At 39.7% G+C, this 975,175-nt stretch overlaps 5 protein-coding genes, 1 long non-coding RNA gene, 1 other non-coding gene and 1 pseudogene across 15 annotated transcripts; 6 read left to right on the forward strand and 2 right to left on the reverse strand.

Annotated features, from left to right (window-relative positions):
* Positions 1-19,480: 19,480 nt before the first annotated feature.
* Positions 19,481-20,860, forward strand: LOC119511244 (annotated as a pseudogene).
* A 20,356-nt stretch (positions 20,861-41,216) lies between these two features.
* On the forward strand, positions 41,217-47,407 carry LOC119523658 (cytochrome c oxidase assembly protein COX20, mitochondrial). The gene is made up of 4 exons (XM_037822459.1): positions 41,217-41,370; positions 45,925-46,039; positions 46,137-46,200; positions 47,004-47,407. The coding sequence occupies exons 1-4, from the start codon at positions 41,329-41,331 to the stop codon at positions 47,140-47,142; spliced, it is 360 nt and encodes a 119-aa protein (XP_037678387.1). The 5' UTR covers positions 41,217-41,328; the 3' UTR covers positions 47,143-47,407.
* Positions 44,828-66,285, reverse strand: HNRNPU (heterogeneous nuclear ribonucleoprotein U). Of its 2 annotated transcripts, XM_037822448.1 has the most exons (16): positions 65,359-66,285; positions 64,358-64,469; positions 64,196-64,269; positions 62,085-62,224; positions 61,431-61,530; positions 60,940-61,052; positions 60,274-60,537; positions 59,870-59,989; positions 59,362-59,490; positions 59,004-59,172; positions 58,479-58,733; positions 57,952-58,136; positions 57,413-57,484; positions 51,371-56,936; positions 49,190-49,293; positions 44,828-48,360 (listed from the first exon to the last, which is right to left on the reverse strand). In XM_037822448.1, exons 1-14 carry the CDS (start codon positions 66,047-66,049, stop codon positions 56,883-56,885), a joined length of 2,478 nt encoding a protein of 825 aa, XP_037678376.1. In that variant the 5' UTR covers positions 66,050-66,285; the 3' UTR covers positions 44,828-48,360; positions 49,190-49,293; positions 51,371-56,882. The 2 variants fall into 2 exon arrangements, with proteins under 2 accessions (XP_037678376.1, XP_037678381.1); XM_037822453.1 differs by lacking the exons at positions 44,828-48,360; positions 49,190-49,293 and having other exon boundaries at positions 52,794-56,936; positions 65,416-66,284.
* Positions 66,286-149,068: 82,783 nt separating this feature from the next.
* On the forward strand, positions 149,069-370,279 carry EFCAB2 (EF-hand calcium binding domain 2). 2 transcript variants are annotated; one of them, XM_037822489.1, is made up of 8 exons: positions 149,069-149,223; positions 149,723-149,853; positions 268,899-268,983; positions 349,375-349,447; positions 362,439-362,518; positions 363,114-363,156; positions 363,264-363,330; positions 369,789-370,271. In XM_037822489.1, the coding sequence occupies exons 2-8, from the start codon at positions 149,829-149,831 to the stop codon at positions 369,902-369,904; spliced, it is 489 nt and encodes a 162-aa protein (XP_037678417.1). In that variant the 5' UTR covers positions 149,069-149,223; positions 149,723-149,828; the 3' UTR covers positions 369,905-370,271. The 2 variants fall into 2 exon arrangements, with proteins under 2 accessions (XP_037678417.1, XP_037678422.1); XM_037822494.1 differs by lacking the exons at positions 149,069-149,223; positions 149,723-149,853 and adding an exon at positions 151,590-151,745 and having other exon boundaries at positions 268,899-268,978; positions 369,789-370,279.
* Positions 214,753-217,481, reverse strand: LOC119523665 (protein SSXT-like). 2 transcript variants are annotated; one of them, XM_037822483.1, is made up of 2 exons: positions 216,568-217,481; positions 214,753-216,474 (listed from the first exon to the last, which is right to left on the reverse strand). In XM_037822483.1, exons 1-2 carry the CDS (start codon positions 217,445-217,447, stop codon positions 216,191-216,193), a joined length of 1,164 nt encoding a protein of 387 aa, XP_037678411.1. In that variant the 5' UTR covers positions 217,448-217,481; the 3' UTR covers positions 214,753-216,190. The 2 variants fall into 2 exon arrangements, with proteins under 2 accessions (XP_037678411.1, XP_037678402.1); XM_037822474.1 differs by having other exon boundaries at positions 214,753-217,481.
* A 34,125-nt stretch (positions 370,280-404,404) lies between the features above and the next one.
* LOC119523689 lies at positions 404,405-415,495 on the forward strand. The gene is made up of 4 exons (XR_005214653.1): positions 404,405-404,519; positions 412,457-413,240; positions 414,614-414,681; positions 415,184-415,495. It is a non-coding gene; the product is annotated as an uncharacterized LOC119523689 (long non-coding RNA).
* Positions 415,496-440,637: 25,142 nt separating this feature from the next.
* On the forward strand, positions 440,638-974,696 carry KIF26B (kinesin family member 26B). 6 transcript variants are annotated; one of them, XM_037822508.1, is made up of 16 exons: positions 440,638-441,402; positions 442,274-442,675; positions 628,366-628,905; positions 680,159-680,325; positions 738,813-738,908; positions 824,759-824,942; positions 873,512-873,718; positions 878,244-878,337; positions 879,545-879,807; positions 882,677-882,860; positions 894,846-895,005; positions 932,693-932,855; positions 933,865-937,270; positions 946,627-946,829; positions 947,406-947,556; positions 967,619-974,696. In XM_037822508.1, the coding sequence occupies exons 1-16, from the start codon at positions 441,340-441,342 to the stop codon at positions 967,765-967,767; spliced, it is 6,432 nt and encodes a 2,143-aa protein (XP_037678436.1). In that variant the 5' UTR covers positions 440,638-441,339; the 3' UTR covers positions 967,768-974,696. The 6 variants fall into 6 exon arrangements, with proteins under 6 accessions (XP_037678436.1, XP_037678449.1, XP_037678444.1 ...); XM_037822521.1 differs by having other exon boundaries at positions 628,366-628,773; XM_037822524.1 differs by lacking the exon at positions 440,638-441,402 and adding an exon at positions 553,179-553,260 and having other exon boundaries at positions 442,637-442,675.
* On the forward strand, positions 831,711-831,772 carry LOC119528332. Its single transcript, XR_005215640.1, has one exon. It is a non-coding gene; the product is annotated as a U7 small nuclear RNA (small nuclear RNA).
* Positions 974,697-975,175: the final 479 nt, after the last annotated feature.

A 975,175-nucleotide genomic window follows, 5' to 3' on the forward strand; every position in this document is an offset into this window, starting at 1 on the left:
ACCCTCAATGGTATTCAGAGGGTCCAAGGCGGTTGGGCTGATTCAGAGGGTCCAAGGTGACGTCACTCACTTGGCTGGAAGGCTGGGCTTGGCTGAGAATGTTGACCAAAGAGCCCACAGGTGGCTTCTTCAGCCTGGTGACCTTAGAACAGTGAGACATCTTCTATGGTGGTCTGGGGCTCCCAGAGTGTTCCAAGAGACAGAAAGTGAAAGTTGCCAGTTTCTTAAGGCATAGTGTCACTTCTATCATGTTTTGTTGATCAGAGCAGTCACAGAGCCTGCCCAGATTCAAAGGGACGGGACAGAGACCTCCCCTGACAATGGCAGAAATGTCAAAGCATTTTAGTGAACATCTTTAATCTTACACAAATAAAAATAAATAAATCTAGTAATTAATTTTGAGTGAAAAAAATTAATACTGAAAGATTACCTATATACAATGCTCTTTTTATAAAAAAAATAAATAAAACCAAATAAAACCAAGAAGTATACTTTTTAGAAATATATGTAGATGTGATAAAACTACATAATAAGCAAAGGAACAGAATGATGGATGTAAGATTTAGGGCAGTAGTTTCCTAAGATGGTGGAAAGCAGGGGGAAGGGAGAGGCAAGGATGGGGAGAATTTCTAGGTAAGCAAATGTCAGTAACCTGAATTTTGTTTTGGGTGACATTTCATAATTTAAATCATAAATGAATTAATAAATGAATAAGAGCCTTGAATTGGTCAATCCTAGAATACATCATGAACACATTATGATTAAGCGAATTCTGAGCACTTGAAGTACTTTTTTTTTTAAGGGAGAAGGAAAAACAATAGCAGCGAAGACTCGGGGAAACTAAATGATGTACCTCTCACCATGCAACTAGTTGGAGGTAGAACTGAGACTAGAATCCAGGTTTCCTGTCTCTGACTGTCCAGTATTGTTTCTTTTGAGCCATATGAGGTAGCAGAGAATCTAGGTGAAAGCAGGATGATGCCAGGATAAAGGATTTTGTTTCCTGAAATTCTTTTTGCACTGTGCCCCATTCATAGAGTTGTTACTAGGGAAGGGCATTAGAATTTTGCCTCAGAGCTGAGAGGGCAAACATTTTAAATAATCATCTTAAAAGGTTGGACAAATTTAAAATATTCTCCCCACACAGCAAGAGCCTTCCCCCACCACTCAAGCCAATTTGGCCCTTGGCCTCTTGAGCCCAAGCCAGACAGCTATCAGGCAAGGATGAGCCCGACACTCAAGGTCAAGGGCAGAGGGTTGCCAGGCTGAGGCCTTTGGACTCTCGCCTTTCCTCTCCCCACTTCATTCTCCCTCCCAGGCTTGTAACCTTAACTGAGGAACAGGTTCTATGTTATATACACATACTTCACTAGGTGATAGAAAACCAACCAAAAGCACATGAGAAGATTTTCACTCCAAGTTATATCAAGAATGTTATTTATATTTGAAAGTGAATATTGAAATATCAATGCTGAATTAAAATGACATTCCTTACATATTACTAGTATTTTTATCCTAATAAGATAGCTGAGTAATTAAAGTAGGCTATTTGACCTTAAAAAGGTCAAGACTGAACCAAAGCCAATTAGCAGATTTGGGACAGATACTGAAACCAAAACCAACCTGAGTGAATCTCTAACCTTTTGACCTAGAAATTCCATTTCTAGGAGTCTTGCATAGCTGATGGATATATGTTGGATTTGTACCAGCATCCATTTCCTTTGGAGAACTTTCCCTTCTCCTTTTCAACCATATGGTTCTAGTGAAGGCTGCCAATTTTGGTGCCCAGACCCTGGACATGGTGATTGGTCCAAAATGAGTGTCAGCACACACACACACCAAGCCAGGGCAATCAGGGCACTTTCCAGGGACTTTTATATCCCTAATTGGAGAAAAAATCCTGTCTTCCCCCTGGGGATTATAATTTGGGGTAACATAAACCGGGAGCTGCCCCAAGGCATATTCTCTGCCTCATAAAGGAAGCTTATATACAGTAGGAAAACAAGAGGCCAATCCACGGAGAGATGGAGAGGAAAAAGAGAGGGCATTGTTTGAGCCCTTGGGACCAGTTATCCCTGAGGCAGTGCTTCTTCTATCCATCATGTGAGCAAACACATTCAATTTCTTTTTGCTCGAGCTAGTTTGAGTTGGGCTTCTATCACTTACAAATGAGAGATTCTTATTAATAGAGTAAGGAAATTATTAGAGATTCATACAGTGGTATATATAATAGCAAAAAATTTGGACAACCTGATTATCTGATAAAGCAAAGGTTTAAATAAATTATGGTTTATCCACTGGTAGAATATTATATAATCTTTAAAAATCATATTTTTGAGAAATATTTAATGACATGGAAATGCTTGTGATAGAATGTGAGATAAAAAACAAGGTACAAGAAAAGATTATGGAAAGACAGTGGAATAAGAAGCTGCAGGAATCAGTCCCTGCACCAAAACAACTAACTGTCTGAAACTGTGAAGTCTAATGGAACACTGTGCAGCACCCAGGGAAAAGAGGAGAAAGAGGCTGGTAAACTGTGGTAAATATTAGTGAATTTCACCATCCATGCAGCGGCTACCATCCCTCGTCCACCAACCACATGGCAGGTGCAGTGGTGTGCCAGTTTGAAACTGTTATGGACCCCAGAAGAGCCATGATCTTTCTTTTTTAATTCAGTTTTATTGAGATATATTAATGTGCCATACAATCATCCACAGTGTATAAACAACTGTTCACAGTACCATCATATAGTTATGCGTTCATCACCCCAATCTATTTTAGAACATTTTCATTACTCCAAAAAGAATGAAAAAAGAATGAAAAATAAAAGTAAAAAAGAACATCCAAATAATTCCATCCCCCCCTATTTTTCATTTAGTTTTTGTCCCCAGTTTTCTACCCATTCATCCATACCCTGGCTAAAGGGAGTGTGAGCCACAAGGTTTACACAACCACACCATCATACTATGTAAACTACATAGTTACACAATCATCTTCAAGAATCAAGAGCCATGATCTTGTAATCCAATCTTGTTGGGTGGAACCTTTTGATTGAATGTTTCCATGGAGATATGACTCACCCAACTGTGGGCAAGAACTTTGATTAAATTATTCCATGGAGATATGACCCTGCCTATTCTGAGTGGGTCTTAATTAGATCACTGGAGTCCTTTAAGAGAGCTTGTGGAGAGAGAAGCTGAGAGAGACATTTTGAAGAGAAGCTAAGAGCCTACACAGACCCAGATGCTTTGGAGACACTGGGAGATGCAGACAGAAGGATGTTTGGAGATGCTAAGCTAAGAGACGAAGCCCCATGTTTGACCTGGAGAAGCTAAGAGAGGACCCCCAGATGTTCAGAGAGAAATGCCACAGGAGAACCAAGCAGAGAGCTGAGAGAAGCTAAGAGAGACTGAAGACCAAAGACATTTTGGAAAAAAGGCATTTTGAAATGCAACCCAGGAGCAAAGGACCAGCAGATGCCAGCCACGTGCTTTCCCAGCTGACAGAGGTATTCCAGATGCCATTGAACTTTCTTCAGTGAAGGTATCCTCTTGTTGATGCCTTAGTTTGGACACTTTGATGGCTTTAGAACTATAAACTTGTAACCTAACAAATCCCCTTTATAAAAGCCAATCCATTTCTGGTATTTTGCATAACGGCAACTCTAGCAAACTGGAACAAGTGGTTACTATTCCCAGGCTCCTGAAGCATCTTGCTGGTGCCAGGGTGGACTATAAAGACCTAGTCCTCCAAAATCAGGTGTATGTGGGCTGATCACAGCTTTTCATCAGCTACCTCAGATCGCTGTGGGGGGGGCAGCTCTGAGTGTGGCAATTGTTCCAATCTCCCTCCCCCCCACCCTTTAGGCAAAAGCCACAGTGGAGCCTTGAAGGGACAGTACCTATTTTTTTTTTTTCTCTTTTCTCTTTCCATTCCCATCTGGGAGCAAAAGGAGCTTAGAAAAGTCAGAAATTGATGGCTCCAGTCCCAAATAACAACAACAACAACAACAACAACAAGAAAAAGCCTAGCAATCCCAGAGGAAAGGGAGAACTAGGTTTCCAGATTACAACAACATACTACTCAGAATGCCCAGTTCTCAACAAAAAAAATTACAAAGCATGCAAAGAAATGGGAAAGTACGGCCCATTCACAGGAAAAAAGAATTTGCCAAAAACCATTCCTGAAGAAGCTCATGCATTGGAACTATTAATCAAAAACTTTAAATCTTAAATATTTTCAATGTTATACAAAGAACTGAAGGAAATTAGGGCAATGTCTGAAAAAATAAATATAATTTAAAAAAAATATTTGGAGTTGCAAAGTGCAGTAACTGAAACGAAAATCTCACTAGATGTATTCAACAGCAGATTTTAACAGGCAAAGAAAGAATCAGCAAACTTGAAAATAAGACAATTGCAGTTATCCAGTACATGGAGCAGAAAGAAAAAATAATGAAGAAAAATGAACAGAGCCTGGGACCTGTGTGAGACCATCAAGCATGCCAACATAGGCATCATTGGAGTCCCAGAAGGACAAAAGAAGAGAAAGAAGTAGAAAAACTATTTGAAGTAATAGTGACCAGAAAATTCCCAAATCTGAAGAAAGACATGAATATACACATTCAGGAAGCTCAATGCACCCCAAGCAGGATAGACTCTAAGAGATCTACATCAAGACACATTTTAGTGAGATTGTCAAAATTTAAAGACAAAGAAAGGGTTTTGAAAGCAGCAAGAGAGAAACCACTTATCACATACAAGGGCTATCTGATAAGATTAACAGTGGATTTTTCATTAGAAACCATGAGAGTCCAAAGACAGTGGGATGGCATATTTAAAGTCCTTACAAAAAAATAAAACTGTCAACCAAGAATTCTATATCCAGAAAAATTATCCTTTAAAAATGGAGAAATTAAGACATTTACAGATAAACAAAAGCTGAAGGAGTTCATTACCAGAAGACTTGCCATACAAGAAATGCTAAAGGGAGTTCTTCAGGCTGAAGTAAAAGGACACAAGACAGTAACTTGAAGCCATAAGAAGAAATAAAGAACATCGGTAAAGGTAACGACATAGGTAAATATGTAATCCTGTTACTGCTCCCCACCACCACCATATGACTTAACAGGCAAATGTAAATGTATAAAGATGTAATCTAATGTACAAAGATGTAATCTGAGACAGTAACAGTATAAAGGGGGAGGGACAGAGATACAGAGTTTGAATACCACTAAAAACTACGTTGGAACTAGTTGAACTAGGTTGTTATTAGTTTAAAATGTTCATTGTAATTACAAAGGTAACCACTAAGAAAATAACTAAAAAATATAGAGAAAAGGAATAAAGGGAATCAAAATGAAACACTACAAAAAAACAACTAAATACACAAAAAAAGATAGCAATGGATTAATTGAGGAACAAAAACAAACAAAACATACAAAAAACAAATAGCTAAATGGCAGAGGTAAATTCTTCTTCTGAAGTGAAAAGACAACCTACAGAATGGGAGAAAATATTTGGAAACCATATATCCGATAAGGGTTATCCAGAATATATAAAGAACTCCTAAAACGCAACAACAATAAGACAAACAACACAATTAAAAATGGGCCAAGGATTTAAATAGACATTTCTCTAAAGAAGATGTTCAAGTGGCCAATAAGTATATGAAAAATACTCAACATCATTAGCCCTTAGAGAAATGCAAATTTTTTAAATTACAATGAAATACCATTTCATACCCACTACAACGGCTATTATTTTAAAAACTGAAAATAACAAGTGTTGGTGAGTATGTGGAGAAACAGAAACCCTTGTACATTGTTGGTTGGAATGTAAAATGGCACAGCCACTGTAGAAAACAATTTGGTGGTTTCTTAGAAAGTTAAACATGGAATTACCACATGACCTGGCAATTCCAATCTAGCCAAATGCCCAAAAGTATTGAAAATAGGGACTCACAGACATCTGTATAACAATGTTTGTTGTAACATTATTCACAATAGCCAAAAGTTGGAAGCAACTCAAATTTCCATCAACAGATGAATGGTTAAACAAAATTTGGTACATACATACAATGGAATATTATTCATTCATTAGAGGAGTGGAGTGCTGGTACATGCTACAACATGGATGAATCTTGAAGACATGTTGAATGAAATAAGCCAGACACAAAAAGACAAATGTTTTACCATTTGTCTTAAATGAAAGACTTAGAATAAGCAAATATTTAGAGACAGAAAGGAGAATAATGGTTGCTAGGGGTGAGAGGAGAAGGGAATAGGGAGTTATTACTAAATGAGTATGAGTTTTGGTTCAGAATGATGAAAACAGTCTGGAAATAGACAGCGGTGCAAGTTACACAGTACTGTCAATGTACTTAATGTTAAGGAATTGTCCACTTAAAATGATTTATGTTATGTATATTTTATTACAACTGAAAATAAATAAATTAAATAAATAAATAAAACCAGGTGAAAAAACTAAAACTATAAATACATTATGATTCTAACTTAAATGTATGGCTATATATGCACATAAACAGACATATGTGTGTATATCTATACGTAAGTGAAATATTTCTGGTGATTTTCATTTTTTCTTCATACTTTTCTGCTTTGTCCTAGTTTCAAACTGTTAGTATATGTCATCTTTAAAACAGATTAAAAAATAAAATTATTTTCAAAGTGCAATAAATGCTCAAGGTTCATCATCACATTCTTCAGAATGTACATTATCTTTGAACCCTAATAGTGGTATATGTGACTTCACACAATCTGAAACAACTCAGCAGAAACTGTGGCTACTTATAAGATTAGAATGACCTATAAGACATTATTGGCTGCGTTGCGGGTTCGGTGACCGTGACGCGTTTCTGTCTGCGGAGAAGGTTGCCTGCGCCATGGCTCTGAGTCGTGGAGTTGCCTGAGCTGTAGGCCATCGGGAGCGGTCGGGAAGGCCGGAGCCTTTTGGTGCTCTTTGCGGCGTTTTGGATAAGGGCTCGTTATGTTGCCGCTGTGCTGTTTCGTCTGTGAATTCCTTTGAACTGCGGTGGGAGCTCAGCCTCATCCAGTAGCCGGTAACAAAAAAGTACAGAAATAGTGGTTCATCTTCACTCAGCACCTCCCAACCAAGAACCTGGTCCATTCCAAAGAAGTAAGAATTCCTATATCAAACTCTCCTTCAAAGAACTTGGCCAGACTGAAATTTGTATTGAGCAGTGCCATACATGGAGTCTGTAATGTCAGAGGATAAGCCTCTACCATGGAGGACTCAAGGGCTTTGTAGGCTGATGTCTTCAGGTGGTGTTTGTCATTCTGCAGCTCCCCACTGGCCTGAAGATGTGTGGTGTATTTAATTCTCAGTGGACCCTGTCCCAGCCAGGGACTGAGGGTTTCAGAAACGAAGCTGAAGCTTTTTCTGTTTTTTCCCCCAAGGCCCTGGGTTCTGAATCCTCCCACCTTTCCTTAGAGAAGACAAGCCATTTAGGGAATTTTCTCCTACACTTGAGATTTTCCTTTGACTCACTGACCGTCTTGACTGCACCCCTGCCTCGGTCAGTGATGACAATTGAAAATGCCTGAGGCTTTGTCTGATGAGCCACTTAGAATGACAGAATAAAAAACAAAGCAAGAAGTCCCCTTTTCAGAGTCAGTCCCCAGCCCTCCAGTTCATCATACAAGGACCAGAGTTGATACGCATTTCTGTGTGCCCCTTTTCTTGGGACACAGACCTTTTCCAATATTCTGAGCTCAGCAGACTCCAAAAGTCTCTGATTTTATTTAATTTTTCCATCAGCCTTGCCTCCTCTCTGCCATGATAAACGTCTGGGTTCCTTTCCTGCTTGCTCCAGGTTTGTCTGTGCTCATAGCATGTATTCAGTAGTCCAGATTTCTTAATTAAAACCATGATTGGAACTACATTCTCTTAGTCCTGGCAGGGACTGCTTCTTTTTCCCACAGTGAAGTTTTGCAACTCAGCCTGCCATGCCCATGGGGAGAGGCACAAGCTCTGTAGTTTGGGGAGCTTTGCTTACAGTTCTACGCTGCAATCTCAGCCATTCAACCCATTCTTGACTCGTATACTATGTTGTCCAGTCACAGATGTTCCCCATCATTTGTTCCAGACTTCTCTAGATGTTCCTGGCTATTTGCTAGTTGCTGTAGGGGACTAAGTCCCACACCTAACTGTACTGCCATCTTGCCCTGCTTCCCCAAGGTCATACTCTATTTATACAGGTTTAATTATAAAATAGTTCATAAGATATTGGAATCAGGAGATGTGAGTTCTTTAACATTGTTCTTCTTAAGCAATTTGTGCATGTGTCTAGGAGTAAAAACAGTTTGTCAGCATCTACCAAATATCTTCCTGGGATTTTTATTGAGATTGCATTGAGTGTAGAGATCAAGTTTGGAACAGTTGAGATCTTAAAAATATGATGTCACTCCACCATGGAAAAAGGAATATTGCTCAGTTTATTTTGATTTTGTTTGGGTTGTCAAGGTTTTCATAGTTTGCAAGATTAAGATATTTACATATTTGTTTGTTGGCCCCTTTGGACTGTGATGCTGTGTCCATGTTGAAGACAAGATATTCCTCCCCTGGGAGTGACGTGGAGATGCCCCATAGAACTGGTGACCTGGAGATCCAATAGAACTCACTGCATGTGTTTACTATCCTAAATGCATTTGTTTTTTACTTAATTTTTCATTGCTGGGGAGGGGAAATCAATTGACTTTTCTATGTTGATTTAGCGCTTTGCATCTATCTCCATGGCATTCTTATCAAGGCTCTTGAAAGTACCATTTTCTCTAACTTCCAAATTTGTGGCACTTTTTCATATAAAAATGTAATTTCAGTGATTCAGGGAGGGGCATGTAGGCAGTTGGATTTCCACAGCTAAACCTTCAGCACCAAGCTTTCTGTGCTGCACCACTGGGTCAGGAGAGGATGACTGACCCACTTTCTTTATTTCCTTTGTTTTTTTTTTTAACACAATGACCCTCTATGTTGCAAAGCCCCCCTGTTGGGCCCTGTGGACTGTAATGCTTTGTCCACATTGAAGATGAGTTATTCTTCCCCCGGGAGTGACATGCAGATGCCCATGGCTCTGGGAGAATTTGGGCAGTGGGCACAGTGAGTAAGCATACTCGTACTGATCCCTGATGTTGAGCTGGGGATTTGCTGTACCCAAATTTGAACTGAAGTGATTTTTCTTAAACAGGTAGCACAGAACATTTCATTTTCACCCCTTGACCCATTTACTTTCTGTTTTAGTTTCTCATGGAATAATTTAGCAAGACTCAGGCAAATTGCCATTCATCGAGGGCTTTCATGGCTTGAAGTTTTGACGTGCTGCAACATGTTTTACTGATTCAGAATTGATCTGGTGAAATACTCTGAAAGATTCACATAGAGTGGGAAAATACATACAATTTTATTGCAAATTTGCAAAATGATGGGAGCATCCATTTGGGTCAGTTGACCCACATTGACCCAAAGAGAAAGGGAAAGTGTGTGCCCCTGTTTACATGCTTTTATTAGTTTTAATGGGCAGTTTTTCCTGCAACACGAAAGTAGTTGGAAATATTGAAAAATTGAGAACTAGGTGTAATTTAAAATAAAACATTTTAATTTTAAAACTTTAAAAAAAAAAGAAAGACATTATTGATTCAATAACAATTAATTCAAGTAGGAAAGACATAGCAAAACATTATACCATTTACCTACAGTATTTCAGCAGCAAGAATAGAACCTGAGGAAGCAGTTAGAAACTTAACTTCTTGTTTCTTGTGACTGTTCAGGTACAAAGTCAGAGCCATTAAGCATCTGACAGCTTTAGAGACAAACAGTGTGACAATCTTCAACTCTTCCGTCCAAGTTCTTCCCAACTTCAATCCACCCCCACCTCCATTACCCACAGGAATAAGCATGACAGGAAAGGGGGGCAGGTTGAGGACATGAGCCCTCTTCTGCAGTCAGCTTCCTCTCCTCTATCTGGCACACCCAGGTTTGCTAGCCTCTGGGTCTCCCTGCCTTCTAACCCCCTCCCCACTGAATGCCTCTTTTCCTCCTTTCCCACCCAGGTCCACTGCCCTCAGAGCGTTCCCTTCTTCCTAACCACACAGCTCCCTCCCATCTATGATGATGACTTCTTAGGGCCTACGGTGGACAGTGTGATGCCCCCACCACATCCTCCTACAAGGAGGGACTTACTGTCTGGGTTGCTCCTGGACTCCTGGACACTGCACAGAGAGCTCCTAGCCCAAGGGCATGCCCTTTTCTGAGATGGCCCACAGTAATGCTGATATAGATGGGGAAATAAAGGCCTCACCATCTTGGCTCAACTCACGACAACTATAGCTCCAGAGCTCCCCCAGGGTTGGCCAAGGCTGCTACTGAGCCAGTATCACAGCCAGTTCTCCCTCTGCCTGATCTTGCCTCTGTTCCCTGCTTTCCACAGGTGTTGATCCCAAGGGCACTAACTCCATCTCAGACTCTGCTTCCTGGGGGACCCAGCCTTAAAACAGAAACTTTATGATCTGAAAAGTTATTTTGGTTCTTGATCATAAACTGGTTCTTATATTTCATTTCAAAAGGGTATTTTTACCTCTATAGGTAGACGATAAGTGCCTTGAAAGTAGGAACTGTCTTATATTTATCTAATGTCCATACCACACTTTCCCCTAATCTCCATTTCAGGACTTTTTGTTTGCTCTGAATTAAACTCAAATGCTTAGTAATTCAAACTTAATTTTTAAAGAACCTTAATTAATTGTATATCTACATCATTTGAAAATCACAAAGGGGAAAATATTATGGAATTTGTTTCCCAAAAAGGATTTTTGCAAAAAAAGTCAAACATCTGCCTTACTGTTGTACATAAATTTGACTGCAAAGGAGGAAAATCCCCTTTTTCCCATGGTTCCTATTTCATTGGTCTTCTCAGACAATATCTCAATCTTCACTCTTTTAATCCTCATTATGCTTGATACACTTATTTGGAGTTAGCTGAAGAATTTAGTGATTTAGGGATTTACCAATGAAAGGAACGTGTAAGTATGCTATGGCGCCACCTGGTGGTAAGATATGCAATAACATTATGAACCTTCTGTAATGAAATAAAAGTAAATAATACGGAAATTTTAAGAAGCATTCCATAGATTTAGCAACAAGGAAAGAGTGTGCGTGTGAACATGGGTTTGTGTGTGCTTGTGTTTTGCCTTGCAAATTAAGGATAGAAATGATCCAAGACAAGGTCAGTGAAGATGAGGGCTTGGTCAACAATGTGTACTTTTATTCTGCCACCTATTGTCCTGACCTTGTACAGTTCACCATCTTGGGCCTCAGCTTTGTCATCTATAAAACAGGAAGATTTAATAATTCCTACTTGGTTCACTAAAGAGTATAAGTCAAAAGTGTTTTATGAATTTCTGAATATTATGCTATACAAATATTAGCTATTATTATAATGGAGATATCATTACAAAGTCAACTCTCAGCCATGTGTCACAAATTTTTCTTTCAAGGAATTTTCATATTGTTTAACTATGAAACAGCATTAGTCTAGACTTTGTACTTTAAAATAAGTTGCTTTTACTCAGTTAACTGCTTAAAATTATAATGTGCCTAATCCATGAGGGTCAAAACAGAAACCTCCAGGGCAATTGTTCTCAACCAAGGTCAATTCTGCCCCAGGGACATTTGGCGATGTCTGGAAACATTCATTTTTGGGTGTTTTGACCAGGAAGGGAGGGAGGGGGAAGCATGAGAAAGTCCTACTGGCATCCAGTGGGTAGAGGCCAGGGATTCTCCTAAACTTCCTACAATGAACAGGACATCCCCTAAAACAAAGAATTATCTGACCCAAAATGTCAATAGGCTGAGATTGAGATACTCAGATCTTGAGTAACAGAGGGAGAAAATCCAACCTTCTCTTTTCCTCCTACTGTCCTCCCTGCCACCATCAATAACAACCACAAAGATCAGATGGTTATAAATGAGGACTTCTCCAAAGCACACGTGCAATAGAGTACACTGAGTTGCAGGGTGAATTTTATTAAGTAAGCACTATGACACATTATCTACTAGCTATATACCATCTCAACATGGACACAGTTGATCATATTTTCCCTCCTCATTTTACAGGGAAAGGGAAACTGACATGAATAGAACTTCTAATGAAAAGACATTGAAATAAAGATTGGCAGTAACCATTAAATATATAATTACTTGTGGAATTAATACTAAATGGGGGTTAAAAGGAAAGAGTATATTTTGTACTGGCCATATGCTTCGACAACGTGATATAGCACATCAGTTTTTTAAAACGGGGGGATATCAGGGGTTGCATACAAAAAAACTGTGTCTTAAAATGGTTTTTAGGAATCTTATTGGTGGTAATAGTATTAACATTGTTACTCTGAGACTTTATCATATGATAAAGCAAAGGCGAAAGTATGGGATATTCTAATTCTATTATCCATTTATTTTTGAGATTCATATCCTCTATTTGGAAGAAAGAATATACAGGTGTAAGATAGAAGAGGTCAAGTAAAAGCCTCGTAGTCTTGGATTTGAATTTGAAGTATCAGTATGAACTCATGAGGTGTTTTATTATTATACTTATTATATTATATGCATATGTGCCTGTGTGTGTAGACAACAAGGTCCAGAAACAAAACAATGAGCAACACAGTAGCAATAAACAACCTTAATATCTATATTATTGTCTTGAAATGCCATTTCCCACTAAAAGAAACTAAAGTTTCTTGAAGAAATGGCTGATCCCTTGTTTGGGGCAGGATATGTACAAGTTGAGCCTTGTCATGTCATTTGGGTATGTTCTTATCAGATAGCAATGAAGCTATGGAAGACCAACAGGGTCATGTAAAAAGGACTTGGGAGCCAAACTGAAGGGGATAACAAAAGATGGGATCATTTATGCTTCAAAAATTCCAAGGGATCAAAATTGATCAAATACGTTTTAATCATAGGGTCATAATTACATTTTAAAAATCACATTTAGAAGACATTAGAGAACCAATTATTTATCCCGAAAAAAATGGTAAATAACAGGAAAGAATCAAGCATTTTCTCCTGCCAAATGTACCATTGGGTAATCAAATGGTAGATGAAGAGAAGCATCTCTTTATGAAAGTATTCCAACTAATGAATGAAAAAGAAATGATAGTATTAGAATATTAACATTTTGCAACTCCCAGTGAATTAAGGGATTTAGACATGAAGCACCAATGTCCATTAACATAACAAAAGAGAGTCAACCAGATGTTTTGTCCTCCTGATTCAAGATCACATCACCACTTATAGTCTTGCCAAAGGGTTTGAACCCGAGTCTGATCAAGCCTCCGGAACCAGCTGCCAAGTTGTAGGAAATTCAGAACAAGTTGAATTGTACCAAGAATATGTCATCAGCAACATCCAGACTGCAGTAACTTTCACAAGTCAAAGGACTCAGGATTTTCAACAGATGAACTGTAAGGAAGAGAAATGGATCAAACAAGAACTTTAAAGAGACTTAAAATCATATCAAATTGGAAAAACAGATGATTATCAAGTCCAGGGTAGGTCACTTGGGTGATAGAACTATAAAGATGCAAGTGATTATCATAGTGGTTTCCTGCAAGGAGGGGAGATGTGGTTAGCACAGGGAACATGGAGAGATTCTTGGTGGCTGGCAAAATTCAATTTCTTGACCTGGGTGGAAGTTATAAGGATGCTCATCTTACAATGATTCATTAAGCTATACAATTGATTTGTGTGATTTTCTGTATGTGTTTCATTTTCCTAAAAAAAGTTTAAAAATAATATAAAGAAAGTGGTGGTAGAATTTGTTGCATCTTTTCACAATAACGGAAATACACAGAGGATTTTTGTAAATTTTTCACTTAACCATTGAAGTTAATACTGAAAAGGGAATGACTTGGATTGGCCACTAGGGTGCGCAATTTGTTACCCACAGCTTCTATGTTTGCGCTGATAAAGAAGGATTTTAAATGTTTATGTAACATCACATGAATCTCAGGATAAAGCAGATCGTTATTCATTGTCCTTTAAACTTGATCTACTTAAGCAAGTACTAGTGATGGAGTGAACAACTCCAAATTTTATTTGGTAAATTAGGTCCAACATGTAAATGCAGTGCAGATACTGAAAATACTGTAACTTTCTCCTCCTTTTTAAAATAAGTTCAAGCCATAGTAACAAAAATACAGGGCCTTATGTGTTGGGAATGGAAGGTAGAGAGGTTTTGGAGTGGTCTCCTAAGAAGAAATGACAGCTCACTGGCGGAGGGGAAGAAATACTTGGGGGCCATTCAGAATGGCAGACAGACTTTGACTGCCAGTGGGGAGTGAGAGGAGCTATTTGAAGGGCCAAACCTTTGGAGCAACAGTGAGCCAAGAGGCAGAATTATGACTGCTAATCTAAGAACTGTCTTTACTTACGTGCAGTGTGGAAAGGGTGGAAGTAATAGAATTGTACTGATATGAGTTCAGGCAAAGATTGACAGGTCTGCATCTTAGGTGAGAGTCACTGTAACAGTTTCTTATCTTTTTTCAAAGGGCAAGAAGCAATATAGCCACTTTCTTTTAATAAATTATGGACTGCAACAGAAACAAAAAAAATGAAAAAAATGAAAAAAAAAGAATAAAAAAAAAAGAAAAAGAAAAAAACAAAACATAAATAAATAAATTATGGAACTCAGATGCTTTATATTGCCAAGAAAATTAAGATTATGAATTTTTCACAGGCTGAGAAAAGGGTACTTTGAGTTTTAGAATTTTTGAATAAGGTATTAATAGATAAAACAAGAGTAAGTCTTAATCTTTAACCCTAATCATTATTATTTCATTTTGCCATACCGCTCCAGCCTTCCCCAAAGTGTGATACAGTGTCCATGTGTATATGTGCATACATTTAAGTGGATTAGCATCCACGCATTTCAGTTATTTTCTGAGATCTCGGGTATTAGTTAGAGACATCCTGGGGTTACATAGCCTTCATGCTGTAAGTATGTTGGCAACGGAGAGGTGGAATGCTAATTGTGAAGAAAGGAAACAGAAGAGGAAGAACTGGCAGGACCATCTTCTGAGGGTCACAGCTAAAGAAGTGGGGACTTGGGTGGACACCAGTGCTTTTCCCTAAGCCCTAGTGCTCTTTAGGGACCCCACAGCTCATCCCCAGAGCCAAAATCCAGTCTCTCTCTTTCCAGTGACATTTGTGAGAGCCTCAGGAACCTATTTAGTTACAGACCTGCCCCTGGATTGTTGAGCACCCATGGTGAACACAACTTTGAGGCTTCTTCCTGCCCCTGTCAGCCTCACCCTCAGATGGCCCCCTCCTTCACCCAGTGTGCCTCTTCACCTCCTCCTCTTCCAATACACCATGAGGAGTTTAAGCAAATGGGCTCCAGCCTCACACAGAACTGAGTAGAATCTCAGTTGAGCCACTTTTCTGTAACCTCGGGCAAATGACTTAAACTCTCTAAGCCTCCCTTTCTTTTTCCATTAAATAAGAATAATTATATCGACCTATTAGATTGTTGTGAAAGTTAAATGAGGAAAGGTATATAAAGCTTAGTGTAGTTCCTGGACCATAAATGCTAAGTAAAATGTAGGTTTCACCTTAATCCAGACTTTAGTAATCCTATTCCTTTCCTTATTTCAAATTGCTTTGTGGGAGAGATTATTGTTTAGCTGTTAAGAAAGTCTTGGAGACATATTGGATTTTCAATAAATCCTGAGGAATGAATGAGAAAATGTGGTGATCACTTCTCAATGATGATGAAGGCAGCGCTTATGGTGATAGTTGATTTTAAACTCTTAGAAGATAGAGACCACATTTTTTTTTAAATCTTCATTTTATTGAGATATATTCACATACCACGCAGTCATACAAAACAAATCGTACATTCGATTGTTCACAGTGCCATTACATAGTTGTACATTCATCACCTAAATCAATCCCTGACACCTTCATTAGCACACACACAAAAATCAGAATAATAATTAAAGTGAAAAAGAGAAATTAAAGTGAAAAAGAACACTGGTTACCTTTGTCTGTTTGTTTGTTTGTTTGTTTCCTTCCCCTATTTTTCTACTCATCCATCCATAAACTAGACAAAGGGGAGTGTGGTCCTTATGGCTTTCCCAATCCTATTGTCACCCCTCATAAGCTACATTTTTATACAATTGTCTTCGAGATTCATGGATTCTGGGTTGTAGTTTGATAGTTTCAGGTATGTACCACCAGCTACCCCAATTCTTTAGAACCTAAAAAGGGTTGTCTAAATTGTGCATAAGAGTGTCCACCAGAGTGACCTCTCGGCTCCTTTTGGAATCTCTCTGCCACTGAAGCTTATTTCATTTCCTTTCACATCCCCCTTTTGGTCAAGAAGATGTTCTCCATCCCACGAGGCCGGGTCTACATTCCTCCCCAGGAGTCATATTCCACGTTGCCAGGGAGATTCACTCCCCTGGGTGAGAGACCACATTTTAATCCTTTTGGCAGAGCCCTCCACATCTGGATAGTTCTCTCAGATAGAGTACTCTAAACCAGTAATTAGCTAAACCAGTAATTAGCTAATTATTAATTAATTCATAATTCATATTAATTACCTAAAACTTTTTATAGAGAATTTAAGAGAGCTTTGACCTAAAAGAAAAAAAAAAACAACTAAAAAGATGACTGTTTTCATTTGCTAAAGCTGCCAGAATGCAATATACCAGAAATGGGTTGGCTTTTACAATGGGGATTTATTAACTTACAATTTACAGTTCTTAGGCCATGAAAATGTCCAACTCAAGGCATCAACAGGACAATATCTGGACTCTAAGGAAAGGCCGCCAGCATCTGGGACACGTCTGTCAGATAACAAGGCACATGGCCAGCATCTGCTGTTCCTTCTCTCCCAGCTCTCATTGCTTTCAGCTTCTGGTTCCAGTGGCCTCCTCTCTGAGCTTCTGTAGGTCCCCTCTTAGCTTCTCCATGAGCTTCTTGTAATTTTATCTCTTAGCTTCTGTATGTTTTATCCTCTTATAAAAGACTCCAGCAAGAAGATCAAGACCCACCCTAAACAAGGCAGGTCACATCTCAGTTGAAATACCTTAGCAGTAGTTAGGTCATTCTCATTCTGCCGCTGATGAGCTTTTGGGTGGTTTCCAATTTGGGGCTCTAACCAAGAGAGCTTCTAGGAACATTCAGATGCAGTCTTACGCAGTGAAAATAAGCATGATAAACCTCTCCTGAACCAGTGTGGAACAAAGTTCTAGACTTAAATATTATACATATTATAAAATTATTACTGACAGGTACATGAAAGAATAGAGAAGAATATAAGCTTTTAGACATACTTGTTATTGATTCTGGATTCTCCACTTATTAACAGTATGACTTGGGATATTACTTAACCCAGTAAGTAAGGGTTAAGTAATTTGCAGTTTCTTCATTTGCAAAATAGTAGTAAAAATATCTGCCCTGATAATAACATGCAACGGTGTTGAGGGTTGAATCACGTCCCCCACAGAAGGCATGTTCAGGTCCCAACCCCTGGTCCAGTGGATATGAACATTTGTAAACAGGACCTTTGAAGATGTTATTAGCTAAGGTGTGGTGAAACGAATGAGGGTGGGCCTGAATCCAGTTTGACTGAAGTCCTTATAAGCAAAGGAAATTGGACACAGATGTAGATGCCAGAGGAGATGGAAAGAGATGGGTGGCCGTGTGGCGGAGGACTGCCCAAAAGCCATCACCAGAATGCTATAGACTTTGGAGAAAGCACGGCCTTGCCAAAATCTTGATTTTAGATTTTTAAGCCCTAAACAAACAGTGAGACAATAAATTCCTGTGTTTAAGCTGACCCACTGTATGATATTTGTCATAACAGCCCTGGAAAACTAAGACAAGCAGTGTCTGCAAAAGCCTTGACACAGCACCTAGCACACAGCACAGGCTGAACTTTATATGCCCTGAAAGCACCTTGTGGACAGAGAGAGTACAGGTGCAAAAGGAGACCTTCCTTCTCCCTGGATACATTTACTCAATGTATTTATGTAAACATATCTCTCGGAAATACTTCTATTATACAATTAATAACAAAGGAGCAATGTAGTCACTTTAGGTTATTTGTTTTTCTTATTTCCTTGTTCAGTTATGGTTTGTTAATTTTCTTGGGGTATGGTAGGAACATGTTGGAAGCAATGTAGTTATTTTAGATTATTTGTTTTTCTTATTCCTTTGTTTTGGTTTTTTTGAAATGTTGCTTTTTATTGTTTGTTTTTTAATTTTTTGATAAATAAAGTTTAAAAACTCAAAAAAAATTAATAACAAAGGACAGAGAAATATTTTTAAATTTTAGACCAATTGAAACAAATGAATCAAACTATATATCAAGCTGGTGGCATATCCACAGAGAGAAAGACTAAAACACAGTATTGACTGCATACCCCTGTGGGATATACCCACAAAAAGTATGTATATACACAAACACACACACACACACGTATGTGTTAGGAAAAAGCAAATCATGATAATATCTTAGACACAAAGATTTCAGCATAAAAGAAAAGAGATAGAAGTATAAAATCCAAAATCATAAGTAAAAACCTTGTTACCTAGTAAACAGTAACTTTGTCTACTAAGAAGGCCATGGCACAGTGACACCTAATAACAATGAGCATTCCTAGTGCCCATATTGTAAATGTCCTAATCTTATTAGAAAACAAGATTTTCAGTATAAGAGAGAAGAACAAATATGAAGGGAGAAAGAAAACACCACACAGCTATTATGTTAAATTTGAATATCAGCATTAATTTATTTTTAAAATTTTTATTTTTACCTCTGCCCACTGAAAGAGCCTAGAAGCAATGGCAATCCAGTAACTTAGTGTCCAGTAACTGAGCTAACTTAGTGTCCAGGCCTTGGTTTCCAAATATTTTATCCAGTAAAACACTAACGCTCTTTGAAGAAATGGTTGATTCCAGGTCTGGGACTTAGTTTCCTGGCTGCTAAAACAAATACCATATAGTGGATTGGTTTATACAATGGGAATTTATTGGATCACCATTTTGAGGCTAAGAGAAGTCCAAAATCAAGGTGTTAGCAAGGCAATGCTTACTCCCAGAAGACTGGTGGTCTGGAGCTGGCTGCTGGTGATCCTTGGGCCCTTGGCTTTTCCATTATGTGGCAGTGCACATAGCGGTGTCTTTTCCTTTCTCTTCTGGGTTCTGTTGACTTCCAGCTCCTTCTCCTCCATGTGGCTTTGTCTTCACAAAGCTTCCAGTAATAGGATTAAGACTCAACCTCATTCAGATGGGCCACAACCTTAATGAAAAATCAGTTTTCAAAAGGTCTTATTTATAATGAGTTCACACCCTCAGGAATAGATTAAAATTAAGAATATGCCTTTTCCTGGGGTAAATAATTCAACCTATCACAGAGGCAGAAAATGTTCAAGATGTTCCAGAGACATCTTTTGTGCCAGAAAGTAAGAAAACTGCCAGAGATCTCTGGGATTTTATCAAAGATACAGAAGCCAACTTAATAAGGCTCTCAGTGGCCACGGATGAGGCAATTTGGAGCATCAAAAAGAATAATAATGGTTGTGCCAGTTTGAATGTACTACCTTTGATGCAATCTTGTGGGGCAGATGTTTTAGTGCTGATTAGATTGGAATCCTTTGAGTATTTCCATGAAGATGTGACCCACCCAACTGTAGGTGATAACTCTGATGAGATAATTTCCATGGAGGCATGGCCCTGCCCATTCAGCATGGGCCTTGATTATAGGAGCACTATATAAGCTCAGACAGAAGGAGCAAGCTTGCTACAGCCAAGAGGGAAACTTTGAAAAATGCACAGAAGCTAAGAGAGTAGCTGCGGATGAGAGACAATTTGAAGACGGACATTGAAAGCAGACTCTTGCTCTGGAGAAGCTAAGAGAGGACAAACACCCCAAGAGCAACTAAGAGTGCCATTTTTGAGGAACTGCAGCCTAGAGAGGAACATCCTGGGAGAAAGCCATTTTGAAACCAGAACTTTGGAGCAGATGCCGGCCATGTGCCTTCCCAGCTAACAGAGGTCTTCCAGATGCCATTGGCCATCCTCCAGTGAAGGTACCCAATTGCTGATGTGTTACCTTGGACACTTTATGGCCTTAAGACAGTAACTGTGTAACCAAATAAACCCCCTTTATAAAAGCCAATCCATTTCTTGTGTTTTTGCATTCCAGCAGCATTAGCAAACTAGAACAATGGTCTTTCAGCTCAGAGAAGGCCAGGATGCGACTTTCTTCAGTTGCCCTGCATCTGGGTTCATCCAACACCAGCCGCCTCCACCATGCCAACCAAGTTCACCCACAAGGATGTCAAAGTTGTATACCTGAGGTGATGCACTGTTGGGGAAGTTGATGCCACATCTGCTCTACCCGCCCAAGATCAGACCCCTTGGTCTATCTCCAAAAAAGGCTGGTGATGACATTGTCAAGGCAACTGGTGAGTGGAAGTGTCTAAGGATTATGGTAAAACTGATCATTCAGAACAGACAGGCCTAAATTGAGGTGGTGCCTTCTGCCTCTGCTCCGATCATCAAAGCCCTTAAGGGACCACCCAGAGATAGGAAGAAGCAGAAAAACTAAGCACAGTGGAAATACCACTTTTGATGAGATCATCAACACTGCCCAACAGATGCAGCACTGATCTTTAGTTACAGAACTCTCTGGAGTCATTAAAGAGATTCTAGGGACTATCCAGTCTGTGGGCTGCAATGTGGATGGCCACCACCCACATGGCATCACAGATGACATCGATAGTGGTGCAGAGGAATGCCCAGAGAGTTAAGAACTACAAAGAAAAATATTTCAATAAAGAGTCATTTGACAGCCAAAAAAAGAAGAAGGAGAAGAAGAAGAATAACTTCAGTGGATTGAAAAACCATGAAATTATAAAAATCCAAGAGTCCATAATGATATCAAATGAAAACGAAGACCTCTCAAATTGGTTACCTTTGGAGGCTGCTAGGGTATTATCACATTATTCTGAAAATTGGCAGATGAAGGGAAAAAATCAAGCATTTATCCTGTCTTCCTATATTGTCCGTATTTCAATGTAACTAAATAGTTAATGAAGGAAAGTTAAAATATCTGGAAGAAATAGTAGCTGCTAATAAAATAATGGATCTAAGCAACCATCATCAACAGCTAATAAAACCATTAGGCAAAAGGTTGATGAGGAATTTCATAATGAATTTTATAATGAATGGAACAAGCTGATATCACCTCAATCAACTGACCAATTTCTGAAAGTGAGAAATAGAAAGTATATGGCACCACTGTGAAGTCATGTCTTGTCCACAAAATTAAGCCTGAACCTAATCAAGCCTCTTGAGCTAAGTACCCATTTACCAGAAATAAGGAGGGTGGAAGAATAAGTTAAATGAATCAACTAAGAGTCAATAGGCCAGATCCAAGGTAGGGGAAATTCTATGAGCAAATGACCTGTTTTCCTCACAAACAAATGTCATGGGGAAAAAAATGGCAGGTGAGATGGGGGAAGGTGTGTGATTAAAACAGATTTAAAAGACATAACAACCAAAGGTAGTTTATGGACCTTGGGTCCCAATTTGAACAAGACAATTGTTTGTTAGCTTTTGAGACATTCAGGGAAATTTGAACATAGATTGGGTTCTAGTTGATATTATCGGTACTTGTATCATGTATGATAATATCATTGAAATTATATATATATATATACACACACACACACACACACACACATATGTATTTTAAAAGGTTCTTATTTCTCAGAGATAGGTACTGAAGTATTTATGGGTAAAATAATACAATGCCTGTGATTTTCTTTAAAACATTCTAGCAAGAAAAAGGGAGGGAGGCATGGTTAGATAAAATAGTATTGGCCAAATGTTGCTCATTGAAGCTAGATGAAGGACGCTTGAGAACACATTACGTTATTCCCTTTTAGGGGGGAATATATTTAAAATTTTCCAAAATTAAAAAGCAATTTTTATCTAGAATTTAAATTTATGCCACTGGTGTAAATTACAATGAAAACTCATTAATTTGGATTAATGGAAATGAAGGCTAGAATAAATCATTTTTAATTGCAATTCTAATTAAAGAATAATTATTTTTCATTTTAACAGACTGTATCTTTCCTGCTTATAAGTTCATGCAGTAACTTGGATTGGGAAATATTTTGCAGAATTTAGAAAGGAAATATCTATTATTGTATCCAGATCTTAAATATAACCCTTTTCATTGTTGGAGTTTTAGCAAGGACCCAAAAGGCCAAATATTAGACAACAAAAGCCAAGTCACTCCACTTTGTCAAGTGAAATAATAGACCATCTACACAGGACTTATAAAGGGAGGATCCCAGCCAGTTCCACCAATATTAGATGACCACCCTCCTCTTAACCTTATGAAGACATCGAGAGACTTTTCTTGGAGTTGTGCTGTGTCTTCTCTTCACTCCACCATAGGGGAAAGGATGAGGGTTCTGCCTCTTTACCCCAAACCACGTGAGGGGTTCCAGAAGGCCCTTGAGAGGACTTGACATATCCTTTAGAGTTGGGGGTACGTAAAGGTGGGCATCTAAAGGTGAGAGGCCATGGCAAAACCGCCCGTCTGTGGGCAGAGTGAAGACAAGTGAGGGAATGAGCTGTACCTCCACTGATGGCAGGGCAAAAGGTCACATTTCCTAGGGAACGATATGTGGACCCCATGATAGGTCATTGCCTGGAGCATCTTAAAAAAGGATTTCATCTAAGAGCACCACCTAGGGGCATAAAGGGACTAACCAAGGCTGAGGGGTTCAAAAGTGCCCGTGTGTGTCCACAGAATACTCGCGCCACATTACAACTATGCCAGTCTTGTAAAACTGTCTCTTCTACTCTCCCCTGGACCCAGCCCCAGAGAGGTCAGAAACAGCTGCTAGTTTCTGAGCCTGAAGTAAGCCCAAACCAGGTTTGGGGTGAAATTTATAATTTAAAGAAATTTGGAGTTTTAATATAACTTTTAAGGGAACTTTAAGGTTCTTGAAATGAGGCTACTCATGTGACAGATAGAAACCAAAAATGTTATGGGACATATCCATAATTTTATCCAGGAGAGAGGCAGAATAGGTCCATAGAGTCAGTTTCTTTTATACTTATACCTACCAAGTCTGGCTTTTTCAATAAACCACTTAAAATATTTCTAAAATCTTGGAAATAGTTTAGAAGGCTGGTGGCAAAGTAGCAGTGGGTGAGAATTAGGCGGGGCCAGGTGACGAGGGCATCTAGGGTCTTGTTAAAGATTTAGGGCTTTATTCTAAAAACAATGAAAAGCCACTGACAAGCTACATGAAGGATTTTAGACGTTCTGGCTACAGCAGGACAAATGGCTTAGGGTGGGATGGGGTGGGGTGGGACAGGGCTAGGGTAGAAACTACTGTTGTAATCCAGTTGAATGATACGGTAACTCTGATGGTGGTAGTGAAGAAGGAAAGAAGTGAGTGGATATAAGATTTATTTAGATGATAAAATCTATAGGGCTTGTTGATGATTAGCTCTGGACAATAGGGAATACAGATAATAGGGAGATAAGGGGAGAAAAGAGAGATGATTCCCAGGTTTGAGCATCTGAGAGGGTGTAATGCCTTTCAATAAGAGGGGGACCACAATAGAAGAGGTTTTGAGGGAAAGATGAGCTTGGTTTTTTTTTTTGGTTTGTTTGTTTTTTGTTTTGTTTTGTTTTGTTTATTTGAGCTCAGTTTTAAATACGTCAAGTGAGAGATCCAGGGAGAGATTCAGGTAGGGAATTGAATAGCTGAATATGGAATTTGCCAAAAACGACAGGACCACAACCTTACAACTGAAAGTGACTGATTCTAAATGACTGTGGGCAGTGATTTCAGTCTTGGGAATGGTGTTGAGCTAGGCAGTGTGTGAAATGAGATTAGGGCCTAGGGAAAACCCCTAAGGAAAATTTAGGGGCTAGAAGAAAAAAAGGAAATTTAAAAGTAGAGACTGGAAAACAACCAAGAATAGTAAGAAAGAATGATATCATCACATTTTAGCAAGGTGAATGTTTTAAGGAAGAAATAAAACACAATGTTGAATGCTGTTGAATGGTCAATCAAAATAAAGACTTGAAAAGGGTCTTTGATAGTACTTATAGTTTTGAAATATATACTGAAATATTTTAGATCATTGATATCTGGTATTTGCTTCAGAATAATTCTGGGATTAAGGTGAGAGTGACGGGTGGAGACACAGAAACCACACTGGGTATGAGGTGTTCCTTGTGGAAGCTGGATATTGAGGGCCTGGAGGGTCACTGCACAGTTCTTTCTACTTATGAAAAAACTGTATGCTTGAAATTTCCCACAGTAAAAGTTTTTAATTATCTTCCCATAATAAAAGTTAGCCTTTGGGTATTGTTATCACAGAGAAAATTGGTAACCTCTTTGTAAGTAGTTCTGCTGGACTGTGAAGGCAGAAGCCATTATGAGTAAAAATAAAGACATTGAGTATAGGCAACAGACAACTTATTCAAGAAATTTGTAGATATATAAGGATGTAGGGTTGAAAGAGGATTTTTTTCTCTTTAAGATTGAAGGCTGGAGCTTGGTTAAATACTGATTGGCCTGAGCCAGCAGACAAGGAAACGTTGTTGAATAAGAAAGGAACTGGAGAAGGTAGTAGAAATGGAATGAAGATTTGAGATGCAGGGACTGGCCTTACATAACAAGAGATAACATCTCTTCCTGTGGTGCAGAAGAAAAGAAGTGGGTGAGGGTGCAGGTGGCTACGGATGAGTGACAGGAGGCAGAGGACACTCCTGGCACACGGCTTCTATTTTCCCCTCTGAACTAGGCAGTGAGGACGTCTACTGAAAGTGGGAGTGGAGTTGTAAAGGGGTCTGAGACTTCAGAAGAGTGGAGACTGAAAATGAGAGAATTCACTTAGGAAAACATTGTAGGGCAGTGCTGACGGCCCAAATGACATTGGTGAAGATGAAAACTATCTGACCTATTTTGTGTTTGTTTTTCAGCAACACTCAGCAGCTTGGTTCCGAGCTCACAAAATAAGACTGTTCAGAATTGTCTAGTTGTTGTGGCTTTACTAAGGATGTGAACAGAATAATAAATTAACAAGAGAGTTTAGGACTGTAGTAGCTATCTATGGCTTATTACCCTAAAACTTAGCAGCTTAAAACAACAAATATTCTTTATTCACAGTTTCTGAGGGTCAGGAATCCAGGAGAAGCTAAACTGGAAGCCTCTGGTTCAAGATCTCCTGTGAGGCAATTGTTAAAAAAGCTGAAAAAGGAGGATCTAAGATGGCAGCATAGAGAGGAGTGGAAACTAAGTAGTTCCCCTGGAACAACTAAAAAAAATTCAGAAACAACTAGCAAATAATCCAGAATAACTGCAGGGGGACAAACATGACTGTCCACTCATCATATACCAACCTGAATTGAGAGGAATGCCTGAGATCACAGCATAAAATCAGTAAGTAAAAACTGAGGCTCCAACCCAGAGGACCCCTCCCCCCACAGCCCAAACTGCAAAGCCTCATGGTGCTAGAGATGATCTCTCTCAGCAAGTGAACATAGCTCAGCTGAGCTCCAAAAGGAGTTTTAATTAGTGAGTATGAACTGCTCACTACGAGGTACTAATCCCCAACAAGCAGACAGAGGCTTTGGGTGACAACTGACCTTAGAGAGCCAGGGGTCGCCTCAGACTAGCTCTGAAAGGGACTTTCTGTTCCTTTTTTGGCTCAGTGGAGAAAGCCACAGCCACTTTCAGTTCCCAGTGCTCTGACCCACACAAGGCAGAGAGAGACTATTAAAAGGCTAATGACCTCCCCCTAGGGGGTCTATCTTCTCTAAGAGGGGCTGAGCTCTACTACTCGCCTTCCATTCAGAACCAAACCCCAGAGCTTGGGGAAAAACAGCCACACCTCCTTACACCAGTCAAGAATTACAGGCTAACAGGTGCCACTTGCTGAGCAGAAAAGCACAGTGACCTGAGGCATCACAGGGTATATCAACTTTCTAAGACACACCCTCAGGGAAACTGGATACTGAATATTTCTTCCTTCTGGGACCTGAGCCCGATCTGGTCTGGGAAAACCTGTTTGGGGTAACCAAGGAATCCATGCCTAGACAACAGAAAACTACAACCCACACTAAGAAAAATGAAGTTATGGCCCAGTCAAAGGAACAAACTTACACTTCAACTGTGATACAGGAATTGAAACAACTAATAAGTCAATTCCAAAAGTTTAGGGAAGATATGGTGAAAGAGCTGAACCGTATAATGAAAACACAGGACATACATACGGTAGATACTGAAATTCAAAAAACCAACTGGCATAATCTATGGAAATGAAAGGCACAACACAACAGATGAAAGACACAATGGAAACATACAATAGCAGATCTCAAGAGGGAGAAGAAAACACTCAGGAACTGGAAAACAAGGCACCTGAAAGCCTACACGCAAAAGAACACAGAGAGAAAAGAATGGAAAAATATGAGCAACATCTCCGGGAACTTAAAGACAAAACGAAAAGCAAGAATTTACATGTCATAGGTGTCCCAAAAGGAGAAGAGATGGGAAAAGGGGCAGAAGCAATAATAGAGGAAATAATCAATGAAAATTTCCCATCTCTTATGAAAGACATAAAATTGCGGATCCAAGAAGTGCAGCGTACCCTAAACAGAATAGATCTGAATAGGCCTACACCAAGACACTTAATAATCAGATTATCAAACGTCAAAGATAAAGAGAGAATCCTGAAAGCAGCAAGAGAAAAGTGATCTATCACATGCAAAGGAAGCCTGATAAGACTATATGTGGATTTCTCAATAGAAACCACGGAGGCAAGAAGGAAGTGGGGTGATACATTTAAGATACTGAAAGAGAAAAGCCACCAACCAAGAATCCTATATCCGGTAAAACTACTCTTCAGATATGAGGGAGAGCTTAAAATACTCTCTGACAAACAGACAATGACAGAGTTTGTGAACAAGATACCGGCCCTATAGGAAACACTAAAGGAAGCACTGCAGACAGAAAGGAAAAGACAGGAGTGAGAGGTGTGGAAAACAATTTTGGGAGATAATAGCACAGCAATGTAAGTACACTGAACAAAGATGACTGTGAATATGGTTGAAAGAGGAAGGCTAGGGCCATGTGGGACACCAGAACAAAAGATGAACTGTGTAACTCAGGGAAACCTAGGGTGCTCAATGATTGTAATAAAAGGTACAAATATGCTTTTACATGAGGTAGAACAAATGAATGTCAACATTGCAAGAGGTTAAAAATAGGGTGGGATTGGGGGAAAATACAATCAATACAAACTAGAGGCTAGAATTAACAGAAACATTGTATTATGCTTCCTTTAATGTAACAAAAGCAATATACCAAAGCTAAATGCATATGGGGGGGTGGGGAATAGGGGAAGGGTATGCGACTCCTGGCATTGGTGATGTTGTCTGACTCTTTATTCTACTTTAGGTTAATGCTATCTTTCCTTTTGTCACTTTCTAGCTATCCAGTTTTGCATTTTGTTTGTTTGTTTGTTTTTCTCTCTCTTTTCTTTTTCTTTTGCCTCTCCACCTTCTTTGACTCTTCCTCTGTCTTTGTGGAAGGAATGGAGATGTTCTTATATAGAGAGTGGCAATCATGCTTAATACGTAAAACGTGACTATACGGGGAACCAACAGTTGTTTACTTAGGACAGAATGTATGGTGTGTGCACAAAACCATCTTAAAAGAAATGGGTTGATGAAGAAACCTTGAGGGCACTACATTGAGTGAAATGAGGCAGACACATAAAGGCAAATATTGCAGAGTCTCACTGATATGAACTAATTATAATATGCAAACTTATAGGCATGAAATATTTTACCAGGATATAGAAATGAGGCTAAAGAAGGGGGGGGGAGTGGTTGCTTATTATGAGCAGAATGTTCAACTAGGGTGAACTTAAATGTTTGGAAATGGACAGGGGTGATGGTAGCATGTTGTAAGAATAACTAACAGTGCTGAAAGGTGTGTGAAGGTGGTGGAAAGGGTAAGCTCAGAGACACACATGTCACCAGAAGGAAAGTTGGAGGTTGAAAGATGGGAATGTATAAAACAGTGAATCTTGTGGTGGACAATGTCCATAATTAACTATACAAATATTAGAAATCTCTCTCATGAACTAGAACAAATGCATGACACTCTAACTAGAAGTTAATAATAGAGTGGCACATAGGTAAAAAATATATACCTATTGCAAACTATAGACTACAGTTAGTAGTATTTTAACATTCTTTCATCAACAGTAACAAACGTACTATACCAAAACTATCAATCAATAATGGAGGGGGGCATGGTTAGGGGTATGGGAGGATCTGAGTTTCCTTCTTTTTGTCTTTATTTCTTTTCTGGAGTAATGAAAATGTTCTAAAAATTGAAAAAAAAAAAAGTAATTGTGTTGATGGATGCACAGCTATATGGTGGTGCTCTGGGCAATTGATTGTACACTTCGGATCTTTGGATAGTTGTATGTACGTGAACAATCTCAATAAAAAATAAATATTTAAAAAAAAAAGACAAAAGCAATTTTGTCTCCTAGGGGAAAAAACAAAACAAAAACAGTATTGCATTAGATGCACATTGAAGACAAAAGGCAAAGATATGGTTCCTGCCTTCAAGACAGTTTGGGAAATGGGAGTTGAAACAATCATTTATTGGGCATTTAACCTATTCTAGGCATTCTACTAAACACTTTATATCATTTGATCACAATAACTATTAAAAAGGGAAGTATTAGTATCTTCATTTTACAGAAGCATTGAGAGATTATAGAACCTGTTCAAAGTCAAAGATCTATGCTGTTAACTCATGGTTACCAGGATTTATCAGGCCTACCCTTGATCAGGAAGAGAAACGGTCAAGCTGAGGTGGTCTGGGAGACTTCATGGTGGATACATGATCAATCTTGCCCTTGAGAATGGGGTAGGTTTCAGATAGTCCAAAGGAGGTGGGGAACTGGGGGGAGATGATGACAGTGGGAGCATAAGGCTCTGACAGCATGGGGCCTCCAGAGGCAGGTCGAGTTCCTAGCAAAAATGAGCCCAGAACTCTGCATATACTCTTCCTTGTCCTCATTGTCAAATAGGTATTACAGTCTCAATGTTGCAAGTATGAAATGAAAGGCTAACCAAGATTTAGCTTTAACATGCATTGACGAAAGTAACAGCTTAAGGTGCAACACTTTAATTCTATAACCTGCAATATAAATAGAATTAACATGCATATACAAAGCATCAGGAACTATCCTGAATAAAATTGTATAAATACATTTTTATGCTTAAAAAGTTCATAGTAAGTGGCTTTAAGAAGCAATTTAATCCCCACTAAAAGGAACAAGAGTTCCTTGAAGAAATGCTTGATTACAGGTCTGGGGCAGGGAATGCAGAAGGTGCTCAGACTAATGGGGAAGAAGCTAGCTTGAAGGAACTCCCACTAGCTAATCTGGAGCAATTTTAGAATCAAAAAGAAGGACTGTAGCTGATTACAACATTAAATAAATAAAAACCCATGATGTATATATACCTGTCTGTCTGTCTGTCTACCTACCTACCTATCTTAGAAAAAGACAGAGGGAGAGAGAATGAAAGAAAGGAAGGAAAGAGAGGGGAGGCAGGAGTATAAAGAATGCCAGAATGCCAGCTAATAAATGCAGATGTATTGACAGATAAGAAAATCACCATTCAGCAACCCCCAAACTAATAATTGACTCAGGCAAAGATTAAAGAATGCTAAAATCATTATTAGGTGAATGAATTTGCGAAAAAGGACATTTGCATGGGTTTTTAATGGCAAACAGATACGTGTGTCTTTCCGATGGAGAGTTCTGGCAGTCTCTTCTTCAACAAGTGATCAAAGTTAGTATCACTAATAGTAGGACAATTTGATATGTGCCTCCTGATGTGATGCAGTTTGAAATACAAAACATCATCTAGGATTCTTGCCAAAAATGTTTAACCTGAATTTAATAATCTGCTGGATCAGAACATGTCAATAGAAATATAATGTGAGCCACATACATAATTTAAAATTTTCTGCTAGCCACATTAAAAAAATAAAAACAAAACAAAAATCCACAGGTGAAATTAATTTAATAATATACTTTTTTCAACTCACTATATCCAAAATGTTAGCATTTCAACATGTAATAAATATTAAAAATTTAATGAGAATTACATTGTTTTTTGTACTGAGTCCAAAATTCAGTGTGTATTTTTACACTTAAAGCATATTTCAATCGAGACCCTAAATTTTCTTCAGAAATAGTTCATCTACATTTAGATTTCATAAAATTTACAGTTGAAAAAGTAGATTCGCACACCCCAGTTGCTCCAAACCTACTTAAAATTTTCCCAATAACTGAAATGAGTATCAGTTTTCTGATTTAAATTAATTAAAATTAAATAAAATGAAAAATTCAGCTCCTCAGTTGCACTAGCCACATTTCAAGTGTTCAGTATCCACATGTGACTAGTGGCTACTTCATGGACAGTGAAGCCCTAGACCTAACTTCCAATTTACAGGAAATAAAGGGAATAGTAGATAAATAAGCAAGTTAGGTGACATCAAGAGAAATCCAGAATGTGGAACATTTTGAACAGACACTGCAAAACAACTTTCTTGGACTTTCCAAAAACTAAATATCAATCAAAGTTGATAGAAGAAAAAATATTTTTGGACATGCAAGAGCTCAAAATATGCAACTTTTTTCCAGAAAGTACTGGAGGATACCTTCCTTCAAAATCAGGGAGGAAATAAATCCAAAAGGAGGAAGATTTGGATGAGAAAGATGTGGATTGAGGAAGCACATGATCCAGCACAGGAATGAAGTTATGGGAATTCCCAGGACTATGGTTGCTTATCAATCTTAGAAAGCAAAAATTCTAGACTGGAGCAAGAGGAGAACAGCCCAGGAGAGATGTCTCCAACAAAATAGACTGACAGGCTGATTACATAATGAGTTTGAACCTCTGAAGGAGTGTTTTGAGAGAAGAATCAATGATAGATACATACCGTGGTATGTCGATAAACTACTCTCTGAAGAAAAAAAAAGACCTGATTTGTAGTATTTGTTGATTTCAGTGGCATAAATACTTCTACTATAGCTGATTCCAAGCTACCAACAAGGTCACTAAACAGAATTGGCAGGAGTTGTCCACAATCTGCCACAAGAGCCAGTAAGAGCTGGCTGGCTCCAACACATCACTGACATAGGAAATTAAGCGAATAAACAAATACAATAATTATTAACTCCAGGAAAAATTAAAAGTGATACATGTTTTTAAAAAGGAATCATAGTACTCACAGAGTCAGCTATGAGCAATATTTGTGTTGCATAAGAATGTACATACCGAATACTGGTTTAACTTTTAAAAATATGAGGTAACCATATTGAGAGGATGAGGGGAGAGGAAGGGAACAAAAAACAGAGTTAAATTTTCATCTACCATAATAAAAGATCAATAGATGATGCCTAAAATTGAAAAATCAATCAAGAAATAGTAGAATAAGCTATTCTACTCGAACTACGAAGGCAAACTGCAAGAAGAGTCTAAAGAGATAAAAGTGTTTGCCTCTGGGTTGCAAAACTCCAGGATAGAGAAGTGTGGCCTAAAACAGGTGGTTTTTTTAATAAGCCCTATAGTAGTAATAGACTTAAACACATACACGTAACTTACATGAAAAAGTAGATGGAACAAAGAGAAAGAAGAGAATGGAGAAAATCAAGACTTCTGGTTATAGAGGGCTAACTGAACACAATCTTTTATCACTCCTTCCTCCCAAAACCTATTCAAAAAATAAGAGAAATATAAAAATAAAAATAAATCGATAACTCTGCTGGAAAACCAGGAGGATGCAGCAGCATACCAGGACAGTTAGGACTTTATGTATAATGCAAAACAGTTGGGATCAGATTGATTTTTAAAACCAGTATACCTGGATTAAAAACATAACCCTACACGAGCCAAAGAAAGAACCTTACAAAGTGGGTTTTGCCAGTACAGTCCCATCAAACCCCTAACATGTTACCCTATTTCCCCTCCACTATCCCTGTCCACTTTAGCTCTATGAATGGATTTCTGTTACGGGACATTCTCTTCCCAGATCAGGGAATGGGAGCAGAGACTCCGGGCACTATGCAGGAAGGAATCCTTGCACCCACAAGCACTCCCTAAAGAAGAGTTTTCCTGGTCACACTTCACCCACTGTGTTGAACAACAACCTCATCCAGGGCTTCTGGACTCAACCCACATTCACTGCCAGACAAACAAGACAGCATACTAGAAAAACAAAGCACAGTGGTAGGAATAAGACTAAATAGATCACTTATCATGACTCCTTGTGGTCACTGTCATCCTGAAAAGCCACTCTTTTAATTCCTGCTCTCTAGATCCCCAGAACTGTCCTGGTTCCCGTCCTTTTCAAGACATGGTTCTGCAACTTTTTCTTCAATTCAGTGAATTTCTCCACATCTCCCCAATAAATTTCTTTCTTGCTTAAGCTACTTAGAGGCAGAGTCTGTTGCTTGCAATGAAAAATTCTTATAAAAGATTTTGAATGACACAATTAATAAGCTTAATTTACTGCTACTTATAAAAATTTGGGACCAATAGAGAACGGCACATTCTTTTCAAGCACCCATGAAACATTTACAAAAATTAACCCTCTTAAGCAATACACACCCATACCCACACACATAAAACCGATAAATTCCAAAGAGTATGAAGGTAAACTACAAGAAGAAAGAGCCAAAAGAGATGAAAATGCTTGCCTCTGGGTTGCAGAGGCCACAGCATAATATGAAACAAAACAAAAAACTAAAAATTTAGAAATTAAAGCATATCCAAACTTAACTACTTGGAAAGAAAAAAAATTATTCCAAAGAATTCCTGTGATAAAGAAGAAATAAAAGCTGAAATTACAGAAAATTTAGGAAAGAATGATAATAGGAGCAATACTTATTGTAACCAAGAAGTTAGGATTTGAGGACTGATAATGATTACTGAATCATTATATAGATATTCCTATTTACTTTCTGGTATATTAGAGTAGACAGAGGCAAATATCTGAAACCCAAGCGGTAATCCAGCTGCCTTGATCTCTGATAATGATTGTATAGACTTTTCTCTAATGCCTTGAAATTGTAAAAACCTTGTGACTAACCTTCACTTGTACCCATTTATTTGGTTTTTCAACTTTAAAGTCTTATGCTCACTAAAGACAGCCCCTAATGTTTATTAATGAAGACTCTTAAGTCAGCCCAGAACTCACCCATCCAAGTCCAAAGTTATCTTGATAACTGAAGCTGGATATAACCAAAATGGGCTGCCTGACATGCACAGTAGCTTAGACTTTAACCTACCATCACCTATACCTCATTATAATACTAAAAATCATACCATCATCATAGTAAGTCCACCAGGTTCTTATACATGTTCTGTGACTAAACACGTAATCAATCTGTGCATGGTCAATAATTCAATCACTTCTAATTACATCATCTGGGGCCATTGTCTCATTATCCTAAAACCTGCCCATCTTTTGATACTATAAAACTATAGAATTATTGCAGTTCAGGGAGACAGATTTTGGACCGATACGCCATCTGTTCTCCTGCTTCACACTTAGCAGTAAAATTTGCTCTCTTTGAAACCCTGGTGTCTCAGGAATTGTTCATTTGAGTGCATCAGGGAAAAGAATCCACCACCTTGGTCCAGTAACACTATCAAAATGTGTAAGACTAATATGATCCTCAGAGGAAATTTTACAACCTTAAATACATTTATTAGTAACCAAGAAAGATGGAGAATAAGTGAAATAAGTAGTCAATTCAAAAAGCTAGAAAAAAGACAATAAAATAGCTAGTCTTTTAAGAGGCAAAGTTTTTAACAAGAAAGGGAACATACAAAGACTATTTTCAAAATTATAAGACAGTATTTTTTATTATGGGGGTTAAGAAGGCTTTCGTAAACAAGCACAAGAACAAAACACTGACAGATTTGACTCAATTAAAAAAGAAAGTTAAAGTGTTTGAAAAATGAAAAACCCCATAAACAAAGTTAACAAGTGGTGAACTAGAAGAATATATATGGATAAATAGGAAAGAATAAAAAGAATAAAAGAGCTTCTATAAGCTAATAAAATCACATACACAATCAAATTTTAAAATGAGCAAAAGCTTTACAAAGTTAATTCTTAGGAAAAGAATGGCCAATAAAGAATCCTCAATCATACTCGTAAAGTTTAAAACAATATGACACCATTTTGCACTCTAGATCAGCCGAAATTTTAAAACATAATAATAGGCAGTGTTGAAAAGGTTGCTAGACTGTTGATGGGAACATAAAATGGTAGTATTTTTTGGAGAACAATGTGCATATCCCTTGAATCAGTTATTCCACTTCCAGAAATCAAACCTACAGAAATATTTGAACATGTTCACAGATATATGCACAAAGATGCTCACCGAAGCAATTTTTTTGGATTAGTGAAGAAACAGAAACTTTCTGTCAATCAGAATGAACATGGTTAAAGGATTAACCAGCAGCCATTAAAACAAATGAATAAATCTATAGGTACTTACATGAAAAAAATTTCCAAGATATAGTGCAAAATAGTAAAAAAGCAAATGATTCAATGCAAATTGCTTAGTGTAATGTCATTTGGACATGTGTATATCATGTATAGACATATATATACAAACACACATATATACAGGGGCAGGTGTGTTATAAAGACTTTTTTTACTCTATATATTCCAGTGTTTTAATGATTACTACAAGTAAGTATTCATGTGATAACTTTTAATTAAAGACAAAGAATAAGGAAAAAAACAATTTGGAAAGAGACACAAGAAATGATTGCATTTACCTTAGCAAAGAGAGAAAGTGATTTTTTACTTTTTACTCTACAAACTGTTAAAAAATTAAACCTCTTAGACATTTTTTGTGAAATTAAAATTTTAAAATGCAAAGAAATAATACTTTCAAAATCAAATGAACTGGACCCCAAACTAAGCCTATCTAGCAATTAATTACATTAAATGAGATGGCTTAATGATGCTCTACCTGATACTTATCCAGTCATCCCTCCTTTAAAACATAACTGGGGAATTACTTCAAAATAATTCTTCATAACTTTATTGACTATTACCATCTTAAATATTGCCTTACAGGTCAAGAGTTCAAAGGATAGTATATGTAAGAATTTCAGCTAAGAACCCAAAACAGACAGGATATCACCAGTGGGTTTTTGTTTTTTCCTTCTATTCTCTAATAAATATTAAAGCAGTATGTAATTGTCTATTAACTGTCCAATTTCCCAAAAAGATACTTAATTAAAAAAAAAACTGTCACTCGTAAATAAGTCATAAATTGTGTATTTTATTGAGACTGCAGAAAGGATTAAATGGGCATGAAAGTAAGGTGATTACAGGGAGCAAGAAAACAGTCAGTATTGGGCATGCACTGTGTGCTAGGCAGCAACATAACTAGAGGCATATGATTTTGCACAACACGTTCTACAATCTTAAAACATTTCCCCAGGACTACACTTTTAATGTATAAAGACCAAATGTGAAATACAAAGTACACAAGTAAAGGAGTTATAACGTAATGATAAGGTTGGATAGATAACATAAAATCCTGAAACAGGAATCGCATTGTCTTCATTGTGGCTGCTGGAAGATTGGCCAGACCTTATTTTACACCAGACCAGCTTGCACGCCTGATTGTACTAAAATTCAGTATTTATGCTTCACCTTATATTGCAGACGTGGTTAAACAGTACTTACTTTTTAGATAAAGACTATATAACGTGAATCACTACATAACACTAAAACTGCATGTTGCAGCCGTTTTTCTACTTAATTACCAAAGGCCTGGGGAGAAACCAAGATGGCGGCTAGGTGAGACAGGTCTAAGAACACCTCCACGGAAAACACTAGATAAGGACCAGAGAGTGACCCAGAATACCGGTTACAGCAATGTGCCAGCTGGATGAGATCTTCTAGTTCCCAGGGGCTGTATACTTGGTGAAACTGAGAGTCTGCATTCTGAAATGAGTGAGTAAGCTGGCTGGAAGCCCCTCGGCCGCACAGGGATCCGGGGAAGCCAGGGTTTGGTGTCTGGGAAAAAAAAAAAAAAAAGAAAGAAAAAAGGGGAAAACCCAGGAGTGGCTGCAGGTGCAATCGTGGGAAACACACAGTAAAACACAGCAAGAGGGGGCTGGGCCGGCCTCTCGGTGACTGGCCTGGAAGATAGCCCGCTGCAGATATCCCTGGGGCCGGGGGAACAGAGCGGAGAGCCAGAAGCCAAAAGAATCCCCGCGGCTAGCAGCTCGCTTCCGGGAGGGCTGGATAAACTCCTGCCCGGGCCGTGCCCACAGCCCAGAGCCCCGCCAGTTGTCCCGGAGCTGGGAAGGAGGAACTGTGTGAGGAGGAGGGTGTGGAAACGCCCCATTTGGCCATTTTTGCATAAGGCTGAAAGTGAGCCGGCTCGGCCCGGTGGCCTGGGGCTTCCCTTGAGGGATGGTGCGCGCTGATGATGTAGCGCGGCATTTTCTCAGCAGTGGTCCTGGAGGAGCGTGGCTGGGCAGGGGACCTGCTCGGAGATCCCAGAGACACTGCGCCAAGTCTGCTGGTTTGTGAGACATCAAGAGAGAGGGGCAGGGGCTGGGGCTGAAATGAAATGAAGGCTTGGTCTCTTGCGGCGGCCTTGAATCCCCGGGTACCGGGGGGGATTTGAATAGTGAAGCTGTCCTCCCTCCCTGACCACCCGTACAAGCGCCCCACATTCAGGGCGGACAGCTCCAGGAACACACCCAGGCTGAGTTCTCTGGCTGGACCCCACAAGAATCACTTCCCCACACATGGCAGGGACAAGTGGCGAACTGACTTGAGAGGTGTAGGTGACTCACAGACGCCATCTGCTGGTTAGTTAGAGAAAGTGTATGTCACCAAACTGTTTCTGAAAAATTATATAGGTTTTTTTTTGAAAAATTAAAAGAATTCTGTCGTGCAGAGCAAATGCCAAGAGGCCAAAAACAACAGAAAATCTCAATGCATATGATAAAACCAGATGATATGGAGAATCCAACTCCAAACACACAAATCAAGTTATCTGAAGAAACAAAGTTCCTCGCAGAATTAATTAAAGAAACACAATCAAGGAACGAAAGCATGGCAAAGGATTTAAAGGACATCAAGAAGACCATGGCCCAGGATATAAGCTACATAAAGAAGACCCTAGAAGAGCATAAAGAAGACATTGCAAGGCTAAATAAAAAAATAGAAGATCTTATGGAAATAAAAGAAACTGTTGGCCAAATTAAAAAGACTCTGGACAATCACAATACAAGACTAGAGGAAGCTGAACAACATCTCAGTGTCCTAGAAGTCCACAGAACAGAAAACGAAAGGACAAAAGAAAGAATGGAGAAAAAAATCAAAAAAATCGAAATGGATCTCAGGGAAACGACAGATAAAATAAAACGTCCAAACTTAAGACTCACTGGTGTCCCAGAAGGGGAACAGAAGGGTAAAAGTCTAGAAAGAGTATTCAAAGAAATTGTTGGGGAAAACTTCCCAAACCTTCTACACAATATAAATGCACAAAGCATAAATGCCCAGCGAACTCCAAATAGAATAAATCCAAATAAACCCACTCCAAGACATATTCTGATCAGACTCTCAAATACTGAAGAGAAGGAGCAAGTTCTGAAAGCAGCAAGAGACAAGCAATTCACCACATACAAAGGAAACAATGTAAGACTAACTTGTGACTACTCAGTGGCCACCATGGCGATGAGAAGGCAGTGGCATGACATATTTAAAATACTAAGAGAGAAAAATTTCCAACCAAGAATACTTTATCCAGCAAAACTCTCCTTCAAATTCGAGGGAGAGCTTAAATTTTTCACAGACAAACAAATCCTGAGAGACTTTGCCAATAAAAGACCTGCCCTACTTCAGATTCTAAAGGGAACCCTACCGACAGAGAAACAACAGAAAGAAGAAAGAGATATAGAGAATTTTAACAGAAATATATAATACCTTACATCCCAAAGCACCAGGATACTCATTTTTCTCTAGCTATCAAGGATCTTTCTCCAGAAGGGACCATAAGCTGGGACATAAAACAAGCCTCAAGAAATTAAAAAAAAAAAAAAAATTTGAATACACTCAGGGCACGTTCTCTGGCCACAGTGGAATACAAATAGAACTCAATACAGAGAACATCTTCTTCACCAAAAAGGGGATGTGAAAGGAAATGAAATAAGCTTCAGTGGCAGAGAGATTCCAAAAGGAGCCGAGAGATCACTCTGGTGGGCACTCTTACGCACACTTTAGACAACCTTTTTTAGGTTCTAAAGAATTGGGGTAGCTGGTGGTGGATACCTGAAACTATTAAACTACAACCCAGAACCCATGAATCTCCAAGACAGTTATATAAAAATGTAGCTTATGAGGGGTGACAATGGGATTGGGAATGCCATAAGGACCAAACTCCACTTTGTCTAGTTTATGGATGGATGTGTAGAAAAGTAGGGGAAGGAAACAAACAGACAAAGGTACCCAGTGTTCTTTTTTACTTCAATTGCTCTTTTTCACTCTAATTATTATTCTTGTTATTTTTGTGTGTGTGCTAATGAAGGTGTCAGGGATTGATTTAGGTGATGAATGTACAACTATGTAATGGTACTGTAAACAATCGAAAGTACAATTTGTTTTGTATGACTGCGTGGTATGTGAATATATCTCAATAAAATGATGATTAAAAAAAAAAAAAAAAAAGGAGCCGAGAGGTCACTCTGGTGGGCGCTGTTACGCACAATTTAGACAACTCTTTTTAGGTTCTAAAGAATTGGGGTAGCTGGTGGTGGATACCTGAAACTATCAAACTACAACCCAGAACCCATGAATCTCGAAGACAGTTGTATAAAAATGTAGCTTATGAGGGGTGACAATAGGATTGGGAAAGCCATAAGGACCACACTCCACTTTGTCTAGTTTATGGATGGATGAGTAGAAAAATAGGGGAAGGAAACAAACAACAAACAGACAAGGGTACCCAGTGTTCTTTTTTACTTCAATTGCTCTTTTTCACTTTAATTATTATTCTTGTTATTTTTGTGTGTGTGCTAATGAAGATGTCAGGGATTGATTTAGGTGATGAATGTACAACTATGTAATGGTGCTGTGAACAATCAAATGTACGATTTGTTTTGTATGACTGCGTGGTATGTGAATATATCTCAATAAAATGAAGATAAAAAAAATAGAAGTCAATAATTTTCGAACTGTAACTCCACTATTTACTTCCTACATGATATAAATTACACAAACTCTAGTGACAAATCAGTGGTTTTGAACTCGATGTAAAATATGTAATTTTAGACAACTATATAAAGGTAGGGGAATGGAGGATTACAGGAACACAGTTTATGTGTTGTATTGAAGTGGAGGTGGTATCAAAGAAAAACAAGATTGATACGGATTTAAGAGGTTAATTTTAACTCCCACAGCAAACACAAAGAAATTATCAGAGAATGTAACCACAGAGATGAATTGTAGAATTCGGGTTAAGAGAAATGGGGGAAGGAGCAATGGGGAGTTAAGAAATAAGGGTGGAGTTGCTGTCTGAGGTGAAGGGAAATTTCTAGTAATGAATGGTGGGAAAGAGCATTACAACATTCTAAAGGTGATTAATCCCACTAATGGAAGGCTAGGGAGGGGGTGGAATGGGAAGATTTAGGCTGTATATAGGTTCCCACAAAAAAAAAAAAGCCTAAATAGATGATTGAATGCCAAGGATGAACTTGGATGGAATTAGAGGATAGAGGACAGGTGGCTCCAAGGGACACAGTTGAGACATAAGGTAAAGGAAATATAGAATGTAAGCTTTGTATCATTGTTGAACCTGTTGTACTTCTCAGCTGCGCTTAATGGGATTGCATAAAAGAATGTTCTCGTTCATGGGAAGCGTATACGTGAATTATAGTGTATGTTCAAGGATGTGCGCAGCCAGCTCTCATATGTTCAGAAAACAGAGCAATAGATGATGGATGATAGGGAGGGAGGGAGGGAAAGAAATAGCGATGTGACAATATGTTAAGGTTGGTGGATTGAGCTATCAGGGGAGGAGGGTCAGGGTATGATGGAATTCTTTGTACGGGGTTAGTATTGTTTTTGCAACTGTTCCTATAATTGAATTTATTTCAAAATAAAATAAAATAAAATAATAATTAAAAAAAAAAACACCAAAGGCCTTCACTCCACCCCAGCCTCACTTTCCCACTCAGCCCCATCTATACTGGCAGACACAAGTGTCATGACGCATGTTCATTAACGAGTTGCTACCTCCATTTTGTCCCCAGTCTCCTCTAGCCAACTGAGCGGTGCTATTTTAGAGCCACTAAGTAATGACATTTAAAGAGGGAGGAAGTGGAGTGAGCATGGGAACACAATTTGCTGGAGGCAGGCACTTGGGAATAAATGGCTGCTACGGCTGGGTGAGGCTGCTGGTGGAACCAAGGGCTCGTCCTCAGGCCGGAAGGACAAAGGACACGTAGGGGACAAGGGGACTGAGCAAGGGGCGACTTCCGGCCCAACAGGCAGGGACTGGGGGGTGAGATGGGGCCCGGACGATCCTGGATGCGGGGCCCGCCCCATAGGACAAAGCACTGGCGGCGCCCCCTCGGCGCGCACCCGGCGCCCGTGCACGTGGGCACGAGCGCGCGCGGGCAACGGTTAAAAATGGCGGTTGGGGCGGAAGGAGTGGGCTGAAGCGAGTACTGGAGCAGTCTAGTTGTGCCAGGATCTGTTCCTCCCCCTTCGCAGTCCCCGTCCCCGCCATGAATTTAGACGGAGGGGCTGGTTAGTCTTCCTCCCAGGCTCTCGGTTGCAGAGATGGGAAGAGCCACGGATGTAGGAATTATGACCCATCCAATTGAACAAAGAAATAGCAGTCACAAAGTCAAGGAAACTGCCCAACCTTACTGCATTCACTGCGGAGAATTAGAAACATTCCCTAAAATGGCGGATAACGTGCGGAGGCAGGTCGGGAAGGCGGCGAGGCGAGCTCCGCCCCGGCGGGCTGTACCGGAAGCGCGCAGAGACCTGGGAGAACAGTGGCTTTAATGGGCTGGCGGGGCTTCCGCTTTGGGAGGCCCTCGAAGGTAGCAGGGAGGGGCCGGAGCCGCTGCTCATCCCTATGGCGGCCGAACCGGAGCCTGGCGAGCCCGGGAAAGGGAAGGTAACGCGGGTGGCAGGCGTCTGGGGGACGGCGGGGAGAAGCCCACGGTTCCACCACCTCTCCAGCCCTTCGCGAGCGGGCAGTTGGGAGGTGTAGAGCAGGGGAAAACAAGGGCGATTGGTAAGGAAAGAACTTTTCTTGAGCTAGGCGACCCTAGGCCAGAAGCATGTGCCGTTTCTTTCTCTGGTAGCATCCTTGGATTTGAAACTATTACACACACACTTGGATGTATTTAAATTGCCATGACAAAACTGACCAAAACTGGGGAGAAAAGGGACTAGTACTACGAAGGACCTACTGCAGGCCATCTTAAAACAGCTAACAATACCAAATCCTTTAGTATTTTGTTGAGAAGGGAATCGCACTGAAATTTCCTGGTAAAGGTTGAGTAAACGTAAAGGGAGTGATTGAAACGTCCCTTGAGGATAGGTGCCTTGTCTTTAATGTTGTGTTCTTCGCAACGCTTAACATAGAGGGATTCGGTAAATGCTGAGGAATGAAAACCTGGTTATATTTTGGTGGATTTCTATCCAGGGCAGGAGGATCAAAGGGGTAATTTTTTTTTCCCGTCAACTTTTTTCTCGATCCAGGAGAGGATGCAATATTGTATGTAACCAATAGCCTCCCTAACTAGTATTCCTGTCTTCGTGCTCTTCCCTCTTCAGTCTACTCTCCACAATTGTCAGCACGTTCTTACCTGTAAACTGGATTAATTTCTCCCCTCTACTTAAAATCTAGCAGTAGCCCATTGCTTTCAGGATAAAACCCAAATTCCTTGACCTGTTAGAGCGTTTCGTCTAGCTCCGTTTCAACTGTTCAGACTGTCTGGCTCTCTCCACATTGCTCTAAACCTAAACTGTGCCCCCTAGGAAACCTTCCCTGAGTCCCCAAGGCAGACTGAGGTACTTCTCTTCACCCCTGGCACCTTGTACATAGATATTACAGCATTTACCATACTGAAAAGTAATTTATATATTTTGTCTTCCTCTTCGCCCGGGCTCTTTGTGAGTAGGAAACCCTGTTTTCTCATCTTTTTATCCTCGGTGCAAAGTAAGTACAGTGCTCAGAAAGAAATGACCATAAAGGAAAAAACTTTTTTAAAAGTTAAGTATAGATATTAACATTGGACCAATCACGAGCAAACATTTGAGGACCCATGGTGTGCCACAGGGTATCTAATCTATAATTTCAGAATATACTGTTCAAAGTTCTTGCTTCTTTGGGGATGTTCTCAAGTAACCCGTTTTGTCTATATACTATATACTTATTTCTTTTTCCTGTTTTTTATGCCTCATACTATACTGACCATTTGGAATATATTAAGTATATAAAAAGGTATCCTTCAGATTTCCTTACTCAAGGGTGCACAGTAACTATAAACATTAAATTGTAGACTCAGCTTTGTGATGAATACTAGGATCTTAAATAGGGCTTTTATCCCTTGTGTATGTTTGCTCCTCTTGGATAGGAGATGCTGACTTTAAAGGTGGTGAAAGGTGGTTTAATTGGGAATCAATTAAGAAAAAGGTGTTTCAATGTTGACCTAACTGGTCCATCAGTAGGCAAAATAGTATATTGTGTTCAGTAAAATGAAGGATTGTACAACCCCTAAAATTGGGCACTGCCAGATTTGTGGGTAAGGTTAAGAGATGACTTGTAAATGAAGTCCGCACAATTTTTCAAAAAGATTTGCCAATCATCATTCCCATACTATCTAGGGACACGGATTGTTTCAGCAAACCTGAGATGAAAATGGGCAAGTCATCAAGCTAGCATACCTTGAAATAGTCTTCTAAAAATTCTTTCCTCTGCCCTCACTCTGGGCTCTTTAAGAAACTTTAAAGTATGAAATTTGGTAGTGCTGTAGGTCAATTCTGAGTTCTAGTGATTTAACTCAACCAAGACATAAATTTGATAAAGGGAGTTGAGAGGATTGTTTTTGCAAGTGTTTGCACACTGGAAACTATTTGAAGAGGGGGAAATTTTTCATGCACAAGCAATGTCCTAGAGTAGGTAAGTGCACAATTAGATTTGTTTCAGATAGGAGCAGGACTAGTTCATCCGTTTCAGTAATATGGGGCACTGATGCACTTAGATTTGGCAGTGGAAAAGGAGTTGGTGAATCAGCTTCCCTGAGAGCTAGTTCCATCAAGGTGAGCTAATGAAGCTGCTTTACTAAATCTAATGTTTAAAAAAAAACTGATCTACAAAAAAAGCTGATAGAACACTGTCCTTGGGTTTGCATTTAAGGGTTTAAATTTAACAGCAAAAATTAAATCTTGTATTTAAGTTTGCAGGCTATTAAAAGCTTAAATGCACGGTTATTACTAATAGAACCACTTGACTGGTGCGGCACCAGTGTGCTGTACCCTGGTTTATTAACAGTATTCCACACTTGCTTTAAGTTACCAGTAGTCTAAAATCCAGCTTAAATGTACCTGAATTCTGATACATTGTGGTCTTAAAACAGGATATCTGTCTTTAAAACAGGTTGGTTACCCCATTGTTGACTAGTTTACCTTTAAAATTCCTGCCTCTAATTAAAATTTTGCATTTTTCCAAATATTCTCTAAGCAGTGTTTCTCAAATCTGATAGATTTACCAGAATAAAACACTTGGGAAAGATTTCTAAATATTTCCCCTACGGCCAGATCAACTAAATCTGAATCTCAGGGTGAGGTGAGAGAACCTCTTCCTTAAAAAGCTCAAGATATCTACCTATCTTGCTGGTTTTTGGCACCCTTAGAGGATACTGACAGTAACGACCTTTAGGCAGTTAGTAAAGATCCTCAATCCTGGGGCCAATAGCATTTCCAGCATTTTGTACAACTTTTCCAAGAAATGTTTGCAGATTTTGGTGTTTCCTAGAGTTTCACTATGTCTCCATAATGGAAAGGAATCTGAATCCACATTAAAAAAACCAGAAGTCTCATATTTTGTAAAGGAACCTCGGTTATGTTGGATGGGGGGAGGGAATGAGTACAGTACTTGAAGTGCCTTGGCCAACCCGGTGGTTCCTCTCTGCTTAGGACCTCTTTGCTCAGCTGTGACAAGTCAAGAATTCTACCCTGTGGTAAGAGCTACAGGTCCACACTTGCTTCTATGACCCAATAAATTAAATACTACCATACACATTTTGCCCCAGCATCCACACTGCATGGAGAAATAAGACTGGTGTGGTAGAAGGACATGCTTGTGAACTGAGTGGAGAAATTCGGGATTCCTCACTGGCGTGTATTTTCCTGAACTATTGAGCTGACAGGGTGCAAGTCTTTGCTAAATGAAAAGCCTAGAGTAACAGAATTAAATCCCCAGTCTTGTTGTATGTGATTTTTACCAGTTATTTTAAAATCAAAGCCTGTGAGTTTAGTGAGCACCTTCTGTGTTCATGAAGTATTCCTATGTTAGGTGGTGGTAGGGTAAGCAAGGAGAAAGGGAAAAAATGGAATAGAAATGATCCAAGATAATAATTGCTTTATTAATGAACCAAGTCACATTTTTTCTTTTCCAGCAGAATCTTTAGCCAAAAAGCAAACAGAAGAAAATGAAATTGAGAGTATCTTCATGTTTCAACCTTTATTCTGACTTGCTTTTTATTCCCCTTTCCCCCATTTCTTTCCTTCTAGTATTGTATTATCTTCTGGGTGTCATTTCATTCTAACAGAATCCTTCTCCCTTAGAGTACTATCCTTCCCCACTATTTAAAAACAACTGTGAAACCTTTAAAATGAACAAGTGGCTTAATTTTAAATCCAATGTTACTGTTTTACTTATAGGAATGCTATAGTGAAATAAAAGTGAAATTCAAGGTACCGAGCCAGGTTGATATAAATGTCCCAATTAAATGTTAGGTTTAAGGTAGCAATATATATTTTTAAATCAGGGAAAGTAGGTCAATAAATCATTAAGACTATAGAAAAAGACTAAGAGGAAACAATCTGTTCACAAATATCAAGTCATTGTCAGTACTTAAAAATTTTTAATATAAACATCTAGCTCAAATAATCATCTAACTCTCCCCCCCTTCTCACTTTACAGATTGAGGCCAATAAAAATAAAAAATGACCTACAGGTTGCAAAAGTATTAGTGGCAGAGACAGGACAAAAATCCAGTTCTGTATTCCCAGTATTTTTCACCACATGTAGGTTGAGGTTACCAATCAAATACAATTAAGTGCATCCTCATCACAGGCAAGGAAACTGCATACAGCTATACTAGACTAAGATGGCTGAACACACTTGAATGTTGTAAACAAACTGGTTCATTATTTCAGTGTTCCCACTATTGAAAGCTTCCCCAATTATTGGAATGATTCCAAATCCATGATTAGCTAATTGTATAACAAGTATAAATCCTACCACACAGGGTTTTCAGGTCAAAATTCCAACTTAAAGGTTCACAGATTGTGTTACACTAAAACAGGATAACAGAATAAAATATAAACATTCACAGGTGTGAAACAAGGGAAACAGGGTAAGTGTTATAATCTTTGTCAAACTACCCCAGAATAAATTATTTTCTGGTTCAATCCAGGTTCTTTTATTTTATCCTAGCCCTTTAAACTTCTGGGGATTTTAGATGTCGAAAACATTCCCTGTGCACGGGATTCGATATTATATGGTTCATTAGGATCTGTTGTGGCTGGCCTTGGACATTTTTTGTTCACTAGTGAGTATTTTTTTTTAATATTTATGTGCAGTGAACAATTTTTATAGATGGAGTAATTATATATTATTTAATTATCATGCTTATACTTATTTAACAGGTAGAATTAGAAGATCCTGTGATGTTGGAATAGGAGGATTTATTTTGGTGACTTTAGGATGCTGGTATGTATACTAAGTGGTTTTATCTAATTCAAAAGCACCTGTTCTTTTCAAAGCAACCTTCCACTGGGAGATTGAGTGAATAATCTTGTAATCATTTTTTTAAAAAAGCCTTTCTAACAGTAATTGCTTTATAAAGCAATCTTGCGGGAATGCCTCTATCTTTTGTTATCTATAGCACTTAAAGCATTTGTTCAGTGCTTAAATAAATCAAGGCATGATTATTAGCCATTCAATTAATACCAAGTTATGTTTTCTACACTGTTCATTTGGGAAGGCTGTAACCTTACCTTATCCTAATGCTTATTTCATCTTTGTAATCTCATGCACATCTGAAAATGCTACTTTAAAAATGTGTTAAAAACTGATACAATATAGATGAATCTAAATTTTCTTGAGCAAAGTAAGCCCAGGAAGAGTACATTCTACCCAATTCCATTTAAATGAAGTTTTACAACAGGTAAAACCAAAATAACATAAAAGAAAATAGAATATAATGGAATGGAGGACACTGACTAAGGAGAGGATCAGAAGGTAATGTTCTGGAGTGAAATATTCCTTGTTGGTTCTGTAGGTGTACACTTAAAATTCTCACTTTATGTTAAAAAAAATAAAGAACACATAGTTATAGGTATTTTGACAAACCACTGAAGAATAGCACTTTAAATCAGAATGTTTATATTTCCAATCTCAGCAGTCATCTGTAAACCTTTTTTAAATCTGATTATAAAAAGCAGTAAATGAATTTTATAAGTTAATTTCTATAGGAATTTTCTATGAATAATTTATTCACTCTTTTCTTAAAGGTTCCATTGTAGGTATAATTATGCAAAGTTAAGAATCAAAGAAAGAATTGCCAGAGAAGGAATTAAAAATAAGATTTTATATGAAAGCACCCACCTTGATCCTGAAAGAAAACAAACTAACAGCAACAGCAGCACTTGAGCAGAAAAAAACAAAATACAATTTACTGAAATCAGTGTGAACAAAACTGACATCAACTACATAAAACATTTTATGTACAATAAGAAAGGTTTCAATCAAGTAAAGTATGTATAAGTTGTAGTCTCTTTTTACACTTGTATAAATACTTGCAAATGAACTCTGGCTCTGTATGTACTTCCAATCTAGCATTCTTAAAAGTGTTACTTACAGTGGAGTTTTCATACTATTGGCAATGTGATGAAGAATAAAATTGTAAAACCTAGAAGAGTCTCTGTAATAAGGAGCTGAGTTTTAATCTCTTGCAGTTGGATTTCTTAACTTGCCTTAAAAACAAAAATCATGATCCATGAGCAAATACTTCCTGGTTTATAAAAGCAATGCAATTTAGAAAGCTATAAAAATAACAGAATTTATCACTGGAAATCTCCCACTTCTCACATCATAAGGGCATGTTTTACTGCCCCACACATTTTTTTTTTTTTTTTTTTTTGAAAGCACACAAGGTTTTTAATAGTTTTTGTAATTTAAATCTATGCATAAAAAAAATATTTTTAGGACTTTTATTTGGTTGTCTGGCCCAAGAGAAGAACTGTATAATTATAAATGAAAAAGGTAACAGTGGACAGTATCATGGCCTTTATTATTTTAGTCCTACCTATTACTTTGATGTATCAGGATGAACCAAAAGTAGAGAATAGGGAAGAGATATCTTCAAGTAATTATTTTGTTCTGCATCCCTTTTCAAAGGAAAAGTGGGGCTTGCTACAGAATCCAGTACTTTTCCAACTCATGCCTACCCTCTTGTGGCTGTCATTTTGAGGATTAGGATGCACACAGGCTACATGATTTACCATAACTACTAGTTAGTGCCATAGCTACCAGTGAATGGCCTTTTCAAACATGTGTTCTAACAGAGTAAAGCCTACTCACTCATGTTTTAAGAGGCAGCACTGCATGGGAGGGGGGAAATTTTGATGAATGCTAACCAAGAAGCTGGTATTTAACAAGCTGTGTGGGCAGGCCACTTCCGTTTACCAACATATGTAAACATGTTAAATCAGGCAGTTGGATTATAACTTAAGTCCCTTCCAGCTATAATATACTATGATTATATCTTACCCCAGAATAAGAGAAATTTCTTAGCTGGTAAACTTTTGAAGGCCTTCACCAAAACAAGGTTAGTTCATTTTCCCAGCAGAAACTGCATACCGGAGACACCTGGTTAAAACCAAAGTTGTAATATACTTAAATAGCTTTTTTCTATTAGAAAAGTTGTGAGTTTACAGAATAATCATGCATAAAATATAGGATTCCCATATACCACCCCAGCACCACCTTGTACTGTTGTGGAACATTTGTTACAATTGATAGCATATTTTAACAGCTGTACTATTAAAGTTCACAGTTTACCATAGGATTGTACTGCTTTTGAAATGTCATTTCTTAAGATTACATTATCAATACTTTCTATTTTCAACTATTCAAATGTTACAAAATGTATTAACAAATTATTTATACTGTATAACATATAGACATTCCAGTACCTCATCACTTTGCTACTAGACACCTTGTTAAGGCCTCCAAATTGGTTTTGATGCTTCGACTGTATCTTTCACTTCCCAATCCAACATTTCCACTCTTACCAAACAAGTTCAAAATTGGTGAATTAATCTCTTTAAGTGTACCTCCAGCCACCATGACCATTAAACCTTAATCCATGCCCATGCTAGTTTTCTTTTCATCACTGCATGTGGAATGCCTTTCCTACCTTCTCTCTAGCTCCCCATTATCTTGTTCACAACTTCTGAGAATTATCACCCTCACATTTAGGTTCATAGTGCTTTGTGTTTTCCCTTATACTAGTTGGCACTTTTTTCTGTTTATTTACATGTCATACAAGTAGAAACATTCCCAACCATCTAGCGCAAAAATTTCAATAAATACTTGTTAAAATTAAATTACTGAACATTTGCTACACCAAGTAGCATCCAGGGTCACCTTGTATCCATTTATACATTCTCAAATTTTAGAATGAAGAGTAACCTACCTTCCATGCCCAGTCAGAGCCTCCAGCTGCACTGCTTTCCTCACTGTTCCATTAATTCCGAAATTTCACACTAGGTGATATAGCAGTAGGTACCAGCTAAATAGCTGATTAAAATAGAATTGCGGTCATTAGTAGTTTTAAGAACTCTTTGCGGCTTATCATACCTATTTTGTTAAATTCTAAAGCTTTATACAAATCTCCCCCCACCCACCCCTCCCTCTTTTTGTTTTTCTTGACTACTTTTAAATCTCATTAAAAGGACCTCAGGAAATTTAAAATTAGCTTTTCTCTGTACTTGTGATTTATATTGACTGAGTTTGGCAACAAACTGACTATCCCTAGCACCATTATTTGATTTGCAAGCATCTCTTCAGTCTACGTACCTCCACTCCATCGCTGGTTTCACTTTGCTTCGATTATATAATGCGAGGAGGTCTATATAATAATTTCAGGATTCCTGTTTATGCACTTTTCAGCAAAGAGCTAAGGATCAAATAGGATTTGAACCGTTCTATTCCTAGATAAAAATCTGTGAAGGGGGTTCAAAGCACCCCTTAAAAAGTCATGTTAAGATATACACTATTCTTTGGGTAAGCAGACCATAACAAGTAAAGTAAAATTAAAACGATCACTCTACTTTGATTTTTAGTTGTCCTCTGAAATAAAGAAACTGGGGAAAGCATCTTAAAATATAGTCCAGTGGTCATCAAATCAAGTTAGTATATATTCCAATATTCTTCTAACCAGACAAATAGTGTGGTTAGAAAATACAAAGGTTATTTTCCAAAGTATTACATTCTAAAGTTCATAATGCAAGCACTACAAGATAAATATTGCATCGCTGCAAGTATTTTTTAATGCTTTCCCACCACTGCCTTCTCCTTACTCTGCCATTTTCTGGAATAAGGATGACATTTTTTTCCAGGTATTTTTATCTTAAGACTACTATTACTTACATTAATAGACAAACACTATTAAAGAGACCTCTATTCTTTGTTTTAAACCTTTGGTCAACATAACTGGTGACATTTTCTAGTAATAAAGTGATTTCTCAAAGTCCTGTATGCTGTAAACCACTTCATATGCCCTGCCCTAAGGGTTCAAAATAGTGACTTCATATACTGGTTTCTTAAAAAAGAATGGATTTCAATAGAAGTAATTTTTCCTCTATAACATCTGAAGACGAGTCATGTGGAATACGCTAAGCTTTACTATCTAAATTTGGAGTTTATTTCTGAAAGAAATTCTTCGTTTTATAGTTTTTTCTCAATGAACAATGGTTAGAATTTACTGTGAAACCTCAAGTGTCTGCTATTCAGAATCCATTATACTTCTTATACTGTTTTATGTGACAAACTAGAGGCCGTATTTCATTGAGCAAACTCTGAGAATCAGTACAGCACCCAAAATATTTCACCAAAATAAAAATTTCTAGAGTCTATGTAGTAGAAAAATTTCTCCTAAAGTTGTATGACGTCTTTAAATAATTTCAAGGCAACAGGAAATTGTAAGCTCTGGATTGGCACAAAGCTCACATGCCTTCCCAATTCCCTCAGTCTGTTAAAATATTATAAACTGCTAGTAACCAATAGTTTCGCTTCTTGAAAGATCCCTTAGGCTTTGACTTCACTGAACACATTTTTAAAATTTTAAATTTACCTTGATATGAATTTATATCACTTTTGTATCCCAAGAACCTCAATTTTCCAAATTTTCATCAGCTAATAAAAAATGTGTATTTAGCATAGATGCCAAGATTTTGGGAAACCAAGGACAGAGAAAGGCATCCCAGACTCACTTTTTGCATGAGAACCTCGGTAAGGGTATCTTTACTTGAACTAGACGCAGGGATAGTGTTAAATGTCTAGCAATAAAATAAACAGAATTTGAACCATTAGAAAACTGATTTAACTTTGAAGGGATTGATGTCTATTTGCATATACTACCTTAAATCTAGATAAGACAACTGCCAATTGCTAACTGAACACCACATACTTCAACTTCATGTATGCCAAGGAAGAAATTAGGAATTTTATTCTTCCATTATAGACTTTGTTTCTCTGGTTACAAATTTTTCCATTTTTCCCATCTTTTTAAAATAAGGGGAGTTGTAATTAAGGTGATACTGGAAGCCTAACAAAACAACTGTTAAGTGTACAAGCAGCAATTAATTTAGAATACCTATTGGAATCACTGGAACAGATTTAGTTGGGCCCTTTTACTCTTCCACACAGCACATTCACATGGGCAGACTAAGGAAAAGGAGATGAAATTTAAATCAGCACATTTCTTGCTTTATTACATCTCAAAAAAAAAAAAAAAAGTACGTTGGAACCGTTCATTCCAGCACTTGACCATGACTTTCCCCACATCTTAACCTCAAACAACTGAGACATAAGGGTGCCTCTTTAATAGCTACCTAAAATAGGTATCCTGTAAGCTGCCATTCAAAATCTTCTGCAATATTAGTTTTATCTCATCTTCTGTATGTATGCTTTAATACTTCTGAAGCTTTGCACTTAAGATATTACATAAAGTTACGTTAGATTATCTATAGTAGACACATCACTGTTCTTGGTAGGGTTTGCTATGTTTAAAATTTTGGGCTCCTCGAAGTACTGAATATTTTATTGCACAAAATAACTTTTTAGTTCCTGGCAAAAGCAGGAAAGAACATCATAAACATAGTTCAATGTTTATCAATTACACACTAAATTAGCTCTGCAGCTGTAATTCCTTGAAACCCTTTAGTAGATACATGCTTACTGGTTTGGTACTGTAACTGCAACAGAACAATAAGCAACCAAACCTTTCTACAACATGTTTCTCTGCATGCCTAGTCTGTTATTACCTCATCACTTCAAGTACAGTATAATTTCTCATACCGACAAAGCCAACTTTGTTTAAAAACAAAACCCATGTCCCTTGTCAAGATACAGTATGGGCTAAATCCTGGCATGAAAAGGGAAAACAAGTTAAAATATCCTTAGGCAAAAAAAATTACATAACTACAAATTTCACACATGGTTAAGTTCCTTGTCCTAATAACTCACCCAACCGAGCAGTCACTACCAATGTCCTGGCCTATCAGTTATCTGCAGCATTTTTTACCCTATCTACACTGATAGGGAAGACCTGAAATTACTGTCTCCGTAATGTCAAAATATTACTATAGTGAAGTTTTCAGCTTTCCATATGAACAGCTCATTCCCACCCTAATTCCACAAAATATAACACTGAACCTTGTAGCCTAAAATAAATTTCCTGTGGCAACTAATGAAGCTTACTCAATCATTAATATTTTTAGTCAATTGACTAGGATGATCTCTCTACTTAACCCAAGTACAAAATCTTGGTTAACTATGGCTATATTCCACCTATCTTTCTGAGCTCCAGCTGTTCAGAATACTGAAGTCTACAGAAAAACATACATATTTAGCACAAACAGTAAAAATTTTGTTTCAACTGTTCAATTCACAAACATATGCAATTTAAGTTTTGAAATGCTACAGGTACTAAGGAATCCCTGGGTCCATTTTTTTCTAACCCTTCATTCACAAGATACAAAAACAGTATCAATCAGCACTATAACTCACTTCCAAAGTAATTCAAGGTAGTAAGTTTATTTTAAATAACATCAAGGTTGGTAATGAAGGCTAATGAGACAGAAGTTACTCCAATATGAATTAGCATTATCTTCAATGCTTTCCTTACAAGTATGTGCCTGCAGTACTAGCGCTGTATTAACACTGGGGCTGAGAAGAGTACCCTAAGTACTAAAAACTCGAGCATTAAAAATAAGACTATACATCTGTCATCCTGTTTTCATCTAGAGGTTGAGAAATAACAGCTATGGCAAAAAAATTCAAAGCTAAACATTATCCAAGGAAAAGGCACTCCACATCCTAATGTGGGGTAATACAGTTTAAGTATTTTAAATATATTTAGGTAATTAACAATTTGAAAATGACTTATGGTTTACATGAATAAGCCCTAGTAATACAATCATATTTCCTTGCTTTTATTAACTGTTACTAAAATGTTAAAACTTAAACCCTGCTCTTCATAAACTCCAAAACACCTCAATTTCAGGGCCACAGAAATCTAAACAGTTTAAACTCAACTGTTTACAAGCTAACTTTAAAAATGGGTTTATATAGAATATTGTGTTTGTCTTTTGATTGAAACATCTCAGTGATTATTTCGGGGCACTGGAGAGTCGATTATTCTCTGCTACAAGTTCAATATGCTTTCAGATGACATTTTGCAGTTATGTGTAGTTAAGGAATTATGGAAACTAATGTTCTTAAGATACGTGTATAGCCCAACGAAAACCAGAAACCAAGGGCTACAAGAGGAAAGAACAAGCTTATACCTTTTATTCTAAGTTCGGCTTAAAAAAAAATTGAATATATTTAGAGATCTATAATCAGGTACGTCTGTCTATACCATTGCCTGCAAAGGTACTAAAACATCATTTTCATTTGTATAATAGAACCCATTATAGCAATGGTCCTAGGATATAAAGCCAATTTATATTAACAAGCACAAACTTTTAGAAAACAAAACCTATTTAATTCCCAACAATTAAAGCAAATATTGAATACAGAACACAACTGCCCATGAATGTAGTAATATCCCCAGAGGGTAGAGAACACAATAAAAGTATTTCTAGTTGCCTTTCCTGGAATAATTTTCAGTACTTTTTCAAAGGAAATTGCTTTTAAGCTTTAATATCTTGTTAGTGTTTAAGAACATCTTTCAAGCCCCTTGTATTCAGATAGGTTCTTTCCTACGCAAATGATTTAGTATTACTTCATCGTGTCATTTCATCAATGTTGAATTGATTTGACGCATACTTATTTTAAGATTTTATCTTCCTGTCTGGTTATTACGGCCCCAAATCTGGTAAACTACCTTCTAGAACTCAGAGCCAGAGCGCTTCATCAATCTAAATTCTCCCTGACCTCAGCAAAGGCTGGATGTGAGGAACATTAGCCTGTCAGCAACAAAGAAAACTGAATACATGTTAGCTAACGTATTTATCATTTGTATCTTTCACCATTTTTAAGTTTTCTTTCTTGATTGACCTTTGCATGCTATTTTTATACTACTGCAGCTGACCATCAATTCAATTTCTGTTAGGAAACTCAGAAACTGAGTTAACTATCAGTTAACTATCTGCAAAAGTATCCCTAAAACCAACAGCAATATTAACATGAGATTTTTCAGGGTATATAGTCAGGACATTTGTTCAGAACTAAGTCTGGTGCTTTGTTTTTGCTTGCCACGGTGGGGGGGCGGGGCAGGCATGGAGATGGGTGAATAAACCAAGTTTCTTGTACACAGATCTTAATTCTGTCAGAACTTGGCATTTTTAAACTTAGCTATTCTTCATTTGGTGCATTCTTTTAATTTCCTAAATACTTCCTAAGATTATTTCTGTTCACACAACTATAGACAATATGATTCTAATGTTGAGACCATGTTTCAAACTGTTTTTCAAACATTTTTTCTGAACAGCATTTTGATCTCTCCTCCCAAAACTTACGGGGCTGCACACAGCATGGTAGGTCTACCTAAGTAAGTGTTATTTGGCCACTACTTCCTTGTTGCAATTAGAGTATGGTCCTTTATAAGCAACTAGAAAGTACACTGACAATTTTAAAAAGGTACCAATATAAATTTTAGGACATCTGTACATTAGCATCAGTGTACAGTTTGGATGTTATACTCTCTGGGTTAGGTCTATGCAATTCTAACAATAATGTAATCTGACAAAAGTAGCTCATGCCAGTGATTTGCTATCAATAAATAAACGTCTAAAAAGACAAAAACCTTTGAAACACTACCTCGTACTGTCTTTAAAGTTACATGATTAGCCTTTGTTACAGAAACTTTTCAACTAACCTACAACATCATCATATAAAACTTAATTCCAGCTTGTAGTAAGATTCCTAGGAGTATGAAAATTCAAGTTAAAAATCGGATTTAAAATGGCTAAAATAAAAATCTAAGTAACTAGAAACATAAGCAAACCTAAATTTACCAAAGCAACCTAAAAGTACCAACAAAAAACTAGAATGAAGTCAAATTTTAGTTCTACAGTTTGACTCCTGATTCCTCACTTCACATCCGTGAGGGTCCTTTAGAAGATTAAGTGTTCTGTGCAAACCCAATAAATTACAATTCGGGGATCTAATGTCATCACATAGCTAGAGTTAAGTTAGCAGTGTTGTGTAGTAGTGAAATCAATGACTGGCTTGCATGATGGCTTCTAAAAGCATCTGTTCCCAGAGTTTCATGTATTTTATATATTTATAAAATAATCAGTTGAGGACAGCCATTAGCATTTTGTAAAGATGATAAACTGAGTGTTAACTTCTCCCAACCAGTACCTTTTCCCCTCATAAAATACGATAAAAGTTGTCTGGGGAGGAAGGGGAAGGGAGGAATTCAACTTTACTTCATAATCAAAATCAGTTGTCAATATACATTTAAGTTCTTAAAACCTAAATGTTCCAAATACAGAGAATAATAAGCTGTCCAGAAAGCACACACTTACAATCTCCTCTTGGGAGTTTTATAGGGATTTTGAACCTTGATGGCGAGAATCCCAAAACAAGAGTAAAATGAATTCATTTTATTGCAAACAAACGTCTAAATTAATTTCTCCACCCACTTTCTTTAGAAAGAAAAAGAAATCAGCAGGCTAAGGAGATACCCATTCAAGAACTGACATGATTAAAAATTAAGATATAAATGGGTGACTCACAATTTCATTAGCTTACAAAGATGGTGGAGTTAACTACTACAAGCACACTAGTTATACAGTATTTTGTGGGAGAAGGGCATACAGACATAGCTAACTTCATATAGATCCCATTAGACAACTGGATTTACAACAAGTTTTTTTAATAAGAAATGGGCAAAGCCAGCTTTCTTTTCAGAATCAAAATGCAGAACAAATGGAAAAATTATGGTATTTAACCTTCACAAGTTTGAGCCTCCACAAATAATGCAACCATGTTTTACATTTTTAACAGCCCTTCTATATACACTCCATCTTCTCTATCTTGGATCCAAAGTTTTTCTTCATTCTCAATAAAGCCAATTCCATTGTTATTTAAAGACAAAAAACTTTCCCAGTTATTGTCAGAAACGACTATTTAGTTTACCCCCTCCCTCCACTACTCATCAATCTACAGAGAGGATGGAGTGTAATATGAGCAGTACAGAGTCTTATGCAATTCATGAGGACCACTTAGTCCTTACATGAATCTGGTTGCTAACATTTCTATTATATTGTGACAATGACTCCCGACTGTTATTCTCTGTGAGAAATGGGGGAGTAAATTCTTAATAAAAGACACCAGGTACAAAGCAACATTTTACTTTTGTTGTGATAAAAAAAAAAGTCACATTTTACAGATAAAATGTAGAACCCTGAAATACTGACACATTCTCTTATCGTGCACAATGCTGAGGTTCTCTTACGATTCACTTTAAAACTGCAATTAAAAATGTACAAAAAAGAAAAGAAAAAAAAAAATCAACCCACAAAGCTTCTAAAAAAGGAACCCGCAGGCACTTCCTCTTGTGGAATGTTTAAAAAGTTAGCCTACTAAAGAAAACAGTCGACTTCTTGTGAAGGTTTTGGAGAAATATGTATCAGTTCGTTTTATTTGGGTATTCAATAATATCCTTGGTGATAATGCTGACTCCATGGCTTCTGACCCCAGAATTGCTGTAAGAGAAAATTTTTTTTTTAAAGAAAAAACATCAATAAGCCACTCAAACTGCTTTTTAGGAAATGACAATGAATCTAATTCAGAGTAACTGCTGGAAACAAATTTATACCTGTCATACCTCTAATTTCTATCAAACCAAATTTAGTTAGTATTAATAGCCCAATATATCAGTAAGACATTACAAAAGGAAACATCATGACTTGGTTAGTTCATACAATTAAAGTTAACAGTAAAAAAAGAACCATATATATTAAATAACATTTTTATTTAAAAAAAAAAATTTAAGTTACAGAAAACTCCAACCTGTTTTGCCTTTAAAAGATAAGATTACAGCTACCACTGCAACACGATTCACACCTTGCCCTATTAATACTTATAAACACTTCAATCACTGGACAAAATCTTTTTCAAGACTGACTCTTATGAACTCAAAATACAATTAATGTATATAAGCACATAACAGATTACTTACACCCTGCTGCCACTGGTTGTAGCCCTGAGATTGATTTTTGTAGCCACGATTGTTGCCTCGTCCTCTGAAATTCTACAAAAAAGAAAAAGAATGCTGAGCTCGTCAGATCTGTACGTTTGGGATGGGGTGTAGAGAAATAGGCTGCTAGCAACTAATCGTAGAACACTGCAGAAAACTCTGCGGACCCTGTGATTTAACTTTTTAATCATTATGAGAAATCTATCAGACATACTTCTAGTTAGTATGCCTAAAAAGCAGAGTTTAAAAAGGACTCATTTACCATTACCAGCTTAATTTGTCTTAGCATTCACACCATGTTCCTATGCATTCTTACTTGGCTCTACAACTTGTCAGAATAATTATCAGTGCCTCCAAGGACCTTAAAACATTACCTGGTTAATGAAGGTGTCAGGGGTTGATTTTGGGGATAAATGCACAACTATGTAATGGTACTGTGAACAATCAAATGTACAATTTGTTTTGTATGACGGCATGCATACAACTATATCTCAATAAAGTGAATTAAAAAAAAAATTTACCTGGTTGTAGTTCCCTCTGTTGGGCATTCCACCTCTGTTGTAGTTCCCTCTATTTGAATAGCCACCTCGGCTGGGGAAAACAGGGCCACGAGGGTATGGATAGCCAATTCCACCACTTCCGCCACCGCCACCACCTCTCTGTGGCATATTGCCCCTCCTATTATATCCACCACGATTCCCAGGAGCTAAAAACAAGACATTTAGTTTAAGAGTGTTCTGTGCCTACTTACACAAAAGGTTTAGGATTCTTCTGGATCATTCCTTTATTTCAGAAAAAAAAACCAATGTTAAAAACAAAAATGTTAAATTTTGACCATTTTACATAACCTATGGTATAAACCAAGTAACTCAAGTGTTGTTCAGTATCAAATCACAAGATTGAAAGCAGTTATAATGGCAACATTGGCCCAATATCAGGATCAAACCTTCTATACTTAACTTAGCTTATCAACATATATATCCAAACCATAAAACAATCACTTGTTTCCATCTTGAATCAAGTAAGTAGAATAATAAATTTAACTTGCCTCCCCCTCTGAAATTTCCACCACGCATATTGAATCCTCCGCGTCCTCTATGGCCACCACCTCTGTTGAACTGGTTCTTGCCACTCTTATTCTTATTGCTCTTCTTTGAGCCAGTGTTCTGTTTCTTTTCTGGGGGAAGAGCCTTTTTGCTTTCTTCCTTATATTGCTCCAAAAGTTTCTGGGCCTCCTCCTTCTGCAGTTCAACATAGGTAATTTCATCAAAGCACTCAGCTACCTCTGGCAGCGTAAAGTTTCCTACAGGGAATAAAGTCAGATCATTTACTTAAAAACCCACCCACACATCTACAATCCCATAGCTACAATTCTTGAACGGCTTTAATTCTTTCAATACAGAAATCTTTTCCTTTAAAAAAAAAAAAAAGCCAAATGCACCCTCTTCATATATACTTAATGCAAGCGTTCCTGAAACAGTATTACTAGCAAGGAATGTTACATTTAAGTTCACAGTGCCAAGATATTAAATCATAGAAAGAGATATAACACAGTAACAATTAAATTCCATGCCTTTCATTTTGAGAACTGCATGTTCTGGAAGGTCTTTTCCCTCTACTTCTGCTTTCTTCTGTGTTCTCTGCTTATAGTCTTCATCTTTTGGGCAAACTACAACAGCCTTTCGCTGGAAGCCTGCAAACAGGCACATTTTTCTCCTCTGTGCAGCAGCAGACACATTTGTCTTAAAAAAAAAAAAAAAAAATTAAGTTTGCCTTAAAAAGTAAGTTTGCTACATTCAACTGCAGCCCAAGAAAAATGTGTTAAATCTCATTAATTTAAGTGCGTTATCATTTAGTTTATAATCTTGGCCATTAATTCAAAATATCACTCACAACTTACAAATTTATATACTTAAGAAGCTACAGCATACCTGATCCAAAATGAAATTTCGCTTCTTACGGGCAGCAATCTCAATGAACTTTCCAAGACACTGGGGAGCTCTCTGCAACAGCGTGTTCAGCTTTCCAGTATCTGCCATTTGCTTCTTAAATCCTGCCACCTATTTAAAGTTAAACATCTTTCAACTTGAGGTAGATGGGTTACAAAAAGCAAATGTTATCTTTAAGCTTTTAATTCCAGCTTACATCTGCATGGAAAGCAGAAAACATTTTAAAATTTCAATATTGCCTTATGCCCCATTAATTGCTGGAAAATACAACAACCTATGCTACTGTCAATTCTTTTTAACTGTTGGATAGAGTTCAAAAAATCTACAGAAAAGAGTAAGCCTGGCCATTAGAAGGCAGTTTACCTTAAAGATAAAAAGCCTACTACTTAAGTAGCCAATTTAAAACAGATATAAACAAGCAAAACAGTTACTCAGAATGTCTTCTGGTAAATTTAAAATATTGAGATTAGGCCCCAAACATTTTACTTACCATCATTTTATCCATAATGGTATTTGTGCCAAGAATGTTGTATTTACCAGGATTTTCTGCTGCATGTTTAGTAACCCAGGTGGTTTTTCCAGCTCCTGGCAAGCCAATCATCATTACAACCTACAATGGAGAGAAAGGTTATTTCACTGCCCAATCATTAAAGGTGACCTATTGCTTTTAAATGCAACAAGTCTCATGTAAATATCTAATTTTCATAGCCCATTCAAAAAGGAATATGTGTGTTAAGCTTAACACTCCACATAGAGGGAAAAGGTGATCTAGTGAGAGAAAAACCGCTGATTGAGAGCCAAAGGTATGGCAGTAACCTGTGGATCAAGTCTTCTACTTTGTCCTTTTTGCCAAGCAAAAGGTATCTTTAAATGCCATAATTAAAAAAAACTTACTTCACAATCTTTCTTTTCTTCAGGCCCCTTTGGTCCTCTGACTCGATCCTCTAAAGGGACATTCTGGATGAAAGTATAATCTTCAGGTATTGGGAAATATGGCTTTTCCTTCTGACCAAAATTAAATTCAACTGCACAGTTGTGACAAAGAACATGCGGGAAGAGTGGCCGTCCAGCAAGAACTTCCTTAGTGATTTTGAAGGCAATGCCAAGATCTTGTCCATTCTTAGCATAGGAGAGCTCTACTTCATCACTTTCAAAGTTCTGTTACACAGAAAAGATTTTAATAGTTTTGCTTTGTATAAGCTTTCTAAAAAAGTTCAAAATTTAAGAGCGAAGCTTATCCTGTGAAAAGTTGAAATGTTAAGAACTTCCTTTTTAGTTTTAAATAATGAAGCATATTACATATATCCTCTATTGCCTTAGAGGACAGACTAGATTTTTCAAATCACCTTCATGTTTGATAGTTTAAATAAGTTAATGATTTCTTCCTTAAATTTCCTATATTCTTAGTTCAACCGCTCTACCACTGCTTACTCTAACCCAGAGTTAGTGTATACAATCATATTGATCGTACGGAAGAATGACTTATCTAACTTTAAAAAACTCTTAGATCAAATAGCTAATAATCCACCATTAATACATAGAAACTTAGCCATGACTTACAGCAAAACATGTAATCACATCATTTTCATCAAACTTCTCTCCATAATCTTCAGTCTCACAGTTGCATGTTTTTATTCCTTTTAGAGAATACCCATAAGAAAATTCTTCTTCACCTAAAAAAATAATTCCCATAATTTTTATGAAGTCCAATTATATTTATTTTTATTAAAGACGTGGCGCACAAGAGAAATGACTGCATAACCTAATATTCTTTCTATGTCCTAAAACTAGAAATAGAATTGTTGAGATAGCTGAGTATATACATCCAGTTGACAATTTAAATTGCATGCCAACGGTTAAGATTTTATTTTAACCACTTAACACAAAACTATAATATTTAGCCTGTGCCTATTACATGCTATTATTATTCTCCAAAATATTAACAGGTAGGATGATAACAAGGTTATTTAGAATGTCTTCTAGCCTAATTAAAATATTGAGACCAGACCCTACACATTCACGAGCCCACAGTACTCAAATGGAAATCTTACCAAGCAACATTCCACTTGTAGTTAGGGACCAGCCAATCCGAACTTCATGTATGTCAATATCTTTTGTATACAAATGCCTTACTGGGATCTTCTCTGTAACCTAAAAGTCAAAGCATAAGTGATTAAACTGTAAACCAAAGAAGGCAAATCCTTGAATCCTGTATTTTATTTCATTTGGGCCATAGGCTTATACTGCTCTAGCTACTACTACACAAAGATACCCACTCTTCCTTGTTTAGAACTTTAGACTGAAGTCTTGTAAAACCTTATAAACTAGAAAATGAAAAGGTGAGCCAAATCACATTGTAAAGGACAGTTTTAAGGATGTTTAAAGACTAAATGTTTTCAATTTTCAACTTAAAGCCAATTCCAGTATACCTTTAACATGCTCCAACAAAATCATGAACTTATTCAAATTTTTATTTAACCCCTTAGTGGTCCATGCCAGTGCTTGAGAAAAATTTTTTAAATGGGTTGGCCCTATATGGCAATTTCTACTTAATTCCTAATATAACAAACTTGTTCAACTATTACAAAACAGACATTCCAAGCCCTCTCCCAATATATGAAAACTTTAAAACTTAATAAAGTTCTTTGACACTAAGAATATCAAGCAAATGAGGACTCAAACAAAATCCCAAAATTAGGATTTACCTTCATTTCAAAACAGACTTTGCCTTTGGAAACACCATAAGAGGCCCTTCCTCCAGCCCAAAGAAAAGCAAAACTCTCCATGGTTAGAGAAGAAGCACTGAGACGATCTCTCGATATTTTAAAATGTAGATCACAATTATCTGTAATTATATCAAATACTATTATTGTTTCCTTTTGACATCCCATGTTAATATATCTGCTACATAGACAAGAAAACTTGGTTATTAAATGCTTGCATTTCTTGATGCTGTATAAAATCTCCTTGTTTTTACATCATGCTGTTAAGCCCCACTCCCACCAAGCCACTCTTGCCAAAATTATGAACTAAATAAACTGCCTATATACTAAGAAATACCAAGGTTTAACATGTGTTTGTTAAGCACATAAAATAATCAAGACAATGTGACATTAAATACATACCTGCTCTGCTCTTTACCTTGATTTAGAGGCAAGCAGTAGAGGATAGCAGGAAATCAAAGTGAAGCATGCCAGAAACAGGTTGCATTTACCAGTGCCACAATAAACTGAAGGGAGGCCATGACCAAATATTTTAAAATAGAAGTATGAGCTGCTTATCTTGCCCTTGGTAACCTAACAACACCAGAGCTCTTAGGCCCTAAATTCTTTTCTAAAACAGGCAAAGACAGCCTCAATCTACCAAGTACAACCCTGGTATAAAGCTGTTCATATTGCATTTTAGGTCCCCTTTCTCTTGGCTTAGTCCTTAGTCCACAGTAATACAAGGGATTACCCACTACCTGGATTACCCAAATCCAAAACATCTTTAACCTATCTCTGGGGCAGTGGCTCATGAGCCTCTATCTAATCAGAATTCACGCTTGAGGAAAAACTAAAGTTAAATTAGAAAACCATTCTCTTTCAAAAGTTTTTATTAGGGAATTATTGGTAGTTTGGAATTTTCAAATCCATTACCTTTGCTATTAAAATTCCTGATTATCACTTACAGAATTCATATACAACCTGTGAGTCTGAATACAACACTGCAATTAACTGATATTCCTAGTTGACCAGCTGAAAGCCTGCCTACTTTATAATAGTGGAGTTACCTTCCTGTAACATTGCTTTAACATCTTGCCAATTTCTAGCAACTGTATTTAACGCTTTCAAAACTTTGGTCTGAAACTACCTGCCTATCAAATAACTACTTTTTCTCATAAAGATCCCACTATCTCAGCTTATAAACGGTATTCAATTAAAAACCAAGAGATTTTCACTTACAAATCTGAATAAAAACAATCTCTAATTCATGCAAATTTTGCTGCAGCTGCTTAAATCTACAGGGCAGGCTGATACCTTACCAACTTACTTGCAGTTCAATAATCTCTACCCTCTGTTCTACTTATCACACTGTGCACCCTGATGAAATACTAAACCAACATAATTTCTTTTAAATAAGAAAATTACAAATCTGACAGCCAAGGCTCATTTAAAGGTTTGCAATACTTCTTCATACTCAATTGCAACCCAACTGGGTAAAGTAGCAGAATTTACAGTGCTGCCATTGATACCATTCGCTGCTGAAGAAAGCTAGTGGCCCAGTGAAAGCCCACTGCTGCTGCCCCAGGTCTTTGGAAGAAATCAACTTATGTTAAAGCAGCAGCTACTGAACTGGAATTGAGAACAAAACAGCAGTTATTGAAATAGTAGTATTACAATCTTTCGTTAGAATAGGGAATAGTTGTGCGCTAATGGGAAAGGTCATTAGCAAATATTTAACTAGCCCAAAATAGCTCACTTAATTTCATTCTACTAAAAAGTGAAATTACTTTACTGTAGAAGCCATAAGCCAAGTTATCAATACTTTACATGTTTCCATTAGGTAATGAGTCCAAAACTGGCATTAATTTTACACTAAGTATGAAAACTTTCAAATCATATAAATTATAAAATCGCTACAGCATGTGAAATTACCAACACAACTGATGCTGTACTTAAATACTAAGCTTTCGAACTGAATATGGATCATAATTTCCTGCTTTTATCAAATTTTCTGCACTTATGTTGAATGTAGAGCATTATGCTCATAACTTTATGACATCAAACATCACCGCATGTGATAGCTGGGGAAGGGGAGAAACGGCTTCACTTACAAGTATCAAGACAAACCACTGTGTCATCGAAATGTTCATCTTCTTCTTCGACAGGTGGCTGAGGAGATTTGGCTCTGAAAGAAAGAATTGCCTCCTGATATAACTTTTCCCATCAACCAATAAAGAATTGGTAATAAGTAAAACTAGGTTACCATCGTCTACCTGCTATACTTGTTCTCTTCAATGTACTCAAAATATCCACGGCCATGATCTTCTCGAGGTCTTTTAACACCTCTCTTTTTGTCTCCGCCTTTCTGTTCTGTTTTGCCGTCTCCTATAATATACAACACCCTTGTAAGGGGCCAAACCACCCAACGGTAACAAAATATCCTTATCTGTTTCAAAGAGCAAAAGAGCTTGTCTTGATCCCTTTTATTTCTGAAAGATCTTTTAATCGACGAATCAAACGCGACACCAAAGTATGAACTCAACCAGTTAGTGACGCAGTCCAGAGACGTTACTAATTTTGCCCGTGTACTCGATGATTCGACAAAGCGAAAGAAAAATAGCACGGCACAAACCCTGGACCATGTGCATCCCAGAGTGTTCAGGAGAGGGGGGAGGGGCCGAGTCTCCGCTAGCGCGGCCCTCCCCTCCCCCACCCGGGCCCGCGCTCCCCACCGCCGCATTGTACTGATCTTCCGCCCCAGTCTCCCCGCCCGGCTCCTCACGCCGGAAGTGACGTCACGCCTAGACCCTGCGCTCCTTGCACAATACAGAGCCAAAGCGCGCCCGCCGCGGGACTTCGGGCCTCTCCCCTCCCCCCCCGCCCGGAGACATGTGCCCACACCGCGCGCACGCAGCGCGGCGGCGCCACCGCGGGCCGGTGGGGCTTCCTCCTGCCGCCCGCCCGTGGCTCCTCCCCTCCTAGCGGCAGCTGCAGCTCCCCCTGGCTCTTGAGCCACATAATGGAGGCGCCGCCGCCACCGTCACACACACACACACACAGCCTGAGGCCTCACGACTAATCCGGGATTCCCCGCAACGCCCCTCCCCCACCTGGCTAGCCACACGGAAAGAGCTCCGCACCCCCATCGCCCCGACTCCCCGCGGCGGCCCCAGCCCAGGGTTCCCTCCCCCTAGCGGGGCTCCGGCAGGCCTGGGGCACGGTCCCCACCCCGCGCGGGCCTCCCGCCGCGCGCAACGTACAACGCAGCACTCACCCGCCGCCGGAGCCCCGGGGCGACCGCCGCCTCCGCCGCCTTCCGCCTTCTTCTTACCTCCCGCCTGCTGCTGGCCCTGCCTGGCCCCGGGCGGCGCCACCGTCACCGCGAACAGCGAGGTGGGGCCGCTGCTTTTCCCCGCGGCCTCCTTGGCGGCCCCGCGCTGCTGTTGGGGCTGTTGCTGCGGCGTTGCCGGCGGTTGAGACTGCTGCTCCCCGTGCCCGTTCTCGTCTCCCGCTCCTTCCTCCTCGTCTCCGAGCTCATCTTCCCCTTCCTGGAAGCCCTGATCGTCGCCGTTCTCGTCTTCCGAAGCAGCCTCCTCCTCCTCCATCGGGCCCGAATCGGCCGCCCCCGCGGCCCCATTCTCCTCTCCTAGCTCCATCTGGTCGCCATCCAGGGCGGCGATCCCTTCCTCCTCCTCTTCCTCCTCCTCTTCCTCCTCATCGCCGGCGGTCGCGGCCTCCTGCTCGAGGCCTGCTCCCGAGCGCCCGGCGGAATCCCCGCCCATGTCTAGGCTGCCGTTCCCGGGCTCCATGGCGGGGCGGCCCCCGGCCTCCTCGTCGTCCAGCGCGGCCTGGAGTCGCTCCATGAGTTCGGCCTTGAGGCCCTTGTCAGAAAGGCGCCGCTTCTTGAGCTCCTCTTTCAGCTCCGACACCTTCAGCTTTTTTACATTAACAGGCGAGGAACTCATCGTGAGGGCCCCGATTCACCGCTAGGCGCTGGCTCAAACTCGGCTCCGCTCACACGGCCACTGATGGCGGCTGCTGCGGCTGCTCGTCGGCCCGGGCGGCGGCTGCGGCTGCGGCTGCGGCTGCGGCTGGAGGTGGGTTCGTGCTGCAGAGCGGACCCGCCTGGTGTCGAACGGCGCCAATTCCTTTCACCGAGTTCGCGAGGGAGACGCGAAGACTCGCCTGGCGCGAGCGAGCACGCAACGTCCTCTCGCAGGGGCGGCGCCGCGCACGTAATATAGCCGCCCCGCCCCCTCCGCCTTACGGTAGTGCAGCGCAGTTGGAAAGCAGAAGCGCGCCCGCGCTCTGCTAACTCTCATTACCGTACTTACTTCCCTGCCCCCATGCTGAATCCTAGCTCGAAAGAGCGGCGTAGGCTGCCCAGTTCGCTTCTTACTGGGACTGAGCAAATGGTGGAAAGAGAAGACGCCTCTCGGTTAAGCTGACCTACTGAAAGCCTGTTAGCCTTTGTAGTTCTTTAGTAATCCTTTTGCTCTTTTTGCTTATCCGACCTGGACGCTGCTTTTATCCAAATGCCTTTAATCTTGAATTTGGCATTTTCAACTCGAGTCCTCCCCCTTTCTTCCATCTTAGACTTGCCTTCTTAGAGATATATCCTCTATCAGTTTAAAACGCCTCAAAATCTTATTTCAATTTTGATTTGTATCACACAAATTAGCGTTGATTATATGCGTGGGGTCTTTCCGCGGATAATTTTTTGTTTAATTTTCTAAGTCCTGCCTTGTGAATTGGATTTTAAGTTCCGGAAGGGCGAGGGCAGAGCCCTTCTTTTGTCTGTTCCACAACCCCTGTTGCAGGGCTTGGGGGAGAGGCTTGCTTTAGAGGAGTGATTCTCTACGCCAGGCTTCAAAATATACTTTACAGGCCTTTTCATGGCAATAATTCTCATTGGTTTTATTAGCCAAATAAATAATTGCGTTTGTGAGTTTTCTCTACCACCCAAAAGATGGATCTCCTATAATATTTATTCTGTCAAATTTAGGACTGATCCAGTTATGCAGACCCAGCAGCTAACAATGAGGATGGGACCCATCATACACTTCGATTCTATTTCTACTCCTCTGAAAAGTATTTGTCATATCATGCTGAAACTATAAAAACTGATGAAAAATAAAGGGTTATGATTTTGTAAAAAGAAAAATTCTCATTCTAGAGAAGAGATCCATTATTTTTATTCTTATTTTAGATGTTTAATTTTTCTCTTTAATAAATAAAAAGGCTGGTATGTTCTTGGAATTTTGGGTAGGGGTTGCAAGCACATAGATTTGTGGTAGAGGTGAACAGCTGAAACCCCAGAGAGTCTACACAGTGACCAGCCACTGTTCCAGTATCTGACTAAGGAGATCGGTTTTACCCACTGGTAGGTGTTCTAATTGGTACAATAATGTTCCAATATTAATTTGAAATTTGGAAGTGTAGAAATGTGTGCTTAACTTTCTCCCATGAACTTGTCTGATTTAATTGATTAATAAATTTTATTTTTAAAGTTTCTTTTTGGTAGTTTTTAAAAAGCATGTACCTTACCATGCAGGCATGAGTTGAAATTAATGAACTATGTACAATACTGGGTAATTCCCGGATCAAGATGACTGAATTGGTACAGATAACACCCAAAACAGAAACTTCCAAACAGTACCAAAAACTGATTTTTGGTTATAATATCCTTGAAGCTTATAAACAAGTGACAAAACTGGAATTTGAAACTTTTTCTTTGTCCTTGATCAAAAATTGGAAGAGAGCTGCTGGAAACTTACACATTCACAAATTAGATAATTAGTCCCTTAGCGAATCAGAGTTGAATACAACTATTATGATAGTCTTTTAAGTGTATAACTGTCCTTAGATATTATTTACATTTTTAAATATTAGTGATATGAAAAACATTTCCATTTAGCTGGAAAAAAAACTAAGCCACAAAACTAAAGTTTATGTATCAAAATATAAGTTTATAGAAGTTGGTCTAGATACATTAAATCAGTTTTAATAATAAACACAAAATACACCTTCAGGTGCGCATTAGAAGGTTCCATCCATGGCTTTATTTCTAAGAGCTTTGTGACTTTTAGAGCCAGATAGGGTCTGGAGATAATTTTCAATCTGTTCATTTTACAGACAAGGAAGTCAAGGCTGTCACTCCTATGCCAATGCTCTTTCATTACATTGGGCTATCTTGGACAACATCTGAAAGAAAGTTTTTCTGAAAACTCAAAGAACCATTATCTTACTGATTCCTTTTAATAAAAGGGGGAAATCTACCAAAGGTATTTTGTTTTACCATGAAAAGAACAAGTTGTGACTTAATTTTAGTGTTCATTTTTGCTTCCTATACTTTTGATACCCTCATGACAGTCCTGTTCGACAAAGATGAGTAAAAATTGAGGTTACTTCCTTTATATTTCTGGGGGACCTATAAGGAACTTGAAATTCCCCCCTTTTTAAATCCTAGAGACTACCAAGAATAGAGTGGGAAAGGAGACAAATTAACTCTCAATGGCAAAAAGTGATTAGTGAATTACCATGGATAATAGATGAAGGAAAGGTAATTACAAAGTTAATGTACTCCGAATAGATAATTTACATTTTGAGGTTGAAGCAAAGGAACATACCTAATTCATGTCACCCAATTCACTCAGCAAATATTTTTTAATTCAATTTTATCGAAATGTATTCACATACCATACAATCATCCAAAGTGTTCTCTGAACTATCATATAGTTATACATTCATCACCCTTATCTATTTTGTGTGTGTGTGTGTGTTCTGTAAATAAAAGAAACACTCAGTGGGCCAGATTTAGCCCATGGGCCATGGCGTTGACCTTTAGTCTAGCCACAAGGCTGGCTTCTCAGTCTCTTACTTTTCCCAGTGTCCTTTTCAGGACCATTTTAGGGCCATACTTGTCACACTCTTCTGTCCGTAAAATTAAGCACCACAATAATGAAGTTTCAAGATCTCCTGACATCTGCTTCAAGTGTTTAGGGTTTGGGTTTCTCTTAGTCTTGGGGAGCATGTCCATCCCCAAACATCCCCTGAGCTAATGAGGTTTTTTTTGTTTGTTTGTTTGTTTTTAATTCAGTTTAATTGAGATATAGTCACGTATCATACAGTCATCCATGGTGTACAATCAGCTGTTCACAGTACCATCATATACTTGTGCATTCATCACCCCAACCTATTTTTGAACATTTTCCTTACACCAGAAAGTATCAGAATAGGAATAAAAAATAAAAAAGAACACCCAAATCATCCCCCCCCATCCCACCCTATTTTTCATTTAGTTTTTGTCCCCATTTTTCTACTCATCCATCCATACACTGGATAAAGGGAGTGTGATCCATAAGGCTTTCACAATCACACTGTTACCCCTTGTAATCTACATTGTTATACAATCATCTTCAAGAGTCAAGTTTACTGGGTTGGAGTTTGATAGTTTCAGGTATTTACTTCTAGCTATTCCAATACATTAAAACCTAAAAAGTGTTGTCTATATAGTGTGTAAGAATGTCCACCAGAGTGACCTGTCGACTCCTTTCGAAATCTCTCAGCCACTGAAGCTTTATTTCATTTCATTTTTTTATCATCATTTTATTGAGATATATTCACATACCACGCAGTCATACAAAACAAATTGTACTTTCGATTGTTTACAGTACCATTACATAGTTGTACATTCATCACCTAAATCAATCCCTGACACCTTCATTAGCACACACACAAAAATAACAAGAATAATAATTAGAGTGAAAAAGAGCAATTGAAGTGAAAAAGAACACTGGGTACCTTTGTTTGTTTCCTTCCCCTACTTTTCTACACATCCATCCATAAACTAGACAAAGTGGAGTTTGGTCCTTATGGCATTCCCAATCCCATTGTCATCCCTCATAAACTACATTTTTATACAACTGTCTTCGAGATTCATGGGTTCTGGGTTGTAGTTTAATAGTTTCAGGTATCCACCACCAGCTACCCCAATTCTTTAGAACCTAAAAAAGGTTGTCTAAAGTGTGCGTAAGAGTGCCCACCAGAGTGATCTCTCGGCTCGTTTTGGAATCTCTCTGCCACTGAAGCTTATTTCATTTCCTTTCACATCCCCCTTTTGGTCAAGAAGATGTTCTCAATCCCACCATGCTGGGTCCAGATTCGTCCCAGGGAGTCATTTCCTGCGTTGCCAGGGAGATTTACACCCCTGGGAGTCAGGTCCCACATAGGGGGGAGGGCAGACTCAGCAAATATTTTTGCACTAAGACAGGCACTAATCTACTAGGGATACAGCAGTGGACCATATAAATATGCCTTCACTTTCTTAGGGAAAATTAGTCAATAAATAAAATAGAGATGCCAACAGGTACTACAGGGAAAAAGCAAGCAGGAGAAGGGCAGGGCATGCTGAGATAGGGGTGAGTTTTTCATTTATAAGTGCAGTGACTAGGGAAACCTAACAAAGTAACCTTGCAGAAGCCTGAGGGGTATGAAAGGAAATGAGATCAGAAAGGAAAGACAGAAGAGAAGATTCAGATTGCCAGAAGCCTTCTAAATTGTTTTGTAAGGACTTTGGCTTTTGCCTCCAGTGAGAGGGAAGACATTGAACGATTGTAAGCAAAGGAGTGATACGAACTGACAGGAGTGCTCAATTAAATGGATTCGCATGGATTTTATTTATCATAACACTTCCATTTAACTCTATTTTTTGTATATTCCAATTTAAGTTAATGAAAGAAGCAAGAAATATGCTAAGATACATTTTTCAATGTATTTTACAAAAAATGTAAGAAGTTACAAGTATTTGTGGGTTATTATATATTAAATGTACAGTTTTTCAAATAGACCAACAAGAAAGCCCAGTTGGAAGAGGGGATGTACCAAGTAGCAGTTAAAAGTACAAGCTTTTAAAAAATCATACAGACCTGGTTTCCATCCCAGCTAAACCACTTAGTACCTATGTAGTCTTAAACAAGCTACTTTTCTCTCTATGCCTGAGTTTCCTCTCATATATACAATACCTGTAAAAAAAAAAATTTGTTGAGAAGATTCAATGATGTAGTAATGAATGTAAAACCCTGAGTACAGCGTTTGGCACATAGTAAGAGCTCAGTAAGTATTAGTCTTCGTTAGATATGCCTGGTGATTTAATACACTTAAGAAAATCCATGATTCAGTTGTTAAATATTATTTAGGAAATTATGACTCCACATATTTTGTAAGTTGTCAGTGACTTGTTTATGGTAATATTTCAATCTGGGAAAAAAGTGAAACAACGGAAGTTGCCTGAACGGGAGTGTGCAGACTTTACTTTTAGCCCGAGCACTGTCACTATAATCAGCAGTGTAATCTTTCTGGACACCAGTTTCCTCCTCTATAAACCAAGCAGAACAGACTAGAAGACTTATAGGTTTCCTCAGAGAAAAAACTTTCCATAAGTTTCCTTTTTGCTGACTCCAAGACTGTAAATGGGGGGAGGGGGGTTGCAGCATAGGGAGCATCATTAAAATAATTGTTATTGTTACTCAACTTTTATTTGTTAGGCTTAAATCTTTGCATTAGAGTCTCAAAGCACTTTACGGTTAATTTGTAGACACAAAATGTGAGCTAATGTAGTACAGGTTTTGAGTTTTAAATGGTACAATATACTATCATTTGGATAGTATATTGGATTTGGTTACCACAATAGGCTGAAAGTTTTAAAGTAAATCATATCAATTTGAAGTCACCTTGTCTTTGATGTAATGAATCTGTCTTCATATAAATTATGTAACTCCTATAGAAAAAGATATGCCAATTAGAAAAGTTGCAGGAAAACTAGAATTGTATGGTTAATAGTAAGATTTTAGGGCTTTTCTAATAACTAAAATATTTACCAGGTAAAGACTTAGCTTACACAAAGGAAATAACTGTCATATCCATGAAGCATCAAATTCACAGGAATCCAGTACAATCACCTTTATCCATACATACATGCAAACTGTTGATCTGTTTGTGGCAAATGCTTCTATGCCAGAACTATGTACTGTCTTCACACTTAGAGTGCTGTTTTTAAATTGTTTATTTATCTTTCTGTCTCCGCCATTAGATTATAAACTCCTTGAAGACAGGACCCGGCTTACTTTTCTCAGGCCCTCAGCCCATCACACATTACTGAGTTTGTGCTTCCTGACTTTGATCCTCCATAGCCCTCAACTCCAGTAGTGGCAAACTGGTTGTGATGCTTGCCCCAAAGTGAACAAGCAGAAAATTCTTTAAAGCACCCAGTGTTGGAGGAAAAAGTTCTGCCTATTCTTAAGAAGCTTAGGTTCAGAAATACTATGGGGAAGTATTTAAATTCCTGAATGAATCAGCCCCTTTGCAACTTGATAAGCTGAACCTCACTCAAGGAACATGTTTTAAAAGCACAAGAGAGTTTTTGCCTCAAAACAATTTTATTGTATTGAAAGCAGTGAATTTATCAATTATTAATCAGATTTTAAGAAGAAATCTCTGAGTAGAAATAGTAAGTTGAGTGGCAAGTTTATAAAGTCTACACCATCACACGTTATAATAGTGAGAAAGAAAGGAAAGATAGGAGAAGAAAATATTAGACCACTCTGAATTATCACAGGCCAGATTGATATAAAAGACTAACTGATTCTGACTTCATAGCTACCTGAGCATAATCATCTCTCCCAGAGCTAGTCTGAGTTCCGTGAGGGCAAGGACGAAGATGGTCCTGAATTTTTCATCATCGGCATTGTCTTCCATCAGCGTTCACGGAGAGCTCAGCACTGTGCTGGGAAACAGTGTGGATGCTCAGTAATGAAAAATATCCTCTAAAAACAACTCTAGCACTCACCAAATAATTCTTGATTTTGAGAGAGAGAGATCTCAAAATCAGATAGAGGCTGTGATAATAAATCTTATTCGCCAAAGCTTCTTGGCATAACCCCTACAAAAAAAATTAACCAGTAAATTATTTTGTGCAGCTCTGTTCTCCACATGACTTTCAATATTGCAGGCACTGTAGTAAACAATGTCAAGGTTTGTCAGTGGTCCTAAATGAAACTCTTAGAGCTGCTAGAGCTACTGAAGAAGTTTTCCATGTCCCATAGATTTAATTATATGTTTAGGTAGTTTTCCCCCTAAATCAAAGTATATTGTGCAATTGCTTCCATCTAGTGAAGCCCGATTGCATCAGAAACAGATTTCATACCCACATTTAGAGTAGCAAAGCCTAAGAACGTGTAGTCTATTTCTCTGTTTTAGTGTTTCATGTTTCCCAATCCATTTTCTCATTAGATGGTAGTAACACAAAGGTAGGGGCTTCATATTCTCCATAATTCCTAGCAATATTGCAAAGCAACCAGATGCTCAATAATTTTTGCTTTATTTGGAAGGTGGTATTAGATTATTTGTAAAGTCTTCCAACTCCAGAGATAAGCACCATCAATAAATGTCATCCAGGATCTATCAGATGACTGTGATCTGGAAAAGCACATAGAGATGACACACATAGATTATAGAGTCACACTGACCAATACAGTAGCCACTACCACATGTTGGTATTTAAATTCAAATTAATAAAAATAGAAATAAAATTAAATATTCAATTCCTTTGTCAATTCAGGTGCTCCATAGTCACATGTGGCTATTGGTTCCCACATGCGAACAATGCGGAATAGAACGTTTCAACCATCACAGAAAGTTCTTTGGGTCAGCACCGTTATTGACTATTTTGAAGGTACAATTACACAAAGGAAGAAACCTATGGCTGATTGAATTATATACCCCGGAAAAAGTATGTTCTTAATCATAACCCACATTCATATGGGTGTGTGAACTCATTGCTAATAGGATACATTGAAGATGTTGTTTTAGTCAAGGTGTTGCCAACTGAATCAAGAAGGGAGTTAATCCTAAAGCTGGAGGCCTTTTAAGGGGAAAGCCATGGGAGGAGCCAGAGGCCTGAATTCAGTTGGAACTTGGATGAGAAAGAAGAGGACATTACCATATAATGGCTCCAAGGAACTCCAAGGATTGCCAGCCCGCCAGAACACCACAGATCACAGGAGGAAACAAACCTTCAGCCTCCAAAACCTTGAAGCAATAAATTCCCACTGTTTAAGGCAACCCAATGTGTGGTATTTGTCATACCAGCTGGGAAACTAACACAAAATCCTAGTCTAGATGTGGCCCAACACCCATACTAAATGGAAAGCTGATCCCAGGACTGGAAGTAAAGTGTGTGTGTGTATATATATTTACATAATATATTTATAAACACATACACACATAGCCAACTCTAAATACATCCAACAAATATATACTGAACACCTACTATGTACCAAGTACTGTACCATGTGCAGAGAATACAGATAAAAATGACCCAGTACCTGGCCTCCAGGAGCTTAATGTTTGGAGAGAAAGGTCAACCTCTAACTGGTTGCAAAGGAAGTTATAACTTCCTTTGCAACACTAGGACAGGTACGTGGGGAGCCAGCTATCCTGACCAACTGCAGAGCCATTGTCTGTAGGATTCCCATAGTATAGGCTTCCACACATTGTTGCCCACATACAAACATCACACATGCAACCTCCCCCACCCCCACATACACATAAGAAGCCAGTTGCATGACATTTGCAAGGAAATAGTAACTAGTTAAGATTTTCTTATATCATATTCATTAGTCTATCATTGAGAGGCCTATCATTTGCAGACTTCTGCCAGCTAATAATTAAGCAAGTCCTTCATTAAAAGCTGTCAAGTATTTGGAAAAAAAAATCAAAATCAAACTAAAATGCCTCCTTTGCTGTCTTAATTGCCAAGGCACTTTTTATACTCTGTTTCTATATAACCTTTCCTTCTTTTTCCTGCTTTCACTTTGCTCCACCCAAGCACACTTTCTATGGGCTGCCTGTGAAGTCTGATGTGTTTTGTCCTGATTCATTTATTTGTGATATTAACTGCCAGTCACTGAGTACCTGCTGTGCACACAGGCACTGTGCTAGGCATTTTATATAAAATATCTCTGACTCTCATGTGTAAGAAAGGAATAAGTTTCGTTTTCACATAGAGACAGCATGGAATAAGGGAAATGGAGGCAAAACCAGTTTAAACAAGCCCCAGACAAAGAGAAGAGAGAATCTGCCTGATGTAAAGAGACATGAGGTAGTATCAGAGGCGGGAACTCACAGCAAAAAAAATAAAAATTTGGGGGGGGCATTGGCTAATCAGTTCAAAATCTCAATAATAAGCTAGTTGGCTCTCTGGGATTGGCTGTACAAATTAAAATCTCAAAAGATGAATTAGTTAGTGTTCTCGAATAGGCTGTAACCTCTGTAGTACCCAGTCAATGGGGAAACAGGGGAGGGACTTGCGAATTAGGAGTAGGGGATTTAAACATCGCCATTCTCTTCCTCTGGCGCGCCAGCCTCCCGCGTGTTTGGCTGAACGCCCCATCTTGCAAGATTGTAAATAAATTCTTTTCTCCTCCAGAACCGAGAGAGCGTTTATTCCCTTACAGGCACCGCTTTATTTCCGACAACTTGGGGGCTCGTCCGGGATCCAAAGCTTCGGAGGGGGACCCCCGAGGTGGACAAAGGGAAGGCGCGCCCCGCTGATTGAGCGGTCTCGGACTCCGCCATTGGGGGCCCATCTCCGACAGCTAAAGGGCCCGAGACCAGACGCTTGGATCTGCCGGTTGTGGATGAGAAAAGGGGGAAAGGGCTTGCCTCTGTTTGACCAGGCAACTCTGTGCACGGACCAAGGTAAGGAAAGTAATATATTGCCTTGGTGGTCGGGAATTCCTGATGAGTCTGGAGCTGCTTGTGTGTGACTGAGACGTGCGACATACTGCACGAAGCGAGTGCGGAGTCTCAATCTGCGGTTCCCTTCTCCCGCGAGGGAAAGGGCCAGAGACAGACGAAGCGAAAGGAACTGAGAGAAAGAAGCCCAGACAAGACTCAGGATGGGAAATAGAGGCAGTTGGCCGGCCGGGGAAGAAGAAAAGGGGGCACCTATAGAGTCCCTTGGGGACATCCCTCCAGATAGCCCACTAGGTAGGATGTTAAAATATTAGACCGATAGCGATCGGACCAAGGGAAAGGACAAAAAGAAAATGATTAAATACTGTTGTTACATTTGGACTGAAGAAAGCATTTCACCACCAGACGTATTCTGGCCAAAGTATGGGTCAGAGGAGGACTGGCTCTGTGCCAACCTTGTAATTTATGTTAATGAGAAGAAACCCTTTTCTAAGGAGGAGTCTGATTATGCCACGTGCTGGCTAAAGAACAAAAAAACTCCCCTTTACCTTGTGAAAGATAAAAACCCAAACTTGGAAGATGAGTTGGTAGAATCTAAACCCTGGGACCCCTTATTAAGCCTTCCTCCTCCCTACTATTCCCCTCCTCCCCCAGGGCAGAGATTGTTAGAGTCTGAGGACCTAATAAGGTCCGCACAGGTTCCAGGGGAATCAGGAGGCCCATCGGCGCCAACTGCCCCACCAGATATGACCCATCAATGGTTGAGGAAAGAATTAATACAGTGCAAAAAGGATGTACAGAATTTTCCATTTCCAAAAACTCTTGAAGGAAAGAGAGTAAGGGAACATCACCCCGTTAAATCCCTTTACCCCTTGAGGGAGGTGCCTATGGGGCCAAAGGAAGTCGAGTATGTAAATGCCCCATTAACGAGTGCAGAAGTAAGAAATTTTAAGAAGGAGATGAAATTGCTAATAGAGGACCCAATGGGGCTGGCTGAGCAAATAGATCAGTTCCTAGGCTCTAGCCTATACACGTGGTCTGAACTTATGTCCATATTAAACATCCTCTTTACAAAAGAGGAGAGAGGAATGATAAGAGGGGCTGCTATGAAAGAATGGGAAAGGCAACACCCGCCAGGGCAAGGGGTGATGGCAGCAGAGCAAAAATTTCCAAATACTGACCCTGATTGGGATAATAATGATAAAGAGGATAGAGCACAAATGAAGGATCTCAGAGACCTCATTGTAGAGGGAATAAAATTGGCGGTACCCAAATCTCAAAATTTGGATAAGGCCTTTGAGGTAAATCAAGAGAAAGATGAGTCTCCCTCTGCTTATCTACAAAGATTGAGAGAACAAGTAAGGAAATATTCAGGTATGAACCCTGATGACCCTGTAGCCCAGGGAATGTTAAAGGTCAGCTATGTGAAGGGATCTTGGCCTGATATTCGGAAAAAGATTCAGAAAATAGATGGATGGATGAATAAGCCATTGGAGGAGTTATTAAGGGAAGCACAGAAAGTATTTGTAAGAAGGAAGGACGAAAAACAAAAGCAGCAGGCTAAAGTCATGATAGCCACTGTTGACCACTTGGTCAAGAAAAGATTAGAAACAGGAAATGGGGGATGCAGACAGAGGTGAGATAGGGGAGGGGGCTGGACTGATTTAAAAAAAGGAGCAAGGAAAATGCAGAACTCTGCAGGGTGTTATCATTGTGAAAAGCCTGGCCATTTCAAAAGGGAGTGCCCAGACTTACAGAAGGAGGGTCGAGTTATACCGCTAATGAATTTTAAAGACTAGGAGAGTCAGAGGCTCCTCATCTCAGAAGCCCACCGGGAGCCTTTAGTAAATTTAAAGGTGGGCCCATATCAAGAGGAAATTACATTCTTGGTAGACACTGGAGCAGCTTGCTCCTCTGTAAATCATCTTCCAAAGGGGGCCAGACTCTCTGGCAGTTCCCTCACCGTCACAGGGGTAAAAGGGGAGGGATTTAAAGTTCCCATTCTTGAACCTACTAACATTTGTTGGGAAAATAATCAAATCATAGCTCCCTTGTTGCACATCCCAGAAGCTGGGAGTAATTTATTAGGAAGAGACCTAATAATACCTATGGGACTGGATTTAGAGGTAAGGAATGGACGGATTGAGGTTTTGGCCCTGCTCACTGAAGAAGATGAAAGAGACATTAAGGAGGAGGTATGGGTAAAAGAAGGAAACAGGGGAGGGTTGCAAATTCCCCCAATTAAAATCAAGTTAAAAAAGGAAGGGGAGGTCGTGTGCCAGAAACAATATCCTATTCCTCTTAAAGGAAGACAAGGACTCCAACCCATCATTGAGGGTCTCCTTCGGGATGGACTCTTGGAAACCTGTATGTCCTCTTTTAATACTCCCATTCTCCCCATTCAGAAACCAGATGGTAGCTGGAAAATGGTGCAGGATCTAAGGGCCATTAATAAAATTGTCCAGGTTCGACACCCTGTAGTTCCTAATCCTTACACTCTCCTGAGTAAAATTCCCTTCCATCATAAGTGGTTTAGTGTAGTAGATTTAAAGGATGCCTTCTGGGCCTGTCCCCTTGATCCAGAAAGTAGAGACCTGTTTGCCTTTGAGTGGGAAGATCCCTTCAATGGGCGAAAGCAGCAATACAGATGGACGGTCTTACCTCAGGGTTTCACGGAGTCCCCCAATCTCTTTGGGCAAGAGTTAGAGAGGGTACTGGAAAAATTTCCAGTCCCACCTGAAATCACCCTTCTGCAATATGTAGATGATCTATTAATATCAGGTAAAGAAAGGCAAGTGGTGGCTCAAGCTACGAAAAATCTACTGAACTTTTTAGGGAAACAAGGATTAAGGGTATCTAAAAGTAAACTGCAATTTGTAGCAAGGGAAGTTAAGTACCTAGGCCACCTCATAAGTGAAGGAAAAAGAAAAATCCATCCAGAAAGAATCCAGGCCATAGTAGAGTTGCCTCTTCCTCAAACAAAAAGAGAGCTAAGAAAATTCCTGGGATTGGTAGGGTACTGTAGATTGTGGATAGATTCTTTTGCATCTCGAACTAAAGAGCTATACCAAAAATTACTAGAGGAAGAGCCTGACAAGATAGAATGGGAGGAAGCGGAAATACAGGCTTTAAATGAGCTCAAGCAGGCACTGGTGCAAGCTCCTGTTCTAGCACTTCCTTCCCTCGAAAAACCCTTTCACCTGTTTGTTACAGTAGATAAGGGAACAGCTTTGGGGGTCCTAACCCAAATCTGGGGAGGCCAAAGAAGGCCGGTGGCTTTCCTTTCGAAGGTTTTAGATCCAGTCTCTAGGGGGTGGCCTGGGTGTGTTCAAGCCATTGCAGCAACTGCCCTTTTAGTAGAAGAAAGCAGAAAATTAACCTTTGCAGGGGCATTAGTAGTTAGTACTCCTCATCAAGTGAGAACTATTCTGTCTCAAAGGGCAGGGAAATGGTTAACTGATTCTCAAATCTTAAAATATGAAGCAATCCTAATGGAAAAAGATGATTTGGTCTTAACAACAAATCATAGCCTAAACCCGGCCTCCTTCCCCTGGAAGGGGCCTGAGCAAGTAGAGACCCCTGAGCATGACTGTTTAGACCTAATTGAATACCAAACTCGAGTCCGACCTGACCTAAGAGATCTTCCCCTGCACTCGGGGGAAAGACTGTTCATAGATGGATCCTCCAAAGTCCTAGAAGGAGAAAGGCACAATGGCTATGCAGTTGTGAATGGAATAACTTGTGAAGTAAAAGAAGCTAGCCGATTGCCCAATAAGTGGTCAGCTCAAACTTGTGAATTGTATGCACTAAATCAAGCCCTCAAATTATTAGAAGGAAAGGATGGTACAATATACACTGACTCTAAGTATGCCTTTGGGGTAGTCCACACCTTTGGAAAGATCTGGGAAGAAAGGGGATTAATCAATAGCAAAGGAAAAGAACTGGTTCATGGGGAATTGGTGAAACAAGTATTAACCAATCTACTCTTACCTAGAGAAATATCAGTGGTGCATATAAATGGACACCAGAAGGGACCTACTTTTGAGGCAAAAGGCAATAGGTTGGCTGATGAAAAGGCTAAGGAGGCCTCTCTCTACCCCCCTTTAAAAATAATGATCCTAATACCCTCTATCCCTAAGGAATTTGGAGTCCCTACATTCTCTGCCAAAGAAGTAAAAGAGTTGAAACAGTTAGGAGCAACCTTAAATGATCAGGAGAAATGGTTTCTCCCAGATGGCAGACAAATGTTAAATAAACAAATAATGAGGGAGATATTAGCAGTCCTACACCAGGGGAGTCATTGGGGGGTACAAGCCATGTGTGATGTAGTACTTAGACAATTTGGATGTGTAGGCCTTTATACAGTTGCTAAACAAATCTGTGAGCGGTGCATAATTTGTCAAAAAAAAATTAATAAAAAGGTTTTAAAAAAACAAGTACAAGGGGGAAGAGAGCCGGGCCTGAAACCATTCCAGAGCATTCAAGTTGATTATACTGAAATGCCACCAATCAGTCGTTTAAAATATATTTTAGTAATTGTCGACCACCTCACTGGATGGATGGAAACCTACCCTCTATCCTCAGCTACAGCATTGGGAACTTCTAAAGTTATCCTTGAACAAATCATTCCCCGTTATGGGTTAGTGAAAAATATAGACTCTGATAATGGCAGTCACTTTACCTCCTGTGTGTTGCAGAATGTCATGAGAAGCCTGAGTGTCACTTGGGACTTCCACACTCCCTGGCATCCACCATCCTCTGGGAGAGTGGAAAGAATGAATCAAACCATAAAGAAACATCTTTCTAAATTAGTTTTGGAAACAAAGTTACCTTGGATCAAGTGCTTACCTATAGCTCTACTAAAAATCAGGACTGCCCCTAGAAAAGAACTGGGAATTTCCCCTTATGAAATGCTTTTTGGTTTGCCTTTCCCCAGGTGGACTGGAGAGCTCCCCTCCCTAGACACAAAAGATCTTTTTCTTAAGAATTATATACTGGCCTTGTCTTCTACTTTATCATCTCTCAGGCACCGTGAACTGCTGGCTCAAACCCCGCCTCTTGAATTTGCTGCCCATCGACATCAGCCTGGCAGCTGGGTTCTGATCCGGTCGTGGAAAGAATCCAAACTTCAACCGATCTGGGAAGGACCCTATCAGGTCTTGCTGACAACTGAGACGGCAGTCCGAACGGCAGAAAGAGGCTGGACTCATTACACACGAGTAAAGGAACCGGTGCCTGAACCAGACGATAAGTATCCAGCAACTCAACCTGAATCCTGGAAAGTGACTCCTACCTCAGATCCCCTAAGGATCACTTTAAATAAGCAACAGTTGAAAGAACATACTAGGAGGAAGGAAGGGCTGAATTAAACCCTATGTTTGCATTGTGCTCTGTGTATAGCTTAATGATGAAATTGCTTATACTGATCATAATGTTCTATATTCAAGGAGTAACAGGTTCTGCTAAGCTGGTTATAAGTGTAGTCAAAGGCTTAAAGTCTCAAACTGTACAATTTAATGTTTGTCAAGTAATGAGCTGTAAAAATCTAAAACGTCAGCAACAACTGAGTAAGGAATATAAGCATTTATGTAAGCAGACTGTTCAAATAGAAAGCAAGATTGTTGGGGGGCGAACATTTAAGAGTATAACTTATGAAACACCTAACCCCTGTTATTCTTGGGACACTGCTTGGTGGACCACACAGTATGAGGGATGAGTCTTACCCAGGTTGGAGAAAAAACCATTAAGGGAAACTTGGCTGGAATTTAACTCTCCAGTTCAAATTGACCCCAAGGTCATTAGAACACTTAAAACCAAAGACTTAAAGCAAACCACAGAAATAGAGACAGGTTATGGAAATACAAATGCCTGGGTAGAATGGGGCAAACATACCATCCAGAGTCTAAACAGAAGTGACTGTTATGCTTGTACAACCAAACAACCCACTGTTCAGATTATGCCCTTCCCCTTGGGGATGAAAAAGCATGAAAGGGAGTTTAAATATATAACACTCCTCTTTCAAAATGCTACTCCTGGTGAAAGTTGTAGTACGTTGTCCTCCCTTTTCCCTCCAGTCCAGAAGGGAAGTGTCAAAGCCATACCAGCGTCTCACCTCGGTCCCGGAAACCACTCTGCCTGTCTCTCCAGATGGGAAGAAGGGCTCCAGAATCTTGGTACCATGGCTTTGTATACACAGGTGTGGAATGTAAGCAAGGATAGTACTGGCAACTTCTCCAGCCTAACTATACCCCGAGCAGACCTCTGGTGGTACTGTGGGAAGGGCATCCTCTGGCCAACACTACCTGAAAGGTGGGGAGGAACCTGTGCTCTGGTTCAATTGGCTATCTCATTTACCCTGGCATTTGAAAGTAATAAAAAAGTACCAACCCAAAGCAAAGGAAAAAAGAAAAATGTACAAAGTGTACCTAGTTCCTTCAATAAAAAAAATGTTTGTAGATAGTATAGGGGTTCCCCAGAAAGTTCCTAATGAGTTTAAAGCTAAAAATCAAGTAGCTGCAGAATTTAAATCGTCCTTATTCTGGTAGGTCACCATCAATAAAAATGTCAATCATCAGCTAAAATTTATCAACTATACCAGGGATGTCATTAAAGAAATAGCAGAACAGTTAGATGCCACTAGCCGAATGGCATGGGAAAACAAAATGGCCCTAGACATGATGCTAGCTGAAAAAGGAGGCGTCTGTGCTATAGTTGGGGGAAATTGTCGCACATTCATCCCCTATAATACAGCGCCTAATGGAACTATCACCAAAGCCCTACAAGGCTTAACAGCCTTATTTCAGAAACTAGAAAAGAATTCTAGCATTAACAACCCACTCATAGAATGGTTGAAAAATTGGTTCGAGAAATGGAAAGGAATTGCAACATCTATTTTAATTTCCTTATCATTCCAGCCAAAATGTTTATAACAGCTGGGTGCTACATAATCCTGTGTGCTCAAAGGCTAGTTCATAAACCCATCAAAACCACTAGAATCAAAAATAAAAAAAATCCGTATGATGAGGAATGTGAAAAAGCCCTTAGCAAATTTAAGAATCTAAAATGTGAAAACTAAAAGTGTTTAAAAAAGAAAGAGGAGGGAATCTGTAAGAAAGGAATAAGTTTCGTTTTCACATAGAGACAGCATGGAATAAGGGAAATGGAGGCAAAACCAGTTTAAACAAGCCCCAGACAAAGAGAAGAGAGAATCTGCCTGATGTAAAGAGACATGAGGTAGTATCAGAGGCGGGAACTCACAGCAAAAAAAATAAAAATTTGGGGGGGGCATTGGCTAATCAGTTCAAAATCTCAATAATAAGCTAGTTGGCTCTCTGGGATTGGCTGTACAAATTAAAATCTCAAAAGATGAATTAGTTAGTGTTCTCGAATAGGCTGTAACCTCTGTAGTACCCAGTCAATGGGGAAACAGGGGAGGGACTTGCGAATTAGGAGTAGGGGATTTAAACATCGCCATTCTCTTCCTCTGGCGCGCCAGCCTCCCGCGTGTTTGGCTGAACGCCCCATCTTGCAAGATTGTAAATAAATTCTTTTCTCCTCCAGAACCGAGAGAGCGTTTATTCCCTTACAGGCACCGCTTTATTTCCGACATCATGCAATCTCATAAGGTAGGAATTCTTAGTCTCAATTTATAAATATGTCCCCTGAGAATCAGAGGAGTTAACTCACTTGACCAAGTTTAATATGTGCTAAAGCCGATATACAGACTCAGGGCTGCCTATCTCCCATTCCAAGCTCTTTCTCCTGCATCATTAAGTTTGAGTCATTAGAGTTTCAAAGTCAAAAATGATGCACTCTATTCTGGAAAAAACTTTATAGGACATATATAGTAGATTGACTTATGCTTCCCAGAAAAAGCATATTCTTAATCCCATTCTGTGGATGTGAACCCATTTAAATAGGATCTTTGGAAACATTTTAGTTAAGGTGTGGCCAGCTGAATCAGAATGAGTATTAATCCTATTACTGGAGGACTTATAAGGAGAAAGCCACAGGGAGGAGCTGAAAGCTGGAAGTCAATGGAACCCAAAAGAGAAAGGAAAGGACATCACCATGTGATGGTAAAGCTAAAGAACTCAAGGATTGCCAGCCAGCCAGAATGTTTCAGACTCCGGAAAGGAGCAAGCCTTCTAGCCTCTGAAACCATGAGCCAATAAATCCCTGTAGTGTAAGCCAACCCAGTATGTGGTGTTTGACATAGTAGCCAAAAATTGACAGATACAGTACAGAAGAAAGAGGCAGACAAACCAACAGGAATATTATATGTGCTATACTAGAAGAATAATATGTGAGCTATGATAGAAGCATTCAGTATGGAAATGGAGCAAGGGGCTTCTTGGGGGAAAAAGCACTTAAGCTGAGTCTTCAAAGAGTGGGCAAGGCTGAGAGAGGGAGAAGGGCATTCCAGGAAGTGGGATGCACCTCTGCAAACGCAGAGGTAAGAACCACTGCTGTGGCTGGGATTCAGTATGGCTGGAGTGTAAGGTTGCGGGGGCAAGAAGAGGGGATGATAATAGCAGAAAACAGAGGCAGATTAGCTCCGGCCAAGTTGGAGCTTAATCTACTGATAAAGAGATATGTGAGTAGGGGCACTAAAGAATTTTAAGCTGAGAAGTAATATGACCAGATCTGTGTTTTAGAAGGATCAGGTAGGCATCAGAGTTTTGAAAACTCACATGCCTATAGGTTACAGGCCGGAAGCACAAATAAATGAGGGGGACCAAGTGTAAGAAAAACAACCACTCTGGAATGATGAAAAAGTTTTGGCTGTGGATGGTGGTGATGGTTGCATGACATCGTGAGTGTAATTTATGCCCCTGAACTGTACACTTAAAAATGGTTAAAAAGACAAGTTTTATGTTGTATATATGTTGCCACAACAAAATTTTAACAAGAAGAAAAGGAAAGCAACTACAGTTATGAGGATACACAGCAAGTGACACTCGGCCTCAGGTTAGGTAATGGAGATTTTGAAGAACTGGAGTGAGGGCCCTTATTTAAAGGGGGCAGCCACCTATATTTATGCGGGAAGGGGCCCGGGATTGTCAGGTTTTCCCATTTTTCATGGAAAAGGGAAATATTAATTTTATATGACATCTCCTGAATTTTAGAAGTAACCAACACTATCCAAAGCAAAAATGCCCATATCTTTGGCCCCATTTGTAGCCGTTGGAGTAGAAGGTCCTAAAGGGCCAGGGCGTTGTAGGGAGGTAGACTATGGGAGTAAAGCAGGTGAGACGTGATGAAAGCTACTCTGACCAAGGTCAAACAGGTCAGTTTAATCTTAGTAAGGATAAAGGGGCTGTGAAGAAAGATTATGTAAGATTTCTAGGGTTAATACCCAGTGATGTTTGCTCAGACTCTGACATGACCACCCAGTTCCAGATAATGTAACCATTGTGGTTAATTTTCTCAACAGTGCTGCCATTAGAATTGAGATATAATATTTTATGACAGTGGGCACATTCTTTCTAATAGGAAAAAAGTTGTGCCATGCCCTTCATACTATGATATATATTTATGAAGGCATTCAACCTTGAACCAGTTCCTTTTATCCCTCTCACCCCAAAAATGACCAAAGCAAACTTTAGCAATGTGTAGGCCTGGAATTTGTTCCCATTCCCCTGTACATTATTATCCTGTTGAAGCATGGTTAAACTGTACACCAAGAAGAGTTCTGAAATGGAAAGGAGTCACAAAAGGAAAAATCTGCCCAAGGGGGAGTGATGTGTGGAAAGAAGGCAGACTCTCCATAGGTGGATCCTCACTGTCAAGAGGTGGCTCCGGTTACAGGACCACATTAAGAGAGAGAATGTATATTTGAGAATATTTACAACATTTTTTTGTGTTTTTTAAGCAATAAATAATGATATTATATTTCTCTATTGGCTACTTCCTTGAATTACTACCCACCTGTTAATTACTTATCATATATTACATATATAAATATTTTCTCATTATCTCATCCTCACAACAATTCTGGTATTATATGAGTGCTAGGCCTTGCTTATCCTACTCTTTTTAAAGATTCAGCTTAGGTACCACTTCCTCTAGGAAGATCTTCCTCATTACCAGCTGTGCTACCCTCTTTCACCCACAACTAGGTTAGGTAAGGCATCCAGTGAGCTTCCAAAATCCCTGATGGTGTTCTTGCCCCATGGTTTTATAATTCTCTGTTTCTGTTTCTGTCTCTCCCACTGACTGATCTTCTCAAGGGGGTAACTGCTGTGTTTCTAATTCAGTTTGTATCCTTAGCCTAGCCTGGTATGATGGCTTGGAGCTGTGTACCCCAGGAAAAGATATTCTTAAACTTAATCCATTTGTGTGGATGTGAACTCCTGTAAATAGAAACTTTTGATGGGGTTACTTTGGTTAAGGTGTGGCCCAGCTAAATCAGGATGGGTCCTTGTTCTAGTTTGCTAAGGCTGCCAGAATGCAAAACACCAGAGACGGATTGGCTTTTATAGAAGGGGGTTTATTTGGTTACACAGTTACAGTCTTAAGTTCATAAAGTGTCCAAGGTAACACATCAGCAATCGGATACCTTCACTGGAGGATGGCCAATGGCATCCAGAAAAACTCTGTTAACTGGGAAGGCACATGGCTGGTGTCTGCGCCAAGTTCTGGTTTCAAAATAGCTTTCTCCCAGAACATTCCTCTCTAGGCTGCAGCTCCTCTTCAGAATGTCACTCTCGGTTGCTCTTGGGGCATTTGTCCTCTCTTAGCTTCTCTGGAGCAAGAGTCTGCTTTTGACAGCCATCTTCAAACTGTCTCTCATCTGTAGCTTCTGTGCATTCTTCAAAGTGTCCCTCTGGGGTGCAGCTCCTCTTCAAAACATCACTCACAGCTGACTGAGTTCCTTCTGTTATGTCAGCTCATTTACATGGCTCCACTGATCAACACAGACCCACCCCGAATGGGCAGGGCAACATCTCCATGGAAATTATCCAATCAGAGTCATTACCCACAGCTGGGTGGGGCACATTCCAAAGAAACACTCAAAGAATTACAATCTAATCAACACTGATAACGTCTGCCCACACAAGATTACATCAAAGATAATGGCATTTGGGGGACACAATATAGTTAAACTGGCACAGTCCTTATCCTGTTACTAGAAGCCTTAGAAAGCGAGTGTAAGCCAGAGAGACCAACCAGAAGCTGACTGACATTCAGAAGCTGAAGGTCAATGGAACCCTGAAGAGAAGGGAGAAGACAGGGAAGGCTATCAAGCGCATTGCCATGTGACAGAAAAGCCAAGGGCCAAGGATCTTCAGCCACCAACCCCAGAATGCCACAGTTTTCTGGAAGAAAGCATTGTCTTGATGAAGGCTTGATTTTGGACTTCTCCTAGCCTCAAAACCATGAGCCAATATATTCCCATTACTTAAGTGAACCCATTGCATGGTATTTGTTTTACCCGTCAAGAAACTAAAACACCTGGGAAGTAAACATTTAGAGCATGTATGTGGAATGATGAGCCTTTGTGGATATGACATAGCTCAGTAAATGTCTTTAACCCTTACTAGCCAGGTAACCTTAGGCAATGTCATTTCTCTCTCAGTCTCTTAATATGTGAAATGATGATAATTGCAATTGTCCTATCTACCCCTGAAGGGTAAATATGCTGAACTATAAAATACTATATAAATGGATGGTATTCGTATAATTACTCTTCACTTATCAAAAATAGATCCCAAAAGACCTACTCCAAGACACTTACTGATCAGAATTGTCCAATGTCAAGACAAAGAAAGAATTTTTTGAAAGCAGCAAGAGAAAAGCACTCCATCACATACAAGGGAAGACTATGTACAGATTTCTCCGCAGAAACCATGAGACAAGAAGACTGTGGTATGATGCATTTAAGATACTGAAATAGAAGAGCTGCCAACCAAGAATTCTATATCTGGCAAAACTGTCCTTCAAAAATGAGGAAGAGGTTAAAATATTTTCAGAAAACAGGCACTGAGAGAGTTTGTGAATAAGAGACCAGTGCTACAAGAAATACTAAAGGGAGTGCTACAGGCTGATAGGAAAAGACAGGAGAGAGAGGTTTGGAGATGAGTGTAGAAATAAAGATTATCAGGAAGGGTAAAAGGAGAGAGAGGAAAAAATAAGACATCACATATAAAATCCAAAAGACAAAATGGTAAAAGAAAGTACTGCCCTTACAGTAATAACAGTAAATGTTAATGGATTAAACTCTCCAATAAAAAGACACAGAATGGCAGAATGGATTAAAAAAACAGGACCCATCTATATGCTGTCTACAAGAAACTCACTTTAGACACAAAGAAACATAGGCTGAAAGTGAAAGGTTTGAAAAAGATAATTCATGCAAACAGCAACCAGAATAAACTGTAAGTAGCTATATTAATATTAGACAAGTTAGACTTCAAAAGTAAAACAATTAAAAGAGACAAAGAAGGACACTATATATTAATAAAAGGGTCAATTCATCAAGAAAACATAACAATCATAAATATTTCTGCACCAAGCCAGGGTGCCCCAAAATTCATGAAGCAAACACTGAGAACACTGAAAGGAGAAGTACATGCATCTACAGTAATAGCTGAAGACTTCAATACACCACTCTCATCAACGGATAGAACATCTAGACAGAGGATCAATAAGGAAACAAAGATGTTAGATTGTACGATAAATGAACTAGACTTGACAGACATTTATAGAACACTACACCCCACAATAGCAGGATACACATTTTTCTCAAGTGCCCATGGAACATTTTCTAAGATAGACCACATGCTGGGTCACAAAGCAAGTCTCAACAAGTTTGAAAATATTGACATTATAAAAAGCACTTTCTCAGATCATAATAGAATGAAGCTGGAAATAAATAACAGGCATAAGATTGTAAAATTCACAAGTATGTGGAGGCTAAACAACACACTCTTAGAAAACCAGTGAGTAAACGAAGAAATTACAAGAGAAATTAGTAAATACCTCAAAACAAATGACAATGAAAACACAACATATCAAAACTTATGGGATGCAGCAAAGGCAGTGCTGAGAAGGAAATTTATTGCCCTAAACACCTATATTAAAAGAGAAGAGAGAGCAAAAATTGAGGAATTAACTGTTCACCTGGAGGTACTAGAGAAAAAACAGCAAACTAATCCCAAAGCAAACAGAAGGAAAGAAATAACAAAGATTAGAGCACAAATAAATGAAATTGAGAAGAGAAAAACAATAGAGAGAATCAACAAAACCAGAAGTTGGTTCTTTGAGAAAATGAACAAAATTGATGGACCCCTAGGTAACAGAGAAAGAGAGAGAGAGAGAGAGAGAGAGAGAGAGAGAGAGAGAGAGAGAGAGAGAGATGATGCAAATAAATGCAATCAGAAATGGGAAAGGAGACATAACTACTGACCCTGCAGAAATAAAGGAGATAATGAGAAGATACTATACGCAACTACATGCTAATAAACTAGACAACTTAGATGAAATGGACAACTTTCTAGAAAAACATAAACAAACAACATTGACTCAAGAAGAAATAGATGACCTCAGCAAACCAATCACAAGTAAAGAGACTGAGTCAGTCATCAAAAAGTCCCCCAAAAGAAAAGCCCAGGACCACATGGCTTCACATCTGAATTCTACCAAGCATTCAAGAAAGAATTAGTATGACTCCTGCTCAAACTCTTCAAAAAAAATTGAAGAGGAGGGAAATCTACCTAAGTCATTCTATGAAGCCAGCATCATCCTGATACCAAATCAGACAAAGATACTACAAAAAAAGAAAATTATAGACCAATCTCTTTAATGAATATATGCAAAAATCCTCAACAAAATACTCACAAATCAAATCCAGCAGCACATTAAAAGAATTATACACCATGAACACAATGCACTCTACAATGCCAACATCACCCTAATACAAAAGCCAGAGAGATAGTATGAGAAAGAAAATTATAGACCAATCTTTTTAATGAATATAGGGAACTCAAAAAAAATACTCACAAATCTACTCTAGCAACACATTAAAAGAATTATACACCATGGCCAAGTGGGATTTATTCCAAGTATTGTAAGATTGGTTCAATACAAGAAAATCAATTAATGAATACACCACATCCATACGTCAAAGCAGAAGAACCACACGACCATCTCGATCGATGCAGAAAAGGCATTTGACAAAATTCAACATCCTTTCTTGATGAAAACACTTCAAAGGATAGAAATAGAAGGGAACTTTCTCAATATGATAAAGGCAATATATGAAAAACCCACAGCTAACATCATACTCAATGGGGAGAGACTGAAAGCTTTCACTCTAAGATCAGGAACAAGACAGGAATGCCCATTGTCACTGTGATATTCAATATTGTGCTGGAAGTTCTAGCTAAAGCAGTTAGGTAAGAAAAAGAAATAAAAAGCATCCAAATTGGAGAGGAAGAACTTTCACTCTTTGCAGATGATATGATTCTATAAGTAGAAAATCCAGAAAAATCTACAGCAAAGCTATTAGAACTAGTCAATGAATACAGCAAAGTGGCAGGCTACAAGATCAAGATGCAAAAATCTGTAGTGTTCCTATACAAAAGTATTGTGCAACAACAAGAAGAAATCAAGAAAAAATTCCATATACAATAGCAACCAAAAGAATCAAGTATTTGGGAATAAACTTAACGAAGGCCACAAAAGACCTATACAAAGAAAACTATAAGAAACTGCTAAAAGAAATTGAACAAGACCTAAAAAAAAAATGGAAGAACATACCGTGTTCATGGATTGGAAGACTAAATATAATTAAGATGTCAGTTCTACCTAAACTGGTTTATAGATTCAATGCAATACCAATTTAAATCCCACCAGCTTACTTTGCAAAAATAGAAAAACCAATAACCAAATTTATTTGGAAGGGCAAGGTGCCCTGAACAACCAAAAATATCTTGAAAAAGAGGAACAAAGTGGGAGGTCTCACACTACCTGACTATGAAGCATATTATAAAGCTACTGTGCTCAGAACAGCATGGTATTGGCATAAGGATAGATGTACCGACAAACGGAATCAAATTCAGTGTTCAGAAATAGACCCTTGCATCTACGGACAATTGACCTTTGATGAGGCAGTCAAGTCAAAGCAACTGGGACAGAACAGCCTCTTCAATAGACGGTGTTTGGAGAACTGGATATCCATTTCCAAAAGAAGGAAAGAGGACTCCTATCTCACACTTCATATAAAAATTAACTCAAAATAGATCAAAGACCTAAACATTAGCACTAAGACCACATGACTCCTAGAAGAAAATGTAAGGCAATATCTTAAAGATCTTGTGATAGGAGGTGGTTTCCTAGACCTTACACCCAAAGCGTGAGCAACCAAAGAACAAATAGACAAATGGGATCTCCTCAAAATTAAACACATTTGTACATCAAAGGACTTTGTCAGAAAAGTAAAAAGGTAGCCTATGCAATGGGAGACAATATTTGGAAACCACATATCAGAGAAGGGTTTACTATCCCAAATATATAAAGCAATCCTACAACTCAACAACAGAAAGACAAACAACCCAATTAAAAAAGGGGCAAAAGACATGGACAAACACTTTTCTGAAGAGGAAATACAAATGGCTCAAAAACATATGAAAAAATGCTCAACTTCACTGGCTATTAGGGAAATGCAAATCAAAAGTACAATAAGATATCATCTCACACCTAACAGAATGGTCTTTATCCAAAAAACAAATTACAAGTGCTGGAGAGGATGTGGAGAAAGAGGCACACTTATCCACTGTTGGTGGGAATGTAGAATGGTGCAACCACTCTGGAAGACAGTGTGACAGTTCCTCAGGAAGCTAAGTATAGATTTGCCATATGACCCAGCTATTCCAATACTAGGTATATACTCAGAGGAACTCAAAGTAAAGGCACGAATGGACATTTGTAAACCGATGTCTATCCCAGCATTATTTACAATAGCCAAGAGATGGAGACAGCGCAAATGTCCATCAACAGACAAGAGGATAAACAAACTGTGGTACATACACACAATGGAATATTATGCAGCTGTAAGACAGAACAAAGACACGGAACATATAATAACATGGATGAATCTTGAGGACATCAAAAGGCCAAATACTGTATGGTCTCACTAATATGAACTAATGTTAATGAGCAAATTTTGAGAGTTAAAAGCTGATAACACAGGCTATCAAGAGATAGAAAGAAGGTAGAGACCAGGCATTTGATGCTGAAGGACTACAGAATGTTCAGCAGGATTGACTGTATAGATCCAGAAATAGATAGCATAATACTATGTGATGGTAGCACCATATTGTAAGTGCTGAGTAAAGCTGAAAGAGGTGGGCTAGGGGCATGTATGACACCTGAGGTAAAGATGGAAGATAGAGACCAGGACTGTTTAACTTAGCAAAATCTGGAGTGGTCAATGATTGTGACTAAATGTACAAATATAAAAATGTTCTCATACGTGGGAGAACAACTGAATGTCAACCATGCAGAGTGTTGGAAAGGGGATGGTGTTGGAAAGGGAATGGTATTGGGGAAAAAATATAATCAAAGCAAATTGGAGTCTATGGTCAAAAGTAACATTGTAATATGCTTCTATTAAATGTAACAAAGACAATATACCAAAGCTAAATGTGTATGAGAGGGGGATATAAGGTAGGGATATGGAATTCTGGTAGTGGTGGTGTTGTCTGACACTACTATTATATTGTATTGTATTATATTTTATTTTTTTATTATGTTCTTTATTATTCATTTAAGAAAAGCTGTTTTTTTTCTACTAATCAATATGTTAAAGTGCTGATTGTGGTGATAAATGCACAATGATATGATGATACCATGAAAAAAAAAATAGACTTTGAGGAAAAGGGGAGGGGGAATATTTTTATCTACCTATCTCAGTCTGAAAGTGAGTGCTAACAGTGTTTTTGAAAGAATTTTCAATTTAGGTTTAATAGCTCCAGGTCTAAGACAGCATATGGGTTGGGTTAATAAGCTACATCTCTTTTGGTGGGTGAGTGAGACAATGCTCACTTCATCTCCTGGAGTATTTAAGTCATATCTAAACAAGTGGTCTTGAGAGGTTCTTGATTCATGGATGCTTATCTGTGCCCAGGGTTCCCAGCCACCATTCTTGCTAAACGAAAACAGTAGTTGGGTGCCTTACTCAATGCTTCTGCAGAAGCATGGAAAATGAAAAATTAAGGCTGATAAAGCACTAAAAAAGAGAGCAGTACTTTAAAATATGAAGATAAAGTCATTGACTTCCCATCAAGTGGGACAGATTTCTTTCCAGTAATTGTTATGGGTTTGTGCTATTATCCACTCTCACCTGGGATTGCTACATGGTTTGAATTTATGGCACTATTGGATGAAAGCAGCAGTCTAAGGCTGTCGAGTGGAGTTTTACTTTAGTGGTACTTACTGACCACGTGTCTTCCCCTCTAGAAACTGAACTTCCAAACTTGGCTTTTATCAGCACTCCTACAACAGATGAGTGTGGAGCAAATTTTCAAAGTATGATTGGTAATATTGCCTAGAGAAGCTGATTAAGTGCTTTGTAAACAAAATCTTAATTTACTTTCATCCAGAAGGAACTGAGGGAATTTACCTCTCTGCCCCCAGGGAAGACATGAATCAGCAAGTTGAGAGAAGGAAGCCAGTTATGCTTTAGGCTCATACTTGATATCTATCTGAGAGGTGATATGATTTCTTCCCAACATGGGAGAGGTTTAATTGCCTGCAAAATTGGACTGATTTCCAGTTTTTCCTTTGTTGAAACTTCAGAGTCAGATGATAACATTTATTTACAGAAATATGAATTCCTAGAATAGGAACTCCAAGCCATAAATAAACAAAGATTTTACAATGTAAATAGTAGTGAGTTTTCAATCATGGGTGGTTCGAAGTTGGCCATGCCAGAGTTCTTGCCATCGGCAGAATAATAAAGAGCAGGTAGAGAAATCAATCACTCATTAACAAGGCGCCAGAGTGATTTATCTTTACAAGGTTCTGCTGAAAGCTCTTCAGCAGCTTCCCACTGCCCAGAAGATGAAGCACTTGCTCCTCTCCATTGTTATCACAGACTCTTCTGTGCTTCATGGGCCTGGGGGGACCCATCTCTTTCCAGAGCTGGCTGGAGTGTTGTTCTCTATGCCTGAAATACTCTTGGCATGGCTAACCCCACTCATCCTTAAGGACTCAAAATAACCTTGTTCCTTAAAAAGACATTCCCTGACTGCTTTCACCAGGTTATGTCTTTCCGATTAAGTTTTATTCTCCCATAGCAACCTGCACTTCCCCTTTCCTAACACTTATCTAACTTCTAACTGTTCATAATATATACCTACCTCAAAGGACTGTTGTCAATGGAAAGTGCCTGCTACATGGCGAGCATTCAGCAAACATTAGCTCTTAACGTATTGTTATTGGGTCGTGTTTGTCTTCCTATCTAGACTTGTACCCTCGGTAGGGTAAAAAACATGTCTGTCTTTCTCATTCTGTATTCCAGACCTCCCACAACGAGGAGAGTTGGGCAGGGTCAAAGGTGCTATATAAATATTTGTTGAAAGAAGGAATACATAAAAATTTGTTGAATGAGTATATAAATATTTATTAGGTATCTTGAATCAGGTCCTATCCAAATCTAGTATTTCCGTGAAATAAATATTCAGAGTCCCTACTATGGGTGACACATAGGGGCACACCCTCAGACTTCATTAATAGTCTATAAAATACACTCAAAATTCAAACCCAATTACCCTTTGTATGTAAAAAATGTTTTAACTGGATAGACAGGTCTTATTTATCTTTATATGCCAAGCAGCTAGCTCTTTATGTGTGTTCAGTTAATGTCTGCTAAATTGGAAATAGGTTGCTGACAATAATACAGTGTTTGATTAGGGCTTTCCCCACTACAAAGTACTTCCACATACAGTATCTCCTGTTATCGCAGAGTCTCCTTTACTCCCAGGCTTTCTTCTCTTTTCCCTTTCCTTCACATTAATAGCCATCACTTCCCGAGTTTCTGTTGCCAGAATCAACACAACTTCCTCAATTTCTTTATCCTTGTCTCACTGTTTTCAACTGTTCATTTCTAGTTCTTCTTCACATGTGTCTAAGCAAAATTTGCTCTTTTATACCTTTCCATTTGACAAAGTCCAAGTCCCAGAAGACAGTCACATTTGACTCTGAGGTAGAAGTCACATTCCTGGGGATATGGCCAGTTAGCAGAAGATGAATTGGGTCACATGTCCAAGAACGCTGAGAATCCCCAACTGTAGCAAAGTCTTCTGGGCATCCTTGACAGCAAGTGTTAGACATCTTATTTTGAAAAGAATCACACATCATTTGTCCACTGCTTATAGTTTGAATGGTGGTCATGTTTTCCAGTTTCTTTTATTTTCTACTGAATAAATTTCAATAGAGAATAAAATATAGGCAGTATTATAAGTATTAAGTATGAAGTTAATCAGAGTAATAAAGAATATTCCCTATTTTTAGGTCTAATGTCAAACGGTGTTTCCACCAGGAGAAAAGTCTTCCATAAACCTTGGCTTTCAACTGTAGACAAAATGGAAAATAGTGAAGTGACAGTAGTTAGGTGGGAAGCTGAAGATCTCATTTGGCTTCTGTATGTCTGATGACTTTGACATCTGGGCACAGTTCTCATTCTAATGTTCTTAAGAGATGCCACATAGCACAGTGGTTAAGAGCACAGACTCTGGAACCAGGATGCTAGAGGCAGAATCCTTTTTCCTTTAATTCCTAGTTTTGTGACCTTAGGCAAGTTTCCTAACCTCTCTATACCTCAGTTTCCTCATCTGCAAAATACTCATAGAGTTTTTATGAGCATTAAATAAATTAATACTTGTGAAGAACTTAAGACAATGTCAGGCTCATATTAAGAATTGCATCAATGTGTGATAAACAAATAAAATTTTTAATATAGTTAATTCACATCTAAGTATCCCATACTTTACAAATCAACTTTCATGTACATAATTGCATTAAATTCTCACAACTCAAAGGTATTTATTAAGACCCCATTTTATGGATTAGGAAATGAAGTTTCCGAAGTGGTTTGGTAAGTTAATAGCTTTGGGACAAAGTTGATCAGATAGAAAGATAAGTATTTCGTTTTTCTTATCCTTTCTCCAAGGGAAGGGGTCAGGTCTTTTTGTTCCTATTTCTATAGGAAAGAGAATGGTGATTAACCATTTAATTGTTGTTTGAGTATTATAATAATGAGTAGATACCATCCATTGAAATAAAATATAGTTTGTACATGTGCATTTATGATATGTGGTTTATTGCATTCTCTCTTCTAGAATATTTACCTGTTGGTGTTTTATCTGGACTCCTTGGGTCAAGGTGTGGGGTAGGGTAGGGAATAGGAGTTTTACCTGACTATATGGAGAAGTGGAGGTGACAGGTGGGAAATCTCAAGACTTTAAACCATTCCCCTCTTTTCAGCCCCACACAGATGACCCTGGTCCCTCTCAATCCTGAACCTTTCCAGAGTTCTGCAGAGCATATCAGTATCCTCCTCTGGGGTTGCTTCCTCCATTCTGAGTGAATTACCAACCTTCATCTGATTTCCATATTCACAAAATGTGTTGATGCCTCTCACTCACTGTTATTGTCTGTTCTGCACTCTTTGACCCTATAGGTCTATGTCATTTTCATTTCTTTTCTGCCATGAAGAAGTGGAGATAAACACTTGCACTGACTCTGCCATATTTAATCAGCAATCTCCACACCTACTTTGTAAGATTATTGTCAGTAGCAAATAGGAAAATATATGCAAAAGAGCTTTGCAAACTCTATAATGTCATACAAATGTTATTTATTACCATCTGATGCCTAAGAAATCATGATAGATTTCTCTGTTGTGACTTTCCACTTGCTGTCTTAGACAAAATGATCAGTTTAGTGATGTCAGCCATCCACCTAGCGATAATCCTTAAAATCTTGATCAAGATAAAAACAAATAAAACGCTCCCAGTTGTAAGGGTTATACAAAACAAGTTGGAAATACTAATTGGTAACCTGAATAAAATGCATCACACTGGGAGTTATGGCAAATGTCTCTTAGACTCAACTCAGCATCGTCTTCCCCAGACCCACTCAGAGTCCTCAGGTGGGTGGGCTGCTTCCCCTGTGTGCCACAGACCCCTGTGCATAGATTTCTCACAGTGTTTCCCACTCTACTGAAACTGCTTGTTTCCTTGTTGTTTCACCCTCCAGAGTACAGACTGTGTCTTATCCATCTCTTTATCTCTAGCGCCTAGCACAGTGCCTGGCCTACAGTAGTTCCTAAATGTCTGATGAAGTGAGACACTACAGACAATGACATTCAAGTATTACTTAGTCTTTGGGGAAATATTTTGAAGGGGGTGACTGACTGGACATTCCAGTTTAAATAGTAAGAAAACAAAGATTGGAAATCCTTCCTCCCCTATGAAGACAAAGAGAAAATTGTGGGTCTGTTTGATAAATCGGTTCACCTTTTCATGCAATGGAAAAAGAAGGATAGAGAACTAAAACTGCAGCCCTGGCAGCACCAGACAGCCCAGACACAAGTGTTGAGCACCAACGGGGAGGCAGTGTGGATCCTGGCAGCTTCTGTGTTCCATGAAAAACACCTGCTCTGCTGGCAGCCGGGAAAGAAAGACCCAGAATAGCACAGGCGCACCCACTCACAAAAACACAGGAACTCCCCTGTACTGTAGGCAAGGGGGGAATATCAGGAGAGAGGCCTGGTGAAGCTTACTCAGAAAATTTACCCAACACAATGAAACGGGACTTGAAAATTCAACACCTCTCTCTTAGAGGCAGCTAGGCATGCTCAGGGCTCACAAGGTCGTTAGGGCAGGCTGGTGGGAAGCTTAGAGGCATGCAAGTTCCTCAGATAGGACCAGCCACAAGTAAAGCACACTACCAGGAGGCCCTTGAGGGAGGCTTACTTAGCCACTAGAGTGATGAAATTCCTGAGGAATGTGCCATAGCCTCTGTCGGGGATACCCCACCATAAGCACTGCACTGAGAGTTCCAGGAGAATGGGGTGAGGTTTGGAGATGATGGCATTGGAGCAGCAACCTAAGCCAGCAAGCAGAGGGGCCCACAAATAAGGAAGCAAAGAGCCAGGAAGATCATGTTATTAACTAACCTGAATGACAATCCTACATCTCATATTAGTGTTTCCAAAATAGTCCCTTGAGATGTTCCTTAAGAAAAGGATTCTGTGGTCACTGAAGTTTGGAATATGCTGCATAAGGTAAACTCCCTTAGGGATTCACAATGCACATTTGCATCTGGAAGGTCCTGAGGGGTTCTTCATGAAAGGAAAAACAAAAACACAAAAACGCAAAAACTGCTTTGCTTTAATGAGCCCAGAGTTTCCGAAAACTTTCCTGCAAGTAAGACCTATTAATATCTTGCAGAACTAGTGTTCCATGAATGACCAAATGGGGAATGCTAGGCTACCTAGGCCATGGTACTTGAATCTTGCCTTTGGTAATGACAGACACCTTTCAGAATATTATAGTGGAAGATAAGTTTAGTTATAAACATTATATGTAAATTTTAAAATCCCCCTTTCTCAAATACATATCAGAGTGGAAAATCCGCCCAGTTTCTTATAATTTTTTGTTGTTGTTCTTATATCTTGTGGTATTTCTGTGTAAAGACACTTGTTTTTAAAAGAAAAAAGGTGAGAAACAATACTCCTTCCACTGCTGGCAAATCATTGGCTCATTCTTTACCTTATAATAGGGTTTCTCAGTCGTGGCACTATTGACTTTTTGGACTGGATAATTCTTTGTAGGGGCTGTCCTGTGCATTGTAAGATGTTCAGCAGCATCCCTGTCCTCTCCCCACTAGATGCCAGTAGCATCCCCTTACCCAGTTAGGACAATCGAATATGTCTTCCAGACATTGCCAAGTATCCCCTGGGAAGCAAAATCTCACTCAGTTAAGAACCACTGGTCTGAAAGAGACACCCAACTTCTTTAGGACATTTCAAAAGTGTTTTTTAAATTTCATCATTTATCTCTGGTAAGCATTTGGTCACCCAAAAAGTTTGCTAAGGAGAATTGGTTAAAGCCCAAGGAGTTGCTACAGAAACGTGCAGCATGGCCAAGAACATGGGCTTTTCGTCTTGCCCAACAAAAACTGCGTCACCCTTTGGGTTGGACATTACATTAGTAAGGCAGATTATAAGGTCGAAACAAAAAGAAGTTGTTTTCTCAGTTAAAGCCTGAATCTTGGAACCCTTGTTTTTGGATTGTTCACATGTCTTCTCTGTATCTGAAAACAGTTTGGTTCAGTTCAAATGTTCTTTGAATGTTCAAAGAGGGGAAATTTTTTTCTCTTCAAGAATTAAAAGCTAATAATTGGCATTACCTTCTTTGACTATAAAATCAATCTAATAAAAGTGTTACTTAAAAAAATATCTATTAGAAACTTAAGAGTGAGATATCTCTGATCCAGTAAACTGTGGTCAAAAGGGTAGATACACATACTTAAAACTGGACAAACTTCCCAAACATACCTTGGGAAAGGAGGGGCTCTCACCATGCCACTCTTCAGGAAGACGACGATGACAACAACAACAACAACAACAATAACAAATTATCCCCTAACTCTTAGGATAAAGTCCAAAATCCTTAACCCTTCACCTGGCCTACAAGGCCCCATAAGATCTGATCCCTGCCCACCAAGACAGCCTGTTTTCAAACCACTCTCCCTGCCTTTCAATCAATTAGGACTTCGTGCCCCCGCAGGACCTTTGCATATGCCATTCCCACTACCCAGGACATGCTTTCCTCCTCTCATCGTTATCCCTTCCCTATTGCCTCGATAATCTCTACAGCTCCTTTAGGTCCCCATTTAAACAGAGGGAACAGCAAGTGCAGTGTTAGGAGGAGGAAAGGGGCTTGGTCTGTTGAGGAGAGGCAAGAAGGCCTGTGTGGCTGGAATTTGATATAGGAAACGAGGTTGCAGAGATGTGTGGTGGATAGCTAACATAAGGCTTTGTGGACCATGGTAAGAAGTTTGATGGACCATTGGAGGGTTTTACGTAAAGGAGTAAAGTGTAATCTTATTTAGGTATTCACAAGGTCACTCTTGCTGAGGGGGTTGTAGTGAATTGGAGAGGGACAAAAAAAGAAACCAAGGCCAGTTGGGAGGCTGTTGCTGTTGGGAAATGATAGTGGCTTGAAGATGAAGAGAAGTGTGTAGATTCTGGATGTATTTTACAGGTAGAGTCAACTGATGGATTGGAATAGGAGTTGAAGGAAGGAGAGGAATCAAGAATGACTCCTGTATTTTCAACTTGATCAAATTTTGTGGATGTGGAGTTATTTACTGATGTAGAGAAACCTAAAAAAAAACAGGCTTAATGATTAAAAAATTTTTCAAAATACAAATGGGGCATGTTAAGTTTGAGATAATTGTAAGACATATAAGTTAAATAAGTCTGTTCTCAGAGGGATGATCTGGGCTGGGGATGCACATTTGGAAGTCATCATCATATATGGTAAATAACAGCAATGGAATGGATGGGTTCATCCAGGGAAAGGTGAAGTTAAAGAAGAAAGGGGGGCCTGACGAATTCCAACATTAGAGGTTATGTAGAGGAGAGAAAGAAACTGCATATGCGTTTGAGAAGGAGTAGTCCCAGGAAAGTGCAGTTTTAGGAAAGCATAGAAAGGTGTGTTTCAGGAAAAGTGTGGCTTAGCCTGTGGTAAACTGTCAAGAGATCAAGTAAGGTGGAAACAGAAAAAAAATCTACTTACTAGGTTTGGCGGTATGGATATTATTGATAACCTTGGCAAGAGCAGTTTCAGTGTAGTAGGTTGAGGAGTCAATGGGAGGTTAAAAAAAGTAGAGTCATCTTTTGAGAAGTTTTGCTACAAAGAGAAGAGAAATGGACTGTAGCTGAGGAGATAGAGGACAATTCCTTTTTTTTTTTAACTTAGGAAATATTAGAACATATTTGTCTGCTGGTGAGTATGATTCAGTTGAAAGGGAAAAATAGATGATGCAGGAAAGAGAACATTATTGAAGAGGTGGGATGTAGAACACAAATGGAGAAACAAACCTTCTAGCCTCTGAGCCACTAAATCCCTGTAGTTAAGCTAACCCATTGTATGTATTTGTTTTAGCAACTGGGAAACACGAACACTATATAACCCAGCAATTGAACTCATGGAGAAATGAAAACTTACATTTGCACAAATATCTGTATATGAATGTTCATAGCAACTTTATTTATAATAGCCCCAAACTATAAATAACTCAAATGTCCTTCAATAGGTGAATAAACTGTGGTGTGCACATACTATGGAATATTACTCAGCCATAAAAGGAATGCTCTATGGACGTAGAAAACAACTTGGATGGATCTCAAGGGAATTATGCTGAGTGAAAAAAAGCCAATTCAGAAGGTTATATACTATATGATTCCATTTATGTAACATTCGGAAATGGTAAAATTATAAAGATGGAGAACAGATTGCCAGGGTTTAGAAGAGGAAGAGCCAGGGAGGTGGCTTTGGCTACGAAAAAGTAGCATAAGGGAGCTGTATAATGGAAATGTTCTGTGTTTTGACTGTGGTAGTGGCCACAGGATGCTACATGTGATAAAATTGCATAGAACTAAATACACACACACACACACACACACACACAAACAAACAAGTGCATGTAAAACAGGTGGGATCTGAAAAAAGGCTGGTGAGTTTTATCAAGGTCAGCATTCTGGTTGTGATTTACATAATAATTATACAAGTTGTCACCCTTGAGGGGAACTGGGTGAAGAGTATATGGAATCTCTCAGTATTATTTCTTACAAATGCATTAAGAATCAATAATTATTTCAAAATAGAAGTTTTTAAAAAGCAATCTAAAGAAAAAGCAATTTGAAATTGAGTAAGGCAAAGAAAACCAAAATTAACTGATTGAGAAATTTCCTAACATACATTTGAATACATAATTATTAGCTGTTTTTAAATTGTAAATTATCAGAGGGTGGGATTCCATGTCTTCTGTATATGTATCAACCACAGCACTATATGCATTGCGATTTCTCAGTAAAAGTTTGAAAATGCTGCTGCTGATACCAAACAATGTCTAGTTTGCTTATTAGTTTGGTTTTTCCTCCAAACTACTCTACATGAAACATTTTTATTTTCTTTCGCAACAGATACTCAGCTTGGTTTCTGTGTGGGTACAGATTTTGAATTAGTCCTTTTTTCTGCTGCTCTCTAGATTAGGAAGAACAACTTGTTTACATTAGCTTATATAATTTTTCAGAAAAGGAAGACTGCATTCATATGTAATGTGTAGAAAAGATGTTGGTTTTCCAGTTGACATTGTACTCACTTTTCAAAAGAACATTCAGAAGGAAGTTATTAAGAAGGATTACTGCCAGGATCTTCATTTTGCTTATAGAAGTTGAAAAGTTGTAATATTAGTTCCATTTGGAATTATTTCATGCTATTTTGAATTAAATGATCTTTTAGGCACTAAAAGGGAGGGATGAAGGTCACCTGTCAATCAGAAGCAGCACAAATCCAGAAGGACAAGAGCTTCATTATACAGCTGAGTTGAGAATGAGTGATCCAGGACAGCAATGCAAATGAAAGAAATAAGGAGTCAATCAAATACAAGAATTCATGGATTCACATACATTGATATTGATACTCCCTTGTACTGCCTTTTTCTTATTATGTTCAATGTTTCTAATATTACATTTTCCATCCTGGTCTCCTAACTGTCAGCCTCTTGGCAATCAGAAACCACTCCCCTTGGTGATCAACCCTCCGCTCAAATCAGGAGGAGCACAATGAATAATGAGGTTGTTTATTCATCTTGCTATCCATCCAATCATCCATGCAGGAAAATATTATTGAGCAACAACTACACATGAGGCACATAGTTTCATTCTAATAAATGGAAAAATTGTTAGGTTGATTGATAGGTTGAATAGTCACGGCAGCAGCATCTGTGTGGAAATTCAATAGCACGGCCAGGCAGAAAGACTTTAAAAAGCAACCATTTGAATGAGGTTGGAACAGAAGCCCTCACTCACTGTGAATTATTTCGAAAGATCATTCTCTAAGAGAGAAAAAGAAGGCTGACAAGCTTTTTATGTGTGTGTCAAACTCTTCTAATAATTGAAGAGTAATTTGAGGGAATTTGCATATTCCTGGGTGGGTGACCTCTGTCCCACATAATACATAGATATACTTTTCATAGTGAATAGGATCTTAATTTCCAATTATGGATTTTTAAAATGCAAAATTAGTACAATACTTTGGGTGAATAACAGGTCTGAAAAAACTAATACAATCTGCATTTTCCTGACTTAAATGTATGCTCTAGTTCTTATTAACTACTCCAGTTATAACCTGTTTTGATTTTGGTTGTTCTTATTAGTTTGTTTTGTGAGTGTGTAGTGTTTTGTTTGTTTGTTTTGTTTTACTATAAGCAAGTTGTTTTTATTTCTGTATTCTCTAATTTCTGCACCTGAAATATGGGAATGATAAATGCAAGTAATATGGTTGTTGAGATTATATGAGTTTATGCATGCAAAGTTTCTAGAAAGCATCTCCTGGTATACAAAGTGAGAACTTAAATGTTAGCTATCATTATTATTATTGTTATTAAAATAGATACAAGGTGACATTTAATTCAGACCTACCAAAAATATCAAGTGCTTTTAGCAGCACAATGTTATTTTAAAAACTGTGTGCCTAGCAATTCCACTGCTAGATGTATATCCCAAAGAATTGAAAACAGGGACTCAAATAGATACTTTGTGCACCAATGTTCATAGCAGCACTGTACACAATTGCCAAAAGGTGGAAACAACCAGTTGTCCATCAACAGATGAATGGATAAACAAAATAAGGCATATATGTACAATGGAATATTATTCAGCCATAAAAAAGAATGAAGTTCTGATACTTGCTACAACATGGATGAACCTCGAAAACATTATGTTGAGGGAAATAAGCCAGACACAAAAGGACAAATATTTTATGATTCCCCTTATATCAAATATCTAGAATAGGCAAATTCACAGATGCGTAAAGTAGTTTAGAGGCTACCAGGGCAAGAGGGAGAGGTAAATGGGGAGTTATTACTTTCTGTTTGTGGTCATGAAAAATTTTAGGAAATAGAGAGTGGTGATGGTTGTACAAACTGTGAATGTAATTAATGCCACTGAATTGTACATTTAAAAATAATTAAAATGGAAAATTTTGTTATATATATTTTACCACAATAAAATTTTTTAAAAAATTTCTTAATGAAGGAGAAAATGCCATTATGTGAAGATATATTATTTTTCTTAGTGACTACCAAATTCTTTGGAAGTGAAGAGAAATTTGGATACTTCAATGAGTTTGATTTTCATGGTCAAAACTGAAACAAATGAGAGGATTGAGGTGACTAAATACAGGTAAAGCACACAGAATCCCTGTGAGAATAGTTTGAATGGGAAAGCTGTATTTCACTCTAGATCAAGAAGAACATGAAAGACTAGGAAACAGTGGTGGATCTGCAGGGGACTATAAAAATAAGCCCCCTCCCAAAATAAATAAAGTTAAAAAAAAAAAAAAGAGCCATGTGGATACAACAACAACTGGGATCTATGTAACTCCTGTCAAGGAAATAGAGATGAGAGTCTGTGAATAATCCTAATAGATACTAGAAGTGATGTTTAGGTGGGGCTTTATTATTTCCATAGGAGTTTCAGGTACTGAATCAAAAGTTTGGTGAAATAAAAATTTAAAAATGAAGATAATGATGGGGGAAAAAAATCAACCATTGTTGGAAACAGCACAAGTCTTGTGGTGTTCACAGGAGAAGGATTCAGGTGAAAATGGCCTTTTAAAGGTTAGCCATTAAAGCCCCCTTGAGGGACTTGGGGAAAATGTAGAAATATTAAAATTTCCCACCTGATATCATCACAAGCCTTGGGGACTACCGATTAGAAGGCCAAGTCCATGATCTTGGGGCTTGCCCTTATAAAGCTAGTTACTGCAAAGGAGAGGCTAAGCCTACTCATAATCATGACTAAGAGTCTCCCCTAGAGAACGTCTTCGTTGCTCAGATGTGGCCCTCTCTCTCTCTAAGCCCACTTAGCAGGTGAACTCACTGCCCTCCCCACTATGTGGGACATGACTCCCAGGGGTATAAATTTCCTTGGCAACATGGGACACGACTCACTGGGATGAGCTTGGCTCTGGCATAATGGGATTGAGAAAGAGTTCTTAACTAAAAGGGGAAAGAGAAATGAAACAAAAATGAAGTTTCAGTGGCTGAGAGATCTCAAATGGAATCGAGAGGTCACTCTGGAGGGCATTCTTGTGTGCTATATAGATATCCCTGTTTAGTTTTTAGTGTATTTGAATAGCTAGAAAGAAATACCTGAAACTGTTGCAACCCAGTAGCCTTGATTCTTGAAGACAATTGTATAACTATATAGCTTATACAGGATGACAGTATTGCTTGTGAAAACCTTGTGGCCCAGAATCCTTTTGTCCAGTGTATGGACAGATAAGCAGAAAGGGAGGACAAAAAAGTAAATGAACAATAGGGAAGAATGGGGGGGGGATGTGGTGTTTTTGGTGTTCTTTTTTACTATAATTTTTGTTCTTATTCTTTTTTTGTGTATGGTAATGAAAATGTTCAAAAATTGATTGCAGTAATGAATGCACAACTAGTTAATGGTACTATGAACAACTGATTGTATACTGTGGATGATTGTATGGTTTGTGAACATACCTAAATAAAATCGAATTGAAAAACGAAGGTTAGACATTCTGTGCATCAGTTTCCCAACTACAAAATGAAAATGAAATGAGAACAATTTTACTCTACCTCATAAAGTTGGAAAGAAAAGGAGAAAGTATTAAAGTACCTGGAAACAGACATTTGCTAAATTTAACTACTGCATCTGGTTATTGCTATTTATTTATTCTTCCTAACTTTAAAATCACTTTACAAATTTCCTAATAAAAGTTCTTTTGAACTTTTAATTGAAAGGTATGAATTAATTTGGGGAGGATTGAGAGTGTTTTAAAAGTAAATCTTTCCTGCTGGGAACATGCTTCTCTACTTATTTAGGTCTTCTTTCGTGTGCTCCAAGAGAGATTTTTAGTTTTCTTCATATAGGTCCCTTACATTTTGTTTATACCCAGGCATTTTACATTGTTAGTTGCTATTTTAAACTGGACATTTTCCCATTATACTTTGTAACTAGTTTATAAGAAAGCTATTCTTTAATATTGATTTTATAACTAGCCACTTGACTGAATTCTCTTATCCTTTCCTACAGTGTTTCAGTTGATTCTCTTGGGATTTCTGTCTATACAGATATATCAACTGCAAAAAAGAAAAAAATGGATAATTTACTCTCTTCCTTTTCAATATTGAGATTATTTTTTCCTCATCTCTTCGTATTGGCTAAAACTATCAGAACAACAATTGAATAATAATGGTGATACAGTACACACTTTACACTTTTGTCTTGTTCCATATTTTAAAATGAATGTCTTACCATTATGTATGATGTTAGTTGTTTATTTCAGATAGAAAAATTATATCACATGAAAGAAGATTCCTTCTTTTTTTTACTTTGCTAATAGTTTTCCACTTTCTTACTTATTTGAGTTCCTTAATTCAAAGTAGTTTTCATAAGCCCCTACATATCTCATTTTGTTCAAAAGTCTGTACTCCCATTCCAGTTTAACATACATTATTGGATTGATTAGTATGGCCATAACTTGCATAATCACTAGGTCCTGAAAAATTGAAACCCCTCTTTAACTAATATAGTGAAAAACTTAATTGAAGAAATAAATATCATATATAAGTGCCATGTGTAAGGCATTTTATTAGATGCTTGAGAGCAGTGTACCACAATTCACTTGAAGTATTTGTAAGAAGTGCAGATCAGTGGGCTGTAACCCAGACCTACAGAAAGAGAATTTATGGGGATGGAGTCTGGGAACCTGCATTTTCAATGAGCTTCCCAATGAATTTACAGCTTGAAAATCCTGTCATGGGGGATAAAAGAACAAGCAAAACGTACAGAGCTTTAAAAAAAGAGAAGATGAGTATATTTGACCTAACCAACACAGAATGGCATAGATAAATTCATCATGCCATAATGATTAAACTAATTGTGAATATAATGAAACAGTTAGCTCAGCCAGGACTCATTCCAGTCATTTTTGCCTAGGCTTAGTTCTGACCATTTCTAGAAATTCCTTTAAATCACTGGTTTTTCCAACAGTGCCATAGAGGTCTCTAATGAAGAAAAGTAGGAGGTGCTGAGTTGCTGGGACTCTTTTTCAACTCCAGGCAGAGCAACTCCACTTTTATCTCTTACATGTTTTAGGTCTCCAAGAAATATTTTAAGAAAAAATGTTTGCAAATTATTGATTTACACCCTTTAGTTCCATCCTAATTTTATTATAGTTTGGTCTTCTTATGTTGGTATACATGATCAAAACTCAAAAGAGCTTGATTTGAGCAAGTTTGCAAAAATCCCTTTTATGTTTTTCTTACTGTATAGAGTTGTTTCTAAAAACACCATCTCTTCTATACCAGGGACCATGACTTTGCGTTAATATATAATCCTTCTAAGAATATGAGGGCATTCTGTATGTGTTTATTATTATTATCACTATTATTAACCAGAAACATTCTGAAACTTATATTTGAAACATTGTTGAGAGGAAGAAAAAATCCAAATGCGATTATTAAGGGAGGCATAATGAACTGGGTCCACGACTAGGAGAGTAGCTGGCGTTTGTTTGTTTTAGTGCATGTTCTCTCACCTTTCTGGATCTTATTCCTTCTTCTTCTATAAACTGAAGCATGTGATTTCCAAGATTCCTTCCAGCTCTAAAAGTTGATGACTTATTTGAATGTTAAAGAATTCAACATAAATCTGGATTAGTGTACAATGCTGTGCTTCAAGCTCTCTGTCACAACCAGGAAAAATTTCTGGTAAATTACCACACATAGAATAATGCCCTGTATTGGTATGCATTAAGGTTAATTTATTCTAAAATTAATTAATTCAACATAATAAGTACCTACTTACACGTAATTAAAGCAAATTATTTTAAGGGAACCTAAGGTAATAATTATGTTTTTTAAAACATAAGCACGATAAATTAACATATGTTCCGTTAAGATAACCAATTCATGGCAGACAATTTAAATCAGGTCCAGGATCTCATTTCCCGCTTTAGGTTGTAGTCCTTAATGTTTATTTTTCAAGACAAGTTTCCTTTTTCCAGGCCAGACTTTTCTTTCCTTCCACCCTCCCTGCAAAGCTAATTTAAAATGCCTTTCTTTTCTTACCACAATAAAAATTAAAAAAACAAAAAAAACCCCATAGAACTGTGTACCACAAAGAGTGGACCCTAATGTAAACTATGGACTTCAGTTAATGAGATAATTATAATAATATTGGCTCATCCGTTATAACAAATGAACCACATCAATGCAAAATGTTAGTAATAGGGAAAACCATGTATGTGTGTGGGGGGGAGGGTTACATGAGAACTCTGTACTTTCTGCATGATTTTTCTATAAACTTACAACTGCTCTTAAAAAAATGCTTTTATTTTGGTTATGTTCCATGATTTCTCACCAGTGCCCAACAGAAGTACTCTTTCATCTATTTAGCAAATGTCCTCTGTGCATATCCTGTAATCCTAGCAGTGTACTAGGACATTAGAAGCAAAAGAAGAAGGGGAGCAAGTGCCATGATCTTGAGAGGCTCACAGCCTTTCCTACTCATTGGGAAAAGAAATGAAACCACATCCAGCATATTAATTTCTTGATAAGGATGATCCTTAACTAACAGCATTTTTTTTTTTAATTTTTTAAACAAAAATTCCTTAGCAACAGTTACTTGTGAAATATAATTTGAAATTTTAGCAATTATGGTATCGAGCTGAAACAGAACACTAATAATATCTCTTTGTGGTTGTCAAAACAAATTCAAAAGCAAGATAATGAGTGGGTTGAAGTAATTAATAATATTTTGGTATAAGCCACACCAATAAAGCATGGGAATGACAACTACTATACATGAGAATCATACTTCCTCTTCAAAAAAATCCTATTATGTTGTCTTTTAAAACAGAGCTTCTGACTTAAGACGTCTTAGGGGGAGAAAAAGATATTCAGATACAACATACAAAAAGGAATTTTTTTCTTACCTTTCTTTCCATCCCAGAGTATTCTCTGCCTAGAGATTGTAGCATAGATGCTATTCCTAAGAGGTTGGATCCCACTGGGTTGGATATAATAACATAACTTTAAAAATTCTTCACATTTGGATGTTCCATGCTCTAGGTAAGTTCATACTTATTAAATATATAAAGTATAATATATATATATGATTCTCTTTGTTTTGCTGTTCTTTCCTTGTATTAAAGAGACCCTTGGAAGTGTTGTACACTTGCAATGTTTATGCCTCACCTCATAGTTCCCTCATTCTTGTGAATGAAAGTTAGACACTGCTGTGAGGTTCTCTGGCCCCTGTTTTGTTGGGAAAGCTTCAGTGGTGATATCTGTGATCACTGGTGTATTAAATGTCAGACCTTGAATAATTATTCTGCCCTGAGCTGATGGTAAACTAGGAGACTAATACTTTAACGTTTTTTATCCAGCATAATGAAACTTCCATTTGGTTTCAACACTAGTACAAGTCAAAAAAGTTCAGACTTAACTCCAATGTGTATACTACTCCACTCCAAGAAAAATAATCTAATTCACAGAACCTAAGCTAAATATTGCTATTAAGAGGAAATTACAGCCACCACATTTCCATGAGAATGGCAAAAAGAACCAAGATAAAAACCCAGATAAATCTGACATCTTTCCTTACTTATTTGTCAGTTCTGGCAGAACTTAAAATAACAGGAAAAGATGTGAATTCTATTCCTTGTGATCAGATAAGTATCATTTGGTTATTTCTTTAGTGTGTTTGAAAACTAAAGTAAATTAAAAAACATAGTGGACTTTGAACTCTTACTATCATGTTAAAAATTATTATAGTCTGCCTAAGGTAAGAATCTAGGAGTAACTTGTGTATCATAATTTAATTCCATGTAATTCATGTTCTTTTCATGTAATCTCTGAAATTTAAAAAAAAAATAAGTATCAGTGTAGTGTTCTTAAGTAGAAAATGTATTACTAAACAAATCCAATCAAATGTGCAATATGTTAGGCACTGCCAACCAGCTGGTAATCTTTGAGTTATGGTTTTCAAAATATGTGTAAGGTATTCGTCAAAATGATATCTGAGTCTTCATGCCCTCATTCAAACAACCCAGAACTCCTTCATGCCCTCATTCCAACAGTACAGAACTTGGTATCGGAGATTATGAGGAAGTCTCTGGTGCTTGGGTTTTCAGTGATAGAATTACAAATATGAACAGGCTTCAAGAAATAATGAGGTAAGCAACAGAGCAATGAGCCCTGCCCTCCCTGGTAACTGTACAGCAGGACCCAGAAGAGGTAGCGGGGTACAGGCAGAACCCACTGGACAACACTTTCCACAGAGACCCATCCTGCCGTTCCCTGGCACCCACACCCACACTGGCGTTACGTGTGTGTATGGGGGCTGCAGAGTTGGCCCCAATAATATCATCTTGTTGGTGACCCAGCTACATTTCTCCTCTCAAACTGAAAGGGATTTTTTTATGGATGGTTCTGTTGTCAGATGCCAGGTTGCCGATGTAACATCATTTTCTTGAACACAACAAGAATATATCCTAAAGCCATGTCATGTGTGAAAACAAGTTCCTCTTAAAGATTAGGACAAAATAAAAGAATCCCCATGCATACCCATGCCCTGAAATTTTCACTTGTCATATATAGAGCTATTCTAACATCAGGAATTTAATGGTTTCATAACTGTGGGTGCCTGCATTTGCTTACATACTAGAATTGTTTTATAGCACCCATTGTTAGGAGATATCTGGTTTCACATGTGCCTACTGAGTTTTCTTTGACTTCCATTTAGTATTTGCTCATTTTGGAAGAAAAAGTAAATATTAAAAACACAGACCACTTTGAAACTGGTAGTTACATATAGAGGATTGATCAGATTCAGATTTGTTTTTTTTGGCATGCTATACCATGTATACCTCCTACTGTGTCATACCAAGAAGCACATACTAGATATTGTAAATCTGATATATCCATTATAAAGTTCCCCATGAGCTTTTCATCTATACTGTTAGCAGGCATCCATAATCATTGCTTAGATCCATTATTTCATTAGGAATTACAAAAGTGGCAATCTTTTAATTTCATCATTCCTTCTTCATTTATGAGCTGAATCTCTTCTTGTCAATGGTTTAGTTACCCTTAGATACAGTTTGCACAGGGTAAATGCTTTGTTCTCTTTATTTACTCATTTTCAGAATAGAGAGTTGTTCTCTTAGCATCCTCCAAAAGTGACTAATGAAACTATTTTTGGAGCATTACTATGAAACCATGGATATTACCATATTTGATGTGTATCAATACATTGTAGGCTATTTACTTATTTATTTTCAGATAGTCAAATTATCTCACTTTCACCCAGTGCTCCCATGTCTTTCTGATGTGACCCCAGATGTCTTTGTTAGCTTCCTTTCTTTTAGTACAACAAGATGTTCCAGGGGTGAGAGAAATATAATAAATGACACCATAGGGGTGCAATCAACAGAATGTAGTATGTGAGAAACTTACAGAGCAAATTACTCCATTTCTATGGTGATAGATTGCAAGGAGTAAAAGGAGGGCAGAAAACCTATAGATTGTAAACTCAATGTCTAGATCTTGTTTGGATCCTGATTCAAACAAACCACTGTATTTCAACACTGGCTGGCTTTTTCATAACATTAAGGAATTATTGTAAAAAATTTTTGTGTGATAATATTATTATGATTATGATTCTAAAAGTCTCCATTTATTTTACAGATATTTACAGAAGTATTTATGGATGAAGTTATATATCTGAAATTTGTTTTAAAATAATCTATTTGGGGTGGGGTATGGTATAGGTGGCATAAGATTGGCCATGTGTTGATAGTTGCTGAAGCTGAGTGGTGGGTATATGGAGGTTTGCTATGTTAATCTCTCTTGTTTTATATATATTTGAAAATTCACATAATAAGTTTAAAATGTATTATAAATGTATTATCCTAAAGGAAGCTGAAGAGGGACTGACTGTGGCAAAACTATACCAAAGTCTATATAAATAAAGTGTTGCCTCTTTCAGAAATGTGCTTGCTACTTGCCAGCTGAGGACAGAGTATGAGGAAAGCTCTGGTGAATATACAAGGAGAATAATGCTATCTAGTGTTTATTGAGGTATGTTGCAGGCCCTGAGCTAGGCGCTTTGCATACACTTAACTCATTTAAATAACCCACAATATTCTGATTTAGATTGATTGATACTATTTTTATAATACCCATTTTTAAAATGGGAATACTGAGGTTCAGTGAGGTCACTCACTTGATAAGCAGCAGAATTAGGCTTTAAACCATTTGGTCTGACTCTGGAGCCTATATTATTAATAAAAGTAACTTGAATAGCTCTTAATAGATGCCAGTCGTGCTCCAAGTGCTTTACATTTATTAATTCATTTAATGTTCACAGTAATCCTATGTGGAAATTATTCTCGTTTAGACACATTTCACAAATGAGAAATTTGAGATATAGATCGGTTAAGCAACTGGGCAACGCCACACAGCTAGGAAGCGGCAGAGCCAGAAATCATGCTTGGAGGCTCTAGCTCTGCCCACCCTGCTGCCTGTCACACTTTTTGCTGCTCTGCTAATGCTGGGAGCTCTTTGTGCAGCTGTTTGAGCACATGCAAAGGGCAGTCTGTGCCAGAGGTTCTGGGATAAGGTGATGAATAAGGTACATATCTTGCCTTCCAGTAGCTTCTAGTCTACTAGTCCCTGAATATCCAGGAAGATGCAAACTGATCAAGTATATTAAGTAACCCAATGGGGTTACTTAATGGTTTTATTTTTTTCCTGGACACATCCCTACCGGAACCCTCCTCCTCCTACTCTAAACTGGACAGGTTGCTCTCTGAGCCCACTGCACAGCAGTGTCCTGGGGCTTCCCTTCACCACCTGGAAATTCTCTTGCCCTCTTTCATGTTGAATTTCCTGTTTCCTGGATCTCATGTCCTCATTTTTTTTTTTTTTTTTTTTTTTGGTTTACTCTTTTTGGCGGTTGTGCCAGTTTGAATGTATTGTGTCCCCCAAACGCCATTATCTTTGATGTAGTCTTGTGGGGCAGACGTTTTGGTGCTGATTAGATTTGCTTGGAATGTGCCCCACCCAGCTGTGGGTGATGACTCTGATGAGATATTCCCATGGAGGCATGGCCCCACCCATTCAGGGTGAGCCTTGATCAGTGGAGCCATATAAATGAGCTGACTCAAAGAGAAGGAACTCAGTGCAGCTGTGAGTGACATTTTGAAGAGGAGCAAGCTTGCTAGAGAGGAACATCTGGGGAGAAAGCCATTTTGAAACCAGAACTTTGGAGCAGATGCCAGCCACATGCCTTCCCAGCTAAAAGAGGTTTTCCGGACGCCATTGGCCATCCTCCAGTGAAGGTACCTGATTACTGATGTGTTACCCCAAGGTCCAACACTTTATGGCCTTAAGACTGTAACTGTGTAGCCAAATAAACCCCCTTTTTACAAAAGCCAATCTGTCTCTGGTGTTTTGCATTCTGCAGCATTAGCAAACTAGAACAGATTTTGGTACCAGAGAACTGGGGTGCTTTTGCTGTTGAGTTTGCAAATACCAAACATGTTGGAGCGGCTTTTTAAATGGATACGGGGAAGATTCTGGAAGAATTGTGAGGAGCTTGATAGAAAAGGCCTAAACTGCCTTGAAGAGACTGTTTGTGGAAATATGGACTCTAAAGATACTTCCGACACGGCCTTGAACAGAAATGATGAATGTGTTGTTGCGAACTGGAAGAAAGGCGATCCTTGTTTTTAAATGGCAGAGAATTTGGCAAAATTGAGTCCTGGTGTCAGATGGAAAGAAGAATTTGAAAGTGACAACCTGGAATACTTAGCTGAGGAGATCTCCAGACTACATGTGGAGGACGTATCCTGGCTTCTTCTTGCAGCTTATAGTAAAATGCAAGCAGAGAGAGATAAACTTAGAACTGAACTCTTGGGTTCAAAGAAACCAGAAGCTGATGGCTTGGAAAATCCCAGGCTTCCAGGGGGTGGATCCCCAGAAGCTACAGCCCAATGTGGGGATTTAACCAAACATGGAACCCAGCCGCCATTTCAGTACAAGCCAGGATTGGAGATGGAGTTATCCAGAAAGGATTTGTGGAAAGTCCTATTGTCTGAAGCATCTAACTTGTTCTAAGTCCACAGATCTAAAGCTAAAGGAGAATTATGCCTTAGGACCCACCACGCCTGTAATTGATTTTGATAGGGTCTTGTACTTAACTTTTGTTACTGAAATGATTTAAGTTTTTGTGATATTGTGATGGAATGAATGTATTTTGTGTTTGGAAAGATAATGTCATTTTGGGGTCCAGGGGGTGGAATGTGCCAGTTTGAATGTATTGTGTCCCCCAAACGCCATTATCTTTGATGTAGTCTTGTGGGGCAGACGTTTTGGTGCTGATTAGATTTGCTTGGAATGTGCCCCACCGAGCTGTGGGTGATGACTCTGATGAGATATTCCCATGGAGGCGTGGCCCCACCCATTCAGGGTGGGCCTTGATCAGTGGAGCCATATAAATGAACTGACCCAAAGAGAAGGAACTCAGTGCAGCTGTGAGTGACGTTTTGAAGAGGAGCAAGCTTGCTAGAGAGGAACGTCCTGGGAGAAAGCCATTTGGAAACCAGAACTTTGGAGCAGACACCACCCACATGCCTTCCCATCTAAAAGAGGTTTTCCAGACACCATTGGCCATCCTCCAGTGAAGGTACCTGATTACTGATGTGTTACCTTGGATACTTTATGGCCTTAAGACTGTAACTGTGTAGCCAAATAAACCCCCTTTTTATAAAATCCAATCCATCTCTGGTGTTTTGCATTCTGCAGCATTAGCAAACTAGAACAGTGGTGTACATTTTCCAATTCTTTTTGATTAAAAAGCAGAGAAGAAATAAAATTTTTTAAATCTTACAAGCAGATAATATTGCCTTTATTTTACTTTCTTCTACAGACTGGAGATGTAATTTTAATTTGAAAATCATGTTTCCTCTGAATTTTGACAGCATGTTTCCCTCCTTCCTGTTGAAAAAGCGAACGCTGGTTTTATGTTGTCTTAAGCAATAGGACATAGTTCTAAACTTCTTATCCTTTGTGTGTGATTTGTTTTATCTCTCTAGAAAATTTTAGAATCTTCTCTATAAAATGGGATAATATTAGTACTTACCTGACTGAATTAGTATCTTAATTGTGAGGATTTAATCAGTTAATATATTGAAATCCTCTTCCATAGTCCCTGACACGTAGTAAAGGTTTTTAGATGTCTGCTATTAATTTTACTCATTTTAGTAGGATTTTGGGAGAGATGGGATAAAGGCTTCATATTCAATAGTCATGTATAACTAGGATTGCAGAAGCTAATATTATGTAATTTTTCCTCATAGTATTTTTGTGGAGGTTTCTTCTTCCAAAACTGAAAAAACAACAAAATATGAAATGAGTTAATGAACCACCCCAAAGGGTCTTTGATTAGGACTATGCCCCAGCCAATTAAGTTGGTAAATAAGCCTGACTGGTGAGTGAGGAGACCATAGAATGAAGGAAGGATGTTGGCTGCTGAGGCTAAATGCAAATAGTATATCGTGTTCTACAAATATAGTAGATTCATTCCTGCCATATACTCATTCTTATTCATTTTTGTGTCCTCAGCACATAGATCACAGTTTGATCCCTGGTAGGCAATGGATATAAGGCCCTTGGCACTGTGCCTGGCACGAAGGAACTAATAGATACTAGTTTTGTATAGGTGTAGCACATGTATCTACTTTGAAACTTTGTTTTCATTCTAGCTTTGAGTGACTGGAAAGAATTTGCATGTAATTGTTAATATCTTCAATAATAGTAGCTAATATGTATTGAGTGCTTTACATGGATTATCTCATTTAATCCTGTCAACAATCCTGTGAAGTTATCCCCAATTTCTTTGAGAAAAAATGATAAAAGAATTTAGGTAACTTGCCCACAGCTGTTAAGCACTGCGTTCTGGCTTGAAAAAATCAGTCTAATTCTTTATGTATTTTGAGGATCAAAGGAAAGTAATGAATCACCCTACTGGTGATTAGACTAATCAGAAAACAGGAGTTATGAGACTTGTTTTGTTCACACAGTGTATGAGCGGCACATAGAGGCCTAAAGATTGCCACCATCTGATTCACAGTGCAACTGTCAGGAAAGAGTATGATTTATACTCTCATTCACTGCTGCATACCAGCACTTAAAATAGTATCCAGCAAATTATAGACACTCAATATATATAAGATGACTAAATTAATGTAAAACATAAAATTTTAGGCCTGGAAATGGTCTCAGAGATCATTTAGTTAAATGAACTGATTTTTCAAACATGGAAACTGAGGCTGGGGTATTTAAGTCAGACATTGCACACTGGTGGGCCATGGACATGTTTTGTGTTTGTTTCTATTTTATTTCTTTGTGTTTACACAATGCTTTTAAAAATATTGAAGTAGTTTGCCAAATTAGGTTTGGCCACATATGAACAGAAAACCCAGTAAGTGGCTTAAATAGGATAGAAGCTTTTTTGTCTCTCATGTAAAAGACAAACTAAAGGGAGACAACTCAAAGTGGTGGCTCCAGAGTTAGCAGGAGCCTAGGCACCTGTCTGTCTTAACACATGGCTTCTATCCTCAATATCGTATTATGGTGCAAAATAGTTGTAGGGGCTCTAGCCATTTGCATTCTGTCAGGAAGGAAGAAGATGAGGAGGACAAAAGGGGACGCTTCTCATCTGAGTGTAAGTAGATGAGATCATCTGGAAGTTCCCTACAACCTCCCTGTATATCTCATTATCCTCTCAACGTGCAAAGGAGGCTGGATAATGTATTCCTTTAGTGGGGAAGCTTGCTGCCCAGATTAAAAGCAGGATTCCGTTGTAAGAAAGAAGGGGGAGATGGATATTGGATAGGCAGTCTCTGTCATAGTTGTCAGCATTTTAAAGATCAGAAAATTTCATACTGGGAATTGGAATTTCTAACTTCTGTGGTAAAATCAGAAGATGGAGCTGAGGTTTTGGCCCAGGGAGAAGGGAAAATTCAGCAGAATGGGAAGGGAGAGCCAGATGAAACGGAGGAGGCCCATGAAGATGGGGTGAGGAAGGAGCGAGCAGTTGATGAACTAGAACGTGAGCGGTGATTTGGGGTTCTGCATTATGATCTGATGCAATTAATGTTTTAAGAGGATTAATCTAGTAATAATGTAGAGGATTAGCTGAACAGAAGGAAGAAAGAAAGTACGAGTAGGGAACTATTGCAGAGATCCAGGATGAACTGATGCGGGTCTAGATTAGCAATGTCAGTAGAAATATATTACAAGCCACACATGTAACGTAACAATGTTCAGTAGCCACATTTAAAAAAAGAAACAGATGTAATTAATTTTCATGACATATTTTATTTACCCACTGTGGTGGTCTGGAGCTATATGTAACCCAGAAAAACATGGTGTTAAACTTAATCCTTTTCTCTGGGTGTGAACCCTTTGTAAGGAGGATCTTTTGATGAAGTTCTTCAGTTAAGCTGTGGCCCAACCCAATGAGGATGGGTCTTAATCCTCTTACTGGAGTCTTTTATAAGAGAATGAAATTCAAACAGAGACAGAGAAAGCAACAGGGAACAAGAAGCTGAAACCAATGAAACCCAGAAGACCAGAGTTAACCACATATACACATTTACCTTGCCATGTGGCAGAGGGGCCAACGGTCGCGGCAGCCAGTCTTTGGGAAGAAAATATTGCCTTGATGATGCTTTGATGTGAATGTTTTCTCAGCCTCAAAACTGTGAGTGAATAAATTCCCTTTGTTTAACCTGATCCATTTCATGGTATTTGCGCTGAGTGGCCTAGGAAACCAATACACCCACTACATCTAAAACATTATTATTTCAACATATAATCAATTTTAAAAATTATCAATAAGATATTTTACATTCTTTGTTTATTTCTGTATTAAGTCCTTGAAATCCAGTGTGTATTTTATACTGACAGCTCATCTCAATTCAGATGCTAAATTTTCATCAGAAATAGTTTATATTTAGATTTTTAAAAATTTATAGTTGAAAAAGGAGATTCACATACCTAAGTTATTCCAAACATACAAAAATTTTTTCCAACAACTGAATAGAGTAGATTTTTTAGTTTCAGTTAGTTAAAATTAAGTGAAACTTAAATTTGAGTTCCTTGATTACACTTACCACATTTCAAGTGCTCAGTAGCCACTTGTAGCCAGTGGCTTCCACACAGGACAGCATATTCCAGATAGGAATGAAGAGAGAAAGAAAGGGCCCAGTTTGAGACACAAGGCTCATAAGAGATGCTTATCAGATGGGACACTTCTGACAAGACCCATATGTTCATTATCTTACAAAAGCACAGAATTTATCCCCATCTTGCACATTCCCTAGACTTGTCAGGTCCTTTCACCTGTCCTGTTCTTTGCCTGGAATGACTTTCCTTTTGTTTTTTTTCACCTTAGATAATGTCTACATATCTTTCAGGTCTCCATTCAGATGTCATCTCTGTGAAATCCACCACAGGTCCTTCAGGCCTGGTTCGTTGGCCCATCTCTTTGCTGTTATTTCATGCTTTCATAGGTCCATAATGTCTTTAAGGTAGAGGACCATCCCTTAATTATCTCTGTATACCTAGTTCATAGCACAGGGTCTTATGGATTCTCAGCAAAGGTTATCGAATGAAGAAGACCTTCACTTTAGCCTACATCTTGCTTCTCCATTGGCCTTTCAGTCTGCTGTATTTTAAAAGAATATACTCAGTCTTAACACAATTTTGTTTTGTCTATTTAAATATCATTTGACATGTCATTTCCAAATAACAGAGTTCAAGGTGGCTTCTAACTTTAAGCCTCTCTCTATAAAATCTGCCTGATGTAGGTTTGTCTAAAATTTTCATCTTCTTTAGGCATAACATCAGTGCATACTGCTGCACTAGTACATTTGAAATTAATTTGTTTGCCTTTTTGGCTGTTGCCTTTTGTGAAGACAGGCACTTGCATATAGCAGTTCTTGGATAACAACCTCAGGGGCGTCTCAAAATGTATGAGGCATTCATTCCAGTATAATTTACTTAAGCAAGGTTATATAACAGATCTGAATGACAGCATTACAAAGACACATCTCCGCTACCCAGGTGATGAAGACATTTCACTAGGTATTAACTTGGACACAATCAACTTCACAGTGATGGAATGCCTGACTTTCAGTGTAGCAAATCTATATTGGTTATGTGCTTTAGATGGCAAGAAACAGAGTGAAGCTTAGATTATTTTAAGTGGTAGGGAGGCAATATGGCAACATCTGTTAAAATTTTAAGTGCACATTCCCTTTGACTCTCCAAATTCTACTTTTAGGAATTTATTGTATACAAATATTTGCATAAATACATAAACGTATGTGGAAAAGGATGACCTTTGTATTGTTGGTTGTTTTTGTTGTTGTTGTTGTTAATTTTGAAATAGCCTCCACATCCATCAGTATCAGATTAATTATCTAAAAATGGTATATCCATACAATGGAATACTATGCAACCATTGCAAATTATAAGGCATATATATAGCTTTATCCTCATTATTCATGGATTCCACATTTGCAAATTTGCCTACTTGCTGAAATTTATTTGTAACTCTAAACTCAATACTCACGGTACTTTTGCAGTTATTCGCAGTTTTTATGCCACACAGCAAAAAATCTGAATTGCCTGATGCTCTGCCTTCTTATTTGCATTCTCATAGTGTAAACAAGTGCCCTGTCTGCAGTATATTTAGTGCTGTGTTTTTCACATTTTTATGCTTTTTGTGTTTCACCATTTAAAAGGGTTGTGAAGTGTAATATTGAGTACTGTCTACTGTTCCTAAGTGAAAGAAGGCCATGATGCACATTGCAAAGAAAATATGTGTATTAGTTAAGTTTCATTCATGCATGAGTTATAGTGCTGTTGACCATGAATTCAATGCTAATGAATCAATAATATATATTAAATAAGGTGTCTAAACAGAAACATACATAAAACAAGGTTATATATTGATCCGCAGATGAAAGGAGATTATCTGTGCGAATGCTCAGGAATGATTATGGTTTGTAAACTTTCTTGGATATAGTAGGATCATGTTGGAAGCAACAGAGTTATTTTAGGTTTTTTTTTTCTCTTATTCCTTTGTTTTCTTAGGGGTTGTTAATTTTCTTGTGGTATGGTAGGAACATGTTGGAAGCAATGTAGTTATTTTAGATTATTTGTTTTTCTTACTCCTCTGTTTGGACATGGTTTATTAATTTTTTTGGGGTCTGGTAGGAACATGTTGGAAGCAATGTAGTTATTTTAGATTATTTGTTTTTCCTTAATCCATTGCTTTGTTTGAAATGTTGTGGGGTTTTTTTGGTTGTTGTTTGCCTGTTTGTTTTTAATTTTTTGATAAAGTTAAAAAATTGAAAAAAATCAGTAGAAAAATGGGAGTAAAAACTAAATGACAAATAGGGTGGCATGGGGGGATGGTTTGGGTATTCTCTTTTCACTTTTATTTTTTATTCTTATTCTGATTCTTTCTGATGTAAGGAAAATGTTCAGAAATAGATTGTGGTGATGAACGCATAACTATATGATCATACTGTGAACAGTTGATTGTATACCATGGATGACTGTATGGTTTGTGAATACATTTCAATAAAACTGAATTAAAAAAAAAAAAAAGAAAGGAGATTATCTGGTAGTTCCATACAACCTCCCTGTATATCTCATTATCCTCTCAAGGTGCAAGCGAGACTGGATAATGTATTTCTTTAGTGGGGAACCTTGCTGCCCAGATTAAAAGCAGGATTCTGTTGTAAGAAAGAGAGGGGGAGATGGTTATTGGGTAGCATCTCTGTTATAGTTGTCAAGCATTTTAAAGACCAAAAATGTGACCCGGGAGGAGGGAAAATTCAGCAGGATGGGAAGGGAGAGCCAGATGAAACAGAGGAGGCCTGTGAAGATGGGGTGAGGAAGGAGTGAGCAGTTGATGAACTAGAACATGAGGGGTGATTTGGGGTTCTGCATTATGTTTCTGTAAACAGAGGCTTACAGAAACCTAACCTGGTATTCTGCCTGGAAGCAATGGCTCAATATTTGCTAATTCAGTGTTCATGGTGATTTTATAGAACATAACTACTGTGAATAATGCGAATCAACTGCATATATACGTTTTTACATGGAAAGGTACCCATTGCTGAATGAAGAAAGCAAGTCACAGAACATAGTATGTTAAAATAAATATCAGAGTATTGAAATGGGGAAAGGATGAGCTTTCATACCAGTATAAATTTCTTCATTGTTTGAGATTTGTTGAATGAATATATATTATATTAATAATTTTAAAAGGCATTAAAAATATATAGCAATACCAGGAAAGGAAGGAAATAAGAAACTGTCTCCGTAGCAGAAAATCCAGACTTCATAGAAAACAGTAATTCCTAGGAATGCCTTGTAGGAAACTAAAGAAGCTCTAATGATCTGGTAATCTTATTCATTTCTCTGAGCGGAAGCCTTTTGCATCCTGCTTTAGTGACAGAGCCATATGACTAACTCATTTTCTCAGATTCAGTTTCTAATGCCTTCTCTAGGCCTGGTTCCCATTAAAAAATCTCCAAGATAAAGGATCTGATTAGCTCAGTTAATCGCCGTTCAATCTGCATTACTCCTGTTAGGTAGAGTTCTTCTACCAGGCCACCTTGTGGTCCTTTATTTCCCCTTTATAGTTCTCTGGTTTGGGCTAGAACTGTTTCCTAGTGCAGTCAGTGGTGGCCAAGGTTACAGGGTTAATGATATATGCATAGAGAACGCCTACAGTCTCTTAGATTAGAAGGAGAATATGGGGAAGGCACATGCATAGCGTTTCATGAACGATCCTCTATACTGTCTCTTTATTTTAATGCAAACAAAGAGAGAGGGCAAATGGAATTAATATTTCTGACAGCTATACAGAAGTAATAATTCTAACAGTTATTGTTATTTCATTAAGAAAACTAGTCAAGAATCCCTTTGTAAAGATGTCCTTGTCAGTGTAAAGGTCTTTCTTCATATTTTCCAGTTGGGTCAGTATGTAGTTTCTCCAAACCTACAGTTTGCAAATGTTCATGCATGCTCTAGATCAACAGAGTAAATTCTAGAAGCAACCATTTTTCACTACTTGAAGTTTTCTTTTCATTTAAAGATTAAATTGATGAAAAGTAAGCAAAGAAAAAAAAAATCAATGCTATTGCTTTTGAAGTGATGACAAAAGTCACAGTATATATAGGGATAAAAGTGCAGCTAAAATTTTTATAGAATCTGGGATTCCTATGATGCTGTATTCCTGAAATATTTCAAAGCCCAGACAGGGCATCTATTTTTAAAGTTTAAAAGGCAGGTCATTCAAACCCTCCAGAATGAGGGAAAGAAAAGAAAAGGTGTCTCCAAAGTAGGGATGAACACTTCCTTCTTTATACTTTATTTCAAAGTAGGCATCTCTGGGCCACTAGGGATATTGTTAGTCTTCTCTTGCTGGTAAAAGGGCCACCTGACTTTGGAAACCTATACAAGATGTATATGTTTTTGCACCACTTCCAAGCAAGATAAAGTTCCTGTTTCCTGTGAAAAGTTGGGACCATAAAGAAGGCAGCCTATGACATCATTTCATTTTCAAAGCAGGAAGATTAATTTGCCAAGGCATATCTGGTCGGGCTGTTGGCCCTATAAAGATTTATTATTATGCAGAGTGTGTCACATATTTTTCATTCTCAGTTACCCTTCACAGTGTCTAATATGATACTCTGTAAAAGGATTTCAATTTATTTTAAGCAAACTGATACTGAACATCTATCTTGTACCAAGCAGTGTGAGGCGCTAGGATACCAAGTTACTCGTATCTAGTAAGGAAAAGAGCCTTGCATACAATCAACTATAATGCATATTACAGATTTTACAACCTGCCACCTGAGCTTAGTTAAGGGAAGCCTTATCCTCTGGCATTGATTCTAAGGCACACATTTTAACATCTTTGATATTGGGATGCATCTGACAATTTATGGTATCTCACAATTCCTATTGGCAGTTTTTTTTTTCCTTAATGACTTTACAATCAATGGTATCTTACTTCAGTGAAATACATGGGGTCTTGGGGTCACACAGAGATGAGGGGAGATCCATAGAGAAGGAGATTCCTGAGTTGGGTCTCTGAAGATTGAGTAGGATGATTGCTAGGTGGAAAAGATTGTGCGCACTACAAGCTTTGCAATCAGAAGACCTAAGTCCTAACCTCAGAGACTTTGGGCTTTTGCTTAACAGCAGGGGTGTTAAGAGGAAATAAATAACAACTAACACTCATCATGTATAGTGTGCCAGGTACTGTGTGTGCTCAAAGGATTTCACGAGTATTAACTCATTTAATACTCAAAACAACTCTGGAAGGTAAGATATTTCTTAGTATTCCCATTTTACAGACAAGGAACCCATAGAAGTTAAATAAATTGCCCATGGTTTCACAGCAAGTAAGTAAGTAGTGAACACTTTCTTCTTTATACTTTATTTCAAAGTAGGCATCTCTGGGCCACTAGGGATATTGTTAGTCTTTTCTTGTTGGTAAAAGGGCCACCTGACTTTGTAACAGACAGAAAACTGACAGAAACTGACAGAAAACTAACAGAAACTGACAGAAAACAGTGTAAGAAGGGTTTTCTGTCAAGGGCAACTAAAAAAATCCTAGCCGATGTAAGGATTTTTCTCTTCCCCATATGTCACTCCATGCAGACAGGCCTCTTAGCCTCTCACCTTCTGGTCTGGGGACACCGACGGGAGCCTCTCAAATGAGTGTTTATGAGAAAGTCTTTCTCTGTGAACTGCAGGGTGGCACAAATGTTAGTTATTATTAAAAGCAGAGAAGAGGGCTTCTCGGGTTAAGAGGACAGTGGGATCAAAAGCCACAAGATTTTAAAGCCTTTTGCCTAAAGTGTTCTAGAGGAAGAAAGGTTGAGGCAGCATAGGATGGGGGTGGAGTATGATTAGGTAAGAAGCTAAAGTTATATTGATATCAAATTATAAAATGCATTTATAGAGAATTTTGGATTTGGGACTTTATCTATAGGTTAGAGGAAACAGGTAAATATTTTTGAGTGGGGGAGTGACCCAATTATACCTGAGACAGGCAGCAGTGGCAAAGATGGATTCAAGTGGAACGAGATTGAGTGGGGATTGAATGCACTTAGGAAGCTCACAATAGAGGCCTGAATTGGGCTGCAGTAGAGGGGACGAAGTGTAGGGGGTCAGAGTTGCACTAGAGACATTTTAGATAGAGATCCAAGCCAACTCAAGTGAAGACAAGAGTACCTGACCTCAGACAGCTCAAAGGAGGGATGGAAGTGTCTCATCAGAGGGCTGGCCAACCAGCCAATAAAGGGCAGGGATGTGGCATCTAAGTACTGCTGGCTGACCCTGGCTTATTCACCATGACACCCCAGAGAGATTGTTTTTTTGATCAGATATGCAGAGCTGTGCTTTAATCATGACCATATGTTGCCTTATGTGTTTCAAAAGCTAGCTAGCACGGATGTGGTGATCTTGTAGCAATCTGAAGATTTGGATATTATGGAGTGGAGTGGACTAGGTTGGTGGCAAAGACCTCAATCTCCACAAGAGTCTAGTAAGAATAGGTTCCACTGATAGTCAATAGCACCTAAGGGTCCACTGTGCCCAGAGCATTAGGGAAGAGACTAAAGAAACCGAGGAAAAGAATAAGCTGCTCGGTCAGTTGGAGGGTCAGAGAGTGAACACCTGGGAAAGTATTTTGAATAGCATGTCAAACAATCACATGAAAAACGAACAGTGCAGTGCAGACGGAGAGTGAAAAGCAGCTGCCTCTTTGAGGAGCAGCCACTGTATGCTCTTTGGCTGGTTTAAGCTGGGTGGAAGCTGAATGGCCTTAGTGGAAGCCTTCAGATGACAGGGCTGTGTAGGCATGTTGCTGGCTGCAGTTAGGCAGGCGGGTTGCTGGGCAGGGCCAGGATGGGGGTGACCTGTCAACTCCCCAGGGGGTTGGGACGGGCACTTTCCCCTCCCCTACACCTCAATTTTCGGACAATTCTAGGGGCTAACAAAACTACCAGAGCAGAGGGGAGGGAGAGTGCAGAGTTTTCTGGGAAAATTGGTTGGCCTGGACCCACTCTGTCCAATAGAAATATATAATATACAATTATATATGTAATAGAGCAAATTTTAGTAGTCATAAAAAAGTTAAAAGAAATGTGAAAATAATATCATTTCAACATGTAATCAGTATAAAAAATTATTAATGAGGTATTTTATATGTTTCTTTTTTACTAGTCTTCAAAATCCAGTATCTCATATGTATAGCACATCTCAATTTGGAATAGCTACTTTTTAAAAAAAATTCAGTTTTATTGAATTATATTCACATACCATACAACCATCCATGGTGTACAAACAACTGTTCAGAGTACCATCATACAGTTGTGCCTTAATCACCCTAACCCATTTTTGAAAATTTTCTTTACACCAGAAAGAATAAAAATAAGAATAAAAAACAAAAGTAAAAAAAGAACACCCAAATCATCCCTCCCGATCCCTCCCCAATCTTCACGTAGACCCTGAGCCCATTTTTCTACTCATCTATCCATACACTGGATAAAGGGAGTGTGATCCACAAGGTTTTCACAATCACACTGTCAACCCTTGTAATCTACATTGTTACACAATCATCTTCAAGAGTCAAGGCTACTGGGTTGGATTTGATAGTTTCTGGTATTTACTTCTAGCTTGGAATAGCTTCTTTTTAAGTGTTCAATAACCACACAAAGACATTGGACAGCAGGGGCCTAGTTACATACACTTGGGCAAATTAAATGGAAGATTTTTTAATGATTTCCCAGGACAGAGGCTGGAATTTTCTCTTCCCCATACCTCACTCCATGCAGACAGGCCTCTTAGCCTCTCACCTTCTGTTCTGGGGACAGCACCTGCATCCCTCTCCTGTAATTCCTCTCCAATGATAATTACCAATTTTGAAAACTCTCTTAAAAGACTGAAAGGGAAAAAATGTTTATGTGTTTCCAGATTTCTGATATCAAGGGCCCTCTAATACAGGATTCAGGGCAGGTGCCCCTCTTACTACCATCTAAGGGTGGTATTGGAATTTGGTAACATTATTTTAACTACTGGATCAAGCCAAGTCAAAATCCAATTCTACATCTGGACATTTTACTTACATGTGTCCTCTTTCCTACTTAAGACAGTATAAGAAAGGTTTTCTGTCAAGGACACCTACAAAAATCCTAGCTGATGTAAGGGCCTATTATTTCACTTCAAGGTTCTGGGGCTGGACAAACACAAAGTGCCCCATCCCCAAAACCCCTCTGCTGTTGGTGCTATACAAACAAATTACTTTTTAATTGTCAAATATCCTGTGGATTTCTCTAATTGTAGTTGAATGGGGTTTTGCAAGTTTTTTTTTGGCCTTTTAGGCAAATGTATATGCTTACATTCTGATTTCCACAATTTTCTCCACTTATTCCAAATACATGTTAAACTTATATCAATTTCTTTGGAGCATCAGTAAGTGACAAAATCTTAGGAATATGAAAATTCCTGAACAGAAAGGGCGTATTCCTGTTTTTTGTTTTTTGTTTGTTTGTTTGTTTGTTTTAATGGGATGTAGTTAGCCTCTCTTTGCATTAAGACGTTCTTCCACGATGACATTACTTCATATTCAAGCACTGGAGAGGAGATATGCAAAAGTTAAGAGAATCATACAATGATTCCTTCTGTTCCTCATCACCCAGCGACCACAATCAGCAATTTATGGTCTTGATCAAAGATTATTTTAGGTAAAATCTGTTCAGAGTTTGGAAGATAGAATAATGTCTTTAGTATTGTGCCAGTTTGGATATATTCTGTTCTGCCCCCCACAAAAAGCTGTGATCTTTAATCCAATTTTGTGGGATATTGGGATTAGTTTGTTTCCATGGAGATGTGACTCATCCAACTTCAGATAAAGCTTTTGATTAGACTATTTCCATGGAGGCGTGGCCTTTCCATTCAGCGTGGGCCTTGATTAGTTTACTGGAGTCCTTTAAATATGCTGGCACAGACCCAGATGCTCGCTGTCTTAGTTCAGAGACGCTTGGAGTTGTGGACATTGGCTGCAGCTTAGAGAGACGTTTTGGAGACAGCCGTTGAAAGCAGACTTTTGCTGATGCTTTGGAGATACTAACCCAGAGTTTTTGCTGAGAAGGTAAGCCTAGAGACATTTTGGAGAATGTCATTTTGAAATGCAACCTGGGAACAAGCAGATGCCAGCCACGTGCCTTCCAAGCTAACAGAGGTTTTCCGGTCACCATTGGCCTTTCTCCAGTGAAGGTACACTCATGTTTATGCCTTGGTTTGGACACTTTTATGGCTGTAGAACTGTAAATTTGTAACCAGATAAACCCCCTTTATAAAAGCCAATCCATTTCTGGTATTTTGCACAATGCCTGCATTATCAAACCGGAACAATTATAATGTCTTTTTTTGTAGTCTAATCCCTTAAGTGACATCCCATTGTTTCTGTATTCTATTCATTAGAAGGGAGTTACCAGGTCCAGCTCTGAAGGGTTACACAAGGGTGTGAATGCCCAAGTGAGATCATCTGGGGCCTCCTAGAAGCCATCACACTATTGGACTGTTATTTTAAAGTAATAGCTCTTTAGCCCTTGTTTTTACCAGGTTCTTTACCATAGCTTTTATTAGGTACTTTAAACAACCATTTCATGAGATAATGTTCCTCTCATTTTATGGGTGAGGTGTATTATGTAATTTGTTCAGGGTCATAGAGCAATAGCTATAATTAGAACTCCTGGGTTTAAACTGTTAGATGTTCCATCCCACAGGGTATCTTTTTATTACTATTACATGTAAATCATCTTCTTACTTAATATTTATGGAAAACACAAAAGATGTGCTCCATAACACTATTTAAATAATGGATTTTGGAGAAATTGTTTTCTTTTTATATTGTTACCTATAAATGTACTCTTCTTCATATGTCGCAGTTGGTTTGTTGTACACATTACTTTGCTATATCTCAAGTTTCTTTTGGTCTATAGTGATCCCCTACCCTCCTTCCTACTCTTTAATTTATGCTATTGACTTATGGAAAATAGTTCAACTGCCCTATGGAATATCTCACATTCTGGATTTGCTTATTTGCTTCTTCCTGGTGACATTTAACTTGTTCCTCCACAGCCCTCCCCCTTTCCTATAAATGAAAGTTAGCTCTAGAGGCTTGATTAGATTTAAGTTCAACTTCTTTGGCAAGAATACTTCATCGGTGGGATGGCCATTGGTAATTTAATAGAACTTCCTGCAAAATTTGATTCTAAAAATAAAGTGGAAACATAAAATGCAACTGTTGTTGGATTATTCCAGGAAGCATCCAGGATCTCTCCCAAAGATTCAGTGTAGTAGGGAAGAAAAATAGCCCCAGAGTCCAGCCATTAGTGTCAATTTTTTTTTCTTTATTAGAGAAGTTGTGGGTTTACAGAACAATCATGCATAAACTCTCAATCTTTTTTTCCTGCTCCCTGCTAATGTGGGCCAGCACTGATTATCTATTTTTGTCCTTGTCTAAAGCAGAGACAATAAGCTGCTCACCTGGATGAATATGGAACATGCCCTAAGGAATTAGTAGATATGCATCTCTCTAGTTTGGTTGCAAGCAACAGAAATGGACTCTGTTTAACTTATTAAAAGAATGTAGGGTAGATTGTAGACTCTGGAGGTAGGCTGGAGAACTAGGCTCAGAGAAGGGACAGAAACTCCAGGAAGCTAGACAGTAGCACCCCACAGAAACCTACTGGATGGGAAACAGCTGCTCTGCTTCTACCACTAGCATGAGACACCCCTTGCTGCCTGCCACCCCCAGACCCTGCTCCATGAATGAATTCTGAATCCTCCTTTCATCTTTCTGTTACTTGCTCAAGATTCAGAGTTCAAGGCAGGAGTTACTAATTTGCCAGCCTGTGTCACATGTTCATTCCCCTATTTGTGGAGGGTTGGAAGAGGGAGTATCTGGAGCCCTTTGACTTCCACAGAGGGATACGTGATCTCACAAATGGGTGGATTAACCCAGTAGGAAGGGGGTTTGTATGTGTGCAGCCAAAAACCTGGACAAATATCCATTGCACAGGATGAATTCTATTATTATTGGACCTGTTCAAGGGATAGGTGAATAGGAATCTGTGAGAAGGTAGGTGTTCAAACACATACTTAACTGCAATCAAGATTCTAGGCTAAGCCCCTATATCTGACAATCTGTAAAGCTTCTCAAAGTTCAGCATGCGTCAGAATCACCTGGTGGACCCCACTGCCAGATTTTCTGATTCAATAGATCTGCTGTGGAGTTCCAGAATTTGCATTTCTAACTGCATTTCTAACTGCTGCCGGTATTGGGACCACACTCTGAGAACCACTAGTCTGAGTGCTAGACCAACAACCACTCAATGTCTTGGTCTTTTTGAGATACGTGTAAAACTTCTAGTGATTCAAGCAATGGAAGGACAGGTAAGTGAGATGACCACTGAGGATCCTTCAAACTCTATGGTCCAATAATATCCTATAAACATAATTTCTTTTCCATATACCTCTCAACTTCTTAAAGAGACATATCATGCAAATTACTTTTCTCTAGACCAAAATCCCTAATTCTATCAATTATTCAAAGATTTAATTCCATTTATTACACAAGTCACTTTCCTATGGGTTCTCTACAGATCGTTATTCCTCCTGTTAATATGTGTTTATTAGTTGGGGTTCTCCAGGGAAATATATTATTATTAGTATTAGTATTATTATTATAGGAATTGGCTCATGTGACAGTGAGGATGGGCAAGTCAGAATTCCGTAGGGGAGGCTGTGCCACTAGAAGCTGGGGACTCTGATGAAGGTTTTTGATGAATTCCCCAGTAGAAGCTGCTGGCTGAAATAGAGATGAAATTTCTTCCTTCAGACTGTTGAAATCATCAGTTCTCTTTTTAAGGCCTTCAACTGATTAGATAAGGCTTCTGTCATTGCTGGAGGCAATCTCTTTAGTAGGTTGTAGATATAATCAGCCATAGATACAATCAACTTACTGATGATTTAAATCCACAAAATATCCTCACAGAAACAATCAGTCCAGTGCTTGCTTGATCAAACAACTGGGCACCATAACCTAGTCAAGTTGACACATAAACTTAAATATCACAACGTGGGACCCAGAATTTGAAACATACTCCAATGCTATTATAGAGCCAATGCTATTATAGAGTATACCTTCCCTTATTTTTGTTCCCTGTCTATTAATGTCATTCAGTAGTAATGTCATTACTAACCTCGTTTTGAGATTCTTATCCACTAAAATCCAAAGTTTTCTTTCATTCATTCATTCTCTCTTTCTTTCACGCTTTAAGTCTAAAAGTTCATATCTTCTCATTGTACAAATGATTGTGGAAAACTACATTTAGGATTTAACATTTATCTGTGTTAAATTTCATTGTTTTAGGCTTGACCTATAATATTTGCCAATTTGTTATCTTATATAATTATTGTGACTTGAACTTTGTGACAGTTAAAGATATGATCAGTACAATACAAATATCCTTATTCATTAATTCATTTATTCAATAGTTTATTATAAGTTCTACTATATTACAGTCTCTGCTCTGGTCCAAAGCATTAATGAAACATTTATGAGAACAGGCCAAGGACATAGCCTCATTGCATCTACTCACAGGAATACATTGGCTGATAATCAACACTTTGGAGGATATGATTATTTTATCCATTATGAATTCACTTACATCTATTTTAACCTAGTTTTTTTTTACTCCATTTTATTTATGAATGTCTTCAAGATTTTGGCATCTGCCTTGATGAAATGAAATACACAGAATCAAGCATCCCAATCCTGTTTCTAGATTAGTAGATTCTGTGTTTCCAGCAACTTGTGGATCGTGACTTGGGTCATCTGAGTTAGGTGTGCAGCCTGGATTTGCACTCACTGCTGTGAACCTGTGGCAAGTCACTTCAATTCTCAGACCCTCAGTTTCCTCCTCATCAAAAGAAAGCAACAAACATGATATTGCAGGGTTATTGTGAGGATTAGACATAATATAGGTGGAAAGTACAGAGTTCCCTTATATGCATCCCCACCCCCAGTTTTCCCTATTAACACTTTGCATTAGTATGATATCAATTGATGAAACATTATTACTATAACTATACTAATAACTATAGTCCATAGTTTACTGTAGGGTTCACTCTTTGTATTATACAGTTCTATGGGTTTTTAACTAAGTTTTATTCTGGTAACATATATACAACCTAAAATTCCCCATTTCATCCACTTTCAGATATACAAATCAATGGTGCTAATTATGGTCACAATGTTGTGACACCATGACACCAAACCTTTTCTATCACCCCAAACAGAAACTCTGTACCAATTGAGCACTAACTCCCCATTCCCCACACTTAGCTGGCCCCTGTAACCTGTATTCCAATTTCTGACTCAATGAATTTTCATAGTCTAATTATTTCATGTAAGCAAGATCATTCAATATTTGTCCTTTTGTATTTGGCTTATTTTACTCAACCTGATGTCTTCAAGGTTCATGCATGTTGTAGCATACATCAGAATTCATTCCTTTTTACAGTTGAATAATATTTCATTACATACTACTTTTTGAACTTGGCATATGAAAAAAAAATTAGGAAGAGAAAGATTTCTAGTCAGGGGAAGTTATATTTCCTCAGAACCTACATAAATTCATGAAAAGCTTTGATCCAGGGATTTGCAAATCTGAGAATTAAACAGTATATACACAAAATGATTATCAAATAACTTAAAAATGGTATGATCTTTAACTTTAATGAAGGTAGTTTCTCAGTTAAAATAAACAATATGATCATTTTGGTTTTTCCTTTATAATCTATGGCAGACTTTGCCATCACTGTTGTGTTAATATATACTAGAAGACTTTCCCAAGGCTCAGAGAAAATAAGCAAATTTTATTTTCTCTGGGCTTCATATGTAACATATGGACTTTGTATAGGATTCCAGAAGGATTATATGCCATTTTTCTGATTATCCTAAAAGGAAGGTAACAAGACATTAATCAAAGAATTTAAATATTTGCATCTTTAATAAGTACAGAAACACAAAAGAACTGTTTGATTGTATCTATATTAGGTGGCTGGGGAACAGAGAAGGGAGGGAGGAAGACTGCCTTTTCACTATAAGCCTTTGTACCTTTTGAATTTTGTACCATGTGCATATATTACAGATTCAAAAAATAGCTAATCCATTTTTAAGTAGTAGAAAAGTAATTTTAAACAACACTATCCTTTTTACTGAGAGCTTCTTCTTATAAAATCTCTAAGAATTGAATCAAAGAAGTCAAAATAAATTCCCATTCAAGTCTGATATTATGTATGAGTTAAACCTGTTAAATGAATCACATTAAAATAGATTTACTGTATTACAACATCTAAACTCTACCTGCTAGGTATTCAAATGAAAACTAAATTGTTTCTACAAATGCACCCAATCTATTGCAAAAACTTTACTGAGAATACTGAATTTTTAAATGAGAGATGCTTTTAAAATAACAAGGAGTATGAAAGTAAGCTGGATTAAGATTTCAATATAAAAAACTATTTTTTCAAAACATTTTGGGCAACTTTTTTTGTGAGTAGGTATAAAAATAATAGGAACACACATTAAATGTGCAACTGCCTTATGCCTGACACTGTAGAATGCCTAATATGCTACATCTACTCATACAATCTTTCTTCCTAACAACCTTCAAGGAAGTATTATTATTCCCTTTTGTACAAATGAAAAAACTGAGACTCAGAGAGGTTAGGGAAGTTACCCAAGTTCATACAGCTAACAAGAGGCAAAGATAGAATTTGAACTCAGGATTGAGGAATAGAATTACAAATGTCCTTGATAAAGCAAAATATCTCTGCCAACACAGGAAATTTTTAAGGATTAAATGAGAAAACACATGAAAGCACACAGCCTGTTGCCTGACATACAGTAGGAATATTTTTTTAAATCATTATTTTATATCCTGGAAAATGTGCCTTGGAGTGGGACAGACAGTGGTTTTCTATAGTGTTTTAAATTGGTTCTAGAACAACTATTACATATTTTTAAATAGCAACATTCACATGGTTCCATAGGAAGTCATTTGGCCAAGTTAAAAATAGATTCTAAACATAGCAAGAGTAGAAATTCAATCTAAGCTACCAAGTCATGGAAAGCAGTAACCACAGTTGCAACAGAAAAAGAAGAGCATGCATAAACTGATCATGCATTCATTTAAAAATGATCCATGTTCATTTCTGTTTCCATCTATCCCTTCTCTATAGCAGAAAACATATATGCATACATATATGCAATACATACACAGAATTGCAGATAACGATGACATATTCCTATTTATCTGCAATAGAATTATCACGAACCTATTAATTTTGAGGCTCTGCTACTTACTAACACATGCCAGACACCTTACAACAATATGCATTTCTTTAAAATCTTTGGGTGGAAGAGAGAGGATAATGTTTCTAGGAGCTAGACTGGTGGATAACTAGAAAGGATGTGCGACAGAAGCTACATTCATAACTATTCCTTCTGTGCTCAGTAAATTTACAGTGGCAGACTAAGAATGTTGGGTTAACACTCTGTCATTCTGTCATTTGAAACCCTCAGAGCTGCCATGCTAGATAAAAACTTCAATCATTGTGCCAAGGACTCATTGCCCAGAACCACAAATGGCTCTCTGGGGAAAGGATGGATCTTCGGTTCTCCTAAAGTCTACTATTTTGAAATGTTGTGTGGAGCACAAAATTAGTTTTCTCTCAGTTGCTAGGGTGCACCAGTTGCGGGCGTGATTACTTAAGAAGGAAGCCATGAAGTGTGTATCCTTAAATCTCAAAATTTTATTACATGAACATCAAGAAAAGAACGACAGATGGGTGTGCATTGTAACTTTAGGTAATGGCAAATCACATCAAGGAAAACTTTCCATAAAAACACAAATGTACATATACATTTGAAGAATGATTTTTTTGGTACCATATAAAGGATAAAAAAAACACGACCTTACGAATGGACTCACCATAAAATTGATTTATAAACTTAGGAACAATAGCTTTTCTCCTTTAAAGAAAGTTTGAAAAGACTTATTTGGAAAACATGAAACAAAATCGGAGAATTAAGGACAAAATCATAGAAAAGTAGTTAAGTATGCAGGCTTTGGAGTCAGTCTGCCTGGGTTCTCATGCCAGTTCGGTTGATAAAAACTGTGGGTCCTTGGACAAGGGACATCACTTATTTGGGCCACGATTTCCTGAAACGTCAAGTGGGAATAATTATAGTATATATCTCAGAGGGTTCTTGTGAATGTTAAAGTCCTATATGCTAGCAATGGGTCTAGCACATAGGATTGTAAATATTAGTCGTGTCATTTTTTGAAAGTAACAGGCAATAGATATTACTAGGTACGTGAGGTAAGCTGATTATTCTAATCAAGGACTGATTTTTCCCAAGAGCTTAGACAAAAAAAAGATTTTGCTTTCTGACAAAAGAACAATAAACCCTCATCAATGAAGACAATTCAAATTCAAATAGGAGGTTATTAGATGAGACTTTGAATTCAGGGCATTTCATGAAATAGCAGGAATCTTCAATGGCAGTTTTACACACCACAACACTAATTGTTCAAATGCTTCCTCTGTCCACTATCTAAAAGAGCTCCAAAAGAATGCTATGTTGTAACACATGGTGGGGAGTTGAGATACATGCCCCAAATTCTTTGCCTTCTGATTCTCACTTAAATGGGTAGGACATAGAAAATCCAGAAACATTGATAGATGAAAAACTTTCAAATGGCTGATATCTCAAATGTATCTTTAGCAGAAGTGGATCATGGTGTATTCATGGTTTAAGTATTTAAATATTTTGATTCAACAAATATTTGTTTTAGGCATTGGGCAAAGGTGTATGGATTACAAAGATGAATAAGATCCATTACTCTTTTTGTTCTTACATGTCCCACATGTATGTGGATAAGAGCCATATGCTTTAGATACCAGAAGGATGGAAAGAAACTTGATGTGAAAATGAGAGTGAATTTCTACTTTCCTCCCAGATCGAAGACCGGTTTATGCTGGTGCTGTGGGGACCAGTATTGCCTACCAATAGTATCATGACAGCATTTTATTTAGGAAAGAGCTATGAACTAAATCAAATACTGGGATAAGTTTATTGTTAATATGTCAAATTACATGCCATATAATATGAGGAAATTGTTACAGCCTGAAAAATTCTAAGATGGGTTTAATCAGCCTGTGTCTTTATTCATGAACTGGCCCTACAGACTTTGTCTACTTTCCAGAAATGTTGACGGTATTTTGGAATCAGAATTGCCCTTGCTCTATGCTCCCTAACCTCTGGACATTTAACATGGTATTTTTCTTAAATCCCTTATCTTCTTCCTCTAAATTCGAAGGTACTTGTTCATTAGGCTCATTTGTTTATGAGCCAAGTTATTTAGAGTAAGGTTATAGATTAAAGAGAAGAGTTCTTGGACACAGCCTGTTTGACACTATTTCTTGGATGGATTAATACATTAATTAATCCAGTGTTTTCCAAACTTTAGTCAGTTACTCTTTACTTCCATTTTTTTGGTCATATTCATTTTACTTGTACTAATAGACTCAACATTTTCTTAAATTTGACATAACAGCTAATTTAAAAAAATTTAGTCTTACCTTAAGCAATATTTGTGAAATCATGGATTTGAGGTATTAGATTTTGAACACACATTAAAATAAAAACAGAACTGTTTAGATTAAAAAAAAAACAAAAACGTGTGACTCACCTAAAATAGTCTCCCACTCATTTCAGGAAACAAGGAATTAATTAATAACATTTTTGAACTGAAAAGGACTCTTAGATTTTCTGATGCAATGCAGAGTTCCACAGAGGGAAAGAGTCTCAGCCAAAGTCACTGATCAAGGGAAAAATTAGGAGTAGGAACTAAGTTTATACTTAGTTTTAGTGTTACAAGTTTAGTGTTTTCGTCATCATAGTTGGCTGCATATTGTGCCCCCAACTAGCTGAATAGCTATCTAAATATGTGAATTCCTACCAAATAAAATAATTTTTGTCTGGGTGTAAATAATGCCAAAGTACTTCTTCTGTCAGTAGCTAATGGGTCCAAATGCTTCTTAAAGTCACTAGAATACTTTTCTCATTTCCCAAAGCAACAACTGTCTCCAATGATTTAAATATTGTAGATTAAAAAGAATGGTATTGAGGCATAGTCCTGTTTAAAATTGAGCTTATATCTATCCAAGATCTTTCCCATCCATTTTATTTTACCAGAAATGTTTTGCCATGGACTGTTAAGAGGATTAAGAGCCAGGATAGTTTCAGGTTGGATATTTCAGCCTCTTATGGTTTGTGTAGAGACGAGTGTACAAAAGACTTGAATGGTAAATAGGTATATAGGTCCTGGTTTGGGAATGAAATTTGTCTTTAAATTGTCAAGATAGTGACCCTGTTTAACGTTTGATCTTTAAATAATATTAGTGTTGCTATCAGGTAAATGATACCTAATGGAAAAGACCACTATATAAAGCCAAAACTCGACACAATGATTATCATCCTAAGATTTCAGAGTACAAGTATTATCAAGTGTTAAAAAAAAAATGCCCCATTAAGGAAATGGAGGCACAGAGGACTCACATTACTAATGACACCAGAGCAAAAATAGAAATAAAATTCTGGGTTCTAACGCCTGGCTCTCCCATTATGCTGTACATTGTTATGGTGAATAGTCTTTTAAAAATAATTAATACAAAGAAAGCCATGGCCACAGTCTTTTGGGCATCCACATTTCAAAGAAAAAGGCATTAAAAAGAAGATAAATAAAAGCTTTATCTATGTATAGCATAGTTATTATGATCATTCAGGCAATGTTTTGTGTTTAAGCATTAATTTTCAAAGTATTTATTAAATTCTTAGTTGCTCCCTTTTTTTTCCATGCAAAACATTGTTGTATTATTAGCACAAATACATGGTCCTCTCCCCTGTGAGATAAACCATAACTAATACTAAATTTCTAGTTAAAGTTCTATTTAGTATGAATTGGAATAGTGAGCAGTAAATACCTGAAAGTATCAAACTACAACCCAGAACCTGTGAATCTTGAAGATGATTGTGTAACAATGTAGCTTATGAGAGGTGACAGTGTGATTGGGAAAGCCATGTGGATCACACTAGTGTCCCTTTATCCAGTGTATGGATGGATGAATAGAAAAAATGGGGCACAAAAAAAAAAAAAAAAAAAAAAACTAAAGGAAGAATGGAGGTGGGGATAATTTGGGTGTTCTGTTTTTGCTCTTGTTTTTTTTATTCCTGCTTTCACTTTTTCTGGTACAAGGAAAATTGATCAAGGTGATGAATGAACAGCTATATGATGGTAATGTGATCAATGGATTATACACTTTGGATGACTGTATGGTATGTGAATAAATCTTAATAAAAAAAAGTTCTATTTAGTTAAATGTCTATGAATTCAAAGGCCTTGAGGCCCACTCAAGGTATTGAAATAACACAACTTAGGAAACAGACTTAATCAAATTGCTTAAATTTGTAATTCCTTGCTCCTTTACAAATAGGTATAATCCACCACTTATCTCCTGGAGAAAGAGACCATTAGTCTAGTGATATTTTCCATGGTGGTCTGGTTTCTGGATTGCTCGTTGATAATTTTTACACATTGCAGATACAAATCTTTATTGGGTAAGCCTTGCCCATTGTAAGGGTATAGTATGCATTCTATACCTTTTGGAGAAGAAAGTAGCTTGGGTGGGTATTTCCATTTTGTAGATCACCAATTTAGTGAACTCTGGGACAAAAAGCAATGACAAACAAAACAAAACCCTGCTAGCTTAAAACTACCAGCTCGAAAAATATCTCAGCAAATCGCACCTATCATGTTTGTGTATTCCCTATTGTGCCTAACAGACTGTCCTGTACAGAGCAGGCACTTCATAAATATTTTTTGAATGCTGAGTGAATCTTCCTCCTCCAAGAATGGATAGGGAGTCTAAAATGAACAAGAGCTCCAGGACTTTGCAGCTGCCTTATTTTTATTACTTCATGAGGAAGGGTTGTGCGTGTGTAAGAAGAAATGAGAGGGGCTAGAGAATTACATAAACCTTTTACCATTTAACCAGTTTTCTCTTGGCTTGATTGCCCCACCAACCATGCCCCGTGTATAACTCTGAACTCTTCTCAACATCATTTCCCTTCCCATTCAAATCTTGCTAAAAATAACTTCCTTTTCTAATCTCTCTCCTGTCACCACTACACACTCACAATCTCACGCCTTCCCTTGCCTTCTTGAAAATATAGCTGACCTGAAAAAAAAAAAAGAGGAAAAATATAAAGAGAAACCCAGCAAAACCTGTGAAATTTTTTTTTTTTTAATCTTTGTATGTATTGTCTTTTCACATGGTTTGACTTAGTGATGTTCTCTGTTGAGGATGAGGTTGCAGAGACTTATTCTGGGGCAGTTAATAGGTAATGTGGAACTCTATTAAAAAGTTAGCTTCCAGTTTACAAGTGTGTTCAATCACAGCTGATTGTTATTCACAGTTATTTTATTAAGTGTTCATCAGGGTAAGTGACTACACTCATAGGCCAGACCTACACTGTCAGGTGAAGCACAGCATTGAGTCATTTTTTGCTCAGTTCTAAACATGCAAATGGTATAGTAATTGTCTGTAGTATACAATAAAAGTGTACTTTTATGTATCTATTATCTACAGTATTTAAAATATCCATATATCCATGTATCTTTATAACTATTTATCCCCCAGGCTATTTTTTTGTTATCCTGTAGGAGCCTCATGGACTACCCTTAATCTGTGTGAATTCTGGGGAAGGAAAATTAATTATAAAACAGGAAGAATTGGTAGGGTGATGGAAGAGTCACACGTATCAGGCATATACCCTCTTTTTTTTTTTTTTTTTTTTTTTTTTTTAATCATCATTTTATTGAGATATATTCACATACCACGCAGTCATACAAAACAAATTGTACTTTCGATTGTTTACAGTACCATTACATAGTTGTACATTCATCACCTAAATCAATCCCTGACACCTTCATTAGCACACACACAAAAATAACAAGAATAATAATTAGAGTGAAAAAGAGCAATTGAAGTAAAAAAGAACACTATGTACCTTTGTCTGTTTGTTTGCTTCCCCTACTTTTCTACACATCCATCCATAAACTAGACAAAGTGGAGTTTGGTCCTTATGGCATTCCCAATCCCACTGTCACCCCTCATAAGCTACATTTTTATACAACTGTCTTCGAGATTCATGGGTTCTGGGTTGTAGTTTGATAGTTTCAGGTATCCACCACCAGCTACCCCAATTCTTTAGAACCTAAAAAAGGTTGTCTAAAGTGTGCGTAAGAGTGCCCACCAGAGTGATCTCTCGGCTCGTTTTGGAATCTCTCTGCCACTGAAGCTTATTTCATTTCCTTTCCAATCCCCCTTTTGGTCAAGAAGATGTTCTCCATCCCACGATGCCGGGTCTACATTCCTCCCCGGGAGTCATATTCCACGTTGCCAGGGAGATTCACTTCCCTGGGTGTCTGATCCCACGTAGGGGGGAGGGCAGTGATTTCACCTTTCAAGTTGGCTTAGCCAGAGAGAGAGGGCCACTTCTGAGCAACAAAGAGGCATTCAGGAGGAGACTCTTAGGCACAAATACAGGGAGGCCTAGCCTCTCCTTTGCAGCAACCGTCTTCCCAAGGGTAAAACTTATGGTAGAGGGCTCAACCTATCAAACCACCAGTCCCCTATGTCTGTGGTCATGTTAGCAACCATGGAGGTGGGGTAGGCGAATACCCCTGCATTCTCCACAGGCTCCTCAAGGGGGCACTACATCTTTTTTTTTTTTTTTCCCTTGTTTGTCTTTTTTCTTTTTTTTTTTTTTTTTTTTTTTTAACTTTCCCTTCTTTTTTCAAATCACCTGTATGAAAAAAAAAGTTAAAAAGAAAACAAACATACAATAAAAGAACATTTCAAAGAGACCATAGCAAGGGAGTAAGAAAAAGACAACTAACCTAAGATAACTGCTTAACTTCCAGCATGTTCCTACTTTACCCCAAGAAAGTTACATAATATAGCAACATTTCAGTGAACTTGTTCCTACTACATCCATCAGAAATTAACAGACCATAGTCATTTCTGGGCATCCCCAGAACGTTAAATAGCTTATCTGTTCTTCTTGGATTATTGTTCCCCCTTCCTTAATTGCTCTCTACTGCTAGTTCCCCTACATTCTACATTATAAACCATTTGTTTTACATTTTTCAAAGTTCACATTAGTGGTAGCATATAATATTTCTCTTTTTGTGCCTGGCTTATTTCGCTCAGCATTATGTCTTCAAGGTTCATCCATGTTGTCATATGTTTCACCAGATCGTTCCTTCTTACTGCCGCGTAGTATTCCATCGTGTGTATATACCGCATTTTATTTATCCACTCATCTGTTGAAGGACATTTGGGTTGTTTCCATCTCTTGGCAATTGTGAATAATGCTGCTATGAACATTGGCGTGCAGTTATCTGTTCGTGTCACTGCTTTCCGATCTTCCGGGTATATACCGAGGAGTGCAATCGCTGGATCGAATGGTAGCTCTATATCTAGTTTTCTAAGGAACTGCCAGACTGACTTCCAGAGTGGCTGAACCATTATACAGTCCCACCAACAATGAATAAGAGTTCCAATTTCTCCACATCCCCTCCAGCATTTGTAGTTTCCTGTTTGTTTAATGGCAGCCATTCTAACCGGTGTTAGATGGTATCTCATTGTGGTCTTAATTTGCATCTCTCTAATAGCTAGTGAAGCTGAACATTTTTTCATGTGTTTCTTGGCCATTTGTATCTCCTCTTCAGAGAACTGTCTTTTCATATCTTTTGCCCATCTTATAATTGGGCTGAGGCATATACCCTCTTACCATCTCAGAGAGTCAAAAACTTTTACGACTCATGGGTCTGTAAAAATTTTGTAAGATCCCAGAATCTTTATAATATCTCCACTAGTTACTTTTAAAATGCATTTTTATTGTGAAATTTAACATATATACAGAAAGTGATAACTTTCAAAATACTATTTAACAAATAGTCAGCAAATTTCAAAGAATGTTATGGGTTACAGTTCCACAATTCCACTTATTTCCTTATTGCGATATATAACATATATACAGAAAGGTGATAACTGTCCAAGTTTGATTTAACAAATAGTTATATAGGTAATTTCAAAAAATGTTATGGGTTACAGCTCCACAGTTTCAATTATTTCCTTATTGTGAAATATAACATATATACTGAAAGATGATAACTTTCAAAGTACAATTTAATAAGTAGCTATAGAGTAAATTTCAAAGTATGTTAAGGATTACAGTTCCACCATTTCCATTATTTCCTTCTAGCTATTATAATACTCCAGCATCTAAAAAAATATATATATATATAAATGTATATTTATATAGAGATTCAGTATGCATAATCCTTTGTTAAATCTTATCTTGTCTGTTGCTACCCCTTCCTCTCATTTAATTACTTTCTCAATGTTCAGGGGTATCTAGGCAGTGACCACCCTAACTTGTTCATATTAAAAAGTGGTGTTGACATTATGGGGAAGGGGGCATCTGGTTGATGTTCTTAAAGAGGCTGTCGTCTCTGGGTATTAGGCCTTGTCTGGCATAGGAACACTCTGGAGGATTTTCAGTTTCTGAAAAATAAACTTACTGAGTGAAACTTTTATAGAGTCTTAAATAGGGACCTAGGTATTTCGGCACTACTGTTGGTTAGGGCTTGGCATACTGTGGCCATTTGGGATATCCAGCTGGAGCTTGCATAAGAGTAACCTCCGGGTCTCGACTCTATTTGAAATCTCTTAGCCACTGTAACCTTATTTTGTTACCTTTCTTTACCCCGTTTGGTCAAGAAGGCATTTTCAATCCCTTGATGCCAGAGCCAGGCTCATTCCTGGGAGTCATGTCCCACGTCACCAGGAAGATTCAATCCCCTGGGAGTCATATCCCACTTAGGGGAGAAGTTAATGAATTTATTTGTCAAGCTGTGTGTGCCAGTTTGAGTGTATTGTGTCCCCCAAATGCCATTATCTTTATAGTCTTGTGTGGGGCAGAAGTTTTGGTGTTGGTTAGATTTGCTTGGAGTGTGCCCCACCCAGCTGTGGGAGATAATTTTGATGAGATGTTCCCATGGAGGCGTGGCCCCGCCCATTCGGGGTGGGCCTTGATCAGTGGAGCTATATAAATGAGCTGACTTGGGGGGAAGAAAGAGAGTGCAGCTGGGAGTGATGTTTTGAAGAGGAGCAAGCTTGCTAGAGAGGAACGTTTTGGGAGAAAGCCGTTTTGAGGCCGGAGCTTTGGAGCAGATGCCAGCTGCCTTCCTAGCTAACAGAGGTTTTCCGGAGGCCATTGGCCATCCTCCGGTGAGGGTACCCGATTGCTGATGTGTTGCCTTGGACGCTTTGTGGCCTTAAGACTGTAACTGTGTAGCGAAATAAACCACCATGTTATAAAAGCCTATCCATCTCTGGTGTTTTGCATTCTGCAGCATTAGCAAACTAGGACACTGTGCTTAGAGAGAGAAAGGCCACATCTGAGCAACAGAAGAGGTTCTCTGGAGGTGCCTCTTAGGCATAATTACAGGAAGGCTTAGTCTCCCTTTTACAGCCATAAGTTTCACCAGAACAAGCCTCAAGATCGAGGGCCTGACTTATTAAGTAGGGGGTTCTTAATTTCACATAGCATACATTCTGTCTAAGGTAAATAATCAGCATCTCACATTATCTTCACTTAGTTGTACAATCATCATCACTCTAAATTTTAAACAATTATCATAATACACAACATCCTAAAGCTCTTATCAGCCCCTAATTATTCATCCCTAGTATTAGTATAGTCCTGGTAAGTTATTCCTATTAAATATAATCTATAATATGTAATGGGTAGTTTTTCAATAAACCACTCTGTTGTTAACTCTTTGTACCAGTGTTCCAACAGTTACTTTTATCTTATCTTTTTCCCCACAGACTAACAGTAAAACCCTTACAATTAAAAAAAAAAAAGAGAGAAAGAAAGAAAGAAAAAGATATATATGTGGTTTGCATTCAAAGGTAGCAAGGAAGGTAGAAGCTAGAGAGACTGGGATGCCCAGCTCCCTTCAGAGCCTCACTCCCTTTCTGCCCACTCACCCCAGTAGATGGACATTGAACAGGCTGAATCCCTGGGGCTTAAAACAGGGAGGAAAAGAAAACTCCAGAATGAGATTGTGAGGCAGGACTTCAGAAGAGGCCTTGGAGCTGAGCAGTGCTAAAGCCACTTTTCCTCTCAGAGAAGCTGTTTCAGAATCTTAACGTGGTTTCCTAATCTTTAAAATGGGAATCATATTAGTATCTTTCTTACAGGATTATTGTGATGATTAAATAATATACATTCCATGTTAAATGCTTGGCATATTTCCTGGAACATAGTAAATGCTCCAAATATTATCACTATAGGGGCTAGAATCATGAAAAGGTCACACAGACATAGTTCAAAAAAATTAAATCAGGCCAGAAGTCAAGGGAGAACCATAGGTTGCTTGCATGTGCAAACTGGTCATTATCGTTAGACACCTCTTGGCAAAATTCTCCTTATCTCCATTTTACAGATGGGGAAACTGTGGTTCCAGAGCAGTAACATGCCCAAAGTCGTATAACTAATGAGTAATTGACTGAGATTCAATACTGGTTCCATTTACCTCCTAAGATCATTTATATGTTCATCTCTACAGCAGTATCTTCTAATATAAATGTTAACACAATGATTAATATTAATTATGTTAACATTAACATAATTCCAAAGATGTATTTTTGGAGCTGGAGCCAAAAAATAATTCTACAGTCAATTAGCAACATAATTCTACACATTTCTCCTACTTTCACACCTGACTGGAGGAGGTTATATGAGCAATCATACACATTTATTTAATTTCTGGGTTAGCTACCACCCTTCAGCTTTAAGGGCTTTATCATCAATGAATAAAGAGCAGAGACTCACCAAAAGTTGTTTAGCAATGAGTGTCCCTGAAAAGTACAGCTTAGAACAGGAAATATTGAAGTAATGAATTAAACAGAGATTTACTTGTGTCAACATGTGTTTTTAAGAGAAACAGAAAGAAAAGTGTGTTTTTGAGAGAAACAAGGCCAGGGATGTGATTTTTCCAAATACTTTAAGAGTTGTGGTTACATGTAAGGTTTACTTCCAAGCAGCCCCAAGAGCTAGTCCTGGCTTTTGTTCTGGGTCTCCCTGAAAAGCCCAAAAGACCCCTGGCACTTAAGTGTTCTTGTCCAGGACCAAAAATTTCAGATAATTCTCCCTCATTACTGATAGGCCTGACACCTCAATCCTCGGGAAGGTGAGCAGGAAAGAGAAGTAAGGTGGACAGACCACTGGGTCATAGTAGAGGAGTGAGTTTTTCCTTCTTTTCTGCTATCCAAAAGCAGGCATCCAGCCAGGCCTTTAACTCTTTCTCGGTCCAGACAAGGACAAAGTACATGCCATTATTTGATTCTGTTTAAGTCTCTAAGAATCGCTGCCAATTGCTTTGGTTTATGTATTGAAGCAATTAAAAAAAAAAAAAAAAAAAAAAAAGGAGGGGGTTACAAACCAATTTTTGCCTTTTTCTTCTCTAAATATTTGGTTACTAATCTGGATATAATCTTATATTTATACAGAAGCCATATAGCACAGTGCCTCTGTAATTAAAACTATATTCCTACCCAGCCCTCTTACTAGCTGTGACCTTAAGCAAGCCAATTATGTGAAAATTTAGTTTTTTTCCTCTATAAAACAAGCATACTAGTATTAGCCTCATAGGGATTAAATTAGATAATATATATATAGAAAGTATTTAACTAATAGAGCTATTTATTTTTTTTATTATTATAACTCTGTAGTGAAAGCATACACTTATTCTGTATGTTCTGATAAGGTTTTTCCTTTGGAGATCACAGGTAAGACTGACTATGCATTTATGGCTAGGGGTGATGTCTTTCTGGAAAGGGTGGGCACTCTTGATATTAATCTCCAGGGAAGGGATATGCTCTCATTTAGAAAACTGGAATTTTAGATAGACCAGAGAAGGAACCTCTTCCCTCTCATTTTCCTGGGCCTAGAGCTCAAAAAATCTAGATATGCTTAAGGTCACTCCTGCTTGATAAGGTTTTAAAAAAGGCAAAGTGGAAACCGGGAAGGGGCTGTAAACTGAAGATGTGTACCCAATATCATGTAATTTAGATCACATCACCTAAGCAGCAGCAAATTTAATAGTTAAGGGTGTCAGGGGAGTGAATCTCCCTGGCAACGTGGAATATGACTCCTGGGGAGGAATGTAGACCCGGCATCGTGGGACGGAGAACATCTTCTTGACCAAAAGGGGGATTGGAAAGGAAATGAAATAAGCTTCAGTGGCAGAGAGATTCCAAAAGGAGCCGAGAGGTCACTCGGGTGGGCACTCTTACGCACACTTTAGACAACCCTTTTTAGGTTCCAAAGAATTGGGGTAGCTGGTGGTGGATACCTGAAACTATCAAACTAAAACCCAGAACCCATGAATCTCGAAGACAGTTGTATAAAAATGTAGCTTATGAGGGGTGACAATGGGATTGGGAAAGCCATAAGGACCACACTCCACTTTGTCTAGTTTATGGATGGATGAGTAGAAAAATAGGGGAAGGAAACAAACAGACAAAGGTACCCAGTGTTCTTTTTTACTTCAATTGTTCTTTTTCACTCTAATTATTATTCTTGTTATTTTTGTGTGTGTGCTAATGAAAGTGTCAGGGATTGATTTAGGTGATGAATGTACAACTATGTAATGGTACTGTAAATAATCAAAAGTACGATTTGTTTTGTATGACTGTGTGGTATGTGAATATATCTCAATAAAATGAAGATTTAAAAAAAAATCAGTGAAATATAATAAGAAATTTGGTTACTTTAAAAAGTTGGGTTATATGTAGTTTTTACTTTTTCTCATTGAAACTTTTATATGTTTTCCAAATTTTATTCAAGGAGCATATATTTGTGTTGTAAGCAGAAAATAAACAATAAACATTATTTTTACTGTTATCTCTAAAAAAAAAAAAATATTAGTATTGTTGATATTCTACCTTTGCATCATGCTCTTAAATGGCTTGGCATGGCACCATTACCAATGTTATCTGTATTTGAAATTTTGATATTTTGTTCACCATGGACTTTTTGCATTACTTTTGATTTTTTAAAACCTTGCATTCAAATACTATTTCCTGAGTTTTTTGGTGCCCCTTAAATTTGGGGCCCAAGGCAAATGCCTCACTATCCTTCCCTGCTTTAAAACCTGAAGCACACTTTTTCACTTTAATTATTATTCTGGTTATTTTTGTGTGTGTGGTAATGAGGGTGTTGGGGATTGATTTTGGTGATGAATGTACAACTATGTAACAGTACTGTGAACAATCGAATGCATGATTTGTTTTATATGACTGTGTGGTATGTGAATATATCTCAATAAAATGAATATAAAAAAAAAAAAATAGTTAAGGATGTAATCCCTGGAGTCAAACCACCTCCAGTTGCGTAGCTGAAGCACTGGAAAAACAAAGTTCTCTGAGGGGAAGTTCACTTTCAGAACAATGGTTGAGGTCTCCACTCAACTAGCCTGTCTGGAATAGACTGAATTCACCATAAATTCAAGAGTGCAAAAGGACATAACCTGTACATATCCACCTGGTCCCACAGATTAATCAAATAAGTGTCACTGTCTAAAACTATACCCTTTGAAGGCTGATCCATGAGTGGGATCAAATATATTTTTCTGATTCTTAAATTTCTGAAAATTAACATGAGATTCTTAAAGGAAAAAATGCTTTAGCAATATAGAGAATTGCAATTACTCAAGTTATAGTACAGAAACAAAAATCGTAAGAGACAAATTGTTGAAGTTCACCACTGTCTAAAGCAAGCTAATATTTTAAAAGGGTTAAAAGTGTAATATAGTGATGGGGTCAGGTTTCCACAACCAAAGAAAAGTGAAAAGTTGAGTCAAATATCAACATGATACAGATAATAACTCATTGGCATTGTAAGCCTTTGTTATTCCATTTTCACCTTGTAGACAGGTTTCCAGAGTAAAGATGCACTTTTATGTCTAATCAGCTAATCACAGTCAGTTGAAAAGTATTTATTAAGCAGCTAATAGGTACCCCAAATTAGGCTAGGTATATAAGACTAGGCTCTTGCCTTCAAATTTAGTAAGGGGAAGGAGGTAATTAACATATATTAAATATTTTTTTACTCTTCCAAACCAATAGAAATAGTATTCTCTTAAATGTGCTTTAGGAATTCAGAGAAGTAATTAATGTGGCTTAGAATAATGTAATTAATAAAAAGTTTTTCTAAAGAGTTAATTTAGTAAAAAATATAGAAGTATTAAGGAATCTGTTTAACTCTTAAAATAATTTAGTTTTTATTTATAAATGTTTATATATGAATTCCATTTTATTAGCATGTGCTGCTAATAAAATACGGATATAAAAATATATTGCAAAGGAAAATGTCTTACTTGCAATAAATCTGCTGAATCTGGGTCTTAAAAAACATCATTGAGAAGACTAACTCCATTCTTAATTTTTAAAAATAAATTATTTCAGACACAAAAATTGAAAAATCGTCTAGACATTCTATTAACATGAGTGCAGTACCCCCAGAGGAAGAGGTTAACAGGGAAAACTTCAAGGAGGTGACCTTCAAGGACAACCAGGAGGGGTCAAATGTGTGTCTGTGGAATGGAGAATGCTGGGGCAGGGAGAGAGGGAAGAAAGGCATTCCATAAATAGGAAACTGCAAACAGCATATAAAAAGGCATAGTGAGTGAGCTTAAGTGGGGTATAAGTCGCAGCAGGAGAGTTGGGGTTCCCTACATTCACTTCAAAGGCCTTCATTATCTATATGAAAAGAGGCTAAAGACAAGTAACTAGACCATAATGACTATGAAATGTAACATAAACGAATGCTAATAATTACTCTTCCGAATTCGGATGTTAGGAATTCACCATACAAAATTGTATTTATTTTATGTCAACAACTATCTTCTGCGAAGAAATGTTGTGATGACTGAATCGTCCAATTTCAAGTAGAATGCTGATCACAGAACCACACGAGTATCTTTTATGGTAAAAAACTTATTTTAGTGAAGCTTCTTTAGGCTTTTGTGAAAGATTACAGATAAAGAATAAAAGGAGCATAAAAATCTTTTGTTAAAACCATTAAATGCAAATATCTTGCATTTTCAAGGCCTCTTAGAACAGTTGTTTATAAATTGCTTCTACATACATCATCACGTCATTTAAATTAGTACAACAAATGCACTTAGGTATCATTTAATATTAGTTTTAAAATAAGCATTGAACCACATTATTAGGCATACTATTGAAAAAATTTTAAAAAGAAAATATTCTAGTAGCGTGAACTTGGTCTTAAAAATAAAACACTAAGAAGTTTAACACAGCTGCAAAATTTTAGAAAAGCAGGGTTTAACCCTTTTCTATAGCAACTTTTACTGGAGGTCATGTCAAATTTCACAACTAAGAACATTTTAACATATGTAATACTGAGCACAACATGGGCACATTTTTGTTGCTATGAGAACCTTCTGTTTTGTTTCAGATTTGCAGCCTTGACGACGCAATGTTTGCGCCTATTTTACAAATGTTTTTCTACTGCTATTCCTCTCCTCTAGTAATAACATTTTAATGGCGCTTGTTTCCTCCTGCACCTAGCCCGGTTTTCCGTCTTCGCTCCAGTTCTCATAGGCTGTGCGGTCGCCCTTTCTGGGAGAAGGCGGTGAGCCTTAAGGGAGAAAACGGGAAGGGCAAGGGTTGGGGCTGGCTCGGCCTTTTTGCAGCAGCCCAGGCCGCCTCTCAGCGTTTCTGGCTGTGAATGGGAAGGCAGAGGGGGCTGGATTGCTCGATAGTTTATCAACCCCTGGGGAGCCCACCGGCTGCGATTTTGAAATCTGCCCTAAAAAAAAAAATCGTGCAACGCCACATCCTATAAACAGGAGGGGAGGGGGGGAGCAGTGTTTTTGTGTGCTATCCCCAAATGGATCAGAAATAAGGGAGAGGTTCGAAAAGTTATTAAATAGTAACCCCAGGCCAGAAAAATCAGGGCTCAGGCCTCGCTCCTAGAGGGGAGAAGGCTGAAAGGCCGGTCTGCACAGCACTTAGATCACGGGCGGCAGGATGGGACTTATGCAAGAGCGGCTCATGGCGGGAAGGGGAGAGGGACGCGTGCTCGGTCTCCCCCACGCGACCCCGGGGTCTTTCGCCCTCGGGATTCGCAGAGTCTCGAACGCCTGGCCAGGCCGCTGCACGGGCTGGAAAAAGGAAAAGGACACCACGACCTAGGTTAACGACAGGCATCTCCCAGACGACAGGCTCCGCAACAAGATGGCGGAAGAGAGAGAACGCATAGGTAAGCGCCGCCAGGGGAGCAGCTGCCCTCGCAGCCCGCCGCGACCCCAGGGTGCACTGAGAAGCGGGAAGTGGGGGCTGTTCATCCTTCACCCTGCGTCCCCACCATAGGGAAAAAGTTGACTGAAGAGGTGGCCGGTCGGCTAGGGGTAGGTTTCCCTCGGCTGGCGTGTCGGCCCCGCCTCTCCCTTCTTCCCACTCCTCCTCCTTCCTTTTACCCGCCTCTCCCCGCCCCTTGTTTCCCCGCCCCTTGTTTCCCCGCCCCTTGTTTCCCCGCCCCTTGTTTCCCCGCCCCTTGTTTCCCCGCCCCTCCCCTCCCTGGGAGGACCCAGCCCCGGTTCCACAGCCTGGCTGCGGCTGAGGGGCGGACGGGGGAAGGTAATAATGGCGGCCTTGTTTACGATCTTGGGGATGTCGCCTCGCCCGGAGTTCTCGGTGCCCAGGCGCCACGCCGACAGCTGCTCAGGCTTCGGTAACCGTTGGGTGGCCTGGGTGAGGACAGGCTCCAGCTGCCAGATTCTGGCGGGGTCCCCATCTGTCGTACCGAAACCCCTCCCGGGCGCAGCCTGATAGCTTTTGCGGCCACCATTTTGCCTCCGTCGTAGGACGTGGGAGGAGGGCCTGGAGGTCACAACCACTTCCTTCCCGCCTCCCCAGCGGGTAAAATGCCTGCCCGTCGGCCAGCCCTGTGCCTCGGGTCCTGCGTCTTATCTTAAATAAAAATAAATCCAAATCCAACACTTTTAATAAGGACGAAATGACCAGATTGAGTGGGAAACGCGTACGAACCCCTGTCCGCTGGCCGGGAGTCTCCTGCGCTCCCCGCGGTGGGACCGGCGGGACCAGCGCGCTGTAGCCGCGGGCGGAGGTGGGACTGGACTGAGTGGCTTAAGGTCCGCCGGATCCTTAGGACAGATGTGTTCTATCTATGGAGAAAGGAAAAACTGGTTATCTATGTTTATATGCAAGACGTTTACACTGTTTTCATTCTGCGGTATGACTTAAAACTCGACACTTAGTTACCTGGGTTGCCTCTTAGTTTCGTACTAAAAATAATGTGCTTATATTTGGTAATTGGCAAAATCCCCGCAAGAACAAAATGTCATAAAGCAGTGGAGGTAACCATCTTAGAAAGAAAAATAATATTCCATCTTTGTTTCCTTTCTTGAGCGCTCAAGACATATCGACGTCCTCTTTTTCTCAGCATGGAACAAAGTAAGGTCAGGTTAGGTGAAGAAACTAGCCCCGAGATGCTTAGTCACTTGCCATGGTGATCAAATCAGCGGAGAAACAATTGAAACTGTGCCAAAGATCTACCTATTGATACTGTTTGATCTTTACATGGTATGGGTAATCTGAGAGTCCAGAATTATTTTATAGATCTCACCTTTCCTAAGATAATTATAATTTTATGGTCCTGTTTTAGAAGTATAAGATACTTTTTAGGAATTTGTTTTTTAGATAAATTTTAAACCTTCCCCCGAAAACATAATGATTTATTCTTATTTACTCTAAATTCCTATTTATAAAAAATGGAAAAAAATCATTGGAAAATAAACGTTCTAAGAATCATGGATTTGTTAAAAGATGATTAGGACAGCATGAGAAAAGCACTGGATTATGCTACAATTACAATGTTTACTTTTTTTTTTTTAAAATAGAGTGAGAGCTTTCCTGATTTTTCAATTTTCAAAAATATTTTCTATTTAGAATAAATTAATTTAGAGGAACAAACAATTCTGTACACAACCATAAAAGTAATAACTTAAAAGCTGGATGCCATTCATTCACTTGGCGTATATTTAATACCTATCATATGGAAGCCATTCTGCTTAGATTAGAACTTTGGAGGATATGAAGATGAACAAGATACGGTACCTGCTTCCAAGAAAGGTGAGTTTAGTGAGGGAGATGAGTAATATACAAATGGGAGGGAACAGGTAACTAGGCAGAGCAGCCTTTGTGCCAAACGCTGTGCCTGTTGTACCCTTGCTACTCAAAGCGTAGTCTGTAGGCAACAGTATGAGCATCAGTGGGACTTTGTCAGAAATGAAGACTCTCAAGCTCTGCCCCAGATTTGTGAATCAGAGTCTGCATTTTAACATATCTGCAGGTGACCCATATGCACATTAAAGTTTGAGAAGCACTTTTATTTAGTATATAATTTATTCTTAACAGTTTTATGAGTTAACTATAACTGCAGTTTGAAGGGCATGATGAAATAAACTTACGTTGTCTGAGGATAAACTAAACAGAGACTTGGTGATACTGATCTTTGTATGAAAATACTCCACTCCTATATTCGATACTCAGCTCTGATGTTTCAGAAATTACATCTAACTTGACTGATTAGAATTGATCAGGCTTTGGGATTCACTCAAGCCAATGAAACTCATGAAAGACTCATCTGCAAACCAGGATAATGATTTGTTAAGTTACATAAGGGTATTTTGATACAATTACCAGAAAGCTGATTCTTGCAGTGCAATACACTATTAATGGGTATTAAACTTTTGGGGAGATTGAATTTATATTTCAGAAGTTGCTTGATGAGCATGGAATCAAATGAAAGAAGATAGTTTTGAAGGATGTATCCAATACCCTATAAGCTTCAAGAGGTCAAGGACCATTTCTGATAGGTTATACCCAGTATCTAGCTGTCTAGCTTGTGGTAGGAATTAAATAAATGTTTTGAATTTAGCTCATTTGTAGTCATCAAAGATAGTTTATGTTTTAACTAAGGCATTACTAACTATTCAATATTCTGTATCTGAGAGTACATAAAACTAGTTTTATTTTTGTTGTTTTCCTTACAATTCTCTATATTTATATTTAATCTGGGTAACAAACTTTTTTATTTTCAGAGACCCGAGGTATTAACTAGTGTTCCTTAAAAATCTCTTTGTAGAAACATTTATATTTTTTAAATGATTCATCTTAATTTTGAGATATATTACTGTTACAAAGGAGAAATAAGTTTTTGGTAGCCAGCTCCTTTTCAACATTTAGAGATTAACCCTGATACAAGTATTAAGAATACGGATAGGAAAAATTAACTAAATCTACTACAGGGGTTATTGTACTCTATTTGTAAAACATTTCTATACTGTTACATATATTGAAGTTGTTATGCTGATTTGTAGCCTTTTTGTTTCTTAACATAGTATAATTTGTTATTTTCCTAGGTTAAACTAGTGTAATAGTTGTATTAGCTAAAAAAGAAAAGAATTTAAATTTTAGAATTAAGGTAATTAAAAAATTGATATAATTTTATTTGTTTTATCAAAAGGAGGATATTTTAAATATAATAGAAAAAAATATGTGAAGTTTTAGCATTTCCCTAAAGTTCCCTCAGCCAGAACATTTTTTTCCCCTTTCTTTTCCTTCTGTTTTGTTTTGTTTGTTTAAACAGAGAACTAATACAATTATTGATCCTTGGATCCTTAAATCTTATTTTATTGTTTGTCTCTTAGAGACTGTTATATAGGACTGGAAGGATAATTCTGTTTATAATTAGAATCATGCCTAGGAAACAATCTGCTTAGGAATAAAATTCTAACTTTTGGCTACCCAGTGAGCTTTGGAATATGTGTTCATTTTTTTAGTAAGCCTCTTTTTATACAGAAAATACTCACAGGTCACTCTAGGGTTTCCTATTTTTGTTTGTACTGAAATACTGTTAATTTGCATGCTTGATAGTATTGCTTATTAAAGTGTCTCCAATTCAATCATCACCTTCTAGAAGGAAGAGGTATTACAAGTTTTGCTTTTGTTTTTGTTTTGCTTTGCTTTGGTTTTGGTCCTTTGTGCCACTCCTCTGAAAACCCAACATTTGGAAATCTAAAGTAAAAAACAGAAATTACAGGTGAATATTACTTTATGAAAAATCTTCCCTTAAATAGTAACTGATGATAGTATGAAATATATAGAATAGTAGAGAGGGGGTGAGCTTTGGAGTAAGACCTGAATTTCAATTCCGGCTTCTCCAAGCTCTAACCATCTGATCACAGACAAGGTGCTAAACCTAAGGAACCTTAGGTTCCTCAAATGTAAAATGGTGGCAATTATACCTATTTTATAATGTTGTAATGGGGACAGGGTTTTCTTATTCATCTTTATATCCTAGCACACACCACAATACCTGGCTTTGAATGAATAGGAAGGAAAGAGCTTGGTACATTCTAGGGATCTAGTAGCTATTGTGACATGTTTGACATGGATTGTAGGGGTTAAGAAAAAGTTAAATCCAACTTTAAACAGTGGTTGATCATACATGATGCATTCATGCATATTTTTGGGGCCCTTTACCTTAGACCAGTATAAATACATCCAGGTAGAGACTAACTGAAGAAGAAAACTAATTTATTGAAACCCAATTTACATCTCCTAACTCAGAATTCATAAAATTCAGAATTCATAAAATTCAGAGAAAAACTGGACTGAATTATATTTCACAATAAGGAAATAAATGAAACCTTGGAACTGTAACCTATAATATTCTTTGAAATTTGTTCTCTAACTACTTATTAAATTTCACTTGGAAAGTTGTCACTTCTGTGTATATATGTTATATTCTACAATAAAAAATATAAAATTTGTCAAGAAAATCCATAATTTAGAAAAACAAATGGAAATTTTGAGTACATTAAAACGAAAGAAAAAATTTAGTACATTTCTTTTGGAAAGCAATTTGAAAATTTGTATTAAGAAAAAATGATGTTCATACGCTTTGATTCTTTAATATATTCCTGGGCATTTTTCCTGAAATAAATGTTCTGAAGAGGAAAAAAAAAAAAAAACACACACACACACACAAAAATGTGGACTGTAAACTTATTTATAAATTTGAAAATGTGGATATAATCTATTTGCCCAACAAATGGGAGATGCTAAGTAAATTGTACTGTATTGACTTGTTGGATTGCAGCCAATTAAAACAGTATATAAAAATTATATGTGTAAATGGGTAAGAACCACAAGGCCACACAGATGTTATCAGGGTAGTTAGATTTTCAGGGGCATTTTTTTTTTTTTGATTTTAGACTATAACATATTTACATAGATGTGATAACTTTCCAAGTGTAATTTAACAAGTAGTTAGCAAATTTCAGAGTGTTATGGGTTACAGTTCCACAGTTTCAGGTCTTTCCTTCTGGCTATTCTAATACCCTAGCAACTAAGAAAAAGAAAATTATATAGAGATTCAGTATTCATAATCCTTTGGTAGATTCTATCTTGTCTGTTGCTACTCCTTCCTCTCATTTAATCACTTTCCCAATCTTTAGGGATGTCTAGGCAGTGACCATCCTAACTTGTTTGTGTTGAAAAGGGGGCGTTGACATTATGGATAAAGGGGACGCAACTGGTTGATGTTCTTGTAGAGGCTGTTGTCTCTGGGTTTTGGGACTTACCCGGAATAGGAGCTCTCTGGAGGATTTAATTTTCTGAAGAATAAACTTGATGAGTGCAATTTTATAGAGTCTCAGATAGGGACCCGGGTAATCTTTAGGGTTTTCAGGACTACTGTTGACTTGGGCTTATACTGTGACCATTTGGGATATCCAGCTGGAGCTTGCATAGGAGTAACATCCAGGACATGTCTGAACTCTATTTGAAATCTTTTAGCCACTGAAACCTTATTTTGTTGCCTTTCTTTTCCCCCTTTTTGTCAAAAAGGCATTCTCAACCACTCGAAGCCAGGGTCAGGCTTGTTTCCAGAATCCGTTGCTAAGTCTCACATTGCTAAGGAGACTTAACTCACCTGGGGGATCCTGTCCCACATCGGGGGGAGGGTGATGAATTTATTTACAGGGTTAGGCTTAGAGAAAGTCCACATTTGAGCAACAAAAGAGGTTCTCTGAAGGTGACTTTTAGGCATAATTACAGGTGGGCTTAGCCTCCCCTTTACAACCATAAGTTTCACAAGAGCAAGCCTCAATATCGAGGGTTTGACTTGTAAAATAGGGGGTACCTAATTTCACATAGCATATGTTCAGTCCACAATAATCAGTCAGTATCTCACACTGTCATCACTTACAATCCTCATCACTTGCCATTTTAAACAATTCTCATGACCCAAACACCCCATATCTCTTTTTAGCCTGTAATTATTTGTCCCTAGTATTTGAGTGGTACTGGTAGGGTATTCCTATTAATTATAGTCCCTGGTATTCAATAGGTAGATTTTTCCCATATACCATTCTGTTGTCAACTCTTTGTACCAGTGTCATACTGTAGAAGGGTATTATACAAGCACCTATCTATATTTGTAGTGTTGGTTTGTGGGATACAGGGGCATTTATTTATTTTTTATGCGATTTTATTGAGATACATTCACAACCATAGAATCATCCGAAGTGTACAGTTAGTCACAGTATCATCATATAGTTGTGCATACATCACAATTTTTTGAACATTTTCATTACTCCAAGAAATAAAAATATAAATAATTAAAAAAAAAAAAGTAAAAAAGAACACCAAACTCTCTGAGTTTTAGGTGTCACACAGTTACCCAAAGTTCCAGGGACTGGCCAGGTTATATACAAATAGCTCATCATCTCAGAATTTAGAAATAACCATTACAACTCATGAATAGATGTGACTGCTGTAAGAGCTTACAATCGAGGAACCTTTACCATAAGCCTTCTCCTGATAACCTATGCTCTTGGATTCATTTCTCATAGTTTGCACAGTATAGTTAGTCCATATTAGTAAGCTATTATAATATTTGTCTGTTCGAGTCTGGCTTATTTCGCTCAAGATACTGTCCTCAAGGTCCATTCACCTAGTTGCATACCTGATAACTTCATTTCTTCTTGCTGTGGCTCAATATTCCATTGTATGTATATATCGTAATTCACCATTCCATTTATTGGTTGATGTACCCTTAGGTCACTTCCATCCATTGTGAATCATGAATACTGCCACCATAAACACTAGTGTCCAATGTCCATTCATGTCCCTGCTCTCAGTTCTTCCAAGTATATACCCCAGAACGGGGTTGTAGGACCATGTGATAACCCCATAGTTGGCTTCCTGTGGAACCACCATACTGCCCTCCAGATGAGCTGCCCCATTCTATTTCCCTACCAACAGTGAGTAGGTACATCCTTCTCTCCACATTTTCTCCAGCACTTGTATCCCTCTATTTATTTTTTAAAGTTTTCTTCACACACCATGCAATCCATTCTAAGTAAACAGTGATTCCAGGTATAATCACATAATTATGCATTTACCACCACAGTCTATATGAGGACATTTCCATTTCTTGCACAAAGGAAGAGGAAAAGGAGAAAAAAACCATGAAGAATAAAAATATAAAAGAGGAAAAATAAAAATAAAATACAATGAAAAGGTCAGACAACCACAATACCACAAAGAATCCCATATCACTCCCTGTATTCCTCTCTTATAGACATTTAGCTTTGTTATATTGCCTTTGTTACAATTAATGGAAGCATCTTACAATGTTACTGTTAACTATAGACTCAAGTTTGCATTGATTATATTTTTTCTCCTACACCATTCAATTTTCAAGACCTTGCAATGTTAACATTCATTTGTTCTCTGTCTTTTAAAAGCATTCTTATATTTGTACATTTAGTAACCATCATTGACCACTCTAGATTTCGCTAAGTTATACAATCCTGGTGTTCTGTCTTTCCTTCTGGTGTCATACATGCCCCCAGATGTCCACTTTCAACCATACTCACACTCATCTTTGTTCAGAGTACTTACAATATTGTGCTACCATCACACATTATTATGTTATCCATTTCTGGATCTATACAATCAGTCCTGTTGAACCTTATGTATTCCTTCAGCATCAAATGCTCATTTTCTAACTTCTTTCTATCCCCCGACAACCTGTGTTCTCAACTTTATCTCTCAAATTTCACTCATCAATGTTATTTTATATCAGTGATCACATAGATTATCCCTCCTTTTGTTTCTGGCTAATTTCACTCAACATAATGTCTACTGTCTACCATTTTTTCTATTGGATTTTATATGTCATATCTTTATTTTTGTTTGTTTCTTTCTTTTTACTCTTACTGATAGACTTCATTTCCACTCTCTTCTCCAAACCTCCCTCTCCTGTCTTGAAGGATATAAAGAAGATATTGGGCAAACATAAGGAAGAACTTAAAAGTTTGAAAAAAATTGGCAGAACTTGCTGGAATGACAGGCACAATGCAAAAGAAGAAACACACAATGGAGACACACAACAGCAGATTTGAAAAAGCAGAAGAAAAGATTCAGTGACTAGAGGACAGAACATCTGAAATCCTGTGCAAAAAAGAACAGTTAAGGAAAAGAATGGAAAAATAGGAACAGGGTCTCGGGGAATGGAATAACAACATGAAGCATATGAATGTACTTGTCTTGGGTGTCCCACAAGGAGAAAAGAAGGGAAAAGGGGCAGAAAGAATAATGGAGGAAATAATCACTGAAAATTTCCCATCTCTTATGAAGGACATAAAATTGCAGATCCAAGACGTGCTGTGACTCTAAACAGAATAGATCCAAATAGACCTACGCCAAGACACAAAATAATCAGATTATTAAATGACAAAGACAAAGAATTCTGAAAGCAGCAAGAGAAAAGCGATCCATTACATACAAAGGAAGCTCGATAAGACTATGTGAGGATTTTTCAGTGGAAACCATGAAGGTGAGAAGGCAGTGGCATGATATATTTAAGATACTGAAAGTGAAAAACTGCCAACCAAGAATTCTGTATCTGGCAAAACTGTCCTTCAAAAATGATGGAGAGTTTAAAATATTCTCAGAGAAACAGACACCTTAGAGAGTTTGTGAACAAGATATCTGCTCTACAGGAAATACTAAAGGGAGCACTACAGGCAGGTAGGAAGACAAAAGAGAGAGGTTTGGAGCACAATATTGGGTGATGGTAGCACAATATTGTAAGTACACTGAACAGATGAGTGTGAGTGAGTTTGAAAGAGGAAGGTTAAGGGAACGTAGGACACCAGAAGGAAAGATAGAAGATGAAAACTGGGACTGTATATCCTAGTGAAACCTACAGTGGTCAATGATTGTGATTAAAGGTACAAATATATGAATGTTTTTACATGAGGGAGAACAAATGAATGTCAACTTTGCAAGGTGTTAAAAATGGGGTGGTTTGGGGAAAAAATACAATCAATGCAAAGTAGAGTCTATAGTTAACAGTAACATTGTAAGATGCTTCCGTTAATTGTAACAAAGGCAATATACCAGAACTAAATGTCTATAAGAGGGGGACATGAGGGGTATGGAAATCTTGGCGTTCGTGGTTTTGTCTGACATTTTTATTGTATTTTATTGTATTTTATTATTATTTTTTAATCTTCATTTTATTGAGATATATTCACATACCACACAGTCATGCAAAACAAATCGTACATTCGATTGTTCACAGTACCATTACATAGTTGTACATTGATCACCTAAATCAATCTCTGACACCTTCGTTAGCACACACACAAATAACAAGAATAATAATTAAAGTGAAAAAGAGCAATTGAAGTAAAAAAGAACACTGGGTGCCTTTGTCTGTTTGTTTGTTTATTTCCTTCCCCGATTTTTGTACTCATCCATCCATAAACTAGACAAAGTGGAGTGTGGTCCTTATGGCTTTCCCAATCCCATTGTCACCCCTCATAAGCTACATTTTTATACAATTGTCTTCGAGATTCATGAGTTCTGGGTTGTAGTTTGATAGTTTCAGGTATCCACCACCAGCTACCCCAATTCTTTAGAACCTAAAAAGGATTGTCTAAATTGTGCATGAGAGTGCCCAACAGAGTGACCTCTTGGCTTCTTTTGGAATCTCTCTGCCACTGAAGCTTATTTCATTTCCTTTCACATCCCCCTTTTGGTCAAGAAGATGTTCTCCGTCCCACGATGCCAGGTCTATATTCCTCCCTGGGAGTCATATTCCACATTGCCAGGGAGATTCACTCCTCTGGGTGTCTGATCCCACATAGGGGGGAGGGCAGTGATTTCACCTTTCAAGTTGCCTTAGCTAGAGAGAGAGGGCCACATCTGAGCAACAAAGAGGCATTCGGGAGGAGGCTCTTAGGCACAATTATGGGGAGGCCTAGCCTCTCCTTTGCAGCAACCGTCTTCCCAAGGGTAAAACCTGTGGTAGAGGGCTCAACCCATCAAACCACCAGTCCCCTAGGTCTGTGGTTATGTTAGCAACCATGGAGGTGGGGTAGGCCAATACCCCTGCATTCTCCACAGGCTCCTCAAGGGGGCACTACATATTTTTTTCCTTGTTTTTTTTTTTTTAACTTTTTTTCTTTTTTAAATCAACTGTATGAAAAAAAAATTAAAAAAAACAAAACATACAATAAAAGAACATTTCAAAGAGACCATAACAAGGGAGTAAGAAAAAGACAACTAACCTAAGATAACTGCTTTATTTCCAACCTGTTCCTACTTTACCCCAAGAAAGTTACCTAATATAGCAACATTTCTGTGAACTTGTTCCTACTATATCCATCAGAAATTAACAGACCATAGTCATTCCTGGGCATCCCCAGAATGTTAAAAAGCTTATCTGTTCTTCTTGGATTATTGTTCCCCCTTCCTTAATTGCTCTCTATTGCTAGTTCCCCTACATTCTACATTATAAACCATTTGTTTTACATTTTTCAAAGTTCACATTAGTGGTAGCATATAATATTTCTCTTTTTGTGCCTGGCTTATTTTGCTCAGCATTATGTCTTCAAGGTTCATCCATGTTGTCATATGTTTCACGAGATCGTTCCTTTTTACTGCCGTGTAGTATTCCATCGTGTGTAGATACCACATTTTATTTATCCACTCATCTGTTGAAGGACATTTGGGTTGTTTCCATCTCTTGGCAATTGTGAATAATGCTGCTATGAACATTGGCGTGCAGATATCTGTTCGTGTCACTGCTTTCCGATCTTCTGGGTATATACCGAGAAGTGCAGTCACTGGATCGAATGGTAACTCTATATCTAGTTTTCTAAGGAACTGCCAGACTGACTTCCAGAGTGGCTGAACCATTATACAGTCCCACCAACAATGAATAAGAGTTCCAATTTCTCCACATCCCCTCCAGCATTTGTAGTTTCCTTTTTGTTTAATGGCAGCCACTCTAATCGGTGTTAGATGGTATCTCATTGTGGTCTTAATTTGCATCTCTCTAATAGCTGGTGAAGCTGAACATTTTTTCACTGTTTCTTGGCCATTTGTATTTCCTCTTCAGAGAACTGTCTTTTTATATCTTTTGCCCATTTTATAATTGGGCTGTCTGTACTATTGTCATTGAGTTGTAGGATTTCTTTATATATGCAAGATATCAGTCTTTTGTCAGATACATGGTTTCCAAAAATTTTTTCCCATTGAGTTGGCTGCCTCTTTACCTTTTTGAGAAATTCCTTTCAGGTGCAGAAACTTCTAAGATTGAGGAGTTCCCATTTATCTATTTTTTCTTTTGTTGCTTGTGCTGTGGGTGTAAAGTCTAGGAAGTGGCCGCCTAATACAAGGTCTTGAAGATGTTTTCCTACATTATCTTCTAGGAGTTTTATGGTACTTTCTTTTATATTGAGATCTTTCATCCATTTTGAGTTAATTTTTGTGTAGGGTGTGAGGTAGGGGTCCTCTTTCATTCTTTTGATTATGGATATCCAACACTCCCAGCCCCATTAGTTGAAAAGACCATTATGACTCAGTTCAGTGACTTTGGGGGCCTTATCAAAGATCAGTCGGCCATAGATCTGAGGGTCTATCTCTGAATTCTCAATTCGATTCCATTGATCTATATGTCTATCTTTGTGCCAGTACCATGCTGTTTTGGCAACTGTGGCTTTATAATAAGCTTCAAAGTCAGGGAGTGTAAGTCCTCCCACTTCGTTTTTCTTTTTTAGAGTGTCTTTAGCAATTCGAGGCATCTTCCCTTTCCAAATAAATTCGATAACTAGCTTTTCCAAGTCTGCAAAGTAGGTTGTTGGAATTTTGATTGGGATTGCATTGAATCTGTAGATGGGTTTGGGTAGAATTGACATCTTAATGACATTTAGCCTTCCTATCCATGACCATGGAATATTTTTCCATCTTTTAAGATCCCCTTCTATTTCTTTTAGTAGAGTTATGTAGTTTTCTTTGTATAGGTCTTTTACATCTTTGGTTAAGTTTATTCCTAGGTACTTGATTTTTTTAGTCGCTATTGAAAATGGTATCTTTTCCTTGAGTGTTTCTTCAGTTTGTTCATTTCTAGCATATAGAAACATTACTGACTTATGTGCATTAATCGTGTATCCCGCTACTTTGCTAAATTTGTTTATTAGCTCTAGTAGCTGTATCGTCGATTTCTCAGGGTTTTCCAGATACAAAATCATATCATCGGCAAACAATGACAGTTTTACTTCTTCTTTTCCAATTTGGATGCCTTTTATTTCTTTGTCTTGCCGGATTGCCCTGGCTAGCACTTCCAGCACAATGTTGAATAACAGTGGTGACAGCGGGCATCCTTGTCTTGTTCCTGATCTTAGAGGGAAGGCTTTCAGTCTCTCACCATTGAGTACTATGCTGGCTGTGGGTTTTTCATATATGCTCTTTATCATGTTGAGGAAGTTTCCTTCAATTCCTACCTTTTGAAGTGTTTTTATCAAAAATGGATGTTGGATTTTGTCAAATGCTTTTTCAGCATCTATGGAGATGATCATTTGATTTTTCCCTTTTGAATTTTTAATGTGTTGTAATACATCGATTGATTTTCTTATGTTGAACCATCCTTGCATCCCTGGAATGAACCCCACTTGGTCATGGTGTATGATTTTTTTAATGTGTCTTTGGATTCGATTTGCAAGTATTTTGTTGAGGATTTTTGCATCTATATTCATTACGGAGATTGGCCGGTAGTTTTCCTTTTTTGTAGCATCTTTGCCTGGTTTTGGTATTAGATTGATGTTAGCTTCATAAAATGAGTTAGGTAGTGTTCCATTTTCTTCAGTGTTTTGAAAGAGTTTGAGTAAGATTGGTGTCAGTTCTTTCTGGAAAGTTTGGTAGAATTCCCTTGTGAAGCCATCTGGCCCTGGGCATGTATATGTGGGAAAATTTTTGATGACTGATTGGATGTCTTTGCTTGTGATGGGTTGACTGAGGTCTTCTATTTCTTCTCTGGTCAGTCTAGGTTGTTCATATGTTTCCAGGAAATTGTCCATTTCCTCTACATTATCCAGTTTGTTGCCATACAGTTGTTCATAGTATCCTCTTGTAATTTTTTTAATTTCTTCAGGATTTGCAGTTATGTCACCTTTTTCATTCATTATTTTGTTTATATGGGTCTTCTCTCTTTTTGATTTTGTCAGTCTAGCTAGGGGCTTGTCAATCTTGTTGACCTCTCAAAGAACCAGATTTTGGTGATATTTATCCTCTCTATTCTTTTTTGTTCTCTATGTCATTTATTTCTGCTTTAATCCTTGTTATTTCTTTTCTTCCACTTGGTTTAGGATTGGTTTGCTGTTCATTTTCTAGCTTCTTCAGTTGATCCATTAGTTCTTTGATTTTGGCTCTTTCTTCCTTTTTAATATATGCGTTTAGTGTTATAAATTTCCCCCTCAGCACTGCTTTTGCTGCATCCCATAAGTTTTGGTATGTTGTGTTCTCATTTTCATTCGTCTCTATATATTTAGCAACTTCTCTTGCTATTTCTTCTTTAATCCACTGATTGTTTAGGAGTGTGTTGTTTAACCTCCAGGTATTTGTGAATATTCTGTCTCTGATGGTTATTGACTTCTAATTGTATTCCATTGTGGTCAGAGAATGTGCTTTGAATAATTTCAATCTTTTTAAATTTATTGAGGCTTGTTTTATGTCCCAGCATATGATCTATTCTGGAGAAAGTTCCGTGAGCACTAGAAAAGTATGTGTATCCTGGTGATTTGGGATGTAATGTTCTGTATATGTCTGTTAAATCTAATTCATTTATCAGATTGTTTAGGTTTTCAATTTCCTTATTGGTCTTCTGTCTGGTTGATCTATCTATAGGAGAGAGTGATGTGTTGAAGTCTCCGACAATTATTGTGGAAACATCAATTGCTTCCTTTAGTTTTGCCAGTGTTTCTCTCATGTATTTTGTGGCACCTTGATTGGGTGCATAGACATTTATGATTGTCATTTCTTCCTGTTGAATTGCCTCTTTTATTAGTATGTAGTGGCCTTCTTTGTCTCTCAAAACATCCGTGCATTTAAAGTCTATTTTATCTGAGATTAATATTGCTACACCTGCTTTCTTTTGGCTGTAGCTTGCATGAAATATTTTTTTCCATCCTTTCACTTTCAGTTTCTTTGTGTCCCTGTGTCTAAGATGAGTCTCTTGTATGCAACATATTGATGGTTTATTTTTTTTTATCCATTCTGCGAATCTATATCTTTTAATTGGGGAGTTTAATCCATTTACATTCAACATTATAACCTTGAAGGCATTGCTTGAATCAGCCGTCTTATCCTTTGGTTTATGTTTGTCATATATATTTATCCCCTCTGTCTATTAATATCCTTTATTGTACCCATACTGAATCTCTTTAGTACTGAACCTTTCTCCAAGTGTCTCTCTCCTTTCTTTGTTTCTCTCTCTGTAGGGCTCCCTTTAGTATCTCCAGTAGGGCAGGTCTCTTGTTAGGAAATTCTCTCAGCATTTGTTTGTCTGTGAAAAATTTAAGCTCTCCCTCAAATTTGAAGGAGAGCTTTACTGGATAAAGTATTCTTGGTTGGAAATTTTTCTCACTCAGAATTTTAAATATATCGTGCCACTGCCTTCTTGCCTCCATGGTGGCTGCTGAGTAGTCACTACTTAGTCTTATGCTGTTTCCTTTGTAGGTGGTGAATTGCTTTTCTCTTGCTGCTTTCAGAACTTGCTCCTTCTCTTGTGCGTTTGACAGTGTGATCAGAATATGTCTTGGGGTGGGTTTGTTTGGATTTATTCTATTTAGAGTTCGCTGAGCATTTATGATTTGTGTATTTATGTTGTTTAGAAGATTTGGGATGTTTTCCCCAACAATTTCTTTGAATACTCTTCCTAGACCTTTACCCTTTTCTTCCCGTTCTGGAACACCAATGAGTCTTATATTCGGATGTTTCATATTATCTATCATATCCCTGAGGTCCATTTTGATTTTTTCAATTTTTTCCCCATTCTTTCTTTTATGCTTTCGTTTTCCATTCTGTCATCTTCCAGGTCACTGATTCGTTGTTCAACTTCCTCTAGTCTTGTACTATGAGTGTCCAGAATCTTTTTAATTTGGTCAACACTTTCTTTAATTACCATAAGATCATCTATTTTTTTATTTAGTCTTGCAATGTCTTCTTTATGCTCTTCTAGGGTCTTCTTGATATCCTTTGTATCCCGTACTATGGTCTCATTGTTCATCTTTAGTTCTTTGAGTATCTGCTCTAGGTGCTGTGTCTCTTCTGATATTTTGATTTGGGTGCTTGGGCTTGGGTTATCCATATTGTCTGGTTTTTTCATATGCTTTATAATTTTGTTGTTTCTGTCCTCTTGGCATTTGCTGAACTTGATAGGGTTCTTTTAGGATTTGTAGACCAATTGAAGTCCTTATCTTTAATTTATCAGATCTACAGCTTCATGGAGTACACTTTCTCTAGCTAACCAGCAGGTGGCGTCCATGAGCCACCTGTTCTCCACAAGCCAGTTCTCCCCTTCTTTGCCTTTGTGGTGAGTGGGGGATTGAGTCTTGTGGGGTCCAGTTTGTGTACCAAGCTTGCATGTGTAGTTGGTGTTGCCCGCCCTGTATATGGGGCGTGTTTCTGGGCAGTCAGGGAGGGGGGGTGGCTCTAACAATCAAATCTCCCTGGTGATCCTGGAGTTTTAAAGCTGCTGTAATAGTCAAATCTTTCAGTTCAGTCCTGCCAGTTTGTCTCTGCCACTGACTCACAAGTCCTTGGTACTGGAGTATGGCTCCTGTGACTTGCTAGTGGGTTCCTCTTCCAGGCCATGCACGCCCTGGTCCTCTGTTGAGGGATGACTGTGCTATGTCACAAGTGAGTGCCGTCCCCCCAGGGCGGTTCTGGGCTGCTGGGCTGTGTAGGGAGGCTCCCAGTCTGCTGAAATGATGGCTGAATGGGGCTTTGTTAATTCCCACTGCTCCACCTTCCCAACTCTGGGACAATCAGCTGAGGTAGCAGGAAAGGCTAATGTCCATGCCCAGTTTTGTGGTGTGTGCCTGTTATTTGAAGCACTTCCGTCACACTGGGTTGTCTGGGGCAGCTCTGGAGTATGGGGCTGGCGATGGGCAGGAGTGTTTCCTGTCCACCAGGATGATGTCTGTGAGCAGACACCCCCCTTTTCTTGGGAAGTTGTGGTGTTTAGTGAATTTTCTCAGCCACTGGATTATTGCCTTTTGTCTCAGAGCTCTCTTAGTTCTGCTCTTGTCTTGACCTGCCCAAATTGCTAGTCCTTGAAGCTTTCTGTATTGGGCTTCTTAGAATAATTGTTTTAGAAAAAGAAAAAAGGATTAAAAAAAAAAAAAAAAGGGCCCTCCTCACAGATCTAATGGGTTATTGAAATGCTAAAAGACAAAGCAATTAGGGCCATTAAGGAAAGGTCCACAGGTCAGAGAGATCAGCTTTTCTTTGTTATTTGCATATGAGCCTCAGGGCCTGAGCTCTGCCCTTCCCCTTTCTATGTTCACCAGAACTCCAAAAATCCTCTGCTTTTATTTTGGAGTTTTTCGTGCTGTTTTTTTCTATGCCTGTCTGCTCTCTGCTGGGCTGGCTGCTCTCAGATTCTCTGGTGTCTGGTCTCAGTCTATCTGTGGTTGGAGTTTGGATCAGTAGAATGAGTTTCCGATAAGAGCTGCAACTGTAGTTCTCCCTTCTCCTTCCCGGAGCTGACAGCCTCTCCTCCCACGGGACTGAGCCTGGCAGGGAGGGGTGCGGGTCCCCTGGCCACAAAAACTTACAGATTTTGCTGATCTCAGCAGTTCCATGTGTTCATGAGTGTTGTATGAAGTATGCCCAAAGTCAGATTGCTCTGTGGTGTCCAGTCCACGCAGTTCCTGGCTTTCTACCTAGTTTCCTGGAGGAGTAACTAAAACATACAGCTCACCAGTCCGCCATCTTGCCCTGCCCTCTGTATTTTATTTTAAATTTATTTTTTCTTTTGTTACTTTTTAGTTGTCATTTTTTTTTTTTTTTCATTTTTCACCTCTTCTTTTTTCTTTGTGGAAGAAATGGAAATGTCCTTATACAGATAATGGTGGTGAATGCATAAGTGTGTGTTTATACAGGGAACCATTGATTTTTAGGAAGGAATGTATGGTGTGTGAATAAAACCATCTGAAAAATAAACAGAGGGATGCAAGTGCTGGAGAAAATGTGGAGAAAAGGATGTACCTAATCACCATTGGTGGGGAAGTAGAATGGTGCAGCCCATCTGGAGGTCAGTGTGGTGGTTCCACAGGAAGTCAAGCATGGGGTTCCCATGTGGTCCTGCAGCTTGGTTATTGGGTATCTACTTGGAAGAACTGAGAAGAGGGACACGAATGGACATTTGCACTTGTGGGGTTTATGGTGTCAGCATTCACGATTTGCAGTGGTTGAGGTGGCCTAAGGGTGTATCAACTGATGAACGGAATGGTGAACTGTGGTGTATACATACAGTGGAATATTGAGCTCTGCAAGAAGGAGTGAAGTTTTGAGGTGAATGGACCTTAAGGACAGTATGTTGAGTGAAATAAACCAGAAATTAAAAGAAAGACATTATAATGCCTCACTAATATGGACTAACTATAGTGGGCAAATTCTGAGAACTGAGTCTGAGAGCATAGGTTATTAGGGGAAGGCTTATTGTAAAGGTTCCTAGATGGTAAGCTCTTACAGCAGTTATATCTAGTCCTGAGTTGTAATGGCTGTTACTAAATTCTGAGATGCTGATCTCTTTGTGTATAACCCTAGAACTTTGGGTATCTATGTGACACCTGAGACTCAGAGCCAGAGTCTGGCACCTATGAATGTCAGCATTACCCCATACAGCAAATGTTAAAGAGTCTGAAAAAAAGAGATCAGTCTTCAATTAGAGATATGAATGAAATGGACTTGGTTAGGATTAAGGTATATCAGACTAAAGGGTAAAGGACAATATTGACGGTGTTTTTTAAACTTCAAGTTCTTTGTGAGACCCAAAGGAAGAGATGTTTATTAGGTGCAAAATCTATATTTTTTTGTAACACACTATATGATTTAACTTGTATGGTCAGTCTTTTCAAACAACATAATTACATGGAACATTGAATGGGGAGTGAAATCTGGTTGGTTTGTACAGGTTATTGTGAAGTCCCAGTACATCCTGGAGTAATTTGGGCAGTGAATAAAAATGTATTTGCAAAGCCCCCTTGAGGGACTGGGTGACAATGTGGAAATATTAAATTTCCCTACCTGGGGTATTAATGATATTCTCACAAGCATTAGGGGCTGCCCATTTGGAAGGCTGAGCCCTTGATCTTGGGGTTTGCCTTTATGAAGTTTGTTACTGCAAAGGAGAGGCTAAGCCTACTTAAAATTGTTCCTAAGAGTCACCCTCATAGAACTCTTTTGTTGCTCTGATGTGGCCTGTGTCTCTAAGCCAACTCTGTAGGTAAACTCACTGCCCTCCCCCCTACATGGGACATGACTCCCAGGGTTGTAAATCTCCCTGGCAATGTGGGACGTGACTCATTGGGTGAGCTTGGCCCTGGCATTGTGGGATTGAGAAAGCCTTCTTGGACCAAAAGTGGGAAGAGAAATGAAACAGTTTCAATGGCTGAGAGATCTGAAATAGAGTTGAGAGGTCATGCTGGAGGTTATTTTTATGCATTATATAGATACCCGTTTTTAGTTTTTAGTGTATTGGAATAGCTAGAATGAAATACCTGAAACTGTTGAAATGCAACCCAGTAGCCTTTATTCTTGAAGATGATTGTGTAACCATATAGCTTACACTGTGTGACTGTGTGATGGGGAAAACTTTGGGCTTCCACTCCCTTTATCCAGTTTATGGGCAGATGAATAGAAAAATGAGGATGAAAAGTAAATAAATAATAGGGAGGGATTGGGGAGTATGGGATGTTTTGGTTGTCTTTTTTACTTTGACTTTTATTCTTATTATTTTGTGTGTGTGTTAATGACAGTGTTCAAAAACTGTGTTGAATGCACATGTACTGTGAACAATTGATTGTACACCATTGATGATTGTATGATATGTGAGTATATCTCAGTAAAATTGAACTTTTTAAAAAGAGCGTAATAAAATAATTTATCTTTGAAAAGCATTAATAGATTTGGATTCTTTAGACCTGAGTGTAAATTCGTATCCCACTATTTTCAATTTTACTTGGGCATGTCCCTTAATTTCTCTTAACTTGTTTCTTCCTCTGTAAAATAGGGGTATTTTCCAGTTTGCTAGAGCTGCCATTATGCAAAATACCAGAAATGGATTGACTTTTTTTTCCATATTTTTAAAAATTGTTGAATATATCATATATACATAGAAGTGCTAACTTCCCAAGTGCAATTTAACAAGTAGTTAGCAAATTTCAAAGAATATTATAGGTCACAGTTCCACAGTTTCAGTCATTTCCTTATGAAATATAACATATATACAAAAAGGTAATATCTTTCAAAGTATGATTTAACAACTAGATAAATAGGAAATTTCCAAAGTTGTTATGAGTTATAGTACCATAGTTTTGGTTATTTCCTTATTGTTAAATATAACATATATACAAAAAGGTATAGCTTTCAAATTACAATTTAATAAGTAGCTGTAGAACAAATTTCAATGGATGCTATGCTGTTCCAACATTTCAGTTCTTTCCTTCTAGCTATTCTAATACCCTAGCAACTAAGAAAAAGAAAATTATGTAAAGATTCAGTATTCATAATCTTTTGTTAAATTCTATCTTGTCTGCTGCTACCCTTCCTCTAGTTTAGTCACTTTCCTGATCTTCAGGGGTGTCTAGGCAATGACCACCCTAACTTGGTCATGTTGAAAAGGGATGTCAGTATTATGGGAAAAGGGACACATCTTGCTGATGTTCTTGAAGAGGCTATTGCATCTGGATTTTGGGACTTTCCTGGCATAGGAGCACTCTGAAGGATTTACCTCTCTGATGAATAAACTTAGTGAGTGCAAGTTTTTTAGAGTCTTACATAGGGATACGGGTAGTCTTTAAGGTTTTTGGGACTACTCTTGACTTGTGCTTATCATATTGTGGTTATTTGGTGTATCTAGGTTAAGCTTGCATAGGAGTAGTAATCTCCAGGACAGCCTCTTGACTCTATTTGAATTATCTTTGCCACTAAAACTTTATTTTGTTGCCTTTTTTTAGCCCTTTTTGTCAAAATGGCATTCTCAATCCCTCGCTAGCATCAGGGCCTTTCCCAGAATCCATGTCCCATGTCACCAGGAAGGCTCATTCATCTTGGGTGTCCTGTCCCATGTTGGGGGGAGGGTGATGAATTTATTTGCAAAGTTAGGCTTAGGGAAAGAAAGTCCACATTTGAGCAACAAGAGAGATTCTCTGAGTTGACTCCTAGGCATAATTATAGGTGACTTAGCATCCCCTTTAGAACTGTAAGTTTCACCTGAGTGAGCCTCAATATCAAAGGCTTGACTTACAAAGTAGGGGATTCCTTAATTCACATAGTATATGTTATGTTGAAGATAATCCATCCATATCTCACATTATCATCACTTAGTTGTACAACCCTCATCACTCTCCATTGTAAACAGTTCTCATGACCCAAAACATCTCGTAGTTCCTGTCAGCCCTTAATTATTTGTCCCTAGTATTTGTGTAATACTACTATAGTATTCCTATTGATTAATGTTCCTAGCATGCAGTATGTTGATTTTTCCCATATACCCTTTTGTTGTCAACTTTCTGTGCTAGTGTCATACCTTTGAAGTATATCATGCAAGCACCTATCTATATTTGTGGTGCTGATCTGTGGGAAACATGCCTTTAAACAATGCCTTTCAATCCTATTCACCATCAGTACAGCTTTGATACTTATAATCCCATTAACAAACCCCTATCCATTACCATACCTTTGAATCCATCATCATTAACATATCTGAACATATTATTAGATTATCATTCCCCCTCGCTAGCTACTGTCTATCACCAGGTTCCCAATATTCTATATTATAAGACATTGATTTTACGTTGTTCAGATAGTTCATAGAAGTGATATCATACAATATCTATCCTTTTGTGTCTGACTTATTTCACTCAACATATGTCTTCAAGGTTCATCCATGTTGCCATGTATTTCAGGACCACATTTTGTTTATCCACTCATCTGTTGAAGGCCACTTGGATTGTTTCCATTTCTTGGCAGTTGTGAACAATGCTCCTATGAAGATCAGTGCACAAATGTCTGTTCCTGTCACTGCTTTCAAATCTTCCGGTGTATACCGAGAAATGGAATTGCCTGATCATAGGGTAATTCAATATCTAGATTTCTGAGAAACTGCAGAGTGGCTGTACCATTATACAGTCCCACCAGCAATGAACAAGAGTTCCAGTTTCTCCACATCCTCTCCAGCATTTGTAGTTTCCTGTTTGCTTGATGGCAGCCATTCTTATTGGTGTGAGATGAAATCTCATTGTGGTCTTGATTTGCATCTCTCTAATAGCTGGTGAAGATGAACATTTTTTTCCATGTGTTTTTAGCCATTTGTATTTCCTCTTCAGAGAAATGTCTTCATGTCTTTTGCCCATTTTATAATTGTGCTGTTTGTACTATTGTTGTTGAGTTGTAGGATTTCTTTGTATATGCAAGATATCAGTCTCTTATCAGATACAAGTTTTCCAAATATTTTCTCCCAGTGCATTGGCTGCTGCTTCACATTTTTTTACAAATTCCTTTGAGGTGCAGAAGCTTTTGATTTTGAGGAGTTCCCATTTATCTGTTTTTTCTTTTGTTGCTTGTACTTTGGATGTAGTCTAAGAAGCGACCTCCTAATACTAGATCTTGAAGATGTTTCCTACATTATCTTCTAGGAGTTTTATGGTATTGTCTCTTATGTTGAGGTCTTTGTTCCACTTTCAGTTAATTTTTGTATAGGGTGTGAGTTAGTGGTCGTCTTTCAGTCTTTTTGTTATGGCTGTCCAGTTCTCCCAGCCCCGTTTGTTGAAGAGACTGTTATGTCCTGGTTCAGTGGATTTGGGGGCCTTATCAAAAATTAGTTGGCTGTATATCTGGGGGTATATTTCCAAACTCTCAATTTGATTCCATTGATTAATATGTTTATCTTTATGCCAATACCATGCGGTTTTGACCATAGCTTAATAGTAGGCTTCAAAGTCTGAAGCGTAAGTCCTCCCACTTTGTTCTTTTCTAGGATATTTTTTGGCAATTCAAGGACCCTTTCCCTTTCAAATAAATTTTATAACTAGCTTTTCTAAGTCTGCAAAGTAGGTTGTTGGAATTTTGATTGGAATTGCGTTCAATCTGTAGATCAGTTTGGGTAGAATGTTTAATCTTCCTATCCACTAGCATGGAATATTTTCCCACCTATTTAGGTCCTTTCTTATTTCTTTCAGTAAAATTTTGTACTTTGCTATGTAGAGGTCTTTTACATTTTGGTTAATTTTATTCCTAGGTACTTGATTTTTTTGTTGCTATTGTGAATAGATTTTTTTTTTTTGATTGCCTCTTCAGTTAGGTCATTACTAGTGTATGGGAACATTACTGACTTACATGCATTGATGTTGTATCCCGCCACTCTGCTAAATTTGTTTATTAGCTCAAGTAGCTTTATGGTCCAATTCTCAGGATTTTTCAAATATCAGATCATATCACCTGCAAATAATGACAGTTTTACTTCTTCCCTCAATTTGGATACCTTTTATCTTTTTATCTTGGCAAATTGCTCTGGCTAGAACTTCTAGCACAATATTGAATAATAGAGGTAACAGTGGGCATCCTTGTGTCATTCCCAATCTTAGGGGGAAGGCTTTCAGCCTCTCACCGTTGAGTAGTATTCTGGCTGTGGGTTTTTCATTTATGCCCGTTATCATATTGAGGAAGTTTCCTTCAGTTCCTATCTTTTGTAGTGTTTTTGCCAAAGTTTGTCAGATGCTTTTTCAGCATCTATTGAGATGATCATTTGGTTTTTCCCTTTTGATTTGTTAATGTGGTGAGTTACATTAACTGATTTTCTTATGTTGAACCACCCTTGCATGCCAGGAATGAACTCTACTTGGTTGTGATATATAATTCTTTCAATGTGCCTTTAGATTTGCTTCGCAAATATTTTGTTCAGGATTTTTGCATCTATATTCATTAGGGAGATTGGCCCGTACTTTTCCTTTTCTGTAGTATCTTTATCTGGTTTTGATATCAGAGTGATACTAGCTTCATAAGATGAAGTAGGTAGTGTTCCTTTTTCTTCAATTTTTTGAAAGAGTTTGAGTAGAAATGGTGTCAATTCTTTTTTGAAAGTTTGGTAAAACTCCTCTGTGAAGCCATCTGGCCCTGGGCTTTTATTTGTTGGTAGATTTTTGATGACTGATTGTATCTCTTTGCTTGTGATTGGTTTGTTGAAGTCTTATATTTCTTCTCGGGTCAGTCTAGGTTGTTCACGTGTTTCCAGGAAATTGTCCCTTTCCTCTAAATTGCCTAGCTTGTTGGCATAGTATCCTCTTATAATTTTTTTTATTTCTTCAGGATCTGTAGTAATTATCCCCTTCTCATTTCTGATTTTGTTTATTTGGGTCTTCTGTCTTTCTGATTTTGTCAGTCTAACTAAGGGTCTGTCAATCTTATTGATCTTCTCAAAGCAAACTTTTAGTTTTATTTATTCTCTCTATTGTTTTTTTGTTCTCCAGATCATTTATTTCTACTTTAATCTTTGTTATTTCTTTTGTCTACTTGCTTTAGGGTTAGTTTGTTGATCATTCTCTAGCCTCTTCAGTTGTTCAGTTAGGTCTTTAGTTTTAGCTTTTTCTTGCCTTTTGGTATATGTATTTAGAGGTAGAAATTTCCCTCTCAGCACAGCCTTTGTTGCATCCCACAGGTTTTGATATGTTGTCTTCTCATTTTTATTTGTCTCTTGTTATTTGCCAATTTTTCTTGCAGTTTCTTCTTTGACCCACTGGTTGTTTAGGAATGTGTTGTTTAGCTTTCATATATTTGTGAAAAATCTGGTTCTTTGGTAGTTGCTGCTATCTAGTTGCATTCTATTTTGGCCAGAGAATATGCTTTGAATAATTTCAATCTTTTTATATTTATTAAGACTCGTTTTGTGCCCCAGCCTATGATCTATCCTGGAAAACATTCAGTGGTCACTAGAGAAGAATGTATATCCTGGTTCTTGTGATATAATGATCTATATATGTCTATCAAGTCTAATTCATTTATCATATAGTTTAGGTTCTCAGTTTCCTGGTCCTCTATCTAGTTCTATTTATAGAAGAGAGTAGTGTATTGTATTCTTCCACTGTTATTGTAGACGTGCCTATTGTTTCCTTTAATTTAGCCAATGTTTGTCTCATGTATTTTGGAGTTCCTTGATAGGGTACATAAACATTTATAATTGTTATTTCTTCTTGTTGAATTATCCCTTTCATTAATATGTATTGCCCTTCGTTGTCTCTTATGACGTCCTTTGCATTTAAAGTCTATTTTGTCCAATATTACTATAGCTACCCCAGCTTTCTTTTTTTTTTTAAATTCAAATATAAAATTTATTTCAACAGATAGAAAAAGTTATCAATTAAGCATTTATAAAATTAAACTAAAACAGCTTTTGAAATACAATCACTACACCTCAATGCTACCACTAGATGAAAATGTTATGCATTTCAAGTCATAAAACATACATCTTAAAATAACCTGGATGGGCAATATTTGCTCTTTTTGAAGGGACCATATTACCATAAAAATGGCTACTGAGGTGACTGGATAGTCTCACCAGATTCTCAGATGTTACCCTATGATATTCTTTGAACATACTATTTATGAATCTTGTATAGACTGCAGTCAGAGTACTTCATGAAAAGTTGTGGGTTCCCTAAATTTCCCAGAAATCTGATCTTCAAGTCCTAAACTTCTCTTGTCTACATAACCTTTAAAATGCGGCATTAACTGTGTGCTTTCAGTAGCAATACTTGAAGACATAACACTTGTACACAAAACTCCAGTCATAAAAGCTAAACTCTGAAGCTCAGTTTCAATGATTTGTGATCCAGTTATCACCAATTTTTGAATATATACTACATTATCTAAATAAAGGGAGGCTGTCTTCCATTTCTTCTCTTATTTTTCTCTTTCCCTTTTGGTTTTCCTTTTTGTGGCCTGAGGTCATAGTTCCTTGGGTACAGTCAAAACACTTTTACCATAATGGCACTGGTTTGGGTTGACTGGCCTACCTTGGTCATCTCTTAACCTACTGAAAACATTGTGATGATCACATGGTTTCTGTTTCATGATGTTGTTACTCTTGGGCTCACTCTTTCTCTAGGTTTTCCTTTTTTGCTTGCAAGTTATATACATCACCTTCTAGATTCAAAATTGCATTTAATTTGTGTTTATATCAAATTCTGAGCTGATACTTTATTTTTCTTTTGATATTACGGATGAATGACACTTTTAAGTCCATCAGCAAGTACCTGCTGAAGATGCTTTTGAAAGAATCAACAAGCATGCAGGCAATTTCATCTTCAGAAAAGGGAATATGCAGAGCTTTAGCACTCTGTTCATCACAGCTTCAGTTTCTATCTGTGTCATCAAAGTACCTATTTTTTATTTTCTGAGACTTCCCAGCCATGAAAGAGATTCAGAAGTGGATTCCAGTGCACTGGGCTGTACGTGGTAAGGGTGGTTATGAAATGATGTGTTCAAATGCAAGTTCTCCACGTAAACCAGAATCACTCTGATACATGTGACAAAGCTTGCCCGGCTCTGGATAGCAGCCTCCTACAGCTCCTAAGTCATGGTGGGAAAGAGATTCAAGGTCACAAGAATAACCTACAGAACCTTCAGTGAGAGGATGCAGTGGACCTCCCGGAGCAGCTGGCCCTAGAAAGGTGCTGCGGAGTCTGGCTCACGACTGTTGGGGTGCAACAGGCAGGTGCGCCTCCACAATCTGAAACCTAGAAGAGGCTGAGCACACAGGTGATGCTCCTCAGGCTGCCCGGGAGCTGCAGCTCATCTGGGAGCAGAGTAGACTGTAGAAGCAGCAGATAGACTTCCAGGTCTACACGGAGCCCTGCGGAGCTCTGCAGGATGGTGAGGCGCTTCAGTTCCTGCTGTGGCTTTGGCACGTGCAGGGCCTGCGGACTGCCAGCACCTGGGCTGATTATCCAGTTTTTGGCCCCACCTTGAAGGAATTCACAGATGGGACGAACGCCGCTCCAACAGGGGCCGCCGCTCCAACAGGTAATGCCCCCCTGAAAGGAACACCGCTCTGACAGGGACGCCGCACCAGGTAGTTCACAGAGAAGAATCTCAATGCAGGAGAACTAGCCCCAGCTTTTTTTTGATTGTAATTTGTGTAAAATATTTTTTTTCCATCCTTTCACTTTCAGTCTCTTTGTGTTGCAGGGTGTAAGATGAGTCTCTTGTAAACAGCATATCCATGGGTCATATTTTTTAATCCATTCTACCAGTCTATATCTTTTAATTGGAGAGTTTAATCCATTCACATTCAAAGTTATTACTGTGAAGGGAGTTCTTGAACCACCCATCTTATCCTTTGGTTTTTAGTTGTTAGACCATTTTTTTCTCCTCTTTTTTTTTTTCTTTAAGTTACCCTTACTAATAATGCTTCAATTTTGTACTCTTCTCCAGACCTCTCTCTCCTTTCTTTTTTTTTTCTCTGCTGGTAGAGCTCCCTTTAGTATTTCTTACAGGGCAGGTCTTTTGTTATCAAATTGTCTCAGGTTCATTTGTCTGTGAAAATTTTTAACTCTCCCTCAATTTTAAAGGAGAGCTTTGTTGAATAAAGAATGCTTGGCTGGCAGTTTTTCTTTTTCAGAATCTTAAATATGTTGTACCACTGTCTTCTTGCCTCCATGGTGCCCACTGAGTAGTCAGTACTTAGTCTTACTTGTTTCCCTTGTATGTGGTGAATTGCTTCTCTCTTGTTGCTTTCAGAAATTTCTCTTTCTCTTCAGCATTTGACAATCTAATCAGTATATGTCTTGGAGTAGGTTTATTTGGATTTACTTTATTTGGAGTACGTTGGGCATCTTTGATTCGCATATTTTTGCCATTTAGAAGGTTTGGGAAGTTTTCCTCAACTATGTCTTGAAAAACTCTTCCTAGCCCTTTATCCTTCTTTTTTCATTCTGGGATACCAATGATTACATTTGTTCGCTTCATGTTTCTAATTTCTCTGAGATCCATTTGAAATTTTTTGCTTTTTTTCCCCATTTGTTCTTTTGTGTGCTCATATTCAGCTACTCTATCCTCAAGTTCACGTATCCTTTCTTTTGCCTCTTCAAATCTGCTATTGTGTGTCTCTAGTATATTTTTAATTTGAGCCACAGTGTCTTTTATTTCCATAAGGTCTTGCTATTTATTTTCATTTACTCTTTCAAATTCTTCTTTATGTTCTTGTAGAGTCTTCTTGATTTCCTTTATGTCTTTAGCCATTTTGTTGAAGTTGTTTCGGAGATTTGTTTGCACTTCTTTAATTGCTCCAAATGTTATGTCTCTTGCAGCTTTTTAATTTTTTCGTTTGGCTTGCCCACGTCTTCTAGATCCTTCAAGTGCTTTGTTAAGTTTCTGTTAGGTTCAGTGCATTTGCTTTTCTTGATAGGGTTATTTTGGGAAGTGCAGAATTATTTGAGCATTTATATATAATTTCGTTTGCTGGAGTGTAGTTTCCCAATCTTACCATCAAGTGGCGCTCTTGAGGCACAGCTTACTGGAGTGCAGTTTCCCTAACCTACCAGCAGGTGGTGCTCTCAAGTAGGTCTTCCCTCAACAACTTCTGTGTGGTGGGTAGAGTCCAAACTGGGTGGGGAACCAGTCAGTGCAGCTGTTCTCCGTGTGCAGTGGGAATGCCTGTCCTGGGGCTGCAAGGCAGGCCCTGACCAGCTTGGAGGGTGACCAACCAAGGGCACCCCATAGATGGATCGTGGGCCCTGCCTGCTGGTTCTCTCCCTGCCTTGTGCCTGCGAGTCTCTGGGGTGTGGAAGGGGCTCCTGATCACCAGTATAGCTCCTCTCCCTTCCCCGCTTCTTGCGGATGCACACCCCTGGACTTCCATGGGGGGAGAGAGCAAACGCTGCCCGCCGATTCCCTCTCGGGAGCTCCCCACTGTCTGAATGTGGAGGATCATCCCCCAGCAAATTGTCAAGGTAGTATACAGGAGTGGAGAGCTGCTGCTTACTCCCTTGCTGGGTGGTGCTTTTGCTGCTGCCGTTACCGCATCCCTCCAGCTGCTGTCTCTCCTCCATTTTTGTTGGTATCCCCTCCACATACTGTGGGGGACTCTCTATGGCTGGTCACACCCCGAAACTGTGGTCCCTGTTTTCCTCCAGCCCCTTTCTAGTTATTTTCATGGAGGAGAGCCCATTCCATCTCACCTACTCCACCATCTTCCTGGAAGTCCCCTGGATTGGCTTTTATAAAGGGGATTTATTAGGTTACAAATTTACAGTTCCAAGGCCATAAAAGTGTCCAAACTAAGGCATCAACAAGAGGATACCTTCACTGACAAATGGCCAATGGCATCTGGAATACCTCTGTCAGTGAGAAGGCACATGGCTGGCATCTGCTGGGATTTGCTCCCAGGTTGTGTTTCAAAATGGCTTTCTCCAAAATGTCTCTGGGCTTGTCTTTCCTCCTCTGTCTCAGCTCCTGTGCATCCTTGCTTTCTCCCAGGGTGTTTCTCTCTAAGCATCTGGGGGCCTTCTCTTAGTTTCTCCAGGGCAAACTCTGGGCTTCATGTCTTAGCTTAGCATTTCCAAGTGTTCTTCTGTGTGCACCTCCAAGAGACTTCAAGTGTCAGCAAGCATCTGGGTCTCTGTTGGCTCCTGAACTCTCTTAAGTACTCCAGTGAACTAATCAAGACTAGACTCACCCTGAATGCGTAGGACCACACCTTCATGGAAATAATATCTAATCAAAAGTATTACCCATAGTTCAGTTAGTCAGTTCCACAGAAACACTCAATCAAAGGTTCCACCCTAATCAAAAGACTAATAAATCTGCCGCCACAAGATTGCATTAAAGAACATGGCTTTTCTGCAGGACATAATGTATCCAAACCAGCACAGTGTAATAATAATTGCCCCATTTGTTCCAGAATGTTATTACTATCAAATGCTATACAAATAGGTGAAATTTCTTTAAATAATATTTGTTCAAGTATAGTTCAGACAATAATCTTTTGAACTGAATTTTACCTGTATACTCAATTACTGTCCCTGAAGTGAAAAGCAAATGAGATTACAAAATGTATTTATGTATTCATTCAGCAAACACTTGCAAATACTGGGGTAAGGACATAAAAGACCCAGTATCCCTGCCCTGAGTTTCCAGTCTAGAGAAGACAGTCAGCTAAGGAGATAATGTTATAACAGTGTGATAGATGCTCTGACAATTGCATGTTTATAATGAGTGGGTACCCTGGGAGTGTGACTGGTCTTGGAAGAGAAGTCAGTTTCAATGTCACTTTCTCCAAGATTCCTTTCCTAACCCCTGTCCCCATCCTATTTAAATCATGACCCCCTTTTACTGTCTCTCATAGCTATCTGTTCTTTCTTTCATATTGTAATTTGTAATTACATATGTGTGTGTTGTGTAATGTCTGCTTCCCCTTCTAGACTCTTAAGTTCCAAGAGGACAGGGATCATGCCTTTTTTTCTGTTACACTCCTAGGGTCTACATCAGGGCTCGACACATGGTAGAAGCTCAGTAACTATTAGCTGAATGTTGACTAAAACTTGGATTTCTGAAGAAAGTGACTTAACTTCTCTTGAAGGATTAGTAGTTAACCAGGGGAACAAGTAGAGGAAAAATATTTCAGGAAGAGAAGAAATAACATGCTTGAAATGATGAAGGTGAATTCCAGTAATAGGAAAGAAGTTTAGAATGGCTGGAAGTCAGGATAGGTTAGGAGATAAAGTGAGATTTAAAAGTTTATTCTTAAAGCATTGGTGGGCCATTAAAAGATTTTTAGCAGGAGAGACAATCATATTTGTTATTTAGAAAAATCAGTTGAACAGTAGTGTGGTGAATGGATTAGAGTGAAGCAAAACTGAAAGCCCAATATAATAGTTCAGAAAGATAAGACTCCGAACTAAAATAATGAAAAAGAAGAAGGAGAAGAGAATAGAGAGGCAAGAGAGAAGTGATAGTCTTTGTAATAAATTGTAATAGAATGTTGAATCAGGTCAGAGACCCGAATGACCCTCAGGTTTCTTGAAAGAAATAAGGAATAGTAGAGTTTGCAAATGATGGTTCTAGATTTATACATGAATTTAGGTGCCTTTGGGACATCCAGGTTGAGATATAAAATAAGCAGCAGTATGTACTTGGTATCTAAATATCTGTTGAATGAATAAATGAGAAAGAAAGGTCTGTGCTGGATCATTTGTACGTATCCCTATATAGGTTGTTGAAGTCATGAGAGTGATTGAGCATGCCCAGGGAAAATGGATAGAATGAAAAGACTGTTGAGTAAAAAGAGAAGGAAGCTGGGATTGAAATTCTAGACAAAATCAGTAATTAGGAGCAGAGAAAAAGAGCCTGTGAATAAGATTGAGAGCACAATTACAAAATTATGAGAAAACTTTACGGTGTCACTGAAGTCAAGGATAGTGCAAAATTTCATGAAGTACTCAAAAATGTAAAAAAAAAAAAAAAAAAAGCAGCAAAAATTGATAGTTATGGCTGGTAAACTCACTGCTTCCTGCCCATGTGGGACATGACTCCCAGGGGTGTAAATCTCCCTGACAACGTGGGACATGACTCCTGGGGATGAGCCTGGACCATCGTGGAATTGAGAATGCCTTCTTTACCAAAAGGGGGAAGAGAAATGAAACAAAATAAGGTTTCAGTGGCTGAGAGACTTCAAATGGAGTTGAGAGGTCATTCTGGAGGTTATTCTTATGCATTGTATAGAAATCCCTTTTTAGTTTTTAGTGTGTTGGAATAGCTAGAAGGAAATACCTGAAACTGTTGAAGTGCAACCCAGTAGCCTTGATTGTTGAAGATGATTGTATAACTATATAGCTTACAAGGTGTGATTGTGAAAACCTTGTGGCTCCCACTCCATTTATCCAGTGTATAGACAGATGAGTAGAAAAATGGGTACAAAAAGTAAATGAATAATAAGGGGTGGGGAGTGGGAATGGGATGTTTTGGGTATTCTTTTTTACTTTTATTTTATTTTCTGAAGTAATGAAAATGTTCAAAAATTGATTGTGGTGATGAATGCACAACAATATGATGATACTGTGAACAACTGATTGTACACTTTAGATGATTGTATGGTATGTGAATATATCTCAATAAAACTGCCTTACAAACAAAACAAAACAAAAACCATTGCTCTAGATTCTATATTATTATTTACCATTTTAGTGAATTTGCTTCCAGGCTTTTTCTAGAGAGATTTGTATTTTGTTTTAGTTTAGACTTCATACATTGTTATTTATTGTTTTATAACCAGTTTTTCCCCCTTACTATTATAACATTTTTAATGTCACAATTATTTCTCAAAAACATGATTTACAATAGCTACATTCTTCTTATTTTATGGACTATAATTTATTTTAGCTTTCCCTGACTGTTGGATGTATAGATTGTTCCCTAATTTTCTATAAGTAATGCTGCCATGAATGTTCTTATACAAGGATCTTTTGATTCAGCTTTGAGCCCTTCCCTGACCCCCTTTGGAAAAAAAAAATTCACTTAATTTCATCTCTATTGGTTCTTACTAGTTACTCACAGAGGACAATCTAATTTCCAAATACTGTGTGTACCTTCTGATCTTCTTGTGGTAATTGTTTTAATTCTTTTTCAATTTTTTTATATCAAAGACACACATAATTGCCAATCAGAGCTTCTGATATATATTTTATATATATATATATTATATATATGTTTATTGTCTGTCTAATGTATTATAGTGGAAACTGCATGAAGTCAAAGTCTTTGTTCCATTTACTGCTAAATCCCTGGAACCCAGGATAATGTCTAGGATATTGTAGTCACTCTGTAAATAATTGTTGATTGAATGAATGAAACAGGAACAACACATTGAGTAAAGAAACTTAATGCCAGCCTGCATCATCTTATTATGGGTAAATGTATGTTTTCTGTTAATCTAAAAATGTTGCAAATGGCTCAGAGTTACCCCCTTTACATTTGCAGAGGAACTCAGATTGGAAATCACATTTTTAATCCAAATTAATCATTTAAAAAGCTACAGTGGCACTTCGACTTAAACATGGTGGATTGAATACCCGTGTTTATTTTTACCCTTTCTGAAATCCCACTAAAATGGCAGTAAAGGAGTAAAAAAGCCATAAGCCCACAAGGCCAAAGAGAATAGGAGAGGAGTTACTAGTGAGAGGTAAAAAGCCATTAGAAGAAGAGATGTTATTAAATAGATGGACAAGAAGCAACTAACCTGTAAGACCAAAGAAAATAAATACAAGCCTGTAAGGAGGGAGCTCCAAAGAAGCAAGTCAATTAGAGCTGTAAAACCTTGGAAAGACTTAGGATTGGAAGCAGCAGCCATTTCTGAAGGACATATGTGTGACATGAGGTTAAATAGAGGAGTTTTGGATGAAAGTCATAAGGCAAATGGTTAGATTGCTTATCCCCTGAAGTAACCAGAGGACCATTCCCCTTCCATTCATGCAAAGGATTGGAGGATTACTCTCTGAAGAGTTTAAATCAGAGAGGCTCAGGACTTAGGGATACCTGGCATAGCTAAAGGTGACGGTAGTGGGGTGATGTTTACCATCTATGCTGTAGTTGAAATCTTATTAAAGTTTGCATGAAATTCAGTATCATTACATAGATTAAATATTCTGAGTAGGACCCAAAATAACAAACCTGAAAATTGGTAATGTGTAAATAGGATATACTAAAGATGGGGATTTGGAATTCTCTTATTTGAATTCTTCATTAGGAATTAGGAAGAGAGGAGTTCTGTATCTCTTAAATTATAATATTAGTTGATTTGCATTGGTAACTAAATTATAAAATTGTATAAGCACTAAAAGCCTAAAAAGAAAAGTGAAAGGAATTAGAGATTGAAAAGCTTCAGGTTGAAATCAATAAATAAAATGAAATTTCATATGAAACAATGCAATATAATGAAATGAGAATAAAACTGTCCAAATGTAACCTCAATTACAATGACCTTTACTTCCATGCCAATTCAACCACCCACTTCCATGGCCAGACTGTGGATATTGCCATCTTCTAGAATTGTGCCACCTCTGAAATCTTAAATTCAGGTATTCCATTTTTGGACTATAACCTCATTCAACATTGATTATTTTTCCACTTTTTGTGAATTTCAAATTTACAGAAAAATTTCAAGAGTAATAAAGAGAACTCCCACATTCCCTTTATCCAAATGCACTACTTTCTGCATATTGTCACCTTTTTTTTTTATTCCCCCCACCCTCTATTTCTGTCTGAGAAAATCGTTTGTAATTTTCTGTCATTGAACTATTTGAGAGTATGTTATATAATACAGTCATGCTACTCTACCCTTTCATATTTTGATGTTTATTTCCTAAATACAAGGATAGTCTTTTTTTTTTCATTTTTATTGAGATTGTTCAGATACCATACAATTATCCAAGAATCCAAAGTGTACAATCACTTGCCCCTAGGTACCCTCATACAGCTGTACATCCATCACACTTAATTTTTGTTCAATTTTTAGAAACTTTTCATTACTCCAGACAAGAAATAAAGTGAAAGATGAAAAGAGAAAAAAAGAAAAGGAAACTCTAAACCTCCCCTATCCCTAACCAATCCCCCTCAATTGTTGACTCCTAGTATTGATATAGTACGTTTGTTACTGTTTATGAAAAAATGTTGAAATACTACTAACTGTAGTATATAGTTTGTAATAGGTATATAGTTCTTCCCTAAATGCCCCTCTATTATTAACTTCTAATTGTATTGTCATACATTTGTTTTGGTTCATGAAGTGATTTCTAGTATTTGTACAGTTGATCATGGACATTGCCCACCATAGGATTCAGTTTTATACATTCCCATCTTTTGACCTCCAGCTTTCCTTTTGGTGACATATATGACTCTGAGCTTCCCCTTTCCACCTCATTCACACACCATTCGGCACTGTTAGTTATTCTCACATCTTGCTACCAACACCCCTGTTCATTTCCAAACATTTAAGTTCATCCTAATTGAACATTCTGCCGATACTAAGCAAGAGCATCTACATTTCTTCCACAAGGCAGGAGGGAGAGTCATAGAAGGTAGAGAGGCAAAAGAAAGAGGAAACAAAAAAAATGACAGCTAGGAAGCAGCAAAAGGAAAAATAACCTTAAATCAAAGTAGAATAAAGAATCAGACAATACCACCAATGTCAAGTGTCTAACATGCCTCCCCATCCCCCCCTCTTATCTGCATTTACCTTGGTATATCACCTTTGTTACATTAAAGGAAGCATAATACAATGATTCTATTAGTTACAGTCTCTAGTTTATGCTGATTGCATCCCTCCCCCAATGCCTCCCCATTTTTAACACCTTGCAAGGTTGACATTTGCTTGCTCTCCCTCGTAAAACAACATATTTGTACATTTTATCACAATTGTTGAATAATCTAGATTTCACCAAGTTACATAGTCCCAGTCGTTATCTTTCCTCCTTTCTTGTGGTGTCTCACATGCTCCCCATCTTCCTCTCTCAACCGTATTCATAGTTACCTTTGTTCAGTGTACTTACATTGTTGTGCTACCATCTCCCAAAATTGTGTTCCAAACCACACACTCCTGTCTTCTATCACCCTGTAGTGCTCCCTTTAGTATTTCCTGTAGGGCAGGTGTCTTGTTCACAAAGTCTCTCATTGTCTGTTTGTCAGAAAATATTTTGAGCTCTCCGTCATATTTGAAGGACAGCTTTGCTGGATACAGGATTCTTGGTTGGTGGTTTTTCTCTTTCAGTATCTTAAATATATCACACCACTTCCTTCTTGCCTCCATGGTTTCTGCTGAGAGATCCGCACATAGTCTTATTAAGCTTCCTTTGTATGTAATGGATTGCTTTTCTCTTGCTGCTTTCAGGATTCTCTCTTTGTCTTTGATATTTGATAATCTGATTATTAAGTGTCTTGGCGTAGGCCAAACAGATCTCTTCTGTTTGGAGTACGCTGAGCTTCTTGGATCTGTAATTTTATGTCTTTCATAAGAGATGGGAAATTTTCATTAATTATTTCCTCTATTATTGCTTCTGCCCCCTTTCCCTTCTCTTCTCCTGGGACACCAATGATACGTACATTATTGTACTTTGTTTCATCCTTGAGTTCCCGGAGACGTTGCTCGTATTTTTTCATTCTTTTCTCCATCTGCTCCTTTGCGTGTAGGCTTTCAGGTGTTTTGTTCTCCAGTTCCTGGGTGTTTTCTTCTGCCTCTTGAGATCTGCTGTTGTATGTTTCCATTGTGTCTTTCATCTCTTGTGTTGTGCCTTTCATTTCCATAGATTCTACTAGTAGGTTTTTTGAACTTTTGATTTCTGCCGTATACATGTCCAGTGCTTCCTTTACAGCCTCTATCTCTTTTGCAATATCTTCTCTAAACTTTTTGAATTGATTTAGCATTAGTTGTTTAAATTCCTGTATCTCAGTTGAAGTGTACGTTTGTTCCTTTGACTGGGCCATCACTTTGTTTTTCTTAGTGTAGGTTGTAATTTTCTGTTGTCTAGGCATGGTTTCCTTGGTTATCCCAATCAGGTTTTCCCAGACCAGAACAGGCTCAGGTCCCAGAGGGAAGAAATATTCAGTATCTGGTTTCCCTGTGGGTGTGTCTTAGAAAATTGCTCCACCCTTTGATGCCTCGGGTCAGTGTGCTTTTCTGCCCAGCAGGTGACGCCTGTTAGCGTATAATTCTTGACTGGTGGAGGAGGTATGGCTGTGTTCCCCCAGGCTCTGGGGTCTGGTTCTGAATGGAAAGGGCCCCACCCCTTTCCTCCTAGAGAAGACAGACCCCTCAGGTGGAGGTCATTAGCATTTCAATGGTCTTGCTCTCTGCTTGTGGTGTCTCCACCCTTCCCAGAGTCACAGTCCTGGAAACTGAAAATGACTGGGGCTTTCTCCACTGAGCCAAAAAAGAAACAGAGAGTCCCCTTCAGACCCAGTCCAAGGCAACCCTCCGGCTCTCCCAGGTCAGTCGTCACCCAAAGCCTCTGTCTGTTTTTTTGGGGCTGCGTACCTGTAGTGAGCAGTTCACACTCGCTACTTAAAACCCCAGTTGGAGCTCAGCTGAACTGTATTCGCTTGCTGGGAGAGAGCTTCTCTGTGGCACCACGCGGCTCCGCAGCTCGGGCTATGGGGGAGGGGGTCTCCCAACCTGGTTCCGCAGGTTTTACTTACAGATTTTATGCTGTGTTCTCGGGCATTCCTCCCAATTCAGTGGTGTATGATGAATGGATGGTCTCGTTTTTCCCCCCGCAGTTATTCTGGATTATTTACTAGTTGTTTCTGGTTTTTTGTAGTTGTTCCAGGGGGACTACTTAGCTTCCACTCCTCTCTATGCCGCCATCTTGCCCGAGTCCCCTGGATAGTCTTTTATATATGACTTTAATATAGATACAATGCTTTTACCTAAGTCTGCTGTCCATATTCTGATTTTGTCAATTGTCCCAATTGTCAGTATGATGCCTTTTATAGCATTTCCCCCCTATAATACAGGTTTCAGTCCAGAATCACATATTGCATTTTGTTGTCATGTCTCTTTGGTCTCTTTTAATCTAGAACAGTATTTTTTCTTAGTCTCTCATGACATTGATCAACACTGATTGATTCAAAAAGGTTTGGATCACCTGCCCAAATTCATGATCTTTTCATACCTTTAATCCCATCAGTTCCATGTTCACTCTGCAAACTTCTTCACTACATATGTGGCAGAGAAAGTACACACCATAAAATAGAAACTCCCTCAATTTCCTGATACATGTATTTGTCTGTATTCACCTGGATTTTTGCAGAAGCCTCCTAATTGGTTTACTATTCATCTTCCATACTGAAAATATGGTTATTTGGTTATGAGTTCCATACCCAGAACCCTTTAATGTTTTCCCTTTGTCCATTCTTAGAGAGCCTAAACTCTCTAACAAAGCAGAAAATGTCTTATTTCTCCAGGATTTTTCCTGATCACATGTCTGGAACCACCCTCCATGCATTCTACACTTCACCACAAAAACAATTTGTTTGTTGTTCCCAGAGTGAAAATGCTAGGCCTGTGCACATACGGTTTTGTTCTCCAGGGTTTCATTTAATAAGTAGTATTACTTAGTGAGTAAGAACTTGAAACCGAGAATAAATCCTTATGGGTTCAGATTCCAGCTCTGTCACTTAAGAGGTGGGTAATTTTAGGCTAGATACTTAACTGTTTAATATCTTCACATGTCAAACAAGGAGTATGGTAGATCCTACCTTGTGGTTTAAAGTATGTAAAAGGGAGCTTCTCATGTAGACCTCTATAAATTTATTAATCATTTTATTTATTGTGTCAGGCAGTATGCTAGAAATTGGGGAATAAAACAGATTTTGGGTTCTCTGTATGAGGTTTGAATTAGTTTTGCATCTGTCCTATAAGTTTGAAATTATTTCAAAATTTTTAAAAAACATGACACATTTGGGTCTTGCCCTCTTGAGACTGCATTACTTAAGAGTGAGAACCATTAAAGAATAATTAACTACATTTTAGATAATTAGTTAAAAAAAGTTAAGAGTTCCAAAAGAGTTATAATAGTATACCTGATTTAATTTTTTCTTACTTCAGGGGCTTTGAATGTGGTGTTAGTTCCCTCTGCTGAAAATCTAGTTTTAGGCAGAGGGAACTGCAAATTCAAGAGCCAGGAGCAAGAAAGCAACATGGCTTATTAGACGAATTGAATGAGGCCTAGTGTGGCTGGAATGGAGAGGTAAGTGTGGGGAAGAGAGTACGAAAGAGGTTTGTAAAGTAGACTGAGGCTGGGCTCTTTTGAAAACTACCTCTGCTTGACTGCCCTGAGGAAGATTAGAGGAGGGCAAGGACATATAATGACGACAGTGTGATTAGATGATTAGTTTACGGTGGCAGCAGAGGAAATGACAGAGAAGGTTTTTGAATCTAGAGATTCTGAATGGCTTTGTGACTGGATGTGGGGATATGGAGGAGAGGGTTAAGGATGAATTAACATCTCTTCATTCCAACTTTGACTCTTGGTCTCTTCCCAAATCCCATTCTCAGGACTGAAGTTGATGCCCTTCATTTGTGTGCCTACATGCTTGGATGAGTTTTAGCACTTACTATTATAATTTATTGTTGCTTGTCTATTTTCTTTTTAAATTAGACTGTGTTTATAGTAGATGATCAATAAACATTTGATGAATTAAAGCACAAATGAACATAAAAGTAGACGATGACTGAATTTATTTTTTCACTTTTAAGCCAGGTGTTTTGGTGGTATATTGTATTTAGATCATATTGTTTCTAAAATAATAATTCATTGAACACCCCTCCGTTGCATGCTCCCAAGGATAAAAACAGACCAGAATTGTGTTCTTGATAGTTTTTTTTTAACAGGATATCTCTGAAATAAGTATTGGCACTACGTGGGTCAAACAGAACAATAACATTATTTGTACTTCCAGTTAATTAACCTTGAGGGCATTTCTTTATCTTCTTTGTTGTACTGCTTTAAACAGTTCTCATGGTAAATATTTCTCTTGAGGCTTATTATTTTATCTTAATTTCTTTAGGCAGGTTTTGAGCACCTGGTTAAATGTTCAAATATATATATAGTATATATAGACATTTTAGCTTTAGAAAAACTTAACTGTACTATTTTCATTTAAAAACCTCTCATATCTTTTGGTGATTCAATTTCATTTTGGTTATGACAGTTCCCTTTAATTTCTCTCAATTTCCTTTTTTTGAAATTAACATTTTTGTTTGCTTTTATTATTATGGTTTGATTTTAACATGTCAAAATAGATAGTTTTTTGCCTTCTTAGCATTTCCATTGCTGAAAGACAAATAAGATGTCAAAGTGTTGGCTTCGTTAGTGCCTAATGTGGAATTAAAGGGAAAATTGAGTTACTATGTAACTTGCCTTTAATTAGGATTTCCTCAATTAAAAGGTGTTTTAGATTTATTATATTGACTTTTATGTAAATCTAGTGACATTTATTTATTTATGTTTTCCTTATTAGAGAAGCTGTGGGTGCACAGAAAAATCATATATAAGATACAGGACTCTGATACACCACCCCACCACCAACACCTAGCATTGCTGTGGAATATCTGACACAATGATAGCACATTTTTATAATTGTACTGTTTTTTTACAGTCTATGGTTTACCTAGGGCTCACTGTGCAGTGCAGTTCCATGGATTTTTTTTTTAAATTTCATTCTGTTATCATATACACAATTCAACATTCCCTCTTTAATCACATTCAGATATGTATTTCAGTGCTATTAATTGTGTTAACAATGTTGTGCTACCATCATCACCATCCATTACCAAAACATTTCCATGATTCCAAATATAAACTTTGTACATTTTAAGCCTTAACTTCCCATTCCCTATCCCTACCCCATTTCCTGGTAACTCTAGCTTTTGGCCCTATGAGTTTCAAAACAGTAAGATCATGAAATATTTGTCCTTTTGTGTCTGGATTATTTCACTCATCATGATGTTTTCAATTTTCATCCACTTTGTCACGGCTTCATTCCTTCTTATGGTAGATTAATATTCCTTTGTATGTAGATATCTCATTTTATTTATCCATTCATTGATGGACACTTGGGTTGCTTCCATCTTTTGGCAATTGTGAATAATGTTGCTATGAACATCAGTGTGGAAATATCTGTTTGAGCCCCTACTTCTAATTCTTTTGGGTGTATATTGAGTAATGAGGTTGCTGGATCCTATGGTAGTTCTATACTTAGCTTTCTGAGGAACCGCCAAATTGTCTTCCATAGTGGCTGCAACATTTTACTTTGCTGCCTGCAATGAATGAATGTTTCTATTTCTACATAGCCTCTCCAAAACTTATTTGCCATTTTATTAATAGTACCTATTTTAATGGGTGTGAAATGGTATCCTATTTTGCTTTTGATTTGCATTTCCATGGTGGCTAATGATTTTGAGTATTTTTTCATGTGCTTTCTGGCCATTTGTATTTATTCTTTGGAGAGATGTCTATTCAAGTCTTTTCCTCATTTTAAAATTGGGTTCATTTTCTTTTTGTTGTTAAGTTGAAGAGTTTATTTATATCTAATGGATATATTAATCCTTTATCAGATGCGTGGTTTCCAAATATTTTCTCCCATTTTGTAGGTTATCTGTTTATTTTCAGGATAAAGTCCTTTGAGGAACAAAATTTTTGAATTTTGATGAGGTCCCATTTATCTATTTTTTTCTTTTATTGCTTCTGCTTTGGGTATAAAGTAAGAAACTATTGCCTAACACAAGGTCCTTATGATGCTTCCCTACATTTTCTTCTAGGAGTTTGATAGATCTAGCTCTTGTATTTCAGTCTTGGATCCATTTTTTTTTTTTTAAATCAGTTTAATTGAGATATATTCACATATCATACAATCATCCACAGTGTACAATCAGTTGTTCACAGTACCATCCTATAGTTATGCACTCATCACCACACACAAAAAAAGAACTCCTAAAACATCCCATCCCATACTCCCCCCCAATTTTTCATTTAATTTTTGTCTCCATTTTTCTACTCATCTGTCCATACACTGGATAAAGGGAGTTTGAGCCGCAAAGTTTTCACAATCACACAGTCACACCGTGTAATCTACATAGTTATGCAATTGCCTTCAAAAATCAAGGCTACTGGGTTGCAGTTTGAACAGTTTCAGGTATTTCCTTTTATCTATTCCAATACACTAAAAACTATAAAGGGATATCTAAATAGCACGTAAGAATGCCCTCCAGAATGACCTCTCAACTCCATTTGATATCTCTCAGCCACTGAAACTTTATTTTGTTTCATTTCACTTCCCCTTTTGGTCAAGAAGACTTTCTCAGTCCCACAATGCTGGGTCCTGGGAGGTTTACCCTCCTGGGAGTCATGTCCCATATAGTGGGGAGGGCAGTGGGTTTACCTGCCAAGTGGGTTTAGAGAGAGAGGTGACATTTGAACAACAAAAGAGGTACTTTGGGGGAGACTCTTAGGCACAATTATAAATAGGCTTAGCCTCTCCTTTGCAGTAGCAAGCTTCATAAGGGCAAGCCCCAAGATTGAGGGCTGAGCCTACTAAATTGGTGGTCCTCAATGCTTGTGAGAATATCAGTAATTCCCTAGGTGGGGAAGTTTAACATTTCCACATTTTCCCCACTTCCTCAGGGGGCCCTGCAAATATATATTTTTTAAAAATTCAGTTTTATTGAGATATATTCACATACCATACAGTCATCCATGGTGTACAATAAACTGTTTACAGTACCATCATATAATTGTGCATTCATCACCTCAGTCTATTTTTCAACATTTTCCTTACACCAGAAATAATCAGAATAAGAATAAAAAATAAGAGTAAAAAGAACATCCAAATCATACCCCCCATTCCACCCTATTTTTCATTTAGTTTTTGCCCCATTTTTCTACTCATCCATCCATACACTGGATAAAGGGAGTGTGATCCACAGGGTTTTCACAATCACACTTTCACCCCTTGTAATCTACATTGTTATACAGTCGTCTTCAAGAGTCAGGGCTACTGGATTGGAGTTTGGTAGTTTCAAGTATTTACTGCTAGCTATTCCAATACATTAAAACCTAAAAAGTGCTATCTATATAGTACGTAAGAATGTCCACCAGAGTGACCTCTCAACTCTATTTGAAATCTCTCAGCTTTATTTCGTTTCATTTTGCCTCCCCCTTTTGGTCAAGAAGATGTTCTTGATCCCACAATGCCGGGTCCAGATTCATCCCCAGGAGTCATATTCTGTGTTGCCAGGGAGATTTACACTCCTGGGAGTCAGGTACCACGTAGCGGGGAGGGCAGTGAGATCGCCTGCCAAGGCAGCTTAGTTAGAGTGATGGCCACATCTGAGCAAAAGAGGCTGTAACTCAAGGGGAGACTCTTAGGCACAATTATAAGCAGGTTTAGCCTCTCCTTCTTGCAAATACCTTTTTATTCTCTGCCCAAATTACTTTGGGATGTATTGGAATTTCACACTAACCTGTACAAACCTACCAGATCTCACTTCCTATTCAAAGTTCCATGTAATTATGTTGTTTGAATAAACTGACCATAGAAGTTAAATTATTTAGTGTGCTACAGAAAATATAGATCTGGCGCCAAATAAACATCTTTTCCCTTGGTCTCACCAGAAGTTGAAGTTTTAAAATAGAATTAATATCATCCTTTACCTTTTGGCTTGATTTGCCTGAATCCTAACCAGATCCACTTCATTCATATCTCTCATTGATGCCTGGGCTGTTTTTCAGCTTTTTTTATAAGGTAATACTGATATTCATAGCTGGTGAACTCTAGCTCTGAGTCTGAGGTGTCACATCGATACTTGAAGGTCCAGGAACTGACCAGGTTATACACAAAGATATCAGCATCTCATAATTTGAGATAACCATTACAACTTAAGAATAGCTGTGATTGCTGTAAAGAGCTTACAATCTAGGGACCTTTACACTGAGCATTCCCCTGATAACTTGTGCTCTAAGATTCAATTCTCAGTTTACACATTATAGTTAGTCCATATTAGTGAGGTGTTATAATGTTTGTCTTTTCATTTCTGGTGTATTTCAATCAAAATGTTGTCCTCAAGATCCATTCACCTAGTTGCATGTCTCATAACTTCATTCCTTCTTGCAGCTGCTCAATACTCTATTGTATGTATACACCACAGTTCACCATTCTTTTTATTTGTGATTGGTTTGTTGAGGTAGTCTATTTCTTCTCAAATCAATGTTGGTTGTTCATTCTTTTCCAGGAAATTTTCCATTTTGTCTAAGCTGTTTAGTTTATTAGCATATAGTTGCTCATAGTATCCTCTCATTATCTCCTTTATTTCATGGGGGCAGTAGTTATGTCCCCTTTCCCATTTCATATTCTATTTATTTGTCCTTTCTCTCTCCCCTGCCCCCTCTTTGTTAGCCTAGCTAAGGGTCCATCCATATTATTGATTTTCTCAAAACAAAACAAAACAAAACAAAAAACTCCTTTTGGTTTTGTTGATTGTCTCCATTGTTTTCATGTTCTCAATTTCATTTATTTCTGTTCTAATCTTTTACTTCTTTCTGTTTGTTTTGGGGGTTCATTTGCTGTTCTTTCTCTAGTTCCTCCAGGTGAAAAGTTAATTCCTCAATTTTTGCTCTTTCTTCTCTTTTAATGTAGGCATTTAGGGTAATAAATTTCCCCCTCAGCACCACCTTTGCTGCATCCTATAACGTTTGATATGTTGTGTTTTCATTTTCATTTTCCTCAAAAGATTTAGTAATTTATCTTGTAATTTCTTCCTTTACCCACTGGATGTTTAAGAGTGTGTTGTTTAGTTTCCATACATTTATGAATTTTTGAACCTTCTGCCTGTTGTTTATTTCCAACTTCATTTCATTATGATCCAAAAGAGTATTTTGTATAATATCAATATTTCAGTATTTTAAAATGTGTTGAGACTTGCACTGTGACATAGCTCTATGTCTTTTTATTGGGAAGTTGAATCCCTTAACATTTAGTGTTATTACTGTAATGCAGTACTTTCTTCTGCCATTTTGTCATTTAGATTTTCTATGTTATATCTTATTTTTTTCTCTGTCTCCTTTTACCCTTTCTGATAGTCTCCATTTCTATACTCTTCTCCAAACCTCTCTCTCCTGTCTTTTCCTATTAACCTGTAACAACCCCCTTAGTATTTCTTGTAGAACAGGTCTCTTATTCACAAACTCTTTCAGTGTCTGTTTGTCTGAAGATATTTTACTCTCTCCCTCATTTTTTAAAATTTTATTTTGAAATAAATTCAAAGTTATAGGAACAGTTGCAAAAACAATACAAACCCCATACACAGAACTCCAGCATACCCTGACCCCCCTCCCCTGATACCCTGATCCACCAACTTTAACATCCTGTCACACTGCCATTTCTCTTTCCCTGTCTCCCTCCCTCCCTCCCTATCTATCATCCATCATCTATTGCTCTGTCTTCTGAACATATGAGACCAAGCTGCAGACATCCTTGAACAAACACTATAATTCACTTATACAATTCCCATGAACAAGAACATTCTTTTATGAAATCCCATTAAGTGCAGCTAAGAAATTCAAGAAATTCAACATTGATACAAAGCTTACATTCTATATTTCCTTTTTTTTTTTTTAATGTCTCAACTGTGTCCCTTTGAGCCTCCTGTCCTCCATCCTCAGATCCCATCCAGGATCATCCATGGCATTCAGTTGTCATCTATTTAGATTGTCTTTCTTTTTTCAATTGTGGAAACATATATACAGCCTAAATCTTCCCATTCCACCCCCTCCCTAGCCTTCCATTAGTGGGATTAATCACATTTAGAATGTTGTAATGCTATCACCTTCCCACCATCCATTACTAGAAATTTCCCTTCACCTCAAACAGCAACCCTACACTCATTTCTTAACTCCCCATTGCCCCTTCCCCCACTTCTCATAACCCATACTCTACTTTTCATCTCTATGGTCATATTCTCTGATAATTTCTGTGTTTACTGTAGGGCTTAAAATTAACCTCTTAAATCCATAACAATCTTGTTTTTCTTTGATACCAACTTAACTTCAATAGGACATGTAAACTATGTTCCTGTACTCCTCCATCCCCCCAACTTTATATAGTTCTTGTCAAAAATTACATATTTTACATTGAGTCCAAAACCACTGATTTGTCATTAGAGTTTGTGTATTTTATATCATGTAGGAAGTAAATAGTGGAGTTACAAATCAAAAATTATTGACTTCTATTTGTATTCTATTGTCAGAGAATGTGCTTTGAATATATGGTTGTTGTTGTTGTTTTTTTTTTAATTTATTGAGGCTTGTTTTATGTCCCAGCATATGGTCTATTCTGGAGAAAGATCCGTGATCACTAGAGAAAAATGTGTGTCCTGGTGATTTGGGATGTAAAGTTCTATATATGTCTGTTAAAATTCTCTGTATCTCTCTCTCCTTTCTTTGTTTCTCTGTTGGTAGGGCTCCCTTTAGTATCTGAAGCAGGGCAGGTCTTTTATTGGCAAACTCTCTCAGCGTTTGTTTGTCTGTGAAAAGTTTAAGCTCTCCCTCAAATTTGAAGGAGAGTTTTGCTGGATCAAGTATTCTTGGTTGGAAATTTTTCTCTCTGAGAATTTTAAATATGTCATGCCACTGCCTTCTCACCTCCATGGTGGCCGCTGAGTAGTCACAACTTAGTCTTATGTTGTTTCCTTTGTATGTGGTGAATTGCTTTTCTCTTGCTGCTTTCAGAACTTGCTCCTTCTCTTCAGTGTTTGGGAGTCTGATCAGAATATGTCTTGGAGTGGGTTTATTTGGATTTATTCTATTTGGAGTTCTCTGGGCCTTTATGCTTTGTGTATTTATATTGTGTAGAAGGTTTGGGAAGTTTTCCCCAACAATTTCTTTGAATACTCTTTATAAACCTTTACCCTTCTCTTCCCCTTCTGGGACAGCAACGAGTCTTAAATTTGGACATTGTATTTTATCTATCATATCCCTGAGATCCATTTCAATTTTTTCGATTTTTTTCTCCATTCTTTCTTTTGTTCTTTCATTTTCTGTTCTGTGGTCCTCTAGGACACTGAGTCATTGTTCAACTTCCTCTAATCTTGTATTATGAGTATCTAGAGTTTTTTTAAGTTGGCCAACAGTTTCTTTTATTTCCATAAGATCTTCTATTTTTTTTATTTACTCTTGCTATTTCTTCTTTATGCTCTTCTAGGGTCTTCTTTATGTCCTTTATATCCTGTGCCATGTTCTTCTTCATGTCCTTTATATCCTGTTCCATGCTCTCATTCTTTGATTGTAGTCCTTTGATTAATTGCGCCAAGTACTGTGTCTCTTCTGATATTTTGATTTGGGTGTTCGGGATCGGGTTCTCCATATCGTCTGGTTTTATCATATGCTTTAAGATTTTCTGTTGTTTTTGGCCTCTTGACTTTTGCTTTGCTTGATAGAGTTCTTTCAAGTTGTAAAAATTACCAGTCTGATTTTTCAGATCTACAACCTGGTGGCATATGCTTTCTCTAACTAACCAGCAAATGGCGTCTGTGAGTCACCTACTCCCCTCAAGTCGGTTCTCCTCAACTTTGTCTTTGTGGTGTGTGGGGAAATGATTCTTGTGGAGTTCAATTGGTGGACTCAGTTTGGGTGTGTTGTTGGTGCTGTCTGCCCTGAATGTGAGGCATGTGTCTGGGTGGTTAGGGAAGCAGGGCAGCTTTAGTAATCAAACCTCCCAGGTGTTCCTGGAGATTCAAGACTGTTGCAAGAGTCTAAGCCTTCATTTCAGTTTTGCCCCAGATTTTCTCTGCCGCTGACCCACAAGTCCCTGGCGTTGACGTAGTGTCCCTGGGTTTTCCAAGCGGGACCCCCCTTCTCAGCTGTGATCTTCTAGGACCTCTGCTGAGGGAAGGCTGTGCTATGTCACAAGTGTGCGCCATCCCTCAAGGGAAGCCCCGGGCCACTGGGCTGTGCAGGGGTGCTCCCAGCCTGATGCAAAGATGGCTGAATGGGGCTTCTCAACCCTCCCCCCCTTTCCGCACAGCTCTGCCTTCCCAGCTCCGGGACAACTAGCTGTGTATGCACCCAAGACGACTGTCCATGGCCAATATTGTGGCATGTGTGCGGTGCCATGGGATACACTCCCTGTCACACTGGGTTTCCTGGTGCGGCTCTGGGCTGTGAGTATGGCCCCGGGCAGGAGTGTCTCCAGCCCACTGAGGAGCCAGCTGCAAGCGGCATGGTTTCTTTCTCCTTTTGGCTCTCCCCTCTGCCCCCCGGCCCTGAGGGAATCAGCAGCGGTCTATCCTCCATGCTAGACATCAAGAGGTTGGCACAGCCCGCTCCTGCCGTGCTTCACTGCGCGGTTCTCACTGTCGTAACTGCAGCCACTCCTGGGTTGTTTTTTTTTTTTTTTTAAAGAACTAGACCATCTCCAAATGCCAACCCCCAGTTTCCCCACACCACAGCTTGGCCGTGGGACTTTCAGCCAGCTTACTCACTCGTTTCAGAATGCAGACTCCCAGTTTCACCAAGTGCACAGTCCCTGTGGTTTTAGGAGACCTTGTCCAGCTGGTGCAGTGCTGAAACTGGTGTTCTTGGTCACTTTCTGGTTTTTACCTAGTATTTTTCATGGAGGTGTTTTTTTGCCCTGTCTCACCTAGCCGCCATCTTAGGTTCCCCTCCCTCATTTTTGAAGGACAGTTTGACGGATATAGAATTCTTGGTTGGCAGTTTTTTCTTTCATTGTCTTAAACATATCATACCACTACCTTCTCGCCTCCATGTTTCTGCAGAGAAATCCGTACATATTATTACTGAGCTTCCCTTGTATGTGATGGATTGCATTTCTCTTGCTGCTTTCTCTTTGTCTTTGACATTGGGCAATCTGATTAGTAAGTGTCTTGGAGTAGGTCTTTTTGGCTCTATTCTGTTTAGGACATGCTGTGCTTCTTGAATATGTAATTTTATGTCTTTCATAAGAGTTGGGAAGTTTTCAGTGATTGTTTCTTCTATTATTCTTTCTGTCCCTTTTCCCTTCTCTTCTTCTGGGACACCCATAACATGTATATTCATGCACTTCATATTATTATTCAGTTCCCTGAGACCCTGCTCATATTTTTCCATTTTTTTCACCATTTGTTGTTTTGTGTGTAGGATTTCAGATGTCCTGTCTTCTAGTTCACTGATCCTTTATTCTGCCTCTTCAAATCTACTTTTATATGTCTCCATTGTGTTTTTCATCTTTTCTATTGTGCCTTTCATTTCCATAAGTTCTACCATTTGTATTTTCCATCTTACAAATTCTTCTTATGGTCATCCATTGTCTTTTTAATATCCTACATCTCTTTTTCCACATTTTCTTTCAGCTCATTGATTTGGTTAGATTTGTTTGAACATCTGTAATTAGTTGTTTCAACTCCTGTATCTCAGGTGAAGTGTTAGTTTGTTCCTTTGGCTGGTCTATATTTTGTGTTTCCTAGTATGTCTCATCATTTTTAGCTGTCTGTGTATCTGATTTTCTTGATTAGTTTATTCTGGAGCTCTTTTTCATTCTTTTACCTAGAGTTTTCTTGTTGATTGGCTTTGTTCTCTGTTCTTTGACGTTCAGTTCATCTTATTTTAGACTTCTAACAAAGCTTCTGCTTAGTTGATTAGAATTTTTCTGTTCTTGTTTTCTGGTTCTTGCCCTGTGTCTATGTAACTTTTTTTGTGAGAGATTCTCCCCAGATATGATCAACCCCAATCAGGTTTTCTCAGTTTAGACAGGCCCTGGTCTCAGGAGGAGGGTGTAATCTGTATCAATTGTCCCTGAGAATGAGACCCCACAGGTTGGCAGAGCTTCCTGTGAAGCCTGTAGACTCTGCTTTTTGTATCCTGTCCAGCAGGTGGTGCTTGTCAGTCTGCAGCTCCCCATCAGTGTAAAGAGGTGCAGTGCCTTTAATTCTCAGCAGACCCTGTCCTTGCCAGAGGCATGGCTGATTCAAGCTATTTCTGTTATCCAGCCCCTGGGGTGAGTATGAGTTCTCTGAATAAGGGCCACCACTTGAGCTGGGCCCCGCCCCCCTTGTCTTGGGGAAGTTGTGCCCTTTAGGGAATTATTTCCCCCACTAGACTCATTGCTTTATCTCTCAGATTTATTTTAGCTTCACCTTTGCCTGGGCTCAGCTGTCAGTTGCAAATATCTGAGGCTTTCTGAAATGAGCGACTTAGAATAGTTTAAAAAAAAAAAAAAGAAAAAAGAAAAGAAAAAATACAATAAGGAAAAAAGGAAAAAAAGGAAGAAAGAAAAAAAGAAACCCTTTTTCAAAGTCTTTCTGCAGCTCCCAAGGTTTGTTAGTCCAAGTATAGGCTATTTAAAGATATGCACTTTAGGGAATTATCTCCTTCATCTGAGTAGTTACTCTCAGATGACTTTAATTCTGCCCTTGCCCAGGGCAGTGCTGTATCCTGAGAGTTCCCACAGCTCTAAAGGGCTATTGAAAAGTAAAATTTTAAAGAGTCGGAGAGAAAGAAAAGAAAAAAACTTTTTCAGAGCTGGACCCCATCTCTCTGAGTTTGCAAACAAAAGCTTGAGTTGGTACCTGTATCTATGTGCCCCTCTTTTTGGAGCCCAAAATCTCTCTCTCTCTCTCTCTTTTTTGTTGTTGTTCTTAGCTCTGCCTTTGCTCTGTGGAAACCTCCTGGTTCCTTTCATGCTTGCTCTTGATTTATCTGTGGAGATTTTATTCAGTAGTCCAATTTTGTTAATTCTGCAATTTGTGCCTTGTTGTGCCCCACTCCTTGCTGCCAGCACAGATTGTTTCTTTTTCCTTCAGGAAACTAGCTCCAAGACAGGCTACCATGCCTGTGAGGGGTGGGGCACCAGGTCCCTAGTCAGGGAAAATTACAGTTCTTTGCGATCTCAGCCATTCCACCCATTTCAGACTGGTGTATGATGTGTGTTCAGTCACAGAATCCCCTTAACAGTTGTTCCAAACAGTTTTTGACAGTTACCAGCGTTCCTAGAACAGTAACTAAATTACACACCTCTCCACTCCACTATCTTTCCCTTTTGAGTTTATTTTTGAATATGGTGTGAGGTATTTATTTTGAATATTTATTTTGAATATGGTGTGAGGTATTTATTTTGAATATGGTGTGAGGTATTTATTTTTGAATATGGTGTGAGGTATTTTTGAATATGGTGTGAGGTAGGGGTCTTCTTTTTTTTCCAAATTGGAGGTGTAGTTTTCCGAGAACTATTTGTTGATGAGACTGTTCTTTCCCAATTGAGTAGTCTTTGCCACCTCATCAATATGTCTATTCTCATGTTAGTAACATGATGTTTTGATTCCTGTGGCTTTGTAATAGTTTTAAGATCAGGAAGTTTGAGTCCTCCAACTTCATTCTTCTTTTTCAACATGGCTTTAGCCATTCAGGGCCCCTTAATCTTCCATGTAAATTTTTTTTTCATTATGCTGCCATTTTAATTTTAATAAAATAGACAATTTCATATTACATAGAGAAAAAATCTATCCACTCACCATTGATAAAATTTTAGAAATATTTCCTATTAAAAGTTTAGTATTTGATTGAAATGAATCCATTATGATATTGTTTCTAAAGGTACAGCTTTCCCATCCCTATCCCTATTATTATTGAGAAATTAAAAAAAAATACAGGAAAGTACAAAAAAAATAAGACAAGAATCCAGAATTAACCAGTATCTTGTATGTACTTGCAGTCTTTTAAAAAATAAGTGGTTATTTATATATAAAGCTGCAATCCCCTTTTTCCAATGCTCACCCCACCTCCCACATTCGTTCCCTTCCCCCCTACACTCTTCACAGGCAACCACTATCAAGAGTTTGGTCTGTATCCTTCCAAATCATTTCAGAAATATTTAAATACAATATGCTTCCATTACCAATATATACTACTGAATTTTATGAGGGAAGTCTTTATTCAAATTTACAAAAATTTCACTGTACTATTTGCATCATTGTGCAACTTGATTTTTCCTTCTCAACGTGATTTTTCAACATGACCTTTCTCTGTTAATGCATTTCTCCTATGTTATATAGTATTCCATCACAAGAATTTTCCATTTCATTCCTGATGGGTATTTATTTCCAATTTTTGGTTATTACAAATCATGCTACACTAAATATCTTCCTGGTACATATTTCCGAAGTATACATACTCAGAGAAGAATTGCTAGGTATTTTGGATTTGTTTGAAGTAATGCTCTCTTAATCTCAAGATTAAGTATATAGCTTTTTTGTATTCTTGTTTTTAACTCCTTTGCATTTTATTGTTATTTATGGTTTATCCCTTCCCTGGACAACAAATTACCTCCAAACTATTTTAAAAATAGTTCCATCACTTCATCATTTTCTGATGCCATTTATGTCATATTCCAAATTCTGTTAAGTGTGTGAGTCTGTTTCTGGGCTCACTTCTTTTCTGCCACAATGTCACAAGAGTTTTATATTGTTTGTAGATGATATCTAGTATTGTCTCTTGCTTTCCAACACTTAAAACTTTGTTTTATATATAACATTGGTTAGGATCTCCAGATCTACGCTGATAGAAATGATGATAGCAGGCATCTGTTTCTTCTTCCCCAATTTTAATGGAAATGTTTCTAGAGTTTCAGCATTACATTTGCTATGTGTTATAGGTTTTTTGTTGGTCTTAGGATGTTTATCTTATGAATGTCCTTCTTTTCAGTATGTAACTTCTGGTGTCCCTTAAGTTTTTCACTTTTGTTTTCCTCATTCATGGTGCTTTGCTTCAGAATGATTATTTCTGATGTGCTGTGAGATGTAAATTCACAATGAAAAATTTCACATCTTCAGGGTATTCTTAGGGTTTTTAATGTGTATGAATTTTCTGGTGTCTAATGTGGTGTGACTTCTGGCTGAAAGCTTTCTCACATTCTGTGTGTATTCTCGCATGTAGACCAAGGGTTGAAAACAGAGAAGGCTTTCCCACATTCATTACAACCATAGTGTTTCTCACCTATATGGCTTCTCACATGCACCATAAGGGATGAGCTTTGAGAGAAGGCTTTTCTACATACATTGTTTTCATAGGTTTATCACCTGAATGAATTCTTACATGTACAATAAGCAATGTTTGTAGAGAGAAGGCTTTTCCACATTCATTACATTGATAGGGTTTCTCTCCAGTGTGAATGTTTTTATGTTTTATGAGGTACTTCTTCTGGCCAAAAGCTGTGCCACATTCACTGAATTTAAAGGATTTCTTTCCAGTAAGAATTTTCTCATGCTTAGTAAGGTTTGATTGGCCACTGAAGGTTTTCCCACACTCCTTTAATACAAAGGGCTTCTCTCCCATGTGAGTTCTCTGGTGTCTGATGAGGTTTGACTTTTGGATGAAAGCTTTTCCACATTTCTTACACTCAAATGGTTTCTCACCAGTGTGAATCTTCTGATGGGTAAGGAGGTTTTCCTTCTAGCTGAAGGATTTCCCACATTCATTACATTCAAAAAGCTTCTCTCCTTTATGTGTGTTCTGATGTTTAATGACATACTGCTTTTGGCTGAAGGCTTTTCCACATTCATTACATTCAAAAGGTTTCTCTCTAGTATGAAAATGTTCATGCACAGTGAGGTTTGATTTATGGCTGAAGACCTTCCCACATACCTTACAGACAGTGGGGTTTTCCCCACTATAAATTCTCTGTTGACTGAGGTTTGATATCTGAATGGAAGCTTACCCCCATTCACAAGGTTTCTCTCCAGTGTGAATTTTTTGATGAATGAGGATTTACTTTTGGCTTAAGATTTTTCCACATTTCTTACATTTGTAAGATTTTTTACCCTGTACTACCTTTCAAATATAGATTAACAAATGAGATTCTAGAGAAAACTTTGTCATATTCAGTACACTCAAAGGTTTCTCTCCTGTATAAATTTTCTAATGCTCAATGAAGTTTTTTTATTATTATTATTCATTTTATTGAGATATATTCACATACCATGCAGTCATACAAAACAAATAGCATATTTGATTGTTAACAGTACCATTACGTAGTTGTACATTCATTACCAAAATCAATCCCCGACACCCTCATTACCACACACACAAAAATAACCAGAATAATAATTAAAGTGAAAAGGAGCAACTAAAGTAAAAAAGAACACTGGGTGCCCTTGTCTGTCTGTCTGTTTGTTTGTTTCCTTTCCCCACCTTTCCACTCATCCATCCACAAACTAGACAAATGGGAGTGTGATCCCTATGCCTCCCCCCCAATCCCACTGTCCCCCCTCATAAGCCACATTTTTATACAATTGTCTTCAAGATTCATGGGTTCTGGGTTGTAGTTTGATAGTTTCAGGTATCCACCACCAGCTACCCCAATTCATTAGAGCCTAAAAAGGGTTGTCCATATTGTGCATAAGAGTGCCCACCAGAGTGACCTCTTGGCTCCTTTTGGAATCTTTCTGCCACTGAAGCTTATTTTTTTTTTTTTTTAATCATCATTTTATTGAGATATATTCACATACCACGCAGTCATACAAAACAAATTGTACTTTCGATTGTTTACAGTACCATTACATAGTTGTACATTCATCACCTAAATCAATCCCTGACACCTTCATTAGCACACACACAAAAATAACAAGAATAATAATTAGAGTGAAAAAGAGCAATTGAAGTAAAAAAGAACACTAGGTACCTTTGTCTGTTTGTTTGCTTCCCCTACTTTTCTACACATCCATCCATAAACTAGACAAAGTGGAGTTTGGTCCTTATGGCATTCCCAATCCCACTGTCACCCCTCATAAGCTACATTTTTATACAACTGTCTTCGAGATTCATGGGTTCTGGGTTGTAGTTTAATAGTTTCAGGTATCCACCACCAGCTACCCCAATTCTTTAGAACCTAAAAAAGGTTGTCTAAAGTGTGCGTAAGAGTGCCCACCAGAGTGATCTCTCGGCTCGTTTTGGAATCTCTCTGCCACTGAAGCTTATTTCATTTCCTTTCACATCCCCCTTTTGGTCAAGAAGATGTTCTCCATCCCACGATGCCGGGTCTACATTCCTCCCTGGGAGTCATATTCCACGTTGCCAGGGAGATTCACTTCCCTGGGTGTCTGATCCCACGTAGGGGGGAGGGCAGTGATTTCACCTTTCAAGTTGGCTTAGCTAGAGAGAGAGGGCCACATCTGAGCAACAAAGAGGCATTTGGGAGGAGGCTCTTAGGCACAATTATAGGGAGGCCTAGCCTCTCCTTTGCAGCAACAGTCTTCCCAAGGGCAAATTCCATGGTAGAGGGCTCAATCCATCAAACCACCAATCCCCTATGTCTCTGGGCATGTTAGCAACCATCTAGGTAGGGCAGGCCAATACCCCTGCATTTTCCACCAGCTCCTCAAGGGGCTTTGCATATTTTTTTCCTTATTTTTTTTTTAAACTTTTTTTCCTAAATCAACTGTATGAAAAATAAAAAAATTAAAAATAATAATAATAAAAAAAAACATACAATAAAAGAACATTTCAAAGACACCATAACAAGGGAGTAAGAAAAAGACAACTAACCTAAGATAACTACTTTACTTCAATGAAGTTGTTTTACATCCACTGATTCCTCTCCAATGTGAATTTTCTTCTGCTCAATGAGATTTGTCATATAGCTAAAGGTGTTTCAATATTCCTTAGAAACACAAGGTTTCTCTCTGGATGACTTCTACATTTAATGAAGTATGACATGTGAATGAAAGTTTTCCCAAATTCAGTAAATTCATAGGGTTTCTCTCCAGTATGAATACTCTGTTATCAATGGGGTTCAATTTTTTTTTATCAGAGGGGATTTTCACAGATTTACACTTTATGGGGGGTTATTACCACAAGGGGTAATCAGTGGCAGCAGGACTTAACTAATTAAAATGATTCTTTCCCACACAACTTCCTTCATGATGAAATAAGTTTGAATTGCATTTCAAACTCTTACAAAGAGGGGTTGACTTAAAGAAAAATAGTTCTGAGGTCAGAGGAAGTATTTTCAAATTTTCTTATATTCATTACCTTTTTCCTTAGTCTGTTCTTTACTGGAGATGGATGCAACTTGCTTCCCAAATCTTGTTGCTTCTATATCTGCTCACTATCTTCTTTAGGCTTCTTCTGGACAGGCTTTATTTCCATTTCTTTCTCCACCATCCAGGCTCATCTTCTTGCTTCAATGGAGGATCACATAGAGTTTGGCTATTTATAACCCATTGGGTAATTCCATGTGTAGGAATCTACTTTAGAGATACTCTTGCATAACTGTGGATAAAGACCAACATGTGCACTTTGGTGCTGCACCTGTGCACTGCTTCCATATAAATTTGATGATAGGCTTTTCCATTTTTGCAAAGAAGTTGTTGGAATTTCGATTGAGATTGTATTGAATCTGTAAATTGCTTTGGATAGTATTGAGATCTTTTAGCCTTCCCATCCATGAACATGGAATATCCTTCCATTTATTTAGGTCTTCATTACTTTCTTTTAGCAATGTTTTGGAGTTTTCTATATACAAATACTTTACATCCTTTGTTAAATATATTCCTAGATTTGATTCTTCTATTTGCTGTTGTGAATGGAATTTTTTTCTTGATTTCTTCTTCTGCTTGTTCATTGCTTGTGTACAGAAACACTACTGATTTTGGGGTGTTGATCTTGTACCCTTCCACTTGGCTGAATTCATATCTTAGCTTTAGGAATACTGTTGTGGATTTTTCAGAATTTTCTGTGTATAGGATCATAGCATCTGCAAATAGGGAAAAATTTACTTCTTCCTATCCAATTTGGATGCCTTTTATTTTTCTTGCCTAATTGCTCTGGCAAGAACTTCCAGTACAATGTGGAATAACAGTAGTGGCTGGGCATCCTTGTCTTGTTCCATATCTTGGAAATAAAGCTTTCAGTCTTTCACCGTTAAGTAGGATGTTAGCTGTGAGTTTTCATATAAGCTGTTTATCATGGTTTCATGATAGTTCTTTCATGATAATTCATGATAAGGAAGTTTCATTCTATTACTGGTGTTCTAAGTGATTTTGACATGAAGTGGTACTGTATTTTGTCAAATGACTTTTCTGCATCGATTGAGATGATCATGTGGTTTTCCCCTTTATTCTTTTTATGTTGGTATATTAATTGATTTTCTTATGTTTAACCAAGCTGGCATACCTGAGATAAATCCCACATCATCAAGGTATATAATTCTTTTAATATGCTGTTGGATTCAGTTTGCTAGTATTTTGTAGAGGATTTTTGCATCTATATTCATAATAGATGTTGGTCTGTAGTTTTCTTTTCTTGTGGTATCTTTATCTGGATTTGGTATGAGGGTGATGTTGGCCTTGTAGAATGAGTTAGGTAGTGTCCCTCATCTTCAATTTTTTGGAAGAGTTTGAACAGAATTGGAGGTAAAACCTTGTTGGAATGATTCGTAGAATTCCCCTGTGAAGCCATCTGCTCCTGGGCTTTTCTTTCTTGGGCATTTTTTGATGACTGATTCAGTCTCTACTAGTAATTGGTTTGATGAGATCTCCCATTTCTTCTTGAGTCAATGTAGATAGTTTGTATGTTTCTAAAAATGTGCCCATTTCATGTCTAATTTATTGGCATACAGTTGTTCATATGATCCATTTATAGTCCTTTTTATTTCAGTGAGGTTGGTTGTAATGTTCCCCTTTTCCTTTTTGATTTTCATTGTTTGTATCCTCTTTGTTTTCTTTTTCAGTCTGGCCAAAGGTTTGTTGATTTTGTTGATCTTTTCAAAGAACCAACTTTTGTTTTGTTGACTCTGTTTTTTTGTTTTCTATTTCAGTTATCTCCACTCTAATCTTTTTTATTTCCTTCTGTTTGCTTTGGTTTAATTTACTTTTCTTTTTCTAGTTCTTGAGGCTAGGTCTCTGTTAAAAGTCTTTCTTCCTTTTTAGTGTAAGCATTTAGAGCTAAACCTTTCCCTCTCACCACTGCCTTTGCTGCTTCCCATAAGTTTTGGTATTTTGTATTTTCATCTTTATTTGCTTCAAGATATTTCCTAATTTTGCCTCCGATTTCTTCTTTAAGCCATGGTTGTAAATATGTTTTTGGGCTCTGCTTTAGGTGCATATATACTTATAATTTTTACATCTTCCTGTTGAATCATCCCCTTTATCAGTATGCAATGGCCATCTTTGTCCCTCATAACTGATTTTCACTTTAAGTCTATTTTATCTGATATTAGTATTGCCACCCCAGTTCTCTTTTCATTACTACTTGCATGTTATATATATTTTCCAATCCTTTCACCCTCAACTTTTTTGTATCTTTGACTTTAAATTGTGTCTCTTGCAGACAGGATATATTGGGTCATGCTTTTTTCTTAAATGCAATTTTATTAAGGTATATTCACTCACCAACAAAGCATCCAAAGTATATAATCTATGGCTCACAATATCATCACATAGTTATGCATACATTCTCACAATTTTAGAACATTTCATTACTCCAGAAAAAAAAATTAAAAAAACCCAAATATTCCCATACCCTCCCCCACATCAATGACCCCTAGCATTGGTGTGGTCATTTGTTACTGTTAATGAAAGAATATTAAGATATTAGTGTTAAGTATAGTCCATAGTTTGCAATAGGTACATTTTCCCCCATATATCACTGTATTATTAATTCCTTAACTGGTGTACATTTGTTCAAGTTCATGAGAGAACTTTTTTTTACATTTGTATAGTTAATCATAGTCATTGTCCACCACAATATTCACTGTGTTATACATTCCCATGTTGTCCCATGCTTCAGGACTTCATTCCTTCTTCCTACTGAATAATATTCAATTGTATGTGTATACCACATTCTGTTTACCCATTCATCTGATGATGGACACTTGGATTGCTTCTGTCTTTTGGCAATTGTGAATAATATTGTTGTGAACATCTGTGTGCAAATGTCTGTTTTGCATCCCTGCTTTCAGATCTGGGTATATTCTGAGTAGTGGGATTGCTGGATCATAAGGCAACTCTATACTTAGCTTCCTGAGGAACCACCAAACTGTCCTCCACAGTGGCTGTACCATTTTACATTCCCACAAGCAGTGAATAAATGTTCCTATTTCTCCCCATCTTCTCCACCACCTGTAGCATTTCTGTTTGTTTAATAGTGGCCATTTTAGTAGGTGTGAGATGATATCTCATTTGTGGTTTTGATTTGCATTTCCCTAATAGCTAGTGAAACTAAGCATATTTTCATGTGCTTTTTAGCCATCTGTATTTCCTGTTTGGAAAAATGTCTATTCATGTCTTTTGCCCATTTTAAATTGGGTTGTTTGCTTTTTATTGTTCAGTTGTAGGATTTCTTTATATATTCTGGATATCAAACCATTATCAGATATGTGGTTTCCAAATATTTTCTCCCATTGAGTTGGTTGCCTTTCACTCTTTTGACATAGTCCTTTGAAGCACTGAAGTATTCAATTCTGAGGAGTTCCCATTTATCTATTTTTTCTTTTGTTGCTTGTGCTTTGGATGTAATGTCTAAGAAATAAGCTTATCACTTACTTGAAGATGTCTACCTAGTTTTCTTCTAGGAGTTTTATAGTACTTATTCTTATATTTAAGTCTTTGATCCATTTTGAGTTAATTTTTGCATAGGCTGTGAGGTAGGAGTCCTCTTTTATTCTTTTGGATATGGATATCTAGTTCTCCCAACACAATTTATTGAAAAGACCATTCTATCCTAGTTGAGTGGATTTGTGAGCCTTGTCAAAAATCAGTTGACCTAGATCTGAGGGTCTGTTTCTGAACTCTTAATTCCATTGATTGATATGTCTGTGTTTATGCCAGTACCATGTTGTTTGGACCACTGTGGCTTTATAAGATGCTTTATAGTCAGGAAGCATGGACCTCCCACTTCATTCTTTTTTAAGATTTTTTTTTTTTTTTTTGCTATTCTAGGCCCCTTACCCTTCCAAATAAAATTGATAATAAGCTTTTCCATTTCTGCAAAGTAGGCTGTTGAAATTTTGATTGGTATTGCATTGAATTGTAGATCAATTTTGGTAGAATTGACAATTTAATAACATTTAGCCTTCCATTCCATGAACACAGAATGTCTTCAATTTATTTAGGCCTTCTTTGATTTCTTTTAGCAGTGTTTTGTAGTTTTCTATGTACAAGTCCTTTATATCCTTGGTTAAGTTTATTCCTAGATATTTGATTCTTTTAGTGCTATTGTAAACAGAATTTTTTTCTTGATTACTTGTTGGATAGCTCATTACTATGGTACAGAAACACCACTGATTTTTGCATGTTGATCTTGTGTTCTTCTACTTTGCTAAACTCATTTATTAACTCAAGTAGATTTCTTGTGTTTTTTTAAGGATTTTCCAATTATAGGATTATGTCATCTGCAAATAGTGAAAGTTTTACTTCTTCCTTTCCAATTTGGATGCCTTTTATTTCTTTTTCTTGCCTAACTTCTCTAGTTAGATCTTCTAGCACAATGTTGAATAATAGTGGTGACAGTGGACATCCTTGTCTTGTTCCCAATCTTAGAGAAAAAGCTTTCAGTCTTTTACTGTTGAGTGTGATGTTAGCTGTAGGTTTTTCATATATTCCCCTTATCATGTTTAGGAAGTTTATTTCAATCCCTACCTTTTGAAGTTTGTCTTTATCATGAAAGGATGCTGAATTTTGTCAAATGCCTTTTCTGCATAAGTTGAGATGATCATGTGGTTTTCCCTTTCAATTTGTTAATGGGGTGCATTACAGAAATTGATTTTCTTCTGTTGAACCATACCTGGAATAAAATCCACTTAGTTATGGTGTATTTTTCTTTTAATATTCTGTTGGATTCGACTTGCAAGTATTTTGCTGAGGATTTTTGCATCTATATTCATTAGAGAGATTAGTCTAAAGTTTTCTTTTTCCATAGTATATCAGGCTTTAGTATTAGGGTGATGTTGGCTTCATTGAATGAGTTTCCTCCTCTTCAGTTTTTTTTAGAAGAGTTTGAGCAGGAGTGGTATTAATTCTTGGAATGATTGGTAGAATTGCCCTGTGAAGCTAGCTAGTCCTGAGTTTTTCTTTATTGGTAGGTTTTTGATGACTGATTCAATCTCTTCACCTGTGACTGGTTTGTTGAGGTCTTCTATTTCTTCTTGAGTTAGTGTAGGTTGTTTGTATGTTTCTAGGAGGTTGTCCATTTCATCTATGTTGTATAGCTTATTGGCATACAATTATTCACTGTAACCTCTTATGATCCTTTTTATTTCTTTGAGGTCCATGGTAATGCCCCACCTCTCCTTTCTGATTTTGTCTTTGTGAGTCTAACAAAGGGTTTGTCAATTTTGTCTATCTTCTCTAAAAACCAACTTTTGGTTTTATTGATTCTATTGATTATTTTTAATGTCCATTTCATTAATTTCTGTTCTAATCTTCACTGTTCCTTTCCTTCTACTTGCTTTGGAATTAGTTTGCTTTTCTTTCTTCAGTTTGTCCAGTTCTTCAGTTAGGTTGTTGGTTTTAGCTCCTTCTTCCTTTTTAGTATAGGCATTTAGGGCTATAAATTTCTCTCTCAGCAGTGCCTTTGCTGGATCCCATATGTTTTGATATGTTGTGTTCTCATTTTCATTCATCTCAAGATATTTACTGATTTCTCTTGCAATTTCTTCTGAAACCCACTAATTGTTTAAGATCATGTTGTTTAATCTCAATATATTTGTGTATTTTCCAGTTCTCTGTTTGTTATTGATTTCCAGCTTCATTCCATTATGATCAGAGAAAGTGCTTTGTATAATTTCAGTCTTTAAAAATTTCTAAGACCTGTTTTTTGCCCTAGCATATGATCTATTCTGGAGTTTGTTCCATGAGCACTTGAGAAGAATGTATATCCTGCTCTTTTGGGGTGCAGTGTTCTACATATGTCTCAGGTCTAGTTGATTTATCATGTTATTTAGGTTCTCTGTTTCTTTATTGATACTTTGTTTAGATGGTCTATCTAATGAAGAGAGTAATGTGTTGAAGTCTCCCACTATTATTGTGGAGACATATATTACTCCCTTCACTTTTGTCATTTATTTTGGGGCACCTTTGTTATGTGCATAAATATTTATGATTATTTTTTCTTGGTGAATTGCCCCTCTTATAACTTTTTTACATTTAAAGCCTATTTTGTCCAATATTAGTATAGCTACACCAGGTCTGGTTACTCTTTGTACGGAACACCTTTTCCCAGCCTTTCACTTTCAACCTATTTGTGTCCTTATGCCTAAGGTGAGTCTCTTGTAGAAAGCATATAGTTGGATCATATATATATATATGTATATATATATATGCTGTCTACAAGATTCTGCTATTCTGTGTCTTTTGATTGGAGAATTTAATCCATTAACATTCAATGTTATTACTGTAAAGGCAGTATTTATTTCAACTATTTTATCCTTTGCTTTTATATGTCATATCTTATTTTTGTCTCTTTTTACCCCTTTAGTTACCCTTACTGATAATCTTCATTTTTACACTCTTCTCCAAGCCTTTTTCTCCTATCTTTTTTTTGCAGCCTGCAGAACGCTATTTAGTATTTCTTGTGGCAGTGTCTCTTTTTAAGACTCTCTCAGTTTTTGTTTATCTGTGAATATTTTAAACATTCCCTCATTTTTTAAGGTTGTTTTTTTTCTGAATAAAGAATTCTTGACCAGCAATTTTTCTCTTTCAGTGTCTAAAATATGTCATACCACTGTCTTCTAGCCTCCATAGTTTCTGATAAGATACAGAACGTAGTCTTATTGAACATCCCTTGTATGTGATGAATTGCTTTTATCTTGCTGGTTTCAGAATTCTCTCTTTATCCTTGGCATTGGACATTCTGATTATTGTGTCTTTGAGTAAGTCTATTCGGATACATTCTGTTTGGAGTACATTGTGCTTCTTGGACATGTATATTTATGTCTTTCATAAGAGTTGGGAAATTTTTGGCCTTTATTTCTTCAAATATTCTTTCTGCTCCCTTTCTGTTCTGGTCTCTTTTCCTTCTTGGGCACACATTGCGTGTGTTTGTGTGCTTCATGTTGTCATTCAATACCCTAAAACTGTGCTCTATTTTCTCTTTCTTTTTTTTTTTTCAAATCTTCATTTTATTGAGATATATTCACATACCACACAGTCTCACACAAAACAAATCGTACATTCGATTGTTCACAGTACCATTACATAGTTGTACATTCATCACCTAAATCAATCCCTGACACCTTCATTACCACACACACACAAATAACAAGAATAATAATTAAAGTGAAAAAGAGTAATTAAAGTAAAAAAGAACACTGGGTACCTTTGTCTGTTTGTTTGTTTGTTTCCTTCCCCTATTTTTCTACTCATCCATCCATAAACTAGACAAAGGGGAGTGTGGTCCTTATGGCTTTCCCAATCCCATTGTCACCCCTCATAAGCTACATTTTTATGCAATTGTCTTTGAGATTCATGGGTTCTGGGTTGTAGTTTGATAGTTTCAGGTATCCACCACCAGCTACCCCAATTCTTTAGAACCTAAAAAGGGTTGTCTAAATTGTGCGTAAGAGTGCCCACCAGAGTGACCTCTCAGCTCCTTTTGGAATCTCTCTGCCACTGAAGCTTATTTCATTTCATTTCACATCCCCTTTTTGGTCAAGAAGATGTTCTCCATCCCACGATGCCGGGTCTATATTCCTCCCCGGGAGTCATATTCCATGTTGCCAGGGAGATTCACTCCCTTAGGTGTCTGATCCGACATAGGGGGGAGGGCAGTGATTTCACCTTTCAAGTTGGCTTAGGTAGAGAGAGAGGGCCACATCTGAGCAACAAAGAGGCATTCGGGAGGAGGCTCTTAGGCACAATTATGGGGAGGCCTAGCCTCTCCTTTACAGCAACCGTCTTCCCAAGGGTAAATCCTGTGGTAGAGGGCTCAACCCATCAAACCACCAGTCCCCTATGTCTGTGGTCATGTTAGCAACCATCGAGGTAGGGTAGGCCAGTACCCCTGCATTCTCCACAGGCTCCTCAAGGGGGCTCTACATATTTTTTTCCTTGTTTTTTTTAAACTTTTTTTTTATATATCAACTGTATGACAAATAAAAAAATTAAGAAAATTAAAAAAATACAATAAAAGAACATTTCAAAGACACCATAACAAGGGAGTAAGAAAAAGACAACTAACCTAAGATAACTATTTTAATTCCAACATGTTCCTACTTTACCTCAAGAAAGTTACCTAAATAGCAACATTTCTGTAAACTTGTTCCTACTATACCCATCAGAAATTAACAGACCATAGTCATTCCTGGGCATTCCCAGAACATTAAATTTACCCATGATAGCTTATCTGTTCTTCTTGGATTATTGTTCCCCCTTCCTTAATTGCTCTCTATTGCTAGTTCCCCTACATTCTACATTATAAACCATTTGTTTTACATTTTTCAAAGTTCACATTAGTGGTAGCATATAATATTTCTCTTTTTGTGCCTGGCTTATTTCGCTCAGCATTATGTCTTCAAGGTTCATCCATGTTGTCATATGTTTCATGAGATCGTTCCTTCTTACTGCCATGTGGTATTCCATCGTGTGTATATACCACATTTTATTTATCCACTCATCTGTTGAAGGACATTTTGGGTTGTTTCCGTCTCTTGGCAATTGTGAATAATGCTGCTATGAACATTGGCATGCAGATATCCTTTCGTGTCACTGCTTTCTGATCTTCTGGGTATATACCGAGAAGTGCAATAGCTGGATCGAACGGTAACTCTATATCTAGTTTTCTAAGGAACTGCCAGACTGACTTCTAGAGTGGCTGAACCATTATACAGTCCCACCAACAATGAATAAGAGTTCCAATTTCTCCACATCCCCTCCAGCATTTGTAGTTTCCTGTTTGTTTAATGGCAGCCATTCTAATTGGTGTGAGATGGTATCTCATTGTGGTCTTAATTTGCATCTAATAGCTAGTGAAGCTGAACATTTTTTCATGTGTTTCTTGGCCATTTGTATTTCCTCTTCAGAGAACTGTCTTTTCATATCTTTTGCCCATTTTATAATTGGGCTGTCTGTACTATTGTCATTGAGTTGTAGGATTTCTTTGTATATGCAAGATATCAGTCTTTTGTCAGATACATGGTTTCCAAAAATTTTTTCCCATTGAGTTGGCTGCCTCTTTACCTTTTTGAGAAATTCCTTTGAGGTGCAGAAACTTCTAAGCTTGAGGAGTTCCCATTTATCTATTTTTTCTTTTGTTGCTTGTGCTTTGGGTGTAAAGTTGTCATTCAGTTCCCTAAAACTGTGCTCTATTTTTTCTGTTCTTTGTTTCTGTAAGATTTAATTTGTCCTCTCTTCTAACTCACTGATCTTTTCTTTTGCCTGTTCAAATCTGCTGTTGTATGCCTCAAGTATTGTTTAAATCTCATCTGTTATGCATTCCTTTCCCATAAAAGGTATTATTTTTCTTTGTGTGCTTTCAAACTCCTCTTTATGTTGCCAGTGTCTTCTTAATATCCTTTATCTTTTTCGCTGTATTTGCCTTCATCTGCTTGAATTGATTTGGAGATTCTTTTTTTTTTGAACATCCTTTAGTAGTTCCAAATTCTATGTCTCCTCTGACTTTTTTTTTTTTTTTTTTTTTTTTTTTTTTTTTACAATCACAAATAATTTATTTTTCTGTTAGAGTTGATACAGTTTTAAATAGCAACAAAGTACACAGTAGTGGAAAATTGGCACAGAACCTACAAGCATTTCAATCACAATAAGGCTCTCCATGCTCTATTTCTTCAAACCTTGATATCCATTTTCTACTGACCAACTTGTTAAAAAAACCTATTCTGACCTTAAAACACACACTCACTCTCTCTCTCTCACACACACACACTGAAAGTCCTCCTTTCAATTACAATATGCTGAGACAGTATATTTTGCTTATTTAAATTTATGGTACCCCTTCTGTTTCATTTCAGGTTAGAAGTGGGAAAAACATTTTAATTATAAAAAAATACATCTATTTCCTGGGCATAGGCAACTGTGATGAAAATAGTAACTTACCTTTGGACTAGATGTTTTCAGATAATGCCTAAATAATTCTGGTTAAAACTTGTCAAAGCATGCTTTCCTGGACCAATGCAGTATCCTTGAAGTTAGTTAAAATAATCAGGCACAGGACAGTCTCATATAATGGTTAAATATGCCATGATCCTAAACAAAGAAAGTTAGCATGCAACTTCCATGCTTTTACTAGAGATCAGAACAAAACCTCATCAATAAACATTTTCCTGAACATCTCTTTCTCTTATATTAACCAACATAAAAAAGGGAAAAACAAAAGTGTCCTTTTATAAATGGCAATATTTCCAGTTAAGAAAGTTGAAACAAAGATTTGTAATGTCTCCTGAACTATTTTATTATATAAAACAATTATCCTTCTAATGTCAAAAAATAAAACTACTGGATCAATGTTGACTCTTCTTTAATATCATCTATAAAATCCTCTGATATTACTTACTAAATTCCCTGATTACTCAAACAAGGTAAAATTAATACTTCCATTTTCAGTTATTGCTATTTTAGGAGAAGATTATGATTACCACCTCATTTACATGAAACTGTTACCAAAGATTCTTCAGATCAAACGTGAAGTAATTCTTATTGCCTCATATTTTAAAACTGTATTATAAATGATCATTATAAAAGGGTTTAATCCACAAAACTGGAAGGCATTTCAAAACAATGTCTTTTCTACTCAAAACTGTATCACAGTGCCCTTGATTATCTAATAGATAAAAGGGATTTGAATTTCCTCTATAAGAACAGTGGACATATGGTGTGCTTTGTCTTCTCCCTCATCTTTATCTTTATAGTGCACCATTTTGAGACCAACACAGTCAAGCATCTACCATACTCCAACCCAGTTAACAGTGATTTCTGATTCTGCCAAGCGCACAGTGTGCCGCCTTGCATACTCTTCACACGAAATAAGCATAATATACAAAATATTGCTGTTGTAAAAAGTGTACATTTCCCTCTTTCCCTTACAAAAGAATCTGTGGAAAAGTATTAAATTCCCTTAACCTTCATAAACATACAAAGCTGTTCACACCTTTCAGTCTGTAACAGTCCATTTGAAACACAGTTCTGAAATCATTACAAATTGGTTATGTCATTGCATTTTCTGTCCAATGTTGCCATCTAGAGTAGAAATGTGAAATCAAGAGTATTTTTGAATAACTAAAGCCTTTTACAACTAAGCCACAAAGGCTGCTTACTGATGAAACAGCCATTTATCCACAAGGGTTTTCCAAAACTACATGGAATGGAAGAATCTCTTCACAGAGAGGTGTCCACAGTGCTGAGGTGACATTATGGCTACTGAGATACTGGCTATTGGAATGCAAGTTCTTTTTCATTGCTGGTAATTTCCATACTGTCCCTGGTCGTATCCATAAGGCCTCTGCTGGGGTGGCTGTGGTGGTCCAGGCTGGGTTGGTCTATATCCCCCATACTGCTGGCCTTGTCCCTGGGGGTAGTTGGGATACTGAGGACCTGGACCACCCTGCGAAGGACCATAGCCCTGCTGCTGTCCTGGATAACCCTGCTGTCCTGGGTACTGCTGTTGCTGGGGTGGATATCCCTGCTGTGGCGGTGGTCCTTGGTAAGCATCTTGCTGTTGGCCATATTGTGAATTTCCTCCTTCGTAGTAATGTTGTGAGGAATCCTCATAAGGCCTATCGTAGCCTTGTTCAGGATACGACGGTTGCTGATAACCGTAATCATTATGACCATCAGGATAGTATTGCTGGTTCATGCCTTCTGGAGGACCTTGTCCACCATGACTGTATTGGTCCCCGTAATAGTCCTCCTGGCCTGAGTACTGCTGTGGTGGGCCCTGTTGAGGTGGCCTATAGGGAGGAATCTGTCTCTGACCCATCATATGATTGCCTTGGTTAACTTGACCCATCATTCCCATAGGTGGCTGCTGTCCTTGGTAATGTTGCCCACCTCCCTGTGGCATATTGTATTGTTGAGAAGGAGGCTGCTGATGCATCATTGGACCTTGGTTTGGCTGCATATTCATATTTGGTCTAGGGCCATAGTTTCCCATTGGTTGCCCTTGACTCATCGTCATCTGATTCTGTACAGGCATACTCTGTGATGATGGCACAGAATGGCTGTAGCCTCCCATGGATCCATGGCTACTTGAAGGCATGTTCATGGAACTGTTTGTCATATTGAGTTGACTGGGTCCAGGTCCCTGCATAGGCATATGATTAGGCCCAGGCATCTGGCCGTTCATCTGGTTCTGCATGTGTGGTGCAGGAGGACCCCCACCTACCATTCCATCTGAAGACATGTTGTGAGAGCGTGGAGGTGGGGGAGGGCCGCTCTGATTCATCCCTCCAGGACCCATAGGCATATTCTGCGTGGGTGGTGCTGGTAAAAGAGACTGCATATTTTGATTAGAATCTGCTATTGTAGCAAGGTAGACCAAGTTTGTATGCAACATCTGCTGATACTGAGAACACTCTGAAGTCTTTCCTTTATTCTGATAGTCCATTATACACTGAATAAGATGGTTATTTTCATCCAACATCTTCTGAATAGCAGCGGGTGTGATCTCTCCCTTGCCTCGCTGCCTCGGGGCTGCGAACGCCACAGACATGTTGCCGCCGTCCCCACTACCAGCAAGTCCCTAGCGCCACCTCCTCTGACTTTTTAATTTGTTCCTTTGACTGGTCCATATTTTCCTTTTTCTTAGTATGGCTTGCATTTTTTTGCTGATGTCTAGGCATCTGATTTTCTTGATGTGTCTACTTTGATGGTCAGTTTCTCTTTCTTGCCTAGGATTTTATTGTTGATTGGCTTTCTGTTAAGCTCTTCTTTGAAACTTGGCTCAGTTTATGCTAGATCTTTAGAATTTCCTGTGTTTAACTGATCAAAACTGGGCAAGGGACCCATGGATGCAATGTAGACCAGTTTTGGAGGGTCCTGGGGAGAGGCTCAGGAAAGAAGTGAAGTTTTTTTTTTTTTTTGTTTTTTTTGCCTCCCCTAAGCTTCACTTTCCTGGCCTGCCCAGCAGATGGCACTCTTTGGAAAACCTTTCCCCACTGCACTAAGGAGGGAGTATATTTTTTCAACCTCTATTAGGCGGTGTTGAAACCGGGCAGGCTAGAACCATGCTCAGAGTCAGAACCCAGCAGTCCAGACTTGCCAATCAGAAACCACACTCAGCACTTGACTGTATCCCCCCAACCCCCTATTCTGAGGGAAGAACTTCATACCCCTCTCTAGCTGCAGCAGCCAGCCACTGACCATATCTGAGGGAAGCCTCAAGGGTGGGTGATGGGTGCTGGCCACTGACGTGGGAGCAGTTCACTCATAATATTTCCTGTAGTTCTGTCTCCCTGTCTTGCTCTTCCCTGGATGCTATACAGTGCTTCCCTGGTCTCCAGAGTTTCTGCCTGTCCACTGTTTGTTTTTGTAGGAGGAGTGTGTCCTGGATCTCCCTACTCCACCGTCTTCCCTGGAAGCTCTCCCTGGAAGCCATTTCTTATTTTAACATCATTTGTCATGTGGAAAGACTGTGAATTTTCAAAACTAGAATTATTGACTCCTTTTTATTTAACAGTCCTCCCTTCAGTTTATTTTTCTGCTCTTATGTTTTATTACAACCAGCCCAAAGAAACCAGGGAGCAACTTCAATACTTTGCCTTGGAATCTCCTTAGTTAGATCACCCAATTCATTAAGCATATTTTCTACTTTCCATGTTTATACAGATGATGCTGTCACAGAATTTCTGCCATTACATAAAAATGATCCCCTTTTCTGTAGTTTCCAACATGATTCTCCTCACTTACTTTTTTTTTTATCTTCATTTTATTGAGATATATTCACATACCACGCAGTCATACAAAACAAATCGTACTTTCGATTGCTTACAGTACCATTACATAGTTGTACATTCATCACCTAAATCAATCCCTGACACCTTCATTAGCACACACACAAAAATAACAAGAATAATAATTAGAGTGAAAAAGAACAATTGAAGTAAAAAAGAACACTGGGTACCTTTGTCTGTTTGTTTCCTTCCCCTATTTTTCTACTCATCCATCCATAAACTAGACAAAGTGGAGTGTGGTCCTTATGGCTTTCCCAATCCCATTGTCACCCCTCATAAGCTACATTTTTATACAACTGTCTTCGAGATTCATGGGTTCTGGGTTGTTTTTTTTTTTTTTTTTTTTTTTTTTATCTTCATTTTATTGAGATATATTCACATACCACGCAGCCATACAAAACAAATCGTACTTTTGATTGTTTACAGTACCATTACATAGTTGTACATTCATCACCTAAATCAATCCCTGACACCTTCATTAGCACACACACAAAAGTAACAAGAATAATAATTAGTGTGAAAAAGAGCAATTGAAGTAAAAAAGAATACTGGGTACCTTTGTCTGTTTGTTTCCTTCCCCTATTTTTCTACTCATCCATCCATAAACTAGACAAAGTGGAGTGTGGTCCTTATGGCTTTCCCAATCCCATTGTCACCCGTCATAAGCTACATTTTTATACAACTGTCTTCGAGATTCATGGGTTCTGGGTTGTAGTTTGATAGTTTCAGGTATCCACCACCAGCTACCCCAATTCTTTAGAACCTAAAAAGGGTTGTCTAAAGTGTGCATAAGAGTGCCCACCAGAGTGACCTCTCGGCTCCTTTTGGAATCTCTCTGCCACTGAAGCTTATTTCATTTCCTTTCACATCCCCCTTTTGGTCAAGAAGATGTTCTCCGTCCCACGATGCCAGGTCTACATTCCTCCCCGGGAGTCATATTCCACGTTGCCAGGGAGATTCACTCCCCTGGGTGTCTGATCCGACGTAGGGGGGAGGGCAGTGATTTCACGTTTCAAGTTGGCTTAGCCAGAGAGAGAGGGCCACATCTCCTCACTTACTTTTAAGCTCTAACCTGCATCCTGCTCAAAGGCCAGTATGCTTGGTTCCAAAGCCTTTTCCACATTTTTAGCCATTTGTTATAGGAGCACTCTGATTCCAGCTACCAAAATCTGTATTAGTTATAAATTACTATTATTTATTAGTTATCTATTTTGGTGTAACAAATTATCCAAAAACTTCGTGGCCTGAAACAGCAAACATTTGTTCTGTTGCACAGTTTTGGGGTTCAGGAATGTGGGAGCCTCTTAGCTGGTTGGGTCTAGCATGGGGAAATCTCTCATGTGGCTGTAGTCAAGACACCAGCTGGGGCTCTAGTAGTTGGAAGGCTGGACTGGGCTAGTGGATCTGCTTCCAAGATCACTTACATGGCCTTTGGTAGGAGGCCTCAGTTTCTCCCTGACTACTGGCTGGAGTCCTCAGTTTCTCACTACAGGCAGCTCTCCGTAGGCTGTTTGAATGTCTGCACAACATGGTAGCTGTCTTCCCCCGAGTCAGTGATCTGAGATTTTGATTTGAAATAAAAATGCTTGTGATCTAAGAATAGGTGTTAAAGGATTAGAGAATATTGGCCAATCATAGAGAAATCTGTCAATAAAGTCTTAGTGGACTTGCCTGATTTACAACTGGTGGAATGAACAGATGGCCCACAGGCAATTATAATTCAAAGACCCTCTATCTGCAGATGGATGAAGGATCCAATGGAATATTAGTTTGGTATTGGATAGGTTGAGTTTGAGGAGGTAAGAAATATAGGACTGCAGTGGGGTGGGAAACAGCTTAAAGCTAAACAGATTTGGTAGTCAACAACATGAATTTAAATGTTAAGACTTGAGGATAAATAACTAGTATTTAGTTATAATGGGAGTGATAATGCATTAAATTCATAAAATGTTTTTGTAATAATTTATATATTTGTAGTTTTTATCTTGAAGATAAATTTCTTGCATCGAGGGAATGATAAGCATATCCTGGATGTTTACTTTATCATGACACATTAGAATTAAAAATTATAGAGTGGTTCAAGTTGACTTTTTGGTTGGAATTATGATCACATAAGAACTTCCCAATGGTTGCATTTTACCAGACTAAATAAATGCTTTCTCTGTTATAAAATTTTATGTATTACCCTATTTTAATATGTTTTCTTTTCAAGCTGTTATGCCCCTCATTTCATTTTTCTGTACATTCTATTTTTCTCTTTATTGCTTTATTCCCCTCTTAAGTTGTTCCTCTAGGCTGCCTCTATAAAGAATGAAAATCAATTAATTTTGTTTAAGATTTGTGGTCAGGTTTGTACTCTTAATTTTTGTTATTATTATGAAATGTTCCCTGAAAGTATATAAGCAGAAATATAATAAGTCTTTGCAAACTTTGATGCCTGGTTAGAACCGCTACTTTAGTATCATTGCAGTGCCTATAATTTTTAAGACCCTGTTAGGACATGCTAAAAATATGTTTAATTGGAGCAAGTAACTTCAGGGGGAAACAGAAAATTAGGTCCCCTGAGTTCCATTTCATTATGTGCTCTATATTTAATGTAATATTAGACAATTTGTGCCTTGTTTCTACAATTTTACAGAAGTATTATGAAACTCGTAAATATAAACATTTCAAAGACTCAGAACTTACTATGAAGAAATATATGTGTGTGTGTGTATATATATATCAGCCTTAAATGCTAACTCTATTATGTGGTATTGTTTATAATCTAAGAGGTTTTTAAAAAGCATTGAGAAGCAGCATAATGTGGTTAAAGGAATATAATCTTCGGAGCCATACAGACTTGAGCTTGAATCTTCAGTTTGCTGTTTACTAGTTATTTGTCCTCAAGTCTCTTGTTTAACTTTCTGAGCCTCAATAACCTCATCTGTTAGACAGGATATTAATGCCTAATCCAGAAGGATATTGTGAGAAATAATAAAAGCTGCTCACATGTAATGAGCACTCCTGTGTGCCAAGGGTCTCTACACATATTGTTCCCTTTAAACTTCACAGCAAATCTTTGAGAATTAAAAAAAATATATTATTACATTATATAATAATAATATTATTATTATTATCATTCCATTTTATAGATGAGGAAACAGAACCTTAGTGAGGTTTGGTAATTTCTTGAAGCTAATAAGTGTTTGGGGATTCAAAACAGTCTAGTCTAACTCCAGAACTATAGCTGTTAAATAAGATCATGTATGCTAAACACTTAACTCTGTGTCTGCCATATAGTACATGTATATTTGTTTGTTCAAACTTATTCCCTGTACCTATCCTGGAAATGAAGCTAATATGCCCATCTTTTACATTTTTGAATAGAAAGTAAAGTCAATCCTCAAGTTACAAATTCCCAATTTAGTGTAATAATAATAATAATAATAGCTTATATTTTTGAGTATTTATTATGCCCCAGGCACTTTATATATATTATTTAATGCCCACAATAACCCTATAGAATAGGTAACTATCATTAGTTCCATTTACAGCTGGAGTAGCAGAGTACAGAGGTTAAGTAACTTGCCTGAGATCATATACCACCTGGCAAAGTAGGTATCTGAACTCAGTGAGTCCAGAGCATATGTACTACGTTATTTATAAATATTTTGAAGCATACAGGGCTTGGCATATAGGGAGTGCTCCATAAATATTTGTTAAATGAGTAAATGAATGAACAAATGATTAGAACAAATATGCCTTCTCCTTACACTGATCACTTCAAGTTAACAACTTTTTATCCTGGTAAAATTATCTGAGTTACTGTTTCTTCCCCACCACCTTCATTATTCTTTCTACTCAAGAATTATGTAATTGCTTTGTTCTCATATGTGGCTAATGTGTCTGATGCTTGCTTGGGAGAATAAAGCTAGAAGCTTGTCTGAACTATAGTGTGCAATGTTTATTGGGTGTTTTGCATCCGTGGTTTATTCTAATCCATTTGTTCATTATTTTATCATTCATATAACTTATTTTTTAAGCACAAAGTACCCACCATATGTCTGGCTAATGTCTAAATGGGGGAGAGAGGCAAGCAATTACAATGTTTTGGGAACTTACTGGGTACAGTGGGAGATGTATTCATCATCTATGAATCACTGTAGCAATCTTCTGGTTTCTTTTCCTCCATCCTTGCTTTGCTCCAACAGATTTATCATCATAGCAGTAAGAAGGATCTTTCTCATAATGGATGATGGTAATGGTAGCACAACATTGTGAATGTAATTAACACTACTGAAGTATATATCTGAATGTGGTTAAAAGGGGAGGTTTTTTTTTTTTGTCATATAGTTGTGCATTTATTACCACAATCTTTGAACATTTTTGTTACTCCAAAAAAAATTAAAATTAAAATAAAAAAGAACATCCAAAACATCCCATTCCCCTCCTCCCCCCATTGTTCATTTACTTTTTTAAAATACAGTTTTATTGAGATATATTCACACACCCTACAGTCATCCACAGTGTACAGTTGTTCTCAGCACCATCATACAGTTGTGCGTTCATCACCAGAATCAATTTTTTAACCTTTTCTTTACTCGAAAATAATTACAAAAGCAAAAAATAACACACGAAAGTTTCTATCCCTTCCATCCCGCCCTATTCTTCATCTGATTTTTTTCCCCATTTTTTCACTCATCTGTCCATACAAAAGGGGAGGTTTTAGGATGTATATATATAAAACAAAAATTGAAAATAAGTGATTTTTCTTGATTATAAATCTATTCAGATACCTCCAAGTTTTTAATCTTCAGTTGCTATCTCTTGTCTTTAGAATAAAATCCAAACTCCTTTCAGGTGTCTTAGTAAAAAAGAACTTAATGATCTGGAACCTGTCTTGAACTTCTACTCTTTCTTCTAGCTAAATTTCAATATAAAAAAGGAGCAAAAGCTTGAATTTTAATCCATGCTTTTCAGTTTCTTTCTGAAACTGCATTCTATTACAATTTTGCTTTTTATTATTTTGAATTATTTTTTTAAAGAAGAGAAAAAAATTGACCATGTTGATATAAAGGATGTTATTTTTAAAAGCACACCTAAGACAGAACCTAAGATGGCGGCTAGGTGAGACAGGACAAAAAAAAATCTCCGTGAAAAATACTAGACAAAAACCAGAAGGTGACCCAGAGTACCAGTTTCAGCGATGCGCCAGTTGGATGAGGCCTCCTAGCACCACAGGGGCCGTATACTTAGTGTAACCAGGAGTCTGCGTTCCAAAACCAGTGAGTAAGCCTGCTGGAAGACCTGCAGCCATGCTGCGGTGTGGGGAAGCCGGGAGTTGGCGGCTGGAGACAGACTGGTTCTTTAAAAAAAAAAAAAAAAAAGGGAAAAACCCAGGAGTGGCCGCAGTTGCCGATGGTGGAAACCGCGCAGCGAAACACGACAGGAGCGAGCTGAGCCGGCCTCTCAGTGTCGGCTGTGGAGGATAGCTCGCAGCAGACACCCTTGGGACCAGGGGAGTGCAGGGGAGAGATGGAGGGAGGGAGAAGCTCCGCGGTTTGTAGCTGGATCCCTGGAGGGCTGGATAAACTCCTGCCCGGAGCCGTGCCCACAGCCCAGAACCCCGCCAATTGTCCTGGAGCTGGGAAGGAGGAACTGTGCAAAGAGAGGGGGGTGTGGAGACGCCCCATTCAACCATTTTTGCATCGGGCTGAGAGTACCCCAGCATGGCAGGGCGGCCTGGGGCTTCCCTTGAGGGATGGTGCACAGTTGTGACGTAGCACAGCCCTCCCTCAGCAGAGGTCCTGGAAGATCACAGCTGAGAAAGAGGGCCCGCTCAGAAAACCCAGGGATGCTGCGCCAAGTCCGGTGGTTTGTGGGTCAGTGAGAGAGAGGGTCTGGGATGGATCTGAAATGAAGGCTTAGACTTTTGTGATGGCCGTGGATCTCCAGGAACCCCTGGGGGGATTGAATATTAAAACTGCCCTGCCTCCCTGGCCACCCGGACACATGCCCCACATTCAGGGCAGATGGCTCTAGCAACACACCCAAACTGAGTTCTCCAACTGAACCCCCACAAGAATCATTTCCCCACACACCGCGGGGACAAGGTTGAGGACAGCTGACTTGAGGGGTATAGGTGACTCATAGACGCCACCTGCTGGTTAGCTAGAGAAAGTGTATGCCACCAACCTGTGTTTCTGAAAAATTAGATTGGCATTTTTTTTTTTAACAACTCGAAAGAACCCTATCAAGCAAAGCAAATGCCAAGAGGCCAAAAACAACAGAAAATCTCAATGCATATGATAAAACCAGACGATATGGAGAACCCAAGTCCAAACACCCATATCAAAATATCAGAAGACACCCAGTACTTGGCTCAGTTAATCAAAGAACTACAATCGAGGAATGAAAATGTGGCAAAGGATTTAAAGGACATCAAGAAGACCATGGCCCAGGATATAAGTGACATAAAGAAGACCCTAGAAGAGCATAAAGAAGACATTGCAAGAGTAAATAAAAAAATAGAAGATCTTATGGAAATAAAAGAAACTGTAGGCCAAATTAAAAAGATTCTGGATATTCACAATACAAGATTAGAGGAAGTTGAACAAAGACTCAAAGTCCTAGAAGTCCACAGAACAGAAAATGAAAAAACAAAAGAAAGAATGGAGAAAAAAATCGAAAAAATCGAAATGGATCTCAGGGATACAATAGATAAAATAAAACGTCCAAACTTAAGACTCATTGGTGTCCCAGAAGGAGAAGAGAAGGGGAAAGGTCTAGAAAGAGTATTCAAAGAAATTGTTGGGGAAAACTTCCCCAACATTCTACACAATATAAATACACAAAGCATAAATGCCCAGCGATCTCCAAATAGAATAAATCCAAATAAACCCACTCCGAGACATATTCTGATCAGACTTTCAAATACTGAAGAGAAGGAGCAAGTTCTGAAAGCAGCAAGAGAAAAGCAGTTCACCACATACAAAGGAAACAACATAAGACTAAGTTGTGACTACTCAGCGGCCACCATGGAGGTGAGAAGGCAGTGGTATGACATATTTAAAATCCTGAGAGAGAAAAATTTCCAACCAAGAATACTTTATCCAGCAAAACTCTCCTTCAAATTCAAGGGAGAGCTTAAATTTTTCACAGACAAACAAATGCTGAGCGATTTGCCAATAAAAGACCTGCCCTACTCCAGATACTAAAGAGAGCCCTACCGACGGAGAAACAAAGAAAGTAGAAAGCGATATAGAGAATTTTAACAGACATGTATAGAACCTTACATCCCAAATCACCAGGACACTCATTTTTCTCTAGGGATCACGGATCTTTCTCCAGAAGGGACCATAGGCTGGGACATAAAACAAGCCTCAATAAATTTAAGAAGAAAAAATAAAATTGAATGTATTCAAAGCACATACTCCAACCACAATGGAATACGAATAGAAGTCAATAATTTTTTGAATTGTAACTCCACTACTTACTTCCTACATGATATAAAATATGCAAACTCTAAGGACAAATCAGTGGTTTTGGACTCAATGTAAAATATGTAATTTTTGACAAGAACTATATAAAGGTGGGGGAATGGAGGAGTATAGGAACATAGTCTATGTGTCCTATAAAAGTTAAGCTGGTATCAGAGAGAAATGGGAGAAGGGGCAATGGGTAGTTAAGAAATGAGTGTAAGGTTGCTGTTTGAGGTGAAGGGAAATTTCTAGCAATGGAGAGTGGGAAGGTAATCCCACTAATGGAATGCTAGGGAGGGGGTGGAATGGGAAGATTTAGGCTGTATATATGTTTCCACAGTTGAGGAAAAAAAAAAACAGTCTAAATATACAACAATTTATGCCAAGGATGACCCTGGATAGGATCGGACGAAGGTGGACAGGAGGCTCAAAGGGACATAGTTGAGACATAAGGAAAAGGAAATATAGAATGTAAGCTTTGTATCATTGTTGAATCTCTTGTACTTCTTAGCTGCGCTTAATGGGATTGCATAAAAGAATGTTCTTGTTCATGGGAATTGTATAAGTGAATTATAGTGTTTGTTCAAGGATGTCTGCAGCTTGGTCTCATATGTTCAGAAGACAGCAATAGATGATGGATGATAGATAGCGAGAGAGGGAGGGAGGGAGGGAGGGAGGAAGGAAGGGAAAGAAATAGCAGCGGGACAACATGTTAGTTTGTGGATCAGGGGTTTTCGGGGGGTATCGGGGGGGTCAGGGAATGCTGGGGTTCTGTATATGGGGTTTGTATGGTTTTTGCAACTGTTTCTATAACTTTGAATTTATTCCAAAATAAAATGTAAAAAAAAAAAAAGCACACCTAAGAATAAATGTATAATAATCACCCATAAAAATGCATGGGGAATGGAGGTTACCCAATAATTGAAAAGGTTACTCTTTGTTAGTGATCTTAAAAAAATACTCTTAAGATTCTTATTTTATAAAAAATACCTAAATTTTCAGTCAGTATAAAATATATTTAAAAATATACAAGACAGTCTGAAATGAGGCATTTATTGCAGTGGTTCTGTTATAAAAATGTGCTTGCTCACCAGTATTTCTGCTACTGTTTCACCATCTGACCATCTTGTAAAAGTGTTTATTTCCAGATATGGTCATTCCATTTTTTGTTAAATGGGCATTGTATAAAAAGCATTTTGTAGAATACTTATTGATCATGCCATTTCTGAAAAATTAAAAATAAAATTGCTAATATTTTCCTCCAACTTCAGCAAAATTGTATATTCCATGCTGAAATCTTACCCACTAAATTTTAGCTTTATTTAATTTTTGAGATAACATTTCTGGTATTGAATTAGGTATAATTATGAATTAAATGGACAGAATGACTTGCATTATCAGCCAACTGTTTTCTCATATATGTTAAGATTATAGTTAAATCATGTTCTGTAGCAATTGATTATTTTCAGAGAAAATTTATGAATTATGACTTTATTTACATTTTTATTGATATGACTAATAAACAGTTAAATTTAAATGAGACTTCGTGCCTCATTAAATGTGGCATTGAATTTAAATTTGGACTGAATGTGCTATGTCTTTTGTTTGTAAAGACCTCTTTAGACACACTTTTCATTAGTGGTGGCCTTAATCAATACAATACTTATTAAACAAAACAAGTGATTAGTCTTTACAATAGAGAACGATAAACCAGACCATGAATCATAACCACCTAAGCATGTTTCAGAGGGGATTCTTCCTTTAGGTGAGAGGGCTAAATGACTTCTAAATTCTTTTTTCAACTGTAAGATTCTTGATCCTTAATTGACTTTTGCTTCTACTAACCTAAATGTGTCACCAGTCAAATACTTTATGGGAGTTCTCAGAATTCCCATAAAATCTTAATCTGTTTTGTGTTAATAACTAAATTATAATAATATTACATATACACAAATATACAAAGAAAAACACTTTGATCACCCAAGTATTTTTAAAAATTGATGATAACATATTTGATTACCTTTCATTTCATTCTAATAAACTTGTAGGTAAAAAATGTATTTCTTAAAGTATAATCATTTCCTTGAGTACTCAATTGTTATGTTCAATAATTCTCAAGATTTTTTTCCAGCTGAAAGTTATTTTTTCATTAAATATATGAAAATCAGAGCCATTATTTCAATTATTGTTTGAAAATGTTGATTTGAGTTGTATAAGTTTGCCAAATATTCATATTCATTATTGCAAAGACATCTATTTATATTTTCATTTAATTTGAATAATTTAAATATTTTTATGACAATAAAACTCATAAAAGTTATCATTAGTTTTTTCCATGAAAATGTTAATAGGTTAATGTAGCTTTCTGATGTATTACTATGGTACTTCAGCCAAATATGATGAAGCTAGGTCTTATATTTTGGCAAGAAACATATGCAGTCAATCTGGATTTTTAATTTTTAAGATGAAAAAGTTTGGAAAATAAAAGAAGCAAGGGACACTTAAAAAAAAAAAAAAAAGAAAGAAATCACCAGCCTGAAAAGAGCAAGAAGAGGAAAATGATGTTTTAGTTTGTTTTTGGCTCTGTTAGCTACCTGAAATCTTGGATAGTAAGTGTTCAGAAAAAGTATTGGAATTGTTAAGCTCATTTTCTTGTCTAACATATGTATGCCCTTTAATCTTATAATTCATAATATATTTGAATTAGGATGAAGTATATTTATTTATTGTGATGTCTCCTGTATTCAAGATCTATTCTTACTAGTTCTGAAATACTATAGGGCAGCTATCTGTGAGCACTATTTTCTCCTTAGGCTGTGGACTTACCCTTTCAGGTAGTGTTGTCAGATACCAATATAATTGTTGGAGTCTGTCAGAGCAACTGCATTAAAAAAATCCAACCTAGTTTTAATCTATTTAAATTATACACTAGATGAAAGTTTTAAATATAATGGAGTTTTCTTCTATAGTGATTCATTCATGGTCTAGGCTCATCAGTTTGAATAGCCTTGATTTTGTAACAGGATATCGTGAAACAGGACATCATTCAAGGCCAGATTCAGCATAATAATTAATAACTGATACATATATAGTCCTTATTGGGGACCAAGAACTACTCTGAATTCTTTATATGCTTTAACTAATTTAATCTTTAATCAAACGTATGAGGAAGATACTATTATTATTACTGTCTTGCAGATGAGGAAACTTGGGCACAGACAGGATAGTAACTGACTTGCCCAAGGTCTCACAGCTCGTACATGGAATAGGCAAGGTTTGAACCCAAGTGGTCTGACTCCAGGGTCAAGATTCTTAACCAGGATACTATACTTACTGCCTGTGTTGCATTAGTCTTATCAATAATGGAAGATTATGTTTTCCTAATTGAGGAAGATTGATTGACATTATTTGGGTATTTGAGAATTGGACTATATCAAACCAATATTTTTATTCTTAAGAATATTTCCTTTCTTGGGTTGATTTTTTAAATTTAAATGCAATTTTATTGCAATATATTTTCACAGCCTACAATCCATCCAAAGTATACAATCAATGGCTCACAGTATCATCACATAGTTGTGCATTCATCACCATGATCAATTTTAGAATATTATCATTACTCCAGAAAAGAAATAAAAATAAAAAAGAAAACCCAAATCTTCCCATTCCCTTATCCCCCTTATTATTGATCCCAAGTATTGGTGTGGTACCTTTATTACTGTTGATGAAATAATATTAAGATATTACTGTTAGTTATAGTTCATAGTTTGCAATAGGTACATTTTCCCCATATACCCCACTATAATTGACTCCTTGTAATAGTGTCATACATTTATTCTAGTTCATGAAAGAACTTTTTTATATTTGTTCAATTAATCATAGTCATCATCCACCACAAGATTCACTGTGTTATACCTTCTTGGGTTGATTGTTTACATGACTAAGTTGTTAAATTCTTGTCAGGTTGGAGTCATTCAGGAATCCACACAACGCAGTGAGTCATGGTTTAAGTAGAGAGTTTAAGGTTTATTAGAGGAAGAAAGCAGGTGGGAGCCAGCAGAAAGAAAGAAAGAAAGACAATGGCTCCAGCTCTCTATCTGAGAGCAGCATTTTTTAAAGGAAAAACCCACATTGGGATGGGAGGGTATTGGGGGGGGGAAGGGTGCCTGCTGAGTGTGTCTTGTGCCTTGATTGGGTGAGTGCCTATCAATTTCTGGGCTGATTGGTTACTAGGGTTCTGATGCCTTATTCTTCTTTGAAAGGTAGCTGTGTTATCTATCTAGGGAGAGCAGGCCTTTCTGGTTATTCATCTTATGGACATATCTGACCTTGCCTTACCCGCCTTTTGGGGGTTGAGGTGCCACTGTGGCTGAAACAACCTTGAACAGCCTTTATCCTTTAGTTTATGTAGCACCTGGTTTTTCTGAGATAAGCTGTGGGGTCCCTGGGTCAGAAACTCCTTCTGCATGTTAGATTCTTTTTCTGGGATCTAACATTCCTGCCTTTTGCTTTTTTTTTATTTATTTTTTTTATTTTTCTTTTTTTTTTTAATCATCATTTTATGAGATATATTCACATACCACGCAGTCATACAAAACAAATTGTACTTTCGATTGTTTACAGTACCATTACATAGTTGTACATTCATCACCTAAATCAATCCCTGACACCTTCATTAGCACACACACAAAAATAACAAGAATAATAATTAGAGTGAAAAAGAGCAATTGAAGTAAAAAAGAACACTGGGTACCTTTGTCTGTTTGTTTCCTTCCCCTATTTTTCTACACATCCATCCATAAACTAGACAAAGGGGAGTGTGGTCCTTATGGCTTTCCCAATCCCATTGTCACCCCTCATAAGCTACATTTTTATACAACTGTCTTCGAGATTCATGGGTTCTGGGTTGTAGTTTAATAGTTTCAGGTATCCACCACCAGCTACCCCAATTCTTTAGAACCTAAAAAAGGTTGTCTAAAGTGTGCGTAAGAGTGCCCACCAGAGTGATCTCTCGGCTCGTTTTGGAATCTCTCTGCCACTGAAGCTTATTTCATTTCCTTTCACATCCCCCTTTTGGTCAAGAAGATGTTCTCCATCCCACGATGCTGGGTCTACATTCCTCCCCGGGAGTCATATTCCACGTTGCCAGGGAGATTCACTTCCCTGGGTGTCTGATCCCACGTAGGGGGGAGGGCAGTGATTTCACCTTTCAAGTTGGCTTAGCCAGAGAGACAGGGCCACATCTGAGCAACAAAGATCCTGCCTTTTGCTTTTAATAAAAAAAATTGGTACAGGTTTGGGTTGAATTTTGGGTTAATGCTTTAACTTAGCTTGAAGCAACCTTTGTAGGGAATAGGGGTGTCGCACTCTTCTCTTAGCTACTTCTGGCTGAGTGTGGATGGAGTTGGGGAAGAGTTGCTTTGAACTAAGTTTTAGCATTATTAGATTGATGTTTGAATATCTTCTGCTGGAACCAGCTGATAGTGATGCTTTTGCTGCGGCAGGAGCAAATTCTCGAATTTTTGTTGCAACAGGAGTGTGTTTTCGGAATTTTCCTGGTGAGTCATGGCTGCTATTGACCTATTGATAAATTTAATTGGACATTGTAAGAGGCAAGGAGCAAAAAGGAAAATTAATATAAGGACAATTACTGGACCCATAAGGGGGAGTAGAATAGCTTGTAGAGGCATAGCAAAGAATGAAAGAAAATTTGAGAGAAAGTTTTATTGAATATTTTTTACTTACTCAGACTTACTCAGCAATTAAATTTCTCCTTTTTATGAGACATTTTCTTATTTTTAAGAGACGGTATTTTGTGAGCATCTCTCATGAAAGGGAAAGTGGGTGGAGGTTTTTTTTCTTGTAACTGCTTTTTGCTGAGCAAGGGTGAATAGGTTCTTATGTTAATTTGGAAGATGCTCTGGGGAGCTATTTTCTATTTCATAGTAAATTTATTGACCACTTAGAAAATGCATTTAGTATATTATAATTTTAACATTATTATTATCTTGCATATGATTTAATATTGAAGAGACATTGTTATATTTATTTGGTATATATGTGTAGCACTTAATGCTAATGAATGCTTAAGTTTTTCTTCCTGAGCTGCATTGGGTGTTAAGTTTACACTACCATACATGCTGTCCCCTCATAGGAGCAGGCCTTAGTGTTAATTATGTTTTTAGAATTTCAACCACATCACACTGGCAATTGCAGCCCCGGGAGGTATCTTCTTTGTACAGTTGTAGCGCAGCGTCGTTTGTCCTCTGGGAAACAGGACAGTGGGCTCCAGGGTTCCATTCGACTGTTTTACAGCACCCTCTGGCACTATGCAGCAGAGCCAGTCTGGAGGCAATGGTTATTGAAGAGCCAACGTGGCCGAGTTTTTTTTTTTTTTTTTTTTTTTTCGGTCTGGCAGGCAGAGATACAGGTGTCTGTAGTAAAAGGTGTTTTCAGTAACAGCATGTTTCCATTTACTTTTGGAGCATGTCTATGTGATGTGGTTGACACTTTTGTAGTTCTAGTGACTACAGAAATGGGTCTTACCAATAACTCTGATGGGGAGAGAGCATGCAGGCACAGTACTAGAAGCTTGGTTTACACATGCAAGCACTTCAATTAAAACAGAGGTTTAATTTTTGTTTACATTTTTACTAGAATTATATTAGATAATGAGTGGAACATAACTTATATACTTGCCTTGCTTCTTTTATTAAAAGCTTTTCTTTGTTGTTGAAGATGAAGCTTCAACAACTTCTAAAAGTGCTTGTAGCTAACTGCAAGCACTTTTAGAAAAGCATTAGAGTAAAACAACTTACAAGGAAATTTGGCTGTTTTTGTGAGATAATACTTTAAAATTATAACTAGCAGTAGTGTATTGTTTGATGTTATGCAAATCAGTAACTAAAAGAAGGTTAGAAGTTTTTAATTTTTGTAACATTGTTTAAACATTTTTCTGCAACTTATACCATATTACATGAATTTAATTATTTTTAGCACTTCATTTTTTCTTTCAAGGTGAATGAACAAATTTTCTGTAACTATTGGGAATAAAGAGATATTCTTTAGGGCTTGACCTTGAGAAAGCAAAATGTTAAAAGTTATCAAGTTTGAAAAAAAGAGTTAGCGCTTTTAAAAATGAGAAGACAATATTTTTAACCAATCAAGGACATAATAAAGTTAACATGAAGTGCGAGAAGTTATTTTGATAAAACAGACTTTTTGCTTCCTACACTGATTACTCAGAAAAACACTTCTACAACCTTTTATTAAGAAATAACACCTTAATAATTTAAGGAAACTTTTTTTAAAAAATAAAAACAGCAGGAGACAGTAATGTGAGGAGCTTGCAGTACGGTGAAGAATGTTTATATTTTGTGAATTATTAGGCACATACCCACAACATTGAATATTAGTTATTGCTTTGGGTGGTGGTTTAAATATTTAATGCTATTTTGTTTTATAAAACCACTTTTTTTCTTTAAGTTGTGAGGTTCTATTGTTAAGCACTGTTATTACTAGTTTCTGCCATTTTTTAACTTTGAACACAGAAATAATTGTTTTCACAAACTTTTTACAGCTTTCTGTATCTGTCTTTCAACCTTGACTACAGAAATAAATTTTCTACTTTACAAACCTTCTGCAACTTTCTATATCCATCTAGGCTTCATCCCACATTCCTAAATAATCAGTCATTTAGGACAAAGCCACTTTCCTTTTCCCTTTAATTAGAAAAACATTCTTTATACCTTCTATACAACATGCTATTACCACTAAAATCAAACTTGTTAGAATGATGCTAAATATTTGAAACATTTTAGTCAATGCATTTTTAAACAGTAATAAACAATCTTGACTTTTTTGAAAATATTTACAGCTTTTAACTGTTTAGCTTTTCTTGAAGTACAACTTTTAATATAGGACTTGGAGGATATGAATTATTTGTTCTAGTTATTATATTAAGACTTTTTACTTTTTATTATTTGGAAATTGTATTTTAGTGTTTTAGGGTGAAACTCTGTTAAATATACTTTTTTTTTTTTTTATCATCATTTTATTGAGATATATTCACATACCACGCAGTCATACAAAACAAATTGTACTTTCGATTGTTTACAGTACCATTACATAGTTGTACATTCATCACCTAAATCAATCCCTGACACCTTCATTAGCACACACACAAAAATAACAAGAATAATAATTAGAGTGAAAAAGAGCAATTGAAGTAAAAAAGAACACTGGGTACCTTTATCTGTTTGTTTGCTTCCCCTACTTTTCTACACATCCATCCATAAACTAGACAAAGTGGAGTTTGGTCCTTATGGCATTCCCAATCCCACTGTCACCCCTCATAAGCTACATTTTTATACAACTGTCTTCGAGATTCATGGGTTCTGGGTTGTAGTTTAATAGTTTCAGGTATCCACCACCAGCTACCCCAATTCTTTAGAACCTAAAAAGGGTTGTCTAAAGTGTGCGTAAGAGTGCCCACCAGAGTGATCTCTCGGCTCGTTTTGGAATCTCTCTGCCACTGAAGCTTATTTCATTTCCTTTCACATCCCCCTTTTTGGTCAAGAAGATGTTCTCCATCCCACGATGCCGGGTCTACATTCCTCCCCGGGAGTCATATTCCACGTTGCCAGGGAGATTCACTTCCCTGGGTGTCTGATCCCACGTAGGGGGGGAGGGCAGTGATTTCACCTTTCAAGTTGGCTTAGCCAGAGAGACAGGGCCACATCTGAGCAACAAAGAGGCATTCAGGAGGAGACTCTTAGGCACAAATACAGGGAGGCCTAGCCTCTCCTTTGCAGCAACCGTCTTCCCAAGGGTAAAACTTATGGTAGAGGGCTCAACCCATCAAACCACCAGTCCCCTATGTCTGTGGTCATGTTAGCAACCATGGAGGTGGGGTAGGCGAATACCCCTGCATTCTCCACAGGCTCCTCAAGGGGGCACTACATCTTTTTTTTTTTTCCTTGTTTGTCTTTTTTTTTTTTTTTTTTAACTTTCCCTTCTTTTTTAAATCAACTGTATGAAAAAAAAAGTTAAAAAGAAAACAAACATACAATAAAAGAACATTTCAAAGAGACCATAACAAGGGAGTAAGAAAAAGACAACTAACCTAAGATAACTGCTTAACTTCCAACATGTTCCTACTTTACCCCAAGAAAGTTACATAATATAGCAACATTTCAGTGAACTTGTTCCTACTACATCCATCAGAAATTAACAGACCATAGTCATTTCTGGGCATCCCCAGAACGTTAAATAGCTTATCTGTTCTTCTTGGATTATTGTTCCCCCTTCCTTAATTGCTCTCTACTGCTAGTTCCCCTACATTCTACATTATAAACCATTTGTTTTACATTTTTCAAAGTTCACATTAGTGGTAGCATATAATATTTCTCTTTTTGTGCCTGGCTTATTTCGCTCAGCATTATGTCTTCAAGGTTCATCCATGTTGTCATATGTTTCACGAGATCGTTCCTTCTTACTGCCGCGTAGTATTCCATCGTGTGTATATACCGCATTTTATTTATCCACTCATCTATTGAAGGACATTTCGGTTGTTTCCATCTCTTGGCAATTGTGAATAATGCTGCTATGAACATTGGCGTGCAGATATCTGTTCGTGTCACTGCTTTCCGATCTTCCGGGTATATACCGAGAAGTGCAATCGCTGGATCGAATGGTAGCTCTATATCTAGTTTTCTAAGGAACTGCCAGACTGACTTCCAGAGTGGCTGAACCATTATACAGTCCCACCAACAATGAATAAGAGTTCCAATTTCTCCACATCCCCTCCAGCATTTGTAGTTTCCTGTTTGTTTAATGGCAGCCATTCTAACCGGTGTTAGATGGTATCTCATTGTGGTCTTAATTTGCATCTCTCTAATAGCTAGTGAAGCTGAACATTTTTTCATGTGTTTCTTGGCCATTTGTATTTCCTCTTCAGAGAACTGTCTTTTCATATCTTTTGCCCATTTTATAATTGGGCTGTCTGTACTATTGTCATTGAGTTGTAGGATTTCTTTGTATATGCAAGATATCAGTCTTTTGTCAGATACATGGTTTCCAAAAATTTTTTCCCATTGAGTTGGCTGCCTCTTTACCTTTTGAGAAATTCCTTTGAGGTGCAGAAACTTCTAAGCTTGAGGAGTTCCCATTTATCTATTTTCTCTTTTGTTGCTTGTGCTTTGGGTGTAAAGTCTAGGAAGTGGCCTCCTAATACAAGGTCTTGAAGATGTTTTCCTACATTATCTTCTAGGAGTTTTATGGTACTTTCTTTTATATTGAGATCTTTGGTCCATTTTGAGTTAATTTTTGTGTAGGGGGTGAGGTAGGGGTCCTCTTTCATTCTTTTGGATATGGATATCCAACTCTCCCAGCCCCATTTGTTGAAAAGACCATTATGACTCAGTTCGGTGACTTTGGGGGCCTTATCAAAGATCAGTCGGCCATAGATCTGAGGGTCTATCTCTGAATTCTCAATTCGATTCCATTGATCTATATGTCTATCTTTGTGCCAGTACCATGCTGTTTTGGCAACTGTGGCTTTATAATAAGCTTCAAAGTCAGGGAGTGTAAGTCCTCCCACTTCGTTTTTCTTTTTTAGAGTGTCTTAAGCAATTCGAGGCATCTTCCCTTTCCAAATAAATTTGATAACTAGCTTTTCCAAGTCTGCAAAGTAGGTTGTTGGAATTTTGATTGGGATTGCATTGAATCTGTAGATGAGTTTGGGTAGAATTGACGTCTTAATGGCATTTAGCCTTCCTATCCATGAACATGGAATATTTTTCCATCTTTTAAGGTCCCCTTGTATTTCTTTTAGTAGAGTTATGTAGTTTTCTTTGTATAGGTCTTTTACATCTTTGGTTAAGTTTATTCCTAGGTACTTGATTTTTTTAGTTGCTATTGAAAATGGTATCTTTTTCTTGAGTGTCTCTTCAGTTTGTTCATTTCTAGCATATAGAAACATTACTGACTTATGTGCATTAATCTTGTATCCCGCTACTTTGCTAAATTTGTTTATTAGCTCTAGTAGCTGTATCGTTGATTTCTCAGGGTTTTCTAGATATAAGATCATATCATCTGCAAACAATGACAGTTTTACTTCTTCTTTTCCAATTTGGATGCCTTTTATTTCTTTGTCTTGCCGGATTGCCCTGGCTAGCACTTCCAGCACAATGTTGAATAACAGTGGTGACAGTGGGCATCCTTGTCTTGTTCCTGATCTTAGAGGGAAGGCTTTCAGTCTCTCACCATTGAGTACTATGCTGGCTGTGGGTTTTTCATATATGCTCTTTATCATGTTGAGGAAGTTTCCTTCAATTCCTACCTTTTGAAGTGTTTTTATCAAAAAGGGATGTTGGATTTTGTCAAATGCTTTTTCAGCATCTATTGAGATGATCAATTGATTTTTCCCTTTTGACTTGTTAATGTGTTGTAATACATTGATTGATTTCTTATGTTGAACCATCCTTGCATGCCTGGAATGAACCCCACTTGGTCATGGTGTATGATTTTTTTAATGTGTCTTTGGATTCGATTTGCAAGTATTTTGTTGAGGATTTTTGCATCTATATTCATTAGGGAGATTGGCCGGTAGTTTTCCTTTTTTGTAGCATCTTTGCCTGGTTTTGGTATTAGATTGATGTTAGCTTCATAAAATGAGTTAGGTAGTGTTCCATTTTCTTCAATGTTTTGAAAGAATTTGAGTAAGATTGGTGTCAGTTCTTTCTGGAAAGTTTGGTAGAATTCCCCTGTGAAGCCATCTGGCCCTGGGCATTTATTTGCGGGAAGATTTTTGATGACTGATTGGATCTCTTTGCTTGTGATGGGTTGGTTGAGGTCTTCTATTTCTTCTCTGGTCAGTCTAGGTTGTTCATATGTTTCCAGGAAATTGTCCATTTCCTCTACATTATCCAGTTTGTTGCCATACAGTTGTTCATAGTATCCTCTTATAATTTTTTTAATTTCTTCAGGATCTGCAGTTATGTCACCTTTTTCATTCATTATTTTGTTTATATGGGTCTTCTCTCTTTTTGATTTTGTCAGTCTAGCTAGGGGCTTGTCAATCTTGTTGATCTTCTCAAAGAACCAACTTTTGGTGATATTTATCCTCTCTATTGTTTTTTTGTTCTCTATGTCATTTATTTCTGCTTTAATCCTTGTTATTTCTTTTCTTCTACTTGGTTTAGGATTGGTTTGCTGTTCATTTTCTAGCTTCTTCAGTTGATCCATTAGTTCTTTGATTTTGGCTCTTTCTTCCTTTTTAATATATGCGTTTAGTGCTATAAATTTCCCCCTTAGCACTGCTTTTGCTGCATCCCATAGGTTTTGGTATGTTGTGTTCTCATTTTCGTTCGTCTCTATATATTTAGCAATTTCTCTTGCTATTTCTTCTTTAACCCACTGATTGTTAGGAGTGTGTTGTTTAACCTCCAGGTATTTGTGAATTTTCTAAGTCTCTGATGGTTATTGACTTCTAATTGTATTCCATTGTGGTCAGAGAATGTGCTTTGAATAATTTCAATCTTTTTAAATTTATTGAGGCTTGTTTTATGTCCCAGCATATGATCTATTCTGGAGAAAGTTCCATGAGCGCTAGAAAAGTATGTGTATCCTGGTGATTTGGGATGTAATGTCCTGTAGATGTCTGTTAAATCTAATTCATTTATCAGATTGTTTAGGTTTTCAGTTTCCTTATTGGTCTTCTGTCTGGTTGATCTATCTATAGGAGAGAGTGATGTGTTGAAGTCTCCCACAATTATTGTGGAAACATCAATTGCTTCCTTTAGTTTTGCCAGTGTTTCTCTCATGTATTTTGTGGCACCTTGATTGGGTGCATAGACATTTACGATTGTTATTTCTTCTTGCTGAATTGCCCCTTTTATTAGTATGTAGTGGCCTTCTTTGTCTCTCAAAACATCCCTGCATTTGAAGTCTATTTTATCTGAGATTAATATTGCTACACCTGCTTTCTTTTGGCTGTAGCTTGCATGAAATATTTTTTTCCATCCTTTCACTTTCAGTTTCTTTGTGTCCCTGTGTCTAAGATGAGTCTCTTGTATGCAACATATTGATGGTTCATTTTTTTTGATCCATTCTGCAAATCTATATCTTTTAATTGGGGAGTTTAATCCATTTACATTCAACGTTATAACCGTGAAGCCATTTCTTGAATCGGCCATCTTATCCCTTGGTTTATGTTTGTCATATTTTTCCCCTCTGTCTATTAATATCCTTTATTGTATCCATACCGAATCTCTTTAGTACTGAACCTTTCTCCAAGTCTCTCTGTCCTGTCTTTGTTTCTCTGTCTGTAGGGCTCCCTTTAGTATCTCCAGTAGGGCAGGTCTCTTGTTAGCAAATTCTCTCAGCATTTGTTTGTCTGTGAAAAATTTAAGCTCTCCCTCAAATTTGAAGGAGAGCTTTGCTGGATAAAGTATTCTTGGCTGGAAATTTTTCTCACTCAGAATTTTAAATATATCGTGCCACTGCCTTCTTGCCTCCATGGTGGCTGCTGAGTAGTCACTACTTAGTCTTATGCTGTTTCCTTTGTATGTGGTGAATTGCTTTTCTCTTGCTGCTTTCAGAACTTGCTCCTTCTCTTCTGTGTTTGACCGTGTGATCAGTATATGTCTCGGAGTGGGTTTTTTTGGATTTATTCTATTTGGGGTTCGCTGAGCATTTATGATTTGTGTATTTATGTTGTTTAGAAGATTTGGGAAGTTTTCCCCAACAATTTCTTTGAATACTCTTCCTAGACCTTTACCCTTTTCTTCCCCTTCTGGGACACCAATGAGTCTTATATTCGGACGTTTCATATTATCTATCATATCCCTGAGGTCCATTTCGATTATTTCAATTTTTTTCCCCATTCTTTCTTTTATGCTTTCATTTTCCATTCTGTCATCTTCGAGGTCACTGATTCGTTGTTCAACTTCCTCTAGTCTTGTACTATGAGTGTCCAGAATCTTTTTAATTTGGTCAACAGTTTCTTTAATTTCCATAAGATCATCCATTTTTTCATTTAGTCTTGCAATGTCTTCTTTATGCTCTTCTAGGGTCTTCTTGATTTCCTTTGTCTCCCGTACTATGGTCTCATTGTTCATCTTTAGTTCTTTGAGTAGCTGCTCTAGGTGCTGTGTCTCTTCTGGTCTTTTGATTTGGGTGCTTGGGCTTGGGTTATCCATATCGTCTGGTTTTTTCATATGCTTTGTAATTTTCTGTTGTTTTTGGCCTCGTGGCATTTGCTGAACTTGATAGGGTTCTTTTAGGATTTGTAGACCAATTGAAGTCCTTATTTCTAATTTATCAGATCTACAGCTTCGTGGAGTACACTTTCTCTAACTAACCAGCGGGTGGCGTCCACGAGCCACCTGTTCTCCACAAGCCAGTTCTCCGCTGCTTAGCCTTTTTGGTGAGTGGGGGAGTCTTGTGGGGTCCAATTGGTGTACCAAGCTTGCGTGTGTAGTTGGTGTTGCCTGCCCTGTATATGGGGCGTGTTTCTGGGCAGTCAGGGAGGGGGGGTTGGCTCTAACAATCAAATCTCCCTGGTGATCCTAGAGTTTTAAAGCTGCTGCAATAGTCTAATTCTTCAGTTCAGTCCTGCCACAGTTTGTCTCTGCCACTGACCCACAAGTCTTTGGTATTGGCGTATGGCTCCTGAGACTTGCAAGTGGGCCCCTCTTCCAGGCCGTGCACCCCGGGTCCTCTGTGGAGGGATGACTGTGCTATGTCACAGGTGAGTGCGTCCCCCCAGGGCAGTTCTGGGCTGCTGGGCTGTGTAGGGAGGCTCCCAGTCTGCTGAAATGATGGCTGAATGGGGCTTTGTTAATTCACACTGCTCTACCTTCCCAACTCTGGGACAATCAGCTGAGGTTGCAGGGAAGGCTAATGTCCATGCCCAGTTTTGTGGTGTGTGCCTGTTATTTGAAGCACTTCCGTCACACTGGGTTGTCTGGGGCAGTTCTGGGCTATGGGGCTGGCGATGGGCAGGAGTGTTTCCTGTCCACCAGGATGATGGCTGTGAGCGGACACCCCCCTTTTCTTGGGAAGTTGTGGTGTTTAGTGAATTTTCTCAGCCACTGGATTATTGCGTTTTGTCTCAGAGCTCTCCTAGTTCTGCTCTTGACTTGACCTGCCCAAATTGTAAGTCTTTGAAGTTTTCTGTATTGGGCTTCTTAGAGTAATTGTTTTAGAAAAAGAAAAAAGGATTTAAAAAAAAAAAAAAAAAGGGCCCTCCTCAGAGATCTAATGGGTTATTGAAATGCTAAGAGACAAAGCAACCCGGGCCATTCAGGAAAGGTCCACAGGGCAGAGAGATCAGCTTTTCTTCGGGATTTGCATATGCGCCTCAGGGCCTGAGCTCGGGCCTGAGCTCTGCCCTTCCCCTTTCTATGTTCACCAGAACTGCAAAAATCCTCCGGTTTTATTTTGGAGTTTTTCGTGTTGTTTTTTTTCTATGCCTGTCTCCTCTCTGCTGGGCTGGCTGCTCTCAGATTCTCTGGTGTCTGGTCTCCGTCTATCTATGGTTGGAGTTTGGATCAGCAGAATGAGTTTCCAATAAGGGCTGCCACTGCAGTTCTCCCTTCTCCTTCCTGGAGCTGACAGCACCTCCTCCCACGGGACTGAGCCTGGCAGGGAGGGGCGCGGGTCCCCTGGCCGCAAAAACTTACAGATTTCGCTGATCTCAGCAGTTCCACGTTTTCATGAGTGTTGTATGAAGTATGCCCAAAGTCAGATTGCTCTGTGGTGTCCAGTCTACGCAGTTCCTGGCTTTCTACCTACTTTCCTGGAGGAGTAACTAAAACATACAGCTCACCAGTCTGCCATCTTGCCCCGCCTCTCCTATCTCCCCTTCTAATTGTAGTTTATTGAGATTGTGGAGTAAACATCTGAGGGGGGTAGACTTAGGAGGAAATTCCGTTTTGGAGCCACTGAAAAGTGACTGTATATTACCCATGATTATTTAAGAAATTTGAGAGGCTTGTGGTTTGTTAGGGAACTTTGCTTGTCAGAGGCTTACAGAGATTGCTCGTGAGAGGCCCATGGTTCCCTGCTCCTTTAGAGGCTTACAGTCTCCCTGAATGAGGCTGACACGAATTGGGGCTATGCTTGTCAGAGGCTTACAGAGGTCGCCTGTGAGACCCCCACGGTGCCCCTGCTCCTTTAGAGGCTTACAGAGGCCACCCAAAATGTTGCTGAAGTGAGACTAATGGCCCAGATCCACATGACCCGTTGCAACAACAAAGCAGGCATCCCGGTTTGTCTTTGGGGGTCAGGAAATTGTGTGCAGTCTTTTGCCCAGGGTGTCCCCCAAGTTACTTTGACTGCTGCCACAGGGAAAGATGTTCCCAGAGCTTCGGAGAGTTTTGACTGAGTGCTCAGGTTTTCCTAGGCTTACGAAGCCGGGCGCCACATTAAAGTGGGCCGAGGCACCGCACTGGCGCGGGCCGGGGTATCCACGGGACACTGAACAAAAGTCTCGAGGGGAGGATCTGGGCAGAAAGACATCACTTACCTAGGGCCTAATTAGTTGTAGATATTTGAGAGCCATGAGGGTGAGCTGGCATCGTGTCAAGGTGGTCTGAGTTGATGGACTCAAGCCGCTGAATGCATGGAAACCTGAATGGCTGTAGTTCGGGGAACAGAGTTGACCGGAAGGCTGCCTCATTGCCCTGAGGGGCCGGGAAACTCAAACCTCAGTTGGTCCTCCGAACGGGATTAACCGAGAGGCTGTCCCATTGCCCCCTAAAGGGCCGGAGACTCAAGCCTCAGTCGAACCTCCGTCCTGGGTTTTCGGCACCAAATGTTAGGTTGGAGTTGTTCAGGAATCCACACAATGCAGTGAGTCATCGTTTAAGTAGAAAGTTTAAGGTTTATTAGAGGAAGAAAGCAGGTGGGAGCCAGCAGAGGAAAGAAAGAAAGACAATGGCTCCAGCTCTCTGAGAGCAGCATTTTTTAAAGGAAAAACCCACGTTGGTATGGGAAGGTGTTGTGGTGGGGGAGGGTGCCTGCTGAGTGTGTCCTGTGCCTCAATTGGGTGAGTGCCTATCAATTTCTGGGCTGATTGGTTACTAGGGTTCTGATGCCTTATCCTTATTTGAAATGTAGCTGTGTTATCTATCTAGGGAGAGCAGGCCTTTCTGGTTATTCATCTTATGGACATATCTGACCTTGCCTTACGCGCCTATTGGGGGATGAGGTGCCAATGTGGCTGAAACAGCCTTGAACAGCCTTTATCCTTTAGTTTATGTTGCACCTGGTTTTTCTGAGATAAGTTGTGGGGTTCCTGGGTCAGAAACTCCTTCTACATGTTAGATTCTTTTTCTGGGATCTAACAATTATTATTAAACCTTTTGTAAAACAGTCCTAGATAAGTATACAGGAAATATTTTAGCATTATTCTAGAAAACAAAAAGAACAAACAAGAAAGGACACTAACACAATGTTAGTGTCACCAACAAGAAGCCTAAATTAACATATTCTCCCTACAAAGTTAAGCAACATATTTAAAAGAGGATATTCTATACAATAGCTATCTGCATAGTATTCACCAAAGCTGCTTTTGTCGTCTCTGTAAAAACCATCTGATACTATAAACCTAGACCATAGTAGCCTTAGAAGCACTGTATAATCACTCTTAATTTCTCTCTTTAACTTGTGTTCTGGATTAACAAACACTATTTTCTTTCCAAAACATACTGATTCCATGGTATGCTGAATACCTGTGTATCTATCCTGCTGGCTTAATCATTTGCTTACAAGAGGTGGTTTTGTTTCAAACACTTATGAGTGTTGCACTTGTTATTATAATGGTATAATTTAATATTATATAAACTGATAAAATATGAGTGCAGAAAAAGGTTGTTGTGTCTATGAAAACTGAGTTGAATGCTTTGGAAAGACTCAAGAAAAGCAAGTCTCAAAAGCTTTCAATTTAAGTGTGACTTATTTATTTTTTTATGGTTGAGTTTTAAGGGTTCCTCATAAATACTGGATACTAGACTCTTTTCAGTTACATAATTTGCAATTATTTTCTCCCATTCTGTGGGTTGTGTTTTCACTTTCTTTATACCATCCTTAGAAGGACAAATGTTTTAATTTTTATGAAGTCCAACTTGGCTATTTTTACTTTGGTTGCTTGTGCTTTTGTCATTGTATCTCAGAAGCCATTGCCTAATCCAAGGTCACAAAGATTTACACTTAGGTTTTCTTTTAAGAGTTGTATAGTTTTAGCTCTTGCGTTTAGGTCTTTGGTCTATTTTGAGTTAATATTTGTATATGGTGTGAGGTAGGTGTCCAACTTATTCTTTTTTCATGTGTATATACAAAGACTATTTGTTGAAAAGTCTATTCTTTCCACTGAATTATTTTGGTACCCTTGTCAAATTCATCCCAGTTCTGTTCCATTGATCTATACATCTATCTTATGTCTGTACTCTACAGTTCTGATTATTGTAGCTGTGTAGTAAGTTTTGAAATCAAAAAGTATGAGTCTTCTAACTTTATTGTTTTTCAAGATTGTTTTAGCTATTCTAGGTCCCTTATATTTGCATCTGAGTTTTAGGATCAACTCACTGATTTCTGCAAAATAGGCAGCTGGATTTAAAAAAAAATATTATGGTAAAGTATATATAACATAAAAGTTGTCATTTTAACCATTGGTAGCTGGAATTTTCATAGGGATTGCATTGAATCTATAGATCAGTTTGGGAGTATTGCCATCTTAACAATATTAAGTCTTCTAATCCATAAACAGAGGATGTCTTTCCATTTATTAAGCCTTTTAAAATTTCTTTTGATAATGTTTTGTAGTTTTCAGTGTTCAAGTCTTAACATTTCATTATATTTATTCCTAAGTATTTTATTTTTTGATGCTACTGTAAATGAAATTGTTTTCTTATTTTCATTTAGGATTTGCATTGCTAGTGTATAGAACTACAACTGATTTTTGCATATTGATCTTGTATCCTACAAACTTGCTGAACTCTCTTATTAGCTCTAATAGTGTTTTAGTGGATTCCTTAGGCTTTTCTATGTATAAGATCATGTTATCTGCAGAAAGAGAGTTTTACTTCTTCCTTCCTAATCTAGGTATCTTTTCTTTCTTTTTCTTGCCTTATTTCCTTGTCCAGAACAATGTTGTATAAAAGTGGGGAGAATGGAACATCTTTGTCTTTTTCCTGATCTTATATGGAAAACCTTCAGTCTTTCACCATTGAGTATAAGGTTAGCTGTGGGTTTTTCATAGATACTGTTTATCAGGTTGAGGAAGTTTCCTCCTATTTCTAGTTTGTGGAATGTTTTTATCATGAAAGGGTTTTGGATTTTGTCAAAAGTTTTTTCTCTCTCTCTCTATATATTGAAATTATCATGTGGTTTTCCTTTATTCTATTAAAATGGTATGTTATATTGATTGATTTTCATACGTTGAACCAATCTTACATTCCTGGGGTAAAGCCCATTTGTTTGTGGTGTATATAACCTTTTTTACATGTTGCTGGGTTTGGTTTTTGTTGAGAATTTTTCCCTCTGTATACGTAAGGGATATTGGTCTGACGTTTTCTTTTTTCTTGATGTCGCTGTCTGGTTTTTGTTACAGGGAAATACTGGCCTCATAGAATGAGTTGGGATGTGTTTCCTTCTCTTAAGTTTTTTGGAAAAGTTTGTGACAGGTGGAAGTTAATTCTTCTTTAACTTATGCACTTTTGATGTGCACCATTTATATGTTTGCATTTTATACATATTATTTGGCACATATTGCACAAAAATATATTTTACTTGGTAAGTAGCACAATGGAGAAATGCTGTACAATATGGTATGTAGCTTTTCCCTTCAATATTAGAGGGTAAAATAGAATGTATGTAAAGAATTTTGATGAGACTGCCTCTCTCAATTTACTGATTAAAGCACAGGTAAAAGCCTCAAGTCTTTTTTAGTAATTTTACCCAGGTTAATACCCTTTGTCTGCAGGTATATTAACAAATGATGAAAGAGCACAAAATAATGGCAACATATTTATCATACAGTATTTTGAAAATGTTTATCCTTCCTATAGCAAAGCTTTTAAGAATATTTCTACCACTCAATTACTATAATTCAAACAGGTTTTTAAAGTAACCTGGTTTTGGAAAGATAAGATTGGGAAACGAAATTATCATAGACTTGAGGAACTTTTGGCTATTATTAATATTCAAAAAACATTATTTCACTGCAAAATCTAAAGCAATCATTTTCATGTCACAATTATGTATCAGGGAAATAAATGTCTGGAAACTTACCCTGGAGCTGTTAAGATGTTGTCAAATAAAATGCTTATTTTCCAGGGGTACATTTGATTTAATGCTTACCAGTATATATATTGCTGTAATAAAATGGATTGCCTTTACAAAAATGTTGCTGTATTATTGGAATTCTTCTGGAAGTAAATTTGCATTAAGCAATTAGCATTATTTTTATTTTTAATTTTTAGTAACTTTCTTTATTTGTATAAAACACACACTATTCCTTAGAATAAAAGAGATGTTTACTTATGAAATTATCTTCCTTGTGATTCTAAGAATTATAATATACCTTCCCCTCTTTCTAAAAAATTTTTTTAATCTATTTTCTCAAACTGTAGCAGTTAAAGGTGCTCTCATGTAAAAATGTACTGTTTCACATTACAGCATAGCAGTAGCATCCTTAAAATAAGTAAAATGGATAGGAATCATAATAGTTTTCCCATGAGGCATTGCTATCAGCATTAAAGGGAAAGAATGGTGTGGAGGGATCCCAGTAAGGAGGAGGGGCAGAGAAAGTATCCACCTCAGTTAAGTCTCTGCACGCAGCAGACAGTTCATCATTTTTTCACTAATAATAATAGTACATGGACTTAGTATAGACTATCAAAGATGTAGACTCCTGAGCTTATAAATCATTAAGATGCTAGTAATTTAGGTGGACTTCTGAGAATGTAGAGGAGTAAGTGAAGAAGAGAAGTTTCTGGCATAAATTTTCTTTAAAATACCCCCAGAAAACAGTTGAAATAGTCACTCTCATATATTGCTTTGAAGAGTATAAACTGTTATACCTTTGTGGAAAGCTTTTTGCAGTGAGTCAATAGCCATAAAAAAAGCTATGTATATGGACTCAATAGTTTCATTTCTAGGAATCCATCCAAAGAAATTATTGAAAAGTGGGAAAAAAAAACCTTTATGTATGAAGGTGTTAATAGAATATTTTATCCAGGTAATAAAATTGTTCATATGTTAATGTTAAGTGAAAAAAGTATAACAAAAATTTTATATGCAATGTTTCCTCAATTATATTGAGAAAGGAAGGAAATATAATGTTAAGAGTAGTTGTCTAAGGATTGTAATATTATGAGTTGCTTCTTTTTTCTTCCCTTTATTTCTCCTACAAAGAACGGTTCTTCCACAAAGAACATTTATTATTTTTATAATGAAAAAAATATATTTTCATGTCCATAAATCCACCCAAAAAAAATGTAGATTCTGGTAGAAATTAATATATTCCTCCTCACTTAAAACTGAGCTCAGTCTCTCACTATCACTTTACTGTTTCCCAAGGTTTTACTGACCATTCTAGTTATTGGCCAGTAAGGTATTTTGCAGTTAAAATGTTCTTAAAGGCGTTATTACCACCCTGTGTAGGGATGATTACTAATACTAATATGTATTATTCTGAATGTTTTACACTCATTAACATATTTAATCTTCACAATAACCTCTGAGGTGTGTTCTATTAATATTTACACTCCTCAGATGAGACTACTGAGGGACTTGAATTTAAGTAATTTTCTCAAGTTCACACATCTACAAAGTGGCAGTGTTGGTGCTTGAACACAAGCAATCTTAACTACTACATTTTACTGCCTCTTATTTTGTTATACAATCTTCATGGTTTCCTTGGTCAATGTCTTACCAAACAGATAATTTTTTTATGCAAATTGTTCTATAGCATAGAAAAAAATGAAATAACACCCAGTTTCATGATATGAAAGAAATCGTATGATAATATACCCAGCAAAACACCAAAAGGGGAAACTATGAATTAATCTGATATACAATTATTAACTATTGAGCATATATTTATTCATCTTGTAGTATGTTCCAGGCACTGTTCAAGTTATTCTGTGGATAATACCTTGGAAGGAGAGACAAATATATAAACTGCTAATTACAATACAGTTTGAGATAATATTATGATAGAGATGTCCATGGTTAATACCTGAGTATGTAGGCGGGTACCTAACTCAAAAGAGGATAATGGCAGCCTTTGCAAGGTAAATTGCCTTGAATGATGAATAGAAGTTGGCCAGGAAAGAAGAGAGGAATATTCCAGGAAGAAAGGGTATCAGTCACAAAGGTGTCTGAAAAAGCATAGTCATCGGAAAACTACAAATATTAACAAGGTGGAGGATCTGCATGGGGAAGTGATGATATTGAGATAGATAGGTTCCCTGTTCATAAATGGCTTTGTGTGCTTTATTAAGGAGTCTGAATTTTATCCTGAAAGACATGGGGAACCACTGAAGGACTTTAAGCTCAAGAGTCATATGATCAAATTTGCATTTTAAAAGGACCATCCTAGCGAAGTGTGGACTCTGGCTTATGGGGTGGAATGGTAAGGGAGGGAAAGGACACTAAAGGCAAAAAGACATGAGGTGACTACATTAATTTGGGGAAGAAGTGGTGATGGTCTAAATTAAAGCAGCTGTGGTAGAAATAGAAAGGACAGATTTCAGAGGTGTTTAATAAGCAGAATTGAAAAGTGTTGATAATCAAATAGAACTGTGGGGATGGATTGTTGGAAATTGAATTAGTTGGCATGATGAATTTGGAGGACAGTACTTAGGGAATCAATAGACTACAGCAAAGAGAAGGAATAATGCAATATGTGTCCTGATGGGATGAACCTGAATGGTAGAGTAGTTTTTTTTAAATTAAATTAATTTTTTTTATTGTGCAATATAATGTGTTTACATAGAAGTGATAACTTTCAAAGTGCAATTTAATAAGTAGTTAGAAAAACATTCAAAGAATGTTATGGGTTACAGTTCCACAGTTTTAATTATTTCCTTATTGTGAAATATAGTATGCAAATTAGTGATAACTTTCGAAGTACGATTTAACAGGTAGTTACATAGGAAATTTCCAAGAATGTTATGGGTTACAGTACCATAGTTTCAGGTATTTCCTTATTGTGAAATATAAGATATATACAAAAAGGTGATCACTTTTTGTGTATGTGTTATATTTCACAAAATATAGGCCATTTGGGATATCTGGCTGAACCTTGCATAGGAGTAGTATCCAGGACAGCCTCTAGACTCTGTTTGAAATCTCTTAGCCGCTGAAACCTTATTTTGTTGGCTTTCTTTCCTCTCTTTTGGTCAAAAAGGCATTATCAACCCCTCTATGCCAGGGTCAGTCTCATTTCTGGAATCTGTGTCCCACGTCACCAAGGAGACTCACTCACTTGGGGGGTCCTGTCCCACATCAGGGGATAGTAGTTTTTAATATGAGGCTGAAATAAGGAGGCTATTGGATGAAGCCAGAATATGGGACATTCTATAAGACATTACATAGTTTGATCTCTTCAACAAACTAATTTCACGGGGAGAAAAAAAGGATGGAGAACTCTTTTAGTTTAAAAGTGACAAAAGAAATACAACAACCAAATGCAGTGCAAAAACTTTGATTAGATTTTAGTTTGAAAAAATAAATTAGATTATGTGTTGAATAAAAGACATTTGGGAACAGTTAGGAAAATCTGAATATGAAGTTAATATTAGATGATCTTAGTGAATTTTTGTTAATTTTAAAAGACATTGGGGTTTGTAGGAGAACATCTTTATTTTTAAAAGATGCATGATGAAATATTTAGGAGTGAAGTATCATGATATCTGTAATTTACTTAGAGAGAAACGGAGGGAGGAATCAAAAATGGCAAAATTTTAATAATAATTCAATCTAGATAGTGGGTATACAGTTGTTTTTAATACTAAACTTTCAACTATTCTGTATGTTTGAAATTTCTCTTAATTAAAAACTTAGACAAATATGATGGTCTCAAAGTAAGGGGCTCTTTGTTTAAAGAACAATGGGGAGTAGAATATTTCCAACATTCCCTTAAATCCCTGAGATACATAAGCCATGGGAGAATAAGCAACTGTTTATCAAAAGGGCTTAAAGAGAGGTGATGACCTTAGGGCAGTGCTTGATAGCTTTTATCACTTCAAAACCTGAACACGGAAAATTATATTTATATGGCATACTGGGTAATAATGGAAGAATTTTGGGGCACCCATGCTTGCATCCTTGGGGGAAAAATTCATTACATTTTTTTAAACTTTATTTATTGAAAAATTAAAAAACAAACTGAAACATTTCAAACAAAGCAAAGCAAAGAATAAGAAAAACAAATAACCTAAAATAACTATATTTCTTTCAACATGTTCCTACCATACCCCAAGAAAATTAACAAACTATAATCAAAGGAATAAGCAAAACAGATGACCTAAAATAACTGCATTGCTTCCAACATGTTTCTACCATACCCAAGAAAATTTGCAAACCATAATCATTTCTGAGCATTCCCATAACATTGAGATTGCCCTCGATAGCTTATCTGTTTTTATTAGATTATCATTCCCCCTTTACTAGTTGCTGTCTATTTCTAGGTCCCCTACATTCTACAATATAAAACATTTATTTTACATTTTTCACAGAGTTCACATTAGTGGTAACATACAATATTTCTCTTTTTGTGTCAGCTCATTTCACTCAGCATTATGTCTTCAAGGTTCATCCATGTTGTCCTGTTTCATGACCTTGTTCCTTCTTACTGCCGCATAGTATTCCATCATGTGTATATACCACATTTTGTTTATCCACTCATCTGTTGAAGGACATTTGGATTGTTTCCATTTCTTGGCAATTGTGAATAATGCTGCTATGAACATCGGTGTGCTAATATCTGTTCGTGTCATGGTATATACTTCTCGTGTGGGTATATACTGAGAAGTGAAATTGCTGGATCAAAGGGTAACTCTATATCTAGTTTCTCAGGAACTGCCAGACAATCCTCCAGAGTGGCTGTACCATTATACAGTCCCACCAGCAATGAATAAGACTTCCAATTTCCCCACATCCTCTCCAGCATTTGTAGTTTCCTGTTTGTTTCATGGCAGCCAATCTAATTGGTGTGAGATGGTATCTCATTGTGGCCTTAATTTGCATCTCCCTAATAGCTAGTGAAGATGAACATTTTTTCATGTGTTCTTTAGCCATTTGTATTTCCTCTTCAGGGAAATGTCTTTTCATATGTTTTGCCCATTTTATAATTGGGCTGTTTGTACTACTGTTGCTGAGTTGTAGGATTTCTTTTTGTATGCAAGTTATCAGTCTTTTGTCAGATACATGGTTTCAAGATATTTTTTACCATTGAGTTGGGCTGCTTCTTCACCTTTTTGACATATTCCTTTGAGGTACAGAAGCTTTTAATTTTGAGGAGTTCCCATTTATCTATTTTTTCTTTTGTTGCTTGTGCTTTGGGTGTAAAGTCTAAGAAGCAACTGCCTAATACAAGGTCTTGAAGATGTTTTCCTACATTATCTTCTAGGAGTTTTATGGTACGTCTCTCATATTGAGATCTTTAATCTACTTTGAGTTAATTTTTGTGTAGGATGTGAGGTAGGGGTCCTCTTTCATTCTTTTGGATATGGATATCCAGCTCTCCCAGCACCATTTGTTGAAGAGACTGTTCTGTCCCAGTTCAGTGAGTTTTGGGGGCATCATCAAAAATAAATTGACCGTAGATCTGGGGGTCTGTCTCTGATTTCTCGATTTGATTTCATTGATCAATATGTCTATCTTTGTGCCAGTACCATGCTGTTTTGACTACTGTGTCTATATAGTCAGCTTCAAGGTCAGGGAGTGTAACTCCTCCCACTTTTTTTTTTTTTTTAGAATGTTTTTAGCAATTCAAGTCATCTTTCCCTTCAAAATAAATTTGATAACTAGCTTTTCCAAGTCTGCAAAGTAGGTTGTTGGAATTTTGATTGGAATTGCATTGAATCTGTAGATGAGTTTGGGTGGAATTGATATCATATGATATTTAGCCTTCCTATACATGAACAAGGAATATTTTTCCTTGTTTTTTAGGTCCCCTTCTATTTCTTTTAGTAAAGTTATGTAATTTTCTATGTATAGGTCTTTTGCATCCTTGGTTAAATTTATTCCTATGTACTTGATTTTTTTTAGTTGTTATTGAGAATGGAATCTTTTTCTTGAGTGTCTCTTCAGTTAGGTCATTTCTAGTGTATAGGAACATTACTGACTTATGTGCATTAATTTTGTATCCCACTATTTTGCTAAATTTGTTTATTTGCTCAGATAGCTGTGTTGTTGATTTCTCAGGGTTCTCCAAATATAAGATCATATCTTCTGCAAATAATGACAGTTTTACTTCTTCCTTTCCAATTTGGATGCCTTTTTTTTTTTTTTTTATCATCATTTTATTGAGATATATTCACATACCACGCAGTCATACAAAACAAATTGTACTTTCGATTGTTTACAGTACCATTACATAGTTGTACATTCATCACCTAAATCAATCCCTGACACCTTCATTAGCCCACAAACAAAAATAACAAGAATAATAATTAGAGTGAAAAAGAGCAATTGAAGTAAAAAAGAACACTGGGTACCTTTCTCTGTTTGTTTCCTTCCCCTACTTTTCTACACATCCATCCATAAACTAGACAAAGTGGAGTTTGGTCCTTATGGCATTCCCAATCCCATTGTCACCCCTCATAAGCTACATTTTTATGCAACTGTCTTCGAGATTCATGGGTTCTGGGTTGTAGTTTAATAGTTTCAGGTATCCACCACCAGCTACCCCAATTCTTTAGAACCTAAAAAGGGTTGTCTAAAGTGTGCGTAAGAGTGCCCACCAGAGTGATCTCTCGGCTCGTTTTGGAATCTCTCTGCCACTGAAGCTTATTTCATTTCCTTTCACATCCCCCTTTTGGTCAAGAAGATGTTCTCCATCCCACGATGCCGGGTCTACATTCCTCTCCGGGAGTCATATTCCACGTTGCCAGGGAGATTCACTCCCCTGGGTGTCTGGAATTTGGATGCCTTTTATTTCTTTGTTTTGCCGGATTGCTCTGGCTAGCACTTCTAGCACAATGTTGAATAACAGTGGTGACAACAGGCATCCTTGTCTCATTCCTGATTAGAGGGGAAGCTTTCAGTCTCTCACCATTGAGTACTATGCTGGCTGTGGGTTTTTCATATATGCCCTTTATCATATTGAGGAAGTTCCTTCAATTCCTACCTTTTGAAGCATTTTTATCAAAAAAGGATGCTGGATTTTGTCAAATGCTTTTTCAGTATCTATTGAGATGGTCATCTGATTTTTCCCTTTTGATTTATTAATGTGTTGTATTACATTGATTTTCTTGTGTTGAACCACCCTTGCTTGACTGGAATGAACCCCACTTGGTCATGGTGTATGATTTTTTTAATGTGTCTTTGGGTTCAATTTGAAAGTATTTTGTTGAGAATTTTTGCATCTATATTCATGAGGGAGATTGGCCTGTAGTTTTCCTTTCTTGTAGCATCTGGTTTTGGTATTAGAGTGATGTTAGCTTCATAAATGAGTTAGGTAGTATTCCATTTTCTTCAATATTTTGGAAAGGTTTAAGTAAGATTGGTGTCAGTTCTTTTTGGAAAGTTTGGTAGAATTCTCCTGTGAAGCTATCTGGTCCTGAGCATTTATTTGTGGAAAGCTTTTTGATGATTGATTGTATCTCTTTGCTTATGATTGGTTTGTTGAGGTCTTCTCTTCTCTGTACTGTTTAGGATGTTAATGTGTTTCCAGGAAATTGTCCATTTCCTCTACATTATGTTGTTTGTTGGCATACAGTTGTTAATAGTATCCTCGTACGATTTTTAAAATTTCTTCGGGATCTGAAGTAATGTCTTCTCTCTCATTTATTATTTTGTTTATTTGGGATGTCTTTCTTTTTGATTTTGTCAGGCTAGCTAGGGGCTTGTCCATCTTGTTGATTTTCTCAAAGAATCAGCTTTTGGTTTTATTTATTTTCTCTGTTGTTTTTTTCTCTATATAATTTATTTCTGCCTTCATCCTTGTTATTTCGTTTCTTCTACTTGGTTTAGGATTAGTTTGCTGTTCATTCTCTAGCTTCTTCAGTTGTTCCATTAGTTCTTTGGTTTTAGCTCTTTCTTCCTTTTTAATGTATGCATTTAGAGCTATGAATTTCCCCCTCAGTTCCACTTTCGCTGCATCCCATAAGTTTTGATATGTTGTGCTCTTGTTTTCATTCGTCTGTAGATATTTAGCAATTTCTCTTGCTATTTCTTCTTTAACCCACTGATTGTTTAGGAACGTGTTGTTTAACCTCCAGATATTTATGAATGTTCTAAATCTTTGATGGTTACTGACTTCTAGTTGTATTCCATTGTGATCAGAGAATGTGCTTTGAATAATTTCAATCTTTTAAAATTTACTGAGGCTTGTTTTATGTCCCAGCATATGATCTATTCTGAGAGAAAGTTCCGTGGGTACTAGAGAAGAAAGTGTATCCTGGTGATTTGGGATGTAATGCTCTATATATGTCTGTTAAGTCAAATTCATTTATCACAGTGTTTAGGTTTTCGGTTTCCTTATTGTTGCTCTGTCTGGTTGATTATCTATAGGAGAGAGTGATGTATTGAAGTCTCCCACAATTATTGTCGAAACGTCTATTGCTTCCTTCAGTTTTTTCAACGTTTGTCTCATGTACTTTGGGGCACCTTGATTAGGTGCATAGACATTTATGATTGTTATTTCTTCTTGTTGACTTGTCCCTTTTATTAATATACAGTGTCCTTCTTTGTCTCTTATGACATCCTTGCATTTAAAGTCTATTTTCTCTGAGATTAGTATTGCTACTTCTGCTTTCTTTTGGCTATAGCATGCATGGAATATTTTTTTTCCATCCTTTCACTTTCAATTTCTTTGTGTCTCTGGGTCTAAAATGAGTCTCTTATAAACAGCAACATATTGATTGTTCATATTTTTTAATCCATTCTGCCAATCTGTATCTTTTAATTGGGGGGTTTAATCCATTCACATTCAGTGTTATTACTGTGAAGGCAGTTCTTGAATCAGCCACCATAACCTTTGGTTTTTATATGTCAGATATTGTTCTAGTTTGCTAATGCTGCAGAATGCAAAACACCGGAGATGAACAGGCTTTTATAAAACGGGGGTATATTTCACTACACAGTTACAGTCTTAAGGCCACAAAGCATCTAAGGTAACACCTCAGCAATCGGGTACCTTCACCAGAGGACCGCCAGTGGTGTCCGGAAAACCTCTGTTAGCTAGGAAGGCAGCTGGCGTCTGCTCCAAAGCTCCGGCCTCAAAACGGCTTTCTCCCAGGACGTTCCTTTCTAGCAAGCTTGCTTCTCTTCAAAACATCACTCCCAGCTGCACTCTCTTTCCTCTTTGAGTCAGCTCATTTATATAGCTCCACCGATCAAGGCCAACTCCGAATGGGTGGGGCCACGCCTCCATGGGAACATCTCATCAAAATTATCTTCCACAGCTGGGTGGGGCACTCTCCAAGCAAATCTAACCAGCACCAAAACTTCTGCCCCACACAAGACCACAAAGATAATGGCATTTGGGGGACACAATACACTCAAACCGGCACAGATATATTTTTTTCCCTCTTTCTATTTCCTTTAAGTACCCTTACTAAAACTCTTTAGTTCTGTGCCCTTCTCCATACCTCTCTCTCCTTTCATTTTTTTCTCAGCTGGTAGGGCTCCCTTTAGTATTTTTTTGTAGGACAGGTCTCTTTTTAGCAAATTCTCTCAGCTTTTCTTTTTCTGAGAACATTTTAAGGTCTCCTTCAATTTGAAGGAGAGCTTTGCTGGATAAGGAATTCTTGGTTGGCAATTTTTCTCTTTCGTAATTTTTAAATATGTCATACCATTGCCTTCTCACCTCCATGGTGGCAGCTGAGTAGTCACTACTTAGTCTTATGTTGTTTCCCTTCGCTTCTTTCTTGCTGCTTTCAGAACTTTCTCCTTCTCTTCAGCATTAGAGAATCTGATCAGAATTTGTCTTGGAGTGGGATTATTTGGATTTATTCTGTTTGGAGTTCATTGGGCATCTATGATTTGCATATTTATGTCATTCAGAAGGGTTGGGAAGTTTCCCCAACAATGTCTTTGAACACTCTTCGTAGTTCTATACCCTTGTCTTCCCATTCTGGAACACCAGTGATTCTTATATTTGCGTGCTTCATGTTGTCCGTAATATCCCTGAGATCCATTTCAATTTTTTTAATTTCTTTCACCATTCGTTCTTTTGTGCTTTCACTTTCCAACATACTTTTTTCAAGTTCACTTATTTGTTCCTCTGCTTCTTGTAATCTGGTGCTGTGTGTTTGAAGAATCTCTTTAATTTGATCAACAGTTTCTTTTATTTCCATAAGATCCTCTAGTTTTTTTATTTACTCTTGCAGATTCATCTTTATGCTCTTCTAGGGTCTTCTTGATGTCCTTTATATCCTGAGCCATGGTAGTGGTATTTGTGATTACTTCTTTGATTAATTGCTCCAAGTTCTGTGTCTCCTCTTGTTTTTTAATTTGGTCACTTGGGTTATCCATATCTTCTGATTTCTTCATATGCTTTATAATTTTCTGTTGTTTTTGGCCTTTTGGCATTTGCTTATCTTGATAGGCTTCTTTTAGGATATGCAGGCTTATTTAAACAATTATCTATAATTTGACAGAGCCACAACTTGGTGCAGTGCATTTCCCTGACCAACCAGCAGATGATGCTCCCAAGCCACTTCTTGCCCTCAATCCAGTTCTCCCCAACTTCATTTACGCAGCAAGTGGGCATCCAAACCATCTGGATGTCCAATCAGTGCACTAATTTTTCATGTGCAGTGGGGACTGTCAGCCCTTTGGGTGGAGGGCATGCCCTGTTCAGTTTGGCAGGGAAGATGGCTTTAACACCCAGTACTCCTAGCCATTCCTGGGGCTGCAGCTGGAATACCCTGTGGCTGCAGCATGCGTCTAATCCTTCAGCTAAGATTCCCCACAGTCCCTCTCTGCCTTTGGCCTACAAGTCCCTGGACTTGATATAGGGCTCCTGGCACTTCCATCCCTGCCTCTAGGCTATGCACCCTTTGGGCTTCTGCGGAGGAGGAGTGTGTGCCGTCACAAGCCATCTGAATCCTGAATTCGCTTAAGGAAGCTCTCTGCCATGGTGCTATGAAGGCTTGTCTCCCAGCCTGCTACAAAGATGGTTGCACGGGGTGTGGAAACTACCTACTTCCACGATTGTCCTGCTGCAGCATCTCGTCCTTGGTTCGGGGGCTCTTAGCTGTGTGTGTGCAAAGTGCTATCACCCACACCAGATACTGAGGCGGGTGCCTGGGGCCTGGAAGGCACTCCCCACCACTCTCAACTGCGGCTTCCACTGCTGGCTCCCTGGCTGCTTTCCGGATCTTATTCTAACTCACCTCTGAACACAGTCTGTTGGTTTCTCCCCACCACAGAATGACTCCAGCTGCTGTTTCCCCATTGGCTCTAGGGATCAAACACTCACACGACTCTGAATGCAGTTTCTTGGTTTCTCCAAGTGCTCAATCACTATGAATGTAAAACTTCCTGCCCAGCTGTAGGAACCCTGGAACTGCTATTCTGGAGAACTTTCCGTCTTTTACCTAGTGTTTTTCACAGAGGAGAATTTTGCTCTGTCTCTCCTAATCCGCCATCTTGCATCCCCCTTAAAGTTTTGATGTGTTTCTCTGGGAAATAACTTGAATTATTTTTGATACCGAGCATTCAGATTCCCTCACTTGTCTCCAGTTCCAAGCCCGAGAAACAACAGGTGGTCGCGGGCAGCACTGCTAGGTTAGGGCTTGGCCTGGTGGCCACTCCCTTTGAGCCCCAGAAGCCTACCGAGGGGCTCATTACATTTTAAAAATAATTTTTATAAGAAAATAAAATGGTGTCCTAGGAAATTTTTAAATGGTGAATTTATGTAAAACTTTTGCATATATTAAAATTTTTTATTGAGGAACTTGAGCTTCCTTCCCAGAATATTACTTTTTTTGAAAAACAGTTTTATTCACACACCATACAGTCTAACCAAAGTGTACAGTTAGTGGCTCTTGGTATAATCACAGAATTGTGCATTCATTACCAAAATCAGTTTGAGAACATTTTCATTGCTCCAAAAAGAAAAATCTGATATCTCTAATACCCCCTGTTCTAGTTTGCTAATGCTGCTGGGATGGAAAACACCAGAAATGGATTGGCTTTTATATAGGGGGTTTATTTAGTTACACAGTTACAATCTTAAGGCCATAAATTGTCCAAGGTAATGCATCAATAAGCGGGTACTCTCACTGGAGGATGGCCAATGGCGTCTGGAAAACCTCTGTTAGCTGGGAAGGCATGTGGCTGGTGTCTGCTCCAAGTTCTGGTTTCAAAATGGCTTTCTCCCAGGACGTTCCTCTTTAGGCTGCAGTTCCTCAAAAATGTCACTCTTAGTTGCTCTTGGGGTGTTTGTCCTCTCTTAGCTTCTCCGGAGCAAAAGTCTGCTTTCAAAGGCCATCTCCAAAATGTCTCTGTAAGCTACAGCTTCTCTCTCAGCTCCTGTGCATTCTTCAAAGTGTCCCTCTTGGGTGTAGCAAGCTTACTCCTTCTGTCTGAGCTTATATAGTGCTCCAGTAAACTCATCAAGGTCCATGCTGAATGGGTGGGGCCACACCTCTATGGAAATTACCCAGAGTCATCACCCACAGTTGGATGGAGTGCAATTCCATGGAAATAATCTAATCCAAATGTTCCAACTTAATACCCACTAATATGTCTGCCCCCACAAGATTTCATCAAAGAACACGTCTTTTTCTGGGGGACATAATATATACAAACCATTAACCCTTCTCCCCCATTACTTAGCATTGGCATGGTACCTTTGTTATAACTGATGAAAGAGTATTACAATATTATTGTTAACTATAGTCCGTAGTTTGCAGTAGTTGTATTTTTTCCCATATACCACCCTATTATTAACATCTTGTAATAATGGTGTATATTTGTTCTAGTTCATGGAAGAAAATTCTTACATTTGTACTATTAACCACAGCATTATCAACAACAGGGTTCACTATGATATAAAGTGCCATGTTTTATCCTCTAGCATTCCTTTAAAAGTTTTACTGAGAATATTCACACACCATACAATCCATCTGTTTTAGTTTGCTAATGCTGCAGAATGCAAAACACGAGAGATGGATTGGCTTTTTTTTTTTTTTTTTTTAATCATCATTTTATTGAGATATATTCACATACCACGCAGTCATACAAAACAAATTGTACTTTCGATTGTTTACAGTACCATTACATAGTTGTACATTCATCACCTAAATCAATCCCTGACACCTTCATTAGCACACACACAAAAATAACAAGAATAATAATTAGAGTGAAAAAGAGCAATTGAAGTAAAAAAGAACACTAGGTACCTTTGTCTGTTTGTTTGCTTCCCCTACTTTTCTACACATCCATCCATAAACTAGACAAAGTGGAGTTTGGTCCTTATGGCATTCCCAATCCCACTGTCACCCCTCATAAGCTACATTTTTATACAACTGTCTTCGAGATTCATGGGTTCTGGGTTGTAGTTTAATAGTTTCAGGTATCCACCATCAGCTACCCCAATTCTTTAGAACCTAAAAAAGGTTGTCTAAAGTGTGCGTAAGAGTGCCCACCAGAGTGATCTCTCGGCTCGTTTTGGAATCTCTCTGCCACTGAAGCTTATTTCATTTCCTTTCACATCCCCCTTTTGGTCAAGAAGATGTTCTCCATCCCACGATGCCGGGTCTACATTCCTCCCCGGGAGTCATATTCCACGTTGCCAGGGAGATTCACTTCCCTGGGTGTCTGATCCCACGTAGGGGGGGAGGGCAGTGATTTCACCTTTCAAGTTGGCTTAGCCAGAGAGAGAGGGCCACATCTGAGCAACAAAGAGGCATTCAGGAGGAGACTCTTAGGCACAAATACAGGGAGGCCTAGCCTCTCCTTTGCAGCAACCGTCTTCCCAAGGGTAAAACTTATGGTAGAGGGCTCAACCCATCAAACCACCAGTCCCCTATGTCTGTGGTCATGTTAGCAACCATGGAGGTGGGGTAGGCGAATACCCCTGCATTCTCCACAGGCTCCTCAAGGGGGCACTACATCGTTTTTTTGTTTTGTTTTTTTTTTTTTTTTTTCCTTGTTTGTCTTTTTTCTTTTTTTTTTTTTTTTAACTTTCCCTTCTTTTTTCAAATCAACTGTATGAAAAAAAAAGTTAAAAAGAAAACAAACATACAATAAAAGAACATTTCAAAGAGACCATAGCAAGGGAGTAAGAAAAAGACAACTAACCTAAGATAACTGCTTAACTTCCAACATGTTCCTACTTTACCCCAAGAAAGTTACATACTATAGCAACATTTCAGTGAACTTGTTCCTACTACATCCATCAGAAATTAACAGACCATAGTCATTTCTGGGCATCCCCAGAACGTTAAATAGCTTATCTGTTCTTCTTGGATTATTGTTCCCCCTTCCTTAATTGCTCTCTACTGCTAGTTCCCCTACATTCTACACCATAAACCATTTGTTTTACATTTTTCAAAGTTCACATTAGTGGTAGCATATAATATTTCTCTTTCTGTGCCTGGCTTATTTCGCTCAGCATTATGTCTTCAAGGTTCATCCATGTTGTCATATGTTTCACCAGATCGTTCCTTCTTACTGCCGCGTAGTATTCCATCGTGTGTATATACCACATTTTATTTATCCACTCATCTGTTGATGGACATTTGGGTTGTTTCCATCTCTTGGCAATTGTGAATAATGCTGCTATGAACATTGGCGTGCAGATATCTGTTCGTGTCACTGCTTTCCGATCTTCCGGGTATATCCCGAGAAGTGCAATCGCTGGATCGAATGGTAGCTCTATCTCTAGTTTTCTAAGGAACTACCAGACTGACTTCCAGAGTGGCTGAACCATTATACAGTCCCACCAACAATGAATAAGAGTTCCAATTTCTCCACATCCCCTCCAGCATTTGTAGTTTCCTGTTTGTTTAATGGCAGCCATTCTAACCGGTGTTAGATGGTATCTCATTGTGGTCTTAATTTGCATCTCTCTAATAGCTAGTGAAGCTGAACATTTTTTCATGTGTTTCTTGGCCATTTGTATTTCCTCTTCAGAGAACTGTCTTTTCATATCTTTTGCCCATTTTATAATTGGGCTGTCTGTACTATTGTCATTGAGTTGTAGGATTTCTTTGTATATGCAAGATATCAGTCTTTTGTCAGATACATGGTTTCCAAAAATTTTTTCCCATTGAGTTGGCTGCCTCTTTACCTTTTTGAGAAATTCCTTTGAGGTGCAGAAACTTCTAAGCTTGAGGAGTTCCCATTTATCTATTTTCTCTTTTGTTGCTTGTGCTTTGGGTGTAAAGTCTAGGAAGTGGCCTCCTAATACAAGGTCTTGAAGATGTTTTCCTACATTATCTTCTAGGAGTTTAATGGTACTTTCTTTTATATTGAGATCTTTGGTCCATTTTGAGTTAATTTTTGTGTAGGGGGTGAGGTAGGGGTCCTCTTTCATTCTTTTGGATATGGATATCCAACTCTCCCAGCCCCATTTGTTGAAAAGACCATTATGGCTCAGTTCGGTGACTTTGGGGGGCCTTATCAAAGATCAGTCGGCCATAGATCTGAGGGTCTATCTCTGAATTCTCAATTCGATTCCATTGATCTATATGTCTATCTTTGTGCCAGTACCATGCTGTTTTGGCAACTGTGGCTTTATAATAAGCTTCAAAGTCAGGGAGTGTAAGTCCTCCCACTTCGTTTTTCTTTTTTAAAGTGTCTTTAGCAATTCGAGGCATCTTCCCTTTCCAAATAAATTTGATAACTAGCTTTTCCAAGTCTGCAAAGTAGGTTGTTGGAATTTTGATTGGGATTGCATTGAATCTGTAGATGAGTTTGGGTAGAATTGACATCTTAATGACATTTAGCCTTCCTATCCATGAACATGGAATATTTTTCCATCTTTTAAGGTCCCCTTCTATTTCTTTTAGTAGAGTTATGTAGTTTTCTTTGTATAGGTCTTTTACATCTTTGGTTAAGTTTATTCCTAGGTACTTGATTTTTTTAGTTGCTATTGAAAATGGTATCTTTAGATTGGCTTTTATAAAAAGGGGGTTTATTTGGCTGCACAGTTACAGTCTTCAGGCCATAAAGTGTCCAAGGTAACACATCAGTAATCAGGTGCCTTCACTGGAGGATGGCTAATGGCGTCCGGAAAACCTCTGTTAGCTGGGAAGGCACGTGGCTGGCATCTGCTCCAAAGTTCTGGTTTCAAAAATGGCTTTCTCCCAGGACGTTCCTCTCTAGCAAGCTTGCTTTTCTTCAAAACGTCACTCACAGCTGCACTCCGTTCAGTCTCTTTGAGTCAGCATGTTTTATATGGCTCCACTGATCAAGGCCCACCCCGAATGGGTGGGGCCACACCTCCATGGGAGTATCCCACCAGAGTCACCTCCCACAGCTGGGTGGGGCACATCTCCATGCAAACAACCTAATCCAAACATTCCACCTTAATCCCCACTATTCTGTCTGCCCCACAAGATTGCACCAAAGAATATGGCTTTTTCTGGGGGACATAATACATTCAAACCGGCACACCATCCAAAGTACACAATCAGTGGCTCACAGTATAATGAAATAATTGTGTATTCATTACCAGTCAATTTGAGAAATTCTTATTGTTCCAAGAAGAAAAATCCCATATCCATTTTACCCCCCTATTATTGACACAGCATTGGGATCGTACCTTCATTACAATTGATGAAAAAATATTATAATATTATATTATTGTTAACTATAGTCTATGGTTTGCATTAGTTGTAAGAATATTATTTTCTAATATTGGAATTTATGCTTGGAATGGCTTACTCAAATCTTGATAAAAATTTTAAATATGAGCTCTTCAACTTTTGATAGTTCATCACCAATGAGAAACTTTGTTCATGCAAAATGTAAAAGCATTTTTTTACAACCATTCAAAAATTTATAACAATTGAAATTATATCATCTAAAAACTTGTCCTTTAATTGACAAATATAACTTCAAAATTTTTGTGATGATGCAAATGACTTTTGAATTCAATTGAAGTTCTTCATGGCAATTATTTCAAAATAATGATGAAGATATAATTTACATAAAATGCATGTGTTAGAGCTGTGCTGAAAGCTTGGCTGCCATTGAAAGGGCACATCAGCTGCAGAGGGACAGAACTTGCTAATATATATGAAGATGAGGATTTGCACTGCTTTCTAGAGCCATGAGCTACCTTAACCTCTACTAGTTGCACTTTGAGTTGCAAACTATGCTCCTTGGGCACTTGGAACAGGAGCTTCTCCAGCAGGTCCACAAGTTCCTTATTCATGGTTGGCAGTGGTGCACTCTGTATCTGGCTTCTGAAATGGAGAGACAAGTGATAGATCATCTTCTTGGCAATGTGGAGCAGTGGGTGCCTGATGTCATTTGTTATACTCACCACCCACAGTGACCAACCGTCATGCCATAGGATCCTCTAGTGCTCAGAGCCTCTTACTGGAAAGTCCTGGAATGGACTGCTTTTAGGTGCTTGACCCCACCTGGGCACTTTGAGAAATGAGAGGATCAATATCTTTGGGGGCCCCTGTAATCCATTTGTATCACACCAATGTCCAAAGTATCAAGTAATAGATGGTAATTAGGAAAAAGGAGTTCCATGATGAATTAAATTTGGAAAATAGTGTCAAACAAAGTTAACAGGTTTCTTTACTACAGAATATCCCAAACGTTAAATACTAATATGCATTATAAATCTCCAAGAGGAGAATATAGCATTCCAGACATTTTCAATCATTGAAGCCTTTTACTGAGAAGCAACTTGAGGTACTATAGTTAAGTCAAACACATTTTAGAAAATGTATTGATGAGAGGTTATTAAAAGTTAGTCTGTCCTTAATATAAAAACTTAAACATAGGAATATGAATACCTATTTCAGACCAACAGCATTAAACTTATTGGTATACGACTAGTGTACTAGTCTATTAAATAATGATAATGTTTTCAAAAAACAAGGATTACCATTATCATTACTATGCCTTAATGTTGTTTTGATAATTCTGGCCATTGCCATAAGCCAGAAGGAACAAGTATAAATATCTGAAAAAAGAGACAACATGTATTATCAGAAAATACAAAATAACTGAAAAAGGATTGTAATTAATAAAAAGTTTCAGGAAGTAAATGGGTATAAGATCATTAGTACAAAAACCAACATTTACCTCAAATAGCAGTTTAAAAAAAGATACTCTCACAATATCTACAAAATCCATAAAATATCCAGACATAATCTTCCTGGAGAATTGTGTGTGACTTAATATTTTAATTTAGGGATATAAAAGGGGTTATATATCTAATATATATCTCTTAGATGTGAAAACTAAATATTTAAAAATGTTAATTCCTTATCAATGTTAATCCTTTCTTCTCTGCTTCATTGCAATGGCAATAGAAATCTCAAGGTAATTTATTTGGAACTTCTTGAGAAAGGATTTCTAAATTTCATTTGGAAGAATAAACTGGTGAGAATATTAATGAACATTATTAAAAAGAATAGTTAAGTGGCAATAAGTAAAATAGCATAGTATTGACACAAGACTAGAAATAGAAATGCAAATCAGAATAGAATCAATAGAATAAGAAATCAATAAAAGTATCAATCACTTAAAAGATTATAACACATTATAAAGTAAGAGGAAAGAAACTTAAGTGCTTAGTAAATTAGCAAAAGTCAATTTACCCTTTCAATCACATGCCGAAATAAATTTCAGATAGATTAAGGAACAAATATATTTTTTAGATTGTAGAAGAAGATAGAATTGAGTATTCACCAAATCTCTAGAAAAAGAATGATTTTCTCCTTCCCTCTTGTCCTTTCAGAGGTTAAGTTTCTAAACCTTTAAAGATGAAAAGAAATCTCAATAGATTTGACTACTTAAAAAATAAAAGATAAACTCTTAAATAATCTTAAATTTAAAAAGCAAACATCAACTTTGGGCAGTGGCAGTGTCCTCACCAATGAGATTTTTCTACTGTATTTATTTTGGCTAATAAAAACTTTCCCAATATCCCAAAGAAGTTCAACTTTATTAAGCTCATTGTATCTCAATGGGATAATAAGGTATATGCACAAAGATGAATTGGCCAATATTTTTCAGTTAAAAATTATAACAATGAAAAGTTTGCAACAACCTGAATGTCTACAATTAGAGGATTGGTTAAATATATTATGGTACAGTTTTACAATGGAACACCAACTAGTCACTGAAAACGCTAATGTAATAAATATTTTTTGAGAATGAAATATACTCACAATTTATGGTTGAGTGAAAAATAGATTAGGGAACATTAAGAGTAGTTAATTCTGGGTAGTAGGATTCAAAGTGACTTTTACTTAATTTGAACTCTTCCATATCCTCTCCTGCACCCCCAGTAATCATGTATGATTTTAATGATCAGAAAGGAAATAGAGCTGTTTTTATTTTAGAAAAACAGATGTAAACAACTGACCTGGGAAGTCATTTACAGTAATTTTGACATAGGGTTAAGCGTCTTTTTTATTTAAAGAACTCATACAAATTGGTAAGAAAACCTTGATGATCCCAGTAGGGATGAGCAGAGAATATAACTGGACAATTCATGTCATAGAAAATACAGATGATAAACAAACATATGGATCATTGTTTAGACTCACTTGTAATAAAAAGTAAATTTAAACAATGAGGTAATTAAAAATTTTTTTTGGCTTATGAATTAGCAGAAGCTATTTCCTGCTATGTTATGTATAATACAAACTTAATACCAGTAAATTATGGTACATTCATTTGCTACTGTTAAAATTGGAAGGTTAGGTAGGTTATGTTGCACCCAGGAAAAATTTGAACATTTGAGTAGAATAATTGGGAATTAAACAGTTTTTATACTATGAGTACTAATAGATGTAGAGGGAAGATAGACCTGGGTTCAATCTAGCTCTGCCACTTAAAAACTCGGTGATCTTGGGCAAGTTGCTTAACCTCGTTGAGCTTTGGTTTCTTTTTCTCTAAAAATGAGATTCTCACTTGTCTGATTGTAAATGGTTGTAAATGTATACAAATCCCCTGACACAGAACTTAGAACATAGTGTTTGTTCAATTAAGAATTTGTTGAATGGCTGGTGATTATTAAATATGACTGGTGAATATTAAGTACTGTATATGAAAGGATGTGTGTGAAAACAGATTGGAGGAGAATACACAAAATGATTAGTAGTTATGTTAGAGTAAAGGGAATGTAATTAAAACTTTTACTGTTTTCTACAATTTGGTAATTTATATATAATTAAAATATTATCTAAACTGTGCCCCACCCCAGTCAAGATGCTGGAATAAAATAGGGTTCCGTCTCCCCTTAAAAACTTTGAACCAGCAAGAACTGGCAGAATCATGTTTCCCCATGGTTCCAGAAACAGTTAAAGGACTGCAGCAACAGAGTTATTGCTGAATCAAGAAAAAGTGTTAGGATCCAACACCACCACAAAAAGCGAAGGATCTTGTGGTGCCCTGGTTGGCCCCTTCCTAACCCCTCACTGGCTCAGTGTGGAGTTGGCCTGTGTTCCCAGTGCAGATCCCTGATCCCAGTTCCAGAGAGTGCAGAGTGGCCCTTGTGTACATGATGGGAGCATGTATGCCTGGCCCAAGCTGTCTGGTGGTGGCCTGATGGACTCACCATCCTAGAACTTACCCTGTGTGTAGAAAGCAGCTCAGAGAACTCTCCTACAGAACGCTGTGGGTGAGCAGTCAAGTTGTGCTGCCTGGGGCAAGGGATTGCTGGCTATAGGACGTACAGTGCAGTGCCTGGGACTGTGAAGAAACTGTTTCCTAGGGAAGAGGTGGACATTTGTAACCGTATATATGGGGGAATTCCTAGGGCCACAGGCAGGTGTGCCAGAGAAGGCACTGTGTGGAAAGAATCAGGGAGGCCTCCCCACACTTTAGCCTAGAGCTGAGCTATTCTCATACAACCTAGTGTATGGAAAAGCCCTGAGGGAAAGCACTTGCACAGGTCAATCTGCAAAGACTGGAAAAGGTGCTTTCTTTTTTTTGCCTTTTCTTTTTGTTAGCTCCGGTGGTAACGCTACCTGGATACAAGCCAAAGGAACAGGCTCTGAAGAGTCTACATTCCAGTGACAACACATTAAAATATCAAAATGTCCAGGTTTCAACGAAAGGTTACAAAAGATATGGAGAAACAGGAAGTGATGGCCCAGGCACAGGAGAAAAGTGAATGTCAGACCATGCTACTTCGCTGCTTAGAACCCTCCATCCCCCAAGTGGTTTCATGTCTCTTTTAGAGTAAAAGTCAAAATCCTTAAAGTTGTTAAAGGGCCCTTATAGAATCCATTCCCACCCCACCCCCCACCATTCTTCTCCCCCCCAAACTCATACCTTTCTGACCTTATTTCTTACTATTCTGCGCTTGTTTTCCCTGTGTAAAATCTCTTCCTGCAGATATTCACAAGGCTGACTCTTGCCCCTCCTTCAAGTCTCTGCCCAAATGTCACCTTATAAGTGAGTCAGGCCTTTTCTAATCACCATACCACCCCACTCTACACTACCCACCCCCACTGGCACTCCCCGTGTCCCTTCCCAGCTTCGTTTTTTCCTTTATTATTTAGTACCACTTCAATACTGTATATTTTACTAAATATCTATAGGCTTATATATTTTCTCCAATGATAATAGCTCCACCAAGGCAGGGATTTTCATCTATTTTTTTCTTTGCCATATTGTTAGCACCTAGAATAGTGTCTAGCATATAGAGGGTACTCAAAAATTATTTATTAAATAAATGTCTTTAAGTTGTTTTGTATAAGTAAATCTTATTCCCCAAATTACTTTGAAAGCTCTTTGAGGGAATGTCCCATGTTGCTTTTGTATGCCTCTCATCTCCCAACTTCATGCCTCTTCAAACATAGAATAAATCAAGGCAGGCAGGAAACACTATTGATAATAATCAGTATCTGTTGTGTTGGATCCCCTCTGCCTCTCAGGCTAGAACTCTGCCCAAAGTGCTTGAAGTAGAAGACAGGCTGTTTTCTAGGCAAAATGAATTGATCACAGAGTCAAAACACTAATCTTTGGTGGTGAGGGGAGAGAGATAAACTGAATGGGCACAAGAGGATCCCTGTGAAGGGGTGCTGGAAATGTTACATATCTTGATCTGGGTGGTGGTTCCATGGGTAGATACACATATATTTCATTCACCTTTGTGCTTAAGAGTATACCATTGGTACTTTATTGTATATTTAGTATTCCTCAGAAAAAAGTTTGAAAAAAAAAAAAGATAGTCTGTTCTATTCTTTGAGATCTCCAGAGGAAGTTAAATATGTTAAATGGTATATTAAGAAAATCAGGAAAGAGTTTTTTATGTTCTTCTTTATTGAGAATTTCTAGTTTGGTTGTTGAAATGTTTGTTTTGAATTCAAAATTAAAGTAAAATAATTTTTATTTATTTTGTCTTTTACAGAGATAGCAGTAGCAGAATTTCACAAAAAAATCAGAGATGCTTTTGAGGTGTTTGACCATGAATCGAATAATACAGTGGATGTGAGGTTTGGAAATGTTTTCTTTGTTAGAATTCTAAATTAGTGATACAACTCCTTAAACTGGAGAGGGCTCTTTTCTCTTCTTTTTACATTATATACTTTTTACAAAAATACCTTGTATTTATTATGCTATTACAGTGTTTATTTTCCTCTACTTTGTAAAAGTTCTTTACTAACTATTGCTTCAGATAAATACTCCTTCTTATCCTTCATAGTCTGGTGGAAAGAATATACCATGATGCCCAACCTATAGACTGTAAACTCTGTGATGGAGATGAACTCCACTGTAGCGTTAGTGTTTGACACATGGTTGGCATGCTATAAATATTTGTTGAGTGAGTGAATAGAATTTGCTTTTAAAATATATAGATATGTGTTATCAAGATATGAGTGAGATATTACGAAGAAAGATTAATGATGCTTAAACGATGGTACCGTACACTCCCCAAGTAAAATAACAGAAGGAACCAAAATAAAAGAAGGGAAAGTGAGAGAAAAACAAGAACATTGGTAGATCTGAACAGAGGACTAGGAGACACATAATAGCTTGGGACTGAGACCAAAAAAAAAAAAAAAGAAAGGAAAAGAAGGCAAAAGGTAAAAAGAGAGAGTAGAAAGATGTGAGTTTAATAGAAATTATGGGATCCATGCCACAGACTTCAAAGAAAAGCAATAGGACCATTCTTCCAGGAGGCCAGGCTCAATAAGGGTTATTTGATGGGATCACAATTCTAAGACTCAGAATCTAGTATTGGAGTCCAGCAAAGCAGTGGGAAGTTATTTCTAAATGGTACTGGTAAGAACTATTTAATGTTTGTAAGCCAGTGCCCTCATTTCCAGTGCTGGTGCTTCACACTTCAAAGCTAAACTGAATGACTAATTTGAGACTTTATTTATGACAAATTGTAACCATATGTATTCCTTAGTTTCTCACACCTGAAGACACAAGGTGTGACTGCAGGTTGGGAGACTATAAGTGCATTTACTTTATAAGTCAGTGCATTTACTTTATAGTAGTACCTTATAAAATTTTGTTGTATACCTCAGTGATGGTTATGGGTTTTACATCAGCGGGTAAGGTAGAGAATGAAATTAAGTTTGTCTGTCTAGCACCTTGTATGTTACTGCTGGTTTTGTGTGAGCCTTGGCTCAACCATTGCCAAGGGAGAGTAAGGCAGTGTCTAGGGCTGCAGCATTCTTCAACTCCAAATGGCTCCATTCAGCTTGTATTTTGTGTGAACAACCCTCCTTGCCCTGTGCCTTGACTGTCAGCATCCTAGCAGGAAAGTGCATGCGTGGGATGGTGATAGCATTTGGGGAAGGGGTGGGTTGTGGTGGGGGAGGACATGTAGCTTTTGACTGCAATTTGAATGAATAAATATATGAATTGTCACATCTTGACCTGAGACCTCTCATTGAGGCTGAAGGGTTCTCCTCCTGGGGACAGGGGAGAGAAGTATTGTTAGAGAAGTGAGGGAAAGTGGAAGAAAGACCAGTCTAGCTTTATGAGAAAAAAGAGGAAGAGAGAAAAGAAACCAAGGTTTGCTATCTGACAAAGCCCTGTGTACATCACCTTATTTTAATGTTTTTGTTTGTGCAGTAAAAGTTGGCATCTCTGTTTTTGGAGAGAAGGAGAAGACAAATGGTTTGCTCAAGGTCATATCAGAGTTTTTCTAATTCCAAAGTGTTTGCTGTATCACATTGATCACATTGCCCCCATAGTCCTTCATAGCTTGTCTCTTCCCTTTGGGCTCCCTGGAAGTAGCAGTGAAAAGTAAATCTCTCCAATCCTTTAGAGCGGTGATGCTAAACTTTTTTTGTAGAAGAGCCAATTTAGGAACAGTAAACATGTTTATTGGCTGCATCTTTTTCCCATTCAAAATGAAAATAATTATACTGAGGCCCTGAGGGAAATGTATATTCCTACATCTTAAATTGTCTACTTTATTGAATAAAGAAGGTTGCTAAGAAAATTGGCGTTCTTCTAAGTGCTAAAATATTAACGTTAAACACATTTGAGGAGTAGCAATATGGATGAATGCAGCTTTCTAATCTTTATTCCTTATGTTAATTTGTGTAGTACCCTCAAGTTTAAGAGTGTTCTTATGCTGCTTGTAATTATTACCATCCACTCTTTATAAAACAGAAATTGAAGATAGAGAGGTAAAAGGACTTACCCTAGACCGCATGACGGGTTAGCAGCAGAATTGGAACTCAGATTAATTTCTTCTGTTCAGGGCAGCATTTTCCAAGTCTGTTGTGCACCAGCCCTGGGCTAGGCTCTGGAAATGCAATGATGAATAAGGTTTGGTTCTGCCTTTCCAAACCTCTGCTCTCTGTGCCTTTGTAAAAACAATCTGTCTAGAATTTACTTTGTTATGTGATTAAAAGTGACCTTTTTTTTTTTTTCAAATTTGTTTGCTTCTTGAATTGTTAGACACAATTTATAATCTACTTAATTTTGTGTAATTAGGTCTTATTTGGGCTATTTATTCTGATGTATTGCTTTACCTTTCAGTCTTGTATTAGTTCAACACTATATTGTTAGCAATTTATAATATGCTTTAATATTTGGTAGAACTGATCTCCCTTTATTATTATTCTTTTTAAACATTTTCATTAAGAGTTGAAGGGAGGATCCTGTGTGAAGACTGAGTAGTGTAATGGGGTGTCTTTAAATGGAGAATTCCAGAGACATATATACTGGCTTAGTTTGGGCAGGGAAGGGAGAGTGTGTGTGCGAGGCTAAAAGGCATTTGGCTGTTCCTGCTCTGATGTGCTTTATCCCAAGGTGGGAGGTGTGCTGCTATTTCCTTGGTGATGCAGACCCAGCCAGCTTTACAAGTGAGTTTTGAGGTAGCTAGTCTCCCTTATCCTTACCTCTGCTTTGTACTCATTGAAAGATTTAATTTTAAATTGTATCACATTAGATGGAGGTTAGGTCTGGTATTGTGATTACCAGGCAGCCTGTGGGTTGTGCATCACTATCTAAAACAGTATAAGATGGTCTTGCTGCTTCCCTCATGTCTCTGTAGGGCAACCCTGAGGTCTGGAATCAGACTTCCTGGGCTTTAAGGCTAGCTTTGTGACTGTGGGTAACTTATTTATTCTCTCTATGCCTCAGTTTTCTCATTTACTTCATAGGACTGGCATAAGTAAGTGGTTCTCCAAGTGTACTTTGGGTACTCCAGAATGTACCTAGGACCCTTTCAGGGGTCTGTGAAGTCAAAGCTATTTTCATAATAAATCTAAGACATTATATACTACTTTCATTCTCATTTTTTCACAAGTCTATATTGAAGTTTTCAAAGGCTGTATGATGTGGTATTGCAACAGATTGAGTGAAGAAGCAGATATAAGAATTCAGCTGTCTTCTATTAAGTCAGACATAAAAGAGATTTGCAAACATGTAAAATAATGCCATTTTGGTAATAAATTTATTTTTTTGTTTCAGAAAATAGTTATTGTTCATAAAATTATGTTATGTAAATAAATATTGGTTTTATTATTGTTTCTGAATTAATAAATATTTTTAAAAGTTCAGGTTTAATTTCTAAAATGGAAAATATAGGTAAATATCACCCATTTAAGAAAAGGTCTTTGAGGGTTTCAACGATTTTTAAGAGTGTAAAAGGGGTTCGAAGAAAAATGCTTGTGAACCATTGTTTGACTTTTTAAAATCTCTTAGAACAATATTAGCTTGGAATTTAAAGCTTAGAACAATATTAGTTATTATTTTTCCGCTTTTATATTTTTGAAATAAATAATTCAGACTGGTTTCTCTCCACATTAATTTGGATTAACAATGTTGTATTCTACATAACAAAATCTTTATAAGAATAACTCAGTTCTGTGCATTCTGTATTCATATTTAAGTTCTGATGCATTCATTTTCCTTTCTTGTTTTCCTTGTTAAATAGCTTTTGAAAGCTGGTAGCTTGAAATACACTGAGGCATGTTTTCAATATCATAAATTAGGGGCATTTTATTTTGCTTCATATAAAACATAGACCATAATACATCTTTATTTATATACATTTTCCTTTCTATGTTCAGAAACCAGTAAGAATGATTGAAAATTAAATTTCTAAATAGATAATAGATACATAGGAGATAAAATTCTGAAAGTACAAAGAATAATATAATGGTAAGTAAATCTTTTCATTTCTAACCCTTGGATGTCTACGTCCTCCTTCTAAAATCAAGGTTACAAGTTTCTCTAATTCTTCCAGAGATAGTCCATACAAATGTAAGTGTGTGTGTACGTATGTGTGTGTGTTTAATGTAAGTGGTAAGATACTATTTAAACCATTCTGCCCTTTGCTTTTTTCACTTATCAATATGCTTGGTGTTTATTCTTTATTAGTACATAAAGAGCTTCCTCATTTCATTGTATGGATGAACTGTCATATATTGAATCAGTCTCCATTAATGGACATTTAGGTGGCTTCCAGGCTTTTGCTATAGTAGTGCTGTGGAGAATATTTTACTATGCATGTCATTTTGCAAAGATCAGTATTTTTCTCTAGGATAAATTCTTGCAAATATGTAAAGGTGCATAGGTATTTTGGGTACATACTGTTATCTTGACAGTATATTCTCTCACCTCAGTATATGAGAGTACCTGTTTCTCCAGTCCCTCTAAAATAAAGTTTAATTGTCAAACTTTGGGGTTTTTGTCAATCTATGGAAACAGAAACTTAGTGTTGATTTTCATTTTCCTAATTAAGAGCATGTTTTTTATGTCTAAAAACTGTATTTCTTTCCTTTTTTAAAAAAAACATTCTATGTCATTTTGCTTGTTAATAATAACATGATAGAATCCAGTGCTCTTCTCCTACTTTTTAACTGTGAGACTTTAGAACTAAATTTGCTCTGACAAGTATATTTTCCAGTACTAATCAAGACCTGTGCTAGTGGTGGGCAGGCCACACTGTCAAGAATACTTACCTAAGAAGCTATACATTTCTAAGAGACCTGATAAAGCTGAGATATTTTCAGGTGGCTTCCTCGAGATCATTTAGACATTTTTTTCCTCACTTTTTAAAAAATGTTTGCCATTTTAATCATTTGTAAGTGTACAATTCAACTCCATTAATAACAATCATGATGATGTGCAACCAACACCACTATCCATTACCAAAACTTTTTCTTCACTCCAAACAGTGGCGATGACTCTCCATTTCTCCCTATTTCTAGCCCTTGGTATCCTCCAATATACCTTATGTCTCTATGAATTTGCCTATTCTAGGTATTTCATGTAAGTAAAATCATACAAAATTTGTCCTTTTATGTCTGGTGTATTTACTTAGCATAGTGTTTTCAAGGTTCATCTATGTTGTCACAGGTATCAGAACCTCATTTCTTTTCAAGGTTGAATAATATTCTGTTGCATTCCTCACATTTTGTTTATCCATTCATTTGCTGATGGACACTTGTGTTGCTTCCACCTTTTGGCTATTGTGGATAATGCTGCTATGAACATTGGTGTACAAGTATCTGTTTAAGTCTCTGCTTTCAGTTCTTTTGGGGATATACTTAGAAGTAGAATTGCCAGATCATATGGTAATTCTATGTTAACTTTTTGAGGAACTGCCAAACTGTTTTCTACAGTAGCTGCACCATTTTACATTTCCATCAGCAGTGTATGAAGGTTCCAACATTTGTTATCACCCCCTGCCTTTTTTGTATTATAGCAATTTTAGTGGGTGTGAAGTGGTTTTGATTTGCATTCCCCTAGTGACTAATGATGTTCAGCATATTTGCCATATGTATATCTTCTTTGGAGAAATGTCTATTCAGGTTCTTGGACCATTTTTAATTGAATGGTTTGTCATTTTGTTGTCGAGTTATAGGAGTTCTTTATATATTCTGGATATTAAACTCTTTTTAGATATATGGCTTTCAAATATTTTTTCCCATTCTGTGGGTTTGTCTTTTCACCTTCTTTGATAGTGTCCTTTGATACGTTTTTAATTTTGATGAAGTCCAATTTATTTTTTCTTTTGTTCCTTGTGCTTTGGGAATCACTACTTAGAAACCATTGCTTGATCTAGGGTCATGAAGATTTGCCCTTATGTTTTCTTTTAAGAATTTTACAGTTTTAGCTGTTAAATTTAGGTCTTTGATCCATTTTGAGTTAATTTCATACATAGTGTAAGGTAAGGGTCTAACTTCATTCTTTTGTATGTGGAAATCCAGTTGTTCCAGAATCAGTTGTTGAAGACACTGTTCTTTCCCCATTGAATGATCTTGACACCCTTGTTGAAAATCAGTTGACAATAGATGGGTGGGTTTATTTCTGGAATTTCAATTCTATTACATTGATCTATATGTCTATTCTTATGTCAGTATCACACTATTTTGATTACTGTAGCTTTGTAGTACAGGAATTGTGAGTTCTGCAACTTTGCTCTTCTTTTTCAAGATTGTTTTGGTTATTCTGCATTTCCTTTTTTTTGAACTTTTGTTCATGACCTTCCCCCATTTTCCCACTGAATTTATCATCTTTTTATATGTTAAATATCTTAGCCTTCATCTGTGTCTATGATGTGTATGACATCTATCTTTTGATACTGTTTTGACTTTTTGGCATTCAGAAAGTAAAAGAAAAAATTAGTCATGTTATACATATTTTGATTACGGATTTAATTTTTGGAAGCAAACAAAAGTCATTAAGGATAATTTTAATATAATAAATTTAGGTTACCCTGAATAAAGCTAGTTTGACAAAAAACAAAAAATATACCCTACAAGGAGTGCCTCTAAAACAGTTAATTATTCCACATAGTTGATAAATTTAATTTACAAGTTTTATAATATTATTCATAAACAGATCTAGTTTTTTGTAATCTTTGCTCTTTCATCTTTTAATCTAACAGAATAAAAATGTACTAGAAGTCGGTAGAGTCCTTTGCTGGGTCTATTATTAGTTCTCTATGTGCCAACCTCTTTTTATTTCATTTTCCCTATCAAAATAACTTAAATAATAATACCTGACCCATTTAATCTATGCATACAGAATATCAAGTTAAGAAAATATGAATGAATTTTGAAAAGTGTATAAGCGTACCCGCCAGTCCCTTTCCTATGCTTCAGTGCTTTTGCAAAATGGTCTTATTGTTAGTATCAAGACTATTTTGTGTTTACCTTATACCCGTACCATCTATAGGAGATTTTTCCAGGTATCTTATTTTCTTAGTCTTTAGGTAAACTTTTTGCAGTCCTGCAACCCTCAACTATCCTTTTGCTAATGCAGTGAGGTGTATTTTTTTTTTTCCAGTGCTTCTGTCTTCAACTGAACATGAATTTGAGGCCCATGACATCCAATATTCATCTATTTCATTGATTAGGAGACTTAAGTTTCTTTAGTAATTGGCAGGGACCTTGAATGTCGTAAGTCTTGTCTAGAATTCAGTAAAAAGTAGGTAAGAACCTTTCTGTAATGGATTAGAAGTAACTCTTTCTAAGAAGACTAGAGAAATGAGATGTCATAAATACTACTTCTATTTTTTCACATTTAATGCTATTTTTGAGAAGAATTAACACAATTAATTCATTTTTATCAGGTAGTGAAAAGTGTGAGCAATATGGAGAAACTGCATGGACAGAGAAAAGCTGTAGGAAAACTGTATAAGTAAATGGGTCTGCATTTGTGTAATGGAAAAATATAGTATAATTGAGTGGGGGATTTTTGGATCTGCAGTCCCCTCAATAGGGGAATGAGTTTTAAAAATTGCAGTTTATTCATGTAATGATATATCAATAGCAGGTAAAATTAATGAAATAAGTTGACATGTATAACTTGGATAAATTTCAAAAACAATGTTGAGTTAAAAAAATTACAAAAGGAAGCAAACATATGGTAAACCACATATATATAAATTTTAAATGTAAAAAACAATAGTGTATATTGTTTTTGAATACATAAATACACATAGTAAAAGTACAAAGACATACAATGGAAATGATAAACATTATCCTCAAGATAACGAAGGTAAAGAAAGGATGGAGAGTAGGACTTCAGCTCCTTCTGCAGTGTTTTATTGTTAGGAAAAAAATCTGAAACAAATGTGGCAAGATGTTAACATTTGTTAAATCTAGGTATTAGAAAAAATAGGTGTCATATTTTTTCCTTTACTTTTCTTTTGAAATGTTTATAATTAAACATAAAAATATATATTTCTCAAAAGAGTGGTTTATACCTTGTCTCTTCACCATCTCACTTACTTGTAAAAAATTGGTTTGCTTGTCAGCACTTTGATGATCTGGGATTCAAGAAAAGAGTTCTTAACTATTTTTGTAAAATAGTGCTTGTCTTTTGTAGATAATTTACATAATACTATAACAGAGACAGTTTTAAAAATTCATCCCAAATTCTACCTCCTGAAATAATAATCATTGACATGAATTGACCATCATTCTAGACATCTTTCTATCCACGTATCATTAGGGATAAATGGATGGAAAGGTAGGAAATTAATAAGGAAGGAAGGAGGAGGAAAGGGAAGGAAGGAAATAGAAAAAAAATCTAAAATATAATCTCCGTAAGGGCAGGGATTGCTGTCTGTTTTGTTTTACCACTGCTGTATTTTACCACCTAGAACTGTTCGGTGCACAGTAGGTGCCCATAAAGTATTTAATGAACTTCTATAAAAATAAGATCAGAATACTTCTGCTTTTTTTTTTTTAATAAAAAGCATTAATTTAATTTTTTATTTTTATTTTTATTTATTTATTTATTTATTTATTTATTTTGGCTTTTATAAAGGGGGTTTATTTGGTTGTGCAGTTACAGTCTTAAGGCCATAAAGTGTCCAAGGTAACACATCAGCAATTGGTACCTTCACTGGAGGATGGCCAGTGGTGTCTGGAAAATCTCTGTGAGGAAGGCACATGACTGGCATCTGCTCCAAAGTTATGGTTTCAAAATGGCTTTCTTCCAGGACATTCCTCTCTATGCTGCAGTTCCTCAAAAATGCCACTCTTAGTTGCACTTGGGGTATTTGTCCTCCCTTAGGTTCTCTGGAGCAAGAGTCTGCTTTCAATGGCCATCTTCAAACTGTCTCTCATCTGCAGCTCCAGTGCTTTCTTCAAAGTGTCCCTGTTGGCTGTAGCTCCTCTTCAAAATGTCACTCAGCTGCACTGAGTTCCCTCTGTCTGTCAGCTCATTTATATGGCTCCAGTAACTCAACTTAGACCCACCCTGAATGGGCAGAGCAAAACCTCCATGGAAATTATCCAGAGTCATCACCCACAGCTGGGTGAGGCACATTCCAAAGAAACACTCAAAGAATTACAATCTAATCAACACTGATAACATCTGCCCACATAACATTACATCAAAGATAATGGCATTTGGGGAACACAATATATTGAAACTGGCACATTCCAACCCCTGGACACCAAAATGACATTATCTTGCCATATACAAAATAGATTCTTCCCATGACAATATCACAGAAACTTAAATCATTTTAGTAACAATAGTTAAATACAAGATTCCATCAAAATCAATTATAGGCATGATCAGTCCTAAGGCATAATTTTCCTTCAGCTGTGGATCTGTGAACTTAGAACAAGTTATGTGCTTCCAATAGACAAAGGAGGGACATTCATAGGATAAACATTCCCATTGCCATAAGGAGAAACAGTAAGGAAAACAGGGTTGACAGGACCAAAACAGTTCCTAAAACCTGCAGGACAAACTCCATTAGATTTCAAAGTCCAAGAGTCATTAACAGAACGATGTTGCATCCTTGGGACTTGAGAGAGCGGGAGTCTAACCTTTCCTAAGGGCCTTTGTGGCAGCCCTTTCCTCTCCAAATGCTTGGGTGAGTGCTCCAACATATCCACACATTGAGGAGATGACCTTCTCAGCCACACCCTCCTCAAATATCGTGGCAGCTCCCGGATTCCCTTCCATCTCTGGGACACATTCTCAACCCCTTCAGAACAGTGGGGTGGCAGCCAGGCTCTCCCCAGTTCCCTGGGAATGTGATCTACCCTCTTTTGTGCTTGGAGTGGCAGGACATTTCCTGAATATCGAGGCAGAAGGCCCACCCTCAACCTCCAGAGCAAACTCACCCTTTCCATGCATATGGACTGCTCCACTCTCCTAGCTGAAGGCCTCTTGACTCCAGACCTCAACTTCCATGGCTCTGTCTTTGAAGAAATTTTACCTTTAATTTGTTCCTTGTCTGTCTCCTCCAGTCCAGACCAGCAATGGCTCTGTCTATAAAGATCTCACAAAAATTCTGTTGGCTTTGCATGAAGCACACAGTGGTCAAAGCCATCAGACAATAGAACTTTCCACAAATCCTTTCTGCTTAACTCCTTTTCCAATCTTGGCTTGTACTGAAATGGCAGCTGGGTTCCATGTTTGGTTACATCCTCATGTTGGGCTGTAGCTTCTGGGATTCCACCCCCTGGAAGCTCATAATTTTCTAAGCCATCAGCTTCTGTCTTTGAACCCAAGAATTCAGTTATAAGTTTATCTCTCTCCCCTCTCATTTTACTATAAGCTGCAAGGAAAAGCCAGAGTACATCCTCCCGTGTAGTCTGGAGATCTCTTCAGCTAAGTATTCCAGGCTGTTGCTTTCAAATTCTTCCTTCCATCCAACACCAGGACTCAATTTTGCCAAATTCTCTGCTACTTTAAAACAAGGATCGCCTTTCTTCCAGTTCACAACAACACATTCATCATTTCTGTTCAAGGCCTTGTCGCAAGTATCTTTAGAGTCCATATTTCCACAGTCTCTTCAAAGCAGTTTAGGCCTTTTCTATCAAGATCCTTACAATTCTTCCAGAATCTTCCCCTTATCCATTTAAAAAGCTGTTCCAACATGTTTGGTATTTGCAAATTCAGCAGCAAAAGCACCCCACTTCTGGTGCCAAAATCTGGTTCTAGTTTGCTAATGCTGCCGGAATGCAAAACACCAAAGTTGCATTGGCTTTTATAAAGGGGGTTTATTTGGTTGTGCAGTTACAGTCTTAAGGCCATAAAGTGTCCAAGGTAAACACATCAGCAATTGGTAACTTCACTGGAGGATGGCCAGTGGTGTCTGGAAAACCTCTATTAGCTGGGAAGACATGTGACTGGTGTCTGCTCCAAAGTTCTGGTTTCAAAATGGCTTTCTCCCAGGACATTCCTCTCTATGCTGCAGTTCCTCAAAAATGTCACTCTTAGTTGCTCTTGGGGTATTTGTCCTCCCTTAGCTTCTCCAGAGCAAGAGTCTGCTTTCAATGGCCATCTTCAAACTCTCATCTGCAGCTCCTGTGCTTTCTTCAAAGTGTCCCTGTTGGCTGTAGCTCCTCTTCAAAATGTCACTCAGCTGCACTGAGTTCCCTCTGTCTGTCAGCTCATTTATGTGGCTCCAGTCAATTTAATTTTATTTGAATATAATAAAAGAAAAAATTAATTTAAACTGAAGACATAGTGGAATCTCAAATATTTGCTGGCCACAAGAAACTTTATGTATTTTAAGTTCAGAAAATAAATTGAGAAAAACATTGAGAGGTTATATTCATTTTTTTTAAACTAACTTTTCTCAATTATAAAAAGTATTAGTTGATTCCCTGCTATGAAAGATGAGAACATAAGCAGCCATAAGATTCCTTCAACTTTTGCCCCCCAATCTCCCAATTTATCTTAGACATATTACTTTTTTTAAACTGACAATGTAGAGTATCCAAACTTTGTTTAGTGTCATGCAATTTTCTACTGTATATCTGTTTTATATTTGAAAGGATTTACTGCTAATCACCATTTTCCTCATATTTTTTTCCATTCTTGAATTTTTATTTTGATTTATTTCTGTTGTATGGATTTTTTCTATTTTTCCATTGTAAAGTAATTTTTTTTCCAGGTAGAGTTCATGGGTATTCCCTGAATTCTTTCATGTTTAAAATGTTTTCATTATACTTGAATATTTTTTACTTGAATGGCATCTTATAAACTTTCACCATTATTTTTAATGACTACAAGGTGGTCCAATTTGTGACTTTATCATAATTTTGGAAATCTGGGTTGTTTGTAATGTGATGGTACTATAATTGTGAGAGAGCTAAAATTATTAATGTGGGATTGTTCAAAGACCTTACTCCTTTCCCAGACTGCCAAAAAGTAAGTCCTGTAAACCAATTTCTTTTCTTCGAGAATGATGTCAAGCTCCATAATTAAGATCTGAGAATAGATAGTAGGGGGATAGATTATAAACACATTCTAACTGAGATAGGAAGAGGACTTTGTTAAAGATGCAGAAGGTAAAATTTGGAAGAGAGTAGTGGAGCTTAAGCAGTTACAGGGTATGAAGGTAGTAATCAGGAAAGGGGATTACAAAAAAACAAAAAACAAAAAACAAAAACCCCAGCACATTTTTGAATAGATAATATATTCACATGGTTAAAAATTCAAATAGAACAAAGTACAGAGAAAAGTCCCTCCAGCCCCTTTTCCTCTTTTCCTCCAGTCACCCAGTTTCCCTTCCTAGAGGCAATAAAAGTACTAGTTTCTAGGGATCACTCCAGAAGTATTTTATGCATATTCAAGGAAATGCATACGTTATTATCTTACACCTCCCCCTTTTTATTTAATTAAATAGTTGCATTCTTTGATGTTCCCATGGAGTGAGGTCAAACTTGTGGTGAAATTAATTTTATTTATTTATTTATTTATTTATTTATTTATTTATTTATTTATTTACATTAGAGAATTTGTGGGTTAACAGAGTAATCATGCATAAAATACAGGATTCTTATATACCATTGTTGCAGCCCAAGAGGGCCATGCCAGTCCAAAGGCCAAAGAAGACAACGAGCATTTTCGGATACATGAACTTTTATTCAGGGCTCACTTACACGGTGAGAAGTCATGGAGAGATCATGACGGCTCGCTCAGGCCAGGCAGCCATCGCATTCACAGGAAAGACAACCGAGCCATGCAAAACGGGCAGAGAGCCTTTTATAAGGGTTTAAGACAAAGGCCCTTCTAAGGGTGGGGGGAGCATAGATGCAGGAGCAGGTTACTTTGACCTGAGGGGTGGTGCAGGAAGGACTAGAATAGCATTTGAACAATTACATTTTGCTCTTTTTGTGAGACTAAGAGCCTCTCACTTCCTTCCTGCTTGTGTAAAGTTACATTTTAAGGTCAATTTACCCTTTTTCTCTTTACTGGCTTAGAAAGGCAATAGGTTAAACATTTAGCTGCTTAGGTCATGCAGACTGCTCTGCACCAAAGATCTGCAGGCCTAGTTTGCTCAGGCCATGGGTTGCCACAACCATCTTATCACCAACACCTTGCATTGATGTGGAACATTTGTTCCAATTGCTGATAGCACATTTTTATAATTGTACTATTAATTCAAGTCCATGAACTTAGGTTCATTGTTTGTGTAGTGTTGTTCCATGGTTTGTTTTTTTTCCCCATCCTTTCACCATCAACCTATTTGTATCTTTGACTTTAAGATGAGTCTCTTGCAGACAGGATATAGTTGGCTCATGCTTTTAATCCATTTGCAATTAAAGTCACTACTGATAATACAGGGCTTTCTTCTGCCATTTGCTATTTAGCCTTTGTAAGTCTTATACCTTTTTTTTTTGTCCCTTACTTCCATTAATGCCTACTTTGATGTTTATTTGCTTTTTTGTGTTGCACTATATCGAGTGCCTTCACACTTCTATCTGGATATATTTTTCATCTATTTTCTTTGTGTTTCCATGGGGTTAAAGTTTAATGTCCTAAATATGTAACAATCATTTTTGGTTTGATACCAACTAAACTTTGATATCATGCACATATACTTTTCCTTTACCCCTCTGTCTGCCCACCATTTTTTTATTTTTGTAGTTGTTAACCACCTATATCTTTGTACATGACTTGTTAAAAAAAACCTAGATTTATCATTATTTTTTATGCATTTGCATTTTAGCACCTGTAGGAAGTAAGAAGTGGAGTTACCTATCAAATAATACAGTACAATCATACTGGCATTTATAGTTATTTAAATGGTTACCTTTACCACATTCTTTATTTCTTCATGCTGCTTTGAATCACTGTCTAATGTCCTTTCCTTTGAGTCTGAAGAACTCCCTTTAGCCTTGCTTGTAGGCCAGTCTTTGGTGAAGCACTCCCTCAGCTTTTGCTTATATGAGAATATCTTAATCTCTCACTCATTTATGGAAGAACATCTCATCGGATGTAAAATTCTTGGCTGGCAGTTGTTTTTCTTCAGCACTTGAAGTATTTCAACCTACTGCCTTCTTGGTTCCATGGTTTCTGATGAGAAATTGGTACTCAGTCTAATTGGGACTCCCTTGTATGTAACACATTGCTTTTCTCTTGCAGCTTTCAGAACTCTCTCCTTGTCCTTTGTATTTGATAGTGTAATCAATATATTATAGGTATATTTTTCATCTTGTTTATCCTGTTTGGTATTCTCTGAATTTCTTGGATATGCATATTTATGTTTTTTGCTAATTTGGGGAAGATCTCTGTCATTATTTTGTTTCCTATTCCTTTTTTACCCCTTTCTTTATTCTTCTTCTGGGACTCCTGTAATGCATATATTGTTGCACTGGATGGTGTCTTGTAGCTGCATTAGGCTACTTGCACTTTTAATAATTCTTTTTTCCTTCTGCTCCTCAGCATAACTCATTTTAAGTGTCGTGTCTTCAAGTTCACTGATTCCTTCTTCTGCCGGTACCAGTCTGCCTCTGAAACCCTCCTGGGCAATTTTCATTTCAATTATTGTGGTCTTCAACCCCAGTAGTTCTGTTTGGTTGCTTTTTAAAATTTCTAAGTCTTTAATAAGATTCATCCTGTTCCTTCATTATTTTCCTGATATCCTTTAGTTCTTTCTCTGTAATTTTCTTCATTTCCTTGAGCAGTTTTAGGATCAAATTTTTAAAGGCTTTATTTTATATGTTCACATTTCATCTTCTTTGTTGGTGTTTTCTGTGTTTGTATCTTCTTCCATTGTCTTGTACTGTTTTATTGTACACTGTACATTTTATTTTATTTTTTTTTGAAATAGTATTTTTTTATTAAATTCAGTTTTATTGAAATACATTTACACACCATACAATCATCCATGATATACAATCCACTGTCCACAGTATAACATAGTTATGCGTTCATCACCACAATCTATCTCTGAACGTTTTCCTTACATCATAAAGAGCCAGAACAAGAATAAGAAATAAAAGTGAAAAAAGAACACCCAAATCATCCCCGCATCCCACCCCATTTGTCCTTTAGTTTTTATCCCCATTCCTCCACTCATCCATACACTAGATAAAGGGGGTGTGATCCACAAGGTCTTCACAATCACACTGTCACCCCTTGTAATCTACATTATTATATAATTGTCTTCAGGAGTCCAGACTGCTGGGTTGGAGTTTGGTAGTTTCAGGTATTTACTTCTAGCTATTCCAATACATTAAAGCCTAAGAGGTGTTATCTATATAGTGCATAAGAATGTCTACCAGAGTGACCTCTCGACTCCATTTGAAATCTCTCAGCCACTGAAACTATTTTGTCTCATTTTACATCCCCCTTTTGGTCAAGAAGATACTCTCAGTCCCACGATGCCGGGTCCACATTCATCCCCAGGAGTCATACTCTGCGTTGCCAGGGAGATTTACACCCCTGGGAGTCGGGTCCCATGTAGGTGGGAGGGCAGCGAGTTCACCTGTCGAGATGGCTCAGTTAGAGAGAGAGAGGGCCACATCTGAGCAACAAAGAGGTACTCAGGGGGAGACTCTTAGGCACCATTACATACAACAAAGTGCTAATTTTAATGCTTTATTGGAACCAGAAACAATGCAGGGCATCGCTGATGGCTTTAAAAAATTAAATCCTATAGTTTGGGTAAAATCCCTTGGTGGAGGATTCCTGGGTAGTATTCTCTTAGTGTTATTGATCATTTTTTGTCTTTGCTTAGTCCTCAGATGCACAAGAAAAACCCTCTCAGACCTAAAGCAGAAGGAAGGTGCTTGGTCCATCTTGTCAGCATTGAAGAAACAAAAAGGGGGACATGTGGGAAACTGAGTCTTCCATGTTTCTTAAACCATGTCTGGGGTGGTGGCTTGGAATGCTAAGCCACAAGCCTGCATGGAACACTGTGCAGGCACATCTCACAAAGATATGTGTCTTGGGGCATGACGACCCTGGTGTACTATTGTCCTGTACCTAGGTTGTTCTTTCTGATATGCGACAAGATGTAAACAGAGGCATCTGATGGAGTGAAGGTGTCACAAGACACGTACCATATGCTTTCCTGTATTATGAAACAAATAAATAGCTGGGTCATGGAGATACTGGTATCCACTTAGCATGAGTTGCTGTGGATCCCCCGCTCCCTTAAATCATAACTTTGTGTCTGTGTTTCGTTCCTGCATCACCCTGTCAGCAACACATGATGTCTTTTAAGACATAACTTATTTATATTTTTATTCTTAGTGCCTGAGAGGAAGAAGCAGCTCAAAAATTGCTTATTGAATGAAATCACCTGCAAATTTGCTTTTTACCACTGAGTTCCCACTTCCCAAATCAGACACATTATTTATTTAGATTTTAATAGCACATTGTCCTTATCTACTGCATTGTCCCTGATTTCTAATCTAGTATCTCCAAATTAAAAAAAAAGTGGCTTTTTTTTTCATGAACACCTGCTCGTTCCTGGAGAGCACAACTTCTGACCTAAAAGCTCACAAAGATTTGTTTGATAAATCTAGAATTGCTGTCAGATTAGTATATTCATGCATTTGCCACATTCCTTTTTGAAAATTATGTTAACATTTTCTTGCCTCAAAGATTTTGCTAGCAGTCCTGTTTGAAACAATTTTTTTTTATTAGAGTAGTTGTGGGTTTACAGAAAAATAATGCAGAAAGAGTTCCCATATTACTGCCCACCTCAACACAGTTTTCCCTATTAACATTTTGCATTAGTGTGGTACTTTTGTTAGTATTGATGAAACATTGCCATTATAATTATATTAATTATAGTCTGTAGTTTACATTAGGGTTCATACTTTGTGTTGTACAGTTCTGTTCTGGTAACATATGTACAACCTAAAATGAATCATTTTGACCACTTTAAAGTGTGCAATACAATGGTGTTAATTACATTCATAAAGTTGTGCTACCATTACCACCATCCATTACCAAAACTCTTCTGTCATCTCAAACAGAAACTCTGCATCAATTGGGCATTGAATCCTCATTCCCCCCATCTCTGGTAATGTATATTCTAATTTTTGACTTTATGAATTTGCATGTTCTAATTATTTCATGTGAGTGAGATCATACAATATTTGTCCTTTTGTGTCTGGCTTATTTCACTCAACATGATATCAAGGTCTATCAATGTTGTAGCATGTATCAGAATTTCATTCCTTTTTACAGAGGAATAATATTCCATTGTATGGATAAACCACATTTTGTTTCTTTCCTATTCCATTGTTTGAATATGGCTTGCTTCCACCTTTTGGCAATTGTGAATAATGCTGCACTGAACATCAGTGTGCAAATATCTGTTGAATCCCTGCTTTGATTTATTTTGGGTATTTACCTAAACATGGGATTGCCAGGTCATATGGTAATTCCCTACTTAACTTTCTGGGGAACCACCAACTGTTTTCCACAGAGGCTACACCAGTTTACATTCTCACCAACAATGTGCGAGGGTTCCTATTTCTCTGCATCCTCACCAACACTTGCTATTTTCTGTTTTTTTTTTTTTTTGAATCATATCCATTCTAGTACGTGTGAAATGATATCTCATTGTGGTTTGTGGGTTTGATTTGCATATCCCTAACAGCTTATTGTCCATTTTTATGTCTTCTTTGGAGAAATGTCTTTTCAAGTCCTTTGCTCATATTTAATTGGGTTGTTTGCCTTTTGGTTGGTGATTGGTAGGAATTTTTTTAAATATTCCAGATATTAAACCCTTATCAGATATATGGTGTCAAACTATCAAATTTTTTTGTGTGCTGCTTCAACGTCCATCTCACTTTGGCTAAGCCCTTGCTTCAACACTGACCTTTGACCTCGTTAATAAGCAGCTTCCCAGCTTTGGGGCATAAAATTCACCAGAGCCCAGACTTGCGTCTGTGTCCATAACTTACACCACCCACACACCTTACCTTAAGCCTTTGGTCTCAAATGATAACCTAACCACCTCCACTGCCTTCAGACCCCCAGTCCCTTCACCTTTTCATGTGCATTTGCTTTAAATTAACCACATCTTGACTGACAGGAGGTCTAGTAACCACCACCTGTGGACTGCAATAAAGGCACCAGCCAATGGGTCCCTCTTGCTCTGCTTGTGTGCTCACCACCTGCTGGCTGAGCCCCCTGAGCCAATCATGCTTTCAATCGACCCCTCGAAGTACCCCTCTTTCTCTGGGATCTGTGAGTAAACAACTATTTTTTTCTCATGCATTATGGCCTCAGTCTTCCATTTCTCTACTGATTTTTTTTCAATTTTTTAACTTTGTTTATCAAAAAATTAAAAACAAACAGGCAAACAACAACCAAAAAAACCCCACAACATTTCAAACAAAGCAATGGATTAAGGAAAACAAATAACCTAAAATAACTACTTTGCTTCCAATATGTTCCTACCATACCCCAAGAAAATTAATAAACCATGTCCAAACAGAGGAGTAAGAAAAACAAATAATCTGAGGCGGGGCAAGATGGCAGACTGGTGAGCTGTAAGTTTTAGTTACTCCTCCAGGAAAGTAGGTAAAAAGCCAGGAACTGCGTGGACTGGACACCACAGAGCAATCTGTCTTTGGGCATACTTCATACAACACTCATGAAAACGTGGAACTGCTGAGATCAGCGAAATCTGTAAGTTTTTGCAGCCAGGGGACCCGCGCCCCTCCCTGCCAGGCTCAGTCCCAGGGGAGGAGGGGCTGTCAGCTCCGGTAAGGAGAAGGGAGAACTGCAGTGGCTGCTCTTATCGGAAACTCATTCTACTGATTCAAACTCCAACCATAGATAGACTGAGACCAGACACCAGAGACTCTGAGAGCAGCCAGCCCAGCAGAGAGGAGACAGGCATAGAAAAAAAACAACACGAAAAACTCCAAAATAAAAGCAGAGGATTTTTGGAGTTCTGGTGAACACAGAAAGGGGAAGGGCGGAGCTCAGGCCTTGAGGCGCATATGCAAATCCTGAAGCAAAGCTGATCTCTCTGCCCTGTGGACCTTTCCTTAATGGCCCTGGTTGCTTTGTCTATTAGCATTTCAATAACCCATTAGATCTCTGAGGAGGGCCGTTTTTTTTTTTGTTTTTTTTGTTTTAAATCCTTTTTTCTTTTTCTAAAACAATTACTCTAAGAAGCCCAATACAGAAAGCTTCAAAGAATTGCAATTTCGGCACGTCAAGTCAAGAGCAGAACTAAGAGAGCTCTGAGACAAAAGGCAATAATCCAGTGGCTGAGAAAATTCACTAAACAACACAACTTCCCAAGAAAAGGGGGGTGTCCGCTCACAGCCACCATCCTGGTGGACAGGAAACACTCCTGCCCATCGCCAGCCCCATAGCCCAGAGCTGCCCCAGACAACCCAGTGTGACGGAAGTGCTTCAAATAACAGGCACACACCACAAAACTGGGCGTGGACATTAGCCTTCCCTGCAACCTCAGCTGAATGTCCCAGAGCTGGGAAGGGGGAGCAGTGTGAATTAACAAAGCCCCATTCAGCCATCATTTGAGCAGACTGGGAGCCTCCCTACACAGCCCAGCAGCCCAGAACTGCCCTGGGGGGACGGCACTCACCTGTGACATAGCACAGTCATCCCTCAACAGAGGACCCGGGGTGCACAGCCTGGAAGAGGGGCCCACTTGCAAGTCTCAGGAGCCATACGCCAATACCAAAGACTTGTGGGTCAGTGGCAGAGACAAACTGTGGCAGGACTGAACTGAAGGATTAGACTATTGCAGCAGCTTTAAAACTCTAGGATCATCAGGGAGATTTGATTGTTAGGGCCACCCCCCCTCCCCGACTGCCCAGAAACACGCCCCACATACAGGGCAGGCAACACCAACTACACACGCAAGCTTGGTACACCAATTGGGCCCCACAAGACTCACTCCCCCACTCACCAAAAAGGCTAAGCAGGGGAGAACTGGCTTGTGGAGAACAGGTGGCTCGTGGATGCCACCTGCTGGTTAGTTAGAGAAAGTGTACTCCACGAAGCTGTAGATCTGATAAATTAGAGATAAGGACTTCAATAGGTCTACAAACCCTAAAAGAACCCTATCAAGTTCAGCAAATGCCACGAGGCCAAAAACAACAGAAAATTATAAAGCATATGAAAAAACCAGACGATATGGATAACCCAAGCCCAAGCACCCAAATCAAAATCCAGAAGAGACACAGCACCTAGAGCAGCTACTCAAAGAACTAAAGATGAACAATGAGACCATACTACAGGATATGAAGGAAATCAAGAAGACCCTAGAAGAGCATAAAGAAGACATTGCAAGACTAAATGAAAAAATGGATGATCTTATGGAAATTAAAGAAACTGTTGACCAAATTAAAAAGATTCTGGACACTCATAGTACAAGACTAGAGGAAGTTGAACAACGAATCAGTGACCTGGAAGATGACAGAATGGAAAATGAAAGCATAAAAGAAAGAATGGGGAAAAAAATTGAAAAAGTCGAAATGGACCTCAGGGATATGATAGATAATATGAAACGTCCGAATATAAGACTCATTGGTGTCCCAGAAGGGGAAGAAAAGGGTAAAGGTCTAGGAAGAGTATTCAAAGAAATTGTTGGGGAAAACTTCCCAAATCTTCTAAACAACATAAATACACAAATCATAAATGCTCAGCGAACTCCAAATAGAATAAATCCAAAAAAACCCACTCCGAGACATATACTGATCACACTGTCAAACATAGAAGAGAAGGAGCAAGTTCTGAAAGCAGCAAGAGAAAAGCAATTCACCACATACAAAGGAAACAGCATAAGACTAAGTAGTGACTACTCAGCAGCCACCATGGAGGCAAGAAGGCAGTGGCACGATATATTTAAAATTCTAAGTGAGAGGAATTTCCAGCCAAGAATACTTTATCCAGCAAAGCTCTCCTTCAAATTTGAGGGAGAGCTTAAATTTTTCACAGACAAAGAAATGCTGAGAGAATTTGGTAACAAGAGACCTACCCTACTAGAGATACTAAAGGGAGCCCTACAGACAGAGAAACAAAGACAGGACAGAGAGACTTGGAGAAAGGTTCAGTACTAAAGAGATTCAGTATGGGTACAATAAAGGATATTAATAGAGAGAGGGGAAAAATATGGAAAACATAAACCAAAGGATAAGATGGCCGATTCAAGAAATGCCTTCACGGTTTTAACGTTGAATGTAAATGGATTAAACTCCCCAATTAAAAGATATAGATTCGCAGAATGGATCAAAAAAAATGAACCATCAATATGTTGCATACAAGAGACTCATCTTAGACACAGGGACACAAAGAAACTGAAAGTGAAAGGATGGAAAAAAATATTTCATGCAAGCTACAGCCAAAAGAAAGCAGGTGTAGCAATATTAATCTCAGATAAAATAGACTTCAAATGCAGGGATGTTTTGAGAGACAAAGAAGGCCACTACATACTAATAAAAGGGGCAATTCAGCAAGAAGAAATAACAATCGTAAATGTCTATGCACCCAATCAAGGTGCCACAAAATACATGAGAGAAACACTGGCAAAACTAAAGGAAGCAATTGATGTTTCCACAATAATTGTGGGAGACTTCAACACATCACTCTCTCCTATAGATAGATCAACCAGACAGAAGACCAATAAGGAAATTGAAAACCTAAACAATCTGATAAATGAATTAGATTTAACAGACATCTACAGGACATTACATCCCAAATCACCAGGATACACATACTTTTCTAGTGCTCACGGAACTTTCTCCAGAATAGATCATATGCTGGGACATAAAACAAGCCTCAATAAATTTAAAAAGATTGAAATTATTCAAAGCACATTCTCTGACCACAATGGAATACAATTAGAAGTCAATAACCATCAGAGACTTAGAAAATTCACAAATACCTGGAGGTTAAACAACACACTCCTAAACAATCAGTGGGTTAAAGAAGAAATAGCAAGAGAAATTGCTAAATATATAGAGACGAACGAAAATGAGAACACAACATACCAAAACCTATGGGATGCAGCAAAAGCAGTGCTAAGGGGGAAATTTATAGCACTAAACGCATATATTAAAAAGGAAGAAAGAGCCAAAATCAAAGAACTAATGGATCAACTGAAGAAGCTAGAAAATGAACAGCAAACCAATCCTAAACCAAGTAGAAGAAAAGAAATAACAAGGATTAAAGCAGAAATAAATGACATAGAGAACAAAAAAACAATAGAGAGGATAAATATCACCAAAAGTTGGTTCCTTGAGAAGATCAACAAGATTGACAAGCCCCTAGCTAGACTGACAAAATCAAAAAGAGAGAAGACCCATATAAACAAAATAATGAATGAAAAAGGTGACATAACTGCAGATCCTGAAGAAATTAAAAAAATTATAAGAGGATATTATGAACAACTGTATGGCAACAAACTGGATAATGTAGAAGAAATAGACAATTTCCTGGAAACATATGAACAACCTAGACTGACCAGAGAAGAAATAGAAGACCTCAACCAACCCATCACAAGCAAAGAGATCCAATCAGTCATCAAAAATCTTCCCACAAATAAATGCCCAGGGCCAGATGGCTTCACAGGGGAATTCTACCAAACTTTCCAGAAAGAACTGACACCAATCTTACTCAAACTCTTTCAAAACATAGAAAAAAATGGAACACTACCTAACTCATTTTATGAAGCTAACATCAATCTAATACCAAAACCAGGCAAAGATGCTACAAAAAAGGAAAACTACCGGCCAATCTCCCTAATGAATATAGATGCAAAAATCCTCAACAAAATACTTGCAAATCGAATCCAAAGACACATTAAAAAAATCATACACCATGACCAAGTGGGGTTTATTCCAGGCATGCAAGGATGGTTCAACATAAGAAAAACAATCAATGTATTACAACACATTAAAAACTTGAAAGGCAAAAATCAATTGATCATCTCAATAGATGCTGAAAAAGCATTTGAGAAAATCCAACATCCGTTTTTGATAAAAACACTTCAAAAGGTAGGAATTGAAGGAAACCTCCTCAACATGATAAAGAGCATATATGAAAAACCCACAGCCAGCATAGTACTCAATGGTGAGAGACTGAAAGCCTTCCCTCTAAGATCAGGAACAAGACAAGGATGCCCGCTGTCACCACTGTTATTCAACATTGTGCTGGAAGTGCTAGCCAGGGCAATCCAGCAAGACAAAGAAATAAAAGGCATCCAAATTGGAAAAGAAGAAGTAAAACTGTCATTGTTTGCAGATGATATGATCTTATATCTAGAAAACCCTGAGAAATCAACGATACAGCTACTAGAGCTAATAAACAAATTTAGCAAAGTAGCGGGATACAAGATTAATGCACATAAGTCAGTAATGTTTCTATATGCTAGAAATGAACAAACTGAAGAGACACTCAAGAAAAAGATACCATTTTCAATAGCAACTAAAAAAATCAAGTACCTAGGAATAAACTTAACCAAAGATGTAAAAGACCTATACAAAGAAAACTACATAACTCTACTAAAAGAAATACAAGGGGACCTTAAAAGATGGAAAAATATTCCATGTTCATGGATAGGAAGACTAAATGTCGTTAAGATGTCAATTCTACCCAAACTCATCTACAGATTCAATGCAATCCCAATCAAAATTCCAACAACCTACTTTGCAGACTTGGAAAAGCTAGTTATCAAATTTATTTGGAAAGGGAAGATGCCTCGAATTGCTAAAGACACTCTAAAAAAGAAAAACGAAGTGGGAGGACTTACACTCCCTGACTTTGAAGCTTATTATCAAGCCACAGTTGCCAAAACAGCATGGTACTGGCACAAAGATAGACATATAGATCAATGGAATCGAATTGAGAATTCAGAGATAGACCCTCAGATCTATGGCCGGCTGATCTTTGATAAGGCCCCCAAAGTCACCGAACTGAGCCATAATGGTCTTTTCAACAAATGGGGCTGGGAGAGTTGGATATCCATATCCAAAAGAATGAAAGAGGACCCCTACCTCACCCCCTAGACAAAAATTAACTCAAAATGGCCCAAATATCTCAATATAAAAGAAAGTACCATAAAACTCCTAGAAGATAATGTAGGAAAACATCTTCAAGACCTTGTATTAGGAGGCCACTTCCTAGACTTTACACCCAAAGCACAAGCAACAAAAGAGAAAATAGATAAATGGGAACTCCTCAAGCTTAGAAGTTTCTGCACCTCAAAGGAATTTCTCAAAAAGGTAAAGAGGCAGCCAACTCAATGGGAAAAAATTTTTGGAAACCATGTATCTGACAAAAGACTGATATCTTGCATATACAAAGAAATCCTACAACTCAATGACAATAGTACAGACAGCCCAATTATAAAATGGGCAAAAGATATGAAAAGACAGTTCTCTGAAGAGGAAATACAAATGGCCAAGAAACACATGAAAAAATGTTCAGCTTCACTAGCTATTAGAGAGATGCAAATTAAGACCACAATGAGATACCATCTAACACCGGTTAGAATGGCTGCCATTAAACAAACAGGAAACTACAAATGCTGGAGGGGATGTGGAGAAATTGGAACTCTTATTCATTGTTGGTGGGACTGTATAATGGTTCAGCCACTCTGGAAGTCAGTCTGGCAGTTCCTTAGATAACTAGATATAAAGCTACCATTCGATCCAGTGACTGCACTTCTCGGTATATACCCGGAAGATCGGAAAGCAGTGACACGAACAGATATCTGCACACCAATGTTCATAGCAGCATTATTCACAATTGCCAAGAGATGGAAACAACCCAAATGTCCTTCAACAGATGAGTGGATAAAGAAAATGCGGTATATACACACGATGGAATACTACGCGGCAGTAAGAAGGAACGATCTCGTGAAACATATGACAACATGGATGAACCTTGAAGACATAATACTGAGTGAAATAAGCCAGGCACAAAAAGAGAAATATTATATGCTACCACTAATGTGAACTTTGAAAAATGTAAAACAAATGGTTTATAATGTAGAATGTAGGGGAACTAGCAGTAGAGAGCAATTAAGGAAGGGGGAACAATAATCCAAGAAGAACAGATAAGCTATTTAACGTTCTGGGGATGCCCAGAAATGACTATGGTCTGTTAATTTCTGATGGATATAGTAGGAACAAGTTCACTGAAATGTTGCTATATTATATAACTTTCTTGGGGTAAAGTAGGAACATGTTGGAAGTTAAGCAGTTATCTTAGGTTAGTTGTCTTTTTCTTACTCCCTTGTTATGGTCTCTTTGAAATGTTCTTTTATTGTATGTTTGTTTTCTTTTTAACTTTTTTTTCATACAGTTGATTTAAAAAAGAAGGGAAAGTTAAAAAAAAAAAAAAAAAGAAAAAAGACAAAAAGGAAAAAAAAAAAAAAGATGTAGTGCCCCCTTGAGGAGCCTGTGGAGAATGCAGGGGTATTCGCCTACCCCACCTCCATGGTTGCTAACATGACCACAGACATAGGGGACTGGTGGTTTGATGGGTTGAGCCCTCTACCATAAGCTTTACCCTTGGTAAGACGGTTGCTGCAAAGGAGAGGCTAGGCCTCCCTGTATTTGTGCCTAAGAGTCTCCTCCTGAATGCCTCTTTGTTGCTCAGATGTGGCCCTCTCTCTCTGGCTAAGCCAACTTGAAAGGTGAAATCACTGCCCTCCCCCCTACGTGGGATCAGACACCCAGGGGAGTGAATCTCCCTGGCAACGTGGAATATGACTCCCAGGGAGGAATGTAGACCCGGCATCGTGGGATGGAGAACATCTTCTTGACCAAAAGGGGGATGTGAAAGGAAATGAAATAAGCTTCAGTGGCAGAGAGATTCCAAAACGAGCCGAGAGATCACTCTGGTGGGCACTCTTACGCACACTTTAGACAACCTTTTTTAGGTTCTAAAGAATTGGGGTAGCTGGTGGTGGATACCTGAAACTATTAAACTACAACCCAGAACCCATGAATCTCGAAGACAGTTGTATAAAAATGTAGCTTATGAGGGGTGACAATGGGATTGGGAAAGCCATAAGGACCACACTCCACTTTGTCTAGTTTATGGATGGATGTGTAGAAAAGTAGGGGAAGGAAACAAACAGACAAAGGTACCCAGTGTTCTTTTTTACTTCAATTGCTCTTTTTCACTCTAATTATTATTCTTGTTATTTTTGTGTGTGTGCTAATGAAGGTGTCAGGGATTGATTTAGGTGATGAATGTACAACTATGTAATGGTACTGTAAACAATCGAAAGTACAATTTGTTTTGTATGACTGCGTGGTATGTGAATATATCTCAATAAAATGATGATTAAAAACAAAAAACAAAAAACAAAAAAAAAAACAAATAATCTAAAATAACTACATTGCTTCCAACATGGTCCTACCATACCCCAAGAAAATTAACAACCCCTAAGAAAACAAAGGAATAAGAGAAAAAAAAAACCTAAAATAACTCTGTTGCTTCCAACATGATCTTACTATATCCAAGAAAGTTTACCATCCATAATCATTCCTGAGCATTCCCATAACATTGAGATTACCCTCCATAGTTTATCTGTTCTTATTAGATTATCATTCCCCCTCCACTAATTGGTATCTCTAGGTCCCCTACATTCTACAGTATAAAACATTGTACATTTTTCACAGAATTCACATTAGTGGTACCATACAATATCTCTCTTTTTGTGCCTGGCTTATTTTGCTCAGCATTATGTCTTTTTTTTTTTTTTTTTTAATCTTCATTTTATTGAGATATATTCATATACCACGCAGTCATACAAAACAAATCGTACTTTCGATTGTTCACAGTACCATTACATAGTTGTGCATTCATCACCCAAATCAATCCCTGACACCTTCATTAGCACACACACAAGAATAACAAGAATAATAATTAGAGTGAAAAAGAGCAATTGAAGTAAAAAAGAACACTGGGTACCTTTGTCTGTTTGTTTCCTTCCCCTATTTTTCTACTCATCCATCCATAAACTAGACAAAGTGGAGTGTGGTCCTTATGGCTTTCCCAATCCCATTGTCACCCCTCATAAGCTACATTTTTATACAACTGTCTTCGAGATTCATGGGTTCTGGGTTGTAGTTTGATAGTTTCAGGTATCCACCACCAGCTACCCCAATTCTTTAGAACCTAAAAAGGGTTGTCTAAAGTGTGCGTAAGAGTGCCCACCAGAGTGACCTCTCGGCTCGTTTTGGAATCTCTCTGCCACTGAAGCTTATTTCATTTCCTTTCACATCCCCCTTTTGGTCAAGAAGATGTTCTCCGTCCCACGATGCCAGGTCTACATTCCTCCCCGGGAGTCATATTCCACGTTGCCAGGGAGATTCACTCCCCTGGATGTCTGATCCCACGTAGGGGGGAGGGCAGTGATTTCACCTTTCAAATTGGCTTAGCTAGAGAGACAGGGCCACATCTGAGCAACAAAGAGGCGTTCGGGAGGAGGCTCTTAGGCAGAACCATAGGTAGGCCTAGCCTCTCCTTTGCAGCAACCATCTTCCCAAGGGTAAAACCTGTGGTAGAGGGCTCAACCCATCAAACCACCAGTCCCCTATGTCTGTGGTCATGTTAGCAACCATGGAGGTGGGGTAGGCGAATACCCCTGCATTCTCCACGGGCTCCTCAAGGGAGCACTGCATCTTTTCTTTTTTCCGTGTTTTTTTTTTTTTAACTTTCCCTTATTTTTTAAATCAACTGTATGAAAAAAAAGTTAAAAAGAAAACAAACATACAATAAAAGAACATTTTAAAGAGACCATAACAAGGGAGTAAGAAAAAGACAACTAACCTAAGATAACTGCTTAACTTCCAACATGTTCCTACTTTACCCCAAGAAAGTCAACTAATATAGCAACATTTCTGTGAACTTGCTCCTACTATATCCATCAGAAATTAACAGACCATAGTCATTTCTGGGCATCCCCAGAACATTAAATAGCTTATCTGTTCTTCTTGGATTATTGTTCCCCCTTCCTTAATTGCTCTCTACTGCTAGTTCCCCTACATTCTACATTATAAGCCATTTGTTTTACATTTTTCAAAGTTCACATTAGTGGTAGCATATAATATTTCTCTTTTTGTGCCTGGCTTATTTCGCTTAACATTATGTCTTCAAGGTTCATCCATGTTGTCATATGTTTCACGAGATCGTTCCTTCTTACTGCCGCGTAGTATTCCATCGTGTGTATATACCACATTTTATTTATCCACTCATCTGTTGAAGGACATTTGGGTTGTTTCCATTTCTTGGCAATTGTGAATAATGCTGCTATGAACATTGGCGTGCAGATATCTGTTCGTGTCACTGCTTTCCGATCTTCCGGGTATATACCGAGAAGTGCAATCGCTGGGTCAAATGGTAAATCTATATCTAGTTTTCTAAGGAACTGCCAGACTGACTTCCAGAGTCGCTGAACCTTTATACAGTCCCACCAACAGTGAATAAGAGTTCCAATTTCTCCACATCCCCTCCAGCATTTGTAGTTTCCTGTTTGTTTAATGGCAGCCATTCTAACCGGTGTTAGATGGTATCTCATTGTGGTCTTAATTTGCATCTCTCTAATAGCTAGTGAAGCTGAACATTTTTTCATGTGTTTCTTGGCCATTTGTATTTCCTCTTCAGAGAACTGTCTTTTCATATCTTTTGCCCATTTTATAATTGGGCCGACTGTACTATTGTCATTGAGTTGTAGGATTTCTTTATATATGCAAGATATCAGTCTTTTGTCAGATACATGGTTTCCAAAAATTTTTTCCCATTGAGTTGGCTGCCTCTTTACCTTTTTGAGAAATTCCTTTGAGGTGCAGAAACTTCTAAGCTTGAGGAGTTCCCATTTATCTATTTTCTCTTTTGTTGCTTGTGCTTTGGGTGTAAAGTCTAGGAAGCGGCCGCCTAATACAAGGTCTTGAAGATGTTTTCCTGCATTATCTTCTAGGAGTTTTATGGTACTTTCTTTTATATTGAGATATTTGGTCCATTTTGAGTTAATTTTTGTGTAGGGGTTGAGGTAGGGATCCTCTTTCATTCTTTTGGATATGGATATCCAACTCTCCCAGCCCCATTTGTTGAAAAGACCATTATGACTCAGTTAAGTGACTTTGGGGGCCTTATCAAAGATCAGTCGGCCATAGATCTGAGGGTCTATCTCCGAATTCTCGATTCGATTCCATTGATCTATATGTCTATATTTGTGCCAGTACCATGCTGTTTTGGCAACTGTGGCTTTATAATAAGCTTCAAAGTCAGGGAGTGTAAGTCCTCCCACTTCGTTTTTCTTTTTTAGAGTGTCTTTAGCAATTCAAGGCATCTTCCCTTTCCAAATAAATTTGATAACTAGCTTTTCCAAGTCTGCAAAGTAGGTTGTTGGAATTTTGATTGGGATTGCATTGAATCTGTAGATGAGTTTGGGTAGAATTGACATCTTAAGGACATTTAGTCTTCCTATCCATGAACATGGAATATTTTTCCATCTTTTAAGGTCCCCTTCTATTTCTTTTAGTAGAGTTATGTAGTTTTCTTTGTATAGGTCTTTTACATCTTTGGTTAAGTTTATTCCTAGGTACTTGATTTTTTTAGTTGCTATTGAAAATGGTATCTTTTTCTTGAGTGTCTCTTCAGTTTGTTCATTTCTAGCATATAGAAACATTACTGACTTATGTGCATTAACCTTGTATCCCACTACTTTACTAAATTTGTTTATTAGCTCTAGTAGCTGTATCGTCGATTTCTCAGGGTTTTCTAGATATAAGATCATATCATCTGCAAACAATGACAGTTTTACTTCTTCTTTTCCAATTTGGATGCCTTTTATTTCTTTGTCTTGCTGGATTGCCCTGGCTAGCACTTCCAGCACAATGTTGAATAACAGTGGTGATAGCGGGCATCCTTGTCTTGTTCCTGATCTTAGAGGGAAGGCTTTCAGTCTCTCTCCATTGAGTACTATGCTGGCTGTGGGTTTTTCATATATGCTCTTTATCATGTTGAGGAAATTTCCTTCAATTCCTACCTTTTGAAGTGTTTTTATCAAAAACGGATGTTGGATTTTGTCAAATGCTTTTTCAGCATCTATTGAGATGATCAATTGATTTTTCCCTTTTGACTTGTTAATGTGTTGTAATACATTGATTGATTTTCTTATGTTGAACCATCCTTGCATGCCTGGAATAAACCCCACTTGGTCATGGTGTATGATTTTTTTAATGTGTCTTTGGATTCGATTTGCAAGTATTTTGTTGAGGATTTTTGCATCTATATTCATTAGGGAGATTGGCCGGTAGTTTTCCTTTTTTGTAGCATCTTTGCCTGGTTTTGGTATTAGATTGATGTTAGCTTCATAAAATGAGTTAGGTAGAGTTCCATTTTCTTCAATGTTTTGAAAGAGTTTGAGTAAGATTGGTGTCAGTTCTTTCTGGAAAGTTTGGTAGAATTCCCCTGTGAAGCCATCTGGCCCTGGGCATTTGTTTGTGGGAAGATTTTTGATGACTAATTGGATCTCTTTGCTTGTGATGGGTTGGTTGAGGTCTTCTATTTCTTCTCTGGTCAGTCTAGGTTGTTCATATGTTTCCAGAAAATTGTCCGTTTCCTCTACATTATCCAGTTTGTTGCCATACAGTTGTTCATAGTATCCTCTTCTAATTTTTTTAATTTCTTCAGGATCTGCAGTTACGTCACCTTTTTCATTCATTATTTTGTTTATATGGGTCTTCTCTCTTTTTGATTTTGTCAGTCTAGCTAGGGGCTTGTCAATCTTGTTGATCTTCTCAAAGAACCAACTTTTAGTGATATTTATCCTCTCTATTGTTTTTTTGTTCTCTATGTCATTTATTTCTGCTTTAATCCTTGTTATTTCTTTTCTTGTACTTGGTTTAGGATTGGTTTGCTGTTCATTTTCTAGCTTCTTCAGTTGATCCATTAGTTCTTTGATTTTGGCTCTTTCTTCCTTTTTAATATATGCGTTTAGTGGTATAAATTTCCCCCTTAGCACTGCTTTTGCTGCGTCCCATAGGTTTTGGTATGTTGTGTTCTCATTTTCGTTCGTCTCTATATATTTAGTAATTTCTCTTGCTATTTCTTCTTTAACCCACTGATTGTTTAGGAGTGTGTTGTTTAACCTCCAGGTATTTGTGAATTTTCTAAGTCTCTGATGGTTATTGACTTCTAATTGTATTCCATTGTGGTCAGAGAATGTTCTTTGAATAATTTCAATCTTTTTAAATTTATTGAGGCTTGTTTTATGTCCCAGCATATGATCTGTTCTGGAGAAAGTTCCATGAGCACTAGAAAAGTATGTGTATCCTGGTGATTTGGGATGTAATGTCCTGTATATGTCTGTTAAATCTAATTCATTTATCAGATTGTTTAGGTTTTCAATTTCCTTATTGGTCTTCTGTCTGGTTGATCTATCTATAGGAGAGAGTGATGTGTTGAAGTCTCCCACAATTATTGTGGAAACATCAATTGCTTCCTTTAGTTTTGCCAGTGTTTCTCTCATGTATTTTGTGGCACCTTGATTGGGTGCATAGACACTTACGATTGTTATTTATTCTTGCTGAAATGCCCCTTTTATTAGTACGTAGTGGCCTTCTTTGTCTCTCAAAACATCCCTGCATTTGAAGTCTATTTTATCTGAGATTAATATTGCTACACCTGCTTTCTTTTGGCTGTAGCTTGCATGAAATATTTTTTTCCATCCTTTCACTTTCAGTTTCTTTGTGTCCCTGTGTCTAAGATGAGTCTCTTGTATGCAACATATTGATGGTTCATTTTTTTTGATCCATTCTGCAAATCTATATCTTTTAATTGGGGAGTTTAATCCATTTGCATTCAACGTTATAACCGTGAAGGCATTTCTTGAATCAGCCATCTTATCGTTTGGTTTATGTTTGTCATATTCTTCCCCTCTGTCTATTAATATCCTTTATTTTACCCATACTGAATCTCTTTAGTACTGAACCTTTCTCCAAGTCTCTCTGTCCTTTCTTTGTTTCTCTGTCTGTAGGGTCCCTTGAGTATCTGCAGTAGGGCAGGTCTCTTGTTAGCAAATTCTCTCAGCATTTGTTTGTCTGTGAAAAATTTAAGCTCTCCCTCAAATTTGAAGGAGAGCTTTGCTGGATAAAGTATTCTTGGCTGGAAATTTTTCTCACTCAGAATTTTAAATATATCGTGCCACTGCCTTCTTGCCTCCATGGTGGCTGCTGAGTAGTCACTACTTAGTCTTATGCTGTTTCCTTTGTATGTGGTGAATTGCTTTTCTCTTGCTGCTTTCAGAACTTGCTCCTTCTCTTCTGTGTTTGACAGTGTGATCAGTATATGTCTTGGAGTGGGTTTTTTTGGATTTATTCTATTTGGGGTTCGCTGAGCATTTATGATTTGTGTATTTATGTTGTTTAGAAGATTTGGGAAGTTTTCCCCAACAATTTCTTTGAATACTCTTCCTAGACCTTTACCCTTTTCTTCCCCTTCTGGGACACCAATGAGTCTTATATTTGGACGTTTCATATTATCTATCATATCCCTGAGGTCCATTTTGATTATTTCAATTTTTTTCCCCATTCTTTCTTTTATGCTTTCATTTTCCATTCTGTCATCTTCGAGGTCACTGATTCGTTGTTCAACTTCCTCTAGTCTTGTACTATGAGTGTCCAGAATCTTTTTAATTTGGTCAACAGTTTCTTTAATTTCCATAAGATCATCCATTTTTTCATTTAGTCTTGCAATGTCTTCTTTATGCTCTTCTAGGGTCTTCTTGATTTCCTTTGTCTCCCGTACTATGGTCTCATTGTTCATCTTTAGTTCTTTGAGTAGCTGCTCTAGGTGTTGTGTCTCTTCTAGTCTTTTGATTTGGGTGCTTGGGCTTGGGTTATCCATATCGTCTGGTTTTTTCATATGCTTTATAATTTTCTGTTGTTTTTGGCCTCATGGCATTTGCTGAACTTGATAGGGTTCTTTTAGGATTTGTAGACCAATTGAAGTCCTTATCTCTAATTTATCAGATCTACAGCTTCGTGGAGTACACTTTCTCTAACTAACCAGCAGGTGGCATCCACGAGCCACCTGTTCTCCACAAGCCAGTTCTCCCCTGCTTAGCCTTTTTGGTGAGTGGGGGAGTGAGTCTTGTGGGGTCCAATTGGTGTATCAAGCTTGCGTGTGTAGTTGGTGTTGCCTGCCCTGTATATGGGGCGTGTTTCTGGGCAGTCAGGAAGGGGGGGGTGGCTCTAACAATCAAATCTCCCTGGTGATCCTAGAGTTTTAAAGCTGCTGCAATAGTCTAATCCTTCAGTTCAGTCCTGCCACAGTTTGTCTCTGCCACTGACCCACAAGTCCTTGGTATTGGCGTATGGCTCCTGAGACTTGCAAGTCGGCCCCTCTTCCAGGCCGTGCACCTCGGGTCCTCTGTTGAGGGATGACTGTGCTATGTCACAGGTGATTGCCGTCCCCCCAGGGCGGTTCTGGGCTGCTGGGCTGTGTAAGGAGGCTCCCAGTCTGCTGAAATGATGGCTGAAAGGGGCTTTGTTAATTCACACTGCTCTACCTTCCCAACTCTGGGACAGTCAGCTGAGGTTGCAGGGAAGGCTAATGTCCACGCCCAGTTTTGTGGTGTTTGCCTGTTATTTGAAGCGCTTCCGTCACACTGGGTTGTCTGGGGCAGTTCTGGGCTATGGGGCTGGCGATGGGCAGGAGTGTTTCCTGTCCACCAGGATGATGGCTGTGAGCGGACACCCCCCTTTTCTTGGGAAGTTGTGGTGTTTAGTGAATTTTCTCAGCCACTGGATTATTGCCTTTTGTCTCAGAGCTCTCTTAGTTCTGCTCTTGTCTTGACCTGCCGAAATTGCAAGTCTTTGAAGCTTTCTTTATTGGGCTTCTTAGAGTAATTGTTTTAGAAAAAGAAAAAAGGATTAAAAAAAAAAAAACAAAACAAACAAACAAAAAAAACTGGCCCTCCTCAGAGATCTAATGGGTTATTGAAATGCTAAGAGACAAAGCAACCAGGGCCATTAAGGAAAGGTCCACAGGGCAGAGAGATCAGCTTTTCTTCGGGATTTGCATATGCGCCTCAGGGCCCTTCCCCTTTCTATGTTCACCAGAACTCCAAAAATCCTCCGCTTTTATTTTGGAGTTTTTCATGTTGTTTTTTTTTTCTATGCCTGTCTCCTCTCCTGGGCTGGCTGCTCTCAGATTCTCTGGTGTCTGGTCTCAGTCTATCTATGGTTGGAGTTTGAATCAGTAGAATGAGTTTCCGATAAGGGCTGCCACTGCAGTTCTCCCTTCTCCTTCCCGGAGCTGACAGCCCCTCCTCCCCCGGGACTGAGCCTGGCAGGGAGGGGCGCGGGTCCCCTGGCCGCAAAAACTTACAGATTTCGCTGATCTCAGCAGTTCCACGTTTTCATGAGTGTTGTATGAAGTATGCCCAAAGTCAGATTACTCTGTGGTGTCCAATCCACGCAGTTCCTGGCTTTCTACCTACTTTCCTGGAGGAGTAACTAAAACATACAGCTCACCAGTCTCTCAGTCTTCCATTGTGTTGCACTTGACCTCCACCTGTACCCAAATTTAAAATCCAACTTAATTAATTGAAAACAAGTGGCACCATGAGCAGGATGTGTTGGTCATGACCATGAGAAATGAGGCATTGTGCCTTTGGCTGCTCTTGGTTTCCTGACGGGCTCTTTCGGCTAGAATATTACATGACACTGTACATTTTAGTATCTTAAAATGTTAAGTCTGGGATTTACTACCTGGGATGACTGTTTTTTGATTTTGTAACCAGCTGGTTATATGGCAGAGATTTTCTTGAGCTTCAGCCCTTCTGTCAGGAAAGTCTGCCCAAGACAAAGCAGTACTCAGGGTTTTCCCTGTCTTTCTTGGCCTCTGTCTTATCCTGGGCTTTTGCTTGTTAGTTGTTCCCCTGTTTACAGGAGTTTGGTTTTCCCCTTTTTTTCCCAGGAGACAGACTTCCCTCTCCCGAGTACTTTATGCCGGGAGGCCTTTGTCCCAGACTGTCTGCCTCCATAGTGTTTTATACTCCTTTCATTGACTCTAGATGCTTTTGCCTGAGGAAAAATTCTGGGAGGAGGGTTGCTCCTGAGAGGACTTTCCTAAGTGAGTCTTTCCGAGCCCAAACAGGGCCCGGGACCAATGAAGGGGCACAGACCTAGCTCCAAAGTGCCCTGGGGAAAAGTTCAGGAAATGCACCAAAAGCTTCTCCCATGGCTTCCCAAACTGAACTTTCGTGGCCTGCCAAGCAAATACAGCCCTTCAACTAACTGTCCCCTCCAGCTCTGAGGAAGTGCTGTGTCTTTAAATCTCTACCATCTCTGTCTCTGTCCAGGGAAGCTTGAAACAATAGCTGCTACTGCCTTTGTCAGGATATGGTCCAAACAATGGCTGCCTTCTGGGGATGGTACCCAGTTATCTGAATTTGCTAATCAAATGCTGTGATCAGTGATCTGCTGTGCACGCTCCTGTTCTTAGGAAAGAGGATTTTTGTGTTCCTTTCTTTCCCCAGTAGCTAGCCAGTGATTGGATCTGGTGGCAGCCTGCTGCAAGAGTGGGAGTTGGGTACCAGTAACTGCTGCATGGAGAGAACAGTTTATAGTTCTTTACCGTGATTTACCACCCTCTTCCTTCTGCTCTTCCCTGGATGCTGTACAATGTTCTTCTGGCCTTTGGAGTTTCAAAATAGTTGTGTTAGACAGTTCCTGCCTGTTTAAATAGTTGTTTTGGTCAGAGGACTGACATCTTCCCTGGAAGTCTTGTGAAGTTCATTTTTATAAAAGGTGCTTACTAGCACTCAAAGGCCTGGGAGAGATGTAACTTTTCAGTGAAAGTTTAGGCCCAGGTGCATAAATGTCTCAACTTGTAGTGTAGGGCATCATGAAGGGTGTGTGGGGAACCTAGATATCCCAATGTACTTTATAAAGTTTGTTAACAAGATGGCATTGTGGCAGAAAAATAAGACTTGATTTCAGGCTACCCTGTCCAGGGAACTTTATTGGCTATTTTGATTAAAAAAAATAAAAAAGTCATTTCTGCATTCCATATTTTTGGAGGCCATCTTTGATTGAAACTGGATTATAGATATTAAGTCTGTTGTACTTATTGCATTGTCTAAATCAGGTGCAAATTTTTCTGTATGGCTACAAAAATTGAAAGCCAGAGGCTTTCAGAGAGTGTACTTCCTGGGGCCTCTGGGCATGTAATTCCTGTGGCCTCTGGGTATGTACCCTCTGTGGCTTCCAGGTTCATACTTCCTGCAGCCTCAAGCTATTCTCCTTAACATGTGAAATTAAATATCGGGATTCCCTTTAAAAGTGTTAGCTCTGTTAAATGTGGAAGACAATGCAAATAATTAACCATGAATAGTTCATGGTCATTTCTTCATTAGCTTTGAAAGATGAAAGGGACATCAACCAAAAAAGCATTACTGTATACTTAGATAGCCCCAAGGAAGTCTGGAAACCAGCTTCCTTTCATCATTGTGTTGTTCATGCTCTTTCATGTTGCATGGGACCAAAAAAATCTCTTTGTTTTCTCAGTTAATCACAGTTTATGTATGGATATGTAAGGATATATTAGGAAATAAGGAATAAGCGAAAAACTCTCCACAGTGCTATTCAAGCCTTTCAGTGACTCCAAATGCCATTTGTTGCCATTAAGGATACAGGGGTTGTATTTCAGTAGTATCTCTGGTTTGCTTCACATCAACTCTAGCAGTCTAATATGCTGTTAACTCTGCTTCTCTGCTTCTGTTCTCTCTCTCAGAATCTTCTCCCTACTTTGCTGTTGACTAATTTAACCTCTACTTTGTATTTCCTATCCCTTTGCTTCTACTTGGCTTCTAAGGCCTTATGATTCTGTTTATTGTCTTTTCTCTTTGTCATTTCCCTTTTCCTTCTCTTCCATATGTGTCTTATTGTATGTCTTGCTTTAAACCTCCCAAAGAAGAAAGAAGAAATAGTCTGCTTTGTTCATTTGCCAGTATTCAGTAGAGTGCCTCTGTTAAGCAGGGCTCTTTCAATAGACACTTTTATAGGTCTCTCTCTTGTAAGATTATAGGGGGATGTAATTTTTTGGTTAAGTGGCCATCTCTGGTTCAAGCAGCTATGCCCATGGAAGCAGACTACATGGTAACAAGCATAACAATCTATACATTAAGAAACTTTCGGAAGAGGCCTGTGAATTTGACAGGTAACTTACATGCTTGTCTGGTACAGTTACCCCCATATCCTGAGGAAGTTGTGTGAGCCCACTATCAGGCCATTCCAACTCATTTTCTAGGCCAGCAGTTAAAACTCTGTGGCAAACTCATTGGTTTCTTAATACTCTCCTCCCAAGTGGTGCTAATGATTCATGTTCTGGTGGTCAGCTGTGGTAGAGATTGGATAGGCTAATTCTATTTCCTCTTCTCCTGAGCACATAGCTAGACTGTAACTTCCAGCTATAATTTCCAGGGTGTAAATCTTCCTGGCAATGCAGGATATGACTCCCAGGGATGAATCTGGACCTGGCATCATGGGATTGAGAACATCTTCTTGACCAAAAGGGGGAAGCGGAATGAAACAAAATAAAGCTTCAGTGGCTGAGAGATTTCAAATGGAGTCGAGAGGTCACTCTGGTGGCCATTCTTATGTACCATATAGATATCCCTTTCTAGGTTTTAGTGAATTTGAATAGCTAGAAGTAAATACCTGAAACTATCAAACGCCAACCCAGTGGCCTTGATTCTTGAAGACAATTGTATAACTATGTAGATTACAAGGTGTGACCGTGTGTTGGTGAAAACCTTGTGGCTCACACTCCCTTTACCCAATGTATGGATGGATGAGTAGAAAAATGAGGACAGGGACTAAATGAAGAATGGGGTGGGGTGGGGAGATGATTAGGATGTTCTTTTTTACTTTTGTTTTTTATTCTTATTTTTATTCTTACTGGTGTAAAGAAGATGTTCAAATGGATTGGGGTGATGAAGGCACAATTATATGATGGTACTCTGAATAGCTGATTGTACACCATGGATGACTGTATGGTATGTGAATACATCTCAATAAAATTGAGTTAAAAAAAAAAACTAAAGTCAGGAAAAAAAAACACGGAGCAAGATTTTGTGTAAACGTACTTTTATTAAAGGATGAGTACAGTTTCTCAAGTTAAGAATAAATAATATTTTTCTTACTAAAAATAAAAAGAACTATCTTTTTGAGGCATGTGCTGAAATACTTCAGATGAAATGATGTGATATCTGTGATTTACTTCAAAGAATCCGGGTGGGAGTATAGATGAAGGAAGATTGGCCGTGAATTGATAATTGCTGAATCTGAGAGATGAGTCCATGGGGATTCATCACTGTTCGTTCTACTTTTGTATATGTTTAAAATTTTCCATAATAGAAGTTTTTTTTGAAAAAAAAAATCCCACTACACAAATACATTCCACATTAAAAAAAAAAAAAATAAACAACAAAAGAACAACAACAACAAAAAACCCTTTTACCCAATAAAATACCCTGGCTAAAGCCCTATCATTGTATTTCTCTTCATAGCTCAGAATCTCAAAAAGGAGTTTGCTTTTATATAACCTTTGCTTCTTCTGTTCCTTCTTCAACATGCAATTTATAACTTGACTGCTCTTTCCCCATTCCATTCCCATTCAGACTCTTTTTCCCAGGTCATTAGTTGTCTCTTCCATTGTTTTCCATGACATTACCTTTGGTTTTCATCCAACATCTTTGACTCTTCCTTCTCAGCCCTTTGGGGGCATTTATCTATCTCTCCTATCAATGTCCTCCAGAGTTCTAGCCCCACCCTTCTTTTCATAGGATATATATACTCCTTCCTGGGAAATTTCATCCATATCCAAATTTAAATTTGAAGCTGGAAAATTAAAAAAAGGAAATTCTATTAAATAAGCTACTCTTAGGTCAAAGGGGAAAGTTTAGGGCAATGCAATTGAAAACAATAATAATGGAAATGAGATACATCAGAATTGATGAGGTACAACCCAAATCAAGAATACTTGAGGAAATAATGGCCAAAAATTTCCAAACTCTTATGAAAGACATAGTACTCCAAAAGAATAAATCCGAACAGAGCTACACAAAGACTACATACTAATCAGAATGTCAAATGCCAAAGACAAAGAGAAATCTGAAAGCAGCAAGAGAAAAGTGATTCATCACATACAAGGGACACTCAATAAAACCATGTGTTGATATCTCATCAGAAATCATGGAGGCAAGTAGACAGTGGTATGATATATTTAAGATACTGAAAGAGAAAAAACGCCAGCCAAGAATTCTTTATGCAGCTTTACCAGTTTTGATATATTATGTCCCTCAGAAAAAGCCATGTTCTTTAATGCAATCTTGTGGGAGCAGATATATTTAGTCTTGATTAGCTTGGATTAGGTTGTTTCCATGACGATGTTACCCACCCAACTGTAAGTGATAACTCTGATTGAATTATTTCCATGGAGGTGTGCCCCATACCTTCAGTGTGGGTCTTAATTAAATCACTGGACCCCTTTAAGAGCTCAGACAGAAGGAGCTCAGTGCTGCAGCTGAGAGAGACATTTTGGAGATGGCCATTGAAAGACTTTTGCTGACACTGATGTTTCGAGATACCTGGAGATGCAGACAGAAGGACATGTATTTATAAGATGAAGCCCAGAGTTTGCCTTGGGATATGCTAAGACAGGACCCCCAGACACTTAGAGAGAAATGTCTTGGGAAAAAGAACCAAAAATGCACAGGAGCTGAGAGAGAAGCTGGAACACAACCCAGGATCAACGGAAGCCAGCCATGTGCCTTTTCAGTTAACAGAGGTTTTCTGGACGCCATTGGCCATCCTTCAGTGAAGGTATCATCTGTTGAGGCCTTAATTTGGACACCTTTATGTCCTTATGACTGTAAATTTGTAACCAAATAAACCACTTTATAAAAGCCAATCCATTTCTGGTATTTTGCATAATGGCAGCATTAGCAAATTGGAACACCAGCAAAACTGTCTTTCAAAAATGAAGGAGAGTTAAAAATACACACAGATAAACAGAGACCTGCCCTACAGAAATACTAAGGGGAGTTCTACAGACTGAAAGGAAAAGACAGGAAAGAGAGTATTTTAGTTTGCTAAAGCTGCTGGAATACAATATTCTAGAAATGGGTTGGCTTTTACAATGGACATTTATTAGCTTACAAATTACAGTTCTAAGGCCTTCAAAATGCCCCAATTAAGGCATCAACTGGACGATACTTTCTCTGAAGATGAGTTACTGATGAGCTTGGGCTCCTCTATCAGCAAGGCAAATGATGTTGTCTGCTAGTCCTCCTCTCCTGGGTTTCATTGCTTCCAGCTTCTGACTTAAGTGGCTCCCTCTCTCAGCTTCTCTGGTATTGCTTCTGTATGTGTTTTATACTCTTATAAAGGACTCCAATGAAGGGATTAAGACCTGCTTTGAATGGGATGGGTCACATCTCAATAGCAATAACCTAATCAGAATGTACCACTCACAATAGGTCTACACCCACAGGAATGGATTAAAAGAACATGGCCTTTATGGGGTACATAACAGCTTCAAACTACCATAGAGAGACTTAGAAGAGAGTGTAGAAATGAAGATTATCAGTAAGCATAACTAAAAGTATAAAAAAGAGATAAATATAAGATATGACATATGAAAGTCAAAGGATAAAATTGTTGAAGTAAGAATAATCTTTGCAGTAATAACATAGAGGGTTAATGGATTAAACTCCCCAATCAAAAAGCACAAATGGTAAATGGGTAAAAAAAATATATGATCCATTTATATGCTGTATACAAGAGACTCACCTTAGACCCAAGGGCACACTTAAATTGAAAGTGAAAAGTTGGAAAAAGATATTCCACACAAACAATAACCAGGAAAGAGCTGGGATAGTTATACTAATATTGGATAAAATAGACTTTAAATGCAAAACTGTTATAAGAGACAAAGAAGGACATTATGTGTCCCGGCCCGCGGGACGATCAATGGAAGCTCCAAGTCCTGTGAAGGAAGAATGGTATGGGACAAGAGACATGAAGAATGACAGCAAGACAGGTTTCTGATCAAGCTGCAAAATTTTATTGAGGAGGTTGAGCATATATACTCTAGGGAAGGATGGGGGTGGCTAGTAAGGACGGGTGGCGATCTAGGATTGGCTGCTGCTGTTGCTAGGGTGGAAGGCAGATGTAGGGAGATTGGCAGTTGCTGTTGCTGGGGTGGAAGGCAGATGTATGGTTAGTACTTTTGGCGCGAACTGCTTCCGTAAAGAAGATGGAGGGCAACCCAAGCTGTTGTTGCATCAGCCCTGGCGGCCATGTTTCCGGCATTGCTGAAAAGTGGACTTCATGCATGCTACCTTAATCGCCCACAACAATTATGTATTAATAAAAGGGATAATCTACCAAGAAGAAATAACAATTATAAATATTTATGCACCTGACTAGGGTGCCCCTAAGTACATGAGGTGGATACTGGCAAAACAGGAAGGAGAAATAGATGTCTGTACCATAATAGTTGGAGATTTCATTACACCATTCTAAGATCAGTAGATAGAACATCTATACAGAGGATCAGGAGGCAACAGAGAATTTGAATAAATGAATTAGACCTAACAGACATATGCAGAACAATGCACTCCCAAACAGCAGGATATACATTCTTCTCAAGTGCAAATGAGTAATTCTCCAGGATGCATCACAAGTTGGTCACCAAACAGGTCTTAATAGATTTAGTGTGATCAAAATTGTACAAAACACTTTCTCTGTTCATAATGGAAGGAAGCTGGAAGTAAAAATAGGTGGAGGACCAGAAAATGGACAGATTTACACTCTTAATCAATAAGGCAAAGGAGAAATTGCAAGAAAAATCAGTAAATATCTCAAGATGAATGAAATGAGAACACAGCATATCCAAATTTGTGGAATGCAGCAAAGGCAGTGTTGAGAGGGAAGTTTATAGCCCTAAATGCCTTCATTAGAAAGGAAGAAAGAACTAAAATCAAAGGCTTAACCACACACCTGGAGCAACTAGAAAAAGAACAGCAAACTAATTCCTAAAGCAAGCAGAAATAAATAAATAAGAGATTAGCGCAGAAATAAATGAAACTGAGAACAAAAAAAAATAGAGAAAATCAAAAAACCAAAAGCTGGTTCTTTGAGAAGATCAACAAAACTAGCAAGGCCTTGGCTGTACTGACAAAGACAAAAAGAAGATGCAAATAAATTCAATCAGATTTGAGAGGTGGGACATTACTACTGACCCCCCAGAAATAAAAAAGAGCATAAGAGGTTACTATGAAAAATTGTATGCCAACAAACTAGACAACATATTTATATGAAATGAAAATTTTTCTAGAAACACTTGAACAAGCCACACCGACTCCAGAAGAAATAGAAGGTCTCAAGAAGCCGATTACAAGTAAAGAGATTGAAACTGTCATCAAGAACTTCCTAACAAAGGAAAGCCCAGGACCCAATGGCTTCACAGGTGAATTCTACAAATCATTCCAAGAAGAAATAATACCAATACAACACAAACTCTTCCAGAAAATTGAAAAGGATGGAACACTACCTAACTTATTCTATGAAGCCAACATCATCCTAATACCGAATCCAGATAAAGAAACTACAAGAAAGGAAATTACAGATCAATCTCTCTAATGAATATAGATGCAAAACTCCTGAACAAAGTACTTGCAAATTGAATCCAGTGGCAAATTAAAAGAATTATACACCATGATCAACTGGGTTTTATTCCAGGTATGGAGAGGTGGTTCAACAGAATAAGATCAAGCAATGTAATACACCACATTAACATATCGAAGGGAAAAAAACACACACACACATGATCATCTCTATCAATGCAGAAAAGGCATTTGACAAAATCCAGTATCCTTTCCTGATAAAAACACTTCAAAAGATAGGAATATAAGGAAACTTTCTCAACATGATAAAAGGGTGATAAGAGAAACCACAGCTAATGTCTTACTCAGTGATGAAAGACTGAAAACTTTCCTGTTGAGATCAGGAACAATATAAGGATGCCCACTGTAATTATTGTTATTCAACATTGTACTAGAAGTTCTAGCTAGAGCAGTTAGACAAGAAAAAGAAAAAAAAGGCATCTGAAAAGGAAAGGAAGAAGTAAGACTTTCACTACTTGCTGACGACATGGTCCTGTATTTAGAAAGTCATGGAAAAAAACTACAACAAAACTAGTAGTCCTAATAACCAAGTTCAGCAAAGTGGCACAATGCCAGATCAACATGCAAAAATCAGTAGTGTTTCTATACACTAGTAATGAGCAATCTGAGGACAAAATTAGGGAATAAATTCCATTCACAATAGCAACTAAAGGAATCAAATACCTAGGAATAAAGTTAACCAAGATTGTAAATTACCTGGATTCAGAAAATTACAAACCATTGCTAAAAGAAATCAAAGAAGCCTAAATAAATGGAAGGACATTTTGTGTTCATGGATTGGAAGACTAAATATTGCTAAGATGTCAGTTCTACCCAGATTGACTTACAGATTTAATTCAATCCTAATCAAAATTCCAATAGCCTACTTTGCAGAATTGGAAAAGCCAATTACCAAATTTATTTGAAAGGGTAGGTGTCCCTGAATGGTGAAAAATGTCTCAAAAAAAGAAAAATGAAGTTTAAGGGCTCTCACTTCCTGACTTTAAAACATTAGAAAGCTACAGTTACAGAAACAGCATGGTATTGGTATAAAGATAGACATGTTGACCAATGGAATCGAATTGAGAATTCAGAAATAGACCCTCACATCTATGGTCAATTGATTTTTTTTCTTTTTTTTAAATGTAATTTTATTGAGATATATTCACACAGCGTACAAATCCATCCAAAGTATATAATCAGTGGCTCACAGTATCATCACATAATTGTGCATTCATCACCACAATCAATTTTAGAACATTTTCATTACTCCAGAAAAAGAAATAAAAAGGAAAAAGAATATCCAAAACATCCCATGCCCCTTATGCTTGCTATTATTGTCCCCTAGTAATCGTGTGGTACACTTGTTACTGTTGATGAAAGAATATTAAGATATTACTTTCTATTTAACGATAGTCTATAGCCTGCAATAGGTATACATTTCCCCCCATATAGTCCTCTATTATTAACTCCTTGTAATTGCATCATACATTTGTTCTAGTTCATGAAAGAACTTTTTAATGTTTGTACAGTTAATCACAGTCATCATCCACCACAAGATTTACAGTGTTATACGTTCCCATGTTTTAACCTCTAGCTTTCCTTTTGGTGACATACATAACTCTGAACTTCCCCTTTCCACCACATTCACCCACAATTCAATACTGTTAATTAAACTCACAATAACGTGCTACCATTACTTCTATCCATTTCCTAATATTTAAGTTTGACCTAGTTCAAAATTCTGTACATATTAAGCACCAGCTTCCCATTCTCCAGCCTCATTCTATATACTGGTAACCTATATTCTGAGTTCAGTTAGTGCGATCATACAATATGTGCCCTTTTGTGTCTGACTTTTTTCACTTAGCGTAATGTCCTCAGGGTTTATCCATGTTGTTGTGTGCTTCAGGACTTCATTCCTTCTTACTGCTGAATAATATTCCATCATATGTATATACCACATTTTGCTTATCCAGTCATCTGTTGATGGGCACTTGGGTTGTTTCTATCTTTTTGCAACTGTGAATAATGCCACTATGAACATCAGTGCACTACCATTGTATTCTTTTTTTTAAATTTAATTTCATTGAGATTGTTCACATACCATGCAGTCATCCAAAGATCCAAAGTGTATGATCAATTGCCCACAGTACTATCATACAGCTGTGCATCCAGCACCACAATTAATTTTTTTGTCAATTTTTAGGACATTTTCATTACTTCGGAAAAGAAATAAAGACCAGAAAAGAAAACTCAAATACCCCTATACCCCTAACCACCTCCCCTCCATTATTGACTCATAGTATTGGTATAGCACATTGGTTACTGTTGATGAAAGAATGTTAAAATACTACTAACTGTAGTACATAGTTTGCAATAGGTATATTTTCCCCTATACATCCCTCTATTATTAACTTCTAGTTATAGTGTCATGCATTTGTTCTAGTTCATGAAAGAGATTTCTAATATTTGTACAGTTAATCACAGACATTGTCCACCACAAGATTCGTTGTTTCATACATTTCCATATTTTAATCTCCAACTTTCCTTCTGGTGACATACATGACTCTAAGCTTCCCCTTTCCACCACATTCACACACCGTTCAGCACTGTTAGTTATTCTCACAATAATGTGCTATCATCACCTCTGTCCATTTCCAAACAATTAAGTTCAACCTAGTTAAACATTCTGCTTGTAATAAGCAACCGCTCCCCATTCTTAAGCCTCATTCTATATTCTGGTAACTTATATTTTATGTCTTTGAGTTTACATATTCTAATTAGATCATATCAGTGAGACCATACAGTATTTGTCCTTATCTGCCTGACATTTCACTCAATATGATGCCCTCAGGGTTTCTTCATCAACCCCCATTTTTAAAGATGGTTTTGTTCACACACCATACATTGTCCTAAGTAAACATTGATGGTTCTCTGTACAATCATGTGTTTATGCATTCACCACCATCACCACTATCTATAAAAGGACATCTCCATTTCTTCTACAAAGAAGTAGGAAGAGTCAAAGAAGGTAAAGAGACAAAGAAAAAGAAAAAGAAAGAAAAACAAATGGCAGCTAAAAGCATTTAGCTTTGCTATATTGCCTTTTTTACATTAAAGGAAGCATAATACAATGTTTCTGTTAACTATAGTCTCTAGTTTGTATTGATTATATTTTTTTCTGCAATACCACCCCATTTTTAACACCTTGCAAGGTTGACATTCATTTGTTCTCCCTCATGTAAAAACATATTTATACATTTTGCTACAATTGTTGAGTACTCTAGGTTTCACTGAGTTATACAGTCCCAGTTTTTATCTTTCCTCCTTTCTTCTGGTGTGCCACATGCTCCTAACCTTCCTCTTTCAACCATACTCACAGTCATCTTTGTTCAGTGTACTTACGTTGCTGTGCTACCATCACCCAAAATTATGTTCCAAACCTCTCACTCCTGACTTTTCCTATCTGTCTATAGTGCTACCTTTAGCATTTCCTGTAGAGCAGGTATTCTTGTTCACAAACTCTGTCATTATCTGTTTGTCAGAGAATATTTTAAACTCTCCCTCTTATTTGAAGGACAGTTTTGCCAGATATAGGATTCTTGGTTGGCGATTTTTCTCTTTCAGTATCTTAAATATATCACACCACTTCCTTCTTGTCTCCATGGTTTCTACTGAAAAATCTGCACAGTCTTATCAAGCTTCTTTTGTATGTGATGGATCACTTTTCTCTTGCTGCTTTCAGGATTCTCTCTTTGCCTTTAATGTTTGATAATCTGACTATTAAGTGTCTTGGTGTAGGCCTATTCAGATCTATTCTGTTTGGGGTACGCTGTGCTTCTTGGAGCTGTAATTTTATGTCTTTCATAAGAGATGGGAAATTTTCATTGATTATTTCCTCTATTATTGCTTCTGCCCCATTTCCCTTCTCTTCTCCTTCTGGGGCACCCATGACACATATACTCATGCGCTTCATGTGGTCATTCAATTCCCTGAGACGTTGCTCATGTTTTTCCATTCTTTTCCCTATCTGTTCTTTTGTGTGTAGGATTTCAGGTGTCTTGTTTTCCAGTTCCTGAGTCGTTTCTTCTGCCTCTTGAGATCTGCTGTTGTATGTCTCCATTGTGTTTTTCATCTCTTTTGCTGTGACTTTCATTTCCATAGATTCTGCCAGTTTTTTTTCCAAACTTTCTGTTTCTGCCTTATGTTCACCCAGTGTTTTCTTTATAGCTTTCATTTGCTATATCTTCCCTGAACTTGTTGATTTGGTTTTTGATTTGATTTGGCATATTTTTTTAAAACCTTTAATTAATTGTTTCATTAAAGTGAAACAAAATCTCAACTGTATCTTGATTGAGGTGTAAGTTTGTTCCTTTGACTGGGCCATATCTCCACCCTTCCCAATGTAGATTGTAGTCCTCTGTTGTCTAGGCATCTAGCTTCTCTGGTTCCTCCAATCAGATTTTCCCAGACCAGAACAGTTTCAGATCTCAGATTGGGTTTATATTCAATTTCAAGTCTCCCTGCAGGTGTGTCTTAGAGATTGACAGACTTTCCTATGAGCTCTCTAGCTGCAGCTTTTCCTAACCTGCCCAGAAGGTGGCACCTATCGGCCTGTCACTCCCGACTGTTGTAAGGAAGTGTGGCCCCTTTAATTTCTCTTCTGGCTGCTTTCCCCCAGGCTCTCGGGTCTGAGTTCTGAAGGAAAGGCAGCAGTAGAGCTGGGCCCCACCTGCTTCCTCTTAGGGAAGATACACCCCCAGGGAGTTATCTTCTGCATTTGAATTGTTCTTTGTCTCTCTGACTCTGTAATCTCCACCCCTGTCTGTGTCAGCGCTGCAAACTGAAATGGCTCCACTGAACCACTCAGGTTGAGAGAGAGAAAAAGGGAAAGAAAGCCCCCTTTCAGAGCCAGTCCACAGCCTCCCAGTTTCACCCGTCAGCCAGCGATGGTACTTGGTCTTCTGGGCTCCCTTTCCTGGGACACAGGAGTTTTCTGGCTCCTTAATGTCAGTCATCACTAAAAGCCTCTGTTTGCTTGTTAGGGGTTTGCCTATGTTTGTATCTTGTATTCAGCAGTCTGCATTTGTTAATTAAAACCCCAGTTGGAGCTGGGCTGAGCTATATTCGCTCACTCCAGGACTGCTGGTCTATCCCACAGTGAGTTTTTGCAGCTCAGTCTGCCACAGGGTAGGGGGCCCCTGGTATGTTTCCACAGTTTCTACTTACAGATTTTATGCTGCGATCTCAGCCACTCCACCCAATCCAGGCTGGTGCACAATATGTGGACAGTCATGGTTGTCCCCCAGCAGTTATTCCAGATCATTTATTAGTTGTTTCTGATTGTTTATTAGTTGCTCCAGGAGATTAACTAAACTCCACTCCTCTCTATGCTGCCATCTTGCCCCTGGTCAACTGATTTTTGACAAGGTTGCTAACATCTACCCAACTGGGGCAGAGCAGTCTCTTAAACAAATGGTACTGGGAAAACTTTATATCCATATCCAAAAGAATGAAAGAGGACCCCTGTCTTACATCTTATACAGAGATTAACTCAAAATGGATCAAAGACCTAAAGATAAAAGCCAGAACCATAAAACTCCTAGAAGAGAATATACGGAAGAATCTTCAGGATCTTGTGGTTGGAAGCAGTTTCTTAGTCCTTACATCCAAAGCACAAGCAACAAAATGAAAAATAGATAAATGGAACCTCTTCAAAACTGAATACTTTGGTGCTTTAAAGGACTTTGTCAAGAGGGTGAAAAGGCAGCCTACTCAATGGAAGAAAACATTTGGAAATTATATATCTGCTCAGGGTTTTAATATCCAGGATGTATAAAGAAATCTTCCAACTCAACAATAAAAAGACAACAAAATTTAAAAATGGACAAAAGAAAAGAATAGACATTTTTCCAAAGAGGATATAGAAAGAGCTAAAAACTACATGAAAAATTTTCAACATCAGTAGCTATTAGGGAAATGCAAATGAAAAGTACAATGAGAGATCACTTTATGCCTATTAGAATGGCCACTATTAAGAAAACAGAAAACTGCAAGAGTTAGAGGGGATGTGGACAAATGGGAACACATGTTCACTGCTGATGGGAATGTAGAATTGTGCAGCTGCTGTGGAAGACAGTTTGGTGGTTCCTCAAAAAGGTAGTATGGAATTGCCGTATGATCCAGCAATCTTGCTACTAGCTATATACTCAGAAGAACTGAAAGCAGTGATGCAAACAGACATTTGAACAACGATGTTCATAGCAGCATTATTTACAATTGTCAAAAGTTAGAAACAACACAGGTGTCCTTTAACAGATGAATGGATAAACAAAATGTGGTATATACATATAATGAAATATTATTCAGCTGTAAGAAGAAATGAAGTCATGACACATGTGACTACATGGATGAACCTTCAGAGCATTATAATGGGTGAGATAAGTCATACACAAAAGGACAAATATTGTATGACTTCACTAGTATGAACTAAATATAACTAGCAAACTCATGGTGTTAACATCCAAAACATAGGTCACCAGAAGATAGAATGAGGGCAGAGAATGGGGAGCTGATGCTTAATTTGTGCAGAATTTGTAATAAGGTCGATAAAAATGTTTGCAAATGGATGGAGATGATGGGAGCACGTTATAGTGAGTATAACTAACAGCAATGATATGTGGGTGTGATTGTGGTTAAAGGGAAAGATTAGGGTTGTGTATGTCACTAGAAGGAAAGCTGAAGGATGAAATGCAAGACTGTATAATATAGTGAACCCTTTTCAGGTAGAAAATGTTCTAGAATTGATTGTGGTGAAGTACACACAATTCTGTGAATATACTAGAAGACAATGATTGTCCACTTAGAAAAAAAGTTCCACTATATAAATAATTTTTTTAAGTGTGAAAAATAAAGTGAATGGACCAATTTACCCTCAAAAACAAACAAACAAACAAACAAACAAACCAAAACCAAAAACCAAACAAACCAGTATTGTTTCTGCACACTAGTAATAAGCAATCTGAGGAGGAAATAAAGAAAAATATTCCTTTTACAATAGCAACTAAAAGAATCAAATATCTAGGAATAAACTTAACCAAGGATGTGACGGACTTGTACACAGAAAATTACATGTTTTGTAGGTTGAATGTTGACTGAAATAACAGACATAAAAGGTGTGGTTCATGGAGTTAAAATCGAGTCTAGTTTACCAGGAGGTAGAATTAGGGTAGAGAATCGGGAGCTGATAATAATTTGTGCAGAATTTTTAATAAGGTTGATTGTAAATGTTTAGAAATGGTTAGAGGTGATGGTAGCACATTATAGTGAGTGTAATTAACAGCACTGTATTATGGGTGTAATTTTGGTTGAAAGGGGAAGTTTAGGGTTGTGTATATCACTAGAAGGAAAGGTAGAGGATAAAACATGGAACTGTATAACATAGTGAACCCTGTTGTGGATGATGACTGTGGTTAATAGTACAAATATAAGAATGTTTTTCCATGAACTAGAACAAATGTATGTCCCTTTTACAAGGTTTTAATAATAGGGTGATAAATGGGAAAATACAACTAATGCAAACTATGGACTATAGTTAACAGTAATATTGTTAATATTCTTTCATCAGTTGTAACAAAGGTACCATACCAATGCCAAGTGTCAATAATAGAGGGGTATAAGGAGTATGGGATTTTTCTTTTTGGAGCAACGAAAATGTTCTTAAATTGATTCTGGTGATGAAAGTGCAACTCCGAGATTAAACAAAGAGCCGTTGATTGTATACCTTGGATGGATTGTATGGTGTATAAATAAAACTTTAAAAAAAAACACATATTCCATATCATCTGTAAGTAAAAGTGTGGTACAATAGATCAATGAAATAGAGTTGAAAATTCAAAAATAATCCCAGTACATATGTAAAATTAATATATGATATAGGTGGCATCTCCAATAAGAGGGGAAAAGATCAATTTAACAACTGGATAGCCATTTGGAAAAACATAATATTGGTTCTGTACCTCATGCTGTATACCAAGATAAACTATATGCAACAAGTATCTAGGTATAAAACATAAAATCTTATAAAATTAAAAATGTATGTGTGAATTTCATATAAACCCAAACTTGGAGTAAGGAAAACTTTTCTAATTATGATTCAAAACAAACCCAGAAGTAAAAAGAAATGATTGACGCATTCAGTCATGTAAAAATTTACATGCCAAAAAAAAAAAAAAAATCAAGAGATAAAGGCGACCCCCATGAACAACTGATTGTACACTGTGGATAAATGTATGGCATGTGAATATAACTCTATAAAATTGTAGGAAAAAATATTTATAGGAGTAAAAGTGTTGGAGAAAACATGGTGAGAGGGATGTACTTATCTATTGTTGATAAGCAGGTAGAATGGTGTAGCCTTTCTGAAGGTCAATGTGGTGGTTCCACAAAAAGTTAAGTATGTGGGGACCATAAGGTCCTGCAACCTCATTATGGGGTATGTCATTTGAAGATCTGAGAGCAGAGACACGAATGGACATTTGCAAACTCTTGTTTATGGAGACAGTAATCGTGATTTGCGTGGGTGGAGGTGACCTAAGCGTACATAGACTGAGGAACAGAATGGTGAACTGTGGCGTATGAATACAATGGAATATTGAGCAACTACGAGAAGGAGTGAAGCTATGAGACACACAACGAGGTGAATGGATTTGAGTGAAGTGCACCAGAAATAAAGGCAGGTACTATAATGCCTCACCAATATGGACTAACTACAATGTGTAAACTCGAAATTGTATCTTAGAACATAGCCTAATGTGGACATGATTATTGTAATAGTTCCTAGATTGTAAGTTCTTACAGCAGTCAACTCTGTTCCTGAATTGTAATGCCTATCTCTAAATTTTGAGATGCTGATCCCTTAGTGTATAACCTGATTGGTCTCTGGAACAATGGGTATCTCTGAGATACCTGAAACTCAGAGCTAGAGCTTGGCAGATATGAATGTCAGTATTAGTGCATACAGCAACTGTTAAAAAAAAGCTGAAAAAGAGCCCAGACTTCAATTAGTGATATGAATGAAGCAGATCTGGTTAAGACTAGGGCAAACCGGGCCAAAGGGTAAAGGTTGAAACTGACTGTGTTTTAAAACTCCAATTTCCATGTGAGACCAAGGGAAGAAATGTCTATTTGGTGCAGGATCTATATTTTCTAAACAGTATAACTCTACAGTCGGTTGTTCAAACACCACAATTACATGGAACTGTTAATAGGAAGTGAGATACGGTAGGTTAGTATAGGTTAGAGTGAAATAGTGACACATCCCAAAATAATTTGGGCAGAGAATAAAAAATATATTTACAGCCCCCCACCCCCACCCCCACCCCGAGTTGCTGGGGGAAGGTGCAGAAGTGTTGGACTTCCTCACCTGGACTGGTGTTGATGTTGTTACAAACATTGGGACTGGTGGTTTGATGTGCCAAGCCCTCGGTCGTGGGACTTTCCCTTATGAAGCTCGTTACTGCAAAGGAGAGGCTAAACTTGCATATAATTGTGCCTGAGTCTCCCCCTGAGTACCTCTTTGTTGCTCAGATGTGGCCCTCTCTCACTCTAACTGAGCCACCTCAGCAGAGAACTCACTGCCCTCCCGCCTACATAGGATCTGACTCCCAGGGGTGTAAATCTCCCTGGCAACACAGGATATGACTCCCGGGGATGAATCTGGACCCAGCATCGTGGGATTGAGAATATCTTCTTGACCAAAAGGGGGATGCAAAATGAGATGAAATAGTTTCAGTGGCTGAGAGATTTCAGATGGAGTCGAGAGGTCACTCTGGTGGACATTCTTATGCGCTATATAGATAACACCTCTTAGGTTTTAATGTATTGGAATAGCTAGAAGTAAATACCTGAAACTACCAAACTCCAACCCAGTAGTCTGGACTTCTGAAGACGATTATATAATAATGTAGATTACAAGGGGTGACAGTGTGATTGTGAAAACCTTGTAGATCACACTCCCTTTATCTAGTGTATGGATGGATGAGTAGAAAAACCGGGATAAAAACTAAATGACAAATAGGGTGGGATGTGGGTGGTGGTTTGGTGTTCCTTTTTTACTTTTTTTTTTTTACTTTTATTCTGATTCTTTCTGATGTAAGGAAAATGTTCAGAAATAGATTGTGGTGATGAATGCAGAACTATATGATCGTACTCTGAACAGTTGATTGTATACCGTGGATGATTGTATGGTATGTGAATATATTTCAATAAAACTGAATTTAAAAAAAAAAAGAGAGAGAGAAAGGTGACTTATGTGACAACTTATGAAAAAACTTTGTATTGCAAATGGCTAATCTCCTTGGTAAATAAAAAGTGGTAATTCTTTAAAAAATTTAATTAACTGGAAATCTCCATTTCTTGACCATAGGGAGTTAGTATATTATTTCAAAATTTGATCGTTTTCAGCGTTTTTAACATTTTGTTTTAAAATAATTTTAGAATTACAGAAAAGTTGCAAAAACAGAGTTTCTATATATTCTTCCGCTTGCTTCCCCTAACATTAACATCTTTTACATAACTATAGTACATTGATCAAAACCAAGATTAACATTAACTAAACTCTTGATCTTATTGGAATTTCACCAGTGTATGCCCTTTCTGCTCCAGGATCCAATGCAGAATATCATGTTGCATTTGGTTGTTTTGTCTCTTTAAGTCCCCTCCAATCTGTCACAGTTCCTCAATCTTTGTCTTTCTTGACCTTGATACATTTGAAAAGTCCTTCTTAGTTATTTTGTGCAATGTCCCTCAGTTTGAGTTTGTCAGATGTTTTCTCATGATTAGGTTGAGGTTATACACTTTTGGTAAGCATACCAGAGACATGATTTTGTACCCTTTCTCAGAGCATTAGATCAGGGGTAGACATCATATTGATATTTCTTATTATTGATCATATTAACCTTGATCACTTGGTTAAGGTAGTGTATTAGTTAGGGTTCTCTAGGGAAACAGAATCAATGAGGATATCTATGAATATAAGATTTATAAAAGTGACTCACGCAGCTGTGGGTATGCACGAGTCCAAATTCCGTAGGGCAGTCAGCAAACTGGCAACTCCAATGAAGATGTTTGACGAACTCCTCAGGAAATTGACTGGGATCTTCAACGAATGTGTTCGACTAACTCCTCAGGAAACGAACTGGCAATTTCGACAAACTCCTCAGGAAACACTTCGCCGGTCAGCCAAAGAAGTGAGGTCCTCAGTCTGTCTCACTTAAAAGTCTTCAACTGATTGATTGGATTAAATCCAGCCAACTGCATTCTCTCATTGTGGAAGACACGCCCTTCACTGAGTCATCAGTCACAGCTGTAGCCAATTGACTGATGATTAACAAACCAACCTGTTGGCCCATCAACCAGTCACAAATGTCCTCGCAGCAATGGTTAAGTCAGTGCTTCCTTGACCAGACAGCTGGGTACCATCACTTGACCAAGTCGATACATGAACACAACCATTATAGGTAGTGTTTGCAAGGCTTCTCCACTGTAAAATATTGGGGAAATACTTTGAGACTATACAAATATCCTGTTTCTCCTTAAAATTTGCCCACTAATTTGAGCATCCGTCATGGATCTTGCCTGCAATTGTTGTTATTGCAGTGTTTGCCAAATGGTGTGTCAGTGTTATTTTTAAAAAAGAAACTCCTGCACAGTGGACTTTTTGTGTTTTGTTTTGGGGTGGACAACCATTTGACAATGTTTAGTTTGGGATTATTTAGACCTTTCAGTACATTAAAAATGTTTTACTTAATTAAGTCAGTAAATATTTATTAAACCCTTATTATGACAAAAATGTATGAGAATATACAAAAGGCATGGTAGTACTTGTCTGTATCTGAGGCTTTTTCTCTGCCAGTACTTTTTTTTTTACTTCAGTTTTATTGAGATATATTCACATATGATATAGCCATCCGCAGTGTACAATCAGTTGTTCACAGTACCATCATATATTTGCGCATTCATCACCACAATCAATTTCGTAGCATTTTCATTCTCCAAAAAAAGATTAAAATAAGAATAAAAACAAAAGTATAAAAGAACATCCAAACATTTCATCCCCCCATCCCACCCTATTTTTCATTTAATTTTTGTCCCCATTTTTCTACTCTTTTGTTCCATACATTGGATAAAGGAAGTGTGCGCCACAAGGTTTTCACAATCACAAAGTCACACTATGTAAGCTGTGTAGTTATACGTTCGTCTTCAAGAATCAAGGTTACTGGGTTTTAGTTTGACATTTTCTGGTATTTCCTTCTAGCTATTCCAATACACTAAAGACTAAAAAGGGATGACTATATAATGCATAAGAATACCCTCCAGAGTGACCTCTTGACTCCATTTGATGTCTCTCAGGCACTGAAACTTTATTTTGTTTCATTTTGCTTCCCCCTTTTTGGTCCAGAAGATTTTCTCAATCCCATGATGCCTGGTCCGGGTTCATCCCTGGGAGTCATGTCTCATGTTGCCAGGGAGATTTACACCCCTGGGAGATATGTCCCAGGTAGGGGGGAGGGCCGTGGGTTTACCTGCTGAGTGAGCTTAGAGAGAGAGGAAGACTGCCTGTACTTTTCACCTCAAATTATACTATCATGATTTGGTTTAAGATACTGCAAAAAGTGCTGAGAGGCAGAATTCCAGGAGTCAGAGGATGAGGACTAACTTCCAGTTTTGCTCCATACTAACTAGCTGGGTGAGTCAAAAAAGTCTCCAAATCCCAGTTTCCATATTTTTAAAAAAGGGATTATAATACAGATTGATGTAAGAATTAAATGAATCAATGCAAAAAAATATTTTTTAAATGAAAGGCATTTTCAAACTGTAAAGTGTTCTACAAATTCATTCAATATTCAACAAATATTTACTGAGTACCTGTTAACGTGTGAGGCTGCTTTCTATATGTTAGGGTATAGCTGTGAAAGAGAGTCAAGGCCTCTGCCCTCATGTTTTATATTTTAGAGGGAAAAGACGAACATATACAAGTGTACTGGTTTGTATATATTATGTCCCCCAGAAAAAGCCATGTTCTTTGATGCAATCTTGTGGCGGCAGACTTATTAGTGGGGATTAAATTGGAACGTTTGGATTAGTTTGTTTCTGTGGAAATGCGCCCCACCCAACTGTGGGTGATAACTCTGATCGGATAATTTCAATGGAGGTGTGGCCCTTCCCATTCAGCATGGGCCTTGATAAGTTTACTGGAGCACTACATAAGCTCAGACAGAAGGAGTGAGCTTGCTACAGCCAAGAGGGACACTGAAGAATGCGCAGGAGCTGAGAGAGGAACTGCAATTTACAGAGACATTTTGGAGATGGCCTTTGAAAGCAGACTTTTGCTCTGGAGAAGCTAAGAGAGGACAAATGCCCCAAGAGCAACTGAGAGTGACATTTTGGAGAGAAACTGAAGTCTAGAGAGGAACGTCCTGGGAGAAAGCCATTTTGAAACCAGAACTTGGAGCAGATGCCAGCCATGTGCCTTCGCAGCTAACAGAGGTTTTCCAGACACCATTGGCCATCCTTCAGTGAAGGTACCCCCTTACCTTGGACACTTTATGGCCATAAGACTGTAACTTTGTAATCAAATAAACCCCCTTTAAAAAAGCCAATCCATTTCTGGTGTTTTGCATTCCGGCAGCATTAGCAAACCAGAACAACAAGCAAACATGATAAATATAATTTCAGTAGTAAGTTCTGTAAAGCAAACAAAACAGGATGATGTAATAGAATATGTTACAAAGAAAATGAAATAGGATGGTATATTAGAGTATGAAGGAATGGTTTGGTGGGAGGGAATAATTTAGACATTTGATCAGGGAAGACTTCTTTGGAGCTAACTTTTGAGTTAAGATCTTTGAGAATAGAAGAAGTCATGTGAAAACTGGGGGAGATAGAATGTAAAGGTCCTATGAAGGGGGAAGTGTTTAGTGTGTTAGAGAAAAGCAACGAGTACATTATAATTTCAGTGTAGTTAGAGAGTGATATATGATGAAGTCAAAGACACTGTCAGGGATCAAATTATGTAGAACCTTAATAAACAGTGAAAAGCAGTTTAGATATTGTAAGTGCAATGGGAAGCTACTGCAGGGTTTTAAGCAGGGGAGTTACATGATATTATTTACAATTTAAAAAGATTGTTCTGGCTGCTATGAGGAGGAGAGTGAATTGAGGTAGTTGGTAAGAGAACCAGCAGCATGACAACATGACAGTTATTATAGTGGTAGAAGGCAAGAGAATGTTGGCTAAGCAAGCATGGTAGTAGCAGAGGTATAAGGTATTATTTTTGTTATGATGATGGTGGGGATTTCTTCACAGACATTATCCCTGCCTGAAATTAACTCAAATGCTAATTTGTTTATGTATATGCTTTTTGTCTTCTCCCAGAAGATTGTGAATTCCATGATTAGAGCAGAGACCTTGTCTATCTGGTTCACCACAGTAACTGCAGTGCTAGGGCAACGCCTGAGCTATAGCCGATGCAAAAATAAATGTCATTAAATTATTTATTGTATCACTCTATTTAATGTTCAGTATTTTATAGAGCTTTTTTTCCTAGCTCCTACAAGGAACCTCTAAGTTTTTCTTCTGAGGGTTGCAATCTCTAATACAAAGGTTATAATCAGAAATTATATTGCAACAGTTTCGAGCCAGAAGGTTTTCAGGAAATATGTTTTAGCAGTGGAAAAATGTTCCTTTCTTGATTAGAAGGACCTTTGAAAACAAATGATCTTTTTTTTTTGAACAGAGTCATTCTGATGAATACAGAGATTTAACTATTATTTGGCTTTATTTCATGCCTTTGACAAAATAAGGTTAAATATTTGTCAAATGAATAGAAAGCATTTTAAAATCCTGCTTTGTGCCTTCTTAGAAATTTTTGAATTGCTTTAAATTTTCTCTCATACTTAGCATAATATCAGCTATTTCATACAGGAGGTAAAATGTTTTGCCTGTTCTTTTCTCCCTTAGAATTTCAACAACTGTCCTGAATCAGGTGTTCACTTGGTGATGTTTAAGACCTTTACTGAGAGCCCTTAAACCAGACTCAAAACCTAACCTAGCTCAATAGCACTGGCTCCACCTTGTGTCAGGCACATGATACTACACTTACTGAATTTCTGCCTGCCAACAACCAGTGTTCATAGAGTCAAACATTTTAAGTGGTCCAAAAGCTATTTATAATTAAATGATGATGCCACTATTGAGCAATCTTTTTGTGACTCATTTGTCCTGAAATGATCTTACCCCCATGTCTACTACTCTTTATATGGTGCAGATACAAAAACAAATCCTTAGTACTTAACTGTGTAATGATAAAGACTTCTAGAGTTTGTTCTTTTTTATCGATATAAGACATCTACTCTGATAAAAGAAATAAAATGCCTCTGTATATTTTAAAGACTTTATATGAAATAGTTGATTTTCATTTAGTCTAAAAAACCTACGTAAATTGAGATGTTGGCAATAAAAGGAAGACAAAAATTTGCCAAAGGGAAAAAAATTTTTTTTTTCGACAGTTATATTTGCTTTCTGGCTTGGATACCTGGTAGAATCCTGAGTCAGTTGATATTTTTCTCTTTGGAAAAGACACAGCATGGGAAAGGACATTTTAACTGGGCCTGAATGAAGTGATTGTAACTGATACTATCAGTGGTGTGCTGGTGCCCAGTCGTGCTGACTTGCACCAGCTCACAGGAGCTGATTGTTAACTTTTCAGGAATTTTACAAGCCACTATATATAAAAAATAAAGTATATAAACTTACAATTAAATTATATTTAAAACAAAGCTGATGAATGCTCAAAACTTATCACTTCCAAATTATTACACTTTGCTCTTATTTTGAGATTGACTAGTGTATGTATGGTAGAAATAAGCATATATTTTTATGCTATTGTGCATCTCTTCCCAGTTCCACCATGAATGACTTCAAGTTGGTAGTTGGTAGCTTGAAATTGGCCGTGGTGGGAGTATTTATGCAATGGAAGCTGACAAAACTCTACACATCAGGGCTTTTTTCCCCCCTGAGAATCTGATAAAAAGACTAGAAGAAATCAGTAAATTAAAAAAATATTTTTTAATTTTACTGTACTACATTAGCTCCAGAATGTTTTTTAATAATAGATGTTTTAAAAGGTTTTAAAAGGTTACTTTGATCATTTTTAGTTACTTTAAAAATTTTAATAGTTTTACAAGTAATTTTTAAATAATTTTCAATTTGCTTGATTCAAAGTCTCATTTAGTAGAAGTAAGAATAGATTAATTAGTCTCAATATTATGCATAAGTCTATCAATTACTTTTTTATTTTATATTTTTGTTTCATTTATAGTTCTTATCTAATGTCTTGCTTTTTCTTTTTTTCTGAACATCTTTCTTTTATTTTCATCATTAAGGTATGAAACTTCTATTCCCTGTCTCCTGAAACTATATTTTCACCTCTTTTAATATTTTCTTACATTTTCCTTTTCAGTTCTCTCTCTTTCTGGACCTCTATCTCTTTCTCAAAATTAATGGCCTGATCTTTTTCTGTCCTCTATTCTGTCTTGCCATTCTCTTCTTTTCTTTTACGTCACCTATAGAAGATTTATTACTCCTGAGGCCTGACTATTAGAAATATGGTTTCCTCTAGAATGGCAAGGATCCCAACTCCATCCAGTTACCATCTGGAGTTTTTCAGGGCCCACCTGGCACTTTTTGCTGCTTTCCCATGTTCTTGGCACAAGAATTATAATGTAAGATTAGCTCATAGGATCATCTGGTTTTCTGTGCTTCTAGCCTTGTATTTCAGGACATGGGAGAACAAGAGAAGCTCTGAGTCATCTTTGCTTCTGGTATAATTTCCTTTTACTCTCATCTCAGGGACTGTATTTAGGACTTGGGAGGCCTCTTGAAATAAATTTATCTCATATTTGAGAAGGAGGGCATCTTAGTATTTAAGCATCACCTTCCCTTCCCCATCCCATTTGCCCTTGCATTTCTTCTTCTCAGTTCACACTCTACATAACCAACTACCTTTATGGGCAATGCATTCAACTGACTGCCACTGAATGGCACATGCATGGATGAGCTGTCTTTTGGGCCAGAGACCAATCTGACTATTCAGCTGGGAACTGTTGCTCATCTTTATAGAGCTAGCCATTACTACTTCTGATGACTTGAGCCTAGTACCCAAAAAGATTCTCTCATAAAAACTACCTGTTATCATCCTGTAGCAGCAGGATGCTCTCTGCTTCATTGTTTGGTAGATCGTCAAGGAATGGTAGACTGCTATCCAGCCTCATCTCTACTTTTGCTTCATGGAACTGGATATTTCAGTCTATCATCCGGTGTTGCCAAGTTTTCAATATTAAATTCTAAAGTACTAAGTGAAATTGTTGTAATATGTTTTAATACAAGACATCCTTGGTATTCAACTTTTCAAGTCAAAGTGGTAAGAAGTACATAACACAAAAGATCAATTTGTTTTATAAATAATCTGCCTATCCTAGGCAGGATTTCTGTTAATTACTTGTTATTACTTTCATTTTGATTGCTTAGAATGAAGAGTGCTTATTTTATTTTTTTGATAAAAATTTTTTACTTAAAAAATTTCAAACTTAAAGAAAAATTTTAAGAGTTGTACACTGAACACCTGCATGCTTTCACTTATTTTTACCAATTATTAACATTTTGACACATTTTCTTTTTCTTTTTCTTCCCCTTTCTTCACACACACACAAACACACACTCACAAATACATACACATACTTATGCACATTTTTTTTCCTGACCTACTTGAGTATAAGGTCTAGAAATCATGACCCTTTGCCCTGAAATATTCCAGTGTGTATCTTTGAAGAACAAGAACATTTTCTTAAGTAAATCAAAAGTTCTTTGTGTGTATGTGTTTAAAAAAAAATCTTAGAATCATAGCTCTTGTGGAAAACTTTTAAGAGGTCATTTGGGTCATTCCCCTGCTTCTTGCAGTAAATTCCTAAAACAGCACAAAATTGATATTTGCCAGGAATGGCAAAACATAGATTCCTACAGGGTCCAGGCTGGTAATATAAATGTGTGAATCAGAGTATAGGACAGTACCTGTGACACATGTGTATGCCCTACCTAAACAAATAAACTAACCCCATGCTAAACAAAACATTTTCGGAGCACCTAATTTGTTTTTGGGGTCATTAGTCTGTGACCTCTGGCTCCATCTTCAAAGCTCCTATGAGGTGGAATATCCACAGCTTTCTTTGGACGCACTATGTTATAATCAAGTAGTTCTCTTGTAAGTCTAACTGAATACTCAATATTGAGATTTATGAGAGGCAGCAGTGTGCAATGTTTGTTTTTTTTTTTATTTTGAAATAAATTCAAAGTTATAGAAACAGTTGCAAAAACAATACAAACCCCATACACAGAACTCCAGCACCCTGACCCCCTCCCCCAATACCCCGATCCACCACCTTTAACATCCTGTAACACCACCATTTCTTTCTTTCCCTCCCTCCCTCCCTATCATTCATCATCTATTGCTCTGTCTTCTGAACATATGAGAGCAAGCTGCACACATCCTTGAACGAACACTATAATTCACATATACAATTCCCATGAACAAGAACATTCTTTTATGCAATCTCATAAGTGCAGCTAAGAAGTTCAAGAAATTCAACATTGATACAAAGCTTACATTCTATATTTCCATTTTTTTTTCTTCTTATGTCTCAACTGTGTCCCTTTGAGCCTCCTGTCCTCCATCCTCAGATCCCATCCAGGATCATCCTTGGCATTCAATTGTCATCTATTTATACTTTTTTTTTTCAGTTGTGGAAACTTATCTATAGCCTAAATCTTCCCATTCCATCCCCTCCCTAGCATTCCATTAGTGGGATTAATCACATTTAGAATGTTGTAATGCTATCACCTTCCCACCATCCATTACTAGAAATTTCCCTTCACCTCAAACAGCAACCCTACACTCACTTCTTAACTCCCCATTGCCCCTTCCCCCACTTCTCATAACCCATACTGTACTTTTCATCTCTATGGTCATATTCTCTGATAATTTCTTTGTGTTTACTGTGGGGCTTAAATTTAACCTCTTAAATCCATAACAATCTTTTTTTTCTTTGATACCAACTTAACTTCAATAGGACACATAAACTATGTTCCTATACTCCTCCATTCCCCCACCTTTATATAGTTCTTGTCAAAAATTACATATTTTACATTGAGTCCAAAACCACTGATATATCATTAGAGTTTGTGTATTTTATATCCTGTAGGAAGTAAATAGTGGAGTTACAAATAAAAAATTATTGACTTCTATTTGTATTCCATTGTGGTCAGAGAATGTGCTTTGAATATATTCAATTGTTTTTTTGTTTTTATTTTTTATTTTTTTAATTTATTGAGGCTTGTTTTATGTACCAGCATATGGTCTATTCTGGAGAAAGATCCATTGATCACTAGAGAAAAATGTGTGTCCTGGTGATTTGGGATGTAAGGTTCTATATATGTCTGTTAAAATTCTCTATATCTCTCTCTCCTTTCTTTGTTTCTCTGTTGGTAGGGCTCCCTTTAGTATCTGAAGTAGGGCAGGTCTTTTATTGGCAATAAAAGCATTTGTTTGTGAAAAATTTAAGCTCTCCCTCAATTTTTTTTTTTAATCATCATTTTATTGAGATATATTCACATACCACGCAGTCATACAAAACAAATCGTACTTTCGATTGTTTACAGTACCATTACATAGTTGTACATTCATCACCTAAATCAATCCCTGACACCTTCATTAGCACACACACAAAAATAACAAGAATAATAATTAGAGTGAAAAAGAGCAATTGAAGTAAAAAAGAACACTAGGTACCTTTGTCTGTTTGTTTGCTTCCCCTACTTTTCTACACATCCATCCATAAACTAGACAAAGTGGAGTTTGGTCCTTATGGCATTCCCAATCCCACTATCACCCCTCATAAGCTACATTTTTATACAACTGTCTTCGAGATTCATGGGTTCTGGGTTGTAGTTTAATAGTTTCAGGTATCCACCACCAGCTACCCCAATTCTTTAGAACCTAAAAAAGGTTGTCTAAAGTGTGCGTAAGAGTGCCCACCAGAGTGATCTCTCGGCTCGTTTTGGAATCTCTCTGCCACTGAAGCTTATTTCATTTCCTTTCACATCCCCCTTTTGGTCAAGAAGATGTTCTCCATCCCACGATGCCGGGTCTACATTCCTCCCCGGGAGTCATATTCCACGTTGCCAGGGAGATTCACTTCCCTGGGTGTCTGATCCCACGTAGGGGGGAGGGCAGTGATTTCACCTTTCAAGTTGGCTTAGCCAGAGAGAGAGGGCCACATCTGAGCAACAAAGAGGCATTCAGGAGGAGACTCTTAGGCACAAATACAGGGAGGCCTAGCCTCTCCTTTGCAGCAACCGTCTTCCCAAGGGTAAAACTTATGGTAGAGGGCTCAACCCATCAAACCACCAGTCCCCTATGTCTGTGGTCATGTTAGCAACCATGGATGTGGGGTAGGCGAATACCCCTGCATTCTCCACAGGCTCCTCAAGGGGGCACTACATCTTTTTTTTTTTTTCCTTGTTTGTCTTTTTTCTTTTTTTTAACTTTCCCTTCTTTTTTCAAATCAATTGTATGAAAAAAAAAGTTAAAAAGAAAACAAACATACAATAAAAGAACATTTCAAAGAGACCATAGCAAGGGAGTAAGAAAAAGACAACTAACCTAAGATAACTGCTTAACTTCCAACATGTTCCTACTTTACCCCAAGAAAGTTACATAATATAGCAACATTTCAGTGAACTTGTTCCTACTACATCCATCAGAAATTAACAGACCATAGTCATTTCTGGGCATCCCCAGAACGTTAAATAGCTTATCTGTTCTTCTTGGATTATTGTTCCCCCTTCCTTAATTGCTCTCTACTGCTAGTTCCCCTACATTCTACATTATAAACCATTTGTTTTACATTTTTCAAAGTTCACATTAGTGGTAGCATATAATATTTCTCTTTTTGTGCCTGGCTTATTTCGCTCAGCATTATGTCTTCAAGGTTCATCCATGTTGTCATATGTTTCACCAGATCGTTCCTTCTTACTGCCGCGTAGTATTCCATCGTGTGTATATACCACATTTTATTTATCCACTCATCTGTTGAAGGACATTTGGGTTGTTTCCATCTCTTGGCAATTGTGAATAATGCTGCTATGAACATTGGCGTGCAGATATCTGTTCGTGTCACTGCTTTCCGATCTTCCGGGTATATACCGAGAAGTGCAATCGCTGGATCGAATGGTAGCTCTATATCTAGTTTTCTAAGGAACTGCCAGACTGACTTCCAGAGTGGCTGAACCATTATACAGTCCCACCAACAATGAATAAGAGTTCCAATTTCTCCACATCCCCTCCAGCATTTGTAGTTTCCTGTTTCTTTAATGGCAGCCATTCTAACCGGTGTTAGATGGTATCTCATTGTGGTCTTAATTTGCATCTCTCTAATAGCTAGTGAAGCTGAACATTTTTTCATGTGTTTCTTGGTCATTTGTATTTCCTCTTCAGAGAACTGTCTTTTCATATCTTTTGCCCATTTTATAATTGGGCTGTCTGTACTATTGTCATTGAGTTGTAGGATTTCTTTGTATATGCAAGATATCAGTCTTTTGTCAGATACATGGTTTCCAAAAATTTTTTCCCATTGAGTTGGCTGCCTCTTTACCTTTTTGAGAAATTCCTTTGAGGTGCAGAAACTTCTAAGCTTGAGGAGTTCCCATTTATCTATTTTCTCTTTTGTTGCTTGTGCTTTGGGTGTAAAGTCTAGGAAGTGGCCTCCTAATACAAGGTCTTGAAGATGTTTTCCTACATTATCTTCTAGGAGTTTTATGGTACTTTCTTTTATATTGAGATCTTTGGTCCATTTGAGTTAATTTTTGTGTAGGGGGTGAGGTAGGGGTCCTCTTTCATTCTTTTGGATATGGATATCCAACTCTCCCAGCCCCATTTGTTGAAAAGACCATTATGGCTCAGTTCGGTGACTTTGGGGGCCTTATCAAAGATCAGTCGGCCATAGATCTGAGGGTCTATCTCTGAATTCTCAATTCAATTCCATTGATCTATATGTCTATCTTTGTGCCAGTACCATGCTGTTTTGGCAACTGTGGCTTTATAATAAGCTTCAAAGTCAGGGAGTGTAAGTCCTCCCACTTCGTTTTTCTTTTTTAGAGTGACTTTAGCAATTCGAGGCATCTTCCCTTTCCAAATAAATTTGATAACTAGCTTTTCCAAGTCTGCAAAGTAGGTTGTTGGAATTTTGATTGGGATTGCATTGAACCTGTAGATGAGTTTGGGTAGAATTGACATCTTAATGACATTTAGCCTTCCTATCCATGAACAAGGAATATTTTTCCATCTTTTAAGGTCCCCTTCTATTTCTTTTAGTAGAGTTATGTAGTTTTCTTTGTATAGGTCTTTTACATCTTTGGTTAAGTTTATTCCTAGGTACTTGATTTTTTAGTTGCTATTGAAAATGGTATCTTTTTCTTGAGTGTCTCTTCAGTTTGTTCATTTCTAGCATATAGAAACATTACTGACTTATGTGCATTAATCTTGTATCCCGCTACTTTGCTAAATTTGTTTATTAGCTCTAGTAGGTGTATCGTTGATTTCTCAGGGTTTTCTAGATATAAGATCATATCATCTGCAAACAATGACAGTTTTACTTCTTCTTTTCCAATTTGGATGCCTTTTATTTCTTTGTCTTGCCGGATTGCCCTGGCTAGCACTTCCAGCACAATGTTGAATAACAGTGGTGACAGCGGGCATCCTTGTCTTGTTCCTGATCTTAGAGGGAAGGCTTTCAGTCTCTCACCATTGAGTACTATGCTGGCTGTGGGTTTTTCATATATGCTCTTTATCATGTTGAGGAAGTTTCCTTCAATTCCTACCTTTTGAAGTGTTTTTATCAAAAAGGGATGTTGGATTTTGTCAAATGCTTTTTCAGCATCTATTGAGATGATCAATTGATTTTTCCCTTTTGAGTTTTTAATGTGTTGTAATACATTGATTGTTTTTCTTATGTTGAACCATCCTTGCATGCCTGGAATGAACCCCACTTGGTCATGGTGTATGATTTTTTTAATGTGTCTTTGGATTCGATTTGCAAGTATTTTGTTGAGGATTTTTGCATCTATATTCATTAGGGAGATTGGCCGGTAGTTTTCCTTTTTTGTAGCATCTTTGCCTGGTTTTGGTATTAGATTGATGTTAGCTTCATAAAATGAGTTAGGTAGTGTTCCATTTTTTTCAATGTTTTGAAAGAGTTTGAGTAAGATTGGTGTCAGTTCTTTCTGGAAAGTTTGGTAGAATTCCCCTGTGAAGCCATCTGGCCCTGGGCATTTATTTGTGGGAAGATTTTTGATGACTGATTGGATCTCTTTGCTTGTGATGGGTTGGTTGAGGTCTTCTATTTCTTCTCTGGTCAGTCTAGGTTGTTCATATGTTTCCAGGAAATTGTCCATTTCTTCTACATTATCCAGTTTGTTGCCATACAGTTGTTCATAATATCCTCTTATAATTTTTTTAATTTCTTCAGGATCTGCAGTTATGTCACCTTTTTCATTCATTATTTTGTTTATATGGGTCTTCTCTCTTTTTGATTTTGTCAGTCTAGCTAGGGGCTTGTCAATCTTGTTGATCTTCTCAAAGAACCAACTTTTGGTGATATTTATCCTTTCTATTGTTTTTTTGTTCTCTATGTCATTTATTTCTGCTTTAATCCTTGTTATTTCTTTTCTTGTACTTGGTTTAGGATTGGTTTGCTGTTCATTTTCTAGCTTCTTCAGTTGATCCATTAGTTCTTTGATTTTGGCTCTTTCTTCCTTTTTAATATATGCGTTTAGTGCTATAAATTTCCCCCTTAGCACTGCTTTTGCTGCATCCCATAGGTTTTGGTATGTTGTGTTCTCATTTTCATTCGTCTCTATATATTTAGCAATTTCTCTTGCTATTTCTTCTTTAACCCACTGATTGTTTAGGAGTGTGTTGTTTAACCTCCAGGTATTTGTGAATTTTCTAAGTCTCTGATGGTTATTGACTTCTAATTGTATTCCATTGTGGTCAGAGAATGTGCTTTGAATAATTTCAATCTTTTTAAAATATTGAGGCTTGTTTTATGTCCCAGCATATGATCTATTCTGGAGAAAGTTCCGTGAGCACTAGAAAAGTATGTGTATCCTGGTGATTTGGGATGTAATGTCCTGTAGATGTCTGTTAAATCTAATTCATTTATCAGATTGTTTAGGTTTTCAATTTCCTTATTGGTCTTCTGTCTGGTTGATCTATCTATAGGAGAGAGTGATGTGTTGAAGTCTCCCACAATTATTGTGGAAACATCAATTGCTTCCTTTAGTTTTGCCAATGTTTCTCTCATGTATTTTGTGGCACCTTGATTGGGTGCATAGACATTTACGATTGTTATTTCTTCTTGCTGAATTGCCCCTTTTATTAGTATGTAGTGGCCTTCTTTGTCTCTCAAAACATCCCTGCATTTGAAGTCTATTTTATCTGAGATTAATATTGCTACACCTGCTTTCTTTTGGCTGTAGCTTGCATGAAATATTTTTTTCCATCCTTTCACTTTCAGTTTCTTTGTGTCCCTGTGTCTAAGATGAGTCTCTTGTATGCAACATATTGATGGTTCATTTTTTTTGATCCATTCTGCGAATCTATATCTTTTAATTGGGGAGTTTAATCCATTTACATTCAACGTTAAAACCGTGAAGGCATTTCTTGAATCGGCCATCTTATCCTTTGGATTATGTTTGCCATATTTTTCCCTCTCTCTATTAATATCCTTTATTGTACCCATACCGAATCTCTTTAGTACTGAACCTTTCTCCAAGTCTCTCTGTCCTGTCTTTGTTTCTCTGTCTGTAGGGCTCCCTTTAGTATCTCCAGTAGGGCAGGTCTCTTGTTAGCAAATTCTCTCAGCATTTCTTTGTCTGTGAAAAATTTAAGCTCTCCCTCAAATTTGAAGGAGAGCTTTGCTGGATAAAGTATTCTTGGCTGGAAATTCCTCTCACTCAGAATTTTAAATATATCGTGCCACTGCCTTCTCGCCTCCATGGTGGCTGCTGAGTAGTCACTACTTAGTCTTATGCTGTTTCCTTTGTATGTGGTGAATTGCTTTTCTCTTGCTGCTTTCAGAACTTGCTCCTTCTCTTCTATGTTTGACAGTGTGATCAGTATATGTCTCGGAGTGGGTTTTTTTGGATTTATTCTATTTGGAGTTCGCTGAGCATTTATGATTTGTGTATTTATGTTGTTTAGAAGATTTGGGAAGTTTTCCCCAACAATTTCTTTGAATACTCTTCCTAGACCTTTACCCTTTTCTTCCCCTTCTGGGACACCAATGAGTCTTATATTCGGACGTTTCATATTATCTATCATATCCCTGAGGTCCATTTCGAGTTTTTCAATTTTTTTCCCCATTCTTTCTTTTATGCTTTCATTTTCCATTCTGTCATCTTCCAGGTCACTGATTCGTTGTTCAACTTCCTCTAGTCTTGTACTATGAGTGTCCAGAATCTTTTTAATTTGGTCAACAGTTTCTTTAATTTCCATAAGATCATCCATTTTTTTATTTAGTCTTGCAATGTCTTCTTTATGCTCTTCTAGGGTCTTCTTGATTTCCTTCATATCCCGTACTATGGTCTCATTGTTCATCTTTAGTTCTTTGAGTAGCTGCTCTAGGTGTGTCTCTTCTGGTCTTTTGATTTGGGTGCTTGGGCTTGGGTTATCCATATCGTCTGGTTTTTTCATATGCTTTATAATTTTCTGTTGTTTTTGGCCTCGTGGCATTTGCTGAACTTGATAGGGTTCTTTTAGGGTTTGTAGACCAGTTGAAGTCCTTATCTCTAATTTATCAGATCTACAGCTTCGTGGAGTACACTTTCTCTAACTAACCAGCAGGTGGCGTCCACGAGCCACCTGTTCTCCACAAGCCAGATCTCCCCTGCTTAGCCTTTTTGGTGAGTGGGGGAGTGAGTCTTGTGGGGCCCAATTGGTGTACCAAGCTTGCGTGTGTAGTTGGTGTTGCCTGCCCTGTATGTGGGGCGTGTTTCTGGGCAGTCGGGGAGGGGGGGGTGGCCCTAACAATCAAATCTCCCTGATGATCCTAGAGTTTTAAAGCTACTGCAATAGTCTAATCCTTCAGTTCAGTCCTGCCACAGTTTGTCTCTGCCACTGACCCACAAGTCTTTGGTATTGGCGTATGGCTCCTGAGACTTGCAAGTGGGCCCCTCTTCCAGGCTGTGCACCCCGGGTCCTCTGTTGAGGGATGACTGTGCTATGTCACAGGTGAGTGCCGTCCCCCCAGGGCAGTTCTGGGCTGCTGGGCTGTGTTGGGAGGCTCCCAGTCTGCTCAAATGATGGCTGAATGGGGCTCTGTTAATTTACACTGCTCCCCCTTCCCAGCTCTGGGACATTCAGCTGAGGTTGCAGGGAAGGCTAATGTCCACGCCCAGTTTTGTGGTGTGTGCCTGTTATTTGAAGCACTTCCGTCACACTGGGTTGTCTGGGGCAGCTCTGGGCTATGGGGCTGGCGATGGGCAGGAGTGTTTCCTGTCCACCAGGATGGTGGCTGTGAGCGGACACCCCCCTTTTCTTGGGAAGTTGTGTTGTTTAGTGAATTTTCTCAGCCACTGGATTATTGCCTTTTGTCTCAGAGCTCTCTTAGTTCTGCTCTTGACTTGACGTGCCCAAATTGCAATTCTTTGAAGCTTTCTGTATTGAGCTTCTTAGAGTAATTGTTTTAGAAAAAGCAAAAAGGATTTAAAAAAAAAACAAAACAAAAAAAAACGGCCCTCCTCAGAGATCTAAATGGGTTATTGAAATGCTAATAGACAAAGCAACCAGGGCCATTAAGGAAAGGTCCAGAGGGCAGAGAGATCAGCCTTGCTTCGGGATTTGCATATGCGCCTCAAGGCCTGATCTCCGCCCTTCCCCTTTCTGTGTTCACCAGAACTCCAAAAATCCTCTGCTTTTATTTTGGAGTTTTTCGTGTTGTTTTTTTCTATGCCTGTCTCCTCTCTGCTGGGCTGGCTGCTCTCAGAGTCTCTGGTGTCTGGTCTCAGTCTATCTATGGTTGGAGTTTGAATCAGTAGAATGAGTTTCCGATAAGAGCAGCCACTGCAATTCTCCCTTCTCCTTCCTGGAGCTGACAGCCCCTCCTCCCCCGGGACTGAGCCTGGCAGGGAGGGGCGCGGGTCCCCTGGCCGCAAAAACTTACAGATTTCGCTGATCTCAGCAGTTCCACGTTTTCATGAGTGTTGTATGAAGTATGCCCAAAGTCAGATTGCTCTGTGGTGTCCAGTCCACGCAGTTCCTGGCTTTTTACCTACTTTCCTGGAGGAGTAACTAAAACATACAGCTCACCAGTCTGCCATCTTGCCCCGCCTCCCCCTCAATTTTGAAGGAGGGTTTTGCTGGATCAGGTATTCTTGTTTGGAAAATTTTCTCTCTCAGAATTTTAAATATGTCATGCCACTGCCTTTTCGCTTCCATGGCGGCCGCTGAGTAGTCACTACTTAGTCTTATGTTGTTTCCTTTGTATGTGGTGAATTGCTTTTCTCTTGCTGCTTTCAGAACTTGCTCCTTCTCTTCAGTGTTTGAGAGTCTGATCAGAATATGTCTTGGAGTGGGTTTATTTGGATTTATTCTATTTGGAGTTCTCTGGGCCTTTATGCTTTGTGTATTTATATTGTGTAGAAGGTTTGGGAAGTTTTCCCCAACAATTTCTTTGAATACTCTTTCTAGACCTTTACCCTTCTCTTCCCCTTCTGGAACACCAACGAGTCTTAAATTTGGACATTTTATTTTATGTATCGTGTCCCTCAGATCCATTTCAATTTTTTCATTTTTTTTCCCCATTCTTTCTTTTGTTCTTTCATTTTCTGTTCTGTGGTCCTCCAGGACACTGAGTCATTGTTCAACTTCCTCTAATCTTGTATTATGAGTATCCAGAGTCTTTTTAATTTGGCCAACAATTTCTTTTATTTCCATAAGATCTTCTATTTTTTTATTTACTTTTGCAATTTCTTCTTTATGCTCTTCTAGGGTCTTCTTTATGTCCTTTATATCCTGTTCTATGGTCTTCTTCATGTCCTTTATATCCTGTGCCATGCTCTCATTCTTTGATTGTAGTCCTTTGATTAATTGTGCCAAGTACTGTGTCTCTTCTGATGTTTTGATTTGAGTGTTTGGGATTAGGTTCTCCATATCATCTGATTTTATCATATGCTTTAAGATTTTCTGTTGTTTTCGGCCTCTTGGCATTTGCTTTGCTTGATAGGGTTCTTTCAAGTTGTAAAAAATACAACTTGTGGGGCATGTGTCTGGGTGGTTAGGGAGTCAGGGCAGTTTTAATAATCAAACCTCCCAGGTGTTCCCGGAGATTCAAGGCTGTTGCAAGAGTCTAAGCCTTCATTTCAGTTTTGCCCCAGATTTTTTCTGCTGCTGACCCACAAGACCCCGGCATTGACATAGCGTCCCTGGGTTTTCCAAGCAGGCCCCCCTTCTCAGCTGTGATCTTCCAGGACCTCTGCTGAAGGAAGGCAGTGCTACGTCACAAGTGCGCGCCATCCCTCAAGGGAAGCCCTGGGCTGCCGGGCCATGCATGGGCGCTCCCAGATGGCTGCAAATGCAAAGATGGCTGAATGGGGCATCTCAACCCCCGCCCCTTCGCACAGCTCCACCTTCCCAGCTCCAGGACAACTAGCTGTGCATGCACCCAAGGCCACTGTCCACGGCCGATATTGTGGCGTGTGCGCGGTGCCATGGGATACACTCACCATCACACTGGGTTTCCTGGCGCAGCTCTGGGCTATGGGTATGGCCCCGGGCAGGAGCCGGCTGCAAGCAGTGCAGTTTCTTTCTCCTTTTGGCTCTCCCCTGTGCCCCCCTGGCCTGAGGGAATCAGCGGCAGTCTATCCTCCATGCCAGACACTAAGAGGTTGGCACAGCCCGCTCCTGCTGTGCTTCACTGCGTGGTTCTCACCGTCGTAACTGCAGCTACTCCTGGGTTGTTTTCTTTTTTTTTTAAAAGAACTTGTCCATCTCCAAACACCAATCCCCGGTTTCCCCACACTGCAGCGCGGCCACGGGACTTTCAGCCGGCTTACTCATTTGTTTCAGAACACAGACTCCTGGTTTCACCAAGTGCACGGTCCCTGTGGTTTTAGCAGACCTTGTCCAGCTGGTGCATCACTGAAACTGGTGTTCTGGATCACTTTCTGGTTTTTATCTAGTATTTTTCACGGAGGTGTTTTTTTGCCCTGTTTCACCTAGCCGCCATCTTAGGTTCCAGTGTGCAATGTTTAATAGCATGGATTTTAGACTGTGTGTTTGAATCCCATTTCCACTATTTACATGTGGTGTTGTCATGGGAAAATTACTTAACCTTTCTATGGTTCAGTTTCCTCATCAATAAAATAATTGTATCTACTGCACAGAACTATTGTGAGAAAAAAGTGAAAATATTTATAATACTTTAAAACAGAGCCTGGTATACATAATAAACACTGAATGACTGTATTCTATTAATACCAACCTGACAGCCTGAAGATATATTTTTTTCTCACATCCTTACAGATCATGATGGTATGAGGGATATGAGGGAGATATGGGACTGTTCTTCCTAGAAGTCTTAGAGGAGGTGTCTGTCTGTTCCTAAGTTAGAAAGCTAAATTATCTACCTTTCTCACATTGTGAGAGATTGTTCCTATTCTCATTGCCATTTTCTATTTATCCCTCTTGTCAGACTTCTCCACAGCTGTTACTGAGATTTCCCTAGTCCTGAAGATACTGCTTTACGTGTCATGGGGGAAACTGTTTAACTTGTTTGGGCTTTAGTTTCCTTGATCTGTACAATGGAGATAATAATAGTACCTACTTCATAGGATTGTTGTGAGGATTAAATGATTTAATATATGTACTATGCTAGAACAGTGTCTGGAGAACAGAAAGTGCTGTATAACTGTTAGCTATTGTGTTATGATGTGTATTCTCTTTAATAGTCATATTCTTCAATTGTGTGTTCTATACTTGTGATCTAAAAAAAATTTTTTTTTACCATCAGAGCTCTTTTCCTTCCTTTCTTCTGTGCAAGTACTCTTATTAAGATCACCACTGATCATCTTTATGTCCAAATCCAAGTTAATGCTTTTTCTCATAGCTTTATATAATATTTTAAACAGCAGAAATCATGTATTGCAACCCAGGATAGGGGGCAGGAGCCAGTTAAGGGGGTTGAGGAGGGAAGAGAGAGTGATTGAGACAGGAAAGGAAGAAGGGAGAGCAACATGGATTGAGTGATCGATTTCAGTGGAGAGCTAGTGATGGCAGGATTTTGCAAAGGGGTTAATGGATGAGTGAAAAATGGAGCTAACAGTTACAAGATAAATAGTTTTAGAAGAAGTGTTGAGATGGCAAAAAGAAGCAGAGAAATAGAATGGTTGGGAGTGGTAAAGTACCTATCAAAATTTTTTCAAGATGAGGAAGGTATCTGAATATTTTAAGGCAAAAGAGGAAAGAATGAAGATGCTGAGAGGGAGAGGCAAGTGTTTTAGGAGACAACGCTGGAATTAAAAAAAAATTAAGAGAAGTTAGCTTTATTAAAAAAGAACACTTTTTATTTCCCCAAGACTGAAAGCATAAGAAAAGAAGCCTAGTATTATAAAGGCAGTGACTGTGAAGGTGGTGAGAGGGTAAGTGACAGTGCCCAGCCTAAGCAGTTTTCATCTGTTCCTTGAAGTAGGTAATAAGGTCTTCTGCTGAGATTAAGGAAGTGCATGCGTTGGAACTTGACGGTGAGCTGTCTGGGGGAGTTTGTCAGGGAATCAACAGGAGCTGAATATAATATAATTATATTATAATATATATTTAATATATATAATATTTAATTTTTAATTTAATTTAATTAATTTTATTTAATATTAATAAATAATTAATTAATAAATAATTATATTATTAATTATTATATAATTATTAATTATATCAATATAATATCATATATAAATATTAATTATATTAATATAATTATTAATAATTAATTAATTAATAATAAATTAATAATTAAATAATTAATAAATTAATATTAAAATTAATAAATTAATTTTAATTTAATTTAATTAAATTTAATATTTAATATATATATAATATAATTATAATATATTATAATATAAGCAGCATCAGGGAAACTTTTGATGTCGGATGGAATGAATTTATAGTGGACCGTATTTTTTTTGTTCCTTGTTTTCCTCCAGCAATGCCTTGTTGCAACAAGGGAAGGGAAATTAGAGATGCCTAGGGTTATGGATTAACAGAGCAGACATGATGGAAGGTTAAGGGATGTAGCATTCAGGATGGAGGTAATGGCAATTTTGAATGGCTAACTGTAGAATGTAGAGCAGCCATGTATAGATTAATTAACTGCTAAACACAGTGAGGGAGCCACCTAGCCAACCAACAGAATTGTGAATAATAAAAAATTCACTGTTGATTAAGCCACTAAATTTTGGGTTGCTTATTACACAGCTATAGAAAACCGCAAAGCTAGGCTGAGCATTGAACAAAAACTCAACAGGAAGCCTGAGGGCAAGGGAGCCTGATGCAATTCGTAGAGGTTAGTCACTTGTGGGGAACAGAGTGTGGTAGAGAACAATGGAGAGAGGATGTCAGAGGCAGGCACATAGAAAATATCAAGCACATCAGATTCAGTGCAGGTTTTAAAATGGGAGAGCAAGCCTAGGGCTTGCTGTTTTGAAATATGAGCACCCGGAGAGACATGCACAGCCTTATCATATTGCTGAGATTTGGTGAGTTTGGAATTATAATTGGACTATAGTGATGGAAATGTATACTTGATTGAAGAAATAGACTGTCCAGGAAGGCAAACAGGGAAGCCCTTGTATGTCAAGAAGATAAAAAGCTTTGTAGAAATTAACAAGCCTGAAGGAAACATTTGAGTGAAGATAAAGGGACAGAGGAATGAAAGTGACGTGTCATGGGAATATACGGCAGAACCTGAGGGCAGAGGGAGGAAATGGATGATTCATTCCCAAAGCAAGTCACACAAGTTGGACCAAAGGAAGATATAGTACTCTTAGGGATTTATTCTTCCAACACTTGTTGGTAATCTCATCTAACTAAAAGCAAAAGGTCTGAAAAATTCCTGCCTTGCTTTGGGGACACAACGGTCTTCCAAAAAGTATAGGAAATAATGAAAAATTAGTTGGTGAAGTGATGAGACTCTCGGGAGGAAGAACTGTGTTCATGTTAGAAAGAAACAGGCGGGGTAGCCAATGTGTGTCACACACAGATTAAAGGGAGGCAATTTTCAGAAAGATCAGAGAATAGGTAAGGGGATTCCATGTCTTGAAACTTGAGTAATGAAGTTCAAGAACATAGGAGACCATGAATCAAATTGCTAAGTCGAAGGTTAGGAATGTAGAAGATCAGAATCAGATTATCAGTCAAAGAAGTGAACATGGGAGAGGAGAGTCAGGAGCTACACCAAGTCCAGAAACACTTCTGATCAGAACAAGAAGAGAAAGATCATGTTCTGCCTCAAAGGCTAGGCTAGAATTGGGCCATAGAAGTAGAGAGCAACAGAGAAGTTGCCTATAGGCCTTAAAAACTTTATATGACCCCTACTGCAGGTTTCTGACAGAAGGGTTTGATTTTTAAAAATGTGATTGAATTGAAATACGATAATGTTTATATACTTTGGAAACTCATTATAGCAAATTCTTATGAATCCAAACATTTTGAGAGGGCATTAGTTCATTTTCTGGGGTAGCCTATTTAAATAGGTTAGTTTTACTGAGGCCCGCTCTCAATCTATGCTGTATATAGTTTTGTTTTGTTCAGTCTCTTATATTGGGCTGTTAGCCAAACCCCTTAAATAGGGCCAATGATGAGAATAGAGCCCAGAAACAGTTAAGATTGTCTTTATTCTTCCTTCCCTCAGTGTAGGATCTTGCCTTGTGCTACACAAAGTCCTCATATGGGAACTTCTTCATCATCCCATTCCCAAACCATAAACTGGGGTTACAGATTTGAATTGTACTATAAGACTTGAGGTAAAAGAAATGTCACATTTCTTTATTTTTCTAAATCCAATCAAATCTGGTTCCAGTCCTCTTCCTTGACCTCAGTAAAAAGGTCAACATTAATAGTTTTTGTGGCTCCTTCTCTTCCTTTCCTATACGGTACTGGAACCTTAAGGCTAATGCAGTGTTTAGGAAAAATGGGAAAAAGGAAAACAATCACGGTGCCGATGAGATGTGTACGCCTGAAGTATCCACTTGTTCTATGCCAACCTCAGCCACAGGGATGCTTAACACGCATTCTAGGGCCCCAGAGTACAAGTGAAGAAGATTAGCTTTCCACAGGAGGAGAGCACTTCTTCCAGTGTAATTGGAGGAAAAGAGAAAGACAGGTCATTTAGCAAATCTGTAGCTGTAACAGGAATTCTTGAGAGATTTGTGTTATTCTTTAGGTCCCTGTGCACTCATCAGCAAAACAGTCTTTGCCCTTCTTCCTTACAGCTGTCAGACCTTTGTGTTCCAGGTCTAGAAAGTTGCTTAATTCTAGAAGACATCACATAGGTTTTCTTTCCAATGATCTACCTAGGAAAAATGAGACAATCTAGCTAGATTATTGCAGAAGAGAAGAGGATGGTGATAGGTTCCACAAAGGGAAGTGGAAAGAGAGAGAGAGTGAAATTTCCTAAGAGTATAAGGAAGAAACTGTCACCTTCTCATAAACAGCTATTTGCATATGGCTAGGACCTAGGATGGAGGTGGCTGTGTGGACACTGAGCACTAAGCATTGGGGCCCAGCCCTTACTACCTTCTCAGGAACCCCACCCACCTCATCAGCCTTTTTCTTTGTACTGGCTCATTCCCATTAGCTTACATGCTCACATCTGTCTTCCTCCAGACATCCCTTCCTCCCCTTCTCTTCTTAGATCCATTCTCCTTGATCCATCCTCAACTGACTGCAGTCTAGTTTTCCCCTACCTTCAACAGAAACTTACCTTGCCAAAATTATAACTGATCTTCTTACTAAATTCAGTGGACATTTCTCAGAATTCATCTTGTTTGACCTCCCAGCAGCATTTGACACCAAGATAACTACTGATTTTTCAATCTCTTTCCTTAGCTTCTATGACACCCCATTCTCCTGGACTTTGACTGGCTCTTACTGCTGTCTCTATTGCAGGTTCTTCTTCCTTGACATTCCTTAAATGTTGGTACTTCTCCGAGTTCTTACTGGGCTATTGTCTCCTCCAGTCAATACATTCTTGGATGAGTTCTTCTGTACCTTCTGGATCCATTACCAGAGCTGTAATCTTGCACTTCACACCTTGGATATTGGCAGAAGACTTGAGATTCTTGCGTCAATGACAAAGTCACTTGAATACTTTTGGAACCACAAGCAGCTTCAGCATTGGCTTGTTGAGGTTGGTTCACTTGTTGCAATTTTATAGCAAGTGGTTAAGCAAGCCTACACTTGTCCTGACAGGAGACATTATCTTATCCCTCAAGGTTGCTCACTGCTAAGACAACCTTGAAAAATGGTATTTCCCTGTAGCCATTCCAACACACTAAAAACTAATAAGTGATATCTATATAGTGCATAAGAATATCCTCCAGAGTGACCTCTCGACTCCATTTGAAATCTCGCAGCCACTGGAACCTTATTTTGTTTCATCTCTCTTCCTCCTTTTGGTCAAGAAGATCCTCTCAGTCCCCCAGTGCTGAGTTCAGGCTCATCTCCAGGAGTCATTTCCCACATTGCCAGGGGGATGATTTACACCCCTGGGAGTCATGTCCCACGCAGCGGGGAGGGTAGTGAGTTCACCTGCCGAGTGGGCTTAGAGAGAGAGGAGGCCGCATCTGAGCAACAAAGAGGCTCTCTGCAGGGGTCTCCTAGGCCCAATTATAAGTAGGCTCTGCCTCTCCCTTGCAGCAATTATCCTCACAAGAGAAGCCCCCAGATCAAGGACTCGGCCCACCAAATTGGAAGTCCTCAATGTTGTGGGAAAATCAGCAACAACCAACGTGGGGAAGTCCAGCATTTCCGCATTTCTCCCCAGTTCCTCGGGGGTCCTGCAAATACACTTTTACTCTCTGCCATATCACTCTGGGATGTATCGGATTTCACTCCAGCCTGTACAAACTCACCAAATCCCACTTCCCATTCACCACTCTATCTTGCAACATCTTTAAATGAGGAATTAAAAATTTTTTGTTTAAAATGTTTTCTCTGTCGATTAGGGAGTAAATATAATACCACTAAAATCATCCAATCACTAGTTAAGTGAATATTTGTGAAGTTAAATTTACATTCAAATATTACAACTTTAATTTTAATCACTTCGAATACAAATATTTAATAATCTATTATAAATTTCCTGTCTTAGTATCCAGAGAGTGCTGAATATAATTTATATTTTCTTAGGTCATTTGTTGTATTGAATTACATTATTGCTGGGGAGGATGAGGTGAACAGTGTCAACGGAAAAATAACAAACTAAGCTACAAGGCAACAAAGGCTTTTATTTGGGATCTTAGAATTATAATTCTGAGAGCACGGATTAAGGTATCAATCCAAATCCTGTTCTTTCTTAGCACTTCAAGCAAGGGTTTTTGTTTGTTTGTTTTGTTTTTTAAATGCAGTTTTGTTGAGATATACTCACATACCATATAATCCATCCAAAGTATACAATCAGTGGCTCACAGTATCATTATATAGTTGTGCATTCATCGCCACAATCAATTTTAGAACATTTTCATTATTCCAAAATAAAGAAGGAAGTTTACTAGCTCTGCATTTTTCCCCAATCACTCCATGGGACTTCGCAAATACTTTTTTATTTTCTCCCCAAAGTACTCTGAGGTGCATCGGGGTATTGTATTAACCTGTACAGAATAACATTCCCCACTCTAGGTTCCATGCAACCATGTTGTTTAAATAAACTGACCATACAGGTTATTTAGAAAGCATGCAACAGAGAACATAAATTTTGTAACAAATAAACATCTCTTAAATAACAGTCAAATCTCAGGAATAGATGTGACTGCTGTAAGCACTTACAATCTCTGAACCTTTACAGCCAGCCTCATTGAACACTCTGCACTCCTGAATTGTTGATTGCCCAGTCTGTGTGCACATTCTATCCCCTGGCTCCTATGCTCTCAAATTCAATTCTCAGCATTTCCTCATTATAGTAAGTTTATATTAGTGAGGCCTTACAATATTCGTCCTTTCCTTTCTAGCTTATTTTACTCAACATAATGTCCTCAAGGTCCATTCACCTAGTTGCATACCTCACAATGTCATTCCTTCTTGCAGCCATTCAATGTTCCATTGTATGTAAACAGCAGAGTTTGCCCTTCTGTTCACCCTTGGTTGTACCCTCAGGCCATCTCCATTCACCTCAAATCATGGATAATGCTGCCATAAGCACCAGTGGGCAAATGTCTCTTCCTGTCCCTGAAGCAAGGGTTTTTTAAGAAAAAGTAGAAAGATTACAAAGATTGTTTGTGATTGGTGGGTATTTGGGGAGTTCCAAATGTGCTTCAGGTTAGTTTACTGATTTCCTTATCTTGTGGTTTGTGTCTGGTGTCGAGATGTCCTTATGGTTTCAGAGGAACATTGTTGCTTGAGGCTTCACATGTACTTTGTGATATCTGGCTGAGATTTGCATAAGATTATCGGGAATGACCTCCTGACTCCATTTGAAATCACTTAGCCATAGTAACTCTTGTTTTATTTCTTTTTACAATAACTAATATTTATTTGAATGGCTACTCTGCTAAAAGCTGTGCTTTACATTAGTGATATCTCCTGTTTATTTAGCCTAAGAGTATGTCCAGCAGAGCCCTAAGTATTTTGAGGTAGGTACTATTTTATAGTGCAGGAGGCTTATCTCTGAAGAGATAAGGTAGGCAACCTGCTCAGTCTGGCAAATTGCAGAAGTGGGATTTGAATCCTAGCAGTCTGGAATTAGAGGCCATGTCTTTAAGTACTCTGTACTACTGTAAACTTCACCAGGAACCTCTGAGGTAGATGTTATCACCCGCATTTTACGGAAGTAAAAGATGAGGTTGCACTTAACATCATCTGGTAATGAGCTGACATTTCTTTTTCTTCTTTTTTCTCTATTTCTTTCTCTAGAACTTTTTGATTTGGGCCCAAGCAGGGCTTGAATTTGCCAGTCAATGAAAGCACTTCTTTCCTTGGTTCACTTGGCATTTTTCCTTTCTCCAGGAAGTATCTTTTATATGCACTGAAATAATTGAGAGAAACATACCACTTGCCCCTTCAGAGTTTATGTTCTAAAGGTAATGACAACTTCTTTTTTTTTTCTGCCAGAGAGATTGGAACAATTATCAGGTCCTTAGGATGTTGCCCTAGTGAAGGAGAGCTACATGACCTGATTGCAGAGGTAAGTAAGGCTAAGAAAGTTTCATTCAGCACGCTCTTTGGGTATTGATCCAAAGAACCTGGTGTAACATTTGTAATCTAAAAATGCTTACCTGAAACTAAAGATGCTGAAAGGTACTGAATGTGTTCAGTGAAAATATTAGGGAAGCCATGCAAATTAGGCAATGTTCTGGTTTGCTAAAGCTGCCATTATGCAAAATACCGGAAATGGATTGGCTTTTACAAGGGAATTTATTAGGTTAAAAATTTACATCTCTAAGGCCATAAAAGTTCCAAACTAAGGCATCAACAAGAGGATACCTTCATTGAAGAAAGGCCAGTGGCATTTGGAACACCTCTGTCAGCTGGGAAGGCACGTGGCTGGTGTCTGCTGGTCCTTTGCTCCCAGGTTCTGGTTTCAAAATGGCTTTCTCCAGAATGTCTCTGGGCTTCTGTCACTCTTAGCTCCTCTCTCTCAGCTCCTTTGCATTCTTGCTTGTTCTCCCAGGGCATTTCTCTCTAAGCATCTGGGGGGTCTTCTCTTAGCTTCTCTGGGGCAAACTATTGGATTCATCTCTTAGTTTAGCATCCCCAATGTCTTTCTGGGGCAGGGTCACACCTCCATGGAAATAATCGTATCAAAAGGTCTCACCCACAGTTGATTGGGCCACATCTCCATGGAAACAACCTAATCAAAATATCCTACCCATAATAAGTCTGAAACCACAGGATTGAATTAAAATAATATGGCTTTCCTGGGGTACATAATAGATTCAAGTCAGCACAGCCAACTAACAAGATCTGAAAGCATTAAGATCAAATCTTGAAGAAATCACTGAACAAATAATTCAATAGATGATGTAAAGAACCCACTCTAGATATTATCCTATCTTTAAAATTAATTGAAGAAAGACAGATAGATGGAAGAGATTGATCATATGGAGAAAGAATATTGACAGATGAAAAAAAATAGTAAGTGATGTCAGTTCAAAGTGTTAATTTGAAAACAGTCTCTGAAAACCAAGGTGCAGAATAAGTTTATTGATGCATGGGAGCATAACTAAAAGAAAGTTACTACTCAAGACAAAGTGGCTGAAAAACAGTTTATAGACCTGCAAAACAGTTTATAGACCTGCTTAGAACAAAGAAAGGGTATGGAGGAATGGGGCCGGGGATGCGAGGAGGACATGAGCTATGTGAGTTGTCTGGGGCAGGGTGTCCTTGGGTACCATAAATCTGTAAAAGCTGCCCAAACAGAATGTTTGTATAGGAATGGGCCTATTTGGTGAAGATAAGCAGACTTGTTGGTGCCAGCATGACTTATTAATCACAGTTCCTCCTTTCCCATAGAGGCAGGGGTCTTAATTAGCACCACAAGAGGTCTTTGGTACATCAGCTTGCCTCAGTTGCTTTTTGTTTCTTCTTTGTAGTTTCCCGAGTAAAATGGGAGTTTAAGTCTTAGTAAAGCTATTTACCATTCCAACTTCACAAAAGAGATTAGAAGCAGAAATAGAGACCACAAGGAATTTATATTTATTTAGAGGAAATAAAAGTAACTTTGAGAACAAGTAGTAAACAGGATAAAATAGTAAGAACTGTTAAGTAAAAGAAAATGGCCACTTGCATTGGGTGTTGCTGGGACAAGGCCCCTTTTCGAGAAGGGCTTTCCAGAAGAAAAAAACATTTCATTGGCAGGGTTTTCCAGGAAAACAGAACACACCTTTACAGGGTTGCTGATAAGCAACACCTGGTGATGAAAATAGTTTCTGTTTAAAACTAGTTTCTCAGAATGGACAAGCATCCTTTGCTAATCAATGTATATCTGTTCCCCACTTAGTAAGACCCCCCCGCTTCGTAAAACGGAAATCCATTGTCAGCCAATCAGAACATTTCCTCACTTGCTTCTGCATTTGCATATATGAGCTTCCCCTTTCTAACCTCTCCATGGATCTCCCTTCTGCTTTCTGAATGGGATGGTGCCCAATTCATGAATTTCTCAATAAAGCTTTGAGAACCTAGATTGCACGAAGTTTTTCTTTTTTTTCTTTTTTTTCAGGTATCCAGCTGCAGAGGGCCTTTGCTGGTCATTAGCAGTACTAGGTTGCTGCCTTTTTTTTTTTTTTAATGACCTTTTTTTTTTTACATTTTATTTTGAAATAAATTCAAAGTTATAGGAACAGTTGCAAAAACAGTACAAACCCCATACACAGAACTTCAGCCTTCCCTGACCCCCCTGATACCCTGATCCACTAACTTTAACATGTTGTCAGACCGCTATTTCTTTCCCTCCCTCCCTCTCTCCCTATCTATCATCCATCATCTATTGCTTTGTCTTCTGAACATGAGAGCTAGCTGCACACATCCTTGAACAAACACTATCATTCACATATACAATTCCCATGAACAAGAACATTCTTCTATGAAATCCCATTAAGCGCAGCTAAAGAAGTACAAGAGATTCAACAATGATACAAAGCTTACATTCTATATTTCCTTTTCTTTATGTCTCAACTGTGTCCCTTTGAACCTCCTGTCCTCCATCCTCAGATCCCATTCAGGGTCATCCTTGGCATTCAATTGTCATCTATTTAGACTGTCTTTTTTTTTTCTCAATTGTGAAAACATATATACAGCCTAAATCTTCCCATTCCACCCCCTCCCTAGCATTCCATTAGTGGGATTAATCACATTTAGAATGTTGTAATGCTATCACCTTCCCACCATCCATTACTAGAAATTTCCCTTCACCTCTAACAGCAACCCTACACTCATCTCTTAACTCCCCATTGCCCCTTCCCCCATTTCTCTTAACCCATACTCTACTTTTCATCTCTATGGTCATATTCTCTGATAATTTCTTTGTGTTTACTGTGGGGCTTAAAATTAAGCTCTTAAATCCATAACAATCTTGTTTTTCTTTGGTACCAACTTGATTTCAATAGGACACATAAACTATGTACCTATACTCCTCCATTCCCCCACCTATATATAGTTCTTGTCAAAAATTACATATTTTACATTGAGTTCAAAACCCGTGATTTGTCATTAGAGTTTATGTATTTTATATCATGTAGGAAATAAATAGTGGAGTTACCATTCAAAAATTATTGACTTCTATTTGTATTCCATTGTGGTCAGAGATTGTGCTTTGAATATGTTCAATTGTTTTTTTTTTTTGTTGTTGTTGTTGTTGTTTTTTAATTTATTGAGGCTTGTTTTATGTCCCAGCATATGGTCCATTCTGGAGAAAGATCCATGATCACTAGAGAAAAATGAGTGTCCTGGTGATTTGGGATTTAAGGTTCTATATATGTCTGTTAAAATTCTCTATATCTCTTCTCCTTTTTTTTGCTTCTCTGTTGGTAGAACTCCCTTTAGTATCTGAAGTAGGGCAGTCTTTTATTGGCAAAGTCTCTCAGCATTTGTTTGTCTGTGAAAAATTTATGCTCTCCCTCAAATTTGAAGGAGAGTTTTGCTGGATCAAGTATTCTTGGTTGGAAATTTTTCTCTCTCAGAATTTTAAATATGTCATGCCATTGCCTTCTCACCTCCGTGGCTGCCACTGAGTAGTCACAACTTAGTCTTATGTTGTTTCCTTTGTATGTGGTGAATTGCTTTTCTCTTGCTGCTTTCAGAACTTGCTCTTTCTCTTCAGTGTTTGAGAGTCTGATCAGAATATGTCTTGGAGGTGGTTTATTTGATTTATTCTATTTGGAGTTCTCTGGGCCTTTATGCTTGTTTATTTTATATTGTGTAGAAGGTTTGGGAAGTTGTTCCCCAACAATTTCTTTGAATACTCTTTCGAGACCATTTCCCCTTCTGGGACACCAATTGAGTCTTAAATTTCGACATTTTATTTTATCTATCATATCCCTGAGGTCCATTTGATTTTTTTCAATTTTTTTCCCCATTTTTTTCCTTTGTTCTTTCATTTTCTGTTCTGTGGTCCTCGAGGCTGAGTCATTGTTCAGCTTCCTCTAATCTTGTATTATGAGTATCCAGAGTCTTTTAATTTGGCCAACAATTTCTTTTATTTCCATAAGATCTTCTATTTTTTTATTTAACTCTTGCAATTTCTTCTTTATGCTCTTCTAGGATCTTCTTTATGTCCCTTTTATCCTGTTCCATGGTCTTCTTCATGTCTTTTATATCCTGTGCCATGTTTTCATTCCTTGATTGTTATTGTTTGATTAGTTGTGCCAAGTACTGTGTGTCTTCTGATATTTTGATTTGGGTGTTTGGGATCGGGTTCTCCATATCGTCTGGTTTTATCATATGCATTAAGATTTTCTGTTGTTTTTGGCCTCTTGGCATTTGCTTTGCTTGATAGGGTTCTTTCAAGTTGTAAAAAAAAAAAAAAAAAATACCAATCTAATTTTTCAGAAATACCAAGTTGGTGGTGTACACTTTCTCCAACTTACCAGCAGATGGCGTCTGCGAGTCACCTATACCCCTCAAGTCAGTTCTCCCCAACTCTGTCTCTGTGGTGTGTGGGGAAATGATTTTTGTGGGGTTCAGTTGGTGAATGATTTGGGTTGTTGTTGGAGCTGCCATCCTGAATGTGGGGCATGTGTCTGGGTGGTCAGGGAGGCAGGGCAGCTTTAATAATCAAACCTCCCAGGTGTCCCCAGAGATTCAAGACCACTGCAAGAGTCTAAGCCTTCATTTCAGTTCTGCCCCAGACCCTCTCTGTCACTGACCCACAAACCACCGGCATTGACGTAGCGTCCCTGGGTTTTCTGAGCGGGCCCCTCTTCTCAGCTGTGATCTTCCAGGACCTCTGCTGAGGGAAGGCTGTGCTACGTCACTAGTGCACATCATCCCTCAAAGGAAGCCCCAGGCTGCCAGGCTGTGCAAGGGCGCTCTCAGCCTGATGCAAAGATTAGCCTATGATTCTTGACTGGTGTAAGTTCTGAATGAAAGGCAGGTAGTAGAGCTGGGCCCCACCCCTTTCCTCTTAGAGAAGATAGATGCCTTAGGGGGAGGTCATTAGCATTTCAGTGGTCTCTCTTTGCCTGTGCCACACCCCTGTCTGGGTCAGAGAACTGGGAACTGAAAATGGCCGAGGCTTTTTCCACTGAGTCAAAAAAGGAACAGAGCTAGTCCGAGGCAACCCTCCGGCTCTCCAAGGTCAGTCGTCATCCAAAGCCTCTCTCTACTTGTTGAGGTTCATACCTCGTAGTGAACAATTCACACTTGCTAATTAAAACCCCAGTTGGAGCTCAGCTGAGCTATATTCGCTTGCTGGGAGAAAGTTTCTCTCTGGCACCACAAGACTTTGTAGCTCGGGCTGTGGGGGAGGGGTCTCCCAATTTGGATCCGCAGTTCTTACTTACAGATTTTATGCTGTGATCTTGGGCATTCCTCCCAATTCAGGTTAGTGTATGATGAGTGGACGGTCATGTTTGTCCCCCTGCAGTTATTCTGGATTATTTACTAGTTGTTTCTGGTTTTTTTTTAGTTGTTCCAAGGGGGACTACTTAGCTTCCACTCCTCTCTATGCCGCCATCTTAGATCCCTCATATCAAACTTACGGTTTTTCTTTTATCAGAACTAACTTGACATTGACCAGGCATTCTAAGAATTTTAAAAAAATTGATTAATTTTAACAGTGTAGATGAGTCCCTGGAGAGAATTGCCCCATAAAGCAGTGATGAGCAACCCAAGACCAGAGAGCTGCATGTCCTGTCTGGATTGCCAGAAAGGCCTTGGATTAATTTCAAGTGCAGCTTTCAGTTTAGCAAAAGAGAGGACTTAAGGGGAAAAAGCTACCTGAGCAACTACCAGGAGGAGAACTTTTTCAGAATTGCTTATCCCTAGGCATGTGGGTTGTGGTGGAGGTCAGGGTTAACAAAGAGGATAAGGGAGAAAGGCAGGAAAATAGGATTTAATTTTTCTTTTTATTTTTTGCACCTAGCACAGTACCTTTTATAAAAGAGACACTTTGGCAATGTTACATTGAAGAGAAGTGTTTTAGTTTGCTAAAGCTGATAAAATGCAATATACCAGAAATGGATTGGCTTTTACAATGGGGATTTATTAACTTACAAGTTTACAATTCTGAGACCTTGAAAAATGTCCAAATTAAGTCATCACCAGGATGATACCTTCTGCCTGAAGAAAGGACTGCTGCTGAGCCTGGACTCCACTGTCACAAAGGAAAGCATGTGGTGACGTCTTCTGTTATCTCTCTTCTCTCCTGGGTTTTTGTTGCTTGCAGCTTCTAGTGTAACAGTGACTTTTAAAATATAACCTTAAAACTGTAAGCAAGCAGGAAATTGTAAAGTAGCCTTAAAATGTAACCTTCAAAGCTGGAAGCAGGCTATAATGGAAGCTCTTATTCTCACAATGGAGCAATCTGTAAAGTCTTGAAGCAGTATGTAAATATGAAGTCTGCACCCAGATTTGACTAAGCATTCATCTATGTTCCCTAGACCTCCCAGATATGAATAAAGCCTTTTCATCTGTCTCTCTAGACACTTGGAGGCACCTTTCCCAGGTGTCAACTAGTTCCTGAAGAAAACAGGAAATAACTAAATTTCTGAAATTCTGTAGACCTCTGTTACATGTTAACTAAAATGATAAACTCTCCTAGTCTCTGATGGGTATAAAAACCAACTGAAGAAACACTTCAGGGAGGCTGATTTAGGAAAGCTTCCCCCTGTCCTCCTGCTGGCATAAATAAACCCTCTTAACTCTTCAGTCTAGTTCGGTATGACTTCTATTGGCCACACTGAGCGACAACCCGTATTTGGGATGTACCCCTTCTACGCTGGCTTCAGTGGCTTCCTCTCTGAGCTTCTGCATGAGTTTCTCTCTTTTAGTTTCTGCCTCTCTTAGCTTCTGTGTGTATTTCTCTCTAAACTTCTTTGGGGCTTTTTTTTTTTCTGTGCTTTATCCTCTTATAAATGAGGTGGGTCACATATCAATTGAAATAACATAATCAAAAGGTCCCACCTACAATAGGTCTACACCAACTGAAAAGGAATAACAGAACATGATCTTTTCTAAGGAGTACCTTAGTGGGGACGATTGCTCTAACAGTTGTTGCCTTGTCAAATACAAGAGGACTCTGCTGAGGGTGGGGAGGAGGCCCTCAAATCCAAGATGAGAAAAACAGAAACTAAAAGGGATGAAACAATTAGAGTAGCTGGAGCCCCACCCTCAGAAGATAAAACTGGGGATTTAATGGCCTGACACCCACTAATTCAACCCTTTCTCTCTATCACTTCAAATTGTAGAAAATCACCTTATGGATTTCCTCATTTAGCCACCTGTTGGTGCTTGGAATCTCTAATGATCCAAATGAGCAGTGATTCAATCTATATTTGATACTTCCAGTAAAAGGAAAGGAACTTACAACCCAAAAGAATCTTATATCCTAACTTTGCACAATAGCCCCTGGAATCTTTGGAGTAAATAATTTTTCTAAAGCACATGGCTTTAAAATTTTTCTTTGTAAAAATAATATTTTTGGTAAATTCTAATGAATTTTTGATATTACTCAACTAAGGTAGAGAAATATTTTCTAAACTGTATTTATATTTTGGTTTTAAAATATGATTTTTCTCAAAATTTGTATACAAGCCTAACTTGAAATATCTCAAGGTTTTTATAATTTTACTACAAATAATTTTTTAAAAATTCTTATATATATCTTATTTAGTGACCTGGAACTAGTTGAAATGTAGGTACTTTATAAACCATCTTAGCTACTGATATTATCTTGTTTCTTGTGAAGCATGAAATAATTTAATTCATTGCCTGATTGTTATGTCACTGGGGAGAAATGAATTTTTACTGTGTGTTTTATTGTGCCTATTCAGTGGGTTCAGCATTAAAATAAACAATGCTATAATGAGAAAAGAGAATGGTCCAATGATTTCACTATGGGAATGAGTGTAAAGACCTTGAGGCTGTGATTCCATCAAAATATTTGACTTAACTTTTTAAAATTCAGTTTTATTGAGATATAGTCACATACCATACAGTCATCCACAGTTTCCCCCTATTGTTAACTCTTAACATTACTATCAAAATACTATGGTAAATTTGTTGCAACTAATGAACCAGTATTGATATATTATTATTAACTGAACTCCACACTTTATTCAGATTTCATCATTTTTCTAAAAGGTGTTTTTAAAATATGGCATAATCCTCTGTCATAGAAGAGAAACAAGAAGTGAATATCACTTCTGAGAATCTGGAAATGGGATACCGGGTGTGGGTGGGATGGGGCCGAGAAGAGTTGGTACTATTATTTCTGGTGCAGGTAAAGCTAATTAATTGTATGAGGCCATCAGTAAGCTAGGACAAGAACACTACTTTCTAAAATGTTATGCAATGATGGCTCAATGATTCTTTAAATCCATGAATAAAAATTATCTTAAGATTTAATAAAAATATATCAAATATTAGACCATACTCTATAGTATATATATAGTGTGTGTGTGTATATATAAAATATTAATATTCTAAATGTGTATGTCATATTTTTATCCAAAGACTTTGACTCACCATCATCAAGCAATAAGTCCCTACATTTATCAACTGGAGATTAGCAAAGCATTTCTTTTTTTTTTTTTTTTTTTTTGGCTTTTATAAAGGGGGTTTATTTGGTTACAAATTTACAGTCATAAGGCCATAAAAGTGCCATAAAAACTAAGGCATCGACAAGAAGACACCTTCGCTGAAGAATAGCCGATGGTGTCCAGAACACCTCTGTCAGCTGGGAAGGCATGTGGCTGGTGTTTGCTGGGCCTTTGCTCCCATGTTGCATTTCAAAATGGCTTTCTCCAAAATGTCTCTGTATCTCTCTTAGCTTCTTCAGCTCTTGTATCAAAGCATTTTGATAGTAATGTTGAGAGTTAACAGTAAGGAGAAACTGGGTAGGGAGTATTTGGGGACTCTGTACTATCTCTGCAATTTTTTTAAAAAATCTTAAACTATTATAAAATAAAAAGTTTTATTATAAAACACTTTTAAAAAAAATCAGTTTTGTTGTGATATCTTCACATATCATACAATCATCTGTGGTATACAATCAGCTATTCACAGTACCATGATATAGTTGTGCATTCATCACCCCCAATCTATTTTTTTCAATATTTTCCTTATACAGAAAAAGTAAAAATAAGAATAAAAAATAAAAGTAAAAAAGAACACCCAAATCATCCCCCCATCCCACCCTATTTTTCATTTAGTTTTTGTCCCTATTTTTCTACTCATCCATCCATACACTGGATAAAGGGAGTGTGATCCACAAGGCTTTCACAATCAACACTGTCACCCTTTGTAAGCTACATTGTTATACAATCATCTTCAAGAGTCAAGGCTACTGGGTTGGAGTTTGATAGTTTCAGGTAGTTACTTCTAGCTATTCCAATATATTAAAACCTAAAAAGGGTTATCTATATAGTGCATAAGAATGTCCACCACAGTGACCTCTCGACTCCATTTGGAATCTCAGCCACTGAAACTTTATTTCATTTCATTTCGCATCCCCCTTTTGGTCAAGAAGATGTTCTCAATCCTGTGATGTCGGGTCCAGATTCATCCTTGGGAGTCATATCCTTTGTTGCCAGGGAGATTTACAACCCTGGGAGTCAGGTCCCACATGGCGGGTAGGGCAGTGAGTTCACCTGCCGAGTTGGGTTAGCTGGAGAGAGGGCCACATCTGAGCAATAAAGAGGTACTCAGGGGAGACTCTTAGGCACAGTTATAAGCAGGTTTAGCCTCTCCTTTGCAGTAACGAGCTCCCATAAGGGCAAGCCCCAAGATAGAGGACTTCGTGTACCAAACTGCCAGTCCTCAATGTTTGTGAGAACATCAGCAGCAATCCAGGTGAGGAAGTCCAACACTTCTGCATTTTCCCCTGTCTCTTCAGGGGGGCCCTGCATATGTATTTTTATTCTCTGCCAAATTACTTTGGGATTTGTTGCTGTTTTACACTTCTCTGTACAGACCTACCAAATCTCAGTTCCTATTCAAAGTTCCATGTAATTATGGTATTTGAACAAACTATGAGTTAAGTTGTTTAGGAAATATAACCAAATAAACATCTCTTCCCTTGGGCTCACATGGAAGTTGAAGTAAAACACTTTTTATAATATAAAATATTGCCTGATATGTATTAAAAATTCCATAAATTCTATATTTAGAATTTTCATATAGTTATATTGTTTTTTTTATGCTATTGCTTATAAATCTTTTTGTATGAAAAAAAATGGTTTAGATCTGGCCTCTAGAGGACAGTGTTGGTTCATAGAAAGATTTATGATCTGCCCAAGTTTAAGATCGTCAGATCGTCTTTTCATTTTTCTTTTTTACTTTTAAACAAGTTCTCTGTTTACTCATTGTCTCTCTTTAAAAAAAATGTCAAAGAAAATTTCTGCCTCTTCTGTTGTCCTGATTAGTTAGAGGTAGTCTGGTTTAACTTATTATTTTTGTATAATTTTGGTTTCATAAAAATCTATTAGGCAAGAATGATCCTGCAAAGTTTTCACCAGTGTTCACAGCACTGAGGGCTTGGGAAGTTGTGAGGGAACATGGTGGAGCACCATGAGGCACCAGATTATGTGTTATTCATCAGTTCTCACATGGTGGAGAGAGAGTTAGAGAGTTGAATTTCCTTTGGAAAAACTAAGGACAGCTTGTAGGTTGATGAGGATGCTCATAAAATGAAGAGAGATTTTGATCTTTTAAAGGTTAAGATTGCTCTACAGTGCTTTTTTGGGGGTAGGAGAACAGGAAAGCAAACCATTGCTCCTACTTCTGGAGCAAATTGTTGGAAGTAATCAGAATAGAAACTCAACATTTAAAAATTATTGCTCCTTAGGTAATCTCATGAGATTGATATTTTACTTTTAACTATCTCCTAGGCTTTGGGAGTTATAGAGTGCTACTCAAGCACACCAGAGTCATATGAACAATAATTTGCAAAATGCTTGTCTTGGACCAAGAGGCAATTAAAGAGAATTGTTCATGTAGTGACAGGCCCAGAAATTCTGAAATACGTCATTCTGTCATCAGACGGATTAAATTTTCGGCTCATAGTAGAGTCTGAGGGCTCCAGGCTTTTTAATTGTGTGAGCCATGTATAAATCTATTTAAAAATGGTTGTCATTTGGGTGGCAGTGTGTTCCATTTAGCAGCAACCTATAGGTTTCTTATTTTTTGTTAAGAAAATAAGATCTATGGGTCTTTTAAAAGGATTTTTGAAAGAGAATGGAAAATTTATAGCTCTTCATAAATGATTTGATATGAAAATTAAGATCAATAGTTGTGGTGGTTTGAATCTGTTATGTACTCCGTAAAAGACTATGTCCTTTTAATCCACTCTTGTGGGAGTAGACCTATTGTGGGTGGAATCTTTTGATTAAGTTGTTTTCATGGAGATGTGACCCACCCAATTGTGTGTAGGACATTTTGATTAGATTATTTCCATGGAGACATGACCCCATCCATTCAGAGTGGGTCTTAATTAGTTTACTGGAGTCCTTAAGAGAGCTCAGGGAGAGAGAAAGAGAGCTTAGAGCTGACACAGACCCAGATGCTTGGAGATGCAGACAGAAAGATGTTTGGTGATGCGAAGCTGAGAGAGAAGATATGTAATCCAGAGTTTGCGCCCAGAAGAAGCAAGCAAGGACCCACAGGAACTGAGACAGAAGCCCAGAGACATTTTGGAGAAAGCCACTGAAACCAGAAGCTAAACCCAGGAAAGAAAGTTCAGCAGAGCCAGCTGTGTGCCTTTCCATGTGACTGAGGAATCCCAGATGCCATCGGCTTTTCTTCAGTTAAGGTATCCTCTTGTTGATGCCTTAGTTTGGATACTTTTATGGCCTTAGGACTGTAAATTTGTAACCTAATAAATCCCTTTTATAAAAGCCAATCCATTTCTGGTGTATTGCATTCCAGCAGCTTTAGTAAACCGGAATAATAGTGTTTTGTTCAGTCATTCCATCAAAGTTGAGCCAATCAGTCTCATTCTCATCGAACATTGCTAGGTACCAAAAATGTTTTCTTGATTATACTGTTCCCTTAATTTAGTGGTAGTATAAAAAATTTCCATATTTTATCTAATTATTTAATAAATATTGAAGTGATATAAGATGAACTTTGGTCCTTGAGATAATTGCTTCCCTAATCTGGTCCCTCAAACAGTATTCCTTAACCCAGTGAAAGGCATCACTCCATCCAGTTGTGTAAGTCAGAATCCTGAGAGCTGTCCTTGACTCCTCTATTTTTCTCATCCTATCCACAACAGATGCACTATCAGGTCCTATTAAATTTACTTCTTAAATATCTCTTGAAACCATCCATTTTTCTCTCCCTGGTCACCAGTGTAATCTAAACTGTCACATCTGCTGAGACTACTGAAGAACCCTTCTCACTCACAACAAAGTGTGATCTTTCAAAACACAAATCTATTGACACCTTCAGTGGTTTCCTATTGTTCTTAGGATAAAAACCAAAATCACTTTCATGGACGATGGGGCCCCACATGGTCTGGTCCTTGTCTCTCTCTTCAGCCTCATCTTGAAACATTCTCCTCTCTCCTCCCTGAGCTCTGGCCTTGTGGCCTCTAATGATCCGCTTCCTCCCATCACAGGGTCTTCTTTGTGCCTGTAATTTCATCTACCTGGGAGTCTCTTCCCTGCTTTCTTTGTCTGGTTACCTTCTGTTCATCCTTTATAAATCAGCTCAAGTGTTATTTCCTCATGAATGTCTTCCCCGATCTCCTGGTCTAGAATAGTCTCTTTTATTATATGCTGTTATAGACCCATACTCCTTTATTTCATTGTGCTTATCTGATTTTATAATTAGACACTGTTTTGTTGTTTTTTGATTAATATATGTCTCCTCTACTAGAATATAAGCTCTCTGAGCAGGGATCATGCCCATATATGCTTATCGTCAAATCCCTAGTATTTGGCACAATGCTTGGAAAAAGTAGTTGCTCAATATATTTGTTGAATGAATAAATGGTGATTTCTTTGTTAAATGTTTAGGTAGAAGAAGAAGAACCCACTGGATACATTCGATTAGAAAAATTTCTTCCAGTGATGACTGAAATACTACTGGAAAGAAAGTAAATATATAAATGTAATTGTTAAGGCAAAATAATTGTTAGAATTACAGTAATGTCAAAGGACTTGGTTTTTTCACTTTTTATATTGTACACAGCCAATATTTATCTTAGGGTAGGTTTCTTCTAACTTTTCACTATGCTTCTGAACTTCTGTTGGTGTGTGCTTAGAAATATCAGGCACTTTAGTATTAATCTAAGCAAAATTCAAAGGGCCAATAAGCCACAGAAATCATGTCAGTACTTTTTATTATCTCTTATTTTGAATTTTTAATGATAAATAAGAAATGACTCTATTTGTTTTTCTACCAAAGTACAGCATGAACTTAAACTTATGATAGTTGGTTTTATAGTAAAGGTTTTACTCCCAGATAAATTGATTTTCATAATTAATGATGAAACAAGCAAATAGAAAACATCAGACGTGCCAGTGATTTTGAACTACGTATTTCCTGTGGGGATTGGGTTCCTGCAACTTTCATATCCATAAATACAAAAAGATTTTAGTGAGGGATGTATTGTTATCCCAGCATGTTAGCAGCTTTTATTTTGCTTTATGTAGTCATTTATTATATAGTCATTTAACACATAATTATAGGTACAGACCAATTCCAGAAGATATCCTTCTTCGTGCTTTTGAGGTGTGTAAGCTCCAGATTTTGTATTTTTATATTTATATGAAAAATTGATTACATAGAATTTACTCATCAAACAAAAGATAAAATACTTATCTTTTATTTTCCTCTAGGTGTTAGATCCAGATAAACGTGGCTTTCTCACTAAGGAAGAGCTGATCAAGTACATGACTGAAGAAGGTAAAAGTGATTTATTATTTGTACTATAACAGCGACTTATATAAGAGATTTATAATGTTATAACAATTATGTACATCAAAATTACTTTAAAATCAATTGTTCTGGTTACAAATTAGGGTTTTCTATTCTTATTATTTTGGTTTGGGGGTAGCTTCTCTTTTATGGAGGATAAGAGTAAAAACAGTAGACAAGGGGAAATGGATTGTTGCCTCATAGGATTTTGTAAAGTGTAATGATTACTTCTATAAATTATAGTTATTCCATACATTTAGAATCTTTCTGGAGTAAGAGGAATACCAAGTAGAAAACATGAATTATCAACATGAATTATCAATCACTGCCTATTAATGCCTGTCCCTGAAGATTTGAATTGGTATATGTAAAAATTCCTTTTTAAAAAGCTTTTCATTTGGTGAAGTTACAAATAATACAGTCTCAACTGAATATGAATTCACACAATAATTTTAGTTTTTATGCTAATGTCACCATATATATGTGCTTTGAACATGAACTCTATCCTCACACATACACACTATACATAATACCTGCACACCTATATATACCAACATATCTTCTTTAAAAAGTCTCTCTGCTTAGGCTGATGCATAAATTTGTTTTTCCTGAATGTCAGTAACCTGATGGTCATTCTCTCAAAACCTTTCTCATATTGGTTACCTCCCCTCCTTTCATTCAAAGGTAGCGTTCTGTCTTCTTTTCTCAATTCATTGGTTTACAGATTGAATCCTGAATGATTCAGAGTCACTAATAACTTGAAACAGAATCAAAAGTATGGATAATTTTGAGTAGTAAAGACTAAGACTGTGTAATCACCATCAGGTGGGAATTCAGGGAGTGAAAGTAAGGAAAGACAGACATGACAGTCATAGCTACCACCCAAGAATTGTTACGACATTATTAAAATTAGTTTAGGAATTAATTTTGATGGGAATGTTATGACTTTCAAAGCATCGGCTGCTTAATCCTAAGGATTAATTTAAGGAAGTGAATCCTTAGACTATATTAGGCAATATGAATTTAATCAAAATGGCCAAAACAGTTCAATTTTTTTAATTATTGTATACCGACTATGTGTTTACTATTTAGTAAGTGCAGTGAGGTGCATTGGTACTCAGATCTGCTCCTTCTCTCAAGGATATTACAATCTTATTGGGAAAGTAAAACTAATTTATAAATTAGTTTATAAAATAATTCACAATACAAGAGAATAGGAAAATAAGTGTCAGAAGATCAGTGTGAGCTGGACCAGCCTGGAAAGCTGATCTTGGAAAACTTAAAGAGAAAATAGGTTCCTTAATATGGTAAAATTTATATGGGTGAGTTGTTGAGGGCAGGGGTAAAATCTTATGCATCATAGTACCCCCAGCACTTAACATAGTATCACACACATAGTAGGTCCTAAGATGTTTTTTGAATGAATGAATAGGTAGATGAATGAAGAATGGGTGAAGGGGTTGATGAGAGAGAATGTTACGGATTGATAAAACAGGATAAACAAAAATGGGGAGGTAGGAATGAGCATGGTATATCAGGAGCTTCTGAGAAGACGGGCCTCACTGGCCCAGAGGGTCTTGGTGGCAAATAGTAATAAATGAATTTAGATCAATTTACTGGGACCAGATGGTAGAGGCCTGGGTTCAGGATTTTTAAATTCATTCTGTGGGCAGTGGAGCAGGATTGTAGGGTTTTGAGGAGATGAGTCATTTGATGCAAGAGGGATTGTGAGAAGATTAATCTGGTGCTGGTAGGTGGGGTAGATAAGTAAGAAAGAGGTTAGGCAAAGGAGACCAGTTAAAAGGCTATTTCAGTATTCTGAAGGTACTCTAACAGGGTCCTGACCTGGGTGATAGCAATAGGAAGAGGAAACAGGGATTGATATAATAGCACTATCTACAGCACGATCTATGGGTCATTATGAGTAACAGAATACTCGAAAGATGGGAGCTGAGTGAAAAGTAACAACAAGGCTTTCATATGCATGACAGGTATTACGTTTATGCTGTTGACTGAAATGGGGAAATCAGGAATGGACTGAAATGTATATAGAGGCAGTGCAATCATATAGTTTATTGGAGATGCTGTGTGATGACTTCCCAAAAGGTACATTTAGAGGTAGTTAGTGGTACTTAGAGATCAGCTATTGGGTATCTCGGAGGATTAAACATAGAATGATTATTTTCAGATAGTATTTAAAAATATATGTGGTTTCAATTACTCATTCAACAAATAACCATCTATATTACATGAGTTCATATGTTTGATAGTGATTTATAATGTGTAAAGTACTTTACAAATCTCAGGTATTATTTTAGGTAACAGACTCTCAGCCAACTGTGATAGCAGCTTACTGGCTTAGGAACTGGTGCTTTGAGATTCTCAAAATTCTGCATAGTGTTTTTAAGTACATTTATGCTTTATAACAATGTGAATTAAAGTTACTTGCACAGTTTTTTCTCAGTATCCACAAAGCATCAAACACCTTAATCAATTTGAGACCAAACATTCTAAATGTCCAGGATATCATATGATGAACATAATAAATCACACTGAATCAAGTTCCTACAAGATAGAAGTCCACATGTGTCCAGCCATGTGTATTGTGTCAGATGGTATGTAGCAGCAGGAAAATCTCAAAAAAAGTTTTTTAAAACAAACACTTACATGTTGCTGCCTATTTGTCACTGTTTGTGCCAGTTTGGATGTAATATTTCCCCCAAAATGCTATGTTCTTTGATGCAATCTTGTGGGGGCAGATGTATTAGTGTTGATTAGGTTGGAATCTTTGCATTAGGCTGTTTCTATGGAGAAGTGACCCACCGAGCTGTGGGTGATGACTCTGATTAGATAATTTCCATGGAGGTGTGGCCCCGCCCATTCAGCGTGGATCTTGATTAGTTTACTGGAGCCCTGTAAAAGCTCAGACAGAAGGAACTCAGTGTGCTATGACCAAGAGAGACATTTTTGAAGACAGCCATTGAAAGCTGACGCTGACAGTTTGGAGAATGCCATTTTGAAGCTCAACCTGTGAGCAAGCACACACCAGCCACGTGCCTTCCAAGCTAACAGAGGTTTTCTGATGCCGATGGCCTTTCTCCAGTGAAGGTACCTGTTGTTGATGCCTTACCTTGGACATTTTATGGCCTTAAGACTGTAACTTTGTAACCAAATAAACCCCCTTTATAAAAGCCAATCCATTTCTGGTGTTTTGCATAACAGCAGCATTAGCAAACCGGAACACTGTTCTAAATGCTTTTTATATAATAAGACATTTATTCCTCATAACAACCCTATGAAAGCAGTATTATTATTATCATCTCTATCTTTACAGACAGGAAAATGGAGGTACAGAGAGGTTAAATGACTTGCCCAAAATCCTGAAGCTAGTACGGGTGTTCCAACCCAGCTCAGCCCCAAGACCAAAGAACATGCCAGGCACGGAGTTAAACATGAGTTTAATTAGTTCTTATGACAGGAGATGGTCCCATGATGGTGACCAGCCAGGGAAAATGGAAATTAACACCCTGCAAAGGGAACAGCTTAGAGTTTAGGACAAAGACGTTCCATGGGGTATAAGAACAGAGTTCAGCATAGTCTCGTGACACAAGGGTCTGGATATTTGTTATCAACAGTGATCAGGGGAGGGGAATTTCAATGCTTTGTTTACGACGCCATGTGTATGCACTTTCTTCCCTGAGAAAGTCTGATGACCTTCAGCTTCTGTCTTGGTCAAGCAGGCTGCTACGTGCTATGGGACCTCATTCCCCATTAGGGAGGGGGAGCCAGGACCCTGGGCCCCCACAAAGGGATAGCTGGAATTTGAACCCAGGCAGTCTGGCTCCAAGCCTGTGCTATTAACCGTTAAGCTATTTTCCTCCCATCCTTAATCAAATACTATATATTGCCCAGGGAAACAGCATGACTACCTGTTGTATTGTGCATAAGAAAGGACTTGTTCTAAACAGTAGGCTGTGATGGTAAAGCTTATGGATGCTGAAGCTGGACTGCTGGCATTCAAATCTTGGTTCTAACACCCACTAACTGAGGCAAGCTGCCTTATTTTTTGTGCACTAGTGTCCTCAACTGTAAATTGGGGTAATAACATTTCTTACTTCTCATGAAGTGATTGAGATATTAACTTAGTTAATGTATGTGAAGAACCTAGACCTACCTTCACACATAGTGGTCAATAAATGTTTGCTGTTAATATTTTTTGAAGTTTCTCAGGACTTAGGTAGTGTTCATCAAAGTACATTTGGCATTGGATTTAGTAGTTAACAATCAGGTAAGAATAATCAAGAATTTGCCTTTTTAGGCATCTTAGGCATTCTCTCTTTTCTTAGTATATAAGCATGATTTCAAAAGAACTCTGTATGTTTTCCTTGTTTAATAGTATTATTATCACCAATATCTCCCTTTGAGTTATTTCAGTATTATTCACTGAATTCCAACTTAGAAACATTGTTTATAGTGGCAGATGACTTAAGCTCAGAAGGTAGGAAAGCCTCAGACCTTGATAACTTAACTGTGTGGCTGAAACTCTTTAGGGATAAGGTGGATTTGGATGTTTCTGTATTTTCGTTTAATATCAGGGCAAAGTTCTATCTTCAATAGCCTAGAGCCTTTCTAACATTCTTCCTGAGTTTGCTTTTCATCTTGGTGAAACCAATATCCACATGGCCCTCAGCTGTTACTGGAATCCATCTGTGATGGTCTGAAGCTGTATGTATCCCAGAAAATCATGTTCTTAAAGCTAATCCATTCCTGTGGGTGTAGATCTATTGTGGGTGGGACCTTTTCATTAAGTTATTTCAGTTGACGCATGTCCCGTGGGTCTGAATCCTCTTACTGGAGTCCTTTATAAGAGGGTTGTTCCAGTTTCCTAATACTGCCGGAATGCAAAACACCAGAAATGGATTGGCTTTTATAAATGGGGTTTATTTGGTTACAAAGTTACAGTCTTAAGGCCACAAAGTGTCCAAGGTAAGTCATCAACAATTAGGTACCTTTACTGGAGGATGGCCAATGGTGTCTGGAAAACCTCTGTTAGCTGGGAAGGCACGTGGCTGGTGTCTGCTCCAAAGTTCTGGTTTCAAAATGGCTTTCTCCCAGGACGTTCCTCTCTAGGCTGCAGTTCCTCAAAAATGTCACTCTTAGTTGCACTTGGGGTATTTGTCCTCTCTTAGCTTCTCTGGAGCAAGAGTCTGCTTTCACCAGCTGTCTTCAAACTGTCTCTCATCTGCAGCTATTCTCTCAGCTTCTGTGCATTCTTCAGAGTGTCCCTCTTGGCTATAGCAAGTTTCCTCCTTCTGTCTGAGCTTATATAGTGCTCCAGTAAATAATCAAGACTCATGCTGAATGGGTGGGGCCACACCTCCATGGAAATTATCCAATGAAAGATCTCATCCACAGTTGAGCATCACATCTCCATGAAAATATCCAATCAGAGGTCTCCAACCCAATCAACACCAATACGTTTCCTGCCCACACGAGACTGCATCAAAGATAAGGGTGTTTTGGGGGGACATAATATATCCAACCCCCACAAGGGTGAAAGACAGGAGCTAAGAGAGAACCCAGAAGCTGAGAGAAGACACAGAAGCACAGAAAGAAATCACAGATGGAGCAGCTGAAAGCTGAAAGCAATGAAACTTAGGAGAAAAAGACCAGCAGATATTGCCATGTGCCTTGCCATGTGACAAAGGAGTCCAGGATTGCCGGATTGCCTGTTGATGCCTTGATTTGGACATTTTCACAGCTTCAGAACTGTAAGCTTGTAATAAGCTCCCATTGTTAAAAGTCAGCCCATTTCTTGTATATTGCATTTTGGCAACTTTCTTTTGGTTTCACTTGACACCAACACTGGGTTAAACTATAGCAAGGTGGACTGTTTTGAAATGGTTGATGAGTGGCATCTCACTGGATTCAGCTGGCATTGCTAAGGTGTCCAGACCTGATTAGGAAATATTCAAAGATATAGTCATTACAGTTTCAAGTCTCTGTTATCTGCTCTTCAACAATTTTGCATGGCAATCATATAATTCTCTCTTTATACCCTTACTGAACATAATTATTAGATTCCTAACAGACTGGGGCTTCAAGTTAATCTTTTGGCAATCTCATTAGTTCAATTTAAGTACATAATCGTACCCTTGTTGACTTTATGTCCTCCTGCTGTTTGGGAAGAAATGATCAATTCTGTAGGTTGCTTAATCTAAGATATCTGCAAGGCAAGATAAGTTCAAAATCTGTCAGGGGCTGCAAAAGCATGCTCTTTGAACCCTTGAACTGTTGCGATGCATTGGCTTAATAGCCCTGGGGGAGAGTGACAAGTGACACAGTGGGGCTCGTGGGACTCCATGGCAATTAAATTTGCTAGTGGAAAGAGAAAGAAAAGAATCAAAAGATTGTAAATGATGGATTTCCCTTCTTGTCCCTCCCAGGTGAGCCTTTTTCTCAGGAAGAAATGGAAGAAATGTTGTCGGCTGCAATTGATCCAGAATCAAATTTAATTCATTACAAGGACTATATAACAATGATGGTGATAGATGAAAATTAAGTGCTCTCAAGACTTAATTTCTAATTCAAAGGACAATTTTAGAAGTTGCTTGTCCTTATTAATTTCACATTTTATCTTCTAATTCCTGTATCTATATCTGACATAACTATTTCAAGATGTTTTGTTTTAACAGTGATTATAACAATAAAAAACAAATTTATTTAATATGCCTAGACTTATGGAATTACAAATTGCTAATTATTTGAAAACTATCTTGACATTTTAACGTTACCCATGGACTCATTCATCTTCTATATTAAAACCCGTGTTATCTTCAAATTAATTAAACTGGCAGAATGAAGAATGACTGGAAGCACACAAGGTTTGACATATTAAGATCTTGGGAGGGGGCCTAATGACCACAAATTGAAAATGAGTAGCAATATGATGAAGTCTTCTTTTGTAAACAATATACACTTCAACAATCTGAATGTGGGAGAGTTATTGAAATGAATATTAATAATTGATTTCTTATGAATACCAATTACAAATCTCATTTTGAGATTAAAATAAGTTAGTTTAAAAATTTAAATTTGCTGATCCAGCATGTTACTATTTATGGAATAGCTAAAGGAGTTAAGATAATTGAATTTAGAGAAAAGAAGACTGAATGGAAATTGATAATGTACGGTAGTAGTAATTATTTCCTCATCTTTAGAACTCTCACATATTCAAACTATCTCTTAGTATTGTCCTGAACACTGAGTAAGAATATTGAGAAATTTTATGGTATTTAGGAGGTACAGCTGTTGAAAGAGCAGAATAAAGTTTTCTGAGCACTAGGAGTCTTCATGTAAGACTATATGAGAATTTTCAAGAAAAAGGGAAAATCAGGTAAAAGAGAATGAAAAGTCTTCCATAACTTATGTATTCTTTCATACACCACTGTGATTTATTATGTCCCCCAGAAAAGGTCATGTTCTTTAATGCAATCTTGTGGGAGCAGATTGACTAATCTTTTTGATAGGGTGTGACCTCTTAATTGAATGTTTCCATGGAGATTTGATCCCACCCATTCAGGGTAGGTCTTGATTACTTTACGGGAGTCCTTTAAAGTGAGCTTGCACAGAGAGCAGAGAGATGAAAATGCCCTGGAATATGCTAAACCGAGACCAAATGCTTAACTAAAAAATGCTGGCTCAGAGTTTGCTCTGGAGAAGCTAAGAGAGGACAAAATGCCGCGAGAGGAGCTGAGAGAGACATTTTGGAGAGGACCGTTGAAAGCAGATGCTTGGAGATATTTGGAGATGCTTAACTAAGGAAACACAGGAGCTAAGAGAGGAGCTGAAACACAGTGCGGGACAGATGCCAGCCATGTGCCTTCCCAGCTAACAGAGGTTTTCCAGACGCCATTGGCCATTGTTCAGTAAAGGTATCCTATTTTTGATGCCTTAGTTTGGACACTTTTATGGCCTTAGGACTGTAACCTTGTAACCAAACCCCCTTTATAAAGGCCAATCCATTTCAGGTATTTTGCATAATGGCAGCATTAGCAAACTGGAACAACCACACACAAACAGACAGTGTGATCACTAAAGATGGCTTTACCATTGTATGTGTGTATATACAGAAAAACAAGGGAATTGAGGAATCAGCAAGAAAGGAGTTATAATGATAGTCTGTGGGGTTAAAGTGTTAGGGAAAGATATAAATAGAAGGGGGCTTGTTTGAAAGAAAGGGGTCGAGGGACTTAGGATCTCTAAGAAGTCCAGTGGCTTGCATGGTGGGGGCAAGGGATAATAATAACATGAGTAATAATATGCTTTGCTTAAAGTGCTCTTACAGTGTTTTACTTATTCTCTTATGTTATTATAACTACAAATGGTAGCTAACATTTATTGACTGTTCACTATATAAACACTGTTCTAATTAATTTCCATAAATTCATTGAATCCTCACAACCACTCAGTGATATGGGTACTATTATGTTACCCCCATTTTACAGAGGTAGTAATGAAGTTACACAGCTATAAGGTGTTGTATTAGTCAACTTTTGCTGACAAACAACCTCAGAATCTCAGTGGCCTATGACAATAAGAGTTTTTATTCGTATTTTATATCCACTGGGGTCATCTGGGAATCTGCTCACGTGTCTTCTTCATTATACTCATCTAGTTCTTAAGTAAAATAATCACTGGCCCTGCTTTGCCCAGGATAGTCCGAGTCTACACTTGCTATCCTAGAATAATTATTAGTAGAGCTCCCTTTTACTGTTAGATATATCCCAGCTTAAATGATAAATTATATGGTCATCACATTCAAAAATAGTGAATAAAAATGGTGGTAAAGAATCATTGCTTACGGAAAGTTTATGAAAAATAGCCATAGCAGTGGTCGTAATGGAAGGCATTTCCTCCTTCACCAGTCTCCCAAGATTATGCCAGGGTAAAATCCAAGTGGAGAACTGATGTGCCAATCACTTAGCCGTGCGTGGTTAGAATCAACACACAGAGATGAGCGTGAGCCACATTGCCTTCAGGCCAAGGTGGAGAAGTATGAGGAAGGGGGTGTGGTGACCCTCAGAACATTGACAAGCTGTATATGGTAGGTGACGCTGTAGCCAGGAAGGAGGGTGGTAGAGACATGAAATGCCCATCAAGGTGGAAGTATACCCAGGGGCATATCATTCAGCAGCAGTGGCCAGTACCAACATGTAGCATTAAAGTGTATGCTAGTTCATCCCAAAGTAATCTGGGCAGAGAATAAAAATATATATGCAGAGCCCCTCTGAGGAGCTGGGGGAAAATACGGAAGTCTTGAACTTCCTCACCTGAATTGTGGCTGATGTTCTCACAAACATTGAGGACTGGTGGTTTGGCATGCTGAGCCCTCTATCTTGGGGCTTGCCCTTATGAAGTTCGTTATTGCAAAGAGAGGCTAAACCAGCTTATAATTGTGCCTAAGAGTCTCCCCCTGAGAGCCTCTTTGTTGCTCAGATGTGGCCCTCTCTCTCCAGCTAAGCCACCTCAGCAGGTGATCTCACTGCCCTCCCTCCTACGTGGGGCCTGACTCCCAGTGGTGTAAATTTCCCTGGCAACGCAGGATATGACTCCCAGGGATGAATCTGGACCTGGCATCATGGGATTGAGAACATCTTCTTGACAAAAGGGGGATGCAAAATTAAATGAAATAAAGTTTCAGTGGCTGAGAGATTTCAAATGGAGTATAGAGGTCACTCTGGTGGACATTCTTGTGCACTGTATAGATAACACATTTTAGATTTTAATGTATTGGAATAACTAGAAGTAAATACCTGAAACTATCAAACTCCAACCCAGTAGCCTTGATTCTTGAAGATGATTGTATAACAATGTAGCTTACAAGGGGTGACAGTGTGCTTGTGAAAACCTTGTGGATCACATTCCCTTTATCCAGTGTATGGATGGATGAGTAGAAAAATGGGGACAGAAACTAAATGAAAGGTAGGGTGGGGGAGGATGATTTGGGTGTTCGTTTTTACTTTTATTTTTTATTTTTATTCTGATTCTTTCTGGTGTAAAGAAAATTTCAAAAATAGGTTGGGGTGATGAATGCATAACTATATGATGGTACTGTGAATAGTTAATTGTACACCATGGATGATTGTATGGTATGTGAATATATTTCAATAAAACTGAATATAATTTAAAAAAAAAACACCTAGAAGACCTACCTGCATTGGACTTCAAAAAAAAAAAAAAAAAAAGACATATGCTAGTGCCTAGTACATAAACCCAGGCATGGACTTGTGTAGAGCATACTTGACAGCTCTGAGTAATCTTCTATAAGCCCATCACCCTGTATTACCCTGGTTATGCCAGAGAAATGCCTCCCGGTGAATTAACTCCAGTCTCTTGGTAGCTGAGGAGTGACAGCATATTCTCTTTCCCAGGAGAGGCTTCCATATCCAGAATCAGTAGAGGAAGGATGCCTTAGGATCGAGTACCCCCAAGTCCCACCTTCTAGCATTCTTCAAAAGTTCTGACTAACGTCAAGCCTTACACTCCATCTCAAGAAAATCCTATCCCTTTAGTAGTCATAGAATTGGCTTTATGGAATGTAATTAATTTTTATCTTTAGCACAAATGTCTGTCTTTTTATTATGCATAAAATACAGGATTCCCATATACCATCCTATTATTAACACCTTGCACTGGTTGGTACTTTTGTTATAGCTGATGAAAGCACATTTTTATAATTGTGGTATTGACTGTAGTCCATAGTTTAACTTAGGGTTCACTGTGTTGTGCAGTTCCATGGATTTTGAAAAACATTTTTATTCTGGTAACAAATACAACCTAAAATTTCCCCTTTTAACCATATTCAAATGTATAATTCAGTGTTGTTAATTATGTTCACAATGTTGTGCTACCATCACCAACATCTGTTACCAAAACTTTTCCATCATTCCACATAGAAACTCTGTACATTTTAAGTCTTAACTTCCCATTTCCTATCCCCACCCCATTCCCTGTTAACTTGTATACTAGATTCTGACTCTTATGAGTGTGCTTATTCTAATTATTTCATATTAGTGAGATCTTACAATATTTGTCCTTTTGTATGTGGCTTATTTCACTCAACTTGATGTCTTCAAGGTTCATCCATGTTGTCACAAGTATTAGAGCTTCATTCCTTTCTGTGGCTGAATAATATCCCATTGTGTATATATACTGCATTTTGTTTATCTGTTCATCAGTTGATGGACACTTGGGTTGCTTACATCTCTTGGCAATTGTGAATAATGCCGCTGTGAACATCCATGTGCAAATATCTGTTCAAGTCCCTTCTTTCAATTCTTTTGCATATGTATCTTGAAGTGGGATTGCCGGGTCATGTGGTAATTCTATATTTAACTTTCTGAGGAACTGCCAAACTGTCTTCCACAGTACCTGCACCATGTTACATTTCCATCAGCAATAAATGAGTGTTCCTATTTCTCCACATCCTCTCTTTCACTTGCAGTTTTCTGTTTTTTTTAATAGTAGCCATTCTAGTGTGTGCGAAATGATATCTCACTGTGGTTTAGATTTGCATTTCCCTCAAGGCTAATGGTGTTGAGCATCTTTTCATGTACTTTTTTGGCCATTTGTATATCTTCTTTGGAGAAATGTCTAAGTTTTTTTTTTCTCCATTTTTAAAATTGTTTGTCTTTTTATTGTTGAGTTGAAGGATTTCTTTATGTATTCTGCACATTAAGTCTTTATCGGATACATGGTTTCCAAATATTTTCTCCCACTCTATAGGTTGTCATTTTACTTTCATGATAAAATCCTTTGAGGCACAAAAGTTTTTAACTTTTTAACTTTGATGAGGTCCCATTTATCTTTTGTTTTTTCTTGAATTGCATGTGCTTTGGGTGTAAGGTCCAAGAAACCACTGCCTAACACAAGACCCTGAAAATGTTTCCCTACATTTTCTTCTAGAAGTTTGATATTTCTAGCTCTTATATTTAGGTTTTTGATCCATTTGGAGTTGATTTTTGTAAATGGTGTGAGGTAAAGATTCACCTGCATTCTTTTGCAAATGGAGATCCAATTTTCCCAGTACCATTTGTTGAAGAGACTATTCTTGCCCAATTGGGTGGTTTTTGCCCCTTGTCAAAAATCACTTGGCCATAAATGTGAGGGTTGATTTCTGAACTCTCAGTTTGACTCCATTGGTCTATATGTCTGTCTTTGTGCTAGTACCATGCTGTTTTCATTGCTGTGCCCTTTAAAAAGTTTACTTCAGGAAATATGAGTCCTCTAACTTTGTTCTTTTTCAAGATGGCTTTGGCTACTCGGGGCCCTTTACCCTTCCGTATAAATTCGATGATGGGCTTTTCCATTTCTGCAAAGAAGTGTGTTGGAATTTTGATTGGAATTGCATTGAATCTGTAAATTGCTTTGGGTACAATAGACATTTTAACAATATTTAGTCTTCTAATCTATGAACATGAATGTCTTTCCATTTATTTAGGTCCTTGATTCTTTTTAGCAATGTATTGTAGTTTTTTGTGTACAAGTCATTTATGTTCTTGGTTAAATTTATTCCTAGATGTTTGATTCTTTTATTTGCTATTGCAAATGGAATTTTTTTCTTGACTTACTCTAAAGATTGTTCATTACTAGCACAGAAACATTACTGATTTTGGGGTGTTGATCCTGTACCTCGCCATTTTGCCAAATTCATTTATTAGCTCTAGGAGCTTTGTTGTGGATGTTTCAGGATTTTCTTTATGTAGGATCATATTATCTGCAGATATGTAAAGTTTTACTTCTTCCTTTCCAATTTGGATGTCTTTTATCTCTTTTTCTTTCGTTATTGTTCTAACTAGAACTTCCAGTACAATGTTGAATAACAGTGATGACAGTCTTGTTCCTGATCTTAGAGGGAAAACTTTCAGTCTTTCACCATTAAGTATGATGTTAGTTGTGGGTTTTCATATATGTCCTTTATCATGTTAAGGAAGTTTCCTTCTGTTCCTTAGTTTTCTATATGTTTATCAAGAAGGGGTGCTGGATTTTGTCAAATGCTTTTTCTGTGTCAATTGAGAAAATTGTGTTTTTTTTCCCTTTGTTCTGTTAACATGCTATATTACAGTAGTAGATTTTCTTATGTTGAACCACCCTTTTATACCTGGATAAATCCCACTTGATTATTGTGTATAATTTTTTTAATGTGTTGTTCGATTCTATTCGCTAGTATTTTGTTGAGGTTTTCTGCATCTATATTCATAAGAGAAATTTGTCTGTAATTTTCTTTTCTTGTAGTATCCTTATCTGGCTTTGGTATGAGGGTTATGTTGCCCTCATAGAATGAGTTGGGTAGTATTCTCTCTTCTTCAAGTTTTTGGAAGTGGTTGAGCAGGATTGGTGATAATTCTTGGAATGTTTGGTAGAATTCACCAAACATCGGGTCCTGGACTTTTCTTTTTTTACAGGAGTTTGAATGCCTCCTCCTCTTCCCAGAAAACAGACCTTCTCCCTCTCCCAGGGACTTAAAGAAGGTAAGCCTTTGCCCCAGGCCATCTGCTGCAGTTGTTTCTTACTTGCTTTTGGTGTTTCAAACTGCTTTTGCCCGGAGGGCAAACACCAAAGGGGGTGGGGGGTGAGGGACACATGGGAAAGGAGTTTCCAAAGTCAAGCTTTCCCAGCCAGAACAAGGAGGGAACACAGAAACGGAGCTGAAGAGAGGGTGAGGCAGGGGCCAGGAAGGGATCCATAAAGCTGTGCTTTCTTAACATGTCCAACAATTGCAGACTTTCAACTGTCCTCTGTAGCTCTGGGGAAGCCTACTGCCTTTAAGTTTCTTCCACCACTTTTGTTGGGATGGATTGGAACAATGGCCACTCTCAGAGCCGGCCCCTCAGCAATCCAAAGTAGCTAATCAACAACTGTGATCAGCAATTGGCCTGTGCCCACCCTGGATCTTGGGGAAGCAGATTTTTATGTCCCTTTCTGGCACCAGCAAGTTACACCAGGGGCTGGACTCCACTGCTGCCTGCCATGCGAGTGGAGGATGGGCACCAGTTACCACCTGGAGGAGAGAGCAATTTACTGGTATTTACCATAATTTAGGAGCCTCTTCCTCCGGCTTTTCACTGGGTGCTCTACGGTGTTCTCCTGAAATCCTGAGTTTGAAAACAGTTAATTTGGACAGTTCCTGCCTGTTTAATAGTTGTGCTGGTGGAGGGACTGATTCCTAGAGCTTCCTACTCTCCCATCTTCACATACTCATTTTCCTGCCTGTCTTTTTAAGGCCACCGAAAAGTGCAAATAGGCTTCCCACAGAAATCTCATTCTATCTCCTAGTTGCAGAATAAATGTAGCATTTTTGCATAGGGACCATTTTCTTTATATGAAAACAATTCCAGTTTGTATTCTACCTCTTTCACTCTCCTGCTTTGCCCTTAACATCCAATTTAAGTCAAAATGGCATTTTCCTGGCAAGAAGAATATTTGGTCTTTGTACCTCATGAAAAGTTATCCCTGTTCTCACACTTCCAGGAGGGGGGCGCCACAAGACTCAGGTTCCCACATGACTCAGGTTCCCACATGTAGGCCTGGAGTCTGGCGATCTGCTCTCACCTTGATCTAGCTGACTCACTCTGGGTCAGGCGCTTCACCTCCTGTGCAAGTCTGTAAAATAAAGAGCCCAACTCTAGTCCTTCTCCTGCCTTTCAGAAGCACTGCAGTTATTTAGTCCCTGTTGCATGCAACAAATGTCCAGGTGCCAAATGATAAGAGTTGCAAAAAAAGTGTGTCCAATGATTGTATAGCAATATAGCTTACAAGGAGTGACAGTGTGATTGTGAAAGCCTTGTGGGTCACACTTCCTTTATCCAGTGTATGGATGGATGAGTAGAAAAATGGAGACAAAAACTAAGTGAAAAATAAGGTGGAAAGGAGGGGATGATTTCGGTGTTCTTTTTTACTTTTATTTTTTATTTTAATTTTTCTTTTACTGGTACAAAGAAAATGTTCAAATATAGATTGGGGTAATGAATGCACAACTATATGATAGTACCATGAACAATTGATTGTACACTTTGGATGAATGTACATTTTGGATGAATTAAAAAAAGTGTGTCTGAGATAGCAGGCTAGTTGAGATTATAACTGGTAATTAAGGGCAGGTTTATTTTCTATGAAATGGAATGCATTTAGGTCTTTCTTGCCTTTCTTCCCGCCTTCCTTCCTTTCTCTTTTCTGTTTCAGATTAGAAAGCACCTTGTTTATATGGGCAATTCCTTGAAGAAGATCAGTGTAACTACATTACTTCCTTCGGGCAGCTGTAGTAAACAGAGAAGCTCATGGTCATATATCCCTCACTTCATGCCAGGCTTAGTGGCTGTCTTCTAGGCTGTGTGTTTGTGAAAGTGTGGGTTACCAATTACCTGCTTCAGAAGCAGCTGGGGGTGGAGAGTGCTTGTCAGAAATCCAGGCTCCTGACCCCTGTGCCAGATTCCCTAAAACAGAATCTCTGGATGTGAGACCCAGGAATGCACACTTAAAAAAAAAAAAAAAAAAAGGCACTCTCAGTGGAGTCTTTTGCACACCTACGTGTAAAAACATTATCTTGGGCAGTATTATTTTGTGAAAGTGTGAGATTTGGAGTTCAACTCTGCCATTCAAGTTAAGTGATTTGGAGCAGATGATTTAATATTTCTGAGTCTCCACATCTTTATTTGTAGAATAGAGAGAATACCTACTTTTCAGGGTTGCCATGAAGAGTAAATGAGAAAATATAACTGAAAATTCTTTTAAAAGCTATAAAGTGTGACATAAATGATTATTTATATAGAAAATGAGCTAGGGAGGGAGAAGGACAAGGAGGAGTTGAGAAAGAGAGAGAGAGAGAGAGAGAGAGAGAGAGAGATCTGCTGCCTGTGAGTGGACAAAGAGTGTGGGAAAGTAGGTAGGTTATAGAAACTTATTCCATGACATGAGGGTGGTGAGCCACCTGGGGTGTTGGGAAGATACCAGAAGATTTGCTGTCATAGTGTTATTAATTATAAACTGGTAAGTTTATTTCTAGAATGTAAAATTGGGAGGTTTTAGGAGTGTTTTTTTTGTTGTTGTTGTTTGTTTTGTTTTTTTTTTTTGTTTTGTCATAGTGTTTTAGAGCATAATGATTTATTCACCTCACCTAGTAGAGAAAACACTTATTCATTTGAGGAAACAGTGTTTTCTAAAAAAAAAATTCAAAAAGTTGAAAATTTGAGATCGACTCTAGTTTTGTGGAGAAGTAGGTAAGATAAAATATCTAATTCTGAAAATTAGACATGGATTGATATGAGTGGCTGTACAAAATGACAAATATATCTTGCTGTTTCTCTATTAAATGTTTGGCTACTCCATAAGAAATCTTTAAGGAGACTTCTAACCATTTATCACTAAGTTTATGACATTTGTTAAAGTATGAATTGAGTATCACATGACTTTAAATATAGCTGAAAAATGTCAAAGTTTGTTTTTGTGTTCTAAATGCTTAGGTTTAAATACCTTGCTGTGTTGGCTCCAATCTAAGCCTGACAATCAGCTCAAGGCATGATACTCACTTAGGCAAAGTTCCTTGTTGATGATAATAGAGGTAAATCTATTTTTCAATTAGTCTTTATAATTTCCAATATTTTTTAGTTACTTCTTATCAAATCTGATTAGAGCATGATTGTTTTAATCTTGTAATATGGCTGACAAAGAGCTCATACTAGGGATAGAAGGGTCAACTCCACCATTTTCTTGAAGCTCACCTGTGATCATATTAGTTACTATTTTCAATTCAAGGTTATTTTGCAGGAAACTTTCTAAGCTTTTTATCAACTTGTGAGGATTAGTTTAGGCAAAGCTAGATAACATCTGCAAATCCTCCACTTCACTGGACACCTGTTAATTGTAGTAATTACACTGAATAAGCAAGGTAAAAGCATGTCCACAAATGAAAGCCCTCTCACTTTTCCCTTAGGACACTTTCCTGCCTTCACTGAAATGGGAGTCTCTGACACACAGATCTAATGAATACTTCAATGCTCATTCATTGTGCATATTGGTAAAGCCTAATTCTAATTTCTAAGACAACGTATAAATTAAAACAGGAATTCTAATTCTCTTCCTCCACCCCAATGAATTATCTTGTGCACCCTGTGGATGTCCACATCTCACATTTCAATGTGACTATTGTAAACAATTTCCAGAGGGAAAGAATCCTTTAGGAAAACAATGTAAAATACTCTAAAAATTGTTACAGTATTTTAAAGCAATACGTAGTTACTAAAGAAAAATTAGAAAATACCATTTAGCAACAGTTCCACAAAAGTTAACCACTATAAACAATTTGCTCCATCTCTTCTGCAGCCTTTTCCTAAGAATATGTATCTCTATATAACTTTTTCAAAATGTCAGCATGGCATCTATCAGGATTCTTGGCTGTAAAGATAGAAACTAAACCTGCCTAACTGAAGCAAAAGGAAATGCATTGGAAGATACATTGACTGAGGCAGGGGGAGCTCAGAGAATGCCTCAGGGCTAGGCCTGGGGCACTCAGGAGCCAGTGTAGCTTCAAAGAGCAAGGAAGAAGGGAGCAAGAGCATAGCAGCCATTTATAGCTGTAACAGTGCTATGGAACACTGTTGCAATAGTCAATGGCCTTGCACTGACTAGGTCCTGGGTGAGATGGTGGGTGAGCTGACCTAAGCTTGTCCTGGGCAGGTACAGGGATGATCTTGCTCCTAGACATCTGTGCTGGTTTGAAACTTATGGACCCCAGAGTAGCCATGATCTTTTAATCCAATCTTGTGAGGTGGAACCTTTTGATTCAATGTTTCTGGATGCCATCAGCTGTTCTTCAGTGAAGGTATCCTCTTGTTTATACCTTAGTATGGATACTTGATGGCCTTTGAACTGTAAATTTATAACGTAATAAATCCCCTTTGTAAAAGCCAGTCCATTTCTGGTATTTTGCATAACAGCATTAGCAAGCTGAAACAACATCTGTTGTAGAAGGTAGGGATTATCTAAGAACCATCCAACCACCAGCTATACCCAACTGGGTAGTGAAAATACTCCAGTAGGAAATCAGGATAGTATTGAGGAGGAGAAATAAATAAATAAAAACAACGAATATCTATGACAGAATCATACTACACATGCTATCAGGAAACTATTTTTTATACACCATGAACAATTTTCCCACATTAATATATATTAACCTAAAATAAATTTTAATGGCTGAATAGTATTTAATTGTTTGGATATACCTTAGTTTATTTCAGTTAGTTCATTCTTCTTGGTCGTTTAAATAATTTCCAAGTTTTCACCATTATAATATATTGTGAAGAATATTTAGGTAGTTAAATATTAATTTAATTAATGGCCCAGAATACATTCCTAGAACTGTTAGGTCACCTTTAGAGTGGTGGGGACCTATTTTTAAGTCTTTTCAGTGTCTTTTCAGGCTGTCCTGGAGAAAGATTGTTCCCATATCCCACACCCTCCAACACATTTTTTTGTTCTGAACTTTGCCAATATGATAGGGAAAAAATAGTTATCCCATTGATTTTTTTTAATTTGCATTCCTTTGATTGTTTGGGCTTTGTAAAGGCCTATGACAATGTGTAGTGAAGGATTCAGTTGGATTAGCTCCAGGATGCACCGAAATTGAGCCTCACAGATTGTTTCTTGACAGACAGAAACAAGAAACCCTTTAACTGTTATGAAATGCAGACCCACAAAGCACAGAATTATAGGCAGATTCTGAATTCAAGAAATACATTTTCATTCTGAACAATTATCATTTGAGGAGGTTATTACTGAGAAAGAGCTACTCTTGCACACAACCGTTAGCAGGAAATGTCACAAATATTCAAGCACAGAAATAGGAACTGGGGAAATAAACATGCAAATAAGATGTGAGAAATGATCACCAAAGCCAGAATGAGGGGCCAACTGGCCATCTGCTCCACCATCAGCTTTTTAGGATGTAAAAATGTTTCGTAACGCAATTAATTTGCTCATTGCATCAACATCTATTGAATTCCCACTTTGTGTCAGACACTATTCTAGGCACCAGACATACCAAAATTACAGTCCTTGTCCTTGAGAGATTTCAGTTTTATGGGAGAGAGAAACCGACAGATAATTACACTGAGCAGTAGTTGTTCAGCAACATTAGCAAAGTGCCTGGGAATCAGAGCAGACAGCAGTTCTGCCTGTGGGACTCACAGAGAACTTCAGAGAGGAAATGACAGAATGAACCACAGACGTGTTTTTGTGCCCACATTAACAGTACTGTTGGGTGAAGAGGGGGTTACGGTTCCAGAATGAGAAGGTTTGAAGCTCATGATAAAACAGCTTTTTAGCACAGTTTAAGGGAAAGAACGGATCTGCTTTTGAATTCCAGCTGTGCCAGATACAGGATATGTGACCTGGGAAAGGTCATTTGATTTGTCTGTACCTCTGTTGTCCAGCTGTAAAATAACAATCATATCTACCTTGTAGACTTATTCTGAGCATTAAGGGGCTGTCTGCACATGGTGCTCAATAAGTGGTGTCTATCATTACAAAGCACTCAGGCAATATCTGTTCATAATGTAAATCTCTTCCTATAGGAAATCTTTTTTAATCCCATACTGATTTGTTGGCCAGATATTTATAGGATATCTGGGAATAAGGAAGGCTGTTTTCTTAAACTGGTGACCTCAGAAATTTCATGCAAAAGATGTGCATGTCATTTTAATTTCATCCTTTAATGAAATCTTTTTTTAGTGATAGTCTGTGCTAGAAACTGTTTCAGTAAACAAAGCAAAGTCCCTGCCCTTATGGGACTTGAATTCTAGTTGGGGAGACATACAATAAATCAACAGATACATTGTCAGGTAGGAATAAGCACTTAGTAGAAAAATAAAATGAGTTAAGGGATAAGCAATAATAAGCAAAAGTGACAGAAGAAGTCCTTCCTAAGGAGACGATATTTGAGCAGAGACCTGAAAGAAATGAGGGAGCATCGGAAAAGAGCATTCTCTGCAGAGGGGATATCAAGTGCCAAGTATTTTGCAACCTGAAGGAACAGCAAGGAGGCCACCCAGGCTTTGGTAGCCTGAGTAAAGAGGGAGAAGCAGGAGATGAGGATGGAGAGGTGGGCAGGGCCCAGAACACAAATGGCCTGTAGGCCAGGGAAAGGAGTTTGGGTATATACTAATGTGAAGATGAACTATTGAATGGTTTTGGACAAGGGAGTGACATGATCTTACATGTTTTACAAGGCTCACTCTGCCTGCTGTATGGAGAATAGACTGTAGTGGGGATGAGAGTAGAACCAGTTAGTGGGCTGTTAATAAGAAATGACTTCTAAAACCAGGGTAATAATGGTGGATATGGTAAGAAAAATCATTTGGGATCCATTTGGAAGGTAGAACCAGAAGGATTTCCTGATGAATTGGATGGAGGTGGCAAAAAGATGTCAACAATGACCACAAGACTTTGGCCTAAGCAACTAGGTACCATTAACTATGATACGGTTTATGGGGAGGAACAAGAGTATGGTTTGGGATATGGTAGCACTGAAAAGCCTAAAAACATCCAGGTCAGATATTCAAGCCTGGAGCTCAGGGAAGAACCTGGGAGTTGGAATAGTTAGTGTAGAGATGAAGTTAAAGGCATGGGGGCTGCATAAGATCACCCAGAGAGTAAGTATGGAAAGGGAAGAGAAAGACTGTGAGGACTGAATTTAGGGACATTCCAAATTTAGAGATAAGAACAAGGAGAAAGATCATTTAAAGATACACAAAGCAAATTTAATATTAAGGTGATCTCAGATCCAACTCTGTCCCACTTCTGCAGTACCATATAGGGCCTCCAGGTTCCCTCTGCTTAGACCCTCACCCTGGTGCCTTCTTTGTAATGGTCCTTCAGATAACGTGAGACAATTTGGGTTCAACAAGATTGGAAGATAGTGTAGATATTTTTATGATCCTTCAGTCCCGCTTACCATTTTTATCTGGGTGGAAAGGGATTGAGGCAGGACTGATTGGCATTGTTTTGGCTGCATTACAAATTAAAGGGGTTAGACATAGAAAAGCCAGCATAATGGCTAACAAACAAAAAGTGTGTGTTTAAAGGTAAGTGCAGCCCGGAAGAAGATGGTGGCATAGAGAGGAGTCAAAATTAGTTAGTCCCCCCAGAGCAACTAATAAACAAATAGAACAACTAGTAAATGATCTGGAATAACTGCTGGGGGACAAGCATGACTGTCCACACACTGTGCACCAACCTGGATTGGGAGGAATGCCTGAGATTGCAGCATGGAATCTGTGAGTAGAAACTGCAGACCTGAGCTAGGAGCCCCTTCCCCCATAGAGCCCAAACTGCAAAGCCTCAGTGTGATAGAGAGCAGCACTCTCTGAACAAGTGAATATTCCTCAGTCCAGCTCCAATGGGGTTTTAATTGGCAGATGTGGACGGGATAAATGCAAGCTGCAAATCCCCAACAAGCAGACAGAGGCTTTTAGGTGACAATTCACCTTGACGAGCCAGGGGACTTCTCTGTCTCAGGAGGGGGAGCCCAGAGGACTGGGTGCTATCTCTGGCTAACAGATGAAACTGGGGGCCATGGCATAACCCTGAAAGGGGGCTTTCTGTCCCTTTTCCTCTCTCTTTCCTGAGTGGCTCAATGGAGAAAGCCTCAGCCATTTTCAGCTTGCAGTGCTCTGCAGTAGAGAGAGCCTCAGCCATTTTCAGCTCGCAGCACTCTGACCCAGACAAGGGTGGAGGTAGCAGAGTCATAGAGACAAAGAACCTATTTATATGCAAATGAAAAACCCCTAGAGGACATCTCTTCCCTAAGAGGAAAGAGGTGGTGCCCAGATCTATTACCTACCTTCCTTTCAGAACCAGACCCTAGAGCCTGGGGGAAAACAGCCACAGGCCACACCTCCTTACACCAGTCTGGAGCTACGGGCTGACAGGCGCCACCTACTGGGCACAAAAACACAGTGGCTTGAGGTTTCACAGGGTGTGTCCATCCTTTAAGACACAATATTGCTTCCTTCTGGGACCTGAGCCTGTTCTGGTCTGGGGAAATCTGATTGGGGTAACCAAGAAAATCAGATGCCTAGACAACAGAAAACTACAATCTACACTAAGAAAAATGAAGTTATGGCCCAGTCAAAGGAACAAACTTACACTTCAACTGAGATACAGGAATTTAAACAACTAATGCTAAATCAATTCAAAAACTTTAAGGAAGATATGGCAAAAAAGATGAAGGCTATAAAGAAAATACTGGGCGTACATAAGGTAGAAATCGAAAGTTTGAAAAAACAACTGGCAGAATCTATGGAAATGAAAGGTACAATACAAGAGATGAAAGACACAATGGAGACATACAACAGCAGATCTCAAGAGGCAGAAGAAAACACTCAGGAATTGGAGAACAAGAAACCTGAAAGCTTGCACACAAAAGAACAGATAGGGAAAAGAATGGAAAAATCTGAGCAATGTCTCAGGGAACTGAATGACAACATGAAAGGCAGGAATATACATGTTGTGGGTGTCCCAGAAGGAGAAAAGAAGGGAAAAGGGGCCAGAAGCAATAATAGAGGAAATAATCAATGAAAATTTCCCATCTCTTATGAAAGACATAAAATTACAGATCCAAGAAGTGCAGCATACCCCAAACAGAATAGATTTGAATAGACCTATGCCATGACACTTAATAATCAGATTATCAAACATCAAAGACAAAGAGAGAATCCTGAAAGCAGCAAGAGAAAAGTGATCCATCACATACAAAAGAAGCTTGATAAGACTATTTGCGGATTTCTCAGCAGAAATCATGGAGGAAAGAAGGAAGTAGTGTGATATATTTAAGATACTGAAAGAAAAAAACTGCCAACCAAGAATCCTATATCCGGCATAACTGTCCTTCAAATATGAGGGAGAGTTCAAAATATTCCCTGACAGACAATGACAGAGTTTGTGAACAAGATACCTGCTGTACAGGAAATACTAAAGGGAGCACTACAGACAGATAGGAAAAGACAGGAGTGAGAGGTTTGGAACACAATTTTGGGTGATGGTAGCACAGCAATGTAAGTACACTGAACAAAGATAACTATGAATATGGTTGAAAGAGGAAGGTTAGGAGCATATGGGACACCAGAAGGAAAGAGGAAAGATAAAGACTGGGACTATGTAACTCAGTGAAACCTAGTGTGTTCAACAATTGTCATAAAATGTACAAAGATGTTTCTTCATGAGGAAGAACAAATGAATGTCAACCTTGCAAGGTGTTAAAAATAGGGAGGTATTGGGGGAAAAATACAATCAACATAAACTAGAGACTAATTAACAAACATGGTATTAGGCTTCCTTTAATGTAACAAAGGCAATATACCAAGGCTAAATGCATATAAGAGGGGGCCATAAGGGAGGGGTATGGGACTCTTGGAATTGGTAATGTTGTCTGAGTATTCTCCTTTAGTTTAATTTTATCTTTCCTTTTGTTGCTTCCTAGCTGTCATGTTTTTTTTTTCTCTTTCTTTTTCTTTTGTCTCTCTACCTTCTTTGACTCTTCCTCTTGTGGAAGAAATGTAGATGTCCTCATATAGATAGTGGTGAGGGTGATGATATGTAAATATGTGGCTATACAGGGAACCATCTATTGTTTACTTAGACTGGAATGTATAGTGTGTGAACAAAACTGTCTTAAAAAATGGGTTGATGAAGAAAACTTGAGGGCACTATATTGAGTGAAATAAGTCAGACACATAAGGACAAATATTGCAGGGTCTCACTGATATGAACTAATTATAATATGTAAATTCATAGACATGAAATATAAGTAACCAGGATATAGAAGGAGGCTAAAGAATGGGGAGCGGTTGCTTATTATGAGCAGGTTGAACTTAAATGTTTGGAAATGAACAGAGGTGACAGTAGCATGTTGTGAAAATAACTGACAGTGCTCAATAGTGTGTGAATGTGGTGGAAAGGGGAAGCTCAGAGTCACTTATGTCACCAGAAGGAAAGTTAGAGGTTAAAAGATGGGAGTGTATAAAACAGTGAACCTTGTGGGGGGTAATGTCCGTGATTAACTGTACAAATATTAGAAATGTGTTTCATGAACTGGAACAAATGTATAACACTATAACTAGAAGTTAGTAGTAGAGGGACATATAGGGGAAAAATATACCTATTGTATACTACTAACTGTAGTGTATATATATGTTACTAGAATAGAAATTTTAAAAAGAAACATGGGACTGAAAGAAAAAAGCAGTGAGCCCTATTGTAAATGACAGACTAGGGTTAATAGTACAATTATAACAATATTATTTCATGAACTGTAATGGATGTTCCACACTGGTGCAAGGTATTGCTGGTGGGGGTTAAAAGGGAACTTTGAATTGTATGTATTTTACACACAATTTTTCTTTAAGACTACAACTTCTCTAAAAAAGAAAAAAAAAGACGATTTTTTAAAAAGAGTAAAATCATTACTCTCATACAGACGTAAATGAAAAACCCATGTTAAACATTTTATTTAACTAATTAATGATGAAACTGGTGAGGTGTTAAGAATAATTCAAAGGAGAATGGAAAGAATGAATACATTTATAGGTCTGGAGTAGTATTTTAATGTTCTTTCATCAACAGTAACAAATGTACTATACCAATACTATGAGTCAACAATGGAGGGGAGCTGGTTAGGGATATGGGAGGATTTGAGTTTCCTTTTTTTGTCTTTATTTCTTTTCTGGAGTAATGAAAATGTTCTAAAAATTGACAAAAAATTAATTGTGGTGATGGATGCACAGTTGTATGATGGTACCGGGGGCAATTGATTGTATACTTCGAATCTATGGATAATTGTGTGGTATGTGAACAATCACAATAAAAAAAATGCACACACACAAAAAAAGGTAAGTGCAAAGAGATTTGGATTCTTAATTTTAAATATCAGGAAATTAATAAGTAGCATGTGAAAGGCAACAATATATTCTTATGCCTGGAATATCACTTCATTTTTCAAACATAAAGTCTGACTTTCCAAGCCTCTACTGGTCAATCATATTGTGAAGAGCCCTCAATTTACCTTGTATCACACAAGAACTTGGTGGTTTACATAGCACCTAAAAGATGGGGAAGGGTCTCTACTTTTTGATGCATTGGGGTTGCCATTGTCATGTTCATTGTCCAAGCATTGTGGCCAAGTTGCAGGTGGGTGAATACATTTCTTTATGCCAAGTATGGGCTTTCTGCACCATGCCCCTGAGGCTACAACTCTGGAGATCCTTAGATCCTCTGTATGGTAACTTATTTTAAACATTTTACTATAAACAGGGTATATACATTATATGAACAACCTAATCAGGTAGCTATACAAGGGCTAAAAAAATTCTAAATCTAAATGAGAGGTTTAATTAATTTGCACAAAGGATATTAGACATAATTTTATCAGTAAAATGAGTGATGTTCTAGAAATGTTGGTGTAGGGCAAAATCTGTGCTCCAATAGAAAACTGTGCATTGTTGATAGCATACCCTTTTGCTTTATAGAATTCTTACTCTATGGGAGCTATTTTACAACTAAGTTGTAAATAACTAATAGCAATGCAAAATAATTTTTTTCTATAGGCATGCAAAGGAAATTTGTCCAGTGGAGTGACAACATCTCCCTCACCCTACCCTGCAAAACCCATTTTGCTTCTATTTGCACGTTCCTTTCAATACTCCAGACCTATAAATGTATTCATTCTTTCCATTCTCCTTTGAATTATTCTTAACACCTCACCAGTTTCATCATTAATTAGTTAAATAAAATGTTTAACATGGGTTTTCATTTATATCTGTATGAGGGTAATGATTTTACTCTTTTTAAAAAATTGTCTTTTTTTCTTTTTTAGAGAAGTTGTAGTCTTAAAGAAAAATTGTACGTAAAATACATACAATTCAAAGTTCCCTTTTAACCCCCACCAGCAATACCTTGCACCAGTGTGGAACATCCATTACAGTTCATGAAATAATATTGTTATAATTGTACTATTAACCCTAGTCTGTCATTTACAATAGGGCTCACTGCTTTTTACTTTCAGTCCCATGTTTCTTTTTAAAATTTCTATTCTAGTAACATATATGTAACCTAAAATTTCCCCTTTTAACCACATTCACATATATAATTCAGTGCTGTTAATTACATTCCTGGTTTCTTAAATTTAGGTCTTTGATCTATTTTGAGTTAATTTTGAATATGGTGTGAGGTAGGGGTCATCCTTCATTCTTTTGCATATGGATATGGATATCCAGACCTCCCAGCACCATATCTTGAAGAGACTATTATTTCCCAATTGAATGGACTTGGAAGCCTTGTCAAAAATCAAGTGGTCAGAGATATGAGAGTCTATTTCTGAACTCCAAATTTGATTCCATTGGTCTATATATCTATCTTTGTGCCAATGCCATGCTGTTTTGACCACTGTAGCTTTGTAATATGTTTTAAAGTCAGAATGTATGAGTCCCACTTCATTCTTTTTCAAGATGGTTTTGGCTATTTGGAGTCCCTTATCCTTCCAAATAAATTTGATAATTGGCTTTTCCATTTCTGCTAAGAACGCTGTTGGAATTTTGATTGGGATTGCATTGACTCCATAACTCATTGTGGATAGAATTCATGTCTTCGCAACATATAGTCTTCCAACCAATGAGCATGGAATGTCCTTCCATTTATTTAGGTCTTCTTTGATTTCTTTTAGCAATGTTTTGTAGTTTACTGTGAATAAGTCCTTTAGATCCTTGGTTAAATTTATTCCTAGATATTTGATTCTTTTAGTCGCTATTGTAAATGGAGTGTTTTTTCTTGATTTCTTCCTCAGATTGTCCATTACTAGTATATAAAAGCACTACTGATATTTACCTGTTGATCTTGTACCCTGCCACTTTGCTGAATTTGTTTATTAGCTCTAGTAGCTTTGTTGTAGACTTTTTTAGACTTTCTATATATAGGATCATGTCATCTATAAATGCTGGAAATTTTACTTCTTCTTTTCCAACTTGCATGCCTTTTATTTCTTTTTCTTGCCTAATTGCTCTGGCTAGAACTTCCATTTCAATGTTGAATAACAGTGGTGACAGTGGGCATCCTTGTCTTCTTCCATATCTTAGAGGGAAAGCTTTCAGTCTCTCACCATTGAGTATGGTGTTAGCAATGGGTTTTTCTTATATGCCCTTTATCATGTTGAGGAAGTTTCCTTTTATTCCTAATTTTCTACCTGTTTGTTTAAAGAAGGGGTGCTGGATTTTGTCAAATGTCTGTTCTGTGTTGATTGAGATGATCATGTGGTTTTTATCCAAACTTATTTTTTCCCTTGCAATTTATTTGTTGGAAAAAAAACAAATCCAAGCTTGTAGTTTGCTGATTGCTTCCCATGTATATGAAATTCAATCAACACATTCTTTTGTCCTCTCCATTACAGGTAAATTGGTGGTTGAATCTGGGCTTGATCAAACTCTGGTTTGATTTTTTGAGGCACAATTACTTTATAGGTGGTGTGTCCTTCCATTAGGTTGTCCCTGTGATGTCAGTACAATTGATTAATGCCTAGATCTGTTAATACATTAGAGATTTCAGAATGGGGATCATTTAATCCTGTCATCCCTTCTTAATTTATTAGCTGAAATATTCTTCAAAGAGAAATATTCCTTATCTAATATTCGGTTACCCAATGGTACAGTTTTCTAAGAATGGCAAGTAAATATTTGAGTCTTTCCCTTTATTTACCTGTTTTCCACATAATGGTTTGGTATCTTAGCATTCTCTGGCAGTGATCAATTAGTTTTTTTAAAAATTTTATTTTGAAATAAATTCAAACTTACAGGAACAGTTGCAAAAACAATACAAAACCTGTCCACAGAACTCCAGCATACCCCGACCCCCCTCCCCCAATACCCCAATCCACCAACTTTAACTTCCTGTCACACCACCATTTCTTTCTTTCCCTCCCTCCCTATCATCCTTCATCTTTTGCTCCGTCTTCTGACCATATGAGAGCAAGCTGCACACATCCTTGAACAAACAATATAATTCACATATACGGTTCCCATGAACAAGAACATTCTTTTATGCAATCCCATTAAGCACAGCTAAGAAGTTCAAGAAATTCAACATTGATACAAAGCTTATATTCTATATTTCCTTTTTTTTCTTTCTTTCTTATGTCCCCACTGTGTCCCTTTGAGTCTCCTCTCCTCCATCCTCAGATCCCATCCAGGCTCATCCTTGGCATTTAATTGTCATTGCCTATTTAGACGGTCTTTTTCTTTTTTCTTTTTCAATTGTGGAAACATATATATGGCCTAAATCTTCCCATTCCAACCCCTCCCTAGCATTCCATTAGTGGGATTATTCACATTTAGAATGTTGTAATGCTATCACCTTCCCACCATCCATTACTAGAAATTTCCCTTCATCCCAAACAGCAACTTTACACTCATTTCTTAACTGCCCACTGCCCCTTCCCCCCTTCTTGTAACCCATACTCTACTTTTCATCTCTATGGTCATATTCTCTGATAATTTCTTTGTGTTTACTGTGGGGCTTAAAATTAGCCTCTTAAATCCATAACAGTCTTGTTTTTCTTTGATAACAACTTAACTTCAATAGGACATGTAAACTATGTTCCTATACTCCTCCATCCCCCCACCTTTATATAGTTCTTGTCAAAAATTACATATTTTACATTGAGTCCAAAACCACTGTCATTAGAGTTTATGTATTTTATATCCTGTAGGAAGTAAATAGTGGAGTTACAAATCAAAAATTATTGACTTCTATTAGTATTCCATTGTGGTCAGAGAATGTGCTTTGAATATATTCAGTTGTTTTCTTTTTTTTTTTTTTTTTTAATTTATTGAGGCTTGTTTTATGTCCCAGCATATGGTCTATTCTGGAGAAAGATCCATGATCACTAGAGAAAAAATGTGTTTCCTGGTGATTCGGGATGTAATGTTCTATATATGTCTGTTAAAATTCTCTTTATCTCTCTCTCCTTTCTTTGTTTCTCTGTCGGTAGGGCTCCCTTTAGTATTTGAAGTAGGGCAAGTCTTTTATTAGCAAAATCTCTCAGCATTTGTTTGTTTGTGAAAAATTTAAGCTCTCCCTCAAATTTGAAGGAGAGTTTTGCTGGATAAAGTATTCTTGGTTGGAAATTTTTTTCTCTCAGAATTTTAAATATGTCATGCCACTGCCTTCTCACCTCCATGGTGGCCGCTGAGTAGTCACTACTTAGTCTTATGTTGTTTCCTTTGTATGTGGTGAATTGCTTTTCTCTTGCTGCTTTCAGAACTTGCTCCTTCTCTTCAGTATTTGACAGTCTGATCAGAATATGTCTTGGAGTAGGTTTGTTTGGATTTGTTCTACTTGGAGTTTGCTGGGCATTTATGTTTTGTGTATTTATATTGTGTAGAAGATTGGGGAAGTTTTCCCCAACAATTTCTTTGAATACTCTTTCTAGACCTTTCTCCTTCTCTTCCCCTTCTGGGACACCAATGAGTCTTAAGTTTGGACATTTTATTTTATCTATTGTATCCCTGAGATCCATTTCGATTTTTCCAATTTTTTTCCCCATTCTTTCTTTTGTTCTTTCATTTTCCGTTCTGTGGTCATCGAGGATGCTGTTGTTGTTCAACTTTCCCTAATCTTGTATTATGAGTATCCAGAGTCTTTTTAATTTGGCTAACAGTTTCTTTTATTTCCATAAGATCTTCTATTTTTTTTATTTACTCTTGCAATTTCTTCTTTATGCTCTTCTAGGGTCTTCTTTATGTCCTTTATATCCTGTGCCATGCTCTTCTTCGTGTCCTTTATGTCTTGTGCCATGCTCTCATTGTGTGATTTAATGTCTTTGATTAATTGCGCCAAGTACTGTGTCTCTTCTAATCTTTTGATTTGGGTGTTTAGGTTTGGGTTCTCCATATCGTCTGGTTTTATCATATGCTTTAAGATTTTCTGTTGTTTTTGGCCTCTAGGCATTTGCTTTACTTGATAGGGTTCTTTCTGGATATAAAAAAATACCAATCTCTATTCTTTCTCTAATTAGCCATCAGATGGCATCCGCGAGTCACCTATTCCCCTCAAGTCAGTTCTCCCCGACTTTGTCTTTGTGGTGTGTGGAGATCTGATTCTTGTGGGGTTCAATTGGTGCACTAAGTTTGGGTGTGTTGTTGGTACTGTCCACCCTGAATGTGGGGCATGTGTCTGGGTGGTTAGGGAGGCAGGGCAGCTTTAATAATCAAACCTCCCAGGTGTTCCTGGAGATTTATGGCTGTTACAAGAGTCTAAGCCTTCATTTCAGTCTTGCCACAGATTGTCTCTGCTGCTGACCCACAAGTCCTTGGTATTGGTGTAGGGACCCTGGGTTTTCCGAGCAGATCCCCTATCCCTCTGCTGAGGGAAGGCTGTGCCATGTCACAAGTGCGTGCCAGGCTCCAGGGAAGCCCTGGGCCACTGGGCCATGCAGGGACAGCCTACTTTAAAGATGGTTGAATGTGGCGTGTTAATTTCCCCCTTTTTGCACAGCTCCACCTTCCCAGCTGCATGACAGTTAGCTGTGGGACAGTTAGCTGTGGGTGCACTAAAGACATCCACGGCCAATATTGTGTGTGCACGGTGCTGCAGGAAAGACTCCCCATCACAGTGGGTTTCTTGACGCGGCTCTGGGCTGTGGGTCTGGCCCCAGGTAGGAGCGTCGCCAGGCCGCTGGGGAGATGTCTGCAAGGGGCGCAGTTTCCTTCTCCTTTTGGCTCCCCTCTGTCCCACTGTCCCTGAGACAATCAGCAGCGGGTGTGGGGAGGGCTATCCTCCGTGCCAGACATCGAGGTGTCGGCTACAGCCTGCTTCTGCAGTGCTTCACTGTGCGGTTCTCACTGCTATATCTGCAGCCGCTCCTGGGTATTTTTTTTTTTAATGAAGAACTAGTCCATCTCCAAGCGCCAACCTGCGGTTTCCCCAGACCGCAGCACAGCCGCGGGACTTTCAGCTGGCTTACTCACTCGTTTCAGAACACAGAGTCCCGGTTTCACCAAATGCACGTTCCCTGTGGATTTAGCAGACCTTGTCCGGCTGGTGCATCGCTGGAACTGTTGTTCTGGGTCACTTTCTGGCTTTTATCTAGTATATTTTCACGGAGTTGTTTTTTTTGCCCTGTCTCACCTAGCCGCCATCTTAGGTTCCTCCCAATTAGTTTTTGTTTGTTTGTTTATTAGTCAGGGTTCTCCAGTAAAACAGCGCCAATAGAATATATGCTTGTGTTTGTCCATGTGTATGTGTGTATGTGAGAGAGAAATTTATTATATGGAATTGGGAATTGACGCATGTGATTGTGGAGGCTGGCAAGTCCAAATTCTGTAGGGCAGGTGGGAGGCTGGAAAATCCAGTAAGAGTTGATGTTGAAGTCTTGAGGCAGAATTCCTTCTGATCCCTGGAATCCTCAGTCCTCATTCTTAAGACCTGCAGCTGATGGATGAGGCCCACCCACATTATTGAGACTGATCTCCTGTACTTAAACATCAACTGATTATGATGCTAATTCCATCTACCACAACACCCAGGCCAGTGTTTAACCAAAACAACTGGACACTTTAACCTAGCCAAGTTGACACATAAAGTTAACCATTATAGTTTCTGTCTTTTTAGAAGCATTATAAACTCATGGATATTTGGTATATCAATCCATTGTAGTTGTTATTCTTATTGTTGTTCAAAATGTCCTATCTTTGGTTAGTAGAAGCCTCTTCAGGTTGGCTTCTGAGAGCTTCTGAGAGATGTTTTAGGTTGTACAATCTTGAACAATATTTAGTTTTTAATGTTCATCTTGTACAATATTTCATTTTAATGACATGTTGTCAATCTTTGGTGGCTTGAAATCAAGGCTAACAGAGAGCTGTTTCTAATGATGCATTCGGCAATAAGTAGAGGAAGGAAAGTTGTTGGTTTTTTTTTTTTTAAGAGATTTGTAATTCCTGTTGCTTTTTGACCAACGTTCACACAATAGTGCATGGACAACATTCACTGGTTAAATGGGGATCAAATAATTCTCTAGGACAGTTTATAAGCGGCCCAGTATCTCTGTAAGCTAGATTGGAGAATATAAGCTTGAATCTGAGGCCAAATCATGGGCCTCCTGTTTCTGAAGTTAAGACTTTAGAATCCATCTGTGGGAAAGCAGTGTATATAGATCTCTGAATCTATTTACCTTCCAGTGGCAGAAAGATTTATAGGTTTGCTTTGAATCCCAGTTTATTGGTGGACCGAAAGAACGCTAAACGGAGTAGGGAGCAGGCCAGTACCTGGTAAAATGTAAAGGCAAAGCTCAACCCATGTCCTTGTTTCTGACGCATCAGATTAGTCAGTTTTCCTCATAGAGGAAGGGGCAACTAAACCAAACCATTGGAGAGAGCAAGAATTGTTTATTCTAACACTCAACCGACCCCTATAAGATAGGTAGGGTGAGATCAGAGTTAAGGTGGTCTTTGAACCATTGTTTGGCTAAGAACTCCCATGTACCAGAAGCTGGATCCACTGAAGGAAAGGTGGCAAAAGGAAAAGTGGCTGTGTGTAGAGTGGCAAAATCTTCACTAGAGCGGGCTGCCACTGGAGACTGATGAGAAGACGATTGTAAAAGACATCACGTTCCTGGTCTGAATCTGTAAACATGGACATAGGAGGAAAGGTGGCTACAGGCTAAAAGAAGCAGGGGAGGGTATGCAGGGCTAGAGACAATGACCATTTGGTTCAAAGTTTCTGTTTTTGGAACATAGGAAATAAGAAAGGTGCTTGCTTTGATGGAAGAGACACAAGAGAGGAGCCTATGGATGGAATTCAAACACGCTTAAGTTATTTTAGAGCTACCTTTGCAATGCACTGATGAATCAACAGTTTAGGTAATTTATAAAGGACCTTCTCTTAAGAAATTTCAATACAGAAAGAATAGAATAAATGGACCTGAAAGTATCTGTCACCAGCTAACATATGGCCAATCTTGCTTCACCTATTTTCCCTCTAGAAATAGCTCCCCTCACCTCCATCCTCATCCCTGCTGTTTTATTTCAAAACAAATTCCAGACAACACTTCATTCCATCTGTAAGTACTTTGATACTATCTTTAAAAGATAATATCTGTTAAAAAGGACCTCCTTCCCTTTTTTTCCACACAGATAAAACCATTCTCATACCTAAAAATAAATTAATGATAATTCTTTAATATCATCTGATACAGAATCATTGTTCAGATTTCCACAATTGTCTCATAAATGTCTTTTTGCTGTTGGTTTGTTCCAAACAAGGTTCATGCATTGCATTTGGTTGATGTGTTTTTTAAGTCTCTTTTAATCTGTAACACTTCCCTCCCATTTTGTTCTTGTCATTTATTTATTGAAAATCCTGGCCGTTGGTCCTGGAGAATGGCCCACATTTTGGATTTATCTAATTACATCTCCATGGTGTTACATATCACGTCCCTCTTGGTCTGTATTTCTTACAGTCCGATTGTTAAATACTGAGGCTTGATCAAATTCAAGATTTGTTTGCTTTTACAAATCAATTTCAGTGGACGTGGCGTATTTTTATTGCTTTCCCTCAGGAGGTTCAGGATGTCCAGATTCTCTCTTTTGTAACCACTTGGGCTCAGTGGCTGTTAGCCTGATCCAGAGAATATAAAGTTCCCTATCAACCTTTCACTATTGTTTGCCTATAAACATTATTTTATTAAGAGTTGCAAATGGTGATTTTTTAATTCTGTCATTCCTTCAGCATTTATGCACTGAAATTCCTCTCTTAAGGATAATTTCCCATCATCAACTGTTTGGTTTCTTTGAAATGCAATTTTTACAACAAGGGCACAGCACTTTGCTTGCTGCTTTTCTTTAATTTCTCAAAATAAGTGTTTCTTTATTTCTTTTTAGATCATGCATTTTATTTTTATAATTGTGTGAGTCATAGGTATGCCTTGAAATTGCCTGGGTCCCTTACCAGAACAATAAGACCCCATTTGACACCTAAAGCTTCACTGGGTAACATTCTTAACCATATTATTTTTTGATGATTTACAGTGTTTGCATGATCACACTGCTATTTCTGACACAGTTAATCTTTTATCTTTTTTTTTTTATGTGGGTGGAAGTGAAGTTTTCACTGGATTTTGATAGATAAAGCTGTCACAGGTTGATAAAAGAGGTTTCAAACATCATAGGGATATAAGGAAAAAGATTTATAATAACTATTATATAAATGATAACGGTACAAGAATTCACAATAATTCTGAATATAATTCTTCTACAGCTATTCAAGTTAAACAATTAGTAATATATTTCAATATATTTTAATATTTTATATATTTAAATTATTGTATATTTTTCAAAAAGAAAGCCCACTCAGACAACTCAGATTTGCACTTGTTATCTCTGGGTTTCTTCCATTTTAAATTTGGTCATTCAACAACACACATTAGTTACCAATGAATTTGGAGTTCTAAGCTGGGTAGAAATTTGAGTTAATTTCTGTAAAAACCAACATTAACCTCATCATTTCAAAATTCTCTTAATCTAGGAATTTAGAATTCAGATGATATGGGAAATAAAACTATTTCCAAATAGTTGCAACCTAATCCCAAAGAAAGGTTGCATTCCTAAAACCCTGAAGGAACCTATTCTAATATATGACTAACATTAAGGTCTCAGTGTCCTGAGACCAGTGAGGCAATAGACAGGGTGTGCCAGTTTGAATGTGTTATGTCCCCCAAAATGCCATTGTCTTTGATGCAGTCTTGTGTGGGCAGACTTATTAATGTTGATTAGATTGTAATTCTTTGATTGAGTGTTTCCATGGAGATACGACCCACCCAACTGTAGGTGATAACTTTGGTTAGATAATTTCCATGGAGGTGTGGCCCCGCCCATTCAGCATGGGCTTGATTAGTTTACTGGAGCACTGTATAAGCTCAGACAGAAGGAGCAAGCTTGCTACAGCCAAGAGGGACACTTTGAAAAATGCACAGGAGCTGCGAGAGAAGCTGCAGCTTACAGAGACATTTTGGAGATGGCCTTTGAAAGCAGACTTTTGCTCCAGAGAAGCTAAGAGAGGACAAACACCCCAAGAGCAACTACGAGTGACATTTTGAAGAGGAGCTGCAGCCTAGAGAGGAATGTCCTGGGAGAAAGCCATTTTGAAAGCAGAACTACGGAGTAGATGCCAGCCACGTGCCTTCCCAGCTAAACAGAGGTTTTCCGGACGCCATTGGCCATCCTCCAGTGAAGGTACCCAATTGTCGATGCATTACCTTGGACACTTTATGGCCTTAAGACTGTAACTGTGTAACCAAATAACCTGCCTTTTATAAAAGCCAATCCGCTTCTGGTGTTTTGCATCCTGGCAGAATTAGCAAACCGGAACAGAGGGTGAGTGGGCAGGGCCCAGAGCTAACTACAGAAACAGAAGTGGCAACTATGGACCCAAGAGGTAGAAACTAGGCATGATCAGGAATCATTGAAAATGGAACTTGGAGGAAAGTAATCAGGGAGTTATTTCGTAGACATGATGTGGTAACCTGTATCCATGAAACCTAGACAGTGTTATGCTGAGGATAAAAAAGCAAAGGGAGTTTATAGGCTTTATCTGCTTGAGTATTGTAAAAGTGGGGTGGAGCCAAGAGTCAAGATGTGAAAAAATAAATGTGTATGCTTTCATGTAACAGACTTTAAAGTGCCAAGTGGGGGTCAGGCTGTTCACTAACCCTGGCACTGAGAGAGTCTGCCTAACATACCCCATCACTGACTCCCCTCTATAAACACTAATTAAATGGCTGCTTCAAACCTTTACAGCTCTTCTTCTAGTCCTTACCTGAACCGTGGGCCCTTCTTCTGCTCAAAGGACCTAGCGTCTTATTTGACAGAGAACATAGAAAACGTTAGGTTTGAATGCTCTCAGATCTCCCTTGTCAAAGAAGAAATGGCACCTGTAAGTCCTCCAGGGGTGGCAGGAGCAGGCTGCAGGGCACAGGTGGAGCAGTGGAGCGTCACATTGTCACATGAGTGTCTGCTTCTGTTTTTGGTATCCGAGGCTCCTGTTGCTGCTTGGATTTGGCCTCACACTGCCCTCTCCTGGTTCTGGGTTCCGCTTAGTTTCCCAGGCTTCAGGAGTTCTCAGGGCTTCACCTCAGGCATCTGGCTCCTACTGCAGCCCTGTTGTCAGAGTTTAAACTCTAATGCCTGACGCTTTCCATTACCAACCCACTTCAGCCCCACCTTCCATTCATGTGTAATTGTGCAGGGTGCAATACTCTTGATCTCTAAACTTATCTCTGTTTTCCTCCTATCCTTACCTCCTATCCTCTACTTCAGAAGTCCTCATGTCCCCCTCAAAGCTCACCTTCCTCCTATGCTATTGTTCCCATTCCCGGCTGCCTCAGTCCTCCTCCATCAACTATTCCCTTTGTCCTTTTATTTTATCTTTGTCTATGTGCTTATTTCTCTCAGAACACAGTCTTATTGGGGTCTACCCCATCTTTGTGAAAACCCTTCCCTTCCCTTAGACTTACTTCCCTTTTATCCATATTCTCTTTCTCCCCCATCTTAGTTTCCCAGCTGCTAAAACAAATACCGTACAATGGGTTGGCTTGAGCAACAGGAATTTATTTGCTCATGGTTTTGAGATTAGGAAATGTCCAAAATGGAGGCATTAGCAAGGCGATCCTTTCTCCCTGAAGACTGTGGCAATCCTCGGGCCCTTGGCTTTTCCATCACATGGCAATGCACATGGCTGTGTCTTCTCTTTTCTTTTCCAGGTTCTATTGATTTCCAGCTTCTTCACCTCTACATGATTTTCTCTCTGGCCTTCTCTATAAGGCATCCAGTAATAGGATTAAGACCCATCCTGACTCAGCTGTCCACAACTTAACTAAAAATAACATCTTCAAAAGGTCCTATTTACAATGGGTTCACACCACAGGAATGGGTTTAGATTAAGAACATGTTTTTTTCCTGAGGTACATAACTCAATCTACTGTACCCCCTTCCTTTGCCACCAAATATTATGAAAGAGTAATACTACACTCTCTAAATACACATCTTCACCTCCCCCAGGGAAGCTGGCCAGTAAAGGGTGTGTAATCTATCAAGCCTATACCACTGCTGGTAATTGAAGTTTAATCCTTCATTTCTCATGCTTCTGTAGTCTGATTTCTGTCTTCATCACTCTATTGAAACTGCTGACAATGTCCCCAGTGACACATCACATTGCTGATTCCAGCCACCTCTATCCAGTCCTTAACCTATCTGAATTTACTGCAACATTTGACACTTGTAGGCACCTTCCTTGTTGAAATTCTTCCTTGGATTCAGACTCCAGTGTTTGCAGATTCTCTCCTTTCTTTTTCACTATTACCTCTTATCTCTTAATGGTGCTCCTTTCTATTCCCACTCTTAAATATTAGTGTCTCCAGGACTCTAGCCTTAATTTTTCTTCCTTTAATCCCTTCTCTAAGTGGCCTCATTCATTCCCATGATTCCGTCTACCACTTACAAGCCACTGACTCCCAGATCTAAACCTCAGAATCTAATCTCTTTCTGAGACGGTCTGCAGCTGAATGTCCTACAGGTCCCTCATCTGCAGCAAAACCTGTTCTTCCTTTCCCTCAGCAACCTTTTGTGCCCAATTTAGACCACTGAGGACCTGCCTTAGTGTCTCTGGAATCCATCCATTCCTTCCACTCTATTCTTAGTAATAGAACATGGTTCCAGCCCTCATCACCTCCTTCATTGTCAATTACCATAGCATCTAACTCTCTGCCTCTAGGTCCACCCAGTCCAATCCATTCTTTATCTGCCTCCAGAAGCATCATTTTAAACAGATACAGTCATAGCACTTGTCTTAGTATGAGGTTTTCCGAAAGCAGACCCTGAGATAAAGATTCTGGTATAGATAGTTTATTTGGGAAGTGATCCCAGGAAACAGTAGGATAGAGGTAGGGACCTGAATCAGGGAAAGGAAGCTGGTCAGTAAAGCCTGTAACCACTGCTGGTAACTGACGTTTAATCCTGCTGGGAACTCATGCAGTCATTCTAGAATATATGCCTCAGACTTCATGCAGCCTGAAGGATAAGAGAGTTTGGGTATATATATTCTAACTCACAGCAGGCAATAATTATGCAGCAGTTTATGCCCTCCTGGGGGCAGGGAGCCTGTGAAGTCCTCAGGCTGGTGGAATTCAGGACAGCTTGTATTAGAATGGTAAGACCAAGCCTGCTTCTTCACTCACTCCTGCTTAAAAACCTCCAGAGATTCCCACTACCCTCAGTTGCCTTTCAGGCCTCCTCTCTTGCACCCCTCCTTGCAAACCCTTCCCTCTACTCACAGTGGGGCTCAGGTTTCTTCTAAAGAAGACAGGCACGCTCATGCCCCCTTGCGTTTGAACACATTGTTCTTGTTGCCTCTACTGTCACTCTTCTCTTTTAGGTTAAATGATAATAATGGTTACATGTATTGGGCATCTGCTACAGGCAGGACTATTTATATTAGCTTTCTTAATGTAACCCTTACAATCACCCTATAAGTTATTTTTAAAAATTACTATATCCATTTTATAGGCAAGGAAATTGAGGCTCAAAGAGGTCATGCCTCTGGCAGGAAGCTAATAAGTGGCAGGGCCATGTTTTGATACCCGGGTCTCTGCTGTGAGCCTGAGCCATTGCTTCACCATTAAGATGACTTCCTCACGCCTCAGGACTCAGCAGCCGGGACCTGTCCTCACTTCTTCTATCCCAATTAAACGGTCCCTTCCCTGTCTTCTTGTAGCAATGTTGTACCTGCCTTTTTATAGCATGTGTCATCTTGTGGCATAATTATTTATTTATGCATATCTTCCCTTTTAAATTGTGAGCCTCTCAGCTTTTTATCTTCAGTGCCTGAACAATTGTCTGACTGGTAGTAAGGACATCATTAACTTTTAAAATCAAAATTGAAGTGAATTAATATTGAAATTGAACTTTTATTTTAATTCTATGCACATAAACCCTGAGGAATGAGGCTTCCTAAATAAGGCAGGGCCCAGATTTGGCTATGCCTGCCATATTTTGCTGGAGAGGAAAGAAATGGGAAGTTAACTGATGGAGCATGGGCTGGGTCCTATCAAGAGCCCACCTAGTAAGAGGCAGCTTTCTATCTAGACTGTGATTTCCCAAGGGATAAAAGCAAAACCCTTACTAACATCAAGGTATAGTCCATTGTTTCTTCCCAATTTGTGCACAGAACAATTCCTAGAAAGCCTTTAAGGCTCTAAAGGCTCTGTGATTTGGGGCAGGTTTATAGGACATGTTTGAATCAGTGGTTCTGCAGCCACAGAATGGCAATGAGGGGAAATGTCAGTGGACAACCTACACTACAGAGCTCCACCATCATTATTCCTTAAAGTGCTATTGAATTGACACTGACAGCCAAAGGGGTTTTCCAGGTTTTAATGTGGAATTAACAGTAAAACGGGAAGAAGGCTTCTTGCTGGGAATAAACTTCCACCCTAGTCATCTGTAATAGATTAGCTTACGTAGTTTTGAGAAAAGGATACTTTCCCTACTTAATAAAAATTACAAAATGAACACAAACAAACAAACAAAGAACTTCATGTGAAAATTTGTAAAAACCTGGCTTCACAATTAGGGTGTTGAATCTGCTGATAAAGGTATCCTAGGAAAGCAAATAAAAAAAAGATGCATGCTTCGCTGCTAAAAATTAACTTTATAGTTTGCTTTTTGGCAATAGAGGATACTCAGAAAGAACAGGGAAGACATAAGAAAAGCAGCAGGGAGACAGCCTTCCCTCTTCTTTCTTTGCTCCAGGGTGTTTGTCAAGTGCTCCTGTGCATGGAGTTGAGACGCCCAAGTGCACGTGGGTGTGTCTGCTGCCAAGGAGAGCAGCACAGAGCTCTGCCAGCTGACAGCAGGGAAAAGGTTTTTTTTGTTGTTGTTTGTTTGTTTTATGAGTTATTGTACCATAGTTTCAGTTATTTCCTTATTGTGAAATATATATACAAAAAGGTGATAGCTTTGAAATTACAATTTAACAAGTAGCTATAGAACAAATTTGATAGACTAATGAAGGCAACATGAATAGCTTTTACTTTCATGATATCTATGGCTTTTGTCTCTATCTTACCTCTTGATACTATTTCCAAAGCTTACTTTTACTTTGTCTATCTTCCCTTCACTTGCATAAAAGATATAGCTTTTCCTTCTGACTTTCAAATTTCCTACATAAACAATATAATATCCTTTGGTACATTAATCCATCTAAGGAATTACAGAACGAGGACTGGGGACCTCTCGAAAGCCTTCCTGTCCCCCATTGGCATCAGCGAATCTGGAAGATGTTACTATTTAGTTTTTTAATGTGGATGATCCTTTTTACTCTAATTCTTTGATTTAAGTTCACCCTTAGGATTACTGGAGTTTCAAAGAGATATCTATAGCTGAGTAAAAAAAGATTATTGAAAAATTTAGTATATGTGTGTGTTCATATGCTTAGATATGTGAGAGCATATGGTTTTTAAATTCCTTTATGCTTTTCTGAGTGTTATTTTTATAATAAAATCTTATGTTTTGAAAAAATGGGATACCCTTTACCTTGATCCTTAAAGAACATATTTGTTTATTCTGCTGTGCTTCCAAGATTATTTTTTCTGTGAAGAAGTGCTTTTTTTCCCCTATAAAGCTAATCACAGTGTTTTACAGGTAAGTCAGCCAATAAGACACAATTGAAGTGCCAGTTGTATGAGGTTTCCTGGGTACTCCTCCATAAAGATTCAGAGAAAAGCTATTAGGAATATATCTAAGAGTTACATTTGGTGATCTTGACTCAATTAATATAGAGGTTGTTGACTATAGATTATGTCTACTACATGGGCTATATCCTTATATTACTTTGTTGTCTTTTTATTTTCTTATATTCAATTCAGCAACATTTTATGAGGCCTGTTATTTGCTCTGCACTGTACAAAACACCATGGAAATCTAACAGTTGAAATTGTGATTATTACCTGGAAAAGCAGTTACTTTGGAAAAATTCAAAGGAAGGAGGACATTCCAGCCCTCCATTTAGAGATGGCTACAGAAAACATGGTGATTTCTATTCTAAAATTATTGTTATTGTTCATGTATGAAGACAGGACTGAATGCTGGAAGTGTGTTGGTGTAATAATAACAGCTAACAGTCATTAAATGTTTACCATGTGCCAAGCATCACGCTAGGTACTTTACTCACATTATCTTATTTAATCTGCACAAAAACCCTACAATCAGTTACTGTTATTATTCCCATTTTACAGTTGAAAAAGCTGACACACAAAGAGATTAAGGGCATGGTGCTAGAAAGTGATGAAATGAGAATTCCAGTCCAGGTCTGCCTGCCTGCAAGGTCCAAGCTTGATGCTCGTCGTTATCATTAGGACAGCCAGTGGTACACCATTACATCATTTGGCATGTCTGGTCTGGAAATAAAAGAAAGTTCATTTTTCCCTGTTAAATTTTATTTTTCATTGAAGTGAAAGTGTAAGGAGAATAATTTATTAAAAGAACATCCAAAAAGAGGCTGTCAAGTTTGTGTAACACCATTGCTTGGTATGGTAGTTTGAAGCTGTTATGTATCCCAGAAAAGGCCATGTTCTTTTAATCTATTCCTGTGGGTGCAAACCCGTTGTGGGTGGGAACTTTTGATTAGGTTATTTCAATTGAGATGTGACCTGCCTCATTTGGAGTGGGTCTTGATCCTCCTGCTGGAGTCCTTTATAAGAGGATAAAACATACAGAAGCTAAGAGATGAAATTAAGAGAAGCTCATAGAGAACAGCCCCAGAGAAACTAAGACAGGACTCAGAGAGGAAGCCATTGGAACCAGAAGCTGAAAGCAACAAAACCCAGGAGTGAAGGACCAGCAGACGTCTCCATGTGCCTTCCCATGAGATAGAGGTATTCCGGATGCCAGCAGCCTGTCTTCAGGGTCCAGGTATCATCCTGTTGGTGCTTTGAGTTGGACATTTTCACAACCTAAGAACTGTACATTGTAAGTTAATAAATGCCCATTGTAAAAGCCAACCCATTTCTGATATATTACATTTTGTCAGTTTTAGCAAACCCAAACACTTGGCCTCTACTACCAGTCCCTCTTTGGTATGCATGCCAAGGTTCTTTTTTAAAAAATTGTCTTCTAGGTTATCCCTCGATCCCTTCATGTATTGTGTCCCTGTGGGAACTACTATTAAAAATGTTAGCCAGCAGCCTATTTCCGCCACTCCTCATGGTCGGACCCAGGACTTAATTAAGAGAAAATGCAGCTATGCTTTAACAGTTTTCCTGTTTGTTTGGTAAAATATGGAAGAATTATATCTTTCTTATGCATATATTAAAGGGAGATGTTACCAATCAAGTGAATTAAATTAATTCTTAAAAATTATTGCCAACTCTATAGCGTTGGGCGAGGAGGATCATTACTTCATAGATTCTCAAGAGTGTCTGTGTAACCTGGAAAGGCAGCTCCCCCAAGAGATACCAGGGGCACACTTGAGAAGAGAAATTGAGAGGACCTGGTGACAACTGATTCATCTTTTCCCAAATCACCTGCTTGCCAGTTTTGATGTGTGCCTCATTCATCTATTCAATCACTCATTCATTCATTTATTCATCAGTAACATCCTTGAGCTAAGCACACTGAACTATGTAGCAGGGCCCCAGAGATTAATCTACAGTCCCTGCCCTCAGAGGACCTGCTGTCTAGCGAGGAAGACACATGAATGGGTAAATCACAATTTGTAGCCAATGTCATGGTAGAGTAACGAAGGAAGTGCTGCTGGAGCACAGAAGACAAAGCAACAACCCTAGCTTGGGCGGTGGGGGTGGTGTGTCTAGAAATTAGGAGGTAACATCTGAGCTGTGACTTAAACAATGAATAGGAAGTTTCTAGACAAGTGAGGGGGAGGGAGGTCATTTCAGGTAGAGATAGTATCTGCAAGGGCACAAAACCTCAAGAGCTAACCAGCGTAGGCCTGATCAAATAGGTGCAGGCCTCAAAAACGAAAAATCCTGAGGGAATAAAAGGAATGTGCCTCGGTTTCTTGTTTCTCTTTTGTACTATAAATGAAAAAGTCTTTATTTATATTTTTCTAAGGCTTTCAGCCACTTTGAGTATCTGGCTAAAACCTTTCTTTGTCTTAAGTTTATGGACACAAAGGTTAATGTGGCCAAAGTAGCATAAAAGCTGGTCTTTTAGAAATATTTTTTAAACTAAATACATGGAAGAACTGTAAAATAAAATCTGGGCTCTTATGCTCTTTGTTGTGTGCTGTTTGGTGCAAAGTATTTTGTTTTCATCTCCTTTCTTCTGGCTAATACTTCTAAAGCTAGCAATGATTTTAGCCACACTGAGAAATAACAATGTAAAAGCCTCTAAGCCATGTAAAGAAAATTGCTTTCATCATTCTTTTCACCAATAGTGAGAAGCTCCCAAAGATATCCAGTGTGAAGTAATTTGCATTCAGCTTGCTATTACTAAATCTGGCTTCCTTCTATTTGGTACCTTATAACAGCAAAATGAAGGCACATCCACTTAGTTTTAATGCTCCAAATAGGAAATAAAATAGCCGTTGAGCCTGAATGATGGCTACTCAAAGGAAAGACTCAGTTTTGGTACCCAAAAATTAGCAAAATTTGAATAATTTTGAAACAATGGGATGGGCCTGCCCTGTCTGCCCTTTTCTGTACTTACATTAAGCTGACTCCAAAGGATCCTGGACTCGAAAACATTCAAGATTTGCCCTGAGAAATAGATGAGGAGGAGATTAAAACAAACCATGGCATCTGTGATGCATTTTTGAGATTGAAATTGCAGACCAGTCTCTTCCAGGAAGCCATTAGTAAATCCTGAAGAAAAGAAAAGGGGCCAAGAACAGTGTGTGGATGGTGGACTGGGCTTTGCTAGTGAGGGAGCCAGGTGAAGACAGGAGCATGATGCTGGTTTCTGAAATGCCCCCACAGTTTGTCCCTGCAGCTTCCTTTGGAGAATTGGGAGAACCCCACCTTTTAGGGCTTTTTAGGAACTAATGAGAAACTTTTGCCTGGAAGATGCTGCATTCCATAAAGTAAAAATGACATTAGTTGGTGGCATGCTTTGATTTCTAGCAGACATATAAAGAGAAAACATGACCTTGTTTGGGGAGAGTTGACAGGCCCCTCAGCTCACCTGATTAGGAGCTGGGCCTTGGTGGTAGAGAATTGAGTGTTCTGTTTCTGATGGTGTGAGATGTTGGTAGAGAACAGTATGGAGTATTCCATTTTGTTAGTACATACCACTGACATTCCAGGGACCCATTGGTAATGAGAATAGAAATTATGGATTGGTTTATAGTTTATTATAGTAAATACTGCTAATTAATAAATAAAAAATAATTTGAACATTGATGAAGGCATATTCACAATTTTCAAGTAAAGTGATTTCTCACTTCTTAGGACTTAAATAATTTTCATCAGCCACAAATTTAACTGTAACATTAAAGTCTATTAACTCAAATTTCCTCCTTTAGAGAGCAACATATAGGAAATCAAGTGGTGGTTTTATTTTTTATAACAAAAATGACCATTAAGAGTAAGGAATAATCGCAGTATGCATGCTGGGACATCAGAGTGAAGCTGCCAGCCATTTACTTAGAGAAAGATGGATGATCATAACCTGAAGAATGTAAAAATAATAAATTACCTAATTTATTTTCTGAATGAATAAAAATGCACATGCACAAAACTCAGAATATATAAAAGCTCTTAGACTAAAAACTAATTCTTTCTTATAACTTTATTCCTCAACCACTTAGTTTCCTTTTCCCTGAGTTCACCCACCCTATTGGGTTCTTATATAAGCATGTGTATGTGTATATATATATATATGTGTGTGTGTGTGTGTATTTATTTATTTTATACATCTTTACTCATCTTGCTTTTTACACTGAGCAAGAGATCCCATACATTCGGTTCGTATATATACGTCATTCATTTTAATATCTGCAGAGTATTCTATTGCATGAATGTACCATGCTTTATAGAACTAGTTCTCGAATAATGAATATTTAGGTTGTTTTCAACCTTTCAGGAATTCTCAATTATATTGCAGTAGATATTATATAGATATAGATATAGATAGCGCCCACATTTTTCCTTGTTTTCATTTGCCTAATAGGTTTTTCCCATTCTTTTATTTTCAACATTTCTCAAGCATTTTGTCTTAGATGTGTTTTTTTGTATACCCAAGCAGTGATTGTGACTTATCTAGCAATTGCTACAATTTCCATTTTAGATACAGAGGCTTCTGTAACTGAGCTGTTTCTTAGATGGGAAGGGTTATAGTGGTTGATACATGAATAATGTGGAATAATGCAATTTAGGCTGATTACCAGTTAAGAGCAATGTTAGGGTTGGTCCAGTTTGACTTATAATCTGCTAAATCCGAAAACAATATGGTGCCTGACCTTGTACATAAACCAGACAAGAATGGTGCTAAGCCAGTTCAACTCTGGGTTTCTAAAGCATAGAATTCTGTTCTTCAAATATTTAGGGCAAATACAATTCAAAATTAATTTCATCAGCTACCTTTTTCTTTAGTTTTGAAATCTTTGCAGATTTTGATTAATTTTCAATAAACTCACAAGTATTTCATAAGTGGAATTTTCAGGAATTTTTATGTCCATTTTTTAAAACTTTCACAGAAACAAACATAAAAAGGAAATAGTAAGGTATATTTTGTATAGTTCTGTGTACTTTAGACAATATCATCTGACTGTAGATGTGATCTGTGTTGTTTCAAGTAGCAGAAAACTCAACCCATAAAAGGAATTAGTTGAGTCATATAAATGAACTGTCCAATAGTAGATATTTAAGATGCAGCATGATCTAAGGCTGATATGCCATAATTAGTATCCAACTCTTGGTTCTGTTTCTTTGGGTTGGCTCCATTTTCAAACAACTCTTACTCCCATAATTCTCAAGATGGCTGAAGACAACTCCTGGATTTTCCCTTGCTGAAATACATCACCAGGAAACTGAGTGTTTCTTTCCCCAGTCATGGAACAGTAGTCTTGGACTTTATTTTCAGTAGACAAGCTGAATCTTATGCCCATCTTGGAACCATTGCTGGCTAGCTTAGGCTTGAAGCACATGCCTAACTCCTAGAGCCCAGGACAGAGCTGGCTTCCCACGAAGTACATGAGCTGGGTGGGGGAGAGGTGTATATCTGAACAAAAATGAAGGACTGGATGCAGAGCAGTTAAAATTAGTAAATTTCTACTATAGTTCCCATGCCTCTAAAAGGAAGAAAATCAGCAAGTCTCTAGGAGCCTCACAGATTTTAGGCTCCTTCTAGTTCCTTCTTGATCTAACTTTACTTCCTTAATCTTGCGTCTCCTCTCTGCATCTTACCTGTGTATTGTTCTTTTCTCTCCATATTCAACCAAACATAGAACATCACCCCTTTTTTTTCTTTCATTTGCTTCCAAGTACCTTCACATGAGGCAGTGCATGTGGCAGACCTTAAAAGAAGGTTGAAACAATGAAAGGGAATTGCTTAGTAGCATATCACAGTCCACCATTTAAAATTTAGTATCAGCTTGTTTTTAAAAACAGCCTTATGGTACTCATATACCATAAAATTTACCCATTTAAAGTATACAATTCAATGACTTTTAGTATAATCACAGAATTGTACAACCAACACTATTATCTAATTCTGTAAAATTTTCATCAGCCCCCAAAAATCCCTTGTGCCATCACTCCTTATTCCCCCTCTCTTCAATCCCTGACAACCACTAATTTACTTTCTGTCTCTAGGGATTTTTCTATTGTGGACATTTCATATAAATGGAATCATATGATATACGGCCTTCTGTGTCTGACTTCTTTTACTTAGCATAATGATTTTTTTAGTTTCATCCATGTTGTAGCATGTATCAGTACATTATTCCTTTTTATGTCCAAAATATATTCCATTGTATGGATAGGATATCCCTCATTTTGTTCAGCCATTCGTCAGTTGATAGACATTTGGATTGTTTCCACTTTTTGGCTATTATGAATAATGCTGCCTTGAGCGTTCATGATATTAGCCCATTTTAAAGAGTGTTTTCACCATACCTGCTGTGGGGAATTTCTTACTGGCTCCCATGTTTTGGCCTCTCCCTTTTCTGGAGCAATGCCAGCTTCTTCCCTCATCTCCTATAGTGGTTTGACCCTCCTACCTTGTACCTTTGCATTTCTAAAATCTCTGTAAAGTGCTCTGGTTAACAAGAGGCCATCTATTTTTAATATCTCCTCTTTGAAATGAAAGCACCAGCACAAACTTTGAAGTATAATATTCTCTAACTTAATCAAATTCTCAACAGGCCTTTTATATGACCAATCTCTTTAAGTGAAAGGGAAGGTAAGGTTTAGTTTTCACATCATATGAATCATGACATCTACCTTAGAAGGCAGAAGCAATTCAGTTAGATTTTTGTTTTGAATAGCTTTTTTTTTTTTTTTTTGGTTTTCTTTTTTGCAACCTGTGGAACAATATCAAGACTCTTACTCTGCATTTACCTATGGGCTTTGCCCAGCAAGCCAGAGTACCCTCACAAGTTTGGCAAGATCCTGAGACTCCACAAATCGCAGGTCATGCAGATTGGGGAAAAAGCTCCCAGCTGACTAAACTGGGGTTATAGGCCACACTTAGTATAGCAAAAATGGCATTGTAGGGTCATGTCCACAAATACAACAAGGGCTATGAAACTTCTGGTTAGAAGACCGTTGTCAGATTCAGAGACTCTCATTCAACTCTATAGAGATAATTATCACCACAAGATCTTAAGGAAGTTTTGTAAGGAGTGTTTATATTTTCTGTCTTGCATTTTTGTTTGGGAAGACATGAAAGTGGTGAGCAACCACTTCATGATTAGCCTATATTTATAAATTGATGAGTACACAAATGTGACAATATTTATACCTGTCTACTTTGTGAAACCAAAATTTTGTCAAGAACCTTATTTCGGAAGAAGATCAATGATATGCTGGGAAAAAAAAAGGGAACACTTGAGAAAACAAGAACTTATTTTAGGGTAGAATTTTTGGGGGGCAAAGAAATAGACATTATTCACCCATATTTTAAAAAAGGAATAAGGATTTCAATAATAATATAACAAATAAAGCATTTACTTCATTTATAAAATTTGGTATGTTAAAGAATAGAGTCACTGGGGGTTAAGGCAGGATATAGGGAAATGGAAAGAAAATGGGGACTAAAACAAAGGAAGACAAACATGCACTCATTCAGTAAGCAAGGTTGCAAACACCCTGCAGCAGGAGCCCTGTTTGTATCTCCCCCTGTCTCCCAGTCCTCCCACACTGTCCGTCACATAACAGGTGCTCAAGGAATATTTGTAGAATAAATGATGATCACAAAAGACAATGAGTCAGAGAGAAAAAAGAAAGAGTGAAGGATGGTGTAAAGAAAGGATAATAATCAATTCTACTAAAGTGAGGCTTTTCATTTACAAAGTTCTTAACATGACTTGGTTCTTACAACAAACCCATGAAGCAGGAAGAGCAGGTATTATTATCATCACCACCATTTGTACAGAGACAGCATGAAACTTGGGGTTGGAGAAGTTACATCACTCACTGGAGGTCACACCCCTGGGAGATTGTAGGGCCTGTTCTAGATGAGACCTTCCATCTGCTAGCCCGGTGCTTACTGCTCTGCACCAGGCTGCTTCTCTCTTCTAGAGGGACATCCTAATGACTGGGGCCTGGGAAGGAGGAGGTGCAGGTGAGGGGAAGGAGTTGGGGTTGGGGGAAGGTTGGGGGGATGATGTCCATCCTCTGACCTGGATTATTCCCTGATAATGTGTCCTGGTGAACCAGGAAGTGCTGATGGGCAGCAGGTATTCAATCATATGCCTCAATGCCAAAGTGCCCCTGGAAATACAAGAATAAACTTCTGTGTTTCCAGCTAAGTCTGTCCCCATTACTCTCATTCTCTATTTCCTATAGGGTTGCCTGGTGCAGAGTGTGGAGAAAGAGCTCTGGAAGTGTGTTAGAAAATTAAGATGATCTCTATTCCATCCCATCCACCACCTGCCAATGTGTGACTCTGGGCACATAGAAAAGAAGAATTGGAATGACTTGGATTTTCTCAGCAGAAGCACTAGGTGCCAAAAAACCATTAAGTATTCCTCTTGATTCTGATGAAAACAGATTTTCAACACAAATTCTACACCCACCTAAGCCATCATTCCTGTGTGAGAGTGATAAAAGACATTTTCAGCTAAGCAAGAGCTCAGAAAATTTGCCCCTGACCCGCTTCCACATGGACCCTGTTTCTTAAGAAGGTGCTCCAGCAAAATAAGGGAGAAAATCAAGAATGAGGAAGCCATGGGCTGAAGGAAATAGTGGATCTAATTCAAGATAGCAAAGAAAGGACATCTGGATGACTGTTGCTTAGCAGGCTTAGAAAACAGCTAATTTAGGCAGGAAGGCTTGAGGAAAAATGGGGAATTGTTAGATTGTTTGATATGAGAGAGAACATTTAAAAAAATAACCTACTGCTAAATGTGTATGAGACCTAATGCAGCATTTGGAAAAGAAACTGTATAGAGAAAATTATGCTAATGGAGGAAAAAAGGGAAATTACCAACTCCAAGAAAAAGAAATTTTGTACAAGAAAGAAAATGTAGTCACAGTACAAATATCTCATAGTACCAGTGCTCCAGAAGTGAACAATATTTACCCATCATGCAAACACTGTTTGTTACCTGTGCTAACTATGTGATCTTAGGTGAGTTATTTAACTTTTCTGTGCCTTTATTTTCCTGCATGTAGAACACAATAATAATAGTACCTACCTACCTCATGGGATGGGTACTGAGGATGAAATGAGATGATTCGTGTAAGGAGCCTATTAATTTATTCAACTAATATTTATTGAGCACCTACTATGTGCCAGGCATTGTTGTTGGTGCTTGGAATAAATCCTTGCCCTGTGGAGCTTATCTTCTACCAGTGAGAGGCAGTTAATAAACAATAAATATATAAATGATAAAATATATTAGAAGGTGTAAGTGCCAGGGAAAGAGGGATCCTGAGGGCCAGGGGAGGGGGGTGGAGATAATTTTGATTAGAATGCTCAGAAGCAGGTAACCTTTGGGCAAAGACTTGGAGGAAGTGAAGGAGCGAGGCAGGCAGCTACCTGGGAGAAGAGTGCCCTGAGCAGGAGCAGTCAGTGCAAAGATGGGAGTATTTCCAGCTTGTTCGAAGAAGAGCAATGAGGCTGGTGTAAGTGGAGCAAAGTGAAAGAGAGGAGATGGTAGGAGAGCAAGTCAGAGAGGAATGTGGGGCCAGATCACATAGAGCCTTTTGGGCCATTGTAAGGACTTGGAGGAATTGGGGTGGCTCTGTAAGATCTTGACAGAGGAAAGACATGATCTGATTTATATTTTAAAGACTCACTTTGGCTGCTGCACTGAAAATAGACTGTAGGGGCAGGAGGATTAGTTAGGGCGCTACTGCAGAAATCCAGGCAAAGAGATGATGGAGTTGGGCTGGAGGGATAGCCATGGGGGTACAGAGAGATGATTAGATTTTGGACATGTTTTGAAGGTAGACCAGATGGGATTTCCTGATGGATTGGATATTCAGGTATGAGCAAAGAGGGGAAAAAAGGATTCCTCCAAAAATTTTGATCTGGGCAACTGCAAGGATAGAATTGCCGTTGGCATAGATGAGGAAGACAGCAGGTGGAGCCACTTTCACGGGTGACCAGCTAGAATTGGGTGTGGGACATGTTAAGTTTGAGATGACTGCTAGACATGTAAGTGGAGATGTGAAGAAGAGAATTGGCTATGGGAATGGGGTCGGGCTGAATCCAGGAGTCATCAGCATATAGGTGGCATTTGGAACCTCAAGAATGGATGAGCTCATGAAGGGAGGGATTAAAGGTGGGGGAATAACCTTGGGGTGCACCATTCTGAAGAGGGTGGGCAGACGGAAGGAACCAGTCAAGCGATTAAGAAGTACTGTAGAGTCCTAGAAACCAAGTGAAGGAAGCGTGTCAGGAAGGAAAGGGTGATCAACTGTGTCAAAATATAATATAATAGAAACTGGCACCCAATAAATATTAGCCTGTTTTGATTTTTATTTTAATATTGGCAGAATGGAGAGAGCAAAGAATGTGGTGAATAAGAGCTAAATCTGCATACGCCACAACATGGAGTAAAAAGGTAATGTATAAAACTGATAAATCAAGAAATAGCAGGGTAAGCACATTTAGGAAAATGGAACTAAATACCTTAAAAAGTTCAAAATGATTGCCTCAGAGGAGAGGAGAAAATAGGTGGGAGAGATGGTGTGGGACCGGGAATTTTTTTAAAATAAGCCTTTTAAACTACTGGGCCTGCATTTCTTTGATTAAGAAAATTTAAGGACACAACAAGAGGACTTTTGAACCAAAAAAAGAGAATCAGCTGTCCAGTGTGATTTATGAATGGTGTTTTGCAGGGCAATTGCCGAGCTCCTTCTGTGGCTGCAGGGGTTGTGTGGCCATACGCCCCCTCCCGCCCCAGGGATCCCTCATTTATTGATGGCCCAAATGCACTGCTAGGGCATTTCACTCTTTATTCACAAAGCCCTTTTCTGGCTCAGCAAGAGACAGGAATAACACAGGCTGCAGAAAAAGAAAAGAGACCCGAGAGGAAGGAATTAAAAATCTCTTTTTCCTCCCAGGCTGTATCTCCTCTGCTTACTCGAGCTTCTTGCTGCCGAGGGTCAATCAAGGGATATAGAAGATGGTGTGACACCTTCCCAGCCATCCCTATCACACTGTAGTTTCTCTAGTGCATCAACCCCCATCTCACCCACGACGTGGCCTTTCTACTTTGGAAGATGTGAATTGTTAGAATACCAACAGAAACGCACGTAGAAAATGACTGAAATTACTGGGTATGAGTTAATCTGGGTGACCCAAAAGAAAGAAAGATGGGGGGATGTGGGAGTAGATAGGATGGATGTGGGCTAAGATTCTTAATGACATGATGTGCAGCTATTTATTTATTTTCTGTGGCTTTTGCTCCATATGAGAGGTTTTGGCTTTCACACAGTTCATCACCACTTCCCTGCCATGAGGCAGTACAGGATCAAGTTCCCACCAGCATGGAGAAGGAAGGTTGGGGAAGGGATGGATAAAGAAGACAGAAAGGGGACTGAAAAGTAGGAGATGGAAGACAGGAAAGTCAAGTAAGAGGAAGGAAAGGAAATGACCAAGGAAAGGGGAAAGAGCATAATAGTTAGAGAAGAGGTCTGGCCAAAGAAGTGGGACTGGGTGTTATTTTGTGGACTGGGACGATGGGCTAGTGTATTAGTTTCCTAGGGTTGCCATAATGAATTTCTGTAAACATGAACAGAAATTTCTTTTCACAGTTCTGGAGGAGAGGAGTCTGAAATTAAGTTGTTGGCAGGGCTACACTCCCTCCAAAGGCTGTAAGGGAGGATTTTCCTTGGCTCTTCCAGTTTCTGGGGACTCCAGATGATCCTTGGCTTGTGGCTGCATCACTTTAATCTCTGCCCCCATCTCCACATGGCCTCGTCCTCCATGTTTCTCTTGTCTGTGTGTCTCAAATCTCCCTCTCCTTTCCCTTACTTATAAGGACACCAGCCATTAGGTTTAGGACCCACTCTAAATCCAGGATAATCTCATTTCAAGATCCTCAACTTAATTACACCTCAAAACCCTATTTCCAAATAAGGTCACATTCGTGGGTGAGGCAGAGCAGTTAGCACTTAGACATATCTTTTTGGAGTTTACTATTTGACCCCCTACAGTTACTTACCCTTGACTTAAAAGGCATTCTCTAGAGGGAGAATTTCTTAGAAGTAATGGACAAAAATTTAAGTTATTTTATTACTTGCCATAAAAGAAAAATGAATGGGTTGATAAGAGCATATTAAAAATTTGAGGGGAAAAAAAACCCAGGGCAATTGAAAACTGAAAGTTAATACAAACCTCCAATAGAGGTGAAGATATGTTTTTTTGTTATTATCTCATTGGGTTTCGTATGTGACCATACAAATGATGTGCAGCAGCTATATAACAAGGAAACAAATTTGACACTGGTATTCCCAAAAAAACCTTAGCTGAGTGAAAATAAATGCTTAACTCATCTGTTCATTGATTTAGACATGTGTCAGGCCCCGTGAGCAGAGCCAGTAGTCATGTGACCAAATGCCTCCCATGGAGAGCTCGTGGTCTGATAGGAGAGAAAGGACCTCCCAGAGGAAACCATGGCCGTGAGAAAGGAGCCCACTCAGGGTGGCTGTGGGATTGAGGAAAAACTATGTGTGGGTGGAGGGATCAGAGAAGACTTCATGGAGGAGGTGGCGTTGGAGCTGTGCATGGGAGAAGGGAGCATCTGAATATGTGGTGATAGGAGAAAGGACATTCTGGGAAAAGGCAGAAAAGAGACACGGGTGAGAGCTCTTACAGAGTGTGTGGTGAATACGAGTGGTTCCATTTGGTTGGACTTTAGGGTCTGAGGAGGAAAGTAGTGGGGATTAGGTGGAGGGGGTAGGCTTGGCTGGCTCATGGAGCCCTTGAATGTAACACAAAGGAGTTTATTCTGCAGACCTGTGATTCCAAGACTGGGAGAGAAGGCACAATCCCGGGAGGTGGTTTGAGAATCTCCAGAGGTGGAAATAGTTAGAAAGAGCTCCTCCAAAGACTCTGGGGCATCCTCCCTACCCCAGGACTGAGAATTCCTCTCTTAGTCATTAGGAACCTTTAAAGCCCTGAGCGGGGAATGGCATGGCCAGAGCTGGGCTCCACCGAAGATTCCTCTGCAACTACTTGTAAGACATACAGGGATGGGCTGAGACCAGAGGCAGAGTCCTGTGGGAACACTGCTGTAGCCCCAATGATGAGGAAATGAGCTCTGATCCAGGGTGGGGGTAGGGGGGTGGGGAGCATGGGAGAAAAGAGGAAAGCTCTGAGATCTTTCCTGGAAGCATGGTTCCAGTGGGACTTGTTTTAATGGGAAAGCTTTTTTGGCTGGATGTTCACCCCTGTTTAGGTTAAGATAATGTGTATATAATGATCGTTTCAGACTCTCTTATTTCATGGTGTTTTAGTTGACACATTGCTGATTCTGAGGGTGTTTAGATCAGTGATTTAGATGCTCATTTGTTCTCTGATACTATTCTTCCTTCTAATTGTTCTCTGTTTTACTCATGTTGGGAGAGGGGAGGATGAATATTCAATCTGCCCCCCACACATCCCCCCACACACCCCTTTATTTCATGTGGAGGATGGGAAGATTTAAATGTCTCACCAGTCCCTTGTTGACACATGAGTGAGACCTGACGACTCCTCTGCCAAATGAGTGCTGGGGCAGGGCTGGGGGGTGCAGAGGGGATAGGAGAATAGACTAGAGTGAGACACTCCTGTGAACTGAATATTAGCTCAGCTTTCCACTGAGCATCCCATTCATCCAGCTTAGGTAAAAAAAATTTTGGAATCCTCATTGTCTCCCCTCTTTCTCTCTCTCCTCATCCAATCCACCAGAATCTACCGGTCTTAGTTTCCTAGGGCCATCTTAATGAAGTACCACAAACTGGGTAGCTTAAAAGAACAGAAATTTATTGTATCCCAGTCCTGGAGGCTGGAAGCAGGACTGGGAGACAATAAGTTTCCATTGTTTTAAGTCACCCAGTTTGTGGTACTTCATTAAAGTGGCTCTAGGAATCAGGGTACCAATGGGGCATGATCCCCCTGAAGTCTGTGGGGAGGCTCCATCACATGGTTCTCTCCTGGCTTCTGGCAGCCGCTTGCCAGCAATCCATGGCGTTCTCTGCCTCAGCCATCACTTGGCGTTCTCTTCTCTTTCTCTGTCCTGGTCTGTGTCCCCGTTTCCTCTTAGTATAAGACTGACACCAGTCATATTGAGTTAAGGGCCACCCTACTGCAGTATGATTTTATCTTAATATAATGAATTACATCTGTAAAGACCCAATTTCCAGATAGGGTCACATTCTGAGGTACTGGAGATTAGACCATCATATCTTCTTGGGGGACGCAATTCAACTCATTACACTACCTTCAAAATATGCCCCAAATCTGACCACCTCCATGGCTACCAGCCTGGACCAGACTGCCTTTATCTCTCATCTGGATTACTGCAATGACATCCTACCTGGTCTCTGCTCCTGCCCTGGCCCCCCTCAGTCTATTCCCAACACAGTAGTCAGAAAGAGCTGAATAAAACATCAATCAGATGGTGTCAAGCCTCTGCTCAAAACCCTCCAGATGGCACCTCCTCTCACTTGGAGTAAAAGCCAAAGCCCTGACAATGGCCCACAAGGCCCTGCAGGGGTCAGCTCCCTAGATTTCCCTATTGTCATCTCTTAATGTTCTCCTTCTCTGACTCTGCAGCCATGATGGCCTCTTGACTTTGCTATTTCTCAAACAAGCCAAGCACACTCCTGCCTCAGGGCCTATGCTTTTGACATTTCTTTAATCTGAAGTACTCTTCCCCAGATAGCTGCATGCCTTGCTCCCTCACCTCCTTTAGGTCTCAGTTCCAATTTCACCTTAGCAAGGAACCTTCCCAGACTACCTAAAAAACAACCACCCCACTCACTACTCCCTGCACTCCCTGTTTTCCTTGCCTTGCACTTAATTGACCCCTGACATATGTTTGCTTATTTGTTTGTGTCCCGTTTGTTGTCCCCACTAAGATGTAAGTTCCCAGGGGGCAGATCTATTTTCTGTTCAGTTTGCTGCTATATTCCTAACAACCAGATCAGTGCCTTGCTCTTCTTAGGTAGTCAACAAATATTTGTTGAATGAATGAGCATGTTGAGACTTCCCACCCCTTAGGTGATGACTCAGTCAGGAAAATAGAAACCACTCTAGGTATTTCAAGCAAGAAGTGATTTAATACAAGGAATCTGGTCACTGGAAGGGCTGCAGGTACAAAGGTAAGAGAAAGCCATCACCAGCTCTGGGATCCGCTACTGGCTTACAGAAAAACAGGAAGTTTCAGAAACTGTAGGAACCAGTCAGTCTCACAATTGCCTGCAGCGCTGAGGCAGGGATTCACAGAGAACACCTGGAGGTCACAGCAAAACGTCATGCTTTCCATGCCTGCCTCACACTGAACGGGAACAACAGTATGGCTTGTTCATCTACCAAATACCACTTGAGTAGCTCTCATTGTGCACCCAACTTGGAACCCCCTGGCAAGATATACTGGAAAATGTGTTTCCCAGGTTTCTAGGCTTGCAGTCAAAGGAAAGTATACAAGTGTAGAAAATGGGGCTGATAACCCATCAAAGGCAGAAAATGTCCAGTATCTTTCTTCTTCTTGCTTTTCCCCAAGTTATACCTTTCTGGCAGAAGAAAGACTTTCTACAAGAAAGAAAGCAATGATGCAGTGTGATTTCAAGGGTTGGGATCTATCAGACATCAGGGTCCCCATGTAGGAATATTCTACCTCAAATTACCAAAAAGTCATGATAAAAGCTAAAATTTATTGAGCTATGTTATGGGTCAAGGATTGCACTAAGCCTTTCATATAAATTACCTCATTTTATCCTCATGAGGTAAGCATTATTATTCATCCTCATTTTACAGATAAGGAAAAGAAGAAATAGAGGCTAAGTAACTTGCCCAAGGTTGCTGTTTTGGTTTGGTAAAGCTGTCAGATGCAATCTACCAGAAATGGGTTGGCTTTTACAATGGGGATTTATTAACTTACAATTTACAGTTCTTAGGCTCTGAAAATGTCTAACTCAAGGCATCAACAGGATGATATCTGGACTCTGAAGACAGGCTGCTGGCATCTGGGATGCCTCTGTCACATGGGAAGGCACATGACGGCATCTACTGGTCCTCTCCCAGGTTTCGTTGCTTTCAGCTTCTGGCTTCGGTGGCTTCTTCTCTGTTTCCTGTGTGCCCTCTCTCAGCTCCTCCAGGGGCTTTTTCTCTAAACTATTCTCTGGACTTTTTCTTTTATCCTCTTAAAAAGGACTCCAATAAGAGGAATAAGACCCATCTTGAATAAGGTGTGTCACATCTCAATGGAAATAATCTAATCAAAAGGGTCCCACCCACAATAGGTCTATACCCACAGGAATGGATTAAAAGAATATGATCTTTTCTGGGGTATATAACAGCTTTTCTGTGGGTTCTTTCTCAGCTTTACCAGGACTTTTCTCTATGAGCCTCTCTTTAATTTCATGTCTCAGCTTCTGTATGTGTTTCACCTTCTTATAAAGGACTCCAGTAAGGGGATTAAGACTGAATGAGGTGGGTCACATGTCAACTGAAATAACCTCATCAAAAGGTCCCACCTACAATAGGTCTGTACCCACAGGAATGGATTTAAAGAATGTGATTTTCTGGAGTACATAACAGCTTCAAACTACCGCAGTTGTATAGCTAGAAAGCTTGGGGGTCAGAATTTGAACCTAGCTCATCTGAATTTGGAGCTGGGTTCTTAAATATTATTATTATGCTGTTCCACCAAGGAGTGGAAATACCAGTTTTGGAGATCTCAGCTATCTGAAGAGGCATAGGAGGGAAGGGTTTTATAAGTCTATATAAATTCGTTAACAATTTAAAAATAATGATTATCTGAATGTAATGCTTGGGATTTTGAAACACAAGCCAGGAATAGGATTCAAGAAGTATGTGCTCTGGGTCAGAAAATCTTGGGATGGCAATGTTGTCTGCTCTCTGTAGCAAAGAGAGAGGTAAGTAGAGAGAAGAATGGTTTGTGATTTAGAGTTCTAATCTTTCCCTTTCCATTTTAACTTCTTTTGTGATGTTGGGCATATCATTTAGAGTTTTTGTGTTTCCAGTCTCCTCATCAGCATAAATGAAATAATTATGTTAACCTTACTCACAGAAGAATAATGGCGGGAAATCCTAACCACTTGGTATAAATTTTCAGAAAACCCAGTTGCTAAAAAGTAATGCTCTATGCCAGTGTAGAATTAAATATTGGACTAGAGGATTTTCTAGCTATGATTTAAAATTCAACAGTGATGGGCTTGCTACAGGTAGCTATGGCAGATGATTACACAGTCTCCTAGATTTTGCAGTCATTATTTTTACCTTGAAAGCTTGTCTACATTTTCTTTAACTTTAATTTAAATCCATCACTACTAATTTTAATCTTTTAGAACGAGATGTATTTCTGTCTTTGTTCTCACCTTCAGAAATTGATTTACTGATAACAATCTTGTCTTACTGTAGTAAACTTTTAGACTTTATACCTATTCAAGTTGCTTCAATATTCCCTCTTAAGTAATCCCTTCCAGGTCCTTAAGTTACTTTTGATCATACACTAAATTTATCTTTTGGGCTATCAGATGTTCAGAATAGAATGTATCATTTTAGATTAAAGTTTCAACTGAGCTATTTCACAAGAAAAGCAAAGCACATAAATAATGATAGACACTCATGTTCTCCATACACCTGACATGAGAACAACACCCAGCACTGTGTTGGGTGTCAGGGATATAAAGATTAAGGACCTGGCCACTGTCCCCAGGGAGCCCACAGTCTAATGGGCAGTTTGAACCCTTAAATGGACATCTCAAATCTTAAGTCTGTATTTAACAACAGCTCTGTATTTAACAACATTTTGTACCTTAGTGGCTATAGAACTCTTTAGGAGTAATCAATTTAATAGGGAAAAGAGGACAAATGAAAACAGATGCACAGTTATCTTATGCATAGCTATATTATATTGCTTTATGCCTCAATACTCAGTAATTAGGGGTATTGGGAAGATGAGATCACAGCCGCAGAGGAATTACAGAGAATGCTACGGGGAAGTGGGACCAGCTGGGGAAACCTTCCCGCAGGAAGTGGGCCTGCCTTAATGTACCAAAAGTTTATATTAATTTTAGTCTATTATCTCTTCTCTGGCTGTCTTTTAGGGAGTACTGCTTTCTGAATGCCTGCCATTCAGAGTCTGGGGTTCAAAACACATTTCTCCAATGTAGGAAGTTTGATGTTTTGGGCTTGCCTTTATGTTTTCTATTTTCTCATACTTTTGAGACTCTGCATTTTCACACATTGCTTCACTTTTCCTTAGCGGTATTGGCAACACCTCTCAATTTAGCTCATCTCTGCATTTCATTTATTGCTATTTATGCCTTCTTAAAGATAATTTGTTAAGATGAAAAGCAAGGCCAGGACCAACCAGGCTTCTTTGCCCTAGGTTGTCGGCCACATATTACAGTTTGTGGCTTAGAGCTTTGGGTTGTGTTTTTAACCCATGTATGGTTATTTATCTGAGAGGTGAGATGCACTAAGATTTGCTACTGTAAGAGCTTTGGCAAAATAAAGATCTTTCTTCTCTAGTTGGATATCTTCATTTGTCAAATAAGTGAAACTATAAAAAGGTAATCGGGCATGCTAGGCATACTTCTCTTCTGTGAGTCCTGGAAGCTTATTGCTCCTCATTCTTCTAAACCACTGGAGGAATTTTTCTTTCTCTTTGTATATGTTCTCAGTTCTGTGCAGGTAGTGAGGTTGATTGTATGAGATACAACTTGCACTGAGGCTACTTGATATTTCTTCTCATTCCCTCTTCGCCTGTTCTCTCCCACCTGGAACCTTAAGAAAACCCTTGGTTTTCATTATCACTTCTTTAGGTGCCAGTGACTCAGTCCTGATTGTCAGGGGTTTGAAAAGAGCTCACCAGGCAGCACCTAGTGCAGAGCAGGCATTTAATGATGATTGGTCTTTGTGCACCTCGTGTAGTGCCCCAATTTATATTTCACCCTGCTGCACACTGTTAAGTAGAAAGTAAGATTAGTCACATATTCATATAGCTGGGGTATCTCTGGGTACATCATTATTCTCTTGGGACTTGGTTTCCTCATCCTTAATGTGGGAGTGAGAAGACTGCCTCTCTCACAGGTGGCTGCAAGGAATTATAAACCAATAAAGTGATTGCTTAACATATGGCTGAATATCAAGGGCAATATAAATGCTTAATTTCATTTATTTAATGGTAGTTTGGTGTCACATGAACGTTGCTGTGGAAACCATAACTCCTGAATTCCCTGACACTTATCTATGTTGTTGTTTATGCATGAGACTTTAAATTTAAATCCTGTGATTTTTTAAATTCTGTGATTTATTAGAAAAGTAACAAGAAGGATCACAGCTTGATCACAAGCTCAGCCTTTTTATTACAGTGTGAGTTGCTATTGTTCTCCCACCCAGGAGAATCTATTGCCCAGGTATCCTCATATAATCCCCTCTTTTTTCCCCCCAAGGTCATATGTCTCCCATCTAGCCATCTTTCCTTCCATCCATCCATCCATCCATCCATCCATCCAGTCCGAAGCACTGCATTACTAATTCATGAGTTGAATGGGCCAAATATGAATAGATCAGAACTGATGATTTTCCAGTGAAAGTTTAGAATTGAGAGGACTTCCTTAGGTGATGGAGCTATGGGATGGCCTGTCTTGCATAGATGGTCAGATGAAGGGGGAGATGATGAAGGGAGGGTTTGGGGCCTTAGCAATTCCGAGGATGATGGAGGCTCCTCATGCTGGTACCCAGGCACACAGCTAGGAAAGAATGATCAAAGGGGTGTGGGAAACAACAGCACAACAGAAAAAAACAGAAAACAACAGAAAAACTGGTCTTGATTCTCAGCCCTCATTGGAGGACTTCCCGGAAGCCCACACCTCCATCTAGCAGGGTTCCAGGCTGGGTGGCTCCCATCCCCCACCATGGCCTCCGAAGTTCTTCTCTGGGCTGCGTGTGCCTCTCTCGCTGTCACCCCTTGCAGACTGAGCCCATGGCGGCCTCTCTCATTGCAGGTGTGAGCTGACCCTGGCTGGCTCTCATTCCCAGGGCTGCTGCAGCTCATCCTGCTCAGGGGGACGCAGCTCCCCCCTCCTCCTAGTGATGGCGACCTTGCGCTGGCAGTTCCTCACAGAAAGCCTATTCAGCACACTTTTTCAGTGTTTTGAAAAAGCATTTATTTGTTATCACTCCTCCATTCCCAACAGCCAACAGCCAGTGTCTCTTGACAATCTTGCCACTGTTGGAATTCACTCTCCAGGATGCTCTGGTCAACACGAAAATAAACCCTCTGGGACTCCAGCTGGCCATGCCAGAATTTCTGAAGTGGGCACAGGCTCGCCTCTCTCTGAGACTCTTGCTTCAGAGAAGAGACAGTTGGATTATTGTGGCCATATCTTTTCTAAATCAAGCACAATATCTTCCTCCCATTTTCTTTGTTAGGAAAAGCTATTTCCGTCTTCTGTCTTGCCTAGCTTACATGCCCGAAAAACATCCTTGGTTCCTCCACTTCCCTCCTCACCTTTCCTCCGTCTCCAAGCCTAGCTGAGACAGTGCTGACACTTCTGTAACTGGTCCCTCTTTTCCACCCCGACAATTACCTCTCTCATCACTTAAAAAACAGCCAGCATTATTGAGATACATTTTACATTTAATAACATTCATGCTATTCAAGTGTACAGTTCAAAATTTTTTGGTAAATTTACTGAGTGGTGCAGCCATTACGATAAATCAGTTTCTGAACATTTTCATCACCCTGATAAGATCCTTCTTGTCCATTTACAGTTAATCTCCATTTCTACCCCCACCTTCAGACAACCACCAGTCTACTTTCTGTCTCTATAGATTTACCTTTTCTGGATATTTCATATAAATGGAATCATACAATATGGGATCTCTTGTGGCTGACTTTTTTTTTTTTTTCCACTTAGCATAATGTTTTTGAGGTTCATCCATGGCCTAGCATGTATCAGTATTTCATTCCTTTTTATTGTTGACTAATATTGCATTGTATAGATATACTACGTTTTGTCTGTCCATTCACCAGTTGATGGACATTTAGGTGGTTTCCATTCTTTGGCTATTGTGAACAATGCTGCTATGAACATTTGCACGTAACTCTTTGTGTGGGCATGTGTTTTCATTTCTCTTGGGTAGATACCTTGGAGTGGAATTGAAGGGTGGTACAGTAACTTCATGTTTAACTTTAAATTCCCACCAGCAATGTTCGAGGGTTTTCATTTCTCTACAACCTCACCAACTGTTGTTATTGTCTGTCTTTTTGATGATAGTTATTTTAGTGGGTATGAAATGGTATCTCATTGTGGTTTTTTTTTTTTTTTTTTTTTTTTTTTTTTTTTTTTAAATCATCATTTTATTGAGATATATTCACATACCACGCAGTCATACAAAACAAATTGTACTTTCAATTGTTTACAGTACCATTACATAGTTGTACATTCATCACCTAAATCAATCCCTGACACCTTCATTAGCACACACACAAAAATAACAAGAATAATAATTAGAGTGAAAAAGAGCAATTGAAGTAAAAAAGAACACTGGGTACCTTTGTCTGTCTGTTTCCCTCCCCTACTTTTCTACACATCCATCCATAAACTAGACAAAGTGGTGTTTGGTCCTTATGGCTTTCCCAATCCCATTGTCACCCCTCATAAGCTACATTTTTATACAACTGTCTTCGAGATTCATGGGTTCTGGGTTGTAGTTTGATAGTTTCAGGTATCCACCACCAGCTACCCCAATTCTTTAGAACCTAAAAAGGGTTGTCTAAAGTGTGCATAAGAGTGCCCACCAGAGTGACCTCTCGGCTCCTTTTGGAATCTCTCTGCCACTGAAGCTTATTTCATTTCCTTTCACATCCCCCTTTTGGTCAAGAAGATGTTCTCCGTCCCACGGTGCCAGGTCTACATTCCTCCCTGGGAGTCATATTCCACGTTGCCAGGGAGATTCACTTCCCTGGGTGTCTGATCCCACGTAGGGGGGAGGGCAGTGATTTCACCTTTCAAGTTGGCTTAGCCAGAGAGAGAGGGCCACATCTGAGCAACAAAGAGGCATTCAGGAGGAGACTCTTTGGCACAAATACAGGGAGGCCTAGCCTCTCCTTTGCAGCAACCGTCTTCCCAAGGGTAAAACTTATGGTAGAGGGCTCAACCCATCAAACCACCAGTCCCCTATGTCTGTGGTCATGTTAGCAACCATGGAGGTGGGGTAGGCGAATACCCCTGCATTCTCCGCAGGCTCCTCAAGGGGGCACTACATCTTTTTTTTTTTTTTTTTTTTTCCCCTTTTTTTTTTTTTTTCTTTTTTTTTTTTTTTTTTTTTTTTTAACTTTCCCTTCTTTTTTCAAATCACCTGTATGAAAAAAAAAGTTAAAAAGAAAACAAACATACAATAAAAGAGCATTTCAAAGAGACCATAGCAAGGGAGTAAGAAAAAGACAACTAACCTAAGATAACTGCTTAACTTCCAACATGTTCCTACTTTACCCCAAGAAAGTTACATAATATAGCAACATTTCAGTGAACTTGTTCCTACTACAACCATCAGAAATTAACAGACCATAGTCATTTCTGGGCATCCCCAGAACGTTAAATAGCTTATCTGTTCTTCCTGGATTATTGTTCCCCCTTCCTTAATTGCTCTCTACTGCTAGTTCCCCTACATTCTACATTATAAACCATTTGTTTTACATTTTTCAAAGTTCACATTAGTGGTAGCATATAATATTTCTCTTTTTGTGCCTGGCTTATTTCGCTCAGCATTATGTCTTCAAGGTTCATCCATGTTGTCATATGTTTCACCAGATCGTTCCTTCTTACTGCCGCGTAGTATTCCATCGTGTGTATATACCACATTTTATTTATCCACTCATCTGTTGAAGGACATTTGGGTTGTTTCCATCTCTTGGCAATTGTGAATAATGCTGCTATGAACATTGGCGTGCAGATATCTGTTCGTGTCACTGCTTTCCGATCTTCCGGGTATATACCGAGGAGTGCAATCGCTGGATCGAATGGTAGCTCTATATCTAGTTTTCTAAGGAACTGCCAGACTGACTTCCAGAGTGGCTGAACCATTATACAGTCCCACCAACAATGAATAAGAGTTCCAATTTCTCCACATCCCCTCCAGCATTTGTAGTTTCCTGTTTGTTTAATGGCAGCCATTCTAACCGGTGTTAGATGGTATCTCATTGTGGTCTTAATTTGCATCTCTCTAATAGCTAGTGAAGCTGAACATTTTTTCATGTGTTTCTTGGCCATTTGTATTTCCTCTTCAGAGAACTGTCTTTTCATATCTTTTGCCCATTTTATAATTGGGCTGTCTGTACTATTGTCATTGAGTTGTAGGATTTCTTTGTATATGCAAGATATCAGTCTTTTGTCAGATACATGGTTTCCAAAAATTTTTTCCCATTGAGTTGGCTGCCTCTTTACCTTTTTGAGAAATTCCTTTGAGGTGCAGAAACTTCTAAGCTTGAGGAGTTCCCATTTATCTATTTTCTCTTTTGTTGCTTGTGCTTTGGGTGTAAAGTCTAGGAAGTGGCCTCCTAATACAAGGTCTTGAAGATGTTTTCCTACATTATCTTCTAGGAGTTTTATGGTACTTTCTTTTATATTGAGATCTTTGGTCCATTTTGAGTTAATTTTTGTGTAGGGGGTGAGGTAGGGGTCCTCTTTCATTCTTTTGGATATGGATATCCAACTCTCCCAGCCCCATTTGTTGAAAAGACCATTATGGCTCAGTTCGGTGACTTTGGGGGCCTTATCAAAGATCAGTCGGCCATAGATCTGAGGGTCTATCTCTGAATTCTCAATTCGATTCCATTGATCTATATGTCTATCTTTGTGCCAGTACCATGCTGTCTTGGCAACTGTGGCTTTATAATAAGCTTCAAAGTCAGGGAGTGTAAGTCCTCCCACTTCGTTTTTCTTTTTTAGAGTGTCTTTAGCAATTCGAGGCATCTTCCCTTTCCAAATAAATTTGATAACTAGCTTTTCCAAGTCTGCAAAGTAGGTTGTTGGAATTTTGATTGGGATTGCATTGAATCTGTAGATGAGTTTGGGTAGAATTGACATCTTAATGACATTTAGCCTTCCTATCCATGAACATGGAATATTTTTCCATCTTTTAAGGTCCCCTTCTATTTCTTTTAGTAGAGTTATGTAGTTTTCTTTGTATAGGTCTTTTACATCTTTGGTTAAGTTGATTCCTAGGTACTTGATTTTTTTAGTTGCTATTGAAAATGGTATCTTTTTCTTGAGTGTCTCTTCAGTTTGTTCATTTCTAGCATATAGAAACATTACTGACTTATGTGCATTAATCTTGTATCCCGCTACTTTGCTAAATTTGTTTATTAGCTCTAGTAGGTGTATCGTTGATTTCTCAGGGTTTTCTAGATATAAGATCATATCATCTGCAAACAATGACAGTTTTACTTCTTCTTTTCCAATTTGGATGCCTTTTATTTCTTTGTCTTGCCGGATTGCCCTGGCTAGCACTTCCAGCACAATGTTGAATAACAGTGGTGACAGCGGGCATCCTTGTCTTGTTCCTGATCTTAGAGGGAAGGCTTTCAGTCTCTCACCATTGAGTACTATGCTGGCTGTGGGTTTTTCATATATGCTCTTTATCATGTTGAGGAAGTTTCCTTCAATTCCTACCTTTTGAAGTGTTTTTATCAAAAAGGGATGTTGGATTTTGTCAAATGCTTTTTCAGCATCTATTGAGATGATCAATTGATTTTTCCCTTTCGAGTTTTTAATGTGTTGTAATACATTGATTGTTTTTCTGATGTTGAACCATCCTTGCATGCCTGGAATGAACCCCACTTGGTCATGGTGTATGATTTTTTTAATGTGTCTTTGGATTCGATTTGCAAGTATTTTGTTGAGGATTTTTGCATCTATATTCATTAGGGAGATTGGCCGGTAGTTTTCCTTTTTTGTAGCATCTTTGCCTGGTTTTGGTATTAGATTGATGTTAGCTTCATAAAATGAGTTAGGTAGTGTTCCATTTTTTTCAATGTTTTGAAAGAGTTTGAGTAAGATTGGTGTCAGTTCTTTCTGGAAAGTTTGGTAGAATTCCCCTGTGAAGCCATCTGGCCCTGGGCATTTATTTGTGGGAAGATTTTTGATGACTGATTGGATCTCTTTGCTTGTGATGGGTTGGTTGAGGTCTTCTATTTCTTCTCTGGTCAGTCTAGGTTGTTCATATGTTTCCAGGAAATTGTCCATTTCTTCTACATTATCCAGTTTGTTGCCATACAGTTGTTCATAATATCCTCTTATAATTTTTTTAATTTCTTCAGGATCTGCAGTTATGTCACCTTTTTCATTCATTATTTTGTTTATATGGGTCTTCTCTCTTTTTGATTTTGTCAGTCTAGCTAGGGGCTTGTCAATCTTGTTGATCTTCTCAAAGAACCAACTTTTGGTGATATTTATCCTTTCTATTGTTTTTTTGTTCTCTATGTCATTTATTTCTGCTTTAATCCTTGTTATTTCTTTTCTTCTACTTGGTTTAGGATTGGTTTGCTGTTCATTTTCTAGCTTCTTCAGTTGATCCATTAGTTCTTTGATTTTGGCTCTTTCTTCCTTTTTAATATATGCGTTTAGTGCTATAAATTTCCCCCTTAGCACTGCTTTTGCTGCATCCCATAGGTTTTGGTATGTTGTGTTCTCATTTTCATTCGTCTCTATATATTTAGCAATTTCTCTTGCTATTTCTTCTTTAACCCACTGATTGTTTAGGAGTGTGTTGTTTAACCTCCAGGTATTTGTGAATTTTCTAAGTCTCTGATGGTTATTGACTTCTAATTGTATTCCATTGTGGTCAGAGAATGTGCTTTGAATGATTTCAATCTTTTTAAATTTATTGAGGCTTGTTTTATGTCCCAGCATATGATCTATTCTGGAGAAAGTTCCGTGAGCACTAGAAAAGTATGTGTATCCTGGTGATTTGGGATGTAATGTCCTGTAGATGTCTGTTAAATCCAATTCATTTATCAGATTGTTTAGGTTTTCAATTTCCTTATTGGTCTTCTGTCTGGTTGATCTATCTATAGGAGAGAGTGATGTGTTGAAGTCTCCCACAATTATTGTGGAAACATCAATTGCTTCCTTTAGTTTTGCCAATGTTTCTCTCATGTATTTTGTGGCACCTTGACTGGGTGCATAGACATTTACGATTGTTATTTCTTCTTGCTGAATTGCCCCTTTTATTAGTATGTAGTGGCCTTCTTTGTCTCTCAAAACATCCCTGCATTTGAAGTCTATTTTATCTGAGATTAATATTGCTACACCTGCTTTCTTTTGGCTGTAGCTTGCATGAAATATTTTTTTCCATCCTTTCACTTTCAATTTCTTTGTGTCCCTGTGTCTAAGATGAGTCTCTTGTATGCAACATATTGATGGTTCATTTTTTTTGATCCATTCTGCGAATCTATATCTTTTAATTGGGGAGTTTAATCCATTTACATTCAACGTTAAAACCGTGAAGGCATTTCTTGAGTCGGCCATCTTATCCTTTGGATTATGTTTGCCATATTTTTCCCTCTCTCTATTAATATCCTTTATTGTACCCATACCGAATCTCTTTAGTACTGAACCTTTCTCCAAGTCTCTCTGTCCTGTCTTTGTTTCTCTGTCTGTAGGGCTCCCTTTAGTATCTCCAGTAGGGCAGGTCTCTTGTTAGCAAATTCTCTCAGCATTTCTTTGTCTGTGAAAAATTTAAGCTCTCCCTCAAATTTGAAGGAGAGCTTTGCTGGATAAAGTATTCTTGGCTGGAAATTCCTCTCTCTCAGAATTTTAAATATATCGTGCCATTGCCTTCTCGCCTCCATGGTGGCTGCTGAGTAGTCACTACTTAGTCTTATGCTGTTTCCTTTGTATGTGGTGAATTGCTTTTCTCTTGCTGCTTTCAGAACTTGCTCCTTCTCTTCTATGTTTGACAGTGTGATCAGTATATGTCTCGGAGTGGGTTTTTTTGGATTTATTCTATTTGGAGTTCGCTGAGCATTTATGATTTGTGTATTTATGTTGTTTAGAAGATTTGGGAAGTTTTCCCCAACAATTTCTTTGAATACTCTTCCTAGACCTTTACCCTTTTCTTCCCCTTCTGGGACACCAATGAGTCTTATATTCGGACGTTTCATATTATCTATCATATCCCTGAGGTCCATTTCGAGTTTTTTCAATTTTTTTACCCATTCTTTCTTTTATGCTTTCATTTTCCATTCTGTCATCTTCCAGGTCACTGATTCGTTGTTCAACTTCCTCTAGTCTTGTACTATGAGTGTCCAGAATCTTTTTAATTTGGTCAACAGTTTCTTTAATTTCCATAAGATCATCCATTTTTTTATTTAGTCTTGCAATGTCTTCTTTATGCTCTTCTAGGGTCTTCTTGATTTCCTTCATATCCCGTACTAGGGTCTCATTGTTCATCTTTAGTTCTTTGAGTAGCTGCTCTAGGTGTGTCTCTTCTGGTCTTTTGATTTGGGTGCTTGGGCTTGGGTTATCCATATCGTCTGGTTTTTTCATATGCTTTATAATTTTCTGTTGTTTTTGGCCTCGTGGCATTTGCTGTCCTTGATAGGGTTCTTTTAGGGTTTGTAGACCAGTTGAAGTCCTTATCTCTAATTTATCAGATCTACAGCTTCGTGGAGTACACTTTCTCTAACTAACCAGCAGGTGGCGTCCACGAGCCACCTGTTCTCCACAAGCCAGATCTCCCCTGCTTAGCCTTTTTGGTGAGTGGGGGAGTGAGTCTTGTGGGGCCCAATTGGTGTCCCAAGCTTGCGTGTGTAGTTGGTGTTGCCTGCCCTGTATGTGGGGCGTGTTTCTGGGCAGTCGGGGAGGGGGGGTGGCCCTAACAATCAAATCTCCCTGATGATCCTAGAGTTTTAAAGCTACTGCAATAGTCTAATCCTTCAGTTCAGTCCTGCCACAGTTTGTCTCTGCCACTGACCCACAAGTCTTTGGTATTGGCGTATGGCTCCTGAGACTTGCAAGTGGGCCCCTCTTCCAGGCTGTGCACCCCGGGTCCTCTGTTGAGGGATGACTGTGCTATGTCACAGGTGAGTGCCGTCCCCCCAGGGCAGTTCTGGGCTGCTGGGCTGTGTTGGGAGGCTCCCAGTCTGCTCAAATGATGGCTGAATGGGGCTCTGTTAATTCACACTGCTCCCCCTTCCCAGCTCTGGGACATTCAGCTGAGGTTGCAGGGAAGGCTAATGTCCACGCCCAGTTTTGTGGTGTGTGCCTGTTATTTGAAGCACTTCCGTCACACTGGGTTGTCTGGGGCAGCTCTGGGCTATGGGGCTGGCGATGGGCAGGAGTGTTTCCTGTCCACCAGGATGGTGGCTGTGAGCGGACACCCCCCTTTTCTTGGGAAGTTGTGTTGTTTAGTGAATTTTCTCAGCCACTGGATTATTGCCTTTTGTCTCAGAGCTCTCTTATTTCTGCTCTTGACTTGACGTGCCCAAATTTCAATTCTTTGAAGCTTTCTGTATTGAGCTTCTTAGAGTAATTGTTTTAGAAAAAGCAAAAAGGATTTAAAAAAAAAAAAAAAAAAAAAAAAAAAAAAACGGCCCTCCTCAGAGATCTAATGGGTTATTGAAATGCTAATAGACAAAGCAACCAGGGCCATTAAGGAAAGGTGCCCTGGGCAGAGAGATCAGCCTTGCTTCGGGATTTGCACATGCGCCTTAAGGCCTGATCTCCGCCCTTCCCCTTTCTGTGTTCACCAGAACTCCAAAAATCCTCTGCTTTTACTTTGGAGCTTCTCGTGTTGTTTTCCTTCTATGCCCGTCTCCTCTCTGCTGGGCTGGCTGCTCTCAGAGTCTCTGGTGTCTGGCCTCAGTCTATCTATGGTTGGAGTTTGAATCAGTAGAATGAGTTTCCGATGAGAGCAGCCACTGCAATTCTCCCTTCTCCTTCCTGGAGCTGACAGCCCCTCCTCCCCCGGGACTGAGCCTGGCAGGGAGGGGCGCGGGTCCCCTGGCCGCAAAAACTTACAGATTTCGGTGATCTCAGCAGTTCCACGTTTTCATGAGTGTTGTATGAAGTATGCCCAAAGACAGATTGCTCTGTGGTGTCCAGTCCACGCAGTTCCTGGCTTTTTACCTACTTTCCTGGAGGAGTAACTAAAACATACAGCTCACCAGTCTGCCATCTTGCCCCGCCTCCTCCCTCATTGTGGTTTTAATTGCATTTTCCAAATGGCTAATGATCTTGAAAATCTTTTATTGTGCTTATTAGTCATTTGCATATCTTCTTTGGTGAAATAATCTGTTCACATTTTTTCCCCATTTTTTGAGTAGGTTGTTTGCTTTCAAATTTTTGAGTTATAAGTTTTCTCATCACTTTCTATCTCCTAACTGCTTGCTTGCTTCCATGTACTACTGCTCCAAAATTTCTTACAAACTGCTACCAGATTGTTACAGTATGGCTTTGGTGTTGTCCCTCACTTACTCAAAATCCCTCAGTGTTCTCCATTGTCCATAGTTCAAAATCCTAAACTTGAAATTTAAAATAGTATGTGATGTGGTTCCATCCTGCCATACCTCCGTAGGCACATTCTGCGTTCAGGAAAAACGGCTCACTTGTGCCCTCTCTGTCCTTTTCTGTGGGGCTTCTGTCTCTTCTGCCATGTCTTTCCTACTCTTTCCTCAAGCTCCTAGCCATCATTCAAGGCCCAGCTCAATGCCACTTTCCCCATGGCTCCTTCACTGACTCCTCCATGGGGAATATCTCACCTCCCTCTGATAGCCCCTTACTCTTTTCCTTTTTCCTTTGTCCTGACGGCCTGTTTATTTGCCCTGCTGGTAGTCTGACTTTCAGAAATTTTAAATAAAAAGGTTTCCTTGTATCCCCACAGAATGATATTCTGCTCTAGTTCTAAGTTTTTCAGAGCAATCATTAACTAGATATGTAGCAGTTTTGTTTTATTCTATGTCCTCAAATTTCACAGCCTTTTTATGTCCCACCTGTTGCTCACATGAGCTCCACCTCTGACCTTGAGACTGTGGGTTGTTCCCAGGTGGGGACAAGGAAGGAAGGGTCTGTGTTTTTTCCCTGGCACTCTGACTAGATTCTGTCTTTGGGCAAACCATCTGACTTCTCTCTTATATTCCTAACTCCAAATTTAGGAAGTTACAAAGTATTGTTGGTATTTTTGTTTTTTTTTTTTTTTTTTTTTTTGGTAAAGTGCTTTGAAATCCTATTTTATTGCAAAGTATTTATTTTTAATCACCAAACATTTCCTACTCATCTTCATTACTGTCCGTTTCTTTGTATTGTTTCTTTGTATCCTGATTTGAACTAGGCATGCAGACCTAGTGTGTGTGTGTGTGTGTGTGTGTGTGTGTGTGTGTGTGTTTAGACATGCATGGCAAAATATGCTTTGTAGGGGCACACACATACATTGTGCTCATTTTTTCCCCTCTATTTCCTTGTGATTTCTTTCCTAAAAACTGAAAGTTCCTTCAGTTTCCTTTTTTATTTTCATGATTTTTTTTAATAATATTAAATTTGTTGTAGAAAACATAGAATGGACAATCCTACCTCCCAGAGAGTTGTTATACTCAGTATTTTGGTACTTTAGTTTAGTCTTTTATTCTGATGCATATATAATTTTCTTTAGGTTTAACTGAATTATCATACTGCATGCACTTTTTTTTAACTTAACATTAACATCATCAATATTTTTCCATTCAATTATTCTTTTAAAAACATTTTTAATTGCTGTTATGGTATTCCACTGTCTGACTATACTTCAAGTTATTAAACCAGTCCTTACTGATGCATACATAGGTTACTTTTCTTCTTTCACTGTTACAAATAGTGATACAGAGAATGATGTGATCTCTTTCCAAAGCAGGTTACTGGGTGTGGCAAATGGCAGCACAGCCCATGGCTCTCAGCATCTTGTGCCCAATATCAGTGGACTGAGTACTTGTTTCTCTGATCCTCCAGACTTCACTGTTTTAAATAACTGGTCTTATCTCCTCTCTTACCCCCAAAATAAAATTAAAATAACAACCAGAAAAATATCACTCTGACCACACAAATTAGACTGTTATCTTTTGCCTTTCTATACGTTTTTCTTCTGAAGTGTCAACTGTGGACTGAGATCAAGACTTGGAATTTAGCATAAAAAGAATTTATGAGGATAAGATGATTAATGATTTTTAATAGTCCAAAAGTGGGAAACCTTCCTCAGCTTGAAAGATGACAGCTCTCCTTTTTACACCATAATAGTGACTGAATACACAAATTAAAGTTATCAGTTTACTGATAGCTCCTTGGCAGACCACATATGATCATATGTTTCCCAGGACACTGGTTGATCATATACAAATATCGTCTGCATATTCATCAAGATACCACATGGACAGTGTAAGCTACTTTAATTATCTTTCAAGGAGAAACACAGCTGCTTTTGGCACATACACTCAACTGGCTCTGTTGGCATGTTGATGCCTGAGCTGATATGGAAATTATTTTAAAAGAAAAATGTTAAGGAGACATGGAATCTGTTATATTCTGTACTCTGCTTGGCAATTAGAAGTTGCCAGTATGATTTTGATTTTCTGTTTCTGATTTATACTTTTAGATTTTTAAAAACACAATGACATAACATATTTTACCTATAAAATTTATGAGCTATTTACCTCTGAGGTTTAAATAATGGGAAAGCTAAATTGCAGTCTCTGAAAATATAAACGTTTCCATGAAATATTCCCAAGGAAGCAATGCCTACTTAATAATAAAGCAACAAGGAATAAGGAATAAGAATTTCATTATCAGCCAGGTAATGGATCTTACTTTATTTTTGCATTTTGTAGTTATAGACATAAAAGGGAGATACTGCTTTGCACCCAGGGGAATCAATAGGATCAGTAAGTTGGTATTTAGAGAGGCTCTGGGTTTAGAATATAATATAATTTTTTTCATTTGTGAATGAGTGATTTTGTTCACCTATATCTTAAAGTAATGCTGTTAATATCCTGGAATGTAAAGAAGTAAGAAATACATCTATGTCTATATCTAAATCTATATCTAATCATCTATTAATGAAGGATTTGGTTGCATCATTAAAACCTTCATTGTAATAGAAAATACAATTATTGCTAGCCTCCAAAGACAGCTAACTCAGAATAAAATCCCTAAAGTGAAACTCATTCTATAAGCCCAAGGTGACTTCAACAAACCACCATTAAAAGTAAAATTAAGGAGTACTTTGTATTGAATCTTGAATTTACCAAAGAAAATAATTGTAGACAGTTCAACAACAATAAAAAACCTATTTGAAGGCAGGAGACTGATCAAAAGCAGGCAGACAATGGAGGGGATATAAAGATTCAGTCCTTTGAAAGAAGGGTTATGTGGCCATTTTTTCCATTCTGCTGAGTACAGGTGACTAGAACTCAAGGAGAACGCCAGTCTTATTGCTTTGAGGTATTACATGGTGGAGTTCAGGGGCTGTAAGTGGAGCTGGAAATGAAGGAGGAAAATCCTGAAAGGAGGGAGCCACAGTGAGGCAGCCCTATAATCTGCCTTAAATTTCTCTTGAATCCTTGCCTGATACTTTGAACTCTGTATACAGAGAATAGCTTCAAGAATTCCAGGGGAAAGCAACATTTAGAAGCTGAATGAGTTGTGCAGAGATTTCAGCTGCTGCGTACTGCAGGGGAGCAGTGCTTGAAGTTTGAGTCCCAAGTTAGAGGGACTTGATAAATACCTTAGGCTTTCCAATGAAACCTCAGAAGGGTGACACTTTAGGGGTAAAGACTAAGTCTCAGGATTAAGAGATTTGTACTTAGATACAAGGGTAAAAACCTAAATAGAACCATCCTAACAAAACATAAAAGCAAGCTTTTACAAGTTCAAGGTGACCAGTCAGTAAATTAACTGCCTGCTAGAGCAAAAATCAATACTCTTCAAAGAAAGATAATAGAATCCAGAGCCTCTACAATGTAGTATGTACATTACTCAGCACACACTTAAAATTTACTAAATATGTAAAGAAACAGGAAGATGTGATTCAGAGTCAAGAGAAAAATCAGTTCATGGAAAATGACCCCCAAATGAGCCAGATGTTGGAATTAGCAAACAAGAAATTTAAAGCTGCTATTGTAATTTTGTTTGAGGATTTAAAGGAAAAGAAGCAGAGAAATGGAAACTATGTGTGCATGTGGATGTGTGTGTACTTCTCAAACTGAGAAGTACAATATTTGAAATGAAAAATTCACTGCCAGAGAGGCTTAATAGCAGATTGGAGATAGCAGAAGAAAGGGTCAGTGAACTTAATGACAGACCAATTGAAATTATCCAATCTGAAGAATAGAGGGGTAAAGACTGAACTACTGAACAGAGGCCCAGCAACAAAGAGACAATATCAAGCAGTCTAACATGCATTATTGGAGTCTCAGAAGGAGAGGAAACAAAGAGTATTGGACAGAAAACATAGCTGAATGTGTTTCAAAAACCATATTTGAAAATTCTTCAAATTTGGTGAAAACCTTACTGATGTACTTACAGATCCTAGAAAATCAGTAAACCCTAAAGCAGGATAAATACAAAGAAAATCACATCCAGGCACATCATAGTCAAACAGCTGAGAGCGAAACGTAAAGAGAAAATCTTAAAAGCCTCCAGAGCATCCAGAGAAACACCAGTAAGAATTATTGCTGACCTCTCATCAAAGAAATAGAATAGTTTACATCCAGTTAAACTATTCTTCAAACATGAAAGTGAAACAAAGACATTTTTAGATAAATAGAAGCTGAAAGAATTTGTTGCCAGGAGACCCTCACTACAAGAAATGCCAAAGGAAGTTCTTCAGGCTGTAAGGAAATTACCCAGTTGGAAACCTGGCTTGATAGAAAAAACAGAGTCCCAGAAATGTTAAAACTGGGTAAATATAAAACACTATATGTTTTAATTTTCTAATTTAAATAAACAACAGATTGTTTAAAGTAAAAGTAATATTTATTGTGTGTTTTACAATGTATGTAGATATAAATTATATCAAAATAGCAGCAGAAGGAGGGAAGTAAGTTGGAATTATACTATAATGTTTCTTACATTTTAGGTGAAATGATACATGGTCTAGGTAGACCATGATAAGCTAAGGATGCATATTGTAATCCTTAGAACTAGAAATCCAATAGAGTAATTAAGTTGGAATACTAAAAACTATTCAATTAACAAAAAGAAAGCAGAAAAGGAGAAACAGGAATGAAAAATAGTATAAATAGAAAACAGACTGATGGTAGCAAAAACATGAAGCTCAAAACCCTTATTAAGCTAAAAAAGGCAAACACAAAAGAGTATATACTGCATGGATTCTATTAAAAAGTTCAAGATCAGGCAGAACTAATTTCTGATGATAGACAGTAGAACAATGGTTACTTAAGAGGAGTGGGGATTCTCTGGGAAGAGGCAGGAGAGAACTTTCTGGAGTGATGGAAATTTATATCTTGAGGTGGTGGGTTACATGGGAGTATACATTTATCAAAATTCATGGAATTGTATACTTACGATTTGTGCATTTCATTGTATGTAAATTTTACAGCAATAAAAAACGCTCAAATCAAACTCTCTTGAGGGGCCTGAGTTTATAAACTTTCATCAAGAGAGGGCGCCCTGAGTCCACCAAACAGGCCTTGGGCCCCAGCTACTTCGGGATGCAAATCAGATCAGCTTTAGTCTCTTTGGTCTCCAAGGTGGATCTCAAAGCTCCCCAAGAGTCCCCCCACGAGACTTTATATTTCCCACCCGCGGCTTGACCGGCTCGTCAACTGCATCCGGCCATACTCTGCTTTTCGATGATATGCGGCGTGTGCTTAATGGCGATGACGTTTCCGCAACACTTCTGCGGAATACAGTTGGGGCTGGGAGCTGGCGTGTGCAGTCTGGAGGCGTACCTGCTCCCTAAGGTCCGCAGTTGATATGGTCGCTTTAAAATTGGCAGTAGGAACGTAATGGAAACTTCCACACTGCGCCCCTCATCTTCATTTTGACCATCTTGCCTCGCTTTGGTGGCTGTGAAGTATTCCCACCGAGGGCTGCGGGGCCCGGGGGGAGGGTAGTGTCAGCGCGGCGGAGGCACCGGGCGGCAGGCTGGAGGCGTTACCCCAGGGTTCCAGGACCCTGGAATACTGTCTTCCAGCCCCCCTGGCCTACTATAAATGTCCGAAGGAAGACAGCGAATGGAAAGCCCTAAACGTCCTTTGCGCCTTCACCTACCCCCAGCCCCCCGATCTCGGAGGACGCGGAGATGCCATTACACCCCACGTGATCCCCGCGCTGGGCTGGTCCTCCTAGAGGCGTCTCGCGGGGTGTTAATTAAAGGTCACAACAGAACAGACCTGCTGGCTCAACAGAAGAAATGTCTTCCCGGGAAATGAAAAATGACACCCGGAGTAGCCACGTGTGGAGCCTGGCATATGCTGGCTTCCTGCTCTCGGTGTGCTGCACCGGTGGGGAGAAGGATCGGAGAGCGGGAGATGAATGGGTCCTCCGGCGCCGCTGCCCGCCCCAGAACGCCAGAGAAAAAGTGCAAAGGGTGGGGGAAAGGCCCAGGGCACCGACCCCCGGCAAGGGGAGGTCTTGGCCAGCGCACCACGCCCCCTTTCCAGGCCCGCGCCGTCCGCTCTGCGTGTGTACAAGGCTGCGAATCTCTCAGTTTTCCCTCCCCGTTGGATCCTCGGGCTCACCTGTCCCAGCCCTAAGTGCTTTAGTAAATCGTAGATTGGGTCCCGGGCGGGCAGAAGCGAAGGCCCCCAGTCCGTCGGCTTTTGTCGGGAAGGGTGGCCACTGGCTGGCCCGGGGTGGGTAGGGACAATTCTAGAAAAGGTTTGCAGGGCAGGTCTCCGAGAACAAAGGGCGGGGGGAGGACCCGGCATGTTTGTGGACTTGTTTGTGACTCAATCCCTTTTACACGGCGTTTCAAAGGCAGAACTGAAAGCCTTGCCAGAAAGAGAAAGAACTTGGGGGCGGGGGAGGCTCGGGCACAGCATTTCTGTCCAGCCACGCTCCCTCCCCGCTGCACCTCAGCTCCAGGCTAGCACAGTGGTGTTTCATTAGAGCCCTGGACACGGGCCACTCACCAGTAACTTCCCTGCAAGGAACGAGATTTACGATCTCCCCCCGCACCCCCCTCCCCCGACTCTCGGACTCGCAATATCAGGCAGGAGCGCCGCACCATAAAATGGATCCCGGGCGGCGCGGCGGCGGCAGCCAGGCGGCGGGCACGGCGGCGGCTCTGGCTGGCTCCCGGGAGGTGGGGACGCGTTTCACGAGGCTCCGCGCTGCGCTGCGGCTCACACGCGCGCCTTGACCGCGGTCGGCTCCTTTCCGAGACAGAGCCGCCCCCTCTCCCTGCCCTCGCGTAACTGTCAGGCAAAACGGGCAGACGGATATTGGCTCTGCGAGCTTGCCGAGGCTCCTCCCCGAGTCTGGATCTTTATATTTTTGGACAATTTCTTTTAACTCACTTACAAACCTCGGTGAAGGAGACAAGTTCCCACAGCCGGCTAGGCTGACGGAGTCCGCGGGCCGGGAGCGGCGAGGCGAGGCGAAGCGAGGCGAGGCGAGGAGAGGCAAAGGCGAGGCGAGGCGAGGCGAGGGCTCGGACTCGCCCACCTTTTCTGCAGCTGCCTCTGCGGTTATTTTGTTCCTATTTTCAATCGTGGAGGAAAACTGACTGACTTGGCTGAGGAAAATGCTATTTATCTGGATCTGGCCGTGAAAAGAGAACGTGTGACTGGAGGAAGCAGAAGAAGATGAGGAAAAGCATTTTTTGAAGAGAAGAATAAACCACCCACCTCAACCTTTTCTGAAAATTGGTGCTATTACTTATTCTTAGGGTCAATTTCCTTTTATTTTTTCCCCTCTCCATATTAAGAAACCTTGACTTGAGGGCAAAGAGATATCCCCCTACAACTGGGGAACCTTTCTGGGTTTGAAGACCTTTTGGATGTAGCTTTGGTGGAACATTAAGACATTCATCTGGACAAATCACCATGAATTCGGTAGCTGGGAATAAAGAGAGGCTTGCAGTCTCCAGCAGGGGCAAGAAATACGGGGTAAGTTGTGACGGGTATAATGCAGAAACACCTTAATACACCCATCTCGCCCGGGGTCCCTCCCACCACTCCTCCGGCCTTCCGGGTAATGTGCAGTACCGGCAGCTCAGCCCCGCGGAGCCGGCTGCCCACGCTCGGCGCCTGCAGCTTTTCTCCCGCTGCAGAGGTTTCTTTTGGTGTCGACGCCGGTGTGTGCGTGCGCGGAGGCGGGTCTGGCTGTGAGGACGCCGGCACACTCTTGCAGGCTCTCGGAATTTTTTCAGTACTCCCGTTCCTTCCCTTCCCCGCACCCATAACTTTTGCAGCATTCCTACACTTTTAAGCACAATTGAGCTGAAATGGAGAGTTTTCCATAATTCTCTGCTTTTCCTCGTATCGTTTCCCCGGAGTCGGGAGATCTTTTCGTTTACCTTTATGATTCGGAGGGCTATACCTTGAATTAATAAACAAAATTCCAGAAGCCACAGTCCCTCGGGATAGGTTCTTGAAGGATCTCGTACCTGAGCTCTTTCTGGGGTGGGTGCAGGGTTCGAAAGCGCGGGATGCTGAATCTATGAATCCAGAATCCATTTAAACTCCCCAAGCGTGCCATTCTCCTCCAGACCCGAGAAGTCCGTCGGCGCCGGGGAACCCGCACAGGGTGCACCCGAGGGGATGGGCATTCACTTAAGGACAGTTAGCTAGACATATGGTGGCCGATTTGGCCGCAGGATTTGGAGCGGTCGGGAATAGGGGCTCGCTTGCGCTCGGCCGGGCGATCCATAGCGCGCAGATCTTTCAATTCTGGCGCTCCCCCCCGGTTTCGGTGTGCGGGTGCCGGCCGCCCCTGTAGTCCTTGTAGTCCCTGCGACCAGCATGTCTCCCCCCGCAGGTGAATGAAGTCTGCTCGCCCACCAAGCCCGCAGCGCCCTTTTCTCCCGAGAGCTGGTACAGGAAAGCATACGAGGAATCACGCGCCGGGAGCCGGCCCACCCCCGAGGGCGCGGGCTCGGCGCTCGGCTCGTCCGGGACCCCATCCCCCGGCTCGGGCACCTCGTCTCCGAGCTCCTTCACGGGCTCTCCGGGCCCCGCCTCCCCGGGCATCGGCACCAGCTCGCCGGGGTCCCTAGGCGGCTCGCCAGGCTTTGGAACGGGCTCTCCGGGCTCGGGCAGCGGCGGCGGCTCCTCCCCCGGCTCGGACCGCGGCGTCTGGTGTGAGAACTGCAACGCCCGCCTGGTGGAGCTGAAGAGGCAGGCTCTGAAGCTGCTCCTCCCCGGGCCCTTCCCGGGCAAGGTGAGCACCGCGGCGGGGGCGGGCCGGCGCTAGGTGCCGGGTGGGCAGTCCGCGGGGCCCTGGTACCGCTCGGGGCTGCTCGATAACCCTGGGGGCGCTAGCACGATCCTGGTAGCATCCGGCCCCGGAGGTGCGACCCCACGCATCTCCTGTCATCCAGGCCGCCCTGGGGCAGGGAGTTGGCTCCAGAGCGTGGATGGAGCACCCGCGGTTTCAGGCCTTACTGTCCGCTGGGGATATACCCCCAGGTTATTTGTTTTTCTGCCCTTACCCTTTTATAGTTCTCTTTCTGTGTTCCCTGGCCCCGCACGCCCATCCTGTTCGACCTGCGCGGTGCTGCCTTCTCAGAAGACCCTCTTGTCGCGCGTCCACAGAGCGTTTGCTGCTGTGTGGCAAGCCGGGGAACATGCTGACACGAGCTCCTGGGATTCTTTCCTTTTTTCTCCTACCCCCCCGCCCCCGGGACTAGAGGACTTTTATTTGATTTTTCTCCCTACCCCCCACCCATGATCCTTTGCAGAAATGTTGATGGAGGCAATAAAAGCAAGATGATATTTAGCAGTTGGCATTTCCTATTGCCTACTTATGATTTGCCTTCCTAAAATTACAGAAACAGAAACACATATTCAAAAGCCGGAATCTTTTCCTTAGCATTCTGTGTGTTTATACGAGGAAGATTAAGGGGCGAATAGCTCCTGGGAACAGTGCTACCTCCTGGCCTGCTGGAACACTCAGCTCTTTGGTTCCTCCATAGCAACCCTGCAGGCGTTGTGTGACCCGTCTGGGAGCTCCGAGAGTGTAACAATGCAATTGTATTTACACTTTTGGACCCAAGTACTATCAAATGGTAATATTTACTCTTCCACTTCAAAAGAGTTTTTATCAGTGGCTAAGGGAGAGAAGTATCAAGAAAACTGGATTGCTTTGGAGGTTTCTGACACTGTTTGTTCAATGGCATTTTCTGGTTTATATTTCTCTTACTTTGGAAATGAAATATTGTGATTTCCAGAAGCAGAGTTTAGGAATAACAGCATTTGCTTGCCTCATCTGCTTATCCAAATGCACACACAGTGATGTTTCATATGCAAGGGTTAAGTTAAACCAATACCCAGAGACGTTGTAAAATTTAAAATGTGGAAAATTACTACCAGGAGAATTGGTTTTATGAACCTAGAACTTATCTCAAGAATAATTAACTCCTGGATTATTGTCAGTATGCCATATTTGTAGTTTGATAATAAATTAATCAGGACAAAATACACCCTAAGAATAAATCTCAGAGAATTGTAAAGCTTTTTTTCACCCTTGCATGCTAGATCCTCCAGTTTAACCCTGTTTCTTCACTCACAGATTTATTTGCTCTTTCGATGATTCATCCAGTATTTATTGATTCACCTTAAGGCACTGTGTCAAGCACAGCTGTGAAAAGAACAGATATGTACAGTCCTTGTCCACAGGGAGCTTATATTTTAATGGAGGATATAGACATGAACCACAAAATGCCTAATTCCCAATTCAGTCACATTTGTTTTAGGTGCTACAAAAAAGTGTAGGATGCTGTGAGATTGTATAATGGGACTGGACCATCTGATAAAGATCTGAAGAACCTTCATTCTTAAAGATATAAAATCTGATGTATGGCAAAGTTAGTAAGTTGCAGCCTACCAAATTATTTTAGAACATTGGTGAGGACACATTCTTATAATAGGTTCTTTTTGCCATTGTTTGAATGTTCCTTTGTATACAAAGGTAAATAAAAATATACCCTTTTCATTAAAAAAGAGGGGGTGGGAGGAAAATCATCTTCTGGAAGAAGAAAGAAATGTTGAAACTTAAATGCTTCTGTCATGTTTTGTGGGGTCATTTGACAAACTGGATTTTTATTTGTGTTGAAGCAGCTTGGAAAATTCATTAACAATATTATATGAGGCAATGCAGTATGTTTACCAAATTTTGTTGTGTAATGAAACACAAGCAAACTGGGAAACTGATTATAATACCAGAGTGAGGTGAGGTCTCCAGAAGCATCGAATCTGCAGAACCTCAGCTCCCCACACCGTTTTACATGATCCAGGCATGAGTAGAGAAGAGCTGTCCATTATGGGGACAGCCACATGGGATTATTTTAAGTGGAGACATGAATATCACATGGTGCACAGTGTCTGAGTTTTATATGTGAGGCAGCACAGTGAAGCATGCCATTTGGTATAGGGGAGTATGCAAGACTTAATCAGGAACAAAGGTGTTTTCTTTGGTTTAGTTTATTGTTAGTAATGAGGTGTGGAACCTCAATTTAAACTAGAAATACTCCTTCTGCATGTTACTGGGAATAATAATTTTACGTTGTTTTAGTTTAAAAGCAATTACACTCTCAGATTAGGAGCAATTTCTATCATACCTTTAAAGTTTGCAGCATTTTAACCAAATAAATGCCACATTTTCTGGTGCACTGTGGAGGGAGGACCACGTAACTCAGACAAGGCCTCTTTTCTTCCCAGAGTTGGATTTATGAGCAAACTGTGAACCTCTGAAGCCCTCAGGCACAGAAGGAGTTAAGTTTCATTAGAACAGGAGATGTCGTTGTGGCTCCAACATGCAGTTCACCCTGGAGAGTAAGATTCAGGAAGATAAAGACATGTTTTTGAGGAGTACTTAGCAAAAATCATCTTTCTAATTCACTTAAGACGCTTGACTATATTTGGGGAATATTTTCTTAAACAGAGTATTAAATCCTACCAAATGGTATTAAAAGTCTCTATGTAGGCATTCAAAAGTCCAAGGCATAATAGCACATCCAGAAGCCTTATATGTTAGGATATTATGTTAGTCCCTTCTGTATCACTGATTTACTTTGTGACATTGAGTAAATCAGTTTTCTTCTTTATTTTTTAATTTGCCCATTAATAAGATAAGGAAAAAAAATGATTCCAACTCTGCTGGAACATTATAAAAATTATTTAAGATGAGAATTTGAAAAGGGCTTCTGTTCTTTGAGAAACATGTGAGGATCGATGATTATTAATTAGATAAGATTCTGTTAGATTTTATGTTTTGTAGAATTTAGGCATTTTCTTACATTATACCCTTTCTGTTTCGAATTTCATCAGTACACTTCCCATATATCATCCTGCTGTATGAGTTCTCACACTATCCCCGTTGTTGAGGTAGCAAGCCCTATGAATTCCCCCAATGTTGTCTCTGAAACAGCTGGTTAAGGAGAGGAGATGACGGGCAGTGGTGTCTGATTGCTCCCAGGAGTTAGTGACCAGCTCAGGTGGCCTGAGGTATGACCACCGTGTTCTGAGCCCTTTCGGTGGTGACGTGGACCCTGGGTGTCTAGCTTGACTAACAGGGCAAGTGGGTGGGTGGTGATGGTGTTAACTGAGGCAGAAAACAGACGATGCATTTGGTTGGAGCTCAGAGAGACACACAGTAATAGGCTTAGCTTTTGATACACTGATTTTGAGATCTCTGGAAAGAGGTGGAGAGTGGAGGCAGATTTAAGAAAAAAATCACAGTTTATTGTTGGCCATTTCAAGAATCTGGAAGGTAGAAGTAACAACTGTGAGCTCATAGAACTCTGTTAATGATGCTCTGAATTCATCTTTCAAACAGCAACTTACCCAAGTGAACAGAGATTTGTGCCTAGGAGCAGATTATAAAACATTCGGATCGACGTTTATTATTACCTCAGTCAGTAAAAAAGTACTTACTGGGTTTATAGCATTTCTTTTCTACTGCTGGTAAGTGGAAGTGGCCAGATAAAACAAAAGAATGTGAATTTGTAAAGTTTGGGAATTGTAAATGAAAATGGTCCTTTTACTCAGTATGTGCCAATGTATAAATATAAAACTGTGCCAATGTATAAATGTAAAACTATTTCACATCCAGTGGCAAGAGTTTCTTTCCCATTTTATAGACAGTGCAGGCACCAGGCCAGAAATTCCAAAATGAGGAATGAATGTCTCATTTTGGGCTGCCCTGGATCATTCTGATATCTGCAACAGAACTTTGGGATTGACAGTGCAAGTCCTACGAAACATCAGCCCAAAGGAATTCCCTGGAGTAAACAGAAATGCTCCGGATTGGCAAAAGTTTATCAGATATCTGTTCATTTACATATCAATAAAAGAAAAAAATCTTTTTTTATGTAAATAAAAGGTCCAGAATTATGTTCCTATCTCAGTCCCATATTCCGTGTCCATTTATGCCCTGGAATATCAGAGAGATTAGCCAGACATACTGAGAAGAGTGGCCAGGAATCACAGAGATGAAAGAAAGGAATGTGTTATACGGGTTAAAAAACAGCAAACGTGTACTCTAAATAGCCAGAGCCCAAGTAAGTCTAGACTTTGGAATATAGATATAAATTTCTATATTTTCCTGGCTCCAAAACAGAGACATGGAAAAAATGTTCAAAATATTCCCCATAAGCCATCATGAGACACTTTAAATATAGATAGAATAGGTATTGCATTTTAAATATCTATTACTTATGAGAGAATTCTAGTTGATTTTTTTTTTCCAAGAACACATGGCTATTGTCAAAATGCTTCATTTGAGTTCTGAAGCGCTGCCTGATCTTTGAAATACTTGATTTAGTCCTTTCCATTTCAGAAATATTTTAGATAAAGGATTGCCTACTAGATAGTATCAATAATGAGAAAGTTCTGTAGCATTTATCATTAAAAAATTCCTGAAACATTTTAAGAGTTTATGAAGATGTTCCCAGTAGAGACTTGTGAGCTGTGATCTCTTCCTTAAGGCTTAGCAAGCTATGGAATAATGGCATTTCATTCTACCAGACTTTTAATTGTGAACAAACATGGTCCGTTTTTATAGTGACTTAATTCATTTTGCAAAAATCCCTGGCCTGTAATCATTTCTTCCACATTCATCGCTGATAGGATTATTGCATTAGAAATGTGGTTTTGTAATGGCCAAGACTGGTAATTTGTTGTCTTTTAAAGGGATTAAGCCAGTTAAAATTTAGACAACATCAGTTGCTCTTTGGCATTATGTCACAGTTGTACCATTCATCAGCCAATCATAGTGATGATGGTAATAATAATGATGATAATAAATGGCTAATAATTATTATCCTTATGTGCCAGATACTATGCTATCTCTCTCTCTAGAATATACACATACACACACTTACTAAGATATGTATTTATACACTTAGTAAGACATATGTACACACACACATACATGTACACACATAATACACACACACACGTATGAATATATATATACATATATACATACATAATATATCAAATGGAAAAGTGAAGATGAACGTAATTTCTTTTCTTTACCCTGGAATTCCAAGGTGCTTAATGTGCTTAAGGTCACAAAAGGAAGCAGGAGAAAAGATGCAAGGAACAGAGAAATCCAAGCACACTTCCAAAGCTGCTGAGGGGCACTCTTGGTATAACTGCCTGAGTGGGAGACTCCTGCTTGGGAGAGAATGTTATGATTATTTTTCCTGGGCTCATAAATGGTAACCCTGCTATTGGGGGCGGGGATGGGGGAAAATATGTGAGGTTGTCAAGATCCTCAGCTGAGTGATTTTCTTGGCTGGAATGTAATGGGGTAAAGGGGAAGGAACTTCCTCATATTTATATTCACTTGGTTGAGACTGTTGTCAGCCCTTTTTGAACAGAAAACCCTGCCTGAGGGCTCTGTGCTGACCTTTCGAGAGGAAGAGGGCTGCAGCTGAGCCTTTCAGTGCCAAGTCAGCAGAGCTGCCAGACTTCCACTCCATTCTGTCCTCCCAAAGACTGCAAATTGACTGGGCACGTGAGGGCTCACAGTTTCCTTTCAGGAATACAAAACTAATTTTTCTTTTTTTACCATTATCTTGAGTCATAGGGCAGTTTATAAGCATATTTTCTTTACTATTTTTTTTTTTTTTTTAACCTCTTATATGCTCTTATTGTGGCCATGGGGCATGTTTAGAATGGATTCCTCTTGGTCTTTCATACTTACATCCATCGGTATGAAATGTCTTATCTTAAAATATGATTGTACAGGTGCAAAAGGACTGAGAATATGCATGTATTCCTAAATTAGAACTCATCTAAGAAAATAGGATTTTGAGTCATGATTAGAAAGGTGTCTCCTTAACATTTCCAGGTTTTAAAGGAATTCATCTAGTTCTCTTTGAGTATTTATATAGTTACCTTTTTTTATCTTTAGTTCTCTGATCCATTGGGAGGTTATTTTGGTATATAATAAAAGGTATAGATCAGTTTTATCTTTTTCCAAATGTCTATCCATTTATTAAAACATATGTCTTTTCCCCACTGATTTAAGATACCACCTTTATCATAAGCCACATTTCCATTTGTACTTGGCTCTGTTTCTGGACTTTCTGTTATGTTCTATATATCTGTCTCTTCATGTACCAATTCCTCACTGTTTTAGTTTTAGAAACTTTGTAGTATGTTTTAATGTTTGGTAGGTAGGGTTGCCCCCATCCACCCAAACAATGCTATTCTGATTATTGTTTCCTGACTAGTTATTTTCCTGCATGAACTGCCAAATCAGCTTGCCTAAAAAGAATTCTAACTGGGACCATGTTAAATTTACATTTTTACCTGGGGATGAATTGGTATCTTTATGATGTCAACTCATTCCCAAGAACATGGTATGTCTTTCCGTTTGAACAAGTCTACTTCTCAGCAATTTTTCCTCATATAGGCTCTGTACATTTGTTAAATACATTCTTATGTATTACATCTTTTGTAGCTATTATAAATGGAATCTTCTTTTCCATTATCTTTTCTAATTGCTAATTATTTTTTGTATAATAATTTTATATCCTATTGCCTTATTAAATTCTAACAGTACATTCATTAGTTTTTAAAACTGGGTTTTCTAAGGAATTTATCTTCTACAAATTGGAATATTATTACTTTCTTTGCTATTTTTATGCCTCTGATTGTTTTCTCTTTATTGTTACATTGTTTAATACCTCCATATACAATGATAAATAGTAGTGATATAGTGGACTGGTGTGCAGTTTTTCCCATTAAATAAGTTGTTGGCTTTTGAACTCAGGCTTCTATTTATAAAAGTTAAGGAAATGTCCATCAATTCCTGTCTTAGTATTTTTTTTTAAATCAGGAATGGGTGTTTTATTTTACTAAGTGTCTTTTCAGCATTTAGGGAGATGATCATGTGATTTTCCTCCTTAGATCTATTAATATGAATTATAGTTGATTTCCTGATGATGAACCATCCTTGCATTCCCATAATAAACCCCAGTTGCTTGGAATGTATTTTAAAAATATGTTGTTCAGTTTGATAATATTTTATTTAATGTTTTTCCTTTGATATTCATAAGTCAATAAGCATTTTTGATTCTCTCTCATGTGCCAGCTGCAGTGCTATGCCACATCATAACCAATATATGAAAAGGACGAAAATTCTTGCCCTGGGGCAACTGACAGTCTAGTAGTAGAGCCAGACAAGGAACCAAAGAGTTAGCATACAGTGGACTAAGTGCTGGAATAGGGGTACACAGGCTGCTTGGGAGCACAGAGAGGTGATGTTTGAGCTGGGTTTTGAAGGGTGAATAGGAGTTCAGCCCATGTACATGGTGAAGCATGGACATTTCAGGCAGAGGGAATGGTAGGCATAAGGCAAAGGGAATTATACAAGCTCAGTACGCTTGGGGAACTAAAGTGGTGCAGTGTGACCACAGTACAGTGTGTGAGCGGGTGAGTGGCAGACTGGGATGGTGGCCGGATGAGGATGAAAGGCCTTGCAGGCTTAGGAATCTGGAGCTTATTCTGCAGGTCACAGGCAGTCCTTGAAGGGCTTTCAGGGAGGCAATGAAATGATCAGATATGTGTTTAATAAAGATTGCTCTGATAGTGAGAGATAGGGTGGGTTAGAAGAGTGGTGTCATGGAGACAAGTTCAGAGGCCCATTAAGTGTCTTGCGTGAAAGATGACACAGACTTGAACTAAGGCAGTGATAGTGGGAATAAGGAGGCAGGTAGACAACATACATAGAAAACCCATGGTGGGTGGCAGCCGAGGTATGGGGCAGGAGGGAGAGGAGGAAAATGAGGCATTCTCCCTGGTTTCTGGCTAGGGCAAGTGCATAGATGGTGCTGCTGTTTGTTAAGATGGAGAATGCAGGCAAAGAGGGCTTTTGTTATTGTGAGTCTTGTTTTTTAGGATGGCTGTGGATGATAAAATTGGTTTGAGTTCTGTGGAGCTTGAGGTGGAATGGTCCAGTGGGATCTGGGATGCTAGAGCAGGTTCAGAGCTGGAGAAGTGAATTTGGCAGATGTCAGCAGGTAGGAGATGGTGGAATCTCTGGATGAGATGAGTTCTCCACAGAGGTTGTGGAGCGTGAGAAAACAGACAGCTGAAGATGCAGCTGTGCGGGCCACTGTCATCAAAGGGACAGGCAGCCCGAGGAGCCAAAGAGATAGATTGGGGAGGAAGGGCTAGATAAGTGGGAGGAAAATAGGAGAAAGAGGTGTCATGGAGACTGAGGGAGAGGAGGGTGTCCAAAGGAAGGAGTGCTGCAATATCGGATACCTTAGATCAAGGAGGTAAGGACTGAAGTTTCCATGGCATTGGCGAATAGGAGGTCACTGGGGATCTTTGTTAGAAGAGTTTCTGTTGCTGTGGAGAAGGGCAGCTGATAGCAGTGTGTCTGAGAATCCATGGAGAGGTGAGGATACCTGAGGCAGCTTTTGCGTTGCTGGGGACACTAAGAGGTTAAGAGAGGTTCTGGCTTTTTCCATTTTTTGAGGTTCTTACTACTTTAAAAATGAAGATATGGAAACAGCAGACTGGGGTACAAAACCAGGCTCCTTGGGCAAGACACTTAGCCCTTCTGAGTTAGCCTGTTCTCATCTATGTAGTGGGGGGTTATGACAGGACCCCCGCAAAGGCTTAAGTAAAATGGTGAGATAGTCCACCGTCACTTTTGTATTACTATTCCAATGACTTTCCACAGGGAGTTGGATGCAGCACATTCTAACTTTGTGAAAGGTTTTTTTCTTCCTTTTATTTTTTTTGCTTGAGACTTGACACCAAAATGCAAAAGGAGCAGTTAGAGAAAAGGGAACCATTCAGCCCTTCTCCTTCCCTGTTTCTTTACCTCCAGGTGAATAAAGCATCTCACACTTAATTATTCATTGCTAGGGTGACTCCACGGAAAATTTAAGAGAGTGCAGTTGATGGAGATAGCTACTGCTGTTAGTTGAGATGCCATGAATATGGATGGAGAGCCTTTGTCGCAGATGGAAATCCCTCCTGTAAGCCCAGCGCCTCGCGGAGGCCCTCCCGGGAGTATTGCAGCCGCTGCATTTGGCGTTTAGGTTCTGGTGAATGAAGGAAAGCAGATTTCCCCCCAGTGACTGCGCATGTGACCTGCAGATCTGAGCAGCACCAGGAATTTGGGCTTATCTGCTTTCCAATCCAGTTTTATCTTTCTCAGACAGTTTTCTTTGCGGTTATACTTTGCTGATTCTATTGCATCGATTCCGACCAGACCCTGTGGAGAAGTCTGGCCATAAAGACACCCTCCCCCACCAAGCAGCGCTTCCTGCACATTTCTCAGCTCTCAGAGCTGGAGTTGATCTGGGTGGAGATGGTTTTTTCTTGTAAGTGCTTATAAAAAGGAGTAGGTATTCCTAATGCTGTAATATAGGTTAAAATATCAGAAGGTTGTGGGGTACAGTATGTCCTTTTGATAAGCAGAAATATATCTAAATATGTCTTAGGTGTTATAGACAAGCTTACAGCTGAGGGCCTATTTTTATTCATCTTTTCTACTTAAATGGTGTTTAAGTTCAATGCTGTTGCTGACCATAAAAAATTCTTGGAAAAAGTTTTATGTCTCCATACGTTATAGTTTTTAAATCATGGCTAATTCTTACACCCAAAATTTCTTTCTTTTTTCTTTTTCTTTTTTGAAAGCCTGAACTACAAATAATATTATGTTAAAATCTGCTTTGTCACCAGAGTGGTGGGTGACATATGTAAACTTTATTTTAATGATTCTTTATGTAATCTGAGTTATGTCTGAGATTTGTTAGTTGCTGATTCAGGACTTTTTGTAAGATAAGATGGGAGCTTATAGAGCCTGAGATTTTTCTTTCAAGCAATGGCAGTGAGCAGTTGCGCATTCCTGTGAAACACTATCATCTTATTGGTTATAACCACTCCTTCCCTACCCCCTTAACTGGGGGTTTCATGCAGCGATAGAAGACTTACATATTAACTGATAAGAAAACCAACAACAATAATCACCATCACACAATAATAGCAATCACTACCAAAAACTGTTGAACTATCTAACCAAATGGTTAATTAGAAATACTTTTGAATTCAGGCAAACAGCTAACCACCAGCATTGTTTAAAAAATTAATCAGCTGCCTGGTTCAATTCTGTGTCTTTCCTTTGAGGTGATTTGTGGGTGTCAGATCTAGAGATGGGGATGTGTCCAAAGGAAGGAGTGCTGCAAGATTAGATACCTTAGGTCCCCCACTGCCTGGGGATGGCAGTGAAGAGGCAGCCTGGAATGTCTTCTTGGTTCCACAGCTGTGGGTTGGGGTACTGCTTGCCCTAAGCCAAGCCAGGCACTGTGGCAGTGGGGGCTGAGGGGTAGGTGCGGGGAGGATAGAAGGGAGAGGAATAAAATAGAAGGGAGGAGGTGGAAGGACAAGAGAGAGGGGAGAGAAATGAAAAATAAAGAGGTGAGTGGTTGGTGGGCATTGGGGATTCTCCATACGTAGTTCCCTCCACTCCTCCTCACAGTCCTAGATATTCAGATGAAAAAGAACAGTCATTAGAGCAGGATACAGGAGTTCGGTCCCGCCCGCAGCACTAACTGGCATTGTGATGTTGGGAGAGTCACCTAGCGGCTTGTGCTTATTCCTCTTCTGTAAACTAAGAGGGTAGACATCTGTGATCTCTAAACTCCTTCCAAGGTTGTGAATCTCTGAAGCTGGAGAGAGTCCCCTGGAGTTTATGGGACCCTGCCCTGGCCCCGTAATTCCAGAGGATACACTTGACAAAATCCTAGAGGGATTTTGGGCTGGACCAAGAGCCTGAAACATTTGTGGGACTTCCTGCCCCCAGCCGGATCCCACCCTCGTTTGCCCACCCAAGTGACCGTAGAGCTGTCATCGCACACATTCCTGCCTTTGGAATTTGAATCATAAATGGACTAAGATTCTCTGTTTCTTAATAAAGGCATTTACTTAACTGCCTTTTGTGTTTGTAAACAAGAATGAACTTAGACAAAAGAAGAGTTGATTTTATAAGAGCGATTTGGTAAGGATGTTTGAGGAAAAGTATTGCCTTAGATATAAAGACTGTTCATAGTTTTACATTTAAAATGTCTGCCATATTGATTAGGATTTAGAAATAATTTGTGGGGAGTTCGTCCTCAGTAGCAATATAGGAATACCCGAGCTCCAAACATCATATTCATCATTCTTAAAGAAATTATCCATTTAGTTTTTTTCCAAATCTTTTATTGCCTTTGATGTTACTTTTTTCTGCTCCGTCCAGCATCTAGATAGAGCCATATTTGAGTAGGCCAATATTTACATGTCACATGCACGTGATTTGGGTTTACTAATCCTGCATTTTTGATGCTGTGGTCTGGGAAAAAGATATAGCAGGTAGCTGCTAACTGCAGAGTCAGTGAGGTCTTCTCAGTTATTATAGATTTGATTTTTCTCCTTTAACACTCTCCTGGGTTGCCTGTTTTCAATATCTACTTCCCATGAAATGTTTCTCTAATCCTTACTTCAATGATATTTTTGTATTTTAGATTAAACACAGTTCAGGGAGCACAGATATTAAAAGCAGAGCCTCATTTTGCCTTTATAGCCTAGAGCACAATGTTAGGACTTGGGAGCAAATATCATTGAAAACAGGCACAGAGCAGCTGGAGCATCAGAAATATCACTTGTTGCTCCTCATTCTTCCACTAAGTTCCTGTCACATACATTAATGTGGCATTAATAGAGCATTCTGTAGCCAAGTACACCCAACTCAGGAGTTTTTGGATTAAGCACAAAACCTCCACACACATTTTTGTTGACTGTGTCCTCAGATATTATATCTTTCACTTCTCTTCTTGTTCTTTTACCCTAAATTTATTCATGTACTAATTTGTGGAATGTCTCACAGGCAGTGTGTGTGCTTGTGTGTGTGTGTGTGTGTTTGCACACACACTTTGAAGGAATCCTGAAGGAAGCATACAAGTTGCTAACACGGTAGACATCCTGTCTCAGGTTTCAGACATTGTTAGGCCCAAGCATTTATTGGAGGTCAAGGCAGCTAATAAAATGGGATGTGCAGTTAAAAGGGCATTCAACAGAGAAGGATGGCTAACTGCCTCGGCAGTTAGAGTGGAGGAAGGGTTGGCAGCTGCAAGTTTGTTAATGATGACTTTACGAGCGTTTTTTTGCAGCCAGGGTGGTAAATGTAATACAAAGGCATGGTTTTTAATATGCCTAATCAGGCTCTCTGCTTCCTGTGTGAGGCACCCACTGGGGGAAGGAAGTTGCTGGGTTGTGGGCTTTTTTTGTGCTGGTAGTTGGCGCTAATTTTTTTATAGAGTGCTCTTAGTTATTAGTGATTCTCCATAATTCCCTTTTATGGTAGTCAGGAAGGAGATAACAGAATGATAGAGAGATTTAAGAGGCTTGCTCAGGGTCACCCAGAAACTCTCTGGTTTCTGAACCCCCTTCTAGGTTTTCGTAGAATATATTTTGCAGTTATTTTGCCCTTGTGAATCTCCTTCTGGACTCTGAACCCTGTGGATATAGTGATCGTATCTTATTAATTTTGGGTTCCATTTGCTGCCTGTGTACCCAGTAGACAGTAATTATTCTTTGAATAAATGAATTCTGCAAGGATTTCTGGCCTTTGGGGGAAAAAATTCTCCTTTCTACTGCTGCGTAATGAAAACATTCCTGAGGGTGTTGAGGGAATTGATGAGGAGAGGATGCTGGTGGTGATGGGGGATGTGTGTGTGGGAGGAGAAGCCTGGGTAAGATTCCGGGAAGTGGTGTGATGCCGTCCCACTGATGTGGCTCCTATTCCCTAGGAAAGAGCAAAATTCACGGGGATCAAAGTGTGCGCAGCCCCTTGCCCTGGGTGGATCTCGGTCTAGTCATTAATGGGTTGGCTAGCTTGGGAGTCCTTGCATTTCTTGTCAGTTGATATGTCCTTGTTTCTGCTCAGTTTAATGCTGTTACGTTCACTTTTACTTTGGTAGAACCAAGGAATTTGTGGATGGTCACTGGATGCTTAAAAGGGCTCCTAGGTATTCCAGGGAGGAAACTTGTCATAATGGCTGAAACTAAACTGACAGAGCACATGGCCTCTTACCCAGAGATACAGGCCTCTCAGACAGTGCTCATGTCTGATTTGATTTTTGTTTTTATCTGAAAATCGATACTGCACTGCCTCAGTTATTCGGTGAAATGGTAACACATGATAACACCCCGATGGAAGAGGGACTGGAGTAATAAAGGGATCCCTCTCCCTTTAAAGGCTTAGGCCTTCCTCAGAGCTTGAAGGGAGAGGAGAAAAGGAGTGGGTTAGTTTTGAATCTTTGAGTGCAGAGTAATAAGGAAGCAGGATGGTGCTTTCTACAGACATTAATGGGGTAGAGCTGGTTCTTCCGAAAAGAAATGGATTATTATTCTCATTGCTTAATTTAAGAGCACCCATTAGTACCTTTTTGTTAAGATCATGAACTTTCTAAACCCTCTTTGTAATTTTTATGTAGGGCAAAATTCAATATAAATATGTCAATTTAGATGAATGCCATTAATTTTTAACGTGTACCTCTCCTTTACTCCTGGGGACCTCAGTATATTTGTTTTTATCATTAGCATTTTAAAATCATAAACCAATAGAATAGAAGGAGGCTTTGAGGTTATCCAGCATTGCATTACAATTTCATGGTCAAGAGCATGGTTCTCAGAGTCAGACCATCTAGGTTTGAATCTAGGCTCTGCCATTTACCGGCTCTGTGAACTTAGAGAAGGACTTACATGTTTTCTGCCTCAGTTTCCTCTTTTGTAAAGTGGTGTTAATAATAATTCTTTAGAGGCATGGCTTGTCTGGCACATAGTAGGTATTCATATTAAATGTTTGTATCCAAACTCCATTCCCATCTTACAAAAGAGAAAACTAAAACTCTTTTATCTAGGCAATGACCCCCTGACTCCAGGCTTCATTCTACACAGTTAACATTCAACTCATTTGTTTCTCATTCTCTGATCCACCTGTCTTTCCTGTCTTCTGTCCGCCTGTCTATCCATCCATTCATCTGTCTGTCCAGCCTTTCTTTGACCTTCCTCATATATGTGTGTGGTTGTTGGACTTGGTGCTGGGGTATAAAGGTGATTATACACAGCCTCTGCTCTCACACTTCTCAGTCTGGTGGATGGGGTGGGGACAGTGCAGGGGAGCAGCCCTCAGCTTTGGGGATGGTGGGAAGGGGCAGTTCCCTGGAAGAGGTGAAGCTGAGTTGAGGCTAGAAAGGTGAGTAGGAGTTGGTGAGGCAAGGCTGAGGAAGGGGAGGCATTCCAGGGAACCCCGTGAAAAGACAGAGGCCAGAAACGCCTTGAGGGTCTGCAGGGACCCTAAGACATGAAGGATTGCTGGACAGAAAGTTTCTGAAGAAGTGGCCAAGCAGTTTGTCTTCACCAAAACTTAAATGACAAGGTAAAATGTATACATCAGTTCTAACAAAGATAATACTATGTAATACATTAAGATAGTTGTACAGCTATGTCATAAAATAGAGTTTTGAAGGAATAAATATCTCTGTGTACTGCCTGAACAAGGAAGGTTTCATTCCAGAATGGCTCTTTTTTAAAAATTTTTATTTATTTATTTTTATTCAGTTTTATTGAGATGTATTCACTTACCCTACAGTCATCCACAGTGTACAATCAGTTGTTCACAGTACCATCATATAGTTGTGCATTCATCACCACAATCAATTTTTGAGCATTTTCATTACTCCAAAAAAAACAAAAACAAAAATAAGAATAAAAATAAAAGTGTAAAAGAACCCTCAAAATATCCCATACCCTCATCCCCCCTATCATTGATTTAATTTTTGTCCCCATTTTTCTATTCATCTGTCCATACACTGCATAAAGGGAGTGTGAGCCACCAGGCTTTCATAATCACATAGTCACACTGTGTAAGTTATATAGTTATACAGTCATCTTCAAGAATCAAGGCTACTGGTTGCAGTTCAAGCAGTTCAACAGGTATTTCCCTCTAGCTATTCCCATACACTAAAAACTACAAAGGGATATCTATATGGTGCGTAAGAATGCCCTCCAGAGTGACCTCTCAACTCCGTTTGAAATCTCTCAGCAACTGAAACTCTGTTTTGTTTCACTTCTCTTCCCCTTTTTGGTCCAGAAGTCTTTCTCAATCCCGTGATGCTGGGTCCAGGCTCATCCCCGGGAGTCATGTCCCACATTGCCAGAGAGACTTACACCCCTGAGAGTCATGTCCCATGTAGTAGTGGGGAGGGCAGTGAGTTTACCTACAGAGTTGGCTTAGAGAGAGAGGCCACATCTGAGCAACAAAAGAGGTTCTCTGGGGTGACTCTAGGCACAATTATAAGTAGACTTAGCCTCTCCTTTGCGATAACAAGCTTCATAAGGGCAAGCCCCAAGATCAAGTGTTCAGCCTCTTGAAGGTTAATATCGGTAACATTTATTGCTCTAACCACAAGATCCTTCTAAGCACATAAGGTGCAATATCACATTTGATCCTTATAACAACCCTATAGGGTAGGTAGTGATACACTCTCTACTTTACAAATGAGGAAACTCAGCAAGTTTAGGTGCCTGGATCAGAGTCCAGCAGCCGAGACATAGCGGAGGGAGGATGTGGTCCCTGTCCTGACAGTAGCCCCTCTTGACTTCTCTGCTGTGCTGCCTGTCTGTGAGCCTCCATTTCAGTCCCTCAGCAGGTAAAGGGGCAGTGAATGGCCTGTAGATGAATGCAGGAAATTTTCCCCACCCTGTCTCTCTTTTCTCATACTTCCACTTACCTTCTAGGAAGAGGGCTGGCCATGGCCAGCCAGGAGCCCATCGGCTCCTCTCTCTGCATTTGCTGGGGGCTGGTGTGGGTCACGGGCAGGACCCATCTTACTCTGTTTTGTAGGACTCTGTGTGAAGTGACTGTTTTATTTGTGCCTACAATAGTTTGAAGAGTTTTACAAAGGCAGTTATCATCATTGAGTAAACACATTAAGCTGGCAAATAAATCTTGGTGAGGGCAGCAGGTTAAATGGTTCCCTGCATAATAGTTATTAATACATTACTAGAATTACATTGCACATTTTGCAATAACCTCCAAAAATGATTTATTAGCTCTTGGGTACTTGACAGCAATATATTCAATGACAGCTTAACTTTTCCAAATTTGCAGTGCATTTTGTGTGTATTTCTTTTTTGGAATTAGATCAAATGGATCCTTTTAAAGATCAGATAAATTAATGCTACCATGTTTGTATTTAGCCACTTTCTTCAGGTCACTGTACCACTGTTGTCTCTTCTTTCCCTCCTTTCTCACAGTATTCCTTTAAGGAACATCATGGCTGGATATGGGGTAGTCTGTCTTAACTTCATTTAACAGACAAAAAAGAGGATAGAGAGGCTAAGAAAATTTTTCTTTCTTTTTGTTCAGCAAACATTTATAAAGCACCTACTCTGTGTCAGCTATTGTTCTAGTTTCCTTGTCACCAGCAAGTTCAAGTCAGAGCCTAGGACTCCTGCCTGCTCTTTTGGCTTTTCTCCTGCTGGCCCTTTTCTAGAGCAGTGGCCCTTTGAGTTTGCGGGGTTATTGAAATACCGGGCTTTTTAATGGGTGTCTGACATTTCCCAGGTCAAAGAAAGGTAGGTAGTGCAGTGTACCCACAGTCTCTGCCCACTGATGAGATGCCACAGTCATCCAAGTATGGAGCGACCAAGATCTTCTTGCAAAGGTCTTCTTCAAGCCATTCTTATGGACTGTGGTTGTTTGGGAGTTTCTTTTGGGGGCCTGTTGCTCATTCCTTGCTGCTATTCCTGGTTGAGACTTCCCACTATGGTGAAAAGCTGGAACAGTGGCTTGGTCTTAAATAAGGCCATTATATGGTACAGTAACTGCTTTCAGATGCTGCTGATGTGGCCCAGATTCAGTATTTTGACCCAGAGGTGAAAGGCTACATATTCCATTACAATGCTGAGCCAATCAGCTTCCAGACTCCAGGGCATTTTAGTAATGAGAGGTGTAGGGTGACATACACACTAGAAAGCAGCTAGAAATAGGTTTGGGAAAAACTAAGAATGGAGCCTCAATTCCTAGAGATGTTTTTGTGAAAGGTAACTTAATGTTAATACAAGAACATCTGTGATGCAATCATATATTCCTGGAACATAGGCTGCATTTAGCTAAAATCAATGTGCATGTTCTATATGAACATATACAATGTATATGTATATATTTAACATATATATATATATATATATATATATATATATATGAATCACAAAGTGCTAGGTTTTGATCCAATATTTTTTTTCTTCTGTTATAGTTTTAAGAAAGAATGAAATCATAGCTACATAGTTTAGCCTCACCAAAAATGTGTGCGGGTCCAAACTAAGAATCTTAGAATGTTAAAATTCACTTTTTCAGATCTCAGGTCCTGGGGTTCAGCCTCATTCACATTGGGTGGCTAACAGGGTCATCTGTGCTATGATCACGACTGCTTTGGATGACTCAGTTGAGGTTGTGACATGAACACAGAAGCCCAGAATAAAGGACTTGAGGAGGGAAGTAAGTACGAGGCAGGGCTGCCTTTTTATTTTGAGGAGCTAGGTGGTTCTCCCCACAAATGCTAAGGGAAAATTTCCATTGGCAAAGATCCTTTGAGATTCTGCCAATCCAAGATCGGAAACAAAAAGAAGGTGTAAAAATTAGCAGATATAATTTTGTGGCAAGGAGTAGAAAGTCATCTAGTCCAGCCATGGCAGAGGGAAAGGTAGATTAAAAAATAGCAAAGGTTAAATCATATTTCTGAGTTCCCTTTTATTATATTGGTAATTTACTCAAAAACCTCTTCTTGTTTGTTCCGTTTCTAATTTTTTTCCTCTTCTTTCCAGAGTAGAGTGAGAAGGGAAGAACCACAAATATGGAGGCATTGCTTTATTTAAAGATGCCAAAATTTTATTCTGAGAAATTTTACCTATGAGACCTTGACATTATCTTTCAAAAAAATACTTGTTTAGGGAGAAATAGTTTCAGAGCTATGAAGACTGATACCATAATATACTAGTAAGTGGAATTTCATATTCCATGGAAGGGGACCAGAGACTTCCATGAAAAATGCATCCTTTGGGTCTATTGTGGGGTTTTTATTTCATTCTCTTTCTGCATTCCAGATGCCAGCTGGTTGCACACCTGGATAGCAGGCCTGGTCATTGAAGGGACAGAAAGTGTTGAAGGTCCTGCCGAGTGTTTTATTGTATGCTGTGTGTTAGCCACTCTACCCAAGACACCAGATAGGCATAGGAATCTAATTCAGCTCTTTCATGCCCAATATAAGCACTTCATGGACACCTGGTAGGTCAGCTCCTGGTAATAATTGTATTTTCTATTGCACTAAAAGGAATATGGCTGACAAGATGAGCTAACAGGTGATGGGTCCTCTGAATATCAGATGCTTCTTTCTGTGACTTTTATAGATAATGTTACTTCTGAATATAATTCGAAGCACTTTACCTCTTCTGGTACTTTTGTGAATAGATGGTGTTGTGAATAGGCTCTATAGTAGCCCCTGCAGGCCATTTGCCTTAACCTCTTTAAGCATGGACACACAGAGGAAGAGGGAAAGAAGGACATTTGGTCATTCTCCTTATTTTTAATGAAAGACAACCCTGTCTTTACTGATCCCTAATTTCCTCTAAGATAACACTGTCTTTTAATAAAGTAATAGTGCCAAGTGACCCTACTTAGAGGATTTGGGGAGGGGGTCCTTATGAAGAACCCAGGCTATTGTGAGGGAATTTTACCAGGACAATGCAAACGGCTGACACTGATGAATGGCTCTGCCGAGCCGGTTAGTAAAGCAAAGTGCAGGAGACGAGTTGACTTCCCTCAGCCCTCTACGTGGATGAAATCTCCATGGAGGCATTATTTAGCTCACTATATATGAAATGAAGGGATAGGATTCATTGCCTTTTGGTTTTGATTTTACTTGGGGTGTGTGTGTGTGTTTCCTTCTTGCCTTCTGGTGATGGATAGTGGTAATGGCGAGTAATATCTGTTTCTGATTAGTAAAATGACCTGCAGATAAGACTAAGAAAAAAATGCTGTCCTTAACTCTGGAACCCTGGTTTTTTCTATAGTAGATTTAATGGCTTCGAGTTCTTCGTTTTTAGCTGAGTAAATGAAAGACTTGGTCTGGGGGAATTATAGCATTTTGTTTAAAGAGGGTATGCCAGTTTGGATGCATTATGTCTCCCAAAATGCCATGTTCTTTGATGCAGTTTTGTGGGGGCAGATGTATTTGTGTTGATTAGGTTGGAACCTATTGGTTTGGTGTTTCCATGGAGATGTGACTCCATCAGCTGTGGGCGAGAACTTTGATTGGATAATTTCCATGGAGGTGTTGCCCCACCCATTCAGGGTGGGTCTTCATTGGATCACTGGAGTACTTTGAAAAGAACCACACAGGCCCAGACACAGAACAACTGAGAGTGACATTTTGAAGAGGAGCTGCATCTAAGAGAGGACAAAACACACCCCAAGAGCAACATTTTTGAGAATGCCATTTTGAAACATAACTTGGGAACAAGCAGATGCTGGCCGCGTGCCTTCCCAGCTAACAGAGATTTTCCGGATGCCATTGGCCATCCTCCAGTGAAGGTATCCTTTGTTGATGCCTTACCTTGGACACTTTATGGCCTTAAGACTGTAACTTTGTAACCAAATAAACCCCCTTTATAAAAGCCAATCCATTTCTGGTGTTTTGCAAAAGGGCAGCATTAGCATACTGGAATAGAGCTGGTAAAGGAGTTATTTGAAGTGTTGGCCTAGGGATGGACTAGAATTAGCTTCCACCCAGGAGAGAGAAGCCTGAAGGCAGAGGATGAGGCTGGGTTGTACAGGTCAGTAGAGCTATCTTTGGCAGTGAGATGAAGGAGCCAGGCACTTTCTGATATTTCTGGGCAGAGAATATTTTGCCCCTAAGAGGACTATCACACAGAAGTCAAATCTTACCATAAAAGCTCTTATACAAGAAGAGATAAATATCAAAATGATTCCTGAGCCTTGAGCTACCTATCCAAGTTATTCTAGACACATTCAAGAAATATTTACGTCACCTACTATGTGTTGGGTACTGTACTAGGAGCTCAGAACTTTCAAGTACAGCCAAATAACTGAGTTTGACCTTGCCATTGTTATGGTGGGGTTGGGCTGCATTTTCAAATAAGAGAAGCAGTGTTTTTATGGCTTTGGCTTTTGTTCAAGTATCTTTCTCTGAGTCCTTTGAATGACCGGAAAATTCTTGGGGTGTCCCTTGCGCAGAAGTTTCTTGGTAGTCTTAAGTCTAAGTTATTTTGAGCATTTGAAACACTCTAGGAAATGCGCTAAAGACAATGACCTAACTGACTTCCTTAAGTCACTGATCCACCAGTTGACTCCTCAAACATCTATTAAGCTCCTAACGTGTGCCACACTCTGTTAACGGATTTGAAAGCAAAGGAGACACAGCCTGTGGTCTCAAGTGGCTTGCCAACTAGTAGAGGAGACAAGCATGTCAACAGAGATGTACTGTAATGTGGGACCAAAGCCGTTGAAGTGTGGGTGGGGCAGAGTGGGGGCATAAAAGAGAGCGTGTCCATTTCCACGGGCAGTTGAGGTGGTGTCAGAAAGTCCAGGAGTAGACCCTGCATCTGAGCCTTGAAGGACAAGCAAGTGTTGGCCTCGACGATGGAGGGCAGGGGTGCTGGGGCTGCAGGAGGAAGGACAGCAAGACGTGGGACCTCTGGAGCAGAACACGTGCGGGCGACGGTGGTGAGGGCGACCGTGGAGAGCAAGCGGGTGGTGGAGGGCTCTGTGGACCTAGGCAAGGGCCAGGACTACGTTCTGATGAAGAACTTTAGCAGGGACCAGGATAGGGTATTCCTTTAGGATAATCACTGGCAGTGGCAAGGAAAATAATTGGAGGGAGATAACACTTCAGCTGCTGACAGGCAAGAGACTAAAGTGATACTTCTAAAGAATGTCTTGCTTTGTAAGCATTTGGTTTTACTGGAACTTTTGTTTGCCCATGAAATAATCTAAAGATGTCAGATCCTTCCCATTTGTAAGTGTGGGATGGACACACATGCCTTTCTACTGGAGCCTAGTGGATCTGGGTTCTAATCCTGGCTCTGCACATAAACAGGGACTTAACACTGTCCTTCCTTCAGCTTCCACATCTGTAAAGTGGGGGAACACCCACCTTTCATGGTTACTGATGAGGTTAATGAGATGCTCTCTGTTAAAATGCCCAATACGTGGTAGCTGTCATTGCCAGGCTTTAGTTCCCAAGTTGTGACCTTTGCTATGTGTGACCTAGTGCCTTAAGAGAAGGAATTTGTAGTCACTTTTTAAGCTTTACAAACCGTCTCGTGCAGTCCGAGTAAGTTAAGTTTTCTGCGTGCTGTAGGCGTGTTGTTCATGGGCCAGTGGTCATCATGGGAAGGGCAAGACAGGGAAAACTGAAGGAAGCCACGTAACAGAAATACGCACACACGTGCTTAGGACCAGAGCAGGATTTGGGGCCCTTCTGAAGTAATTGCTGCAGGATTCTTGTTTCCTATTGTGGGTAAGATGGAGGTGGGGGTGGTCTCCTCTAGCCCCTCTCCCTCTTCACAGCCTGCAGCAGACCCTGTCAAACATCGAGAGGCTTGAGAGAGCTGGAACAATTATTGGGCCAGAGAGGAGTTTGCCAAAGCTCTCAGCGATCTTTCTATATTAAAGTTTCTTTTCTTTACCTCTTTCACACGCAAATTTAAACCTTTTTTTCCCCGTTTAAATCACTTTTGTGCTGTTTAACCTCTTTACCCTGATTTTCCCCCCTCCTTTCTTGCTCCTTTTATAGTAGTTTCCAGCTAATGGATCACCTGGATAAGATTGCCCCTGGCTTTGTGAAAGTAGCAATTAACTCTCACCCTGAGAAGGCAGCGTGTTCTGTTGCTTGGCAGCCTTGCTGTGGAGGATGGATTGGGTCTGACTCTTTTCATGTGAAAGTAGGTTATCGATTAGCATGGATGCCAATTTACTGCACGGGCTCTTGCCAACCCCTCTTGATCTCATTATGGTGTAAATTTTCAAGATTGTATCACATTAGCTCAGGAGAATTCAGGAGAGAAAAACGTACTGAAGTAAAAACACACACATACACAGACACACACTCACACAAGAGAACAAGTATTTCTTCCATTATATATAACAAAGGTAAAAATAAACATTGCTGTACCTTACTGTTCTGAAAGAACCTGTGGTGAGCGTGTGTGAAAGGTGGGTGTGTACGTTGAGAAAGACCTAGCAACAGGTTTTCACGTACTGTACATTTTTGGCTTATTCCTTTGATTCATTTTAAGATTGATTTTCTTGAGAAATCATGGTTTTGGGGGAAAGATCAGACTGTCAGGTCTATTTATTATGGCAGGACCCCTCTAGTGTTGGCTTTGAAAGATAAACTAAGGAGAGAGGAACATGAACGTGGCAGAGGAGGAGCTGTGGGTTGATGTGGGCTGGGCTAATGCTACTTTTGTAGACCTGATGGTTTGTGTGCGGGCCTAACCCTCAGACAATAAGGAATGTGAGACTGTTCTGTTTTGTTGTTTTTTTTTTTGAAATAGTTTTATTGAGAGATGATTTATATACCATAAAATTCACCTATTTAAAGTGCATAGCTCAATAGGTTTTAGTGTATTTGCAGAGTTTTGCAGCCATTAGATTGCTCCATTGAACGGTGATCTAATTTGAGAACATTTTCATCATTCCAAAAATATACCTCATGCCCGTTATCAGACACTCCCCATTCTCTCCATGCCCCCAGCCCTAGGCAACTGCTAATCTACTTTCTGTCTCTATAGATTTGCCCATTTAGGACATTTCGTATAAGTGGAATCAAACAATATGTGGTCTTCTCTGTCTGACTTCTTTCACTTGGCATAATGTTTTTGAGGTTCATCCATGTTGTAGCATGTATCATTACTTCATTCTTTCCATTGCCAGGTGGTATTCCATTGTGAGGATGTACCACATGTTGTTTATAAGTTCATCAATTGATGGATATGTGGGTTGTTTTCAGGTTTTGACTATTATGAATAATGCTGCTATGAACATTTGTGTACAAATCTTTGTGTGGATATATGTTTTCATTTCTTATGGGTAGATAGCTAGGAGTGGAATTGCTGGGTCATATGGTTACTCTATGTTTAACATTTTGAGAAACTTTCAAACTGTTTTGGAAAATGGATGCAACATGTTATATTCCCACCAACGGTGTATGAGGATTCCTGTTTGGCAACATACTTCTCAGTATTTTTTATTGTCTGTCTTTTTGATTATAGGCCTACTTTGTTTCATTGCACTTTGCTTTATTGCACATCACAGATACTGTGTTTTTTACAAATTGAAGCTTAGAGGTCACTCTGCATTAAGCAATTCTCCTGGCACCATTTGTCCAACAGTATGTGCCCACTTCGTGTCTCTGTGTCGCATTTTGGCAATGCTCTCAATTTTTTAACTTATTCATTATTATTATATTATGGTGATCTGTGATCTTTGATGTTATTGTTGTAATTTCTTTGGGGCGCCACGAACCATGCCCATATAAGATGGTGAACTTAATAAAAATAGATAAATATTGTATGTGTTCTGACTGCTCTACTGACCATTCCCCATCTCTCCCTCTCCTTGGGCCTCCCTATTCCCTGAGACACACAATATTGAAATTAGTCCAACTCTATAATGGCCTCCAAGTGTTCAAGTGAAAGGATGAGTCCCATGTCCCTCACTTCAAATCAAAAGCTAAAAATGATTAAGTTTAGTGAGGAAAGCATGTCAAAAGCTGAGATAGGCTGAAACCCGGGCCTCTTGTGCTAAACCGTTAGCCAAGCTGTGGATGTAAGGGAAAAATTCTTGAAGGAAATGAAAAGTGCTACTCCAGTGAACACACAGATGATAAGAAAGCAAAAAGCCTTATTGCTGATATGGAGAAAGTTTTAGTGATCTGGAAAGAACATCAAACCAGCCACAACATTCCCTTAGGCCAAAACCTAATCCAGAGCAAGGCCCTAACTGTCTTCAATTCCAAAAGGCTGAGAGAGGTGAGGAAATGGCAAAAGACAGGTTTGGAGCTAGCAGACATCAGTTCATGAGGTTTAAGGAAAGAAGCAGTCTCCATAACATAAAAGTGGAAGATGCAGCAGCAAGTGCTGCTGTAGAAGCTGCAGCGAGTTATCCAGAAGGTATAGCTGAGATAATTGATGAAGGTGGCTGCACTAAACTGCAGATTTTCAGTGTAGATGAAACAGCCTTCTATGGGAAAAAGATGCCCTCTGGGACTTTCATAGCTACAAAGGAGAAGTCAAGGCCTGGCTTCAAAGCTTCAAAAGACAGGCCAACTGTCTTAAGGGCTAATACAGCTGGAGACTTGGAGTTGAAGCCACTGTTCATTTATCATTCTGAAAATCCTAGGGCCCTTAAACATTACACAAAATCTACTCTACTTGTGCACTATAAATGGAACAAAAAAGGCTGGATGGTAGCATATCTATTTACAACATGGTTTATTTAAGATTTTAAGCCACTGTTGAGACCTGCTGCTCAGAAAAAAAGATTCCTTAAAAAATCTGAGTGCTCATTGACAATGCATCTGGTCACCCAAGAGCTCTGATGGAGAAGTACAGTGAGATTAATGTTGTTTTCAGGCCTGCTAACACAGTGACCATTCTGCAGCCCATGGATCAAGGAGTCTTTTCAACTTGCAAGTCTTATTATTTAAGAAATAAATTTCGTAAGACTGCCAGAGATAGTGATTCCTTTGATGGATCTGGGCAAAGTCAATTGAAGGATTCACCATTCTAGATGCCATTTGTGATTCATGGGAGGAGGTCAAAATATCAGCATTAACAGGACTTTGGAAAAAGTTGAATCCCTTTGAGGGATTCAAGACTTCAGTGGAGGAATTAACTGCAGATATGGTGGAAATAGCAAGAGAACTAGAAGTCGAAGTAGAGCCTGAAGATGTAAATGAGTTGCTGCAATCTCATGATGAAACTTGAATGGATGAGGAGTTGTTTCTTATGGATGAACAAAGAAAGTGGTTTCTTGATTTGAAATCTACTCCTTACGATGATTTTGTGAACACTGCTGAAATGACAACAAAGGATTTAGAATATTCCATCAACTTGGTTGATAAAGCAGTGGCAGAGTTTGAGAGGATTGACTCCAATTTTGAAAGAAGTTCTGTGGGTCAGCTGCTGTCAAGCACAATCACATGCCACAGAGAAATTTTTCATGAAAGGAAGAGTCAATCAATGCAGCGAACTCCATTGTTGTCTTTTTTTAAGAAATTGCCACAACCACCCCAGGCTTCAGCAACCACCACTATGATCATTCAGCAGCCATCAACATCGAGGCAAGACCCTCCACCAGCAAAGATTATGAATTGCTGAAGGTTCAGATGATGGTTAACATTTTTTTAGCAGTTAAGTATTTTTAAATTAAGGTAGATACTTTTTTTTAAAGACATAATGTTATTGCACGCTTAATACAGTATAGTGCAAATGTAACCTTTATGTGTACTGGAAATGAAAATATTCATCGGAGTCACTTTCTTGTGATATTCCCTTTATTGTAGTGGTCTGGAACTGAATCCTCAATATCTCCGAGGTATGCCTGTATAGTTGTCATGCTTTTTTGTCAATTCTTCCAATCTTTGCCTCTTGACTGGGGAGCTTAATTCAATTAATATTTAAAGTAACTGCTGATGATGAAAGATTTTCTTCTGTCATTTTGCTACATGGTCTTTGTAAGTCTTATACCTTTGAATCCCTCAGTTCTTCTGTTAATGCCTACTTTCATATTTTTTTGATTTTTATTTTTGTACTGTAACTTTTTGAGTCCCTTTTCATTTCTTTCTGTATATACATTTCATATAATTTCTTTGTGGCTACCATGGAGCTTAAATTTTACATCCTGAATCTATAAAAGTCATGTTTGATTTGGTATCAACTGAACTTCAATACCATACACATACACTGTTCTTATACCCCACTGTGCCCTCACATTTTTGTTGTACTTGTTACAGATTGTATCTTTATACATTGTACATCCTAAACTATAGGTTTATCATTACTTTTTATGCATTTGCATTTTAGAATCTGTAAGAAATAAAAATTAGAGTTACATATAAAATACAGTTCAATAGTACTGGCATTATTACCCGTATAGTTACCTTTACTAGAAATCTTTCTTTATGTGGCTTTGCTCCTCTGTCTAGTGTCCTTTCCTTTAAACCTGAAGAACTCCCTGTAGCATTTCTTGTAGGTCAGATCTAGTGGTGACAAGCTCTCTTAGCTTTTTTTTTTTCCATCATGGAATGTCTAACTCTCTCCCTCCCTTTTGAAAGACAGTCTCACTGGATATACAATTCTTGGTTGACAATTCTTTTCTTTTAGCACTTAAAATATGTCATCCCACTGCTTTCTTGCCCCCATGGTTTCTGATGAGAAATTGGCACTTAATCGTATTGGGATTTCCTTGTACATAGCATGTTGCTTTTCTCTTTCAGCTCAGAGCTCTCTCCTCCTTGACTTTGGGCAGTTTGACTACTGTGTGTCTGGTCATGGTTCTCTTAGAGTTTATCCTTCCTGGGTTTCCTTAGGCTTCTTAAATGTTTGTATTCATGTCTTTTGTTAATTTGGTAAGCTTTCTGCCATTGTTTCTTTGAATATTCCTTCTGCCCCTTTCTTTCCTTCTCTCTTTCTTTCTTTCTTTCCTTCCTTCCTTCCTTCCTTCCTTCCTTCCTTCCTTCCTTCCTTCCTTCCTTCCTTTTTCTTTCACCACTCCCATAATGTGTATATTGGTATGCTTCATGGTGTCCCACAGGTCTTGTAGCTCTGTTTGCTTTTTAAATTCCTTTTTCTTTCTTTTCTCAGCTCAAATCATTTCAATTGTCTTGTCTTTGGATTTATTGGTTTTTTTCTTCTGCCAGCTCTAATTTGCTGTTGAAAATGTCTGGGGAGTTTTTCATTTCATTTATTGTGGTCTTCAACCACAGTATTTCTGTCTGGTTCCTTTTTTAAAATTTCTCTTTATTGAGACTCTTGTATTGTTCATTCATTGTTTTCCTGATATCCTTTTGTTCTTCTCTGTGTTTTCCCTTATCTCCTTGAGCATTTTGAGTATAATTTTTTTCAGTCTTTGTCTAGTATGTCTAAAGTCTAGTCTTCTTCATTGATAGTTTCTGGATTTTTATCCTGTTCCTTTGGATGGACCATCATTTCCTGTTTCTTTGTCTTGTGATGTTTAGTTGCATACTGAACATTTTAATAATTTAAAGTGATAATTCTGGGATTTAGTTCCTGAACTGTCTGTTCTTTAAGTTTGTATTCAGCTTGTGTTATGACAGAGATTTCCTCAAGTGTCATGGTCTAACAAAAACAAACCAATTAAAATACACCTTTTATAGACTTTGCAAATTGTCTATGCCATTGGTCAGTGCTTTCCTTCAGAATTTAGCTCTCTTATCAAGAAGGTCAGCCTGAGGTAAGTGGCAAGTACAGGATCTTCTCTGTCTTTTCTGAACCTGTGTCTTGTTCTGGGCTTGTGCATGCATGCTCGCGGCTTAGGAAATCCTCTCTTTATAGGAATTCGAATGCCTCCTCTACTCCCTGTGGAATAGACTTTCTCCCTCTACTGTTTGCTCTGTTGTTTGACTTAAAGCAGATAATCCTTTGACCCAGGCTGTTTGGATTTAACTGATTTTTAAACTGTTTTAGTTTCTTCTGCCTGTAATGCCAGTCCTACAGGGGTGAGCCAGAAATGAATTTTCTAGTTCAATCTTTCAGGCTGCCCCTGTTTGATTGGCACTGCCATACAGGCACCCTTGTATGTGCATAGGGGTTATTTGCTCCTGCTGGAACAGGGCCAGGGACCTATAGCAGGGTGTAGTCTGGCTCCACACTGCACTGAGGAAGGGATGGTGAGGGGCTAGAGAGGGTGCCATAAGCTTTTTGTACCACTTTTAAAGTTGCGTTTTCTTGATGTGGCACTCACTCAATTGTTGCAACCCTTTGAACTATTTTCTGGACATCTGAGGAAGATGGCTCTGCTTGTTTTTGGTAGTTTTCCAAAGATATGGAGTTGGGGGGGAGGTCGGCACCCTGAAGCTTCCACCATCTTGGTCCCCCAGGATTCACTGTGGCTTTGATTTGCATTTCCCTAATGACTAATGATCTTGAGCATTGTCATTTGCTATTGGCAGTCTTCTTTGGGGAAATGTTTATTCAAGTCTTTTGTCCGTTTTTAAATTGGGCTGTTTGTCTTTTTGTTATTGAGTTATTTGTTATTATTATAAATAACAATATTTGTTATATTGTTAATATAAGTTTCTTATATAGTCTAGATACTAGTCTCTTCTCAGTATATGATTTGCAGATATTTTCTCCCTGCCTGTGAGTTGTCTTTTTACTTTCTTAATGGTGTTGTTTGAAGCTCAAAGTGTTTTAATTTTGATGAAGTCCAACTTACTAAATTTTCTTTTATTACTTGTGCTTTTGGTGTCATATTTAAGAAATCATCTCCTAACTCAAGGTCACAAAGATTTACTCCTCTGTTTTCTTCTGAGGGTTTTATAGTTTTTACTCCTACATTTAGGTCTGTGATCCATTTTGAGTTAAGTCCATTCATTTTTTCCTGCAATGAGGATTTTTCCCAGACACATTCATTCTGTTCCAACAAGTTAGACTTACAATGACCATTGTAAGATTTTCTTTTCTGTTCTTTATTTTTTAATAAAACATACATAATGGCCATTACAAGCTTGGTAGAGTCAAGATTGCGAAGATTGACGTGAGAGTTGGCACATAAGCATGCAAAAGTAGGAGTTCTGCCAAAATCTCTAACACATCTTCTGAGGCTGGGAGAACTGTCACACAAGCAACTTACAGGCAGGAGATGGACTCCAGGACCTTGGCACTAGTTCGAAGAAAGCTTGACCTCTTAACCAACATCACAGGTGACAAAGCAAACAAGTCATCAGAGAGAGGCCTGGGTGGCATGGCACAATTAAGTCATTATGGCACCAGGGCAGCTTGCCAAGCGAGCTGTCAGAGGGCAGACAGAGTAATCAAGTTTTTTGCTGGGGTTCTGTCATGCAGTTATTTGATAAACCTGTCTCTCTGTTTTTGAATCCATTTTTGCTTTCAGTGGATTTATTTTTTCACCCAACCCCCTAACCAACCTCCTGCAAAAGGCACAGGTACTCTTACATACATCTTTGGTTTTCCTCCAAAGTCCTCCAAGGATCAGATATAATTTTCAGGGAAGTTGAGGGAAGTGAGATTCTGGGCTGATTTTTAAACAAAAACTGAGACTAGTGACACAAGGTAGAAGTCACTAGATGGAGTGGCACCACAGGCCGTTCCCTTCTGAGGCACTAATCACAAAAGCAGATGGAATGGTAGAGTGTCAAGATGAACTTTAATATTTTGTAACTTGAACTCCTGGTCAGGTCTCAAAACACTTTAAGAGTATTAACAGAAATAGCTCAGCCCACCAAGTGAATTGAGTGATGATGTAGTACTGATTCTGAGTTGCTTTAGGCTCTGATCTTGCTGTTTGTACACACACATGCACATCATCATTTGTACACACTGGTACATACCACATACAAACTGTCTGGTGGAGTTTCTCATTTGATGTTCCCCTACCCTCATATTTGATTTGAAAATCTTGGTGGGGGGAGGACATGTTGAAAATCAGATATACATATCTGTCCTGCATAAAAATAAGAAACAGAGTCAGTATTAAAAATCTGAGTTTATACCACAAATTATAGACAGCATCAGTTCTCATGACAAGATAAGTTATCTATGGTTGATCTTTAGAGAGCAGTTTTTCCTTGGAAAAATTGAAATGAACTTTTCAGGTATTATTATACATGGAGGAGCACCTGTATCCTCTGTCTCCCAGAGATCCGAATACAAGGCTTTGTAATGAACAGTGGGTGGTTTTAGTAAATGTGGCTGACTGGTTGCTTACTCCTAAACCTGAGATGGTTGATATACATTTATTATCCTGCAGCAGATACAGATGTGTTACTGAATGGGTATCTTGTTTGCAGTGAAAAAGTTTGTTTAGAGCAATTTTTAGATGTTTCTTGAGTGCTTATAGCACAGTACTATGGAGGATCATATGATTCCAGATTGAAACCCAAGTCTCTTAAATCTGTATGAATATTCAGAGCCAAACTTTTTAAAAATTGTTTCCTTGGGATTATGATAATCACCCCATAGAAATTCAGCTCAGCTCAGCTCAGAGTTTTGAGAGCCTGCTGTATGCTAATGCTGGAGATGAGACATGGTTTCAAACTTCAAGAAGTGTATATAATTAGGAAGAATCTGGACCAAATCCAGAGATACAAGTTGTGTTGGAACTAAGCAAATCTAAATACCTTTTCTTGGATTGTCTGATGGCTCTGAAAGTAAGCTTTGTTCTCAGTCAACAGCTCCCATCGTCTCTCTTTGCAAAGTTTGAAGGCATTGGTACAATGTAAGTCTCATGTCACAGGAATGACCGTAACTTATGAATAACATCAAGAATTCCATTTGCCACCAGTTTATGTTTTCAAAATAGGTCTCGCCTTACATATGTGCTATTTCTCTAAACAACGTTTCCCAGAAACAAACCATGGACTGTGTTAGGTTCTGAAGATGCTGGCAACTTACTCTGTGAATTGAGGAAAAGCTACTCTAGCAAAGAATTGGTCTATTTCCTTAACCTCAGGTTAAATGTCATCTCACTAATACCTTGCTGAGTTTCTTTATTTTCTGTTTTATTTGGGTGCGACTGAAACCAGTTAAACAGCCTTGATAAGGTATCTCCCAGTTAAAACAACCTCCCTGAGTCTGTGAGGTAAAAGGAATCTCAGTAACTTTATTGTTGGCAGGAGTGGTTCTGAGGGACGGAGTCTGACTGGGAAGTTGGGGTAAAGGGGATCGGGCCTTGAGATCAGCACCCAGAATGCCTGGGCATCTGGTTCCACTTCCCGCCCTGAAAGCCTTCTGGTCAGAAACTCACCTTCCATTTGGTCTTCTATAAAGTGGGAATCTTAATACCTGTCCTGCTTACATTTCAGGCAAGAATCAAATGAGATAGTGGGAGTGTTTAATAAATTAAAGTGGCATTACTATAAGGGGTATGATAATCATCATCATCCAAGGAACTATGCTAGTATTGGACAAAAATTCCAGTACTTTTCTAAAGAATTAAATTCTCCAAAATAAAAGATAATAAGCCCTTTGAGATAACTAGCAGTTTGGCTAAGGCAGGAGTGCTTCTATGTTCACTTCCTTCTGACAGCTTGAGAGCCAGGAAGAGAGATGATTGAGGGTCTTTGTCTTGACAGAATGCTCTGCACCCACCTGTGCTTCAGGAGAGTGTGGACTGGAAGGCTCTGGAAATTTCACCTCTGTAAGTGGGAATGGGTAGCTATGTGTGTTTGTGTGGATGAGAAGGTAACTCAGTTTCATGGCTAAAAGAGAGAATGTTAAAGAGTTATTAGAAAATTTATCAGTCATATTATAGAGTAAGTTGGTTAAGGGCCTTGAAGAACAGGCAAAAGATATGGAATTAATTTTCCATAGTAAGGAGCTAATTCATATTCTTAAGCTCTAAACTGATATGATGAAAATTGTGAGTGAGGATTATTTTTCTGATCTTGGAAAAATCCAAATTTGAATGATGAGAATGTGAAAGAGGATAGTAAATGTTGAAATAAGAATCAAGCGGCAGATCTGAGACACTGTAGAACACAGGTGTAGCTGGATTGGTTCTAGCTTTCCTAGGTGAAGCTGGGTGGGTAGGAATGGGGCCAGTGCAAGAACAAGCAAAACCTGCCCCCTCTCTCTGATAGATGTTTCAAGATTTTGCTTTCATACAGTCATGTTTGGGTTTGACATTGGCTCAACTTCAAAGAGACATTTTTTAACTTTCCATTTATGTTTTGTGAACTAATGACAAGACATGGTTTGAGAAATTAGCTCCTGAGTAAGTTCCACTTACAAAATGTTCAAACTTTAGAACTGTGAAACTTTATTTTGTGCTGGTGACTTTTTTTTTCTTTCAAATCCTGGAGAATAATGGATTATAAAATTGTCTTACATTATCCCAGTTCTGGAAACTTAAATATGACTGTCCTTTTCTTTCCAATGTCATTTGCTCTAGGAAAACAAAAGGTAACAGTGTTTCCTAGGCCAGGCACAGTTTATAAACATTTCCATAACAAAACAGCAAACTGTAATTTAAAGTTGATCTCACTCTGTTATTGGTAAGCAACACGAAGCCATGTTTATAGAAGGTTTTATGCTAACAACTAGACTTTCTTTAAATGCACACTTGGGGTACACTCACGGCTTTGTGGCCCTCGGGCTCTGGAGGTGTTCTTGTTACAGATACATGCTGAGACTTTTCTTTCTTAAGGAATCCATAGTTAAAGGTAAGTCTTATAGTTGCCTTCTCTTTGCAGCAAGGAAGAGAATCATCCTCTCTAGAGTTGCAAGTGTTAACAAAAAACAAAGGCAGTCTGAGGAAGCCCCCAGTCGAAGGGGTTCCACAGCAGGATGCGCATGTTGCTAGACTCACTTTTCAAAAACCCTTCTTCCTTTCGTTCCAGGTATTATCAGAACCAAACCATTTGTCTATAATCTTTTCCATTAAAGACTCTTTCCTTGATCTTTTGCCTGGAATGACTTGCCCTGTGTTACGGATTGGATTGGAAAATGCAGGGCAGCGGCCTCACATGTGCCCGTTATCACACTCCCTAATCAGTAGTGGCCACTGTTGCTACATTGGAAGTAGTTTCTCATTTCTTCAGGAGCAACTTCTGCTGGTTTTGGGAATACCAGTTCATAATTCCTGTGCCAGTATCTGTTTTGGTTTCGTACATAGGATGCCTTTTCCTGTGTTTCCCTACATGATTTTCTTGTATTTCTTCCACTCATCTACTAAAATCTCAACACCTCTGTAAACTTTCCTTGATTTGAAGGAAGTGATCATTTGCTCTTAGTCTCCTGATGTCTCCATCTCTCTGTAGAAGATGAGTACCAAGTATGTAAAACTACAAACATACATTTATTTGTGTTCCAGACTTTTACTATGACAGGTATGTTACAAGATGCTACCAAGATTTGGGAAGAAGTTGTTTTCCACAATGGAAACTAGTAAAATTAATGCCTAATAGATGATATTATCTGTGTGTAGAAAACCAACAAACAAATCCATTCAAAGGAATGGTTTATCAGTGCTGAGTTTGCGGACCCAGAATATACACTCTGGAATATATGATTGCATCGTTACTGTGAATGCAAATCATAATCAACTCAATTGTACTGTGATATGAGGCCATTAATTGACAGTGCTATGGCTGATCAAAGAAAGGGAGAATTAGGTGGTATTTGCCAATGTGCCTTAAAAACTTCCAATGGAGTAAGTATGTGAAAATTGGTTATAGGACGAAAAGTGCCCCTAGAAGTAGGGCAGATACACAGCTGGTGTGCACCAGTGTGGTCTTTCTGGTTGTTTATGGCCGTTGTCTTTCTTGATCTATTGGGCATCTTTTTGGGTGAGTTGGGTATCTGTTCTAATTATAATGAATCATGGCCCAGGTCACACCAGGTGTTAAATACTTTGAATATCACTCCTGCTAGAGGTACAATTCAGACATTCTAAGGACTTCTCTTTATACCAAGGTTAAATAAAGTGCAGTTTGTTAACTTAATAACTATTTAATCACCTTAATCATTATTTTAAGATTCCTTTAAATTATTAGCATATTATTATCTTCAGACTATAATTAAGTTTGTATACTAAAATAAATTCTAACTAGATAAACAAATTAAATTAAAAAAATTAAAAGTCTAGAAGAAAATATAGGTGATTAATATATGGATGAAGTTGCTAAGCTTAAAAGACTGAAAGGTTTTGGAAAAAAAGGGACAGGTTTGACTACATAAAAATTAAACTCTGTATATCAAAAAATATCTGGACATTTGATAAATGAAATCAAAAGGCAGACAACAATCTGCAGAGAATTTAAAAAATAAGCAGACTGTTAATATCCTTAATATATATATATTTTTTGTACAAATTGTTAATATCAGCAGTAAGATCCCAGTGGATAAAGGAACAAAGTTTATGAATAGGCTTTGCAAAAAGGGACATAAAAATGGCTAAAAGCTTAAGAAAAATTGTTCAACCTCATTGGTAATCAAATAAATACAAATTAAAGCAGCATTGAGATAACATTTTTGATCCAGCTTGGCAAAGTTTCTTTAAAAATGTGCTATTCTCTCATATAGTGAAGGGTGAATTAATGTAACTGTATGGAAAAGTAGTGTGATCAGCCTTAAGATTATTCATACCCTATGACCTAATAATTCCACTTTCAAGACTCTATCTTTTTTTTTTTTAATCATTTTATTGAGATATATTCACATACCACGCAGTAATACAAAACAAATCATACTTTCGATTGTTTACAGTACCATTACATAGTTGTACATTCATCACCTAAATCAATCCCTGACACCTTCATTAGCACACACACAAAAATAACAAGAATAATAATTAGGGTGAAAAAGAGCAATTGAAGTAAAAAAGAACACTGGGTACCTTTGTCTGTTTGTTTCCTTCCCCTATTTTTCTACTCATCCATCCATAAACTAGACAAAGTGGAGTGTGGTCCTTATGGCTTTCCCAATCCCATTGTCAAGACTCTATCTTAATGGAATAATCATAATTACAGAATTTAATGCACAGATATTTCCTGAAGCATTATTTATAATTATAATAGATTGAAATGGAATTTATATGTCCAGCATTAGGGAAATGGTTAAATAAATTATGATTAGTTCATCTGATTGAATACTATGTGGTCATTTAAAATAATGTTTATGAACAAATTTCCAGTGTTTTAGTGAAAATGCTCATGATACAATTAATGCTAAGTGAAAAAAGAAAAGCAAACCCAATAAGATGTGAAATTGCATATGGAAAACTTAATAGTAAAAAGTGAGTGAATTTTGTCTCCTCTATTAAACTTTGTTTTCTAAAACTTTTCACAGTGGGCATTATATTACTTTAAAAATTTTAAATTTTGGTGCATTTTGCAAAAAAATTTATTTCCACATATCTTTTTGAGAAATGCCTCTATTGTACAAACCAGGAAACACATTGTGCCTCCCTAAGAGAAGTTAGGTGGTTTCAAACTGTATATCCAGTTAAATGATCTCACTCCGGTGAAGTTTTTAGTAATACAATTGCCCAGAAGGGTAGGAATGACTATGTATATTTTAGGGGCCTGCACAGCCTGCAGTAATGCCTTCCTTTTAGAGAAAAGGAGGCAAAAGACATCAGCAGGCATCGTTTGTGAACTATCTGTAGTATATTTTACTTCTTAATGCCACTATGTTCACTAAACTCATAATCAGATATGATGCAATTTATTTCAATTGGTTTTGTAAAAAAAGAGGAAAGCTTTTGCTTTATTTATTTATTTATTTATTTTTATTAAATTCAGTTTTATTGAAATACATTCACACACCATACAATCATCCATGATATACAATCCACTGTCCACAGTATGATAACATAGTTATGCGTTCATCACCACAATCTATCTCTGAACATTTTCCTTACATCAGAAAGAACCAGAACAAGAATAAAAAATAAAAGTGGAAAAAGAACACCCAAATCATCCCCCCATCCCACCCCATTTGTCCTTTAGTTTTTATCCCCATTCCTCCACTCATCCATACACCAGATAAAGGGGGTGTGATCCACAAGGTCTTCACAATCACACTGTCACCCCTTGTAATCTACATTATTATATAATTGTTTTCAGGAGTCCAGACTGCTGGGTTTGAGTTTGGTAGTTTCAGGTATTTACTTCTAGCTATTCCAATACATTAAAGCCTAAGAGGTGTTATCTATATAGTGCATAAGAATGTCCACCAGAGTGACCTCTCGACTCCATTTGAAATCTCTCAGCCACTGAAACTATTTCGTCTCATTTTGCATCCCCCTTTTGGTCAAGAAGATACTCTCAGTCCCACGATGCCGGGTCCACATTCATCCCCGGGAGTCATACTCTGCAGTTGCCAGGGAGATTTACACCCCTGGGAGTCGGGTCCCACGTAGGGGGGAGGGCAGCGAGTTCACCTGTCGATCTGGCTCAGTTAGAGAGAGAGAGGGCCACATCTGAGCAACAAAGAGGTACTCAGGGGGAGACTCTTAGGCACCATTACATACAACTTTAGACTCTCCTTTGTGGTAATGAGCTTCATAAGGGCAAGTCCCATGCTCGAGGGCTCAGCACATCAAACCGCCTTGCTTTATTTTTAAAATAACCTTTTTTCTAAGTTCCATGTTGCTTCTTTCATTTTAGGAATGCAATAATGGCATATAATAAGAGCTTATTAAGAGCCAGGTACTGTTCTAAGCACTTTATAAGTGTTATATCATTTAATCTTTTTTTATTGCACTGAAATATATATAATGTAGTTTGCCATCTTAACAATTTCAAAGTGTACAATTCAGTGACATTAATTACCTTCACCGTGTTGTGCAACCATCACCACTATCTATTTTTCAAAGGTTTTCATCACCCTAAACAAAAACTCGATACTAATTAGGCAATACCCTCCCCCCCATTCTGCTTTCTTCCCAGCCCCTAGTAACCTCTAATCTGTCTCTATGAATTCACTTATTCTACATATTTCATATAAGTGGAATCATACAATATTTTTCCTTTTGTGTCTGACTTCTTTCATTTAGCATAATGTTCCCAGGGTTCACCCATGTTGGTCATTTAATCTTCATAGCAATCCTATTAGGTAGTACTATTATTCTACCAGTTTTACAGATAAGGAACCTGAGGGATGTCAAGGCAAGTCGAGCGAAGAAGCTGTTGATTAAACCTGGATGATCTGACTCCAGAGTTTCTCAACCACTGGGCCAACTTTATTTACAATTTACATGTACTTTACAAAGGAATCCACTCAGGCATAGATTGGCTAGGGCTGGCGAATCAGCGGCAGAGAAAGGTTTGGAGCAGAGGTTTTGCTGTGTGCCATTATCATGTGAGGAACTGAAGTATGTGAACCTAGAAAATTATCTGTGTTCTTGAAAGTTTCTTTTTGCTTTTAAGTGAGCATTTGTGAATTTCCATGACCTTTTGAGAATAATGTCCAAATAACAGTAATATAATTGGTAAAACATTCCATGCAGAAGTTTGAATTTTGAAGGAAGAGAAATATGGTATTTCCTTCTATATAATGTCTTAATAGTCTATAAGAATCTCCACTTGTATCCTTGTTTCTGTCTCAGTTTAGTTTTGGAGAAGACATAGTTCTTCATCATTGTGGCAAATGCATTTTAAAAATTTGTCCCTTGTTTTGCAATTGTTTTGGAGTTTCATTTTGCATAGATTGCTTGATGCAGGAGACAGTTACGAAAAGGGAGGCCGTGGCTGAGCATGTGGCACAGGATTATAATTGCATAGACTTTGGTTGAATAGTGATACTGCTCTGCAGACTCACTATTGTATGGGAAAAAAAGAACATTTTGCTTTTTAGCCTGAGAGTGTTAGCAAGCTTTAGCCAAGTCAAATGAAAACATTGGTCCTGGAGCCTGTATAGCCAGAAAAATAAATATGCTTGTAATGAAGTATCGGTGTTTGCTGGAAGAGCCCAAATATTCCATTATCATAAAGATCAGTTATTTCCTCACTGTGTGTGTGTGTGTGTGTGTTGGGAGAGGGTTGTAGATTTTAACAATTGCTTGAGCAAGGTTACTGTATTCTTATAGTCCAGATAAAATATATAAGGCTCCAAAGCATTTAGCATATGGAGAAAAATTAAAAAGGGACCATGTTATAAAGGCACCTGCTTGGGAGGCCTCAATAATTGCCGTTTTTTATTTATTCTGCTAGGATTTTATATAGGAACCAGTATGCTCTGAGAGGGATTCCTTTACAGACTGACTTTAAAAAGCTACCTTTGTATTCCCGGATAGCTGCATTTGACCTATACCCGTAGGTTTCCTTTCTCTTCCTGAAGTCTAGTCAGATAATCAGTTGTTGCATTATACTTTTACCCAAGTGAATAAAACCTGTGTCAGTAGTACCTTTAAATTATGCTTCTATTTTCCTACTGCATCTCTGGCACACAGTTTAGGAGTCTGTTCCTCTCCCTGAGATGGAAATGATATTATTCTTTTCTGTGCCTCAGTTTCACCATCATTTAAAGAGAGTGTGTGTAGCAGTTTTGAGCAGCCTTTTCCTTCCTGATGGTGTGAGATATGCTAGGTGAATTACAAAGTCTTTGAACTGCACATTGCTTGAATTCCTTAGGAGAAATGGGTGAAATAAACCTGAACCTTTGATTTTTTTAGGAGGAGGGAGGAGGAAGAGTGTCTGTCTTTCCACTTCTTAAATCCTTGCCTTTGATCTTCTCAGGCGAGGGCACGTAAAGCAACAGCTGGATCTTTGCTGGTTCGGGTTCCTCTTTAGTGCCTGGGGGAAGGATGGATCCTGGGCGGAGTGTCCAGGGAGAGAGTCGCTGGCATCATGTGGGAGATGGAGGGACTGAAGCCCTCGGCTGGGACCTGCAGTTATTTTCTCAGCCTCTCAGGGTGCCTCTGTGTGGAAGGAGAATCCCAGGGACTTCTTGCTTCTAGTGTTCTTTTGTTTGGCTTGAGAGCCTTATATATTGTGGTTACAGGTATGTAATGACACAGCAGTTAGATGCTGTCCCTATAGTAGGACCCCCATTTTTTGTTAACAAAACCACCACTCACTTGGTCAATGAAGTTTAAAATATAATGGTCTTTTTATCTCCTCCCCGGCATCTACTCTGGGGCTGAATCTATAGATTCCCCCTTTGCAGTGATCAGGAAGTCATTTTAGCCCCATACCTGGTCTCCTGAAATCCATTTTCTTCTCATTCTTAATGGCCCTAAACACAACTGTCATTGTGCTTTCCAAGTATGTTTCCAAGTATAGCTCTTATAATACTGATCACCATTTACAAAATGATGAATTTTGTGTAAACTCCTTAGACCTCCATTTAAGGCCTTCAGGTCATCTACTTAACTTCCCAAGCTTTAGCCCCTATATGCATACTGTGCTCTAGTCCAGTGCTTCTTAAACTTTAGCATGCTTCAGAATCACTTGGAAGATTTGTTAAAACACAGATTTCTGGACTCCATCCCCTGAGTAGGTTTGGAACTGGTCTGAGAATTTGCATTTCTAACAAGCTTCCCAGTGATGCTTTGAGAACCAATGCTCCATCCAAACTAGACTGTTGCAGTTTAACAGACCTCATGATGCTCCCCTACAATTTTTAATGCTTCTTCCTTCACTCTGAATACTTTCCTTGGCTTATTCCACCCAGCACACCTTACTCATTCATCAAAGCTTTTCCCAACTCCACCATTTTAAGGAATTGATTTCCAAATGGCTATGAGGACATATTCCTTTGGCCACAGTCTTAGTACCTTTTGCATGAGAGCCTACCTTGCACTATAGTTATTTACATTCCTTCTTATTTTCCCTGTATGAATGGTAAGCACATAGAGAGGAACAAAATATAACTAACTCCTTCCGTGTCTGGTGGAAAACAATTTTGAGATAAAAAGTCCTACTTCCTCTTAACTCAGTTATACATTTAAAGATTCTGGCAAGTGCTCAGGACCAACAAAGGGCAGGAATTTTGTCTTATGCGTATCTGAATTCTCTGCAGCATGTGACTAATTTCTTGTCCGTGGTAGGCCCATAATAAATATTTGCTGAATGAATAACAAGCTTAAATACTCAAGATGTGGCCAGCCTGAGACCCAGGGAGAAAGCTCTGCTTAGCCTTCCTGCTTCTATTCTTGTAATCCTCTTATAAGCTGTCGGCCTTCTAGGGGAACATTTATTATTTTTAATGAACTGGTATGTGGCATGGTTTAAACCTATTTATTATCCTTCAAAAAGTTAGCCTTGAATGGTATCCATCAGCCAGGAAGATCTGAAGAGGGGCGGGACGTGCCTTCGTCCCCAGGTTAATGCTTTTCAAGAGAAAAGCACTTTGAAGAGGGCAGTGAAGACTGATCATTTATTTTACCTCAGTATAATTATGACAGCTTTGTTCTTTAAAATACACATGCACATGCACACACACGGAGACTTCGTGAGTCTCCTGTGGCCGATAATGGTGGTTGTGTCGTTACACATTGGGAAGACGCGAGAAGCAGGGACAAGCAAGGGTGACGAGGCATTTTTTTTAAGGATTTATTTTTCAGTGCTTGATTTAAAAAATTTATAAAAGTAACACATGCTCACTGTAAACAGTGCAAATGGTACAGAAGTATACAGAGACAAAAATTAAAGTAACCCTAGAAAAGTGTATGTTTATAATTTGAAGTGATGTATAGAGATGTTTCGACCTGGGAACGTCCAAAATGTAAAGTAAATGACCTATACAATATAGAGAACCATCAGATATAGGTTTGTTATTCAGGATAAATCAAGGTATGACTTTTCTAGTGTCTTCAAAATTAGTAACACTCCAACATAAACGGCATTACCTTTGAAGTTCACAGTTATATATCAGTTTCATATTTGAGAATTTTCCTACTCACTTGGTAGGCTGTTACACAGATGCCTTTAACTGGGCTATGGGGTAGGAAAAGCTGAGGAATCAGATCCTGTTTTGTGGTTTCATCCATTCATTCACTCACTCATTCAGTCATCAGATATTCATTGAGTATTTACTCTATGTGGCCTCACACAAGCACTGTGCCAAGTATCAGGAATACAGTGGTAAGCAAAATAAACCCAGTGCTTGCTTGTAGGGGGAGTTTCAATGAGGATAGCAGTGTCATTGCAGTCTCTGCAGCCAGATGGCCTGAGTTCAATCTCAGATCAGGCACTTACTAAGCTATGTGCCTTCAGACAAGTAACTTGAGTCTCTAGGCCTCAATTTCCTCATCTATAAAATGGGAATAATGGAAGTACTACCTCAAAGGTTATTGTAAGGATTAAAATAAAGAATGCATGTAAAGTGATTAATCAGAACAGAACCTAATGGTTGTTAAGTGCTCAATAAATGTTATTATAATTGGGGTGAGGGCAGACATCAAGCAATAATAAATAACTATGAGTTTATAAACTGAGTTAAGGTTTATAAAGGAAAGATGAATGGTGATATAAGAAAGTATAACAGGGGTTCCAGTTTAGAATGGGAGATAAAGGATGCTCAGCAGACAGCTGGTGTGGGAAGAAGGTCCATTTGGCGGGGGTGGAGTGAGCAAGGGAGAGTGGTATGAGTGAGGCTGGAGTCCCAAGTAGGGACCTATGAGCATCTAGTTCACCGCATTCATTTTAGAGATGAGGAAACTAAGACTCAGAAAGATTATTGCTTTATCCAGGTCACAAGACTGGTGACAGAGCTAAGGCTTGACACAGATCTCCTTACTCTTGGTGCACTGGCTAGAAAAATCCTTTACCATCAAAGTTTGATCACTTTTGTCCTTAGACTTGTGTTTGGTAGGGTGGAAGATCCTCATACCAAAGAGGGCAATGTGTCATTGTATATAACACACTATGTATATATGTGTACATAAAATCCTATATTATATAATCCATACCTGTGTGCTTCTCTCCCTCCCTCCCCCCTTCTCTCTTTTCCTCCCTTCTTTGCTCTTTCCTTTTGTTCATGGGGTAGTAGGGCTCAGAGTTGTAAAAGTGGGTGGCTGAATAGGTAAAAATTCAGGCTGCTCCTTTTTTTCCAGATAAATCATTTGACCCATTTGGCTCTTTATGAATCCATCTGTCCATCTGTCCATCCATCCATTCATCCATCCATGCACTTGTTCATTCACTTATTCATACAATTCAGAAAGATTTATTGAAGGCCAATCATGAGTCAAGCTTTTGTGCTGGGTGTTTATGATGGTCAACCAAACAAACCCAGTCAGTCTCTGCCCTCATGCAGTTTACTATCTCTCAGCAATAAATCAACAGGAACTTATCATGTGTCTATTCTTGGTATGTGCTGCTAATGAGCTATGGGATTCACAAAAGTATGGGAGATGGTCCTAACCCCCATAGGGAATTTACAGTCCTGTTGATCCCACAAGGCTATTTTTTAACGGGTCTATTTATTTTCAGTTTCCAAGATTTTCCAAAGAATTCCCAATTCTCATTACTCTCCTAAATCTCATTTTCACAGATGCTCAGTGAAGGATAAGGAAACTATGGCAGTAGCACGTTCTATTCAATGAGGAACAGAATTTCCTGAACCATTTTTTATTTCCCTTCTGGTCTCTTGAGCCTGGTTGATTTTGACTAGAGCCCTGATAATCTCCTAGACAAAATATTTAAATCTTCTGCAGCTCTAGAGACTTTGAGAAAAGGATATTGTGGCTGAAGTCCTAAATATTTTGGAATATCATTACTGCAAGTGTTACACAGCAGATGCTGTTCAGCACAAACTCCGTCCCGAGAGAATGTGGTGATATCTTTGTAGATGGAAATGTACATGTATACTCGTAAGTTTCGCCAGCCCCCTAGTTTTGTATCCCTCTCCCCTTTGGGCCTAACTCCTCCTTTCTTCCTTTAGCCATCGGTTACATTTTTCTCTTTGTTTTTAAAAAAGAATGAAAAATTTCCGTTTCAAATGACTGACAGAGGCTTGAATTGTCATTGTCATCTCTTCCAGGGGAACTTGTCTATTCATCGAAATCAAAGCTCTAACCTGAAGTTGTATTTCAGATGTGGGCAGGGCTGATTTGGGGGTAGTAGGATTTTCCAAGCATTATCGAAATCACAGTGTGTAAGGACAGGCATAACACTTTCTGCATCAGGGAGGCTGTAGCGCTGGGCATTTTCCGAAGGGGATGGAGGCTGTTGTGCTGCCCCTCTCAACACCTCTTTATTCATGCTTAGTGAAAAAGATAAGAGGATTAAAAAAATAATACTTATTGAGCCTACACCATGTGGCCAGTATCATCCCTACAGCAACCTTGAGAAAGAGGCATTACTGTCTTCCTTTTACATAGGAGGCAACTGAAGATTGCAGTGGTTAAGGGACTTGCTCGGGGTCGCACAGCTAGGACGGGGAGTTGGGCTTACAGGTCTGGATCACCTGACTGTGAATTTCAGTCTCCATAGTACCACTGCCTCACCACCTGATTTTTAAGTGATTGAAACTTAAAAATTCAAATGGGCCAGGTCAGTTCATTTTGAAATAACATAACAGTTATAATGTAGATAGTATTATGCTCTCAATAAAAAATCCCAGTAACAGAGCAAGCACAGTTACCTGCCTTAAGATTTATTTATTAGTAGAGAGGGTGCAGAGATCTTTTTAATGCCAGTAAGGGGTTGTTACTGGGCTCTGAATTCTTGTTCTTTTCACATTCGTCTCAATTGCCTTCTAACCTTCAGGCTTGCCCATGTTTCTTCTGTGACCGCTGGAATTCTGAATTCAGAAAAGGTTATTAGCCACCTGGATAATTGCGCCTTTATAAAACTTTTAAGACAACCCCCTAGAGGCAAAGGATAACTACAATAAATGACCTGTAATTCTAGGTCTTAGATCTTTGCTGTAACATAAAAACAGCTTTCCACCTCCTTAGATTCACAACCTGAAGAAATCAAAGCTAACCATTGCCAGAGGTCATTATCTAGAATTTAAAGCATGTTCTAAAATGAAAACAAGTCTCCTTTTGAGGGGTGGATAGGGTAAGGGGATCCATGTCTAATTTTGCCATGCTTCTGCAGGACTTCTTAAAATAGCGATAATTTTTTACCCCCAGTTATTCTGCACCGCAGGGGTATGGCTGTATCTGAGGAGGCAGCTTGACTTTATGCCTCAGGGAGAAGCCTGTTATTTCCTGTTGGGTTTTAAAGTTGCTCTTGTTTAGTTTGTTGCTGTTTTATAAGTCAGCCTGGATATTTAAAGGCAGGAGGCCTGTTGGTCTATGTTATGTTGGCCTTGGGGCATTAGAGTTACAGAGCAGCATTATTTAGGATTCCAGGCAGGCCACATGTACTCAATTATCCCATTTTGAGCAACTTGGTCCTTTGTACCAGCTCTCATCCACCCCCGCCCCGCACCCCCAGATCTCTTCTGCAAAAACCACTCACCGTTATTACCCACATTCAGTAAGATCTTGGCAATATTGTCAGTAAGAACAGTTCAGATTTGTTTCATTGGTCCCTCTCCAAACTATCCATTATCCTTGCTGCAGAGCCCACCTTCTTAGGCACCTTCTACCTTAACTAAACTTACTCCATGGAAATGATGGAATAGTTTCATTTACATGGGAGTACACAACTAATAGTATTTAGTATAAAAACATGGAAATTTGAAGTTTGGCAGATCTAAGTTCAAATCCCAGTCTAGCTGTCTGAGCTTGGAAAAGGTACTTAGCTTTTCTGACCCTTGCTTTCTCCATTTGAAAATGGGTTGAATTTACAAGGAAGCTTATTTTGGTGCCCATAAGATAAATGGGAATAACGATAGTTGCTTTGTGCGTTGTCATGAGGATGGTTTCCAACACAGTAGATGTTTAATTCATATACTTTATTTTTCCCTTTCTCTACTTTCCCAAAGTTTCCCACTCAACAAACATTTACTAATCTTCCTGTGGTGTTCTAGGACATGTATATTTGAATTTTAACTGGGAAAATGCCCTAACACCAAGGAATTCAAGCTGTAACAACAAGGTCGATGGGCAAATATATGAGGTTGTGTGTGGATTACATTACTGGTACCCGAATTACCGCATAGCTAGTATTTGTCCACTTTAAAAGACTTTCTTACCCATATTTTGTGTGGAATCAGGAAGTAGACTTTTTAATGTCACATATGCAACGGCCATGATATACTTCTTCCTGTCTGCTCCCTGCCCCTATCCCCAGGAATCCTTTTGCCTTTCTCTGTCCTGACTGTTGGCATCCCATGTCTTGACATCTTCACTTGTGACATTTATTCCTGGGAATCTGAAAATTTTCTGTATGTTTTGTGGCCACATTCACACTGCAATGGCTACAGAAACAGAGGAGAGTCAATGCTGCCCATGAACTTAAGTGGTAAGAGAACTTCAGGACAGAGCTCTCAGGGGAAATAACATCAATTGGAGCTTCTTGAATATAGTGTATTATAATTCCCCAGAGAAACAGAACCTATATATGACTCATGCAACTGCTGGGGCTGGCAAGTCTGAACTCTGTTGTGCAGGCTGCAAGTTGGAAACTCTCATAAAGGTGTTGCTGAAGTTCTTAGTCTGAATTCCTCCAGGGAAGCTGGCCAGCTGGAAATTCTGGCAAGAGCCAAAGTTGAAGTTGAGGCAGACATTCTTCTTCTGACCTCTGAAACCCTAGTTCTGACTTTTAAGACCTCCAACTGATTGGATGAGGAGACGCCTCATGTTGTTGAGGGCAGTTTCCTTTGTTGATTGTAGATGTGCCCAACTGGTTTTAGTTACAATCAACTGACTATAGATGCAGATCTCATCTACGAAATACCCTCACAGTAACAAGTAAGTTGGCATTTGTTTGACCAAACAACTGGACGTTGTAATCCAGCCCAGCTGACATATGAAATTAACCATCATGGTTAGGAATTGGGTCCATTTCCCCAGAGTAGTATAAGTCCCTAAGCTGTTCATGCCAATACATGAACGGTTTATTGATAATCAACAATTACCTTATATCTTTACACAGGGGTATTTCAGGTTTACTTCATAGATCTTTCTGCAGCCATTGTCACCTCAGACTCGGGTTGCCATGAAACAGGGAAATAATGATTGGGAACAGGGAGGAGGGTCTCCTGAGGGGTCTGGAACATACGTCAGCCCCAGGCAGGAGCTGGTGGTTCGAGAAGGGAGGGACAAACAAAAACTTCACGGCTTCATAGATGTGGCTTCATGGATGATAGTAAGTCATACATGAAATCCCAGCTAGAGCACCAAGGATAAATGCTATTTGGAACATCGCCCTAGAAATTGTACTAATATGAAACCATAGTGAAATTTATGTATTATGAGGCTCTTTGAAGTTTCTCTTATGCTCTGTCGCATCTCAAAGCAAATAATCTCCCTTAAAATCTCAAATTTTTAGCTTTCCCTTCTACAAGACTTTATTTTGTGAGATATTTCTTAATTTTTATTTAACAGCCCTGATAGGGGCTGTAAAAGGAAGTTGATGTGTTTATTTAAGCATCCTCTGTAAATTCAGGCCACTAGAGTATCTTCTAGTGTATAGTCTCCCAGATACACTGGATTTTGTGCACAGCAGGGTACCAGATTCTATTAAAAGGTGCGTTATTCCAGTTTATTAGTCTTGTAAATGCAGTTTATTCCAAGCACAGTATGCCAGAATTATTTCTATAATTCATAGTGGTATTATCGTTAAGGTATATGGAAAGTATACTGATTCCTGTTCTATAGGATAAAACAGCCAAGACACAGAAATAACATTGCCTTAAGAATCTTCTCCTAAGAATCTAGGGCCAATAGTGCTTGAAGTGCACAGTAATAACAATAATGTGCTCCACCAGCAATGCCAATTACTGTTAAAATGACGTGATGCAGAGTCAACTGGGAAAGTAAAACAACCGTATGACATTTCTGGTATACTAGCCATCGAATCTCCCAGCGTATAACCTCTTCCATCTGCAGCCACCACCGTGTCTCCTTCTATCGGACAGAACAGAGCAGTCCTCCCAAGCTTTGCTCAGAGAACCAGGTGAGGTGACCTGAGTTCCTCTGTTGACTCACTCTTGGCTCTCTCATTTGCAATCAAACCCTTCAGACTCCTAAGTTCAGGAGTTGCTTCTCCAATTCCCTGTAAAGGCTGAAGGCATGGCTCTGGGAAAATAGAGAGAAATAGAGGGGTAACTGGGTGCAGGAATGGGATGTGAAGCCTGGGGCACGTGCACCCAGGGTGGTCTCCATTTCTTTCGCTGTGTATGTCCTGGGCACCCTCTACTGTCTTTGCACGGAGGCTAATGCATTTCATATATGTCTTAGGTTGATTTTCTTTGTGAGTGGGGAAGAGGAGTGGGAAAAGAAGACAATTATTGAATCAAATGATGTGCTTTCTTCATGCAAAACTGTATTCTTGACATTGAAAGAACAACTTCAGGCAATGGAGTAGCCTAAGGCGTAGTTGCACCTAGCTATGTAGGCAGTTATTGATCTGGAGAATTAACCTCAATGGCTGTTTCAAGGAATAAGATTCAGTTCTCATGACGGAGTCTAAGGGAATCCTGGAGAATGTATCTGGATGCACTAGTTTTAACCCTTGATCGTGACACTGCTGTTTACTGCAACTGTGCAAATTTGTTTTGCCTCAAGTCAGATGTCACAAAATAGGACCAGTAAATTCCCACGAATCCTCTAACCAGAGGCCATTTCTGCTCCCTCTCACTTTGCTGTTTAAAAATCAAATATCTTAAAGTTTATAAAAATTATATTTTAATAAAAATTAAAATATTTTTCTGTTTATAAAAGTAATGTATGCCTGATGTGAAGCATTTAGAAAATATAGAAAGAAACCAAGAATATAAAAACATCTATAAAACCGCCGTACAGAGACTATAGAAGTAAGAGTCCACATGACACTGACCTGCTGGAATGATCGAGTCTAAATCAGCATGCTGATTTAAATGGGGTGTGTTTTGCTCTGAAGGTCTCAGGCCCAGCCCCTTGGAGGGAGAAGCCTGTGGGCCTGTGGTGCCTGGCACATGATGGGGAGAGTGTTGCTGAATGGATGGATGGATGGATGGATGGGTGGGGCAAGTGGAATAGAAAGCATGGAATCAAGACAGGACTCACCACAGGAGATGTGATAGAATTTCTGGGATGTTTGCTTTTGATGAAAGTGTAAAATGATCTACTTTTTAAAGGCTTTGGGAACTTTTTCTCTCCTTCATGTTAGTTTCTACCTTGCACTGCCTCCGTCTCTCATAACTCCTCCCAAACACACATCCACATCCACTTTTCACACCATCATAATCTTGGTTAAAGAAATGTGTATTTCTGCCATGCATTAGTCAATTCCTCACCATGTGGAAAAACCTTTCAGTCTTCTGAGACATGTAAAGCAAAAAGGAGCTGCAGCAGGAGGTTGTAGTGGAGGAGAGAGTAGCCATTACACTTACTTTCTGACTTCAAAACTTTTCTGTGATGCTCATGGCAAACTCAAGGGTGGAGGTTGGCTGTGTGGACCCAGCAATAGCTTGGAGAGACACTCATTGGCTTCCTTTTTCTACAGGTTTCTTTTGTCAGCAGATAATTTCCTCTTAGCTAATCAACTGGCTCCTCAAATTGGAGCTCCCCCTTCTATTCTCACCTCTGTGCCAGGAAATTTTCTTGGCCATTGAAACCAAAGCGATAGATTGACAGTGGGACTCTACTTGGCTGGAGGTAAAATAACTGATGATTGCACATAATTGCAGAAAACAATTTTGAATTTTATTAATGAGGTGCTCTAAATGGGTGTTTTAGTCCATTGTCCCACTTAACAGCCCATTCGCTGGAGTTCAGTGTGCTGTAATTTACATTTATCTTCCCCCATTGATAGCACCAGGCCCTTGTATTCTGTAATTGACACAAGTTGGTCATTTTCAGGGATGTGTCTCTCTCTAAGGATAAAAAATAAGCAGACTTGTTGCAGTCTGCACCAATTTAGCCTCATCCAGAGGGCCAACTGGCTGCTTCTGCTTGGAGCTTATTTTCTATCCTTCGGGAGAGGTGACACAGGCACAGAAAGTTCCCAGGTTAGAGATACTGAGGCAGAGGCCTGGGGAGGCAAGGGAGCATCTATATTTAGAAAATGAAGCTACTTTCCCTTTCATTTGCTTCCTCCCACCCAGGGTCCAGCATCCCCAGTTTGAGCAGATTTTTTGGGTACATGGCAAGGTTTCTGGGGAAGAGGAAGAGGTAAGGTGGGGGGAGTGTTTGGAGGAGTTGGTATAGGCTTCCATTTCCCTCAATATTACATCTCAAAGCATAGAAGTTGTGGGTTTCTACCACAGATCACCATGATCTTGGCTAACCCAACTCCTACTTTCCCTAATATGTTTACAAATGAAACCCTGTGTCTGCTTTCCTTTGTTTATTGAACATAGGTGTGGCCATCTGCTCCATGCTGGGCACTCAGGGAACATAAAAATGAAACAATTGTTGCCCTTTGGATATTCATTGGAAACAATTATTGTTATTTGTTTCCCTACCAGATTGCAGGCTTCTTGAGGTCAAGGACCTTGTCTTCTGTATCTTTGTATTCTCTGTAGAACCTAGAATACAGTAGACACCTAGAAAATGTTAACAAATGGATTAATCTAATGGAGAGAAGACAAGTACAGACATACATGCAGAATTGGGAATGAGAAAGATAAACAGTGAGAGCCCTAAGGGATCACCAAAAGAGCTGCAGGGCTTAGACGAAGAAGGTGTCATTCTGTCTGGGAAGAGGCTGGAAGCCTTTATGGCGAGGCCGGCACTGGAGGATTGGTAAGATTCCGATGGGTGGAGTATGGAGGTTGGGCATTTCAGGGGTGAATTGGAGGAACATGTGCATACATATGAGAAAGAATGTAAAGTGCTTTTGGCTTTGGCTTGAGCATTAGTTATGTACGAGGGAGTAGCAGGAGATCAAAGGGGAAATGCAGGTTGGAGTTAGAACATGGGCGTCTTGAATGCCAGGCTAAGGGATGGACTTGATTTACTGGCAATGAGGATTTACTAAAGGTTTTTGAATGTCAAGTAATACAGTCATTCACGTAGAGATGTTGAGCTGGTGGCTTTCTGGAGGATAGACTAGAGAGAGGCTGTTGTAATGACATAAGCTAAAGTATAAAATTGTTGACCTAGGGTGCTGAAGGAAGGATGGAAGGATTGTACAGATATGATTGCTCCATCTGGCCCTCAGACTGTCTTCAGTTTATTATAGAAGCCACAGGAAGGAGGATAATCCTGCAAGGCAGGAAAAAAGGATTCTTATAATAAATGAAATCTTGATTGGAGATCCAGTTTTCTCTCCAACTTTTATCCTTTTACTCAACAGAGTTCAGCATGATCTCATTTGAATTCTGGAGGGCTCGGTACTGTTAATGTTCAGGTCAGAATTGATGCTAGAGGATAAAACCCTTTCCAGAAGGAATGCTTGTCACAGAAGGAGAAACTGGACTTGCAGAGGCAGGGAGCCTGGAAGTCAGTCATTCCTAGGGTCCCTGGAGGCCTGCGGTCCAGATCCGGTCAATGGTCATTCTCTCCCTGGCATGCGGAACTCAGCATGTTGCAAGATCGGGACTGAGAGTGTTCCCAGACCTGTTCTCAGATCGCAGATCCTGAAGAGGTCTGTGTAGCATCCAGGTCTCCTGAAGCTATTTTATTCCCCAGAGAAACCTGCCAGACATGGGAAATCTTCTCATAAGACGTGTTTGCCTCTCTGCGGCTCCATCCTCTGTTCTTCACCACTGGTGATGTTCTGTTCTGCTGGGGAGACCACAATCTTATTTGTGTTTTGAGACCAAAAGTATATCCCAAGAAAGTATGGTGGTTTTTAAGCTTGCTCCAGGAAAATATTTTTATGGGCTTTGTGTTTTCTTGAGATGTTTCCCAGGGATGAATCTGAAAGAGAAGGACTAGCTAACTGTTGCTAAATCAAGCATTCTCTTGTGAATAAAAAGACCCAGAGCCAAACCAGGATCTGGTTTGGATGGGTGTGGGATGGGAACGCTCACCACAGGATCCTCAGATATCTGTCTGAGCCCCTGTGTGGCCTGAGGCTCTACCAGTTCCTAATAGTCATGGAAAGTCTCTCTTCGCTAGAGACACAAAAGATCAACCAGGCAAAGAGTTGGAATCAACCTCCCCCTAACCCCGCTTTCTAGCTTTCTGCCCCTTGACAGGACCAAAAATGACCTAGCTTTGGAAGACAGCTTTGAAAACTGACGGCAACTGAAGGGGTTATAATTAAAGAGACCAACATGTTATCGTGCGGGGAGAATGTGGGCATTTTTGTGTCCTGTATAAGCCCCTTTTAGGGTCTTCTCGATGGTGCAAATGTGGGGGGGTGCTGGTGGGGGGCTCTGCTCAGGGATTTTTCCTCTGGAAAGAGGCTTCAAATGTGATGCCAACATTTTATTTCTTAAGCCAGATTGTGGGTGCATGGTGGTTCATTATATTATTCTTGTATGCTTTTCTGTATTTCTCAAAGAGTTCATGATATTATTTTATAAAGAAAAAAATCCTATCTTCTTTTTCTTCTCCTCAGCTTCCCTTACTTTACCCACAAACCATGAGAGAGCTTTCTATTAAGAGCAGTTTAGTTCTCTCTTGGGAGCATGTTTTTCTTTCTCAGTTTCTTAGGAAATGCAGTCTGACTTGGCGTCAAACCGTATTGGACCCTCTTATTTTCCATTCAGCAGGACTGTTGCTCACAGAGGGAGACCTGGGACAGGGCTGCATGGGCTGGGGGTCAGTGAGAATGCTTTTCCCTAGAGCATAGCAGTTTGGAACCTAGAGGACACTGCTCTTCCCCGCTCCTCCCAACCCCTCAGACAGGGCAGTCACTCTGGAGTGCTCTAGGTGAAAGGGGGAGATGGAGCGTGGCCTCCATTTCAGTGCTTGGTAATTTAACAACTGCAGGCTTGCATTTTAGAAGCATGTTCTCTTTCTTGTATTCCCATTTGGGAGAGAAGTGTGCTGTTCATTCCCATTTTAAAGGCTGGGAATTGGAGGCCTGGAGAGATTAAGTGGCCTGCTCATGATAAAATAGAGAGCAATGGGGCTGGGATTAAATATTCCATATTCTTGCAGGACATCCAGCCCCCTCTCTCACCTTGTTCCTTCACTTGTGATCGTAGATGCACACCCTTGGAAGTTTCCTTTTTTATCTTCCACTCCACTATCAAAAAAAATATTCCCTTTCTCATCTTCCTTATATTAAAAATATGTTGTAATGCCTAGATTGAGTTCAGAGTGGAAAACTAATGCAGTCCCCCCCGCCTCCACCGCCCCTTCTACCTTTGGGACACAGCATTGCCCCAAATCCTACTTGGCAAACTGAGTTTGGTTCTCTTCTGATGTCATTGAAGAGCAGCAGCCCAGTTGGCTAAATTCAGCTTTGCTGATGGCCTGAGTTCAGCGAGTTTCCTGCCAGGTTTCAAAGCCTGTGCACTTGATGTAACTTTGTGTGGAGTCACCCAAGAGATGCCACTGTTGGCGGACAGTCTGCTGGCAGAGAGCTGCTTTAGCTCTGCTGCTGTTCGTCATGGGTCTCTCCTTAGTAGAATACGATCCACTTAATGAGTACTTAATACCCATGAATTGAATAAAATTATTCTACAGCTATAATTACACAAGTATTCCAGTCATCATTTATGGATGTTCTCCCTGGAGCTAACACTGAGAGAGAAGTTGACCCAGTTAATTTAAAGCTCAAGTTAATAAACAACATTAACACATTTTTAGGTCTATTGACCAATATCCTTTAAATCAGTGTGATTTTCCAAGGGAAAAAATAAAACCTTAATGTAGCCAGAGCATTGTTTCTTTCAATTAACCTAGTTCATTTTGGTTTCTTTTTGGTTCAGGACAATTTAGGTCAATCTCAGATTTTTAAGAATGAACCTCTGGAGGGAAAGGAAATTAACTAGGCCCTAAAGGGCCTGGTTACCACAATTAACCCCAAAAGATAGACTGTGAGGCGGTTGGGGGTCGGGAGGGGGCCTACATGACCACTTCAGGCTATCACCTCAGTCGAGACCCTGGTGTGAGTGTCCTCTTTTCTGACTTGCTAGCTGGTTAAATAAACATTGCTTGTGCAACTTCTACTGAGTTTCTCCACTTCTCATGCTCTTTCTCTCTTTTAGAATAGACTTTCTCTCTTTTCCTGAAAAGAGGGATCAGCAAACTCTTTACTCCCAGGCTTCACTGGTGGGGCCCGGAGATGGAAGAGGCTATCCCAGGAAGACCTAAAGCAGAGCCAGAGAAGAAGGGATAGAGGACTAAGAGAAAAGAATAGAGGCTGGCAGAGGGGAGAGGCAGGCTATCTTCTGTGTTTGGAATGGAGGTGTCGTTCATTGGACCCAGGGCCATAAATCACACCGTCAAAGTCCTCATAGTCTTTCATCGTCATTAAAAAACATTTATGTGGTGTTATGCACACATGGCCCTTTGCTGTACCTTTTGATTCACTCCTTCTTCATTCCTTATCTATACAATGAAAGATGTGGTGCCTCAATTTTTAGTTCCACTTGACTGCAGAATGTCCTGATTGAGGATGGAGCCTGGGGCTGCCTTGAGGTAATTAGGGTAAGGTCATTATACCTGAAATGTACATTTTTCTGAAATTTGAAATCTGAAATGCAATTTACTCTTTTCTATACAGAAAAAGACTGCCACAGTCCTGTCTGTCCTTCCCATGACATTGTTTTTCTTCAAAGGAACTAGAAACTGAAATTTTGTTAGCAGGGAAATCTATTTCATAGAAAGGACATGTAGATGGGACCTAAAACTCTGAGTTTATAATTTGGTGGAATGCTGATAAGTGGGAGAACCCTTTAAGATAGATATTTCAATGGTTGAGAGTCCCATGTACAGCTGGATATAACACTGCCCAGTGCATAGCCTTTGCCAGGCTCTCTAATAGTTACTTAAATAAATGTGGTACCCAGACCCCAGAAGCTGCAGTAATGCCCACACCCAGAAAACTATACTCTTTGCAATTCAGTTATAGTCTCCAAAGTTCTGAGCATTTTTCTTTCTGGGTATCGGCATATCTTCTGACTACATTGCCAATAGTTTTCCAAAAGTTAGACCCGAGTCAGAAGCCAGACTTCCTCTTTAGGAGCACAGTTTCCGCTTCATAGTTGTGGTTTACAGGGGTTGACTTTCCATTGTCCATGCATCGTATGGCAGCTGATGTCCTTTATCAAGGAAGGAAAATGGTTCATCCAAAGCTGACTCTTTAATCTTTTCTCTGGAGTGAAATACCTTAAAGAATATAAAGCACAAGTATTCACAAAACTTTTTGCATTCACACCGATTATGTCATTTAATTCTAAGCAAAGTGTAATATGTATTTCTACCTGTTAGACCTCCAAACACAACTTATATCTGAACAAAGTTGAATAGCAACTAAAAAGAAATTTTAAGAGAAAAGCTTTTCCCTACTCATGAATGTATACTGCTTTTATGGTAACAATCAAAATGACACTGTTTTACTGAATTGACAAAGGCTGTCTGCTTCCAGTTGTCAGATGTCATTATAAATTTCTCTTCTCTAGCCTCTGAAACCATACTGAATAGAAATCTTTGATATTGGTGATATGGGTTCACTATTATTCTGACATGAAAATTAATAGAAAAAATTAAGACTTATTTTCTTCACTTTGTGGTTTGATTTTTGTTTTATCCTTTTCTTCTTCTTTAGATATATCTTTCCATGATGTTTTGCTTTGTTTTTGTTGTTCCATCTTCCTTTTGTTCTTCTCTTAAGTTTTGGACCTACAGTTTTAATCCTATTTTTCTGGAATTTTTCAGACTCCCTCCGAGTTTCTAATTTGCTTCTGTCCTTCTTTCAGCGTCACCTTAATTTTTTTTTCTATTAAATTCAGTTTTATTGAAATACATTCACACATCATACAGTCATCCATGGTATACAATCCACTGTCCATAGTATGATAACATAGTTATGCGTTCATCACCACAATCTATCTCTGAACATTTTCCTTACATCAGAAAGAACCAGAACAAGATTAAAAATAAAAGTGAAAGAAGAATACCCAGATCATCCCCCCATCCCACCCCATTTGTTCTTTAGTTTTTATCCCCATTTTTCTACTCATCCATACACTAGATAAAGGGGGTGTGATCCATGCTGTCACCTCTTGTAATCTACATTATTACATAATTGTCTTCAGGAGTCCAGACTGCTGGGTTGGAATTTGGTAGTTTCAGGTATTTACTTCTAGCTATTCCAATACACTAAAACCTAAGAGGTGTTATCTATATAGTGCATAAGAATGTCCACCAGAGTGACCTCTCGACTCCATTTGAAATCTCTCAGCCACTGAAACTGTTTCATCTCATTTTGCATCCCCCTTTTGGTCAAGAAGATACTCTCAGTCCCACGATGCTGGGTCCACATTCATCCCCAGGAGTCATACTCTGCGTTGCCAGGGAGATTTACACCCCTGGGAGTCGGGTCCCATGTAGGGGGGAGGGCAGCGAGTTCACCTGTCGAGATGGCTCAGTTAGAGAGAGAGAGAGGGCCACATCTGAGCAACAAAGAGGTGCTCAGGGGGAGACTCTTAGGCACCATTACATGCAGGTTTAGCCTCTCCTTTGTGGTAATGAGCTTCATAAGGGCAAGTCCCATGATCGAGGGCTCAGCACATCAAAGTGTCACTTAATTTTTATTAATAAATATTTACTAAGTGCCAACCATGTACCTGGCACTGGGCTGGGAGTTCTAAAAGAAAAGAAGAAGGGTAGCTGTAGACCTGCCCCTAGGAAGCTTGTGGTGAATTGGGGGTAAGGGAAAGGTGAAGCAGTACGTACATAACTATAATGTAAGAAATGGTAGGTGCGAAAAGAGAAGTGCTGAACAACAAAATGATAGTACTTGTGGGTTAAGACTACAGAGACATTGTGTTTGGGGGACCGGATAAAGAAAGGCTTCACGAGGAAGTGACATTTAAGTAGGATCCCTGAGAATTGGTAGGATTCCCTAATCTTTTCCGCTTAAATCTTTCTCCTTACCCTCTTCTCTTACATTTCTCTTCTTTTTCCCAGGCTAAAATACGTCATCTGCTATTGATACCTTACTTTTTTCAGGCTGTGATGAAAATGACCTCAGCTTTGGTTTCACGCTTGGTGCTAAATGGCAGGACAAGTGAAGGGAAGGGTGGCTGAGTGCTTCAAGCACCAGGTGCCTCAATTGACATGGTTCGAGTAACCTCAGTTCCCAGGGATATTGTGAGGATGTGTGGAAGGAGCCATGTGAAGTAGATTCAGTTACTGCGAAGAACGGGGGTACGTGATTATTGAACGTACCTCTCTGAGATGAGGTGCTGGGTCACCAAGGAGAGGCCTCTTCAGGGCACGCGGATATAGAACTTCTACCCCCGGCCATTTCTGAAAGCCAATGGAGGCCGTTCCTCCTCTGGAAGGCTCATTTCATTTGTTAGTTCACTCACTCACTCACGCCTTGCTCTCTCATTGGTTCATTCATTCGACATACATCCGTTGTGTTTCTGCTGTAACAGGCATTATGCTTGGCTTGATGGATACGAAAAGAAATTGCACCTGGTCCCTGCTCTTTGCAGTCTTATGTCCTTTAAGAGGATGTATTTGGGAAACTGGAATATTAGAAATTAGGCTGCTTCTTAGGATGAAAAAGACTACTATATTTTTGGGTTTCTCCTGTATTTTTGTTTTTTAGACACTTTCACGATCAATGTCTTTTTTGGACTAATTATTGTTAATTCCTTAGATAAAGTGAAAATTTACCCTCTACTTTTATTATTTAAAATGATTTAATTTTCTTAAAAGCAGTTTTATTGAGGTAAATTCACAATGCACACTTTAGATGGATGGTGTGGTATGTGCAAATGGTTTAATTTTACCATAACTTAATCTTCCTTTCAAGATTTCCTATTTATTAAGAGAAGTTAGCTCCCAGTGTCAGCTGCATTGCTAATTATTTTTTTAAGAGAAATCCCTTAGCCTTGAGTCCCATTTTAATTGGAATGACTTCCTTAAAAAATAAATAAAAGCAATAAAACTCCAAACCACCCAACATTGCATTCATGCAAGACTAGATGTATCCATAACAAAAAGAAGAGCAGGAGAAAGATCTTGCAGTTAGGCTCATGAACACCGGTAAATTCAGAAAGAGACCGACAATACCTTTACCCCACCCTTCCCCTTCCCCTTCCGCATCCTCAAGAAGTCCTGAAGAACAAAGGCAATTCAGATAGCAGAATATTACTTCTGTCACCGTAGCACCAAACTATTAAAAATAAAACTGTCCCTCAAGGCAAAACATTTCATTTATTTTCCTTTGAATGAGTAACTTGTTTATTAAGACGAGCTAAGTGGCTAAATCTAGAATGCACACAGGCAGGAAAAATTGATTTATTGTAGCCTTTTAGAAATTATGCTTTCTGTTCCCTGGAATTATGTTTGGATTTTAAATGAAGAATTCATTTAGTCAGATGGGGTTGCTGCTTCCTCTGGAAATACGTATAATCTGGCTGTGGAATGTGTAATGTAGCATTTGACCTTTGTTCTTTTGCAGATTGTTTCTTTGGGACCAAATCGGGGTGTTGAAAGATTTAGCTAGGTTTAGTAATCTTCAGGGGAGCCTGTATCCCTGCCTAAACTGCGACTGCAGTTTTTAAACTATTTAATATGAAAATGTTTACTTTCACCTTATTTCATATTTAAGACCATTGTACCACTGAATCTGTGAAAGAGGGAGAGCAAAGTACAGGGAACAAATTGCACTTCCCTCCCTGTTCTGAGCGAGTCGGGTTCTTTGTTGTTTCACAGCCCAGCACAGAGGCATTCCTGCCAACAGGGAGGGATATTTGTCTCAGCAGGGAGGGCCCCCTCTTGCTTGTCTGCTCATCCAGGGGCAGAGATGTGATGTCTAATTCCCCTTTGATTGATGCCCCATTTGCTCTAAACTGATGAAACTTGAGAGGAGAAAAAGGTGTAAATGCTTAAAAAATAAAGAAACAAAAAACCGGTACCTAATTTAGCAGTGAAAAAGAGGAATCCTGTGTTCAGGAGAGATGTTTTCAGTTCTGAAAATTTTTCCCTTTAAAATTTGGGCAACGACTTATCTTACCCATTTTCTGTGTTATGTTTATTTTAACTTTACAAACACACGCATTATTTCTGGTATGTAATCTCATGACCCTCAGCCCCCACACCACTCACACTCACTCCAGAGTCCTGGTAAGGATTATTAACTCCATTTTTTCAGATGAGGAAACTAGGCTCTGAGAGGGTTCGTGTAACAGTAGTAGTAGCAGCCAGTAATTGCACACCTACTGCATGTCAGGCACTTGTAGGGAAGTGTGTCAGTTCTAGTATGTAGTCTGTTGTTCTTTCCAAAGTCCCTATTTGGTGACACAATATTTGGTTATTTTTCTTTGTTCCTTTGGCATGATGCCTCTCTCTCTCGAGCCTCTCACTTATAGTTTGGCACAAATATGTCCTATGAAGCGAGCAAAAGGCAAAGGCCATGGCTGGGACCCCCAGGGCCCTGAGGCTCTGAATCCTCAGGGGTCCAGCTTTCAATCTGTGTGTTCACATCTCCTGACAGTAAAATCCAGGCCACCTGGGACAGACCCTGCTGTGGCTTCCCAGTGGGGTGTGCTGTGGCCACCTCAGCTGACAGGGTCCATCCTTTTGGGCTGGGTTGCATAATATGAGCAGGTATAGGATCAGCAACTGTCACCCGAAGAGGAGCACAAGTGAAAAACAGAAAGGAACTCCATGGCTATTTTTCTCCTCCCCTCTTACCTTCCCCTCATCTGTGAATAAAAGAGAAGAGAAGAGAATGAGTGAGAAAATACAGGAGTGATTGGGTGGGGGCCTGAATTGTTTTTACTCTCTCTTCTGGGAGCTCTGAATATCAACTATCTATGGAAGAATAAGAACCAGGTTTTCCCTTCTGCCTCGTTTCCAGCCTGGGGTGACCCCAGGAGCTCTGCATTGTGCTGTATGAAATATTCCAAGATAGGATACCTGGGAATGGGCTGTTTCACTGTGTATCTCACATGCACTCTCTAGCTAAGAATTTTAATAAACAAATATGAATTGTACCTTGCCTGTAGGGGGATTTTATATTTCCAAGCCTATGAATTAATAAACAGGATGAACCTTTTTAAAAGGGAGCTTGGGACAGAATAAACTGAATGAACCACTAAAAAGTTATTGGCCCTTAATTCCTGCTTTTTGTGCATCTTGACAAGCTCCTCTTGGGCCAGACAGGAAACGCTTTCCCTGGTTCCTGTAGGCCTTTCTGACTTTGCGTTCTCAGTATGCGCCAACCCTTCTGTGACTGTGCGTTTTAGGAGAGAGCATACGTGGGTGCCTGTGCTCTGGGAAGGCCCCCTTTCCTGAGAATCTTGAGCTGCTCATTCTGGCTTTTGGTTTCCTCTCTATGTCCATCTGAGAGGTGAAAGCATTACAAGAGGCACCAAACACCTATTCATATTAGGAATCAGAGTGTTAGCTGTGTCTTACTGAGCTTTTGCCACGATCACTGCTTCTTCTGTCAGTTTCCACTTTTCCAAGGCAACTCAACACCCTGCCTAGGTCTCAGAATGCTTTAGGGATTAAGGGCAGATTCCACCTTAGTTTACTCCTCTGAACAGCAGCTGAATGCCCAGACCCTGGTGTTTTCCATCATTTGCCTTTGGAGGAGGCTTAGTGAGAAGTAAGAACCCAATAGGACGGGCTGTGTCTTCAGAGGGCCACTTGCCAGGGTCTTCCTAGTAGAGCTTACTGCATGCCTCTCAGCAGGGGGTTGTCTAGTGCAAACTGAAGACTGGTGGGTAATTTGGGGGCTGTGAGAACAGGAAATAAGAGGGATGGACAGGTGTTTTCCTCCTTGAAAATTCTCTTTCCTTTTACAGTTTAGGAGAAATAGCATAATTACCAGCATTAATATCACACTGAACAGTTTATAAAGTCTTTCATAAATGCTCACATTTAATTCTCACAGTAAGCCTGTGTGGTTTTAAGGTACGTACTATTATTAGCTCTGCTTTTCACAGATGAGGGAACTTAGGCTCAGAAAGGTTAACTGATCTAAGGATTGGAGCTGGGGTTGGAATGTGGGGCTGCTGTCTACACCTCCTTGGCTGCTACCATTTCACCTCTGGTGTTGGGGTTGGGAAGGCCCATCCCCCAGCTTGATGGGTAGTTGCATTGTTTTAGAGTGGAGAGTGCTGGGTGGTAAGGAAGCAGGTATAAAATTTCAGAGCACTTGGTCATCTGTGATGACAGCAGGAGGAAGATGATTCTTAGCTGAGCAGCTGAGTATTCTTCACTGGAGTAAAATATGTGGAGGTGCGGGGTTCCAACAAAGTGCATGTGGTGTTGGTGGGGTGGTGGGGCGAAGTTGACGTATATTCTTGGAGGCATGAAATACTGTCTCTTTCGAAAGGAGGGTGCATTTTTTTTTTACAGCTGGTTGTCTTTAACTATCAGCAATACCAGCATTGTTTCAGAAAGCCACAGAATTTCCAAACACAATGGAAATTCCAAGAGTGGGGGGTGTGGGTTTTGGGGGGGGTGGGGTAGGAAGCTTGGGACAGGAGGACCACAGCCTGAGCTGCTTTGTCCTCCTCAGTAACGAATTTCACATGGCATCGCTCTCCTCAATTTTGTCTGCAGGATGCTCAAGTTTAAGCCTGGGAAAGAAGGGGATCAGGAAGGAGCAGCAGCAGGGATTAGCAGTGGCCATAAAAACCAAACATAAACCCAAGACAGCTCCATTTGGTGTGACCCCTAATGACGGCCTTCCCATCAGCTGGTGTCAGAGGAGGCACATGGTGTCAATTAAGCTCCCAAGCAAAATGTGTATAAATAAGTCTGTTAATGGGAAATTAATTTTTTTTCTCTCCAATCTTAAAAAATGTGCAGTCTATATCTAAATATTTTCAAAATAGCAGCAACAGTAACTGCAAACAGGGGAGCTAATGTCACCAACAAAACTTGTGGAGTCAAACCAAAGAAAGAAAAGGAATAATCAAGAAAAACTAATACAACATCTTTAGAAATAGTTTTGCATGTGTTGAAAACACCCAGAAATATTTAGCACAAGCCTTTTGGCCCTTAGGTCAGAGGTGGCCTGACTTTCTCTGAAGTTTGAAGGAACATAAAAAGGTATTTTTTATTGTTCTGCTTCTCCTCTTTTGATTCCTACTTTAAACTGCAATTATATTCAATTTTTCACTTTAAAAATTCAGGCAGCCTTATCACATAAGTCAATATTTGTTAGATTCAATTCTGGGTTTTGAAGTAAAATCTTAAACATTCCTTTTTTTATCCTTTGAAGCACAAGGAAGTCAGGAGCCTAAGGTTCAATATCTGACTGTCCTATGAGCTAATGGGAGTTTATAATCTATCAGTAGAGGCAGACACTTACACAAATGCTTTGGTGCAAGGCAGAAAGTGGCAAATGCTATGGGAGCACAGAGAAGACAAATAATAATTCTTCCAAGTTGTTAAGAGTGAAGTTCTGGAGAATATTCTCAGTTCGTTCTTCTGTGTAGGAAAAGGTACATCGTAGTAGTTATTTATGACATGCCAACTTGGTGAGGAGAGAATCACCTAATAATTGGTTGTAGAATGAACAACATTAGATACCAACATATACTCCAGAGGGATTAAACAATTAATTATAGAAAATGAAACACTGAAAAGACTAGAAGAAAATATAGGTAAATCTTTATCTGATCTCAGAGTGGGGAAGATTTACCTAAACACAATACTAAGGGAAGAAAAATCAATGAACAAGATGGATCGATTGAATTATAATTTACAGGTACCAAGAATATTCATAGTAGCAAAAAGCAAAACCTGGAAACAATCCAAATGCCTATTGAGAGGAAAATGGATAAACTCTCCTCTCTGAGATTCACTGAGTAGAATTTTTCACAAGTGGAATTAAAAAAATAAAAATAAAAAACAGCCAAAATGAATGAATTATGACATACAGTAATATGGATAGCTCTTTGCAATATAATGTAATATTATGTGCAAAGTGCTTACTTATAGCATAATGTCTTTTTTACCCAATGTTTCAAATATGAAAATTTTAAGACACTGAATAAAGTTGAAGGAGTTTTATAGTGAGCATCTGTACACCCATCACCCAGGTTGTACCACTAATATTTTATTATATTTTCTTTATCACGTATATGTCCATCCTTACCTTTAATCCATCGGTTCTCAACCAGGGGTGATTTTGTCCTCCAGGGGACATTTGGCAATGTCTGGAGACAGTTTTGGTTGTCACAGCTGGATGAGGGTGTTCTACTGGCACCTAGTGGGTAGAGGCCAGGGATGTCGCTAAACAACTGTGGTGCACAGGACAAACCCCACAGCAAAGAATTACCCAGCCTCAGATGTCAGTAGTGCTTTGCTTTAATCCATCGTATTTTTGGATGCATTTCAAAGAAAGTTGGAGACATCAGCGTATTTCTCCCTAAATACTTAAGCATACATATTGTTTGCTAGAATTCAATATTTGTTTAGTGTTTTTCTTTCTTTGCAAAATTTGCATACAATGAAATCCACCATCTTAAGGGCCCATTTACTGAGTTTTGACCAATGTATACATCTCTGTGACCCAAACCTTTATCAAGACACAGATAACACCGTTCCTTAGAAATGACATGTCCTCTCCCAGTCAATCCTCTCAGACTCTACAGGCAACCACAGTCCTGATTTTTTCTCACCATAGATTAGTTTGCCTCTTCTAGAATTGCATATAAATGGAATCATAAAATATATATTCTTTTGTGTGACCTCAAAGTGTGGTTTGTGTGTAGATCTCTGGGAGTATACAAGACCCTTTCAATGGATCCTGATTTCAAAATTTTCATAGTAATACTAAGACTTTTTTTTTTCTTTTTGCCAGTGTTGACATTTACATTGATGATGCAAAGGCAATGGTCGGTAAAACGGCTGGTGACTCTGCACGAGTCAGGGCGATGGCACCAAACTGTGGGCAGTCCTTGTATTCTTCACTGCCACAAAACCACAGAAAAAGAAGCCAGTATCACTTAAGAATGCCACAATGGAGCAGTAAAAATTATTAATTCTATTAAATCTCTTCCCTTGAGTACATGTCTTTTAAACATTTGGCATGAAAAAAATGGGAAATAAGCATAAAGAAATTCTGCTACTGCTGCATTACATGATCATCCCCAGGAAAAGCATATATGCGATTGTTTGAGTTGCAGGCTCAACTAGCTACTTATTTCAGAGAACACCATTTGTACCTGAAAGAACAAGTGACACACAAACTGTGGTTATCTAGACTTGAGCATGTGGCAGATAGAGTGAACCTGTCACTTCAAGGAAACAGCCAGCAGCATTTGTAGCTATTGATAAAATTTGAATTTTCAAATGAAAATTAGAATTTGGAAAATTTGTATTTGCTAAATTAGAATTCTGAAAAACCTGTATTTGCCACTGTGAGCTTGTTAGCGTCACAATATGTTATTGGTGATATTAACAAATATGATTTGTTAATATTGTATGATATGTATCAACATTTGGAAGATTTGCATAACTCAGTGAACTAATATTTTCCAAATGACCTGTGCATAATGTTACAAAATCGTACATGGATAAAAGTTCATTCCAAGATAGAAAATGGATTTTCATGTAACAGAGTATGAAAAACTTATTGATATGGTTTCAGGTTCCACATTAAGAAGCTTCCACTTGTGAAGTTTTGGTTTGTATCAAAGATGAATAGCCATAATTATCTGAAAAAGTTATGAAAATACTCCTCCCTTTTCCAACTACATATCTGCATGAAGCTGGATTTTCTCCATGTTTCAACCTCAAAAACATCACAACAGACTGAATGCAGAAGCAGATATGAGAACCCAGCCATCTTCTATTAAGTTACACGTTAGAGATTTGCAAAAATGTAAAAAAGAAAAAAAAGCCACTCTTCTTGTTCATGTTTTTGCTTTGGGAAGCATAGATATTTTTCTAACAAATATGTTAATTCATAATTGATTTATTTTATTTTAAATGAATTAAATATTTAAAATTTTTCCCGTTTTATTTTCTATCACCATTAATATTGATTAATATAACCCACATGAACAAAGTTTGTGAGGGTCCTCGATAATTTGGGTATAAAGTAGTTCTGAGACCAAACACTTCAAGAACTGCCTATTTTCATAATGCATTTAAGATCTGTCCATGTTATTGTGGGAATCAGTAGTCTGTTCCTTTTAATTGTGAGCTGGATTCCATTATATGAATATGTTGCCATTTGTTTATCCATTCTCCTGTTGATAGACGACTGGGCTGTTTACAGATTTTGGCTATTATGAACAAAGCTGTTATGTACCTTCTTCTACAAATCTTTTTGTGAACCTGTTTTTTCTCTGGGATAAATAACTTGGAATTGAATTGTGGCTCTTAGAGTAGGTATATATTTAGTTTGTGAGAAATTTCCAGATGGTTTTCCAAGGTAGTTTATCATTTTACATCTCCACCAACAATATATATTGATATAATAGCCTTTTTATAAGGTGAAAACTGCAAAACACACACATAATTTCAGAATTCATATAGATGATATAATATTATATAAAAAGGAAACCAAGGGAGTGATGAGCACAGGATTTGAGTTGAGAGTGTCCTTGGGTGAGAGGAGGCAGAGCACAGCATCGCTGGATATGAGGTTTTTGTAAAGGTCAGTTAATGCCCTGTTTTATGAAACAAGAAGGATACTGGGGGTGGCTCTTCCTAATAGAATGACAGTATCTATGGAAAACAAGATGGACATGGACTGTCTATCTGTGTTCCTATGTCTTCTGAGGCTCCAGATTTCTACAAAGAACAGTATATGACTTTCTCCAAGAGAGCTAATGGATAAAACATTCTTCCGATGCTTACATTGGCTGCATCAGAGAAGAGGAATGGGCCTTTTGCTCCTGCTATTTAATAATTCCTATTGGGAATCAACAGCTACTTTTCTGTTGGGCTGTCCTCACCCATCTAAATTTTCTGGCTTTCTAGTAGATTTTCTCCATAGCTTCCAGGTAATGTGCAGGGGGCTTGAGGCCAGAGAGAGAACTCATTTAGTTATGATCAGAAGTACTCCCACTTCCCCAGTCCATGGAGATAGAAGAATTTAAGCCTGAGTTTATTTACCCTTAGCAAAACAACAATCAGCTTTTATTATTATTATTATTTTAGGACACGGGATAAAAAGGCCCATAAAAACAAGAGTATGAAACAGCTTTTACTGAGCAAACATTATGCTGATTTATTTGTGAGTAAAATCTGAACCATATGGACTGGTTTCCTTTAAAATGCACAAAGGGCTTCAAAATTAAGGGAACAGGCACTCTTGCAAATTTGTTTTGCATTTCAATGAACACATTGTTCCAAAAAATGTAACAAGTACAACAAAGGTGCTCAGTAGTCCTTCTGCAGAGGCAGGCACATCCCCCCCAGGGACAGCAACCTGTAGGAATTTGGGCAAGTGGGGGAAGATCTGGAATCCAGGCTTTATCCAACAGCCACAGTTTTTCCTTCTAAAATGCTCTGACAGTGAAAGAGACAAAACTGAAAATGGAGACATGAACTCGGGGGTCTGCAGATTAGCTGGCCTTCTCAGATTGCAGAGAGCCAGCTGCACATTCTCTTTAACAAGCTTGTCACAGCAGAGACAGAAAGCAGGGTCTAACTGACCATTGGGAGGCAAGTTTTCTCTCTTGGCCACACTTGTCTGGAATCTTAGCCCTTTCTGTATTCGTGCCAAGTGTACCTATTTTGAGTTTGGGGAAGAAAAGTGTATTGGGGAATCACGTGCTGCCTGTAGTTATCATGATGATGTAATTCTCATTCATGAGTTTTAGCTTCTAATTTGCTATAAAAAAAAGCCCTGGGGACCTGCCCTCTCTGTCCATAGAGGTGACCTAAGTAAAACCAGTTTATTCGTTTCTTTAAGGAAGGAGCTCCCCTTCAGACCTACTCACACCATCCAGTTTCGTGTCACTTTGTCAAGTGACATTTTTCAGATTCTTGAAATACAGGCAGCTTGTTCTGAATGAACTGTACGGAATGGCAGGCTGTGAACTCAGTCCACCCCGAGAGTGGGCCAGCCCTATGTCATTTTCTCACATGTTCTAGGAAAATTGCTTTTTCAGTACCAGATGACATTGTTATCAGCATCCAGTTGCTGAGGGGCATGTATTCCTGGTTTATCTGAGCCGTGGACAGGTCAGAAGAGAGGGAAGTTGTCCCTATGGTGGAATATGTCACAATTTACTTTTCTGGATGATAAAGAAAAAATCCCCTTTCATTGCACAGCCAGAGAATTTCAAGTCTTCTGAAAACTCCATAATGTTGCTAAAAGCAACAGCAGGAGAAAGCCCTCCATCTAACAATGGCATGCAGCAACAGGGTCAGCCGAGACGCTAGGAAAACTCAGCTGCGTCCTGGCACCAAGGCCTAAGACTGTGGCCTGTGTCCCCTTTCTCCATAATTGCCCTCTCTTCTCTCCTTCTCACCCCTCTCACACAGCTCTTGGATGACGATCGCCCGCTGCTTGAATCCTCACACACAAAGCCACTGTCCTCAACTTGCTCCCTGCTTTGCTCCAGTGTGTGGAATTTAAAATCCATAATGACAGGGGAGGGGAATAACACAGTTGAACATTTTAGACATGTTGTTTCTTGAGCCACACAATGTAGCAGACTTTAAGTTATCTTTGGAATATTTTCCAAAAATCCTTTTGTCTTTTTTTTTTTTTTTTAAACTCTGACTGTATTTATCCATGGAAATGACATAAAATTCTTAGACCTGACCCTCAAAGGCTGTGTATACTAATATTTTCATGTAATATGCACTTACTACTTGTAATACAGATTCTATGACAAATTTGGACACCAGAAAGACTTCTCTCTCCACTCCCTCATGCTCCTTCCAGCACTCTGGCAACTTCTTAGGGGGCCGTCTTTCAGGGGCTTTGTTAATTCTCTATATTTGTACATTTCCATAACTGAAGTCACTTTTCTATCTAGATGTTTGTAAGCAAGAGTGCATTCCCTAGGTCCATAGCTACCCCTGTTCTGAATTAGGGAACAAAGAATAATTTCCCCAGTTGTAGCTAGGACTAGAGGAAAGAGTTAATGATATAAATGATAACAACAGAACACCCGCAGTTGTCGAGTCCTTACTATGCACAGGAAATTGTGTTTAGTAATTAAGATCCATTATCTCACTTAATCCCCACAACAATTCTAGGAGATAATATTATTACTCTCATTTTACAGATAAGATGTAGCATCCTGAGGTTGTCACACTCCTGGTAGTGGTGGAACAGTGACAGGAGCCCAGGTCTGTCTGCTTGCAGAGCTCATTCTCCAAACATGGTGTGATATTGCCTCCTAATAGTAGTCTGAAAGCTTCAACAAGAGAAAATAAGACTACATTCCAGCTAAATAACATACCTTTCTGACAGGATAAATTGTCAGATTTGCAAACTGTATTTTTAGGGGGGCTGCAATTTGTCCTTCCACGTGATCTTTTATGAGGAGAATATTCTCTGCCTGGAGTGATATAGATATAGTTCCTAAAGGAGCACATTCTAGTCCACGATGCCTGCAAGTGAGGAGCTCCATTTCTTAGTGGTGTTCCCTTGTGAACTGTCATATTTAAGAACAGAGCTATACACCAGAGCAAAATCCATTCTGCCCACCAATGGTGAACAGTAACTTTGGTCTTGGCTATCCTATTGTTAGTCTGATGTATGCTTACTATGTTTGTGTGTATTTTACTAACAATATATATAATATAATATAATATATTAATCTAAGTGAGGGGGGCACTATGACTGTTGATAGTACTAGTAAAAAGAAGTATTTGACTGTTCTGTAAGTCAGTGTTAGTTTGGGCTTAAAAACAGGTGCTGCCACCTGACTGAATTTCTGTACACATTTTCCAAATTTCTCTACTCATTCTCCTGTTGGAGAACTATAAAATTCAGGTGTATATTACTAGGGAAATAAACATCCCAAACCAGTAGCACCAACTCTGGAGTCCATTCTACAGCAGAGAGTCAGGCAAGACTGCATGGATAAGAAGAGAATGCAGAGGGGTCCTAAAGAGCAAGAACCCAAATAATATCACCCTGACTGCTGGGGACAATAGTGAAGAGGCTTGAACATGCATGAGACCAGAGGTCTTAGGAAGGCACTCAGAAGGCACTTCTACTGAGGGAGAGGGCAGTAACTTGAAATGAGGAGGTGTCCCTTGGACATTTGGTGGTAAAAGGAAAGAACTAAGAAAATAGTAGAAATTAAAAGTACTTCAGGAAAAAAATAAGAATATCACAGAGTGAGAAGACACAACAACTTACTAGCCCCTACCAAGAAAGATGCCATTTATAAAATATACTGCATTTCATTGTAACAACAAAAGAGGGTACTTTTGAATTATAAAGCTTAGTAAGCCACCCATAGGTTTTTAGAAACACCTGCTCTTATTGGATTAGAAAAATCAAATTAATTAAGAATTAACTTAACAGAAAAGTTAGGCAACATCTACAAAAAATTACTATAAAAAGAAAACGAAGTGAGAATCAAAACTTCTCAGCTGAATAAAATACTCCCTCTTAAAACAATCATGTGGCAAATGACAATTGTGACACTACCTCCACCATGAACTAAATATTATAACATAAAATTTTAAAGAAATGAAAGAAAACCTCAACTCATAAACTTGAGAATTTCAGAATAGAAAGAAAATGATGGAAGATGTAAAATGAAAGATGATGACATGCAGACAAGAAATTGAAGAAAAAGACAAAATCATCTCAGAAATGAAGACTAAATTAACAAGGTGTCCAAGGGAAATTAGAAAGGGAAATTAGAAAAGGATATTGAGAAGAGCAAAAGCAGTCAACACAACAAAAATGAGATAAAGAGGCAAAAAGGATTGGAGAGAAAGTGAGAAATATCAAAGCAGGCAAAGAAGATCCAACATAGGAATAATTGAAAAAGAAAAGCAGATCAATGGAATAGAGCTAATGTTTAAAACTATAATCCAAGAAAACTTCCCAGAAAAAAGATGTGAATCTACATGTTAAAAGTTTTCACATGTATCTGGGAAAATTGACCCAGAATGTTAACTTTTAGATATATTCTAATATACTTAGCAGTTAAAGATGAAGAAGGTGAAGAAGAAGAAGGAAGAGAAAGGGAAGGAGGGGAAGAAGGATAAGGAGGAGGGAAAGAAGGATGAGGGGAAGAAGAAAACCTTCCGGGTCTCCAGTCAAAGACCAAGTCACTTAAAAAAGAAAGAAAATTAGGTTGGCATCAGACTTCTTATCAGCTACATGCAAAGCAAGACAACAGTGGGACAATATTCTCAAGAAACTTTAGGAAAGTATGAGCCAAAGATTTTATATCCAGCCAGATCTGTTTTTCAAGTGTCAAGGTTATAGATAAAAAAGGTTTTAATTATACCAGAATTCACAAAATACAAGCCCTTCCTGAGGAATGTACTGGAGAATTAGCATCAGCTAAGAAATAACTGGCAAATACAGGGATTTGAACAAATCAAGTTATAACCCTACTTTGAAAGAGGACTCAGGCTTCTGAAATTAATTGGATGTATTCATCCATTAGATCTTTGTTTAAAAAGTTTGAATAAGAAAATATGTTGTCTGTGCAGCTTTCACCAAACCTGGAATCTTTGAAATAATTGTAGAGTTAGGACATAGTTTTGGGTGCTCTGGATGCCAAATTTGTAAAGAACTAAAGAAGGTAGAGAAGAAGGTAGCAAGTGGAAGTGATTAATGGAGTTTTGAAAAGACCCAAAGCAATATAGATGGAAATAGATGAAGGGATTTTCTAGGAAGGGAATTGGAAATTTTGAATTTGGTAAATTATTTTGAGAGAAGGCACCCGAGGACATTTGGGTTTGTAGTTCTTACAACATTAATTTTACTTCCTAGAACAAATATCAAAAATATTTAATGGTGGAGACTTGGGGAAGATGGCAGCATAGAAAGAAGTGGAAGACTTAGTCTCACCCAGAACAATTCATAAATGAACAAAAAAGCAGTAAATAACCTGGAATAACAACGGGGAGACAAACATGACTACACACTCAACATCCACCAACCTGAATTGGGAGGAATGCCCGAGATCACAGTATAAAATCTGTAAGTAAAACTGCGGACCCGCGCTGAGAGCCGAGAACCTAGAGCCGAGAGCCCCTCCCTCACGGAAGCCACGCCGTGCACTCTCTCAGCCCAGCTCCAAGTGAAGTTTTAATATTAACTGCTCAATACAGACAGCGAATCCTCAACAAGCAGACAGAGGCTTTTGGTGACAACTGACCTTGGGAGAATCGGGGGACATATCTGTCTCAGGATAGGGAGCCCAGAGAATCGGGTGCTATCTCTGGCTGATGGGTGAACCTGGGAGTTTTTCTGTCCCTCGCTCTCTCTCTGTGGAGAAAACCTCAGCTGTTCTCAGCACGCAAGGCGTTGCAGTAAAGACAGCCTCAGACATTCTGCATTCTGAAACGAGCTGAGAGCCCCGCGGTACAGCCAAGCGGCCCAGGGCTTCCCTTGAGGGACGGTGCACACTGGTGACATGGCACGGCATTCCTTCGGCTGAACTCCTGGAGGATCGTGGCTGGGAGGGGGGACCTGCTCGGAGAACCCAGGGAGGCTATGCCAAGTCCGGTGGTTTGTGGGACAGCGAGAGAGAGGGTCTGGGGCTGAACTGAAATGAAGGCTTAGACTCTTGTGGCGGCCTTGAATCTCCTGGAACCTGGGAGATTTGAACAGTAGAACTGCCCTTCCTCCCTGGCCACCCGTACACACGCCCCACATTCAAGGCGGACGGCTCCAGCAACACACCCGAACTGACTTCTCCAACTGAACCCACAAGAATCATTTCTCCACAGACTGCAGGAAAAAGGTTGAGAACTGACTTGAGGGATATAGGTGACTCACAGATGCCATCTGCTGGTTAGTTAGAGAAAGTGTATGTCACCAAACTGTGTCTCTGAAAAATTAGATCGATATCCTTTTTTTTTGTTACAACTTGAAAGAACCCTATCAAGCAAAACAAATGCCAAGAGCCCAAAAACAACAAAATCTTAATGCATATGATAAAACCAGATGATATGGAGAATCCAGCTCCAAACACACAAATCAAGATTTCAGAAGAAACAATGTACCTTGCACAATTAATCAAAGAACTACAATCAAAGAATGAAAACATGGCAAAGGATTTAAAGGACATCAAGAGGACCATGGCCCAGGATATAAGTGACATAAGGAAGACCCTAGAAGAGCATAAAGAAGAGATTGCAAGAGTAAATAAAAAACTAGAAGATCTTATGGCAATAAAAGAAACTGTTGGCCAAATTACAAAGACTCTGGATATTCACAATACAAGACTAGAGGAAGCTGAACAACATCTCAGTGTCCTAGAAGTCCACAGAACAGAAAATGAAAGAACAAAAGAAAGAATGGAGAAAAACATTGAAAAAATTGAAATGGATCTCAGGGATATGATAGATAAAATAAAACGTCCAAACTTAAGACTCATTGGTGTCCCAGAAGGGGAAGAGAAGGGTAAAGGTCTAGAAAGAGTATTCAAAGAAATTGTTGGGGAAAACTTCCCCAACCTTCTACACAATATAAACACACAAAGCATGAATGCCCAGCGAACTCCAAATAGAATAAATCCAAATAAACCCACCCCAAGACATATTCTGATCAAAATGTCAAATACTGAAGAGAAGGAGCAACTTCTGAAAGCAGCAAGAGAAAAGCAATTCACCACATACACAGCGGCCACCATGGAGGCGAGAAGGCAGTGGCATGATATATTTAAAATTCTCAGAGAGAAAAATTTCCAGCCAAGAATGCTTTATCCAGGAAAAGTCTCCTTCAAATTTCAGGGAGAGCTTAAATTTTTCACAAACAAATGCTGAGAGACTTTGCCAGTAAAAGACCTGCCCTACTTCAGATACTAAAGGGAGCCCTACCAACAGAGAAACAAAGAAAGGAGAAAGAGATATAGAGAATTTTAACAGACATATATAGTACCTTACATCCCAAATCACCAGGACACTCATTTTTCTCTAGTGATCACGGATCTTTCTCCAGAAGGGACCATAAGCTGGGACCTAAAACAAGCCTCAAGAAATTAAAAAAAAAAAAAAAATTGAATATGCTCAAAGAACATTCTCCAACCACAATGGAATACAAATAGAAGTCAATAATTTTTGAACTATAACTCCGCTATTTACTTCCTACATGGTAAAAAATACACAAACTCTAAGGACAAATCAGTGGTTTTGAACTCAATGTAAAATATGTAATTTTAGGCAACTATATAAAGGTGGGGGAATGGAGGAGTATAGGAACATAGTTTATGTGCCCTATTGAAGTGAAGGTGGTATCAAAGAAAAACAAGATTGATAGGGATTTAAGAGGTTAATTTTAAGCCCCACAGTAAACACAAAGAAATTATCAGAGAATATAACCATAGAGATGAAAAGTAGAGTCTGGGTTAAGAGAAATGGGGGAAGGGGCAATGGGGAATTAAGAAATGAGTGTAGGGTTGCTGTTTGAGGTGAAGGGAAATTTCTAGTAATGGATGGTGGGAAAGAGCATTACATCATTCTAAATGTGATTAATCCCACTAATGGAAGGCTAGGGAGGGGGTGGAATGGGAAGATTTAGGCTCTATATATGTTTCCACAACTGAAAAAAGAAAAAAAAAAGTCTAACTAGACAACAATTGAATGCTAAGGATGAACTTGGATGGAATTGGAGGGTGGAGGACAGGTGGCTCGAAGGGACACAGTTGAGACATGAGGAAATGGAAATATAGAATGTAAGCATTGTATCATTGTTGAATCTCTTATACTTCTTAGCTGTGCTTAATGGAATTACATAAAAGAATGTTCTTGTTCATGGGAAGTACATATGTGAATTATAGTGTATGTTCAAGGATGTGTGCAGCTAACTCTCATATGTTCAGAAGACGGAGCCATAGATGATGGATGATAGATAGGGAGGGAGGGAGAGAGGGAGGGAAAGAAATAGCGATGTGACAGCATGTTAAAGTTGGTGGATTGAGCTATCGGGGGAGGGGGGTCAGGGTATGATGGAATTCTGTGTATGGGGCTAGTATTGTTTTTGCAACTATTCATGTAACTTTGAATTTATTTCAAAATAAAAAATATTTAATGGTATTAAGGAGCTAATACTCCTTAATTTTCATTTTAATTGTTTATGTTATGGGGAAAATCTACATGTGCTATTATTACCTGCTTTATTTAGATTTGAGAAGATTTCATCCTAGAAATAGTGGCAAATACATAGCACATCTGCTTTCAATCCTTTCTCTTAAATTATATTGGACAATAATAATTGATCTTGGCAATAGTACTCTATTTCACTAAGTCCTAATGAAACCTCAGAATCCTACTTAACACAGCACTCTAGAAAACATCACCATTCTTTCTGTATTGGTTGTAAGTTGAAATCAATTTGCAATCCCTGCCCTAACTGTAGGATCTGTGGTCTGTTTACTTTGCATCTTCATTTAGTTTGTGGACAATAATGTGATTGTAGGCATACTTCAAGTATTTATTAGTCACTTACCAAATGTCAAGTACTACATGAGGCACTGGATATACTAAAAAACTGGGACACATTACCATCCTCCAAGGGGCTCACAGAGCCCAGAAGAAAATATGTGATTCTGTAGAATTTGGCTTGTGAATGTGTTCCTTTTAAGTTGTATCAAGCATTGCAGTTTTCAGAAACTCTCTATATTGGAGAAAAATCATGGAATCACATGGACTTCAAATTTTCAGGCATGGCAAAACATTATATCTGATTTCTTAAATAAAGTGAATGGCTCATATTCCTTGTTTTCGTTTTGTAGTACCTTGCTGCTCAGAGTGTGGTCTGGGGATTTGTTAGAAATGCAGAATCTCAGGCCCTGTGCCAGATATCCTGAAACAGAAGCTGCATTTAAATAAGATTCCCAGGTGATTCATATGTACATTGAAGTTTGAGAAGCATAGCACACTCTTAGAGTGTGTTGAGCTAGAGCAAAGTTTCATCCTTTGCCACCTGCCACTTTTCTTTCTTCCTACCCACACGTTTTATCATCTCCTAACCAACCACAGACACATAACTCCAAATATGTTTCTCTTTGCCATAGTTTTCTTAGTTGTAAAAGGAAATCCTATTGTACAATGGTGATACTATTAGTACCTGTCTTGTAGATTGGCTGTAAGGATTTACTGAGACAACGCATGCATAGTGTTTGGTATGGTGCCTGGCTCAATAAATTAATACAAGGTCATGCATGATAGTAATAATATCAATCCAGTAGGAAACTGGGGACTTAGCCTTTCAGTACTCTAACCTCTCCTCTGTAGAGGACTTTCTGAAACTTCTAGCTGTTGGACACTTATTTGGTTCTTTTAAATAAACAGCCAATAATATGGTATGTAAAGTACCCCTGAAAGGCTGGATAGTTTTCACACTTGCACATATACACACACATACCCACACTCACACACAGACTTGTACACACACATGTCCGTGATGGGGTGACAGCCCCAGGTGAGCTTGGGTGCAGAGCTTGGCCTTTCTGAGTACTCTGTGGAGATTTTCTAGGTTCCAGGATGACCTGCTACACTGGCCTTTTTCTTTGAGCTTTAGGGGAGAGCTAGACAATAGGGCAGAGGGGTTTTTCCAGCATGGTTGAGGGTTGCTGGTGAGACAGCAGTGTTTCCTGGGCTGCAAGTGGGCCAGCCTGGTTTGGGGACAGCCCAGCCTTTTGGCGTCCTGTCTTCAATTGCTTCAGTCTGCAGGTGGGAAGGCCCTCCTCCTAGGGACTTGCAAGGAGGGAAAGTGAGGAGAGGGGCACTGATTTATTTAATTTTGAATTCCTTTGGTTTCACTGAAAGCCTTTGATTTGCATGAGCTCAGCAGGGGAACTCCTTTTCCAGGCCTGGAAACACCAGCCTGCTATTAAGTGTTTCTGAGAGAATAAAAGCCCGTTGTGTTAAATGCTGTGCTCTCCACCAGCCATGGAGGGCCTGTTGGCCAACCCCTGGGACATCCAGCACTGCAGGCCGGCTCGGCAGGTGGTTGCTGCGGCCGGGGTGGGGTCTCATGTCATACAGAAGACAGAGTCTGCTTGAAAGGAAATAGCTGAGCCGAGATCTCCTGCCTCTTCTCACTGCATTTAGTGCCTGTGGAGGGGCATCACTTTCTTTTCAGTGTTGATGTGTTCCAGGAACTGTTTGAATGTGTTGGGCTTTTTAAAATTAGATTATTACTCTCTTACTTTAAGATTGAACTTCGAAAGGCCACAGTTACTTAGAGGTAGGTATATCTTGCCAATTAAAGTTAGCATTTATGACAGTTCGATAGAGTAGCCTTTTAATTTCTATTAAGTGGAGAATAGAAAGTAAGAGTCCACAAAGTACTAAATGGCTTTGTATTCTGACATTTTAAGTTCAAACAACTGGAGTACAATATAAAGATCCTCCAATATCCCCTGTGCTAAATGTGAACCATGTATACAATTTTAAGACATACGAGTGATATACAGGGTTTGTCATTTGGATAGTTTTGTGAGTAGTGAGAATAAGAAAATGCTTATTGCCTTCCAAAAACTCTGCCACTACAAACTGTACATATTTTATAATTTATACTATGATGAACAAGATGTGTGCAGGTAAGAAAATTAAAGTATAAGTGTGAATTCATATCTTGGTTCATATCTTGGTCTGTTGTTTCTTAGTTAGTCTTACCCCCTTCTAACTCAATTTTTACAACTTTAAAACAGGAATGAAATGTTATCTATGATATAGGCTTGTGAAAATTAAAATATATTGTATATGAAATAGCTTAGGACAGTTGGTCAAATATGAAATTGACCCGCAATAAATATAATTATTAATATCCAGGCTATAGGATTTTGTTATTTAAAAGAACCTTGAAATGAATTCCTTTGTAATGATGTCAATAATCAGCTCTGAATTTAATTCATTTTATAAATTAGAAGTTTGGTACAGTCGGTTTTCTTAAATAATATCTGTCTTGCTTTGCATTATGCATCGTGCTTGAGTTTTCTTTGTACTTTCTTATATTTGGTAAGAAAATCTAACCTACAAACACTGGAGGGTAGAAATAAAGATATTTGATACAGAGTCCTAGAATGCCAGAGCAAGGGAGAAGGAATTCTGAGTCCCCTCGACTATAAGCTCCATGCAGGCAAAGCCGTACCTGTCTGGTTTGTTGGTGGATCCCGAGTGCAGAGCTAGGTGCTTGGCACATGGTGGGGCTCTGTAAGTGTGTTGAGTGAATAAATTGAGATTTCATGGCTCAACCCTTGTTCTAGTTTGTTAATGCTGCTGGAATGCAAAACACCAGAGATGGATTGGCTTTTATAAAAGGGGGTTTATTTGGTTACACAGTTACAGTCTTAAGGCCATAAAGTGTTCAAGGTGACACATCAGCAATCGGGTACCTTCACTGGAGGATGGCCAATGGTGTCCAGAAAATCTCTGTTAGCTGGGAAGGCACGTGGCTGGTATCTGCTCCAAAGTTCTGGTTTCAGAATGGCTTTCTCCCAGGACATTCCTCTCTAGGCCACAGCTCCTCTTCAGAATGTCACTCTCAGTTACTCTTGGGGCATTTGTCCTCTCCTAGCTTCTCTGGATAAAGTCTGCTTCCAATGGCTGTCTTCAAAATGTCTCTCATCTGCAGCTCCTGTGCTTTCTTCAAAGTGTCCCTCTTGGCTGTAGCAGCTTGCTCCTTCTGTCTGATCTTATATAGTGCTCCAGTAATTTAATTCAGACTCACCCTGAATGGGTGGGCCAACACCTCCATGGAAATTATCCAATCAGAGTCATCACCCACAGTTGGGTGGGGCACATCTCCATGGAAACACTCAAAGAATTACAATCTAATTAACACTGATAGGTCTGCCCACACAAGATTACATCAAAGATAATGGCGTTTGGGGGGACATAATATATTCAAACTGGCACAACCCTCTCATTTTGTAGATAGAAAAATGGGGTACCAAGCAATGAAGCGATTTGTCCGATATTTCTTAAGGCAGAGCTCAGACCTGGAGCCTCTGCTCAGTGCTGATGATTACAAATGCTTCTAAGCCCCACAAAACAGCAGAATTTCTCTGAAATGAAAACTGTGCTGTCTCAAATAACATAATGGCGGGCTGCATGTATCTACCTATCTCCCTCTTTCTGCTCCTCCCACCCTCTTTTCTTCCTCCCATGCTATTTCCTCACGTGGTGTGTCCTTTGCCAACATCAGGATTTGGCTAAGACAGATGTGGCCTGATGTTTATCTCATCCAGTGCACCTCTGAAGTCTGTCTGTGGACAAAAACCATCAGCAGATGCGAGCCGTTAACCTCCCTTCTCTATGAACATATGACACATTCCTATTCCTCTGTTAGCAGGTCTGCTCTCCTGCCACCCATTTCAGGGTCCCGTTGGCTCCTGGAGGCCATCTGGATGGAGTTTTAGAAACAGGGAGGGATGCTTCCCCAGCCCCTGAGAAATGCTGCGTGGATAGTGGTGCTGCAGCTACTCAGCCATGGTGCAAGCTGTTTCACTGGTTTGGTAAAATCTTACCCTGGTGAGATGCTGAAGCTGGGAGCCCCAAAGGGCCTCAAACTCCGTGACCTCATGGGGCTTCCCAGTTTATTCCTTTCAGCTTTTTGGAAACAAATACATTTCCCCCATTCTTTCTAGCAAAGCTGTCTTTTGTATAGAGTGCTTTACTTTGGATTTTTCCAGGGAATCTGCAATTTTTGTACAAATAGGAAAATCATTATCAGAATCAGAAAACACTGGTTTATTTGCTTGTTTTAATATGAAAAAGTCATATAAAGCAGTGCTTCTCAAACTGTTTTTGAAGGACCAGCTTTTAAAATTTTCAATATGCTGTGGTTTGATACATTTATAAAATATGATGAAAATAAATTACTAGAAAAAAGAAATAAATAACAGAAGTCATATAAAATACATACCTTCATTTTTTAAATGATTAGAAACAATATATAATTACTCAAATTGCTGCAAAAGAGTCTAAATGCTTACTCTCGATTCCTCTGCTTATCTCTGGGGACCCATAATAAGCTGTCTGCTGACTTTAAGTGGCCTTTAAGGAGACATAGCTTCCTAATTCAAATTTTGTTTTCTACCACATACTGAAAGAGTTTTTTTATTATTATTATTTTTTGCCTCACTTCCAAGCCTCTTTTTCTCTCTACCCCTCCCAACTCACTTATTTTACTTCCAGACTCTTAGAAGGGCCTTGTTCTAGTTTGCTAATGCTGCAGAATGCAAAACACCAGAGATGGATAGGCTTTTATAAAACGAGGGTTTATTTCACTACACAGTTACAGTTTTAAGGCCACAAAGCATCCAAGGTAACACCTCAGCAATCGGGTACTTTCACCGGAGGATGGCCAATGGAGTCCGGAAAACCTCTGCTAGCTAGGAAGGCAGCTGGCATCTGCTCCAAAGCTCCGGCCTCAAAATGGCTTTCTCCCAGGATGTTCCTTTCTAGCAAGCTTGCTTCTCTTCAAAACATCACTCCCAGCTGCACTCTCTTTTCTCGCTTTGAGTCAGCTCATTTATATAGCTCCACCGATCAAGGCCCACCCCGAATGGGTGGGGCCACACCTCCATGGGAACATCTCATCAAAATTATCTCCCACAGCTGGGTGGGGCACACTCCAAGCAAATCTAACCAGCACCAAAACTTCTGCCCCACACAAGACTACAAAGATAATGGCATTTGGGGGACACAATACACTCAAACCGGCACATTCCACCCCCTGGAACCCAAAATGGCATTATGTTTCCAAATACAAAATATATTCATTCCATCACAATATCACAAAAACTTAAATCATTTCAGTAACAAAAGTTAAGTACAAAATCCCATCAAAATCAATTTAGGCTTGGTCAGTCCTAAGGCATAATTCCCCTCTAGCTGTGGATCTGTGAACCTAGAACAAGTTATGTGCTTCCAATATACAAAGGAGAGACATTCATAGGATGAACATTTCCATTGCCATAAGGAGAAACAGTAAGGAAAACAGTGTTAACAGGAGCAAAACAGTTCCTAAAACCCGCACGACAAACTCCATTAGATTTCAAAGTCTGAGAGTCACTAACAAAACAACGTTGCATCCTTGGGGCTTGAGAAAGCAGGAGCCTAACCCTTCCCAAGGGCCTTTTTGGCAGCTGATTCTTCTCCAAATGCTTGGGTGAGTGCTCCAACACTTCCACACATTGGGGAGACCACCCTCTCGGCCCCACCCTCCTCAAACCTCGGGGCAGCTCCCGGATTCCCTTCCATCTCCGGGGCACACGCTCAACCCCTTCAGAACAGTGTGGTGGCAGCCAGGCTCTCCCCAATTCCCTGGGAATGTGCTCCACCCTCTTTGGGACCTCGGGTGGCAGAACTCTTCCAGAGCATCGAGGCGGAAAGCCCGCCCTCGACCTCCAGGGCAAACTCACCCTTTCCATGCATGTGGGCTGCTCCGCTCTCCCAGCCCGAGACCTCCTGACTCCAGACCTCAACCTCCATGTCTCTGTCTTTGAAGAGATTTTTCCTTTAATTTTTTCCTTGTCTGTCTCCTCCAGTCCAGACCAGCAATGGCTCTGTCTATAAAGATCTCGCAAAAATTCTGTTGGCTTTGCATGAAGCACGCAAGGGTCAAAGCCATCAGACAATAGGACTTTCCACAAATCCTTTCTGCTTAACTCCTTTTCCAATCTTGGCTTGTACTGAAATAGCGGCTGGGTTCCATGTTTGGTTCCATCCTCACGTTGGGCTGTAGCTTCTGGGATTCCACCCCCTGGAAGCTTATAATTTTCCAAGCCATCAGCTTCTGGTTTCTTTGAACCCAAGAGTTCAGTTCTAAGTTTATCTCTCTCCGCTCGCATTTTACTATAAGCTGCAAGGAGAAGCCAGGATACATCCTCCACATGTAGTCTGGAGATCTCCTCAGCTAAGTATTGCAGGTTGTTGCTTCCAGATTCTTCCTTCCATTTGACAGCAGGACTCAATTTTGCCAATTTCTGTGCCACTTTAAAACAAGGATCACCTTTCTTCCAGTTTACAACATATTCATCATTTCTGCTCAAGGCCTCATCAGAAGTATCTTTAGAGTCCATGTTTCCACAAACAGTCTCTTTAAAGCAGTTTTGGCCTTTTCTATCAAGCTCCTCACAATTCTTCCAGAATCTTCCCCTTATCCACTTGAAAAGCCATTCCAACATGTTTCGTATTTGCAAAGTCAGCAGCAAAAGCACCCCACTCCTCTGGTACCAAAATCTGTTCTAGTTTGCTAATGCTGCAGAATGCAAAACACCAGAGATGGATAGGCTTTTATAAAATGGGGGTTTATTTCACTACACAGTTGCAGTTTTAAGGCCACAAAGCATCCAAGGTAACACCTCAGCAATCGGGTACTTTCACCGGAGGATGGCCAATGGAGTCCGGAAAACCTCTGCTAGCTAGGAAGGCAGCTGGCATCTGCTCCAAAGCTCCGGCCTCAAAACGGCTTTCTCCCAGGACGTTCCTTTCTAGCAAGCTTGCTTCTCTTCAAAACATCACTCCCAGCTGCACTCAGTTTCCTCCCCCCGAGTCAGCTCATTTATGTAGCTCCACCGATCAAGGCCCACCCTGAATGGGTGGGGCCACACCTCCATGGGAACATCTCATCAAAATTATCTCCCACAGCTGGGTGGGGCACACTCCAAGCAAATCCAACCAGCACCAAAACTTCTGCCCCACACAAGACCACAAAGATAATGGCATTTGGGGGGCACAATACACTCAAACCGGCACAGGCCTGTAGAACCCAGAGGTCCACGACCCTTAGTGAAAGACTGTGATGGAACCGGAGGAAATGTTGCTGCTTTCTGCTGCACCTGGGTTGTTCCCACCGAGAGCAAGTCCGTGTTCTTTTTTCATCTAGGCAGATATTAAGCTGAAATTCCTCAGAAAATAATGACATTTCGTATGGCAAAAAAGCAGATATCAACATGAGGCCAGTAAAAAAGATCATGAGCTAATAAAAATGTTCATCTGATTCACTTTCCAGAAGAGCTACATTTTGATGATTTATTAGAAAGTGAATTCTTGTCTTTACATCAATTTCTATCAAAAATTTAGAAGACATTGTTTTGGTCCACTGATTAGGTTTATGGTTAGTACAATGATCTTCTCAATGCTTTCGTGTTTTTCCTTCCCAAAGTTGTCCCTCCTGACAGTAAATTTTTCCTTTTCCTAAGGAGTTACTTCTTAAGACAATCTCCTCCTCCTCAACCCGTAGGAATTTTTCTGATGGCTACTGACTTCCTGAGTCTCTCTCTCTCTCTCTGTATATTTTTTTACAGCTTCCGTTACCACATTTTCTATATTTTTCTTTTCTTCGGGGAGGGGGAAGACAGAGAGAAGTTATTGTAACTTGCTGAATTGGGTTGCAGATCACACTTTGTTAGTACATGCCCTAACATGGAAATTTCTGAAAATTGTAACTCTGGGTTTGTAGAATTAGTTTCCTACTCCATAATTCTTGAAGTTTTGAAATCCTGCATTTTGAGTTTGTTTAGAAAAATAACACACACATACATACATACACACAGATATATAACTAATACCCTTTAAGGCTGGAAATGAGTGGGGAGAGAGCAGAGAAGAGGAGCAAAAGGGAGGTTTTGGTGAGATAGTGATATTAGAAAGGCAGGTATGGGAAAAGCAATAAGGAGATTGGAGAAACTGCGAGGAAAAAGGAGACACCCAAAAAACTACAGAAAGCTGTCAGGGGAAAACGATGGGGGCTGCAGGTCAGGTGTCTCAGGGGGGCTGGGGGTGGGGGGTGGGTTAGAGCCTGTCTAGGAGGAGCCTGACTTGGGCTGGAGAACCAGAAGGAAGGAAACTTGCTTCCTCCATGCCCTGGTTCCACGATGGAGGGCTCTTGCCCAGCCCAAGGTACCTGCCCCAAGCTCACCTCCCTTAGATCACAGGTTTCCACTTTTCCCTGTTCTTGGGTCATGCAAAGTATTACAGGTGGGAAGTGGAATATTGTAAGTAGCTCTTCTCGAGTCGGAATACTCCTGTCAGGAAAATGATAATCGGTAAAGAAGAATGTCTTCCCTTGTTACCAGTTAATGTCATTATTTCCTGTGTGTGGCTCTGAGGACTGGGGAGTGTCATTCCCAAGGAGAGTATCAAGGAGCCAGAAGTTGGGACAGCTGAGGTGACAGGGCCTTGAGGAGGACCCAGGGGAAGATGACAAAGACTGAGGATACCCAGGCAGAGGAGAGGCAGCTGGCTGGTTTTAGATACTCATATGACCAAAGGGAGGCAGCTGGATCAGCTGTTCTCCGGAGATGGCAGTGACTTGGGGGTCCGCAATCCTTGATTACCTGCAAACAAGTGGGAGAAGAGGCTGAACAGGGAGTCAGACTTGAGCTGCAAGTCAAGTCACACTCAGAAAGATTGGGAGGAAGCAGGAACGGCAGAGCCCAGGCTCCTCAGGTGGGGTAAGGGCTCCCCACGTCCAGGGCTTCCAGAAGAGGTGACCCAAGCTGCTCTTACCTTGCAGCCCAGTGGTCTCAGGAGCCAGTGGCCCACCTGTAGCCTTTTGTGCACTCCTGAGGAAGCAGCAGCAATGGTGGCCTAGAGGCTTGTTCCCATCCCTCATCTCTGTTCCCTCTGGCTGCATGGGTTAATTAACTTCATGGGTTAATTGCTGTTCCTCGAATACCCCATGTACTCTTGAACCTCCATGCTTTCCATCATGCCGTTCCCTCTGTCTGGAATGCCTTTTATTGCCCTGAAACAAAAGAGAAAAATGCCTGTTAGATTTAAAAGAGCATCTTGAAGCTCTTGGTTATTTTTAAATATTTCTAAACTACATGTAAGAATAGAGAATAATATAATGAATATCTGTCACCCAGGTTTCTCAGATCTTGACAGCATGCCACGTTTGCTTCCAATCCGGTATTATTTTAAAGTGATGAAGATTCGGCAGATTTTCTGTGTACTCTTTCCTGATACCATTTTCCTTCCTTACAAATGTTAACTTCTAGAGTAACCTGTGTTTATCATTCCCATTAATAGTGTTTATATTTTGTTGCATTAAAAAAATTATTGTGGCAAAATATTTATAACAACATTTGTCATTTTAATCATTTTAAGTGTACAATTCAGCAGCATTAATTACATTCATATTGTTATGCAACCATTACCAGCATCTGTTTCCAAAACTTTTCCATCACCTAAAACAGACACTTAGTACCCAGTAAGCAGTAACTCCCCATTCCTCACCAAACCCCCCACTCCCACCCCCATCCCTCTCTGGTAACATCTAATCTACTTTCTGTCTCTATCAATTTGCCTTTTCTAGATATTTCATATCTAGAAAATCATACAATATTTTCTGGAATCATACAATATTTGTCCTTTTGCATCTGACATATTTTACTCAACATAATATTTTCAAGGTTCATTCATGTTTTAACATGTATCAGAATTTAATTCCTTTTTACAGGTGAGTAATAGTCCATTGTATGTACATACCATGTTTTGTGTATCCATTCATCTGTTAATGGACATTTGAGTTGTTTCCATCTTTTGGCTATTATGAATAAAAATGGGCATTGGTGTACAAGTATCTGGGTACTTTTTTCAGTATTTCTGGGTATATACCTCAGAATGGAATTCTGGGTCACATAATAATTCTGTGTTTGACTCTTTAAGGAACTTCCGAATTGTTTTCCACAGTGAACTGCACCATTTTATATTCTCACCAGCGATGTATGTGGGTTCTTGTTTCCCATATCCTGACCAACACTCGTTATTTTCAGTTTTCTTGATAATAGTCATCTTAGTGGGTATGAAGTGGTATTTATTGTGGTTTTGATTTGCATTTCTCTTCCCTAATGACTAATGATGTTGAGCATCTTTTCATGTATTATTGGCCATTTGTATATCTTCTTTGGAGAAATGCCTGCTCAAGTCCTTTGACCATTTTTAATTGGGTTGTTGTCTTTTTGTTGTTGAGAGATAGGAATTCTTTAAATATTTTGAATATTAAACTCTTCTCAGATAAATGATTTGCAACCATTGTCTCCCATTCTGTAGGTTGCCTTTTGACTTCCTTGATAATATCTTCTGTTGTACAGTTTTAAATTTTCATGAAGTCCAATTTATCTATTTTTTCTTTTGTTGCTTGTGCTTTTGGTGTCAAATCTAAGAATTCATTGCTGAATCCAAGAGCATGAAGATTTACCCTTATATTTTCTTCTAGAAATTTTCCTGTTTTTCACTTTTACATTTAGGTCCTTGGTCCATTTTGAGTTGAATTTTGTATATGGTGTGAGGTAGGGGTCCAGCTTCATTCTTTTCCAGGTATCCCAGTACTGTTTGTTGAAGAGACTATTACCTGGTTATATAACAAATATAAACATATATATAGTCTTGATCCATTAAAAATCTGTATACATAAATGGTATCATATTGTGCGTATTCTTTAGCAACTTGCTTTTTCAAGTCAATATGTGTATAGTATTAGCTTCTTTATAGTATTCCATTGTGTAAATATATGGTTTATTTATTTCTGTTGAGAACATTTGTTTGTGTTGTGTTTGCTGTTACCTACAATGTTATTATATTCATTCTCTTATGTCTTTTTTTCCCCACCTATGTGGAAGTTTCTCTGTGATGTGTGTGTATGTATATATTATATGTGTATATATATGTATGTGTATATATGCATGTATATGTATGTGTATATATGTATATATAAAATGGTTGTTCCATTGATACTACCATCCTTTTTCTTCTCTGTCAACACTTGTTTTTTATCAAACTTTAAATTTTGCCAAATGGGTGAGAAATGGTGTCTACTTGTTTTAATTAGCATTTTCCTGATTCCTGGTGGGATTGATCATCTTTGCATATGTTTATCGGCTATTTGGAACGTCCCCTTCTATAAACTGCCTGTTTATATCCTTCGCCCATTTTTTCTATTGGGTGTTTGTCTTTTCCTCATTGACTTAGGAATTCTTTGTGTTCTAAACAATAATCCTTTCTTGGTTATGTGTGTGGCATGCATCTCCTCTCGGTCTGTGCCTGGTCTTTTCACTGATTAAGGAGTCTTTTCTTGTGCAAAAGTTGTTAACTTCAACAGAGTCAAATTTAGCCATCTTCTTCTGAATGGTTTATGTTTTTTGAATATCTTGTCTAAGAAATACTTCCTTAAATCTCATACTGTATTTTCTTCTAAAAGCCCAGTTGTTTCCTCACTCTGAGAAAGATGGTCTAAGGTATATCAGGGTCTCTTCTTGAGAAACATGGAGTAGCATCTTGAATACGGACATTATTGCCTGGTTTTACCACAACAGAATCAGTAAAACCCATGAGTGGGTGAGCATTTTGCATTTAAAGTTCTGTAACCATGGAATTAGCACCATAAGCTTTAGCGACAGGAAGGAAAGACTTTTGCCCTAGGCCACTGGCAGTGTCATCCAGCAAGGTAGGCACAAGGAAGGAGGTGACATCTATAAAATAGAACAAAAGGGAAGAATCACGTATGTGGTGAGACGCCCTCCCCTCCCCTGACTTCCTGTTAACTCCTGTCTTCTCTTCTCACACTGGTATCTTAGATATTCATTCTAATCAGATTTCAGTCTGTCTAAAAATGTGCATGAGAGCAGACATGCACACACATACACACACACCATGATTTGCTTTGGATTTTGGGACACGTCTGAGATTATTATTAGTGATTCCTTCCTTTTCCTGATACTCTTCCAGTGCCTGCTTCTGGGATAGGCTCAGAATGAGCACACATCACAAATCAGAAGGATGAAATAGGTGAAAAGAGAATTAAAATGTTAACTCTCTAAGAAAGGGAGAAAAAGCCCCCAAACCAGACTCCTATAGGATATAATTCTGCAACCTTTGCTCAGTCTTTGTATGAGTAAAGTTTTGTTTTTCATCTCCGGTTGAAAAAAAATAAAAATAAAAATGTTAACTCTCAAGTGTTTTCAGTCATGTCAGTACTGAGATTCATTGTTTCTTTTTATATCTTTAAGGTGTAGAATCTCATGCAGGGAGCATGTGAACCTCAAAATGATTGGAACAAAGTAGTGGGTTGATGAAAGACTAGGAATAAAAATTACTTTAATGAGGAGAGTTGGCTGTTTAGCAGGTGAAGTCTGAATGGTATGAATGAACTGCAGAAGCCAGAGTGGTCCATTTCTTCATCTAGGTTGTCTGAGTTACTTGACTTTTGTTCCTTAATTGTCTAACCTGTTTATCATGGTTGTATGCCTACCAGGAAGGTGGTCTGTGGTTATCGAAAGCCCTCATAATATATGGGACTATGTTGACTGTGCATAATGCTGTTGTCCCCTCGGCTGCATCCCTGCTGGGGGAGTTTTGGGAATGCTGGGCTTGCTACTCTCCTTTCTTGACAGTGTGATGCTAGGTCCGAGTCCAGTTTCCTGGCACATGTGTTCTCAGTAGAGGGTAGGGCTTTTGAGAAACTGTGAATTCGTATACCTGACTCAGACTGCAGACTGCAGACCTCTGAAAGGTTTGCAGAATAATGCTGGGTGGTCTTCAAATGTCACTCTTGAAATGACCCCTTCCAGCAAAGTTACACCTTATAAACATTAGCCTCTGCTGCCTCTTGGATGCCACCTGACCCAAGGCTCTGCTCTTGGGTCTAGCCATCCAGGGATTGTCCTTGTCATCCTCTACTTCAAATGGCTGATGGTTAGCTGGTACCCACATGTATGGCCACGCTGGTTGTTAAATTATTGGAACACTACCATACTTGTTGGCACATAGCTGCTTCCCTGAGTCCCCACCACCTCCCAGGCCCCTGCTCTAGGATCTCTGGAATCTCCCCATGAGTCAGTGACTAAGGGGCTAACCTCTGATACAGCAGGGTTTTTTTTCAAGACTCTGCTCATCACTCTGGCTGGTTTATATTCTGTTAGGGAGCAGATAGACACACGGACCCATGTGTATGCATGGTCATCAAAGATTCCATTTTGACTGATTGATGCCTGTACCATAAAAGTTGGTAATTATTTTGAATATCAAAATATCATAAAACAAAGTTTGGGGCCATTTTCTTTGGTTAGAGGAAAAAGGAATTCCATTGTGTACAGAGCTCTGTGAAGAGTTCTTTAGACACTGTAGTAATAGAAGGTGCCTGGGTAGCTTGTTTGTCAGGGCAGAACACACACACACACACACACACACACACACACATGCACGGACACACACTAACTTAAAAAAGTGATATGTCACCATGTTGACACTGATGGAGAATGCAGGTGCTGAGGGGTCGGAGAGTAAAGATACAGCCTGTCTGCTCCAAAGTGTAAACTTTTTTCTTTTCTTTCTGTGAGTTCCTTATAGCGCCTGCCACCATGGCTTGCATGTAGTAGGATTTTAGTAAATATTTAAAAATACACTGATTGGGGGGATATAATGTAAGTGAACTTTTAAGGCCGGAAGGGTTGATGGAGTGAGAAGAGAGGTGGGCATTCTGGATGGGGAGGGGTTGCAGGTGGGGTCAGGTCCCCTGTGGGCTGTCTCAGCGGGAACTTGGTTGGGAAGTGGGTTGTTTAAAGAAGGAGTAGTCCTTGGGGCTGAGGGATGGAGAGGGGTGTTGCCAGGAGCCTGAAAATGGAGCATTGGATTTTGGATTTAATATGAAAATCATGTGCAATGATACTGTGAGGAAATATCAGTCATCCCATCCTCGGGCAGGCTACTTGTCCCAGGTGAGTTAAAGTTCATCTTTTGGAGAAAAGAAGGGAGCGAGGGAAGAAGCTCTGCCTCGATCACATATTTTATTACCAGATCCTGCAGAATTCCTTGCTCTTTTTTCTTTGCTTTGCGCACCTTCCCAAACTTCTCTGGGCAGAGATGTCACAGCAGATGTCCGCAGCTCACCAGAGCCCACGTTCGCCCTGGTTCCAGTCCTCAGTCTCACTGAGGGGAGGGAAGATAAGGGAAAGCTACATCTATGAGTCACACCACCAACAGTGCAAACACTGCTGTTCACATTCAGATGGCTTCATTATTCTCTTAACATCCTGGGTGAGTCTGAGGCTTACAGCTAAGACACATTACTTTTTTCTCCCTTTGATGAAAATGCTGGTAGTACACTTTTATACCCCCAAATAATTGAGCACTTTGGTGGAGACGCTGTGACCTACTTGGGAACTTCAGCAGTGTTTTAGTTGGAGTGCTGTTATCTCGGAAGTGAAAAACCGTTTTGCAGGGAGCTGCCTTCTGAGGTCTGAGAGCCAGTATTTGTCACTGATGGCGTTTGGCACTCTCCCTCCTGCCTTCCAGAGGGCAGAATTACCTTCTAGGTTACTCACATTCCTCTGGATTCTCATTGTGTTTCCATGACTGACTCAGAAGGGCTTTTTCATATGATGATACATGTTCAGGAAGGGCTCTCCTTTCATCTTTTTTTTTGCATAAGGGTAACCAGTTGTTTCAGCACTATCCATTGAATAGTCCATCCTATCATTACTGATTTGTTTTGCTTCTTGTCATACCAAGTTCTCATCTATGTTTCATCGGTCTACTGGTCTTTCTCGACACCAAATTCAATACCATTTTACTGTCTTGATATTTGATTGTGTGCACCCCCTTTTACCTTGATTATTCTTGGCTCTTAGGATAAGCTTTTCAAGTTCTGCCAAAAGTATCATATTAATATTTATATTGCAATTGCTTACAATTTGTAGATTAATTTGAGGATAATTGATATTTTTCAAAATATTCAGTCTTATCATCCATGAATGTGTTATAACTCTTCATTTATTTAGGTCTTTTTTATTGCTATTCAGTAAATATTTTTATTTTTCTTCCAAGTTCTTCAGTACCATGTTGAACAAGAGTGATGATGGTGGGCCTCTGTCAGTTCTAGAGCTCTTAAAGGAATGCTTCTACCATTTACCATTCAATATGTTTGCTCTGGTATGGGTAGATACCCTTTATCAAAGTAAGAAAGTTCTGGTCACAATTTGCTAATTATTTTTAAATTGTATGAATGGATATTGATTTTTAGCAAATGTGTTTTCTACATCTATTGAGGTGATAATTTTGTCCTTAATATGTTAATGGAGGGGCTATGTTAAGATATTTTCTGATGTTAAACTATCCTTATATCACTACATTAAAGACACTTTGGTCATTGTCATTATTTTTAAATATACTGCTGGGTTTGATTTGCTAAACTTTTTTTTAGGAGTTTCACATCCTATAGTTTTCATGTGCCGTCCATGTCAGGTTTGATTTTGAAGCTATACTTGCTTCATGGAATAAATTGGGGAGTGTTTCTGCTTTTACTGAAAGAGTTTATATAACACTGGATTGATAACATTTGGTAGAACTTTGCTGTAAAACCATTTGGATGTGGGGATTCTTGGTGTGTTAATTTTAAACCACTGAAATAATATTTTTTAATGATTGTAAGACAATTCAGTTTTTCTATTTACCCTTGAGTCACACACAGCTTTAAACATTCTAAGATATATGCATACAGAATTTTAAGTCCTAAATTTTTTTCATTTATCATTATGGGCATTAAATATTCTTTATCATTAAATTAAATATCTTCATCATTAAATATTCTTCAAGAAAGTAATTTTTAAAGCATTTACTTTAAAAATGATTTCTATTTATATTAACTTTATTTCTAGAATTATGTAAGGTAATATGTGTAACATATGTAAGGTAGCATAACTGTTATTAACATAACATAATAATTACTGTGTATCTACTATGTGCCTAGTAGACACACGATAATTTGTGCTGGACATTGTGCCATGCCAAAACTAACCAGGTGCAGTAACTTTCCAGAGCAAATGCTGGAATTTCCTCATGCTTTACAGGGTGAGGGTAAAGGCAATTCTTTGAAAATTTACAAAGGGCAGGGGGAGGAGGATACTTTCCTTTTTGCTAAAGGAAAAAATAACACATTCTTTTTGAATGATGACTTATTTTGGAAATGCATCCTGCCTGAACTGATGAGCTCAGATTTCTAGGCCTCAGCAATTTCTGTTGAAAGACATTTGTAGAGATTTCCACAAGTGCTTGTAATGATGGCAGGTTCTTAGTTGTGGGGGGTAAGTAACATGGGGAGGAAAGAAATATATTCCGCCTTTTATTGATTTCAATGCATATGGCCTAGCGTATGGTTTTTCATGGAAGTGTTCTTGATGCCCCACATGGGGCATCCTTTGCTGAAAATTCATTCTAAGAAAAGCCATACACTGGAAGCTACCAAGGCAGCTGCCCTTTTGTGGGTTTCTTCCCTGTGTGTTTTAGGTTTGGAACTGTGGACCCTTTGGGTGCTTAAGCTGATATGGTTTATGATGTGTTAATTATATTTCCTTAACGAAACTGAAACACTTTTCCCATTTTTAGAGGGCTAAGAGTATTCCCTCCATCCCTCCCCACAGCTGCCAAAATCAGCTGAAGGTCCCATCTTCTCTGCAGTCATTGCCCCTTGGAGGGGAAATCTCTGAAAATTCATGTTGATTTTCCTGATGAGAGCCCTGTGAAACCCATTTAGATTGAAATCAGAAGCATGGTCAGGCTTAAGAGGTCTCCTTTTAAAGAGCCCTGGCTGATCCTCACACACTTTTTCAAAGCACTTTATATATTGATGTCGCATGTTTTTTGCTTGGTGCAATTACACAACCTTTTCTAACCCACTGCCCACATGTGAGCAGACCCAGTGCTCAGTGGCTTCATGTTGTAAAAGGATAACAACGGAAGGCACTACTGCCAAGCTTTCTTATGAAAGGCAATTTATCGTCCGTTGAGACATTCTTGTTCTGAAAGTTTAAAAAAAAAGTAACCCTTTAATGCAACTGCAGAATATATATATGTAAAATTTCATGCAGCACACCATTAAAATAAAAAAATCTTGGACACAGGAAAGAAATCCTTTTTTTTTTTTTTTTTAACAAGATGGTACTACTAATGCTTTCTTTTTATTTCTTTGCCCACACAGTAGCAATTTCTAAATTGTTAGACATGGTGCTTCTTTGGTTTCAAGTAATGTACTTCTTCATGGTGCTTAAATTTAGTGAACAGTTGAAATATTTTCTTGAGAGGTAGAAATGGGAAGCATAAAGAGGTTAAATGAGTCGCTTAAGGTAATTCTAAGGCAGTTGTGTTATTTTTTTTTTATTCTTGGAGTGCTGCAGCTTACAACGTGCTCCTCCCATGCCACATGTACTAGAAGGGCCACTGGACTTGGCCATGCCACTTCCCAGTTGTGCAACCTCTTGAGGTCACAGTTTCCTCATCTGTAGAATATAAGATCCTTTATCTTCCTATTACCAATGAATTTATGACAGAATTTGGGCTCCCAGGTCACCACTGCTGTACTCTGTAGGCCAAGAATATTATTAATATTTTTGGAGTCATTATGAATCCTGATTCGACTTAATGAAACCTGGGCCCACGAGCGTGCAGCATGATATCAATTAACCGCAAACATGAAAGTGATGTATACAGTGTCTCATGAGACTTTGAGGCAATGTTGAATGCTAAATTTGGAAGGGATCTTAGCCTTCACCCAGTCCAACAGTCCCATTTTTCAGACTAGGAAGCTGAGGTCCAGGATTAGCCCTTGAGAGCTGCAGTGCTAAGGTTAGCCATCACTGTTCCTGGCTAGCGCTTTTCAGCCTCTACCACTTGATGAGACTTTGGTGAAGTTGCTGGACTTTAATAGGACACAGGAGGGATTCACAAATTATACCCCCCACATCCAGTGAATGCATGGGTGAGTCTCCAAAGTACTGTTTCAGCTCACCTTTCAGCTAGTGCTAAGACACTGAAGAGATTCCTTTTTCAGTCACCACATTCTTTTCCTTATCTCGTTGTTCTTCAGGGGCTCATTGTCTGAAAGGCCTTGCTCCATAGCGGCTTGGAGGAAGGATTGAAATGAGAAACATGCTTCCCACTGAAGGCTTCCGATGCCTGGTGACAGATGCCTGGCAACTTCGCAGTGGCTCTGCCTCAGATGGCAGAGGACAGGGCTGGGTATTTGTTATCAAGGCTGGTGGTCAGCGGGTTTTCATTGTTCACACCTTCTCTGGAGGGGAGTTTGGAGCCACCCAGGCCTGGTGTCCTAGGGAACTGCATGTGTTCTAGGCAGTGCTGAGTTTGTCCTCATCCTTGGTATCATTGACATCTCATCATTATCGTCACCCACCAGTGTTTACTGAGTGTCAGCTATGCACGAAAGCCCTGACAGTATCGAAAGCTGTAAGGCAGAGCCCCATCTTCCGGGAGGTTCCAGTCTGTCCCATTGGAGAGGGAGAGCCAACACATAAAAGAAAAACAACCACACTAGGCCTCCTGGGCCAAGTGAAAGGCTGACTGCAAGTGCCAAAGTGCACGGGGAGGTGCTCTGGGTCCGCGTGGGACTGGAGCAGGGGGCTCGTTCTTGACCTGTGCCGCTCGCCACACTTCCTCTGCTGCACGCCGTGGGCAAACTCTGGTGTTGTTGTTGGAGGAGGATTAAAGCTCACTCCTTGCTAACTTGCAGAAATGAGCAGGTAAACAAATGGGAACCATAAAATATAGAGACTAAAATGAAAGTTTTTCTCACTGTGATTAGCAACTGGCCCCTTTCCAAATTTCACCTGCTCTGTGTGGAGCAGTGGTGTCTCGTTCCAAGTGTCTTCTTACTGACCCAGGGCCTTGGGTAATAATACACCGGTGTTTGCCAAGGATAACAATAGCAGAGCAGCTACAGGAGCAAGGCGTTAGTGACAGCATGAAATCATAACAAGCAGGACCTGCAGGTGGGGCCAAGAACGAACGGCTGCGAGGCAGAGGCTGCTGGTGGCTGCTCCTGACTCACCGCGTGTCTAGGATTCTACTTAACCTGTCTCTGAGTCAGTTTCACTGTGTGTGAACCCTCTTTATCTCATGGCATGTTGATCAGGCCTCTTGGCATGAAAGGGAAAAACAAAGCTACACTGAAGCTCCTTTTCTTATGCAACACCAGTGTGTCAATCAGATTTCTGTAACTGTCCGGTTTGCCAAACCTAATCAGCCCCAATGGGAGGGTGGCATTGTTGGTGATAGCAGTAGCAGTGTTTTGGGAGATATTAGACCTTAAGCTCTGCTACCAGCTTTGGGGGTTCGGGGACGTTATGCAGCTGTCCTGGGCCTTACTCTGCTTATCAGTAAAAGAAGGCAGTTGGATTGGAGGATTTGTTTTTAATGCAATTTTACTGAGATACATTCACATACCATACAGTCATCTGAAGTGTACAATCAGTTGATCACAGTATCATCATATAGTTATGCATTCATCACCACAATCAATTTTTGAACATTTTCTTTTCTCCAAAAAATAAAAATAAGAATTAAAATAAAAGTAAAAAAGGACACCCAAGAGTCTCATACTCCTCCTCCGTCCCATTATTCATTTGCTTCTTATCCCCATTTTTCTACTCATCTGTCCATACACTGGGTAAAGGGAATGTGAGCCACAAGGTTTTCACACTCATGTGATCACACCCTGTAAGCTATATGGTTATATGATTGTCTTCAAGAATCAAGGCTACTGGGTTGCAGTTCAACTATTTCAGGTATTTCCTTCTAGCTATTCTAATGCACTAAAAACTGAAAAGGGATGTCTATATAATGCATAAGAGTAACCTCCAGAATGACCTCTTGACTCCATTTGAAATCTCTCAGCCACTGAAACTTTATTTTGTTTCATTCTCTTCCCTCTTTTGGTCCAGAAGGCTTTCTCAATCCTACGATGCTGAGTCCAAGCTCATTCCTGGGAGTCTTGTTCCACATTGCCAGGGAGATTCACACCCCGGGGAGTCATGTCCCACATAGTGGGGAGGGCAGTGAGTTTACCTGCAGAGTTGGCTTAGAGAGAGAGGCCACATCTGAGCAACAAAAGAGGTTCTCTGGGGGTGACCCCTAGAGGCTCTCTGGGGGCAGTATAAAAATATTACCACATTTTTCCCCAGTCCCTCAAGGGGGCTTTGCAAATATTTTTTATTCTCTGCTCAAATTACTCTGGGATGTATCGGGGCTTCACACTAACCTGTACAAACCAACCAAATGTCACCCCCTATTCAAATTTCCATGTAATTATGGTGTTTGAATAAACTGACCATACAAGTTAAATTATATAGCGTGCTACAGAAGATATAGATTTTGCACCAAATAAACATCTCTTCCTTTGGTCTTACATAGAAGTTAAAGTTTTAAAACACAGTCAGTATCATCCTTTACCCTTTTTGTCTGATTTACCTTAGTCCCAACCAAGTCCATTTCATTCATATCTCTAATTGAAGTCTGATCTCTTTTTCAGTTTTTTTTTAACGGTTGCTTTATGGGGTAATGCTGACATTCATACCTGCCGAACTCTGGCTCTGAGTCTCAGGTGTCACACAGATACCCGAAGTTACAGGTACTGACCAGGTTGTACACAAACAGCTCAGGATCTTAGAATTCAGACATAACCATTACAACTCATGAATGGATGTGACTGCTGTAAGAGCTTACAATCTAGGAACCTTTACAGTAAGACTTCTCCTGATAACCTGTGCTCTCAGAGTTTGCACATTATAGTTAGTCCATATTAGTTGGGCATTATTAATAATATTTTCGTTTCGATTCTGGCTTATTTCACTCAACATACTGTCCTCAAGGTCCCTTCACCTAGGTGCATACCTCACATCTGCATTCCTCTTGCCACCACTCAATAATCCATTGTAGGTATACACCACAGCTGACCATTCTGTTTATCAGTTGATGTACACTTAGGCCACCTCCATCCATTGAAAATCATGAATACTGCTGCCATAAACACTGGTGTGCAAATGTTCATTCGTGTCCCTGCTCTCAGTTCTTCCAAGTATATACCCAATAGCTGAGTTGCAGGACCATATGGCAACCCCATGCTGAGCTTGCTGTGGAACCACCATTTTGCCTGGCTGGGCTGCCCCATTCTACTTCCCCACCAACAGGGAATAGGTACATCCCTCTCTCCACATTTTCTCCAGGACTTGTATCCTCTGTTTATTTTTTTAAACAGTTTTATTTACATACTATATAATCCATCCTAAGTAAACAATCAGTGATTCCTGGTATAATCACATAGTTAGGGATTCACCACCACAATCTATATGAGGATATTTCCATTTCTTCTGCAAAGAAAGAGGGAAGGAGAAAAAAATGAGGAATAAAAAAATAAAAGAAGGAAAATGAAAATAAAATGAAAAGGTCAGACACCACCACCAAGAATCCCATACCACTCCCTTATATCCCTCTCTTACAGACCTTTAGCTTTGGTATATTGCCTTTGTTACAATTAATGGAAGCATCTTACAATGTTACTGTTAACTATAGACTGTAGTTTGCATTGATTGTATTTTTTCCCCTATACCATCTGTTCCAGTTTGCTAGAGCTGCCATTATGCAAGATACCAGAAACGGATTGGCTTTTATAAAGGGGATTTATTAAGTTACAAGTTTATAGTTCTAAGGCCATAAAAGTGTTCAAACTAAGGTAGCAAGAGGATACCTTCACTGAAGAATGGCGAATGGCATCTGGATCACCTCTGTCAGCTGAGAAGGCAGTGGCTGGCATCTGCTGGTCCTCTGCTCCCTGGTTGCGTTTCATCAACTCTCTCTCAGCTCCTGTGTGTCCTTGCTTCTCTCACCCAAGGTGTTTCTCTCTAAGTGACAGGGGGTCCTCTCTTAGAGTCTCTGGGGCAAACTCTGGGCTTCATCTCTTAGCTTACCATCTCCACGCATTCTTCTGTCCTCATCTCCAATCATCTCTAAGTGTCAGCCAGCATCTGGGTCTGTGTTGGCTCTTAGCTTCTGTCTTACATACTCCAGAGAACTAATCAAGACCCACCCTGAATGGGCAGGGCCACACCTCTAGAGAAATAATCTAATCAAAACTATCACCCACAGTTGGGTGAGTCACATCTTCATGGAGACACTCAATTAAAAGGTTCCACTCTAATCAAAAGACTAATAAATTCCTACAAGATTTAAATAAAGAACGTGGCCTTTTGGGGGACATAATATATCTAAACTGGCACACCATCCAATTTTCAACACCTTGCAATGCTGACATTCATTTGTTCTCCCTCATATAAAAATGTTCATATTTTTGTACATTCAATCACCATTATTGACCACTATAGGTTTCACTAAGTTATAAAATCCCAGTCTTTATCTTCTTTCTTTCTTCTGGGGTCATATATGCCCCTAGCCTTCCTCTTTCACACTGATCTTTGTTCAGAGTACTTACAATATTGTGCTATTATCACACAGTAATGTGCTATACATTTCTGGATCTATACAGTCAGTCCTGTTGCTGTACTCCTTCAGCATCAAATATCAATCTCTAACCTCTTTCTATCTCCTAATAACCTATGTTCTCAACTTTAACTCTCACAGTTCACTCATTGTTCCAGTTTGCTAATGCTGCCATTAAGCAAAATACCAGAAATGGATTGGCTTTTATAAAGGGGGTTTATTTGGTTACCAAGTTACAGTCTGAAGGCCATGAAGATGTCCAAATGAAGGCATCAACACAAGTGTACCTTCATTGAAGGAAAGCCAGTGGCGTCCAGGAAAACCTCTATAAGCTGAGAAGGCTCGTGGCTGGCATCTGCTGATCCTGGGTTGTGTAGTAGCTCCTCTCTCAGTTCCTGTGGGTTCTTCAAAATGTTGCTCTTGGGGTGTTTGTCCTCTCTTAGCTTCTCTGGAGCAAATGTCTGCTTTCAATGACCATCTTCAAAATGTCTCTCTCAGTTGCTGTCCTAAATGTCACTCGCAGCTGCTCTGCATCTGGGCCTGTGTGGCTCTTTTTAAAGTATTCCAGTGATCCAATAAGGACCCACTCTGAATGGGTGGGGCAACACCTCCATGGAACTAATCCAATGAAAGGTCTCACCCACAGTTGATTGAGTCATATCTCCATGGAAACACTCAAAGGATTCCAATCTAGTTAACACTAATACATCTGCCCCCACAAGATTGCATCAAAGAACATGGCATTTTGGGGACATACTATATCCAAACCGGCACACTCATCAATGTTATTTCTTACTAGTGAGACCATACATTATTTGTCCTTTTGTTTCTGGCTAATTTCACTCAATGTAATGTCTACTGTATACCATTTTGTCTTTTGGATTTTATATGTCATCTTTTATTTTTCTTTTCCTCTCTCTCTCTTTACCCTTATGATAGTCTTCATTTCTGTGCTCTTCTCCAAACCTTCTCTCCTTGCTTTTCCTATCTGCCTGTAGTACTCCCTTTAGTATTTCTTGTAGAGAAGGTATCTTGTTCTCAAACTCTCTCAGTTTCTGTTTGTCTGAAAATATTTTAAACTCTCCCTCATTTTTGAAGGACAGTTTTGCTGGATATAGAATTCTTGGTTGGTAGTTTTTCTCTTTCAGTATCTTAAGTATAGCATACCACTGCCTTCTCACCTCCATGGTTTCTACTGAGAAATCAGCACATAGTCTTATTGAGCTTCCCTTGTATGTGATAGATCGCTTTTCTCTTGCTGCTTTCAGAATTCTCTTTGTCTTTGACATTTAATAATCTGATTATTAACTGTCTTGGCATAGGTCTGTTTGGATCTCTTCTGTTTGGGGTATGCTGCTCTTCTTGGATCTGTAATTTTATGTCTTTCATTAGAGATGGGAAATTTTCAGTGATTATTTTCTCCATTATTCTTTCTTTCCCCTTTCTCTTCTCTTCTCCTTCTGTAACACCCATGACATGTATGTTTGTGTGCTTCATGTTGTCCTTCAATTCCCTGAGACCCTGGTCATATTTTCCATTCTTTTCCCCATCGTTTCTTTTGTGTGTCAGATTCTCGATGTCCTGTCTTCTAGTTCATGAATCCTTTCTTCTGCCTCTTCAAATCTGCCTTTGTGTGTCTTTGTTGTGTTTTTCATCTCTTCTATTTTTGCCTTTCATTCCCGTAAGTTCTGCCATTTGTTTTTTCAAGCTTACAAATTCTCTTCTTTTTGTTCATCCTGTGTCTTCTTTATATCCTCCATCTCTTTTGCCACATTTTCCTTCAGCTCACTGATTTGATTTAGCATGTTTGTTCAAACATCTTTAATTAGTTGTTTCAACTCCTGTATCTCACTTGAAGTGTAAGTTTGTTCCTTTGACTGGGCCATATCTTTATTTTTCCTTATGTGAATTGTAGTTTTTTTTTTGTCTAGGCATCTGGTTTCCTTGAGTATCCCTATCAGATTTTCCCAGACCAGATGGGCCCAGGTCTCTGGAAGAGGATGTAATCAGTACCAGGTTTCCCTGAAGATGAGCCCCAGCAGATTGTCCGATTTTCCAGTGAGGCCTCTAGACACTGTGCTTTTCCTATCCTACCCAGCAGATGATGCTTGTCAGTCTGCAGCTCCCCACCAGTGTAAAGAAGTATAGTGTCTTTAATTCTCAGCAGACCCTGTCACTGCCAGGAGCCAAGGTTGAATTAGAAGCCAAGCTTAAGCTGTTCCTGTTTTTTTTTACCCCCTTCCTTTTCCCCCCAGGCCCTGGGGTCTTAATTCTCTGAGGCAGAGCAGCCACTTGGGTTGGGCCCAGCCCCCCTTTTCTTAGGGAAGATAAGCCCTTTCGGGAATTATCTCCTTCATTTTTTCCTTTGTCTCTCTAACCATCTTAACTACACCCTTGACTGGATCAGTGCTGGCAATTGTAAATGCCTGAGGTTTTCTCTAATGAGCTATTTAGAATGAGAGAAAAAGAAAAGAAAAAAGAAAGAAACCCCCATTTCAGAGCCAGTCCCCAGCCCCCCAGTTTCTCCAGTTGATCGGAGTTGGTACCCAATTCTATGTGCCCTTTTCTTGGGACACAGCCCTTTTCCAGTATTCTGAGCTCAGCCAACTCCAAAAGCCTCTTTATTCATTTAATTTTTGTTTTCCTTGTAAGCCCCACTCCCTCAGGGTTTCTTTCCTGCTTGCTCCAGGTTTATCTGTGTTCCTAGCATGTATCCAGTAGTCCAGGTTTGTTAATTAAAACTGTTATTGGAGCTTGGTTGAGCTACCTTCCCTTGCTCCCAGCAGATATCATTTCTTTTTCCCACAGGGAAGTTTTTCAACTCGGCCTGCCATAGTGGTGGGGGAGGGGTGCCAGCTCTGCATTCCACCCATTCTGGACTAATGTACGTTGTGTGTCCATTCATGGCTGTCCCCAAAACAGTTGTTACAGACTACTTTCTAGTTAATCCTCGACATTTACTAGTTGTTCTAGGGGACTAACTAAATTCCACACCTTCCTATGCTGCCTTCTTGCCCTGTCTTCAGCTGGATGATTTTTGAAGGTCTTTTTCACCTCAATTTTTCTGTTGGTGGTGGTTAAGCCTTATCAGTGCCTGCCCATATGGGGTGACTTGAGGAGTAGAGAAAGATTAGACATGTTCTCAGATTTGTCTTCTTTCCATAGCCCCATTGGGCCATCCCTCATGTCTCTTCCTGTTGGAGGACAAAGGCTGAGGCCCTACCACCAGAAATACACAAATGTTATCTGATAGGCAAGACATAGGTACAAAATATACTTATTGCATTAGCTTTCTTGATTCTAGAGAATAAGGCCCAGTCTCTAAGAGAATGGGATGAGAAAGCTTTGGTTGTGCCTGGTCACTGAATGCAAACTTCACCTCCTGGGAACCTAGTCCTATATCTTCTGTAATGTTAAGAAGCATTTTGCAAAGTTGGTAATGACTGAAAAAGGAACTGTTTAAAAAGGGTGAGTTCTTCTCTATTGAATTTTCTTGAGGAGTGGCACAGCTTGGGTAGTTTGGTGGGAGACGATTTTGTTTATTTGTTATCCAAGAGTTGAAGGGACAAAATACCTCTTGCCACTTTTTCAGGGAGCAGGGGAAGTAGGTGGAGTGGGAAAATGGGGAGGGCCTGATGTGTGAGGCAAGAGGATGAAATAAAAGAGCACTGGTTGAGTTGGCTTGAGAGAAGTTGGACTTTCCCATTGGGCTTTTTGCCTGTCCCTCCTTGTGTTCCCCATGGAGTTCGGTGGAAGCATGGCATACAGAATCAGGAGACCATGCCAAGCAGGCTGTAAGTGCACACACTCTTGGTTCTTTCTGTCCTTGAAGAATGTACCATATGATTCAGACCAGTTCGGTGAGAAATATGGAGTGTGACTGGGGGTCGTCGCAGGTGCTTAGATGTTTATCTTAGCTTTTCTGCTCACTTACTGTGTGGTCTCAGGCAAGTCACTTAACTTCTCTGGCATTCAGATACCCGATAGAAGGGAAGTGGAATATTGGACTCTCTCTAAGGGACCTGGAAGGAATAACCAATAAGAAAGTTTCGACACTTTATAAACATAATGTGTTTAATACAAGACTTTCAGTGAGGCTTGTGCACTGGTTTGCTGACAATTTTCTGTCAGTCTTCACACCACATGGTGGAATTTCCTTCATTTGAGTGGCAGGAGAGGGAAGAGCTCACAAATCTATTACCTTCTGCTAAGTGTAAATGTCATGTTGGCATCTTGTCATATCTTGCTGTCCCCTTTCACTGGGCCAGGATGGGGTAGGTACTCAACCCAAACACCGATCCAAGCTGTTGACCATAGATATAAATCACTTAGATCGTGGGCTATAGGTGCAACATATTTGTTACTAGATTATTAGCTCCACAGATGTCTTGTCTCCAACTTTCTTTTCTTATATCCTCCACAGTACCTAGACAAGACTGAGCTTAGCTCGCTATAGATGCTTATTGATGACTGATTGACCAACTGATGCAGTCTGAACTGCCAACCCTTGTATTTCTTGATGGCTGTTTACACACAGAGTCTGAAACCTGGGAGCCACCAGTTGCCTCTAGATCTAATATTAAAATCATCTCTCTCCACAGGAGATTATCTTATGCTTTTTTGTTCACAAAGTGAAGTCAACATTTTTAGAATATCTTGCTGGCACTGGGGCATGAATTACACTGGGGTGGAGGCACATTATTACCACTGATATCCATGCTGAAGGACAGATTGGCCATGTATTTGTAATTGCCTTGGACAGACTTATTTTCCTCATATGTAATATATGTATCTAAATGCACAGGAATCAAAATTGTAAAGAGCAAAGGAAACAGCCACCTATGAAAGTAACTGCTTGATGGATTGTAGGAAGGACCAGAGGCTAAGTGTGGTTACCTGTTGTAATTTTTGTTTTGGATACAATTTTGTTTCCTTGGTGAAAGCTACTTCTTTACTTCCTTGTTGACTTATTTTAAAAATTATTATTTATTTATTTTTTATTAGGATGTTGTAGGATTACATAAAATCATGCAGAAAGTACAGAGTTCCCATGTACTGCCCCCTGCCCTCCCAACTTAGTTTTCCCTGTTATTAACACTTTGCATTGGTGTGGTAACTTTGTTTCAATTGATGAAACAATTTTATTATAATTATACTGTTACTAATAGTCCATAGTTTACATTAGGGTTCTTGTTTGTGTTGTGCTATGGTTTTTAAAAATTTAAAACATATATACATATGTAACATATATACAACCTAAAATGTCCTGTTTAACTACATTCATATATATAATTCAATGGCGTTATTACATTCACAGTGTGCTACCATCACCACCATTCATTACCAAAACCTTTCTACCACCCTGTTCCTGTTTGCTAATGCTGCTGTTATGCAAAATACCAGAAATGGACTGGCTCTTATAAAGGGGGTTTATTTGGCCACAAAGTTACAGTCCTAAGACCACAAAAGTGTCCAAGCCAATGCATCAACAATAGCATACCTTCACAGAAGAATGGCCAACAGTGCCTGGAACACCTCTTGTCTGGGAACGCACGTGGCTGGCATCTTCCTCCTTTGCTCCCAGGTTGTGTCTCAAAATGGTGTTCTCCCAGGATGTTTCTCTCCAGGCATCTGGGAGTACTCTCTTAGCTTCTCCAGAGCAAAGTGTCAGCGAAAGTCTGCTTTCAATGGCCATCTTCAAAATGTCTCTCTTGGCTTCAGCACCTCCTTCTGTCTGTAGACACTTTTATAGGACTCAGTGATTCAGTTAAGACCCAGCCTGAATAGGTGGGGTAACACCTCCATGGAAATTATCCAATCAAAGGTCTTGCCCCCAGTTGATTGAGTCACATCTCCACGGAAACACTCAATCAAAAGATTCCAACCTAATCAACACTAATATGTCTGCCCCCACAAGATTGCTTCAAAGAACATGGCATTTTGGGGGATGTAATACATCCAAACTAGCACACACCCCAAAAGAAACTCTGTACCAATTAAGCATTAACTTCCCATTCTTTTACCTGAACCAGCCCCTGATAATCTGCCTTCTAGTTTTATGCCTCTGTGAATTTGCTTATTTTAATTATTTCATATCAATGAGACCATACAATATTTGTCTTTCTGTGTCTGGCTTATTTCACTCAACATGATGTCTTTGAGGTTCATTTATTTTGTCACATGTATCAGAACTTCATGCCTTTTCACAGTTGAATAATATTCCATCTTATGTATATACCACATTTTGTATCTGTTCCCTGTTAATGGACAGACACTTAGGTTGCTTTCATCTTTTGGCAATTGTGAAAAATGCCACTATGAACATTGGTGTGCAAATATATTTTGAGTCCTTGCTTTCAATTCTTTTGGGTATATAGCTAGAAATGGGATTGTTGCATCATATGGTAAATCTATACCTAACTTTCTGAGGAACTGCTAAACTGTTTCCACAGAAATTGATCATTTTACATTCCCACCAACAATGAATGAGTATTCCTATTTCTTCACATCCTTTTTGTTATCTGTTTTTTAAATAGTAGCCCTTTTTGTGGGTTTTATTTGCATTTCACTAATGGCTAAAGAAGTTGAGCATCTTTTCAGTACTTATTGGCCATTTGTATTTCTTCTTTGGAGACATTTTTAAATGGGGTTGTTTTTTTGCTGTTGAGTTGTAGTTTTGCTTATTGTTTTCTGGATATTAACCCTTACAAGATATGTGGCTCCCAAATATTTTCTTCCATTGTGTAGGTTGTCTTTTTACTTTCATGATAAAGCCCTTTGATTTACAAAAGATTTTAATTTTGATGAAGTCCCATCTATTTATATTTTCTTTTGTTCCTTGTACTTTTGGTTAAACTCTATTGCCTAACACAAAGTCCTGAAGATACATCCCTAAGTTTTCTTCTAGGAGTTTTATAGTTTTGGGTCTTATATTTAGGTCTTTGATCTGTTCTGAGTTAATTTTCACATGTGGTGTGAAGTAGGAAGTCCATGTTCATTCTTTTGCGTATGGATATTCAGTTTTCCCAGCACTATTTATTGAAGAGATGATTTTTCCCCCATTGAGTAGACTTAGCACCCTCGACAAAAATCAATTGGCCATAGATGTGAGGGTTTATATCTGAGCTCTCAATATTATTCCATTGATCTATGTGTATTTTACATTTCTGCAAAGAAGGTTATTGGAATTTTGATAGGTATTGCATTGAATCTGTAAATTACTTTAGTTAGAATGGACATAGTAATAATATTTAGTCTTCCAATCCATGAACATGGAATGTTCTTCCATTTATTTAGGTCCTCTTTGAGTTTTTAAAAAAATATTTTGTAGTGTTCCATGTACAGGTCCTTTACATCTTTTTCAAAGTTTTTCATAGATATTTGATTCTTTTAGTTCCTATTCTGGAGGGAATTTTTTCCTGGTTTCCTCTTCAGATTGTTTAGAAACACTACTAATTTTTTACATTTTGGTCTTGTACCCCACCATTTTGCTGAATTTGTGTATTAGCTCTAGTAGTTTTGTTGAGGATTTTTTCAAGATTTTCTGTATACAATATTGTGTCATCTGCAAATAGGATAGATTTAATTCTGTCTTTTAATTTTGAATACCTTTTATTTCTTTTTATTGCCTAATTGCTCTAACTAGAACTTCCATTACAATGTTGAATAACAGTAGTGATAGTGGGCTTCCTTGTCTTGTTCCTGATCTTAGGGGGAAGCTTTCAGTCTTTCACCTGTGAGTATAATGTTAGAAATATGTTTTTCATATATGCCCTTTGCATCCTGAGGAACCTTCCTTCTATTCCTAGTTTTCTAAGTGTTTTTTTTTTATCAAGAAGGGGTGCAGAATTCTGTCAAATGCGTTTCTTTCATTAGTTGAAATGATCGTGTGGTTTTTTCCTTTGTTCTATTATAAATCTCTCTTGATCATGGTGTATAATTCTTTTAATGGGCTGTTGGATTCAATTTCCTAAAGATTTTTGCATCTGTGTTCATAAGGGATTACGGTCTGTAATTTTTTTTCTTGTGGAATCTTTATCTGGCTTTGGTATTAGGATGATGCTTGCCTCATAGGATATGTTAGGAAGTGTTCCCTCTTCTTCAATTTTTGGAAGAATTTTAGAAGGGTTGGTATTAATTCTTCCTGGGATGTTTGGTCAAATTCACCTGTGAAGCCATCTGGTCCTGGGCTTTTCTTTGTTGAGAGATGTTTGATGACTTATTCAGTCTCTTGACTTGTTACTGTTCTGTTGAGCTCTTCTGTTTCTTCTTCAGTCAGTATAGGTAGTTTGTATGTTTAAGGAATTGTCCGTTTTCATCTAGGCTGTCTAATTATTTGGAATACAGTTGTTCATAGTATTCTCTTATAATCCTTTTTGTTTCTGTATGGGTTGATAGTAATATCCCACCTGGCACTTCTGATTTTAGTTATTTTCATCCCTTCCTTTTTTCCTTTTCAATCTAGTTAAAAGATTTGTTGATTTTACTTATCTTTTCAAAGAATGAACTTTTGGTGTTTTGATTTTCCTTGGTTTTTGATTTTCTATTTCATTTCCTTCACTCTAATCTTTGTTATTTCCTTCTTTCCACTTGCTTTGGGTTTAGTTTACTTTTTTTCCCCTAGTTCCTCCAGTTGTGAAGTTAAGTATCTGATTTGAGAACTTTCTACTTTTTTAATGTAAACATTTAGGACTATAAATTTCTCTCTTAGCACTACCTTTGCTGTATCCCATAAGTTTTTGTATGTTGTGTTTTCATTTTCAGTTGCCACAAAATATTTCCTAGTTTCTCTTGTGATTTCTTACTTGATCCATTGGTTCATTTTGAGTATGTTTAATTTCCACATATTTGTGAATTTTCCAATTCTCCCTCTGTTATTGAATGCAGCTTCATTCCATTGTGGTTAGAGATGATACTTGTATTATTTCAATATTTTTAAATTTATTAAGATTTGTTTTGCAGTGTAATGTATGGTCTGTCCTGGAGAATGACCGATGTATACTAGAGAAGCATGTGTATTCTACTCCTGTTTGGTGAAGTCTTCTATATATACCTGTTAGGTCTAGTTGGTTTATAGTATCATTTGAGTCTTCTATTTCCTTATTGGTCTTCTGCCTAGATATTCTATCTGTTATTGAAAGTGGTGTATTAATGTCTCCTACTATTAATGTAGAACCATCCATTGCTCCCTTCAAGTTTGTCAATACTTGTATCATATATTTTGGGGCTCTGCCATTAAGTTCATATATTTGTATAATTTTTATGTCTTCTTATTGAATTGAGCCTTTTATAATTATATAGTATATGTTTCTTGTAACAGTTTTTTACTTAAAGTCTATTTTGACTTTTATTAGTTATATTTACCCCAGGTATTTTTGTTACTATTTGCATGGTATATTTTTTTCCATCCTTTCACTTTCAACCTACTGTGTCTTTGAATTTAATACTTGGATTTAATGCTCTTATAAACAGCATTAATTGGGTCATGCTTTTTCATCCTTTCTGCCAATCACTGCCTTTTGACTGGAGAGTTTAATCCATTTACATTTAAAGTATCTACTGATAATGCAGGACTTCCTTTTCCTATTTGGTCATTGTAAGTCATATCTATTTGTCCCATAGTTCCTCCATTTATGCCCACTTTTATATTCATTTGATTTTTTAAATTGTGTGCCATTTTGAGTCCCTTCTCATTTCCTTCTGTGTGTATTTTACAGATATTTTCTTTGTGATTACCATGGGGCTTAAGTTTAGCATCATGAATCTATAACAATCATTTTTATTTGATACCAACTTAACTTCAATAGCGTGCATATACACTGTTCCTATACACCTCAGTCCCCCCTCCTTTTTGTTGTACTTGTTACAAATTATATCTTTCTACATTGTATGTTCAAAACCATAAGTTTATCATAACTTTTTAGGAATTTTCGGTTTCCGACATGTAAGAAGTAAAATGTGTAGTTACATACCAACAACATAGCAGATACAACTTAACAATGTAATACTGCTGGCATTTCTAATTACCCATATGGTTCTCTTTACCACAGGTCTTTATTTCTTTATGCTATTTTGATCCACTGTCTAAAGTTCTTTCCTTCCAGTCTAACGAAATCCCTTCAGCATTGTTTGTAGGAACTATCAGTGGTGACGAATTCTCTCAGCTTTAGTTTATCTGGGACTGTCTTAATCTCCCCTTCATTTTTGAATGATATTCTCACTGGATACACAATTCATGGCTGTCAGTTGTTTTCTGTCAGCACTTTAGCTTTTTCATCCCACCTCCTTCTTTCCTCCATGGTTTCTTATGACAGGTTGGCATTTAATCTTATTGATACTCCCTTGTACATAACACATTAATTTTCTCTTGCCATTTTTAAAACTTTCTCCTTGTCCTTGACACCTGACAGTTTGATCACTGTGGGTCTGGATGTGGCTCTTTTCGAGTTTATCTTGTTTACAGCTTGTTGGACTTCTTGAATGTTTATTTTCATGTCTTTCATTTAATTTGGAATTTTTCTGTTGTATTTATTTGAATATTCCTTCTTCCCCTGTCTTTCTTTCTTTTTCCTCTGGGATGCCCATAATGTATATATTGGTACACTTGGTGATGTCCCATAGGTTTCTTAGGCTCTGCTCACTTTTTTTTTTTCATAATTCTCCTCACCCTGAAACATTTCAGTTGCCTTGTCTTGAGTTCACTGATTCTTTATTCTATGAGTTCTAGTCTGCTGTTAAAACCATTAAGAGAATTTTTTATTCTTGTCAATGCTAGTATTTCTGTTTCATTCCTTTGTGAAATTTCTCTTTATTGATATTCTCATATTGTTCATTCACAGTTTTTCTGATATCCTTCAGTTCTCACTCTGTGTTTTCCTTTATCTCTTTGAGCACTTTGAAGATCATTTTTTTTAAAAGTATTTTTCTGTTGTGTCCAAGGTCTGGTCTTCAGCATTGATGGTTTCTCAATAGTTATCTTGTTCCTTTGGATGGGCCGTTGTTTCCTTGTTCTTTATTTATGATCTTTTCTTGCATGCTGTGCATTTTAATATTTTAATGTGTCAAGTCTGGGATTTGGTCCCTGAGCTTTTCTATTGTATGTCTTACAGACAGTAATCCTTTGTTCCATGCCGGTCTAACTTAATTGTTTCTTACACTGCTTTAGCTTTCTTCAAGCTGCTTCTGCCTGCCAGGCAAGTTCTGGGAGGGTGAGTCAGAGAGGAGTGTCCTGGTTCAGTCTTTCAGGCTGCCATCTGAGAGACTGGTACTGGCATACAGGCAACCCAGTATGTGCATGGGGTTTACTCTGCTCCCTCTGAAACAGGGACCCACAGTGGGAGTGCAGGCTGGCTCTGCATTGTACCAAGGAGGGATGGGGTGTGGCCAGCAAGGGCCCATGAGCTTCTCCTACTGTTGTTTTTTCTTTATTAGACAAGTTATAGGTTTGCAGAACAATCATGAATAAAATACAGGATTCCATATACCACTCTATTATTAACACCTTGCATTGGTGTGCAACATTTGCTACAATTGATGATAGCACCTTTTTATAATTGTGCTATTAACTGTAGTCCATGGTTTAATTTAGAGTTCATTGTATGTGTGGTATAGTTACATGGATTTAAAAATAAATTATTCTGTTACCATATATACAATCTAACATTTCTATTTTTAATCACATTCAGATGTATAGTTCAGTACTGTTAATTATGTTCACAGTTTTGTGCTACCGTCACCACCATTCATTGCCAGAACATTTTCATCATTCCATATAGTAAGCCTGTACATTTTAACCTCAACTTCCCATTCCCTGTCTCTACCCTGACCCCTGGTAACCTATATTCTAGATTCTGATTCCATGAATTTGCTTATTCTAATTGTTTCAAACCAGTGAGATCATACATATATCCTTTTCCGACTAGTTTATTTTGCTCAGTGTGCTGTCTTCAGGGTTCATCCATCTTGTCACATGTATCAAGATTTCATTCTTTTTTATGGCTGAATAATGTTCCATTGTATGTATATACCGTATTTTATTATCCATTCATCAGTTGATGGACACTTCATGCTTCCATGTTGTGTCAATTGTGAACAAAGCCGCTATGAATATTGGTGTGCAAATATCAGTTCAAGTCCCTGCTTTCAGTTCTTTTGGTTAGATACCTAGTAGTGGGATTGCCAGGTCATATGGCAGTTCTATACTTAACTTTCTGAGGAACTGACAAACTGGCTTCCACAATGGCTGCACCATTTTATTGCCGCCAGCAATGAATGTGTTCCTATTTCTCCACATCCTTTTCTTATTTTCCTTTTTTCTTAAATAGCAGGTGTTCCAATGGATGAGAATGGTATCTCATTGTGGGTTTGATTTGCATTTAGTGATGGCTAGTGATATTGAGCATCTTCCAGTACTTTCTGGCCATTTGTATATCTTTTTTTGGAGAGAGATCTTTTCAATTCTTTTGCTGATTTTTTAATTGGGCTGTTGTCTTTTTGTTGTTAAGTTGAATGATTTCTTTATATATTCTTTATATATTCTCCCATTGCATAGGTTGTCATTTTACCTTCATGATAAGGTCCTTTGAGAGGCAAAAGTTTTTAGCTTTGATGAGGTCCCATTTATCTGTTTTTTCTTTTGTTGCTTGTGCTTTGGGTGTAAGCTCTAAGAGACCATTGCCTAATGCAAAGTCCTGAAGATGCTTCCTATGCTTTCTTCTAGGAGTTTGATAGTTCTTCCTTTCATATTTAAGTCTTTTTATTTTGAGTTGATTTTTGTATACGGTGTGAGGTAGAGGTCCACCTGCATTCTTTTGCAAATGAGATTCATTTTTCTGAGCACCATTTGTTAAAGATACTGTAATGGTTTGGAGCCTTTATGGACTCCAGAAGAGTATGTTCCTAAAGTTAATCCATTCCTGTGGGTGTGGACCTATTGTAAGTGGGGTCTTTTGGTGAGTAGGCTCTTAAGTTAAGACGTGATCCACCTCATTCAGGGTGGGGCTTACTTGTCTTACTGGATTCGTATATAAGAGGATGAAATTCAGAGAAAACAGCCATAGAAACTGAGAGAGAAAACTATGGAAGCCAGAAGCTGAAAACAAGGAGACCTGGAAGAGAAGGGAGAGATCAGCAGACACATCCATGTGCCTTGTTGTATGACAGAGGAGTCCAGGATTACTGGCAGCCCGTTTTCAGGGAGAAAGCATTGCCTGATGATGCCTTGATTTGGACATTTTCATGATCTCAGAACTTTAAACTTGTAAACTAATTAATTCCCATTGGTAAAAGCTAGCCCATATCTGGCATATGGCATTTTAACCACCTAGCAGCCAAAACAGTTATGATTCTTTCCCCTTTGGGTGGTCTTTGCTTCTCTTACTGTTTTTAAGCTATGTTTTCTTGATTTGTTCACTTGCCCAGTTACTGCAACCCTTTAACTGTTTTTGCAGCTGGAGGAAAATGGCTCTTCCAGTTTTTGCTAGTTGTTCAAAGATTCTGTTGGGGTATGGACCCCTGAAGTGTCTTACATCACTACCTTTGTCAGCTGGTCCTTGTTAAGTCTTATGAGACATGGGATGGGTCTTTTCAAACATCTGCCTGTGCTTCATCTTTTAATTTCTTTTCCAGGTAGAGTCTCCAGTGATGAGAAGATTTCCTACTTCCTCTGGAAGTAGAATGGAATTTTTAGAAGGTTGGAAGACATGTTTATTTCACAGAGTAGGATGATATATATTAGTGACATTTCAACCAAAGTTTAGGATTTAGTCAGGAAGAGAACTTCATCCTCACCAGGAAATCAGTTTACATGTATGTTGAAATATTTAGCACCATACTGGAATACAATAAAAACTCTTTAAGTATTAATTGTTCTTGTTTTTCTTATCATCCTATACTTATTATCTGATTATCATGGCAGGCTGAAGACAAGGTGTTTCATGACAAGGGAACTTCAAAAGCCTGCCTCATTTACAAGCCAGTTCTTCTGTAGCTCCAACATGGTAGGAGAAGCATTCATGGGGAATTCATTAGTATTGTTTAGTGGATTGTCTGTATCCTTTGTATGTCTTTCTGTTTCTGAACTGTTAATTCCCATGAATCATTATGTCCCTTTACCCAAGGGTTACCATCCCCTGTTGCTTGCTCTAATCTGGAGAAAAGGTGGAGGGACTTATATCTAAAGTTAATACTCTGTCATGTATTCTATACTCTGTTCTAGGTTTGGGTTCTTGGCATTTTAATGCTCTCCCTTCACTCTACAGTACATAAATGTTAGCAAACTTGCTGAATTAACATGCTCTAGTGAGTAGTTCCCAGAGTTTTAAATCATGAAGTTTCCAAATAGGGCTGCAGATAAATTTCACAAATGTTGATTGAATACTTAGTATGTGTTAGGCACTGAGGTTGGCACTGGGGATAGAAAGAGAAAAGGCAGCCCCTGCTGTTGATTTCATTTGCGTCCTGCCCTCAGGAACTCGGGTTAATTGGTGCAGCAGTTTATAGTCTAATTAGGCTTCCTAGACCCTTAGGGAGACATGTGACTTTTAAGACCCATTTCCTAAAAATTGTAAGAATTGTCATAAAAGATTCTCTTCCTAGAGTCAAACATTAGTCATTTAATAGTCTGGGTAATACCAAAAATTCATTTGGAAAAAAAGAGAAGCACAATTAGTTAACTTATTTCATAATGCTAAATAACTAGTTTGGCCGACTTGAATGAGCTGACTAGTTCTTCTGTCATCTTGTCGACACAGTCTGTGTGTATCTGCTTAGCTTTCATATGCTGTGGCTTTTCCCTTAGGATCATCATCAGTTTTTTTTCCCCCAGAATTTAGATGATTAAACTCACAGATGGCAGCTCCTAAGTTATTATGCCACTGATTAAAGAATTGTTAAGGCAGATTTATTTCTCTAAATACAAACACATGCAAAACTGAGATTTTAGCCAAAACTTTGCTAGACACAATAGTGTATTGTTTCTCTCTTCAAAATGTATTCCATTATATACTCATGTTATAAAACTGCAATGCCTGGCATTTATATTGTAGTGTCTATCTCTGAAGAACTCTAAGCTCTTGACCACATTTTCAAAATGTACAGTCCTTCCGGTTTTTTTTGTTTGTTTGTTTCATTTCTTCTATTATTACTAACATCCTTAGATTTGATAATATATGTAAAGCACTGCATTGCATGTGGTGAATGCTATTAATTTTGATTATGATCTTTCTCAGTAATTCCAACAAATGTATTAGTGGTTAAACAAGCATGGTCCTTGACCCATATTATTGCATCTTTCCTTTCTTTTTGGGCAAGAGGGCAAGTGGAGAACTGGAGTTCATTGTGATCCCTTCACTGTTAATCAGAGAAGATGGAAACTACTTGTCTTGGTCTCATGCCAACTGTTTCCAGATGATTGTTCTTAAAAACAAAAAAGTTCATTATTCACAGATATGATTTTGTACATGAAACGTCTCCCTCCAATATACAGATGTTATTGATTTCAAAAAAGAGTTTGTCGAAGTTTCTGTAAACAAACTCAGTATACAAAATTAAATTGTATTTATTTTCATCACCAGCAGTTTGGAAATAAAAAGGTACCCAATAATAGATCGAACAAAAGATGCAAAGAGTGTCTATGGAGAAAATTATAAAATTTTATCAAAAGACATTAAGAATTCTAAATAAATAGAAAAGCGTACCATGCTCACGGATAGGATGGCTCAACATTGTAAAAATGCCAGTACTCCACAAATTAATCTAAAGATTCATTGCAATTCCAATCAGGTTTACAACTGGCTTTGATTTGATAAGCTGATTCTCAAATTTATATGAAAGGGTTGAGAGGAAGAGAGAGAGACTTTTTATATACAAAAAATGAATTTCAAGTGGATTAAAGTCTTAAATGTGAAATTTGAAAGACAAACTCTAAGCAGTTTAGAAAAGTATATATATAAAGATATTTTCATGATCTTGATGTATGGGATGACATTTTAAAGAAGATACCAAAAGCATGAAACATGAACTAAATAAAATATTGATGAATTTGACAATATTAAATTAAGAACTTCAATTCATAAAAGATACCATAAAGTAAAAAAGAAAATCCACAAACTCAGAGAAGTTATTTACAATATACATAACTGAAAAAAAAGATAAGTATTCAAAATATGTAAAGAACTACTACAAATAAGTAATAAAGAGACAGATAATCCAAAAGAAAATGAGGAAAGGATTTGAACAGGCATTTCAGAGGAAATAAAACAGGAGTGATTAATATACATATGAAAAGATGCCTAACCATCAGAATTTAGGAACTCCAAATTAAAGCCATAATTAGATACGATTTTATACTAACCAGTTTGCATGTTTTGGGTTGGCAAAAATATTATGGTCTGATATTAGCAAGTATTAGAAAGGGATGTGTGTCAGTGGGAATTGTCATACACTGCTGGTAAGTCTATTGGCACAACTTTGGAAAACAATTTGGTTTTACCCTATAACCCAAATCATGTGCTCACAGTCCTGCCATTCCACTCCTAGCATAGAACCTGGTGGAAATGAACTTTTGGAGTTGGCAGACCAGGATTTGAATCCCTTTTCCTAATTGCACAACTTTGAGCATATGAAATTTCTCAGTTTTCTGATCTGTACATAAGAGAAACTGGAATGTTGTGAATAGTGACTGGAAATTCATGACACAGAGTAAACCATATTAAATGGTAGCTATTTTTATTAACATCTGACTGAAGGATAAGCTCCTTGAGGACCACTTCGTATCCTTCCTTGTTACTGCCCATAGTGTGTGGAGTAGGTGTGCAATATAGGTGATTTGATTTAGATTTGTACCAAATGCCCATCTCTTGCCCCTTGCTACCTCCAAGCCGTATACAGAATGTTTTTCACATGTGAAGTTCCCTGCCCTCTACATTACCTGACAATTCTCCGCCACTTACATCAGCCATAGCGTCAACCTTTAGCAGGTAGCAAACACATTTAGAACACAAAAGGATATTAGAGTGAAAGGGTGTGTTGTTTCTTTTTGGTGGGGCACCTTTAATGCTTCTTGAAAGTTTCAATCCCAGCATTGAAAAGTCCACTGTAGATCAGAGGGTTAATGGGTGAATGGAATCAAGGCACATCCCCGTGGCCCTCTCTCAACTTAACAGTCTCAGAGATAAATTTAATCCTTCCTGCAATCTCTTTTCTTATATTTGTGTGTGCAGAAAAACTCAACTGCAGTTACCTGCAAATGCAGGCGTGTGAGATGGCTGGGCTCAGCCGTATATTATAAAGCCAGAATTAGCTAAGAGCAGATGCTGTTGGTGACATCAGGCTCCTACACAGCAAGATGGGAGAAAAATGATGCAGGGGCAGTAATTCCAAGTGAGTTATAAACTGGAAGGACTTGGAAAATCCAAAGGAATTCTTAAATGGAGGCTTTCAGGTGAGAAGAAATATTATGACGATTTACATGTTTTGGGGTGACAGATATTTTTGAGTAATGAAGGATATTCTTAGGGAACTTAAAGAATTTTCAGTCACTACTCACAACATTCCAGGAATCTTGGCTGGATGTTGGTTGTTAGCATGTTTGGGGCCTTTTTTATAGCCAAGCATTTTATTGCTCAAATAAAGATTTAAAGTTCAGCCTCATCACTGTGAAGATCCTTATAGAGTGATAATAAAGGTAGGAATTTCAGGCCAGTGAAAGAGAGCTTTAAAAACCTCCATTTGAGACGAGTTATTTTATGGTATTTAATATAGGATTTTATTTGATAGGAAAAAAAACTCTCTGTCAATTAAAAGAGAAAATGAAAGAAAAAGAAAGCTCATATAATCACTACAGGTGCATCCTCTCTCTCCTTTCTCTTCCAAAGTCATTCCCTGCCCTTTTTCAGCCAATGTCCTTTAGGGGTGCAGCAGCTTCTGCAGCCGCAGTGACTCCCTGAAGCAGTGATTCAGAAATGGGTGGGGGCTGGAAGCAGAATCCACGGGAGTTTGAAGAACCCCCAGTGCCTCAGGTTAAACCCTAAGGAGGTGTGGCTGCTCTCACCTCTGCCCACGAATCTCTATTATAGACACTTGTCCCCTTTTGAGGCCAGGATACTGTGACTGTCACCCCAGGCTGGTGTCTCACGTGTACTGATGGCCCATGCCAAAGCAAGGAGAGAGAACAGGTCGGAAGGGGGTGGGGCGAAATTTTTAAATACTGGGGGTGGGGAAAAGTGGGCAGGCAAGGAAATTATTTTAAAAGGGTTAGGGGAAAAGGGAGGTGGGGTAATAATAATAAAAGGAAATACCGTACCTACATTGGAGTGCTATAATTTTCCCCAAGAATTGCCATAGAAATCACACTTCAGACTGTTATGCCATGCATAAATTTGAGAACAATTTACCTGTATTGTTCACTCTGTGTCATCAGCATCCTCTTTCTCATGTTTCAGTCAGCAGGACTCATTTCATACATTATCATCTGGTACTGTTGGCTATTCATTTCTTTGCAGTGATTTTGCCGCCAAATATCCTCTTTTCAAGTCATGGACATCATTAAGTATACTTTTTATTTTACATCACTTATCATTTTCAGAGTTCCTTTATTTCATTACTTTGCATTCAGAATTTCAGGCCTAAATCAATAGCCTTGACGTAGAGGCAGGTTCCTGCTTTTTCTGTTGGGCGTTAGCAGTTCCTTTCCTGAATCAGAAATTTATTTTTCTTTCCAAAAGTTGTCCAATGTGAGGAATAGTTAGCTTGCTTAATGTCTTAATTTGTTAGAGGGAAAGATGAAGATAAAAACTGGTGATGGGAATCCCCTATGAAAAAACTCTTTGTACACATACCTTCAGCCTTTTACATCTGTTTTTTTTTTTTTTTTTGCATTCCGTTCTTCCTCTCCATAGGAAGGGACCATTGCATGGGACCAGTGAGTCAGGCTAATGAGTTTCAGCCTCAACTCTGCTGCACACTAGCTGTTCTGCTTACAAAAAGTTAACTCATCTTTCTACCTTCTCTTCCATAAATTGGAGACTTAGCAATCTCTTCAAGGAGTGTTTTGACTGATGAAGTACCGAATAACTGTCATGAGAAGCGCCCCGTGCAGGGGTAATGAATGAATGAGTCTCAAACCAGTCAGACACTAGGCCCGGAGTTTAGGCTCTCCTGTGACTCTTCCTGTTTGGAATCTAGCTGTCTCTCTACATGTTTCACAGCCTTTTCCACATGAGGCCTCTGTCATGCTCACAGAATGTGTGGCCTTCTGGAAAAAGACAGGCCAGGGTGCTGGAAGGTTACCACAGAGCCCCATTGCTGGGCTGTGCTGTGCTAGGAAATAAGATGTCACAGGTGGTCTCTGAGCCGTGTGTGTCTGAGAACTCATAATTAGCCAAAGGCAAGAGGAGAAGAGGGTCTTCTCTCCTCTTTTTCTCTGTTGTTATAGGCACTCATTTCATAAAAGGACAGAATGAGTGTGCTTTCCTGAGCACATACTGAGGCTAAGGCATTTAGGGATTAATGCCTGATGCTTTTATTCTATACATATGAAACAGTGGCAGCATGGATTTTTGTCAAGAGCTGCCTATTCTCATTTCTCCCCAAATACTCTGTTCTTAACATCCCATATGCTTTCTTGGTAGAGAGTGTTGCTCCCCAAACCATTGACACAAGTCTTTAGACCATCTGGTTTTTGCTTCTCATTTGTTTGGAAAAGAGGAAGTTCACCTGAAGGCCCTTTGAAAAACCTTGCTGGCTGTGGTGAATTATTCCTCAGAGGGAGCCCAGATGTGTGCTATAGACAGTGGTGCCTGTGCAGCCTCTCTCTCTTTACTTTTATTTTATTGTTAAATTTATGTACAAAAGAGTATATAAAAATACACACACACACATATATATACATGTAATATATACAACATATAAATGTAACATTTAAAGAATAGTGGGAAACAGAGCACCCACATGTCCCCCACCAAGCTTAAGAAATAGAACATGAAGGCCCATATATGATGCTGCCTGATTGCACCTTCCCCCTCTACCTCAGAAGTATCCTCTGTCCTGAATTTTATGTTAATCAATCCCTTAATATTCATGTAGTTTTACCACATATTAGAATTTAAGTAAGATATTGTTCAGTTTTATCTTCTAAAATTTATATAAATGGGATCATACAGTATTATTCTGCAACTTTCTCATTTTCTAAACATTATTTTTAAAGATTCATTTATGTTGATTTGGCTATGGTAATTTTTGATTGGGATTCATGTTCCTTATAATTTTATCTGTGAGGAATTTTTGAGGATTGAGTTCAATGGAAGTTCCTCCAGAAAGGATTGAAGTTTTAGATCTACAGATATCTGGGTTATTACCAGCCCCGGCCCTGTGTAAGTTAAAATTTGGGTTTTGGGGGAACACACAGGTAGTGTAAATTTTGACCCCCAACTCTGATTTTAGGCTTTTTCCATTTCTTACATTCCACCTAGAGCCAAGTCTGGAAGAGGCAGGTATCTCTATAACCGTCTTCTGGGAGGCAGATTTTTGTTCTAGTTAATCCACTCAGGGTGTCAACTTTTGGTATCCTGTTTTTTTGTGAGGGCCTCTCATTTGGATTCCTGTTCTTCTAAAAGTGTTAGGCAAGAGGCCTGGTATACAACAATAAAACAGCAAAACAGATATTAGTTATCTGTTGCCACAATAGTGCTGCATAATAAACCACCCCAAAATTAAGTGGCTTAAAATAACAGTCGTTTTTTTTTTCTCCTGCGCCTGGGAGCCAGCGAGGGTCTGCTGTCTAGGCCGGGCCCAGCTCAGCCTGGAGCCCAGCTATGGGTACCTGTCTGCTCCTCACGTCTCTCATCCTCCTTGGACCATGTTCTTCTCCTGGCCATGGCAGAACCACAAGAGTACGGAGCAGAAACACGCAGTGCCTCTCAAGATCTAGTTGAGAACTTGCCCTTTTCATTTCTGCCCACATTCTATCAGCCTGAGCAAGTCACATGGCCCTAATTAGGAAGGAAATAGATTCTACCTCTAGTAGAAGGAACTGCAGTTTCATGACAGAGGGTATGGATGCAGGCAAAGAATTAGGAGCAATGATTCAACTTACCACTGCTTTCCTTCACCCGTGCGTGTCCGTGCTTCTGGATCTGTGGTCACTGAGTTTCATCCTCAAGAGTTGAGTTTTCTTGAGGGCTGGATTTATTACTGGCATAATATGTTCATTTCTACCCTTGTGGTTCCTTGGATGAGATATTCTTGATAGGATATTTCTTAAAATTAAACGAAAAAAAAGAAATGTTAGCTCAGACAGGCCCTGCTTCCTTCAGCTTTACTGTTTATTAAAGGTAGTGGCCTTGAGAGAGTAATTCATGTCATTCCTTCCAACCAGCGCATCACAAGTTATGGAGGTCACCTGTTCTGCGGAGTACCTGTGACTTCCTAGGCTGGGATGACAGGGGGGAGGCAAAATAAAACCTCACATTCGTACATTTTGGATATTGATTCTTAACCACTGATGAACTATTTTGTGATTTTGCAGAAAACTACTGAGATACAGATTTGCTCCATTTTCAAGATATCTAAATATTTGGCATATTTACGAAAGAGAGAAATTAGGTGGTGATTACTCATTAATTAAAGATTATTCGATTTATAAAAGGAGACAGTGCAAGGTAAATTGAAGTAACAAACTTTCCAAAACGTTTAAAATGTTATTCAGCTTAAAAATTTTGATTACCTTACAACTTTTTAGAAATTTAATTTCACATATGACAGTAAAATCTCTGCGGGTCTGGAAGTATTTCTCTTTTTTGGTGATCACTTTATATTTTAACTATTTCATTTAATTTTAATTTTTAAAGATTCGTATGATTCATTTTACATATATGTTGATTTCTATACTCTAGGCCACTAATTTTCACTTTAAGCAGAATTTAAATGTCTTAAAATTGGCCTGGGTTTGCATACTTTTAGTTACCTCAGGTTTTTTGTAATCTGTACAAAAGTTTTTTTTTTTTTTTCTTTTCTTTCTCCCAAGTTATTGGGATTTGACTGTATTTCTAGGGCTAAGAGATTACTGTAATCGCTCTTTGATGGTCTGATACTTTTAGCACGTAATAGAGAGCACATTTTGAGAACTGAAGTGCTCATTTCTGGGTGCCTTGTCTCCTTACTAAAATGTGCCCAAGGAAGAGGGAGGATTCCCTAATTTCATTGGTAACTTGGTACTCTCATTGCAAAGTGACTACTTTCTATTTCACTATCCTTATTTTTCCCACTAGCTTTTGAGTTTTGATAACTCTCTTTTGAGTATCCCAATCATACTGGAAAGAAATGAGCAGAGAGGAAAAAGAAAGATCTGTATGAAAAAAACAAGCAGAGAGGTAACTAGGTAGAAAATCCACTGACAAAGTCAATTTCCAGGTCCCAAATTGTTTTCTCTCACTGTACCTTCTCTCCACCCCACTATTTTTTAGTACTGAGCATTATTCCTGGGAGAAACTTTTCATATTTTTTAGGAATCTGTTCTTATTCCTTATCTCACACCTGAAGCCATAATGTTCCATTCTGAGCATCATAATCATTTTCACAGCAACTAAATGTGATTTCACACACAGCAGATTATGACTTCTGTGGAGAGTGAGCAGTGTAAAATGATTAACCCCTTGGGACATGGAGCCCATTTCACACAAATCTCCTTAGCAACCAACGTAAGACGGGATAATGGACAGCATAAATGGATTGAGGATAATACAGCATTCCATTTAATGATCTGTTCAAATGCCTCCAGAACATATTCTCAACCAGAAATTATAGCTGACACCAAACAGTACTGAGAAAATTTCTCTGAAAATGGTGATACCTCTGTAAAAGAAAAACACAGGAATGTGTACCATTAAAAATGGGGATTGGGTCTGTGGAAGATGAAGGCTTGCCCTAAGACACAGACACTGGGTCCAGGACTCCTAGAGGGACACTATGACAAGGCGGAGGACAGGGTTGGAATCCATAAAGTCTAAATGAGTTGACGTGGAGGAGGAAGAGCTGTATACCACAGAGAACTAGATTTGTGAATTAACTCTTATTACCTCCGTGTAATTAACAGCAACAAGAATCATCCAAAGGTCTTGAGTTCTTGCCAAAAGATCTGTTACCTCCATGACAATTTAATATCCTGTTTACAGTTTACAGTAGCTACTGTTTCTAGGAGGGGCATTTTTACTGGGAAGAGGAGAGTCAATCCAGAGAGTTCAGCAACTATTTTTCATGCCTGCTGTGCACACATCATGGGCATCTAACATAATGGGCTCCATTGTATTTGATTACATCTGAAATTCAAGCTAAGTTTTTATATGTGTCATATGTAGAAGAGATTTGGTTCATTTGTATCCAACAGTCGTTAGAATTGGTGACTAACAGAAGTTCAGAAATAAACTGTTTCCCTTGGAATCACCAGTAATTTTGAAATCCTCACCAGGGCTGATTGGTCAAGTCAGGCAACCTTCTTCATTAAGTATAATGAAATTGAATTTTGGTTTAATCATAGGTGTAGTTATAGGGTGGGGTTTGAAAACATCTTCTGTGCCTTGAATAGAAGACTCTCCTTGAAGAAATTGCTGGCAAGTTGTAGGAATCCAGACATTGTAGAACCCTTCTATTATCCCATTCAATTATTATTATTGTGATTTTCTACTCAGCAAGTACATGGACTTGAAAAAAATCATCTAATAAGCATTTATTAGTAGCTGCTCTATGCTGGATAGAAGAAAATTAGAAGGAACCAGATGCACCCACTTTAATTAATTGATATAATCAGGAGTGGTATGCAACATCAAGGGTGAAAATTGCTAACTTAAATTGTGGCTTTGTGGCTCAAATGAGTTTTTGCAGCTTCAAACTCTTTTTTTCCCCTTGAATAACTACATGGTTACAGCTTCTGAGTTTTTCCTTTCCCTTCTATCTGAATTTCTTTCCTTTTTGGGGGGTTAGGGGAGGATATTCAATTACAACTCCTTTTATGGAGTGATAGGTTTCAGATTGCCAATATATTTTGCAGGAGAGTTGGGAGTTTATTCGCTGACTTTTCTCAGTTCATTCCAGTAGACCAACAAAGAGAGGAACAACATCGGAAGAGGTAATGGAAACATTACAATAAATATCATCCTCCTTTTGACAACAAGCAGTACAGAATGAAAATATAAGTAGCAGCCCTCTGCCTAGAAAAATGTTTTCCATTTTCCCTGGCTTAGGCTACTCATCCTTTAGGTCTCTGCTTAGACATTGCTTTCTCTGGGAAGCCTTCCCAATCTGCCCTCTCCCCCCAGATCCTACTTCCAACTCTGTTAGATTTCCTTAGTCCTGTCTTAGTACTTAATATTTAATGGAATTGCCTATTTATTTTCTATATACTCTTTTATTTGGGATCAAGGACTGTGTCTTGTCACCTTATACCCCCAGCATTTAATACAAAGCCTGGTATTCGGCAGGTGCTCAATAAAACATTTATTAAATGAATGAATGGAAGCAATGTCTGTCTCATCTATGTGGTGGCACTGGGTGGCACTAAATACCTCATTCATTTCTGCATCCCCATTGCCTACTTGGTGTATCAGTTATCTATTGCTGCATAACAAGCCACTCCAAAACTTGGTGGCTTAAAACAACAGCCATTTCTTTAGCCATGATTCTATAGACTGGCAGTTAGGCCAGGCTCAACTGGGCAGTTCTAGCTTCAGCTGGACCTCTCTGGCTTCTGTTGCCAGCTTCCAGAGCAGTTGAAGTTTGGCTCATCTGAGTTGGCCTTGGCTGGGAGGTCTCATCTCTTTCCCATGTGGTCTTTCATCTTCCAGAAGGCTAGTTGGGCTTGTTCAAACAGCAACTGGACAGGGTTTCAAGAGATTGAGCAGAAGTGTGCATGGTGTCTTGAGGCCTAAACTCAAAACTGTCATGATGTCACTTCTGCTATATTTTATTGGCTAAAGAAATCACAAGGAAACTCCAGATTCAAAGGGAATCTCCCATCCTCTTGTTGGAAGGGAGCTGCAAAGTCAAATTGCAGAGGGGCACGGATATAGGAAAGAGAATGGTTGAGGATATTTTTTGCAAGCAATCTACCACTCTTTGCAAGGAGTAAGTCTTCAAAAAAGATTTGAATTGAATTGCATCTGAGAATTATTAGATTTAGCCAAAATCTGGGAAATTCTTTGAAGGAAGATAAAGTTTCTCTTTGGTTTCATTCCACATCCCTTTCAGTATCCTTTTCCTACTTCATGATTCGGTCACTCCATTGTTACCCAAGTATTCAGGCCTTTGCATTGCCCTGTGAGGGCCCAAGTCCTCCTATTCAATTGACTCATATTTATTGAGCAACTACTATAACATAAAGCTCATAGTAAAAACCAGACTCTATACGAAGTAGGAATACAGTAGTGAGCAAGTAAAACATGATTCTTGGCCTCCAGTGGCAAAGATAGATGTTTGATTAGAAATTACAAATATGATTAATGTTACAAAGACTTGAGGGATTGAGGAAGAACAGATAACACGGAGGATCTGATCTGCTGAGAATATGATGTTTAAGCTGAGTTAAGGAAGGGGCAGGAGATGAGTAAACCAGGAGCATTTATCCCCTGGAAGAAGTGCTGGTTGGTCACTGTGAGCGTAGAGAGAAGGTGATGTGGAATGCTTTCTAGGGAGAGAGAACATGTGAGAGAGAAAGAACATGATGATTGAGGAATGAGAGAGCAGAGTGTCTGGAGCCCAGAGCACGAGGGAGAGGAGGGCAGTGCAAAGATCAGGTCTCCTGGGACTTTGGGGACTGTGTTAATGTTCTTTCCCTTGAGTAATCAAATGCTGTTGAAGAGGTTAAAACCGGGGAGAGATACGACCCAATTCACTTTTTAAAATCTTCTTGCGCTAAGTAGAGAATGGATTCGTGGTGTGCAAGGATGGGTGTGGAAACCACTCCATTCTCCACTATCAAAACACCATTCCCCAGCAAGGTGTTGGGAAGAAAGCAACCTCCTAAACTGAACTCACAGTCAAGTTACTGACAACTTGGTCAGTAGTATTTATTCAAATGAATCTTTAATGTGCAATTTCAGAGTCTTTCTGAACCCTGTGACTTCTCAGCCCGTGAGGGCTCACAGCAGTACTTGGCAGCTGAGGCAGAGGGGAGGGAAGGGACAAAAGAGGAGGGCGAGGCAGAGCAGGGAGGGGAAGGGAGCTGTCACTGCTGACGCCAGGGTGCCCAGGCCACCTCCATTCATTCTTACGTTGGCTGCCCTGCAGGGGAGGGTACAGGTAGCTCCAGGAGCTGCCCCAGTTCTCAAACAGGTGGCAGATGTGGCTGATCTTGGTGGGGTGGTTCTGTTGCTTCGCCTGGGCAGGGGCTGCACCTGCCCCAACTTCTCCTCCACCCCTGAGGGCTGTCCACTTTTTTTTTTTTTTTTTTTTTTTAAATTTTTAACTCTTACATTGGGCTTCATTTTTAAGTTTGTAACAACTTCAGGGCATCTGGCTTTCGGGGTATAGCAGAAGTGCTCCTGGCTTTGCACAGCGGTGAGCATTTTTAAGCACTGCCTCTTGAGCTTTACACCACTGTTCTGGGAATACTGACAGATTATTTTCTATGGGACAAACCAGGAGTGTATCTGAAAGCAAATTTCTCTGTCGAGTTTTCCTCAGTTCTCAATGGGTCACAGAAGCATAGTTGTAGCTGCCCAGCTTCCTCCTAAGGAAACATTTACAGCCCTCTGTGCCCAACAGTTCGTGAACTGGGTGGCCAGGGCGCTGCTGCTGCGTTGCCCCTGCCCCTGAATTTCGACATTCAGAGTTTTCTTTAAAAGCCCAGTTGCTGCTTATCAATAATGTTCAATATTAGGTTACTCGTAGAATGGAGTCATTATCTTTAATGCTTAATAACCGTGCTTCAAAGATAATATAATAAATTCAAGAAATGTAATTTAGAAAGGCTTTCAACTCAAGCCCTATGCATATGTGTGTGCATTTGTTTAATCTTTCATGGTCTTTTCCCCAGTGCTAAGGAAAACCTTGTTTTCTCTCTGTCTTCCACTTGGTTGGTGCCTTTTGTTTTGTTTCTGTTTGGCAGAGATTACGTTGGGAATTCAGTGTCCTGAGCCTACACTGCAGAAGCAGGTGGTTGTTGGCCTCGGGGGAGTGCAGTGGGATTGGAGCCTTGCACGCGTTTGGCCAGGTTTGGAGAACAAGTGACCTTCTTGGATCCTTTGCTCTTGTCACAAATGGACAATGTGTCCAGGTCTCCTGGGTGATTGTACTGATTCCTTCAAAGTCTGGGTGGCTTCAGAGTCTTCCAAGACTGAATTTATCCTTACAGCAGATCGCTCTTAGAGAAGGGATTCTTTGGGTAAAATCCTGGCAGTAAAGAAGGAAATTTCCTTTTTTTCTTTTTTACTTTTCGTTTTAGGAACTTGCCTAAAATTGAATTTAGTCATTCTGATTTGTCTTCTTGGAAAAAGCATCAGTATGAATACTTCTTAAATTTGCAAGTTAAAACTTTGATTTTCCATGGGCTGAGTCCCCTTGAGAAACAAGGCAGTTAGACTGTTTCGAGTTCTTCTTCTAAGGAACGTAGAGCATAAGGTTGGGTCTGTTTTGTATCCTGAGGGGGTGTGGACAGGAAGTCTATGGCAAGGTTCATAAAACACTTAGTGCTTTTCCGAGAAAGGAGCCGTAGAAATGTGAGGCATTATAATTGTGTTCGAAACCTCCCACAGAGCCTCCAGGCTCTCATTTCACTCCAAGTCATAAAGGGAGAGGATCTGTTACCATTCTCCCTTCCCCTCTCCTCTTCTTACTCTTTTCTCTAGGAAAGAAAGGATCAGAGGCTAACTATACGTGAGAATCAGTTAATTAATCTACATAGTCACCATCTTGCTTACATCTTTGAAGGAGTAGGGTAGCTTCTCTTTCTTGCAAGATCTTACAAGTTTTCTTTTTCCTGTTTCCTAATTGCTGTATAAATAATAAGCTAACTTGTCTTCTTAAGGAGTCAAAGTTAACAAGACTAACCCTGAGCAGTAAAACTGAATCAGGTACACAGCAGGCATTTCCTTTTTCATCTAATTGACTAAATTTCTCTTTGGGGATGTGGGTAGGCTAGAGAGGGGGACTGCAGGAGGCAGGATTGAGGAAAACTGGATGAGAGCAGATCTTGAAAGAAATGTTCTCAGGAAGGCCAGTTTTGTGTTCCATGGATACTCCAGTTTTTGTCTGCTCTGATATTTTCTTAAACATATTCTTTTCTCCTTCAATTCGTGGGAAAGACTGCAGAGGGTTAGAACCTACAGTAGTTTGTCACACCAATCCTGACATAAATAATAAAACATATGCATGTTAAAAACCTTTATTTGGAGTGGAGAGAAATCCCTTTTCAAACATTAGATACAACTTTATACATTCTAGGGAAATGTTTATACACACAATTGGTTTAACATTTTAACGGAATTAATTAGTTCGATTAAACAAATGGTCAATCCAGTTAGCTTCTTAATTGATTTTTAACAAAACTCCGCCAGTCAACTGCTTGAATCAACTGGTCAATTGTGTGAAATAGACTTTAGACACTCACCCAGAGTAATGAGGTTAAGCTGACTAGTGATAAATGGCTACAGTCAAGCTTAAGGAAGATATGGATAACTCTACCCATGGCTCCATATTATCATTTCCAAAATCGTAAAATGGAATCATGATCTCTTCTTGAGGTTTCATCCAGTTTCACAATAAGTGATATTTTCAAGTTCGGTATTAAGAAGCGCATGAAAATATGTTGATGCCTTTGAAGAGCTGTAGAGTCATGAAGGTGATGAGAATGAACTTTATGGAGGTAATTTGGACATAGAGATGATGCCTTTAGTGTTTTCTTCAGTCTTTTTGGAAATACTACTTTTCAGAGGTTTGAATTAATTGAAAGAAAGATATCCTGTGAGTATTTTTAGAAAAGTTCTTCCACCTTGTTTTAAGTGTACCAAAATTGCCTGAGAGACCTTTTTTGGGGGTCTCATTCTGAGAGCGGCTTGGGTGGATTTGCTTTGACGTGGATGGCATTGCGTATAAGGAGGACTTGGCTGAGTGTGGGGCTGTTCTGGGCATTTGGGTTTGCCTAAAACAGCTCTGGTGAATTCAGACTTGAACTTATATGGAAAATTCTCTGCCTCCTTGTTATTCATCTTTGTACTCCCATATCAAGCGTAATGTTGGTCACGAGGTAGTGTTCAATAAATCTTGGGTTTATTGTGCCTTGGGTTTATAAATGTCTAAGGCACTTGAGTTTATTTATTGAATTGGACTCTATTTGCTGCTAGAAACTATGACTTTGGGGAAAGAAGCTTTAGGGTCCCAGAAGTTTTGATGTCTAGTTATTTTTTTTTTTCTCATGGGCTGGGAAATTCATCCTAAGGTCAGAGAACAAAGAGGAGTACAGTGTTATACATGGTGTTCCTCATTTAGAAGCAAGTGACTAGTATTTGTGCTGTCAGGTGAAGTCTCTTCACATCTCTTCTCTCAGGTTCTATGCTGAAGAACCATCTTTGTGGTTGATTCCTCCTTACGGAAAAGTTCTTTGCATGTTTAGATATCAGCATCTCCGCAATTACAAGATAGAGCCATTTTGTTCTAGAGGCAAGCAGAACAGTTCAGAGACACAGGTGGTAATCTGAATGGAAGTGATAAGGGCCCAAACAAAGGTGCTGTCAGGAAGCAGCTGGAAGTGGGTTCTGATCTGTGCACTTGCACCAGATTTAGTCCTAGTAGACTCCTGACTCCTCCTTGTAGCTTTTAGACTCTGGATGCTCTGCTGGTATCACAAGTCTTGATGGGATGCTCAGAATGTTAGGCCAGGAATAAAACCCTTGCTTAGGAAAGTCGATTTTACTTTTCCCTGCCTAGTCAATGGTTTTCACTTCCACATCTTTATTAACTTTGTGACTTGCCTAGAATTCCATCCCCTATGCTCTAATTCATGCCCTTCACTTTTCTAAAGAGCCCAATCAAAACTCAGCTTTTCCAAAATTCTTTTTATGTTGTCACCACTGTACTACATAATTTTGTATTTTTCCACATCTATCTTCTAAATGCTCTTTAATGCTTTCATTTATGTTTTGACTTCTTAGATAGCAAACTTAAGAGCAAAAAAGTGCCGCCTTTTTGAATTTGTATGCTGAAGCAAGTAGAATTGAGCCACACAAACTAAATTATATTGTAACAGTGACTTTTAAATGTAGTCGTAAAACTGTAAGCAAGCAGGAAATTTTAAAGTAGCCTTAAAATGTAACCTTCAAAGCTGGAAGCAGGCTATAATGGAAGCTCTTATTCTCTCAAAGGAGCAATCTGTAAATGTAAAGTCTTGAAGCAGTATGTAAATGAAAGTCTGCACCCAGATTTGAATAAGCATTCATCTATTGTCCCCAGACCTCCCAGATATGAATAAAACCTTTTCATCTATCTCCCTGAACACCTGGAGACACCTTTCCCAGGTGTCACCTAGTTCCTGAAGAAAACAGGAAATAACTAAATTACTGAAGTTCTTCAGACCTGTTACATGTTAACTAAAATAATGAAGTCTCTTTGTCTCTAATGGGTTTAGCCAATTAAAGAATCACTGGGAGGTTGTCCCAAACCTCCCAGATACAGAGAAGCCTTTTGTCTATCACTCTTGCTGCATGTTAATTAAATGATTATGTCTCTTTGTTCCTGAACCTGCATAAAAACCAATTGAAGAAACAGTTTGGAGAGGGAGATTTGGGAAAGCTTCCCCTGTCTCCCTCCGGTGTCAATAAACCTTTTTTCCTTCTCAGCCTGGTTTGTTGTGACTTCTACTGGGAAGTGCCCCTTCTACAATATGAACCGCATTATATACATTTTCAGTTTAGTTTTTAAAATTTGATTCTCAAAATAACTCTGTGAGGGCAGTTATTACTATTTCCATTTTATAGATGATGAGACTGAGATTCAGAAAGGTCAAGTGACTTAACTAAGGTGACACAGCCAATGAGAGGTAGAGACAGGATTTGAATTTGTGCCCAGTATTCTTTCTACAACTACACATGCTCTTATCTTGGCTGAGTAAATAAATCCTGCCTTCAAAAACTTAGAGTCACAAAGAAAAAAATGGAAGCTTTCCTTAGCAGAAAATAGCCTCCTGAACAACCATGATCTTTCTAGAAAATAATTTGACTTAATTTGAGTTAGAGCAAAGAATTAGTCTCTGCCTTCAGAAGAAGTTTTTGTACTCAAGTTTTACTTATTCATTCATCAAGCATTCTCAAGTGCCTGCCCTGTACCAGGCACTGTGCTGGCTGATGGGCATGGGAAAGGGTGTCAAATTTAGGACATGGGTCTTGCCCTTATGGAGGTTAGAGCTTAGAGGCTGAGCAACAGTGCATCCTGGTGGCACATTGCATATGCACTTGTGGATGAGTGGAAGAATAACACAATGTTCCAACTGATAGGCAAAATTTACCTCTGAGTAAGCTTATATTATATAAAAATTAGTTCCTGGAATATTGTAAGCTTTACTTAGAACACTTTTAAGGCCAGGGGAAGATAGAAATGGTGGCATAGCAAACAGTCTTTGGAAAGCAGAAGAGACCCCACATGTCACCAACTGGTTTCAGAATCCAGACAGTGCCAGGGACGAACAGTCTTCCCGCGATACGTGAGCTGTTTCACTGGTGTTCAGAGCAATTCTGGTGAGGGTGGAAAAACTGGACCGGGATCTGGGTAACTCTTTCACAGTTGATTGGGTAATGAGAAGAGCTGTTCTCAGAGAAATGAGAACACGTGTATTGGAAGGCTGCCTTTGCTTAATGTTCCACACGATCCAGGAGGCCAGATGGCATTTTATGTGGTTTTCACAACTGTGATTTTGGATTGATTACTAAACCTGTTTGTGTTCCTAACCCAGCTCCTTGCTTCTCTGCCTGCCTTTTAGCTTAACCCTCATTCCCAGAGCTTGGTGTGAACAGCTGCATTGTTTTTCCTCTTTTCCTTATTTTTGCATCAGTGCCAGCCTCTACTACCTGCAGACCTGGCACCTATTTGCTTTCCCAGAGTCTAGCAGATAAAATAAAATTCTTTTTCCAACCAGGTCTGAGCATCTGAATGGCTTTTGTTTTGTATTTATATTCCATTCTGGATTTATTTTTCCCAAGTTTGGACCACCTGCTTTATGGGTTATGAGGACAAGTTCTGATCCCATGCAGGCCTCTCCTTATACTGACCTTCCATCATCAGATAGTATTTGCATAGGAAGGACAAAATCATTTTATATATAACATAAGAAAACATCATTAGGAAGGTTATAATACAAATTAATATTTGCCAAATATTTTAGAATTTTTTAAACACTTTTCACATAAATAATCCATTTCAATCCTTACCACTGTCTTGAGAAGGAGTTCAGCAGGTTTGAAAATCCCCAGTTCATACAAGGGAACTGAAGCACAGAGAAGTTAAGTGGCATTTCCAAGGTTGCCCAAATAACAATGAGTAGAGCTGGATCTGGAGATTATATTCTCTGGGTCTACAGCCAGAATTCTCTCCACTATCTATTATACTTACTGGAAAAGAAAATCTAATTTAGTATAAATAATTTCAGCATTTTCCACCATTTTGAGCTACTCACCAGGCCACTGTTGTCTTTTATTAAATAAGTCATAGTGACCTTTTGGACCTCACAAAATATTTTCATAAGCTTTGCTCTGTAGTAACTCTTATGATTTGGGTTTGCACTTGACTCGTTTTAATAGGCTGGTAAAGAGAGTCAGAGATGAAGCAGTATGCGAGAGAGACACTGAGATAAGTGACTGGTGCTCAAGAATGTCTGCTTTGGCCTCTTGTACTGGGCTCCCGCTGTCCCAGCAAGGAAAGTATATCAGATATTATAGAACTTTTGGAGACTTCTAATAATTTTTGGTAAAGAATACAGTATCTAATAATTTTTGGTAAAAAATACAGTATCTTAGTATCAAAAAATACAGTATTTTTGGTAAAAAATACAGAAATCCTGGTATGGCTAGAAGAGTGAGTATATTTTACTTGTCTTTAGATTTCTGGCATTTGTCCAATGTTTGACATAATAGGAACTCAGAAACTAATTGTTGAGTGGAACCTCTGAAAATGCAGGTTTATTCCTGTGGGGAATTACAATATACTGATTTGTTCAACGAAAGTTCATTTGTATCTAGATTTCAGACATAGCAGCCCTTCATTTCTTTTACTCTTACTTTAAAACAAGACTTTTAATGTCTTTAGTTCAAGTTCTTAAAAAAATTGCCATTCTTTCATTGATAGAGACACAAGTAAATTAAAATCTCATTAAAGTGAAAATGACCTGTGATGCCTTCCTGTGGTCTCTCTACATGGCTGTCATTTCTCTAGACCACTCCCTTCTCCCCATGTCCTGGAGTACGCAAGAGCTGAGGCTGTGGCTCCCTGGCCGCGTTGCTCTGGGTTATTAAAGTGATATATCTTGGAACTGAGCTTGAGCAGGAATCATCCTGTTTCCTGTTGGAATTGATTTTCTGTCCAACTTTCATTTCCTATTGTACATTCCTTTGGGGTCAGGGCAGCTTGAGAGATATTCCTGGATTCTCTTCAGATGCATGTTTATAACTGAACTACCAGGCAGTGCAGAAAAGTGGCTGCCTGGCTAACTCTGGGGGTTGGACTGAGTAGGGTTCTAGGAGTTGGGTTGGAGTTCAGGTCTTCCTGACACATGTCCTGTATCTTGTCAGTACTTTTTCACATGTCAGTTAGACTTTATTCTCTGAAACCTGCATCAGAAAGCTGTTCATAAGACAGGAAACACTGTACTGCTATTATTATTTCAAAGTTTTACTGCTTCAGTTAATCTGGGTCAAAGCTGAACCGCCTGTTGGTGAACCACAAAGCTGGAGAGTGTCTCCAAAAGAAATCCCTGGTCAAGCTCTCAGTCTTCTGGTACGTGATTATTTACCATAAATGTCCAGATTATTAAACAGTTACTGAGGAGTATGAAAGTGCATCCTTAGCACCGTAGGATACTTAGTAGAATCAGCCCAGTTGTTGTTTCTCTTTCTTATGTTCTCAGTATTCACTTTTGTTTTAGTTGCTCTATCCCATTTCCATGTTTTCTGCAAGTACTCTAGGAACTTTTAATCAAATGGAATAGCAATATCAATAAACTGTGCCTTTTTATTGTTTATCAGAAATGAGGAATTTTGTTTAATCTGTTATTGTGACTTATATGAGCACATCTTTAAGCAATCATTTTCCGTCATATTCTAGAATTTGTGCTTCATATACCACATCAATCCATTTGCTATTTCACAATTGAAGTCCTCTTTGTTAAAGTGTAATCATAGCAACAAGATTCTGTCTGTCAGCATGTCATTATCAGTAGTAGTCAGGAAAATCTAACATAAATTTCCTGTAATGCCATCATGGTTGGGGGCAGCTCTTTAGGTTTAAAGAGAGCAAGTTGGTGATGTGGTAAACGGAGTGAAGGACGTCTTTCATAATTATTTCTAAAATATGATAGTTGTAGTATCCTCAGACATGTCCAAATGAATTGAGTCATGTGAAAGCTTCCAGTTTTATCTAACCATAAATTGAACGTGGTATTGATTCGATATATATCTGTTCCAGTTTGCTAATGCTGCCGTTGTGCAGAATAACAAAAATGGATTGGCTTTTATAAAGTGGTTTATTTGGTTACAAAGTTATAGTCTTAAGGTCATAAAAGTGTCCAAGCTTCGGCATCAACAATAGGGTACTTCCACTGAAGGATGGCCCATGGTGACTGGAAAACCTTTGTTAGCTGGGAAGGCACGTGGCAGGCACCTGCTTGCTCCCACGTTGTGTTTCAAAATGGCATTCTCCAAAATGTCAGCCTCAGCTTTCAATGGGCATCTTCAAAATGTGTCTCTCTAAGCCGCAGCAGCGAGCTCCTTCTGTCCGAGCTTTTTATATAGGACTCCTATGATTAAACCAAGACCCACGCTGAATGAGCGGGGCCACACTTCCATGGAAATAATCTAATCAAAGTATTACCCATGGTTGGGTGGTTCACGTCTCCATGGGAACAACCTAATCCAAAGATTCCAACCTAATCAACACTAATACACCTGCCCCCACAAGATTGCTTTAAAGAACATGGTGTTTTGGGGGATATAACACATCCAAACCGGCCCAGTAGTGGTTCCATAAATTCAGCAGCAAAGAAGGTAACTGCTCTTCACTCCACTCTCCACCTCTTTTATGTATTGTTGAAGCAATAACAAACATTAAGAATTTTCCCAGTATGTCAGGGAATTGTGGTTATTTCTTCCAGGGCAAGAGGAAGTATGTGGTGATAGAAATGAGGAATAGTCATTTAAGTGGTGTCTAAGAAAAACATTGAATAAACCAGGAGACCTGGCTTCTGTTTCTCAGTTCTGCTTCTAACATGTTCAGTGATGTTGAGAAAGTTTCTTTACCTCTTTGGGCCTGAATTTCCTTATCTGTAAAAAGAATTGTTGGACTAAATGATCTTGAAGATCCTTTCCAGCCCTGACATTGAACTCAATACATTAACTTACAAGATTTATTTATACAATATTAGCAAAATTAATTTGTATTTATTAATTGTTTGTATCTGGGTAATTATTGCTTGCACATCTGAAGACTACCTGAGAGTAGTGATTTCTTACATTAACTAAGTGTTTTGTGAAGGAAATGTGGAATCCCCCCAAAACCAAAACTAATGAAAATTTCTCTTTTAGAGCAAACACTGATAAAATAAAAATAAAAAATAAAAAATAAAAATGCACTCTAGCCACATCCCCTTCAGCAAGTCCTAAGGTGTGCAGAATTATTGCTGCCTCTTTATAGTATGCAATGACATCCCGTTAGGCTGTGTGACAACACGTAAAACGGGAAGTAAGTTTGAGACTGTGAAGACACTCACACAGGTACAGTCTTCACCATAGAGCAAATGCACTGCTTCTCAACTTAATGACTTTGTCGGAAAGTTTTCCAACTCTGCAATCTTCACTGCTTCAAATGAAGCTCCCAGGGAAAAGTTCACAGAGTAACAGATCACCTTACACTAAAGAAAAATAAAAAAGCATTTCAGTTCTAGGAGTGTAAACCAGCTACATACTCAGGGGGCAAAATTTGCACTATCTTTAGGAGAAAAGAAAAGCAGTAATAACAAATAAGTCTCATGGGATTTCCGATGAATTGCAGTCTCATTCTTTTGTGATAGCAGAGAGCTAAATTTTGATATATTTCCTCTGGAGATGATTCTAAGCATGGAGGACCATAGATATCAAAGTGTCTTTGTTCTCCTCTCTCCAGATTGCTAAACAAGACCAGGAAAAGGCTCAATAGTTGATGGCAAAAGCTTCTGTGAATTGTCTTGTGATTGGAGAATCAAGAGGATATTTTCATTTAGGAAAGTATGTCTGACCTATGATACAAAATGAAGTTGGTACCATTTTAGGTTCAACTCCCAAATCATCAGAAATATTTGCCTTCACTGACTCTTAGGAAGAAGTATTCCTTCCCTTCTTCACACTTCCCCTCTTTGGTTCTGGGTATCCTTTCTCTCTTGCTCTCTCCAGGAATTTGCTGCATCTGATTCTTCATCAGTTTAAAGTCAAATCCAAGTGTAAATAAAATAAAACATCCCCTGATCCTGCAAGACTCATTTATTTTATTTTATTTTAGAGTTTTTATTGACAGGTTTTTATTTCATCTAGAAAGCTGTTAACATAAGTATGAACATTCTTTCAGTCGATCAATCAACACTTATTTCATAGTAGCTCAATATGCAAGGTACTAATTGTGTTAAATGTGATATTCAAACTAAAATGCATAAAAGAGCTGACAGTTAATTAGTCCAAAGGCAAACCATCTTGAGCCTTGCTTTTTTTTTTTTTTATTAGTTACAGTCTCAAGTTTATGCTGATTACATCCCTCCCCCAATGCCTCCCCATTTTTAACACCTTGCAAGGTTGACATTTGCTTGTTCTCCCTCGTAAAAGAACATATTTGTACATTTTATCACAATTGTTGAATACTCTAGATTCCACCAAGTTACACAGTCCCAGTCTTTATCTTTCCTCCTTTCTTGTGGTATCTCACATGCTCCCCACCTTCCTCTCTCAACCGTATTCATAGTTACCTTTGTTCAGTGTACTTACATTGTTGTGCTACCATCTCCCAAAATTGAGTTCCAAACCACGCACTCCTGTCTTCTATCACCCTGTAGTGCTCCCTTCAGTATTTCCTGTAGGGCAGGTGTCTTGTTCACAAAGTCTCTCATTGTCTGTTTGTCAGAAAATATTTTGACAATATCTCCCTCATATTTGAAGGACAGCTTTGCTGGATACAGGATTCTTGGTTGGCGGTTTTTCTCTTTCAGTATCTTAAATATATCACACCACTTCCTTCTTGCCTCCATGGTTTCTGCTGAGAGATCCACACATAGTCTTATTAAGCTTCCTTTGTATGTAATGGATCGCTTTTCTCTTGCTGCTTTCAGGATTCTCTCTTTGTCTTTGACATTTGATAATCTGATTATTAAGTGTCTTGGCGTAGGCCCATTCATATCTCTTCTGTTTGGAGTACGCTGCGCTTCTTGGATCTGTAATTTTATGTCTTTCATAAGAGATGGGAAATTTTCATTAATTATTTCCTCTATTATTGCTTCTGCCCCCTTTCCCTTCTCTTCTCCTTCTGGGACACCAATGATACGTACATTATTGTACTTTGTTTCATCCTTGAGTTCCCGGAGACGTTGCTCATATTTTTTCATTCTTTTCTCCATCTGCTTCGTTGCGTGTAGGCTTTCAGGTGTTTTGTTCTCCAGTTCCTGAGTGTTTTCTTCTGCCTCTTGAGATCTGCTGTTGTATGTTTCCATTGTGTCTTTCATCTCTTGTGTTGTGCCTTTCATTTCCATAGATTCTACTAGTAGTTTTTTTGAACTTTTGATTTCTGCCGTATACATGTCCAGTGCTTCCTTTACAGCCTCTATCTCTTTTGCAATATCTTCTCTAAACTTTTTGAATTGATTTAGCATTAGTTGTTTAAATTCCTGTATCTCAGTTGAAGTGTACTTTTGTTCCTTTGACTGGGCCATAACTTTGTTTTTCTTAGTGTAGGTTGTAATTTTCTGTTGTCTAGGCATGGTTTCCTTGGTTATCCAAATCAGGTTTTCCCAGACCAGAACAGGCTCAGGTCCCAGAGGGAAGAAATATTCAGTATCTGGTTTCCCTGTGGGTGTGTCTTAGAAAACTGCTCCACCCTTTGATGCCTCAGGTCACTGTGCTTTTCTGCCCAGCAGGTGACGCCTGTTAGCCTATAATTCTTGACTGGTGTGAGGAGGTATGGCCGTGTTCCCCCAGGCTCTGGGGTCTGGTTCTGAATGGAAAGGGCCCCACCCCTTTCCTCCTAGAGAAGACAGACCCCCCAGGTGGAGGTCATTAGCATTTCAATGGTCTCGCTCTCTGCTTGTGCTGTCTCCACCCTTCCCCGAGTCACAGCCCTAGAAACTGAAAATGACTGGGGCTTTCTCCACTGAGCCAGAAAAGAAACAGATAGTCCCCTTCAGACCCAGTCCATGGCGACCCTCCGGCTCTCCCAGGTCAGTCGTCACCCAAAGCCTCTGTCTGTTTTTTGGGGATGCGTACCTGTAGTGAGCAGTTCACACTCGCTACTTAAAACCCCAGTTGGAGCTCAGCTGAGCTGTATTCGCTTGCTGGGAGAGAGCTTCTCTCTGGCACCACGAGGCTTTGCAGCTTGGGCTATGGGGGAGGGGGTCTCACGACTTGTATCCGCAGGTTTTACTTACTGATTTTATGCTGTGTTCTCGGGCATTCCTCCCAATTCAGGTTGGTGTATGATGAGTGGGTGGTCTCGTTTGTCCCCCCGCAGTTATTCTGGATTATTTACTAGTTGTTTCTGGTTTTTTGTAGTTGTTCCAGGGGGACTACTTAGCTTCCACTCCTCTCTATGCTGCCATCTTGCCTGAGTCCCCTGAGCCTTGCTTTTTAAAGTTATGTTTATAACAGGGAAGTTGACTGTATTAGGAATTGGTGGGAAACATTCATTTAATTTTGGCTCTGAACTTTTACCTTGCATTTTACCTTTTTTGTTCTTCTGGATAATCTCTTAAGTCCATACTCTCAGTGTTCTAGATCTCTAGTCATGGTCCCAGGTGAATAACGCTTGGTTTACAAACACATATGATTAATTAGCTAACTTCTTGAAAGAAAGATCTATGCTTTGCCACATCCTCCACCACATGACTAGCTCGCTCTTTAATCTTTTGCATTTGGTCTTAACTTCCGAATACTGTCCTGACACAGCACAATCCAGTGAAGTCAACAACTTTCTGGTTACCAAATATAATCGCCAACTCCTAAGCGGTTTGGGAACTCTTATCATTTTTTACTTTTTTACAGCATCTGAGACTGTTGACTGTATTTTCATTCTGAAAATTTTTTCCTTCTTTGGCATTCCCTCATAGGGTTATTATGAGGCCTAAATCAAGTGATGTTTGTGAAACACTTCGAAACTGCTGACATGGAATTACTCAGTAAATATTAGCTATCATTATTCTGGGACATTGTGCTTTCTAAATCTTATTCTACCCATATCCTTTTTTGTTGATTTTATTTATTCTTTCTGCCCCTTAAATGTAGTCATCTCCCTGTGCTTTTGTGGTTGCGTCTTAATATGTGCCTGGAGTGGATTTACTGTGACGTTGATGAAGTTTAAGCTTTAGGGCATGTCACTTACACAGGCCTTTTCTAAGGTGTGTGGGACCCTCCCTTGTGCTCACATGGTCATATGTTTTTGGCAGATTTTCCAAGGTAAGATCTTTAACTGCAGTCAGTTCAGACCACTCCTCTTTACATTCCACATCTCCCCTTTCACGCTTTCCCTCCGATCAGGTGGTGGTAGAGTAGCTAAGGGCATTTCGAAACCCTATTAACCAGAAGTTGAGCTGGCAAAGCATTTAGTTTTGGTTTTGTGGGTTATATTTATGTGGATCTCAGTCACATCTGTGTTTAGTTAAATTACTGCTAGGGTCCTGGTGTAGAAATGGCTTCCTCTGCCCGCTGTACCAGCTCATCCAGGGTCAGAGGCTACATTACAATGTGAATATGCTGCATGGTATCTAGCACCAGAAATATAGGGATAATGGAGGTGAATCATATCATTTGTCTGATAAGGGAGTTGTATCCAGAATAGATAAAGAATACTTACAGCTCATTAATAAAAAGACAAACAACCCAATTAAAAATGGGCAAGAGATTTGAAAAGATGTTTTTTCAAAGAAAATATACAAATGGCTAAAATGCAAATGAAAATGCTCAGCATCATTAGTCATTAGGGAAATGCGAATCAAAATCACAATGAGATACCATTTCGCACCTACTAGGATGACTATAATAAAAAAAGTGGGCGATAAGAAATGTTGACAAGGACATGAAGAAATTGGAATGCTCATACACAGTTGGTGGGAATGTAAAATGGTGCAGCTGCTTTGGAAAACAGTCTGGCAGTTCCTCAAACATTTAAACATATAGTTACCATATGTCCCAGCAATTCTACATCTAGGTGTATGCCCAAGAGAAATGAGAATATAAATCCATGCAAAAACTTGTACAAAAATATACGTGAATGTAACATTAGTATTCGTAATAGCCAAAAGTGTAAACAACCCAAATGCCTATCAACTGATGAACTGATAAATGAAATGGAATATGCATACAGCTGATACATGGTATAATACAGATGCAACTTGGAAACATGTTGTTAAGTGAAAGAAGCCAGATACAGAGAAGCACGTATTGCATATTCTAGTTATATGAAATGTCCAGAGTAGACAAAGATATAGAGACAGACTGTAGATTAGTGGTTGCCTAGGGCTGGGCTGAGGGAGGGGAAATGAAGAGTGACAGCTAATGGCACAAGAGTTCTTTATTGGGGAGGGGGGCAAAAATGTTCTAAAAACTGACGATGATTGTACAACCCTGAGAATAGAATAAAAAATATTGAGCTATACACTTTGGGTGACTTGTATAGTATGTAAATTGTATCTCAATAAAACTTTTTAAAATGTAGTAAAAAATGTATCATAGATGTGTATCTATCTGTACTCTAAAATTTATCCATTGCCTTCCAAATAAAGTCCAACTTCATGGCTTGGCTTTTAAGGGTTTTTATTTGCGTAGAATACTTTTTCCTCTCATCTATACATTTGTAAATCCTACATATTATTCAGATGCCATAATTCATAAAACCGGATGTGTCTCCTCCCACCAGATAGGTACTCCCTTCATCCCTCTCTTATAGTCCTTAGCATAGTGTGCCTTGTGGTTGTATTTATTTCTGTGTTTGTCCTACTGTTTCCATCTGATTGAGAGCGCTTTAAGGCCAGGGAGTGTGGTTACTCATGTTAGCCTCCCAGAGCACCTCTTATCCAACTGGTACATGATAAATTTTTATCACTTGATAGAATGAATGGATTGAGAAATTATTAGATGTGATCACAGATATGACACTCTCTTTACCTACCCATTTTCACAAGGGTCTTTCAAGAACAATGCAAGATCAAATGTATAAAGACATTTTTGGAAACTCTTAAAACTGCACAGGGTATTATTATCTGTAACCCTGGTAACTGTTCAAATTAGTGTCAGTTAACTTTTGGCGGCACTATTGAGATTCCTTATCATCTATATTAGTTTGTCAGATGAGGTAATGCACTTTTTCTGGGTACAGTTGTCTTCGAAGAGATTGGCAGCATTTCATAGTTGTAAACAAAACTGTCTCATGTGTGGGACCATGACAGAGAGGGAATAGGATGCCAGAAGCTCTGTGAAAACACTTACATCCATTTCAGCAAGGAGGAATTGTGATCTGGTAAATAAATTAGTGTTCTGCTTTGTTCCTCTGTTAATGAATGGGCCCCAGAGACTTCTTGTCCTGGGTGATAAGCCCCTGATATCTATTCAAATTCAGTTTAAAAAGCTCATTTTCTCTAGGAGTCTTTGTTTAAAAACATAATTCAGTAAAAGATATTTATTTTATTTAAAAAGTTTCAAACATACAGAAATGAACAGAGAATGAAATAACAAACAAACCCACCACTCATATTTAACAAATGCTGTTTTTGTTGTTTTTACTTTTTGCCATATTTGCTTTGTATCCTTTTTTCTTTAAATGAAAAACATTTCAGATACAGTTAGTTAGTTGAATTTATCCTTCTGCTCCCAAATCTCCTTTCTCTTCTCCCTTCTCGGAAGTAACCATTATCTCCTTCCAGGAATCTTTAACTGGTTAATCTTACAGTCCAACTTTCATGTCAGTCGTAATTCTTGAGATAATTTTCTATTTCAAAACTGTCAATCTGCCTCATGTCCGTTATTCAGAGCCCACCTTCAAGACTATTAAGTTGGGAGTTTTTCCTGAGTCAGTTTAAATCAGCCTCTGGGGAAGGGACGAGTACAGATACTAAGGTTAGTTACAAAGTAACACTCTGGCACCACATTCCTGGAATTTTGGGAAAGAAGAATGAGAAAGACTGTGAGGTGGTCTTGTATTTGAGATACAAAAGTTTGGTGACACCGAGGATATTTTTGATATAGCAGGTTTTGAGAGACTTATCAAAATTCTGATCAATCCAGCTCGATAGCAGTATTTGGAAAAATGACAACATGCAAGATCCTGGAGCAAGGAAGACTAAATAACATATGTGTGTGTGTGTATACATACCCCTTATTTTCATAAATTCTCTGCTTCATTCAAGGATGAATTTGAGGTGTCTTTTTAAGATACATGCAGTAAAGCAAGAAAAGGACTGACTAGATGAGGAAACGAAGATTAGAATAATAGGTTCAAATCTAAGGCAAGATCAGCACGGGAACATAGCATTGACGAGAAGCTCTGGCTACAAGTGGCCCACATTGGTCATGAGCTTCTCATAGACAGTGAAAGAAGGTAAAGTGATCAGTGACATCACTCAGGGCCCTTAAGATAAAAGCAAACTCATTGCCCAGGGAGGAATTGCTATTTCTAGCGTGGATGCCTGAGAGACTTTTACCCCAGGATGTGGTCCTCATCCTTGATGGCGTGGGCAGGGGGACTGACGAGAACGTTCTAGCCAGTGTGCTCCATGCTCTGGAGCATTTGTGCAACTTGTGGGGAGCACGGCTGGGGGACAGATGGGTTAATGTGCATCAGGAATGCCTGGAATGCCAAGGGTTATTAGTGCTAATAATGCTGCCAGTGACTTTTGCTATGCAAGGAAAGAAAGTATGGGCCTTAGGTCCTAGTTGTACAAGTATTTTGTATTTGAAGAGGTAAATCTTTGGCTTCCAAGGCTTTCTAACTGGTATCATTGCATGGCGAGGGGATTTGGTACTCTCTTGCCCGTGAACCTTAAGTATCCTTATAATAATAACAATGCCAGTAATAACATCCGTGACACACTTCTAGGCACTTTACATAATAGCTTGCTTAGGCCTCATAACAATAGTCCTGAGAAATCGATGCATCCGGAGGTCAGGTAACCTATCTGAGGTCACAGAGCTGGGAAATGATGTAATGTTTCCAGGGCCCTAATTTGAATAAAGCTGATCTTCCAATTACTGTTAGGAGTGAAAATAGGGGAGGGCTCCCTATGGAAGATAATCAGTTGTTGCCTTCTACTTTGGGTGCTAAGGCTACTTTCCCTGGAGGGAAGGAAGCAATGCACATGTGTGCAGCAAAGGCTGTTTCAGTGATGTGTGTTTGGAGGGGTATTGGCAGCAACCTGGAGATGATGGCCAGAGAACTCCTGGGGAGGAAGACACCTGCAGGAGCCGTTGTGTGCATGGGAAGGCACCAAGGACTGGCTCTGTGGAAAGGTGTATTGCAGGGCAGCTGCAAATGAAAAGCAGTCACAACAACTGCTGATGTTCCCATAGCCACTCGCAATTTATAAAGCACTCTCTTGATCTCATTTGTAGCTCTTAAGTATCAGAGCAGAGATTGAAACCTAAGTTGCATGATACTAAATTCTGTGTTTTCCTCACTACTCCTCATTACCTCTCCAGTTCCCTCTGTTTATCAGGAATTTCTTTTGAGAGCTCTGTCTAAATATCTGTGTGAAGCTGAAGAAGGGGAAAAGAAATGGGAATAAAGAACACTTGGGAGTTCTTGAAGCAAAATGGGGAGAGAGAAGCTAGACTTGCTTTTCCTTCTTTGGGAGGAGTTCTAATCACCTGATATTGCCTTCCAAATTACCAGCTTCACTTGAACCTAACCTCACACAGAAAGAGTATATGGAACCTGTGGGGCAAGACTCCATGCAAGCGTCTTGGGAAGGTGGCCTGTGTTGGGTCTGGAGGGTAATTCTTACTCACCGTAGATGCACAGGTCTGTGCTTACAGCTGTTACAGAAGCTTAGTCTGGTTCCCTTATATCATCTACTCCTCCTGTTGAACAGTTTTCAGTCTGCTCTTTGGGGGAGTAAACCTGGCCTGCTATATCTGTGAATCACCCCCTAACTCAGAACCAGTCAAGCGGGATTGGGTGAGGTTATGGATATATCAGATTGAGGGCCTCCTGGGTTAGAGGTGTGGGGTCACCAAGAAAGACAACTTATTAGAAATGTGCTTCAACCAATAAACAGCCTCTGGCTATACTACCAGGTCTACCTACAGTATGGAGATGGCTGTCTGGTAATAATGGGCACTAGAATTGGAGGATCCTGATGAACCACTTCTGTCCTGTCACCAGCCACCTTCTGCCACCACCCTTCCTGCCAGGTAAATATTGCTTAGATACCCAGCTTCTGATTAAAACTACATGATGGAACTTGTACGATGAATGCAACTGATGGCGCGTGTCAGCTTGTTGGAGTTAAAAAATATATTTTAATTTGTTTAGCTCTCTGGGGAAATTATCTGAGCCTGCATGTGATAATCAACTTTCACATGAGCTTTCAAAAAACCTGAAATTATTTGAGCAACAAAATGAGATTTTTAATCTACATAAATACAGAAGTCTTTTGCCTGTTTTTTTTTTTTTTGAGGGGGTGGAGATGAAACAAATTCTAATTCTAATTCATTGCTCTCCCTCTTTCCCAGAACACTGTTATTAGTAGTTGTAGGAAAATGATGATTCTAGTAGTACCTTGCATAACATTTTTGCTTATATATCCCCTTTCTATTTTAAACTTTACCTCAGCTCTTAAGGTAGGAGGTGGTTGCCAGTGATGTTTCCCCCTTTTTAATAGAAGACAGTGAGCCTCAGAGAGACTGATTTGCCCAAGTTCATATGGCTGATGGGTTGCAAAGACAAGACTAGAACCCAGTTCTTTTGGCAGCTAGCTCAGCACGCTTTCCACCCTACCAGGCTGCCTCATAATAATAATAGTGATGATAATACAAAATTGCTGTAAGATATTTACAAGATAATAGAGTTCAAGGTAAGATCAACTAATAGTGCACTCCATCTGCATCATTCAGGATAAGCTAGATTGAGTTGTGGTAACATGAAAATGTCAATAGTTTACCACCAAAAATATATATTTCTTGCTTATGCAAAATCCACTCTGGGTCCAGGTGACTTTCCAGGGCAGTTGTCCTCCATGTTTCCAAGAAGCTTTGATCTGGTGACCCCTTTATCCTAGCATGAGGTTTCAGGGTACATGAGGGAGGGGGACTGAAAACTTGCACATTGGCTGTTACTGGCATCAACCCAGACAGAAGTGACAGCCTTCACTGCCAGTCACAGCCCATTGGCCAGGACCAGTTATAGGGCCCTGACCAACTGCAAAGGGGCTGTGAAGCCTTTTCTTCTGTGTCCAGGAAGGGGAGAAGAACCAGAAATACTGGTAAGCACTAGCAGTGTCTTCCGAGTTACAAAAAAGGACCGTTTTGTAGAGCAGGCTCCCCTTTGGGTAAATACCCATGTTACATATCCCAAGGAAAACATCATACCACTTTAAATTGCTTTAGAGGAACATCCAAGTATTCGATAGGTAATTTACCTATTGATGTATACCGTAAAACCTTTCCTAAATGTCTGTGCACTATAGTTCAGGATTGCAGTTTCTTTTTTACAGATACTATTTTCCTGATTAAAACCTTCAATGATTCCCTTGTCCTGAGGAAACAGTTATAATTTCTTACCATGATTTATAAGGCCCATCATGATTGCTAATTGCCCCTGAAAACTTTCCCACAACTGCCCATCTCTCCCCCCAATACTGTAATTTGGGTGTGTGGACCTCCTTCCAATTCTCCCAAACCGGCATACTCTCTCTTACCTCCTGGCCTTTAGCAACCTGTTCCCTCGCAGGGAAGTAATTTCCTCCCCACCCACTTCCACTCTTTATTCAGGTCTCAGTTTAAATACCACTTTCTTTAGGGTAGGCCTTTCCTGACTGGGTTAAATCTTTCCTTTGTGCTCTATTTACCTTTATCAGCTATTGGATCATTGTATTGTTTACTAATCCAATTAGATGGCAAGCTCCTTGGGGCCAGGAACCACACACTTGCCCTTAAGAGCTTACACTCAGCGCAGGGTACAGCTGGTACATGGAAGCAATTGAAAAAATGTTTGTTAAATAAGCAAATGAATGGATGTATGGATGACTAAACCAGCCTGTCAAGGTTATAGCTTCATCAGGGTGAGACAAATCTCTTGGGTCTCACGCTCTTCTCCACTGGTCGTGTTTTAAGCGATAATCATGAAGGTTATCTTTGAGCTATAGGCTTTGACCACTTTTTCTCTTGCTTTTGATGTCAATGCTCACTTGTACAGATCCTCAATTTGACAATTGTCTCATATACCACCGCCCTTCCTTAAAAGTGGTAGAAATGTTCTATATTTTAATATTAAATCATTTTCTATTTCTTTGGCAACATTTAAATTCATGTGATAAAGCATTAATAATGGTAAAATGTTATAATGTACATGAATTGTTTGACTATAAAATAGATCCCCATTATAATGTATGTCATTAATTCCGCAAATTTAAACAGAGTTCCAATCAAAATAAGTGCTCAGAACATGATGTAGACTATGCAGTGTAGTGTCACATGACTAGACCAGGCTATTGTGTGATTGCACTGTGAAAAAAATTGCTGAGACTGAGAGTGGTACATTTTGGTTCCCTGGCTTCTTTTTGTTTAAGAAAATTATTCCCCAGATGCAATTAATTTTGGCTCAATAGAAAAATTCTCCCATCTCTTTTCCCAAGGTAAACATCCAGCTAAGTGATTTCCAGATTTTTTTTTAGCTATCATCAACCCCTTTTATTATTTTTTCCCTAATGGAATCCACTTCAAAAAAACAGTTTTAAACTATTTCCTACACCTACATTTATCAAATAATTCATTTGTCCATCTTCCTGCTTATAAAAATCAAGATCCTTATAACCACTCAGCTGTGTTTTTGATTGGCTTGGTCGGCCAGTTTCTTGCACTGATTTGATATGCTTGCCAATAAAGACATAATGCGTAGGTATGAATAAAAGTGGGGTTTTCCTGGGACTTTTCAACAGATGAAAATAGCTCAGGGTCCCCTATTATCACCTTCAGGGAAGCTTGGTGACTTGCATTCCACTGTTCCTGGATACATCTCCTCCAGTCTCCTTTAAGAGTTGTGTGCTTGCCACGTGGTCCAGCCCTCTGGTGGAGAGGCTCCTGCTGCCTGCTGATGGATGCTTTAGTTGAGAGTGCATATTGGGTCTGTTACATGCGGTGATATATGATTTCAACATTTCAAAGCCCATTTGGATTTTCTGTACTCCCTGACTGGAATTTTGCTGCCATGTTGCTCTGTGCTTTGCTGTTCAACAAGAAGAAAATAAATCTAGAGACCGGCTTAACAATGGACATGCTGTATTCAATTCTGTTTTACTGAAAGATCTTAAAGTCTAGGTCTTAATTTTCTTATCTGTAGAAGGAAGAATTAAACCAGGGTCCCTTCCAGCTCTAGAAAATTCTAAATTCTAATAAATAATAATATAGACAAGGCCTCATATTCCTTACATTTTTCTCGCCCAACAGGCACAGTCCATGGGTTTTCGCAGGGTTGTGGCTGTCCTTCAGGACTGATTGATCTGTTTATTCTAAGCTTGAGGACAGAGCTGGAAGGGAGGCCGTTTGTTTTGGGCAGTGTTGAGAAAAGCAGACCAATCATCTTAAAACCACTCTGGAGATGAAACTGAATTGGGCCTGTGCTTTTATTTGGAATGAGGAGGAAGAGGGAGAGGAGGAGGCATGAGGAAAATGTGGAAAGCTCTGAGCTGGTGGCTCAGGGACAGTGAAAAGCACAGCACTCCTGTGGGCCTCAGGCTTGGCAGCCCACTGGATTTGGCTTCAAGAGTGGGACCACATACCTGAGGCGGACTCTGTGCATTTCTGATCACTTTCCTTGGGCTCTTCTGGCCTCTGGTGCTGAGTCTTGGGGTCTGGTGAGGGCCTGCTAAGGGGAAGGAGTGAGGGCAGAAGCACGCAGGTCAGTGCCTCCAGCTTTACCTTCCTTGCCAGCAACTAGAAGATTTTCTGAAGAGTAGAGTTAAGGACTAAAACAGGAAACTTTGTTAAAGTCGAATAGCCACCAGATTTTGTCTTTCTGTCTTCAATGATCCTGAAGAACAGGGAGCAGGCATGGGAGTTTAACACTTTTAAACAAGCTGAATTTAACAGATTAAGATTACAGGTTGCACTCCACCTGATTTCCAGGTTAGACTAGGGCCAGGTCTCTCCCCAGAGGGAGACTCATTTAGAAATGGAGATGAGGTTAATCTGTTTTTTTTCACTTCTTAGTTCAAATTACTCCTGTAGTGAGGACTGGGGACTCTGAAAAGAGATCTAGAAGATCCCTAAGTAATTAAGATTTAACTTTGGGCCAAATCAGCAACTGTTTATCCACACAAAAGCCAGGGCCCTGTAGGGGAAAAAATCAATTAATCAACATCAATACTTGTCATTGGTTGGGGGGAAAAGCAATACAACAAATAGCTGGCAAATACAGGTGTGAATTCCAGTTACCTTCAGCCGGATGAGAACGACGCTAGAAAGGGAGAATTCTGCCAGCACCACCGTAAGTATCCGTCAGAGCTTTGCCAGACACTCCTGTTGCTTCTCCAGGGGGCTCTCTTCTCACTGGGAATTACACAACTTGACAGAACTCCATTCTTCTTGCCCACAGTATTTGCCTGGCTCTTGATGTGCAGATTATAGACCAGTGCTGAGGGCTGTGGTGATTTCCAGATGCTGGCTTTCCACAGAGGGGACTTCACCATGACTCCTAGGTCATAGGGCTAATTCAGGACTAGTTTGGGATACTCTGGCATTCACATTAATATTCCAGGGTAAAAGGTAATTCTGATAAACTATACACTTAACTCTGTAAAACTATACATAACTTAATTCCCCTGCTTGTTGTCTGTCTGTCATCCCTGAGTTTAAAACTTTAAAAGTGACCAGATTAGGTCAACATAGGCTAGTAAGACAAGATCTAACAAAACAAGGTAAAGGGTAAAGGGTTTCTCAATAACAAGGAACATTCTACAACTGTGAGATCAGCTTGAACCAGGACGGCACAAGGAAAACATGCAATTGCATTTTACTCCTAGAAAAAGGAAACTTATAAATAGAGAGAAAGCATTAGGGAATATTTTGATATGGTCCTTTTGGGGATTTATTTAAACTGTTAGATATTTTTCTCTCCCAGTTAGAAGCATCTTCAGCTTACAGGAAAATCCAAGATTCATGAACTGTCAGGCACTGGAAGAAAGAGTTGGAGATGTACAAAACTGAGTCTACAGTACTTCCTTTATAGGAAAAATGCATTCCAAAGTATTAGGAGATTCAAGTGGAGGATAAAGCTTTACATTTGAATGGTATGGAGTTAGAAGATCTGGCATACCAAGCTATTCTTGATGAGAGAGAAAACCTACATCCAGAGATATTAGGCTAGTGAGTAGAGAAGAAGATGAGAGAGTTAATATTCAGCAGGAGGAAAAGCTAGGGGTTGGCTCTGTAGATCGCAAGAGCCCTTAGCTAGGATGAGAAACTGGCAAAACTTTTTTTTGATGCCTAGGGATTTGACTTTGATGTAACTACTGAGCTATTGAGGAGGTAGACCCAAGTAAGTGAAACTCAGTATGGCCATGGCTATTCTTCTCCTTTAAGTTACAACTCTGAGGGTGTAAGCAACAGAAAGCAAAACACAAGCTGAACAAATATCCCAAAAACTATGTAACCTCTCCAGATCCAATTCCTTTATTTGCTCAGACTCCTTGAACCTCCATCCTTATGCATTCGTCTGCCGGACTTTGCGATGTTGAGACTTTTCACAGCTGTCATCGTTTAGTATAAATAACAGCCTGCTGAAGAGTGGGTGATGATGTGGCATTGTGCTGTCCATTTCTTGCTCAGCATTCCTCACAAAGTTTTCTGGCACTGGCCGTGTGCCAGGCTTGACAAACAGCCGTGAAAGTGATTTGGCATAAAGTGATTTTAAAAAATTGCTGTTGAGGTTACTTCATTATTACGTCTTTCATGCTTGGGAAAATAATTACTATGCTAAGTGTTCTGTTTTGTTTTTTTTAAGCAAAAGAAAACACTGATAGTTTTTTTCCCTATATCTGGATTATATAATGTTTAATGATCTTTGATCTTTGTCTTCTTGATTGTGTCTCACACAATCTCCATCCTTCTTGGAAAAATGTATCCACAAAGTACTGGATGTACCCTGATTAGAGTTCTTGGTCATTTTTAGTGACATTTTTTTGTGTGTGAATAACTTTAACATTGTGACTCATTTCTTGTGGGGTTTCTGCTTCATTATAAAAGTAGGTTTATGGAAAGAAAGATTGTATGTGAAAATGCTGCACTGTGGCTTTGAGAATATGTGAATGGAAGCATTTTGAGTATCAGATTTATGAATCTATGATATTTTCCTGTTGGCAGTTTAGGTGTGGATCCCTAAAATGGGAATAATTTGGGAGCATGAGAAGACAGGTTCAGTGTTATAATTTTGTCTACTATTAGCATTCCTTTTAGAAAAAAAAATTGTTCTTGCCAATTTATAAAAACATTTTGTAATAATGAAATGCCATTGGGTTTTGAGAAATTACCATAACTTAAATTTATTTAGGGTGTTACTGCTCACAGAGTGCTTTTATGCATTATTATTTGTTTGACTATTTTGATGGTACCTGTGAGGTAAACCAAGAAGCTATTGTTATTCTTACTTGTTCCTGATGAGAGACTGGAGGCTCCGAGGAGTAAGGGAACATACCCATCGCCCCACGATTAGTTCTTAGGGGCAGAGGCAGGCTAGAACCCAGGCCTTCTGATCCTGGTCCAGAGCTATTTCCTTTAAAATCCCTCTACCACCTTTTTGAACCCCAGTATTTTTTTCCCTTCATTGTTTATATCAACAAAGAAATATTCACTAAGTTTCTTTCCCCTTGAGTTGAAAATTTTTCATGAGGATATGTACATGAAGAGACTCCTCTTCATTTCACCATCTTGTTGTGTCTGTTATCAATTAGAACATTGTTGGTAGATTTACCTCTTGGTTAAGATGTTCTTGAGTAAGGTAACAAAACCTAACTGTTGGCATATATCAAGAATTTTATGTCTCTGAGGAAAATCAGCAAAAACCTTTATAGTTCTAGTGCGGCTGCGCTATTATCTCCTACCATGTAAATGTATGAATGTCAGTAAAGAATTTTATCTGTTGCACTTAGGAAAACTGAAGCTTTGGAAGAGGAAAAAGTATATGTAAATAAAGACCATTAGGGGAATAGAAAATAACAGCCAAGTTGTCTTTATTTCCTTTTTGAGATACTGCTGAATTTAACCACAATTAGCTTGTGCCCTAAAAGAGAGACCTCAAAAGGATAGTCCGTGCCAGTTAGCTCAGACATCCAACACAGAAACCCTGACTATGGTGGCCAGGGCCATGGATTTGATTTGCATGAGAGTTAGCATTACCTTGGACTTCACCTCTAACTGTGCAAGTAACCGAGAGAGTAAGTTTAGATCTCACCTCCCTCTTGAGACAAATCCAGGAATAAAACAACTCAAAACACATGTCCTATCAGAGTCAGGTCAAGCACACAATTTTACTTTTGCACTTGAAGGAACTGAATAGTATCATTAGATGATGGAAGAAACTGCTTACTAATGTCAACATTATGTTGGACAGAGTAGAGAATGCATATGGTATCTGATGTTTAACCCATTTGTTAGGTGCACTCAGAAATAAACTGAGTTTTTGTTGCTTTGGTGGTGGTGGTTTACAATTATTAGAGATGCCTAGAATGACAAAAAGATACAGGATCAGAAACATTTTCAAATCCCTCTTGCTTTTCTGAGGCCAGATTATCCTCAGGTAACCAAGGACCCACTGATGGATGATGGGTTGCTTTTGTAGTCCCAGTGTAATAAATATGGGTATTTTTAACCTTGTCAATTAGGTGGCAGTATAGTCTAGAAGAAAAACAGCTCTAGCTTTTGGGTCAAAATTTCTGCAATTTGATCTGAAGTCTTTTATTAGTATCATATTTGGGTGGCCCTGGGCAAGTCACTTGATTTCTCCTCACCATATCTACAAGATGGGGACAATCATAGTGATACTTGATACTTAGGATCAAAGAGGTGATACATACTAAGTTTGTGCTGTCAGTATACCAGTTCAATCTCTTACTCTGTTGTACAGACTAAAATGCATTTATTTTATATCGCTTATATATTATCTTGCTCTCTATCTCATGTATTAATGTCTGTCGTATAAATGTATGAGTATGTAGGGGTGTGTGTGTGTATCTATCTCTCTTACATTTTTTATGCTTTAAGCTTTTACAAAGCTCTTTTTCAGGCATTACCTCATTTGATCCTCCCAATAATCCATCAGAAGGATGGATTTTCTTGTATGCATTTTATAAATGTGGTTCAGAGAGGTTATGGCTCCTGAAACTTTATACAATTACTGTATTTTTGGAATATGGGAAAAAGAATGTTGTCATAGATAAAGGTCATAATTTTAAATGCCTTTGTAACTAAATTGCGAACAAGCTTAGAAAAGTTGCAAGATATTCATTGACCAAAATCAAGATCAACCTTTTGATAAAGGTTGCTCTTGATGGCAAGACCGAGCAGTATCTTTCACTGAACTGCAAATATGCATGTTGGATTGGATTTCTGGGGAAGGTTCTGTGAAACATAGTGTCCTTCAATCAGCCTGAGAAGGATGCTTATTATTTGTTAGTTCAGAATGACTCTAAAAGTTACCAGCTGTTAATGCAATCATCAGTTTGTTAATTAATGCATCCATCCATTTATTCATTCAGTTACTAAGTTGCTACTCTCAGCCCTCAAGGAGTTTCCCAGCTGATGTGGGTGAAGGGAAGTAGCAGTGAAGTGTGTGGGGTCTGCACAGTGGGGGCTGAGCAGGAAGTACATTTTCAGATGTAGGATAGACCCTTAATGGTAGACAGAGTTGTTGGTAAAATAAAATAAAATAAGAATATATTGTTTAGGGTGTAGGATCTTCATGACAGAGACTCCTCTTTTTATATAACTTTCATTTATACTAGCTGGGGGGAAAAGAATTATTTCAGTGGAAACTATAAACAGTTATAGTGTTTCATACAAAATTAACAAATCATAGAAGATTCCTCTGCATGGGACTGGGGAAGTCTCTGCAGAGAGAGAAGTTCTCTGTACTGCAAGATTGCAGAGGCTGTGGATAATAAAATGAAACTGAGCGTGTTTGGTTGAGATTTATTCTTTTTCCCCTTTTATCATTTCTCCTTAGCTTAGTGCCCAAGCTGTGGTGAGGAACCTGAGGTCACTTGTATATCCTCCTTCACTTGAGATGTCTCCTACTTTGGGGCACTGCGTAGTAGTGTGCAGTAGTAGCTCCTGAGACATCTATGCTAGACCACAGGGCAGGCATTAAACACAGCTGTCACCCAGGCACATCATGGCTGTGATGTTTCAGGCTGGTGAATCCAAGAAGGGGACCTGAGATACCATGTTCCTAAAGAAAATTGAAATCTATAACCTCCCTCCTCACACACTCACCCAAGGTAGAATTAATCGTTTCTTCATCTTTGTACTCACAGCACCTTTTACATGTATTAAATTGAACCAGGAATTTATGGACTCATGGTTTTGACGCTTAGGAGAAAATGGAGGCATCAGCAAGGCAATGTTTTCTCCCCAAATACTGTGGTGGCCCAGGGCTAGCTGCCAGTAATCCTTGGTCCTTGGCTTTTCTGTCAAATGGCAATGCACATGGCAGTATCTTCTCCTTTGTCTTCCCAGTTTCATTGCCTTCCAGTTTCTGGCTGCTCCCACATGGATTCTCTCCCTGTAGCTTCTCTCTCCACCTGACTTTCACTCTGCTTGTAAAGGACCCCAGTAATCCAGATTAAAGCGCAACCTGATAGAGTTGGGCCACATCTTATCTTAAGTAACATCTGGAAGAGATCTTATTTACAATGGGTCCACACCCACCAGAATGCACACCAAGACCAAGAACATGTCCAAACTGGTGCAACACAATTGAATCCACTGCATGAACCTTTTATGAAATTGCCAATATGCGCTATTTTGATCTACCCAAAAGTGGCAGTTTCATATCGTTCAACCTGCTATCTGTGGTATTTAGATTGTTTATATATGTTTCTACTTATGATGCAATGGGACGATTTCATCATTTACCTTTGAATCCACATTACCTAGCACAGGGCTGAATCATAATAGATGTTTAATAAAAATATAAGGAAGGCTGAGAAAAAGGCCAGATTCTCCTATATATTCTGTTGATCAAATAACAAAATGTTTGATTGAGACAATTATGTAGCTAAGGAAGACTGCAAGGTTTAATTTCTTACAAATCAGAACTATATAAGTTAATCACATTCATTTGCAAATTTATACATCTCTGAACTTTATAGATACATCCATGGTATGTATAGGTTTCTAAAGCATTTATGTTTTAAAATACTTGATAGAAGTCTTTTCTAAGGGCAAAACCATGAGTTTTACTGGAAGTCATTCCAATTTTGCAGGGAGAATCTGAAGCCCAGTAGAGGGTCAGTATCATTTTCACTAAGAACAGGCCCATTTGTTAACATGAGGTTACAAATCAAGCCCATTGCTATGAATCCCTTTTTGCCTTCAGCCCAGGAATTCATAAAGACAAGCTGAAGTGTCCATTTCAACCAACCTTCTGATTCTTCTAGTAGGAGCACCAATTCAATCCAACCAATATTTGAATAGTTTTCTGTGTGCTGGTGTAGTGCTAACAGTTGGATCTGGATTGTGGTGGAGATTTTCCAACCAGAATTGCTGTTGGAGACTTGACCGTTACATCCCACTCTGAGGGCTACTTGGAAATCACTGTCCCTGTTGCTGCTTATTGTTAAATGGGAGTAAACAAGGCTTTCAAAGAGAGCTGTGTTTCACTTGGCTTTTGGTTTCAAAGAGGGAGAAAATTGTGAAAATTAAAACAAAGAACATTGCAAAACGAATTTGATACAGAGATAGACAGGAAGACATATCCCTTCTGCCCCCCCACCCCTACCCCAGAAGAGTGCCCATGTCACAATATAGAAGAGAAATAGCTAACAGGATTTGAGTGAGCATGATTTCCCTAACCGAAAGGTGTGTTCTTTTCAAGGTACACATTTAGAACATTTGCGGTAAACTTGTTTTTTTCCAAAAGTAAAAAAAAAAGTCATCAGGTAGCGATAGTTTAATCTCCCGACTTAACCAGAGGTGTTCTGTTTAGAAAGAAAACACGCTGTTAGAGTATTCCCACAGAAATATCATTAACATGATTTAGTAGGTGGGTTATTTAGGGTTACTTAGCCAAGAAACAACATTTTTGGACAGTGGTAAACTTGTTCAGCGCCTCACAAATTCCGTGAAGTGGCCTTTCTTTCTTCCCACCCAGGTAGCTGGCCTGTCCTCAGCCTAGAGACTCAAATTCTAACCGCTGTCGGATTTATTCCAAAGCGGCCAAGCACAGGTTCTGGGCCATTTTCTTTTTCAATTTCTGTGGCCTCAGAGTGCTCAGAAATGTTGACTTTTACAAAGAGACCAAGCAAAGTCCCACTACATACCGAGGCTTTGGTTGTGGGCTTGGCACGAAGAGAGGCAGCTAGAGGACATGGAGAGTGGCTGGGAATCTGGGGCCCATATTGCTCACAGAAACTAGTTCAGGATGGTCCTTTGGTTTATGTGATTTAGAAGGCATTACTCTGCCCCTAAGAATTATACCCATAATTTGAAAAATCCATATATTGATCAACAATTAGGTAATATCATACAACTGGAAGGTAATGTCAAGCCCATCTTTGGGCTGGATTCTGGTTCAGTCCCTCCTTTTGCAGATCAAGTCTCAGGTGTCAACAGGCCAAGTGGTTAGTGAGAATCCTTCTCCTTGCCTTCACATCCATCACGCAATCTTCATGACTTATCTCTTACAATTTCCCTCTGTTTTCTTCCTTTCTGTCTCTTCTTTGCCCAGTTCTTACAGTCTGAAGAAGCAAGCAAGCAAACAAACAATGTGGTCACAATAATGTTAGGACCAGGGACATACCTGTGAGACCTGAAATCTTGTAGAATTTGGGGGCTGTCTTTAGAAAAAAGAATGCATTTGACCACGTACACACCTTGCTAGGGAGCCTCCTAGGGCCCTGGAAGGGACCTGGGTAAATAAGGGGCCCTCAAGCTTAAGCTTCATGATAATTCTATCTCTGATTAAATTCTGTCTTTGGACCATTAAAATTTCTCCCTTTGTTTTCTCCCTCTCATGCCCTATGGCAAATTGAGCAGTTTTGAGGGATGTCATCACAAAGCCTATCAAAAATCCTTCCTCGATTATAGTGGTATCATTTTAGATTCCTGGAGCATGCAGAATAAATGTAAGCAAGCTTCATTATCCTGTTTGGTTATCTCATTAGTTGCTTGGGCTGTTTCCCCTTTCTTGTTTGTTTTCCTCCCTTGCGTTTTGGTCTCTCCCCTCCTTGCAACTTTGGCTATGAGATAGTTCTAGGAGTCAACATTTGCAGATGATGCAGCAGGGGTGCTTGATCTGGGATCCATGAATCCTGCTCTCCTGGTATTGTGTGCTGAGAAAACTTCTCATTGTTCTAATGACTCTGACAGTTCCGTTCACTGAATGCTCCCGTATGCCAGTCACGGCAGGATTCAGCCTCATCAGGATCTCAGAGGGATCTCAGGATCCCCAAAGAGTTGAGAACCACTGTTTTATAGTATCCACTCTGAAGGATTCTAGCCTGTAATGTCTTTTCTCTTAAGGTGACTGTTGATGTTTTAGTTCTTTTTTTTTCCTATTAAATATCTTTTCCAGTGGCTTAAGACATTAGAAAAATGAAAAAAAATGGGCATCTATATTTTTAGGAAGGTAATATTTTCATTGGTAAAATAGGGTTTATTGGGCTCTAAGAACCTGTGATTTCCAGAAAAGAATAATGCTTAAGCTTGGGATGGAAGGAATGTCTTTATCCTGGATACGCCAATAAACACTCACCGGGTTGAAGGGAAGAGTGGCAGCCAGCAGCACTATCTGGGTCCTGTCAGGGCCCGTCAGGAGAGTGACAGGTGAGGAAGGGCAGGGGGTCCCTGAGGTGCAGAGCTGATGGGACTCTGTTTAGCTGAAGAGGGGGTTGGGGGGGCAGACTGGGGCGAGGGATTGGGGGCGGGACGGGAGGTCTGGTTTTACTCACACTTATGTATGCCACATGCCACAGCAGGGAGTCACCCTCTTTTGGATCTCATGCTTACTATTTGCAAAAAATAAGGGATTATCCTAGGACTAAGATCCCTTCTATCCCTTAGTCTGTTTCTTTCCTTCTTTTAATCAATTCTTATAAATCAATATATATCTTTAAAGGAAGCTGAGTTAATAAAAGACTTAGTAGTTTTAATTTGACTTTGTAAAACTTTCTCTTTGGAGTATGTGATCCTTTTATTTGCTAATAACCTGGGTATATTAGCTTATAGATAGATTTAATGCCTGTGTGTCAGCTGCAAGCCTCCTGCCTTAATTCATGCTGTGTCTGCGGTATGGCTCATGCAGTGCCCAGAGGGCCGGCTGCACAGTGACCACTGCTGGACACTGGGCTCCTTCTAGCAAAGAGCAGGGATGTGGCAATACTTTTAATTGGTTTACAAAGGCCTAGATCCCAGCCAAGTGACAGAACCCAATATGTGTTGTGGCCCTGCAGCCACTCTCCTCCCAGTCACACACCCATTCTCCACACTAGCAGGATGGACACCAGGCATTTAGACAACGGTCGACTCTCATTGAGAAATTGTGGAGACAGCAGGCGAGAATGACTAGGAATTAACCAGGATATTTCATTCATCCTTGGAATGAGAGCTGTGCTCCTCACACAGCTTATGTCCATGCACTTCCTGTATGCATTGTGTGTTATTATCGATGTATTATAATCTGTTAGAGGATGATTTTCTCTAATTTTCTGTCATTTTGCAGTTCTGCTCAAAAGGCATTAAAATGTGGATTAAAACGAGGGCATTTGGATATCACTGGAAGATATCAGCTGAATTCAGAGGCTCTCAAAGTGGCAGTGTGTTTGAAAAGCTTTAGCTGATTCTGCAGTTTTCCCTTTCTAGGAGTTGGGGACAGGATGGGAGGGGCCACTCATCCCTAGAGAATATTCTGAACAATGTGTTACTCAGTGGAGATAGCCTTTTTTTTTTTAAATCATTGACTTGGTGTCAGGCTTCATTCTGACTCCAGTATTGCCAAGCCTTGGGGGCAGCAGTGGGCACCTGGTTCTCAGGGCTGTCAGTCTACCAGCTGTCACTAACACGAGTCAGAGAGGGAATGAGACATCCTCAGTGCTATGAATTAGAAGGGCAGAGTCGCTTTGCATAAATATCCCTTCATTTTCAACTGTGCTTGCAAAGCTCCATGCTCACCCTCTCCGTCTCTCTTGGGATTTGAACCACAGTCAGATGAGGTGCTGGAGGGAGCTGCAGGCTGCTGGCAGCAGCACCTGGGGAGAGACTGAGACTCCAGCCAGGCCTTCGATGCATTGCATGATGCTGCTCAGTCCTCTCCCCTCCTTCTTTCCACTGACCGAATGGCTGGAGGCAGTGCCTGCTCCTCCTGTTCCTGACGTCCACCACACATTCATCCACTCACTGCTCATTTCACTTAGTCTGCCATGGCCCCTTCCCCATCTCCCAACTGTCTCTCTCAGGTGTGACATGAAGGTCCATTAGATAATATTGTAGTAGACATTAAATATTTGGCAAATAGATAATGGAAATAGATAAAACCAAAAGAAGACTGTTAATACTCGGAGCGTGTGTTTTCTGGGAGGCCTTGGTCCACTCGCTGTTTGCAAGGCTCCATTTCATGAGCTCTACTCCTTTGGAGCACAAAGCCCCTCTTGGCTGGCCTGAGGTGGGAAATCAGGAGTGGGGGGTCCAGAGGAGCTGCTGGAGTGCATGGGCCGGGCCCCCTCAGGTAGCAACAGCAGGGCCTCATGGGAAATTCCCCATGAGGAACCCCGGGCAGGATGATTTGGATGGGCAGGCTGGCAGGAGCCTGGGGCAGACTGCTCCTCCAGCACACATGGAGACACGGAGACGGGCAGCGGTTTCATCTCAGCGCCTTGGGAGCTGGGGCGGGGGGTCGGGGAGGGAAGGTGTCAGAGGAGCTCTGATTTTAGTCACTCACTGTCTTGCTGATTTCATATGAAATGATTAAAAAATGATGTGCCCACAAATGAAGTGGGAGAAACCCCAATAAAGACAGAGAAAATCTGTGTAAGGAGCAGAGGGATTAGAGATGCAGAAGCAGGCTGGGAAAATGCACACCAAGGTGACTTGAAACCATACTCCTGAAGGGCTGATATCCAGGAGGGTGAAGCCTCAGAGAAAGAACACAGCAGAGAATCAGGGGTGATGAGAATTTGAGATATGATAGGGCGATGGAAAGAGCCTCGGCAGTTTGGGGCGACAGAAGCTACTCTGGAGCACAGGCTTCCTTCCCATATGGTGTGAGTGACACAGTGCCAGGGATCCTGCTCTTGCCGGGGAATTCTAGGCCCTGGAATGGTCGAGTCAACACCACCGGTCTCTGAGAAGCCTGCACCAAATCATTGGGGTCCCAAAAGATGAGTTTCAGAAGAATTTTATAAACCAACTTTGAGGAGCAGCAGGGCAGAGAGTGAGAAGAAGTATAGCCATCTGTACTCTTTCTTCATATTTAAAATAAAAGAACAATTTGAAGTGCTTTTAAGGGTAGCCCCCTAACTAGGTCCAAGACTTGAACCAAATTTGATGAAGGAAATTTGAGGTAGCCACATTTGCCAAAGTGTTGGATTCACCTAGAAATAAAGTGCTGGCCATGGCAGACACCTGTATTATGCTCCGTCTGTAAGACAGGATTTCTGATGAGCTGAGGCTGGACTTGGGATTGGTGGGTGAGGAGGAAGGGATTTATTTTCTGGTTGGTTTTAAGATCGATAAGTGGAGAAAGACAATAGATATGTGCTAGATAGTCACTGCATAATATTCACTATAAACTATTATTATATAATGTATAATAATGCAAAAATGTGATACCATATACTTTTTACTTATGTAAGAAATGCAAGGATTTTTAAGAATGAGTCTTTTGTGGTTAAATAAAAGCACACCTTAGGAAACGTAGTATGTATTTGACTATGAGCTAGATTTAGCTGCTGGGGATTCTTCTAAAGACATTTGTATATTGGTGGTTGGAAGAGTGTGTATGTAAACCTTTCTTTGAACTGTTTTTATTCATTCAGGCAGATGACTAAAAATGACATAACCCCCACCGGTCCCCGAAGGGTAAGATGAGAGATGAGTATAACATTTCAGGATTGAACAGTTCCCACTATTAATGAGTATTCACTCCCCAAATCTGAGTTTGCAGTGTGAAGTATGTTCTTTCTTTAGCCTCTGCATGTCAGCACTTCCTCTTAATTGTTATTATTGTTTTCCTCGACTAAATTCTTTATTGGAGTAGCTTTTGTCTGATCTAACCCTCCTTCCCATTTGTTTCAGCTCCCTCTTCCTTTCTCCTCACCTTTCTCCCTGCACACCTGCCCCTATCCACAGTGCTAACATTGCACTAGTCATCTCCCAGAAGCCATGGCTCCTCTAGGTTTCATGGAGGGTTTTCGGGGTACTTATATCAGTCCATCACTACTGTCCAGAAATGACTGTCCTTGCATCGCACAAGACAGTGAGGACTTCTGGCCAGTTTGCTGGTTTTCAGCACTGACTTGGTTTCTGATTATGGCTTGTCATTTTGGCTCATTTTGGATGTCTGTGGGTTTTGTTTCATCACACTGTCTCTCCTCTGCAGAGGGGCTAGTTTGGGTGGTTGATGGCTTGGGGGAAAGGCATTTTCAGAAGTGGGTGTGGACTGCTCAGGAACATCTGGAGGGATTGTGTATTTTCAACATGGGCAGATCCAACCCAAGTCTTGCAGAGTGAGGACAAAATATAGGCTAGGGAAGTCAACATGAAGCCATCATGATTGCATGAAGGAGTGTATTGGGCAGCAATCATCAGAGGACTGGTGGAAAATAAGGAAGCAGTCAGCACAAGAGAAAGGCAGGACAGACGCTGTGACTGAATTAATGTAAGATTGGGACTTCCCTACTTCCTAGCCTTCGACCTTTAACCTCTCTACATCTTTAACTCCAGTACCTCCCTGTGAGTGGGTTGGGGGTTGGGATGGGGAATTTCTTTGGGACAAGAAGGAAGCAGAAAAGGAAAATTTGATGGTCTTCTGTTACTCATACAATAAGGTACAAGAAACAACTTAGGTGGGAGTCTGTGATGGGCTTTCTTTATTTTTATTTTGCAGAGGAAGAAGTGGCATTTCTCTTTAAATACACCTTGCATTCGACAAGGTAGCTTTAAAATCCACACTAGCATATTTCAAGCAATCTCATGTCTGCTTACTAACTTAATTTGTGTTTTTCTCATTCCTAATACTCAGGAATGCTATTAACATGTTTTTTCCTGGTCTTAACTAATGCTTTTTGGTCCTTGTAGCTGGTTGATTAATGGCCCTGCAATTGCCCTTCATTTCGTTGCCTTCAAAACAGTGCCACCTGGGTCTTTACTGCCCTCAAACCAGATGTTTTCTGCAAACAGTGAAATTCCTATCAGTTCAGCCCCACCTCAAACAACACATAGGTGAGAAGCCACTGGGGTGCACAGGAAGGAAGCCAAAGCAAGCAACCCTGCACGAGCCTGGGAAAAGCCACTCCAGGCCTCCTAGACTAATTATTATCATGGACAGATCAGGCTAGTGCTGCCAGGAGGATCAGCAGAGGATCTTCTGGAAAGGAATACGAATGCTAGGCAGGAGAAGGCACAGAAACAACCCCCAAGAATAGGGAATTAGTTTGCAGTACAGTTTGGAGTGTGTGGATGTTAAGTCTGTTCTCTACTAATAGTTAACATTTTGGGGGCATTTACTACATGCCTACCTCTGCCAAGCATGTTTCTTAATTACTTTCCCGTGAGCCTCATGCTGACTTCATGAGGTAGATATTACTGCCATTCCATTTTTATAGATGAGGAAACCAAAGTGCAAAGAGGGTAAGTAACTAGACCAAAGCCGTATTAGGTGTCTAAGCTGGGATTTGAACCTAGATCTGTCTGGTTCAGGGCAAGAACTAGATCTACTCTCGAGTCACTCAGTATGTTCCACTAAGCCTGTGTTATCACTTATCCTTCAGTGACTCAAAAGCGAATCTTCTGTGATTAGAGAATAGTTAAAACAATTGGGCCAGGGAGGCATGGAGAGACTGTACCTTGCTTTTGCCCTGCTCATATCCAGTGACTTCTGACTGTACACCTGATGTCTGCATTCTGCTGCCCATTGGCCCTTCTGTGCTAAATTTGGTGGCATCATTGAGCAAGGTTTGGTTGGCCTCCTTGGCTCTCCCCGCAATCCAATCCCAATCCTGGATCATCACTTCGCCTTTATGACTTTGCCTTGGCCTCCCCAAGGTTGGCACCCCAGACTCCTGCATCTGGTTTACCTGCTACTGAGGGTCCTGAACATACACACGCACACACACACACACACACACACACACAGAATTCCAGTATCAAACGTGTCAAGCCAGGAGGTTGAGTTTTCTTAGCCCAAGGAATCAGAATCTTTGGTCTGGATGGGGTGAAGAATCCTAAAGGAGATTCCCTGCTCAGCATTTCCTAAAGGGAAAGAAAAATCTCACACAGTGACTACTCTGTGTAGCTCTTGGACTTTATGTTGCAGGGATGTTCTCTCAAAGTGCCACCCACTGTTCCCAGAAACAAGGGACATGGGTGGGCCATAGAAAGAAATAGGAATACACGAGAGACCAAATTTAAGATCAGCGTGTAGTACTTAGGGACACATTGCAGGACAGGGAGTCGCAGCTGTTTGTGTGTGCTCCCATCCTGCGCCTAACAGTTGATCTGGCCATTTGGCGGTGGCCGTGCTGACCTGGAGCCACTCTGAGGAGGAATACAGTTTTGCCTTTTTCCACAAACATGAATTTGCTGATCAGATGGACTGGCAGGAAAATGTTCCTACAGTAGTAATGATTTGATCCTGTGTCGGTGTGTGCGGTGGCTATTCTGGAAACACTAGTGCTTGAGAGATCTCCTGAAGAGTCCTTGGTATTTCTGCTCATCTTCTGGATCAACATGTTCTGGATCAACAGGATCCTGAATGCAACTGATACCCTACGAATCCCTATCCTTTCTTTCCCCAAAGTGCTCTCGGACTGCAAATCCAACTTCATTAAACTTTGTCGATTTTAAATGAAACTGAAACCCAGGCCAGGATATTTGGTTCAGCTCCCAGATCGCAGGAATTTGTTGCCTCATTAACAGTCAAATAAGTCATTTAAATGATCCAGGAATAGGCTTGCCTCTTGGAATCCTGTGCAGTCTGCTGGGGCTCCTATCTTTTAGCTGGTTTGTGACTTAACCTTTAACTCCAAGGAGGCCCATCCTGGGTTTGAATGGAAGCAGGAAATAAGATGCAAAGAGAAAATTTAAGTTGAGTGGGCATTCTGGTTTATCGAGTAGAAGTAACTGCGTGTGTGTGTGTGTGTGTGTGTGTGTGTGTGTGTGTGTGTGGAGGGGGGAGGAGGCTTTTAGAAGTTTTGTAACCTAAAGATTGTTAGTCATTTAACCTAGTGACCTAGAAATACTTAAGAAGTGCGTGTGCATGTGTGTGTTTGTGTTTGTGTTTAACTGAGCTTTGTTAAGAACCAGGTATTATTAGTGATTTAGAACCATTTCTCCTCTGATGCAAAGATGATTTATGGGTTTGTTTAATTGTCTGTCTCCCATTGCTGGTGTGTCTGTGTTTAGTTTTCTGATCTTTTGTTCATGATTGTATTCCAAGCACTTAGAACAGTGACCGGCACTTAAGACTTCAATAAATAATTGTTGACTGCATAAATAAGTGACTATGGACAAGAGTGACATCTTGCCCGTAAGTTATTTATCTAACAACCCTGAGTATTTAGAATAAGTGAAGAATCAGAACATTGTCTAAAAGGGCAGGGGGTAGCCACATAGAGGTGACAAAGCTCATGCTCATATTTCTTTGTTCATCAGAGAGACCTTTTGTCTTTCACAGCCAAGTCTACTCTAGATACTGTTCTTGGCCTGGAGCAAATCAGAAATGGCAAATTAAAGATAGAGACAGTCACAAAGACAAAATCAACAAAGTGACAACTAGCAGCTTGACAGGAAGAGAGAAGCCTAAAAGCAGGTACAAGTACTCCAGGTTCAGCAGTCTGGAACACACAGCCCTTTACACTTTACTGTCCCCTTTGGACATGAGATCATGTGGCACAGTATGAAATTAATTAATGCTCATAACGTACACAGAACCATCAAAGCTTAAATCATGTCTCGTAACTTTATTAGAAGGCGAGGTGACCTTTAGTTCTTTAAAAAGATTTGTTGGGAATGGTTTAAATGGCTGTATCTTAAAGGGTACCTGCTTCCTTTGGCTAATCAGTAAACTATGGCCTGTGGACCAAATCCAGCCCACTGCCTGTTTTTACAAATGAAGTTTGGTTGGAAAGAGCCATACTTATTGATTTACACATTGTCTATGTTAGCTGTCGCACCATAATGGCAGAGTTGAATAGTTGCGACAGACACTGTGTGGCCCACCAAACTGAAAATATTTATTGTCTGCCCTTTACAAAAAAAGTTGGCCAGTCCTGATCTAGATGTTTTCTTCCTGGGTGATGGTATCAGCTTACGTGTATACCCGATTCATTTCTTGCATTATCAGATGATCCAAATACATGAATGTGGACACATACACAGTTCTGTGTGGTAGTTAAACACAATTAAATATTGAAGACCACATTTCCTTTACTTGTTAAGGATAGCTCTATAGAAGAGTTTAGATGAAATTAGCTATTGTTCCCCCTGCTTCACTCAACTGATGGTGGTAAAAGGTATACTGTGACCTCTGACCCAAAGGACAAAGATTCTGGAGTAAATATAGCACTTTTGGAAAGCTCACTGCACATTCACCCTCCTCCTAATAGCACTTTGAGTATAAGCATATTGATTGCACCCAGGGCTTATATAAGATAAATGTCCTTGCAGTGCATTGGAGTCAGTGATTATGTATCCCAGATAGATCTTGTGGGATATTTAAATGGTACTAGATGTTGACTGCAATGACAAGAAATATTATATGCTTCATCAAGCAGAATTGTACTTGCAGGTTGTTCTTGGGGCCTTTGTCACTAACTTAATTGAGAAAGTCTCTCCGGCAAAGGCAGCCGTGTTGATTTATTGTTCTGTACTAACGTGGCAATACCACAGTAGTGTTAGCATTGGCTAGTTCTGACTTCAATATACAACTCGCTCAGCCTAGCTAATAGACTTCCCTTTACTCTATTAATTTTCAGGTACCAAGAGCCCAAACTCATTATGGTAGGTAGGCTTCTGAGTTTGTAGACACCTATGGATCAAATAAGTGTATGTTTCATTGAAACAAGCCACAAAATGTGGTTTGGATTTGGGGATGGTGGGTGCCATTTTAAAATTAAGATATAATTCATATACCATAAAATTTACCCTTTTGAAGTGTAGAGTTCAGTGGTTTTAGTATATTCATATAGTTGTGAAACTGGCTTTTTCTTAATACAAGAACTTTGGTTCATTTTGAGGAATTCTGTGCAATCCATAAAAAAGTGGCAGTTAGTGTTGTACTGACATCCACATACTTAAATTCTCTGGAGATTTACTGAATGGCTTGTGTGCCACAAGATTTACTGAGCATGGATCCTGACGGTTCTGGGTCCCCTGAGTTTCTTTTATATATCAAATTGCTACTCCCAATTGGGCAGTGTCAGTGAACACCAGGACCAATGTCCCAGGCCTTTAACCTAACTACAGAGCCTGGAGATTTGACCAGCCTCCCTACCTTCTGGAATTCTTTTTCCCTCCAAGGCTGGTTGCAGGGTATAAGAAGTCTTCCCTTCTTTCTTGCTGCCCTTATCGCTATGGAGAAACATATAGACCATAACAAAAATAATGAAATGTTCTAGGTGAGCTAGAGTTCTCATTGTAATATATTGAAATGTAAATGAGACTAGCCCTGCCTTTCTCTACCCCCATCTTTACCTCTTTGTCCTAAAGAGTTGTGCAAAGCAACACTCATTCTTTCATTCATTCACTTACTCATTCATAAATGCTTATTGAGATCCTATTATGTATAAGGCTGTACTAGTCCCTGAGAAAACAGGGGTTAGATAGACAGAGTCCTGCTTATATTCCAGTGAAAAAAAGAGACATTTAATAAGTAATTACCCAACTTATAATGTAGTCATGGTTGTCACAAGTGCATCAAAGGAAACGTACGGGGTTTTGTGATAGGCGGGTGCAACGTGGGGCCAGAATTAGTCTAGAGGCTGGGAATCTAATCTGAGGATATGATATTTTAGCCAAGATCTGAAGAATAAATAGAAATGGAAATGGCATGTGCAAAGGCTGGAGTGAAGAGAGTGATGGGAAGAATGGCACAGGAAAAGAGAGGGCAGGTAGAAGCTGCATCCTAGAGGGCCTTGCTTGGGTAGGAAGGATTTTGGACTAAGCAGTGGGAGCTACCAGTGTTCCAAAAGGTCACTCTACTTGGTATGTGTTGAACAGTTAGAGGGGAGCCAACATGGAACAGGGCTACTTCTTGCAGTCATCCAGGTGAGAGATGATTGTGGGTTCAATGACTAGCAAAGGGACAGCAGTGGAGAAAGAGGAGATTTGAGATCCATTTGGGAGATGAAATTAACAGGATGTACTGTGTCTCATTTACTTTTTTTCTTTTTCATCCCTACAGTTAGAATCCATCCTCCTTTCCCAATCCTAGCCCCTTAGACATCTTAATTTTTCTGTTTGACTGAGCAAGACACTAAAAGTCACTCAATGCCCTTGAAGTCAAGTGGAAGTAATTTTAGAGGAGATTCAGAGCTGAGTCTGTAATGTTAGAGACCCCTGATTTATAAAGAGAAATTTTCTCCAGAACATTTTCTGAGATTGTTCCAGTGAGGTTTCACTGGAAAAGCTGAGGTCTTACCAAAAATGCTATTTTCAGAGAAGGCAAAAAGTCTCTGGGGAAAAATTATGGGGAGGTAAATACCCATTTATAACTTGCTCCAAACACAGGCAACTATATTCTCCACATTGAAAAGTTCTTCCATCCTTTTTAAAGTACCCAAATTATATGCAGCTCACTTCCTATGAAGACTGACAATAGGGGGAGTTACCTGCTGGGGTAGAGCCTGGAGGGCAGGGGACGTCAGCTGTGCAAATGCCTGAGTTCCTGGGTCTTCTACACTTGACCCGATGGAGCTATCTCATCTTCCTTCAGGGTTAACATGATATTCTACCATCGGAGAGTTGCTTTTCTTTTCACGTATGTTCTGGATTTTCAAATTCCCAGACTATGAAATGAGTTGGAAAGTAATCCTTTGTTTCCTCTTAAATGATGAATAAGAAGTTGTGCTTGTGAGGCCACACCAGATGAATGACTAGAAAACATCTTCAGACCTCATGGCACTTTTGCTGGATGCATTTCATTGCCGCTGAGCCTTTTATAGTTGATGCTACTTACATTGACTTATAACTTAGTGTTAGAATACCACTCTGGCTATTTAAGATTTTTTACATATTTCACTAAATAAATGACTTATTGCCTTCAGTGGGGCTTTTATTTCAAGATCAGTAAACACTGCATCAAGATGAAGACATTTAAAAGATTAAAATAAAGGTATTAGAGTTTAGTCAGATGATTTTTTATATTCAGGGCTCAAAAAAGCAAAATGTAGAGACAGTCTGTGTTTTTATATAAAAATTGATTAAATATCTATATCATCATATAATTAAGAGTATTGATGTTGTGGATTAAAGCAGAAGTGGACAATACAGATGGGGAAAGAATAGGACTTCTATTTCAAAGATGACTCCTCAGTCTAATGGTCTTTATTCACTTTGTTTCCCGCCTGTCCTCTGAAGTCAATATTGTTTTTCCTATTTTTCCCAAGCACTTGGGGCCCTGGGAGTTAAAGGGATCACCCCACAATTTCTCAGCAATCTGGTCCAGTTTACCAGAATTTGAACTCAGTACTCCAGAGCCTTGGGGGGGGGCAACGATTCCACTGAATGGTCTTTGTATGAGGAATGGGGGAGAGAAGGGAAGGGAGAAAGGAAGGAGGCATCAAATTGAGGTAGGACTTGGAGAAAAAGAGAGATTATGAGTTTAGATTAACATTTATTTTGGAAATAACCAAAAATAAATATATGTTTCAGGTATCTGCCTTTCCTATAAGTTTGTTTATGGCTGAGTTTGAAAAATAAATCCCTTGGGTATCCTCAGTGTATTAGTTACTTGATATGATGCATTGGAAGAAGACAGTTAATACATTTTAGAGGAGCTCATTTGAAATTTAAGATCAGAGCTGGCTAATGCCTTTACTATATGAAAACTGTTTAATATATTAAAAAGTCCCCCCAAATCTATTTTTCTACCATGATATATGTATTTATGAGTAATAACCTCCATTTTTCCTCTGCTCTATCAGAGTAATTATTATCCCATACACATTAGGGTATGTGTCTAAATCAGTGTAATGAAGGCTGGTATATGAAAATGAATATATACTTTTCATAAAGTTCTTGTTAGGTTATTAAAATTTAGATTTTTAACTTTTAGCGGTATAGGTGATTGGTAGGATAGAAGTCATCCATGTAACTGAAAGTTAAATGCAAATTCATTTCTCATAATTGATAAGGACTTCATTCATGCCAGCCACAAGACCCAGTTTATTATTCTTGTCAGTACTTGACGTTTTGGACAGACCACAAAATCTCAAGTAAAATAAATGTATTTGGGCGTGAGATGTTGACTTATAACTTATGAAATTGCAACCTTCCACCTGTAAATGAGAGAAATTGGCATAGATGTGGTTTTGATTTACGTGGAGGAAGCCAGGAAACAAACAAGAAAACCTTTGTTCCACTGTCACAGCTGCTGAAAGCAACTATGTTTTGAAATAAAAAAATTCAGAATACGCATACACATCCAGTCCTCTGTAACATCATTACAGGCAAGCCCCTTGGTGGAATCTTTGGGCTTTCTTGGGGTGCAGGTGGTGCTCCAGCCCTGCCCTGCTCTAACCAGAGCTATTGTGCTTTTTATTCTGTTGTTTTTTTCTCTTGTTTGTTATTTTTTTACATGGTGTTTCTGTGTAAGATTTTATTCGAGAAAAAGGGTCCTATCCCCCTTCAAAAAGCAATTCACAAAAATGTATCATTTATTAGGATGTTGATACCGAGCTCTCCTTTGCTGGAATAGGGCAATCACTCTGGCTGCTTGAGGGATTCTGGAGTCCTTTTCCTTTCAGCAATTCCAGAGTAAATTGCCACACCCCTAGATACCAGTATTTCTCCTGTATTTCCAGGTTTTCCTTTTGGCACACTGACCCTCTATTAGCCAGCATACAGACTATTTAGATGCACAGATAATCTTCACCAGGGTATGAGAAACTTTAGGTACAGACAGACCATGTGTTCATATAAATGGTATCATGATGTATATATTCTTTTACAACTCAAAATGTTAGTTTGAAATTATATTTTTCTGATCTAGCCATGTTGATACATGTAAAAAGGAGGCAATTCTACTCCTTTTTATTCTTCCCCCAATCTGGGGTTGACCCTCGCCACCTTCCTTCACCTCCACCCCCACCCCATGCCTCACAAACTCAATTCAGCTAACTCTAGAGGAGATGGATTTTTCCGTGGTGTCTTCGTACATGGCTATGATGTGAAATGTATATTTTGAGCTTTTACCCTGAAGCAATGGTAAATTTTTGCTGTCTTGGATCCTCTTGCTTAGTTGGTCTTGTGATTGTTGACATATATTTGAATATCATCTTGGCCAAAGGCTCAAGTGAAAAGAGGTTCAAGCTAATTACTTTGGCTTTGTTATTTTCATAATGAAGAGGGGGGCCTCAGAACCCCGTTAGCCTTCACCTCACCTCCACCCCACCATTGACTGGAGTGAAGGTACAGCCTCAGAGCTTGCTCCTGGCAAGAACTCCATCCTTCCTCCTTCTACAGCCTCACAGCCTCAGCACCTCACCCCACAGAATCTCAGAAACATCAGAACTAAGCACATCAAGCCCTTTAGTCTCATCACAGGTGGTCTGGGACTCAGTAAATCCCCTAATCTAATTCCATCTCCACACTCCTCCTCTTTTCACAACACTGGAACTCTCTGTTCATCACCAGCAAAATTCCTCACATCCTCAGCTTCTTCTCCGAAAGGTCCCTCTCAAATCACATCTGCTTTATCTTCATCACCCCTGAACCACTAAATTTGGTGCTAGCTTTTCATTGCTTCTTCCACACCATATCCTTCCCTCCTAAAATCCCAGCCTTGCATCTCATGCCATCAGATCATGATTACGACCGTCTACCAATCTCTGATTCATGCTGCCTTGTTCCTTAAGGATTTTAGCTCCTGGTGTGCTATCTCTGCACCAACCCTAACTCTCTAAATAATGCTTGATGATTTCAATGTTCTTATAGATGATCTTTTCAATATTCTGGCCAGTCAAGTCCTTGATCTCCCTTCCTCTAATGATCTTGTTCTCCATCCTACCTTAGCCACCCATTTCTGTAACTGTGCCCTAGACATTGTTACTAATAATGATGTCTGGTAATGCAGTCATTATCAGTACTTGCACCAGCTTCATGATCTCATTTTCAAGTATCTCATTCTTTGACTACCACCTCTTTCTAGCTCACTCCTTCTGTTATCTTGACTCCAAAAGTTCTTGCACCCCACTGAGGCCTAAAATCCATTGATCCTACCATCTTTTCCACTCACTTTATGTTTTTATTTCCCTCTGTATCCAGTTTAGATTCCTTATACTTCTTATACATTTTAACTCATCTGCCCTACTCTCTCTTCATCCTACTCTCCTTGCCAAATGGCAGCCTTGGTTAAATCAGCTCTTCTTTTTGCAGCTGAATGTGAGGGGAGGAAAATGCAGAACCATGGTGACTCTCTTTCAGGTTATGATTGTTACGTCAAGTGGGCTCTTGTGATTGGCTGGCAATCATATTATTCACTCTCCCACTCTCCTAGTCAACTACTTCAAATCTTCCCCTTTCTTCCATACCAATGACACCTCTTTCCCCATCCTCACTCTCACCTGAATTTCCATATACCTACCTTACCCACATCTGTGCCCATGTACTCTACCTACTTGCCTGATACTGTGGATGAACTGATTGCTCATTCCCGAAGGCCAGCCTTTCCACTGGTACACTAGACACTGTCCCCTCTTACTTATTTAAGGACATCCTCTGGCAATTTCCCCCTTTCTGTATCATCATTTTTTCCCTCTATTGTATAATTTCTTTTAGCATACAAAAATGCTATTATTGTTTCCAACTTAAAAAAAAGTTCTCTTGACTTTGTAGCTTTCCACTAATTACTGTCCAATTTCTTTGATCTTTGAAGCAAAATTCCTAAAAAAAACAGATTTTATACTCTGTCTCCAGTTTCTCATCTCTACCCTCTTTTCAACCTACTCTATTGAGCCTTTTGTTGCCACCACTCAACCAAAAGCTCATCAGTGACCTCCATGTTGTTAGACAATAATTGGTAATTATACTGCATTCATTCACTTAAGATGTATTTGTTGACCGCTACGTGCTAAACACTGTTCTGAGTGTTTCACATTTATTAACCCATGTAAGCCCATTAGGTAGGTACCATTATCTCCATTTTATAGATGAAGAAACTGAGAAACAAAGAGATTTGAAAATTTACCCTATATCCCAGGAATAGTACCCAGTGGTCAATTCTCAGTTCTCATTTTACTTGACCAATTTGCAGGGTTTACCAATTGATAACTCCCTCCTTCTTATAACACCTTTTCTTCACCTTTTTTTCTAGAACATCCCACTTTTTGGTTTCTCCTTTTACTTCACTGGCTGCTCCTTTTCAGGATCTTTTTCTGCCTCTTTCTTATCATTCCTAAATAAATTCAGGAGAGCTCAGTCATCATACTTTTCTCTATCTACACTCACTCCCTATGTAATCTCTTGCAGTCCCATGACTTTAAATACTATCTTTGTACTGTTTACTTCTGAAATTGTATCTCTAGCCTGGACCTCGTCTCTGAACTTCAGATTTGATATTCCCCTTGACCTCATCTTTAACTATTTCCCCCCCTCCGTCATCACACTCAACCATGCCAGCCTCCTTGATGTCTCTAGTTATGCTAATTGGCCTTCGTGTGCACCTGCTTCTTAACACCCCATGCCTGCATCGCTCACTTCCTGCTTCCTTAGGTCTCTGCTCAAGTGTCCCTTGTTAGAGAGGCCATCTCTGACCATCTTATGTTCAACAGTAGTCCCTCACTCCGACCCCAAAAATCTTTTTCCTCTGGCCTCGTTTATTGTTCTTCATGTGTCACCATGTGTCATATTATGTATTTGCTCATTTACTTGTTTTTCTCCAGAAGAGAGCTCCATGATGGCAGGGGACTTGATTTCGTTCATTGCTCATTGCCCATTGCTGGGCACATAATAGGTTGTTCAACAAATTATCCATTGAATGAATGAATGAAGTCATTGCATGACTTTTAAACTCCATGTTTTAATTTTTTAAAGTAAATTACCTTTACAATTGAATAAAATAATAAACATATAAGTGAGTCTTCTTTGCTTTTCCCTTGGTTTTAAGATATTTATAAAACACCTAAAATTGTAAGAGAAAGTTCCAGACAGTTTTACAGCATGCTTTCGGTTGATAGTAATAGATGGAAACACTTTAAATAACAACATTAACAGGTTATAGTTTTGACTAAAGAACCACAGTATTTTTAAAAGTAATTTTACTACTTCTCTAAATCTTTGAAATACACAGTACTCATTGTTGAATTATTTAATAGAAATGCATCCCCAAAACCCCACCCTGATATTGACTGCCTAGGGTTTAAAGGCTTTTTTTTAATAATGTCTCACTAATATTGGCTTAATCAATTAGGTTCTAGGAAAAATGGCCTTAGTTAATAATAAATCATGTTATGCTATTTATAGGAAAAAAAAACAATGAAAATTCTGCTTGTAAATAATGTTGAAAGATCTGGTACTAAATCACCATCCGCAGCTGGGTTCTATTTTTGGCTCCAAAACACAGTGTAGTTAATATTGAACATATCTATATTGGAAGCTTAAAGAAAACAGTTACACAGTCCTTTGAGAACAAGCTTTTGCAACAAATCAGTGGGGAATTGCACCTGAAATGCATTTAAAAAATCGTTCTCCCAAAAGGCATTGTCTTAGAGCACTTACACAAAGCCTTGTGGCTTGCCTCTTGACCATGAAGTTGATAGTAGAAAAGAGTATAGAGAGTGTTTTTTTTGTTTTTATTTTTTTTTTCATAAATAATTGCTCTTCACATTTTCACCCAAGGGTGTAATCTGGTTGAACGCCAGCCAGCCTGGTGCTATCCCGAGGCAGTGGATCCACGTGACATGTGGGACTGGTGCCAACCCTGTCCTGTCCTGTTCTGAGGTGTGCCAAGTTTGCCCTGGACATTCTGGGCATAGTAGAGTCATCTGTCTGGGCAAGAGTTGGATGAGCACATGACTCTTGCCAAATCAGAGTCTCCTTCTTTCTGAAGGAGATTTCTTGAGACTTTTCTACATTTCATGTCAGCCAGCTCTGGATACCTAGGTATTCCCTTAGAAGTAGGTCTTTAATGTGGGTTCACAGACCACCATGAAACCCTCCACCTTCTCCAAAGCCCACATTTTGTCTTGAGCTTCAGAAATTTTTGTCAGTCACTCAGAACATAGTTGATTAAAACCTCACCCTAATCCAATCTCGGGACTGGTGTCCTGCATACGAATGCCTGCCCCATTGCCGACCTTTTTGAGCCTGGGTAGACTCAGGTATGTGACTTGGGACCATCAAGGTCCAGGTTAAAGCTCTATCCTGAGCATTCTCCTGGCCATGCCTGCTCTGGAGGAGTGTTCCCCATTCTATTGGTCCCGGAGCACCCAGGCCCTGCTCTAGGATCCCAGATCTGGTCTCTGAGGTTGACCACTGGTTGTGCAGAGTGGCTCAGCAGGTCTGCCTTGCAATAAACATCTCTTGTCTTTGGTCCACTGCTTGAGGTGACTCCAAGATCCTAGGGAACATGCATGTAAGGTTTGCAAGGGTACAGAGGCGCTTGATAACTATCTCCAAAGCATTTAATGATCCCCTTTGCCTGGCTTATAAGTGGGTCTATACCAGGAGTACAGATGGAATGGGATTCTACTGGTTTGTCCCTTCTGGAAAATTCTAATCCTCTGCCTGATCACTCACCAGTGAGGGGAGGAGGGCGGGGAAGTAACTTCTCACAGCTGTTCTATCAGGCTTGGGACAGAGCATATATGAGGTCAGTCTTACTAGAGACCTGGGAAGAAACTGAGATATTTCTGGCTTTATCTTTTCTGAGCTGTCCTGTGTGACATATTTAGCTGAGAGCATTTCTCTAGGGGTGTGGAGGGTCTGGAAAAAGTGCTGGACATTCAGCAGGGATTAGCACATTGATCTTGGCCTTGCTCTGGAGCCAAAAGGCTTATCTGGGTGAACCGTCTTTGATCCTGCTGTTCTGTTATCCTTTTTTGACACTTGGGCCCTGAGCTCTCCAGCTGAGAACTAGTAAGTGCATTGAATAGGACCTGGCTTATGCCCTGACTATTCTTCTTCACGTGTCAAACATAGTTCAGAGCCATTGTTTGTAATAATAGCACATCACATTTGTAGCATTCTTTACAAAGTGCTTTTATGTCTATTATTCTATTTAATCCTTACATCAATACCAAGGGATAAGTATTAGCCCTCTCTTACTGATGAGAAAGCTAAGGCTCGAGAAGATTGAGTGATTTGGCCCAGGTTATGCAACTAGAAAATGACAAAGCTTAGACTAAAGCCAAGTCTTCTGAATTCAAGTCCAGATCTCTGTTCATTCTGTTAAGTTTACTTCTTTGTCAGCTCCCTAGATGAAGAGGAAGGACTTTTTTCTGGTTTGGTGATATTGCTGCTATTATTTCATGTTTCATATACAACTAATTTACATAGGTAGGCAATTTCTGTGAATTGGCTGACTCAAATTGTTCCCTTATAAGGTCTGTTAAAGATATAAGAGAGCCCTTTTTAAAAATATGAAGATAAATCAATAATTTAATGCAACTGTGCTTTGTCAGATTCTAGGCTTACATATGCTAGAATAACTAGAGACGGCAGGGAGAGAAGTTCTGGTTTGCTTACTCCCTTCCTCTTTTAAATAGTAGCTTGGGCTGGTTGTGGTGAGCCTCTAGGAACATCTAGAAGGGATCATTCAAAACAGATGGCTTTAGCTTTTGCTCAGATCCTCAAGATACTCTGCCAATTCTCCCTTCCATGAGAATCCTCTGAAAAGCCACTGAAGATTGTAGCCTTTAAAGAGGTTCAACTTCTGTTGGGAGAGGGCTGGTCAAGGTGGCACACACTAAGGAGGAAGTCAAATCATGGTACCATGGTATCATGCCATGGCCATGTCTGGAAATCCCCACCTGCCCCCCAGTAACCACTGTGCAGGATTAATGAGGTGAGACTCTGTGAGTTGAGAATGGCTAGGTGATTCTCTGACTCTATGAATATGTAAATAGCTTGTAGTAACTGGCTTCCCAGGAATGATTGTTATTGGCTGAAGCTGTCAGGGGTGTGGTCAGGTCACTGGATAAAGACATCTTGTCCATACAGATCTCTCCTCTCAATGTGTCATATTCAGAGTGAGTTCTCAGTTCAGACCTTTTTACTAAAGATCTCAGGGAAGAAAGAAGGTAAGATGTGCTGCTGGCCATGTCTTGATTAATCTATCGCTCCCCAAATAAACAAACAGGAGTCTAATGATGGAGAGTTAACTTCTGAGCCCCCTAGTCAGCGTCTCATAACTAGATCTTTGTCATTTTAGTTGTGGATGTATAGAACCTCTGTTAGATATTGCGAAGATATTGTTTCCTCTGCCCAAGAAAGTGCTAAGGCATTTTTAATGTACTATGAATGAAAACAAAAAGGAACAGCTCAGTTCCTTATCATCTAAGAATCTGCTCCAGGTTGGGGCACTTATGGCCAAAGGCTTTGTGACTCCCCTCATCAAACCTAACCTAGCACAGAGCCTGGTACATAGTCTGTGCTAGTTTACATGTGGATTTTGTAGGAACAAAGAAATCTTCAGTCTTCTCTATGCACCAAATTATACCATAAAGATGGCTTTTTCTTATCGTGACATTGATTTTTCCTTCTCCAAGAGGGAAACTGCAAAGTTACCATGATGTGAAATCTGGCCAGAGGCTTGAAATGATTTCTTAGTAATAGCAACCTCAGCTGTCCCCTCTCCAATAGGCAGAGATGTAAATGACAGGCTCTGCTAGCAGCCACCTAAGCCACAAGCTAGATGAACAGTTTCATGTGGCCAGAATCATGGGTCCCACCCACATCAGCCTTTTCCACCACACTCTTGGAAACAGCTGGTGGCACTGTCAGCTGGGAAGGGCAGTGGCACGTGCATCCAGATCCAGGGCAGGTCAGAAGGAGGCGAACATGGTCCAGGATCTCACCTCTGCCAGCATGTGGTGTTTTCGTAATGAAGGGGACTGTGCCCTTCCGTGGCCTGCTCATACACACACCCTACATCCAACCTGATTATTCGCTGCAACTGAAAAGTCAGACTATGAAGAGGTTGTGGGCTTTAGAATTCAGTATTTCCATACTTAGGTGAAACTGAGGCAGAGATGAGCCAGAATTAGCAGCTGGATTTAGAACACCCACCTCCTGCATAGAGACTCCTCTCTGAGAGTGGTGAGAAGGAATCAGGTGAGTGGAATTAGGCCAGAATTTCAGTGTTGGCACTATTGACACATTGGGGCTGGATAATTCTTTGTTGAGTGGGGGCTTGTCCTGTGCATTGTAAGATGTTTAACAGCATCTTTGACCTCTACCCACTGGAAGTCAGTAGAACCCTCCCAGTTGTGACAACCAGAAGTGTCTCTAGATATTTTCAGATGTCCCCTGGGAATCAAAATCGCCCCTGGTAGAGAACCATTGGAGTAGGGAGAGAATTTGGTGAAAAGACATTTGCATTATTCCTTTAGTCTCTGAGCTGTATCCCAAGAGTCATTTATCATTGTCTTGAATTATTGTCTATAAAAAGCAGCAGTCTGCAGTGCCATAGTTGTAGTTCGTTAGGTGGAGAAGAGAGCTGCTTATGAAATGGTCAGCTCCTCCCCGAAGGCCACAGCTTGGGTTAGCGCATTGAAAGGGAGAGACAGGTGTCCCTTTCCACATCTCCCTTCTTCTCCTTCCCCATCTCTTTTTCCTTTCCATACCTTCCTCTGTGACAGTGTACTAAAAAATCACCTGGCATGTTGGCCAAAATGCAGATTCCAGGCCCCATTCCCCAGAGGTTCTGACACAGACTTGTTCTGAGCTTCCCAAGTGATTTTCCTGCCAGTCGTCTTCCAGAGGCAACACCTTGAGAAACAAGGCCTTGGAGGGATGCCAAAAGAAATAAGCTCTCCAGGCCTCCCAAGATCGTTAAACTCTGGCAGGGAAAGAAAAAGACTATTGCAAAGCAGAAAGTGATACAATCCCTAAGAAAGTTGAAGCTAAAATAGATGTGGGAACCCCATGTGCGGAAAACGGATTCATTCATTAACTTATTCGATACATACTTTCTGAGTGCCTCCTATACTTCAGGCATTGTAGTAGGGACTAAGATTCAGCAGCAAACAAAACAGAAAAAAACTCCTGCTTTCATTCAGTTTACATTTTGCAGGTCTAGACGGACAATGAATAAACTCTATAGGTATATGGTGTGCTAGAAGGCAGCAATGCTGTAAAGAGAAATAAAGCAGGGGGAGGGGGTTAGGAGTTGCTGGGGTAGCTTGCTATATTAGTTAAGGTAGCTGGGGAAGGCCTCATGTAAACGATGATATTTGAAGAATTGACCGACGGCAGTCAGAAATTTTCCATGCAGAATGAACAGCCAGTGTGAAGTCACTGAGGTGGGAATGGGTACCCCTTGCATGTTCCAGGAACAGCAAGAAGGCTTTGTGGCTGGAGCAGCGTAAGGGAGCAAGTAGTAGGAGACGAGGTCAGAGAGGCAACAGGCGCCAGGTCCTGCAGGGCCAGTGGAGGGTCTGTGACTTTTACTCTGAGGTAAGTGGAGTTGGGACCAACGAGGGATGTTAAGTTGAGGAGTGACGGGATCAGATTTAAGATCGAGAAGGCTTACCCTGGCTGAGAGTAGACTCCAGGAGGGCAAGAGTAGAAGTTGGCATTACTATTAAAATTATAACATGGTTCCTGCCCCCTAGGAATTTACCATGATTGGGGAGATAGAGCATGCACAACTCTAATAAGGAAATATTTGCTAAGTGATACCAGAGACTCAGATCAGAGAAATACTATGGAGCTCCAGCAGACAGGGACATCCCTTTTGGGGGTCAGACTTCATGGAGGAGTTAAACTTTAAGATGAATAAGAGTTTTTTCTTTGATTTGATTGATATATACTTGACATACAATAAACCATTTGTTTGTAAAGTGTGCAATGTAGTGTGTTTTGACATATGTATACCCCCACGAAGCCAATCACAATAGTGAAGATGTCCATCACCCCTGAAAGTTTTCTCATTGTTTACAAGGGAGGGAGGGGACTATCAGACTATCAGCAGGGTAGGAACCTAAGTGAAGAACGGAGGCAGGGAAATGCCGGGGCTTCTCTGGGAAGAGGGAAGCCCACTCCGACTGCACTCGAGTGTCACTTGGGGAGCTGTGGGAGAGATGTCTGAAAAATTGGTTTGGAGCAAAAGATGTGGGGCCCAACACGCTGGGTCACAGGGTTAAGTCACAGGGAATACTGGTGGAAGTATTTAAATTTGTCATAGGACATGGCCAAAACAAAGCTTATCTGTTAAAATTAAAAATTTCAACTATTAAAACACACGCACCAAATTTGGGGTAGTTCATCTTTTTGTAATAAGTCCAAGAAATCATAGCCAAGTGCATTCATGTAGTATTTCATGCTTATAAAACAAATTAAAGGAAAAAGAAACATTAGGCAATTTCATAATTAGATAATTAGCAGAACCTTTAAGAGCCTTGTACTAATACAGCTACTTACAAATTGAGAATAAATCCATTTTCCACCTGATTAAAGTCTACACATAAAAAAAAAATCTAGTCTAGATAGACTTTAATAATTTAAAGGTGGTATTTTAGTGTGATACTAGAATCTCAATTAGTGCTTCATATTTGTAAAGTCCAGCACTTTATTTTTGGGTCATTGTTGAACAGGTACTTTAAGGTGAAGGGAAACATTTTAAGTAGGTTGTAACAATCTACTCTCCCATCCTAAGCTCTTAATCTATTCATGAATGGATCTTATCTCCCCAGGGCTAAGGGATAGACTGAAGAGCAAGATTTTCAAGTTTTAAGATAGTCATACAGATGTATAACCATCTTTTTCTTTCTCCATCTCCCCGAATAGAGGTTTGTTAGCAAACTAGGAAACACTGGCCAGTTGATGGCTCTGCAATTCTTTGTTATTATTATTATTTTAAAATTTATTTTATTTTATTTTTTCTGCAATTCTAATCAAACATCCAGTACAGCCCCTTTGTAACATCACCTCTCCTGTGGGAGAAATAGGGAATCCTTTTCAGGTGGCCTATTTTAGAGAGAAGCTTCATATTATCAGTTCCACGGGAATGAAGGACTCTTGGATTTTTACACATTTTCAAATAGAGGAAGAAGGCTGGTAGGTGCCTAGCCCATGCTCAGGGATATCAGCCCAGTAACTCCAGGGTCCCATTCTTATTTTGGCTTCATTTAAGAAGACTTTGACTTGCCGAGATGTAAAAGGTGGTTAACCGAGGGTCACATGTTTCTCTCTCTGTCTTACATTTATAAGAGACATGTTCAAGTCCTAAGCCCCAGTCCTATATATGTGAATCATTTGTAAACAGGATCTTTAAAAATCCTACTAAGATGAGTCTGAACTGCATCAGGGTGGGCCTTAATTCAATATGACTGGGTCCTTAAAAGCAAAGGAAAGTTGGACTCGGTAAGAGGAGTGAAGAGGAGACACATCACTGTGTGACAAAGTCAGCCATCCCCTCCTGTCTTAATTCCAAAAGTATCTGCTAAATCCTCCTGGATAAAAGTGGGTCCTAAGATCATTGTTGTCATCATCATCATTATCATCACCATCATCGTCATATGAAGGACTAAATTTGTACAAGGTACTATGTTGGATACTGAGAATAGTAACATTAATAATAATTACTTCCATTTATTTAGCAGTTACCACATACCAGTCACTGTGATAAGCATGTTACACATATCACATTTAATCCTTACTTAACTCAATAAAATGGATACTGATATCAGTTCTCATTTTTTAGGTCAGGTTCCTTAGTTTAAAGGAGACTGAAGCCTGGATAGGATTTTCAGAAATGACTCATGATAATATAGTTACTAAGTGCTAGAGCTGAGATGCAACCACCCCATACTCTTAACCTAAAGTTTTCAAAAGAAGCAAGAAACACTGTCCATTCCATATACTTGGGAAAAATGGGACATATACATTAAAAAAAAAAAAAAAACAAAAAAAACTTTGTGGTCATTATGAGAAATACCCTTTTAGCAATTCATAAACTGCTCTTAATAATTTTAAGTTCTAAGCATTCCCTTTGGTTTTGAAGCAGAAAAGCCATATGATCTGCAACACTCTTTCACATGTTGCAGCAAGCAGCCCCAGTAATTCCACTTCTGCCCGCCTTTGGCAGTCCCAGCAGCCTCGTGTGTGGAATAGTCATTCAAACTGGAGCTGCACTTGTCATCTTTTAACAGGACCGCATCTGTCTGTCATAATCCAGAGCCGAGTTGCTTAGGTCGGGCTCAGTCTTACAATCCAGGTTAATTTGGTTTCTTATGTAGAACAACTTTGGTCTGACATTTAACATTTCTTCCTTTGGCTTTTTTTTTTTTTTTTTTTTTTTTTTTGTCTCTGTGGGTTCATTACCCAGTAAGCCTTCACATTCGTTCTTTTCTGCATGCTAGGATCCACATTTGTGAGCATGTCAACATGCGATCATCATTTTGGGGTGAGGTGCTGTTCCAGATGGATAATATTGTTGACAAACTTTGGGTTCAGATGCTGCCTGGTAGGCAAGAAGGGGGTTGATAGGGATGTTTTAGGCTAATAATGTAGGATTGTAAGCCACATATGGGGCTGGCCTGGCCTGGTTGCTATCACTGTCTTGATTATATTTACTGTTTCAAGTCAAACCTAGAGCAAACGCTAATGTATAACACAGCTGTATCATTTTACAAATTACTTCCATCTTTCTCCTTCTCCTAACCACCTAACTTTGGAGGATGAGCCAAGCTTGTAACCTCTTTGTCAATCAGAGTGAAACTTGCAGAGACTTTCTTTAGTTCATACCTCGTGTTTGTGAAAATGGCAGAAACTGTGAGGGTGAGAACTCTTTCCCACAAAGGGTAATGGAATCTCAGTATTTTGTCTAACAGTCCAATTTGTTCCCTGGTATCCCTCTGACACAGTCATATGCCATGTCTGGGGGCCTGGGAATGCTATGAAAACAGAAATAAAGAATATTGACGTTTAGCCACCATTAAATTCCTGCTGGGTAGATTCAACATGATAACTGGGTGTGTAGAGAGTCTCACATGAGAAAAATTCTGGGTTATCAAGACATTTGGCATCCTCTTGATCTTCCACATTCCATCAAATGTGGAAAAATGAGATCTACAGGTCAGGTGCTAATAAGCAATGAGGAACAAAATCTTCCTGAAGAAGAAAAGTCTACTGGCCAGCGTTTTGGGATTATTATTAGATTTTAGATACTAAATTTCTCCTCTCTACCAATGTCTAATTAAAATTTGGCCAAATTATCTTGATCTTTCTTCTGAAATCACTGAGAGGAAAAAATATGTCTTCTTGGAGAGATATTTGAGTCCAAATATTTGAATGTTTAATTGAGAATAAGAGTGTTTGTATTGCTGGTTCAGACCCACCTTTGTGAACTTTCAACTATGCTGTTTGCATTAAAAAAACAAACAAACAAACAAGGAGGGGGGTTATTAATATTGACACCTTTGGGGATAGAACTGCTATGAAGAACATTGAAATTCCCAGGAAAGAAAGGTCACTGATGGGGCATATGGCAGGGGTGGACAGAGGGTGGGAATGCAAACCTGAGCAATGGAAGAATTAGGAGGAGTGTGAAGGTAAATCCCATTGATCTTCTGGGAAGCTGCCAGCTGTGGGGAACAAAACATTGTATTCTCAGGGCACTCCTCCATTCAGGGCCTCCTGAGGCAGTATTTATGGAGGAAGAGGGTGTAGGAACAAAATGAAATGAAACTTCCTTTGAAGAACAGCTTAAATATTGTTGAGCTTGTCACTAGAGGCCTCTAGAATAATAAACAAGAAGCAAACAGCAACAGGAATTTGTGCAACACATGCTGGATGCTAACTCCAGCTGTTGCCTTCATCACAGATCCAGAGGCTTTAGAGGAACACACTCAAGTATTCTTTTGGCTGAAATAACATGGAAAATCACCCTGTCCTCAAAAGTGGCATTAGCATTTATTGCTGAGCAACCTACTCATTAGAGGATGAAATGGAACAGAGAGTAATAAGAAGCATTAGTAAATGGCTTTGTTTGTCTGGGCAGTAGTTCTTATTTTCTTGCTTGAGTTGTGCAGATTCTCTGGCTGTCAATACCAGCTCAACCTCATGCATTAAAAGCTGGTCACAAGCTGCTGGAAAATAACCCTGCTACCTGCTTGCTGTGGGTCTAAACTTGCTGTACCAAGTGTTTAATACCAGTCTGGAGTTTTTCTTTTGGTAGGTTTCTCTTGTCTCCATGATGATGAGTTGGCCTGATGGTTTAAAAATCCAACCAACCAAACAAAAAATAAAACAAAATATTTTCTATATAAACATTACTTTCTTAGGAACTTAGGGAAAAAAATGAATAGATTTTGATTTAGTGTACTGAGGCAAAAGAATGTTCTAATAATTTAAGAAAGAGTCAGGTAAAAGGAGAATCCAGGCTATGGTTGACCCATATGATGCTCTTTAGCCAGGTAGAACAAATATGGTTGGAAAACTATATTAACCTTAGATTTGGAAGAGTTTGTTTCATGACAGTTATATGATAGATGATTAACTCAGACCAAATAAACAAAAGATGGAGCTAGACCATCTTTGTTACTTGACTGTTATAGTCTAGGTTGGATTCCTTTCATTCATTCATTCATTCATTCATTCATTTTACAAATATTTATTGAACCCTTTCTCTGTAGCAGGTACTATATTAGATGCTGGGGAATTAAAAATGAAAAGACAATGTGCCCTTAATGTGCTTAAAGTCTAACAGATAAATAGTTTTAGGCATAAAAATTACAGACAACAAAATGACTCTTCAAATGAAGGTATAGGAAAGTAGGGTATTGACACGCTCAGATTAGCATTTTAGTAAAATCGCTTTTTTTTCCAGGGGTGAGGCCATGGTTGGAGTCAGGGAGACCATGGTGATGTGAGAAATGCTAAAAGCATTCACATGGCAGTGGTCAAGGAGAGGGGCAGTTGGAGAGCTTTAGGAAGTAGCATCTACCAGATTTGGTGATTAGATGTGAAGGAAAATAAGGAGACAGACAAGGTTTTAGTTTTCTAGATTTGGCCCCTGAGGGGATATTGATACTATTTACTTAGATAGTGACTGCTGGAATGAGAGTAGGTTTAAGGACAAAGAAAATTAATATTGAATTGTCAGTTCAAGGGGCATTTGGGATATTCAGGTGATGCTGCCTGGTGGGCTTTTGTATAGAAGGCTTGGAATTCAGGAGAGAGGTCAGGCAGAGATGGAGACAGAGAATTCCAAGTCACCAGGATATGGATGGCTGTTAAATCCATGGGTGTGGACACGATTGCAGGAATGAATGTCAGATCAGTGGGATGGAAGAGAGAGTCATAACCGCATAGGTAAGTCTACCAGAGGACATGTGGGTCAACCTACTGAGAGTCACTGGACTCTGAGCGACCCTTTGGGGATGGGCAGGAGACCCCATTATCCTGAAATGCTGCTAGGATAGAAGAGCTGTAGAGGGATTGGATGACCATTTTCGTGGCGCTTTCTTTGTTCTTTTGTAGCGGTCGCGAATTGGGCTGATTTAGATGCCTGAACATTAACTTTGCCTACTCCAACATACCTTCTGAGGAACTTTACTTGTTTCCTAGGTGTTTCTTGGATTCTTCTTCATGACAGAGATGGGGCAAAAATAATTTTTTATACTTTCCTGAAGGTTGAGAGTATTTTGGGTACAAAACTCTTAAAATTAAAATTTTAGGGTGAAAATGTTGACCAAGTGCCAATAGCACATTTTAAATTGCACTGAACTAAAAATTAGGACTTTAACAATAGAAGTTCAGCCTGTGTATGGGTTTACTGTGTTCCCATTTGCCTATTTCCTAAGGTTACAGGATGAATCAGGATGAGAATTAGGAAGACAGTACATATGTCTTTGAAGCCCATGAGCTAGGAGCATGCCGGACCAGATCTTTAATTCACTGCTTCTCTGGGTCCACATCTCTTTTGGTGCCAGTCTGAACCAGAAGGTGCTCCTGTGGTCTGTCTCCTGTGGCCACTGCAGTCCTTTTTGTGTCTGTGTCATGAAAGCAGTTATGTGTGAGCCATGCAGTGTTTTGAGGACTCCTTTTCTCCTTTCTTCCTGTTTATTACTTCTCTCCCTTGAAAGCAGTATCCTCTTTACTCAGCACTTACCAAAAGCTGTGTCTGTTGACCATTCCTCTTTGAAGTTTTGAGCTGCACTAAAATATTTATAATGTGTGCACAAGTACTTGAAAGGGATTTTAGTTTCCGTAAGATGGATCTCCTGACTTACTGAGGACTTTTGATGATAAGAACTAACATAGGATTGCAGATCAAGGGTTGCTCAATTTAGGGAATACCTCTTTGACATCAGTCAGTATTAGCATATCATTAAAGAATCAATCTCAGCTTACCTCCGAATGAGACAAAAAAGGGCTGTTCGCTACTTCTTGGCCACCGTGGTCACATCCATCATACTGGTGGTGGGCACAGCCATGGCTCTCGTGGTGGTTCTTTAGGCTCACATGGGCTCTCCAGCAGGACTTGCTTTGGCTGGGCACAGGTCTGAGTGGAGGAGAGAAGCAGAGAGCCAGAGTTCTCCTTGCTGAGGCCTCATGAACCAGGAGGGGAACATAGAGCCCTGTGTGCCTGAGTGTGTGTTGATCGGTCCTGTGAATTGCTACAGGCTGTACTAGAGGCAGCAGCAGAGGGTTGCACATGGGGTAGTCTAGGAACAAGCAAGTCCCCCCTGGACCATGAACTCATAGAGGAGAGGAATTATTTGCGTGTATCCTCACATCTCAAACCTGGTGCAGTGCCTGGCATGTTGGAGGCCAACATAAATATTTAATAAATGTTGGAAGCTGAGCAGCAAATAGCAATAGGCTGAATAAAGGGGATTCTTTTTCAAGAGAGAGTAGTAGAAACCAAGAAGAAAAGAGAAAAGGAGTCATAGAACCATGGAAGTCTGTGTGATTTCCATAGAATGGATGAACCTCTTCAGCTCCAACTACAAACATAGATTTTAGTTTTGAACCCAGAGCCGAAGGGCCAGAATTGCAAAATAAACTGAAATGTGTGGATGGGACAGGGCTTATATCTGCCTCCATACTGTGGTACTTGATTGGATTTACAAAAATATTATAAATAAGCAATTAATTTGAGGCTTCTTGAAGCCAAGTAGCTTGGTGACTTGAAAGCATAAGCTGTGGGTTGTGGATTACTTTTGAATGCCAGTTTCTTGGTTTCTCACACTGTCTCCAATTATGTAGTAGAAGGTGGGAATAAATAAATGAATTGTAGAACAACTAAATAAAGAATACTCTGTGATCATTAAAAAATCACATTTTAAAATGCATTTACTGCTAAGGGAAATTCTCGTTATATAATGCTACATGAAAAAGCAAGATACTATTTCTTGGCAGAGATGGGGGTCCAAATAAATTCCTATTGAATAAATGAACTTTCCTAGGTGAAAACCTCATGTATCTGTGCAAAAATGATGAGTCCATCAATGGATAGTCTCTCTTGCTCTTGAAGTGGAAAATCATGGACTTAGTGGTCAGGAAGACTGGATATAGTCCAATTTTTAAACCCTTTTGGATCTTATCTGTAGACTGAGGTGACAGTCTGCTATACAGTGGTTCCTACGGGGCCTTTTGGGGTCTAGCATGCACTGATCTGTGATTAGAGACCCTGTGAACAAAGCAGCTTCCTTGAAAAGGATGCCCCAAGGTAGGTCTCACATGGTTTGCATCACTTTGTCCACTTGAAACTTGATCCACCTTGACCTCCTGTTGTTTCCCATCATTTTATGTGATCATCTTGAGTTTCTCCCTCCTAAGCCACTGCTTGCTGCTGCTGTGTAAAGAGGCCTCTTGATCTATTAATCAATTAATCAGTGCGTGCTGAGGAGCTGTTCATGATAGTTAAACAGGGTAAACAAAATGCTGGAGCCCATAATCAAGATGGATCGTAATTAAGAACAGCCCTCCCCTGATGATTTTCCTGCCCACTCTGGCTCCCACAAACCTCCCCTTAGCCACAGGCCATCACACCCCATTCATCCCTGATGGGGCTTCTGCCCCATATAAGCTGACAACAAATTTCAGAATGGCAGATTTTCTCCTAATGTCCCAGAGGAAAATAAGCCTTGAGATCAACTTCATAAATTATTTGCAGCAGTTGTTGAACCTCAAAAGTTCAACCAGGCCCCAAAAATGGCCTGATAGTTCTGTCCATATTTGCATTTACTGTACTCTCCTGCCCCTAATTTTCACAAAGAGAGTCATAAAGCAGGAGAAACTTTATAGCTCAGATCAGCCATGGCCTTGTGTTACAAATGAGAGGTTTAGTGAGATTAAGTAAATTGTCCAAGGTCACAAGCTAATTAGTAGCAGAACTGGAACTAGAGCCCAAATATTTTAATATCTAATTAACACTCCTTGTGCTTTATTCTTGGTGCAGTTATGCTTTCCTATAAAAAGCAAAGCAGAGTAAATGAGAGAAATCGGCCTTATTAAATTCATTTTCTGATTTCTTTTAAATATGGGCATCTGAGCTAAAGATTCTTTTTTAACAGTAGTTTTAAATGAAGTTTGTGGGAAAAAGTATCTTGGGTTTACCAGGGATACTGAAGTGTTTGCCAGGGAGATATTTTTCCTTAAATTGGCCAGTGTGGTGGATTGAATCATGTCCCCCCATCTTGTGATTATGAACCCATTTATAAATAGGACCTTTGACAATGTTCTTAGTTAAGGTGTGGCCCAAACCAAATGAGAGTAGGCCTTAGTCCATAGGACTGGAGTCCTTATAGAGGAAATTTGAAAGCCAGATGTCAGTAGAAGCCAGAGAGAGAGAGAGAGAGAGAGAGAGTATGCGCCATGCAACGGAGGATGCCATCACCAGAATGCTACAGACTGGAGAAAGCATAGCCTTGTTGATACTTTGATTTTGGATTTCTAGCTTCCCAAACTGTGAGACAAATTACTGTTGTTTAAGCTCTCCATTATGTGATATTTGTCATCGCAGACCTGGCAAACTAAGGGTATCAGGATATCAGATACATGGATTCAGACATAGCCAGCTTGCCAAGGGGTACCAGCTTGCTAAGGAGGTACCATTTAATCTACAGGGGTTTGCTGGGTTGCTGGAGCTGGATCTCCAATGCAGAATCTGTTTCATTTGTTGTTATTCAATGGCACTCAGCACACGGTGCTAACAAGGCCAAGATTTTCTTAAGACAGAGTCCCTGTTCCAGGTCACAAATAACCACCCAGCTGTTAACCAACTTTTCATGAGTAACATGGAGCCAGGGGCCACCATGGAGTAGGTCCAGAATGACTGTAGTCACTCCCCATCATGTCTAGATAAATGTTTGTGTCTTCTTAATGAAAACTTTGTGAGGTCCCAGGTGGGTCTGTAGTTGTTTAGTGTACACAAGGAGAATCTGAAATGTCCTCATTGGACTGCTCTGAAAAGGAGGATGCTTAGAAATCTTTTCTAAAATTCCCTAAACTCTTCACTATAAAAATCTTAAATTTGTCAAACATGTTTGTCAACTGTAGAGTCTTTTCTGCCAGTCTGGCTTCTTATTTCTGTTGGATCTCAATGAAACAATCAAACTGTTTAGATGCGTATGGGGTTAACTCAAAAAGTGGACATCTGAATTCCACTTAGCAACCTTAAGCTATAACTTCTTTTTTTTTTTCTTCTTTTTTTTCTGCTCATATGTTCTCCAGGATCCTGCTTTCTCAGCTGTGATTCACGACAAACTCCAGGTCCCCAATACCATCCGGAAGGCATGGAATGACCGGGATAACCGCTGTGACATTTGTGCCACACACCTGAATCAGCTGAAGCAGGAGGCCATCCAGATGGTGCTGACCTTAGAGCAGGCGGCAGCTGGCAGTGAGCACTGTGATGCCTCGCCTGGCTCACCTCCACCCATCTCCAACATCCCCACCCTGGTGGGGTCCCGGCCTGTGGGTGGGCTCCAGCAGCCCAGGGATTGGGCCTTTGTGCCTGCCCCCTATGCCACCTCCAACTACACAGGCTTTGTCACCAACAAGCATAGCAGCAAACCCAACAGCCTTGGGGTCAGCAATGGAGCAGAGAAGAAGAGTGGGTCCCCAACCCACCAGGCCAAGGTCAGTCTCCAGATGGCCACCAGTCCCAGCAATGGGAACATCCTCAACTCAGTGGCCATTCAGGCTCACCAGTACCTTGACGGCACCTGGTCCCTGTCGAGAACCAATGGGGTCACCCTGTACCCCTATCAGGTAAGTACCTCCATGAGCAAGGAAGACAGGGTTGGCTAGAGTCAAAGCAGTGGAGTGGGCAGCACTTCTTTCTCTACTCTTCCTTCCCCGGGGAACTCCCCAGCTAAGAGTCTGATGCCTCCCTGTGGCCCCCGAGCTCTCATTAAGGTGCTCCAGCCAAGCCTGCTTGCTTTGAGAGTGTGCCTGTTGTATCCTCTCAAGCTTTCCTTCCTGCCCTCTCTCTGGTCATTCAGGATCCCCTTCCTGGGAGACCCTGCTGATCCAGGCAATGCAAAGGGCTTTCCAACCATCAGGTTTACTGCATGGTGTAGTGACTAGGAATGTGGGCTCTGGGGACACATGGACTGGAGTGCAAGCCCTGCCTTGTCCACTTATTACCAGTGTGACGTTATACAAGGGACTTGTCCTCTCTCAGGCCCATATCCCTCATTTACAAGTGGATAAAATAGTAGTGTGGATTGAGTAAGATAGTGTATGCAAGACATAGCCCAGTGTCTGGCATGCAATAAGGGATCAAGGCCTTGGTTATTATTTTCTGTTTGTTGTTGTGGCTAACAGAGATTTTAGACAAATGGATGAGAGATTTTTGAAGCAAAGGATATTGTGGGACTGTGTGTTAGTTAAGGAGGATAATTGATGTAAAAAGTGATCCTAAAACCTCAGGTTATTTCTTACTCATGTCCCAGTTATGCCAGGCATTTGGTGGGCAACTTTCTATGGTGATGTAGGGACTTAAGTTCTTTCCGTCTAATGGCGTCCCCATATCCCAGGGGTCTCAGAGTCCTTTTCCACATCTAATGCAACCAGGCGGGAAATGAGAGAAGAGAGAACATGTGGAGGATCTCACAGGTTGGGGTGGGGGTGGGGGGCTGAAGCTCGACCTGGAAGGGGCAAGCGTCACTTTCATCCATATTCCGATGGCAAGAACCCAGTCTTCTGACCCACCTTCCTGCAAGGGAAGCTGGGAAGTCCACTCTATCCTTGTGCCCAGGAGAAAAGATACAGTTGAGCAAACACAAAGCATAGTCTTTGCTACGTGGGGCAAAGGTATAGGGAAACATAAAATGAGTTAAATGTGGCTGATAAGTCTTGATGATTTTCCTAGAGTGCTTACGAGGGTTGTGTCTCTTGTGATCTTGAAAGAAAGTGGGGAGTATTGATCATTATCCTAAGAAGTTAGCCTTCGTGGATTGTCAGACTTTGCATTTACAGGATGCTTTGTAGTTCACACAACATAGCATACACATTGTTTTATTCACCTCTGTAATAGGCCTGTGAAGTAGGCAAGGCAGATGTTAGAGCTTCCTTTTACAGATGGGGAATACTATGCTTAGAGAAATGAAATGACCTGTGGCCACACAGCCAGTGACAGCACCAGAACCAGCTCTCCTTCACCCAGGGGAATGGGTTGTTACCCTACATTACAGCTGCTTCCAACTTTCCCAGTTTACCCCATAGCAGTCTCCCTGCCAACATTGTCTCCAGATATGGTTACTTTTCAGAGCCTGGCACATCAAAGAAAAGTACTACTATTTTGATTTGCAGAAGCATGGCTGGAATTTTCTGGGTTGTATGTATAAATATAATGAAAACCCAGTGGGACCCTGGTAGGCTCCAAAATCTGAAGTTTGAAAGTAACCATCTATGGCAGGAACAGAATGAGGCGTCTTTTTATCATTGAATGACATACTTTTTTCCCCTGCAATTTATAAATATACTATTTCAAAAATTATAAAAATAAGCCATGTTTACTGTAAAAAAAACATGAAAAATTTTAAATAAGACTCTAGAAATCAACATTACCCAGGATAAACTATGTAATGTTTGATTTTATTTCTTCCCAATATTGTATACATACGCAGTTTGTAAAATTGTGACTATGTCCAATTCTGGGAACATTTTTTTATTTAATGTATCAGGTGCATTTTCCCGTATCCTTATAAATATATTTCTAAAATATGATCATTAATGGTAGCATAATATTCCGTTATATGAATAGGTCTAAATTTATATAACCAAACTTCAGTTATTAGAGTTTAGATTTTTCCCTGCTTTTTTGCTACTATAAATAAAATGCTCTGGTGACATCCTTTTATCCAGATTATGTTTTCAGCGTATCTCTGGGTTGTGCTAGCCACATACTTGTGTTACATAAGAATTCACATTTCATCCTCAATGGCCCAAGCACTTGCAGCATATATCAGGTGTTCATTAGAAGACTCAGTGGCTGCTCCAGCTCAGATGAGTGAGGAAACAGAAGAATTTGAAACTGTTGCTTTTATGTAAACTATTTGGTGTGATGAAAAGTTTGTATGAGAGGAGGAAAAACAGAAAATGCTACTTAAAAGGAACATTAGGGATTATTGGTCTTTTATTTCCTTTATTGGTGCAATTTTTTCTGCTGCGTCTCTCCCTCCACCCCTTTCAGAAGAATGAGAATTTTCTGTAGAATAACAAATATTTATTATGCTCCAGCCAAGTGCCAGGCACTGTGCTAGGTGCTGGGTGAGGGCTGCTGCACCTGTTGGAAGGTTCCTGAATTGTGGTCCTCACAGTGGGGGAGGAGGCAGGTGAACTTACCATTATAGGACAGGGAGGTGAGTGGGAAGGTAGAGAGACACATGGGCTGCTTTGAGGGCACGCAGGAGGAATTGCAGTCCAGCCTGTCGGGTACGGGTGGGTTGAGGAAGGATTTGTAGCTTAAAGCAAGATACAAAGATGATTCATGCAAGCTACCATGTCAAGATTGTCCTGGGTAAATCTTATTGCTCCTTTCCACATCCAGAACAGGCCAACCCTTGTGATCCCCCTGAATGATAGTTAAAGGGACCAGAGGCAATCTCTCCGGGATAAAGAGATTTGGTGCCTGGCTGTGAGTCAGTGCCCACTGTGTCATGACTTGTCACCCTGATGCCCTGGGACAGGGGCTCTGGGTCTGGCCAGACTGCGTGTCTCCTGCTGTGGACATCTCTCTGCAGTAAATATTCTGTAGTTCACAGTCTAGCCAACGTGTCAGAGATGGTTGACTGCTCTGAAAGCTGACCTCATTTTTCCTGCTCACCCAGACTCCCACTTCCCTCCCTGCAGGGCAAGTGGCCTCTGGGTTAGTGCCAGAGCTTTTCCCTGGGTGGAGAAACATCTAGACTTTGCCATGACCAAGGGTGCTGCTACATACCCACAGTTGTGTAACCTGTAGAAATGGGGGAGATGAAGGACCCTGCCCTTCACTGCAGCCTGGGGGCAGGGAGGACGAGCTTCTAGCAGGAAGTGTGCTAAAAGCTTTGTATGGATTATAGACAGGTCCCTCAAATCCCCTGAGGCCCCTCTGTTATGCACACCAAAGTGTAATAATCTTCAAAAGTCACAGTAGGAAGATTTTTTTCTCTTCATAATAATTTTTTTATTGAAGAATTGTAAGTTTTCAGAAAAATCATTAAGTACAGAGTTCCCATACACCCTCCTCTCACACACAGTTTTCCCTATTGTTGGCATTTTGCATTAGTGTGGTACCTTTATTCAGTTGATGACATGATAGTATTATAATTATATTATTAACTATAGCCCACAGTTTACATTAGGGTTCACTGTCTTGTAAAGTTCAATGTTTTTTTTCTCTTCTAGTAACTCACATACAGCCTAAAATCTCCCATTCTATCTGTTTTTAAATATACGATTCATTGGTGTTAATTACATTCACAGAGTTGGGCTTTCGTCTCCATCATTCATTGCCAAAGTTGCTCCATCACCCCAAACAGAATCTTTGTACCAATTAACCATTAGCTGCCCATTTCTTACCCCAACCCAGTCCCTGGTAACCTGTATTCTAGTTTCCGAATTTATAAATTTACATATTCTGCTTATTTCATATAAGTGAGGTCATACAATATCTGTCCTTTTGTGTCTGGCTTATTTCACTCAACATGATGTCTTCAAGGTTCATCCACATTGTGTCATGCCTCCAAACTTCATTCCTTTTTACTACGAAATAATATTCCATTGTATGTATACAGCATGCTTTGTTTATCCATTCATCAGTTGATGGCCACTTGGGGCCCTTCCATCTTTTGACAACTGTGAATAATGCCCCTATGAACATCAGTGTGCAAATACCTGTTGAAGTCCCTGCTTTCAGTGCTTGTGGTTATATACCTAGAAGTGTGATTGCCGGGTCATATGGTAATTCTATGCTTAACTTGCTGAGGAATTACCAAACTTTTTTCCACAGTAGCTGTACCATTTTACATTTCCACCAATAATATATGAATGTTCTATTTCTCCACATCCTAACACTTGTTATTTTCAATTTTTTTAATAGTACCCATTACAGTTTTGATTTGCATTTCCCTCATGACTAATGACTTTGAGCATCTTTTTATGTGTTTATTGACCATTTGTATATCCTCTTTGGAGAAATGTGTATTTAAGTCTTTTTCTCACTTTTAAATTGAGTTATTTGTCTTTTTGATTTTGAATTGTAGGAGTTCTTTATATATTCTGGAAATGAAACTATTGTCAGATATATGGTTTCCAATTACTATCTGCCATTCATTAAATTGTCTTATGACTTTCTTGATAAAGTCCTTTGATGCATTAAAGTTTTAAATTCTGATGAAGTCCCATTTAGCTATTTTTTCTTTTTTGCTTATGCTTTTGGTGTAAAATCTAAGAAACCATGGCCTAATACAAGGTTCTGAAGATGCTTCCCTATGTTTTCTTCTAGGAATTTTTAGTTTTGGTTCTTATATTTGGGTCTTTCATCCATTTAGAGTCAGTTTTTGACTATGATGTAAGGCAGGGGTCCTTCTCCAGTCTTTTGCTTATGGCTGTCCAGTTCTCCCAGCACCACTTGTCAGAGGTTATTTTTCCCCTATTGAGTGGACTTGGCACCCTTGTCAAAAATCAGTTGGCCATGGGTTTGACATTTTATTTCTGACCTCTCAGTTCAATTACATTGACTTATATGTCTATCCTTGTGCCAGTACCACATTGTTTTGATTACTGTAGCTCTGTAGAGTCCTTCAACTTTGTTCTTCTTTTCCAAGATGGTTTGGCTATTCAGGGCCCTTTACCCTTCCAAATGAATTTGATGATTGGCTTTTCCGTTTCTGAGAAGAAGTCTGTTGGAATTTTGATTTGGATTGCGTTGAATCTGTAAATTACTTTGGATAGAATTGATATCTTAATGTTTAGTCTTCCAGTCCATAAACACAGAATGTAGTAGAGAGATTTCTTGATTCTCTTTTGCCATATTGTTCATGTTTCTAAAGTATTTCCAGCTAGAGTGGGACTCTACATATGTCACAGATAAATAAAAATGTATCCAGAGAGATAAGAAAAATAGTAATTTAGGAGCCGCTGAGATTACATCAAAAATGTTGAACAAACCAGAATGATAATTTATTACTAAATATCTTAGAAAATTGATTTTTTTAGACAATGTTGATAGACTCTTTCAAAGAAAGACTTTCTTCTATTAACTGTAGGCCTTTAGCACAATCTATACATACACATGGAAAGCAGAAAATGCTCTCTAGAATCTTCATTTGACCACATGAGTTTTGACTTTGAAAAGACATGTCCAGATTGGTTCTTTATAATCAGATATAGAGAAGCCTGAGGCTGAGAGATTTGAAGTTTTCTTTTTTTTTAAATATTTTTTTCAACTTAGTTTTATTGAGATACAGTCACATACACTACAGACATACCCAGTGTGCAGTGTTGTTCACAGTCCTATCATATAGTTGTGCATTCATCACCAAAATCAATTTCTGAACATTTTCATTACTCCAAAAAAATAAAAAAATATGAATAAAAATACAAGGAAAGAACACCCAAAACATCCCATCCCCCATATTATTCATTTAATTTTTGTTCCCATTTTTCTGCTCATCTGTCCATAACACTGTGTAAGCTACATAGCTATACAATCGTCTTAAAGAATCAAGGCTACTGGGTTGCAGTTCACTAGTTTCAGGTATTTCATTCTAGCTATTCCAATACATGAAAAACTACAAAGGAGTATCTATATAATGCATAAGAATAATCTCCATAATGACCTCTCGACTCCATTTGAAATCTCTCAGCCACTGAAACTTTGTTTTGTTTCATTTCTCTTCCCCCTTTTGGTCAAGAAGATTTTCTCAATCCCATGATGCTGGGTCCAGGCTCATCCCCAGGAGTCATGTCCCACATTGCCATGGAGATTTACACCCCTGAGAGTCATGCCCCACGTAGGGGAGAGGGCAGTGAGTTTACCTGCCGAGTCAGCTTAGAGAAAGAGGCCACATCTGAGGGGAAACTCTTAGGCACAATTAAAAGTAGGCTTAGCCTCTCCTTTGCAGTACAAGCTTCGTAGGGCAGGCCCCAAGATCAAGGGCTCGACCTTCTAAATTGGTAGTCCCCAATGTTTGTGAGAATATCAATAAACCCCAAGGTGGGGAAGTTTACTATTTTTGCACTTTTTCCCCAGTCCCTCACGGGGGCTTTGTAAATACATTTTTATTCTCTACCCAAATTACTTTGGAATGTATCTGGGTTTCACACTAATCTGTACAAGCCATCCAGGTCTCATTCTGTTCCACGGTTTCTTGACTCTTGGTTTAATTTCCTTTGCTAGATTACAGGCTTGTTGAGAACAGGGATCAATTTTATTCTCATGTCTCTTACAGCAGGTAACGTGCAACAGTGGCTGTTCATTAAAGAAAGCTCTGATTTAAGGGAAACACTAAAACTGTTGATCATGACTGGTCCTTAATGCAGGGAAAAATTCCAGGCCCTAAAACCTATCCAGACCCCAAGATTTTTGGAGGAAACATCTTGTTCACTGACTCCAAGCTAATCTTTGCCCTGAAATGTCTTAATAATACTCAGAACCTTCCTGGATCCAATGAAAAGATGATGTCACACATACTAGACATGTGGCATTTGAAAGGGTAGAAGAACTTTATTTCATAGGCTTTCAATAAATTTGAACTTGTCAAGAAAATTCAAGAAGGTATTAGATTTATATATCAGTAATAAATACATAACGCATCATTAATATATCAAAGGTATTCAGTGTGCACTCAAGTGAAAGGAAAATGTCTTGGAAAAAAATTATTGGACTTTCTCTAAAACCATCCCTTGGAATCAACATCAGAGATAATGTTGGACTTTGATGAAAGTCTGTGTAGTATTGCTCGTATTATGTCTTTAGAAATTGTGTCTACTAAGCAGTCATTATTGAAGGCTACATTTTAAGACATGGGTTCAGAGGGATGCAATAGCAGCAACAACCTTGGAAAAAACTCAAGGTTTGCTAAACGATAGTACCACTGCAGTACCTAAAGCTGCTTTTCACAGATCAGAAGGCTTGAGGGGTCCTCAGTGCTGACAGTTTTTATGGAAGACTTCAGAGTGCCGATGTAAGGGGAAGGGGAGACTGTGATGCCTGCTAGTACTGTACTATGAAGAGGCTTTGTTTGCGATGGATCCTTGAAAATGAGATGCACATGTTCTAGTGTCCCTGTGTCTGGAGGATGAGGCACACATGTGTTCCTGCCTTGCTGAACTACTCTTCAGGAAGGAGCAGGTGTGTGTGTGTTTTAACAACAGGCCAATATTGGAGGATTCCTGTGCACATTCTTGGCAGTGCCCCAGGGCTCAGCTACCTGTTCCTTGAAATATGTAGCATGCCTCTTCTTGGGTCTGCCCCTGGCTTCAGTTTGCTGCCCACTTGCTGCTGCTTCTGCTCAGCCAGGGCAATAGCATAAGATGTCACATAATTTGATCATTTATGATGTAGAATGTTTTCTCCCTCCTGTTTATGGATAGTCAAAGAGGTAGTAGATTATTTACCTTTATGTCTTTTGAGAAACCACCAACACAGGAAAAGGAATTAGTTCGTTTATTCAGTCATGGACAGAGAATTGCTCAAGAATGTGGGACTTAGGGTGAAATTCCAGCCAAATGGAAAAGATATGGGTAGTCACATTTTATGAAATTAGCAGGACCATGTTCTGAAGGGAGCACCCAAGCTTCATCAGGAAATTTCAAAATATTTTTTGTTTGGCCATTTACCTGGTAAGACAGACTGAATAGTGGCCCCATAGATGTACTAACCCCTAGTACCTGTGAATATGTTGCCTAAAGTGGGAAAAGAGATTTTCCAAGTGAGCTTAAATTAAGGATCTTGAGGTAGGGAGAGTAGCCTCAGTTATCCAGGTGAGCCCAATGTAATCTGAGGGTCTTTGTAAGAGGGAGACAGGCGCTCAGGGTCAGAGAGAGAGAGAGTCAAAGATGGAAGTGGAGCTCAGGAAGGAAAGAAAATGGAGGAAGGAGCCGTGAGCCCAGGAATGAAGGCAGCTTCTGGAAGCTAGAAAAGGCAAGTAAATACATTCTCTCCTAGAGCCTCCAGGAGGAACCAGCTCTGCAGACCCATTTTAGACTTCTGACCTCCAGAACTGTAAGAGAATGAGTTTGTGTTGTTTTTAATCTGCTAAGTTTGTTGTAGTTTGTTTCAGCAACAGTAGGAAACTAATACCATCTGATAAGTATTTGGTCACTGAGAAGTGAGATGAAGTATAAAGCTGAAGGTGTTGCTGCAGAAACCTGCAGTATGGTCGAAAACATGGACTTTTCAGCCTGTGCAAAAAACTTGCATTACCCTTTGGATGAGACAGTGCATTAGCAAGTCAGATTATTTCATTTGGGTGCCTCTGCAGAATGAGAGGCTACTCATACTGCACGGTTGGTTTTCAATTGTCTCAGATTTCCCTATTGTTATGGCATCATAATAACAAGCATGCCACAGCCACTCTCCATTGGTAGCTAGTAATTACCATTATGTAAGACTCTCATACTGTTGAAACTGCAGAAAATGCTCCAAGCTGGGTTTGGAGGAGATGGAATGGGAGAGAGGAGTATGGAGAGACTTGACTGAAATACGTGCAGAAGGAACTTCAGCTTCCCCATAGGGCCTTTTGACCATGGAATAGGGTTTTACAGAACTGCCCCAGTTAAAGGTCTTACTTCATATGTGTGTTGTGAGGGCAAAACACACTTGAAAGCACTTTGTAAGTTGCAAAGTGGAGTGCAAAGTAGGTAGAAGTTAGACAACCATTGGAGATTTTAGAGCAGGAGAATGGAAAGATTTCTTTGCTTTACAGCAGTAGTTCTAAACTTGGCTGCACTGGAATCACTTAGGAGCTTTAAAAATCCCAATGCCTAAGCCATAGTCTAGACCAATTAAATCAGAATATCTGGGAGTGGGAACCAGACCTTGGTTTGAACTGTCAGATTAAGGACCACAGCTTTAAAGAATGTTTTTCTGGCATTGTTTAATAGCTAAAGAGAACAGAGAATGTATATAGATAGGCAGATAGATTAGATAGATGAAAAACAAAATTGGTGAGGCACAGGTGTGTTTCTTCTTCACTGAACCACTTTTCAAGAAGGGGCAGGTGTGGGTGTTTGCAGCAGGTCTGTAGTGGAGGATTCCCACTTAAGTCTCTTTGGTTGGAGAGAAAAAACCTAAGAGTACATGTGGAAATGACTAAAAGTGTAAAGAAAAGGGGGTGAGGAATGTGTGACATCCAAAGGTACTCTTATAAAGATGGAGAGGAACAAACATATCAAGAACCAGACAGAATTGTAAAAGATTCACAGGGACAAGGTCAAATGATTAACTCATATACATGCAGTTTAGGGGGAATACAGCCTCATCTTCTGAACTCACTCAATAACTTTTAAGTCAGTTTGTGTTGTCACAATCAGAGGCGTAAATGTAAATGGCACTTGTTGGAACACTACCTGGTGGTGGGCAAATCTACATTGAGAACCTAATCTGACTGGGGCTGGAAGAGCCCCATTCCTTTTCTGACTAAGCTGATGGTTGGGGATTGGTAGAATGAGCTGTGTTTTTGTATTCCTTCTTTAGAAATATTTCTGGGCCCCAGAAAGAGCATAAAAAGGGTGGATAAGAGGCTGTGCCCCTTGACACAGGTTTTCTTAATTACTCTCCCCCCTCCCATACCTCTTAGGTGTGTGCAGGGGTGGGGTGAGGTCGTGGGGAGGGTATGGGATTGGGGCTGTTATCTCTGAAGCATAACAGTTACTTTGCCTCCAGCTTTCCTACTCTAGGCTTGGGTAGAAGGCAAATCTGAGAATTACTAAGGAGGTGGAATTATAGTGAGAAGATTTTCTAGGTGTAGACTTTGTTTCACAGTTGTCTTTTGTTTTACGCAGCTTCCCACATTTCAGGCATCCTCCAGTCCTAGTTTTCATGCAAAATATTTTTCTTTATATAGTTGAGGAAAAGAACTACGGAGTATCCCAATCTTGGCCTCATCAGCCTCCTGAGCTGCTTCTGAGGCTTAGTGAGTTGGCTAAGGGGCTAAGGACAGCTCAGCTGTGTTTTTTTTTTTGTTGTTTGTTTGTTTTAAATATGCTACTACATAGGTCATAGACAAAGTAAACCAATTTTTTAGGGCATCTGAGGGTGATACTTATCAATGATTTTATTCAAGAGGCAGACAATAAGGGTCTATAGGTAGGGATCACGCTAGATGTGCCACTTATGTACCAGAAATTTTAAAAAACCATCTGGGCTTACCATATAACCTTGAGCAGGCTTCTTAACTGTTCTGTGTCTGTATTTTCTCTTGTGCAAAGAGGAAAGTTGCAGAGTTGTTATGGTGGTCATATGAAATAATGCATGTTGAATACTGGTCAGAGCTCTGACATGTGGTAACCTCTCAATTACTTGAAACGTGTCATCATCTTTTACTCGAGTTCACATGACTCAAGATTGAATGCAATCAGGGTCCTCTTTTTCAATACAATACCAGTGGTAAATGAAAAAAGAAAACATAAAATAAATATCAAGCATATGAAAAAAGTGTTATCCAGTAACTGAGAAAACATTAACCACTTCCACATATGACTAGAAATCAACTTTCCATATGCACATCACATATTACATGAGAATGTCATATTTTAAGTAGAGTTTATCTCGTTCCACCACTAACGGAAAAACTGATAAAATATTGAAAAGCTCATGGACCTCTATCCCCCTATATTTGGAGGTAAGTCTCCCTTCATAACCTTTATAAGGGGCTAGGGGAGGTAATATATGGAATTGATTCATTTAAAAGCCTACAGAATAATGAAGAGGTGGAGTTTAAAATAACCCCAAAGAGTAAAACTTTATTTCAGAGTTAATTTGAAATATCAAGTATTCAGACATAGCTCATGATTCTTATTGAATAAACACTTTGAAACAGAGTACTTAGGCCTTTCATTCCTGCTTTCCTTATCTATATGCTCATGGTAAAATAAACTTTAATATATTTACTTTCTTTTTATTCACTTACATCTTATAATATAAAATTTTTATTTCAAAGTTACTATAATTTATGGTCTTCAATTAATTGGAAAATTGAAAAAGTCTCTTCCTTACCTACCCCATCCCAGATATATACTACTGTATTTCAAATTGAGGTTTTAACATTCTAACAGTCTTTAGTGTGACAAATAAGCATGCATCTGTATCTTATAGAGGTATTTGTGAGGATTAGTTAATGAGTCATATGTTTCATATGCCTAAGTCATTCCCAGGGAATAATTTAGCTGTTTAGGAACCATGTTAGTCACCATTTTTAGACTCTGGAGACCATTTAGTGCATTTCTGCTGCACCAGTGGCCTCAAAGAGTTAACATCCACTCAGTAGCTTATCTGATGCCTGGGAATGACTGAGACACTGGAAGGAAAAAGAGTGTCATATGAAAAGCAAACACAGCAGCAGGCACATCCATAGTCAAGGCTGTGAAGAGGAGTTTTCTCATTACATGACTAATCTGAGCCAATCCAGCAGTTTTCATCACCTTAGCAAGATTGATTTATCCCCTGTTGGTTAGGCTATGCAGAGCCATACCAGTGGGAAATGGCCAAACCTGTTCATGGTATGCTCCCTTCTTGTTAAGGCAAACAGGTTTCAGACACACCAATGGAAGCAAGGCAGGAAGGCAGACCTGGTGAATTATGCCAACACGGAGGCCCAGAGATGTCAAGTGACCTGCCAGAGGTCACACAGCTATGAAATGATAGAACTGGGGTTCAAACCATTTTCTGTGCCGTCACCCCTGCCCAGCACTGCCCTCCTGAGGGGAGGAGATCAGTTTCTCAGGTCTGTCAAACATGCAACCTTGGTGGGGGGTGGGGATGTGATTCTGTGAAATTAGGATTTCCAAGTCAGTTTTTCACATTTTATTGCTCTGTACAGTAGTAGAGAAATAATTGCTGTCTTCTATCTTCTCATTAGGCAGTATAGAGGGGGCATTAAAGATTTCAAACAAAGATGGGCCAAAAAAAAAAAAGTTGTGTAAGAATGCTGCCATCTAGTGAGACATACTTTAGCTTACCCAAGAGTTAGACTTTTAACAGGCCTAATATTTAGAATCACAGATTATTTTAATTTTCTGAGATTAATTAAATGAAAGGGGGCAACTCTTTGACAATAATTTGGTCTTAATTTAACAGTGATATGGGTTTAAATTCAGTTTCCCAAAACATACCCTTTAGAAAAGACCTTGGAAATGGATCTTGGTCTGGGCATAATAGAAAGAGCCCACAGATCTGCATTTGAATTCTGGCTCACCTACTTACTAGCCGAGTCATAATTGGTATATTACCACTCAAAGCCTCGATTTCTTTTTCTATAGCATGGGGATAATAGTATCTATTTCTTAAGATTGTTGTGAGGATTAAGTTTCTTTATTCTAAAAATAATTTGAGTTTTATGCATCTGAGTGTTCTAATCACTGGGCTTGAATGAGATTATATATTTGGAGAGTTGCAAAATTAGAGTCCATACCTAAAGTCCCCTCCATGTAGAACTGACCTCTGGAAAATGGTGGTGCAACTGATGAACTCAGAAGATGAGCTATCTCCTAGCAGAGTATGGTATAGCTCAGTTTTTATCAGTGATTTCATGGATAAGTATTTTGAACACAGCTCAGGACTCACTCTGTAGCTTAGATTCATGTACCACCCACTAAAAAGGCAACTGAGATTGTGTGTTGGAGACCAGTTTTTGTTTTCTCTAAGGACAGATTGTACTTTCTCATCTAAATAGACTTTCTAATAGAATGCAGGTACTTCAAGGAATTAAATGCTGCTATTAAGCTAAATGGCACATGGACTCTGAACACTTTGTTTAAAAGACCAGTGCTTAGTCATATCTTATGAAACTGATGATTCAGAAGCAGCAATGACCTGTTGTGTCATTAGGAGGTAAGAGAGAGACATGTAGCAGTAAAATGAAAATTCTTGTCAACCAAAAGTAGAAAAGATGGACAGTGACAGCCAATTCTCTCTGGAAAAAATGAGCAAGAGGTGCTGTCCTCTAAGTGTAGCTTAGAAGCTTTACTATTCAAGAAAAAGGGCCGCAAATCCACTTGCTCCTGAGGGGGTAATATGCCAACCTATTCCTGAACATGCGCCTGGGTGAATAAAACTCACAGCAAGTGTTGCGGCCATTGAAATGGCATTTCCTTCTGGAAGACTGTGGAGACGATAAAGAGAGTGCAAAGCACTAAAATCTTCATGTCATTCCCACTTCTACCACTTACATGATGACCTTGGACAATTTCTCCATCTGCAAAGAGAAACTGCAGGTGCAGCCTGCACTTGGCTTTGTCAGCCTGGTAAGTGGGACACCTTTGAGCATTTAACATTTGATATTCCCCTATTCGTGTGCTCATCCTTCACAAGTTTTGCTTCTCTCCAGTTACCAAATTCACTTTCAACTTTGGGAGCCATATGTGAGCTTCATTAGCTTAGTTTCGTAGTAAATAATTATTATAGCTAAGATTTCCTGTATATTTTGAGTGCTCACTGTATGCCAATGCTATGGATATGCTTAAAGCCTTACATATATTAACTCAACTAAGCTTCACAATAAGCTATTAGACTATTTTCATTTTAAAGATGAGGAAAATAGGTACAAGTTAATGTTCTATTGACACCATCTGTGCAGAGGAATCTCACATTTCTGGATTCTTTTAAAAGTCAATGTTTTATTGAGTATTTATTATTTGTTGGAATTAAGATTGGTGGATAGCATTTCTATAAGTTAATAATGTTTTATGTTAATAGTAAACTTGGTTAGGAGGTTGATTTTATCTGACTTTAAATATTAAGGAAGTCCTGTCCTGTGATTGTTCATATTTAGTTACACAGTCCCCAATCTTCATTCTCCTCATTTCTTCCCCATACAACTTTGTTTTTCTTTCTTCCTTTTTTATTTTAAATTCCACAGTCAGCTCTTGATACTTCTTAGACCTAATCATCTAGCTTGTAGATTATTCATACCTTTTACCTCATTCCTCAGCCCTCTCTCTTGAATTCTATCACAGTTTATTTGCATCTCTAAGAATGGGTGGGCAAGGGCAATAAAAAGACTGACATGGAAGCCAGTTAATTCTTTGTCGTTTATTAGCAGTTCATACAAAAGTTATGGCAGAAAGGAAATCAGATCTAAAATAGAGTAATTTGAAAAGTCACTTGTTTAAACATTGCAAACCTTTCAACCTCTTCTAAGTAGCTGCTGACTTCTAACTGTATAATAGGCTAAGTAGAAAATGAACCAGTGTAGCATTTGGAGGTAATTCATATAAATGTGTTAATTATAGTAATTATTAATTAAATGTTTTCTAAGGTATGTATGTTACAAGCATGTATATAAAATCATCCACAGAATGTACATATATTGTAAACGTACAATGCTTAGAACCCACCATTTAAACTTGAGTATTTTTACAACCTAACACTTTTAATCTACACATTTGTTTGTTATAATTAGGAAGACAAGTCTGGAGAAAGGAGTATAAGAATATGGAAAGAAGAGCAGATACGTTAAGGCAAAGATGTCCTGAGAATGGTAGTTGGGGAACTGGGGAAGAGGCAGGGAATGAAGATGGAGCATTAAAAATGGTCGAGTACGGGCTTTATCCCTTTGCACTACATGCAAAGCTTTCGGTAACTAGGTGATGGGAAACCATTGGAGATATGACCCAGTTATATGGTAAGGGTGCATCCTACTGCTAGTAGAGGGAGGAGAAGTAGGCAGATCGTTGGTTACGGAAGTGATAGGGCCTGGAGGAAGAAAACAGTAGAGGACTTGGGTGGAGAAAGATAGATTTGACATGTTTAGAATAAAGCCAATAGACTTTGAAAATTTGTGGATGTGGAGTTGTCCGGCGCTGCCCCGCTCGGTCCCCGGTTCCCGGCCGGCGAGGGGAAACAGGGAAGGAGAGAGAGAGATGCAGACTGCGCGAACTAACCTGGTCATGAATCACGACTCGAACCACACGGCAGTTGTGAAAGCAAGCCCTTTACTACAGCTAGATGAACATTCTGTGTTACTGGTTCCCACACGGGGCACGGCGCCTCGTGGGAGAGCAGCCTCGATGTGGCCGTCAGGCACGGCTCCTTGTGGGCTGTCTCACCCTACCCCGTCCGGGTAAGACCTTTTATACACAATTAACAACCAATAAGCTTCTAGGCTAGTATCGCGTATACAGGATTTCGATTGGTAGGAGCGGGTGGCGGATACATGCGTCACTATGCGGAAACAGGATGCAGGCGCCATCTTGGCTCACTCGATGGGCGGGGGTAACTCTAGAGCAGGCTGCAGAGCATACGCTAGGCCCGATTCGGGAGGCGGCTTTCCACATCTCCCCCTTTCTTATTTATTTTTGACCCAGTGTCTCCAGTGATGAGCGTGCTCCCGTGAACCCAAATGGTTCACAACCTCTTTGGTGCTTTGGGGAGTCTGGATTAGGCCTCAGCCATCCAGCGGCGGAGCCTCTAGCACCAACCAGAATGCTCACGTCATATGGAGACCGGAGAGTCCGTAAGCTGGAAGCAACGTGACTCTCCCTGCAGTGCTTTGCCTGGCAACTGGGGAACAACGACGGGGGCAGGAACAGCAGTAACCAGAGTCTGGGGTGTCACTAGGTGTCTCTGTGCAATGGCTAGGGTCCAGTCTGGCCACAACTAGGACTCTGCCCTAGAGACCCACCTGAGACAAAATTATGACTACTGGTGTCGCCTTTTACACCCGAGAAACAGCCATGCGATTCGCTACAAATTTTGCTCCAAAGCGCCCCACCTGAGGCGACCAGGAAGGGGTATGGTTAATAAATCGGTCACTATCGGGGGTAACAGAGGTGGGAGTCATAGCCATCATAGTGGTAACACGCAATTGCTGCTGCGCTTGAAACAGGCGTTCTAGCAAACATTTAACAACGACTAATCCCACCAATAATCCCACTGCAATGAGGATCCAATTAGTTAAATTGGGCCAAGAGAACCAGGAAGAAACACTGTGCAATAGTTTCTGTAGAACCTCGCCTAACCCGGAGAGATCGACTTTAACGGGTTTTAACTTGATCCCCCCAATTGTGTCTAAACTAGATTCCACCTGTTGGGAGAGATTAACAAATTCAGGAAAATATGACCTTTTCAGCCAATCAGAGACTCTGGAAATGCTTCCGGTCACGTTGGCCCTGACAGGAGTGACACAGAGTTTAACCGTAAGCCACCGGGTGTCACATGTTTGCTGAAGCACTCTCCAGAGTCCATCTATTTCCAGTCCAAGTTCATCTATCTCCGCTTGGAGTTTCTGAATGGCCTGGAAATTTAAGTTCAGCATCTGATTGTGGCGGCGTAGCACGTCTCGGGTAAGGTTGACCAAGCCATTTACCGTTTCCATCGTTATGGCGAGCTGCCGATCTGTCCATGCTTGTAGCACAGCCTGCCCGATCGTTGGGACAAACAAAGAGGAAGCTACACTGGCAGCATTCGATAGCCATTCTTTTATGCCTCTTGGACGCCTAGACTTAGAGAAGAGGATATTGTTAAGTGAAACAACTTGAGAAACAGGGCCAACCCAGTCGGTTGCCTTGACAGGGAGCCAGACATAACTTGGGCGATACACTAGGATAGCGGGGCGGCGAGGCATCCGGGTCTTTGGAACGGTTGCAGACTGTAGGAGCAAGCCCCAGAAGGAAAAGGCACCTTTGAGTCTCCTTTTTACTCAAGATCCCTTCACAAGACTGGCGGCTCTTCCCTGTAACGTTAAGAAATTCAAGCAAGACTCCCTTACTTAACTCGCCATTACCAGTTTCACAAGTAGCATTCGCCGCAACTGTGGTGTTGACAACCTTGACAGAGAGGTTAGCAAAAGAGAGGATCAGTGTGTCATTGGTGAGGGGGAAGGACTCGTTGAAGCTTGTGGAGGAAATATAGTTCCACTAAAAAGAAAAAGGCAGATTAGAAGGATTGCTATAGGAGAGCAAAGAACAGAGTTACCGATCCTCTTTTTGGGCAACTGCGGGGTGGTCAGTCCTACTATTATCGTCTTGTCGGTCGTCGCCATCATCAGCAGGGTCGGAGGCTTGGTCTAATGGTTCAGGTTGTATATTCGTTGGCGTTTCTGACAGCTGTTCCTTGGCTTCTTCAGGTGATGTCACGGTTCTCACCAGTCTTTCCGGAACCCACACTGGTTGACGTCCTGGTTCCTGGGGAAAAACACAAACAGAGCCTCTGGCCCAGCTGAGCACCGGGTCAGGGCCTTTCCACTGCCCCGACAGGACATCCTTCCAACGGACTAGACCTCTATGCGGAGGACTCGGGGTGGTGTGTTGCAGGGCAGGTGTCATTCCTTGTGAATTTTCGTTTAAAAAATTATATGTGAGCAAGGCTACAGACAGTCGAGCTTTTGGGGACAGGCCGTGGCCTATACCCTCTTTCTGTTTTTTAAGCAAGTCTTTGAGAGATCTGTGCGCTCTTTCAATGATTCCTTGCCCCTGAGGGTTATAGGGGATGCCATGTTTTAATTGGACATCCATGTTGTCACAAAATTTTTGGAAGGATTTACTAGTGTAGGCAGGCCCGTTATCCGTCTTTAACGTCTTTGGCTTACCCCAAGCTGCCCATGCAGCAAGGCAGTGTGCAATGACGTGGGAGACTCTTTCTCCTGGTTCAGCAGAGGCAAATAAAACTTGGGAGCATGTGTCCACCGACACATGTAAGTACTTGATCTTACCATACTCTGAATGATGAGTGACATCCATCTGCCAAGTATCCCCTGGGGTGAGACCCCTAGGGTTGACCCCAACCGAGGGGACTGCTCTCTGCTCTGCACAATTGTTGCAGGCTCGGACAATATCTCGAGCAGCTGCACGTGGTATGCTGAACCGCTTAGCTAGGGTACCTGCATTGATGTGAAACTTGGCATGGAATTCTCGGGCTTGTTGATACGGTACCAGCGTCGGAAAGATGTGCAGCTGTCGAGTGGCTACATCTGCGCTATGGTTCCCCTGGGCCATAGGGCCAGGCAAACCTGTGTGGGCTCTAATATGGGTTATGTAAAAAGGGTGTTGCCTGGTCCATATAACCTCCTGTAGTTTGGCAAAGAACGTCCTTACTGTAGAGGAATGTTTAACAATGCCCACCGTTTCTAAAATTTGTACAGAGTTCACAACATAAGCAGAATCCGAGACGACATTTAAGGGCTCGGAAAGGCTTTCCAGGACTGCAATGATAACCTGCAGTTCTACCCATTGAGGCTTTTGTGGTTGGAAGAGCACTGTTTTAGGAGTGTCCCCCTCCACACAATACGCCCCTGTTCCAGAGCTGGAGCCGTCCGTGTATACGGTGGGGGCGCCTGCTAGTGGCCTAGGAGAGGTTACTTTGGGAAAAATCACTGGGTGCCGGGTGACAAACTGCAAGAGAGGAGCCTTAGGGAACTGATTGTTAATGGGACCAAGAAATGTACACCGGAGAATGGCCCATTGATCTATGCATCCGGTGAGTATCTCAAGCTGCTGGGAAGAATAAGGCACCCTGAGATTTTTGGGCTGCTGACCGAAATGCTGCACAGCCCTTTTAATGCATTCTAGGGCCAAGTCTGCAACCGCTGTAGGATAGTGCTCTAGGACTTTTTTGGGGGAAACTCCAGGGTGGACCCAGAGCAGCGGCCCCCGCTGCCACAGTACCGCAGTGGGCTGTAATTCTGTCGGCAGCACGCAGGCTTCAAAAGGCTCATCAGGGTCTATTCTCTTCAATGCAGCGCCACTGAGCGCCTGTTCCACCTGGCATAGTGCTCGCCTTGCCTCTGGAGTGAAGCTTCGAGGTGAGTTTATATTAGAATCCCCCTTCAACAGGTCGAACAAAGGTGTTAGTTTGACATTGGGTATTTTTAGGTATGGACGGATCCAATTGATATCCCCCATGAGTTTTTGTAGATCATTGAGAGTGTGTATATTGTCTAGCCTGAGAGACACCTTTTGGGGGGAAACATGAGTGGGTGCGACTTTCGCCCCCAGGAAAGTGGTAATGTCAGTCATTTGGATTTTTTCAGGGGCAATCTCTAGGTTAGCTTCTCTAAGACTAAGGACTAAATGTGACAAAACTGTTTTAAGAAGATCTGTGTCTCTATGGGCTAAGAGAATGTCATCCATATAATGGATGATTTTCACTTGAGGGAACTGCTGCCGAGTGCTAGCTAGCTTCGCAGCGACATACAGCTGGCACATGGTAGGACTATTAGCCATGCCTTGGGGCAGGACTGTCCATTCAAAGCGTTGACAGGGCTCCTCTTGATTACTAGAGGGCACAGTAAAGGCAAACTTAGGGGTGTCTTCAGGGTGGAGCGGAATAGAAAAGAAGCAATCTTTCAGATCTATGATGAAAATCGACCAGTGCTCCGGTAATGCCGAGAGGAGGGGCAGTCCCATCTGAACGGGCCCTAAAGGCTCCATGCAATCGTTAATAGCTCTTAGATCATGTAGCAGTCTCCATTTACCAGATTTCTTTTTTATTACGAATATAGGGGTGTTCCACGGTGACGTGGAAGGGGCGATATGGCCCTTTTCTAGTTGTTCTGATACTAGGGCGTGCAACGCTGCAAGTTTTTCCTGTGGCAAGGGCCACTGAGGCACCCACACCGGAGCCTCGGTTTTCCATTTTAGTTTTATAGGTGTGGGTGGGAATCTCTCCTCAGTGGCCCCTATGAAAAACCCAAGCCTCGTCTGTCAGACTTGGGGGCAGCTTGTATAGGCTCCGCACGTCCGTGCAATGAAGCTCCTAAACCCTTGCCGGGGGTATACCCCATTTCTTTTAGCAGTCGCTTAGAGGTTGGGGAGTAGCCGCTAATTAAAGTAACGTCCATTTGGGTCAGAATGTCTCTTCCCCACAAAGACACAGGCAGGGCTAATACATAAGGCTGGAAACTGCCTTGGTGTCCTTCTTCATCGGCCCAATGAAGGGCAGCTGCACTGAGCATGGGCGCTGAAATTTGGCCTATTCCTCTAATGGGCTCTTCCGCCCTGCTCGTTGGCCAGGTGGGGGGCCATTCTTGTTGTCTTATGATAGACCGATCGGCCCCTGTATCGAGCAGGCCCAAGAAAGATCTGCCTTGCACCTTAATGGTTAGCATAGGTCGAGACTCCAGGGACATATGGAGTCCCTCAAAAATCGCTCCACTGGATCCGAACCCTTTTTCCCCTCTCTGTCTGATTCTGCTTGGAAAGACTGCATGTAAGCTGGGTAAGAGCAGGAGCTGCGCCAGCTTATCACCTTCTGCAATGACTAAGGTGCCCCGCTGAGATTGAACCATAACTTGGGCACGGCCTGTGAAATCTGAATCTACAAGTCCTGGTATAACTGTTAATCCTTTCAGGGCCGTGGATGCTCTTCCCAATATGAGCCCTACAGTACCAGCCGGTAAGGGCCCCTTGAAGGAGGTCCCTACTAACTGGACACCCATGGAGGGGGTTAGTACGAGTCTGGAGGTGGCACAGAGGTCCAGTCCTGCTGAGCCGGGGGACGCACGAATTTGATCGGATCCTGTGTTGTCGAATGGCATGCAAGGGGGTCCGTCGAAAGGGCGGACCCCCTCTTCCCGTTTTTTGGAATCTGCTCGGGGCGGCCAGAGAGGCGTCTACCCTGCGCATCGAAAACCGATTTACAGTCTTCTGCGCGGTGGGGGCCTTTGTGGCAACGGCCACACGGCCTGGTTGCTGCACCTGGTTCGCCAAACCGTTGAGTGGCAGGGGGTTGACGTCTATTGGGACAATCTCTCTTAAAGTGCCCTGATTGGCCACAGCCATAGCACCCGTTAGACTTTGCCCCTAAGGTTCTCGGGCTTTTTGTAGCCACCTGTAGGGAGCTGGCTAGCATGGCAGCTAGACCTGCATTAGTTAAAGGGCTGCCAGCATCTCTACAGAGCCTGACCCACTCTGTCAAATTTTTTGCTCTGTTTTGTGCCAGGATAACTTTGCACTCCTTGTTGCACTGCTCAAAAATCATTTGCTTAACCACAGTCTCTGCTACTCCTGGATCTGAGAAGATTCTCTCAGCTGCGGTTTGCATCCTGGCTACAAAATCCGCAAATGGTTCTGTGGGGCCTTGGTGTATATTGCTGAGTGAGGCCTGAGCCTCTCCCTCACCTGTTAGCTTTTTCCAGGCACCCACAAAACAGCGGAAGATCTGGGCATAGACCTCTTGTGGGAAACCCGTTTGGTTCTGGGCATGGGCGCCTCTCCCCAACAGCATGTCAGCATTCCACCCGCCACGTCTCCCCGCCGCATTCCTTGCGGCCTGCTCTTCAGCTAACTCCTCAAACCATGCTTTCCAATCTATGAATCGGCCTGACGGCAAGCAAGCACGGGCTAGCTGAAAAATATCTGCGGGTGTATGATTTAGAGCAGAGAGGTTCTCGATCATGTTCAAGGTATAAGGGGCATTGGGGCCATACTGATGGACGGCCTGCCTCAATTCCCTCAATAGTTTGTAATCATATGATTCGTGCCGATTGCCACCTTGGGGATTGATAATAACCGGGTACATTTCTGAGACTGGCTGAGGCTCAAGTGGCTGGTAGCCACCCAGCATGCCAAAAGGTCTAAATGTTGTGAAAGGGTTCCATCTCCAGAAATGTCTCCCACCACTACCTAATGGCAAAGGGTCCTGAGGGCCTGTATACTCGGGCGGGGGGTACGGCAAAGGTTGCCCCTCCCCTGACCGACCCATCGGGGTTTCCGGGTCTGGCAGCAAAGGATAATTACATTTACTGGGCATGGCCACTAGAGGGAGCTCTCGGCAAGGTCCTTTGGTGGGACCGCCCAAGGCGTCAGTTGGGAGCTGGGGTGTCCCTGGGGGTGCAGCGGTAGACATTGGCGGGGCGGAAGGCCGCACGGGTGTGGCAGGAGGCTCCTCCCACTCAATTAGCGGGGATGCTTCCGCCTTCTCGTCAGTATCGCTATCTGACTCTGAGTCAGAGTCACTGGACTCCGGCGGTTTGCCCTTACAGGAGCCGTCCGCTGACGAAACTGACTGGGTTTCTTGGAGCGCGCACCGTGCTTCTTGCAAGACAGAGGACGGGCTTAGGCCGGTAGCCGATTCTAGTTCAAGGACCGCACGGACGGTCTCCCATATGGGTACTAGAATCGGGTCCATACACACGCCCGTCTGGCGCGCTCGGTCTATGTCGCGACCGAGCTTCATCCAAGAGGGTAGGCTAAGGCTGCCGGTGCAGGCAAACCAAGGGGCAAAAGTATCAACATCATCAAGAAAACGCTGAAGGGAGCTTTTCCTGACCGAGATACCCCGTTGTTTCAAAAGGTTCTTTAAGGGAGCTAAGAGAGGTGAACTTCCGGACTGCCCCATGATTGCAGTCGGCACTATACTTCAGTCACTCGGAGAGCTCTTCCGAGTCCCCCGGGGTCACCTGAAAACCCACGGGCCCTAACTATCATGTAATAAGACGCACTCACCTTCTCGCGTTGATCAGGCGCGGGAAGTCCGCCGTAAGCTCGACGCGCAGCGCTGCTCTCCTCACAGAGGGACCGTCGAGAGCGAGGCAGGAGGAGGAGCTTCCCCGTACGGGCCACCACTTGTCCGGCGCTGCCCCGCTCGGTCCCCGGTTCCCGGCCGGCGAGGGGAAACAGGGAAGGAGAGAGAGAGATGCAGACTGCGCGAACTAACCTGGTCATGAATCACGACTCGAACCACACGGCAGTTGTGAAAGCAAGCCCTTTACTACAGCTAGATGAACATTCTGTGTTACTGGTTCCCACACGGGGCACGGCGCCTCGTGGGAGAGCAGCCTCGATGTGGCCGTCAGGCACGGCTCCTTGTGGGCTGTCTCACCCTACCCCGTCCGGGTAAGACCTTTTATACACAATTAACAACCAATAAGCTTCTAGGCTAGTATCGCGTATACAGGATTTCGATTGGTAGGAGCGGGTGGCGGATACATGCGTCACTATGCGGAAACAGGATGCAGGCGCCATCTTGGCTCACTCGATGGGCGGGGGTAACTCTAGAGCAGGCTGCAGCGCATACGCTAGGCCCGATTCGGGAGGCGGCTTTCCACATGGAGTAAAGGAGAAGAATGGTTGAGGATGAACTCAGGTTTCTGTGCCGGGTACGACATGGGTGGTGAGCTGTTAACTAGTTCAGGAAAGACTGAAAGAGAGAGGCTGGGTTGGGGGGTGGTGACAAGCAGAGTTCAATTTTCAGCACATGAGCTTTGGGATATCTGTGGGGCTCTCTGGTTCAGAACCAGATGTAAAGGAGAATCCTGAGGTTTAAAGGCCAGCTTGCATTATGTTTAGGAGGTGGGTACAGTAAGGCTAGGCATGTATGAGAAGTGAAAGAAAGTTATATAGCTCATTCCTCTAGAACTCAGATCTTCTGGCTCTAATTCAGCATCCTACTGTACCTTTCTAGACATGAAAAGCACAGTTACTATGTTATAACCACACTATATGTGGTCACGTCATCAGTGAGGGACGGTGTGCTATTTCAAGTCTCTCCTGTAATGGCATTAATGTGTGTGGGGGGCGTAGTCAGTGGTGTTCTTTAAGGACTGTCACAGTGATCTCGTGCCCTTGATGGGCAGGCAGGACCTGTGACCTTGACTCGGCTGGGTGGGGGGTGGGGCATGCTACTTCAGGGTCTGGGCTCGGGGCACCTGCTGCCTTGGTAGGTTGTGCCTATGCAGGTGAACTAGACCCTGATCACCCGCAATGCAGAATGTGCTTGTTCTCCCCCCTCTCCCACCATGGTCTTGGTGTCTGTACCCATGATGAGGGTCATAGCAACTCTACTTGCCTGCCTTCAGGGCCCCCCATTAGCCTTGTGTCCCCCTTTAAACAACCTTCTTTTGAAATCTGTATGTTGATAATGAACAATGAACAACTTCTTCAGCTTCAAGTGAGACAAATGTCAACACTTGTTTTGTCACTCCCTGATCCTGAGGGGGGACAAACAGTCTAGTTGAAAATTCAATCCAGTATTTTAGGTCATTCTGCATTTTAGGACACTCACATTAAGCCAGGTATTAGGTGACGGTAAGTAAAGATGAGTGAGGCTTATCCCTCTCTTCAGGATGGTTGTGAATGGGTTAAGGAAGGTCAGTGATAATAACTAATCACGTTTTAAAAATTGCATAGCTCTCTGATCTGAGACGGAGTGCAGTGAGTTCTGTAGCAGAAGCACTGACTTCAGTGCTGGGGGAGAATAGGGCAGAATTCCACTCACGTTTTTGGAAAATGTCTTAGTATTGGTTATTTATATATATGTGAATTAGACAAATTGTTTATATGAGCAGTAACCCAGAAATACTTAGTAAATATTGCTTCATTGGATGGTATAGCGGTTATATGATCTAATCTAACTCTTGATTCCACCTTTAAAAATATTTTTCTGATTCCTTTGTATGCATGATGTTAGCAGCGGGCAGGGCTGCCCTGACACCTCCCCAAAGTGCAGCTTTGCATTTTTATAGGCTCATCGAGGTTGGACAGAATGGGAAGGCATCCAAGACTAAGTCCAGGTCCCATCTTCCCCTTCATCCACTTCACTCAACCTCTGGCCACCCACCCAGGAAAAGTTATGGGTACTGGGCTGCAGTTACCAACTTTGGTCTTATAAGTACTTACATTTTTGAGGCCCAGAATAGGCAATTTTGAAACCAAATTAAAAGGTCCTCTGGTTCTGTGCCTTTGCCTTGAGAAACTGAACCTCAGGTCTGTCACCTCTTCCCATGACTCTTTGAAACTCATCTCCATGATACTTACTTGTTCTGCGTATCACGATGATTGTTCCAAGGAATGTGAGAAGAGACGGGAAGCATTTCCACTAATGACATGAAAATTATGATGAGATATTCTGGCACATGAAGTTCACATTTAGTATTTGTTGAAAACAAATCTAAGGAAAAAAGGCCCATGATATGTACCTTTTTAGTATAAAATAACATTTTCCAAGGAGAAGATTTAATGATAACTTGCTTTGTGGATTAATACTTTTTTGAAGGAGTAGAAAACTATTTAAAGTAACTCATGGAAAATATTTTTCTTTCAAAAATGAGACCAAGGTGACCATTAGAATTATGTGCTTTTAAATTACTGAAGAAAATCCAGCTACTTGAATGTCACAGATTTGCCCAGATTTGCTCTTATGATGCTGTTAGCATTTGTTTGAAAACCGTCAAGATAATGATTGTTAATTAATATGATCCAATGTCTTTTCACCATAAGCAGGAGTGTGACTGAGTAGGTCCCTCATTCCTTCTGCACTGGTCTCCCAGCTTCCCTGGAAAGAAGTGAGTCTGAGTCGTCATGGAAAGGTGGTATCTAAACTGTGATTCATGGGAAAGGGGTACCAACCCTCCTCTCATATCCCTTTCTTCACTTTTACAAATCTGACCTTTAAATTCACTTTGTCTACAATCGTATTTCTGTTGGGAATGCTCTTCTAAGTCTATATAAATTGTAGAAGGAGAGAGATCCAATTGATGGGTTGTTTTTGAACCTTGGTCCTACCCAAGGTATATGTTACCTATATGATTCTCTCCTATAATTGATTTTGGAAGAGTGAGCATCGGAGAAGGGAAGTAGTAGGCCTGGGGCTGTCAGGGTCACTTCCTTAAGCAGGAAAGTGTATCCCAGAGGGATGTCATTCCTTTCCCCTCGTATGGGGGAGGGAAGTTCAGTTTCCATTAGATCTAGTGCTTAATAATTCATTTGCATTGTGTTCTCAAAAAAGCAAATCTTCATGTATACACATTTGCTGTGCACCCAACCCTCTTGGTAGAACGGAATAAGTTAAAATGTATTTACCTTTATTATGAGAATTGGCTAACCGTGAGTTACATATTTATTATATTACATCAACATTAAAGATGAAATTTTATTTCAGCTTCATTGCTCATAATCATGTTTACCCTTTGAAAAAGGTATTCTAATCCTTTGAGTTTCGGAGGCAGTAAGTTATGTTTTGGAAGAATGCTTAAGTTATAAATCTTAAATGTTTTTCTGTTTTTTAAATCAAGTTATATATGCACATTGTTTAATGTGTGAAAAATACCAACCCAACACTGGGGATGTAGTGCTTTCAGAAGTTATTAATATTTACCTCCATAGCTCATAACATTTTTTTATTCTCTTGATTTATTATTTTTTACATTACTTATTGCTATAGTTCTCAAAATGTACTCCATGAACCACTTGAGTCCTCAAGACCCTTTTAGTGTGTCCATGAGCTCAAAACTCTTCATATAATACTCAGGCATTATTATTATTATTATTATTATTTAACCATATTGGCATTTGCTCTCCTGGTGGAAAGGCAGTGGTGGGTAACACTGCTGGCATCTTATCATGAATCAAGGCAGTGGCACCAAACTGCACACTAGTCGTATTCTTCATTTTCACACAGTCACAGTTGGAAAAAAAAAAGCACAATTCCACATAAGAATGTCCCTGATGAAGCAACAAAAGTTATTTATTTTATTAAGTCTTAAAATATGTATTGACATGTGAAGTACTTACTAGCACATGATAGTTATCTCAAGGAAAAGCACTGTGTAGTTGTCTCAGTTGCAAGGTCTACTAGCTTCTCTTTTGTTTTTTCATAGAACACATTTTTACTTGGAACAAATAACTGACTGGCAAACCATGATTATTCAGACGTGGGTATTTGATAGACATTTTCTCAACAATGAACAAAAGAGCCTACTACTTAAAGGAAAACTGATGGTGTCTACCAACAATAAAATTTGCACTTTCAAGTGAAAGAATAAATATTGAAAAACTTGATTCTGTCACTGGAAGCCTGAAAGTTTTCCAGTACTCTATGACTTTTTCGATAAGATTAGTGGTGATATGAACAAATGTTACTTTTATTTTTTATTTCATAAAATGGGACTGTGTGAACATCTGTAAGATATGCATAACCCAGTGAACCTCTTTTTTCCAAATGATCTATGCATGATGTTAACAGTCTTCTATAAGATCCATTCAAAGAGCAAGAGAGCCTAGTGGATTTTAGCATAATTGAGTGCTAAAAGCTTATTAATATATTTTCAGATTGCACATTTCAGTGAACCTTTAAGAAACCACCACTTGTCAAGTTTTAGTATACTATCAAAGAAGTATGTTCACAATTATCCGAAAAGGCTATTAAAATACTCTTCCTTTTCCAACTATATATCTGTGTGAGGCTAGATTTTCTCCATAGAATTCAACTGAAATGACATATCCAAACATAAACCACCTAACCAAAACTCTGTAAGCTGGACATTAGAGAGATTTGTGAAAATATAAAACAATGCCACTCTTCTCACTAATTTTTTTTTTGTTTGGGGAAAATAAAATATTTCATAAAATGTTTATGCCAATAGTTAATGGGTTTATTACTAGTTTAAAATGAATTAATATAAAACTTTTAAAGTTTTGTTGAATTTCTAATATGGTAAATATTGATATGTGAAAGCAACCAGTCTGTATTGGCGCAGGTCAGGATGTTCTGAGAAATAATTCTTAAGAAAAATGTAATGATCAGTGTAACTTGCATGTTTGAACATTTTGAGAGTACAGTTACAGAACAAAGAGGAGAGTTTGGGCTTGAATTAGTAATAAATAGCAAAGATTGCAAATTGGAAAACAAGATAAATATTGTACAAAGAAGGAAGCTCTTGGGGGTCCTCAATTTTTAAGAGGGTTCCTGAAACAACAAGTTTGGGAACTGCTGACCTAGAGATATTCTCAATCAAGGTATCAAAAAATGTGTCCTTCTTAAACACTTTAAAGAAACAAACAAGGTGATCATAGTTAAATGGCTCGGCTGCAAATAGCCTACCCATTGTAGGACATGAGGATTTAGGTCTCTTTCACCACCACCAATTCCCACCCCACACTTATGTTCACTTCTTACCTTTTCATTGCTCCAACAGTTTGTCATAACTTTGGTTTCATTAATACCTGCTATTACTACGACTATGTAAAGGCTATTTGTAGCTGAGCCATTTAACTACAATTACTTTTTCTTTAAATGTGTAAGAGGAGTAAGTTTTTTTGATATCTTAGATTTGAAAATATCTCTATTCTACCTTGACACGTGATAATTTTTGAACGGGTAATAGAGTCCTTTTCCCTTTTAAAGGCATTTCCCTATGGTCTTCTAGCTTCCGTTGTTGCTATTGGAAAGTGTGAATCTTGACCATTTATATAAAACTTTGTGCTCTGGCTCTCACTTTCACTCGCTACCTGGAAGCCCTTTATCCCTAGTGTGAAATTTCACAGGGAGAATTTTGGTGTGGACCTCATGTCATCCATTGTCCTGACACTTGGCAGGCCCTTAATCTACAAATTCATGTTGTATTCTAGAAAATGTTCTTTAATCATTCCCTCCCTCCCCCCGAATTTTCTTTTACTCCTTCTGGAGCACATATTATTTGGACATTTGGCCTTCTATTTCTAGCCTGGTGAGTGTAAATTCTGGCTGCCAGTGTTTTGGGAGCTGAGTAGAAGAAAATGAGGGAGATCTCAAATTCAGTGTGCAAACTTTGACTTAATCTTTGAATTACTACCTTGTTTTTAGTTCCCTACTCCTGACTGTATCCAGTGTGTTCCGGTCTATAGAATCTGTGTTTTATCCTCTCAGAAAATTAACCTTTTGGCCCTGCCATGATAGGGAAGTACCATCAGCTAGGTACCTAAAGCAGAGGAAGGGAAGGAGCTCTACTTCTCAAATAGCTTCAGCCAATCCCGTGGTTTTATCTCCACCCGTCACCCCTACTGCCAAGTAGTGCCTGATGGCATCAATTCCTGAGCATTTTGGGCTAGGGGTGGAGTATTGACTAAATTGGGTTGTTCACGGTTTTGCCCATTACCAGCTTGGAACTCAACTTTCTTGAGTCAGTTACGACTTGCCTATCTTCATTCTAACATCCAAAATTTTCTTGCAGTTGTTTCCTCTTCCATTTTCTTTGTCTTTGTGTGTTTATGCCTTTTAAAAAAATCCTTTATTGTCAGTGTATTAGGATTTCAGGTGAGAGTGGTGCTAAATGCATGTATTTAACCCACAATTTTAACTAGAAGTATGTTTTTTTATATTTAAAAAGCATAAAAATATCTTTAAGGTATATTCTTAATAGGTGAAATGGTGAGTGTTTAAGAAGCATTTATTACAAGGTATCTGCAATATTATAGCTCTAGTAAAAAAAAATATGCAGTTTGATCTTGGTTCCAGAATTTATCAGATCTTGTGTACTTTTAGGTTAGAATTCAAGTAGATCTGGGCACATGTATGCATTGAAGATAAAGGCACTATTTGGATGTTTTAAGGCTGCTCTGGTTTTCCAGGATGGCTATTACCCGGAGGTAGGTTGGCTCTGGGTTCTTTCCTGGGATCTGGATGTTGGCTTGGACCAGACATAGTCTGTTCTCAACTTTACCTTTCCTTTTCCAGAAATGGTCTCAAATTTTAAAGACGCATTAGGTGGTGGTGGGAGATACAATGTGTGGGAATTAGGATACTTCCTGTCACTGAGGAACAAACCAGGTGCAAAGTTGACTTTCTTGGATACTGCTACTTAGGAAAGAGTCCTCTAGACCCAATGGTGTGCTGGAGCCCAGGTTGATGGTGGAAGCCAACTGTACATATCCTTCCCAACTCTGTGCTTGGTAAGGTGATGTTGGTAACTTGAAATCAACCAGGTTGGGAGCATTTACACCTTGGAAACTGGCAAACACTACAACTCAGAGCATTTTTTCATAGAAGCTGGTTTTAAACTTTTTACCGTCACACCAGTGTCTAGACCTGACTTTACTCTTGGGGCAACCTGATGGACCTCAGAGCTTCATAATTATGTCAGTCTAAAGATGTGACATATTTATTTGTCACACTGTGAGCCTCTGGGAGGCCAGGTGGTACAATGGGCAAAGTGTAAAATTTGGAGCCAGACAACTTGACATTTAGATCTTTCCTTGGCTACTTCCAGCTCTGTGACCTTTAAGCAAACTTCTCCAAACCTCAAGCCTTGGCTTCAGTGTCTTAACCTGTAGAACAGGGGAAACAATATCTTCATACGAGGATTGCTGTAAAAATTAACAACTCTGTCAATCTGCTTTCCCCAGACCACATCCTGCAGAGAGTCCTGGCTTTGTGACTAAGAACCTCTGTGGCCGGTTTCTGTATGGCAGTGGGGTTGCAAAAGCATCAATTAGGATCCTTATTTTTATGCCAAGTCTACCTCTTGGTTATTTGGCCTCCAAAATTTATGAATCCATCCTTACTCAAAAATTATAAGATTAGTATACTTCAGGCCCTCACAAGAACATATAATCTTAAACTTTCTTCTATCCAGTGGTCAAAATCCCAGGGGAGGAGTGGATTTCTTATGGGTCAAATACTTAAGGGATGGTTATCCAACAAATTATCTATCTAGTCTTAAGTTCCATCCTTGAGAAAGTTAAATGTTTACAGACTTAACCCTTTTTATAATCACCCACTCTGAATTGTGTTTTAATTTTTGCACTCAAGCTTTCATCAAAAATTACTATAAGAAACAATTATTTGAATTTTGCTTCAGCATTTGCTATGAGTTGTGAGTACAGACATTATTACGTTGCTCGATTTCCCTGGTTTATAGCACCCTACACAAGATACTTGTCCTTGATCTAGAGAATAACCTTGCCTCTGCCATGGACGTAGTGTATTTCCTCCTCTTAATAGGAATTTGCAAAATTGTAATGTTTCCCTGTTCACCTTAGCACAGGAGCACTGGAATTGTTTTGTAATCAATTGTAATGACCGTGTTGAGCTTTTTATTTGGTCTGTTAGATTTCTCCTCTTAACCCTGTTTTCCACACCGTAATACGTATTTTATTAATGTACCTGCTCAGTTTTCTTAACTACTTCAAATTCCTCTTGGAAATAAGTGGATAAATAAATGGTTGTGAATGGGTTAAGGAAGGTCAGTGATAAAAACGAATCATGTTTTAAAAATTGCATATGAGGCATGTTTATGGAAATTGGGAGTTTTTAGGCACAAGAGAAGACAGAAGACAGAAAGGGAACATGAAAGCGTCTTCAAATGTTTGAAATGTTGTAGTTTGGAGTAGAAAGAGGGCATGACTTTTATTGCTCCTAAGGATCTAATAAGGGCTACTGTGTAGACTATCATTTATTGATTAAATTGTTCCCAAGTTATTTTTTTATGTCCCTGCTCTGTATATGGCAGTGTGGAGTAGGTCAGATGAAGACAGCAATGTCCCTGCTCCCAAATTGCTTCTGTTTTGGGGAAGAAGTTTTTGGCTAACTGCAAAGACGTTTCTAACACTCAAGAGTCATCCCATAATGGGATGCATTGCTTTGCAGAGTAGGGGGCTTCCCATCCCAACAAGAATCCCAAAAAGAGGGAAGACTGAGTACCCTGAAAAGTAGTCCTGTGTCAGAGAGGGTAGACTTGTTGGTCTTCAAGGTTTGGTCCTGCTCTGCTTCCATGATTCTTTGGCCCTTTCGGTGTTAAACTAAAGGATTAGGTTGTTTCAAAGTATAAGTGGGAGTTCTGGGGGCAGAATGAGAAGGCAATAAAAATGCCTTCAGAAACCAGGTCCTTTACTCTGTGTCAGGTGGTTCCACGGGTACCTTAACTCTGGGTAATCCTGGCTGCTGACAGCGGTGTTGGCAGTCGGGGCTTCCCGGAGCCTCTGGTTATCTGCAGAAGGAGAGCCTTATCAGCGTTTGGAGCCACTCTCAGGATTGCTCTAAACGTTGACAGAGAGCCTCCTGAATCTCCACTTAAATGAGAGACAAACACCTGGACTGATAGTGAGACCCAGCACCCAAAGACTGCGCTGCTTTCTGTGGAGAAGTCGGGAGGATGGACTCAGATTTGTAGCTGGTCCCAAAAAGGAGTGGGTTGCTTCGTGGTGAGCCCTTGACTAGACGTGAGCCAAGTCATCACTTTTTAAATTCCTTCAGTAAAGTCGAGACATTTGCTGTGGAAATTAGGTAGAAAGGACAAGAGGTTACCCAGTGTAGATTCCTAAATGAAAAATTCTACTCAGAAGAGAATTTTTTCCTGCTGTGTTTATTCTCTAAGGGAATTAATATACTTTTAAAACTTGGAAATAATTTCTAACTTAGAGAAAAGTTACAAGAATTAAAATAGTGCAAAAGATGCCCATATTCCCTTAACCCAGGCTTACCTATTGTTAACTTATTTTTTCCTGAACTATTTGTGAATTATTTGTATATACCCTGACCCTTTATCCCTGAATACTCCAATGTGTGTTTCTTAAGAAATGAACTGTTCCCTTGTGTAGACAGAGTAAAATTAACGTTGTTGAAAACCTTTATCTAATCTATCTTCCATTTTTTTTTCAGCTGACCAAATAATGTCCTTTATTGCATATTTTTCTCCAGTCACGTTCAGGTTGCATTTAGTTGTCATGTCTCTTTAAGAAGATTGTTTAATAGTAACATTATTACAGTTTATTGGTCATCTTTGTAGCTGCTTCTAAATCTTTAGATAAAAGTTCTTCTTGTCTTATGGTATATTTAACTTTTAACCATTCTTTCATTTACTTGAAAACCAAGGCTAGATACTCTGGACTCCAAACCCCCTCCCATTCCATGGAAATTGTTTTCATATAAGGGGTGAAAGGAATAAAAGGTGAGGAAATTTGGGGGTATGTTTTATACATGGCTGACTTTTTCCCTTATTTGATTTGTCATGCAAAAATAGATGAGATCCTTGGAAATTATTCTCAAATGTCCCTGTTTTCAATTCCACTTATTGCCAAGGAGGTCTACCTTTCATCCTTGAGGAGAAAAAAAAAGTCATTTGAGATTCTTTGTTTTATGTTGGGATAATACAGTCTTAGGAATCTAGAAACATAAAAATACCTTTACATTTACTCAGAGCCCTTATGTCAGCGCTTTCGTTTATTTTACGAGTCAACAGCAGCAGTCCATGTGATAATTAAGCATTTCTATGCATGCGGTGCTTTGGTTGGCTCAGTAAAGAGTATATTCAGCAATTATACTCCCTGCCCTCCAGAACAACTTGTTTAGCATGCATCAATATGCATTATTAAATATAATAATACATCAAATAAAAATATGCCTAATAGTTACAAGACATAATACAGACTTAGAGTTATGGGGATGGTTTTTCAGATGGTAATATTTAATCACAGAGAAGGTGAATAATTAGCTAAAGCTTACTGTAAGAAAATCAGAGCTATAATACTTTTAAAATGCCCTGTAAGAATGTTTTCTTTTGTATCTACGTTACAGAGTAGAGGAATGGTGCAAGAGTGACGGAAGATACCAGTTTTTAAAATGTTACTGAAATCTGGTATATAGCTTCTTGGGGGGGGTTGCTAAATGGGGAAAAATAATTGGTTTCTTATTTTCCAAGGGTGTAGCATTATACAGAAAAGACCTCACTATGGTCTATATTTTAAGAAGCTGCGGGGGGTTCTGAAAACTGGTAAAGAGTCAGACTGGTAACTTTATCTCTAATACTGTTGATATGGACATGTTTTTCTTTTTTTTTTTTTTTGCCTGCCCTAAATATTTCTCTTTTTAACCTTTACTTTTCCTTTGCCTATTTTATGAATTATGGTTGGAAAAATTTGGGCTTCAAAAGTGACATAATCTTAATATTTCCTGAGTTTATAGGATTCCATGCTTGTAGTCATGATGTGGGGGACATCATGTTTTATACCACAAGGTGTAAAACAATCACATGAACAGTAAAATTACTTCGAAATTATCTTTTCTTTGGCTATTCAAGGATTCTCCAGACCTGTGCTATCAAATACAGTAGCCACTGGCTGTATGTGGCTATTGAGCATTTAAAATGTGGCTAAATTGATTTGTGCTGTAAATGTAAAATACACAGCAGATTTTGAAGACTTAGTAAATGAAAAAGAATGTAAAATATTTTGTCACAAAGTTTTTTATATTGATTACATGTTGAAATGATAAAAACTTGGATATGTTGGGTTAAATAAAATTCATTATGCCTGTTTCTTTTCTTTGTAAACGTGGCTACTAAAATATTACATGTGGGGCTTGCATTTGTGGCTCCCATTATATTTCTATTGGACATCACTGCTCCAGAAGACAAGAAAATACAGAGCAAATAAACAACTCATTCGAAGTATTTTAGAGTGCAATACCCAAGGGAAAGCCAAATCTCCAATGATCCCATTTTTTTTTTTTTAAAGTTTGAATTTCATTAAAGCTTCTTTAGTTAAATCTATTGTAAATCTGCCCCAAGGCCCAAGTTGGGAAAGGAATTGAATCTTTTTGTTTGTTTGAAAAAAATTCTAAGAAAATCCTGAACACATTTCAAAAGTGATTTATTTTTAAAAGCTTTGTAAAAAGCTTTCCATTTATTTGGATTGGAAGTCTGAATATTGAGTTTGAGGCTATAGAATTGTGAAAATTAGCCAGAAACTTCCAAAAGGATCCTTCTAGTCTGTCAGAGGCATACGGGGTATGTGAGGACACTTAGAAACCTCAGATCAGTTATAAGCTTCTGTGTTCACACCTTCCTTCCAATAAATGAAAACATTGGGAAAGCTAAAATATTTATTCCTAAAGGTCTATAACTGAATTTATGGCTATCACTCGCTGGATATTATTGCCTGTGTAAACCCATGTAAATGTGCACGTAAAGCATGTTTTTATTAGTTCCAACATAAAATTTTTATGATAATAGCAAACAAAGGACCAATTTAGTTGAGCTGAGTTTGTTCTTATTACTCCAGCTTCAAATAGATAAGCAACAGTGCAAACAGCAGCAGTTAACAGGGAAGGGCGTGGGAGCCCTCGGAACTCCTAGCCCTGGGATGGGGAGGTTGGCACACAGCTGCCCATCGGGAAGCCTCCTTAAGGCCAGGTCGAGAATCTGGTAGGGTGAGACAGCTAAAGCTGCCTTTAGCTGCTAAGGCTGTTGTTGAGGAGTCATGCTCCCAACTGGTAATGGCCAGAGTATTCAGATTTAGCTTCTGAAAAGGCCTGCATAACTGCTATTGAATGAACTCCCACATACTGTATTTCAGCTGGAGACTTGGAGAAAAAAAAGATTCAAGTGGCTTATTGTGGGTCATCTCCCACTCTGGGATTTAAACAAAGCGGCAACAGAACAAAGTTCCTTAAATGGAGTGCCTTCATCTGAGTCCCTCCGTCTGTGGGTTTGGCAGGCTTGCTGGATGGAGAGAGAGCCCACGCTTCTCGTTCCCACTGCTGCTTTTTTATGTTTGACCCTGGAATGTGGCAAATGATCTCCATGGTGACCTGGATTGGAGGGAAGTTTTTCTAGAATTGGAAAATAAAGCACTTTCATAAATACGTCTTTTTCTTAACAACTAGTTAAAAATGGGTAGTATAAGTCTTTAGTTTAGAGTGAGCATGATTCCTGAACCAAAATTCAGGAGACAGGATTTGACAAATATGAATTTACCTTAGGAGGACAATAGCAAGACATATGTTACATGAATGAGGGTGAAAAATAAAAGACATATGATTTTCATAGCTATGTAGACTATCTTAAAAATCAACTGAAAAAAATGGGCAAGCAGAGTACAATTAGGTTCACTCTGGGCTAAAATCTGTCTGGGATTGCTAGTGATTAGAGGCTGCAATGGTTTAGATTCTAGACACGAGAAATATTTACACATGATAAAACTGATGATTTAGGAGAGTTTTCCTCTAGGCCCTGGTACATCCCTTCCTTTTAGGAGAAATACTTGGGAACCATCCTAGGCAGCTGGGGATCGGTATTTTTAAAGGTCTCTAAGGAAGGAGCTTCCATAACCTCCAACACCCCACTTTTTGGATGTGTTCCTTTTAGGACTAATCTAATTTGAAGTACTTTATTCTACTTATTTCCTCACTGGACATGTTTACTGATTCTCAAATGGATTTTTATCTATTTTGTAAGTTCTTTCTTCGCATTCTCTTCCCAAGAGGAGTTTTCATTCTTAAAGACACTGCTTGAACCTCTTTCTTGTTGGAGGAGTTCTCCTGGGTGGTGTGTGTTGGGGTATGTGCGTGCATGCACGTGTGTGTACTTCTTTACTTTGGCCTTAGCTCAGGCTTTGGGAAAAGAAAAAAAAAAAGAGCTACATCTTAAGCTAACTAAAAAAGGAGTACCTGCTGTGTTTTTTGGGTCTACTGGTGGTGAGCCCTGTGGAAATTCAAATAGTATTGTTTTCAATACTTAATCCAAGAGGATTATTCAAGGCAGCAACCTTTACTCCAAAGGCAAGACTTAACCTCCTGCATTCACGGAACTGACCTTCCAAACTGAATGTGTTGCTGTCTGTGCTCATTAGGGGGTTATAAGTACTATTCATTCTCAATTTGTATTGAAATTTGTACTTTTTAGCTACTGCCTTCTTTTCAGAGATAGCCTGGTTGATTCCAGAGTCTAAATCTCAGCACCTGAGTCTGCCTGGCTGCCCTACATATGTGGAAGCACTGTAGACTTTTAAGTTACTTTGTGTTAAGGTAGAACCATATTTTGGGGGGTGGGAGAGTAGGGGGGAGGGTAAGTGGTTGTGTCCTAGGAAAGATAACAGAGCAGACTTAGCTGAGATGTTGTTGCTTTCCTTCAAGAGGTGGTTTAAAAAATAATTCAATTTTGGGGAATTGCAATTTTTTTTTTTTTTTTTAAATGCAGTTTAGGGTCTTTTAACTCATCAGGATTAGATGGATAGCTTTTCAAGTATGTATGAAAGACAAGAATCCCAAAAGATTAGCTCCGTTTTAAATAGCAGACTCCAGGGACTTAAGGTTTGTAACAAAAGGGCAGATATGGAAGAGATGAACTCCAAGGTGCAGCTCTGAGAATAAAGCATGCTGGCTAGGATTCCTGAAGTGTCGGGGAATACCTGTCTTGCCGGCTCTGGTTTGTTAGCTAGGGAAATCTAGTTAGATATGCTCACAATAAGTTAGTTGGCATTGATGTTGCTAGGCCTGACTCTTATTATAAAATCGGTAAACTTCTAACAAGTGGAAAAGGATAGTTGAGCTTTGGGAAAAGCCATAGTATGTACAATAGGAGAGAGAACCAACATCGTAAATGAGTAGAGGAAAAACTTGAGCAGAACTGCCAAATGAAGAAATCAGGACACTGGATGGAATTTTACAGCCACAATAAGAAAATGTAGAATATTTATTTAGTGAAGACATAATGAGATTATACAATTCTCTGGTGTCAACTTCCACAGAAAATCTTTGTCTCTTTGCTAATTATGTTAAAAGCAAGGGTTTGCTGAGAAATTGCATAGACTTGAAGAAATCTGACAGCAGCAAAATTAATTTTGGAATTTAATTTTACAAATAATGAGGTTCACGATTGTTAAAGATCCCTAAGCTTGAAAATTCAGATTTAAGAGAAGGAGGTAGAGTACCCTGAACGTTATTAAAGTTCTAAGGCATCCTTAATATTTTACTAGCGAAATATAAAATGAAAACACATATGTAAATAAGTACATTTTATTAAAAATCCCAAGCTACTGGGTGATTCAAGTTAGAAAACCAAATCAAATGCAAGGGTCTGCCCTGGCTTTGCTGACGGGATTCTGATCATTTCTGATAAGGCTTAGTGATCTAGAGTTTCCTAGTAGGCAACCCTTCTGAGCTGGTCTGTGCGTTCTGGATATGGAGGAAAGGTGCGCACGTTTAAATGAACAGCTTTGTAGACTGAGTGTTCCTAAAGTCAGAATGGAATAGACAGGAAAACTATTCTAAACATCTTCACAAGATTATTTTATGTCAGTCCATAAATATTTGCCTACTTGTGAGCAGATTTGCAATTAGTCTTTAATGCATTGATTTTTATTCTTACGCCATTTTTATTTGAGAAGGATGCTTTTGAGCATGTTTCTGTTTAATATTCTTTATGGCAGATGTCTGATTTTGGAGGCTAAGATGCAGAGAGGTTAATTGACTTTACTAAGGTCTCACAGCTGGCCACTTTGCTAGAACTGAGCCGTTGGTTTGTTGCTAACCTACAGAGACTAACTTGCATTTCAGAGATTTTCAATCTTCCTGGAGTTCTGTTGCCTTTTCTTGGTTTTTAAATATGCATAAATAAGTGTGGCAGTTAACTAGCTGTGTCATGAACTAAAGTGTGTATTTGGACCAATCACCTCACTAATCTGGGCCTTCGTCTCTTCATATTTACATGTGAAAGTTGGCCTAGATTAAATCTGACTTGCCAGCTCTTTCTTTTTAAATTGTTTTCTGGAGTGTGTAGAATTTGGCATTTCTGCAGTTGGTAAAAAGATGTGAGGTCACCTGAAAGTTGGAACCATGTACGTCAGTGCATTGCTTTGGGAAAACCAGCTGATCCTTAAACAAAATTAGTTCATTGATCACCACTGATGGTTTGGGACAATGACGTTGTTTGTTGTTGTTCATGTGTTTGCATATTTTTGTACAAAGGCCATTCGAATGTTAAATTAGGGGCATATTTTAAAGAAATAATAGAAATATTTCAAAACTTTTGGCTTTATATTTGATTATGATTTTAGAGATCACAGAACAAATTTAGCAGATTATCTCATTTAATTATAGGCATGGTCTCAGAAGTATCCCTAGCTAGGGAAGTTGGGGCTAAGAGAAGGGAGATGACTTGTCCAAAGGTCCCTGTGTTGACAACCAAGCCAGGGCCAGAATTCGTATTATTCAATGTGACGTTAACCAAATGGCTGTTGTGCAACACACACTTTGCTAGGCTCTGGGAATTATATTGAAAGTTTGATCTGGTCCAGCCTGCCTCTAATATCTTTGTGGCCGTGGTTTGGGGGCTTGCCAGGACAAAGCAGCATAAATCGTGCAGTGCTGCCCATTTCCCTGAAGCACCCTGCATAAGGAACAGATCCTTTCCTGGCCGATCTGAGCCCTGCAGACCTCTGCATTCATGGGTTCTGGTGCCTGGGTCCCAATCAGTTGCAGACAACATCCCTGGGTCTTGTATGGGCTCTCCCTTCTACCATCCCTGGCATCCTGAGAGGTGCATGTATGTTTGTTAGGTTCCTGACATTGTTTCCTTGATTTGCCTGGAATGTAAAGTTGCTTTTGCAATTGGCTCACTGGCCATTCTGCCAACCTAGGTGGGTCACATGCAGCCAAATATTGTCTTCAGGTCTGTCATTACTTTTTTCAAACAAGAATTCAAGAAAAACAGAAGGAAGTAGGATGCCTACAAGAAATGCATTCTGAATTTCAGACCATAATGGTTTCCTTGAAAGTTTTCCAAGCCTTAGCCAAGATTTAAGTGAAGAACTGTGACACTTAGTCCAGGAAGGGACTGCTTCTTAAAGATGCATTATGATGATGACCTTTACAGGCAAAACACAGGAGATTAAACATAGCTGGAAAAGGCCAGGCTCTTTATTAGAACTGATGCTAAATCACTTCCAGATAATCTAATGTTCAGTCTCTTAATCTTATTGTGTTTACCCTTGGCAGCATAACTAATAAACAATGCCATTCTGCCAAAGTTACATAAAGTAAGCATTCAGATATTCAAAAATTCAAAGCCCTTTTCTTCCAAGTTAGGGCTATTTTTTAGATAGAAAAGGGAAAAGAGAATGGGTCACTTTTATGAAATGGGTCTTTAAATTATTCAGTTTGTACATTTAACTTCTAGTACCCCAGGGCTCCAAGTAGAGCTTAAACTCTTGTCTGGTACATGGTGGGCTTCAGCCTCTGGGCTTGATTTCTCATCTCCTGGAAACAATTTTCCTATGGTCACTGCCCCGTATTCCAAAGAATTAGTCTGCCAGCTGTGGCTGCCATGTGCTCACATTCAAGCTGACTGAGGGGAAAGGTTACTGGTCTCCTCTCCCTCTCTTTTCTCTTTCTTCTCCTTTTTCTGTTTCTCTCTTTTCTCTTTGTCTCTGTCTCCCTCTCTATCTATCTCTGTTTCTTGTTTTTCTTTTCTTTCCCCCATTCCAGCAATTTGACTTACTGTGATAAGGTATTTCAGCATATACTTTAATTCCATATTTTTATAGAAAAAAGCTTTATGTTCCCTATTCATAATTTTAAAAATTAGGTGAAAATAACCTTTTAGCTGTTAAACAAAACTCGAGCAACCTCAAACCCAGCTAAATTAATTTCATTTATATTTGCATGCTCTTCTGGTTTGCTAATGCTGCCGTTATGCAAAATACAAGAAATGGATTGGCTTTTATAAAGGGAATTTATTAGGTTGTGAATTTACAGTTCTAAGACCAGAAAAGTGTTCAAACTAAGGCATCAGTGAGAGGATGTCTTCACTGAAGAGTGGCCGATGGTGTCTGCAACACCTCTGTCAGCTGGGAAGGCACTTGGCTGGCATCTGCTGGTCCTTTGCTCCCGGGTTCTGGTTCCAAAATGGCCTTCTCCAAAATGTCCCTGGCCTCCTGTCTTTCTTAGCTTCTCTCTCTCGGCTCCTTTGTATCCTTTCTTGTTCTCCCAGGGTGTTTCTCTCTAAGCATCTGGGGGTCATCTCTTAGCTCAGCATCTTCAAAGTGTCTTTCTGTCTGTGTCTTCAAGCCTCTGGGCCTGTGTTGGCTCTCAGCTTCTCCTGAGGGCAAACTCTGGATTATACATCTTAACTTCTCTCCAAAAATGTCTTTCTCAGCTTCTCTGAGCTCCTTCTCTCTGTGAGCTCTCTTGAAGGACCCTAGTGATCTAATTAATACCTGCCCTGACTGGGCAGGGTCACATCTCCATGGCAATATTCCATCAAAAGGTCCCACCCCACAAGATTGGATTAAAAGATCATGGTTCTTCTGGGGTCCATAATGGCTTCAAATGGGCACATGTGCTTTTATTAACTAATGTATTTACTAACATATTGTATGTATTGCATATATGGTGAACAGGATACAGTCCCTGCCCTCAGTGACAGGCAATTACAAAACAAAAGTTCTGATATCGTAAGGACAGGACTTGAGGAGCATATTGGCGAGGTGGGGGTGGCCTGGATCACCCTGTGTGGGGAAGGAAGAGTGGTCGGGGATGCTTCCTTGGGCACTGGCTCTGGGTTGGGTTGACTATTTGGAGGAGAGGGACGAACACAAGAGCCTTCCCTGACAGAAGAGCAGCTCCTTGGTGATTCAGTACTTGAAGAAAGAAACTAGTCCTAACAGGTCTTGGAAGTTGACTGAGGAGTAGTCTCTGACCTGGACGTGATGTCAGAGTTGTCAGGGTTGCGATTTCATCTTAACTACTCAGAGTTGACTTAGTTGCAAATTGAAAGTGAAATTAGTAATGTCAAGATTCAGACCATTTGATTTTATTTTTCATTTGAACATAAACTCACAAAACCCTAGAATAGAGCCTTTTGCACATATTGAGAAATTATTCAAATGATTTTTTTTCTGTTTATCAACTCTTTTACCACTTTTTCTGAATGGGATATCCATAGTTGAAGAGTTCTGTAGTCTTGGGATGACAGTGGATGTGATCAGCACAATACAGACTCAAGCACAGGAAAAAACCAAGCCCAGTGGCATTAGCTGCTCCCAGGTTTTCCATGTGGCCAAGTTTAGGCTCTTAGTTGAGAACAGCTGTGCCTACTTCTTAGGGTCGTTGTCACTATTAAATACGGTAATACTCAGAGCAGAATGTGGCTCACAGTGAGTGCTCAAAACCATTACCGAGGATGATAATGATCTGTAAGGGCTCCTCAATGTCCCAGACTAGAGATAATGTCACCTGAACACTAGACTGCTCCCATCACTATCATTACATAATTGAGGATTCAGTATTGAAAATATTGTGATTCGGTATACCTATAAGGTAAATTAAAATGCATATGTAGAAATACTACAGACTTGGTAATAAGACTTTAGTATTTGTTATAAGATAGTCAAAAAATTTATTTGAGCTCTGCCTTAAAGCTGAACATCTTGGGACTAAGAAATGTAAGGGTAAGGCCAAAATAGAAATGCAACTGGCCACTTGCTTTATCCTACACCTTTTTTTTTTTTTTTCTTCCTTTTCTTTTTTCTGAAGCAGTGCAAACACCCTGGCCCTTTACCTTCTGGCAGCATGAAGTATAAGAGAAGACAGTTACTGCGGTGCTGAGGGGCCAGATTTAAGCCTTGATAATGAGTATCGTGAAACACGAGCAGATTCTTCTGTTTGCTAAGTCTCAATGCACAGGACAGGATGCTTGATGAAGTTAAGGTTATAAATTGAGGGTGAAGAAAAGGCAGCCCTCCCAGGCCCTGTGTATCACCAGCTTGTGGAGTTCTCTGCTGCCAGAGGTCACTGAGTCAAATGCTATGGATGGCTAATTTTATGGCCACCAATAAAATGTATAGCCAAAGCAAGCTCAGATAATAAGGGTAATCAAATGTCCAGCCCTGGGACATGAGAATCCCATCTTGGCCAATAGGTGCTGGCCTGGGGGCTGGGTAGCCCAGGAAGGAGTTTATCTGTCTGACTCAAGGCCAGCCTCAAAGTCTCAGAGGTGATTTGTGTCCATGTTGGCCACCAGCACTGGATCAGGCCTGGGGCAAGCTTCAGGTGAGGTACAATTGCCAGTGCTCTGTGGACAGCATGCCAAGAGTAGTAGAAAAATTAACTAGCATATTTAAATGCCTAGAAGTAGGCAGGGGGCATAGAAAAAGATCTGAACCAACCCAGTTCGGATGTACTGCATTGTGTATAGAATGTTAAACCAATATTCAGGTGTGAATTGTCAGCCATGGAGGAAGGTAAGGAAAGGGGTGTTCTACTTACAAGTGTAAGGAAGCCAAATGATGGTTAATGAAAGAGGAGCATTTACATGGGGGCTTGCCTCAGCCTGATGTCCCCTCCAGCTTTGCTGTTCTCCCGCTTCCTTCCTCCTCCCATTTTTTCCCCACAGCTGAGAGACTTCAGATTGCCCACATCTCCTGCAGGCCTCTGGTATGGGCTGGGTGGGGTCTTGTCGCTGAAACCGTCCCCCAAAGCACACTGTGTAGTCTATGCAGAGATGAGGCAGAGTCACTGGAGGGCAGAAACCCCTGGGTTCTTGGCATGTTTTTCTGTCTTGTGCCTCACCATCCATGGTCTTTGTTTTTGCCACCACCCTGAAACGGCAAAGCAGGTGGATGGCCTCTTGGGTTAAATGAAAAGACATTAACTCTTGTATGTGTGTTTTAATATCAAAATTTTGTTATGAAGTAGGAGAAAAATTCATTTTATTTCCCCAATTCTTAGCAGACTTTATTCCAATAGAAAGAGCCCAGCAATAGCTAACTTGCTGCAATGTCTGCTGAGACTTCTAAAGCAAAACGTGTCTTGCCAATGTCAGCTTTTCTCCCATTACAGATTCTGCTTAGGAAAGGTTTGTGGTGTTGTACACAGAATGCCTGACCCTGCCTCTGGAAGGGATTCCTTCAGTTCTGGATAGCTCTGGTTTCAGGGTAGAGAAGAGACAGAGGGGTGAGACTAAAGTCTAAATGGGATCAACAAATTTGTACAATACCCCGAGAGGAGAACATGGGAAGAAAAGAACCAAGTGTGGAAAGCTCAGTGATGAGTGGAAGCAGCTGGTCCAGGTGGGGGTGGAGGAACGCTGACATACACGGATGCTCCAGAAGAGGAAATTATCCCTGGGTTAGGAAACATCCCGATGCTTTCTTCTTAACTAGGTCATTTCTATGTTCCTCTGCCTGCAAGTGTAAAATAAACATAACTCATAAAATGAAGCATTTCAGTCCCGAGGGCAACCAAACCAAGAGACGTGTACCTGTGGTTGTTGGAGCAAGTGTCATGCACAGCTGCTCTCTGTCCTCAACCTGGAAGCAAGTCTCATGGGGCTACACAGTGGCCACAGCGGAACAGGGCTTGCCTATTCTTGGGAGCCCCTCTGCCAGGTGCAGTTCCTCATAGTCAGCCCTAGAGCAACTCAGCATGACACATTCTTACAGTGACAGTTAGAACTCGCATATAGAAAGGAGGTGTAGTTTTTTTGTCCCTGTTTAGCTCTCTCTGAGTGAAAACTGCATCGTGATTTCTAGAGGAAGATGCCTCTGTCCACCGTCATCAGCTTTCTATTATCTGTATTACTTGAAGGGAACATCTGCATGGTCATCTAAAACTTGCATATCTTTGGTTTGGGAATGCATTGTTCAAGCATTTTCTTTGCAGACTTACTTGCCTAATTTATATTTTACGTGGGCTTTTTGAAAATGTATTCTGGTGCTCTGATTCCTTAAGAGCACAACTGACAGAATAGACAATACCAAGGTTTAGGCATTAGCTGTGACTGATTTCTTCTGAGTTAATTGTTGATTTGTGCTAAGGCTGATCAAGGATATTTATTGAGTACCCACTGTGTGCAAAAACACAGAAGCATCAAATAATAATGTACTTAATAACAAAAGAGACGTCTCAAGGCAGTGAGATATTAATTGCTTAAGAGAAAATGTTAAATGTTCTGGGATTTAGGCAGCATAACTTCATTAAATGTACTTAATTAATAAAGTCTGAGCAGAATGCATTTGCTATCCATAGATGTCCCTACACAGGAAATGGATATTGTTTGGTATTCCCTGCTGCCTTGTTGCAGTTAGAGGGAGGTGGCTTTCTGGGTCAGTAATGCTATTTAAGATGAACCCCCATGCTGACACCCTCTGGTAGTTCTCAGAGTCGTTCCTGTCAGTGAGGAAGTTAAAGGTCAGTGGCTTACAGATTGCAATTTGTGATGTCGAAACAACCTTGAAAAGAGTCAAACATCTTTTGTCTCGATTCTGTGTTCAAGATCATAACCAAACTTTAGATTTTCTATTTATTTAGGGGCAGTACAGGGCTCCTCTGAGGTATCAGTGTAAAAATTTGAATGTGACTGGAAGACATGAATCTTGCCCAAAGTGAAAAATATACAGAGCAGCTTTTTTTTCCTGTGGTCTGTGTAAGGCAGCCCATGTGCATATTTAATGATAGGTGGGATTCTCACACAAACTGAGACCCCCTACCCGTGTGCAAGCACACACACGTCAGCACCTGTGCAAACACACGGGCACCTTTCCCTGCGGCCTGTCTCATTTTACTGCCATACCGTATTTAATTGACCACCACCACCTACCACTGCCAGCGGATGCAGTGTGATGTTTTGAAAGTAACAGATACTGGTAAGCTGTGAAATGGTCTCGTGTAATCGAGATGGAGAGCTAAAAGCAGGTATTAATCAGAACTAAACCAAACAAAATTCTGTGGTGAAAATCGAGTCCCCCTACCAAAAACTTTGTGATTAGGACCCTCTAGCAAGTTTTCAGCGGCTGCTTTACAACTATGATGACATATATACACATAATTAAGATAAAATGCTTTCATGAGAATTTTAGATGTTTCAAATGTGTCAGGTGGGTACTTTGAGATTTTTGAAATCTGAATTTTCTCAGAAAGAATCTTGTATCTTTTACAATATCATGAGAGAAGACGTTTATAATAGTCTAAAAATAAAAGGTAAACCTACAAATAAGGCTCTTGATTCAGATTAGGCAGTGAAGCTAAAGTTTCAGGGGTAAAAAACCCTGCCGTCTTGCTGTTTTTCTCTTTTAATGGATTGGGAGACACAACAAACAGCAGTTGGAGGTGGGCAGAGTTGAAGGGAAGAAAATTGAACTGGGTGTAGATGAGTACAGAATGAAAACCATCTCAGAGTCAAACAGAGCAGGGCTCCAGTGTTGTTTCCTCCACTTACTGGCTGTTTTCCATGGGTTAAGTGGCCCAATGTTTCTGAATATCAGTTTCCTCATCTATAAAATGGTTCAATTGTCTTAAAATCCAATTTCTGCAGGATGATAATCTTCAGGATGCAGCAAGGGCTGTGCAGGGATCCACTGGAGCCCATCAGATGTCTTTAGCTGTGCCTCGGGTCCCGTCTGCCTGACCTGGGAGGCGAGGGTGGGTGAGGGGGTGTGTGTGAGGTGGCCGGAGAAGGGCAGGGGTTCTCAGGGAACTCACTTTATGCCCTTTGGAGTTACAGTAGCCAAGGCTTTCAGGACAGATTTTTGCACACAGAACAGAGCATTTATTACAGCTTTTGAAGTGTGGGGGGGTCCCACTGGCTGGTAGGAAAAGCCACTGCCCTGAAATAAAATTCGGAGGCCAAGAGAAGAATGAGTGCCATTGAGTAGGGGCATGTCACCAAAGGTGGGGGACAGCTACAGGGTATGGGGGGTGGGGATAGTTTTATTTTATCACAAGAACTGTCATGGACTGAAAACGCCTCAGGTCTGTTAAGAAATGTAGTGTTCCTCCCACGCCCCTTCTGAGAACCAGCTCTGGCACAGGGAGGTGTGGACTTGAGGGAACTCACAGCGAGGTAGTTCTTGACTTCACCCATGTTGGTTTGACTGGACTGAAGCTGGTGGGCCCAGGTCTCTTTCGTTCGGAAGCCTGTTGGCAGTGACCCAGGCTCAGCACCTTCTCCTCTTCTAACCACCCCCTCCTGGTCTGGCACGATGCTGCTCGCCGTGTGGAAACCGAGTGGGTGAATATGGACACCTTTCCCCCTTGCAAGCCCACTGAGGCCCTCTTTGACCCAATGATTTGGCTAAGAATACTTTTTGGAAGCCTCCTCATTACCAAGCCACAGATAGTATTTCTACATATACATACACCCTTGTTTTGGAGAAAGAGAAAGAACACGTCTCTGACTAGAAGTTTTTCTATTTATCTTTCTTTCAAATATCAGGAGGTCAGACGCTAAGCTAAGTTTACTTTCTATAATCCCCCAAGACTGTTTGGTTCTCAGGTTATTCAGTAAACCTCAGTAAATGAGGTTAAGTTGGTGTAATAATAAGGAAGGAAAAAAAATGTAGGCGGAAGGCCTGCGTTTCTATACTAACTCTCCTACTTAATGGCTGGATGATCTTGGACAGATCACCTAACCTCTCTGAGGCTCTGTTTTCTCATCTGTGAAATGGGAATCATATCCCACCTATATACCTAATTTAATATTTGAAATGAGGCCTGTATGAGAAGGAGGAAAAGGTTATATATGCTGTAAAGGACTATACAAAATAAGGATGTCCTTTATTACGTTAATAATTACGGAATTTCCATAGATGAGGATCTTTAACTTTCTTTGCTTAATCTATAACTAATTCAGGGACAAGCTATCACAGTTGCAGAAAGCCAGAAAAGAATTTGGATTGGAGCAGTCCTTTCACAGCCAAATCTCATTCAATAGGCAATTATTTTGTTTCTTTTATTAGTGGAACACTTATGTTACAACTTATGGTATTGTCTTAGGGATACTTTGAAAGGTTGAGGAGGAGTGAATTCTTGTTAATAAGCACTATAGTACCTTGGTAACAAGTGCTCCATCAAACAATCTGAAGCCCACATTCCAGTTCGTGAATGAAAAATGATAGTTTATCTGACAAGGCTGTCTCTCAGAAGCATATAGAATTGATTTAATTTTAAATGTTAAAGCAACTAAGTAGCTAATTCTTCTGAGAGCAAGCCTAGTCCTCTAGTTCTCAGAATTATAAAGATTTATAAATAGAAATAATAGAAGTTACTTTTTGTCAGCTGGCTTGTGGACTGACTCTGTATGAGATACTGACTTCTAGTGAGTTGTACACAACTTGCAAGAATAAGAAGTAAATGTTGAAGATATAGGAGACTCCAAGAAATGTTTGTCCATTTGCCCACCCAATGCTTCGTTCATACTAGGCAGCTAATAAATGCTTGTTCAAATGAATGAATGAACAAATGAACTAGTGAACTGAGCAAGAGGCTGCTCTTGATCCCTAAACTAGCACATAGTGGAGCCAAAACACTACGCTTTGGCAAGGAGGAGAGAGGGGAAAATACTGTCATATTCCAATAGTTAAACCAAACAGAAAAAAATGAAATCTTCAAAAAGTACTGCTTCTTACTTATAGGTAAAAGAAGATTTAATTAGATAAATGTGAGCAGTAGAAAATAAGAATAGTTTAGTTTTATTCCAGAAATATGTTTTCAACATCTCTGTACACCGGGCATCGTGTTGACATCTGGGGATTTGGGCTGGGCCAGCCAGTTCCAATCCCACTGTCCTGGGGCTTTTGCACAGTGGGAGACAATGACCTACTATTAAATGTATAATATGAACCCAGGTGAAGATACTGCAGTGGAAGACTGCAGTTCTCTGAAAGTATCCCCTGGAGGAAACTTAGGCTGGACTAAGGACTAAGAACATGGTGGTTGAACACTGATCTGAAGGAAAAGTAGAAAAAGTCCAGATAGAGTGAAGGCATGTGCAAACACCCTGTGGCAGGCAGAGCCCAGTGTATTTGGAACTTAAGGAGGATAAGAATCTCTTGAGTGCACAGGGTGAGGGGGAGGTCAGTAAGCAATTGCTATTGTTGAACCATTGGATGTTTTTCTGAAAGTTTAAGATCCTTGAAAAAAATACTGATTATAAATATAGATATTGGGGCAGCGAGAATCTACAGGATTCAGCATTTGGGAGGTTCCCCTCACTACATTTTTTCCCCTATATCAATTTTATTTACTTGTTTTTATTAGAAGGAAGATGGGGAGGAAGTGGGCAGGGAGGGAGGACACTAGCATTGGCCTAAGGGCCAGGGTCTGCTCCCAGCTACTAATTAGCTTGGCTGGGTCACTTCTCTGGTTCTCAGGTTCCTTAGATAAGAATAAGAGTTTTGAAGATAGTGATCTTAGAGATCCCTTCAAGCTCTAAAACATCCTGTGATTCTAAGTCGTGAAGGTAATTGGTTATTGAATAATTCTGTTTACAGGCTTCGGAATTCAGTACCCCATGTCTACTAATCCCCGATTCTTTAAAAGTAAGATATACAATTTGCTTGGCACAAGATATCCAATACCTTTCTTTTAAGGGGTCTCCTGCATTGGAATTCATTTGCTAAGAGATGATTTTGAAAGCCATATGCCCATGGGATGCTCACATCCATCCTGGGCCAGACATAGGAATCTGGAGCCCCACCTGGTCACCAGGGTGGTGAGCACGAGGCCCTGAGCCTCTGTGTTCAGGCGTCTTGCCATTCAGCACACACATCCTATGGCTTCTCTGTAGGTTAGCAGGGCACCTACAAGGACACTTGATACACATTCAGACAGAAGAGTTCCATTCCCTTCCCTCCAAACTTCAGATTAGAAATACAGTAAAGAAAACAAAACACACAAAGCAAACAAAACTGGATGATAGCAGCTGCTTTAATGAACCCACCGAACTATATAGATTGTAACAAATTACACAACACTCATTTCCTGACTTTATTCAGATGTCTTTGTGAGTCAATATCAGTATATGTGTCTTAGATTGTAGTTGCTTGATTGGGATGGGGGTGGGGGTGGGGTTGCCATGAATTCTTGGGCTTTGTTTTGCTTTGTTTCTGGGCAATGTCCAGGATGGCATCATGTACCACCAGCAGCTTTGTAGAGGCTATTTAGTGTGACAGCAGTATGCATGGCCATGTCCTCAGCTCTCCAATTATTTCAGTTGCCTCCTCCAGCCTGCTTCATTCCTCCATGGGTAGGAGACAAGGGCTCTGCACAGCTAGCAGGGAATGTCCTCCAAGCCATCAGCTGCCTTTGCTGCCTTCTCTCTCATTTTTTTTTTCCCCCTTGGGTCTGGTGTCATTACAGTGCATTGGGATGAATGAGAATAAGAAAGTATGTCTTGGCAGAAACTTCAGCTTTCTAAGTAATAGCATGAATTTAAGGAGAGCAAAGTTTCAAGTCAATGGGGCTCTGAGTAATGGCTATTCTGCTAAAAATGAAAAGGACAAATGTTTTTATGTTCAAGGATTAACAAATGAGATTCTTTTAGTGGCCTTCTGGCCTGCTCCATTACAAAGTAGAAACTGTTCTTGATCTTTGTTTATTTGCACTTGCATTTTCTAGGCGATTAGAAACATTTTCCACTCAGCATTTAAGAGGTTTGAGCAGGCCAGAGATTCTTTATTTTAAATGAAACTTCCCTTTTTATGCTAAAAGTTTTTTCCTTTTGAAAGAAGACTGAAGCTTCAGGCTTTCTCAAATAGCATGCTTAGATTTTTGCCTGTGTAAATATTACATTTGTTTTGGGATTAACACTTTCCAAAAAGTATATTTCTGCAAAAGATTCTCATTTGGCCCAGAAGTGTGGTTCTTCATAGCATATTGTACAAATTTAAGGAAAAGGGACTCAGATCCATCCACTAAAACTTCAGTTATAAAGGCAGTCATTGCAAATAAAATGGAAGCTATTTATCTTAATGAACCAGCAGGAAATGAAGTCTGTTAAAAAACAAACAACAACAACAACAAAAAACCCACTGGTAATTCATAGTGGCTTTAACTATTTTTATTAGCTTTTCTAAGTCACCTGTTTGCTGACTTCCTACAGCAAACAACAGCAACATCATCAAAAGAAACCAAGAAGTGTTTTAACTCCTTCTGTTCTTCATTAGTAGGTTCACTTCTCCCTTAATAAAACTAAACCTTTGCCCCAGTCCTCCATTTGAGAGCATTTAGGGCCATTCCTGGTAAGAAACTGGCATTAGTTAACGATACCAGGCTGCTCTTGGGCTCCCAACAGTGTAGATAATGATGCATGCTTTCCTCTCCAAATGGAGGGAGACACAGACGTAATTGAAACTTACAATGTCAGGGGGTAATTTTATTCCATTATTTTTAATGAAAATGAGGAGTTATCCTAGCTAAAATACTGGAAAATAGCCTTATTTCAGAAGCCGTAAGCCCGCATGTACAACGAAATGTACCAGGAGTGGGGAAGTGTCTGAATCTTGTCCATTCCGAATCCCCCTCCCCCTTCCCTGCACCTCCGGTCCCCTTGCCCAGATAGGGAGGTGCTGTCATGGTCGGGAAATGCAGTAAGCCACAGGCAATGAGCTTGATGTCCATTTTTCTTGCCAGATCTCCCAGCTGATGACCGAGACTGGCCGGGAGGTACTGACGGAAGCAGCACTGAACCGCTACAATGCAGACAAGCCTTCGGCCTGCAGCGCCCCCGGCTCCCAGGGTCCCTGCGTGGCCAGCGAGCCGTCCACAGGTCCCTCGGTGGCTGCTTCCTTCTTTGCAAGGTAAGGGATGCTCCAGACCCTCAGTTCTTTCAGATGAGCCCATCCGATGTGGAGCGGTTTAATTAAAATACCAGAAACAGTTTGGGACTGTTCTTTTGACCTCACTCTTAGAACAGGGTCTTTCAGCCTGGGCACTGTTAACATTCTGGGCTGGGTGATTCTTTGTGGTAGGGAGCTGTCCTGACATTGTAAGATCCCCGTAGCATTGTAGCATCCCTTGCCTCTACCCACTAGATGCCAGTAGCACTCTCCCCCATCCCCCCAGTTGTGACAACCGAAAATGTCTCAGACGTTTTAGAATGTCCCCTGGATTGAAAACTATTGTTCTAAGAATGCACAGCTCTAAAGATGGTCCCCCATGGGTTGAGTACTTTTGGTGGGTGCAGCCCAATGATTTGTGTTTCCAGATTACTCTTCTCCTTTCAGAAAATGAACTGCTTAAAAATGGACTAATGAAGGGCAGTTTTTTCCTTCTTGTTAGGCTAAAGAGATAGTTATCAAATCCTATCCTGCTAATGTTAGAAACTTTAAAAACATGAGAAACAAAAAAGAAAGGTATTTCAACAATGTTTTCTGCCTAATTTTAGCAACATGTCATAGACAGGGCAGGAGACACAGGACAGCTGAGAAAAAAAGAACTTTGGTGATTGTCTGATTCAATCTCCTTATTTTATGAATGAGGAAACTGAGGATGAGGAAAGTTAAACTGGGTTAGTTTATAATAAAGCCAGAGATAGAAACAGATTCCTCTGCTTTTTTCTCTTTGCCTCATTCTTCATTTGATACTCAGACCTTAACTGTAGAAAACCTTCTCTGCATAAGATTCACAAGTTCCTGAGTGAGCAGGACATAGACTAAATAGCACCAGGTTTGAAATCGGAAGACCCCTTAGGTTCAAGTTCAGCTCTGCCTCAGTTTCCTCATCTATGGAAATGAGGATAACACCTGCTCTGAGCATTAAGATAAAATTATAAATTATAAAGTACTATACAAAATACTATGTTAAGTCATTACAGACTTCATTAGTATATTAGTAAGAAGGAATATTGTGTGGCTTTTCTTGTTATCCTTATGAATGGTAACAACCAAAATACAAATACAAGGAAGGGGCTGTCCTTAGTAAAGGAGCATGTTGGAGGAGGAGCAGAGGACTGTTATCCTGGATTAAGACACAGTAAAGGCAGCACGTACGGCTTGTTGGACAACTGGATTTGAGGTTTTGATTGCACCTTGGTGCCATGTTTTTTGTCCTCTGAACACTGGGCTAACTTGAATGTGTGGGAAGTAACAGGAAATAACGATGTGCTGGCTGCCCAGTGGTGGGGCCACTGGGGTAGCTCTGTTCACAGTCCTTGGTGTCTCTAGGCCCTGAGTTCACTGAGATGTCATGTCTGTGCCATTTGGAAATGAAGAGATGGAACAATTTGAGGAAATGCCATAAAAAACAGTTGATCACAGGACCTAGGTAGGTTATTAGAGTGTGTCCTGGGGACAGTGACCACAGTGTTGAAGCCACGTCTTGCATAAGGAATGGCTAAGAGAATTGGACCTATTCTGGAGAAGAGAAGGCCTGGAGGGACATTATAGCAGCCTTCAAATATCTCCTGGGCCGTCATGTAAAAGAGGGATTCGATTGATTCTGTAGAGCATCTGAGAATATGGGCAGAGGTTATATAAAATCTAGTGGTGAAAGGGAGATGTCTCTCAGCTCAGAATGAAGATCTTGCTCACAATGCACACTGACCCGGGACTGAGTGAGGTGCCCATCACTGAGTATGATCAAGTCTATGTTGAATGATCACCTGGCCTCAGTGCTGGAGAGAACACTTAGTGCTCAGATGGGAGTTGACCTTTAGTGCACCTTCTTAACCTGAAATTCTTTGAATGTGAAAAGATGGACTCTTCAGTTCAGAGTCTATCTATACAATTTTATGAAGATTTTCTGACACACACACACACACACACACACACACACACACACACACACACACACACACACACACACACACACACACACACACCAGAAGAAGGAATTGAAACAAGAAGAAATGAGAACTTAGTGCTCCTTATGGACAGTGTTTAGGGAGAACAGGTGTTTCCTGGTGCTTACAAATCAGCAGTTTGTTTAGAGCCAGAGAGAGGGTGTCAGGATGAGATAGGTATGGGAACTCCTGAGTGTTAAACAAATGGTATGCATATGCTTGAGGACAGGTTTTCTCATTAATCAAAAGAGGGTCTACAAATAAACAAAAATCAAGGAAAAGGATGACAAAGACTGTCCTTTCTGAGAATCTTGCTTCATAGGCAAGGGGTGAAATAGAAATACTGAGGTGAACCCAAAATGTGAGCTGATAATGTCAGTTGGAGGAGGCCCCACAGATGTTGTTAGTGATAAATACTCTTAAACTCATGGCTTCTGGATTGCAATGGCTTGTGTTTTGAACTTTCAGAGAGCTAAAATGATCTACAGAGCGGCCTAAATCCTTATTACTTTTCATGTGGTGAATGCTGATAGCACTTGGAAGTTAACGGATAACACATTAAAAGTGCTTGATTTGTGTTCAAAGGGTTTACAATGTACAGTGGGGAAAAGTTACCACGTGGAAAAGAATAATTGTGTGTGTGTGTGTGTGTGTGTATGTATGTATAGGGTTGTTCCCAACCTTACCCATTGGCCTGTCTTGCTCTACTGTTCACATCAGTAATAGTTGGGATTTCATACCTTTTGATGAGGGTGGCTGCGTATTGACAGTAACATAATGCAGAAGACTGAGTTACTTTCTCAAGGCCCGCAATATCAAGAGACAGAAGCAGAGTGTTTCTCACCCTGGTTTTGATACATCAGAACAAGACCAGCTTCTGTTGTCAGACAGTAAACTGAGTTCAGTTTTGGCGATTTTACGTTTTAGCTAAAGCAAAGTTGTATGAGGCTTTGGTAAAGGCAGCTTTTCATAGGAGTGAAATCTGGGTCTGTTGATGGTGCCAAAATTAGAAACACTGTTGTGGTTATGGTTTTATATTGAAGAGCAGGAATTGCTCTCCTCATAGGGCTTTTGGCGCACAGTCAACTCCTATGCCTTAAATGTGTGCTCACCACTTTTCAACTGTCTCTGCTTGAAAGTGTGATGGAAATACAACTGAGTCTATAGGAATCTGGAACTCTCCTGGAGCTCCAAATCAGGACACAAGGATGGCCTGCTCCCAGAAAGCTGTGCTGGGCATCATTTCATTTCATATGGGAGGTATGCCACTTGCCAAATATGTGGCCAGTGTGACTGCTGTTTGAGCATTGAGTATGCAAGACTCATTATACTAAGCTTTTAAAATGCAAAATCTCCCTTAAGAGTAACCCTCTGAGATAGATCCTGTCAGTTTCCCTCTTTATGGATAAAGAGGTGTCCTGAGGTTAAGTTACTGACCCAAAGCCACACAGCTGGGAAGGGGCAACGTGAATAATTGATCCTGGTTTCCTCTCACTTGGGATTATAGTAAAAATTACAGAATTTTTACTATAATCATGTATTGATGGTCCTTGCTTGTAAAACACATTTGAAATAAATGGACCCTGTGATTTTTTTGAGAAGATACATAGAACAAAATGTAGTGTGTTGAAGGTTGCAGATATCCATTTTCTCTACAATCTTAAGTTTTCTTTTAAAATTTTTACTTTCCAGAACTATGGGTAGGCATCTGGGTAGACCTTGTTGCATCTCAAACTCAACATCTATAAAATAGGAATACCAATTCTGAGAAACCGATGAGGCTTTTAGGTGGTGCTACTCAAAGTGTGGTCTGCAAACTGGTGCTTGTCCACAAATTGTCAGGGGCCTGTGATATGTAGAGAAATTGAGAAGTAATCATTAGAAAATTACAGTAATTTTATGTTTGTATCTAAGAATAAATAATCGGGGCTTGTATTCTATAAGTAATTAGTATCCTTCAACAGATAGTTTAAGAAACACTGCTTTGGGAAATTATGGCACCCAAAGCGCTTGTCCTTTTAGGCCTCGCTTGCCAGAATTTCTTTACGGAGTTGGTTAAATATAAGCACCATGGTAGACGGCCTTTACCTCAGAATCTTGGTACCCCATTGCCCCAAAACACTGTTTTTGGAAAAAACATTAATAGTGAACCCATAGAAGAGATTGGCAAAATTGATCCATCAGGTTGGTTAACTATTATGTGCTGGCACTGGACGTAAAGAGCATTTCAAATGGGAGTATCTCCTTTGCACAACTCCCATTTAGAGATGAAGTGGTGAGGTAGGGTGTAATTAGACTTTTCCCATTTGTTGATTCACTTTAGATAAAGACATATTTTTAAAATGTACTTTGCCTTATAATGTATGAAGTGAAATGAAACCCACTGTAAATTTCTGGGTGAAAGTCAAGCCTTAATAAGTTGAGGTAGAAAATCTTCATTTTTATTTGAAGAGCCGGGAGTGGTTTCTGGATTATACACAGGATTGCCTTGAGCTCTGGTAAATAAAATGAATCTTTTGGTTAGCCTAATTTCTCATTGACTTTCATTTTCAAATAACCTGAATAACCGTGAAAAATCCTTTTTTATTCATGGAGAAAATGATTCTCTGGAGGATTTAAATCTCCATTCAGATCAAGTATTTGGAAAATAGTGAGCATTGCCAGCTGTCACATGAGCTTTTCAAAGACAATTTCAAGTTTTGGCAGAGCCAGTGATGCCACGTCTGTGGAGCTGGTGAGCCCATGTGCTTTCAGTTCTGCTTTCAGACATCACTTCTTGTTGTAGTTTTTTTGTTTATAACTTTTATGTTTAGTTTACAATCTTTGTAAGACTGTACCTTCTATCGATTTCAAATAAAAATTTCAAGTAAAGTTATACAAAGGCATTTTCACTATTGTCTTAGTTTCTGATGGCTGCCATAACAAAGTACCACAAACTTGGCGGCTTTAAAATGACAGAAAATCATTTTCTCGCAGTTCTGGAGGCCAGAGGGCCAAAGTCAAAGGGTCAGCAGGGCCCTGCTCCCTCTGAAACTGGAGGGAGGATCCTTCCGTTCCTCTCTTCGGGCTCCTGGCAGCAGCTGGCGTTCCTTGGCCTGTGGCAGCCCAAATCCACCCTCTGCCTCCTTTGCCACATCCAGGGAGCGGTGGTTGGTTAGGACGTCGACATATCTTTCCGGGGGATACAATTCAATCCATAAGAATTGTCAGTGATCTTCATTTAGAATTGTCAGTGATCTTCATTTAAATTTCCCTATTTTCTTGATATAAGTAAATACTTTTAAGTTGTTTTCAGAGCTTTTTGATTACTTCAGATTACTCATGGCCTTCAAACCCTTATAGCCTTTTTTTCTCATTATTGGGTGCATCAAATTAATTAGAACTTTTTTCTCCCTATTCATCTTTGTTTTTCCAGTAATGGGGCTCTTTTGTACTTATCTACTCTATTCTGGAAGAGTTTGACCTTTATTCCACACACACATACATATACATACATACATACATACATACATATATATATATATATATATATATATATATATATATATATACATATATATATATATATATATATATATATATATATATATATATATATATATATCCTGGTTCTGGAATTTTCTGGATAATTTTTGGTTTTTACCTTAATAGAGGATTTCTCTCAAATTCATCTTGTGGGATCCATTTGCTCTGCTTTCTCTTCATCATTTGCCAAATTGTCCCACATTTCCTTTCATCAACTCCCCCAACTTCTTGGCTTTGTCCAAACATCGTAAGGATGTTGTTATACTTTTGTTCAGAGTGTCCCCTTGAGGCCAGAGGTTGCTGTGGCATGAGGACTTAGACTAGCTCCGGGGTCAGGGGCTGAGCTGCGCTGAGGTCTGACTGAGGCCCTGCCTTCGGGGCCTCATTCCTCCTTGTCACCCACCTCGCCGGGCCTGCTCTTGGCAGAGCACAGCTGTGCTACTGTGCACACATCTATTACTGTTACAGGGAAGGGCCTGCCCAAAACAGCCGTTTCCACATTCTTTCTGACAGCCAACTCAAATAGTGCCTTGTTGAGCTGGTTACAGCAAACACTCTTCCTATATAATCGTGCACAGTGAAGGCTCTCTAGGCCCTTGACATGTGAACATGTAACAGTAATACTTGGTTATACACTAGAAGTTTACTCATTCTAAAAAGGACAGAAAGAGTCCTTTTGTTTTTTCCATTGGGCAAGGTTCTCTTTAAGAATGCTCACATCCCCATAGATTTAACAAAGGCCTATGAATATTGAAACTTTATATAAATATATCTATATTTTTAGATGCTGGGGAGTTAGAATAGCTGGAAGAAGGTAAATGACATGGTGGAACTGTAACCTATAACATCCTTTGAAATTTGCTCTATAGCTATTTGTTGAATTGTGCTTTGAAAGCCTTTATACCTTTCTGTATATACCCTATATTGCATAATAAAGAACGAACTGAAACTGTGGAACTGTAACCCATAAAAATTTTTGAAATACCTATATAACTCCTTGTTGAGCTGTACATCGAAAGTTAACACCTTTCTGTATGTATGTTATATTTTACAATGATGGAAATAGCTGAAGTTATGGAACTATGACCCATGACATTATTTGAAATTTTCTAACTAGTTGTTAATTTGCACTTTGAAAGTTATCACAGTTATGTATAATGTTAAAGTTCACAATAAAAGATGCATTAAAAAAATGAATGCTTACTTTCTCCCATTATAAATACATCAACAGAATAGATGGAGGCGGGGCAAGATGGCACACTGGTGAGCTGTATGTTTTAGTTACTCCTCCAGGAAAGTAGGTAGAAAGCCAGGAACTGCGTGGACTGGACACCACAGAGCAATCTGACTTTGGGCATACTTCATACAACACTCATGAAAACGTGGAACTGCTGAGATCAGCGAAATCTGTAAGTTTTTGCGGCCAGGGGACCCGCGCCCCTCCCTGCCAGGCTCAGTCCTGGGGGAGGAGGGGCTGTCAGCTCCGGGAAGGAGAAGGGAGAACTGCAGTGGCAGCCCTTATCGGAAACTCATTCTACTGATACAAACTCCAACCATAGATACACTGAGACCAGACACCAGAGAATCTGAGAGCTGCCAGCCCAGCAGAGAGGAGACAGGCATAGAAAAAAAACAACACGAAAAACTCCAAAATAAAAGCGGAGGATTTTTGGAGTCCTGGTGAACATAGAAAGGGGAAGGGCCCTGCGGCGCATATGCAAATCCCGAAGAAAAGCTGATCTCTCTGCCCTGTGGACCTTTCCTTAATGGCCCTGATTGCTTTGTCTCTTAGCATTTCAATAACCCATTAGATGTCTGAGGAGGGCCCGATTTTTTTTTTTGGTTTTTTTTTTTAATCCTTTTTTCTTTTTCTAAAACAATTACTCTAAGAAGCCCAATACAGAAAGCTTCAAAGACTTACTATTTGGGCAGGTCAAGTCAAGAGCAGAACTAGGAGAGCTCTGAGACAAAACGCAATAATCCAGTGGCTGAGAAAATTCACTAAACACCACAACTTCCCAAGAAAAGGGGGGTGTCCGCTCACAGCCATCATCCTGGTGGACAGGAAACACTCCTGCCCATCACCAGCCCCATAGCCCAGAACTGCCCCAGACAACCCAGTGTGACGGAAGTGCTTCAAATAACAGGCACACACCACAAAACTGGGCGTGGACATTAGCCTTCCCTGCAACCTCAGCTGATTGTCCCAGAGTTGGGAAGGTAGAGCAGTGTGAATTAACAAAGCCCCATTCAGCCATCATTTCAGCAGACTGGGAGCCTCCCTACACAGCCCAGCAGCCCAGAACTGCCCTGGGGGGACGGCACTCACCTGTGACATAGCACAGTCATCCCTCAACAGAGGACCCGGGGTGCACAGCCTGGAAGAGGGGCCCACTTGCAAGTCTCAGGAGCCATACGCCAATACCAAGGACTTGTGGGTCAGTGGCAGAGACAAACTGTGGCAGGACTGAACTGAAGGATTAGACTATTGCAGCAGCTTTAAAACTCTAGGATCACCAGGGAGATTTGATTGTTAGAGCCACCCCCCCCTCCCCGACTGCCCAGAAACACGCCCCACATACAGGGCAGGCAACACCAACTACACACGCAAGCTTGGTACACCAATTGGGCCCCACAAGACTCACTCCCCCACTCACCAAAAAGACTAAGCAGGGGAGAACTGGCTTGTGGAGAACAGGTGGCTCGTGGACGCCACCTGCTGGTTAGTTAGAGAAAGTGTACTCCACGAAGCTGTAGATCTGATAAATTAGAGATAAGGACTTCAATAGGTCTACAAACCCTAAAAGAACCCTATCAAGTTCAGCAAATGCCACGAGGCCAAAAACAACAGAAAATTATAAAGCAGATGAAAAAACCAGACGATATGGATAACCCAAGCCCAAGCACCCAAATCAAAAGACCAGAAGAGACACAGCACCTAGAGCAGCTACTCAAAGAACTAAAGATGAACAATGAGACCATAGTACGGGATATGAAGGAAATCAAGAAGACTCTAGAAGAGCATAAAGAAGACATTGCAAGACTAAATAAAAAAATGGATGATCTTATGGAAATTAAAGAAACTGTTGACCAAATTAAAAAGATTCTGGACACTCATAGTACAAGACTAGAGGAAGTTGAACAACGAATCAGTGACCTGGAAGATGACACAATGGAAAATGAAAGCATAAAAGAAAGAATGGGGAAAAAAATTGAAAAAATCGAAATGGACCTCAGGGTTATGATAGATAATATGAAACGTCCAAATATAAGACTCATTGGTGTCCCAGAAGGGGAAGAAAAGGGTAAAGGTCTAGGAAGAGTATTCAAAGAAATTGTTGGGGAAAACTTCCCAAATCTTCTAAACAATATAAATACACAAATCATAAATGCTCAGCGAACTCCAAATAGAATAAATCCAAATAAACCCACTCCGAGACATATACTGATCACACTATCAAACACAGAAGAGAAGGAGCAAGTTCTGAAAGCAGCAAGAGAAAAGCAATTCACCACATACAAAGGAAACAGCATAAGACTAAGTAGTGACTACTCAGCAGCCACCATGGAGGCAAGAAGGCAGTGGCACGATATATTTAAAATTCTGAGTGAGAAAAATTTCCAGCCAAGAATACTTTATCCAGCAAAGCTCTCCTTCAAATTTGAGGGAGAGCTTAAATTTTTCACAGACAAACAAATGCTGAGAGAATTTGCTAACAAGAGACCTGCCCTACTGGAGATACTAAAGGGAGCCCTACAGACAGAGAAACAAAGAAAGGACAGAGAGACTTGGAGAAAGGTTCAGTACTAAAGAGATTCAGTATGGGTACAATAAAGGATATTAATAGACAGGGGAAAAATATGACAAACATAAACCAAAGGATAAGATGGCTGATTCAAGAAATGCCTTCACAGTTATAACTTTGAATGTAAATGGATTAAACTCCCCAATTAAAAGATATAGATTCGCAGAATGGATCAAAAAAAATGAACCATCAATATGTTGCATACAAGAGACTCATCTTAGACACAGGGACACAAAGAAACTGAAAGTGAAAGGATGGAAAAAAATATTTCATGCAAGCTACAGCCAAAAGAAAGCAGGTGTAGCAATATTAATCTCAGATAAAATAGACTTCAAATGCAGGGATGTTTTGAGAGACAAAGAAGGCCACTACGTACTAATAAAAGGGGCAATTCAGCAAGAAGAAATAACAATCGTAAATATCTATGCACCCAACCAAGGTGCCACAAAATACATGAGAGAAACACTGGCAAAACTAAAGGAAGCAATTGATGTTTCCACAATAATTGTGGGAGACTTCAACACATCACTCTCTCCTATAGATAGATCAACCAGACAGAAGACCAATAAGGAAATTGAAAACCTAAACAATCCGATAAATGAATTAGATTTAACAGACATATACAGGACATTACATCCCAAATCACCAGGATACACATACTTTTCTAGTGCTCATGGAACTTTCTCCAGAATAGATCATATGCTGGGACATAAAACAAGCCTCAATAAATTTAAAAAGATAGAAATTATTCAAAGCACATTCTCTGACCACAAAGGAATACAATTAGAAGTCAATAACCATCAGAGACTTAGAAAATTCACAAATACCTGGAGGTTAAACAACACACTTCTAAACAATCAGTGGGTTAAAGAAGAAATAGCAAGAGAAATTGCTAAATATATAGAGACGAATGAAAATGAGAACACAACATACCAAAACCTATGGGATGCAGCAAAAGCAGTGCTAAGGGGGAAATTTATAGCACTAAACGCATGTATTAAAAAGGAAGAAAGAGCCAAAATCAAAGAACTAATGGATCAACTGAAGAAGCTAGAAAATGAACAGCAAACCAATCCTAAACCAAATACAAGAAAAGAAATAACAAGGATTAAAGCAGAAATAAATGACATAGAGAACAAAAAAACAATAGAGAGGATAAATATCACCAAAAGTTGGTTCTTTGAGAAGATCAACAAGATTGACAAGCCCCTAGCTAGACTGACAAAATCAAAAAGAGAGAAGACCCATATAAACAAAATAATGAATGAAAAAGGTGACATAACTGCAGATCCTGAAGAAATTAAAAAAATTATAAGAGGATACTATGAACAACGGTATGGCAACAAACTGGATAATGTAGAGGAAATGGACAATTTCCTGGAAACATATGAACAACCTAGACTGACCAGAGAAGAAATAGAAGACCTCAACCAACCCATCACAAGCAAAGAGATCCAATCAGTCATCAAAAATCTTCCCACAAATAAATGCCCAGGACCAGATGGCTTCACAGGGGAATTCTACCAAACTTTCCAGAAAGAACTGACACCAATCTTACTCAAACTCTTTCAAAACATTGAAGAAAATGGAACACTACCTAACTCATTTTATGAAGCTAACATCAATCTAATACCAAAACCAGGCAAAGATGCTACAAAAAAGGAAAACTACCGGCCAATCTCCCTAATGAATATAGATGCAAAAATCCTCAACAAAATACTTGCAAATCGAATCCAAAGACACATTAAAAAAATCATACACCATGACCAAGTGGGGTTCATTCCGGGCATGCAAGGATGGTTCAACATAAGAAAATCAATCAATGTATTACAACACATTAAAAATTGAAAAGGGAAAAATCAAGTGATCATATCAATAGATGCTGAAAAAGCATTTGACAAAATCCAACATCCCTTTTTGATAAAAACACTTCAAAAGGTAGGAATTGAAGGAAACTTCCTCAACATCATAAAGAGCATATATGAAAAACCCACAGCCAGCATAGAACTCAATGGTGAGAGACTGAAAGCCTTCCCTCTAAGATCAGGAACAAGACAAGGATGCCCGCTGTCACCACTGTTATTCAACATTGTGATGGAAGTGCTAGCCAGGGCAATCCGGCAAGACAAAGAAATAAAAGGCATCCAAATTGGAAAAGAAGAAGTAAAACTGTCATTGTTTGCAGATGATATGATCTTATATCTAGAAAACCCTGAGAAATCGACGATACAGCTACTAGAGCTAATAAACAAATTTAGCAAAGTAGCGGGATACAAGGTTAATGCACATAAGTCAGTAATGTTTCTATATGCTAGAAATGAACAAATTGAAGAGACACTCAAGAAAAAGATACCATTTTCAATAGCAACTAAAAAAATCAAGTACCTAGGAATAAATTTAACCAAAGATGTAAAAGACCTATACAAAGAAAACTACATAACTCTACTAAAAGAAATAGAAGGGGACCTTAAAAGATGGAAAAATATTCCATGTTCATGGATAGGAAGACTAAGTGTCATTAAGATGTCAATTCTACCCAAACTCATCTACAGATTCAATGCAATCCCAATCAAAATTCCAACAACCTACTTTGCAGACTTGGAAAAGCTAGTTATCAAATTTATTTGGAAAGGGAAGATGCCTCGAATTGCTAAAGACACTCTAAAAAAGAAAAACGAAGTGGGAGGACTTACACTCCCTGACTTTGAAGCTTATTATAAAGCCACAGTTGCCAAAACAGCATGGTACTGGCACAAAGATAGACATATAGGTCAATGGAATCGAATCGAGAATTCGGAGATACACCCTCAGATCTATGGCCGACTGATCTTTGATAAGGCCCCCAAAGTCACTGAACTGAGTCATAATGGTCTTTTCAACAAATGGGGCTGGGAGAGTTGGATATCCATATCCAAAAGAATGAAAGAGGACCCCTACCTCACCCCCTACACAAAAATTAACTCAAAATGGACCAAAGATCTCAATATAAAAGAAAGTACCATAAAACTCCTAGAAGATAATGTAGGAAAACATCTTCAAGACCTTGTATTAGGCGGCCACTTCCTAGACTTTACACCCAAAGCACAAGCAACAAAAGAGAAAATAGATAAATGGGAACTCCTCAAGCTTAGAAGTTTCTGCACCTCAAAGGAATTTCTCAAAAAGGTAAAGAGGCAGCCAACTCAATGGGAAAAAATTTTTGGAAACCATGTATCTGACAAAAGACTGATATCTTGCATATACAAAGAAATCCTACAACTCAATGACAGTAGTACAGTCGGCCCAATTATAAAATGGGCAAAAGATATGAAAAGACAGTTCTCTGAAGAGGAAATACAAATGGCCAAGAAACACATGAAAAAATGTTCAGCTTCACTAGCTATTAGAGAGATGCAAATTAAGACCCCAATGAGATACCATCTAACACCGATTAGAATGGCTGCCATTAAACAAACAGGAAACTACAAATGCTGGAGGGGATGTGGAGAAATTGGAACTCTTATTCACTGTTGGTGGGACTGTATAATGGTTCAGCCACTCTGGAAGTCAGTCTGGCAGTTCCTTAGAAAACTAGATATAGAGTTACCATTTGATCCAGCGATTGCACTTCTCGGTATATACCCGGAAGATCGGAAAGCAGTGACACGAACAGATATCTGCACGCCAATGTTCATAGCAGCATTATTCACAATTGCCAAAAGATGGAAACAACCCAAATGTCCTTCAACAGATGAGTGGATAAATAAAATGTGGTATATACACACGATGGAATACTACGCGGCAGTAAGAAGGAACGATCTCGTGAAACATATGACAACGTGGATGAACCTTGAAGACATAATGCTAAGCGAAATAAGCCAGGCACAAAAAGAGAAATATTATATGCTACCACTAATGTGAACTTTGAAAAATGTAAAACAAATGGCTTATAATGTAGAATGTAGGGGAACTAGCAATAGAGAGCAATTAAGGAAGGGGGAACAATAATCCAAGAAGAACAGATAAGCTATTTAACGTTCTGGGGATGCCCATGAATGACTATGGTCTGTTAATTTCTGATGGATATAGTAGGAGCAAGTTCACAGAAATGTTGCTATATTATGTAACTTTCTTGGGGTAAAGTAGGAACATGTTGGAAGTTAAGCAGTTATCTTAGGTTAGTTGTCTTTTTCTTACTCCCTTGTGATGGTCTCTTTGAAATGTTCTTTTATTGTATGTTTGTTTTCTTTTTAACTTTTTTTTCATACAGTTGATTTAAAAAAGAAGGGAAAGTTAAAAAAAAAAAAAAAAAAAAGATGTAGTGCCCCCTTGAGGAGCCTGTGGAGAATGCAGGGGTATTCGCCTACCCCACCTCCATGGTTGCTAACATGACCACAGACATAGGGGACTGGTGGTTTGATGGGTTGAGCCCTCTACCACAGGTTTTACCCTTGGGAAGACGGTTGCTACAAAGGAGAGGCTAGGCCTCCCTATGGTTGTGCCTAAGAGCCTCCTCCCGAATGCCTCTTTGTTGCTCAGATGTGGCCCTGTCTCTCTAACTAAGCCAACTTGAAAGGTGAAATCACTGCCCTCCCCACTACGTGGGATCAGACACCCAGGGGAGTGAATCTCCCTGGCAATGTGGAATATGACTCCCGGGGAGGAATGTAGACCCGGCATCGTGGGACGGAGAACATCTTCTTGACCAAAAGGGGGATGTGAAAGGAAATGAAATAAGCTTCAGTGGCAGAGAGAATCCAAAAGGAGCCGAGAGGTCACTCTGGTGGGCACTCTTATGCACACTTTAGACAACCCTTTTTAGGTTCTAAAGAATTGGGGTAGCTGGTGGTGGATACCTGAAACTATCAAACTACAACCCAGAACCCATGAATCTCGAAGACAGTTGTATAAAAATGTAGCTTATGCGGGGTGTCAAGGGGATTGGGAAAGCCATAAGGACCACACTCCACTTTGTCTAGTTTATGGATGGATGAGTAGAAAAATAGGGGAAGGAAACAAACAGACAAAGGTACCCAGTGTTCTTTTTTACTTCAATTGCTCCTTTTCACTCTAATTATTATTCTTGTTATTCTTGTGTGTGTGCTAATGAAGGTGTCAGGGATTGATTTGGGTGATGAATGTACAACTATGTAATGGTACTGTGAACAATCGAAAGTACGATTTGTTTTGTATGACTGCGTGGTATATGAATATATCTCAATAAAATGAAGATTAAAAAAAAAAAAAAAAAAAAAGACATAATGCTGAGCAAAATAAGCCAGGCACAAAAAGAGAGATATTGTATGTTACCACTAATGTGAATTCTGTGAAAAATGTACAATGTTTTATACTGTAGAATGTAGGGGACCTAGAGATACCAATTAGTGGAGGGGGAATGATAATCTAATAAGAACAGATAAACTATGGAGGGTAATCTCAATGTTATGGGAATGCTCAGGAATGATTATGGTTTGTAAACTTTCTTGGATATAGTAAGATCATGTTGGAAGCAATAGAGTTATTTTAGGTTTTTTTTTCTCTTATTCCTTTGTTTTCTTAGGGGTTGTTAATTTTCTTGGGGTATGGTAGGAACATGTTGGAAGCAATGTAGTTATTTTAGATTATTTGTTTTTCTTACTCCTCTGTTTGGACATGGTTTATTAATTTTCTTGGGGTATGGTAGGAACATATTGGAAGCAAAGTAGTTATTTTAGGTTATTTGTTTTCCTTAATCCATTGCTTTGTTTGAAATGTTGTGGGGTTTTTTTTGGTTGTTGTTTGCCTGTTTTTAATTTTTTGATAAACAAAGTTAAAAAATTGAAAAAAATCAGTAGAAAAATGGGAGTAAAAACTAAATGACAAATAGGGTGGGATGGAGGGATGGTTTGGGTATTCTCTTTTCACTTTTATTTTTTATTCTTATTCTGATTCTTTCTGATGTAAGGAAAATGTTCAGAAATAGATTGTGGTGATGAACGCATAACTATATGATCATACTGTGAACAGTTGATTCTATACCATGGATGACTGTATGGTTTGTGAATATATTTCAATAAAACTGAATTAAAAAAAAAAAAGTAATAGATGATCATGAATGGTGAATATAATGTGGCCATCATTCTTGTTCTCATTTGTATTTTTGAAATATATTCTCAAACAGTGATACCTAAACATTGTGGAAAATTTGGAGAGTAAAGAAGGTATGAAGAAGAATGGAAAAATCTTGACAAAAACGCAGCATCTAGAATCATGTTATGTGAAAACATACCTGTAAAGCACATCTTTTTAGTCTTTCTAATGCATTTATTTTATAATAAATGCTTTTATTATATATATAATTTTGCACCATCTTTTTACATTGATTATATGCTAAGCATTTCCCTGTGTTAGTCAACATTCTTTGTAATCATTCATTTAATGGCTGCCTAATAATCCATTTAATGAATGAAACATAATTTGGTTAACCATCTCTCTGGGGCTGGAGATTTTGATAGCTTCCTTTTCTCCTTGCCCCCCTTTTGCTATTATAAATAAAGCCTCAACACACACCTTTCTGCACCAAAAAAAAAAAATAAATAAATAAAATAAATAAATACATCAACAAAAAAAACTGTTTTAAACATACCACATTGGACTCAGGTGATCTAGAAGGAGAAAAGTGGAGAGGGGTGCACAAAATCTACCTTTTACTTACTAATTCTGCGGAGACACAGGGTATCAAGCTCTTTGTACAGACTGGGACCATTCATTTAACACCACATCCATTATGATAGAATGCTACCTCTACAAAACAATCTGAGAACTTTTAGGAGCTCATACTGTGAAACTTAAGGGTTTTTTTTTTGTTTTTTTTTTCCTGTTTCTTGTTTTGTTTTCCTTGAAGTTTGTTACATCTACCGTTGCCCCCTTTGCTCCTGCTAGGGGCTCATTCTGACTTGGTGTCTAAGCTTTTCCCTTCTTTCCCTCACAACACCCTCCTCCTAGCTCTGTCTGCCTATTCCATGGCTACCATTCAGCTTCCTTTGAGACTCTTGCGTTTCCCATGCACAACTGTGCAAATTGCTCATGGAACAACGGCCTCTAGTTGAGGGGGTGAGTAGGGCTGAAACCTGGTCAGCATTCTTCTGGCCAAGCCAAGGTGCCTCCTGGAGGGCTCTGTTTGTCCAAAGAGGACATCTTTTTTTCTCAGTTGCACAAAGGTTCAGTATGGGCGAGTGTTGTCCCAGCTGGTCCTGCCTCTTTGTGGGTTAGCAGTGTTGGGGCAGTGATCTTTGAAGGGCTGAATTGGAAGCCAAACCCCTACCCTCTGGATTTCTAGTTTGTTTATTCCTGGAGGGCCATAGCTTTACTTTTTTAAGAAAAGATTTCATATATTTCTTGGAAAAGAAGACACTCTTACTCATGTATATTGATGAAATGAATTTTTAGGAGTCATAGTTATAGGAATATAGTTTCACATTAACTCACATCAGTTGCAGTATGAAAGGAAAACATTAAGAAGGAGCCAAATGCATATTAAGTGCCATCAGAGTTCAAAGGCTTGAGGAAACAATTTTAGGTGTTTGCTGCATGAAGGAGTACAACCTAGATTGCTTATGAGAGATGGAAAAAGCGCTGAAGAAGTGGCCATGATTCAATGTCTGCTATTATCCTTTGTGCCTAAAAAAAAAAAAAAACAAACAAAAAAAAAACGGGTCAAATGGATGACCCTAATATCCAATCCCAACTCCAGCAGTCTCCAGGAATGTTCTACATTGGGATGTGGGTAAACACCTTTGATAGCAGACCATACAGCAATGGCATTCATGGCTTGGAACATAACATTCTGAGTTGGTGATCTGTACTAAAGAAAACGGTCAGTGTTTGCAGCTCCTTTTGCATCTCGTGCTGCAGGGAAAATGAGAAAAATGGGGGCATTTTCTGATTAAACAAATCCTTTGCCTGACCGATTGCCAGTTGGGGTGTTGGCCATCAGTTTGTAACATCTGGGAATCATTTGTGCAGCTTTGCCTATGATGAAAACCCAATTCATGCCTTGTTGTGGTCCTCTGAAGGCAAAGCAATTTCTGTGAGCCCAAAGGACCCTGGTAATTCCTGTCATATATTCTCAGGGTTAGGCACTCTAGTTACTACATTCTGAATTTTTTTTTTAATTGATTTGAGGTGACAGAGAAGTAGATATTGGATAAAGAAGAGAGAAGGTTGGAGTGGCCCAAGGACTTGGAAATAGAGGACATGTTGAATCCTCAGCCTGCTCTGACATTCCTACTTTAGGCAAATAACCTCTATAAGCCTCAGTTTCTTCTGTTATAAGCAGATAATCATATCAACTTCATAGGATTATGGCAGGATTAAATGAAAATGTGATAGTGCTTTGTAAACTTCATCTAAATCCTGGAGATAAGATGGTACTTACTGTAAAAAGAATGGAACACTGCCCTCAGTGGAAATTCGATGAATTCTCAACTTTTTCTTTTGAGTGGATGACTTTTTTTGTTGTTGTTGGAGAAGTTGTAAGCTTGCAGAAAATAGTTTCCATATATCCTCCCTCACACATTTTTTCCTATTAACACTTTGAATTACTATGGTAACTCATTTACAATTGATGAAACAGTATTATTATAATTGTACTATTAACTATAATCCATATTTTATATTAGGGTTCCCTGTTTGTGTTGTACAGTCCTATTTTTTTTTTATTTTATTCTAGAAACACATAACCTAAAATTTCTGCCTTTAATCACATCTACCACATTTCTAATATATAATTCAGTGGAGTTAATTACCTTCACAATGTTGTACTAACATCACCTCATCCATTACAAAAACTTTTCCACTTCTCCAAACAAACACTGTGCCAATTAAGCATTAACCTCCTATATGCCCACACTGACTTCTGGTAACTTGTATTAGTTTATGCCGCTATGAATTTGCTTATTCTAATTATTTCATATCAGTGAGATCATACAATATTTGTCCTTTTCTGATGTCTTTAAGGTTCATTCATGTTGTCACATGTGTCAGAACCTCATTCTTTTTATGGCTGAATGATACTCCATTGTATGTATAGACCACATATTGTTTATCCCTTCATCTGTTGATGAACACTTGGGTTGCATCCATCATTTGCAATTGTGAAAAATGCCACTGTGAACACTGGGATGTAAATACCTGTTCAAGTTCCTGCTTTCAATTCTTTTGGATATATACCAAGAAGTGGGATTGCCAGATCGTATGGTAATTCTATACTTAACTTTCTAAGGAACCATCAAACTATTTTCCATAATGGCTGTATCACTTTATATTCCCACCAACAATGAACAAGTGTTCGTATTTCCCCCCGCCCTCTCCACCACATGTTATGCAAGTCTTTTGTCCATTGTTTGAATTGGATTGTTGGTCTTGTGGATGTTGAATTGTAGGGGTTCTTTATATATTCTGGTTGTTAAACCCTTATTGGATATGTTGTTTCCATATATTTTCTGCCATTCTATAGGTTGTCTTTTTATTTTCATGTTGAAGTCATCAAAATTAAAAACTTTTATGAAAAGGAAGTCCCATTTATCTGTGTTTTCTTTTGTTGCTTGTGTTTTTTGGTGTAAGTCTAAGAAACCATTGCCTAACACAGGGACCTGAAGACGTTTCCCTATGTTTCCTTCTAGAAGTTACATAGTTTTGGTTCTTAATTTAGGTCTCTGATCCATTTTGAGTTAGCTTTTTTACATTCTATAAGGAAAGGGTCCACCTTCACACTTTTGCAGAGAGACATCCAGTTTTCCCAACACCATTTTTGAAGAGACTTTCTTTTCACCATTGAGTTGACTTGGCATACTTGTCAAAAATCAATTGGCTATAGGTGTAGGGTTTATTTCTGACACTTAGTTGGATTCCATTGGTCTATATATCTGTCTTGGTCCCAGTATCATGCTGTATGATTACTGGAGCCTTTTAATATGTTTTAAAAGTGGGAAATGTGTGTTCTCCAACTTTGTTCTTCTTTTTCAAGACATTTTTTGCTATTCAGGGCCTCTTACCTTTCCATATAAATTTGATGATTGGCTTCTTCATTTCTGCAAAGGCTATGGAATTTGTTTGAGATTGTGTTGAATCTGTCAATTGCCTTGGGTAGAGTTGGCTTCTTAAGAATATTTGGTCTTCCAATCCATGAATGCTGAATGTCTTTTCATTTATTTAGTTTTTCATTGATTTTTTTCAACAGTGCTTTGTAGCTTTCCATGTACAAATTCCTTACATCCTTGGTTAAATTTAATCTGGATATTTGATTCTTTTAGTTGCTATTATAAATGGAATATTTCGATTTCTTCCTCAGATTGTTCATTACTGGTATATAGAAACGCTGCTGATTTTGCATATTGATCTTGTACCCCACCACTTTGCTGAATTTAGTAGCTCTGGTAGCCTTGTGGATTTTTAGGACTTTCTATATAAAGGATTATGTCATCAGCAAATAGGAAAAGTTTTACTTCTTCCTTTTCAATTTGGATGCTTTTTATTTCTTTCTCTTGTGTAATTGCTCTGGCTAGAACTTCCAGTTGAATATTGAATAACAGTGGTGGCAGTGGGCATCCCTTTCTTGTTCCTGATCTTAGAGGGAAATCTTTCAGTCTTTCACTATTGAGTATGATGTTAGCAGTGGATTTTCATTTATGCCTTTTATCATGTTGAGAAAGTTTTCTTCTTTTCCTGGTTTTCTACATGTTTGTGTTGAGAAGGGTGCTGGATTTTGTCAGATGCCTTTTCTGTTTCAATTGAGATGACCATGTTTCCCTCCCCCCCCCCGCTTCATTCTGTTAATCTGGTGTATTACACTAATTGATTTTCTTATGTTGAACTACCTTTCCATACCTGGGATAAATCTCACTTAATCATGATGTATAATTATTTTCATGTTCTGTTGGATTCAGCTTGCTAGTATTTTGTGGAGGATTTTTACTTCTATATTCATAAGGGATGTTTGTCTGTAATTTTCTTGTGGTATCTTTATCTGGCTTTGGTATTAGGGTGATGTCTTGTAGAATGAATTAGGAAGTGTTCTCTCCTCTTCGATTTTTTTTGCAAGAGTTTGAGCAGACTAAGTATTAATTCTTCTTGGGATGTTGGATAAAATTTAGCCATCTGTCCTGGTCTTTTCTTTTTGGAGGCTTTTTGATGACTTGTTATTGGTCTGTTGAGATATTCCATTTCTTCTTGAGTCAGTGTAGATAGTTTTTTTGTTTGTTTGTTTCTAGGAATTTGTCCATGTCATCTAGGTGAGCTCATTTGTTGGCATAGAGTTGTTCATAGTATCCTCTTATCCTTTTTCATTGGTGTTAATAATAATATCCCTCTGCCCTTAATTCCTGATATTAGTTACTTGTATCCTCTCCCTTTTTTTTTCTTTGTCAGTCTAGCTAAAAGTTGGTTGATCTTTACAATGAACCAACTTTTGGTTTCCTGATTTTCTCCTTAATTCTCTATTTCAATGATCTTTCTTCTAATCTTTATTTCCTTCATTCTACTCACTTGGGGTTTAGTTTGCTTTTTGTTTTCTAAATCTTCCAGTTGTGAGGTTAGGTTTCTGATTTGAAATATTTCTTCTTTTTTAATATAATCATTTAGAGCTATAAATTTCCCTCAGAAAACTGCCCTTTCTATATCCCATATGTTTTGGTTTCTGCATCCCATATGTTTTCCATGTACCTTTATTTCCTAATTTCCCTGTTGTTTCTTCTTTCACTCATTGGTCAAGAGTGCATTGTTTAATTTCCACACATTTATGAACTTTTCCTTTCTTCCTCTGTTACTGACTTCTAGCTTCATTCTGTTGTGGTTGGAGAATATGTATTATATGATTTCAATGCTTTTAAATTTATTCAGACAATTTTTGTGACCTAACATAGGGCCTATCCTGCAGAATGATTCAGCTGTACTGGAGAAGAATGGGCATTCTGCTGCTGTTGGATGAAGTCTTTATATGTCTGTTCAGTCTAGTTGGTTTAGAGTATTGGTCAAGTCTTCTATTTCCTTATTGATCTTTATTCTAGATGCTCTATCCATTATTGCCAGTGGTATATTGAAGTCTGTTACTATTAATGTAGAACTATTTTCCTTTCAAAACTGTCAATATTAGTTTCATATATTTTGAGGGTGTGCAAATAGGTGCATATATATTTGTAATTGTTATATCTCTTGTTGAATTGACTGCTTTGTCAGTATATAGTGACTTTTTTGTCCCTCATAAGTGTTTTAGACTCATTAAATTTTTTCTGATATTGGTGTAGTTACACCAGCTCTCTTTTGGTTACTATTTGCGTGGAATATTTTTTTCCATCCCTTTAATTCTATTTCTGTCTTTGAATTTAAGATAAGTGTCCTATAAATAGCCTATTGTTTGTTCATGCTTTTTTTTTATCATCATTTTATTGAGATATATTCACATACCACGCAGTCATACAAAACAAATTGTACTTTCGATTGTTTACAGTACCATTACATAGCTGTACATTCATCACCTAAATCAATCCCTGATACCTTCATTAGCACACACACAAAAATAACAAGAATAATAATTAGAGTGAAAAAGAGCAATTGAAGTAAAAAAGAACACTGGGTACCTTTGTCTGTTTGTTTCCTTCCCCTACTTTTCTACACATCCATCCATAAACTAGACAAAGTGGAGTGTGGTCCTTATGGCTTTCCCAATCCCATTGTCACCCCTCATAAGCTACATTTTTATACAACTGTCTTCGAGATTCATGGGTTCTGGGTTGTAGTTTGATAGTTTCAGGTATCCACCACCAGCTACCCCAATTCTTTAGAACCTAAAAAGGGTTGTCTAAAGTGTGCGTAAGAGTGCCCACCAGAGTGATCTCTCGGCTCGTTTTGGAATCTCTCTGCCACTGAAGCTTATTTCATTTCCTTTCACATCCCCCTTTTGGTCAAGAAGATGTTCTCCGTCCCATGATGCCGGGTCTACATTCCTCCCCGGGAGTCATATTCCACGTTGCCAGGGAGATTCACTCCCCTGGGTGTCTGATCCCACGTAGGGGGGAGGGCAGTGATTTCACCTTTCAAGTTGGCTTAGCCAGAGAGAGAGGGCCACATCTGAGCAACAAAGAGGCATTCAGGAGGAGACTCTTAGGCACAAATATAGGGAGGCCTAGCCTCTCCTTTGCAGCAACCATCTTCCCAAGGGTAAAACTTATGGAAGAGGGCTCAACCCATCAAACCACCAGTCCCCTATGTCTGTGGTCATGTTAGCAACCATGGAGGTGGGGTAGGCGAATACCCCTGCATTCTCCACAGGCTCCTCAAGGGGGCACTACATCTTTTTTTTTTTCCTTGTTTTTCTTTTTTTTTTTTTTTAACTTTCCCTTCTTTTTTAAATCAACTGTATGAAAAAAAAAGTTAAAAAGAAAACAAACATACAATAAAAGAACATTTCAAAGAGACCATAACAAGGGGGTAAGAAAAAGACAACTAACCTAAGATAACTGCTTAACTTCCAACATGTTCCTACTTTACCCCAAGAAAGTTACATAATATAGCAACATTTCTGTGAACTTGTTCCTACTATATCCATCAGAAATTAACAGACCATAGTCATTTCTGGGCATCCCCAGAACGTTAAATAGCTTATCTGTTCTTCTTGGATTATTGTTCCCCCTTCCTTAATTGCTCTCTACTGCTAGTTCCCCTACCTTCTACATTATAAACCATTTGTTTTACATTTTTCAAAGTTCACATTAGTGGTAGCATATAATATTTCTCTTTTTGTGCCTGGCTTATTTCGCTCAGCATTATGTCTTCAAGGTTCATCCATGTTGTCATATGTTTCACCAGATCGTTCCTTCTTACTGCCGTGTAGTATTCCATCGTGTGTATATACCACATTTTATTTATCCACTCATCTGTTGAAGGACATTTGGGTTGTTTCCATCTCTTGGCAATTGTGAATAATGCTGCTATGAACATTGGCGTGCAGATATCTGTTCGTGTCACTGCTTTCTGATCTTCCGGGTATATACCGAGAAGTGCAATCGCTGGATCGAATGGTAGCTCTATATCTAGTTTTCTAAGGAACTGCCAGACTGACTTCCAGAGTGGCTGAACCATTATACAGTCCCACCAACAATGAATAAGAGTTCCAATTTCTCCACATCCCTCCAGCATTTGTAGTTTCCTGTTTGTTTAATGGCAGCCATTCTAACCGGTGTTAGATGGTATCTCATTGTGGTCTTAATTTGCATCTCTCTAATAGCTAGTGAAGCTGAACATTTTTTCATGTGTTTCTTGGCCATTTGTATTTCCTCTTCAGAGAACTGTCTTTTCATATCTTTTGCCCATTTTATAATTGGGCTGTCTGTACTATTGTCATTGAGTTGTAGGATTTCTTTGTATATGCAAGATATCAGTCTTTTGTCAGATACATGGTTTCCAAAAATTTTTTCCCATTGAGTTGGCTGCGTCTTTACCTTTTTGAGAAATTCCTTTGAGGTGCAGAAACTTCTAAGCTTGAGGAGTTCCCATTTATCTATTTTCTCTTTTGTTGCTTGTGCTTTGGGTGTAAAGTCTAGGAAGTGGCCGCCTAATACAAGGTCTTGAAGGTGTTTTCCTACATTATCTTCTAGGAGTTTTATGGTACTTTCTTTTATATTGAGATCTTTGGTCCATTTTGAGTTAATTTTTGTGTAGGGGGTGAGGTAGGGGTCCTCTTTCATTCTTTTGGATATGGATATCCAACTCTCTCAGCTCCATTTGTTGAAAAGACCATTATGACTCAGTTCAGTGACTTTGGGGGCCTTATCAAAGATCAGTCGGCCATAGATCTGAGGGTCTATCTCTGAATTCTCAATTCGATTCCATTGATCTATATGTCTATCTTTGTGCCAGTACCATGCTGTTTTGACAACTGTGGCTTTATAATAAGCTTCAAAGTCAGGAAGTGTAAGTCCTCCCACTTCGTTTTTCTTTTTTAGAGTGTCTTTAGCAATTCGAGGCATCTTCCCTTTCCAAATAAATTTGATAACTAGCTTTTCCAAGTCTGCAAAGTAGGTTGTTGGAATTTTGATTGGGATTTCATTGAATCTGTAGATGAGTTTGGGTAGAATTGACATCTTAATGACATTTAGCCTTCCTATCCATGAACATGGAATATTTTTCCATCTTTTAAGGTCCCCTTCTATTTCTTTTAGTAGAGTTATGTAGTTTTCTTTGTATAGGTCTTTTACAACTTTGGTTAAGTTGATTCCTAGGTACTTGATTTTTTTAGTTGCTATTGAAAATGGTATCTTTTTCTTGAGTGTCTCTTCAGTTTGTTCATTTCTAGCATATAGAAACATTACTGACTTATGTGCATTAATCTTGTATCCCGCTACTTTGCTAAATTTGTTTATTAGCTCTAGTAGGTGTATCGTCGATTTCTCTGGGTTTTCTAGATATAAGATCATATCATCTGCAAACAATGACAGTTTTACTTCTTCTTTTCCAATTTGGATGCCTTTTATTTCTTTGTCTTGCCGGATTGCCCTGGCTAGCACTTCCAGCACAATGTTGAATAACAGTGGTGACAGCGGGCATCCTTGTCTTGTTCCTGATCTTAGAGGGAAGGCTTTCAGTCTCTCACCATTGAGTACTATGCTGGCTGTGGGTTTTTCGTATATGCTCTTTATCATGTTGAGGAAGTTTCCTTCAATTCCTACCTTTTGAAGTGTTTTTATCAAAAAGGGATGTTGGATTTTGTCAAATGCTTTTTCAGCATCTATTGAGATGATCAATTGATTTTTCCCTTTTGACTTGTTAATGTGTTGTAATACATTGATTGTTTTTCTTATGTTGAACCATCCTTGCATGCCCGGAATGAACCCCACTTGGTCATGGTGTATGATTTTTTTAATGTGTCTTTGGATTCGATTTGCAAGTATTTTGTTGAGGATTTTTGCATCTATATTCATTAGGGAGATTGGCCGGTAGTTTTCCTTTTTTGTAACATCTTTGCCTGGTTTTGGTATTAGATTGATGTTAGCTTCATAAAATGAGTTAGGTAGTGTTCCATTTTTTTTCAATGTTTTGAAAGAGTTTGAGTAAGATTGGTGTCAGTTCTTTCTGGAGAGTTTGGTAGAATTCCCCTGAGAAGCCATCTGGCCCTGGGCATTTATTTGTGGGAAGATTTTTGATGACTGATTGGATCTCTTTGCTTGTGATGGGTTGGTTGAGGTCTTCTATTTCTTCTCTGGTCAGTCTAGGTTGTTCATATGTTTCCAGGAAATTGTCCATTTCTTCTACATTGTCCAGTTTGTTGCCATACAGTTGTTCATAATATCCTCTTATAATTTTTTTAATTTCTTCAGGATCTGCAGTTATGTCACCTTTTTCATTCATTATTTTGTTTATATGGGTCTTCTCTCTTTTTGATTTTGTCAGTCTAGCTAGGGGCTTGTCAATCTTGTTGATCTTCTCAAAGAACCAACTTTTGGTGATATTTATCCTCTCTATTTTTTTGTTCTCTATGTCATTTATTTCTGCTTTAATCCTTGTTATTTCTTTTCTTCTACTTGGTTTCGGATTGGTTTGCTGTTCATTTTCTAGCTTCTTCAGTTGATCCATTAGTTCTTTGATTTTGGCTCTTTCTTCCTTTTTAATATATGCGTTTAGTGCTATAAATTTCCCCTTTAGCACTGCTTTTGCTGCATCCCATAGATTTTGGTATGTTGTGTTCTCATTTTCGTTCGTCTCTATATATTTAGCAATTTCTCTTGCTATTTCTTCTTTAACCTACTGATTGTTTAGGAGTGTGTTGTTTAACCTCCAGGTATTTGTGAATTTTCTAAGTCTCTGATGGTTATTGACTTCTAATTGTATTCCTTTGTGGTCAGAGAATGTGCTTTGAATAATTTCAATCTTTTTAAATTTATTGAGGCTTGTTTTATGTCCCAGTATATGATCTATTCTGGAGAAAGTTCCGTGAGCACTAGAAAAGTATGTGTATCCTGGTGATTTGGGATGTAATGTCCTGTAGATGTCTGTTAAATCTAATTCATTTATCAGATTGTTTAGGTTTTCAATTTCCTTATTGGTCTTCTGTCTGGTTGATCTATCTATAGGAGAGAGTGATGTGTTGAAGTTTCCCACAATTATTGTGGAAACATCAATTGCTTCCTTTAGTTTTGCCAGTGTTTCTCTCATGTATTTTGTGGCACCTTGATTGGGTGCATAGACATTTACGATTGTTATTTCTTCTTGCTGAATTGCCCCTTTTATTAGTACATAGTGGCCTTCTTTGTCTCTCAAAACATCCCTGCATTTGAAGTCTATTTTATCTGAGATTAATATTGCTACACCTGCTTTCTTTTGGCTGTAGCTTGCATGAAATATTTTTTTCCATCCTTTCACTTTCAGTTTCTTTGTTTCCCTGTGTCTAAGATGAGTCTCTTGTATGCAACATATTGATGGTTCATTTTTTTTGATCCATTCTGCGAATCTGTATCTTTTAATTGGGGAGTTTAATCCATTTACATTCAACGTTAAAACCGTGAAGGCATTTCTTGATTCGGCCATCTTATCCTTTGGTTTATGTTTGCCATATTTTTCCCTCTCTCTATTAATATCCTTTATTGTACCCATACCGAATCTCTTTAGTACTGAACCTTTCTCCAAGTCTCTCTGTCCTTTCTTTGTATCTCTGTCTGTAGGGCTCCCTTTAGTATCTCCAGTAGGGCAGGTCTCTTGTTAGCAAATTCTCTCAGCATTTGTTTGTCTGTGAAAAATTTAAGCTCTCCCTCAAATTTGAAGGAGAGCTTTGCTGGATAAAGTATTCTTGGCTGGAAATTTTTCTCACTCAGAATTTTAAATATATCGTGCCACTGCCTTCTTGCCTCCATGGTGGCTGCTGAGTAGTCACTACTTAGTCTTATGCTGTTTCCTTTGTATGTGGTGAATTGCTTTTCTCTTGCTGCTTTCAGAACTTGCTCCTTCTCTTCTGTGTTTGATAGTGTGATCAGTATATGTCTCGGAGTGGGTTTATTTGGATTTATTCTATTTGGAGTTCGCTGAGCATTTATGATTTGTGTATTTATATTGTTTAGAAGATTTGGGAAGTTTTCCCCAACAATTTCTTTGAATACTCTTCCTAGTCCTTTACCCTTTTCTTCCCCTTCTGGGACACCAATGAGTCTTATATTTGGACGTTTCATATTATCTATCATAACCCTGAGGTCCATTTCGATTTTTTCAATTTTTTTCCCCATTCTTTCTTTTATGCTTTCATTTTCCATTCTGTCATCTTCCAGGTCACTGATTCGTTGTTCAGCTTCCTCTAGTCTTGTACTATGAGTGTCCAGAATCTTTTTAATTTGGTCAACAGTTTCTTTAATTTCCATAAGATCATCCATTTTTTTATTTAGTCTTGCAATGTCTTCTTTATGCTCTTCTAGAGTCTTCTTGATTTCCTTCATATCCCGTACTATGGTCTCATTGTTCATCTTTAGTTCTTTGAGTAGCTGCTCTAGGTGCTGTGTCTCTTCTGGTCTTTTGATTTGGGTGCTTGGGCTTGGGTTATCCATATCGTCTGGTTTTTTCATCTGCTTTATAATTTTCTGTTGTTTTTGGCCTCGTGGCATTTGCTGAACTTGATAGGGTTCTTTTAGGGTTTGTAGACCTATTGAAGTCCTTATCTCTAATTTATCAGATCTACAGCTTCGTGGAGTACACTTTCTCTAACTAACCAGCAGGTGGCGTCCACGAGCCACCTGTTCTCCACAAGCCAGTTCTCCCCTGCTTAGTCTTTTTGGTGAGTGGGGGAGTGAGTCTTGTGGGGCCCAATTGGTGTACCAAGCTTGCGTGTGTAGTTGGTGTTGCCTGTCCTGTATGTGGGGCGTGTTTCTGGGCAGTCGGGGAGGGGGGGTGGCCCTAACAATCAAATCTCCCTGATGATCCTAGAGTTTTAAAGCTGCTGCAATAGTCTAATCCTTCAGTTCAGTCCTGCCACAGTTTGTCTCTGCCACTGACCCACAAGTCTTTGGTATTGGCGTATGGCTCCTGAGACTTGCAAGTTGGCCCCTCTTCCAGGCCGTGCACCCCGGGTCCTCTGTTGAGGGATGACTGTGCTATGTCACAGGTGAGTGCCGTCCCCCCAGGGCAGTTCTGGGCTGCTGGGCTGTGTAGGGAGGCTCCCAGTCTGCTCAAATGATGGCTGAATGGGGCTTTGTTAATTCACACTGCTCCACCTTCCCAGCTCTGGTACAATCAGCTGAGGTTGCAGGGAAGGCTAATGTCCACGCCCAGTTTTGTGGTGTGTGCCTGTTATTTGAAGCACTTCCGTCCCACTGGGTTGTCTGGGGCAGCTCTGGGCTATGGGGCTGGCGATGGGCAGGAGTGTTTCCTGTCCACCAGGATGGTGGCTGTGAGCGGACACCCTCCTTTTCTTGGGAAGTTGTGGTGTTTAATGAATTTTCTCAGCCACTGGATTATTGCCTTTTGTCTCAGAGCTCTCTTAGTTCTGCTCTTGACTTGACGTGCCCAAATTGCAATTCTTTGAAGCTTTCTGTATTGGGCTTCTTAGAGTAATTGTTTTAGAAAAGGAAAAAAGGATTAAAAAAAAAAAAAAAAGGGCCCTCCTCAGAGATCTAATGGGTTATTGAAATGCTAATAGACAAAGCAACCAGGGCCATTAAGGAAAGGTCCACAGGGCAGAGAGATCAGCTTTGCTTCGGGATTTGCATATGCGCCTCAAGGCCTGAGCTCCGCCCTTCCCCTTTCTGTGTTCACCAGAACTCCAAAAATCCTCTGCTTTTATTTTGGAGTTTTTCGTGTTATTATTTTTTTTTTTTCTATGCCTGTCTCCTCTCTGCTGGGCTGGCAGCTCTCAGATTCTCTGGTGTCTGGTCTCAGTCTATCTATGGTTGGAGTCTGGATCAGTAGAATGAGTTTCCGAGAAGGGCTACCACTGCAGTTCTCCCTTCTCCTTCCCGGAGCTGGCAGCCCCTCCTCCCCCGGGACTGAGCCTGGCAGGGAGGGGCGCGGGTCCCCTGGCCGCAAAAACTTACAGATTTCGCTGATCTCAGCAGTTCGACATTTTCATGAGTGTTGTATGAAGTATGCCCAAAGACAGATTGCTCTGTGGTGTCCAGTCCACGCAGTTCCTGGCTTTTTACCTACTTTCCTGGAGGAGTAACTAAAACTTACAGCTCACCAGTCTGCCATCTTGCCCCGCCTCCCTCTGTTCATGCTTTTTTAAATTTAATCATATTTTAAATTATGTAATGTAACATATACATAGAAATGATAACTTTCAAAGTGCAATTTAACAAGTAAAGAACAAATTTCAAAGTGATGAGGATTGTACACTAAGTGATGATAATGTGAGATAGGCATTAGGGATGGATTACTGTGAACAGAACATATGCTATGTGAACTTAGGAATCCCCTACTTTATAAGCCAAGCCTTTGATCTTGAGGCTTGGTCTTGTGAAACTTACGGTTGTAAAGGGGAGGCTAAGCCCACCTGTAATTATGCCTAGAAGTCACCTCCAGAGAACCTCTTTTCTTGCTCAAATGTGGACTTTTCTCTCTCTAAGCCCAACGCGGCAAATAAATTAGTCATCCCTGGCCCACCCCATCACCCCCACCCCCAACCCCACCCCCACCCCTGGTATGAATGAGTCTCCTTGGCAATGGGAGACACAGATTCCAGGAATGAGCCTGACCTTGGCATCAAGGGGCTGAGAATGCCTTTTTGACCAAAAGGGTGCAAAGAAAGGCGACAAAATAAGGTTTCAGTGGCTAAGAGATTTCGGATAGAGTTGAGAGGCTGTCCTGGAGGTTAGTCTTATGCAAGCTCCAGCTAGATATGCCAAATGGCCACAGTATGATAAGCCCAAGTTAACAGTAGTTCCACAAACCCTAAAGAATACCTGGATCCTTATCTGAGACTCTATAATAAAGTTTCACTCACTAAATTTATTCTTCAGAAACTTAAATCCTCCAAAGAGCTCCTATGCCAGCTAAGTCCCCAAACCCAGAGGCAGTAGCCTCTTCAATAACATCAACGAGATGTGTCCCCTTTTCCCATAATTTCAACACCCCTTTTCAACACGAACAAGTTAGGGTGGTCACTGCCCAGACATCCCTGAAGATCGGGAAAGTAATTAAACTTTAGCGACAGACAAGATGGAATTTAACAAAGGATTATGAATACTTAATCACTGAATCTCTATATAATTTTCTTTTCCTTAGTTGCTGAATAACTGGAAGGAAAGAACTGAAATGTTGGAACTGTAACCCATAGCGTTCTTTGAAATTTGCTTGATAGCTACTTGTTAAATTGTAATCTGAAACTTATCACCTTTTTGTATATATGTTATAACTCATAATAAGGAAATAACTGAAACTATGGTGCTGTAACGCATAATATTTTTGGAAATTTCCTATATAACTACTTGCTAAATTGTACTTTGAAAGTTATTACCTTTTTGCATATGGTTCATGCTTTTTTAATCCATTGTGTCAATCTCTGCCTTTTGACTAAGGAGTTGAATCTATTTACATTTACGATAACTACTGATAATACAGGATTTTCTTCTGCCATTTTGTTATTTGGTATTTTATAGTCTTACACCTTCTTTTGTCCTTCAGTTCTTCCATTAATGCCTACTTTCATATTCATTTGATTTGTATATGTGTGACTGTGTGTACCATTTAAAATCCCTTCTCATTTCCTTCTGTGCATATTTCTCAGATATATTCTTTGTGGTTACCATCAGGCTTAAGTTTAACATCTTAAATCTATAATGATCATATTTGATTTGATACCAGAAACTTGAATAGCATTCACATAATGATGCCCCTATGCTCCTCCATCTCACCATTCTTTTGTTTTACTTGGTACAATTATACATATATATACATATACATATATATATATATGTATGTATATATCATGTCCCAAACCATGGATTTATCATTACTTTTTATGTATTTGCATTTTAGAACTTGTAAGAAGTAAACAGTGATGTTACGTACCAAAAAGTACAATACAGTAGTACTGGCATTTGTAATTACCCATATCGTTAACCTTTACTAGTGATCTTTATTTCCTTATGCTGCTTCAATCATCAACTGTCTAGTTTCCTTTCAGTCTGAAGATCTCCCTTTAACATTGCTTTAGGGTCTCCCTTGTACATACCTGTAGCTCTTTTAGCTTTCAGAACTCTCTCTGACAGTCTGACTACTACATGTCTGGGCATTATTCTCTGAGTGTGTCCTGTTTGGGGTTTGTTAGGCTTCTTGAATATATATATTCATGTGGTTTTTTAAATTTGGGAAGTGTTCTGTCATTTCCTTGCATATTCCTCTTGCCCTTTTCTTTCTTTCTTCTCCTTCTGGAACTCCAGTAATATATGTATTAGTATACTGTCCGGCGCTTCTCCGCCCCGCCTCGAGTCCTCGGTCGGCCGGCGATGGGGACCAGAGAGATAAGGGGAGAGAGGGTGCGGACAACGTCTTACCCGGAGCACTTGTGATCACTCAGGACTCGCGGTGGTAAAGCAGATAAACTTTTAATGGGACTAGGCAATCATCGTCTTTACAGGTTCCACCCGGGGCGAGACACCTCGGGGGAGAACAACCTCGATGCGGCCGTCAGGTACGGCTCCTTGTGGGCTGTCTCCCCGAGCTTTGCCCGGGAACTTTCTTATAAACCTTGCGTGTATCCAATGGGCTAACGCCACGCACACAAGCATGATTGGTGAATACAGCGGGTGGTTACATACATCAGAAGCCGGAAGCAGGATGTGGGCGCCATCTTGGCACCACTCGATGGGCGGGGGGAACTCAAGGGCAGGCTGCAGCTTGTCTACTAGGCCAAATCCGGAAGGTGGCTGCTCACATCTCCCCCTTTTTTGTTTTTTATGCCCCAGTGTCTCCAGTGATGAATGTGCTCCCGTGGACCAAGATGGCCCACAACGTATTTTTTGGTGCTTTGGGGAGTCTGGACTAGGTCCCGGCCATACCAAGGTGGGACCTCTGGCACCGACCAGAATGCTCACTTCATATAGAGACCGGAGAACCCGTGAGCCGGAAACCACGTGGCCCTCCTTGCAGTACTCAGTCTCGCAACTGGGGGACAGGAGGATTAGGAGAAGGTAGCCAGTGCCGAGGGCGTCACTAGGAGCCTCTGTGCAAACGCCAAGGGTCCCGTCTGGCCACAACTAGGACTCTGCGTAAGAGGTCCACCTGAGACAAAAATTAGGGCCACTGGTACCGAATGTTTATATACGAGATTTTTTCATATACTTAGCTGCGAACCTTACCCCCGAATGCCCAGCTTCGAGTGGTTGGGATGGGTGCTGGGCAGAGGGACTATAGTTATCAGGAGGGTTACAGGCAGAGGACATGGCCATCATGGCGGTAACACGTAATTGCTGTTGTCTTTGAAACAAACGCTCCAGCAAACTCTTAACAATGATCAAACCTACTAATAACCCCACAGCAAGAAGAACCCAGTTGGTCAGATTAGGCCAAGAGAACCAGGAGGGAAAAAAGGTCAATATTCCTGGCCCTCTTCCCGGTCTGCTGGGGAGTGGTCGACACCGTCGACATCATTTGACCGCTCATCATGCGAGTTGAGGACTGGATCCAACAGGTCACGTTGGGGGTTTAACGACCCGTCAGGCTGCAGTTCTTTGGTGTTCTCAGGCGACTGCACGGTTCTCACCAATCTCTCCGGTACCCACACTGGTTGGCGTCCTGGTTCCTTCTCGCGGTGATCAGTCGCGGAGGTCAAACCACGGATCCCGGGAGCACGTCTCCGTCGGGGCGAGGGGAACGCAAATGAGGTTGCGGGTTCGAAGTTCCCCGTACGGGCCACCACTTGTCCGGCGCTTCTCCGCCCCACCTCGAGTCCTCGGTCGGCCGGCGATGGGGACCAGAGAGATAAGGGGAGAGAGGGTGCGGACAACGTCTTACCCGGAGCACTTGTGATCACTCAGGACTCGCGGTGGTAAAGCAGATAAACTTTTAATGGGACTAGGCAATCATCGTCTTTACAGGTTCCACCCGGGGCGAGACACCTCGGGGGAGAACAACCTCGATGCGGCCGTCAGGTACGGCTCCTTGTGGGCTGTCTCCCCGAGCTTTGCCCGGGAACTTTCTTATAAACCTTGCGTGTATCCAATGGGCTAACGCCACGCACACAAGCATGATTGGTGAATACAGCGGGTGGTTACATACATCAGAAGCCGGAAGCAGGATGTGGGCGCCATCTTGGCACCACTCGATGGGCGGGGGGAACTCAAGGGCAGGCTGCAGCTTGTCTACTAGGCCAAATCCGGAAGGTGGCTGCTCACAGTATACTTTTTTTAAATTCATGTTTATTGAGATATATTCACATACCATGCAGTCATATAAAACAAAGCGTACATTCAGTTGTTTACAGTACCATTATATAGTTGTGCATTCATCACCAAAATAAATTTTTGACATTTTCATTACCATTCACACAAAAATAATAAGAATAAAAATTAAAGTGAAAAAGAACAATTAAAGTAAAAAAGAACACTGGGTGTCTTTTTTTTTTTTTTTTTTCTTACCCCATTTTTCTACTCATCCATCCATACACTGGACGAAGGGGAGTGTGGTCTATATGGCTTTCCCAATCACATTGCCACCTCTCATGAGCTACATTTTTATACAATCAGCTTCAAGATTCCTGGGTTCTGGGTTGTAGTTGGATAGTTTCAGGTGTTTACTGCTAGCTATTCCAATTCATTAGAACCTAAAAAGGGTTGTCTATATTGTGCGTAAGAGTGCCCACCAGAGTGACCTCTCAGCTCCTTTTGGAATCTCTCTGCCACTGAAGCTTATTTCATTTCCTTTCACATCCCCCTTTTGGTCAAGAAGATGTTCTCCATCCCATGACACTGGGTCCGGATTACCCCCTGGGAGTCGTATTCCACGTTCCTAGGGAGATTCACTCCCCTGGGTGTCAGATCGCATGTAGAGGGGATGGCAGTTATTTCACCTTTCAAGTTGGCTTAGCTAGAGAGAGAGGTCCACATCTGAGCAACAAAGAGGCATTCAGGAGGAGGCTCTTAGGCACAATTATAGGAAGGCCTAGCCTCTCCTTTGCAGCAACCGTCTTCCCAAGGGTAAAACCTATGGTAGAGGGCTCAGCCCATCAAACCACCAGTCCCCTATGTCTGTGAGCACATTAGCAACCATCGAGGTGGGGCAGGCCAATACCCCTGCATTCTCCACCAGCTCCTCAAGGGGGCTCTGCATATTTTTTCATTGTTTGTTTGTTTTTTTTAAATCAACTATATTAAAAAAAAAAAAAAAAAAAAACCTTAAAAAAAATACAATAAAAAAATTTTCAAACAATCCATAACAAGGGATTCTGACATGTTCCTACTCTACCCCAAGAAAATAAGCTACTATAGCAACATTTCTGTGAACTTGTTCCTACCATACCCATCAGAAATTAACAAACCATAGTCATTCCTGGGCATTCCCAGAACATTACATTTACCCATGATAGCTTATCTGTTCTTATTGGGTTATCATTCCCCCTTCATTAATTGCTCTCTATCCCTAGTTCCCCTACATTCTACATTATAAACCATTTATTTTAGGAGTGTGTTGTTTAACTTCCAGGTGTTTGTGAATTTTCTAAATATTTGATGGTTATTGACTTCTACTTGTATTCCATTGTGGTCAGAGAATGTGCTTTGAATAATTTCAATGTTTTTAAATTTATTGAGGTTTGTTTTATGTCCCAGCATATGGTCTATTCTGGAGAAAGTTCCATGATCACTAGAGAAGAATGTGTATCCTGGTGATTTGGGATGTAATGTTCTATATATGTCTGTTACATCAAATTCATTTATCAGATTGTTTAGGTTTTCAATTTCCTTATTGGTCTTCTGTCTGGTTGATCTATCTATAGAAGAGAGTGATGTGTTAAAGTCTCCCACAATTATTGTGGAAACATCAATTGCTTCCTTTAGTTTTGCCAGTGTTTCTCTCATGTATTTTCTGGCACCATGATTGGGTATATAAACATTTATGATTGTTATTTCTTCTCGTCGAATTGCCCCTTTTATTAGTATGTAGCAGCCTTCTTTGTCTCTCCTAACATCCTTGTATTTAAAGTCTGTTTCACCTGAGATTAATATTGCTACACCTGCTTTCTTTTGGCTGTAGCTTGCATGAAATATTTTTTCCATCCTTTCACTTTCAATATCTTTGTGTCCCTGTGTCTAAGATGAGCCTCTTGTATGCAACATATTGATGGTTCAAATTTTTTGATCCATTCTGCCGATCTGTGTCTTTTAATTGGGGAGTTTAATCCATTTACATTCAATGTTATTACTGTGAAGGCATTTCTTGAATCAGCCATCCTATCCTTTGGTTTATATTTGTCAGATATATTTTTTCCCTTTCTCTCTTACTGTCCTTTAATGAACCAATATTGACTCTCTTTAGTACTGAACCTTTCTCCATATCTCACTCTCCTTTCTTTGTTTCTCTGTTGGTAGGGCTCTCTTTAGTATCTGAAGTAGGGCAGGTCTTTTAGTAGCAAAATCTCTCAGCATTTGTTTGTCTGTGAAAAATTTAAGCTCTCCCTCAAATTTGAAGGAGAGTTTTGCTGGATAAAGTATTCTTGGTTGGAAATTTTTCTCTCTCAGAATTTTAAATATGTCGTGCCACTGCCTTCTTGCCTCCATGGTGGCTGCTGAGTAGTCACTACTTAGTCTTATGTTGTTTCCTCTGTATGTGGTGAATTGCTTTTCTCTTGCTGCTTTCAGGACTTGCTCCCTCTCCTCAGTATTTGTCAGTCTGATCAGAATATGTCTTGGAGTGGGTTTATTTGGAGTTCGCTGGGCATGTATACTTTGTGTATTTATATTGTGTAGAAGGTTGGGGAAGTTTTCCCCAACAATTTCTTTGAATACTCTGTCTAGACCTTTACCTTCCTCTTCCCCTTCTGGGACACCAATGAGTCTTATATTTGGACGTTTTATTTTATCTATCATATCCCTGAGGTCCATTTCTATTTTTTATTATTTTTTTTCCCCATTCTTTCTTTTGTTCTTTCATTTTCCTTTCTGTGGCCCTCGAGGTTGCTGATTCATTGCTCAGCTTCCTCTGGTCTTGTCCTGTGAGTATCCAGAATCTTTTTAATTTGGTCAACAGTTTCTTTTATTTCCGTAAGATCATCTATTTTTTAATTACTCTCGCAATTTCTTCTTTATGCTCTTCTAGGGTCTTCTTCATGTCCTTTATATCCTGTGCCATGTTCTCATTGTTTCTCTTTAGTTCTTTGATTAATTGCTCCAAGTACTTTGTCTCCTCTGATCTTTTGATTTGCGTGTTTGGGTTTGGGTTACCTATACTGTCTGTTTTTTCATATGCTTTAAAATTTTCTGTTGTTTTTGGCCTCTTGGCATTTGCTTTACTTGATAGGGTTCTTTTAGGATGTGTAGGATTATTCAAAGACTAATCTCTAGTTTTTCAGATCTACAGCTTGGTGGAGTACACTTTCTCTAACTAATAAGCAGGTGGCGCCCGTGAGTCACCTATTCCCCTCAAGTCAGTTCTCCCCAACTTTGTCTTTGTGGTGTGTGGGGTGTCTGATTCTTGTGGGGTCCAATTGGTGCACTAAGTTTGGGTGTGTTGTTGGTGCTCTCCACCCTGAATGTGGGGCATGTGTCTGAGCAGTTAGGGAGGGAGGGCAGCTTTAATAATCAAACCTCCTAAGTATTCCTGGAGATTTAAGGCTGTTGCAAGAGTCTAAACCTTCAGTTCAGCCTCATTATGTTTGTCTCTGCCGCTGACCCACAGGTCTTTGGTATTGGCGTATGGTCCCTGGGATTTCCGAGTGGGTCCCTCTTCCAGGCCCTGCCCTTCTAGGGCCTCTGCTGAGGGAAGGCTGTGCTATGTCACAAGTGTCCCTCAAGGGAAGTTCTGGGCCCCTGGGCTATGTAGGTGCATTCCCAGCCTGCTGTAAGGATCGCTGAATGGGCATGTTAATTTCTCCCTTTTCACACAGCTCCACCTTCCCAGCTCCGGGACAACTAGCTGTAGGTGTGTGAAGGGCTGTTGTCCACTCCCGATATTGTGGTGTGTGCGCGTGTTGCTGTAAACACTTCCTGTCACGCTGGGTTTTTGGTGTGGCTCTGGACTGTGGCTGTGGTGCCAGGCAGGAGTGTTCCAAGCCCGCTAGGAAGATGGCTGCAAGGGGCATGGTTATTTTCCCTTTCTGGCTCACTTCTGCCTTCCTTGCTCTGAGACAATTAGGAGTGGGTGCACGAAAGGCTATTTTCCACGCCAGATATTGAGGCATTGGCACAGCCCGTTCCTGCCATGCTTCACTGTGCAGTTCTCGCTGCTGTATCTGCAGCCACTTTTGGGTTTTTAAAAAAGAATTAGTCTGCCTCCAAACACCAACCCACAGTTTCCTCACACCGCAGCATGGCTGCTGGGTATTCAGCAGGCTTACTCACTCGTTTCAGAATGCAGACTCCCGGTTTCACCAACTGCACAGTCCCTGTGGATTTAGCAGACCTTGTCCAGCTGGTGCATCGCTGGAGCTGGAGTTCTGGGTCTCTTTCTGGCTTTTATCTAGTATTTTTCACAGAGGTGTTTTTTTGCCCTGTCTCTCCTAACCGCCATCTTAGGTTCTCCCATATTAGTATACTTGATAGTGTCCCACAGGTCTCATGCTGTGTTCATTTTTTTTGTTATTCTTTTTTACTTTCTGCTCCTCGGCCTAAATCATTTCAATTGTCTTATTTTCAAGCTCACTGATTCTTTATTCTGTCAGCTCCAACCTGCTGTTGAAACCCTCTAAGGAATTTTTCATTTCAGTTATTGTGGTCTTCAACTCCCATGTTACTGTTTGGTTCCTTTTAAAAATTTCTTTCTCTTTATTTTGATTCTTATATTGTTCCTTCATTGTTTTCCTGATATCCTGTAGTTCTTTCTTCATGTTTTCTTTTATCACCTAGAGCATATTAAATATTGTTTTTTAAAGTATGTCCAAAGTTTGGTCTTCTTCATTGATGGTTTCTGGATTTTTATCTTATTCCTTTGGATGGACCATCATTTCCTGTTTCATTGTCTTGTAATCTTTTTTGCACATCGTGTGTTTTAATATTTAAAGTGTTAACTCTGGGATTTAGTTCCTGACTTCTGCTTCTTAAGTTTGTATTCAGTGCTTGATATGACAGAGATTTTCCTGAGTTCCAGGAGGTAACAAAAACAATCCAAGGCAAAAAAAAAAAAAGCATCTTTCACCATCTTAGCAAATGGGCTCTACATTAGCTGGTACTGTCCTTCAGAGTTTATCCCTCCTATCAAAAAGATGAGTCTGAGGTAAAAGTGAAGTACAGGATCTTGTCTGTCTTTTGTGAGCCTGGGTCTCCTTCTGGGCATAGGCTTGCTCATGGTCTTAGGAATTCCCCCATTGACAGGAATTCCAGTACCCCCTCTACTCCTGTGAAATAGACTTTTCCTCCCTTCAGGGTATGGTTAGGGGTAGAGGGTGTGAAGGATTACTTGCTCTATTGTATGTCCTAAAGCGGGTAATCCTTTTTCCCCAGGTAGCTTTGACTTAAATGTTCTTACACCTCTTTAGCTTAAGTAAGCTAAAGTAAGCTGTTTTTGCCTGCATGGCAAGTTTTGGGAGGGCAAGTCAGAGTTGGATTTCCTGACTTAGTCCTTTAGGCTGTCACCAGATTGACTGGCACCAACATACAGGCACCCCATTATGTGCATAGGGGTTATTCCACTCCCTGTGGAGCAAGGCCAGGGACCCACATGGGAGCACAGACTGGCTCCACACCATGCAGGCAAGAGCCCAGCAAGGGCACCATGAGCTGCTTTTACCATTTTAAAGCACTTTTTTCTAAATTGGAACTTGCCCAGTTACTGCAATCTTTGTTTTTCATAGTTTTGAGAAGATGACTCTCTGTTTTTGTTCAAAGATTTGGTAGGGGAATGGCACCCTGGAACACCTTATGCCACCATCGTGGTCACCCTGGATGGCTTTTTTTTGTCATGCTTCCTTTTATAGTGTATTTATAGGACACTTTTTCATCCCGCCCAATGATTACCTAGGATTTCTGCAGCAATTGTGAGATTTGACATCATGTCTCAGAGAACAAAAACTGCCTATTCCAGGAGTTGAGGACCACAGTTAGCTCTGAAAGCCTCAACTAATTATGAACCAGGTGTTATTCATGATTGAAAACATCAGTCACCCAGGGAGAGACATCCTGCTCTCAGGGAGTTATATTCCAGTGGCGCTCCAGTTAGTTGGTTGCATATTTTGACATCTTTTGATGGGGTTTCATTTTTTAGTTTTATAGCACTAGAAAATCTGGTCTCAAAAAAATAAGAAAGAAAATGAAGACAAGAAAGGAAGAGAGAGGAAGGAGCTATTAAGAATTCTGTTACCATATAGCTTGGCAGTGATTGAGGTGTAGGGAGCTGGAATTCTAAGGTGAAGCTGACACTGAAAACTAACCAAGACTGTAAATAAAATAAAAGTACATGAGTAAAATATTTTTTTTTCTTTAACATCCTCATGATTTGAACTGTGGGTTGAAGATGGAGGATGGGGTGACATTGAGTAGATTCAGAAACAGCAAAGGAGACATATGTGTATTGCAGGAGAGGACAGGTGGCTGATGGATGGGGAGAGAATACAATTTTACCTGCTATATATTTCTTAAATTTCTTTGCTAGTCTGTACTTCTACCACCTCCCTATTACATATCTCTATAACTTGTTTCCTTTCTTCAATATTTATTTAAAAAATACTATTATTAAGGGTTTGCCATATGCTGCACACTATTGTGAATTCTTTATGTGCATTTAATCTTAAAAATCAATGGAAGCACAATGAGGTGAAATAACTTGACCAAGGTCACACAGCTAGTGGGAGATGAGTAGGTATTTGAACAAGGCTGGCTGATTTCAGAGCTCATGAACCACAATGTAAGCTTCATGAGGGTAGGGATGTTTGTCTCTTTGTTCTTGGCCCCAGTGCCTAAAGAGCACTCAAGGAATATTTGTGGAACGAATAATGAATGCTCTTAGTCCCTGTGCTTTCCTGCCTCCAAATCAAGATGGGCTTTGCTGGGTCAATGCCATGAAGCAAATGGTCTCAGTGCATGGATGATGAGGGAGACCAGAGTACAGAATGAATGCAAAGCACAAGACAAAAGCTATGGGGAGAAATGTTTTGACCAACTACTCTTTTTTCTTCTGTGTTTTTTTTTTTTTTTCTTTTGTAAAATATTGGCTTATTATTTCACTCAGAGTAAAGATTTTTCAGTGACTTACCAGGCTCTCTCTCTAATCTGCTCCTCCCTACTCTCTCCCCCACTGTCCACCACTCTCCTTGCATTCTCTGGTCTATGCACTCAGCCTTGCTTTTCTTCAAAGTGCTAAGACCATTTATCCTCTTAGGCTTTGCTCTTTCTTTTCCCTCTGTTCTTCCCACAGATACTGTGTGGCTCGCCCTTCTCTTCCTTCAGATCTTCCCTCAAATGGGACTTTCTTGATTAGCGCTTCTCTGATCTCCCCATTTAAAATTACAACCATCCCATCTCCTTGAGCCCCTCCCACGTAATACCTACCATATTATGAATATTTGAATGACTGACTTGACCTCAGACTACAAAGGAGACAGGAAGCTAAGTCTCCAGATTGCCTTCCACTGAAATGCTTTGAGAAGTTAGATTCTGCCCCCCCGTACAGACACAGAGTCGTACTCAGGAATTATTCTTTTAGTTTTAGGACATTTCTGGGAGATAGTGCCATAACTAAGCATGAAAAAAGGCATTGTTGGGAAATTAAGGTGTAGGTGCCTAATAGTTATTTTCAAGAGAGGAATTTGTGACATATGGGACAAGTGATGCTGCCTTTAACCAAAGAAAGAGTTAAAACAGAGGAAAGAATTATCCATTATAGAACTAGCACAAATGAAGTAGAGCTCTCCATCTTTTCCCTGTCTCATTGAAAACCTGTCTTTTCCTTCCTTGAATAAACCTATTTGCTTTCTGTCCCCCTACTTTGATTTATTATTTTAATTCTATCACTGTCTTAGTGAAGTATGTAAAGCATTTGAGGATAAAATCATGTGGAAGACATTATAGAAACTAAAGATGTATTATATGATGTGGTATTGGGTTGAGGATCAGTTTAAGATGATGATGAATCATATTGTTGATGAAAATGCGATTTGGTCTATGGTACTGTCTGTCAATTGAATAAGAAATCTCCTCATTGAGGGTATAGGAAGGAGAAATTTAAGGAATGTTGGTATAATAATTTGCTTAGAAATAGGTAGAATTGAAGCATAAAGAAGGCTAGTGAAGTCTCTGCTTTTCATACTGAGCTGTCCCTGAAGGTGGGATTTTTTTCCTTGCCTCTAAAATGGAAATATTATGTTTTCTGTGTCTATCCGGTTACTAAATTGTGAATTTCAAAGGAACAGAAACTGTGTCTAATTCTCCCATTGCACTTAGCATCATACCTGGCACATAGTAGGAGCTCAATAAATGAACACTGAAAGAATAAATCAACCGTATTTGAAATCTGAGATCTGTCTTGCTTCTCAAAAGAGTGAAATACTTAAAAACAAGCTATGGAATTATGCTTGTAAATGATATTCCATAGCTTCAGTTATTCCAAGTACTAGTATTAGTGATAAAAATAATTCCAATGAAAAATAAATGGAATGTTTTTCATTATTGTTTTCAACCCTGTTAGATTTAGCAGTATACTATTTCTAATAATCATCTATTTTATTTAGTATATGCAAAAATGATTTTGGCATCACATTGTAATTAGATGCTTTTTTCCTGGCACCTGGTGTGCTTGTTCTGAAGTACACTGAAATTCAGGAAATATAATTCCATGAACCCAGAAATAATGGCCTGTCATTTTCTTGGCATCCGCCAAAACCAAAGCCTTGAGTCCATAGTTTGTCCTTTTAAACCCGAGCAAAAAAGAGAAAAGCCTTGGCAATAACAAAGAGAAATTCTCTCAGGGGCCTGTAGTGAAAAAGGATGTAATCAGCACCAGGCAAGCCACTTTTGGAAAAAAAAAGCGAGCAAATATAAACCATCACTCAAAATTTATTTCCAGTCATTTAGGAGCTTCAAAAATAAATGTGGAGGCGGGGCAAGATGGCAGACTGGTGAGCTGTATGTTTTAGTTACTCCTCCAGGAAAGTAGGTAAAAAGCCAGGAACTGCGTGGACTGGACACCACAGAGCAATCTGTCTTTGGGCATACTTCATACAACACTCATGAAAACGTGGAACTGCTGAGATCACCGAAATCTGTAAGTTTTTGCGGCCAGGGGACCCGCACCCCTCCCTGCCAGGCTCAGTCCCGGGGGAGGAGGGGCTGTCAGCTCCAGGAAGGAGAAGGGAGAATTGCAGTGGCTGCTCTCATCGGAAACTCATTCTACTGATTCAAACTCCAACCATAGATAGACTGAGGCCAGACACCAGAGACTCTGAGAGCAGCCAGCCCAGCAGAGAGGAGACGGGCATAGAAGGAAAACAACACGAGAAGCTCCAAAGTAAAAGCAGAGGATTTTTGGAGTTCTGGTGAACACAGAAAGGGGAAGGGCGGAGATCAGGCCTTGAGGCGCATATGCAAATCCCGAAGCAAGGCTGATCTCTCTGCCCAGGGCACCTTTCCTTAATGGCCCTGGTTGCTTTCTCTATTAGCATTTCAATAACCCATTAGATCTCTGAGGAGGGCCGTTTTTTTTTTTTTTTTTTTTTTTAAATCCTTTTTGCTTTTTCTAAAACAATTACTCTAAGAAGCTCAATACAGAAAGCTTCAAAGAATTGAAATTTGGGCACGTCAAGTCAAGAGCAGAACTAAGAGAGCTCGGAGACAAAAGGCAATAATCCAGTGGCTGAGAAAATTCACTAAACAACACAACTTCCCAAGAAAAGGGGGGTGTCCGCTCACAGCCACCATCCTGGTGGACAGGAAACACTCCTGCCCATCGCCAGCCCCATAGCCCAGAGCTGCCCCAGACAACCCAGTGTGACGGAAGTGCTTCAAATAACAGGCACACACCACAAAACTGGGCGTGGACATTAGCCTTCCCTGCAACCTCAGCTGAATGTCCCAGAGCTGGGAAGGGGGAGCAGTGTGAATTAACAGAGCCCCATTCAGCCATCATTTGAGCAGACTGGGAGCCTCCCAACACAGCCCAGCAGCCCAGAACTGCCCTGGGGGGACGGCACTCACCTGTGACATAGCACAGTCATCCCTCAACAGAGGACCCGGGGTGCACAGCCTGGAAGAGGGGCCCACTTGCAAGTCTCAGGAGCCATACGCCAATACCAAAGACTTGTGGGTCAGTGGCAGAGACAAACTGTGGCAGGACTGAACTGAAGGATTAGACTATTGCAGTAGCTTTAAAACTCTAGGATCATCAGGGAGATTTGATTGTTAGGGCCACCCCCCCTCCCCGACTGCCCAGAAAACACGCCCCACATACAGGGCAGGCAACACCAACTACACACGCAAGCTTGGGACACCAATTGGGCCCCACAAGACTCACTCCCCCACTCACCAAAAAGGCTAAGCAGGGGAGATCTGGCTTGTGGAGAACAGGTGGCTCGTGGACGCCACCTGCTGGTTAGTTAGAGAAAGTGTACTCCACGAAGCTGTAGATCTGATAAATTAGAGATAAGGACTTCAACTGGTCTACAAACCCTAAAAGAACCCTATCAAGGACAGCAAATGCCACGAGGCCAAAAACAACAGAAAATTATAAAGCATATGAAAAAACCAGACGATATGGATAACCCAAGCCCAAGCACCCAAATCAAAAGACCAGAAGAGACACACCTAGAGCAGCTACTCAAAGAACTAAAGATGAACAATGAGACCCTAGTACGGGATATGAAGGAAATCAAGAAGACCCTAGAAGAGCATAAAGAAGACATTGCAAGACTAAATAAAAAATGGATGATCTTATGGAAATTAAAGAAACTGTTGACCAAATTAAAAAGATTCTGGACACTCATAGTACAAGACTAGAGGAAGTTGAACAACGAATCAGTGACCTGGAAGATGACAGAATGGAAAATGAAAGCATAAAAGAAAGAATGGGGAAAAAAATTGAAAAACTCGAAATGGACCTCAGGGATATGATAGATAATATGAAGCGTCCGAATATAAGACTCATTGGTGTCCCAGAAGGGGAAGAAAAGGGTAAAGGTCTAGGAAGAGTATTCAAAGAAATTGTTGGGGAAAACTTCCCAAATCTTCTAAACAACATAAATACACAAATCATAAATGCTCAGCGAACTCCAAATAGAATAAATCCAAAAAAACCCACTCCGAGACATATACTGATCACACTGTCAAACATAGAAGAGAAGGAGCAAGTTCTGAAAGCAGCAAGAGAAAAGCAATTCACCACATACAAAGGAAACAGCATAAGACTAAGTAGTGACTACTCAGCAGCCACCATGGAGGCGAGAAGGCAATGGCACGATATATTTAAAATTCTGAGAGAGAGGAATTTCCAGCCAAGAATACTTTATCCAGCAAAGCTCTCCTTCAAATTTGAGGGAGAGCTTAAATTTTTCACAGACAAAGAAATGCTGAGAGAATTTGCTAACAAGAGACCTGCCCTACTCGAGATACTAAAGGGAGCCCTACAGACAGAGAAACAAAGACAGGACAGAGAGACTTGGAGAAAGGTTCAGTACTAAAGAGATTCGGTATGGGTACAATAAAGGATATTAATAGAGAGAGGGAAAAATATGGCAAACATAATCCAAAGGATAAGATGGCCGATTCAAGAAATGCCTTCACGGTTTTAACGTTGAATGTAAATGGATTAAACTCCCCAATTAAAAGATATAGATTCGCAGAATGGATCAAAAAAAATGAACCATCAATATGTTGCATACAAGAGACTCATCTTAGACACAGGGACACAAAGAAATTGAAAGTGAAAGGATGGAAAAAAATATTTCATGCAAGCTACAGCCAAAAGAAAGCAGGTGTAGCAATATTAATCTCAGATAAAATAGACTTCAAATGCAGGGATGTTTTGAGAGACAAAGAAGGCCACTACATACTAATAAAAGGGGCAATTCAGCAAGAAGAAATAACAATCGTAAATGTCTATGCACCCAATCAAGGTGCCACAAAATACATGAGAGAAACATTGGCAAAACTAAAGGAAGCAATTGATGTTTCCACAATAATTGTGGGAGACTTCAACACATCACTCTCTCCTATAGATAGATCAACCAGACAGAAGACCAATAAGGAAATTGAAAACCTAAACAATCTGATAAATGAATTAGATTTAACAGACATCTACAGGACATTACATCCCAAATCACCAGGATACACATACTTTTCTAGTGCTCACGGAACTTTCTCCAGAATAGATCATATGCTGGGACATAAAACAAGCCTCAATAAATTTAAAAAGATTGAAATCATTCAAAGCACATTCTCTGACCACAATGGAATACAATTAGAAGTCAATAACCATCAGAGACTTAGAAAATTCACAAATACCTGGAGGTTAAACAACACACTCCTAAACAATCAGTGGGTTAAAGAAGAAATAGCAAGAGAAATTGCTAAATATATAGAGACGAATGAAAATGAGAACACAACATACCAAAACCTATGGGATGCAGCAAAAGCAGTGCTAAGGGGGAAATTTATAGCACTAAACGCATATATTAAAAAGGAAGAAAGAGCCAAAATCAAAGAACTAATGGATCAACTGAAGAAGCTAGAAAATGAACAGCAAACCAATCCTAAACCAAGTAGAAGAAAAGAAATAACAAGGATTAAAGCAGAAATAAATGACATAGAGAACAAAAAAACAATAGAAAGGATAAATATCACCAAAAGTTGGTTCTTTGAGAAGATCAACAAGATTGACAAGCCCCTAGCTAGACTGACAAAATCAAAAAGAGAGAAGACCCATATAAACAAAATAATGAATGAAAAAGGTGACATAACTGCAGATCCTGAAGAAATTAAAAAAATTATAAGAGGATACTATGAACAACTGTATGGCAACAAACTGGATAATGTAGAAGAAATGGACAATTTCCTGGAAACATATGAACAACCTAGACTGACCAGAGAAGAAATAGAAGACCTCAACCAACCCATCACAAGCAAAGAGATCCAATCAGTCATCAAAAATCTTCCCACAAATAAATGCCCAGGGCCAGATGGCTTCACAGGGGAATTCTACCAAACTTTCCAGAAAGAACTGACACCAATCTTACTCAAACTCTTTCAAAACATTGAAAAAAATGGAACACTACCTAACTCATTTTATGAAGCTAACATCAATCTAATACCAAAACCAGGCAAAGATGCTACAAAAAAGGAAAACTACCGGCCAATCTCCCTAATGAAAATAGATGCAAAAATCCTCAACAAAATACTTGCAAATCGAATCCAAAGACACATTAAAAAAATCATACACCATGACCAAGTGGGGTTCATTCCAGGCATGCAAGGATGGTTCAACATCAGAAAAACAATCAATGTATTACAACACATTAAAAACTCGAAAGGGAAAAATCAATTGATCATCTCAATAGATGCTGAAAAAGCATTTGACAAAATCCAACATCCCTTTTTGATAAAAACACTTCAAAAGGTAGGAATTGAAGGAAACTTCCTCAACATGATAAAGAGCATATATGAAAAACCCACAGCCAGCATAGTACTCAATGGTGAGAGACTGAAAGCCTTCCCTCTAAGATCAGGAACAAGACAAGGATGCCCGCTGTCACCACTGTTATTCAACATTGTGCTGGAAGTGCTAGCCAGGGCAATCCGGCAAGACAAAGAAATAAAAGGCATCCAAATTGGAAAAGAAGAAGTAAAACTGTCATTGTTTGCAGATGATATGATCTTATATCTAGAAAACCCTGAGAAATCAACGATACACCTACTAGAGCTAATAAACAAATTTAGCAAAGTAGCGGGATACAAGATTAATGCACATAAGTCAGTAATGTTTCTATATGCTAGAAATGAACAAACTGAAGAGACACTCAAGAAAAAGATACCATTTTCAATAGCAACTAAAAAAATCAAGTACCTAGGAATCAACTTAACCAAAGATGTAAAAGACCTATACAAAGAAAACTACATAACTCTACTAAAAGAAATAGAAGGGGACCTTAAAAGATGGAAAAATATTCCATGTTCATGGATAGGAAGGCTAAATGTCATTAAGATGTCAATTCTACCCAAACTCATCTACAGATTCAATGCAATCCCAATCAAAATTCCAACAACCTACTTTGCAGACTTGGAAAAGCTAGTTATCAAATTTATTTGGAAAGGGAAGATGCCTCGAATTGCTAAAGACACTCTAAAAAAGAAAAACGAAGTGGGAGGACTTACACTCCCTGACTTTGAAGCTTATTATAAAGCCACAGTTGCCAAGACAGCATGGTACTGGCACAAAGATAGACATATAGATCAATGGAATCGAATTGAGAATTCAGAGATAGACCCTCAGATCTATGGCCGACTGATCTTTGATAAGGCCCCCAAAGTCACCGAACTGAGCCATAATGGTCTTTTCAACAAATGGGGCTGGGAGAGTTGGATATCCATATCCAAAAGAATGAAAGAGGACCCCTACCTCACCCCCTACACAAAAATTAACTCAAAATGGACCAAAGATCTCAATATAAAAGAAAGTACCATAAAACTCCTAGAAGATAATGTAGGAAAACATCTTCAAGACCTTGTATTAGGAGGCCACTTCCTAGACTTTACACCCAAAGCACAAGCAACAAAAGAGAAAATAGATAAATGGGAACTCCTCAAGCTTAGAAGTTTCTGCACCTCAAAGGAATTTCTCAAAAAGGTAAAGAGGCAGCCAACTCAATGGGAAAAAATTTTTGGAAACCATGTATCTGACAAAAGACTGATATCTTGCATATACAAAGAAATCCTACAACTCAATGACAATAGTACAGACAGCCCAATTATAAAATGGGCAAAAGATATGAAAAGACAGTTCTCTGAAGAGGAAATACAAATGACCAAGAAACACATGAAAAAATGTTCAGCTTCACTAGCTATTAGAGAGATGCAAATTAAGACCACAATGAGATACCATCTAACACCGGTTAGAATGGCTGCCATTAAACAAACAGGAAACTACAAATGCTGGAGGGGATGTGGAGAAATTGGAACTCTTATTCATTGTTGGTGGGACTGTATAATGGTTCAGCCACTCTGGAAGTCAGTCTGGCAGTTCCTTAGAAAACTAGATATAGAGCTACCATTCGATCCAGCGATTGCACTCCTCGGTATATACCCGGAAGATCGGAAAGCAGTGACACGAACAGATATCTGCACGCCAATGTTCATAGCAGCATTATTCACAATTGCCAAGAGATGGAAACAACCCAAATGTCCTTCAACAGATGAGTGGATAAATAAAATGTGGTATATACACACGATGGAATACTACGCGGCAGTAAGAAGGAACGATCTGGTGAAACATATGACAACATGGATGAACCTTGAAGACATAATGCTGAGCGAAATAAGCCAGGCACAAAAAGAGAAATATTATATGCTACCACTAATGTGAACTTTGAAAAATGTAAAACAAATGGTTTATAATGTAGAATGTAGGGGAACTAGCAGTAGAGAGCAATTAAGGAAGGGGGAACAATAATCCAGGAAGAACAGATAAGCTATTTAACGTTCTGGGGATGCCCAGAAATGACTATGGTCTGTTAATTTCTGATGGTTGTAGTAGGAACAAGTTCACTGAAATGTTGCTATATTATGTAACTTTCTTGGGGTAAAGTAGGAACATGTTGGAAGTTAAGCAGTTATCTTAGGTTAGTTGTCTTTTTCTTACTCCCTTGCTATGGTCTCTTTGAAATGCTCTTTTATTGTATGTTTGTTTTCTTTTTAACTTTTTTTTTCATACAGGTGATTTGAAAAAAGAAGGGAAAGTTAAAAAAAAAAAAAAAAAAAAAATAAAAAAGAAAAAAAAGGGGAAAAAGAAAAAAAAAAAGTTGTAGTGCCCCCTTGAGGAGCCTGTGGAGAATGCAGGGGTATTCGCCTACCCCACCTCCATGGTTGCTAACATGACCACAGACATAGGGGACTGGTGGTTTGATGGGTTGAGCCCTCTACCATAAGTTTTACCCTTGGGAAGACGGTTGCTGCAAAGGAGAGGCTAGGCCTCCCTGTATTTGTGCCTAAGAGTCTCCTCCTGAATGCCTCTTTGTTGCTCAGATGTGGCCCTCTCTCTCTGGCTAAGCCAACTTGAAAGGTGAAATCACTGCCCTACCCCCTACGTGGGATCAGACACCCAGGGAAGTGAATCTCCCTGGCAACGTGGAATATGACTCCCAGGGAGGAATGTAGACCTGGCACCGTGGGACGGAGAACATCTTCTTGACCAAAAGGGGGATGTGAAAGGAAATGAAATAAGCTTCAGTGGCAGAGAGATTCCAAAAGGAGCCGAGAGGTCACTCTGGTGGGCACTCTTATGCACACTTTAGACAACCCTTTTTAGGTTCTAAAGAATTGGGGTAGCTGGTGGTGGATACCTGAAACTATCAAACTACAACCCAGAACCCATGAATCTCGAAGACAGTTGTATAAAAATGTAGCTTATGAGGGGTGACAATGGGATTGGGAAAGCCATAAGGACCAAACACCACTTTGTCTAGTTTATGGATGGATGTGTAGAAAAGTAGGGGAGGGAAACAGACAGACAAAGGTACCCAGTGTTCTTTTTTACTTCAATTGCTCTTTTTCACTCTAATTATTATTCTTGTTATTTTTGTGTGTGTGCTAATGAAGGTGTCAGGGATTGATTTAGGTGATGAATGTACAACTATGTAATGGTACTGTAAACAAGCGAAAGTACAATTTGTTTTGTATGACTGCGTGGTATGTGAATATATCTCAATAAAATGATGATTTAAAAAAAAAAAAAATGTGGCTCATTTCTCTAAAATCTTTCATTTATTATTATATCTGTGTCTTTGGTGCTCAGTCTAAAGTGGCAAGGTGGCAGTTGTGAGGAAAGCAATATATTTCTGAACCTGTCTATACAGAATTTTAGATGCACTTTGTAGGGATGGAAACAAAAATACTAAACAATCTAAATCCTTGTACATGCTTTCATCATCTAAAAGTGTTAAAAAATAAGACACTGCTTCCACTCTTGGGGAGCTCCAAGTATCAGGTTAAAATTGGGAGAGGTAGCCAAAGAGAGCCAGGGATTACCACTAGTGAGGTGTCATGAACTCTGATGTGGCCGTTGTTCAGCATGGCTGCAAGAATCTCCTTTCTCTCTCCTGCTCTGCAGTCCTAGCACACGTCACTTTCTCCAAGTCTCTCTGGAATTCATAAGAAGATGATACTCATCATTCTTGTGCATAAAACCTTACAGCTGCAGGGTCCAGCACCGGTGACTCTTTGCCTGAGGGTTTTCTCTGGCTGCTAGAACCCAATGGACCCAGGCATGGGGCAGGCTAGATGTGTTAGGGAATTAAAGTCTTTGGGGAACCACTCACAAATAAGACTGAAAGGAGTTGGTAGATAAATACCATAGCTCGTTTGCCCCTTGGTTGGGATACTGCTGAGGTATGATCTACCCGTCTCCCAGATTTCCTAAGTGTAGTACTGAGCCTCAGTGGTCCACGTTAGTAACTTCCTTGATAATGTACTCTCTATTGGCTTCCTTCCCTTCCAGTCTTGCTTCTCATCCCCCTTACCATTGCTTCCTGGAATCACCTCCCAGTTAAACTGGAGCACTCACATCCTTGTCTCAGGGATGCTTCCAGGGGAACCTGACATAAGATACTTACAGTAAAGCCTCATTCATTCATTCATTCAGCAAACATTTGTTAAGCACATACTATATGCCAGGCATTATATTAGACACTGAAAATAAATGAAACACAGCCACCGCCATCAGGGAGCTCTCAGTCTAGTGGGGGAGTCAGTCCCATTATTTAGCCAGTTATAAACAACATGAAAGTTCAGGACTGAGAAATACAAGAATTTCCAGCATTACTCTCTCTGTGCCTTCAGATTTTTTGGAAACTAAACATGACTTCCCAGTACTTGGTATTATCAGGAATTATCTTAGTCAAGTGTTTGCTTTCTTGTTTGTCTCCCCTTCTAGAAGGTAAGATCTACGGAAGAAGGTGCTTATCTATTTTGTTCCATCATTATATCCTCAAGTGTTAGCACAAGGCTTAGCATATGGCTAGTGCTCAATAAATATTTGTTGAACAAGTCTCAGAATCCTTATGAAGTCTGTGTGGTGAGTTTGTCAGCCTCCTCCTTTCTGCTTGGGGGAAGTTCTTTTGTGTTGAAGAATAACTAAGATCCACTCTGGAGGTAGTGTTCTCCACAGGTGCTATGGGAAAGACAGCGAGCTGGGCCTCCACTGCAGCCATCATGCCCCAAGGGGCTGGGCTTCCTTGGGATTCCATCACTGTTGTCTGGGAAATAAGAACTTTCGCCTAACTGTGTATGTGAGATGAGCACTTTCTTTAACATAATAATAGTGTTCAATTTTAAGAAGTTTTCTTCTAATTTAGCGAAGTCCCTCTGTTTTCTTTGTACACTGAATCATAAACTCTCCATTGGGAGATTCTGCTGATAAACCCCCTCTTGCCATCTCCCGCCTCCCTACCTGAGCCTACACAATGCCAGGTGAGGAGCTGCTGAAATACTGACACAACCTCCTTGATTGTCAGCAGTATCAGAAGAAAGGAAAGTTTGAATTTGGAATCGAAACATTTTATCAACAGGCTCAGAGAAGTAACTAATCCATAGTCACCCACCCCTGTGGTATGCATGATTGTCTCTCTCCACACCTCTAGAATCATGCTTGATTCACACCACTAGAATCTACCTTGAAAATGCATCCCATTCAGTGCACTTCATCAGGCATGCATCGACAACCAGTGGAGGTTGCTCCTGGTGCTTGTTTCTCAGACCTGAGGCACCGGCTGGCTCTCAGGGTGTGCCCATCTGTTCCCTCCCTCTGCTGATCTCCAGTCTTCCCATCCCTTGCTCCTCAGTGTCCCCACCTGTTGACACATTTAACTTAATCCTCATGTCTTTTAAATATGTTGGAGAGTCCCGTATCACTTAAGTTGCTGAGCATTTAGTTTCAGCTTTCACACTAAAGATTGAGAAAATTAAAATAGGTATCATTAATCTTTAAGCATCTCCTGTGGTCCTCATTGCCAACCACAGCCTCAAAGACCTGTGGCAGATTTACTGCTTTGCATGTTCTTTATTTCCTTTAAAGCTGGGCATGTGAGCAAAATTGATTTATGGAGCCTATATCCTGCTTAGTTTGGGGGAAGGGATGCAAAGCGTTGTTCAAGCTGCAATAAATTCAGATATGACTAGTATTTCTTTACACATGCAGGGAAAAAAACTACTAACAAGTCTATTGCTATAGGAGCTCATAAATTAAAAAATAACAAGACTATTTCCTATACACCTGGAACTTCAAAATTACAATCTGTTAATTTTTTATTGTCCTCTTCACTAAGGAGTCTTTGAGAATGACAACTCAAACAGGATCTTCCATCACAGCTTTGAAATCCAAACAGTGATTCACCCCATGTCTGTTGACCTTTGCTTAAGAAAAATATTTCAAGATAAGGGAAGTTACTTACCAGAAGCACAGAATCTAGTCCCATTATTTTTTTCTTCTAACCTTCTATTACCCTGTTCTTCCTTCCTCTCTCCTTTTCTTTTTTTTTTTGTTTCTTTTGATTTTTTAACTTAAATTTAAGAACAAGTCTAATAGCATCAAAAACAAAACATGGGAAAGTCTTCTTTACTTTCCACTCTGTTTTGAACCATAATTCCTCCATGTAATCAAATGATACACCCAGGTGAGCTGGTATAATTAACTTGATTATCCTCTTCAATGTTTTAGTACCTGGTCACTTCAAAACTTCCAAGAGTGGGGAAATTGGGTTTCTCCTGTTCCTAAGGAATTGAGTGTCTCCTGGACCATGTAGCTTCTGTATGTCACTTTACAGAGGTTAAGATTGAGCAGATCTAGTGGGCAAAGAAATTTCTAAAGGCACAACTTCAAGGCCCCATATATTCCTATTTCTTCAGTTTGTTCTTTGAGAACTATTCTTATGCATAAATAAAGAAGGAAGAGAGGATATGCTCTACTTAGAGTTTTAGAAAGCCCTAAAAATATGCCTGACTAGAAGCAGTAGAAATGAATTTTCACTCCCCTACCACCCAGCCATCCTACTCCTAGGTACTTAACCAGGAGAAATGAAGGTATATGTCCACACAAAGACGTGCACATGGATGTTCATAGAAGCGGTACTTGTAATAGCCAAAAGGGAAACAATCCAAATGTCCTCCAATTGATGAACGGATAAACAAAATGTGATATATGTATATAATAGAATGCTACTCAGCATTAAAAAGAATCAAAATATTGGTACATGCAAAGACGTGGATGAAACTCGATATAGTTATGGTGAGTGAAAGAAGATAATCCCCCCCCCCCCCAAAAAAAACAACAAAAAACTATGGTTTGGTTTCATTTATAAAAAATTATTCACAATACAAACTAATCCATAGTGACAGCATATCAGTAGTTTACTGGGAATGGGGGTGGGAAGGAGTGATGGATTACAATTGAACATAAGCAAACTTGTAAAGGTGATGGATATGTTCATCGTCTTTATTGTGGTGATGGTTTCATGGATGTATACATTTAACAAAACTCACTAGATTGTATACTTTAAACATGTACGGTTTCTTATAAATCAGTTATACTGTCAATAAAGCTAAATAAATTAGTTTTCTTGGGATTCGAGAATTTCTTGACATGGAGAGAGGATTGTTTTAGAGATCAAGTGAATTGTTGGGAAAGTCATTTTCTCCAAAAGGAAAAGGGTTAATAGTAGGAACCCCTAGGAAAGCATATTGAACTTACCTTATTTAACATCCCTTATTTCTTATCTCAATCTCTTATTTCAAGGGATTGAGATAAGAAAGTACCAAGGGAAATCTCCAAATTTGTACACAAAACTAAGTTCTTACAGGTAATAAAATACTACCAAGGTTGAATGAACAGGGGGAAAATGAGCAGAGGAGCTGTAATGAGGGCAAAGAAAAGCATTTTTGAAAAAATAATTCAAACTCTTGTTATAAGATGACAGACTCTGAGAAACTGACTATAACTGTGGTAGGGAATCTAAGAATTGTTGCCTGAGGATTAGGTACAAGATTATGACAAAAGAAACAAACAGTAACAAAATTTGTTGGACATTATCAGGAAGAAAATTGGAAAAGTGAAAGATATCATCTTACCCTTAAATAAAATAAAAACTTGTTTGATGCTAGAGGCTCTTACAAAGTTTTAATAAGTATACCTTAAGTTATAAAAGGAAAATGAAAACAATTAGCGGGGTAGGGGAATTTTCATTTGAGAGTAGGCTTTTGGAAGAACTCCTCAGTCTAGAAGACAAAATCTAGGAGGAAATCAGAGTAGCTCATTGGACATGTGGATAGATTACTTATCAAATCTTTGAGTTATCTCTTCAGACAGCAAAGAAGCAGTATTAGGGAAGAACAAACTGTACGTCACAACCTAAGACACAGTACAGACTGAGAATATGAATCTGCAGGTCAGATTAATTCACAAGAAAGTAGGCTGATTGGAAGCCCCTAGACAAAGCTAGAGATGTTTGGGAGCAATTCCGCAACTAGGATGCCAGAGGGTAACAACCTGCCTCATAGGGAAGATGGGGTTCTCAGCTAAACGAGTCAGGACTCCAGCTCAATATAATGGTTGTTTAATCTGTTTCTGAAATAGTCTTTTCTACAACATTTTAAAAAGTAGCTACATTATCCTGAGCAGGCAAGTATTTAGAAGCCCCTCTGTCAAGTTCAGGTTGGACACATGTATTGGGCCCTCTCCTCTCAGAGGTGAATAATGGGCAGGCTGGTACAGCGTGACCACTGGTATCGAAGTCGGGGATATGAATGTCAGCTTAGCAGATGAGACACTCTGTTGCCTGGGCAATTTCCCCAGCATCTAGCTTGTTTCATGCCCAAAAGGAGGCAAGACAGGAAGGAATAAAAATCCAAATCAGTGCAGTCACTCAGAAAGAAGACAGGTGATGTCCTGGCATTCTCTCTTTGGTTTTGTGTGGAATTCCAAAGTGCCTCTTTGGGATTGTGAACTCCAGCCATCTGCTTGCTTGGAACCTGGAGAGTAATACGGCTGGTATCTGTCACTATAATTAAGAGGGGTGCAGAGCATGGAAGCATGCTGTCCGGTGTGGACCACTAGGAAGGAGCAGAGTGTGGGGAAATGAAGAGATGCACATTTGAAAGTGAAGATGCAAGGAAGCTTGATGGCTCCCAGAGGGACATGGCTGCCAGATTTCCTTTGTAAAAGGAATGGAAGAGTACAGTTTAGAAAGAACATTGACTTTTTTGTTTTTTTTTTTTTTAGAGACGTCTGTACCTCGGCCACAACTGAGCACAAGAGTTTTTCTGTGTTGGTGATGTCTTATTTGCTTTGATCATACAATTCTCTTATAATCCATGGCCATCAGTGTCACGTGCTTCCTCGTCCTTCCCCTCCCATTTCATCTGCTTACTCTCAGAGTGGAGATTCTAGTTCATTCGGCTAATAAGTGTGTGATTCCAACAGTAACTAGCAACAGGGAGAAATCCCAGGAGAGGAACAGGAATAGGATGCTCCTATATTTTTTACATGGAGATTGATAATCAAGGCTGACAATCCCAGCAGAAGGTGAACAACACATTAAACAGAGGGGAAAAGGTAATAAAATATCGCCTGCTGCTTAACAATCGTTGGGTGGAAACATTCCCTGGAACTATACAGCTGTTTCACTTGATGGCTCATAAAGCCTGGGTAAAGTCCGTCAAGGGCCTTTTTTGTTAGTGAGGGACGATTTTTTTTCATGCAGTTATGATAGCATCTGGTTCCTGTCCCTGGAAGTGCAAAGAATCCACAGGCAGACGGCAGCCTTGGAAGAGCCCAACTGCAGAGGCATCTGGCTGCTTTGATAGGTCTTGGGTCACTTCAGACCTAAGGGCCTCATCATAAAAATGCAGATTAAATTCAGCTAATGGTCACTGAGCACCTGCTGTGTGCCAGACACCATGTTAGCTTAGCTCAGTGAATTCTCACAACTGTGAGGTAGGTATTATCACCTTAAAAGAATAATATGGAAAAGACAGCCCTGGACTAGTTAGATAACATACGCAGGTCCCAGTGCTGGTGAGTGGCAGAGCAGGGTTCCCAGGCCTGATGCCTTTTCCCCTGTGGCACGTTGCTGAAAAGGGGATGGAGAGAGAGAGATGAGAACGACTTATATCTGTGCTCTGGGTGTATGTGAAACACTTCTGAATCTGCTTGTTCTACTTAGGTACCCAAAGAAGTTGATATTTTCGGAACACTCAAAACAGATAACAGGAGGACTGGGTGACCTGCTGTTTTAGGCCAGGTTCCCCAGAGGCAGATCCTGAGGTGAGGATTCCTATGCAAGTGATTTATTAAGGAAGGGCTCCCCAGAAAGCACGATAGGGAAGGGGAGGAGGGAGCCAGGCAAGGTATGGTCTCAGGCAAAGTCCCACAGAAGGTGACTTGAGCTTTAGCCTGATCCTGCCGGGGGAGCCTAGGGTGTAAGTTAAGCCCCAGAGTTGTCTAGACCTGAGGTAGCAGAGCTGGGACTTTAATACCTCCTGGGAAGGAGGAAGATAGTAAATTCCAGGCACTTCCAGCCAGCTCCCCACTCTTGCAGGCAAAGCAGCCTCTGGTGGCCCAAGGGCAGTCCTTTGAAAAAGAGCTGCAGGTGCTGTTAGGAGTAAATGCTCGCCAAAGGGGAGCACACACAAATGCAGAAAGGGATCTAAGGGGACCTGGGCAGAACCTGGCATTTGCACCTACACCTGTCCTTTGTCAGCACCGACCTGGCAGAAGAAGGGGCTGAGGAGCTAGGAAAGCAGTGGCATGATGAATCACGTACCACATCTGTGCCGTCAGCTGTATCTCCATAAGAAAGGGTGCCAATTTTCCTGAATTTTAGGTGTTGGGTTTTCATCACCAAGGTCAGATGTCTTTGGTGAAGCCACTCTCAGACCAAGTCCACATGAAACACTGTTGAGTTCTATCAGGTTGGATGATATAATGGGACAAGGCAGACTAACATCTCTTGGGAGTGAAAGGAAGTTGTTCTTAAGTGAACTTCCATGTTCTCCTTCAAGGTGGGAAAAGGGAAAATGAAAAGTGGTAGGTTGCCCAAGGCAGGGAGCTTCCCCATCTGAAACCATGCTGGGGCTTGAAATGTTACAAATTCCAAAATCCGTGTGTGTCTTTCTTAAAAACCAATAGCTGCATGTAAAAAAAATTATATAGTATGTGAATCCATAGGAACAAAATTTTAAGTGAAAACAGATGTCTTCTATTTTAAAGAAATCTCAGCTCTTTGTTTTGGAGTATGGGGGTTCCTCACGTGTATCCCAGCTGAACGTGAAAACCAAATTCCTATGTAATTTATAGCAGAGTTTGCTTCTGTCCTTTGTTTGCTTTGTACTGTCAAAACTATTGACACTGAGGACTCTAGAAGCCAAGCAGATCAATGAATTTGATGTGACTGAGTAGAAATAAGGAGTATTCCTCCTTTTGGGGCTGTTTGAGGGAGTATAGTGTGGAATCCAGGGTGTGGTAATCGTGAGTTACAGTGGGTCCCTTATCTCTTGCAACCCTAGTAGTCTCCCAGTCAACATCATCCTGGGGGAACATCATTAAAGGGACATAGGTAACAATTTAAAAGGTAATGGATTAAAATGTTTTTATGATAATGAATTATAGCTTTTTAAGTGTCCCTATCTTTTAGAGAGGTAAACTGAAATATTTACAGATGAAATGTTAGATTATGGGTTTTCTACACAGTAATACAGAAGAGGGGAGAAGTAGGGAGTATACATGGAATAAGACTGACCATGAATTGATAATTGTTGAAGCTGTGTGATAGGTAGATAGACTACTCTATTTCTGTATATGTTTAAAATTCTCCACACTAAGAAGTTAAAAAGGTAATGAAACTAATCTATACTTACAGATCTCTCCAGAAGAATCTCTGGGAGCCCAGCCCTGCTGGTCTCAGAGTAGCCCTCAAGTTCTCCCTGGCGACCGTAAAGCACCTGCTTCACAACAGGTGAGGACACCTGACTCCCGGCCTAGGAGCCACCCTTGCTACCACTCTATTCTCCCCTAGAACTCTACTCCTCCGGCCACAGAGATGCCAGCATTACTATTTTATTAGGCTACCTCTCTTATTTCTTGAAAAGCTACTCTTTATATGTGCTCAGGGGACTGAGCTAGCGTGAGTGGCACCATCTATTACTATTTCCATTACCCTTGTCACTTCCCTTTTCTTAGATAAAGACTTCAATGTGCACACTGGGTTTGGTTGCTTCTATAGGAGGAGAACGGCTGAGTTTATACGGCTGGTAAAGAAATGTATTAGAAAAGTATAAGAAACTGCTTTCGTCCCAGCCATCTGTGAACTTAGGAACAAAGAGGGGCAGGCTCGGTAAAGAATCATGTCTGGGATCCCAGTCTCCTGATTCCCAACTGGGCTTTCATCCTCCAAGGCTATCTCCTTTTGGACCGAGTCTAGGGGTTCTAGAGCTTAATTAAGAACATAATGAGAAACTTCTAGGCTTAAGAGTAACCTAAAGAATAATAACAATAACAAAAAACCTACTATAAAGTGGTTTACTCCTATGTGTACTATTTATCTCATGGCACAAAAATCTCCCTAAGGCCCAGGGTGATGTCCAATACAATCACAAATCCTGCACTCTCCAATTCACAAAGCATCAAAGGCCTCTCCCATTTTATACAAAGACAGATTTTTACTGCTGTCACTAGCTAATAGCTACAGGGTTCTGAAAGACATGGACTTGGGTTCTGGAGGAGAAAAAAAGGTTCCATTATTTGGGAAGCTATTTGTGTAGTTTAGCCAACATAATCCAACACAGTAAATTTCATTTTCTTTCAAACCTGGAGATATAGTTTCTGATTATAGCCAATGGCCTGTTCTGTAAAGAGAATGTGGTTCCATGAACTCAACAGACTTTCAGGAGATCCTCCTGATTAAATGATAATCCATCCTATGGTTGCAACTCTCTGTTCTGTTTTAGCTTTCCTTCTTCATATCACAGCACCAATGTGGAGACTCAGGCTGGCTCTTCTCTAGCCAGTGCATTGTTGGCTTACTCCACGCTGCTGCTGTGTTCATTGCTTGTTTGATTTAACAGCTCCAGAGATGTTTGGAGTTCCTTGCAAGTCACTTGATACTGACATTGCTAAGGCACACATGGATAATGTTCTTGCCTTTATGGGTTTTTTATTGTTGATGTTAGAGAGATTTTGGGTTTACAAAACAATCATGCGTAAAATACAGGACTTGTCTTGATGTTTTAACTCAATGCAATCCAACTTTTTTGTTTTGAGTACTGAGTAAATTAATAAGAATATGCCTAGTACTGGAAGGAGAAATCACAATAAATCTTAGTAAGGATTAATCTTTAAAGGAAGTAAGAAATATAGATCTTAAGAGGTATGGCTGATGCTCAAGACTGGAAGTGAGACTAGTTCTCTTAGTTTGATCTCAGTTTGGTCTGAAGTCCAGTAGTTGTCATTTAGATTTGGAATTGGTGTTCCAACCTATAGTTCAAAGTGTTGAACCTCTTGTATACACTAACCTGCATTTTAATAAGTTCGTTACCCATGCATTCAAAAATATATTTATTGGATATCTATGGATTCCAGATATCAGAGTCTTTTAGGCCTCAGGTAGCTTTATAATTTTAAAACCAGAAGCACCCAGCAACTGTTAAATCCTTGAAAATTACAAAATATTGACAGCCATGGCATTCTCAGGGTAGAGAACCTCCAATGCCTGAAACAAGGAGTTTAACATTTAACATTTAGCACATCTGTACTTAAAGATTGTTCTTATGTTGTTGCTTTTGGCCTGCAAGTTCAGAACATGTGGATTTTGAACCAAAATGAATACAGCAACAGACAGTCCGTCATAATAATAGAAAGGGGCTGGAGCTTGCAGCTGGCATCAGCATCAAGGATCTTGCTTTCATCGATGTTCTGCAACCCTGTGGATTGTTGTCATATGGAAGTAATTCACATAGGCTGAGAGCAGTGGGGTGAAAATAACTAGGACGCTTCTGCAAGCCTGAGTTGAAAAATAAGCTGGACTTGCCACAAAGGAAATGCATTTCCCAATAACTTTTTTTGGAGGAGACTTTAGATAACTTTCCTTTGAATTGCATTTGTTTATGAAGTGTGTAGTAATCACTTCCATTGTAGCTGGATCAGGAGGGGCTGTGTTTTCTTCTCAGACCTAATTCCCATGATTCAATGTGTCCCCAAAACTCCACTTTTATCACCCTCTCTGTGACTGACATACATTTCCACTTTGTACTGTTAATCAGATAAGTTACTGTGAGCTGGGAAGCACTTTCGCTAAACACCTGGCTAGCCTGAAGCTCTTTATACTTGATAAAATGGGAGACAAAATTATAATGACTTTTTACATTGTAGATGGGATCACAGAATTTGGTAATCAAGATTACTTGAGAACTTTTGGTTGAATAAGGAGGCACAATATCCTTGATACTTTATTGCTGGAGGGGAGGTTACTCAACAAAAGACAAAAATGTAAATTTTAAATGACAGTTTGTCCTACGGTCATTCACCTACCACCAGATGCTTTTCACAGTCTGCTTAATATCTTACATAATTATTGCCAATGCTTTCCACTAAAGGCTTCATTGCAAGTGGGTTTAGCATGCATGGACGCTGTTATTTCTTGTGTGATTCTTTTTCATTATTATATGTATGAGATATGAACATACATACATGGTAGATTTGTTATTCATGAGAAGAGAAAAGTGTATCAATATGGTTTTTACATGTATTTTGCCTAGGGCAGCACCAACTTTGTAATATAAAATGCAGTAGGTGTATGTCCGGGCAGAATGTGATGAGTTTTCCTGTGCTTTCATTCCATTCAGCCACTTGCAGCACTCAGCTGCCCCCTCCAGTTGGCATTTTTGAGAGTCGTTTTCTGTCCCTCTTTGCTGACTTTGTGGTTTGATATGTAAGTTGCTTTCCCTGTCTGGCTCAGAAGCAACCCAGTGGCTCCTTCCAAATAATTGCATTTACAGGGTTAAGTCAGCTTGCTTGCCACCCAGATTAGTTGACTGGGATTAGAGTTTGAATGTGAAGACTGAAAAGGAGAGAATTGGCACCTTTCTTCTCTGAAAAGTTATTTCACCGTGGCTTTAGGTGTTTTGAAAGATGAAATGAGTTGTTGTCTCTAAGTTTTAATGGTAGAAGGAGAAAGGAGTCATGACAATTAGATGGAAAAATAAGCTGATCCTTTCCTATAAGGTCCTCTCTATAAAGCTTAGGGCACCATCCAGTGGGTGCAGTGGCTGTGAGAGAGCAATGATGGATGGTTTCATCTCTGCTACTGCTTGACTTTGGTGCCTTGGATAAATAAATCTACTTCCCTGTGCCTCAGTCATCCCATTGGAAAACTGAGGAGACTGGTGATTATACCTCTTAGATAGGTATATTCTGTGACAGGATACAGAATAGGAGTTTGTTAATGCTGGAGGGATCTCTTCTGAGTGGGGTACCCGCAACCCCAGGGATGTAGGGCAATATGCAAAGGACTGCAAGAAGCTGTGGGGTATGGCATGTTGTACAGGAGCATTAGTTTTTTCTTGAAGATCTGGGGAGGAAACCATTGTTTTTAACAGTGAAAAAACCCAGAGATATATTATGGAATAGAATATGAAACTATGATGTTTAGGACAGCACATAAATTTCTAAGTAATTTCATGCTAGATTTAGATAGCGTTGGGCTGTGCCCCTCTATGGGAAATAATTCGCACAGCCCATTCCATTAGTTTTACTACAGGTGGAAGTTTGATTTTATTTGTCTTTAAAAAAACCAGCGTTTTTATTTGTTTTATCTTTTTTTCTATTGCTTTCTCATTGATTTCTATTTTTAATTTTATTATTTCTTTCCTTCTGCATTCTTTTTGTTTACTTTGCTGTTCTTTTGTTAACTTTTAGAATTAGAAATTTAATGCATTTATTTTTATTCTTGTTTTTATTGATATAAATATTTAAGCTATGAATTTTTCACTGATCGCTACTTTAGTTGTATGCTACAGATTCTGATAGGTGGTGTTTTATATTAACTTTCTCTTCAAAAGTTTGTAATTTTGGTTTGTTTCCCCTTTCACTCAAGCATTCTTTAATATAGAATTTAAAAATTACCGGGGGGAAAAGCCTTTATTTATTTTTTTATTTATTTCTGGTTTTATTACATTATGATCAGATAATGTTGTTTGTGCTATTTCTAATTTATGGAACTTACTGCAGTTTTCTTTGTGACTTCTGTACGTGAAATTTTTATGAATTTTGCTTCAAAAGAAGGTATATTTCCTATTGTCTGGGTGTAAAATTTGATATCTATCCAGAAGATCTATCTTAATGAGCATGTTGTTTAAAACTCTTGTAACCTTACTTATTTTTTATCTTCTTGAGCTGTCATGGCCTAAGAGTGGCAGGTTAAAGCAGTGTTGGGCTGAGCTATATTGGAGCCTGAGGCAAAAGGAAAAATCAGTAATACAAATCCTATTTACCTAAAATTTTCACATTTTATTCATCGTAGATTTTTTTTGGCATTAATTTTTATTTTTAAAAATATTGCATTAAATATTATTTATTTTGGTTGCTGAGCTTTTTGGCACCCCTAAATAGTATGCCCAGGGAGAATACCTCACTCATCTCACCTTGGTCCTGGCCCTGGCCCTGGGTTAAAGGCTCCTCATTAGTGTGTTTCTATTTCTCCTCATGTGATTTTGCTTTCTTGAAAGTAGTTGCCATCAATTTAGTGTAAAAATAATCATAAATGTTATACTTTCCTATGAATTGTGGTTTTTAGTATCATAGAGTAATTTGTCTTGTTTAATGCTTTTGGTCTGGATTCTACCTTGTCTTATATTGGGATCGAAAACTACAGGGGAAAATTTGAGATTCCAATGCATCCTCAGTTTACAAATGATGGAACTGAGGCCCAAGGACTTCTTTGATAGTAGTTGAAACAATAATGCATATTTAGGTTAAAAATGTTGAATACTTTAAGTACTGATATTAGAGTAACAACTTCAGTATATGTCAATGTGGAAATGATATCATTCTGAAATTGTGTGAATCAAAATGACGGTGAATACCTTCACCGTATATGAGTAGGGTATGGGCGGGCCACAAACCAGACAAGGGCTTGGGGAGGGCAGGCTCTGAGAACCTTAGAACTGAGTGTTGCCCCTGTTGGAGAATTGCAACTCATACAAATATGAAGGGGAGTGAGCTAAAGGCAGGCCAGTTAGTTAAAGTGGGGTGATTCAACCCTCAAACAGTTTAACCACAAGACACTAGGACTTCTTTTTGACCTAGTAGAAGTTTTATGAGTGAAGAAGGGTTTTTTTTTTGTTTTTTGTTTTTTTTTTAACTCTATGTTACAGAGTCTTATCTTTCCCTTTTGTGATTCTTGCCAAAACCTTATAGTCTCTAAATTAATCAGCCTGGGCTGTATGCTTTCAGTACAGCAGCGTTCAAAACTGCCTTCTTACTTTTCTTCTAAGTCACTCTTGTGTCTTTGAGCATCTGGGGAAGTAAACCTGAAGAAGGTGGGAAACAAGATATGGCTTAATTTTGGCCTTACCAGCCCCTTGCAAATGCATTTGTGCTTCTCTCTGCACTTGTGAAATGAACAGAAAATGAAAAGAAAAGAAAAAGAACATTTTGGTCCAGCAGATTTTCTTCCCTTTGTCTCCCTCTGAGGTGCTCAAAGGCATCCATCACAGATCAGGAAAGCCCTGGCTGAACAAAACTTAGTGTTTCCCTTTGATACCTTCCATTGGGAGGCTTCATACAAAGTATTTGAAAGCACTTTGTTAGCAAACTCCTGCTTCAGGCAGACATTGAGAAAACTATTGAGGAGGCCTCAATGGAAAGGATCTGATCTGCCCTAGAAACTGCCCTAGTTCTTTATCAGGAGAGCCACCAGCTGTAGAAGAGAAGCCCCACCACCCCACCCCTCAGGCTTTTTTTTTTGCTTTCTCCTTTTTTCTCGTTTTTCTATTGTAAGAATTGTGGGAACTCTGTTTGAATGAAAATAACTCCGAAGCTGGGCTTTATTTTCTAACATGGATAGATGCCTAGACATCTCATATGCACTCTGTAAAACTAGAGTCTCAACTTTTGATGGTAAAAAACTTATGTGGGACGAACTTTGGCACTCAAGGAGAAACTAGTCTAGGTGTTGTGGGTATGACTTTTTAAAGCCTCTGAAAATTAAATATTAGTCCTTCAACCTACTGCTCAGGACCTCTTTGCACCAACTTGTTAGTCTGTTGTTCACACGTCTGCTTGAGGCTGGGTTGGTGTCATGTTTGCGTTGGTATCCAATCTCATGCCACCACCCCTTGCTGTATTTTCATTAGATTTAAGTATTGCTGAACCCCTGAGCATCTATCGCCTTCTAAACCCTATACTACATTATTTTCTGCTTATGCTTACGGTTGCAGTGTAAGCATATATGGAGGTCGTGATGCCAAGAGATAAAATCTCGGTTTAGCTGTCTTTCTTGCCCAGTCATTGAGATGAACCTGATTGGATACAAACTGATGCACATCCGAGAGGGCAGGGGCAGGTGAGAGCCTGAGCGGTGCCCAGAGCTCTTGTCCACAGGCTGGAGGGCCCCGGGGCTCAGCAGACGCCTCACTGCTTTTCTCTGGGTCACTGTGGCTCCCCAGTTCCCCAAGAGGTGTAGCACCCATTAGTGTATGACTGCTTCTTAACCTCTCCCCACCTATTAAAATGAAGGAGTCTCTCCTAGATCTAAGTAATTTGTTTTATTCTAATTTTAAAACGTGTCCACTGAAAACTTTTGAAAAATATGTAAGGAAAAAAAATAAAAAACAAAACAACGAAACACCCATGATCTCAGCATCCAGAGATAACCACTACTGGCTTTTCATTGTGTTTCCTGCCCAACTTTTTCTAATGCATACACAATATTTTACAGAGTTGGATTCCTATGTATATGAAGTGTTCCTATTTTCTCTACTAATGTCATCTCTTGAACATTCACCCATGTCATTTAATGTAAATTGAAAAATAAATTTACATGAAGACTGCAGATGATTACACTGTGTGGATAACATTTTATTTAATGAATACCTTATTGTATAATTAGGTGTTTTGCTATAATGAACAATGCTCAGTGAATGTCCTTGCACATAAGTCTTTGTGTACATCTAAGGTTGGCTATTTCCTTAGTATAATCCTAGCAGGAGAACCATAGGGTCAAACTGTATCAATATTTTTAAGGCACTTGATACATGATGTCAGGTTGCACACCAGCAGTATTTCAGCCAACACTGAATATCATCCTGGCCAATTTGGTAGTTTAAAATGATATCTTGTTTTAAATTTTGTTCATTTCTTTGTTCATTTGATTGAATGCTTTATGAGTTCAGCAGCTATTTAAATTCTTCTGCTAAAATGCTGAAATTATTCTGTCTTTTATTTCATTCTTCCATTAGGGTATTTGAATTTTTCAGAATGAAAAAATTCTATAATTTTAAACTATATATTGAGTTACCAAAATACTTTGCACCAGCTATTGCAGCTTCATTAAAATTTAATTTTATAATAGATATAATCCTTGTTATAGTTTCCCAGTTCTTGTGCCTGGCACAAAGCTGTGCATACTCAAGGAACTACATAAATGCTTTTGAATGAATGAGTCATTATCTAAAAATCCAGTGATGACCAATGATGGTTAGTAAAGCTAAAATGAGAATTTTTAGTCCTGTGAAGGAAAGAAAGAAAAACTATATTCTCTTTATGACTTTATGCTAGCAGAGCATCACAGAGGACAGATATCAAATATCAAATCAAGAATTACAGCTCAGTTTTTTTCCTAATTACAAAATATTTTATGCATACTGAAAAGTAAATAGAATGATATGAGGAAGATCTTTAGCAAATCTTAATGGTTGGTCATGTTTCTTTTTAGAATCCTTTTTTCTTTTAAATGGAACATAACAGAAATAGTTAACATCCCTTGCAATTCCTTCTTCAATGTCACCCCCCCCCTTCCTCTTCAGGGGTAGCTATTATTCTGAATATGGTGCTTATTATTTGAGTGCATGTTTTTATGCTTTTATGACATAGGTATGTATCCTTAAGTAATATGTAGTATTGTTTTACATTTTAAACCTTTTGTAAATGGCATTGTACTATACATTTCCTGCTGCAACATTTTTCTCATTCAATATTTTTTTTGAGATTAATCCATTTTAACAGTATCCTATTTCACAATCTATTTATCCATTCTCCCATTAGAGATCATTATAATATTTTGCCTTTGCAAACACTACTGCAATGAACTGTCCCGTTTTACATGTATGCAAGTTTCTCTATGGTAGTAGTAGAATTTCTAAGTCATGGAAATGTGCATCGCCTCCTTTTCTAGAAAGTGCCTAATTGTTTTTTGTGTTTTTAAGGTATTAAGCCTCAGTTTTCCTGATGGACACTTAAGTAAATAATGCCAATTAATATTTTTGAACAGAAACTGTTCTAAAGGTTTTACATGACTCAACGCACTTATGCCTCACTTACTCATTTTACTCATGAGATACAAAGAACTTGCCGATCTTGCCCAAGGTCATGCAGCAATGGCAGAGCCATTCAAACCCAGGCGGTGGAGTTCTCAAACCCTAGCTCTTAATACTAGGCCATGCTCCAGTGGTATAAAGACATCATCCATGCCATGTTTATAGTAGTATAAAGATACCACTTATTTAACATGTAAGAAATGTCTGAAGAAGGAAGCAGCCTTACTAGAGTACTTGCCCTGTTACAGACTAGGAAGAAGAACTAGATGGTAGCTTAATTTGCCAAGGTCCACCGTTCAGGAATTGATCCAAGACTAAATCCCAAACTCCGGATGCAATATGCCAGCCATGTTGCTGGTTTTCTCTCTTGCTCTTTCTCTACCTGTGCGCTCATTAGGACACATAGCTACAACTTCAAGTGCTTTTAATTTCTTTTTCTAGAAAGGTCCAATAAAATTTTTAGGAGTGGTAATGGACATAATCTTGTACATGTTAATTTTAATTGCAGCACTTTAATCCCTATTCTAAGTGCCAAACTTTTAGGATTAATTTGTTGCATCTGTTGTTAACACTGTACTCAGTCTTCTGATCAGATTCTTTGCCCAAGGGCCCTCATTTACTAATGAGTAATCGTTGCAATTTTCAGAGAGAATGCTACTGGTACAGTCATGTTTGAACATTCATCAAACATGACGTGAGCCCAGTTAGATGTTAGCATCCTTAGCCTGCAAATAAGGGCATAAATCTCACACTATAATTTTCCTAGGGATATTACTTCTATTAGTGTTCAGAACAGCTGATGATGAAACTGTGTGTCCTTCCAGCTCAGTTGATAGGACAGGGTTGTGAGTCAGGCTTACAAAACGGCTGGCAGAGCCTTATTTCCATTTGCCTTTCATTATTCAAGCCCGTTTTGGAAAAGGGAAGGCAGAGGTGGAAGAGGAAGCCATTTCAGCAGGAATGCATTTGTCTTTGTATACACATCATAGATGCACAGCAATGACAAACTAATTATAGCTTTAGGTTGAGCATTTCCTCTTGGCGTTTTGTTTGCAAACAGCCAATTATTTCCATATTGCATGCTAGAGAAACACAAAACCAAGTGGGCTAATCAGTAATGTTTCTGCCAAGTCCAGCTGTTGACTCATTTCCCCTCTTGTTTTCTTTTATTATTTTTCATGTTGGTTTTCTAAATCCTCCCCACCTCTACCTAGTTGTTTTTTAAATATTTCTCATCTGCTTTTGGACTAGTGGATGGAATTCCAGGTTAATGTTATCCTACCTGTGTTAAGAGAATGAGTCAACACAGTCTCAGATCTTACACTTTCCTTAATACTACAATGACGTCTATTTTATTACATGTACAGCACGTCTTCTATTCCAAGGCACTGCTAGTCACTGGTAGCATGGGGTGGAATATAGAGGTGAATATGACCTTGCCATAAGGAATCTTAGGATAGACTGAGCCAATGAAAGAATGAAAGGCTATCTTGTGGTCATCTGAACTGAGAAAAAAAAATTGTAAGGAAAGAAGCAAAATCAGAGATACAAGAATGGAATGAAAACCCAATACTGTAGATCTGGTGCTACATTTCTGTTCTGTTAGGACACATAAAGGATAAATATCTCCAAAATGTTGGCTTATGATTCAGGTTGTGCCTAATGTAAAATCTATGATTGAAGGTCTCCTTCTGCCACCCCATGGTTTTTTTCTGTCCGTAATCTATGGTAGAATGAGGAAATCAAGGAAGGCCCTAGATTATTTCCAGAATTTTTTTGTAGTAGAATCAGTTCATCATCTTCTCCCTGGATCATTTTTTTTCTTGGATCAGGGACTGGCAAACTATCAGCCCAAGCCACCTGTGATTGTAAATAAAGGTTCATTGTAACACAGACAGTGCCCATTAGTTGACATGTTGTCTGTGGCTGCTTTTGTGCTATAACAGTAGACCTGAGTAGTTGGACTGAGGCCATATATCCCAAAAAGCCTAGCTCTTTACAAAAAAGCTTTGCCAACCCTTTAGGTATAGAAAAAGACTTCAGGGAATTTCACTGTGGAAGGTTCTTGGAAAACCTTTTGATAAAGCAAAGTCATGAGAAAAAGGTAAATATCTGGAAAAGAAATACAGAAAACATGGATGGTTACCTTTCTTCCAGTGGCAACCCTGTACATTTTAAGCCTCAACTTCCCATTCCCTATCCCCACCCCATCCCCTGGCAACCTGTAGTCTAGATTCTGACTCTGGGTTTGCTCAAAGAGTGATGTATTACATTAATTGATTTTCTTATGTTGAATCAACCCTGCACACCAGGGATATTTCCTATTTGATCATGGAGTGTAATTCTTTTAATTTGCTGTTGGATTCGGTTTGCTAGTATTTTGAGGATTTTTGCATTCATATTCTTAAGCGATATTGGTCTGTAGTTTTCTTTTCTTGAAGAATCTATATCCAGCTTTGGTATAAGGGTGACGTTGGCCTTGTAGAATGAGTTAGGGAGTATTCCCTCCTCCTCAATTTTTTGGAAAAATTTGAGCAGAATTAGAGTTAAATCTTCATGGAATATTTGATAGAACTCCCCTGTGAAGCCATCTGGTCCTGGGCTTCTCTTTGTTGGGAGGTTTTAATTACTCCTTTAATCTCTTTTCTGGTAATTGGTTTGTTGAGATCTTCTCTTTCTTCTTGAGTCAATGTAGGTAGTTTTTGTTTTTCTAAGAATTTGTCCATGTCATCTATGAACAGTTGTTCATAGTATCCTCTTAATTTCCCTTTTATTTCTATGGGGTCAGTAGTAATATCCCCCTTTCATTTCTAATTTTCTTTATTTGTACCCTCTTTTTTTCTTTGTCAGACTAGCTAGGGGTTTGCCAATTTTATTGATATTTTCAAAGAACCAACTTTTGGTTTTTTTGATTCTCTATTGTTTTTGTTTTCTATTTCATTTATCCCCACTCTTATCTTTGTTATTTCTTTGCTTCTGCTTACTTTGGGTTTAATTTGCACTTCTTTTTTTCTAGTTCTTCCAGTTTTGTGGTGTCTCTGGTTTGATGTTTTTCTTCTTTATAAGCATTTAGAGCTATAAATTTCCCTCTCAGCACTTCCTTCACTGCATCCATGAATTTTGGTATGTTGCAATTTCATTTTCATTCACCTCAAGATATTCCCTAATTTTGCTTCTGATTTCCTCTTTAACCCTTTGGTTGTTTAAGAGTATGTTGTTTAGTTTCCATGTTTGTGAATTTTCCATTTCTTCTTATGTTATTGATTTCTAGTGAGACGTTGTGGTTGGAGAATATACCTTGTAGGATTTCAGTATTTTTGAATTTATTGAGACTTGTTTTGTGACCCTACATATGGTCCATCCTGGGGAATACTCCATGTGCACTCAAGAAGAATGTGTATTCTGTTTTTGTTGTGTGCAGTGTTCTGTATATGTCTGTTAGTTCTAGTTGGTTTTATGTATCATTCAAGACCTATACTTTCTTATTGATCTTCTGACTAGATGGTCTATCCATTATTGTGAGTGGTATATTAATGTCTCCTACTATTAATGTAGAATTGTCAGTTTCTCCCTTTAAATCTGTCAGTATTTGCTTCATTTATTTTGGACTCTGCTGTTAGGTGCATATATATTTACAATTGTTACATCTTCCTGTTGAATTGTCCCCTTTATCCATATATAATGGCCATCTTTATCTCTCATAACTGTTTTTTACTTAAAGTCTATTTTATTTTATATTAGTATAGCCACTCCAGCTCCCATTTTGTTACTACTTGTATGGTGTATTTTTTTTTTTACCATCCTTTTACCCTTAACCTACTTGTATCTTTGAATTTAGGGTGAGTCTTGCAGATAGCATATAGTTGGGTCATATTCTGCCAATCTCTGCCTTTTGATTGGAGAATTTAATCCATTTACATTTAAAATCACTACTGATTATACAGGACTTTCTCCTGCCATTTTGCTATTTAGCCTTTATAAGGTTTATACCTTTTTTTGTCCCTCACTTCTGTTAATGCCTACTTTTGTTTTTATTTGCTTTTTTGTGTTGTACCATATTGAGTACCTTCTTGAATACATTTTTCATCTGGATATATTTTTCATCTGTTTTCCTTGTGGTTACCATGGAGTTAAAATTTAACATCCTAAATATCATGTTTGGCTTGATACCAACTTAAGTTCAGTAACATGCACATATATTTTTCCTATGCCCATCTGTACCCCCACCATTTTTTCTACTTGTTACCACTTATATCTTCGTACGTTGTATGTATAAAGATTTTTCATTACTTTTTATGCATTTGCATTTTAGTTCCCATAAGAAGTAAGAAGTAGAGTAGCATACCAAACAGTACAATACATTAATACTGGCATTTATAATTACCCAAATGGTTACCATTATTACCACAGGTCTTTATTTCTTTGTGCTGCTTTGAACCACTGCCTAGTGTCCTTTCCTATCAGTCTAAATAACTCCCTTTAGCCTTGCTTGTACGGCAGGTCTAGTGGTGATGAACTGCCTCAGCTTTTGTTTGTCTGAGAATATCTTAATCTCTCCCTCATTTTTTTTTTAATTTAATAAATTTAATTTTGAAATAAATTCAACCTTACAGGAACAGTTTCAAAAACAGTACAAACCCCATACATAGAACTCCAACATACCCCGACCCCCCTCCCCCGATACCCTGATCCACCTCCTTTAACATCCTGTCACACCACCGTTTCTTTCTTTCCCTCCCTCTCTCCCTCCCTATCATCCGTCATCTATTGCTCTGTCCTCTGAACATATGAGAGCAAGCTGCACATATCTTTGAACACACAATATAATTCACATATACCTTTCCCATGGACAAGAACATTCTTTTATGCAATCTCATTAAGTGCAGCTAAGAAGTTCAAGAAATTCAACATTGATATAAAGCTTACATTCTGTATTTCCTTTTTTTGTGTGTGTCCCTTTGAGCCTCCTCTCTTCCATCCTCAGATCCCATCCAGGATCATCCTTGGCATTTGTCATATATTTAGACTTTTTTTTTTTTCAATTGTGGAAACATATATATAGCCTAAATCTTCCCATTCCACCCCCTCCTGAGCATTCCATTAGTGGAACTAATCACATTTAGAATGTTGCAATGCTATCACCTTCCCACCATCCATTTCTAGAAGTTTCCCTTCACCCCAAACAGAAACCGTACTCTCATTTCTTAACTCCCCATTGCCCCTTCCCCCACTTCTTGGAACCCCTACTCTACTTTTCATCTCTATGGACATATTCTCTGATGCTTTCTTTGTGTTTACCATGGGGCTTAAATTTAACCTCCTAAATCTATAACAATCTTGTTTTTCTTTGATACCAACTTAACTTCAATAGTGAAATATAATCTATGTTCCTGTACTCCATCATTCCCCCCCCCTTTGTGTAGTTCTTGTCAAAAATTACCTATTTTACATTGAGTCCAAAACCACTGATTTATCATTACAGTTTATGTATTTTAGATCCTGTAGGAAGTAAATAGTGGAGTTATAAATAAAAAATACAGTAGTATTGGTATTTACCATGTGATCTTTACTGGAAATCTTTATTTCTTCATGTAGTTTCAGTCAATTGTTTAGTGTCCCTTCCTTTCAGACTGCTCAGCTTGCTTTAGCATTTCTTATAAGACTGATTACTGGTGATAAAGACCCTCAGCTTTCGATTATCAGGGAATGTTTTAATCTCCCCCTCATTTTTATCCTCCAGGTGTTTGTGAATTCTCCAAGTCTCTGATGGTTATTGACTTCTCTTTGTATTCCATTGTGGTCAGAGAATGTGCTTTGAACAAATTCATTTTTTTTTTTTTTTTTCTAATTTTATTGAGGCTTGTTTTTATGTCCCAGCATATGGTCCATTCTGGAGAAAGATCCGTGATCACTAGAGAAGAATGTGTGTCCCGGTGACCTGGGATGTAATGTTCTATATATGTCTGTTAAAATTCTCTGTATCTCTTCCTCCTTTCTTTGTTTCTCTGTCAGTAGGGCTCCCTTTAGTATCTGAAGTAGGGCAGGTCTTTTATTAGCAAACTCTCTCAGCATTTGTGAAAAATTTAAGCTCTCCCTCAGATTTGAAGGGGAGTTTTGCTGGATAAAGTATTCTTGGTTAGAAATTTTTCTCTCTCAGAATTTTAAATATGTCATGCCACTGCCTTCTCCCCTCCATGGTGGCCGCTGAGTAGTCACTACTTAGTCTTATGTTGTTTCCTTTGTATGTGGTGAATTGCTTTTCTCTTGCTGCTTTCAGAACTTTGCTCCTTCTCTTCAGTATTTGAGAGTCTGATCAGAATATGTCTTGGAGTGGGTTTATTTGGATTTATTCTATTTGGAGTTCACTGGGCATTTATGCTTTGTGCATTTATATTGTGTAGAAGGTTTGGGAAGTTTTCCCCAACAATTTCTTTGAATATTCTTTCTAGACCTTTACCCTTCTCTTCCCCTTCTGGGACACCAATGAGTTAAATTTGGATGTTTTATTTTGTCTATCATATCCCTGAGATCCATTTTGATTTTTTCAATTTTTTCCCCATTCATTCTTTCCTTCTTTCATTTTCTGTTCTGTGGTCCTCAAGGAGGCCAAGTTGTTGTTCAACTTCCTCTTATCTTGTATTAGGAGTATCTAGAGTCTTTTTAATTTAGCCTACAGTTTCTTTAATTTCCATAAGATCTTCTATTTTTTTTTATTTACTCTTGCAATATCTTCTTTATGCTCTTCTAGGGTCTTCTTTATGTCTTTTATATCCTGTGCCATGCTCTTGTTGCTTGTCTGTAGTTCTTTGATTAATTGCGCCAAGTACTGTGTGTCTTCTGATCTTTTAGGATTTGAGTGTTTTGTTTTGGGTTCTCCATATCGTCTGGTTTTATCATACGCTTTAAGATTTTCTGTTGTTTTTGGCCCCTTGGCATTTGCTTTACTTGATCTTTAATTTGTCAGAATTGCAGCTTGGTGGTGTACACTTTCTCTGACCAGCAGATGGCGTCCATGAGTCACTTATTCCCCTCAAGTCAGTTCTCCCCAACTTTGTGGAGTGTGGGGATCTGATTCTTGTGGGGTCCAATTGGTGCACTTAATTCTGTTGTGTTGTCAGTGCTGTCACCCTGAATGAGGGGCGTATGTCTGGGCAGTTAGGGAGGAAGGGCAGCTTTAATAATCAAACCTCCCAGGTGTTCCCAGAGATTTAAGGCTGTTCTCTGCCGCTGACACAAAAGTCCTTGGTATTGGCGTAGGGTCCCTGGGATTTCCGAGTGGTTCCCCCTTCCCTGCTGTGCTCTTCCAGGACCTCTGCTGAGGGAGGGCCGTGCCACGTCACAAGTGAGCACTGGCCTCCAGGGAAGCCCTGGGACGCTGGCTGTGCAGGGGTGTTCCCAGCCTGCTTCAAAGATGGTTGAATGGGACGCGTTAACTTCCCCCTTTCCTCACAGCTCCACCCTCCCAGCTCCAGGACAATCAGCCATGGGTGTATTAAAGGCCTCTGTCCACGGCTGATACTGTGGTGTGTGCGCGGTGCTGCAGGAAAGACTCCCTGTCACGCTGGGTTTCTTGGCGTGGCTCTGTGCTGTGGGGTTCGGCCCCGGGCAGGAGTGCCCCCGCCCGCCAGGGAGATGGCTGCAAGTTGTGCGTTTTTTTCTCTTCTTGGCTCCCCTTTGCTCTCCTGGGCCCAAGACAATCAGCAGTGAGTGTGGGAAGGGGTATCCTCCACGCCAGACACTGAGGCGTTAGCCCAGCCTGTTCCACCGTATCTGCAGCTGCTCCCGGGCTTCTTTTTTTTAAAGAACTAGTCCGTTTCCAAACGCCAACCCACCGTTTCCCCACACCGCAGCAAGGCCGAGGGACTTTCAGCTGACTCACTCACTCGTTTCAGAATGCAGGCTCCTGGTTTCACCAAATGCACGGTCCCTGTAGATTTAGCAGACCTTGTCTGGCTAGTGCTACTCTGGAAGTGGTATTCTGGGTCACTTTCTGGTTTTTGGCTAGTATTTTTCATGGAGGTGTTTTTTTGCCTTGTCTCACCTAGCCGCCATCTTAGGTTCTCCTCCTCTCCCTCATTTTTGAAAGAGTGTCTCACTGGATATAAAGTTCTTGGCTGACAGTTGTTTTTTGTTTTTTCTTTTCTCCAGCACTTTCAGTATTTCAGCCCACTGCCTTCTTGCATCCATGGTTTGACAATCTAATTGGGACTCCCACTGCTTTTCTCTTGTGGCTTTCAGAACTCTCTCCTTGTACTTTGAACTCGATATTGTGATCAGTAAATGATGGGGTGTATTTTTCTGCAGGTTTATCCTATTTGGTATTCTCTGAGCTTCTTGGATGTGCATGTTCAAGTCTTTTGCTATGTTTGGGAAATTCTCTGTCATTATTTCTTTGACTCTTCCTTCTGCCCCTTTCTGTCTTTATTCTCCTTCTGGGACTCCCATGATACGTATATTGGTACACTTGATGATGTCCCTTAGCTTCTTAGGCTATTTTTGCTTTTAATAGTGGTTTCTCCTTTCTGCTCCACAGCCTGACTCATTTCAAGTGTCTTGTTTTCAAGTTCATGGATTCTTTCTTCTGCCACCTCCAATCTGCTCTTGAAACCCTCTTAGCACATTTTTCATTTCAGTTATTGTGGTCTTCACCTCCAGTAGCTCTTTTTCTATCTCTTTACTTACTTTCTTATATTGCGCATTCATTGTTTTCCTGATATACTTTAGTTCTTTTTTGTTACTTTCCTTCATCTCCTTCAGCATTTTTAAGTTCATTTTTTTAAAGTATGTCCACAGTCTCATCTTCTTCATTGGTATTTTCTATATTTTTATCCTCTTCCTTTGTATGGGCCATCATTCCCTGTTTCTTTGTTTATCTTGTACTCTTTTGCACACTGTACATTTTAATATTTTAAATGTTAACTCTGGGATTTATTTCTTGAGTTGTCTGTTTCTTGCTTTTGTAACCAGTTGGAATGAGAGAGAGTATTTCTTGAGCTTCTGCTGTCCTGTCAGGAAGGTCTGCCCAAGGCGAATGCAGTGTAAAGGGTTTTTCCTATCTTTCTGAGCCTCTGTCTTGTCCTGGACTTTTGCTTGTTGTATTGTTTGGAGTTCCCTTGTTTACAGGAGTTTGGTGGTCCCCTCTTTTTCCCAGGGGGCAACTTCCCTCTCCCAGGTGTTTGAAGCCAGCAGGCCCTTGTTTCACAGTCTGTCTCTATAGTTGCTGCTGCTGTTTTTTGTTGTTGTTGTTGTTTTTTTAAACACTCCTTTCATTGTCTAAAGTGCTATTGCTTGGAAGGTAAATTCTGGCAGGAGGGTCACCCTGGAGGGGACTTTCTCAAGTCAGTATTTCCCAGCCATAACAGGGCCAGGGACCCATGAAGGGGGCACATGCTGGCCACAAAGTGTACTAGAAAGGGGATCAAGAAGGGTGCAAAAACTCTTTTCTGATGGCTCCCCAAAGCTGAGCTTTCCTGGCCTGCCCAGTAAATGCAGCCCTTCAGCTGGCTGTCCCCTGCAGCCCTGAGGAAGCACTGTCTCTAAATTTTCACTTCCTTTGCCCCTGTCCAGGGACGGTTGAAACAATAGCTGCTCTCAGAGCCAGGCCCCGGTGATCCTAATCAAAAGCAGTGATCAGTGATCAGCCATGCCCACCCCTGTTCTTGGCAAAGAGGATTTTTTTGTCCCTTCCTGTTACCAAAGAGTTACCTTTGTGGCAGATTGGTGCTGGTAGCCTCCCGGCTGAGAGTGTAATTTACTGTTCATTACTGTAGTTTATCAGCCTCTTTCTCCTGCTCTTCCTTGGATGTTGTACAGTGTTCCTGTGACCTCCAGAGTTTCAAAATAGTTGTTTCAGAAAGTTCCTGCTTGTTTAATAGTTGTTTTCATTGAAGGACTGAGTCCTAGAGCTCCCTACTCCGCCATCTCCAGAAGCCAGTCTCAACAGACTTTGAGAACACATCTGCATGCATGCCACCCTCAGAACAGGAGATGCAAAGAAGGGGAAAGTAAGATACCTGCTTCTGAGATCTGAGGCAGGCAGATTAGTCACCCAAAGGAAACATCCCAGTAAGAGCCTTTACAGAGACAGGAGCCAGGCTGATGAGAACCCAGGGAGAACAGCAGCTTACTCTCCAGGGAAAGTGGAAGACGGCCCATCACTACAGTTCTGGGGCATCGTTCCTTTCGTTCTCATGAGAGAAACTCGATGGAAACCAATAGCCTGTCCCTTCACTTAAGAGATGAAGCATCTAGCAGCTGTCTTCCCTCTAAGGTTAAGCAGACCTCAAGGAAAGTGTATTATTACCACAATTCTCTGGGATTGGGACTCAGCTTAGAAGCTGTGTTACTTATGGCTTATGTGCTAAAATCTGGACTGCCTCTTTCTCATAAAGTCGGCTCAGTTTTCTCAATCTTATGACCAATCACCTCAACTAAAAATGTGTTCAGTAAGCACACAATGACCTGTCAGAGTACTTAGCAGACAATGGTCAGTGGTAATTTGTTGAGAGAAACCAACTGAGAAGGAAAGAAATTAATATCTCTTTCATTCTGATTACTTTGAGCTCCTTAAGTCTTGATGAGAACTGATCATAGCCTTCCCAGGGACACTGCTCTGCGGTTCTCAGTGAACCTGCGAGCTCTGTGCGCCATCTTCCAGTCGCATGTGTGGTCTGATGTGTTGGCTATGAGAATGGCTAAGTGATGTGCTCTCTCCAGACAAAGACAGTATTTTAATTGGAGATGGAATGCAGATCCTCATATGTTTTCACTATTGCCTCAGGAAACCTGGGATTTAATCTTAGGTGTTTGGAAGGCAGGAAATTTTGACTGGTAATGGTGGAAGAATTTTGTAAAACTCCACGAATATTCCTTAATCCTCAGAAAAACCATTGAGAATAGAGTGAGTTATGTCAAATGCTGATCAAGATATGCAGGAAAAAAATACTCTCATATGGACACAATTGTGCTTTTCCTTAGAAAGTGCTTTTTAAAAGTTAATCTCCACAAGGTTTTAAAGTCAAGTTTTGCAATAACTTCGTAAAACATACAGACCAGGTGTATTTTATATTGAGTATTTTGCCCAGAAAATCAAAGCCCCAAATAGGCAGCTACTTTGAAGGAGCGGGAGGAAGTAATTATTCTCAGGGCAAGAGATTCCTTTAGGAGCAACTTCACTGTGTATTTACCGTGTACTCACAGTGTTAGTAGCGATAGTCAGCATTATTCAGGTGGCTTTCAAGTGTCAGTCACCCTGCTAATAAGCACCTGACAGATGACATCTTGTTTTGTGCTCACAATATGAAGAAGCGTGGGAACAGAAAGTTACATTAGTTGCTCATGGCCTACTAGAGCTGGGATTTGAACCCCAGATGGACTGACTTTAGCGAGTGTCATCTCAGTTTTTACCCTGCATGGCCTCAGATGAAAGAATCAACATGAATGAATTAATGAATCGTGCCTGCTGAGGCAAGCAGGCTCTGGCGGATACAGAGGTACAACTCAGTCTGTGCTCAGGTTGGAGAGACAAGACTTGATATAAAGCACATACACGTAATTATAAACTGGATAGCAAACAATATGTGGTGGGCACGTGATGATGGAGGAAAATCCCTCTGTTCTCCACCCAGGCTTTCCTGATGGTACCCGTTTCAGATAAGACACTGCTTCTTCAACAGATCTCCTGGGAAAAGAGCCCACTACTTATTTGCCTACACTGACATGTAAGAGAGTGGTATCAGCTGCCATTTACTAGTTGTACTTATTCCATTGCTTACGTCTCTATCAACTTCTCTCACCAACCTGTGAGGTAGGCTAGGGTTATTATTCCCATTTTACAGAGGAGAAAACTGAGGCTCAGAGGGGTTAAGCAACTTGCTAGACCTGATGGCTAAGAAGTGGTGGACTCAGGATTCATGCAACGTGTGACAGGTAGTACACCCATGAGATTTCCATGATACCTTGTGTCTCCCATGGGCATGTATCAATATGCTTGTGTGTTTTATTTTTTCCTGACTGGAAAGGAAAGCTGGGGACTAGATGCTCAGGAGGGTGACAGAAACAGAGCCATGGACATGAGGTTATTTGGAAACCATCAGGAAGTTCACAGATCATTCCTTGCACACTTCATGGGACTTTGCTCAGTGGCCACAGAAGTTACTCTAGAGCAGCTCGTCCTAGATGCTGGTGGGCCCGGCATGTTTCCCAGCCCCTTGCAGTACAGCTTCCATTGGACCACCACCACAGTCTGTGTGGATGGTGATTAAAGGGTGTAAAAGGAAATGGGAACAAGAATGTTTTGTGTTTTATGAGTATAGTGTAACTATTATAGGAAACTGGAGGTGGGTATATGCAGGATCTCACTGTGTATAAGCACCTTAGAGACTAATCCATTTTATTCACTTTCTGTTTGCAGATATTTTATGGTGAGGTTTGTTGTCTAAGGGCTTCCCTATAATGATTTTTTTCATGATTCGCTCCTCAATTAGTCATTTTGTTTATTGCTGTTTTGCCATAGAGCTTTCAAAACCATTATCCCCTCCTCCTCTGAAAAGCATTCACACACTTTGCTCACATTTAATACTGCCATTCCACCCTTTCTAGTCTTTCCTCAGACTTCAACCAGTTCCTGTATCTCTAAGATGAGAGATGCACAAGTCAGAATACTAGGAAATAATCACCAAGAGCTTAAATGCATATTAAAAATATATGCTGGTCTCTGAGTCCAAAGATGCTACTGCTGACTCATTGAAGACAGTTTGGGGTTGTTTTAATAGTAGTGGGGATTGGATTGATGACTCGGGATAATGGTCCAGAGTCAAGTGTGTCCATCCTCCCAACTCAGCGAGTGTGTGTGTGTGTGCTTGTGTGGGCCCAGCATAAGGTGTTTCATACTGGACTGAGGTGGTGGTGTCCATAATCAGAAGGCAAACACCCAAAGAGGTCACCACTATCAAATCTAGCAAATCAAGACCAAATCAAGGAGCAAAGGGCAGCAGCCAAGGTGCAGAGCAAAAGGACAGGGATTGACCTAATAGCAACAGCAACAAACGTGCACACTGGGCCAGGCACCAAGCTAGTCAGATGATCTGCATTATCTCATTTAACCCTCCTGCACTCTGTGAGGTGGCTACTGTTCCTGCTACTGCTTTCCAGGTGAGAGATGAGGAAACTGCTAGTGAGTGGCTGTTACTCCTTAGCCTGAGCTCATGAACAAGCAAGAGGGAAAAGCAGGGTCCGTGCACAGGCAGCAGCACCCGCTCCTCGTGCCTCGTGGTTCACTTAAAGACATTGGGGTGAGAGCGGCTATTCCAACCAAAGGATAGGAAGGAACCACAGAGCAATGTCTTTCGGGCTTTCTACCTGCTTACTTTGAAACTTACTTTCTAGTTTTCTCATATTCAATTTCCTTCAAATTTAAATAAGTTACTTTAACATATAAAAGGTCTTAATCCTTTAGGTGGTCAAAACATGACATTCTTGCGACCCTGGCAGAAAATAGATGCCACACTCTGAATAACAAACAGTTTTTTAAAACAGACTTTGCAAAACCGTGGCAGGTGTAAGGGAAACCACGAGGGATGCTGCAGATACCACCCATAGGCCTGAAGGGGCAAGGAGAGGAAACCAGGAACCCAACCCCAAGGTGGGGGACCCTGATCTCAGCTGAGAGACGCAGCCAGCCTTCAGTGGCCCCACAGGCAGGGATTCGGGGGAACAGATGCCCTCAGCTGCTTCTCCTCGTCCTCTCCCCTTTCCTTCTGAGCTCTCCATTGGCTGAGCCCATTTGGAAACCAGGAGGAAACCCGTCAGTGCCCCCTGTGTCAGAGAAGGGTGCACGGTGGACCTCAGGGGCACATGGATCATCTCCAGCACAAGCACCGGGTGAAGATGGGTGGCTCGCTCATGAGAAAAATGCCTACACACACAAAAAGTTGCATAAATATTCAGGGAGGTCATACACCCTTTTCAGCCCATCTCTGGGCCTTGGGGTACAAGTCCCTGATTTAGACTGATGGAAGTCTTGGGTTTGTGCTCTCCTTTAAGTCTGTAACAGCTGAGTGAACAAATGGCCTGTGCGCTGGTACACAGGTCAAATGTACAGTAGGCAGATATTTCTTGTTTCTTTGTAACAAAGGAATAAATAAGCCCAGAGGACAAAAGGATCAGATAAAGTGGAATACAACCACAACTTATTTTAAGGGAGGGTTTAAGTGATGGCTGTTTAAAAGAAAATTTGTAGCTGGGATTTACCAGGTAAATTAAATCAACCATAGGGAAGGAAAGGAAAGATTTTAAACTGAAAACATTTTCCTCTATTTGGTTTTCTGAATGAAAGGCAAATGTGTCGGTTGATAGTTGAGGAACTTGGTTGAAAAACTTGATTGCATTTTTCCCTTAAAAGCTTTAAAAAATATCTAGCTCTTTAAATGATTGGTGCTGATTTCAAGAAGGAGCCTGATCATTAACCTTTAGCTTTGTTTGTGGATTTATCTAGATAACATCCTCTCTGGGGTCTGGGTCCCAACAGTGTGTCGTTCTGCTTACGATGGTGAAATGGCCATTTTTGTTCAAAACATGTAAGACAAGAAGCTATGAAGTTTTGGACCTTGGGCACTTGGTATTGTACAGAAATTAATGTTAACATTTTGAGCATTTCATAATAAAATCTGTTAAATGTTAGGTGTTTACACTACCTCATTGGTGGTGTAAAAGAACAAAGGAAAAGGTGATGATCAGGATGATGAAAGCAATTTTTTCTGTGTTTTCAGTTTAATCTTTAGGATGGTGCTTTGTGGAGTATTTTATTTAGGTAGTGTTGCCTGTTATGGTTCATTTCTGGGAGTTTGAGAGAAAAATTGGTTCCTTGAGAAACAGATTTTTTTTTCTATTTTTGGAGCACATCAGTGTACTTAAATGACTGCAAACAAAAAAGCCCTGTATTTCCCAGTTCTTTCTCCCTCTGCTGACTCAGAGATGGAAACCTCTGGATCGTAAGTCATAGGAGTCTTCACCAGGCTGGTATTTTAATCAGTCTGGCTTAAAATCGGTTGGCGATGGCTTACATGAGTGACCCCTTCCTTTAACAGTGGCTTAAATCATGTGTTTGATCCGAGGTGTGTAAGTGAGAACCAGGTTGAAACCCCTGAAGCGTTTGCACTGTGACCTACAGAGTTACCCACACCTTTGAACTGTCTGAGGATGGGGTTGTGAAAATGCCAATCTAGAATTCTCCAGAATCCTTTCTAATGATTTGGAATGATCAGAAACTTCCAAGCCAGTCTGATTTCTTTCTTTTACCCTTCCCCATACTGCCATTATGAGGATATTTTTATCTGCCATGAAGACGTCTTCTCCAAAGACTCTTGGATAGAAAACGGAACACTGAGGAGTTAACTTCTCACTTTCCTTGATTACTGGCAGCCTACCAAAGAGAAGAGGTCATTGGTCTGGAGAAGGAGAGAGAGGGAGAATATCTACGTCCCCTACGTCCCCTCTGTCCCCTATCAGATACCCCATTGCTTCTGAGCATTCACTTCCCTTCACTCTAATCACAAAAGAGGTAATTACCTTATTTCAGGCATCCTTTTTATAGTGGCGGTGGCAGCTCATCAGAGTAGTAGTATTTCATTCTCACGAGAATGGAACCTCATTGCAAAAAGTCTCGGGTCATATGCCATTTTTATGGGAACCTGAAGAGGTTGGAGAAAAGGATGATTAAAAAAAAAAAAAAAAAAGGCTTTTGCTGAAAGGAAAGCAGCTATTTCCCAAAAGAGGGAAACTGGGCTTAGAAAGTTACTATTTGAAATACTTATATCTTAAAGAAAGATAGACCCTTGTTGTTGAGGTGAGTGGCATTTCTCTTTATTAAAAAGTTATAAGTCTGGTGGTAGAACTGTGTTAAAGCTCAGTTATACAGTGGGTTTATTTTCTCTCTCTCTGTCTCTCTCTGCTAGCTGTGCTCTTTTAGCAGTTTGCATCTGGACTGTTAAGGGTTGTTGCTGCAGAAATATTTCTTACTGCTTTAGCAAGTGAAAATACTTGTTAAAGTAGTTATTTAAATATATGTGTATACATACATAAATATGTGTGTGTGTGTGTATATATATATATACGCATCTGTATATTGGGATTTTTGTTTTGTTTTTTTTTTAACATTGGCTGGGGTGCAAAGAGAAGAACATTTATAAAGGTCTTTACCCAACTGAGTCATTAGGAAGACATTCTGGTGCGCCCCGTAAGTGACCAGCCTGCACCCCCCACCCACCACGGCCCTGTGGTTCAGCACCAAAACCAGATTCTAATGTAGCAGTGTTAACCTCTGGTCTTTCTGTTGTGCTCCTGTGTTATGGAGTACAGAGAAACAATGTTACTCAGGGGAGAATGTCAGGAAGGGATAATCTGCCTTGACTTGAAATTGCCTTGCCTCTCATTTCAACTGAAATCAAGCCATTAACTTGGCTTTAATGTGGAGTTTTTGTGGTTCAGTTTTTTTTTTTTTTCAGTGGTATCCATTAAAAATGGGAGGAGTAGGGTGGGTGGCAGAATTGATTGGCGTAGTCTTCAGCTTTTTAGTATGTATTATTAATATTTAGTATGTATTATTAATACTCCCTACCTGTAGCAAGAGCTCTCGTGCTTAATTAGAGTTATCCTGTACTCCAGAATGAGCCGTGCTTTTTGTGGTTATGTGAATTCCAAGTGGGGCTAGGCACAAGTAAGAGTATTTAGTATCATCTTCAAGTTATGTTTTTATTAGCCATACCTTTTAAAAATTGACACATACTCATAACATCATATTTCTGTTGATCCTTGATTGAACAGGATCATCACCATGCATGTTTATTTTAATGAATGAGAAATCTTGCAACACATCCCAAACCAGTTTACTTAATCAATTAATTAATACTTTTTTACAGCTTACATACAGTGAATATAGGGAATATAATTTAGTCCATGTTTTTTAATAAATCAGAATCTCATTAGATTGAATAAAATATGCATAATTAAAGGTGGTCTATGGATACATACCAAATGAGTAGTATGGGAAGAAGTTCTATAGGAGTTCAAAGGCACTGGAGGTCACAGTAGATTGGAGATAGGAGAGTTCAGGAAGGTAATCGTACTTGAATTAGACCTTTAAAGAATTAAAAGGATTCCAACAAGCTGAGGAGTGAGAGGGGTGTTCGAGGCCACACAAGAAATAGCGGTTATGCAGTGGGGATTGCCCAGTCCGGGACACTACTTTGAGAAGGTGTGTCTGACTGGAGAGAACCCTGACTGCTGGGGTTAGATCTTAATATGCAGAGAGTTCCCTGAAGGACTTTTAAGTACTGAGGACCTGGAAGTGCTAATGGGTTAGGCAGAGAGAGATGAACTGGGCTATTGCAATAATCAAGTTGGGAGTTACTGACAATCTAGATCAGGGTGGACACGAACAGAACGCAGTGGATTCAAATTACAAAGGGAGAACTGGCGCAAGGTTTGGCAAAAGTTACTGCTTGGAAAACTGCTGTGTTCTGAAGCATAATGCCAGTTGATTCCACAGTCTTCTTTCCTGATCTCCTGAAGGACAAAATGGCCTTTCTGTGATATTAGATAATTTCCTGTCTATTTAGTACATAATTTGAAATCATTGCGATGTAATTTTCAGATGGTCATTTCCTTCTGGGTTTCCCAGTACAATTTCATATTTTCATATACGGTCATTTGGTCTCCCTGTCTCCACCTCCACCCCCACTGTCTCATATAGGCATATAATCGATATTTTGTTTGATAACTGGCTTGAAATGTTCAAGTTTCTGTTCCTGTTTTAGCTAGAAGCATTTTCATGAGTTCTGAAGCCCATTCTTTTATTGGCTTCTAATTTTATTGTTACATACTGAAGCAGGACAGTGTGAAAATGGTTATAAAAGTTGGACTTACTGTTTAGATTTTGATAGTTATCTTTTTACTCTCAGCATCAAAAGTATCTGTTCAGTTTGCTAATGCTGCCAGAATGCAAAACACCGGGAATGGACTGGCTTTTATAAAGGGGGTTTATTTGCTTACACAGTTACAGTCTTAAGGCCATAAAATGTCTAAGGTAAAGCATCAACAATCGGATACCTTCACTGGAGGATGGCCAATGGTGTCTGGAAAACCTCTGTTAGCTGGGAAGGCACGTGGCTGGCATCTTCTCCAGAGTTTTGGTTTCAAAATGGCTTTCTCCTGGGATGTTCCTCTCTAGGCTGCAGTTCCTCAAAAATGTCACTCTTAGTTGCTCTTGGAGCATTTTTCCTCTCTTAGCTTCTCCGGAGCAAGAGGCTGCTTTCAACGGCTGTCTTCAAACTGCCTCTCATCTGCAGCTCCTCTCTCAGCTTCTGGGCGGTCTTCAGAGTGTCCCTCTTGGCTATAGCAAGCTTGCTCCTTCTGTCTGAACTTATATAGGGCTCCAGTGAACTAATCAAGGCCCATGCTGAATGGGTGGGGCCACACCTCCATGGAAACCAGCAAATGAAAGATCCCGCCCACAAAGAGTGATCACATCTCCACAGAAACATCCAATCAAATGTCTCCAACCCAATCAACACCAATGTGTTTCCTGCCCACACAAGACTGCATCAAAGATAATGGCATTTTGGGGGACATAATACATCCAAACCACCACAGTATCTTTAAAGATATAGAACTTTAAAGTTGCTGTTGTTTGACAAACACTATGACAACGTTTTCAGAATCTGTTAACAGAGAAGTTTTATTTTACTGCATGAAAATGTTATTTCTATCCATAAAAGCACTTTCTCATCAGTGACTTCTTGTCATACAAAGTTTTGTATCTCTTAGAGTTGTGTGTAGGCATTTTCTATCTGATATATAATATTCATATTCAGTAATTACCTAATAGACAAGAGAACATTTATTGGGTACTCGGCTTTGTGCTGGCATGGTTATAGGTGCTGGAGTGCGATGCAACAATAAAGACCAGCTCCCTGCTCTCATAGATCTTATATTCTGGTAGAAGGAGACAGAGAATAAATAAAACAGAAAATATCTGATAGTCAAAAAGCTATGATGGAAACCAGACAAAGATCCAGAGAGAGTGCATTCCAGGTATATCTGCATACATGTAACATGTACATAATGCACAGTACCTTACAACGGGAGGTATCATGATGCATTTGAGTAGATAAATGAAATGAATGTGAATGAATGGATGCATTTATTTTCATGCTTATAAAAACTTTACTAGTAGATTGTTAGCTCTTAGAACTTTATTATACTAATGCTAGTGATCTTATATAGTATTCTTTCTCCAAAGAGACTTAAGAGAAGCAGTGGGCTGCCTTAGTTGGCTCTATTTCCCTGGGCTCACTTCATCCTGTTACCTTCAGCTGTTCAAACCAATCAAGGCCTCCTTACATTGCAAGAAGCAGCTATAGCTCTCCAGGGAACTATCCTGAGTTCTTTGGACCGGATCAGTGGGTTCCCATGGCCCTGTGTGTAACTACAATGTGCTACTGAAATTACCATTTAAGTGTCTGTCTCCTCTAAACTGTAGGCTCTTCCATCTTGGACACTGAACCTTATTAATCTATGCAGCAAAGAGGTAGGTGCCCAGCATCTGTTTCCCATTGAGATGAAAATCACTGTGCTTGGCCATTTGTGTGTTGTGTACATTACCGTGAATGGATCCCTTAGGCTTCTGCTCCCTGCTCTAATGCAGCTTACTCTTTATTTAGGGAATAGAAACTAAACTATAAGGGAACATTTTCAAACCAACACGGTATGAACCTATGGAGAAAGGCAGAGGGGGTCAGAGTAAGAGAATCAACTGAGTGAGCAGGCGTGGATCACAGTGGTGATCTTCTATTTGCTCAATAAAGACCATCCAATCAAATAGAATCTGGTCTATACCCTCCTCTAGTCTTTGCTATTAGATGCAAGTCCATTTGTCTTGTACAAATGACCAATCAGCATGTGAAAAAAAAATGCTCGACACTATTAGTCATTAGAGAAATGCAAATCAAAACCACAGTAAGATACCACTTCACATTAGGATGGATATAATTTTTTTTAAAGGGAAAATAAATGTTGGTGAAGATGTAGAAACTGGAACCCTTATTGCTGATGGGACTAGAAAATGATGCAACTGCTATAGAAAACAGTTTAGCAGTTCCTCAACAATTTAAACATAGAATTACCATATGTCCCAGCAATTCCACACCTGGGTGTATACCCAAGAGAAAAAAAATCATGCACTCACAAAAATCTTGTTCACAAATGCTCAAAGCAACATTATTCATAATAGCCAAGAAAACAACCCAAATGTCTATCACCTGATGAATGGACAAAGGAAATGTGGTGTATCCATACAGTGGAATGCTATTCTGCCCTAGGAAGGACTGAAGTACTGATAGGTGCTGCAACATGGATGAACCTTGAAAACATGCCAAGTGAAAAGAAGCCAGACAAAAAAGAACACATATTGTATGATTCCATTGACGTGGAATGTCCAAAATACCTCAATCTATAGAGACAGAAAGTAGACTAGCGGTTGCCAGGGGCAGGGGGAGACGAGGAATGGGGTATGATTGCTTAAGGGGCACAATGTTTTTGGGGGGATGATACAAAGATTTGGAATTTGATAATGGTGGTGGTTGCACAGGAAGGTGAATATTCTAAAACCACTGAATTGTACACTTTAAAATGGTTAAGAGTGAGTTTTATGCTATGTGAATTTTATCTCAATAATTTAAAAAGTCAATGGAGGGCAAGGTTACATATTATTTTTGGTTCCCAAGATACTGCACTTCTTATACACTGTTAAAGGGAAAGTTAATAAACAGTCACCCAGGGTATAACTCCCATAGTTCAAAGGGGAAATATGTGTGGTTTCCATCATAGCTTTTTGACTATCAGATATTTTCTGTTAGCTGGAATAACGAGAATGACTGGACCTTTATAGGAGAGGTAGAAAGAGTGGGACTCTCAAACAGGCATGGGAAATGATATTTCTAGGAGTGAGCCAGTGCATTTTTTGGCACAATAAAGAGTTTAGTAGACTTACTGTTTGTAAAAATTAAACTGCAAAACTGGAACTGATTTTCAGCATTATTTTTCAGTTATGTAGGATTAGTAACTTGTATATAATGCCTTCTGTTAGCCCAGTGCCATTTCTTTTATATAAATCAAAAACACCTTGTTTAAAATCCTGGCTTAAAAGGTACATTTTTAGAGCTGAAGGCACAAAATTCATTCATTCTCTAAAATATTTTTTGAGCACCTGCTATGTGTTAGGCGATGTCCAGGCACCTGGGATCCTCTAAGGAACAAAGACAAAGACTCCTACCCTTGAGGCGAGTACATTGTAGGTGTGTTTTGTGTGTATGTGGGTGGTATATAAGGGCTTTGGTTCCTGGCTTCTTTTCAGTTAGCGATGTGTCTTCAAGGTTTCTCTGTGTTACCTCATGTATCAGTACTTTATTCCTCTTTCTGGCAAAATAACATTCCAAAGTATAGACAAACATTTTGTTTATCCATTCATCAGTTGATGGACATTTAGGTTGTTTCCACTTTGAGGCTATTATGAATAATCCTGGGTATAAGTTTTTGTGTGGGTGTATGTTTTTATTTTTCTTGGATCTAGGCCTAGAAGTGGAAAGACTGGCTTTTTTTTCCCTGAACAAAATGGGGATCCATGGCAGGGTTTTTGAGTACTCTGACTCCGATTTTGAAAGGATAATTCTGGCTGCCCATTGAGAATAGACTGTAGGGTAAACACGGAGTAGAAGTAGGGAGACCACTTAGGAAACTATTGCAGTGACTCAGATGAATTGATGGTGCCTCAGGCCAGGGTGGAATCAGTGGAGGTGTTGGGAAGTGGTCAGGTTTGGGATACATTTTGAAGGTGATTGGTGTGTGGGAGAGAGAAAATATAATGATCACTCCAAAGAGTTTGGCTTCATCAGCTGTAAGGATGGAACTGTCATGAAGTGAGATGGGAAAGGCATTACAAGGAAGGTCAGTAGTTCAGTTTGATGCACTGAGATTGAGATGTCATTAGACATTCGAGAGGCAGTTAATGCCTATGAAGCACGCAGTTGGATAAATCAGTCTGAGTTCAAGAAATAGCAGGGGTTGGAGACATAAGTTTGGGAGTCATTGGCATGTATGTGTTATTTAGACTCATGAGAATGAACAAGATCGTCAAGGTTCCCATTTGTGTTAAGGACAGAATAACGTAAATGTGTATAGACAGTGGTAATATTTTCTGTTTATTGAATGCCAACCATGAGCTCATGTTATAATGGAAAATACACATCACAGATAAGCTTCTCTGGAAATGCGTATTTCAAGGTGGTTGAGTTGTAGGCAGTCAGGGTATGTACACAGAAGCCATTCATTGATACCTTAGGGATATAGCAATAAATACTGTGTGAAGTCACTTTTGTTATCTGTGTTTTCTAGTTATGCTTTTTTTTTGGTGGTGTTGTTATTTCTCTGTTCTCCCACTTATTCCTCAACTTGTGATCAGGATATAAAGGAGGAGAACTGGTTGGTTGAGACATTTGCAAAAAGTGAGTAGTAACCCTATCTAACTTGACTAATTTGCACTGTTTGCAGTGCAGAGGATGGAAGAAAGCAATCTTCCATGTTAGATCACTGATCAAATATCAGGTAACTTCATAGGAGGTAAATGGGGTGCTGACTGGTCCGGAAACCACGTCATGGAGGAATAATTGCAGATCTGAGGGGTTTAGCCTGGAGACAACCAAGTGGAGGAAGCCTGGGAGTTATATTCAAATATCAGGAAAGACACAGATTTGTTTTATGTTGTAGGTAGAACTAGGATTCATGGGTTAGGGTTGAAAACAGACAAATTTCAATTTAAATAAGAAATAACTTTCATATAATTAAAGCTGCAAAATTATGCCCAGGGCAGGCTTGGGCACAGTGCATGCCTCCTGCCCCCTTGTAGACATAACACGTAGAAGCTGGGTGATCCTCGGTCAGGGGGTATAACCAGAGGGCCATGTGTGCTGAACTAGGACCTCTGAGGGTTCTGCCAACTCACAAATCCCATGATTCTCAGCACGTCTCAAAAAAGAAGGGATGGATTTCCAGAGAACATATGAGGTTTCCTACATTTTTATGATACAAACTGACCCTCATTCTTCAAAGGGTTATAGCCCAGGTTGGTATGGTTAAAACAACCTGGAGTTGTAGTGTTACACCGTTAGGTTGCAATAATGCATTTTTAAGAGGTAGAGCTGGGAGAACGATGGGGTACACACGCTGAGTCTGTGCTGCTCTCTTACAAGTACACACTGCACTGTACCTGGATCGTCCATTCCACAGAAATGGGGATTCTAATTTTATGTATCTTATATGCTACAAGTGCTAAAATAGTTTCCCAACACTTTGAGAGGACTGAGAAAGGCAATGTTTAAAGTTTGGGTATAATCCCTTGGAATCATTGAATATTCTCATTGAAAGAAACCACAGAGCTCATCTGGTTCAATCTCATTTTATAGAAGAAGAGACCACAGGACCCAGACACTGGTTTACTCAAGATCAGCCAGTTAATTCAAACCGTCCCTTCTTATCCCCCTCTATTGTGTTTTATCCACAGTTACATTTATGCTTCGGCAATAGCTAGTATATGAGAAGTACTTATAACATGCCAGGCATTGTGCTGTCCACGCATTGCACATGCATTTTCTTAATTAGAATATCACCTGAAAGTATTACCTTTGGAATATTTATCCTTTGGAAAGAAGCATCTGCTTAGAACCAAATGATGGGCCAAATGGCTTTTCCCTTATCTTTACTACCATGTGGATCTCTCCATAAATAACTGGCAAAGACCCTCTTAACAGCTCTGCCATCCTCCCTGGGCTCAGAAAATGCCCACAGCCACCAGCCCAGCTGGCACATGGATTGTTTCAGGTCCTGTTCCCATGTTTCAGTCAATCTGTCTAGAGAACAATGGAACTCCCAAAACATTCTAATGCTCAAATGTAATGTAAAAAGGACAATATAAAATTTCAGGCTTCTGTGTTTGAACTACTCCCCTGGGGAGACTAGTGCGGTGGTTGAGAGCTCATCATTAAACGAGGAGACTAGAAGTGTGCTCCTGCATCACTCAGTGCTCTGGGGCAGAGCCGTAATGTTCACTCCTATTCCTGGATCTTTGATCTTTTTACATGAAGATAATATTTGAGAATTCTTTCTTTCCCTGGGGTGTCAGACCTCCTGTCAACTCATCATGAAGACAAGGAAGATATTTCCTTTTTCACCAATTGAGGACAGATGTGGCCAAGTGTTGATTATTATTGTAAGAAATGAATACAAATGTTATCGTTTCTGAGTGCTAAACTTTATTTCCTCAGAATTCCCCTAGAGTTCCGAGACTGGGAATCTCGCCCATAGACGTTGGTAAACATCCTCTGCCACTTTGAGCAGTCTCTGGTTTGATGTGACAGCACGTTGCAGTCTCCCCTCTTACCAGCAGCATAGCAGCTTCTAACCAAATAGCCCTCTTCTCTGAACTGTGTGTATTTTTATAGTCCTAGCTAATGAGGCCCATGGTGAATGAAGAGAAGGATAACAAATGGGGCAGCTGTATTTGAGTAGGTGGAAACCAAGGGTAGAGATTGTCAAGTAGGTGATTCAATGGGGAAAATACTTATTTTTAAGTAAGACCTTGCAATGAGGAAACCTATATAACTGTCCATTAAAACTAGATGTCTAGTGGGTGGATATGTGTTTAGATTCTGGGAGGCATATTGTTTTATATGAAAATATGGCTGAATATAAGCTTCATTAGCCAAGCTCTTCTGAGAGCTTGGGAAGAAACTGCCTGAGGGCACCCTGCTTTCCATGCACACGATATATTCCATCTGCCTTAAATCTTCCTTTGGAATGAGAAAAGAGGGCCTGTCTGGGTGGGAGAGGGATGGAAAGTGGCTATGGGGAACTCTCTTCATCTACGTGGTATTGAGCCTCAACTAATATGTTCCTCATGTGCCTCCTACCTGGGGTAGGCTGATAATTACCACTGGTGTTCCCACCAAATGAGTGGTTTGCCCAGGGGCACTGTGCTCCTTAACATGGATTGGGGGCCTCTGGATGCCAGAGGAAGGGCGCGTGCCAGGGGTGTCCAATTCTAAGGAATTAAAGAATACACACAGTCTCTGTCATTGAGGTCCAGGGAGTGCGATATGACGAATTGTGGGGAACAAGTACGTAGCTTCTGGGAATATGACATGCCACCCCTTCAAAGGAGTCCACGTCATTAGAAGATGCTTCCCCTTCAGGTGTGAAAAGTTACAAGCAGCATATCCTAGGACTGCCACTTCTGGGCATCATTTCCTTTGGGAGGTGGGGAAGGTAGGTGCCAGCCAAAGCTCTTGGGTCATCTTCTTTTGTGTCCCCTCCACATCTCAGAGTGTTTCATGAGTGTTCAGGGTCTGATGTTCAGTGTAGATTCCAGAAGCCTGGTAAGGAGGAGCTGTCTCAGAACCCATCAGAATAAAAATAATGTTTCCTAGATAACATGTAGTAAGCATTTACTTTGTCTCTAGCAGTGTGCTCAGTGCATCTTTTAATCCTCACAGGTTCTATCAATGACCCCAGTTAGAGATGAGGGAATTGAAGCTTAGGTTAAAAAGTTGTCCAAGGTCACCCCTCTGGGATAGAAATTCAGGTCTGACTGACCTCAGGCTCTGCTTCCCTCTGAGACCTGGCTTGTGTGCCTGAGAATGTCAGTCTCACCGATGCTGGTTTGACCGTAGCTCCTTAGCCTTGTGGGGGTAAAAGCAGTGAGGTGAAGGAGGTAGCCAACTGGGGGACACCGTTTTGTTGGACTAAGGGAATTGCTGGAACGACTCACCACGCAACACGCATACCACTAACTCTATGGATAGCAACTTCATTTGAATTAAATAAGGACTCTTAAATTTAAGCCCAAAGCAAATAGCAAAGAGGAAAACATTTTTGAGCTTCCTACCTACCCTTTCCATTCTTCAGTTACCTACTATGTTTTTCCAGAGAGAGAACCAATATGTAAACTAGGAGAGAGTCTTCAAGAGTATAGGCTGACTTCAAGATAGACACGTGGCAGAATTTGAAATGCAAAATGTTAAACCAGGTCTAGGCCCAGAGAATCCCAAAGGCCTGTAGCAAAGGTCAACCTGGTGGGCCATGTTGAGTCCCTAGAACACGGTCAGCTGTGGTAAGTGAAAAATGCAATGGGGAGCAATAGGGAGAACCTTGCAGAGGCTTCGCCTTTCTTGAACACTTCTGACACATCCTTGAACCCAATTACATGTGGCTCCAATTCTCCCATTTTAGGAAGCCAGTGGAATCGGAAATGGAAAATGTATTTGGGCAATAAGCATGGAAACTTCACTAGGAGTGTACCAGAGAAAAAGAACCATTTCCCCTTCTTGAAAAACTCAGAATAAGGAATGGTCACTGCCTCTCTGGCCCATCCCCTTTGTTCCCGAGGAGGACTCTGTGAAACTTTGCTGCATCCTTTGAACAGTTCAGTTTAAGGCCGGGTGTTAGAGTTCTCATGAACTATTGCCCTTATTATGTAATCAGGCCATCAACTGGTAACCAAAAATACATCATATTTCTTTGTCTTGGAGAGAAATCTGTGAAGCTGTAAGGGTCTGCTGTTCAACAATCTTAGTAAAGAGGTCCTAGGTGGTGTTTTCAATGTAAAGTTGCAAGGATTCATGTCATGTGCAATGAGTCGAACATATCTAATCAAACTAGAAATTGGTGTCAGTGTCAAACTTGCGTAGATTGGACTTGAGAGAGACTAATTACCTCTGAGGTAGCTTTACAAAATCTCTGTCTATTAGGGATACTCAATACAAGGTGGTAACAAAAGTACTTAATCAAATTCTTTCTTATGATATGCATTTGCTAGGAACATATAGATAATATGAGTCACTAACGATCATCCAGAAGGACTAGAAGACCTTTTAAGCATTTCCCATTTCCTTTGTATTCTTGTAATAAAATCTGATTAACTAAGGAAATTTGGGCTAGTACCTCTTTCCATATGGTTCTCACATTCTTACAGGTCCTCTGATTTCAGGAAATTTATATCCATACTCCAAATTTCTAGATAATGACATGAAAACACAGTTTTCACTTATCTCTCAACTCTCCTACCACCTGCCAAATCCCCTGCAAAAGGACGTTTACTCTCAATTGATTATCATAGAATGAATCTGATAAATTCTGAGAACTCACACTGAGGTTTAATGGCTAATTGTATTGTTTTTCTCCACAGATAGGCATGTATTTGAAAATGACAATGCTTAAATTAATCCACAGTATTGAATTTCTAGTGGTATACTATATAATCTGTAAGAGACAGGTAGGGAAGAGAAGGGAAAGAGAACCACCAAAAGCATGTTTCATTGATATGATATATTTCAGAGAAGGGGGTGGTCTGGAGTCTGAGTCAAATTGCATAGGCCTTATTTGTGAATTCAGATCCACTAGCAGAATGGATTCAAGGCTTCGAATGGGGGAATTAGACTGTGGTGCAGTATAGTGGAAGACTATGGTAACTGGTATCAGAAAACCTGGAGGCATATTTTGGTTTTACCATTTATTGTTTCTTTGTCCCTCCAAGTCTCTGCTTCTATGATCCTATGAATATAAAATGAGGATAATAAAGCCTGCATCTTATTGTGAAAACTAAATTAAGTTAGATCATAATTTGTGGAAACACCTGGCTAATAGTAGATGCTAACAAATATTTGTTTCATTTCATTCATTTTGAGAGGTTTATTTCTCAGTAGCTTCTCTTCATACCCATAAAAATGTCCGTAATATATTTTGGGTTTTAAACCCCATATGTAAACTTCTAATGGATGAAATTCCTCTACTAAATATTTTGTTTACAGCAAGCTGATCCTATTCTTTGGTAGAACTGGCTAGTGAAGGATTGCTTGGGTCTTTGATGCTTCCTTAGCTCCTCGATCAGGAGATAACTGTACTGGCTGAACTTCGGCAAGCATTTTCTTATTACAAGGATGTTATTAACTTGAGCCTGAGGAATGTTACTTTTCTCTCCCCATTTCCCTGGTCAGAGATTTTATTCTGTTGATTTCAACAATAAATGCTGATATTTAAGAGAAGGGTAAACTTGGGACTCAGATAATTATATGGGAAGAACTGTCTTTCATTAACTGTATGTTTCTATTAAAGTAAAACTCATTTTGCCTTCTTTTGGAATTTGGGTTATGATTATTACTTACTAACATGGATCACTGGGAATTTTTCTGAGCCTGCCTATATTGGCTGGACTATACGTGATGTTATACAGGCTTAGACAAATATGGTTATTTTTAGCTAAGTTCCTATTAACTTAGGGAGAATGCAGGAACAGAGTTCAAATCATTAAGAAATTTAGCTAATTAAATTTTGGGGGAGGGGGATGTGTTGAGCAAGTCTGTCCAAGTGCACGCTGCCCCCGTTACCTTGCCGGTGCAGGTGGGTACATAAATAAACATGTACACACGAGAAAAGGAGAGCCGTAGTGATAGTAGCAGCAGGAGCCAGCAGAAGCAGGAAAAGTAAAAGGAAAATCTCAATGCCAGAGCATTCATTTTTCTACCATGGTCAGGATTAGTATGGATACCCCAAATCCTGGTTATTCAGCACAGGCTACTTGTCATTCAAACAGGAAGAATATTTCTTTTTATCTTAGTAGACTAAATGTTTTTCTCTTTCTACTCTTACTAGTATATTAATAAAGTATTTTAATAAAAATTTGTTAGATTCCTCATTCTACCTTTATACTTTTCCTTGTACCTTTTCTGCATTCTAATTACCTTTCTTGAACCAATAGCTCTTCACTTTAATGATGACGATTTGTTAGGAGTGACCTTACACCAGCCCATTTTTTATTTTGCCCAGTTTTATTTCTGCTTCTAACCCTTGAAGATGGGTTATCTTTTCTCTCTGTCCCTTCACCCCTGTCCTCTCTGCCTTTCCTCCCTTCTTAAGTGTTAATGATTCTGGATTATAGTTTACTTGTTCTGGCCAATATTTGAAATCTTACTTCACTAAAAACTAGGGGACAGGTTAATTAAAGGTTCCATATTATGCATCTGTGATCTTTACAAAAGCATGTAAGATCCAAACAAGTACTGGAGGCATATAATTGCCTTTCACATAAAGCCCATAAACCATAGATGAGGGGACGTAATTGTCCTGAATCAGATCCACTGTCGTGGTCACCCATCAGATATAGCTCAGAGCCTGTGATGAGACACCACGTAACTTCTCTACTGCGTTTTTAGGCAACCAGGCTCTACTATTTCATGTTGTTTCTGGGATGGATTCCTCTCTGGAATATTTGGCTTACAAATTAAACTGATGGAAAAGAAATTTTGTAGCAAAATGAGAAACAGATTTAGCATTTGGGGCATTTTAAAAATATGGATGGTTATCTTTTTTTTTTCTCTATAGAAGAAGTACCCAGCAGAGTAGCATTTGTGCGAGAAGATTGGGGGAGTGTGGGCCTTGAGAGTTGCTTTTCCTCTCTAGATTAAGTGGAATGACAAAAGATAAGCAGACGGGTTGGCGTTTTAAAAGCCATTTTCCCAATGGAAACAGAAATAAAAACAATGCTGAATGTGAAGGTAGCTTTGGGAGAAAACGCTTCAACTTCTTATAAATTGGTGACCCCATGTAGCCACTTTCTGTGATCAGAGATCACTCGAGACATGACTTTGAGAGAGCATATAGCAGCCCTTCCACATCTGTGATGCTGGCATTTTCTCCACAGCTATGAGGAATAAAGGAAGGAAGGAGTTAAGGTACCATACTACTATAAATTTTGATCAGTAATCATTCTATTTTCTTCAGCTTAAATATGAGCATTTTTCTTTGTAGCAGTCTCCTCCCAGCTGGCATTTACTTTAGTGAGCCCTCTTCACAAACATGCGTTGACCTTTCCTAAAGGAGCCTTAAAAAAAACCAAAACTATATCCTGATTAAAAATAGCAAATTGTGTGCTTTCTTAAGGGTTAATGTGGGCAAAGCTTTGCAATATTTGTTCTAATTTAAATGCATATATTTTAAGACTCCTTTTGCAACCCATTCCGTGTTTGTCTTCTCCATCTATTCGGGCTAAGACTGCTTCTTTGAACATTTTATAAAGTCAGCGAGGAACTTTAGAAAAAGCTTCCTGTCTTTTTTTTTTTTTTTTTTTTTAATGAGGGTGTTATTTGGAGCAAAAGAGGGAAGAAAAAGCATGTTTGATAAATCATTTTCAGAAAAGTTTCAGCGAAGTATGGGATTTTGAACAGGCAATTCAAGAAAGAAAAAGGAGAAAAATCACATAGTCATAGTCATCTATATAAATATATATATACATATATATACACACACATACATACATACATAACGTTTTATATAGAACTTTTTAATACATAAAGTAATTTAATACATAGTATCTCCTTTAATGTTCACAACAGCCCAGAAAAGTGTAGTTATTATTTTACAGGTTTAAAAAAAAAAAAGGTTCAGATTTTGTAAGTGGCTCACCTGAGGACACACAGCCAGCAGGAGGAAGATCCAAACCCTAGCAGAGCCTGCCTTCCTGCCCATCATGTCATGTCCCAACGGCTGAGGTTCTGGATCCGAGAACTGGGTCTGCTTCATGGGGCTGTCCCTGTAGTTCACCTTTATTGTTCCGTGTGTCCCTGGCATGAATCTCTAATTGTGGGAAATCAAGGTTGGGGGTGTTTAGATTCCTTTGAAGTATTTTACCAAGGTAGCTCAGGTTGTGCCACTTCTTTGTCTATTTCTGCACTTGTAAGCATGGTCACTCCCCTCTCTTTATCAAATGGTTTTTTAATACCTGAATTTGTGGTGTTTAAAATGTATTAAACAGACTGGTGACTAGCATATTCCTAAAGGATAAAAGTACCACCACCAGGACTGGCTACACAATTTGCAGAGTCCAGCACAAAATGAAACATGGGGTTCCTTGTTGAGAAATTAAGAATTTCAAGATGGTGACAGCAAAACATTAAACCAAGCGTGGGGGGCCCTTCTAACCATGGGCACAAAGGAGCTGGCCCCCTCCCCTGCCCCCACAAACTCTTGTGAATAGCCAGGCTAAATACTTTCTTGGTATAAAATAAGGTGAAGAGTTAAAGGGTAAGTAGCACATAGTGCTAAGACTGGACTCTCCTCTCTAACCCATATTTTTAATTAGAGGGTTCTTTTCTTTTGCTTTTCTCCTGAAGGCCTGAAAACTTTCCAGTGATACAGTGCTTTTCCTCTTCATTACTTTGATGGTAAATTTTAGACTAATTTAGCTTTAAAAAAATCCTCTAACTCTATATTTTTAAAAATGAGCAAAAGACTTCGCATCAATTTGACATTTGGCCTAAATTTGACCACCGGATCCCAACAACAGATATGTTCCCTGAAAACACTAACCAAATAAAGAATCCTCACAATATAGGATTGTATCAGAGGATATGAGAAGAGAGAGACCAGCCGTGGCATCTGTCACATCTTGGTCTGAGCCGTACCAACAGCTCAGTTCCTGAAGGAACAGCCCCCAGGGAATGAATCACCCTCAGCCTGGGAGACAACGGCGCCTCCTGGTCTGTGTCCATTCCTGGGATTAGATCTGAACCACAGATCATGTCATCCTCTGCTGTGGCCTCATCCTCCTCTGTCTGGCTTTTGATGAACTGAAGACCTGGGACTGAGCCGTAATGGAGACTTACAGTAGAGGGAAGCATGTTAGCTTTAGGAAGATTGTTATAATTATCCCAAGGCACTGAAGTGATGCTCCATTTGCATTTCAGACACTAAAATCAGAAGGCAGATCCCTAAGAGGTTAATTCTGTGAGTGAGTCCTTAATGACAGAGCAACCAAGACTAGGGTCTTTATGCCTTAGGCTGGGTTTGCAGTTGGAAGATGCAAAACAGGCTGATAAGATTAAAGCTCCTTAAGTGACTCTTAAGCAATCCTGATGTTCTTTTATTTGCAAATGACCTCTACCCTCCATCTCAGAGGACTTTCTGGGCTCCTGCTCCCTAGAATCCTTTGCAAGTGGATCCTGTGGTTTTGTGTGGACTGGAAAACAGATTCTTATTTCCTACAAGTCACTGCAAGACATGGAACATATAGTTCAGCTCCCACATTCTGGCAGCTAGATCTCTTCGCTGAGAAGCCAGGTAAAGGCAAGTTTATTGATAGTTATAAATACATCTGTCGTAAACCAGTTCTTCTGAATTTCAGTCATTTCCTCAAGCACTTATAATGAAACACAGCCTAAGGAAGACTAATGCATCCTTTTCAGCTCCCGGGAGCAGATAAGAGACTGCAGCATCATTTGTTAAAATGCAGTTGCATATGGATTATGAATAAAGATGGACTCATGATGCAAATATAGGAAAGATATTTATACCTCATGAAAGTAAACCCAATGGTTCATTCTCTTTTAAAATTATACAATCTGTGATCAAGTCGTGGGGTAGGAATCTAAGAGGCATCAACCACATGATGGGCTGAAATGGCTTTGGGATAGCCTTCAAGTATTATCTATCTCAGTCTGTCATTTTCCAAGACAGATTCAGTCCATTTTAAACACATCACTGCATCCCTCCTGAAATACTTAATTTTGGTATTTGCTAAGTTTGCAATTTTTTAAAGCCACAAAACTGATTTATTGTCAATTTCTGATTCCTCTTTCGGATGTTGTGTATTAATGTCCAGGACCATCAGAAGGAAGAAGCAAATTTGCTGGGCAGAAGGCGTCATGGTATAACATGATGTGGCTGATTTTAACATACACCAGAGCCTCTGTTTCTTTTGACCCTGCTAATGACATTCTAATTATTTCTACTTTGCTAAGAACTTTATACAAATTATCTCATTTAGTTGTACAGAAACAGTTTGAGGTAGACACTACTAATAACATTATTTTACAGAAGGAAGAAATTGAGGCTCAGAGAGGTTCAGTGACAGCCCAAGGCCAGCTCACTGATTAATGAGCTGTGTACAGTCCTATTTCTTTCTGTGTCTGAAGTCCATACTTTGACCACTGTTCGGCAGTATGTAGATTTGGTTGACTACCTGGAACTGTCAATAACTGGCCTTTACTGGGCTTGTCAGTGATGAATTTTAGCTGCCAGTTTTAGCTCACATGCCCACTACAATCAAATCTTGGCTTCTACCTTGAGTATTGTTCTTGGGCGAGAAATGGTGCTATGACTGATCTGTGATATCTGTAATAGGAAGATCCAGTAATCCAGTACAGAGGAATAATGCACATACAGAGAGTTGCCAATCTCATATTAGATTATTCTCATACTATCTTTGAGGGACTTCTGTGTGGACCACATGCCATTCAAGCTTCTGTAGAACACATTTTTATTACACAATCCATGTTTTTATTTCTAACCTATCAATAACGAGTAGGCAGTTTCCTATCAAAACCAATATTCAGTTTCCATTAATTCCACTTTTAGATTTCTTTTCTTCCCCAATATGAATCTTTGGAATATGGTCTATATATTCAAAAATATTTGAGAGTATCTGAGAATGATTTTCTTTTGCATTTATTGCTCTATGTGAACTTTTGATAATTCCAAGTACTTTATGATTTCTGTTTGCAGAATACGTTGTTAGCTCTAATTGTGGTTGAGAAATCAAAACAGAGAAGTAAATGGTGATTTGAAGTAACTATTATATTAATAAGTTAGATATTTGTATTTCTTCATATTTTTAGTAGAAAATTCAAACACACATCACCTCTTTCATAATGAAGAAGTTTTTTCTTTCATTTTGTTGCTTAGATTGGAGTTTCCCCCATGAGAAGTCATTTAAACAGATTTAATTTTGTTTATTCTTTCTTCCAGGACAGCATATTTATTCTCTGCTAAATTTATCAAAGAATAAAATGACATCATTATTTTCATATTTCTCTTCTAGAAAGAAAATAACTATATATTGACATTTCAGAATTAATAGTAGCCCACATTACTACCTGCTGTTTTTTCTTGCTACTCTCATAGGAAAACTTCATTTTGTCTGGCTTTCTGTTCATATCCAAAACGGCTGGCTAAATACAGGTAACCTACAAGTTCTGTGCCGGATTCAGCATTATCTTGACCTAATTTGGTCTAGTTCACAAGAACAAGGCTGTGGGAATTTTACTAGCTACTTATGGAGAAGACAAAACGGGGGCCCTAGATGGGACAATGGATTAAAAATCTAGTGAACTGAATGTTGAATCAGGGCTTACCTCTTCTGTGATGAAGGCCAAGTTATCAAATTTCTCTTGACCTCAGTTTTTCTGGTTGTAAAATGGAGACTTGGTATTAATCTCTAAGATCCTGACAAGTTTCAGTTCTAGGATGCCAGGACCTTCCCGAGGTCTGCTTTCTCAGAAGGGCAGCCAGCTCTGCTGTTTTATTCTCTTCACCTTGGGGGCCCTTTGAGGGCTTCTTCCACTGAGCCCCCTGAAATCAAGGGCTGAGCACTGTCGGCTCTTCTCCAGGAAGCAGTGTGAACCCTTTGGAGTTGTCAGAAATGCCACTTTGGTAACTTTTCTGGATTCCTAGTGTGTTTCATTGAAGCAGGATTCCAATTCTGTAATATCTAGATACTTATCATAATATCTACCAGCTTCATAAGCTTTCTTCTGAGGGGGAGAGGGAAGAGTTTGGTTCTTTTGAAGGTGGTGTTGAACTTTCAAATTTAGGGAGACTCTTCAGTAACCTCAATTCATCTTTGCATTCACCTAGAGTTAATAAGAACATGTGAGTAAATAGGGCCAAGAATAAGCCAAGATTACAATAGCCTACATAACATTTTAAAGAAAAACAAAGGAGGAAAGCCAGAGCAAGTACTAAGACTGTCATGCCTACTACATTTTTGCGTTTACTTCTGAAGGAAAGAACAGTTTTCAAACTGACCAAAGCCAACTTGGTTTTCTATAGTAATTTTTAGTAAATATTGATAGCTTCTGATAGTTCAAGATATGTTGAGGCTATAGATTACCTTTCATATTGTGTTATAATGAAAATAAGCCTTAAACTGAATTCTACCATACTTACAAGGACGTATTAGCAAGCTGGCAGAAAACAGTTACACGATCTGTTTTGCAAACTTGAAGATCCAACTCCCTGTCCTTTTAGGCACTCTGACAGCACCATGTATAAAGGATACACTCGTAGAAGATGTGGTTATATGCTGTGATGGTTAGGCTCATGTGTCAGCTTGGCCAGGTGATGGTACCCAGGTATCTGGTCAAGCAACCACTGGCCTAACCATTACTGCAAGGACGTTTGTGGCTGCTTAATAAACCAGAAGGCTGGTTTATTAAATCATCAGTCAATTGGCTGCATCTGTGACTAATGATGTCAACGAAGGGTGTGTCTTCCACAAGGAGAGGATGCAGCCAGCTGGATTTAATCCAATCAGCTGAAGACTTTTAAGCAAGCAGAGAACTTCACTTCTTCTGCGGCTGACCAGCGAAGCATTTCCTGAGGAGCTCGACAAGGTTGCCAGTTTGTTTCCTGAGGAGTTCATCAAACACTATAGTCGAAGTTGCTGGTTTGCTGCCTGAGGAGTTCATCGGACATCTTCATTGGAGTTGTCAGTTTGCTGCCTGCCCTATGGAATTTGGACTTGTGCATACCCACAGTTGCGTGAGACCCTTTTATAATTATATTTATAGATCTCTCTCATTGATTCTCTTTCCCTAGAGAACCCTAACTAATACATATGCTAATAACGGGATTTAGATAATCGTCTGGTCAAAGTCAGGTAAAACCCCCCTGAAAGTTTTGCTTCTTCATTCAGCCCTGTGAGAATACCAAAATATCTGCTGCATTCTCAGTATCTTACTCCACACCAAGAATAAGCAGTTACCTGAGAGAGAAAAGCAGCGTCTCAACTCTATGGTTCCCTTTTTTGCTGAAATCACAGTTACTCAAGTCCTAGTTGCCTTGGCAGCTCTGAGACCTTCAAACAGCAGTTGTGTTGTATCTGATCTTTCTGGTTGTTCTTAAAGAGAGCATGGGTCTGCTTCTAGGTACTCCATCATATCCTGAAGCAGATGTCTCGTTTTAAGATTCATGAGACTGTTTAGTATCCACTGGCTCACTTGATCTCACAACAACGCTGGCACAGTTGGGGATCGCCAAGATCTAGCTTCCACTGAGGCCAGAATTTGTTCTGATTGGTCGGTTCCTATGCAAGGCCAAGTTGTTACATGAAAGACTCTAATCAGAAGGTCAGACTCCAGACGCAGTTGTTACAGCTGCTGTGGCCATCTTTATTACTGGTCAATAGGTGAGACTTTGTTAATTTGAATAATGAAAGTTGAAATGATTTTTTGGTGAAAATGGTTGTGCTGAGATATGTGAATTGGCTAGAAATACTCTTGCTTTTATACAAACAGTGTGTAAGAATCCAGCAAGCCCAGTTAACCCAGGGTTTAGAACTCTGATTGCTTCATTGCTCATATCCTTACAGAACGGAGCATAAAGAGACATACAGGAAATACAAAATATACATGTAATTGAAGTTCCAGAAGAGGGGAAGATGGAATGAAGCAGAAGAAATATTTCTTGAAACTGACAAAAGACATCAAACCATGAGTTCAAGAAGCCGTGAATACCTCAACCAGGAGACATACATGCAAACAGAGAAAACCATAACTGGGCACTATATAATAAAACTACTAAAAACAAAGAGAAAAGTTCATGAAAGCAGCTGGAAAAATAAATACATTATTTTTCAAAGTGCCCACAATAAGATTAACAACTCACTTTTCAACAGAAATATAGAAAGCCAGAAGATGATGGAATGCCATATTAAAGTGTTGAAAACAGTGAAACTGGCAACTTCACGTTTTAAACCCAGAACAAATATTCGTCAAAAGTTGATGTGAAATAAAGATATTTCCAGACAAACAAAAATTTTCAACAAATTCATTAGTATACCACTGAACTAAATCCTAAAAGTATTTTTACAGGTGCAAGTGATCCCAGAAATTTAGAAAGGAATGGAGAATGACAGAAAGGGTAAATAAGGGAGTAATTTGAAATACATTTAAAATATAAAATGGATTGGCTGAATAGGTATATGATAGAGCTAATATAGAAAAAAGTTAATTATATAATCCAGATAATGGATATATTAATATTCACTGTACAATTCTTCCAAGTTTTATTTTTGAAAAATTTTAGAATAAAATGTTGAGAAAAATATGTTCAAATATAAATGAATATTGATCATAAAAATAAAAAAAAATGATGTGGGGCCTAAAAAATGTAGAATTAAATAATATGACTAAAATAATACAAAAAGTGGAAGAGAGGTAAATGAAGTTAAAGCATAATAAGGTCATGGCAACATCTGGGAGTGGTAAGAGTTCTAATTTTATTAGACTATAATAAGTCACGGACACATGTCATTTCTATGGTAACTGGTAAAATAATACATAGAGGGGGAAATAGAATGAAAAATACTTGATTACTCCAAAAGAAAGCAAGAAAGGAGAGATAAAGGAGCACAAAACAGGTAGACCAATAGAAAATAATTGCAAGATGGTGGATGTAAACCCAACTATATCAGTGATTATATTAAATAGAAATTGAATAAATACTCCAATTAGAAGATAATGATTGCCAGACTATATTCAAAAACAATGAAATCTGTCTATGGTGATAAACCTTGTAAATGCCAACCAAAATAACTTGTGTTTAGTTCTAATATCAGGGGAAGTAGACTGTAATGCAGGAAGCATCATCAACGATGAGGGTATTCGTAATAAAAGAGTCAACCCTGCAAGAACATATACAAACTCTAAATTTGTGTACATCTAACAACATAGCTTTACATGTATAAAACAAATTGACAAAATTTAAAGGAGAAATAAATAAATCCACAGTCACAGTGGCAGGCTTTAACACACCTTTCTCAAGAACTGATAGAAGCAGACAAAAAAATCAATAAGGATATAGAAGATAGGAACAAGCTTATTAATTAGTTTTGCCGGTTGACCTGTATAAACCACTGTACTCAGTAATGGCACGGTATAGTTCTTTTCCAAGTACACCTTGAACATTTACCGAAATTGACCACATCCTGGCTCAAAAGGCGAGTCTTGATAGATTTCTAAGGACTAAAATCATTCAGAGTATGTTTAAGCTAGAAATCAATGACAAAAATTAGAAAACACACAAATGTTTGGAAATTAAGCAATTCACTTATATAACCCACTGGTTAAAGAAGTTCAGAGGAAATTAGACAATATTTTGGAATTAAATGGTAGAGAAAAATTGGTGTATCAAATACAAACTAACCAGTATATTCCTGATGAAAGCACTTCAAATTTTAACTAACTACTTAAATTATTAATTACTAATTAATAGAGTATAAATTAATACTAATGCATATATTTTGCTATGTATGCTGAAGTAATATATTTATAAATATTATATTTGTATATATATAATACAAAATTTCCCTCTAACCATTTTTGAGTGTACAATTCAGTGGTGTTAACTACATTCACAAAGTTGTGCTACCATCACCACTGTCCATTAAGGAGGACTGTATTGTAAAGTAAATCACAGACAGTTTTAACAAGTATGGAGATAATTATGGTAATGCCAGGTTTTTAGATGAGATTTTCAATTATTAAATAAAAAACAACACTTAAGTGAATCTACTTTAAAACATACTTATTCTATCATATTATCCTCCTTCTCAAAAAATACTGCAACTGCATATTCAATTCCCAGGTCACTTTTCAACATTCAAACATCATTTATTATCCATCAATTTGCCATCTTCTTCCATTTCCCTGTGAATCTCTTTCCACGGAGAAGTCTTCCTGGGAGCAGAGAGGAGATGGGAGGATGAGAACCTGCTCTGCCATCCTTTATATTCTAATATTTTCGATCTAATTGCTTTAGTGTGATCAGAGAAGCTGGAAATTGAATCAGAGACCTCAGGGGCGACCCCAATGATGACTCAGCCTGGTGGTGAAGGTTAGCATCGTTGTCTCTGTGTGCTTAATTAGAAGCGAGTGGAATATTACCATTTACTCTACCGGCAGAATTCTTCACTTGAAAGGCAACTGGGTTAAGGAAGAACATGCTAAAAACAGAGTTTACGAACTACAACTGCAAAGTGTTGATCCACAGCAACCACCAGAAAAAGCGAGGGGCGGGAGAAAGTGCGGCAGTTGGCAATCCTCTCCAAGGGCTTGTGCGTTGGCAAGGGGGTGATTTCTTTGAAGCTGTATCTGGTAGCACTCAGTCATGCATCCTGGGCTTAAAGCTGTGTGGACTGTCAAGTTTTCTTCCTCTCACAATAGAGTCATTACTATTTTACTTTCTTTTTGCCTTGAACTTTCTAATGATTTAATAGCTGCACTCGCAAGCTGCTTGCGAGAAAGGCTGGTTTGACCCACGGCCTCTCGGTTCAGTCTTGTCTGGGTGCGGTATCCGAACGCGCTGTGCAGAAAAGGCAGGAGCGAGCGGGGTTCGTTATGTTTCCTCCATGCCTCTCCTTTGCCTACCTGCGCTTGTTTTGGCCGTTCACGTTCTTCCTCTTGCATCACTGTTAAATGAGGCTGATGAACGGGTGATAAGCAGAGGAAAATGCGAGGTTTTGTTTGTGTTATGTGTGAGGAAGGAAGAGGAAAATTAGCAGGTGTTCTTTAAGAAAAGCAGAGGCAATTACATTCACGAGGCAGCAGGTTGCCAAACTAGTATTACTACTGCAAGGTGAACTTTGAGTGCATCTTTGTACCAGTTTTCATCTATACCAAATCTCTTCTATTTCAGGCTCCAAGTGGTTCATGTTACCTTTCTTCAAAGAGAAAGGTGTGTGAAAGCCCAAACTCAGGAGATCTCTTAGTCATTGTCCTTGGTGACCCATATTAAAAATGTGAGAACTGGAATAATAGCATTGTCTGTGTGTGTGTGTGTGTGTGTGTGTGTGTGTGTGTGTCTACTGCGTGTCGTTTTTTTTTTTTCCTGGAGGGGTTCAAAACACTTTATAAATATAATCTAGATTAACACAACGTCATCAGAGTATGCAGAGAGTTAATAAACTTGGCCCACTTAGGTAAACTAAGTTCTTATAGCCAGGGTACCTGGTGAGTCTAGAGGTAAAGACAGGTCCCTATTTCATCTCTAGTTTTCCTGCCATATCCCATGGGTAATAAGGTAGAGACTCTTATCTGATTTTATTTTTCCAGAACAGATGAACTTGGCTAAATTGCTGGGGGCACATAGCTTGGGACACTGGCCCATAAATAAATAGGTTTACATAGTATAATTTCACCCAAACAGTTTCCACTCACAGATTTTCTATACCTCCGCTTAAGGGTAATTTAAGGAGCCCGAAGAGGAAATCATATTTCTTGGAAAAAGCCTATCAGCACATGTTGCTTTCAGATTAGCTAATTGATATCCTTGGCCTGAAAGGATGTAAAAGTGGGCTGAAGTCTTGTTTTACTTAATTGGGTTTTGTCTATAGTATTCTGGTTTATAGGTCTGATACCCGGAAAAGTGCTGAAGCAATAACAGATGCAAAGGTAAATGGTGTGGAATGTATGAAGGGTAGGGTTTGTGTGTGTGTGTGTGTGTGTGTGTTTTCCTGAAAGTGGAATTCTACCTCCTTGAATATTTTGCTGACGCTTGGCCTGGGTGAGAGCATTATTTTCCTCCCTGTTCTCTGACTTTCCAATGCAAGCTTTGTTTTGGTCTGGTTAACTGTATGTCATCAATTAGAATGTAGATACTCCTGACTCTTGCTAAAAACTTTGGGAAGTTTTAGGGCTGCTGGGTCTTAGACTTCCATTTTCTAAGCCCTGGAGCAGGCATTCACTGGCATTCTTTCCAGTTCTGAAATTCCTTTGGATGAAAGTTGACTTACCTTAGAGGACTGAAAATGTAGGGCACTTCCCAGGACCCTGATGTTACTCCTGTGAGCTTGACCTTCTGAGTCCTGGAAGTGACATCAGACCCAACCTTCAGCTTTAGAAAGCGATTATTTGATTGCAAGAAATATTATTGGTCATAGACCACATCTCGATTCCTAAATAAGACTCATTTACTGTAACTAATACTCACACTTGAAGGTTGAGTTCTTTAAAACGCATTGTTTTCCAAGCTAGAAAAAAATATGGTACTTTGTTCTACATTAAAAAAAAAAAAAATCATCGTAACACTATGTAACCCAAACAATAGGTTGAAAACTGGGTTTGTTGTAGGTAACATATTAATAACACCTGTTGTAATAACTGTTAACATGCTGAGTGCCTGAAGCAAATTGGCAAGCTTTTCGTCTACTTTTGCCAATAAGTTGTCAAAAACTGACTTAGAGTTCCTTCCAAACTCTCAGAAGAATATCCAAGACAAGGGAGCTTATGTAGCCCTCCACTTTCACCAGGTCAAAGGCTGGTTCCTGGCCAACATGAGAAGTCATGCTGAATTAGAAGAGGAATTCCCAAGAGTTGGGCAGGGGCCTCTTGAAGGCGAGCTCCTGAATGAGAATGTGGTGAATTAATTGATTTGTATCTTCCACGAGAGTCAGGGTGAGGATAGGTGAAATCCATTTCCTTCAGTAGGTCCTGCTCCTTTCTTTAGTGAGTGAGTGAGCAGCCTGTCTGGAGCTGCCTCCTTCCCGTGACAACCAAAGAGGCTCTTAACACTCAGCATAGGATGTGGTGATGTCTTATACCCAGAGAAGGCAGGCAGGCAATGCTAGGTCATTTATACAGATGTTCCTAGGGAAAGAATGGACTACTTAGCACGTGGAGGCAGAGTAGTGTGGAGGAGTTGGCACTGCCTGGTAATTAAAATAGAGACCGATTATTGCACATGTATGACGTGCCTATCGTAGACATCTTGGTGAGCTGATGAGGTCAATACCATTATTCTTCCCATTTCACAGATAAAATAGGAATTTAAAGGACTTCAGTAACTTGCATGAGGCAGTATGGTGTAATATGTGAGAGCGAGGACGTGACTCCAGACCGCCTGGATCCAAAGCTTGTGTGACCCTGAGAAAATCACTTCACTTGTGTTTCAGTTTCATTATCTGTAGAAAAAGCATAATACTACTTCACAGGGTTGTAATGAAGATTAAATAAATAGATGTATGTGACACCCTTAGAACTGGGCCTGGCGTGTGGTAAGTACGATTTAGGTGTTTGTTGTCATTGTTGTTTTTAGCAGTGCTGAGAGATTTAAACCTCGGTTAGTTTGATAACTTATTGCTATATGGCTTTATAAAAGCAAGAGGAGTAAATTTTTTCTTTCTCTTACATCTAAAAAGAGATGATAATCCTGCCTCAGCATGCACGGGTATCATGGAGATTAGTTTTTTTCTACACACCATTTTTTAAAAGGAGGATGATTGCCACATTGGACTAGTAAGAATCCACATCATAATTAGACTTTGTGGCCTGAAGTATACACAATTGCATTTCTGCTAAGACTAGCTGTGCATTTAGAGGCATATAGCAATAATGCTATTCTATAGAAATAGTTCTATTCCATTATCAGCATACAGACAGAGCATTATTGAGCCTTTTGCTAAATTTGGCTCTGCTATACTTCTGTCTTTAGAACCAGGCAATTGCTTCATCATGCAGACATTGTGCTGTCCTGATATTTTGGTAACTACTTCACTGTGGCACATTCATAGGATGCCAGCTGTACGATTATATAATTCCCTGCAAATTTGGGCACCGACTATTCCAAGTCAACCTACGAACCAGCTAAGGCAACATCCACTTCAGATGAGACGAACGCCAGACATTGTAGAGCTGGACAGATAGCTTGATTCTGCTTTTCCAATAAGGAAGGAGTCTTGTTTGTTTTATAACTATGTAATACAAAAGGTTATTACAGCACAATTTCTTCTAACTAGTGATTTAAAATGTAATGAAAAAGTAGATAAAACATATGTACTTTCTTACATCTTTTCAAAAATAAGGTGGAGTTGAGAAGGTGTTATGTTTAAAAAGAAGCAGCAAGGATTATGTTGGAAAACTATGACTGGTTTGCTTTAGACTGCAAGAACAGTGAAGATCCAGACTAGGTTAGTCTTGTTCGCCTCTGTAGGACCAGCACCATAGGCACTTTATACACATTTATTGAATGAATGTACAAAGTAATAGTTATGATTATAGACATTACTTAGATATGAAGAAAATGCCTCTAAGTAAGAGAAGAGAAGTAAAATGACAGGTGTTCTAGTCTGCTAATGTTGCCGGAATGCAAAACACCAGAGATGGATTGGCTTTTATGAAAGGGGTTTATCTGGTTACACAGTTACAGTCTCAAGGCCATAAAGTGTCCAAGGTAACACATCAGCAATTGGGTACCTTCACTGTAGGATGGCCAACGGTATCTGGAAAACCTCCGTTAGCTGGGAAGGCACGTGGTTGGTGTCTGTCCAAGTTCTGGTTTCAAAATGGCTTTCTCCCAGGACATTCCTCTCTAGGCTGCAGTTCCTCAAAAATGTCACTCTTAGTTGCACTTGGTATATTTATCCTCTCTCAGCTTCTCCAGAGCAAGCTTTCAATGGCCGTCTTCAAACTGTCTCTCATCTGCAGCTCCTGTGCTTTCTTCAAAGTGTCCCTCTTGGCTGTAGCTCCTCTTCAAAACGTCACTCACAGCTGCACTGCGTTCCCTCTGCCCGTCAGCTCATTTATATGGCTCCACTGATCAAGACCCACCCTGAATGGGTGGGGCCATGCATCCATGGAAATACCTCATCAGAGTTATCACCTACAGTTGGGTGGGGCACAGTTCCATGCAAACAACCTAATCCAAAGGTTCCAACTTAATCCCCACTAATATATCTGCCCCACAAGATTGTGTCAAAGAATATGACTTTTTCTGGGGGACATAATACATTCAGCAGGAGATTAAAGCTCCAAGGATATGAGTGGGAACCAACAAAGGAATTCTTTCCTTTTCATGAAAGGGATGTCCCTGAAAAGTTAACAGTGTTAATTGAAGAAGAACCTTATAGTTAACTCTTTTATAAACTGCACATATATTTTCCTAATTTGTCTTTTAAAAAAATCTAGATTTTCATGTGTCATATTTCCTTAAGTTAGTATGCCTAATTAACATACACTTTTCATGTTCATCTGGCTGTATATAATATGAATTAAAATTCAGATAGTTCTATAAAGTGCTAAGATTTTCATGTTCCCTTTGGGTGGTGTTGAACACCCTGTATATACCACATGTCAAGTGAGTTTTTAAGACATTGGCATTTCCCAAATTCAGCATTTACATTCTTGAAAGCAATTCCTTTTTCCCACACAGATCTAACCTTAGAGATATTTGACCTTTTATTAAAAAAAAATATGTTTGATGTTCTGACTGTTTTCCACAAAAGATCTCTGTTCTCAATTGCATTCTGTGGAGAGAATTCCTTAGTTCTTTTGAGAGGGATAAAAATCCTCTCAAGTCTGCCAGACGAAAGATCAAGGCCATCACAGCACCATGTAGTCTGAAGAGTTCAGGCTGATCATTGTCCATGAAAGAAAGCTTGATGGTGATGGGGTCCGTCTAAACCACTGGACGGACCACTGGATCTGGAGTTAGAACTTGGGAGTTTCACTCTTGGCTTTGCGGCAGGATGGCTGTCTTGCCTCAGGAAGGTTTAAAGCTCAATCTCTTCTCTCTTAAGGATCTGGAAGCTTTGTCTCTGGCCAATCCAGCTACACTGTGGAATCTGCTGTAGCAGGGCTCCGGGTGGGCCTGTCCGGGGGTGTTGGGGGTGTCGGTCAGAGGCGGTATCTGAAGGCCCACTTACAATTTTGTGCTCTTCTCCTTAGTAGCCTGGTGCAGCCCGTGCAAGGGCTTCCCGAGGAAAGGAGCCTGGTCCTGCTTGGGTCATTTTCTAATATATCTAGGAACTGCTTAGTAAAATTCCAAAGCTTTAAGGGCTGCTGTTTCTGTGTCTGCAAACTGTTTAAGCAGGGCAGGGAGGGCAAGGCCAAGAAATCCAGGCTTCAGCTAAAGAGGAGAGGAGGAAGCTCAAGGCTCTGTTTTTTGGAAGCTTTATGCCTACTGTCACTAACTCCTCTCATCTGGGAGCAGATGGCTCCATTCTAGGGCTTCTTTTCCAACCCCTTCCCACCTTCCTTCCCATGTACTTTCCTTTTTCCTCCTTTATGGCTCTCTCGGCTCTTTCCCTTCTTCCTCTTCTCTGTAAAAGTAGTATCTCTGATCAGGGATACCCCCTCTCATAATGTGGCTTAGAAAACAGGGAGCATAAAAGACCAAAATAGTCTCCCACTATGCCTGACCCCTTCAAGTAGGTTCAGGATCCAGTCTTCTCACTAGCAGACTTGGGTTCCATATGTGTGGACAATTAATTTTGAAAGGAAAAGGATTATATACAAGGTATTATGTACAACTATCATCATATGCTATGATGCACCTCCATTCTTCCAGGCAAACTCTTTTCTGAATAACATGGTTTTAAAAATTGTCAAATGTAAATGCTAATAACGTGTGTAGATTCGGTGACACGGTACATCCAGGAACACTAATTACTTGCTAACCATCACTGCATTGTGTTTTCAAAATACACATGATTCATTTAATACCGGTGTTTTATGTAGATTAAGGATTTTCATGCTTTTGGTATTTCCCACAGGGAGGGTCACAGGTAGTTAGGTATAATTCTTTTAGAGTTTTTTCATTATTTATATCTCGGTAACCATTAAACTTTCTTCCTTGCATATCAATACGTATGTATTTACATAAAATGTGTCACCAGTGCTTTAGCTGCTTGAATTTTCTTTTCCTTTTTTCGTCTTTATTTTCTTTCTTACCATTCCATGGGATAATATTTTCCTTTAATGGGGAACAACAAAACATTTCTCTCTTAGGCAGTGGGGCCTGGTCTCTCATGTCCCCTGAGGTAGCCTGAGTCACATACACTGATGTGGTTTGGGGCTGGGAGAGAGGAGACGGCAGATGTACACTGCTGCCAAGGAACTTCCCTCATCTAACTGAAAGCTCTTTCCCCTACTTGACCCATCTTAAATCCTTCTGAGAGCTTTGTAAACTACTAAATTGCCCAAATTCCTCCAGGAAATATCTTAATTCCATCATTGTTTATGTGGTTCCCTATTTGTCTTATAAACCAGAATATAACCTTAATGGTGTCTTTTCCTTAATCTATGCCATTGTCTTGTCTTTTTGTGTGAGCTGATTTGTTTTTCCAAATGAGCAGCTGAATCTTAGGTACCATTTTGTTATTTTACTTATTTTGTGTCGTCTGAGGACAGTTGCAGAATCACAGTATGTTGGAGATGGGAGGTGTCTGTGGGGTCATGTGGACCAGTGTTTTGCAAAAAATTTTTAAACAGCAAAACCCCCCTTTCAAGTGAAATCTTACAAGATCCCCAAGATATAAAGCAGATAAAAGCAGAGATCCTCTGGTTGAAGGGGACTGGGGATGACAGGTGGTGGGGTATGCAGAACTCCAAACACTCTGACTTCTTCTCACCCCTCAGGAGGCACTGAGACTCCACAGAACCTAGTTTAAAGTCTCTGATTTCCTTCAGAGAAGAGAACTGAGACCCCTGGAGAAAAAAATCTGTTACCCAACATTTTGGCAAGGGAGGAAGAATCAATTTTCATTGCTTTGAAGCTTTGACATCATTAAAGGTACACATATGTAGAGATTACTGGCTGTAAGTCTCAAGCGAGCCGGAGAAGGACACCAGTGCTTCACTCCCACGGGGTTGCAGGTTGGGTTTTCTAGAAGCAGATACTGAGATGGAATTGGGCATATGGGATGTTTATTAGAGATTAATGCCTGTAGATAGGAGGGGGAAGAAGCAGGATTATGCAGAGGAAAAAAATCAAACTGCACTACGGGCCTGAGCCTTAGCCAGCTCCATGAGGAAGCTCTGGAGCATAAATGGCCCATAATAGTGTCCTGTATTGGGCCTTCATATCCCTGCCACCCCAGGAAGGAAACATGTTTCTAGAGAACAGTGGCTTTCTGCAGCTGAAGCCAGTCCTGAAGTTGCTGACAGTTGGGGGCTGGCTGCCCACTGTCAGGGCAATAAGCCCTTCCTTGAAGGAAGATCTAGAAGGCATAGCTCTAGGACCTGGCCACTAGGAGTTCTGGTGATCACGAGAGATGGTGGACAGGACGGTGGTGGCAATAGCAGCTCTCCCAGATATGTACCAGGCCATACCGATCTTCTGGCTGGGGATTCCCTTCCACAATACTCCATATGATGCCTGCTAAACGAATGTTTTGACAAATAGACCAGTCCTTAAGGTGGATTCTCCTCTGTGTATCAAGATACAATCCTTATGGGGATCGTTCATTTCCATCTCTGTTTCACCAACTTCAGTGACTGTTTTCACATTGGGGCTTAGTGTAGTGCAGTGGAAAAAGCAGATTAGTATGTAAAAGATTTGGGTTCTACATCTGGCTCATGCAGTTACTAGCTGTGTGACCAAGAGCAAATCATGTCACTTCTCTCAACTGTACATGGGTGAACTGATACCAAATGAAACACTTTGAAAACTGTGAAACAGTTTTTAAAATGCTCCTTAAGTGGTGGTGTTCCCCAGGGTTGTTCAGGTCCTCTTCCTTTACCACTCCATTTCATTCATTCATTCAATTACTAGTGTGTGTGAATCCTAGCTTGTAATCCATAACTCCTCCAAACTTTTTTAAGCCAAGTAAATGGGAGACTCTGTTTTCTGCTCATTATTTTGGTGTCCCTTTCTAGGAGAGTTAGTGTAAGCTGTGTTCCCACTTTGAACACAAACTGCAATTGTGACACCTTTCTGAGCCCCAAACACATCAGTTTATCAGAAACCACCTCTGCAATACTATACGTTATACTGGGTCCACCTCACTCTGGTGCATTCTTTGCTTTTTGGTTTGCTAACTTCCTTTTTAGGTTAGCTCTTTGCCATCTATTTCTCTTCATTCTCCACCAAGTCATATACTGTCTGGACCAAATCCCAGATATTATGATTATTTAAAAATTTTTCTATATATGAATTGTATCATGTATAAAAAACAGTGTATGAAATGTAGAAAGATGCTCAGTTTAAAGACCAATAATAGCACAAATGTCATGTATCAACCACCCAGGGTAATACTCTTCTTATATATTTAGCCATTTAATTAATGCACATTTGAGTGTCTGCTCTGCATCCAGAACTTGGGGACATATAATGATGGTTGACAGATCATCTAGTCTACACAAAAACAGTTCATCATCATTTAATAGGAAAGAGAAAGACCAGCCAATAAATAATCGCAATGCATAAAGGAACTGGTAATGAGAAGTGCAAACAAGATCAGGAGCAGGCGACTTGTGAGTTGGGTTTGAAGGGACGATTTACCTGGGGAAGAAGAGCATAGGCAAGAGAACAGTACGTACAGCCTCAGAGTGACAAAAAAAATCACAGCAGTTTTGGAAAATGGCACGTCGTTCCTTCTCATAACGCTCCTCTCCTGGTTCTCCTCTCACGCTCGGACCACTCATTCTCAGCTTTTGTTTTTCCCCATTCCATAGGTGTTGATGTTCCCACGGGTGTTCCATTAGGGTCTCTTCTCACTTCATCCCATTTTTCATTCATTTATCTCTTGCTCGACACAGATGAAGAAATGAGAACGAGCTATGTCTTTCTCTCCATGGCCTTCAGAAACTGCCTGCATCAGAATCATCTGCGGAGCTTGTTAAAATGCAGATTCTGGTCTCCAGTGGCTCAGTCAGAATCTTTGGAGTAGGGTCCAGGAATTGGCATTTTTAACTCGCTGTCATCAGGTACTTCTATGCCGATGACTGGGACCATGCTTGGAGAAGTACAGGTGGCAGGATTCCTCATATAGAGAGGGAAGGGCTGTAGGGAGCACTCGGGAATTGGTTGGGTTGGTTTTGTGCTGTCTCCTGTCCAGGGCATCCCTTCCGGCTTGCCTTGCCTGTGTGTCTCTCAGGTCTGTCTCCTGCCTTCAGCTCCTCTTTTGCTTTTCTTTCTTTCTTCCTTTTAAATCTCCCCCTGTTCCTGGGCTATCAAAAAGCCTCATTTGTGTGTCTCATGCCCCTGCTTTGTGCCACTCCCTTGCTCAGGCATAATCTGTGTCTTGGCTCAATCTGTGGAGTGCCCTGGGTTGCAGTGCTTGCAAACAATGGAGTGTTGACATAAAAAGTAGAACAGACACACTGAAAGCCCCAGCCTTGCCTCTCTACCTTCCTCCTTTGGAAACCTCAAGCAAGGGACTGCATGATCAGAGATGGTTTCAGAGGCAAAGGGCTCTGTGCATCTGATTTGCACTTCCATTACCAAGAGCATTTGAATAGTTTTAAGACATGGAAACTGTGGGACTAGACATTTTCACTCAGAAAATGAAACGTGTGTGTGTGTGTGTGTGTATATATCTTAGTCTCATGGGAACTTACGCCTGCATCTGTTTGTCTGCAAGTGTTTACTTCGAGTCACACACATCTACCGAACCTTGGTTCCAGCAGCTTGTCTGCACACACATGACTAAATGTGTATGTGGATATATAATTAAAGATTTAAAACACTTGATTTTGATAGTCTGCCTTGCAGCTGCTGTGCTCAGAAAATTCCTAAGATGCTGTGGGTTAATGGGAGTTATCGCAAGTGTTTCTCTCTGTGCTGGTCTCTTTTAGTAAAGCTCCCCTTTTTTCTCCCCCTCTCTCTTCCCCTCCCTGTCTGCCTGCCTGCCTCTGCCTGCCTCCCTCCCTCTCTCTCTCTGAGATAGCAGACAAGAGAGAGAAACTGGTGCGGCTTTCTCTGAGAAGCGTGCTCGCATGTGTGGATTGGCAGGATCCCGTGAGCTCCCGATCCATCGATGCGATGCGGTGTTCTTGGAGGGAAGTGCAATGTTGGAGCAGGGGCTGAGCTGGACTGGGAAGGTGGCTGGGAGCTCAATGAGGCCAGGATCATGGTTTAGCCAAAGGCTGGAATCAAAGGAATGTTTTGCCAGGGTCTGCTCTGAGAATTCCCAGACCCCCATGGATTTTAGAATTTCCGTGCCTTTTCTCCTCCACCTTCGCACTATCTTACTTTCTCCTGAGATGGCCCCAGATCTGCAAGAGACATTTGAGAGAAGCTATTTATTAACAGACATGAAGAAATGGATTCTGCATTTGATTATTTAGCTATGATTTTTCAATGATGATGGATTGGAAAGCAGTGTAAGTAGCACAATGATATATGTTCCTATATTTAGACGGTTTGTTTTACTGGCTTCTTTTTACTGTAACTTTTTCATTGAATTTCCTTTTGAGAAAAGTAAAAACAAAATGTAGAAAGTATTCCAAAGAAGTTAAGAGAGTCCAGATTTAGTTTATTTCTTGTTCAGTTGACTGACTGACTACATACCACTCTATAAAAGAGACACACAAACCACTGACATTGAATCTACAAACATCCCCAGGAGGATGAAGCTAAAACGGGGGGAAAAATGAACCAGTTTTTTGAACTGAGAGTCACTGCTACAATCAGGATTATGCAAAGGTTGTTAAAATATTTGGTGTTGGCTTGTTTAGAATCAAAGACAGAATTTAAGATGTGTTCCATTCACAGGATCATGAACATTAAGTTGGCCGATAGCTTTTAGAACAGGTTTTTTTTGGCGTCATGAATGTGATTGGTGTATTGTTTTGTTTGTTTTTACTAATGGTAAATGTAGACTCCATTTCTCTTCCATTTCAGCTTTTCCTGAGACAGAACACCTCCCCATTCTAGAGTAGAAGGGCTGGTTGCCCTAGGGTTGCAGGACATTGGTGAGTTGAGAGCTAGTTATTGCTAGTCTATGCCAATTCTACGGGTTCCTGTCTTCCTGTGCTAGGGCTTGATTTAAGCTCTTAAATTCTCAAGTATTCAGAGAAAGAACAAAATAAGAAACTGAAGACCAAAATGAGCTCATTTTACAAGAGAAAGAAACATCTATCTAAAAGGTTAAATTGAAATTGAAAATATGATTTGCCCTTTCTTAGAAATTTGAAATGGGGTTAATTTTGTATAAAAAGAGCAACTTAAGCTTTTTTTAAGAAAATTAAAAAACAGTATTTTAAAGGAGACTTTTAAGATCGTAAATCACTAAGGTACGACATCAAAGTAGATTGTTGATATTTTTAATGACCAGTTGCAACTTTTTCTTTTAGAGTCTATTCAATAATGTTAACACAAATATGCCTGGCATCTTAAAACTTGCTTAGATTTGAAAGTACGATTTCTGGACAATAACACTGTAATGAGATTTTCTTTCTTCGCTTCTCTTTGCCTTTTCTCTATCACATCTCTACCCCAGGCAGGGTTATTGCCCCTCCCACCCTGCCCACCCCCTTCCTGCTCTCCAAACCCCTTCCTTCCCTTTGAGTCTTGGAGCATCATGAAAGGCCCTTCTAAAGATTCTCTTTTAATATGCCCTGCCCAACCTTGGACAGAGAGAGTACTGTAATGCAGCACACAAGGCTGCCAATTTTGGAATTGAATGAGCTCAGTTGATTCCTGAATATTAAATCAGTTCTGTGAGCAACTGAATGAGATCATATCTTACTAACCTGACCCAAAGCACTCCTAACTTTGATTGGCATTAGACATCAAGTGTTGCAGCAATGAGCACCTGAGGGGCCCAACATAAAACCAGTTCAACCCCCAAACTCTTCCCGGAGTCCTGCTGACCAAATATACCTAGGGCCACGCCTTTTAAAATATGTCCTTTGTTATCAAGGGAAATCTGAGACAGAAAACACATGTTGGCAGTGTCACGTGAGAGCCGTCTCTGAACATGAAGTGGTTGTTTTCACAGGGGAAATGCTTTCGGGGTCTTACGCTGTTTTGTTTTGGTTTCTTGTTTATGTGGATTCTGTCAGACACATGCATCTGGAAGAGGTTTGAAAGGGACTGAAAAACCTGGAGCAAAACATGCAGGGAAAAGGAAATCATTAAAAAACAAAGTCAGACTTGAAGGGGAACAATTTTCTTACCCAAATTCCAGTTCCCATTCTTGTTTTTGGCTCTCCATTAAAGCAGATACCAATTAGTTAGTGGAGATAAAGATTCTTTGATTCTGCTTTTGGATTTTGAACAAATGAGGATGATTTCTCCAGAAAAACCAAAGAACAACCAATAAGAAAGACTCGTTCAACTTTCTGCCTACTTCGCAGAGCAAGCAACTCCCTTCCCCCTCCCCTCTCCCTAAACCACTCCCTTTGCAGCTGAAGTGTCCCCCTGGTGACAATCTCCAGTCCCCCAGGGATCTCATGAGTGTCCTATTAAGGCAAAAAGATGAGCTGCCAAGGGCAGGGTTTTCATGGAGGGTGGAGAGTGCTTTACAGTGGGGAATGAGGATGGGGTCAGATATGCTGATACCTGCAAAGAGTCTTTGAGAGAGGCAGCTAATTGGCATCAGGAAAACTGCTGAGCACTAAAAACACACATATACACACAACACACACAAACACACACACACACAAACAAAAAAACTGGAGTCAAGGTGAGAGAAAGAGGGAGGTGTGTTGTCTCTGAGGAGTTCGTGCAAAGTTCTGTTAAGTGTCCAGAAGGTCTGAACTGATAACGCCAGATGGCTCAGATAAGTCTTAAACTGATCAATACCTTTCGGATGGAATGAAGCTTTCATTTTGGCCTGATGTTCTGCCGAAAAGCTTTGCTCAAGATAAACTGGCAGTTCTCGCACTTTGCTCGGCAACCCCTTCTATGTTCTCTTTCTGTATATGCATCTTCCTTGGCAACTGGTTATGTTCTGAAAAGTTGGGAGTTTGAGAATGTTCTAAAACCAACTCTGGTCTTCAGATTGGTAACTGAGGAAAAATGCTTCCATCAGGGTCATCCTCACTTTTCTTATGAGGCATGTTGTCACAGTTCTAGTTTTTTTCCCTTTACTGTACTAATCAGCCTGTTTTACATCTGTCAAGATTCTCTTAAGCTCCAGTCTTCCCTTTCTCCATCTATATTGCAGAGAACTCTCAAGAGCCTCAGGAGTTTTATTGCAGAGGCAGCGATATGCTAATACAGTGCACCTGTTCTTAATCTCATCTTCCCACCTATTCCCTTGGAGAGGAGGCAGGGGAGAAAAATGCCTTCAATAACTTTGGGGAAAAAAAAAAAAAGATGATGTGTGAAAAATGACTCTGCAAGTTTTTCAGATTGGAGAAAGGACTTGTCTTCTCTCCTACACAGTTTTTCTTTGTTTTCCTCTAGGAGTCAATAGAAGAACTTCTATTAGGTAATGTCAAAATTGAGCAAAATCAGTAGTTATGATCTGTATTTAGACTATTGACCAGTATATTACTTGGCTTTCTAAGCTTCTATCTTTCCATCAATGAAATGGGAGCAAAGCTTGCCCCATCAGGTGTTGTGAAAATTAAATGAGATAATGCACAGGGCTTAGCAGAGTGCCTGGGCATATGCTGGTTATTGATGCTGTCTTGGTGTTCTCCTGTCAACAGTGGGCCTGTCAGAGACTTTCAGCAGAGGGTCTAGATAAATGATGGGGGATCTGGTGAAGACAGGGGAGCCAGTGTGATAGAATGGAAAGGGTACTGGAGTAAGACTCAGGACCTGGGTGTTTTAGTCCAGCTCTGTTAGTAACCACTTGTGTGAACTTGAGAAAATTACCACCCTTCTTTCATGCTCCAGCCATGCTGAAGTGGTTCCATTTCCCTAAACATATTACTCTATCACTTTCCCACACCTTAACTCATGCTAGCCCCTTGGCATGTCCTCCTTCCCTTCTTCTCTTGGCTAACTCCTTTCTTGTTTGAAACCTTCCCTGGTCCACTGAGTTTAGGACTGGGCCCCTTCTCCGTTATTCTATAGCAACAGCATTTCTCAATCCTGGGATCCACCACATAGACATCGTTGTATGCTTCTCTTATTAGACTGTAATCACCTTGAGAATGACACCTCCATCTTTAAGATCTGCATTTGGATATGTATTTGGCCTCAAGACCAGGGCCCTGCTCAATAAATGTTTACTAAATGGATGAATAAATGAATGAATGAATGAATCCCTACCTTCATTATATGAAATAATGCATGTGAGATGTCTTGATAAATAGAGTGCTATGTAGTTGTCTTCAGTTTTAAGTTAGTATGAGGCAAATTGTACTCTTAGTACCAATAGTTTTATTTGATTCCTTGGATACTAAGAGTCATCATTTTTAGTGAAACAAAGTCAAATTCTCTTTTGTAATGTCCTTGCAATGCAGGTTCATTCTTTTGTCATAGAAGCAGGACAGGTTTTTTATGGGCCAAGGCTCTGATGTTTGAGAGCAGCAAACTTTTCATTCCAAAATTAGAGATAAGACTCTGAAAGGCAGTGCCCCTGGGAGGAATCACTCTGTAACTTAACTTCACTGAGGTAGGAGTGATTGATTTCAGAGCCCTGATTAGGAGCAAGGAGAATGGGAAATGGGTTTCTAAAAGAAGAGGTGGATAAAGAGTGGACAAAAGGGTCCTGGGCACAAAGAACATGCTGCCTACTTCAGTGGCTTCATAGCAGAGGCCTCATGGTCAAGGAATGAGCAGGGACTTGTGAGTCTGAAAACTGGGTTTGGATTCCAGCCTCATATTTGGATGTTGCTGCATTTCCTGAGGCCCCTCACTATAGGAATATTTAGATTCTATTCTGCTTCTCTAGCAGTTTATTTTCATTGTGGGACTATGTGTGACTAAGGAGAATGACATTGAAGAATTTTTCATTTTTCTTCCCCTCTGGAAGCCAGATCTGAATTTCCTTTTTTTTCTTTTTTCCAGAATGGCTTAGGGTTTCCTTAACAATGCTTGAACTTGTCCATGATGAAACAAGCTCTTCCTTGGCAATGAGGGTCTGTGGGATGTTTTCCTTCAGAAGATGTTCTTTGCAGAAAAGAGAAATAAATAACAGGAAATGGTCAATTTCAATGGCTAGTCCTAATGCAAATCCACAAATGGCTCAGAGGTTGACATGAGATCATGTACAGTGAACATCCTTGTTAATAGAAAAATTCTGTAGGAATATATATATATGACTATAATGTGTGTGTTGTGTGTAAAAACCCTACTGCAGCTGCCTTGCCATTAGAGTGAATTACACCAGGATCTATTATTCACCTCTTCAGGTCCAGCTCAGGAGTTTGCATATGCTCATTTTTCATTTTCCTTTGACCCTTGGTTGTCTGCACCAATGAGCCACCTGCTGTAACTTGGTGTGGGGATGGAGATATGGGTGAAGTAATGAGCCCACAAGGCCTTTCTGTGACTATTGGCTGCTCTAAAGGGAAATTGAGGAATACCGCAAAGCCACAAATTTGAGATGTCAGCTCATAAATATGTAAGCTCCTTGCTTAGGTAATAAGCTCCTTGACAGCCAAAACTGTCATTTGCACATTCTCCTGCAGCTGAACCCAAAAGGTTCCAGTTGCCAGAGTGTCCCTGGATACTAGGTACTAAAAGCTAGACAGTGGGGAGGGGGAGCCGGGCTGATCGTGCTGGCTGCTCTTCACTGCTGCTGCCTTTGCCCTCACCCCACCATCGGGGGCTTGCTTGCTTGGTATTTAGTAATTGTAGGAAAAGGTTTTGCAGTGTGGTACTTGAATGAAGAGGACATATATAAATTGGGGACAGGGGAAATAGTTGCCAGTGTTTAGCTTTGGGCAACAGTGACTAAGTCTGTATGAAAATTCCAATCTCTGTTGCATTATGTTTAAAACTCTACAGGAGTTTAATAAAAATCCAACCATATACTAATAAATATATTAGTATATCTAATACTAAAATATAGACCTTCAGACCAAATTTAGGGCAGAAAGCAATATTTGGTACACATTTATTGAGCACCTAATATGTTTCAGGAACTGTGTAAGGTTTTGGGGATTCAATGGTGAATCAAAGAGAGGACGAGTGGTCAGGAAACATATTGATTCTACTGTAATATACTATGATAAGCCACATAGTAGCTCCATTAAAAAAATGCTGTCAGGACCTATGGTAGAAAAGAATAAATTCTTCTTTGGGTTATGGGGAAGGAGTCTCACGCATTAGGTCTGGGTCTGGAAGGATGAGTAGGAGGAGGCTGGGAAGGGAGAGCACTTTTGGCAAAGGAATCAGCATGGGTATGAATCTCTGTTTATGCACAGAAGCATAAAAGTGCATGGGTATCATGTAATTATATTCATATTGCATAGTAGTTAAAGTATTTTTCAAATTCTCAAAATAGGCAATTAGCAATAGATCACATTAAATAGGATTTTGTGATGAAGAATAAACAACTGTATCAGATAAGGTTCAAGCTCATGTCACATTTTCACAGCTGATTGGAAACAGGAGATCATGGGTCAAGAACAAGGAAGATGATGTAGGAACTGACCCACAAACTACATTTAGAACCTTGGTTATTTGGGTGGGTGGGTAGTCATAGACTATTTGTTAACTCGTTGTATCTATTTTTCATAAGACGGTATTAGCGTATCCATTTCTAAAAATCATAACTTGGAAAAGAAGAGCTGTTCTTGAGAGAGAACAATAGAGTGAGTCCAAACAACTTGATTTCACTTGAAAAATCAGAAGTCATCACTGGAAAACTATTAATAAAAACATAGGACTTTATAGTAAACACACTGCCTGCCAGCATTCAGTTAACTGGTTCTTTTATTAAGGTGCACTCCCAAAATTCATAAGAGTGGAAAAATGTATTAATGGACCTTCTAAAACATCAAAGAAGAGTCAAATAATGTTTTAGGTGGTTTTAATAGTAAGTCAAAGTGTCATAGTGGTTACAGAAGCAATGGCATTTTAGAACTGGGTGAGTACCTAGAGTTCATGGATTTTATTGACTTCAGATCTTTGAAGAATGGCATTCCAGGTAAGGAAACTATGATACGAATCTGTAACCGAGTCAATGAGAACTATAAGAAGACCCACTTATCCTTGGATTCATTTATGTATTCATTCTTTCATTCAACAAATGTTCATAAAGGCCTTGCAACATGTAGGATAAATATTAGAAGACAACACTGGTTGTGCCCTCTTGAAGCTTAGTTTTGTAAGGAGGTGAGACATATATGTAAATAATATAAATCTAAAGTTATTTTTAAAATAAAATGAAAGAGAGGTATTAAAGTTCAGAACGGGAAAAATATTTCCAAGTGAATTTGCTATATTAACTTGGACCCATTTGTTCACGTTTGTTTTACTTAAGAACTTTTGAGCATCCAAGAAGAGAAAAAAAGTAAGGTAAAATTAAGAGTTTGGCTTAACCCATGTCTTTATTCTGGGGAAATGCAAAGCAGGATTGGAATTGAATTGTTGGATTATTTCTCATTTGTTTGCAGTCTAATGAGAATAGATTGTTCAAATGCGAAAACATTATTGATTTAATTACTTTGAAAATATAATTTTGAAAAATACCTGTTTTGTTTTTTGTTTTTTTTTTAAATCAAAGACTCACCAGTTAGAGCAGTATCTAAAAGCATCTGTCTAATCATGATGAGAACTACCCCAGGAATAAGCCAAGGAAACATGGACTTTGAGCCCCCTCTGGAGGAAAGAGAGCCCTCCCCTGCTAGTCTGACAGCAAATTATTTCTTTTCTAAATGTCAGAAATAGAAACAAAAATCATCTAATCAAATTGACTTTTGGAATTAACCTTATGAAGCAGAAGTCTACAGCCTTTAACTATAGTGAATCCAATGAGGGTATTTGTTCAACAGACAACTTCAAAAACACTCCTCTCTCAGAGGTCTGGTAAAACAAATATTGGAACAGACTAATAATGATATGGAAAAATAATTATGACTACAAGAATTATATTTGTTTTGTGAACATAACAGCCTGCAAAATCCCATACCACAAAATATTTGATGGATTATCATCATTAAAGATTAAGCAAATCTTTAACACAGGAACAAAAAAAATCCATCCATTTACTCATTCATTCATTCCACAAATATTTGAGTACCTACTATGTATTAGGCACCATTCTTGGCAATAAACGAAGCAAGTGAAAGCCCTTGCGCTCGTGGAACTGACATCACAGTAGGAGATACTAAACGCCAGCACCGACCATAAGCCTTTCCCTTTGGGATCGTGGTAGACTCAGTGAGGTGTGGGTGTGGAGCCCAGCAAGCAAAGGTGCTGGTGAATCTGGAGGGGTCTTGGAAGGTTAGACTGTGCCACATCAAAAGCCAATAAACAACCTTATTTTAGTCTTCTACACAGGAAAAATAATCGCCTTTCCCATAGATGATTATGTTCCTGTTAGTGTAATCTGACAGCTTTGTTTTGGAAGCTATTTAGAAACTTAAATATTTCCTAATATACCGCAAGTCATAGCATTGTAGAACCTCTTGACTAGAAAGATCCTTAAATGAAAGTCATTTCAACCTAGGCCTATGTTTCCAAACTTCCGTTGATGGAAAGCATGTGAGTATCATAGGGCTGACCCCCTCACAAAGGCATGTAACCAGACTTAACATCCTCAGTGGTGCCAGCAATTTTGGGCCAACTTGTCTGTCCATCCATCCATCAATATTTATTTAGTGCCCACTATAGATGAAGCAATGTTGAGAACTCAACTGTAAAAAAGTTAGACATGGCCCTCGATCTTAAGAGTTTTCAGTCCCATGAGTAAGACACAAGTAATTACAGCAAATCACAAGAAACAATGTGCTGAGTCACATTTTCGGCCCATTCTTTATCTTGACCAGAGACTACACTGACAGCTTCCTGGCTGGTGTAAGAAATGGCAGTGAGGTTCTGTCAGCCTTTGTGACCAGCACAGATAACTTATTTCCAGTGCATTAAGGAAAGTGGTACTGCCTACACCTAATTTAAATTGTGGGCCAGCTGTGGGAGTTGGCTTAGTACAAGCATTTTGCTTTTGCATGCATGTTGATTTTGCTCACATGTTCCCTGAGTGCCCTAGGACACTGCCTAAACTCTCTTGGTGAGGGTGACGACAGGTTGTCCTGCCCCTGATCGTTCTAGCATGAGAACATGCTGTCAAAGGAGCAACCACTCAGTAAGTAACTGCCTCCAGGACACATACTTCAGGCACATGGTCAACATAAGAATTTAGTTGCAGCTGATGATTTTCAGGGCAAAGCAACTGCACTGATGGAGATTTTCCTGACGTTTGATTTAAGATTCTCAAAGACCCCACTTTATTGCCTCAAATGGAGAAAGGTCCTCTTTTCTGATCTTTTTTACCTATAAGTAAGATCCTCCCAGCTAATAACACACCCACAACTCATGTCCAGGACCTGCAATTGATATCAAAGTTAATACCACAGTCAGTTGCAGTAGTGAAAACCTTTGGTAGTTGATTTTCAGAGTTGACTCAAAATGTAGCAAAGTTTAAAGCAAAAGCATCTCTTTTGCGATGCTCTTTATGATTCCTATTTTGAAGCTGCAGTCAGAACAGTTTATGGGAAAGAATCTCTAAAAAGAACCATTTAACATTTAGTTTTCATATTAATATTTGATTATAGTAATAATAGCAAACATTTACTGGTTGTTTACCATTGGCCAAGTGCTGTTCTAAGAGTGTGATTGATTGATAGATGAGTACATGTATTGCTGACAGGGGTGGCACAGGAATGAAGCACGGACACAAAATATAAAGTTCTGGGAGCAGGGGACTTAGAGCCTTGAAGACAAAGAGTCCCTCTGCTTGCTCCACAGCATATTTATTAGCTTCACTTTCTCACAGAAAATAGGGGAGTTACTAACAGGCTAGGGAAAGCAAGATGGGGAAGTTAGCAAAACAGGAAAGTCAAGGACAAACCATCCAAGGCTTGCATGCTTCTTGTATCAACAATGCGGGTACTTGGAAAGTCAAGGACGCATTCCCAGCTCAGGCTGTTTTCCCACATGCATGCATGTGTACATACATAGAGATATGTGTTCGTTTAAATCTCACAAAATTCCATTAGGGTAGCCACTCTTTATCCTGTTTTACAGCTGAAGAAACTGAGGCAGAGTTAAGCAACTTGACCAAGGTTACAGAGCTCATGAGTGGCAGAAAGAAGATTTGAACCCAGCCTGTACTCTTGACTATTTCTCTTTTCTGTCTCTCTTGAGGGAACTCTGAAATACTACAGTACTGTAATACTATATAAATGTTTGCTAAAGCATATATTGGCTCACAAGCATTTATGTAATAATGCTTTTCTCCACCTATGTTTCATTTTAGACTCTGAGTTCTTTTGAAATCACAGGCCTGAAAGCTCCCTTGAAAAGTTTTCTAATTAAAATTGAGTTGTAGTCACCATCTAATAATCTAGAATTACAGTAACATGTAGCTAATTTTGACCCACCTAAGTGAACTAACATTGAAAGATGGAAAAGAATTGAATACTACAATATTATAATACATTAGCTATGGGCCCCTTTTAGCAGCCTTAATAAACATGTAAGAAAAAAATCACCTAGAAGACCAATAAATAGCAGAATTGTCAAGTGTAAAACTCTTTCAAGGATTGATATCATAGCAGTTTTCCTAGAAGTATTTTAAATTACTTCCAAGATTGAATATTTATAAAATAAAACACTTAGATCTTAAAACATGTATTGTAAACTAGTTAGAAGGAGAGAGACAGAAATAACAGGTCCTGGACCAAGTTGGTTATTGCAATTGAACACTAATTAAGCTCTGAATTTTATGGAAGCTAAAGCAAATGGATCAGAGAGGAAGGAAAGAAAGAGGAAGGGAACAAAAACATTTATTGAGCTCCTCCTATGTGCAGATCATTTACTTTTCCATACATTATGCCCTTCTCTTCATAACAGACCTTTGAGATAGATATTATTATTTCCATACAAATCCAGATAAGTGACAGAGTCAAGATTTATCTGACTCCAAAGTCTGTGTATTTTTTATGTTGGATGACATTATTCTCATAATGTCATTATATTCTCATTATATCATAAAGTGATACATATGATTTGTCTGGAGACAAAAAATAAGATGAAAGTTAAACTCCTTAATTTTAATAAGCTATAGAAATGTTATTTTATGGATGCTTTTATACCAACGGCTGTAAAAAACAAATCCATAACATAGCATCATAATTAAGCACAAGACATTTAAATAAAGGCCTATAATTATTTTATATTCTTGTCTTTTCTTTCATAGTCTGACTTCTTGAAATAATAGCCTAGTCTAGAGCCCTTATCTTGATTTCTTTAGCCCTCATTTACTTCTCAACCCACTGAAACATACTCCACCTCTCCTCTGATTCTGTTCAAGGCCAGTAATAAACTCATTCATGCTAGTCCAATGGACATTTTTCATTCTCTTTCTTGACTTGTTAGTAGCATTTGACTTTGGCCGTCTCTCATTGCATCTTTCCTCTTAGCTCTCTGGCTGCTCCTTTTCAGTCTCCTTTGCCATCTCCTCTTTTTTTCTATCCCCTCATTAAATGTTGAGGTTTCTCATGGTTCTATTAAGGGTCACTTTCTTTTTTCATTCTACTCTACACTCTTCCTGGGCTATCTCATCCATTGTCATAACTTCACCTGCCATCGTCATGCTGAAGACTCCCAAATCTGAAAACCAACATCAAATAGTTTTAATATCCAAATCCTACAAATGAAGAAATGTATACCATAATAAATGAAATTGTGTATCTTGAAGATAGGTAGTTTCTATTTATGGAGTCAAAGGCTCGGTTAAAAAATGAGAAATCTTGTATCATTCTTAACCATTTCTTGGTAATTATTCATGTATTAGGAGTGACTTCTGTGTATCTTTAAATACAGCGTTGAATGACTATTTGCAGTTGTTATCAGTGATTTGTTTGACAGAGTAGAGAAAAAGCACAGAAAGGTAATGATAAAGTGTTTGCAGCACTATCAATTGAATATCATTCATAAAGATAAAATGTCTCTGAAATTTTAATTGAAATCAATGTGAAAAAAGATTCAGTTTATAAAAACTCTAATTACAAGCAATTTGTGGAAGCATGTCTGTTGTGTAAATGTGGGAATTAACCGAGAGGATGATTGTTTGATTGATTATATAACACAGGAGAAAGAAAAAAAATATATTTCTGTCCAACTGCACATGAATATATTCACAGGCACAGCTGGATGATATCCTGATTTACAGAACAGGTATTTTCTTCTCTTCATACATCTGATCCTAGAAGCTCTATCAGAACATAAATATTATTTTTCTCATAATGTCAGACCTGGGAATTTTATTCCTGGCGAAGGATTTAGTGTCAGAAAACTACGGTTATAGTTAACAACATGATTTTTTAAAAGTTGAGATAATACTTTAAAGCTACATGGTTACTTAAAATAATGAAATTATTCTCAAATTCTACAAAAATGGGAATACTTTAACTTAGGATCCTAATAACTAAGCGTATCCACAGCATATAAAAATTTAATTGCTCATATTGTAAATTTTACCTTCCTATAAATAACATACCCGCTAAAGTAAACATTGGTTAAATATGCAGTTTAACAATTCCCCAGGTTTCTTTACAGACTTAACTTGGAAATTTGAACTAAAGCTTAAGTTTCTCTGTTGTCTGAAATTTGTTTCAAAATAATTTCTTTATAGCAGTGTTTAATCATTTGATAATTCTTTTGTAAAATACTTAACTGCTCTACAAGATAAATTAAGTAACTGTGAAGACTGTAATACAAACTTTAGTTGAGAGAGATGAACTACTTGAGAAGGAGAATACTGTTATTTTTAATTTCTTTGTCATTTTTTTCTTATCTCCCTCCCTTCCCATACTCCACTCCTGACTCGCACACGTGCACTTGCTCCCAGCACCGTCAGGAGCAGCCTTAGAAGAGGGACTAAGTGCCGTCTGCGGGGTGGGAGGGGGGAGAGGGGAGGAATTCTGTCCTTAGCGCTCAAGCCCACGTCCTGTCGATGAAGCCCAATACCCCCTGACTTTACTTTTAATTATCTGGTGTCTCTACATCCTGTTCCCTTCCCATACTACTTTGTAGAGTTACTGCCGTGCACCCACCAAAATAATCAAATAAACAAGTAAGCATAACAAAAGTAAATTATAGGCCCTTCGTTAAGCAGATTTGAAGCAAAGTGGCAAAAGGAATTACCCCTGTGCTCTCGATGGGCCATGATTACTACAGATTCTTCCTCCTTTCACAAGTTATTTTGCTCTGGAGTAATCTCTGATCTATGCCATGCCATCTGCTCCAGGGAGATCGCTTCTCTACTTTATTAAAAACAAAACTGCCTCCTTTCCTCTGCTTCATAGCTTATGAGCACGACTCTGATGAATATACTTTATTGCAGCGTGTGTCTTGCCTGCATAGGCTGCATCCCAAGTGACCTGACAGGAGAGTGGAGAGGGAGGAGGGGATACTTCTACCTCTCCAGCTCAGGTGAGGCTGCTCAGGTGCACACAGCATAAATGTTAGCCGACATCGAGGGGCAGGTCCGCCCTGCAGCCCAGGATCAGAGGCAGGTATTCTGACCCACTGGGGTTGGTTCAGTTCATATTCTTGCAATGCAGGGATCCCATGCAAATTATTTTCCTTTGAAATAAATTTACTTAATGATTTCTTTCAGATTTCAACTATAGCAAATAACTTGTTAAATAAAAAGAAACCTTTTTTAAAAAAGGAGAAAAAAGGAAATTACGTCCTTTGGCAAATGATACCAACTGTCATATTCGAATTTAATTAACCAAGAAGCCCCCAAACCACAGAGCCTGCCTGCCACCCAGCATTGACGATTAATTAGCTTTGCTCTGAAAGAGCTACAGGTATTGGGCAAGGAGTTACAGATTAAAGGCTTTACTTTCTCTGCAAACTCTGCCCATTTCTAGCGATCACACTTTGATAGCAGTTTGCTGCTTAAGGCAACAAATTATATCCAAAGTGTGTAATTTTATGTCAGTTTTTAATCTCATGTGATCAAAATATAGAAAAAGTGAGATAAAGCACATTTTCTTTTAAAATAAAAACATTAAAAGTGAACAACCCAACTGCTTTTCAGTTTCTTATGCTTATCAAGATAATTTGGTCTACCGAACAGCGTAGGAAGATGAATATTGAGGACAACTCCTGGGGAATTAGTGCTCACCCTTGGTTTTTAAGTGGGCTGTTTATGGTGGATCATACAACTGTATGTTCTTTTAACATAACATTTAACTAGAACTACGGAAGTTAGCATCTTAAAGGCAGGATGATGTAATGAAAAGAACATTAGAGTCATTAGATTCTTGAAATCAGATTATCTGGAATATGCTTATTCCTTGAAGGGATCTTAATTTCAGTTGAATAGTCCTTGCACTGTAAAAGATAAACATGCAAACACACATACATACATCGTATATATAAAATGAACAGTTATTTCTCAGCAGAAAAATCAGGTCCTGGCATTACACTGGGAATGGGCTTTAGTTAGCTTATGATTGTCTTTCTCTCTGTCTGTATAGACATTTGAAATAGCTGGGTTTGTAGATACAGGTTTCATCGATTCCATTCAATAAGACCAGCTAGTTCTTAATTACTCATATTTATGAAAGAAAATGATAATGTCAAATAACTAAAATCATTTATATCTGGCTTTGGAATGATTTTTTAACCTTGCGTTTGCATTCACTTGGGTCTGGTGTCCTAGGTATTTGCAGTTCTTTTAATTTATGTGTTCAGTACAATTTGCTAAGCTATGACTCTGGAAGAGGTAAGAAGCTACCCGGTTTCCCTGGCAGTAAGCCGTCTTGGGGCTGGGCAGAATCAGGCCAGGAACCTAGCGATCTGCGGATAGGGAGCATCTGGTCAGAAAGGATCAATGACCGGAAGGTGAGTTAGCACCGGGAAAAGTGTGTGAGGAACCAAGTGTTGAAAAGGAAGGAAGTCAGGGAGATCAATCCAGGCTGGAGCAGAAAGCTTGCAGGAGAAATTCCAGCAGCCAAGCAGAAGCCAAAATGCAGGAAATCACAAAGCTAAAAGCAGGAGGCCAGGGGAGGAGTCTGGGAAGACCAAGCCCACAGAGCGTGGCCCAGGCCACATAACAGGAATGGGAGCAGGTAGAATTGGGGCCCGGCTGTGGCTAGAGCATCACTAACCAGGTGATCGGCACCTGGGACCAGTCAGACAGCAGGCAGGGCTCAGCCCTGTGTTTTCTCAGGTAGGGACTCCTTACCTGATTTGTCCAGGTCATTTGTATTCAGTGTACTTCAAGCAGAATGCCCTGAAGGCACGCCTCCAGACTTCTGTATTCATTAAGCTTTTTTGTTCCCTGTTAAATTTTTTTTCTTTGTTAGAGGAGTTGTGGGTTTACAGAACAATTGTGCATAAAACACAGCATTCCCATACACAACCACACCACCAACACCTTGCATTGGTGGAGAACATTTGTTACAACTGATGATCCTAATAAAGTTTTCATGAGTGTATTTTGGCAGTTTGGAGCCCACCCCCCAGGACGGCAGGGAGGAAAGGATGTGTAGCTTTTAGGTCTGAGCAAAGATAATGATGTGGGGTTAATAAAGAAGCTAAAAGCTGTGAAATTGCAGGCCAATGTGTATCTTATATGGCATCAAAGGAAGTTTATAAATTGGTAATATATTCCTTTAGAGTTTTCTGTTACACGTGAATTGTGAATAGGTTTTGGTTAATTCCATTTTCCAGTGTCCTTGATAAAGCAGGGTGCTCTCTTAAAATATGAAAGATTGCTGGGGCTAAAGCAAGCTGCCTCTTCTCTGAGGTGATTCAGTCTCAGAAAAAGAACTTCCCTGTTTCTAATGAGTGTTTTCCTCTAGATCTTGACTCGGAACTTACTGTCTAACATGCAGAAATAGAAAAGTTTAATAAGAAAGTCAACATGTCCTTGGTCTGCTGGTAGAATGTGGCACCAACTTGTCAAGCTCTGGATGAAATAAAGTTCATTAGAGCAGAGGTGTTCCTAACCTTCTCTTGGGCCCTGAATCCCAGACTCCTGCAGATGGCATCTCGGTCACTAGCAAAGCGGCTCCATCAGGGTCCTGGCCTTTGAGATATGTAAGGAAGCCAAGGAGATGGGCAGCAGTGCCTGGGATCTTGCTGCCACCTGGCCTGGAGGTGAGCAGAGGTTGGGGGACAGCAGGGTACATTATACAGGGACAGCTGTATAATGAGCTGAGAGGGGTTCACCCCTGGCAAGACAAGGGAAAGAGTCGTTCTTAAAATGCTCCAAGTCACAGTATACATTGAGGCAGCTTAACTGAGCCCTGAGAACACAACATCATCAGATAAACCCACAGCATGTTCACCTATCAGAAGCAGAGGCTAAGACACTTCCCTTTGAGCCTCAGAAAGGTATAGATTCTGCCACAGACAGAATGTTTATCTGATGTTTCTAAAATCCAAATTTCCGCAGCCAGGAAAGAACTGACACTTACTTTGTACTTGTGTTTAGCCTTCCTTACCAATGGCTCGTTCTTTGATTAAATGCCTTCTGCTTTATTTGGGAATATGAAAGTATCTCTATTTTCAACCAAAGTTGTTTAGCTCAGCAAACCCTCTTACAGGTGCCCAGCTTTGAGCAAAGAAGAAATTTTTACTTGGAATAGCCTTTGCAAAAAATTAGCTTATATATGGGTTCTTTCTCCATTAGTTTTGCCTTTTGTCATATTTTCATTTGTCCATAACATTCTCATTATGACTCTGAAAAAGTCCAAACACTGATGGGTTATAGCAAGATCCTTCCACAGTGTAGTTTTCAAATTCTTCTTTTTACCCTTTTTGCACCTCCAGGCATGGGTGAGCGTCCCAGATAACACAGTTTAGGAAAATCTTTCAGCTCCCACCTGCTGGTAAAACTCTGTGTGCTGGGCTTACCTGCTGTGTCTTCAGGCTTCTTCCAGTGATGCTTTCTCTCTGCTGCTGTGGAGCCGACATGAAGTTATCTGTACTGCTTGGTGGTGTGGATTCTTCTCATCTGTGCCATTTAGGAGTAGACTCTTTAACTCAGAGCAGCTGCTGAGTGACTCAAAGATGACTTTAGTGATATTTATAGCCTATTGATTGCCTAGTTCTTTTGTGCATAGTTGTCATTTAATAAATACTTATTGATTGATCCAGTTTCCCAGAGCACTGAGATGCATTTTAAGCAGCTTCCAGCATTCTCTTAGTCTATGTAGAGGCTGAAGCAGGGGGCAGTGGAATAGGGCACACAGCAATGTTAGCTGTGGTGGTGGTGGTTGTTATGCGGACTCACTCGGTTATGGGAATAGAGAAGCCATTTTCATATAATTTGCCTTTCACATCCTAATTCTGGGCATGACCTAACTCACTCAGCTGAGCCATATTCCCCCTGTGATATGGAGGTATGTTGCTAAGCAACTAGATCAGTAATTGGTAAATGCTTATATATGACTTGATTTGAGTTACATAAAAAATATGTAGCTAGTTTTTTTTCTCTTCATTGTAAGACAAATGATTAGCATTTGGTTTTATTTTGCCCCTATAAAATAACTGCTTTTTTCATTTATCAAATTGTGTAATAGCATGATATAAAAGAAAAACCCTGGGTCTAGAAGATAGAAAACTTGAATCCCAGTCCCAGGTATGAGAAACACTAGTCCTGTGACTGTGGCTAAAATCGGGTAAATTCTGAGCCTTCATTTCTTTTATCTGGAAGTTGTGGTACTAATACTCTGTCTGCTTGCCTCACAGGGCCAGGTGAAGAATAGATGTGATAAGGTATAGAAAATGCTTTAGAAAAGGTAAAACATTCCAAATTTAAAGTATTTGCTAGAAAACCAGGCCACTCCATCTTGTGACTTGCATGTGTTGGTATAAATCCCCAGGCTGAATAAGGTTTATTTAAGTAAGTGGACACTACACCTCAGCATAGTGCTAAGCTATGGGGAAGATCTGGATGCTACAGAAGACACTAAAGGAATGGTATCAACCCCTTTCCCCTGCCCCTTGGGTTTATAATGCATTAATAGAAGCAAGACTAATAACAACCAGAAGCAAAAGGCCACACCTCAAAGCAGCATCTTGAAGAATGTTAAGACATAATCTATACTCTCAAGACCAATTGCTGTAAGAGTTCGGGGGAAAGGATGTGATCTGTGAAGGCTGAAGCAGTCGATGAGAGCAATTTATACAAACCCCTGAAGAATGGGTAAATTTTGAAGAGGAGAATAAGGGTAAATTCCTACGATTATCACTTGGGGTTATTGTTGTGCAGCAAGTTGGAAAAATCAATCCATTTTCAAATTATAACAATGTCTGGTTCTAGTGTTTTATCACAATACTGTCTGAGGTTAATGGTCAGCCATGCTTTACCTCCTAGCAGTAAACATTTTATTTGAAATCATGTCATGAATTATCTTCCTGCCAGAGTGAAATGGATCATTTACATAAAAGTCAGGAAAGCCCCAAGACCCATATGCTTTTTCATCCTCTGGAGACATGGAAATGACCTCCTTGACAGCCAATTAGAAAATGGGAAGGTGAGGGAGGATGCTCTTATTCCCTGTTTGGAGAGCTTCCAAAATGACTAACAAATGCTTAATGACGATGCCAGAATACTTTTAGTAGTTGTTTTTGCAAAATGAAGCGTAACTGGTGCTTTCACACGTGGTTGGATATCTTAACTATTTTCGGCAGCTCTACTTCAGACTGTGGATTCTTGTCACGCACCCCTGCTATTTATAATCTGTTTATTATCTCCTACCTTGTGGCTTGACCCCCCCACCCCACCCCGGATATCTTAGGAGCTGCTGTGATCTGTCATGTCATTGCTCATTATCAGAGAGCCTTAATCCTCAGAGCATCGACATATTTTATAATGGCATATAAGCCATTGTAGCCCATGGCAGCATAAGCCATTTTCAGTTAAATTGCAGCTTGGATTGTCCTTTCCTTGCTGATGGAGATTCTGCCACTCGTCCCTCCCCCTGGGCCAGGACCCTTTCTGGGCAGCAGGTGTGGCGGGCCTGAGGGCCTCACCCTGCCTTTTTCCTGAGCAGTTTTTCAGTTGATAGCCTCCCAATCAATTGCCTGGGTCAAATTTCGTACAGCTTGAATGACCTCTTAATTTTCATAAACCTTTTACCCACGTATCTGAGTATCCCGCGTTTGAAAAGCCACTCAGACAAGATGAAAATCTTCTCAGGATGTGGTAGGAGCACATGGTGCATAGAATTTTAAGAAGGAGAGAGAATCCTTAAAAAGCCTATCCTACCTGATTTTCCTGCTTTGCTCCCTACGGACAGTTCTATTCTTCACGAAGCTAATAATTCTGAAAAGATTGTGAGGTCAATCTCTTAGTAATCCCTAGATGTGAAAATGGATAGACCCCCAAAGGGTGGTGGAGATGCACTTAGAGTGAGGGGTTTTCCATTTAAACACCCCCACAATTTTGAAAACTCAGGGTAGTAGTTTGGCAAATAGTCTATCCATAAATACAGAGGGAAAAAAGTCAGAAAAATCCCCATAAGTTCCCCTCTCCTCTTCATAACCAAGATCAAAGACGCTTTCCCCACCTAAACCAATTAAATTTACCAGATATTATTTGTTTCATTTTATTGTTTATATTTTTTGACCATTTGAAGGTTATCTCTATTCTGATTCTAGTTCCTAAATTCAGATATTGTCTTACTGATGTTGATAATCGTCTTTTGTTTGTAAGATGGATCTGGAGAGAATGGGGTAGAACTCAGAGGGAAGAACTGACCTAAACAGGTTTAAATTCTTGTCAAGTGCAGATTATTGCTCTTCTTCTTGCAGCCTGATAGTGCTTAGCATGGTGTCGTTTTCTTTATAGGTGTTCAGTAAATATTAATTTTATCCTGCAAGAAAGACTGTCTTTTTCCTTGAAATAAAGCACAGAGAATTAAATGCAGCTAATGGATATTTAAAGCTGTATGCTGGGATGAATAGGTTTCGAAAATACGTGATAATATCCTTGGTAAGAATGAGACAAGGAAACAATTGTTTTTTAGGTTAATTTGTACTGTTTGAAATCATATAAGACAACACACTCGTCTGTTTTTTTCCTTATGCAAAAAGAATTTGTAAGACATTAATTATACAAAATATAGTTCTAGCCAAAATGTTTTTACCTTTCCAGTTCTTTTGTTACCATCTCTCCTTTATGTCATTGAATAATACAACTATATATGAATGATTTCTGTACGTTAACCTTCTCCTATCTCTGTGTCATTGAAGTGCTACATAAAAAGAGCTGAGCTGCTGACTTCCAGGAAGTTGGAATATATGAAATAGAGATCCAACAGCTGGTTTAATGTCAAAATTACAATAAAATGTTATTAGGTAGGGAATCTATGCCTAGAGAATGTCATTTCTATTAATTTCAAAATGTGACGTTCTCATATTTTATATACATATTTGAAGAAGAAAATAATTTTCAAATGTATCCTCATAATAATTCCCTCTACTACTAGTTTTCTGCATTGAGGCCAACAGAGACGTCTCTAGGGGTAATAGGGATTCCAGGAATCATTGTAGAATGTCTGTACTGGAAAGGATTTTGGAAATCATCTGTTTTTCATGATGCCTGCATTCCTCACTCTAATATTCCCTGTAAATGGTCTTCCAGACACTACTGGGATACTTCCAGCTATTTCATGAAGCAGACTCATCATGTAATGAGTTATTCCAATTTTTAGAAAAATGTCCCTCATAAAGGCCAAATATGCCTTTAAAGTGCACCAACTTGTTTTGCTACCTGTGTTTATATAAAGCTGATCACTGTTCAGAGATGATATGGTACAATATAGGGCACATAGACCAAGATTCAGTTATCAGCTCCACTACTACTTTTTATATCCCTTCAAAGCGAAATGTATTAAGTTCTTCCTCTATGCTAGGCATTATGCTAAACCATTTACGTGCACTATCTCATTTAATTCTCATAAAATGTCTATAAAGGTAAGTACCATTTTGCAGCATTTTACTGTGCAGAAACTGAGGTTTGATGGTATTGGTATTAATAATGATATGACAGTGTTGTTGAGTGCCAGCTATGTGCCAGGTGCTGTGCTAACCTGTTTATGTACACATATCAGAAGTTAAGTAACTTGCCTGAGATCACTTACCTAGTATCTGAAAAATACTAGGATGTTCAGTACTGAAAGATCCCTGGACTTAACCTCTTTCAGCCTCATCTCTTTGTGTATTAAATGGGTGTTCTGGTTTGCTAATGCTGCCAGAATGCAAAACACCAGAAATGGATTGGCTTTTATAAAAGGGGGTTTATTTGGTTACATGGTTACAGTCTTAAGGCCATAAAGTGTCCAAGGTAACACATCAACAATCAGGTACCTTCAGTGGAGGATGGCCAATGGTGTCCAGAAAACCTCTGTTAGCTGGGAAGGCACATGGCTGACATCTGCTCCAGAGTTCTAGTTTCAAAATGGCTTTCTCCCAGGATGTTCCTGTCTAGGCTGCAGCTTCTCTCCAACATGTCACTTTCAGTTGCTCTTGGGGCATTTGTCCTCTCTTAGCTTCTCCGGAGCAAAAGTCTGCTTTCAAAAGCTGTCTCCAAAATGTCTCTGTAAGCTGAAGCTCCTCTCTCAGTTCCAGTGCGTTCTTCAAAGTGTCTCTCTTGGCTGTAGCTCCTCTTCAAAAGTTCACTCTTAGCTGCACTGAGTTCCTTCCGTTGTGTCAGCTCATTTATATGGCTCCAGTGATCAACTTAGACCCACCCTGAATGGGCGGAGCAACACCTCCATGGCAATTATCCAATCAGAGTCATCACCCACAGTTGGGTGGGGCGCATTCCAAAGAAACACTCAAAGAATTACAATCTAATCAACATTGATAGGTCCACCCACACAAGATTACGTCAAAGATAATGGCATTTGGGGGACATAATACATTCAAACCGGTACAATGGGGATAGTACTGTCTTCTTCCCAAGGCTGTCTGAGATTACAAAAGATGGCCTATGAAAGAATCTAGCATCCTTCCTTGAAAAATACTTCACGTGTCACTTATTTAGTTTTTAAAAGACACTTTTCCTTCCCCTTTCTCCAGATTTGTATTCTCCAGGCTAAATATCTTCCAGTTGCTTTGGTCTTCATTCATTCAATAAAATATTTGAGATCCCTGCCTTGGTGGACCGTGCATTCTGGAGGCAAAACAGATAATAAAAATAAACATGATAACTAAGTAAATTGTCTCCATATTAGAAGATAAGTGTTTGGCAGAGAAGAGGGGGAAGGCAAGCAGGGTAAGGAAAATTAGGAGTCTGGGAGTGGATGATATTACATTTACCATGACTGTATAACAAATTAACCCATAACTCAGTAGCTTAAAGCAACAATGATCATTTATTATCTCTCATCGTTTCTGGGGGTCAGAGATTCGGATAAGATATTGTGCAGGTGGTTTGTCTCTGCTCCACAATTTCTGGGGCTTTAGTTAGTAGACTTCAAGGTTGGCAGCTGGAATCATTTAAAAATTTATTCACTCACACGTCCAGCAGTTGATACTGGCTTCTGACTGGGGTCCTCCATTCTTCTCCACATGGCCTGGGCTTCCTCATAACCTGGTGGCTGGGTTCTGAGGGTCAGTGTCCTGACAGAGCACCAGGTAGAAGCCGCGTTGCCTTTTCTGACCTAACTTTGGAAGTCATGCGGCATCACTTCCACCGTATTCTGTTGGTCAAGGCAATTTCAGAGTTCCCTTCAGGCCCAAAGAGAAGGAACATAGACCCCACTTCTCAATGGAAGAGTGTCTGTCTTGTAAGAAGAGCATGTGGGATGGGATACATATGGCACAGCCATCTACGGAAAATATATTCTGCCACGATGAGTGGGGTAGTTTGATAAGGTGAGATTTGAGCAAAGACTTCGAAGTAAGGGAGTGAACCATATGCCTATCTCTATCTGGACAGAGCGCTCCGGGCTAAGGCGAGAGTCCCTGAGGTGGGAGCGTACCAGGAGTATTTGGGGGCTTGTATGGCTGCAGCAGACTGATCAAGGAAGAAGGTGGTAGGAGTAGAGCTCTGACAGATATGGGGGAACCAGAATAGATCATGTAAGGCCTGTAGGCCATTGTAAATACTTTGGCTTTCACTCTGAATGTGATGGGGGGACAGATGGAGGGTCTTGAGTGGAAGTATATATGTATTTAACATTTACTCTAATGTGTTATAAGAAGTACATATGTAATGCAAGTATGTACTGTACTAAAATGCCCATATTTTCAAATACATTATGTGTTCAGAGTTTCTGAAGAAGCATCATTAGTAACCTGTGCCTTTATTCTTTATAATCCATTGTTAGCTGCTGTCAAAAGCAGATGAAGAAAGAAAAAATCCTAAATATGAATACGTCTTTCCAAACACATATAAACACAGCTTACGGTAGAACGGACTGCAATGGAAACAAGTTAAATGACAACATGTGATGTAATATCTATAACATGTAGATTCTGCAATGAAATGCTAAAGGCACATAAAATATATTTCAACTTTAAAAATAACTTAGTTACAGTAATACTTAGCTTGTGTCTTACCAATGTGTAGCTGATAGTCAAAATTTTGCAATATAGGTATGATATATAAGGATATATAAGAGCTACAAGAAAATCCCCAAAACCATAAAGTTACTCAAATGTGAAAACAGGGAAAAGTTTTAACTCTGGAGAATTTGCAACAGTGAGCCCAAACAATATAATACAGAAAATAGTCTAGGGAAAAATGCGTAGGTGTTAAGTACTTTTGACTTCTTCTTCCTCAGAAAATGTTGGTGTCTTGTAAATTTCCTTAATGTGATTCACCCAGCCCTTCATAACCAGTGTCAGTACTAGCCATGCCAGATTCTGAGGTGTCTGCAAACAAAAATGGGAGCTGAACATCAGCAATGCCTGCCGAAAATGGGCTTTGGCTGACTCATGTCTTCTTTTTGCCAGAACAGGTTTTTTTTTTTTGGGGGGGGGGTGAGTACCCCCATTTTTTAAACTGTTTTAGCAAACAGGATATAACTGGTTAAAAAAAAAAAGAGGTGTGTGTGTGTGTGTATTAGGAACAATATATTAGAAAAGGCCATCACACAAATTGCAAATATAACCAGTGAAGCCCTCCTCTTTGACTGTGGTTACTTTTGGTTTTACCTCAGAGGAAAAGGGCTGGTGTCCTGTTACTTACTTTTATACATGCCTTTCAGTGCCTCATCCAAAAATGAGCACCGAAGATCAAGCTGCAGGAAGAGGAGATTGGAGAGGGACTCCTGATTTAGTCCTTTCCTGGATAAACCTGCACAGGGCAGGATGGCCCTGGGCTCCAACCCAGGATGGTGGTGAGAGACGGTTGGATTCTAAATCTATTTTGAAAGTAAAGCCAACAAGATTCCCTGATGGATTGGATGAATTGTGTGAGTAAAAGAGGATTCGAAGATGTCTGAGCCATTGGAAGGATGGACTAGCCATTTTCTGAAATAAGGTAGGCTGTAGGTATAACAGCTTTGCAGGAAAAGATCTGGTATTTGGTTTTGGAGATGGCACATTTGCGATGCCTATTAGATAACCAAATGGAATTGTTGAAGAAGTAATTATATAAATAACTGTGGAGTTCCAGAGAGAGGTCTAAGCTGGAAATAAAAATTTCAGTGTCATAAGCATATGGATGTTATTTAAGTTGTGATCCTGGAAGAGAACACCAAGGGGTTGAGTGTAGATATAGGTGTGGAGAGAACCAAGGACTGAGCCCAAGTTAGGTTGCCATTAGGAGTTGGGGGAGAAAAGAAGGAACCATCAAAGGAAACTGGTAGAGAAGACAGTAGATCAAGAAGGAAGGATATACTTGGTCAAGATGGGGGCTAAGAACCATTAAATTTAGCAACTGTGGAAGCCATCGGTAACCTTAAAAAGAGCAGTTTCATGGAGTAGTGTGACAGGAGCCTAACTGGAATGTGATTATAGAGAATGGAAGGAGAGAAGTTGGAGAGAATGACCATAGACAACACTTTCCATGAGTTTTGCTGCAGTGAGAGCAAGGCGATAGATCAGTAGCTCCTATTGTTGATTATGAGGATGTAGAATCAAGAGGAGGACTTTTGATGTATTTTTAATACAGAGGAAATAACGGTATATTTGTATGCTATTGGGAGTGATCCAGGATACAGTTGAAAGTTGATAGTGTAGGAGAAAGTGGAAGAGTTGTTGATGTGATGCCCTTGGGTATGTCCTTCATAGGCTTTAATTTCAAGGACCCTCGCTCTTCTCTTCTGCTGAGTATAGGTATGAGTGAATATGTGGGCCTGGGAGGCAGATAGGAGAAAGGAAAAAGCCCATAGGCAACCACTTCTCTCTTCTCTCTGCCTCTCCAATTTGGACATGGAACTGGTGGGGGAGGGGGGACCACAGCAGCTGCTTGGTCCTTTTACTGCTGTACAAAAGAATCCTGAATGTAAACAGATCAACACCACCCTTCAGTTATTAGCAGACCATCTTCCCCCTTATTTCCAGCTCTCCAAGACATAGGCAGCCTGGCTTAAAAGCCTTCAGGGATCACCACTCAGAGGAGCTAGTGTCAGAAGGACTTGACGCCTATGCCTCATGCCACTGACTGTCACACACCTCTGGGTGAGTCACTGTCCATTTAGGGAGAGAATCTCAAAAATTAATGCAAGCTGCCAGGAGAAGCAGCAGACTTAATTTTAGAAGGAAAGCATCAGGAAGAACAGCAAAAGATGAAGTTATTCTTAAAAATTGTTCCTAATTTCTTATTTTCATGTGCTTACAGTGCCCTTCTTTTTCGTCATCCTAGGAAAAATGTGACTGTAGAGCTCCTTAAGTTTGACATATGGCTTTGGGGTATCTTTCCATCCAGATTTGCTAATTCTTGTGTATCACATTCCTCTTTATTTCACTCTTGTGAAATAAATTCTCAGTTTTACAGCTAAGAAAAATTAAGCTTTGGAATGGTAATGCTGTTATGCTGTATTTGTGCAGTGGCAATTTTGTAGTTCGGGGGATTTGTCAGAAGCATGGTAATTACTGATAAAAAATTAAAAACAACTATTCCAGATCAATGAGAGAGAAAAGAGAGAAGGTACAAACAACTCTGATTTTTGTCTTCCTGACCTGCCCCTCATGACCTATTATGTAATTGGTAAGAACATTGGATGGATCATAAAGTTCTGAGCTGTGGACTAAAATCAATGTAGTTCATTTGTTTTAAGCAGCAGCTCAAACATTTAGTAAAATTTGATGTGGAAACTGGAACTCTTAGAACAAGAGTAGAGTGTGGAAACATCAGGAATGAATCCAGAAATAAGTATATTGTCTGTGAAATGTCTTTTCAGCTTATTCCCTATCAGGTCACCCTTGTTTCCTTTTCCTATTTCTTCCTGGAACATTCCCATTACCGTAAATCCTCCCGATGGCAGAACCCAGCTCTTTTTGAAAAGCCACTTTGCCTCAACCTGTCCCTTGACCTTGTTTTCTCCCTCTTCTCTGAAATAAGATTATAGCATTTTATGTGTTACAGGTACTTGGAATGAAGAAAGATATGTGAGCACCCAAAGCATTAACGATGCCAGCCATCCCCCCTTCCTCCTTTCTCTATCTGCACCTTCTTTGCCACTTGTGTTGGTGCCAACCTTCCCACTCCTTGCACTTGCCTATCAATTGCATTCTGTATTTGAAGACTGCCCTGCACAAAGGCCTGTTTTCCACATGAACAGCCTGTAGTCTCCGGACCTTGCACCTGGAGCTTGTATTCTGATCTGGTGTTATGTTTCTAAAATCAGCTTAATTTATAGTTCCCCTATTGAACCGGGGCTTGTGTTTTTCTTCCACAACCAAGTTCATAACATGCCTTGATTGGTGCTCCCAGGGTTCTTCATCAGACTGGCTTGGATTTTACAAGGTGTGAGAATTTTTAAATAGTTCATAAGGTCTCTCACACTTGAATTCATACCAGAGAAATTATGGAATGATTAGCTTAATAGGTGCTATTTATCCCCAAGGATTGACCAGCTTTATTCATGCTTAAGCTGAGTGTTTGTGGATAGCAAACAATTCTTTGTAAATTGCGATCGCAGAACCATGCACTCTGTGGATTTTTTTTTTTTTTCAGTATTAATGACTGGGTAGCTCATTAAATTCCTGCTTCTGTAAGAAGGGACAACTGCAGGCCCACCAAGGAGGAGAGAAGGAACTATTCAGCATTTCAATAAGAAAAAGAAAGTATATCTGATTGTACAGTAGCTTTTCCCTTATGACCACTTTTCTTCATTTTTCCCTCCAGAGCTGCCCAGAAGTTAAATCTGTCCTCTAAAAAGAAGAAACATCGACCTTCTACTTCTTCTGTTGCCGAGCCACCTCTCTTTGCCACCAGCTTCAGCGGGATTCTGCAGACCTGTCCACCCCCCGCCCCTCCGTGTCTGCTGAGAGCTGTCAACAAGGTGAAGGACACCCCCGGCCTGGGCAAGGTAGGCTCGTCTGTGGTCGCCACTGCTGGCTCGGGGCATGGGGCTCCCATCAAAGGGAGAGAAGAAAATGAGGGCTATGGTTGGTTTGCTAAAATAAGATAACAGGGGAGAAAGGAGACAAAGTGAAATTCGATTGGAAGGATTAAAATTTTCTTTGGCTGCATATACCAAGTAGTAAATTAAGTCATTCTAGGGATTGGAGATCTGATTTGATCTTGGTGGGAAAATAGCTTTGCACTGTTCGAAAGAGCTGTAGCCACTTAAAGAAAAGACACAGATGCAAAAGACAAGATAGAGGAAGGAAATTGACAGAAGAAACAGTACAGGATTATGACATGGGACGCTTCCTAATTTCCCCATGACACTTTCATTTTTCTTGCCTTCAAAAAAATCACGGCTTCTGCTTTTGAACTGGACCACTGATGGGATTTCTGGGGAGCATTTTCACTTGTACCTTTATGGCTGAGAAATGCGATTTGGAATTGTTGCAAACACTTAGAAAGAAACACTGTTACAGGATGTTGCTCAGCTATGTCTGGAGTAACTTTACTTTTAAATGCCATCTCTAAACTCTTTCTTCTGAGATAAATATTTAGGTGAGGTAATTTATGGTTACTATGCAATTGATAACTAAGATGGGATTTATGAAAACTTTAGACAAAGAAAGAGGTGCTTCTTTTTATTTTTTTTATTTCTGTCAGATGTAGGGAGATGCGCACAATTCACCAGTCCATTGCTGACTTAACAGCTGCTGGTTCTGAGCTTTTTAATTTAATAAGTTGTTAAATGATGCAGATTGAGAGTTGATTCATTTCAATCACTGACTACCTATCTTCTTGACTCCCAAACATAAAGTCATGCCCAGGTTCACAGTCTTTAGTGGCCTCAGCCTCACACCTTCCAGAGCTTACCCTTACACCCTCTGCCCCTTTTACCTTAGTCTTTTTCCTTTTTCAGTTTCTCTTCTTTTCCTTTATGCTGTCACACCACAATTTCACCATCCCATTGGGAAGGTATTAACTCCACATGTTACTCTTACTAAAGTGTTTAAATTTTAAAAGATTACATTGAACAGAGTGGTGCTTACTCCAGTGGAATGCATACCATCCTAGATACCGGATACTGGAGTAGGTGAGAGTTTTCCACTGAAGGCTTTCCCAGGACCAGAGCTACAGTAAGAAACAAGCCTGGGCTCAGTCTGGGAGGGCTGCTCTAGCATCACTGGAATGGAAGGAATTGGAAAAAATCTTAAGCAGAACTCTCAGTGTGGTTGGAAGTTGCCTGGGAAGGGCAGCGATATCCCCGCGGGGGCACATTGGAGTGATAATACTGGTGGATAAACTGCCTTCTAAGGAAGTTGGGTCCAAGTAACTGCATGGCTTTTGTTCTGCTAAGAGGACTTTGCATTTAGTGCCACAGCTGAAATGTTCTTGTCAAGGTGAAATTAAGCTGCCATCACAGTCTCCTTCATGCTCTAAGAAATACTCAACTTCTTTTTTGAATAGATGTGAATAAAAATTTAAATAGTGTCACTTTGAAGAGGTACTTGCACCAAAATGGGTTGGAGGGCTAAAGGGCATTATCCAATCTTGATTTCATGGCATACCACATACAGTGACCAGGTGTAAGGTGCCTTACAATGAATAGTTATAATAGTTTATAAACTAAAGCTTACAAATCATACACTTAATTTTTTAACCTTAAAGGTAATATCTCTCTCTCATTTGCAACCCAGTATGCTTTCTTGAATGGAAGAAGAGGGGTGAGGTTAGCCAGCTGGGAGTGTTAGGAAGCCCTGAGTTCGTCCAGGGATGGGGTCATCAGCCTGGGTGTCACAGAGGGTGACAGAAGGTATGACTTCAGCCTGGCACGTGGCTACCTGATGGAGGAGTCTGCCTTCCTGTCCCGCTGAGGGTCCAGGGGGCCGTGATGGCAAGGAAGAGACAGTTAAAAGGAATGTGCTCTCTGAAAGACAGTGGTAATCAGACACTTCAAAACATGTTCTATGATTGAAACAAGAGGTTGTTAAGGACATGTCCAGAACTCCTCTTTGTGCTCAAGAAGGGTCTGGTTCTCACAGTGCCAGAGGGTTTTTCCTCTGCCATGTAAGCACCACACTGCCTGACCTTCAGCTGAGGCCTGTCTCCTCAGACTTGAACTCTTCCTACCCCACGGGTATCTCACTATAATTAGGAACTGCAGTTCTTTTTACCCATAAGGGAAAATTCCCATCAATTTACCTCTGTTGCATAATTTACATTTTAATATCCCAAAGAAGTACAGTAGAGTTTAATATAGAACATAAATAATTGGCACTATATATAAATCAGAATATTTCAGATAGACAAGTTTGAGTTGCCAAAAGCAACTTAATTATTTAAACCTGAGCTGGGACCTCTTGGGGTGGGGGTGGCGAGCAAGGCTGCTCCGACACTTGATGTGGTCCTGAGGATGAGCGCTTTTTACCCAGCCCAAACTTACCTCTTATGCCTGAATCACCCAAGAATGGTGTCAGGAAACCTGGGAGGTTTTCACAGATGTGGAAGGAATTGTAAGGGTTTATTCAGAGAGACCTCCTCATCTAGTCACTAAACTGAGGCCCAACAAGGGCACGAGATTTTTCAGTGGCTCCAAAGTTGGGACCAGAAGTCAGGCCATTTTCCTTTCTACTGTTATCACCGGCTGCCACCAGATACACCTAACAGCTCAAAATTTGGGGTGGAGACAAGTGTGTACTGGAGCAAATAATGCGGTGCTAGCAAATAACATCTGGAACCAGGTGCCTTCATCCAGTGGAGCACACACTGCCCTCTTCAGAATCATGGTCGGGAAAGCAAGGGCAGTAGCAGCCAAGGGCAGACAGGGAGGGACACCAGAGGCACACCGTCCCACCCACCCCTCACTCCCGCTCCCTGCTGTGTCAGCAGCAAAGCCCTCCAGGGAGTCCTTACTAGCCAATGAGCACTTGTTGAAGCAAAAGCTTTTCTAGAAGCCATGGGAGATTTTTTCTGGATGGAAGAAATTAAACTAACTTCCAACACAGCACATGTGCCCAGAAAACATCAGAAGACCCTGGGCACCTAGAGCTGTTCCTGGCACACAGCAAGTGCTTATTGAGCACCTACTACACATCAAGCATGGCGCCGGCACTAGGTTTGCGATGAGGGACAAGGAAGCATGCCTGTCCTCACAGCACTTACACTCCTAGTGAGTTATTCCAAAGCTCTATACCAGTGTCAGAAATCACACTGATTTGGACCAGTTGGAAACACAATCTGATTTAAGGAAAAATCAGAATTGCTTTAAAAACTTCTGTCCAACTTTCAAATTGTGTAAACACATTGTTCAGCTAAGTGGTCTCATAGAGGCATTCTTCGTGAACAGATGAAGATGGTTTGTGATTAATGAATCAAAGCAGCTGAGTCCCTGTTTATATTTCATTGATTTGGTTTGTAGGTAAATGATAGTTCTAGTCTGTTTGAAAATGGTTCCTTTGCCAAAGTTGGTAAACACTTCATGAAATTTGTTTGCACAATTAATTAACATCTGTGTTTAAAGTTCACTTATTAGTGTGTCTCAGCTTCACGTCAAAGCTCTCTGTCTTGAATTAACAAGTTTCTAGGGTAGGGTGTGTTGCTGTTTAACTCTCCAAGTACCTGGCTTTGCAGCCCCACTGTGGTGGATAAATGCTTTTAAATGTGAGAGTGATAGTGGCAGTGATCACATCGGTGATGGCGGCAATCCACCTGCAGGCCGATTCTCCTCTTCCCAGAAGAACACCTGAAGGGGAAAGGAGCCTTCTTTTTCCTTCATATTCTCTAAGAATGCCTCAAAAATATGGCAATGATAAGCTCCCAGTCTTTTTTGCCTCAAACATGTTTGGGGAACACAAGAAAACTTATAGGTGGGTGCCACCAGCAAGAAAACAGACTATAGAATATGGGAGAATCAATAAAATTGGATGGAGCAAATGTGAAGAGGTGTCGGGGTCAAGTCAAGCCTGTCATACTTTAGTCACTCAATATCTATAAAGACCCTTTATGTTCTAGATACTGCAGTAGATGATACTGCAGGGGAAGTGCACAGAGGCTGGTTGGCTGCTCCAGGCCACATCCCTGCCTAGGAAGGTGGGGGGGGGGGGGGGTGGGGATATATCCTGATCTCCATAAACCCTAGGATCCCACAAAAATGTTTGACTGGCATTCTGCCTCAGCTACCACCTCTGTGCCATAAATGCTCTTTCCTTCTCCTTGGGATCTCCACTTAGTCTATTCCGAGTCAAGGAAGGGCCATGTGGTGTCCTTTACAGTGGGTTCCTATTGCCACCCATGCCGAGCTACCTGTGCATTTCTGAAGGGCTTGATGGGGATGTCTCCTCTGCGGGTGGTGTAGCCCAAAGGCAGGGGATTTGGTGCAGTCCTCAGAATTGCATTTTAGAAATAGACTTGCTTCTCTGGCCAGATTGTCTTTCCCCCTGATATGCCATTATCCTCAGTCCTCAAATTTAAATCCTCTGTCTCTTATTCAGCACTATTTTTAAAAACCCAATACCAGCATATTTTGACCTCTATTTGTGCATACAGACGTGTGCATACAAACACATACTACTTGGCTTGTATAACACCCACCAGGTCCTATACTCTCTAGGTTTAGTTTAAACTTTCCCTTGTTTGGTCTGTAAATTACTAGAATTGAAAAATTAAAAGAACTGTGAGCTTTTTAGTACAAACTTTTTTCCTTTACAGATTTATTAATATTTTTAGGGTAGAAGTCATTCAGTTACTAAACCCATGTGACACTGATATGGAAAAAAAAGACAAGATTCCTGTTCAATTAAAGTTCAGATTACAAAAAGGATAAAAATATTTAAAAAATAACTAATGTGGCAATTATTCATGTATTCAATGAGTAGAAACACAGTTACAGCTTTCTCTTGTTCAGGAAGTGATGTCTGTATTATATAGAAGAAAAAACATCAGGCTTTCCAATCCACCAAGGTATAAGTTATTTAAAGGGCAGGCAAATTGTCCAAATTCCTCATTACCATACCTGCTGTTCTTCATCCTGAAGCATTAGTAAATAGAAGAGGAAAGATTTGAGCCAACCACCAAAATACATTTTAAATATATTTGAAATAAAGAATTCAAATGTGGTGGGAAATTCTGGACCCCACTACTCGCCCACCATTTGCTACTCCATCCTTAGACACTACACACGGGAAAAGAGAATTGTGAATTCTCGCCTATTTTGGTGTGTATTGGGGAAGGAAAAAAAAAGGGACTGTGTAAATAGTACGTACACCTTTAGCCTGATAGTGTTGTCAGTGAAATTGTTAGCTTCCCTGGGAAATAAACTCACGTGACCTTCCGCTCACTAACTACAGTTCTTTCTGTGTTCAGTTGGTTTGGGCTTAATCTGCTAAGCGTATGTTATTGGAGGGTCCCTTCCTTTCTCCTTCCATCCCTCTTTCCCCCTCCCTCCAACTCCTGTCTCAAGAGAAAGGAGACTTGGAGGAATTGTTCTGACTCATTAATTTTTGCTGTTTCTTTCTGCTCCTGGAGGCAGAGATGACTGCATTAGTCTTAGCGTGCGCTGGCCTCTGGTGTGCACATGCACAGTTGGCTGCTGCACCACCCCAGAAACCCCGGGCTCAGGAGATGGAGATGTCTCTGAGGGAAGGGCAGTGGTGTTCTGGGGTGCACCTGACTGATCTAAGCCACAAGGACTTTTTTTTACACGTGCGCGCGCGTGCACACACACACACACACACACACACGCACACACACACACACACTTGGATTTAGCAGTCTTATTTTCCCAAACAAGAGAAACAAGAGGGTACTGGTTAGGAGAATGCACTCCATTAAAGGGCACTAGGTAGAAAAGTCATGGTGAAGACATGGAAAGTGCAATGTGGGATTTCTAAAAAATTGTGGTAAAATATATATAACGTCGAGTTTGCCATTTTAACCACTTTTAACTATACAATTCAGTGGCATTAATTACATTCACAATACTGTGTAACCATCACCACTTTCTATGTCCAAAACTTTTTCATCACCCCAAGCAGAAAGCTTGTACCCATTAAGCAGTAACTTCCTGTAAGGTCATTTTGTTCTTGATTATTAATATAGCTGCCTTTGATTCTGCTGATTAAATTATATAGGTATGATTTTCCATTGTCTTCATTATCAGATGGGGAATTAGGTGGGTCAGTAGTGCATGTCAGTTTAATTAGAGCTGATTTCTGATAGGATAGCACATTACACATGAAATACTCATTTCTTGTTCTTGTCTGACGTCTCTACAAGCGGTATACTGGCTGAAAGGACCCCTGGGTAAGCAGGGAGGACTGGTTTGGTCCCGCAGCCCAGAGTTACCTGTCTTATGTCTCAGGTCCACTGTTGCAGCCTTCAGGGCACAGAAAGGGAGGAACATTTTACACTCATTTTCTTCATGGAAATTCTACATTTTCCATTTCTTTGAACATCCGTGCTTGCTTCAGGAGAAGAGCTGGGATCTTCTGAAAACCTTCTGGTTTAAGTTTCAGGGACACATGAAGCCCTCTAGACACTGATAGCTTCTTAAGTCATACTCCACAAGAAATATCTGTGGGCAAGCTAAAATCCAGTTACTTACATTTCTAATAAAAAGTCCTTTTCGGTTTCCCTTACTAGGTTGTAAACTTCTTGGAAGAAGGAATCATGCTTCCTTCAGTGCCAGCTTACATAGGGAGCACTCAGTAAATGTTGATTATAAAATTTTTACAAGTGTTACAGCTCTTTTAGAATTTATCTAGCAGGTTTTCTGGCCTTAGTGGGAAAACCCTTAAAATTTTTTTTTTTTTTTTTTTTTTTTTTTTTTTTAACAAAACTTAAGTTCTGATTAGGTATTGAGCACCGTGTAGGATACATCCTGAATGAAGGAGCTGTGATAATGAACATCTAAATTGCAAGACCCTAATGGTCCTTGGGCCCACTTACTCCTCCTCAGCATGTTGAGTTGCTCTCGGAAACTGGCAGCACAAAAAGAAGATGTGCCCTCACTGGCAGCTGTCAAACACAGCCAACATCCCTCACCACGGAGTTTTCTTATAGACCGTCTTGTTCATTCCTCTCATTTTGCATATGAAGAAATGGAGGTTCAAAAAAATGAAGTACCTTGTCAACCCATTTATGTGGGAAAGACCAAAGTTTAAAGTTTGGAATGTAACAAGGTGATCAATTATGAATAATTAAGAGCAGAATTTGAATGAGATTCTTAATCTTTTTCCCTCATTTTGTGGCTTTCCGTGTCAATTCTACTGGCTCTATTTAGGTATTAAATGGAGATGCTAGGTCTGTATATTTGCATGTGTGCGATTTTGTGTGTGTATGTGGAGGAGGAGGAAGGTGGATTTATAAGGGGACTTTTTAAAGGTCAGAAACCTTTACCATGATTGGAGTGTAGGCTTGGGGCCTCCTGGAATACTTGTAATCCCTAATTAGCATCCTGATTTATAGAATGAAAATGTGAGATAAAATTAGAGAATTCTTCTGGAATAAATGCCACTTTCTGGATTAACCAAAGGGCAATAAGACTGATTATAATGCCAGAATAGGACTTTTGATCACTCTTTGTCCAAAAATCACATTTTAGTCAAGCTCAGCAAAATTAGACAATTACTGATATCGAGAGAATGGGAATAGTAGGTATGTTTTAAGCTAACAATTCTAGCATCTTATCTTTCTATGTCTTTCTCTTGCTGAAAGGAAAGTTAATCATGATTTTCTATAATTAGCCCAATAAAATGGAATCAATTGCAATATTTTATTAAAAAATGGTGAGTCCAAACTGCTGAGTTAATCAGAAAGTTTTTCTTTTGTGTTTTAAACAGAGTAGGAAATGCTGTTCTTGCCTACTGAATGGTTTGTATCACATAGAGAACTTTTGGGCTGAAATATATTGTTATGGAGGGGAGCAGTCTCTCTGATACCTCCTTAAAAGCAAAACATTTTAATTTAAATTGTTCAGTGGTTTTTGCAGTAAAAATCCTCTTGCTACTCAGAGTTACAACACAAGACCCTCTGTTCTCACATGTTGTTTTACAAGTCCAACTTAGTTCTGTGCTATAATGTTGACCTCTAAATTCCAGCATTGATTTTGAATATTTGAGTTTCCAGATAAAACAATTAGACAAAGAACTATTACAGTAGTATTTAGTGCTAGGGACAAAATTCCGTCTGAATTTCTATTCCTGTTTCCTTGGTCCGCCACTATGTTCCATAACTCAGCCAATTATTCAGCTAGAAATTTTGAATAAATTCCTGTAGCTCTGTTGAGATCTTTTCACCAACAGTGACTATTTAGTGGATTTATTAGTGGGGCACTGTGCCAGCTGTAGCTAACCAGAAGTCTGTGGGTTTTATTTTTCCCCTTGCTGAAAACTAGTGATGGGGAAAAACAGTCTCTGCTTCCCAGTGTTCTCAATGTTTCCCAGTGCTAGCCTCTTAGGTTTGTAAGTTCGGTTCTCTTATTAGAAAGTGCAAGATCACAACTGCATGTCCTGGAAGGAGTGCTCTCTTGCTCTCTCCCTCTCAGATGCTCCCAGGTGGCCCGGCTTGCCAGCAGGGGCCCTGCAATAAATGCTCAGCCACTCACACAGAGCAGCCCCACCTGCACTGCTTTAAAAACCCTTTATGCACCCTGAAAACTCTCAGGCACAACTGTTAGGCTGGAGCATCCCAGACCAACTTGTGGAGAACCTTCGAAGATGGAGACCCTGTGGGGAGTTTGGTTCAGCCGCCACTGATGCCATGTGCCTAGACATGGCTCTGGAAAAGCAGCCCCTGTGCATGGGGTGTGAAGTCAGAATGGGATCAGGCAGAGCAGAACCAGTCTGCAAACTCTTAACACTCCTACTGTTATTACTATTAAATAAGTCACTCCCAGCCTCTTTCTATCTGAGCCTTGAAACAGGAAGCCCAGAAGTGGTTACCTCTATGGAATCTTTCAGTTTTTTTTACATGAAAAAAAAGGAGACTTTTTTCCCCAAGGATTACTTGCTTCAGCTTGACCTCATAGCCCTACCTCCAGTTTGGGAATGGGAGGACAAAGGGCCTTTTTGAATGCCTTACCCAGATGGATGAGCTGAGTGACAGATTCAGCTTTATCCTGCCCTTGTTGTCTTGATCTGCTCCCTGTTTTAAATATTTCGAGAAAATATTTTGCCATGTTTGCACCAGGAGTTTTTCAGTGAAAGGCAAAGTTTTCAAATCCAATCACTGTAATACTCCCTGGGTTGTGTTTTCATATAAACGAGTAGAAAGGCAATCACAGGAAATGGGGAAAACAGAGAGCAGGGTTTGTTTGCCAAGCTTCTCACACCCCTCCATTCCCCATTCTATAAAAAGTGAAAAAAGTCCACTCTACAGCTGCCTCAGAGGACCTCAAAGACTAGTAAAATGCCATTCACACTTTCACTCCCCACACAATCCTGAAATCAGGCTGTTTGCAACTGCAGGTGGTAAAAGTGTTGGTGTGAATGGTTGTAGGAAGCCTGGTGGCCCTGCTCTCACTTCACCCACCAAACTTGCTCTTATTCAGAGTTTCCAGCCTTTGCTTGGCTGATGCCTGCCCATCCTGTAGGTATCCACTGAAATGCCACTTCCTGAGGGAAGTCCCTGCCAAACAACCTGCTGGGGTTAGGTGCCCATTATATGTTTTCTTAGCACCCCAAGTTTCTCTTTATTGCATTTATCACCCTTTAGATGACTGATTTGCATAAGTCTATGTTTTATGCATCTCTTTATTGATTGTAAGCTCCATGAGGGCAGGGCTATGTCCCTCTCATTCCCCTCTGTATCCAGAGCACCACACAATGCTCGGTCACTGTAGGTACTCAGTTGAATCGTGGATGGATGGAATCATCCGAATATCCATTCTTGTATGGTAAGCCTTCACATGTGTATACGGCCTTATGGTTTATAGAATCTCCCTTGATCCTTAATATAACTCTGAGAGGTGAGTCTTGGGAGTGGTGTGAGGGTAGGTCCTACGAGAGATAAGGACACTGAGAAAGGGCAAGTGAATTCCCAGAGATGATGCAGAGATGATGCAGCTTTAAAAAAAAATTTTTTTAGAGCATTTATAGGTTAATAGAAGACAGTTTTTAATAGTGGATTGATAAGACCCCATCTTGTTTCCTAGAGCAGTACTGCTTTCCTAGTAATATGACATCTTTAGCCATTTACTATGTGTCAGGCACTCTTCTGAGTGTTTCACACATATTAACTCATTCAATCTTCATTATAATCCTGTGAGAAAGGTTCTGTTATAATCACCTGCATTTTACATCTGAGGAAGCTGGAACAGACTTAAGGTAAGAATAGACTTACTACAAACATACCATGTAGTCATTTTGGTTTGCAGAAAGAGCACAGTGAGTGAATGTCCCTGGCTGGTGCGCTGCAGCTGCGTTTGCGGGGTGGTGGACACACAGCTGAAGCTGAGCTGTCTTTCGTCTGCTGCCAATAGTCCCACCTCTTTCTCCTTCAGCCTCCCATCTCAGAAAGGCCTTCAACCATTTAGTTCTTTGTAATTATCACTACAATGTTTCATCCCTTGTTTAAAAGTTATGATGGTATGGATCGTCTTTTGTGGCTCATGCCTCCATGCATTAACTAAACCAATGAAAGTAAACTGATAGTTCAAATAATTTTAAAAGACCAAAACAAATACCATGAGGGCAAAGGAGATAGTTCTTTAGCTCTAGTGCAGAAAAGTGAACATTCAGGGCCCAAAACTAGGATGGAACAGGACTTCTGGAGCTGATTTGATATTTACTTTCATCTTAGACTGCATTGAACCATCTGGGTGATCCAGTTCCATTGAGAATTCTGTGTCTAGAACACCAGGTGAGTGACAGTAGCAATGTTTGAATTTCACCTTTAAAGAAATTTGTTGTTTTTATTGAGCCTGTGGTCAGGGGAGACAAATCTGGGAGGGGCAGCACTTCCTGAACCCATCATGCCTGTCCTCCCTGTCTGTTCTTCGCTCTTGCTTATCTTTCATCATGGAGCACTTGATCCCCCTGTCCAAACCTACCCACTCTTCACAGCTGGCTAAAAGCCCACTTTCTTCAACTTCCCACACCTATCCGTAACCCTGCTCCTTTTTTTCTTTAGTGTTTTGTTTCATGTACTATCCCCAGCACAGATTTTTCTCATTAACCATTTACTACTTTTTTTAATATGGTTCCCATTGTTTTGGGTATAGTTTATCTCCTCCGGTGAGTCTTTAAGCTGTTTGGGTGTAGGGATCTTGGTTTACATTACTTTCATGTCCTTGAAAATACTTAGCAATGTGTCAGGTAAATAGAACTCCCTGGAGTGAAGACATTAAGAAAATACAGAATATAGAGAGCATAACAGAGTCACTATGGGATTAGTCCTGCTGCTTTGGCCTCCTCTATCTCTCGTTCATTTATCCATTAATCCATCCATCTGTCCATCCATTCATTCACTGAAACCTGTATTATGTACCTGCTATGTGCTAGCTGTTTGGGAATAACAGATGAGTTAAAACATGATCTTTGCCCTTAAGGAGCCCAGAAATTGCTATTTGAAAGAGTTAAAAATCATTCCTTAGGTAGACAACTCAAAGTAAGAATACCTATTATTATCATCATCACTCTGGCTTATCACAACAGATAAGGCTGAAATTTGCGCAAGATAATTGGCGTCCTGCTGAGCTTTCTCCCTCATTCCTCTTTACTGAGTACGCTATAATATTCCGACAGTGTTCATATTGCATTGTGATGGCAAGGGACGGTGCAGCAGTCAGGAAGGAATGCATTTGTGTTTCATTTTTAACACTTTGATGTGTTATATGCTATTCTCCTGCAATTAGTTCGTGTGAATGAACATGGAGGTATGCAAAACAGTGTGTTCGTTTAGAATCTTTCTTATGAAAACTCATGGGATAGAATTCTCCTGAAAGTATGTGATAAAGAAGTTGTACTTTGCTTCTCTTGGGTGGGATGAAGCAAGGAGCTTTGTTTATCTCCAGCAACACCTGTCCATTTCCCATTCAGCTTTTACCACCAAGGGAGAAACCTCATACCTCTCAAAATTCCAGTGTTTCCTAGTTTCCTTCTTTGGAATACCTCTGTTAAGAAATGAAAATGACGTCAGTGATAGGTGAGATTCTGAAGTTATCTTGTATAATGTGTGTACTGGAAGATTGTATGGTTTGTTTGGAATGGGAATGGAGGGATGGAAGTGAAGGAGAATGACTAGGCTTTGGTGGTAATGAGAAGTCTTTCTGGTTTCAAACAAAAGGGACTCAAGCTGGCAGGTAGTGGAAAGGACTGGAAGGACACTGGCGTCTCAGGAAACCAGACCATGGGAAGGTCAGGGACCTTGTCACTAGGTTATGGGGTGCTCTGGCTCTCTTTCTTTGTCTCTTATTTGCTCTTCTTGACACATTTTGGCATCATTCTTTTCCAGTTTAGTCAAACCAGCTTTTCTCCTCACGTAATTCCAAAGTGTCATATCTTAAACAGCTTCCACCAGCAGACCAGATAGGCTCTTGTCCTCTCTGGCCCTAAACCCAAAAATTTCAGAGAAGATCTAGGATTAGTCCAGACTGGGTGTGTGTGTAAGAAAATGGCTGCTCCCATTTGAAGTTCAGGGTTGGGCAGTGGAGGGAGGCATTCCCAAGTAGAAGAAGATGCTGCCCTAGAAAAAGGATGGGCAGGCAAACAAAAGTCATCTATTGCATATTTAGATGATTTGTGGGAAGCATTGTGAGCATTTAGGAAGGAAGACCAAGTAAAAGATATGCAGAGGGTGAAATGGATAAAATTCAGACCATGACCCAAGCCAAACAAAGTGCCAGAGAGAAGGGGGGTCATTTATTCAATCAGTATTTACAGAGCATTTACTACATGCTTTTGAAATGATGATTTGGTTGGGAGTTCCTTTTGTGAACTACTTATTTCATGATCATTTAGCATTTTCTAGGGGGAGGAAAGTGGCATGCATATTCAACAGACCTTAGAGGAAAGAGACCATGTAGAAGTCTGACCAGAGAGTGAATCAGAGAGATGTGCACTGTGAGGAAAATCTGAGACTCTTCCTCAGCAACGCTGCAGCATCCCAAGAGACAGGGAGGCAGCCCTGAGTCAGAGCTTCTTATAGTCACTGATTCCAGATGCATGGTCTTATGTCCGCCAGTTAATGCTGGCTATGACCTGCTTCCTCTGTAGAACGAGTGTCGCATATAAATGCCCAGATTTCAGCACATTAATCTTTATGAAAATGTTGTTTCTCTCTTTACCCAAACTCCCACTGTGTCAGGATTCTCCAGAGAAACAGAACTAAAATGGTGTGTGTGTGTGTGTGTGTGTGTGTGTGTTGTGTGTGTAACAAGATTTATTTCAGGGAATTGGCTTAATGATTGTAGGAGACGGTTTGTCCGAAATCTGTTGGGGAGGCCAGCAGACTGGAAATTCAGAGGAGTTGATGATATAGTCTTGAGGCAGAATTTTTTCTTCCTCTGGAAATCCTTCAGTTCTTAGCTCTTAAGGTCTTCAACTAATGGGATGAAGGGCACCCACATAATGGAGGTTTATCTCCTTTACTTAAAGTCACCTGATTGTAGATGCTAACCTCATCTCTATAGCAACATCCAGGCTAGAGTTTGACCAAACAACTAGATAACATAACCTAGCCAAGTTGACACATAAATTAACCATCACCCCCACTATGGCTCACTGTAGTCATCCTACTTACCCAGCAGTGTGGAACGCTTACCCACAGCCAGAAGGGCCCAATCTCCTAAATTAACCCCACCAGAGATTTACACTGTGACATACACACGTGGAACAAGGCAGTAAGGGATTTCTGTCTCAAGTTAGACCATGTGCCAACTCCCTATATTATCTAAGAAACATTCATTCAAAAATACCAGGCAGTATGTACTAGACATTGCCTATGCAATGTAAACAAAAATAGGCACAGTTTTTAAAAATTTTAGGGATTGCTAGAATTTTCCAAATAATTTGGATAATGACCATAGACATCTATATATATTAATCTCCAGCTAGCAGAAAATCTGAAAAGGTTCATAGATTTTAGTGGATTTTATTTAAAATCTAAGAAATGATCCAGATTGCTTTGCAGAGTAGTAGGTAGGTAGGAAGGAAGTACTCACCATCTTCACTTTCTCCATTATCATCTCCACCAGGAGGATGATGTGTTTATGAATGTGTGTAGCGGAAAGAACATAGAACCTAGAGACAGAAGTCAAGAGTTAGAATCCCAGCTATCCTCCCTCATCTGCTGTGTGACCTTAGGGAAGGTATTTAATTTCCCTGGGCCTTATCTGCAAAATGGGGAAACTAATCATACTCCCTGACGAGATAATCGTGAGGCTCCAAAGACTGTGCCTGAGAAAACAAGTTATGAGACCTGGCTTTGGGCTGTGGGAAAGCCTCTTCTGTTGGCCCTGTGGCTCTCAGGGCCTGGGGGGATGTTCCAGACCAGGAAAGGCTGGGATTAAGATTCTTAAAAGACCTGTGGATAGGGAAGCTAGTTGCCTATTTAAGAGACGGGTGTAGGGCATGTGAGTCCATATTTAGGTCTCAGACCAGAATTTAAGCCTATGGGGGAAAGAAGCACAGGAGAGATATGGGTAGCTTTGGTCAAACATCCAAATTGAGGCAGACCTCAGAGTCTGCTCATCTAACCAGAGGTGAGGCATTTAGTCAACAGCCCTCCAAGTCAGGGAGGCAAGGGGTAGCTGCTGAAAGGACAGCGGCTATTACCAGGAGGCTAGTCATTGGACACCTCAGGTTTTAGGGGTAAGGAATCCACACTGGACACTATGAAGGTCCTTGATTCCTAGGAAGTTAGGGTCCTCGGATTAGAGTCGGAGCAGCAGTGGAAATGACGAGTGCCTGGATACTGTGCTAGTTGTGACCAGCTGAGGCTTCTTGGGTTCCCCTTGTGAAGGACAGGAGTGGCTCCCAGGCCCAGCGAGGGACTGAGACTGGATTATGCCCAGAGCCTCCCTGCCTTCATTCCAAGCCAGAGTCTTCACCCAGCTGTCATCAGGCTCTCCCTGGGTCTGTATCGCCCTTAGTAGAAGGTCCAACTTATTCAGGAGGCTTCTCCCTCCCCTGTGGCTCCATCTTTTCCTGCCTGCCCCTGTGAACTCTGAAGAATTATTTTCAAGTGCTGCAAAGAGGACTTTCTCTCACTTTCAGACCTCTGATCTTCCTGGGACAAGCTCCCCCCATCTTCCTCCTTATCTGCTAACTCATCCTTACCCTTATCCTTCAAGCTTCAGTATGGATGTTATTTCCCCCAGGGAGTTTCCCCCATGCTCCTGAGGCCTCTTGCTGTTCCCATAGTACCCTGTGCTTGGCTCTCACTCAGCACTTATTTCGCTTTGTTGAGTTTGTCATATTCCCCTCTACACCAAGAACTCCCCGCGGGCAGAGATGGTATCGGACCATGCCACATCCCCAGCCCCCAGCACATAGTAGGTGCTGGCTAAATGTTTGTTTACTCAGGGTCAAAGATCAGAAAGTTTCAAAGACAGGGAGACCACCTTGTCATTAATATTCAGTTTGAATAATTTGTCATTATTTACACAAGTAACAACATGATGCTTGGAAAAGACATGTTTATTTGCAAGGCAAAATGCTGCCTGACAATGTCACTCTAAAGACCCTGGGTCCCAGTGTCTCATTTACCCCTGGACTGGAGAAGTAACGATAAGGGTAGAGAGTTAATTCATGCATTTTCTGTCTAGGCAATTTACTATTACGGAAGAAAAATCTTCTCGAATCTTTGACAAGAGTCAAGGCAAAATTCTTGTCAGATCATATAAGAAAAAAATTCATTGTTATGTTATGCACATAGTATATGTAGGCATTGTGTTTTCTCAAAGCCTTTGTATATGTAGGCTCCTGGTATTTAAATTAAAATTAAGGAATTCTGGTTTTACTACGAAATGCACAGTGAGTTACGAGGGTTTTTTATTTATTCTTGGGCTGTTCTATTTGTTTCAAACAGTATCTTCAATATTTTGGCTCTAGACAGGAGTTTTTAATGCCATGCCATATGCTACTGATGTCACAGGCATTTACCAGGCATTTTATATCTCCCTGTCTGTTCACCTGCCTTCTTCTCTGCCAGGGATGTTCATCTCCCTATTGCTTTTTGGCCTTAAAAAATGCTTCTCATCCGTCCAGGCTCAGCAACCATGTCACTTACTGTTCTGGTTTGCTAATGCTGCCCGTTATGCAAAATACCAGAAATGGATCGGCTTTTATAAAGGGGGTTTATTTGGTTACAAAGTTACAGTTTTAAGGCCATAGAGTGTCCAAGGTAAATGATCAACAATTGGGTTCCTTCACTGGAGGATGGCCGATACTGTCCGGAAAACCTTTGTTAGCTTCTTGAAGTTTCTAGGGGCCCCCATAAATTTATAGGAAAGGGAGAAACGCAAACCTGTCAATCTGTCAGTCTTTCCCTTCACTAGGAAATCTGACATGTGGATTCCAAATTGTTAAACCTGCTGTCAGATTAGCTGTCTTCCCGTGAAGATATTCTTCCCTTCAGCTCCTGTCTGCCTCTTTCCACCAGCTCTCAGTCCCCTGTCCCCATAGAGGTTTCTTCAGATGATGATGACCAATGTACAGATCCTGTCTCCACCCAGACAGCCTTTCCCGGGCTCCCCTGTGCTCTGGAGAGAATATATTCTGGAATTTAGGGTCTCATGTTCAAAATCATAGCCCCTAAGGAGACCTGTGCTAAGGTGCGATACAGGCCAAACGCCTTCTAGTTTCACGGGTGGCCTGGATGATAGCAGCCTGTGCAGACATGCTAAGCAGAGGGTGGTCTCAGCCCCTTTAGGAGAAATCAGAGGGCCTTGGAGGTGAGGGGAAGTGCTGCCCTGGGTGAACAAGTTGCGGGCACCCTGGGAACTGTGAAATCTTTCCAGCTGGTGGGCGGCTGTTTTTCACGAGGGCCATTGGGCAGACAGGAGGCAGTGCTAAAACCCACCAGCGCAAAGCTATTTCCAACTTGATCTTGGCTTATTAATAATGAAACAGCAATAGTGCAGGCACGAGTTAATAAGTAGGTGGGTAGATAGGGAGAGTTGGACATTTGGGAAACGGCCTGGGCCGCTGCAGATACAGAGGGAAGCCATGTGGTGTGTGCTAGGGTCCTCTGCCCAGGAGAGGGGCAAACCTGAATGGCAGAGACTTCTGCACATGGAAGCCAGGTGAGCCGAACTGACAGTTTTTATAACTAAGACGTCAGGTAAGCTCACTCTTTGTGGAGTGAACCACTTGAATGGTTTATCTGTAATTCTGGTTCAGCAATGACATTTGTATTCCAGTTAAAGTGGGAATAGCATTTCTGTTTCTGATGTAATAATAGTAGTTAACACAAACTGCTTGCTGTGTGCCTATTGCTGTTCTAAGTGCTTGGCTACATTAATTCATTTAAATCAACCTCAAAAGGGAGGACCATCATTATCCCCATTTTACCAATGAGGAAACTGAGGCCCAGAGAACTGCGTGCCTGAACTCGGACAGCGAGTCAGAGGCCAGCCGGTCTGCCCTGGAGTCTGAGCTCTGAGCTGCTCCACGTGCTACCTCTGATACTTTGGTTTGGGTCAATACCACATCTGTGCACATTTTAATAATCACTATTACACTTGTAGGATACTGTATAGTTTCCTAGCAGATTCACCAGCCCATCTAATCTTCCCACCTACTAGGCATTTTACAAATGAGACGGAAACCGAGGCTTCTTAGCCACAGAGGGCGTCAGATGTGATGGGAGGCTCTACCCCCAGTTCTCGCAGCCTGATTCCAGGGCCCTTCCCGCCCCCTGCCCCCTCCACCTCCTGTGACAGATGCTTCATGGCACCCCTCCAGCTGTTCCCCCGGGGGCGGCTGCGGGTAACTTCCCTGCCCGGGTGGCAGATGCAGCCACCGAGGAGTGGCAGGATCAGCTTTGTCCCCCAGGCTCACTCTGCTTGGCCTGCTCGGCTTGGCTGCGTTTAGGTTCAAAGCACCTCTCAGCTGTGCTCGTGGCCACGTCCAAGAACAAAGCCCAGAGAGTTTCTTAAATGGCCTGTAGTCAATAAATCCAGAGGCAGAGAGAGATTTAGGAAGTGTGCAGTAAGTCAGGAATCATAAATACAGTTTTAGAGTTGAGAAGGTAATTTGGTTTGTGACTTGAACCTTTTGCAGTTAATATGACAGGTGGACACTTTAAAAAAATATAACCTGGTGACAAAAATTTCCATTAAGTTACACCCTTGAAATGGGAGGGCACTGCTTTAAAAGGGACTTCAAGTGAATTTTACAAAAAATTCACAGTTGTCTCTGCTGTGTCAACGTGTTCTTACTATAAGAGCCAGGACCAGGCCTCGGGATTTGGAACTCTGTTCCCAAATTTTATGCACTCCGGTTCTGTAGTGACCAGTTTCCCATCTGTAAAAGCCATTACTGAATCTACATGTTTGAATGTGGCCAAGACCCCTGCATCTTCCTCACACTCTCCTCTGCCAGCAGCCCCTGATCTTGGAGCTCTGGGTGGCGCGCGAGTCACCCTCATCTGTACACACTCATCAAGTTGTGGTGTCGTTATTTGTTGACTCCCCTGTTAGATGCAAATTCCTTGTGTGAATTTGAAAAACCTCCTTTTTGTCTTTGCACCCTACTCCCTTCCCCCCACCTCCAACACAGGAACTGGTACTTAAAATGTGTTGGCTCAAGAAATGAATGTGGGGTCATCGGTATATGATTCTGAAGTGAGTCTATTAAAGGTGGGAATTAGCAAAATTCAGATGCTTTGTGTGCTAAATGCACTTCGCTGTCTCTTCCTGAAGCCCTCCCCACTGAGCCAAATATTGGACCCGTCCTTGCTCTCCACCCTGCCTGGTTCAGGCCACAGTGTCTTTCGTGTGCACTTTACAACAAGCTCCTGTTTCCTTCCCTACTGTGCATCCTCCCATTTCTGTTCCCTTGTCATTGCATCCTTGGAACTGTCAGAATCATATTCCCCAAAACCAAATTTAATCATTTCGCTTAACAGCTTACATTGAAGAGGCTAATCAGGCCCTGCTAGGCTCTGCACAACCCAATCCCAAATCCCAGTCAGGCTCCCAGCACCCAACCTTCCCCAAGGCCACCACCCCTGCATCGCAGCCCATGTTTAAGCCTCGGTGTCCCCTAACCGTGCCACACCCTTTTCTCTTTTGTCTCTGAGTCTTTTCCTTAAAAAGACCTTCCTCCTGTTCCCTGCCCAAGTGCTGCTCAACCTTGTGGCCTCGTTCTGCCTGGGCAGACTTCACTTGCACTTTGTTCCTGTCCACTGGGACTCCCCTGTTTGCTGGCCTCTCTGTCCTGCACTGCCGCTCTCCAGAGCAGGAGCCCCACCAGGCCGTGTTTGCATGTCCTGTACCCAGCATGTTGCCAGAGTTGCTCCCCATCCCCTTTTACATGTTGCCAACTCTGGAGAGCCGATGGCATCAGCTACTTGAAAGCTGTGGGTTAAATACTGCCTGCAGTAACTCGAAAATACAGAGAAAATGGTAATTTGACAGTGCGTCTTAGATAAAGCTTTTAACCAAAACCCATATTTAAGATGCATACAAGTCTACTTCCATCACAACAAACTTTACAGACTCCAAGTAATGAGTCTGCTTTCCAGAATAATATTATAAAGAACAAAATTTGTATTCCCACTGTTTTTTCTAGTTCGTTATGGTGAAATTTTATTCTAATTCAGATATCATCGTCAGGAATGCTCTGGCGACAGTAGGCCCCTGGAGCACATTTAATTCTAGAACACTTTTATACTTTCGCTAGCCATTTGTACAGTGTTTCTTGTATGCATGTTCTTCTTCAGGTCGTAAATTAAGGGCAAAAATATTATTGCTTCTCTTCCCCCAAAGCAAAAGCTTTCAAGTGCAACATGCTTATTTCTGAAACTGCCTTCTCTGGCCGTATGCTAGCCAAGAGCACAGGGTTAACTTAAAATTGCAATGTGTGCACTAATGTCTTGGGTTCCAAGGGTGGATAGCCCTGCCCCCCAGCCAGGGCTAAGGGTCAGAAGTAGCAACTGATGATTAATCAGGTGGCTTCTGTCTTAAGACACAGTCAATGTTTATTGTCTCTGCAGGCCAGACTGTAGAAATAAGCAGACACATAAAGGCCAGCAATTAATATTTCCCCAGAGATATTCCAGATACCGCTGGGCTGACTGTGATATGGCAGTATTCTTCCTGCTTGGTGATTTATTCCATCTGGGGAAGAGCTTTCCTTAGATGGGGAAAAACTTATTGTATTTTCAGGAGCTATTTCAAGTCTTCTTATTTGGATACCCTTTCAGTGTCTGGTTGAACAAAGCTGTGTCCCAGTCCCATCCTCCCAAAGGGTGAAGTTGCAGATTTGCCTTCTCTAGCCGCCATTCCCATTGTGAGCACCCTCCTCCTCTCCCATTCCCAGGGGCTGTTGATGGATCCAGTGAGAGAGAGAGGACGGTGTGATGTGTGACCTATCCCTCCTCAATCACGTGTCCACGTTTTGTTGTGGCCTCCAGTGACAATCCAAAGGGATGACCAGTGGCAGGAGTACGGGCATCATGGGGCTGTTGTGGATGTTTTGGTTGGGAAGGCTTTCTTCTTCTTCTTTTTTTAAATTCAATTTTATTGAGATATATGCACATACCATACAGTTATCCCCAGTGTACAATCAGTTGTTCACAGCACCATTATATAGTTGTGCATTCATCACCCCATTTAGTTTTTGAACATTTTCATTACCATACACAAAAAAGAATAAGAATAAAAGTTAAACTGGAAAAGAACACCCAAAACATCCCATCCCCACCTCCCTCCCTACTATTCATTTACTTTTTGTCCTCATTTTTTCTATTCATCTGTTCATATACTGTATAAAGGGAGTAGGAATCACAAAGTTTCACAATCACACAGTCACACAGTATAAGCTATATAGTTATAAAATCATCTTCAAGAATCAAGGCTACTGGATTACAGTTCAACAGTTTCAGGTATTTCCTTCTAGCTATTCCAATACACTAAAAACTAAAAAAGGATATCTATATAATGCATAAGAGTAACCTCCAGAATGATCTCTCGACTCTATTTGAGATCTCTCAGGCACTACTACTTTATTCTGTTTCATTTCACTTCCCCCTTTTGGTCCAAGAAGGCTTTCTCAATCCCACAGTGCCAGGACCAATCTCATCACCAAGAGTCCTGTCCCACGTTGCCAGGGAGTTCCACACCCCTGGGAGTCACTGGGGAGGCTTTCTTGCACTCTTCAAATCAAACCATACTGATAATTCAGCAGCCCACCATGAATAACTCAGAAAAAAAACCCACCCTCTTCTGAATGGCTCCCATTAACTGATCTCTGCAGACTTTTGCAGCATTTTGTAGCTGAATCTCAGGACAAAACTATTCTTCCTTTGCCTTAATGCTAAGAGTACAGGTAGGATAGGGTTCTAGGGGAACACGCCACTGTCTGTTTCTGTTCTTTATCATCATTCCTCGTTCTGAGTTTTAATCTAAATTAGTAGGCTTGGGTTATAATTTGAAGGAAAAAGGGGCTTTCAAAGACTTCTTTAAAAAGCTTGAAAGACATCTCAAGCATCATATAGTCCAGTGGCATTTCCCTTGCTGTAAGGAAAGGTTTAGAAGAAACAGGGTGCTAGAGGAGTGTTTATTGACCAGCAAGTAGTACAGCCTAGTGGCAGTACACTCTGATCCTTGGAATCACAAGGTCTCATCAAGGCACTGTGAGGGGATTCTTAAAAGAAACTGAGGCCATGAAGAATTATTGTATTTTGTGTCCCCTCCTGCATGGTCTACCTCTGTGCTGAGTGTTATAACAAGGGTTAAGGATAGGGACATAATAAACAATCCCAAGAGTTTCAAAATCTCCCCAAGTGCTAAAGCCATTCATCTAAGCTATGCTTTTGAATTTAAGCTGAACTGGAGAGGATACAAGAGAACTACAGGACGAATGATTTTAAAACTGGACATTTAGTTCTCTGTCTTCCCTACTCTGAACAAGAGGAGGTTATGAGCAATTCCAGGTTTAGGATGATGAAGTTGATTAGTTTTGTTCCGTGCTTACAGAACAAAGATGAGAAATAGGCTTAAGGTGCATCTAGAGAGTTTGAATGGATGTGAAGAATAATATTCCATGCGGTCAGTGAATACGATATGTGGAAAGGCCACCAGGGGAGGATGCAGAGCCTGATGGCTGGAAATTGAGTTTGGATGTTGGTGTCAGAGGATTAGGCAAATGACCACTTAAATTTTCTTTCTTTCTCTTTGTATGATTTGCCCCACTGTATATTGAATATTGACTGTCTTCCCCAAGTATCCCACTGGGCCTTAAAGAAAACAGAACTGAAGAATTCAGCTATGGGCTTCTTTAATAGTAAAGAGACCCTGGATAACACAAGATATTTATAGTTCTTTTTGTCTTTTTTTTTTTTTTTCCTGAGAACTTTCATATGATCATTTATCTTTCCCTTGAAGCAAACCTATGGGTAGGATAGGGCAGGTGTTTTTTTTTTAAATCATATTTTTATTGTGGAATATAACATATATACGTAGAAGTGATAACTCTTCAAGTACAATTTAACAAGTAGTTAGCAAATTTCAAAGAATGTTATGGGTTATAGTTTCACAGTTTCAGTTATTTCCTTATTGTGAATATATATGCAAAAAGGTAATAACTTTCAAAGTATGATTTAACAAGTAGTTATATAGGAAATTTCCAAACGTGTTATGAGTTACAGTACCATAGTTTCAGTTATTTCTTTCTTGTGAAATCTAGCATACTCACAAAAAGGTGACACCTTTTAAATTACAATTTAGCAAGCAGCTATAGAGCAAATTTCAAAGAATGCTATGGGTACAGTTCTACCATTTCAGTTCTTTCCTTCTAGCTATTCTAATACCCTAGCAACCAAGAAAAAGAAAATTATATGGAGATTCAGTATTCAGAATCCTTTGTCAAATTCCATCTTGTCTGTTGCTACCCCTTCCTCTAGTTTAATCACTTCCCTGATATTCAGGGATGTCTACGCAGTGACCACCCTAACTTGTTCATGTTGAAAAGGGATGTTGACATTATGGGAAAGAGGGACGCATCTGGTTGATGTTCTTCAAGAGACTATTGCCTCTGGGTTTTGAAACTTAGCTGGCATAGGCGCTCTCTGGAGGATTTAAGTTTCTGAAGAATAAACTTTAGTGAGTGAAACTTTTATAGAGTCTCAGATGGGGATCTGGGTATTCTTTAGGGTTTTCAGGACTACTGTTAACTTGGGCTTATCATACTGTGGCCATTTGGGATATCTAGCTGAAGCTTGCATAGGAGTACCTCCAGGATCGCCTCTCGACTCTGTTTGAAATCTCTTAGCCACTGAAACCTTATTTTGTTGCCTTTCTTTTCCCCCTTTTGGTCAAAATGCTTTCTCAACCTGGAATCCATGTCCCATGTCGTCAGCGAGACTCATTCACCAGGAATGGTGTAGGGGGTGGGGGGGAGGGGGGTCCTGTCCCACGTCAGGGGGAGGGTGATGAATTTATTTGCAGAGTTGGGCTTAGAGAGCATCCACATTTGAGAAACAAAAGAGGGGCAGATGTTTTTAATTTCCACTTTATAAATGAGGAAACAAATCAGAGAGGTCAAGTGATAATTCTACCCAAACTTGAAACTTCAGCGTCATTTTTATATTTCTTCTACTCATCCCACATTTAATCCATCACCAAATTCTCTTAACTTTTTTCTCAAAATGTTATCTGCATCCATTTCTCTCTACACCAACTGTCACCAGTTAGGACATAATCACCTCATGCCTGGACCAGTAGATTGGCTTCCGACATTATCTTCCAGACGCCAGTTTTACCTCCTCCTTGACACCTTCCCCCCATGTTCCTGATACATGGGAATATGCATCCATGTCTGTTCAATCATTTAGCAACTCGCAGAAGTTGTGGACACAGAGGTGGGAAGGAGCTGAAATGTTATGATAGGAAAGAGTTTTTAGAGTAACATCCTTGTGCCACCAGCACCTCCTTTGTATCCCACAGCATCTCTTAGTGTTTTGCTTTTGGGCAATGGACCCCTGTTTATGGTGGACAATTTTTATGAGTCCATATATCCTCCCTCAGTGCTTCATAGTCACTAAATGTCAGATCACAAGTCAGTTAAAGCTCAAACTGAAAATTGCCTCCCCCCCCCGCCCCCGAATGAGGATTCACTGGTCTAGTTGCAAACTGGATTTGGAGCCAACATAATTCATGTTTGCAATTCCTCATTCACATTACCATCTGATGTCACCAAATCTTATTGTGAGTAATTTCTAGTGTCTTAGTTGTTATCTAAAATTTTAAAACCTATCATAAATTAAATTATATCAATTAAAATAACAATCCTGCCTACTTTGTAATGTATATGTTCATTGTATGAAATAACAAAATTTCATTATATCATATTTTGTTTTTATCATGCTTTTTTTCTCCAATTAGAATGTATGGCCCTCAAAGACAAAAACATGTTTGTTCATTTATTCAGTTATTCAATAAAACATCTAATAAATACCCATTAAGTGGGCAACCCTGTACTTACCTTACTGGTCCTATAGGTATTGTATTACTTGATATTAATGATGTAAGCAAGGATGGCAGATAATGATGGGGTCAAATGGAGCTCCAGCTCCCATTCCCACCTGTACTTTTACCACAATACCGCTTTGCTTCCAAATGAATATTGTTGACCTACAAGATCAACCAAGTTGTGAAAAGTTATGTGATCCCTAGATTGGAAATCAGGGCAGATAAGTCAGATTTCCAGATATAAACAGCCTCCTTATAATCCCAGCTCTACTAGGAGAAAGTGATCTGAGATGATCGTAAGTCACCGGGGGCATAAACTGTTCAGTGATCTCTAGTGGTTGGCTTGCCTTGAGGGGTATATGTTGATTAGCTTTTGCCTGCCTTTGGTTGGGTTCTCTAAACCCTTTATTAAGTAACAGAATTAATAAGCCTTTCTCTTGATTTTAGAAAATGAAGCAGCAGCTTAGGAGAGGAGTCATTCTGATTAGCTCTCAGTCCATTCAGTGGATCCAATATTGTGGCCTCTTTTGTGTCTCCAATGCTTGAGTTCTGTGTTTGGTCATAGGTTACTGAGGTATTTTTAGTATATTTACACAGATTCCTTTGTGAGTCTTCAGATCACACACTGCAAGGACATTTATCCTTCTATGCCCTTGACAGATGCAGGAAAATTATTTCCTGGTAAGAAATTAGGTGCTGCTGAGAGCCAGCCTTTCAAAGGGGTATCTACAGTCAAAAGGGCTAATCGTCCAAATGATAGACATGCATGGCTGGCTTCCCCCTTTATGCTGCCTCGATTGAGACAAGATGAGCATGCTGCTGGCCTTAGCAATGGATAATTCTGTTAGAACAATATCCTCGGGGAAAAGCTTTTATCTGCTAAGCATGACAAGTGTGGCAAATGCGTACACAGCCCAGATAGCGGGGCCTCTGAAAAGCCCATGAGACCAAGGGCCTATGTACCTGCTCCACCGGAAACAGGGCTGACTCTTCCCCCGCTCCTATAGGACTAGGTGGCCCACTCATAGGATTTACCTTTGTTCTTTGGTATGTCACATTTGGTTATGGTTCCGATAGCAGTAATCACTTTTGGAAACAGAAGAAGGTAGATGATGTTTCTGTATTTCAGACACTGAGGATGCTGAGATTCTGAGCGATTCATCTCTTAGCTCTGTGCTCTTCCTGGGAACCGAGGTGCCGCTGGACCAGGTGTGGCTGGCTTGTGGGCGTGGCCCCTGAAAAGGAGGCTGGGCACACTTTTGTCCTTCCCCATTGCTGCTTTCAGGCATGGACTCTCAAACTGCTGGTGCTGTAGCTTTCACTGACTGTGCAGACTACCTTCCCACTGGCCCAAACCCTCAAGAACAGTCTTGTCACCCAGCCTCTGTGCGCGTCACGGTTCCCAGGACAGATGTGGCTGCTGTTCGGAAGTCCCTCTAAATATGAGCTCTCATCTCCAGGAGGGAGTCACCCCAGCAACAGTATTCCTTAATTTTCACATTTATCCCATTCCAATGACCAGCTTTATTTCAAGGTATATTTACATACATACACCATATGTATATATATGTAAAACATGTTTGTTTTTATGTAGTATGGCCCTATAAAATGCCTGTCTGACCAAAATCTAATCACGTTTAAGGTCCATTTGTGGCTCAGATATGTTTGCTGCAGGGAAATGACTCTGCCTCCTGTTGTGGGAAAGGACATCTGTCTAATATAGAAATGGAAAAACACTCTCACCTCTTCCTGCTGCCTGCTCCTAAAACACTTTGATTCTGTAGTGTGAAATTCCTTATGAATATACATATCGATACAGTTCTTGATACTTTGCCCAGAACCTGAGGAGGAATAAAACTTTTCTAACCCAAGTGAAACACACACAGAATAAAATGGGAAAGCAGAAAGAAATCCCCAGAACACAGATGAGGAAGAAAGGGTTATGCTCTGCCATTGTCCCTGAGGTGATGTTTACAGGTGGGACTCACAGATGCACATTGTCTATAAATTAAAATGCTTATTTTTCACAGTAAAGTCCTAACGTTTGCCTCTGAAGATTAGTTTTCTCCAGAAATCAGTTCTTTCTGCATCATCTTATGGCATTTTTTTTTCCTTCTTTTGACTTCTCTGATTTCCCACTGATCTTTCTTCATTGAAATTTAGATAAGAAAAAATCGGTGAATTTCTTCCATAAATTTTTAGGATAAAGATTGATATGCTTTATTTTAGATGAGTTTTAGACCAAACCTCAGTAATTCTTAAAGACCATTTGATTTGAATAAATATCCAGTCTAGGGCTCTAAGAAGGCGAGATGTTCCTGGAGCAGCTGGAGAAGGAGCTGGAGAAGCGGGGCAGCAGGGTGTGGCCTCGAGGCTCAGGCAGGCAGTGCTGCCACCGGAGTCAGCCTGCAAAGCCTGTCTGATCGCAGGGCCCCACGTGTCACCTCTATGGTTCTGCAGTTCAGGCTGCCTTATAGTCCGCTTTTTGCCACTCTGATTTTGTGGTAAAGCCATGAACTGCTCTTTGCCCTAGTCTCAGTGGTTGCAAAGGCCAAGCGAGGTGCCGTCCACTACTAGCACCATGGGGGGAGGAGGGGAGGGCTCCTGTGTGGCCCCCGGCATGCCTTTCCCCCATCCTCACACATGGTCCTTGCACCTTCCTTTTCAGAGAAAGGTTAAAATAGTAATTACCCTGTGTGTTTGGGGAGGGGGGGAGTTTCCTGTAACTTTTTCAAAGAAAAAGGTAGAAAAATGCAAACAATAGTCTGTTCACAGCTAGGTGGAAATTAGGTTGCAATCACTGACATGTTTTTGGATTCTCTTTCCAGACTTTCAACTCCCTGATATGACAGGTTGCTAGAGTTGGTGACTGCACTAACTTGTGCATCTCTGTCCCTTCAGATAGTGGCTTTGTTCATATGACAAGGATTTGTTGAGTGGGTGAAGATGCTGGGGAAATGAAGATTTAAAATCCATAACATTATTAGTGCTGTCAATATGATAATCTAATAAATGTTCCTCGGAGGAAACCAGTCATTGACAGAGGCTAACTTTTCTATCGCTTTTCTTTTTGTGTGACATTTTCACTGAATGACTTTTGTAGAATTATGGAAATGAGACAATTGTCAGTGGAGAATCTACGGCCTGAACTCTCTGCTTTGCCTCCTCCCCTTCCTGACACATTCCTATTTGTGCTGCTGCTTTATGCTTGCCTGGGGCTGTTCCTGCTCAGTGGGGGAACTCGGCAGAATTTATCCTCCCACATCCCTTGCATATTCCTGAGGCTTTCTGCAGGTGACAGGACATCCAGTCGTAAAACTTCAGATGGTTGAGCTGAGGGAGTGCCATCCCTGTACCTCCTGCCACCTGTGCATGCTTAGGAGAGTCAGGTTCACCATCCCCTTCTAAAGAGAATCAGTCTCTTCAGCCCCTGACATTTGAAAAATCCAACTGGTTATCATGACCCATTTTCCCCCAATGTGAAAATTATCAGAATGAAATGTAAAAACGAAGCCTCAGAGACTCATAAGCATAGGATATCATCCATGAGGCCCGACAGGCATCTCTTGGTAATCCAGGCCTTCCTTGACTTACAGGTTTGGAGTTAGCAGGTGTTTTAGTTTCCTTGCTGCCAAAGAAAATATGTTGAGTGGTTTAAACAATGGGAATTTACTGGCTCATGGTTTTGAGGCTAAGAGAAAGTCCAAATCAAGGTGATCCTTTCTTCCCAAAACTAGCGTTCTGGGGCTGGCTGCTGGTGATCCCTGGTCCTGGGCTCCTCTGTTGCATGACAGGTGCACATGGCGGTCTCTCCTGGCTTCTCCATTCTCTTCTGGGTTCCACTCAGACTTTCAGTTCTGGCTGCTCCCCCTGGCTTTTTTTCTCTCTGTGACCTTTCCTATAATGCCTTCGGGAAGAGGATAGAGACCCATCCTTGTTCAGCTGGGCCACATCTTAACTGAAGTAACTTCACCAAAAGGTCCTACTTACAAGAAGTCACACCCACAGAAATGGATTAAGTTTAAGAACATGCTTTCTGGGTTACCTAGCTCCAAACCGCCACACCAGGGTTTAACTTTTCTGTTCGTCAGGGTACCTATCTGTAAGTGGAGTGTCACTGTTGCTGGGTTGTTTGCTTTTTCCTCTGTCATGAGACTTTTCCTTTGTCCTTAGTACCTCCAGGTCCCCAGTAACCGTATTTGCCATCATCTATCTTTGTGAAGCTTTAGTGACTTTGGAGAGAAGAATGCCAACTGTGGGGCCCTCCAAAAAAACCTGTGATGTCAGTCTTTGTGTGACAGCTGGTTTAGGAGAAGTGCCCCAAGGTGACACAGTGTGAGCTGATTGTCATACCTCGTGGTCAGAAAGCCTCTGGCCACCTCTGAACCTGTAAGCCCTGTGTCTGGGCATTGGATAGGTTTTCCTGGTGCCTTACCCAGGCCTTTTCTGCCTCATTACATTGATTATATAGCTAACATTTCCTTAGGGCTTGGGAAAGGGGCCCCTCCAAAAACCCATTCCCACATGACTCACCTCTGGCCTTTTTCTGTTTAGCACATTGTTCAGACAAAGAGGAGTTCGTGTGCATCACTTCCCAACAGACTCTCCTAAGTGGAAGCCTGGGGTTTGGAACATGGGATTTTTTTCTCTCCCCTGTAAATGAATGTCTTGTTGGATACCTTGTTGATACAGTACAGTTTCTCACATCTTTAGAGCATAAAGGGCTGCCTTATCCACAAGGACACACACCCTTATTATTGATGTGGGCTACCTTAGTTCCACTTACATACTATGGAGGATTAATTTTTGTTTCTTAGCATCATATGTGATATGCTGCGTATCTAAATTTAATATGAAATCATATACTTCCCAAATGCTTTAATTGCATTTCAGAATTTCATTTCTGAAAATGATTTTTTAAATTATCTAATTCAAACCTCTCATTTTACAGATGAGAAAAAATGATCTAGAGCAGGATTTCTCAACAGCAACACTACTGACATTTTGAGCCAAATAATATTGCATTGTGTGCCAGGAGATGGGGAGGTGCTCACCAGCATCCTTGTTCTCTACCCACCAGATGCCAGTAGCACCCCCCAAGCTGTGACAACTAAAAATGTATCCAGACGCTGCCAAATGTACCCTGTTGAGACCCTCTGGACTAGAGGTAAAGATCACACAGCCAGGTGGTGACAAAGTCAGGAGTATAACCCAGGTGTCCTGAATCCCAGATCTACTCTTTCCAGGGTCAGGCAACAGAATTAGGTTCTTAACTTGTGCACATCTCAAAGTAAGGTCAAGGGCACTTCCACAGCCCTCAAGAGAGATAAAAGGGCCTGGGAGGTGATGAACCAAGAGCAAGGAGCTTTGCTGAGCTCCCAGCAGCTGCAGTCCCTCCACCCAGTCTCCTCATCTACTAATAGAACCTAGCCCAGCTGTAACATTCCCTTTGTTGAGTTTCTGACTCACTGAGTCTACTTCTGTGAGTGAACTTCCATCAGACAATGTTTTTAAAACTCATCAGATGTGTGTCTAGAGTGAATGAGTTTAGGGGAGAGAATACAAGCAGCAGAGGAGTGTCTCTATGTGTGCTGCCCATAGATGCTCAGAAGCTGGGGCTAGCCCATTGCAGGCTAGCGAGTACGAGTCATTCTCTTCCACGTGGATGTCACCTTGGCTCTGATCTCCAACCTCATTCTTCTTCATTCACATCAGTGTCTTTGGCACTTTTCTTAAGTTATAGCAAACATCCAATTTGTATGGGGCGCTGTTCTTTCTTTTCCTTTAAATCTGCTTCACTTTTTCTCCTGGCTGCAGGCTTAGAGGATGTGTATAGCAGCAAATGTGAGCAGAGTGGTGGGTAATGAATGTCCCAAGATGTTAACACTTTCTGATGGACAAGGACAGGTGTAATTACCAGGGATTGCATAGGTGAGAGAGCAGAAGTTCTCAGGCTGGGCCTGATTCTAGGGTCTGATATGAATCTGTGCTTCCCCAGGATAAAGGTAAGAACATTCCACTGTCAGAGCTCTGAGAGGAGACCCTTCTCACTTCATTTACTGATCTCTGTCTTTGGTTTATAGGACTCCATGGTCTGAGGTGCCTCTTTCTGAAATACTGGCTGTGCCTAAAGGCAAAGTGAAAATTTCAATCAAATCTCTTTATCTTTTGTCCAAATTGTGCCAAAAATGTAGAAACAGAACTTTTGTGTGAAAATTATTTCAGGTAGTTAAATAGGCTTTAAAAACAGAACTAATGAATTGAGGGAAGATAGGTTTTGTTATGCTACTAAAAATACAAATTTATTCTAATAAGTTATTACTTTAGAGGAAAGTCCTACCTACGCTTTTCCTGTCCTGTTTCTTTTTTATTCTTTGAATGAACAGCAGGGTATTCTCTGTATTTCTGAGTTATTTCCTTCCCAGCCACCTGGTTGTAATCCAAAGGGAAAAACAAATTAGATTGATTCTGTGAGCTCTATTTCATTGCCATTCACATGTGGATCACAATGCTCTATTCTCCACAAATAAAGGAGGAACATACTGGAAACTTTTCACAAAGAAAAATCAGTATTTATCTCTGTCGTTGAAATTTCCTAGAAAAAAAATAGCAACAAATCAAGTGTAAAAGAGCCTCAATTTTCAGTAATACCAGTCTGTGTATTTCTGAAGATTTCCCCTTTCAGGAACAGTTGCATTGTCTCGTTCTGCTCAGTGAGCAGACTGTGTAATTGAAGGAAGGAGCCATGAATGTTCGGGGAGAAACAGGTTCCTTTATTTGGTCTGCCCCTGAGGTAATTGGGGCTTTGGATATGTCCTCTCACTCCTCTCGCCACGTTTCTCCAGCTGTAAAACCGGGATAATAGAGAGCTGTGCCCTCCGTCAAGACAGATGCTGTGAGCACAGCTGCTCTAACGGTTGGGAAGGAACTCTGAACATCATATCCTAACAGGCCAAAACCCCAACATGACCACCCAGGACTTAATAGTAAATGTCCCCTCCCCACTCTGCCCCTTCCATTCTTCCTTTTGCCAATGGGACGTCAAAACTAGAGTCTCCTCTCTCCTCCGTCTTCCCAGGAGCAGCCACTGACTGCAAACCGAGGAAAATGTTGAGAGCGAAAGATGCTTGAGTAAGCAGACGGATCAGTGAGCATCCTCGCAGGAAGAAAAGGTGACAAGATGTCACACTCAAATTGGGTATTTTGAGAAGAGTTTAATAAAGGGGCTATTTTAAAACATAGTCCAGGGCTGGTAGTAGCAGGCCAGCATACCCCTAGACTGAAGGGGCAAAGTGAGAGAGCCACCCTCCGAGCCAGGGAGAAGGAAGCAGTGGAAAGGCAGCCTGACGTGGCCAGCATCCTCCAGAGGAGAGGGGATCTGTCGATTGGTTCCAGCAGACCCGCCTCCCCGGGCCCTGAGCAGGGGGAGAAGGATGCGGAGTGCACCTAGAGGGCACAGAGGAAAATTGGCCCAGCATGGATGAGAATAATTCTTTTAAAATAGCCCTCCTTACTCCCTGGGTGTAAAAGCCATCTTGCTTTCAGCTCCTGCCACTTCTCTTTGTCATTGGATGGATACAGCTTACACCTCCCACTCCCAACCTCAACTATCATTTTCCTGTTTTTGCCCTCATTCCTTGTACTGTCCATACCTTAATAACAGATGGGAAAACTAAAAGCTATTTCAAATCCTCTCCTTTGCAGCTAACAGCATGAAGTTTGTTCTATCCTTAAAGCGGCACAGACCCCGGATGAGGTTTTAACCTTGAGCTCATTTCATCTATTTTCCTCAGTGCAGACCATCTTCCTTAGCAACCCCTGCCTAACAGAACTCTGGTTGTGCAGGACGAAAAAGCACCGTGAGCTTTGGCCCACTCACCAGCCAGGGTTGCTAAAATGCTGATTCCACAGAAGAGGAAAAACTAAACTGCACACCCTTGGGATGTCTACCCTTTTGGGCCTTTTGAATAACATTTAGAAAATTTGTTTTTTTCAAGTGTATTGCCAATACCCAAGAGACCTACAGGAGTTGATGCTGTTTGGAAGAATATCCACCAGGCGCTCTACAATCAGTTCTTTGCCAAGTTCAGACAAAGACAAGGCTTTGCCCTTGATCAGAATAGCATTGAGTTTTGTTGCAGCTTCATTATTGTGCGTTGTAATGATGAAAATAGATAGTAAATAGATGTATGGATAGAAGTTTGTGCGTGTTTGTTTTAAAGAATGTGACAGTTTACTTGGAGCCATCTATTCTTTTGCCTTGACCTATGTTCCATGAATGGCTTGTATTTGCAAGATTGCTGACTGAGGTTTCAGCCATCCTAGGGTCTTCAGTTCCTGGGAGAGCCCACCACCAAAGCCTCATTAAAACCCTGCTGCCTGGTGCAAAGACATTAAATGGGGAGGGAGGAGGCACAGATTCTTTGCCTAGTTTAACCACAAATAACTGTTGAACTGTGTATACCACTTTACATCTTTGGGTCTCAGGTATGTTCTCTGTCAGTATGATAAGCCTGAAGTGGCAGTTACTCTCCAAATGAACAATGTGGAGTAATTTAGTGATTTTGCTACTACTGGGTGTGACTATTACATCCAGGCAACTACTGAGACTTGAGCAAAGACCCTTATGGTCTTTGGAAGTCAGACATGTGGGATGTACAAGGTAGGAGAATGCTAAATTGCACGTAACCTGTCTGGCGTGTCTGCTCAGTGATTAGCAGGTCCTCTTAATGGAGGATTACACAGCTGTGAATTTGCTATGCACCCACCTAGGGGGTTATTGCCTTCATCGGCCTGTCAATAAACTACACAGTAAAGATTTAAATAATAGCGCAGAACAATTTCAAAGGACTTGTTACAATCTATCAAGTCAATAACTTTACAATTTTAGAAAATCCCTGAATACGAATTTACACAATTTTGAGTTGTTTTACAACTTATCAGACCATTAATCTAAGTTTTAAAAGTCCCTGAATATACTTAATCGTAGCCTGGGCTTTTCTAAAGTGCTGAAATATCCTTCAATATTCTAAACCACAGCAGCACAAGTTAAAAAGGATTTTAGGGAATTCCATAAAACTTGCCAAAGAAACCATAAATATATTCAACGTGAGGTCTGTTTTGTGCATAATTTTTATGCAATAGGTCGGGCCTAAACTAAAGAGTTTGTATTTGTTCTCTTATCTTGTCTCCCCAGTTGACAATTGTGATAGAGGAAAATATGCACGACTTAAGTCAGAGCTGGGTTTGAATCCTGTTTCGGCTACTTCCTGTGGGGCCTTAGGCAAGCCATTTTGCTTCTTTGAACTATCTCTGATACAACAATAATATTCCTACCTTAGAGGGTAGCTGTAAGGATTGACACAGAGCGAGGCAGAGGCAGAGGCAAACCATCCTTAGATGCTTGTTGAATTTGAATCACACGTAAGAGTTAATACTGAGCATGAGCGTCAAAAGGAAGCTCACCAACACACACACACACACACACACACACACACACACACACACACACACACACACACACACACACACACACACACACACCCTACCCCTCACTCTCCTTCAGGGGAGCCAACGGTCAGATATACTTACTTCCATCTGTTTTTTAAAATTCCAACCCATCCTTAGTCAGCACACCTACCCCTTAAAAATATAAGAAGAGGTTAGTATCTGGGCAGGTTGTTTTTAAAACATTTCCAATCCCTGATCTAATTTGTCATTATTATTTATAGAGCACTCTTCCCTTTTCCTTCACTTCTCCTTTGTTTCCCTTTGCACCCTCATCCAGAATCTCCCCAGGAAAGACCCAACTTTGAATACTTCCATCTCTGCTTTCTAATGCCCAAATTTAAAACTTACTGATCCTGTAAATTGAACTCCAACTGTGTGAAAGGCACTATCAGTGATACTGGGGCTATAAAGATAAATAAGACACAGGATTTGAAAATAAGTCTTTTGCCCGGAGCATAACTGACATACGTGAATGCAGCCTGGGCTCAGGCTTGGGCTCGGCAGGCCCCACTTTAAGTCTCTCTCTCAGCTTGAGCTGCCTGCCCCCACCGTGTCCCCTCCCAGACCCTTCTCCTCTATACTCGACCTTCTGGCAGAACTTCATTATGGTCTCGCTTATTCCATTTTTATGGATGAATGTTTCTTATCATGCATGAGAGTTTATTGAATCAATTCCTCCTTAGTGGAGTTCACTAGAGCCCTCTCTAATGCTGCCCGAGGGCTGTCTGCCATCTGGACTGTGTTATAGGTGGATGGTATCACAATAGGATCTTCTGGTACCTGGATGGGCTTCATCATAATCCTCATTTTACTGGGTCAAAGCTGGAGAAACTGGCTGGAAGGGTGCCAACTTTCACCCACCCAGCAGAGCATAATTTTGAGTTTCTCTAACCCAATGACTTGTATGGTCTTAGTGAATGGTTTGTTTTGGAATACTTAACACCAAATTCAAACATAGTTCTGAATAAACTACGACCTAGAAGCAGAAGTTCCTTCCCTGGTGAAAGTGTTCTAAGTCTTATGATTTTCATAATAACTATTTTCCATATGGAATAAATATTGACTACCCTACCCAACTATACAGGCTCATTGATTTTACAAATTATTAAATAAAAACATTAAGCATTACCATTAAATGCACTTACTCTCACACATACACACATGCATATCATTTCAGTGTCAGGGCAATGTTCTCTGGGAGGAAATATGATCTTGGAACAATTGGGCTTTTTCTGTCTTTAATTTTGATTTCCTATTTAGTATAATTTTAAGAAGATTCCAAATAATTGTTTATTTGCATAAAGAGGGGAGAAAATGAACCCATAAGAAGAGTTGGTTTCAATTCTAATGTGGGAAATTTATGATGCTGTAGTATAAACAATAGAGTAAAAAAAAAAAAAAAGCAACAGAACCAATTAGGTACAGATCTTGGAATTTGGTCTACCTTTTTGAAGAAAAATTCTTTAACCTATTGATCCTTGCAAACATTAACATTTATTTTACTCTAGAACTTCAAGTAGAACTATAGAATAGAGTCAGAAGTCACTTCCATTTTGACAGCACAAAAACATTCGCTCTTTAGTTACCCAAAATCTTTAAAATTAAAAAGTGCCATTTTCCCAGGAAATAAATTTTCATCAGTGGTGGCTTAGATTCCCAATGGAGTTTGAGGGAGAGATTCCATTAGAATTAAGCCATGATTCCTCCTGAGTAGCTGTTCTCCAAGTGTGATCCCCAGAACAGCAAAATCAGCTGGAACTTGTTAGAAATGCAGATTCCTGGCCCCACCCCAGACCTACTGAATCAGAAACTGGGAGCAGGGCCCAGCATTCTCTATTTCAACAATCAGTTAAGTTTGAGAACCTTGTGCACATAAGTGAAATCATTTCCTGGTCACCTAGTTACCTAAACAAAAAATGTGCCTATGGAGTCCATATTAGGTGGCCCACTTGCTGTATAAAAGTTTACAAAGTTTGGAATCTGTGCTTTTCCCCGCATGTGGTAAAAACACCATCACTAACTGGGAGTATGCATCAAATGCAGGTCAGGGTAATGCCCGGTATGTGAATTCATATATGATACTGAGGACCAGTGAGCAAAAGCCACTGTTTCTCTTCCACCAGGGTGAAAAAAATAACACATTTCTCCATTAGGCAGACGCTTGGTTACATACTCTGTTCTGTGGCTGGAACAGAACAGTTTACATCATTTTGTACCCTAGAATAGAATCCTTCTCAATAGTTCTGAAGCAAATCTGTCCTTTGTCTTTCCTTGAATTCAAGTATTTTTGCATACTGTGCTTTCCTAGGTAAGGAGAGGGCCTTACCCATCAGCATTTAATAAATATTTATTTATTGGATGACTGATTCATTATCCTCCACTTCAAGTCACATGGCTGCTACTCACACCAAATACATATTACATGTAGCAGTTGTGAGTCATTTACACAATCCCTGCAGGAGATTCATTGAGCAGGTAGTCAACACATTTAAAAATGCTGTGCTATAAAAAATGCTGTGCTGTAAAAGTATGGGTTACCTCCGGTACATGCATTATCTCATTTAATCCTCATAACTTCTACGAGGTGTTGGCACAATTATGTTCTCCATTTTACAGATGAGGAAACTGAGATGCAGAGATGCTCAGTGACATCACGCCGGTCACCCTCACACTCCGTGCCTTTGCCCACCTGCTTGCTCTGCCAGGTGTGCCCTTCCCTTGCCTATGGTCCTCACTGACATTTACTCCCCTCTCCCGTCTCTATTGATCAGCACCTTCATGAAGCCTTTCCTTACCTCTTGCTCCCCAAGTGATATGCCCCTTGTGAGACCCTCGTACCCACAAAGAACTCTTTGTCTCACTTGGTAAACTGTAAGCCCCTTAAAAGAGAGTAACTGGTGCTTACACGCTTTATAACTCCAGAGCCTTGCATGGTCCCTAGCCCAGACAAAGGGTACTTAATAGGTGCTGAATGCATGCATGCATGCACAGATGGAGACTTCCTGATACCTTACCTGCATGTTTATTCACTAAACTAGTTTGGGGTGTGGCCAGGAATCTGGGAGAACCACAGATCTTTTCTGCCTGTCCAGTCTGTGCCCCTAGGGCAGGTTTCTTCTAGACTGAGGTTTCTAAGTCCAAACAAGAAGAACTGTGTACAGTTCTCCAGTGAGGGGAGAGCAGCTCAGGCTCTTGGGATAAAAAAAGAGGGTCGTTTGCAGGTTCACCTGGAAGGCAAGATAAAACAGCCCTGTGTAAGCCGGAGCCCAGGAACAAAGCTCCATTATGGCAACACTGTGCAGTAGTGGCACAGGGGTGGCAGTGTCCACTCTGCAGAGCCATATGATAAAGCCTCCCTCTGCATTCTCATTTTTGGGGAGAGATGACTACATATGGCACAAAAGGGCCTGTGGAAGGTATTTGCAGGGCGAAAGCAAAGTTAGCTTCTGTGGTTTGGCAAGCTGCAGCTGCAGACCATCCATCTCGGCGTATGATTAAATGCTTCTGACATTTCCTTCAGACATAGCCTGCTAGGAAAGCTTTTAAATTCCCAAAAGCAGGAGCCCGCCTTATTGATCAGGTGCCTCAGCCTCAGAGGGAGCAGTTACCTCCCAGGCCACCTCCACAGTCAAGCCTCCAGGCAAAGAGGATTACTGTTGTTGGAACACGGCTATATACCTTGATTTGTTTGTTTTTTTAAAATCCTTACCATAAGCACAATGGATAAGTACATGATTGGGTGAATTTCACATTTACCTTGTCCTTGCCTCCCTAACCTCCGTCTGAATCTCCAGAAACACATTTTAAGTAGAAAATAAAGGAAAAACACATCTTCCAAATAATCCTCCATATTAGAACTTAGCATTCTGCCTGGAATTGGTGTCTCCGCTGCTTGCAAAGTCTTCTCTGCCAAGGGGTGGAAGGCGGGAATTACAGGGGCTGTTGCTGGCTGGCCTCTGGCTGGAGGTAGCAGGGGCTTCTCATTAGCCTTTGTTCCTGAACCCCCAGTTGGTCTTCATTCATCCCCTCTTATCAGAGCATCCTTCTCCTCCCCCAGGCCTTCCAGATTTATCAGATCCCCTCCAGTCCTTCCAAAAAGACGGCAGCATCAAGCTTGGGGCTTATTGAAGCTAAGCCCAGAATTAAAGTTACTTTAGTTCCAAGCCAAAAAAAAATTGAAAATAAAGGAACTCTTAAATGGAAATGCCACCAATCTCCCTTTTGCTTGGTTTAAGATCTGGCTGTGGCTCCAGTACTCCCGCCCTGCTCCCTTCTCCCTAACAGCGCTGGTTTGGGGCTTTGTGCACAGTGTCTGTCCAAGGTCTATGTAGTGGAACTGAACTGAAGCCATCAAGAAGCAGGGAGGCCTTTGGAAGGAACTGCCAAGGAAGGATTGGAGTTGCTGTAGCTAGTGCTGCTGTTACTGAACTTTCTTACTCTTTCTTGCTTATTGGTTGAATGAGAATGAAAATCTCTAAGGTTTACCCAAGGGTCCAGGGATTTGGGCCCAAGACACTGGTATAATTTCTTTCTTCCTCCCACTTCCTCCTTCTCTTTTAGTGTGGGGAGGTCATGGGAATGCAGTAAGTTCACTATGATTATCTACTGAGTGTATGTCAGGCGCTAATGCAAGTTAAATTTACCTAACAACCTGCATTTTAGATTTCAACCTCCTGACTCAAAAGATCTCGCAGATGCTTTTTCTCACTAGGACAATTCCCTCCATGTTTTACCCAGTCTTGGAATGTGGGTACCCACGGCTTTTCATGGAGGGGGCCCCACGTCTCACCGAACCTCCCCAGTGGCGCCTGAGAAGACGCCTTCCCTCCCACCACCAGGCATGCACAGGTTGATGATGACCCAAGTAGGCCCTATACTGGCCCCAGGAAGCCCCGAATGCCTGGACTTGGGTGCTGCCCCTAGAGTCCATTTATGTTTCCTCTTTTTGTGGTACTAGCAGGAACAAAATTACCATCTTGTGGGAGATGCACACACTTAATAGAACTTGGGAGCCAGCACAATGTCCCTAAAAGACAATTAAAAATCAAAATTGATGTATGTGATGAATGCCAGAGATCTATACCTAATTATTACGTGAACCGTGGCTGCTGCCTTTGTACTCGATAACTAGTTGTTTGTTATGGTGCTTTCCCAAATTCCATGGGGAGCTGTAGATAATATTTCTAGACAGACACCTGACTGGGTTACTTGACTTTTACTTTCGGAGTTCGGGGTTTTATTTATCTAGGTCAAAGGACAGAAGCAGTGGGATATTGAAACCCAGCTGGGGCCAAAGAGAACCTGGCAATGAAGTACATAAGACCCTAAATCAAGGGTCATGTTAGCAACTGAAGTTTTCATATCTATAATACAGTGGACTACAAAAAAGAAATATAGCTTCCCCCAGTCCTGTCGTTTCCCAAGCCAAACAGCATGTCTTTGATGACGGACAAGAGCATCAGCAGATGCAGCACTTCTTGAGTGTTTGCTGTTTAACGACAGATCTGTTACTTAGCTCTTCTATTGGTTGTAACGTGTGAGTGAGCTTTAGTGGTGGATCGGGCCTTTATTAACAAGTGCCAAACTCCAAACTGTATACATCTATAAGAATTTGAATTTTAAGGACTACCCGCTGCTGCTTTTCTCAAAAATTCCTTCCATGCTGTTTTATCTCTTGAGTGGTTATTTCTAATTTCTAACCACAATTGTTTTCCTACCTAGTAGAAAAATCTCCAATTGTCACCCAGTATTTACCAAAACTCAGGCAAGAGAGATGGGTGGGTGGAGGTTAATGTTTCCTCTATTTGTGATACTAGCAGGAACAAAATTACCATCTTGTGGGGGATGCACACACTTAATAGAATTTGGGAACTAGCTTAACCTTGTGGCTGTCAAAAATTGGTTGACTTTGGGCAAGCATCTAATCTGTCTCATCTCTGTACTATATAGTGGGATGACATCTTTTCTTCCTAGGTATCTCATATGGACATAAGCAAGTAAGAATCTAGTGACTGTAAGTCTCCTGAACTCCTAGGGCAAAGAAGGTTAAAGAGAGAGTTAGGGAAACAGTGATCATCTTTTTGATACCTGAGGAAACAGACACTTACAGCGTCATCTTGGATGTGGGTTCAATATTATAGTAATTTATTTGAGGACCTTCTTTGTGCCAAGTGCTTAGTAGGACTACTTGTTCAGTAATCACACCAATCCTTCAAGATAGGGCTTATTATCCCCATTTTCCTAATGAGGAAACTATGTTAAAATAATATGTTCAGGCTCATGCAGCTAGACTGGGATTTGAACCCAGATCTGTCTGATTCTGTAATTTGTGCTCTTTCTAGTACACTCAGCAGCCTCCATAATTTGATAGCTATTATCATTGTAACTAAAATGCATTGAACACCTTTTGGTTTCGTTGGCTGCTCAAGAAAATACCATGAAATGGGTTGGGTTAAACAATAGGAATTTATTTGCTTTCGGTTTTGAGGCTAAAACAAAGTCCAAATCAAGGCGTTATCCGCTGGCGTTCTGGGGCTAGCTGCCAGCCGTTTGCTCCTCTGTCATGTGGCAAGATACACGGCAGCCCACCCCCACCCTCTCTCTCTCTTTCTCATGTTCATTCTGCTTATAAAAAACTCCAGTAATAGGATTAAGACCCATCCTGATTGGACTGGACCACACTTTAACTTGAAGTAACCCCTACAAAAGGTCCTACTTACAATGGGTTTACACCCACAGGAATGGATTAGATTTCAGAACATGTTTTGCTGGGGTATAAACCACCACAAGCACTTACTATGTCGTTTGGGCTTTTGCATATATAAGCTCTTTTAATTATCACAACAACCCTCTTAGATACTACTTTTACGACCAGTTTATAAATAGTCCAGCCAGAATTCAAACCCAGACAGCCTGTCTCCAGAACCTGTACTCCCAGGCTCCAGGCTATACTCCGCATAAGTCGTAGGACATTCTAACTGTGAGCATTGTGAGCGTTGGAGAATCGCAAATCCTACTTCTCCTCACTCCTGAGAATGCCTGTGCCCATGGATGTATATTTAAACCAGTTCCTCCATTTAAAATAAGTTCCCTAATACAATGAGCTAAGAAATGGGGTGTCTTCTAAACGGCCGTTGTCAGAGTTGCAGTCATTTCTGACAGAACAGCCCCTGAAATGTGTCTGTCTCCATCTTCGTGGCCTTGGCCAGCTCTTTCGCCACACTGCTAATTGTCTTTCTGCAAGACTGCAGCTCTCCCTAGCCAGATCCCCAAGGTTGCCCAGCCATTAGCAGTGCCTCGAAGGGAAGGGTTTTTCCCTTGTTTTCATATTCACTCCCTTCAGTGTTGCAGTCCCTTCTTGGGCTTTTCTGGTGACAGATGCAGGTTGATGAAGAGCTTTAGGGACTTGTCTTCTCCCTCCACTCCCAGAAGCACTTTACTGAGAACATCTCATTACTAGTCTCCATTTTCTGGTCTTGCACACGCTCTCTCATACTTAGCTTTCCTGTGCCATCACTTGTCACCTTTCCTAGCCTGGCTTTTAATAATGTAAATCTTCCATCTCTGATGGCATCACTGCTCATTATTTGCTGTCTTGCACCACATGAGCTGGCACTGCTGAGAAGCCAGCCACCCACAGTGCGGGGCCAGGGGCCGCCCCCACCTCCACCTCCTTAAAGCTGGTTCAGCCCTGGTCCAGCCCCAAGTGGAACAGAAACCCCTGGTGGGTTTAGGGGAAGGACAGAGCCCCTTCTCTGGTTACAACCCAGGACACTCACACTAGGAAGGGTGGGTCAGAGGCCACTGTTGTTTCACCTTTGCTAGACTGTTGTCTTTAGACGAGTCACTTAAGTCCCCCAAACCCCAATTTCCTTAGTCTCAAAGTAGGGTTTATGATGATAATAATTATAATCCCAGGTCCTTAACAAAGCTGTTGTAGGGAACCAAATGAAAATAATGTGACGTGAAAGTCCTTTGTAAATTGTAAGATTTATAAAACTTGTTAAGAAGTTATGGCAGTAAGGCTGTTGGCTGACTGATTCATTGAGTGATTGATTTTGTCAACTCAGAGCAGACACAGCCCCCGAATAGGCATGGAGCCCACCTCCACTTCCCGTGTTCTGCCCTCCCACTCCCCAGACTCAGCAACTGGGTCAGATTACTCTGGACTTTCTCCAAGGTGATTATAGCCCCATTATCTTTGAATATGTCAAGCATGTTTAATGTTGTGTTTTTATGCAAAGAAATTCAATCCAGTTTAGTTTTGTTCCATAACTCACAACTGAACTGTGCTTACAATCTCTGGAGTCCCTTCAAGTACTAATCTGTGATGCTGTAATGGTAACTGTCGTTTGATGGGACGATGACCATGTAAGATATGTATAAAATCTCCCTCTATAAATGCAGGGATTATAACCTGCTCGGTGCTCCCATGCATTTCCTGGTACTGGAGTTATTTGAGACCTCCAAGATCATTATTGGTTTATGATTCCTGTAGTTTCCTAAAAAACTGAAAGCTTTAGTCACATGAAACCATCGTGATCTCACCCAGAAAAAGTAATTTCAGATCATTTATGGAACCCACCAGAAAAGTATTTAAACACTCTCCTTTTGTAACGCCTGGCTTTAATTTATTTCTATATGCAACATTTTGCCTATTTCTCCTATCAGGTTAAGCAGGCACATAGGGGAAATAAAAAGGAGAAAGTAAAGTCATATTTATGGAGTTAAACGTACTATTAGTGGTGGGTAAGCAACATAAGCTTACATTATATTACTTAAAGAGGAAAGGACATTTTAAATAATGGCTGGCAATTGCACCTTTAATGCTTGTAGTGTATTTTAGAAATCTGTACTTCATCAAAATCTTTTATAGTCGATTTATCAGAATGTCCCAGCATAGAAAAATATGGAATTTCTTGAATGTTTTTGGTAGATCAGAAAAGCTTGTTGAGAAGTGTACACTGTTTTATGTTTTCCATCTCTCCAATCATCTTTCTTAGAATGGTTGGGGCATTTTTTCTGAAGTGGCTGGTGTACCATAAGCAGACAACATGAGCATATCCATCATGTTGCCTGATCAAGATTGGAAAGAAAGGAATAAAGTAAGAGAAATACCATATTTAGCTTTTAGAGGCTCAAATCCAAATTGACGTGGATTGCTTACATTTCCACAAAATTCATGTATATATAAGAATGACATATTTTTTTGTGAGGGGGGGTGATGATGTGTTCTTAGTCGCTTTTGTCTCTCTATATATGTGTTCATTAAATAACTTTCTGCTTTAATGTTTTAAATTAAGCCTAGGAAAAGGATTTCCAAGGACATTAAGCTGATATAGAAGCCAACTTTATACTAGTTGATTCAAGGAATATGAATTCTTCCATTTTTTAATAGATTTTATTTTTTAAAGAAGTTTAGGTTTCCAGAGAAATTGCACAGAAAGTACAGAGTTCCCATATACCCCTTTCACCCTCACACAGTTTCCCCTATTATTATCTTACATTAGTGTGGTACGTTTATTACAATTAACTAGCCAGTATTGAATTTCTTCCATTTTTCTTAGATAATAACACTGTACATCTATATGCTGCTTTACTGTCTCTCTTTATCTCCTTGGTTCTTCACACTGTCTTTCCAGGGAGGTAATACCTGGACAGATCTATTTTAGGGGTAAGGAAACCAAGACCTAGGGAGGTGAAGTGGTTACCGCAGGTCCCAGAGCCACTCCGCGGTGGCGATGCTTGGATTAGAGCCCAGTCTCCCACCTCCTCGTTCCCTGTGGTGCCCATCATATGTGATGCTGGTATGAAGGGAGATACGTTCATTTAGGTGCAACTGCCCCTTCTGTTATCCCTCTAAGTTTTCCCCCTAAGAGTTAAAATGCACCCAGCAGCATGTGGAACCAGGAGAGGGTTCCTGGTCTGTGCATTCACCTTCCCAGTAGCTCTCATCAGGCAGGGCCAGGGAAGAGTAACGCAGACTGTCATCCACACGTTGACTTTCTCAACTGAGACTTGAGAAAGTCGCCTATGAGAGACAGGATGATCAGTATTTCTGCAGATTACTTTTCACCATGAAGAATCCTGACCTCGCCTTCACTACCCTTTGCCTCAGTCGGAGGGAAACAAGATTGTGGTCGAGTTGCTTTGAGAAGTGATGGCTTTACAGTTTGGCTGTGCAATCTCATTAGACAACTGCTTTGGTTTTAGAATCCCTTCTGGAGTCTTGCTTGTTTTACTTTTCCCCCATTCTTCCTGTTGGTGAGTTTTCATTAACCTATCTAATTTGCCTTTGGTTTACCTTGGAGAAATATTTCCAGACATGCTTTATAAGTTTAGGAATAGATGTGAAAGTCTTAAAGATAATACTATTAACGCTAAGACTGAGACAAAAATTATTCCAAATGATATTTACAGTTAAATTGATTCAGTCTTACTAGGCTCATTCTTAAAATTTTGTGAACTTAGACATCAGCAAAAAGGGAGCTAAACATGGAAATGTAAAGGAATCAAAAGGTGTTAGTGGTTAATTCGGTAGCCTTTGACCTTGTAAAGGAAAACCTATTGATCATGGCAGACACACTTTTATCGAGCACTTACTGTGGCCAAGATACAGGTCAGGGCACAGCCCACTGTTTTATATGTGTCTGTTTAGGGCCTTCAGCATGGGTGTCCACAAAAGGAGTTTAGACATAGCTCATGAGCGAGAGTAACTGCCGGAGTTTTGTTTTATCAGTGCCTTATCATTATCTGTAGTCTTTTTCTGATTAGCAAGGGATCCTTCAAATGGTCACATCTGCCCAGTGTCCTCCTGAGCCTTATGGTCTGGAGAAAACTCCAGCTGGACAGCTGCTGGTGGAGAAACAGGCTAGGAAGAGCCTAGTAGTTCTGCACCATGTTGCTGGCTCTATTACTAGGGACAGATGAGAATATCTGTCTCCCATTATCACATCTGGTGGCAACGGTGAGCGATTAGGGGGCCCACTCTTCATTCGCCTCCGATTGGGCCATTGTGGCAGTCGGTGATCGCCTTTATGTTGCTGGAGTGTTCTCTGTTCTCCATGAGCGTCTCACTATCCTTTCTCCCTTAGCTCCATAATGCAGACCAGAAGGAGGTGCAGAAATGATTAGCGAGCAGGGCATAAGGACAACTGCAGCCCAGAGCAACAGCTGTCTCACACCGTCCACTGAACAAGTAGATAAATGAGGCCAAAGTGGGATCCCAACCAGTGGGGGCTTGGTGCAGGAAGTACTCATCTCCCTTCAGAATCAGGGCTCCAGAACCTCCTTCCTTCCCCTCTCTTCAGCATTCCAGGTCCCACTCCCACCTGTCTTTTGGGAATGAAATCATGCTTGCCTTACCCTGAGTGCTCTGGAGAGGGCTGTGTGTGTGACAACTGCCGGGACTCTCTACCTAGAGCAGCAGGGAGACAAGGGGTTGAAGTAGATGCTGCCAAGAGCCTGAACTGTGTTTGTAACAAAAGCAAGGACTTCTGGCAAGAAGTTTGAGAGACTTTCTTGATCACAGTGGTATCTCCTAAGCACTTTAATTACAGGGGATTAAGCAGGAAGTGGAGTACTGGACCAAAGGAATAATGACACAAAGGAAGTGAAGCAGAAAAACCCAATTTCCTTCCTTTCAGGAGGGAAAGAAATCTCCATTTATTTAAATGAATTGCAAAGAAAAGAATGGAGTGTGGCATTGCCCGCCCCAGCCCAGAGTTCAATTGGTTTTTAAAGAGCTGTGAATCTCCTTGGCCAGACCAGCGGCAGGGATCTTCAGCCTGTCTGCAGAGATTGCACTGCAGGCCTCGGAACATCGTTAAGAAGCAGGAGCGCTCCTCCTGGACAGATGACTCACTGATTCAGCCCCTTCTTTGCAGCTTCTCATTGTAGGCCCATGCCTGGCTTAGCTCATATTTAAATTCAGCACCTCTGGTTACCCAGAAATTGCATGTGAAATTGTGAAATAGAAATGCAGTGGGCCATGTGACTCCATCAGTTCTGCCTGGCACTGCATCATCCTCGACTTGCTACATTCCAAGGCTGGGAGAGGGAATTTGCTTACAGAAAGCCGGGAGGCACCAGGTACCAACCCAAAGTTGCAATTTGAATATGGACTCATAGTACACCTGTTGTGTTTCCAGAGCAAACCTATAGAAATGAAGGCAACTGAAATAAGACTGTAGAAATTCACAGTGAACAGGAAAATTGCCAGAATGGAATGTAGACAAGCGTGGGAGCGATTGTCACATATGCAGTGACTATGGTATTTGAAAGTGCATTACTAATAGGAGCCTTGTCGGGCCCAGCACTGAACAACTAGCTCTGTCTGTAGTGATCCCCCCGTGGTATCCTACTTGTGAGTCATGGACCCCGAGTGCAAGGCTAGGAGTTGGAAAACCCTACTGTTAACACTGTGAAATGAAAAATGGTCAGATATCATGATCCAAGTGAAGGGAGGAGGAGGGAGGACGGCAGGATTTGGACACCAACCGTGTGCCCAGTGCCACCTTCAGCACTTCCCGTGTCAACTCATTTAATTCTCGCAACAGTTCCCTGGCATAGGCATTATTCTTCCCCTGTACAGCTGAGAAAATTGAGGCTCCAAGAAGTTGGACAGCTTATGGGAGGCAGCAGTTGGCATCATGGAAAAAGTGTGGGCTTTGCAGTCGGACAGCAGTGGCTCAGACCCCAGGCTCACCACCTCCAAGCTCAGTGACTTGGTTAGGGCAAGTTGTTGAACATTTGTGAACCTGTTTCCTTATCCGAAAAATTTGTGCGAATATGCCTATACACGGGATTATGTGACCATTAAATGAGAGAATGTAGATAACAGCACAGTCCTGGCACATAATACCCCAGAAAATGGCAGGTATTTTTATGTCACATCACAGTGTAAGAACCAGGATTTGAACGCAGAGAGGTCTGCCTCTCCCCAAGCTGTGCTCCTTCCCCCAGTGCACTCGGCCTCTGGATCCACACTTGAGTAATATCCTTAAGTTATGAGGATATCAAGCACAGCCAGAGCACAGGATGGTACATCTTACGTACCCCATGCTCTTGGAATCATTCACATTTCAGCTTTGCACACTTCAAATTATTTACTGTACCTTAGCAGACAGAGCTTAGACATGCAGGAAGATGACCTCATTCCATGATGCATAATATGTATTGTTCTCTGACCATTTCTGTATGCTTGAAATATTTTATTTAAAATTTTACAACCTGCCCCCCCCCCAAAAAAAAAAACCCTGCCTGATTGAGATTTCACCAGACACGGCAAGTGATTAGATAAAGAGGGCAGAGACAGAAAGGAGTTTCAAAAGAATCCTGTACATACTTTCATAACTCACTGACTTCTGTTTAAAATGATCTGTCCCTATGTCTGTCCAGCCTGCTCCTCTTTGTATTCCAAATATCTTTACATCCTCAATGCCTAACCCAGTGCCTGAAATGGAGTAGGCACTCAACTGCGAGAATTAAATGAGTGGACATATTTTGAACTGAACTAGCAACATAATAGCAGAGAGATGGTAAAAGAGAAAATGCTGTCCATTTCCAGAGGATTTTGCCTCCAGCCCAGTGGGTGTGACTTTAGCTTGGTTCCTACTTGCCTTAGGACTCTAGGGCAGGCAGTCCATCTCCATAAGTACCTTGCTCAGTCAGGGGAGTCATGCTGGATTGGTTGTCAGCACAGAGATGCTTATGCTAAATTACTCAGAAGGTGGGTTAAAGGGGCACTAGCTCCCGTTCCCCACAGAGACACACTTTCATTCCCTGAAATGACAACTTCTATATACTCAGTTAATGGGATCCCAAATAACATGTTTTAAACAAATCTTTTGTCATGGTTGCCCCTTGGAACACATTTCAAATGCTGACCATTAAAAACAGGCCGTTTCACAGTGCTCTAATGAAGACACTAATAACTGGGGATTTTGTCTCCAAGAGTCCTGATAAGCACAGGCGAGGAGTAAATTACTGAGCTAACTCTTATGTGCATGGTTTATTGATCTGTGAGCTTCAAGGGAACTACACCAGCCCCTATAGCTCAGCAGTCCAGATTGCCTTTTCGTCTATGTAATTGGGCCACTGGGCACAGTTAATTTTCAATTTATATTAATAGCAAGACAAAGAACATGACGTGCCATTTCTATATTACAGTAATGGACGTAGCAAAAAAATCTGCCTGATAATTATAAATATATATTTCCTCATGTCTCATTTAGGATTATGTTGCTAACTCACTGTGCATTTCATCATAATTTATCACGAGAAAGCTCCCATGTTTGTTTGTCTCCAGAGTATATAAGGGTGTACTCCATCAGAAAGCATCCAGCTATCTTGATCCATGTGGTTTCCCTGTCTTTGTTTCTTAACAGGTGAAAGTCATGCTTCGCATTTGTTCTACATTGGCTCGTGACACCTCAGAATCCAGCTCTTTCTTAAAGGTGGACCCACGGAAGAAGCAAATCACCTTGTATGATCCCCTGACCTGTGGAGGTCAAAATGCCTTCCAAAAGAGAGGCAACCAGGTTCCTCCGAAGATGTTTGCCTTTGATGCAGTTTTTCCACAAGATGCTTCTCAGGTGGGTTTAAAACTCCCTCTCAGGGTCAGGCAATTTTGGTTAAAGAAGCTTTTACTCATTCACTTGTCCCTGTGAGCTGGGAGGGCATCTTCTGGGGGACTCTGATGAACCAGTTCCTCTATCTATACAACTTTTAGAAGCCAATTTGAGCTCGGTTGAACAGTTCAGTCCTTTTGAATTTTCTGGTATCAAACCTTGGGCAGGATCAGTTTTGCTGGGATTTCAACAAAGTGTATCCCTGGGGAGAAGGGAGAGTGGCCAGTCAATGGCTGGCACACAGCAGCAGGACGATAGGAAGGCAGAATCAGAAGTTACGGGAACAACGGGATCAAGGTGCTGGTGATGGGTCCATTAGTGAATGGACCCCACTCCTGCCTGGGCTTCTGAGTATGGTGTGTAAGGAGAAAACAGAAGTTTCAGAGAACTAGATTAGAGTCAGGGTCTTAGGGTCCTGAATAAGCATATGGGATTTAGGGCAGATCTCTAGTCCTAATGAGGAAGGAGGGCTAGGCAGGGAAACTGAGGCTGAAATGCAATCCTATGACCTGTACCAGTGGGGTAGAAGGGAAGAAGAGAGGCTAGGGCATAGCTGTTGTATCAGTTAGCTATTGCTGCATTACAAACCACCCTAAAACTCAATGGCTTAAAATAATAAGCATTTATTGTTGCTCATCAGTCTGTGGGTCAGCTGAACAATTCTTGTCATCATAGCTTATCTCACTTATGTGTCTGTGATCACCTGTGCATTGGGTGGGCAGCTCTGCTAATCTTGGCTGTACACTATCACATGCTTGGGGATTGGCTGGCTTTAGACTGGTCTAGAATGACCTTTGGGACAACTGGTCTCTCATCCACATTGTCTCATCATCCAGCAGGCTAGTTTGGGCTTGTTCTAAAGGCAGGGGCAAGCATGGCCTCTTGAGACCTAGGCTTGCAATTGACACATCACATCAGCCGTGTTTTACTAAGCAAAGCAAGTCTTAGGCCCAGATTCAAGGGTTGGGAAAGAGACTCCACCTCCTGATGGGAGGAGCTGCAAAGTCATATTATAAAGGGCATGTATACAGGGAGGAGTAAAGAATTGTGACCATTTTTGTTAATCTAATATGAGTATGATTTGGGGGTCTGGGATCCCAAGATTCCTGGGCCATGGGCAGTCAATTAATTGCAGACCCTACCAGATGGTGCAACCCAATCTTCTAGCAGGCATCCATTCTTACTGGCACTGGCTCTGGGAGCTTTGATGAATGTGGGGCCTCTGGGTGAAACCAAAGAGCACATGTTCCTGTGAGGGACTGAGCATGGCAGAGAGGACATGAGTCTAGGGCAGACTGATTGAAGAAAGAAAGAAATGAGGCAGGTTGTAAGTGCAGAGTGGCCTACTTTGCCTGCGTTTTGACGTTAGACAGCTGCACCATTCTGATGAATTTCCAGTACCTCCCGAGATTTATACAAAATGGTGCTTATTATGGAAACTAATAGCCTATAGCAGAACCTGAAGACAACAGGTGCTAATAAGTTGGCAGTTGCAGCTTCTGTTAATTTCCTCCAGGTTACATCTGAAAATGGGAGTAGTGATGTTCACATAGGCTCCTAGCTTATACCTGAGGCACTTTGCACATGTTAGGGGTGCCATTCATTAAAAAGCTGAGCATGTGGTTTCCCCAAAGAGTTTTACCCTGAGAAGACTGAATTACTTTATGAATAAGTTCTGTGGTTTCTTTCATGATTTCATTTTTTGTGTGTGCGGTACCACCTAATGGGCTCAGTAACCTAAATCTGACACTGGATCTAATAAATGGCCTACAAGTAATTTAATTAACACAGTTAAAACTTTTCAGAAACAAATCTCCATAAGTTGTAAGAATCCCATAGCAAACCCTAATTAAATAAGGACTGAGTTTTAGATTTATTCTAGAAAAAGGAGCCATTTTTATTGTTAGTCTCTGTTTACATTTCACAATTGATTCCAGGGCCTAACATGCTCTGTAACCAACTCTCTGCACTTCTTTCAGAAAGCAAAAAATTTACATTACTTTATAAATTTGCAGTTTAAGCAATTCAATATATATTAACCCATTTGCCTCTTACTGGAATTCTGTGGTGTAGGAAAGGGAGACATCTTTATTATTTTCATATTACAGATAAGTAGGACACCAAGACTCAAAGATTAAGTCATCTGTTCATATCCGCTTCCTGAGCAGACATCGTTCCCAGATTCTTCCCATTAACCTCTCTGTTTGCTCTGTTGGTATTGAATCTTTGACCTCCTGCCGTTTTATAATTACTTACTAACAGTGTGTCCTCGGGCAAGTCACTTGACTTTTCTGGGCCTCAGTTTCCTCATCTGTAAAATGAGGCTATGATGAACGTGAACCTCACAGGTTGATGGGTTGTAGTGATATGTTGAGCTGATTCATCCAGGTGCTTCGGGCTGAGACAGGACACAGTGAGTGCTCAGTGTTAGCTGTTGTTACTGTTAACTTGTGGTCGGCCTCAGGCCCCATAGGGTGGGCATCCTTTGAGTCCCCAAGGCAGGAACGTGCTCCTAGTGGGACTCTGCTCCCCAGTGCTCGGTTGGTCTGCAGAATGGCAGCCTCCACCATGCCTGAGGAGACTTAGAATTTTGCCTTTTCTTGGTTTCTGAGACATCAGCTTCCTGAAGCTAAGCAATGATCAGAACATTCCTTGTTACGCGCTGCCCTTGTGAGTGAGCCTTATTTCCTTTAAGTGCCCTTGGTGGTCGTTAGCTGCCTGCTGCTCGGGCACATCTCTGCTGGGTATGGCTCAGGGGAGGGGTAGAAGGAAGGACTCAGGCCTGCAGGTGACCAGAGGCTTAGAGCAGGCTTGGCCCTGTCCACGGGGTCTGTGTTTGGGAAAGCTGAGTGCTTCTCCAAGAAAAAATGGGAAAGGCACCCAGGGGCCCCCACAGAGCCATCATCAGGTCTTAAATGCTAGGTGGACAGGTCACCGACCACTCTCTTCTCAGCAGATAGCCAGGCTGGAATTCAGGCCATTCCTGTATCTCCTCCCTCCACAGGCCTCTGTGCAGGTGGGCTAGGGATGGTGATTTGGTCCACACACAACTGTCATTCTCCCCCATGGCTTTCAAATCAAATACCGTTCATTTTATATATGCCTCAAGGTGGGCTCTCAGCCTTACAACCCCCATCTCATTTTATGTCCAAAGAAGGCAGCGTTCATTCAGCAATAATTTCTCCCCACTCTGGAATGGCAGGCACCATTGGCAAATTTTATCACCCTCAGTCACAGGGTTTGGGGCCAGGCTCTGGTTGCCTGGGTCCTGGGGTGTGACAAAGCCTGTGGTCCTCACGGCAGCCCCGTCCTGCCATCTGGGAGCCCCCAGCAGAGGCTACTGCCGAACAACGGACGGTTGTTAGGAGTGTGGTTTTTCAATTTCAGTTTGGAAGAAAAAAATTGATTTCCAGATACTTAGGTTCATTGTGCCGCTGAAACCTGGAGCTGAATAACTACATTCATCGCCGGAGCAGCCAGTTTTCTGATTCCTACTGGGAGGCACGTTGCTGTGATAATCGCAGGGTGGCCATGTTTGCACAGCCTCTGAGTGGCCCAGGGAGGTCTGACTCCAACACTGAGGCAGAAATGAAGGCACACGAATAATTTTGTCCTCCTGCTGCTGCAGAAGTCTCAGATGCTAACCAGAGAGAAAGCAAGAGACTTCCCAAATCTCCAAATTAGTCCACAAAACTTACTGAGTGCCTGTTGTTTGCAGAGCACTCCATAATTGGGTGTTATGGGGAAATACAAAAAGTTATGAAGACACTGGTTCCTGTCTAGGGTGTTAATAAGCTGCAGGTGAGACCCACAAGAGGCTGAAGAACATACATTAGGATATACCGACAAATGTCAACTGATATTGTATACTTTGAATATGTTAGTATAGAAAGAAAGAGAAGGTGGTTTTTCAAAAGAGGAGTACATGAGAAAGAGGAAGGAGCTTGGCAAAGAAGGCAGGTATACATCACAAACCTGCTTATTCTAGATATACTATACTGCTCCTCAAGGTTTGCCTCCTGAAATGCCACTTAACTTTTTTTCCTCCAATAAACCTGGCCCATCTCATAAGTATATGAATATATATGTAGAGGAAGGATCTAGTTTGCAGAGGGCAAATGGAGAGATTACATGCCTTGTCCAGCAGGCCAGAATGGCAGATCAGTAAAGGGGAAGTGAGGTCCATGAAAGCTTTCAACCCCGGGTCCCATTTCAGCCTGTTCCTGCCTGGTGTACAGGAACAGTAGGTGAAATGTACCACCATGAGCAGATGGGTGGTTTGCAGTTAATGTGTGTGATGCTCAGGCTTGCAAGGGCTGGGTCGTACAGAAGGATGCTGAGAACCTTCTGTGGACAAGGCTGACCCATCTGAAAGTGTGGCAGCTCTGAGACCCTGAGCCCTGGGAAGGCAGGCTCACTTTTACGTAGATAATGATGCCTTGGCCCGTTTGGTCCATTGATCACTCTTGTTTCCTCTTGTGTCTGACAGGCGGAAGTGTGCGCTGGAACCGTGGCAGAGGTGATTCAGTCCGTGGTCAACGGGGCAGATGGCTGTGTGTTCTGTTTCGGCCACGCCAAGCTGGGTTAGTAAGAGCTTCACCTGTTCATGCTGCTTGGCCCCACCCATGCTTCCTTTTTGGTCCCAGAGTTGTCAGATGAGAGGAAGGTTAACTTTCTTTAAGGTGCTGAACTGAATAATCATGAAAAACCATTTTTACTTTTGAAATGTTGATGTTCATCATAAGTGGATACCATTCATCTAGGAAAGCCTTCAAGTCCAAGAGATGAACAAAGGGGAAGTAGGCTTGACTTGATAGGTCAGGGTCAAGCCCAGAAAGCAAACAGGAAATGTGCATTCCCTGAACAGGGTCTGTTTGGGAACCAGATAGCATCCCTTGCCTCCCCAAAAGGACGGTGGTTGGTTGACATAAAAGCCAGAGGAGCAGCCTCCAAGCAAAGCCCAGAACTGTATTAGGACCTGCCCTGGGGAAAGCAGCCTGGCAGCCCCCCTTGCTTCCCAGTATCCGAGCACTGTCTGGAATATTCCTGTGTTGAAGCACTTGTGAAAGGAAGCAGTGAAACACCCCAAGAAGGGTTTTAATAATTAAATCCCTTTACAGTGCCTTCCTAATCCTGACCTGCTCACCAGGTTTTACTTGAGATCTAATGCTTGATTAGTCAGTAACGTGGGGAGCTCCAAAAGTGTCCCTTGGTGGAAATTTGAACAGCGGTCTTACAAAGGAGCTAGAGGCCAGTTCTAGACCAGGATAGAAAGCCCATTTCATCTCACTGACACATCTGTTTCCCCCACACCTTCTTTTCACTTCTCACTCTGACCAAAGCAGTGATCCAGATTTTAGTGGAAATTGCTCCTACTATAAAAATATACAGAGCATTTAACTTGAGAAAGGGTATAAAGTGTAAGTGTGTGAATTTAATCTATAGGGTGGCTATAAGAAGAACTGTAATAGTGATGAAAGGTCCTTACCTTTCTACTACGCATAAAACAGTGCAAAAGTTGTATAGCTGTGATGTTATGGGATCCTCCTAAAGGTAAATTGTGGCCTAATCTTGTCATTTGTCTGGACTCTCTTGCATTCTTTTTTTTTATAGCCATTTAAGCAGGTCCTAGGAAATACCTTTGTTGTTGTTGTCAAATGCTCTATATTTCTCTCACCTTTCCCTACTCACCCGTGCCTTTCTTCTGCATCCTTTGCATCCATCTTTGAGACTCTATACAATGAAATCTCAGCACTCAAACTGCTTTTCTTTCTTCCCTTGCTCTCCCAGGGAAATCCTACACCATGATTGGAAGGGACGACTCCATGCAGAACCTTGGCATCATCCCCTGTGCCATCTCTTGGCTCTTCAAGCTGATAAATGAACGGAAAGAAAAGACTGGAGCCCGTTTCTCAGTCCGGATCTCAGCCGTGGAAGTGTGGGGGAAGGAAGAGAACCTGCGGGACCTGCTGTCAGAGGTGGCCACGGGCAGTCTGCAGGATGGCCAGTCCCCCGGGGTGTACCTCTGTGAGGACCCCATCTGTGGCATGCAGGTGACTGGTTCTGGAGCTTGCCTTGCCCTGAGGTGGCTCATCCCTACCCTGGGAGGCTCTGGCAGTTCAATCCGTGAATCACTCAGCATGTAAACTGGGGAGGCTTAGAAGTGTTTACTTTAAAGTGGACTGGAACTTTATGGCCTGCAGCTGTGGGGCCATCTGCTCGCCCAACCTAAATATTTGTACCTTGAATCTAATTGACAATGAGCAGGAGCCATGCTTGTTCTAGCATTTGGGGGGAAATTGAATTCACTTTCTTTATGCCCCTTTCAAAAAAAAAAAAAAAAATACAATCTTTCTTTTGTTTAACAACAAACTGAAATATTTACTGCTCTGCACAAATAGCTATAGCCATTACCATGGCTGTTTACAGCTCTATAAACTGTGTTTCTGGCACTGGTTTACAACCGTATTAGTGCTGTAGGAAAAACTAATAACCACTTTCTAATTAGAACTATGACATAATTGCTAGAACTATGGAAGCCAAGAGAAGTTCCAGTTTTTATCCCTTGCTGTTTGACAATAGATATAGGAATAACTCAGGAATTCCCTGATTCATATCCAGAATAATCAGTTCTTCCTGTCTCTAGCACTAGGCTTCATATTTTAGTTTTATCAGAAGTTTCCTTTTAGACAGGTGTTCAGTTTGATAAGTACTTGCCTCATCCCAAGTGGGATTGTTTTCAGGTGAGGATATACCCAGTGGCCACTGTTCTGTACACTTAGTTGAACCTGGCAATGCTATTCCCCTGCTTAAAGCATCTCAAATCCTTCCATTTCCCTTAAAAATCGTCCATTCCAACAGTCCTTCTTTTCAGGATTCTTTATGATCTGGTCCTTGCCTACCTTTCTAGCATCACCTTTTACCGTTCCCCTCCTTGCCAGCCTCTTTAATGACGTTTAAGTCCTCTAAGAAGGCAGTGTGTCTCAAACTTCAGTGTGCATTTGAGTAACCTAGGGATGCAGATTCTGATTCAGTAGGTCTGAGGTGAGTCCCCTGATTCTGTATGTCTAACGAGCTTGCCATGATTGACCACAGTTTCAGTAGCAAGGCTCTAAGGCACCAACCATACTCTCTTACCTCTGGGCCTTTGTGTATTCAGTTCCCTTTGCATCGCACAGTCCTCGCCCCCCTTGCTCTTCATCTGGCTGACTCCTTATCCTTTGAGTCTCAGTTAGATGTCACTTCTTCCAGGAAGCCCACTTAGATGTTTCTCCTGGGGTCACCAGAATACTCTGCACTTCCCCCATCATAGCACTCATCATATTGTGATTGACCGATTATTTCTTTGCAACTCCCAGTAGGCATAAACTCCAAGAGGGGTGAGTACCGTGAGTTGGCTGTTCATAGCTTTAATAGATGCATCAGATACCATTTGGATGTAGAATCTAATTGGAATGCAAACTAACTGGTCATACAAAGCTTAATTTCCCTAAGCACAATGCTCTCTGGAGCAGTGGGTCTCAAACCTTATCCTGTATCAGTCACTTGGAGGACTTATTAAAACAGATTGCTGGGCTCCCACGCCCAGTTTGTGATTCAGTTGGACTTGGGTGGAGCCCCCAGATTTGTATTTCTAACACGTTGCCATGTGATGCCGATGCTGCTGGCCCAGGGACCATACTTTGAGAACCACAGCTCTGGAGCATAAGATATGCTCAGATGGTATCTACAGAGGACCTGTGATAGAGTCTCTGTAACCTTGACTTTCAAATATACTCTAATTGCTATTCACTGGACCATTAATGAAGTTCCACTTAGGTGAAAGATCTGGTTAACTGAAGGCTAAGAAGAAGAAAAAGAAGAAACCAACATCCTCTTTATTTTAACTCTTCTTGCTGAAAAATCTTAAAAATTCCTTGGTTTACTTTTCAGCCATAACAAGTACAAACCAGTGAACATAACAGAATATTGCTTTGAAGTTTGAGGATTTTGATGGTCTCAGGTTCTAAATTTTTGGCTCTCACAGTTCAGAATTATAGGCATATCCTGCAAATCGATTCTTTGTATAAATCAGAAATTTGAATTTGTTTTCTCTCCTCAAAAATAAGGAGTACTGGGCAAATTCTAATAATAAGATTGTTCTGATTAAGGTTTACAATAATTGCCAAGGTATCGCAAAGGATTTAGGAAAGTTACCCACCATGATTTCTTTAATCATTTAATGAGTATGCCATGAAGGTGGATATAGGAACTGAAGCTAAAAATAGATATCCCTTAAATGATACGGAAGAGAGGAGCCTCAAATATCTTGGGTGTTTTTATATGCCTTTTTAACTTCTTTTTATTTTGCTGGTGAATGTGGTCTAAGATTGGCTTTAATTAGGTAGCCAGAAAAATTAGGAAGCAAGCTCAACAAGATTTTTACTTCTTTGGAATACCAGTGATGTTATGTCTCAAGTCTCATTTTGCAACCCACCTAGTCCCTGTCCCCAAACTATCTAATCCTTGAAATCAAGATGCAGTCACTTCCCTCACGTTTTCTTGGGTAAATAGATGGTCTAGGGTGTTAGTTTGCTGTCCTCTGCAGAGACAGCGGTGGGCTATCTGCTCCCTTTGATTGCTCCAATACAGCTATTTGCTTTTCACACCTGCTATTTACATATTCTTTTAAAGTTGTAAAACAGGTAAAGATAGGTTGCCACCAATTAGTGTGCTTTCAGTATTAATTTTCAAAAAGTAATTAATTAAGCTGAGAGCTGCACACGAACATAAAACCTCCCTCCAGAAGGTCTTTCAGCCTTAAAGTCTTCACTACACAGAACGGATAGTGAGTTGAATAGAGCCATTAAAACGCAGGCGTGAGTGACAGACAGGCAGGCCCTTCTCAGCCTGTGGCTTCAGCTCTCAGCTTCTGTCTTCCAGCTGCAGAACCAGAGCGAGCTGCGGGCCCCCACCGCAGAGAAGGCTGCCTTTTTCCTGGATGCTGCTATTGCTTCTCGCCGCAGTAACCAGCAGGAGTGCGATGAGGATGACCACCGGAACTCCCACATGCTCTTCACCTTGCACATCTACCAGTACCGGATGGAGAAGAGTGGGAAAGGAGGAAGTAAGTCAGCCAGTTTCCATCCTTGCGCCTCATCAACTCTCATTCCACCCAAACCCTCATCCAGGGCAATCAGGACCATTTTTGAACAGAGTAAAATTTCAGCAGCATGGAATTCACTAATATGTAATCCAGTTGTACACAGTCTGGCCTGAGGTTAACATTTTAAAAACATTTTATTCTGAAATAATTTCAAACTTATGGGAAAGTTGCAAAAATAATGCAAACACAACCCAGAGAACCTCATAGAGCTCCTTCTCAGATACCCCATTACCATCTCTTCAGATTTTATCATATTTGTTATATCATTCATTCTGTCTATCTGTCTCTATTATCAATCTATTTTCTAAAAATTTGAGACTAGTTTTCATACATCATGTTTCTTGAACATTTGATACCTCTGTATTTCCTAAGAACAAGGATATTCACTTACGTAACCACATTAAGTGCAGTTATCAAGTTCAACAAATTTAACATTGGCATAAAGCACAGTCTATATTCCAGTTTTTTCACTTGTCCCAATAATGTCCTTATGGGAATGTTCTCCTCCATTGTCAGATCCAGCCCAGGATCTAATTGGCTTAATTGTCATTGTCTCTTTAGGGTCTCTCTCTCTCTCTCTCTCTCTCTCTCTCTCTCTCTCTCTCTCTCTCTCTCTCTCTCTCTTTCTCTCCACCCCCCTTCTCTTCCCCCCTTCTCTCCCCCCTTCTCTCACCCCCTTCTCTCTCCCCCACCCCCTTCTCTCCCTCTCCCCTTCTCTCTTTTAAATTGTGGAAACATATATACAACACAGTATTTCCCATCTCAGTCCCTCCCAAGCATAGCATTCAGTGGGATTAATCACATTCACGGTGTTGTGCTACCCTCACTACCATCCATTACCAGAACTTTCCCGTCACCCTATTCAGAGACCCTGCACCCATTATGCATTAGCTTCCTGTTATACCTCCCCCCACCTCTGGAAACCTGTGCTCTGCTGTCTGTCTCTATGGATTTGCATGTTCTAATTATTTCATATAAACAGAATCATGCAATATCTGCCCTTTTGTCTCTGGCTTATTTCACTCAACATGATGTCGTCAAGGTTCATCTATGTTGTAGTTTGTATCAGAACTTCATTTCTGTTTATATCTGAATAATATTCCATTATATGTATGTACCATATTTTGTTTATCCATTCATCTGTTGATGGACATTTGGGTTGCTTCCACCTTTTAGCTGTTGTGAAAATGCTCCTGTGAATATTGGTGCACAAATATCTGTGTCCCTGCTTTCAATTCTTTTGGGTATATACCTAGAAATGGGATTGCTGGGTGGTATGGTAGATGGATGTTTAAGGGCTGAAGTTTACTTTTGAACTGCCCAAGGGAAAAGGGTTTGCTTTGTAAAGACAATTTATGAATTTGATTACCATAGGAACCTGAGAGAACAAACTTAAAGAAAAAAACTGCTTAATAATATCTTTTTGTTCATAAACCCTAAAGATGCTCATTACAAAAGACCAACATTTATCCACCAAAGCATCCTGGCAATATATTATTAATTATTAGCTTAAATCACTATATAGAATGGAAAGAAACAAAGTTGTATTTTAAAATAGTCTATAAATCAAATTTTTCAATAACCAGACGGCTTCCCCTCCCTGCACAATCACTGAAGATTCACCGTAAAACCCAGGCGTAGTACTTGCTCTGTGAGCAAGCTGCACTGCCAGGAAACCAAGGTTCTGGTTATATAGTCCCCTCTTGGCTATTTTTCCAAAGTCTGTACTGACCTTGGTGCAGTGCTCTACCCTTTTTCTATCAGGTAGTGTGCTCTAAGTGTAGCAGAATTGAGTGCCAGGTCTCAGCTGAGTATCTCTGGTAGGGATCTTGGACCACGGGCAAAGCAGTCCGTTGACCTCATTGGGCTTTCTAAGGCTACTGTGGGCCACAAGCTGTGCTGGGCAACGGCTTCTGCGGTCTCTGAAAGTCTACCGCTATGGGACTTTCAAGCCACAGGCAGCTGGCCTCCAGCACTTTCTGAATGATTGTCTCAAGGATTGTTTCACTGGATGCCAGAGAAACAAACAAAAACAATGAGTTAGTAGACTAATCTTCCTGCCTGAATGTTGTGAAACCAGTTGACTAAAGCAACCAATAAACTTAATTCTCGGTGGAGTCTGGAATTAAGCCATCCACCTGGAATCTGGGAAAGGGCCCCCCTATTTTCCCCAAGTCTCCTTGTTGCCAAAAAGACTCTAAAAACAGTACTCCTGGAGTTAGTGCTCGGGGGCTTCTCTTCTCCCCAAATGGCAGCTCTCTCCATCCCGCATCTCAGTGCCTCTGTAGACCCAATCTCTGCCACTGTTCCTACTCCTTAGCTTTTTTTTTTTTTTTTCATTTTAAATTCAGGTTCATTGAAGTATAATTTACATTCTATAAAACTTACCTCTTTTATGTATAGTTACATAAAACAGTTTTATCCACACTTTCTCCTAACAGTCTGCGAGCTGACTCTAAATCCTGACCTCACTATTTTTTTTTTTTCCTTTACCTTGGCTTGAGCCTGGAGTTGCACTTAATTCCTCGAAAGTTAGTTCCACTGACATTGAGCTGACTGGCAGTTGACTTGCTGCCCAACAAATCAAGGGATACTGGCCCTCACTTGCAGTGCACTGGGTGTCCCAGGGAGGTGTGCCATCAGCAGAAGACTCACTGTTTCTTGACAAAACCAGTGATGGTGAGAGAGGCTGACTGGGAATGAACAGAATTTTTCAAACGGGAGCCTTCAGGGGAGATTGATTCTCAATAAAAGGCTCATACCATGTATTGTGCTTCCGTTTAAAATAACATCCTTAAAGAAGGAAACAAGGGATTAGGACACAGATGAGAAGATCCAGAACTTAAAAAACCATAATAGAATTTTATCCACATTTTCTCCAAACACTCGGAAGCTGACTTTAAATCCTGCCCTCACTGTTTTTTCTGGGTAATGTCTTAGCAGTGTGAATATGGGAATCTGAAAAATGTTTGTTTTATTCTTTTAAGCAGCTGTCAGTAATAATAATAATCAGAGACTGCAGTGGATACTTGTACTTTCAGCAAAGGGTGACTCACAAAAGATTTGAATCTTGAGCCAGATGGCTTCAAAATGGCACTAAGTAGAAATTCTCAAGGGATGGGATAATCTCCCTCTCCTTCTAGATTTCCAACCAAGCCAAAACAACTCTGCTTTCTGTTTTTCACTTTCTTCCTGGTTCTGCTTTCAGTTTGTAATGTAAAAGTAGAAATCTTGGAAACAAAGAATTAAATTATAATAATTGTAAGAACTTCAAATTCAGCTTCCACCAAAGTTTAGGCTAGGATACCCTCCTTCCACCACCCCACCCCCCCGAACCCCATCTATGCACCCCAATCAGTACTTAATTAATCCTAGGCACTTTTAAAATATTGAACATCAAACTCATCTTCTTCCTCTTTATAAATTGTGGAAGAGAATTGCTTTTAAATAATAAATTCAGGTTAAAGGAAAAAGCAAATCCCCACTGATGGATTCCAAAACCTCATTTAGATACTTTCTAATGTGTTAGTAGATGAGAACAAAGAAGGGACAAGAGTCCAGCCTGATGGGGATAAACCCCAACAAATCTTAGGGGTGCCACCTGCCTGCCAGAGCACCGCAGCTTCTGGGACAGTGGAATCCTGGCCCAAATGTACACAGCCTCCCAGTGCACAGCTTGCTTGACTTAGAAATTTACATCTGTTTAAAATATAATGAGACAATTTGGCGTGTTGTTTAAAATGGAAATTTTGTTTACTTATACATAAGTTATAATCCCTGTGGACCTGGCAGCCAAAACTCAATTTAGTAAAAGGTTATTAATTACTCACCCCGCAGGGAAGCAGAGCATGCTGCTATTAACTGGCCATTAGAAGTTTAGATTATGGATTCAGAAAGATCTCTGCTGTAAGAACTAAACACACCGTGTGTGTATACCTGCACCTGAGTCTTACACACACATACGCATTTTATAAACACACGCACGTATATATATACACACACATATAAGTAGACAAATTGTTTTGAACTTTTCCAGTCAAAATAGAAAAGTCTATGTTGATGTTTCACTGTTTTGCAGACAGCATTAGGTTAAGCTTAAACTATTTCCCTGGTATAAAGGGTTTTTGGAATATTGGTGGGGCTGATTCTTCATAAGTGGTGGAGGCAAAGGAGAGGAAGACAGAAGAAGGAAGGAAAGGAGATGGGAGGAAGCAGACCTCTAAGAATGGAGCTGGGGAGAAGCTGGGGTAGTGGAAAAAAGATTTTTTTTTTTTTTTATTAGAGAAGTGGGTATTAGAATAACCATAAAGTACAGGGTCCCCAAATACCATCCTGTTATTAACACCTTGCATTGATGTGGTACATTTCTTACAATTGATGAAAGCATATTTTTATAATTGTACTGTTAACTGTAGGCCATGGTTTATCTTAAGCCTCACTGTGTTGTGCATTCCATGGATTCTTTAAAGATTTGTATTCTAGTGACATGTACACAACTTAAATTTTCCCCTTTTAACCACATCCAAATATATATTCAGTGCTTTTTGACCCTTTGTATGTCTTCTTTGGAGAAATGTCTACTCAAGTCTTGTACTCATTTTTAACTGGGTTGTTTCTCTCTCTTTTTGTGTTAAGTTGAAGGACTTCTTTATATATTCTAAATATTAAACCCTCATCAGATATGTGGCTTCCGAATATTTTATCCTATTATGTAGGTTGTCATTTTACTTTCATGATAAAGTCATTTGAGGCACAAAAGTTTTTAATTTTGACAAGGTCCCATTTGTCTATTTTTTGTTATGTTGCTTATGCTCTGGGTATAAAATCTAAGAAACCGTTGCCTAATACAAGATCTGAAGAAGCTTCCCTAGGTTTTCTTCCAGGTGTTCTATAGTTCTGGCTCTTATATTTAGATCTTTGATCCAGTTTGAGTTGATTTTTGTTTACGGTGTGAGGAAGGGTTCTACTTTCATCCTTTTGCATAAGGAGATCCAGTTTTCCCAACACTGTTTGTTGAAGAGACTATTTTTTCCCAGTTGAGTGTTCTTTGTCCCCTTGTCAAATATCATTTGGCCATAACTCTGAGGGTTGATTTATGAAATCTCAATTTGATTCCATTTGTCTATATACCTGTCCTTGTGCTAGTACCATGCTGTTTTGACCACTGTAGTTTTGTAATATGCTTTAAAGTCAGGAAGTGTGAGTCCTACAAGTTTGTTCTTCTGTTTCAAGATGTTTTGGGCTATTTGGGGCCCGTTACCCTTTCAAATAAAGTTGATAATTGGCTTTTCCAATTTTGCAAAGTAGGCTGTTGGAATTTTTAAATTCAGTTTTATTCGGATATAGTCACATATCATACAGTCATCCATGGTGTACAATCAACTTCTCACAGTACCATCATATAATTGTGCATTCATCACCCCAATCTATTTTTTAAACATTTTCCTTATGCCAGAAAAAGTAAAAATAAGAATAAAAAATAAAAGTAAAAAAGAACACCCAAATCATCCCCCCCACCCTATTTTTTTTCATTTAGTTTTTGTCCCCATTTTTCTATTCATCTATCCATACACTGGATAAAGGGAATGTGATCCACAAGGTTTTCACGATCACACTGCACCCCTTGTAAGCTACATTGCTATACAATTGTCTTTAAGAGTCAAAGCTACTGGGTTGCAGTTTGATAGTTTTGGGTATTTACTTCCAGCTATTCCAATACATTAAAACCTAGAAAGGGTTATCTATATAGTGCATAAGAGTGCCCACCAGAGTGACCTCTCGACTTCATTTGGGATCTCTCAGCCACTGAAACTTTATTAGGCTGTTGGAATTTTGATTGGGATTGTGTTGAATCTATAAACCACTTTGGGTAGAACTGACACCTTAACAATATTTAGTTTTCCAATCCATGATCATGGAATGTCCTTCCATTTATTTAGGTAATCTTTGAATTCTTTTAAGCAATGTTTTGTAGTTTTCTGTGTATGAGTTCTTTACATCCTTCATTACATTTATTCCTATATATTTAATTCTTTTAGTTGCCATTGTAAAGGGAATTTTTTCTTGATTTCTTCTTCTAATTGTTCATTACTAGTGTATAGAAGTACTACCAATTTTTGCTTATATCTTGAACCCCACCACTGTGCTGAACTCATTTATTAGCTCTCATAGCTTTGTTGTGGATTTCTCAGGATTTTCTGTATATAGGATCACGTCATTGGCAAATCGGGAAAGTTTTACTTCTTCCTTTCCAATTTGGATACTTTTTTTTTTCTTGTCCAATTGCTCTGGCTAGAACTTCCAGTACTTTCTTCACAAGTCTCACACTCCAGCTCTACTACTCTCAGCAGACAACCAGCTTCCTCTTTAGTGGGAAGGTATTTCCCCAGCTTCTCTCTTTTCAGCTTCAAAATCTCCTTGTTTTTCTCTCAGTTTCTCTTCAACTCCTTTTCTCAGAAGCCTGCTTCCTCCCATCTCCTTGCCTTCTTTATTCTGTCCCCTTCTGCCCCCCTCGAGGACCTTGCCCCATCAGCTGTCTTCTCTTGCTCCTATTTTCAGTCTCTCCTACCACCAAAGTCAGGGCTGCCTCTTCTTAAAAAAGACGGAAGGGGTGGAGGAAGGGGAAGAGGGAAGGAAAAGAAAGAAAAACAATAATTCTTATTTTTCTACCTACTTCTTCCTTGAGCTGCATCTTCCATAAAGACTTTCAGGCTCTTCCCTCTGTGTAGAATCTTTCTCCTTTGAATCCCATAGCAGTTTATGGTGATGTTAAGTCTGCCTTACCATACCCCCTTATGTTTTAGTCATTCCTGTGCTTGCCAGTTTCCACATCTATAAAATGGGGCCAATTCCTACATTACAGGATTTTTGTAGAAATTAAATTCAGATTAGAAGAATTGAGCATTTCCTTGCTAAACATGAGGTGGGAGAGTTGTTCAGCAAGTGGGATCAGTGTAGTATACTGCTTCTGTGGAAGGAGTAAGGCATTAGGTAATTTGGCTTGGTCAAAGTCTAGATTTAAAATGTACAAATTAGAATATAAATAAAGATTATGGAAGGCAAAATGGGCTATATTCCTTTAACACTGTGGCCTTGACCACAGAAATCTGAAATAGTGGAGGAATCAGCTTCTTAGCTGCTATTAATTATCACCTGTTTTGTTTATTTATTAAAGAACTTTCTCTCCAACTGCCTGGAGGAATAGAAATTCTTGATAATAGCAAATAACCTGTGTATTCACCTTGTACCATTCCAGATTAAGCAACATGTGTTAAAGTCAGAATTTGGTGACTACTGAAATTCCAGTGGGTATAGAGCAGAGAGTAGATTTTCCATTGTGTAAATGTGACTCTCATTTTGAGTCATGCAGGTATAATTATAGGTATTTTATAATATTATTCTTCAGCACAGTATAAACTGTACCTTTTGTTCTCTGTGTTCTATTTTACTGCATGTACATTATGCATTTTATTCCATTACATCAAATGGGCTATTAGAGTCTGAAGGTCCAAACCAGTCCCTGTCTTTGCCCTTTAATCTGTGATGCTTGTGAATATCTGGGCTTCTCCTGTCTATTTAATTAGATTGCAAAAGAGATGATATTTTGCTTTAAAAATAACTGTTTCCCTAGCACACTGCTGTGACCCAATCTTGCATGATACGAAATGGAATAAAAGGGAAATAAAGTATCATATCCTCCCTTTTAAGGGATCTTGCTGGGAACAGTTAAGCATGAACAAAATAAAACAGCTTTAGTGTGACAAGTTCTTTGCCATGTACCAGAGTAACGGAGAGCCTGCATTGAAATGCTGGGCTTTGGGTAAACATTCACCAAGTTTTTTCTCCAAACTAAGAATGGGAATTGAGGGTGGGACGGGGTAGAGGCAGTCAGGGTTAGGATGGTGATTTCCAAACGTTTTCATCCTGTAGCATGAGCAGTGCCTTGCCATCCCACCCCAGCACTGTCTTTTGGGCTCTTCCTGCAGCGGTGTGGGAGCCCAGGGGCTGCACAAATGCTCCTGGACACCGCCTCTGGGCTCCGAGTTTGCATGTCCACCCAGACCCGACACAGCCACCTCCCACCCGCTCCATTAGCTTTCTCAACCAACCCCTCTTCAACTTTGTCCCAAAGTACATGGTCTCCAAAACTGCTTTGGGAAACTTCTATTTCTACCTTTGCTATTTCCCTTCTATACATCTGTTCCTGGAGCTTTCTCTGTCCAAAGTTTTAGTATAGATTCCATTTCTCTAATGGATATGAGGTTATTCATGTTATCTATTACTTCTTGAATGAACTTTGATTGTATTTTTCAAGAAGTTTTTCCATTCTGCTAAGTTGTCTTACTGGCATAATGTTTCCTTATTCCATTTGATCCCTGTAAAAACTGTGTTGAAGCCGCCTGTCTCACTCCTGGTGCTTGCATTTTGTCTTCTTTCTTTCCTGATCGTTTAGGCTAGAGATTTATCAATTTCATTAATCTTCTCAATAAACCAGCTTTCTGTTGCATTGATATTCTCTATTGTTTTTGTGGCTTTTTTCTGTTTCATTAATTTCTCTTTTATCTTATTTTTTATTTCCTTTCTGCTATTTGCTTTCTTTAATTTGTTCATCATTTTCTGATTTCTTAAGTGAAAGTTATACTTCAAGTTGTTGTTTTCTTCTTATATAGTGCCTATACATTTTTTTCCTAAGTACTTTTTTAGGGGCAACCCACAAATTTGGATATGTTGATATTTCCATTCTCATTCAGTTAAAAACTGCTTTCTAATTTCCATTTTGATTTCTAACTTTGGTCATAGGTTATTTCAGTCTGGGTTGTTGAATTTCAAAATATTTGAGAATTTTCCTGATAATTCTCTATTACTGATTTTTAATTTAATTCTGTATGTCATACTTCAGATTTGAAATTTATCGATACTTGTTTTCTCGACCAGAATATGGTCTATCTTGGCAAATCTTCCATGTGTACTTCAAAAGAATCTGTTTTCTGCTGTTGTTGGTTGGACTGCTCTATAAATGTCAAGTAGTACAAATTGATTGATAGTGTTCAAATCTTCTGTTATCCTTACTGATTTTCTATCTACTTGTTATATCATTTTTCGAGAGGGGTTATTTGAAATCTCCAATTATAACTGTGGATTTGTCTTATGGAATATATTTTCCCTTACTTATATTTTTAATCTATCAGTTATTTATATTTGAAGTATATTTTTCATAGGTAGCATCTTGCTTTTTTATCCAGTTTGACAGTCTCTCTTTTAATTAGGGTATTCAGATTATTTACATTTAATGTGATCATTGATATTTTTAGGTTCAAGGTATAATTTTTCTATGTTTTCTATTTGTGCCATATATTCTTCTCCTTTTCTTATCTCCCTTCTTTTAGATTTACTGAATATTTTTTGTGATTCTGCTTTATTATCCTTTACCGACTCAACAGCTATAACTTTGTTATTTAGTCATTGGGTTAGAGTTTATAGTCTACATCTTTAATTTATCAGTCTACTTTCAAGTGTATCCTCATGTATAGGATAAGAACCTTAAAGTAGTGTACTTCCATTTCTCTCCTCCTGACCTTTGTATTATTGCTATCAAACATTTTAATTTTCCATGTTATAAACCACACATTGCATTATTGTTATTTTTGGTTTAACAGTCAAATCTCTTAAAGATATTCAAGTAATAAAAATATTATATATTTCTCCCTATGAGAATTTCTCCCTATGAGAATGAAAGTTTTTCATTTCTTTGTGTACATCCTTTAGAGGTCTGCTTGATATGAATTCATTCTTTTTTAAGTCTGTAAAAGTCTTTATTTCTCTTTTGTTTTGGAATGATGCTTTTGTTGGATGTACAATTCTAGGTTCTCGGTTTCAGCACTTTAAAAACACTGCTTCACTCTCTTCTCACTTGCGTTTATTTCCAATGAGAAATCTGCTGTCATCCTTATCTTTGATTCTTTGTATGTAACATGTCCTTTTCCTCTGGCTGTTTTAAAGATTCCTCTTATCATCACTGATTTGGAGCAATTTGATCACAATGTGCCTTGGTATAGTTTTCTTCATGGTCCTTGTGCTTGGAGTTCTTTGAACTTGGATCTGTGGGTTTAAGTTTTTCTTCATATTTGGGTAACTTTGAACCAGTATTTCTTCAAGTATCTTTTTTGAACCACCCCGTCTCTCCTCCTTTAGGAACTTCAGTTACACACAGGGAAGGCCACTTGAAATGTCCTACAGCTCTTCTTCTTTCTACCCTTTTTCTCTTTGTGTTTCATTTCGTATGGTTTCTGTTGCTCTGTCTTCAAATTCACTAATCTTTCCTTCTGCAATGTCTTATATGCTGTTAATCCCATCCAGTGGAGTTTTCATCTCTAGAAGTTCAGTTTGTGTGTGTGTGTGTGTGTGTGTGTGTGTGTGTGTTCATTGCATGTCTCAAATAACTGTTTTAGTGTCCTTAGTGTTCTTCCTTCTCAATTCTAATATCTATTCCAGTTCTGGGTTGGTTTCAAGTATCTCTTCATAATGAGTCTCATTTTCCTGCTTCTTTGCATCCTGGCTATTTTTGATTGGATGCCAGACATGAGAATTTATACCTTGTTGGGCACTGGATATTTCTATATTCCTATAAATATTCTTAACCTTTGTTTTGAGATGAAGTTAATTTACTTGGAAACAGCTTGTAGTCTTGCTTTTAAGATTTGTTGGGCAGGATGAGGTCAGTGCTCAGCCTGGATTAATTATTCCCCACTCCTGAAGCAAGACCCTTCTGTGTTCTCTCCCCACTGTCCCATGAATCTTGAGTCTGGCTGGTGGACACTGACACCATACTTGCACTATTACCTCTAATCTTTTCTGGTGGTTATTTTCCCAGCATTTGATAGTTTCCTCACATGCATGTGATGATCAGTATTCAGCTGAACCTGAGGGGGACCTTCTGCACATCTCCAGAGTTCTCTCCTCTTATGTGCACTCACCTGTGAACTGTTGTCTTCTAGCCTCCCGGGACTCCCAGCTCTGGTTTCAAAACTCAGGTTGTCTACCCGGTTCCGTCAGGGTCTCCTCTCCCTGGCTGCAGCCTGGACTCTCTCTCGGGGCAGTAAGCGGAGACATTTGTAGTGCTCACCTTTTTTGTTTCGTGTCTCTGAAGGATCATTATCCTTTGTTGCCTGATGTCTGGGTTTTTGCAAACCATTGATTTATAAGTTTTGTTGGTTTGGGGCTCATGTCAGATAAGAGAGCCAACCTGGTCCTCATTACTCTATCAAGGCCGGAAGTAGAAGTCTTCATGGGAAAGTTTCTTAACTTTTCTGAATATCTATTTCCTCATCTATTAAATAAGAACAACAGCGTTTAGCTCACAGTTTTGCCATGGAAAATGAATAAGACTGATGTTTGTGAAGCACCTGGCACTTGGCAGGTACTCAGCAAATATTTGGGTCTTACCCTGTCTCTGCACCTGGATATTTCTTCCTCCTGAATTCACCCAGTTTATCAACGTGATTCCTGGCTGAGCTGTAGATCAGAGTTTCTACAGATGATCAACCAAAGCAGGTGATCACTCATGGGCCACAGAGATTTTAACTTGATCAATTTCTGAGTTCTGTTATCTAAAGAACATTTATGTACAAACCTCATCCACATTGACCTAGACATTTACCTTCTTTGGCATCACACCAATTTCAGACTACAGGAATTATTTACTTATAGTGAGAATGTCAGTAATTTTTAGGAGGTCACTGATGTGTGGTAGACAGAACTTAAAAGGACCAATGTTATTGGTAATTCCAATATGATTTTGTTGGCATTTTCTACTAGGTCATGAACTTCATCCTTTTATTTCCCTATTTCTTTTTTCTTCAGGTTTCCAAGGAGCTACATGAAGAACAGATGAGTATTTGACAGAACTTAACCACCTCTCCCTTCTCTTGTCTTCTCTCCCTGTGGTAGTGTCTGGAGGTCGCAGCCGCCTGCACCTCATTGACCTCGGCAGCTGTGTGAAGGCTCTTAGCAAAAACCGGGAAGGAGGCTCAGGGCTGTGCCTCTCGCTGTCTGCTCTAGGCAATGTCATCCTGGCTCTCGTCAACGGCAGCAAACACATTCCATACAAGTAAGTGGCTCTTCTACACACGCGGGGTAAGCATGGTGCCAGGGCTGGGCGTGGGACTGCTGGATCAGTGACATCTCGGGAGAGGTGTATCTACCGAGGGACAGTCCGGACTACATTATCAATTCAGTGCCAGAAACCAGCCTTAGCTAACAATCCTGTAGTACATGATCTTCCAAATTCAAAAGCAATGGAAACATTTAAATCTACCGCAATAACTTTAGACTTTTTGAGTCAGAGAAGGGACTTTAAGAAGAAATAGGAAATTATCTCAGTTAAGGTCATTAGTTATGGAGGATTATTGTCACCATCGTTTGGAGATGTATCTGCTTCGTAGTGATGAGAACAATGGGCAGATTGCCTGACCCCTTCTTTTACGTGTACCATTGCCAGAATTAGCCCATCAAAATACAGGAGAGCCAATCAAATTTGAATTTCAGGTTAACAACAAGTAATTTTTTAGTAGAAGTATGTTCCCAATATTGCATGGGACATATGGGTGTCCTGTATTTTATCTGGCAACCCTACTTAGGAGAGCTTATAAGCTTGGGGAATTAGTATGCACTATCTCATGCAAATGTTTATTCCACTTCTAGCATCCTTCCCCTCTTTCCATTACTGCTCCAAGACAATGAAATTGTACATATATATAAGAAATTATACTTATATATAATATAGTATTATATATACTTATATATGAGGTAAGAAATTATGCTACTCCTATGTCTGGCATGGCCTCAGACTTACCGTATCATCTGAATGACCCAGCCCTGGAGCTCCCCCTCACCACCGTCCTCCCAACCCAGCTTTGCCACTGGACAGCGTGGAGAGAAGGGGGTGGTGCTCCACTGGCTGTCCAGGCCCCTGCCTAGGCTCAGCTCTGCTACTTACTAGCTATATAAACCCCCACATCATAGACTGAGGCTTGTAGCTATATACGTTATCTATATCACAAGGATATTGTAAGACTCAGAATGATATAATGTATATGAAAGATTTTTTGTAGACTACAGAGCCCTATGGCCAATAATCAGTAATAATAATATGGTTTATCCTATTTCCTCATCTATTTAAATGGAAATAATACCTACATTACAGAGTTTGCATAAGGATTAAGAAAATATACATGGAATCATTTTTAACCTGCAAAATCCTATAAAATGTAATTTACTATAGTATGGGAAGAAAAAGGTAAGTCATACAGTTCTATAAGCTTCAGAAAGTGTCCATGAGTTCTCCTTGCCGTCTGCCCTAAGTTGATGGCAGGCTCCCCAAAGACAACGATTTTTATTCTCCACCAGGAAGACGATTACTAGACTGACTTTAGGAGCTCAAATGGTAATTATAATCCTGTCTCAATTCCTGAAATTAGAAATCAAAGTTAGATCAGTCCAGAAATGGGTTTTCTGGACCCTCTTCTATGAGAAAAAAATTTCAAGTTGAAAGTTTATAAAGTTTCATTCAGTATCATTTCTGCAGTTGAATATGCTCAACGTGGTTAGAAAGAAAAAAGGTCTAGAGTGTTACCATCAGGGTAGAACCTTAGAAAGAAAGGAAACAGTTACTGGCCCTAATTGGTTTTCCTATCCTTAAGAAGGGAATCTTACCTTTTCATGTGATAGCTTATTAGATCCTGATGTTTATACACTCAAAATACCACCTTATGTGGTCATCAATTGTCTATTTTACTTATATAGTCTTCACATTGTTTCTGTAAAGTGACACGCTTTTATGATTTCAATAAATATTTGTTGTGTTGATCATGGGAGGGATGGTTGAATGTAAACATATGCAATTTTTACCTTAGATATAGTAACTTCCTGTTGATTAGAAATGGGTTTTACTATAAATAAATAGGGAAACATCTTGTGTTTACTAACAGTGCAGGTCTCTTGTTACATTAAACACAGCACCTGCATCAGCAAGCCATACTGAGTGTCCCCCTGGGAGGACCAAGAGAGTATAGAACCTCCCCTCACCTTTCCCTGCAGACACCTGTCGGCTTTAGTTCTGAAATTGCTGTCCTTCCATTCTGATACCGAGGGAGTGATTATTAAAGTGCTTCTATGTCTTAATTAGGCAAGACTTGGCATAGATGCTGTGTCTGCACAAGACACATTATACAGTCGTTCCCTACCATCGTGACTCTGACCTACTTGAGTCACTGGACCCTTGGGTGACAGACTTCTTTCAGCTTCCTTATCCCTGCCTAACCTACGTCATCCAGACCTTACTGGGCTACCCATTGCTCAGTGCCAGGAAACATGGTGGCCTGACAGTCCAGCCAGCTCTGTCCTGCCCAAAATATTTGTTTGCCAGTGCATTTGTAGAATCCAGTTCTGTCATCCCTCAGTCCTTGATACTCATCATTGTGTATAAGCTTTATAAGAACTTTGCTGTAATATTTTCTCAGATTCTCAACCACAGCATCTATTCAGCATTTGGTAACTTGATTTTAACATTTGCAAAGTGATTCAACAACTAGAAACAATTCCCTTTCGAGGTACAGGATGATAAGGCAAAGCTTTACTCAAATCACCCAGCCAGTTGGTGGCAGGAGCAAAACTGCATCACTTTTCACAACTTCAGAGATCTTGGCTGTTCTGAGCCCATGTTGGCAATCCGCTCCCCAGTTCTCATCAAGCTTTGTAATATATTAGCTCTGCACAGCAGGGTTTTCAGCACAGCAGGATGCCCAGATTTCTTTTATCAATTCAGTCAGTGCTCTAAAGCCGCATTACATGCAGCGTTTTGTTAGCATACTAAACACCTTTCACGGTATCAAACCTTGTCTTTGCAATGGATTCCTTAGAGAGAGGAAGTTTCCTGCTTACTTAGAGGGGAAAAACAAACAGAAAATCAAACTTCACATTCTTTACCCTCCTCCCCCATGCCAAAATAAACAAAAACTTACCAGCTCTTCATTTGTCACCCTGGACAGCTCTGTGTTTGGAACCTGCATTACTTGGGCTGGCTTCTGGGAAACTAACTGGAATGTGCACAGAGGAGATATAACCTATTCTCATCTCTTGTCATCATTTTACCAAACTGTTTGTCCTGTGACGAAGCCAGAAAGTGATTTTGGATTCTTTACCCATCCCAGGCTCTTCCATGGGCATCCTAGATGTGCCCTGAATGGTTCTGCCTTTGTAAATGATATTGTCTTCATAGATGACATGCGTAGCCAGCAAACGGGTCCCCAGCCTTACCCATTACATGGCACAGGTTTGCCGGCCAATCCAAGCACCATATTTCAATCTAAATGGTGATGCCATTCAGAAGAGCATGCAGGGAAGGCAGGAAGGACCATCAGAGCTTTCAACTCCCAGTCAGTTCTGCACCAACAGGCTGCACAGGTTACGCTCTAACTATGGGAAACTCGTGTCTGTGGAAGTCTGTCATAGTCCAGAGCATTTTTATGGTGTGTTTGCAGATTTCCTTCTAGTGCTCGTTACAGCCATTTGCTATTTCTTGCCACTTCTTGAGCACCAGGATGATAGGAGTCTTCCCATTTGAAAGATAAAGAGGACAGGCAGGGCAGTGACATGGATTTCCATGCCCAAAACCAGTGCTGTGGGCACACAGCACTGGAGTTGGCCTCCCCAAGGGGCCACCAAAGGGATCTGTCCATGTGAACTTAACTTGGCTGGAGTGCTTTTATGTCCCACTTGGTCTGAAGGACTTTTGTCTCCCTAGAGGCTCAAATTCTAAACACAATCCAGTTCTCTCAAAATAGAATTTTTGGTCCCTTTTAGGCATTGTCTTCTAAGGAGTACAAGCTCTTTGGAAGTACTTCCTTCATTCAGTGATACTTCAAGCCCTGAAGCATTTACCTTAACTTATAACTGTTACTCCACTTGGAAATTAAATTACTTTAGTAGGTCATATGATTTATGAGCTTATTTGCCAACAGGATGCTTGCACTCTGTTTCTAAACATCAGACATTTTATAGCCGTCTTGGCTACCATGCAACCAGAAGACATGGAAAATAACTGTGTGCTCCTCTGGTGTCCTGTCTGTCTGAGAAGCTCTTCCCAGTCAACTTGAAAAACAGCTCTTCATAACAACCCCACGATGTAAGTGATGCCTGATGCCGTTCTTTTATAGGTTTGCTCTGTGGCTCAGACCAAAACCTAATCCTACTTTGTTCAAATCAGTCACTGACGTGCTTTGGGCTCAGGCAGCTGTGCTGACTTCATCATGCCCTCCCCCTCTCTCCGATGTAAAATAACTGCAAGAAAACAGGTGGGCTTTGAGGCAGCCTGTTATCAGAACTTTAGACTGCCAGCCAACTCCACATGCCGAGTCCACTTTAGAGAAGCCCCTATTGCAAAAAAGTAAAGAGTATGCCTGTCATCGGGGTCTGAAACACGACACTTTCCTTCTGAGGCCCTCGTGAGGAGTGAAGAATGAAGGTCATTTTTAAGAACTTAGCAGCATCGGAGCACAACAGTCATGAAAACCAGCGGGCAGCACTAGAAACTCAAAGTCAAGTCAGTTACTATGAGGAAATGACACTTTGTACATACAGCCAGCTTTCTAAAAATGTTGAGGCCTCTTCTCATCCAAGAAAGGTGTGGCACTAGGAACCTGCAGGCAACACCCTCAGCAGCAGGTCTAAAATTCATAAGGATTTTTCAGTACTTGTATCTCTGAAGTATACAGACACTACGCTTCCTTGTCTTGCTTTTTGCCTCTTTTCCATTTAGATATTGGGTTAACCTTTGCTTTCTCAGAGTCAGAAAACTAGTCAAGGTCTAGGAAGCTGGAGAAAGGAGCTCAGGCTCCCAGTGGGGTGATATTAGCGACAGTATTCAGCTTCCCTGGTGAAGACCTAAACTTCACACAGCAGACTTGAATGTATATTATTTACATTTAAAATGAAATTGAATAGATATTTGCCTGGAAAAAAAAAAGCAAAAGAAATATCAGTTCTCCAGATTTACTTAAGATAGCCTGTAATGGGGAGAAGCCGAGTATAAGAATCTTGGTGTGGGTGTGGGTAAGAGAGAAAGAGCGTGCGAAACAGGGATGCATATTTAGTATCCTTTAAATGTGCATTAATGCTGTATTATTGCCTCCTGATTTACAGGGAGAACATCAATTTAGAACTATTTGAGCAAACTCAGGATAATACTTTGTAGCATTCCCTGTTTAGAAATAAAATAACTAAAGTCTCAGGTTGCCAGGCAACTGCAACAATGACAGTCCTTGGTGTTCCTGCTTCAAAAATATGCATTTTTATACATTTTAATGACTGTTAGGATGCACAGAAAGTGAGTTCAGAAAATCACTGGGACAAGTAAGTCCCTTTTCTAGGAGATTTTAGCATTCTTTGCTTTTTTTAGTTTGTCCCTCCTAGCTGTTTGCTTCCCTAGCCAATGACATGCTCATATTTAATTATTATTATTTTTTAATTTTCAGGGACTGTTACTGCTTTCTTAAAAGTTCAGGCAGGAACTGCTAGTAAGTTAACTTTTCCAGGCTCATTACAGAACTGCACAAGTCACTCAGTGAGAAAAGATACCTCCTGGGAATCAGTTGGGAGTCACAAGCCCTGGGTTCAATATTGGTTGTTTTGCCACGTGTTTTTGCCACAAAAATTCTGGCATGTCGTCTTTTTGCTCTCAAGATGACCACTTTCTTCCCCCTTCTCAGAGCCTCACTGAATTGGGAACAGAGTATTAGGCCCCCTACTCAATCATAATCTCTTGGGAGCAAAGCCATGGTTTATGTTTTTCTTTATCCACCACAACAACTCATTGTTTGATAATAGTATGTAACAGTCTGAGGACTGGATAGAAATCAAGAGATTTCTTCATTGCCCTTTTGGCTTTTCAAAAGGTTTTCTTCCTTTATGTTCAGTTTCTGAGGTTACTAATCACACCCTTTTCTCTCCAGATTCTGAACCAATTGACAAAATAGATACAAGAGTAAGACTGGGTATTAAAACCCTCCATCTTCTCAATCCTAGCAGAATGAAAAGAGATCACTTCTTACCCTTCCACACACACAGACCCAGGACGCCTCTGGGGACAGAGTTGCATCAGCTGAGAAGCCACTTACCCAGATTGCCACATGGCTCAAGTGGAGGGGAGAAGGTGTGCAGCCTGCAAGGAGAAAGACAGTTAAGACAGGCAGACAGAGGCTGTATGTGTCCAGAGTCACATTTACCATCCTCAACAGTTGTGCCTTTTTCTTTCCATGAGAAGAAGTGAATAAAGGGGCAGAAAGGAGGGCAGGAACTTATTTCTCCATCTTTTCAAGGGGATGGAGGTTCTACTTTATGGTATTGGAGGAACATAGGGAGAAGAAGAAAATAGTTCCCAATACTTATTTTCTGGTGTTTCGGTTCCATTCCAGGTAGTTAGCTTGGCATATAAATGAACTCCAAATAAGGGTTTTTCACAATGTGAACATAATCATAATAGCTCATAGTTGTTTTCTTATTATGTATCAGGAACCATTCTCAATGCTTTATGGGTATTTAATGTTGACAACCTTATGTCATAGGAACTATTATGATCACACCCATTTTATAGATGGGGAAACTGAGACATAGTGAAGTGAAGTAACTTGTCCAAGATTTCACAGCTAAAAGGTAATAGAGCTACTTCTCTGCCTCCCCGTATATCACTACTACTGGACACAGTGTCTGGAAAGTTGTTGGCATTCAATAAATATTTGTGAAAGAACAAAGAAGGAAGGCAGTAGATAAAATGTATCTGCAAGGCTTAATTCTTTGTAGCTGTAAGTAAAGGTACAGCTCCAAGGAGTGGGACCTGCTGTTGCCAGCTTGAACATTCAGGGTCAGTCTCCGAATCAGTCTCTGGATCTCGCCTTTTCCATGACTCTGAACAGGCACTGACTGCCGGATACTGTGGCGGTGAGGAAGGTGAGATAGGGTAAGATACAGAAGGGAAAGAAATCTCCCTTTCCAAGCCTAAATCTCATCAGAGCTGAATCAGAAGTACCAAACAAGGATGATAACATTAATGAGAATGTTCTGACTTAGAACTTGAGTGAAGGGCTGGGAGAAGGTTAGAAGTGCCGGTCTAGGATCAACATCATTGAATGGCTCCGACTGTCTGAGTCCCATATTCTGGGCACCAGCAGTGGATATTCTCAGCAGATCTCAGCCTATTCTATGAGTCTTTTATAAAGCTTAAAATTTCTTTAACCTTTCTCATGTAAGAGCCTGAAAGTTCATGGAGTCATTTCACATGCCCCGTTAATGGGGATAACTGCAGGCCTCTGTGACGCTGTCTCTGGCTGAGGAACTCACAGCCCTCTTGCTTTACCTGGGTGGGCTCCAGCGTGAGAAGTGTGACCATTTCCCACACCCCAGAACTGGGCACCCAGCACGGCCTACTGATAAGACCAAGTTGACGTCACTCTCCTCCTTCAGCGGTTTCCATTAGGTGCGTTGAGGCATTCCTGAGTGGACAGATTCCTGTCAGAAGAGGAACGGTTATCTCCCAGACTAGGTCTCGAAGTTCTGCTGAGTACAAGAAAAGTGGCAAAGGGATAGGCGAGGGGTGAGAATGACGGCAGGGCTGTCAGAGCTTGAGATAATGAGCTCCCTCAAAAAACATCTGGCTAATAAAAGAAGTGTTGGAGATTTCCACAACTGGCAGATAAGACAGTAAATCTATCAACTGGAATTTGTGAAGTTTCTTCAGACTGAACTCCCAAAAAAGTTGTGCCATCCAATATCTGTGGTGCCTAAAAGAAATGGGCTGCAGCAAGGGCCAGCGGAGCTAATGCTGAGCCGAGCGAGGGGCCTGGCTTCCCGCGTCTGTGTCTCTGCTAACCCTGTCTCCTTAGCGACTCCTTCAGAGCTTTTAATTCCTCAGTCAGCAGCTAAATGAGAATAATCATTCTTTTTCTATGCTCAGAAACATACTATTGTGACCATGTCTGTGATAGCCCCTGTAAAGAAATATGCTTCAAAGGCAAAAATATAATTGTTTTAACATATTTCAAAATATTGTAACTCAGATTAATCTGGCATTATCGTATCTTTTCCTCCATTCTTTGACTTAAAAAAGTATGCATCTCTTTTGGCCAACTCAGTTATTACTCCCTTTTGTTAAAATGGAGCCTGCGTGTGTTTATTTAACAAAGAGTTTGTGGGCTGCCTGTACAGGGATACTGCCTGATACAGATACTTGGATTTGAATTCTCTTCAATTAATTATGCTGCTCAAAGAGGGAAGTAACAATTTAAGGAGGCAAGTGAATCCATCCACCGCTTCACCCACTGAGTCATCTGTGCCTGAGAATGAGCCTGAGGTTAGGGGTTAGATGCGGCTCTATCCTCAACTGTGCCTATGTATCCCACAGTCCAGGGTATAATTCAAATAAAGATGCATGTTTTTCATGTAATAAGGCCTTTAAATGTAAGCCAAGTACTTCTTTTGGTGCTCAGCCAAAGAGACAGTGATGTGTTTCAATGCTGATGTATAACTTGTCTGTGTTGGACTCAGTGAGAGAAGGGTTTTCTTCCAAAGCGGTTTTCCAGGCTGACTTTGATGAGAGTAACTTCACTTTACACTTTAAATCTGCAGTGACACATAAAATTTACCTCCATTGTTCCTAGAACTCAGTGCTGTTCTGATCAGTAAAGAGAATTCTGCCCCAAAGGAACTAGTTGGGGAGTTTAAAGGATTGATTCAGTTATAAGTCTGATTAAGCATACCAAACATATATAGGAAATAATTTAAGAAATATATAGCAAAATATCTATGAGTTCTTTTATTCATTTATTCATTCATTCACTCCTTCCTTCAAAAATATTTGAGTCCCTACAATCTGCAAGGCACCATGCTAGGCACTGGGGGTATAATAGAGAATAACCGAGATGGGCAATTTGCATTCCAGTGGGGGCACAGACATTAAACGGCTAAGTCCAGTACCTGATAATACTGAACACCCGTGATCAACCAGCACCAAGGAAAAAAGGGGCCAGTTGGGGTTGGGGGAATCGGGAGGATTGTTGTAAAGGCTGTCTGGGCGGAGGTGGTGATTCTGAAGTTCTCTCTCATCAACCCTCACTCATCCTCCAGTCTCTCTAATGTGTATCTTCCAAGCCTTTCCGCAGTCCATCCTTTTAATGCCTGAGCCACTCAGAGCTCTTCTGTCAGTCGCTGTGATGATGTAGACATTGTCTGACACAAATCATGATAAACTACCGAGCCAAATGCAAGAGTTCTAATCCATAACTAATCATTGACTTTAATGATGACTAATCACCATATCAGAAGTCGTGTTGCCACCAGAAGAAAACATCAAAAGGAGAAGGGTTTTGGGTCAGTGCAGGGCCAGTGCCCAGAGCTGGAGATGCCCTCGGGCACCCGCAGGACTCCGTGATTATTCAAGGACAGCTTGATTTAGGCATGATTAGGCGTGAGAAAGGATGAGCATACAAACGAGTTGGGGCTTAATTCATTAAAAAAACTGTCTTGAATGTTAATAGAGCTTCAATCGGAGTATCCGACCATAAATTTTCACCTGTTTCACAACAGGTTCAGGCTCAATTGAGCATTAATAGATTTTTTTTTCCATGCAAATGAGGTGATAATTCATTTTGTGTGTAATTAGAACAGTTTTCAAATACTTGCCTTCATGGAGCAGTTAAGTTATACCAAACTGTCTAATGTATTTAGGAATTCCTTTCTTGAATCAGAGTTGAATTTTATTTTGATATAATAGAGACCTGAAGAAACAGAGATGTGTACAGTGAATTTGTTGTTAGATTAAGGAATAGTAGGTTTTAAGAAACTTTACGATATTCAGTCCTTTAGAACAGCAATCACAATTGTTGTTTATTTTCGTTTTTCTCGCCACCCCTTCTTATCTTACTCCCTACCAGTGAAATCAGTTTTTTATTTTCTGGATTTCTAGGTTTGGGGGCAAAAGGAGAAGGTGTTGGGGAAAATCCTGTTCAAAGCCCTCAGTTTATAGGCATATATTTCCTAATTTTGTGCCTTGCCGTGCCAATTTTACCAAGGGCTAAACATGTCTGTCTTTAAAACTCTGTGTCAGCTCTTTCCTGCAAACCACTCACCAAGGCTTATTTCTCTCCTGAGACTTTGCCAGCCTGGCCTCAAGCACCCCAGCTTCTCCCGAGCACAGAATTCCTCACTGAAGACCAATCACAATCGTTGCTTGTATTGAGAGTATTTGTATGTCGTTTCTTGAACAGAGTTCACTGCTCTGTTCCCTAAGGGCAGATGACACATCCACCATTTCCTCTGGAGGATTGTTTTTGGTAAAGGTTGAGAAGATTGTAGTTTCACCCCTCTCCCATCTACCCTGCACACAGCTACCAGAATGCCTTTCTAAACTACAAATCGGAGATCACCCCTATCCTTAAACTCTTCAGGGACCTCCTGTAGGCTAAAGGAGAAGTTCAGACCCTTTTATGGCCTATAAAGCTCTTTCCTTGTTTGGGCAACACCCACCTTGGCAGCCTCATCCTCTGCTGCACGCTGTGTTCTGATCACAGAAAATCAGTCCAGTCTGAGAACGCTCCATGCCCTCTCGTGCTCCCATGCTTCTGACAGCCCTGTTCATTCGTTCATTCATTCGTTTGTTCATTCATTCAATAAATAGCTATAGAGTACATAGTATTTTCCAGTACTGTCCTGGACTTCCTTCTCCATTTAGTAAGTTTCTGCTTTTTTTTTTTTTTTTGTATGTTTTAATTGTGAAATGTGTCATATATACAGATGTGAAAACATCTGCCCAGTTTTTAGAATGACAAATCAAATATTGAGTGCCACCACCCAGGTTAGGAAGTAGAACCTTTCGATGTTGTAGAGGGCCCTCGTGTTCTTTCATGATAGCGTCACCCTCCTGCCTTCCCCAGAGGGGGCCACCATGATGAATTTTGTGTTTATAATTCCCTTGCTTATCTTATACCTTTACTCCTAAATATGTGTTCTAAAAAATATATTGTTTTGTCTGTTTTGGATTTTACATAGAGGACTCATACTCTATGCTTGGCCTTTCTATAACTTGATTCTTTCAATCAGATTCATCCATGTTGATGTGCATGGTGGTAGTTTAGTCATGTTTGTTGCTGTATGATATTCCATTGTAAGAGAAATATTATCACCTCTTTGAAGCCTTCTTTGATCTCCTTTTCCCCCTTTCCCCTCCTGATTCTTTGTTCCAGGAAAATTGTTTCTATCCTCTAATCCCCTATTACATCTCATAGGTATTTCATTATAAGCATTTGTGTTATATTTTGTTTGCTTATCTCTTCTTTCATATGAGCTCATCAAGATAATGATGTGGGATCTTTTTCTTCAGCTTCCTTATTATTTTTGGACCAATTTGAATTAAACCAATGTGCTCTAAACCCTACATCTTTAGTAACAGATACGAGTTACTTTCTTGCCTTCAACTTTGTGGTAGCCTGCCCCAATATCTGGAGTCTACCTGTGGGCCGCCAGACTTGCTTTGTGGTCATCTGAGCACCATGCAAAACTAGTATTTAGTGTATATTTTTCCAGTAATGTCAACTGTTTAGGATGTGGAGAAGCATTGAAGCTAACTGAAGTTATACTTTCTGAATTGGATATATAGCAAAAATACACTCACTGAACCAGGCTATTTTGACAAATTTATGAAGTATCTACGATGCATAAAGTACTATTCTAAGCTGCAGGGCTAGTACAGGGAGCTTACAGACCACTAGGACAGAAAAGACCACTATGCAAATTAAAAGGCAAGGATAAAGTGGTCAAAAGCCACATTATAAAGTACATTCAAGGAAAAGACAAGAGGCCACAATAAATATGCTTTCTATGGCAATAATAATAAATACGGAATATAAATATAGATTCTTATTTACTATTACAACTCTCTAAATATCTAGAATTTGGTAGAAGCAAATCTCTTAGAGTTTACCCAAGAAGTTTAGTCTTGTTACCTCTTTATAATAGTCATTTTTCCATGGCTTTTGAAGTAGGTGTCCCAAGGATATAATTATAGTGAACTTCCAAGAACACATTAGCACACTAAGGAAAGGCTGGTCTTGTGACTAGGTAATGTCTTCAGATTTGGAATGGCAGCTGATCAGTTGATAATGATAAGGAGTTTGAGCTACATCTGGAAGACCACATGCCCTGGTGCCAAGAAGGAGGGTCAGGCTGTGTGTGGATGGGGATTCCTCAGCTCTTATGGTTAACTTTTTGCAAGACTGTTCTGAATAAGTGAGAGTGGAGCCTCTTGTTTAAAGCCCAGGAAAGTGATGAGTTGACTTCCCTGGGCAGCCCTGTAGTCCCTTCCGCTTGTGGTCAATTCAGCCTTGACCTGCTCTAGGGAAACGGACAAATCCACAGCCCAGAGCCCTCCCTTCAGTGGCTGCCTTGGCAATTTAATGCCAAAGAAACAAACTTCCCTGTTAAGATTTTTGGCTGTAATAATGAAGCCCATCTTGGCCACTGTTGATAGTTTCCTTTGGAAAAGTAGAATAGCCACCTTTAAAAACCATACAATTTGAGCTTTCTAAAAAGTCAAAGGTTTTTCTTCTCCAAAGTCATTCATTTGAACCTATAGTTTGTAAATGAAAAGAGTCAAGTGATTATTATTCTAAAAGCCTTTCAGACGGAATCAGAATCGCTCTTTTGGCTTTAAATCCTCTGTTCAAGGACCCATTTAAAGACATACTTCACAAAGTCTTGGAATACTGGGTATCATACAAAACAATAAGAGCAATAAAGCTACACTTTTTGATTGCAAGCCCAGTCTATACAATACAAATATTCTTTTAATCTTTGCATCAACCCTATGACGTGGATGCTATTATTATTACCATTTTGCAGATGAAGAAACTGAGGCGCAGAAAGCTCAAGTAAATTTCCCACCATTACATGTACAATAACTGGTAAGCTAGGATTGGAACTCAAGTTGTTGGGTTTCAGAGCCTACCCTTCCAGTCACTGCCTTATCCACTAGTATGTGGTGTGGCAAAAAGCACACAGAGCTGGGCTAGGAAGACCTGGGTTCAAGCCCCAGCTCTTCACTTGTTGCCTGTGTGACATGAGGATCCTCAGGCTCCATCAGTGAAATGCAGGGACAAGTACAGGTGTGCCATAGGATTAAATGACATATTGCATGTGAGAGCAGTTGGTACACACAAGAATGATGGTGAGGATGACACCCATCTTTCAAATCTCTTCCGGAATCTTTTCTTTTATTGTTGATTGGCTTTGTGTTAAGGCTCTTCTCTGATGCTTGGTTCAACGTATTCTAGATCTTTAGAATAACCTGTGTTTAACTGATCAGATTTTTTTTCAGCTTTCCTTCATCTTTTTCTTGCCCTGGATATGCAGTACAATTTTTAAGATTGCACTCTTTTGTGCAATTATTTCATTTCCAGGAGAAAGCTTCCTTTCCTCTGTTCATTCTCCAGGAATCTTGATCTTTTCTGCTTGTTTTTTGTTTTGCCCCTATAGATTTTTACACTCCCTTCATTGTCTCTAGCTGCTTTTGCCTGGAGGGCAGATTCTTGGAGAAGGGTCACCCCCTGAGAGGACTTTCCCAAGTCAATCTTTCCCAGACAAAACAGGGTCAGGAACCCACAAAGAGGGCACGGACCAGCTCCAAAGTGCCCTGGGGAGGGGAGCAGGAAGGATGTCAAAAGCCACTTTGACAGCTTCCCAAAGCTATGCTTTCCTGTCCTGCCCAGCAAATGCTGCCCTTCATCTAACTTTCCCCCACAGCCCCGGGGGAAGCACTGCACCTTTAAATCTCTACTGCCTCTGTCCCTGTTGGGGGTAGGGTTGAAACAAGAGCTCAGAGCCAGGACCCAGCAATTGTCCTCACTGATCAAAAGCCATGATCAGTGACTGGCCATGCCCATACCTGTTCTTGGAGAAGAGGATTTTTATATCCCTTTCTGTCTCCAGGGAGCTAGCCAGAGACTGGACCCCAGGGCGGTCTGCCGTGAGAGTGGGGGATGGGCACTGGCAGCTGCCATCCAGAGAGAGCGACTCACTGTTCTCCACCATAGTTAATCAGCCTCTTCCTCCTGCTCTTCCCTGGATGTTGTACAGTGTTCTTCTGGCTTCCAGAATCCCCAGACAGTTGTCTTAGGTAGTTCCTGCCTATTCAACAGCAGTCAAGCCAAAGCCTCCCACTCTCACACAGTGTTGCTTGGCAAGAGGCAGGGGTTATCCCTATCCCAACCAGTATTCCAGGGGCATCTATTATTTTTGTATTTTTGTCCACAGGGATGACAGCTTAGAAGCTGCCACAGCTAATGATTCATTCATTTTTCCTGGACAGCAGGGCAGTGAAATGAGCCTTTTAAGACAACTAAGTCAGGTGCCTGAAAGTTAGTCATGCTTTAAGGCTGGACTGTTGTTGTCATTTATTGTAAGGTTTTTTTTTTCTTTTTTGCTCATGGTGCTCCACAGCCGCATTACTTCTCAGAGCTAACCTATGCCCAGAAATCACTTGCTGCGTCGTTGTCATTATTACCATTGTCAACACCACCACCACCACCACCATCATTGCTGAAATTACACTTGGCTGGCTTTATTGTATGCCAAGCCCTATACTCGATACTTTATGTATATTGACTCATTTCATCCTCATGACAGCTCCTTAGGGCCAATACTAGAAATTGACAGAAGGAAAAGATGTACTCCAAATTTCCTTTTTCACAGCAGCCTTCAGCATGCAGAGCAGCTACCAGAAATCTCTGTAGCCATGCTCGATTGATCACTGTGGAATTGGCATTGGGCAAAATTGTAAACAAAGTTTGACTCCTGTGCTTCCTGTCACCTCTCCACTCCTTCCAGTAAGGGACCCTCCTCCCGCTCTGAAGGTACTTTGTATTTTCATGCTAGCCAGGAATGCCCCGTGCCTGCCCGCTCTCCGCCCTTATCCTGGTCGTACCATCACTGAGAGCCCCCATTGCCCTAGGCCTCATTTAACTCTTTATCAAACCAACATTTAGCTATCTGGTGAGCTATCCCTTCACATTCTGCTTTTTGATAAAGTAATGTGCTGCCTTAAGTCAAATTGAAATATTAATAGCTAATAACGGTCTAACAATATATGAGTTCCCATTGCTTCACAAACTTGTCAGTTCCTATATTGTCTGTTTTTTGGTTTTGGATTTGTTTTTTTTTTTTGTTTTTTTTTTTTTGCAGGGGGAGGGTGGCAATCAGGTAGGTACTTAATGGTATTTCATTGTAATTTTAATCTGCATTTCCATGATCACTAATAAAGTTGAGTATCTTTTCCTATTTGTAGGCAGTTCTTGTTCATGTCTTTTGCATATTTTTCTGTAGAGTTCCTTATCTATTTTTTCTTTATAGGAATTCTTTGTAAATTTAGATGCTACTACTTTGCAAACATCTTCTCCTAGCACCATATATTGAACCTCCACTGATCTGCAATGACCCTCTGTTATAAAACAAGTATCCAAATACGTGGGAATCTGTTTCTGGACTCTCTGTCCCTGTGCCAATACCACACTGATACACAATGTCTTAATTACTTTTGAGTTTGTTAATTTTCTTTATGGTGTATTTGTTTTCCATTTTTATTAATTATTGCTCTTCATTTTTTTCCTTCCACTTTTTTGGGGTTTACTTTGCTGTTATTTCCTATTATGAGATGGGCTAGTTAGTGTAATAGTTTTCACTTTCCTTGTTGTATAATCAAGCATTTAATGCTATTCATTAATATATAAATGCTGCTTTGCCTGTGTCCTCAAGTTTTGATAATGATAAATATTTTCACTATCCTTAGTTCAAAATACTTTTTTTCCTTTATACTTACTTTTTTGATCCATGGTTTATTTAGAAGTATGTTTATTAAGTTATTTGGAATCAGTTGTTTCTTTTCAGTCTTGCTTTTAAGCATTGCTAGGGCAGGTACAGAGCAGTCTAGGGAAAATTTGGCCCCACTACTTAGAGCACTATTCTTCTGAGGACTCGTATCTGATGCCACCTGTATTAGAAGATCTTTCCATGATGTCTGGTTGAATACAAATTTTTCCCAGTTCCACGTGGGCTCCAAGGATTGTTTGGACTGCTCCTTTCCAATGGTCCCTCCTGCAGCCTCAGTGGTTTTCTCATATGCACACAGATTAATGCTCAGCCAAAGTTCTCCTCTATGCTCTCCAACTGTGCCGCTCTCTCCTTTCTCCTATTTTGCTCTGCAAATTTTAGCTGCCTTGGCCTCCCCAAAATTTGAACTTTGCCTGCCTGGTTCTATTTGGGTTCCCTTTCTCTATTCTGTGGCCACAAAACCCTCTCTGGGCAGTGAGCTGGGGCCCTTGTAGGGCTCACTTCATTTGTTTCCCTTCTCTTCGGGATTATTTTCTCTGCTGCCTGTTTCCCAATGTCTGAAAACAATTTTTGTCTTATACCTTTATTTTCTAGTTGTTTAAAGTTGTAGGGTAGATCCAATTCCTGTTTTTCCCAATGTGGCTAGATGCAGAAAATGGTTATTCCTGATAAAATTTTTTTTTTTGCTTTGATTTCTTCTATTTCTTTAGACATCTTAATTTCTTTAAACATGTTAATCAACTTTTTGTTTATTTGTAATGGATGTCTGAAAATATCATTCTGCCATCTGTTGTTTCTGTTGGTTCTTTCTCACGTTGGTACCTTGTTTCTTTGTGTTTATTTTTGCCCAGGGCTACTCATTTTCATTGGCATTTCATTGTGAGAATTCCTTGAGACCTGGGATAAAGATGGTTTATTTTAGAGAGCATTTGTCTTTGCTTCTAGTAGGTGCCTGTATTCTCTACCAGTTCAGGATACTGTACATTTACTGTCAGCATGAAATATTTTGGACCACCCAGATATTGAGAATTAAACCTGCAAACTTCCCTGTGGTTCCAGAGTCTCAGGACAATTTCTTTCCCCTCTGCTCTGTGCCATGTTTCAAGGCAGTTATGTCCCAAATATATGAAAGTTACAGTAGTTGGAGAGGGAGATTTTCCATGTTGGGCAGGCTTTGGGCTTTGTCTTCTATTTTCCCTGCCTTTTGAGCCCATATAAAACTCAGCTGAATATTACCTAGTTAGGCAAATACCTTCAGAGTGAAAACAAGCATCAATGTTCTGCTTACTTCTCTTGAGGTCGCAACTTCACTCACTTCTTAGCCTGAGAATTCCTTACCCTTCTGCATGCCTAACAATGCATTAAATAAGATTTTAAAAAATACCTTATCCACAATGTTTAATTGTACTTGACAGGATGATTTCTTTAGATACTTAGACTACCATATTGCTCTTCTGCTATTTTTCTGCATTTTTTGATTATACATCTTTCCCTCTTCTAAATAGACTATATAATTTATTATACAAACCCAGACAGTTTTAGAGTAATAGGGGGCACTTAAGCAATACTAATGTTTTGAAATGTTTTCTGATTGACAAATCTGTCTAATTATATTGGTGGATATATAAACTAGTCCTATTAAAAATTATTTTCAAAAATGAAATATTTTCTTACATAAAGAAATAAACAGCAATGTAAATCAAAGTTAAAAATTTTTTAACTTCTTTATATTGCTTATCTGAATATTAAAAAAATAAGCTGAACAATTCTTGGTATGTTTTTGCATATTTTAATCATTATCTTAGTCATATGTCTCATACCTCACCAACTCTATTTTTCTGAATACTGTATATTTTTTTCTATTATTATCATATAGTCATAGTACTTTTGTTCTTCAGTTTCTCTAACCATCTACCTATATATTTATATATATAGGTATGTGTGCATGTGCATTCGATAAAAATTTCTATAACTTCAGCTTCTTTTGATCAAATATCACTGTTTGAAAATATGAATTTATGTGCACCAAAACTAATTACAAGTTCATTTCAGTGGAATAAGTTTTTCAACTCAGTAAGCATATCGTATGTTGAAATTTCAAAGGATTCTTCCTACAAGTCAATTTCCAAAGCACAATTACAGAATTTCAAAGTGTAATGTTTATTCTGTTTGAGCTCTCATCATCTAATACTCATTTAGTTCCTACTTTGCTTTTGCCAGGGATATATTTCAGTATCCTGTTTGCAAGTTTTGTTTTTAATAATTGCAATTCATTAAAAGCTTCAAAGGCTGAGATTTTCATGTTTTATTTGTTGAATACTTGATTACAGATTTATAACTTGTGAACAAAATGCAATCAAAATTTAGAGGCTTTGTTTCCAAAATTTCAATACTTTTTTTGTAGGACACTTAGATTGATTTATAAAGTATATTTTGAAGTTAAAAACTTTTGAGTATCAGCAGTTTCATATATCATTCACACTAGTTCTTTAAAGTTGCAAATATTTCTCAAATCCAATTGATGTCAGGGCAGCAAAGAGAGAAACCACACCCTCCCCTGCTGAAATGTTTTTTGTTTTTTTTTTAATTCAACATTAGCTTCATCACACATTTTTTAGAGTTCAGTTACTCTAATGTGGGTGCATATGTATTTATCTATGTATATAGATGTATATGCCTACATGTATAAATATATGTACATACATACAGATTAAAATGCGAATTTTGATAGCTACAGTTTTTATTTCTCTGGGTATAAACAGAACTGTGTTTGAGCGCAGCTATGAGTTGTGTGTGCACCACAACCAATCACAAGTGCATTTCAGCACAGTAAGTCTCTCAGTTTAGTAAGAACATTCCGTCTTAAAGTGTGAACTCTGCTCACTGCATATTTCTCACACTTACTTGATGAGACCATCAAGGTGGAAAGAAAGGTCTACTCTTTTCTTTCCAGCTCAGTCAATGGAAGTCTTAATAATAATATGTTTAAAAAAATGAAAAATCCGGGATAATATAAACCATACGGGACGCAGGACAATAGGCTTAAACTGAGATGTCCTGGGCAAACCAGGATATATGGCCAGCCCAATTAAAAGCCCCATGGAGCAGGGATCACATCTCATATTTGTTTGTGATTCCAGGGCTAGCAGAGGCTTACCTGTATCCTAGGCTCTTAATACATGTTTGTTGAATGAACCACTCAAAAATAAAAAATTTGTTTGAATAAGCCTTTCTGTGTTAGTGCAAAGGAATGAGAAATGGGGGCAGTTTCAGGCTTTCTAACAAGAGCCTCTAAAATCCCACCACATAGGTGGCTGCTTCCCCTGCTTGGGCTTAACTGCAAGCAGAGATGACCCCTTGTTGCATTTTTTTTGAAATATCCGTTCTACCTTTCTAAAGGTATTTAGTTAGACTATACAAACTTGCTTTATCAGCCCTCTTAACCCACACCCTGCCTGGACCAAAAGCATTTGTTCATGAGACCTTCATATTGGGCAGGATCAGTGGAAGGACAGCCCTGGGGTGGTAATGCAGACTCGGCTTATGGACGTACCTGACTTGATCTGGCCATAGACTTCGCCTCAGATTGAAGGCATGTTGGTGTTCTGGCTGGTCCTCTTCGGGAACATCGTGGGGCACACGCCTCCCTCGGTGTATATGTCTCTCTGTGAGGTAGCTGCTCTTGGAGATTGTGAGCTGTGCAGACCAGAGCGGGCTGTGCCTGGTCCTCTGTAACACTGTGGGAAGCTGTGTCTCCTATTATGTAGGAGAGACGGTGAGCCTTGTACAAGGCACTTGGCTGGGCATCTCCTTGGTTTTAGTCAATCAGTAGCTCCTAGGAGGAGACAAAAAAAAAAAAAGGAATACATTGGAATTACAGAGTTAGAAGTTTGGGAGTGACATCTTTTGATGGAGAGGTGCCCATTAGATATTTATTTAAATATTTGTAGAAAGGCAGCTCTATGCTGGACACTGTTAGGTTCTGGATATGTTGGGAGGGGAAAAAAAAAGATCTCTTAGACACAGGCTTTGTTAGGGGAGATTTGGGCCATCTGTCCCACCACTGAGTGCTTTTCACAGCACTTTGCAAAAGCACCCAAGTGTTTTTTGAAATATATATGTTTTTTTAAAGTACCAAAGAAGTGGCATAAGGAAGACATTTGCAAGCTTTGTGTCACTGGCAGGACTTTGAGAAACTATCCAGTTAAGGATCTTGCAGGCATAACAGTCATTAAACTCTGAACTCAGACCACATTTATCCCATGTGAAAAATGAATAGCTATTTGTTATTAAACTATCTTATCCACTTAAAAAGTTGCACAAAAATTGTGCATCAATAGCCGTTTTTTTTTTTTTTTTTCTTTTTAAACAAAATAAATATCCCTGGAAAACTTTAATCCTTAATTTTTTTCAGGAAATATATAATTCCTACATGTCATTCCCCATTAAAATTTCATGGGCTCTCCCTTAAGTTATTAAGTGTATGAATTGTGGCCTCTGTGGTAACATTTTTTTCTCAGACTTGTACCAGTAATGGAAACCATTCTTAAACTTAATTTCCTTTTATCTCCTTCCAGTTACTAAGGACTGTTCTTTGTATCAAGAGCCAATCCAGTTGGTACATTCTGTGAAGACTGTGGGGTCATATTTCTTTAAGCCACACGTGACACCCAGAAGGCATTCACGGGGTTGCCCTCATCACCCTTCTTAAAGTTGGTTATACTTGATTTCAAAAGAAGTTTATCCCTGGGCAGTCCGTGGCACATGTGCTTAACAGTAGCCTTTCAAGTCTTCCCCAGCTGGTGACTGGTTAGGTCTGCATGCAATAAGGACCATATTAGACAAGTATCTTCAGCACAAAATTGCATAGGTAATCCTTGGTCCCTCTTATTAGCAAGGCACATCAGAGGAAAACTGAACATTGAAAGGCTTTGGAACAACAGGTGCCAAAAATTACTCATTAAAAACTGAGACTGATAAAATTTTACCTAAAAATGAAAAGGAAAGTGATCTCCAAGGACCCAAGTCCCTGGGAGTTGCTATTACTGTGCTTTCCTTTTTTTCTCTTTTTTTTTTTAATTGTGATTGTTCACATATCATACAATTATCCATAGATCTGTAGTGTGTAATCAGTTGCCCCTGGTACCATCATACAGCTGTGCATCCATCACTACATTTTTTTTGTCAATTTTTAGAACATTTTCATTACTCCAGAAAAGAAATAAAGACAAAAAAAGGAAACTCAAATCCTCCCATGTCCCTAATCACCACCCCCCATTGTTGACTCATAGTATTGGTATAGTACATTTGTTACTATTGATGAAAGAACATTAAAATACTACTAACTTTAGTATATAGTTTGCAATAGGTCCATACTCCTCCCTTATGCCCCCCTCTTATATGCATTTAGCCTTGATATATTGCCTTTGTTACATTAAAGGAAGCATAATACAATGTTTCTATTATAGTCTCTAGTTTACATTGATTATATTTTTCCCCCATTACCTCCCCTATTTTTAACATCTTGCAAGGTTGACATTCATTTGTTCTCCCTCATGAAAAAACATTTGTAAATTTTATCACAATTGTTGAACACTCTAGATTTCACTGAGTTATACACTCCCAGTCTTTATCTTTCCTCTTTTCTTCCGGTGTCCCACATGCTCCTAACCTTCCTCTTTCAACCATATTCATAGTTATCTTTGTTCAGTGTACTTTCATTGCTGTGCTACCATCACCCAAAATTGCGTTCCAAATCTCCACTCCTGTCTTTTCCTATCTGTAGTGCTCCCTTTAGTATTTCCTGTAGGGCAAGTATCTTGTTCACAAACTCTGTCATTGTCTGTTTGTCAGAGAATATTTTGAGCTCTCCGTCATATTTGAAGGACAGTTTTGCTGGATATAGATTCTTGGTTGGTGGTTTTTCTCTTTCAGTATCTTAAATATATCACCCCACTTCCTTCTTGCCTCCATAGTTTCTGCTGAGAAGTCCACACATAGTCTTCTTATCAAGCTTCCTTTGTATGTGATGGATTACTTTTCTCTTGCTGCTTTCAGGATTCTCTCTTTGTCTTTGACATTTAAGCATCTGATTAAGTGTCTTGGCATAGGCCTATTCAGATCTATTATGTTTGGGGTATGCTGCGCTTCTTGGATCCGTAATTTTATGTTTTTCATAAGAGATGGGAAATTTTCATTAATTATTTCCTCTATTACTGCTTCTGCCCCTTTTACCTTTTCTTCTTCTGGGACACCCATGGCACATACATTTCTGCGTTTCATGTTGTCATTCAATCCCCTGAGATGTTGCTTATATTTTCCCATTCTTTTCCCTATCTGTTCTTTTGAGTGTAAGCTTTCAGGTATCTTGTTCTCCAATTCCTGAGTGTTTTCTTCTTCCTCTTGAAATCTGCTGTTGTATGTCTCCATTGTGTCTTTCGTCTCTTGTGTTGTGCCTTTCATTTCCATAGATTCTGCCAGGTTTTTTTCCCAAACTTTTGATTTCTATCCTATGTATGCCCAGTGTTTTCTTTATAGCCTTCATCTCTTTTGCCGTATCTTCTCTAAACTTTTTGAATTGATTTAGCATTAGTTGTTTCAATTCCTGTATCTCAGTTGAAGTGTAAGTTTGTTTCTTTGACTGGGCCATAACTTCATTTTTCTTAGTTTAGTTTGTAGTTTTCTGTTGTCTAGGCATTTGGTTTCCTTGGTTACCCCAATCAGGTGTTCCCAGGCCAGAAGAGGCTCAGGTCCCAGAAGGAAGAAATATTCAGTATCCAGTTTCCCTGAGGGTGTGTCTTAGAGGATTGACACACTCTGTGAGGCCTCAAGTCACTGATTTTCTGCCTAGCAGTTGGCGCCTATCAGCCTGTCACTCCTGACTGGTGTAAGGAGTTGTGGCCTGTGGCTGTTTTTCTCCAGGCTTTGGGGTCTGGTTCTGAATGGAAGGTGGGTAGTAGATCTGGGCACCACCTCTTTCCTCTTAGGAAAGATATGACCCCTAGGGAGTTTTCATTTGCATTTAAATAGGTTCTTTGTCTCTCTGACTCTGCTATCTCCACCCTTGTCTGGGTCAGAGCCCTTGGAGCTGAAAATGGCTGAGGCTTTCTCTGCTGCAGAGCACTGTGAGCTGAAAATGGCTGAGGCTTTCTCCACTGAGCTGCTCAGGTTGAGAGAGAGGAAAAGGGACAGAAAGCCCCCTTTCAGGGTCAGTCCACAGTCCCCAGTTTCACCCATCAGCCATAGATAGCACCCAGTCCTCTGGGCTCTGCCTCCCAAGACAGAGAAGTCCCCTGGCTCTTCAAGGTGAGTCATCACTAAAAGCCTCTGTCTGCTTGTTGGGGATTTGCACCTTGCATTATCAGTCCACGTTTCCCAATTAAAATCTCATTTGGAGCTGGACTGAGGTATATTTGCTTGTTCAGAGAGTGCTGCTTTCTATCTCAGTGAGGCTTTGCAGTTCAGGCTGCCGTGGGGGAGGGGGCTCGGGTCTGTAGTTTCTACTCACAGATTCTGCGCTGCCATCTCAGGCACTCCTCCCAATCCAGGTTGGTGCATGATATGTGGACAGTCATGCTTGTCCCCCAGCAGTTATTCCAGATCATTTGCTAGTTGTTCCTGGTTGTTTATTAGTTGTTCCAGGGGGACTGACTAACTTCCACTCCTCTCTATGCTGCCATCTTCTTTGCTTTTCTTTTTATTTCTGAATAATTAGTGGATTTGAGCTGGACATGGAAGAAATTCCATAGGCAGAGATTAAAGTGAAGGACATTCCAGGCTGAAAACCTGGGACAAACACAGGTGCAGGAAAGGCTCCCAAAGCCACAGCCTGCTCAAGGAGTCCCAAATGGAGTGGTATGGTCAGAGCCCACAGTGCAGGGAGGGCCAGGCAGGGGGCATCCTACAGCCCCCTCCTCACTTGAAGCTCAGGTCCAGGTCCATGTCCAAAGCCACCAAACCATCTTTATTGTCACACTATATGATAACCAGGAGTCCTTCCAGACTGTCAGGCAGTGAAGTAACAGAGGGATTGTAGCCATGGCTGTGCCAGTCTGCAACCTGTCAGGCAGGCACCCATGGACGCCTGTCTCAAGAACCATTTCATGTTCCTCAGCCAATCCGGGGAAGGACATTGGTCAGGAGCAGGGGGCGGGGATGGAATGAAAGGGCAAGGACGACTCATCCTGACCTGGGCAATCAGAATCCAGTTTTAAGCTCCACTCTGCTGACTTCAAAGAAAGGCCCTTGGCAAAGGGAGAGATGTGAGCACATTCAGTCATCTGATCCGTCCTCCCAAGAACTGGTCTGAATCCTTCTTCACAAGGCGATATTATTGTGCCATTGGCCTCATGAATGAGTCAGTTTCTGTCTCTCAAAAAATGTCCTTGATATACAGTCTGATTGAGCAGAGAGAGATTAGACCTCCCTGCCTTTTGTGTGCATAAGACCACAACAGAGTCAAGCGAATGCAAATGAAATAACTGCTCAGGGCTCATGTTTGCATTTTCTCTGTTGATTTTATTTTTATAGAGAGGATGGAATTGGTTAAATCGAACTCTGGAGACTGGAAATAGTCAAAATTGTAATCAACAAGCCTAAGCCCTTTGCCTAATCCTATCTAATCTCTTTTTAGCCTTTCAGAGAAATGTGGCAGGAGCGAGACTCACCTGGGTTCCCAGAGCTGGGGAATAAAGCTCCATAATTCATCCAATATCCACATTTCTCCATCATTTTAGGGTTTTGCTTAGAGAATAGGTGAAAGAAAAAAGTAGATAAAACTCTTCCAGATGTTTCCCTACCTTTGTTTTTTGTAAAACACATTTCTTTTGAAAGAACTCTAAATACACTTGCAGATTTTCAAATCCCAGATTCTACACAGTTCTACCAACCCTGAAGGGAGCTCAGAGATTCAGCTATAGAAAGAGTCCCCATCAAAATGCCACATCAAACATAAACTTTATGTATGTTTCTTACCTGAAACAAACATTAAAACTCATGGGAAAACATAGGAACGTTCTTAAAATGTAAGCTTATCATGAAGGATAAGGAGAATGGTGTAGGTGGAAAGGCATTGGGAAAGATTTGGGAGAAGGTATTAGTCAAGAATAGGACTAGAAATTAAAGAAGTCATTTGTTATATCAGAAATTCCATTTGTGAACCTTCATTTTCTTTCTTCTTGAGAAACTTTTACAAATCCAAGGAAGAGGAGAGGGGTGAGCAGAAATTGAGGGAGGGACTCTCTGTTACCATGACAACTTGACTGATGATTTCCTCTCTCATCAATCCCCAAGTCCCTTTTATGATTACTACAGAGATCTCTGGCCTTGGGATTAGCACAAGCTCCTAAACCTGAGGATGATTTAAAGTTGAAGAACAGCAAAGTTTCTAAATGCTACAATGAGCTCACCTCTACTCAAAATGTGTGTAATGGTTATAATGCAACATAATTGAGATGTTTCTTTATCCCTCCCCCAGTACAGCTGCTATAAACCATGGCAAGGGCTCTGTAAAAAGTGATAGGCCTATAGAAATGGCTATTGCAAAGCACTGATAATTAATGATAATGGGCTGGGCTGAATAAATTTTTAAAAGGAAGCAAAACTTCACATAATGTAGAAAATGTCAGAGTAGCATTTATATTCTAAATTGCTGTAACAATATAAACATGATTATTTATCCTAATCTTGTACTGCAGGTGGTGTTCAGTAAGTGCAAAGGGTCTTGTCATTGAATCATCAGGCAATCCTTTTCATCATCTTAAACTTCATTAGCAATGTAATTTTTGGCAGTCTGTTGATTCAGGGGAAATCTATGAACCTATTATTTCCTAATTATTTATAAAGTCTACTGATTTACCACCCAAGTTATTGTTACTGTTTTGTTTTGTATTTCATCAATGTGATGCCATTCCTAGCTCCTGATGAATCTAACCTAAATAAAATAAATGTAGGGTCTTTTCCCTTCTATCCTAGAGATACTGAGTCAAACACTGGCTAGGGATTGTAAAGAAAGGTCAAAGTAAACACAGCTCCTGCCCTCAAGGTTCTTAGGATCTTGCTGAGAAAGGCCAAGGCAATTCTGAGCACAGAGGAGGTGCTAAGATGTGAGGTAAGAGGAGGTGGTTAGCGTGAGCTTGGCTCAGCAACCAAATACTTAAAGAGAAATGGAAGGAACATGGAATGTTCCTAAGCAAGAGATCCCTCAAGGAGAGCATGATGATATATGTCTTCAAAAATCTGAAGGGACAGTGTATGCAAAAGGCATTATTCTTACCCTGTGTATCCCTAGAGCTGAAAGCTGGTGCCCACGGGTGAGAAATTGTAAGGAAAATTTTAGTTCAGTATAAGGACGAGCTTTCTAATAATTGAAGCTATTTGAAAATGTTACATAGGCTGCCCTGGGAGATGGTAAGTATCAGTCACTAGAAATATTCAGGCAGAAAGCAGATCACTCGTTGCATTGTCAATTGTTTTGTTAGGAAATGCAGTGATACCTAGGAATCCTTTCAACTCTAATACTCTGTCGTTCTAATGACATTTTTCAATCTTTACTCAGAATTGTATCCTGAAATCAGTGGACTTTCTATATCATGATCTTTATGTGCATTACCTTTAAAACTTCTGATGCTGTATCTGGGTGTTTTGGCCTTAGAATGAATGTACATTTTCCTGAGCAGAACTTAGATTTAGAAAATCTAGAATAATTCAGATTCTACTAAATCTGAGTGGGCAATCGTTTAGACTGGGTAGATGTTTTTCCTTGCACTGGATAGAAGGGAATGAGTTGTTAAACAACTGAATAATGTAAAGATGCTTTCATAGAAACACATTTAATTTATACAAGTGATTCCATGTTTTATAACCACCTTAGTCATTGCAAATGAGTCTTGTTAAATGTCATCAAAGCAGATTGGTTGGGATTTTAACATGGATCCTTCTGTTAGCTATAAATTCAAGTTACATCATATACTTCCTGTTCTAGTTTGCTAATGCTGCTGGGATGCAAGACACCAGAAATGGATTGGCTTTTATAAAAGGGATTGTATTTGGTTACACAGTTACAGTCATAAGGCCATAAAGTGTCCAAGGTAACACATCAACAATCAGGTACCTTCACTGAAGGATGGCTGATGGTGTCTGGAAAACCTCTGTTAGCTGGGAAGGCACGTGGCTGGTGTCTGCTCCAAGTTCTGTTTCAAAATGGCTTTCTCTCAGGACATTCCTCTCTAGGCCACAGCTCCTCTTCAAAATGTCACTCTTAGTTGCTCTGGGGGCGTTTTTCCTCTCTTAACTTCTCCGGAGCAAAAGTCTGCTTTCAACGGCTGTCTTCACACTGTCTCTCATCTGCAGCTCCTCTCTCAGCTTCTGTGCTTTCTTCAACGTGTCCTTCTTGGCTATAGCAAGCTCGCTCCTTCTGTCTGAGCTTATATAGTGCTCTAGTAAACTAATCAAGGCCCATACCGAATGAGCGGGGCCACTCCTCCATGGAAATTATCCAATGAAAGATCTCACCCACAGTTGAGTGATCATATCTCTACAGAAACATCCAATCACAAGTCTCTGACCCAACCAACACCAATGCATTTCCTGCCCACACAAGACTGCATCAAAGATAATGGTGTTTTGGGGGACATAATGCATCCAAACCAGCATACTTCCCTTAAAATATTTTATGGAGACAATACACTGTTTACAGCTGGTCTTTCCCATGAAGTAGGCTGATTTAACATGAATTTTATCTTACTCAGATGAATGAAACTCTGATATCAAGGATCAAATGGAATTCCTGTAGCCACATTTCTTAGACATCACTTTCCTGTGTGTACAGTGTTAAAGTATTAAAGCCATAATTCAGATTTCATTGGCTGTAGCCTATACATGTGATTCAAAACCTCTGGCTTGTGTGAACTGTCCTTCCATCCTATTTTCTGGTGTCCCTTAGGGAGCTCTCATGAATGCCCATGACATGCCTAGTCCAGCAGGGAGCAACCACTGACTCCCCAAGAACCACAGCCCCTTTCAGGCACCATCGCTTCTGTCCTGCCTCTCGTTGGGTACTGCCACCAAAGTTCAAGAGCCCTCATGGTGCCTGTCCTAGACAACCAGGTTGGCATGGGGAAGAACATACCACTTCCATATATTGCCCTGCATCAAAGCATCCCAAAATGGTGCTGTTTGTACCACAGGGTTCCACAACATTGAAAATAAGAGCTCTTTGAGGAACGAGATTAACCTCATCTGTTCTTTTAATGGTTAAAATTTCAGAACCTCCACCAACTGGTGGTCTTAGAATAAGCAAGGCATGAACTCATAACAGGTGGAGTATTGGTTGGTTCCTTCAGCCAAGAGTAGGTGGTTCTCTGTAGGGTCCTCTTCTAAGCTCTTCCCTGATGACAGAACTCATCATTTCCCATGCTGCTAAATAACAGTGCTTGCAGAGGTACCTCCAACATACGTAATGGACAAAGGGAGCTATTTCTGCCAATACTTTGTTAGACTCCTGATTGGTAGACCTGAAAACTGTGCTTCTCTGTCAAGGTTGCCAATATTATGCTGTCACTTTCCCCTCAACTCCACAGAAGAGAGCTGCTCATGCCCTTGGCAGTGCAGATGGCAAATATCTAAAATTGAGCAGCAAGCCCTTTAATGTCATGGCCCTCTCATTTTGAAAATGCCTTTAGGATAGCTTGGCCTGCTCTCCAGTGCCAAAGACCAGATAAGTCGTGCCCTAAAATGTTGGCATCCTTGAGGGGGAACACTGCTGAGGAAAGGCTGCTCCTGCACAGCAGATGGATTCCCCAGAGAAAAAGTGGTATAAAGGCTTCCCCCAAAAGTATGAATATCCATAAAACAGTCATGAAAATGGGGACCATCAAGTCCCTTAAAATAAACAAACTTAAGGGAAGTGATTTTTCCTCTGGATGTATGTGTTTCAGTCTGTCACAACTCGACAGTCACAAATAAAAAATACCTGCTTGGGACCTGGAAGACAGAGGCCCAAGAATGTCTTCCCCCAGTGGGGTCGGGACGCAATCTGTCCTTTACACAGCTCTCTTTCTCATGGTGGGTAAAGAACTGTGCAGATGCTGTCTGCTTTGGCCAGGACCTTTGGGCCACGGATGCTGTGTCTTTGAGAACCTGATCCCCAGCGTTTTGGGATGGCCTCAGAAGGTCACTGGTGACCCTTTAGGCAAAGCAACAGAAGGATGTTCACAGACCAATGTGAATAGAAGGAGGTAGGGTCAGTGGAAGAGAGGGTGTAGGTACCATTTGAGTAGCCAAAAAAATGTTAGTCATCATTTTTATCCTACCTCTTGTCTGTCTTCTTTTCCTTTCCATTCTTTCTTCCTCATCACTCCACTGTCTACTCCTGGGGGTAGATGGGTGGCTGCAGGGGCCTGGAATTTGGGGGCTAAGGATAGACATCCAAATTCTTGGAGTTAGCTTGATAACTGGCGATGTTTGCCCAGCATTTCAAACTTTCTATCAGAGAAGGAGGGTAGTTTTGCCAGTTCACATGTGAAGTGAGTAGAGTGTGGGATAGTTACTGAAATGCAATGTAGTTCCCAGGTCATATCCTTAAGAACATGAATGATATCAATATTTTCTAGGCATTTGAATATTTATTCTCTTGAACTGAACCTCTGGCACACATAAGAATTCTCTCTGTAGTTTACAGTCTTGAATACCAATGGTATATTGCTTAATCTTGCACAAATGCACACTAATATTTCTTTTCTGAAAAAGATCGTGTGTGTGTCTATGATTTATATGTCTTCTTCAGAGCTTACAGCCCTTGGGAATCTTTCTCTTGTAAATCATTCTGGAGCTTAATTAGTTTTCTGGATTAAGCTCCTTTCTTTCAATGTTTTATTAAGAATTGACATAAGTAAAGAGGCCCAGCCTCAGCATGCTTTATTCAGTGACTTCACTGTGTTTGTATTAAAGGAAGCACATAAAAAAAAATAGACCCATGTTTGTTATAAGTGGACATTTTTTGTTCTCTCTTCATGGGAAGCAGGATTTGGAACAAGGCTAGGTCTGTGGTACTGTCGTTAGGTTTTCCACTTTGGAGACTGAGAACTCAGCTCCTTTTACTGCATCGGGAGGACATGCTCAGTAGACACCCTACTTTCTGCTTCCGGTGTCTTTTCACCCCTTTCTCTGGAAAAGAAGTGAATTTTAACAATGCACATGAAAGAATTAGCCTTTTTCTCGTGAACTTATCTGGCCAACATTGTGTGACTCTGAATATTTTATTCCCTTGGGTATATCTGTATGATTTCACCACTTGGGAGTTTTTCCTCTCCTGAGGGTTAGCAAATAATGTGCTACAGATTCCACACTGCTGTTTCAGAAAAAGAATTGGGTCTTTAGAGCTTTTATTTTTTTTTGTAGATGTTTTGGAGACCTAAAGCAAATAAGAGTTCTCTTTCCTTCCTTGAGTGCCTCCTATGAAGGAAAATCATAGCCAAGCAGAGAGAATTGTCTAGAACTGCAGAGGTCTGGGTGTTCTCTGGCGAGACATCCTTGAGGGATCTTTCCATATCATGTGGTGTCTTAGGCTTTTCCTTCTGTCATTAACTTCTATCAGGTGATGATATAAGGAGTGTTTATATATCTGTCTCCCTCCGTGGATAACAGTCTCCTTGGGTTATTAGAAACTGGTGTCTCTTTCCAGCACATTCTGATCACCAGCATGGAGTCTTACTTAGAGTTAGACTCAATAAATGCTTCTCGTATGAGCAGCTGTGTACATTAATGAGTTAATTAATTGAGTGAATATGAGCAGCCTCACAGCCCCTTTGGAAGGACAGGCTCTGCTTTGGCGTGAAACAGGAAATGATTTGGGTAATCAGCGATAGCTGTGGCCTGGTGCTAAAGCCAAGCATTTGGTCCTCTTTGCCTGTCTCCATGGTCCTGACTTCAGCTCTCCGTCCATGAAGCATCTGAACTGAAGGGGAGACAAGACAGATAACAACTATCAAATTAGAAAGAGATGATTGAACAGTAAGGAAGTTAAGACACACCTTGATTCTCTGGTTGATGATTCTTGTCACTGTGCCTGGGCTGACACCAAGTTATGTCGCCACTCTAGAGCAGGAATCAGCAAAGTTTTTCTTTAAAGGACCAGATAATAAATATTTTTGGCCTAGCAGGCCATATCATGTCTGTCACAACTACTCAGTTCTGTTGTTACAACGCTACAGTGCAAAAGCATTCATAGACAATGTGTAAACCAAAAGGCGTGACTGTGTTCCAATAAAATTTTATTTACAAAAACAGGCAGTGGGCCAGATTTGGGGGCAGGCTATAGTTGGTGAAGCCCTGTTCGAGTCTACATACTGTTTCATATTTAAAAAAAATATTAATTAAAATTTGTTCATTATCCTGCTCTTTTTCTGTCATCTTGCTATGTCTAATGAACGAGTTGACTTAGTTTTAAAGACAAGACATTTTTACAGATGTCATTTTTTTAAAATTCAATTTTATTGAGATTGTTCTCATACCATACAGTCATCCAATGTGCACAATCAATTGCCCATGGTACCATTATACAGCTGTGCATCCATTATTCCAGAGAAGAAAAAAGAAAACTCAAATCCTCCCATGCCCTTACTGTTGATGGAAGAATGTTACAACACTACTAACTGTAGTACATAGTTTGCAATAGGTATATTTTTCCCTATATATCCCTCTATTATTAACTTCTTATTCTAGTGTCATACATTTGTTCTAGTTCATGAAAGAGATTTTGAATACTTGTACAGTTAATCACAGACATTGTCTACCACAAGATTCACTGTTACATACATTCGCATATTTTAACCTCCAGCTTTCCTTCTGGTGACATATGTGACTCTGAGCTTCCCCTTTCCACCACGTTCACACACCATTCAGCATTGTTACTTACTCTCACAATAACGTGTTACCATCACCTCTATTTCCAGACACTTAAGTTCACCCTAGTTGAACATTCTGCTCATAATAAGCAACCGCTCCCCATTCTTTAGCCTCCTTCTATACTCTAGTAACTTATATTTCATGTCTATGAGTTTACATATTATAATTAGTTCATATCAGTGAGACCATATAATATTTGTCCTTTTGTGTCTGACTTTTTTCACTCAATATAGTGCCCCCAAGGTTTCTTCATCAACCTTTATGTTCTTTTAAGGCGGTTTTGTTCACCCACCATACATTCTGTCCTTAGTAAACAATCGATGGTTCCCTGTATAATTACGTATTTATGCATTCACCACCATCACCACTACCTATATAAGGACATCTCCATTTCTTCTACAAAGAAGGAGGAAGAGTCAAAGAAGGTACAGAGACAAAAGAAAAAGAAAAAGAAAGAAAAAAATGACAGTTAAAATAACAAAAGGAAAGAGAGAATTAAACTAAAGAACAATAAAAGAGTCAGGCAGTATCACCAATGCCAAGAGTCCCATATCCCTTCCTTATATCCCCCTCTTACAGGTATTTAGCTTTGGTATGTTGCCTTTGTTACATTAAAGGAATCATAATACAATGTTTCTGTTAAGTATAGTCTCCAGTTTGCATTGATTGTATTTTTTCCCCAATACCACCCCATCTTTAACACCTTACAAGGCTGGCATTCATTTGTTCTCCCTCATGTAAAAACATATTTATACATTTTATCACAATTGTTGAGCATTCTAGGTTTCACTGAGTTATACAGTCCCAGTCTTTATCTTTCCTCTTTCTGTCTCGTGTACTACATGCTCTTAACCTTCCTCTTTCAACCATACTCACAGCCATCTTTGTTCAGTGTACTTATACTGCTGTGCTACCATCACCCAAAATTGTGTTCCAAACCTCTCACTCCTGTCTTTTCCTTTCTGTCTGTAGTGTTTCCTTCAGTATTTCCTGTAGCACAGGTATCTTGTTCACAAACTCTGTCACTGTCTGTTTCCCAGAGAATATTTTAAACTCTCTCTCATATTTAAAGGACAGTTTTGTTGGATATAGGATTCTTGTTTGGCTGTTTTCCTCTTTCAGTATCTTAAATATATCACATAACTTCCTTCTTGCCTCCATGGTTTCTACTGAGAAATCCGCACATAGTCTAATCAAGCTTCCTTTGTATGTGATGGATCGCTTTTCTCTTGCTGCTTTCAGGATTCTCTCTTTGTCTATAATCTGATTATTAAGTGTCTTGGCGTAGGCCTATTCAGATCTATTCTGTTTGGGGTACACTGCACTTCTTGGATCTGAAATTTATGTCTTTCATAAGAGATGGGAAATTTTCATTGATTATTTCTTCTATATTGCTTCTGCCCCCTTTCCCTTCTCTTCTCCTTTTGGGACACTCATGACATGTACATTCCTGTGTTTTGTGTTGTCATTCAATTCCCTGAGATGTTGCTCATATTTTTCCATTCTTTTCCCTATCTGTTCTTTTATATGTGGAATTTCAGGTAACTTGTTCTCCAGTTTCTGAGTGTGTTTTTCTGCCTCTTGAGATCTGCTGTTGTATGTCTCCATTGTGTTTTTCACCTCTTGTATTGTGCCTTTCATTTCCATAGATTCTGCCTGTAGTTTTTTCAAACTTTCGATTTCTACCTTATGTTTGCCCAGTGTTTTCTTTATATCTGTCATCTCTTTTGCCATATCTTCCCTGAACTCATTGATTTAGTTTTTGATTTGATTTAGCATATTTCTTTGAAAATGTTTGATTGTTTCATTGAAGTGAAACAATATCTCAACTGGATCTTAATTGAGGTGTAAGTTTATTCCTTTGATTGGGCCATATCTTTGTTTTTCCTAATGTAATTTGTAGTTTTCTGTTGTCTAGGCATTTGGTTTCCTTGGTTACCCCAATCAGATTTTCTCAGACCAGCCTGGGTTCAGGTCTCAGAGTGGGGCTATACTCGGTGTCAAGTTTCCATAAGGGTGTGTCTTAGAAGATTGACAGACTTTCCTGTGAGGTCTCTAGCTGCTGTGCTTTCCCTAATATGCCCAGCAGGTGGCACCTGTCAGCCTGTCGCTCCTGACTGGTGTAAGGAGGTGTGGCCCCTTTAATTCTTAATTTGGGTTGTTTCTGTTTTGACTGTTTTCCCCCAGGCCCTAGGGTCTGAGTTCTGAAGGGAGGGCTGGCACTATAGCTGGGCCCTACCTCTTTCCTCTTAGGGAAGATACACCCCCTAGAGAGTTATCTTCTGCATTTGAATAGCTCCTTTGTCTCTCTGACTCTGTTAACTCCACCCCTCTCTGGGTCAGAACCCTGTGAACTGATGATGGCTGAGGCTTTCTCCACTGAACCACTCAGGCTGAGAGAGAAAAAGGGAAAGAAAGCCCCTTTTCAGAGCCAGTTCATGGCCCTCCAGTTTCACCTGGCAGTCGAGACAGCAACTGGTCTTCTGGACTCCCTTTCCCAGGGCACAGGTATTTCTGGCTCTCTAAGGTCAGTCTCTAAAAGCCTCTGTAGTTTTCCTTCTTCTTTTTTTTATCTTAATTAATTTTTTTTCCCCATCATCCCTACCTCCTCTCCACTGGGCTTTGTCTTTGTTTGTAGCTTGTATTCAGCAGTCCACATTTGTTAATTAAAACCCCAGTTGGAGCTTGGCTGAGCTATATTCGCTTGCTCCAAGAATGCTGCTTTCTCCCTCAGTGAGATCCTGCAGCTCAGCCTGCCGTGGGGGGAGGGGGCTCCCAGTGTGGTTCTGCAGTTTTTACTTACAGATTTTATGCTGCGATCTCAGCCATTCCACCCAATCCAGGTTAGCATTCGATGTGTGGACAGTCACGGTTGTCCCCCAGCAGTTGTTCCAGATTATTTACTAGTTGTTCCTGGTTGTTTATTAGTTGCTCCAGGGGATTAACTAAATTCCACTCCTCCCTATGCTGCCATCTTAGCTCCTTCTACAAATGTCATTTTTAAAAGTGTGTGTGGTTAGGCTGGGGGAGGTGGAATATGTGTACATAAAACGTGGCTACTTAAAAGGGGGCAGAGTCCTTCCCAGGCCCCAGTCAACTCTGCTCTGTCACCAGCCCCTTCCTGTGCATACCCAAGCACATTAAGGTCCCTCCCACATGGTACCCAAGTCTCTGTCTCCCTCCCTCAATCCTGGCCCTGGGGCTGCAGCCAGACCAGCAGCTCTACATTGTGCTCATCTCCTCCTTTTTCTTCACTCTCGATACAAAGGTGTGGGCTGAGTTTGTACTGACCATTCTCCCAGAAACTCTTCTGAACATTTTTTTCTCACCAAAGACACTGGGTTAAACCTGCAGTTTTCAGCCTTTAATGTTCTGCTCCTTCTTTCACCTTCTGTCCCTAACTTACTCCAAGGTAAAGGATGATCTTTAGGTTGAAAAAGCCAAAGTTGTATGTCCACCTTTTTTACTCCTATAAGGACCTGTTTTAGGGTCTAGAAAGGCCCGTGTGAGTCTTGCCATCAGTTTTACTGGCTTTCACTGAGGAGAGTGAAAATGCTGGTTGCTAAGCAACACATGCCACAGCTTCATCCAACAACGTGGATCTTTCTTTCTTTCTTTCCTTTCTTTCTTAACGTTTGTCCATATGATTAACTCACAAGTGAGGGATCATGTGGAAACACCCAGGGCAAACAATTTGATATAGCAATGTTTTATCCTTTTATTCTGTCTTTGGTATCTTTTTCTGGGGACTTATACTAGGTTCCCTTACCGTGGAGAAATCAGTGATGTGTGCCATTATCAGAGTGTAACTGATTAACAAGACTCATCATTAGCAATTCCAGAGTGTATGATCACAATTTAGCCCTAATGGACTCCATCTCCCACTTCCTGTTTTGAAAACGAAGTCCAAGGCTCATCCAGCCAGTGTCTCCCCTGAGACTGCCAGCGAGGATCGGAGCTTGACTTGCCCTGTGGAGTTGTCAGCTCTGGGGAGCCCGTCGTCCTGCTGGATACATCTTGCGGGAGTCAAGTGCTTACAGCTGGGTCCTGCTCCTCTTCCACACATCCCTTCTTACCACTTCCATCACTGATCATGTTTATTAGAGAAGTTGTCAGTTTACAGAAAAATCATGCATAAGATATATTCACATCTTGCATTAGTGTGGTACATTTATTACAATTCGTGAAAAAACATTTTTATAATTGTGCTATTAACTAGTCTCTAGTGTACATCAGGGTTCATTGTGTTGTACAGCCCAATGTTGTTTTTTAAGATTTTTATTCTAGTAACATATACACAACATAAAATTTCCCCTTTTAACCACATTCAAATATACAATTCAGCACTGTCAATTACATTCACAACCATCCATTATGAAAACTTTATGATCAACCCAGATAGAAACTCTGCACAATTTAAGCATTAACTCTCTATTCCCTACCTCCATCCTGTCCCCTGGTAACCTGTATTCTAGTTTCTGGCTCTATGAATTTGCTCATTCTAATTACTCCATGTCAGACATCACTGATTATTTTGCTTGAAGGAAAGCCCTGATATATTTTTTACTTGCCCTGGAACTGAGCCACAGTGAGTCCAACATACCCAAACTGACACCTTAATTGGTCGCAGATGGAAAGGAAAAACTATTGCTATTACACCAGTCTCCCCTCCCTAAAGGCCTGATGCGGGTCACATGTGAAATGGTTTCATCCGTCTCCGTGGTCTCAGCATGGCTGACAGTGACCTGCAGCTCACACAGAATCTGCTGGGCTGGATGGCCGCTCTCTGGGAGCTCTGAGGGGTGGGAGGGGCTGACTAACCAGAGGAGCTAACTGCCCAGAGGAGCTAACTAACTACCCACCCAGAGGAGCTAACTACCCAGAGGAGCTCACCACCTGACATGGGACATGGAGGTGAAGACAAACGCCTTTTACCCAGCGTTATGAACACACCATAGAGACACGAACACAGGTACAGGAAACAAAAGGGATTCCTCAGCCTTCAGGATCAGGGAAGGCTTCACAGAGGAAAGGGCATTTGGCAACAGTGGAGAGGAGTGTGTTGATGGAGTAAGCAGAGGCCTTTTAAAAGCAAGGCAGGAAGAAGATCAGGACAAGCCCAGGAATGGACAAGATAGAGCCATTCTTCAGGTCAAGTTCTTAAAGAGCTGTTTTTAATCTCCTGGGCCTCATCATCATCTCAGGGCACTGACCCCACATGACACCCAAGAAGTCCCCAGAGGAGGCCTTTCTAGAAAGTTCTGCATTCAGTTGCTTGAGTGCTTGGGCCTATGTCTATGTTTCTCCACTTATACTCAGGAATAATCAGGAATATGAATGCCTTTTCCTTCATTATGGTGTAAATATGAGTTAAAAGACAATGAGGCAATGATAATAAAGTGGTTATAACTCCTTGACAAAACAAATTTTGCTCGTACTGTAAACCTACAGATCTTCGATAAAAGTTTATAGTTGGTTCTGTAAAACCACAACTTCTCTAATAAAAAAATAAGTTTATGTTTAGGCAACTACTTTTCGTTGCAGTGATTGCACATGTACAGGAGAAAAGCCGTATGTGGAGCTAGCATGCTGAATCACTGGTCACAGAGCTGTTTTTCTCTTGATCCCTTCCTCCGTTTCTATTCCCAGGCCTCATTATGTGCAATATCTTATGCACAGGCACAGACACACAGGAGTACCCCATCACAGCCAGGACGCAAGTGCCAAGGGAGGTGTTTTGCATGAGTCCCGTCCTTGGGGTTAGAAGCACTTGCTCAGCTGCCAACTACAAATAGCCCCATGCTGGAAAATGATGCTAATTATAATTAGTATGCCATTAAACAAAAATGGAAGCACACACACCACCCACTGCAACAACAAAAAAGCCATGTAGAGACCTGAAGTCATACCCTGACAGCCAAAGTGAAGCATGGCTCACTAATGCAGCCTTAATTCACTTTGTTTTGCAGAGACAGCAAGCTCACCATGTTGCTGCGGGAATCCCTGGGGAACATGAACTGTCGCACCACCATGATTGCTCACATCTCAGCAGCCGCAGGGAACTATGCGGAGACCCTGTCCACCATCCAGATCGCATCAAGAGTCTTGAGGATGAAGAAAAAGAAGACGAAGGTAAGGAGTTTGCAGGGGGTGGGATGGAAAAAGGAGCTTTAGGAGCCCTGCCCTGGTTCAGAGACAGAAAGAGCCATATCAGTATTTCCCATCCCCGAGTGCCAGGGGTGGGAGCACACGTGGCGTTGTTGCTGCTGAGGGGTTTAGTGCTCACCTCAGGGAAGGAGAACCTCAGGCTGATGCCAAAGAAAGCCAGAGGCCATCCACGCAGCTCATGCTTTCCGTGGCATCCAGCCTGCATCCCTAATGGGGACTACTCGGTCTGCTTTAAATCCTACATGTCTATTGCTACTTTACGTGAAAAATGTTGGAGGGACAAAAAATTCGGTTTTTCTCTTGACTGTCTCGGTCTTACGTAGATGAAGACAATGTCCTTCCCACTGACTTCAGAGAGAATGATTCCCTCCTTGCTCACACAGCGCTAATTTCCCCTGCATCTCCAGGAGTCACTTTCATTCTGTTGGGTTTTGCCAGGTGAATTCAGTGGTTTCTGGATGATACTAAGAGTCTGCTAGAACTCACGAACTCACTGGGATCATTTTCTCTGGCAGAGGCAAAACCATGACTGGATAGCTTAACAGGGACTTGAGAATAAACCAAAGTGAGTCTGGCCACTCAGGTCCAGGATCACTTGGTGGTTTGTGGGGCATTTTTTCTCCTTTCTGTATCTTTTTTTTTTTTTTTTTTTTTTTTGTATAAAACAGGGTTTCCAACCAGAGCCCCTTGGCAAAGGCTTCCAGGGGGCTGGATGTGCCAAATCGGTGGTTCACTCAGGCTTTAGGAGGTCCAGCAGGGCCTGGGCTGTTCACCTCCATTCACTAGCAGCCAGGGGGCTGCACGGGGATTATCCTTTATATATGGAGCCCTGATGTGGGAAGAGGGGGCCCTCTGGCGTGGCACACCCAGAATGATGGCCCATGCCCCAGAGGCCAGTGGTGGCTGTCGATAGCCCAGGGCAAGCAGCTGCGTCCCCCACTGGCTGCACCTTAACCGTTCTCCTCTCTCACAGTACACATCCAGCTCCTCTGGGGGAGAAAGCTCCTGTGAAGAAGGCCGAATGCGCAGGCCCACCCAACTGCGACCTTTCCACACCAGGAACGCAGTGGATCCTGATTTCCCGATTCCCCACTTGTCCAGTGACCCCGACTACTCCTCCAGCAGCGAGCAGTCCTGTGACACAGTCATCTACATTGGGCCAAATGGCACAGCTCTCTCTGACAAGGAGCTCACGGACAATGAGGGTCCCCCAGACTTTGTCCCAATTGTGCCTGCCCTGCAGAAGTCCAGGAACGACAGCCAGCCCACCGAGGCAGGAGAGGCTGTGGCCAGTAAGTCAGAGCGGGATTGCCTGAAGTGTAACACGTTTGCCGAGCTGCAGGAGAGGCTCGACTGCATTGACGGCAGTGAAGAGCCCAGTAAGTTTCCTTTTGAAGAGCTGCCTGTGCAGTTTGGAGCAGAGCAGGCCAGCAGATGCCCCTTGGTAAGCCTGACGGCTGGGGCAAGCCCCCTCTCTGAGTCTGATAAGGAAGATAATGGGTCAGAGTGCCAGCTGACTGATAGAGAAGGCGTTGACCTCCCAGTCTCCAAGATGCAGAGGGATCACTCGCCCGGCCCTGCTGCGGCACTCACCAACAACCCCACTCCTGCCTCTCCCAGGAGTGTCCCGGGCAGCAGCAGCCAGCACAGCTCTGCCCAGCTGTTGCAGAGCCGCAGCCTCCAGAGCAGCCGGGAGAGCCTGAACTCCTGTGGCTTTGTGGAAGGCAAGCCCAGGCCAATGGGCTCACCCCGCCTGGGCATCGCCAGCCTGTCCAAGACCTCAGAGTACAAGCCCCCCAGCTCTCCTTCCCAGAGATGCAAAGTCTATACCCAGAAGGGTGTCCTGCCTTCCCCTGCCCCCCCACCTCCCTTGAGCAAGGACTCCGGCATGGCATCCAGTGAGTCATTGGCGCAGCCTGAAGTACGGACCCCCCCGGTAGGAATGAGTCCCCAGATTTTGAAGAAATCCATGTCTGCTGGGAGTGGAGGTTTTGCAGAAATCCCCCTTGATGATGACTGTCAGGCAGCCAGTCCCCCAGATTCCAAGAAGGAGATCTTGAGTGCCACGATGGTGACAGTGCAGCAGCCGCTGGAGCTGAACGGCGAGGATGAGCTGGTGTTCACCCTGGTGGAGGAGTTGACCATCAGTGGGGTCCTGGACAGCGGCCGCCCCACCAGCATCATCAGCTTCAACAGCGACTGCTCCGTGCAGGCCCTGGCCTCAGGCTCGCGGCCCGTCAGCATCATCAGCAGCATCAGCGAGGACCTGGAGTGCTACTCCAACGTGGCCCCCGTCTCAGAGGTCAGCATCACCCAGTTCTTGCCCCTCCCGAAGCTGAGCCTGGATGAGAAGGCCCAGGATGCCGGGAGCAGGCGTTCCTCCATCGGCTCCTGGCTGAGCGAGACAAGCACTGGCAGCAACGGCGAGCAGTCGTGCCATAGCTTCATAGCCCAGACATGTTTTGGGCACAGGGAAGCAATGGCAGAACCTTCAGCCTCGGAGTTTGTCGGCAGCATCCAGAACACAGCCCTGGTGTGCAGAGAGAAGCCCAAGGCTGGCCCTGACAATTTGCTCATCTTGTCTGAAATGGGGGAAGAGGCTTTCAACAAAGCAACTTCTCTTAAAGGCTGCAAAATTTCAACTTTGGGCAAAGCCATGGTCACAATCTCCAACACAGCCAGTCTGAGTGGCTGTGATGGTTACATCCCCATGAAGACCAACATTACGCTTTACCCCTGCATAGCCATGAGCCCCCTGAATGTCCAAGAGACTGAGTCATCCATTGCCACAGTCAGCTCAGCCCCCAAAGCAGCCCAATCCCAGGAGGACAAGGAAACCAGTGCAAAGAAAGAGATGAAGTTTGAGGACCCCTGGCTAAAACGAGAAGAAGAGGTAAAGAAAGACAATGCCTATCTCAATATGGGGATCGGGTCTGAGACTGTGACGGGCCCTGAAAAGCCTGAGGCCAGTCCAGAGCAGGACAGGAAGTCGAGCTCTGGCGACAGGCTCAGCAGCAGCAGCGGGGAGGTGTCTGCCTCCCCCGTGACCGACAACTTCAGGAGGATTGTGGATGGGTGTGAGATGACCTTGCCCACTTTGGCTGCACAGGCCCCTGTTCCTTCCAACAAAAGCCTGAAATCCAGCAGCCTCCCGAGGGCTTTTCAGAAAGGCAGCAGGCAAGAGGAGCTGGACAGCCTCTTCTACCACTGTGCTGCAGAAACCAATGGGATTGGCACAGCAGCAGGTGCCCAGCCCTTAAAGGTGACCCTGGAGAGGAAAGTAGCTTCACCCAAGCATTGTGTCCTGGCTCGGCCCAAAGGGACCCCGCCTCTGCCCCCCGTCCGCAAGTCTAGCTTGGACCAGAAGAACCGGGCCAGCCCCCAGCACAGTGCCTGCAGCAGCAGCACCAGCAGCCCCTTGAACCAACCAGCGACTTTCTTGGCCGGCTTCCCGGATGAGCCCGGCAGCAAGACGAAGGACACCAGTAGCAGCAGCAAGCTCTTCAGTGCCAAACTGGAGCAGCTGGCCAGCAGGACCAACTCTCTCGGCAGGACAACAGTCAGCCACTACGAATGCCTCTCGCTGGAGAGAGCTGAGAGCCTGTCCTCCATGAGCTCCCGGGCGCTCGCGGGCAAAGACAGCACCATGCCCCGCGCGGCTCGGAGTCTGGGCCGCGCGGGGGTCCCGCCCACCCACGCCGGCGCCCCGCAGTCAGCCGGGGCCTCGCCCAAGGCTGGCCAGTCCAAGGTCTCCGCGGTGGGCAAGCTCCTCCTGGCCAGCCCCAAAGCGCGGAGCCTGTCCGCCTCCACCACCAAGACCCTCAGCTTCTCCACCAAGTCGCTGCCTCAGTCCGTGGGCCAGAGCTCCAGCCTGCCGCCCGGCGGGAAGCACATGTCCTGGTCCACCCAGTCCCTCAGCAGGAACCGGGGCTCGGGCGGCCTGGCTTCCAAGCTGCCCCTGCGGGCGGTCAACGGGCGCATCTCGGAGCTGCTGCAGGGGAGCTCGGGCCCCCGGGGCGGGCAGCCGCGGGCGGGCGCGGAGGCCGAGGGCGGGCCCCATGCCGAGGACAAGCCCGCCGCCGCCGTCCCCGCGCTGCCCTCGCCCTACAGCAAGGTCACCCCGCCGCGGAAGCCGCACCGCTGCAGCAGCGGCCACGGCAGCGACAACAGCAGCGTGCTGAGCGGGGAGCTCCCGCCCGCCATGGGGAAGACGGCCCTGTTTTACCACAGTGGCGGCAGCAGCGGCTACGAGAGCATGATGAGGGACAGCGAGGCCACGGGCAGCGCCTCCTCGGCCCAAGACTCCATGAGCGAGAACAGCAGCTCCGTCAGCGGGAGGTGCCGAAGCCTCAAAACTCCCAAGAAGCGGTCCAGTTCAGGTAGGGCCCCGCCCGGGCTGCCAGGCAGACGGTGTGGCTGGCTCGGCTTCTCTCCCCAGAGCCCGTCGTGATTCAGGCTGCAGCCGGGGTCATAAAGCAAGAGGGGCTTAAGGTAAAAGACCTGACTTTTAGTTTTGTGCTTCCTTACAACTTAAGGTCATCGCATGGTGAGAAGGCAGGGGCAGGACAGGAAGCTGCGAGCCAGCCCTGCACTCACTAGCTGTGGGATGGGACTGGCTTTTTCTTCTTTGGTTCCTTCCTTGAGTTCATCTGCTCAGGGACAAAGAATACCTCTGTGGGATCAGGTCAGGGTAGCTACTCTTATGACCGTTTGGCTGCAGAAGCTTGTACGTGAGGTCGGTGGCCTTGAAGCCCCAGCAGCCTCTCTCGGGGACATGGGGTGAAGCATACTTTGTCCCACTGAGAGAGGGGCCTTTCTTCCCTGCCCCCCGCAGATATTCGTAGACAATCAAGTATGCACACCTGCCCCAGGGCCTGAAATGCCTGCACACCCATGCCCACTGCCACACTGCACACAGCACAAACTGCACGTAACCCGCCAGTGTCTAAAAGGTATCTTTGGGGGAAGATCTTTGCCATCTCGTGTCAAAAGGCAGATACTCCAGAAGGGCTAATGTTTAAGGCCCACTGACTTGTTGATCAGAATTTTGGGTGACATGACATTAAATTATGTTGGGCAAAGAGACAAGGACCCAGGTTGGAGCCAGTGGCCCTGGGAGCAGAGATGGGTAAGGGAGGCGAAGGACAGCGAGGAGAGAAGGAGACATACAGAAAAAAAGGCACAAGGAACTAACGACAGCTTATGCTACTTTAGTTGTTTAGAATTTTGCCTGGAATCATCTCTGCTCTCATCTTTCTAAAGAAATTGTTCCTACTCATTCTCTACCATAAGAACTTTTATTCTTTTTTTTTTTTTTTTAAATACTTTCACACTTACAAGACAGTTACAAGACTTACAAGAACTTCATTACCCTACCCCACCCAAAGATGCTCAGATCCACCAATTTTAACATTTTGCCACCTTTGCCATATCATTCTGCCTGTCCATCTGTCTGAATATCTATTTATCAATCTATTTTCTGAAAACTTGAATACAGACTGTACACATCATGCCCCTTGAACACTTAATACTTTCGTGTACATTTTCCAAGAACAAGGATATTCATTCATGTCAGCTGCCTTAAGTGTAGCTATCAAGTTCAGACTTACCGTCTATATTCCAATTTTTTCACGTCCCAATAATATCCTTTTGAGTCTGTTCTCCTCCTTTATTAGATCCCATCCAGAATCATGTATTACATTTAATTGCCATTGTCTCTTTAGTTGCTCGCTCTTTGTTTTATTTTTATTTTTTTATTGTGGGAACATATATACAACATAAACGTTCCCATGTCAGCCACTCCCAAGAATACTATTCAGTGAAATTAGTCACATTTGTGATGTTGTGGTACCCTCACCACCTTCCATTACTAAAATTTCCCAACTCCCCAAACAGAAACCCTATACCCATTAAGCATTAGCTCCCCATTCCCCCTGCCCCTGGCAACCTGTGCTCTACTTTCTGACTCTACGAGTTTGCATATTTTCTGATATTTTCTTTGTAGTTACCATGGGAGTTAAATTTAGCATTCGAAACCTATAACAATCCCTTTTGCTTCATCAACTTAACTTCAATAAAGAACTCTTTTCTTCTTCTCTTTTTTAAATGAAACACAATTTTCTATAGAGCTCCCACGTGCAATTCTGTGCCTTGGTTGAAGCAAGTGGGGGCATAGCCCTGCTCTCTTGGCCTGTCCTTTGCCATCTCGTAGTCCCGGGAGCACTTTTGTGGAACTAGGGGCTCTCCAAGAAGCCCTCAGAAACTACTGTCCTGCAGAATATTGGTGCCACTGACTTATTTTAGAATTAAAAGATGCAGTAAGACCCAGCAGTGGGACCTCCACTCTCCTACTGTTCCAGCAATGGCCCCACAGCTTTTTCCTCTCAGCCTTTTTCTGTACTCCCACCATGGGAAAGCACAAACTCTGGAATGTTCCAACCAAATGTAAGGGTCAACGCACAAAAACCATTTGTCTTCTTCAAATCAAAGAAATAGAATACAAGGGTTGTGCAGTTTTACATCCACATTCGTTATGATTTGGAGAGCCCTAGAGAGCCCCACCTGCCCACCCCCTCGCAGATCTTGAGACATGGTTTTGGTGATGTTACACTCTAAGCATGTACAAGAATCATCTTGGCTGTCAGAACCTTAACGTCTTTATTTCCCAGATGGCAAGTGCTTCCATCTTGGATACACTTTGGCAAGGCACCACATCAGGCCCCCACCTCTTAGAGGCAAAGCAACAGACCTTGGAGCAGACAGGTTGAAAATGAAAAGCCATTCAGTGTAACATAACAGCTGCTTGGGTTCTGTTTTCAGGGTTGAGGGCATTGAAGTGGATTGAACTAAATTATTGTACTAAAAGTTAAAGCCAAAAAAAAAAAAAAAAAAAAATCCGTTGGCTTTCCCAGTTCTTGGTTGATCAGCCTCATTTCAATCCTCCTAGTGCGGGTCTTCAAATTCCAGATGATTGTGTGACATTTGCTGCATGGTCACATGAGTTTTGGTGTTATAAAGTGCTTTTGTGTACTCTAATTTAGTGCTTTGAATCTAGCAATCCATTTTCCTCTTTACATAGCTTTTATTCTGTTTTTCAAGACTTTCATTACAAATAACTGCCTAGAGAGTGGACGGCAGGCTCTGTGCGCATCCTTATTGTGGTGCCCCCTCCTCTCATAGTGCTGTCCTCTGGGGTCTCTTGTAGGGTAAGGCCATTGAGAAAAATGGTATAAAATAAAAGCACCAGGGTAGGATTTAATAGGGGTGCCAAGAGCACTCGACCTTCGTGGTCAGCTGCTGTAGATCCAGGGCTCCGTAATGGATATGGCAGTGCAGAGATGCTCATTTCAGGTTAGGTGACCTTGTCTTGCTTATTTATGATTATTATTAAGAGAAACGCTGGCTGTCAGGCTCGATCAGCATAAATCAAAAGCAACTTCTTCAAGAGAAGCCATAAAACTCCTGAAAGGAAATTCCTAGCTAGATGGATGGATTTTAAAATTACTGAAAAAGTTCGGAACTTCAGAGGAGACAAGCAGTTATCTTTTATCTGAGATAGTTTTTAAATTTGGAAAATTTTAATGCTTTGAGTGGCTCCTTAGTAAACATAAAATCGAATTATATTACTGGGAAGATAATCTTGAGCTCTCAAAGCACATGTGGCAGTAGAAACAACGAAGCATCTCTGTAGTTCTTCTCCCCAGGACCATTCCCGGAGTTCCCTGTTTGATGGAGAGTGCACGGAACTGGGCTTGCTCTGGTGTTCGTAGCACGGTGCTGTGAGGAGAGTACGCTGGAGAGCAGGAGACTCGGAGTCTTGAGCTGTGTGACCTTTAGGAAATAACTGTACCCTCTGGTTGATTGGTTGGTTGTTTAGCAGCATGGTCCTGAAAATTAGCTATTTCTTTTCTTTGTATTTTCTCATATCTTGTCCTTTTGGTGGTAAGTGTTTTAGATGTTGAACCTGGCCTACTATTTCCTTTGTCTTTCTACGCACCATGTACTATGTCTTCCCTTACCTTGGTGCTGGGTGAACATCACTGACTGATGCAGCCTTCTGGGTACCCTGTGCATAGCGGACTGAGGGCCTGGGTTCGGTTCCCAGAGCTGCTGCACGCGTGTCTGTGATTATTCCATTCCTCCAAGGACTTGAGCGTGCCAGTTTGCGCTGCCAGCTGTCTGCTGTTCATTTGGTTCTCTGGTGAGCTCTGTTTTGTTTTAACAAATTCAAGGAACACAGTGGTCAGTGGCTTAATGAAAACAGGGAGGAAGGCAAGCTACTTGCTGGCAGATTTAAGATCTCCAGAGTATTTCAAAGAAAACCCACTGAGAGGTATTTGAGAAAGGGTGCAGACTGAGGGAACCTTTTTGGATATATAGTTGGGAGAGAGGGGAATGAAAAGGAACTCTCTAAGACAACAAGGACGCTCCAAGGAAGCCGAAGGGAGAGGACAGAGGCTTCGGCTGTGCTCCTGGGTAGAAGCTGAGAATCACGGGGGAATATGAGGACACTCAAGTTCTGCGTGGGGGAGAGCATTGTAGTCCTGGGGCATCTGCCTCTTTCTCATTTCTGGTTTGGGAAAATTTACTCTTCAATTAAAGCACCACCAGAGGCAGAAGAGCTAACGCCAGCATTCATCTGGTAAACCGTGGAGCTGGCTTCTTTTTAGTCAATAGAAGCACACATATATTTCATTCATCCTCTGACATCTTCCTCTCAACATAATGCATTATGCTTTTTTATTCACTGTCTTGCTAGTGCCCATATTTTGAGTCAGAATGAAGACAGCAGGTCTTGGAGGGGAAAGCTAAGGATGGTGGATTCTAAGGGCAGCAGTTTGAGAATGGACAGAAGCAAGTTTCCCAGGGAGTATTATGAGGCTTTCCTGACATTTGACCTAAGTGACAGCATCTTCAGTCTTTGCATATGATATACGCACCTCTATTTGAGCTCAGTGACATTAAAAATGGAAGGCCCAATATCAGACTTCTCACCGGGGGCCCTAAGTGCTGCATCAGTGGCCCGTCTTACTGCATGCACGTGGCAGCAAAGCCTGGAATGAGGAGGGGAGAGAGTGGGCCTAGCTTCTGTTTAGGAAAAGGGAACCTAGTTGGAAGTTTCATTAAAATACCAGTATTGACGTTCTCAGGTCAAATTTGGCCCATTTTGTGCAACAAAACTACATTGGCAGTTATTAGGATAAGTATTTTTTTTTACAGTCTTGACTTACATTTATCAAGATTGAGTGTAGGCTGATAAGCAGGGAGTGATTTAGAAGAAGGAATCCTGACGATCGGCATCAGGATGGGGCTGGTTCAGGATGTGTGATCCTGACTCAGACAGACTGTGTCTGGTGGGGCACCACACAACTCCTGCCAGGCTGGGGTGCTCTACTACAGCTTCTTTCCACTGATTCTGCCCTGACCCCCCAGCAGCCCACCAGGAAGGTGGTCACTGGTAGAGACTGGGCTCAGCAGGAAGCTCAGGTGCCTGGAGTGGTGTCTGCTTGAGAGGTGGAGATGGAGGAGCATGCAGATATTCCAGGAAGCCTTATCTACGAGGACCCAGACCTAGGCCCTGTGGTCAGCCATCCCCCAGTGATGGTGTGACATGTGATTCCGCTGCTTCTTGGGCTCTTCTGAGCAACAAGAGGACACCAACTCTGCCTCTGAACTATCTTCACATCATCTAACTGTTTCCACTGGCCTTGACCACACTCCCCCTGCACCAGTCCTCAGCTTTCCCCATCAGCACTTAAGGAAGCCTCGTAAGGCTCGCAGTGTTCCTCAGGTGGGAGACAACCAGGGAGGGGAGGGCTCCTTGGATTGAGGTTCATGAACTGGATGATATCAGTTCATTCATAGAAATGACTTACTGGTAAACAATTTCAAGAAACTGACTGAAAATCCAAGAAACTCATTCATTCACATGTAGTAGAAGCTATGCTTAGACCCCAAACAATAACTAACTCCACATTAGACAGTCACTTCCCACCTCGGAAAGGACTGACATGGTGAGGAAGGTTATCAGAAGGTTGCCAGATAACGTGGAAGGAAGGCAGTGGAAGCTGGTAGCCTTTGGGATATTTCTATTAAGCTACTGTAGCCCAGTGAAATGTCGTTCTCCATTCAGACTAGTTTACTTCTCTCTCTCCTCCATCAGAGTGATCCCATCTTATATGCTGCTTGCAGTGAATACTGGAGGCAACTAGAGGGTGACCCTTGTTCCAGATATTCTCCCTCTGATCACATCCCATCTGTGATAGCCATACTCCAAGATGGCTCACTTGTCCCCACCTCATAGTATTCACTCTCTTGTGTAGTCCCCTCCCACAGTGTACCAGGGTTGGTCTGTGTGTCCAACAGAGGAAGACAGAAGTGATGGTATATCACTTTCTATATTAGGTTATAAAAGACACTATGGCTTCTGTCTTGGGCACTATTTCTCCGTCACTCTCTTGGATCCTGACTCTGGGGAAGCCAGCTGGCATGTCATGATGAGCTCTGTGGAGAGTCCGCATGGTGTTGACCTGAGCTTGCTGACAATAACCATGTGAGGGAGCTCGCACGTGGATCCTCCAGTCCCAGTCAAGCCTTCAGATGCCTGCAGCCCCACCTGAAAGCTTGACCACAACCTCATAAGAGACCCTGAGCCAGAACCACCCAGCTTTGCTATTCCCAGATTCCTGGCTCACAGAAATGTGTGAGATAGTCAGTGTTTGTTGTTTTAAGTTGCAAGGTTTGGGGGTAATTTGTTATGTAGCAATAGATAACTGATACACTATCCCATCCCATGACTGTCCTTGGTTCCTCTTGTATTTCTCATGCAAACAGAGGCTTAGAAGAGTCATCCCAGAATGCCTGAACATGTCTGAGGGTACCCTGCTGGGGCTCAAACACTGCGCTTCCCCTGTTATATATCACTGATTTCACTTTTAGAGGGGGATATTTCCGGACCTTGTTTTCAGGGTAGTCAGGGTAGGTGAGGTGGAAGGTCAATCACCCTCTCTGTGGCGTGAATATGTATTTATCAAATCCAGAGAAAAGGCCATCACAGAAACTGCTTCAAGAATGTTTGCACCCTAGAAGAATGGGAGCTGCCTGGATCTCTAAGGCCACAATCCTCACCCTCGAGATAGTCCAGTCTCCTCCAGGCTTCACACTCCTCCTTTGTCAGCCAGAAGAATGGAACATTCCCACTTACTAGTGTTCATCATTACTCCTTCCCTAGATGTTTTTCAGGTCACCCCATTTTACAGAGGCTGCAGCAGAGGTTCAGACCATTTTTAAACACCTATTGCCTGGCTCATTTCCATTATGAATGTCTTGGACACTAAGGAGACAGACATTTGCTTTGCCCCAGTGTTTTTGTTTCTTAGTTTCTTAAATCAGTGCTTGCAGTTGTTGAAAAATAAATATGGAGTGTGTGTGTGTGTATAATGAAGATCAGGGCTTTAAAAAGTGAAGTTTGATATGAAACCAAGGGAGCTTAGAGGACATAGTAGCCTTTGTAGAGAAAATTAACTTTGCACTGAGAATTCCTCACTGTCTCCTGAAAAAAGACTATGGGTGCCCCTCCTGGCCACGCACTGCTCCCACTACCACTGGGTGTTGGAACTGCAGGCAGAGGCTTTGCACATCCCTAACTGCCTAAACAGTTGGTGAGAAGAAGTCCTGTAGCTTAATCCCCTTATTCTCCACCTAATTCTGGTTCTTTTTTCTCTTGGAGGTTGTGGTACTTTCATTTAAGCTTTCCTTAGCAGTGAGTGGAGCCCTTGAAGTTGGAGAAAAGTACACCTTCTCTTTCTCTGGAAGGGTCAACAGGCTGGGCAGGACACGCTGCCTCAGTACTCAGCAGTTAGAACCTGTGGGAGTTACAGGGAGGATGGGGAAGGAGGATGGAGGTAAGACTGGAGAATAGAGGACATTAACTCCTGCAAAATTCTTGCCTGTACTTCTCCAACTGATCTCCCTAAGAGTCAGGCAGCCCCTGTTATTAATGGTGGCATAGGATTAGTGCTTCTGACCATATGAAGCCCATTAATGAAACGAGCTGTCCTTGTTCTCAGAGGTGCAAGCTCTCTCTTGCTCCCTGCCATTCTCACTCAAATCCTGCTTTGGAAGGGGTTCTGTATCCATTCCACTGAAAAGCAGAGTCGGAGCCAAGCACTAAGTGCAGCTGGAAAAGGTCTTGGGCAAATACCACCTTCTTGAGTCAAACTATAGAGGAGACTGTAGATCATTTCAGAGTTAAATTAGATTCCATTCCATTTCAGAACAGACCTATTGGAATTATGTTGTTTCCCAAACATCCTCCTTCCCAGGAGAAAGAAAGCCTCCTAAATGTCCATTTCCCCTCAGCGGGAAACTCCCGGGAGGGTGTGTCTCAGGAGGAAGCCCCCAAGCTGGCCCGGGTGCTGCAGAGACACCTCAGCCTCCCCTCCGGACAGACGCTTTGTAGTTTCCAAATGGATGGGAAGATTCAGCCCTGTCCTCAGAAGGCGCCGCTGGGTTCCAAGGGACCCTCCTGGCCCTGTGGGTCCTGTAGGCGATTGCTTGCTATAATCCTCTCCAGAAACCTTACCTCTAGGGTTGCCAATCAGCATGTTATTTTTCTACATAAATCCCAAGTTACTTCTGAGTGTTTTTTTCATCTCCCCAAAGAGATTATGCAGTTCTTGAAGATAGGAAATCGAAAGGATATTAACGGTCAGTAAGAACCCACTATGGGCCAGGTTCTTTGTTATTTAAAACACATTCTTTGGGGAAATGATTACCTGATTTTTGTTTTGAACAAAGAAATACTAAGACCTTTTGCAAGTTACTTAAGTTCTTGTACATGAGTTTCCTCTTCTGTGGGAAATACTACGTACGTATTAGGATTGGGTTTGTCTGTGAGAGACAGAAAACACCAAAGAGCAATATGGTGGCTTCTTTCTCATGGAAAGGTGTGTATAGGTGAGCATGTAAAAACCCCCCTGGTGTCAGGGTCCAGGTTCCTTCTCTTCTGCTGTTTATGATCTTCACTTCATGGACCAAAATGTCTGCTCCAACTCAGGCCCATGTTTCATCCAGGGCAAAGGAGAAAGTAGGAGAGGACAAATGCCCACTTTTTACAGACACTTTCTAGCAGTTGCACTTAACCACTTCTTACGTTCCAGTGGTCACATGAACCACACAAGGGAGTAGCCTCCACTGGGGTGGCCGTGGGCCCGCTGGCCCTGCCAAAACTCAGGGACTCTTCCACTGAGGGAGAAGAGAGATGATGAGGCAGGTGACAGTCTTTATCACAATGTATAAAGCATGTCGAACAGTGCTTGGCGTATAATCATCACTTATTACAGTGTTGTTATTGTGGTGATAGGGAGACAGTGTTTTCTGGTTTCTTATAACCACAATTCATATGGTAGGACCTTTTTCCCCTAACGTGACCATCACTTTAATTTCACTGTGACAATGGCCAGTGTGGCTCATGATTCTAGACTACAAGTTTGGGGTCGTGTGTGTGTTTCTCACAAGTGAAAGCTGGGAAATAGGGCTTAAGATACAGACAGGGATTTTCCTGAGCTTCTGTAGGTAAAGACTAAGTGCCAGTTCAGGGGATTGAAATGCTGAAGTGGTGGCTGGAGGTTGGAGTGTTTATGGGGTGCTTGCCATGGTCCTATCTCTTCCATCAAAGAAAATTTAAAAGATGGAAATTCAGAAAGATTAACGTTGGGCTTAATCCCCTCCTTAGGGTCCCAGAGACGGAGGCTCATCCCAGCATTGTCCCTCGACACCCCCTCTCCGGTGAGGAAGCCTGTCAACAGTGCCGGGGTTCGCTGGGTGGATGGCCCCTTGCGCAGCACCCAGAGGGGCCTTGGGGAACCTTTTGAGATTAAAGTCTATGAGATTGACGATGTGGAGCGTCTGCAGCGGCGACGAGGGGGCAGTGGCAAGGTGAGGCCACCTCCTTCCCACACGGTCCCTAAGGCAGCTCTGGGGCAGTGAGCTGAGGAGGAAGGCTCGGAGCCAGAGAGACTTCCTGGCCAGGCATCTGGTGTGGGAGGAGAGCAATGGGGCTTCTGTTCCAGAAGAAGGGCCACTGGAATCTTAGGAATTGGAAAACCTGGAAGATGGTAAGCTTCTTCCAGAGACTTTGGAGAGCTCCATGTTTCTCTGCCCAAAACATCTTAGAAGGCTCAAAGGCAGGGGGAGCTAGTCGTCTCTAACTCTGTCTTGAGGTTTCATACCCCAAGGCAGACAAGCATTAGGCCAGCTTGGAACACCATTTGCTCTCCTTAAGGAAAGGCTGCAATGCTCTTACGTGGTGATCAAGTCACCTGAGCTGGCTGGTCTGTCAAGGCAGAAATGTGGCCAAGATCCCCAAGGTTCCTGCAAGCTTCCCAGTGACCAGCTCCTTTTTCATTGATCATACCCATAAATATTCCTCTCTAGAACACGTTGTATTTGCTGGATTTGAGCAGAAGTTCCTTTTCTCCTTCTCTCCTCCACCCCATCTCCTCTGTGTTCTAGGAGGTCATGTGCTTCAACGCAAAACTGAAAATTCTGGAGCACCGCCAGCAGAGAATCGCTGAAGTCCGAGCCAAGTATGAGTGGCTGATGAAGGAACTGGAGATGACCAAGCAGTATTTGATGCTGGATCCCAACAAATGGCTTAGTGAATGTAAGTCCCATGGCTGATTTCCATCATTGTGACTAAAGTTTTCACCAGCTAAGGGGCTCTGACATGTAGCTGAGGGTGAAATTTAGACAGACTTTCTGAATCAGGGGGCAGATAATGCCTGTCAGAGACCATCTCAGTGAGCGAGCAGTCCCACTCCCCCGGGGCCAGGCAGTGGAGGGGCCACGGGCAGCAAGGGGGTGGGGAGTATCACTCTTGCAAGATGATTTCTTATGTGTCTCAGTCCAAAGCACCTGAAAATTAGTTTTCACCCCACTTGCATGTGGCAGATCACCCAGACATCAAGGCTGTATTACAAATCTGCTCCTAGGCCACAAAATCATGCTGGCATAACTAGCCTGAAATAGATAAGAATTTATAGAGCTCTCAATAGGGTAGGATGTACAATCCTACAAAAGCCTCACAAAGAACCCAGAAAGCAAGATAAAACATTTTCTGAGTGAAAAAATAACATTTATAGTGTTATTTCCATTTAATAGAGAGCCCAGGATGACAACAGTAACCATGTAATAACAATTCAGAACAATTCTGTTCTCTTTGAAAGACGGATTCAATTTGTCTCTTATTTATTTGTTCCTAACCATTCCATTTGCCACAAAATAAAGCTTGAGTCTGGTCCCAAATGTTACAGCAATATAGGAACCAGTGCTGGAAGACAGTGTGTGGAATAAAATACATTACTGTCGTTAAAATCTCCTTTCACTCCCTTTCCTGTCTGGCACTACACTGCTCTTTTCCTCAGCTCCCTCAGCCTCCCTGTACCTCCCTTTCCCCAACATTGCACCTGGCCCCTGGCAGCCAGTGGGGAGAGCACGGCAGGTGGAGTCTGGGGGCTTCAGGTTCAGTTCCACTGAACCCAGCTTTTAAAATATTGGGTGAAATGATACTGAGTAAGAAAAGGCTGTGCCTTGCCACTGATAACAGTATGTCTTCATGTAGTTTCTTTTCCGTAAGAATGAGATAATAGCATCTCCCTTGGGTACCTCATTGGGGTTTTGTGAGGATCAGATGAAATATCGTGTGGGCAGAGCATTATGACCACTTTATGACACATTCTACAACTTTGAGTTGGAGCATTTGTGGTTATGACCCCAGTCACACAGACCAGGTAGGGAAAGTGGCTTTCCCACTTACCAGCTGCCATTCCTTGGATAAAAGCTTAATCTCTCTGGGCCTTGATTTCCATAATTGTAAACTGGGAAAAATAATAGTACCTGCATTGGAGGCTTGTTGTAAGTTCCAGGTGGTCAAGGGCTTAGTTCGGTTGTTTACTAGAAACTTGGACAAAGATAGGAATTCTTCTTCTCCACGGAATTTTTTATCAAAGGCACTAATGGGGCAGACAAGACCTGAATGATACATTGGCTAATACGTGGCCCTTGTGTGAATAGAACCTAACGCTTCTTTCTCTCCCACCAGTGGAAACTCTTTGCCTTCTTCATGAATTCCCAGGCACTTACAAGATTCCAGGGGTGGAGTGTCCTGGTGGTGCTGGGGTGTCCATTCAGGCAGTTCCCCTTCACTTTTAATATTTTCATTAAAATTTTACTTTTTGAGGACTGCTGATGCTCAAGGCAGGCTTGAAGATTGTCTTCATTTTACAGAGTCCCATTTTTTCCCCCTAAGATTGGAACAAGCTTATACATGCAAGTATGTGTGTGTTTAGAAGCTTCTAGGAAATAATCATTTCCTTTCTTGCCTTTGTACATGTCAGGAATCGGTGAGTTTTTGATCCTCAGAAAGGGAAAAAACAGAAGGCTAGATGAAAGGGGAAATACCGATTTTTTTTTTAAAAAATGAGTTGAAAACAAGAGTGAAAAACCCAGCGAGGCTGCATGCTGACTATTCCCCGGGCACTGGTTGTAGGCAGGGTATCAGCATAGAAATATATGTGCTGGGATCCATGTTTATTATTTTTTATTTTGATACCACTTTCAAGGCAGTGCAGTAACATAAACTGATGTGCTTATGGCATGGCATTTTCTGTTTTTTTTTACTATTAGATTGGAGTCCAGGAGCCCTCGGTTTTACTCCCAGTAGTGGCCCTATTAACTTATGTAATTGTGAACAAGTTACCTCTCCTCTAGATCTCAGTTAACTCGTCTGTAAAAAGAAGTCAGATTTGATGACAACCCTTGTGTTTGTTTAGTATGTTACAATTTTCAAATTGCATTCCATTCATTATCTCCTTTTATTTTATTCTTCACAGCAACTTAGGGTAGGTAGGTGTCTTAGTTTGCAGAGCTACTGTACCGATTACCACAAACTGGGTGGCTTAAAACAACAGCGATTTATCGTCTCTCAGTTCTGGAAGAAAGAAGTCTGAATTCCAGATGTGGGCAGGGCCCTGCTTCCCCTGACTGTTCTGGCAGTGTTGCCAGCAAGCTGTGGCGGAGCTCAGTCCCTGCTCTGTCCCAGGGCTGCCTTCTCCGTCTCCTACTGACTGTGTCCAAATTTCCTCTCCATCTAAGGACACAGTCACACCAGATTAGGACCCACTCTAATTAATTCTTGCCCTTGTCTTAACTAATCATATCTTCAAAGATCTCCTTTCCAAATAGGATCACCATTCACAGACCAGAGGTTCGGATTCGAACGGATGGTTTTGGGGAACGCAATTCCATGCATAGAGGAGAGGAGGCAGGGTAGGAATCGTTACTCCCGTTTTCCTGGTAAAGAAACTGTGCCCAGCTGGGAGTCAGTGCGGGTCTCCTGCCATGGATTCCAGGGCTACCTGTGCCACCCTTGGCTGCTGTCACCCCTGCCCCCCTGCTCCGGACCCTCTGCAGCAGCCCAGACACCGCTGGACAAAGTAAGGCACTTGGGGCCAGGATGGGTTGATTCCAGAACCCTCCTCTTGAGGAACTGAAGGAAACTGACTCTTCATTCTGTATAGGCCTGAGCATGAGAGAGGACATGGGGGTCCTAAAACTCAGTTTGTCTTCTGAGTTTAAGGAATCATAGGTCTCAGTATAAATTTGGTCTGACATCATCGTACTTCCCAAATGGCCAGTGAGTATGTGAAACTACACAAGAAAGTGCCAAGAGAAAGGGTCAAGTTTCTCCACCTGCTTGGAGAGGCAGATGCATAAAGATTATGAAGGATAATCAGAGAGGAATGTATTTAATAAAAGTAGGCAGAGGTGTAAGTGTTGCTCAAGTGAGACCAAAAGGAAGGGATTCTCCCCCACCTCAGCTTGAAGGCTTATTTATTTTAAGCTTCCTAAAGAATAATTAATTCCTTTTATTAGATCAATTTTAGGTTTACAGAAAACTTGGGCAGAAAGTACAGATCTCCCATATATTCCCCACTCCACACAAGTTTTCCCTATTGTTAACATTTTGCATTAAGGTGGTATCTTTGTTACAATTAATGAAACAATATTATAATAACTGTAGTTCATATTTATATTAAGGTTCACTCTTTGGGTTGTACAGTTCTATGGATATTTTTATTTTTGTAACAGATATACATCCTAAAGTTTCCCTTTTTAACCATTTAAAGAAAACAATACAGTAGTGTTGATTACATTCACAATGTGGTGCAATTGTCACTACCATCCATTATGAAAACTTTTCCATTACCCCAAACAGAAATTCTGTTTCAATTAAGCTTTAACTCCCAATTCCCCACACTCACTCCTGCCTCTGCTACCTTTATTCTGATTTCTGACTCTGAATTTCATATAAGTGAAATCATAGTTGCCCTTTGGTGTCTGGCTTATTTCACTGAAGATAATGTCTTCAAGTTTCATCTACTTTTTAGCATGATCAGAACTTAATAACTTTTTACAACTGAATGGTGCTCCATTGTGTGTGAGTGTAGTGTATCCATTCTGATGGACACTTAAGTTGTTTCCACCTTTTGGCAATTGTGAAAAATGTTGCTATAAACATCAGTGTGCAAATATCTGTTCACATTTCCTGCTTTCAATTCTTTTGAGTATATAAACTATTAGTGGGATTACCAGGTCATATGATAACTCTATAACTCTCTGAGGAACTGTCAAACTGTCTTCCATAACAGCTGCACCTTTTTACACTCCCACCAACAATGAATGAGTTTACCAATAATTGTTGTTTTTAGTTTTTTAATAGTAGCCATTCTACTGAGTGTGAAATGGTTTCTTATTGTGCTTTTGATTTTCATTCCCCTAGAATCTTTAAGTGTACATACATATTGGCCATTTGTATATCTTCTTTGGAGAAATGTCTATTGAAGTTCTTTGCCCATTTTTAAATTGAGTTGCTTGTCTTTTTGTTGTTGGGTTATAGAAGTTCTTTATATATTCTGGATATTAAACCCTTATCAGATATATGGTTTCCAAATATTTCTCCCATTCTGTAGGTTGTCTTTTTACTTTCTTGATAAGGTCCTTTACGCAAAAGTTTTAAATTTTGGCAAAGTCCAATTTATCTATTTTTCTTTGTTCCCTTGCCTTTTTTTTTTTTTTTTTTTGGTATGAAGTCTAAGAAACCATGCCAAATCCAAGGTCCTAAAGATGTTTCCCTGTGTCATCTTCTAGGAGTTTTATAGTATCAGTTATTATATTTAGGTCTTTTATCCATTTTGATTTGTTTTGCACATGTTGTGAGATGGAGGGTACACATTTATTCTTTTGCATGTGGATAGCCAGTTTTCCCAGCACCATTTGAAGAGATTAGTCTTTCCCCCATTGTATGGGCTTGGCAGCCTTGTCAAAAATCAGTTGGCCATAAATATGAGGGCTTATTTCTGAATTCTCAATTTGGTTCCATGGTTCTATATATCAGTCCTTGTGTTGGTGGATTACTATAGCTTTATAATAAGTTTTAAGATCACTATAGCTTTATAATAAGTTTTAAAATCCTGAAAATCTTCCATCTTCATTCTTTTTCAAGACGGTTTTGGCTATTCGGGGTTCCCTTACTTTTCCACATGAATTTGATGATTGGCTTTTCCATTTCTGCAAAGAAAATCTGTTGAAATTTCAATTGAGATTGTGTTGAATCTGTAAATCGCTTTGGGTAGAACTGACATTTTAACAATATTGAGTCTTCCAATCCATGAACACCAAAAGTCCTTCCATTTGTTGAGGTCATCTTTATTTTCTTCCAGCAATATTTTGTGGTTTTCCATGTACAAGTTCTTTATATTCTTATTTAGATTTATTCCTAGATAGTCAATTATTTTAGTTATTGTTGTAAATGGAGTTTTTTCTTGATTTCTTCTTCTACTTGTTCATTACCAGTGTATAGAAACACTACTGATTTTTAGGTATTGATCTTGACCCCACTGCTTTGCTGAATGCATTTATTAGCTATAAGAGCTTTGTTGTGGGTTTTCCAGGACTTTCTGTAACCAGGAGCATGTCATCTGCAAATAGGAAAAGTTTCACTTCTTCCTTTCCAATTTGGATGCCTTTCATTCCTTTTCCTTGCGTAATTGCTCTGGATAGAACTTCTAGTACAATGTTGAATAACAGAAGTTGCAGTGGGCAAGCTGGTCTTATTCCTGATCTTAGAGGGAAAACTTTTGGTCTTTCAACATTGAGTATGATGTTAGCAGTGGTTTTTCATATAAATGTCTTTTATCAGGTTGAGGAAGTTTCCTTCTATTTTTTTTTCTAATTTTTTACTAAGATTTATTCACATACCATACAGTCATCCGAAGTATATAATCCATTGATCACATTGTCATCATATAGCTGTTCATTCATCACCCCGATCAATTTTTTTAACATTTTCCTTGTCCCAGAAAAAGTGAAACCAAGAATAAAAAAACAAGAGTAAAAACAGAACACCCAAATTGTCCTCCTCCCCCATTCTTCCTTTAGTCTTTTTTTTTTTTTTTTTTCCTTCCCCCATTTTTCTACTCATCCATCCATAAAACTAGACAAAGGTGAGTATGGTCCATATGGCTTTCCCAATCACATTATCACCCTCATAAGCTACATTTTTATACAATCGTCTTCAAGATTCATGGGTTCTGGGTTGTAGTTTGATAGTTTCAGGTATTTACTGCTAGATACTCCAATTCCCTAGAACCTAATAAGGGTTGTCTATATGGTGCATAAGAGTGCCCATGAGAGTGTCCTCTTGGCTTCTTTTGGAGTCTCTCAGCCACTGAAGCTTATTTCATTTCCTTTCACATCCTCCTTTTGGTCAAGATGTTCTTTATCCCACGATGCCGGGTCTACATTCCTCCCCAGGAGTCATATTCCATGCTGCCAGGGAGATTCATCCCCTGGGTGTCAGATCCCACATAGCGGGGAGGGCAGTGATTTCTAGAGAGAGAGGGCCACATCTGAGCAACAAAGAGGCATTCCGGAGGAGGCTCTTAGGCACAATTATAAGCAGGCCTAGTCTCTTCCTTGCAGCAACAGTCTTCCCAAGGGCAAGTCCCGTGGTAGAGGGCTCAGCCCATCAAACCACCAGTCCCCTATGTCTGTGAGCACGTTAGCAACCATCAAGGTGGGGGAAGCCCAACAACCCTACATTCTCCCCCAGAACCTCAGGGGGGCTCTGCATATTTTTTTCATTTTTTTTTTTAATTAACTATATAAAAATTGTTTTTTAAAACATACAATAAAAAAAATTTCAAACAAACCAAAACAAGGGAATAAGAAAAAGATAATTAACCTAAAATAACTACTTTACTTTCAACATGTTCCTACTCTACAACAAGAAAATAACCTAATATAGCAACATTTCTGTGAACTTGTTCCTGCCATACCCACCAGAAATTAACAAACCATAGTCATTCCTGGGCATTCCCAGAATGTTAAATATACCCACAATAGCTTATCTGTTCTTATTGGGTTATCTTTCCCTCTTCACTAATTGCTGTTTATCGTTAGGTCCCCTACATTCTACATTATAAACCATTTGTTTTACATTTTTCAAAGTTCACATTAGTGGTAGCATATAATATTTCTCTTTCTGTGCCTGGCTTATTTCGCTTAGCATTATGGCTTCAAGGTTCATCCATGTTGTCATATGTTTCACGAGATCGTTCCTTCTTACTGCTGTGTAGTATTCCATCATGTGTATATACCACATTTTATTTATCCACTCATCTGTTGAAGGACATTTGGGTTGTTTCCATCTCTTGGCAATTGTGAATAATGCTGCTATGAACATTGGCATGCAGATATCTGTTCTTGTCACTGCTTTCAGATCTTCCAGGATTATACTGAGAATTGCAATTGCTGGATCGAAGGGTAACTCTATATCTAGTTTTCTAAGGAATTGCCAGACTGACTTCCAGAGTGATGAACCATTATACAGTCCCACCAACAATGAATAAGAGTTCCAATTTCTCCATATCCTCTCCAGCATTTGTACTTTCCTGTTTGTTTAATGGCAGCCATTCTAATTGGTGTTAGATGGTATCTCATTGTGGTCTTAATTTGCATCTCTCTAATAGCTAGTGAAGCTGAACATTTTTTCATGTGTTTCTTGGCCATTTGTTTTTCCTCTTCAGGGAACTGTCTCTTCATATCTTTTGCCCATTTTATAATTGGGCCGACTGTACTATTGTCATTGAGTTGTAGGATTTCTTTATATATGCAAGATATCAGTCTTTTGTCAGATACATGGTTTCCAAAAATTTTTTCCTATTGAGTTGGCTGCCTCTTTACCTTTTTGACAAATTCCTTTGAGGTACAGAAACTTCTAAGGTTGAGGAGTTCCCATTTATCTATTTTTCTTTTGTTGCTTGTGCTTTGGGTGTAAGGTCTAGGAAGTGACTGCCTAATTACAAGGTCTTGAGGATGTTCCTCTACATTATCTTCTAGGAGTTTTATAGTACTGTCTTTTATATTGAGGTCTTTGATCCACTTTGAGTTTAGGGTGTGAGGTAGGGGTCCTCTTTCATTCTTTTGGATATGGATATCCAACTCTCCCAGTCCCATTTGTTGAAAAGAGTTATGTCCCAGTTCAGTGGCTTTGGAGGCCTTATCAAAGATCAGTCAGTTGTAGATCTGGGGGGTCTATCTCTGAATTCTCAATTCAATTCCATTGATCTATATGTCTATCTTTGTGCCAGTACCATGCTGTTTTGACTACTGTGGCTTTATAATCAGCTTCAAAATCAGGGAGTGTAAGTCCTCCCACTTCATTTTTCTTTTTTAGAGTGTTTTAAGCAATTCCAGGTGACTTCCCTTTCCAAATAAATTTGATAATTAGCTTTTCCAAGTCTGCAAAGTAGGTTGTTGGAATTTTGATTGGGATTGCATTGAATCTGTAGATGAGTTTGGGTAGAATTGATATCTTAACGATGTTTAGCCTTCCTATCCATGAGCATGGAATATTTTCCCATCTTTTAAGGTCCCCTTCTATTTCTTTTAGTAGAGTTATGTAGTTTTCTTTGTATAGGTCTTTTACATCTTTGGTTAAGTTTATTCCTAGGTACTTGATTTTTTTAGTTGCTATTGAAAACAGTATCTTTTTCTTGAGTGTCTCTTCACTTTGTTCATTTCTAGCATACAGAATCATTACTGACTTATGTGCATTAATCTTGTATCCTGCTACTTTGCTCAATTTGTTTATTAGCTCTAGTAGCTGTATCATCGATTTCTCAGGGTTTTCCAAATATAAGATCATATCATCTGCAAATAATGACAGTTTTACGTCTTCCTTTGCAATTTGGATGCCTTTTACTTCTTGCTCTTGCTGGGTTTCCCTAGCTAGCACTTCTAGCACAATGTTGAATAACAGTCATGACAGTGAGCATTTTTGTCTCGTTCCTAATCTTAAGGGAAGGCTTTCAGTTTCTCACCATTGAGTACTATGCTGGCTGTGGGTTTTTCATATATACTCTTTATCATATTCAGGAAGTTTCCTTTAGTTCCTGTCTTTTGAAATGTTTTTATCAAAAAGGGATGTTGGATTTTGTCCACTGCTATTTCAGCATCTATTGAGATGATCATTTGATTTTTCTCTTTTGATCTGTTAATGTGCTGTAATACATTCATTGATTTCCTTATGTTGAACCAACCTTGCATGCCTGGAATGAACCCCACTTGGTCATGGTGTATGATTTTTTTAATGTGTCTTTGGATTCGATTTGCAAGTATTTTGTTGAGAAATTTTGCATCTATATTCATTAAGGAGATTGGCCTGTAGTTTTCCTTTTTTGTAGCATCTCTGACTGGTTTTGATATTAGATTGATGTTAGCTTCATAAAATGTGTTAGGTAGTGTTCCATTTTCTTCAATGTTTTGAAAGAGTTTAAGTAAGATGGGTGTCAGTTCTTTTTGGAAAGTTTGGTAGTATTCTCCTGTGAAGCCAACTCGCCCTAGCATGGATTTGTGGGAAGTTTTTTGATGACTGATTGGATCTTTTTGCTTGTGATTGGTTGGTTGAGGTCTTCTGTTTCTTCTCTGTTCAGTCTAGGTTGTTCATGTATTTCCAGGAAATTGTCCATTTCTTCTACATTATCCAGTTTCTTGGCATACAGTTGTTCATAGTATCCTCCTATAATTTTTTTTAATTTCTTCGAGATCCACAGTAATGTCACCTTTCTCATTCATTATTTAGTTTATATGGGTCTTCTCTTTTTTTGATTTTGTCAGTCTAGCTAGGGGCTTGTCAATCTTGTGATCTCAAAGAACCAACTTTTGTTGTTATTTATTCTCTATTGTTTTTTTTGTTCTCTATGTCATTTATTTCTGCTTTAATCCTTGTTATTTCTTCTACTTGGTTTAGGATTAGTTTGCTGTTCATTTTCTTGCTTCTTCAGTTGCTCCATTAGTTCTTTGATTTTATCTCTTTCTTCCTTTTTGATGTCTGCATTAAGTGCTATAAATTTCCCCCCTCAGTACCGCTTTTGCTGCATCCCATAGGTTTTGATATGTTGTGTTCTCATTTTCATTCATCTCTGTATATTTAGCAATTTCTCTAGCTATTTCTTTTTTAACTCACTGATTGTTTAGGAGCATGTTGTTTAACCTCCAGGTATTTGTGAATTTTTTAAGTTTCTGATGGTTGTTGACTTCTAATTGTATTCCATTGTGGTCAGAGAATGTGCTTGGAATAATTTCAATTTTTTTTTAATTTATTGAGGCTTGTTTTATGTCCCAGCATATGATCTATTCTGAAGGGTTCTGTGAGCACTAGAGAAGAATGTGTATCCTGGTGATTTGGGATGTAATGTTCTATATATGTCTGTTAAATCAAATTCATTTATCAGATTGTTTAGGTTTTCAGTTTCCTTATTGGTCTTCTGTCTGGTTGATCTGTCTATAAGAGAGAGTGATGTGTTGAAGTTTCCCACAATTATTGTGGAAACATCAATTGCTTCCTTTAGTTTTGCCAGTGTTTGTTTCATGTATTTTGTGGCACCTTGATTGAGTGTATAAACATTTATGATTGTTATCTCTTCTTGTTGAATTGCCCCTTTTATTAGTATGTAGTGGCCTTCTTTGTCTCTCAAAACATCCTTGCATTTAAAGTTTATTTTATCCGGGATTAATATTGCTACTCCTGCTTTCTTTTGGCTGTAGCTTGCATGAAATATTTTTTCCATCCTTTCACTTTCAATTTCTTTATGTCCCTGTGTCTGAGTCTCTTGTATGCAACATTGATGGTTCATATTTTTTGTTCATATTTTTTGATCCATTCTGCCAATCTGTATCTTTTGATTTGGGAGTTTAATCCATTTACATTCAATGTGATTACTGTGAAGGCATTTCTTGAATCAGCTGTCCTATCCTTTGGTTTGTTTGTCAGATAAATTTTTTCCCTCTCTCTCTTATTGTCCTTTGATGAACCAATACTGAATCTCTTTAGTACTGAACCTTTCTCCATCTCTCTCTCTCCTTTCTTTGTTTCTCTGTTGGTAGGGCTCCCTTTAGTATCTCTTATTAGCAGAATCTCTCAGCATTTGTTTGTGAAAAATTTAAGCTCTCCCTCAAATTTGAAGGAGAGCTTTGCTGGATAAAGAATTCTTGGTTGGCAATTTCTCTCTCTCAGAATTTTAAATATGTCATGCCACTGCCTTCTCGCCTCCATGGTGGCCACTGAGTAGTCACTACTTAGTCTTACGCTCTTTACTTTGTAAGTGGTGAATTGCTTTCCTCTTGCTCCTCCTCTTCAGTATTTGACAGTCTGATCAGAATATGTCTTGGAGTGGGTTTATTTGGATTTATTCTATTTGGAGTTCACTAGGCATTTATGATTTATGGATTTATGTTGCTTAGAAGGTTTGGGAAGTTTTCCCCAACAATTTCTGTGAATACTCTTCCTAGATCTTTATCCTTCTCTTCCCCTTCTGGAACACCAATGAGTCTTATATTTGGCTGTTTTATATTATCTATCATATCCCTGAATTCTGTTTCAATTTTTTCTATTTTTCTCCCGTTCTTTCTTTTGTTCTTTCATGTTTTCTTCAAGGTCACTGATTCGCTGTTAGTTTCCTCTAGTCTTGCACTATGAGTATCCAGAACCTTTTTAATTTGATCAAAAGTTTCTTTTATTTCCATTTGATCATCTATTTTTTTATTTACTTTTGCTATTTCTTCTTTATGCTCTTCTAGGGTCTTCTTCATGTCCTTTATATCCTGTGCCATGCTCTCATTGTTTGTCTTTAGCTCTTTGATTAATTGTGCCAAGTATTGTGTCTCCTCTGATATTCTGAATTGGGTGTTTGGGTTTGGGTTATCCATATTATCTGGTTTTTTCATATGCTTTAAAATTTTCTGTTGTTTTTGGCCTCTTGGCATTTGCTTAACTTGATAGGTTCTTTTAGGATATGTAGGCTAATTCAAAGACTAATCTCTAATTTGTGAGATCTACAGCTTGGTGGAGTATACTTTCTCTAACTAACCAGCATGTGGAGTCCATGAGCCACCTGTTCCCCTCAAGCCAGTTCTCCCCAGCTTTGTCTTTGTGGTGAGTGGGGGTCTGAATCTTGTGGGGGTCCAATTGGTGCACCAAGTTTGCATGTGTAGTTGGTGCTTCCTGCCCTGAATGTGGGGCATGTCTGAGCAATTAGGAAGGGAGGGCAGCTTTAATAATCAAACCTCCCAGGTGGTCCTGGAGATTTAAAGCCTTTGCAAGAGTCTAAACCTTTAGTTCAGTCTTGCCACAATTTGTCTCTGCCTCTGACCCACAAGTCCTTGGTATTGGCATATTGTCCCTGGGACTTGTGAGTGGGTCCCTCTTCTAAGCAGTTCCCTCCTAGGACTTCTGAGGGAAGACTGCTATGTCACAAGTGAGCACCATCCCCCAGAGGATCTTCTGGGCTTCAGGGCCATGTAGGAGCGTTCCCAGCCTGCTGAAAGGATGGCTGTATGGGCCATGTTAATTTCCCCATTTTTGCATAGCTCCGCCTGCCTAGCTGCAGGTGCATGAAAGACTGTTGTCCACACCAGATATTGTAGCATGTGCGCATGTTGCTGGAAACACTTTCCCTTGTACTGGGTTGTTTGGCGCAGCTCTGGGCTGTGGCGCTGGGCAGGAGCATTCCCAGCCTGCCGGGAAGATGGCTGTATGGGTTATTTTCCTCTTTTGGCTATTCTCTGCCTTCCTAGCTCCGAAACAATTAACAGCAGGTGCGCAAAAGGCTATCGTCCACACTAGATATTGAGGTGTGCCCACAGGGTTGTGGTGATGCAGTTCCTGCTGTGCTTCACTGTGCGGTTCTCACTGCGGTATCTACAGCTGCTTTTGTGTTTTTAAAACTAGTCCAGGAGGCGCTAAGATGGCGGCATAGAGTGGAGTGGAAGACTGTTAGTCCCCCTCTGGAACAATTCATAAATGACAAAAAACTAGTAAATAACCTGGAATAACTGCGGGGAGACAGAGGTGACTGTCCACTCATCATCCACCAACCTGAATTGGGAGGATTGCCCGAGATCACAGCATAAAATCTGTAAGTAAAACTGCAGACCCGCGCTGAGAGCCAAGAGCCCCTCCCTCACGGAAGCCTCGCGGTGGTAGAGAGCAGCACTCTCTCAGCCCAGCTCCAACTGGGGTTTTAATGTTAACTGCTCAATACAGGCAGTGAATCCTCAAAAAGCAGACAGAGGTTTTTGGTGACAAATGACCTTGGGAGAGTCGGTGGACATATCTGTCTTGGGACGGGGAGCCGAGAGGATTGGGTGCTCTCTCTGGCTGACAGGTGAACCTGGGATATTTTCTGTCCCTTTGTCTGTCTATGGAGAAAACCCCAGCCATTTTCAGCCCGCAGCACTTTGCAGTAAAGACAGCCTCAGCCATTTAAAAATCAATATTGATATGCAGATGACCTCTCTGGAGGGGGCATAGCTTCCCAAGAGGAAAGGGAGGGGCCCAGCTCTACTGCCTGCCTTTCCAGAACCAGACCCCAAAGCCTGGGGGAGGAGAGCCACAGGCCACAAACTCTTAAATAGGCAGTGACAGGCTGACAGGTGCACCTGCCAGGCAGAAAAGCACAGGTGTGTCAATCCTCTAAAAAAAACCATCAGGGAAACCAGATACTGAATATTTCCTCCCTCTGTGACCTGAGCCTGTTCTCGTCTGGGAAAACTTGATTGGGGTGGCCTAGGAGGTCAGATGCCTAGACAACAGAAAACTACAACCTCCACTAAGAAAAACGAAGCTTATGGCCCAGTCAAAGGAACAAATGTACATTTCAACTGAGATACAGGAATTTAAACAACTAATGCTAAATCAATTCAAAAAGTTTAGAGAAGATTTCACAAAAGAGATAGAGGCTGTAAAGAAAACACTGGGCATACATAAGGCAGAAATCGAAAGTTCAAAAAAACAACTATGGAAATGAAAGGCACAACACAAGAGACGAAAGACACAATGGAAACATACAACAGCAGATCTCAAGAGGCAGAAGAAAACACTCAAGAATTGGAGAACAAAACACCTGAAAGCCTACACGCAAAGGAGCAGATGGAGAAAACAATGAAAAAATATGAGCAACATCTCCGGGAACTTAAAGATGAAACAAACTACGAGAATGTACATGTCATTAGTGTCCCAGAAGGAGAAGGAAAGGGAAAAGGGGCAGAAGCAATAATAGAGGAAATAATCAATGAAAATTTCCCATCTCTTATGAAAGACATAAAATAACAGATCCAAGAAGTGCAGCGTACTCCAGACAGAATAGATCTGAATAGGCCTACGCCAAGATGCAATAATCAGAAAGAATCCTGAAAGCAGCAAGAGAAAAACAATCCATCACATACAAAGGAAACTTAATAAGACTGTGTGGATCTCTCAGCAGAAACCATGGAGGCAATAAGGAAGTGGTGTGATATATTTAAGGTACTGAAAGAGAAAAACTGCCAACCAAGAATCCTATATCCAGCAAAGCTGTCCTTCAAATATGAGGGAGAGCTCAAAATATTTTCTGACAGACAATGAGAGACTTTGTGAACAAGCCACCCGCCCTACAGGAAATACTAAAGGGAGCACTACAGAGTGATAGGAGAAGACAGAGTGCATGGTTTGGAACACAATTTTGGGAGATGGTAGCACAGCAATGTAAGTACACTGAACAAAGATAACTATGAATATGGTTGAGAGAGGCAGGTCGGGAGCATGTGAGACAGCAGAAGAAAGGAGGAAAGATAAGAAATGGGACTGCAAAACTTGGTGAAATCTAGAGTGTTCAACAATTGTGATAAAATGTACAAATGTTCTTTTATAAGGGAGAACAAGCAAATGTCAACCTTGTAAGATGTTAAAAATGGGGAGGCATTGGGGGAGGGATGCAATCAACATCAACTAGAGACTGTAACAGAATCATTGTATCATGCTTCCTTTAATGTAACAAAGGCAATATACCAAGGTAAATGTAGATAAGAGGTGGGGATAGGGGAGGCATGTTAGATACTTGACACTGGTGGTGGTGTCTGATTCTTTACTTTGATTTAAGGTTACTTTTCCTTTTGCTACTTCCTAGCTGTCATTTTTTTTCCTCTTTCTTTTGCCTCTCTACCTTCTTTGACTCTTCCTCCTGCCTTGTGGAAGAAATGTAGATGCCCTTATATAGATAGTGGTGAAGGTGGTGAACACATAAATATGTGACCATACAGAGAACCATCGATTGTTTACTTAGGATGGAATGTATGGTGAGTGAACAAAACCATCTTAAAAAAAAAAAAAATGGGTTGATGACAAAACCTCAAGGGCAATATACTGAGTGAATAAACCAGACACATAAGAACAAATATTGCAGGGTCTCACTGATAAGAACTAATTATAACATGTAAACTCATAGACATGAAATATAAGGTACGAGGATTTAGGATGAGGCTTAAGAATAGGGAGCAGTTGCTTAGTATGAGCAGAATGTTCAACTAGGACGAACTTAAATGTTGGGAAATGAACAGAGGTTTCGGTAGCAAGATGTGAGAATAACTAACAGTACTGAATGGTGCGTGAATGAGGTGGAAAAGGGAAGCTCAGAGTCATATATGTCACCAGAAGGAAAGTTGGAGGTCAAAAGATGGGAATGTATAAAACTGAACCCTGTGGTGGGCAATGTCCATGATTAACTGTACAAATATTAGAAAACTCTTCTATGAACCAGAACAAATGTATGACAATGCAACTAGAAGTTAATAATAGAGGGGCATATAGGGAAGAAATATATACCTATTGCAAACTATATACTACAGTTAGTAGTATTTCAATAATGTTCTTTCATAAACAGTAACAAATGTACTATACCAACACTACGAGTCAACAATTGAGGGGGGTTGGTTAGAGATTGGGAGGATTTGAGTTTCCTTTTTTCTTTTTACATCTTTTTTATTTCTTGTCTAGAGTAATGAAAAGGTTCTAAAAATTGGACAAAAATTAAGTGTGGTGATGGATGCACAGCTGTATGAAGGTACCACAGGCAACTGTACACTTTGGATCTTGGGATAATTGTATGGTATCTGAACAATCCCAATAAAAATTAAAAAAAAAACCTAATCTGTCTCCAAATGCCAATGCACAGTTTCCCCACACCGCAGTGCGTCTGACGGATATTTAGCAGCTTACTCACTCGTTTGAGAACGCAGACTCCCAGTTTCACCAAGTGCTTGGTCCCTGTGGATTTAGCAGACCTTGTCCAGCTGGTGCATTGCTGGAACTGGTGTTCTGGGTCACTTTCTGGCTTTTATCTAGTATTTTTCACAGTGATGTTTTTGCCCTCTCTCCTAACCACCATCTTCCTGAAGCCTCCCTTCTATTTTTATGAAGAAGGGGTGCTGGACTTTGTTAAATGCCTTTTCTGCATCATTTGAGGTGATCATGTGTTTTTTTTCCTTCATTCTGTTAATGTGGTATGCCATGGAATTCAGTTTTCTAGTATTATGTTAAGAATTTTTGCATCTATATTCATTTCTTGTATCTTTTTCTGGCTTTGGTGTCAGGGTGATGCTGGCCTCCTAGTATGGGATAGGAAGTGTCCCTCCTCTTCAGTTGTTTTAGATGTGTTTGAGCAAATTGGTATTAATTCTTCTTGGAATGTTTGATGAAATTCCCCTTTGAAGCCATCTGGTCCTGGGCTTTTCTTTCTTTGGGAGGTTTTTGATTACTGATTTGATCTTCTATTTCTTACTTCTGTGTTTCTGGGAATTTGTCCATTTCATCTAGCTTACCTAATAATCATAGCATCTTCTTATAATCCTTTTTATTTCTGTAGGGTCAGTAGTAATCCCCCGCCCCTTTCATTTCTGATTTTAGTTGTGTCCTCTCTCTTTTTTTAGCTGAAGGTTTATTGATTTTATTGATCTTCTCAAAAGAACCAACTTTTGATTTCATTGATTCTATTATCTCTGCTCTGAATTCCTTCTTTCTGCTCACTTTGGGTTTAGTTTACTCTTTTTACTGTTTCCTCCAAATGTGAAGTTAGAAATCAATCTCAAATCAATCAGTGACCTAAGTATTTAAAGCTCTAAAATTTCCTCTGAGCACTGCCTTTGCTGCAACCCATAAGTTTTGTTATGCTTTCATTCTCATTCACCTGAACATTTCCCAGTTTCCCTTGTGATTTCTTCTTTAACCCATGTCGAGTTGTTTTTTTTTTTTTAATTTTCAGTGAATGTTCCAGTTCTCTCTCTGTTACTGATTTCTAGCTTCATTTCATTGTGGCCAGAGAAGATACATTGTGTGATTTCAATATTTTTAAATTTCTTGAGACTTGTTTTGTGACATAGCTTATGATTTATCCTAGAGAAGAAAGTATATTCTGCTGGTGTTGGATGAAGTATCATATATATATATATATATATCTGTTAAGCCTAGTTCATTTATGGTATTATTCAAGTCTATTTCCTTATTGACCTTCTGCGGACATATTCTAGTCATTATTGAAAATAGTGTATTGAAGTCTCCTGCTCTAATGTAGAACCATCTATTTCTCCCTTTAAATCCATCAATACTTGCTTCATATATTTGGGGCTTTGCTCTTAGATGCATATATATATTTATAATAGTTATGTCATCTTATCTGACTAGCCACTTGTTCAGAATATAGCCTCCTCCTTTGCCCTTGTAACAGTTTTTGACTTAGTGTATTTTATCTGATATTACACCAGCTCTCTTTTGGTTACTGTTTTCATGGGATACTTTTTTCCCCTCCTTTCACTTTCAACCTACTTGTTTGTTTGAATTTAAGATGAGTCTCTTATGAACAGCTTATAGCTGTGTTGTGTGTGTGTGTTTTTAAATCCATTCTGCCAATCCTTGCCTTTTCCCTGGATAGTTGAATCCATTTACATTTCATGTAACTACTGATAATTCAGAACTTACTTCTGCCATTTTTCTATTTCATGTTTGTAAGGCTTATACATTTTTTGTTTCTCAATTCTTCCATTATTTGATATGTTATAGTGAGCTATTTTGAGCTCCTTCTCATTTCCTTCTGTGCATATTTTTCCAATATTTTCTTTGTGGTTACCATGGGGCTTATATTTAATATCCTAAATCTATAACAATCTCATTTGATTTGCTACTAACTTAACTTCAAGAGCATTACAAACTGTGTTCTTGTAACCAACTATTCACTCACCTTGTGTTGTTCTTATCACAAATTAAATCTTTATGCTGTGTGTCCAGTACCATACATTTTTCTTTTCTTTTTAAGCTTCTGCATTTTAGATCTGTAAGAAGAAAAAAAGTAAATTATACAATATAATACTGACATTTATAATTATTCATGTGATTACTGGAGATCTCTTATTGGAGGTCTTTTATAATCTTTATGCTGCTTTCACTCATTGTCTAGTGTACCTTCCTGTCTATCTGAATAACTCTAACATTTCTTGTAGGGAGATATACTGGTGATCTCTCTCAGCTTTTGTTTATCTGGGAATATATTTCCTTCATTTTTGAAAGACAGTTTCACTGTATAAAATTCTCAGCTGGCAATTGTTTTCTTTCAGCACTTTAAATAGTTTGTCCCACAGCCTTCTTGCCTCCATGGTTTCTGATGAGAAATTGGGACTTAAACTTACTGGTGCTCCTTTTGTATGGCATGTTGTTTCCCTCTTTCAGCTTCTAGGATTTTCTTTGGCATTCGACAGTCTGATTGTGTGTCTGACAATTGTTCTCGGGTTCATGGGCTTCTTGAGTGGGTACATTCATGTCTTTTATTAAATTTTGGAAGTTTTCTCCCATTATTTCTTGGAATATGCCTTCTGCTATTTTCTCTCTTTCTGAGACTCCCATAAATATTGGCATTCCTGATGGTGTCCCACAAGTCTCTGAGGCTTTGTTCACTTTTCTTCATTCTTTTTTCTTTCTGCTCCTCTGCAGAATGATTTCAATTTTCTTGTCTTCAGGATTACAATTTTTTTTTTCTTCTGCCAACTCCAATCTGGGGAACCCCTCTGGGGAACTTTTTATTTCAGTTATTGTGGTCTTAAACTCCAGTATTTATGTCTGGTTCCTTTTTAGAATTTGTCTCTCTATTGAAATTTTCATTTTGCACATAGTGTTTTCCTGACTACTTTTAGTGCTTTCTACATGTTTTATTTTAGCTCTTTAAGGCTATAAGATCATTTTTTAAAAGTCTTTGGTATATTCAAAGTCTGATTTTCTTTGTTGATGGTTTCTGGACTTTCATCTTGTTCTCTTGAATGGTCATCATTTCCTGTTTCTTTCTCTTGTAATCTTTTGTTGCACACAGGACCTTTTAATATTTTCAAATGTTAACTCTGGAATTTAGTCTCTGAGTTGTCTGTTTCTTAAGCTTGTATAAAATTAGTGATATGACAGATTTCCTTTGTACCAAAAGCTAACAGAAACAAACCAATGTAATAGACATCTTTCACAGTCTTTGCAAATTAGGTCTGTGTTGGCTGGTGCTCTCCTTCAGAGTTTAGAATTCTCCTGTTTTCAGGGATCTGAATGACTTCTCTTCTCTTTATAAAGTGGACTTCCCCACCTTCCTGGGTGCTGTTCTGTATGTCTTAAAACTGGTGATCCTTTGCCCCAAGCCACTTCTATTTGATCAATTGTTATACTGATTTAGGTGACACAAGCTGCTTCTGCCTGTGGGGCAAGTTCTGGGACAGGTAGCCAGAGACAAGTTACCTGGTTCAGACTTTCAGGTTGCTACCTGATTGAGAGTGCAGGCTGGCTCCACATAACACCAGGGTGGGTGTGAAGGAAGGGTTGGCAAGGGTGCCACAAGCTTTTTCTACCACTTAAGTTGCCTTTTTCTTAATTCAGTGCTCACCTACTAATTGCAACACTTTAACTGTTTTCTAGGCCTCTGGGAAAGATGCTCTGCCAGGTTTTTTTGTTCAAAGATTCTATGGGAGAATGAAACCCTGGAGCAACTCACACTGCCATATTGGTCAATTGCTCTTAAAATTTCAAGGATCTAAAATTACAATTAGAATTAAGGGCCATATAAGTAAGTTAACTAGCAAACAATGTTCTGTTGTCCACTTGAGTGAGGCAGAACATCAGGCAGGAAGAAGCACCAATGCTGCTTAAGGCAGGCAGAATGAGACCTTCAAAAAAAGGGGCAGATTTAGGTGTGACCCCTGCATTATGGGCTCAGCATTCAAGTGATGATTCTTCCCCACTTGTTCTGAGTCACCATCATCCTTTTTTTCAGTTGACTTGGAGCAAGTTTTGGAGCTGGATTCCCTGGAGTACCTGGAAGCCCTTGAGTGTGTGACTGAGCGCCTGGAGAGCCGTGTCAACTTCTGCAAGGCTCATCTCATGATGATCACCTGCTTTGATATCACTTCGAGGCGCCGGTAAAGAGATCCGGGTCCCTGTCCTAACCAGTGCCCCTCACTGCCCAGGACTTCACAGAGACAGTCATGCTCACCCAGGCCCTCTGTGTTGGCAGCACTCAAAGACAATAGGATGAGGATGAAGGTTGGTGGCAAGTCCAGAGGGAGCGTTGAGAGGAAGGCGATTTTTCCTTTGTTTTCTGTAGGAAAGGTGCAAACACCAAACACACATGGAAGGAGGAAATGATGGGAAGCCCAAGGGATGGCAAAGCCTGTGAGACTGAAAAAGCACTTTGAGGAACCTTAAAGAACTTGTTTGTACATAAGAACTGCTAGCAAAAGAGACCTCACTCTTCTCTTGCTTCTGTGAGAAAGGGGGAGGGTGGATGTAGGATTGTGGTTGGAAGCTAAAACAAAACAATGCGAAATTACCAGAATGACTGATTAAAGTGCCTTGCAAATCTTTATTATTATCTGAACATTTATGTTCATACCTTCTTGTGTACAGATGGTGCTAGACAAGATTAAACAACACAAAAAGATCACATTTTTGAAATGTATTTACAGCTCATTTTCTCTTGGTGTTTTATCCTATTTCTGACTTGCTATTTCTAAGTAACTTGTATTTGTAGAGATATTTCCTAATCAGTATTGCATATGAATAAATGTTAACTGCCATTTATGGTTATTCTGGTAAGGCCACTCAAACAGAGATTTCATCAGCACAATCCAGTGTTTCCAAAGAAGGTTTTGTGCAGCAGACAATGCTGGATAGTCAGTATGCTGGCCACAGAGCAGGTGCCCTTGAGCTTTGGAGATGGAAGAAGGGACAGGGGCTTGCATCTGTAAGGGAAAAGGAATCAGTTGTGATCCTATTTCTGACTTGCTGTTTCTAAGTAACTTGTAGGTGGGATGTCTGTTCCACATGCTGTTTCCCCTGAGTCCTGACACATGTACTGGTTCCTTTACCCACAAATCCAGGATTTTGATGGCCTCCAAAAAGTTTTCATATTCATTTTTTATTCCAAAGCCTCTGAATTGAATGGCTGAATGAAAGCAATGGAGCCTTATTTTTTGTTTTCATAATTTATTAATTCATAGACTATTCTTCCCTACTCTTTGGTGTTTGATATCTTCCCCAGTTGAGAGACTGTCTCAGACTTTTATTTGCTCAGCGACTCCAGCTGTGTTGCTTTAGGACAAGAAAGGATCTTGGGGTTGCATATGTAATCTACTTTTCTGTTGTCCAGAGTACTGTTTAAGAGGAAGAAGTTCAGTTCTAAAGCCTCCATACCAAGGAGGAATAAAGCTTAGCCCCTCAACCTCAGCACCAGAAGGCAGAGAGAGGTTTCTTCTCCGTAAGTTACATCACCTTGAGTAGGCAGAGTGACTTGGAGCAGAGTTTAATGAATATATAGACATGCAGGTCTTTGTTCCCAAGAATTTAGGACATTGTTCTCAAATTAAGATGTTCATCCCTGCAATGATTTCCTTAGGGATTACCACACCTATACTAGTGACCAAAGCATAAGACACAGAGTGTGGGCAAGGGACTTGCCAGTGACAGCTAAGGAGCTATCCTATCAGAATCCAGGAGTCTTCCGATCTTCCAGGTCGGGGCCAGGGCTCTCTCCATGAGTTCCTCCCAGACTTCCAGTTGGAGAAGGTGGTCTGGGTCTTGTCCGTAAGTACTGTTCAGTTTTCGCCCCCAAATGCAACATATTTTTCTTCCAGACTAGGCAGCCCCTGCTAACCAACTCCTCAGCTCCAGCTGTTCCCTCTGAGCCCTTGCATCACTGCTTCAGGCTAAATACCCAGCTTGGCTCAGCAAACTCAGTACAGAGGAACTGGAGTCTCATGAGCTTCCCATGGACCTGATCCCTTGGTAGTCCGAACAGGACCAATTGAGCTCACTTGTTTTGGAAGTCAGCCCCCTAGATTGTAGCAAGCTCCGTGATCACAAGTCCTGATTGGCACATTCTGTAAGAGTCTGTTCACCTGCCAAGGTGCACACAATCTGCTAGGTAAATGGGCCAAATTATGGTGCAGGGTTACTTGGAAGGGATCACTTTTCCCCTCTATCATATCCTCCAAATTTAACAGGTGTGTCACCTTGGTAAGCAGGGCCACCTCCAGCCCCTCAACTTCATCCCCATTCTGCAGGACATTCCCCTAACTCTGAGCATGCCTCTCAGCTTTGATCTCACGGCACTGTGTGAATGGACTTGCTTAACCATAACATCTTGAAAGCTTCTGGACCCAAGGAATACCAGTTGTTTTAGTTTGCTAACTGGCATCCCTTTGGTTGCTGGTTTGAAAGAGACTGCTTCATGAAAAGCCTTCAATTTGGGGATTTTCCTGATATTTTCCTGGTGAGTATTCTGGTTCTTGTTGGAAACAAATGCCTTTGATTAATAACCAGTGTGTTTCATTCTGCCCTTGCCACTCACCTCCCTAACCCTGAGGTCACTATGCTGCATTTATGTCCTTTACCCACCAACTTCAGAGCCCAAGGTGCCTTTCCTGGAGTGAAACTAAGTGGAGAAATCAATGGATTTAAAATCTAAATCAGAGGGACTTCTCCCAGGCGAGTAGTCTTTAGTTTGCCTCTTGCCTAAATCTACTTTTAGACATTTATAACAATGTTATGAGCTACCAAAAGGGTTGAATGAAACCAAGAGTTACCTTACCAAGTCAGATTGTCTTCCCAAGCTACTGTCGCCTGCTGCTCATGGAACAAGCTCCCAGGGTTCTGTAGACCATTGTGTTGGGCGACTTTGCATGGATGTTGTCCATTCTGGATTTTTTTTCTTTCTTTTGACCTAAATAGGATACAAACACCTTAATTTACCAACTACTAATAAACTCTGAAGAAGTACTGAATTTTAAGCTGTTATGTGCTTGTTCCTGCCTCTGCCCATAAATTGACTATATAGAGGTGATAATCTTTAGGTATAAAGTACAGCAGGCCTGGACAGCCATTGTGAAGAAGTCCCAATAACTGAATAATGCCTCATACGATGACTGGCATGAGGTAGTTCCCGATCTTCTTTTGGTTCTAGTGACAGATAACCCAGTAAGGCAAAGGGGATGACACAGATCCATTTCTTCTTCATTATTCACAACAAATGAAAGGACGAGAAAAATGTTTTTTTGAAATTAACATCTAGCTGTTCAAGCCCTAATTCCTTGTCTGGAATCTTCCCCCCACAAATATTTTAGTTTGAGGTGGGAACATTAGTAGCAGAAGAAAACTAAGATCCAAAAAACGGAAATAGTGATATTCTTTGCCTGGGAGTAAATCCATCTTGCATTTCATGATGGTGTTTCACGCTGAGAGAGAGCCATAGTTTGCTTTATCCTGGGCTTTCAGTCCCCACTGAGAGCTGCAATCTTTGATCTCCTTGTCCTTGAATTCCCCTTGCATCCTGGGGAAGCTGTCTCTAACTTTAATCTCTTCCAGATTTTAAATCAGAACACTCCCGTTGTTTTATCTCTAGTTGCTATGCTGAGCATGGGGAACTTGAAATGCAAATGTAGAGTTAGGTCCTGTATTGACACAGGTGGGAGTCACACAAGGAACCCGAGGAGGGGAGGTGGGTTTCCTCATGTTAGAATCTGGGTGAAAAGCCCCTCACCCAACTTGGGGAATTCAACAGGTGGGAATCTGACCCAGTCTGTCATAAATTCGCCCTAAACTTCAAGTCCAATGCGTTCCTGGAAGGTGGTAGTAATTTAATTATGGTCACATACATCATACAGTGTGGTGCTTCAAAAAGTATTACACACACATATAGACCTCATGTGGGCTGCACTGATTTCTGTTCAAGTGTTGAACAAGAAATGTCATGCCACTTGGGTGTATACCTTACGTCCTTAAAAACCAGCCTTCTTATCAATTTTGGTTAAACCACAAGCCCTCACAGGTGTTACTATTTGAAAGCAGCTGTCTGTCTGACCTTGATTTCTTGGGATATAAGGCAGGGCTGGCAAAAGCCCCACATATGTGTTCAATGCAAACAGAATTGCCTGTGTCATTGGCCGCTATTGACGTGTGACCTCACCAAAGTAGTGATGAATTAAATGTACTTACGACCCATATTAAAAAAAAAAAAAAAAAAAAGATTTTAAACTGTACAAGAAATGACTAAAGACGAGTTAATTTCAAAATTGAAACAGAATAATTCATGAATTTACTCATTCTTTCCTGTTGGAATATTAGCCTACTCTTTAAACATATACAAAGATTTCCAAAATTTTAAAGGCATTATATTTTAAGCCCTGAAACTATGCCAGTAAGAAACAGGATTAAAATCATGTTTGCTATGAGTTGTGCTGAATAAACTGCCCATTCCCACGTCCCCGGGCCTCTCCACCTGTGGCAGTCTGGCTGCGCTCCCCACAACGCAACGAACACTTCCCCCTGCCACCCCTGAGACCTGAGGGCCTGAAAAAAGGCCAGGGCATCCCTGCTTTTCTCTGAGCCACATAAAACAAAGCCAAGGTTAAGTTTCACTGACACTGCCAGTAAATGGGTTCAAATTTCGGGGGTGGAGATGAACAGGTGGTAGAAATATACTGTTCCTTTTAATTATAATATCTCTTTTCCTCCACCAAATATCTGTCAACATTTTCACATAAAAACTCATAAGTTGGATCACTTTGTGTCCCTGACAAAATATATATCTTTTATTACAAATTGTTCATTATTTCCAGATAGAAACTTAATTCCAATTCAAAAAAAAAAAAAAATGCTCTTGTACATTAAACTCGTCTTCTCAAAATCAAACAAAAAACAAATTCTTAGAAGCTAGTTTATCTGTCCCTAAAAAAAACATTCTGCTTTTGGGTGGCCCTACTCAGAAACTGAGATGATGTCACAATATTGGACATCGAGTGGTGCTTGAGGCAGCATCAAGCTTTTATTGCATATAATTAATATTCCCTGAGATAGTTGTTCCCAATGTCCATGTGTGTTGGGGTGAGTACTGAAATACAGGCATCACCCATCTATTTTATGTATTCATAGAAATTACCTTCAAAAATAAAAAAGGCTCATTCCTTCATGCCCCATACTGCTAACATCTCACATTGTCATACTCAATTTATGAAGAAGCTATAATTTATTTGTAAGCTCAGGATGTTGTTTTATAGCATTGCTTGTGTTTTATAATTTATTTGTACATCATGGTTGGAAATGCTATCCAAGTGCTATGCATTGAAGTGTAAGTTTGGTGGCTCTGTCTGTGGATATGTTTTTTCCCCTGCTCTAGCAAAATTGGCTAGTGGAGACATAAGCTGGGAGGAGGAATGATAAATAAACCAGGAGAACAGGGATTAGGATCCAATCCTCAAAGTATAGGGCTTAGTTCAAAGTCTAAGCTGTTTCTATAGTAAGCACCAGAAGGGGAAAAGATCCTTTCCTTTTGAATTCGATGATACTGGGCTTGGAAATCAGCCTCCGCGGGCCTGGGTGAAAGAGGATCCAGCCTCTTCCTACTGGTTCAATACCAAATTTCTAAGAAAAACGCTGACTGTTTTAGGTTTCCACATTTCCCCAAGACCCCATCCCACCCCCGGTGCTCCTGAAGGGGGTTTAGGAAAGCTTCTAGTTTCTTATCTTAAATTTACATAGTATCTGTTTTTTCTGGAGAAGCCAAAGCACTTTAGTGAGTCTTACAACCCATAATGCTTAAGGCATCTTGTCCCCTCACTGCATCCCTGAGTGGCAGGGAGGGGCTGGGGTCAGTAGTCTCATTTGAGAGGCAGCTAAACCTAGGAGAAAAAGCCTTGAGCTAGGAGTAAGGAAACCAGGTGTCAGGCCTGGTTTTGTCACTAGCTATGCAACCTTGGGCAAGTCACTGAACTTCGCTGGGCCTCAACGGAAAATTGGGGGTAATGATAGCTGCCCTTCTGGGATGGTTTGAAGAGAAAATGGTATAAGTGACAGGAAGTGCTTTGAGGAAATTAAAGCTCTATGTAAGAGCTAGGGATAAGCATTTGTAGATGAAGAAACTGAAGTCAACAGTTAATGGTTGGCCTAAGTTCACCTAGAAGTTTTACAGCCCAACTGGGACTAGAATCCAGCACATTGGACTCCCAGGGTTTGCTCTTCCTATTAAATTGCACCAGATGTGTGCATAGGTGAATGCACAGAACAGAAGATGTGTGGCCTGGTGGAAGAGCCTGGTCAGAAAAACATGGTTCTTATCTCAGCTTTGACAATAGTCCTATGGCCTTGGATGCATTACCTAATTTCTCTGAACTCAGTTTTCTAATCTGTAAAATGAGGACATTGTGTTAAATAATCTTTGTGGATCCTTCAGCTCTAGCTCTGACGCCATGATTAGCAATGTATGTATGTATATATAAATGTGCTTATCTGTGGAAATGGTCCCAGTTGAAAATTGGAGACAAGGCCTGCCCAAGTGCATTTATTGTGTAAGAAAGGTCATAAAATTGTTTTAAAATTCGGTGTAGTATTTAATGCCATGGTTTTAAATTCATCGTTTAACTGAGAAAAGGTTGGTGCAGTTTTAAAAATTGACTTCTTAGCTCATAAGTGTTTACTGTTAAGATACTTTCAAATAAAGTTCATCTGTTAAAGTCAGAAATTCACCTATTCTATACTTGGGCAGGTCCCAACAGCCTATTTGCAAACAGGCTGTTTTGTGTGTATGGGCCTTCATATAGCTCTATAAAAGTTAGCTGTTGGCTTGATCATGATAAATGTAAGCAGTTTACCTGGAGAACAGTCCAGAAAAGAGAGTTATAGTTCTTACAAACTGGTGACATGAATCCATTCAGCTGTGTGCCATTTCCAGTGTGAAGACATTGTTTGCTGGCTAAGATCTCTGACTTTCTGTGGCATATGAGGTGTAAAATGTTGTCAAAAAGAATCTGGTGTTTAAAAGAATCAAACTATGGTGGCATTAAATGTTCACTTTTATTCCACCCAGAGTCACAAATTCCTCTCTATCCAATTTATCCTTCTGTAAAGATGAGGGAAAGCAACTCAAGGCCTGGGGTGGGTACCTCTTACTAGAGCTACAAGGCCTGGAGCCCGAGGCTTGCTCCCAGGCCCCACAGGACTTTCCGGGATGAGGCCTGGCCAGCCCACCTGTGGGGCAGGCCGCCAACAAGCTCACATGCTGAGCCAGGCGTGGGGCAGACGAGGGCTCAGTCACAGAGCTCCTGGCAGTGTTCTGTGACCATGAGAGTGGGCCACTGGGCTGGTGAACACACATGACGTGGGTTAAGAAGCTTCATGTTGATGCTGTGATTTCCTTTTGTGTGTGTGTGTGTGTCAACCAGTAATTCAGCCTCATTCCAGTACCTCTGGGGCATGCACAAAATAAGGGCATTCTCAGTCATTGCAGATTGGTTGGGCCTGAACACATAGACCCCTTGTTACAACGATGCCTGTCTCAACT

Source organism: Choloepus didactylus, chromosome 2 (genome assembly GCF_015220235.1).
Source record: "Choloepus didactylus isolate mChoDid1 chromosome 2, mChoDid1.pri, whole genome shotgun sequence".
In the NCBI taxonomy this organism is placed as follows: Eukaryota; Metazoa; Chordata; class Mammalia; order Pilosa; family Megalonychidae; genus Choloepus; species Choloepus didactylus.

Bases quoted from the DNA above. Each gene is read 5' to 3' on its own strand.
- LOC119523665 (XM_037822474.1), bottom strand. From the start codon at position 217,447: ATGTCTGTGGCGTTCGCAGCCCCGAGGCAGCGAGGCAAGGGAGAGATC.
- EFCAB2 (XM_037822489.1), top strand. From the start codon at position 149,829: ATGGCGGAAGAGAGAGAACGCATAG. The intron at 349,448-362,438 runs GTAAGTAAGGCT...TTAAATGTTTAG, and splicing joins TACATGACCTGATTGCAGAG to GTAGAAGAAGAAGAACCCAC. The intron at 362,519-363,113 runs GTAAATATATAA...ACATAATTATAG, and splicing joins GAAATACTACTGGAAAGAAA to GTACAGACCAATTCCAGAAG.
- KIF26B (XM_037822508.1), top strand. From the start codon at position 441,340: ATGAATTCGGTAGCTGGGAATAAAGAGAGGCTTGCAGTCTCCAGCAGG. The intron at 680,326-738,812 runs GTAAGGGATGCT...CTATACTTACAG, and splicing joins GCTGCTTCCTTCTTTGCAAG to ATCTCTCCAGAAGAATCTCT. The intron at 947,557-967,618 runs GTAAGTCCCATG...CCTTTTTTTCAG, and splicing joins CAACAAATGGCTTAGTGAAT to TTGACTTGGAGCAAGTTTTG.
- HNRNPU (XM_037822448.1), bottom strand. From the start codon at position 66,049: ATGAGTTCCTCGCCTGTTAATGTAAAAAAGCTGAAGGTGTCGGAGCTG. The intron at 61,053-61,430 runs GTAAGATTTCCA...TTATTTTTTTAG, and splicing joins TACAAGTGGAATGTTGCTTG to GTGAAGAAGAATTTTCTTAT. The intron at 60,538-60,939 runs GTAAGTCATGGC...TCTGTGTAACAG, and splicing joins ATGTGATTACATGTTTTGCT to AACTTTGAAAGTGATGAAGT.
- LOC119523658 (XM_037822459.1), top strand. From the start codon at position 41,329: ATGGCGGCCGAACCGGAGCCTGGCGAGCCCGGGAAAGGGAAG. The intron at 46,040-46,136 runs GTGAGTATTTTT...CTTATTTAACAG, and splicing joins TGGACATTTTTTGTTCACTA to GTAGAATTAGAAGATCCTGT. The intron at 46,201-47,003 runs GTATGTATACTA...CTTTTCTTAAAG, and splicing joins TTGGTGACTTTAGGATGCTG to GTTCCATTGTAGGTATAATT.